The sequence below is a fragment of the Camelus ferus genome, chromosome 6 (assembly GCF_009834535.1).
Source record: "Camelus ferus isolate YT-003-E chromosome 6, BCGSAC_Cfer_1.0, whole genome shotgun sequence".
Taxonomy (NCBI): Eukaryota; Metazoa; Chordata; class Mammalia; order Artiodactyla; family Camelidae; genus Camelus; species Camelus ferus.
Genome location: NC_045701.1, coordinates 43,867,629 through 44,999,039, shown reverse-complemented (window position 1 = coordinate 44,999,039; position 1,131,411 = coordinate 43,867,629). Strand labels below are relative to the sequence as shown.

Below are 1,131,411 nucleotides of genomic sequence, written 5' to 3'. Positions count from 1 at the left end.
TCTATTTTGTGAATGGAGTCTTGTAAATAATACTACATTAATTATAAAAGGAGAACTGGGGGTTTTGTCCAGGGAAAAAACATAACAAAGATAAAAATCCATCCAGAAATTTCAAAGAATTGCTATGAACTCCCAAATAGCCAGTTTAATTAATCCATACCCTTTGAAACTAACTGTATATTAAGACTTACTTGATAGCATAGAATGATGGCCTAAAGCAGCTTTGCACAGAGAAATATATTGAGTAACATTTTTTTCCCAAAAAAAAAAAAAAAAAAGTAGGAATGTCCTTTTAGGAATATCCTCTTTGATATAGAGGTTATTTAATTTATTCATACCAAATTGATCTTGATTAAATATAATTGCCAAATAAAGTTATTGCTACACGTGTTGTTAGTAGATTAGAGTAGTAAGCACAAAAATAATAATAATTAATGTAATTGAACCAATGGTTGTTGAGAGAAGGAAGGGATTATTTAATATAGTGAAACAAAACCTTGTTGGATGAATTCAAGCTTTTTCTCAATATGGCTACTGTTTCAGTAGCACTTTTGCTTTGAACTTTTTACTTGGAACTTAAGTTATTATGATATTCATTTAAGTATGGCCAAAGTCTGTTTTAAATTTTTTGCCTACTTAAATTTTTTATTACATAAGTTGCAAAAAACTATTATTTTTTATTGGTGAGGCTAAAATAAAATATATGCTGATTAATAACTCATCTGTTACACAGTTTTCTATTTAGAATTCTAAAATATATATATACTAATGAAATTTTGTTCTCAATTTGAGAAAATTAAAAAATAAAAGCATCTATCATATTTCCTCTTTTTTATTTACATTATTATATACAAACTATTCTTAATCTAGAATGAATAAAAAGATATATACATCCACAATATTTGGAACATTTGTCTTAACTATTCGTCACTAATATCCAGCACTAAATGTATTGCCTAGCATATAGCAAGGGCTCTTATTGATAAATTTTTTGGAATCTATGTAGTAAATATAAAAAACTTCAATATATATTGTGGCCACACAAAACTAAAATGCAAATAAGTTGTAATCTCCATTTATTCAATACTTCATGTTTTTAAAATTTCCCCCCTAACTTACTATAAACTGACTACTATTAATACTAAGATTCTAAATTCCTTGATATAAAATGCATTTCTCCACTGTGGAAGTAGGATATCTTCATACTGAGAAAGACCACTCTCCCCACATGTGCTTCAAATCACATAGTATGACAGCTCTGATCAACTGGTCAAAGTATTCAAACTGGCTTGTATTTATAGATATTATTTTATACTACTGTTACTTTGGATCATTTCAAAATAGCTATGATTTTCCATTTCCCTTATAAATTTTATTGTTTGCAGTTTTTGTTCTAAGTTTGTCTTCTATTGCTAGAGATCTAATGCACAAATCAATCGTAGAGTACTAATAAAAAACGGATCTCAGTAATTTACCTAGCTAATCATTGGTGGCCTAGAAGAACTGAGAGTATTTTAATTCCAATGTTATAAAATAAACATATCTGAGCTAAGTTTAAATCCTCACTAATTTCAAATATTAAAATTTATTCTGTTAGGAACTATAGATTCATCTCTTGAAAAAATATGCATAGTGGAAAAATTAGTGTGCAATGATGCATATGATAGATCCATATTTTGTGGTATTTTTATGTCTGGATTCAGTATTTATCTGGAGTATTAATTACCATGTGCTCATTAAACATTAGCTATAAAAATAGTGTAAATTTACAGTCCAAAGAATGACTTTAAAAAATAAAGAGATGTGATAATACATTTAGCATCTTTTTGGTAAGAATGCATGAAACAGTTGTCCCTTCATATCCAAGAGGGATTGGTTCCAGGACTCACCTGTGAATACCAAAATCCTCGAATGTTCAAGTACCTTGTATAAAATGGCATAGTATCTGCATATAACCTCAGCACATTCTCCCATATTCTTTAAATCATCTCTAGGTTACTTATAATACCTTATACAATCTAAATTCTGTGTGTATAGTTGCTGGCATGCGGCAAATTCAAATTTTGCTTTTTGGAATTTTCTGGAATTTTTTGTTCTAACATTTTCTGTCAACAGTTGGTTGAGGGGGGAGGGTATAGCTCAGTGGTGGACTGTGTGCTTAGCATGCACGAGGTCCTGGGTTCAATCCCCATTACCTCCATTAAAATAAATAAGTAAATAAATAAACCTAATTACCTCCCCCCAAAACAAAACAAAAGCAAAAAATAAATAAATTCAATAAAATATTTTAAAAAACGGTTGGTTCTGCAAATGGGAAACCTTTGGATACAGAGGATAAACTGTATTTTTAAATCAGTTTTTCTCAAACAATTTAGTTCTCATTAAATAACTTTAACACACGTAAATATATGTATTTGTGCATGTGATTGTGCTTGAACAGATTAATCGATTAATCAATGTCAAATTAGTTACATATGCCTATTTATATTTCTTTTCTAAACTTAATGATTTTAGGCAGATCTTAATTTCCATAAAACTCCTGCCCCCTTTTTGTAAGTAGCACAGCATTATGGGCAATGGATTAAGACATTACTTATTGACATGCTCATTAGAAAACTCCCTCTGTGTCATGCTTCTGTACCCCTAAAACAGCTTTGCAGCAGCTACAATATACGTATGTATGTCCCTTTAATTTCTTTGAAAAAATACCACACTTCTCCTGCTCTAGGTTTAGTCCTCCATCTGTACATACTCTAAAACCTCCTCATGCTTCTTCAGGATTGTCCCTTGATCACTTTTTCTCCTTTCATGTACACGATTTTATGCAGATATATGCTTTTAATTATCTAGGGTTTATACCTAGAAGTGGCATTTGCTGAGTCAAATGGAGACTGGTTTGTTTTTCATCACTATTATTGTTATCTTATTTTGTAAACAGTCAAATTAATTTTATTACAACAAAACAATTATTTTGTAGATTATGTTAATGTTATTAACAAAATACATATGTTAACTTACAGTGGGAAAATCTATTTCTTCCCAGAATAATTGGCTTTTACTCATATACCAAATATTAGTATAGAATAAAGTATATATCATGAACTAAGTTTCAGTTAGTTCCAAATTCCAGGTCTTCGGTGGGCATTACCAGAATACTTCTTTCATGTAAATGCTGTACTGATACAGGTTCCCAAAGATCTTCTCCAATTATTTTTCACCTTCCCCCATGGAAAAAAAATACTCTAGTCAAATTCAATAAATTTCTTATAATTACCAACTATTAAATTTATGTCTTATTTTTATATAAAACTTTTGGCTGCAAGAGAACATATTCACAAATTGCTTTCATCATTTGTGAGGTGCCACAGGTTAAGGGAACCATGGTTTTCCCAAGATTTATACCTTGTGCTCCTGGAGCCAATATCCCTAAACATCTTCCCTGGGCTAATCCTAATTGCATTGTGCTAAGCACACCTAACAGCCCTCTTGAGCTTGGACAGTCTCTTCTCCATCTCTGTCGTCTAGCTTACTGCCTCATTCTTTGTTGAGTTCGTTGCACTCTTTTTTTTTTAATTCTAAATGATCAATCCAGGCTTATTACCATAATTTATCTTCCTCCCAGAATAATAGCCCTTATAAGAGGGTTATACGTGTTAATAAGTCTTTTTCCTTAGTGAATTTTCTCAAATTAAAGCGTATTTATCTTGTGTTACATGGCCTAAGCCACGCCAGACTCATTTGAAGTGTTTTGGCCAGTGTTGATTTATGGACCATACATGTTGGTTCCATTATGTACCGAATGTCTTTGTTTAATTTGGATATATATTATGTATCAAACGTACATTAAGTATCCTAGCAGAAAGTCAAGTGGGTATAAGTCAGTCCTAAATGTACTTTGAACACGCTGAAGAGCTTTCCATGGCTGCCCTCAGTCATTGTCGGAGGTTTTAATTATGGGTACAAAAAGCTTGCCATGTCACTCTTAGGTATGTATTAATCTTGATTTGTCAAACATTTCACATCCTGGCCTTTGCTTCTGAGCTACAGAAACAAGGCCTATAGGTACTACAGCACATTATTCTGAGACAGCCAGAGTACATATGTAACAATCTTCACTCATTATAGACAGATACTTTTCTCAAATAATTATCAGCTTTGTTAAAAACTATACAGTAATCAGTAGCTCTAATATTGAATAAATCTCACTGTGGTTTCTCTGGTGGCAGACATCCTTTCATTGCCCCCCAGGTTTCCTTGATAATAATCTGTGGAATTAGAGGCAAGACTATTGCCATATTAAAATAATTACAAATGTTCATTGAAAATGCATTTTCCAATTATTCAAACTGCTTTATGTAGGTCATACTGGCTTAAATATTATTAAGGTCTTCTGGATTCTAATTTATCTTGTCAATTTGCAGCAATGGTAATGTTTTTAGAAAGCAAGTGGCTTTAACTTGGACATTGGAGAATGTAGCTGAGAGACAATGTTGTTTTCATCCTCTCAAACTATGACATCAAAAACTACTAGTTTACCTTTTTCTCTTATTTTCATTTATCACTAGGTCTTATCCATTCCTCCTTCTCCTCACACCCCTTTCTTCTGGGAGTAAAAGCATATGATTCAACAAGAGTATTTATCAATAAAGCAGGAGTAGTGTGGATTTGACCAATGCTTCCCTCTTTGACCCATTCCAATTGTATAGAGGAAGATTTAATGTATTTATCTTATAGATTTCTCTCATCTTCTTGTCTACTAGGTTTCAAGAGTCTGAAACATCGAATCCTACTTTAGAACAGGAGAGAAGGAACAATGCATCCCATCATTCCTTTAGAAGTTCAGATAGCTGTATTTAGAACTACTGACATGGTGTAACTTTTTGCAGGGGATCCTTCCTCTAACTCATGAAAGCAATCCAGGTCCAGGAACTATAGGAACAGTTGGAAAAAAAAAAAGGCAATTTAACAACTAGGAAAGTGAATGCAAGTTCCAATGTTATCCTCATCCTATCTTCCTTATCTTCTTAATAATAACTCAATAACCCATGTAATATAGTTTAAATCACATAGATTTTATGGTACAAGCCACTTAGTCTTATCATCACCCCATTTGGTGAAAAGTATTTCAAATGTCCATTCCAATTTTTCAATCAAGCCACACTGTGGATGGTAAGGTTATTCTAAGACCATTACCTGTGATGCTTCTTAACCCACTGGCACACTGCAACTTCAGTAAAATGAGTTTCTAAGTCAGATGATACATAAGAAGGACGTCTAAATGGAAATAACATTTTTGTCCTGATCCTCTAATTTTCTTTACAATTTTAGCTTCAGAATAAGACTTTTTCTCATGAACCATTGCATGACTTCAATGTCCCTTTGACTATCTTTTCTACACAAGGAACCATCTCCAGGAGCACTGAGTATCCACTTACTGATTAGCATTTCCCTTCTAAGTTTGGAAAAGATTTTTTCTTATGAGCATCAACAATCTCTCCCTTAATTCTCCCATTCTGTGCGCAAAAAGTTACCATGCCTAGCACCACATAGCAGACTTATTTTTATTTTCCAGTGATATAAATTCTAATTCTTGGACCATACAGTCAAACTAGTAACACCACCACCACCACAATCATACTAGCACTCGTGTGTCAAAAATAGTAAGTAGGAAATTATACTTCGCTAATTATTTTATTTTTTCTATATTCTTATACAGTAATTTTCTATATTCCTGTATAGTACAGTAATTTGAAAAGCCTTCTCTCATAATAGTAACTTACTATGAAGATTCTTTATTACAAAGGCTTTTCACATACTATTATATTTTTAATTGAAGTGTCATTGATGTACAGTATTATAAAAGTTTTGAGTGTATGACATAGTGACTCACAATTTTTAAAGTTTATACTCCATTTATAGTTATTATAAAATGTTGGTTATACCCCTTGTGTTGTACTCTATATCCTTATAGCTTATTTACTTTATACATAGTGGTTTGTACCTCTTAATCGCCTACCCGTGTCTTGGTCCTCCATCCTTCTGTCTCCCCATTGGTAACCACTAGTTTGTTCTCTATATTTGTGAGTCTGTTTCTTTTATGTTATATTCACTAGTTAGTTTTATTTTTTAGATGCCACATATATGTGATACCATACAGTATTTGTCTTTCTCTGACATTTCACTTAGCATAATACACTCCAAGTCCATCCATGCTGTTGTAAATGGCAAAATTTTATTCTTTTTAATGGCTGAGTAGTATTTATATATAGATATATATATAGATATATATATATAGATATATCTTATATCTTCTTTTTCCATTCATCTGTTGATGGACACTTAGGTTGTTCCCATATCCTGGCAACTGTAAATAATGCTGCTGTGAAGATGGGAGTGCCTGTATCTTTTTGAATTTGTGTTTTTGTGGGGTTTTGGGGGGATACATACTCACAAGTAGAATTTCTGGATCATACAGTAGTTCTATTTTTAGTTTTTTGCGAGACCTTCATAGTGTTTTCTATTGTTTGTAGCTGCACTAATTAACATCCCCACTGGGGAGATATGATCACAAAAGATTTAATTCAAAGAAAGTGAAAGATCATTTTGGAAATAAACATCCAACCTCAAGGAAAGGATGACCAACACTAATTTTGACTTAAAGAAAAATGACAGCAAGTAGTTGTAATAGCTGCCCTTCAATCTCTATCCCCAGAATTGTCTGACAGAAATTCCTCCTTCTACTCCCATGTAACTGTGTGTTTTGAGGACAGCAACAACAAAAAGCTATACCACGTTATCATTTCTGATAAACTGTCTGCAAATAATACTGTTATAAAGAGAATGCCCATAAAAAATATATTGGAGTTCACACTCAAGTGAAAGTCAGAAAATTTGGTATACATTTTCAGAAATTACTTCTGACTGTATTATAACAAGAAGGCCTGTTATTACTTAGGTTTTGAGGGGAGGGTGTTGACCAACTTTATTGAGGTATGATTGACAATTATAAATTGTATATATTTAAGGTATACAATGTGATGCTTAGAGATATATATATATATATATAAATAAATTGTGAAATGAGTAACACAATTAACAAATCAATGTATTCATCCCTTCCCAAGTTACCTTTGTGTGTGTGTGTGTGTGTGTGTGTGTGTTTGGTGGGAACACTGAAGAGCTATTCTTTTATCAAATGTTAAGTAAACAATACTTTATTATTAATTATAGTCATCATGCTGTACATTAGGTCTCAGAACTTAACTTATTTTATTGCTGAAAGTCTGCCTCTTTGACCAACATCTCCCCATTTCCCCCACCCAGGACATTTGGTTTGTTTTTTCTTTCTCATGAATGCATCATGAGGCAGGCACTCTAGGAATGGAATAGCATTTCCCATAAGGACCTTATGTCCTTCTTCACCTGACTCAGCATGACACTTTCATCTGCATCCTTACATAATGACTATCCCAACTTTGGGTATATATCCTCCTATGAGGCAGAAAGAAGGAGGAAGTGACATGTGTCACTGGAAAACCTCCTTTTTATTAGTTAGGAAAATAGCAGATTTCTCAGAAATCTTAATTCTATAATCCTGCTTATATCTCATTGCTCAGAACTTGATCAAAGGCACTCCTTTAATTAGAAGAGATTCTGTGGATCTATGAAGGTATGGGTTATTTTTTAAAATTAGGTGTATTGCCAACCTGAACAAAAGAATAAATTATGTTAGTAAGTATGAAGGGAAGAAGAAATACTGAGTAAGAAAATAGTTGTAACTAGCACACACAATATCAAAGTCTAAGTTAAAGGATTAAGAACTTTTCTCTTTTTTCCCATTCTTCACATTTTCATCAGGTGCTCTATGACAAAAGACAATTTTTATGTCACTTAAGAGGCAGTTGGACTCCCATCCAAAGTTCAGTTCAGATATCAAGACTGCTGACACCATGCATCTGATATGTAACCAGAAGGTATGAAAAGCTGTATTACTGACATAATCAGCAGGTGTGAAATAGCTCAGAAAGCAAGAAAAGGAGACTGGCCTGGGTTATTACTGTGTTCGGCGGGTGGGGCCAGGGTAAGAGTTCCCACCAGCAAGGGAAGGGGCTTTTATGATTTGGATGTCCCACCTTCACCAAAGGAGGGAGCACTGAGGCTTTCTTAACAGTCCGCAAAGACGTGGGTGGGGCACAAGGGGAAAGAGGGAGGGTTGAGCCTTAAGAGATGTCAGTGGTCAATCATCCAAAAACGGAGTCAGTTTCCTCACTACAGTGTGAAACCAACTTTAAGTATCCCCAACTCCATGACAAAAGGTGTCTTTCTGATTGGCAGTCACATCCAATGGCACTGAGATACCTATCTTACCATTTCTGTGAAGCTTCAAAGTTCCACCATCCTTCAGATAGAGATGCTTTCAAATCCACATCATTTTTTTTTTCTCTTTCTTGCCCCATCTACAAGCATTCACTGCTCAGCTAAGGAATTAGAATTTTACAGTTAACCAAATAACAAGCTCCAGGAGAAAATAAAAAAGTACATAGTCTGTGCCATGTGGTTTGGACTCTGGGTGATTTGCTGATTTTTGCCTTTAGGTTTTCTGTCTTTGCTTTCTTGTTTTTTATTTAGATATACTGAAGTGTTTCCTATATTTATCTCTAACAGCTTTATTGAGATGTAATTATATACTAAAAAATTCACCTATTTTACATTGAAGTGTACAACTCAGTGCTCTTTATGAAATTTACAGTTGTGTATATGTCACCAACAACCTATTTTAGGACATTTTAGTTACCCCATAGATAATTCCTCCCTGTTAGTAACAATCAATTTCTGCTTCTTACCCCAGCCCCTGGCATCCATTAATTCACTTTCTGTCTTTACAGATTTGTCTTTTCTAGATATTTTAGATAAGCAGACTCATGTAATATTTGTAGTCTTTTTACATCTGGTTTCTTTTACTTAGCATAATGTTTTTTAAATGCACCCATATTATAGCATATATCAGTATTTCATTCCTTTCTTTCTGATGAATAGTATTCCATTGTAGAGGTATGTCATTTTTATTTTAATTTGCATTTCTGTACTGATTAATAGTGTGGCGCCTCTGTTCTCTTTATTTTTCACCTGAGCATTTGAAACTTCATCTGGATTGTCCCTCTGATGGGTGTTTTTGTTTGTGAAGTTGCACACTCTCTCTACACACTCACACACACACACAAACACACACTACTTGATTTTAAATCCATTATTGATAAACTGTTCTGCTCTGTGGGTATTTTGCTTTTTGAGTTCAATTATCTTCTTAAAACAGCCCCTGCTATTTCCTTACATTGTTATATGGCAAATTATTTAGATCCACTATTGACTGTTGGGAAAATTTTGAAGTACCAACTACAAAACATAGGAGTTATTCTTCTTAGAAGTCAGGTTGTTTTATCAAGCATTTCATCTTCTATTAAGATGTTGCTATGCATTTTAAACAGATTTTTCTTAATATTTGTAATGTACACATTTATTTAGCACACAGGTGTTGCTGACTGAACAGCTGGTCTCATGAGGGAAAAATAATCCTTGGGAAGGTTTACTTTTGATTAGAATGACTTTAACAAAAAATTGTCTCCTAATCAGAATCCAGTTGCTTAAAATCAAATCAGGAACTCTAAAAATTTACACTAGGGCTCTAAGAGGCCATTTTACAAGTTTTGAAATTATCTCTATCTCTTTTTTTTGGAGTAAAAGTCCTGGTGCTAAATGCATTTAGCATTCCTCAATGGACACTCTGTGAACCGTTTCTTAGTACATCCTGCATTGATCACTGGGGAACTCTGAAGAGGGACTATGCTCAATGGAGAGAAGAGCGGTGGGTCTGGCAGCTAATTGTGCGCACCTGTGCCTGGGGCACGCTCTCCTCTTCTGGCAGGTGATGATAGCTGGCTCATTATTTTTCCAAATTACAAACAAACTCCCTACTTTTTTCTCATTGTCTATTAAACACCAAAACAAAATGTCAATTGGAGCCAATCACATATAGTAATGGAATCCCTAGAGGAGACTAAAGGAAGAAAACACACAACTGTAATGAAAGAACAAAGCACAGTGCTTTTATTAACTACAATAAAGAAAGAATATGTGTAAATCCTTGATACAGGTTTTGGGTTTTAAATGTCTTTATGCCTAATAGAAACAAAGGAGTCCATTTCTGAGGGCTCCCAAATGTACCATCATGTAGTTAAATAAGAACATTTGTCAGTGGCATTCCATTAACTTGCTTTGTTGGAAAAAAAGATTCTCACCAAAGTCCCTTCTGCCAAATAAATATAGTAATATTTTCTCTCCAATAAAGAAACCTGGTGGGATTATACTTAAGGTCTCCAATGGAGACAGACTCTCTCTATGAAGCACTAGATAATACAAAATAAAATTAAGGACGTACTTCCTTTGCTATTCATAATCTAATGAAATTTAGATTTTTTAAAAAAGTAGCGTTAATTTTGATGATATTTTGAGAATAGAAACTGTTCCCACAGAATTAAAATGACCTGCAAATGGTCACACTCTAGTAAATTATGCTGTGATTCTTTTTAATAGTTTTTAAATACAATCACCAGTCTCCTTCCATCCTGTCCTTGTTCCCCTTTGTACCAGAGACAGTATCTCTTGGATTCACATACAGGAGCAAAGGGACACTGCCACCATCAAAATTGGCTAACTTTACAGCCTAATAAATGGTTCATAAATCCAAAAAGAGTCTCACTCTTCAGGGCATTAAAGAAAAAGTCAAACCTATGTTATGACTGAGGTTTTTAGAAGATATTTGATATTTATTATGAAAATTGTCACTTTTCAGCAGCACAGCATCATAAGGGATCCTGAATTGAATAAAATTTCTTAATGTTAAAAAAATGATCTTTAGAAATTTTACTCATTGGGTATGTAATATCGATGTAGTGGATAGCTGAAGAGGAAGAGGCTTCTACTCAGAGGGAAAAAGTAGGTTTTTTTTTTCTTTTTCTTCAACCCACTGAATACTTGTGTACTTTAGATGTGTGGTTTTTCCACATCAAGCAGTCTGAGACACCAGTTGGTTATCCTATAATTTAACTCAATTTCTGGCACTGTCTACCTGAAAATGGTGTCAGATCCCACAGATTAAGGACTCAGTCTCACAAGATTACCCCCCAACGTCAGATGTCAATTGCAAGGTCAGGTTATCACGTGGACTTCTGACTGTAAGCCAGAAGTCCCCATGATCCCCCCGCCAGTGAGGTGTAATCATTTGCTAGAATGGCTCACAGAACCTAGGAAACAATTTTCTTACTCGATGATTGGTTTATTACAAAGGCTATAACTCTGGAACATCCAGATGGAAGAGACGCTCAGGACAAGGTATGTGGGAAGGAACCCAGAGGTTCCTTGCCCTCTCTGAGTGTGCCATTGCCCCAGTACTTCCATAGCTTCACCAACTTGGAAGCTGCTCAAACCCCTTCAGCTAGGTTTTTTTATGAAGGCTTCATTACATAGGCAGTGGCTGATGCATAGGCATCAGTCATTAGTGATTGACTCAGCCTCCAGCCCTTTTCTCCTCCCCAGAGGTTGAGGAATGGGGCTGAAAGTTCTAACCCTCTAATTACGCAGTTGGTTCCCCTGGCAACAAGCCCCCACCCTTATGGGCTTTCCAAAAGCCACTGTATTAACCTAACGTCCGGTGTGGTTAAAAGGAGATTGTTATAAAAAAAAAAAAAAAAAAAAGATTTTATCTTTATCTTTATCACTCTGGAACTATTTCAGCAACTGTAGCTTTTGAAGACAAAAACACCCCATAAATATTGTAATAAAAGATACTCTCATTGCTTAGGAAATTACAAAAGTTTTAGGAGCTGGAAACCCAGAACAGGGAGGAAGACCACACTAATATTTCTTATTATAAATCACAGTGTCATAGTAGCTTAGTTTCATCACTTAAAACTAAAAATGTTTCTATCTTTGGCCCAGAATTTCTACTTTGAATATCTTACTTCAAAAAATTTCCAACTAAACACAAGTCCCAGATGTTAATTGCATTATTTAGTATTAAAAAAAGATTACAATCTAAATGTCCATCAAAAATCAGTGTCTAAATTAAATATGGTGCATTCCTACAATTTAATACAAAGCATATATAAGTGAAAATTCAATCTATATGATTTAATATGGGTACTCTTTAAAAAAAAAAAGTTGATTATAAACAAGCCTCAGAGCAGTATTAAAGTAAGATACAATTTACTTGAAAAAATATAGAAACTTACACAAAATATTATCTATAATTTTTATAATATTTTCACTATACATAAAATTTCAAAATCAATCAAGAATGATTATCCCTAGTGAGGAAGAAAGGAGTCTGGGATGATGATTAGGAAGTAATTTTAATTTTATTAATAATATGCATATGTTATAAGAAAGGACATATGCTATTCATCTACTACTTATATAATTAAAGTTTAATAAAATTGGATAGTTATTAAAGTTTAATACTCATTAAAATTTATGAATAATTTCTTTGGAAAATGTTAAGTAAATATAATATCTGTCCTGTATTCACAGACTTATATTAAGGATCAAGATATATTTCCTGCAGTGAAAATAGGTTCAAGAAAAGAACCATTTTTGTCAGATTCGTATACACAGGTAAATGTGTCTGTTATTAATTTACCTTGTGAGTTAACTTACTGCCAATGTAAAACATCTATATAACCACAAGTACTGGTAGCTGTCTGTGGAGAAAATGCATATCTCAGATTGGATGCAATCACTAAAATGTTAGCACTACATTTTTATATTAATGTGAGCAGTGATCTTGCATGTGCAATATGGTCCACTCTTTTACTAGCCCATCTGCTTGCCCTACAATGAGCCATATTCCATTTTATATGGTTCCCAGAGTCCTGACTACAAAGAGTTATATGCCGTTATATCGCTGTAATTGAGAGGCTCTCCAAGAGTCACATCAATCCTCCCAGTTTTGATTCCAGAAATTCTCCCACTTACATAAGTTATTTTGAATTAAACATTATCTAGGTTATCTTACCAACATTCTATTTTGACAGTATTTATAAACTAGCAAGGAATGATTTAAATTTGTCCTGGACCATGACTAAATCCTGAAGGAATGAGTACTAGCATTAAGAAGTTTGAGAGTGGAAGGCGACTAGAGTCAGGATCCAAAAAAAAGGGGTGATGAAGAAATGCAGTTGGGGTGCAGGGAAGGTAAAAGCAGGTGGGGGGCTATCTGGGGAGGATGATCAGCTTCATACATATTCTGCTGCAGAGCCATTCTTCAGTTTAAAGCCATAAATAATAAATCAATATGTACACATTGAAAAATGAATTCTATTTTTCTAAGAAAATAGATGAATTTCCCTTTAAAAAAAATTTAGAATATGAAAGCATCTGTTTTATTCATTTTCTGTGTGCTTTATCAAGTATGCACAATTCCACAATAGAGCAAAGTAGAAATATATTGATAGAAGCCACTTCAAAATCAATCTTGTCAGTCCAATGTGTAATATTTTGACATGAACATAAATATCATTGAAATATTTGCAGTAGCAGAGTAGCTCACAATCCTAAAAACATAACTCTGTAAAATAGAATGGAAAATTTTTAATTCTCTAGAAAATAAAATATGGGCTTGTGATTCTCTAACATGTTCTGTATTTTTAGAAACCTAAAGGAGCCTGGAGAAAAAGAGACAGATGCCACAGCTACGGGACAGGGTAAGAAAGAGCTTTCAATTTGTGCCCTTTGTTTTCCCAACATTACCTGCATGGATCAGTGTTTGCCTCTTTGCTTTTCAAAAAGCAGGGGATATCAGCTAGGGGCATGGGGCGATACCCTGACTGGAATGAGTCCGCTTGGCCTGGGGGGGATCAGGAAAACACCATCGTGGCAGGCGCTGAGGCTGTCTGGCCTCCCGTTGCCAACCATATGATTAGAAGGTTGGAACTTTCAGTTCAACATCCCAGGCCTCTAGAAGAAGCACAGAGGCTAGAAGTTGGATCAGTGACCAATGGCCAATGATTTAATCAATAGTGCCTATGTAATGAAGCGTCCATAAAGCTTTAAAATAAGGTTTGGAGAGCTTTCTGAGTTGGTGAACACATTGGAGATTTGGGGAGAGTGATGTGCTTGCAGAGGGCATGGAAAGTCCGTGCCGCTTTCCCCTTGCCTTGCTTTATCTGTCTCTTCCATCTGGCTATTCCTGAGTTATATCCTTTTATAATAAACTGCTAATCTAGCAAGTAAAATGTTTCTCTGAGTTCTGTGAGCTGCTCTAGCAAATTAATCAAGTCTGAGGAAGGTGTTGTGGGAGCTCCCGTCTATAGCCAGTTGGTCAGAAGCCTGAATTTTAACCACCTGGATTTACAGTTGGCACTGAGCCCTCAATCTGTAGAATCTAATGCTGCTTATGAGTACATAGTATCAGAAGAGTTGAATTCTAGGACACTCAACAAGTGTCCCAGAGAATTAATTGCTTGTTGGTGGTGTGGAGGACAGCCCCCACCCCACCCCGTCCTCCCAACACACATACAACATGCTCATTGGAATTGAGTCCAAGAACACAAAACTTACTGTCATGAAATGGGATTTGCTAGAAGGGTCCTGGCTTCCCAAACACGGTTTGAGAAGAGAAAGAATAAAAGAGTGGAAGATGAGGAAACTTTGATTCCTAGGGTCCATGTGGTCACTCATGGTATGGAGCAGCAGGTGTGATGAAATCAGTTACCAAAGTTAAAAGTATCAGTGAAATTTAGAGAGATATCAAACTCCCAGGGAACTGGTTCACTGGATGCATAAGGAATTGCAGACTGTTTTGTTTAGGGAAGCAAGTTATGCTCAGAGACTGGGATTATTTTTGCCATATTTTGTTTAACACAGGTTTACTGTGGGAATTACAATAATTTCACAAGCCAATAGCATACATGCTGATGTCTCTTAATAAACCAATAAAGAAAGCATACTCCAAACAAATGACAGATTATACCATTGTTTCAGACAAAGAGAGATGACAGAAATAAAGGCTAAATTAAGTTGAGGTGTACCTTTTATACAAGTCTGGTTTCTCAGGGGAGCTGGCTTAACAAACTGGGAACTGACTTTCAGCAGCCAGTGCAAAATGGAAGTCCCTTGTTGCTAGACTGCGTTGCTAGGAAACAAAGGCACTGGCGTTGGCAGGCAGGCTAGGCTGCTCCTAGGGTGATCATTCTGGGGACATTTGCTCAGCATGCACCCCTGTTGATGAGTGCCTCAGAGAGGCAGAGCAGATGTCCCCTTTCTTTTTGAGACTGCTGCACCGTTTAACACCACTGATACCCGGGAAGAGCCTGGCCACAGCAGAAGCACGTGTCTCAAGATCTTCAGAGAACTAGATCAGCAAAGGGTAGCTTTTGCCCAAACTGAAACTCTCCTGGATATTCCTTCCAAACGCTTGGTATTTATAGTCTAAATGTCCTCTGGCTATAGTCACCTCCGTCAGGTTCCTATTGATAACCCCACAAGCCAGACCCCTCAGCAGCTGAGCGACACATGAGATAATATCCTGACACAATTTACTTCATTCTTATATCAAAACTACTTTTATATCAAAACAAGCTGTGCAAAAGCTTAAAGAATATGAAAAGGAATATATGTATGTATATGTATGACTGAAACATCATGTGGTACACCAGAAACTGACTCAACGAAACTCTTAAATCAGAGACAAAGGACTGTATTAGTCACACAGCGAGCACCGTGAGCATCGGCTAATTGTGTCAGCTCCCTGTCCACAAGTCCCACAGCTGCAATGAAATGCGCCCAGATGGGTTCTTCTACATGCAGTGGGCTATGTTATAGGTAAAGAACCCTGAACTCAGGAACCCAAGTCTTTCATAGTATTAAGTAAGCATGCTTGTTCTTTGCTTCAGCACAAGACAACATCGTTACTACACTGGGCAGTAAGAACGCCTGCCCTTTGCTTTGGAGAAAGGCACCATTTCTATACTCACTTTTGCTTCCCAGGGAATCACTACTTCTAACTTCCAAGACTGTTTACATTATAAACATCCTTGGAATGTAGTTCTGAATAAAAGCAGTCATGAGTTCATTTCACAAGATATGAAGAGACATGACAGGCCCTTGAAGAACTGTCTCCCAACAATACGCACCCCTCAGCCATAAACCCATCCTGGCTTCAGGTGAATTTTCCCATAAGCACTCCACTCTGGTGGCTACTCTGATTAACCTAACAGGGTCTCGTACCAAATCTCTTCAGTTTGTCTCATACAGCATTTAATTAAAGTTACTATGAACAGGACTCCGAGCAACAAGAGGAGGCCAACCTGCAGTACTGAACCCAAACATATTCCCAGGGTTCTGGGCCCAAACAGCTGAAGAAAACTCTCAGGACATTCCTCTGTGCATTTTTAATTGCTCTTTCCACTCGGCCCGATGCATTTATTGCGTTAGTTCTTGCACAGACACTGCCTTGACCCAAAAGTTGGAAGTCTAGGGCAACTTTATCATCCATCGCAACTGTGGCCAATGAGCAGAAGCTGACCTGTCTTCTATGGCTGAGGTGCTTTCATCGATTACGTCAGCTTTTCTAATCGGAGCATTCCCATTGTAGGGATAACAAGTCACTGAATGCTCCAGCAAGCTCCCCTGAGTGAACAAGGCTGGCCTCCATTGAAACAGAACTGGGAGCCTTTACAACTGATCTGTGCTATTGTCACCTCTCTTGCCTCATTATAGTCATTTGTTTCTGCATTCTTTTGTTCCCTTAAGATCCTTAATTAGTGATACTTGTTCAAGGGCAAGTCTTGTGGCCAGGCTTAGATCACAAAATGGCTTAGACCCGAAATGGCTTCTCTTATATCAAGAAAGCCATGCCTGGTTCCCTTTCTCTGAAGACCTTCTACCCTATCTGGTTACATGATGGTAAAAATGACATAACATAATGACATGCATACACCCTGACCCTAATGATTTCCAGTATTTTAAGGCAAAATTCTGTTCATTGGTCAAGCCAGATATATTTAAAAGTTGATATATTAATTGCCCCCACACACAAAAAAAGAGTGAAGGAATGGTGTATTGAAAGAATCTCAGACCACAGAGAAACATTCTGAATATGTTGTGTTTTATAATATTGGGGAGAATCTCAAGCTAATACAAAAGGAATAATTCCTTTTTTGTGTTTTAGTGAAATATTTCCTCAAATGAATTATTTAGTGAAATAATTCCTCAAAACCTTGCACTGAAAAGCATAAATATTTCCCCTGATAACAAAGACAGAGTAGACATGTAAAGGAGTCCCCAGAGGATACGGCTGGAAGTTTGACATAAATGTCAAACGAGCCCTCTATAGGAGCCCTCTAAAATATGAACCTTAAACAAACTACAGCTTACTTTCAAAATTTTGAAGGAACCCTCAGCAAAGGATATCAAGTGTAACTGGCTAAAATCTTGCCTTCTTGATCTCAGGAGGTGTAGGGAGCAAAATTTGCCACCCTAAAGTGTGTCTTTGGCAAGTAGATAATTTGTAGCTGAAACTAATCAAATCCTAGAGGACTCAGGAAGAACCTCTGACCGTCCCCCTAACTGCATAAAAGAATATTGTAGATAGAGGATCTGTTCCAGTAGGAGAGCTGTCAACATAGAAAACTCTAGTAAGAACTGGGTGTGTAGACAGGAGGAACCCAGCGAAATCTGTTTGTGTCTCTGTGTCCCACTGTCTCTGCACGGCCCAGCAAACAGTTGTTTATCAAACATTTGCTTTTCCAGCTCCATGTGAATTGTCTTCCTCCTTTCTGAAGTCCCAAACCACTACCTCCAGACATTCTCTCTTGCCTTTTAGGTAAAGATGGTGTTTCAGGTGAGGATTCTGGCTGCTTTTCCTGGGTCTCTCTCATGTATATACATGTTATTAAAACTCTGGGTTTCTCCTGTTGATCTGTCTCATGTCAATTCAGTTCTTAGATCAGCCGGAGGAATCTAGAAGGGTAGGGGAAAATTTCTTCCTCCCCAACATAGGTTTTCATAAGAACCACACTTGGGTTGGTGGCAATGGTGTCAGATTTAAAAGGCTCCAGTGTGGAGACTTTTACTCTCATATTCTGCAAAGACATTACCTGAGCACCAGCATAAGTATGGCTTTTCATGGATACAGCACTGCTTTTGCAGGATATCACATTGAACAGTTTGTAGCAGAGTCAGTTCTCAGAGCGTGTGCTAAAGCATGCCTTCCTAGTGATTTGAAGGGCAGATATCAAAAACGTAAATAACCCCGAAGCTAGAGGACAACAGTGAAAAAATTCAATATGATATAAAGAATTTTAGAAGATTCATTATACAGTTGACCCTTGAACAACATGAATTTGAACTGCTTGGGTCGACATCCAAATGGATTTTTTTTACTAAGTACTTACTATGTGATCCGCGGTTGGCAGATTGTAAAGTTGTACACGCAGACTTTCCACTGCATGGAGGGTCAGTGCTCCGAACCCTCATACTGTTCAAGTGTTGCTGTATTTTTCTGTAGCTCAGTTAACATAGGAATCTGAAATAATTACCTTTTTCTTCATCAAGGATTTTGGGAGTTCAGTTTCATTATCTAACAAGAGGAGAATGGAAAATATTCAAGCTTTCCCCTTTTATAAAAATCATAAGTATGGCTCAGATAACTCAATATTATTATTATGGAATTATTTGATTGCCTCACAATACAATTATACCTTTAGAGATATCTGAAATGTATAAAACAGTTTTATCATTTTAGCTAACATTATATTTATACTTTATTGAATACTCATTAGAATATTCTCATTTTTATTTTATAGATTAGAGACCTCAATCTGATAGATGAAAAAAAAATTTGCTATTGCACTGCTAATATGTGGTGAATCTGAGCCACTGTTTGATTTTAAAACACCTGCACACTAACTAGTGTATATACAGTTGTCATGCTAAATGGACTCTGTTGTCTTTTTAAAGTAAATTAATTTATATTTTTCTATTTTCCTGTAACCTATTATACTGAAGTTGAATATGTAGATATATACGTGTGTATTTATACACACACATATACACATTCACACACATACACATTTGTAAAAGTGTGTGTATGCATACACATATATGTGTTTTCACTTGCAGTACCGTAGGTTAGAAAGAATAAAAAATTAAAAAATAAATGAAATTACTTTTAAAGGACAATAAAGTCCACTAGTATGAGAACTGTACATACAGTAACATGCCTGCATATGTGCACTAGTGTGCACACTATATATACACACACCCAGGCACAGATGTATATAAATCCATTCATTTTGTTTAGTGTTGGAAAGGCAAATAACAGAGTTTATTGATGAGACTATTGGAGTAAGGAAGTTTTACTTTTTGAGCTCTAAAGTGTATAATTAGAGTATTATTTGAACACGGAGTATAAAAGGCAACCGACAAGTCTTTGCCCCCACACGTCGCGCACTAGTCTCCAGTGTGGGGGGTGGGAGGTTTTAGAAATCTTTTCTTCGAATAGGTGTAATGTTATTGACCAAAGAGTTCATGGATAATCTTCAAAAATAACCTTTAGAAAAGCATCTGGTCATAATACGAGGAGATTTGGGGGTAAAGCTGTTCACTCTCAATAGTTCAACCTCGAGGTATTATGGATTAGATTATAGCAGAATAAATGGAATATCAGACATTTTTGTATCAGTCATTTCTCAAATACAAGTATTAGTCATTTCTTAAATCTAGTTTTTTTTTCATGATGATGAGGTTTTTCCTGAGTGCACTTTCAAATTGTATGTGAATAAATGAATAAATTTGAAAAACATTTTATAGATCAATTGGCATTGCTGGAAGAGCATAGCCTACTTTATAGAAGTTTTTTAAAAGAGACAAATTTCACTTTCTCGCCTAGTTAAAAAGGGCATTCATCACTACTTGACACACAGATGCTGTGAAATAAATGTACTTCCAAAGAACTTGATACCTAGTTCAGTTTCCTCTTGACAGTAGCTTTCAAGTTATTCTTCTGGTAACTTTCGTGGGTCGACAGATAGCACTGTCGAAGTGCTAAATGACAGACACATTCCCCGAGTGACAGATGGTAACACAGACCCAATTGTCAGGGAACAATAATGTTAACTGTCAGAAATGAGAAACAAACACATCAGGGATCCTTGTTTTACACAAACACTCTCTCTCTCTCTCTCTCACACACACACACACACACACACACACACACACACACACACTGCGCTGAACTACAGATAAGAAGTTCAAAGGAAGGAAGCCAAATGTCACCCTTTAGACTTAAAGCTAAAGGACACTAGATCATAAACTATATTTCAGAGAATTCCTTAAAAAATATAACTCCTCATAATGGTATCCAAGATGATTTTCAGGATAACAGAAATGGTTCTGACAAGGTTACAAAACTTATGGACCCTGTTAACATATGTTTAACTTTTCTAACCATGAGTCACCAAAGCTGACCCAAGATAGAGAATAAAAACTACTGTGTACTCTGTCACTTCTAAATAAACCCTTGTGCCCGATTTCAAATTGTATTTCAAGAGGAGAGAATAAGTGTTAGAGGTGTGAAAATCAAGGGATTAAGGTTTTGTATAAATCAGGTTATTTTAAACTTAAATATATTCTCAGAATTCAGAGAAAGAATCCCAACTGGGAAGTATGTTGTACATTATGCTATTTTTAAGAACTTATTTTAAAATGTACTTGCTTTAATAAGTCAGCAAAAAGTTAGAACTTGTGAAGGAGACAAGAGTCATATAAAGAGCCACCAGATGACAGGGGAAAAATGATCTTTAAGATCTCCTCTAGCTTTTATATTTTAGTCCCAGAGAAATTTCAGACCTTTCTGCTACGTGTCATTTTATGGGAAGGATTATAGATTAAACTTGGCACGAATTTTGTATACTGAACCTGAAAATAATCTCCTTATTATGCCCAAATGCACATAATACTCTGTTAAAAATGTCAATCAAAATAATGAATTAACAATAACTTCTGAGGAGCTTTATATTTTTGTCTTTCCTGTTTTATGAGACTATTCCTTTAAGGACAGTAGTAAACATGAGAAGCATGTCTCAGCTTCCATGTCTAAAAATGTGTCACACTCATAGCTCATAAAAAGTGTTTCCATTGGACCTGGAGGTATTGTAGTCCGCCTGATGATATCAGCTTAAAAGAATATCCATGTATATTTTGGGTGGTTAATATATTTCTAAGCATATTTAAATCAGGAGGATTCAAGTCCTCTTTTGGTAACTAAGAAGAAACCCTGGAATTTGCATTGAAAACAACTGCTTTTGATTAAGGTAGTAGACAGAACCAAAGAAGCTCAGCTTCTTCCAGCCACACCAAAATGACAGCAAAAGGGTTTTTAAGGTGTAAATACGTAAGTACAAAGAGAACTGGACATATAATAATAGCCACAAATTTTGGAAATTGTAAACTGAAAGTAGGTGATAGCTGATTGAACAATCCAAGGAGGTCATATATTAAAAAGAAATGCAATATTTAATTTACCACATGCAAATTAAGCATATCCAGTTAAATGTGAATCTCAGAAAAACACTTTAAGAAGTATATTTTTCAGTTTAGCTGAGAATCCTGTGTCTTATATGGCAACTCTAAGTCTTTGGTGGGAGAATCTGAAAAGCAGCATGACTTAAAATAGAAAACATTAAAAGTCTCAGGAATATTTGGCAACAGGTGCCTCTCGATGCAGGGTTTAAGGAGGGGCATAAAATAGAAACATAAACTGAAAGCTTTTAAGAAATGATTACCCATTTAACACAAGCAGCAGAAGACTAGAGAAATATTCTCTGGAGAAAATAAAACAATGAGTATGTAAAATTTAGAATATTGAGACTCAGTTGAGGTTAAATATTATAGTGACAACCAGGATTATGTGAAATAAGTTCTGTGACCACCAGCCCTCTTCCAAACTTTGCTTTAAGAAGACTGACAACAAGGTTTATTCCATCTAAGCTGGAGATTGAAAGAGGCTTCTTTATGAAATCTGAAAACTCAAGAGAAATGACATGTAGATACTGACAGGGAATTCTCAGATGAAATGGCCCATCCACAGCCTTCTACACTGATGGTCATGGGTGATGGCCACACACACATGAACAGAGATTTCCATCAGTCTAGTGTTGCCTTGGTTTCTGAGTAAACAGTCAAGCATAACTAGATATCTGAAGAAAGTGTCTACGAAGAAACACTGAGATCAAAACAGTTAATAAAAACTTGGAAGAATAAGAAGTTGTGCAAGGTGAAGATAATTCCAAAATCTCAGTGAATAAGTGAATATATTGCATCTGTGAAAAAAAAAAAGACTTATTTTTGAAAAAGCACTTTAGATAAAAAGAAGAAACTGAGATGTTAAAAGTAAAATTATGAAATAATTCAATAAGCATTTCTTAGGTAAATTTGAAGAGATATAAAAAATTAAAGCAAAAACACAAATAAGTGAAAATTAAGAGAGAAGCAGAGGTAGCTATAAGAGTAATTACAAGGGGAGCAATTTCTAAATAAGAAGAGTTCTAGACGTGAAAATATGGGAGAAAAAAATCAGCTTCTAAAGAAAAATCCACATTTGTTTGAATTGCTAATGGAAAGAGACTATCAGATATCCTGTCTGATGGATATAAATAGATGAACATCAGGTCTTAAGTCATCACAAAATATGAGGACGAAGGGAAGACACGGAATGTCCTGTAAATTTAAGACAATTTGCTTACAAATGATCAACCATAGAATGAGTTGGGACTTTTCAAGCGTAACATTGGAAACTAAAGACAATGAAATAGTGCCCTGAAATTCTGAGGAAAAAAAGGATTTTTCCACTTAGAACTCTATACCAAACTTAACTTATATAAATATAAAAGACTTTGCAGACATGCAAGATTTCAATGGATTTTATCTTCCACCCCTATCTCCTTTTCAGAAAACTAACAACTAGAGTTGCTATTTCCTAAGGACAAGGGAATATAACATAAGAGAAGGCTTGGGATCCAAGAAGCAATTTATCCAACCTATAAGAGAAGTGAAGACATCCTCAGGGGTAAGGTTAAGGACAGTCTCTACATGACAGCTGTACAGCAGACCTCTACATCAGCATGTCTACACTGAAGCAAGTCAGAGGTTCTGGCAGACATGATTTCAAGAAGATAAAATTGATAGAATATTTGTGATGTTTTCATGTATTGAGAAAGATAATTCAGGCATAGTTTGAAGATGAATTAGTTATAAGAACAGAAAAAAATCTAATGACAATAGCAAAGAGTTTATTAATAAAAAGGGAAAAGTAAAATTTTCAAAAGGAACAAAACGTAATCATAGCATAATGTATTGATTAGCTATGGATTACATTTATATAGCTATGACAATACAATATCTGATATTGATTCATGTATATATATGTACACTACATATACATACATACTTATATATAGGGATATAGGGAACAGAAAAGTTACATGTGGAGGACAGTGAATGGATAGGAGAATAAAAGTTGGTTTAATATGCATTTCCCAATAGCTAATGGTGAAAGTTTAAAATTTAAAAAATGCAGTACAAGCATATTTCTTAGACATATGAACGTAAGTACTGAAATAAGCCACTTAAAGAATTTAATCCAATTGTTTCTAGGAATAGAAAAATGGAATCTGATGTTAAGGAGAGACCATAGTGAGCTTCAGAATATGGTGGGCTGGGCAATCCTAGTCTGCTAGATGCTCTGAGTGACTTTCCAGCTAAGATGCCTCTGCCTCTTCAATCTAGAAATCCCAAACTAAGTTAGAGTAGAGCTTTTAAGAGTGTGCTTGTTAAGAATAAATCCACACATAAATGGTCAACTGATCTCTGCCAAGGGTGCTAAGAAAACATAATGGGAAAGGATAATCTCTTCAACCAATGATATTAGGAGAACTGAACATGCACATAGAAAATAGTGAAATTGAACCCCTATATTACACAATACATAAAAATAAACCCAATGTCTATTAAAGACTTCAACATAAAACATGAAACTATAAAACCCCCAGAAGACAGCAAGGGAAAACTTGAAGACATTGGTTTTGGAAATGAATTCAAGGATATGACACCAAAAGCACAGGCAACAAAAGCAAAAATAAGTAAGTGAGACTTCAAACTAAAAAGCTGCTTCACAGCAAAGGCAACACTCAGCAGACTGAAAGGAAACCTATGGAATGAGAGAAAATATTTGGAAACCTTATATCTGTTAAGGGTTAATTTCCAAAAAAAAAAAAAAGTAACTCTTCCCACTCAGTAAAACAAAACAAGACAAAGAACACTAACAACCCAATTAAAAACTGGACTAAATATCTGAATAGACGTGCTGCCCTTTCCTGCAATGTAAAATCCCGTACAACATCACAGTCAGCCATCCACATCCACAGCTTTGAAGCCTCAGATTCAACCAACCAGAGATAGTTTAGGATAGTGTAGTACATATTTGTTGAAAAAATTCAGGTATAAGTGAACCCGGGCAGTTCAAATCCATGTTGTTCAAGAATCAACTGTAAATACAATGGAATATTATTATTATATTATTATATTATATTATTCTGGTTTAAAAAAAAGAAAAAATATCCTGTCATTTGTGACAACATGGATGAGCCCAGAGGACATTATGCCAAGTGGAATAAACCAATCACAGGAGGATAAATACCACAAATTTTCACCTTTAGGAGATACATGAAATTGCCAAACTCATAAAAGCAGAGAATAGAATGGCAGTTGCCAAGGTCTCAGGGGATGAAGAAATGGGGAATTTCTAATTAACAAATATAAAATTTCAGTTAGGCCAGATGAGTAGGTTCTGAAGAGCTAATGTACAATATTGTCCCTGCAGACAGCAGTACTGTACTATGCACTTAAAAATCTGTTGAGAGGTCCATCTCCTGTTAGGTGTTCTTACTACAATAAAAACAAAATGCTATTATTTTAGAATCATTTTCTGAGACCTGGCTCATAAATGGAAGTCTTGAACCAATGAGAAATGTCACCTATTCCTTTTCTGTGGGGACACTTTCTCAGGAATCCACCCTCTTTTAATACCCATGGGATTGCAGGCTACACATTCCTTGAAATAGCTGGAGAAAGTGGGGGCAGGGTTGGACTGTGGGTAAATTGTGTCTTTGTTGATAGGGGTGAAATTCAAATAACCACTTGAGTAGCAGTACATGATGACAGAATCAAGACCTTTCTACTTGATTCTGTGCCAGAAGACCAGGAATTTGGGAAAGGAATAATGTTATCTCAAGACAGCAAAATTGCATTCATCACTTAGTTCATGAGAATCTTCTTCGTATACCTGACTTCTTGCTATGATTGTAGCTCTGAGGGGAGATTTGATTAATAACCAAGTAAAGAAAGATGGGGAACAAGTGTCATTCACCTCTCAGCCTGTTACAAGAAACAAGCCATTTTCTCAGTTGAAGGATAACCTAAGAAAGCAGAAAAAGAGCTTGCATATTCAAGATAAAATCAATGAAACAACCAAAATGTAAATATAATTGCTCTTGCCCTGTAAAATTATAAGATAAACATTGCATACCTCAAACTGGGGGAAAATATTACCTACTATGTCATGAAATTCAGACTTGCCTTGGATTTCTGTTTTCTTTTCAGCGATAAATGCCGGAAGTCAGCATGGTGTTGAGTACTGGGATTAGCAATGGTAGCTATTTATTGGGGGTTTACTACGTGTCTGGCACAGTCTGTCCACAGAAAAAGCCCTATCAGGTAAGAACTAGTGTTATCTCTCTTCAGGAAGTGTGGAAATTGAGGTATGGACTGATTAAAATTCTTACCTAAGGATAGATCTTATGAAGTGATTGAGGTTGGAATTACAGCTGGGACCTCAGGCTTTGTAACAATACTACTGTGCTGTGTCATGTTCCCTCTTCCAAAATGTAGGACCAAATAATTTAAATACTTACTTACAAAAAAGCAAAAAGCAAGATGCATACATTCGGAAGGTATATCATCTACCTGCCTGACTCAAAAAGGAAACAGATTAGAATATGGGAACGAGAATGAAGGGATATAAAATAATTGATTGGAATCATTTAAACCAGCTAGGCACAGACAACATATTATTTAAAATATATGAATTGATTAATAATATTTTGCATCTGAAACCCCAGCTATTTTAACACAAATTAGATGTGGAAGGTTTTTCCATGTTCAATAAAGTAAGCTAAAATTCTTGCTTTACAAAGAGGAATTTTATAAAATTATATAAAATCTTGACATCTGATAATTACATTCAAGTAAAGAGGTAAATTACTGAAAATTTTAGAACTGTTCATCAAAATATAGATTTCAATATCAATATGTTATACATTAGAGCAATATATTGATAGATAATATCAATTTTAGCATATATTGACACTTCAAGTCATCTATTACAGAAATAAATCTCTTATCAAGGGTCAAAAGATGGAAATTTCAGTCTGGCTTGTTGCACTATTATTATAACATCTGCATGTGATAGTTTGGGATACATTTATTGCACAGAAAGAAATCATAAACATGGCAATGACAAATCACAGGAAAACAGAAAACAACAAATGAAAACAATGTGACAACACCCTCATACTCTGAAATGTGTCATTAATGGCTAGAGCATATACACAATCGTTTTTGTTAGTAACTAATGACGTTTTCTTTGTTATCATGTTGTATGTCATGTGATGGGGATTCTCTGATGTAAAACCTGAACCATAGGGTCAATTGTGAATAAATCATTTGTAGAATGATACATCATTCATAAGTACTTTCACAGTATATTTTGGTTGAAAAGAAAAATTGAAGAAATTCAGATTCTATATCTTCACATTTCTATTGTTATGCTTTGGAGTTAACAAGGAAGATTTTATTATTACTATTCCAGTGGTGCTTCTTGCTGTCAATTACATAAGCAATCTAGGAAACAGCATAACATTTATTACTTTTTTCCATGAAGATATTCATTAGTTCTGGTGAAACAGTCCAATCCTTTCTGTCAGAGTGACAAGGAAACGTCTCTTGGATTCATGGTAACAAATCCTGTAACAAAGGAACTCTGAAAGGTAATTAAAAAGGACTAAGGAGCAATCGGATCTTATCTAAGAACCTCAAAAAGTGACATGGCACATTAATATTAAGGAAATGGCAGAACCAGTCAATTTGTCAGTCTTTTCCTGTCTCTTGCTGCCTTTGGTGTTGAAAGTGGAAGGGCAGCTGTGCAGAGTGCATTGAGTGCCCATCATTATGCCATTTCACCCGTTCTAATTCTCCTGAGATGGGCTGTTCTGCCTGAGACGTTCATCTTCTGTCTCAGACACCCACACTGACATAAGCGGCTAAGTATGTACCATGTATCTAGGCAAACTTTTAGTACTCTTAAGTAGTGAGTTTTGGCTTTTGAAATCTGCCCTCTGCAGAACATAATTTCTGTTCCTGCTTTTAAGCTAGAGTATACATTTCAACTTCGTGGCCATTATTAAATGTAAACTCTTTCAATGAATGAATGTTGAATATTTTTAGTTACATAAAGATAAACCAGCAAATGCTTTGTGATTTGTGTTAATAGTGACTTATTTGCATGTTATTTTATTTCACATTATAAAGCACTGGCTTAACATACTACAACCTCTCATGGTAAAATAAAAGGTCTTAAAGCAAAGAGTAAACTATTGATTGGTTTATAGTTTATTTCTTGATTTAATTTTGTGAATATGCCTGCTAGGAGACAGGTGCAAAATGATTCTAGAACAGTAGTACAGAACCGTATAAACCAGTAGTTGACATTTACGTATGGCAAAAGTATCCGCTTAACTATAAGTTCTATTGTGAATCATAGGTGTCGTTATATACTGTGACCTCTGTAAAAAGGTATTTTTTTCTGGCAAATTATGTATGTTCCTATATGAAAATTTTCTGTTACTATGGTGTTAAGGACTTCTACTCTTTTTTAAGTCTCAGAACTAAGTTAATAAAACAAAATTTTACTCAAGAGTCTTATCTTATACAATACACGCAGGAAGCAAGTAGTAGGGGATAAGGCTGAGTAGGGAACTCCCTTTCTACATTTAAAAGGCTCGTAAGTAGGAACTGCTCTTGGTTTTAGCAGCCAGGTCACTTCAACTGAAGAATGGCATGGATCTTGTCTCTGTGTTGTCCACTCCAAAGTCAGCAGTCTTTAACAGATTAAACCACGGTACTTTCTATCTTCCTTTTTCCATCACTTCTTCCTGAGGAAGAGCCCTGCGTATTTGGACATTCCTCCATGTTCCTTTTCTTAACTGACCTCTCCAAGAACCAGCTAGTTTTTCTGAAAAGAAATGAGTGACTTAGAATAAATGATCAAGCCTAATATGCTCACTTGTAAGATCTAACTATTTTCTTATTTTCATATAATAATTCTACTTACATACAATTTTTACTGTATGTTTTCCATGTGCGAGGATCTAATCTAGAGGCCAGGAGTTCGATGATGAATAAGACATGGTCTCAGTGAGTTAACGTCAACCTCTGGGTCATCTCAGAGAGAAACTGATCTTCAAGAAAACTGTCTAGAATTCAATAGTCTACGTGTAATGGACTCTAATGTACTGATGATATCATGTGCACTTCTGTATGTCTGAGTTTGGTGTATAAGCTTTATAGTACCTGTAATTCAATTATCAAATGTATTTCTCATACTTTTATATTTATTTGATTACTTAGCTATGTTAAACTACCATGATGGTTTATATTTTATTATTTCCTGACAGAATTCATCGGGCTCTTTTTAAAAGTTCACTTTGGGAATGATTCACATGCAAAACTTGATGAAGCAGCATATTCTTTGCCATGTTTGTCTTCTTAATTACAGAGAGAAATGTTCCATATAACAGCTCTGAACAGTCAGTATTAATTTGAGTGTGGCTTCCCAAAGCAGTGTCTCCTGACAGGTTATCCCTCATGTGGCTTGATTTGCACTATCAACAACCAAGAGGAATTGGAAGGCAAGTAAACTATGGCTAATATGTCAGCTTGATTTACAAAATTTCCATAGGCAGGTCTGTTTGCTGGACATCAAATTAGCAACATGGGCAAGATCTAAATTACAGCTGCTTTCAGGCAATGTAGAGAAAAAATGCTTAATTATTTATTAATGAAGGCTTAATTAATCTGAAATGCTTTTGTGTGGTTGAGAAACAAGGGCTTTATCTTAAGAGGCAAAATATCAAGTAATTAGTAACATAAAAATTGTACTCTGTTGCAAATTCAGACGTGCACCCAGTGTCCCCAGCCTCTCGGTAATAATGCTAACACTTAATGCATCGATTATTTAATCTCCACTGACAGAGTTAATTTAGATTTTAGTAATAAGGGCATACCTTGTATGTAATTATTTTAAAATAATTCTTACCTCTCCATTTGCTTTAAACATATATATATTTACATATATACAGTTTTAAGTTAAGGTTACATGTTTTAATTAGAGGTCATGACAATGGATGAATTTCTGCTATCATTTCTGTTTCACATAATGATATTCAGTATAGAAAAATGTAAGAATAAACAGAATGATATGTGTCTATGGAGAAAAATTATCATCATAAATAAAATATAACATCTTATTTTTAAAAAACATGCATAACTTTCTTGAATTAATAAATAAATAGAATGTTAAAGTAGCAAATGCTTCTTTAAAAGGTGCCTTTCCAAAATATTTCTTTTATAAGATCAGGTTCAATTTTATCAGAGAAAAAGCCAAGGATATTTTATAGATGAGGAAACAATTTGAATAAACTTGCCCAAGGTGGCAAGCTAAAAACGTGGCAGATTAAGATTTGCAACCAGGATGCCAAGTTTTCTTCATTCAAGCAGATAATATATTGTTGCTCTAAGACCCTTGTACAGACAGGTTCCTTAGGTTTTCCAGGACTTCACCTTCTTTGTCTAAAACACCAATTAGCTTAGCCACATATTCTTTCACATCCATTTCATCATCGAAAAGCATATCTTTGTGCTTGTTTCTAAAGAACTTGTTGCTTTTTGGTGTCCTCATTCTTAAGATGCTTATTGTTTGAAAGTGGGAAGAGATGACTCTTGAAGTAAATACAACTACAGTGAGACATTACACTGTAACGTCAAATAAAATTTAAAAAGGAAATATTGAAATTACACCCAGAGGGAAACTTATGGAGCAGATGGAATTCACTCATGGCCTTGATAGAAACAGAAGGGTGTGGATAGACAAAAGGGAGTCCAGGAAGAATTTTCCTCGCAGTGCTGATGGTGGGGACAGTGAAGACTGAGGCAAAGATACGGGAGAAGTGCACAGCAGGCTGCCGCAGAAGACAGAGCAGGTCAGTCTCGTGGCCCCGGAGAACACGCTCAGCTAAACTGTTGATGTATCACAGAACGAAAGTAACCTTTTCCCCACAACTCTTCTGTGTGTGTGATGACAGTAGGGCTGGGGACTGGGGTAGAGCTCAGTGGTAGAGCGTGTGCTTAGCGTGCCTGAGGTCCTAAGTTCAATCCCCAGCACCTCCATTAAAAAATTTAAAAAATAAGTTAAATTTTTAAAAAAGAGAAAGAAGAGCTGACCTTTACAAAGTCAGCATAGTTTTGGCTGCTGTGCTCAGCAATCATTATTTTATCTAGATTTATTGTCCTCATCTTCCTTCCATGAGTGGCAGTCTCTTCTCAAAATAAGGAAGTAAAACTTTATTTAAGTTGTCAGATCAACTACATTTTTCTTCTTCAGGTCAATGAAGTAAGAAGTTTGGTAGAAGAAAACAGAAATAGTTCAAAGCAGCATCAGATTTGTAGGGACAGAATATGCATATATGTGACTGCATAAAATAAAAATTATGCAATGAATGCAGTCTACTAAGTGCTTTAAACACATTGTTGCATTTAATTCTCACAACACTCCATTGCTGGTACTGTAAATAGTTCTACGTTGCAACAGAGAGAAGTAAGTCTTAAAGAGGGTAAGTAAGTTCCCCAATATTCCACAGTGAAAAGGGTTGTGCCAAAAATTAAAACTAAGTAATCTGTCTTCTAAAACTGCATTTTACTATGGTATATTACATCAAAGGAAGAAAACATACAAAGCTTTGTTTCTTCCACAATTATTATTGTTAGTATTTTTAAGGAAAAATCACATAAAGTAAAATGTTTAGATATCTTGAATGTACTATGCAATTAGTTGTGACAAATATTTGCATCCTTATAAGCAAAATTTCCATAATACATAGAACATTTCCACCACCTTAGTAATTACCCACATGTCTGGTATACATCAAGTATTATTTGTAGTATTGTAGGTTAGTTTTATCTGTTCTTTTTTTTTTTTTTTTTGAGGTATAGTTGATTTACAATATTATATTAGTTTTGGGTATATAGCATAATGATTCAATATTTTTATAGATTATACTCTATTTAAAGTTATAAAATATTAGCTTTATTTCCAGTGCTGAGCAATATATCCTTGTAGTTTATTTAATTTATACACTAGTTTTATCTGTTCATAAACTTCATACAAATGGAATTGTCAGTATGTATACTTTGTGCCTAGTTTCTTTTATTCAATAAAATTTTTGAGATTTATTCATGATGCTATGAAAATAGTAGTTCATTATTTTTTCTTAACTGAGTGGTATTCCATTGTTGGAATTTACCATAATTTGGTATGATTTCTTGATTTACATTGTTTCTAGTTATGGCTATCAATAATAAAGTTGCTATCCTGAACAAATCTTTCTGTTAATATATATTTTTTCACTTTTCTTGGGTAAATTCACAGATAACAAAGAAGTGAAAATTGCGGAGTCAGAGGGGAGGTATACATTGACCTTTATAAGAAACTGTCAAACAGTTCCAAAGTTACTATTTTTGTTGCTTTAATTTGTGTTCCCAGTAGGATTAATGATGTTGATCACTTTTCAGTGGGTAAATGGCCATTATATATCTTCCTATGTGAAATTCAAGTCAAATTTTTTGCCCATGTTTTAAAAATTGCTTTGTTTTACACATTGTTATCAATTTGCAATAGTTTTTTGTATATTCTGGATATGAGTGCTTTGTTGATAGATTTACTGCAGATGTTTTCTCCCAATCTGTACCTTTAATTTTCACTTCCTTGAGGTTGCCAAGGAAAGGCAGGCCTCACGGGTCCAGCCAGTACAGGAAAGAGCTTTCGATAGCATATTCCTTACATAGAGAGCATAATCAAGGAAATCAAAGGTGCCACCTCCCTAGGTCCCTTCTCTTACAAGAACAACACCAAAGCAAAGGGGTCTGGATGACTGTAACATTAATAATGGGGCAACCTGCTGCTGAGGGGATGAGTCTGTGGACAGCTAGACAGTTCTATAATCTGCAACTACATCCTAAGGGAGATGAAGCAGAACACCTCATTCCGCACCAGAACCCAGAGGCAATGAGAAGGAACTGTCCCATGCTGGTCTTTCAGGAAAATAAAGAGGCGGCAGGAAATGGCCTTGTAGCAGCTCATCACAGACCTCCCACGCTTTCATTAGATGGAGAACTGGGCATTCTGACCAGACTTCAGTAGCTTGTGTGGAGATATGCAACGTTATCAGGCCATCACAGCAAAGATATTCCTCTACATAGCTTCATCTTATTAACATGTTTTAATTTTACTGAATTCAAATATATCTTTTATTTTACTGTTAATGGTTTTTATAGAAAATCTTACTTATTTCAAGGTTCCCAAATATTCTCTTATTTCTTTTATAACTTTATATTTTTATTTTTTAGGACTATGATAAATCATGAATTGATTTGTGCATATGGAATGAGGCTGGTTTTGAAGTTCATTCTGTTTTCCGTATATATATATATATATATCTCTCTAGCATTTCTACCACCACTTGTTGAAAGAGTTTCCTTTCAATATTGAGTTATTTTCATACCTTTGTTGAAACACAGTTGAAAACATAGGTAAGAATCTATTTAAATAATTTTTCCATTTATGTATTTATCTTTATACTAATGCTAAACTCTTTTGATTACTGTAATTTAATAGTTATTTTTGAAATAAAATAGTATGTATTTCAAATTGTACTATTGATTGGTTGATTGATTCTCTTTTGCATTGCCATACAAATTCTAGAGCAGGTTGTCAAAAAAAAAAAGACTATTGTTGATTGGGATTATGCTGACTAGGTGGATCAACTTGAGAAAATCAGTATCTAAAATATTTTGTGTCTTTCAATCAATAAACATGGTATAACTTTTCATTTAAATCACCTTTAGTTTCTCTTTTCAAATGTTTGTGGGAGATGATTGGAGATAAAACTGGTTTGGATATATTGACAAATTATGTGGCCATGAGAACTCCCTTAATAGGTCTCATAATTTTGTGGAAGATGCCTTTGTACTTTCTTTATAAATATGGTTCCATATGAACAGTGTTTCTTTTTGCTTTTAAAAATTAGTTCATCTTACTTCATTTTTTGCATTTTCGTTCCTGACTAGGACGTGCAATCAATGTATGTCAATGGAGAGAGCACGTACAGAGCACTAAGGGCTGCCGCTCTGTTCTTAGTTTGCCTAGTCTTAGTTTGACTCTTTCAGTCAAAAATTGGTATTGAATTTTTTCAAAGTGTTTTCTGCATTTATTGAAATGATCTGATTGTATCTTTTACATGATGAGTTACATTGGTTGATATTAGAATTTTGAAGCAAATCCACTTTTTTGTGATAAACTCCATTTAGTGGCAATTTGCTGTCTTTTTCAAGATCTCTGCTATTTATTCCCCCCATATTTTATTAAGGATTATTATATTTAAGTTCATGAATTACATTTGTCTGCATTCTTTTCTTCTGAAATGTGTTAGCAGGGTTTAGTAGTTTTCTTGAGGATGGCTGTTAATAAAACCCTGGCATGTTTCTGCCCCAGGGAAGTTAATATGGCAAACACATTCTAAGAGCCAGTCAGTTGTACTGATTTGAGCACATAAAAGTTAGAAGTTGGGAATGTGGTACGTTAAATGATGGCCATCCAAAGATACCAAGTTCTAATCACTGGGACTTCTAATGTTACATTATTTAGGAAAAATAGTGAATATGACCTGATAAGTTAAAATGTGTGATTAAACTAAGGATCATAGATGAGGAGATTGTCTGGAATTATCCAGGGGAATCTTAAGTGGCATCACAAATGTCCTTGTAAGAGAAAACCAAAGGGAGATGAGACACATAAAGGAGACTATGATGCAGAGATTCAGGCAGATACTGAAGTTATGTGGCCACACGCTAAGGAACAACCAGGAATGCCTAAAGCCACCAAAGCTAGAAAAACAGATTCTCCCCTCAAACCTTTAGGGGAAGCTTAGCCCTGCTGAAACCTTGATTTCAGGTTTCTGGACCTCAGAACTGTGAGAGAATGGTTTTCCTTGGTTTACCCTACCAAAGTGTGGCATAATTTGTTGAAACAGCCACAGGAAACTGGTATGAGGGGAAGAATAGCATAGTAAATGAGGGCATAAAATTACTGAGAATTTAAATGAGATAATGTATATAGACTACTTAAAATAATACTCATCAAGTGGCCATAGCTAAGTATATTCGTGGAGCAAAGAAATCCTACGTCCTAAGGAGACAGCACAGGATTGATTGCTGGGACACGTACAGTCTCATGCCTGACAGTTGCTCTTGAGCGGATTTTGGTGGAACTGTAAACTTCAGCCATCAAGCCATATTTCTATGGTGTATGGGACCTTTAAATTGCTTTCAAAACATTTGTCCTCACCTCAGCAATAGGAGAAGGATTGTGCTGGGTGATATTTGACACAGGTGAACACAGCTCTCCAAAGACCTTCAAGTGGGGGGGCATTTCTTCCTGAAGACACATCTGGGTTCCTCTACTCTCCATGAAGTCGGCAATTAGTGAGAATTAGGGGGGGATGATTTAAAATCTCCATTGGCCCATCCAGCACACAATCCAACCCTATTTCAGTTTTCGCTTTTCTCCAAAGCACTATCATTATCTAACCCAGTAGTTCTCGACTAAGGACAACTCTCCACTCCTCCCCTGACCCCCAACACACACATACACACACACATTCCAACCTCAGGGATGTTCAGAACTATCTGGAAACATTTTTGATTGTCGTGACTATCGAGGCAGGGGTCCTGGCATCTAGTGTGTAGAAGCCAAGCGTGCTAGTAAATACCGTGCCATAAACAGACAGCGCCCCACAACAAAAATAAAGAATTACTGGTGAAAAATGTCAGTTGTTCCAAAGTTGATAAACTCTGATATAACCCAATAAGTAGTTTATTCTACCCTCTGCCACTAGATTATAAGATCCATGAAGGCACAGATGTTTTACTTTTGTCTTCTGCTCTGTCCTTAGGAACTATAGTTACAAAGCTGAGAGCTCAATAACGTTTTAATGACTGGAGAAGGAGTCTATGACTTGAGGTAAGGATACTTAAAATATTTGGGGAGATCTAGTGAAACAGACTGAACATTTCATCAATCATGTTTATTGCCTTTTACATAACATACATTTCACCGATATTTAAATACACGCACTGTATGAATAAGCTTTCTCAGTGGGTGCTAAATATTATAGTAGTTCATACTATTTGGGGGTATTTTTGTCTTTTTCTTTTCTTCCTTTTTCTAAATGGAAGTATAATTGATTTATAATAATAATAGGTGTACAACATATTGATTCAATATTTTTCTAGATTATACTGCATTTACAGTTATTCAGAAACAATGGTTCTATTTCCCTGTGCTGTGCAATATGTCCTTGTTGCTTATCTATTTTATACCTTGTAGTTTGTATCTCTTAATCCCATACCTCTGTCTTTGCCCCCACATCTCTCTCCCCCTGGTAACCATTAGTTTGTTCTCTTTATCTGTGAGTCTGTTGTAGACATTTGTTTGTTTTTTTTTTGGAAATTCCACATATAAGGGATAACACAGAGTATTTGTCTTTCTCTGCCTGGCTTATTTCACCAAGCATAATACTCTCTAGGCCCATCCATGTTATTGTGTAAATGGAAAATTTCATTCTTTTTTATGGCTGAACAGTATTCCATTATGTGTGTGTGTGTGTGTGTGTATGTGTGTGTGTATACCACATCATCTTTATCCATTCATCTGTTCACGGACACTTAGGTTGCCACCATATCTTGGTTACTGTAAATAATGCTACTATGAACATGACACATGTATCTTTTAGAATTAGTATTTTCATTTTCTTTGTATATATACCCAAGTGCAATTGCTAGATCATATGATATTTCTATTTTTAGTTTTTTGAAAATCTCCACACGGTTTTCCACAGTGGCTGCACCAATTTACATTCTTGTCATTCATACTATTTTAGAAGAAAAGAATAAATATATTAATATGGACATTTATATGAAACCCAACTATACGTATAACTTTATATTTTCACAATTGAGATACATAAATCATTAAAGTTAAAATACTGAAACACAGCTCAGTAATGCCAGATTCCTGAAACATTTTAACTGATATATAATATTTAGAAGAGGTGAATAAATGGCTTTCCCATATACATTAAAGAGTTTTTTTTTTCTGTAAAGTGCTTATATATGTCATCACATTGAAATCTTTTTTATTATGGAGACTTCATAAATAAGAAATTAATGTTATTTGTCTTTGGTGATTAAATAAATTGTCAATTTTGAAATGTTACAACTTAATGGCTATGATTATCATCACTGGTAATTTATTATTTTTGTGCTTGCTTGAAATGAATCAAATATATAAAATATATCATGTATTTCTCATTGTTGTGAGGACCTGATCACTTCCTAATCTCATTGTAGTTCAGGTTCTTCACTGGTAAATGAGGAGGGTAGCACTTTTACGTGTGGCGTTTTTGAGGATGAATGAGACAGTAAAAGACGTAAGAGGTCAGAATAGAGCCTGTCATATTGTACAGGCTGTGCAGATTTGAGCTGTGCCATCTACCATAGCTCATGGTTCTGACAAATTTAACACACAGCACTATTTTCACTGATCAATACATGCTTTCACATTCACTGGGATTAATGTGATGTTACATAAATTTCCCTGAAAAAAATACCATAACCATATGTCAGAATTACATTTGAAACTTGAAGTAAGAGAAGAAATAAGAAGCCGTAGCTGGGAGGGGATGGGTGAAGACGGAAAGAAGGTAGTATTAAATAAGGAGGTAGTCCAATGCAGGATTGCCTAAAGATGACTAAACTAACCCATCAGTTGAGTCGGCAATCCTAACCTCCCAGAGGAGTTTTTAATCTCACTAGAGTCTATCAGAATATCATTCAAGTATTTAATTCAGAATACCAATTATGTCCACAAATGGCTGAATTACATGATGCAAAAATGTTCTGTATCCAGGAGGTTTAGAACAATTTTCTTTCTCCAGTCCCAAGGAGGAAAGATCTGCTTAATTGTATTTTTGTGAGAAAGTTATTAATTGAATTTGCCTCTTATTTGATTGTTTTTAAAATTCCATATAGATGTTGAAAATCAGCCACAGGCTAATTAATACAATAAATACACAATCATAATTACCAGTAATTCTGTACACACATTGATATTATTCCTTTAAATAAATTTCCTACCTTAGGGAAAAATTTCCAAAGAAAATCTCTTTGTGATTCAATTTCCATGGTAGACATTTCAGGCAGTCTCTGGACCTGAAGTTTTCTATTTTGTAGGTTTGAATCTATTTGCCTTCTTGTTTACTCCCACACCCCTCTTTTTTTCTGTTTGTAAGTGCAGTGAGAAGCGCTGGTTAACACACTTTAACCTCCTGGTCTGGTTTGATTCTAACATAAGTGATGTGTACAAACTGAGGTAAGAGAATTAAGTTCTGTCAAGAAAATTCCTAAAAATAAGAATCCAGAGCTATATTTTGATTGCCTCTATTTTCTCAGAAATACAATAGTATTGTTTTTCTGCCCTATTACCACCTCCTATGCTTAGAGGATGGAGATTAAGAATCCAGTTTCCTCTCAAGGTTTTCTCATATGTTTATTAATGTGAGGTCACATCAATAGAACTGGGAGTGAACTAAACCACAGAGTAAATACCGGATAAATATCCTGGTCCTGGAGGCACATGTAAAGCCCACATATGAAGGGTTGCTCTTGTTCCATAGTATTAGCTTGTCATACCTAATAAAATGGAAATTATCTATAATTGTGACGTTTCCCACAAACTTTAAAAAAAAAACAACATTACTTCCAAGTATGAAGGAAGATGCATTCTTGTTGAAGCTGTGAACACAACTCTATTTCAATGAAGAGTGAAATGAACCAGTAAAGATACTTCAAATAACATTTGTATTATTTATGTGTGGAACAAAGTCCTAGCTTTTACACAATAATTTTGGACCCTGACACAGACACTACATAAAAAGATGTTTAATTGTTTTCAAATGTGGAGTGGTTAAAAATAGTGAAATATAACACAATGTCTTTTTTATCAAGGCGGTAGTGATTTTTCTAAACTTGATCAGAGGAGTAAAACATTCTTCTATGAATTCCAGTTATTACCAGCATCATGCTTCAGTTCTCCTGAGAGACATTTGCTTGTGTTAGCAAGTCTTCACTTTACAGCTTATTACAGGATAATTTCCTTTTCTATGATCCTACCCAGGAAAATCTGTATTTCCTTGATTCTAGTGGGCTGAGACCCAGATATTTTTAAGTGAATTCTGAAGTACTTGTTGTAACAATAAGCCAATGAAAACAAAAATAATAGAAAGCCAATGGTTGATACATTTTAACTTACTGATTCTTTAAGCCATGTTTCTTTAAGAAAGAGAGTTCATTCTAGGTTATGTAAGCATACCTCAAGAAAAAGAGGGTTAAAGATAAAATAAATAGGAAACAAAAGGGTATGAGTTTTATTAAGCATTAGAAAATAGAACATTGGAAATCATGACAAGAGTATTCTTAAATCAACAAACACAAATGAAATTTCCCTAGGGTGTCACTCAGGCCAATGGAGTAAGTGTTGCTTGTTGGTTCAGGTTAGGCAGAGTAATCTCTTTCTCAAAGTCATAGTTTTCTAATTAAAATATTTCTAGATATCCTGGCCCTTTCAGTTTTCTGTTTCATTATGCTGTCAGTTTACTCTGGAAGCACTGTCCCCAAAATTGTGCTCTGCAATATTGACAACTGAGTGTACCTCACACAGTTGTGTTAGGAGGCCAGTCTTTGGCCTACAGCTCATAGAGGGAGATTTTATGAAGAGACTATCTGAAATTAATTTATGTCATCATCTAAAACTCCAAACTGAGGACAGAGGAATCCCTTGGAAGTGTATTATATAAATCCATCCAATATATGTAAGAAGTTTGTAAGAGTTAGGTGATGATTATGGTGAGGAGTAGGATGAATTAAAAATAGTGACAGACTTTTCTGTAATTTTCATGCTTCACCAGCAGATACCTCAGATATTCTAGGACATGGTCTGGTATTTTGAGATGCAAAATCAATTTGATTTCACAAACCAGTGTTAGTCATAAGACTGCTACACAGTTGTGTCTCATAAACACAGGCAATGTGATAAATTCTATTTTTGTATGATACTCATTAAAAATATACATTATATTACACACTACATTTGTGAGGGCATTTCCATCAGTAGAAAAAGGCTGAATTCTCAAATTTCACATTTGTGATAATTAAAAGAATTTTCCCCGTACTGAATATGGGCTTCATATGCACTTAGGTTTTTCTTTTCTTTTCTTTTCTTTTCTTTTTGCTTGACGCAATCAAATACACATAATGATGTAATCACTAGCCTTATTATCGTTTCATGAGCTGGGATCCATTAACCATACCTGGTTCTACTCCCTGCAAATTAGTTATGGCTGTTTGCAATTTTGAGGTAGCTTAAAGAAAATAAACCTGTATCTCACATATAAAAACTCCAGCTGGAAGTCCTACTAGCCAAGTCAGTGGTTCTCTCCTGCCAAACTCCAATAAGCCCAAATTAGGATGAGAAAATATAAAAACATTCCTTTGTGAGAATATGCCAAGGCAATCTTGTAGTTTCATTCTCCTCCAACAGTATAAAACCAGCATCAGTTTACAAAGGGAACTCTGCCTTGGCAGAAATGTGTGTTTTGGAAAGACCCTTCTAGCTTCTCTGAGTTCTTTAATTTAGGCCATAAATTATTACTCAGTGGTTCAGGCTTTACTGGTTATCTGGAGACTAAATATAACGGTGGGGTCCCCAGCACAGGTCCAAGATTATATTTCAATGATGTGAAAGTTGAAGTGTTTTACCCCAAGACTCAGAGTGGTTCTGTTCAATACATTTGGAAATGAAAAGCCCCAGGGAATTAAGTAAGTTGGCTTTGGCCCTTGACTCCAGTAATCTAAGCAGAGAGTTGAGATTATCATATCAATTTCAATCACAGCCCTTCTAAAAAGTACATAAAATGCTCACCACCCCTTTGTTTATTGAAAGGTATATGTTTAAAAAGTTGTTGTTATTTTATAGTAAATTACTACTAATATTAATATAGGCCTTTATTTAGCATTTACTATGTGCCAGACATTGTTCAAGGCCTTACAGCTACGTTTTTTCTAATTAACTATTGTGATGGTTAATTTTATCTGTCAACTTGTCTGGCCCATGAGGTGTCCAGATATTTGGTCGAACACCCTGGCTGTTACTGTGACATGGCTGGATGAAATGAGCATTTAAATCAGGAGGCTGAGTAAGGCAGATTGCCTTCCACAATGTGTGGGTCTCACCCAATCAGTTGAATACCTGAATAGAGCAAATAGGCTGACACTCCTGAGAGTTAAGAGGGAATTCCTCCTGTTTGACTGCCCTCTAGCTGGGACGTATTTTTTTTCCCTCTGCCTTCTGACTTCTAAAACATTGGCTCTTCCTGGAACTCAGGCCAGCCAGCCTGCAGACCGGAACTATACCATCAGCTCTCCTGGGTCTTCAGCTTGCCAACCATATTCCTTGGGACTTGTCAGTCTCCATAATGACATAAGCCAACCCTTTATAATGATCTGCATATATATGTGTATGTGTGTGTATATGTATCTTCTTAGTTCTGTTTCTCTGGAAAATCCTAATACACCTACAAATGCTTTTGTAGTTGTTGTTGTGTTGAATCTTTCTTCCTCTCAAAATTTTCTTGCATTGTTTGTTTTCTACAAAGATACTGAGAATGAGAGATTAAATTACTTGCCCAAGTCCACACAATTAGTAAGTGAAGCAGCTCAGCTACACGGCTGGCTTTGCTGAACTCCACAAGCACACTCTACCCATTACACAATACATCTCCATTCTCAAGAATTTCTGTGGCTATTCCATTTGCATTAAATCGTTCAGATATTCATAATTTGAAATAGTAATCTGTAATAAACTTTACAAATTTTTAAAAATAACGTGTGGACTTTATCTAAATAAAGTACAGTTGTAGCTAATGCTTCCTCAGAAGCCCATCATTAAGAAAGAGATTGGATTCTTACATTTCCTGGTGACTATAAACTATTTAACATTGCCTCTATGTCATATGAGACATATTAATAAATAATATAAAACAAAGTAAATGTTTTCTTTCAATTATATATTTTCCAAGTGCAAAAGAAAAAGCCAGATGGAAATGAAATTTACAAATATGCTTAAATACCTATAATTTAATTAAACTCTGCAAAGTCATGGTAAGAAAATGACTTCTTGTTATGCACAAGTTTTATAAGACTAGAGAATAGTGCCACGAGGAGTATCAGCTTTTTGCCTGAAGGAAAGAAAAATATTATGCTCATTTCCCAGTCATGTAAATGTAAGTCAAAATTGTGAATTTATTCATCTCTTTTCTATTCACATTCAGTATGAAAAACATTTCTGAAATACAAATGTCATGTTTAAACATTTCCCCGTTTTCACAGACATTGTCAAAGTGACACTGACAGATACCGCAAAGCTGTTACCATTTTGTTTATTCAGTAACCAATGATAGAATAGTTGCATATTGGGTTAACTTAAAAATAATAATACAACAAGGTTCATCTTCCAGACTATGAAATATGCACTTAAATTAAAATGATGAAAATCTCAGTACATCTATTATCATTATTTTATAAATATTTTTCTATATTGCTACCAATTTATCTTTTGATCAGTATTTTTAATTTTACCAATTCCTGTTAATAGCCTTAATTGTTAATGTGTGTTTTTTAAATATCAGAGGTAATATATTCTCCTTTTATGAAGCTAAAAAATCTAAACTATGATGTTTATATTTGTTTTTGCTATATGGTAGGCATCTGCATAAAATAGGAAAGTTTTCTGAACATTACATGATAGTTTTTAAGACATGTAATTCAATGAGCATTGAGGTAAATCTACTTTAATCTACAGTTAATTCTCCACTTAGCAGTCATAGAAGTCTTTTTAAAAAATGTCAGATTATATTATTCACTTGTTTAAATTCCTTTCATGGCTTAAAAAAGTATGAATAAAATCCAAATTGTGACCATGGTTTCCAAAGATAAAGACTACATGGCCTCACTCAATCTCATTGCCCACTACTCCTACCATCCTGACTCCCCTCGGCCACATCTACCCTTCTGCTGTTCCTCAATCACAGGAGCCTGTGCCACCCCAGAGGCCTTAACATGCTAGACTTTTTGTTGTTTTCTATTGGCTATGTCTCTCATTTAAACATTAGCTTCTTGAGGACATGAGTCTTCGTGCCTAGAACCTAAATATTTGTTTAATACATGAACGAACAAATTTATTGTGTAACTGTGGGCCAGACACTATCAGAAACTGAGGATACTGATATGAATAAAGCATATCCCTATTCTCAAGGCAGATGAGTAAATAATCTGTAGACAAAACAAGTGGTATACAAATGCTTTAGTGCTGATAGCATAGAATTATGACATGATGTTAAATTGAAGTGCCACAACTCCATCATCTTCTATCTGCATGATCTGGAGCAAGTTATTTCCCTCCTAATACTTTTAGTGATACCTCTACAAATTGGGGCTAATAATATCATCTATCATATGATTATTTTGAGGGGTAGTGGAAAGTAGTAAGCATTTAATAAATGTCTATAATTTTATTAAAAGTATTTATATTTATTTTCTGCTTTTCTAAACTACACCTCAATTTAGGGCCTTAGTCAAGGTGATAAAAAAAACCATACTCTCCTCTGTCACACATGTAAGCCTGGGTTCCTACCTCTAGAGATGATTTCCCCCAGTGACTCTTAAATACAGAAAGAACACGAAAAAAGGAAAGTTTGATTAAAGTAGAACAGGGACTTAAAAACAAGTAGACAAAAACCTTAATGGACACCTCACTAAAGGGGATACACAGATAGCAAATAAGCATATGAAAATATGCACCACATCACATGTCATCAGGGTAATGCAATTTAAAACAACCATGAGATAACACTAGACACCTGTTAGAATGGCCAAAATCTTGAACGCTGACAACAGCAAGTGTCTGTAAAGATGCGGAGCAATAAAAACTCTCATACATTCCTGGTGGGAATGTGAAACGGTACAGCCACTTTGGAAGATCTTTTGGTGGTTTCTTACAAAACCAGACATACTCTTACCATATGATCCAGCAACTCCACTACATGGTATTAACCCAAAGCACTTGCACACAAATATTTATAGCAGTTTTAATAACTGCCAACTTGGAAGCAACCAAGATGTCTTTCAGAAGGTTAATGGATAAGTAAACTGGGTTTTTTAATATTTTAATTAATTAATTACTTAATTAATTAATTCTGTGCATAAGCAAACATCCAAACAATGGAATACTATTCAGTGCTAAAAAAAAAAACAAAACAAAAGAGCTATCAAGACCTGAAAAGGCATGAGGAAACTTAAATGCATATTACTAAGTGAAAGAACCCAATCTGAAAAAGCCACATACTGTAACATTCCAGCCATATTATGTTCTGCAAAAGGCAAAACTATGGAGATAATAAAAAAGCTCAGCGGTTACTCGTAGGGGAGGGATTAATAGGCACAGCACAGAGAATTTTTAGGGCAGTGAAAATACTCCGTATGAAACTGTAATTGTGGATATAGGGATTATACATTTGTCCAAACCCATAGAATGAGCAGCACCAGGGTGAACCCTTAGGTGAACTGTGAACTTTGAGTTATTATGTGATGTCAATTTAGATTCATCCTTGGTTGAAAAAAAAATGTACCATGCTGGTGAGTGATGTTGATAATGGAGGAGGCTCTGCATGTGTGGTGGCAGGAGTATATGGGAAATCTTTTATCTCCCTCTCAATTCTGTTGTATACATAAAAACTCTCTAAAAAATAAAGTCTTAAAGAAAAGCAAATATATCCATATATTTTCTCCAAAAAACAGATTAATTAGTGGCACAGACATTACAGTGCATTGGAATTACTACCCCTACCTTGCCAAACTGTATTAAACACCATTACATTGCATTGTGTTCAGATACGATAAAATATAAATAATGCAGGTTTGTGAAACATGGAATCCTGCGGATTAAGCAGACTATTCTGGTAACAGTGTTGATAATATTTTAAGTGAACTTTATCCAATTGCACGAGTAGAGGATGAAGATATTCTGTTACTTGCATATATTTATACATGATCAGTAACAAATCATACATTTGTGAATATATACATGGCTATTCATGGTTATTTGCAAAAATCCAGACAGGCTTTATTACAGTTAGATTATCTGTAATCACTATACCTTTCCCCCTAAAACAGCTAGGTTTCCGGTGCCTCCTTTGTCCGCAACTACCAAAAGAGGACCCTTTCGAAACTATTGCTTAAATGAGAGTTCTTTCTGCCGAGGTCTACCGTATATTAAACAGTAAAGGTTATATGTATAAGAATTAGAGACAGTATCAAGAAGTTGATTACTGTGATTGAATATTGGTCAGGAATGAATTCTAGGAGGTGATTTCTAAGCTAGGTTTGGAAAAATATAATAGTAAAAACTTAGCAGTTTTAAATCCAGTCTCTGTCATATCAGCTGTATGTTTTGGGCTGGTTATTTAATCATTATGAGTCCTTAGATACAACATTCTCTAGACAAATGGAAATAATAAAGCATACTTCACAAAGCTATGGAAGGGCCAAATGTGATACTTTGGAAATTATAATTGGGTTGAGCATATAGCATGGATTTGCCAACAAAAAAAAGATTGAATTAAATTAAATTCGTATTTTCTCATTACAGAAAATTAGGATACAGTTCATTATATCAATTATTGAGACTTCTTGGAATGAATTTTATTTATAACTTGCAGACTGTCTTATCAATAAGCAGCAACTGAAAATGGAGAAATATTTGTATGCTGTTTATTTATTTACCAAAAATTCACTGAATGCCCACTATATGCCCGGCTATATTTTAGGCTTTAGGGATGCATCAGTGAATAAAAGCGACAAGATCCTTTTTCCTCTGAGAAATACAGACAATAACGACAGCATTGACAAACGTAACGGGCCAAACCAAAGGAAGCGCAGGATGAGTGGGATGCCCGGGGTCGTGGTTTCCTGCGGTTGTGTGGTTGAGACGGGTGTGGGGCTTTTCACATTTCCTACCCCTCTTCTAGAGCCAGCGTCTGTATCCTGTGAGGCTTACTTCATGTGGCATTGCTCAGGCCTCCTTTCTAATCGGTTTGTGAGTCAGTTCAGCCAGTGGGAATTAGTGACAGAAATCGGAAAGGAAAGAATGAGAGTGATTCTTCATGCCTCCTTTCCTGCATCAGAACTTTTGTTCCAGAAATTATTGCTTCCTTCCACTACTATGGGTATCAAGGAAAGATCCCCCGCCACATCCTGAGTCAGCGGCAGCTTTAAGGAGCTCAGAAAGCACTTTATCCTCACTATTTTCTTTTTCTTTCTTGAGTCTTAGATCCTAGTCATTGCTCTCTTATGTGTGTGATGTTGAAAATCATGAACTTCACTGAGCCTGAAATTCTTACTCTATAAAAACAAATACATGTATCATAGTGTGGTTTTGATTTGCATTTCTCTGATTAGAGATGCTGAACACCTTTTCATGTGCCTGCTGGCTGTTTGTATATCTTCTTTAGAGAAATCTCTATTCAAGTCTTTTGCCCATTTTAAAATCATTTTAAATCTTTTTGTTTGTTTGTTCTGCTATTGAGTTGCAGGAGATCTTATAGTTAATAATATGTTGTTGTGTATAGTTAATAATATGTTGTTGTGCACGTAAAAACTTATGAGAATAGCTCTCACAGTCAGTGTTCTTAACACACACACACACACACACACACACACACACACACACACAAAACAGGAAAAAGACAAAGAGCAAGGGGACTCTTTTAGAGGTGATAGGTGTGTTTATTACATTATTTGCTGTGACCGTATCATGGGTGTATACATATGTGCAAACTCACCAAAATGTATATATGAAATATGTGCAGCGTTTTGTATATTAAGTATACCTTAGTAAAGTTGAAAAATACATTTAATTAAATGTCTCTTTTCTCTCAAATCAAATATATATGTATATATATTTAAAATTTATTTGTGTGCTTGTACTTGCTTTGCATATAGTAAGTAGCACCTACTCTATGTGAGCAAAAGACTTTACCTTTCTATCTACTGAAGTTTTAAAAAGTAAGTTTTTTAAAAAAATCCAATTGTTTGATAAAATTCTAAACTAATAATTATTATAAATTTGAAGCCATACCCCTAGATGAACCTGGGGGCTCTGAAAGAAATCTATAATAATGAATCTAGGCCAGAAAACAAGCATAAAGAAAAAAATGCTCATTTAAGAAGACAAGGTGGCTACATATTAGTTACAATAATAAACACTGATGAAAGTGACTGCAGGTGAGATTCTCTTTACTTGTTTCTTTTTAAATTTACTTATGAATTTGTTTCCAGTTGTATAGAAATGGGTTATTTGAATCCTTCACCCATGACATTTCTATTTGTCCCTGCAAGATTCTCTCTAGATAGATAGATGAGTAAGTAATAGACAGATATTGATATGTCTATATATCTAGAGATGTAAGTTATATATAATATATATATAATAGTCATGAACTCACCAAACATCAGAACTACAGTATTAACTAAAACAAATCTACTTCCATGCTGTAAATGACTTCTTCCCACAATAGTAACTACTACAATGACTCATAGGCCCCAGTCTTTTTCTTTCCTTCCTGTATTCTTGTTTTTCACACAGAAAGACAGACACACACACAGACAGACACACACACACACACACATATGTATAATGGTTTTAACTGTTTTTTAATTTATTACAATAATATCATGTTGCATTTAATATTTCAGGATTCTTTTTACTAAAAGTAGAGTCGTTCTTCCCTGACCCAAAGCTCTGCAGTGTGAAATTCATCAGCTAATAGGGCTTCATCCATATCTCAGCTTTACTTTCGGTTTCTTTTTTACATTTCAGTAGACTGCACCCCCACCAAAAAAGAAAACAAAGTATTACAACACCTTAGTCACAATATCTTTATAGTAACACGTCATAATGTAGGATAATTCCACCCTTCATATTCTTCTTCCTCTGAAAATAGTGTAAGAGCTTCTCTTTGCCCATTAATCTTCCATGTAAATTTAAAAATCACCCTAATGATTTCCATATAAATCCCTGTTGGAATGTTTATTGGAATAACATTGAATCTATGGAAGAGTTAGTGGCGAATTCACATCTTAGAGAAATGATTGTATGACATCACTCTTCTGGTCCTATGATAACTTATATCTCTATATTTTCTGATATTAAGGCATTCTTCAGTAAAACCACTTTGGTCCTGTTGTAGACCTTGTTCAGTAAATGCTGCATTTGAATTGGCAACATTTTGTTTAAAATGTTCACATCTAGATTTGTGAGAAAAAGGTACTTCTAGTTGCCTTTTTTTATCGTGTATTTTGTCTTTTTTGATACCAATTCCTTTCCTTTAGTAGCTGGAATCATAGAACAAGTTGAAAAATATTTGCTGTTTTTGTTCTTTCGAAGAGCTTAAAAAATATTTCAAAGATTTATTCTTTGAAAGTCATTTTTAACTTATTTCATAGAAGAAAGAAGAAAAATCAGGCTTGTAGACTTCTTATCCAGGATTCACTTTCCACTTTTAAAATAATCAATGCTGTATAAACCCTTTAAATAATTTTAATTCAAAGTATGTGTTTGCATGTCAAATAATTTAGCTCTCCAGTGTAACAAGAGATTAAATCCCGTTTGAGCTCTATCAAATCTATCAAAATAAATTAAATTTGAATATTTATTCACCATCATAAATTGCTTTTGAGATTAGCTATTTTATTTAGAATGCTATTCTAAGAGAACACTAAGTCTGGTATGAAATTACAAATACATATATAATAAATCATTGAGATTTGATACTCAGAGCTTCCTTTGAGTAAAAACTTGCAGTTTCAATTCCACACAGTATATTTTTGATAATCTGCAAGTAGTGTTCTTGACCTAATCTAACAAAAGGCAAAATTGTTCAGCAGTTTGCTCAGATTAACTCACATATAGGATATAGGCTAAGAAGAAGGAAGGGGGCTTTCAATTAAAATGTAACAAAAATATGTCTTAACTTCTTACTATGGTTAGATTAGACTCTTTGATCAGTGACCTATTATTTTTTACAGAATAACCATAGAGATTGTTGTTTTGTTAACTGACTTCTAGGGTTTAAGAATGAATTTTAAGTGAAAATTTTATTTATAAGAAGTGGAGACAGCACCACAACAAAGTCATTGAAATATGTTGAGATCACAAACTATAATTAATATATTTTTTAAATTTTGGCATCTAAGAAAATATTGTAAAATTCATTGTTTAAGAGTTTTTTATGGATATTCCCTAAACAGAGAATAAGGAGAGAAAACATATCTGAATTAATTTACAGAAAAATCTGATGGTGTAGAACATTCATTTCTCTCAGCGCCTCTCTCAAGTTAATGAGCTGTCATATGAAGGGACAGCCTTACAAAGTTGTTCAACTCCCACAGAAAGAACTGAGGGGGACTAGCAACATCTATTGGTGTATGTTAGTAAACGAGTTTATATTCCTTCAGGTATCACTCTTTTAATAGAGTTTTATCAAACTGTTAGTAGAAAAACAAGGCTGTCTTACTTTCCTCACTTTTTCTCAAAAGTCCACTATTACGTGACATCTGGCATTATGCTACTCTTAGTCTACGTTTTGTTGTTTTTGTTGATTAGATTGTTGGTTAATGTACAATCATCTTAATGAGTTTATTAAATAGGGAGAAAAAGTGAATCATTTCTAATATTTTCCCAAGACGAAAGCAAACATCACTCCAAAGCTGTAAATTACCAAAGTAAGACAAGTGTTAAGGATAAATGAGAAAACAAATCTTCATCATACTGGATATGTTGGTATATGCATATGATATACCAACAGATATTCTGAGAGTGAGCAGAAATATATAGATAAATGTATTAATTCAATTATGTATTCAGTGATATAGCCACAATTTAAATAAATAGATATACAGATAGATCAACTTATTTCATATTTAGTCAATACAGCAGTAATAATGAATAGAGTTCATGGACTCTGCCCCCAAACACTAATCCTACAAAGGTTATGGTCTTTTCTCCTCACGTCAGGAAAAGGTGTGAAGGATAAGTCAATAGTTAGGAATGCAGGTTCTGTCTTGAGCTTTTCTGCATCCCAAGTTTCTGCTTGTTTTTATCTAACTAAAACACGAATCACAGCAATCTAAATCTCAGTATACTTGTTCGTAAGATCAGGCTAATAATAATAGTAAATGCTACCTAGAGACTTTTTAAGTAAATGAATTATTTTATATAAAATTTTGTTGTAATTATTATAACTGTAAGTAGAATTCACGAGTCTTTTGCCTTAGCACATGGTGCTTTAAGGGCTCCTATGCTCCATCCTGAATGAATTACAAAATACAGTCTAAGATCTGTAAAATCATAGGTTTCCATGTTGTCAGGAATACTGAACAGACCTGGCAACTAATTAATTTTCACTAATTTCTCCTTCTCAGCTTGGTTCTGAGTGTAATTTTAGCCTTTGTTTTACAGTAGCTTTGAAAATAATTGCTAAGATTTTATGTGACATTTTCTCCTGCTCTCTTTTTAAAGACAAAACTAAGAGGTCACAATGAAAATCTTACAAAACACAAAGTAATTATGCTGTTATCTTATAGAGAGAGACTTATTATCATTAACCACAAAGATTCATCTCCTAGAGGAAAGGAAAATGGTAATATTGTACTTTCCACAAAAAGAAGTAGAATGCATGGTGTTAAGAATGTGAATTCTAGAGTCAGAAGGATCGGCCTCAGAATCTATGCCACTATGGGCTAACTGTGTGAGCTTAGAGAAGTTAGTTCATTTCTCTGTGCATCAGTTTCTTTTCTGATGAAACAAACAGGTATAAAAATTGTACTTATCTCATCGTGTATTTTTAACAATTAAATGAAGGAATGCTAGCAAAGTGTTTAGAACATGCACTAAACTTCAAGTAAACTTAAGCAGTTGTGCCATGTTAACTAATTCAGTTAATCATTTTGCTTCATCTGCAGCTTCTAATTAAGCATGCTGATTCTGTTTAGGTTACTTTAGCCCAATTATAATTACCAGGGAGTTGAGACATTTGCAGGACATTCAGTTGGCTCTGGCAGCAAGCAAAGAAAAAAAAAAAATCACTGCACTTCCCATAAATCAAAACCTTTCTTGTTTTTCAAATTAAACAATTTTCAAAGGTGTCACTCAAGAAGGTGACACCCGTATTGTAAACATGCAAGGCGAGGTGGTATCAGAGACACTCTGTCAATTCTTACGACATTGAAAGAAAAGGTGACAAGGACAAAGGGCCTTGATGACTTGCACCTGACACAACTCTACTCCTAGAGCAAAGGAGACAAGATCAAGTTGAGACTGCCAGGGACAAGGGGATGAATACATTAAAGAACTCTGTAAATAGAAAAAGGTATTAAACGCGAAGATGAGAAATAAAAATTTTAAGTACAGAACCCTTCCTTCACTAACAAGCATATATTCTCTAATAGCAAAAGTGACATAAAAAGACTTTTCTTCTTTTTACTCTTTATGTCTTTCCTTAAAAGAAGAAATATGAAGGACTGACAAGGAAAAGGACACACACTGCCTAAATATAAAGTGACTGGAAAGGGAAGACCTAAGGAAGAGACAGCTTTGGAAGGTAAACAATATATGTGATGTGCCTGAAATACAGGCGTCTGATAAAGGGTAACAGCTCTCAATACTATCGTAAAAATCCATCCGTAATCCCAGAATCATCATATTTTCCACTTTTCTTTAATCCTAATTCATTTCATTACACCTGGCTTTGGGGTGGAGAAATCATCATCTTCAAGGATCATGTCATGTAGAGTGACATATTGATTTCATACCTCTGATATGATGAGCCGAAGACTGATCTGTTCTTTCTCACCCATATCTGTCATGCAGCAGGAGGACAGTCCTCCACGTGGGGATGTTTAGCTGTTTTAGAAACCGATTTGGCTCTTGTAATAGAATATCTAAAAATCCAGGCCAGATGGGATGCAGCTCTCAACATTCTTGGCTCTGTCTGTAACTGTCTTCTCCTGAATGGACACCCCAAAGCCATTCCCATCTTCTATCCTAGGAATCGGGAGCTGTACCCACATTTTCACTGTGTCATATTTCTGGAGCAGCAGCTAGATCTCAGGTTTCACTTTACCAGGAATTTCCACCAGCTGCTGGCTGCTTTTAGGAAGACCACTGGGCATCTCAAACACTGTGATTCCTTGCGAAGCCTCTTTACGCCCACCCAACCTTCGCTTCTTGAAAGCGGGACCTTCCAGTCTATTGTGGCTACTGGTGAGAAGACCGGGGTCAGGAACCAGCACATCCTTGTCTGAGTGGATCTGAGTTAGGTCACGGATGTTTAGGATTGGTTCCTTCAAAAATCTACCCAATTCTAGCAACTTCTTTGAGAAAAAATTTCCGACAATCTTCTGCCTCACTTATGATCCCTCTCTGAAAGATTCAAACTTGGGAGTGGTGGGTTGGGTCGAGGGACTAGAGGAATCTCGGTGCTTCCTGGAGGCAGTGCCGTCTCTTGGCTCACTCACTGCTTGCTCAGTCCCACCCTTGGTGCCTTCCTCCCAACGGCCCTCCTGCTGCCTGCTCGCTCTCTATGATTATCTTAAATAGTCCCTTTGCATATATTTAGAACTGTATCAGTGGTCCAATTTTTACTTCAACCATCAATTAGAATACTTGAGAAGGAAATTGAATTTGCCCACGTATTTGCTATTTCCATATTCTTTCTTCCTGATGTCCCAAGATTCTTTCTTTTATTATTATTTTTATTATTGTTTAGAAAACTTCCTTTAGCCATTCATTTAGGGTAGGTGTGCTGGCAACAAATTCTGTTTTCCGTTATTTGAGAATGCCTTTATAGTCCCCTTCACTCTTAGCAGTGGCCCAAAAAGGGGCAATACGTGGTCAAAATAATACTGGTCAGTATCACTTCTTCAACACTGCAAAAATCCTAAATAAGACAGCCTCTTAAGTCCATTATTTTATAACATTTCAAGAAACAAAAGCAAAGCAGTGTTGTATGTCCTACATACATTACATATCAAACATACACAATTTTTATAATAGTAAGAAATATGGAAATGATATTCACCAATTTCAAGAATTTGATTAACTCTAGGGAACAAGAAAGAAGAAAAGAATAGTATATGGACTTTTGTCTATGTCTGCAAAATATTTTTTTCTAAAAACAGAAATAAAATCATCTAAAGGTAATACAATGTGTGTTTATAATACTAAATAGTATAAAATATTATATATAATATAAAAAGTTATATGTAATAAAATAGTGAATGAATAATGAATTGACAGGTATATGTAATACTGATTTTTGCTACTTTCTCTGTTTGAAATGTGTCACAATGAATAATTAAAATATTAAAAATCTTATAAAGTAATTATCTTAATCAGTACTAGTAAGTAACAGTTATGTGCAGAATCATTTTGGAAGTAATATCCTTGTACTGTTAATTGTAGTAACAATAATTCTTCAGGGAGGTAACAGCAATATGGACAAAGGGATTAAAATGAACCCTTTGCTAACAGTTTTAAGTCATTTATAGTATTACGTAATGCTAGAATTTCACACAAAAGACACCATTTGTAACACGACAGTTACAACAACATATATCTCCAAATACAAATGATAAAGCATTTGGGGCACATGTTTCTGAGCTGAACCTAGTGAGCTGGTGGACTGATGAGCAACACAGTGAATTAATACATTTTAAATCTGTGTATGAGCACTTATCAAAGGAAAATACACATTTGCCGTTAAAGTTTCAACATGTTTGAGTACCTTGAATTGATTTAGAAATTATTATTCTTGCAAGACTCAAAAAAGTCAAGTCATTTGGTCAAGTGAAAGGATGACCTTAATTTTGGAAAGTGATACTGTCATTCAGAATTTCAATAATAAACATATAAAAGGAAACAGATTTTACAAAATACACTCCAGTGTGGTGTATTTATTTGTCAACTATTTTCATTTGTTTGATTGTGCCCTACGCTAAACTTTTACATCCAAAACTGAAAAGGAGATGTACTCCCATTAATGTGACATTTTTCAGACTTAATTTTACTGAGGAGAGCACAGCAGTTTCTTAAGGCCTGACTGAACTCAGCTAAATCCTTTTCAGTCTTTCCTTTTTGACGAGCAGAAAGAAAAGTAAGGTGAAAAAAAAGCTGTTCCTTATCTGGTCCTTTATTTATCTCGCTATGTTATTATTATTTCACTATTTTTATTTTCATATTTCATAGTACTCAGCTAGCAGTCATCTGAAATAATTAGTGCACAATAAAAATGTGGGGAACAAATTAAAAAGGAATTATAAATACTTCGAAATTATTATTCTCATATTTTTTAGACTAATTTATAGAAATTAGTAATTATATAAAACTTTTTTGGATTAAAATACTTGAGACTACTTCAAGGTACATGATATGAGATGTCCTCATTTTCTGAAAAGGACATTTGTAAAGTGAATCTATGTCTTGGATTTACTTTTTCTTTTTTGAGTTCTCAGCAGTCTAGCTGAGATGAAAGGTTATCAGCATACTGAAAACCATGTAATTGAAGGATAGTATCTCTTGGCTTTACTCTGAGTGTGAGAGAGAACATAGCTCCTAGAATAATGTGATAAGCAAGAGCCTTGATAAGGTCTAGTAACCCAACCGTTGAAACACACTATGGACAGGGAATGTGTGTTTTATTTCCCTCTAGTGGTTAAGTGAATGAACAAATACAAGGGAAAAAGTCAAGTGTGCTTTGACGTGTTTGCTTTAAAGGTATTTATAATATTGAGATGTCTCACATACAATACTTAGAGAACTGCACTATAAAATTTGAAAACAGAAAATAAATATGTGCTTAGTATCAAAAATATGTGCTGAATCAGTAAAATGAATCAGTAGAAAATCTGCAATCAGGACCAAATCATTTTTCTGTATTCTGAAAGTCAGTGTTCATGAGGCAGAAACAAGGCGGTAAAGGGACATCTTCCCACTTTCAAGCTAATACAGGAAAGCTATAGAACAAACATTAAGAAAAGGAAAATTCAAATGTCATTTTTATTTGCTTTTGAGAGAATCAATTTTGTGGTAGAAAATTCATATTTACTTTGCTAACAATTATTGTTTATACCAACTCTAAAATCATTTGTATCACCTGAACATATGGTCCTGGGCAGAAGAAAAAATTACAGAAAAAAAAAAGCTACATACTTTCTAGAAGACAGATCACATGCTAAACATTTAAATAAAATATTTAATTCCCAGACCAATATCATAAGTGATGTATCATTTTCATTTTCACCATTTTACAGATGGTACTTGAAGGTAACTGGTAAAATGTTTCTAAGGTGACAGGAAACAGTAGAGCAAGGATTTAAACCCAAGTAGTCTGTCTCCAGAATTTATAGTCTATTAAGAAGGCATCAAGGCATGTTATCTGGTTGGTAGGAGAGTCTGGTATAGTTTAAAATCTTTACCATGCATAATGGATACTTGAATAATCTGGATTTATTTTTAGGATCAGGTTCTGACAGAAAATGCTACTGAATTAGGGTTTCATAGTACATTATTTTATTCAATTGTATAATAAGATGAGATATAAATCGAGAGAAGGAAAAAATTGTGGTTTTTTACTTCTAATAAAGTAATTACTTAATATACATTTTCTCAGCAATTTTTGGATATTGGTGATTGATATAATCTATAAATGGTATTTTTTTCAATTTTAGGCTGTTGTTATATACTTTGTTGTTTGAAATATTCTGGAGAAAAATGATACAAAATGATGAAATAGAGAAGAAAAGTGAGAGTTATTTTCAAAGATAAAATTACTTCTAAATTTGAATTAAGTACAGAAAATCAAAAGACGTAAATATTCTAATTTTTCAGTACTCAGTATAACTCATAAGATCAACTGGTAAAAACATTAAAAATTTTGGGGGATTTTTTCTATTGATTCTAAATATGAATCAATTACTTTAATTTTAATAGTTTCATTATCTCAAGGACAAGATTTGACATTTGTTAAAGATATACTTACTGTTTTAGAAACAATTAAATTAACAATGAGTAGGGATAATTTTGGACATAAGAGATATAAAAATATAGTAAGTTTCTGTGCTCTACTTATATCTTTAGAGAAAGTTTTTGAGGAGTGATTACCAAAAATATTTAAGCAATTGAAGGTTCATTGGATAGTTTTGTCATTTGTGAAAAACAAAAAAATGATGGCCTGTCATATTGCCTTCATATACTCTGCAATTTCAGAGAACACTTTAATAGGTTAAATACTTCTGTTATTTTATGATCACTTCTCTGCACATTGATTTAACTTTCTGCCTACTTTGAAAATCATAGCCATTTCAGTGATTACTAACTAATCATTGAAATCATTGAAATAATCATTTATTTATGCTAATAAAAAAATCATACTATAAAGTCATTCCTCCATGTCTTCCCCAAAAAGGAAAATATGTATACCATGTTCTAAGACACATTACTCCCTTTCTCAACAAAACTCCGGGAACATTTTTACAGTAGTGTCGTTTCCACTGTGAATTTGAACAAGCTCTCCCCTGTGCTCTTCTGTGGTTCTGATGCACAGCAGCACTGGACGGACACGGTTAAACAGACTGGTTTTGAGGTTTGACAGAACAGTTTTCTAATTCTAGATCTCCGTGTTTCAGGAAATGCTCAATGACTTCATCTAAAGTTGAGGGACACTATGACCATCCTCTGAAATGATGCCTGTTAAAGGGGTGGGCACAAGAGAAGTGCTTAATTTTTATAAATAGAAGCTTTCTGTGCCCCTTCACTCCTTGCTGGCACAAACCCTCTGATCCTAGTACCTTTTTACTGGCCATTGCGTTGCCTCATCCAGGCATCCCTGCCTAAGAATCATTCCTCCAACCTTCTGAATTCCAAATGCCAGTGCGTGTCGTGCCTGGTTAGGACAGAAGAAATCCTCTTAGCCAGCCTCCACTTAGCCAGCCCATCACCGGCACTCTGAACAACACTGTTGCCTATGTACCAGGCCTGTTCCTGATCGGGGCTGTGGCTGGCCTCACATTCCTCTTATCACTGGATTGTGTGCATACCAAAAGTCAGTCAGGTGTGTCATCAAAATGTCAGTGTCATTTTTGTAATAGGGAAGAACAAATTTAACTCCATGTTAGATTTGTTCCTTTGGCTCTAACCCTGTGCTCTGTTTCCTGTGCCTAGTCATGCTGATTCCAAACCTTTTGTAAAAGAATGTTGCCTAGAGCCTGAAATACACGGGATAGCCTATTCTCACAGCTTTGACCTTTAATGGTATTTACACTTTTCCATTCATATAAAGACAGAAAGTTGCAGAATAGAAAATAATATTTGTTTTGTTGGAGGTTTACGGTGACACCATGACCTGACTCATGTGGACAGTTGCAAGAACAAAGGATTGCGACGCCAAGAAGTTTGCAACAAACAACCACACCCCCTCACCTTTTTAGTATAAAAGGAGCCTGAATTCTTACCCAAGGAAGATGGTTCTCCAGGACCTTAGTCCCCCATCTTCTTGGTCTGCTGGCTTTCCAAATTAAAGTCAGTTGTTATTCCTTGCCCCAACACCTATTCCTGACCGATTTACTGGCCTGTCGTGCAGTGAGCAGAATGAGATTGGATTCTGTAACACTTTTACTTGTAGTTGTGTAATTAATTAAAAATTAGGTTAACTGATAAATACAAGAGTAGAAAAAAGGTTGAAGGCTTTAGAAACACTTGAATTTTTAAAATGGAATTAGGTATGGATGAGAAAACAGTGAAGGACTGAGGAAAACAAAACAAAAAAATCTCAAAAGAGTCTGCTCTTAGATTTGTTCAAGCACTTGTCACTTCACTTTAAAGAAACTGAAACTAGTAACGGTAGAAAATATGTTATGGTGAGAAGGACCTGTTCTACAACCAACAGCCAGCAACCAATCAACAGATAAGTATATGCTTATGTTTGAGTTTGAATTATTAAAATTGTGCTTGTATGCTTCATTTTTTGTAATTCTCTAATTTTTTTTCCCATTGACCAACGCACTACGTGTTCCAGTTATGTTGGTTAAGATGGTAGATATATACCAGAGCAGACAATTAACAATCAAAAAATAATCAGTCAATTATTCAATAAAGGAATCCAGGTGCTTAGTTGCTGTAGCCACATATTAAATGCTTAATATTCACGTGTGGCAACTGGTGGAAATGTGTTGGACAGTGCAGATTCAGATCCTAAGAAAGCCCTGTAGGTATGATTTGTGAGTTTTTCTTACTGAACTTGGGAAAAATGTGTTTTGCTCAATGTATACGAATTAACTTGTTTTCACTGTGGCAAAATACATGTAACATTCACCACTAAAGAGGGAAAATTTACTATTTTAACCAATTTAAAATATGCCATTCAGTGGCATTTAGTACATTCTTGTTTTTTGTTTTTTTCAGGCTAGAAGAGTAACCAAAATCTTTAATGATAGAGAATTACAGGAATAAAGTGCTAAACATCTGTTTCCTGTTTCCCTCTTTAGATGCTGGCTATTCAGTAACAGTTTGTGCATCTAACTCTTAAACCAAAACATAATGAAAAATATATACCAACAGAAAAATTCTGTCAAACATACTCTGTTGCGTCAGCAAAATGCTCAAGTCAGAAAAATATTTTAATTTTACTTCAGAAGTTAAAATGCAATGAATAATATCATTTTTGATGTTGCTTGATACTTAGGGTTTTTTAGACACAAGTCAGTTTTAGTTTCAGGGCTGTTGGCTGACGTCTCACTACCTGCTGCTGGTTCTCTCCTTGAATTGGCATCACTGGGAGTTGTCTGCGTGTCCATGCTATACAGAATAATAAATTACTTCTTTTTTTTTTTTTTTTTTTTGTATTCTCTCATTTAAGTTGGCAGCTAGAATTTTATTTAAAAGTTTACGGTAAAATAGCTTAAAGCTATCCTAACAGATGGTCATTGAGAACTTCTAAAAATATTTTTGATGGTTTGGGGAATAGAATATTTTTGCTTTGCCCTGACACTGGACTCAGACTATTTTAAAGTTCATATGGTGTTATTTGTTTTATTTATAATCCACTGTCTTAATGAAATAGATTTCCTACCAATTGGAGTAAAGCCTGAAGATACAGTAAACCATAAAAGATATTCCAGAATAAAAGCATCAACTGCACTGATCAGCAAGATAAATGAGCAAGCCTACAGGGGGTGATTAAATTAAATTGTATTGAAATCCACTTAGGAAAAAGAGGCTACACTTATGTTCCATCTCCTCAGTTCTTGTCAGCTGTGGGGAAGCCAAATCTTCAGAGTGTTTTCCAGAAATTACATTTTAGAAACAAAAGGTGTTTTACTTACTGGATGATAAAACATTCCGTGGAGCAGTGAACCATGGAATATGTAATCAACAAGCGCTATTGAAGAGGCAGAGGGAACCAACCTATTTCAAAGGGGGTTTCTCCATCTGTCCTCTCTGCAAAAGAGGACAACACTTGGGGACTGATAGTTTGGCCGTGTTGCCAAGAAAGAGAGGTAAAGTAATAAAGTGGGTGTAAGTGCCCTAGTTTTTACTATTTATTTTCAAATTAATTTCTGCGAGAAGTAATATTTTTATTTGTCTTGCCTTAAAAATCTAGTTCTTGTGCCTATGAAGTCTTTCATTGTATCAAGATTATGTTTTAACCACCTGTTTTACCACACATTTGTATCCACTCATTCTGTTTATACTTATGGAAATACTAGGATAATGAACACTATTAAACTGACAAATACCAGTTATCAGAGTGCATAGTAAGAATATTACAGCAACGTGTTTACTATCAGTGCTGAACCAGGGAAGAGTAAATTTAGAAGAGCTACTGAAAAATAATCCCTAGAACCATGCACCTGTGGGACCCCCGCTGCCCGCAGTGCAGCAGGCTTTCCTCTGGCTTTCATAGGCAAAACCAAGTCCCATTACAAGGCACGAGTGCAGCCTCCCCCTCAGTTTATCTTACCATTAGATAGTTTCAGTGATTATTCTGCTGAAGGGGTATAGATAAATCGAACAAGAAAGTATAGAAAACTTCACATTTTTCATAGCTCTTGAATCATTTCTCCCTTTTACCAAGTTTTAATTGATCAATTTTATCCTACTTTTCATGACAAGACTTACAAAAAATTTGTAGGTTGAGTAATAACATTACTGACATTTTATTTACCTCACCGCTTATAAGAATGTTTCCTACATTAAAAAATACTCTTCAATAATGAAGCCACCTAATATTAAAAAAACTGTCAAAAAGTTTATCATGACATTTTAGAAATAATTTTAAATTAATAGCTAAGAGTCAAAAACTCAACATCATAATTTAATTCAATGAATTCAGGATATTCATAAAGAATATCCTAGGAGAATATATGAAATACTGTACTACCATGTTCAGTTTTTATATCTTGGGGACAATGGACAAATCTCTTTGATTAACCATATGAAATTACCATTTCTGTAGGTAAAAACTGATTTATTATCAGTGTATCCATTTTCTTTTGCTGCATAACAAATTACCATAAACTAACCAACTTAAAACCATGCTCGATGATTATTCCATTAGGTAACAATAATTTATTATTCTGTAGATCAGCAATTTAGGTTGGCTGAGCTGGGTTCTGTGCTTAGGGTCTCACAAGGTCAGATTCAAGGTTTCAGTCAGGTTAAGTTCTCCTCTGGGGAAGAATCTGATTCCAAACTCATTCAGTTTATGGGAGAATCCACTTACTTGTCGCTGTAGCTTTGCTGTCCACAAAGGCTGCTCTCTGCTCCTAAAGGCCTCTCACCTTTTTCCTCCTGTGCTCCCCCTTCAACTTTCAATCAGCAAGAGTGCATCCAGTTTTCCTCCCACTTTAACTTTTTGTGATTTCTTCTTCTGTTACCAGCAAAAGAAAATCCTGCTTTTAAAGCTACCGATGTGATTAGATTACATTCACTCAGATAATGTCCCTATCTGAAGGTCAGCTGTGATATATAACATAACATAATACTGGACGTGGTATCAGACTCACAAGTTCTGGTACGTATGGTGTGATATTTTGTGGAAGTCCTTTCAGGAATTCTGCCTGCTACCATAGGCAATTTATAGATACTGTGCAATTCAATCTAATTAACTGGAAGAAAGAAATGCGAGATGCTTCAATTTCTAGTCCACTTCAGCAAAGTAAAAGTCAAGTATGAACACTGCCATGGGAAAAGAAATTAAGCACAAAAATATAGCCAAAACAAACTTAGCATTCTGTTAAATGTAATGGAGTTACAGTCTGCAATTCAGATGCGTATTTGGTTTCCCTTGAGTCTATACACAGACAGTACTGGCTACATAATTTGTCAGGCCCATTGGAAAATGAATAAGTTGCTTCATCTTCAAAATGTAGGAACAAAGTAGAACTAAAATATTAAGCTTCCCCTTCTGTTTTCTCTCCCTCAACTTTCAGTGGTGGCTTTTGTTTGCTAGTTTAACATCATTCTAGGTAAATAAATATTAGAATTTAAAATTTCAGTATGAATTTTAGTCTTCTATATTGTGCAATAACAATTTAAAATGAAAATATAACAAGTTATCCCATATGCCAAATCACAAAATTCACTGTAATAAATTCTTATTCCATAGGTTGTATATGAATGTGTATATTTTTCTTAACAGATCAGCAGAAATACTGCACAAAATAAACGACTATTTTTATTTTACTTCTTGATGTATACGTATTCTACCAACACTCTCTGCCTTTGGCTTACTGATGAGTAAGCAAGACCTGACAGGAAAAGGAACTATGGGTTCCCTTGTCCTTCCCTTTCCTTTGGTGTCATCATTTTCAGCATATATGATTAGCTAATGGGGGGGGGGGAACGTGAGTAAGAGAGCATAGATTGGGTTCCCTCATTACTCGTATTTCTGAGATCACAACTGTCTTCTTTCTGAGCTTAAACCAAGCTCTGATTCAGATAGAAACCAAGGCCTATCAGTGGTAACGGCAGACATCCAGACCTCCGTTCCTTTTTCCTGATATTAGGAGGAAAGAACTCAAATTTCACCATTTAGCACACTGTTTTGTTAGCTGTGGATTTTTTGCTCTTGTTTCAACAAGTTAAGGAAATTCCCTTGAAAAAAATCTGTGAAAACTCCCAAAAGGAGTAGATCTAAACGGGCTGTATTGATTCAAGAAATTGGATCAATAATTAATAATTTTCCAAAACAGAAAGCACCAGGATCAGATAATTTCATTAGGAAATTCTATCAAACATTTAAGGAAGAAATTGGACCAGTTCTCAGAAATCTCTTCAGAAAACAGAAGCAAAAAGTATACTTTCTAACTCATTCTATGAGGTCAGCACTATTTTCTATACACCAACAATGGACAAGAAATTTGAAATTAAAACCATACTACCATTTACATTAGTATCCCCCAAATGAAATACTTATGTATAAACATAACAACATATATACAGGATCTATATGAGAAAAACTACAAAACTCTGATTAATGAAATTTAAGAACTAAATATAGAATATTCTATGTTCATAGATAGAAAGACTCAATATTGTCAAGATGTCATTTCTTCCCAACTCTGTGAATTCTATGCAACCCCAATCAAAACCCAAGCAATTATTTTATAGGTATTAGCAAACTCATTTAAATGTTTATATGGAGGGACAAAAGACCCAGAATAGCCAACACAATATTGAAGGAGAAGAACAAAGTTGGAGAACTGACACTGACACATTTCTAGATTTATTATAGAGCTACGTTAACCAAGACAGTGAAGTATTGGCAAAAGAATAGATAAACAGATAAATACAACAGAACAGAGAGCCCATAAATAGGCCCCCTTAAATATCAGTCCACTAATCTTTGACGAAGGAGCAAAGGCAATGCAATAGAGAAAAGGAAGTCTTTTCATAAATGGTGCTAGAATAACTTGACATCCACATGCAAAAAAAAACCAATATAGACACACACTTTCCAAAAATTAATTAAAAATGGATCAAAGATCTAGATACAAAATGCAAAGCTATAAAAATTCAGGAAGATAACATAGGAAAAACTAGATGACCTTGGATATGGTGATGGCTTTTTAGATATAACACAATAGGTACGATCAATGAAAAAAATTCTTGATAAGCTAGACTTAATTAAAATGAAAAACTTCTGCTTTGCAAAGGGCAAAAGAATGAAAAGAAGCCATAGATTGGAAGAAAATATTTGATAAAGGACTGTTACCCAAAATACACAAAGGACTCTTGAAACTCAAGAATAGGAAAACAAAAGATCAGATTTAAAAAATGGGCCAAAGACCACTGCAGACACCTCCCAAAGAAGCTATATAGGTGACAAATAAGCATATGCAAAAGAGCTCCACATTGTATGTCATCAGGGAAACAAAAATTAAACCACCTACCACCCTTTATTGGAAAAGGCCAAAAGGCCAAAAGACCTGACAACAACAAATACGGGTGAGAATGTGGAGCAACAGAAGTCCTTGGAATTGCTTTTTCCCAGGAACTCCACAAACCTTTCAAATCAATATGAACCTTTTTTCAGATGAAAATAAAATGTTTCTATTAACTAATTCCTTTGCTCATATATTACATTTCATTTTTAAACTTATTATTTCCATAGCCTATTGTAGTTTTCAAACAAGGTGCTAAGATTTTTCTCACGTACATTCCTTCTCTTTCTATTTTTGCTCTTATTTCAGCAAAATCCCCCCATTTGATATTCTAGTCTACTACTTCAGATCATTAGCTGTATTACAGTGTTTAATGTCAGATCCTTAAAGGCAACATCAATTTATTCATTAAATTGTTTTCCTGAGAAATCATGTAAACATCTGCTTCACTGCAGCAGCTCTACTTTATGAATTTAGTTTTTGCCTGTCTGATATCCCTCTACTATGCTGCAGGGCCGTGGGAAAGGGCAGTTATTTATTTGTATGTTTGTTTAATTAATTATTCATGTATTCATGTATGCATTGCAGCTCAGGTCTTTATTGTGGATCATTCTAGGTACCTTCAGTCCCGAAAGTGGAGAAAGGAAATCAGTCTCTCCCCGCCGTGAGCCAACTGTGTGGAGTAAAAAGGCCTCCAGTCTCTGGCTGAAGCCTCTTGCAGTAAACTTCATTCTTCTCTAATCACTGTGATCTCCAAACACTCAGGGACAAGAGTGACTTAGCACATCCAATCTGCAATTCTTGTCATGTGTGGTTTCAGGGGGAGCAAAGGCTGTTACTTGTGATGGTCAAAGCAAAAATCACACCAGACAATGTAAGGAATAACTTACTCAAGGCTACTGAAATAGGAAAGGGTGGGGTCCAGAACACAGTCTGAACTCAACTGCACTGAAACAAAAGGTAGGGAAATTTGTAAGAGCTGGAGATATTATCTGCTTCCTAACTGGCTTTATCCAAAAGAAAAGTAAACTTTCTTTTATCTTCCTGACAGGACATAGTTGGAGCAAGGTGTCCACCTGAGCTAGGCTCCCACCCTCCCACTCAGAATGGGAGATATGGACACTATCTTCTTTGATGATTACTTTTCAAAGGGATGGCTCTGGAGTCTCTGAGAAAGTCTCAGGTCCTGAGTTGTAAAGCAGACAGGAAGCTTTTCATGATTTCTATATTAAAATGTATATTATACATTTAATATATATGTGTATATATATTAAAAGAGGAAGAATATACTACATAAAAGCTCTAAGAAAAGGGAGGGGAGGGACCTCTGTGGTTAGGCCATCACGATGAGAGGTGAGAGGAAGGACAGGGGCCTAGAAGCAAGAAGCCTGTCTAAAGTTTAGTCATGCTGAGGGAAATGTTAAGTCTGTCTTTATCAGGATTAAATTTCCACCTAATATCAAATAAGCATCTGAGAAGAGCCTAGTGTTTACAGCTAGTAATGAAGAAGTAGAAAACAGACTCAGTGCCATTTGCTAAAAATCCTGAGTTTTAATCCAGTCAGCAGCCTCATTATCTTTTTTTTTTTAAATAAACCAAAGGAAATCTTTAGGTATACTGACTTTATTAGGTGCTAAATGCAAAAGATTCTTGAAATAAGAGAAGTATTTCTATATCCAGTGGACATGGATCTAAAGTTAATGGCAAAGTAATCTTACATGGTAAATTACCATACTAATCCAGAATAATTGCCTATAAAATGTCTTACAGTCAACAAAGTATTTTTAACAATATATGGTATTCACCTGTATGTTTAGATGATAGAATCCTCACTTCCTATGACTGGTATAACATTTTGATTACAAAACAGAGGCTTAATTAAGGATGTATTTTACTCCTGTTAATTTTCTAATAAAACAGGTTGACTGTATATGCTTGCTAATGTCCTTCCTGTTCTTTATTCTCTTGTAAGTGACAACTATGCACATAATTTTAACATTTAATCCAAGAGAATGACATTCTTAGATCTGTGCTATACTGTGCAAAGATTAAATTATGCAAATGTAACAAGACAGGAATCTTGTTACATGAAAAATGCTGACTCATTCAAAAATGCTAGTGTCCAATTGTTAAGAACTTCCTCTGAGAATAGCTTTCATGTAAAATTAACTGTTCTAACAAGATTTGACATAAATGAAATCTGCAAATGGATGAATAATTTATAGGTACTGTATTGAATGCCAGAAGTTTCCTGGTTAGATTTGCTTATTCTAAATTGCCAAGATATGATCCTAAAGGAACATTAATCCTCAACCCCTACGAAGACCTGTTAATGTTAATCTATTTAATGAATGAACTTAACATACTTACTTGTTCATCCCCTTTTTACTTTATACTCTTAGCCAAACAATTCAACGAGGACACAATTTATTATTTTTGAAATTACCGAATTATTATTCTGTTGGGCTATCTGAAATATTGGATAAAAATAGATGAAGAGTCATGAATGAGCAGGCTTGCTGAAAGTAAAATGACTTTAACAGTGTTTAAAGGGGTTAACTTTTATGGTGAAATCTTTAGTGATTCCACTAAAGGAGAAAATAAGCAGCCATCTGTCACTTTGCTCCCTTAAGATCTGCACAGAGAGAACAAACAATAGATGTCAGTAAATAAAACATCCTATCCTTAAATCTTTTTAACTTGAAAGTTAATTTGCTCATTAAAGAACTTTCAGAAAATACAGAAATGAAAAGGTAAATGATGACAATGTAACATCTTAGCAGTGAATGATAAAAATCAAGATGAAGAAAGGAGAAGGGGTGAATGTGAATTGTAGTTATGTGAGGCCTTATTTTCTGTAGCCTATAAGATAAAAAAGGTGTATTACGTGTTTCTAAATGAAGATCAATCAACTCTCTATGAAAAGAGAAATTCTTTAAATTGATGTAAATAAATGGAATTGACAGAGAGACAGAGCTGGTACAACTTGACACATCCATGAGTACTTGTAATGGGGTAGAGCTGTAGCCATTTCACAGGAATGGAAGGTCTGGCGGTGCCTCCCCTTCAAATACAGTGGTAAAGGAAAACAATCCTATTAAGAGTGATTCATCAAAGTCTGTGGCAATTTTCATCCACATTATGATACACAATTTCTAGTATTTTCCTAGTATTTACTTTTAAGGAAAATTCTACTCAGATCAACTTTGGATTTCTTTTCAAAATACATTCTTGGAAGATAAAATATTTTATGTACAAGATGGCTGTTGGAGACAGCAATACTTATTTCAAAATTACCTGGGACTGCACCTTAATTAATGGCATTACATATTTATGAACCAATTACAATATTTACACAGGCCAAGCAGATCCCAGTTCATTTAATTATAATTTGATAACTCTTTTGAATAAACTTAGCAACAGTGGCAAAACCCAGTAGATTGTATTAGCGTTTTACAGATGAATTACATGTTGTGAAATAGAAAATTATTTTTTGTGACTTTAGGGTCATAATCAAAATCCCACGTGCTTGAAGATATGAATAAGTGGGATGTCTTACCAGCTGTCATGTACATGGTTAAAATAAGTTACTTTACAAGCCATGCTCTGTATTATTATTATGCTATGACACAATTATGTTGCCATCACATTGTTTATTTGAATGCATTTTAAATATCTAGTGAATAGGAAAGCATTAACTCATTTGATACTTGGTACATTTGAATATTTATTTATATTATGATCTTGAAGTAATTACCTTTCCTGAAAACTTATAAGGAATTAATAATCCATTAAAGCCAAGTGGTTATGGGATATGCAAATATAAGGTGTAATCACACAGTCATTTAAATATATCATTTTATATTCTGCAGATTTAAATAAAACTATTAAGACCTTATAAGAAAATTCTGATTAGAGAAAATCTTGGGATGTAGTTATTTGATCCTGTTTGACTTTTGGCTAATTCGTCCCTGCCACAATATTTTTGTTTTACTATTTAGTTCTGTAAAAAAAAAAATGTTAGCATGCTATCTCTTTCTCTATCCCTTTGCTTTTAACCTATGTCTTTGTATTTAAAGTGGTTCTTACAGACAATAGCTTGAAAATGGTTACTTTCCCCCTCGTCTTGCCAGAAGCAACAGAAGTTTTTTGGCTTTTCACTGGGAGAATGGACAAATGTGTTAGGGACCCCTAAAACTGCATTCCCCTGGGAGTTTCTCATTCTTAAAGTAATCCACACTTAGCCTCCAGCAATTGTCATCATCACTTAAGTGTCTGACCAGAGTATGGCTCCCACAGCTGCTGATCTAGGTATGCTGATCTTGGCTATGACTCTCTGGGTGTGCCTGTCTCCCCAGATGTCAAGAGCCAGTTCACTCTGTTCTCAATATTTTGATGGGCCCAAGAAAAGTCATTACTTTTAAGTTTGTTCAGGTTTTTCTTACTGTAAGGAAGGAAAATGTGAGACTAGAATGACCACTTGTAAGCCCGCAACATGTCACAGCTGAAACCAGAACTCTTAAGTACATTTCAGAGTAATTAAAAGTACATTTTTAAGAACGTGGGTTTTATAAAGAAAAAATATGAAAACAAATATATGGATGTATATGCATGACTGGGACATTGTACTGTACACCAGAAGCTGACACATTATAACTGACTGTACTTCAGTAAGTAAGTAAATAAGTAAATTTAAATTAGCTAAAATTTACCAAAATCACAAATTCAAGTTTCCAGTAAAAAAAGAACATGGGTTAATATCAGAAAGTTACCTCATCTAGTCAAGCCTTGAAATAGATAAGAATTTAACTTTCTGAACAAAGAGAACATAAAGTCAGTCAATTGAAACAATAAACAAATCTGTCAAATTTAGTGATTAAATATTTTCAACTCAAAATGTGTAAATGATAAAGAATAGGAAATTGTGTGTGTGTGTGTGTATGTGTGTGTGTAATGCACTGACTATGCAATGAAAATTTCCAAGTATAAGAGGATATGTGATATTGTGATTTATAATAAGAAATACATTTTTGGTTTTCATCATGCTTCTGGCACAGAGCTCCTAATACTCTTGGGATTTCCTGTAATGAGAGCAATGAAGGTGTCTTTTCATGTTGATGAGACTTCTTTTAGAAAGACCCTGGGTCACCTAAGCAGGGAGGCTGGTCATCAGAGGAGACAACCATATGATTAGAGCCTTGGAACTCTCATTCCCCAGCCCTCCAACCCACTATTGAATTAGGAGAGAGAGTGGAAATTGAGTTCAATCACCTGTGGTCTGTGATTTAATCAATTGTGCCCCTGTAATGAAGTCTCATAAAAACTTAAAAGGAGAGGGTTCAGACAACTCCTGGGAGGGTGGAGATGTGGGGAGAGTGGTACACTTGGAGAGGGCAGGGAAGCTCTGAGCTCCTTCCCACAGACTTTGCCCTGTGTGTCTCTTCCATCTGGCTGTTCCTGAGTTATATCCTTTTGTAATAAGCCAGTAATCTAGTAAGTAAAATGTTTCTCTGAGTTCTGTGAGCTGCTCTAGAAAACTAAATGAATCCAGGGAACTTCTTATTTATAGCCAGTTAGTCAGAAGCACAGGTGGCAACCTGGACGTGCAACTGGCTGCTGAAGTAGGGGGGTGGGAGCTACTTCAGACTGAGCCATTAACCTGTGGGATCTGATGCTGTCTCCAGATAGTGTCAGAACTGATTGAATTGTAGGACACCCAGCTGGTGTCAAAGAATGACTTGTGGGAACTCCCCTCCCACTGGAAATGGGTGTAGAATTGGAGTATACAAAGAGAAATGATAAATTATCCGCAATCTCAGTAGCTGGAGATGATGACTGTTAAGAGTTTATATAATTTCATGCTATTGTATCTTCCTTTTAATTGAAAAATACTTATTTGCACAACTATTTCATACACATATTTTCTGTTTCAGAAACATCTACATTCCAGGTAATGCAATATCCCCTCCCCAAATACATGGCTCATTCCATAGCTTCAGAGAATACAACTATTAACATTAAGCTCCGTATGTTTCCATTCTTTTTCTGTACATATACACATGCATACACTTACTCATAAATCATTGTGTTGTGTGATTTTCATAAAAATTGTATGATATTGTACTTAATGCATCATAATATACTTTTTCAATTTAAAATGATTCTTTCCATTATTGTCATGTGAGTCCAGATAAATTCTTTATGTTTGGCCCCTGAGTAACATTTTATACCATGCATCTTCTTTATTCTGTTTAAGCACATCACTATTGATGAATGTTAAGACCGTTCCTCGTATTTTTCCCTAATGGTATAGACAATCCAAAAGTTTATCCATGCTATCGATTCTATTTTTTCCACTTAATAATTAACCTGCTATCCAATTTATAAAACTTATATAATTTATAAAATGTGTTAAAAAATCCAATTTATAAAAATGCCCTACTTTATTAACTAAGCTAGTAGCAGACATACCCCAGGGCAGGATTTTCAAGTAAATATTGAGATGAAGCCCACAGTTAATTTTAACAATTTGAAGGGTCTCTATATTACTCACCCCAATTCTAACAAAAACCTTAGCAGCAGAACACTCCAGCATCACTGGAAAGAGGGAGGACAAGTTAGGTCTAGGTTTGTAGACATGGTGCCTGATTTGCTTCAACTTGTGGAAGCTGTGGATGAGTTGAAAGAGGAGGTATTGGTTGAGCATCCCCTGGGAATTGTCCCCTCCCCCATATTTCAGGCAGCACATACATGTAAGAAATGCTCATCTTTAAGGCACAATAATTTCACCCACTTTAAAAACACAGCCAAAATACAAAAACAAAAACCACAGCCATAGCAGTTTTCCAGCTTTTAGGAATCCATTCTCCCAGAAGTCGTTATTCTTAACACTTCCAGAGGATTTCATATACTGAATATATGTCTTACATGCTTATACAGAATAAAAACATTATATTTTAAAATTTTTCTTGAAATGTGCCTTTTTTGAACACTCATAAAGACAATCAGCTTGCCAATAATTCTGTACAATCACAGGAGAAGGCAATATTAAGTTAAGCCAAGGAATGACAAATGACCAATGTAAATATTTTTAAATAAACTCAAATACATTTAATTTTCTTAAACCCTGGGACAAATTTCACGTGATTCAATTCATACAAAAACCCACTAAATAAGATTCTAGCACATTCCCACATCTACATAATGAGATTATCTGCTGTCAGGGTTCAGTTAGGAACATAAAAGCTAGTAAATGTATCCCAGAAATAAAAAAGTTTAATATGGGAATTATGAGCTCACACAATTAGGAATAGCTGGAGAGTAAGGAACATAGGCGCTTCTAATAAATATCTCTACCTCAAGTCCTGAAGAGTGTTTTTCCCAAGAGCGCAAAATAAAGTGAGTGCGATTTTAAGAATCCATGTTAAGCTCTCACCCTCTCCCTCAGTCTGTGGCAGCTGTCTCTTCTCAAAATCTTGCCAGGAAGCCACTTCAGTTCTCCTGTCCCTAGGGAATAAATGTGTCTTTCACCTTGTAAATCACTCGTGAACGTTGTGCAATGTCAAACTCTAACCCGAAACCATATGTGGAAGGGAACTTTGCAAAATTAAGCTCTGCATTATTTTCTGAGAGGCAGAGGAGACCTGAGAAGGAATAAATTGATGACAGACAACCCAACACAGACTACATCATTTCAACTCTCTGTTTATACGTGACCTGCTGACACACAGCTCGCTTCTGAATGGAGAGAACAGCAGCACCGTGCATGTATGACGTGATGCGCCTGTTCTTTGTACAACCAGGAACGTGTGTACATCCTCCCTAAAGGGGAGCCTTCTCTCTGCCCCGTCACAGTCCCCTTTTATATACTATAACCTATATGGTGAATTAGAAAGTTGAATGCTATTTACACAACTGATACCTACTACCAGATAGTGGGGAATGGAAAAAGAAAATATTTAATGTAGCTAAATATCAAAGCAAGGAAGGAAAACATGCAAGTTACTATAGTCCTTGTATCTGCAACTGGTTATGTGGTTGGAGTTAGGAGTCATAACTTCCTTTTCCCAGTTCCAACTCAATGCTTTTTTTTTGCCCTCATCCAGCACTTAAGCTGGACGTAGTTACTGATTTGGTAGAAAGACCTAACATACACTCCTAAGGAGACAGTGTCATGAGTGGCTCTTCTTATTTGAACTTCTTACAGTTTTCTTTTTACTTCTAATTCTGGACAAATGAGTACTAAGTCCAGAAAAATCCACTCAGTCTAGGCACCCTCCTCCCTGTGCACTGTGTTTTAGCCATATTATTGCCTCTTAATAGAATCAATTATCTAGCTTTTCCCTTCCAGTGGTTTCAACATATTAACTGGAAATATTTGAAAAGAAGGCCCAAGTGTTTCTTATCTAAATGCTTCCACATGCTCTGATGAAGCGTCTCTCAGTGAGCTCACTGCTCACAGAGACTCCGTTTTCCCTACCCGGCTGCCCTGGTTTCCTGCTGTGGTAGAGAAGACCCTGATAAAGCTCAGAGCTGACTGTAGAAATGGAAAAGGAGAAACAAAGCTACACTGGGGGTAAATATTCACATTTTACAGACTGGTTTGATTTACAGGTTTTTAATTGTTTCTGAGCTTAACTGGCTGACCACAACACTTCTTAGTTCCTTCTGTAAGTTTTTGAATAAAGTCGCCATTCTTCAGTACTCTTATTTAAAGCTTTATTTAAAACCACTTATTAGGCAAATTCTCTTCCATTCATGAAAGCAATGGGTCCCTCTAGTACGAATCGCCAGCGCCTTCCATCCCTTTACCACACACCCACACCATGCCATGTTCCCTTACCCTCAGTGTCTCAAGGATGTGGTGTTCCTCATCTGGACAAATATAAGCACTACAATTCTTATCCTATTGCATTCTTTTCACCACCTTGATCTGCTATATCCTCATTCTTATTAGCTTTCAACATCCTTTCTACAAAGATAGAAGGAGCACACATGGTCCACAAGATAGTCCTCACCTCTGAAACCAACTACAAGTTCAAGAGTGGAGGGTTCCCCAAACCACCCCCAGGCTTGATAATTCACTTAGAAGGACTCACAGAACTTACTGAAAGCTGTTATATTCACAGTTATGGTTTATTACTGGGAAAAGATACAATTAGAATGTGCTAAGGGAGGAAGCACAAATGGCAGAATCCAGATAAGTGACAAATATGGCGCTCCCACCGTCCTCTCCCTGTGGAGGAGTATTCCTTTCCTGCATCTACATGTGACAACGCACATGGAATGTTGCCAACCTGGGAGGCCTACCTGAGCCTTGATGTCCAAAGACTTTTATTGGGGCTACATGGTCCACTATGTATATGGCAGCCTCAGTCTACAGTACTTCTGGAGGTCAAACTGATAATGTGTGACTCAGAGACCCCCATTCTAAATCACATTGTTAGATTGTATGGCATGAACCAATGCCTCCAGGCAAACAAAGACAATCCTATAAAACATGACATTTCAAGGGCTTAGAGAGTATCTCTCAGAAGCTTAGGGCAAAGATCAGATCTCTTGCTGGGTAAGGTTAAATTATTTACTACACACTTTTTGAATTTTCAGTTTTTCTCTCAGTCAATAAGTATTTCTAAATTTGCCCATCCCCAAAATATTTTTCCAGCTTTTCCCACTGATAAATCTATCTTCGCTTTTTTATTCAGAATTTTTGAAGTTGCCACTTGCTCATCCCCCACTCACTTCCCAGAGCACTCTGTTCTTGCTCCCTGCCTTCCGTCTTTTTCCTCTCCCTTGCAATATTGTTTTTGGTGAACTCTTAAAATGCCAGGAAGTCTCTTCAGATTTAATCTTGTTTCTATTCCGCCATTAACAACTGCTTGTACCTTTTGAAAATGACACTTGTTTTACATCCATACATCTCTTCTTTTGTCTCCAAAACATCCCTCAAAACCAAACAATGACATTATATTTATTCTATTTTTCAACTTCTGTCAGTTGTACTCGAACCACTAAAGATTTATCATTTTCTCCTTTGACTTACATTGGCATATAAATACATGTTGGTTTATATCATAAATATGTTTATAATGGGCTTGTCTACCCCTTTACATTGGAAATACATTGTCATATTTATCAACCAATTTTTTTTTAACCCAGTGTTCAATACAGTGCATGAGACATATAATACTCAATAAATATTTGCTGACTCCACTGCTCAGGGAAACTTCAAAGAGATACTGAATCCTGAGCAGTGCCTCTAGGAAGGAGCTGAGCAGATATTCAGTTCATGTATCCAGGTAGTGCTATTTTCTGATAGCGAGGTACAGGCTGACAGATCATAGTACAGTTAGGTCACATGAAAAAACAACAGTGGCAGGCTTAAAGCTAAATGGGTGTATCCTAGCCTGCATGTAGAATCTTATTATGCAAAACATACATAAAGTACAAAATATATTATATATAAGGAAATTTAGCTGTAACTCAAAAATAACTGGGAATCAAAGATAAAACTTGATCTTCCAAAAGCATATAATCTTGTATGAGTATTGATTGGGCTTTGAGGAGCCTAAAATACCCTCTTTTTTTTCCCCCTCTAGTCAATTTCAAAACGAAGAGATTAGCTGATATTGGAGTAAGTGACTTACGTGATACAACGGGATTTTAGGAATGACTCAAAAAATTAGACAGATTTACTAATCTAGTAGTCATTAGGCAGTTCTGAAAAATCACAGGCTTCCCTTAGAGTGACTTTTTCTGAAAAAACATTTACAGAATAAAGTAATAGAGTATGAAGGCATTCTGATTCCACGTGAAACAAGGAGGAAGGGGCTTTGTTATTCATGACTAGCTCCTCTGAAACTCACCAATGGGACAACTCACTCCTCTTCTCTGGAGAAGTGTGCAAACAGGTTTAGAAAGGTCAAGAGTTCTACTCTTTGGGTGTTTCTCCACCTGGTAGGAAAATTAGGCATCATAACTTAGCATCTGCATCTAATGGTAGGCATAAGAGAGACAGTAATAGTAGCTAATGCTTATTGAGAACTATTTTTTAAAGTACATTTATTGTTATAAATACTGTCATCATGTCCATTTATAAGGATTGGAAAAAGATCAATACTCAGAATTTCAGCAACTAGAATAAGGCAGAGGTAAGAGTCTAACCCAGTCACCTTACATCATTTAATTTTATACTATACTGTTTCTAAAATTATGGGACTATATGGTTGGCCTTGATAGTTCCTTAAAAATTCACAAGCATCCTGACTACAGTCCCCTCTGTGAGGTACCACATAGCTGTGCTGTCATTGTCTTAAAAGTCATCATCTGACCCAACTGCAGCTAAACTATAAACAAGCCAGAATTCTCTGAGAAAGCTCAGAGGAAAACATAGAAGACAGGTCATTATGTAGCAGAGAATAACCTTTGTTTTGTTGGAGGTTTACAGGGACACCATGACCTAGCCCACGGGGAATGGCTGCAAGAACAAAGAATGCCTGCAGCAGGAAGATTGCAACAATCAACCACACCCCCTCCCTTGTTTTTTTGTATAAAAGGAGCCTGCATTCTGAGCAGGATGGTTCTCCAAGACATTAGTCTGCCATCCTCTCGGTCTGCTGGCTTTCTGAATATATTCCTTGCCCCAACACCTCCTCTCCCGATTTATTGGTAAGCAGAAGGAGTTTGGACTTGGCAACAATTACAATTGAACAAACAGGATACTGTTGATACTGAGCAGGACCCTGTGGGGTCCTGCCTGGTACAAATCCTTTCCATGTCCCCTGTTTCTTATTTGTAGGAAATAGGCTTTATTCAGCCTCCTTGACCTTCCCTGAGTTCCAAAGGGTAGATTCTAACAGTTGCTAATCAAGGAAGGGAGGGAATGCAGAAACAAAGGAGGAAGAAAGTCAAGAAACAATAGTGCAGCCTTGGGGCAGGGTCCTGATTTTTTCCTCAAGGAATATACATAACAATATCTTGGAGTTCTTCTGTAGGAACTAAGGCCCCCCAACCCTGCCTGTTGTTTACAGAAAAGCTGAAGTTTCCCAGGCCTTAGATGGTTTTTGGTGGACACTAGGTCCACCAGATTGCTGGTATTCTGATTAAAAGCAACTCTCCTTTTTGTTACTAAGGCTATTGCCTCCAGGATCATAACCCTGCCCCTCCTTTGAACAGAAACCAATTACTCTTATCTAAGTCTTAGAAGGCAGCTGCAAAGAGAAGAAACAAGAACTGGTTAGAACAAACTGAGCTGAGATGGTGTAGGATTTGACTTCCAGTGGACCTTGATCCTCATTATAGCTCACTGTAATGTATTAGCATGCTGAATGACACAACTACCAGCACCATAACAGTTGACAATTGCCATGACAACAACCGGAAAAGCCCATACAAGGAAAGAAGACAAGGTGATTGGCTCCATCACACCTGAAAGGAAGACACGATGGTGGAAGCCTCTCATAAAAGTCCATGTGGCCTGAGCTGGAGCTGTCTCAACTGGCACCTTGGCTGACAGCTCCCCATTCAAGTGCCTTTTCCTTGCTAAAGGACCTTTCTTTCCTTTTCCTCTTCTGCGTAATAAAGCAGCCATTCAGTTAGTCCCTCTGCCTCTGCTGAGAATTCTTTCACATCCGGCGGCAAGGACTCACACTTTGGTGGGCATCCTAATTTAGGGGTGTCTCTACCCACTAATAGTGACATGAAGAGCTTGGATATGATACAATGGGTCTATTTAGGTGTTTTATAGAAAAAAGTTGAAAGTCCACCAAACAAACAAACAAACAAACAAAAAACAGAAAGAGCAGACGCTTCACAGTATTGGATGGAAACCCTCTGCTACTTTTGAAAACCAGGTGAATTTGATCACTATTGAACTCTAGTAATTTGGATGATCTCCATATATCTTTCTGTTCTGAGCAGCCATACTATTGTCCATTTGCTTCAGAAAATGCTAGTATTTATTTTGGTCCTGGCATCTTGTGGAAGAAAAATCAAATATGCAAGATCTGGTTGCCTTATTTTCATGTGTTGCTCTTTAAATAAACTTCTCAATTGCTTTAGAAAGCACAGAAAGAAGCCAGCCACAATATCATGGACGTGCAAGGAAGGAGCAGGAAAAGAGAATTTCCATCTAAAATTGAACTGCTGCTTCTTTTCAATATCATAATAAATAATCCACCAATAAACAGTGAGCTTTGACAAGTAGGTCTGTTCTATTTCTACATATATTTACTGACACTAAAGAAACACAAGAATCTAAGAGCATTTAATACAAACAGTGAGCTTTTTCTATCAGGAATTGTACTGTCTTTAAATACATTATTTAATCTCAAAACAACCCTATGAGGTAGTTACTATAGTAATTCCCACTTTATAAGTGATGAAAACATTACAGAAATAAGTAGTAAGGAAGAATTTACACAAATAACATGTGTTGAAGCTGGACTTCAAATCCAAGCAATCAAACTCTAGCCCAAACCTATAATTTGTATTCTACATTGTTTCTCATGTACAAGCAAGAATTGGTAATGTTTGCCCCATTAAGATATTTATAGGAAAATATCTTATGACAAAAGGAGTTAGGTTACTTTGTTTTGTTTTCTCCAAAGGAAAAGGAAGAAGGAATAGGAAAGAAGGAGGGGGGGGGGGGGGGAGGAAGATTGTGGTATTTGCGGAGGAGTAGGAAAGCACTGACACCCCCAGTAACACAGGGGGCACCAGTCTGCAGAGCTTACAGGTCTTCCTGCTTCCTGGTAGGGGGTATGGATGCTTCACTCAGTTTTAAACAGTTTGTAAAACTGAAAATTGCAAAGGCTCAAAAATGTTTATGAAAACAATGAATAATTAGGAAGATACAAGCTGAATATGACCTCAAGTTTATTTTCTCTCACTGACATTTACAGAAAGGGTACCATATGAGATAATGGCACTTCTGCATAACAATTCTGCTTTGGGAACATGTAGAAATTCTGGCCAAGTGGTACTGTTTAAATAATTTGTCCACCTTTCATTTTGCATCCAAATGAACAGTAAGTATTTTTTAAGTCATTAAAAATATTTACACAAATAAGGAAGATAATACAAGAATAAGAGCATAACTACTACTTTCCAACATCTGATAATTCTGGTGAATAACTGCCATATGCTGGATTACAACTGATTAAAAAATGTCTTTAATAAGTTACTGAAAAAAATTATAACTTTCAGTCAATTTTAATTAATTACATTTATTTATATCTATTTATTAAAATGTATTTTCTTATTTTAAAAGTGTATAGAATTTATGAGTTACATAAAGTAAGACTAAATGAACATCCATGTACCTACCACTCATCTCATCTTTGGAAATAATATATTGCCACTACCTTTCACACTGTCCTGATGTTAGGCAGTTAGATAGAAATCAGCACTGGGCAGGGGGAGTGGAAGGGGAAAGGAACAATCCAGAAAATAACAGTACATCTGCACTCAGGATAAGGGACTCCAGAAATTTTTACTTTCTCTAAATGAGGGCCAGCAAAAGAAGCCCGCTAAAATCAAAACGCATAGCTGTGCATAAGAGAAAGACCCAGTGTAACCTGGCCCAATGCTCATTATAATGTAATTAAATTACAGTTTGAGTCCCCCTCCCATAGGTTTCTCTGTGTGCTTCATGGGTAAGAACCTGTCCAAAAGAGGATGGGCGTACCAGAGCACAAGGAACCTGAGCTGTCAATCAGCCAGAGCACAAAGAACCTGAGCTGTCAATCAGCCTGATCACTCAAAGAACCTGAGCCATTAATCAATCAATCAATCAATCAATCACAAAAACACCCCTAAGCCAGGATATAAGATGGAAAAACAAAGGAGCAGCACCATTCTTCCTTTCTTGGATTGGCCCGTTCCCAATTCTGGGGAGTGGACTATCTTTTACTATCTTTTCACTTTACTAATAAAAACCTTGCTTGTATCACACTTTCTGTCTCTCGTCAAAAATTCTTTTTTTTTTCCGAGTGACTAAGAACCAAGGAAATTCTTATTTCCCTTTTCTCAGTAACACTGATACACCTTCCTGACAGCAGCTGTGTGCCTCAAACTTAAAGGAAATCATAGCATTGCATTTTATTTTAAATATTCTTGCTTTTCACATTTTAACCAAATATGTATGTGTGCTTAAATAATATTTTATTTTGCTTGTTTTTGAAAGTCATATAAATAGAATTGCGCTCTGTATGTGCTTTTCTAATTCGCTTTTTTGCTTAATGTAACTTGTGAGATTCACCCATGCTCATCCTGTATCTCTATTATACTTATGTTCTCTGCTGTATAACATATTTTGGATGAGTACAAATAATGTACTTAACTTTTCTGTTTTATTGACATTTGGGTTGTTTTCATTTTGCATTTTTTAATAAGTGCAACAAAGGCTTATCTCCTACTGCACACGTATAAGAGTTTCTCTAAAGAGTAAAAATGCTATCTCAGTTTATGCATATCTTTTTCTTTATCATTAGAATTTTTAATTTATTTATTCCCTTAGTTGAATAAAATAGCACCTCTGTGCTTTAAATTTGCATTTGTTTACCTTGGGGTTGAAGTTTTACACATACAAACATACTATTACATATATATATATATACACATAGTATATGTACATAAATATTAATAAATATGAAAAATAACTGTCAGTAAATATGACTATAGATAGACACATATTTATATATTGCATTCTATCATATACTAATAAGTATACATTAAGTGGCAATTAATTTCCTCTTCAATGAAATACATGTTCATTGAATTGTCATTTTATTTTTGATTATAGGAATTTTTTGTATATTTAGGACACTAACATATTTCAGTTACAAGTGTCAAAGATATATCTCCAAATCTCTGATTTTTTTTTCCTGATGGACAGCTGTTTTATTTTTGAGGTATCATTAATTTTATTATGAGCCTAAAGTATACCAAAAAAACTCCAAATGTATATTGAAATATATTTAGTAAAAATTGAAAAGGATATTTTTCATCTTTCATTTCATCACTTACAGAGATAATTACTATTGATCTTTTGGCATATATTTTTCTAAATTTTTATAATTAAAGTCATGTCTTATTTTACAGATATTCCATCTTCTTACACATAACTGATAATATTAGTTATATATTTTAAGCTTACTGTACATGTCCCAAATTATAACTGTAGGGTAAAAAGTGCAGTAGTCTATTATATGACCACCCAGCATAGAACTGAAGACTTCTTTCTGAAGAAAACTACGTAAGGAACTTTTTAATGAACTGAACAGTTCTGAAAGCATGGGTTATAGTCCTGCACATCAAGTCATGTCCCAGAACAGAATGAGACTGAAGAAAGGAGCTAAAATCAGACAGTCAGGTTTACCAGCATCAACACTTAATCAAAGGCAGATATAGAAAAAGATGAAACATCCTTGAGCCTTAACAGGCCAATATTGGACCTTTTTTTTTTCCTTCTGACATTGTATTATTTACTAAATGTTCCTATTGACTAATTTGAACCAGTAAGTCTAGCTCAATTATGCTACAAAATCTTGGCATATAGTGATATATTGGAGATGCAGTTTCAATAAGAAAAAAATCCACATATTCAAAAGAGATTTAATACTAATGTATTTTAAAAATGCTTTTGTCATTGAAAGATTATAATAATAACTGTTGGGGATGAAATGGGGATATGTTGGGGAACATGTAAGTATTATATATTTAATATAAAGGTTATGTTGTATATATAATAATTATTATATGTTAATATATAATAGCTACAACAATAATTATAATTTGACAGCTACAGTCTCGTAACAAAAAAGAGATACGTGCAAAATGTTTAACTGGGGTTTATTTATTAGAGTTATATTTCTAAACATAATCATTCCCTTATTTTCTTTTATTACTGTGAATTTATACATTGATTAAAGTTAGTAACACCTTAATCATCCGAAAGTAAATTTAGAGTTCTTTCACCTAGTAGCCAACATATTGTAGGACTAATACACAATCTACACATGTCGTCTTAAAGTTTTGAAAGTAAAGAGACACATAGTAACTCATGTTTTTATTTTTTACGAAGACTAATACACTGCAGCTAAACTTGCAGGTGTTTTCTTTAAAGTTTCTAGGTCAAGTAGTATGATTTTATATTAAACAACGTTACAAAATAGTAGGCAACTCTCTTCATTCGAAACTTTGACTTTAAGCAGAAAAAGACTGCAGTTTTGAGCTTAATGTACCATATACTGTTTAAGAAACATTTCAAATTGTTAAAAAAAATCTTGAAATGATATAACCAGAACTTTATTAATAATATCAACATATAGTATTAATAGCAAGCCATAATGGCTCAATAATTAAATCCATCCTGGGATGGATATGGGGCATTACCATAAATGTGCAGTTGCCAAATACATTGTCAAACGAATATTCCTCACAATATACACTGTTCAAGGAGGATTTTAATACAGTGACAACCCTTTCACTATTTATGACACTGTAAGGCTTATAAACCAATCATATTTACCAATGTCTTATCTTGTTTTAATTTGCTTAACTGTGGTTGTTTCTTTGTTATATCTTAATTATCTCAATTTTACAGTTAGTGTGTCACCCCTTATAGTTTTCCCTCCTCCCTAAAGAAACAAAGAAAATAAAAGACCAACTCTGAAGCATAATCCATTTTACATTTAGATCTTTTATGTTAAAAAAGTGTTAAATTATGCTAATTTACTGTTTTCAAGCTGCTTTATCTCCTCTTCCCATACCCTTATGTATTTTTCTTTATACAAAGTTAATACATCCTAAATAAGAGAACGTTTATCATAATCAAACATAGCATAGTAATAAGACATTTACATAATTGAAATGTATCTCTTAAATAATAAATTAAGGTAGATCACTTAGAAATCATTTAATATTGTGATTTTAAAACAATGATTGGTTTTATCAGTATGTCCCAAAAGAGACAGCAAAGCTCCAAAGTACTAAGATGCCTTGTTCTTTTATAAGAAAATGGAAGCCTCTCAGACAAAGGTTGTCTCTGTGTGCAGGATTAGGAGTTACTCAATAAATGAACTACTTTCATGAGATTCCCTTTCATCAGCTTTCATTTTTCAAAACATATGTGGTGATTTCTTATCTTCATTTGTATAGTGTAACTACTTTGTGATATTCTTCAAAGTTAGTTACCCAAGTAGAGATATAGTAAGCACCAATATGGAGACAGAAGTCACAATTCAGAGTTATCCTTACCTCCCTCAATTGAACCAGAGCTTCCTTCCTTCCTTTCTGTAGTTACATCAGATACAGTTTTCTAAAACTAGTAAATAAATTGAGTAGTTTAGAAGATAGGGTTTAGAGTCATTAATTGTGTAAATTGGGCCAACTGTTTAATATTTAGGAATCTAAGTATTTTTAACTCTATAACAAGGATATAATATTACTTTCCAACCTATTAGACAGAATATTGTGAGTCTGCAATGAATTAATTATAATTCACATTAGAATATTTTGTGAACTATAAATTTCTATAAATATATTTAATATGTTCACTTCTAATATCAGAAGATAATTATATGCTCTCTCTTTTGGACCTCAAGATATCTTATTTGGTTCCTGTTAGAATTGTTATAAGCACTTATTTTGGATATTTTAATTTTCATCCCCTCTTCATCATTGAAGGTATCTGTGCTTAGTGGGTGAATGTCTTAAATCATGTATTATTTTGATAGAACTGGTGCTAATTTTGAGAGTCAGAACTTTATCATATATAAACTTATAAGATGTTATTATAAAAAACTAATCTTTTCTTCTCTGTTAGCATATGAAAGCATATAATTTCTTATAACACCATACAAATTTCAGAAAATAAATCCAGTAGCATATAGTGGCTCATCAAAAATTACAAATAGTGGTAGGTTTCTTTTGGTATCTTTCTTTCAGTGTTTCAGTTTCACTTCTGAATTCCTCTGTGTCTTAATGATCACCTTATTCTTCCTTTCTGCATAATTCACTTAACTCCTATTTTTAGCATTAACTATATATCTGGAACCATTAAGGTTGCTGATACTGCAAGGGAAACAAGATAAACAAATCTATGCTCCAATGAAGATTGCAATTTACTGTTAAGAGAAGCATATACTCAACACATAATCAAATAAGTGATGAAAATAATTTCAGTTAGGAATAAGTTGTAAGAAAAAATAAAAGATGGTAACAAAGTGTCTGAAGAGGCAAATTAGTCTGTAGGAAATCCTCTCCATAGGAATTTATCTCTAAGGAAATAACATTTGAACTGAGACATTCATCACAGAAAGATCTGTGGAGCAAGGGCTCTAATCAGAAATACACATAGCATGTTGAAGAAACACAAAGGCTGGTGTGGTTGATGGACAGTGACAAGACCTGAGGTTGGAGGATCATACAGGCATTAGGACTTGTGCCTAGCAGATGGCAGAGTTTGGACTTTAATCCAAATTCAATGCCAAACAATGGGGGATTTCAGGTAATACACAAAAAGCTAAGATTGACATTTTTGTAAGATCAAACTGGCTTCTCTGTAGAGAATGAATTTCAAAGGACAAGAATGCAAACAGGGAGACCCATGTGTACAGTTTACACAGGAAAGAACTGTTGCTTATACTATAATGTTGGTAGAAAATATGCAAAGAACAGGATGAGCTGATGATGTTGGTAGTTACAGACAGACTCAATGATAGGTTAGATGTGGGTACAGAGGGAAACGGAGGAATCAAAGATCATTTTATTTTGGACTTGAACTGTGGGAGATAGTGAGAGGTAGAAAATTTGGGGAAGAACGTGAGTTTTGTTTTGTCTACATTGGACCACCCATTACTCAAGTCTTGTGGATTTACACGTGTTCCATTTTTTTTCCAATTCAATTTGATTCAACTAACTGTAAATTATTTGAGAAACTAGTATACACTTGGGCTAGCTTGAGAAGAAACTGCCCCTTCCTGGTCTCCAGAATTATAGTTTAGAGGAGGCAAACATAAAGCTTTGCAATTATCAACAGTCTTACATGTTTATACAGTGTCACACAAAAAGTTACTGCCAACTCTCCTAGCACTTACCAGCACTTTCTAACAGTAAAGAAGCTCCAAATGACTTTCCCCCTCATTTTTTCCCTCAGCCCCACCCATGTATTTCTCTGTGCATCTACTACTGTTCACACTTCATGTGCCTGTATGATTTCAGGTAAGCTTTAATTTGAAACTTTTCAGAAGTACAATGTGAACCATAAATAAAAGCCATATATATTATGTTAAGTTTATAGTGACCACATTAAAAAGGTAAAGTAGTTCAAGTTAACTTCACAGTATATTTCATTGAACACACTATATAAAAACATTACCATTTCAACATCTAATCAATATAAAAATACAAATACGATACTGTCTATTTTTTAATCTGTGCTAAATCTTCCAATTCCAATGTGTATTTTACCCTTAGAGCACATCTTAATTTGATTAACCACATTTCAGTTGCTCAATAGCCCCATGTGGCTCGGGGCTATTACTGTATTGGATGATACAGCTTTAGAATTTTGGAACCATGCAAAATTAATGAAGATACTAGTAGTTCATGTAGAAGATACTTTTCAAACATCATTGTCATTTGACTCTCTCAAGATAACAATTCCCAGGATGGTACAAATCAGATGGAAATCTCAAGGAAATAACATGTAGAATGTCAATGACTCTGTTGAGATAATAATATCAGTTTGAAGGATAAATGATGAGAACAGAACTATATATGACGGAGAAGGAGTGACTGCAGTGAGTCTAAGAGCAAAGTGACTGAAGAACAGCCAACAGATAATATTACAAACAGGCTGAAGTCAAACACCCCAACAGGCTTTCAGGACACAGTGACCTCTGTGAGAATGAACAGTTAAAGCTTAGTGTAAGACATCAAGGCCAGGGCTGCCAAAATGAAGAAAAATGGAATGAAATATATTCTATCTAAGCTTCAAGGTCATTGTGATCTTTGTGAGAAAGCAGAACGATGCTGAGAGGCTGAGAAAAAGGTAAATAGGCAGGGTGGTGTGAGAGATAACATGGATTTTTTAATCAGATGACCTGTCATTCACTATCATCAGTTTTCACATCATAAAGGGAATAGAGGAATGACTCCTTCCCTAAAAACCTCTTGTTGGAATTAAGGAAGATGATATTAACTGCTTATCATAGTCCCTAACACATAGCAGATGCTACATAATTACATAATTCATTCTCTCTCTCTCTCTCTAGCTCTCCCTCTCACTCCATCTGCCAGCAGATGAGCTATGTACAAAAGGGAAATATTCAAATGGTATTGTTACAAATCACTAAATGAGTTCATTTTGTGAGCTGATAATTTTGATATAATCACTTTGTCATTTCAAATGAACAATGAATAGGCTGTGTCATTCGAAGGTATAAGAAAAGAAAACACACTTTGCTTAGGATTCAATTGACAGCTGGGGATGTGAGTTGTGAGCAACGTTGCCAGCTTTGAACAACCAACCTCACACATTCTTAGGTAACATCTAATGTCAAATGTTGGACATAGAAAACCTTCACTGACTACTTAGATGCATACAGGCATACCTCATTTTATTTTACTTTGCTTTATTGTGTTTCTCAAATATTGTGTTTTTTAAAAATTGAAGGTTTGTGGCAACCCTGTGTAGAACAACTCTATTGGTGTCATTTTTTTCCAACAGCATTTACTCAGTTCATGTCTCTGAGTCACATTTTTGGTAATCCTTACAATATTTCCAACCTTTTCATTGCACTATATTTGTTATGGTCATCTGTGATCAGCAATCTTTGATGTTACTATTGTAGTTATTTTGGGGTGCCGTTAATTATGCCTACATAAGATGGCAAGCTTAATCGATAGATGTGTGTGTTCTGACTGCTCCAATGACCAGCTTTTCCCCTCTCTCTCTCTCCCTCTCTCCCCATCTCCTCTGGCCTCCCTTTTCCCAGAGACACAACAATATTTAAATTAGGCCAATTAATAACTTTACAATGGCCTCTATGTGTTCAAGTGGAAGGAAGAGTCACATGCCACTTGCTTAATATCAAAAGCTAGAAATGATTAAGCTTAGTGAGGAAGGCATCTGAAAGCTGTGACAGACCAAAAACTGGGCTCTTGCACCGGGCAGCCAAATTATGAACACAAAGGGAAAGTTCTTGAAGGAAGTTCAAAGTGCTACTCCAGTGAACACAGGAATGATAAGAAAGCAAAACAGTCTTATTGCTGATATGGAGAAAGTTTGCATGGTCTGAATAGAAGATCAAAACAGGCACAACATTCCCTTAAGCAAAAGCCTAATCCAGAGCAAGACCCCAACTCTCTTCAATTCTGTGAAGGCTGAGAGAGGTGAGGAAGCTGCAGAAGAAAAGTCTGAAGCCAGCAGAGTTGGTTCATGAGGTTTAAGGAAAGAAGCCGTCTCCATAACATAAAAATGCAGGATGAAGCAGCAAGTGCTGATGTGAAAGCTGCAGCAAGTTATCGGGAAGATCTAGCCAAGGTCATTCATGAAGGTGGCTACACTAAGCAACGGATTTTCCGTGGAGACAAAACAGCCTTCTGTTGGAACAAGATGCCATCTAGGACTTTCAGAGCTAGAGAAGATGGCTTCAAAGCTTCAAAGCACAGGCTGCCTCTCTTGTTAGGGGCTAAGCAGCTTGTGACTTTAGGATAAAGCCAACGCTCATTTACCATTCCTGAAATTTTAGGAACCGTAAGAATTATGCAAAATCCACTCTGTCTGTGATCTCTAAATGGAATAACAAAGTCTAGATGACAGCACATCTGTTTACAACATGGCTTACCGATTATTTTAAGCCCCCTGCTGAGACCTACTGCTTGGGGGGGGGGCAAGGAGGAGGAGATTCTTTTCAAAACATTACTGTTCATTTGCAATGTACGTGGCCACTTAAGAGCTCTGACAAAGACATACAAGAAGACTAATTGCTGTTTTCATGCCTGCTAATACAACATCCTTTATGAAGCCCACGGATCAAGGAGTAACTTTAACTTTCAAGGCTCATTATTTAAGAAATACATTTCATAAGGCTATAGATGTCATAGACAGTGATTCCTCTGACAGATCCGAGCAAAGTAAATTGGAAAACTTCTGGAAAGGATTTTCCATTCTAGATGCCATAAGAACATCTGTGATTCATGGGAAGAGATCAAAATATCAACATTAACAGAAGTTGGGAAGAAGTTGATTCTAGCCCTCATGGATGACTGTGGGGGATTCAGTGGAGGAAGAAACTGCAGATGTGGTGATTAGAAAGAGAACTAGAATTAGAAGTGGAGCCTGAAGACATGATTGAATTGCTGCAATCTCACGAGAAACTTTCAAGGATGAGGAGCTGCTTACATGGATGAGCAAAGAAAGCAGTTTCTTGAGATAAAGTCTACTACTTGTGAAGATTCTATGAAAGATTGTTGAAATAACAACAGAAGATTTAGAATACTACATAAACTTAGTTGATACAGCAGTGTCAGGGTTTGAAAGAAATGACTCCAATTTTGAAAGAAGTTCTACTGTGGGCAAAATGCTATCAAACAGCATTGCACGCTACAGAGAGACTGTGTGTGAAAGGGATAATCAATGCATGCAGCAACTGATCCATTGCTGTCTTAGTTTAAGAAACTGCAACATTTACCCCCAACCTTCAGCAACTACTTGCCTAATCAGTCAGTAAGACCCTCCACTCACATAAAGATTACAATTCTCTGAAGGCTCAGATAATGATTAGGAATTTTTAGCAATAAAGTATTCTTAAATTAAGATACATACATTGCTTTTTTAGATATAATGCTACACAATATAGAGTAACTTTTATAAGCTGAACCCTCAATATCTCTAAGGTCTGCTTATATATAAGAGCTATTGGCCCTCGAACTCTGAGCTCCTATTGGGCCAAGTAGTCCCTGGCCCCATAGGAACAAAGTTATTCATTATGGAAAAGATCTGTGGGTTACTGGACACTGTTTGCCTTTGGCTTTGACTTTAGAAAACTGCAGCCAACAGGGAAATAAGCACCTACTAGCTGATAGTGAAGGTGCAGAAGTAAACTATATTCATCAATTCTACAAGGTATTCTATGTGAAGAGGCATTATTCTGAACACGTGAATCTGAAAAATGTGAGTTAGGGGTCAGAATACCTCTTGCCCCCAAATGCTCCACTTTTACCCAGCTCTAAGCCCATTTACAGACGATCAAGGAAAAATTACCCTCCTAATTTTGTTCTCCTTGCCAATGCCATGGTTCCATAGATCCTGGCATCATTTTGTTCCCATTTCCTCGGTGACAATGGCAATTCATTAAAAGAGTGGCCTAGTTTAATGCACCTTGCCAAAGTGAGTCAGTTGTTCCCTCTTTGCCAGAAAGATCATATTGATTCTTAAAAACTGCACTAAAGTTAACTTTTATTCTTATTCAGTGGAGTCGTTTTCTCTATGCAGACTCCAAGTTACTTGTTCAAAATAAAAATCCAATCGTCAGAACATATTGGGAGCATTGAGTCTGGGGGGAAAAAATGAAACATGATATTTTCATCATTTCTCATTGATTTCTTCCCTCTGGTTCAATGGAAGTTTTCAAATTATTTTTTTTTTAAAAAGCTTTTTTGAGATAGCATATTGGGATTCTTTACAAAAATAACAAAAGTCTAAGTTGTAATTATGCTTAATCTTGCTGTTCTATAAGATGCATGACTTAATCACATATAAAAATTGCAGGTTGAAGGGTACTACAATTGTAGGAAATAACATACTTTCAGGAAGAAAAGGCTGGATATCAGTCCAACACGCTGTGTAGGAAAACAATATTATTTTCAGTTTTGGAAAGAAGCCATTTTGTATGAAGAAAGTGAAAATAAAAGAAATCCTCTGTGAAGTTTATGTACAGAATGGCATTCAACAAACTTAGTGCAATAAAATCTTATATTAAAAAAAACCCTCTGCTTTGTGTACACTGAAATTTTCATAAAAGTATCATTTTTACATTATGTATATGGGTGATTATCTTCAGTAACTTTTCTGTTTATACTAAGAACAACTGTATTTGACCATAATAAAATGAATTCATATTATCTGGGGAGCCTAAAACATTTTATAGTCTCTAAAAATTTCGATTAGTTTCATTGTCACAAGCTACATAGAGATTATCCTTCACCCTCAATTATCCAAATTTTTGTGGACTATTTTTTAATGCTGTTGTCCTAATTAAGTCTGATTATACCCAACACAAGCTTAAAATAATTGGGCATCCCCAGTTGTTTTGTCTTTTACTATGATTTCTTCTCCTTTCTATCTTCCAAAACTTTCAGGACATTTTTTAACTCAATATTTTATAAACAGCAATATATAATATAAGCTAATTCCCTTGAATAAGTCTCTCATTTTTCATTAAAAATATCTTCAAAGCTCATCTTGATAAGAAATACACCTTGAGTTTAGGCCTCATTCATACACACACAAAATATGATTCAATTACTATTTTAGTTTAATTTAAAATCAACCACTAGATCAGTTACCTCCAGCAGAACGAACTGCTCAAGTTAGTAGCTTAAATCAACCATTTTACTGCTCATGATTCTGGGAGTCAGAAGCCAAGCAGGCTTCCTCAGAGCTGGCTTGTCTCCTCTTGTGGGGTCAGTGAGGGCAGCGTGATGACTGGGCTTACTCACACGTGGGGTTGTTGGTAAGAGGTGACAAAAAGTCTGGAGACTGGCTAGTCCTCTACCTCTCTGTAATCTCACATCCTCTAAGACATCTCCATGTGTCTTCTCTCTCTAGCAGGTGTGTGGTGGGGAGTGGGGGTCAGACTTTTTTACATGGTGACTCCGGTTCCAAGGGGACAAAGACATACTCAAAGCTTAAAGCAAGTCACAAGGCTGGAAAAACAAGTCAGGGGAGAGAGGTGATGGCATCACTTCTGGGTGGAAGGAACACCATGTGGATATAGAGAAGGAAGGGATCTATCTCAACCACTATCTCCTATACTCTGTTCCACTCGAACTGTCCCTCTGCTTAAGTGTCCACACTAACTCTGAAGGAGGCAGGGAGCTAGGGAATTGAACCCAGGACCTATTGCTTAGAGACTTCTTTAAAGATTTAAAATTAACCTGCTTAAAATTAACCTATAGCTGGCCTTAGCTTATACTTTTGCTTGAGTAAAGAAAAAAGTCACCCTGAAGGAACAGAAAGCCCTGACTAGATCTGACCTGTATGACCACGTTGTTTACAGGGCTCACTTGCTCCGTCTGGCTTGACCACATTGTGTTAGCTGGATTACAGTGTCTGAGGGTCCCTAGTTACCTGATCTTGTTTGTGCAAAGTGCTTGTTCCACAGAGAAGAACGAGCTGGAAACCAAGCAGGAAAAGAGCAGCCAATGGAAAGAGGACAAGAAGCACCAAAGGAGGAAGATAAAAGGGCCCTGTTAGGGTCCCAAGGACAGGAGTTCTTATGTCCAGCCACCTGGGCTTCCAGCTCCCCAGCTCGAATGTCTTTCCCCTTGAGGATCTTTTCCTCTTTGGAGCAATAAAACAGCGTTCACTCTGCCCCTCTGTCTCCACTGTGAATTCTTTCACAGCCAGAAGACAAGAACCTGCTCTTTGGGGTTCTCCCCCTTTTAGGGAGCTTCCTTGCCTGCTAACAACTTTACCTGCTAAAATCTTATTTCTCTCTCAAGGCCCATTTCAAATACTCTCTCACACACCAAATTTTATATAATAGCTCCCATATCTCAGAAGTGATGCTCCCACAAGCATTTTAGATTTACTTCTCACATTGAAGACAGTAAAATTAATTAATTTCTTATTTATGCCTCTTATGTAATCCTCTTGGCAACTTTGAAAACAAACTAAAGGGCACTGTATCCAGTGGTCACTCAGTCATTATCTTGCCTGAGTTAGCAGCACCGTTTGACACAGTGTATTATCCCCTGTTTCTTGATACCTTTCTTCACTTGGCCTCAGACGCAAGACACTGTGATTTTCTTGATCCCTTACTGGATTCCTGCTTTTCACTGTCCTTTGCTGGATTTATCTCATCTTCTTGATTCCAAATTATTGCAGTGTCCCAGAGGTCAGTGCTGTGACCTTTGCTCTTCCCTATCTATAATTTCCTTGCTTTCACCTATGCCCATGGGCCCAATGCCATCTATAATCAGGAATTCACATTTATATCTCTTTTATTCTAGAAACATATATCCAACTGATGAGATAACGTCTCTACGTGTATGTCAAGTGAACACTCAACATTTCCAAAATCAATGTCTTTATTTTTAAACTCCACTTCCATTCGCTGCTCTGCAAGCTTCTTTGTGTAAGTGAATAGTACCAGTTGCTTGACCTAAAAATCGTATTATCATCCTTAAGTCCTTTCTTATTATCACATCTCAGCCATCATCAAGAATTATCCTACAGCTTTAATCCCAAAATAGATCCTGGACCATGTATCCCCGCATTCACTGCTCATGACCTCGTCACCATCATCTCTCAGTGAGACACTACAGGACACTCCGAAGTCCCCCTCCTTAGCTCCCCTACGACCCATCCCTCACAGTCAGCTGGGATACCCTTTAAAAATTTAAGTCATTACTTGTCTTCTCAGCTCAAACCCCTAAAACTCATTTCATTATTTTGAGATATTATCCCAATTTCTTATCACAACATAATGGCTGCCAGGAGCTTCCATTTCTTACTCTTAGAAATACTTCTCATGCTCTGTGGGCATCCAAGCTGGCTGTCCTGCTTTTCCTAATTACGTCCAGCATGTCCGTGACCCCAGGATTTAGAACCTGCTCAGTGTTCCCTCTGGAACACTCTTTCAGATACCGGTTAGAGCTGTTCCATCACTACCCTCAGCTGTTGGCTCAACTCACACCACAGAAAGGTCTTTCCTGATCTTTTTCACATCACCTAGTTTTATTTCATAAGCAACATTTATAATAAATCAATATCACATTTTATATGTGCTAAGTTTTCAGGGAGATATATAATCTTGAAACCCAGAATTCAGGGAAGAGTTCCCGGCTGAAAGATGAATTTCAATTTTGTGATTAACTACTTTCTAATTTTTCATTTTTAAAAATCCATTTGAAAACTAAACCATTCTATTGAAAATACATGTAACAAAAGTCTTAGTAACCTAAGTCCTCTGCTCTATCTCTATATATTTATATTTTCATTTTTATATTTTTATAGCTTTAAATTTCAATTTACATATTTATAAATAAATATATATTTTTTAAATTTAGCGATTATGAGACAAAAATCACTGAAATAGTTGTCAGAATACTAATATGACCCCATTCACTGGAGATGCCACATAAGGCAAAATTTCTAAACTTCTCTAAATGTCATCTTATTGATATTTAGAACGGGGATAAGAAAGCAATTGCTCTGTGTTATTTTCTTTTGTTTTGTGTTTTTAAAGAGGGTTGTTGTGAAGACTGAGGTAATGTTTTGAGCACAGTGCCAGTGTTATTATTGTCATTTATTGACTACAAATCTATTTTATTCACTGCACTTGGGTGTTGCCTTCACAGTGCTGGCATCCCTTCTTATGGGTGTAATAATAATAGTGTTTGTGAGGATATTTGGGGTAAAAAAGAAACTCTTTGTTTCTCTTTCAATTTAGTTCACTTTTAAAAGCTATTCTTCATTTATGTCTTTTTGGGGGGGAAATAAGACTCAGTTTCAAAGAAAGCAAGCGAAAATCTCCTAAAACTGTTTAAAAGAACACAACTGTAATTTTCACATATAAACGCTCATTAAATCACTTAATATCTTAACTATTACAATTTTACCACATTAATATGTCATAAAAGAGATTAACAGATGTGTTGAATATCAGTAAACAAATTGGTAGAATAATAAGTTTAAACCCCCTACTCCTGCTTTCCCACATCAGTCCCCTCAAGAGATACTTTTTCTTTTTTGGTTAAAACACAATCACTGCAAGCCATAATCCTCACTTAGCATCTGACTCATTCATGTGGCTTGTTATTTAAATTTGAAATACATTTCTATTGACATAGTAATAATAGAACTACAAATGGATGAAAACCATTCTGAATGTTCCGAACTCTTTTGAGACTTGGGCTTTTCACTTTCCATGGATAGGAAATCAAATGATTGGCATTAAGCATCGTTTTTAAAAGTAATTATGCATTTCAAAGACTTCTTTGGGGACTGAGCAACAAAATGTCATCAATTAAAGTATTTTTTGAATTTATGCAAATTTTTATTCTTTGTATAGGAAGATATGAAATACACTGCATGGTGGCTTCTAATATCTTAGATTGATGGAATTTAGCTATTTTATTCTTGTAAAGAAGTTCAATTTAAAATTCACTTTTTCATTCTTATTTATCACTTTAAGCAGACATGAGAATTTTCAAACATATTAATTCAAATAGTAAGATCACGTTCATTAAAATCACCTATCACAAAAAAAGAGAAACCTTGGAAGGTGACCCAGTGTAACTCAGTAAACGTGCCAACTGCATTCTTTCCGATAAACTTCAAACAATCAACTCCGCAGGCTGCAAAGCTTTCAGTGTCATCAGTTTGCTTTTAAAGAAACTCACCTCCAAAGCTTTTCAATAAAAAAGAGCAGGCCCAATTATCTCTTGTGGCAGTTCATCAGTAATAGAAGGACTCAGGTGTTTCCAGCAATTCTGCTTGTATTCCACAGAAGTAGCTAAAATTTCACTTTCACTTCCACAGCTCCCCATCCCAGTTGAGTTTAATGTACATTTGAATTTAATAAGTATTTGGCATTACCTCATGTGGTAGACTTACCTCAGTTCATTTATTTTTGAACTTACCAATGACATTATGCGATGGTAGATGGTTTGACTGTTCTGAGAGAAAGGAAAAAATAATATAGTCAGAGAAAACCTGAGAACTGCAGTGTAATTAAATCATTTTGACCATTCTTAGATCTAGTCTGGCATCTTTCCATTAGAAAAATTAGGGGAAAAAAATTGGATGAGACGTTTAAACTCTTCAAAGCAAAATTATTGTATATTTGACATTTTTTTCAATTACCACAATTTTAATTTAACTATTTATGTCCATTATTAACTTTATAGTAATAATTCATAAAATTTAGAGAAAAATAAGAGCTGACTAAAGTTTTAAACCTGAAGTAAGTTCTATGTGTAGGATTTTACTATATCATTGAGTATATGTAATACATATATATATAATAGTATATATATAATTTTGTTTTCTCAGGGTAAGACTGTCTCTTGTGTTGTTTACAATATCTTATAATAGTAATTGTAACCCTGTCAAATTAATAATGTAGGACAGAACACTGAGACTTCTTAAAAAGTATAAAGTACAATTTATAAACTAACATACACTTGTGTAAGAGAGAGTTGATTTACAGCTGGACGGAAAAATTTCTGTCTCCATCAATGAGCAGGCTCCGATGCCGGGTTTTGACTTTTGGCCATCATAAGGGGGGTGGGATTTATGATGTGCCTTTTGAAATTCAAAATTCCCCTGGCAACCCCCAGGGTCACTTTGTTTATTCATGATTTTTAACTGGCATAACAGTTTAGATAGCCTGACTTGCTTATGTGATTAGAAGGGCATGAATCCCCTGCTGAGAATTTCTGCTTTGAGCTCTCCTGAAGCCAAGATTTCTAGCAGTTCTGGGTGGTTCAATTCAGAAAGGAAGTGAGATCTCTATGCAACTATGGACCCCAAGGAGCTTGCCCCTGGATGGACAAAATTTTACAAATTCAGTGACACAATTCACCAAATTTACACAAGGAAAGTCAGTAGAGAAGCTGAATTTATAGAGATTATTGAGCTACAAAGAAATCTACACAACATTTTCCATAAAGAACTGAAGTTAAATGGCACTGTGGGATGGTTTAAAACCTGGAGTAAAAGATACTAAGGGATCCCAGGATTTGGGTGCCCCTTTGTTACTGTAGGGTCAGGCCACTCAAGATGGGTGCTCTCTTGTTCTCTGAACATCCCCTGCTTGACCATGCTCTCCTTCACTCACATGATTATGTAATCCTCTTAATTATAGGGCTTAATTAGTAACTGCCCACCTGGTTCCCCTTGGTAACTGATGAGCCAGCCTGGTGTCAATTCCCTCTATAAATGGTCACCTCCTTCTCCCCTGAGTGGTGAAGGCTGCTGCTATGTCCTGCCTGCCATCTGCCATACACGGTGGGATGTCACTCCAGGACTTTTGTTTCAGGCTCATAAGATCCCCTATCCAATAAATCACTGATGTCTCTGTCTCTGTCCCAACTCTTTCTTCTGTCTCAAGGCTGGGCAACCTCAAAGCTTACAGGCCTGACAGGTGCAGCCCGACAGTGACCTAAATGAAGATATGAACCTGTTGACTAGGATGGTCAAAACAGGAAAAACTGTTTCCTTTTCAGGAAGCACACAGCTTGTTCGTGAAAGTGATTCCTTGCCGAATATAAAAGGACTGTTAGCCAGTAAGAACTGAGCCTTTCCTGCACTTGCAGAACCCTCCCCTAGGACAGGTTAACTTGCAGCCAGGTGCACATCATGGAGCTAGCAGTCAGGGAAAACTTTGCGAGGATAGGCTGAATGTGACAGTATCTCGGATAAATCAAGACCTACATTAAGGGTGTGGGTAGGTCTCTCACCACCTGTTTGTACTGCACATGAAAAGCAGATGTAACATTTGAGATGTTATGCCATATACTCTATTTCTTAAACTTGGCCTATGATTCAATAAAAAGCACTGTGGAAGGAAAGGGGTAGCCAGGGGAAGGGGAATGAGTGGAATCATTTTTCTCCATATGTTTTATTTTGCCCCTTTAAGTTGCCATGGGTCGGATACTTTTTCTAGAGGGTGTGCTTCAGAAGCGAAATTTGGATGGAGTTAGGTCATATGTACATGAGTCAAAATCATCTCAAAGGTCATTGATGTTTAGCTGTAAACTTTCTAGAAGATACTGAGGACAGCCATGAGACTCTTTATCTACCTTGACATTCATTAGAGGCTTTGTTTGTTCCAGTAACTCTGATTTGCCCCTCTTATCGCACTCAGTAATTCTCTACCCCGCAATGTTTACACCTCCATTCACCGCTGGAAACATAAGTGTAAGACTATACAGTCTCTTCAGCTGTTAGGAGCCAACGAAGTGTGAGTGAAAACTTATGACAATCAGGTTTCATGTATTATAATTATAATACAACCAGTCTTAAGATGTAACTAAAGAAAAAGAACAGTGAAAATATTTTTTCAATAAAAGTGAGATTATTATAAAATATACCAAGTCATTTCAGTAAATGTATCTAAAGTTACATTATTGAGAAAAATTCTAGAAGAGAAACACAGTTCAATATGACAGTTCTTAATAGCAAAAAAAGAAATATTTTGAAAACAGGCAATAAAATTAGAAGCTTTTATTTAATATATCCATGTTATTGAGCAAAATGGGAAAATGTTGTGTGTACCATGTAACAAATTTGGTAAGTAGATTATTAAATCTAGCTTAAAACACACTTTTGCTCCATCATGTCTGCCAGAAGCAGTATTTCCAGGCTGAATATTTTTGTGTTGAAACATTGTTTTAGCCTTAGGGAGCTCATTTGTTGTGATTTATACTGTACTTTTTTTTTTTTTTTTTATCAAGTGCATTATACAGTTTCTCATACTTTTATAAATAACAAACAAGCAAGTAGAATATTTAAATGAAACAATATGCTCGATATAAATTATTACTCATTTCCAAAATTTGCTGAATACATTAATATTGCAAATTAAAGACAAATAATTTCTTAAATTTAACATTGTGTTCTATATTTCTAGTTGTTTCCTTAGGAGAAAAAAGTCTGGAAGGTCAGGATAAAAGTGACCAGCTTTACTTACTGGAGGCTGATTGCTCCAGGCGGAGGAAGGAATCTTCCTTCAGTTGCTCTCCTGATCAGAACTGGAATACAGGAAAGGCCACCCCTGGGCAGGACTCCCAACAGCCTGTGGGACAATTAGGACTTAGTCTATCTTTGTTCCACTCATACAGGCAGAGAATCAAAAAGCTAGTTTTTCCCTCTTTTTTTTTTTTTTTAAATCCTTTTCAATAATGTGGGTACTTCTCAGTTCAGTGCTCTGGTTGTGAAATTTACATATCCATCTTTTTAATATGGTGATGGTAACTTCTCAGTCCCTACCACTTCTGAGCACACACATCAATGCCATTATGGGGTGGAGTTGAAGAAATGACTAGGCTCCCAGGATCCCAAGGAAACTCATCTTTAATTCAGCTTTGTTATTTTGTGTATTTAAATTTCTGCTTTATCTCTATCATCTAATTTTAGGAATCTGTCATGTGCTAGTAAACATACTCTTCTTAGGATTTCTAGGATTCTAGATTAATCTTTTCTTTGTCTTTGCTTCCTGTGGCAGGTTTTGTTTGTTTGTTTGTTTTGATTTTGGTTTGTTGTGTGTGTGCGTGTGTGTGTATGTGTGTGTGTGTCTTTTAGCCATAGAGTCCGTGTTCCTTCTTTCTTCCCTATAAGGTATTTTGCTCCTGTTCTGTTCAACCCTGTTTGAAAGTCTCTTTCTGAAATGAGCCATGTCATTACCTAAGGCATAGATCTTCATTTTTAATTAGACAACATATGCACACATACTGCCCCAACCTATTTGCATTTTCAAATGCCACACGAAAAATGTTACGAAAACTAAATAATTGTCTCCTGATGCCAATGTTTGCTTTCTACCATCGTATCTGTCTGCTTGCTTTGAATTGGGTTCACATATAGCTTCTTCAGATACAACTTCTGCTTCAAGGGTATTTGACTTCATCTGTGAAGGAAATAAAGGAAATAATGGCAGTTTTTCTCAAAGACGTATTTTGGTCTGTCGGCACACAGTAGATTATCACAAGATCACTCTTGCCTCCAGCTATCACACAGAGCCGCACAGCTTGTTACAATAGATAAATCTGTGCTCTCGCAGATCATTAGGCACATATTGAAAAGGGGCTTTGGAACTTGCCATTCACATCCTGTAAACAAAGCACTAGCTAGCAAATTAAAATGTAAGCAATCATTTTGCAAGCATTGTTTATTGTTTGTCAAAACTACTTTTTAAAATGTGGCTGTTGTACAAAGCGGCATCAGGCTTCAATATTCCCAGGAGGGTATTCTCTTGACTATTCATTGTCTGAAGGTATTTTTGTAGCAAACTAATTCAGAACTTGATCTTATTAACAGTTTCTTGCCTAAATAGAGATCATTTAAGAAGTTTATACTTCAGTTAAATAACAAAACTGATATATTCATTATTATAAGTCTCTTTCATTACCTACTTGAAAGATTTTTAAATGTACCCAATGGTCATATTTCAGTAAATACCTCAAATATTTTATATCTTTATATTATTTCTTTCAGAGTCAGAGAATCAACATTTTATGTGCATGCCCACCCTTGCTCATAGATAATTATTTGTGCCCTAATGTTTTAATAAATTCTGTTCTTTCCATGGTATCACTAAGTAAATGTCCATTATTCTCCTTATTTCTACATCAATGACATGTTTTGAATGCTAAGCAAAGTTATATTTCAACAGATCACAGCAAATATTTTCAGGAAATATAAAATTATTTTTAATTGTATACCTGGCTTTAATAATAGACTAGTTTAAAGAGAAATCAAAATAAAAAAGAGAGTTTGAAAGTGCCATAAATTATTATTAGAAAGATACGAATTCTTATTTCTGATGAGGCATTTTTCACAGTATTATAATTTCCTGTTTATTCATGTATCTCACCTATTACTTTCTAAATTCCTTAAATTAAAACAAAAAGTTTTATTTGTAAACAAAACACTTGTTAGAAACAGTACAGTGCCCAGTGTTAGAAGCACAAGTACTTTAAAAAAAACTGAATAAATACACAATTGACTCTAACATTAATACCAGTGTAAAAGAAGTAAATTTTTAAAAAGTTGTTTTTGATGATACATAACATTATAAATTAAACAGCTTAATTCATTATAAATAATGGGAACAGAGGGGTATTTAAGTCATAAACCATTTGATTACTGCAAAAAGAAAATCGATCTAGGAAGGCTAACGGAATACACGTGTAAGGTTTCCCATAAGATTTTATGCTGATGTATTAGTAACTGGGCACTCTGAAGAGAGAGACATTTATATTTCTAACCTACTGATATAGGCAAAAGTGATACTTTGAGGACTCCAGATGTATTCCCCCGTGGCTCTAAGAATTGGAGCTGATACTAGTCTCTGGAGAAATACTTCATTTTTAGAGGTAGTTATATGGTCTCCATTATTCTCTTCCGGCATCACAATATGCTTCATACTGTTGTTAAAGACTATCACCTGAAAATAAAAATGTGCTCCCAAATCCATGAAGACTTCCATATACTTCATGAAACTCAGTTTTCTCTCTCAACATAACACACAAGTCCCTGGAAAATGTATTTTCTCTCTCTCTCGCCAGTTACCATAGGTCAAACTTGATGAGCCAGTTATCACCTCATAAGTGGATCATATAATTTAGCGCCTCAAAACTACTTCTCTTACCATCACCTAGAGTCTCTTCACTTGACAACTTTTCTTCTAGTTTTTACAAACCCAGCTCAAAATTTACCTTCTTCATGTAAATCCTCAAGTAACTGCATGAAATAAATTATGGGACTCCTTTATCTTGCTCCTATAGCATTTCCCTTACACCTACACTACTGGACCTCCCAAGATGCGAGGACAGTGTCTGGGGTCATCACTTGCTCTGTCCTTTGATACCCACAAGACAAGGACTTTATGTTTATAAGCTCCAAAGCTGCTATCTAGATAGACTCTAGTGAGACATTAAAAAAAATATATAATAGTAATAGTTGTCCAGAAAGGCCATAAATCATTTTTGTTTTAGTTTAGCTTATATTAAATATTTATAAGCTAATAAGATAACTGATTATAAAAATACTTTTACTCTGTCTATACTATTTAAATGAGGACTAGAAAAATATCTGTCATTAATAATAATAATAATAATAATAATAATAATAATAAAAATATCTGTAAGATCTACCTTGTTCTAATTATAATTCATATCAATAAGAAAGTAAAAACATCTATTCATTAATTAAAATATTAAAAAGTTTTCTAATTATTTAATTAATCTTTGAAAAAATTGTTTCTTTCTGTGCAGGTTTCTTACGGAATCAACTAAACCTATGTATTTTTATCCTCCTGCTCAACTTTCAACATCATATAAGCTAGATTTGCACAATTATTAAAATGAATATTGTCTAAAGGCCATATTCTGTGCAATGAAGGCTTGGTGAGTGTAACTTCCTCAACCAAAATATATAGCCTACAAATAATCTTCATGAGTTATAAAGCTTACCTGTTACACTTGGTCATGCATTTCCAATTAGTGTCTTCATTCAATCATTTCAATCTCTCTCTACTGTTTATCAATAAATATATTGAAAATACATTTACTAAGTCCTTAATATAGCTAATCCAAAACTGGCCACACAACCATAGGCAATGTTTCTCAGGTGTGGAACAGCCCATACATACGTGTATGCAGGCGGATATGGACATACAGAATAGGAGTATCATCTCTTTTGTTTTATGGGCTACTATTAAAATATATTTATTTCATTTTGCCTGAATGTCACTATAGCAATAAATAAGTGATTGTACATTTTGTTTGTTTGCTTCTGTCACCTTCAACCATATCATGTGGCCCTACGTCACTGTTTTTTTTTACAGACATGTTCATTTATCTGTTTTCAAGAACTTTTACTTCCAGTAATGAAGGACAGAAGGAAATAAAATACCTGGAAGAACAATTTTAACTGAAGAACTTTCTATATGTATCATAAAGAGGCATTGTCTGGCTAACATCTAGGGCAAAACAGAAGCTGAGAGAGGTGTGGTTGGCCTTTGGGGCTGCTTTTTCTTAGGGACACTTGCTGATGAGGAAGATTTATCTGAGTCTGAGGAGCAGTTTTGATCACTGAATTGGAAAAGCAGGAGGGGCAGGAATATACATTAGATACAGAGCTACAGCTGGGCAGTGACAGAACCAGGATGGCCACAGAACCAAAACCCAGGATCATGGTGCCTGCCTTAGACTGAGGTTTGATCAGAACAGAAAAAAATTCCACCTTCACTTCCTCCCACTTCTGTACCTCCACAACTGCCCAGCCTCTCCCCACCAGCTAAAGGAGAGTTGAGTAACATACTGCTGGATTTCAACGAAAAATTATCAGGCATACGAAAAGGCAAGAAAAACAGACTAAAGGACAAAGGAATTTTCAGAATCACTGTCAGATATGTGAACTATCAAACAAAATTTTAAGAGACTATGATAAATATACCAAAGGTTCTACTGTAAAAGAAGTAGAAAAAGAGAGACATGTAGGAGAAACAGTATCACAACTTTAGATAATATTTCCATATCTTCTTTATAGTCAACAGTCTCAAAATCTATGTTTTCTCAAATGTGTAACACTCATTAATCAAAAACATGATAAAATAAGATAATTGAGGACCATATACTTTAAGGGAAAAAAGGATAGTAAAGTGTGAGTTTATGGGAACTTATGAATGTAACATTGCTTCTCTCCTAGAAATATTTTAATGTCTTGTGCTAGTGTATTTTTAAAATTTTATTTTGAAATAATTTTTGATTTACAGAAACTTCTATATACAATACTAAGAATTCCCATAAACCCTCAATCAGATTCTCCTAATTGTAAAATCTTATGAAACCATGGTATATTTATCAAAACAAAGACATTAATTTGATGTAATACTAACTAAACTATAGGCTTTGATTTGATTTTCCAGCTAATGTCCTTTTTCTGTTTCAGGACACAATCCATGGTGTTCTATTGTATTTAATCATGTCTCTTAGAACTTCTCTAATCTCTGATAGTTCTCAGTCTTTCCTTGGTCACCATGACTTTGATAGTTTTAAAGAGTACTTGCTAGCTGTTTTGTAGAATGTCCATCCACTTTGGTTTGTCTGATGTTGCCTCATGGTTAGCCAATGTAATTTTAAAGATAAGTTTGTAAATACACATTTTGCTTTCTTAATAATTTATCCATTGGTGTTCCTTTCATATAAATGTTCTATAATAATTTATAATATAATAAATATAGAGCCACCATATATTTGTGCAGATCGTGCACTAAACAATACTGGGGCGGGCTCCGTGTACATTACAGTGCTGTATTTATTTATTTACATGGTCCCCCATGGAACAAGAAGAGTTATATTCTGTGAATACTGTGAAAGTGAAATTTACTTTAATTATTAATCAACCTGAGGAAAACTCACACTTTCAGATGTATGTGTTTTAACAAATTACTTCTTTCTATAACAATTTTTAATATTTTTTGTTAGAAAACCTCAGAATATGATGCACCCTGTATCAGCCTCTTGTCCAAACATCACTGCTACCCAAATCAAAACACTTAAGAATGCAATTCCAAATTGTGCTGAACACTGGAATTTGACACATTGTAAAATGATTATAAATCAATAAAAAATGAAAAAAAAAAAGAAGAATGCAATTCCAAAATTCAGTATTATTTCCTCCAATTTCCTTTACCTTTCCAGGGTTTCATTGCAGAAATTTCTAGCCCTCCTGTGGTTTCTATTTTATATCCTTTTTCTCTATCTAGTTCCATTCTCCTCCTTTACAAATCATACAATGAGCAAATATTTTCTTCATTGTCTCGTTTGCTGGAATTGAAAATCTCAAGGCTGTGATAAGGATATACAGAAAGTAATTTTCATATAAAATAGGGATAAAAGAAATTCAGGTTTGGGGAAGGATTAAATGAATTCATAGGTTCCTCAGAAACCTGTCAGTGAACTCCATGGTAAAATGCATTAAGGAAAAATGATTATGCCACTTCCCATCTTTGGGGCAATATGTATTAAAATGTTAAATAGATTATGGAATAAATTGCAATGAAGTCTTCCTATCCTTCTTCTTTTATCAATGGGAATTTGCTTTAATACATTTTAGATGCCAGTCTTAGCATTAAAATTCTGCAAGAATACAGCATTATAAAAGTTGTCTATCTTTTTCTACTGTAATATTCTATTATTAGATGAAATTTTATAAATTGCTAATTGACAACTTGTTCTAGAAAGTGGTAAAAAATAAAGGCTATTTAAATGTATTCATTATTAAATCTAAGGATCAGTGAAACATTATACACATTAAAAGACTTTGCAAAATTTTAAATACTATGTATACTGGCTTCCCAAAGCAAGAAAACACAGTTTCTTTCCACTTCTTTTCCTAAAGCATGGAGACTCAAAAGAATAATTAGATTCTTCGTGGAATTCTGTAATACATGTAAAATAAGGTACTACAATAGAAATTACCTGATTGTCTTTAGTAAAACAGCACTTACTTCTACTCACTACTGATTTGAACATTTTATTTTCAATATTTCAGGTATTACTGACACGTTCTCTGCATACAAATCTAAAATTTTTTGTTTCGTCAGTCATTTATTTATCTTCTTGTCATTGTAAAACTTGTATCTTTAATCCTTATATAATCACTGATGAAATCTTGGAATTTATGGTCTGCTTTTTAAAATAATATATTATCATTTTGACAAATTAAAATTACTTCCAGGTCCAGAGTCCTGATCATCCAATCAGAAAGTTCCTAAAATAGACACATACGATCAGTGGTTTATACAAAAAAAAAAAGTTATCTTGCAAGAGGTTAGTATTCTTGTATGCTTAGGCAAAATTATGAAGTAGGGCAATTTATTTTTAACCTGATCCTTCCTCTCTTTCTGTATTCTTAATTACCATCCTGTCCTGGGTCTGGTGTCCATATATTTCTACTTCAGAAACTATATATGTCCAATTTCAATAATTATCATCTTAAATTACTCTTTCTTGCCACACATTGAACCCTAGAAACTCTGACCCACCCTGGATGCTTTTCCCAGCTGCTCAAATTATCACTCAGATCATAGTGCATTTCTCAATTCTGGGTGTTACTCACCCAAACTTTACAAAACTCAGATTTTAATCTCTAAAAAAAATAGAATTCACAAATCCCCCTAAAGGAGAAAATATTTGGGGCCAGATATATTTCCAGATGATTCTTATATTAGATATTACCCTGAAATGCCTGTAATCATTGATACAGCAGTAAGAAAATAGGCCTTGCAGTCTACATTTTCAGCAGATGTGCTTTAGAAAATATTTATTATGTATAATTTCCATTCAATTTATACACTAAACTACTAAAAAGGAAGTTTTTTCCCTGTGCTAATTTACCAGCCAGCAATTCTCCACAATAACTTTAATTCTACTGTCTTTTTGCATTTATACTATGTACTCATTTAATTTTATTCACCATATTCAATATAGAAGTTATATTTTATAGATCTTAAAAGATATATCAAAGAGCCAAATTATGATTTTGCAATGCTTTATTTAATAGTTCTGTCTATTCATGTTATGGATTCAGTTACTAGTATATTAGAATTCTTGTAGTCTAATTATCTATTGAGGATGAAATTTATTTCACTTAATTTTTTTCCTTGATGAGACATGCAGATATTTTTTTCTTGAAGCTATTTCAGAAGCTTTTTATTTAGCTGGAAAGAATATTAAAACAATGAAAAGAAACCTACTTACTAGTTTGGAAATAAAATTTTGATATAGTGAATTAAACGTTTTTTGTAAATGGAAGTGTACAGAAGTCAATTAGAAATGTGGGAAAATGAATGATAGCTTAAAATTCTGAAAAATTTTACGTCTAAAGGAAGAAAAATTTTGAAGTTGTTTAAGATTTCAATTAAAAGATGACCTTTGGAAAAGAAAAGTCACTGTGTTCTTTTAAAATTGCAAAGCATAGCAAGATGTTTATATGCGTGTATATTTTCACTTAATTTTTAAAACATGTGTGGAAATAATGCTTACATTTTCCAATATATAAACCAACTATTTAGTAAATTATTTTTATTTATGGGCAATTAGTAATTTTGCAAACGGTTTGCTAACTCTGAAACTGAAAATTCTTCAAACATTTAAAGGTAAAATAATCTGTGTGAAATCAGTGTAAGTTTTCTCAAAAGTTAAATTTGTTATTCTACTATTATTTCTGTATTTGTTTCTAAATCCAAAGACTATTGAAACAGGTAATACTTTCAATTTGGCAAGTTTTATCATATTATTCAAGTAAAATTAAAACTGGAATTAAAATATGTTAAAAAAGAGAATGCTAAATACAAATAAAAACGTGGCAGAGTTTCTTTTTCTTTCTTTTTCTTATTTTTCTCTGCTTTAAAATATTGATTCTAATAGACTATTTTGGACAGAGGCATACTGTCCTTTAAATAAAGAACTTAAGTAAAAATGATAGAAGTACAGATAGAAAATTGTATACATGAATGAAGCAGATATACTTGTCCATCATCTGATGTAGGAATATAGATTAGATTATTTAATAGTATAAAATGATATACACAGATAAAATTTTAACAATAATATACCCTAATGTACTAACCTTAATGATTGTCCTTCTTTATAGCCACAAATATGATTAACAGAAGAACTCTATTATGTATCTTTTAACTTAGTCCATGTGTTTATAACTGTTGTAAGCGCTCATATTCCAAAAGCAACGACTTTGCAGAAGGTGTAAAGATTTCTTATATTCTTAACTTTCTGACCCTCTATGATCTTGTCTTTCTTTCCCATTAGAATGCATCCTTTTTTTCCAAAACAGTTGTTTATACTTGGTATTTTCAATTTTCTACTCCCATTTCCTCTCAAACCAGCTTCATTCAAGTCTGGCATCCAATCAAACTCTTTTTTTCTTTCACTCCAAGATGTTTATTTTCATACACATACCTTCTAGCTGTTAATCTTGGATAATGTCAAGCTCTCCATATTCTCATTTCCATTCCTTCTCCTGCACTGAATATAACTCCTTGACCTCAATAGAACCTTAAACCCTTTTGACCCTATGACATATTATTTGCTGGAATCCCCCACCCCTTACATTTTTATTTTCCTTTGGTCCATTTTAAATAATATGATCAGTCATTGCAATCACCCCTTTTAATACCTCTTTAACTTTGTGTCATTTCTCTGTGTCTTACCTTTAAAATTTGGACTGGGAACACAGAGTGCACCTATAATGTCATCTCATTTTGATCCATCTGGTCCATGTGTCCTTCTACTGTGTTGGATGACTATACCACAATTACCCAGCCTTCCTCAGTCTATGGTGTCCTTAGTGTCTTGCTAATTTTTACATGGCACCCAAAGACTAAAAAAGAAATACTGAACAGCTCTACTTATTAGGTAATTAGGTTAAGCAATGTATGAAGACTTATGTCAAAATAACAGCAGACATTTGGAAAAATATGCATATAAATTGAAAGAAAACATTTTAATTTCAATTTTAAATGACCACAATCACCTTCTAAGGAAATGTGTGCATCTTGTTGGACATGGCACAATTTCTCAACCCTTGGAATTATAATGGATGCCACCACCTTCGTTTCCAGTTCCACACTGACTTTCATGCACTACTTGTTTTTCATCACAGCAACAACCAAAACCCATCTTTGTAAAAGAATGACGTTATCTAAAGGAATGCAAAACAATTCAATATTGGAATCGTGAACTACTTCAATCCAGCAGTTTGCACAGCAACCATTTGTTATCAAGTATCACTGTGATGCCTTCCAAAAAAATTTTTTTTGATGTGAGTTCCCTGCAGTGTCTGGGTGTTCTTTGGTGCACAGTGTTAGAATTTCAGGACTATACCATATCTTTATCTCTCTTCTCAAATTTCTAACAATTCTTCTCCTATCATCATTTAGTTATGAGTGTTTTTAATACTTATTTCACCAAGAATAGAGAAAAATTCAGAGGAAAACTTTCACAAGCTCCCATAAAATCTATGACTCTATTTCCTGAATTTGTGCTCATATATTTTCATTTATTTTCTTATTTTACAATGGTTTTAACCCTTGTGTTCTTAGTAAAGGCCAAACTGTCATTTGTGTCCAGATCCCATCCAAGTAATTCTGCCCTCTTATGAATAAAACACTTGCCCACTTTCCTGAATATTTCCTATTGGCAGACAAACATGCTGTTCTTTCTCCTACTGACTTAAAAATAAACCTTTAAAAATTACCATCCATGTATTCCTCCTTTCCTTAGAGCAAAATTCTTCCTCAAAATAAGTTGTACATTCTTGTCTTAAAGTTTTCTCTTCTCACTCTCTCTTGAACTGATTCCAGGCAAAGTTCATTTTCATCACTCCTCTGGAAACTGGACCTACAGTTTATTATTCCTTCCTTGACGCACTTTGTCTTCTTGATTTCCTAGATACCTCCTTTACTCCCAACCCTGTCAGCTTCTCAGCTTACTTTGCTCAGTCATCAACATCTATCTCTGAACTTTAGAGTGTCCCATGGATAAGCCCCTGTAATGCTATACACACACACACACACACACACACACACACACACACACACACACAGAGTCATTTACTTAGGTTCTCATCCAATTCCATGGCTTTGAATACTATCTCTGTGCTAATATCTCTCAGTTGTGTATCACTGGCTTACCTTTGCCCTAATCTCCAGATTTATATGCCCAAGCCCTTATTTAAGTTCAGTGGCAAATGGAGCATCTTATTTGCTTTCTCTCAAAACTGTTTGTTTCTCCTTATCAGTTGCCACCTATTGCATCTTCCCCAAACTTCAAGCCCAAACTTTGTTCTCTCTAGTAGCATGTCCATGAACAAATCCTGATATTCCTATTTTCAAAATGTATTCTTAACCCAACCAGTTCCTGCCAATCCCACTGCTAATTTCTTGTTCTGAGCCACTATCATCTTTCACTGAATGAAAGCAAATGCTTACATCTGGCTTCCATGCATCTTCCTTTACTCACCTACTTTCCATTCTCAACACAGCACTCATAGTCTTCCACATAGAACCAAATCAGATTATGTCACCACTCTGCTCAATACCTTCAAATGGTTTCTTTTCTAACTGTGAGTTAAAACAATATGGTCTGGTGGAATTCATTTTTGATGCTTCACTGCTGACAATTTTCCATTTCTACCAGCCCACTTGGGAGCAAGCCTTGGTCTCCCCAGAGGGCTATTACTAGTAATAATAAATTCATACTTAGTTGGCATGTGTGTGTATCATTATCAGTTCAATATCTGAAACAAACTTTGGGTAGGGAGTCTCCCACTTACACGGGGTAACCACAACATCTGGTCACACATTACTTCTCTGATTTCATTTCCTAATACCCTAGACTTCATTCACTTCACTCCAACTCATTGGAATGTTTGCTCCTCATGTGTTACATTAGGTAATTGCTCTCAAGGTTCTTTGCACATGCTTTCCACTCTGTCTAGAACTTTCTTTCCCTAGGTGTCCACAGGGCTCATTCCCTCTTAAAATCACCTTCTGAGATTGCCTCTCCTTAAGAAATTTTTATATTCCATAGCACTTATTAACATCTAACATAATTAACACTCCCTTATTTGGCTTATTTATTATTGGTAAGTCCTATGTAGACAGACAGTTTCACCTGTTTTGTTCACTGCTTTATTTTTAGCTCCTAAAATAGTGCCTTGTATGTGCAATAGGTGTTAACCAGTATTGGCTGAATGAAGACTCATGGGTGCATTTTGGTGGTAGTGGGAGCATATTCATTCAAAATGAAGACATCTTATATAGACAGTTTCATAAAAATAAAGGTAAAAATATTGAAACTTCATGGGAATATTTTTAACTTCCCCCCAGTAATTAAACACAAAAATATGCTGTATTTTTTTTTCATTTTGGTCATTAATGAAGAAATATTAGAGGTAAAAAAATACTAAACTACATTAAAATTCAATGAAATAAATGCTTTTGTACATTATAGGTGGTATAAAATGTTAACACAATTTTTTTTGGAAAACAATTTAGAAATATACCTATAATTTTAAAATATTTTTCATGTACTTTGAAAAATAATTTTAACTTCACATGTCTTTGGTTAGGCAAGAAACCAAAATTATGGAAATAAAAACTTTATGTAGGAAAAAAATTCTATCATGTTGTTTCAATGGCAAAGTTAGTAAAGACATAAATCCTCATACAGAAAATCAAAAGTTTCTAAGGTCATACTGCTGTTCTATTCTGAAGTGAAGTTTCAAAGATTAGTCTTAATAGAAAAAAACAGACAAAAAAATTATCTATAGGTCTAGATAGTTTTTGTAATAGGAAATAATTTTTTTGATTTATCAAAATTCTAATTAATATGTATGCTTTATTCATATCTAAATAAATTAAAAATTTTAAATTATATATTTTTTCATCAAGGTAATTATTTGGAGCAAAAAAGAGGAGACATTAATATCAGGAAAAGTGGCATATTTTCCTAACAACAGTAGCAGAACATGTTGAGTGCTGACCATGTCAGACACAGTGCTATCAATTTTTAATGAATTATTTAACTGTGTTCTCAGAGTGGCTGGCAAATTACAAAAGCTTCTTTGTCATTTTATCATCCTCGCCCTCAATGTCATCAATATTTTTATCATAATCATTCATATCCACTACAAAACCCTTATGAATATATTTAAAGGATCCAGACAATCCATTGATAAGAAACAGAGAATTAAAAAAATCACATATCAGATAAATACAAATGGTTGGAATAGATAAATAACATTTTTTTTTGTAATAATGCTGATCAAATTCATAATGTTGTTTTAATTAGATTGGCTCTTCTATATCAATTTATTTCAGGAAACAAAGTAAAATGTCTTAAACAGGCTATAGGATATGATTTTAAAATTATTTTTGTGAAATTACAAAATGGATTCAGTATAATCCTCTCATGGAGGTCAAAATAGTAGGAAAAAAATGGAAATCTGTAAACTTTTAGTGTCTGAAAAAATAAGGACAGATATTTTATTGGATAAGTAGTGTCTTGACTCTCTCTGGAGTAAATATTTGACTCAGTTCTTTAAAATTTATCACTTGTATGATTCGACCCTGATTTTTTTTCCCTCTTGAAGTTCATATATGTTCCCAAAGCAGTAGTAGGTTTTTTTTCCTATATTGAAGTGTGTTATTTCCTGTTATTTATATTCCTATTGATATTCCTTCCCCTTGAAATCAATAATATACTAATGACTTTGCCATAAAGATAGATGTATCCACATTTGATCTTTCCCAAAGACATTAGCAGATAGATATAAAATATTTATCTCTCAGTAAATATTGTTAAAATAATGTGTCTTGTCAACTGCTCCTGCATTTGTTTTTTTATATTTCAATGAGATTTATTGGAGAAAATAGAAAGTTTATGATAAAGTCCACAAACGTCACGCTTTGTGAAAGTCATTTATATTGTTGGATTACTGCCAAATGTCAAGTTGTATAAACTATATTTCACCAATAGTACCCTGACAACCAATAGTTTATTTTATCACTTGGAATTACCATCCATTCCAATTTCTCTAAGACATTTATTATTGAGAGTTATTAAAGATATTTCAATATTGAGAACAGACTTACAGATGCAGAATTATTTCCAAAAACAGACTTCTTGAGTATAATCTAAAAACCATTGTGTAAATATTTTGCTTGTAAAATAAATTTTTTATTTAAAGAATAGTAATCTTGACTGTCCTTTATAAACGGTAACAAAAATAATTATATGTCATTCTTATTTGTTGAAGGGCAAAATTACATGTGTTTATATATAATGCATTTTGAGTGATGGTGTAGAGTTTACAGAGACATAATCATTACTCCTATCAAGTATTGAAAATTACAACAAAACTTTCAATATTTTAATTCACTACCTACAAAATGACCAAATGCTAAATCCAGAGGGTATAAACATCAAATTACATAAACCTTTCCTAAAAGCATTACAAAAATATATATAGGATGTCAGAAATATCCAGATACACTGACTTTAAGATAAGTTTCAGAATAGACATATAGGAAAGGAAATGGCATTTGAATTAAGTCTTGAACATGAGTCAAAAGGATGTACAAAAATTAGTTTTATTTTAAATCTTGAAGAACTTTTATTTTGGCCATGTGAAGGAAAATTTGTCATGAACCAGGAAGATATAAATTATAGTGTTATATCTGTAAAATAAATGTATGTTTTATTAAGCCACTGAAAATTTGCAGTTTATTTATTCTGTATGTAGAGTTCTAGTAGAGGTGGATAGTGTGTGTATATACATACACAGACACACACACACTTATAATCCCAGATGGGAAGAAAAAAAAAGTATGGGTAAGAAGTAGTATTGAAAGAAACATGGCCAGAAATTACAGAAAATTGAAAGAAAGATACATCATTGGAAATACAGAAGAAAAGGGAAACACAAAAAAGGAAGTCATTCTGTATGTAATTACCCCTCAGGATATTTGGTGACTGCATATGTGTGAAGTAAGACTCCCAGAAGCAAAACAGAAAACAGATGTTATAAGGCTAAAAATGCCAAAGGTAAATGTTGACAATGTCACAAGATGTAAACACAAAAATTAGGGTCAGGGCCATAAAGATAAAGGGACACAACAGGCACTACAGACAGAGTAAAACTGCTGAAAACTAAACTTAAAACCAGCCAGAGGAAAATAGGCACCTTCCCTTCAGAGGAGGAAAACTAAGACTTACAGCTGACTTTTAAGCATATACAATCCAGGAAACTGTGGATAAAGACACTTAAAATGTAGGAGGAAAATAAGTGCCAATTAAAATTTATATTTGCAGAGAAAATATCTTCCAAGGATAAAGGAGAGAGAAAAGGCAATAGCAAGATACAAATACTGAGAAAATCTACTGTAAAGAGAACTACATCAAAAGATATCCCAAATGGAGATCTCTTTTTCCTGAGACTGAATAAAAATGATCCTGGATAGAAACAGATTAATTCTAGAGTAAATGAAGGGCACAGCAAGAGGTATCCATGTGGTTAAAATCTAAAATAAATACACTTTTAAATCATTTGACTTATTTTTAAGAGAACTAAAAATTCAAATTGTAAATAAAAATGGAGATTATAAAATATTTTAAACCAATTAATAATAAAAATGTTATATCAAAATTCATAAGCTATTACCTAGAAAGTCCACTCCTATGTATTCATCCAGAGAAATGTCATAGAATGTACCATCTCAGTAGCAGTGTTCATAATTCCAATCTGGAAACAACCAAAACAGCTATCAATAGTAACAGAGTTGTTCAATAAGTTGTCAGATATTGATAAAATGGAATAGTACAAAACAATAACATTAGTGAATTGTACGCTACGTGCAAAACATAGACAAATCTTAAAATATATATATATATAGCTAAATGAAAGTAGCCAGAAAGAAAAGAACACATAATGCATGATTTCATTCATATGAATTTTAAGATCAAGAAAAATTTATCCAAGATCATAGTGTTAAAAGTCATAAAAACCGTTCCCTTCAGGAAGGTAATGATTTGGAAAGGACAGGAGAGAGGTTCCTGAAGTACTAAGCATACTCTATACCTTGATCTGGATTTTCTTTAATCAGTATGTTAACATTGCAAAATGTCATCAGGCTTTATACTTACAACTGGTATACTTTACACTTCGATAAAAATTGTATGTTAAATGTCAGTTAAAATGTAAAAAGATAAATGAATATAGTAATTTACCTTTCCACCTGAAAAAAAATTATAGAATACTTCTAAAAATAGTATTTTGAATTTTTTTCTCTATAGAAAGAATTCTAGTTTGGCAGTTATTTCCTCTCAGAGCTTTAATGAAATAATTTATTGCCTTCTGTCTTCCATCATTTCTGTTGAGAAGTGAGTTCTCAGTCAAGTTGTTGCTCCTCTGATTTCTAATTGAATTGATTTGAAAATTTTCTCAATACCTTTGAAAAGTGGTAAGGACAACTGAAACTCTTCTCTTAAAATAAATCAATAATATCTTGTCAACCCTGTGCGATAAGTTCAACTCAGACAACTTATAAATTCCTTTTTATATAATTTTATATGCTGCTGTCAAATGTCATCAACTCTAACTAGACTACAACAGATGTTTAATAGCAACTATAATATTTAGCTCTTAAATGGAATATCTCATCTTCAAGCATCATGCAAACACTAAATAATTAAAATTTACAGCTTCCTAGTGCTGCAGATACGTAACAATTCATGATGATGTTTGTCTAATAAAGATATATCATTATACTGGTGAGTGGACTCAGAAAAAGCTATCCATTCTCAAACTACTTGGTGTAAGTAAGGAAATTAATGTGTGTTTCTTTGGAAGTAGTGCTATTAAAATACAAATATTTAAAAGGAAATTTACAATTCAGACTCTTTTATTTGCAAAAAAATCAGAACTGCTTTCTCAAAATGCTGTGAGTTGGATATCTATATCATAAATACTAAAGTGCATTTGATAAAAATATAGATTCCCTGGACAAATTAGCTAGACCCCTACAAAATCAGAATCCCTAGAAGTAGAGTGAGGGAATTTGAATTTATAACATCATCTTGTAATTTTTATGTAAAGGCAAATTTAAAAAGATTGTCTTAGAGTTTATATGTAAATAATATTTATTAAAATCCACTTAAAGTGAATCAAAAGGACTGATCTTAGGTGGATATATTATGACATACACACATAGATTGAACTGGATAATTTCAAATGAATATTTTCCTATTAGAGGTTGAGAGTATATTGAAGAGGGTGGCATCTGTTTCTACCAATTAAATGTAGTGCTGTTCAAACTCTCCTTTTCTGTCTATAGCTAATAAGAGAATGATGTTTTTCCAAAGACATCTCCATGTTTTGATCTCATTTTCTTCTTTTACCCAAGAATCTTGACATTTATAAATAAGTTGTCTGAAAATCCCTACAATTTTTTTTGTCTGAACTTAGCTATAAAGACTTTATAACGCTTCAAAACATTTTCAATAAGTGGATTTATTTTGACATAGTCTTCTGGGAGCACCTGCAAAATCACAGCCTTAATTGGGATACAGCTGTTGCTGATTGCTGTGAAGAGAGGGTGTCTGTTGACTGATTGGCCACTTTTATTTAATAGTACATTGAGCTTTCTCTCTTTTTCTCAAGTTGTGGTTTTCTTAGGAAACAGTTTAAATGATTAAAGACCTAAAATGGAGTGTCACTTTGCCAACTATCAACAGTGGAAGATGAACTGCTTTCAGTAAATAAACATTGCCAGACACCTGCGTATGACTTTTTCCTTCTTGAAGCAAGAATATTGATCTGAAGAACCAATTTGCTCAATGGTTCAGTAGTCACAGAAGTAAATGTTTTAAACTGATGAGGCATATAAAGTAGTAAAAATGTCAAGGAAGCAGAAACAATTAGGATTGCTCTAAAAAGTATAAGAAATGGAAATGGTTTGAATGAGTGTTAAATAAATGTGTATTCTGATTCCTTTTCTAGTAAAGTCAGTGAGGTATTTGCAATTCTCTGTGATTTCAGTTTATTCATTGACTTTTAAAAATTGAAGTATAGTCAGTTTACAAATGTGTCAATTTCTGGTGTACAGCATAATGTTTCAGTCATATCTATACATACATATATTCATTTTCACATTCTTTTTCATTGCAGATTACTACAAGATATTGAATATAGTTCTCTGTGTTATACAGTATAAACTTGTTGTTCATCTATTTTATATATAGTAGTTAATATTTGCAAATCTCAAACTCCCAGTTTATTCCTTCCCACCCTCTTCTTCACTCAGTAACCATGTTTATTTACTATGGCTGTGAGTCTGTTTCTGTTTTACAGATAAGTTCATGAGTCTTCCTTTTTCTTTTTTTTTTTAGATCCCACATATGAGTGATATAATATGTTATTTTTCATTCTCTTTCTGGCTTTACTTCACTTAGAATGAAGATTGCCAGATGCATCCATGTTGCTGCAAATGGCATTATTTTATTATTTTTTATGGCTGAATAATATTTCATTGTATAAATATACCACAGCTTCTTTATCCAGTCATCTATCAATGGACATTTAGGTTGTTTCCATGTCTTTGGTATTGTATATAGTGCTGCTATAAATATTGGCGTGCATATATCTTTTTGAATTTGAGTTCCCTCTGGATATAGGCCCAGGAGTGGGATTGCTAGATCATATGGTAAGTCTATTTTTAGTTTTTTGAGGAATCTCCAAACTGTTTTCCATAATGGCTGCACCAAACTACATTCCCACCAACAGCGTAGGAGGATTCCCTTTTCTACACACCCTCTCCAGCAGTTATCATTTGTGGACTTCTGAATGATGGCCATTCTGACTGGTGTGAGGTCATACCTCATGGTAGTTTCAATTTGAATTTCTCTGATAATTAGCGATATTGAGCATTTTTTCATATGCCTGTTGGCCATTTGTATGTCTTCACTGAAAAAGTGCTTGTTTAGGTCTTCTGTCCATTTTGGATTTGGTTGTTTTTTTGTTGTTGTTAGGTTGCATGAGCTGTTTATATATTCTGGAAATTAAACCTCTGTCAGTCCCATCATTTGCAAATATTTTCTCCCATTTCATAGATTGTCATTTTGTTTTGTTTAGGGTTTCCTTTTCTGTGCAAAAGCTTATATTCATTGACATTTAAAGCAAACAGATTTTTAAATTCTTATGTGATATTTGTATTTCTACCTATACAGAAAACTCGATGTTATAATGATGATTAGCATTTTCACTCGTGTTCCTTAAATAACTTTTTGATGGCACTAATGACCAGCCTCTCAATTAAGAGGTAAGGATTCAAATTATTCTCCCTTAGTTTCCTTACATATGTATAAGTATCTGCTACAAACACTCTAGGCCCTAAAAAACCAAGTGTCAAGCCCACATATCTCTAACACCTGCAATCATTTTGTTTATCACATGATTTCAAGTCCTTTCATCATCAAGTTCATGCTCCTAGACATTCAACAGTTTGTAATTTCTTCTTAAAGCTTATTAATAAGAAATTAGTACAATCATTAGGGAAATGTTGCTTTAGAGTCTATACTTCAAATGATATAGTCTAAGAAACTGAATTCTCTTTTAGAAGCTTAGAGTGAACTAAAAACTGCTCTTAAACTAATTCTCAAAACCTCACTTTGTAGTATAAAAACATGTATTTAATTCTCAGCCACTCTATTTACCTAATAAACATCAACTTCTATGACACAAAAACGTTTCATTCTATTTGGATCTTATTATTTAGCACATTAGATTTCTCCTTAAAAACTAGCTGAGACAAATTTCTGTGGGGAATAGGGGATTTAATTGGAAGGTAGATAATTAAGGAGCATGGCACATTTTGATGTATTATGGAAGAAATAAATCAAATTTCCCAGTGGCAGGCCTCAGGAGAAGAATAAAAAAGGTTGTGGAAACATGTCTTCACAGATCATTTTATGAAGTTTATCTATCCCTCAATATGACTAAGAAATATGTTCCTCAGAGAGGGCATAAATGACACGGACACACATGTACACACACGTACACACACACACGCACCCCCAAGCAGAGTCTACAGAGAAAGCATGTAAATGGTTTTCCAGTTTCTGTCTGAGATACAGATGTATCCTTGTCCTTGAGGTGTCTCTGGTCCCAGAAAATTACAGAGAACTCTACTTTTCTTCTTGCTTCCTCTTTACCCTCGCTCTTATGACCCCCTGTTTTTAGTCTCACATGTTGGTGAATATCCCTCATATTATAGTTTAGCTTTATAATTTGTCAATTTATTCATTATGTCTATATATACATACATATGAGAGAACACGAGAATGTACAATTACCTACTCATAAGTCTACTACTGGGATAATTATCTAGTGTTAACTAGATAAATAAATTATATTAATGAAAAGTTGTAAATTATCACAGATAAACTATGAGATAACAGTTGTAGAATAACATAAATAGTATACCTGGTATATTTAACTAAACATAACTTTCTTATTCAATCAACAGTAATATTTTTTATATGTGTATATGTACATTTGCTATCATGAAATTGTAATAAAATGATATAACATGTTTTCATTAAATATTTATTTCAGAAGTTGAAAAATATGCTTAAAATAGTAGAAACTATAACTTTGTAGCAGTTTTTAATCTAAGTAAATTTCTGATGACTTCTCATTGCATAGGCTTTTGATAACTTTCTCTTTCTCAAATAAATCTCTTATTAAACAAGATAAATTGCTGTGAGCCCACATCATCACATGTTTTACCTATTCTTTGAATAACTTTTATATAATTTCTGTGTTTTGAGTTGTGTAGTTGTACTATAAGTCATCTTTAAAAGAAATACTATCAAATCTACACAAAATATCTCAGAAAAAGAGGTGGATTAACTACTTCCAAACTCATTTTATGAGATCAGGATTGCACTGTCAAATCTTGATAAAAAAAGAGGAAAACAATTTTTTCTCATAAACATAGATGTGAATTATTCACAAAATATTAATATCTAGAATCCAGTATATTAAAATGATAATACATTGTGTGCACAAGTAAGATTTATCACAGGAATCAAATGATAATTTATCATTTCAAAATCACTCAATGTTAGAACATACTAAAAATAATGTTATTAGAACATAGTATCATTTTGAAGTGCAGGAAAAAATTTCACAAAATGCAACTCCAATTTATTTTAAAAACTTGTATCTAGCTAGAAATAAAATGGAACTTCCTCATACTGATAAGGGGCATATGTAGAAAACCCACAACTAATGTCATACCAAGGGGGAAAGACAGACTTCTTCCTAAGGTCAAGAACAAAGTGGGAATTCCTGAATACACACACTTGGCATGTATCAGCTTACTGTGTAAAGCTTACTAATAAAGTTGTTAGAAAATAATGAAATATTTTCCTACCAATAAAACTATGAAAAATGGTCTCTAAAATTTATTTGCCCTTATATTTCATATCCAATTTGTTTTCATATTTTAATATTTTTACTTTTAATATTAAAGTCACACATTTTCCCTTTTTTTCACTTTTTAAAATTGTTTATAAAGCAAAAACATAAGGAAAGTTCTCTCCTACTCTCGGATACAAACTCACAGAAAGAAGGGTAAGTGGTCTCACAGACATCCTTTTCCATAACGTACGAACTAACATTCACTGCCCCGTTGCGTATATACACAGACACACACACAAACACGGTAATCCCTCTCTCTCTTCCTCTGTGTGTGTGCTTGACATTTTTTAATACATACATACTTGCTTCTCCTTCCTTTGGGAGAATTTAACCTCTCTACCCCATTGATACTAGTCTTGTTCATGTGATTATTTCGGACTAAAGAAATACAAGCAGAATTAACATAAACCAATTCTGTGCAGAAGTATTTAGAGCCATCATAAGATTATCATCTCTCCTTTTTTTCTTCTCATCACTAATATGAACCATAATGCTTCAGGCAAGAATTATTGCTTCATTCTAGATCTTGGAGGAAAAGTATGTGAAGCAGAGCATCAGGGAACAAGTAATTTGTTTCAGAAATATACTTCTTGTAAGCCAAAGAGATTTATCTTGCTCTTATCACAATGTAATCAAATGATAGTATACTGATGTATCTGTACATATGTATGTGTGTACTTGTATGCATGTATGTGCATATACTTGTAGGTACGTGTATGCATAAGCTATCAGACGTGCACACACATATGATGTGTATAATATATAAGGGATGTGTTTATGTATTCATTCATATATGTGTATACACATATGTATACACATATCCACATACATATGCTTATCTTATAATTTCATTTTATGAATATAGTGTAATTAATTAAAATCTTTCTTTATTATTAGCCACTTGTAATTCCTTTTGGAATTTTGGTGTATCAACAATGCTGCAATGAATGTCTTTAATGCAATTTATTTGCATTTCTATTAAACTAAAAAGAGAAAGGAGGATCATTAGGCATAGGATACATACACAGTAGAAGATGTGTATACACAAACGATCTTTATGACAGATAATCTTAACCTGAATTTTAGAAATAATGTGTTCACATATTTGTAAAGTAAATCTCAGTGTGCTGCAATGAACAATTCTATATTAATTAGCTCATAGATGGATGAAAAATATAGGTAAATGTCATCTGTATATGGCAGAAGTTGGATTGTTTCCAACACACTGATACATTATGCCACCAGGTAATGACAGCTGAATCCAAAATGTACTAACACAGCTAAATATAGAAAGCTATAAAAAAACACTGAGTATTGGTATGTGCATATTCTTTTTAGTATTGCTTATTATCTGTTTTTGTAATTTTTTGTTTGTTTCTTACAATTTTCATGTTTCCTTCAATTAGCAGCCTTAACACTCTCTCACACTACTTCCATCAAACCATATTCATCTTTTTTCTAAGGTAAAACTTTAAAGTGCCATACAGCTCCACTGTCAATTTTGTTACTTTTGGAATTGTTTCAAGTTAGAGTTGGTCAAAGGAGAGACTCCAATGAGATCTGGGAAATAGAAGTAAACCAGTGGCCCTTCCTTTCTGAATGGCCATGGTTAGCGATGGGGTCAGAAAGATGCAGAGGTACTGGGTAAACTCCAGACTGACCTCACTCGCCTCTATTATGCCTAGTTTTTCTCAACTGCTGCTCTACCACCTGTGACTCAAATTCTTATATGAGATGCTTCACCACAGAGCCACAGAAAGTTCTCCATGATGCAGTTCAGATACCAAATTCAAGTATCAGTCAGGGTTCAATCAGTGAAGCAGAACGTTAAGAACGGGAATCTGGAATTGGTTCTCAAATCTGATTAGATTCAATGAAAAATAATTTGATTACCATACAGGTTATATATTAATCTTAAGGGATCAACTATGTGCTTACCTAGGCCTTTATTCCTCTTCACCAGGGAGTTCCAAGCCCAACTTAAAATTTATCCATAAGTATTAATCACATACGTTACCTTTTAAAGTCTAATATAAAACAGTGTTGCCAGAGTAAAGAGGACACTAGTAAATGCATAGTATGCATGAAAAAAAGTTTTTTAAATTCAAAATGATAATAAAAATTCTACAGAAACTAAATTTTCATATGATAAAGTAGAAGTCTTCTGTTGACAAAGAAGACTTATACTATAATCAGGAATATAGTAGAGTTTGTTGTTGTTTCAAATTTCACCAGAGAGTTTGAGCTCAGATTAAATTTTCAGCCTGTCTGAGTTAAGATTAACCACATGCAACCTTCTAATTCTTAACTGATACAAGTGGAAATTCAGGGATGTAACCAATTGCTTGAGTATTCTGTCAACCATCACCAAATTATTTTGTTAACAAAGTGGAATAGTTTTGTAACTAAACTCTCACTCTGATTTTTAAAAAATATATTGCTATGTAAAATAAAAGATTATGTTGGAAATAAATGGTATTCATCCACTAAATTTCTGGATATTATAAAAATTAATGTGAAATCTCAATTAAAATAGAGTCAGTATTTATAACTTAGATGAATGATTTCTTAAATATGTGTAGGCACATTTAACTGTCCTTTATGATTGGATTACTGCATTCTGTTGATTCGTATTTTGTGGTTGGCTTTATTCCTTTATTCCTTAAACTACATAAGTTTAAAAAGCTAAAGCTCTAAACTGTTCTTAGAAACAATGAACAGTACGTATATGTAAACTAAAAAAATAAGTGCAGTATATTGTATATGCATATTTACACGCAATACACTGTATACGTGCAGTCAACACACACATATTCTAACAATTCTACCTAATAAAACAGAAAAAAAAAAAAGTCAGGAGGCCTCAACGGGAAGCTCTCATACCCTGCAACAACAGCAGAACCCAACAGGAAGAGGAAAAGACTATCTCTTTTTGCCTGGTAAGAGCTCAGCCAATGAAATAATATCACAACTCAGTCAATGAAAAGCCACTGTACCTTAGAACTTTCAGTTCCTCCAGCAGACTCTTTGTTTACTATGGCCCTCCCAACTTCCTTTTCCCCTCTATAAAAGAGTTCCCTCCTTGTCGCCTGCACATGGCTAACCATGGTTGCAGATTCCAAATTGTAATTCTTTGCTGATCCCTAGTAAACCCATTTTTGCCGGAGAAATAACTGGCAGTCTACTCATTTAAGGTCAACAATGCAGTAAAATGCTTTCTCGGACACTTTTAGTCTAAGAGAACTGAGTGCCCACTTGATGGATTAATTTTTAAGGTATTTTTCAATAGCTTATAATATCGAAGAAGAGAAAATGCTTCCTATTTTTAATTTAAAGCTACTAAAAATAAGGTACATGGTACCTTATCAAATTTAGCAGTGAATGGACAGGACAGTAATAGTGACAGACTCTGATGCAGTCCCATTATACTCAGTGATGTATAAATTGCCATTTCCTAGCTGTTAGGCTAATATCCCAATTTGAGTCTTACAATAACATTTGTATTACAATGACAGAAACAATTCAGTTTAAAAAACACGGACACTTCGTGCATGTGTCTTATGAATCTATCACTGAATAACAACTTTTTGGCTTGTAAAGTTTTCTTCTTTACTTTAAAATTTTTCTTGTTATAAATACATGTGTGAGTGTGTATGTGTATATATTTATAAATATATAATATTTTTGTGTCTGTTTCCTTATCCCTTTATAGTTTAACAGAAGATATATTAATATTAGTTTATTTTATATCTCAGTATTCAAGTATGTGATGTCAAGAAGAGTCACCTAAGAATATCACCCAGGGATTCTGAATCACTTTCTGGGGAGAACTTTAGCATGTTCCTGTTATCTGTCGAAAAGTTGTATCATGTTCAGTGGAAGTTGGCTTTGTTACTGTCTTTCTTTGCAGATCAGATGTGGATTAGATGTGCATGAGTGCTGAACTGACAAGAGGTGAACTGCAATCATCAATTTTTTATGTCAATATGGCTAGACTGTGGTCCCCAGTTACTCAATCAAACACTAATCTAGGTGTTTACGTGAAAGTACTTTGTAGACATGAGCCACATCTGCAATTAATTCACTTTATGTAAAGGAGATTAATCTGTGTGCCTCTGATCAAATTAGCTAAAATGTCTTAAGAGCAGAACTAAGGTTTTCCTGAAAAAAAGGAAAAAGAAACTCCCTGTGTGCAGTGCAGCATCAGCTCCTGCTGGAGCATTCCAAACTACACAGTTCAAACTTGCTTCTCCAGCCCCTAGAATCACATAAGCCAATTTCTTGAATTATAGAAATAAAATGCATTGAAATATGTTTACCACAATTAAAGAGCATATATTTGCATACGGTCCTCCTTGACATATTTTCTAATGGTACTGAGGGATACACTATTCCCAGAATTCTGTGATAGCCCATATTTTCATGTCCAAGAACTCAAATATCAGATAATTGATCATCTGTCTTTGCTTTTATCTCAGAATGTTAGTGGGACTAAGACTTTTCCTGTTTCCAATTTTAAAATTTTTATATAGTTTTGGTGTTTAACATATTTGGAGATGCTGGTATGGGTACACATTGACCAATATTACTGGATCAAAATTTGGGGAATAACTAAATATTTTATTTTTCTTCAGCTCTTGGCACTACATCTTACACTGACTTTATCTGTATTCATTTAAGATATAATACAGAAGAGTATAATGGATATAATGTATTGGGTATAATTTAATAGAAGATACCAAAAATGTGCAAAGAGAAATTAGGATTATTGAACAACTGTCAAGGAAAAATTGCTCTGAATTACCTTGAGGTTCTCTACATGAAACTCCTGTGATAATGCTTCCGTTACATTCACACTGGAATGTGGATTTCTATGATCACTGGAGAGAGATAAGCAGAGGGGAATACTGTTCAGTATGTTGTAACTTCCATAAATCTTTGTAGAAATTTATTGATTTAAGTTGTGCTAGAGATACAGTATTTCCTAGTCTCATAATACCAGTAAATACAAAGGTAAAACAAATAATCCATCAAACATCCATTATTTTATTCCCATCAGCCAGTAGAGGGGGTGGGTGGAGGTAAGGTTGAGTTCTAACAGCAGTAAGTCTCTGTATATGATGACTTCTCCTATTATCTGCTCTGGTGAAGTGACTGCAGCATATCTGAAACAACACTGATTTGATGTCACATGTAAGAATAGATGAATGATCAACCATTTGAGAACTTTTCCAAGTTACTTATACACTCTAAGCATTATTTTCTCCGATAAAGAAATGGAGTGGTACTACCTTTCAAAAATAGTGCATGTCAAGTGACTAACAGTCTTGGTACATAGGCAGCTAAACTGTAGTCCTTTTTCTTTATGGATAGTTCTTTATTTTCTTTTGTTTTTGAGATGAAAGGCATTTCTTTAAATGTCTTGCCTGTAGAAATGCAACTGACAGGATATAAGAAATAGTTAAAACCAAAGGAACAAATCTGGCACAATTTGAATAGCTTCACTGGCCAACCTAGAAACTATCAGGTCAATTTTAAGCAGAGTTTTATTTAATACAGGAGGAAGATGTCTTAAGTCCTCAAAGAGCCATTGTCACTCAAGGATCGGCAGGTTCATGTTTATGTATGACCTTGCACAGTAGTAATAAAAAGTTAAATTTTCCATCTACTAGAGTTTATTTTTGAGAATACTTCAAAGGTAAAAGATGCTGCCGTACAACAGAAGCACTGTCTTGTTTGGCTATCTTTAAGATCAAGGTATTTATTGTAAGCTGTGGGAACCTGAGGGAAGACATAATTGCAGATTCTGTGATTAAATGCTGACAGCTCTTCAAACAATGAAGTCTGATAGCCAAGAAAATTGAAGAATTGTCCCAACATGATAGTTAGGAGGGGAAGAATGAGCGGCAAGGAGAAAGGTACCACAGAGACTGTGAGCTTCCAAAATCATATTAAAAATGAGGATAATGATATCCATGTTTTAACTTGAGAGAACTAAAATTATCTACAATACATATGGCATCAATTATAGTAGTAGTCATAGAGCAGATCTTCAACAAACATAACTGCAAAAGATTATAATTTTTTATAAGTATTTCTTTTATTGAAATGTAGTTGATTTACAATGTTAGTTTCAGGTGTATAGCAAAGCGATTCAGTCATATGTATACACATATATTTTCAGATTCTTTTCCACTATAGCTTATTACAAGAAATTGAATATAGTTTCCTGTGCTATACAGTAGGTCCTTGTTTTATATATAGTACTGTGTATCTGTTAATACCAAACTCTTAATTTATCCCTCCCTCCCTTCCCCTTCTGGTAACCACAGTTTGTTTTCTATGTCTGTGAGTCTATTCCTGGTTTGCAAGTAAAATTTGTAAAAAGATTATGATTATTAAGTGAGCAAAATATTGCTGAGAATCAGAGGACCAGACTATTTTCTACTACTAAATTGCACTTTGATATTGGATAAGCTACTTACTCAGATGGGCACTAAAATTTAGTTTTTATGTGTGAAATGAATGTCCTCTTGGCCTCTAAAATGCTTCCCATAGGCTGAAGTTCACAACAGTTTAGTAATATTGATTAATTCATTCATACTATTATGTATATACTCTATGTCAGGCATTATTCTACTGTCTAGAACTGAGTCACTGGAAAAGGAGATGAGATTCCTTTCTCAAGGAACTCAAATTTTAATGGCGGTGGGGAGGGGTGTATATGAAAAATTAAATGATTAAATAATGGATTATTAAATAATAAAACAGAGCTCCTTCAATGATGACAAAGGATAAGAGGTAAAACAGATCAGAGGAGGAGTTGGAAAGGGACTGGGCTTATGCATATAAATAAAGACATCAGAATATTCTCACGGAAGTGACAATGGAGCAAAGACTGGGGAGAGGTGAAATATCTAGCCAATGACAACACTAATGATAGTAATGACAGCTTTAGCTGTATTTCAGCACTTTACTGAATGGTTTCCATCTACCATGCTGTGCTATGCAAGTTACATGCAGTTCCTTAGTTAATCTTTACAACGACATCATTTTTACAAATTAGGGGACTGAAGATTAGAAAATGTAGTGAATTTGCCCTAGGTCTTAGAGCTACTTTGTTGTGAAGTTGGAATTTAAATCTAAGATTATTGGAAGAGAAATAATCCAAGGATTATTGCTAACAACTACAGTGCACTTCTACAGGTGAGTAAGACTTAAACATGATAAAACTTCCTCAACCTCCCATACATGAATGTCTACGTTGAAAACTCAGGGGAAAAAAAATGCAATCTTTATGTGTTTCCACTGGATGGAGCATTCTCCATTTGAGAAATTTGCTCAGCTCTGCCTTGAAAGTTCTCTGGCTTTGTTCTTTTTATGGGGCGCCACACTATTTCACAAAAACAAACAAACCAAACAAACAAATAACTTCTGAAAGGCTCTGAATATTTGCCTTCTTTCCAATTCTCATTATCATGCTCTTTGCTTCTTCACCTGCGACTTTTGGGAGGAAGAGCCAAGGTTGTATAATGAGACTATCCTTTTCTAAAAATCGATCCACACGTTCTGAATGGCTCAATGTGAAAGTTGTAAAATCTCCTCCCCGCCCTGCCCCTTTTCTGGACTGCAAGCATCAAATCAATAATTGACTGAGGAATTTTAATTTACGTCAGAAATGTTGAAACATTGATATTTACCCCCGGGCCTATCTCAAAGGTAATCATTTTCATGCAAGTTTTCCATCAATATGTTAGGAACATGACCAAATTCTGTTACTGGATGGACAAAATGTAATGTGTTCCAGTCTGAGGCAGGTTACAAAATTATATTATGATTTAAAGTTGGTGGTGAATTACATCTAATAATAATGACAATTGAGAACTAGGACATAATTATGCTTGATGAAAATCAGATGACCCCTTATAAATAAATTATATTTAAACATTTATATTAAAACATGAAATATTTGTTTGTGATACTGTCGCTATAAATATGTCCCTGTAAATCTTGTAGTGGTTATATCATTGGATTATAAATTACACTGAAATTTGGCATTACTAATGTTTGTTGGTAAAACAGCACTATTTGCAAGTAAAAGAAAAATTCTTAGTGAGTTTAAAGTATGATAGTTCGGCATCTGCTTTGCAGCAGGCTGGATAGATCTGGGCAGAATGGTATGTTCCCCAGAAGACCCTGTCTGTGGTCTGGGGCCCTCTTCCTACTAGGCTTAGACACAGGGACACATCCATCCCAGGGATCCTGGATGCTCTGGCCCCGAGCATGCACGTGTGCAGATCACTCCCACACACTTGTCAGGCATCCAGGCTCACTGGGCCTGAGTGGACAGGGGCCTCCCCACCGCCCACCAGGCCATCTTCCAGTTTCCAGCAGCTCCACTCACTGCAGTTCCGATGCAGAGCCTGTAAAGAAAGCACCACTAGGAACTTCAGGACTTTAACTTTGTGCTGTATATCAAATGTAGCAAATCTCAGAATAAAGCATCATAGAATGTATAATAATGAGGATGCAGGATAGGGACTATAGCATTGTCTAGGTTTTTGCTGTTGATTTTTTTTTTAAAACATCCTCACTGACATGATGTTATCAGTATGCAGTTAATTTAGGTTTGATAAAAGATGGATAAGATGTGAGTGAAAAACCATGAAGGTTTTGTGTTTGCCACGTGCAGTGGTTTGAATGGTAGCCTCTAAAACAGGTCCATGTCAAATCCCCAGAACCTGTGAATGAACCTTATTTAGAAAAGAGGTATCCATAGACGGCAATAAATTAAGGCTGTTGAGATGATGAAATCATCCTGGATTATCCAGATCAACCCTGAATCCAATGGCTGTTGTCACTATGGAAGACGCACAGAAGAGGAGGAGGCAGCAATGTGAAGATCTGAGTGATAGGGCCACAACCCATGTTGGCCGTCATGGTCAGGAGCCTCCAGAAGCTAGAAGAGGCAAGGAAAGAGTGTACCCTACATTGGCCTTCAGGACTGTGAGAGAACAAATGCACATTACTTTAAGCTTCTAAGTTTGTGGTAATTTATTGCAGCAGCCACAATAAATTAATATAAGTTCTTAAAGTTTAAGTAGACATCTTTCATCCTTTGGCTGTAAGGAAGCCTCTCTCCTTAGCCTCTCAGTGTTAATGATGAGACTCCAAATGGAACTAAAAATGTGGACTACTTATCTTCAATAATTATCTAACTACTGCCCTATGAGTGTCCAATTTGCTGGTAGCAGACAGAATGTGGAGCCTTTTATACTGCAAATTTGCTTAAGTGGCTAGTCAGCCATTAGGTGGCATAGAGATTATAAAGGAGCTTTTTGGGGGGCATTGATTCATCTTTACCAGAATAGACAGCTACTCTGGATAAGTGTTTATCTTTCTTGCCCAGAGGCCTCCTACAGCATTATCTTCTCTTTGTTAACAAAATGATTGATCTATCAGCATGGAATTCCTCATGATAGTAACTCATAGTAAAGGAGATATGGGGGAGCATGAGCTATAGCCACCAAATCTCTGGTCTTAAGTATTCTTTTTTAATAAATTGAGGCTGACTAACACTTTGAAGGTAATTACTTGTACTTTTACCTCCCTCTTGGGGAGGAAGTGGGCATGTTTCCATTGGTATAGAGGCTTCTTACTCTAAAATGAGGGCTCTAAATGTAATGGGAGAGCAAATGTGACCTTATTGTTTACCTATTTTATATATAGTAGTATGTATTGCTAATCCCAAACTCTTAATTTATCTCTCCTGTCCCCTTTTCCCTTTGGTAACTATGTTTTCTATGTCTGTGAGTCTGTTTCTGTTTTATAGATAAGTTCATTTCTATTGTTTTTTAAATTCCACAAATAAGTGATATAATATTTTTGTCCTTCTCTTTCTGACTTAATTCACTTAGTATAATAATTGCTAGGTCCATCTATGTTGCTGCAAATGGCATTATTTCATTCTTTTTTATGGCTGAGTAGTATTCCATTGTATAAATATACCACAGCTTCTTTAGCCAATCACTGTTGATGGAAATTTAGGTTGCTTCCATGTCTTGGCTATTGTAAATAGTGCTGCTATGAACACTGGGGTTCAAGTATCCTTTTTTTTTTTTTAACACTTTTTATTGATTTATAATCATTTTACAATGTTGTGTCAAATTCCAGTGTAGAGCACAATTTTTCAGTTATACATGAACATATATATATTCATTGTCACATTTTTTTCTCTGTGAGCTACCATAAGATCTTGTATATATTTCCCTGTGCTATACAGTATAACCTTGTTTATCTATTCTACAATTTTTTGAAGTCCCAGTCTATCTCTTCCCACCCCCCGCCCCCTTGGCAACCACAAGTTTATATTCTATGTCTGTGAGTCTATTTCTGTTTTGTATTTATGCTTTGTTTGTTTTTTTGTTTTTGTTTTTTTTAGATTCCACATATGAGTGATCTCATGTGGTATTTTTCTTTCTCTTTCTGGCTTACTTCACTTAGAATGACATTCTCCAGGAGCATCCATGTTGCTGCAAATGGCATTATGTTGTCGGTTTTTATGGCTGAGTAGTATTCCATTGTATAAATATACCACATCTTCTTTATCCAGTCATCTGTTGATGGACATTTTCATGTATCCTTTTGAATTAGAGTTTTCTCTGGATATATGCTCAGGAGTAGGATTGCTGGATCATATGGTAATTCTATTTTTACTTTTTAAGGAGTCTTCATACTGTTTTCTATAGTGGCTACACGAAATTACATTCCCACCAACAGTGTAGGAGGGTTCCTTTTTCTCCACACCCTCTCTAGCATTTATCATTTGTGGACTTTTTAATAATGGTCATTCTGACTGGTGTGAGGTGATACCTCATTGTAGTTTTGATTTATATTTCTCTAACAATTACTGATGTGGAGCATATTTTCACGACCATTTGTATGTCTTCTTTGGAGAAATGTTTGTTTAGGTTTTTCTGCCCATTTTTTGATTGGGTTGTTTGTTTTTTTTATTATTGAGTAGTATGAGCTGTTTTTATATTCTGGAAATTAAGCCCTTGTCAGTCACATCATGCACTACAACCAAACTGGATTTATCCCAAGGTCACAAGGATAGCTCAACATACACAAATCAATCAATGTGATACACCACGTCAACAAAGTAAAGGACAAAACCCACACGATCATCTCAATAAATGCAGAAAAAGCATTTGATAATATTCAACACCATTCATGATAAAAACTCTTACCAAAGTGGGTATAGAGAGAATATATCTCAACATAATAAAAACTATTTATGACAAACCCACAGCCAACATAAACTTGGTGAAAAGCTGAAAGCATTCCCACTAAAATCTGGAACAAGACAAGGATGTCCTTCTATTCAACATAGTCAGAAAAGGAAAGTTAAAAAAAAAAAAGTCTCTTTTAAAATTGCATCAAAAAATAAAATACTTAGGAATAAACCTGACCAAGGAGGTGAAAGACTTACATGCTGAGGCCTATAAAACATTGATAAGGAAAACTGAAGATGGTTTAAAGAAATGGAAAGATATCTCATGCTCTTGGATTAGAAGAATTAGTATTGTTAAAATGGCCATACTAGTCAAAGCAATCTATAGATTTAATGTGATCCCTATCAAATCAGACATTTTTCACAGAACTAAGACAAATAATCCTAAAATTTATATGGAGTCACAAAAGACCCAGAATTGCCAAAGCAATACTGAAGAAAAAGAATGAAGCCAAAGGCATAACCCTCCCAGACTTCAGACAATACTGCACAGCTGCAGTAATCAAAACAGCATAGTACTGGTACAAAAACAGACATGGATCAATGGAACAGCACAGACAGCCCAGAAATAAACCCCACACACCTGCAGCCAATTAATCTTTAACAAAGAAGGCAAGAATACACAATGGAGGGAAGGCAGTCTCTTCAACAAGTGGCGCTGGGAAAGCTGGACAGCCTCACGTAAATCAGTGAAGTTAGAACACTCCCTCACACCATACACAAAAATAAACTCAAAATGGCTTAAAGACTTAAACATAAGACAAAACACCATAAATCTCCTAGAAGAAAACATAGGTAAAACATTCTCTGACATAAATTGTAGCTATGTTTTCCTAGGTCAGTTTCCCAAGGCAATAGAAAAAGAAGCAAAAATAAACAAGCAGGACCTAATGAAACTTGTAAGCTTTTGCACAGCAAAGGCAACTATAAACAAAATGAACAGACAACCTACAGACTGGGAGAAAATACTATTCCCTACTTAAATGAATCAAGATTCCTCAGAGAAATGGCCAATTCCAGGTCTCAAGCAAGGAAAATATGAAGGAGTCTGGAACATGTTTTGCCAGAAAGTGAGAAATAGCTCAAAGAAGAATAGGAGCATGCCAAAAGGAAATGGGTCTCTTATGGCCCAATTTGTAACAACCCACTAAAATGAGGTGCTTTACCCTATGAAACAATGAACGAAATTAGAATTCACGAGTCTACAACAACATAAGTAAATAAATACATAAATAAGGAAAATTATTCCTTAAAAATAGAATGGAAACTAAATAAATGTAGAAGTAATGGTGGAGTTGGATAATCACTGGTTGTCAAAAACATAGAAATAATTAATTCAGACAATGCTTATTCTAGCAATAATCATCAATTAATGTTATAATTAGTGGATGAAAATTTGTTGAGAAACAGTATTTCCATTTTCATAATATTTATTAATTAAAGGGAAAATTAGAAACTTTTACAAGGTAATTTTGTCTAGATCCTTAATATAAACTTGTTAATAAACAATACAATTACAGAAGTGTCCAATTTTGTTATGACTAATTCTGAATAGACTGTTATTATTATCACTATGATAATAAAGACAACACACTTTGGACACAAGAACAATTTTCTAAAGAATATGAAAACAAATATATGTATGTATATGCATAACTGGGACATTGTGCTGTATATCAGAAACTGACACATTGTAACTGTACTTCGATAAAAAAAAGAACAATTTTCTTGACAATGAAAATGTTGATGTTTTTATAGCTGAGTTCTTCATCTAAACATTTTTTGGTCCAACACTCTGAATTTAATAAATTCACAGAGACTAAGACTGCAAGGTTTTCACCATTTTATAATGACATGTGAGATATTTCTCAGTACCTGGCAATTTAATACTATTGATATGTCAACCTACAGAAATCATAAAAATGTGAATTTGAGATCAGTGTCTACTGATAAATTACTTTGTGGTTGTGAAGGAATTATTTTACTACCTTTCTAGGTGTGTGCACTATCTGCTTAAAATTATAACGTGGAAATAAGTATTTTTAAAATGTCACATAAAAAGCAGCCACTTAAGGACATGATCTTCACCCAAATGAAAAGCAGACATGATCTTCACATCATTTTTATTCTGCTCAACTCAAGGACACTGATGGAAGTATCTTGTCAGAGTAAGTAAGCCTTCCTACAGGCATCATTAAACACAAAGGATGAGGCAAGTCATTGGGAGGAATCACACAGAACATCTCACTTCTCTGAGATGCTATTTCTCACTTAGAGAAAGCATCCCTATTATAAAGAGACAAGACTATAATAGCATTACCTGGCTGAAAGGGAGATCCAAGATAGATCACTTTGCTTCAGTTCCTCTTTTACAAAATATTCTCATAACATCTATAGTGCCACACTTGACATTTTTTTAAGTAGGCTGTGACTGCTCCATTGAGTAAATTTGACTAAAAGTATTAAAAGATCCGTCATTTAGAATACAATTCGATCATACTTAAAACAAAATTCAAGACATATTTTGGTGTCAGAGTAGTTTTGTGCTTCAATGATTTTACTTTCCAGGTGTAAATCAGTATGCCCTTTAAAATAGAAGAATCTTTTCTTCCAAAATAAATAACAGAATCATTAATTCTCTTAACTAGCCTCTGATTTCATGTATGCCTGTGCTATTCAATAATTCCTCTATGGAAATGTAATAAGGATTGTGTGACTATTACCAACTTAAAAATCGATTAATTCTCAGTTAGCAGCCACTGGATCGGGTTTTGTGAAGCTTGATGCTTAGTCAACTTTAGGGACTGTCTTTAAAAAAAGAATGCAAAATTGCAATGCAAACACATATTTACTGCATGCAAAATTATAAAACTTGGATGCCACCATATGACAGAAAGTACAAGAAGAAGAAAGGCATGAGGGAATGTAATTTGTGTGCAAAAGATTAGTCTGGTGCTTAGGGAAGGAGGAATCAGGGCTGGAAAGATCAACTGGGGCCAACATGGTACCGTGTAATTTACATGGACACTGCGGCAAGATTTGCATTCTAGCCACAGCAAATGTTAGTGCCTGACCTGAGGCAAATGACTTCCCAAGACTTGGCTCTCTCATTTTAAAAAGAGAAAATAATAACCTATTTATGGATTGAGACTGAAGGCAAGTAATATATTGAATGTTAAGGCACTCGTTTTCCTGAAAATAAGAGCTTATAGATTTGGGTTTAGGATGTAAAAAGTCACAAGAGAATGCATTCCTCTGATGAGCAAAACGTATGCGGTCTCCAAAATCATATATATTTCTGAGCTCATCAGAGGACAGAGGTTTCAAGGCAGCTGTATGAACTGAATTCCAAAGGGTTAAATATGCCCTTTCCTGGAGAAATTACTTCATATGTAGTACAGCATGGGATTAAGAGTAGGCAGCCACAAAAATGGATATGAAAAAAAAGCAAGTAAAAATTTCATGGACTTTTTAAGACCTAATGTGGCCTAGAATAACAGTTTAGAGTTATCTGGAGTCCCAGACACAAATGGAGTCCTCACTTACTCACCAACTCTCTATGAGCTTCCACCTGGTGCTCACAGAAAATGATGGAGGCTCGGCAGAACATCTGAAAGAGGAACCTCCTTGGTGACCTACAGACACAACACCCTATCTGCTTTGTGAATATTTTCAAACCTATCTGGAGAAGCAGAAGTCTTGTGCCTCTGAGGCAGTGGCATAAAACCCACTGCAACTATGAAAACTAAACATCTTCCACTTCCAGGTAACATGACTACATTTATCAATGAACACTCTAATACTTGTTGTATTCACCCTACTAGATTAAAAATTACCTAGCTATGCTGCCTCTCAATTGCTGGTTTCAACTATTAGCACTCACTCTAAAACTGCCTCTTATTTCCCCAACTCTCCTCAGAATCACTTAGCATGTGCTCAAATCCAATAGTGGGCACCTCCCAAGTCCTTCTTTCTGAGATGAGGACAGTCCTTCAGCTCTACCTCACTGCAACCAATTAAAAATTAAATCAACCTATCATTGTTTACTCCAGGGGTGTTTCTGTATCTTTGGACAGTGGACCTTGGCAGTATGAATACTAATGCAATTTTCTGGGAAATAGATTATGGCCCTGGAAGAGCTTTATATATTCACACCCTTTTCATGGTCTCATGGTAGGCAGAGTGTACCTCCCCACCTCTTAACTTCAGGTTTGGCTGAGACTTGCTTTGGCTGATGTGATGTTTAGTGGATGTGATGTAAGCAAAGACTTAGAAGGTGCTTTGGCTTTTTGTGAGGTTCTGGCAGGACCATGAGAAAACCATACTCTGAGTAATTGCTGGCCATTCGGCCTGGACCACGGATTGAGGCACATGGAGCAGATCTAGGAATGAGTCAAGCCTCGCCAATCTACATCCTGCAATAGAGTCACCCCAGCTAGATTTCAGACCTACAGCCAAAAACAGCCTCTCTAGCTGACTTACAAAACTGTGATGGTCAAAATGAAAGATTATGTATATGCCACTAAATTTGGGGGCAGTTTGTTATGTGATATTATTATGGATATACCTGATTGTTACAGAAATCGGTACCAGAAATGGAACACTGCCAACGGGGTAGAAAAAAACCCCAAAAAACCCCAAACCCTGAAATCTGTGGTATTTGCTGTGGAATCAAGCAATGGGCAATGAGGAAACTACTATAAAGGTTGGAAAAATGGTGCCACATAATATATAGCAATGAAAAATGTGGATAAAGAGTCATCTGTAGTAACTCAAGATGGACAGAAATGTAATTAATAAATATTCTGCATATCAAAGCAAAAATTGCACCAAAGTTAAACAGATAAGGAAGATTTCACTAAAGACTGTTACAATAGGAGGAACAAACTAAATTTGAATTTAACTCTGCTGAAACAAAAAGCTGGAGGGTTTTTTAAGTATTGCGGTGAGCATGTGGAAAAGCACTGAAGGACTTTCTGGGTTAAGCTCATCTATAGATGTGTCTAGCATGTAGAGTCACTCCTGAGTTTGCCAACACCCTTGTCTGTGATTAGGCCATCTGGGTTTCCTGATTTGTGTCCACCGAGGTTGGACTCCTCCCTTCCACAGAGACTGGGAGACTGCTTTCCAGGTCTTTGAGAAAGACATTTCCTGTTGCAAAACTGGCCAAGAGGCTGGGAGAAGATGTATACACATTTCAAAAGGGCCAGGAAGAACTTACAATTATATATCTTCTAAAGACAATTCTAAGTAAATGATAAGTAATTTCTAAGAAAAGGGAGGTCAGGGCCCATAGTTAGGAAGAAATCTGTGTAAACTTTGGTCAAGTTGAGGGGAATGTTAATGCCATCCTTGTCAAGCACTAGGTAAGAAACTTCAAAGAAAGAATACTGATAGTGAAGGAAGTGGCTACAAGCTACATTAGACAAGGTATCACCTCCCAGCACCCTCTTCAGCTTAACCATCCCACTCTCAGACAGCAGATGGATGCTTATGAGAAAAATCAAATCACAGGAAATAAAGAATTATCTTTTCCCTGACCTTCTTGGTATAGTACTTGTAAATATACACCTATTACGTTTGACATGGCGGTGAATCCATGTCTTGAGCTTTATACTACCTAAATTTGAATTATCTGAATTATCTGAAACTTTCTAGCTGAGCAATCTTTGGCTAATTACTTAACTTCCTCACTCTTAGAACAAAAAGAATAATAATAGTTACATCATAGAGTTTTTGTGATGCTTAAGTTAGAAAATACACTCCAGGAACTTAAGTCATTCTACAGTAGGTAAATTCTATAGTTTAGGGAAAGCATGTCATAAAAGTTAAATTGCAGAGACAGTCTAGAGGAATCGTCTCTGGTACAAATGGCTTAAATTATACGTAACTAATTTAAATTCTTCCCGGAATACCTACATGTTTCAATAAAATACAGCACCCTTTAATAACCAGGCAATGATAAAAAAGGATTCTATAAATTATTTTTTGTGGAATCAGTTTTATATTTTTTCAAATGCAGTCCCTTCCCTCAGAACTACCATCTCTCCTACCTTAACAGTCCATTCCAGTTCTAAATTCTTTTCAACAGTGCAAATCAAAAGAACTTTTCAAAATGCAAACACAATTAACGACTCTGACTTAAAATCATGGAAAGATTCACATTACTTCCAGGAATTAAAAAAAAAAACTTTACAATTTTCTTTAATCTCTTACTAGTCTCACCCATGGTTACTTCTCTAGCTTCATCCTACACCACTACCATCATCGATTTTGGGTCTCCACATTCTTACTATATGAGCTTTCTTTGGGGGATTTATACAAGCTGTTCCCTCTGTTTTGAGCTCTTCCCACACCCATCTCCCTCCTGGAGTTAGCACCTACATATTCTTCTAAAGTCACTTCAGAAATCATATTCTTAGACACAAACACTGACCCCCTAGATTGTCAGGGTCCCTGTTATAATTTGTATAAAATTGAGAACTTGTATTCTTAGCAATTATTTTTGCTTTAATTTTGCATTCATTTGTACGGTCTTCTTTTATTATGTATCTTGCCCTTTCCTGTAAGGTTCATGAAGGCTGGGACGATGCCTGAATTTGTAAACGTGATATCCCCAGGACCCATCATGCTGACAGAAATGTAGCAGGCATTAGATAATGATGTGTTGACTCAACTGATTTAACTGTAATAGAAACCGCAAATGTCACTACTTGGCCAATTCACTAATCACCTATCCTCTATCTCAATGAAAGGAAAGTCTCCTCAAATGATATTTTCCCTTAGGATAGGCTGTGGATGGCAGTAGAAAGGCCCTTTATTGTTGGTTGCTTTCCTTTTAAATGGATAGAAGGCATGGGTTTAGCTTAGTCTCAAATTTTCATTTAAATTTATATATGTACCACAGTGGTCTCAGCTAGTGACAGAGACTCAGGCCCCTGTATTACCCCCTGTGCAGCTCCTGCCTATCAAAGTGCAGTCAGCTCACCAGAGTCTCACTGTTACAAAGATGTGATTCTTAGAAGTGAGGACTTACTTTCCAGAGATATATTTCTTCTTTGGAATTTAATTACTACTGGCTCCTTTACTTAAATCAGAGTTAAACTTGATTAGTTTCTCTTTGACAATGTTGAGTTGACAAATGAGTAATTTTCGCTGCTGTACTTGAAAGTAAAACATTTATATTATCTGAATATTAAGTCAGTATTGCCTTCTCTTTTTTAAAGGGCTACTAATATATAAGTGTTCTGTGTAAGAGAACTAACACCCATAGTGACATTTTACCCTTTACTAATCTCCATAAAGGTGAATAGAATTGATTTTTATAAATATTTTATATATAAAAGAAGGCAGTAGTAATTATTATCTTATTTAAGAATAGAAAATTCTGCTCCTGCCTGAAGGACCTGAACAGTCTCCTCAGGCATATCCACAGGACACTGTGAGACTAGGTGACAGCAGTCCCGTGCTGAATCACCCAGAATCTGCAAGCCTGGCTCCAACAGACCTGCTCTGGAAGCCCATCCAGTCAACGACCAGCTTAGTTTCATTGTGAGCCAAGCAAAGCATTGATACATTTCAATTTAAACTAAACTCTGCTTCCCAAAACTCTAGAGAAATATTGCCTTTCTCTTTCTTTGTAGCATAGGGGCAATTTTTTTCTTGTTACTCAATTAGCATGAGTTCTTTTGAAAAAAAAAAGTTTCAAGAAAAGAAAGAAATGTATATGGTAACAACTTTCATCATTGCAGACAACATGACTACTATCCAAATACCAGCAAACTGTAGGACTTGTCAAATACACATAATACACATGCTATCCCACGCCAATGGGATATTTAAATGCATGAAACAGGCAAGACAGCTCTCAGCCTAACAGTGATTACCTTGGGAATTACAACATCTCGGATGCACTGCCCTTCCATGCGAACTTGGAGAAACTCCCCTTCCATTCCTGCTGTCTTCTAACATGCCTATCACAGAACCCCTCCGGGAGTACTGCTAGGTGCACCACTCCTGATGTCACTGCAATTATTAAAGACTAACCATTTCTGACGTTTAATGAACAACTAGGCAGTTAACATTTTACACTTATCTTTGCCCGCAGTTCATTCGGTGGGGTAGGATGTTTCCAGAAGATAAATTCCAGATTATATCCTGGGCACTTCTGGGTCTGAGAGAAGAGTTCAGATCTGCTGGTTCACCCCCTGACTCTGGATTAATACTTTCATGGGCAAACTGTTCTCTAGTCTTATTGTATCTCTTTTTATGAAGAGACTGACAATATTAAAATGCTACATGTGTGCAGTGGTTAACATGATTTAGAACATCCAGAGTTGTGATAGTGTGCCTTCAGTTAGACCCATCAATTTACTCAAACATATTTTTATCCCCATATGCTCATCAGCAAACACACTGATCTCAATTTCCATGAAACTGCCAATAATCCCCTTATTATACAGATAGAACTAGATAAAATATTAAAGAAATGTTTACTACACCAAATATCATCACTTTGTTTTATATACAGGATATTTATACTATATTAAAGTAATCAATCAAATGTTAATCAGTTAAATCAAACACTACATAAATGCTTAGTATACCAAATATCTACCTTAGCAAAAGGATGCCTATCACATTTAACATATCTTTTCATAAACAGGAGTAGTTATGAAAGGCCAATGATAATTAAATACTGTATTCAGAGAGTCTAGGGTGGGGTGGACAGCAATACTTCACTTATAAAACAGAACAAAACCAAACAAAAAACAATGGTCACCCATATTGATATCTAAGAGTCCTTGCAGAGCTCTGGAATGACATGGTACATACATGTCTGTCTGTACTATCAGCACTGTTTGAACCATTGAGGTAGTTAACTCCACGGTCCAGCTATAAGGAAAGAACAATTATGAACACATTTCCAGTGTTGTACAATAACATGGGCAGCTCTGACAGTTCCCTTAAGGGTGATACTCTGCCTCTTCTTCCTGGTCACCTGATCATTGTCCTCAGAAAACATCTGATTCTTTAATCATCAGCAAAGTATATATCAATTTTGGATGAGGGTACATGATTTCTCTCAAGGTTGTACTAGGGCACACTGTGCCATCAATTTAGTGGCACTGATGCTCCATAGGCATATTACCTCCTTCCATGCTTCCCCCATAGGCTGGAAACATGAGGACTGGTCTCAATGATACACTAAATATATACCTATAAAAATGAGTTTCCCAGGAAAATATTCTTCTCCTCAGAGCACCTTCAGTTATTCCTTCCAGAGTAACTTCTGGGGTACATGGTAAGCACTGGCATACCGGGCAAAGTGTAACAAAGCATTATCCCTCACAGTCATGTAACCACCTCAACATAGTGCCGTACGGCAGCCCCACGGTACAAGTGCTTCATTACTGTACAGTCACTGGCCTGTGAGATTTGGAGGTAAAATCTTTTTTCAGATTTTCTGAGAAATGACTATGTATTAAACTTAAACTACTGTATTAAACTTAAATGGTTCATAAATCATGAACCAAATGAGAAGTCCAATCTGGTGACATTCTTTCTGATCAGTAAAGGGCAATGAAAATCCATAGATCAGTCAAATTATCACTTAAATTGTCATTCAAAGCTCAAAAGTGAGTTTCAGTCTAATTGCATTTAGAGGAAAAAACTATATTAATAATTTTTCCTACCAGGGCCCATCACTGAAAAGAAACAACTCAAAGAAGTTATTCCCTTGTTTTCAGAAGTTCTTTAGCGAAGACATAACTAGCAGCATTTCCAGTACTAGCTCTCATTTTTTGATTCTTTACTTTCAGTCACCATTTCTCCCTTTCTCAAATCATCTGCAAGTTAATCCATGCTCTCCCCTACTGAATACAATTTACAAACTCACTTATAAACCTGGCAAGCGTATAACTACATCAGTCCTTTCTCTGGCATCTACTCCTAGGATTGAATTGTCTAATTTAAGAGGTTTAAGAAAATGAGGCTCTCCCTCTTCTACCCTGGGCAAAATTACAGCTGGCTTCCCAAGGCTTAGCAAAGTCACACACAGGATTCTTTTAGGGATAGCTACAAAAAGATTTGAAGATATAAAATAACATCTTGCACTGAGATGAATTTTTGGTTGAAAATTTAAAATGTAATACAAAAAATCATGAGTTCCAACAACACAAAAAGATTTCTGTGAGTCAGTGTAGGAGGCAGCCTCTAAGATGAATTCTAATGATCACCACCTCCTGGTATCCACATTTTTGTAATATGCTTCTAATCAGTAAAATGCAGCAACATTGATGAGGCGCCTCTTCTGTGATTCAATTACTAAGGCATGTGACGTCCATGTTGCTAGCTTACTCTGTTGCCTTCATGGTCTGCATGCTTTGATGAAGCTGCTGCCATGTTGGGCAGGCCCATATGGCAAGGAACCACATGAGGCTGGCCTCCAGCTGACAGGCAACTCAGAACCGAGGCGTTCAATTCAGCAATCCTCAAGGAACGAAATTCTGCTAACAATCACATGAGCATGACCTTTCCCAGTCAAGTCTTCAGATGAGACCACAGCCTTAATTCACACCTTATTTGCAGTGGTGTTTGAGACTCTGAAACAGAGTACCTAATTAGGTATTGTCCATACTTCTGGCCCATAGAAATTGTGAGGTGATAAATGTAGTTTCATTTAAGCTGTTAAACTGAGTGGTAGTTACATAGCAACAGAGGACTAATACAGTTTGGAAAAACAGGGCTTTTTTATGGCATAATTCTCCACACCAACTTCCCACTTCTGTATGCTAAGTTAAAGCTTTTAAAGGAAGATCCCACTTTGTTCACTTTCTTGCATGCAATGTAGCAAACACCCATCAAAGCCAACCTCTAATTTCTTTTCACCCCTTGCTTTTTAAAACAAATAATTTAATCAAAGACTCCAATTTTATATTAAATTATTATCCAGAGAGTTAAAAGGAATAGATAATGGCCAAGTGATAAGGTGATATTTAGCCCATTTCTGAGCAGCAATCATTTTAAAACAGGTACCTTGATCCAAGGAAATATAGATGGCTGCTATACATTGAAAGAATACAAGTTTTGTCAATCCTTTCATGGTGACCTTTATTCCAGTTTTAGCAGGAAGTTATAAAAATCTCAAATTAGAAAACATCTAGACTTCTGACAGGATCCATTGAAATTTTCCACAAGTAAATGGGCCCTTTTGCCAACTATGGCCAAGATACTGTCCTCAAAGCAGTCACCCCAGTGCAAGCTTTAAAGAAGCCTGGTACCCTGGATTCTGAAAAGTCTTCTGCAGTCATTGTTGTCTAAGTTAGTGCATATTATTACATAAGTATTCATGAATTGCTATACTGGTGATCACTTTATATAATTTGTTTTTGTTTTGATATTCTAACTGGAAATTCTATTAGCCAGATTTGGAATTCACCTACCCTTCAGGGGAGGAAAAGAATGAAAGGAGAAAAGAAAAATAAAATAAACAGAAAATTATAAAATTTAAGAAAATCAGATAAGGTACATAGCACAATGAATAGGAAAGAGAAGTTGATAAAGAAAAATATATAACAACAGAAAGAAAAATCTAACCATTTATCATAAATACATTCACTGAATCAAAAATTCCTGCTTTTAATTGCTCTCTTTTCATTCAGTCCAGACTGGGAGTTAGGGAGTTAGGGCAAGTGGTAGCACCTTGCCATTGTGGAATATTTAACAATTGTGAAATATTTAACAGCCTAGAGAAACTTCCAGTGGTTACCTAACATGAAACATTTTTTCTGGTGACCTCAACATATATCTTACTTATTTCCAAGCAAAAAGGCAGGTTACTCCCTGGGGACTTTGTTAGTTAAGATAAAGAGAGTCATTGTGAAATAATCTAAACTGTTATCTAAATCCAGATATATATTTAGACCCCACTAAATAACTTTCAAATAAATCAGTCAATTAAAAGTGATCTATAAAGTTACAAGTTTCATATAAATTTGAAATGACAGGAAAATTCAGTTTTGTCACATGTTCATTTATATCAATTTTATCATATTGATAAAACTGTGAAGATTAAATAATGATGATAGATTTTTAAATTTAAAATCATAATATATTAATAAATATTTACATATATTTAAAATCAATATTCCATTAACCAGCACCTTGTGGTAGAGAGCTTTCTGGTAACATGTTTGAAAAGTACCACATGAGACCTTGGCCAATTCTATTCCAATGTAAGCATTCTACAACAGTCTTCCCATATTCTATACTATACTTTGAAAATACTACAGTTATGGCTCCTTCAAATAAGGCTGAAAACCAGAAGTTGAACAAATCATGTGGATCACCTTAATAGCTGAACTTTGACAATCAAATAGCAGTCAAGACTCTTGTGACCTTGAAATGATTGGAATGCCAATCATATAAGATCATTGTGGCTTTAACAGAAACAAAGAGAACCTATTTTTTTAAAGTATGAAGTTTATAACAATTCAAGATTTTAGAGATACTAGTTAAAAATGGATTATTTTCTGAATGCAGAGAAGAGCATGGATTTGTAATTTCAAATATATTTTTAAGATTTTAATTTGGAAGGTGAAGAATACTAAGGTTCAATTAGTAAAGATTGATATTTTGCATTCTAATATTAAAATCAGAATGTAGCCAATATTTTATAATAACTATAAATGGAATATACCCTTTAAAAATTGTGAATCACATGTTGTATGCCTATAACTTACATAATATTGAACATCAACTATATATCAATTAAGAAAAGAGTAAACAATCAAAAATTCAACTACATACTTAATGGATTACTTGTCTCTACTTCTACATCAGTTTTATGCAACTTTGAAAGATTAAAAAAAATCAATTAATTCAGAGTAAAATACTTGTTTAACTAAAATTTACCCGCTTGTTTAAAATTTTATAAAAATACACCTGGTCACTGGGAAAGATATTAATTCAAACTTTGAATAAATATTACGCTGTTTTTTCTAACATAATTTCAGTTAACAATACATAAAATTCCTATAAATTAAAAGGAAGACACACTGAATATTTTGAACAGATTTTCCTTAACTTATGAAAAGTAGGTGTCTGTTTCAAACACTTTAATGATTATAAAAATGACAAATTCAAACACACAAAACATAGAATATAAAGGTTAGCTAGAAGACACAAAGACTGCCTATAACTCACAAATAAAAGATAATGAATATTTATTGTATTTCTCATCACTCTTTTTTCTGTATGCTTTTTCTTTCTTCCTCTTTTTTTAACGTAAGTTCACAGTGTTTTAAATCCTAATTTTTTTCACCAGTATACCCTGAGCTCTTTTCAGCAGCAGTAAAAGAGCTTCTAAAACAATTATTAATATATGCATGCTATTTTGACATACAAAGATATTATCATGTACTTAACTCAACACATAGTTTTAAAAATAATCTTAAAACACATAGTTTTTTTTTTTTTTTCCCTTCTTAACACACGACTTTTTCCCCAGTATTCTGTTGGTTTCTCATTTGCTGCAACAATTCCCCTATGGTGTTTGTGGTCACCAGATTGCAGATGACTAGATAATGTTACTTACAGAATGAAGCAATATGTTTACTTACATAAACTAGGTAGAAGAAAGGAGGTTAGTTAAGGTAAGATGGAACTGTTTTTTAAGTTAGATTTAACTTCATTCTTCAAAACTAAAGCTGGTTTTGCTCTTTAAAAACACATTTTATCTATTCGATAGAGAAGCCTCATCACAAGAATAACTATAATGTGATTCTCTAGAAAGGTTATTTCTCAACTACTAAAGAAGGGCACCAAGCCCATCATCCCTGCAGATGGGGACCAGGATGAATTATTAACTACAGTAGATGCCAGGGAAAGAGATGAATCTGTTTTGAAAAGGTGACACACAAAAATCAAAATACCCTTTAGTCAAGGGACTCAAGGGATATTTGAAAAGGATGTTCTGACATCTGAGAGCGCTATACAGTGATTCAGCTTTAACAAATACTCTATCAGGCCATTGCTATATGATTTTTTGAGATTCAGTTAAGTAGTTACAATCAGGAAGACAAACTTCACAAAATGATACAATATCCCATCATTGTGAAATTGTCCAAACAATTCAGTGAAAGAGAATTTGAATCCATAAGAGGTTTTGTCTAATATCATTTCATATATTGACCATTCTTGCATAAATAGACTTTGTGATTCAGGATACTGAAACTATGTAATTTTTCTTTAAATTTTTAAACATACTTTAATTATTAATTATTCATTTTTTGGCCACACATACTGATGGTTAAATTCAGGTGTCTTAAACAAACATTAACTTAAATTAGTTTTCTTCTTTGCATTATTATAGTCTAGGCTGCATTAACAAATAGATTCCTAAAATTGTAAAGGCTTGAATGCAAAGAATTTTTTTTTTTAGTTTACAGAACAGAAAAATGGTTGCTTGCAACCTAGGTCATCTGCAATACGTGCCTTACAACTTAGTCCTGTGGGTTTTTCCATCTTGACCAAACAGAAGAGGAAAGAGCATGGAGGAGCATGGGGGCCAGTCTTCAGAATCCTAGCCTGTAAGTGGCAAATATCTCACAGGTTAGAACTCAGTTTCAAGGTCACACCAAGTAACAAGGAAGCTAAGGAAATGTGGTCTAGCTGCTGCCCCAGAAGAAGGGGAAAAGATCTTTTAAAATAATTAGGAGCTTCTTTAGAATCTTCAGAACTGAAGAGCCTATGTGAAAAACTAACTCATATCCTGTCTCAGCTTTCTAGACAAGAGTTCTTCATGACTAAATGCTTATAAATTTCAACTGATATTATGCAAAAGTCTGCAAATCAACTGAGCATAATAAAAAATGGCTATTTTATTCCAACATTTTCTTTTTAAAATATTAACAGGCAAAAAAAGGACTTACATCCATTAGAATTTTCAAAAATCATTCTGTCATTTTAGAAAAAGTTCATTTAAGAAGATTCATCTGAAAAATTAAGGCAGAATCCTGACTTGCAAGAAATTGTATCATTCTTTTAGGGTATCATCTGGATTTTCAAGATCATTTCTTTATTTGGAAAGAAGAAAAAGCCCATACTCATAGTTCAGAGTTTTTGCAAAGATAGTTCATTTAATCTAATGTAAAAGAGCAATGCTTCAGTCTGGTATTCACACAGCATACATTGTCAATCCATTTTCTAGTATTGCCAGTGGTTCTCAAACTTTAACGCACATTCAAATCACCTGAGGTTTAAGGTACAAATATAAATCCCATGAACTTGCTTTCTGATATCCTGATTCTTTGGGGGCCAGAGTGTCCAAGTTTCACGAGTTCACAAGGTAATTCTGATAAAAATGACCCAGAGACCAAGTTTATAGAACAGAGTTTAGACCTCTGTGTCTCTGAAGTGTGAGCATCCATCCTGTATTATTTTGTATTTCTTAAAACTAGGGCAATGCTTTCCCAATAGTGAGCATTTGATTAATGATTATTAAAGAATAAATAAATACTTGTTTGATGTAATTTAAACATAAATGTTAAAAATTAAAGTAACAGAGTTTGAAAAAAGACACTCTACTACTAAGCTGTTGATGTGATCAAGTCACATAAAGCTCTGGATTTGAGTTTCTAAGCCTGTCAAATAAGAATTGTAATATATCCTTATATGATGTTGAAAGAATTAGATAAATTTGTACATGTAGTGTTTTGCACAAAACAGACACTAAATCTATAATAGATCTTATAATTATTTCATTATTCAAGTATATTAACTATAAATTATTAAATCTATTTAAGTTTCATCTAGATAGTTTAAAACCTAGTTAATCAAAATATACGTTTCTGTACTTAGATTATATGTAAAAGGGAAATTTTATCAATAAAATTTTTTAAAGAGACATAGTTCCTCAATGATGTTGGAGAATCTTTAAAAAGTACAGAAATGTAATGACTAGGCTAAAGATTTGATGTTAACTTTTCAAACTTAAACAATCCACTTTATTTATCTGAGATTCTATTTTCTTAATTAAACAATGAAGAATTAAGTATAAATGAAGTGGAAGGACCTTCAATTCTAAATTCTATGATGGCATGGCCTTTCCAAGAAATCATATTAAATGAAATAGAATCACATGTCAGGTAATGAAATCCCTTTTTCTTATATAGTATCAATATTTCAAAATATAATAGAAAATAAATTAGTATTTAAATGAAAATATGTCTTATTGAATTTAGTTGAATCTATAATTCAAGATAAAATTATTCCATTTGAAATTTTTATCCTTATGTGGTATTTCTTAAGTCCACACCACATCTTTGATGAGTACCATATGTTACAAATGAAAAAAATTTCTACCAACAATTTCCAGACTTGAGCAAACCTTTCAAAAACTAAAGTTATGTTCAATATAATCTGCTGAAGTTACATTTAAATAATGATGTACAAATCATTTTTAATAGGGTCACTGACCCAAAGCCATCTGGTACTTGAATTGCTGAAGAGGCCAATACCTAGTTTTCCCTTATTCTTCACTGACAAGGAATATTGCTGGGAAGAGTACAGGGATGGTGTACCCTGGAGCAGCAAAATGTAATCACGTTCCTCTTTATCTACTTCCTTGTTATTCTCAGCAGGACTTAGACTGATATTTCATGGCTGTTTTATTTTATTTACTTAATATCCAACAGATAGTTCACAAAACCACATCATATGCTTCATCTCTTCTACAATTATAGTAATAATTTATTTTTATTAACTATAATGGGTACTCACAACTGCCCTTTTGTCCTGTGACACATTATTTCAGTAAGCTTTCTAACCACATAAAACTATCATACAATAGGGTGACCATCCTATATTCATTACTTTGGAAACTATAGTTTACTTTTAAAGAACCACAATTTTGCACCACTTGGTAATTGTTTTCTAACGTTGGTACGATTTCTGTTCATATGTTGACTTTTACAATAATAGTCCTTCTATATTAACTTGTAACCAGATCATTTATTATTCTATGTGTTTTGAATGTGTACTTCAATTAGGTCCAGAACCACGGAGAATTGTGAGCTGGATATAAATTATAAAATATACTTCAACCCTTTATGTAAAATAAAATACCATTTGGAATTTAAAAATAAAAAATATGAAACATGTAACAGACAATACAGGGTATTATTTAATAAAGCAGTGAAGTAGGTAGTATTACCTGAAACCAAGAAGACTTTCCAAAATACATACTATATGAGACAGAGAAGGTATGGGCAGGGAATTTTCTGTTTGTTCTTAGTTATTTGAAAAGCTTTTGATATTCCTAATCCACAATGATTTAGTCTTCTTCTATGACAGTCTCTGTACCAGTACTATCCAAAATACATGTGTTACCCGCCCTCTTATTACCTAAAAGAGCAATTTCTTAACTGCTCAAATTATGGCATAGTTCTCCTTCCTACTAATTCCCTTTAACATTTGTTCCTTATTTTACTTTTCTCTTCATCATTAAAGCGCAATTTCAACATTGGCATTTTAGTACAATGACAGATACAGAGAAGTCATGTGATAAATATGTGTGGAGTGAATAAAGATTAATTTTTACCCAAGCCTCATTATCCCATTCAGTCTAATTTAAAATAACTGGCTTCATATTTAACTTCCCATTACTCCTTGTTATTTCCCCATCATCCCTGTTTCCAAATTGTGTGGAGTAGCCAAGAATTATTTTTTCTTTATAAACTTTGTGTATATTTCCCCTTCTTTGCATCCCGTCAGCCCTAGTTGAATCTCATTTCTTCTTATATCTCCACTTACTGAATGCTTTCCCTGTCCCTACTCACTCACCCCTGCAATTCTCAAACACTGACAACTCTTTTCTTCCTAATCTCCCAAACATGTGAACTTTGTCATACAACTCAGTTTCTTTAAACATAATACCTTCCATGGTGGATATATTCATTGGATTAAAAATCCAATGTTGTCATCAAACCTCCCTCCACCCCATTCAACAGGGATTTCTCGGCTTTTCCCAGTCCAAGACAGTGACTGAACTCAGCAGGAAGTTTACATAGTCTTGTAGTAGCAGCTGAATTGGTCCCTGTGTTTCTGTTGTCCTAGAGAACTCCACTTATATCTCCGGCTGAGTCTTGTTCAAGGTGGACCTTTGTAACAAACCCTCCCTTTCCTGCTCTCACAGGACTCAGCACCTGAATACCCAGCTGTATTCTCTGCAAATTACTAGATGATTTGTTTCTTTGTGGCTGCATTCTACACCAACTAGGAACTTAAAGGAAATAAAGAAATTAATAATAATAGCATCAATATTCATCATTATATACTTTGTGGACACTAATACAATGTCAGTTGTTCCCGTGTTTGGAAATTGAAAAAAAAATACATGGCTTGGTCTCACCGTGAGTTTATTTAATTTTAAAGATATAGCAGGCACTAGGGAAGCAGAGTATTAGAAAAATTCGTATGATTCTATTTGGTAAATTAAAAAATAGACATACCTACAGACAGAAACACATATTTTTACATGGGCTTCTACATCTTTGTATGAGCAAAGAGGAAACTCTTGGAACAGTGGGGCACCTGGCATTTCAATTATACCTTAAACATTTTTATATTTAAGCAGATAGCTTCTTATATCAAACATATACTGCTTCCATAATAGTAAGAAAAATTCAACCATGAAATATTTTAATACACCTATGTATAATTTGTTTATTGACCAAGCAGGGTTGGTAGCATTCGATGGGAAACTTTACATATCCTCATCAGTGCCTTTTTAAATTCCTGGACCCCAAGTCCCAGACCTACCTCATAGCTTTTATAGAAATACTTAGGAACAAAATTCCAGTTCACTCTAATGACAAAACATCAATGCCTCATCCAAATAAAACTATTCCCCTCTCCCATTTAATACCTATTTTGGATGTAGAAATCTTCAATTTGGAAGGGAGGTAAGGAGTCTGGCTCTGGGTTAAATATCTGTGTGTGATTTTTCAGGCAGATCACAGGCACTAACAAAGCTTTACCTGGCAGGTCTCCTGGGGAAGAGCTGCCCTCCCCACTCCAGTCTCAGGGCACTGCCAGTACACTGCAGTCTATGAAGGGAGGTGCAGCCAAGTATGCGGGCCCCCCGGCCAATAACTTTGTGCATTTACGTTCCCAGTCCAGACACCTGCATTTGTAGGACTCTTATCTGAGCCCTGAACATGACTATTCTCAGGCCCCTTATGGTAAGCGGTGGCGGGGGGAGGTTGGAGAAGAAACCTTGGGAACACTTTTCCCCACTCTCACTCAGAAACCAGTACTTTCCCACTCCTGGCCCTTCCCTTCACCTCACTGTAAGCCCAGCATCCACAAAACCATTAGAGCCTTTTGCTCAGGGCTCCCTCAAATATACGACGACCACCCCTGTATCTGTGCTGATCCACCTGCCCCTCCACTTCAGTGCCCTTCCATGGGCGGAAATAGAACAGGAGCAGTCGGAGCTCTGAGTTTTAGACTCTAGCTTACACCATCTCGGTAAGTAATTAAAGACTTAATTTTTTCATTTTTGGTTTGTTGCTTCCTTCAGCTATTCTGACAGGGGGCCACTCAGATCTTGCTCTTTCTCCAGGCTCAGCTGAGCTCATGACAGGAGGAGCTGTACATTTCTTTTCTTTCACCCATAAAAGGGTATGTATTTAAAATTGTACAAAGTCAGGATCAATGAAGAGAGGAATTAGAGAAAAGCGGCTATATCGTTAAGATTGAACACTGGGTATAACAGACGTACAAGAGCTATTTTTATAAATTTCCTCTATGAAGTCTTGAGATAATCCCCCTAAATACACACACACACACACACACACACACACACACACACACACGCAGTGACACACAGACACTCAGACACACTACAGTGAGCCTATTGGAGCAAGTCCCTTTGACCAAAACTGAATTCTGGCTCCATTCCACAGATCCACTTGGCCCATTAGAAAATCCATCTTATGTCATGACTGCAATACCTTCTAAACTACTTCCTTTCACTACAAGGTCTTCCAGTCTACCTCTTACCTTTAGGATGTTTGTTTGTTTGTTTAAATCATTGGGGCCTCGAGTTATCAGTCCCTGGATTTTTGTCCTCCCCCAAGTTCCAGTGGCCACATACTAGGATTTCTGAATAAAAATCCTGAAAATCATTCCATGTAACTTGAGAGGTAAGTGAGGAAAAGAACAATATGCGAAGCCAGTGCTGTACAAGGAATTTCCCATTACCAAGTCCCTGATCAAGTCCTTAGCCTCCCTTTTTATTTCCTTGAGGTTTGCAGAGCCCTACCAATCACCAGGCTGTTTTGAGATGATTTTCTGTCTAGTTTTACATAAATCCCCTAGCAGTTCAGACCCTGTCCTTTTTTTCCCTCTTGTGTTTCGACGCTTCAGCAGAAACAGAAAATAAATACATTTTACATTGAAAATTTCATAACTTCATACATATACAAAAACTATGACATCAGACATCCTCATCAGTTTAGGGAAATAAGGTCTATATGAGGAACTGAAGAGTGACTTTATTCTCCCCAAAGTAAGAGGGAAATGAATTTTTAAAACCTTAAAATTCTACCATTGTGATAACTGAACTCATGAAAAAATTATTGTGCCATGATTCACTGAAGATCTTAGAAATACATTAAATAATTCAGGACCATTTTATAAGCTAACAAATAACTTATCCAAAGAGATCTATTTCCCAGACTCATATTAAGATGAGTATTTTAATATTTTAATATCTATTAAGATTGAATTTTTAAAGAAAATATCAAATAATTTTTTCCATATAGTTTAACCTTAAAAATTATTTTTTCTACTTGAACAAGCAGCAGTTATAAATATAACTTGTTTTTATAGAGCTGCTCATGTGTTTATCAAATACTTTATCTAATTTTTATAGTCCTACTAATTAATACAATAGCAGAACAGTGGCCTGATCTATACTTTAAATTTCTGGTATTGATAGTGGCACTGTTCTTTACACATTGGCTTAAATTAATTACAATTTACATTATTTCAACTTATCTACATGTATATTATTTATATACAACTGTATTTTGAAGAATATAAAAATAATGTATGTGTGTATACACACAACACACATACATATACACAGTATTTCTGGCATTATCTTTATATCGTTAAACTTGTAATAAAATATACAAATCAGGAAAGGAAAGATGCTTTTTAGGTTTTCAATAGTTAAATATATAATTTTTTACTTGACTGTGTGGAATCTTTGGCAGTACATTCCAAATGCCATGGTACAATGGAGTTGAGTTTTAACAAGTTTTGACAGAGCATTTTAATTCAATATTCATGTATCATCAGTGAAATATCTGAGCTCATTATCCAAATAAAATGGCATGACCTATTACAATGACTAGCTATACTAAACTGTGGCTTAAAATAGTAATCTTATTTAACTAATATGTAGGAAAATTTAAATAATGTTTTAATTGAAACTTGCTTTTTCTTGTAGACTTATATAATAAATAAATTGTTGGGCATAAGGTGTTTGAGCAAGAATTCTGTTTTATTTTGTTGAAAGAAAAATGTTTTATAATGTAAAACCAAAACCATTTATCAACTCTGACCATATGTGCATATTCAGTAGAAACAGAAAAAAATAGTTACATGATTCTATGATATTCTATGATAGTCATATAGATGGCTCTTTGCCAATGGATGTGAAATAGACTAATGTGATTCTTTGTCAGGTGGGACTAATACAGTGCTTTGTCTGGGGATAATTTTCTTCTCTACTGAGGCACATTTTTTCTGAGTACTTTACCCCATATTCCATGAATCATAAGGTTTTTCAGTCTAGCTGATGGAGACAGGGATTCTTCTTAATCCTGTATCTACCCAACAGTAAGCTTAGGCAAGTCTGTGCTTACAGAATCTGTTCCCCGGCTCTCAAGGCTCACTGTCCTTTGCGTGATGTTCAATGCATCGCTTCATGTATTTCATCCAGTTTTAGGTTACTCTGCTGAAGAGCAAATGAGCCCTGGATTAAGACTGCCTTTGTTCCACCTAATAAACTGGGAAGGGATCAAACTGTCTCCAGGAAGTATATATTTCAGAGCAAAACTCAGTACTATTTGTAGGAATAAAAAATAAACTATTATTAAATTTCTTCCAGCCATGATGGAGTCACTGGGCATTAGAGCTCTCTCAGTGTGCATACCCTCCTTTTCTGGTGCTCCGTTCTGCAAACTCTAGGTTCCTTCAACTCCCACGGACTCTAGCTCCATAACCCCAACTCAGCGACATCTGTGTGCTCTCTGATCGGGCCGCCCTTCCTTTGCTACAGGTAGGAAATTCTCTTCAGGCTTTAGTTTGTGGCAATATCAGAACTTACTCATTTGTTTTTTTCTTTAGGGATTTCTATCCAGATAGCTAATGCCTAAAAATAGTTGGCTCTACATTTCGGGTTTTCAGTAGTCTATTTTATGAGGATGAATTAGGTCAGTCTGACTCCATCTTGGCCTGAAGTAGAAATTGTCTCCAGAGGCTTTGATGATCTTGAAATTTAACAAAACATCAGGCTAGCCCTCAGTATTACTGATTTTATATTGATTTGACTGGCAAACAGAAAGCGTTTTCGATGCCTTGGTGAGACATATATGAAATAGACAGGGGATATCAACCTGAAAAAAGTTAAGGATATTTTTACCTCAATAAAGTTTTTAGGAGTTTTACGATTTTGAACATATTGAGACAGCCCCACCAAGGTGACAGACAAGCTGTTGGGCTTCATATCACTTATTCTGAAAAAAGAATGACAATAATTTTAGGCATTTCTGGATGTTGGAAGTTAAATATTACCAGAGTTGTGTGGGTTGTATAAACCCATTTGCAGATTCACCTGTCAGGCTTCCAGTTTCCACAGGGCCAGAGGAAGAGATGACTCTCCAGCAAATCCAGTCTGCAGTACAAACTGCTCTGGCACTTGAGTGTATGAAAAAGTATATAGTGTATTAATTTTCCAAAATGAATTTTCTAATTCCTCAAAATCATATTATTTTTCTACTAAAAAATTCAAAGAAACTACTGTTGTTTTCATTGATTTTATTAAATTAATAGAGTCATTTCCAGGAAATTAACATCTCTGAAATATTGATTCTTCTAATGAAAGAATATGCTTTATTCCTCTATTTATTTCTTCTTTAATTTCTCTCAGTGTTTTGTTGTTTTCAGTGCAGAGAAGTTGGCTGATGTTTTGCTAGATTTATTCCTTAATAGCTTGATGGTTTTGAGGCTATTATAAATGTTATCTTTATTTAATTTATGATTTTTCTTCTTACATATAGATAATACAATTAATTTTCTACATTGATCTTATACATCTATTGATTATTCCTTACTAATACCATTAGAACATCTTCAGAATATTTTTGATTTTCTATGTTCACAATCACGTTGTATGCAAATGACTTGAGTTTTTATTCTTCTTTGCAATTCCTGTAGCATTAAAGTGTTAATTTATTTTGTCTTATTGAGTTGTTTAAAAATTCACTAACATGTCAAACTCATCGCAGTATAATAGCCCTTGTCCAAGTTGCTTGCTTTGTCTAGAAAGTATTGTAAATTTAGGAAAAATGGATATGGAAACATAAATAATTCATTTATAAATTCAGCAATAATTTACTGATTTCCAGCTTGGTTCCAGGTATGCTTTGAGGTACTGTGAATTCAGTGGTGTAAAAAAAAAGACATTGTTGTTGCTTACCAACATTCAGTAGAACCAACATGTGAATAAAATATGTAATTACTTATGTTAGATCAGGGGATCCTAAAAAAAACTTGGAAGAGAAATTTTTAAGCTAAAATCTGTATTAAAAGCTAAGCCAAATGTACAACAAAGAGTATGTATAACTTGATCTTGTTTAATTGTTTTATCCCAAATCACGCAGTTGTACTGCCTTCAAAAAGAACAAAATTCTGTTTAGCCCAACATAGTCTTTTTTTTTTTTTAAATAACAGAATTCTAAATTACCATCCTTTGGATCATTTTAGTATTTTTAAATGAACTAATACATATTAAATAGGCACATTTGTGTTTGTAATCAGAAAATATTTTGATTTGATTTGATTGCTAGTTACACATGAAAACTCTACAGTTGAGAATGCATCAGTATTCAAACAATCTTGCAATACTTTAGGTTTTAGAGGGAGTATTTTTAAATTCTGGTGTATGACATAATTTTCAAGTAGTTTTGGAATGTTCGCCTAGTTCCTTAGATGAAAGTGCTTCTATTTAATATGGAAACATACATATTATACACTATATATTCAGAAAAGGAACAGAACAGCGCCAATTTAATAATACATGAATATGTTCACATTAATACATTCGCTTCAAAAGACTTTAAGACATACAATCAGTTTCTGTTCTGTGGGTGCCACATTTACACCAACTAATGTAAGTAAATAGATAAGATGCTTTCAGTGATATGGACAATAAGCACCCTATTCAATCCCTCCAAATCTTAGAACTGAGGCAATTTCTCAAATTGGAAATAACCTCCAATTCTTCAGCTAAAGGCCCAAGATAGTATTAATCTAGCTTCAAATCCAAAACAATATGAAGCCCTAATTAAATAGGCATGGAAAGTAAAACATATCATTGCCTTGGTTTGTTTCTACTCTTGCCTTAGTTCTGTTTATACCATTTGTGCTCTGTCACTGTGATAAAGTCCCATATCCTGGAAACTAGGCCCATGTCTTATTCTTCTCTACCTACATCTGACCTTTGATACCATTTCTAGGATCCCACTTTCTCGAAGTCTTAGAACTGAGGAAATAAAATGCATCCATGAGAAGGATATGTTGCAATAAGTGAATGAATTTTTGCAGCATTCAAAATTTATTGTGCATTTGTTGGCCTTTTGATAAAAATAAAACAAACACCCCCAAATAAAACAACCACACACAAATAAACACTAGCTTAAATTCTTCTAACTAACTTGTTATTAAGGATTGGGCTTACCACTCAAGGAAATCTACAAATTTAATTTGATTCCTATCAAATTACCCATCACATTTTTCCACAGAACTAGAACAATAATCCTAAAATTTATATGGAATCAACAAAAGACCCAGAATTGCCAAAGCAATACTGGGGAAAAAGAACAAAGCACTCAGACTTCAGACAACACTAAAGAGTTACAGTAATCAGAACAGTGTGGGACTGGCACAAAAACAGACATATGGATCAGTGGTGTGTGAGATACCCACCTGTGATAAAATCAGGTATGGCCTGGCCTGGGAATGGGTAGGGCAATGTATAAAACATGTGAGGATTCTGATTTGGAAAACTTCCATGGATGGGGAACTGGGGTTCCATAGGCAATCTGAGAATACTAATTTCCTGCCATTTTTACTTCTTCACATACCTACTTAAAATTCTTTTTCTGGTATTCCTCTTTGCTTGTTCTATTTCACTATTTCCAAAAATTCTTTAATCCATCCTACTATACTTTACAATGCTTCCATCATACACTTATATACTTCTAAGCATTTACAGTGGCATCTTAAGGTGTTAATTCTAACAGTATCTTTCATCCTACTAAACAATTTACAATATTTTCCACTATTGATACATTGTTAAACTTGATGAGTACAAAATTACTACCAGTATATTCTTGTGGTGCTTAATCTCCTTTCAAATCTGTTGCTTCACAGGAGGCTCTTCCTTCATCACTCAACTGATGTTATTTTTCAAGGGTCTATATCTGGTCCTCTTTTTGCATTACATCCCCATGTGTGATCTCATCAACAGTCATAGATTCAACTAACACATGTATTACTATGATTCTGAAGTGTATATTTCAAGTATAAGCTTCTATCATAAGTTATAGAACTTTATTTCTGTCATAACTGTAATAATAGACTATCCACAAACTGAGTAAAATACCAATAGAAGAAAAATAAAGTTAAATTCCAATAACTGAAATCACTCTAAACTGGGTACAATGATAAATAAACATGGCTTCTGGCTTGAAAGACTTCCCACAGAAAGATTGTCAGGCACTACAAACATTACTACGAAATACTGTTTAAGTATAAACCAGAAATATGTTTAGCATGATGGAGCTTTCTAGATTAAACAGGGAGTTTGCTTTTATGGCTCTCTGCTCTATCAAAGCTGTCAACTTGGTCAGCTGTAAGAAAGAGGTCATGATTTATAGACATTTTCCCCAAACCTTAGATTATGGATTGGAGGGTAAAAGGATGGAGCAGATAAGCCACATGGAAAGCCACGAATTACGAGCCATTTGTACTGACTGTGCAAAAGAAACACTGCTAAGCAAATACGAATACCCCAAGACAAGACAAAAACAACACACTGGTATTCCAACATTTTGCCTCATTGGAGTAACCAAGCACTGAGTCAAGGAGAAAAGTTGTAGAGCTCCTACTGTGTTTCATGGGCTGAAAAGGAAACTAGCCAGAATCCTTGTGGGATCTTGGACCTGGAATCAGGGAAAATTTTTATTGGTTCTAATAGAAATGGACATCTAAATTACTTTAGAGACTGCAGCTCTGGTGTTGGGGCCTCAAAGGACAATGTCTATGAGAGTTACCTAAAACATCATATGGACCTTAAGAGCTATGGATGGGAAAACACAGGTTAGAGTATACTGTGTTGAGAGTAATGCTGACAGAGGAGCTTTTGAGTGGTGTTTCTCTCCTTTAAATCACACTGATCTGTGCTGGCGGTTGGATCTGCAGGATTTAGCTCTACTTTGCTGGCCAAATGTTGAGAGACCACATAAAACAGCAATATCGTGTGTCAGTAAGGAGCAAGAGCAGAAGCAACCGTAACAGAGTGATGGACAACAAGCAGGGCTTTTCTCTCTTTCCTCTAAAATTCTGAGGCATTGTTTGGATCGTGTATGTCCCTCTGTGCAAGAAATGCAGTCTTGTAATAGTTTTTTTTTTTTTAGGTAGATTTTATTTTTTCAAATGAAGCCACTTGTACTGGATACATATGTAAAATTAAACAATTAGTGCTGCCTTTAATGGTGAACTCTGTTAGAGAAAGCCTTATAGCAATGATGCCTGGTTAGAGTTCCGAATAATTTATAGAATGTTTGCCAAGTGAACAAGGTGGTAAAGAATCAAGAGTACTGCTAGAGAGAAGGAAAACTTGAACAGATGCATTAAGACATGAAACAGAATAATATATTCAGGGAACTAGGAGTTCAGTAGTGATACAATATGTGCTTCAAAATAACAGATACATTTGTTCTGGTATTCACTGCACCAAAGCAGTTTAAAACAGAGTAGACCTGGAGTGACTGTATAATGAATAAATGAATGAATGCATAAATTAATGTAAAATAGAAGGAAATTATATCAAGTAAAAAAGGAAGAAAAGGTTAACTTGTAAAGTCTCTTATAGACCATACTAAGACACTTTGGTTTTACTCTACAGTAAAATATTGTTGACTTGTGATCATGAGAGTGCCTAACATTTTCTCAAGTTGTCTGTAAAGGAGTATGGAGCTCACCAGAGAGAAGGAACACTTCAACATCAAATTCTCGAAATACCAATTTTCTTCACAAATTGAGACTTTGGTATGTTTCTTAAAAAGAAATTTGATTAGAGATGAGGTTTACTTAAAATTGTAGAAATATTATGAAAACTGAAAACCACATCTCTTAAGCACCATCTTGCTGCATATTTAAATTATTCAAATGAATATGAAATTTAAAATAATGTAATCATAAGTTAAGATGATTTAAATAACCTCATTTACCTCAACATTAATTTCCTCCTCTTATCATCTCAATTACATTTCCATTGCAAATAGCTTTACTTTGATGATTGGTAATCAATTTTATATTTATATTGTGATAACAAAAATTGGTGTTTTGATGACTAAATCACTTAATGCAATAATTTTACTACATCAATTTACATAACAGCTCTGACCAAAACATATCTGTATACACAGCTGGGAGGAAAAGAATATCTTTGATGATATACCCATTTGATTGTGATGCTGTGTATCCAAATGACTTCCAATTTATTGAGACTGATTGGGAATAAATGACTTATACATACATACACACACACACACACACACACACACACACACACACACACACACAATGACCCTATGTATAAATAACCAATTTATATGAATTCAAATTCATTAAAATATGTATTATGTGTATATTATCATTGAAAGATCTAATCTTCAGATTTTCGGCACTGAGAGAAAAGTTTCAGGTTCAAGTTCTAAGGACAGTCACAAACAGGGAATGAGGAGTTTAGCAGTGATACAGCATGTGCTTCACAATAATAGACATATTTGTTCTAGTATCCATAGCACTAAAGCAGTTGTAAGCAAAGAGTAGTTGTAAAATACTAGCTATATTCCCTGTGCTGTACAATATATACTTGTAGCTTGTTTATTTTATACATAGTAGTGTGTAACCTCTTAATCCCCCACCCCTATTTGCCCCTCCTCTTTTCCCTCTCTCCACTGGTAACCACTAGTTTGTTCTCCATATCTGTGAGTCTGTTTCTTTTTTGTTTTATTCATTAGTCTGTATTTTTAGATTCCACACATAAGTGATAGCATACAATATTTGTCTTTAACTTATTTCAGTTAGCATAATAGCCTCCAAGTCCATCCATGCTGTTGCAAATGGCAATATTTCATTCTTTTTTATGGCTGAGTAGTCCATTACATATATATATATATACATATACATATCATGTCTTCTTTGTCCATTGATCTGTTAATGGACACTTAGGTTGCTTCCATATCTTGGCTATTGTAAATTATGCTGCTATGAACACTGGGGTGCATGCATCTTTTTGAATTAATGTTTTTGTTTTTTTAAGATATATACCCAGGAGTGGAATTGCTTTGTCATATGGTAGTTCTATTTTTAGATTTTTGAGCAACCTCTGTACTGTTTTCCACAGTGGCTGTACCAATTTACATTCCCATCAACAGTGTACAAGGGTTCCTTTTTCTCCCCATCCTTGAAACATTTGTATTTGTGTTCTTTTTGATGATAGCCATTCTGACAGGTGTGAGATGATATCTCACTGTGGGTTTGGCTTGCACTAAGTGACTAGATCTTAATTGTTCTCACCACAAACACACACACACAAACATAATTACGTGACATGATAGAGGTGTTAGCTAATGCTGGAGTAGTGATCATATTGCAATATATAAATGTATCAAACCAATATGTTGTATACCTTAAACTTACAATTATATGTCAATTATATGTCAACAACAAAAATAATAAGTAAAATATTTTTTAAAAGAGTTGTATGTTTTAAGTATGATATAACAAAAAATTATCATTATGGAATGGGATTTGCATAATCATATGTGGATAGTGATTACAATGTAGATTTTTCAGAATTGGAAACGTGCTTTTATGTTCAATGTTCAGATTAATTTTCATAGAAAGTAAATTTTAAATTAGGGAGATTCAATAATAGTAATATCATTATTGTATTATCCCCATTTATGCATGAAGTAAAGGTGTCTCAAAGGGACTGAGTATTTTCTGAAGGTTATGTTGATTTCACATGACACTTGATTAATGGCAAGGACTTGATTTTAAATTAAAATGGTAGCAAGTACATCACATACTATTGAAGAGACATCTTCCTTAATCTCTAACCTCTAAATTAGTGCTGGTTTCTTTGTTTGTGTTATTTACTTCCCAAAGTAAAAAAATCAGATTAATTATATTTTGCTAGCTGCTACTTATAGTAAACAAGAACAAATGCTTTCAAAATAAATCACTTTAATGAAATTTTTATAGAAAGTAAGTGTAATTAGAGGAGGAAACAATAGAAAAAAACTATCCATTTTAATATAAATGTAGTAATCCTATAACACTTTTTAATTAATTCCATAAAGCTTGTGGTCAGTTGATAAGTAATTTTTTGAAGGCATCAGCATTCTTTTATATTTAGCCTCCAAAATGTATGAAAAGTATTTTGAAGGATTTTTGACATATGAATGTCAAGATATTCAATATAGATATTCAAACATAACTTTTCTGTTTTGTATAAGTTAATGATAGACTGCCAAAAAGCATTTAACAATGCTTCAACATCTATTTTAATTTTATTTTTTCAAGGCACTCTTATGTTTTCTTCACTATTAGTATCTGAGCAGCTACCTCTCATCATCATATTATGCCTGTGAAGCTTAATTGGATTCAAATTATGAGAAACTTTCTTTAAAGCTATATAAAATATAAATAAACTTTTCAATATTAACTTTTCATATATTAATTAGGAAAGATTTCACTATGATATAAAAATACTAAAATGCAAAATATTTTGATTTACTGTTTTAATCAATTTGGAACATGCATTGAAATATAAACCAAATAGTAAGTTATTTCCCCTAAATTGATCTGTATTTATAATAAATCTGGATATCAGATGGAAGAGGGATTCTCTGACAGTAATGACTCAGATACATCAAGTTATTTGGTATGTGAAATACCTTTTGGAAAGTTTTTCTTAAATTCCATGAAAAACACAAAATGGTAGAAATTTTAATGGAATTTCATTGGATCTACAGAGGTCAATATTTTAAAATATTACTTTTTTTCCTGTCAGAAAGTATGGCTTTCCTTTGTTTTTCACCCTAGGTGTATTGCTCGTGTATCTTTTATATGATATATTTTTAGATCCCTTGCATTAAGTTCCATTTTCTACCACTCACTGAAAATTAACAATACTTTCATATATTGATTTTTTTTTATTCAGATACCTTGCCAGTCTCTTTTGATAATCCTAGTAGTAGGTCAATTATCAGTATTTTTTGTTCTTTCTTTGGTGTGGGTGTGTGTGTGTGTGTATAAAAGACTTTCCATCAAAACACATTCTGTCTAATTCTTACTTCCCAATACCTAAAAAGTTGTGTATGTTCATTTATTTCATTGCTAGGACAGAGGCTTCAGAAAAAGTTAAATAGTAATTTTGAGCATCTTTAATTTGTTACTGATTTTAAAAGTATACTTTTAATGCTTCTTCATGGAACATTCTAAGTTTTGTAGTTACTACTACTTTTCATAGTAAGCAAGTTTTTTTCAGTCTTTAATTTATTAAGTGTTTTTTCCCATGAATATATTTTAAATTTTCTAAATATTTTACTGTACCCATTGAGATAATCATTTGCATTTATCTTTCAATCAGTTAATATGATAAATCAGCTAACACGAAAACTAATATGAAAATAGTCTCAAATTCCTGAAATAAACTGAAAGGGCTAGTAACTTCTACTTGTGGAATGTGATAGCTAATATTTTGTTAGTATTTCCTCACTGAGTTGATAAAATATCTGACACATTAATTTTCAATTCTGTCTTTCTCTTGTTTTAATATCTAATTAATATCAAATGCATAAAATAATTTGAGTTGTGAGTGTTCTTTATTTCATCTCTGAATTAGTTACTGTAAGATTTAAATGATCTCTTTATGGATTATTTGGTAGAATTAGTTTCTTTATCCATGTGGGCCTTCTGTTTTCCTGGTTGGAAGATATTTAATTACTCATGCAAAGTATAATGATTACAATGCCATTTAGCTGTTTTACCCTGTTAGTTTATCATTAACATTTCTCTAGGAAATTGCAAATTTTAGCTAATTATATTAAAATTATTTGCAAAAGATTTTTCTAAAATTCAGATATACAGACTCTTGAGATAAGGAAAAATTTAAATATACACATATGTATGTTTACATACATACAATTATTAAAATACTCATTTTGAATTTGCATTCGAACTGTCTTTTTATATATCCAATTTATAGAACATTAAGTAAAAAATTGTTAAATATTTTACCAACAAAATTTGGCCTGTCAGAACATAATATAGGAAATTACATAGCCCCTTTAAGTTTATTTAAAAATCTGGGAATCTTACATACTTTGCCTTTCCATGGTCCTTTACAAATAATTACCTTTATCTATTTTGAAACAATAAAACATCCCATGTAGTATTTTTCTACATCAAGAGAAGTCTAGGAATATGTATCTAAAGAAAACAAGACCAGTGCCACAACAGCCACACCACCTTAATTTCTTGTATAGTGTTATAGGGTTTATATAATACATTATACTGGTTATCTCATTTAATGTGTTCTGCATTTCTATCAGAAAAGGGTTATATCCATTTGATCAAATAATATTACCACATTATTAACTGACTCACTCAAGATTACATAGCTGAGCCAGGATTTAATTATACATCTTCAGACAACAAATTCAATGTTATTTTAATTATACTTCACTTTGTCTTCTCAAAAGAAATACTGTCTAGAATAACTTGAAATATTAAAATCCAGTCAATGAAACCTAACTTAGAAATGCCATATCTATTCTTTCTCCTGAAAAATGCATGTCCTAAATTGGCTAAAGAAGTAAGAAACTACTAAAAGAGTGCTATAAAATGAATCTCCAGTATGACACCTGAGAGCTTAGGAAAGGCAGATCTTTTCACACCTTTAAAGTCGAAACATCAAAAGCATCAGGAAATTGAATTTTCACAGTAGGGGCTGCAAAGGAAGAGTAAGAACATAACAATATAGTACTTAATTATTATAATTCACCCCAGGTGTTGAAATGCTCAGAAAAGATATATTTATAATGAGTATGAAACCATGTACTCACAAACTGCTAAAGATAAAATGTTTTGATTAAACACCATGCATAGTACACATGAAAGATAAAATAAAGCAAAGTTAATTTTTGCCAACTATTGGTATATTTTTCCTGATATTTACCTAAAAAAATGGAAAATCTTATATAGCTACATGTGTTATAAACTTTTGGCAAATTGGGTGAGGCAATTGTTATGACACAAAAAGTCATATAATAATTGCCAAATTATATTGTTCACCATCTAACCACAGTTTTATATAATATATAGTTTTTTATGAAAATCTTTTATCAGTTTCACTGGGGCTATTAATAGCCACAGGTAAGTGTAAACATGATATAAATATGAAAAATACAGACTGCTAAAAGGATATAAATTCACTAAAGTCAAGAAGTTATAATTTAGAGAAAAACAAGGAAATAACATGTTACATGACAAATAACACAAAATCTTACTGCCTGGATAGTTTGGAAATTTGACATTTTAAAATTCCAGTTAAAATAAGCAGAGAGAGAAAAACTAAATCAGTAATACAAATATTGGAAATTTCCATTTTCCTCGTATGCAATAAGAATCAAGATTTCTTACTATTTCACTGAAAAATCATACATGAACTAATAAGGGCTGAGAGAGAAAAAGTGAGGAAAAAAATAATGGTCCATCTCAGCATGACTATGTACAAAACCGGATATAATTACATATCCCAAATAAGAATATATGCCTGTATCTCTCTTAAAAGATCTTCACAAGCAAGTATTACAAATAAACAATTCTAATTTAGGTTCTTATTTGCTACTGGCAAATTTTATAATAAATACAAGACACATTGCCCTTCCATCAATAGGTTACACACACACACATACACACTAAGTACTGAGAAGCATCTAAGCTTAACAAAGTAAGTTTACATTGAAGGAAATGATTCATCCTATCAAATGCTATTAATCAAGTAGATAGGCCTATGACATATTCTTAAAACAATTTCATCTTATACTGTGCCCCTTAAACTTATACAGTGTTGTATATCAATTATATCTCTATAAAAGTGAAAAAAAAATTATCCTCCTAATAGCTAACAGTGTATTGACATTTAAGCAACCCCCTCACTGTAGGATACTCCATTTTATAAAGTTAAAATCAACTAAAATGAAAAACACATATTATATTTATAACAACCCACTAAATAATACAACCAAGCTCAGAAGAGCACTCACCTCAAGTGGGAAGAGGTAGGAGTTTGGTTAGCTATCTATTCTTCCTTTTCTTCCCTTTCTTTCTGCCTTTCTCTCTCTCTCTCTTTCTTTCTCTCCTTCTCTTCCTTCCTTCCTTCCTTTTCTTTCTTTTCCTTCCTCCCTCCCTCCCTTCCTTTTCTTCTCTTTTTTTTCCTTCTTTCTCTTTCCTATCTATCTATCTGAAAAGATCAGGTAAAAGAAAATATCAAAAAATATAGTGTTGTCAGAGAGATAGGATGCTCTTATTCTGAGATGGTAAAGCTGTTATTTTACATAAGGTTATCATGAAAGACCTCACTTATAAACTGACACTTAAGCAATGACTGAAATATGTGAGGAAGCACTACAAAAAGCTACCAAGGAGAAAAATATTCAGGGAAAGAAAACTTTTAAGTGTAGTGCCCTGATATGGGAATATCCTTGGATTGTTCAAGAAATAGCAAGTTGGCCAGTATGGTCTAAGCCAAGTGATGGATCACATCACTACAGATCTGATAAACAGTAAAAATAAAAATAATAATAATAATGAGGTTTACGCTTAACAAACACTATGACTATGAGTTGAAATATTTGAAACTCCTTGAAAAAGGCATTTTCACCAATATTGACACAAGAAATGATAAATCAAACTATTTAGGAAATTGAACCTATGGTATAGTACACTATTCCACTTTCCTCCAAACAAACTCCAGTCCCAGATCACTTCACTGAATAAATCCTTCAAATATTTAAGAACTAATGAAAACCAACCTGATACAAATTCTTTCAGAGAGTAGAACAACAGGTACTACTCCCTGAATCATTTGATGAGGCCACCCTTAACTTGCTTATAAAACCTGACAATGAAATCACAATAAAAGAAAGTCAGAGGCTACTCTCTCGCATGAACATCACCACAAAAATTCTGAAGAACTTTTATTTTCTCATGATTCATGTAATTTATTCTGAAAAAAAATTTTAAATATTATAGAAACATTCAAAAGCCATTGTTAATATTTCTGGTTTTGAATCAAATAAAAATAAAAATGTGTATGTATGTGTATACACACACACACACACACACACACATACACACGTTTCCCTGTCTGGAAAAGATTATGAATACATTTTTTTTAAGATTATTGTACTCTCATAATATTTATGTTTCTTTTATTTAAATATTCTCACTCACTCCCTTTGCCTGTCTGCTACACCACTGATTTGCCATTCCCATAAGGACTATCCATTTTAGCACATTTCAGTAGCCTATTGGCACAGATCCTAGTATTTTTGAAACCATGCAGATATAAAACAGTGATAGATAGTTTTATTTTGAACATATGTAATTTATATGTATTCATTTCATTCACTTCCTTCTCTAAACAAATCTGCATGTCCCCTGAAGACATTGTTTCTTCAGCCTTCTTAAGTGATGGGTTTTTTTTTCTTTTAAGTGACATATCATGAATTTAGAAACAGAGTAGCAATTTCCCTTGCTCTTGATTTCTCTGTCACTTTCCCCCTAACAACACCCACTTTTGAGTCTTGCATCATCAACATTACCATTTTCCCCTTTTATGGTCATCTACAGACCTTGTGTCCTAATGATTCCTCAATGGTTTTTGCTGGTGCATTGTCACTCACTCCAACAGAATTCTTGGGTTTCCATGATTTCAAATTACTCTCTCTTGGATCCCAATTCCAACAATTCTTCCACACCACCAGGATCTTCTCAGTCTCTCTTAACTTGTTTATGTCCTCCTGTACTAAAATCACTCCCCTGCAAACACTATCATTCTTTTATTTTTCAACATGTATGCCATTTTATTTGGTGACTTACCACTTCATTCCCTTCCAGTTTCCCCAAAATTTCTTCTCAATGTTGTGTACCATGTAAGCTTAATTTGGAAATTAAGTATCATCAAACATCCAGTATAAAACGGTAGAGAAAAGTTGGTAAAAACAGAGGGAAATTTGTTAAAATATCTAAAATATATTTAGGTAAATGCTAGAATTTTGAAGCTGATAAAAAGTTTTTGTTGGTATTTACAATTTCTCAACTCCATATATGCATCCCATGTTCTCTTTTCTCTCAGCATTCTCTTCGTATTTTTGGATAAATATCTCATGATATGACCTTCATTTCTGAGAGTTGCTAGTCCAGTGTCTTCAGCACAGATACCACCCACCTTCCACCAGGCAAGACAACATATGAGAGTATCCCAGGATTCCCTGAGTTCCATCCCTGTTTTTCCCTCTCTTCACCGTGTAGCATTAATCTCATTTTCTCTTTTACGTTCACCATCACTCTCCCTAGGGAGTGTTGTGAACTACTCTTTTGATTTTGTGGCTATTGGTACATGGGGTTCAAATTAGCATGTTTCAATTAAATGTAACAGCTCCCCAAACAGGTTGTAGTTTCTGAGCTTTTAGTCAACAACATTCCAAGGGCTAACAATATTCTCTTTTTTTATTAAGTAGTGTTACCCAAGTACATTCACTTTGTGAAAATGTATTCCCCTGTTCTCTTTTAAATTGTGCACTTTTCTGTAGACATTTTAATTCAATATCAATTTTGTTATTAATAAAATAAAAGATAAACAATAAAATAATTAAAAAGAAAATCTAGAAGATTTCCTTTATGTGCATAGAGAATTTCTGGAAGGAACATAAAGGAAACACTTCTCTGGAAACTTGCACTTGTAAGTGGACTGGATAATTTGCATTCATTATATATGCTTTGGTATTGTTTGGACTCATTACAAAGTATGTATTTAACTGGTGGAAGGTTATATAGACCCCAAAGAAGCTGGGTTACCAACTTTCAGGAATGAAGGTTGTATCATCAGATAAATATCCCAAAATATGGGGAGAATGCTAACAGAAAAGAGAACATGGCATACATTTATGGAGCTTAGAAACTGTAAATACTAATAAAATTTTTTGATCAACTTCAAAAATCTAGCATCTACCTAAATGTATTTTAGATATTCTAACAAATTTTTCTCTGCTTTTACTAACTTTAAATATCCCCTGATTATCTGGTGAAAACTGTATTAATTAAAAATGGTAAAATAGGCATGCTTACCAATGACTATAAATAATTTACGTCACTGATTTTGTTCAATAGAATACACACACACACTGCCACCTGATATCGCCTGCATTCAAAGTCATTATGACTGAACTGAGTATCAGAAGTACAGATTTTCTGACCAAATTACAGACTGATTTCAAAACCTCTATAGATTTGTTCAAATCCCAACAAGCTTTTGTAGATCTGCATTAATTTTATGTGTCGTAGCTACATTTAAAGTGACTACCAGACAGAAGACTGACCAAGAATATATACACTTTTTTGTTCTTTTAAGTATTTTCTGATGATTACTATTTTCAAGGATCTAAGTATTACAAATGGAAGGTATGAATTTGCTAAAAAATCAAACTTAGATATAATTAAAATGTCAGTAAAATATATTATTGTGCTGCAATTTGCAGAGTATATGAAACATTACAATTGTATTGCTTTATTCTTATGACAAATTCTGCAACTAAAAATCAAAATTGCAATGTATTTATAATATCCAGTCATAATTTTTTTTAATAAAAATTTAAATGACTCAGTACAAAAGTGTATGTATAGCCATAAATATAATAAAGTGCAGAGTGTTTCCATGTTACATGAATAGCATTGTGAATTATATCTTTCAATTTCTTCTGATGGACAGTAATGCAAACTTACATAATCTTCTCTTTCTTCTAAAGGAAAGAGTAGGTGTAAAGCCTAAAGTTACTTCCTAGGGTTTTGGTTTTTTTTTTTTAACTTCAACAGAATATGATTGTAAACCCGGGCTCTCCCTGCTTTATAAGATGTAAACTCTAACAGCACAGAACTTAAACCTTGAGAAACTATACTCACGATACATACTTTAATCTCTCTGAAAATGAAATATCAACATTAATTTTCCAAACACTAACGTTACATACTTCCAAGTTCTCGTGAAAGAAACACTGTACTATAGCCATACCTAGAACAAAAATCAAACTTTATTTTTTACACTTATAATTGGATCACAATTAAATTTGCTAAGCATTTCTTCAAACTTTACAGCTTTAGAAATCTTTTAAAGTATCTTTTAGAGTGATTTAGTTCAAAACGATCTTTCTGTCACTATTTTTCTGTAGTTTACAAATAGCTCATTGTGAAGCAATATATTATCCCACCGGAAGGTTTGTTCGTTTGTTTTTGTATCACTCCTTAAAAGTCTGCTCTGTTGCTTTCGTCTTTTTATTGATTTCAGTATCTTGTTTGCAAAATTTTTCTTCTGTTTTGTTGTTTAGGAATGCTACACCTATAATTTTATTTTTGTCAACTCTCATTTATGTTTTGGTGTCAAATATACTCTGGCTTTATATAATGGGACAGGAAAAACTTCTCATTTCAATTTTCTGGAATAGATTGAATATGAACAGAAACATGTTTTCCTTTATGGCTGTAAAACCATTATGAAGGCCTTAGGAAAGTATTTTTTAACTCCTTATTCCATACCTTCAGTAGTTGCAGGAATAATTTGTTCTCTCATGTTTCTTTGAATCACTTGTTGATGGTTTGTCTCACGCATCCAAAGCTTCAAATATGTTGGCATAAAGTGTTTAACAACATCCTCTGACTTTTTCACGACTGCAGTGTTTTTAGTGATCTCATTTTTTTGCTGCAATGTTGTATGGGTAAGTAGTGTTTGTTATAATCTCACACTATGTTTGTGGATTTATCCACCTTTTTTGGAGGTCATTATTCCCTAATACATTTTGAAACCATATTATTATGTGTTTAAACATTTAGAAATGTTATATCTTTTTGAAGAATTGAACATTTTGTAATTATAAATTATCTTCATTAGCCCTTGCTATGTACTCTATATAACAATTCTAGTAGACTCAAATTATATTCAGAACCCTAATTCTGATGTTTTGTTTCTGCTAATCCTAACTGGTGGTGGATTATTTTAATTGTGAAACTTGTGCTTTTGGAGTTTGAATTCATTTGAATATGGAAATCAAATGCTTCCTTGAGATTTAAGAGTTTGGCTCTCGCCAATAAGTTTATGTTCCCTTGCTCCTATGACCTCAGGGATGTTATTGTTCAGGGTGTTGTTTCAAGTTAATTCATTCTCTTGGAGCTTCAGCTCAAACCCTACACACACCTTAGAGAAGATATGTACTACATTTTCTTGAGAGACCTTTTTATCTTTAGTCAAAACCAGATCAAGACAGACAATCTGACTTGCTCTCATTCTTTGCCACAGAGAAATGTACTTGTCTCTGGTAGACCCTTTCAAAGAACACGTAGTCTATCTAGGATAATAGATTAATTCAGAAGTCTCATTCTCCAACTAATAAGTGCTCAAGGCTTCCTCTTCTAAAATTATGAGACCATGGAAAGTCACTGTCCCTTGGATAGCATAATAGGCAACAATACCTCAAAACTACTGATGTTCAATTCTTATTGTTCTTGTTTGTTTCAGTTTTGCCCCTTTGTTCCTGGCTTCTGGGATTTCTCTTTCTTGAGAATTTAGTATGGAACTAAAAGAATCATCAAATTTATTGATAATTTCTAGCCATTTTGCAACAGAGGATTTTTAGATTATTCATATTGCAAAATTGCCAGTGGTAAGATTCTGTATTTAACTTTTATAAGTCATAAAAGTATAGCAGGTATTTTGTGACTGTTACGACTTGAATAACTGTGTAAAAGGTCTAGCAAAGTGCCAACTAAATTAGGAAATTAGGAAAATAATACATGAACAAAATGAGAAGTTCAACAAAGAAATAAAAACCATTGAAAAACCCTCATACCTGTTAGCACGGCTATTGTCAAAAAGACAAGAGATAACAAATGCTGGCTAAGATGTTAGGAAAAAGGGAGCTCTTGTGAACTACTGGCAGGAATGCAATTTTGTATTGCCACTATGGAAAACAGTATGGCAGTTCCTCAAAAAATTAAAAATAGAACTATCATACAATCCAGTAATTCTACTCCTGGTATACAGCCAAGAAAACAAAATCACCATCTGGAAGAGATATGTGCACCTCCATGCTCATTGTGGCACTATTTATAACAGCCAAGACACAGAAACAACACAACTGTTCATCAGTGGACAAAAGGATAAAGAAAAGTTATATAGACACACAGCAGAGTACCATTCAGCCATAAAAAGAAGGAACTCTGCCATTTGCAAGAACACGGATAGACCCTGAGGGCATTATGTTAAGTCAGACAGGGAAAGACAAATACTATATATATATATTTAGAGAGAGAGAAACATAGATCAGCTTTGTGGTTGCCAGAGGTGGAGGGTGAGGGGTGGGTAGGAGAATTGAGTGAAGGTGATCTAAAGGCACAAACTTCCAGTTATAAGATGAATAAGTACTGGGGCTGTAGTTAACAACACTGTTAACAACACTGTTCTATGTTTGAAATTTGCTAAGAGAGTTCATCTTAAAAGTTCTCATCACAAGGAAGAAACTGTAACTATGTGAGATGATGGTAAACTAAACTTATTGTAATCATTTCACAATGCATATATATATCAATCATTATGTTGTAAACTTTAAAATTATACAAAGATATGTAATTATATCTCAAAATTGGAAAATATATATAATTTAAAAACACATGGGTTCATTCATATGGGCTACACAGATTATATCTTATTTACTGCTATTTAATATAAGCAATGACCTTAAAATTTCTTCAGATTTTCTGTTCACAAATGGAGATAGCTATATTAGCAAGATTCTACTCTAATTCCCATAACACTGCAATAGTTACTTAGTACTATGTTCTTACATTTTAATTCTGCAGCGTTACTAACTTTTGATTAAATATGGGAAGTTGATGACAATAGACATAATCCTCCCTGAGTGAGCTGTACGTGTCCATGCTTTTTATAATTTTTAGTTTTGTTTTTGCTTTTCTTTTCTGAAAATGATTATATAACTAATAGTCAAAATTTATGGACTTCATGAAATTTTTAATTGGTAACATTAATAAGTCAATTGAGTTTGAGCTTTTATAAGTATCAGATACTACATTGTGAAAATGCATGACCAATGTATTCAAATATATTTTTGTCAGTAATCCTTAAAGCCCATTTATGCTAATATATTAGTGGAAGGAAATGTGTAAACCTCTTCATTATATTGTGAGTTTCATGCAGCTTCAAATTTAATTAATAATCAATCTAATTTCTGTAAATTTTGCCCAAAAGCTAGGAGCAATTTGTAGCAGATGGTAGCTTTGGGGACTCTTCTGGTTTACATGTGCATATATGCTAACTAATTGGATAATTTCAGATTTTGCTTATAGTTTCAGAAGTGTTATGATTAGGATTTTCAGATAGGCTGCTTGTTACTCTCAGACTAGATATCTGGATCCTAATGAAAGAATGATAAACTTTGGACATTACTAGAGGTTTGAAGCAAGTTAACAGGATTTTTTGAAATTAGCATAGCTTTCCACCTTGACTTGGACTTATATTTTGATCAAAATTTTCTCCACTTTGCTACTCTAGTATCCCTTCAGAAGCATTAGAGAAACAAGTTAATCCATGTTTTACTAAAATTTTGTTTTAGACATTTTCCTTTCACTCCAATAAACCAATATGAGGAGTAATATTTATGTGTGGTTATCAAAAGGAAAAAATACGACCTGGATCACAAAATCTAGCCATGTAAATATCGCAGGCCACACACACAATATCAATGGTTATCGAAGGGAGAAAATTGTAACCTGAATGAAACAAATGGATTGATATATGTAATTCTAAAGAAATCATTCTTAGGTCCACAGCATATATTTTCACAAGTGTAGAGTACATCATTTAAGGAAAACATGCAACATTTATTAAATTTATTTGAGAGATTAATCACAGAAGTAAGTTCTCAGTAACTGAAGAATTTGAAGACACATACCCGATATAAACTCACATGCACATGCCCCAGTCATCATATATAAGAATATCTATTGGGATATCAATAGCAATGGCCAGAAAATGCAAACAATCCAAATATGCATCTAATGGTAGAATGGAAAAGAAGAATAAATTATGGAATATTCAAAAGTAAAAAAATTATATATTAATATCAAATCATACTAAAAAGCTATTCTAAGTAAAACAGGGTGGTACAAGCACATGGATACAAAAAAAATAACAACAGAATGAAACTGAAAATCCAAAAATTATTCAAGTCCATAAAGAAGTTTATCATATAATAAAGTGGCAATTCATATCAATAGACAAAAATGGACATTTTTAAAAAATAGGCTCAGAAAATGGACAGCTATATGGTAAAAATAGAAAAAATTAGATTATACATACAAAAAATTGAGTATGGGTCAGAAATCTAAATGTTAATAGTAAAGCCATACAAATACTGGAAAAAATTTAGGATTAATTACTCTATAAACTGAGTAAGGGGCTAGGTTTACTTAGCCTGATTAAAAGAAATATGACTACATAGACTATTTTCATGGCAAAATATATTTATATTTATATATGTCCAGGAGAAAATATTTGTAACATATACTACAAAAGGGCTAATATCTCTAATACAAAAATAATCTTTAAAATGGAAGAAAAGCATAAAGCAAAAATCTTAGTGAAAATGAACATGGGCAAAAGATAAAATCAATCAATACCTTAAAAAAGAAAACTGTAAAAATGGCCCTAGGAAATGTTATTCCTCTTCACTCATAATAGTAGACTTGCAAATTCAACCTTTAAGTGAGAGAATTTCATAATATCTAACAAAACTATAAAATTACATTTGCATTTATTCTTTAACTGAGAAATCTCCTTTCTAAGTATTTACCCCAATGATACACTCAATCATACAAAATACATATGCACAAAGTTATCCATTGCAATACTTTTAATGGAAAAATGGTAAAAAACCTAAGTTCTCATGTATATGAAATTGTTTGAAAACACTTAGATTTAACCATACAATTGAGCACTGCACATCTGCAAAAAACATAAGGAAGATCTCCATGAAGTGAAATGGAAGGATTTCTAGGATACATTAAGTTTAAAAAGTGCACCTAAATATATATTTATATATAAAATGATGTTTTTTGCTATAAAGAAAGAAAATTTAAAAATATACAGTACTTCCCTTATCTATTCTTATTCAAAAGTAAAAATAACTGCAAATAAATCTAGAACTCTAATTGGTATATTTGACTTTTGAATTGATACTGGTGTAGCCATTCTGAAATTGCTGTTTTATAGGATTGCAAGTGAGTAATTCGGAGAAGCTGTTGGGGGTCTAGTTCCTTCTACTGGAGAAAGGAAGGGCAACTTGGACCTGACAAACACAAAGAAAACATTTGCACCGAAATAAGAAGTACTTTCACATATTGGGCTGAACCGATAACATTTTAATCTTTCTTCTCTTTGTCCACCTAGAGGGCACAGAAGCAAAAACACTCAACTAGCAATGACTACAACCAGGACCCAGATATTTGTTTATAAATATCATTCACCAATAAAATAAACCCAAGTCTCCTTGGAATCTTGGAGAAATTAGTGACTCCAGGGCTGGAGCAAGAAATAAACACTATGAGCCTTAAAAGTCTTTAAAAAGAAGTAAGAAAATGCTGAAAAAAATGATGGGACCATGTAAAAGAAATGTGGGGATAGTTTGAAAGGGACTACTACTGTCCAATTAGGCAAGATTTGAAGATCAAAATGAATAATGACAGTAATAGACTATAATCCACTGAATAAATTACTAATCCAACAACAAATACTGATTAAAAAATAGATAAAGGCAGATGATACATAGATAGGTGGGTAGGTAGACAGATAGCTCAATCAATTGATCAGAGATAAAGAAAAATCTCTTTTTTAAACAACAGAATGCTAAATCATAAATATATACTGAATGACAGCTTTAGAAAATCATTATTTCACAAACATCATAGTAATTGATTCAGGTAAGAGTCATCAATGGAGATCAAGATTAGTGGGTAAATAGTCTAAAAATAAATCTCCCCACATGTTACTTACAAAGGAAGAAATGCTAATTTTACAGTGGAAAAATCTGGTGGACAGCAATTTAACTGGATGATCAAACTTTTTCCCCCATAGGAGGCTAAGAATAATAAAGGTCTGATACATAGTTATCCTGCTAAAAACATATAATCTGAATATAATCTTGAAGAAATATTAAGCAACACAAATTGATGTTCATTTTGCAAATGACTGGCCTGTACTCTTCAAAATATATGTGTCATTAAAGAAAAAGAAAAGCTGAAGAACTGGTCCAGTTTAAAGGAAACTAAAGAGACAAGACAACAAAATGAAATTTGTGATGATAGATTGGATCAAAGATGGTGAGAGATTTTTTAGGAAGGCCATCCATTGTTGAAATAATTAAAAAATTTGAATATGGGTTTAATATTACATGAAAACATCATATCATTTTTAAATGCCCTATTTGACAGCTTATGTAAACAAATTTCTTTGTTATTACAATATTTATGCTAAATATTTATGAATACAAGAGTAAAATGTTAACTTGTATAAATCAGAATGCAGATCATATGAGTGGTCTTTGCATTTTTCTTGCAACTCTTCAATGAATTTTAAATTATTTAAAAATAAGAACTGCAAAATATCTAGGTTGAAAAAAGCGGGTTTTTTGCCCACTATTGGTACAGAGGAGACAAATACCCACCAATTTAGGAGTCTCTTTTGGATAAAATATTTTTTCTTTAGGAGAATGGCAAACACTTAAAGAAATTTTTCTTCCAACTACAGCCTAGTATATGCTATAATAATATGTTAAACTGAAAAAAATTATTAATCATAAATCAAAAATCACAAATATAAATTGATAAATCTTAACAGTTAAGTTTATACTGTTTTATTTAAGGTTTGCTTGCCTTGAGAATTTGTTTCTTAAAAATAAACTATATGTAATAAATCTCACTTATAATGCCACAATTTTTATAAAATACTGTCTAAACTATAATAACTTCTAAAATTAGTCAATATTAATAAAATTTCCTTATATTCACAAAACACATTTTTTATATTAAAGATGAACAAAAGACACTTTGAAGCAATTTGTATTATTTAACAGGAAGCTTAGTGAGGATTCATAGAGTGGTCACTAGGTAATTCTTATCAGTGTGTCATGATTAAGTAAATGAAGCATAATTGTGGACAGGCAAATGAAGATACAAAGTTGTCTCATTGTGTGCAAAAGCCTAGATATAAAGTATGTTGAATACATTCTGATGGTTGCTGCTTAAGAAATGTATTGTTTTCTGTTAAAAACAAAATTTCATTTTACAGAAATAAAACTCTTTTAGGTAAGAAGCAAGACGCTTATAACATAACTAAATTCAGTGGTGCCATTTCAACCAGATTTCTGTTGAAACATACAACCAGGATAATACCATGCGTAGAAAAGGCTGTTAGATCATGAGCAGGAAAGTAATTTTCACACTGCTTTCAGCACACCTGAACCTTCAACTTGAGCTTTCTGCCACCCAGTCTAAGGAGGATGCTGGACAGCTGAATTGTCTGTCTCTGTGCTTCAGGCAAACTGGACAGCACCACTCTTTCAGCCCTAGTTTCAGAGGAGAACAGATAGGTGAGGGGACTACTAAAAATACTGCTGAAATTACTGGCATATGATGGGTAGATATAAATGTCTGTTCTGAAGTTCCAACAACAAGAAGGATTTCCTACCTGGGGTTTTAGGTTGGTATCAGACCCACAGTAACTCAAGAAAACATAGACATCTGCACCACAGGGACCAATATAAACTGACAACCAAAGGCTTCCGCCATCATTTTTATTTCAGATCTTTTATTCTTAGAATCTGCAGCAAATTGTTCTCCGCTATCAGACTACTTCAATCAGATCCACCAATTTATTTATTAACATTCAGTTTCCTTCTTCTCCTTCCTACCTATAGAATTAAAAGAAGGTGGGGTCCTAAAATCTGCAGTTTTTCCAAACACCCCAGATGACACATGCACACTAAAATAATGGAAGCTGCTCCCTATGCTCTACTGACCGTAAGAGGATTCTTTCCTTGGGAGCTTATGTACAGTAATTCCTAGAAGATGCTAAAACCTTTCTCAAAAACCATGTGCACACCTCCTAGTAAACTGCTACCTTCACTCTGAATGAGAAGAAAAAAAATTAATAAAATAATCCAGTGGACAAAGATTGTAAGTTTAAAGAAAGAATCTGAAAGCAAATGAGACAGAGGTAACAAAAAAAGGAAGAGTAAGATCACGTCTCTTTACTGGAGTACTTCATGACAGTCAAGTTTCTGAGTACGAGACAGTGGAAATGAAATGGTAATTCTATAGCTAATTGTATATGCTAGTAGTTGCTTAAGAGAAATGTATTATTTCAGGAAATTGCTTACCCTCATTTTGCCTTTTCCAACTCTTTTTTTAATTGGCACTTACAGTATGCTAAATTTATTGTAAGGCACAATTAGACTCCAGATGTGACTGTGATTTAGCTTGATGAAAGAAAATGTGAGACACTGATGATCAATGCTAATTTCTTACATTCTGCTCAAATCTTGGCAGTAACACAAGTAAATCCCACACAATGTTGTTGCACCACATTAATTATTTTCTCTTACTTTTCTCAAATACGCCACACATTTGAAATTAATAGTTTTCCTCAGAGCACAACAAATAGAGGACTCTGCCAAATATACGTATGTGATTTTTCTGAGCCAGTGATATACACCTAGGATACATTGTTAATGTAAACTGATTTATATTTTTATAACCTAAGAGCAATGCACCTTATAATACTTTTGGTGGGGAGGGGGTGTTCGTCAGCTTGTCATTGTTGTAAAGCAATCTAAGATAAACATTACAAGTGAATGGGACTTTCCACAATTGAGTATTTTCAATATTAGAAAATGTTCTTAATCTTTAAGGTCAGTGATAGATATCTCAAGTTATGCTTTATATTATGGGGTCTTAATCTGCTTTTTTTCTGTTACTATAACATTGGGCATTCCAGATACATTGCACAATAAATCCAATGAGAGATGTGGTACGACAGTGAAAATACTGGCTTAGCCGGATGTGAATTAAACTTGGCCTTGCCACTAATAGCTCTGAAAACTTTGGCAACAAGCTTTGGTATTTTGATCTCTCAATCAAAATATCAGTGCCTGCTCTATTGTATGTCTATGATGATTAAAATGTACCATGTACCTGAGCTGTTACTTTGAATTTTCTATGTTTAATAACCAGCCAATTAATTTCTATGAATGAGATGAACGTAATTGATAATAGAATAATAGAAGTATATTGGATTTGTATTCCTTTTTAGGATATTAGAGACCTAAAGGGGGAAAATAATTTTGAAAATGACCTAGCCATGACAAACATAAGCCAGGCTGAAAGAGAAGGCAACAAATCAGGGAAGTACAACAGGTACAAACCCAAGCGAGAACAAATCACTAAGACTCTTCATATTTCAAGATTTCAAAACCTCTATTTTCCTGTTCGTTCTTACCTTAATGTCTAGAAGATACTAAAATTTCTTGGTAAAGTGACTTTAAAAGGCATGAAGAGATATTAGAAACTGAAGAGTTTCCATTTAATTGATTGGTGATGAAGCCTACAGACTTCTTGGTCACTAACAAAGATAGGATTGGGTTTAAAAGTTCTGATGATTCTGGTACTGCATTAGCAGGCAAGACACTGTCATGTTGAAAACAAATCATATGATAAAGGGGCATTACTCCATGGCAATGCAGAATGAGAACTCCAAAGAGTATTCAACACCTCTTTGGAAGGATTTTCAATAAGGTATTTGGAACGGAGGGCATGGGATCCTGATTTCCAATGAAGGAGTAGGGCTATTGAAAAAATTGCTACTTCATTTTTAGAGTTCTTTAGAGTCAGAGGAATATCAGTTATTTAACATATGCTCCTGTAATACATAACCACCCTCATCTCTAACCTTAACCAAGTATGATTTTATTTCTTGCGAGATTAAAGTCTAATCTGCAGTGTTGGGGAGTAGATTCACCATCGTCACTCAAGAATCCAGGCTGATAAAGGCTCTGCCATATTCAACAGATGATTTCCAAGGTTTCTTTGTCAGCAAATGCTGGCACTACCCTGTTCACGGCCTCAAGGAGCCTAGCAGTGCAGTGCATTTCAGTCTACCCTCCAACCCCAGCTTCTGCATCACTTACATGAGAACTTCCTTTGAAAATATGGACCCACTCTGCCTGCAGACACTGCAGGCTGTCAGTGCTGCCCAGTAATGCATGTCCTCGGTATCAGCACTCAGCCAACGCCTGATGGAACCTGGTGGATAAGCACCCTACTTCTCTTGTCTCTTTTGGGGGGATAATTTGAGGTGCATGGACTACACTGACCCCTCAAGTTCCACAATGGACATTAAACTCCAGGGACTTACAATGTTCACTTGTTATATGCTTCATAATGTGCCTTATGATCTGCCTTCCCCTTCCGGATCCTATGAGCACAAAGGAAAAATACAAAAGAATACATACTAATGTATTAATACAGGTTACTAGGTGGAGAAGGAGGCACTTGTGGGGTTTAGGCAGGAGGGGTTCCCATGAGAATGCGCTTCTGAGTAAAATGATCAGGAAAAACTACCAAAGTGAAGCCTGTACAAGATCACATACAAATCTATGTGAAGAAATTCAGTAAACTATCACTTAAATATAAATTTAATATATACTACAGTAAAATTACTGCCTTAAGCCTATTTTGTTTGGTTGTATACAAAGTTAATCTTGTTGTAATTTTATATTTGCAAGAATGTACACACATACACACACACACACCCCTTATAACAACATGTGAAATCTAGATGGAAAACATTGTCTTAACTCTCTAACACTAGTATATAATATCTCTAAAATATGTGCAGTTTGTCTTGGAGAGAAGCTTTTCATAATCAATCCAGAAAGCAGGATGCAGATCAGACTGACCTGTCCAATGTGATATCTATGTGGGCATGCCTAGACCAAGAAGCAGTATCATTTTCAAGTGGTAAGTTAAACAGAAATGGAGATTTCATAATGTGCACAATGATGGCAAGTAACAAGAGACATTTATAAATATACTCCCTAAGCACAATCACTTATCTAAGGAATGAGTTTGTTGAAGTCAGTGAGGAATTTTTGGAATCTGCTTCCTGTTATGTACTCACGATGCCTTGAAATCAGATTAAATCAACATTTTTTTGAATTAGTGTAGAAAAAATTAGGAGAACAAGTGCGTACGTTAGAATGCCAAGTAGATTTATTGTTGCTATTATTTTACTACCAGAAACTAACACATACACACGGTGTACTCTATTATTTACACGTTTCATGAAACAAGATTTTTATATTATATATGAGTGCTTTTTTGAGTGTATGATATGAAAATAAGTCACTCTTGCCTATATGTCTATCCATCTTTCATTTTTAAAGGGAAATATGTATAGCGCACTGTGTAAACTGGAATTTTATGATGCAAAAAAAGATGTCATCAATGGAACAGTTACAATTTTGAGATTTAAAAACAATTTCTTGCCGATATACATGTCTGTTTTACATATCTTTTAAACTACTTTCCTTTTCCTTTTTAAAATTACTTTTTAAGTGTACTTTTATGGTATTTATCATGCTGTACTTTCCTCATTTTCTATATCTGTCTTTTTACAAATTCTGAATTCCTTGAGGACACTGATCATATTTTACTTCAAATAGAGTAAAGGAACTAAATATTCCATCTTGGTTTGGAAAATGGAAGGTGACATTTAGAGAAGTTACACTACATGGTACTCCATTTATCATTCACTCATCCACTTATAACATTGTATTTGCTCTGACTACAGGCTCACCCCTATGCTAAGAGCTAAAGCTAGAAAATACTAGATCTGGAGCATAAGCTTTATTCTAAAATCAGAGGGAGTCAGTAAATGGTATTGAGCATTAGAAAGATATGTATGATTTGTGTTTATACAGAACATCCTAGGAACAGTAATAGGGGTCTGAGAGCAGACAACCAAAGAGAAATGCATAAGCAGAACACACTGCAATGTTCACAATGAAAAGATCTGTGGTACGAATACTGTGTATATTTGACACAAGCGTTCTGAAGCTCTTCTGCTATAGCTAATCCCCAGAGATGTTCCCCAGTGAATGAAACCTTCTAGTATTCACACAGAGTGTACTCCTCCTCACAGAATCTGGGCTCGCCATGTTACTCTCTTTGATCAATGAAGCGCAGCTGAAGTGATTCTGTGTAACTCCCAAAGACAGTCCTTGGAAGGTGTGAAGTGTCCACTTTTACCTTTTGGAACCCTTGCTTTGAAAAACCAGTGACCTTGCTATTAGAAGGCTAAGCCACATGGAGAAGTCACACTGAGGAACTCTACGCTGTCCTCACTAACACCCATGAAGGAGCTCCCGGCCAAGAGTCGGCGTTAATTGGAACCACATGAGTTACATGTCCTGCACAGTCCAGCTCAGTGTAGGCTGTAGTTGGCTGAGGCACTGCTGACAATGACATGAAGCACAAGAACCATCCAGCTGAGCCACAGTCAACAAACAGAATTATGAGAGGTTTAAAAAAAAAACAATGTTGTGTAATCCAGCAAGTTTTAGAATAGATTTGTCATGCAGCATAGATACCTAAGCAGATACTGGTACCAAAAGTGGGTTGCAGCCATGGCAAAAGGCTGAAACATGTGGATTGGCTGTGGGGCCACTCGTGCCCCATGCCAATGCTCAGAAAACAACAGTAGCAAATAAGAATCTTAATAATTATGCAGATAAGATGAATTGTTCCTTGAATGTCAGTCAACCTCTCTCCAAGTCATCCTTCTCCTTGCCTGAAGGGCTTTGAATAATGTGGTCAATGGGACAGGGATGGGGTGATTTATGGATTCAGCAATATGGACTGCCACTCACCAAGAATCATCTGGTTACGGCTACTGCTGAGTGCCAGACCTGCCAACAGCAAAGACTAATACTGATCCCACAACATGCCACCATTCCTTGAGAAGTCCCTCTGACCATACTGGGTCAATCATAGGTAGAGTGATTTGTTCTCACTAGATTAAATATCTACTTTAAATATTGTTTTGCATTCTCTGCTTTGAATGCTTCTGCCAAAAAGAAACAACACAAAACATTATCTAACATACTTATTGCCTGTCTAAATCTCATCAAGTTTATGCCAACTTCTGTTTTCCCAACATCATTGCTTCTCATCAGGGAAGTCATCATTCATAAAAATGAAGTGTGCTAACTAGTTCTTACTCATGGAATTCACTGTTCTCATCACTTTCCCCACCATCCTGTTAAATAGTTGAATGACTATTTTGCAGACTAATTCTTTTGCAGATTTAGTCATGGTGCCGGCTTGATGGTAACACAGCAGAGCTGGGATAATATCCTCCTTGATGTGGTAAATGCTACTATACTGTGCTGTTCGTCCCATACCCTGGATTCAAGGGTCTGGGAGTAGAAGGATAAGATTGGTAGCACCTGCTCTCATAGTCAGCCCTAATAGTATGCTGCACATGTTTTTATTCCCACCTTTGAAACTTCAGGCTCTGCTAGATGGATTAGAGGTGGTGATAGGCAAAATTCTAAAAATCCACCCCTTCTTCCCACTACGACACATACACACACAGCATTCTTGGCCCCCTGGTTATTCAAACATTAAGTACTTACATAAAGGAATTAGTCTGTGGCATAATCAAAATTGCAAGTCAGTTGACCTTAAGATGCGAAAGCTACCTGGTTACACCTGACTCAATAAGGTGTGCCTTTAAAAGCTAGCAGTAAAAGAACAGGTCAGAAGATTTGAAGCATGAAAAGTATTCAAGGTACTGCTTTTGACTTTGAAGACAGAGAGAGCCACGTGCTGAACAATTCTGGTGAACTCTGGAAGATGGGGTCAACCCCTGGACACCAGCCAGGAATCTTAGTCCTACTGAAATCGTTGTTTCTTATCAGGGAAGTCATTGTTCACAAAAATGAAGTGTGCTAACTAGTTCTTATTCATGGAATTCACTGTTCTTAGCCTCTAATGTTTCATCTCAGCCCAGAAGGGGCAGGAGGAACTTTAAATTCTAGGTGTGAGGCTGAATGGCTTGGCTGCAGAGGAGTCATTAAGGGGGATGGCCAGCACTCCCATGTGCTCCTGAGTCACTGGAGACAGTGTGATCTGAGAGGTGGGCTGAACTGCAGGAAGGAATTAAATAGTCACAACAGTCAAGGGTAAATAAGGAAATCAGAACCACTTTAATTATTATGAAAAAGAGGAATTTATAGTATGAACATGGCTTTACACAATTGTGGGGAGCTTTGGGAAGTAAAACCCTAAAGAGTTTGTTGGAGGATTATAAAAAAGGTATTTAAGAGACTTCTCATCAGCTTTTAGCACTAGAGAGGACAGGCAAAGTGGTGCTTGTAAGGGTGCATGGGAAGCCAGGCATAGGTAGCTGCTAGAGTGAGAATGGGAAGAGGAGCTGGGGGGGCAGGGGGGGGGAGGAAGACCAGTGATAGTTATCGCCTCTGCGTCTGGGGCTGGGCCTGATGTCTTTGTTGGTTAGCAGAGCTAGCAATCATGTAGGAGTGGCCATGGAGCAGTGTAGAGTAGAGGCAAGCTAGAATATTCTGGCACCTCTGTAGCTGTCTTTCTCATCACTGCAGCCTTCGGAGAGCAATGACTTCTGTTTCACTTCCATTTTTCAAATCTCTAGCAAATTTCTCTTTAGACCCACTTTCAGAAAAGGTGGGGGTTGTGGGGAGCATAGTTTCAGCTTAGGCAAGTCATATGGATAATTCCACATCAACTCAATGTTCACACACACCTCTGTTAAGACAGTAGCAGTCATGCTTCTACCAAACTAAGCTTTAGGTGATGCTTACTCTCTCCTCAATAAGTCTGTAAAAAGTACCGTGAACCACTGAATTCATTTTGGATGATGTCCATTCCCTTCTTGTTGAGTCATACATGCCCTTTGATATCCTGTCACTCAAACACAGATAGATGAATTTAATTTTAATGAAGTTTAATTAAATGAATTAAGTGAAATTTAATTAGATGAATTTAATTAAAATTTATTTCAATATATCACATCTCATATAATAGGAGAATAGGAGAAGGGAAAAGAGGAAATATTTAGTATATGTTTTCTAATATCAATGTATGGAGGACTATTATAACCACTGTGGTCCTGTTTATGTCACTGGTCACTGGTATTTAGAGCATTCTTGTTTTACCCCCCACTGCATATTCCTTTTGCCTTCAGGAAGCACCTCAGCTGGTTGTGATTCTTTGCCTCATCAGTTTTCCAAAATTTTATTCCCAAAGGGTCTGAGAAATTATTAATCTTTTCTGTATTAGGTTGTTGTAGCTTTCCATTATATTTTTTTCCTATAAGATATGGAATTACTAAGATGTGCCTAGAATGTCTTCCAACTAACAGACATATTTCTTATTACCTCTATTTTGTGGTAACAACCAAATGAATCTCCCCAGTCTGCACAGCAAGCTCCTCCTTTTCCCATTGGCTCACTTGCCATGAACAATGGAACCATTGTTCAATCCTAATAAAAGTAGTTGGACCCTTGGAAACCAAGATTTCTGTATTAGTTTTCTACTGCTATGTAACATATTACCGTAAACTTGGCAGCTTAAAGCATTCATTATCACACAGTTTTTGTCTGTGACAAGTCCAGCATTGCTTAAGTGGAGTTATCTGCTTGGGGTCTCCTGAGGCCAAAATCAAGATGTCAGTTAAACTAGACTCTTAATATGGACAATCTAGGGAAGTTCTTTTACGTTGTTGGCAGAATCCAGTTCCTTACAGCCAGCACCATGACTAAATTTGCAAAAGATTTAGTCTGCAACATATTAAAATTTCCTCTCAATTTTTGTCATTGTATCTAAAAATGAATCACCAGTTTACATAGATTTTCTCATGTCTAATTCTAGAAATTTCACAGATTTACATTTTAACTTAGGTCTGAGTTATTTTTTTTCCCTACGTTGTAGTCTAAGGTCTTTTTTTTTTTTCTTCTGCATATGGACATAACTGTTTCAGCACAATGTAGAAAAGATTACCCTTTCTCAACTGAATTGCCCTTGTCAAAAAATCAGTTCACTATATTTATATAAGTCTATTCCTGGACTTTCTATTCTATTGATCAATGTGTCTAATATTTTACCAATACTGTCTTCATTTTAATAGCTTTGACTTGAAGTCCTGTAGAATAGATCTGACTTGAAGTCCTGTAATGTGAGTCTTACAAACTTACTTTTTCAGAATTACCTTGAGTGTTCTTGATGCTCAGCTTTACCATATAAATTTTGGAATCATTCTGGTAACATTTACAAAAAAGTTCCTTGGATCCAATGCTCTTTGTTTATGCAGATCAAAGTTCCTTATCTGCATCAGTTGCTTCTCACCTGAAGAACTTCTTTCAACATTTCCTGGTCTGCTTACAAAGAATCCATTCAATTTTTTTGTTTGAGAAAGCAGTCATTGCTCCTTCACTTTTGAATTATTTCATTGGATAGAGAATTAGAGGTGATCTTTTTTTATTTTCTTTAGCACTAATATTCTACTTCACTCTTTTCTTTCAAATTTTTTTAAAATTAGAAATCCATTGTAATTCTTATCCAAGTTCCTCCATAGGTATTTCTCTTTTCCTCTGACTTCCTTCAATAAGACTATCTCTTTGTCTTTGATTTTGTGCAGTTACACTATGATAAATGTGTGTTTTTTGTGCTTTGTTTTTATATTTATCCTGTTTTATTTTTTTCTGAGCTTCCTGGATGTGATTTTGGATCCTATCATTAATTTTCAAAAGATTTCATGCATTAGTTCAAATATGCCTTCTGTTCCATTCTCTCTTTTTCTATTATTCAAATTATGAGCATATCACACTCTTGGATATTATCCCCAAATTCTTGGATGTTCTATTTTTTTTTAATTCATATTTTACTCTGTATTTCAGCTGGTGAGTTTTCTATTGACTTATCTTGAAGTTCCTGGATCCTTGCCTTAGCTCATAAGCACATTGAAGGCATCACTCTTTTTTGTTACTGTGTTATTGAGTTCTAGCATTTCATTTTGATAACTTCTTAGGTTTTTCTTTAATGACATTCATTACCCATCTGTTCTTGCATGTTGTCTACTTCTTCTATTAGGGCCCATAATATATTAGTAATTCTTATTTTAAATTCCTAGACTGGTAATTCCAACATACATGTCACATATGATGTTTGCTTTGTCTCTTCAGTGTATTTTTTCTTACCTTTCGGTATGCATTGTGATTTTTTTAATTGAAAGCAAGATACGTCATATAAAGTTATATATATACATACATATATATATATACACACACATACATATGTATATATATAAAATATGTCTTTAGTTTGAAGATTTCTAGCTGGGATTTGGGCCATGTTTAACATTTTTTATAGCTATAGGTACCAGAGGATTCAAAATCACCTACTGTCTTTGTTTTTGTTTCACTTCTAGGCTTTCAAATTCCCTTATGTATTGCTGCTGAGAGAGAGTTGTGATGCGGGTCTTTCAATGTAATATACTGTTATTAAGGTGGAGGTTTACAGGGGGCGGATAGAGTATGGGGCAGAGGACATTCTATAATCTTAGGGTTGTGCTTGTCTTTGGTTGGAACTTCACAAGTTTCTGTCCTTTCTTTAAGGACATACCCGTATTCCCACTTCCTTCCCTGGCTGAAGCTACCTCTATTTTCTTAATTTTCTGTCCCCTGATGGCTATGACATTTTTATTTCTTTTACAGACAACATGAAGGCTAAAACTGCCTGGAGTTGGGCACAATTCCCTTCCTTCAGATGGGACAAGGTTTTAGAATTGAGAATTCTCTCAAATCCTCACCATGAGAATCATTTGGAGTTCCTGGAGAGAAAGTCTGTGAAAATAGTGGGACTCCAAATGACACAGCCCTCAGGAGTGTGAGTTTTTCAAAAATTTCAAAATTTTTGAAAAAATTTTTCAAAATTACCATTTAATAATTTTTACTACTTGTGGTGTAAAGTTGTTTCTGCTCCAGGTAAGCAAACATCCAGTGCTGTATCTTACGGAAGGCACCTGTCTCTCTAGATTTCAAGGGTGTAGTTTACTTTAAAACCAGAGTTTTCTAAAAGTGTCCATGAAAAGGCACTGGTTTTCACTTTTTCAAGTTTTCTGGTAAAGACAGGAGTGATGACTTCCAGTGTTTTTATATGCCAGAATGCTCAGCATGCTTTTTTGCTATTATCATTTATAATTGTCTTTTAATGATCATTATTGGATTATAAAATTTTGTTTTCCTAACTACTATTCCACTACTAGAAAAATAATGGGTATATTTCTATTCTTATACAGCCATTCAAAAAATATACACAGGTATAATCATTTGTATTAATAAGATGACAACGAGCATTTATATTTTGCCAAAAATAAGATACAAACTTTAGTATACTATCACTTCTTTTTTCTCCTCATTGTGTCTGCTTTTTTGTTATTTTAGTTCCAGTTCTTTTTAAAATTATTTTCATTAGATAAAACTTTTTCATGAAAAAAATGAATATGAAAAGTTTTGTATGCCAATCTTTATTTTACATTATGCATGTTTCCTTCAATCTTTTTATTAAGTTGTTTAACTGTTTTAAGGGTAGTTGTCCTAAAATAGTTCTTTCAGACATTGACTATAATTAGAAGCTTTGAATCTTTGCATAATCCATTTTTAAAATTTTTACCTCTACATTAGAATGCTATTTTGGGTTGGTATTGAATTCTAGATTATAAAAAATCTTCCTCAAAATATTAATCTACTGCTTTTGAGCCTAATTTGTTAATTATAAGAAATCTGTAGCCACACTGGATTTCATTTGTAGGTTGCATTTTATTTTCTTTTGAATGCTCTGGGAATTTTTTGAGGGGAGAATTTTTCTTCACCATAATTTTCTAAATGTCCAATATAATTATCTAGATCCATGCCTTTTTTATTAATACAACATATGGTAGGTCTTTCCATTTGAAAAATTTGCATTTTTTATTTTAGCAATTTTTTTCACAACTCTTTATTACTTCTCTATTCTCTTTCTTTCATTTTCTGGAGATTCAGATAAAGTATACAAAGGAGTTTGGGAACTTTTTCTCTCCTTATCCTTCATTTACATGCTGCTTTACTAACAGAATGATATTTTATGGTCCTTTGTGCATTAATGATATGGGCAGATATTCAGCTGATCTTTTTCTTAGCTTGACTCTGGCTGGATAGTTGATTTCCTAGTTTCTGAGTTAGGTAGGTAGCATACCCCTGAACTGGAGAAACGGTGGGAAGTAAGTCTCTAGATAACTCCTGCTGTCCGTCCCCATCCTCAGTGACCCATGCAGCTATTCTGGTCTAGGTGCACTGCATGCATATTTCACAACTGTGAGTTAAAAATCAAACGCAAATGCTTGAATATTGAGGTTAATGTAAATTTTTAAAGCTTACATTTCCATCTTTCCCCCTCATGTTATTCAACGATTTTTATTCATTATTTTTAAAATGTATATATTAACAGGTATCTTAATGAGTGTGAGAAAATGTCAGGCATTGAAACCTTACCAAGTTATTAACATTACATTAATAATTTGTATTCAGATTTATTAATGAGACCATTTTACTTTTTATTCTATAAAAGGGTGATTTGTTTCACAAGCATTATTTTGATCTATGGGGGAAACTGCAAAGATTCTGACAGAAACAAAGTGTATGAGCACTCTGACGTCCCTTAACAGACTTTCACTGTTGAATATACTTAACTGGAAATATTACCTTGCAAAGACATTATTTCATGAATGAAAGCTCAATATCTATCATTTAGAGAATTGTAACCATTACTCTCAAAACAATCAAAGTTTGGATTCAGTTTTTTCCTGGCATCCTGGTGAGAAAAGCATTGATGCAAAACTGCTGCTAGTAATGGGTGACGGTTGTTAACAGGAAAAAGGTCAAGATGTCAAGGAAAAGTTAAATTACATGGCCATATTAGGGACTTCTGAGAGACAGACTGACTGTTAAAGAAATAAACACCTTCTCGATCCATTTATCTCAAAAACGTTAGAAGAGAATTTTAGCATGTTTTTCTTGAGAAGTTGACTTAATATGATCTTCAAAGATTTGTTTTTCAAAGTAAATGTCAAATTTCTGTATACAGAGCACTACTACTCACTTCTGAAGTGAAAATAATGTGAAGATTAAATGGATAATCTTTACAGTATCAAGAGGTATCTGGCTACAATTTCATCATATATCATATGATTTCTCTTTCATAAATTTTGACTACCTTTCCCCTGTCCATTTTCCTTGTTCTCTTCTCTCTATAGTGTTTGACTGACTCTACTTAGCCTTAGGTCTTCCTCTTCATAAATTTAATATGCCTACAGATACTGCAACTTCCTCAGTGTCTTGACATTTCCTTATTTAAATGAGAAAATCTGACCACTCTCCATTAATTTCTCTTTGCATTACTCTAAATCAGTTTCTCATATGTCTTTGGCCCCAGGTAGGACACATATCATTTATTCCAAAGTAAGGTGTCCTAACCAGTTATGTACCTGGAGGCTGTCAGCCCACCTAGTAAAACATATAGCTACCTAAAGATAGAAGCTGTGATCAATGTGCCATAATAAGTTGCAATTCATCTATTTAAAGTGTAAAATTCAATGGTTTTTAGTATTCACTGTCACCACTCAATTTTAAAACGTTTTTGTAACCTCAGAAATAAATCCCATACACTGCAGCTATCACTCCTTATTTCCACACCCCCAGTCACTCCTAAGTAATCACTAATCTATTTTAGTACTAGGTACTGTAAGGTTTATGATCGATCGATAGATGGATCTAGCTATCTGAATTTAACTGAATAAGCTTCCAACCTGTACTAACTTAATTTCACTATTACATACAAAAATTACACCTCTATCTATCTATCTATCTATCTATCTATCTATCTATCTATCTATTTCTCTATCTCTCTGAATTTAACTGAATAAGCTTCCAACTTGTACTAGCTTAATTCCACTATTACATACAAAAAGTACACCTTTATATCTGTCCCCTTTCCCCCTTATCATGGCATTATTATTATGCATATTTCATTAATGTTCAAACTAAACAATACATTGTTATAATTATTATTTAATAATGTAATAATTTCCTTAGCCCTTGCTCTCATGTGCCACTTTTGTGCTGTTATTGTTAAATATGTGACACATACATAACATTTATATGTTATAGGCATAATAATAAATTATATATGATATATATATTAAGACTAATATATAATATTTATAAATGTGTTTATAAATATGTTTATAAATATGTATTTATTTTATATTATATATTTTTATAAATACATATTTATAAATATATGTATAATTTTATACAATGGCTTTCTGAATCAATGATGAGAAGAAAAGACAAAAAATACTGTTACTGTTTTATATAATATTTTTTGCTAATGTGGATTTGAATTACCACCTGGGATCACCTCTCTCAGTCTGAAAAATTTACTTTAGTATTTCTGTTAAGATGGGTCTTATAGTAACAAATTCTCTCATTTTTCCTTTATCTTGGAAAGTCATTAATCTGCTTTCATTTTTTTAAATGTAGTTGTTCTGCATATAGGATTCTTGTCTGATAGTTTTTTTTTCCCCTTTGAGCACTTTGAGTCTGTTATCCCACTGCCTTTTGGCCCCCATTCTGCTCTTCTGTTCAAAGTGTTGTGTGATATTTTTTTCCTTGCTGCTTTCAAGATTTTTTCCCTTGTCTTTGACATTCAACATTTTTATTATGCTGTGTCTCTGGTTCTTTTTTGTATTTATCCTACTTGAACTTTGTTGAGCTTCATGGATGTGTAGCTTGTTATTTCACAAAAACTCTTCACCTATTATTTCTTCAAACATTATTTCCTCTTCTTTCTCTCTCAATTCTTTCTGGCATCCCCATCATGTGTTTGTTGGTGTGCTTACTGTTGTTCTGTATTTCTCCGAGGCTCTTCATTTTTCTTTATTCATTTTTCTCTTTGTTCTTTGGCTTGCAAGATTTCTATCTAAACAGCTCAAGTTCACCTTTCCTGTCTTCTGTGAATTCAGATCTACTGTTGAATCCCTCTACAGTATTTTTTTTTAATTTTTAAATTCAGTTGCTTTACTTTTCAACTCTAACATTTCCACTTGGTTCTTTTTAATAGTTTCTGTCTTTATTGATATTCTCTATTTGATGCAACAGCATCATCATACCTTCCTTTACTACTTTAATCATGGTTTCCTTTTGTTCTGTGAACATGATGGGCTACTTTAAAGTATTTTTCTATTAAGTCTGATATCTGTTCACTTCTACAGGTATCTTCTGTTGCCTGTTTTTTATCCAGTGCATGTGTCATACTTTCTTTCCTCTGTGCATGCATCCTATTTTATGATTGTTGTAGTTGTTAGAAACTGGACACTTTATATAATACATCATGACGACTCAGCACTGGTCTCTCTTTCTCTCCGGGGATTTTTATTGTTATTTGTTTTTTTATTTGTTTAGTGATGGCTGAATTACTTTACTGAATCATTACCCCATACCCCATACACAAAGTGTTAAGCCTCTGATGTTGTTTCTCTGGGGGACACAACTTTGGGTATGCCCATAGTTCACCCTGGGTTGACAGTAATTTTAGTAAGGCTCCTTTCCTCTCCCTGACAATTCCCAGCTATTAAGCTCCATTAGTTGACAGCCAATTGCTTTATTTCAACAAACACCTTCTGGCATAAATTACTTTATAAGCTAATTAAACCAAATTATGGCCCCTTCAGGACAGTTTCTGAAGTCAGTGTTTGATATTTGCACTGACCCAGAAGGGCTTCTCTCAGCTATCATATCCCCTATTTTCTTCTGCAAACTACATGATCTTTAGTTTAGACTGTATCTTAAATCCCAGTTGCCTCTTACCACAATCTCCAGTGTTCTTGAGAGCACCCTTAGGCTTGAGCTTCTCCATACTCTGACGCAAATGAAAGTTCCTTCTGTGAAAGATTAGTATCTCTCTCCTTTAAGGCCAGTCTCTCCCCAACAGAATCACTAAACCAGGACTCTGGAGCTAGGGTTGGTAATGATGGCACGTGTTTCTCTGAGTGGCATCTCTGCTACAGAAACTGGGTGCTGGATGGAGGGGGTACGACAGTCTGAGGTTCTCCTGACCTGTCTCTCCTGGCATAGAACGATAGCTTCATAAGAAAGATCAAGAGTGATCAGGGCCCCAGTGTTCCCAGTGAGCCATACCCAAGGGAGAGCCTCCATCCTGTGAGTGGTGGCTACATGGAAGAGAATCCCTGCCTCTTAACTGAACTTACCTGAGGCTTAGTCTCAGCAACAGGTAGCTTAGGGCAAAATGGGAAACACTGATGTCATGCTCTTCCCAGGAAGAAAGTCCTCCAACTGAGAGCAGGGGAGAGAGATCTCTGTTCTTGGCTGCATTAGTCTGGAATGAAGTCTCTGTCTTTTTGAGCTGAAGGGGTCAATGGTCTAGGTTCAAATGTCACAGCCTCTCAATTCTCTTACTGAATTTTCCTAAATTTTCTTGAATAGAGTTTCATTATTTGCTGTTTGCCCTTAAGACCATTTCCATAGGCTTTCAAAGTTTTCATTTTTCATTTTTAATTATTTTCACTATTTTCCCTGGGGAGAGGGTTCCTGGATTGCCTCATACTGTTACGTCTGGAATCACTCTTTACATTATTTATTTTTAGTCCCTGAATTATTGGTATTCTCAATTGGTATCTATGATAATATAGCAAATAGAAATTCAAATTGTCAGGGATTAGACTCACACAATATGTTTAATAGGTTTTTCCGGGGAACTAGGCATATAATATGTAACCATGCCATTGAATTTTTAGATTAATGAATTATTTACTTTTGAGACATGCTAATAATTAAAACATGCCTTATGAGAGAAATTTCCCTGCATGTTACAGGACTGTGATTCATCAATTAGATGCTATTATCACTACCATTAACTGGAGAAAGGCAAAAACCAAGATACATTTTCAATTATACTAGAGAATTACTTTATAAGATTTAAATTGGCTCAAAAATATACTGCCCAATATCAGTACTCTCCTAATCTATTCAAATCAGATTTTTATAATTTCACAGACTATCCTTTCTGATTCAATAATTTGTTATTCTACTTCTCAAAGGTTGAAAAGGAAGTGTACACATGCAACTTACACATGCAAGAAGCATACGTATATTTTAAGACAATAAGCTCATAATACAGTCTTCATCTATCAAAGTATAGTTAATAAAATAACTTCAAACTGTAGATTTTTTTTCATTCATTCAACAAATACCAAACTCCTCCTATGTGCTAGGCACTTTAGATACATCAAATGAACAAAGCTGACACATACACCTTCTCTTGAGGAGATCATAATCAAGTAAGCCATAGTCACCACACAGATAATTCTATTCCTGTTAAACTAGATAATAATTGTTGTTGTGGTTGAAAACAATCAACTATTAAGAATTTTGTAACAACATATTTATCTTTTAGGTATTCACTAGAAGAAACAATATTTATCAATTGACTGATAAACAAAGTAAGTTGGATAAAGTGAGATAAGTAATCATATGATATCATTTATTTGTGGAATCTAAAAATTACTAAGTAAGTATTTTCTATATAGTTCAAGGAATTACATTCAGTACCACGTAATAACTTATAATGGAATATAATCTGAAAAAAAACTGAATCTGTTTGCTGTATACCTGAAACTAACACAATATTTTAAATCAACTATACTTCAATTTTAAAAAAAAATAACTTGAAAGACTTTCATCAAAGATCAATGTATCTTCCATTAAATTTACCCAGAAAAAGGCAATAAAACAATTCCTTTTCAAAAATTGTAAGATGAGTACATGTAATATCTTATCAAATCATAAAAGTCTTGAATTATAACAAAAATGGTTAACTAAGTAAAAGATAATGACGCAGATTCTCCCAATTGCTTAGCCAGTCCATGGTTATATACCTTTGAGATGTAAGTTAATCCATCACACTTTAGAAGACTCTTGAACTAATTGTCATCGCTATTAAAAAATAACCTCCCAAGTAACTGAAATAGTGGAAGCAACATTTAACAATTCTTAATTGGTAACAGGGCAAAGCATGTCTTCTACTAATATGACAGTGCTATGATCTTAGTGCCTAAAACATACATATATTTGAAATTTCATTGGCTCTTCCATAATACAAGAGTATCATAAACTTCCATTTTAGCCTTTCCTGAAGCTACAAAAATGACTATCATTTATGAATTCCAAGTGCAGGAAAATATAATGAATGGGTGAAAGTTTTTCACCAATTATATCATATATCACAACTTCAAATATTATATAAACGAGGAAAATATTGCCATTGCTTTCTCTTTAGCTACTATTTTGCATCAGAAAATATTGCATAACTTTTTTGCATATACCAAAATGTGTACTGCCTTATCAGAGGAAGATAAGAGAATATAAAAATATCAGACAGAACATTAACATAAATCCAAACAATGAATTTGCTTCTTTATTCATAAAAGTAATCTGGATAATCAATACAAATTCAAGTTAGTTTATTTTTAGATCAATAAATATTCCCCCTTTATTTTTAGTTATTTCTAGTTATCAAAAATAAGAACATATTACATATGCCTTTGTGTTTCCTATGTTTTTAAGGTTTTGACCATTAATATTTAAATAATGAATAATATTTGTGATAAATGTAATTCATTTTATAAGTTATATTTATATCATAAGAGATTAAAGTTAAAATAAAAGCAAATGTTATTTAATAGTTTAATAGCATTTGGTCTTACATGTGTAGATACATAGGTATGTGAATAAAATGATCAAATTGGACATTTTTATAATAAGAAGTGAGATATATCCAAATAAATAGTAAAATGTTTAAAACCTCACAATTTTAAGTTAAGGACATTTCCTTTCCTTTTGCAACTTAGGCTGTTTCCACGGAAACAGCAGTTGGCACACAGAAACAGAATGTTTATAACTTTGATATTTCAGCTGTACTTGTCAGGTAGATGATAGAAATGTTATTTTTCAAAGAAGCACCTGCAGCTTTTGGGTTCCAACAGGTTCAGAGAATATAACATTTTACCTCCTGAAAAAGTTCTAGTTCATAATGTTTCTGTATAAATCATAACTATGCCTGTTTTTAAAAGAGGCTTAATTACTCTAGGTTTATTTTAGAAGATGACTTTTTAAATGTAATAACTGATTTGAGGTAACTTAGAATTATAATGGTCTACAGGGCCCCCAGATTCACAATGAGAAAAATTATCATGATAATTTGCCTTACATCAGACACTTACTGGAGGTAGGTTCTGTCCAGAACCACTCTTGTTCTGTACAGCATCCCTATCCTAGTACATTTCTCTTTGGCTGAAAATTCATGATTCTAGGTGGTTTCATTCTCACTGGTAAGTAACACCTGAGTAGTTGACTGGTTTTCCCCACTTCACCCTCCTTCCCCTCCCAGAAACTAGCCGACAAATAGGTTCCTGAACCTTTGACAACAATCTGTTGTTCTTGACATATTTCTACAAGTGATAGGCTATAACTTGCTAACACTCTGCTAGTTCAAAAATCCGGAGAATTACTTATTAAGAGATTCATCCTCATTTCGTCTTGTCAGTGCATTTAGAAGATTGGCCAGTGCCTAAATAACTTCAACAACAAAATCAAGCGTGAAAAAAGGATCACCTCTAGTAAATAATGAAGTTTCTCAAATTAAAGTTTTGAGACTGTATTTTCAAATCAAGAAAACATGGGAGTAAAAAGAAAATAAAATTATACCCTTAATATTACATTCTTAATTTTATATAAAGGACAAGCAAGATGAACTGAAAGAGCTCATCGATTAGGATAACATTTCAGCATGAAAAAAGGCACTCAAAGCCCATAAACTTATTACCAAGATACATTTAATCAAAACAGTCTAATCATCTGGCCATAATAAGCAGTGGCTGTTTTTAGTGGGAAGTTACTTGCTAAGGGCAAGTGATCAATTTTCAGTAATTCAGTGGAGCTTATTGAGCAACTGCCGCACACAAGACATTATCAGGCTTTTGAATAACAGAAAGTAATTAAAGAGAGAATAACACCAATTGATAACAGCCCCCAAAGTCTAAATCTGAACCTGAGCCATGTCAATACTTTTTATTAAAACTATTGTGCCCAAACTTACGATGGTGCTCAAATCTTAAATTTTGTGTTGGCTTTAGACTACAGCATGTTCTGTTGAAGAAAAATTGGCAAATGGACTAATGAAAAGGTGCTCTGTGGATTAAGAGGCTTAAAACAAGTGGAAATAATAGTGAAAACTAAAAATGCATATACAATGTGACCAAGCAATCTCAATTTTTGAATTCAGACCAACAGAAATATTGCAGTATGACACTGTATTCAGTGGAGGGAAAAGGGACAACTGATCATTGGGGAACTGTATCTAAATAATATTATATTTGTCTTCTCCAAAAATATAGCTAAATAAAATAATTACTTATCATAGTTTCTGTCCAACTGAAATTTTGTTCATGGTATTTTGTTAAATTGTGTCCAAAAGTTGCAAATGAATGCATGTAGTATATGCTTATTATGATGAAAACAAAATCTTGAACACAAATATATGTATATACCTATAAATATATATATAAAGCATGAGAAAAATACTAAAATAAATATAACAAGCTGATAATTTTGGCTAATTAGATAGGATTGGAGGATAGGGAAGGAGCAGATGACTGATATTTTGTGTACTTTTTGTCTCATCCTTATAACAAATGCTACTTTTTAACTGAAAAATATGAAATATATAAGAAACAAGGCGAAAGGAGGCACAGCTTATTGTTTTCACTTCACGAGTGTCACAAGCACAGTAATGTTACTAGACTGTTGTATCTGAAAATGTTAAAGGCCATGCATCTATTCATTCATTAGGTAAGTGTTTATTGTGTTTTTATGAGTCAGGCACATAGGAAACATCAAGGAATAAACTAGATAAACTAGATAAAGGTCCCTGCCCTAGTGCACCTTATATTCTAGAGGGGGAAGAGAGACCAGAAACAAAAACACAATGATATGCAAATTACACAGCATTTTAGAAGGCAACAATTGTTATGGAATAAACATAGCAAGACAGAGCAAAGGGATAAAGAGTTTCACAGTTTTACTTTGAGTGGTCAGGTTGGTTCTCACTGGAGGTATCAATCGAGCAAAAACTCAAAGGTGATGAAGTTGAGAGCCCACTGACCTTGAGGAAAAATATCCCAGGCAAAGAGAGTAGCCAGTAGTAGCTTTCTCATTAAGAAAACTATTCTGTATGATACTATAATTCTGTATGTGGCTATATGTCATTATGCATTTGTCAAAGCCCATAGAATGTACAATATCAAGAGTGAACCCTAATGTAAACTATGGACTTTTGCTGATAATAATGTGCCCATGATGGTTCATCAATTGTACCAAATATGCCACACTGATGAGGGATGTTGAGGGTAGAGGAGTATGTATGTGTGGGTGGGGAGGGTTATGTGTGAACTCTGTATTTTCTGCTCAATTCTGTTGTGAAACTGAAATTGCTCTAAAAGAATAAAGTCTACTAAAAAAAAAAAACTCACAATAAAAAATTAAAAAAGATTTTACTCATTGTTCCACCATCAACTTTTCCTGTGTGCTCAATCCTTTTTTTAATGTCAATCTATAACAACAATATATAACTATAATGAAGTACAGTACTTCTCATATTTTGAGTTTTTAAAACCAGAGTTTTGTTTAACCCACATTTTGTGCATGGTTTCTAAGAACCCACTACCAAATAGAAATCTGGGGAAATGAAAGTGAAAAAGAGGTCCTTGCTTTGGAGGGTCTTGGTATATTTGAAGGAGAAAACCACATAAACAATTTCTCCCACATCCCTGGTAGCAAGCATTATGGTCCCTATCTGAAATTGGGGAAACTTAAGTTCAAAGATAAAGCACTCTCTTCCATTCATCCACTGCCTCTTAAATACAGGTCAAAATATTATCATCTAGTTATTAATGCTAACGAAGATAAAGAATGTCAGAAGAAATGCAAAGTAACAATCATACTGAAGATTTTAGACATTTTTTCTTACAGTTTAAAAATGCATTTTTTGGAAATAATATTATCTAGACAAAAACAGAGCTATATCATTAAAGATCTCAAATATCAGTAAAAAAAAATCTGTTTCAATTATCCATCTAAAATAACACACAATTCTTTATTGCTCTATTCCATATTGAAAAGGCATATATATATATTTTTTTTTTTTCAGATCAGTTTAATTATCCTGACTAACCTCTTTCAGAACACTAATTCAGTGTCAACCATGTGTTTACCTGAGTGAGTTAAAAGAAGGAACAGAGGACAGAATTAACAATATTTACACTTATCACTCTGTTAACTTAAAATATTCAACATTCATATTTTTTCCTGAAGTGCATTTTGTTTTTTTCATTCTTAACAGGCTATCATAAATTTAATGGCACCCATTTAATAATTCAGTTATAAGCTTCTTAGTTTATAATAAGTGACAATAGATTCTTTGCAAGGGTATTCCAGATTTATGGAATTTATGAATTAGAATAGTCTTTCAGTGTAGTCTGGTCTACGCACCAGCCCAACACAGAACAATTCATATGTAATTAATCTATCAGAAGATGATTCAGTTTCCCTTTGAACACTTCCACTGTCAGAGAGCTGACTCTCTTGAGTAGGAATCTAATCAATTTGGGAACATTCTGATTGTTTGAAATATCTTCTACTATGTTGAGGCCTACAGAATCTCCCAGAACATCTTTGAACCTAATTACAAAAAAAAAAAAAAAAAAAATACATAAATATCCAACTGCTAGAGTTACATAGTATAAGTTATTTTTCCATGTGAAAACATTTAAAAATGGTAATGCAATGGCCTAATCTTCACAATTCATATTAACCATTTCCATGCTCTCCAATAATTATTTATATGAGTACCCAGATTCATTCTTCTCATGTTAATGAGGAATGAAATCCTCATTAAGATTCATAGAAAATGTTATTTTATTTGCTTTTCACACTGTTTTACAAATAAAGATGTGTATTTCTACTCAGTATCACTACTAGACCATGGGAACCTTGAGAATAAGCATACTATCTTGTTTTGCTTTGCACACCTAGATGATGACACATTGGTTGATATACATTAGGTACCTAATACATTTTTAATTTAAAAAGGCTACTTTTAAAAGTTGTTAGCAATATACAGAACTAAACATGACATCCCAGCTGTGGTCTATGCAGATAACAATAAACTACAATTCCCTTAATGAAGCCTAAATTCCTATTTTCTAATCTTAATATATTATTCCTCAGTTATGTGTATATTTTAAAACATAGTGTCATGTAGTAAGTTTAGAGTGATTGTTTTAATATGAAATAAGTCAATTAAACATGGTCTCCTCTATGCAATTAGGTGAGAATTTTTTAAGTATAAAAATAACTCATTTAATAAAATCAAATAAAGATAAAAACAAACATTGATTTCCTGCTAGACTTGTTCATGTATTTTTTTCTACAATTTTAATCACATCAATATACATTGATAAATTTCCAATGGAAATGTGACTTGTTCATTTTATGGGTCCTATGGTTGGTTTTGGTTCATTTCACAAAATGTTTAAAAAAACATTTTAAATAAAAAATGCAGGGAATTTGGCACAGCATAAATTACACTGATTGTAGAGGTGAAACATTTCAATTCTATCTAGTTCTAGTTCTGTTTTGTGAATATGATAGCGTTGTAGGCAATTAAAAATCTTACAAATTACCAGCACCTTAATTTATCAATGGGGATAAATTAATGTCTTAATGAGTGGTTATGATGCTTCAGTGAGATTTTGTGGACACTTCAGAAAGTAGAGATTACAAAGAGTTCACAAATAGCGGTTGTTTAAAAATCAGCCAGCTTGTTTTAAACATTGTCTTGATTTTTTTTCTTTTATCTTTTTAATATCAAATAAGGAGTCTATAGTTTTCTGTCTCTTTCTATGAGTTTTCTTTTACAATATTCATGTCTTTTTCTCCTTTAATCTCCTCACTTATTTTCCTGGCTTTCTGACATTCAACATGATGATTTGTGATGACAATGACTTGTTTTTAGTACCTGAGAATGTAGTACATCTGAACATGGATACTACTTCATTTAAATCACCCATATACGTTTTCACTTTGCTTATTCATCAAGGAATTTAACTTGATTTTTGTAAAGTGATAACATTTAATGATTTTAAATGATTCTTCATACTGGCTCTATAAAAGAAGAGCAAATATGTGTGGAAACTATGTTTTTATGCATCTTATGCTTACTAATACCAAATCATCTGAGGTAAGCAGTTATTCTTTGTCTATGTTTTTCCCTTGAATATCCAAACCTTTTAAAAATATTCGGTTTATTTTGGAAAATAAACTTTCTGACACTACTTTTTTACGAGGCTGAGCTTATCTCGGTAAATTTTGCTGCGTAACAATCTTCTTCTAACTCTAACTACCTCTGGCTGAAAATAATCTGCATATATTAGCTGAGGAATCTGCATGTCATTCTTTTGGTCTGATTAGGTTCACTTATGTATCCTCAAACTGCTGCTAGATCATCTGGGATCTAGCTTTTGAAAGAAATAAAGAGAAATTTTTAGACTTGATCCCAAAATGTGTCATAAGTGAACAGATGATAAACTAGACATCATCAAAATTAAAAACTTTTGGTCTGCAAAAGAACTTAGTAGAGGATACAAAGACAAGCTACAAACAGGGAGAAAACATTTGCAAACCACATATCTGATAAAGGGCTTATATTTAGAATGTATAAAGAAACATCCAAATTCGACAGTATAAAACCAAATTGTCCATTTATAGACAATAATTGCATTGTTTTTTAAAAATGTCTAACTGGGGTAAAAATAGTGATTTAAGTGTGAAAAAAGGGGGGATTGAACACTGAATGTATTTTCCCCTTTGTGTTGGAGGAGGGGATGAGTAGGTGGCATATTTTTTTGTTAGTTCTTACTATGCTGCTAAGAGGTGATTCTATTTAATTATTGCTCCTGTTCTCACAGTTTCATGAAAGCTCTGAGTTGTCAGCCTATGGGTAAAATTCACTTAAAGACATCCTAAGCGACCACTATAGGGTTTGATACACTATTATCATTATCCTTCATTTAGTACCTCATATTTTAATTAATTTAAAAGCCTTAGTTTGATAAGTTCTTCCTGTATCATGAATTATGGTACATAAATTTATAAAGGAGAGAACTGTTTTTAATTAATACATACAAGTAGCCATCTGTTTAAAAATATTAGAAAATGCTTTGATTTGCTTACTATGAAGGAGATCTATGTAAAGACAATTTAACAGTGAGCTTTTTGTTTTTGTTCCTTTTGAACTCACTTGGTATTTTAGAAGCATTTTAGTAAGTACCAAGTACAGAAATGGAGAAGATTTAGGAAAAAGTTATATATTTACTGATATATCTAGATTTTGCAAATGCATAGGTGAATATTTATTACCAAATTAATAATATTATTAAATACAGAAATATGTAACAATAGTTTAACACTGTAATGTCTGCAGTTACATATTGAAACAGTGTAATGGAGGAGCTGCCCACCCAAAAAACGTATCTCTAATTTAGCTGTCTGTAATTTTGGGGAAAAAAGGCAGAATAAGGGCAATAAAAGTATTCAGAAATAATTATCAGTTAATTAACAAAAGAATATCATCTCTACCAGCTAAAGTGCATATTTATACAGTAATTAAGTACTCAGAATTAAAAAGTAAAATGCAGAAGTAAATTTTCACATGATTATGAACTCCAGCCAACTATGTAATTTTAATAAACTGCCCAAATTATAAATGTCCTTATAATAGATGGAATGTTAGAAGGAAAGTCTAAATCAATATGTATTAAGAATAGATAATTGTGTTATTTACAAAAATAGGCAATTAATAAAAGAACTACTAGAAAATTACTTGTGAAAACTTTTAAAATCTAGGAAGATATCATTTTCAATGTTCAATAAGTCTGAATGTCATTTCTGAGTCAAGAGGCTTCTGAAAGTCTTGTGCAAAAGATGGAATACTAAAGCAGCTGTGAAATTATTTTAGTGTGTGTATGTATATATGTGCATATAATACCTTATTACTATTACTGTAAGTAGTAGAATTACATGCATTACATAAACTGACATTATTTCTTTAATTTCATACAGGCCATGCCAATATTCTAAGTTAAAGTGGCTGTACTGAATAGAGCTATCTTTCCACTTCCAAGATAAATATCCAAAGATTGATTCGTATAAAAATACGTTTTTAAAAATACATTTTCAAAAGCAGTTGGAGGAGGGAACAAGGAGGTAATGTTTAATGGGTACAGAGTTTAAGTTGGGGAACTAGAAAAAGTTCTAGAAGATAGATGGTGTGATGGTTGCACAAGAATCTGAATGTTAATGCCACAGAACTATACACTTAAAATGATTAAAACAGCACATTTTATGTAATATATATTTTACCACAGTTTTAAAAAAGTGATTAGCCATTGATAGCATGTACTCTTGATGTGATGTGATAATAATGACAGAAAAATAGAATAAAATAAGTTGGAAGCCTTGAGTAAAGAATTAATAATTCATAGACTTCTATTTTCAAGGTTAATACATTAGATTTCTGTAATTTCCTTCCTTTTAATTACTCTTCCAGTTTCTTTCCAAATTCATCCTCTTGTGTCTTATGTTTTCTTTTCAGTGTCTTATTGTTAAATTATTTCAAATATGTATATACTTCAAAATCATACCATAAAGTAATTTTTATATTAAATTATATCATTCTTGGAACTGAAGTATTCAGGAACATTTTCCCTAAGATTCTTCCTAGCACACTTTTTGCATACTAATGAAGTAACAATTTTCCAAATTATGATATTATTACAAATAGGCTTACGCATTTCTGAATCTCTGAAACTGTATTTAAAAACCACAGATCTCGTTTATACATGGAATCCAAAATAGTCTAACTCATAGAGGCATAAGGTAGAATTGTGGTTATTATGGGTTAGGGGAGGGAGAAACTGGGGAGATGTTGGTTAGGGGATACAAAGTTACCACTTAAATGTGCTGAAAATGATTCTTTTTAACATCTGAGATTAGGCCTCAAGAGTTCTACAGCTTCTCTTTTCATATTTGAACACTCCCTCTTAGAAGGTACATGCCACTAAGTTGTCTGAATACCCTAACGAGTAATACAGTGTGTGGAAGACCAAGATAGTCAGAGAAAGAGAAACGTGTGGAGGTGTACCACAGAGCCAGTTTAAATGAAGACTTTTTGCATCCTCCAACCAGTCAAGTTACTAGATCAGTGCAGTTGACTCAAGACACAAACAGTGCCACTTGGATCATAAGAACTTACAGAGCTAAACTTTATCCAAATGCTTGGCAAGAAAAAACTGAAACATTAATAATAAGTAAATTGTTCTGTACCAGAGGGATGTTTTCAATTAACAAAACCATATTCGTTTCTAAAAAATTAATAATATAATATAACTAAACACCCTTAAACTCATAGAGTAAATAAAATAAAAATCTAGAGCAAATATACAATTTAGAAATACTTAGAGTGTACTTAAACATTATTCAAAATTTTAATGGAGATTTTCATTGATCCAATAAGACAAGGAAAACAAATATGAGAACTTAAGAAGAAATATAAAGCAAGCTGCATTTGTGTACAATCTGATTATTTGTAAGGAAAATTTCCAAAGACAGCTTTGAGAACAATGAATAGCACTTAGCAAGGTGGCTGGATATTAAAACACTATGCAAAACTAATAACATTTTTATATACTAGTAGTAGCCAAATAAAAATGCAATAAAGAAATAAAGGTTAAAAATGGCTATACAGCAATTAAAACAATGATGTACCTAGAAACAAATCTTACAATATGTGAATATTTCTACAGATAAAAATTACAAAACATTTTTGGAAAACATAAAATATATTTGGAAAGGGAAAACTAGAGGGTTTTTAAAAAGAGGATGAATGAATACTGAAAATAGTTCTTTTCTCCCTGAATTAATCTATTGAATTCAATGAAATCTTACTCAATGTTCCAACATCATTTTCATCAAGGTTGACAAATTAAAAACAGTATGTACAATGCTCTGAGCAAATAACAATTTACGTAACTATGCCAAACCATATTATTTTAAATCTATACTAACCTGACAGTGTGTTAGTAAAGGCAGAGACCAATAGGAATGATAGAAGGGCCAGACACAAAGTTGGTGTATCAGTCAGAATGCAGACAGAAAAGTAGAAACCATTCCAGGTATTTCAAACAGAAGATTTTAACACAGAAAACTAACTAAAATTGTAAGGGATAGAAGAAAAGAGGGGTGGACACAGTATCAGACCCGGACCCAAAGCATAACTTCAAGCTAATCATTAGAAAACACTGACAGATCCAGACTTAGAAACAATCTATAAAGTAACAGGTCAGAATGCTTCAAAGGTGTGAAGTGAAGGTCAAGAAATACAGAAAAGAATGGGAACTGTCAAAGGTTAAGGAGACAAAACGATTCAATGTGACGTGAGATCCTGGATTGGATTCTAAAACAATAAAACCATGACAATAAAGAGAAAAAGACTGGTGAAATTTCAGTAATGCCTGTAGTTTAGTTAATAGTAGTACATCAATCTTAATTACCTCATTTTGATCATTGCCTTATGGTTTTGTAACTATAATGAGATGCTGGTTAAAGAGCATACAAGAATTCCCTATACTATTTTGACGACATGTTTATAAGTCTAATACTACTTCAACATACAAAGATTCTAAAAATGAATGAACACTCAGTAACTCTGGGGATAGTATCAAACAATTTAATGTTTGTGTAAGTAGAATCTTGGCAGAAGAGAAGAAAGAGAACAGGAAACCAAATCTGCAAAGAAACATGGCTAAAAATTTCCCTAAATTGATGTAAAACATTAACCTACAAATCTAAAATGTCCAGCAAAGCCCAAACAAGTAAAATCAAGGAAGGCCATGCCCAGGTACACCACCACACAGAGGAATACCGAAAACTGCTGAAAACCAAAGCATCTCAATGCAGAATAAAATTTATGTTAGGCTTTCCAATTACTTTCTAGAGCCTGTCAATATTGTATGGGGGGAAATGACAAATTGTGTACTTTTAAAACAAGTGCAGAGAGACTGATGAATTCTTTCTGACAGTTTATGCCTTTTAAAATTCTCATTAGCCACTCAAAATTTTCTAAAGCTATATGACAGGTAACACAATAGAATTCTGGCTGCATATGCTATTCTGAACTTTTCAATGTTCTTGCACCAGGAATTCTTGTGCTTTTTGTTACTTGGGACATTTATAATTCGATAACTTCATGACATGTAAACACAACTCTGCCCAAAGCATGTTGCTCATATTTCTGCAAAAGTCCCTCTTTGTCTACATTTTCTTCATCCAAACCCTGGAGCCATTATTTCTACTTTACTTATATCCCGCATGTGCCCTATTAGCATCTTTTATTTCACTCATTCCCAAGGGATTAAAAATATTATTGAGAAGAAGTAAAACAAAAAAGCAAAAGTTCAAAGACTGTAAGTCATTAATTGTGCCCCTGTAAGAAGTTAATTCCTAAATCCATGGAGGAATTATAAACCATATCCATATTGGTATTAAATGAATCTTTTGAACACTGACACTAACTCATTCATTATTCACACTCCCTCCCCTTAATGGGTGTAAATATGCCCAATAAGTTTAGCATCATTCTAATTACTGGCTTTTGTCTACCGTATTTCGCAATTTGTCTTTCTCTTAATATTTTATATCTTTGATTCCATGTAATTCATCTGTCTGCTTAATTTCACTCCTTTTTGTTTTGACCGATTTCTGATCTATAATTAATATTAGTTTTTATTATTTTGAATATTTATCAATTTCATTCTGAGATTTCATCAAGCATTCCTTGAACCAGCAAGCCCTCTCCATAATGTGAGAAGTTGGAGACTTGACTACCTGTCTCTAGGCAGGCAAAAGACACAATTAGAGTACAAACACACGGATAACACTTTTGACAAATATGAAAAGGAACAACGAGTGACTCAGCATTTTATGGCAGGTGTACGATCAAGTTAATACTGCCTCAAGCTTTTTCCTTGAGTTACACTTCAATTGCAAATCAGAGTTTAACAATTTATCATACTTAAATAGAAAGGTTTAAACTATATTTAGATCTACTGATGCAGTCTGAAAGGTAGTCAAATCAGAATTATCTTCCACAAGTAATTAGGGCACTGTAATTTCCTTACTGGTCTTTCAGGAAATGTGCCAAATCCTTAGTCATTAACTCTCTTTCCTGTGGAGATGTGGTGGCAGACTTCAGGAGAAATGCAAATACAAGCTACAGTCATCTCCTCAGATTTGACAAGAGGAAAATCCACAGCTATTTGACTCTGGACTTCTGCCATGAGCAATCTCAAATAAGTAACTCTGAACTTAGGATATATGGGCACATTGAAATTCAAATGAGGGCTTGAGAGTTGCAAGGTTCATTTAAACACCCCAGGATGAAACACGTTTAGCAGTGCTCACAAAACTTTAACCCAGATTTTCTGGGTCCTCTGCCTGTTTCTATCCAGTTTAACCCTAAAGTAACTCAATTTATTCTGTGTATTAGGATTAGGTGGATTAAAACAGTATTTAAAGGAAAATAATAATGAATGAGTTGATAACAGAAAATATTTTTCTTCAAGAAATAATTAGGTAAAAATCTACAACATAAGGGCATATGAATTAATTTGTTTTACTTAATGACAAATAACATTTCCCTGATTCATAGCTGTTACATCTGACTGAAATTTCTAGTGTGCGTTATAAGCAAAAAAAGAAAAATAAACGTGTTATCTCCATTAAGAATTGTAAATAAGGAAAAAAATGTCTATATATAAAATTCATTGTCTAAACCAGAACACTTTTGAGACGGATGAAATTTACTTTAGAATATCTCATAAACTGGAACTGTCCTGAGCAAATCAAGACATATGTTCCCTTGGGTTTTGAAGGGTATCTATGTACTGACTTCGCTTTCAGAAAGTAACAAATATTACTCTCACTGGTGATTAATTTGTACAATCAATCCTCCTATTCTTACAAATAGATCATAGTGTTTTAAATAAAACAAATAACATGGATTCATGTTATTTTCATTGATTCAGGCTTATGAAGTTGTTTTAAATTCTCATTTTCTGTGGCTTTTAAAACATATTTGGAAATTATTTCTTGGTTTCTAAAGTTACTCATCTACTTAGATTTTATTCAAGTGATGAAAATAAAGATCACAGTTAACAAAAATTTAATGTCTATTATGTCTTACTCTATGTCTAAAAGGTTTTTACTTTAACCATGAATTCTTCTCAACTTTATCTTCTCACCCCAGATCAATCTAATTGTATGAAAAGTAATTTACTTCCCTAATAATTCTAAGTAGAAAACTCCCATATGGTGAAGAATTTAGCATTTCTTATTCAAAATACAAATTATTATATCATGGCTGATTTTTGCTCAACTCTTTTGGATCCTGTGATTCATATCAAAATCTGTCTTGAAATGAACAATTCTGAGGACAAAAAAAGTATTTTCAGCTTACTTTGGATAGTACCAAAAGTGCCACTAAGTGCAATTTTGAGGATTAAATATTAGTTTTGGTTCACAAAAGTAATGTCCCTTAAGGACAATTCTATCCCCAAGTACACAGTCAACAATACTATAGGTAGGGTTTTGGGGTTTTTTTGTTTTTCTTTAGTTTCTTGATATACTTATAATAGTTTCTTAATGGCTAAACAAAACTGAAATACATCTAATTATTGATTTTATTTTTTATTGAACAAATTAGCTTATAAATTATCTATCTTATATTTTCCCTCAGTTGTAAAATTAAGTTCACTCTTTGGAAAAATGTTCAACAGTTTAATAAGCCTAGAGCATACACTTTACTACACAAAGTGGTAGTACAATTCTATGTTGGAAGAGTGGACTTTAAAGCAGAGGATGGCTAATACTTCTGAAGCTATTTACATTCTAGCATGAAAATGGTAGTTAATTGGCAACTTACTGGTGACCTGAAAGGCTGGAATGAATGTAGTATCTATCTAATGCACCTGATGAATTATGTCTAAAATACGTTATCTCTCAGTAGATGAGGAGTTTCAGTTATACATACCATTTATGCATGTACTGTACTCCCACTGAAAATTAAAGGTAGTTATGCTGCACTCAGCATAAGGCAGTTCATGTACTTGCCAAAATGGATGATACAGAGGCACTTCTTCAGATGTCTTTGTCTGCAGAGAGCTCTCTGCCTGCGTGTGATTTTTCACATCTTGGCTTACACTTCTAAATGCAAATCCAACAGTAAGGGACACTGTGAATATATGACACACGGGAGATCTGTTAATTCTGCAGACAAGCATTACACTTCTTCCTGTGTTCATCTTTTTAATAAGGCAAAATGATACAACACAAAAGTGAGAGTGTAATTTAATTAAAATAATGTGTAGGGGATTTAATTCAATTCTTAAAATGAGATTCTAATACGTATTTTATTTCAGTTACATCTCTTCACATTTAAAATGGTATCCAGAAATAAATTTTATTTAATGAATGGAAACAGATGAATTTCTTCATTTGCCAACTGGCTGTTGATAACTGAGGGGTGGACTAAGTTACATATTAATGATGCTAAGGCCAATTATAGAATTATTTTCTTAAAAATACATTAATTAAAACACAATGCCTTCCTTGTTTGGCTTGACCTACATTTTTGGAAGTATGAAAATCTTGGTTTGGTAATTGAATAGAATTCCATTAGGTAGAAAAGGCGAGGAGTTCAAATATAACTGGATTACTCAGATTTAAGTAACTATAATGGTAAATTTTAATCCACAGCTATGGTATTTTCTTAAGGAAAATATCTCCATCCAGAATGTGGTAAAACAGTATATTCTGGTAGACTCTGAATTTACATCATTTTCTTGAATTTAATGGAAAGATTATTCAGAGTAAAATTCTACTGTTTGTTTTGTTGTCAAGGCATACATCACTCACCCAGTGAGAGACAGGGCTAATTCTCAAAACAAAACTGAGTTTTTTCCTTATTCTTCATTACTGTCAATAGTTTCAAGGTTGTCTACAAAATGGGGCTGCAGGTTCACTTTTTTTTAAGCTGCTCTATTATCTAACCTTCACATGAAAGCAGTTTTAACTTGCCTGAAAGTTACAATGTAATCATGAAACTGTGGGATAATTTAGTAAGCTTTCTTATAGCTATTTATGATGAAAATAACAAGCACAATTTAAACAACAGTAGTTTGTATATAAATGGATTAATGATGTAGCATCTTTAAAATCCAGATAAGGCTATAATCCTTTTTGGTGTTACTATTTTCATCTTTCTCACATATGCTAATGAATCATTGATAACAGCATAGAAACATGACAAAGTCGTGTTGGAACTCAAACTATAAGCTTGACTGATTTTCAGAAACCTTTTACAAAATCTAGGAATTTTAAACTGCTATTTTAATTCAATTTAACAAACATTGTCTGTGAGTGACAAGATGACTTTGGTGACACAAATATGCAGCTTCCCAAATCATGATTGTTTCCTGTTTTTAGGCTTCCACACTGGTTCTTCCACCTTGGAATGAAATTGGCTCAAAGCTGTTCAACTGTACCGAGTCCTGGCAGCTACAAGTATATCATTACAATGCCAAAATTAAAAATAAAATTACCATACACAAGAGAGGCCTACAGCAATATGAATCTTAAAACAAGCAAACAGTCAAACAAACAAAGCCAATACCCTAAATTTGCAAATAGGTTTAGGTGTATATTTTTTGATTCACTCCTATTCTTCACATTTCCTGATGATGTTTCTTCTTAACTTCTCTCCTAGATACCCCTTCTCTCGCCCATTCTGTTTATATGTACTTGCATTCATTTTATAGCAGATGCATTCATTTTCATATCATATTGCACTGATGAGATGTATTTCCATAGAGATGATTAAATATTTCCCTGTGTAACTGAGCAGAACCCTGTTGTCATAGGTGACCATCTGGTATCTGTAATGGTGTTGAACTGTATAATGGTTTAAAAGATTCTTCTCATATTCTTGCTGACCATGGTTAGGCTGGAGAGGAGGGAGGCTTGGGTGGTCTGCCCAGGCCCCTCCTGATGCTATGTGCAAGTATCATGCTTAGTGCCCAGCTTTTGATCTCAGCACCCTGCTTTTGACCCCAGTGCCCTCCTCTTGACCCCGACACCTCAGAAATGGCAGTTGGGTGTTTTGGGCATCTTGTTCATAACTTGCCCCAAATGCATGTGTCTGCAGTTGCTTTTGGCCTCTTGTGGTTTCCTTGTATCCTGTTGTTCAAGCTGCAGGACTCAGCCTGCTTGAAAAGATAAAAGCATTCATCAACCTGACTTTAAACTGCACAAGTTTTTCTCAAGAGCTTTTTCCCGTGGACCCCCTTCCTATGCATCCTTTGTTCTAGGTACAAGAATATTAAAAGAGTCCCACAGCAGGAGGTGAACTTCATACCCAGCAGAAGGAAGGAGACCACTGTATCTGCAAAAATAAGGCCAATTTTGAAACTATTTGTTACCCTATAGAAATTAAGTCCACCACTTGAACTCTTGAACTTTTACTATAAAACTCCCTGCGCTCTCTCCCAAGCAGGTTCATAGTCTTAGAGGCAGTAGTCCACTGTGACCTCGTTTGGCTGACAAAGAAATACAGCTACTTTTTCTACTTCATCCAAACCTCTGTCCTTGAGTCTCAATTCAATAAGAGAGGTACAGAGGCCCTGTAGACAACACGTGGATATTTGACTACTAGGAACTTTGAGAAGGGATTGTATCATTTTGTGATGCTGAACTATCCCATTAGTCTGCTGGTCTATCTATCCCATTAGTTTGCTATTGTTGTTTGTTACAACTATTATGCATAAGTAATTTATAAATCAAACAAAGAATGTGGTATCAGTAGAATTGTGCACCAAGGATGGGTAAATAACAGTAATTATGTGCACCTTTGTGTTAATTATAATATGACTCACATTTTCATATTCATATTCATAAACTCTTAAAACATAACGAAGGAATGTATAAGGCAACTATACTCACCAAAGAAGTTTACTAATTACAATGTCCCACCTCTCTCAATTTATATTTAGTAGTTCTGGCTTTGTCCTCTTTTACATGTTTTAATACTTTCTCCTTTTGTGGGTCAAGTAATTAGTATGTTGGTTTGAAAAAATGAAAATTACTGTCATCTTATTTCATGGACCTTGATCTTATAGAGTAGAAGGGCTCATACAGAAATAAGAAATAGCATGAACAGGTGGGTTAAAGGCAATGACTAAGATGCAAGCAAGAATTCAGAATAAAGATGGTCCACTTTACCCTGAATTGATCAAGAGGACAAGAAGAGGACTAAGAATAAGTCATAAATTCTGTCAAGCAATTTAGATGCATGTGTATGGTAAGTGTGGGGGTCAGGGCAAGGATATTGTAAGGATGTTTCTTGTCGATGAAATGCAATGAACTTACATCTCAAGATATGAAATAACAGGATGATTGATCTCTCAAGATTCATTTAATAAGTAACTATGATAGATACCTAACCCATTTTGCTAAAGCTAGAGAATCTGTAGGAAGATTTTAGATAGATAGATAGATAGATAGATTGATTTAATCTAGATTTTACAGATCATCTTGACTACAAGATACAGCAATTTGGATTTTATTTAGTAGGATTATCTCATGGCAGTACTATACTGCCAGCTCTAGAGGGAAGCCAGTTAAGAAGACACTTCAGTTGCAAATGGAGGAGATAATACTGTATGAGGGAATGAAATGGCTATGGGACTAAAGGAAAAAAGGATTTGGTAAAATGTAAAAAAAAAATCAATAAAACTTTATCACTGGCTCTGAAGAATAAAATTGGTATTTGTAGTTCAAAATAGAGCTATATTGTTGCATTTTCAGCTCTCAAGTCACATCAAAGTGTTTCACTGATCATCTTTCCTTCATTATTTTATTAAATAGTACATAAGCAGTTTATTAAAAAACCTAAAACAACAAAATAAAAGGCTCCTTACTGAATGGGAGAATATATTTGCAAATGATATATCCTATATCAAGTTAATATCCAAAATATACAAAGAACTTGTACAACTCAACCTCAAAAATACAAACAACCCTATTAAAAAGTAAGCAGAAAATGTGAATTGAATTTTTTTTCCAAAAAAGACATATAGATGGCCAATACGCACTGAAAAGATACTCAATATCACTTAACATGAGGGAAATACACATTAAAGCAGCAATGAGATATCACCTCAACCTGTCAGAACGACTATTACTAAAAAGACAAGAAATAACAAGTATTGGCAAGGATGTGGAGAAAAAGGAACCCTTGGAAACTTTTCTTGGGAATGTAAATTGGTGCAGCCACTGTGGAAAACAGTTATGGAGATTCCTCAAAATACTAAAACTAGAATTACTATACAATCCAGCAATTCCACTCTGGGGTATTTATCCAAAGAAAAGAAAAACACCAATTAGAAAAGATATATGCCTCCTTGTGTTCATTGCAGTACTATTCACAATAGCCAAATATGGAAGAAACCTAAGTGCCCATCAATAAATGAATGGATAAAGAAGATGTGGTGTATATATACAAACATAACAAAACAGAAACAGAGTCATAGATACAGAGAGCAAACAGGTGGTTTCCAGGGAGGTAGGAGAGACACAGGTGAGAGACATTAAAAGCTACCAACTTCCAGTTGCAAAATAAATGAGTCATAGGTATGAAATGTACAGTGCATGTGGAATAGAGTCAATGATTATGTAATATCTTTGAATGGTGACAGATGTAACTAGACTTATCATGGTGAACATTTTGAAATGCATAGAAATACTGAATCACTGTTGTATAACAGGAACGAACACGGAGTTGTAGGTCGACTACTCTTCAAAAAGAAACAAATACAAAGAAACTCATAGAAAAAGAGATTGGGTATGTGGTTCCCAGAGGCACAGGGGTGGGTGAAGGAGGAATTGGAGGAAGGTCAGAAAGTACAAACTTCCAGTAACAAGATAAAAAAGTACTAGGGATGTAATGTCCAACACATGATAAATGTAATTAACACTCCTCTATGTCATAAGTGAAAGTTGTTAAGAGATTAAATCCTGGGAAATTTCATTACAAAGAAAAAATGTATTTTTAAATTTCTTTAATTTTGTATCTATATGAAATGATGAACGTTCACAAAACTTATTACGGCAATCATTTAATGATGTATGTAAGTCAAATCATTATGCTGTACATCTTAAACTTACACTGTGCTGTATGTCAATTATATCTTAATAAAAAACTGGAAGAAAAGCATTAACATGCAAAAGATGAGGCTGTACAGTTGCTTTTTAAAATCTTGTTTCAGGATTGTTGTCCCTTAACTTCAGCATTTTAAAAATCACTTTAATTGTTAAATAATATGGCATGAAACTTACTGAAGCTTCACCTGTGTTTAAATGTTTAAGTTGCTTCTTAATTGTTAGACTTTTCTATCACATTCTTTATTACTAAAATTCTTTAAGATCTTTATTACTAAAATTCTTGTGCACATTTCTAAGTCTTCTCTTGGTACAAATATTTAAATTCAACATTCAATATTTCAATTTACATGCCCACTAGATATAAGCTAGAAAGCATCCACATTTAACTACATTCATATTTTAAATATTACTATCATTTTTCAAGATCTCTGCTAATTCTGTAGATTAAAAATAATAGTGTAGAAATTTATTTTCCATTTCTTTTTTTTATTGGGTTGACATTTCTAGATATTTACTAGTGTAATTAATATAATCTGTTTAAAATTTGATATAATGACCTTTTTCAGCTTCTAATTTAGTTTTGTGAGTTATTTATATGTTACATGAATCAATTTTCAGTGATCTTTTGCATAATATTTTCAACTTCATCTCAAAGTAATTTCTTCCATAAATATCATGTTTCATGAAACGCCTTCTTTCACAGTACAATAATTTTTTTCATGCCATTGCCTTCATTATTATAGTTTCTTTTGTTTAACATTTAATAGGTCATTATTTATAGCTTATTTTGGTATAAAGTAACTCCAAAGTTATTGTTTACTACACTTTAGGGTATTGATCAATTTTATATGAAACCTAGCACTAATATTTAATGTTCTTTCTCCAATTAAAATACAACTCCTTTGAAAGTACATATCAAAAATGTACGGAAGTTCTAGCTTTGCATGTAACTATCTTTTTTTTTAATTGTTTGTAGCAAGTTACACTTTCACTGGCAGTGCTGAGAGTTCCCTTTTCTCTGCAAGTTCCTCAAAGTACTATAATTGGCCACATTTTATTTTGAACCAAAATGATAAACATTAAATTGTAATTAATAGTATTTTAGCTTACATGAATGCTGGGCATTTGGAGTACTTTCTCCATACTTATGGGCCATTCTGGTTTCCTAATTTATAAATTTTTAATAAACTTTTACATTAAAATATTGTATTGTATGTCAAGTATTGACTGGTAGAAGATCTGTATAGTTTTGCAACTAGTTCTATGATAGTTATTTGTCATAAAAATATCATTTATCAGCATCTTCTCAAGAAAAAAAAACACAGTAACATTCACATGTGAGACGAAAGATTTCTAGTTTTGAAAGAATGGAGTGTTTACCATTCACTTCTCTTAAAAGTCCCTTGTAGTAAGAGTATATTAAAACAATTATTTTGTGGAAAACAAAAAAGACATTATTTAAGTATAATTTATAGCAGCAAAAACCACAACTCCACAAATACACTAAAGAAGACTATGGTTAACTTGAGAGAATTTATTCCCGTACAAATTTTGAGAAGATATAAACTTAAAGAGGGCAAAGGAGAGAGTGGACTGTAAATATGCTGGCAAGATAATATTAAATTTATGAGCTGCCTGTATATATTATTTTACCAGTTTACCCATATAGTGACCAATGGACCACAGCATTTGTCAACTATACTCTGAGCTTTTCTAAAAATATTAATGATTATGTTTGGATAGTATTCAGTTTTTTTATTGGAGATACAGCATAAAGAAAATAAAAGCTAGGGATAACTCTGGTCACTATAATGAGAACATGGAACAGGGGAGAAAAAGTAGTTCTCTCCAGATATAAAGACCATTAAAGTACTCTGTAACTAGAAAATAAAAAATCTCTCCTTTTTAAAAATAACAGATCACAAATGTAAACACAATCTGTGACGGCTACCTATATACTGATGACACTCTTAAATGTGTACATGTGAGTTTAGGCTTAGCATATACTTGAGAAAACCATTAGATACAAGTAGAAAGAAAATAATTTAAAAATCAAATAAATGAGCTAGCCCCATAGGTGAAAGAAACAAAATACAAGGAATCATATATAATTAGAAAATAAACTTAAGTTACTTAGAAAGATTCTGAAGTATATTGCCTATGAAAATGAGGTGCTGTGACATAAGCACTATTAGGGAACAAAAGGTTTAAGTGTGAATTTATAACATGCTTACATGGATAGTTACAGGATATGTGAAGACAATCTTACTAGGGCTTTTTGAAATGAGAAGCCTAATTTAGACATTAGTACTACAAATGGGTCAAGAGTAGATCAGCCAAGACACAAAAATTTTAAATTCAAAACTGTTTATACCAGCACAGGGAAACAGAAAACCTTCAACTTGGACACATACATCCTAACCTAGAGACACTCATCGTTGGTCCCAGGGTCTGAAATTATTCTTCTCTTTTTTTTAAACTTATTTTTTCTCTTTTTTTTTTTAAATTGAAGTATAGTCATTTCATAATGTTACGTCAATTTCTGGTGTACAGGAAATAGTTTCAGTCATAAATATACATACCTTTATTCATTTTCATATTCTTTATCATTATAGGTTACTACAAGATACTGAATATAGTTTCCTGTGCTATGCAGAAGAAACTTGTTGTTTATCTATTTTATACATAGTACTTAGTATCTGCAAATCTTGAACTTCCAATTTACCCCTTTCTACCCCTGAAATTACTCTTTCTTAATGAAGGTTATATAATTCATCTTGTCATAAAGCAAAATAAAAATAAAAATAAGTATGAAGTTCTAGTCATTTCTGGAAAAAAAAGAAGTATTGAGCAGAATACCTGAACTTGAGGTAACGAGGGAACTAGGAGAAAAAAATCTCTGCTTAATATTACATGCAAAAATATTGTACAAGTGCAACTGTTATTTGTAATCATACTGTGTATGGTGATATAAGCAGCATAACCTAGGAAATAGTAACCTAATCATGAAGATGAGGATGTTACAGCAAGAATCAGAAGAAAGGAGAAATTCATTAGATAAGGGAAAACATTCTAGACAGCGGGAACAGTGTATGTAAAGACATGTCAAATGAGACTGGAAATAAGAGGAACACAGGAGAAAAGGCAGGGAGTGGCCAGATCATGCGAAGCCATCCACCGTATGAATGATCTGTCTTTTTGCCCTGGAAGCGCAGCAAACATTGAGGTATTTCAATCAGGTATAGAGGTCATAGACTTGGGTGTCAGCAACATAATCATACTTATATTTCTAAAGTATAACCCTGTCTGCTTTTAGGGGACTGTATTAAAGGTAGAAATGAGTTAGGGTTCCATTGCATTGCCAGTTGAAGGTCCTGGAGACAGGGATGCAGAGCCATCTGAAGTCATCCTTCTTTGACATATTCACTAGCTGTGCATGAAGGAGAAATCAAAGCCTTAGATCATTCAGATTATTAGTCATATTGTAACTCACTATGTACTACAAATATGTCCACTTACATCAATCAGAAAATGATAAAATAATGTGCCAAGGAGGACAATATCAAAAACTCTTAACACTTTTATCACTGTTGAATAACTGTTCTACTTGAGAGTGATTTTGAAGACTGTTCAATTAGATCTGTCTGTATGATCAAATATAATCCTTCCTTTTCCAGAAAAAAAGTCCCCCTATCGGGTCACTGTTTTCTGTAGTTTTGATGGAAGCTCAGTTCCTGATCTGATGCTCAGCTTCATTAAATTCAAACTCTAACTATATAGCCTCTTCCTTTCGATTAGGAAACTGACATATATTTTCGAGTATCATCCTTCAGGGTGGGGATAATTTAGCTGGTGAAAACTTTTAGGTTTTTGGAAAATCCTGAATGCAAACATAATGTTGACAGTTCCAATACAAAACTGGAAAAAGCAAAGATAAAAAACCAAAAACATATCTGGGGGAAATTACTCCCAGAACTAATTTTATAACAGAGATAATATTTCATTAAATAATCTCAAAGAATTTGAGATATTAGAACCCATAAAGCATATTAATGATTTGCAACCAGATAAAACAGCCTGATTGATCTCTTTAATCTCCATTACTCATTTTAGTGGCTGTATTTTGATTTTAGGCATGAGAGTATAACATTGAGTTGCTCCCAAAACTTCAGAGGCTGAGAATGTTATAAAGTAATTCTGACCTAATTTTCTCCACTTGTCCCTTATTCACTGTTTTTAGAAAATAGATAGGTAAATTAGAGAGAGAGAGCTTATGACAAAAAATTTGAATAATATCCCTAAGGACACATATGCTCATTGTAGATCAGTATATTCCATGTCACGCACTTAAATACCATCTGTAAGAAAGTAACTGCAGTGACAATTTCCCCAAGAAGATACAGGTGCCTGCTGAGATGGAGCCAGTGCTGGCTGGTGTCTGGCCCATGCGATGCTCCCATGGGGTGGCTGAGGAACCACAGCCCATTACCACTACTGCTGCAGGTAGTGTCCCCCTTCCCCGCACTGATGATGATCCCTCCCACAGCTGTGCGCAAGCACAGCTGAAGACGCTTTTGCTGTTCCTATGGCAAAATGATATGGCAGCAGGATGAATTTCAGCTTTTTTCAAATTTTTATATTGTCTTTTATTCACAGCGAGGAAACTATTTTGAAATCCTTAGGCAGGATTAAGGGGAAGGCCACCCTGTGGCTTGTGCGGCAGACACAAGCACTAAACTAAATCCAAAAGACCATTTGAGCCTGAGGGATGCATTGCAGCATATGGGCTTCTTCCTCTCATTGCTTCTTAAGTACTTTCAGGCAGCTCTTCTAGGTTCAGGGCTCACGCAGCTTTCTAGAGGACGCTGATTAAGAGCGTGTTTCATTCTGGCATCTGGATTTTACCGGTAGCCTGTGTTCTGCAGACACACACTTTTCTCTGTACCTTTATTTGATGTCAAATTTATTCATATTTAAACCATATTCTTGGACACTCCTCGCACATTCCATTTTAAATCACATTTTGATAACTAAAACTTTAATGAGAATGAAAAGCTCTTGCTGTAGAAAATCTATTGTACTATTGGGTAAAAATCTGTACCAGCAAACTTATATTTTATTACAAATAACCTCATGTAAAATATTAAACCCTTTCAGTGGCTTAATTTGCCTTATTTAATTTTGTGAAGAAATAAAAGATATGGCAATGTATTTATTTTTAGCCACAAAAACAACTTGCCTATTTCTCTTTTAATATGTAACTGCCTTTCATCAAAAGTGGCAGCAGAAAAATAACTTTAATCTTAAAATATCATCGGCTAGAATCTGGATTTCTTATTATTTGAAGAACTGTCTCACAACCAGTTAGGAAGTAAAGCATCCTACATCATTTTATGCAGAAGGAATCTGAAGCTCAGAATGACTAAACACCTTTCCTTCTGGTTACAGAATGAAGTCAAATGCATAGCTGGGTAAGTTATTCATGAATCCTGGTCTCTTCCTCTTCCCATCTGAGGCTGTTTCTTCATTGTTTTGGTAAGAGGCACTTCCATATGAATTGTTACTAGAATAATTACCTAAGCTATACTATATTTTCTAGTCACATCTTAGTTATGTAATCACTTCTAGATTAAGCGGTTCTATGCCCATGTTGGTGCACTGTTAACATATTTTAAAGCCATATTTCAAGTAATCTCATAGAACATATGCCCACTTAAAGATTTTCACATATTTTCTTTCCCTAAATTGGTCAACAGGGAGGAATTAACAAACATAATCTCTTGTTGGTTCATTAAAGTGTGATTACTTTCGGTCTCAGTAAGTAATATTCCCTGGTTTACTTGTGCTATTTGTAAGTAAATTAATAATTGTGACAGAACAAGAGGCCACAGCCATACAGCATCTTCAAAAAACCAGGTCTAGAAAATTAAGCTTCAAGTCTGAGGAAACTGCCAACCATGGACAAATTAATAAATATGTACTCACCTAAAACATTTATAGAATTTACATGCACTTGTATATGAAGACTGACTATAACCATTTTATAAAGAGATTTGATATTATTTCTATCATAACTCCTTCAAAACTCACTACTTATCAGTGATGAACCATCAATAATATCTATTCACATTCAAAATGGCTTCAAGGTATAACTGGTTAATAACTGGATGGCTCTGGCAAAAATAAAACCAAAATAAGCAAACGGAACACAAATGTTCCTTGAAAAGAAAAGGTAAAACATGACACTGCTTCATAATAGTCAGTGTTATAGTAAATAAGGATATTTTTATCAAAATAAATGAACATAACCTCCCCACACACAAAATAGGCAATAATCATTTACATGTCTTTTTCCACTCTCTAAATAAAAAATAAAAATAAAAGTGTTCTCAAACACAACTAGAAATCTGTAAAGTCTAATTTTTCTTAATTGATATGCATTAGGAATATTCTGAGAATTCTCTGCATCTCAGCCATAATCCTCAACAGGATTTAAATATGTACACATTTACATAAATTTAAATAGCACTAGGGTGGCCAGTGAAGGATAATTTGAATATATAGGATGGTAAATTTGCATATAAAACGTAGGAGAAAATCCATATTTATGTATGTTCTCTTCCTTTCACATTTCTTTTTTGAAGATAAAACCACTTCAGTATATCAAAAATAATCTATGAAACACCCACATAGGAATCACAGAATGGGAAAAAAAAGGGAATGTAGTGTTCTGAAGCTCATATACATTCTCCAAATACTATATCATCGCAAAGGTTGTTCATATGTTAAAATAAATCCTTTAACTCCTATTGTGCACTACATAATCACAATTTCTTTCAAGCCCATGATTATCTTTTACTGAAACTGATCTCTGCTCAGAAAAGCAAAGTTAGACTGTAAATTGCAAAAAAGTAGGCTGAGTTTTTTTGTAGATGAGACTTGAACACAGGGCTCTACTTAATAGAAATGATGAAAATTAGCTAGCCAATCTGTTCACTCCAGAATGTAGACTACAAAATAATAAGATAAATGGACAAGTGGGAGCAAGGGAAAAGGAAAAAGCTGAGTGAACTGGTGATGCTGTGGCAGACATCATAGTGCTCATTAGATGGAGAAAATAGGAGAGAAATTTATCTGAAGAATTGCCAATGGTCAAGATCAAGTTAAATATTCCATCTTAAAAAACAAGTACTTTGTTTTATTTTTGTATTGTTTTACATTTATAAGACATCTATATAAAAAATTGAGAGAAGACATAAAGCTTTCCTCTGATTATCTTTCTCCTCCTCATCTTCCTGTTCCTCCTCCTCCTTTTTGTCAACCCAGTAAAAATTTAGTACAATTTATTGAGCACTGTATCTAGGAATGGTCCTTGAAAGCAAAGGGAGATGTAGCTGGTTCATCTGACTTGTATCTGTTTCAGTTGCTTTTGCCCTTGAATGGAACACATGGGATTGCTGAGCTTCCATGTTATCCTGAGACAACTTGAGGGGAAAGCTATATCCCTGAGAATGGCAGAGCAGAAAACTAGGAGGAGGCTATGTCTCATTGATAATATTATAGATGAGCTACACTACTAGACTTGGAATATCTAACTCCATCTGTTTTTAATTTGGAAGAAAAATAAGCCTCTAAAATATTACTGATCACTAGGATTATCACTGAAATGCAATTCCTAATTGGTTCACCAAGTACAGTTATTCAAACTAGATAGCATGTTGCACTTTTATTTCCCACTCTCATTTATAACTCCCTTTCTGTGTTGATAGTTTGTTAAATTTCTTAGCTAAGGTCAACTTTGGCACCAGATTCATTGGAAGACTATAGGAGAGATCATAGTGCATGCCAGCAGGGCAGAGTCACACATTTATCTTCAATTGGAATAGGTCTTGGAGCAGTCTACAGAGCTATTTTCTATGCCTCTCCAAATGATGGTTTCAGAAGCAATGAAATAAAATTTATAAGGCAGGTGTAGGAATAATATGAAGCCACATGGTCCTCAGGAACCAATATCACTTGTACAATTCCTAAATGGGACATATCAGATATAAGACTCACCAGACACAGAGATACCCAAAGATATGTTCTACCCAGTATTTCTATTTCTCCTGGTAGAGATGCAGACTACCAAAGTTGGGTCATTTTTTGCAATAACTATATAATGTAATAACATAGTTGCCATCTCATTTTTATCAAGTTTCTAGGGAAGAAAAAGAGCTAAAATACCCAAGAAGAATGGGAAATGATTGTTTTTTTTAATGATTTACCCAGAAGATATTGTGGTAGAAAATAACAGGCTGACTTCAGATGGAGGAGATTCTTAAATGATAGAATAAGGATGCTCCAGTTTATTCTGTGTACACTCTGGACCCATGGAAAATTAAAGGCATCTTTACAAGAGAAAAGAAAACTGAACCACCTAATATATGCTGGTCTGACCTAGAAAACTTCAGAAACTTCTTGGATTTAGGACTCTAGAAAATGTCATTTTCACATATCACTTTAAAAGTGTTTAATCTTAAGCCTTTGTCTTTTGGAACCAAGCTAGGTTATTTATCAGCCAATGGGAACTCACATTTTTACTATATTTATTTCATAAATACTTTCCAAAAATTGAGAAAAAGACACTATTTTCCAGATAGCTACCATGTTCCCCAATGGATTCATTCAGTGATTGTTAATTTTATCTGTCAACTTGACTAGACGAAGCGGTGCCCAAATGGCTCATAAAATATTTTTTCTGAGTATGTCTGTGTGAACATTTCTGGAAGAAAATAGGATTTGCATCAGTACACTGAGTAAAGGAGATCTGCCCTCATCAATGTGGGCTGGTATTATCTAATTCATTAAAAGACTAAATAGAATGAAAAGAGGGCAAATTTGCTCTGCCTGCCTGAGCTGGGACATCCATCTTCTCCTGCCCTTGGGCATCAGCAGCACTGGTTGTGCCTTTGGACAGGGACTTACACCATTGATTGCCAGTTCTCAGGACTTTCTACTAGGACTGGTACTAACACCACTGGCTTCCCTGCTGCCTGAGCCTTTGGACTCAGACTGGATTACACCACTATCTTTCCTGGTTCTCTACTTTACAGGCTACAGATCTTGGGACTTTCTTGGCCTTCATAATTGTATGAACCAATTCCCATAATTAATTAAGTAAGTACGTAAGTAACCCACTCATTATTTCTCTGAAGAAATACACATTCTCTGCTCTTCTCCACCTTACTCTATATCCCAGGAGACTGACCTGCATGAATTACATCAAAAGGCTCCTTTGCATCCCGGCTTCTGACTACGTAGGGAGTTGGCAGGAGACTGAAGGGAAGGAGGAGAATGAGATTGGGTATGAATTTCTTTGACTCTCTTCCCTTTGAGTGGCCATATACTGTATCCTTTGATTGAAGGTCACTTCTCTCTGAATGTCTCTCTGTATATAACTCTCTCTTGATTTCCAGGAACCAGACCCACCTCTCATTCTTTCCAACCCCAGGCTGGTTACAATTCCACTACAGCACAGTGATACCAATTTATTCTCTGGAGTTTCCTTATAATGGGTCTACACCTTGGTACAACAATCCTTTTATTAAAATTTCCCTCTAATTTGCCTTTGTTGAGTGTGCTTCTGGTTCCAGCTGGGACCCTGACTAATACACATGGTAACAGAAACCCCCTTCAATTGCTCTCTTTGGTTTTCCTGTAGTACTTTATTAATGATGATGAGGCCATTTAAAACTCATCCTTTCTTAAGTGATACAGGAAATGGGCTTATTCCATTAGTTACATGAGTTCTCTCACTAATAAAGGGAGGTTAAGAAAACAGCTTTTGCCCTAGATAGATCATTTTCTACCTATTTCCTAGTTAAAATTAAAATAATATCAAATTTCAAAGGATTTTTATATGACATCATTTGGTTTTCAGGAAAAAAAAAACAATCAAGGAATCCTAAGACTCTATCAGACTTTCATTTACTTACTATAAATGAGACTACAAATTTAATGAATAATTAAATTATGTTTCCCCAGGAATAATGAATGAGATAGTGATACAAAAGGGATTAAATGTATTTCAATATTCAGTAGTTTCAGCCTCCAGCTACTCTTCAATATGTCAAAAATACAAATACATGTATATGCCATGCAGATTTAAAAAGCAGTATAAAATGTGGTTCTAGTGTAACATTGGAGTTTATTTCATAATTAAAACACATCCATTTTGCTATTTTTGCTATGGAATTTCGCTTTCTGTTCTATAGTCATATAAATTCTCTAGCTTACAAAATTACTGAAATTTTTCCTAATACTAGCTTACTACTTATGGCTTTCAATTAAGTGCTTAGATTTAAATGATTATTTTTTCACCCCTGGTAGAAGCTGTATATTTTAAGCTTTTAGTCAATTTTGTTTTCTGCTAATATATTCTTCCTACTTGTATTTCACTAATTCCTTTAAGGAAAAATGTAGAGCCTTTATAATAAAACATGACATTTTAAAAATAATTGCTATGTCTTATTTTGTATACTTTTCTTTTTTGTAGTTACTGACACAGTTTGAAAACAGAAATTATGCTCCTTGAAATAATGGGTGCAATTATGTAATTTAATATGCTACATTATAGTATTTATAATGTATTTGATTGGATTTAAAATGATCATTTTCTGAATTTACACACTACACTTAGCACTGGGTTAATATATTGATTTTTCTTTTACTTCCTTTCTTCTATCTTATCTGATTTTAAAAGTGAATTACCAGTCACAGCCTTGTTTCTGAAACACTTTTCCCCAACAAATTTTCTTTATTCCTCTGATCCTTTTCCATTCAATTGCTGTAACCATTCTCTTGTTGGTTTGAAAAAAAAATCTTCAAATAAACCACCCATTACATCTATAGTCACTGATACCTTGTTTTCTTTATTTTTCATCAGTTTTTTTGTAAGCTCTACTTATTTTTTTCCTAATACAGTATACACTGCTTATTCTATTTCATTTCTCACTTTAGATTTCAATTATACTGAGAATCATAATTTCTCCACTTTATAGTGGAAATCAGCAGATAATTTAACAGAGAATACACCAAATAAGTAAAAGCAGATATATTACCAAGTTTTCTTTTATACAAATATGGCCAGAAAGGAAATTGGCTCGACTGTAATACTGAAGCCACTTAATCTTGGTTTTAGTAGATGCTATGAACTGAACTATGTCCTGCAAAACTCATATATTGAAGCCTTAAATTCCAATGTAACTGTGTTAAGAAAAAGGCCTTTAGGGAGTAATTAAGGTTAAATTAGTCTATACGGGTATGCTTTTAATCCAACAGGACTAGTAGTTTCAAGAGAATAGAAAGAGAGATCTCTGCCATGTGAGGGCACAGAGAAAAGGCAGTGTCTGCAAACCAGGAAAAGACATTTCACCAGGAATCAAATCAGCTTGTACATTGATCTTGACTTTCCAAGTCTCCAGATCTGTGAGAAAAAAATTCATTTCTGTTGTTTAGCCACTCAATCTGTGGTATCTGTTATGCCAGCCCAGGCCTAATGCAAGAGATAAATGAAGAATATAGAAATGTTTTCATATATTTTTATGTATTTTTGAAGCGAAGGATAAACAATATGGAGTGTTTGTGACAACCTCTAATTTTAAATTTCTGAAATGTTACATTGGGATAAGATTTCCTTCTTATACATTTGTTAATGATGAACTAAAGGCTAGGTTTTATTGAAATTTTTATGTGAAAGAATCTATTTTATAGCTGTGAAGAGCTGATCTTATCTGAATATGGTTCTAGTTGGAAGTATTGCCATTTTGAATGTGAAAAGAAGAGCTATTCCTTAGACTGATTGGATGTCATATTGCTTGAAAAGTAATATTGAAGAAAAATATTAAGTTTTTAAATATACATCCTTATCTTTTTAAGAAATATAAATCTGATTAAAAATAAATCTGTGTAATTTGCTTTCAAACATAACTAAATGGTATAGGATTATTTCTTGTATGTTTTATGAAAGCCACCAACAGCAAACTGAATAAATTGAGTTTTCACTGAATTGCCACAAGGAGAATGGTAAATATTAAGTGGTCTCTTTGCTAGAAATTAAGAACATAAAAGATACCCAGTGTCTCTAGCTGGAGTTTTTGGTTGAGGTAGTACTAGACTGCCATCTGGAGACTACTTAACTCAGATACATCTTGAATGACTGTTGTTTTTTTACATGTTTAGGGCTTTGTTGTTATTGTTTGTGTATTTTTAATTTTGTTTATGTGTCTTTCATATTTTACTGATCATGATTTTAGTGATTTGCATTTGGCTTTATCAAAAATGAACATGAGAATGAAGAAATCTGAGCATTATAAAATTTTTGAAGTATTATCTCTGAATTGATACACAAAAATAACACTACTGCCAGTAATAACATTTAATTCTACAGTCAATGTAACAGACAAACACAATGTGTCATGGTTCAATCTGTTTCAACTGTTGCATAATTTAGATTTATATTTTGAAATAAAGAAGTTAATCTTTCACATATATGTTGTTTTCTAATGTATATAGTTTTTTATAAATCTTTCTCTGGTAATAATACAAATTCAGTTTAAAAGACCCTAATTAAATTAATAATATTTATTTGGCACCATAAAATATAATTCCTAATATCAAGATATTTATAGTTTATTGAAGATATAACATGAATCAATGGATAATTTGTAAAAGGCAAGTAGTTACCTTTTCCTTGTTTATAAGCATTTTTATCTGAAATATTTTTTTAATTATAATCTAGTTAAATTGGTCTACCTTTCCTTTATGCCTTGTACATTTAGTGTCTGCTTTAACAAACCTTTCACTAAACTGATGTATTGGAGATCTGATCAATTCCAAACTCAGGAGTAAAAAACTAATTCATTTAAAAAAATTTTTTTTAAAAAGAGTGTTTCCAGAATCTCCAGAAAGGTCAGAGAATCATAGAAATTCTAAAATTTTCCCAGATTTTTCCTTGGGTTCCATCTATATGGTTTTTTATATTACCTAATTTTCATGGTAGAAATTCTCTTTGACCTTGATAGCCAAAAATCTAACATTCAATCCAATACCAGTTCTCCCTATTTTTGGCCATGTTACAAGAAGCAGAGGTGACTGAGTGGTGGTCACAACTTCCAACCCATTTGGATTATTTACTGATAGAAATATTCCATTTTTGGATTCTGTAAGTTCTAAAAAGCAAAGCCCAGAATGACAAAGAAGATTGTCAGAAATGTTGCATATGGTCAAAGTTTATTTTTTCCCTTTGTTTATTCAACTTGGAGTATATGTTGCCATATGATATAAAAAGCAATATTTATTGGTCACTGTTTCAGAAAATATTTTTCAATAGTTAGAATACTACCCCAAACTTCCAAGATGTCTCCTCTGGACCACTACTTTTAATTAATAATAGATCATTATAGTCTTCTATACAGCCAGTGCTTTGGGGGACTTAGGGGAATATAAAAGCTATGGGCTTTAATCAACTATCTTCACATTTAATGGGAAAATAATTTCCTTGGACAAAAGTAATATTGTATGAGAAAAAATAATGATGAACAAAAGATTCAGAAAATCCAAGAATGGGAGTGCTGATGATATAAGCATGTTTGCAGATAAAGAAAATGTAAATGTAAGTTTCTATTTCTATGGGGACAAATATATCATCTTTACATAATGACAAGTGTCCAATGTAACCAACATTTAACCAACTGATTAGCTAGTTCTACTGGAATGTGGTACCATACTGTAATGCAGGAGTGAATGTCACTGCTTGTTAAATGGGATGTCAGCAGAATAGTGGTTTGGTTCATGCTGGTGGTCATTTGTTGACCCTGTTTGTTATTTCCTTTCTCTCTCAGGGCCATATAGCATGTCAATACTGTTTTTCAAAAATGATGCATTTACTTGCCTAAAAAGACTGGTATCTCTACTATAGTTGTCTTATTAGGACTTGCCTCTGGGCCTATACACTTTCTCATCAGCTACACTCATGTCAAACACCACTGATTCTTTAGGTAATAAGCTTGCACAGCAGCATACATTAGGTGGACGGACATTTCTTCTAAGCACCACTAAGAGTTGACAGAGTTTGAGTCGATTGTGCAGTAGGTCAGAATGTTTTTCATAAATATCACATATGAGCATGGATACTGGAAGGTATGGATGGTTGGGGACCAGCTACCAAACCAGTTACCAGACAAGCTATCAGTGCTGAAATGACTTTTTCCTTTTGGTTTTGACTTGATCTTTATCTCCCAGTGACATGTTGAAATTCTGACTTTAGTTAGAGATCTACAGATAAGAGAGAGTATCATGGTATATGAATATAGTTGAATATGTGAAGTCAGAGTGAATTTTAAGGCAGTGAAACTATTCTGATTGGTATATAATAGTGGATACATGACACAATGGATTTTTCAAAACTAGTAGTGCTTTATAGCACAAAAAGTGAAGCTTAATGTATACAAGTCACATAAAAATCATTTAAGAGATATAGGGATCCCAGGTGGGAATAAAGACTGTGACAAAAGATTTACTATTTTTCCAGAGAATGAAATAATCTCACTGAAGAAGGTGGAGGAAAAAGGTGCTTTCCAAAATAAATTTGGAACTGAGTGAAGACTAACACTAAAGGCAAAAGGAACTGTATATAAGCACTGTGTTCTAGCTGATAAAGTTTTTTCCCACAGTGTAATGGTTAACAAGTCTGAAACCATTATACGTACATACTGAAACTGAACTATTAATAAATAGATGGCAGATGATGAAAGCCCAAAATACTCTGAATTTCACATTTTGAAAAAGTGGATTTCTTAATTAAAATTAAAATTGGTAGATTCAGTGGAATCTTTGATAATCAACATATCAGAGTTTATTAGAGGTACACAGATTTACATAATTCCATCAAGAACTAAGAGAATACTTGGGAATAATAAGGGAAGAAAGTGTTAGTTATAAGAGGAAGAATATTGTTTTTAATTTAACTGTTTTTAGATTTCTTTCCTAAGGAAGCCTCTGTAATTATACTTGTGACAACTGAGTAATTAATGTGCTATTTTAATTATTTTTCATATGCTCTTATTGTGAAGAAAATCTTTAATATATTTACAATACCAAATAATTGTATATTTCCAAATAAATGAGGGAATTACTTGTTCATTTTACTTACCCATAAGAAAATCTTTGGCACTGTATATTTACATATATTGAAGCACCTTCCCCACCCCCATATTATCAGATAATTTTGTGAGCTCAAAGATTTAAAGTTGTCAAGAAGGATTAAGAAATTAAAATCTGAACATTATTGCCATCACTGCTTAGAACTACTCTTGTACATGCTATCATGCACTAACATACCAGTCAAGAAAATAGCCTTGTATACAGAATGTTCTTAAAATATAAGATTAATTAATCAATATATTTACAAAAAAAAGGATAAACTTGCAAGAAGCTGCATGCTACTTCTATTCTAAATCTTCTTCTCATTTTAAAACAATTGAACTTGGTTTCTAGTCATCCATAAGATTTATTTATATAAATAGAAGGCTGAAAAGACTGATGTCTCCTTATATAAGAAAATAAATGTTCACAAAACAAAAAGTGTGTTGCATTGTGCCTGAATTTATGCCTTAAATAGACAACCAGGAATCATCTTTTTAAAAATTGTACTCTAACAGAGAATGGAAACTATGCATCTTAATATCATCAAGGTACATTTAGTTTTTACAGTATTTGAATTAAACATACTTTAATAAAATCTAGTACGTTTCTGTATAAAACACTGACAGTATTTAAAATCATTATTAATCTTCACATTAAGAACTGTGTTATGGCTTATGCAATCATATGAAAAGCATTTATAAGCCAATTTTTAAAATATATACAGAACAGAAACAAAATATGGACTATAGAAACAGAATTTTTTTAAGAAATGTTTTTAAAAGATCAGTTACTAAAATTCTGGTAAGATGTATATATATTCATTTATGTATGTCCTTATATATTCCAGATATCAATATTCCTTACAGACATATATTGCAAATAATTTCTTCTAACCTGTCTTGTCTTTATTTTTTTAAATTATATCTTTTGATGAGGAGAAGTTTTTTTTAATTTTTATGAAGTCCAATTTACCTGTCTTTTCCTATTAAGGTTATTGCTTCTTGAGTCCTATCTTAAAAATATCTATAACCCTAACTGCACAAAGCAATTCTCTTATGTTTCCTTTTAGAAATTTTGAGGCTCTATCACTTACATTTAAATTCATGATCGATTAATAATTTTGTGTCTGGAGTAAGGTAGGCAGGGATTCTTTTATCTTTTATATATTTATACTGTTATTACAAAACAATTTGTTGAAATGACATTATTTAACCTTTTTAATTGACTTGTTGTCTTTTATAAAAATTAATTAAAAAGGTATGTTTGTGTGTGTTCAAGGAGTATCAGTTTTGTTCCTATACATTATTTGTATATTATGTCACTCGATCTCGACGTCTGGATAATTTGATTTAGATTTATTCCTAGGTACTAGATATTGTCTTGATGATACTATAAACGGTATATTAAAATTATTTTCCAACTGTTAACTGATGCTATATAGAAATACAGTAATTCTTCTCCTTAAAAACTATGCATCCTGTCACTTTGCCAAAAGATTTTCAATAGGATTTTCTACTTACAGAATCGTATCATCTATGAATAAAGGCAGCTTTACTTTTTTAATAACTTCACTGAGATATAATTTAATACTATAAAGCTCATCCATTTAAAGTGTATACTTCAAAGGTTTTTTGACTATTTACACAATTGCACAATCATCACTACAATCTAATTTTAAATAATATCCCTTTTAAATTTTATGTCTTTGATATCTTATTTCCTTACTGCACTAAGAATTACATTAAATTATTTAACAGAAATGGTGAGAAAAGATATTCTTGATTTTTTTGTGATCAAAGAGGGAGGAAGAGTTTAGTCTTTTACTATTAAGTATGTTGTGCCCTGCAGTTTTTCTTTTTAATACCTTTTTTCTGGTTTTTGATGCATTTATGTTGAAACTTCTTATTTCAATAACCTTAGATCTTATGGATAATAACTATACTCTTTAAAACTTACCAACTCTAAAAAGAAACTTAAGTTTGTTCTTTTTTTAAAAGGGCCTATAATTCTTCCATTGACTATAAAAACAACATAAAAGTATACAATTCTGTCTCCACATATATTAATTTATATAATACATATATAAATTTATTTAAATAATTTATACATTTGATGAAAAATAGTATTGTAGATGGGATAATAATGAAAATAAGTGTGTATTGGCCCCTACACTACCTAGTTTGTAAATTTAAAAATATTTGTTTTTTAAAGAGTATTTTATTTAATTTATAGCCCCCAAACTTATGTTCAAATTACTGTTTTTGAGTTACCCCTTTAGGCATATTCTGTTAATTCCCTGATACAATATTTGAGGATTTATCACAAACCATCTCTTTCTTCCACCTTCACATAAACGTTATATCATGACTTTTAATTATTCCATGTGTTTTATCTGTAATTACAAAATGTTAAAGATTTATTTTTTTTCCATCATTTCTTGAAAGCATGTATAGATTCCTTACTTTATTATGTAAAGTTAATATCTTTCTTTTATTTGTAGCTTTTCTTCTTACCTACAAATTCAGTTATTTCTACTTCTACTTTTATATCATAAAGTTTGCTATCTTTAATACTCACTTCTATAATATTAGTTAATTAATAGTATTCTTTGTTTATGGGGCACTATTATGTGTTCACAATACACTCAAATTAAATGTTTTTATGTAAATTACCTTTTGATATTAATCATTGCACAACCAAGTAATGTGCTATAACTGCATATTTTCTAATACAGCATTTGTGTTTACTGGAGTTTTAAATTCTCTTTTTTTTAAAGTTAGAATTGACATTTTTATCACCTTTTTGGGTCATCTCCTATTGTTATGGCTGACATAAAAATCTCTGGACTCCCCTTTGCTCCTTGATGCTTGCATCATGGTGCCCTAAATCTTTGTTTCTATCTGAGGCAATTACATTCTTCATGACTGTTAAACATCTCTTATGGATTTCTTCCCCATGTTATGTGCTTTCTTCTTTCTTGGTTTACACTTAGATCTTGCAAAAGAACACCCTTAAGAAATCTCCTTATAACGAGTGTATGGGAAGTAAAATTTCGGACTCTCTGCATGTCTGAAAATACTGTTCATTTTCCCTTATATTTGATTAATATATTAGCTAGGTATATCATCCTAAACCTAAAATAAGTTCCCTTCAGTCTGTTGAATTTATTGCCCCATTGTATGCAAAGATTCTGAAGGCCATTCCTTTTCAGATTATATTTTTTACTTTCTAGAACTTTTAATATGTTTATCACTGATGTTTTGAAATTTTATATTATTCTAATATAAATATTTGATACACAGATATTATTCAATTTTGGGGGCCAGACATTTACTGAGTTCATTATATAGACTACTACTTTCATCCTTTAGCTCTAGGAATTGCTTTTACTTTTTTTTTTTTTTTTTAATTCATCCTCTCCATATTTCTACACAGAAATCCTGCCAGTCAAAAGTTGGATTTTTAGGTTGTATTTTCATGTTACCTATCTTGGTAATATATATATATATATTCATTTCTTTTTCTTTCTGTTCTCTTTTTGAAGATATTTAATCAACTTTAACCATATATTTTATCAGAATTTTAGTTTACAAGATATGTTTGTATTTAATATTCTTTACTTGTTACAGATACAATATTCTTGTTAATATTTTAAGGCTATCTTAGGGTTTTTTAATGTTTGTTTGGAGATTTGTTTTTCTAGGGCTGGTCTACAGATCTTTACTTTTGGGCAACTGGTCAATAAATGGACATTTCATTGGAAACTCTTAAATGTCAAAATGCTGAGTTTTTTGTAAGAGGCTATTATTTTTTGCCTGACCACAAAGTGTTCTTCTAAGGTATCAGGAATACAACAGCCTGCTATTTTACATATTGATTTCCAGTTGATTCTCTGTTCTTAATCTCACATCTCAATTCCACATTACATATTGCCTGTTCATTTTCTCAAAGCTCTGAGTGCTTTCAGTGGGGCACATACACAATTTACTCCTTTCTGACATATAGCAACCATTTTTCACTCTCACCTGAAGAGTCAGCCTTACTTCTACATTATGAATCCTTTTAAATGTCAGTGTCTGCTGATGATACAACCCTTCTTTACGTTCTTATGAGCTTATACCATTTAAAATATTACCATATTATTTGTGATCTTTAGAGAGAATTTCCTGCCATTTTGAAAATAAAGTTAATTTTTATTTTTTAAATGGAAGATTTTTCTTTTATTAAAAAAGCCATAATTATGGAAATAAAGAACTTTGTGGCCATGTTGTCCACAGTCTACTATTTATATTTTCATTCAGAAATATTATAAATATTAATGCCTACCCACTCAATATTCCTGGTTATTACTAAGATTTTTAATTATTCATATCTCATCAACTTTGGATTCTATAGGCTTAAAACATTTAATGTCAAGAATGCTGCTACTCTCAGCATATCTTAATAGTTAAAAAAATATATATACATAAAAGCAAAATGTGTCTGGAAAAAAATACATTGGGTCTAGGCAGCCTATTTTATGAAAATTTCTAAGTAACGGCAGCTTTAAATTACTGAATGTTTTTTGAATGTCAGACACGCTTAGTGTTTAACATTCATAATATCACTTTAATTTCTATAGTAGAACTGAAATTAGGAAGTATTATTCTCATTTAAAGAAGCAAAATCTTAGTCTTAGATTAAAAAAATCACGTTCCAGGTTACAAAGCAGATAAAGGTCAAAGCAAAAAGTGGAATATAAGATAACAGCTTCTGCAACTTCTATTCATATCACTATATTATATTAAAATGTATTAAATCTAAAAAACAACATCTAAATAAACTTATAATTCATTTTCTAAACTAAAAAACAGAATTCTAAAACAGCATGCAATAAATGTATTTTTTAAATGATAAGTTACAACATATGGGGCATATTTAAATAATTTTTTTTATTTTCTAATTTAAAGAATATCCGTACATTAATTATACTGATTATGAATCTCAATTGTGAGTCATTCTATCATCTGACCAATTTCAAACATGTAACAATGAGCAAGATAAATATAAAACAATCAAAATATTTTATTTAAAAATCAGACAACTATAAATATATCAAGCATGGAAAAATACATGTCTCTATTACAGCAGAAAAAGATACTGTGTGACTAAAATAAAGTCACAAAAAAATAAGAAATGGATTCACAACTTAATATAGTAAAGCCATCAGTTCTAGTTCATTAAAACAAATAATGGTAACAAACATTGAAAAGATATAATGAAAGTGTTTAACTGTAGCTTGTGCCAGAAACATTCATAGTAAACTGATTTGTTTCTGGAATTGTAAATAAGGTAATCGGGCAGAGTAGTAACTTGATACAGAACACAGTCATGTTGGCATTTTTGATTGCACAATTCCTGAAGTGTTCCTATAGAGAACAAACTTTTCTGCAAGTGATGTGTCATGTGGTAAAGAAAGCTCCCACTGAAAAATGCTCATCCTTTTCTGCATTCATTATATCCTGAGATTGTTGAATTTTTCAGGGCTTATTTTTTTCTATTTCCACTCAAACTATGATCTTTTTTGTAATGTGGCCACATTAGCAGACATAGCTTCACACTCTTCATGCTGACAGGGATGCTGAAAATATTGTTGCTAAGCAACTGGATGCTGCACATTGGAACTCCATTTTTTCTGATGAAAGTGACAGGGGAAAGATAGTGACATCAATAGCTTTCTGATTTTTTTTTTTAACTTAACAGCTGCAGTAAAAAGAGAAGATGATGGGCACAATGAAAGAAAAAGTCAGGGAAGACTAAAAGGAGGAGGTCTGGACATAAAAGAACTGTGAAAGGAAACCTAAGAGAAGAGAAGATCTGATTACAGAAATGGGCATAAAAGTAATAGGAACTAATCTAAAAGATAAATGAGAACTGTGTATGTAGAAACTGTCTTTGTAAATTAGCCTACTCAGGAAGAAAATCAAAAATGAAATACAGTGTCTTGATCCTGAAATCGACTGAATTAGTGCATTGAAATTTCCCTAGCCCTTCCAGATTCCATCTCTTTTCTCTTATATTATGCTTCCAGATATGACTTTTATCTTAAGAATCAGAAAACATGTCTGTGGTGAACATTTTTGGCCTTTGAAATTTACCAGATAGTAAAAAATGAGACTCTGAAAAATAATAAAACGGTAACAGGGATAGATAGCTTTGAATTTCTCCAAGGAACTGAAAATCTGCACTCTTATTCAGCCTAATAAAGAGACCATCTATGTAGTAATGGCTTAGAAGAAAGAAAGGACAAGCTTTTAAATAGTTTTGAATGCAACTGGACATGTACTGAACTGTGGAAAACAAAGAGGTGATAGTGATGATAGACAGATGACTTCTTTTTTCCATTTCAACTTGAATGATTATAACATCAAACTAAAGTTATTTTTTTTTTAAAAAAAGCACAAATACCATTAACAGTAAGCTACAAGTTATCTGCTTGAGATATTTTAGGTATATAATTTGATTCTTGGTTTTCAAACTTTCTGTATTTTTTTTAACTTCTCTGAACTTCAGTTTATGCCTCTGTAAAATGGCAATGATACCTAAGTTTTAGAGTTTGAGTTGTAAATGAAATAATATGCCTAGCATTTACCACATACCCTGATTTCTTTCACCAACCAGTGCAATATATTCACTAATGCTTACAGTATAAAATGAAATATTGACTACGTTATGTGTTAATTTTTATTAATTTTTCCCATCAAAGTTTTCACACACTTTACCACTATTGGTTGAGTTCAGCAGCTAAGAAATACCATTCATTGCTAGTCTAAAGTTACACTTTTTAGTGAAAAAGTTCATCCTATTCTTCATTGGCAAAAATGGAGGAAAAAAGGCAGCTCTAAAATTTTAATTTATGAATTACATTCCCAACTCTTCCATTTTTAAATATCTGGATTGTAAAGATGGTTCAGGGACATTATCCATTCTGGTCAGTCCAGTCCTGCCTTGAAATAGTGACTGGTCCATGTCTTTGATAAGGTAAAAGACAGTTAGAAATTTAAGGAAGAAAAACAGCAAACCATTGATTCCATTCTGATTATCTTTGTGCCAGTTAGTTCTTGGCTTGGGTTGGTATTAACTACTCCTTGTACTGGTATTGTATGTTTCTGAGACATGGCTCTCACCACTGACATTCTGGAAGCCAGTTCCTTTGTATGTTACTATAAATTTAAAAATTGCCTACCTCTTCAAGTTTAGATTTAGATATATATATACAATAAATAAGGAAAAAATAGAAAAAGAGAGGTTGGTATATGGGCAAAATGAAAATAACAGGTTGAAAAGTATTTAAATTTTTCAAAATTATTTATAATTATGTAATTCATCTTTGCTAACAGCCTAGAGATGTAAGGGATTTTTTTTTTTAACTTTAGGCAAAGAAAGAAGCCTAAGGAGTAAACTCTTAGGTTTCTGCAAGCCTTTATTTTTGTGTTCTAAATCTGCTTTGTTTTAGCTGCCTAAATCTACTTTGCATTTGGTAGTTTGTGGGGGTAGTTAAGTAGTTTATTTTCCTCTGCTCAAGATGTAAGCATAAATTTTTCATCAATCAATTAACACACCTTTCTTCCATTCTGCTAAACAAAATCACTGTTTTCAACTCATTTAATCCTCATATCATCCTTATAAATAGTAATTATTATTACTATCAATTGATAAGTACCTGAGAAAGTAAGTCCTCTAAAGACAATTAGAGGGGAAAAAAAGGCAAACTCATATAGCCTGCCCCTTCCCCTACAAAAGCCCATGTTTTTAGCTATGCTAAATAGCAACTTAAGAGGTTGACATGATTTTATTCATTTTCACATCATAATGTATTCATGAGGTTGTGTTTGTTTTTACCAAAATGAGAGATTATTATCTTCTTGTGTAAGTAACTGTACTCCTTTCTATTAATTAATGTTAATATTAAGGTCAATGAGTGATATGGTAGCAAGTGAAAGTGCCTGGCTCCCTCCCTGGAATATAACATGCACTTTACTTTATTCCTGTTTTCCTCACGTACATTTAGTCAAGTGCTTTGTCTGCATAATATGCTCACATCTTTGAGAGTATGAAGATAAATGTGTATTTATCTTCATAAATAGGATGTGTCCCTAATTTTGAGGAACAACTCAGCTTGTAAGGAGCAGTAAGTTTGAAAGCAAATAAGTACAAGATACAAATAAGTATATTGGGATATAATCATTGAATATTTAGATGTAATGATTAATTTTATGTGACAACTTGACTGGGACACAAAGTACCCAGATATTTGATTAAACATTATATATTTCTCATGGGGGGAGGGTGTAGCTTAAGCGGTAGAGTGCATGTTTAGCCTGTACAAGGTCCTGGGTTCAATCCCCAGTACTCCCTCTAAACATAAATTAGTAAATAAACCTAATTATCTCCCCCCAAAATAATAAAAATAAATACAAATTAAAAAAGATAAACATTATATATTTCTCCTATTGGTTCAGTTTCTCTGGAGAACTCTGACTAATACAATGGAAAAGTAGTAACACAGATAAAGGGAGGGTCAGTTCCAAATGTAGGAGAACAGTGGAAAATAATGAGGTCAGTCTTTATAAAGGAAGCCAAAAAATGAATTAAATTTTATAGCAAAGTATTACCAGAATTTAAAATAAAAATATTAAAATTCTCATTAGTCTTAAAATCAAATCACTTTCTGAACCTAGCTAGCAGACACCCCACACAAATAAGAAAATGCACTTTATCATAATTGGACAGGTAATTGCTAACTAAATAAACAAAATACATTTATTCCAATAAAAGGGATCACCAAAAATGGCCCATAGGACCCTTTGGGAAAGGCTGGAAGAAGGATTAAAAGTATAAATATCTGTCAGTATGGCAGCATTCTTTTTTAAGGGAACATGACCTCCTCTTTACTCAAGGAATTCTGGGTCTGTGAACCGATTCCAGTTTGAGGATTTACTGGAACTATGACTCTCTTATCTGATGACTAAAGTCAGAATTTACTAGAATTTGGGAGCTTTTCTGCTTAAACAGATCCAGTTGGACTTTGGTAAGCTGCTCAGTTCTTGGGACACCACTGGAAACTAGCTAAAGCTAAAGGTCTATGAAAGTCAGATTATCTCAAACTGCTTTGCTTTGTGGAAACAAAGGAAGATCAACCAAATGAAAAAGGCAAAGTCGATTTATTGAGAGTGCTAGATCAAGAGAGCCACCCGTCACCACTCATCTTTTGGCAGAAACTCAAAGGAAGGCAGAGGAGAGGGAAAGCTTTATGTTAGAAAAAGAGGAGATTTGGGGAAGGCCTTCATTGGAGGTGTTGGCGTGGGGAAGCTGGAGGTAGGCTACTTAGAAGCAGAGTATTCTGTGAGATTGGTTAGGAGGGCATAGTTGACTTTCTCTGGTTGGTCTTAAGTTGGAAGCAGGGACAAAAATTAGGGAAGCTGTCAGTCTTTAATCAAGTCCTCACTATTTGGGGGCTGACTGTTACATAAGCTATTGTTTAACTTCCTGGATTGTTACTATAGATAGTAATTAAGCTTTCTGCAACTCTGATTGGTTGATTCCTGGATTGTTTATTGTACATAAGGGGTTGGTTTCCAAGGTAGACCACTACACAACTTCAGGTTGTGGGTTAGAGTTATTTTTATATATGATCTGACCATTGTCCATTTGTATGCTCAGTCTCTGTTTCACTTTCTATAATGGTAAGTAAACCCACATTTTCCTTGATGATTTAGTGTGGATCCTGCTACCCCAGGATTCTAACATTCCCACTGAATTCAGGGATCCTAGTATGATGGAAGCAGATCCCACTGTAATTCTTGGCCTACAGAGAAAAGCCATCACCAAGATATTCTAGGGTCCTGGGGCTCCCCTCATGAATTTCTTATAGCTGTGATGATGTGTATTTTCTCTGGACTTTCCCAGAGGACATAATAAAGGGATAAGTAGAGTAGGTCTTGCATGATGAATCCACTTGCATATTCCAACCCCCTAAGCCTTTGGATACTTTTCTAAATACTTTCTGAGATTTTAATTTATTGTAGGTCATTATTGGCTTGATAATTCAGTCACTGAAGCAAACTACTAGAGTCATTACCAGCTTCTCAACCCTAGCCACTGAATTGAAACTTTTTGCTTATGATGCCATATCAATAAATGTGTGCTGATTCAACCTATATATTGTTTATACTCTGATCCTACATCCCTGGCAACCACAGAATTCTGTCACTATAAATTGGCAAAGTCATGCAATTCTCTTATAATGTAGCACATCTTCTCATGGGTCACATTTTGTATGTCACACTTTAAGGCATGCTGGGAATTCAGTCTAGTTAAAGAAGGAGGAAGATGTGATACAGATAGATACTGAAAAGGATTAGCAATCTATTGTAATGAAATCACCACTGGTGAATCATTACATGTCCTTCAGGCAAGTAGAGAGTAGCCTTCATATGGTGGGGATGAAAAAGCCTACTTCTGCTGGCAAAGAAAGTTCCACCAGATTTAAGAGCTCAAGGTTTCCAGCTTCATTGGAATCTGTCCATATGGTCACATTCCAATTTTTGAGATCTCATTCCTTCCTGAGGGGCACTGTATGCTTAGGAATATAATTTGCATTGTAATTCAGCCACCTGCAGGATTAGATTTTGAGTAACATTTTCAGAAAGCTCAGTCTTATGGCTATAAAAGATAAGTAATTCCTTTAGTGTAGTCACAGAAGCTTTGGGGTCCCTTATGTGGACCTTAAGTTGAGTACTACCTTTTAAAGGCTTGAGCTTAGCATTTTGTTTCCACTTGTTCTCCCATGCACTTATGAGATGTCAATATAATCCCTCTATTTGCTGACATTCTCTATGGCAACAAATGCTCTGTCACTAAGAATTTTGCCTTTTATAGACACTTGCATTAGATTCTAGTCTTTCAGAAACACTATCTATCAAATTTTGTATTACAGTTCAACAAGAGAAGCAGAACCACTCCAAAATGTGAAGTGAGAGATATACTGCAGGGATTTGACATTCTGCGATTGTGGCAGCTGTAAAATAGTCTCTTTACTGCTGTTGCCTTTGTGTCTGATGCTGAAGGTTGAAGTCCAAAGGGCAGAAAGTCAAGATGTAAAGAAGAGGAGAACAGAGAGAAGCTTAATCCCAAGAGATTAAACTAAGACCCATGAGCAAGAGCAGGCTGGAGTCTGCAAGAAAAGACTGGAAATTCACGTTCATCCTACCATCTCCAATCTTATTTACCAGGCATCCTAAGTGAGACATTGGAGTCTGTCTTTACAGAGCTAAATACGCACCTTGTCCAGGAGACAGAGAAGCGGAAAGAGGTGGACAAGTTGCTGGCCCAAAGCTTTCCCACCCCGATGAAGTAATGCAGAAGATAAGCAAAGACGTGTGAAGTATAAAAAACACCTTTCCCAAACTTCCAAGCCTAAAAACAAGATGGCTGTTGTTTCCCTACTGATCTCTGAATTTCATGAAAAATGTCTCTTGTCACCCAGGCTAACTAGAAACGTTCAGGGGAGAGAATTCAGGGAAATGTAGTTCAGTCAAGCCAAGCTGACACATTACGAAGAAAACACTATAAAGAAGTAAGCTTAGTCATGCACAATGAAGTACGCCAAATAAGTAGCCAATTAATCAAATTTACAAATTACCAACATGTTTACCAAAACCTGTGTTCATAATTGCATACTGCAACCCTTCCATCTGAATTCATTTAAATATAACATACTAATATTTTCCGGTATTTTTTATAGAAATCTTCTGTCAGTCTAATCATACAATTTGTAGATAACCTCTTTTGTCTAGTATTCCTTCTCATTTTTCTCACTGATCTATTTTACCACTGTGTATTTAGGTATGAAATTCATTCTTATTAATTTTCTAGGTTGTAAGTGTATCTTTTCAATCTGGACATATGTGACTTTCATCAGATTATTGAAATTGGCTGTCACTTTCTCATTTCACATGGCTTCTATCATGTCCTGAATTAATTTTTAGGACTGTTCATAAATATACTTCTCCTCCTTTCTGTATATGTTAGAATTGCACATCACATCCCTCTCAAGTTAGGCTTAGATGTGGTGAATGTACTCTGCCAATAGTTTTTTTACATTGAGTACATGTTAAGATGATAGTTTAGATATAATGGCTTAAATAAAGTATAATTAACATTAATTTCATCTGTTTCTATTTTAGATTTTTAAGTATTTCTGTGAGAAAAAATTAAAATTATGTACTTGACTTACATTATATTTCTCCTGAATAGCATTAGTCTAGACTTTGAAGCTCAAATATTTATTTCTATTATCTACAGAATGATTTCTACTGAATTTTCCATTACATAATCACCATACCAAAGTTCTAAAAGATTTTGTCTCCTTCTTAAACACAATTTCTTTGAGATTTATTTTACTATTGAGAATAAATTATATTTATATATTTTTTTAATTTTAAGAGGGTTGGGTTTTTTGCTCATTTTTTTAACATTGACCTATATATATATACACACATATATGCATATACATATACACATATACACACACACAACTGAGTTACATTTACAAAGTATTTGTTAACGGAGATAATGCTTGATACTTTATACTAGACACCAGAGAAACTGCTCTACTTCAAAGTTTTATTAAAAATGGGATTAAAGATATCCAAAGTCAGATTTTATGTCCAGAGTTTCAATATCAGACTTTTAAGATGTAAATTTCATTCCTTGTCACTAAAATATATCTTTCAATTTGACTTAAAATTTATGACTTTCAAATTTGATCAGATGGCTGAAATTGTTTCTTATCCTCCACTGAACTTATTATAAGTCCATGCTACAAAGTTAGTGATATAAGTAATTGATCCAATTTCCTCTCTTTCTCAAGCACCTTAGCCTGTATAACCTAAGCGCTAAATTTGAATTTGCTAAGAGTGTCATCTTAGGAAGAGCAGGGACAATGTAAAAAGTGTCTTCATCTGATAATAAGTTGTAAAATGTATGAAGACATTTAAGATTTTTTGATGTTACATACATTGTATATATTAATTATATGTATGTAATGAAAATATTGAGTTTTCAAAATTATTCTAATGCTGGATAGAGACGAAAATATGAATAAATAGTCTACTGAAAACGGTATCTTCTAGAAAACAAAATGATGGCAAGCTTTACTCTTGTATGATACTTTCTGCTTTTTCAAATTACTTTCACATATTTTCATAAAATAATTCACTTTAAAAACAGCATTATAAACAAGATAGGTATAATAATTTATAATAAACACTTAAATAAATGGCAGGCACTCTCAAAGTAGTTTACATGTACTAACTCACTTAATCCCCATAACAATTTTAGATACCATAATTATCTCTCTTCTACAGATAAAGGAACTAAGGAAGAGAAAAGCTAAATAACTTGCTAAAATTTCGTTAGCTGCATATAAATGGCAGAACTAGGATTTGAAGCGGCAATTTAGTTCCGTGGTCTATGCTCTTAATGATGCTAATTTCATAAGGAACGATTAAGTACCGTGCTCCAAGTCCTATGACTTATAGGTATATTTAAGACCATAATCCAAATTATTGGATTTAAAATTTATTACTCTTTTCAATACATGGGAATTTATAGTCAAGAAAGTATAAGACAAGAAGAGACAGAAGAGAAGGAAGGATCACAGGAAGGAGCAAAAGCATAAACACTTCTAATAGTATATTATTACTAGGCAAGTGTTTATATTTCTAAAGTTTTTAACATCAGCATTGTCCTTCTTTTTGAGGTTAGTAATTAAAACATGAACCAAGTACATACAACCTGCTAATAGACTGTTAGGTTCAATTTTAAATTCTATACAATATCATCAGTAGAAATGCTTTGATATCAGATTTGTAACTCATTCTGTTTGTGGCACTTTGGACTCAGCCTATTTAGAGAACACAGGAGAATGACTGAAAATTACAATGAAAACATTTTAGGTGTAAATGTAGCAAGTTTATTCACATTTATTATATATCCAATCACAGCCCAAATCATAGCAGTTATGGGTGTCTGTATGTGGACACTGACACACTGATTCTAAAATATAAATGGCACTGCAATGGACCAAGAAGAGCCAACATGATCCAAGGCTACCTTGATGAAGATGGATAAAGTTAGTACATTTAAACTATTTGATAATTAAGGATTCCTGTAAGGCTGAAATAATGCAGATAGAGTAAAAGGATAGGCAAATAGATCAATGGAACATAACTGAGTTCAGAAATAGACTCACAGACATACAGCAATTTAACTTATGGCAAAGGTAACCCTCAATAAAGTGGTGGTATTTTCAATTAATTATGTTGTCAACTGAACGTTCACATAGAAAATAAGATAAATCTTGGCTCTACTTCATACTGTAAACAAAAATAACTTCAGGTGAATTTTTGACAAATTAAAAAAGGCAGAATACTAAGTTTCTAAAATAAAACATAGGAGAATATCTTCATGACTTTAGAGTAGGCAAAGATTATTTAAACTGGACATAAAAACAGTAACCACAAAGGAAAAGATTAATACCTATTAAGCATTAAACTATATATTCTCATATATGTACATATATACAAATTTGCAATATATATATTTGTCAAAGGACCCCTCCATAATATACATAATATTTCAAAAATAAAATTTTTAAAGTTGAGCTAAGTACATTTTAAAAAGCAGTCACAAGTCTTGAAAAGGTACTTCACAAAAGATAATATTCAAAGACCAACAAACATATGAAAAATGAAAAATAAACTCATCAGGAAAGATAAAGCAAAGCCATGAAGCAATACCACTATGCATCCAAACAGAAATGCTAAGAACAACACTGACAATTGATAATGAGGGCGCAAAAGAAACTAGCATTCATATTCTGCTAATGGGAGTGTCAACTGATACCACTTTGGAAAACTATGTGGAAAATTTCAACCATATTTGAAAATCTGAATATTCTATTAAACAAGTCCCCTTCTAGGTGCATACTCAAGAGAAATGCATTTATTTTTGTGCACAAAAAGTTACATACAACAATATTCATAACAGTATTACTCATAATAGTCCCAAATTGGGAAAAAAACAAACTACTACTATATTCAACTACTGAGAGGAAACTCAAAAAATAAGACATTGAGCAAAAGAAGTCAGTCATGAAAAAGTATATACTCATAATTTCACTCATATAAATTTCAAAAACAAGCAAAAAATCAGTGATAGAAAATGTTATATTGGTTATCTTCTAAGAGAATGATGTGAGATGAGGAAGTCTTCTGACAATGTTCTATTTTTTGGTATGAATGATGTATGTTTAAATAACTGTACTTGTGCTTTTTTTAATCACAAAAGGTCAAAATCTATGGCTCTTATTTTCCTCCTGTGCAGTCATTTTCTTTTTAATTTTTAAAAAGTCTCCTCCAGAAAAAGAAGAGTTGACAAGGAAAAACACAGTATGAGGGATTAGATGAAGATACAGTAACTCCAGCTATGCTTCAAAATTATTTTGTGCAAATACGTTGCAAATTTTTAAAAACAAAAACCTAAAAGACATGATTGAAAACTTAATACAATGTTATTGTATAACAATAACATTATTGTTATCTTTGGTCATTTCACAAATGGAATAATACGTCATTGCACTATCCTTTCTTATATGAGCTTTCTCCATCTTGATCACTCTTACTCTCATGAAATTTCCCTTAAATTCATATCAAACTTCACTACTTCCTAAATTCTTCATTCAGTTTCTCTCTCACACTTCTACATTAACTGAAACATGATAAATGCTGGCTTGCATTGTATCACTGCCACACTTCCTAATAATAATGGTGGTAACTAGAAGAATTGCTATTCTAGCTCATATTGGTCCTTTCAGATTGTATCAGTTTTCCATTGCTGCTGTATCAAATTATCACATATTAGTGGTTTAAAACAACATAAATAATTGTAAGAGTTATCTTCCAATTCACAAAGTCAAAAGTCTCACTGAGCTAGAGTCAAGGTGTCAGCAAGGCAGTGCGCCTTCTGAGATTCTGGTGGAGAATCTGTCTCATTGCCTTTCCCAGCTTCTGAGGCTGCCTGCATTCCCTGGCTCATGGCCACTTTCTTCAACCTCAAAGGCAGCAGTGTAGCATCTTCATATATCTTTCTCTAACTCTTACACTCCTACCTTCCTATCATAAGGACAATTATGATTACTCTGGGGCCACGTATATCATTGAGGATAATCTTCCCAACTCAAGATTCTTAACATTTGCAAAATTGCCTTCACAAGTAAATTAACATAGTGACTGGCTCTGGGTACTGGGGCACTGAAATTTAGGGGGACCATTATTCCGCCTACCACACGTATCTTTTAACCACGTGAAAGGTCTTAAAATGAGTTTTTTGTCCCTAAAACATACTATTCCTCATATATTACTATCCTAGTTAATACCATTGCTATCCACACAAAGAATCAGTTTGAATGTAATTCTTTCTCTCTCCCTCTCAGTGTATATCCAATAAATCATCAAATAATGTAAACTGTAACTTCTCTTCTAGTATACCTCCTCCTCTCCATTGTCTATGCATTATTCATTTCCATACCATCTCTGGTTTGATCTAATGCAAAAAATATCTTAACTAGATTTCCTATCTCTAATACTGTCTTCCTTCCTCTCAAATATATTATTAATTATGTTGCTAGATTTCTCTTTTTAAGAGGAAAACACTCTATGTTACTCTCTAAATCAACCAGTTCAGTGGCTAATTATTTGCTAGAAAATAAAGTATTTTTCAAGGATTACAAGGATCTTTATGATGCCAGCTCAACATACCTTTCACTATCACAGACCATCTGTACTATTTAAATTGTTATCTCTCAGCTCCAAATCTCCCCTTCTACACTATGCATTGTGATTCTGGAACTGAGATTCTGCAAAACCATGAAATCTGAAGATAATGATTCTCTTTGTGAAAAACTACTCCTGTCTTGTTTATAAACCCCTGACAAAGACTAAATACCTGACATATAACATCAAGGGATAAAGGAATCTCAGCAGCCTATCAAGAAGTGTGTGTTATCTGACTCAGCACGCCAAAAGTGTGGGCATTCATAGCAACAGTCGCTCATCAGTTACAAATGCGATATGAGAAACTGGCTCCAAGAGATACAGAGGCACAACAAAATTGCACCAATAGGTGACTGAGACTCCTGGAGTACCTACTGGAGAGTTTCATCCTCTCCTCTCCCTTAATCCTCACCTATAACCTGGAAGGACACAGGCACCATCGATTGATTAAAGACATAAACTTTTTGTTTGTTTAACAAACTGTTTTCATGCCATCCCGATACCAATCAGAATTGGATGGCTGTAATGCCAAAATCTCAATCAAGAATTTCCCTGAAAGACAGTAGTGAAGAGAAATATTACCAATAGGCAGAAACTGGAGGAGTGTTTGTCATCTACTTTATACAAAGAAATGGTTAGAATTATGGATCTGCACAAATTAATGGATGATGGCTCTGATTTGGCCTCATTATCAGGAACTAGAAAGAACAGAATGGAAGATTGGAACATTGGAAGAGGACTAAGCATAGATTTTCAGAAAAGGGTAATGAATACTAAGATGTTCGTTTCTATTTGAATGTTCACCAAAGTGTAAGGAGGTAGATAACGTGTATATTCCGTGGGCATCATTAAGCCTCTTTCTCAGACTAACTTTCTGGTGCCCCCAAGTATGTATGGTCATGATAAAAGAGATGGAGTCTATATGCGGACTCAACAAAAGTGATGCTTCCTCTCCCAGTTTGATCTGGCTACCACAACTGCTGAGTGCGTTATCTGCTAACAGGAGAGACAAATGCTGTCCTGACACATAGCTGTCAAAATGGCACAATTCTTTAGATGGACCTGCCAGGCACCTGGTGGTGGACTGATTATACTGGATCCCTTCCAATATGGAGATGTCAAGTACTCTGCTTCACTGAAATAAACATGTAGTGCCTTCAACAGACATTCATTTCATGTTCACAACTCTTCTGTCAGTATCCAAATCTGAGCCTAAGAAACAACTTACTTATGTTCTAGTATTCCACCCAAAGTTGCTTTTGTCAACGAATGTATTTAATATCAAAGTAAGTGTTAGAATTGGCTCCTGTCCATGGAGTTCACTAGTCTTACTGTATCACTTTGAAAATTCTGGCATAAGAAAATGGCAAGATAGCCTAACAGTCTACTGAAGACTCAGTTACAGCACCAGTCGAGAGAGAACATGCTGAAAATTGTGTGTTTCTATCTTTCAGGATGCAGTGTACACACTGAAGAATCATCTTATATGTTGTACTTCGGCCAAGGCTAAAACAAAAGATTCCAGCAAAGAATGGTATTATGAGTTGCTCCTGCTCCTCTCACCTTTACACGTGATAATCTACTCACACAAATTTGGCTTTTTATCCCCACAATTTTGACCACTGCTGATTTATAGTTTCCCAAGACAGGTGACAACGGTTGCATAACCTGACTAGATGAGGAACCTAGACCAATTAAAGTGCTAGTTGGATGATAATTAACCAAAAAATAGGTAGACAAAGAAAAAAATATATAAAAAGTAACCACAGCCTGTTAACTTGTTATAGACATAAGGACTGATGCAATTATGTACATTTTCTTTTTTTTATACTTTGTGTATTCACACAGTACACATACATTCTTACACACAGGTTTATATTAACTATTCTTATTTATATTAACTACACTTTTGCCCTTTACCCTTATTTTATATAAGAATTCCTGTATAACTTAATCCCCTGAGTTACAGAATATTCTGGAGTCACTGTGACAGAATAAGAGGAGTAATTGCTCAGAGATGGATACCGGGACTATTGCCCAAAGGTCATACTGTGATGATTGGGATTTCGTTTCTCACATTTTTGTAGGGACAGTGAAAGTGTCTTCTTCATATAAAATATAATTACCCATTAGGGGGAAGCAAAATATATTGCCATGACATGAAAGATAAAATGTACAGATGGGCATGTGCAAATGCTGAGTGACCAATGAAATCTACTGTGATGGTAATTATTTTATTCCATTCCAAATTGTGCCTCCTCATTGGGATGCTAAGACAAGAGACACTATAAAATCTTTTTTATTTTCTAATTTGACTTCTTATCAGGCTATACAAAAACTACGCTAAAAGAAGAGTTGAACACAAGAACTAAGAAGAATCAATGAGTTATTTTTCTCCTTTTAACTGCTATTCTTGTCACTGTTACTCCAGCTTCTTTTGGTTAACTAAAACTAATTTATCAAGTACCCTCAAATGTATCAGCACCAGCTGAGCAGTAATTTCCCTTCAGAGATCTGAGCCCCAGCTTCACAGGTATCCACTTTCAAGTTTCTCTGTTCTTACATTAATTGCTTCCATTTGTTCCTAGTCCAAGAGTCCGTAGCTGTTTTTACTGTCATTATCTCATTTTATATTGAATTTGTTTTTCTAGCCCTCTAACACTTGCATCTAATTCCCTGAATTATACCTTCTCTGTTGAAAGCCTAATGGGTTTTCTGTATTATTAACCTGAGACTGATATGCCATTGCTCGCAACCAGCAGTGTATCCTATACCCATTCTGAAATCTTGAAGTTCCTTGAATATACTAAGTTCTTTCATGAATTGATGATTTTGCACATCTATATGCCCCTAACCTGAAATGCCTTACACTGACTCATTGTTCATGATAAAGATTGAGACTCACTCCATCTCTAAAGCAATCCTTTCTTCCCTTGCTCAACACACAATCAATCCTTATAGAAAATTTCTTCTTGCCTAGGCTATAACCTTATATATCATTCTTTTAACATTCATTAAAGTTAGCTGAAAAAGTTCACTTAAGAATCTTTCTCTAAACATAAGACAAGATACAATAAACCTCCTAGAGGAAAACATAGGCAAAACATTATCTGACATACATTTCAAAAATTTTCTCCTAGTAGAAATAAAAGCAAGAATAAACAAATGAGACCTAATGAAACTTACAAGCTTCTGCACAGCAATGGAAACCATAAGTAAAACAAGAAGACAACCTACAGAATGGGAGAAAATTTTTGCAAATGAAACCGACAAAAGCTTGATCTCCAGAATATATAAGCAGCTCATACGACTCAATAAGAAAAAAACAAACAACCCAATCCAAAAATGAGCCAAAGACCTAAACCAGCAATTCTCCAAGGAAGACATACAAATGATCAAAAGGCACATGAAAAAATGCTCAACATCACTAATTATCAGAGGAATGCAAATCAAAACTACAATGAGGTATCACCTTACACCAGTCAGAATGGCCGTCATTCAAAAATCCACAAATGACAAATGCTGGAGAGGCTGTGGAGAAAGGGGAACCCTCCTACATTGCTGGTGGGAATGCAGTTTGGTGCAGCCACTATGGAAAACAGTGGGGAGATTCCTCAAAAGACTAGGAATAGACTTACCATATGACCCAGGAATCCCACTCCTGGGCTTGTATCCAGAAGGAAATCTACTTCAGGATGACACCTGCACCCCAATGTTCATAGCAGCACTATTTACAATAGCCAAAACATGGAAACAGCCTAAATGTCCATCAACTGGTGACTGGATAAAGAAGAGGTGGTATATTTATACAATGGAATACTACTCAGCCATAAAAACCGACAACATAATGCCATTTGCAGCAACATGGATGCTCCTGGAGAATGTCATTCTAAGTGAAGTAAGCCAGAAAGAGAAAGAAAAATACCATATGAGATGGCTCATATGTGGAATCTAAAAAACAAAAACAAAAACAAACAAACAAACAAAAACAAAGCATAAATAAAGGACAGAAATAGACTCACAGACAGAGAATACAGACTTGTGGTTACCAGGGGGGTGGAGGGTGGGAAGGGATAGACTGGGATTTCAAAATTGTAGAATAGACTACACTGTATAGCACAGGGAAATATACACAAAATGTTATGATAACTCACAGAGAAAAAAATGTGACAATGAGTGTGTATATGTCCATGAATAACTGAAAAACTGCGCTGAACACTGGAATTTGACACAACATTGTAAAATGATTATAAATCAATAAAAAATGTTAAAAAAAAATCTCATTACTCTGTGAGAGTATTGAAGGCGGAAATCCTATCTGTTTTTAACTGTTCATCATCTAACACAGCACCCGCAATATAATAAAGCATAAATGTTTGATGAACAAATGAATGATTTAAGATATTCAGTCCTTTGTCTCTCATTCTAAACTGTCAGAAATATATTTTATTTCTATAAATTGCTGCAATTGCTTACTGTAGAGAATATGACAAGATTTATTTCCTAACAGTTTATTATCTGTTTGTCTTAAAAAGTCTTTTTCCAAATTACATATATACATCTCAGCCACACTAGAAAGTATTTAAAATACTCAATATGCACAGGTGATTGGACAGAGCAGATATGGAACATTCAATCATGGACAAAAGTTCTACTGGTCACTGCTGTTCCAGAGCAAATCAGAATTTTTCATCACACATTACATGCAATACAAACAACCTAAAAGCACTATCTCAAAAATAAAATAAAATAATATTTCAAAAATAAAAGATAAAGAAAATTCTACAGACAGCAAGAGAAAAACAAAGAGTCACATACAAGGGAAACCCCATAAGGCTATCAGCTGACCTTTCTGCAGAAAGTTTGAAGGCCAGAAGGGAGTGTCATGATATATTTAAAGTGCTGATAGTGAAAATCCTACAACCTGGGATGCTCTACCCACCAAAAATGTCATTCAGAATTAAAGGAGAGATAAAGAACTTTACATACAAGGAAAAACTAAAAGAGTTTATCAATACTAAACCAACCCTAAAAAGAAATGTTGAAGGGTCTTCTCTAAGTAGAAAAGAAAAGGATATAACAAGAAGAATATATAAGACAGGAAAAATCCCACTAGTAAAGGCAGATATATAGTAAAGGCTATTTCAACCACTTAAATAAAATAGCATTAAGATGAAAAGACAAAAATTGAAAAATCAACTATAACTACAATAAACAGTTAAGGGACAAACATGAAGATGTAAACTATGATGTCAAAAATACAACATCTGGGGAAGGGAAGTGAAAAATGTAGATCTTCTAGAATGTATTTGAACTTAAATGACTGTTTAAAACAAGTACATATGGTTATAGATCAATGTTATGACCCCATGATTACCATAAATCAAAAATCTAGAATAGATACAGAAAATGAGTATGAAAGGAACATAAGACTAAAGCAAATCATCAAACCACAAGGGAAGTAACTAAAAAGAGAGAGAGAGAAAAAAAAAAGAGAGAGAGAGAGAGAGAGCAGAGAATTAACTAGATACACAACCAGAAAACAAGGAACAAAATGGCAATAAGTACATATGTATCAATAATCACTTTGAATGTGAGTGGACTAAAATGCTTCAATCAAAAGACAAAGGGTGGTTGAATGAAAACAAAAACAAAAAAACAAGACCAATCTATATATACACCCAACATACAATAGTGGGACCAACTTAGGATAACTAATATAGACATTTCTGTTCAAAAAGTACACTATTTGAAAGCACAGGGGAAGAAAAATATTGAAATTCAGCCTGGCACATGCTGAAAGTTTGTTGGTTGGAACTCAGGGACTAGGAATAATTCTCCATGGCTCATAATTCTAATCTCTGCATTACCATTTTCTATTCATGAAAGGTAATGTGTTTGTGTGCAGATGAGTAGATTTCTCAGCCTGTCTTATGCATATATAAACGTGGAGGTCTAAAGTTCTTGTTTCATTTAGCATTTTCTCTTTTTCAATATAATCTGTGGTACTTCTGCAAATACAATACCCTTACAAACTAGGCTTCTGGTGAATTTTACTGAAATTCACTCCAGTAGATAAATGTCTCCTATAGATGTTTTCCAGATAGTCTCTGCCTTGATCGCCCAGCTTCAATTGAAGGCAATTGTTCATATACATATTAATTTTCTATTGTTTGATTAAGATGATGCCTGAGGAATGCCTTCACAATCTTTAGAGCATCTTTTGCCTGACTGCATGTCCTTTGAGGCACTACTTTTCATCTTTCTGGGATCTTACCAAATGATTTTATAATAACAACCTCAGTTTCATGCATAGAGCATGTTTTCTAAAAGCGCTCTGGATTTAGTAGATGCCTGAAAGTTACTCCATTCCCCCCAGCTTTCTGAAGTTTAATTGATAAATAAAATTTCATTTATTTAAAATGTACAACATGTATTGATGTATGTGAAATGATTACATATTCACAATCAGGTTAATTAACTAAAGCATTCATCATCTCACATAGTTACCTTTTTTTAAAAAAAAATTTTTGTGGTGGTAATACTGAAGATCTATTCTCTTAATTATAGTATTAGTTGCTATCTGTAGAGGCTGAGACTTTCAAAACTGTAAGCTCAGGCTCATTTTTGTTAACAGTCCATTCATTACCTTACTTTTCCCCTCTGGAATCTTAATGTAAGTATCAAGAAGACAGGTGACACCTTCAATTTTTTTTTTTTTTTTGGAAATTTCCTTAGCTACATCACCAAGTTCATTAGTCCAATTTTCCTACTTCTTATATTACCACAGACAGCAGGGTTGCTAACCTTTTGTCCACTACAGGAAAAGAATCCTCTTAGTTCCAGTTTGCAGAAAGATTTTTCTCACTTCTGTTTAAGCCCTCACTCATAGTCACTTCAGAAACCATCAAGGTTCTAGAAACAGTTTCTTCAACAATCGTCAAGCTTTTAATAACACTTTCCTCAATATTCTCCCAGATTATACCCAGTATCTAGTTCTAATGACACTAAAAGTTTTGTTCTTTCTTCCTAAGATAGTACTTCTGGTACCAAACTCTGTATTAGTTATTTATTGCTACTAATACATTACCCAAAAATCTTAGAGCCTTAAAATGACATTAATATTAATATTTATTATCTCACAGTTTCTGTGTTTCAGGAATCTGGAGACAGTTTGGCTTTGCTTACCTAATAGTTACAGTCTCGAGTTTTCCTAAGACTGCAATTAATTGCTCAGGTAAGGCTATCATCATCTGAAGGTTTGACAGGAACTGAAGGATCCAATTAAACACAGATGATGGATGGAGACAGCTATTCCTTGCTGGCCGTTTTCAAAAAGGCTCAGTTCCTCACCATGCCAACCTCTCTGTAAGGATTGCTGGAGCGTTCTCACATCATGACAAGTGGCTTTCTATAAAGGTAGTATTCTACGTGGAAGGGAGCAACACATGAATGAATGAATTTAATGACCTAGGCTCAGAAATCATTTACCATCACATCTGCTATATTCCACTGGTACAAAGACCAACTCCTACACAGTATAGGAAGGAGGTACACAAGGGCATGGATACCAGGAGGTGGTAACCATTGGGGACCATCTTGGAGCCAGGCTGCCATACCCAGCAATTAAATAGAAAGCTGAAGAGGGCAAAGAGCCAATATACATTAAATGCAGTTTGCTTAATATTTACCGGAAAAAAATTATGATATTCAGGAACCACAGTGTATTCATAGATTGACAGAGTCCATGACCTAAATTAAGTGGTGCCAGATATCACTTTTATGTTCAAACTTTGTGCTTCCCATTCATGCAAATATAATTTCATACTGATTATAAACTATGTGCATTACACTATGTGTACTCATAGTACACTCATACTATACTCACACTGTGTGAGTTATAGATGTAAATACACATCACTACAAACTACCTACCTTTGGAAATTATTCTGAACTTATAATTATATTTATTTTATTTTAAATAATATGGGATAATGACTGCCTTATCTTCCCAGAGTGAAGGAAATAATAAAGCATTTAAAATCCTAATTGGAGTCATACTTTCAGTGGTAGTGAGGTTTAAATAAGGGGTTGCAACTTGTATTTTAAAAAGAGGGTATCAACTATGTTTCTTAACATTACTAGTATTAATTTCAAAAAACAATACATATGGGAGATATAGGAATAGATTTAATATTTGCCTACATAAATCACAGAAGATAACACCGGCTTTGTTGTAAACATCTTGCAAACTACAGAGAAGAAAATGTCCAGGTCTTTGTGTGTAAATTTCTTCTTCTTAATCTTTTCTAGGGACTCATTTTGAATGAAACAAAAGTCTTGGCTGATAAAAGAATCTTTATCATTAGTTTTGACCATTCTGTGTATCAAGACTAATACACATACACACACACACACATACATACACACACACACACACACAAACTTAAGCAACATCAGAGAGGAGATATACAATTCTCATTTAAAAAGTAAATAAATAATAAACAACCTGTCACTTTATAAGAATCACAAATTCTATGTGTTTTAACTTGAACAAAATATTATTTTTTTATTTCTACATAGAATTGGCTTATTCTTAAAATGGTTTACATGATTCCAAATAGTGACTGAAGACTGAATGATTTAAACAGACACAAATATTTTGATGCTTAGTCATGTAAACGAAAATGAAATATAATTTACCGCCTTTTCTTCTGTTAGAAAATTTTGAGTATAGTAGATTCAGATGTAATGGTAATTTCTATTCATTTTGCCTTTAAGAATATCTATTTCCCACTCAGAGGTAATTATAATTACCCAAACATCATCTGCACATCATATAATATGAATATATTTTTTAAAAATATCTTATTTCTATATATAACCAAGTTGTCATGTTTGGATGGGATTGCAAGAAATAAATGCATTCAAAAATAGCTTCTAAGTGTTCTGAAATATACAAAATCAAACTTAAACACAAGCAAATATGGATTTAGATGTATGTGACGGTGTCTTTGGCAGAATATTTATTACAATGTGTAAATTGTAGTAAATGGTCAATTCAATTATAATAAAATATTTCCAGGCTTATTTTTTATTAGATAGCCTGACAGGAGACACAGTAGTCTTTCAGCCTGGAAGGATGATTTTTGTTCTTGGTAGAAGTTCAGGAATGGAATTGGACAAAAGAAATATTGATAGAGAGTTGCCTCGACATAAAGAAATCTTTGTAGGAGGAACATATACTTACCCAAGCATCATCTGCCCCACCATATTATATGAATACATTAAAAAAAATCCTATCCTTCTATGTATAACCAAGTTTCCATGTTCAAAGAACCACAATCAATAAACCGATTCAAAAATAACTTTTAAATATTCTCAGTGTGTATAGTGCTACGCAGTTGATAGGAATTACAGTAATACCATAAATCAGCTTGGGGAGAGTTGACATCTTTGCTATGTTGGATCTTCCAATCCATGAATACAGTATGCCTGTCTTTTTCTTTAGGACTTCTTTTATTCCTTTCATCAGCATTTTGTAATTTTCAGCATATAATTGCATACATATTTTGCTAAGTGTAGACCACACTTTACTTTGGGGGGGGGGGAGTGAATGTGAATGGTATTGTATTTTTAATTTGTGCTTCTGTATGTCCATTATTAGTAAATTTAAATGTTACTATTATCATGTGTTGATATGGAATCCTTTGAACTTGCTGGATTTATAAGTTGCTCTAGGTTTTTTTTTTTTTTTAACTCCTCATAATTTTATATGTTTACAATACGTTATCTACAAAGAGAAAAAGCTTGACTTCTCCCTCTCTGATCTGCATGCCTTTTGTTTCTTTTACTTAGTGCAGTGTCTAGAATTTCCTGTACTATGCTGAGTAAGAGTGGTGAGATTGGATATCCTTGCCTTATTTTTGGTCTAAAGGGGAAAAACATTCAGTCGTTTACTATTGTACAAATTATTAACGGCAGGGTTTTTTGTGGATATTCTTTACCAACTAGAAGAAATTCGCTTCTCTTCCTAATTTACTGAGAGTTTTTATTATGTATTAATGTTGGATTTTGTCAACTGTCTCTGTCTCTGTGATGTAAAAAATTGTGTGTCATGATTTTTCTTTGTTAGCATACTGATATGGTGGATCACACTGACTGGCTTTGAAATGGTGAACAAGTCTTGCATACCTGAAACATCTCACTTGGGTGTGGTGTATACTTATTTTTATACACTGCCAAGAAATTGGTTTGTAATTTTACTACTACTGTTTTGCAGTCTATCTGATTTGAGTAGCAGCTTAATTCTGGTCTCCTATAATGAGTTTGGAAGTGCCCATTTTCTTCTGTTTTCTAGAAGAGATTGTGTAAAATTGATGTTCACTCTAAATGTTTGGTGGAATTCTCCAGCGGACTTACCTGGACATAGAGAGTTCTTTTGGGGGAGACTTAAATATGAATTAAATTTCTTTAATTGTTATAAGACTATTCATATTATTTATTTAATTTTGGTTGATTCCTGGTAGTTTGTGTTTTTAGAGAAATTTGTCTTTAACCTCTTCCAAATTGTCAAATTTATAAATGTGAAGTGGTTTGTATTATTACTTTCTTATTTTTTAATGGCTGCAGAATGTCTAGTAATGCCTTAGTTTCAATCCTGTTGTTGCTAATTTGAGTTTTCTCAATTACACTGATTTTTTTTGGAGAACCATATTTTGTTTTATGATTTTCTACATCTTATCTTTAACTTCTTGATTTCTGCTTTTGTATTTAGTATTTCCTTTCTTCTGCTTGCTTTTGGTTTCTTTTAATATTATTTTTCTGGGGTTTTGGGGGGGTTGGAAATTAGGTTATTGATTTGGCACTTCTCATTTCCAATGTAAACTTTTAGTGGTATAAATTTCCCTCTTGATACTGTTTTCATCTCAAATGCTTTTATATGTGTTTGTTTTTATTCATTTCTGTATTATTTTGTTTTCTATGAGACTTGCTCCTTAACCCTTAAATTATTTGGAAGTGCATTGTTAGATTTTCATGTACTTAGAAGTTTCTTCAATTGTCTTTTTTAAATTACTTTCTAGTTTGGTTCTAGTATGGTCAGAGAACGCATGCTGTCTGATGTCAGTTCTTTTAAATGTACTGAGGCATATTTTATAGTTCAAGGTATTGACTATATTGGTAAATATTCCTTGGGCACTTGAAAAATATGCACAGTGTTCTATGTATATCAATTTTAACCTGTTGGTTGTTCAGCTCTTCTATTTTCATGCTGCTTTTTTTCTAAGTAGTTCTGTAGGTCCTGATAGAGGGTGTTAAAGTTCTCAACTCTAACTGTGTGTTTGTTTCTCCTTCCAGATCTATCAGATTTGCTTCATGTATTTGAAGGCTCTGAATTCTGCCACATACACATTTAGGACTGTCATGTCTTCTGGTAAATTGACACTTTTATCAATATATAATGACCCTCTTTGTCTCTAACAATTTTCCTTCCTCTCAAATCTACTCTATCAAATATATAGCCACTTCTTTTTGTTGTTAATTATAATTAAAATTACATATATATATATAATTGAACATTATATATCTAAAATATACATATAAAATATAACATTATATATATAATTAAAATATAAATCTTTTTCCATCATTTTACTTTTAAATAATAATATGTGTTATTTTTAAGTGAGCTTGTTGACAGCATATAGTTGGCTTTTGTTTTTGAACCCATTCCCCAATCTCTGTCATTTAATTGCTATATTTAGACTATTTGCATTATTAAAAATTTAGGACTTAATCCTGCCATTTTCATTTTTTTTTTTCTGTTTTTTCCCTCTCTTTCTTGTTCCTTTGTTCTTTTTTCTTATTTTCCTGGGTGTTAGTTGAACATTTTTAGAATAACATTTTAAAATATATAACGGTTTTTAGTTTACTGATTTGTAACATTTTCTTACTGGTTGCTAGAGGTATTACTGCATACATACAAAGGTAAGTTACCACAGTTTACGGTATCAGCATTTTACCACTTCAAATGATGTATAGAAACCATATTTCCATTTAGGTCCCTTTGTCTTCCCCAACTTTCAATTACAATTGTTCAGAGGGAATTGTAGTCCCTCTAAAGATGTTGAACATCTTATTATATATTATAATTTTTTCCTCTATCACCTAGTATGATTTTATACCTCATGAGAAAAGAAGCATTTTATAGTTAACCCTATTTTTATCTCTTCAGTTATTTTTCCTCTCTTTCTGAATTTCCAAACCCTGATCTGGTGTCATTTTGTCTGTGTTTGGAAAAATTACTTTTGTCATTCTTTAAGATTAGATCTGCCAGCAACAATGTTATTCTCTTAGTTTTTCTTTGTTAGAGAATATCCTACTTCCATCTTCATTCCTAAAAGATATTTTCGTATTATATAGAATCTGAAGTTGTGGTTCTTTTCTTCCAGCACTTGAAAATGTTGTGTCACTTACTTCTACACTCCATAGCTATATATGAGAAATCCACTGCAGCTTAAATTGGTATTCCATTCTATATAATGCATCTTTTCTCTCTAGCCTCTATCAACATTGCTTTTCTTTGTCTAGTTTTCAAAGATGTGATTATGATGTGCCTTAAGGGAGATTTTTTTGAGTTTATCCTGTCGATGATTGGCTTACCTTTAAATCTGCAGGTTTAAGTTTTTAACCATTCATTTGTTTTCAGCCCCACATTCTTTTCCCTCTCCTTCTAGGACTCCAATGGTTCAAATGTTAAATGGTGTTTTATTGTCCCATAGGTCCTTGAGGATTCTTTTTTTACAGTCTTTTCTTCCTGTTGTTCAAATTGGATACTTTCTATTGAGTAGCCTTCAAATTCACTAATTTCTTCCCTTGTCATCGTCAACGATTGCGATGTCCACTGAAGTATACATTTTGGTTACTGTAGTTTTAATTTTATAATTAGACTCTAATAAGTAGTTAGATAGAAATTCAGGGCAAGGGGAGAGGAAAGGGAGAGAGCAATCCAGAAGATAACAGTATACCTGTGCTCAGGATAAGGGTCTTCAAAGAGTTTTACTTTCTCTAAATGAGTGCCAACAAAGAAGCCAGTTAGAAATGAATGCTGAGGCTGCCCAATAGAGAGAAGGACCCGACTTAACATAACCCAATGCTCATTATAATGTAACTAGCATTGTGGTTTGGGCCCCCTCTCTTAGGTTTTTCTGTGTGCATCATGGGTAAGAGTATGTGCAAAAAACAAGGCATGCCTGAGCACCTAAGGGATGTGAGCTGTTGATCAATCATGAGAATACCCCTAAACTAGGATATAAAACAGGAGAAACAAAGGAATGGCACCATTATCCTCTCTTGGGTTGGCCTGCCTTCAGTTCTCAGATGTGTACTATACTTTGCTAACTTTTGCTCTATTAATAAAATTTTCTCTTTATATCATACTTTCAGTCTCCCATTTAAGTTCTTTTTCTCAGGTAAGACAAAGAAGTGAGGCCTTGTTCCCCTCCTCGTGGTAACATCTTTATATCCCTCATTTTTTGCTGAAATTTTTCTGTTTATTCTTTTGTTTCAAGCATATTTGTAACTGTTTATTAAAAGACTTTTATGAATAGCACTGTAAAATCTTTTTATTTATTTATTTTTTGGCTTTATTATTTTTTTTAACTGAAGTATAGTCAGTTATAATGCGTCAATTTCTGGTGTACAGCATAATGTCCCAGTCATGTGTGTATATATATATACACACACACACATATATTTATTTCCATATTCTTTTTCATTAAAGGTTATTACAAGATATTTAATATAGTTTCCTGTGCTATACAGAAGAATTTTTTTTATCTATTTTTATATATAATGGTTAACATTTAGTTCCTAGATCTTAGTCATCTAATGTTATTTTAAGTCAATTGTCTTTTAATTCCAGTTGTGTTTTTTTCTTGGATTTAATATGGTAATTGGTCTTCATTTGATTCCTGGACTTTTGAGTATTATATTAAGAGAATCTTGATCTTAATTAACCATAAGTTTTCTCTAAAATTTGAACCTAAAACTCTTCTAAAAATGAAGTTTACTAAAAAATAAAATAACAATAGCATCACTGTTTATAACATTCCTGTGTTGTGTGTCACTTAAAAAAAAATGATTTTCTGGTTATTCACAGAGATTCTTTTCTGTCCTATCAAAATCCATGACATCACATTTTAAAAATCTGAACCTCTTTCTTCATTATTAGATTATGCATATAAAATCAGCATAAAATTGTATCATACTGTAATCACTTACATATTTATCAGTTTTAATGCTATATTAAGATTTCTTATTAGTTCTCTCTATTCTTATCTTCAGTTCTGATAACACTTTGAAATTAAGCCTTTCAATTATTAGTTTGTGTCAATGGTTCACACAAGAAAGGATTCTACAATCCAGAGCAACTGCTTAGAAACGAATGTCAGGCATTCTTCCCACCCACTTTCAAAGTGATCATTGAATGAGGAAGGCATATTTGTTCTCATTTTATTTTTCACTCAAATTCCGTGTCTCTGGGAGGAAATTGATTTTGACCATAAGGCTGAATGAGCAGAGAATGAAATTTATGACTCTTGGGGAAGCAAGTGAAATATAAAAGATGGTACACTAGTGCTTTACAGCAAAACTCCTAGCTGCCTAAATTCTCTAAATAAATTACAAATGCCCTTTTATAGAGAAACACTTAAAATTTTAAACAATCTCTCTACATTTAAAAGGAAATGTTATAGATAACAATGATATCACTGACTTTCCCAATTTAAGCCACACATTAACGATGATAATACTTAACATATAGCATTGGAAGGCTTTAATAAAAAATATAAATGAAAGTACTTACTAAACTGTAACATACTGTTGAAACAGATGTTGAGTAAGACTTTTCTTCTACCCCAAAATTTGCCACTTGGACCCAAAACTGAGAAGAAATAAGTATACTTTGGAGCTTCCTCTGCTCGCCCAAAGGCAGACAGAGCACACTGATTTAACAGATTTCAATGAAAGATAGAAAACAATACACGAACATGTTTACACTGCCAGTTTTACTGTTCTCCAAAGTAAGCTAAGACTTACATGAAATAGGAAAAGTAGAAATCATTGGCATTAGGGGGTCTTGTTACGAATGCAGTGCTAAGAGGTTTTACTCTCTCTGTTGCATGGGGAGCAGTGAAAACTGCCCCTTTTTAAAGGGACAAGTTGAGCATTGTAAATGTCACTTATAAAGATCCACAGTTTATGTACAGAGAAGAGAACAGAACCTTGTTCTACCATTAGAATTTTATGGAGCTCCTAAACCTCTAAGCTAGCTTTCTTAACTTTCGCATTATTAAAATTTTTGACAGGATAATTCTTGTTGTAGGGGGCTGACCTGTGTACTGTAGAATGTTTAGCATCATCTCTGGCATCTACACTCTAGATACGAGCAGAACCAACTCTCCCCTAATCATGACAATCAAAATATGTCTCTAGACATTGCCAAATTTCCTATGGAAGGAAAAATCATTACAGATTGAGAAACACTGCTCTTTTTCCACCACAGTCCTGCCAGTGTAGCACAGTGCAAAGTGTGAGGGAGATTTAAAGGATATAAGTGAACACAAACACATGTCATCGGCATTTTACATATGGAAGTAGCCTGCAGCAAAGGGATTAAATGATTCTCCAAAGAAATTACACAAACCAAATATGTCAGTAACATTACTGAGAGAAGACAACTGGCTCCTCTATCTACCATAACCTTGGAGTTAGGCTTTGATAAGAAATAGGGGATAAGTTCAGTTCATGATGCTAGTACCCTAGGTCCCCCAAACAAAACTCGACCTGGTTTAGGGGAGGGAGATACGGAAATTTTGTTATGGCACCATAATCCTTATGCCAAAACCAGAAAAGAATTATATAAGAAAACAGAAGTAAAAACCAATACCATTCATAGATATAGATATAAAAATTCTTAACAAAATATTAGTAAATAAAATCCAGCAATATTTAAAAGGATAACACAACATAATCAAGTTGGAATGCTATTTCAACATATGAAAATCAATGTAATTCACCACATTAACAGATTAAGGAAAAGATACTAGATACAAAATACACATTTCAATAGATGCAGAAAAAGCATTTTGCAAAATACAACATTCTTTTTTTCTTTAATGTTCAACAAACTAGGAGTAGAAGGAATTTCCTAAACCTGATAAACATCACATGTGAAAAAACTACAATAAACATACTGTTGAAATATTGCATGCTTTACCGCCAAGAGAGAGACAAATACAAAAATGTACAATCTCACTATTTCTATTCAGCATTGTAATGGAGGTCTTAGTGAGAACCATAAGAAAAAAATAAAAATAAAAGTCAAACAAGACTAGGAAAGAAGTAAAACTCTCTTGGATTTGCAGATAAATCCTAAAGAATCTACAACAACTTACTAAAACTGGTAAATGAAATTTAACAATATGTAATCAGTCCATTCAAATCAATTTTATTCCTATATACCAGTAGTTAACGATTAGAAAATGATGAGAGTTCCAGTCAGATGGCAGAGTGGTAGGACCACAAACTTGCCTCTCCTTGCGATGACAATGAAACCACAACTGAATGCTAAAGAACCATCGAAAAAAGACTGGAACCTAGCAAAAAAGACTTTCTGCAACTGGAAACATAAACAGGGAACCAAAGCAGGATGGTAGGAGAGGCGTGCTTGTGATATAATTGGGCCCCATATTCCCTGAGTGGGCGATCCACAAGCTGTAGATTTGTTAAGTCTCAGAGGCTCTCCCACAGGAGTGAGAACTGTAAGCCCCATGTCAGGCTCCCCAGCTTGTGTCCCAGCATTGGGAAGAGAAGGAGACCCCAGGACATCTGGTTTTGAAGGCCAGGGGGGCTTGGCTCTGGGACCCTCACAGGACTGGGGGAAATGGAGACTCCATTCATTGATAGGCATACATGAAAACTCATGTGCACCAGGTCCAAAGGCAGAGACTGATTTCATAGGAACCTGGGCCAGACCTGCCTGCTGGATTCAGAGGGTCTCCTGGGAATGTAGGGGATGGCTGTGGCTCACTCAGGGGACATAAAAGCCGGTGGTGGACATTTCAGGAGTGTTTATCTACATGAGCATTCCTAGAGGCTGACATCTTAATTGGATCATTAGCACCAAGACCAAGCCCCACCCAACAGCCTGTAGGGATGTCTCAGGCCAAACAACATACAAGGTGGAAACACAGCCCCACCTATCAGCAGACTTCCCAAGCCACAAAGTCCTCTAGACAAGGCCCTACCCACCAGAGGTCCAGGACCAAGTTTCACACAGCAGTGGGCAGGCACTGGCTTCTCCTGCCAGGAAACCTGCATAAACCTCTAGTCCAGCCTCATCCACCAGGGGCAGATACTAGAAATAAGAAAACAATAATCCCAAAGCCTGTGGAAGGAATCCAAAAACACACAGAAATATAGACGATATAAGGTGGCAAAGGAATATCTCCAAGGCCAAGGTACAAGATAAAATCCCAGAAGAAGAAATAAGTGATGATGAGATAGGTAATTTATCTGAGAAAGAGTTTAAAGTAATGATGGCCAAGGTGTTCAGAGAACTCAAGAGGAGTATAAATGCACAGAGTGAAGTTTTTAGCAAAGAGTTGGAAAATATAAAGAATACCCAAACAGAGTTGAAGAATAAAATCACTGAAATGAAAAATACACTAGAATGAACCAAGAATAGATTAAATGAGGCAGAAGAACGGATCAGTGAGCTAGAAGACAGATGAGTGAAATCACTATTTCAGAACAGAAAAAAGAAAAAAGAATGAAAAGGAATGAGGATAGTTTAAGAGAACTCTGGGACAACATGAAGCACTCTAATATTCACATTACAGGGGTCCCAGAAAGAGAAGAGAGAGAGAAAGGATCTGAGAAAATTTTTCGAGAGATAATCACTGAAAACTTCCCCAACTTGGGAAAGGAAATGGTCACCCAAGTCCTGGAAGTGCAAAGAGTACCACACAGAATCAACCCATAGAGGAATACACCAAGGCACATAGTCATCAAATTGACAACAATTAAGGATAAGGAGAAAATATTAAAATTAGCTAAAGAAAATCAACAAATAACATACAAAGGAATTCCCATATGGTTATCAGCTGATTTTTCAGCAGAAACTCTATAGGCCAGAAGGGAGTGGCACGATATATTTAAAGTGATGCAAGAGGGAAACCTACAACCAAGAATACTCTATCCAGCAAGGCTCCTATTCAGACTTGACGGAGAAGTCAAAAACTTCACAGATAAACAAAAGCTAAAAGATTTCAGCAACACCAAACCAGCTTTACAACAAATGTTAAGTGAACTTCTCTAGTCATTAAACCGTAAGAAAAGAACAAAAAGAAGAAACAGGGGGAAAAAAAGAGACCTACAAAAGATTGCTTTGGTTGTTCGGGGTGTTTGTGGTTCCTTATAAATTTTGGAATTATTTGTTCTAGTTTTGTGAGGAATGTCACGAGTATTTTGATAAGGCTTGCATTGGATCTGTGGATTGCTTTGGGTAGTGTGGCCATTTTGATAGTGTTGATTCTTCCAATCCAAGAGCGCAAGAAATGTTTCCATTTCTTTGTGTCATTTTGGTTTTCAGAGTTTAGGTAACCTCCTTGGTTGAGTTTATTTCTAGGTATTTTGTTGTTTTTGATGTAATGGAAATGTCTCTGCCAGTTATAAAATTCTGGTTTTTGATGTGGAAAAAAAAAGTGAATGAAAGGAGGCAAATGGCAAAATATCCTTTTTTATGGGTGAGTTGCATTCCATTACATATATATATGCTGCATCTCCATTATCTATTCAACTGTTGATGCGCACTTAGGATGCTTCCATATCTTGGCAATTATAAAAGATGTTGCTGTTAATAGCAGGGTGTATGTATCTTTTTGAGTTAATTCTTACTTTGTGGTTGGCTTTATTCCTTTGATAACTATGTAGGTTTAAAAAGCTAAAACTCCAAACGTTCTTAGAAACAATGAACAGTACATATACATAAATTAAAATACATATGTGCAGTAAAAAAAATGATCTATCAAGCAAAGAAAGACATAGAATAAACTTAAAGGACGTATTACTAAATGAAAGAAGCCAGTCTGAAAAGGCTACAAACTGTGCTATTCCAACCAAATGACATTCTGGAAAAGGCACAGCTACAATAAAAAGATCATAGTTTCCAGGGATTTGGGGAGAGAGAGGGAGGGAGGAATGAATAGATGGAGCCCAAGGGATTTTTAGGGCAATGAAATTATTCTGCATGATACTATAGTGGTGGCTATATGTCATTATGCATTCATCAAAGCCCATAGAATGTACAACATCAAGAGTGAACCCTACTGTAAACTATGGACTTTGTTTGATAATAATGTGCCCCTATTGGTTCACTGATTGTACAAATATGCTACACTGCAGGGGAGTATATATGCATGGGTGGGGAGGGCTATGTGTGAACTCTGTATTTTCTGCTCAATTCTGTTGTGAACCTGAAACTGCTCTAAAAGAATAAAGTCTATTAAAAAAATAAGACACAAAGTACAAAACTGATAGACCAAAAAAAAGGAAAAAAAAAACAATTAGAAAATGAAATAAAATACTATTTGTAATACCATAAAAAACTATAAAACTTATGGATAAATCTAACAAAATATATGCAAGACCAGAATTTGTTATTCTGCGACTGTCCTTTCCATTAAGATAACCTCCAGAACAACAGATGAACCCTTTACCTTTTGGTAAACAGCAGCAATATTAATTTTTTTTCTATATCCAATGAAGTTTTTCAGTTTGATGATAAAATAAAAGACCAACTGTTCATCTGATAAATAAAACCAAATAGACTTTACACAGAATGAAGTCCACCATCCATTTATAGAATTGAAAGCATAGCTCTGTGAAGATGCATAACCATTTTGTTGGGCTAAGAAGTTATTTCACAGAGAATTTAGGGTTTTAACTACTTTGTGTCAATTGGCTATTGTTGGCTATTGCATTTTGAGACAGACAGGGAATAAATCTAGTCTGCATATTTTGAATGTACTCTTAATTTCCAAGTCATCATACTTTAACTATTTCAATTGTTTGCCTATTCCAAAATCAGTAGCAAAAATAAAATGTGCAATCATAAAATTACTGATCCAGTTCAAGTTATATTCCAGTTTCTACAATGGAATACATAAGAAACTCTTATGCTTAATTAAACTTAGTTAACATTTAACATTTGTCAATAAACTGTCAAACAATTGATTAAAATAATTCATTTTATAAATCTAGGACTTTTAGAATTATTTTCTTAGAAACTGTCACTTAACAAACATTATAAAGATGTCTTATTTACAGTGTTAATTTAGCATTTCAAGGGATTTTCTGTGTTCTAAAAATTAAAGGAGATATTATGAGGAAATGACGAATGAAAATTTCTCACATTAGGTAAAAAAATCTACAGAACCAAGAAGTACAGCAACACCAGTAAGATGAGCACACAAGCAAAACATTTGATTTTAGGCATATCAAAGTAAACTATATGAAAAAGTGAAAATAAAGATAAAAATATTAGAAGTGGAGAGAGAAGAACTAAAATGACAAATTAAATGTAAGGCCATAAAAATGGCAGGCTTCCTTCTTTTCAGAAAGAGTGGATTCCAGAAGACTAAGGAACAACAATCCAGAATATAGTATTTTGAGAACTACTTATAAAAATATTGGTGAAATAAAGACATTTTAAAATATTTAAAAGCTGAGAGGATTTTTCACTCCACTTTAATAGATTTTACATATAACTGACAAACAGTAAAATGCACATATTCCAATGTGTACATTTTGATGACTTTTGACATATTCATAGATTCATGAAATTAATGCCACTTTGAAGAAAATCAGTATTTCCACATTATCAAAAATTTCTTTGGCCTCATTATAATCCATCCATCCTCGTTCCTTCTCCTCTATACTTGCTCTCCTGTCCCCAGAAAAATCACTGGTTTTCTTTGTCACCATTATTAATAAATTAGTTATCATTTTCTAGAATTATACATAAACAGAATTTAACAGTGTACACATTTTTATCTGGCTTTTATCACTTAGAATAATTATGCTGAGATACACCATTATCTTGAATATATCAAAATTTCATTGTTTTTGTTCATGAGTGCATATTCAATTGTACAGATATACCACAATTTATTCATTCACCTGTTGATAGATATTTAGATATTCCAAGTTTGGGGCTATTACAAATATCTGTGTACAATATTTGTGAACATTTGTGTACAAAACCTAAATACCTCAGAGGGAAATGGCTAAGTTATATGGTATGTGTATGTCTAAATTTTTAAGTAATTGTCCATCTGTTTTCCAAAGTCGTTATAGCATTGTACATTCCATTTAACAGTTCAGAGAATCCCTATTGCTCCAGATCCTTTTCAACACTGTATGATCAAATTTTTAATTTAAAACATTACATCTTGTGTATGATGATATCTCACTGTAACTTTAATTAGCATTTCCTTAGTAATTAATTATATTGAGAATCTTTTCATACACTAGTTTGCCATCCAGACATCTTCTTTGGAGACATATCTGTTTAAGTTGTTGCCCATTTTTTAATTAGGCTATTTCTTTACTACTGAGTTGTAAAAGTTCTTTATATATTCTAGTCACTATTCTTTTATTAGAAATGTGATTTTCAGATACTTTTTCCACTATGTGTTCTTATTCACTCTAGTGTATTCATGCAAATATTATAAACAAAAAACTATATACTTCTCTTGAGTCATAACAATCACATTCTATGGGAAGCTCTCCTTACTGAATACAATTGCATATGTTGTCTCATATTGTTAAATCCAGTCTATTTTTCAAGTCTTATCATCACAATGTTTAATTTGAGGGGGTGCATTTCTTCAATTAATTAACAGACACAATTTTGCTTCTATGGATGGTAAGACAAGCTATTTGTAATGACTCTACAATATAGCTACAGGTATCAAGATATACCTTTCTTTTTTTCCCTCCAAATCCTGATAAGTACATTATTTTAAGCATTAAAGAGTTACTCTGTAATTCACCCAAAATCAAATGAAGTTTGCCCACAGTATTACTATTAACTTACTTAATATAAATGGCTTTGAATGTATACAACAATATTAAGACTCAATTAAGAAAACAAATTTGCTTCTATTTATATGAGTTGCTTAATCTACAAAAACACTACATAATATTTCATGTCTAAAAAGTAGAAGAATATTCAAAAAACTCAAAGAAAGTAAATCTTAGTATTTAACTTTTTTTAAACATTTCTAAGAGGAGGAGAAACAATATATTTGCATAGAATCACATGCAGTTATTTAAGAACCTAATGCAGACTTACTTCTACATAATATTTATTACATTTCTTATTTCATGATATAAAATGTAGCATATAACTTACTACAAATAGTCTTTCTTTAATGTGATTAATCTAACAATATAAACCAAAGTCAACTTTAGAACACTGAAATATTCAGGACATTTTTTTCCCAACGTTGCTGAAAGTATTTGGAAAGAATAAGGCAAAATAAATTCTATCATTAAAAACACCATTAAATACAGTTATTCTCCAAAATAAGTGAGGGACAAATTAATTCATCTCTTAACCCACTACTAAAATAAGAGTACACATAATAAGATGATGTGATTTTATCCAAATATGATTTAGTTTCTGCTTTTCTGTATGCTACAAAATCATCAACACTATCTCATTTCTACTACTTGAAACAAACATAATTTAATGACTTACAGGTTTTATAAATATTATTAGTGCAAAAATAATGAATATTTAATGATTTTATGTATGTGTTAATACTCAGTGGGTTGAAAGTTTTCCTACCTAGAGTCTTCCACAAAAATAGTTGCTAAAACTGCTTTCAGTCACTGATGGCATATCTACATTGAGGTAATTGCATAAAGGTAAGTAAGACAATATATTTTTCAAATTGTTGAAAAATTCTAAGTACTAACTTTCAAATAGTAGGAAAAGGAAAATTCTACTATTTCTTTGATCACCTACATGACAATCTGAAAGTCAATCATTAAAAATATGTCAATAATTTGAGAGGTAGTGAGAGAAAAATTGTTCATATGGAAAAGACCTGGGAGAGTTGCACAAAAGCAACTTTTGAACCCTAACCTCCTTCTCATCTAAAAATCAAACTCAACAAACAAATAATAAACTTTCCCTTTCTTAGTGAAAGACTCTTGTTTTAAAAATCCAAGAGGAAGAGTACTCAATGGACAGAGAAGCCATTTAGAGATAAATTGTTTCTCCATGGGACTTAAATATGGAACAAATTACTCTATACACAGAACCAGGAAAGACAAAGGAGGAATTCCACTGTTGCTTCAAGAAGTTAAGAGAGGAGAAGAAGAGAGGGGTTGGAGATATGAAAAAAATGTATAGCTTTCACAATACGCTCCTGAAATTTTAGGAAACTCTTAAACCCCAAATTCTTAAAAGGAAATTATTTTTTATAAAAATGAGTAACATTGTTGGACTTTGAATACAGCGCTTTTTGGTAAAATAGGGATTGCATCCAACGGAAATTGGAGTTAAAGAGAAACTATATGTGACATAAAAACTCTCAGGAAACCTGGGAAGGACACTGAATGTCCCAGGCTATGGGACTTAGTTAATGAACCTACAGAGCTGAAAAAACACAGACTGAAAGTGAACAAATAGAAAAAGATAATTCATGTAAACAGAAATGACAAAAAAGCAGGTGTAGCAATTCTAATATCAAACAAAACAGACTTTAAAACAAAAGCTATAACAAAAGCAAAAGAAGATTTATACAATGATAAAGAGATCAATACAAAAAGAGGGTATTTCACTCATGAACATATATGTAACCAATAAAGGAGCACCTCAATATATAAATACTAACAAACATAAAGGGAAAAATTGACAATAATACAATAAGAGTAGGAGATTTTAAACTCCACTATATCAATGGACAGATCATCCAGACCAGAAAATCAACAAATAAGGTGGCAACAATGGCCTTAAGTGACACAACAGACTTGTTGAACTTAATAGATATCTCAAGACATTACATTGAAAAACAGCAAAATACACATTCTTTTTGAATGTACATGGAACCATCTCCAGAATGGGTCACATACTAGACCACAAAAACATCTCAACAAACTTAAGAGGACAACAATTACACCAAGCATTTTTTCCCAATGAGAAAGGTATAAAACCAGAAACCAATTACAGGAAGAAAAATGGGGAAAGAACAAACATATAGAGACTAAACAACATGGTACTAAAAAACAATGGGTCAATGAAGAAAGCAAAGAGGAAATCAGAAAATAGCTCAAGATAAATGAAAATGGAAGTACAATACTCCAAAAATGGGTTGTAGCAAAAGCAATTCTAAATATAGTAATACAGGCCTTCCTCAAAAAACAAACAAAAAATCTCAAATAACCTAATTTAGCATCAAAAGGAATTAGAAAAGAAGAACAGTGCCCAGAGACAGCAGAAGAAAAGAAATAAAAAAGATCAGAGAGGAATTAAATATCAAAAAATCAATAGAAAGGATCAATGAAACAAAGAGCTGGTTTTTAAAAACATAAACAAAATTAATAAACCATTAGCCAGAAAACTGAGAGGACCCAAAATGAGAAACAAAAGAGTATGAATAACAACCAATGCCATACAGAACCAAAAAATCATAAGGGAATACTACTCACAGTTATATGCTAACAAACTGGACAACCAAGAAATGAATAAATTTATAGAATTATTCAGCCTACCAAAACAGAATCAAGAAAAAACAGAGAATTTGAACAGACTGATCATTAGCAGTGAAATTGAATCTGTAATAAGAAAACTCACAGCAAACAAAAGTCCTGCACTGACAGCTTCACAGGAGAATTCCACAAAACATATAGAGCTAATAACTATCCTTCTAAAATGATTCCAAAAAAATGAAGAGGATGGAACACTTCCAATTGTATTCTAAAAGGCCACCATCACCCTGATATCAAAATCATACAAAGATACTACCAAAAAAAAAATTACAGGCCAGTATCTTTGATGAATATAGATGTAAAAATCCTCAACAAAATATTAGCAAGCTGAATCCAACAATCCATATAAATGATCACACACCATGATCAAGTTGGATTCATTCCAGGGACACAAGAAGGGTTCAATATTCACAAATCAATCAAAGTGATACACCACATTAACAAAAGGAAGAATAAAAATCACAAGATCATCACAGTAGATGATGAAAAAGCACTTAACAAAATTCTACATCCATTGATGATAAAAACTCTCATCAAAGTGGGTATAGATGGAACATATCTTAACATAATAAAGACCATTTATGACAAACCCACAGCTAACATAACTCAGTGTGAAAAATTGAAAGCTTTTCCTCTAAAATCAGGAACACAACAAGGATGCCCACTCTCACCACTTCTATTTAACGCAGTATTGGTAGCCTCAGCGACCAAGAAGAAAAAGAAATAAAATCATCCAAAATGAAAGAAAAGAAGTAAAACTGTCACTATTTGCAGATAACATGATTATTTCATATAAACAACCCTAAAGTCTCTACCCAAGAACTCCTTGAACTAATAAGTGAATTCAGTAAAGTTGCAGGATACTATTAATATACAGACATCTATTGCTTTTCTATATACTAATAATAAGTTATCAGAAAGAGAAAGCAAGAAAACAATTCTGTTCAAAATTGCATCAGAAAGAATAAAATATCTAGGGATAAACTTAAGCAAGAAGGTGAAAGACTTTTACTCTGAAACTATAAAACACAGATGAAATTGAAGATGATAAAAAGAAATGGAAAAACATCCCATGCTCTTGGATTAGTAGAATTAATAGTGTTAAAATGGCCATACTACCCAAACCAATCAACAGTTTAATGCAATCCCTATCAAAATATGCATGTCATTTTCACAGAACTAGAACAAATAATCCTAAAATTCATATAGAACCACAAGAGACCCCAAATTGCCATAGTAATCTTTAGGAAAAAGGAAAAAAGCTAGAGGTATCATTCTCCCAGACCTCGGGCTATACTACAAAGTGACAGTAATCAAAATGGCATGATACTGGCATAAAACAGACACCTGGATCAATGAAACAGAATAGAGAGCCCAGAAAGAAACCCACACACCTACAGTCAATTAATCTACAACAAAGGTGGCAAGAATATACAATGCGGAAAAGACAGTGCCTTCAGTAAATTATGCTCGGAAAACTGGACAGTTACATGTAAAAGAATGAGATTAGAACATTTTCTCACACAATATACAAAAAGAAACACAAAATCAATTAAAGATCTAAATTAAGACTGGAAACCATAGAACTCCCAAAAAAGAACATAGGCAGAATGCCAAGTGATATAAACTGTAGCAGTATTTTTTGGACATTTGTCCTGAGACAAAAGAAATAAAAGCAAAAATAAACAAATGGGGCTGAATAAAACTTAAAAGCATAGCAAAGAAAACCAGCTACAAAAAGAAAAGACAACCTGATGGAATAGGAAGAAATATTTGCAAATAATGTAAGCAACAAGGGGTTAACATCCAAAATATATAAACAGCTCATTGAACTCAATATCAAAAAAAAACACCTAATCCAAAGATAGGCAGAAGACTTGAATAGACATTTTTCCAAAGAATACATTCAGATGGCTAACAGGCATATGAAAAGATGTTCAGAATTGCTAAGTATTAGAGAAATGCAAATCAAAATAATAATGAGGTATCACCTCAAACCTGTCAGAATGACTATCACCAAAAAGTCTTCAAATAACAAATGGTTTGTGACAATGTGGAGAAAATGGAACCTTTGTACACTGTTGGTAGGAATATAATTGGTGCAGCCATTATGGAAAAACAATATGGAGTTTCCTCAAAAAACTAAAAATTAAACTACCATATGATCCAACAATTCCACTCCTGAGATCATAACCAGGAAAAAATCCTCCAATTTGAAAAGGTGCATGCACCCAATGTTCATAGCAGCGCTATTTACAATAGCCAAGATATGCCAGCAACCCAAGTGTCCACTAACAGATGAACAGATATAGAAGATATGGTACATATTTGTATATACAGGTGGGGTATGGGTAAAATAGGTGAAGGTGATTAAGAGGTACAAACTACCAGTTTTAAAACAATTAAGTCACAAAAATGTAATGTACAACACAAGGAATATAGTCTATATTTTATAAAAATTTTTATGGTGTGTAATCTATAAAAAATCAAATCAATATGCTGTACACCTGAAACTAACATAGTCAACTCTACTTCAATAAATTTAAAAATTATTTTAAATAATAAATATATAAAATTTTAGAATAAAGGAAGGAAGAGAAAGAAAGGAAAGGAGGGAGGAGTCTTTGGCTGTTTCAAATGTAGTTTCAGTGGTCTTAGTATTCTTAAGGAAATAAAAATTAATGAATGAAGATACAGGCTAAGCAATTATACTAATGAGCTCCAACTTGATCTCTATCAAATACAAAACATGTTAACTACATTAATCAAAAAGGCTGAATTGAAATTGAGCCAACAAAACTCTTCAAAGACTATAAGAAATTTATCTGTAAATATTTCATTTTTCATCTTGTTTCACTCAACATTCTATATGCTCTCTTATGTTCATGTTCTCCTTTAAATACTTCCATTATTACTCTGGGGCATAAGTCAGTGTAAATAGCAGAAAACTAAATTGTCATTCCCTTCTAATCCATTGAGCAAAGGGGAACCAGGAAATTCAGGAAAGTAGATGAATTTGATGAACTTAAACACTGCATAATTTGTGACTAAAATCTATGCTTATCCCTAAAATTATTATTTAAACAGAGTGACTATCTACATTGCATGTGACAGAACACATATTCATGCCTTTTTTTCCATGATAACAAGCCTTATAACTTTAGTTTAAAAATGGTTTTACAGCTTTTACATACATATGTAATTATGCTACACATGTAAAAGTATTATACATAGCTAAAGTAGATATGTGTTAAAACTAGAAAAAGCTTTGAATATATTTCCCAGGTCCATTAACATCATAATATATGAATTATCACACCAGGTCAGTACCATTACAGTCTAAAATCTAATAAAAACAAGAAATGAATATAACAGACAGATACTGATATTCTGTTTGACGTCAGACTCAAATAGGTTTCATTTAATAACTCTAGGTATAAACTCAAGGTTTCTGACTGAAATTCTCAGGGACATGTTTTTCAATATATCCCTTATATTTGACTATAAATGCTTTAGAAGTAGGATTTGTGTCTGAATGATCTTTGTCTTCTAAACTTCACTCCAAATACTTACCACTGACCTATTGTTATAATAAGTTCTTAGGGAATTACATTGGGGATTTTAAGATACATGCTTGAGATTTTATGATTGGTGAACATAATGGTATTGAATTAGAAATAAATATACAAAAATCCTAGGATTAGCTCCTCCACTGATTCATTCTATATTGTTTAGTATTTGAGGTACCCACTCTTTCTGAGTTTGAAATCAGCTGAAGTTTCAGTTCTATCTGTAACCAAGACTAATTATTTAAGTATTCAGTGACAGATATAAAGTTTTACAAAGATTATATAATAAACTAGTATGTTTCTGCAACAGTTCTCTCACATATCCAGACAGAAGACTACCCCTTATCTTTTTTAGTGAAAAGGGTTTTGTTGTCAGAGAAAAGGCAAGGAATTTTCAAAGATGAGAATATTTAATAAAAATACATATATATCCATATATCTTTGTGAATGACTTCCTTAAAGAGATATATGCATAAATGCATGTAATTCTTCAATACATTTATTCATTTCAACCAAGCAAAATTTTCATGTAATCATTGGACTGAAGTATCTAGTGATTTTGGTGACTCCAAATATCATGCTCAGTGATTTCTGAGTTTTCATACTGACAGATGACAAGTTGAAAGTAACACTGTACATTTGTCTGTGATTTTATTTACTTAATGATTTAAAATTAACCATACAAATACTACCATGCCTAGAGTTAACTACATATAAAATTTTGAAAAAATACACCAGACAGGTCTGTAGCTTTTTAGTGAAAAATGGCAGAATAACTGCATGTGTTTATCTCTTTCAAAAAGTCACTAATCTGACAGTAAGAAAGACTAAAACAAAGAATTGTTTATAATATATAATTAAAATAGAAAAAAAAGTAGGCATGAGATTTCAATAAATTTTGGAAAAGGAAACGGGCAGAATCTGTCTTAACTTACGAAAACAATTACAAACATAATGTTTGGAGTGGGAGAGACAAGTGAAAAGAGAGACAGTATTACCTACCAACCCCTGAAGGGTTGGCAGTTGGGTTCCACATAGCAGAACATGAGTGGCCAGGAAAGGGGCTAAAGATCAGGAAATGTGTGAAAGCTTCCTGTTCAGATGGGACCACCTACCACCCCTCCTCTTCCAATGGAACTGATACCATGAACAGATGACACGGCTTGCTTGCAAAATGCTAGTTATAAGGTGTATATTTCAATGCAAGACATAGGACTTTTGAAACTAAACAGCAACACAGAAGTAAAATGCTAAGAGCATCTCACTGGAAAAGCTGGCTTGTCACCTAATCACCCTGAAGGAAAATCACTCACTGAATAAACTCTCATAATGGAGACATCAATTCCAATCTGTGTTTAACACCCTACTTTTAAGTGTAAATGCTTTATCAGAGACAGCCAGAAATTTGAGGGGAAAGCCTCTATCATAAAAGGGAGAAACTAAAACAAAGAAATAAAAAAGGCAGGCAACTGGGAGGAAACATAAAAACGTAGAAAGTAAAAACTACCACTTTAAAAGTCAAATCTATACTTGATATCCTTAGAAAGATAAAAGAAGATGTCTTGTTCACAAAACAAGATGATAAAATAGCAGAGAACAGGAAAGAACTTCCAGATATTAAAAATAAGATATCTAATTTTTTTAAGTGAGAGGATAAAATTAAGAAACAAAATTATAATAAAAAGACAAGAACTTTTATTACAGGAGTTCCAACAAGAAAGAGGACAAAAACAGAAAGAAACGACCTATTAAATGGATATGACAAAAATATGTCCAAGACTTGAAGTCCACATGCACTTACTGAATGGGCACACTTAATTACCAGCTAACTGAGTGAATGCAGATCAAATCAGTGAGAAAGCTAGAGCTGTAAATATGCTAGACTAAAAACTTACGCAAACAATCACAAACAGTATTCAGAATGGCATCGAAAATTCAACAGTATATTGTGTCCTAGAAGACACTGGAAGTAAGCCTTCAGCATTCTGAGGGACTATTACTTCATCCTGGAATTCTAAACATAGCCAAATTAGTGAGGCCGCAAAAAGTAATTTGATTATTCAGCAAAATGAAAGAGTTAATGAGAAAAAAAAATAAGATAAAGGATTGAGGAGACTGAGAATTCAACAGAGGGTCACAGAGTGAAGGAAATAGCAGGTTGAAAACACAATTGACAGAGAGCTCCCAAACCATATTGCAGGAGGAAAGCAGAGAAATGTGTAAGCAAAGACAATTAAACAAATAATAATCTTAATGGATAGATTATTGATGCTTGGAGATTAAAAAGTATTGGTATTTGGAAAAAAATATTTGACAGGAGTTTGGGGCTCAAAAAAGTCAATGAACTAAGCAAATGGGGAAAAAGTAAAATAATGCTTAATTCAAGGAAAAAAACAAGGTTATAAAACAAAGGAATTATAGTACACCAACATTGTTATTCAAAATGTGGTCCCCTGACCTACTGCCGGTCCTCAAACTGTGCATTACCAAGAATGGAGGGGATAAGCAGCTTCAGTCAGATTTGCTTGAGCAGATCAATTACATCAATAAGCACATTGTTTTTTTCCCACAGGTATTCTTCTTTCATATGAGATTTTCTCTAGGAAAGAAGTACATTGATTTTCTTTCCTACCTGGGCTCCTTTTTCTGCTGTAGCCCCTGCAGTTTGAGTACTATTGCATTAGTATAGTTTTCTGGCTATGAGTTTAAACTAAAATTCTGAAAAAGTATTGTGAGGATAGAAGGATGAGGAAATAAAAATAGCTAATGGTGAAAGAGCTGTATCTTCTAATTATACAGCAGGAAATTAACATATATCTAAAATGTATGAATCAAAAACAGCAGTATAAGAAAACTATTAAGACATATTTTTAAAAATCTAATGCTAACATTGTCTTTGCAAATAACAGGGAGGGTAAGTGGGAACTGGGCAGAAGTTATTACTATCTTCCATTATAAGGTATTTAATAGTATATCTTCAACCCTATACACTTATTACTTTGATAAAATTTAAATTAATTTTAAATAAAACTTTGTAAGTATCACAGCCTTTATTAAGATTTTTTAATGATCAAATAAATTCGACACATATTGAGAACTTATTTACATGTCAAAGATCTGAAGATTTTAAGAAGTAAAATAGCTGAACCATGTCTAAGAACTTTTGACAAAACAATAAAATATAATAAAACATTAGATGAATCAGATATAAAATCAGAACAGATTAAAAAGCACTGAAAAAAGAGAAGAAGCACTGCAGAGGTAAGAAAGAACAAAAAATATTAAAATTAAAGAGAGATATAAATTAAGAATCACTACTTTATAATAAATACAGAGAAATGTAATACAGGAAACATGTCTCACAATCCTGAATATTACAGAAAGATATTGGGGACAAGACTTAAACCCATTCAATAAATATGACAGAACTTAATCAGTAACTACCAAGAATTTCTGAAATAGCATACCTTGAATAATATAAAGCTTGTCACAATTTTATAACAGCTAACACCTTGGAGCAAATACACAACTTACTAGATTTAGGAACCTGGATTTTATAGGAAAGTGAAGTTAAAAAATAGATAATAAATATATAAATATGTGACTAGATTTTAAAACCCCTATGGAGAATGATTCTTATTCTAAGAACTCTGTCTTCTAAAGAGCCAACATAAAAAAGCAACTTCAGTCTCCTGCTGAACGCTGACTAGGTTAATTAAGGTAGGTAGAACTGACTGCTGTAATTGAATTACAATCTTATTCTAAGAGTGGTTATTGCCTTATTCTCTGTATTTTATTGACTCTTTTATGAGTTCTACTGCTAAATCAATTCTAATCACTGCTTCAACTGGAAAAATTCCACTTTCTACTGCCAGATCAATTATAGTCACACAATCAATAGCTGGTACTTTAGCCCTTTTGATTAAAAGAACATTAAAAAAAAAAAAAGGAAAAGAAATTCTACTAAAACAGAAAGTGAAAATAATTCTATTTCTGTATTAAGAGAAAAGCAAACTAATTTAACACATAAATATTCACATTAAATATAAAGTTCAATGACAAAAATTATTTGCATTGAAATAGTATATTTGAAGTAATTATTTCACCTATTTTGATTTACCCTTAGTGAATCATTTGACAGTTTACAAAAGGTTTTTGTGACAGTTATATACATCAGATTGAAATTATTTACAATACCTAAATTTCACATTGACCCTGGGACCTGTTGGCTCCTCTTTTATTTATTTCATCATTTATTTGTTACCTTTGTTGTCTCTCCAAAAATTTTCTCCTTTGAAGGCCACACCATCTTTTCTTTCCTTGTTAATAGTAACCTCTAAGATGCATTCCCACTATTCTCAATGGTTTCAAAACTTGATTAATAGTATTCATTTCTTTTAACTTTTGTTATCCTAAATGACTGCCCTACCATTCTTAAGTCACTAAGAATGTATTTGTCTTGAATGTCTTTAATCTCCTCAAATATAATGACATTTACTTACATGACATAATTATAAATCAGAATACCTGATGATGTCAAATTTCCAACACATCAAATTTCACATTTTTGCTTATCTTTTGTGACTATAAATACTTTACTGCTTGTGTTTTCCTCTCCTCATTATTATTGAGAATTTATTAAGATTTGTATTCAGTATCACAGTGCCTTTCTAGCCACCACCACTTCCTTAAGTGGCTTGACTCTTGGAATCACCAGAAACTAGTAGAGTTTCTTTCTTGAGCTGCATTATTTTGATGAGCCTCAGATAGCACATTTTCAGTTCTGACATGATAAAAATGGCATATGCATAAAAAACATTAAAAGGGGATCACACCATCAGCTGTGTTCCCATGGTGCCTGATACTGGTTAGAATACAATGTAAACATTCCTGCAGCATACAAGCAATTCCTAGAGGGTGTCCTATATCACCACTAAATACAGTCCATCTTCTCTGGATTGCCAAAGTTCACAGAGACATAGAATTAGTGAAATCCTGTGAATTATCTTGGCTTAGGCTTCCATTAGAATGCTATCATCAAAACCAAAAACAAAAACCCAAAACCAAAACAAACAAAAAAAACACCTTACCATTTAAAGTCCTTGGTGAGACTAGGATATGCAGCATGAAAGGTATTCCTCTAGTATTTGCTTGATACACTCAGTTTAGCCATCATTTTGTGGGTGGTGTCTTGTAGAGTGGTGGATGGGGACATGGAGTCTTGGAGAATACCCAACAGTTTCTCCTTCTGCCATTTTGTCAACATATATTCCTTAATATCCCACTTAGTAACAATATAAAATTCTATTTAAATTTATTTCTTTTTAAAGTGTATGAGTACACTTACACAAAATAAGAGAAATCCTCATGACAGAGTGGTAAGAGACAGAATAATGGCTCCCAGATGTCCATTCCCTAATCCCTGGAATCTGTGAATATATATTATATTAAATGGCAAAAGGCAACTTTGTAAATTTAGTTTCTTCATCTCAAGGTCCATAATCTTCATCATATCTAGATTACATCAATCTGATTACATGAGTATTCAGAAGCAGAGAACCTTTCCCAGCTGTGGTTAGAAGGAAATATTATAAGGAAAGGGTCGAAGAGATAAAATGTTGCTGGCCTTGATGTGAAGGGAGAGGGTCATAAGCCAAGAAATGCCAGTAGCCTCAGGACATCATGAAAAAACAAGGAAATGGATACATTTCCAGAGCTTAGAAAAAGGAATGCATCCTAATGATACCTTGATTTTAGACCATTGAGGCCCAGGTCAGATTTGTGACCTCCAAAAATACAAGATAATACATTCAAGCTACGAAGTTTGTGGGAATTCATTATAGCAGCAATAGAACTTATAGCCAGTAAGGAAGTGAATCCAGGGAAGAGATTACTGATTCCACAGGATACCTTGAGTGTACCTACAATAAATGGTTAATCAAAGTTTTGGATTTAATGGCCATGTAAAGCAGATGAGACAAATATTCCAGTCCCCACCAGAGTGGATAACCAAAATAAATACATAAATAAAGTTTTCAAACTACAGATAGAAAAACATAGAAAATTTGTCTACGTAAGCCTTGACTTTGATTTGAAATAAAATGAAATCCTCCCTAGGGGATTAGTTGCAGAAGGCCTGTCTTTAAACTGACAGAAAAGCCAGATTTATACAACTTTTAAAAATAATGTTAAAAAGACAAACCAAACCACAGTCCAATCTTAAAATGCTTTAGATATCAGTACTGTCAGATAGAGGACATACAATGAGTAGTGTGTACATGCTTAAAGAAATAAAAGGAGAATAAAAAAGACAAGTAGGAAAAGACCATTAAAATTACCAGATAGGATTTAAAAATACAATTTCTAAAAAGGAAATACAACACCTGAAATTAGACCTAAGTGAAGAGAAAGTTACTGAAAGATAGAACCAAAAATTACACCAAATGCATCAGAGACAAAGAAAAGGAATATATGAAAGAGAAATCCAATAACTTCTAATTACAATTTCAGAACAAAGATTGTTAAAAATTCCATTTTTAATAACTCTTGTGATAATTTTTTAAAGTGATCATACAAAAGCCATATTATATTTGTTGGGGATTTTTACTGTTTCTAAAACCCTTTTGCAAACCTTATACCCTATTAATTTCTATAAGAATCCTCTAAAGCAGACAGAATAGAGTAAAAACTTTGCATAAGATCAGTCAAGTGGATAGTGGCCAATCAAAAATAGAATTTAGAGTGTTTGCAATATGCAAAACCTTACAGTAATTCTCTACTTTCATTTTACTTATGACTCAGCCCACAACTAAATTGCATTCTATTTCTTTAAAGATATATTTTAATAATTCCTCCTCTTCTTTTATATTACCAACCCTCTATCTAATATCAACTTACAGCTAGAGTAGAATAACTAGCTGGTTTTCCCCCTCTCTCCCCCAATATCAATTCCAGTTGTGTATTATGGCCAAATTAAATCTGCCTATGATGCTGTGATTATCATATGACTTCCTTATTGAAATGTTTTAATGGCTTACTATTACCTAGAGGATAAATTCTACACACCTTACCCTGACTTTCACCTTTTCCTTAGAATCCTTGGTAGCACTAATTGTTGCACCCTGGAGTGTCAGGGAAGTATATGTAAAGGAATCAACTCCGGAATCAGGGTGACCTCAGTAAGATCCTTCTCTGCCGCTTCCAGATATTGGACACTAGCATGTTTGAATCCTCAATTAACTCAACTGTAAAATGAGGAAGTTGTTCTTATGCCATAATGTGTGGTTTTAATTATCATTTAGTATCAGAGCTTATTTTCTACTACTCCTTGAAACCAAATTGTTTCATCTTAATAAAATTTAAGAATCACATAGAAATTTTTTTTTTCTTGCCACATATATCACCCTTATTTGCTGGCTTACATCATGTTATGCCCAATCAAAATCTCAGAACAGGTGGAAGCAAAGAAAAGTATAAAATTAAAAAGCAAAACTCAGGTAAAATATCTTTGAGAACTTTATTACTTAGCAATTTTTATCATAATAAATAAATAAATAGAATGAATAATGAAACCAAAACTATCCTTTGATAGATCTAAAACACACAAACAGCAAAGGTGAACATATAGAATCTCTACAATGGATAGAGGTTATTCATATTAATGCCAACAAATATGCTCAGAATGACTGCATTACATGACAGCAAAAATAAATGAAGAGAAAAATAGCTTTTGATATACTTAAGTATGATGAGTTTTGGTTATACAATCAATCAACCAGGGGAAGATATTAATCTTTGCTATAATAAATTTAAAAGTTATCAGTGAATAACAAGATGACTTTCAGTCTATTCAAATATTAGTTTGCTACATCAATATGCCTACCGCTTTTTTTAGTTCCTTAGAATGGTAATGATATATTTCTTCTAGCCTCCATTAAACTTTTATAAGCTCAATGATCCCAGATAATGCACATCTTCATTGGTTTACCAATTGCTTATTTTTATATTCTATCAGTAAGCATATTTTGCATTTACTAGCAATAACTCTAAATATTTCAGTAGCTCACAGTCCATTAAATACAATTAGTCTAAAATGTCTGCAGATGACAAAATGAGAAATTAAGTTAATAGCAAATCAATCAAAGAATATTGCAAGGATAGCAGAAGTACATAATAACAGTTCTGTGGTGAAGTAGCTCTTGTAAAAGCAAGTGTGTTTGATTGTTTTAGCATCTGAAGATGGGGAACAACAGAACTACAGGTCTGTTCTTTGCAAATGACTCACTATTAGATGGCATTTTACAGCAGTAGGTAACAGAGGAGTATCTTCACAACAAAGAGGAAAAGGTAGATTTTCACCATGTTAGAAAATGGTTACATGAGATAACGTGGTGACCATGACTCTCTTAACTGTACTAGTTCCAACAATTAACTAGAATATTAGCAATTTAGCTATAATCCTTATAAAGCTTGAGCACTATCAGAAAACTCCAATTTACTTCTGTTCATTGCCTGCCCAAGTCTGCTGTATATACACAACCTTCCAGTTGATCAGGCCGAAAAAAAAAAAAGACTCATCTTCGATGCTTCTCTCTTCCTCATAAGCCCAAATCCAATCCTTAAGAAAAATTCCCTTGGCTCCACCTTCAAAATACACCTAGAATTTTTTAAGTTGTTACCACTGCCAATGAAACCACCATCCTCATCTATCTCAGTGTCCACTGATCTGTATGCCCCTACATTTGCCCCTCTCCCACCAATCTTAACACCACATTCAGAAGACTGTGCTAAAATATGTCACATCATGCTCCTCCTCTGTATGAAACCCTGAAATAAGGAGCCACTCCAATGAGAATAAATGAAGCATTCCTTACAGTGACCTCTGATCACATCTTGTACTACCCCAGTCTTGCTTACTCTTGTTCCTGCCACATTGGCCTCTGTCCAGTCCCTAGGACAGTCCAGTGTGCTGTCCACATAATTAGGGTCTTGATTCTAGCAGTTTTCCCAACCTGGAATACAGTTTTCCCCAGATTTTCTATGTGATGAATTCCCTCACATCCTTCAAGTCTTTGCTCAAATCTGATTCCACTTTAACACTGCCACTCACCTCTTGTACCCCGACTCCCTGATGCCTTCTAGAACCTACACTCTCCACTCCCTGACTCTGCTGTAACATTTGTTTTATTTTTCCATAGGACTTACTTTACTTCTGACTTCCCTGCAGGAGTGTAAGCTCCACAGGACAGAAGTCTTTATTTTTTTTAATTTTGTTCACTGACACACCTTCAAAACAGTGCCTGAAATCTTATAAACCCTCAACATATATTTGAGGAATATAAAATGAAGGAATGCTCTGTAAATTTATTAACTCTATGTTAATAAGGCTTGATAATGCTATTTATGCAAGTATCTGTACTTAGGCAACAATTCATAATCCTCCCTTCTCTGCCCAGCAATTGAGTGCTGTATCAATTTACAAAATATGAGCTCCTTCCTTTCACAAGAAATACATACAATAAAGAATAAGAGAGCTCACTTTTTAAAAGGGGCCTGTTGTATAAAATTCTAAACCATATTAATTGAACAAAATAAAATATACAAAATGAAACATACTATATTATATACTGCATTCTTTAAAGTGATTTTTACCCACAAATTTCCTCTTACTAGAGGATACTGATAATAGTTCAATGAGATAAAGAATTAGTGCCTTTCCCCAGTTTAAAGCAGATCTGAGATTTGTAATATGAATCCAGAAGACTGTGTACTTCTGAGGAATAAGACTCTTCCTCAAAAAATATTGCTATTATTACTAGGATTTCTTGTTTCTCCTGAACATATTTATAGTGCTGTTTTGTTTTGTTTGCCTTTCTTTACTTTCTTCCTGGTTTTGTTCTTCTATGCTCTGCACTTGCAGTGCAACTCTCTTTCTACAGCTGTCCTTTCTCTTTCTCTTAAACTCTTCTACCTGCTATGTCCCAGATACAAGCTATAGTGTGTGGTTTTCTCAAGATTTACCTATCTACAATTCTAAGATTAAACAGTCTCTCAAAGGCATACTTATTTCCATTTGGATAATGTCTTTGGAGCAATAGAAGAGCTGTTTCCCAGAAATTCAAATCTCTTCTTCATGGACTTTAAAGCATCACCAGCACAATATTTGTAACAACTCATTGCTTATAATCCTTTCAAGTACACTACACAGATAACATATGTCTTCTTTAAAACAGTGTGTAGTCAATGCATTTTCTTTTACCAACTTTCTATTATACCAGTTAAGTTTTGTACTGCAACTGTAGTTTTTGACCTCCCTTTATTCTCTTTAATTATCCAAGAGTTCATAAAAACCCCAGTGGTTTTGTAAAGCAGAATATTTGTATAAAACTTCTTGCAGAGTTGAATTCATTGGGAAATGCTTTCTCTTGAATGGCCTTTATAGTTGTGGACATATACATATGTATGTTTACATAATATGTAGCAACACACTCTATTATTATTTACTTCTATCTTTTTATACTGTCAAATGATCTGATGCGAAATTCTGTTTGGACCACTCCATCTCCTCTAGATCATATGAAACTGTTCATCATCTTATGGGGCTTACTGGAAACAATGACAGTGATTCCAACTTCCTTTCACTTAATCAAGAGATTGACTAATACTATATTAAATGATACAGATTACAAAATAATGGTAGGTGTAATAATAGTGAACTTTTAAAGGCCTTGTTAAGCTGTTTAGGGTCTAGCTGAAATTTCCCTCTTCCTGTTATTTCTACATTGTCACCCATAGCTAGGGTCATGTCACCTCTAGGATGATGTCAATAACAAATAAAAAATAAATAAACAGGTCTCTAATACAAAAAAGTTTACTCAATAGTTCCTGAGGCACTTGATTGACTTTATAAGCAATGATCAAAGTACTATCCAAATATCTCAGTGATATATGCTTCTATTTTTTCTCTTTCTGCCAAGACAATTCCCCAGTATTCCTGTAGACTGAGAACCTGGGTGTTTCTTCAGTTACAAAGCCCTGTTTAAGATTTTAGCAGCAAATACCTTCCTAGGCAATTGAAGTGAGAGAGACTATCTGTGTATATTTATGGTGCCTAGGTTTTTGTATGTGCACAAATTAATAAATATCACTGCTTATTCCATCACAATTAAGACAACTAATAAGTGTAAGATGCACCAGGATTTTATATCTTCTAAGAGAAAAAAAAATGCTGTCGGTTATAATTGTCGTATGCCAGTGTGAAACGCAACGCAAAATGCTTTCAGAAATGTTAAAATATGAGAAAAGACGAATCTTAGCTTGGATGATTCAAAGGAAAGAATGTTACTCCTTTTTTTATGAATAGAAAATACATACTTAGGTAATAGACAAATATGATTGACCTGAATGATGCTCAGATCATCTGGATATTATATTACATATCAGATATTTGAAATTTCTTGAATGTTAACCTGACCCACTTTAAGCTCAGCAAACCCTTACAGCACGATACTTCTCATGCAAAAGTATATCCTCAGGTGACCATTTCACCCCAGGTTACCCAGACTTTCCCAGTTTTCACACTGAAGGTCCTGCACCTCACATGTACTAGTCTGCTAGCGCTGCCATAATGAAATATCACAGGCTGCATGGCTTAAATAACAAAAAAATTTTTTTTCACATTTCTGGAGGCTGGAAAGTCCAAGGTCAAGGTTTCAGCAGGGTTCAGTGTCTGATGACAGCTCTCTTTTTAGCTTGTAGATGGCTGTCTTCTCACTCCACTTTTGCGTGGCTCTTGCTATGAGCGAGAGCAGAAAGAGATTTCTCTTCTTAGCTAGAACTCCTGCTTTCTCATTTTCTGCACACTGTCAGCAACTTCTCTGACCTTTCACTCCTATAAGCTGTTACTTCCTTCCATTAAATATCTTTTTCCTTGAAATACCTAGAGTGCTTTCTATGGTGCTAAAAGTATTATTATGAATAAAATTATGTAACTTGCTTTCTTGAAATAGTTTTGCTTAGTGACTTGATTTTTCTTTTCCTAATGAAATTATAAGAAAAACATTTTAGTTAATTCAGTGAGGTTAAGTTTTTGATACTGGAAAATTGTTTTTCTTGCACCACTGTATAGCCTCCCATATTTCTTAACAGTAGGTAAAATTGTAAAGTTTTATTTTTTAAATAAAAATCTGTGTTTTAAATAAAGAAAAATCAAAAGAATTATTTTCCTCATTGCAATCAACATAATCACCTTTACTTTTTAAACCATAGATTTGATTCTCCAGAAAGGAAAATTAAACTAATTAAAAACCTTGACAAAAATCACAGACACAGTTTTCCCATTTACTCCATCCCATCATCTTGTGCCCTAAGAAATGAGATCTCCATCTAAATATCTTAGAAAATGAGGCATCAGCATAGATAATGACAAGGAATCATATTGCCGGACTACTTATTAATATGTAATTTCCATTTAAAACTGTTTTAAATCAATTAATTCCCATTTGAAAGAATCAAGGCAAAGAATTTCTCACTTGACTTAGGAAGATCAGTCCACACAGGACATAGGTAATCATCAGCAGTATCTTCTTCTTTTTGTTTATATCTAAGAAATATCTTAGTTTTTAAAATAATTTCAAAGTATTTCTATTATAACTTCTTTTTCCCTGTGTCCATTCCCAAAAGAACTTTCTGCCCAAGAAATGAAGATTTTTTAAAAAATAAAAACATTAATCAAGATAAACTGCTTGAAGGGGAAGCTCTTTTCTAGATTTTGTCTTGTCAGCGTCAAATCAACTCAGCCAACACAGCAGGACCATTATTTAGAACTGAATTATCTTATTTACTTATCATTAGTCACTTTGGCATTGTGTAGACATATTTGCATAGTAACCTGCTTAATTTAATTCAAATAACTTCCTAGATTCCATAGCTCATAATCTTGTGGGAAAGACTCTTTTCCCTGGTTATCAATATAGATTATGTCATTAGCTTTGTAATACAAACATGTATCTCAATTTACTTGTGATATTTTCAAACGTTATACCAGAGGTAAGATTAATACTCAAAATATAATTATGATTTACTACCACATGTATATCTGTCTGGTAGTCTTCCATAAGTTATTGTTTGTTTTGAAAATTACAAGTCAAAAATAACAATCAGAAAAATTAATTACGCTTTAGAAATGGAGCCAAAGAAAAGCTAGGCAATTTTATCCTACATCACATCACTGGATATTTTGGCAAGGATTTCATAAAGATTTCTCTGTGTATACAATTACAGTTTATTTTTATATTGATGCCTCTCAGTTATTGTTGATAAATATGGGAATCAAAGATATAAATAGGCCAAGAAAGTTTATTCTCTAAATGTCATTTATGTTTTACTCTGAAATTTACAGTGTGACATTTTAATACATCACCTTCTTAATCTCATTTGCATAGACTAGTGTGATCAGGTTATTTGAAGGAGCCAGAATATTACTTTGAGTGTCTCCAATATCAGCTATTTCAAGATAAGACATGATTTAATTTGGGTTACAACTGTATAAAATCACATATTCCCAGATAGGCTATCCCATCCAAACTTAAGCATGTTATTCTCCTGCTTGCTGGGGAAAACGTATGTATTTAGGGGACTAATACATGTCACAGATGATGGCATGAAGGTTAGGTAAACAGGGAAACAGTCTTCTCCTTTCATATGGATTGTATATATACTTCATGGAATTATAAATGTCTGTTTTTTTATTTAAATGTAGAAAACTGAATTGATGTATGAATTAGATTGTAAAAACAAGAAAATATAAATATGTTTCTTATGATTTATTATTTAAATTTACTTTATGTTTACATCAACTCTCTGAGAAACAGATGGATGTCATTGTTTAAAAGACAGGAGACCAGCTGACTGCAGTGAAACATAAACACGTCGTCAAAAAATTAGGACTCCTGACAGTAACTGATTGGTAAGCCCTGATCTGAAGGCTGCACAGGTACCTTGCCTAGACACCAAAGCTAATTCGTTGGAGTAGTCTATTTTCCCATGGAAACTGTAGGATTCTAAGAGTTGCTTTCTTTTCTTTTTCTTTTTTCTTTTAATTTTTTGAAGCAAGGACATGAGGATGTCAAGAAGAAAAATGTTAAATCTTTTACTATGTTTTCACACAATTTTTCTCATTCATTCTTTAAAAGAGATCACCAGGAAAATACCACTTAACTATTACTTAGTTGAAACGTTAGACAAGCCAACACCACTAGCCCACTTCCAGAAGCAAATCAAAGTTTTTGCAACAATATTAACAGCAGCAATAATTACTACCGTGTATTGAATACATGCTAAAAAGCTAATCTTATTAAAGCATTTGCATGTATTATTCTTTTTACTGTCTCAAAAATCCTGCCAGCTAAGTGCTATTGTTATTTCCACTTCTCAGATAAAGAAAATAAGTAACAGAAAGATTATTAGAGAAAGAATGCAGAAGTGCCATTCATACCACGTTCGAGGTCAGAATCTGAGCTCTAAAATTCTGTAATAAGCAATGTTTTTTGTTTGCTCATTATGGCATCAATGCATCTTCCTTAATTCACTGTGCTTTTCCTTTGTATCTCTTGGAAGGACAAGTCAGGTATCACCGAGAAAAACTATCTTTGATCAGCTTTAAGATCCTAGCAAGTCTGTAGCAAGAAAATAATTTCAAAAGGCAAGCTTTATGGAGAGGGGGATTTCCAAATTCTAAATCTCCTGTTTGATCAAGACAGGCTTGACTAAATATGAGGCAGCCTTCTTCCTGACTACAGTCCCCTGCTGTGTCTTTTTATAGAGCATTTACCTCAGAAAACTTGCAGTTTTAAATTCTTTCTCTGCTCCTTTGTCATGTAAATCTTCTACAACCCAGGAATGTCTTTCTCAAGGACCTAGAAACCATCCCTTTGAAATGCAATCATCAAGAAAGACAGGGTCCCTATCTTCTAGTCTCTGTGGAAGGGTAGGAGTGTGACTTCAGTAAGGACAATTAGCAAACACAGGGCCTAATCTTAGTGACCTACCTCCCCTCTAAAGTCCTCCAGTACTTTCCAATTAGTTTACCCCTAGGTTTAAAAATTCTCCCACCTTTTATTCCAGCAGAGCTGAGTTCGATCTCTTTCTCCTATTGCAACAGTCTCGAATAAATACTTCCATGGTATTTTTAACAAGTGTCCAATGCATTTTTTTACCCTTTACATGCTTTACCTACCAAGGGCCAAGTCATGAAGGCTGTAACTTAGTTATTATTTTCTTTTCCCTGTAGAGAAACAGTGCAGAGAATCTGGCTGAGGCTGGTGAGGTGAGAATCAAATCACACTGGGCTTGTCAGCTCCATGTTAAGATTTTTGGTTTTCATTCTAAGAGCACTCACTGAAGGTCTTTGACTTTTGGGTGCAGAGTGAAGAGGGAAAGGAGTTGACTATGACAATAATGTAACTTTTATCTTGAAAAAAAAATAAGAGACAGTCTAAGGATAAGGAGCCCAGAGTGGTTTAAGTGAGTTTGTAGGCTGTGAGATTAATCAGATGAGAGTAGAGGATAGACCAAGATAAGTAAGAATTATAAGTCTATAGAATGCATTTAAGAGGTAACTCCCAGGGGTGGGTGATAGGATTGGAAAAGAGATGAGGGAAAATAAGGTCAAAAATTATTTTGAAATACAGTCTATGTGCCTGGAACACATTCTTTTAATATCCCCAACCTTACATGTTTTATATAAATGTGGATGATTGAAGTGTTAGTCAATGTTCTCAAAACATTATATACAAATAAGTAAAGGAAAATTCATTTCTAGAAAAGGTAGTCAGATAGCTACCATTTAATCAAATTTACGTCAAAATTTGATTTCTGTAATTTCTTAAACGTACAGATGGACACTAAGCAGATAGAATTACGACTTTTTAAAAATTTTATTTTATTGAGTTATAGTCAGTTTACGATGTTGTGTCAATTTCCAGTGTAGAACACAATTTTTCAGTTATACATGAACATACATACATTCACTGTCTCATTCTTTTTCACTGTGAGCGACCACAAGATCTTGTATATATTTCCCTGTGCTATACAGTATAATCTTGTTTATCTATTCTATATATACCTGTCAGTGTTTTACAAATTTCAAACTCCCAGTCTGTCCCTTCCCACCCCACTCCCCCTTGGCAACCACAAGTTTGTATTCTATGTCTATGAGTCTGTTAGAATTACGATTCTAATTTATCCCATGAGCCATTTTTTAAAGTTCCTACAATAAATTTGAAAGTCACTTTTTAGTTAGTGTCCCTAACTAAAAAAGCCTTACAAAATATAACTCTTCCATGATCATAACAATTGTTCTTTTTTCCTACAGTTATGCACATTGCTTTCTTTAATATTCAGAAGCATGGGTTACTATGAATAATAAAGTGAAATGAATTATGAGAATATTTACTGTTTGATGTATGGAGTGTCTGATCATCAGAATCAGAAGAAAAACACTAGAACAAAAGCATCTCAGTGCATGTTATTATTCATACCATAAAAGAATAAAAATTTTAATGTGATTAATATACTTTAAATACGAAGGCTGTGACTCCCCTAATGCTTTCTTTCTTTCACTGTAGTTTTTCATAAATAACCTTTCATGATCCTCAAAATAGGATCTAAAATTAAAAATATAATTGTGAGAAATTAAGAAAGCACATTATTGTCTCTAGTAGAGGAAGACTGAACACCCTTCAAGTCATTTACTGATCTTTTTGATTTGAAATAACAAGATCATTGTTCCACAAATGACCCATGCATACAAACCAATAGAGAGACCTAGCCTTCCCTGAGGTCTATGAGGAAACTGCATTTATAGCTAAGGAACACAGCACATTTTAAAAATGAATAAATTCAGTATTTAAAACATTTGTATAATATGCTTTCACTTATGCCCTCGTTTTTAATCTCAGAATAGCGGGTTTCATCCTGCAAAATCTTTCCAGATGTGTGACACATAAACTTAGTTTCAACAATTCTAAAATACACTCATAATCCTTCTTTCCTTTATACTTTACCATTGTTCATGAAACCACCTAACTTCTAGTAATTGGGTCTTAAAATCATTGATTCTCTTAGATGTTTCTCCACTCTTTAATATTTTATCAATCCCAAAATTCTATTGATTTTTATTTTTCACAATATTGTTCATCTCCATTTCTCCCTTCTCTCCCTAAAGGCAACATATTAAATGAAACATGTCAAAGTCCAAACCACTGAGTGAGCACCTACTATGTATATTAGCCACAAAGTACAAAGATGAAGACCTAGCTACTTCTTTCAGGGAATTCATGTTCTAGATTTAAGTACGTAGGGTTTGTAATCTGAGAGATTTGTTATGCTGGCAGATTTGCCACTGGTTATAGTTCCTCCTTTTCAAAATGATTGGTATCTTGTAGAGAAAGCATATAATCGTCTCCACCTAGCAGGATTTTTAAAAAACAAAGAACAAAAAGGACAGGAAGAAAGAAGACACAATGTTTGTGTGCAATGCTTAGGAGGACAGGAAACAACAGACAACAGGAGGAAAAAGACAGTGGAGGGAGGGAAACAACATGAAAAAGAAAAAAAGAAAAGAAAGAGTCAGAGTTGTCCACTGGAGTCTCTGAAAGCTCCCTAAAGTAAATCCAACAGAAAAATATAATGGCTCTAGAGGCAATAATTATTTCAGCAAGAAAGTTAAGTGGCCCATTATAGTGAACTCCAATGAAAAACAGCACTAGACAGAAGTGTGCTAAACAGCTAGACACCTGGTCACATTTTTCTGGTAAGGCTTTTGTCAGTTCTTTATGTAAAAAGGGAACATAGATTTAATGAAAACTACAAAGACTTTAGAGGTATAGTAAATATGAGATATGAACAGTATGAATATTTAATTCAAAAGATTAACAAATGTTTGATTTAATCTCAACAAAATAATATATGCATTGAATTATGTTTAAATCACTATTTTTAATTAAATCTCTATTTAAGATTGATATCTAATGTTGATTTGTGTCCACTGCACCCAATGATTGGCTAGATAAAAGAAGGATGGAAAGTCACAGGTACAGATTTGATCTCTCTCTCAGAGTTGGAAGTCCTCTAAGAAATTACAGTGTTAATAAAGTTTAGTCAAATTACTGTCTGTCTTATCCATATATTTCCACATATATTCTTAAATGTATTTAAAATTCCATAATCACTGCCCTACCTTTTTTCCTAAAGATCCAACTGTATTAGAATAATTCTCTTTTTTAGCCTTAAGGAGGTAAATGATTCTAATAAAGAACTGGATACCAAAAATATTTTAAGCACAGTGGTATTTACACAGGGTCCCCCTGTAAATGTTAGAGTATTATATTTCACAGTAACTAGCATATGCTTAATATGAACTTCATGCCAGATTCCCAGAGCTAAGAGAGTGTGGTCTTATTTAAAGCCTTTCCCTGTGGATATGCCAACAATTAACTGCAAGGGTCTCACTATGACACAATCTTTCTTAAAACTTCTTATAACTTTCCTTTATCTCCTCCTTTTACAAAGAGGCACTAAAGAACGGGTATAAACTCTAATTATTCAAAATATTATAAAATACACTTTTTATAATTTCTTCAAAATCTCTTTTGATGAGAATTCAATTAACTAAAAAGTAAAATAAAAATTATATAACCTCACAAACATTTATTCATTGTGACTTTCAAACACAAAAAGTTTTAATATTTAACAAAAATAACAACAGATTTTTAAACTATAATTTATTCAAGTTGTTCAACATAAAATCCTTATTCAGCTAGATCTGTCTTACACGGTATGTTCTTTACAGTCTATAACTGTGTAATCAGAGAATGTAATTTGGATCCCTCGAGGCCCTTTTCATAAGCTAAAATATATTTTTCTGCATTTGGAATTTCTTTCTAGCAGGTATTCTATAACCCTAATATATGCTTCACACAGTAGCCGCATCTGTTCCACCACAGGTGATGTAGGCAAAGCTTCCAGAGAATTGCTCAAACATTCAATAAAGCAGTTAGGCAGATGTCTTTGAGTTTCTTTGGTGTACAGTTTTGTTAGATTTCCTGCTGATTATGCAACAGACAACTGCTGAAAGTGTGCAATGGTGAAATATTATTGACTATATTTTGAAAAGCTGAATTTAAATTTCAAATCCTAGTTGTACAGATGCTTACTCAATGTGCCTAAAAGAGAATAAAAGTTGAAAGATGGACTCCTTGTGAGCTGTGTAGAAGAAAAGTGGGTAATCATACAAAGCTCTTATATGGCACCTACATATTATTAGGTATGTCAGTACTTTTAAAATGTGGCTTCACGCTCAACCAACATTATCGTTAAAGAACGGTGGGACCTGATAGCTAATGCTGGTCTACTTTTACCTGCTAAGATAAAAGCGAGATAAAGAAGCTCATTAAAGTGTCTGTCTCTATTCCCCCAAGCCATACTGATAATGGTTAATAGAATCTGTGGTTCCCCTTATAAGACTGCAAAAGCTTGGGTAACAGCTTAGAGTTAGGTGAGCAGTGTTATATTTTCTCAGCCTGAGTTATTCCATATATAATTGAATGGATAAATGGCTTGGCATTGATGACAACATGCTTTTTAATAATATTGGATGCCTTATTATGCCCTTACTCTAAGAAGTTTAAAATGGTCTACATAGTATTTTTAAACACAAAAGAAAATCACCTTCAGAATTTAGATTTTTGACATGATTGCCTTTTATACTTGACCTATGAAGTGTGCTGCTCTAACTTTAGAGAAAAGACAGAGAAGTTCTCCCATCTTGTTTTTCATCTTGTATGCAGATGTTGTGGATTGAACACTCTTTTATAAAATTACAGAGCTGTCTTATAGTTTCTTTCCTTCTGATTTATTGGTACTAATAATATGCAAACTAAGAGTTTATTTTTTATTCATTCAAATTCAATAGTTACTTTCTCCTTGAACATTTTATACTTAAAAAAAAACACTAACAGAGAAACAATCATTAAGTAATATGTACATTAATTCATTTAGTAATAATGGAAATGTATACTTTGCTAGTTACTACTCTAGTAACTGAGAACACAACAGAAAAAAGAAATTTTTTCCATAGAACTTACATTTTAGTGGAAGATGAAGATAATAAATATACACAGAGATACACAAATCATGTATCTATATATTTATATATTATGTATTATATTTAAATAAATGTAATTATATACTAAATTTATATATTATACATATATAAATAACATATACTAGATGGAAGTGAGTGAAATGTAGAAAAATATACAGGGGAACAGAAGGCATGCCAGGGTTGAGGCATTGCAAAAAAAATAATTTTATTTTGGAGCCAAATGCTTTCATAAAAATAATTTGGAAAAAGAGAATAATGCCTCTAATTAATCAGATTTCTTGCATAGGTATGTACACACATATATGAATATATATGTGAATATGAATATATTAATGTAGTTCCTCCATGCTTTATTAAGTACACATACATTAACAACATTGCTCTTCCACTTCTAGGGAAAATGTTTATAAAGCAAGATTTCAGAAGAAAATCAGAGTACAAATCGAAACTATGAAATTAGAATTACCCTTCTTCTCCTAAGCAATCTGGAAATTTGGGAGCCAGAGTTAGGATAAGAAATACATAGCGCTGACTATTACTGGTAATTTTAGATAGGTCAAAAGCAAGTTCAGAATCTCTAAACAAGGTGAAATTACGCTTAACATGAAAACACAGGAAGAATCAAGCAGTCTAAAGGACTTGGTCTACAAACAAGCCCAGGGGAGACACAAAACAGGGTAGAGGTCTAATCAGGAAGAACTCTCCAGGGTGGGGGCTTTTTATATGACATACCCACTTCAAGGCTAGAGAAGGGACAATGCTGGTTGGAACATTAAATATGAAAGTATCCAGAAAACTACTAGAGCTCAGCAATGAATTTGGTAAACTTGCAGGATACAAAATTAATATACAGAAATCTGTATATTTCTATACACTAACAGCAAAATACCAGAAAAAGAAATGAAGGAAACAATCCCATTTACCATAGAATCAAAAAGAATAAAATACCTAGGAATAAACCTATACAAGGAGGCAAAAAACCTGTACTCCAAAAACTGTAAGACACCGATGAAAGAAATTAAAGATTACATAAAGAGATGGAAAGCTATACTACGTTCCTGGATTGGAAGAATCAATATTGTTAAACTGGCCATACCACCAAAAGCAAAATACAAATTCAATGCAATCCCTATCAAATTACCAATGGTGTTTTTCATAGAACTGAAAGAAAAAAAATTAAATTCATATAGAAGCACAAAAGACCCCAAACAGCCAAAACAAGCTTAAGAAAGAACAGAGCTGGAGGAATCATACTCCTTGACTTCAAAGTATACTACAAAACTACAGTAATCAAACCAATACAGTACTGACACAAAAAAAACACATAGATCAATGGAACAGGATAAAAACCCCAGAAATCAACCCATGCACTCATGGTCACTTAATCTATGACAAAGGAGGCAAGATTACACAATGGAAAAAAGACAGTCACTTCAATAAGTCATGCTGGGAAAACTGAACGGTTACATGTAAAAGAAATTAGAACATTCTCTAATATCATATACAAAAATAAACTCAAAATGGGTTAAAAACCTATATGTAAGATCAGATACTCTAAAACTCCTAAGGAGAACATAGGCAGAACAGTCTTTGATATAAATTGCAGCAATTTTTTTTTGAACTGCTGCAGCAGCTCCAAGAGTAATGAAAAGAAAAATAAACAAATGGCACCTAATTAAACTTAGGAGCTTTTGCACAGCAAAGGAAACCATAAACAGAATGAAAAGATAATCTACAGAATGGGAGAAAATATTTGCAAATGATGTGACTGACAAGAAGTTAATTTCCAAAATATAAAAACAGCTCATACATCTTAATAATATTTATATATATATATATAAATTCAATCAAAATCTGGACAGACCTAAATAGACATTTCTCCAAAGAGAACATACAGATGGCCAACAGGCACATGAAAAGACACTCATCATCGGTAAGTATTAGAGAAATGCAAATCAAAATAACAATGAGGTATCACTTCACACCAGTCAGAATGGTTATCATCAAAAAGTCTACTAATAATAAATACTGGGGAGGGTGTGGAGAAAGCGGAACCCTCCTACACTGTTGATGGGAATGCAAATTGGTGCAGCCACTATGGAGAATGGTATGAAGGTTCCCTAAAAAACTAAAAATATACTTACCCTATGATCCAGCAATCCCACTCCTAGGCATACATATATCTGGAGAAAACTCTAATTCAAAAAGATACATGCACTCCAATGTTCATAGCAGCACTATTTACAATAGCCAGCACATGAAAGCAACCTAAATGTCCACTGACAGATGAATGCAGCAACATGGATGGACCTAGAAATTATCGTATTAAGTGAAGTAAATCAGATAGAAAAAGACAAATATCATATGATATCACTCATATATGGAATCTAAAAAAATAAAATTAACTTATTTATAAACCAGAAATAGACTCACAGACATAGAAAACAAACTACGAATACCAAAGGGTAAAGGGTTGGGGCCAGATAAATTAGGAGATTGGGATTAACATATACATACTACTATATATAAAACAGATAACAAGGATCTACTGTATAGTACAGGGAACTATATTCAATACCTTGTAATAGCCTATAAAGGAAAATCACCTGAAAAAGAACATGTATAATATATATATACATACACATATAACTGAATTTGTACACTTGAGGCTAACACATTTCAATTTTAAAAATTTTTAAATTTTAAAAATATACAAATATAGCAGGACTTTTATGTAACATCTCAAAAGGATTTCAAATCAGTGCCTTAGGATCACAATGGAACCGGGAGGTGAAACGGATAGATACATTCCTTGAACTATCACCTTGATTCAATCTGGGAAATCATTCTTCTATGTTCTTTCCTCATTTATGTTATGTTCTTTTGAAATGAATTTGTTAACAATGCAAAATTACACATATGAAATTAAATAAAAGAAGTCAAAAGAATATGTAATCAATCAAGTACAATTTTCATACACCTAGTTTAAGTATTATGTAAACAGAATTTCTATAAAACAGCTTTTCTAAATTCTCTGACAATGAAAAATATGTCTTAATTTTTTGCCTTTTATCTAGTGATAGGTTATATTCTGGAATAAACTCAAAAGAGAGGATCTAAAATTTTATTTCCACAATAAACTAAATCGATAGCAATTTTATGGATATTTTATGCTTCTTCATAGACTGAAGAAAACTTTAGTGTTTGTAATAACACTTGAGGCTTCAAGTCTAGAATCTAAGATGATGTACTCAAAAATCAGGAAATTTTATATTATCTTTTTAAATGAAAAAACTGGTCACAAAGTATAAGACTATTTTAGAATACACACATAACATATTCATACACACATGCAACATAATACAAGGAAGTAGAAGTTTACGCATTAGTGGATTAACAGTTATTTCTCTTGGTGAAAATGATTATTGTTGGTGTCCCAATATCAATGTACACATACACACCGTATGCGGAGAGAGCTGATGGCTACTCTAAAGCTTTATTAAGTTACGTAGTCTTATATAGCAAAGAAGAATGATAAGGGAAATGGTTAACAGACAGTGTCTGGCTCAAGGTCATAAGACCCTTGATGTTTTGGTAAATCATGTTCGTCTTGGCACCAGCAAGCCTTACAGCTTATCAGGGTGGAACATATGAGAAACAGCTGCTTAACAACATTCTTCTTGGACTCAGGCACTGTGCCTGTCTTAGGTTGCCCCCTCTGGGGATCTTACCCGTCATTGGCTAACCAGCCTTCTCACCTCTGAGTCTGCAGCCTTTTATAACTTGTTTGCCTTTCCAGCACAAGGCCCGTTCCTTTGTTCCCACAGTCGGGGGGCTACAGATTATGGATATTTTAATGTGATTTTACTATTTTCTGTAACAAATATTTTTTATAAAAAGAAATTAAAATTCACATGATGGTGAGGGGAGAGGGATGTGAGCAATCCATTCTATGACAAAAGTATAAGGTGTAACTTTTTCTATATTACTGTGAGACATGTTCGTGTGTTCTTAGTTAAATGGTCTGTATGATACAGTGGATGCACTGCCTAGATTGTCTTTGTGTCCTGACAGCACTAACATGCTCCCATTGGTCCTATGACAGAATAAAGAATTTTCTTTTATTTTCTTTATGCCAACTAATTTACATTTCTCTCACCATGTATCTTTAATTTCTTCTCTAAAATCTAACCAGAATTTTCATTTTCATGTTGTTATTAATAGTTTCAGGAACTCATAATTCCCAATCACCTGTAAAAGCCATCAAATATTTAAATATTCTAAATTGTTAAAAAAAAAAACCCATAAAACTGTACTGTATAATAGCATCAAAATAACTGACTTTCATTCCTGATATGTCGCCTCCTTTCTGAACATTTTGTAACACCATGACAGAGGGATCATTTAGTTAAAAAACTGCTGATTTGAACTTTCATTTTTAAATACTTAAAATTCTTCCTGAAAATAATTTGATAAGGCATTCTTAGAGCTATATTTTGAGTCATCTCCAATAGATTGTTAGGAAGTTTTAATTTACTAAAAACCAACTTTTGCTACAATGGAATCCTCATAAAGTATGCTTCAATAACTTAGAAGTGACAAAAATAAACTTGAAGCCTGCCATAGTTTTGTCTCCAAAGACAGTGACCTTAATATTAATGAATAATGTGTATCCTTCCAGTGTTCAATAAATTGGCTTTGCACAGAAACGTTGATTTTCACATTAACAAAATAAAATTCAGATAAGAAGGGAAAAAGTTTCACACTGTCTTAAATGGCTCTGAACATACATCCTCATTAGTAAACTACAAACAGAATCCTAAAGGGGATAAAACTTCCATTTGTATTAAAGAGGCACAATTTATCACAACAGAAACAAGTTTCTCAGGGTGCTTCAGAGTGAATGACAGTTTCATATTGTTGCATTCTTAAAAAATGAAATCACTCCAGATAACTCAACTGTTGTGTAAACATGATATATTCACTCTCTGAAGATGTTTTGTCACTTCTGTGTACAAAGCAGAACTGAAGCAGACAGCATGAAATTAAGGTCAGAGTTGGATCTGAAACCAGCATATGGTAATAACTGAACAGTGCATATAACATTCTTGTTTCCACTTTTCAAGAAAGAGATTTCACTCTCATAGGCTCTACCTTTTACTCTTTTAAAAGATTTAAAGCTATGATATCATACGTGAAATGATACAAGATATAAATTAATGTAGGTGTAGCATTATTTTAAATAAGCCTTTCAAAGCTAGGTGAATATCTCACTCATATGTTTGCAACCACCATACAGAAAACGTGTTGTTACAGTACAATATGGTTCACTCAACTAGACAGTGAAATATGATCTATATGTAATTAGGTAAGCAGTAATTTGTGGAACTCGTTGCAGAAGAAAAATATTTTTACATTATCAGTTTTTTCCTACAGATCTGGTCTGGAAAAAATGGAAAAGTTTAAAATATTACTAAAAATGTACAATATTTCAAAGATTATATCTTTGCACATAACTATTTTACACATTTTATTATTGGCATGCTATATCCCTCTGCATTTTATATCACAAAAGGATTTTAAGTAATATTTATATAAAAAATACACAAAATGATTACTTTATTTATCTGAATATGTTCCAGAAAACCTTTTTTTTCATTTTCACTATGTTGAAAATCTAACTCTGCTTCCATATTCAAAAGTCAAGTCTATCTAAATCAAGTAAATATATTTTTGAGACATGAATAGAAGACTTACCCATTGAAATGTCCAAGTGAATAACAGAATATAAAAATATATTCTATGTTAATGTAACAGTCTGCTAAGAAAGATATAAATTAATGTTGCTTTTCTTTATTTTTATCTTACCCACTGTGCCTCTTTAAAAGGAATTCTAAGTAGTGTAAAATTTTAAAACATATGTCATAAGCTCCATCAAAATATTTCAATACTTCAGACATATCTATCTATATTACTCACAGAAAAAGTGAAACTGCCTCAAATTTATCTCTGAATTGTTTATTTATAATTAGAATATCACCATTGTAACAAATATCTCCATTGTATCACATTAACACCATTAGTTTGTCACCTAATGTACCTAAAGTACATTACCTAAAGTAACAAAATGATTTCCCTTAGGGGAGGGCTGAGGAAATACATCTTGACTCATATACTGAAGCAATATTCAATCAAAAGCTGATTAATAAAAGGATATATTTTTAATTTATGTGACTAATTTAATAAATTTTCATTAATAACCTACTTATAACTTATGAATAGAGCTAATCCAGGATATACAACATGTTGGCAGTCAGATTGATTGCAGGGAGGCCAAATATGGCCTGAAAACACAGTATCTGGCCAATACTGTATTTTAAATTCACATCTAATGCCCTTATATGGCACACATATGTTTTATTTACCAGTACTCCTTACGACAATCTTGTATTTGTGATACATACTGCCTTCTAAATATAGTTTCACATTTTCTTTACACCCCTGGCCCTTGACAGCATTTGGATTTATGATACACCAGAATCTGGGGCTACAGCAGTGATGAAGATACATGCAGGCCATCAACGATTTATAGTCTTGCATAGGAGGGTATACAAACAATGGCTGGTAAGCAAAATGACAGAAGCAAGGACATGGTGCTTTGGGACCATATAGCAGGCAACTTACCCAACCATGGGAGATCAGGAATGAATATCACTCTAAATGAGTAATATCACTCTAAGTGAGTGATATTTAGGGTAAAAAAAAAAATCAGGACTTGGTCACATCCATGGGGTATAGGAAAAAATTATTTCTAAGCAGAGGGGGAAATGGAAAAGCCTTGAAAAAACACATGACAAGTTTAGAGAGTTGCATACAATTCAGTGTGGTATGAAGAGGAAGGGGCTCAGAGAACTGATATGTTAAGGGAGTGGTCCAGCAGCCTTTACGTTCACAAGGAATTTTGACTTTAGCTTGAGGGCAATCAGTGGTGACAGTACAGTCAGGAATGGGGGTGAGATATGCGAATGTATACTGAAGGAGTTTCTGTAGGAGTCCATGCTTTAGCAAGATCACCTTGACAATAGATGAAGAATAGTCTGAGAAACAAGACAGGAAGGAGAGAAAGAGGTTAGAAGTTCTTAACTTCTGTAGGCAAGAGATAATGATCAGGACCTTGATAAAAATAATGACAAGCTGAACAAACTGGAAAGATTCAGGAAGTAAAGCAGATGAGCTCAACAAGACTTGGTGTTTGACTTTCTATGTCAGAGTAAGAGACAGGCAGAAATTCAGGACTAGATTCTAATTCTGGTTTGGAAAATTCATAACGCCATTCACTCAAAGAGAACTAAGGTACAGGAGAAGGTTGAAGAAGACAACTTTTTTTTTTAGAGTGTCTGATTTCTACTTTGAAGTTACATGCCTGCAGAAAAAGAAAGTAGAGATGTCCCTGGGCAATAGGACATCCAAGTGTGAAGTTCAGGAGAGAGGCCAGGGCCAGAGATGTCTACCTGAGGTAAACGACATACAGATGGAAAATGAAGTTACAGGAGTGGATAGTTGAATAAGGGACACTAACAAGCAGAGAAAAAGCACCTCATATAAAAGGATCAAAAATGATAGCAGATATGTAGGATAAAAACTATGAGCATGTGGATATAATATGAGATTCTCTATTCGTTTGGAATCAGTACTTTCTATCCAACAACAGGGATTTTCTCCACTAACTCCAAATAGAGTCGTCCAATAAATGAGCATGGGACATCTTTCCATTTATTTAGGTTGTTGAAAGGTTGCTGGCTTTCAAGCTTACAGCAAGTTTTGGGAGAGAAAAGACTGGAGCAAATTAATAGGACACAAAGCTTGCTGTTCTTAGCAAAATTCAGTCATCGTCCTTCATGAAACATTTAGTGGGTTTTTGCAAACTTTGGTAAATTTTAGAGTTCTGAAAAAATTTCCCATTGTTATCTGTCGTTGCTTTACCGAGGAGTGGAATTTTGAAGGTTCTGACTTTGCCATTCCAGAAATGCTTTTTCCTTTAATTTTTAATGTCATTTGGACAAGGAGAGAATTTGTAGTCCAGATATAATGCCCCTCACTCTAAAGGCACTGTCCCCTCTGACAGACCTTATTAAAAGGTGGTCCCTAACAAGACTTCCTAACCTAGGTGGCTCTGGTCACGATCCTTGCTATATAGGTAAATTCCTATGTGATACAATAAATACATTTAATGCTCAGAAACTGCCTTACCTTTGATCACAGACCTCATGCAGAAACTGGCCTTTGAGTTTCTCACTGTGTGATATCCCATTAACAGATTTCAATAATATGAAGGACATGTTTTAAAAATTTATTTTATACAGCATTGTTTGTTATTATCAATGAATGGAATAATCCCTGAAGACTGAATAAGATCTTTTCAGGTGAAAACATGTGGACAGAGTTTTGAACAGAGAAAATAATACGAGGGGGAAAAAAAGCAAGTTTGAAAAACATCTTTTTTTTTTCCTGAGTGTAGATAAATAAAGAGGCGAAAATGCCATTAATGCAATGAATAAGGACAGTGGTGGCAGAAATGTGACAGTGAGAGAGAAAAGAGCAAGCTCAGTGAGATCCTCAGAGACAATGATAAACCACATGCTCCTTATTCCTTCAGGTAAACCAATATCATGATCTGCATTACAATCTGTAAACAATTATAAAACATGAAAAACATTTAAAAAATTCAGCTTATTTTATATTAATACATTGTCCTTAAAAAAGTTAATAATTATCTAGGTTAACATTTTCAGAAGTTGTTTTGCTGACTAGAAAGGGAATTCAACATGGTTAAAATACTTAGGAAGCACTTTATTTTCTTTCTCTAGGATTTCACAATGACAATAGCCAAAAAATTAAAGTTGCCAAAATTTATTCAGTTATATTCTAGTTCAACAGTGTTTACTTCAGGAAAATTGGGTTTCCGTATTGTATATCAGATCATTCTTCTGCTTCTCTAGGCTTAAAGTAATATGTTTAATTTTTGATGAATTTTAACATTAAAACACTAAGACATTTTATTTTGGTTTTTAGATTTTATGTAACTGTAGGAATTAAGACCTGGGAAGCTGGGTCATCTGAACTGAGGTCATTGAATCATTAAATCCTTGTGAACAGCTGTTATTGCCATGGTATTGTAGTTTTCATTTCAGAAAGGTATTATTAAAGTGAGAATTCTACAGAAAGTGTACATAGTCAAGTTCATACAAAGTTTAATGCTTATAATAGACCCACTCAAGAGACTAAAGCACATACTATATATTTACCTGAGTCAGCAACATTTTATGGCCATGTGTTTCTGCAGGATGACTAAAACACATTGGTGTGAATTATCACTCCTTCTTCAGTGTTTGAACATTTGGAGAAAATTTGAACCATGAGGCGTGGCTTTTTTTTTTCTTTTCTTGCAACTAATTTTTTTTTTAAATTACATGTAGTATGCTTGACAACTCAATTCTCCACCTGCTTATGTTATTAAAACACTTTTATCTTTATCTTCTCTTGGAGAATTTAACTGGTTTGACAAAGTCAATAGAAATTTGGAAGTTATGACAATTAATTCTATGATTTTATAAACTATTTAACTATTCTGAAAAAAAGCTGCAAGCTTTCTGATGACTTTAGCATTTTTGTTTTGCTAATTAATCATACCATTTTGATATTTAAGAGCAATGCAAGAAAATGGTCACATCCAGTATTAATGTAACAATTATACCAAAGTTTTTCTTTTAGAGGTTATTTTCTCCTACACAGTTTGGTAACTGCATCCAACTGATTTTGTGTTTTTGCATTATATTCCACCATACTAACCTTTTACTATAAGCAGAACAACTAAAAATGTCAACACTTTAAAACACAAAACCACATGAGATATTTTGTCTGAAAATGTGCCTTTATTAAAAATGAAAGCTTTCCTCTTTATATGATTAGAAAATATGCCTCATATTAAAGGACTAAAAAAAAATAAATGTCAAGAGTCTCTCTCTCACTTTTAGGGATTGCCATAGGGAAATAAACAATTTACTTAGATTTATCTTTGAATGAAGGTTTTATAGAGCATACATCCATCTTAGAGCTAGGTCTTGATATTTCATAGTATATAATTTTCAATAGCAGATTTGACTCATCTTTTAGAAAAAAAGATTTTAGACATTTTGGAGATGATAGATGACCATTAACTTAAATATAATTTTCCAGCCACTTGAAGGTAATTATCCCAAAAGTATTAAATTGAATAACTTTTGTTCTATTAAACATTCTTACTCAATAAGATGATATTAAGATACCACTAAAAATATTCACCTATGTAAAAAGTCACAACTTTTTGACCTCTGAATCTTTCTAACAATATACAGTTGAGATTTGAATGACTATTCTTCACCAAATCAAGTTCCAATTTATCTTATATCTCCCTACTATTCTCTCTTAATTTCCTCTAAATCAAACATTATGTAGAAATTACATTTCATTCAACTACTTAAAATTAACCCTTGGCAATTCTTGAACTCAGGATTAACAATAATTAAGAGACAGGTATCCAATATTTTACATTAACAGATTTTTTTATAAAGAATTAATAATTTATTATATTATTATATTAATATATTAAATATACTATTTAAGGCACAGTCCTATTGTAATCCCTAAAAAAAGGAAAAGACCCCAACACATGTCTTGCCTGAAAGCCAATATTATAGACAAGAGATGGAGTGCACTATGTATCGAAAGATTTTAAAGGATTTATTTAGGAAAAGAAAAGTACACCCCCAAGAACAGGAGGCGGACTGATCCGAGAGGAAAAAGCAGCAGTCTCTGCTTACCCCTTCTCTTATACCCTCGCTTAAAGGTGGTCTTTTAATTGACTGACAGCTCTTGTCCCTGGAGTGTTTAGTCTCATTTAGCCCCTTTGCGCATGTCCTTACCCATAGCGGGGCCCTACACTGCAATGTTAATTATATTACAATGAGCACTGCATCGTGTCTGGTCAAGTCCTTTTCGCTACCAGACTGTTGCAGCTGTCGGGTTTTAACTGTTTTCTGTTTTGTTTGTTTTTGTTTGTTTGTTTGTTTGTTTGTTTTTACTGGCATTCATTTAGAAGAAGTGAAGTCCCTTTATGCTGGAGGTGGGCATGAAGTCATGTTATGGACCATTCTTCCTCACCTCCACTTATCTGCCCGGTGCCCCCACATATCTAACTGCCTAATGCTACTAATAAATGACTTCAAAGAATGTCCTTCAAAGAATTAACCCTGAGAAACCATTGAAAAACAACTTGCTTTCTGGGAATATTGTTTTTTCCCTCATATTTCATCATTGGCTTTCTCTTCTAATTTTTATTACCTTACTGGGACTTTCTCCCTTTCCTTTTACCAACATAAGTTGTAATTCAGGGCAATTCAATTCTATCTCATGGTTTAAACTGTGATGTATACACAGATGTAACAAATCATATTTCTATCACTTTCTCCACTATACCACTTACTGACTCCTAAATTCAACAATTACTCCTCAAACTTGCCTTGTTTAATGCTTCTCTTAAGAGGAACATAATGCTAAAAATCTGAGAATGATTTTAAAGCAATTCTCTCTTCTTCATTGCTCAAAAATTACAATTTATGTTGTATTGTCTCATTCTGAGTGCTTCTCCGATTTATCGTCTCCTTTTGGTATCACTTCTATAATGCAGTTCAAGTCTTCACTACTGTTTGCTTTAACATGTATAAGAGACACCAAATAATTCTGTCTACTTCAGCTCCTTCCTCTCCACAGTTAATCTATAAGGACTACTACTGTTACATTTTTAAAATACGGATCTGATTATATTTTCCCATGATAATTATAAAAGAAAAGTTTCAATGGCTCTTTGATGCTTAGAATAAATATTGCTAATTCTTCAGCATAATCTATGCAGTCTTTCATGTTAAGGCCCCCAAACCAAAGCTTCATATACTGATATTTCCCCATCAGTCCTTTCCTATGAACCTCTAACTAGTTCAGGATACTTGCTATGTTTTGGTCCCATATTTCCATGTAGTTGATTTGATTTGATTTTCTACACAAAATAATTTACAAGTGAAAATAAAACCCTACCCAACATCTCAGGTCAAGCATTACCTCTGTAGAGCCCTCTCCTGTTTTTTTTATAGAATTAATTGCCTTTCCCTATACTTTTATAGCATTTTGTGGGTACGTTCTCTGAAGCACTCATCACAAAATATTAGTATGTCAATTTTGGTCTTTATTTGTGGCACCAGGGTTTATATATTATTCATATTTATAATCTATCACCTAGCACAATGCTTACTAAAATACACATTTATTTAAATAAAAATCAATTTTAAAACCCTTTTAATCTCACGAGAAGTCTTGGCATCTTAAGGTGGTGATTGCTTACATTTCCCTTCAAATGCATTCTAAAATGGCAAGAGGCAAATGCTGTTTACAGTGAAAAATGCACTGTTCATTTAGTTAATAAAATCACAGCCACTGTCTAAATTACTTAACCCCATGGACAGTTTCTGTGTACATTTGAATAAACAATTAATGATGTATTAAAATGTGCACTAGTTTGCTCTATCCTAACAATGTTGTTGAGTGTAAAGCAAACTGCACAGGAGTAAGTGAAGAAGGCCAAGAGCATCATTCTGTGGTTAGACACTCAGGGTGACTAGGCCTCCAGTCAGCACTGTAGACATAGGAAATATTTTATTGTGCTGTCTTTTTCTGAGATCTTTGTTCATTCAATTCAGGACACCTGGCCCTTCATTCAGTTCAGGACACCTTGGCCTTGGCCTCTCTGACTAATGCAGCTTAACTAAGCTCAGAGGAGGTACTATCATTTTTATCAGTAAAGTTATTTCATTTCTTCCTTTTCATAACAAACTTATGAGGACACATCAAAGAGACAAAAACATGAATTCTTAAAGCATGCAGGAGACAAGAGAGAAAGCACAAGAGTCCCCTCTCACCAATTTTTTAATATTTATAAAATGTCTTCTTAATCTTGGATAAGATTTAGATAGACAGATAAAATATATAAATATATAGCAAAACAATCTGACATTTAATATGCAAAAGTTACATATGAATATAATGTATTATAATTGAAAAGTACAATGGGCTTGAAGCAGTCCTGTCACTTCAAAACTGAAGTTTAGGTTCTCCATATACTTTGGAATTACGAGAGAGATTTCAAATGGATAGAACATTTCCAATAAATTAACAATTATCTGAGAAATGTGAACTGCAATTTACGACTGGAAATGTTTTAACCCTTTTTCTTAAACTCTGAAAAGCCTTTTAAGTTACTTAGCATTACTCTCTGAGCACATCATTTTTTAAAGATGTTTCAATTTCATATTATGTTAATGAGATTCCAAATATAAGCCATTCATATTGTCTCTTCAGCCATTCATTTGGTCTCATTACTATTTTTCCATCTATGGCAGGAGAATGATTTGCATGTTTAACAAAATATCTGTGAGTACCAAAGGTATGCTGCAAAAGGTTGACTGAATGAAGGCAAATTATAAAAGATGTTCCTGTCTTTCAAATGTGACCTTAAAAGCCAATGACCTCTTTTCAGTTTAATCTTAATGCATTAATTGTCTTACCACTTTCCTTCTGTAAAATTTTCCATTTTTTTTTTTAATTTTGAAAGTGTGTTTTCTACAGCAAGTTAAAGGGCAGAGGGATTGGGAAAAAAAAAAGTTAACAGTGTCTCTACCTCACTTCTGCAAGTCTACTCCCTTAAAGCAATGAATGTAATGGTTTGGTGTGTATACACCTATACTACAACCCATAATCATATAATATATATGTGCTATCAATATATCTATAGAGTTCTCATTTAATGCTTAGTGAAGCAAAACATACATGCATAAGGTGTTAAAAATATACAACTCAATGACTTATCACAAGCAAATACCCATATGATCATCACCCAAGCAAGAAACAGAATATTGAGAGCCCCCAGAGGCTTCCTCCTGCTCTTATCAGCTGCCTTCTCTAGTCACATTCCAAGGTTAATTGCTATGCTGATTTCTAAGACTATATTTTAACTTCCTCTGATTTTGGGGAAACTTATCTAGCAATATGTATTAAGTATGTATATTTTCGTGTCTGCCTTCTTTTGCTAAATATGTTTGTGACATACAGTTGTTACACAGTGATATTTTATCATTTTAATTGCTGCTTATTATTCTACTGTACAATATACCACAATTTAATTTTAACTCTAATATTGTTGGACATTTGGGATATTTCTATTTTGGGACTTCTTAGGAGTTGAATTGTATCCCCTCGAAATTCGTATGTTGAAGTCCTAGGCCCAGTACATCAGGATGTGATTTTATTTGGTGATAAGGTCTTTACAGAGGTAATCAAGTTAAACTAAGGTCATTGAGGGATCCCTAATATGACTGGTGTCTTTATAAACATTGGAAATTTGGATGATACTTAACACAAGCCAAAGAATGCCAAAGATTGCCAGCAAACCAGCAGAAGCCAGGCAAGAGGCATAGGAATTTTCTTATAGCCCTCAGAAGCATGTAACACTGACAACACTCTGATCTTGGACTTTTAACCTCCAGACATATAAGACAATTATTTCTGTTGTTTAAACCATCCAGTTTGTGGTAATTGCAGCCAGCCCTAGCAAACTAATACAGGACTACTATAAATAATGTGACTGTGAACATTCTTGCATCAGTCTTATTGTACACATAAACATGGATTTATATTGAGTATATAAATATGAGTGCCATTGGTGTGATAGGGAATTTATGTGCTCAGCCTCAGCAGATAATGTCAGTTTTCAAAGTGTCTGTGTCAATATACTACCAAGAGTGTGAAAAGATTCCCATTTCTTTATATCTTCAATATGACAAACTACTATGGTGTATTTAGACATTTTGATGGATGTTTTCTGGTATATCATGATGATTTTAAACATTTTCATAGTTAATAATGAGGTTGAATAACATTTTAACTTCATAAAGAACTGATTTCAATATTGAATATCCCAAATGAATAAGGATCTTCCCACATTTAGTTAATTTTTATTTTTTTTAAAAAAACTTAGTTGATAGTTTCTGTGTAGAGGTATTGCACAATTTTGTTTGACTTATTAATTGGAATTCTGTGGGTTTAATTTTATAAATGGTACTTTTATTTTTTATTTCATTATTAATATTTACCTGTACACACAATTACAAAATACTTCTGTTTAATTCACATCCAGAAAACATGCTAAAAATCACTCACTAATCCTAATAATTTAACAGTATTACTCATTTAATAATTTTACATAAAAATGTCATCTGCTAATTGTGAGAATTTTTTTGAAAATTTTAATTGAAAACTTTTTTTTTTTTTTTTGCCTGCACACTGATTAGAATATGCAGTATGATGAGCAGTAGTGTTGACAGTGGGTACACTTGTCTCTGAGTATTTCTCCTTAAGTAAGATATTTGCTATTCACATTTTACAGATATCCTTAATCAGAGGGTTTTCTCCCTAACTTCTATGTAGTCAGTGGTTTTAATCATGATTAGATGTGAAATTTATCTATTTTTCTCTGCATCTATTTCCATGGTCCTTGGAATAAGGCAGACCTCGCTTACTGCACTACACTTTATTGCGCTTTGCAGATACTATGTTTTTTAACAAATTGAAGATCTGTGTCAACCCTGCCTCAAGCAAGTCTATCGGCACCATTTTTCCAACAGCATTTTGCTCACTCAGTGTCTTTGTGTCACATTTTGGTACTTCTCACAATATTTCAAACTTTTTCATTATTATGTATTTATTATGATAACCTATTATCAGTGATCTTTGGTGCGACCATTGTAATTATTTTGAGGTGCCACAAATTGTGCCCATAAAAGACAACAAAATTAACAGAAAGACGTGTGTGTGTTCTGACTGCTTCACCAATTGGCCATTCCCCAATCTCTTTCCCTTTCCTTGGGTGGCTTCTATATTCCCTAAGACACAACTATATTAAAATTAGGCCAATTAATAACCTTACAATGAAAATAGTTTCATAAGGTAGAATCTACTCCTGGTGAAGATGCTGTGAAAATTGTTGAAATGACAACAAAGGATTTAGAATAGTACATAAACTTAGTTGATAAACCAGTGACAGGATTCGAGTGGATTAACTCCAATTTTAAAAGTACTCCTGTGGGTAAAATATTATCAAACAGCACTGGGTGCTATAGAGAAATTGTTTGTGAAAGGACAAGTCAATCAATGCAGCAAACATAATTGTTGTTTTACTTTAGGAAACTGCCACAGCCACCCCAACCTTCAGCAACTGCCAGTCTGATCAGTCAGCAGCCATCAACAGGGAGGCAAGACCCTCCACCAGCAAAAAGATTGTAACTCTCTAAAGGCTTAGATGATGGTTAGCATTTTGAGCAATAAAGAATTTTTTAATTATGGTATGTACATTTTTAGACATAATGCTATTTCACACTTAATAAACTACAACATGGTGTAAACATAACTTTTATACGCACTGGGAAACCAAAAAACTGTGATTCACCTTATTGAGGTATTTATTCACACTATAGCAGTGGTCTAGAACCAACCCACAACATCTCTGAGGTATGCCTGGATTTTATCTGTATCTTAATTCTGTTACTTTGCTTGGATATATTTTCTAATTTTTTACCAAACTTCTTTTCTGCAAAAATATAAGTTGGTTGTAATGTGGTATCTGTGTGTATGTGTTTATGAGTATGTGTATGTGTGGTTACACAGTTTATACATTGCCAGATTTGATTTGACAATATTTTGTCCAGAATTTTTTGCATTTAATATCCAGGACTGAGATTGGCCTTTAATTTTCTCCCCCATTTTTTATGTCCCTTTCAGTTTCTGTTTTCAGAACTATATTAACATTATAAATTAAATTTGGCAGGTTTTCTCATTTTCTAGTCACTGTGTTTCTGTGTTTAGCATTATTTAGTCCTTAAATATTTGACATGGGTCACCGGTGACATTATATGGGCCTGAAGTTTCCTTGTGGTAAAGTTTTTAATAACATATTCAATTTCTGTAATGTTTCCAATTTTCTTCATCTTCTTGTAGTAGTCAGATATTGTTTTTCCTACTGACAGTATTTATTTAGAAATGTCCCCATTTCACCCAAATTTTCAAATGTACTGATACAAATTTACTTATCTAATTATGGTCACTTTAATTTGTACAAATATACCATTTTTATCCCTTCAAGTGTTTTTCTCCTTCGTCTTTTATCAGTTTTCCTTGATCAGGTGATTGTACACCTTTTGAAGAAACAACTTTTTAACTCTTTTTTTGGTATTATTTTCTTTTATTTCATTGTCTGCTCTAATTTTTGTAATTTCTTCCTTTGCTCATTATGTTGAATTTGCTTATCCTTTTTTGAGACAAATATTAATTCATTTTAACTTTTTCTCTTTTTTTTTCTAATGTCTGTATTTAAGGTTTCGAATTTTCTTAAAGTATAGCTTCAACACATAAATTTTGATATAGGTACTCTGTAGTAATTTATTTTAAAATATTTTCTAAGTTCTAATGTGACCTCTTCTCAGACATGTGATATTTAGAAGTTTATTTCCTTTGCAAAACATAAAAAGATTTTTGTTTTTAATATTTAGCTTAACTTCAGCCATAAGTTTAACTGTACTCATAAGATGTTCTTTTTGATTCTATCCTTAGAAATATGCTGAGACTCTTTAAAGCACTATAGAGTCATCGTATATAAAAGTATGATTTATAAATGAAAACAATTGTGGAGGTATTCTCTAGCTCTGAAGTATAATCATAAATGTCACTAGGGCAAGTCTTATGTTCAAGTTGTTCAATTCTGCTATAATACTTATTTTTTATTTTTGTGTGCTTCTTACACTTTACTGAGTAATAGATACTGAAACCTTATCCTCCGATAACAAATTTATCAATTTTATACTTGCAGATTTTCAACTTTGGGTTTATATATATTTGAACTATTTTATTACTTGCATAAAATTTAGTTTGTTTTATCTTTCTTAGTCTTATGGAATGAACTTTATCTCAGGATTATGAACCCCTGGAATCTTCATTTCAGAGGAGCCTTAGAGAAAAATTTCCATAACAATCCTCTATGCCCTACAGATCACCTAGTCAAATAAGGCTGTGTAACCACTTAAATCAAGTATAAATTTTCAATCTACACATCCTTAACTAATGCAAACAAGTTCGTCCTGCATATCAGCAAGGGAATTTTGAATTTTCAAGTGCACAATATAAAGTACTAGCTAGCCTAATCCATGCACACTATGGCCAGGAGTCAGTACAAGACTTTCAGACATCCTTGGAATAAGTATAGTAATCTATCTTACATAAGACTTGGAAAAGACTGGCTAGTTACTCTATCTCATCCTTAAAATTTTAAATTGAGAATAACAGATCAGTACATACAAAATTGGGATGTTACAGCTATATAAGCTGGGAAAGGTATATATATTCTACAGGGAAAAAAAATTACACCCAAGGAAGTAAATATGGGAAATGGAAATACAGAAATTCTTTCACAACATTATTAATAGAGCTTATACATACGGAGAGCAGGAATTTCTACATCTGTAACTATCTGCTTCTCATATTCTTCCTACACAAACAAACACTAAATAACAATGACCAAAAAATAGCACAAACTAGGACTTAGTTATAATTTATCTACTTCTTCACTTTTTGTTGATGATGTCCCATTTCTTCAAGTTGATGGAAAACAGATCACAATATTTTAGTTGGAAAAACCTTAAGAAACTTGTACAAATTGTGTATATTTGAAATAGTCTGTTCAATTTGTAACAAAGAGATTAAATTTTGACTATTGGATTATTTTAACTTAATGATCATTAACTTATCTTTATTATAGGGTAAATTTATGGGAGTATAAAATAAATTTATAGGAATTACATGATTGCTCCATGATTTGTAAAATCCAAGAGGATAGACATAGACCCCTCAATTGGTAGAAGTTAGGTTTCTCCAATACCTTAATATTTTCTACTCCCTAATAATTTTATTATTAAATAAAATATACAATATTTCAGAATTGCTCTGTAGTCATTAAGAGCTCACAGACATCCATAAGAAGGTTCATAGGTCTTGCTATTATTTTAAACAATAAAGGAGATAAACAAGCTAAATAAATGTTGTACTATTATATTATATTTGAACTCAGAAAACAGAATAACAGAACTGAAATAGTGTGTCAAGAATGTAGTGGATTTCTTAGAAAAAGAGCTCTAACTACTATGAATCGAATAATTCAAATGAATCATTATCTTTTTATAGGAAACTGATGGTCCTGAACTTTTCCATTAATTGCTGCACTGAGAACACTTTGAAGTATTTGATGTCATCTCTTCCTATTAAACCTTTCATTCCATTTAGCATTAAATTCACAGACATCGAAATAACTAGTAAATGTTAGCAAAAACTCCAAAGAGATACTCATTAAGAATATAACTTAATTTATATAAAAGAAACCCAGTAAATGACTTATAATTTACCATATGTCTTGAAATATTCATTAGAATACATTTTCTTACCTATTGTGTTTGTTCTGCCTCATAGACACGATCTTTCTGTAAATTACCATTTTGAGTACTTCTTCATAATCTGTATTTTATTAAATGTTAATGTAATTGCAAAAGGAAATGAACCAAAACAAATTGTTCATAGAAAATGAGACACATTTGAAGTTTTGTGGACACATTCCACTGAATTTTAAAGAAAGATAAAAACATACAACTTTTCATATTGTCACAAAGTGAAAAGTATGGATATGTATATCTTATATTGTTGAAGGTTTTATTATTCAGTGACATTACTGTTTAGAAAAGATATAATTATAGAATGGAGTAAATTCATCAAGAAGTCATGTCTTTCACAGAGGTTGTCACAGGCAGTTTGGGGCAAAGTAAAAAATAGGTATATTGTATTATTCAAAGAATCATGGTAATTATATTAAATACATATTTGCTACTTAAGACTACTTGAGGGAAATAACCAAAAATTCTCCAACATAAAACCAATAGATCAGTATTTAAATAGGCAGAAATGATACTCCTGTTCAGAATATTTTCCTTGTTGTCATGCACTTGCACCAAACCTAAATAGAACTAGAATGTGTAACATTATCTCTCTCTAGAAAGTGAACTCTCACTTTAGATTTACTATGTAACACTGGAACATACTTTTTTTTATTTTTTAAAATTAAAAAAAGATTTACTGAAGTGAAGTTGATTTACAATGATGTTTCAGGTGTTCAGATTTGCTTCTGCAATCTGAACTGGCATTCAAGAAAATGGGGACCTGGCAAACTAATAGAAGAGTTTTTCCTTATCTCTTAAAGTTTTTCTCATCAGAGGTCAAAGCTCTTTAAAGTTTTTAACACCAGAATGTATTTTAACTCCTAACAGACTTACAATATTAGGTAATAGTCTAATACACTAATTTTGTTTTGGTTTTGGACCAACGTGGTAAAAAAGTTTTTAAGGTTTTCACTTTGTAAAGTTATAAAGATAAAAGGATTAAGAATGATTGAAGATTAGTGACAGGAGAACCACAACACATGTAGGTATTTATCTAAATGACAAAATTATTCTGAAACACCTTTTGGTGTTTTGGACCTATGGGTCCAATCACGTTATTTGGTTCAGCAGAGAATAATAAACACAGTCTATTGGTTTTCACTTAAAATAATAACTAAAGACAAAACATGTAGGAAAAACAGATACAGAGAAAAACAAATATTGTAAAATTTGCCAACTTAAATATAATGTTAGAAATTTGAATCAATATAGTCAACTGAAAACATTGCTGACTATCCTTTCCTCCAAAAATTTATAAAACTAAAGAAAATAATAAACCAATAAATAATGTATTGAAAAATCAAAAAGAAAGTTCTGTACTAGATTTCATAAAGGATAGCTGAAAAGCGTAACACAGAAAAAGAAGGTCAATTTGTGAGTTTGAGATTTGCAAATGTTAGCCACTATATATAAAAATAGATTAAAAAACAAATTTCTTCTGTATAGCACAGGGAACTATATTCAATATCTTGTAATAATGAAAAAGAATGTAAAACAAATATATGTATGTATATGGATGACTGGGACATTGTGCTGTACACCAGAAATTGACATATTGTAACTGACTGTATTTCAATTAAAGAAATAAAGAAATAAAGAAAAAGAAGGCCAAGATTCAAAAACTACATGGGAAGAGATAGGTAAAAAATATGACAACTTCTGGGTTGTCCAAATCAATGAACAGGGTTATCGACTATGGGAGTATAGGGGAAGTGGCCAGGAGACCTGCCATTCCTGATACTTCTTCTCTACCAGGCAACAAATAGCAATCAGGGTGACGTTGGTGCAGGAGCAGTGTGGCAGGAAGGTAAGATCAAAAAGTCAGTACACACAAAGGAAAACAACAAGCAAAATTCAAAAATCTTGTATCATTGATATGGCCTTGACTCAGACAACAACTGAGGAAGTTTCAGAACCTGGGAAGTTCACTAAAATACTGCAACTTTCCCATAACACCCACTCTATCAACGTAGTCAATTTTTCTCCTAAAAAACTGAAATAATTCTCAAAATATATTAGGCATTTGAAACTAAATTTTAAAAACTTATTTAATGCCAACAAGGAAAATAATCCTTAAGAGAGTCATTACAAAACCCACCCTGCTTAAGAGGAAATTATTTCTAAGATTATGGATTCATTTTTACTTTACAGACCTGTGATAAAGCTGATTATGACTGAGGTCACATTTTAAATCAACAAAATGAATTTTCACTGCAAAACTGTCCTGTAATCAAAGACTATCTTCTCAACTAGGTCTACTCAAACCACCTTCTCCCACACACCTCTAATTCTTCTTAGCCCTTAATCTATTTTACTCCTGCCTGCAGCACTTTGTTTTCCAATTATCCTATAAAATTTATGGACTTGTAATATTTATTTTTACTTACGTTTCTTCACTAGTATATATGTGTCACAAAGGCAGGCAGTTTGTCTATTTTATTCACTGAGGTAGCTAAGAATCATATAATAGTTGTTCTGAACAAAATCAAGGTGAGTTAATCATATTAAAGAATAAAATAGCAAAAGGGAAATTCTCTTGGTTGAAATACAATAAAATAAGCAAACAGAACTGTATTGATCCTACATTATGGCACAATCTAGCTTCCCTGTCATTAGAACATGCCATCACCACCCATTATTCTATGTCATCTCAACACAGCCACCCAAGTAACTCTGTTTAATATGTCCTGGTTTCTGTACTTCAGAATACCATGGATTTACTACATCAGATAATTAGGTCATTTCATTTGTTTATTTTTACTTCGAGTAGTAGAACCTGCAGGTATAATATGTATGACTCCTCCTAAGATCCTCAGATTAAATGAAATTTTTACCCAGAAAATTTGAAAATATTTTGCCTTCTCTTTTTATTTTGGTTGAGGTATCTTTAATTTTTTAGGTTTAAAACTAGAGAAGCAAGAAAATTGCAATTATTGAAGAGGACTAGGATTTTTTATTTGTTGTTCTTGATACGATAAAAATGAATCTTTAAAAAATATAGAGAAAAACACATAATAAAATTATCAACTTTCTGATGCTTTTCAAGCTAATAATTACAAGCCTGAAAGAACATCAGTACATGATAGATGGAATAACTCTGTTATTTACACATCAAGGTTTGTTTGACACTGAACAACAACAGTGCTGTTGATGGCTGGGCTTAATCTGTAATAAATATGCAACCCATGTTTCATTATTGAAAAGAAGGAAAACATGCTTGTGTTTGTTCATTGGTGTATCTTCTTTTTTTTTCTGAAAAATTTCCAGACATTTTACAGATTTTGAGTATACTACTTTGAATTAAAAGACTCTTTCATCATAAGCCACAGTGAGATTTATACAAATGAGATAAATATTTCCAAATATTACTTCATGAAAGTATAAAAAATAAAGGTGGGCATTGGTATACTTCATAAAGTTGCAAGTGGTGATACAGTAAAGTTCAACATTAAACTTGATAAATATTTTTTCTCACATATGGAATACAATTAAAATAAGATATTTTGCTGCTATGTTCTACTATGAATAAAATGTTGGCAGAGACAGAGGTAATCCATGAGCTCAGCATGGGGACTTCCACTCACCAAGGCTGACCCGCTACAGCCACAGCTGAGTGCCCAGTATGACAGCAGCAGAGACCCACACTGAGTCCTCGGCATGGCACACTTCCTCAGCGATAATCAGCTAGCTAATCTGTAGCAAGTTAATTACACCATACAGCTTTCATCATGGAAGTGTTTTATGGTTATTGGCATAGACACTTAGTCTGAGTATGGATTTTACTTTCCTGCATGCAATACATCTGCCACAACTACCATCTGTGGACATACAGAACGCCTCGTCGACTGTCATGGTATTCCACACAGCATTGCTTCTGAACAAGGAAACTCACTTCACAGCACAGTAAGTGCAGCAATGGATGGGCCCACCCATGCTCTTGGAGTTCACTGGTCTGGGTGTTCCCCACCATTCTGAAGCGGCTGGCTTGAGAAAATGGTAGAATGGCCTTTTAAAAATGTAGTTACTGTGTCAGTTAGGTGGCAGTATTTGCAGGGCTGGGGCAAGGTTCTCCAGGAGGCTGTATATGCTCTGTATCAGTGTTCAACATATGGCACTGTTTCTCCCATAGCCAGGATTCACAGGTCCAGGAATCAAGGGAGGGGAATGGAAGTGGCCCCCCTCACTATTACCCCTAATGACCCACTAGTGAAATAGTTGCTTCTTATTCCCATGAATTGATGCACTGCTGCCCTAGAGGTCTTAATTCCAAAGGGAAGGATGCTTCCACCAGGAGACACAACAATCAATAGGAAGTTAAGACTGCCACCCAGCCACTGTGGGCTCCTCATGCCTCTGAATTAACAGGCAAAGAAAGGACTTACTGCTCTGGTTGGGCTGATTGCAAAGGAAATATCACACTGTTACAACATAATGGAGGTAAAGAAGTTTGTCTGGAATACAGGAGATCACTCAGAATTTCTTTAGTTTTACCATGACCCGTGATTAAAGTCAATGGACGACTACAACAACCCAAACTCAACAAGACTACTGAAGGACCAGACCTTTCATCACCCCATCCCTTGCATCACCCCCATCTCCACCCCAAATAAAGAGCCATAGCCATCTGAAGAGCTTGCTAACTGTAAAGGGAACACGGAATGTATAATGGAAAAGGCAGTTATAAATACCAGCTATGACCACATTACCAATTACAGAAATCAGAACTGTAATTACCATGAATATCTTTTCCTTATTTTTATGTATATGCTTGTGTCTTGTATTTGTATGTCTGTCTACCTATATATGTAGCAAATGTCTTATTTTTTCCCTCTTTTATTCTCTTGTGATATAGCATAAAATGTACTGACTTTATATCACAGTATTTAAATTACAGCATATCAAGAAGAAGAGTAAACATCACCCAGGGACTTTTCATCCTCTTCTGTTTAAAGGGTTAGTGTGTTTTCAGTTGTACACAGAATAGTTGCATCATGTTAAACAGAAAAATGATACTGCTATTTTCCTAGAGATTAAGTGTGGCTTAGGGAAATGCATATATGAGTAGCAAGTTGACAAGAGATGGATTTAAAATGACATTTTATGCATCAACTTGGCCAGACTATGGTCTGTAGACTGGTCTGTAATGCAGATTATTGGACTTAAAGTGGGTGGACATCATCCAACCATTTGAAGCCCTCAAGCGAAGAGGCAAAGCTTTCCTTAAAAAGAGAGAATTTGGGGGGTGGGTTATAGCTCAGTGATAGAGTGTATCCTTAGCATGCACGAGGTCCTGGGTTCAATCCCCAGGACTTCCATTAACAGAGAGAAAGAGAGAGAGAATTTGCCTTCAGATTGGCTTCAGACTTGAGCTGCAACATTAACTCTTTCCTTGGTGTCCAGCCTGCTGGCCTACCCTACAGATTTTGGACTTGTTAGCCTCCACAACTGTGTGAACCAATTCCTGAAAATAACTCTTTCTACACACACACACACACGCACACACACAAACACAGACACACACATAACACATATACATCCTCCCATTAGTGCTGTTTCTCAGAGAAGCCTAATACAGGAAGTTACCTCTATTTTATAGATGAAAAAAGAGTGGGTGAGAATAACTGACTGACTTGCTTCCAACTATCTGTTCAGCTTCATCTCCAAGCAGATTACCCCTAATCAAGTTCCCACCCCAAAAAGTCATGCTTCTTCATGCCTCTGCAATTTGATCTTTTCTGCTACCATTCACTAGAATGCTATACTCTGAAAACCTAATTCTTGTGCTTTAAAGTTCAGCTCAAGCAGCACCTCCCAGCATGGTTCCTTGACATCGTCCCCTCTAGTCCAATCTGGGTTATTTGCCATTCCTGTAGAATGGCAATGTTTTGAAAACTGTGCCCTATCCATTATCATAGTAAACTCTAATTAACAGTTTTACTGTTGGTCTCCTTTAGGGAGTTGTAATCTCATTTAAATTTGTCATTTTATTTCCTTACTATTTTCAGTGCTTACATTATTGTACTATATGTTACAACTACTCATTCTTATGAATGCTGAATGAAGATGGGCTTCAAAAATGACAGCACTCATTATACAGCTCTCTATCCTTATTATACTGATGATAATACGACACCCCTCCATCCCTGTGTTTAAAGGGCTATCCTTCCAGTTATTCATGTGTTTTATTCTATTATCAGTGAAGTACTGTTAGGTTCTACTCTAGAATAAGAGAGCATCTATTTTGTACCATAAGCTATTTTGTCTCCCAAACCTCAAATTATGACTGAACCTGAGTCAAACAATTCATATTTTTCAGAGTCAAAAATGCCCAAGTAGCTACTGAGTGAAATAAATGTCAATAATGTTTAATCACATTTCTGATGCAGGTAGGAATAAAATTGTCTAAACTATCTGAATCTAATCCAAGGCACCCATGAATATGGCTCTGTTCCAATCCTGGCTTGGGTTTTATGAAACTGTTAAAGAGTATTGTTTAATAAATATTCTCTGTTAATTGGCCACCTGGTCAGTTCAGTTCGCTCCACTGTAAAAAAAAAAAAACATCCTGTTCCCATATGGCTTCCTGTTGTAAAAGCATTAAAGTTTCTTGAACATTTGTTTCATGCACTCCTTGCATTAATATTGGGAGCACTGTCAGAGCAAGTGATAGTAATGGTGAAAAATCCAGCATTATTTTAAGGAGATAAAAGTCATATAGAATATAAATCCCTATCTTTCCATTTAAAAGCAAAGAAAATCACACAGATTAAGAGTGGTTATATAATTTTAGATCAAACTTGGTAACTATCATATTACAGTAATTAGAATTAAAGAGTGTTTGGGGGATTTCAGACATGGATAAACAAACTTCCAAATATACTTTCATTAATCAGCTCTCCACTCCCTACCTGAAGCCACACCCAACTAACATCTAAATCAACACTTTTCTGTGATTTGATATCCTAGTATATGTCAAATTTGTGAAATTTCTCTGTGGAGTGCTTTTCTTGAGAATGTTTCTATTGTCAAAAAAATTAACTTGCAGGCTCATTTTCCTTAAAACATAATAAACCTATTTAAAAAAATCTAAGAGTTCAATTATCTTGCAGTATGTACATATAAGGTTAGGTCAGGTGAACTTTCAAATATTTGGAAAGCTACATTAGTACCCTACATTATATGAGCTAGACAAAAATGGAGCTCACTTTTTCAAGTTCAATAAAAGTACATGTTAATAGAAATATACTGACTGTTTACAATTAGCATATATTTCAGATTTCAGAATATTGTTTCATACATTCTTTCTGAGATGTTATTTAGCACAGAAATCTCCATAGAGCATATAAACAAAAAAATCTGACTTCTAGGTATGTCACCCCTTGTTTGAAAGAGACTGGAGTAGATCTGAGTATTCATGATTCTATAAACATTTGTTTAACCTTCCAAGATCAGTTACAATCATATCAGTAATACATTTGTATGGCTGTTTTAGTATATAGAGCTCTGTACATTTGGACTACATATCTCTAGAATGTAACCCACCTGACAGTAGCTTAAATTGTTCACCACTTCAGCAGTGCCTAGGGCAGTCTTTAGAAATAGTAGGTACTTCGTTTATAAACATTGCTGTATAATAATGTCTAACAGTATAGCACCAATAGCTGCATTCATTTAAAATCACACAGTGTTCATATAAGCATTAGGTAAACAAAATCTGGTTTTGCTATAGTATGTAGTCATTCTAACTTTTTTTTTTTTTGAGGGAAGCTATACAGAAAACTGAACTTAGAAGAGTAAAAAGCAGAAGTCAAAGAGTATATCATCAACCAGGATTCCCCTAAAGAGTGTAAATATAAAAACAGGTATGCTAAAGTCCATTGCTCTATAAATATGCCAGCTATGCTTTGAAGAACACTAGCTTAATGCTCTGGTGGCAGATTAATATATGGCAGTCCTACTAAGTTTCAGAAGTCAAGTCAGCAGCTGGGAAACCTTTAGCAAAATGTTCACTAAAGGATATCTGCAATTAAGTAAACTGTACTTTCCATCTATCACCTACAAGGCACTGTACTTTCCATCTATCACCTACAAGATGAGATAAAGAGAAACAAGTTTAGTTTACTTTCTTCCCTCCTTCACAACCAGGACTCCAGGTTCTGAATAATTCTGACCAATGCCATGTATTAAGAAATTACATTCAAATTAGCCATTATATTGGAATTATCATTATTTTCTGTTTCAGCAATGACACAGATTTCTTAATGAAGTTACAAAAATACTTGTTGGCATTATAGTAATACTGAATTTGAAGTAATTCTCAATAAACTAATCGTACATTGTTACTGACTTAATTAGATTTGACTGTCACTTGCTTCATTAGCCTCCACTCCTCGACTCCAATGACTCCAACTGAAGCAAACTGAACCTTTGTAATTTTCCCCAAATAAGTGATGCTCTGTCCTGCCTCAATATCTTTACACATGTTCTGTCTGTAAAGATCAATCTATTGGTCGCTGCCTAAATTCTGATTGTCCTTCTAGACTGGGCTCAGACACTGCATTTCCTAAGAACCGTACCTATCTTGAATCCTAAATTAACCTGGGTAAGGATCCCTGTTAGGTGGTCCCCTGGGGCTCAGTGTTTCCCCTATAGGAGGTTCTGCCTGCTCTGCTAACTTGCCCCCTTCTCCAACAATAAGTGTCTTGAAGGCAAAGAATAATATTTCATTCATCTTTATATTGAACGTAATGAGCATAGTCTAAACTCAGTCTATGAATAAAGAACCAGTTTCTGTGCTATTACTACCTACATTATATCCTGGTGTATGATCAGGCCACCCAAAATGGCTGCCTTCTTGCTCTCTGTACATCCCCTGCTTGACCAGTGGGTGCTTCACCTACACCCTACTCACCTCCCTGATGTTCCTACATGCTTACCCCCACCCCAGCTAGTGACTGTTCTAATGTTTACATCAGAACACTTCCACCATGATAGCTTATCAAAGGGGCAGTGAGGAGCATGCCATTCTGCTAGTTCCCCTGAACTAATGAGCCAACCTGACGTCAATTCCCCCTATAACTGGTAACCTGCCCTTCTCCCCAGAAGCGAAGACTGCCGCCATCTCCTGCCCACTGCCGTCCACTGCACAGTCAGGTGTTGCTCCAGGACCGTGCGTCAGATGTGTAAGATCCCCCATCCATTAAACCACTGATGTCTCTGTTGCTGCTCTGGGCTCTTTCTTCTACCTTGAAGCTGGGAAAATACAGGCCTTGTAGGCCTGTGGGATGCAGCCCAACACTTGGAAATTGTTTTCTTAAAGCGTTCTAATAATATGCTAAACATTAATGTAATGTCAACAATGGTTAAAGAGAACTTCTCATTATGTGACATTGGGGTTCAAAATTACTTGTCTTACTTAATTTCAGTCTAGTAAAGTTTGATATATTAGGAATCACATATGAAATTTGTGATTACCATTATTTTGTCATAAAAAGTATGTAAGAGCTAACCCAACTACAGCTTTCATAGATCACTAACATCCCCAGTGTTTCAAATTCTAACCTATTACTTTAGATGTTAAAAGCTACCCTGTCCTTATAAAATCTTTACCAGAGAACTAAGAAGTAGAGGGAAATCTGATGCAGCTAATAAATGCTCTTAATCTCATTCTCATGACGACAGAACCTCAAACTTTTCTTTAAAGCTCCCTATAAGGAAGGGTGGGAGCAAAATGGATATAATATTTTTAAAATAAAAACCTAATTTTCACTTCACCAAACAGTAGTGTTTCATTTATCCAATACTACTATTGTAATTTTCCTGTAAACTTGACCATATTTTATTGAAATATCAATAAATACAGGTAATCAAACCAGGGAAATAGTTGAAATTAAATAATCCAAAAATAAATACATTTATTCTTATGAATTAATATTTTTCATAGCCCCATGAACTCTGAAATATAATTTTGCTAAGACTCTAGCTTACATTATACATTCCTTCTAAATACATAACTTACATGCCCTTCAAAGGGAACAGCGGCAGAGCTACCCACAGTTATATTAAACATTTTTTAAATATTTGATTTTGTTAAAAATATATTCACACAAAATACAGTTCAATCGATACTTTTGAACTAAAAATTTTATCTTAGAATATTTTTAAGTTGACAGAAAAGTTGAGGAGACAGTACAGAGTTCCCACAAGCTCCATACCCAGTTTGCCTACTGTTAACATCTCGTGTTAATACAGTATATTTACAACAAATAAAGGCTAAATATTAGTACATTATTACCAGGTGAAAGTTCATAATTTATTAATATTTCCTTAGTTTTCACTATTTTCTAGTAAAGTATCCCAGCCAGGATATTATGTCCATTTTCCTTTATGTCTCCTCAACTCTTCTTAAATATGACAGTTTCCCAGACTATTCTTGTTTTTGATGACTTTGACAGTTTTGAGGAGTTCTGGTCAAATATTTTGCAGATTGTCCCTCAGTTGGATTTGCTTGCTGTTGTTCTCATGATTAGGCTAGGGTTACATTTGGGGGGAGGAAGACCCCAAAGTAAGGTGCTATTTTCATCACATTATATATAAAAAAAAACTTCTATCAACATGATTTATCACTGTTCATGTTGACCTTGACCATCTGGCTAGCATAGTGTTTGGCAGGTTTTTCCACCGTAAAGTTACTATTTTCTTCCTCCTTCCCATACTGTCTTCTTTGGAAGGAAGTCACTATGCACAGCCCAAATTTAAGGGGAAGGAGCTAAGTTCTACCTCTTTGTGGATGAAGTTTTTGTGTAAAATAACTGGAATTAAACTGATCAAGAGATTAGTCTGTTCCCTCCAATTATTTATCAATTCAATCATTTATTTATACCAGTATGGACTAATGAATATTTGCTTTATATTTTGGGTTATAACCTAATAAATAATTTAATTTGGGGTGGAGGTAAGATTTACTGGAGTAGAAGTCTAGTTTGTTGCTACTTAAGTATTTCAAATTGCTCCTTAGCTTTGTCCAAGGATTCTTTTTAATAAAGCAATTTTTGAATCAGAATTTTGTTTGGAGGGTTCTGTATAAAAACAAATACTGTTCATTGGGCCTGAGAAATCGTATTCCCTTTCTTTTCCAAGCAGCTGTTCAAACAATTTTGTTCAAATTAAATGTTTCCCACAAATCATTCTTGTTGACATTATGTCATTGAGAGAGACAGAAACAATTAGGATTGTCATGAGAGTACATACAGGAAGTAGGAGATTTTTCCTGGAGGAGGACAGGTTTTAGATTTAGATGACCTCATGAGAGGCAACAGTGGGAACTCTAAAGCAATATCATGTGCTTTACATCTTGGTCCCCCACTGTTATCACCAGCCACCTCTGAACACAGACCTGACAATCTGCACCCCCAGAAGAGAGAAAACTATAGAAGATATTCTCATTGGATCACAGCCAAGCTCTCAAGACAAAAAATTTGAGGTGAAAAAATAACTGCATCCAGTTTTACTGGTGACTCACCACAAACTTTGTTCAAGTAGATACCAGATTGATGAGAACCACAAACTCAACCAGTCTGTACAGCCTGCTCCAACAACAGGCTTATCAGACCTATGCCTAGTTTTAAACCGTGATTCAACCTGTGATTCTCCTTCTTTTGACATGCAACACTGTTAGACAGCACAATTCAAAAACAGAAGCACAAAAGAGCAATAATGAATGAAAAAGAATTGCCCATTCTTCGAAGGATGCTACACAAATTGAAACTAATAACAAAACCTAAGTACCAAACTGAGATAAACACCTGAGGAATTTAATGCAAAGAGAGTGGAGTTCACACCTGAAGCTGACTTACTACATCAGCAGGAACTCCACAAGCCATGAACAACAAGATACAAGTGGCCTCTGTGAATATCGTACCTGGTTGTAAACGAATCCACGACAACGGGCAGTGAAGACCGAATCCATGGAACCTCCAGGAGAACTGTGGAAATAAAAAAAGAACACCCAAATGAGAATAAACAGACGTTATTTATTCAGAGCTTGCTGTATCAAGGCAATCAGCCACCACGACTTAAATGTGGCAGAAACTGAAAGACAGGCAGAGGAGTGGGAAAGGTTTAGAGAGACAGAAAGAGAGAGAGAGAGAGAAGGAAGGGAAGGAGGGACTTCAAGAAGCTCCTATTGTAGGTTGCTCATATTGGGAAGCTGGAAGTGGACTAATTAGAAGTGGGGCATCTTATGCGATTGGTTTTAGGAACATATTTGGCTCTATTTGGTAGGTCCTGCATTGGAAGTAGGGATAAAGTGGGCAATCATTGAACAAGTCCTGTACATTCTGGAACAACTGCTGCAGAGGCTGTGGTTTGGCTTCCTGGGCTGGGTGCTACACAGGCTGAGGTCATATGTTGTCATGTATGGTCCGACCACTGTCTCTTTGAATATTCGCTCTTTCAATGTTTTTCCAAATAAAATTTTGTAAAATTAAGTCATATTTCATAATTATTTACCTGGAATAATTTAACTGGAGTGGATTAATATCTTTACACTATTAAGCATCCCAGAATCAAATCAGTCAAGGTCTCCAGAGAAACAGAACCAATAGGGTAGATAGGGAAATACACACACATGTATGAATCTATGATTTATTTCAAGGAATTGGCTTATGCTCAAGGATTGGCTTACAAAATCCATAGGGCATGTCAGCAGCCACATTGCAGACTTGAGGGAGAATTTCATTTGTTCCTCAGGAAAAGTTTTTCTTTTAAGGCCTTTCAATTGATGAGGTCCATCCACATCAAGAAAAAATCTCCTTTACTTAAAATCAACTGATTGTAGATGCTTACCACATCTATAAAACACCTTCACAGCAATATCTAGATTAGTATTTAATAACTGGGTACTATAGCCCAGCAAATTTGACACATAAAACTAACTAATACAATCCACAACCAGGAATATTCTTTCCATTTTGTCAATTCTTTCCTTAAAATGATAGCTTTATCATTTTAAGTGAAGTTTTCATATTTCTTGGAAATTTCACTTTTTCTACATAATTTCTTTTGAAAATGGAACAGAGTTCTTTATAAATTGTGTATTATGACTGGTCATTATAGTTATATTGGACAGAAATTTTAATGTAGTTATGTTGAACCAGCCACCTTACTGGAGAAGCAACTTTTCATAAAAATGTTTGGAGAAGAAACTTTTCATAAAAAATGTTTGGATATGGAAATGCAAGTGCATCATTTGTTGAATTCTAACTTTTTCTTATATAAAGACACATTAAGAATTTAAATTGTGACAGGTGCATTTAAATACCATTAGTCTCATCCAAACAGAGAAAAAACTACATGTGAAAAATTTTTGTTACAATTCTGGGAGTCTTCTCTTTTTGATTGCTTTTCATCAATTTTTATATGTGTAATAGATATATAATAATAGAATTGATAGTATTCTAAAAGAAATATATAAAAATTTAGATTACTGGAGAGAATTTCCTAAGTTAAATAGTACAGAAAGCAAGTGATAAGACCAAAGACAGAAGGATAGACAACGTCTCCTAAATATTAATTTCAGCACAACATGAAAATCCCTGGTATATACCTGCAGGGGATTGGAATTTTCCACAAGGCAATGAGATTCCATTGCAGTCTATATGAAGTTTAATTCCATTGGCCACATTTTAACTCTTGATAACATGAACTCTTATTTTCATTTATTTTTCTCTCCTCAGATTTTGACATATTTTAGTAGAATATGGATATATGACCCACATTCAAATTTCTCAACAACAATTTGAAAATAGTTCTAAAAAAACACTTACTTTTGGAGAGGAAGAGACACAATGCAAGCCAAAGACCTACAGATAGAAAAAGTAACTTAAAATTTTATTTTACTTCCATTTTATTTCCTTTCAATATTACTTATTCCTTTCCACAGAGAGACAGCTCTTAAACATAATTCTAGAGCTAAGTCTTAAAATCAGACACTCCTCCTGAAAAAAGTAGTAACATATGGTAATAAAAATCCCCAAAATTAGAGCTTCATTTTGCATGACTGACCTTTCTACGTGGCCTTGAAAAATAATACAAAAGTGTGACTAAAGGAAGAAGCAACAGAACCACCATCTATATAGTTTAAGAAAACAGACTGTGTTGGAAAGCAACAGGATAAATATAAAGAATAACATATGGGGCAAAAATGTTAAGTGAGGTGTTAGAGAAGAGGAGGGAAGGGAAGAGGAATGTATGTGGTTATGTGTATTTTGAATCATCATAAGCAAGGTACAGGCACAGTATTAAAAAAGGGAAATTCACACTAAACTTGTTGTTTGTGTGCAAGTGTCCAAATAAATGGGCTTCTTAGTGTTATTGGAGTGGTCAATTCCCAAGGCCCAACCAGTTAAGAAAAGAATTGGAAAACTGTTCCTTCTACTGAACCAATCTGAATAAGAATTATAAACAAAATACTAGTGAGAACTATTTAACCAATCATTGTACTGGTAAGTACTAGCTCTACAAAGAGCTATTCTTTGTAGATACATTCTCACAGTGTTTTCATGAAGCCTTCAGTTTGCTAAGCTTGAATTAGATCCTATATTTAAGTTTAAGACTCGAATCTCTAGTTAGTAGTCATGGGTAAGCTACAGGCAAAGAAAGTGAGCCAAGCTGAATGCCCATGGCCACCAGGAAACCCACTGTCTACAGAACACCAAGATTAGTGCATTAATTTGAGTGTGTGAGTAGGGATGCTTCTTAAGCAAAAAAAGATTGCAGTGATGTTGCCCGAGTTTCTGCCAGGTGATGACGGTACTAGACTCAGAGCAATGAGGTTATACCACCCTAAATCTGTCTCCTCAGTCATCAGTCCTCTTCTAACATTTACTTTGAGGAATCATTCTGGAAAATTTTACCAACCTACAAGATGCTGAAAGCCTTCTGAATTACTAAAGAATAAATACAGATTTCTGAATTAGGGTTTAGTGGTAAATATATTGTGGGCTTTTGACTGTCATCAATCATGTTAAGACATAGTAAATATTACTCAGAAAATATTCTCCAATCTTATTTTACTGAAGTAATAATAAACAATAATTTTTCAATTTCAGCTAATTTGCTCTCATTTACTATCAACCCACATTAAAAAGGCACACATGAAAATGATCCATCCCAACAACAACAAAAAGAAGTAGGGTATGTAAATACAAACAAAATTTTTTCAGCAACCAGCTCCCAAATGCTGATCTTTCTTTAACATTTTATATTCCTTCCTTTCAAAATACATTTTCTTTCTTTGCCTATGATATCTTTTCTCTGTCTCTCTATGTTATTTGTATCCCTGAAATCTTTGCCTGTATTCCCATAAATATAACTGTCAAGTGACAAATCACCTGCACCTTTGCAGACGCAGGTTTGTGTATATACAGCATGCTCCCTTCCTGATGACTAAAAACACAAAATCATTAGATTCTGGTTTTTTTCAGTCATGTTGTATATCTCCTGCTGATATAATCTACCATAGATTATACAGGCAGGTCCTGCTGCCATAGTATAATTGAGCGGCATACTCTTAACAGCAAGATTTCTGACAATATCAATTTCCAGTGCTTTTAAACAGATCTCATATGGAAGATGCACAGTACTTTAATAAAACATCCCATCAAAACATGTTTGTTGTGTATCTGCAGTACCTATTGCAGCCCCATCAAAGGAGAAAGAAACATTTCATGAACCCTGAGTGGCCTATCTGATGAAGAGAATCATGCAGTCACCTGGGTCAGCATGTTTTCTTGTTCTACTGAGAGAAGATAAACAAAACAAAATAAAAAACAAAAGCTAACGTTAAAATAAAACCTCAGAGAAGAAAATTTGCACTGTTACAATTCATGCATTTTGCACTAGGCAAAGCAGTTGAACTACTAAAAATTTTAGAATAAAGAAGGTGTTGCATTTCTCTTGTTTTTCAAAGACTGCATACATTAATTTAATCTTTAAGGTTCTTTGTAATGGGTAAGGCCAAAAATTCCACTTATATTTGGCCTTGATTTTCTAAATACAAATAATTAACTTTACAGGATTATACATCCATTGTTTAGATCATATGCGTGGGTATGAAAAACTGAAATTATCTACTAGAAGATTTCCATGTGGAATATAAATTAAAGCCTATTTGCCAGCTTTGTATTGGCTTGTTATTCATAGAATTTGTGCTGAAGCACTTGGAGTCTCTCATAGATTGCAGATCAGAACACTGCATTAATATTCTTTACTGTATGTTAGTAAGATAATAGAGGAATAAAAATTACTTTATATACACATTAGCATAATGCCATGTTCATATATATATTAATCAGTGAATGACTGCTTTATAATTCATTTGTTCTTTATTAAAGAAGCTAAGGCATATACATCATAAAATAAATTGATAATGTAAGGACATTCTTCAATATTTAACAGTAACTATAATAATTATACCACAGAAGTAACAGAACTTATTTCTTTGAGCCCAACCCTTGCCATGTAGTGTTTCAGTGTTCCAAGTTCTCTCTAAGCAATGTGTAAATGTTCTGAAAATTGGGTTATTTGCTCTTTTTATCCTTTTCATGCCCAGAACATGGCCAATGTAATTCTGATTATTTAGTTAAAACTTTTGGATTAATGTAACAATAGATCAGGAAAAAGGCCAGGTATATAAGATAATGGTATCAATCAAAATCAGGAAGATAGGAAAACAGAAACTACACCCTTTTTTTTGACAGTGAATTTAATGCAAGAAACAAAAAGAGAACATTAATGGAAAAACTGGTACACTGAAACTAAAACTGTAGTTTAGTTAAAAGTACTTTACCAAGGTCAGTTTCTCAGTTCTGTCAACTGTACCATGGAAATGTAAGATCTCAACAACGGGGAAAATTGGACAAAGGGTACACTATGTTAGCAATTTTTCTGAAAATCAAATATTATTCCAAAATATAGTTTATTAAAATATCTAAGTAATTGGAAAGACATTCCTCTCAGTATAAAAATATGAATAAACACATTTAACTATTACACACAGATTTCTTCTTTTTCCTCTATTAAAGAGTATATTTTAAAAAGAAGGAAATATGATAGCCATTAAAACCTAAATCGCTCTTCCACAATAAGTAAAATTGTATTTTATGCTATTCCCAGTGCAGTTACTTAAAGACATGTGCTATGCTTGTTCTGGGTGTAAATCAAACACTGAAACTAAAGACCCATTTAGATAAATATTCCTTCAGAGCTTTTCTCACTATTATGTATATCTGAGATTCTAAGTACACTGAAGCAAAGAGAAGAAATCAGTTGTCTAAATTTTTTGTCTTGTCACAGATTAGATGGAATTTTATTTCTCTCAACATCTCGATACTTATTTCCATTTTGCAATATTATTTCTTTAGATAAAGAGTTTAGTTTAATATTGCCACTGCTTTAGCATATATTGTTTCTATGGAATTTTATTCAGGTCTTGAGAATCTTGAGTTAAGAAATATTCCAGAAACTACATTTCAACTTTATTTAAGTTTTAATTCTACCAAACCACAGTTGGCCTAAGGATTGTGTGAAAGATTGCTGCATAAAATTTAAAGCTTCAGCTAGTCAAGATCTAGATATTAAAAGCCAACTGAATGGGCTCTTCTATAACTTAAAGCAAGAAGTTGCTACAACTACTCTCACAGATTCATATAATTACAGTCAATTATGTTATAGTATTATATGAGTAGCATCTTTTTTTCCACAATTGCAATAGAACAAAGACAATCCTAGCTTTTATTTTTGGTTTTTGAGTGTATACGTGTTTGTGTGCTCTCTCACCTCCCACCTCTATCATATTTTTTTAATTCATTCTCTTCTGTTTTCTAGAAAGAGAATCATATTTTGTTTCCTAATGATCAAATAGTTGATAGACAAAAAGAATATAAATGTTAAGAAGTGAAATGACAGTTAAGTAAAAAGTAAATTTAATCAACTACTCATTAACTACATTCATTCTCTAAACATCTGTGGTGGACTGTTACTTTGGTGATTCCTCAAAGGATCATGTTCCCGGATTTCAAGCCTTATCTAAGAATCTCTCACTACTTGACTGTTTTGACATAGGAAAAAGTAGTAGTAGTGACACTGTGCCAGTTTGGGCCTAGCCCTTAATTTGCCTGATACCCTTCTACTTTCTCCTCTTTCGAATGCTTGCTCTGTAATGCTCCTTCTGGAAATCCAACCACCAGGTCACGAAGGAGCCTGAGTAGCCCAGTGGAGGAGAACCATGGCTCCTGACTGATAGCTCCGCTCATGATCCCAGTTAAGCCTCCAGATGACAACAGCCACCCCAACACTCCATTGGACACTACATTGAGCAGAACACATGAGTCAACCAACAGAATCATATGAGGGATAATAAATTGCTGTTTTAAGCCACTACATTTTGGAATGGTTTGTTTTCCAGTAACAGATAACTCAAATAACTTTATAGTGAATACTTAGATTTACATAAGAGCCATTGTTATGCATGACTTTGAGGATCTACTGTCAATGAGTCTTTGAGACAAGGAAGGATAAATGACAATTTGGAAATAGCCCAGAGAAAGGATGAAATATGTTAATTCCTCTTACATGATTGTGGTCTTCTAAGAGGAATTAGGAGATCTTTGACCAGTAATTTAGGACCATCCTATAGCACATTGCTACTGAAAATATGGTTCTCAACTGGCAAAACTGGCATCATCTGGAAGCTTCTTAGAAATACAGAATTTCAGACCCCACAAAGACCTACTAAGTTAGAATCTGCATTCTAGCATGATCCCTGGTTGACTAGTTTGTACACAGATCTAATAATAAATTATCTGATGAAATTAAATGACACAATTACATGATAGAATATAAATTTATCTTTCCAACCAAATAGAATTTTCTTTCTAAGCAGACTAATTGTTTCTCAAATACAATTTACCTAAATTAGAAACTAAAGTCTAATCATAGACTTCCCTCACTCTCATTTCATATAGAAACTATAAATTGTACTTCTTTGCTATATGTTATACCCTTCTAAGGCCCACATCAGTGCTTATCTGATCTTTCCAGCAGTCAGCACCACCCTTAGAATGGGCAAGTGAAACCCTTGCTCTGGTCTTATGCCTCAAGGTCTCTGTACTTTGAAGTCTTTCCTCAAAAATGTTAAGTCCTCCTCTAGTGGCTGGGACTAACCAGGACCAATAGTGCCACCCAGCAGGGCACCCAGAGACCTAAGCCCCAGTCTGGTTCTCCCTTTCAACTCTATACTTGCCCCTTTCCCTCCTCTCAAACCCCTCACCATATGGGATCAATCAGATATCCCAAGGACCTTTGGAATTCATGCTTCTGGAGTCATCTGGAGCCCTAGATACCAAGAAGATTGCTCCTGTTGATAGCTGTGATATTTCTTTTATGGGCTTGCATGATATTAGGATACCAGAATGCTGTAGCCATACTGATTAGTGATTATTACACTAATTTGTCACTTTGGACATTGGATGAATTCAGGGCCCTAAGGCTTAGATGGTATAATAGCATACAAACGACACTTGAACTTAACTATGTGTGTAGACCCATGAATCAGCTCCCTTGTGTCCATGTTCCCAACCTGGTGACATCTCTAGTCTATAGTATCTGAAGGTGGCAGGCATGGCATCACGTCATTTATCCAGTGCTTCCCTTCTCCATTCCTGTTCTCCCTCCCAGGTCAGTCATTAACCATGCTACATAAATGACACCATTCTTCTCAGTCTACCCACCAGCCCCTTCCCTATATTCCCAAATGGTGGGAGTAAATGGAAAGCAGAGATCACAAAACTTTGAAACAGATCATGCTCCAAGAATTCACTGACTATAGCCTAAAAAGAAAACAAAATCCTACCTTTACACTATAAAATAACAGTGGATTTAACATGACTAGAACACAAGTTATCATTTATGTATTGTTCTATTGTCCAGGCAAGACTTACATTTGTAGTCATCATCAATGAAGCAGAGTAACAACACTGGAGCAAGTCTTTGGAAGCCTGAATTCATGGATGGCATGATGGACGGTGCAGTGTCATGACTAATAATATACCCTGCACTAGTGTTAGAGATCAGCAGAGGCAAGATCTATGTTGTTTCAGTAAAACATCTCCCTAGGAGCCATGGTGTTGAATCAAAAAGTATAGCTACTGTTTATTTATTTATGGTGGGAAAAACTAAATTAATCAGAAATAATGTATTTGACAATGAAGAACATAAGGAAATGGTTCCTGGGCCTGAATAGTAAGAGATGGTACATGGACATTGCAAAAATAAATCTTCATGTGACTGACTGAATTAAGTACTTCTTATCTCCCCATTATTTAACCCCATTTTGGCTTTCTAGGCATCTCTATATTTTTTTATGCTTGGCTAGTTCTTACTTATTCTTGAAAACCCACATCAAGGATCCACTAATCTAGAAAATCTTCCTCAAAAGGAATTTTAGAAAATGTAATGATCTCTTTATTTATAAAACAGCTGTTCTATAATACAGATGGTGATAGAGGGGGATACAAATATCTGAAGATACAGACATAAACTCCTATGTAACTGAGATCAGTGCCTTTTATGTGCCTATCACACCTTCAGACTGCAAGCTCCTTGAGGGAAAGGACCATGTGTTATCAGTCTATTTTACAGGTATGATGACTGATACAGAAATCAAAAGTAAATTTTAAACAAATAAATAAGTGAATACACTTAAGTCTGTGATTGGGCCACTTACAATTATTTTTGTAACATTTACTTTCATTGATAATGTAAGATACATACTAATTGTAAAAAAAAAAAAAAAAAAAAAAAAAAAAAAAACCTTGGAAAAATATGGCACATTTTAAAGAAGAAAATGAAAATCATTCATAATTCTCCCATGGTCATGTTAACATATTTCCTCCTAACTTATTTATAAAATATATGTACTTTTTCATATGTATGTATAACTGAATCACTATGCTATACACCAGAATCTAATACAACATTATAAATCAACTATACTTCAATAAAAAGCAGAGGGGTGGTAGATGGAACTGTCAAGAAATTTTTTAATAAATAAAAAATGTTTAAATTTAAAAAATACATATGTACTTTTTTGAAAACTACAAGATAATTGCTGGACAATTAGAAACAAATCAATTTTTAACCTATTGTTCTACCAAATAGAGAGATTAGTAAGAATTGGAAGTAAAGTCTCCTAAAAATATTTTCTGGTTGAAGTTAAAGAGAGAAAATATCTATTTTAACACTCCTCTTGTCTTTATTATAAGTGGGAACAAGTGTGGATATATGGTACAATAATGGGGCATTATTTTTAGTTCAGTAAGTTTTCATTACATGGAAGGAGAAAGGAGAATGAGAAAATATTAATGACATTTCTCTGCATAATAATGTAAAATGCTACCCCCATCTTGGGCAGGGAAAATTTTTAAAGATTCTCTTGGGCAGGGTAAATTTTTAAAGATTCTGTTATCTCTTAGAGAAATGTTTACTTTCCTTAACGTAAATTTAGACTATGATATCACCAAAAATAATAACTCTGTGTGTGTGTGTGTGTGTGTGTGTGTGTGTGTGTGTGTGTGTGTGTGTGTATGATTGCCTATATTTTGCACAATAGTTTTCCATAAGAGACTGGAAATTCAATGAAGGAATGAATAAATATATCCTCACAGGATGCTAGAGTAAATCAAAGAGTACTGAACATAAAGTAGAAATACTCACTATGAACAATTCTGCCAAAGCTGCCCTTTAACCTAAAGTACCACCTACCCTTGAACCCTGCCTTGCTCTCGTGGATTATGGCAGTTGTATGGCAGGAGAAGTTGGGGGGGAGGGGCAGGGGTTATGTACAAATCCCAGGGTAAGATCATTTCCTATGAGTATTAAGTAAGTTCTTCTACAGGGCAGTGGAGCGCGGGTGGAGATGCTCAAAGAAAGGAAACAAGGGGCATCTAGAAGAGACACTGAGGGTTACCCATTAAGGCAGCCTGTACCAGGATTCTGCCATTTTTCCTCCTGGAGTCGAGAAATAGTCATATTCCAGTTTTTGCTTTATTGGTTTTCTTCTTTCCTGCAATTTTATCTGGCTATTCCAAAAAGTATAAACAGCACTGGACTGAAGGACAACCATAGTCCCAGAATTCCAAGTGGCAATCTCTAGCCTAATTTTAAAATATCACACTTTTTATATTTGTTTCACTTATTCCTTTGAGAAATAAAATATTATAAATATGTCTAAACCTTCCAGAATTCTATCCCTATCCTCTTTCCCACAGGAGTAACCTCTCTGTTGATGATGTGCAAATCATTCATGTGGTTGCTTTTAAATTCTTTTTACTGTATAATACTTTATGCCTAAGATAATATGTGTTTTTAAGATTTACTAAAATTATACATAATATTTTTTAGTGTGTTTTTAAGATTTACTAAAATTATACATAATATTTTTCAAGTTGTGTATTCACTCATTATAGTCACTCACATTAATATAGTTTATCTACAGTCTTCCTAGATTTACTACGGTGTCACATCCTGATAAACCTATTGTAAGTGGAAAATACTATAAATTGAAAATGCATTTACTACATCAAACCTACTGAACATCATAGCCTAGCCTACTTTAAGCATGCACAGAACACCTACATTAGCCTATAGTTGGGCAAAATCATCTAACACAAAGCCAATTTTATGATAAAGTATTGAATATCTCATGTAATTTATGGAATATGGTACTGAAAGTGAAAAACAGAATGGGTCTATTCATTGTTTACCCTCATGATCACAGGCTGACTGAGAGCTGCAGTTCAACGCCACTGCCCGGCATCTTGAGAGAGTATCCTATGGTATATCACTAGCCTGGGAAAAGATGAAAATTCAAAGTTCAAAGTACATTTTCTGTTGAATTCACATAACTTTGCACCAGTGTAAAGTCAAAAAATCATAAGTAGAACAAATCATCGTAAGTTGTGAACCATCTGTAGTTTATTGTAAACACAAGGTTGTAGAGCGTTTTATAAACATCATATGATTTATCCATCCCTCAGCTGTGGACTATATCATATTTACACCCTCTCCTAGTGCAGACAGTAATGCAATAAACATCCTTCCTCAGATTACTTTGTGTACATTTACGATGTTTTCTATGGGTTATATTTCAAAATAGAATTTCTAAGTTGTATTCAGGTTGCAATTCTTATAAGACAATTAGATTGTATATGGTGTGAAGATTGACAAGCATTAACACCCAGTCCCATTGATCTATTCCTTTCTCTTACACTGAAAGCTCAAACATTTCCTTCAGTCTTTTCCTAGTCTGAGCTTGGTTCTTATATGAGTAACCTGTATACTAACAATCAGAGCTGCATCTATATTCACTTGGACAATAGTAGTACACATATATTGGACATCGTATTGTTTTGTCAGGAAGGAAGAAATTCTCCTCTAAATTCTTTCGACTGGTCTAAGAATTAAAGTGACATGAGACAGATTAACAGGGGAAAATCAAACAGAAGTTTAATACCACGTATACACAGGAGAAACCCGGGAAAACTGAGTAATTCACCCAAACGGCCAAAGGCCTCACCTTACATACCACCTTCAGCTAAAGACAAAAGAGGGTGTTAGGGGTAGTGGTTTGGGCTTCAAAAGGGAGGAAGTCAACTGACATGGAAGTAGAAACGTTAATCTTTGGTAAGTAAACTTTTGCTGGGCCTTGCAGAAACAAGGGACACTGAGTGTACTCTGATCTCTAGGCCCTGCCAAGGATCCCCCTCCACATCTAGCCCAAATTCTCTCCAAATTCATCTTTCATGATAGCTCTCTTCTACGAACAACAGGTCCTCTATCTAAATTTTTTTTAGGCAGTTAGGGGAAAGTCAAAGTTTCTTCCTGAGTCTTTTGGGCCATGATTGTTTCCAGCTCAAAATAAACCACATGCCAAAGAGACATTTGGGGATGGCAAATTTTGTCCCCTATAGATTCAATCCACAAAATATGATTCTATAGGACTTGCTATAGGACTAGCCATACTATGAGATTATCATCCAATGCTAAGATATAAGGAGAAAAGTGATTGTTTTGTCATCTATTCATTAGCATCACTCATCCCTTTGCACAGTGGAAGACACAAGAAAGTTACAGATCTGCCTGCTCAATGCCTTTTTATTCATAAAGACCTCATTTTCAAGAATCCTTTTCCATCTTTTTGTAACTTTTCCACTTGTTCAATCAGAAATACACAATGATTGATTGATTGATTTTTTTTGCTGATGTGTTTCTTTGCTTGTTATGCAAGTCATACACCTTCTGGCGCAGGAAAACTTCAAGACCATTTTGTATTCCTATGTTTTTTAAACATACTAATACTTCAAGTTTTCTAAATGATATTTCAAAAGGGAGATGTGTTTAGTCAGAAATGTAAAGCAATTTCTCCAGTAAGGACTTACCACTTTTCAAATTAGTAGAAGAAAAAAAATTAAAATTCAGTATTTCCTGTACACGTGCCTGTTTTCTTGAGAATTTTGTTCCTCAGACAGTCTAAGTCCCTCCACTCTATTAATTAATTTAACTGTTTTTTTCCACTTTATGAAGTTCATCACTGTCACTGACATCCTGTCCTTTATTTTCTACACCAGAGAATTAATTTAATATTCTCTCACTGATCATTAAGTTAACCTGTTTTTCAGAAGAATTTTTTTTTAATACTGGCCTAACACTTTCTACTTACTTAAGAGGTTAAAAATTAGTTTAATTGGCTATTGAGATTAATACATTTCCAGTAATATTGCTGCTTTTTAATAATTACAAGTATAAATCTGGCCTAAATCCAATTAGATTAGAACTTTTATTTTTAATAAAGTTTAGAATAAATTATGTTTTACTCTAATCTTAAACCATCTGTAAATTTAATCTTTAATAAATATGCCTCTCTGATTTTTATAAGACTGAAAAAACTGATTTATATAAATCTCCATACTTTCCACCAGATATGATTTTTGAGAAGAGACAGCATAAGAAGAAGTCAATTTACCTAATAAAAAGGATTAAATTTGGGTATACTCAGATTTGGTGTCCATCAATAGGTCTAATGGACACAAAAAATTTGTAACAGTAATTGCAAGTTTATTGAAGACAGCTTTACATAGGCTCCAGGTCTTCTTTATAGGAAAGGCAGGTAATTATAAATGGATAAGCCCAGAATTAAGCAACTTGGTTTAAAGTTATACACTCATGCTAAGTCAAGTATCTATGATCAGAAGAGAATTAAGAGAACTCTAAAAGTATGTCATTTCAATTCACCTAAGCTTCTGAAAAACTTCTGAGAAATGACAGAACCATTTCTAGGCTTCGAAAGTAGGCTGAACTAAATTAGATTTGACCAAGTACTTTGATCACACGTACTTAAGCATGGTTATACAGAACTGTCTGGAATTTGTTATTTGTTAAGTTTAATTCTCAAATATAAGACATTTGTGAAACATTCACTCTTAACTGTCTGTGATTTTTTTAAAAATCCTTAACTTTTTTGTGATTGTTTGCACTAAGAAATAAGAATAAAAGAACACTTGTTCATTTACGCATGCCAAATACTGTGATAAGGATGTGGACAGAAACTCCCCCATGTACCCCTAGATAACTTGACTGCAAAATTTGATTTTACAATGTTATTAAACTTTTTCTTCACTAAACAAGATAAGTATTGAGCCAAAATGAATAGGATCTGTTTCTAAAGCAGTTGTCTTAATAAATGAGCCAATGAAAAATCAGTCCTGACATCTCAGGTAACCTTGTAGGGTAGACAGGCCAGTAAGGATCAGGCCATGCTACTTAGCATGGGACAGGGCCAAGAAATGCTAAGAGTCAATTGTGGACACAGGCTAAGAGGGCTTCTGTAACACATGGTTTGTTCTCACAGGACTGCATGATTCTCCACTTTTAAAACAGCAACTGGATATAAAGACCCAGTTTGAAAGATGCCAATGCATGGTCTAAAGAGCACCAATCATTTGCATGTTATCTATTATCAGCCTTATCTATCTAAAAGAAATGTGCCCAAGAGTATTTCACTGTGGTTCCAAGGTGGACAATGAGGGAAACTTGGGGACTGACCTCACTTCCTCCTTATTTGACCACCCAGACAAACCATTTATGCCTCTTTTCTTTCATCTATCATTTCTGTGCAGGCACTCTGCCAAAAACTAAAACGCATTCTTTATTTAATGTCTCACAAAAACTTGTCTAGTAGGTACTATTATTATAATCCCCACTTAAAGAGTAGGAAAGTAAAATTTGAAAGGATATGTAACTTGCCCAAATTCACCATTATAGTAAATTTCAGGGGAGAAACTTAATTCCCAGACTGTTCAGTTTGAATTCATGCTCTTAACCAGGCTCATGTACTCATCATAATTCACACTAATAGGAGGTCAAATTTAGCCTAGATTTGAAGATGAGGAAACTGAGACCATGAGAGGACAGTGTCTTGACCAAGTCAGGAGAATTTAGAGGTTAGGGAGACAGCAGAGGTTCCTTCCTCCTTTCCCTTCCTGCCAGTTTTTTCTTGATCTCTCATCCTTTGTGACATTGAACTACTCATCGAAATTCACTGATTCCTTCACATTCAGTGATACATTCCTTCTAGGGGAAAATAAAAATGTTCTTTATAAAACTCTCCTCATAGTGTTACTCTTCAAGTTTATTTTACAACTGCTTGAGTTTATCCCCCGATTCTTGCCAATTCTTTTATGTTTCATATTTCTCAGAACATGGTGACCTACCTTTCTATTTCACCCATTCTGATGTCTTATGAGTATGGGTCCTTGGATGCTGGACACTTCTTATAGGATTCAGAGAGCATCTGTCTACAACTACTTCATCTGCTCACATACTTTCCCATCTTTATATCTTCTTGATCCTCTTTTATTTGCTTACTGGTATGTTTGGTTTTGTACCCATACTAGTTCTTAGTTGCAAAGGCTACTTGTTGGATTTAATCAGAAAAGGAAGTAATTAAAAGAATATTGGGTAGTTCACGTGACCTCCAGGAAAGCAGCAGACCTCTGGGGAAGTCCAGACAAACTGAGAGACTAGTCAATTAGACCTAGAGCTGAAGACCCTGCTGCTGCTGCCCCTCAGCACAGGACACCGGCACCACACAGGCTCCTGGCCCCAGGGGCAGTGTGGGTCCTCAAACCTGGACACTCCCGCTGCTGGCCCTGCTGCAAATGATTTCGTATACACTACAAAGTCTGAGGTGCTGGAGGAAACGTACCCAAATTCAGAATAATTTTCTATTTCTCTGGGGAATACACAGTAACGAATGAAACCCATAGAACACATCATCTTATTCACCTTATTCACTAGGTTGAGGGTCAGAAATCTTTTTCTGTAAAGGTCAGGCAGTATTTTAGGCTTAGCAGGCCATACATTCTGTCACAATTACTCAACAGCTTTTATAGTGACTGCAAGAACAGCCACAGATGGATGGGTGTGAGGAGACTAATAAAACGTCATAATTTGAACATTGAAATGTGAACTTCACATAATTTTTACATGTCACAAAATAGTCTTTTAAATATTTTTTCAGCCATACAAAAACAGGCAGTGGTCTAGATTTGATTTGACCTGCAGGCTGCAGTTTGCCAACACTTGTATCAGAACATTACAATTCCTCACTACAGTGAGGAACTTTCTGTGAATTACAAATATACTCATACTTTAGACCCAAATGTCTGTGCCATGAATGCTCCAATCTCGTCCCTTCCAAGTCTGTAATCTACCCACCAAAACCATTACATGTACAGATACTAAGTTCAAATGAGCTTTATTTTAAAAAAATCTAGAAGTCTGCTTTTGGTTTAAATAATCAGGGTTCAACTTATTAAAGTTACAAACTTTAAAAAGGAGTTCTTTAGGTTATTAAATTCAGTGAGATAATTATTTTTCTTCTGTTTATAAATATAATATATTTGAAAAATCACTTTTTAGAGTGTTTGGTTCCATTTTACAATATTAAAGAAATATTCACCTTCAAGTGTTTTATAACACATCCCATTTAAATGAGTTTGCCCATCCAGGAAGAACGCAGGCATCATCCCAGCTAATTGAAGTTATTCACAATAAGGTTTCAGTTGAGTGTGAGACCTGGAGCTACAGATGTGCATTCTGAGTATTCTCAATGAGCCTTTTTAAAAATAATTATTGTATCTTCAGCTATAATAGTCAAAGTGAGATTATCTAACCACAGAAGCACATAACTCCTAATTAGATTGATCAGTGGAATGCAATTTTATTATCTGTCCTTAAAATGTATACCGTTTTTACTCATTTATCTTGAATGACCCTTATATGATGATGGGATCCTAAGGTCTATTTCCAACCTAACAACAGAGACCGTTGAATGTCATGAAATATTACATTTTTTCATATATCTACTGTCAATAAGAATAATTATTATGATATTCTAGTTGAATTTTGGATAGCTCAAATTGGCTCATCTGACTTGTGGTTAAAATCCTGAAGTCATTCTATTAAAGTCAGCTAAAATGAATAATGAGATTAATGTTCAGAGTACTACTTTACTGTAGCTTTTTCTCTCCATTCCTCTTTAGAGCCAATAATATTCCACAGAGTTACCTGTGATTCACAGTCAGTTCCTCTCCCAACCTTAGTTACACAGTCATAGGAAATGTTCCATGAAATCACGGCTGCTCACTGAGGGAGAGTCAGCTGTGTGGCCCAACAGACATTTGGAAGAGCCTGCTTGCATAAACTACTTACACACACTGAAGTCCTATAACAGGACTGCTGGTTGTAATCAAGTTTATGACTAGGTGGATGTGACAACATGATGAGCCCCAAGTTTATCTACTGTCCTACAGTTAACTCTTTAGTATATGTGCGGTAGCAGGAGTAAGCCAAGGTACATTTCTGAGGAGCAAAATGGTTAATTACCCAAGAAATGTTGGCATCATTTCAAAACACTGGGGTCTTTCTCTGTGATTTTCCTATTGTGTTTCCTACAGATTCTATACCATGTCGCAATCAGCCACAGAACTTTCAACAATCATAAGATCCAGTGGGTCATAAAAGATTAGCTGGCACAGTTATAGTGAGGCCTGGACCCATTAAAGATCCTTCTTATCAATCAAAGCTAGCAGCATTTTAGGGCACTAGGTAAATTACTATGAGAGATACACTCAAACAGTGTATGTTGAAAAAAAAAATCAAAGATACCAACACAATGTTGTTTCTTTTCCTTAGAAGCAGAATCAGTCACTCACTTTATTAGTGATATCCCTATGGGCCCCATTACAGGGGACAGCAGAAACTTTACTGAAATAAGTCTTACCATGGCAATTTAATTCTTGTAGCTTTCTGCTCCCCACTGCCCATGATTAAGGTTTTATTAAAATAGTGAAGCAGCGTGACACCTGGTCATGTGGGAGTGACATGTCACCACAGACTAAATTGTGGCATAGAAATAGGTGGTAGTTGTGACCTAAGACATGATGGTGAAGGTGTACTGCTGTCCCATTGGGTAAAAACAAATTACTTCTAAAGTTCAAGTCTTCCTGGAATAGGAAAAAAATGGTGAGATCAATGGTTTCATTTCAGGTATATTGATCTGTTCCTCAAGAATACCACATTTGGCACAAGGTCTGCAATTAAAGTCACCACCATGTTGGACTTAAAACAATCCGTCATCATTTTCCATGTCTCATGTATCTTCTGTAATCAGTAAACTGGAGAATTAAGTATCAATGTGATACCAATAATCACATCTGAATTTTTCAAACCTTTGATGATTAAACCAATCTCTGCCATTCCCTCAGGAGTGTGATGTTACGTTTTCATTTATTATTTGAAAAAAAAAAGGAAAAATCTAAGGACTTTTAGGATTTTTCCAACCTTTACTTGTTTTACTTACCTTCATTCTTTATTTTATTTACCTATGCAACCAATGTGATGATATCGGTATTTCTACTTTCTGAGGAGATACATATCCTATTTCTGGATTTTTAAAATACATATTATATATATATATATATATATATATATATATATATATATATATACACACACACACACATATATATATAATATTAAATATATATATATATATACACAACAAAATTAAATACCAACAAATTGACATGTCAGATTGATACAACAGTATGTAATGAAAATTTATTGTCATATAAGAATAGTTTGTAAACTAGAAGCTCTCAAATCAATAGTGGAATGAGGCTCCCGAGGTATATTATTGTAGGAAAGCTTATATAGTAAAAATGCAAAGGCTGTTTACTCTTTACAATGATTGGTTATAGCATTAGAGTTTTCCTAGTGCTAAGGAATTGGTTAAAAGTAGTTACTTCATGCTAATTTTTTAGGAACAGCTTAAGTTTCATTTATGATTTTCCAAGGTATCTACAAGATATGATCTATAAGCTAGATTTGGATTTGTTTACATGACTTAAATGGTTTCATCTGCTCAGGGAATTGCAAGTCCTGTCTCCATTCTGTATTTAATTATTTATATGTTAAACAGCCATATACTGAGAAACTGAGAATGGTCACGGGAGTCTTTGGAGTAATGATTCACAGTATGAATCTAAAATGTTATAGCAAGAAATGATTCACAGTATGTATCTAAACATTATCTGAAATAAATCTCAGCAATGTTCTCCTAGGGCAGTCTACCCAGACAACAGAAATAAAAGCAAAAATTAACAAATGGGACCTAAGGCCCAAACTCTGTTCAGATCTTCACTAATTGACCACCCAAAGCTCAAGTTTCTTTATCCTCACAAATTTATTTTGTCTCAAAAGTATAAAAGCTGTCTGCTTTGGCCATTTCTTAGGTCCTTTTTCTACAACACCTTCACACGTGCACACGAATTAAAATTTGTTTCTTTTCCTATTAATCTTGGGGTCACTTTTATTATTAGTCCAGCCACAAGAACTCATAAGTAGAGGAGGAAATTTCCCTCTCCTGGACAGCATGATGCAGTCCACTTCAGAGAGCATGTTGGGCTCAAATAAGTAAGCACTGAACTCTCTATCACAGAATGTGTCCAAATACAGGCAGAGAAGCTCCTTGACAGAGATGTACTGGACTCTAGCTACAGATGGACTAGATAGTTTCTAAAGTGCCCCTTAACTCTGAGAGGCTGAGTCAGAGTAAATATGAAGTCTCTGTGAATCCCGACTATCTCAGGCTTAGCTGCATGTTCCATGATTTCATTGTTCTCAGGTCATTACACACTGGCAAACTCTATGTAATGTAGTGGATCTTCATGTAAAAGAGTGCTTTAAATTTTGTTACTACACTTTAGAGTTTTTAACACACTTTTGTATGCATGATTCTGTTTCATTTTTACCACAACCCTGAATAGCAGAGAACATTGCTGTTTTAATTTCTGCATAATAAATTTGAAAATTAAGTCCCTGCTAGAAGGAGAGTGGCTTGGCCAGATTTCCATACTTAACAATTCACAGAACTGGGGCTAGACTTTAGTTCTTTTTGCTATATTTCCTACCTTGGAGATTTGTACCTGATACAATCCTCCCACACAGCCCTCGCCTTAATTTTTCCAGGTATGGAGGAGGAACATCTTTAAAAGTTACATTTCTCTTGAAACGTCCAGAGACTATTAAGTGTCACTTTGTTATCTGTAATTTTATGCTTGCTCTACGCCAGGAAAATGCGAACATTAACCAGGTAATGAACTGTTTTATCTCTGATGCCAAATAGTCTATGTTCTATTTGCCTCCTTTTAAATTTGCTGCTTCAGTGCTTTGTGGAGAGACCTGGTCTTAATCTATAAGAGCAAGCTGCCAGCAGTTACCTGGAAAACAATTTGCCTTAGCCTTTGCGTGGCCAGTGTTTTATATTTGAAATGGTATTGACATAACATTTACACCATTTGATAACTCAACTGCACTGACAAGAAATATTAACCAAGGAAAGAAAGAACAGCCAAGAACGTTGCAGGCACTGCTATCTCATCAGGTGTTGCTACAGAACAACCTAGAAGCTTTGCAGAAAGGAAGTCACCATGAAGAATCAGTTTGCATAGGATCAGAAAACATCTGTTGCTCTGTGGCCTTTATAGCGTTTTATATGTTGCCAGTATTCTCCTACATGCTCTGTGATATGCTCCTCGGGGTAGAAAAAACATAAGGGCAAAGCTAATTCTACATTATTGGAACTTCTTTTTCTCTCAGAGGAATCTGTTTACTTTACTGTTCTGAGAGAGAACAATAAGCACACATGAACACAACCTGATTCCCCACTTCCTAGTTGCACACATAAGCCTCTAATCCTCTTAGCTCTACAGATTCTTTTAATATACCTATATGCAAACTCTACACTGCAGTGCAATGCCATTCTAACTTACTGAGGGGCAAAGAATCTCCTTTTTTTTTTTTTTAACGCAAATAAAATCACCAACAAGCACTCAAAATTGTAATTTAGCAGATGCCTGGCAACTGCAGGTTGGTAATAAAGGTGAACATATGGGCAGTTGCCTCCAGAGATGTTCAGTTTCGGATGCTGTGGAGAGCCTTGAAAGCAGAACAAATCCTGTGCACTCTGGAGGGGCCCCAAACTGCCCCACCCTCCTGTTTCTCTGAGGCTGTTGTGTTTCCTGTAGTCTAATATTTTGCCAACACCTGACCTTGTGGTGGGGACAGCAGCAGAGCCTGAGATAAGTGAAGAGACTAAACATCAGCAATTAAAATGTAGTATGTATCATTTTACATACTTTAAACAGTGAGGACTAGAAAACCCAACTCAGGCCTGAAAAATTAGGAAATGCGTTCACAGAATTAGAAGTTCAGAGGTAGAGCAGGTTCTAAAAGGACAGTCCGTGGGACCATTCTGCCCTCTGCAGTGCTTGCCTCGGCATCAACTTTATCCCGAGGCTGTACCACCCCTACCCCAAGTGGTTACACTATGATCTCTGGCAATCAGGGAATCAGATAAACTAAAAAAAAAAAAGCTATTATCCTCACTGGAGAACAAAACATTGCTTAGCTAAGGACAGCTAAATTTGAAGTGAATTACTTTGAAGGAACGTAAAGAAAAGAAAAGAAAAGGAAAAAAAAAAAAAAACCCAATCAATTGCCTGGTTTCTAAAGTGATTTTGCAGGTGGAAGTGAATTATCAAAGGGCGTTTATTCTGGGAAAGCACATTACTTACAACTTGGTATTTAAGGCTTGAAATAACCCAGTAAAATAGATATTATTAACCCAGATTATATAGATGAGAATGTCAAGGCTCAAATGCAATTAATTATTGATACAAACGGTCACAGATATAATATCATCATGATAAACTTCCCCAGACTCACTAGTTGGAACAGAATCTAACACTACAAAGAAGAGAAAAATAGTCTTATTTTTAACAAAGACTCATTTCATTAGGGCAACCAGAGATCCCTGTACTGGGATATATTAGTTAGGAGTTAGAAATGGCTTCTTATTAATGGGGCAAAATCAAGGAGGGCTAATTTGAGCTAGGCATTAAAGGATAGCTGGAATTAGTGTAGGCAGAACTGGAAAAAAAGGGCATCTTAAAGTACAGATTAGCTTGATCAAAATAAGCAAGTGGGAAAGTAGAGCTCGGGATTGGTCAATGGAAAGTAATCTGGTCTGTTAAACTGCAGGATAAATTACAATGAACCAGATATTTCTTACTCACTGCTTCACATTCTCTCCACTCTTTACTTACGTTGGCAATAGCAGGAATTAGCTCCAAGCATTTTTGACCAGCATGGGCCACCTTCTGCTAAGTGTAACTCAAATGCCTGCCTTGGTTGCCCATTGTGAGAGCCTCTTTCTTTCTGCCCTGAGGCTTCTCAGACACATGGGAGTCAGATAACCATAGATTCCCTTGGCACTCAGGCAGGTGCTTACAACTCAGAGTTCTGGAAGAGTTAGCAAGTAGAGCAATCCCTTTCCAATAAAAAGCACTAAACATTTTGCCTAAATGCTTATCCTTATCTTCCAGTTGATGGATTTTAGCTACACATCATAAAGTTTTTCAGAAGTCCTGTAATCACAAGGTCATGGTTTCCAACTCCAATTCTAACCTGCTTGCATCCTATCCCAGAATTTACATATCTATCTCTCCCATTAATCCTTTGAAGGATTTAAAAGTATTTTAAAATATTTCGGAAATGACTAGGTAAAAAAGCATGACACACAGTGGTGTCATTCAGAGAACAGAAATAAGTTAAAGGAATGTCAGATATTAAAGAAAAGATGAGTTTGTTTACAGAGTTCTTAAGTTTGAAAAGTAAGTTACTCACATAAACCTGTTAATACAAATGGAGATTTGCATCCAGATTGGAATTAAACAGAAAAAAAAAAAAAAAAGGTGTGACAATGTCAAAGGAAAATGGTAGTTGAAGTGCCCTAATCATCAGTGGAAGACTATATACAGAGAGAACCAAACAGAATCTGAAATAAGAGAAAGAATCATCAGAGTATGAAGAAGCCCCAGACCTGCATAAAATTGTTTTTCAAGAAGGGAACGGAGTAATCAGCAGGTAAAGAAAGCCAAAGAAGGAAGGATTAAAAATGATCTTTCATTTGAAAACTAGAATGACTTCAATGATTTGAGAATATAATTGCATTAAAGTGACAGGAAAATAACACATATTACAAAATTTTGAAAAGTAAGAAGATGATGAATTCTGGTCTTTGGAAAACTTTTCCCTGAATCCACAGAAATATGGGAAGACAAGGGATAGCAGTTTTGAGACTTAGGAAAATGTATGCCTGTTTGACATTCAAGGGAAAAGATCTAAAATAGAAGTAAAAATCAAAAGCACAAGGAACAGATCTTATTAATTAGATAATTAGATATTAGATAATGTTTCTAGAAAAACTGGATGAGTCAGAAGAGTTTACCTTCCTTGAAAATGAGATGATACACAACTTTCTCTGAGGTAAGATGGCAAGAAGAGAAAATGGTAAATGTTAAAAATTTTAGGTAAAAATATAAAAAGAAGATAAGGGCAATTTTATTTGGTCACATTGCTATTTAAAGTAATTTTTAAAATAGTAAATAATTTAAAATTAAATAATTAACTCAAGTGATATAAAAGTCTACTCAGACTCTTACAGTTTGGAAAACCCCTGCCTTCAAAAAAACAAAGCAATACATAAATTAAATATAAATATAAATTATGATGCAAATAAAAATAAATGGTGGTTTTTGGAAAAGTATTGGAAACAATTCCAAATATTAATTTCTTTCTCAAGAGTATTTTAAAAATTATGATGAGAGAAAAAGAAAGCACTGACTTAACAACTCGAAGTAAACCTCTTCCCTTGACCCTTCTCTTCCTTCAGCTCCACTTATCCTCTTATCTCTCTCCACTCACTGGCAAGTTTCAATGGACATAAGAAAAAAATCTGTTTTACTGACTTGGCTAGTTGATACCTAGTCACATATACCTGAAACTTTGAAGTCATTTTAGACCCCAGTTTTTCTTCTCTAATTTTCAGTGAATCATGGGAACCTCTCAGTATTTATTCAAAGAAAACAAAAAACACTAACTCAGAAAGATATATGCACCCCTATGTTAATTGCAACATTATTTACAATTGCCAAGATATGAAAACAACCTAACTGTCCACTCATGGATGAATGGATAAAGAAAATGTGGTATATATAATGGGGTATTATTCACCCATAAAAAAGAATGGAATCTTGCCATTTGCAACTACATGGATGAACCTTGGACCTCAACGGTACTGTACTAAATGTAGTAAGTCAGACAGAGAAAGACAAATACTATATGAACTCATTTATATGTAGAATCTAAAAACAAAAAGAGAAAAAGAAATTTTAAAAACAAGCAGATATATATCAAAGACAGATTAGTGATTGCCAGAGGTGGGGGTTGGAGTGTGGATGAAAAATATCAAGGGGGTCAAAAAGTACAAACATCCAGTTATAAAATGATAAGTCATGGGGATGTAACATAAAGCATGGTGACTGTAGTTAATAACACTGTATTGCATATTTGAAAGCTGCCAAGAGAGTAGATCTTAAAAGTCCTCATCAAAAGAAAAAAAAATTTCCAGCTATGTATGGTGACAGATGTTAACTAGACCTTACTGTGGTAATCATCATGGAAATACAGAATCATTATGTTGTACATCTGAAACTAATATAATGTTATATGTCAATTATACCACAATTAAAAAAAAAAAACCCTAGGATCGACATATGCTACGAGGGTCCTTGGATTTTTCTCTATCCTGTATTTACTATTCAGCGTGATTTCCTTATTTACTCTCATCTACAGTATTACTAGACTCTCCTAAAAGGTCAATTTACTGTTAACCTTCCTTTCTAATTCATCAAATGTCAGCAGTAGTTTAGTAGTCCCTCAACTGTCTAACAAATTTAAATATGTAATCTTCTTCTTAGTTTAAAAAAAAAGTCATTTATAAAGTAGCCCCACTAACTTTCAAATCTTGTCTTACATTTCTTTCAGACTTATTTTACAAAGCTGGTAAACAATATGACCAGCTGTTACTTGGAAATATCCCACAGCTTTCAGCAATTCCTTTCAGCCCAAGTAATCATCTTTTTCTGGAGTGTCCTTGTCTCACTCTTACCCTTAATTATTTCCTGTAACAAGTATAGCCATTCCCCAATCCTTCAAAATCCTTTTCAATTGCTTTCACACTGATACTTTTTTTTTAAAACTACCAGCATGAACTTCATCTTTAAAGAGTTTTCTCTTTTCTTTAAGCATATAAAAAAAACAGATTAGAACCTTGTCAACGATTACTTTATGCCTTGTATTGAAATCATACATCGAAGTGCAAAAATACATTAAATTTAAAAGAGTGGATACTCCTATAATATCCAAGTAGATGGCTACTTCCTTGAGAGAAGTGCTAAGTCTATATCTTATTTTTCCCTAACATAGTGCCTTTGCACATTTAAGAATTCAATAAATATTTTGTGAATTGGGCAATATTATAGTAAAGCATAATACACATGTACACAATCACTGAGAACTGTATACTCAGTTAACTGACAAGATTTAGAACTTCTTATACACTACTATCTTTTTCACTTAATTGGACATTATTTTATTTTATGTTGTTTTAAACCAGTGTAGGTGGAACCTCCTCAGGCAATGAAAAAAATTGTTTTTGTTAATTGTCACAAATTTAAAATTTGTTCAGTCAAATTTGTTGATTAAACTCTCTGCATATGGGCTGTATCTGTTGAGTTGCACAATAATAATCATATGATATAAATTAGTCACCTTTTTACTGAAGTAGTTTCATAAGAAAAGTGCACAAATAAGAAATGTATAATTGTACTATGCTGTGTTTTCTTCTTCTGCTCATTACTACGCTTGTGAGACTCCCCAGTTATTTTTATATTTTCATAGCTGCATGGTACTCATTCTATGAATATACAGGCTTACCTTATCTTACTGCCCTTCACTTTATAGCACTTTGCAGACACTGTGTTTTTTACAAATTAAAGGTTTGTGGCTAACCTGCATCAACCAAGTCTATCAGCACCATTTTCCACAGCACTTGCTCACATCGTCTCTGTATCACATTTTGGTAATTCTCACAATATTTCTAACTGATTCATTACTATTATATTTGTTATGATGATCTGTGATCAGTGATCTTTGATGTTGCTATTGTAATTGTTTGGGGCACCAGGAATCACACCCATGTAAGATGGCAATCTTAATTAATAAATGTGTGGGTTCTGACAGCTCCGCTGACCCATTCCCTAGTCTCTCTCCCTCTCCTTGGGCCTCCCTAGTCCCTGAGACAAAACAATATTGAAATTAGGCTGATTAAAAACTATACAAGGGCCTCTAAGTGTTCAAGTGAAAAAAAGTCAATCAATGTGGCAAACTTTATTGTTGTCTTATTTTTTAAAAAGTGCCACAGTCACCCCAATCTTCAGCAACCACCACTATGGATAGTCAGCTGCCATCAACAGTGAGGCAAGACCCTTCACTAGCAAAAAAAATCACAACTCTCTGCAGGCAACATTAGCATTTTTCAGCAATAAATATTTTTCTTACTGAAGTATAGTTGATTTACAATGGTGTAAAATATTTTTAATTAAGGTATTAACATTGGTTTTTTAGATAATATTCTTGCACACCTCATAGACCACAATATAGTATAAATATAACTTTTATATGCACTGGAAAACCAAAAAATTTATGTGACTCATTTTATTGTGATATTCGCTTATTGCAGTGGTAAGATACTGAACTTACAGTATCTTGGAGATGTCTGTATCACTATTTTATAACTGATGGAAATCTGGATGGTCTCCACTATGCAGCTATTACAAATAAATCTTCTACAAACATTCTTGTATATGTGTTGTATGGCGTATACTTGTGTACTTTTTGTGGTAGATGTATGTCTGGGAGTGAAATGCTTTAGTAATAAGGTTATATTTTCATTTTTAGAAGATAGTGACAATTTTACAATGAAGTTGAACCAGTTTACATTATTACAACTTGGCAGAATTTTCCACCAGCTTATAGTATCACCTCTAGTGTATAAGATTTCCCATTGCTTCATATTCTTATCAATGTTTGCCATTGTCTGTTTCAATTTTTCATGTATTTACTCATTTATGCCAGATTTTTGCCATCCAGTTGCATGTGTAAAGTTATTTCATTGTAGTTCTAGCTTAGATTTCTCTGATGACTAAGGAGTTGAACATGACTTCATATATTTATGCTACTGTTATCTGTTGAATTATTTTGCTTATTTCTATGGGATGGCTTCTTTCTACTTTTTGATTTATATAATTTTTTATATATATATAATCATATTTTCTAAGCTCTTTATTGGTTCTATAACATGCAAATATATTTCCTGTTAGATAGCTTGCAATTTAACCACCATCAGCTGATGAACACAGGATCTTCCAATAAATCTCTTTTCAGTTCATGCATTTTTATGCTCTATTTAAGAATACTTTCTTACCCAATGCTCATTAAAACATTCTCCCATAAATTATACTTTTAAGCAAATTATTAAAAATGGCCTAGGTTGACTAGTACTTGTTTTTTTTTCCCCTTTATATCTTGAATTGAGTATTTTTCAAAATTGTTTCCTAGTATTTTACAGTTATAAATGTTCACATAGACACTGTGATTCTATAGCAGGTATCTGCATTGAATTTAGCTATTTTTTACCAAGCTGTTCTTAGAAAATGAAGTTTCATAACTTTGCTTACAGTTGAATTTTAATGGCTCTATGTGAATTTTCAAAATGTGGATACTCAAAGGAAGCTTAAATAATATATATATTTTTTAATTACTTGAGAACTCAAGTACTAGGAATTGTTTGCCTGTTCCAGAATGTGACTTTGGCAATACCTACAATTGCTTAATTTTCATTATAACACTATTGCTCAATGTCTTCTAAAATCAGAAATAATGCCACTATAAATGGTAGGTAGGCGTTACCACTTAAACAAAATTCTAGCAGATTAATGACATGCCACAACAAATTTATGATTGGTAAAATGAACAGTAGACACACATATATTATTTGTTTTATTTCTCAAACATTCAAACAATGGTATAATTTAATAGCTAATTTCAATCACTGTGATAGAACTGAAACTATTTGCCTAAAAAATAGTGAAGCAAATATTGAGAATGTGAGTGGCTGACAAAATTTTCATTAACAGTGACTAAATCCAAATGTCTTACTATTTATCATGTTAACCACTTAGCACAGTGGCTCTCAAAACTCAGAGTACATAAAAAGCCCAGGAGAGCTGGTTAAAAATACAGATTCCCAAGTCCCACACTTAATGATTTTAGTTCCAAAGACCTGATGTTGGTCAAGAAATCTAAATATTATCTGGTACCTCAGAAGATACTGATACAGGCAATGAGCACAAAATCCACTCAGGGTGGAGCTTGTCCTGCGTAAACCTATAAAATAAAAGGAGTCTACCACTGACATCCTTCTGGTTCCCATTTATCTCTTGCTCAGCCTTTTTGCACACTTATTCATGGCACTGGCACTGACCAGACCCAGGCTGAGCAATGTGTTTGGCAAGGGACCATCAAAATTTACCTCTAATGAAACCCCCTGCAGAAACTTCCCCAAAACTGTATTCATTATTATAAAAAGTTTTCTTAAAAGTACTTTACACTAAATCTTAATAGCTGATACATTTATTGGTATTCTATCTTCCCAAGGCCATTTCTATGTTAACAAAAAATGAACCTTTAATAATTTAATAATGCAATATAAAGTCTTCTGGAAACTTGTCAGAACTGTGAAGAGGAAGAAGTGGTAAATGACAAGATTCTCATATTTTCTTGTGTGTGTTGGGGAAGAGGGTGTTTAGTTTGATTATGCCCTATAGAAGTAGGAAGTTTGGCTCTCTACAACACTGAACATTAAGTCCCTATAATGACAGGGAGCCTGCCTTAGAGTTGGTCTCTACTGAATATTCTTTGAATAACTGAAGGGAAACTCGTTTGAGAAATGAGGGTTTATAGGCTCTATGACAGGAGTCAGAGGAGGCAGTTTTGAGGATACCAAAGATACAAGCAATGGAGCAGTCTCTGAAAGAACAGAACACTCTAGAGGCTATAGCTACAAATGCAAGCTAGAGAAGCAAGTTCACACAGAAGGTATCATTTTCTTTGTATGAAGTCATAAGCACAGTTTATCTGCTTAAACTGAACAAGTATGAAGAGAGCCTGAAAACTGTGATAAGTTACTGAAGAGTTGTTATGAGGAAAGGAAAAATTTTCATTTGCTTTCTTTTGTTGTTTCTTTGGGGTTGACTTTGTCTGTCTGTTTTGTTTATATCAGGGGCAAATAGAATTGCCTGATGAATTAATCCATTTGAGTGGATAAATATATAGTGGTGCCAATCTGTGGATCTGTGATTGTCTATAGTTGTACTCTGCAGCCTAAAAGTATGGACAGGTGTTGTGGATGGTAGTATTGCTCTCTGTTGTTAGGTTAGAAAACTGCTGAATCAGAAAGAAAAGGCAGCAAAAGGAATAAAATTTGTGATGAGCACACAAAAGAGGATAAAAGAGAAATCAAAACAGGAGTAGCTTGATAGTGAGAGAGACAAAATGAATGGACTCTGAGGGCATTATGCTAAATAAGTCAGACAGAGAAAGATAAAAACTGTGTAATATCACTTATTCATAGAATCTAAAAAGCTAAACTCAGAAACAGAAAGTATAACGGTGGTTACCAAAGGCTGGGGATGAGGAAAAAGGGAAGATACTGGTCCAAACGTACACACTTGAAGTTAGAAGATGAATACATTCTGGAGATCTAATGTACAGAATTGTAATTATAGTTATCAATACTGTAGTATATACTTGAAAGTTGCTAAGAAACTCACTCTTAAATGTTCTCACCACAAAAAAAAAAAACAGCAATTATGTGATCTGTTGGAGATGTCAATTAATGCTATGATGGTAATCATATTGCAATATATAAATGTATCAAATCAACATGCACATCTTAAACTTACACAATGCTATATGTCAACTACAACTCAATAAAAATATGGATAATGTCAACTGCATTTGAAGTGAGAGTAAAAAATACAGAGAACAGAAAATGTTGGAGGCTGTGGATAGATATTTGAGTATTTGTTACCTTTTCACAACAGAGCTCTAGTTGTGTTCATTGGGATCTGATGGTCCAGTCAAGTGCATTATTGTGCAGGTATGATTCAGAGGTAAGGGGAAATCATACCAGCTAGGAGGGAGCTGAGTAACATGTCTAACAGTGTAATACTGATACATTCTGCTGTGTTGATGATACTTATCCTAGCCTTTTACCAGTTAGGGAGTGACCTACAATAATCCATACCATGGGCTTTTATGCAATGTCTCTTCTCACAATAACTCATACAGAATTCCTAAATACAGCAGTTGTCTAATGAATGATTTTCCTTTAGAAAATTTTCATTTCACAGTAAAAGGTGCACTTATTTTTATTTATTAAAATGTTTATTTAAATACTAATTTTGTGATATATAGAGTAAATCTAATTAAATTTTCAATACCTCTATAATCATGTAAATTTAATTGGGGAAAAAAAATGACAACTCAATTTCTTTTATCCATCATATGTTACATTAAACTAATCCAGTAGGGGAAATGTATTTGTGCTTGAATAAGACCTAAATATATATGATTTTAGTTTTTTACTATCTTTATGATATGACAAGAAAGTAAATTTTTTAAAATGAAAATTATATTCTTTGTTCCTATGAACTCCTAAACTTATGTCATTTATCATGGAATTAATTCCATACCATAGAATTAACCATTGAATTGACTAGATCAGTAAAGACTGTAGACCAGTAGTATCCAATAGATTCTTCTGAAATGATGGAAATGTTCTGTAACAGTGCTATCTGATATAGTCTGGCTATTGAGTACTTGAAATGTAGCTAGTCTGACTGAAAAGTAAGCTTTTAATTTCACTTAATTTTAATTAACTTAAATACACATTTAAATAGGCATATGCAGCGAGCAGCTGCCATACAGTACCATTCAGCATAGACAATAAAGACTACAGACATAAGACATGGCCTCTGTTTACTGACACAATCTCTTCTTTAAAAATACTTCTGTGTAAATAATACTTAAGAAAGGTTCATAATCTCTAGACAAGAATGACATTTGTCTTAGACCAATAATAATAGCAAACACTTATATTCACTTACTTCATGTCATGCAGTAATACCAACTCATTCAGTCTTTAAAGCTAACTTTGATACTAGTACTATCCTTATTTTAAAACTGAGTAGATTGAGACATGTGCACCTAAAAGAAATTAATATATAATTGCTGAACTACCATACAATAAAATGGTCCCAGATGAGAAATAAGTTGGTGATACAGGAGTTAATATCAAAAATTTACAACTGAACATGTAGCATGGCTATAAATGGAAAGTATAAGAGAAAAGCCAATATTCATGGAGTCCAACATTGGGTCATTGGGTCCACATCTGCCTAAGGGTCGTCTCAGCAAACTCAGAGGAGAATTTAAAAGAAGAAAGTCCTCAAAGCTGGAAAAAAGATTGAATTGAAAGAGACCACATAGCCTGTGCAGGATAAATGACCAAAGCACCATACTTAGATAAAATGCTATAAAATTTTAATTTCAACCATTAAGAGAAAACTGAACATTTTTAAAAAGAAAAACAAAATTTCCTAAAAGAGTAAGATTCAAATTAGCACCAGACTTCTATTCAGCAGAAACAAATGCTAGTTCTGACAGAATTATATTAAAACCAGAATTTTTTATCTGGTCAATCTTTCTATAAAGTACGAAAGCAAAATAAAAATATGCATAGATTTGTATGAATTTTAAATCACTCAGAAAAAAATTATTTTGAATGGAAAAGGAATCCAAGAATTTTAATTAAAAAATTCTAGGATAAAAAAACAAGTTATGGAGCATATTTTAGAATTGGAATTGATAGCTAGATCCTGGTGCTGGAAAGGTTCTTCTTCAGTGAAATTATTTACATAATTATAATAGTGTTTCATTTTATTTATTGATTCTCAATTTTATCACCAACCTAAAAGCAAATTACTATATGCTAATTATCTGTTTAAAAACATTATAAATGATTAAAAATATGTAAAGCAAATAAAACTAACATACAGCAACAGAGACAGTGGGGGAGGATAAGAAAGAAAGAGTAAGCCTATTATAGACTCAAAAAGGGTAGAATAGAAACTGTTTATATTGATAAAGAAATTTAGAAGTAAGTACATTTAAAGTTACAACAATGTCTAGCAACAGAAATTAATAATAGTTATTTCAGGGATGGATCTCTATGTAAGGAGGGGGAGAATTTTACCTTTATTTTTAATTTCTTTGCTGTTTGAGTACTGTAACATGAACATGCATTACTCTTATAATTATATATCAATTATTTTTTTTAACTTATTCTAAAATATATTATGTAATTCTCATTTAAAAATGGCTTTGGTATGCTATATTCTTTTATTTGTAGAATAACATTTTAGTGTAATTCAGAAACAAATCAGCACCTATGAAAGTTTTATGCCATACTCAAGGAGTTCTCAATATATCAGTATCATATATCTCAATATATCAGTATCTCAATATATCAGTTAATTAATCAAACATTCATTAAGAATCTGGATGTATCAAAATTATCCTCTACAGCACAAGTTAGCAAACTTTTTCTATAAAGGGCCAGATGGTAAATATTTCAGGCTTTGTGGGCCCTAAAGTCTTCATTTCAACTACTCAACACTGCTGCTGTAGCTTGAGAACAGCCATAGACAATACCTAAAGAATGAGCATGGCTAAGTTCCAAAAATCTTTATTTACAAAAGCAAGTGGTGAAAGAGAAAACTAACAAGATGGCTATTGAGTTGTTCAGGCCTGTACTTCTAGCTAAAGTGATCTTATGACTGACACACTCCCCTTCCTGTGCATTCTTTTCTTAGAATACTTAATCCTTTTTCCCTAGAGGTCTTGAAAGAAGGCCATGGACTGAACCTCAAGAAAATGGGCAGACACTTCTAAATTCCTCCATAACAACAGCAAGTTCTTATCAAGATGAAAAGAATGTAACACCCTGTAAAACGCCCTAATTGTTATCACCTTTTCCGTTTTGTCCAGTTTTTCTATAAAATCTCAAGATCACAACCCCAAGATGGGCTCACGTGAGTCTTTAAGATATTAGCCTGCTGTGGCAGGCTAGCCGGGCAAAGCAATAAACCTGTTCTTTTCTACCCTCCTAAAACTCTAGCCTCCGACTCTCAATTCAGCTATCGGGCCAGTTTTTTGGCAAGTGGCAAGCTTTATATGACACATAGGCCTTATTTTACCTAAAATAAATAAAAGGTTCTAAAGTAATACAGACTTGTGCCCTCCTTCATGCCTATTTCCTTGTTACCTATCTGGCACAAGTTTGTCCCATTTTGTAGTCGGGCATATTGTAGCAAAATTCCATAGTAGTTGGTCTAAATCATTGACAGTTGTCTCTGCTTCATGCTGAGCACATAAAGCTTTCCCAGCTTTTTTCTCATCAGCTAATTTCATAGATTTATAACTTTTCATGATCCAGGTCCTTTACACTCATTAGAAACAAGGTTTCCCACACTGACCCTTCGGAGAATGCGATCCACACTTTATTTAGTCTACCTGAAAAATACACTTATGTGCAATTCTAATTTCCTGCTGCTTGCAAGTAGAGTAAGAGGCTAAAATGCCTTGTGAAGTATTTAAAAAAAAAAGCTTGCTATACTAAGATAAAAATGATGTGCATTGCAATTCAATTGGGTCACTGACAGAATGAGCTTAATTTCTATTCAGAATGCTCTGGTACACTTTCAGATGTCGATGAGAGATAATGGGTCTACAATGAATACTGCCCCCACGCTTGATAAAACTGACAAGACAAAGAGATCAGGAAGTTCCACATCCTCCTATTGTCAAGCTTAGCCCTTGGGGTGTTTCATATTAGAACATTATCATTGTTTTGTCTGGTAAAGCCAGGATAAGATATTTATGGAAAGACTGTTATATGCTCAGAAGACAACTGATGGAGATTTGAGATACATACAATGAAACTGGAAATTTCTAAGCAGAATTTTATGCTGATGCTAGGATTAAAAAAAAAATCAACTCATTTGAATCCATTTATGTTTAGCTTTAATGACACCACAGAGCTCCCCACTATGCACATACTTCCAAAGTGCAAAACATGTTTGGTTGGTCTTTGCTCTACTACAAGGGCTTATCTCTCTCCACTTTTGCTTAAGCAGAAGGGAAAACTGCTGGATCCTAAAAATACAGTCAATAGTCATGGGCATACTTTGTCCTCATGTATTTCTTCCATTTACAGCTCAACATCTCCTGTCTTTTCTTCTTCCACTAACAGAGTGAAAATTTTCTCTTGGAGATTTTGTAGGTACTGCAACTCAGAGTTTGACTGACTGCAACACAATCCGCTCCCATAAACCTTTAAATAGGAGGATGGGTGACTTCTCAAAGAGCAAGCACAGACTATTACTGCTTAATCTCCTCTCACACAAAGGCTTGTATCTTTAATTTGGAAAAGAAAAAGTTGCTTAGTGCTAACAGCCACAGACTATCTATCTTTTCAACCTCATAAGCAAACAGTAGACTATAACACCCTCTAAAATCTTATATTATTTTCTACACAAAGGGGTTTGTAGAACATCTGGGCAAATGGCCGAATAACTCTACTAGGCCAACTCAGAGCTCTTAACCTCTCAGAAATCAATCAGGTGTTGCAGCCCATTTTCTTGACACTAAACTGGCTTTGGAGGTACCTGATTAGAATCTGTTGGCCTTCCTATCACTACCTGCTAAAGACTGATGGAAAATTGTTTGGTAAATATAATGAAAAATGAAATCTCCTGCCAAGAAATTCTCTCCAAAAGAAGAGAGAGAAGACAGTTTCACTACTGAATAAGCATTAAACTAGAATGTGATGAACATCACAGACAACCATTAAAGAGTTTGTAAGCACAGAAAGAAATCTCACCCTTTCAACCAAACAAATATAAACTGCTACATTCATGTTCTCAAGATAAGCAGTAAGTAGCTCTCAAGTAAGAGGATATGAGAACATCATTTGTCACACATAGCTCATCTTAAATTTACCTGGCAGATGAGTTAGCCACTTGTGTTTGCTAATTGCCTTTACTCAAAGAGTAATATCTCCTCACTCTTACCTCATCTTATCTCCAGAAGGGAAGAAGACAGCAATGCTGAAGCCTCTGGGTACCTTACTCTTATCTCCAGAAAGTTAGGTAGAATTTGGAGCCAGATGAATAAGTTAAACTCTCATGGGGTTGGGGATATAGGGATGGACACTACCTTCTTTGATAACTACATTTCCCATAGATGGTCCCCAGGTCCTTAAGAAAAAAAAATCCATCTAATGTCTGAATCAATGACTGAAACCAAAAGTTAATTAAAGAATTCTTAAACGATAGTGAGTACAAAACATCAAAATGTATAGAATTTTTCCAAAACTGTACTCTCAGAGAAAAATACACAATGATTTCTGTTATTAAACAAGAAACTATGAAAATACATTAACTATGATTCAAATTAAAAGTATAGGTCAATGTAAATTGCAGGTTTTAAGGACGTAAAAATAAGAACAATGCCTACCAAAGCTTACAGTCTTTTCCCAAAACTATATTCAGAGAAAAATGCAGTATTTAATCTTTTTATTATTAAACAAAAATAATAATAGCCATAACTAACTTGAATTTAATTTTAATAATTATAATTAAACAAATGTAACTGAAGCAGATGTGAGCAATGCTAAGTGATATATAGATACAGATATAATTTTAATTAAAAAAGGAATAAAAGTAGAATCATGAGAATTTATGATTTTATCTATGTATGTATGTATGTATGCATGTGTGTATATATATATATACACACACACACACACATGTATGTGTGTGTGTGTGTATATATATAGATAGATAGATAGATAGATATTTTTTGCCAAGCCTAATCCAAAAAGCAAAGGTTAAAAAAGTACATACTTTGAAAAACTAAATATTTTAACTGTGAATACAAACAACTTAAAATGCAAAATAAATGCAATATTCATTAACTTGGAAACTAATTTGAAAATTTTTAATTTATAATTTTAGGCATATATAATATATTCTCATACTTCTCCTAAATAATGCTTAAAATGAAACAAAAATAAATATGGAAAAAAATGAAGATATGTTAAGATGAACATCTTTCCATATACTAACTCTAGCACTAATAATTCCATAAGGCAAGGTTTCCAATTTTAGTTACCAGTCCACAGTTTCCTAAGAAAATAAAAACAACAAAAAGACCATAATCCTCTCAGAGATTGAATTGATCTGTATTGCTCACTAAACTACTATTGGATGATTCCAATTACAATTCCCAGGCCCCCATAATTGTGATAAGAAGTGCATTGCTAAGTGATGTAGACCCAGAAATGAAGAGTCTTCTAGTGGAGAGCACTAGAACCAACTAAGTTTTTTTTATCAATGCATCATTCCACTACCAAAAAAAATGATTTTTACTGTTTCTGACCAGCAAATGATATGGATCAGTCATCATTACAAGTTTTTCAACTTTCATAAACAGGAAATATTATATGGACTTTATTTTTAACCACATATTTTATTGGGAATTTTGAGATTTTTACACTTATTTGTTGGTTTCTATAACAGATGTGTTAAAACATCTTTCTGGTTATGAAGTTCAACCAGAGGTTAACACCTAGTATAAAAGAGGCCAAAATGAAAAGACAGGAAAAAAAAATAGCCCAAGAGGTACCTCTGAGAACAAGTAACAGGTGCAGAGGGAATGAGAGTTAAGCAGTTGGAAGTCGTCATTGGAATAGGAAAATAAAATTATTTATCCTTCAGAACTGTAGATGATAACATGATCTAAAGTGTGACCATTACTGAAGCAGACTGGAAATAAGTGTAGGATGTGAAGCAATCCAGAAACTGTGATGGTAGAGTATTCCAGGGTCTGTTGGCAGAAGAAACAATTAAAGATCCTGGAAATAAAGAGAAAAATTATTAAAATGAACAAATACTCAGTATATAGATATAGACAAAGATGTAATTAGCAAGTTAGGAAAATAGAGTCATTTGCCTAATTTAAAGCAAAAATGAATAGAGATATGGAAAATACAAAATAAAACTGAAGAAATAAAGAATAAATGCTAAAGTCTAATATCTTATTAACAGGAGTTTCAGAAAAAGAAAGAGAAATATAATAAAGAAACATTTGAAAAATTGATAGTAAAGGATTCCCAGAACTTAGTAAAGTATGCTATTATATTTTTGTAGTGTATATTTAAAAGGAACATGTATTATAAGAAAAGAAATAAATTAAAAGCAACCCTTCTTACTCATATAGGAGTAAAATTCATGAAATCAAGGATAAAGTGAAACTTACAGAAAACATATGTAAATAAGCCATTTTGTGTTTGAAACGTATAATGAAAGATTCTGAGAAATGAGAGAAAAAAGTAATGTGAATATACAAATTCACATAGAAAATACGGGCAGAAGCTATGAGGAGGCAATTCCTAGGTAAAACATAAAGATGTTGTTCAGTCTCACTAGTACTCAACAAAATGCAGATTGAAACAAGGAGAAAACATTTTCACCCACTAGATTGGCAAATTTAAAAGTATGATTACACCAAAGCTGGAGGGTATGGGGAAAACCGAAATTCATATATGCTGATGGTAAAGCTATACCACAATAAAATTAAAGAACAATTTGTTAGCATAAGTAAAGTGAAAATTTGCCTTTAGACTCAAGCAATAGTCTTAGATATAGATCCCAGAGAAATCTGTACATGCTACACAAGGAGGTATGTGTAAGGATCCTCATTGTAGCATCCTAAGAAACAGCTTAATACGCTTCAGCTGGGTTGATGGATAGATTAAAATGTGGCATAACGTAAGATGGAATACTACATTATTAATTAACTATATCACAAAATCTATTGATTCTTTTCAGCATTATCTCAAAAATGCTGAATGAAAAAGAAAGTTGGTGTAGGATATTGCATTATATATAAATAATTTTAAAAAGCACATATGACACTATATTAAGTGTTACTTAATATTGTAAAATATTATATTTGTTAAAAAAAAAGGTAGAGATGGAGGATTGGCAGTCAAGTATTTAATTTGTGATCATCTGTTTTTATGATGAGAAGGAAAGTTACTAAAACGGGAAATAAAAAAAGAAAAAATACAGTCTAAGTTAAGGAGGATGATAAGGAAATCAATCTAAATCTGTGCATCTATGATTAAACATGAAATGAATACCTCAAATGAATTAAAAATATGCAATATGAGCAATGGTTTTGATAGGGAAAATATGTATGCATATCTATCATATAATAAACATCCTGGGTTTTGTTTTCTGTTTCTATCAATCTATGAAATGATTGTGAATATGACATTGATGAGAATGTATGTGTCTGTATATACCTTTTGCAATATTTCCAGCCCATATCAAACAGAAATATAACCAAATTGAGGTGTTCCTATTTCCTTAAGTCTACAGAGTTAAGTAACTTCTACCAAAACAATGGTTATTTAAATGGAAAACTTCCTTCAAATAAACAAAATAGAATGGTTGAGGTTTAGGCTTAATGCAAAGCAGTAACATTTCTAAGTAAATGACTAGAATAGTTTTCGAGACAGAAGCTTTCCATGAGGAAATGGATTGTGTACTCCAGTGCAGAGGATTTGATTAGATACTTAAGATAATATGCTTTATTAATTACATTCAGACAGGTGCTAAGCAGAAGTAATTAAAAAACAAAACAACTTTGAAGATTCTTCTAGATTAAGGTTTAACTAATATTAATAATATTGAGATAAACAAATCACATAATTATCCAGTGTGCTGCAAATGATTGATAAATAAATGAATGAATATTGGCCCCATTTCCATAGCTTCCCTAGTCCCTTTCTCTCTGCTATTTCTCATGCCTATAGCCAGGGACACCTGTGGATACTCTGCCTCTTCTGGCCTTAAAAGTTACTTCTGTTGCTACCTCATAACTTCTCCAGTTATTCTTGACTTTTGTGTACCCTGCTGAGCGTATACATGAAAATTTTTGTCAAGATGCCATCTTCTGATTCAATAATTACAGTCTTCTTCCTATTGAATGAAATGTGTTTAAACTTATTTAAATAGGACAAAAATAGGGTCCTATTACTTTCTTACAATCGCATATGGTACTCTTGGATTATTTTTTGACTTTATATAGTTCTCATAATACAATATTTTAAGAATATTCACATTCTTCCAGGGACCAGGTCAAAAGAAAATGGATGCAGCATCACACAGGACATCCCAAGTCTTCCATTCTCATCAGCAGTTCTCATGTGATCCTAAAGCAGTCTGAAGCACTCTCCTCCGTCCCTAAACAAGCCTCTTTCACTTCAGGTAATCTGCTCTGGAGCATAAGGATTGTGCTTCCCACCCCACCAGCTGCTGTCCATTCTGTTGACTTTGGCACACCTGATAGGGCACTTGGGATAAAAAAAATCTCAATTACATCATCTTGCCGCCAAATTCCTGAGTAACAGAAACAATGAACACTTCTTAACTTCACCATGCTGTTAAAAAGTAATCTTTACGTATAATTGAAGAAAACTGTGGCCTATATTCTGGCAGTAGAGACATGTCCTATTAACAGAACAAATTTCAAGTGTAAATTCATTAAAGAACATTTAAAATATTACAATATGGGGCTTCTACACACATCTTCCCTCCATTTATTTACCTAAAACATACTCTACAATCTAGACAAACCAAACTAACTATAGTTAATTGAATGTGGTATCTAATTTTCTCTATGTTTGGCATCTGCTGTTTCTTAATCCAGTAATGCAAAGATACACTTTTAAAACTTTTTAGATGTTGATTCCCAATAATGTGTGTATTTTAAAGACCAGCCAAGTACACAAATATGTGCATGTATGTTGGTGTATAAGAAAAAAAGTTTCACATAAAAATCCCTAATTTTATGACATGTGATACATCTCATAACTTTTATTCATCTATTTTTTTAAAATACTGATCACAACTTACTGAATTGATTTTAAGAATTCTTAAAGTACCCTCTAAACTTAGGAGGAAAACAAACCAACAGAATTTGTCTTCTCTTCCCACTTACAGAGGTAACTGTTTCTTACCATCATTGTACTTAGTGCATACCTGTATTATAGATTTTATGTTTTATTAAAATTTACTTGAACAATATCACCCTGGGCTCTTTTGACTAGGGCCCTTTTTAATTCATCTTTGTATCCCCAAATCTTGGCACAGTATTTGACATATAGGAGGCATTTAATAAATATTTCTTCATTGAATTTGAGGACACTTAAACAGTCCCCCAAACATACTATTTCAAACGCTGGAAATGAAAAAATTACATCACTAATATGGAAATAACTGATTCATTTAAGGGTCACCTAGTATTATGGGTTGAACATTTGTGTCCCCACAAAATTCATGATAAAACCCTACCCCTTGATTTAATGATATCAGGAGGTGCGCCCTTTGAGAGATAAATAGGTTTAGATGAGGTCATGAGGGGAGAGTCTTCACAAGGGGATGAACACCCTTATAAGAGCCTCGAGAGAACATGCCTCCCCTGTCTACTCTGCCCCGTGAGGATACAAGAAGTCGGGAGTCTACAACTGAAAAGAGCATCCTCACCAGAACGTGACTGTGCCAGCACCCTGATCCTGGACTTCTGCCCTCTAGAACTGTGAGAAATAAACTGTTGCTTGTTAAGCCACCCAGTCTATGGTATTTTTGTTACAGCAGCCTGAGATGTATAAGACTCCTACAAATGGTCAAATTACCCTCACTAGTTTCTAAGAAGGCAGGAAGGTTTCTGAAATAGTTCATCCTTATGTAAACCCAAAATAATAAAATTAAACATTTTCATGTTTAGTTAGTTAGGATTCTGTTATCTGGAAAACATTCCTGTCCATTTTTCTTTGATTAGGCTAAGATAGAAACAGATAAAAAAAATTTTTTTTCCTATTCCTTAATCTTTACTCAGTAAAAATACATTTAGAATCTGATACGTTTTAAAGTAACAAAGTTAATTTTTTAAATTGACATAATTTTATAAAAATATTACAGACTTTGCTTTAAGCCTATGTGTAAAGGGAGTTAAGTATAGTTAGAATTAGATTAAATGCTGTTTTTTTCCCAATATCTGGAGGATATCATGGTTATAGTTTACTGTCCTACAAATTATTATAGATAAGTGATTTGCAAGCTCTATAATTCTATAACCTATGGAAAAATTTTTACTCTTAGGAGCAGGGAAGAAGTTTCTTAAAATAAGTCCATTGAAGTGCAAAGTTTACTTGTCACTGAGTATCAGAAAAAAAAACGTAAGTAGACTAAGGAAGTGTTTTAGAAATGAAATATAGTTGCCCTCCATATCCACGGGTTTCACCACAGATCAATAATATTCAAAAACAAAACAAAATACTCCAGAAAGTTCCAAAATGCAAAACCTAAATTTGCCACACATCTGCAACAATTTACATTAGCATTTATATTATATTTGCATGGTATTTACATTGTATTAGATATTATAAATAATTTAGAGATGGTTTAAAGTATATGAGAGGATGTGCATAGGTTACATGCAAATACACCTTTTATATAAGGGATTTGAGCATTGCAGATTTTAGCATCTGCAGGGATGTCCTGGAACCAAGCCCACGTGGATACTAAGTGATGACTATAAATCCTTTTTTCTAATCCCTTAGCTGTCAGACTAGTACAAAGTAGAAAACATTTCTAAAAGTTATATAGCCCAGGTAAAAAATGTTTTATGGATATTTGATACAGAATCACCAAGTGATATCTTTCTTGATTAGAAATGTGCTTACTTGATGGACAAACTAAATCAGAATTACAAAAACCTTAAGCTCAAAGTTAACTTTGAAATTTAAGTCAAATTTGCATGTAGCCAATGTGAAGGCATTACATATATTGACAAGGATAATTTTTCAAGCATATATTGCTTTTATTTGGGGGAAAAAAGAATAAAATTAGTAAATTATAGTACCTATGTGACCACAAATACAGTGCACTTTGGGGAAATAGAGTAAATTGCTCTAAATTACTGTCGTCACCAAAACTCACTGTCACAATTTAAGCTGAATAATTTGTAGTCACATCATGTACTCTATAGTCTAACTCTAGTAGCACAAAGCTTGATTTCAGTATATAAGGTACAAATAAATGCAGTAACAGATAATTAATCATAGACTTTTGAAGTATGTAAATTTAATGCAAATTAAAAGTTAAGTAAAACTACCTGAATCCTACCCTACAAAGTTAAAGATTACTTTAAGACAATGTTTATTGAAATGTATCACAAATACAAAGAAATACACAGACCATGAAAATACTGTTCAACAAATTTTCACAACCTGCACATACTTGTGTAAATACAGACATCTCAGTACAAAGGCTCTCAGGTGGCCCTCCCAGTCTTTTTACTTCCATTGCAAAGAATAACCTCTATCCTGACTTCTATCACAATCAATTGGATGTTCTTGTTTTTATAATTCACATAAATTGAACCAGAGTAATTCGTGCTCTTGCATGTGGTTTCTCCGGCTCAACATCTATGAGATTCATCTTTCTTCCTGCATATAGCAATAGTTCATGAATTCTTATTGCTCTTTAGCATACCATTACATGAATATACCAAATTTGCTTATCCATTCTACTGCTGATATACTTTCGGGTTGTTTCCAAATTGAAGCAAATCCAAATAGTGCTGCTATAAATATTCTCCATATCTTTTGATGCATATATGAGGGTAAATTCCTACAAGTGGCATGCCTGAGTAATATGGTTTACATATGACCAGCTTATGCAGACAGAAATATGCTTTTCTCCAAAGTGGTTTTACCAAATTATGTTCCTAACAGTAACATATAAAATGTGCAATTACTCCACATACCATACCATCCAAAACCTGGATTGTCAATTTTTAGGTTTTTAAAAAGAATTTTAGCTATTCTGGTGGTGTGTAGTCGCATAACATTGTGGGTTTAATTTGAATATTAGTAATAATTAGGCTAAACAAATTTTCATGCTACTTATTCTCTTTTGTCATACTGCAAAAGTCTACTACCCAATTTTTCAAATGGAGATGTTTTCTTATTGATTTGCAGTTCTTTATATATTGTATAAGAGTTCTTTGATATATATTGAAAATATCTTCTATTTTGTGCATTGTACTTTTACTTTCTAATGGTACTTTTGACAAATATACATTATTAACTTAGAATAGCCAAATTTATCCATGTTATATGATCAATGCTTTTTGCTTCCTACTCAAAATATCTTTGCAGAACTCAAGGTCCTAAAGATATTTCCATATGCTACATAAATTTTATTGTTTTAGTTTTCACATTTTAACAATCAACTCATTTGGAATTGATTTTTATGGTATGATGTAAGGTAGGAGGTGAAGATTTGCTTATACTTTTTTTTTTAAGGTAACTATCCAATTGACACAACATTCTTTATTGAAAATACCATTTTTTCTTCAATGCACTACATTGTCATCTTTAAACCAAACAGCAGTTCTATGTATATGGGCCTGTTCTCTGTCATTCAGTTTTCTTCTGTTACTAGATTTGTCTATCCTTGAGCCAATAATCGACATTATTAACCACCTTTATAATTAGCCTGTATGACTGGTTGTGTACATCCTCAGGCTTAATTCTTATGCTTAGGGACTATTGTGGCAGACAAAGTTCTAAGACAGTCCTCAAGTTCCCCAACACCTGGTATACATGATCTGCATAGTCTCCTCCCCTTGAGTGTGGGCAGGACCTGGGGACATGATGAAATAATTGCTCCCTTGATTAGTTTATGTTACATAAACAAAGTGGTAGGATTGTCACTCCTGTGATTACAATATATTACATTGCATACGACTATCATGCAGCAACTGGAGATTCTCCTGCTGCCTTTGAAGAAATAAGCTATCAAGTTATGTGAGAGCCATGTGGTTAGGACATGAGGGCAACCTCTAGGAGCTGAGAGTCACTGTTGGCTGACAGCCAGCAAAGAAAACACCTCAGTCTCACAGCTGCAAGGAACTAAATTCCACCTACAACCTGCATGAGCTTAGAAATGGATTCTTCCCTGGTCATTCCTCCAGATGAGCATTCAGCCTGGCTGACACCTTGATTACACCTTTGTGAGACCTTAAGCACAGAACCCAGGTGAGTTGTGTCTGGTCTTCTGATCTACAGAAACTGTGTAATAAGAAATGGATTTTGTTTGAAGATGCCGTTTGTGGTAACCATTTGCACAACAGAAAACTAATACAAGTATTTGACTTTTCTTGGCCATTTTCATTCTATATATGTTATAAAATCATCTTGCAATTTCCAATTAAAAAACCTGCTAAAAATTTGAATGGAATGGGATTGAATTTGTAAATAAAATAGAGGAGACTTAAGTTTTTCTTTAGCTCCCCTTAATATAATTTTGGATTTTTCAGCTTAGAGGACTTACACAGCTTGTGTTGACTTATGCCTAGTTATTTAATTTTTTTAGATGCTATGGAGTTGAATATTTTAGTTTTATTTGCTAATTATTTTTTGAGAATATATAAAATATTAAATTTTGGACACTGACTTTTATGAAGAAACTGATTAAATTATTAATTTTAATAGTCTAAATTATTTTGTATTTTCTGTATACAGTATAACATATTAGTTTTATTTATTCTTTTATAACGTTTATATATTTTGTCTCCCAGCTTACTGCAATGGCTAATATAGTACTGACTATATTGCCTTATCAGACATCCTTTTAATTTTTCTAGTCATAAGATAAAATTTTCAATATATAAACATGAAGAATGATGGTTTATAAATAAAATATTAAATTTTAAATAAAATTGAGATAATTCCATTCTAAATTTTCTATATTTTTAAACATATTGTGGGTTGAATCTATCACGTTTCTCCTACATCTATTGAGATGACTATTTGCATTTTCTCATTTAATATTTTAATGTGATAATGTACAAATAATAGATTTTTTAATGCTAAACCAAAGTTCCAATTCTGAATAGGTCCCACTTGGGCATAATATATTATCCTCTTTATGTATTGCTGGAATTTATTAGAAATATTATGTTTAGGCTATTTGTATATATGTATGTATGTATGTTCAGAAGCAGAAAGAGATTAATTTGTAATTTTCCTTTCTATAATATTCTGGTATAAAAATTATGCTAACCTCTAAAAAGGAATAGAGAGTACTCCTTTTTATCTATTTTCAAAAAAGATTCATGTAAAACTGGATTTTGTTTTTCCCTTAACTATTTAGAAAAAATTTACTAGTAAAATTGTATGAACTTTACTTTTTGAGGGGAGGATATTTTTGTTTCAATTGCTTCAATAAATATAAACCTTCAATATAAATTTTTAAATTTAACTTGTGTCACTTTGGGTATAAACAGTCAAAATTATACATATTATTTTATTAATTTTAATATAGTTTATTATATTTTTATTACCTTTTCAATATATATCTAAATCATTACCTTTTTATTTACTGAAATGATATATTATTTATTATATACATAATTATACATACATTTTTATTAGTCATCAGAATTTTGTCAATTTTACATTTCAATAAACCAACTTTAAGCTCTGTTGATTTTCTTTATTGAACATTTGTTTTCTATTTCATTGATTTCTGTTTCTAACTTAACATTTTCTTCTACTTTCTTTAGAATTAGTTTGCTGTGATTTTTCTGGCTTTTAAGAGAAGTTCTTATATCACTAAAACTCAGAAATTTAAAAATTTAATCTACGCCTTCAGTGGTATAAATTTTCTTCTGAAATACAAAGGAAACAATACAGGCAAAATTAAAATAAAAGAAGGTTCAGGGAATGTAGAGTTTTCTTTTTTTACTTGAGGGTTGTGCATGTCAGGGGAAAGAGCAAGGATCACCTCCAGAAATGCTGGTTGAAATCACAACATAGTAAGACTGGAATATTTGATTAAGGAATTGTACTTAATTATAATGCAATCTAATTGGCCCTAGAAAACATATCATCAGCTATTTCAACAAGGTTATTTCTAGCAGTATGCAGAACACATTGGGGCCTAGGGGCAACTAATTCCAATTTTCCATGCAGAATGTACTGCCGGTTCATATTGTTACAAAAGCCTCTCATGGGTATAAAAACACGAAAGAGGTCATAGGTGAGAAACATAACTTAAAATTTAAACTGTGAAGCCATTAATTAGATTTAAAAACAAAGTAAAGGGCAGAATCAACAATGTCTCTAAAGTTTTAGTATGAATAAAGATGGCAGAATGGAGTAGCTAAGTCATAAGGAAAAGGAGGACTTCTAAAAGAGTAATTGTCTTGAATTATGGAGGTAGAAATGGTGAAAATAAGAAGATAAAAAAGTTAAGGATTAAAAAGGCTTCTGCTACCCCCTCTATTTGGTTTAGGATTGATTCTTCAAATGGTAAGTAAGGAGCAGAGACAACTCTTACTAGCAATTGCTCTGAAATGAATCAGATACCAAAGATAAGAAATCAGGTGCTATTATGATGTCGGAGAACAATGGAAGTACAGAAACAGGTTGTTATTCCACAAGGCTACACAGACAGATGGAGTAAAGATTTAGATTAGATATGTTCCTCAAAGAATCAGAAAGCTAAAGATGAAATTAGCAGCAAGCAATGAGGATTTGTTAAAGAACAGTTTGTAAACAATGGGTCTCCTCCAAGTCTTTCTAAAAACTAATTTCTCAATTTGAAGAAAGTCAAATCTCTTTCATTGCTTTTGTTTTGGAATTGTGAATTATGAATGTTCTAGCTCTAGTTAAAGCTAGAACATTTTCAAGGATATGGATTAGTAATTCTGAAGCTACTTTAGATACATACTAGGACTGGCCAACTGAGTAATAAGTATACTACAGAAAAACAAAGCCAAATTTCTCACTGTCAAGAGAAAAAAGTTACAAATAAGGATAAGTGGAAGGCTGAAATGAACCTGGTAAAATTAGATTAAAATTAGAAGTATCAATATAATTTTATGTTTTTGTTAAAGCTATATACATATAGATACAAAAATATAGATGTCAACATGTTCTTTAATTAGAATGCATTCATCCAACATAAGGTAAGCATAGCCTTAATTCTTTTTGTTTTAAAGCCCTTATGGTCATCTATACATAAGTCATTCACTTTATCTAACACTCATCTGTATCTATATATCCCAGGCATGTATTACATTCCTGTGTTGTAACTATTACAATACAGAAGTTGTCTTTCCTCTTGCCTCTTATGTTCATGTGGGGAAGAAATAAAGTGAAATATACCTTCAGATTGTCATAATTACTGAGAACAAAATGGAAATGTATTATAAGACAGTAACCTGACTGTGTTGACAGGGAGAAAGAGTGGTCTCAAATAAAATGATTAGGAATGACAAGCCTTTCTTGCTTGGAAACCTAAAGGAGGTGAGTAAGTAAATTATTGTCTAGCTGGGGAAGTGGATTTACACCCTTTGTGAACAAGGCCTAGAAAAGATTTTGGCATACCGGACAAATAGTAAGGAAACCACTGTGCCCGAATCTTAAAGCAGCAGGGGATGGGGCATGCACGGTGGATTATGAAATTCAGAAGTAGGCAGAAATAATTTTGTGGAACATTCAGAATCTGGATTTTACTTCAAAACCTCTAGCAAATGTTCAAAATAATCAGAGATTAAAAATTTTCAACTTAGTACAATGGAGCAGAGGGTGAAAATTTTACTCCTATCTTCCGAAAGCTAGAATCACCTTTTCTTAAGTGCAAGGGTATTTTACTTTGGGGGATTAAATTTCAAGTATCAAAACTGAGCAGAAGTATATACAAAATTTTCCAGTTTGGATTACATGGCAATTAATCCCCCACTTCATTCCCAAACAGAGCCTGGAGCTCTTTCCACATAACTTTTCTGAACACAAATAAGTATCTCTAGAAAAGTGCATGTACCTAGGGAATATGAATATTCCTTATAAATACTACTGCCAAAAACATAATCTATTAATAATGTGTTAGGCACTGATTTTTCTTAATTTGAAAGAGAAGGAAGTACATTAAATGAGTATTTCCAAAAAGCTCTTGGTTGTACCCTGCTTTTATGAGAGATGCTGGTATGATGTGTAACTCTGTAAAGGAGTGTTTCAGGTCATTGCCACTCTAACAATGCCTTCATTGTTCATAGTTCTCTAAGAACAGCAGATATTAGTTAACAAATGAATGCATTCAGTAACTTTGCTGCCATTGGCGCCTTTCTTCATGAGCTGACTTTGGAAAGGCTGCAATAAATGGTTATCTGTTTCTATTCCTCATTAGGTTATCTCTGAATTCACTGTCTCCTGGCTTCAAGGGTGATTACAGGAAATATGACCATAAAAACGGTAGCTTCTCATTACACCTGGAAGCAGTAGGAGTATAGAGTATAGTATTTATAATCTCATTATCTCAATGGATAGTTGTAGCTGTGCGTATGCTCTCATTATTTCTGCTGGGGATTGTAATGATATATATAGTCTCATTTTCTGTGCTGTGGAATTGGAGAGTTACATTTAAAATTGAATGTTCTGCACTATAAGTAATATAAGGTGGGTGGATAACTGTTTGAAAGTACATCTAGCTTTTTTCTATTATTAGAGTTTCCATTTTTCATTTACACTTGATAAGTTGCTCCTTAAATTTTTACAATTAGAAAATTCTGGTAATAGTAGACAAATAAGAAAATGAGATTAATAAAAATACTGAAGAAAATATGAATTAAAAAATGTAAGACAGATGATCAATATAATGGGTGACACCCTCTCCTCTCCCCAGCATTCCCACTCCTGCCCATAGGATTGTCATTCAGGTAAAATACAAACAGATATAATGTTACCAAGTCCAAACTTGTTCTGCTTGCTGCATGACCAGCCAATAAATCAGGAAACAAGGTACTGGGGCAAGGAATAACAACTTTATTTGGAAAGCCAGCAGATCTAGAAGATGGGGAACTAATATTCTAGAGGACCATCTTACCCAAGTCAGAATTCAGGCTCCTTTTATACTAAAAAAGAAAGAGGGTGGGGTTAGTTAATGCAAACTTTTTGGTGTCAGAATCCTTTGTTCTTGCAGCTGTCCACGTAGGTCACATCATGATGTTCCAATAAACCTCCAACAAGACAAATGTTATTATCTTTTCTGCAATTTTTTTCTCTCTCCGAGTGGAAAAGTATTATACCTTTAAAGGTATAATAGCCTTGAGAATGAGCTATCCTATATATTTCAGGTTCTAGGCAACATTGTCTTAACAAAAAGTGCAGAATCAGCATGTCTAAGCAAAGGAAACAGAGCACAGGGTTAGAGCTAGAGGAACAGATCTCATATGGAGTCAGATTTGCTCTTCCTTATTACAATAACATGGTAACAAGTTCTCATGACAAAGAATAATATTTCAGTTTTCAACTTTCCTGTTCTCATTTCAATCCCTTAACTATCAGCTTTCTTACATAAGGCATTACGGAAAATACCTTTTGCTTATAATAATTCAAAGTGAAAGTTTGGTTTTGAACACTTTCATAAACATGATGTTATACAGTCTCATAGCACTTTCAGGGTGGTAACTAAAGCTCAGAGGGAGGACAAAGAAAAATCCACAGTTCAGATAGCTTATAAATTTTATCTCCAAATAAACTTCCAAAATAAAACCAAAAACAAGGGTAAAATTTTAGATTTCAAAAGTTAAACAGTGACAAATGTTTACAAGTAGCCTACTAATGTGTCATATAAACAAATCTCCTAAACTCAAATTTTCCCACTTTTTATTGAGGAATTAAAAATTATTTAGTCTCATGGCTTCAAATAAAGAGGAAGTACATATCATATACAGATGTAGTCAATTCCAGTATTACTAGTAGGTTCCAGCTCACTAGCCTTAGAAATAATTAAATCACTTCTCTGTCATATTTACATTAAATTTTGGGGCCCTCAGTTGCTCAGACAGCAGGATATCAAACTTCTCCTTACTTAATTTCTTCATTAAGATTATATGAGATATCAAATAAGATGACACAATTTTCCTTCTTTTCTATTTTCTAATACTGTATAAGATTAGATTACTTTTATATGATAAAAGAAAAAACATTAGTACCTGATGTAATTTTATTATAAATTTCAAATATTTTAAGTTATAGATCAATATTTTCTCCTAAAAGTTACCTATTTAATCTAGTTTTTCCAAATATAAACCAATAAAAATTTTTATACAATTTTCAATCCCTTCTATTGATATATTTTATTTCTAAGATTGTATTTTTTTCTTGGTTTGATTCAACAAATGATTTACTATTTAACTAAACTCTTTAGAGGAACAGCTTCAAAGAGCCTAATTAAATATTTCTTTGTTTTCTATTTCGTCAAGTATATTGCTATATTTATTAGCCCTTCTTCCTACATTGTGTTTTTTTTAATTAATGACTTAAATGGGGATGTTTAGATTATTAAATTATTTCATTATTTTTAATATATGTATTAAAGGCTATAAATTTGTTTTAAATACTGCTTTATTATTTCATAAATTACTAAATATGTATTTTTTTCTTTACCCTTTTAGCACTAAGTATATTGCTAAATTCTATGTTTTTAATTCCTTCTCCCTCTCTACTATTTTGGATGTTATACATTCTATTTCTTTGACTTTATGGATGGCATTAAATTTTGAACTTGCATATGTAGCAAAAATTTTAAGTTAAGCAATACAAAAAATCTTAGAAGCCTTTAACTATAATTATCACTTCATGTCTTCTTCGCTGTTTTTCCTATTACTTCTATTTGACCTTATTTTCACACTTCAAAATGAGTCACTATTTCCATTTCTTATGTGGTTTACCAATTTATTTGCTTGGCTTTCCTACTTGCATCTCATTTCTTCCACTGGAATTCAATTTCCTTCCTCCCAAGTAAAGATTTTTGGGAATGCCTTGTGAATGACAGCCTCACTCAGTCTTTACTTAAAGGAAATACGTGTACTTCACCCTCAATCTTGAATAATTTAACTGGTACAGAGTTCTAGGTTGACAGTTTTTAAAGTTATTATTTCTTTTTGGGCTCTATTTTTGCTGCTGATATAACTGTTGTCAGGTTAATTTTCAAGTACTAGGTCTTTTCTCACTATCTTTGATAAGACTTTTTCATTTTTGTGTTCTGTAATTTCACAACAACTTTATAGGATGGTTTTATGTTTAAATTGTTCTGCTAAGGATTTCCTGTGTTTGCTGATTGTGAAAATGCTTGCCTTTTATTAACTAGCAAAACATTCTCAGCTTCTATACCAGCATACAATTCTAATACCTTCCTAAGATGGTGTTTGGGCCTTGACAACCTACTTTTAATCTCTTAATATCTCACTTACTTTCCATTTTTCTATTTCTACAAACTTTATTCTAATTCATTAAGTCATACCAGCTTCTAGTTAACATACTCTATTCTTAGCTGTGTCAAGCTATTGTCTGTTTGATCCACTAAATTTTTGTTAACAATGGTGGGTTGTTTTTTTTTTCCAGTTAGTTCTAGAGATTCCTTTTGGTTCTTTTCCAGATCTGAATGTTTATGTAGTCAACAGAATGGGAATTTACTGGACAGATAATGGTTAGCTCAAAAATCTAAAGGAAATGCTGTATAACTAGTCAAAAGGAAACCAAGAGAAATTCAGTGGGTAATGAGAACTAATTTGTTTCTTCAAGGTATCAAGAATTAGTTAAGATGAATAAGTTCCAATCTTGCTCAGTTTTTTTTTTTTTTTACATTCAGTTTGCTCAAAGTTCAAATTCCCAGGGATGAAAGTCAGCTTGGATTTCATTCCCATTGATTAGCGGGGATAAGGCTTGGAGAAACTCTCTTACTAGATCAAATGGGAGAAGGGTAATTTCCCACATAAAAAGAGTTATTTTCAGAAAGCTAAACAGATGCTGGGCAGCAAAACAACAGACTTCTATTACATGAGGAAAGATATGGACAGGGGAGATTTCTCAACCTCTCTTCCTTTGAAAAATTTCCACACTTAATAATCCTTAACATAATGTCATTGTCATTACCTTTAGGGGAGAAGATACAGTTCTATCCATGAGCAAATAGAAATAAGGATTGTTTTACTATTAAAATATTTTATTTTCTTAATCATTTTAGTTGATTCTAAGAGGATTTAAAAACATTTGGGTTCAACAAAATAGCACAATTCTGGACAGCAGCATGTAAATCAGTGAAGCTAGAACATTCCCTTACACTCTACACAAAAATAAACTCAAATGGATCAAAAACTTAAACGTAAGACAAGATACAATATACCTCCTAGAAGAAAATATAGGCAAAACATTATCTGACATACATCTCAAAAATGTTCTTCTAGGACAGTCTACCCAAGAAATAGAAATAAAAGCAAGAATAAACAAATAGGACCTAATGAAACTTATAAACTTCTGCACAGCAAAGGAAACCATAAATAAATCAAAATGACAACCTACAGAATGGGAGAAAATTTTTGCAAATGAAACTGACAAAGGCTTGGTCTCCAGAATATATAAGCAGCTCATACAACTTAATAAGAAAAAAACAAACAACCCAATCCAAAAATGAGCCAAAGACCTAAATAAGCAATTCTCCAAGGAAGAAATACAAATGATCAATAGGCATATGAAAAAATGCTCAATATCACTAATTATCAGAGAAATGCAAATCAAAACTATAATGAGGTATCACCTCACACCAGTCAAAAGTCAAAAGTCCACAAATGACAAATGCTGGAGAGGCTGTGGAGAAAGGGGAACCCTCCTACACTGCTGGTGGGAATGCAGTTTGGTGCAGCCACTGTGGAAAACAGTATGAAGATTCCTCAAAAGACTAGGACTAGACTTACCATATGACCCAGGAATCCCGCTCCTGGGCATATATCCAGAAGGAACCCTACTTCAGGATGACACCTGCACCCCAATGTTCATAGCAGCACTATTTACAATAGCCAAGACATGGAAACAGCCTAAATGTCCAACAACAGATGACTGGATAAAGAAGAGGTGGTATATTTATACAATGGAATACTATTCAGCCATAAAAACTGACAACATAACGCCATTTGCAGCAACATGGATGTTCCTGGAGCATGTCATTCTAAGTGAAGTAAGCCAGAAAGAGGAAGAAAAATACCATATAAGATCACTCATATGTGGACTCTTAAAAAAAAAAAATAAATACAAAACAGAAACAGACTCATAGACATAGAATACAAACTTGTGGTTGCCAAGGGGGCAGGGGATGGGAAGGTACAGACTGGGATTTCAAAATGTAGAGTAGATAAACAAGATTATACTGTATAGCACAGGGAAATATATACAAGATCGTATGGTAGCTCACAGCAAAAAAAATATGTGACAATGAATATACATATGTTCATGTATAACTGAAAAATTGTGCTCTATACTGAAATTTGACACAACATTATAAAATGACTATTACTCAATAAAAAAATGTTAGAAACACTAAAAAAAAATAGCACAATTAACAAACACACACAAGATGCAGATTTAGCTTTGGGAGCATCTCTCCATCATCATCTTTCAAAAATAAACACATATTACTTATTTACCCTGTGGGTAAAGAAGTAAGTAAGAATTTCCAGCATCAGTTACATAACTAATAGAGAATTATGGCAATAGAGTTTAATGACTTCGGGTTCAGAACTTTCATAGTCCTTGGATCAGTTTCCCATTCGGTGAAATTGGAACAATAATAGTGTTTCCCTAGACTATCTTGCAGGAATTAAGAAAATACAAATAAGATACAGAAATAATATATGTCAGAGTACAAACTATGTTTCTTACCATCAGAACTAAAAGACTGCATTAAATTAATGCTAGATACATGAAGACTCTCATCAAGAACTAATACACTGAATATGGCTTACGTAAAATACCTTATAAAATGAATCTTCACAATTTTTGAGTCAATATTATTCGTAACTCTCTCAAGGCTCAACATAGAAAATTGAATAGCTAAACTCTACTTCTTCCCTGGAGAAGACAACATTTAGTAAACTTCAACAAAACACTTTTTTCTTGTCTTTCTGAACGACAATCAACTGCCAGAGATATAAAAATATAAGGCATATCAAAGATACATATCAGCATACCAAAAAGAGAATAATCTCTCTCTTCTGCAATGCAGTTTTAGTTGAATTTTATAATCAGGAGTAAAATAAGCTTTCATATTTTGTTGCCAATCAATTTTTATAAAAATGTATTTTACATTATATGCTTTTTAAAGGTTAACTACGTAATTTGTATCTCAAATTTAGTTTCAATTTTCTCATCTGAATTTCATAAAGAATACAGAAGGATTTTCTCTTTTCTCATACAAATGTTTGGCAGAAGAAATTTCTAAATATTAAGAACAGAGTCCTTAAATTATATTCCAAGGCAAAACAGATCTCTCTCTAGGGTATGTGATGTTCTAGGACCTTAGAAATTTACAGTTTTAAGAAGTTCCACCTTAGAGTATCCATTTTTCAGTATGTCCCTAATGCCAATATACAAGACACAGGCAATTTGTAATGCAGTAAACAGACACTCAGATTGGCCTTTTTTTGCTGAGCAGTTTAAACAAGGCCACTAAAACAATGACACCCTGAAAATAACCTCTTTCATCTTGTGTATAAGCAATCGATATTAAGACACTACAATGACTATAACACCAAGATAAGTAGTTTAAAATATCTTGCTCTAGAAATAACAGCATGGACAATAATCCAGAGTGCAGAAAATGTATTCTAGAAATATAAAACATGAAATATGAAAATATTACATTCCTATATGAAATAAAATGCCAATTAATACATGAAATGATGATTGTGCTTAAGTCATGTGACAAAAATCACTTGAACAAATAATTAAATAGGTCATCTAGGCCGAAATCAATCTCTTTTTCTATTAACTTATAATTGAAAAATAACTTTGAAATACATGTATGGCATACATTTGTGTGTGTAATTTAGAAACCATGAATCTTACAACATGTTTATTTTTCCTAAAATAAATATGAGACCTACTTCATTAAAAATGTGACATGCTCTCACTTCAATTCAGGTAAATGAAATATACTGTTCACTATTTAAATATCTTCTAAGAATAGCATGAGTTATTTGGATCTTTAATACAACAAATTCAGTCAGTAAAAAAAAAAGTCATAGCTTTAAACAGAGTCATTTCTCAAAATAACAATATTCAGGATAGTATTTTTTCTAAATGAAGATACTAACAGTATTTATTATCTATTTATGGGTCTTATTTGAAAGGACAGATAGTGATGTGTAGAGTCACATTCCCAAGGAGTACAAAGGAAAGCCGTACTTTAAGTTAGGACTTTATCTGGAGTGTGTAGAAGCCTGCACAATTTGCAAATATACTTTATTCTCAAAGAATGAAGAAACTGATATCCAAGGAGCAAAAATGTCATGAGTTTGTATCTCAGCAGAGGTGTTTGTAAGTTTCTGGAAATAGCTGTTTTTATTAAACTAAATGTAACTATTAGCAATCTTCTATTTATGATGAATAAAAAATGAAAATAATATCAGCAGCTCTTCTTTATTGAATATCTAATCTTTGCCACGCACTGTGCTAGTCACTAGTAACATGAATATGACATATCATTTAACAGTTACAACAATACAGTAATTTAGGTAAGTCTCATATTACTGACAGGAACTTGAGGTTTAGAGAAACTAACAATTTTTCCACTATAGTAACCTACATTATCCTAAAGTATTAATTAGCATATTTAAGTGCAGTAAATGATAGTCTCTCTTATTTCTTTGATGATAGAATTACTAGTTAGCTCTTGTTCAATTCATTTATCTACCTCAACCTCCAATCCAGTCAGTGGGCTTAACTTTTCCCAAGATGGGTAAAGATAAGTAAATTTAGAAACAAAAGTGCAGTTGACATTTTTCATATTCTTTATCTCAGTATAATAAAGAGCAAGAAAAGTTAGGACACAGAATGAAGAAAGAAAGAGAATGGAACACTAGCCAATTTAATTATTTTCTGTAGTTATTTCTTCAAACTCTAAATTAACCATTCTGTTTAATTATGGTAAATTTACATAACAATTTAACTTTTAGATAGCATTTCAATGGAAGGACTAGAAAATTCTCCACTTGACAGATTTAAGAAATTTGAGAATTACCTATTCCATTCTTGCTTCAGAGCAATTAGAAACTTGGCATACATTAGGAATACCATGTACCTACAAAATTATTTAAAATGTTTTAATGTGTTTTCACAGCCATTTATTTTTCTAAACTCCTCTTGGAGGATGTAAAAGCAGACAGAACTCCATTTTATAAAGGAAAGTTATCAGTAAAGTTACTGTAAGTAAATTCAATAATGTAATGAAAATTCACATGCCTTGGTTCTGTTCTTTCTTTTCGCAATTACATGCATAGTTCAAGGTTTTTACTTGTCATCTGATTTTGTTTACCAAGCGTCAATGAAAAGATACTCATCAAACACCGTTGAATTTAAAATGCCATAAAACTTGACAATATATGTACTTGGTCTGATTGATACACAGGCATACCTCATTTTATTGCATTTTGCTTTGCAGCACTTCACAGATACTACATTTTTCACAAATTGAAGGTTTATGGTCACTGTGCATTGAGCAAGTCTACTGGTGCCGTTCGTCCAACAGCATTCGCTCACTTCATGTCTCTGTATCACATTTTGGTAATTCTCGTAATATTTCAAATGTTTTCATTATTATAATAGTTGTTATGATGATCTGTGATCAGTGATCTTTGATGTTACTATTGTAATTGTTCTGGGGCACTAGGAATTGTGCCCATATAAGATCATGAACTTAATGGATAAATGTTGTGTGTTGTGCCTGCTCTATCAATTCACTGATTCCCCTTCCTCCCTCTCCTCTCCTTTGGTGTGCCCTGAGACACAACAATTAACAACCCTACAATGACCTCTAAGTTTTCAAGTAAAAGGAAGTCACATGTTTCTAACTTTATATTAAAAGCTAGAAGTGATTAAACTTAGAGAGAAAGGCATGCCAAAAGCCAAGACAGGCCGAAATCTAGACCTCTTATACCAAACAGCCAAGTGTAAATGCAAAGAAAAAGTTCTTGAAGGAAATTAAAAAGTGCTACTACAGTTAATAAGAAAGTGAAATGGCTTTATTAGTGATATGGAGAAAGTTTTAGGTCTCCAATATAGGTCAAATCAGACACAACATATCCTTAAATCAAAGCTTAATCCAGAACAAGACCCTAACTCTCTTCAACTCTGTGAAGGCTGAGAGAGGTGAGGAAGCTGCAGAAGAAAAGTTTGAATCTAGCAGAGGTTGGTTCATGTGGTTTAAGGAAAGAAGCTGTCTCCAGAACGTAAAAGTGCAAGTGCTAATGCAGAAGCTGCAGCAAATTGTCCCGATCTAGCTATGATCATTAATGAAGGTGGTTACACTGAAGAACAGATTTTCAATGTAGATAAAACAGTCTTTTATTGGAAGAAGATACCATCAAGGACCTTTATAGCTTGAGAGGAGGAGTCAATGCCTGACTTCAAAGCTCCAAAGGACAGGCTGGTTCTATTATTAGGGGCTAATTCAGCTGGTGACTAAGCTGAAGCTAATGCTCATTTCCCATTTCCCAAAATCCTAAGAATCCTGGGGCCCTTAAGAGTCATGCTAAATCTACTCTGCCTGTGCTCTACAAATGAAACAGCAGAGCTTGGATGACAGCACATCTGTTTATAATATGGTTTTCTGAATATTTTAAGCCCACTGTTGAAACCTACTACTCAGAAAAAAAAATTCCTTTCAAAATATTAGTGCTCATTAACAGTGTATCTGGTCACCCCAGAGCTCTGATGGAGACAGACAATGGGGTTAATATTGTTTCCATGCCTGCTAACACTCATCCTGCAATCCATGAATCAAGGAAGAATTGTGGCTTTCTAGGCTTATCATTTAAGAAAAACATTTCGTAAGGGTATAGTTGCCACAGATACTGACTCCGCTGACGAATCTGGGAAAAGTAAAAAGTTTCTGAAAAGAATTCACCATTCTAGATACCACTAAGAACATCTGTGAATAATGGTTAGAGATGAAAACATCAACCCTAACAGGGGTTTGGAACAAGCTGGTTCCATTATGGATGACTTTGAGGGGCTCAAGACTTCACTGGAGGAAGTCACTGCAGATGTGGTGGAAACAGCAAGAGAACTAGAATTGGAAGTGGAGCCTGAAGATGTGACTGAATTGCTGCAATCTCATGCTTTAACAGATGAGGAGTTGCTTCTTATGGGTGAGCAAAGAAAGTGGTTTCTTCGGATAGAATCTACTCCTGGTGAAGATGTTGTGAAGATTGCTGAAATAACAGCAAAGGATTTAGAAAAACATATAAACTTAGTTGATAAAAGCAGCCCAGGGTTTGAGAGGATTGACTCCAATTTTGAAAGATCTCCTGTGGGTAAAACGCTATCAAACAGCATTGGTGCTACAGAGAAATCATTCGTGAAAGCAACAGTCAATCAGTACAGCAGACTTCATTGTTATATTTTAAGAAATAGCCACAGCCACCCCCACCTTCAGCAACCACCACCCTAATCAGTCAGCAGCCATCAACATGGAGGCAAAACCTCCACCAGCAAAAGATTTTAACTCGTTGAAGGCTCAGATGATGGTTAGCATTTTTAGCAATAATGTATTCTAAATTAAGGTAAGTACACTTTTTTGTTTTTTTTTTTTAGATGTAATACTGTTGTATACTTAATAGACTACAATATAGTGTTAACATAACTTTTATATGCATTGGGAACCAAAAAACTTGGGTCACTCTATTGATTGTGATATTTTCTTTATCTCCGTGATCTAGAACTGAACCTAGAATATCTCCAAAGTGCGCCTATAATTAATGATCTATTTTACTTAAAATACGCCCAAATAAACTATGTAATTACATGTAATCAATGACTTCTCAACAATTCTTTCTAAAAACCTTTTTTTTTCCTGAAGATCTCTTAAGCCTTCACATCATTTGAACACATTTTCCCACTAAAACTCTAACCTCTCGCATTTCATGGTACTGTTTCTTCCCTCATCTGTTAAACTGCATTTTCTTTGTCTCCATAGCTACCTGCTCTTGTTTATTCTGTTCTTGTATATGAACTCACAGGTTATTCAGGGGAATGTCCTCCTCTTCTTCACAGCTTCATAAATTCTCACAGATTGCCCTAGCGCCCTCATGCAGATGACTCCAAACTTTTCTTTAGCAATGGTGTTTTGTTTTGTTTTGTTTTGTGAATATTTCATTGTTTTCTTATCAACTACATAATCATACTCCTAAATAGTTTCTGCCTTGAGTTTTCTACAAGAAACAAGCATTTCAAGTAGAATGATTGAGAAATATTGGCAAGTACATTTTTCTACAAACTTTATTTTCTTCTTTTAACACATGTTTAATCTGGGATATATTTTTATGACAGAGGTTAGGTTAAAAAGCTTTGGTTAGTTCACTTTATTAAATAAAATATGTCTATTTCTAAGTTATGATCTTACTAAACTTTAATTTTGGATAATAATGTTTCAGTTCATTTGTTAGATTTATCCAGAAGATATTCATATGATTAGAGGATTAGAGAAAAATGAAAATTTTATTGTCACTTTTCAGACATTATTTTAATTTTTAAAGTATTTCTCTTACTTTTGCATTAGATAGGATACTATGAATAACCGTACATAAAAATGGTGATATTAAGCACCCTTTAATTATTCCAGAACAACTTGACTTTTCTCTGCTCATTCTTTCAGCACCTTCCCTTCCATTCTCCACACTAGAAACAAAGATTACTTTGAAACCTAAATCTGATTTTGCTAGTGACTTCTAAAGGCATCTCATTATTCCTAATAAAATGCTAAACCACTTAACTTGGCTTATGAGACCCCATCTGATTAATTTACCATTCCCACCTCTTCAGGACTATTTCTCTGTGTACAATCTCCTTCTGGCTCCAGTTATCCTGGCTACCTTTTAATGACTCATTCACAAGATTTCTACCACAATAAGTACATCAAACTTCATCTGGTTAGCTCCCACTCTACTATTCTGCATTCTTTTTCCTGAGAAATTTTCATGAAGAGTATGTTAGTGGTGCAATTTCTAAACTCTCCTGTGACATATGTGTCTTACACAAGATTAATGTCTTTTCTGTGTGCAAAATTCCAAGATCATTATATTTTACATTAAAATATGCAAGTATTACTTCAATAAATGTATGTATAATTTTTTAATTATAGAAAAACTGATCAATCTACTTTTTTAAATGTGATTTTTTTTTTTTGGGCGGGAGGGGGGCGCCTAGATGCTTAAAGGAGACATTCATAGTCTCAAACCCCACACATTTCATTATATGTTTAGGGTCACATTTGGTGAAATGCACTTCTTTCTTCAGCTCAGAGAAATTTTCTCCTGTTTTGTTCTTTGTTCACTAACCCTCCGTCTTGTTTGATTTTCTCCTTCCCTTGCATTTCTTAAATCAGTAATGATACTACTGTAAAAAGTAGTATCTATAGTTAGATAGGCTTTTTAGTATACTGATTAAGAATGTGACTCTGCCCTCAGACTAAACAAACGTATCTGAAAACTATCCCCACAGTATTCTAGCTATGGGACTTTAGGCAAAGAACTCACGTTCCCTATGTCTTAGTTTTTTCATCTGTAAAGTATTAAATGTTAAAAAAAAAAAATAGCACCTACTTTACAGGGTAATTGTGAAGATTATAGTGATTGGCAGAGTAAAAACTGGAAAATATAGTTCAGGTTCAGAACAAAAGGAGGTTCAGAACAAAAGGATGCATTTGATGTAAAGATACCTCACAGAAAAAATTAAATTAACTTAAAATTATTTTAGAAAGCATTTGTTTTGAATTTACTCTAATCAAAGTAATGAAGGATGTTCACAGATCCAAGAACATGAAACCTATGGTCAAAAATAAGAAGTAGCAATAAACTACTAGGATACTGTCAAGTCCTATGAAATCTAAGAATTTTCTGCTGTCTGTATGCATTTAACTCTTGTACAGTCATAATAAGAAATGCAGGTCCTTAGACACATTGGCCCTTGCTACTGGTTCTTAGTTTTTGGCTTGATTCAAGAGTTTTCAAGGACCCAGTCTAACTAAGCTTAACCCAATGAGTTACACTGTTTAAGGAAATGGACCAACTGTTCAACCAATACCAGATTTTTTTTCATTTCAATTGTTTGAATATGTCATGTTCTCTACATAGGTCTAATTGAGTACTATATATGGTATTTCCTCTGAAACTCTCCACATCATTGACTTCTTTACCAATTACTCATATTTCAGATCTCATTTTAAATATCACTTCCTCTAAGACTTTGTGACCCTATTAAGAGTACTCCCCTATACCCATTATTCACTCTCTTAGCAACCTGTACTTCCCTGATCAGATAATTCATCATGCTTTACCATAATTACTTAATTTTCTATTACATTTACTTGACTTTAGTGTCTTTCAGAAAAAGGACAGTGTCTGCTACGCTAAATGTTAGGTCAAAAACAATTAGGATAGTGCTTAACATAAAATAATAGATGCTCACTAAATACGTAAAAAGATTAATTAAATGAGACTACATTGGGTATTTGAGATCTATTCTGTGTCTTTTATATTTTGCTTTTATGATTCATCAATTTCTTAACTTTGTCCCCTATTTGACCAAATGGGTTTTCCTACTACCCTAGCTTATATTTACTCCCTCCAGGTATGCTTTTCAAAAGCAAAAACAGTTGATCACATTTTCCTCTACAATAACCTTTCTTATACTTTTTTTCCATGACTATGCTTTTAGCTATTCAATCTCATCAAATGTCCTTCTGAGTTTTATTTTAAAAATGAGTTTAAGAATGAAGTTTTATAAAGTTCTCATACTTCTCACTAGAACACTATTTCAAAGGTTTATTATTTTGTCCCAATACAGAGATTGGTTCCTTTTCTTTGTGCCTTATGCTAAGGTTTTTACAAGTTATGTGAATTATTTTCATATGATATTCATAAGATGTCACCCCAGCTTTGACCAGGAAATGCACATTAACCTGGGTCATGACTTGGTCCTGGCTGTCACACTATTTCCCAAGAGGACTCAAACAAAGGAATACACACTAAGACATGAAAGAATTTAAGCAATATGCTAATTATTAGTTGACCTTTGGTCCCAAACCACTGTGTAGTGCACTAATGATGTGAATGAACTGACATGGAACATATGGAGCCCTTTTTTGGCTCCTTTGCAATAGACTAGTACCCAAAGCCAAAGCAAATAAAATGACCTATCTCCCCTGAGCTGGGCAAATATTAAAATTTACAATTCTGTTGAGACAAGATGTGCCAGCACTTGATGAAACATATCTAGACAGACAGAGTAGGAAACAAGAGTTCATCCCCAATATCTATAACCTCCCATGCAGGCATTCCTCAACTGTAACAACTGTTGGCAAGGCTGTTCTGTGAGAACAAGATGGAAAAGGAGGAGTCAACAAACGTGGACACAAAGGAGGAAGGTAAGAAGGAGAAGAGAAAAGACACAATTAAAGAGAGAAGGACACACTTTAAGAAGCAACCCTGACCTGCTTACCATATGTGAAGACTGTATTTTCCAAAAAGAGACATAACAAAATCTCTTAATGCCCAGGATCTTCAATAATGTGACCCTGTAATAAGAAACAACCAAATAACCCAATCCAAAAATGGGCAAGAGACCTAAACAAGCAATTCTCCAAGGAAGGCATACAAATGATCAAAAGGCACATGAAAAAAATGCTCAACATCACTAATTATCAGAGGAATGCAAATCAAAACTACAATGAGGTATCACCTCACACCAGTCAGAATGGCCATCATTCAAAAATCCACAAACGACAAATGCTGGAGAGGCTGTGGAGAAAGGGGAACCCTCCTACACTGCTGTTGGGAATGCAGTTTGGTGCAGCCACTGTGGAAAACAGTATGAAGATTCCTCAAAAGACTAGGAATAGACTTACCATTTGACCCAGGAATCCCGCTCCTGGGCATATATCCATAAGGAACCCTACTTCAGGATGACACCTGCACCCCAGTGTTCATAGCAGCACTATTTACAATAGCCAAGACATGGAGACAGCCTAAATGTCCATCAACGGATGACTGGATAAAGAAGAGGTGGTATATTTATACAATGGAATACTATTCAGCCATAAAAACCAACAACATAACGCCATTTGCAGCAACATGGATGTTCCTGGAGAATGCCATTCTAAGTGAAGTAAGCCAGAAAGAGAAAGAAAAATACCATATGAGATCGCTCATATGTGGAATCTAAAGAAAAAAAAACACACACACAGAAACAAAGCATAAATACAAAACAGAAATAGGCTCGTAGACATAGAATACAAACTTGTGGTTGCCAAGGGGGCGGACGATGGGAAGGGATAGACTGGGATTTCAAAATTGTAGAATAGATAAACAAGATTATACTGTATAGCACAGGGAAATATATACCTGATCTTATGGTAGCTCACAGAGAAAAAAATGTGACAATGAATATATATATGTTCATGTATAACTGAAAAATTGTGCCCTACACTGGAATTTGATACAACATTGTAAAATGATTATAAATCAATAAAAAATGTTAAAAACAAAACAAAACAAAACAATGTGACCCTGATACTCTCTGAACAAAGTGTGAAGTCTGTTTCTCTACCACCTTGAAGTTGGGTAAACCCTGCTTTGACTAATAGAACATGGCAGAAGGGACACAATACTACTTTTAGGCACAGCCCTTAACAGGACTAACAATGCCTGCTTTCTGAGACTTCTCGCACACTTCTGGTACACCTCCTCTCAGAACCCAGTCACCATGTGGTGAAGAGCCAAGGTCATGTGGAGATGCTGTGATTCAACAGGCCCAGCTTAGCTTGCAGCCAACATCAACTGCTAGCCATGTGAATAAGTCAACTAGGGTGTGCAGGCCAGTTAAGACTTCACATGACTAATTCTAGCCAATATCCAAGCACAACTTGTACAAGACCCCAAGGGAGAATCACCCAGCAGAGTTTAGCCAAATCATAGAGTTGTGAGTAATAATAATAAACTGTTGTCTAAAAGCACTATGTTTTGTGATAGTTTATTATCCACCAATGTATAACTAGAATGGAATTTGGTACCTAGAAGTACAGTACTTCTACAACAAAAAACTTACTATACATGTCATTGGCTTTGAGACTGGGCAGTAAGCAGAGGCTTCAAGCATCACAAGAAGACTATTGCCGGGACTGAAATGACAGTCAGGAAACTGTTACTGGATGATGGAGAAAAGATGACTTACGTATGTAGTGCTGCGAAGTTTAGTGATATTGTTGTCTGGTTAACACAGAAAAAAGAAAATATAACTAATAAATTGATGACTCTGGTGAAGGAAATTTCCAAGTTACTAAATTCTTTTAATGTCATACCATAATTTATAGATAAAGAAAAAAGGTAAAGAAGAAACTATTTAGATTTTGAGACTCTAAAAGAAATATAAAATAGAAATTTCTCATTCTCAGTGTTTCCAAACAGAAAAAAAGTTCTTAAAGACAGACATGAACTTGGAGATATTTCCAGCAAATTCAGGAGACTGGTAGTAAAACATGGTTTCAGGGTAAAATCAACATTGAGGATACAAATTTTAGCCCCACTGCTGAGACTTCAGAAATTTAGTGTGATGCCTCATAGACTCCTTGAACAAGACAAGAAAGTTTTTAAAAATATTCAGCTTCACAGTTTGGTCAAGGTAGAGAGGGCCTTGACTTGGAAAACAACGTAGGCATGTATTCTGTCTAATTGAATTGATTATACTTTGATATATAAGAAACTTTAAAAGGAATTTTATTGGCTTAGACTGAAAAGAACAGAGATGTTCATTAGGAGTAGAGGTCTCTGGGCCCTCAGGCTCCCACCAAAAACATGGGCCATTTAATATAGAGAATAAAGGATAATTCAGAGGGTGAACCCAAGGTCCCTGGAGCATTACTTCTAAAGAACAGGATGGGGCCCTAATCAAAGAAGTGGTAACGTGTTTGTGCTGGGTCCCAGAATGCTATGGATCAGTGCCTGTTCATAAGCTTCCTATTCCATCTCCATTATTGAACAGAAAGGTCTATTGTGGATATCCTATGAAGATAAACATTGCCTGTTGGGTCTGCAATGGAGAAATAACATTTATTATAGGTTTCAGATCAAGAGGAACTACTTGAGAAACAGTTCCCAAGGAATCAGCACATGGACCTGGTTTAGATGTGGTATCTTGCACTCCTAGAGTTGATTGCCATAATTATGAGACTTGAGTGCAGGTAAGGAAGGAAGCGTATGTGGGAGGGATGCAAACTGTTTTGGTAAGAGGGTAGACTGTAACTCACTGCATTTTCCAAAAATAAGTTACAACAATATTTCCTATTCCACATGCTCTTATGGAATATGAACTTTTCACCCCATCAAAAAGGTAGAGAATATTTCTCCACACTCTAGAACATGGATGGGACCTGCACCTGCTTTGATCAACAGAATATGGGCAGAGAAATGCTGTGCCATTCTAAATATAACTGTCAATTCATCTGGAAGCCTCTGCTTCTTCCTTTCCTTGAAACACTCTTGGGACATTCTCTTTTGAAATTCAGTCATCAAGATGTTCCAGGTATATAACTGAGAAGTAGCAGGGTGAGACTGTGTATGTACCCTGTCCTGTCTGGCCCTTCTTACACATACTCTAGTCCTTTATGAGATACAACCTGTCACACTTACATTTACAGTACATTTCTTACATTATATTACTTACATTGTGTGCTTCTTAGAACAGAACTGCTGTTGTAAACAAGATTGAGTTTAAATGTCTGTTTAGTAACTCTCAGATTATGTGACCTTAGTCTCTTTTAGACCTAATTCATTGTGTATAATAGTATAATATAGGCAAATTATCACAATGAATGCAAGGATTCTCTAACAGACACCAACACGTGAAAATCAGGGTATGCAAAACAAACAATAACTTCTTCTTTAAAATCTGCTGTTTGTTTTTCTTCCATTTTGTTAAGACATAAGCCCCAAGTGATTTAAATTTGAGGCCAGTTACCTTCGACTCTTTTTCTCATTTCATTTTTAATCAGGTACCAAATAATATTAATTCTACCTCTAAAACCTACTAAAATTTTCTAGTTGTTTTTTTTAATTTATATTGCCAAAAAATATTTTTCCATTTCCTAGACAACTGTAACTACCTCCTTACTGCTCCCAGACCAGAAATGGTTCCAGAATAATATGTCTAAATTCTAAAGCCATGTCTCCAACAAACTGGCCCTATCCATGTATCAATTCTAAATTCTAGTGATCTTCCACTGACTGAAGTATTAGTGAGGTATTTTCTACTATTTTCCACATTTTCAAGCTATGTACTATTTTTCACACTGTCTTCTCAGCCTCTAATGCTTCCCTTTATCCCTGCCTATATGAAACTTTGAAGTCAGGGCTCAGCTGCCACTTCTTCTTACAGATTGTTAATGATAAATTCAGATAGAGACAATCTCTTCTGTGACTCTGTTTTATTTCATTATAAAAATTTATTTTTACTAAATTTATTAAAACATTACTAAACTCTGCCTTGAACTAAAATGGCTTGAATGTAAACCTCAACTGAGCATAGAACAACATAACTAAAACTGCATTACTGTTTCCCAAAGACCTTACACATCATGTGAGTTTAAATTTGTTGAAGATTATTTTCCTCCAAAAACTTTTTACCTTTGTCATATATTTTCATTTTAAGCCCTTTTAAAAGGTCCTCTCCAGTCTTCTTTTTCTGGGAAGATTCACTTTCAGGACTGCAAACATGAATGTGAGGATGCATCAGGCAATTTCCAGTGAAGCCCAGGAAACAAATTAAGATGTGACTTTGAGAAATAGCAGCAGTCAAACATAATTCTAGAACTGGGCAAACAAGACACTTCTTGTTTCTTTGGGGAGACTCTCATTGCCAAGTCTGAAAATGATGAAGTGTTGGCCTCTGTGAAAAGAGGCTCATGCATCTCGCGTTTTTAGGTGGAAAGTGGCCATATGTATACATCAATTTAGTCATAATTTTCTAGTTACTACAGTGCATAAAACTTATTGTGCCTTTTCCCTTTGTTTTTTTCAATCTGAGTGAACAATATTTTCTTAAATATAACTACAATCTAAGTCACAAATCAAAGTACATGTGCTACTCTGTAAAAATTTAGTGGTATTACTAAAACTGAGATGATGCAAGAAATTGTAAAATTATGTCAAAGTAATAAATAGTGGTTTCACCTTTGGCTTATTTAATATTTCATTAATTTAGTAATAATTATTTATCATTTTAATAGTAATTCAGTTTCCACTAGAATTTTTTTCTGTAGGTACTTGAATGTGATTTAATTTTATGAACAAATTAGCAATTTAGGCTAAAAAAATCTAACCATTTTTGGTTCTGAATTATACTAGAAACATGTCAGACACAGAGTATAATACACTGTTGAAAGGAAATTGGATTTTAAAATAAGGTTATTTTTGAATTAACATATATCTAAATTAAAGTCATAGGAGAATGAAATTTAAATGTAGACAAGGTAACACATGAGAGCAGGAAAAATATCACTTGACAATGCAACTATTTTACATAATTTAAGATTTTTTAATGTGTATATGTGTCCATCATATTATTTATAGTACCTGTTTGGATAATCTCTCAAATAATTGATGTAATGTAAAATTTAAAAAAATCATGGGATGCTGCTATAATTCTCTATTGGTTTGTGCCTGATTCTATTCTTAGGTCCCATTTACTTGTGAAAACTGCAGAATCAGCATCTCTAATTCATTCTAGTAGGTCTCCAATTTGTACAATAACAGAATGAACAGAATTTGCTGAAAATTTAGTTACAGTGCCACAATGATTTATTTTCCCCTTTAACTGAAATTTATATTTTTAATGTGAGCAAAACCTTTAAAATGAAAAGAAGCGAAGCTGTCTTCCCGTGTGGTCAATGCCTAGAGTATTAATGAGACATCGAGATGTGCTCTCCGAAGTATCAGAGCCAGCAAACTTCAAATGCCTCTGCTGTTTTAGACTACTAGCATTTCAAACCAAATTTACTTAGCCCTTATTTGGAAAAGGAATAACAATACTTCTGTAAAGTCAGTAACAGAGAACTAAAGTATGTAATAAATCTGTATTCAAGTAAATCACAGCTTATTGCTATAGCACATGCCAAAAAAGTCTGCTTAATGCACTAAACCAGGCATGTTATCGCATATATACTTATTCTATTTGTAGAAGATTTTAAAACATTTAATAGAAATCCTTGAACACTTTAGTATGAATTTCTATTTAAGACTACAAGCATGCCCCAAAATAATGCAGAAATTAGATTGCTACAGCATACTTGATTCTGCTCAGATATTCTGAACTAAAATTAATTGAGATGGCAATGCTTAGACATTTAAACTACTTAAAATAAATTTTAAAAATTAGAAAAAGAGTCATGATTGGCACTTCTACTTTCAGTTTCAAAACAAAGATCCTGGAAGGGGTCACTCCCATCTTTACAATGAGAAAAAACCTGGACAAGCTGAAAATCAGTGACGTTTCTTAGAGCCATTAAAAAATGAGGTCTCAGGGCAAACCACCACTCCTCAATCTAGATATAAAGGTAAATCCAGAGAATCACAGTGAAGATCTGCTTACCTGGAGCAGAAGTGGCTAGAGCCATAAATTCATAGGAACACTTAAGTGGTAATTTAACTAACTGCTACATACTGAGTGTGGACTAACATGAAAGTGAAAAACTCCTGGTGGCCTCAGGATTATGGGGTCCATCCTCTTATGAGCTTTCCTTCCAGGGACCCTACCACATTCTTACGGTGAGTATCCAAGAAAGATCCACTGTAGCGGTGTCAGGGAGAAGAGGAAGAGTAGTATTGTGAAATATCTCCAGAGTTTTCTCCATAACAAAGGCCTGTTCTCCATGGGATAATATCTGTTAGAGTACAACTTTGAACTCTTATCCAAACTGGGGAAAGGAATTCCTCCCAACTACAACCCCCACTAGAGTTATAATCTCACCTAAATAGAAAAAACAGTAAGCATGGTTCAGGATGTCAAGGAAATAGACTAAGAACACCACAATCAGGGAAGTGAGTAGGGGTGAAAGACAGAGCACTTGTGAAGGCCTGAGACACAGGCCTACTGAGAGACACTTAACTGGATTGCAGAATGCTCCTTCTTTACCATCACACTCAGGCTGCTCCACTAGATTAGAGCTCAAAGAGCTACAGGACTCATACTGTCTCTGAGGAGCAGTATAGAGAAGCCCCAAGTCAAGAGAAGAGGTTAAAAAAAAAAAAAAAAAAAGGACATTAGAGGAATTTGATGCCTCTGGTACCATCAGTTATAACAAATGTTAAACACCTCAAATCGTAGCCAGATTAACATAAATTCTCATACTAAAAGCCTGTTTATTTTGTTTCCTATTACCCAATAATAACCTGCCTGGTCTGTAACAAAAAAATGAAAAGGCATACCTAAAGGCAAGAAAAAAACACTTGTCTAAAGAGACAAAGTACTAATATGATAGGGATGCTATACTTGGTGGATTTAAAATAACAATGACTAATATGTTAAAGGTGCTAATGGAAAAAAGTAGAGAGCATGCAATGACAGTTGGGTAATATTAGCAGAGAGATGGAAACTACAAGAAAGAATCAAAAGTAAATGTTAGAAAATAAAACACAGTAACAGAAATAAAGAAAATCTTCAATGGGCTCATCAGAAGACAACACAACTGAGGAATCAGTGAACTTAAAGGTATATCAATAAAATCTCCTGAACTACCAAGAATGAACTATAATGTAAACTATAGACTTTGGGTGATGAGGTGCCAATGTAGGTGCATTGATGGTAACAATGCATCACTCTGTTATGGGATGGTGACTGTGGGGAAGGTTGTAAGTGGTGGTAGGGGGTATGTGGGAACTCTATATATCTTCCGCTAAATTCTGCTAGGAACCTAAAATTGCTTTAAAAAATAAAGTCCTTTGAAACAAACAAACAAAAACTTCCCAAGCTGAAGTATACAGAGAAAAAAAAAAAAACTGGAAAAAAAAAAAAAAAACAGAAACAGTTGGGCAATTTCAAAAGTTGTAACATACCTGTAATTGGAATAAAAGAAGAAAAATGAAGAACAGAACAGGAAAAAATATTTTAAGTAATAATGACTAATGACAAATGGGAACTATAATAGAGTCATCAAAGTTCAGATATATAAAAATGGAGCCAGACAGCCATTTAGGATCTGATCCCAGACACATCACTACTCCACTGAGAACATGAATTCTCTCTGAATTGTATCAAACCCAACCAAGGATGACACCAGGTGTATCTGGAACAACATCCACCAGCTGCGACTTTATGGTCTTAAGGTCCCCCCAGTCCTTGTAACTGCAACCATTTCAGACCCCAACCAATCCTTGCTTAACAAACGCCCTTCTTGCCAGCTCCAACTATAATTCTTGACGATTTACGTGTCTGACTGTGTGGCCTTGCAGTTATTGTCTTTTCAAGCTTCCTTCATTTTGTTGTCTAGCAGAACACAATTGAAGTGCTTGCTTCTTGCATCTCCCAGGCTGCAGTCCTAATAAACCCAAATAAAAATGCCTCTTTATTTCAATCAGGTCTGAAATTTTGGTTAACATGGCTAACTGATTAAAACTAATGGCAGTCACCAAAACACATATTATGGAAGTTTGGAAGATATCAAGCAGGATAAACACAAAACAAACAAAAAACCACACAGGCATATTATATTTAAACTGTAGAACACCAAACAGAAAAAAATAGTGAAAGAAGAGATAAATGGGTAACAAGGATTATAGCAAATTTCTCATTAGAAATTATGCAAGGAGAGTTAAGCACAATAAAAAGTTGAAAGAAAACTATGCCAACCTGCAATTCTATATCCACTGAAATTACTCCACAAAAGTGAAGGAGAAATGAAGACTTCTCAGACTAACAAGAAACAGGAAATTCATTACTAGCTGACTTACTTTTTATAAAACATTAAGATCTTCAGGTAGAAGAAAAATTACATAGGTTAGAACTTCAATCTGCATAAATAAAAGAAGAATACCAGAGAATGAATAAATAAATGTAAATGAAATATTTTTCAATCTTACATGATATAAAAGATAACAGTTTGCTTAAAGTAATACTAGTAAAAATGCATTGGGTGATTATGGTATATGGGTAAGTGAATGACACTAATTACTATGGACTGAACTATGTCCGCCTAAAATTCATATGTTAAAGCCCTAATCTCCAATGTGACTATATTTGGAGATACAGCCTATGAGGAAATAGTTAAAATTATCTGAGGTCATAAGAGTGGGGCCCTGATCCACTAAAATTAGTATCACGGTAAGAAGAGACATCAGAGAGCTTGGGCTCTCTTTCCGCCATGTGAAGACATAGCAAGAAGGCGACCACATACTTGCCAGGAAGGAGCTCTCTTCAGAAACTAAATTGGCTATCACCTTGTCCTTAGACTTTCCAACCTTTAAATTGGGAGACAGTAAATTTTTGTTCTTTAAGCCACACAGTCGGTGGTATGTTGTTATAGCAGCCCAAGCAGACTAACAAAGTAATATAAGAAGCAACAAGAGAAACTGGGGATGTTCTGAGTACCCATGCTACATGAGAAGTGGTATAGTGTTTTTTGAAGGTGGATTTAGATTAGTTAAAATTATATCTTGTAAAATCTAGGGACATCACTAAGAAATTGTTTTTTAAAAAGTACAATTGATATGCTAAGAGAGGAAATAAAATGGAATCCTATAAATGCTTAATTAAAATAGTAGATTATAATCCAACAATAATAATAATCACGTTTAAAGTGACTGGTCTGCAACATCAACTGGAAAAAAAAAAAAAAGAAATGGAAATTTCCAGAGTGGTTTAAAAATAAAAGGAAAACCCTGAAATACATTGTATACAAGAAATATACTTTACCTATAAATACTCCATGTAGGTGAAAAGTAAAGAAATGGAGAAAGATATACTAACAGTAATCCAAAGAAAGCTGTAGTAGCTGTATTAACTTCACATAAAGCAGATTTGAAAGAAGCAAGATTATCCGGGATAAGGAAGGGCATTGCATAATGACAGAAGGCTCCATTCTTCAAAAGACATAAAAATCCTAAATGTGGATGCACCTAACAGAGCAACAAAACACAGGTGTGAAAAATGATAAAACTGACAAGAGAAATGGACAAATTCACTATTATAGTCAGAGACATCAACATCCACCCCCGTGTCATTTGATGGATCAACTGAGTATAGATTTGCATAACCTGAACAGCAATAAACTTGATCTAACTGACATCTATAGAATACTCCACTTAACAACAGCAGAATCCATATTTTTCTCAGGCTCGCATTGAGGTTTCCCAAGATGGACCACGTTCTAGGCCATAAAATATACCTTAATTTTAAAAGAATAGAAACTAATACAAAGTATATTCTCAGTCCACAATGGAACTGATTTTGAAATCAATTAAGAGAAAGATAGATGAAAAGCCCTAATCATTTAGAAATCAAACAGCAGAGTTTTAAGTAACTGCACACAGGCACAGTTGGGGCAATTATAAACAAAAAGATACAAAAATGCCACAAACCAACTCCCATTTCTTAGGTGCCCAGAGCAAAAGCAAGCTTCTGAGCATGATCCCTGCACTCAGTACCTAAGTGACAGATCACCTAAGCTGGCCTCCTCCCAAACTGAGAGACAGGCCCACCCCTCCCCCTTGTTACCCCATTTAAGCAACCAGCTGGCTCCCTTTTCTGGAGCCTGCAAGGGCACCTGTTTCTTATTTTCGCTCCCTCCTGCTGCAGCATGAGACCCAATAAAGCCTTGCCTGAAATCCTGAGCTGGTCTCTTATCAATTTCTATTGGTGGATGTCCAAGGGCTCAGGTCGGTATCAAGAGAAGCAGCCCCAAGAGAAATTGAAGAATATTTAAATTAGTGAAAATTAAAATGCAACTTCCTGGGGAGGAGACTATAGCTCAGTGGTAGAATGATGCTTAACATGCATAAGATCCTGGGTTCAAACCCTAGTACCTCTATTAAAATAAGTAAATAAATAAACCTAATAACCTCCACACCCACACCAAAAAAAAAAAAAAAAAAAGCAACTTCCTAAAATTTGCAAAGTGCAACTAAAGTAGGGCTTAGAGGAAAATTCCTAGATTCTGCAAGCTCTCCCCAGATCCTGGGAAGTCTTGAAAACCGAGTGGCATCTCCAGGATAAATGTCTGGCGGCCCCAAGCAAGACTTGGAGGAGAACGTTTTCTCATTCCTTAGCGAAAAGCATTACATCCACCTCCGAATTCCTGGCTGGCCCTCAGGGATGACATCCCAAGACAGAAGAGAGGGCCCTCACAGTGCTGCAGGAGAAAGCTGGCCTCTGCTCCTCCTTCTTCCCCGGGTAATTCCCCGAAAGGGAGCAAGCGGAGAGCTGCCCTCACACACCACTTGGCGAGGCCCCAGAGGCTGCAGGACGCTTCTAGTCCTGAGAACATCGCCCTGCCGCCCTCAGAAGGTGGAGGGGCCATGTCCTCAAATCCTCAGAAGGAAAAGGCCAATTGCTAAATGACAGACTCTTCCAGGGGTGGGTTCACTGGTCTAGAATTTGACTTCTCTGAAGATGCTGCCAGCAAAAGGCCGCGCCTAACAAGGAAACCGTGAAAAGGACCGGCATATAAACCTCCCGCTAAGGAAAGCGGGAAAAGACGCTGGAGAAGGAGGAGGAGGGTCCCGTTCTCCCTCCCCAGCGGCCCTACAACCTGGACTGGGACAAGCTGGGTGACCCAAACTTTAACCCGTTCGGAGGAGGCGTTAGGATCCGGCCTCCGGAAGGCCCTCAGAACAGGCGGGTGGGCCTGCAGCGGCGGAGAACTCACCTCAGAGCCAGTAAGGTGCTTTCAGCCTCCGCCGAGGACACTCCTGTGCCGGAGACCACCGCGAGGACCGCGGGAGCCAGAGCGGCAGGAAGGCAGGGAATCCTCGGGCACCTGGGTTCCCGCCAGCAGTCTGGTCACTGAGCGGGCGGTGAGCTGCGGACTCGCCCGCGAGCCGCGCCCCAGCCGCGCCTCCTTCTCCTCCCTCCTCCGCGGGGCCAGAGCGGCCTTGGATCTGAATGTGTGGCGCCTCCGAGATGCAGCTGAGGTTCTAGGTACAGGGCCCAGGTGGATTCTCTGGAGCAGTTTGGGACTTCCTCGGTTAAGGAATCAGCCTTAAGGAAACAGTCCTTACACCTCAGGTTACACCTTATACCTCAAGTTACACTGGCCCCTTAAGGACGGCCCTCCAAAGCGGGTGCTTAGGCCTCTGGGACAAGCCTGTGCGCGTGACCTGCACGCCTCCCGCCGGAAGTCAGCCGCCAGAGAAGCCAGCGAACGCCTGGGAGCGCAGGCTGTTCCTGTGCTGGGCAGCCGCCGCGCGTGTCCTGGGACCCAGGGTTCAGCTGCTGCCCACGGGGCCCGTCGTGGACATGCCCCCGGACAGCCAGAAGGACCCGGATACAACTGTGGAAGCGACAGAAAAGAAGGTATTGCTGAGGAGCAAGTGTGAGGAGCTCCACCTGGGGATCCTGGAGATGGGGAAGATCAACATGGGTTTGAAGGCAATGGAGGAGGCTCAGAAACAGAACTTGCCAAAGCAGAAACCAGAAGGTTCTGAAAGAAAAAAGGTCAGCCAGCTGCAGCCCTGAACTCCATGGTAAATCTTTCAGGTGGTTTGAAAAACAGAAGGTGATGGAAGGCTGCCGCATTAATGAAGAATTGCTGAAGACGCGTTGAGGATTGCACGATAAGGATTGAAAAGGAAGGAGAGAAACTCAAGTTGGCCGACGAGGAATTCACCCAGGTCCGGAGCCAGGCCAAGCGGAGGGTCTTCCAGACAAGCCTGAGGAAGGAGCAGAAGCACATCCACTCGCCAGAAAAGACCATTAACAGAAAACAAAAAAGAGCAATGAACTGACAGGAATCTGGGACGAACTCATTCCCAAGATGGAGATCTGACGTGGAAGTCAGGAAGCCGGGAAAGAAGAGCAGAAATCAACTCCATACAATAATCTGCATATAGAGAGGTAAAAAAAAAAAAAAAAGTATTTATATTTGCTTGTTCTTGACTGTTTATGACCTGTTTATGGTTACCTTTAATATCAGGGAAATGCCCTGAGTTCTAGATCCCATGGACTTTGCTTTAGATTACTATGAAAGTCAGGGTGTAAAGCAGAATTTTAGTATGAAAACATAAACTAATAAACAAGCATCCCCCTTAGCAGTGACGGACCAAGATTCTCATAGTTTCACAGTTTTCTTTATACTTAATTTAAAATGCAAGAGTAAGAGGCAGGATGATGCAAGCAGATGTAAGTAAAAACTTAAAATTGTCTAACAAAAAGAATAAATTTGGAAAGTGGAAAGTACATGTTTTAAGTATAGAATTTAAATTTGTTACACATGTGGACAATAAAGTATCTTTCAACGACTTCAGAGGTCCCCGGGAATAGGGCATACCTTTACTAATCTGAACTAACAATTTAAAACGGTCCCAGGTGAGGCACTTACTCATTTGTCCATAAACATTTAAAAGAGACTTTTTTTTAATAAAATAAACTTTAACAAAAAAAGTCAAGTTATTTGCCAAGATCCAAGTGCAATTAAACCTGATAGAGTAGATGTGTATCTAGATCAGGAGCTGCACCTTGATCTACATAATGGACCACTGAGTAAAAATACGTTTTATGGCAGCAAAATCTTTACTTAAAACTTTTAATTAGGACAAATTTAACGTACTAAAGGAAACTCCTTAATGAAATCAGCCCCATGTATACCCATCACACAGTTTTAATAATTACCGATTCGTGAGACTCATGAACTCATCTATTTCCCAACTCCATATCATTTTGAAGCAAATTTCAGACATTTCATTTCATCCATAAATATATCACTATATCACTCAAAGATAGTTTTAAGAAATATAGTCATAATACCATTCTAATAAGAAAAAGTTGATTCTTACTATCTTTAAATAAGTGAGTCAGGTTTTCCATTGTCTCATAAATGTCATTTCTTTTTGATAGTTTGTTTAAATCAGAATCCAGATAAAGCCCACATCTTGTGATTGGTTGACATGCCTCATATTTATTTAATCTTTTTTTTTTTTTTTTTTGCCATTTACTTTTGAGAAAACCAGGTCATTTGTCCTATAGAATCTTCCTCCATCTGAATTTTGCTCATTGTGTGCTCATAGTGTAAACATCTTTCTCTACCTTCTAGATTTCCCATGAAATGTATATTCAATTTAGATCAAACTCCAGTATGATTGTGGGGGCTGGTGGAGTGAGCTGCTTTATGGTGATAATTGATGATCAATACTTAGATGCAATAAGTTGATTAGGATTTACAAAATGTTGATATTCTAATCATAACCACTCCTTATATCATGACTTATATGTAAGTCTCCCCCTCATCTATCTTTCTTGCTTAATTTTTTTCACCTTAATTTCCAAGTTTCAAAATAATGAATTGATTTACTAATATTCTGCAACACTGGAAAATTAGTATTTTTAAGTATTATTATGACTTCAATATATTTGATATGCATTAGGATTTTAAATATTTGTTATTTTCGCTCAAGAGCAGTTACTATTGTTGGTCAAGATGTCCCATATCAGGGTAATGGAATCCCCTTCATGTTGGCTCTTGAGTCCTTTTGACACAGTTGTTACCTATCCGGGTGCTTGAACTCATTAATCAATGGAAATTGGTAAGAGGCCAGGGAGGATTTTAGGCGAGGCTAAAATCCTCCCTGGCTCCTGCCACAGCAGGAGTGAGCGAAAACAAGAAACAGGTGCCCTTGCTTTCGGAGAGGGGAGCAAGCTAGTTCCTTAAATGAGGTAACAACAGAGGGTGGATCCGTGAGTTGGGCCAGAGGCATAGGTAGTGTTGGGAAACAAGACAGGCAGGTGTGCAGGTGGTTAAAGACTTTACCAGAGGCAGGTTTTCTGGTGTAGTTATATTCTTGGGGCACGTGAAACAAATGCCTTCTGTGCAGTTTAATTTAGCGTGCGCCATGCCTCTGGCGAGTTGTATGGAGGAGTCAGGTAAAAGCATTGGAAAAGCCCTTCAGAAGGAACATGTAAAGGTTGAGGGAATGGCAGCTATCCTCCATTTAGATCATTAATCATGACTGGAACTGAGAGATACAGGGCGACTGCAAGTGGGTAATACCCAACTGAGGGTGCTGATGGCATAGCCAGCTTTCCATTAAATGTTCCCCTTCAGATAATTCTGAATTGCTGATAAGTGAGTTTTCTTGCAGTTGTTCCCTGGTTACAGGGACTAGGTAAGAAAGATGGAATCAAGAGGAGGGGCATTCTTGTGGTGGAGTATTTCCCTTAGATCCAGCACGGACAAAGGAGCCGCCTGCCTGGCAGGAGCAGCTGAGCAAACCGGCAAAATGCAAGCAAAAATACACTAACAAAAATGGTAAATAGGAATCCAACCCACCACATCACTTTTTACTTATGTGCTTATCTTTTGAATAGGTGTCTCAGAGCTTCCACTGGCTCACAGCTGTATCGTTCCCCTGTTGTGGCCTGTGTGGTTTTGGAGGTAAGAGCTTCACTCTGGATGCATGTAACACTAGATATCCCTTGCAGTTTGACAGCAGTGGGGGCAGCTAGGATTACTCTATAGCATCCCTTACATTTTGGCAATAGTTGATTTTCTACAGAGTCCTCCTTCCAAGTTTTTAAGAAGCACTTGTCTCCAGGGTTAATTTGTGATGGGATCGTGCCTTCTGTATTTTCAGCAGGAGCGGGCAGTGCCTTGTTGGCATATCCAAGCCTGCCTTCTGAATCTGTCCTAGATTAATAATATACCGAAGGGTTTGACTCATTCCTCATCTAGTAAAATGTCAGTAGTAAGGAAAGGTCTCCCACAGGCCATTTCAAATGGGCTGAGCCTCAGACTAGTCCTGGGGCTTACATGGACCCTGAGGAGTACAGTAGGAAGCAGGTTGGTCCAAGGTTCATGAGTCTCTTGGCAATACTTTGCTAATGTTTTCTGTAGGGTATGGTTCATTTTATCTACCTTTCCTGAAGATCGGACGTGCCAAGAGGTGTGTAGCTTATAATCTATCTCTAGGGCCATTGAGATCCCCAGCATAATTCTGGCTGTAAAAGAGGACCTGTTATCACTCTGGAGAAATTATGGAAGTCTGAACTGGGAAATTATTTCTTTTAAGAGGGACTTTCAGACTTTAGTAGCCTTTTCATTTCAAGTGGGGAAGGCTTCAGCCTATCTCAAACACAAGAAGATATTTACATCTCAATTGTGGGCGTGAAATCTGCCAGTCTTCCTCTGGGTATTCCCCTCGGTGCTGAAATGGCTTGAGTAATGAAAGGGAAATAGGTTGGGCCTGTGCGGTATTAGGGGCACACAAATTACAGGCAAGTGTTACTTATTTTACTATTATTTTAAGACCCTTCTCTAAAAAGTTCTTTTGTATTAGGTCTCATAGTATATTCCTCCCCTTATGGGTGGCATTATGTAAGCTCTTAGTGCATTTCTACTGGCAAACCTCAGGGATAAGTGCTGTGTGATCCTTCATATACCAACCAGTGCTCCTTTTCTCATAACCCTGTTTTTCGGCAGTTTCTTGTTCCTGTGGGGAATACTGGGGAGGCCAGGGAGCCCAGGAGGGTCAATCACTAAAGCCATAACCTGCTCAGGTTCTTGCAATCAAGCTGCCTGTTTTGCAGCTCGATCAGCTTTGCTGTTCCCTTGGCTCACAAAAGATCTAGCCCTCTGATGGCCCCTATGGTGGATTACTGCCACCTGGGTCAGGAGCTGCACTGCCTTTAAAGGAGCCAGGATCAAATCTTTGTTTTATGGGAGAATTTCCAGCAGTGAACATTCTTCCTTCTTTTCAAATGGCAGCATGAGCATGCAGCATATGAAACCCGTACTTAGTCAGTATAAATGTTTAATTTCTTATTCTTCCCTAATTGCAGAGCTCTCATTAATGCAATTAGTTGGCCTTCTGGGCCAAAGTCTGGGGTTGCAGGGCCTTGGCTTCTGTGACTTCATCTAGACTGACTGTCTCATACTCCACCTTTCAGGTTCCCATTTCTACAGAACAGCTCCCATCAGTAAGCGATTTGACCTCTGGGCTGTCAGGAGTTTCATTCAGAAGATCAGACCTACTAAAGTAAGTTTGTATTTAGTTTCTGTACACTGATGCAGTAAGTCTCCACTCTCAGCAGTTGGAAGCAGAGTTGCTGGGTTCAAAGTTTAGCACACCTTTAAGGTAATATCAGTGGTGTCAGTTAGGAGAGCCTGACATTTAGTTAACCTTCCCCCACTCAACCAATGATGTCCTTCGACTTCCAGCATGAATTGTACCTGATGAGGGGTTAATACATCTAAGTGTTGTCCAAGAGTGAGCTTGGAAGCCTTATTAACCAAAGGGCTGTGGCTGCTGCCGCCCACAGGCAGCTTGGCCATCCCGGGGCTACTGAGTCCAGGTGTTTTGAAAAGTAAGCCATCGGTCTTCGATCTGGCTCCAGCTTGTGGGTAAGGACACTTAGCGCTATTTCTGACCTCTCATGAACATATAGGGTAAAGGGTTTGTCTAAGTTTGGAAGCACCAGTGCTGGTGCTCTGCTCGATTCAGACTTTAGAGTCTCAAAGGCCCCCTGGTAGTCCCTATTCCACTGAAGGGTTTCCTTTCTTCCCCCTCCAAAGCCTCATATAGGGGTTTGGCTATAAGGCCATAATCGGGAATCCAGATACAGCAGAACCCAGCCATCCCAAGAAGGCGTCGGAGTTGTCTCTTTGTGATTAGAGATGTTAACGCACTAATTGCTGTCTTTAGATCTATGGCCAGAGTTTGCACCCCTGGGGTCAAAACAAATCCTAAATACTGAACCCCTTGCTATGAGGTCTGAGCCTTGGTTGGTGAGACTTTATATTTCCTTTCTGCCAGAAAATTCTAAATTCTGTTAGAACCTTAACAGCATTCTGATCTGAATCTCTCTGTGTCTCACTACTGATCAGTAAATCATCAACATATTGTAGCAGTTCTATTTTCCCTCAGGTCCTGTGCTAAAGTATTTCCAAAAAGATGGGGGCTGTCTCAAATCTTCGGGAAGGACTGTCCAAGTGTACAGGGTGGCCTCCAGGGTGTCAGGGCCCCTCCATTCAAAGGCAAAAAGATACTGAGAGTCCAGATGTAGAGGGATACACAAAAAAGCATCCTTGAGATCCAATACAGAGAAATACTTAGCACTCCCTGGCACCTGGGTGAGGAGGTGTATGGGTCTCGTACCATGGGGTGAGTAGAGCTAACTGCCTCATTTATGTTAGGCTTCTGAATGGGGAGAATTGGGGTTGCAAGGGGATTGGCAGGACTAAAGGAGTCAATATTAGGAATTTGGTGAGCAGCAGTTGGATCTCCTTTAGGACGTGAGGCTTTAAACTAGATTGTTTCTTCCAGGGGTATTTTCCCCCAGGCTTTAATCTTATTTCTATTCGGGGAACACATTTTACCCTTCCTGGCACTGAAATATCCAAAACCCCTGGATCTACCTGTTCTCTGATTTCTTGGGGAATGCCTTGGAGATCAGCAGGTGGGCTGTCTGAAGTCAACAATAGATGTATTCCCTGCTCTGGTTTCTCACCTTCTTGAACCTCACCTTGTTTTAAGAAAATACTGGCCCCCAATTTATTTTAGTAGGTCTCTTCCTTCTGAGAAGGGGGACACAGGGCATTCTGACATATACAAAAAAGAAATGAGTAATGTAATAGACCCAACTCCACAGGTAAGGGGAGATGTAAATCACCTTACTTTTAGCTGTCCATCAACTCTCATCACAATACAGTCATGTACTCTTGGAGAGGGGGCCAGCCAGCCAAATCAGAATAGAGTAAGCAGCTCCAGTGTCAACAAGAAATTCAGTTCTTCTTACTGTTATGTGAAGGATGACTCAAGGCTCCGCTGGAGTGGTGAGGATGGACTGAGCAGGATCTGGAGCCAGATGGGCACTGGGCCGTCAGTCAGTGTGCAGGAATCTCTCATCTGAGAGACTCAGAGGAACTGGGACCATCCGGGGTTGTCCTCTGGGCATCCCACAGGAGGGTGCTCAGGACGTTCCCCTTTCCAGTGCCCCTCCTTCCAACAAAAGGCACACTGACTTCAGCCCAGCAACTTCTCTGCTGTTTGTCCGGTCTTCTTAGTTCCCTAGGTTCCCCTCAAGGTGGTGAGTGAATCAATCAGAGCAGCCAAAAGCTTCATCTTCTTTACTATTTCCTATCCTTGTTGGCTTCCTCTGTTAAACCTCAGTTATTACAGACCTTGAAGGTCTCTTCTACCAAGGTTGACAATGGGGTTTGAGCCCCAGTCTCAAGTTTTTGGAATTTTCTCCTGACATTAGGAGCAGACTGGGTGGTAAAATGCATGACCAATAGCAGTCTGCCTTCTGCAGAGTCAGGGTCTGTGTTGGTGTACTGCCTGAATGCTCTGTCACCTGGCTCAGGAACACCGCCTGGTTTTCATCTCTTTCCTGTGTAACCTCTCAGATCGTACCATAATTTACAGGCTTCACCATACACCTTTTCATTCCTCCGGATAAACAAGTAATATAATATCTCATTGTATCCTGGCCCACGTGGTCTTCGTAGTCCCAGTGTGGATCATAATCTGGGATTGGCTCACCACCTGTCTGATGAATCTGGTAGTGCGGATTGATGGCTAGTAGGCTATCTGTGTGTTCTCTAGCCTTCCTCGGTATACGTTCTTCTCATCTGCGGTGCAACAGTGGGCCAGAATGACTGTGATGTCCTGCTGAATCAGGAAGAAAATTAACCCCAGCCTGATAAACTTATCCCTCCTAAACTTGTCAGCGTTCTCTGAGACCCTGCCAAACCTCTCCTTGTAGATTCTCGGTTCCCCATCGAGAAGGGTACATGCACTCTAGTAATTCTCCATTCTCATTAGCTACTTCCCAGAGAGATAAAAGCCTCTAGAGCCAAAGTGAGGGCTCATTTTGAACCTGACCAGACCCCCATTGGGGATAGCACTAGGGGCTCCAATTTGGGGGCTTCTGATCTGACAGAGTAAGGTGGGGGCCTGGGGGCTGAAGGCAGTGTTAAAGGGGAGGAAACAGACCTGAGAAGGAGACTCAGTGTAGTCAGCAGTTGGGAGAGGAGGTCCATGAGAAGTTTTGGTTCCAAATCTTTTGGCAGAATGGAAATAAAGGCTACACATATGGCAGGAGTCCCTCAGACCAGGGTCTTGAAAAAGCTTCATAAAGGCCTGCACATAAGGGACATCTTCCCATTTAGGGGACTGCTTACAAAATAGGCCCAATTGTATAATGGTGTTAAAGTTAAGGGAGCTGTTCTGTGGCCATTACTCCCTGTCACCCAAGGCATATTAGGGCCAGGCTGTGTTGCAAAAGAAAATCAGCTTATTCCTTTTTAAACCATTGAACTTAAATTGTCCCCAGTTACTAAGAATGCACCCGAGAGGAGAATCTTCAAGGATTCCCTGAGTGCTTCCCATGCTGACGTGTACTGGGGGCTGACCACTAGAGATCCTGGGGGCCAAATGGAACCCTTGAGACCCAGAGTAACAAAACTGAAGCGGGAGATGGCAAAGGAGATCACAGAATTCCCTTCCTCAGAGTTGGTGACACAAAACAGAAAGAGATTATGGGTCGTGAAGGGGGTGACCCAGCAGGGACTCTCCAGGATGAAAGGGGACAGCAGCATAGGTATGAGGAGAGGAAGAGATGCAGAGAGAGATTGCCGTTTAACCCCGTCACTCTGCGACAGTCTTTTTGGGCACTTCCAGCTTGTGAGCTTCCAGAAAGGGCCAGTGGAGGAGGGCACCCTGTCCACTGGCTGCCCAGTGATCAATCCCAGGAACCAGCCGTTTTATACGCCGTTCTGTAGGACTCTAACCCCTAGGTGGGACCCAAACCCACGAGTATATGCAATTTCAACCTGCCCCTCTTTGGGTGTCTACTCAGGTACTTCCAGTTTGTTTGCAGAAAGGGCCAGGAACCAGCCATTTCATACAGAAAAGCCTGTCACTTCAGCCTGTCCCTGATGGGACTTCTCTTGGTGGCAGGAAAAAAAAGTTGAGAATTTGTAATGATCAGACTTCCAGCCACTACACAATATGAGTGTTGAACTTCTATCACCCTTGGAGAGCTGTTCGGGAGAGCCTGGTGGACCAAGATCTGCACAGTGTTAGGCGAGCCTCCCCCACCTCTCACCCATGAGGGTGGGCCATTGTTGGCCAGAGGGAGAAGTTCTCACGAGCTGAGAAGAGTTAGGCTGTAGATGCCTGACATCCACTTGGTTGGAAAGATATGACAGAAGTAGGAGAGGACAGAAAAAAGAAGTAGAGAGAGATCAGGAGTGGGAAGAGGACAAAGTGGAAGGGGAAAGAGTCGTCTGAATGAGGGTACTCAGACCCTCAGGGGCACTGAAGACAGAATTATGAAATGCAGTGACACTGCAACAAAAGGTGCAGGTGGCCATTGTCAGCCCCTGGGAAGCTGCATTTGGCGATCCCTCCGCCCCCTAGGAGTCTATATCCTCCCTGGGAGAGGCAAGATAAACAAAAGCCCTGTGGGTATCCCTTAGTGGTCACTAAAATACGTTACCAACCTAGGTCCTTGGACTCTTTAATAAATAGAAATTGATAAGAGGCCAGCGAGGAATTCAAGCAAGACTTTACTGGGGCTCGTGCTACAGCATGAGGGAGCGAAAACAAGAAACAGTGCTCTTGCTCGCTTCCCAGGGCAGGGTTGGGGCGTGGTGGTGGCGAGCTAGTTCTTTAAATGGGGTAACAACAAATAGAATCAGTGGGTTGGGCAGGAGGCATAGCTTACATGGTCTGCCCACTCCTTGGTGGTGCGGTGTGCAGGGATCATGCACAGAAGCCTGCTTTTGCTCCAGGCACCTAGGAAGTCGTAATTTGTTTGCAGCATTTTTGTATCTTTTTGTTCATAATTGCCCCAACTGTGCATTTGTGCAGTTATTTTTAGTTCTTTGTAGACAAAGCTTCTCTGTATTCTGTTGCTGGAGGTTTGTCCAGTTTGTCCAGGTGCAAGTACTCCTATGGAAGGTTCTAGGTCCCAGCCTATCTCACAATCATGACAGTTTTTATAGTTTGCTAGGTTCCTCCAGGATCACCTTGTGCATTTTCTACTCCAGATCTGACTCCACCATTTCTCCAAGGAATACTGGCTCCAATTTTTTTTTTCATTTTCATTGCATTTAGATCTGGGTTCAAGTGGCCTCTTTTTCTTAGGTCTTTTAGTGACAGCTACAGACCTTTTTTTTTTTCCTTAAGGATGAGATATAATGAGTTTATAAAACCTTTAAATCTGTTAATGCACAGGATTAAATCATTACAATATAAAAATTGAAAGTAACAGCCCCAGAGTGGACTCTGTGTTGATCTTCCATAATAATGAGAAATTGAAACTTTTAAAATTGACCCTTAATGGCCTATAGGAAATTCTGACTTCATTTTTGTAACTCCTCCCAACCTTGCTAACTTTGAAAATGCTTAAATCTGGAAACACTTTTTTTTAAAAGCTATATTGAACACATACACCAAGTATGTAACTTCACTAAAATTTCCTAAGATTTTAAATCTCAGCAATTTTTTTAATTACAGAAAACCTCAGCCAATAGGAAATAAATTTATTACCATTCATTGACTCAAAAACAAAATTATTTTCATCTTAGAAGAGATCATTCATCTTACTATGTACATTTTATAGATAAAGGAACTTAGGCACAAATGGATTAAGTGATTCTTCTGAAGGAAAATGATATAGCTCACAGTAACTTAAAGATAAGGCCATACCACTTGCTTCTTTCATTTCCCTATGCCACATAGACATATACTATTTTTTTCTAAATTTTTATTGAGGTATAGTTGACTTACTATGTTAGTTACAGGTGTACAGCAAAGTGATTCAGCTATAGGTATTTGTATAGATACTTTTTTTTTCAGATTCTTTTCCGTTATAGGTTATTACAAGGTACTGTGCTATACATTAAGTCCTTCTTGTTTATCTATTTCATTTATAGTGGTATGTATCTGTTAATCCCACACTCCTAATTTATCCATTCCCCAGTTTCCTCTTTGGTAACTGTGACTTTGTTTTCTATGTCTGTGAGTGTGTTTCTGTTTTTTATATCTATTCCTTTGTATTACTTTTTAGACTCAACATATAAGTGATACTATATAATACTTGTTTTTGTCTGACTTCACTTAGTATGATAATCTCAAGGCCCATCCATGTTGCTGCAAATGGCAATGATACTTTCTTATTTACGGCTGAGTAATGATTTGTTGTATACATATCATTGTGTGTATATATTTATCTCTGTGTGTGTATCACATTCTCTCTATCCAGTCATCTGTTGATGGATACTTCGGTTGCTTCCACGTCTTGGCTGTTGTAAATAGTGCTGCTATGAACATTGGGGCACATGTATCTTTCAAATTAGAGTTTTCATCTTTTCTGGATATATACCTAGGAGTGGGATTGTTGGATCATTTGGTAACTCTATTTTTAGTTTTTTATGGAACCTCCATACTGTTCTAAGTAGTGGTTACACCAGTTTATATTCCCATCAACAGTGTAGAAGGGTTCCCTTTTCTCCACACCCTCTCTAGCATTTATTATTTGTAGACTTTTAGATGATGGACATTCTGACCAATGTGAGGTGATAGCTTATGGCAGTTTTGACTTGTACATCTCTAATAATTAGTGATTTTGTATATCTTTTCATGTGCTTGTTGGCCATCTGTATATCTTCTTTGGAAAAAAGTCTGTTTAAGTCTTCAGCCCATTTTTTTTTAATTGAGTTATACTCAGTTTACAATGTGGTGTCAATTTCTGATGTACAGCACAGTATTTCAGTCATACATGAATATACATATATTCATTTTCATATTCTTTTTAACCATGAGCTACAAGATGTTGAATATATTTCCCTGTGCTATACAGTATAAACTTGTTTATCTATTTTATATATACACATCAGTATCTGCAAATCTCGAACTCCCATTTTATCCCTTCCCACCCTCTTCTCCCCTGGCAACCACCAGTTTGTATTCTGTGTCTGTGAGTCTGTTTCTGTTTTATATATAAGTTCATTTGTCTTCTTTTTTTAGATTCCACACATAAGTGATACATAGTGTTTTTCTTTCTCTTACTGGCTTACTTCACTTAGAATGACATTCTCCAGGGCCATCCATGTTGCTGCAAATGGCATTATTGTATCATTTTTATGGCTGAGTAGTATTCCATTGTATAAATATACCACAACTTTATCTATTCATCTGTCGATGGACATTAAGGTTGTTTCCATGTCTTGACTATTGTAAGTAGTGCTACTGTGAACATTGGGGTGCAGGTGTCTTTTTGAATTAGAGTTCCTTCTGGATATATGCCCAGGAGTGGGATTGCTGGGTCATATGGTAAGTCTATTTTTAGTCTTTTGAGGAATCTCCATACTGTTTTCCATAATGACTTTACCAAACTACATTCCCACCAACAGTATAAGAGGGTTCCCCTTTCTCCACCCCCTCTCCAGCATTTATTATTTGTGGACTTTTGAATTATGGCCATTCTGACTGGTGTGAGGTGATACCTCATTGTAGTTTTGATTTGCATTTCTCTGATAATTAGTGATATTGAGCATTTTTTCATGTGCCTGCCTGTCAGTCATTCATATATCTTCATTAGAGAATTGCTTGTTTAGGTCTTCTTTCCATTTTTGGATTGGGTTCTTTGTTTTTTTCTTATTAAGTTGTATGAGCTGTTTATATATTCTGGAAGTCAAGCCCTTGTCAGTTTCATCATTTGCAAAAATTTTCCCCCATTCTGTAGGTTGTTGTTTTGTTTTGCTTATGGTTTCCTTTGCTGTGTAAAAGCTTATAAGTTTAATTGGGTCCCATTTGTTTATTTTTGCTTTCATTTCTATTGCTTGGGTAGACTTCTATTGCTAGGAAAACATTGCTGAGATGTATATGAGATAATGTTTTCCCTATGTTTTCTTCTAGGTTTATTGAGTCTTGTCTTATGTTTATGTCTTTAATCCATTTTGAGTTTATTTTTGTGTATGGTGTGAGGGAGTATTCTAACTTTATTGATTTACATACTGCTGCCCAGTTTTCCCAACACCATTTGCTGAAGAGGCTGTCTTTATTGCATTGTATGTTTTTGCCTCCTTTGACAAATATTACTTGACTAAAAGTTTGTAGGTTCATTTCTGGGCACTCTATTCTGTTCCATTGATCCATATGTTTGTTTTTTGTACCAATACCATGCTATTTGGATCACTGTAGCTCTGTAGTATTGTCTGAAGTCCGGGAGGGTTATTCCTCCATCTTTGTTCTTTTTCTTCAGTAATGCTTTGGCAATTCTGGGTCTTTTGTGATTCCATATAAATTTTATTATGATTTGTTCTAGTTCTGTGAAATATGTCCTGGGTAATTTGATAGGGATTGCATTAAATCTATAGATTGCCTTGAGCAGTATGACCGTTTTAACAATATTGATTCTTCCAATCCAGGAGCATGGGATATCTTTCCATTTTTTTAGGTCTTTAATTTCCTTAATCAGTGTTTTGTAGTTCTCCATGTGTAAGTCTTTCACCTCCTTGGTTAGATTTATTCCTAGGTATTTTATTACTTTGGTGCTATTTTTGAAGAGATTGTTTCTTTACTTTCTTTTCCTGTTAATTCATCATTAGTGTAAAACACAGCTGATTTTTGTACATTAATCTTGTATCCTGCTACGTTGCTGAATCCTTTTTATTAGTTCTAGTAATTTTTGTGTGGAACTTCTAGGATTTTCTATATATACTATTGTGTCATCTGCATATAGTGACAATTTTATCTCTTCTTTTCCTTTTATACTTTCTCTTCCTGATACTGTTGCTGTAATAAAATGCAACAGATTTCTGTATAATATTCTGCTATGTTCCTGAATTCATTTATTATTTCTAGTAGTTTTTATGTGGAGTCTGTAAGGTTTTCCATATAGAATATTATGTTATCTGCATATAATGACAATTTTACCTCTTCTCTTCCAACTTGGATGCCTTTTATTTCTTGTCTGATTGTTGTGGCTAGGACTTCCAAGGGGTGAGAATACAAGGGGTGAGAATGGGTATCCTTGTTTGTACCAGAATTTAGCAGGAAGACCTTTCATCTTGTCACTATTAAGTATTACTTTGGCTATGGGTTTGTCAAAAATGGCCTTTATTATATTGAGATATGTTCCCTCTCTACCCACTTTGGTGAGAGTTTTTATCATGAATAGATGATTTTGAATGTTATCAAATGCTTTTTCTGAATCTATTGAGATGATCATGTAGCTTTTGTGTTTTCTTTTGTTGATGAGGTGTATCACATAGATTGATGTTCATGTCTTGAACTGTTCTTGCAACTCTGAAATAAATTCAACCCAGTCATGGTGTATGATCCTTTTTATGTGTTGTTGGATTTGGTTTGCTAATATTTCATTGAGGATTTTGAATAGATATTCATCAGATATTGGCATGTAATTTTTTTTTATAGTGTCTTTTAGTATTAGGGTGATAGTAGCTTCATAGAATGAGTTTGAGAGGGTTCATTCCTCTTGAATCTTTTGGAATAATTTGAGAAGGATATATATGAGTTGTTATTTGTATGTTTGGTGGAATTCAGAGAGGTTTTTTTGTTTTTTGTTTTTGTTTTTAATTACAGATTCAGTTTCTAGTGATTTGTCTGTTCAAATTATCTGTTTCTTCTTAAGTTAGGCAAGCTGTATACTTCTAGAAAGTTGTCCATTTCTTCAAGGTTGTCCAATTAGTTGGCATATAACTGTTCATAGTATTTTCGTATGATTTTTTTTAAATTTCTGCAGTATTGATTATTTCTTCTCTTTCATTTATATCTTGTTTATATGAGTCCATATTCTTTTATCGTTGGTAAGCTTGGGTAGAAGTTTGCTAATTTTTTCCTTTCAAAAATCCATCTCTTGGTTTTATTGATCTTTTGTATCTCTTTTTAATCTATTTCTTTTCTCTCTAATTTATTATTTCCTTCCTTATGCTGACTTTGGGGTTTTTCATTCTTTTTTTAATTCTTTTAGGTGGTAGATTATGATTGTTTATTTGGGATATTTATTGTTTCTTGAGAAAGGTCTATATCACTGTGATAATTCCTCTGAGGACTGCTTTTGCTGAATCCACAAATTTTGTAAGGTTGTGTTTTCATTGTTCTTTGCCTCAAGGTATCTTATGATTTCTTCTTGAATTTCATCATTGACCCATTGATTTTTCAGTAGCATGTTGTTCAGTTTCCATGTAATTTTTTTTCCTAAGTTTTTTTTTTTTGGTCAATTTCTAGTTTCATACCTACCATTGTGGTCAGAAAAAATGCTTGGGATAATTTCTGACCTCTTAAATTTGTTAAGGCTTATTTTGTGTCCTAGTGTGTGGTGTACCCTGGAGATTGTTTTATGCAGGCTTGAAAAGAATGTTTATTCTGGTGTTTTGGGGTTTGTTTGGATATCATGTCCTGTATATCAGTGAAGTTCAACTATTGTTCTATTGTTTTATTTAGGATCTCTGTTGCCTTACTGACTTTCTGTCAGGAAGATCTGTCCATTGGTGTCATTGGGATGTTAAATCTCCTATTATTGTATTCTCATCTATTCCTCCCTTTATGTCTGTTATTTGTTTTATGTATTCAGGTGCTCCTATATTGAGGGCATATTTGCTAGTAAGTGTAATACCCCTGCTTATACTGATCTCTTTATCATTATATACTGTCCTTCTTTGTCTTTTTTTTAATGACTTTGTTTTAATGTGTATTTTGTCTGATATGGGTATTGCTGCCCCCACTTTCTTGTCATTTCAATTTGCATGAATTATCTTTTTCCATCCCTTCACTTTAAATCTGTGTGTGTCTTCCACTGTAAAGTATGTCTCTTATAAGTGGCTTATTATAGGCTCCTGTTTTGTTATCCAGTCTCCACTCTGTTTTTTGATCAGAGTATTTAGTTCATTGCCATTTGAAGTAATTATAAGTAGGTATTTATTGCCCTTTTAAACCTTATTTTCCAGTTGATTTTGTAGTTCTTTGTTCCTTTCTTCCAGTTGTGGTTTGATGGTTTTCTTTTGTATTATGCTTGAGTTTCCTTCTTTTTGGTATTTGTGATTGTATCGGATGTTTTTGATTTGTGGTTATCCTCTTGTATAAGTATGTTAACATCTATCTATCTATCTATAGATATAGATAGGTATAGATATACATAACTTGTATTTTATATATATATGTATACACACACACACATACACCATAGATAGATCAATTGCAATCAATCTACTGGCTTTAGATTGATAGTCATATAAGTTCAAATACATTCTATAAGATCTACATTTTTTTTTACTTCCCTTCCTCTAATTTTGTGATTTTGATGTCCTGTTTTATAGCTTCATGTTTATCCTTTTACTGTCCATTGTAGTTATAATCACTTTTATGAGATTTTAAAATTCTTTTTAAATCTATGTGCTGGCTTAGTTAAGTGATTTTGTGTATTCACCTTTTATATTGTGTTTTTCCATTTTCCTGTAGATTCTTGCTTCTTTTCTATTTAGAGAAGATCTTTCAATATTTCCTTTAGGTTAGGTTTAGTATTGCTGTATTTTTTTAGTTTTTGCTTGTCTGAGAAATTCTTAGTTTCCCCTTCTATTCTAAATTATGTTATTATGTTGAATTTCCTAGGTTGCACATTTTTTCCTTTCAGGACTTTGAATGTATCATACCATTCCCTTCTGGCCTGCAAAGTTTCTGTATATCAATTAACTGTAAGTCTTATAGAGATTTCCTTGTAACTGACTCTTTGTGTTTCTCTTGCAGCCTTTGGAATCTTCTCTTTAATTTAAAATTTTGTCTTTTAATTATTCTGTGTCTTGGCTTGAGGCTGTTTGGTTTCATCTTGTTTGGGACCCTTAATTCTTTGTGTACCTGGATATCTGTATCCTTCTTTAGATCTGGGAAGTTTTCCACCATAATTTTTTCAAATACATTTTTTATACCATTTTCTCTTTATTCTCTTTCTGGAATTCCTATTATGCATAGGTTGGCATGCTTGATTTTATCCCATAGATCTCGTGTGTTGCTTTCATTTATTTTCACTAGTCTCTCTGCTGTTCTGATCTGGTGATTTCCATTGTTCTGTATTCTAGATCACTTATTTGTTCTTCTGCATTATTTAGTCTGCTATACAATGCCTTTAGCTAGGTTTTTATTTGGGCTGTTTAGTTGTCTTATTTTAATTGGCTCTTCTTTATGGTTTCTAGTTCCTTGTTGTAGTGATATGCATTTCAGTCGACAATCTTTTTTTTCTATTGCTATTTTTTTTTCATTTTTCAGTTTTACTAGGTAGAATTGTTAGTTTGACTACACATATATACAATATATTGCATGCAAATACATATACACAATATACTGCACATATTTTTAAATTTACATGTGTGTACTTGTGAGCTGGCCTTGAGATGAGTTAAGGCCGTGGGACCCAAGGCCACGGCCAGAGCCTTGAGATAAGTTAAGGCTGTGGGACCCAAGGCCACGACTACAGAGCATGTTTGTAGTATGCGGTAAATAATTGCTCCACGCATGAGTCAATTATATAAGATTTAGAACAAAGAAAATAGAAGTACACAAGTGCTAGAGATATTCTGTAAGCCTAATGAACAAAGAAACTCAGACCACGCATGTGCTGACAGAAAACAAAAGCAGGACAGGTGCATCATAGGCATGCACCTTCCTGTGGCAGTAAAGTGTTGTTAACCCCATGGTGTCTCCAGCTGAAGTCTGTCCGGCAGTATGGCAACTCCTCGTGCATTTTTTCGTTTGGGCCACTCACCTCCAAGAACCCCACATCAGCCTCCCTCGGCTGACAGTACTGTTCGTTGTTTCTAAGAAAATTTAGAGCTTTAGCTTTTTAAACTTACATAGTTACCAAAGGAATAAAGCCAGCCCCAAAATAAGAATTCAAAAAGATATACATACACCCCACTATTAACAGCAGCTTTATTTATAATTGCCAAAATATGGAAGCATTCTAAGTGCACATTAGTAGATGAATGGATAAAGAAGATGCAGTGTATATATATATATGTGTAATGGAATACAACTCACCCAAAATAAAGAAGGACATTTCGCCCTTTGCTGCTCTTCATTCACTTTTTTTTTTTTCACTTCAAAAACTAGAATTTTATAACTGGCATAAACATTTCCATTGCATCTAAAGCAACAAAATACTTAAAAATAAACTTAAGCAAGGAGGTTAACTATACTCTGAAAACTATAAAATATTGATTAAGGAAATTGAAGATGATACAAAAAATGGATAGATATCTTGTGCTCATGGATTGCAAGAATCAACATTATCAAAATGGCCATACTACCCAAAGCAATCTACAGATTCAGTGCAACCCCTATCAAAATACTCACAACATTCCTCACAAGTACTAGAAAAAACAATTCCAAAATTTATAAGGAACCACAAAAGACCCTGAACACTCAAAGCAACCTTTTGTAGACCTTTTCTTTTTTTTTTTTTTTTTTCTCTGTCTTCTTTTTGTTTTCTTTTCTTACAGTTTGATGACTAGAGAAGGTCCTTTAACAATTGTTTTAAAGCTGGTTTGGTGGTGCTGAATTCTTTTAGCTTTTATTTGTGAAAATTTTGATTTCTTCATCAAATCTGAACAAGAGTCTTGCTGGATAGAGTATTCTTGGTTTTAAGTTTTCCCCTTTCATCACTTTAAATATATTGTGCCACTCCTTTCTGGTCTGTAGAGTTTCTGCTGAAAAATCAGCTGATAACCTTATGGGAGTTCCCTTGTATGTTGTTTGTTGCTTTTCTCTTGTTAATTTTAATATTTGCTCCTTATCCTTAATTGTTGTCAATTTAATGACTATGCTATATGCCTTGGTGTGTTCCTCTTTGGGTTGATTCTGTGTAGTATTCTCTTTGCTTCCAGGACTTGGGTGACTGTTTCCTTTCCCAAGTTAGGGAACTTTTCAGTGATTATCTCTCCAAAAATTTTCTCAGATCCTTTCTCTCTCTCTCCCCTTCCTGGGACCCCTCCAATGCGAATGTTAGTGCACTTCATGTTGTCCCAGAGTTCTCTTAAATTATCCTCATTTCTTTTCATTCTTTTTTTTTTTTTCCTTATTTCTGTTCTGCAGTAGTGATTTCCACTAATCTGTCTTTTACTCATTGATCCGTTCTTCTGCCTCATTTAGTCTCTTCTTGGTTCCTTCTAGGATATTGTTCATTTCAGTGATTTTATTCTTCAACTCTGTTTGGGTATTCTTTATATTTTCCAACTCTTTGCTAAAAACTTCACTCTGTGTATCTGTACTCCTCTTGAGTTCTCTGAACATCTTGGCCATCATTACTTTAAACTCTCATATAAACTGCCTATCTCCTCATCATTTATTTCTTCTTCTGGGATTTTTATCTTGTGACTTGTCCTGGAAGATATTCCTCTGCCGCCTCATACTGTCTATCTTTCTATTTGTATTTTTAGCTAGGTTAGTTACCTTTCTCGACCTTAGAGAGCTGGTCCTCTGATGGAGACGTCCTGTGTGTCACAGCAGTACACTCTTCTCTTGTCACTCAAGGCCCAGGGTCCAGCCGGTCCCAGTTTAGAGTCTGGCCTGTGTTTGTGGATTCCTTCCACAGGCTTTGGGATTATTGTTTTCTTATTTCTGGTATCTGCCCCTGGTGGATGAAGCTGGACTAGAGGCTTATGCAGGTTTCCTAATGGAAGGAGCCAGTGCCTGCCCACTGCTGGGTGAAGCTTGGTCCTGGACCTCTGGTGGGTAGGGCCATGTCTAGAGGCCTTTGTGGCTCAGGAGGTCTGCTAATAGGTGGGGCTGTGTTCCCACACAGTATGTTGTTTGGTCTGAGGCTTCCCTATAGGCTATTGGGTAGGGCTTGGTCTTGGTGCTGATGACCCAATCAAGGTGTCAGCCCCCAGGAAAGCTCATGTAGATGAACATTCCCAGAATGTCTACCACCAGCTTTTATGTCCCCTGGGTGAGCTGCAGCTGTCCCCCATGTCCCCAGGAGACACCCCAAAACCAGCAGGCAGGCCTGGCCCAGGGTCCTAGAAATCACTGCCTCTGCCCTTGGACCTGGCATATGCAATTTTCTGTGTACGCTTCCCAAGTGAATGAAGTCTCCATTTCCCCCAAGTCCCATGGCGCTCCTGGATCCAAGACCTCCTGGCCTTCAAAATCAGATATTCTGGGTCTCCTCCCAGTGTTAGAACCCTGGGCTAGGAAGCCTGATGTGGGGCTTGGAAATCTCACTCCTGTGTGAGGGCCTCTGCGACTTAACTGTTCTTCAGCTTGTGGGTCACCCATCCTGGGGGTATGGGACCCTATTATATCATGAACACACCCCTCCTACCGTCCTGCTGTGGTTCCCTCTTTTTGTTTTCAGTTGCAGAAGATATTTTTTGCTAGGTTCCAGTCTTTTTTTCAGTGGTTGTTCAGCAGTCAGTTGTGGTTTCATTGTAGTCACAAGAGAGGTGAGCTCCTGGTTTCAATATCTTTCTTAATTCCTTTAACATTTTTATGACCAACTTTTTGAACTCAGGTTCAGGTAGATTGGAGAGGTCTCTTTAATTGTTCATTGTTTCAGGAGATTTCTCTTGGTCTTTTTATTGGGAGTAGTTCCTCTGCTTTTTCATTTTATTCAAGTTTCTCTGACTTTGAATTTAGGAAAAACAGTTATCTACTTTGGTCTTGAAAGGCTGTTTTTATGTGGGAGTGTCCTAGTATACTGTGTAAGTCCGGTATCTTTGGTGCAAGGGCTCTTTTTGTTATACATGCCTGCCATGTCTTTCCTCAGAGTGTGCTGGCCATTGTCCGCTTGATAAGGGGTGTGTTTGGTGCTGTGATGTGAATTTATACTGGTCACTGTGTCGGGCCTTCACTTTTCTCTGCGGCTGTTCACAGCCCTTTTGGGGGACAGTGTCTGCCCCCAGTTGTTGGAGTAGAAGCCCCCAGATATGGTTCTAAGCTGCAGTGTGAGGTAGGTGGGACTGGATCACTCCTGCTGTGAAAGGAACCACTGCATACTCTTCCCCAGGGACTCTACAAGGGGACATGCAATTCTGTGATGCTGTCCACCACCCACTGTGTGTGCCCACAAATTGTGCTGCTGCTCGTCCCACCTCTGCACCTGCCCCTGCTGTGGAATCTCTGATGATTAACTGGGCTGTCAGTGTCTTTGAGCTCCCAAAGCCCTCAGCTGTTGGAGCTGTGCCCTGCTGTGAGCATGTTGATATTGGGGCTCCTGTGGTGGACCCATGCCCCGGACTGGTTCGTGCACTGATAATGGAGCTCCTATGCTTGGTCCACCCTCAGTCCTATGTGCACCAACAGTAGTAGCCCAGACCACACTCCAGTCCCTTTAGGCTGTCTCTGTGCAGCTAAACTGAGTCCTCTCCCTAGGTCTGTCCTCTGAAGCCCACGTTTCAGCACCCAGTCCCTGCAGACACCAGTGGGCTCTGGTGAAAGGGTTTTTCCAGGGTCAGGGAACTTTTCCTGTTTCACAGCTCCTTCCCAGGGGCACAGGTCCCATATTGATTACTTTTTTTTCCCCTTTTGTCCTACCCAGTTATGTGGGGTCTTTCTTGGAGCTTTGGTTACATAAGAGATCTCTACCAGCTTTCAGTTGGTATTTGAGAATTGTTCCACACTTAGATGTATTTTTAATGTGTTTTGGGGAGAAGATAAGCTTCACATCCTTCTTGATCTCCTCCCCTATTTCTTTTTCCTTGCTTTTAAATGTTGAATCTCATGATATCCTGTATGGTATATAAATGTGAAGACACAATGAGAAAACATAATTTTTCAGGAGGTAAATGTTATTAATAAAGGAGGAGAAATTGATAATTATTAGTGGATTCTGTTTTAGGTGTTTGAAATAGGTATCTTTGAGCCAATGACTTTCAAAATGTTTAACCTTCAAATTTGTTCAAATAAAACTTCAAATGATCCCTAAGACTTTAGAAAGAACTCTGAAAGATTTTTCTAAATATTAACCTTTGGAGATTATCTGGACAGAATTCCTCTCCAGTCATCTTAAAACCACCATAAAACTTTCCAATATTACAATAACTCTTAAATGGAAAAACGGAACAGAGTTTCATTTTCATGTTAGTTTCTGAAACTTTTATTAATTACACTTAGCCTCCTAACAGGACAGAAGGAATACTTTTCATCTATTAGTTTTAACTTTTTCAATGGCAGAAAATTGCTTCTAGGCATACCATTATACACTGGTGTGCCTACTCATTTTCTCCTGTCACCTGTATGTACTACTTGATCCCCCGTCAGCACTTTAGCCTCCTTTCCATTTAACGTATGATTAGCTAGGGGATGGATCAGAGAGATACAGCTGCATGAAATTGTATAACACATGCATCTGCACTGATTTTTTGAGAGAACAGATTTTTTGCTGCCCAATAAATCAAACCTATAAAGCAATCTCTGTTCCATAATTAATATAATGCTCTGATGCCCCTGTGTATCAGAAAATAAAAGGAAGAAAGTTTCTTTCAATAATTAGACCTTTTCCAGGTTTACTACTTAAATCTCTACAACTGTACCTGTGTGAGGTCAAAGTGTTGAGCCTCTGGGGAAGGGTACCATTATAGATAATGCTAAGTACCAAAAAGAACATATTAAAATGGACACAGAGAGAAACCTATTACATTTTTAAATCCAGGCTATTTTCTACATTTGTATTTTTTGGCATTTTAGAAAGAAAGTCCTCTTACATTTTTAATTTATAATGCATACCTTGTCTCTAATTTCTAACATGTGAAAGATATAATTACAGGCTGTCATAATGAATGCTATCAGTGTTTGAAATGGATTAATTAGATGCCACTGCTACATTTTTATTTTTAAAATATTTTTATGTACAGCAATTAAAATTGTGAATGTTTGATTTATTCTCCACTTTTTATCATTTTTTTAAAGTATATTGGTATATAGTATCAGAAGCATGTAAATCTTTCCTATGTTAAAACACATTTTGTATTTTCTGTTTTCATTACAGATATGAGTTAATAGCATCCCTGAATGGGATAAAGCAAATCAATGTGGTCAAAATCACAAAACATTTTGTTTCTATATCCTGTGAGATTTAATTTATACAGTTTGGGGGTAGATTTTTCACTGAGAGAACATGCTTTTTTTTTTTCTTTCCAAAATATCAACACATGAATTGATACAATATGGAAAATTTAAATATTTGCATCATTTTGAAGTTGAAGCTACAGGGCACTAAAATAATTGATTAACTTAAAAAAACCCTAGGTAACTTTAAATAAATATGTAAACTATAGACAGGAAAACACATATAAGGTACATAATTTGACTAAGAGATAAAATAATCTACAAAAATGATCCATCAGCTTGCCGAATATGAAACAAAGCTTGGATATGTTCTGACACAGGAAAGTATAAAAAAACAATGATTTTGATGGTCAGTTTCCAAAGTCTATTTCTTGTAATCAATCAAACTAATCTTGAGAAAATATCTTCTTGAGATATTATCTTCAACAATATCTATTGTTGCATCAGCAATCTTAGACGAAACACCTTTAGCAAAGGTATTTGTTGGCTCTTGTTTTGGAGAAATAGTATTACTTTGTTTTACTCAGAGTCCATACAGTAATCTAAAGGCCATTTTTATTATATCAAACATTTTCCTACGATGTTCATGAGAGTAGTGACAGTTCATTTATTTTCCTTTATTTTTCTGAAAGACATGTACTCTATTTCTGATCTTTTAGTAATTTTTATAGAAATTTTAACATGTCTTCTAAACTTACCAAACTCTAAAATCAGAATTACACATCTGTCCTTCTGTTGAGAACTTTCTCTCCTATCACCCCTTCCTGACTTATATTCTGTTGTTTTTGTCTGTTTGAGTTCTGTCTTACATTGACCCACAGAAAAATGATTATTCCTTTTTAGAGTCAATATTTGTGTAGATTTATAACTATATTTGACACTTTTCTTTGCTCATAATTTCTTTATGTCTCGGGCCTTCTAGTGGGATCACTTTTCCTCTGCCTTAATAATATCCTTTAGAATTTTACTTAGTGAGGTTCTCTTGGTAACAGATTCAGTTCTGTTGTGTTTTGTTTGGGAAAATGGGACTGGCTATTCAGTTCTAGGTTGATACTTTTTTTTCCTTAGCTCATTTTCGTTCATTGCTGCCTGCTTCCCGTTGATAGTGTTGAAAAGTCAGCTATTGGCTATTGCCATTCTTTGGAAGTAAACTGGTTTTTATTCTCAGGCTGCTTCTGAGATTCCTCTGTGCCTTTGGTGTTTTGTGGCTTCATTTTGATAAATATCTAGGTGAGAATTTCTTTAAATTCTTCTAGCTTGGAAGTCAGTGGACTTGTGGGAGGCAATGACTTTGTTGGTAAGCAGTTTTCTCCATGGGTCTCTCCTACATTTCTGTACATCTTGTGAAGAGATATTAGCAGCTTTGTTCTGGATTGTCTTTTTTAAGGGTGTCTGCATAGAAAACAGCCTTGGAATATACAGAGAGTTTTATTCCAGGTGAAAGGACAAATTTGTTTCCTAGTCAGAATAATAATGTGTCCCTCCAGGCAAACACTGGTCAGATTGGCTAGCATCACATTTAAAATTTTGTGTTCCCTAAGCTTGGAGTTCCTCAACTGTCTGTCACACAATCTACTCTGAATACCATCCTCCTAGACCTCCCTATGCAACTCCCTTGTTTGATTTGGAGGTCAGGAAGAACTTAAGCAAACATGAAGCTCAGGATCCCTCCTGGTCCATGAATAATGAAGTCCTTTCTCTGACCGGACATCTTGTGTCTTCTGCCAACTTCTATAAAACTATGTCTGGCTAACTTGTTAGCTTGTAAGTAGTGTAAAATTTCAAACCCTACAAAGCTCTTGACAGACATTTATTAGTTATGCAAAAATTCTTAGCCATTATTTATTTATATTTTCCCCTTGTCACATTCTCTTTCTTCTCTCCTCTCGTACCCGAATGCAAATATTGTTAGTACTTTTTACTCTATTCTTCCTTGATATTTCTTTCATGTATTTCATCTTTTTCTTTGCCACATTACAATTAATGTCTTTGGCTATATCTTCCTGTTCACTAAAACTATAATCGATTGTATTGATCAGCTAGGGCTTCCATAATAGGTAACGCGGACTGGGTGGTTTAAACAACAGAAAGTTGCTTCTCTCACAGTTCTGAAAAACAGAAGTTCAAGATCCACTGTGATGATTGGTTTCTGGTGAGAACTCTCTCCTTGACTAATAGACTATTGCTTTTTCACTGTGTCTTCATGGCCTTTTGTCTGTGCACGTGCATCCCTGGTGTCTCTTCCTCTTCTCAAAAGGACAACGGTCCTGTTGGACTAGGTCCCCACTTTATGGCCTCATTTAACCTTAATTACTACCTCCTTAAAGGCACTATCTCCAAATACAGTCATAGTGGGTGTTAGAACTTTAGCATATGAATTTGGGGGTGGAGAGGACACAATTCAGTCTGTAACAAGCACTAATGGCCGTTTTTCATTTGGGGGAATATAGAGGAGAGTATTTATTTTCAGGAAGGATGCAGAAGAAACTCTTACATATAGTGGACACTATTGGGGAGAACAAGAAATTGGGAAAGATTAGAAGAGGAGAGAATCTTTTAATTTTCATTTTACTTTATGCCCTTTATCTGTATATATTTATTTATGGCTTTAGTTTTTACCATATGGTAGGCAGATTCTAAGGTGATTCCCCATAATGCCTGCATCCTGGTTCTTGTGCCCTTGTATAATCCTCTGCTCTTACAGTTCCTTCCCCTTGAGTGTGGATGAAGCCTGTGACTTGCTTCTGACCAATAGACTAGGGCAAATGTGACGAAATGTCACTTTCATTATTACATTATAAGAGATTTCATTTTGCTTGCTGGCTCACTCCAGGATCTGTCTATCTTTACTGGATGATAAAATAAGTGACTATGTTCGGAGACCCATGTTCCAAAGAGTTGAGTACAACCTCTACACAACAGCCAACAAGAAGCCAGGGCCTTCAGTGTTACACCTCCAAGGAAATGATTTCTGCAACAACCTGGGTGAATTTGAAAGCAAATTATTCCAAATTGAACTTCCCAATGAGAATCCAGTCCTAGCCACCACATTGATCTTGACAAATCCACCACCAGACTCCTGACCCACAGAAACTATGAGAAAACAAATGTGTGTTATTTTACAGTTATGTTTGTAATAATTTATTACGTAGCATAGAAAACTTAATTCATGTCACATGTGTATATAACTTTAAAGTATGAACTATATTTGACCAAAAGTTGCATCCTCATGTTTGACAGGCTAAATACCTACAGTATAACATCTTAAGGTTTTTCTAAATTAAACGTGTTTTTCATTTATGGAGTTTGTATTTTATTCCATTTCAAATACGCTTGTTCACTTATCTGTTTCTTTTTGCTCATATTTGTAATCCTGCCTTTCTTTCACTGCTTTAAGAAGTCCTTGTTTTAAACTCTAGCTGATACTCAGCATCTCACATCACGATGTTTCTGAACCTGCTTTGCATGCTTCTGCTGGGTCTTGCTTGTGATACAATATTCTTGTATGAGTTTTCTGATTTCCTACGAGGGGCCCACGTTTCCTGGAATGTGAAGTATGAGGATTATTTGAGGTCTGTATGGAAATGAATTTCTCCAGAGAGGCTCTTCTTGCTTTTGCTTTTCCACTATCAACTCAGTCACTTCAAACTAAATTCAGAGCTTGAAGTTTTTAAGACAGTCAGGAGGTGAACTCTTAGATCATGGCTGGCTTATAGTTCTTGTTCCGCTTCCATTTTTTAATCGAGTTTTAAGGCCACCCTGACCACCTGACCTTTTGAAGTTTTCTAAGCTGTTTTCTTTGCTTCAACTCACATTTACTCCGCAATTTATTGCAGCTAGTGTCTTTCTTTCCCCCAAATTCTGAAACTACACTCAGGGGAGACCAATATATTTTATAGTCAAAATATAGTGTCCTTTAATGTCTTCATTTTACTGCTTTTAACACTGCATGTCACTTTTTCCATGTCTTTTGTATGGATTTCGTGCTCCTCCTACCAACCCTTTCCTAACTGACAAAATTCTTTCAATGCCCAATGTTTCGTCCTAACTCTCTCCTTAATTTTTCATGTTTTCTCTCAAATTTTCCCTTCATTTCTTGTCTTCAAATGGTAACTACAATTTGATGTTACCCCAAACTGTTAACTCCAGTAACCCTGACATACTCTTAACTCCACGTCCATGGTCATAATAGCCTTTGTATTTTAACTATTGATTAGATTTCTAACTAGCAGGCAAACTGATCAAACATAGATTCACTCTCTTTTTCAAAGTCTGTCTCTTCTGCCTATTTTTAATAATAATAATAATAATAATAATAAAAACAACATGTAGAACATACGATGTTGCTCTCAGCGCTTTACCGATTTTTTTTTACTTAAAGTACAGTCAGTTACAATGTGTCAATTTCTTGTGTATAGCATAATGTCACAGTCATGCATATTTTTACATATATTCATTTTCATATTTTTTTCATTAAAGTTTATTACAATATATTGAATATAGTTCCCTGTGTTACACAGAAGAACTTTGTTTTTTATCTATTTGCTTTACACACATTTAATGTAAAAAAGAACCCTATAATGTAGAGATTATCATTTTTTCCTCTTTACCAATAATGGAACTGAGGCACAGAGAACTTGAATTATTTGCCTAGGTCACACAGCTATTTAGTGATTGATCTAGTACTCACTAGGGCTCCAGGGTCCTATACCCATTAATAGCTAGTCAGTACAGTAAGTTACCACTTCCTTCTTCCCAAACAGATACACGTGTGATTTCTTTGTCTGAACTCTCCCATTAGCCAAATTGTCACATTTCATAATAATCAATAGAAATAAATTAAATTTTGTTATAAATCCTAAGCCCTTAATTCTTACTGCTAGATTAATTAATGTGCTAGATGTAATTAAATCAGCATAAATATCATAGCTGAATTTCATGAAAAAGATCAGAAAATGTTATGCCCATTAATAACTTCTGTAGCTATTCAAGCAAATACAATGCAATAAGGATAATTAAATCTTGTGCTTCGGGGAGGAAGTAGGTTTGCTTAAGAAACAGAAAGGAAAATATGCCTTTATTCTCTGCTGTGGGGAGAACAGTGAAATAACTGACTAGGTATATTAATGGGATAGTAAGAAGGGTAACATCTGCTGCTCTCTGAAATATCAGGACCCTGGCTGAGCTAGAATTAACTGACTCATATCTGGTATTGAATTATAATAACTTTCATTTACAACATGATGGAAACAGGCTCTGTTTTAATTTCATTTTAGTTTTAATTTACTAACCACAGTGCAAAAAATGTATGCTATCTCATAAGTGTAACAGATACTACATTTTAGAAGTGACTGGCAAGATATGCTTCTAATGATTTTTTATTTCTGTTTTCAAAGTTTGTTTCAATGGTATTGAGTTCTCTGAGCAAAAGTTTACTTTTTCTTTTTTTTTTTAACATTTGTATTGATTTATAATCATTTTACAATGTTGTGTCAAATTCCAGTGTTCAGCACAATTTTTCAGTCATACATGGACATATACACACTCATTATCATATTTTTTTCTCTGTGAGCTACCATAACATTTTGTGTATATTTCCCTGTGCTATACAGTATAATCTTGTTTATCTATTCTACAGTTTTGAAATCCCAGTCTATCCCTTCCCACCCTCTGCCCCCCTGGCAACCACAAGTCTGTATTCTCTGTCTATGAGTCTATTTCTGTCCTGTATTTACACTTTGTTTTTGTTTGTTTGTTTGTTTTTGTTTTTGTTTGCTTAGATTCCACATATGAGCGATCTCATATGGTATTTTTCTTTCTCTTTCTGGCTTACTTCACTTAGAATGACATTCTGCAGGAGCATCCATGTTGCTGCAAATGGCATTATGTTGTTGGTTTTTATGGCTGAGTAGTATTCCATTGTATAAATATACCACACCTTCTTTATCCTGTCATCTGTCGATGGACATTTAGGCTGTTTCCATGTTTTGGCTATTGTAAATAGTGCTGCTATGAACATTGGGGTGCAGGTGTCATCCTGAAGAAGGGTTCCTTCAGGATACAAGCCCAGGAGTGGGATTCCTGGGTCATATGGTAAGTCTATTCCTAGTCTTTTGAGGACTCTCCACACTGTTTTCCATAGTGGCTGCACCAAACTGCATTCCCACCAGCAGTGTAGGAGGGTTCCCCTTTCTCCACAGCCTCTCCAGCATTTGTCATTTGTGGATTTTTGAATGACGGCCATTCTGACTGGTGTGAGGTGATACCTCATTGTAGTTTTGATTTGCATTCCTCTGATAATTAGTGATGTTGAGCATTTTTTCATGTGCCTTTTGATCATTTGTATGTCTTCCTTGGAGAATTGCTGGTTTAGGTCTTTGGCTCATTTTTGGATTGGGTTGTTTGTTTTTTTCTTATTGAGTCATATGAGCTGCTTATATATTCTGGAGATCAAGCTTTTGTCGGTTTCATTTGCAAAAATTTTCTCCCATTCTGTAGGTTGTCTTCTTGTTTTACTTATGGTTTCCATTGCTGTGCAGAAGCTTGTAAGTTTCATTAGGTCTCATTTGTTTATTCTTGCTTTTATTTCTACTAGGAGAAAATTTTTGAAATGTATGTCAGATAATGTTTTGCCTATGTTTTCCTCTAGGAGGTTTATTGTATCTTGTCTTATGTTTAAGTCTTTGATCCATTTTGAGTTGATTTTTGTATATGGTGTAAGGGAGTGTTCTAGCTTCATTGTTTTACATGCTGCTGTCCAGTTTTCCCAACACCATTTGCTGAAGAGACTGTCTTTATTCCATTGTATATTCTTGCCTCCTTTGTCGAAGATGAGTTGACCAAAAGTTTGTGGGTTCATTTCTGGGCTCTCTATTCTGTTCCATTGGTCTATATGTCTGTTTTTGTACCAATACCATGCTGTCTTGATGACTGTAGCTCTATAGTATTGTCTGAAGTCTGGGAGAGTTATTCCTCCAGCCTCTTTCTTTATCTTCAGTAATGCTTTGGCAATTCTAGGTCTTTGATGGTTCCATATAAATTTTATTATGATTTGTTCTAGTTCTGTGAAATATGTCCTGGGTAATTTGATAGGGATTGCATTAAATCTGTAGATTGCCTTGGGCAGTGTGACCATTTTAACAATATTGATTCTTCCAATCCAAGAGCATGGAATATCTTTCCATTTTTTAAAGTCTTCTTTAATTTCCTTCATAAATGGTTTATAGTTTTCTGTGTATAATTCTTTCACCTCCTTGGTTAGATTTATTCCCAGATATTTTATTACTTTGGGTGCTATTTTAAAGGGGATTGTTTCTTTACTTTCTTCTTCTGTTGATTTATCGTTAGTGTAAAGAAATGCAACTGATTTTTGAACGTTAATTTTGTAACCTGCTACCTTGCTGAATTCTTCAATCAGCTCTAGTAGCTTTTGTGTGGACCTTTTAGGGTTTTCTATATATAGTAACATGTCATCAGCATATAATGACACTTTTACCTCTTCTTTTCCAATTTGGATCCCTTTTATTTCTCTCTCTTGCCTGGCTGCTGTGGCTAGGACTTCCAGGACTATGTTGAATAGGAGTGGTGATAGTGGGCATCCTTGTCTTGTTCCAGATTTTAGTGGGAAGCTTTTGAGTTTTTCACTGTTGAGTACTATGCTGGCTGTAGGTTTGTCATATATAGCTTTCATTATGTTGAGGTATGTTCCCTCTATACCCACTTTGGTGAGAGTTTTTATCATAAATGGGTGTTGAATTTTATCAAACGCTTTTTCTGCATCGATTGAGATGATCATGTGGTTTTTGTCCTTTCTCTTGTTGATGTGATGTATTGCATTGATTGATTTGCGTATGTTGAACCACCCATGTGTCCCTGGGATGAATCCCACTTGGTCATGATGTATAATCTTTTCTATGTGTTGTTGGATTCTATTTGCTAATATTTTGGTGAGGATTTTGGCGTCTATGTTTATCAGTGATATTGGCCTATAAGTCTCTTTTTTGGTAGTGTCTTTGCCTGGTTTTGGTATCAGGGTGATGGTGGCTTCATAGAATGAGTTTGGGAGTATTCCCTCCTTTTCAATTGTCTGGAAGAGTTTGAGAAGGACTGGTATGAGTTCTTCTTTGTATGTTTGGTAGAATTCCCCAGTGAAGCCGTCCAGTCCTGGACTTTTATTTGTAGGGAGGTTTTTAATTGCTATTTCTATTTCCTTTCTAGTGATCGGATTGTTCAAGTGGTCAGTTTCTTCTTGATTCAGTCTTGGTGGACAGTATGTTTCCAGAAACTTGTCCATCTCCTCTAGGTTATCCAGTTTGGTTCCGTATAGTTTTTCATAATATTCTCGTATGATATTCTGTATTTCTATTTTGTTTGTTGTAATTTCTCCATTTTCCTTTCTTATTTTGCTAATTTGTGCTCTTTTTTCTTCTTTGTGAGTTTGGCCAGAGGTTTGTCGATTTTATTTACTTTTTCAAAAAACCAGCTTTTGGTTTGGTTGATTTTTTCTATGGTCTTGTTAATCTCTATTGTATTTATTTCCTCTCTGATCTTTATTATTTCCTTCCTTCTGCTGCTTTCGGGGGCTTTTTGTTCTTCTTTTTCTAATTCATTCAGGTGGTGGGTTAAATTGTTTATTTGAGATTGTTCTTTTTTGAGGAAGGCCTGTATTGCTATAAACTTCCCTCTTAGCACTGCCTTTGCTGTGTCCCATAGATTTTGAGTGGTTGTGCTTCTATTGTCATTTGTCTCAAGGTATTTTTTAATTTTAGCTTTGATTTCATCATTGACCCATTGTTTTTTCAATAACATATTGTTTAATCTCCATGCTTTCCTTTTCTTCTCCTTTGTTTCTCTGTTGTTGATTTCCAGTTTCATGGCATTGTGGTCAGTAAAGATGCTTGAGATAATTTCTATCTTCTTAAAATTGTTGAGGTTTCTTTTGTGCCCAAGTACATGATCGATCCTGGAAAATGTTCCATGTGCACTTGAAAAGAATGTATATCCTATTTTTGGGGAGTGTAATGCTCTGAAAATAGCCACCAAATCTAGTTTTTCTATTGTATTGTTTAATTTCTCTGTTGCCTTGTTTATTTTCTGTCTGGAAGATCTGTCTAGTGATGTTAATGCAGTTTAAAATCTCCAACTATGACTGTATTCCCATCAATATCCCCCTTTGTCTCTGTTAGTAATTGTTCTATGTACTTAGGTGCTCCTATATTGGGTGCATATATATTAACGAGTGTAATATCCTCATCTTGTATCACTCCTTTAATCATTATAAAATGTCCTTCTTTATCTTTCTTTATGGCCTTTGTTTTAAAGTCTATTTTGTCTGAAATCAGTACTGCAACACCTGCTTTTTTGGCTTTTCCATTTGCATGGAATATCCTTTTCCATCCTTTCATTCTCAATCTATATGTGTCCTTCTCCCAAAAGTGGGTCTCTTGTATGCAGCATATTAAAGGTTCTTGCTTTATTATCCAGTCTGCCACTCTGTGTCTTTTGACTGGAGCATTTAGTCCATTAACATTTACAGTAATTAATGATAGATGTGTGTTTATTGCCATTTTGAACTTATCTTTGCAGTTGAATTGGTATATCCTCTTTGTTTCTTTCTTCTTCCTTTTGTGGTTTGGTAATTTTCCTTTGTATTATCATGGATTTTATTTAATTTTTGTGACTCCCTTGTAAGTTTTTGGCTTGTGGTTGCCCTTTTTCATAAATCTATTAGCCCATTACTATAACTGTTTTTATTAAACTGATAGTAACATGGTCTCAAACCCATCCTACCATTAAAAAAATTTAAAAAAGAAAGAAAGAAATATATTCTATATTTCCCTGCCTCCCTCTCCCACTCTCAGTGATTTGTATGTCTTCTTTTATAATTTGGTGTTTATTTGTAATTCATGAGTTATCACCTTTCCAGTTGTGAGTTTCTCATTTCTGTAGCATCCTGCTGTTTTTCTGTTTAGAACAGACCTTTCAATATTTCTTTTAGCATGGGTTTAGTGTTGCTAAACTCCTGCAGCTTTTTCTTGTCTGTGAAATTCTTTATTTCTCCTTCTATCCTAAAGGATAGCCTTGCTGGGTAAAGTATCCTAGGCTGCATCTTTTTTTCATTCAGGACTTAGAATATATCTTGCCACTCCCTTCTGGCCTGTAGTGTTTGTGTAGAGAAATCAGCTGAGAGCCTTATGGGGGTTCCCTTGTAACTTACTCTTTGCTTTTCTCTTGCTGCCTTTAGAATCATTTCTTTATCCTTGACTCTGGCCATCTTGATTATGATATGTCTTGATGTGGGTCTATTTGGGTTCTTCCTGTTTGGGACCCTCTGAGCTTCCTGTACTTGGATATCTGATTCCTTCTTTAAGTTTGGGAAGTTTTCAGTCATGATTTCTTCAAAAACCTTTTCAATCCCCTTTGATCTTTCTTCCCCTTCTGGGACCCCTATTATGCGAAGATTGGGACACTTTGTATTATCCCATAGGTCCCTTATGCTATTTTCATTATTTTTTATTTGTTTATCTTGTAGCTCTTCTGAATGGGTGCTTTCTATTGTCCTGTCTTTTAGGTCACTAATTTGTTCCTCTGCATTATCTAGTTGGCTTTGCACAGCTATTAGCTCATTCCTCATCTCTGTCAATGAGTTTACCCATTCTACTTGGCTCTTTATAGCTTCAATTTCATTTTTGACATATTTTATATCTCTAAACACTCTCTTTTAATTCCTTCAGCACTTTGATCACTCCTTTTTTGAAATCTTGATCTAGTAGGCTATCGATATCTGTTTCATTGATCTTTCTTTCAGGGGATTTCTCTTGTTCTTTTAATTGGGAAAGGTTTCTCTGCTTCTTCATCTTGCTCATACCTCTCTGGCACTGTGGTTTATGGAGTATCAGTTATCTATTTTGGTCCTTAAGGAGTTTATCTATCTAATGCCTATTTAGGAATAAGACTTAGGAAAAAAAGAAAAAATAAGAGAGAGAGAGAGAAAGAATTTTAAAAGAAGGGAGAAAGAAGGTTTGAAAACAGTGTATAATGAATAATAAAAGAGCGAGTTGAACCAGAATATCAATCGGGTTGAGACTTCCTTTTAAAACCTTTAAAAAAAAAGGGGGGGGGAAGATGAAAAGATGTATTTGAAACCTGTGTCTAATCAATAACAGGACATCAAAACCCAAGGGAAATAGAAATGAATTAAGAAGTAAAAATTAAGAGGGTAATAGAAAATAGAACAGGTAAAAACAGATTTAAAAAAAAAGGGGGGGAGTGTCGGTGTTCTCCTGGAGTCTGTGTGCTTTTAATGTGAAGTCTTTCTGTCTTCGTCCTGTTTTGGAAGCTCAGCTTGCTGTTTCCAGAGGCCCTCCGTTGGCACCCTCTTCTGTGCTGCTCTCAGTACCTGTTGGCAAGCCAATCGCGCCTCCTCCCAACACTGGGTCAGGTGCAGCTCTCCTCTGCTGTGGGCGGGCGGGTCACTGCCCCTTCCGATGCCACAATCAGATGTTGCAGACTGGCCAGGTAGGAGGGCGGGTTGCGCCCCCTCCCAGCACTGCTGTCAGGGGCTGCATTCCTGGCCAAAAGGCGGGGGGCCGCTATCTCTCTCCCTGCGCCATGCTGGTAGCTCCGCTGCTCTGTGTGGCAGCGCTCCGCCCTGATCGGCGCTTCACAGGTGGGCTCGGGGAAGACCGAGGGACAGCCTTGTCCCTGCTCCGGGCCAAATTTCAGCTCCTTGTTTGTCTTTGTGGAGCAAGTTCTCTGCGGGACCAGGATTGAAGGATCCTATCTGCCTCGGGCTGTAGACAAGTCTCATTCTGGCCTTTGAGGCTGCTAAGCCCTTCGGTGGGGATGCAGGTTTTGCCCCCGCCCCACCCCCGCGTGGATGCTAAGCATCAGAGGATATGGCGGCTGTGCCTGAGCTCCGCCTCTCTTCCCCTGAAAACTTTCTGCGGGTTTTCAGAGATGGGGGTATGCACCCTTCCCCCCAGGGCACATCAACTGTGTTGTTTTATGGAGGGCCCAGGTTGTTCTGCCCTGTACACCCACAGCCACAGCGCGCAGGCCCTTGCAGTTCCCCGGGGCTGCCTCAGTGCAGCCGTCCTTGTCCTCCACCCGGCTTGGGCAGCCTGGCCCTGCCTGCAGCTGCCGGCCCACGTCTCAGGCTGGGTGTCGGCGGGACCCTCTGTGCCCGTTTAACTTAGTTCTGTTGGTCAAGGTCTGCTCCGTACAGATCCGAGCCTCAGAGGCTCCCCCTCTGTCCCGCTGGCCTCTCAGTTGGAGAGGGGAGACCCAGCGAACAAGCGCCAGTCCTCCTTTGCCGTTCCCTCCCCCGGGGACCTGTCCCGCTCTGCTTTGCCTTTTGTTCTTTCTTTTTTCCTTTTCTCCTACCAGATTTTTGGCATCTTTATCTTTTGAAGAGGGCGATGTTCTGTCGGAGTTCCACAGGTGCTCTGGTTGGCTGAGTGGGTCTGTGGATGTGAGTCTTGGTGCATTTGTGGGAGAGGGTGAGCTACGAGCATTCTTCTACTCCGCCATCTTCTCTCTTCTCCACCACTTTTTCTTTTCATGGTTCCCACACTGGCCTGAATCTGAATTATCAATGGACTATTGCAGGCAGCAGAAGTAAACACATAGGTATTAGCATGGGAAGTCTGAAATACCAAACCAGTTTTAAAATCTTTCATCATAATTCATAGAATAGAATGTACTATTTTTGATACATTAAAAATATAGATGCTCTGGTATTGGCATCAATTACCTGAGTAGACAGTGTAGAATATTCAAATTTAATACCTGAAAAAATGATCATTTCTGCTTTTAAATAGACACCTGCTTGCAAAATTACCATTATACCTATCTTATTGGCCTCATATACTAATAGCCATGAGTTTTAATAGGCTGAAGAACTCTAATGCCAGTTCTCAATTTCAGATTGTGGGTGTATTTTTATTTTAACACCTTACAAAAATTTAATTTTACCCCTATTTGCCCTCATTTTTTTCATGTGTGGGCCTCTGGGCTGTGCCAGTTTGCATATTTGAATTAATGCACCAAATAATGTTTGAAAGTCTAATCTTACTAAATGCCTTTAAATCCAACACTTCCCCTGACTGGTTTGACTTTATTAATTAACCCATATGTTATCGAAACCTCATGCTGGCTGTCTACTTAGTAGTCTCCGAGGGTCAAATGAACCAAATGGTTTCTTTAAAATCCAGTTTGAACAGGCTGAAACAACATGCTGAAAAATTTGTGTGAAGTTAGATTTCCAAAGTAGCTCACTTTTCCACTAACACAAGATGCCATGCATTATACTATTTACAGCTGACTAATTGCTTAAGACTTGACAGTTGTTAAACTAAGGATTTTTCATCTCATTTTCCCATCCTTGAATAAAGCTTTGTCACAAGTTTAAAGAGGAGAGTGAAATGATGTATATGTTCCATATGCTACACTTGTACTAGTAATAGAAATACTTCATTCGGCAGTAATAGGTCTAAGGAAAGAAGGAAAATAACTGATAGTTAACTATATTAACATATCAAAACATGAACAGCTCTCTTTTAAATAAAGTTACAAATAAATTCCAGTGGCCTTACATAAGAGAAAAGAAAACATACCAAAAGTGTAGATGTACTATAAACTCTATGGAATATGCTTAAAAAGTGTATGTGTCTATGACTTATCCTGTCAGTTATATATAGGACATAGTCGGTGATGAAATTAAGCAGTAAATAACTATTATTTAAGCGATACAGTCTCAGAAGATACTCTACTTTTCAGCATTAAATTGGAGGAAGATGGGAGATGATTTCCATAGGTACCTCAGGCTGAGAAATAGCTGTTGGGCCAAGGGCAAGAGTTGTTCTAGAGGAAAGGATTTCTTGCTCTAGAAGAGAATTACAGGTAAGTAAAACAGCTAAGGTAAAGCATGACCACTCTCCTCAGGGGACTAGCCAGCTAGGCATACTTATTCGATATTAGCCTTTACCATTCAGTGCAAGTCTCCTTATGCATAAAGCTGCAAGAGAGGATTTGGAAACAGCCCAGTTGGTCACAATATTTTTTTTTTTTGACTGAAGTGTGGTTGATTTACAATATTGTATTTCACGTGTACAGCAAAGTGATTTAATCATTATTTTTTCAGATTTTCCATTATAAGTTATTACAAGATACTGAATTCCCTGTACTATACAGTAAATCCTTGTTGATTATCTATTTTTTGTATAGTAGTTCATATCTGCTAATCCCATACTACTAATTTATTCCCCCCTCCTGCCTTTGGTAACTCTTAACTTTATTTTCTATGTCTGTGAGTCTGTTTCTGTTTTGTATATAGATTCATTTGTATTATTTTTTAGATTCCACATACAAGTGATATTATATAATAATTGTCGTTCTCTGTCTGACTTATTCCACTTAGTATGATAATGTCTAGGTCCATCCATGTTGCTGCAAATGGCAGTATTTCATTTTTATGTGGAGTAATACTCCATTCTGTATGTGTGTGTTGTGTGTGTGTGTATATGTATATATACATACATCTTCTTAAACCAGTCATCTGTTGATATGCACTTGGGTTGTTTCCATATCTTGGCTATTGTAAATAGTGCTGCTATGAACATTGGGGTACATCTTTTTGAATTAATGCTTTCATTTTTCTGGAAATACAGTGTGGGTAGGAACACTTGACAATAGGGGTTACAAAATCATATCACTTTTAAACCTCTGAACATGGATTTTAAGGAGACTGTCCAGTGCAAGGTTCTTGTGTTTATCATAATTGCTTAGTAATATTAACCTATTAAAACTCATTTTTGCTTCTTTGAGTAACAGATATAAATTTTTAATTTACCTCTGAAAGTAATAACTTCTTATTACATATAAGGGTTTATGACATAGACTTGACTCCTTGAAACTTGAATGTGTGTGTGGCAAAAGTAAAGACCAGGTTCCTTTTAAAGCTTGTTACATTTCAAGAAGAAATGGTACAATGTTCACTAAATAGGTCTGTCATAATTATAGTAGAGTGATTAATAGGACACTACACGTGCTGTTACAGCATTCTGTTGTACAAAAGAATGGTTGAATGATTATTCCCAAAATTAAAAAACAGAAAATTAAAGTGAATATTGAAAAACTAACTGCCATATCTGCTTAGCAAATGGAAATTCTTAACAAATAGGTATTTTCAAGAAACATTTCAAAGAGGAAAATATGGCCCAAAATTATTGCATTAAATATACCTTTTCTTAGCAATTAATAATATTATTATAATTAGTAATACAAAAGTTTAATAACCAGAATTTATAGTTAAAATTAGCATATATCATTAGCATAGCTACACAAGTAGATCATTATGTCATTAAAAATAGGACATTCTAACAGCCTAAATGTCTATGTTAATGGTGGAATTATATGCAAGAACAAAATTATAGTTGGAATATTTCATCAGCTTTCACAGCCTTTGTGTGTCATAATGACTATTGCTTCAATGAAAATGTATCTTTTAATATGCCAAAATAGATATAAAATGAATTAAAACTGGTAATTCAGTTGAGAATAACATGGACCACAATATACTGAGTCATTATGGTATGTCAGATCTTTACAATTACAGTAAGATTAGGCACATATTATTATTACTATTTAAATATAAAGTACAACCAAGAGTTAGTATTTAGAATTCTGGCTTAGCTACTCAATATACCCTTAATCACTAGGCTATGATTTAATTTTTAGCTGTGCAGTTAGAGTTAAGATCATGTCTTCCTGCACGTGTCTGATTCTTTCTTCTTTTCTTCTCACAGAAAAGTTTTACCCAATCAGGAAATCAGGTACAAAGTCCAGGATCTCTTGATCTGGATAGGTCTAGTTGCAGTGTCTCTTGATCTGAAGAGCTATGAACTAAAAAGTCAAATTATCCATCTTACAATGGTAGAAGTGACAGGATAACTATAACAACTTTTCCATTTCAGAGGGGAAGGATGGGAAGTATTTAGTAGTCACTGGTCTGTAACAGTTCTGAAATCCCACTTGACATTAACCAGGGATAGAAAAAATTCCTTGACTTAAGTCCTGGGAATAGGTCCAGAGACCATTGTTCTTAGCCCTGACTTTTGGGAGTTCATTTCTTTTTTATCATCTCCTTGGCCAATTATGAAGAGAGGATTGGAGAACATGTCCTTTTTGGCAGTCTGTTTAATTACTTGCAGAAATTTGGTGACCAAGAAGTATTTAACATCTCAAGAACTCTTAATCTCTTCTAGTCTATGGTGGTGGTGCTTTTTGCTAACACAACTATATTTTACAAGGTTACCAGGTTTTCTATGTATTTTTAAGGTCCACTCTGCCAAAATCTGTGTCCATGTTTCTTTCTACAAGCCTCTACCTCTAGATTCAATTATGTGTATTTTAGATGTATCATGTTTTGGTAAAAATACTACTTTATTCATTCTGGCATCACTTTTCTCTTGCTGAATGGCATGTTAGTCATTTTAGAGGCATGATCTACAAGAGACGTTGATTCTTTTAGAAGTTTTAACAAAAGGTTTGATGATAACACCCTTCATTGGATCTTTATCCTGAGGTGATTTTTAATGATTACCTGTGAACTGGGCCTTTTCCTTCAGGTTGTGTCCTATTAGCTGCAACTTTAATTTGGTGAAAAATAATTTTATTTAGCAACCCTGCAATTCTGTATTGTCTCTACTACTTCTAAAACTGGATGTTTCTTGTCAGATTTTATCATTTTTTGTACCTCTGTATGTTTATCAGGCACATAATCTTCTAGTTGCAGGTGATAATATATTATATTTACTTTAGTATATACCACAGGTCAAGTTCTTCTAGTGTCTTATAATAGTTTTCTCACTGTTTTCTGGCCATTAATCACATTTTTCTTGCAGCCTACAGACTTGATCAAAATCATATTTTAGTTTTTTGTTGCAATGGCACTTCATTTTCCAGTACCAACTTCTGTAATGGTCTGCTATTGCCATAGAAAAGCTGCATATTATATCACCCCCAAACTCAGTGGTTTAAAATAACTCGTATTCATGTGTCTGTAAGTCTCTGAGGTGTCTATATTGTTACCAGCAAGACTTGATTAGGGTTAGTTCCCAGCTATACATTCGGTTTGGTCTATTCTGTATCTCTCTAAATTCCTCTAAGACCACTGGGCTTGCAGAAGCCATTTCTTCTCAGGGGTGGCCAGAACATACAATGGCAACTCAACCACACAAGCACATTTTGATCTTTTGCTTGAGTCATGTTCGCTAACATCCCATCATCAATACAAGTTACACAGTTTCACAGCCAAGCTCAAAATCAAGAGGCAGAGAAGTATACCTTGAGTTAGGATTTGCAGAGTCACAAGCAAAGATACAGACACGAGGAGCGATGAAGGATTGCGGCCCAAAATTTGGGCTTCCACAACAGGTCTGCATCTTCCTCATTCTGGCCACAGTACTTCTAGTAAAGGAAAGTGAAGCCTGCATTGCTTACTTTGTTAGCAATTCTACAATGTTTACCCTTGGTGACACGTATGCTAAGGTCTTGATTCTTTTGGCATACTTAGGTTGTTGCTGAATCAGTCTAGGAAAATAGAGCGAGAGAGAGAGAGAGCATATCATAGATTTTCAGACTCTTCCAGTACCTTTTAAAAAGCACTTGGGCAATTTTGGTATGTTCAGGTTACAGTATCAGGCAGGCTGCTTTGATGGACATATGGCTTGCTCAGCATTCTGTGAAACCACCACGAACAGGTGCCTCTCTGAGCAATAGATCATGTACTATGTCCAACACTATCTCATCTGATTAGGAAAGTTTTGGCTTTGCCTGTAATTGGTGATCATGTCAAGAATTTGATCACTCATGGGTACCTTTGATTGCAGGGATTTTTAGACCGCATGTATGTGAAGTGGCCATGAGTCTCAAAGCAGTAAATTTTTGTGGAAAAAACAACCTATGCTGCATATGGAAGGTGCAGCTAGATTTTTACAGTCAACTCTTCTGAGTGTGAAAAAGAGGATACCAGCTTTTTTCCAACTATATTCCAAATTGCGTGTGTGTGTGTGTTCAGATATTGTTTAGTTCGATGTATTGGTGGTAGAATTTCAGCAAATTCTTAATTTTGAAGCATTGGGCCTTGTGTAAAATCCACTGCAGAAGATAGTTCTGGCCAGCATATTGGTGATATAAAGTCCTTCCATAGTTGGTGTCAAGCAGAGGTAATAATATCTGCTAATGTTATTCTTAATATCACATTATTCCTGATCAAAAAGCTATTTTGAAGGAATCACTTAATGCCAAGGCCTGGAATTGGGGAGCAGAATAGGTTTTTCCCACTTAATCTGGCAGTGACAGCTGTCAGAACTGTAGAGTTACCATTTATCCAATGATCATCTATTTAGTTGCTTGGCTTTCAGGCAGAAAGCAACATAGAGAGACTTCTTACTTTACTCTGTACTGTATCTGCTCTTATAGATGTAGCTTAGTTTGCAGGTGCAACTGTGGAAGCCATTGCTGCCCTGGCAGTAATGTCAGGATATCATACAGTCTGGAGGCACATAATCATTTGCCAATAGACAGGGGAAGGTAGCAGTGAATGGCACTACAGCTGTAGAGCAATAGTGATGGTAGTGATAATAGAGCAACATGAAGCCTTAAAACACTGTGTTAGATTTTTGGACATATGTCTGTTTGTATTGCCAATCCAACTGTAAGCTGTGAGTGGTAGCATTGGGCAGAATGTCAAGCAACTAGCTATAATTAAGTGTGTGATTTACGCATGGCCAAGCATGATAAAAAACTGAGTTACCTTCATTGGAAAAAATTCAAGAATCCCTTTTGACTATGGAGTACACACTTTGAAGGACCATCAGATTCCCTAAAGGGCTGTACTTTATGCAAAAATTTGTGACCTGATACACCCATTTCAGAAATACAAATTATTCACAGACTAGTTAGAGAGTTAATGCATCCTTCAGTAGTGAAGAAACTGAATGTAGAAGCTTTTAGGCCCATTTCAAGTAAGACATGTCTTGGAATAATTTTTTTTATTCATTTCAATATTCTTTAGGGAAAAAAATAATTCAGTAAAACTTCAGACAGAGATAGAGATTACCAGGCAGTAGTGCATTAAATCCTAGAAAGTCAGCAGTAGAATGAACTGAAGAGCTGTGGGAGAAGAAAATCATTGCCTTCCATCACCCTCGGCCACATTTGGGCGTTAGGTAATACCGAAATGTCAAGGAAAACTAAGGGGCACTGGTTTTTGAGACAAGCACGGTGGAGTGAGCCCCTTCTCTGTTACTGCTTGTCTGAACTTGGGGAAAATCTCATAAATCATTGAATCTTGATTTTCTCATTTTAAAGTGATTATAATGGTACCTATTGTATAATGTTGAGAAGATGAAATGACTCTATAAATACAGTGACATTATGCTAGAACCTGGTAAAAAGCAAATACAGAAAACATAGTACCACTCTGCTACCTTTCCTCTCCATTTTCTTTTTTTTTTTTTCTCCTACCCATTCCAGTCTTCTTCCTCTCCTCTGTATTTCCCCTACCCCCTTTTCATCCACAAGAATCTGGATTTATCATAGACATTAGAATAATTATTTGATGAGTGCACAAAATTGAACCCTAGAGGGAAAATAATGAAAACTCATCTGAGACTAAGACACAAATGCCTAGGGATTTAAGTATAAGGCTGAACAAGTTTTAACAACTGTACAATGGACGGTTTCTTGTGGGCATATAAACAGCATTAGAGTCAAATATTAGCAAACAAAGCTGTGCCATATCTTGGTGTTAATGGCTTAGCATCGAATGGATGTTCATCTATTTAGAACACAGGTTGCAAAGAAATGTATAACTTTAATTTCCTGTCTTTGGTTTGTTAACCTCTCTTATTCTAAATCCTTTTTTATTCAAGCAACTGAAGACATATCTTAGAAAAATACTAGACTATGTGTCTAGTCCCAGAAGTACAAGTTATAACCTGTTTAAGGTTTCAAGAATTTTTCTTAATAGCTAAGAGTGCAAGTGAAACAAGTCGATATGTTTTGTAGACATTCACTTCCACAAAATGTAGATTTAAGGGTGCTTTGAGGAAAAGAGACTATTGTATAGTGCTTTCTACTAATGATAATGCCGATAGAAACTGCAGTTTGCATATAAGGAAAAGAGATCATTGTATAGTGCTTTAAACAGCTCAGAGCTTTATTTTTCCATGTTATAAAAAGTCAGAAAGGAGGCAGGTGCTGACATTTATATCAACTGGTCATGGCTGTCAGGGCCCAGGACTGAGATCATCTTGGCTTTACCTTCATAATGCGAAGATAGTGAAGAGAGATGCTGTAGCTCTAGTACTCACATCAGTATCTGAAGCAGGAAGAAAGAGGAGAAGCAAAAGAATAGCGCAAAGGACCTATATACTAGCTGATTCTTCCCCTCTCGTAGGGTCCTTTCCTAGAAGCTCTACTCAGTGACTTCTGCTTACATATCATTTGATGGAACTGAATCAGGGGCTATTTCTGTCTGCAAGGAAGGTTGAGAAATTTTTTAGAGGTTTCTGGTGCTTACAACAAGTTGGAGTTTGATTAGTATGGAAGGCTATTTATTATGTAAACAATAAACAGTGTCTCTTGCAGTTCACACTTTCTCTCCCCAACATTCGTACACAACATTCATACACATATGTCATCCCCCCTCAAAGGAAACAGCCACAAAGCCCTATCCTTTTGGCATCCAGGTCAAAATACAAGATCTCTGGATAATGTTTAATCCTTCTCATCCAGTCTGCCTATGACTCCTTGTGGTTTGATGATTTATGGGCTAGATTAGAAGTTAGTTACCTGCTCATGGTATATATGAACAATGATCCAGGAGAACAAAGAGAATAAAATTAAACTACCATAAAGAACGGAGAATAATGGGAAATGCACAGCCCTCACTGGTCTCTAGCAATTATGAAATCCCACTAGGAAGAGTATCAGGGTTCCTCTGCCTTGTTAGCGAAGAAATTTTCTTGATCAGATGATCTGTTAAATTTCTTGTTCTGTGTACTGAGAATACCTGTTTTAAATGTTGTACTCAAAGGCTACAGTGAAGAGGATATTGGATTAAAGGGGCTGAGCAGTTTTAACAGCCTATCACCTTTTGGTGCCAGTACAGAGATCCAGAATGTACTCCAGAGTTTAAAATCACTAGTTCTTTGGTCTCAGTAGAGAAGCTTATATCCCAATGAATACAAATCTAAAACGTGGATTAAAAACAACAAGCTTTAGGATTTGCATGACCAAGAGGAAACAGAGAAGGGAAGGACATTGAGGTGTGGTGCATACGTCCTCCAGGTATCTGCAGATTTCCTGTGCTGTGAATAAAGGGCAAGTGTGTAGGTGGCTAGGTGCTTGGGAGAGTTCCACTGGACTGTGGAAGCAAAGACTAGAGTTCAGAAATGCCAAAGGCAGGGATGTGAGAGGCCATAATCCTAGAGAGAGAATCATAGAAATTCTCCATTAATTTTTCCTCTAAGTATTTGCCAAATCTTAAGCCTCTAATGAAATTTTTTTAAATGCTGAAAAATAAAACAAGCAGAAAACAGACCTTGTAGGCTAAAACTCTGAGCAGAGATTTTGACATTCTTAGGAGCTCATGCAAGGTAATCTGCATGTAATTCCTCCTTCTGCCAGAAGAAGTTCAGTCCTTTCAAAGCAATGAAGAATTAAACACTGCTCAGGGCCTCTACAGTTTTCACATACAGTATCAGGACTTCCATGAAATATATCAGGCATGCCAATAAAAAATAGTTTCAAGAGGTTCTATGAACTTTACATGAATCTGATATTAGTCTGTGTATTGAATCTTAATTTTCAGTTACTTGATTTTGCAGTTATATGTTCATGTGAGGTTTATGGAGTCTCTTGAAACTTTCTCTTTATATTTTATTGGTTTTATAAATGTCCTAACCAGTATACTACTTTGGCCCCAATTTCATGTGTGCTGCTCCTTTTTTGATCATATCTATTGCATCACATAATCTTTCTGCATTTTCCATTTCTTTTTTCTCTGTTCTTTAATCTTATTCTGTAATACTTTTTTCTCTTACACAACCCTATGAATTAGGTACTATTATTATTCCCACCTTATACATGTGGAATCTGAGAATCAAAGGTTAAGTAACCAGTAACCAGCCAAATATCACAAAACTGTGATTCAAACCTAGGCAATCTGATTACAGAATCCGTGGACCTAACATTTATCCTATGCTGCCTCACACAGAATAAAGTGATGGGACTTTCATTATATAAAACAGAAACAGCGAAGCCTTTCAAACTACTAACATTGATTTATGTGTGGGTTTCGGGGGGGCAGGTTGTGTGTGTGTGTGTGTGTAACACTTTATCTTTACTCTCATTTTTATTTTTAAATTTTTCCAAAATGTGTATAAGCATTCTTTTTATAGTTGAATATATTTACAAGAAAAAACCTGAAGATCAGTAGTGGCATAAAATAATTCTGTCCTACTAGCAATAACTGTAAACAACTGTTTCCTGGTTACAGTGACTATAAATGTCAGTGGTTACTTTAGTATCAAGCAACAACTTATGTTGTGGTTCCTTCCATTAAATGTAAATATTTTATATATATATATATATAATATATATATATATATATTATATATATATATATATATATATCTCCTACAATTTTGGTTAAGTATGAACTGGTGTTTGAAAATTTTGTAAGTATATACTATAGCTGTCTATTGAGTAGGAAATAGTTCTTTTTGAGGTTTATCAACCATTTCAAGGCACCACATTGTCATAAATTTTACTGAAATTAGCAGTTTTCTGACTGCATTTTAATGGCCTTAGTGAATAGTTCTTGTGCATAAACAATGGACTCCCATCAAAACTGTTAGAACTGAACTAAATATCAGGGTAGAATACTCCCCCCAAAATGCAATTTTAACAGATTTTAACTGCAACATATTTAGTAAATAATTTTAATATATAACAGCAATAATACTAAATGTTTGGTAAATCAGTGATTAGTAACTTAAACCACAATAAAACTGAAAGCAGATGAAAAATGCACTTTTTTTAAAAAAAAAAGCAAAATTTATCAGCTTGTATAGCAGAAAAAGAAATTGAGCATGAAATCACATAATGGTATGAAGAGAAACTGGTACCACAGGAGAAAAGTCATTGGAGATTAAAAAAAAAAAAAAAAAAAAAAAAAGACCTGCACACAGATAGATCACTTCAGCAGTTCCTATGTCTGTGACTGCATTGGTTTTCTAAATGGTTCCTGCCATAACTCAGTCTCATGGATGAGACACATACCTTCTCCTTGAGCCTAAACTATGCAGAAACTCATAAGTCATTCTGATGGTGACAGAAAAAGAAAAGCTTTTGTCCAAAGAACTCCTGATTAACAATTCTAGCAACCACTGATTTTTAGATAGATTTTTCAGAGGTGTTACAAATACTAATCCAGCCAATCTGTACATATATTGCAATTTGTAATTATCAACCCAATCAAAACAAATCAGAATAATAAGTAATCAAGTGACTGTGTATCGTGTAACTGGCACAATTTTGATTTATTTTTTTAATGTAATTTTCCCAGTTTTCACAGATGTAATCACAGGCTTAGGGCTAGAGAGGCATACATACACCTGGACACCGAAGAAGGTTCACTAGTCACTTCTTTGGAAGCACACCACTTGCTTTGTTTCCTTCAGCATTTGTGAGTGACGATTGGATATAGTTTTGGGACTCCTTCCCAAACATCATAAAGGAATATTGTATTTTCAAATGATCAGAAAATTCTGTAGTATAAGTAGAGTTTTGCATATTATTTCCAAGGGGAGCATGAAGTCCTTCTAATAAATATCTCTCCTAAAGAGAAAAAATAAGATTACAGACAGAGTAAAACATACATTATTTCTTTGACTCAGTAGTACACTCTATATACATGATTTTTAAGTGTTGAATGTATATGTATATATTGAATGTGTATGTGTGTTTTATAACAAGTCTGGGGCTTAGCTTTTGGAGTTAGCAATCATTGTCTCTGAACTGATTTATACATGATTTTTATTTTCTTCATTGAGTTACTCTATTTAAACATTTTTACATGGTGTATCAATACAATTTGAAAAATATTTGAAATTATATTGCAACAAAAATAGTCATTTTCCTAGCAAATATTACAGATTTTTAAATTTAGATTTTATAAATGCATTTTTGAATGTAGCTACTTCTTTTATTTTCCAATTTTACTGAGATATAATTGACATAACATTGTGTAAGTTTAAGGTGCACAGCTTGATGATTTGATACATATATATATTACAAAATTATTACCAAAAAGAATAGTTAGTTAATGCATCCATAATGTCACATAATTACCACTTTTTGTTATTATTGTTGTGGGGAGAACATTGAAGATTTACTCTTTTAACCACTTAACCACTTAACTACTTAATTATGGTCACTATGCTGAACGTTAGATCTCCAAAACTTACTCATTTTATAAATGGAAGTTTGTACCCTTTGACCAAAATCTCATTTCCCTCAGCCCTGGCAAACATTCTGTTTCTTTAAGTTCAGCTATTTTAGATTTCACACATAAATGAGATCTTACAATATCTGTCTTTCTAACTTACTTCATCTAGCATAATGCCCTCAACTCCATTATGGTGCAAATGGCAGGATTTCTTTTTTTAATGCCTGAATGTATTTCACTATATGAGTGTGTGTGTGTGTGTGTCATATTTTTATTATCCACTTATTTGTTGATGGAAATTTAGGTTGTTTCCATCTCTTAGCTATTGCAAATAATGCGACAATGAATATGGGGTAGAGATGTCTCTTTGAGTTTGTGATTTCATTTTCTTCCCTTTGGATATATACCTAGAAATGGGATTGCTGGATCATATGATGCCTCTATTTTTAATTTGCTGAGGAACCTCCATGCTGTTTTCCATATTGACTGTACTATTTTACATTCCCAGTATCAGTGTACAAAGGATTCCCTTTTTTCCACATCCTCACCAACACTTGTTATCTCTTATTTTTTTAATAATAGCCATTCTAACAGGAGTGATGTGACATCTCATTTGATTGTGATGTGCATTTCCCTGATGATTAGTGATGTTGAGCATCTTCTCATGTGTCTGTTGGCCATCAGTGTGTCTTTGCAAAAAGTCTGTTCCTATTCTTTGCCCATTTTTTAACTAGATTGTTTTTTGCTATTGAGTTATGTAAGTTCTTTATATAGATATTAATCCATTATCATGTGTGAATTGCAAATATTTTCTCTCATTCTCTAGGCTGCCTTTAATTTTGTTGATTGTTTCTTTAGCTGTGTAGAAGCTTCTTAGTTTGATATAGTCCAACTTGTTTATTTTTGCTTATATTGCTTATGCTTTTGGTGTTATATCCAAAAATCATTGCCAAGACTAATGTCAAGGAGCTTTCTATGTTTTCTTCTAGGAGTTTCATGGTTTGGGGTCTTAGATTTAAGTCCTTAATACATTCAGAGTTAACTTTTGAGCAGTATAATAAGATAGAGGTCCAATTTCATTTTTTACATGTAAATACTGAGTTTAACCAAAACCATTTATTGAAGAAACTATCCTTTCCCCAATAAGTATTCTTGGCTCCATTTGTCAAAATTAGTTGATCTTATATGTGGGGGTTCATTTCTAGGCTCTCAGTTCTTTTCCACTGGTCTATGTGTCTGTTTTTATGCCAATACCATACTGTTTTGATTGTAATAGCGTTGTAATACAGTTTGAAATCAGGAAGTATGATTCTGAGAGATTTGTTCTTAAGATTTGGCTATTTGGGGTCTTTAGGGGTACCATATGAATTTTAGGAATAGGAATATTTTTTCTATTTCTGTGAAACATGGCATTGGTATTTTGACAGGAATATGTTGAATCTGTAACACATCTGCACTGTGACTGCAGGGGCTAGCCAGCAGCATGTTCTCAATGGTGTGTGCCCGTGATCGGAGTTGGGACCAGCAGTGAACAGTGTGCTGCTACAGGAGTTAGCTGCCGGCACGAGAAGGGGTACAGGCCACTGGCAGGAGTCAAGACAGCTCTGGGCACCTGAGCAGCTGCAAGGGCCAGGGTTTTAACCTGCACTCGTGTGGCATCAGAGGCTTACAACAGGCATTATATGGCCGTGGAGGCTGATGATAGAATTTGGGACTGGTGGTATACAGCTGCACAGCTGCAGGAGCTGGCTATGGGCACATGCGCAGCAGTAGAGGTGCGTGACAGGTGTTGAGGCTGGGAGCATGCAGGTGCATAACTGTAGGAGCTAGCTGTGAGTGTAGGCAGCAGTGCAGGCTAGTGACATGAGGTGGGGCCAGATCCTGGCCTGAGAGCAGCTGTGAAGGCCTTGGCTGTCAGTATGCAGTCCTGTGGCTGCAGGGGCTTTCATAGGCACACACACTGCAGTGGAGGTAGGTGTCAGGAGTCAGAGCTGGTGGCGTGTGAGTACACACTGCAGGAGCTATCAGTACATGTGCCTAGATTTGTAGGCAAGCCAACGGGAGCCAGAGCCAAATGAGGCCCACAAGCAGGTAGCTGCTTCTTAAATAATGGATGTACCTCCTTCTTTATGTAAAGCCTAATTGGCTTGGAAAGTTGCTAAAACAATATTTTACAAAAGTTTAATGAGGAAGAAAAATACAATACTCACAGCAGGCAGGACTAACTGGAGTATGGCACTGCAAAGGGATGATGCAGTTACATAGAAGTAAAAAAAGAAATGCTTATCTAGAAGACATAGAAATTTAAAAAATAAATAGACCACATTTTCTAAATTTCACCCTGCCTAATGACATTACTTTGGCTTTTCTGTTAGGGCATAAGGCTGTATGTTGAAACAGGCTCACTATCCAGAAAAGTTTTTTTAACAGGTGAAGCCACCTAGTCGTTAATTTGCCTTGAAATTTCTGTGAGGTGCTGAGGGCAAAGCAGCAGATGTCATCAGTGAACTGTGTAGAGAGAATAATCAAATCATCTACTGCCTTACCATACGAAACAGAGAGGAGGGCATATACACAGGAAGAGGAATGTAAATGTCCTTGCAATTTTAATCCAAAAGCAAAAAAGAGCTTCAAGTTTGCATTTATTTTTACAAGATTCACTAAAATTAGAAAATGTCTACTGAATCAGAACAAATGTATTATGTCAATTTCTGTTGGGATATAGAGTCTTTTACGTATTCATATCCATAATTTCCACCAGATGTGGACATTATTATTAATAATGTCATATATATATATATATATTAGTAGTGACAAATAATAAAATATCTTAAGGCAGTGATTCTCAACTGAGGATAACTTTACTGCTCAGGGGACATTTGTTACAAATGGAGACATTTTGGGTTGTCACAGCTAAGAGGGTAGAGGACAGGGATGTTGCTAAATATCCTGCAATGCACAGGACTTCCCCCTACAATAAAGAATTTTCTGGCCCAAAATGTCAATAAGTGCAAAGATTAAGATACCTTGTTTTAACAAAAATACTGCATTTCAATTATTTTTAAAGCTAATGTGACTCAAACAAAATCTAGAATATTTAAGTTAAAAGAATTAGCAAGATTGAGATCATTATTTAAGAAATTAAGAAAATCTTTTTGCAGAATTTCTCCTATAGAAATCAATGGGTTACAAAAATAAGGATAGATCCTATATTACACAGTGATACTTTAGACACATAAATCAATATGATACATTTTTATGCTTTCGATGCCTTTTAAAATATTTTTGGACAAATTCATATATATGCATATATACATATATGCATACATACATATGTGCATGTATACGTACATCTATATATATAACCTAGTAGTGAAGAGAAACTTTTCCTCTTAAGAGAAATTTGACCTTCAGAGAACCTAAAAGAGGCTAAATTTTTTTAGATCTTACAAAATCTACAACTACAGAGACATAAAAGTCCAAGAAGTGAGGAGAGGGCATCTGTATCTGTACTCCTTAGGGAGAGTTAGGGGAAGGTTAACCTTCAGAAGTTAACAACATGGAGAATTCTGGGATAGGGCATTTAGTCTCTGGGTTAATAATATCCTATCTATTGAATTTCAATCTGTCAGTACCTATGTATATTGAATCATAAGTATTCAATGAAAACATTAAAATAATTGCAAAAATATTATTTTTTGTCTAAATGATTATTAATTTCTGTTACTATTTGGACTCAGAAGGACTGATTTTAGAGCTGGCTGGTTCCAAGCTTCTGCTGCTCTTGCTCTACTGGCTCTACTACACTTGTCTGATTGCTACCAGTCCTCTTAATTTTTTGCTAAGAATTAAGCAATATCTTGAAGAATTACTTTTTTTCCTACAAAGATGACTTCCTTATGACAGACTATGTTTGTAAGTGCTGTAAGAACATGAGCAAGAAGAACACACTGATGGCAGTGTATCAATCATTTGAAACACTGCTGTGAAATATTTTACCAATCTATACGTTTTTCAGGAGGCTTTCAAAAAGGGAACACCACCTTCTTAAAAGTCTGACTGAATTAATTATACAGATGCCAATAAAACCCCATATGAGCCATTTGTCATTTATTATACATAATGCTAAGACAAAAATAGTCAGTGCCGTTCATACTTGATTGATTAAAATATTTTTTTTAATTAAAAATTATTGTTTTAAAGCAATAAGAAGCTTTTGTGGTATCAATTTTGAAAAATGTGGTTAAGAACATTTATGACAGGCGAACAGTTGCTGAACACAGTCTGGATCAAGCAAGAGCAAATGCAAGAGTTAGCTTTTGATAATTGGGGAATAAAAGGCAGCAGACTCTTCCTTTGGTGATCTCGTATATCTCCCTTTTATTACTTTGTATTTTCTGATGTTTTTCTGTGTTTTTGTCGTTAGATGACCTAGATATTGTCAAGAACTGTTTATATTTTCAAGGAATGAGGTTGGTTGGAATGTGAAGATTTCAGCAAGTTGTCATATTCAAAAAGACCAGAATTTTAATTTAAATGTAGAATATTATAGTAGAAATGTTTCTAGTAAATGTTTGGTTTATTAAATCACAAGCAAAGATGCACACTCAAAAGTGCTCAGGCTTTGTTGTTCCCTTAGCTGTCAAACAGACTGTAGTGTTTCTTGAGCACTGGAAAATAATCAAGTGGCAGAAGGCACAGAGTACATGTAAACCTGCAAACTCAGACACTTCTGGGGGTACAAAGGAAGTATCCCTTTGCTCAAGTCTTCCCCAGAGTGAGCAGCCTTCCTTTTCCAGCTGTGGGGACTGAGAGCCATTCATCCCACTGGCTCAGTTCCTCTGTGTCCAAAGAGTTCACTGATACCAGAGGGTTCCCAGCTCCTCTCCAACACTCACATGTTATCATATATATGAACAAAATTAATGCTAATAACAGGAGTGTAGATAACAGATACCTGAGAGAGAGTGTGGATCTGTAAATTTATATGGATAACACAGGAGATAGGGAAGGTGAGTGTTTTGGTGAAGAGATCAGTGTGAGAGTTACTGAGTGAGATGATTTGAAAGAACTTAAGGCAGCAGGACACTCAGAGAAGGAAGGCAAGAGGACTTAAAGCTCATGCTGCGAGCTATAAATTAGCCTTAAGTGGACTTGGGGAGATGAAATTACAAGTTTTACTTCTAGATTATGTATAGTGTTTCTCTGAATTCAATACTGCAGTGAGATTAAAACATAAGAAGTTCCAGGATTAACTCAAGTACATTTACATCTACTTAATTATTTAAATTGTAAAAAGCAGATAGTCAAGTCCTTCCATTCAAATTGCCATTTTAGCCAGAAGTCTATTATGTCTGTATTTCTAAAGTAAAATAGAAAGGCTATGTTTCCCAAATTTATTAGAAAAAAATATTTAGGGCTCTAAATCATCTACATAGTTGCCTGAATATCTCATTTTATTGTGTGGGTAGGAATACCCTATTTTGTGCTGATAAATAAAGCACATGGTTCTTATTTACTGTTAAAAATCCAAATAAATATAATGCCAGGATATTAAATTTCCAGGAAAGATGGATGGTTGTGGTAAAAATATGTTATTGATTTCATTTTTTTCATTCTGAACATGGAGTATAATTTTTTTCTTTGTTCTTTAGGCTTAACTATCAATCAGGAGGTTCCTATAAGCTAGATTTCAGTTTCAAAGAAGAGTTGTCCCCAAGAATCTGTAACATAATGTATGAAAAATATGGCTTATGACAAATATGTTCCCAAAGACACCCACACTCCTATTCTGAATCAGAATGCTAATGTCCTTTGAGCAACAGCCAGAACGTCTAAGTGTGGTTTCCCTGTGCTTTTTTTTTTTCAAGCCAAGGGCTGCTATTTACAAAAGGCAAATAAGTGTTATTAACAAAGATTAACTGGAAATTACTGTGAACTGAATTATGTTCCTCCAAAATTCATATGTTGAAGTCCAAGGTGACTGTATTTGGAGATAAGTTTTTTGGTGATAATTAAGGTTAAATGAGGTCATAAGAGTAGAGCCCTGATTCAATAGGATTAATGCCTTTATAAGAAAAAGACAGATCTCTGTTTCTTTATCCACACACTGAGAAAAAAATTGTATGAGAACAAAGAGGGAAGGTGGGCATCTGCAGGACAGGAAGAGAGCTCTCACCAGAAACTAAATTGTCTGGCACCTTGATCTTAGACTTCCCAGCCTCCAGAACTATAAGAAAACTAATTTCTGTTGTTTAAGCAACCAGTTACGGTATTTTGTTAAAGCAGCCTGAGCAGACAAATACAAATTTTAGTAGGAAGAAGTGGATGCTACTCTAACAAATACCTAAAAATGTGGAAGTAGCCTTGGAATTGGGTGATGGGTAGAGCCCATCTGGAAGAGTTTTGAGGTGAATGTTAGAAATATGAATGTTAAAGGTGATTGTGGTGAGAGCTTGGAAAGGAAAAAAGGAGACGTGGAGAGAAAGCTTCCGTCTTCTTAGAGAATACATAAAAAATCATGAATGGAATGTTGGTAGAAATGTGAATTATGTTAAGGGCCATTCTGGTGAGATCTCAGATGGAAATGAGGGCAATATTAGAAACTGGAGGAAAGGTGACTGCTGTTATAAAGTGGAAAAGAACTTGGCTGAATTGTGTTGTAGTATTTTGTGGAAGGTGGAACTTAACAAGCAATGAAATTGTATAATGAGCTGAGGAGATTTCCAAGGAAAATGTTGGAAGGAGCAGCGTGGTTGCTTCTAACCACTAATAATAAAATGTGAGAATAGAGAAATAAATTTTAAAAAATAATGTTAACCAAAAGGAAACAGAACTTGGAAATTTGGAAAATTCTCAGCCTATCCTATAGAGAGAATGCTTGTTCTGAAGAGAACACTAAGGATGTAGCTGTATAACCACTTAATAAAGAGATCATAGCTGTGACTCAGGGGGACTTAATCAGTTTTCTCAGCAGAAGCCAGGAATAGACATGGAATTATACCAGCATATACACTGACATTTTGAACTAAATGCGTAGGAGGGGAGTGTGAATGAAAGAAGACTGTTTGACTTAGATCATACAGGAATGGACCATAAAGCAATTCAGTTGTGAACATGCCTTATTCTTCAAAAAAAAATGGGAATAACTCTGAAGGCAATTCATACACCATCAGGGCTGCCTCACTGGTTTTAAAGGGTGGGCCACTTCCTCTATTTCAACAAGTCTGAAGTCCTTTGGATTGGAAGGAGGGCCATCCTGTGGCACCTCAGGGATGGGGCCCCACTTGGCAAAGCTTTGGGGGCACAATCTCCACCCACAGGGCCACAGAGATGGGAATGCCATCCCAGTAGGTCCAGAAGGTGAGACCACCACCCTAGTGGGTCTGGAAGGTCGGACACAGAGCCAAAGAGGATTATTCTGGAACCTTAAGATCTAATTTTTTTGCCTTGCTAGATTTTGAACTTGCAGTCACCCTTTTTTTCTTTCTGATTTCTCCCTTTTGGAAATGAACTGTCTATCCTCTGCCTTCCCCACCATTGTATTTTAGAAGCACATAGCTTGCCTGATTTCACCAATTCCCAGCTAGAGGAGAATTTATCCTTCAGATGAATCATATCTTGAAGTTTCACCCATACCTGATTTAATGAACAAGAATTGATGTTGCGATGACTTAAGAGTTCGGGGGCTGTTGGATGAAATGAATGTATTTTGCATGTGAAGACATCAATTCTGAGGAGACAAGGGTAGTATGCCATGAATTGAATTGTGTCCTACCAGAATTTATATGTTGAAGCCCTAAATCTCAATGTGACTGTATTTGAAGATAGGGCTTTTAGGAGACAGTTAAAGGTAAATGAGGTCATAAGGGTGAAGTCCCAATCTAGTAGGATTAGTACCCTTAAAAGAAGAGGAAGGGACACCAGAGATCTCTCCCTCTGCCATTTGAGAACTCAGTGAGAAAGCTGTAGTCTGCAAGCCAGGATGAGAGCTCTCACTAGAAACCAGGTTGTCTTCACCTTAATCTTGGACTTCATAGTATCCAGAAATGTGAGGAAATAAATAAATTTCTGTTATTTAAGTCACCCAGTCTATGGTATTTTGTAATGGAAGCCTAGGCAGACTAATAGAGAAATGCATGAAAGAACTACTGTCACATTCAAGATTGAAAATTGAAGGAAGATTTTAGATATATGTCTAAAAGGAAAAACTAGAAAAATTACCTAACATATACAATATAAAGATGTGCAAGCAGGTTATGTCAGAGTGGTCAAAATTTTCATGATTTGTACTTAAATTTTTTTTCATGGATCATGATTTTGATGTTATATCTAAAAACTTAATTGCCAAACATTAGGTCATCTAAATTTCCTTCTGTTTTTTTCTTTTAGAAATTTTCAAATTTTATGTTTTACACTTGGATCAATGATCCATTGAGAATTCATATTTAGGAGATATATTAGATCTGTGTCTCAGTAGACTTTTATAGAGTCATTGTGGAAAATACTATCTTTTCTCCAGTAAATTGCCTTTGCTCCCTTGTCAAAGATTAGTTGACTAGATTTGTATGGTTCTGTTTTTGGACTCTCTTTTCTGTTCTGTTTATCTGTGTGTCTATTCTTTTTGCCAATGTCATGCTGTCCTTATTACTGTAGCTTTATAATGTCTTGAAATTGAGTAGTGTGAGTCTTCGAACTTTGTTGTTCTTCTTCAACATTCTATTGGCTATTCTAGATCTTTCACCTTCCCATATAAATTTAGAATCAGTTTTTCAATATCTACTAAATAATGGACAAGAATTTGATTGGGATGTGTTGAATCTATAAATCAATTTGTGAAGAATTGACATCATAACAACATTGAATCCTCCAATTCATGAAGTATCTATTTTTTAGATCTTTATAGATTTCTTTCATTAGAGTTTCACAGTTTTCCACATATAGATCCTGTACAAACCATTCATGGTTTTTCCAGAATGGTTAAATCTTATTTACATTTAAAAAGAGAACTTTAATTATATGTGGAGAATGGGTCAGTAGGGTCAACAAGATTGCTAATGGTCTGATTGGCTGTGCATAAGTGGCAAGGGAAAAAGAGGAATCAGTTGATGTAAGTGTGTAGAAAGTACTGCTATTGACTGCAACAGTACAGAATCAGAAATGAGAAGATTTGGTTAGAAAAAGACAAGAATAGTTTTCAGGAAATGGTAAGTTTAAGTTAACTATTACCAGCTTGAGGAAGAATCAAGAAAGGCAATATTTAAGTATATGTGTTCAGAGTTCTGGGATGAATCCATGGCAGAACATAGGTATTTTGGAGCCATGCTACAGAGAAGGGCATCTATAAGCACACTTAAATCCATGAAATTAATTGATCATAAATAAACAGAATAAAGAAGTAGAAGAAAAGAGGCCACTTGGGAATTCCCACATTTAGAGATCAGGCCAGTAGGAAAGAGACATCAGAAGAAACTGAGAGGACATTGAATAGGAGGAAGTAGAAGAAAGAGGTATCATGAAAGATAAAAAAATTAAAATGTAAGGGAAACTGTCAACTGTAACTAATGATGCTCAGAAGTCAAGTAAGATAGAGAACCTTGACAATTGCATATCATAGATGATCTTGACTAAAGCATTTTCAGAGGAATTGTGGGACAGAAGCCCAATCGGAATTAGTTGGAGAGAGATTTGAAGTGCAGAAGTATGAATAGTGATTATAAATTTAAAAAAACTTTTTAATAGAGTGCAGATATGTAACTGTAGCTATAATAAAGTATGAGTTGAAGGAGTTACTATTTTTATAAATAGGAAAAAGTAGGTTATGTTATTATTCTTTGAAAATGAACCAGTGGAGAGAAAGAGGGATGACAACAGGAAAAAAAAAAGAGAAAACTTTCAGATTCTTTGCAAATGAAGTAATTTTGGAAGCCCATGATATAATAAGTGGTACACTTAGAATACATGTTGGCTATATATTCAAATCTTCGTTGCGTGATGAAATATTTGGTAGATAGAGAGATGCCAGCCCCTCTGAAAAGTACATTCAGTAATCTGGCTTGAATGGGAGGATTAGAAATATAAGGCTCCTGTTACCAAGGCTACTAGAGAGTACAGAAGAAATATCAGAAAGAGATTAAATATTACAGTGTGGTTATGCATCTATGAGCAGACACTTAAGGGATGGGTCCAGCATGGTTTCCATTGGGTGGATAAGAAGCTCAGCCACCAAAGGCAGTGGTTTTCCAGTGCTTTACTCCTTGGGGTTTAGAATTATCAAATGAATTCTCTAGATTCTAAAGATGTTTTCAGATTTGGACTATCTCTCTGCAGTTCTAGTTATCATAAGTGTTGAAAGTGAAACATAACTCAGTGGGTAGAATCCCTACAAAGGTTTGGAAATAATTGACTAATCCTATAGAGAAAATATCATTGTAAAATTTTAATTCCAGATGGAGTAAAAAGTGAAATTCAATAATTAAAATATTAAAGTACAAATTAAAAATATATGTGCATGATCTTGCGGTGAGGAAGGAATTTCTAAGCCTGACGAGGCAGAAAAATCTTCAAGGAAGTGTATAAAATTCAATACCAAAATTTTCTAACTTCTGTCAATTAAATGTAATCTAGATATTTAAGCATAAACAATAATCTGGATAAAATATATGGATATACAGTGACAGGATTAACAGTTGTATTGTTAACCTCAGAAAACCTTTTCAAATAGTGCAATAGCAAATAGGCAAATGTCACAAATGGGCAAATCAATCATCTATAATTTGACAAGTAGAAGTGTCTTTACTTTTATAGAAGTATTTGGTGTCAGTTAACATATAGAAAAAGTAAATGTGAATACATGAAGAAATACCCATTTTCACTAATATTCAAAGAAACTTGAAAAATAAATTTGAAAAAATTTCAAAACCTTGAAAAGGTTTTTTCTTACCAGTTCATAAGGAGAAAAAAAATTTCTACTTTCATAGCTTTTCTGGAAAATATGTGTTTTCTTAATTTATTGTTGTGAGTATAAATTAATAATGCAAAACCTAGAGAAAAATTTTATAGTATGTCCCTCTCCCTTTCCCAGTATTCAGTCCTACGTGTCATAATGTGACATCGTTAGGTTTCTATCTGAAAGCAACATGGACTTGATGCATGTAAAAAGTTTATGATTAAATATGAAATAATTCTGTAAGTCCAATAGTAAGAAAATTCTTAAGTTTAGTATACTCACATAATAGATATGACATTAATAAACTTATTTTTATTTTAAAACTGCTGTCTTAATTTATACTCACATAATAGGTATGACATTAATAAACTTATTTTTATTTTAAAACTGCTGTCTTAATTGAGAATGATTTTCATGCTAAAAGTAGATATACATTGAGAAAGAATAAGAAAGTTTTAAAAAATGGAAGGAAAGTCTCAAAGTAGTAATAAAAGTGATATCTGGCTAAATATAATTCTTCCCTTATCATCTAAATTCCTCAAATTTGCTATAATAATTATGTACTTAATGAGAATTAGATTTAACAGCCATATATATGATGTGAGATCTTTGCAGAAAGAGCTAAATTTTTACAACGTGATTAATTTCTACTCACCTCATTTTCTCAATTTTCTTCTATCCTCAAATCACTTATATGCAAAGGATTATCAAGCAAAGAAACTACTGTTGGAATAAAATAGAAATTATCCCTGTGGAAATTATTTGTCACTTCACCCGCAGAAATTGCAAAAACCAAAATCTGTTTTCCAAGAAAACAAATGTTAATGTGTCAACTCAAATATTCATTACTGAAAAAAAGAATCATAGATTTTAATGAATGCAACAAATTAGAGGCATCTAAGAGTAAAAATACCTTATGACAGATAATTGATTCAAAGTTAGCTAAAGCCAAATGTATTAAAAATAATTTGAATATTTATTTATTGAAGTATAGTTGATTTACAATATTGATTAGTTTTACTATACAACAAAGTGATTTAGATATAGATACACACACACACACACACATACATATATATACATATATACCTATTTTTTCAGATTCTTTTCCATTATAGGTTATTACAAGATTTTGAATATAGTTCCCTATGCTATACAGTAAATCTGAGTTATTTATTATATATATAGTAGTATGTATCTGTTAATCCCATACTCCTAATTTTTTCCTCCCCTCCTTTCCCTTTGATAACTAAATTTGTTGTCTGTGTGAGTCTGTTTCAGTTTTGTAAACAAACTTGTTTGTATTATTTTTTAGATTCTACATATAAGTGGTATCATGATATTTGTCTTTGTCTGACTTCACTTAGTATGATAATCTCTAGATCAATCCATGTTGTTGCAAATGGCAATATTTCATTCTTTTTTATGGCTGAGTAATATTCAGTTATGTATTCAGTTTTATATATATATATATATATAGAGAGAGAGAGAGAGAGAGAGAGAAAGGAAGAGAGAGGGAAGAAGATGAGATGAGATATATATACATCTTCTTATCCAATCATCTGTTGATGGACACTTAGGTTTCTTCCATGTCTTGTCTATTGTAAATGGTGCTGCTGTGAACATTGAGGTACATGTATCTTTTCAAATTAGAGTTTTCATCTTTTTCAGATAAATGTCCAGGTGTGGGATTGCTGGATCATATGGTAACTCTAGTTTTAGTTTAAGGAAACTCCATGCTGTTCTCCATAGTGGCTGCATCAATTTATATTCCCATCAACAGTGTAGGAGGGTTCCCTTTTCTCCACACCCTCTCCAGCATGTATTATTTGTAGACTTTTTGATGGTAGCTATTCTGACTAGAGTCAGGTGATACCTCACTGTAGTTTTGATTTGCACATTTCTAGTAATTTGTAATGTTGAGCATCTTTTCATGTGCCTGTTGGCCATCTGTATGTCTTCTTGGAGAGAAGGTCTCCAAGGGTCTTTAGCCCATTTTTTGACTAGGTTGTTTATCTTTTTGACATTAAGATGTATTAGTTGTTTGTGTATTTTGGAAATTAACCCCTTGGTTCCATCATTTGCAAATAATGTCTCCCAGTTTGTATGTTGTCTTTTCTTTTGTTGATGGTTTCCTTTGCTCTGCAAAGGTTATGTTTTAAGTCCCATTTGTTCCTTTTGCTTTCATTTCTTTTGCCTTGGGAAATTGATCTAAGAAAACATTGCTACAATTTATGTTCTAGAATATTTTGCCTATGTTCTCTTCCAGGAGTTTTATGGTGTCATGCCTTATATTAAGGTCTTTAAACCATTTTGATTTTACTTTTGTGTATAGTGTGAGGAAGTCCTCTAATTTTATTGGCTTACATGAGGCTGTCCACTTGCTGAAGAGACTGTTTTTCCTCCATTGCGTATTCTTGCTTCCTTTGTTGAAGATTAATTGCCCGTACTTGTGTGATTTTTATTTGTGGGCTGTCTATTCTGTTCCATTGATCCATATGTCTGTTTCTATGCCAATACCATGCTGTTTTGATTACTGTAGCTTTGTTGTAATGTCTGAAGTCAGGAGGGGTTATTCTTCCAGCTTTATCTTTTTCCTCAGGATTTCTTTGGTAATTTTGTTTTTTTTGTGGTTCCATATAAATTTTAGGATTATATGTTCTAGTTCTGTGGAAAATGTCATGGTAATCTGATAGAGATTCAGTACATCTGCAGATTGCTTTGAGTATTATGGCCATTTGATCAATATTCCTCCAATCCAAGGGCATAGGATAGCTTTCCATTTATTTGAATCATCTTCCATTTCCTTGATCAACGTTTTATAATTCTCAGCATATAGGTCTTTCCCTTCTCGTTAGGTTTATTCCTAGGTATTTTTTTGATGCAATTTTTTTTTAATGTAGGTACTAGGAATTGGGGGTACCAGGTACCAGGTACCAGGACATTGTGCATGCTAATAAGCACACTCTACCACTGAGCTATACCCTCCCCCAAAGGATTTTTTTTTTAACATTCTGATATTTCATTGATAGTGTAAACAAATGCCACAACTTTCTGTGTATTAATCTTGCATCCTGCTACTTTGATAAACTCAACTATTAGTTCTAATAGTTTCTGGGTGGAGACTTCAGAGTTTTCTGGGTAGAGTATCATGTCATCTGCATGTAATGACAATTTTACCTCTTTTCCTTCCAATCTGGATAACTTTTATTTTTTTATTGTCTGATTGCTGTGGCTAGAACTTCAGATTCTATGTTGAATGGGTGAGAGTGGGCATCCTTGTTTTGTTCCAGAATTTAGCAGAAAGGATTTTAGCTTTTTTAGCATTGAGTATAATATTGGCTATGGGTTTGTCATAAATCAATTTTATTATGTTGAGATATGTTCCCTCTACATACTTTAGTGAGAGTTTTTATTCATTAATGGATATTGAACCTGATCAAAATTTTTTTCTGCATCTATTGAGATGATCATGTGAGTTTTGTCTTTTCTTGTGTTGATATGGTGTGTCACACTGATTGATTTGCATATGTTGAATCATCTTTGTGACACGGGAATGAATGATCCTTTGTATGTGTTGTTGGATTTAGTTTGCTAGTATTTTGTTGAGGATTTTTGCATCTATTTTCATCAGAGATGCTGACCTGTAATTATTTTTGTAGTGCCTTTGTCTGGTTTTGGTATCAAGGTGATGTTGATTTCATAGAATGACTTTGAGCGTGTTCATTCCTCTTGAATCTTTTGGAATAGTTTGAGAAGAACAGTTCTAAGTTCTTTGTTATATATGTTTGATAAACCATTCCACAATAAAGCTTTTCAGTTCTGGACTTTTGTTTGCAGGGATTTACTATTACTATTATTATTATTATTATTATTATTATTATTATTATTATTATTATTATTACAGATTGTATTTAACTTCTAGTGATCAGTCTGATCAAATTATCTGTTTCTTCTTGACTCAATTTTGGTAGGTTGTATGTTTCTAGAAACTTTTCCATGTTTTCTAGGTTTTCCAATTTGTTGGCATACAACAATATATAGTATTTTCTTAAGATTTTTTGTGTTCTGTGGTATCAGTTGTTATTTCTTTCTTTCTTTTTTTCTATTTTGTTTATTTGAGTCTTTTCTTGGTAAACCTGGCTAGAGGTTTGTCAATTTTGTTGATCCTTTCAAAAAACTAACTCTTCATTTTATTGATCTTTTCTATTTTTTTTTTAATCTCTGCTTTATTTCCTCTCTGATCTTTATCATTTCCTTCCTTCTGCTGACTTTGAGTTTGTTCTTCTGCTAATTCTTTTAGGTGGTAGGTTATGTTTATCTGAGATACTTGTTTTTTTGAGGAAGGACTGTATGTCTATAAACTTTCCTCTTAGGACTGCTTTTGCTGTATCCCATAGATCATGTAAGGTTATGTGTTCATTGTCATTTGTCTCAAGGTATTCTCTGCTTTCCTCTTTCATTTCATCATTGAACTTTTTTTTTCAGTAGTATGTTGTTTAGTTTCCATTTAATCTTTTTTTTTTTTTTTTCAGTTTTTCTTGGTCAATTTCTAATTTCATACCATTGTGGTTGTAAAAGATGCTTGAAATATTTACCTCTTATTTGTTGAGGCTTGTTTGTGTCCTCGTATGTCATCTATCCTAGACAATGCTCCATGCTTGTTTGAAAAGAATGTGTGTTCTAGTGGGGTTTTTTTCCTTTTCTTTTTTTTTTTTTTCTTTTGGGATATAGTGTCCTATAGATATCAGTTAAGTGTAATTGTTCTGTTGTGTCATTTAGGATCTCTGTTCCCTTACTGATTTTCTGTCAGGAAGCTCTGTCCATTGATGTCAGTAGGGTGTTAAAATCTCCTACTATTATTTTATTCCTGTCTATTTCTCCCTTTATGTCTGTTAGTATTTGTTTAGGTACTCCTATATTCCTCTATTATTATATAGTTTTCTTTTTTGTCTTTCTTTATGGACTTTGTTTTTAAGTCTAGTTTGTCTGATATGAGTATTGCTGCCCTCACTTTCTTGTCATTTCCATTTTCATGAATTATCTTTTTCCATCCCCTGACTAAATCTGTGTGTCTGTCTCTGTAAAGTGAGTCTCTTGTAGGCAGCATATTGTAGGTTCCTGTTTTGTTATCCAATCTGCCACTCTTTCTCTTTAGATCAGAGTATTTATTTAGTCCATTGACATTTAAAGTAATTATTGATGAGTATGTATTTATTGACATATTTATTGACATTTTAAACCTTATTTTCCAGTTTATTTTATAATTCTTCTTTGTTCCTTTCTTCTTTTTGCTTTTCTCTTTGTGGCTTGATGATTTTCTTTTATATTATGCTTAAGTTCCTTTCTTTCTGGTTTTTGTGAATTTATTGACTGTTTCTGAGTGGAGTTTCCTTGGGTTTCAAGTGTTAACCCATAAGTATATCTACTTGCTTTTGACTGGTACTCTTAAAAGTTCAAACACATTATAAAAGATCTACATATTTTACTCCCCTCCCTCATATTTTGTGATTTTCATATAGTATTTTACATCTTCATATTTATCCTTTTGCTATTCATTGTAGTTATAATCACTTTTATGAGATTTTTAAAAATTTTTTTAATCTATGTACTGGCTTGTTTAAGTGATCTTCAGTCTTTTTATGTATTTGCTTTCCCTATTGTGTTTTTCCCTTTCCTGTAGATTCTTGCTTTTCTATTTAGAGAAGACCTTTCATGATTTCTTTTAGATTAGGTTTGGTATTGCCTGTCTGAGAAATTCTTAGTTTCCCCTTCTAGTCTAAATGATAATCTTGCTGTGTGGAGATTCCTAGGTCACAGGTTTTTCCCCTTCAGGAGTATCATGCAGTTCCCTTCTGGCCTGCAAAGTTTCTGTGGAGAAATCAGCTGGTGGCCTTATGGGGGTTCCTTTTCAACTGACTTTTTTTTTTCTCTTGCAGCCTTTAGAATTCTCTCTTTATCTTTACATTTTGCAGTTTTGATTATGCTATGTCTTCGTGTGAGTCTTCTTTGTTTCACCTTGTTTGGAACTGTCTGTGCTTTGTGTGCCTGATATCTGTATCCTTTAGGTTTGGGAAGTTTTCAGCCATAATTTCTTCAAATACATTTTCAATCCCCAAATCCTCTTTTCTCTTTCTTCTTCTAGAACCCCTATTATGCATAGGTTGGCAGGCTTTATATTATTCCACAGAGCACATTTGTTGCTTTCTTTTTTCTTTTTAATTTGCTATTCTGATTGGGTGATTTCAGTTATTCTGTCTTCCAGATCACTTATTTTTTCTGCATTATTTAGTCTGCTGTTCATGCCTTTAGCTAGGTTTTTATGTTGGCAATTGAGTATTCTAATTTTGGTTCCTCTTTATTGTTTCTAGTTCCTCATTACAGTGATCTGCATTTCCATTGATAATCTTAATTCCTTTAACTTTTATTACCTCCTTTTTGAACTCAGGGTATAGTAGACTGGAGAGGACTTATTCATTGTTTGTTCTTTCAGGGGATTTCTCTTGTTCTTTTTATTGGGAGTAGTTCCTCTGCATTTTCATTTTACTTAAATTTACTTAATTTCTCTGACTCTGAATTTAGGAGAAACAGTTATGTACTGTGGTCTTGAAGGGCTGTTTTTATGTGGAAGCGTCCATGTGTAGACTGTGTGAGTACAGTATTTTTGGTGAAAGGGCTGTTTATGGAATAGATGCCTGCCACATTTCTGCAGAGTCTGCTGGCCATTGTCCTCTTGATAGGGGTGTATTTGGTGTTATGGTGACCAAAGCCTGCACTGGATGTTGGGCAGGGACTTTTCTTTGCTCTGGAGCTGTCACACCTTTGTTGGGGGCAGGGTGCTCCCCAGATATGGTTCTAAGCTTCAGTGTGAGGGTAGGTGGGACTGGATTATTCCAGCTATGAAGGAGTGTGTATTTCTCCCCAGGGGCTATCCACTGGGGAAGTGTGGTTCTGTGATGCTGCCTGCCATCACCTGTGCTTGCCAACAGAGTCAGTGGCTGCTGGTCCTGCCCCTAGGCTCATCCTCACTGTGTCAGTGCTGATAATTGGCTCAGATGTCAGTGCTGCACCTGGCATGTGCATATTCACAAAGCCCACTGCGTTCAGAGCCTTGCCCCACTGTGAGCACACTGACAGTGGGTGTCCTATGTCAGATCCACACCCCACTGCACACACACTGATGATGGAGCTCCTGTGGCAGATCCATGCCCTGTCTGTGCACACCAATGCCCAGACCACACTCCAGGCCCTTTGGGCTATCTCCATGTAGCCAAACCAAGTCCTCTTCCGAAGTTGCTCTGCTGAAGCCTGAGTTTCAGCACCTAGCCACTGTGTATACTAGCAGGCACACATTTTGGGTTGAGAAGTGTGGCCATGTTGCAGCCTTCAGTACTGGTCTCCCTCTGCCCTGACTGTTAGCAAGCCAACACCTACACACACCTCTTGAGCAAAGTTCAGGCCATTCCAGCTACCTATCTGCTTTGGCAGGCCTCCCAGCTGTGTAAAGGGGGTCCCAGGGCAAGGGGACATTTCATTTTTCATAGCTCCCTCCCAAGGATTGGGAGGTTCTGATTGCTTTTGGGGGGGGGGGGGTCTTACCTGGTTATGTAGGGATCTTTCTTGCAGCTTTGGTTGTGAAAGATCTTCTGCTAGCTTTTAGTTGTTTGTGTGTGTATGTGAGAATCATTCCACATGTAGATGTATTTTTAATGTTTTTGTAGTGGGAGGTAAGCTACACATCCTTCTACTCTGCCATCTTGATCTCCCGACAGTCTGAAGATTTAATGTAGTGGATTTTTCCTTCCATTAATCACTTAAGAGATGTACGTTTAATTAAAATGCACTTTTTAAATGTCACATTTCCAAAGGATTTATTCTACTTTCACCTTTATAAAGTCCACTGTATCCATGGCTACTTATTTTATAATTGCCATTTCCCCTTGTACTGCATATCCTATTTTATAAGTGATGAATAATTATTAACCTATATAATCCCTTAGCAAAATCAGCATCATAATTTTAATGAGAAAAGAAGAAAAATTTTAAAGTAGATAAGGTTTTCAGGGCAGTAGATAAGGCATATTTTGGAGTGTGGGTTTTCTGAGTTCTGATATAATGTTCCAAGTAATATATACTGTATGTCATTAATAATAGTGACATGAAATTATTGTGACCGAAGTTATTTGTAACTGCTTCTCCTGTGAAACTGGGCATCTTCACACTAAATTGGAGTTGTTCTGATTAGGAAAATAAATATATGTATTTTATTTTTTCTGAAGTGCTATCTAAAACCGTAGTAACTTTATAAGTAACTGAGTGCTTATAAAAACTATGGATGCTCCATTGAACATCTCTCAAGATCCTCCTTAAATGAGAGTGAGCAAGGCCAAAGGACAGAATGAGGGTGATTATGAGACCCCCAAAATGTGGCCATAGTTACAACACCACCTACTGAGCATTCACTGAAGTGGACAGGCATTTTACATTTGTTACATATTTCCAGAGTGTGGAATCTGTGTGAATATTTAAGGAGAACTATGATGGGTCTGAAAAAATGTTCACCGTAATAATAGTCACAAGACCCAATAATTTCTGTTTCCTATTAAGTATATAGAGATTCAAGACCATCACTGCCATCTCCACCTCTACCCACTCCCGAAATGAAAACTGTACGATAAAGTTCTAGGAACCTAAGCAACTTTTTTCACATGTCTTTTACGCAGTTAGGCTATGACATCCAGAGTTAATTTCTACTTTGGCTTGTTTTAATAATGCCTCATTATTCTGATAAAAGTGACATTATGCCTTGAAGCCTAATAAAAGGGCTGTCCTTCTGATGCCTGCCAGAAGTATTGTTGCCAGAGCCCAATGCCATCTGCTCACACCTTTGCTGAGCTTCCTGATCTCATCTGAGAGCGCTGATTTCTATTCTGTGGTCCCTTTACTTCTTGATTTTAACCACCTCACTTTTTGATTTTTGTCCTGTTTGATGTCAAGTACGCCTAATTTAGAAGCTGGTCTGACTCTTGTGGGGTTAATCTTGACAATTCTTCACTCTTGTTTCCTTTCCTTATAATAATCTAGACCAGTAACCTGGACCTTTAATGTGTGAAGTTGGTAGAAAGCATGTTGAATTAAAAAAGAGTAGTTAAGTTTTACAGTTAATAAGTTTGATAAGAGTTCTTGTAGAAGAAGAGGTATAATGATATATATTAGTACACTGTGCTCAGGCTATGATTTGGTTATTATGCTGCACTGTTTCAGGTAGAAAAATCAAATTCATTCTCGAAAACTAAGCTTTGTATATTTTAATGTCGCAAGGCTAAAATCAAATTGATTCTAATAAGCACCCTTGTATCAACTGGGAGGAAAGCCAGTTGTTTAATACTTGGACACAAAAGGTATGATGTGTCAGACAGGGAGGGAAAATGGCCCAATTATAGTTCCATAAAATCTAATAAGTAGAAATATGTCTGAAAGAGATTGAGTCTACTTAGGAAATTCAAGCCCAGGAATTGTACCATGAGATTAGAAGTAGGCAAATTTAAAGGACAAAGGTAAGGTTCGAAGTAAAAGGACAATTCAAGGTATCTAACAGGCAACTTTCTCTCCTGCTTAAAATTTCACTGCAAAGGCAGAGGAATATAAAAATACAAATGCATCCATAGCCCTGAGATGAGAGTCATTGGCAAATATAAGGCTGAAGAGTTTCTAGAACTATAAATTAGATGTAAGAATATTATAAGAAACTCAAGAAAAATTAGGAACTTGAAACTACTCAGTGACCAAAAAGACATCGTAAAAATAAGGTATCAATGAAAAATCTTAGAATAACTCCAGGAACAGAGTAATCAGGATACAAAAATAAGAGTAGAATTTAGATTTTGTCAAAGAACTACAAATCAGTTATATCAGATCTCAGCATTGCTGCCAATAGCTTTTGCTCTTGGGCAGTAAAGAGGCAATTTGACACAGAAGTCTGCTACATACGTTGTTGAGGTTGGAAATAAAGTCAAGCAGTGGCCCAGATAAATTCTGGACACAGTGGAATAAGTATAGCCCCACGGCCAGAAAGCAAACTGCCTTAACATTCTAAAGAAAACTGACAGTTAGAAAATCACATGCAGCCTCTTCCCTGCCCAGTCATCAGAATGAAGATTTCTGTGATCATAATCTGAATACATTACTGTAGGGAGAAATTTTAATTATGCTGATGCTATCAACTACAGCTGTCAGTTCTTTCCCTTCTTGGTCCTCATTAAGAAATATGAACTGAGTACTCAAGAATGTAAAATAATACAAGGAAACCAGTGAATGCAATGCAAATATCCAGTTGAACAAATAAGAACTAATGCTTGTAGAAACACAGATAATACAGGAGAGACAACATAATTTTTAATAATTGTAATTAAGTTTTTTTTTCAATAGACTTTATTCTTTAGAGCAGTTTCAGGTTCACAACAGAATTGAGCAGAAAATACAGAGTTCCCACATAGCCCTCCCCATCCACACATATATACTTCCCTACCTTCAATATCCCTCATCAGTGAGGCATATTTGGTACAATTGATAAACCAACATGGGCACATTATCATCAAAGTCCATAGTTTACATTAGGGTTCACTCTTGATGTTGTACATTCCATGGGTTTTGACAAAAGCTTAATGACATGTAGCCACTATAGTATCATACAGAATAATTTCATTGCCCTAAAAATCCCTTGGGCTCCATCTGTTCATTCCTCCTTCCCTCCCTCTCCCCAAACCCCTGGAAACCACGATCATTTTATTGTTTTTGTAGCTGTGCCTTTTCCAGAATGTCATTTGGTTGGAATTATACAGTGTGTAGCCTTTTCAGACTGGGTTCTTTCTTTAGTAATATATCTTTTAAGTTTCTTCTATGTCTTTCATGGCTTGATAGATTTTTTTTTTTTTACTGCACATATATTTTTAAATGTATATATATGTACTATTCATTGTTTCTAAGAATGTTTAGAGCTTTAGCATTTTAAACTTACATAGTTATCAAAGGAATAAAGCCAACCACAAAATAAGAATTAACTCAGAAAGATACAAACACCCAGTTATTGACAGCAACATTTGTCATTGCCAAGATATGGATGCATCCTAAGTGCACATAAATAGTTGAATAGATAATGGAGATGCAGTGTGTGTATATATATGTGTGCGTGTGTGTTGTGTGTGTATATATATATAGATACACAGATATAGATACAGATATAAAAACAACTCACCCATAAGAAAGAAGAATATTTTGCCCTTTGCAGCCCTTCATTCACTTTTTTTTTCCCACTTCAAAAACCAGAATTTCGTAACTGGCGGAGACATTTCCATTACATCAAAAACAACAAAATACCTAGAAATAAACTTAACCAAGGAGGTTACCTATACTATGGAAACCAAAATGACACAAAGAAATGGAAAGATTTCTTGTGCTCTTGGATGGGAAGAATCAACAATATCCAAATGGCCACACTACACAAAGCAATCTACAGATCCAATGCAACCCTCATCAAAATAGTCATGGCATTCCTCACAAAGCTAAAACAATTCCAAAATTTATAAAGAACCACAAAAGACCCTGAACAGCCAAAGCAATCTTTTGTAGGTCTCTATTTTCTTTTCCTCTCTTTCTTCTTTTTGTTCTCTTTTCTTATGGTTTGATAACTAGAGAAGGTCCTTTAACAATTGTTTTAAAGCTGGTTTGGTGGTGCTGAATTCTTTTAGCTTTTGTTTACCTCTGAAGCTTTTGATTTCTCCATCAAGTCTGAATTAGAGCCTTGCTGGATAGAGTATTCTTGGTTTTAAGTTTTCCCCTTTCATCGCTTTAAATATATCATGCCACTCCCTTCTGGCCTGTAGAGTTTCTGCTGAAAAATCAGCTGATAACCTTATGGGAGTTCCCTTGTATGTTATTTGTTGCCTTTCTCTTGTTAATTTTAATATTTGCTCCTTATCCTTAATTGTTGTCAATTTAATGACTATGTGCCTTGGTGTGTTCCTCTTTGGGTTGATCCTGCATGGAACTCTGTGCATCTTGGACTTGGGTGACTGTTTCCTTTCCCAAGTTGTGGAAGTTTTTGGTTATTATCTCTCCAAAAATTTTCTCAGATCCTTTCTCTCTGTCTTCTCTTTCTGGGACCCCTATAATAAAAATACCAGTGCACTTCATGTTGTCCTAGAGTTCTCTTAAACTATCCTCATTTCTTTTCATTCTTTTTTCTGTTCTGCAGTAGTGATTTCCACTAATCTGTCTTTTACTCATTGATCCGTTCTTCTGCCTCATTTAGTCTGTTCTTGGATCCTTCTAGGGTCTTGTTCATTTCAGTGATTTTATTCTTCAACTCTGTTTGGGTATTCTTTGTATTTTCCAACTCTTTGCTAAAAACTTCACTCTGTGTATCTGTACTCCTCTTGAGTTCTCTGAACATCTTTCCCATCATTACTTTAAACTCTTTCTCATATAAACTGCCTATCTCCTCATCATTTATTTCTTCTTCTGGGATTTTATTTTGTGCCTTGGCCTGGAAGATATTCCTTTGCTGCCTCATATCGTCTTTCTGTGCGTTTGTGGATTCCTTCCACAGGCTTTGGGATTATTGTTTTCTTTTTTCTTGTATCTGCCCCCTGGTGGTTGAGGCTAGACTAGAGGTTTATGCAGGTTTCCTGGAAGGAGAATATGGTGCCTGCCCACTGCTGGTCCTGGACCTCTGGTGGGTAGGGCCATGTCTAGAGGTCTTTGTGGCTTAGGAAGTCTGCTGATGGGTGGGACTGTGTTCCCACCCTGTATATTGTCTTGCCTGAGGCTTTCCTACAGTCTGTTGGGTGGGGCTAGGTCTTGGTGCTAATGATCCAATCAAGATGTCAACCTCCAGGAAAGCTCATGTAGATGAATACTCCTGGAATGTCCCCATGGCCCCAGGAGACGTTCCAAAACCAGCAGGCAGATCTGGCCCAGGTTCCTATGAAATCACTGCCTCTGCCCTTGGACCTGGCACACACAAGTTTCTGTGTACGCTTCCCAAGCAAATGGAGTCTCCATTTCCCCTAATCCCCTGGAGCTCCCAGAGCCAAGCCCCCTGGCCTTCAAAACCAGATGTCCTGGGGTCTTCTCCTCTTCCCAATGCTGGCACCCTGGCTGGGGAGCCTGACATGGGGCTTAGAGCTCTCACTCCAGTGGGAGGGCCTCTGCGCCTTAGCTATTCTTCAGCTTGTGGGTCACCCACCTGGGGAGTATGGGACCCAATTATGCTGCAAGCATGCTCCTTCTACTGTCTTGCTGTGGTTCCCTCTTTATGTTTCCAGTTGCATAAGATCTTTTTTGCTAGGTTCCAGTCTTTTTTGTTTTTGATGGTTGTTTAGCATTCGGTTGTGGTTTTGTTGTAGTCATGAGCTCATGGTCCTACCACTGTGCCATCTTTGAATATAAGTAGAATTTTGACATGCAGAGTTTTTTTTTCTTTTTACATATTAAACATTTAAATATATCAGTAATTTTAAAATTCTGTATTTTACTCAAATTATGGGAGAAAATCCTTCATCATATGACCTAGACATTTTAGGGTTTTGGATTTTTCTGGAAATTCTTCATTGCATAAAGGATGAGATAAGCATTAAATTGGTGATAGCCACATCATTTATTGAATAATACTTTTTTTCAGAATAATAGACATGGCTGACTTTATAATAAAGTGAATTCCTGTGTGGCTTTGATCTATTTACAGACCCCCCTATTATTTTCCTTTGATGAACCTGTCTTATAAGTACCATATGCTTTTCATTTCTTTAGATTGATAATATCTGCTCTTATTTGGGAGTACTTGTTTTGTTTTTTGTTTTTCTTTATAGAATATTGCTTGTTTTGCCATTCAAATATTATGAGCCTTTCTTTTTTTAAAAAAAAGTTCACTTTCTATTTCTATCTTTCATGGACTAATGTAGGAACATCTATATCATACTATTGAATCTCTCTATCCTTAACAGGTATATGCCTATCTACTAATTCTTTGTGAGTAGTAATTTAGGTTTTCTTCATACACATCTTACACATTTTTATGTCATTTTATTCCTAGCTACTTCATCATTTCCTTTGTGCTTGCAAATATATCCATGTGTTCCATTATTTAAAATACTTTTTATAGAGAAAGACTGTTGACATTTATTAATTTTGTAATTTGGTAACTACCCAAATTCTCCCATAGTTTTTTTGATTTCTCCGAATTTCCTAGGAAGCAATCTAATCATCTATATACAATATATAACTTTATTTCCAATTTTGTGGAGTAACTCACATTTGTTTCCATCTCTACCCTTTCAGGAAATGGGTTAAAGGTTGAGCACCAGTCCTTTCCTTATTATTTATTCATTTTTCTCTCCTTTGGCTGAGGAATAGTTTCTTCAAGTAGTGTCTGTGGAAACAACCATCATTTAATTCTTGCACATGTGAAAATTACATACATATATCTCCTAGAGTTAAATAATGATTTGGCTGTGCATCAGAATTTTAGGTCATGTTTTTGCTGAGTAATATAGGGGCATCATTCCACATCCTGTGTGGAATGTGTTTTATAAGATCCACTAACCATGTTATTTTTAAATTCTTTATACAACTTTTAAAGATTACTTACCAGTTACAATTATTACAAAATGTTGGCCATATTCCCCAAGTTGTACAGTACATCCTCAAGCCAATCTTACACTCAGTAGTTTGTACCTCCCATTTCCCTATTGGTATCTTGATCACTTTGCCCAGATACAAAAGGAATTGTATTTTATATTTGAAAAAAATAATCATCAGGCTTTGTCTCATAGTTAATCATTACATGTGAATTTTTCCCTGGGACACAGGAAATCATTTCAAGCTGTAAATTCAAGTCTTCTTTTATTTGTGGAAATTCCCCTGGAAATATGTTATTAAATGTTTATTTCCTCTTCTAATTTTTGCTTTCTTCTTCAGGGACACTAATTATGGTTAATGTAGGATCCTCTGTTCCACAGACATTGGTTTATTTCTGATCCTTAAAATTACTTATTCATTTTTATTTCTTTTTACTCACTTTTTAAGAAAAATCCTGTCCTTCATGACTTTTATTATATTTCCCACAAATATTTATCTTCATACATGCGATTGCCAGTGGTAACTTTGCTTCTGTGATTACTTTATCTTCCTTCTCCGTGCTCCCCGGCTTCTGTGTCTCATGCTGCTTCTGCATCTGTGGTCTCACCCTATGCCCTTGAGCTTTTATTTCTCAGCCGTGAGTTCATGCTTGTTTTATTAACTTGTGCTCATTCTTGCTGGTGTTTTAAATCAGTTTATCAGATCATTGACAAGTCTTTTGGGTGAGTTTTCTTTACCCATCATTCATTTTGTTATATGTTTCATTCTTGCCCTTTTCTCCTTTTTCCAAGTAGTATATTTGCACTGATGGCTTTTATTACTTGTCTTCAAATGAAAAGAAATATCTCTCCATCAATATATCTGAGGTACTTATTAGATAGACACTAGAACAAGTTTACAAAGTAGCAAGAATTCGCCCTGGGTTAGGACATACATTGTCTTCATGTCCATGTTTTGGTTTTTTTTTTTTAACTTTTTCCTATTAAAAAGAGGTCTCCTGCTACAGTGCTGCAAATAAGAGCTCTTGCCATGCCACATTTTCAACGCACTTATTTTCGCCTTCCCTGTTATTCTGTGGCGAGGGGAGGGGGGCAGAAATGAAGCCCCTGCCTGTGAAACCCATGCCCATTTCACAAAACAAAGATTGTTGTTTCTCTCCTCAGAGTAAGAACTTTGCTCAGTCAGCAATCCAAGAATTGTAGGCATAAAAGCCCTATTCAACATTCTTCCTACCCCTGTGGCAGCCCTTCCGGATATCTGATTGTTAAGGACACAGATGTCTTTATTCCAATCAAATGTAGAGCTTGCATTCCTGTTTCTTATACTTCTTTGTTTCTAAAATAGAGAAGATGACATTATAAAACCAAATATCTCTAAACTCATGTTATTCAGGAATGGCCGCTTACATAGTGCTATAAAAGCACTGAACCAAGTTGTCCTTATATCTTAAGTTATTAAACAGTTTGTAAAATTTTAATGATCACTTTCATTTTAGCTACCAAACACACACATAAGAACTTGCATTCTCTAAGAAAACAAAACAATAATGTTTCCCAATATCCAAGGCTCTTCTACATAAAGTGGCTGACTTGCAGTAAAAGAATGATATGAAGAAGCAAAAATTGGACCCTACAACCAAGAGAAAAGCTCACAAATGAGCTAGATATTGTCACTGGTAAATATGAACTTGATAGTTATTTTAAAGATGTATAGGAACAAAGTATGAATTAACAGGAGATCTCAGCAGAGAAAACTACTGAAGTATATAATTATAGAATTTGCCATACAAAATGGGCCTAATACTCAAATAGTAGAATTAACTCATTGCACAAGAAATGATCAGTGAATTTAAAGACAGATTGATAGAGATTACACTAACAGAATTAGGAAAAAAATATGTAAAAACAACCAATCAGAATGACAGTTATCTGTGTGAAACTATCAGGCAATGTAAAATATCTGTAATTAGAAAATCTAAAATGGCTAAGTAGAATTTACTCAAGGAATTCAAGGTTATATTAACATTTAGAAATCAATGAATGTAATCCATTACATTAAAAAGAATAAAGGAGGTAAGTCATATGGTTATCTTAACAGAGGCCAAAAAAAGTATTAGATAAAATCTAACATTCATTGAGTTAAAAAAAAAACAAAAACAAAAACAAAATAAAACTCAGGATCTAGAAATAGAAGAAAATGCCCTGAATCAAAAAAAAATCTGAAAAACTTCCAGCTGACATAAATTTGTTGATAAAATATCAGACGTGCCTTACCACCACTAAGATTTGGGGAGAAGGAAAGGCTCTGTATTTTTTCACCATTTTTATTCAATTCTGTGTTTTGTGCTAGAGGTCTTATTAGCAAGGGCACTGAGGGAAAAAGGGAGGGAGAGGGTAGGGAGAGAAGGAGGGAGAAAGAAAAGTAAAACTTTTCCATAGGTAATAAAACATACTAGATATAATAGGTGAATTCAGCAAGGTCTTGGGATTCAAGATCAATATAAAAATCAATTATATTCTATAAAATGGCAGCAAGCAATTGGAAAATGAAATTTAAAAATCCATGTCATTTACAATATAAAAAGTTAAACACCTCAGGATATTATGTAATGAAAGCTCAGCAAGACCTCTACTCTGAAAACTACAGACCTTTGAAAGAAATTTGAGAGGACCTCAATAAAAATTGTAAAGATACTAGTTTTCTTCAAATTAATCAAAGATAGAATATTGATTATAGTTGTATTCTAACAGGCTTTTCTGTGATTACTGGCAAACTAATGCTGAAATTTATATGGAAATGCAAAGGACCTTGATAGAAAAGTCAAATGTTACTGAAAAAGGAAAATAAAATCAGAGAATTTATGACTTGCAGAAGATTTACTATAAAGCTACGCTAACCACATCTGTGGTGTTGGCATAAAATAGACAAATAGATCAGTGGAACAAAAGAGATTCCAGAAATAGCTCTATATAATTACAATCAAAAGATTTTTGACAGGCAACAAAGTAATTCAACAGGAAAAGAAAAACCTTTTCAGCAAATGGTGTATTTAAGCAATGGAATAAAGAATAGGGGAGAAAATAAATCTCTGCCCCTTCACACATGAGGCACAAAAAAATTGATCTGAGATGGATCAAAAACCTAAACATGGAAGCTAAAATTATAAAACATACAAAGAAATTATAAGAATGTTATAGTTGAGCAAGATCATGAATTATGACTAAGTTTATCAGCCATAGAGAGGAAACAGATCCAAATTAGAGAAAAATAACCCATGCAAAGGTACAAAAAAAATGTAAATACCTTATTCTGAGAATGATGAGTAATCTGGTGACCCTTCATTATTAAGCACTGCCCTGTGCAAGTTGTTTTGGTAAGTACAGAGGGTAAAAATGAAATACTGTGCAGTCCCTTTATAGCAGGATTTCCTATTACAAGGGGAGGAAAAGATATGATACATAATTCAATGAAATAAATTCTATTACAGTTTACAATTTATATGAAAACAGTGAGAACATAGCAATTAATACGGTATCAATTTGTTACAAGTTTGTGAAGATTCTATAAGGTGAACAGTCTGAGTTTGGTGACAGGGAGGAACTTTCCACTCAGAAGAAATTACAGTTGGCCCTTGAACAGTATGGGTTTGAACTGTGCAGGTCCACTTACACACGAATTTTTTCAATAAATGTACAATTAGATCTCTACATCCATTGGTGACACACTGATAGCTAACTGACAGTGTAGTCATTGCACTATGGCCATTTCATATAAAGGACTTGAGTACCCGTAGACTTTGGTACAATCAGTCCCCTGTGGTACTGAAGGACACCTGTACATGGGAAAAGTAAATAGCTGAGCAAGAGGAGCAGTTTATTCATGAAACCACTGACAATCAGCATGGCTGCAGGAAGCAGGTTTGGGAGAGCAGTTAATAACAGTGGAAATAAAAGTGGAGACAGATCATCAATGGCAAGTATACCTTACTAAGAAACAGTAAGATACGTTGACCATCGAATGGTCACTTTACATATTTTCTGATATTACAAAATCCTCTAATGGGTGTTTCCTGCTTTACATATGAGGGACAGGCTTGAGTTTTGGTGCACACCCTTAAAGACTTGTTACATCTTGGAGAATTAACTCTTATCATTATGAAATACTCTTTATCCTTGATACACTTCTAAAGTCTATTTTTTCTGCAAGGAACATAGCTACTCCAGCTGTTTTATGGTAATATATCACCCCTTTCCCTTTGCTTTGAGCCTGAGTCTTTATATTTAAAGTGAGTTTCTTGTACACAACATATTTGTTGTTGTTGTTTTTCCACCCTGAGAATCTATTTTCTAGTATATTTAGAAAATTAAATTTTTCTCATCTCTGTCATCTTCTCCTTGAATAACTAACATTTCTTGCAGGGCAGGTCCAGTGATAATAAACACCCTGTTGTTTTGTCTCAGAAAGTCTTTAATCTCCTGCAGTTTTGAAGAATAATGAATGTCAGTAGATTAGACCCCTAGATTGGTGGGTTTTTTCCTTTCAAAATTTTAAATATTTTACTCCTCTCTCTTCTTGCTCATACGGTTTATGTTGAGAAATTTGCTGTAATTCTTAAACTTGTATCTTCATAGATATCTTTTTCCTCTGGCTTTTTTCAGGATGCTGTTTTAAATTGACCTGAATGTTTTGTTTTCATTTTTTTTTTCTTTGCATTTCAGTTTGGTGACTTCATATGGATCTATCTTCAAGTTCATTGATTCTTTCTTCATTTGTGTCATTTCTTTCAGCTGTAATGCAAAGTTATTCTCCTGGAGCCCTGCTGATACAGTGGTAAGGTGTGGAAGAAGGAAAGCTGCTTTCACCCTTACAGCAAGCCTTTGTTATGGAGAATGCTCTAGGCATTTCTCACTTGCTTACTTTTCGCCCCCTGCCAGCATCACTAGGGGATCTTAATCAGATCTTCACAGTAAGAACCTGGTAGGGTTCCTGGAGTTAAAACACACAAAAGTAAAGATCTCCTAAGGCTGTGGTACCAAATTGTTTCTTACTCTCATACTAATAATCCTCACTCGTCTCCAGCAATTTGTCTCAGTTTCTGTTAAAGGATCAACATCACTTTATTTCTTCAGTGGCTTCTGCTCCATCCAGGAAAGTGTGTCTCAGCTGTGAACCTATAGATTTGCCCGTCTCTCCGTATTTCCTGGTGTTGGTTTGCCTTGTGATCTCAGTTTTGTGATAGGTCCAAGAAAAGTAGTTAACTTTTGTCTAATTCAGCTTTTTTCTTGTTGTAATAAGCTCTTTACATGTTGGAGTTGAATGCAGAAGTTTCCAGCTTAGGGAGTTTAAATATCCACAAAATTAGGATTAAATTTATTAAATTTCTCCTCCAAAACCATGATCTGGAATATTACCATAAAACTCCCCAAATCTTTGAGTATGACGGTTACATGGTAATTTATTTTTTGATTATTCTAGTAGCAAAGCATGAAATAGACATATTGCATATTTGAAAAAGGGAAGTGATAGGAAACGACTCGGAAAATAATCTCTGCAAGACTATGCGGCAGGCTTGAGATTGTAAAAACAAAGATACTGGAAATAAAGGGAGTTTAAGTAAAGATAAAATAGAAGTAAAACTAATAGGATTATTAGTTATAACTGATGAGAAAGGAGGAATCAAAGCTAATTATGAGCATTCTCATTTGGACACAATGGTTACTTGAAGATTCTCCAAAACAAAATAACACCTGTATTCTTACACAACATTAAAATGTCCCAAAACTATCCTCTTTGGGCAAATACCTGGTATGGATAAATAATAAAGGTCTTGAACTCATCATGCAGTTTCTCTACCAATTATTCCTTCCTGAATTACCTTAGATATGTCCTAAGTAGAGATTCTAAAATTCTGTGAGCTCAGCAGTCTTAGGAAGCTCATCAGAGTGTCTTAACCCAGCTATCACTGCAGGTGGGCATTAATTACATGAATCAGACAATAGCCTTTTTATTTTGAGTGTATTATGTGTTTAGAATCCATGACAGAGACATATTCAAATGCTTATTGTTAAAATTATCAATATACCTTGAGAAATGCTCTTCTTTACCTACTACTATTCTAAAGAAAAATAAAACTTAAATCTCCTCTTATCACCAGAAAATACATTATTTCAGGTAGTGGTAAAGCCTATGAAGCCTTAGTAAGAAACAAAGAAAAAATCTGGCCACATTGTCAAACTCACTGTATTAGACTTGTAAAGCCTGGCACAGTAAAGGGGAAACAGCACACTTGTTAGGAGATGATGAGATGCATACACAAACATTTCTTTAGTTCTGGCTGAAAGCTTTTTAAAAATACACAACTTCTCCCAAAACCTTAAAATAGTTTTAAAAAGGCATCATCAAGAACCCCCTTTTCTTCTTACAGAAATATTTAACACAATTGTTTTGTTTTTGGTGTTTTGGTTTTGTCAAAAATTGGAGGTATTTTGGCCACCACATTCTCACATACTCACCATTGATTAAAAAAAGGGTAATGTTTCTGAAATTCAGTAGTCCCATGCCTGGAACTGTCATCAAGTACAAGATTTCCAAGTAAATTTTGATATGATGTTATATCTCTATAACTATCACCTTCTATGAATAACTTACATACATATCAAAAGTTAGAAAAACATGTAATGTAAAATTTAAATTTGAAAGTAAATTTTCATCTTACCATAAACAGTATAAAAGTGAATATTTTCTTTGAAAGCTGAGAACTGAGGACTGTCATTTTACAAATTGCATTTGTAACTGTAACCCTTTAAAAACAGTATTATTAACTATAAGAAAAGAGTTAAACCAAAGTATACAATCTACTGCCCTTCACCAAAATTCAAAAAACTGTAAACTATAATAAGACAGTTTGCTCTATTCAGTGAAGCAAGAGGTTCCGGCTTATTAGAAATGCATTTGCTTAGAGAGTTTCTAACTCTGTAGCTTCTAACTGAATCCAAACAAGCAAAACAAGGGGGAAAAAAAAAAAAAGGCAGCCAGAACAGATGTCAAACAGATCTCTACTTATTAGAAACTAATTGTCTGTCTGGTTGCCTTTATCATATGAAATACATGGGAAGAGAACATTGCTGATGTGTGCATCGGCACTATAGAGTCTAAAACCACTTTTCCAGTAGTTACTCTGGAAGTCATCCAAAACCAAGTAAAGACCAGAAGACCATTGCAAAATTTGATTCTGAGGGAAATCTGTTAATAAAGGATATAAATTTTCATAGTCAGGTATCACTAATGGAAGGTAGATAGGTTTAAGTTTTTAGTGCTTTAGATTGCCTAATTTCCCTTTAGCCTACTGAACAGTAGGCAAGTATGTTTTTAATTATTTAGATGCCTGAATATTTAGATATCTAATCTGATGTGAAATTTTTTAAATGAAAGGTTCACATGCATTAATTCAATTTAATGACAAAATAAAATTTATTTTAATCCAAAAAATTAAAAATATTGAAAATATATATGCCATTTCACTATGAAGTATGATATTTGTCTGGTACCATTTCTTTTATGGAACTCAGTTGTAATGAATTGATGACAACTTCTGTTTTTTAGTACACCAGAGAGGAAAAGCTCTAGTCTCCCTTAGTTATTTATTCCAAAATAGTTCAACATTGATTGATTGAATATATACTAGCATTTCTTTTTTTTACTTACCATTTATGACCTAAATTGTTTTTAATAGTCTTCTCATCTTTATTTATATTCATATTTTTCTAAATAGTAACCTCTGTGAGAGCAGTGACATCTTCATTTATTAATTGATTCAATCATTCATTTATATATACAACAAGTATTTAGTAAGCACCTAATATGTGCCAGGCATGGAGCTGGAAATTAAGCTAACATAATGAGCAAGAGAAAGACTGCCCTAAAGATGGGAGGAAATATTTTACACTTGTTTGTAACCCACTGATGTAATAAAATTAGAAGGAATTTTTAAATGTTTATTTTTAAATCTCAAGTCCCACATACTTATTTTTTCTGGAAATTAATTTTAAAAAATCCTTCTTCAAACAATAATACATTAAAGAAATGGACAAAATTGATTTTAAAATAATTAGTGTGAATTCTTACAATTGCCATGAAGACTAACAGTCTAGTTTGAATTTTCTGAAAATATTTTTTCTGCCCTTCTTATAACAATAGAGATTAAATGGATTTGAATTTTAAGTTGAAGAGATTTGTAGTGGTCAGTAGGTCACTTATATACCTGAATAAATTCAGACTATCTACTCCATTGTTGTCACTACCTTCTTAATTATTTTATTATTTAAACTATGAAAATATCATCCACTTCAAATTGCAACCTATCTAATGAAAAAGAAAAAAAATGTGACTTTTTAAACAAAATTTTGGGAAAGGAATCTTCCCTTTTATGCTTAGGTAAAGCAACAGAAATGAGCTGGGGGAAAGTAATAGGAACTGGGTGAGTTAATGAGAATAAGATTGGGTCATTTTAAACGAGAACAGCACAGAAACGCTAGTACTCGATTGATAAACTATTTGGCTAGTAAGATAAAGTTTTAAAAAGAACTACATACTTTCCTAAAAATTTTGCTATAACCCAAAACATATTAATGAACATTTGTTATTGATTCTTTGCAGTAAGATCAAGACCTTTTCTTTGGTTATGACTCCCCAGAGTGAGATTCTTCGTCCCCTTTCTTATACAAAAAAAAAACACTTATTCTGATTCGTTTTGGGGTTTATTTAATATCAGTTGCAAAGCAACTTGAATGCAGAATCCTTATGGAATATCATTATTTTTTCCCAAAACTGTTACAATTCCCTGACCAGACTTAATCTTTTATGTGTGTTATGTCTATGAGAGAGATACTTACCTCTTTGAAATGATTCCAAAGCATTGGACTTAATTTCTAAAGTTGTAACAACTTCTTTGCATAATCAGATTTCATCAGTTCACATAATAGTTAAATTACGTAATTACAATTAGCTAACATTTGTTAAGTGTTTTTACTTATTGCCAGTTTTTCATAGCAAATCTTCTTTATACTGTTCTAGAGATTTATTTATATTTACACAAATGGTCCCCACAAGAACCTGAAGTCATAGTTACTGTTATTATCCCCATTTACTAAGTGAGGAAGCACTACAAAACAGAAGTAACTTTCTCAAGACCATACAACTGGCACATAGCAGCCCACGACTTAAATATGAATTGTCTAACTCTGGAGTCAGTGCTTTAACCAGTGTGTTATGTAGGCTCCTAACTGGCATTCACAGGTTTAGAAACAGGTATAGCTGACTCTTGTTAAGAATAGTGGTACATCAGCATCATCAAAAATTCAACATACAATGAACCTTAGTCGTCATGCCTACAGAGAAAACAATGTCCATTAATCTAGCAAGCCTGTTAAGTGGAAGTTATTTATTCTAAATCTCCACCGTAGTCACACTGTGAAGATATTTTGCTTTAAAAAAGCATTTGAGTAAAGATCCGAGAAAAACTGAGCGTATGATGTAACTTGGGAATGCTAGAGAACACTTCAGTCCTAGTCATTTGCAGATGTGTTAGCTAAAGGACTTTTTTTTTCCTGTTTAATGCTAGATAAGCAAGAACTATGGCAAAAACTCCAAAGAGAGTAAATAATTTTCTATCTCCAAAATTAAGTCCTTGACTGTTTTAAAGATCAATCCTGAAGAAGTTGCTTTAATGAGAAGGATGCAGAGTGGTTCCTGCAGATAATTAAAATCAACAAATAGAATGAACTTCTGTTCAGTCCCACAAAAGAAGTAACACAGATAAACTCTCCAGTGCACACCCAGATATGCCAGAATATAGGCTAAGCTGCAGTAAGAAGATCTCTTCCTCATGCCCAAAGGTGTGTAAGCAGTCCAAGAAGAGCATGGGGGCTTACTCCATGGAGTTTTTCAAGGTTCCTTCTACCTGTTCTACCTTTTCTAGAATGACGCTCTTTCAACTAAAGTTAAATCTGGCTCACCAGCCTATATCTGCTTTCTAGCCTGCAGCAAGGGAAAGAGAAAGTGAGAGGTTTCCATTTTCAGAAATTTAATTTCACACTAAAATTGCACCCAACATTTCCACTCACTTCCCATTGTTCAGAATGTCTTCTTATGCCCATCCCTAACTAGAAAGGAGACTGAGAATATTACCTGGACCTGGATGGCCAAGGGCACAGCCTACCACTGAAGGCACAAAAAGAGGGAACTAGATATCAGGACCACAAGCTGAGTCATTCAGAAATACTCCTTGTTAATGACTGCATGTTAGCCAAGGAGCCATGCATAGAGGATATAGAGATGGAAGACATAAGACATAATTCCTGTCCTTGTGGAGATCGCAGACTGTGAAGGAGAGAAACAAGTAAAAGCAATAAAAACATAGATGCTGCTGTGGGTAAATACAATATCCCAAGAAGACCAGTAGGAAAAGTTCTGAAACTTTTCCAGAAGGAAAAGATAAGGAAATGAGAAAGAAGGAAGGGGTGGGATGCTGGAAAGCCTTGGATATCCTACGAAATAGTTTGGACCATGTCCTGCAGGTCACTATTAGTTATTGAAGAACTTTTAAGTTAGAAAATGAGATTATTAAATATGCTTTTTGAGAGAGATCACTTTGGTGATTGCCCCTCAGTAGGGAGAACAAGTTAAAGGATGTGACATTGGAAACAGGAAAATTTGAGGTAATTTGACATTTAAAAACAAATGACCAAGTAACTACTTGATGTCAAGAAGCCTACAACCTTATTGTTTCATCATATGAGCAACCAAAGTGTATGTCCCACCTTTCCAGAATGATCTTCTTCAAGTACATTTGAAGGGAAGAGACTGGGAGGGTTCCAGTTACATATCAATTACACCGCTGAGTCAGTCCACACAGTCACCTGCGTGCTTCCCAAATGAAGCATGACATCTGCCCAAAATGATATTGCTGGCTCCATACAGCCTGGAATCATCTGAGTTTAACAACTTAACATACAATAGTTTGATTTCTCCCTGACATCACACATTTTTTTAACTAGAAATCTGAAAATATACCAAAATGTAGTGAAGAAATAGTATTCTTGCAATGACATTATAAATAGGCTATCAACAAAGGCCAAGGAGAATTTGGGGGTAATGTTAAACCTTTTGCAGGCCCTCTCTAGTCCTAGTCCAACTTCCTTTGATGAGATCTGCTTTCCTTTTCTTCCTCCTTAGAGTTCTGTGCCCCCTTTGCAATCCGCCAGTTTCCTTTGTAGTGAAATTTCCCTCATATCAGTTACTTTTCTTAAAGCAACTCCTCCCAACCTGAATACGCATAGTATGTGGTAATATAACAGTAAGCTAATTGGCGTCCCTGTGGGAGCACACGCATGGGTTAATAAGTGTAGGGCTACAAGGCAGAAAACTGCTGCTCCTTGTCTTACTGAAAATGACAAGACACCCCTAGCTTATTTTAGTTGTAAGGTTGTTAGCTGTAGGGCTGCTTCTGCTTCTTGGAAAACCATTACCTTTTGCCCTTGCTGAAAACAGCAGGGCATTCTTCGCTTATCTAGTTAGATCTTGATCTTTATGGAGTCTTTGTGCCTGCCTGGTTTCCATTATCGAGTGAATATTCCCTAAACATTGTAAACTTCTCCCTAAACATACAGATTAAGATTAATGTTTCTGTTTTTCACAAAATTGCTGACCTGCATGTACACCATGCCCCTTACACACTCCTGACATGTTTTACCTTAATCTTTTGTTTGACTCTTCTCCATAAATACAAGAGTTTTGGAGGGGCTCTGGGAACTGGAGTTGGTCTCCAGCTCCCTCTGACTCCCTTGACTTGATAAAGTAATTGATAAGAGTAATTCATTCTTCCACGTTAGATCTTTGCCAGACAAAGCCCACAAGTCCTAGTCATAATCTCTAGAAGAATATCGCCATGAAGTTGCTTCAGTAAATCAACTCAATATGGACCTAGAGTACATTTCCAGATATTCATGTAAATATGAGGAAAAAGTAAGATTCCTGCCTATTTCTACCATGTTTTGTCTCTACTATGCAATCGAAAGCATAAGACACATACATACACAAATTTTATGAAATGAAAGAATATAAAACTAATTAAGAAAAGTGAACTTTTCTTTAAAGGTGCCATAAAACATAATCTGGAAAGGTTATACCTGATCACAGTGTAGGTGGTCTTTTATAACATTTTCCTTGAGCAGTTTGGTTTCCCAGACTAGGCACCAGCATTTACATCCTTGTAAGCAGAAGTCATTAACATTTGTTCCTAAACGAATCGTCTACTCATAGTCTCTATTCTTCATAAAATACATTCAGAAGCCTTGAAATTTTCTTTTTAAAATAACTTCTTTTACATTGGGTTCCCTCTTCTTTTCTCTGTTAGAACAGGAAAATAATAGAAAATACTACGCATTCCTGCTGGTGATTCAAAGCTAGACTATGGATCAAGTTACGTTCTTCTTTTATTAAATATTTACCTGTTACAAAATATTTTGATATTTTAACACCCTACTATAAGGTCATTCTGCAGTACTGTCAAGAATTCTATTTTTGTGGAGAGAGTAAGAATAAAGCCCACTTTTCCTGCAGTAAATATCCCAGGTATTTCATATACCAAAAAAAGTAAAAGTTTTAAAATGCATGTTCCTGTGTCTTTATGAAAGCAGTAAGGATCACAGAGGCTGCAAAGGTAAACAATTGGTATTTGGGCAGATTCAGGTTTCAAGAAGTCGCAATAAAGTACTCTACAAATTAAGGTGTTGGGACAACTAAATACTCGTATCCAAAAGAATAAAGTTAGAGCTATACTTCCTGCCGTACACAAAATTTGGCTCAAAATGAACCACAGACCTTAATGTCAGCCAAAACTATGAAACTTTTAGGAAAAAAAGGAGTAAATCTTCATGACCTTGGGTCAGGCAATTATTTCTCTTAGATAAGACATCAAGGGTACTGTGATAAAACAAAAATAATTATAAATTAAACTTCATAAAATTAAAATTGTTTCAATTTCAAGCAACACCATCAAGAAAATAAAAAGATAACCCATGGAGTGGGAGAAAATATTTCATAAAAGATTTATATCCAGAATATACAAAGAACTCAATGATATTCAATAATAAATTCAATGATAAAAAGACAACTAAGCTAAAAATAAGCAAAGGGTTTGAATAAATATTTCTCCAAAAAAGACATAAAAAATGGCCAATAAGTATATGAAAATATGCTCAAAATTATGAGGTATTAGTAAAATGCAAATCAAACTCAGTAGGACGGCTATCATAACAGACAATAACAAGCATTGACAAGAATGTGGAGATATCTGAACTTTCCTACTTTTCTGATAGGAATGTAGAATGATGCAGCTGTGTTTGGCAGTTTCTAAAAAAATTAAACAGACCTAGAAATTCTACTCTTGGTTATCTACCGAAGTGAAATGAAAACAGATTTCTACACACAGATTAGTTTGCAGATGTTCATAGGTTTTCCAGTAACAGTCACAAAATGGAAGCAACCCAAATGTTAATCAATTGATGAATGGTTAAACAAAATGTGTTATATCCATACAATGGAATAATACTCACCAATGAAATAAATGAAGTAGTACTATGTATAATAACATGACTGGTCCTCAGAAACATTATGATAAGAAGCCAGCCACAAAAGATCACATAAAATTGCATGATTCAATTTAAGAATTGCTTATTCTAGAGCTTTTATATAAAGAAAAAAAGGTGATTAGAAGTTACCTAGTGCTGGGGAAAGGGGATAAAAAGTGATTTCTATGTGATACAAGGTTTCTTTTGAAGATGATAAATATGCTTAAAATTAGGATATGATGATGGTTGCACAACTCTGAAAATTAACAAACGTTATAAATTGCACACTTAAACTGGTGAATTTATGGTATGTAAATTATATCGCAAGAATTCTGATTAAAAAGTGAAATACTGTGATGCATTATAAAATTCCTTTCCCTCCCTCCTAGTATGTATATGTCCCTGACCCCTTGCTTTTCTTGGTGCATCTTTGTTCCCACCAAATGACAATACAGATAGAAATATCAATTTAATAGACTTTTGGCATTGGTATTCTGAAAGAGTGTTATGTAGGGTAAAATCAACACAAATAAAACATACAAGTAAAGTGCAAGAGATAAAGCAAAGGTAACTACATAAGAGAATTCCCTTTTCGTTCTACTCCTCTGTACCACCAGCAGCACCACTACCAGCACGCAGTCACTTACCAGGGATGTTCAAGGAAGACTGCTCATTAGTTATCAGATGCTTAAAATATTTTATATGCATCTTTTAAAAACACAGGAAAAAACGTGAGGTTGTATGAAGCTAATGGACTTAGGAGTGCACAAGATCAAACTGCATTCCTCTCTCTTGAGGCAGTGCAATACTCTTAAACTGAAAGGCAGAGGATAACATGTTCAATGTGGAAATTGAAATTCTTCTTACTCCAGTTAAAATTCAAATTAATACCCCCTTAAGGCTCTAGGAAGCATCTCGTTTTTCTGCCTTGTAATTCTGCTACGGTTCACCTGATGCAATATATTTATAGTTTATAATAGTAATGAAAGAAACCTCATAGACTCTCTTTTAAGTTTTGTTTTGGCTCATTAATGCTTTCCATCTCATTTCTTTCTTCCCCTGAAAAATTTTGCCCAAAGCAATTTTTGGCAAATAAAGTTGAACAGAACTCATTTGCTTATATCATTTTTAAATGAAATTAAAACAGACAACATTTGCAGGGATCACAAATTTAGAAAATTCTTATGATGACATAGTTGTGATTTACTAAATTAACATATTTCATCCACAACTGTATTTATGAGACAAACAATATTCAGTAAGTTACTACTGCTATTATCTCTTCCATGAAGAATATAATTTACAGAGTTTCTAAGGTTAATATATTTTCAAATCTTTTAATAGAAAATATCAGATTAATTAGCAAACAATTTAATTTTTAAATTCAGATGTTATAATCTTTCAATCTTTTCATATAGAATCATTAAAAATATTCTTGTGGGTCTAGAGCAATGAAAGGAAATACTGATCTCCCATTTCCTTTTTAAATCAGAATCTGATTGATTTCCTCACTTCTTACCTAACAAAAGGTCTTCCTGAATCTTCCTTTTGTTTTCCTTTTTCCCCTGCTTTATTATCAGAATACCTCATCTTTGGTGCACTTCTAAAAACTGAGTACTCACTAAGTTTTCTTGAATTAATTTAATGTGGTTCTATACTGTCTCTACAATAAGATTTCAAAAATTTAAAGAATTTGTAATTCTCTGAAATCATACTCTGCCCCAAAGAAATAGCAGAGTAATGCCTAGCACATTAGTGCCCAGTAAGTTTTTATCAAATAGGGAATGTTACTTATTGAATATTTGATATGTGCCATATTTCAGATTTGGTTTAGCATTTCAAATAATCTTTTAAACATATGTATAAAATGTTATTATCAGCATTAAATAAGGTGATTATCACCATTAAATTTGAAGTTTAGGAAATTTAACTAACTAGCTCAAAGATATGGCTAATAAGTCATCTGTCTGACTTTTGTGCATGTAGTTATGTCTCACTGATTCCCTACATGGATCCCAAAACCATTTGTTAGATACATTATTGATTTAATCAATCCCTAGTAATAATCTGAAAATTTGGTATCCCATTCAGAACAGAGCTATAAAGTCATTGAAATAATATCAAATTATTAAACACTACTTTATTCATATATATTTTTTATCTTATCTAAAAAGATAAAAATTTATCTTATCTTAAATTACTGATAATTACATGTTACCATTTTAAATTACATTTTGCTTGTAACAATTCTGGATGATAATCTTCATGACAATGTGGTAGACCAGCTACCTGAAAAGCCCTCCTGGTAAAACACAACTGTATCTTTGATAAAATAAAAAAAATACAACATTGCATCATTGAGTTCACTAAAAAATAATCTAAATCTCTAGGGTCAAACTCTTACACACACACAAATACACAAACACAACAGTTGAAACCAGGAAGGGAGCAGTAACTGGTCAAGGGATAGAGCTGGGATCACTAAGATAGGGTGGCTCCAAAGATAAGTACCAGTATTAGCACTGCGATGATCAGGGTTCTAAGCCTTTGAACTACTGAGACTCCCACATCAAGCCAGAGCCCTTTTAAGGTAGAATAACATCATTCTTGGACTATAGTGACCCTTAGCTCCTGATGGAATGATACAAATACTCCATGGAGAAAATAAAAAACTCTTCAAGACTTCCAGGGATAGAATTTCAAAAAAAATGTAAGCTTATAGTAAGAAAATTACTAAATAACTAGTAAAATCATGAATGATAGTAACAATAGAAAGAACAAATTACACATTTACATGTATAGTATATATACATATATATATATAACTTAGTATAAAATGCTTTTAAAAAATAAAAAACTGAGTAAACATTGATTTTTGAGCAACTGACTATAAAAAATGTCCAGGAAAATATATAAAAGGAAACAAAGTTTTCAGAAACAAAGTACAAAAGTGTTGAAATTAAAAACTGAATGGATGGTTTAAACAGTTTATTAGAGAAACTGAATAAATAAAGATAACTTTAAGGGATGATCTAGAATGCAATATATTGAGCAAGGAAATGAAAAATATAAAATTTAAAGATTCAGAGAATGAAATGAGAAAGTACCATATACATCTAACTTGCATTGAGAATAGTTGTCAATTCAGAATGTTGAACTGGTGATTAGAATGAAGAGGCAAGAGCTGGAAATTGCCCAGGACTAATGAAATTGCAAACCCACACATATATAAAGTATAAACAAGATAAAAAAGAAACACATTCCCATATATTGTGAAGCAACAGAACACAAAAGCAACTAAAAGATCTTAAAAGCAGCCCCAGAGAAAAGACACAAAAGAATGACAATTAGACATCTCAATGATGGAATCCAGATAGCATGGACAAGTTTCTTAGAAATGCTGAGATGACAACATGGAATGGAGTTTGCAGAAAAATCTCTTAATAATGGTTGCAGAATTTCACATAAAATCTTCAAACTTCACAAAACAACAAAAATTTCACTAAAGGAAGTTCTAATTGCTATACTTGAGAACAAAGGATAATTATCCTAGAGTATGACTTGAGATGGAAGAAAGAATAAGAGGAATTTGTAAAAATGCAAATAAATAGATGTTTTCAATATTAAAAAATAATGCTAGATTAAGTACAAAATGGTCATTGTTCTTTATCCCTGTCTCTATCTGTGCCCTTTGCAATGTGACTTTCAAATTACTCTTATTAAAAGATAGAGACTATTCTCCAGCTCCCTGAATTGAATCTCTCATGGTAGTTCTAGTCAATAGAGTATAGCAGAAGTGATGTGCCAGTTCCAAGCCTAGGCCACCAAAGATCTTGTGTGCTTTTGTTCTCTCTAGGAACCCTACCAACTCCACATGAACCGGTCAAGGCTAGCCTGCTAGAAGACGAGAGACCATGTAAAGGAGAACCAACATACATCTGCCAATTGCCAGCCAACCTCAGGTATAGACACCTAGCTGAGCCACAGCTGCTGTGGACACTTGAGGAAGTGCAGCTAAGACCAGCATCAATTTCAGAACCATATATTGGGAGTTAAATAAATGTTTCTTTTTAGCCATTGTGTTTTTGAGAGATTAGTCATTCATAGTAGCTAATGAATGCATCCATATTAAAAATATGATGGAAGTAAAACACTGAATGATAGCATGGAAATCATGAGAGACCCCAAACTTCCTAGAAGAAAGCATAGGCAAAACATTATCTGACATAAATCTCTGCAATGTTCTTCTAGGACAGTCTACCCAGGCAATAGAAATAAAAGCAAAAATAAACAAATGGGACCTAATTAAACTTATAAGCTTTTGCACAGCAAAGGAAGCCATAAGTAAAACAAAACAACAACCTATGGAGAAAATATTTGCAAATGATGTGACTGACAGAGGTTTAATTTCCAGAAAATATAAACAGCTCATATAACTTAACAAAAAAAAAACCCAATCCAAAAATGGGCAGAAGACCTAAGCAAGCCATTCTCCAATGATTACATAAATGGCTAAAAGGCACATGAAAAAATACTCAATACTGCCAGTTACCAGAGAAATGCAAATCAAAGCTACAATGAAGTATCACCTCACACCAGTCAGAATGGCTATCATTCAAAAGTCCACAAACGATAAATGCTGGTGAGGGTGTGGAGAAAAGGGAACCCTCCTACACTGCTGATGGGAATGTAATTTGGTGCAGCCATTATGGAAAACAGTACAGAGATTCCTCAAAAAACTAAAAATAGACTTACCCTATGATCCAGGAATCCCACTCCTGGGTATATATCTGGAGAGAACTCTGATTCAAAAAGATACATGCACCCCAATGTTCACAGAAGTACAATATACACAAGCCAAGACATGGAAACAACCTAAATGTACATTGACAGATGACTGGATAAAGAAGTGTGGTATATTAATACAATGGAATACTACTCGGCCATAAAAAAGAATGAAATAATGCCATTTGCAACAACATGGATGGACCTAGAGATCATCATTCTAAGTGAAGTAAGTCAGAAAGAGAAAGAAAAACACCATATAATATCACTCATATGTGGAATTGAAAGGAAGGGAGGGAGGGAGAGAGAAAAGAAAGAAAAAGAAAGAAAGGAAAGAAAGAAAAGAAAGAAAGAAGAAAGAAAGAAAGAAAGAAAGAGCAAAAGAAAGGGGAAGAAATAAAGAGAAAGAAAAAAAAGGAAGGAAGGAAGAAAAGAAAGGAAAAGAAAGAAAGGAAAGAGAAAGGAAAGGAAGAAAGAAAGGGAAGGGGAGGGGAGGAAAAAAGAGAAAAGAAAGAAGAGGAAGGAAGGAAGGAAAAAAGACAGTAATGAACTCATCTACAAAACAGAAATAGACTTGCAGACACAGTAAACAATTTTATGGTTACTGAGGAAAGGGGGTGGGAAGGGATAGATTGGTGAGTCTGAGTTTTGCAAAAGTTAGCCACTATATATAAAAATAGATTAAAAAAACAAGTTTCTTCTGTATAGCACAGGGAACTATATTCAATATCTTATAATAACCTTTAATGAAAAAGAATGTGAAAACATGTATATATATGCATGACTGGGACATTATGCTGTATATCAGAAATTGCCACATTATAACTGACTATATACTTCAATAAAATAAAAAAAATGTTCTAAGCTTCTAGTATCTCAAGTGAACTAAAAATTCAGTAAATAAAAGGAAATTATTTTTTTAAGTTGTTCCATGAAATTTGAAAGTTTGGATGAAATGGCAAAATTCCTAGAATAATATAATTTACCAAAATTGATATGAGAAGAATAATATCCTCTTAGAGAAACTTTCATGTTAAACTATTTTTCACACAAAGAAAATCCCAGGCTCAGAAATCTTAAAGGCAAGTTATAACTTTTAGGGAAAAAAATCTCTCCTGTCTCACAGAGCATCCAAAATGAGTAAACATTCTCCAAGTCATTCTATAATACAGTAGCTGTGAGGTTATGAAACCATAAAAGGACTGTGAAAAGGGAGACATACACATCAAACGCACTTAGGCACATAGATGCTAAAACCCTAAATACCAGCAAACAATCTAGCAACTTGAAAAAAGTAATACATTATTATTAAGTTAGTAGATCTCTGATAGAAAATATTTTATATATTTATAAAAATAAAAAGAACCTATATGCACATTAAACCTTAATGTTCTCTCAATAAATGTAGTTTTATTTTATATTAAATGTAGTTTTATTTTATATTATTGTGTTCTTTAACAATGGATCGTTTTTTTCAAAAATTTTTATTGACTGAGTTCATCATTATTATGTTATTACTCTCTATAAAAATACAGTGATGTTAGAGAAGTTTTTGCCTTTATATTAAATGACCCAAAGCGTCTACGTGCATATGTGCTTGTGAGTACGTGTGTGAACATCTCCCTCTCTTAGAGTTCTGTAAATTGAAATTGCTATTAATTTTCCAGTCTCTAGTTGGCATACTTCTTTATCTTTATAATTTGCTGGTTGTAATTTCCAGTAAGCTAAAAATACAGGTAACTAAACATGTTTAAATGTGTGTTTAAAGTTAAGTCAATTGCCTGTGAGTGAAGGATTGAAGTGGTTTTGTTGAACAAAATGTTTACATATTTTAACATGAGCATGGTGACATTATTTGGCTATTCAATAAACCTTAATTCCTTTAAAATATTTTTTCAGATTGCGGTGTAATGTGTTTTCATTACATTTAATCCACACATTAGAGCAAATACAAGATAGAAAGCAAAAAAGCCACAGGCCTTAATAGTGTTAAGAGCTGAATTGCGTACCCACAAAATGTATATGTTGAAGTCCTAACCCCCAGTATCTCAGAATGTAACTATATTTGGAGTTAACATATTTTATATAAACGATTTTGTATAAAGTAAGCTACAGGAATATATTGTACAACACAGGGAATATAGCCAATATTTTGTAATAACTATAATGGCATATAACCTTAAAAATTATGAATCACTGTATTGTACACCTGTAACATATAATATTGTATATCAACTATACTTTAATAAAAACTTTTTTTAAAAAAAGAGGTAATTAAAGTTAAATGAGTTCATTATGGTGGGCCCTAATCCAGCAGGACTGGTGTTCTTATAAAAGATTAGGATACAGATTTGCTCAGGGGAAGATCATGTGAAGTTATATAGAGCAGATGGCCACCTATAAGCCACAGAAAGAGGGCTTCAGAAGAAACCAATCCTGCTGACACCTTAATCTTGGACTTCAAGCCTCCAAAAACTGTAAGGAAACAAATGTTGGTTGTTTAAGCCACCCAGTCTACGGTACTCTGTTTCGGCAGACCCCACAGACCAATACAGATGGGAAACTTCCACCGCTGTAATTGCCAGATAAGTGGCGTGTTATTTTACCACTAAAAATGCAGCAAGCATTAAACTTCCAAAATAGTAATGACACATTTAATTCTATTTCTTGTCAAATACTTGTTAAATTTGTAAGTCAAACTAAATTCATATTTAAAAGTCCACAAAACTAGTTAAAGAGCAAATCCTTTTCCTATGAACTCTCTTATTTGACTTAAATCCACAGATAAATTTATCAATTTCTTTGGCCTAAAGTTTAATTGGTAAATTGTAGATAATTATGCCTTCCTGACGAGGTTGCTGTGAGAAAACTATTAATGAAATAGAATGGCAAATAATATACAGGTAGTAACTAGAAATTACAGATGGTATCTTTAAGAAGAAACTCTCCTGGATTAATACTGTTACAAATAAAATTACAACTTATGAAGTCAACTGATAAGATATTTGGATTCATTTTTTTAATGATTTTTAGGCTTGAGATACATAAAACTATATAACTGTAACAAAACAGCAATTAAATTTTATTTAATTAATATAATCAGGTAAGGCGCCGAGTAAGGTAAAAAATATGTAGGCATTTAAAATATACCAAATATTGGAATAGCATACCAACTTTGGTGATCAAATTCAAATTTGACATATTAATTGAATAAATATTTATGTAAAGATGAAACAGATTTGATTTAGATGAAGTTTTGGGTTCACCCAATTTTTGACTCATACATTTTCAAATGCACTCTCTGAATATCAAGTTCTTTTAACAGCTGAACATGAACATCAGGTTTTATTGGTAGAATATTTTGCTTGGTGCTAAAGTACAGAGTGTACTTTTGCTGGAGGCATGATTTTTATTTTTTATAAAGCTCTGGTGTGGAATGTACTTTCCCTGATATAAAAATAAAAACAGCAAATAGGAAAGCACAAGGCAACAATAGCAGTATTATTTTGCCAACTCTCCCCTGAGCTGTAACTAATCTAGTTGGTTCAGCCTAGAAGGATCATTTTATTGTATGCAATATTCATCTCAAAAATATTTAAGTAGCTCAAATTCAAATCAGGAAACAGAAGGACACAGGATATGGGAATGGGCAGTTTCCTATCACCAGGATACAGCCCAATGTTTAAATCTATTTTATGCAAAGCAGAAATGTCAAATTTTTTAAACCAGTTGTAATGACTGCTTTATGAGGCTAGTAAAAATGTATAGTTTGGAAATCTCATTTATATTATTTTCCTTTATAAAAATACAATAAGATAATATTCTATAAAAATTATATGTAATAATCTCACCATCGCTGTCCAGTTTTAACCAAATTTTTAAGACAGAGATTTTTTTGACGTAAATATCCTGTTTTATGCAAATTAACTTATTATAGTAATTTTTTCCTAGTTGTTTGCTATGCTAAAATGTTCTCCATTTTAAAAACTAATAAACTCTCACTATGAACTACTTAAAAAGTGACAGAAAAAGCTTTGAGAGTATAATTTATTTTAATAAGAAAGTATGTAGTGATTCTTTACATTATAAATTGCATGATAGCCTTTTAATATTAAAGTACAATGAAAGCAAACCTTTTATATTGATAATACTGCAGTCTTTTGCTCAGCACTATTCTAGAAATACCAGCTGGATGACAGGTAAAAATACAGATCTGAGCAAGCACAGATTGTATCAGCAAGCTATTCAAACTCACGGGGGTAAAAAAGAAACAAGCAAAATACAAATTTACATCACTTCATCACAAAATAATGTATCCCCTCTACTTCTGTGTTAGGTTTATGCATTTAGAACCCAATAATGACAGATGGTACTACTTACTTAGAAAAGCAGCAGAGATGGCTTTTTATCATTTCTTTGAAATCAGTAAGCAGTTAAAATGAGGCTAAATCTGCTATGAATATTTTTCTGGGATATTTAAATTATTCAGTGAAAGGGCAAAATAGTTAAATAAAATGAATCTATGTGACAGAAAACTACCATAAATATTTAATGTTGACATTATACACACACACAAACACATGTGTGTGTATAAAATCTCCAATGTCCTGATTAATAATTAAGAAATTAAATACGGTTTCTTACAGAAAATAATTAATCAAGATAAAGGGAAGAATATGATCTTTTTTCAGGAAGCAGTTATTTACTGTCTAAGTCCTTTCACAAGTCTCTTGGTAAAACAAAGTAGTCTTAGATCCAAATATGGGACATTTTTAAATATATCAGTTTAGTGACCTTAATTTTTAATGTAATACTCACAAAATATAAAGATTTAATTAACATATATTATCAGTTGTTAAATATAAATCTATAACCTCAAATCCAAACTAAAAAATTAAAAATGACCAATAATGGCTCTGCCCACTACCTTTGTCTACATCTCAGTTATCATCACTTGTGATTTTAGAAATCACTGCCATTTCTGTTATTTTTAAGAGTATATATTAACCACTAAAAAATATTGGTTAATTCAGGGGTTTTATGACCTTTATAAAAAAAATAATGCTGTATGACATCTTCAGAAAAAATTGTGCTTGACATTTTTCTAACTGCATCCAAATTATTACACGTAAATTGTTCATTGAGTTTTCATTGCTGTATAATGTACCATTGTGTGCATTCTACTGTTAAAGTAATTTGATTCATTTCCTGTCTTTGCTAACAAAGTTACTATTAGTTGTGAACATTTTTGCATATATCCCCTGGTATATCTATGCAGGAATATATCTGTATAATAATCCTAGAAGTGAATTTGCTGTAACAGATGACCATGTCTATCTTTTACTAACTAAATTTCCTTTATTGTTAACATGTTATTTTTATAATGAAAACGCAGTTTAAAGGAGAAAACATGCATTTTTTTTCCTGTCATTTTAAGTGGTGCTTAATGTGCTTATTTAAAAGTTTCAACACTTACTAGAAATGCTAGCATTTGGTAACTTTCCCCTGTGCAAACCAAAGGACTGTCATAGTATAGGTATTTTTCTTTGTCTTATTTTGGTCATCAATTCACTTGACAAGTTTCATTAAGGTACTTTACCTCTAGGCAAGAGTGAGTACAGTGAGTATTACTTGAATTAAAATCAGAGCTATTATTCCACAGAGAAACTTTATAACAAATGTCATCTAATTTCTTTACATTTTTTTTATAACCTTCATGTTCTAGGATAATCTGTTTCTTATGATACAGATAGAAACTGATAAATGAACACTCCTAGTCACTAAACATCTAAATATATGGGTAACATTATTTGATCTAGTAACTCTTTGCAGATTTTTTTAATTCCCCTACCTTTGTACCTAATAATTTTGTAAATTAAACCCTCTTAGCTTGCTCCTAGAGATTCAATTCCATCCCATAACCTAGAAACAACCCTAACTCTAGTCATAGGTAATCTGAGGAGTTTGAGCAGTCTCCCAATATCAAATACACTTGTTTTTGTAGCAGTCTGACATAACTTCCCACTTTAATCATAGAGATTTTCCTCTGAGATTAAGTTTCCTCCTTGTATAATGGGTGATCCAGGGAGAATTTCTCTTATAACCATGTAGTGATTGTTTTTCCATTTCTTGGATAAGTAGAAGATGGCACTTAGACATTAGGATGTCTTTTACTAAAAGTGTCAGAAAATCCCAACTCTAATGCATCTCAATAGTAAGTATTTATCGTCTCATGTAACAGTAGGTGGTGGTTAGCCAGCTTTATGGTTAGTTAATTCAGAGCAGCTCAGTGACATCATCAAGGATCCAGCTTCTTTCCTTATTATTATTATTGTTTGTTTTATTTTTGCCATTCTTTCAGTGTCAGCTTTTTCTTTGGCTTTAACAACCATCATACCTTCAGGTTGGTTGAAGCAACTCTGAGACTCAAATTCATATACGGAAGTATCCAGAGAAGAAAATATCTTGTGAATGAAAAAGATGTTTTTCATTATGTCTACCTGGAAGGTAGGAAACTAGTCCAAAGACCATTGGCAGATTCTCCCTCATGTCTCATCGATTAAAACTGGTAATGGGCTACTCCTAAACCAATCTATAGGTCAGTGTGGCTCCTGAGAATCTTTCATGGGGGTTAGAAGGTCAAACCCATTTTTATTAGGATCCTAAGACATTTTTTGCCTTTTTCAGTATATTAATGATGCAGCAAGTGATGGTGTGTAAATCTACCAGCACCTTAGCACAAATCAAGGGAGTGGTGCCAAACTATACTAGTGGCTATCATATTGTTCACTGCTGTGTACTTGCTGTTAAAGAAAAAAAGCAGTTTCACTTAGGACTGTCTTTGATGAAACAGAAAAAAATTTATTTATCTGATTAGACTTTAACTGTTCAGTTTATAGCTTTTTAATATTCTGTGTAAGTGGGAAATAGGCATAAAACACTTCTGCTGTGTAATGAAGTACGATGGTTATATCAAGGAAAAGCTCTTGTTGATTCCATTGAAAGCTGAACTAGTAAATTTTTCATGGAACCCCATTTTTACTTAAAAGAATGACATGGGAATTCAAATTTGGATATTTAGTGGACATTTTCAAAAAACAAAGTTAGCCTGTCACTTCAAAGAAAACTGACAGTATTTGTTGTTAAAGATAAAATTTGAAACTTCACGTGAAAAATTAGAATTTTTGAAAATTTGTCTCCACCTGAATTAACTCAGTAACTTCCCATACTTGAAGATTTTCCTGATGAGATTGGTTGTGATATTTACAAATTATATTAATGAATGTTATAGTTTAAACTATTATATAATAAAGCATGTTAATATTTTTCAAGTTCTATGAAATCAGTGAATCAATATTTTTTCAGTGACCAATACATGATGTTACATAATTATCCAAAGTGCCAGAAGACCAATGCATTTCAATACAGTAAGGTATGAAATATTCATTGATAAGGACTCAGATCCCACCTTGCAGTGAGTCCCTATGGAAATACCACTTGCTGCATATTGGTACAGTATCGAAGAACTGCGGCAGTTTTCTACGTGGGTTGTTAAAATGTGTCTATTTCCAACTACACATCTCTATGAGGCTAGATTTTCTTCATGTACGTAAATTAAAACAACATACTCCAACAGACTGAGTGCAGAAGTTGTTATGAGAATCTCTATTAAAGATAAATACTACGAGATTTGCAAAAGTATGAAACAATCTTTTTCTTCTCATAAAATTTGACTTGAGATTGGTATTTTTTGGTTAAAATGTTATTTATATTAACATGGCATATGCTTACTGTTATTTTCAAGTAAGTTAATTAAAAATAATTTTAAAATTTCACAGGTCTTAATTACGTAGTAAGTATTGATTTATTTAACCCATATATAAACAAAACCTGAGAACAAAAAGCTTGATAACCATGCACCAGACTAATGAAAATTATGATTTATCCCTATGTTAAGGATGTAAGTGCCCTTCTCTGAAGGGTGGGTATCTGAAAATTGGGGTTTAATTAGCCAAAAAGAAAGGGGAAATAAAGGGTGGGCAATCAGCAGCAACTGATATAAGGATTCTTTATATGTAGTGGTTATTGACAGTTTCATTCAGATACCCCAAGGACTGGATATATTTCTCTGAAAATAAACTCCAAAAAAATGGGGAGTTAACATTTACCAACTCTCTTGCTCAAACCTTTTTTGAGATTGTATCTTTGCTTTCAGTTCTTCTCTTACAAAATAAAGAACTTGGCAATTGGGGGCCAAAATGAGGAGCTAAATGTTAGCATTCAACATCCCTTGAATGATGAAACTGAGTTGTGATTTCATGTTAAAAGGAGTTGCATGTTTTTGTCTCAGCATTGCTCATGAAGAAAACAGTTGCCTGTTTGGTCCACAGTCTGGCTTTGGGATTTGGACAGACACCTCCTTATTTCCCTCCAGGCCAATAAGCCACACATGTTGGAGCTCTACATGAACCACCATGGAAGGATTTTACCCTCAACAGTGGGCACAATGTGTTGCTGATAGTACCTGAACCCTGCTTAGCACTGTGTTTGGAAGAGGACTTTACGACATTTTGACTTCTCTTTTTTCTTGGTAGCCTGAACCTCCAGTTTAATTGCAGCAGAAGGAACGTCGTTGGATCTAGCCTAGGAAGGAGGCAGACCTGCTTGCAGCAGGCCCAGCACTGTGTTCCTTTTTCTTTCTACAATGTCTGTAACAGTACTATGCACACAGGGAAGAATTAATACATTTATATTCAGTTGACTCATTGTCTCATAATTCCCTTTCTCCAAAATGGAGCTCTAATTCCAAATCTTTTTTCCCAGTCCTTGTCTCTGTTTAACTAGGGTCATCTGCCAGGCAGCAACTACTTCTACCTAGAAACTAGTCAAGAAAGTATTAATTTAGTAGGTGTACCTGTATGCTCGTAATTATCTCTCAGACAAGGACACTTTTTACCCTAAAAATTGAACATGATAGAAACATGAAATGCAGCTGACCCTTGAACATGGGCTGCAACTGCACAGATCCCCTTACACATGAATTTCTTTCACTAAGTACATCTTACAGATTACATCTTACATACATATTTCATTAATACATACTATGTGATCCTCGGCTGAATCCACAAATGCAGAACGGCGTGAGTGTGGTGGGGGGCAGTGGGTGTAAAGACTGCACAGCTTATTACTCCAGCAATGGCTGAGGTTAGAGACAGCTGAGAGTACGGGAGGTGGTGTGTGAAGTACCCAGGCCTGCAGGCTGCCCTGCAAAAATGAGCCTGCTCAGGCCTCCCAACGTGAAATGACCTGCTTGCCTCCTAATCCTTCCGTTTGGCTGGGGTAAGCTAATGGACCAACTTTTGTATTAGTTTGAGTAAAAGTAAATGTGAAACAGAATTGTTCTCATCTCTGAACCTCAAACTTCAAATTACAATGTAAATCACTTCAATTCACCCTCTGATAAAGTCTCAGTTCACTGACAGTTAAAGTAATCTCAATTGCTATTAACTCTTGTCCTAGGCAGTGAAATGTGGAGAACCCATCTTAACAAACTGTAGGAGAATTCAGAATATAATTTCTTAAATAAACCTAGTTCTTCAAAGAATTTTCTTCATAAAAAATTGTAAGTTAAAATCCCCTTCTGGATAATAGAGATCTATGCTTTGTGATCAGTATTATGGAGACCTAAACTCACTAAACTTACAGGTCTATCCCCTATTAACCAAGTCTGGGTATGGGTTCTGTTTTTTTCTCTTCTCTTTACTTTCTTTCTTTTTTCGTAATGTCCCAATGTAAATGTCCCTTTCTCGGTAAGTGTTCTCCATTTCTCTGTATTAGATTATGCCCCCCTGTAACACACTCTCATAGCTCCCTCCACATGTCCATTTACTTATCACAATAATAACTGTAGGTTATTTACATATTTGATTATTGGGACTCTGTTTCCCTACTAGATCCCACGTTTATTATGGCAGGACTCAAGTGTGATTTGTTCAATGCTGTGTAACTCAGCACTTAACATTGGCAGATTTAGGTCTTCCATAAATTTGTATTGTGTAAATTTTGAATGAAATTGTTCCCTCACTTTACAATGTTTTATGAAAGCAAAGTAAATCATGGATATGATAACAAACAAAACAGCAGCATGGGAAAATGTATTGAAATAAAAGACTTGTGGCTGGATTTTCAGTGTTTAGGATAACATGTAAGGTCAAGATCATTTTAAAGAATTTCATTTCTTTGACAATCAGATGACACTGTACTAAAATTATAGTCATAAATCTAGAAGCAAGAGAAACTACACATTATCTTGACATTATCTACCCTTCCCAAAATAAAGCAATAAAATTAGAATATATCTTAGGTTTTCACATCTCCTATCAGTGTACCTACTGTTTTAGGATAAAACACAATTTAGAAAATTTTAATCAATAAAGTCATGACATGCCAAAATTTATATCACAAATGTGACAGTTAGGGATGGTAAACATTTTTAAAAACAAAGTAAGAAGCCATGTTAGGACATACTAACTTCTTTTTTAAAAAACTAACCTAAAATTTCAGTGGATTAAGACAAAAAAAACTGTATGCTTCATTCATGCAAACTACAGTATGGATGTTGCTGGCTGACTGGCTGTCCTACTAACCGTAATTCAGTAATCAAGGGTCCTTAGCTGCTCTTTTACCCTAGGGCCATGGAGTCTTACACTGAATCTTCTGCATTCAACTGGGAGACGAGCTAAGAGAGAGAAGGCAGAAAATCTCCTGGGAGAGCTAGGACTTCAAATGGTGTTCATCACTTCTGCCAGGATTCTTTTGGCCATAATCAATCATATTCTACCCCAGCAAATGCAGGGAAGGCTGGAAAAAGGAAATGGTTATAGTGACTACATGGCCAGTGTTTGCCACAAAAGGTTTATAGAATTTGGGAATATTAAAGGATTATTTCAAGAAGCTAAAAAAAGATGTTATGGTAAAAAGAAAATGCATGGTTTGAAAAGGGCATATGTTAGAGATGAACCACTTACTGTGAGCTTACTATTTCTATTTTAAAGTTTTCTACCCAAACATTCCTTTAAAGAATAGCATTATTTCAGGATACATTTATAGTTTTTGATTCAACGAATAAAAGCCTTTTATTAGAAAATTTAAATCTGTGTTCAAATAGAAAAAAGCAACAGAATAACAGCGTTATTTTCTAAATATTCAGCTTATCAGGAAATTCAAGTGGATTCATTTTAGGATCAAAATACTTTGATCCCAGAAGGTTATATAAACATAATTGCCAAACACCCTGAGACTCTGAATCCATTACATGTTTTGGGTCACTAACCCATACACCAAGGTCACAGCCATCACTTCCAATTTCCATGGTAATGAAATAGGGTAACCATTTTGAGTTATGAGAGCTTCAAGGATTGTTGAGCAGGAGATCAATGATGACATGACTTTGCCTTAAAGTTCATCTTAGGAATTCTCTGTGTGAAAATCATCTAAAACTACAGCACACTGACAGAGTACATATATCTAGGAAGTATTCCTTCTAGACTTTGTAGGTAAATGGGGAAAGTAATTCATTTTTAATTATTTAAAAGAAGCAAAGTTTAAAAATATTTGACAATTAGAGTTATAGAAGTTATAGTAAAATGTGTGTCCATGCTATTAAGAAAAAAAAAAAAGAGACTCACACTTGAAAAATAATACAGCATGGCCTTAAAAATTTCTGACATACAGAAGTTAGAAATAGATCAAATCATAGACAGATTATTTCATAGTAATGAAAATCTGATTTGCAGCCTATCCTCTTGAAAGACTAATTTTACTGACGTTTCAAAAGAATGAGAAAAAAAATGACATCTATGAGAAGGTTGAAATTTATTACAGTATATAATCTGTAAAAACACCTTTTTTAATTAAGCATTGTAAGTGTTATGGTATATAATTATAAATTAGAACTAAAAATAGATTGTAACTTTTTCATTGATAGAAAACAAATACTTTATCAATTACACACCTGTAGTTGGAAGAATTCACAAGACTCTATAGATGATGTGCATACATTAAGCCTCTAATGAAGGGAAAAGATCTAGCATATCAACAGAGAGAAAGCACAGGCAAGACTGGGGAGCCCAGGAGACTCCCAGGCAAAGTTCCCAAGGGTCCATTCTTATTAGCACAAGATGTGCTGCATTTACGATTGTGAATCACAAAGATGTATGTGAGGAATCTTGGTTTCCAGAGAGCTTAGGCATGTTTCCAGCAGGGTCTTCTAGCAAAGCCAGGGTATGTGACCTGTTAAACCTGGTGTAAGCCATTAATCAATGCGTCCCTTAAAAAGTGTAAAAAATTAGCCCTGGGTATCTCCAAGGGAGTTTCAAAAGTCAAATGTCACGTTATGTATCACTAGCTACCTGCTTCATCCTTATCTTGGACACAGGTCAGTATTAGTCATCCAAGCATCCCTGGAGACAAGCATAGAGCTCCCTGTGTTACCTGAGCTGTAAGATAACCCTGTCTTGCACAAACACAGAATAGATGCTTATATAACACACTGGCTTCTTGATACTCCACACTTACACTGTGAAGTAGATAAAGTTGAAGAAACATGTAAAGTTTAAGCCAGAATTACTAATGTTAGAAAATAAGGTAAACTATTTTATGGAATAAAGAGCTTTAAAAATACTATTTCTTTAGAATACTAACACATAGGAGATCATCTAAACCCTCATAAAGGTCAAATCACAAGTAATCTTCATTTGTCAGTGAATGATGAGATGGTTACTACATCCCTTGTTCTTGCTCATCCAAATTTTAAAAAGCTTTTACTTATTTCACTGGACTTCCTAGACAAAGATACAAGAAGACTACGGTGAGGGGGAAAGGGAGAAGAGACAATATTTCAAAACTCCTTTTCACTCCTTTGTTTTTATTCATTTAGCAAATATTTATTACATGTACTTAATCAGGTTCTCAGGATATATTAGTGAAAATGTGTAAATATTTGTACCATTATGGCACATATGTTCCAGCAGAGAGACAGAAAATACAATGATTAAAACAATGACTAAGTCAACTCTATAGTATATTACAGTGTTTAGGTGCTATAAAAAAAATGACAAAGAATACCAGAGTAAAGAGAATCCAGAATATACCTGCCTTAAAAAGCACAGTTGCGGGATTAAATAGGGTAGGAGGGAAAGTGGCCTCATTATGGAGGTGAAATCTGAGCAGTCACTTAAAAATTATAGGGGAGTTAGTCATGTGGCTCTCTGGGACAAGGACTGCAGGAAGACAGAGTCTGCAGTACAAAAGCTCTCCAATGGGTGCTTTCCTATAATGTTCAAGATACGGCAAGGAGACCAGTGTGACTGGAGTGTAGACACATAAACAAAACAGAAGAAAGCCAACACGGGAGGAGATCAGAAACATGACTTGGCCGGGTAAGGGGAAGCGAGGAGAGGAGATAAGGATTCCTAAGATAATTTTAAGGACTTTGAATAAAATGATGATTAGAGTAGAGAGGTGGTGTGATCTGACTTACATCTTGCAGTGGCCAAGGACAGAAGCAGGACTACCAGTTAGGAGGCTGTTGTATAAATTCAGCCAAGAGATGATGAGGGACTGCACCAAGTTGGTAACATTGGGTAGGACAAGAAGCAGTCAACTTCTAGATATGTTTTAAAGGCAGGAGCAACAGGATTTGAATGGGGTATGAAAAAGAGAGAGGAGTCAAGGATAATACTGAGTTTTTGTCCTGAGCAACTGGAAAGATAATAACTAAAACAGTGTGGTGGCAGTGGGGCTGTTGACTGAGCATATCTAGTGAAGGAAGATCAGGATACTGACGTACAAATATTTTGAATTGGAGATGTCAAGAGGGTATTGGTATATTATTATTCTAGACTCTGAGAGATACATTTGGGCAAGAGATACACATTTAAGGGTCACTGGCATATGATGATATTAAAAGTCATTGGAAATGGTAAACTCACCGAGAAAGTGAGGACACTAGCAGAAGACAAAAGGACCAGTGATGAAGACCTGGCATTCAGCTACAGTAAAAAGCCAGGGAGAAAGGAAATGACTATGAAAAGGGACAAAAAGGAGTGGCCAATGAGATGGCAGAAGTATGTGGTATGCGGAGTATTGGAAGCCAAGTAAAGAAAGAATATCTGGCAGGGGGAGCAATTAACTATATAACTATATGAAATACTAATAGTGCAAGTGAAATAAAAATTGAGAATTAACCATGGTATTTAGCGACATATATAGGGGGTGGTGATTTGAGAAGAGCAAATTCAGCAGAGTGGTAGGGGCAAAAACCTGAGAATGGGAGAACAGGACACAGAGACAAGAATTAGAATTAACCTTCAAGGAATTTGGCTATAAAGGAGATTTTTAAAAATTGGGCAGCTGCTACAGGAGAAAGCAGAGTTAAGAGGAAGTTTGTTGTTTTTTTAATGAGAGAGAAAATAATGCATGTTTGTACATTAATGGGAATGATCTAATAGAAAGTGAAATTCAGTGATGCAGAAGAGATGCATTAATTAAAGTCATTATCATGCTAAAAATCAACAAAGCCCTCTTATAAATCACTTACAAAAATAACTTATTTATTCTTCACAATCCTATGATGTAACTATTATTAACATCCTTATTTTTAAAAGATGTGAAAATTGAGACAAGACCCAGAGGAGACAACTAATCACACGAATAGTAGCAGAGTAGGGATTTCAATCCAGACAATGTAGCTGTAGGCTCCACGCTGATACCAGCTACTCTGTGCTATTCCTTGAGGGGAGACTTGCTGGCATAACACTTTTGAGTAGGCTAGAGTGAATGTGTTCTAGTGCACAAACGGGGACATTAGTGTTAGATTGAAACACAGGTGGTATGTTGGAAGGTGTTGCTGTCAATGTTAGAACAGGGTTAGATGTGAAGTTCTCTCTCCCTATCTTTTATCTCTCTCTTTCTCTCTCTCTTATTTTCTCTCTCTCTCTCTCCACCCCAGAAACACTGTCACGAAACTCTCACTAACTAGCTGACAAATTGGGTTTGCCCCTCATTGTTACGAGGAATAACACACACCATGGGGAACTATGTGGAATCTCAGTAGGAAGGTGTTAGAAACTACTTATTAGAGGGTTTGGATTTTAGTTGGGTGATCTGAAGTAGGGTCAAGAAAGCAGAAGTTTGTTTTCAGTATAAAAGAATACAGAGACAATTCTATGATTTGGTGTCTTAATAAATCTTATCTATAGGGAGGGCTGGATGATTTTGAGCATCTTCTTATGTGCTTCTTCATCATCAATGCATCTTTTGTTAAGTAAGTATTGAAATTATTGCCCATTTTTTATTGGGTTGTTTGTCTTCTTATTGGGTTGTGAGAATTCTTTATATATTCTAGACCCAAATCTTTTGTCAGATACGTGTTTTACAAACATTTATGCCTAGCCTGTAAATTGCCTTTTCATTTTCAAAATGCTATCTTTTGAGAGCAAAGATTTTTAATTTTGATGAAGTCCAATTTATTTTTATTTTATAGCTCATGATTTTTGTCATATTTAAGAAATCTGAAAAATCCACGATTACAAAGATATGCTCCTATAATTTTTCTTAAGGTTTCACAGTTTTAGGTCTGATATTTAAGGCAGTGTTCCATGTTGAGTTAAAAATTTTATATGGTATTGGGTAAAGAGATCTTCCTTCCCTCCTCTTTCCCTTCCTTTGGCTGGCTGGCTGGCTGGCTGGTTGATGGCTCTCCAACAGTTTCAGGACTATATGTTGAAAATATTACTAACCCATTGAATTGCCTTAGCATCTAGGTAGGCTGACTGATGGCCCCCAAAGATATCCAGGTCCTAATCCCTGGAACTTGTGATTGTTACTTTATACGGCAAAGGGACTTGGCAGATTACTTTAAGAATTTTGAGATGGGGAGATTATCTCACATTAGCCAGAGGGACTCTAAATGTAATCACAAAAGTTCTCATAAATTTTACTATAGAAAAAAGGCCACGTGATGGGGGAAAAAAGTAGAGTCAGAGAGAGAAGATGCTACGCCACTGGCTTTGGAGATGGAGGAAAGGGCCACAAATGACGGAACACAGGCAGCTACTGGAAACAGGGAAAAACAAGGAAACCAGTCCTCCTCCAGTGCCCTGGAGGCAGTGCAACCCTGACAACATCCTGATTTTGGCCCAGTAAACCCAATTTGGACTTCTGGCCTCCACAACTGTAACAGAATATATTGTATTTTTTTTTAGGCCACAAGGGTTGTGATAATTTTTTACAACAGCTGTAGAAAACTAGTATACAACATTCTTTGAAAACATGTTTGCTATATAACTGAGAGTTTATATCTGGACTCTTTGGTTCCATCTGTCAACCAACCTATTTTATATCAATATTACATTCTCTAGATTATTGTCGCTCTAAAATAGCTCTTGAAATTAAGGAGTAACACACAGAAGTCAAAGACTGGACTGAGAAACAAAATAAGCAAACACCACCCTTGGACAGTAAAAGTAGTAGCCCCATTGGAGAAAAGGGTTCTCATCCATGAATTTTAAAAATCTATGATTAACATGTCAAGGAATTAAATACCATGAAAAAGTTTTATCTTATAAAAGGAATAAAATGGAAGGTTTTAGAACTGAAAACACAATAACTGAAAAAAGATACTCAATGAACTGGTGCACGTAGTTGAAAAGAGCTAATAAACAGAAAAAATTATTTGGAATAAATTATATAGATAGACTAAATCACAAAACTCACAAAAAAAGATGGAAAATTTAGAAAAGAGTGACCTAGAAGGACTAGAGGATAAAATAATGCAGAAACACCATAAAAAGTGTAAACACTGACAATTTTCCCAAACTGAGTAAAGACACAAGCCATATATTAAATAAGTTTTATAAATTCCATGTTGGATAAATAGAAATAAAAACATACAGGCATTTAAGAATAAAGCTGACTGGAAAAAAAAAAAAGAAAAAGAAAAAAATCTTTGTAAGTTGCAAGGAAACATTATTACCTCTAAAGGTAGAAGAATCAACAACAAATTTCTTAAAAGAAACAAGGAAAGTCAAAATTAAATCTAATGAAAACTCTAACTGAATGGGAAAAAAAAAACTTTCAACAGAGAATTCTCTATTAACAAAATATTCTGTAGAAATGAAGGCCACCTACAGAAATATTCAGGCAAACAGAAAGTGAGAAAATTCATTCCCAGCAGATCTGCACTGAAGAGAATGCTAATAAGTATTTCCCAGGCACAAGAAAAACGACCCCAGATGGAAGCTGAGAGAGGCAGCAAAGGAATAAAGGCCAATAAAGGGGGTAGATGTATGAGTAAATCTATGAGGGAAAGAAATGAAGAATAAAACGGACTATAGAGGAAAACTGATTACATTTCTTCAATAAAAAGTAATAAAATCAAATATTTATATAGCATGGCCAGGCAATTTTCTTATGAAATTTACAAATATAAACTTAGTATTGTATTAAAAATACCATGCTAACCACGTGATGTTTAAAATGTATACAAACTTAAATAGGACATAACTGAAAGGAGGGAGTTAAAGTGATGAAAACCCTTACATTGTTTAACAAGCTGTAATATTTCACTTAAAATGCCAAGGATTCATATTTTAATTTCTAGGAAAACAAAGAAAATAGTAAAATGTGGTATATCAAGTTAATGTAGGGTAGAAATGGAATGATACAAAGCATACAACAAATATAAAAAAGATAAGAAAAAAGAAAACAGTATGTATCATGTTCAACTTTCCCTATATATTTCAGTAATTTTAAAAATATAAGTGGACTAAAACTTCAAATTAATGAATAAAAAATGAACAAACAAAAAAGGAGATACAACTCTATTCTACTTATGATATAAATCTTCAATATAAGGACATAATTAAAAATACAAAAAAGTATACACAATAAAAATAATTTAAAAAACTTGATGTAGCTAAATTACTATTATATAAAACAGATTTTAAGAGTCCTGACAAGAGATAAAGAAGGTGTATTTGAAATGGCTAATTCATCAGGACTAGGTTACTCAAACTGTACACATTCCAAAGAAATTTCCTTTGGAAAACATTTTTTCATATGTAAGTGAGTCTTCAGGACTGGCCCTTGAGTTAGGTAGTTAGATAAGTGGGGGAACCAGGCAGATAAGGTGGGGGGGAGGGAGGATGGTTCAGAAGATGGCGTTATGCCCCCTCCAGCCTAAAGGGACTCTACATCTAAATGAATACCAGAAAAAAAAAATTTTTAATTAAAAAGAAACAGGTTAAGACCCAATAGCCATGATGACTGTGCATAACAGAAAGGACTTGACCAGACACAACCCCGTGTTCATTGCATTATAATTAACATTGCGGTTTAGGCTCCCCCTTTGGGTTTTTCTGTGTACACCACGGGTAAGGACGTGCGCAAAGGGATTAAACATGACTGCACACTCCAGGGACAAGAGCCGTCAGTCAGCCACCTCTATGTGAGGCTGTGAGGGAAGGGGGAGACCACGAACACCCAATCCCCCTGGGATTAGCCCGCCGCCCGTTCCTGGAGGCGTGCTCTTCTTTTCCTAAATAAGTCTTTTAAAATCTTTTCGCTACACAACACTTTCCATCTCCTGTCTGTAAATCTTATCTTTTGGGTAAGACAAGAATCTTTTGCTTATTTATTTGTTTCCTTTTGGGTAACACTTGGACAGACCCTGAGAGAGACGCTCTAAGCTGTTGGAATACTATGAAGCGGGTTTGTGTGCCTGAGGCCTTGGGCCATGCTCTCCCGGTGTGACTAGATAAGTTTATCCTAACAGTGTGATTTATGGTGAATGCCTGTTTTTGCTCTGGGGGACTGGTGTCTGAGGAACTGAAATCAGTCTCATGGGTGCTACATGCCCACATGACTGACTCCTAATAGAAAACCTGAACACTGAGTTCAGGTGAACAGCTTCTCTGGGTGGCAGTACTTCACACTTGTCACACATCACTGATGTGTGCTTTAATCGTGTCCCTGTGCAACCCAACTGGAAAGGAACACTTGAAAGCTTGTGTCTGGTTTCTCTTGGACTTTGTCTCATGTGCCCTTTCCCTTTCCTGATGTTAATCTATATCGTCTCACTGAAATAAACAATGATTGACTATAACAGCTTCTTCTGAGTCCTGTGAGTCCTTCCAGTGAATCAAGCTGGAGTGGTCTTGAATACTCTTAACACAGACCCCACTCTAATTTAAGGATCTTGTCTTTCCTAATCAATGCTGTAAGGGTATCAAATGGACCTTGTAAGTTTGGGGATTCAACTTGCATTGTAAATTAGCCACACAGAGGATTAAGTCTTTGTGTTTGATTCTCATCGATATTTTATGAATTTCTAGTACAAACATAATTTTTCTTTGACAGAAGGAAAATATGTGTCATCAGTTAATTCTATCGTACATTTAAGGAAGAAGTAGTACCAATTTTAAATAAGTTTTGAGAACATAGAAAAGGTGATTTTTTTCAATCCATGTTATAAGGCCACAATAGCCTGCAGACCTAAAACATACCTAAGCAAGATAGAAACATTACAAAAAAGGAAAAAATGAGAATATAACATATCTCATGAACATAGATAATAAACCCAGAGATATATAGATGAGGACAATTTGGCATTACTATCTTCTCTTTGTATTATATTTACAATGCTTGTTTTCATTTGAAAATCAAATTATGAAATTTACCACATTAAGAAAATAAAGAAAAACTTCAAGCTTCTCAGTAGACAGAGGAGAGGCAAGTGATGGAATTTGACATGTAAATGTTCATTCATCAATAATCTAGACAGCTAGGAAGAGGGGAAAGTAAAGTTACTGAAAATAATTGAATTATAATGTTTGAAATGTGTGAATTTTATAATACTTGAAATAGACTTCAATAAGATTGTTTATTTAAAAAGGAAAAATATGAACTTAGAAATAGAAGAAAATTTTCTAATGATAAATGATAAATCGTATGTATCTATTAAAAAATTATATCACGTTTAATGTTGAAAGATCGAGAGTTGGTATTACCACAATAATGCTGCATAACAACCCCCTTCCCCAACCTATTGGCTTAAAATAACAATCATTTATTTATATCCGAACAACTATGGATCATCATCAAATGAGTCTCGTTTCAATATGGGCTTTTGTCTAGGTGTATTCAACATGACTCATATCATCCTCAAGGACCAGGAAGCTACCTGAATCATGTTTTTCTCATGATGATGGTAGAAATACAAGTGGACATGTTCCACTGAGAAGCTCTTTTAAAGCTTCTGCTCATGTCATATCTGCTAGCACTGCATTTGTCAAAACAATTCATAGGACCAACACCAATAATGGGGCAAAAAAGTATAATCAATCTACAGAGGGAAGAGAATAATTGTTTGCTTTAAAAAACCCAAACTTACACCCAGCACTATTTGCAATAGCCAAAAGGTGGAAACAACTCAAGGATCCATCAACAAATGAGTGGGTAAACAAAACGTAGTATGTACATACAATGGAACATTGTATTCAGCCTTTAAAAAGAAGTAAATTCTGACACAAGCTACAATAGTCATGATCCTTGACAACATTATGCTAAGTAAAATAAATCAGTCCTGAGAAGACAAATACTATATGATTCCACTTAGACCTAGAGTTTCTTCTCTTATATAAGTAGGTCAGACTCATAGAGACAGAAAGTAGAATGACTGCCAGGAGCTGAAGGCAGTGGGTAATGGAGAGCTACTGTTTAATGAGTACAATTTTCAGTTTTGCAAGATGAAAATAGTTCTGGAGATTGATGAAAATAGTTCTGGTGATGATTGCACAACAACTTAAATGTACATGACACTACTGAACTGTACACTTCAAAAATGATTAATATGGTAAATTTTACATTATGCATATTTTACTATAATTTTTTTAAAAACCCAAACCATCATAATCCATTTCCACTACTTCCATTCAGGTACTGCAGGTGTTTACCAATGCAAATAGGCAAGAAAAACAGATTAGAGCTAAACAGATAGGAAAAGAAGAAATAAAAACCTTACTCTTAGTAGATCATATGATTTGTTCATGTAAAAAGTCCGAAAGAATCTACAGATAAACATTACAGTTAGGAAGGGATTTGGGAAGTTTGCTGACTCAAAGATCAATATACAAAAACCAAATGAATTTCTATAAACTAACCACAAAAGAAGATGAAATTGTCAAATATACCATTCAAAACAGCATCAGTAAATATCAAATACCTAGAAATATAGCTAATGAAAGACATGTAAGACTTCTACACAGAAAATTATTAAGAGAAAGGTATAAAAGGTTTAAATGAATGAAACTAAAAATTTCAAAAATCAGATGAACTATTTTTTATGGACTGGAAGCCTTACTATTTGTAAAGAAATCAATTCTCCCCACAATTATTTATAAATTCAGTGCAAATCCCCTCCCAAAGGCTAACAGCATTTGCATGTGTATTTGTATGTATATATGTGTATGGAAATGAATAATCTGATTCTAAAATTCATATAGAAATGCAAAGCACCACAAAGAGAAAACACTTGAATAAGAACAAGGTTAGAAGATCTGCCATATCACACATCAAAATTTACTGTAAAAGTACAATGATTAAGACTGTGGTACAGCCAAGAATAGAAACGAGTGAACAGAAAAGAGCCTTCAGAAACAGACCCAAATCCCTGTGTACTCTCCATCTCTAATAAAAGGGGCACTATACAGAAAGTAAGAAGTGCAATTTTTTTTTTCAATAAGTGGTGCTGGATCAATTTGAGAGCCACATAGGAACAATGAAACTTCACTGCTACTTCATTTCACACAAAAATAAATTCTGGGTGGATTACAGAGCCAAATGTAAAAGGTAAAATGTATAGGCTTTAGAAGTTAACATTGGAGAATATCTTCATGACCAGAGTAACAGAGGATTTCTTAAGCAGGATACAAGCATCACTAGCCTAATTGAAAAATATTAATGAATTAGAATATATTAAAACTTTGAACTTCTTGCAACCAAAGTCTTTATTAAGAGAGTGAAAAGGCAAGGAGAAGCTTTTTAGAATAAGTATAACTGCCAAAAGGGCTTATATCAAAAACTAGTAGCAAATATTTTTTTCAAGTCAGTATGAAAAAGGCAGAGAACTCAGCAGAAGCATAGACAAGGGAATAGCAACTTTCTAAAATAGTATAAACAAGTGGCCACAAATTATTTTGTAACTCGTAAGTAACAATAAGTTAGTTACAAACTTACAAAAGTCACTCTGATCAACCAATAATAATGTAGTTAAGGGTGGACAATTCGAATTCATGATACACAGTAGGCTTTACTCAGAATCCAAACCTCAAGAAAGGATACGGGACAGCAGCACAACACGTGCACGGTAACAGCACGCAGAGGCGTCTAAGTCCCAGGTGCAGTTTTTAAGGCCCCACTCCCCGTCTGCATTGCATGTAGTCAAGGGAGAAGAACAAGAGAGCCTGGACTGCCTACAAAGCTGCCATTTCTGGACACACTGTGCTCCATGGAGCCCCTTCAGGAGTGTAGGACTAACTGCCATTTTCTAGTTTACCCGACCTCATCAACTACATGTCCCTCGTTAGTAACCTGTTATTCAGTGAACAGTCTCAATAATGAGGTACAGGTGACTGGATTGGTACATAATGTTCCCTTTGACTTCTGTACTACTCACACTCACTCAGTTCATGTTGCAAGGAGGATTCAATGAATAGTTAAATCCTCGGGTTATCCTTGAGGTGAGAGGAAAGGCTGTTCTCACGTTCCATTAGTCATTAGGAAATGTAAATTAAAACTACAATGAGATACCATTATACACCCTTCAGAAGAAGTAATTAAAAAGTGTTGATGAAGATATGGAACAAATGGAACTGTCATCAGCTACCAGTGGGATTTTAAATTTGTACAAGTGTTTTGGAAAACTGTTTAGCAGCGATCACTAAAGTTCAGCACACAGATTGTCTATGATATTTCATTTCTACTTCTAAAATATATTGTCCAACCAAAACACATACCTATGTGTGTGAGTGTGTGTGGGAAATGATACAGCTCTGGCATAACTAGGATGGAGGGGCCAAAAAGAGACACTGGCTGTCAGACAACAGAGGTATCCTTTTACTTACATATCCATGGTTAAATAATCGACATGTTCTGGGGAATCCTTAAACAACTGAAACTGGCTTCTTTGCTGATCATTTCAGTGTCTAAAGACAGAAAACCATAACTGATCTCTTTACCCACTACCAGATAATCAGCATCTTACTGAAGGAAAGGAATGAAAGTGTGCAATTTTAATTATAGTTTTTCCTTCATTTCCCTTCTTTCTTGTGTATAAATTCTGTTTTTGCATTTATTAGAATAAACTAATCTGTAATTATTTTTTCTTGTATACAATAGCTTGTAAATAATTGTGTATATATACATGTAAATAAATCGTGTATATATACATGTAAATAATCATGTCAGTTTTTTGCTGACGTAAACCAACATACGCAGGAGGCAAAACTCAGGAGAAGAGGATCAGAATAAATAACTGGGAAGAAACACCTGGGAGGCCTATGGGTGGTAGTAATGTTCTACTTTTTTGACCTGAGTAAAGATTACAAGTGTGACTGAGACAGGAGGGAAGGGGGTAGGGTACAACCAAAGAACGACACAACAATTAAAGACTGGACTCCCAGTAGACCTTGAGCTTCATTCCACGCTCATCATAATGTATTAACTTGCTAAATGACATACCCACAGGCACCATAACAGTTCCAAGGCTGACTATGAAAGTTCAGAAAGTGGGTGATGGCCCAGTTCCTGGGAATCCCAGCCCCTTCCCCAAAAGTAGTTGGTTAGCACATGACGTTATCAAGCCCATAAAAATGAGCAACCCGAACCACATGGCCTCTCACTCTCTCTCACCTTCTGAGACAGTCTGCACTCTCTTTATGGAGTATGTATCTACTTTTACTTTAAACTAACCCCCCACCACCACCACCACAACCACACCCTGTGGCCTTTCTGGCCTTCTGAGATGGCCTACACCCAGTCTATGGAGTGTGCATCTCTCTGAATAAATCTACTTTCACTCAACTATGGCTCGCTCTTGAATTCTCTCCTACGCGAAGCCACGTACCCTCACTTGGAAGGTGAATCCCAGGGACTTGCCCAAGATCTGGGACGTGGCCATCTTCTCATGCCCTGTTTTCCTGCATCATAGCCATGTAGTGATAAATTGTGGAATTATACAAACTTCTCTATCTGTTATATTACAATTTTAAAATTCTCAAGAAAAAATGCTTTAAAAGATCAAGGAACTTTATGAATACAGTTATTCAGACATCTTAGAATGTTTACGAATTCAAAAACTGTTTTATCTCTTGAAAATGTGTTCTTTATATTATTTCCTTCTCTTGCTAGAGATAATTGCCTCATTTACTAAATAAGCAGGCAGATTTTGGCATGCCTAACTCTAATATTAAAGGGCAACATTGACTGTCAAAGGGATACTTTTAAAAGTGTTTTTAAAACAACTGGAAAAAAACCAATAATAAAAAATAAAATAAATTCTTAATAAAAAATAATAATGCTTTGAGATGAGTGTCAAATAACTGGATTTACAGACATAGAAATAAAGAAAGAAGTATTTTCCTACACTTGAAGATGATTAAATGCCAAGAACAAAATTCGTGCAATGTTCATGATCTATTCATTTGCTTCTATATTTTAGACACGTATTTATCTGATACAGAGGAAATTTCATGTTCTGCATGCCTGGTTTGATTGCGTTTCATGACAAGTCCTTCACTTATACAGAAACTTTGATTCCGCAATCATATGGCTCAGTGGTGTACTGAAATGCTGTTACGACACTATAGGGGTTATATCACAATTTCATTGGTTACATGACAGCTGTAAAAATTTTATAACAATGCACTTAATGGGCATAAAGTATAATACACATCACTTGAAGGTATTGTCAGTTAATGCCTTTCTCACTAACTTAACACACTTATATCCATGCTGTATACCAGAGAATATTTTTCTTTAAGATCTTTACATGTTATTGTTTGGCACCTAATGATGCATTCAATAAATATCCCTAACATAGTTTTACTATACTGAGGAATAACATATTAAAAGAAAACACTGACCCCTTTAAAATCCTGAAATTAAATAATAGAATATCCCAGACATAAATATGTGCATTTCTATATATAAATATATACTTTTCATCTTATGTTTCCCAGAAGAATATGCATGAAATTAATGCATAGATTTTTTTCACATCACATTTCCCAGAAAACTTTGTACAATTTAAAAGAGTAAAATTTTCCCATTTTAATGTGCGTAAGGATCGCTTGATAATGCTTGTTACAACACATATTCTTACGCCTTGTATACAGAACTTCTCTTTCAGTTAATCAGCAATTGGATCTAGAAATCCACACTTTAACAATCAGCTTAGGTGATGAACTATATTTTGAGAAACACTGTTCTAAGGATTTAGACTGTATTCACAAGTAACATTGTCTCTTCAAAATATAATCCTAAAAATAAGCAGAAAACATGAATTCCCATTAGCATTTTGAAGAAATCCAATGATATTACAAAAAGGAGCTCATTGTTCATTGGCCAGATTCTCAAACTGTGAAACCACATTAAAATTGGTTCAGAATCATATCCCTAAGAAATATTCAAATAATCCTATGTAAATAAAAATACAGCTCACAAGAAAATAGAGATTTTTCAAAAGTAAAAGTTTAAATAAAACAGGATCATGAACAGAGCATTCTAATTTTTAAACTTGTCTTTTGTTGGCTCTTTGACTCAAGGGAACATAGAAATGACATAGAAATGAACAAAGAGGCTTCTTCCTAGTTCTTTATTAGTTTTCCCTGTGACTCAGAAGATTCCTTATTCTTACTGTATCAGGTTACTATTAAAAGGTGAAAAAACAAATCTGTTTCACTAGGATACTGAAAGGCTTACCTAAGTTTTATACAGCCAAGGAACCTGTAAATAATTTCCCATGAGAGACAATCAAAAAGACATATTTCACTAACTTTACACTGTGACCTATCTACTGCAACTAACAGAGGTCCTTTTCTTGACCCTCACCCACTGTTCCAAATAGTCAGGTCAGTAAGGCTAACACCTAAGTTCAGGAGTTTAGAAGCACTGGAATTTTATGTCCACTTATCCCCACATTTGCAAGCCATCATATTTCAGTTACATGTATAGGTCCATCCAGTGCAACTCCTGCAGGTCATGTAATGCTCACAAGACTACAGGAGTGCTAACTTCAAGTCAACAGAAGAACTGCGATTATAGTCCATGACTATTAAATAATAGGAAATGGATATACTGGTCCCTGATTCCTGGCACAGAACTCCTAAAACTTTTGTAATTTCCTAAGTGGTAAGAGAACTAGGAGCATCTTTTGTTCTAAAATTGGTCTCTGTCCCCAGTTGTTAAATCCCTTGGCATTTCCCAGGTGATGAGTGTCTTTTCTTCTAATGACGTGGTGGGGTCCTGATAGAGCCAGAAATACTAAACCATGATTAGAAGCTTGGAATTTTCAGTCCCACTCCCCACCATTCTCGAGGAAAAGAAGAGCTGGAAATTGAGTTAATCATGGATCCTGCCTAATATAATGAAGCTTCCATAAAAATCTCAATAGTATTGGGGTTTGGAGAGCCTCCAGGTTGGGGACTACATGCAGGGGCCAGGTAATATACATCAACTCCATGGGGACTGTAGCTCCTGTGTTTGGGACCCTCCCAGACTTCACCCTATATATCTCTTCATCTGATTGTTCATCTGTATTCTTTACTGTATTCTTTATTATACAGCAAATTGGTAAATGTAAGCAAGTATTTCCCTGAGTTCTATGAGCCATTATAGCAAATAATCAAATCTGAGGGGGAGGAAGTCACAGGAACTTCCGATTTGTAGCCAAGCTGGACAGAAGTTGTGGGTAACCCAGGGGCCTACCACTTGTAATTGGCATCTCAAGTGGGGAGCAGCCTTGGGAGACTGAGCCCTTAATCTGTGAGATCTGATGAATTTAGTAGGACACCCAGCTGGAATCACAGAGAACTGCTGGGTGTGGGGGAGGGAAAAAACAAAAACAAAAAACCTTGGCATTCGGTATTAGAGGTGTTGTGAGTGTGGTAAGTGTGAGAATAAAGGACAGACGGACAGGAGAAGTGGGGTTTCCCTCCTCAATAACCTGTATAAATACGCTATAAACTTAACAAGACATGCAACACTGTTTGCAGCCTCTCAACATCTGCAAACATTTCTATATCATAACCACTTCAGATAAATCTTTCAATATTACAGTAAATAGCGACAAAATCAGTTCTGAAACTGTACTGTAGTTTTAGTCCACAGGAGAAAAGTACAGTCATATTGAAAGCAGTAAGAAATGCTTTCAAGAAAATAAAGGGTTTATGTCTATAAGTCTCTATAAAGTCTCTTTTAGACCTCTTTTATTCTGAGTATTGACTTCTGGCTTGGCCGTCTCCAAAAGGAAAATACACCACCAAGAATAAACAAATTTTAGGATTAACCCAAATGTGTATGTGAATATATAAATCATTTACATAATACTATATTAATATGTTAAGCCTAGTTTAAAATATTCAAGGATATTTTAATGATATATAAAAATACAAGCAGTTCTCATTCCCTCCAGCACAATACACACCAGCACAGGGAAAAGCCATGCCACTTTGGTGACCACTGTTGTCACTCTTTTATAAGCTTTCTATTGAACTTCCCAGGTTTTCCTTTCTTGCTCTTCTAACTATAAGAAATATCTTCTTGAAGCTCAAGTCTTCACAAATTATTCCCACACCTTAACATTTTCTACACTAGATGGTTCATGATAATCTCTACATGTTTGGAATATAACTATTTCATAAATTTTAACATCCATTTATCAACCCTTCTCCAGTAATATTTAGAGTATATAATTTTTTGATGTTTTCTTAATGTAAGAAAGTTGTTTGTTAATTTAAGTCTTACATCTCCTTGCCTTGTGACTCTTTTAAAGATTGATTTCTAGAAATCATAAATGAATCAAGAAAAGACATGAGAAACAGGACAGATAAATGATGCTGAAAGAATGACAATGAGTTGACTTTGGAAAACTAAAGAGAAGAATACAAATAAACCCACTTAATATGGGGACCTCTGTCAACATACAAATGGAGCAGGGAAACATGATACAGCACTATATACATGCTATCCAGTAGAATTCCATCTTACACAAGATAAATGTTCTAAAATCAGTTCTTAATTCCAAAATTGTGTGTAATCAAATTACATACAAAGGGAGTAATCCCTTTGACCATCCCGTAAACATTCTGTACTATAGAGATTATATCTCAATAATGCTACCAAGGCTAGCTTTTCCTCCAACAATGGATCAGACAGATGTTTTGTCAGCTGGCAACAGATGGAAGTTTTGACTGGCACTTAGAGTCATTAGTATCTCAATGATGAATCCTCAAACATTAAAATTACACTCAGGCTACAAGATACTTAAACTATGATATGCCTTCTGAAACTGACATTAAGCCCCCACCCATCCCAGCCATCTTCTCCAACAGCAAAAATCCCTCCTTCCTTCTTAGGTTCACCTTGGGGCATAAGTGCCTTGAATACAAAAGCAGGCTGAATGCCTTGCGTTATTTAATTTTTCTCCACAACCTGTTCTCCTTCTCTTTCTTTCCCTCCAAAAACACATTGTTCATAGTGAAATTCAGAGAACATAAATACACCCATGATGTAATTTCACCCTCCACTGTGGTCACTCAGAGTGAAATATGCAAAAGATGAAAGCTTTCAAGGGCAAATTTCAAATGGAAACTACAGAAATGCTGAAATACAAGATAGTGTTTAATGATTAGAACCTGTTGGGCATTTTGCTTACAGTTCATAGGGATGTCTAAATACAGCTATATTTTAAAAATCTCTAAACAATCTCAAATTTTTTCTTTATTTAATAAAGTTATTAATGCTAAAATCTTCACAGATGAATTTTTTTCAGTCACTGTCCTCCCTCCATTATACTTTAGTTCCTACAGCCTTTCATTTGTATAATGTGTATAATTAGGTTATCAAGTTCGAATATTCAACGTTCAAGCATGATGCCCTAGTTTCTAAAAACACCCACTCTGTTTAGGTGTTAATTTACTAAAAAGGAAAGGAGACCACATCTTACTTCATGCAATTTTAGGAATTCAGGGTGAATCACCACTATAATGACTAGTAATTTTGTATCCTTAGTGTCACTAAAAAAATTCAAATAGATGTTCAAGGAAAAATAATTGGTATACTTGTGTTCCAGAATGAGGGGGACATTTATGGTTCTTTTGCTATTTTGTTTAAGGTTCAAATTTTGTTTTCTTTCTGTGTGAATGGAAACAAAAAACACTGCATATCTGTGTGACTTTCATCTTCTGCTCAGATTATTTACTTGTTTTATATGTATGTTTAGGAGGGATGAGGAATTGGGGAGCAAGATAAGAGAGCAGAGTCAGAGATAAAACAGGAAGAATGTTTTGTTCTTTTTATTTCCACTCAAATGGATGAAGAAAATGCAAGTTTTTGATCAGTTACATAGATACTTATCCCCTTATTCTCTAATTAGTATTTGAGTTATTTTTGGAAAATACACCTCCATTAATTAAAACTTTCTCCATATTAGGAATATTAAATATCAATGTAAATTTGTTATTCATTTTTGTCTTTATGCAAAGCATATTTTTTCTCAATTCTGTCATAGGTAAGCTGGATTTCTCTTATTTATTAAAAGATGTTCAGAAGAATCTAGCAATATACTTTATATCTGCTTAGTTTCATCATTTACAGAACTTCAACACTTAATAAATTCTAATTCATCAACCTTTCAACATTCAAAATAAATGAAGAACTAAGATTAAAGTGCTTCCAAAAGGTTTCTCCTCTGGCATAGACATAATTTTAACTTCTGTGTACAGAAGGACGTGAAGTCTTAGTCATGTTTCAGTGCAGTAGTCTATATTAAGATGGTGAATGATAATGGATGTTTTGTGAAGTCTTTAGATTCAGATTATTAGCTAATGAGACCAATAAAAACCCACCAATAACCATCTGCCAAATTAACCTTTGCCTTTTTAAAAGTCACTCCATAATTTCAATCAATGCATCCACTAAAAAAAAAAAAAGAGAGAGAGAGAGAAATGGGTGTCATGTTGGTCATAAAATTCTAAAGTGTAAGTCATCATCCCCTGATATGAATATATCCCTTGCCTCTGTGCCCTAACGGATGGACATAATCAGCATCAATCCATTTACCTGAGCTGTTCTTTGATTTGGAAACACCGGGAAACTTCTGCACTAGATTATACCCAATAGGATATAATCTGCTGTATTAGCCTAGCAAACAAACAGTAAATATTCCCTAAGCAATTACTATCAGAAAAATCTTACTAGAGTAGTAATAAAACTAAAAAAGAAGGACCTCTTCTTAATTATACTTTCAATATAGTTGAAAAAGTATTTGATGTATGGAGATGGCTTATAAATAAGACTTTTTGAAAAGCATAAAATAGCAGAGATTATAAATCATATATGAGTTCAGAAGACAGGGAGTGTTAAAATATCAAAGAGGTGATATTTGAGTTGGATACAAAGAATGGTTATGATTTATGTCAGATGAGAGGAAAGGAAGAATTTTCCAAGTAAGTAATAGGATATATCAAATCATAGATGATGGATATGTAAGATTAACTGCTTACAGAAGAGGCTAATTTCAAATTAGGCCATGGTTGTGAAGGATTATATGAAGGACAATGAAAGTGTCTGGATTATAACTAATGCATAATTTTTTAAAAACCACCCAAGGTTTTTGATCAGAGGAATTGTATTTGGAAAGGAACAGTTTAAAAGACACAATTTGGGGAAAGGTTTACAAGTCATATAAAGAGGGACTAAGATCCTTATGTATCTACTTTGGTACATTACCTTAGAACAGAATGAGCATCCGCAGATGGTAAGATATTTTCAACAGACAAGGGCAGTGAGCCATGTGCAACTCAGCCAAGAAAAAAAAGTCTAATTAATTCAATTTACCATGCCACTTTCCATAACCATCTAAAGTAGGAAAGCCTGAAGGAATAAAAGGAGAGCAAAAAATGAAAAACAAGGTACAGAACAAAAGATTGGAATTTGGTCAATTGACCAGAACCAAAAGAAGCAAAACATGCTCTGGAAGGGCATAGGATGAAAAAACAATCTAATTCACATGATAAAGCAAGGCAAGGCAATTGTGTTTAACACAACTGTGTTTAACAATCAAGCAAAATTCAGCTTCACTTTTTTTAAAAATTCACTAACCATAAACATGCTTGTATCTCTGGTCACTGGTATCTGTTGTTCCTCTCCAGGTAGATGAGTTATTTGTAAATGCATTCGTTCTTTCATGTCTGTCAAGAATCCACTATGGCTAATGCCAAAATATCAGTGTGGTTAAAGCGTTTTTGGTAGGCCATGGCCAGAGCCGCTGCAGGATCATGGTGTTGTCAGAAACATTAGAGTGCCAAGGGCAGGACCCGAGGCTCCTCAGCAAGCTGCTTTACACGGGAGTGGGCAGGGCCTAGAGCGACTGGCTTATGCTTTCACTGACCATGTAAAGCGCAAGGAGTTTTTGGTTTCTCTCTGCCTCCAATTTAACTTTTTTTTTTCTTTTTTCTTTTCCCTTATTAAGAACAAGCTGCAGTAGCTTTCTGATTAAGAACAATAATCACCTCCAAGAAGAATTAGGTAAGATAAAGAGGAACCAAAGGATGGAGGGGAGGTCAGTCACTCATTTTGTGTCTGCTCATTATTGCTATGCAGGATGTATCTTTTGTTCTGTTGCTTCCCATAGTAACCCAAAAGAAAGCAATCTTAAAAAGAGGTCGTAAACAAGCAATTCTCCAATGAAGACATACAAATAGCTAAAAGGCACATGAAGAAAATGCTCAGTATCGCTAATTATCAGAGAAATGCAAGGCAAAACTACAATGAGGTATCACCTCACACCAGTCAGAATGGCCATCAATCAAAAGTCCACAAACGATAAATGCTGGAGAGGGTGTGAAGAAAAAGTAGCCCTCCTAAACTGTTGGTGGGAATGCAGCTTGGTGCAGCCACTGTGGAAAACAGTATGGAGATTCCTCAAAAGACTAGGAATAGATTTACCATAGGACTCAGGAATCCCACTCCTGGGTTTGGGGATTAGGGATTCCAGAGGGAACCCTAATTCAAAGAGACACCTGCACCCAAATGTTCATAGCAGCACTATTTACAATAGCCAAGACATAGAGACAGCCTAAATGTCCATCAACGGATGACTGGATAAAGAAGATGTGGTATATTTCTACAATGGAATACTACTCAGCCATAAAAAATGATAAAATGATGCCATTTGTAGCAACATGGATCTCACTGGAGAATGTCATTCTAAGTGAAATAAGCCAGAAAGAGAAAGAAAAATACCATATGATATCACTCATATGTGGAATCTAAAAAAAGAAAAGACAAATGAACTTATTTATAAAACAGAAACAGACTCACAGACAGAATACAAACTTGTGGTTGCCGGGGGAAGGGGGTGCGAAGGGATAAACTGGGAGTTCGAGATTTGCACATACTTACAGGTATATATAAAATAGATAAACAAGTTTATACTGTATAGCACAGGGAACTATATTCAATAACTTGTAGTAGCTTATGGTGAAAAAGAATATGAAAACAAATATATGTATATTCATGTATGACTGAAGCACTGTGCTGTACACCAGAAACTAACACAACATTGTAAACTGACTATACTTCAATTAAAAAAAAAAAGTAAAAAGAGACAGATCATCTTTCTAGCAAAACCTTTGTGGTCCAGCCTAGGTCAGCTATATGTTCCACTCTGTGAAGGGAAGCACAGAGAAAGTGAAGTAATGACTGAATTCCAGAGTGATTTTCATTACCAGCAAAGAGGTCACAAACTAGAGATTGTTTAAGAGCTGACTGTGTGGCTGCCCTACTCATCTGCCTCTCAAAGTAACTTTCTTACCAAATAGATGGGGCAACATGAGTGATAATCCACAAAGGTAAGATTTAGCTTGAGCTAGCCTCAAAAAATTACTAGGCTTTTGAAAGGAAGTAGAGATGAGAATGAACTAAAGAACATTACTCACTTGGGAAAGAACATGAGAAGAGGCAGAGTAAGCCCCAAAGATCACCCAAGGCTAGTGAGACCTGTTTCTAGAGAAGGGTGGTAGTATTTGGGACTAAAAGAGAAACATTATCCATCATCTAAAGAACCTTAGAATGTGAAGAGATAAATTCAGCTGCTTTATCTATAGTGCAAACTCTTCACTAAATCCAATGTGACTTGTGCAGATCAGGAAAAGAATCATCTATCCATAAAATCTCTTTCCCATCACCTACAGTACAACGAATTACAGTTTACGTGGGTAGTAGAAATCATGATACACTATTTAATACTGATCTATTTTTAATCTTATTAAGTCTTTAACAGGTTTCATATTTTATCACACATTTCAATGAAGGAAATAAACCGGTTTTAGTTCTTTGGAAGAAAGGAACTAAATCTTGTGATGTGTAAAAGCAGCAATTTATGTAACTACTGTAAAAGCACCCACATGAGGTTCCATGATGTCTGCTGTATCTGTTTTAACTCATACTTTGGAGGACTACTTTTTCTTAATTCGCCATTCGATTTGCCTTTAAATTACCGAATTAAACAAGTTGTAATTGGGGTAATTTAGTGCCTTGTAGTAATATTGTTCATTTGGGAAAAGTAAAAACCAATTTCACCTTCATTATTTAGTACATTTGGTGAATAAATCCTTCGGAGCTTCCATTACTATGGGATTTTAAGCATTTTGTATCTTCTTCTTTATCTAATCTTTATTATATATGCTATTTTAAATATGACTACCGATATGCATTGATGCATGCTAACATGATTTTTAAATCTCCTAATGGTATGCCTAGTTAGTCAAATGACTACCTATAAATATAACATATTAACTTTTCCAAGGTCAAAGACAAGTGGGCAATCATATATTTCCCATTTAACAGAAGCCACCCTCCCACTTAGCGTTCAGTTCTTTAGAATATCTCTGAGGGACCAATCTCTATTTAAGTGAATTGCTTAAACACGTTTCATTCCGGGCTGGTGACTCACACCTAGTAGTTCCGAAAACTTCTTTTAATAGTTCTTTCTGCAAATAACATCTGTGTTCCACTGGGTTTTGTGTAGAGCTCCATAACACTTAAGAGAAAACACATGATGTCAAAGGATTGTCAACCTGAAAGAAAAGACTAAACTGGAAAATTATGAATCAACTAAATATACTCTTTGATAAAGGCAAGTGGATATTTATCTAAGGTCCTGAGCCTGGGGAATAAAAATCAGGTAGATTCTTGAGGTACTGAAAGGTTCTGAGCCATAGAAGGTCAGGCTGAAAAAGCTTTGTGTGAGGGAAAGCTTCACAATTAAGTGGGTTTGGAGGAGAAATATATATTCCCCCATGTTTCTGTTGACACAATTCTCTCAGCTCCTATTTATAATTTGTAGCCATTTCTAAAAATAAAATAATCTTGATAAGCGCTTTACAAATGTTTTAGAACCTTGGATTTGTTTTTAATTTTTTTCTACCATGTATAATTTATTAGGAGGATATCAATAAATTATACACATATCTCTGTATTGTCACTTCTCCCCTCACTCAGAAAAAAGAATCATGTTAAATAAAAAGGACAAGACCTCAGTTCCAGTTTGAATGATCACTTATGCTATTCTTTCCTTTCTTCTTCAAATGAATCCTTGAATCAGCTGTTAGCCATTTGACTTTCCACAAATTAATGTTTTCTATTATTGAGAGTTACTAAAATATAAAACTGTTTATTTTTGAGGACAGATTGTAAAATATTGTGTTTGTTGTTTAAAAATATTTCTAGAACTCTCTAAATTAAATTGTAAAAGCTTTTAGTTTATGAATTTGAGTCTTTTTTTAACTTTTCAAAAAGGCAAACGAAGTGTTCATATATAGCCACTATTTTTGTTTTGATTTGATTGATTTGTTTTGTTTTGTTGTGGAATGAGGGATACATACTAAGGAAATGAAGAATTTGCTGGTTGATCTGCTCTGCTGAGGTTATAAGAGGTTTTTTTTTTTGTTATTTATTTCAAGAAAAGAAAGATATTGTTTCTTGTCTTGCATTCAATATCAGGCTGGAAAAAATGCCCTTCATTTAGTAATAACACCTAGCTTTCCAGCTTTAGCATGTTTTCTTTGTTTAAATTCTGTCCTTAGGCTTCAGACATGTGAGAAACTTCTTTTAGATCTGTGCTGTGCTATTGTACAATTTCTTAGCAGTACTTATCTTGGCTCTCAGAATGGGTCTCTTCATGTTAACTTGGAATAGAAAGTCACTGAAAAGATAGAGAAGATGTGTCCATCTGAGGAAGTAACTAGTGCCAGCAAATAACACTTTTTGAAGTAGCTTTCCTTTTTCAAAAAGTCCTCTATCAGATACTTAATTTTTTTTTCTTTGAAAATTACAAGAAAACTTTCGTGTGTTTTTGTTTTTCTCCTAGATCTGACCCAGATACCAGGCACCAATGTGGATTCATATTTCTTTAAGTTTAACTTTGTGCAAAGTGAAGGTAATAAATAAAATGAAATCCACTTTGTCAAAGAAATCTTGGGACAAGAGATGCCTTAAGATTGTTCCTCTTCACTTTAGTTTTGCATAGTAGAAAGAGGATAAGCTGGGACTAGGCAGGGTTTTATTTTTGCTAAACCAGTAACTACCATAGCTGCATAACCTTGGGCCAATTGTTTCAACTTGCTGAGTGTCATTCTTCTCAACTTTAAAAACGATCATAGGGATAGTTATTCTACAGACTTAAGAAAATTGAGTAACATATTGGGAAGTACCTGTCTCTGAATCTAGCCAGTGGGGGGATAAAATGCCCCCAGATTTCTCAGCATCCTTGTGAAAAGCCCTAACCTCCTGAGACATGGAAATGTATATGATAGGGACTGTGTGCTTTCATTTCCCCTAGAAGCATATTATTCTTCATACACCATGAGTTAGATCTGTAGCCGTCTGTCTAGTTCATTGCTCTAATCCAAAGGTGGCAGATGCTCTGGTTTAAGTCCTTAGGTTAAGCCCCATGGTGCCAGAAAGACAGGAACACTATCTCGCTAGGTGTTTACATTTCAAAACGTATGAAACCTAGAACTCGGTGATATCTTTAGGTCATAAAAGTAAGAGACACTATGGCTTATATGACTCTCGGAAAGACGAATTTATGCTTCAAAGGTGAGCGTGAAAACCTAAGATTCTTTCCATCTCATCTCAGGATAAAGAAAGTGTCAGCTGTCTCTTTCTCATACATACGCAAAGAAAGTCCAGTGTTGTCTGTTGCTCACCTCTGATAGATTTTGAAATTTGTATGCATAGACATTTGACCTGCCTTTCTTCATAGGGTCACCCCTGTGGGAAGAATGAGAGCATGGGGGAACACCAGGATCATTATTTGCTTTTTAAACAGATAATTATTTGACTGGGACTCTGAATGCCTTATGTGTGCATTCAATATAAAATTAATAAAACTGAGTTTAAAAACCCAACAGTGGTCATGAGGTATCACCTCACACCAGTCAGAATGGCCATCAGTCAAAAGTCCACAAATGGCAAATGCTGGAGAGGCTGTGGAGAAAAGGGAACCCTCCTACACTTCTGGTGGGAATGCAGTTTGGCACAGCCACTGTGGAAAACAGTATGGAGATTCCTCAAAAGACTAGGAATAGACTTACCATATGACCTAGTAATCCCACTCCTGGGCATGTATCCAGAGGGAATCCTAATTCAAAAAGACACCTGCACCTAAATGTTCACAGCAGCACTATTTACAATAGCCAAGACATGGAAACAACCTAAATGTCCATCGACAGATGACAGGATAAAGAAGATGTGGTATACTTATACAATGGAATACTACTCAGCCATAAAAAATGATAAAATAAAGCCATTTGTAGCAACGTGGATGTCCCTGGAGAATGTCATTATAAGCGAAGTAAGCCAGAAGGAGAAAGAAAAATACCATATGAGATCACTCATATGTGGAATCTAACAAAACAAAACAACAAAAACACAAAAACAAAACAGAAACAGACTCATAGACATAGAATACAAACTTGTGGTTGCCAAGGGGGCTGGGGGTGGGAAGGGACAGACTGGGATTTCAAAATGTAGAATAGATAAACAAGATTATACTGTATAGCACAGGGAAATATATACAAGATCTCATGGTAGCTCACAGCAAAAAAAAAAAGTGACAATGAATATATGTATGTTCATGGATAACTGAAAAATTGTGCTCTACACTGGAATTTGACACAACATTGTAAAATGAGTATAATTCAATAAAAATATGTTAAAAATAAAAAAATCCAACAGTGGTCATATCCAGGTTTCAGAATATTTTGATTTAAAAAAACAGAGTCTTGGATTCAATCACCAGGTTGAAAGAAGGTCTCAAGTGAGGCTTGCAGGCCTGTGTTCCTAGAGGGGAGGAACCATACATCTGTTTCTAAAATATCCACAACATTGAGCAGGTGGTGAGTAGAGAACACAGGTCTCAACATCATTACAACCAACACACATACACATAGAGATGCAAGAGTTCAGTGATATTACTGATATTGCATAGGTGGAGACAAAAAAAATCTTAATTAGATGCAAATAAATTAATCAATATTCATTAATTTCACTTAGCATGCCCAGTAAATGAAAGTCATATCTATCTATCCATAGGTTTCTGTCACCTAGATATAGTTTTCAAACCTTCAGTATCATACAAGGATGCTCAATGTCATTGGCATTATTGTATTATTCTTCTATGCTTCAGGAAGTGGTGGGAGAGGGGATATCATTTCTCAAGGTCATAAAATCCTTCAAAAACTTAAGTTACAGTCTAGGAGATGACATCATGATGCAGAATCATATTCCCATAAGCCTCAAAAATGCAAATTGTGGGGCGTTGCAGTGACCTTTTAGCTACACCTGTAACTTCCGCGTTACTGACTGGGAAACAGACAAGCAGCATGTTTAGTCTGTGGCTGACCTTGAGCTAGTTACTCATTCACGGAAGCCCTATTTGAATTCAGCGTTGGCATTCATACTTGAACTTAGAGTAGGAACAGGGACACTGCATGCATGTAAAAATGATGAATTTCAGAATTCAATTAACTGATAAACTGTTTCATTGTTCTTTTAGGTGTTTTCCTGCCTCTGGTTTTAAAATTAAGTCCTTTTTTAAAAAATATTTTTTACCAAAATTGCTCAAATCAACCTTATGAGAGTTTTTTCCTAATGGTATCTGTTTTTCTTAGCTTATAGCAAATTTCTGTTTGTCCATTCAAAAATATATATTGACTGCATTCCATGTTTACAACATGCTAGACAATGGTGGGAACAAGGAGGGAGAAAAACTACTGAGAATTTTATAATTTCACTGGGAAAGTAAGCAATGGGTGAAGGGGGTCAAAAGGCATGAACTTCCAGTTATAAAATAAATAATCATGTGGATGTAATGTGCGGCAAGGTGACTATAGTGAATAACACTGTATTGCGTATTATGAAAGTTGCTAAGAAACCAACACAGACCAAGGCAGGACCCGTTGCCACACATGGCCCTGGCAGAAGGCCCTGTCAATTCATGGTATCACTCTTACTAAGCCTAACTTCTGGGGCCAGGCTGTACAAACATAAGTACCAGTCTTTTCAAAACACACTGAAAACCATACTCTACCATTTGAAACAGAGTTGTTTCCTCAATGAAGACACTGCACTGTAATGAAAGTGTTACTATTCAGCTTTGTGTGAAGCCTAAAAGTTACACAATTTCTTGTTCCTAGAAAATAGTTTAGACCTTTTATTTGTTTGTTTCTAAGTGCTCCAAGCACGGTTAACTAATTAGTAAATTAGCCTTTTAAAATTAGAGAGTATTTTAAAATGTCTGATCACATTTGAGTATCTTTGTCCACCAATTTTTGTGAATACCTGCGATATACCAGGTACTGCTGTGGGTACTACAAATTTTTCAGGCTTCTCTGGGATAAGCATTACTTGAGTCATCTCTCCCAGTTTATAGAAGAGGAACTTGAATCAAAAAAATAAAAGCTGAAGTAACCATTCCATAATCACATAGCAGGGAAGTAATGAAATTAGGACTTGGACTCAGTTCCTGTGGAAAGAAGGTAAACTGATACATCCAGTCACAGAATCACTTACTCATTCAAAAAGCACATAATAAACACCTGCATGCCAGGCACTGAATAGAGAAAGTTACAGAGAGTGAGAGGTTTGGGGGAGAAGTGTCTGTGATGTCATGAGCATTGACAGAAATAAGGAATAAAGGCCGGTAAGGTAGTTGAAAAGTGAAGTCAACAGTTTTACTTCTGGCATGTTAAGCTGAGGTAAGAATGATTTATGTAGAGCATGTCTGTCAAGTCAGTACTGGAGTTCAGAAGGGGAGTTACGTCTAGAAATAAATGATTGAGAAATTGGCATGGGGATGCAGTTTAAAATTATGACTATAAATCCAGTCACAAAGGACTACATGTGTGATCTCAGTGAAATGAAATGCCCAGAATAGGCAAATATATAGATGCAAAACAGATTAATGGTTGCCTAGGACTGGGGGACAGAGGTAGGGAGATTGCAGGGTGATGGCTAAGCGGTACAGGTTTTCTTTCTCAGGTAATGAAAATTTTATTAAAAGGATTGTGTAGATAGATACACACTGTGTCAATATACAAAAGGCCACTGAATTGTACACTTTGGGTGAAGTATGGTATGTGAATTATACCTTAATAAAGTTGCTAAATATAAAACCCTAACTATAAATGAGTTACCAGAGAGATATGAAATAAAGAAAGTTCAAAGGATCAAAGAGTCTGACTCTCAAGTCATAATTATAATCAAAGGGCAAGAGGGAGAAGAATTAAAGGGAAGAATTAAAGTGATGGATAAGAAGGCAACCAATGACATTCAAAAATCTCATTGAGTTAATATCCTAGATGTGAAAACTCAAACATCACTGAGATAACTGATAATGCCCGTAAGAACACTTGTGTCTGAAGCTAAAAATTTCAGGCAGGTAATACATGAATAAATAAAGAGGAAGTAAGTAAATTGAGTAAAAGGCATATATTCAAGATTTTCCTAAGGGAAAAGGAGAATGGCATCTCTAAGCAGTGTGAACAAAAAATACTGCAAACCACATCAGTAAACAAGGAACGCTGAAGCCATCAAGTCATCAGCGGCTGCCGCCACCCCCCAGGGAAGACAAGCCTGCAGCCCAGCCTCTGCAGCCACTCACAATGGTGCACCCTGAGGGGACTCACAATAAGAAAGGACAGGATACTGGCCCTAGATAGCTAGGTGCTTGTCAAAGGAATGAATTCAATGAACCCAAATGTTTGCTTCCTCCCATACATAGAAAAGCACTAAATTCTTTAACTTGAGAAGCCTGGTTTTCTTTAGATAACAAGTAATCTTTTATTGTTTCAACTACCTGCTCTTTGTTGTAAAGCTCCTGTATATCCTAGCTCCTCCCCTACCTCTTTGGAGCAGTCCCTCAGAGTCATCTGAGGTGATGTCATCCTGTCATCCCCCGCCAAATAAAACATAACTCTCAACTTTTAGGCTGCGCATTTATTTCAATTGACACAATACAGAATTATTAACAATAGCCGCCATGCTACGCTTTACTTCTCTATGACTTATTGTATAACTGGAAGTGTGTACTTTTTTATTCTCTTCACCCATTTGACCCACCCTCCAGCCCCCACTTCTGGCAACCATCAATCTGTTCTCAGTATTTCAGCTTAATTTTTTGTTGTGATGGTGATTTTGTCTGTTTTAAGGTTCTGCATACAAGTGAGATTATACAGGATTTCTCTTTCTCTGACTTAATGTCACTTACGTAATACCCTCAAGATCCATCCATGCTGCCTCAAATGGCAGGTTTTCATTCTTTTTAGAGCAGAATAATATTCCATTGGTGTGTGTGTGTGTGTGTGTGTGCGTGTGTGTTTGTGTACACCCCACAGCTTCTTTATCCATTCATCCATTGATGGGCACTAAGGTTGTTTCCATATCTTGGCTATTATAAATAATGTTGCACCGAACATGAGGGCACATATCTATTTTTGAACTACTGTTTTTATTGGTTTCAAATAAATATCCAGAAGTGGAATTGCTAGGTCATATAGTAGTTCTGTTTCTAATTTCTTGAGGAACTTCCATATTATTTTCCATAATGGCTCCACCAATTTACATTCTCCCCTCTTCTCTGCATCCTCCACAACACTTGTTATTTCTTGTCTATTCTGACAGATGTGAGGTGATATCTCATTGTGGTTTTGATTTGCATTTCTCTGATGATTACTGATATTTCATGTACCTGTTGGCTACCTGTATGTCGTCTGTGGAAAAACGTCTATTCAGATCCTCTGCTCACTTTTTAGTTAGACTGTTTTTTGCTATTGAGTTGTGTGAGTTCTTTACATATTTTGGATATTAACCGTTTATCAAATATATGATTTGCAAATATTTTCTATTTCTCCTTTTCATTTTGTTGATGATTTCCTTTGCTATACACTTGCTTCTTAGTTTGATATAGTCCCACTTGTTTACTTTTGCTTTTGTTGTCTTTCCTTTTGGTGTTGAATCCAAAAAATCACCAAATCTCATGTCAAGGAACTTACTACCTGTTATTCATGGTTTCTGGTCTTACATTTGAGTCTTTAATCCCTTTTTAGTTAATTTTTGTATGGTGTAAGACTGTTCCAGTTTCATCTTTTTACTGCAGTTGTCTACTTTTCACAATACAATTTATTAAAGAGACAAAAATGATAATTCTTAAAACATGTGGTTCTTGAAAGAGATGAGGTAGTAGTGATGGGGGTAGGTAGCAAACTAAGGGAATTTTATTCATATGCTGTTTGAGTTTTTAATTAAAGTACAGTTAATTTATAATACTGGATTAGTTTCAGGCATACCACATAGTGATTCAATATTTTTATAGAATAGATTCCATTTAAAGTTATAATAAAATACTGGCCATATTCCCTGTCCTGTACAATACATCCTTGTATCTTATTATTTTATACATAGTAGCTTGTACCTCTTAATTCCCTACTCCAGTTGGGGAGAGGGCAGTGGGGAGCACTATAGGGGTAGGGGATTAAGATGTGTTGTTTGATTTTTCATGGGCACAAATATGAATTTTTTTTTTTAAACTAGAGGTGGGGTAAGTTCCATTTGAAAAAACAATGTTGAGTACATAAGATAGAGAAAGGATAGTGACAGTTCCTGAAAGTGAAGATGGAAAATGAAATGTGAATTCAGATGCAGGGCTTGACATTGGCTATTTGTTTAGCTTTGACTAGCCAGGGCTGTTTAAGACATTTACATGTCTTATATGAATGTAAAAGTCTCATTTAGTGATAGAGGCTTTGATACACAAGATCAGGTAAAGGTTTCCTCATTTAATATAAAGAAGGCCTCTGAATGCTTCTAAGCAGAGGAATGAGTCAACCACAGTGACAGGATGCAGGAGGTGTGCAATGTCTGTAATTGCTACTCTGTGGAGTAGGGTAAGCAATGATGGGAGGGAAAAGGACTACCGAGCTGCATGAACTCCTCGAAGACCTTTCCTATTATTTGGGGGTTTTGTATGTCTCATCTACCAAGTCCACAACTTTCTACATTTGTCTAGTTTGCAATTTGTTCAATAACTACAGAAAACCAATATTCCCAGATTAAGATTTACTTAATTTGCAAACTAAGCATTAACAAGACTATTCAATTCATAAGCCTAGTTCAGATGTATTTATTTTTATCTATAGAACTTAGAATAAAGTCTTGGAAACCTAGACATATGGAGCTAGAAGAGATCTTTCTTCATAACCCTTTACAATTTTTTTCCTGACCAAAATGTAGCAAAATTATATAATCTAATAACTGAACTGCTGATGTATTATAAACCCATTCAGTACTCCACATAAAATCTTTTAATAACATTAATTCTACAATGACATAATATTGTGTGAGAATGAGGCATTTTCCTTCTCTATTAAAAATGGGGAATGTAATATAATTATATGATTATATTATTTATTTTCTAAACTTAAATTGGTCTTTTTTGATAGTCAGATATGAAACACTTTGTGGCATTTATATGGGACTCTGAGGAGTAAACAGGAATATGAAATACATTAGAACTAATGAAATACAAATGAAAGTCAAGAAATATAAATCTGTCTTGAACAAAATTCACAATTTGTTTTACACTGTGCCTTAATCTGTTATGGCAACTGTATCAAATACCACATACTGGGTAGCTTATAAACAACAGAAATTTATTTCTCACAGCTCGGAAGGCTGGTGGAGTCAGCGGTCAGGGGGCCAGCATAGTCAGGTGAGGGCCCTCTTCCAGATCACAGACTTCTCACTGTGTCTTCACAAGGCAGAAGTGGAAAGCTAGCTCGCTCTCTGGAACCTCTTTTATAAGGACGCTAATCCCATCCATGAGACCTCTGCCCTCGTGACCTAATCACCTCCCAAAGGTCCCACATCCTAATATGATCACACTTTGGCTATTAGATTTTCAGCACGTGAATTTGGGAGAGATACAAACATTCAGTCCATAGCACGCTGTAACATATCTTTTTACCTATACAAGTTCAAATGTGAAAGGTAGCTTCATTTCTTTATGCCAAATAAATACATTTGAATACACTGAACTATATTATTTTCAGGAAGCCAGCAAAGCTGGTGGAGCGGCTAATGTGCTAATTAGCTGGCAGATCTCTTCTTTAATGGCACATCTTCCCCACTCAAAATAACCATGACAAGATAGGAGTAAACCACATCTACTGTTAAGACTGTCATAATATTCTGGCTAAAAATGCTTTTTCAATTGTTATTGGACAGTTTAAACTGGACAGTTTAAAAAGGCACAGTTACGATATTTTCCTATCGAGAAGCTTTAAATTATTTCATAACTGGCCACTACAATAAACTGAAAAAACAGGAGCCCATCTGTACATACTGCACGGCTGTTATAGTTAGTCAAATAAGAAGCAGGTTTAAATATAATATATTCCTTCATTCCTATCTTGAAGCAATGCACCCAATTATTCCAGAAGGTTGTCTCAACTAATTTGGGTGCTCTCCATAAGTTATAAGGTTCCTTTGGAAATTGTATAAACTAAGATAATTTCTAATATCACATAACTTCTATTGCAATTTCTGGATGTAAACTTTTGTATAGAATTTTTTGAAAACTCAAAATATACAGAAATACAGAAAAATTTCTGAGAAGATTTTCACGGAAGGAAATAATGACTTAGCCCTTCCTACTTAAACATCCCGGATTGCCCCCTAGACAGCATGGAGAGTTAAAAAAAGAAAGTATGGGAAGAATGAGATCTGAACTTTAACCCCCACTCAACTAGTAACCTACCTGAAGACTGGTAGATAGTGGACTTCCATTCTGAGAGCCATCTTTAAACATCTGACAGGCTGTCTTATGCAAAAGATCCTGGACCTAATCTATGTGCCTCCAAAGGTCCTTTAACTCAAGATGAAGATGCTTTCTAGATATCAACCCTAAAATGGCTACCTCTTAAAGGTAATGAAATCTTTAATATTCACAGGACGTCGCATGAGGTTCTGGTGACTTGGAGGCGTAAATCAGGAGGGGAGTAGTCTAGGTAACCTCTGTGTTCAATTCCAAGTATGAAATTCTATGATTCTGTGAGGTTCCCTGAGCCAGTTTCCTTATCTGAGAAAGAAGTAGTCATAATAGTTAAGAAATAAGGCAGTCAAGTTTAAAACTGAGATAAAGGGATGAAGAGAAGGAAAAGAGCTCTGTTCTAGAAGCCCCATCTAGGTGCATCCACTACAAAAACTTATTCTTCAAGTTTAACTCTTGCTAACCCATGCTTTCCCTGCTCTGGTTGCCAAAGTGCCTGGGCTCATTTCCACGGCACAACAATCATTTCTTTCTTTTGTCTTAGTATCCCAATAGAGTCATATGTCCAGAATTTGCTAAAAAAAAAGTTTTTGTCACTGAATTTTTTCCTACTGTGTTTTTTTTCTTATTTTACATTAAAATGATGCACAATGAAATAGGAAATAGAAGCATTTCAAAATTCCTGTTTAATCTGAAGTGACTTTCTTATACATTATAATTAAATAATGCATTCTCTTATAATTGACATGAAACAAGCAGATGTAATTTTATTATGGGTTATGATATGTTCAGACACAGTATATATAGTTTAATACTGACACTTTAAATGTAAAAGAGCATACCATATACCACAGATCTCATTGTATTTTCAAAGAATGTGATATTTCTATCTGAGTACTCATGTTCTACTCTGGAAACATTTAGCACTTAAATAGTTGGTAACTATTTATGTGACAATGCAATTAATTTTATAAGTTATCATCATTCCACATTTCTTAACCATTATGCTGTATGAAACCATGGCATAACAAAACAGAAGCCAAATGTATTACTTTTCTATTGATGTGTACTAAATTATAACAAATTTTAGTGGCTTGAGACAAAGCTAACTCCTTATCTCACAGTATCTGTATATCAGGCTCTCTGTTCAGGGTCTCACCAAGCTTAAATCACCAGGTCCTCATAGGCAGTTCACAGCAGGAACGTGTTTTTTTCAAGGTGAGCAGGATGGCATCTCTCTGAATTCTGTCTAATCTCTAAGTACTCTTTTCCTTTCAGGAGCTCATCTGATTAGGTCAGCCCCATCTGGATATTACTTGTTTGATGAACTCAGCTGGTTAAAGACCTTGGTTATGTCTGCAGAAGCCCTTTTGCCATATAACATAACACCCTCATGGGAAAGATATTCTAACATAACCACCAGAGAGAGTAGTGGAACGGTATGCCCCTGCAGAGAAGAGAGTTTTCTCAGTGACATTGTTGATAATTGCTGCTCAATGGTGATAAAATAAAAGAATAACTTTTAGTTAGTTTCAGTATTATTTTTAAGTTCTCCACAGACAATTCACTCCCTCATTGCCTACACTCTGGGTAGACTGCTCTATTTCCCCCTTGGTCTTTGGTATAAAAAATGTACCTAATGAGATATCTGATATAGCTCAGAGTTTTTTTCCTGGCAGACTATCAAAAGTGCCAACTGGTTTACTTTATTTTATTTTAGCTGCATATTGTCAGGGAGGAAGAAATTTTTCTCTATCCCTCTAAGTTCTTCTGACTGATCTAAGAATTAAATGACATGAGACAGAGTGAAAGGAGAAAATCAAACAAGTTTAATAACATGTATACAGTTGACCCTTGAACAATGCAAAGGATATGGGTGCCAACCTTCTACACAATGGAAAATCTGCATATAATGTATAGTCAGGCTTTTGTATTTGTGGTTCCTTTGTATACGTGGTTCCTTTGTATATGCAATTCCTCAATATCCTAGATTCTGCATCCATGGATTCAAACAACCACATACGGTGTCATATTTATTAGTGAAAAATATCTGCACATAAGTGGACTCTCACAATTCAAACCCATGTTGTTCAAGGGTCAACTGTACCTGGGTGAGACTTAGGAAAACCGAGTAACTCGCCAAAATGGTCAAAACCATCACCTTAAAAATTATCTTCAGCTAAAGACAAAAGAGGATGTTGAGGGTAGTGGTTTGGGACTTCAAAGGGGAGGAAAGCAATTAACTTGGAGATGAAAAAGGAAATGTTTGGTACACGAATGTTTGCTGGGCCATCCAAAAGCATGCAGAGAACTTTGAAAAGACTTAGCGAGGTTCCTCCCTGTCTACCACACCGCTTTGTATTGTACTGTATTTGTCTATGGTGGTAGCTCCCTTCCTGGAACAGGTCCTCCATATAAATTCTTTTAGACAGTTAGAGGAAAGTCAGAGGCTCTTCCTGAGTCCTTTGGACCTTGATCATTTTCAGCTCAAAATAATCTGCACACCCAAGAGATGCATTTTGGGCTGGCAAATTTTACTCCCCTACAATATGAAAAAATAGAGAAAATGGAGCTACAGAAGATACTGTTAAATTTTATTATCAGGATATAAAGGAAGTGTAAGAAACAAGGACTTGCTTGCTTAACATATAACTTTCTCATACCTAGTCTTTCTAGAAAGCAGAAGTTTCTTCAAGTAAGAAAGGGCATCTGGGCAAAGATCAAATTCAGAGTTCTTTTTGTAATGTGGCCTCAGGATAAATTTAAGATTGAGAGAGCATCAGTAAGACCCTTTGTTAAGATTTCAGCAAGATTTAAGGCTGTTCCTTGTAGACCTTCTCAACTAGAAAAAAAAAAATGCGACTTCTAAGAATAATGGTATGCCTTCTAGCCCCTCTCGGCTAGCTAAAATGTTTTCCAAAGAACTTAAGGGTATGGTTCTTAGCTTATCCTGCCTAAAAAAAAAAGATCTGCTATGAATCTGAGTGACTTGCCTTTTAGATCCTCTTTGCTAGACAAGGGCTCTTAAAAATCATGAGGGTGAGCCAGGCTAGAGAAGGAAATGTCTCAGAAAGAAATGTGGGTGTGAGTCTATCTAATGGAGTTGACTTACAAATGTACATAATATGATGATACATAAAAACAAAATATGAAAATAATTGTACCAATTTACTGAAAGGGACAGACAGTCAAAATGAAAAGCTCTCTCAGGCCCTTCAAATTTCTGTGAGCAGGAAGCAGGCTGTGAAAGCTATTCAGCCGAAAGCCTGGAGCATTTCTCATGAAAAAGAGGGAATGACTCAGCTTAAAGCCAGGAGCCCAGAGAGCAGGCCAAACCCAGAAGTAAACAAACCCCAGGGAGCAGAACTGGGCCTTCATCAGCATATGCTTCCTACATCCAAAGCATGGCGAATTATCACCTGAGCCCAGCTGGATTTCAGAATTGCTGTAGAGCAGTAACTCTATGTGCCGTCTAGTTCTTGATTTAGATGGATATGCCTGTGGTATTAATCATGCTCCCCGATCCTGTGCTGAGTGTATGGGAGGCAGATAAATTGTCTGTTTGATTTAGAGACTGTCAGATTAAGAAGCATCTTAGTTGAGGAGTCTCATTCACACCTGGGCTTGACTTAGATAACAAAATTCTAGAGTTTAAACCCAATCCTGATAACCTAATAAGGTAAAACTTTGGGAGAGTTGGGAAGGACTGAGTGTATTTTGCACTTGGGAGGGAAGAGAATCATTGGTATTGGGTGGGGAGAATGTGGCAGTTAGTCTCCAAAGAAGCTGATCCCCCCCCGCCACTGAACCACAATTCCCAGTATTCACTCCCCTATGGGATAGACACGTCCCTCACTGGATCTTAGCTGATGCTATATATTCAATAGATTGCAGAAATTACACTCCATTACTTCCCAAAAAACCTTGCAGCTTCTGCATAGACCACTTAGAATGTTTAGCACTGGGATGCTCCATTTAAGAATCCAGATGCCACTGAGAGGGTATGAAGTATAAGCCACAGAGAAAGGCCAAGCATAGGCTTCTGTGTTCCCAGGTGATGGCAAGCATCATCTGCCAGCCACGTGAATGAGCAGCCAAGCTGGATGGCTGCAGCCCAAGTCAAACAAGAGCTGACTGCTATCACGTGAGAGACTCAAAGCAAGAACCCCCTATCTGAACCAAGGCAACCCACAGAATTTTGAGAGGTAATAATAATTGTTAAGTGAAGAGAAAGAACATTTTTTTCTTTAAAAGACCATACAATATTTTAGTCTTTACAAGCTCCATACTGTCACATATTCTTTGTTTTTTGTTTTTGTTTTTGTTTTTTTAATAAATAGTAACAATGGCTCTTAGCTCACAGGCCAGCCAAGAAACAAGCACCACTCAGAGGGTTGGAGTACTCAGGTTTATTATGCTGGCGGGCTCAGAGGGGCTATCGCTCCGGTGCTCTGAGCACCTCTAAGACACGTGCATGAGGTTTTATAGGGTAGATTACAAGCTTGGGGTATATTGGCCAATAAGGCACAAACAGCTCAGCAATATCACAAAAGGGAAGCAGGGAATCAGTAAACGAGAACTTACCTAAAAAGAACAGATCAGTTACCGACACTAATTAAACTTAGATTTAGGAGTTAGCCCAGCAGAACTCAGACTAGCCCAGCAGAACTTAGATCAGAAAACCAACACTTACTAAACTTAGATTTACGAGTTGGCCCAGCCCGGCTTTTCCTTCTCAAAAGGTCACACAAAAACAAGTCATGGACTAGAATTTGGCTCATAAGCTAAAATTTGTGAACCTTCCTTATTCTACCATTATAGAGTGTTTTTATTACACAGCAAGAAATAAATGGACATTAGATCATACACAGAAGAAATAGCACACATACATTTCTATAGTCAGCTTCGCAGAATAGGTATGATGTGTTAAATATCTACATAATCCCATTGTCTAAAGCATAGAGGGTATACTCTGAATATCTGTTACCTATAATTTCCTTTAATTATTAAGCATGACTCCATTGTATTTCAAAATTCCCTTAAATATTTTCAAAGGTACTCTCTAAAATATTTCACCTTCAAAAAAATAAATCCTTATGAAATATACTCACAACGTTTTGAAAATAAATTGACAAAAACATCCTGCTAGTGGTAATTATTAACTCTAGCTTGGTACTATACTCTAGAGCAATAAAAAGGAACAAAATATTAACCACACTACCATATGGATGAACCTCAAAAATACTATATACTAAACGAAATAATTCAAACACAGATAATTATATATTTTATGTTTCCATCTTTATGAAATTTCCAGAAAAGGCAAACAGAGAGATAGAAAACATATTAGGGGTTACTGAAGGCTGGGGATGAGGGCAAAGTTAACTACAAACTGGCATAAAAGAATTTGAGGGGTGATGTAAATGTTCTAAAATTAGAATGTAATGGTGGTTGCACAATTCTATAAAGGTACTAAAAATCATTACATTGCTCAATTAAAATACATGAATTTTATGGTATGTAAATTTAATTATGCCTCAATAAATGTGTTAAAATACACCAAACATCCATATTTTAATTTCAGCAATACAGTTTAAAAAAAAAAAAAGCCAAACTCTTTTGTGTCAGTTTGAGAAGAAAAAAAGCTTTTCCAAAAGATATTTTTAGTATGAAGACATTTTCTGTGAAACACTGCCAAAATAGTTTTAATGTTCTTTACTGCAACCATTTTGCAGTTAACAAATTATTTCCTTTGAATTGATATGCCCTTCACAATAACAAATATCACCATCATATCATCATTACTAGAGAAAAAGCATATTGCAGAATAGAGATTTTTTATTTCTAATTCCCTCCCCCTGATTAATACTGAGATTTCAGAGAAGTAACAAACTTTTGATGAGGCACAGAAACCCTAGTGAAAAATATAATCTCTGCTTATTTCTTGCCAGACACTATTTCCATTTTTTAAAATAATAGCAAGGACTACATTTTGATGGAAGTTAAAAAAAAAAAACTGTCATTATCTCTGAAGGATTGAGTAAGGTTAACAAGCCCTGAAAGCTGCAAATCATTTCTTTTTCATTATAAATTCTAAATATATAGAAATTTTAAAAAATCAAGCAGTGAATAAAAGCAAAGGTAAAGATAAAGTAAAATAGCAGGTAAGGATGTTTAAAAAAAGTATTACTAATATTCTTCACATGGATTGAAGACCTAAATGTAAGATTGCATACTATAAATCTCCTAGAGGAAAATACAGGCAGAACACTCTTTGACATAAATTCAGCAATATTTAGTTAGTACCAGACTAGCACTGAATAAAAGAAAGCTGGAATGAGCATTTTTGTATCTAATAAAATAGATTTCAGAGCAAAGAATATTAACAGGGATAAGGAAGGAAATTAGTTATGATTACAAAGTTAATGCATCAAGAAAACATGCAAGGATTGTCAAGATGGTAGAGTAGAAGGATGCATAGCTCATCCTCTCCCATGAGTACACCCAGCATTACAGCTACAGACCAAATAACTGACACAGAACACCTCCTGAACTTCGGCAGAATATCTCTTACTTAGGAAATACAAGAAGATTTCCTCACAAAAACAGGTAGGAGGGAAAAGAAAAGAAAAAGGAAATCAGTGCGGGACCTATTCCACATGGAGGGAATGGCAGAGGAGGAAAAGCGCCCTCCCTCTGGGACGCTCTCTCTCCAGTGGGGAGGTCAGCGGGGAGCTTCAGAGGCTCGGAGGAGAAAGCAGCAGCCACTTAGCAGACAGAACTGAGAGAAACCAGCACAGGGGGTCTTGGGAGTCCCTAGCCAGAGACGCCAGCCAGCGGTGGCAGGTCAGGGCTAGCTGCTGGAACTCTGGCTTCCTCAGAAGAACCAGAGAGAAGGACTGGGGCTGACTGCACAGAGGCAGCCTCAGAGGGCTGGAACGCGGTGCAGGATGAGGCTGAGAGTGTGCAGAACAGAACAGCCTGGGACCCCATGAAAAAGCACCACTGCTGGTGCACGTGGTGGGGGAGGGGCCCCATGCAGCCAGGCCATAGCTGCTGTCTCTGCTAGCCCAAAGGGCATTGCTTGCACCATTGTTGGTGTGTGTTCTCATGAGAAGAGAGGCAGGGTTCAGACATAGCTATCTTCTTGGCTTGCTGAGGAGGGACACAATTCCTGGTGCACAGAACCTGGACGGTGGCGGAGCTGAAACCTGAATCCAGCTGAACCTGGGCGGTGACGGAGCTGAAACCTGCAACTTCACAGGCAGGACTGAGATTTGATTCTAGCCCCAGGCAGCAGTGGCAGATATGCTCTACTGGTGCTTTTGTGGACCCGTGCCTCTAAGACAAACCAGCTGTATTTCTTTACACTAACAATGAAAGATCAGAAAAGGAAAGTAAAGAAATGATCTCTTTTAAAATCACATCCAAAAAAATAAAATACTTGGGAATAAATCTGACCAAGGAGGTAAAAGACTTATACACAGAGAACTATAAAATATTGATTAAGGAAATTAAAGGTCACTTAAAGAAATAGAAAGATATCCCACGGTCTTGGATTGGAAGAATTAATACTGTTACAATGCCATGCTACCCAAAGCAATCTACAGATTTAGTGCAATCTCTATTAAAATACCCATGTGACATTTTCACAAAACTAGAATAAATAATCCTAAAATTTGTATGGAATCACAAAAGACCCAGAATTGCCAAAGCAATACTGAAGAAAAAGAACAAAGCTGGAGGAAAAAACCCTCCCAGATTTCAGACAACACTACAGAGCTTCAGTAATCAAAATAGCATGGTGTTAGCACAAAAACAGACATATGGATGAGTGGAAGAGAACAGAGCGCCCAGAAATAAACCCACACATTTAACGGTCAATTAATCTTCGACAAAGGAGGCAAGACTATACAATGGAGAAAACACAGTCTCTTCAGTAAGTAATCTTAGGAAAACTGGACAGCAGCATGTAAATCAATGAAATTAGAACACTACCTCATACCATACACAAAAATAAACTCAAAGTGGCTTAAAGACTTAAATATAAGACAGGACACCATAAAACTTCTAGAAGACAACACAGACAAAACATTCTCTGACATAAATCTTAGCAATGTTCTCCTAGGGCAGTCTACCCAGGCAATAGAAATAAAAGCAAAAATAAACAAATGGGATCTAATTAAACTTATAAGCTTTTGCAAAGCAAAGGAAACCATAAGCAAAACAAAACAACCAACTATGGCATGGGAGACAATATTTGCAAATGGATGTGACTGACAAAGGCTTAATTTCCAGGATATATAAACAGCGCATACAACTTAATAAGAAAAAAACAAACAACCCAATCCAAAAATGGGCAGAAGACCTAAATAAGCAATTCTCCAATGAAGACATACAAATTGCCAATAGGCACATGAAAAAAAAAATGCTCAATATCACTAATTATCAGAGAAATACAAATCAAATCTATGGTGAGGTATCACCTCATACCTGTCAGAATGGCCAAAATTAAAATGTCCACAAACAATAAATGCTGGAGAGGATGTGGAGAAAAGGGAACACTCTTATACTGTTGGTGGGAATGTAGTTTGGTGCAGCCATTATGGAAAACAGTATAGAGATTTCTCAAAAAACTAACAAAAGAAAAAATAAGACACTAATGAACTTATCCACAAAATAGAAACAGACTCACAGACATAGTAAACAAACTTATGGTTACCAGTGGGAAAAGGGGTAAGAAGGGATTAACTGGAAGTTCAAGGTTTGCAGATACTACTATATATAAAATAAACAAATTTCTACTGTATAGCATAGGGAACTATATTCAATATCTTGTAGTAACCTATAATGAAAAAGAATATGAAAATGAATATATGTATGTATATTTATGACTGAAACATTAAGCTGCACACCAGAAATTGACACATTGTAAAACTACACTTCAATTAAAAAAGGGCAATATTAAATATGTATGCGGACAATATCAGAGCTTCAAAATATGTGAAGCCAAATGGACAGACTTCAATGGAGAAAAATTTATAATTACAGTTGAAGATTTCAACACTATTCTCTCCACAACTGATACAAGTAGACAGAAAATTAGTGAGGATTGTGGAATAACTAAGCAACATTACTAATCAACTTATCGTGACTGACATTTACAGAACACACCAATAAAGCACACTTACCAAGCAAAGTACAATAAACTTTCTTTCAAAGTACACATGAACATTCACCAATATTGATCATACTTTCAGCCATAACATAAAGCTATGTAATTTTAAAAGAAGTCAAAAGCATAGGAATACAAACACAGAATCAAAAGTATAAAAATACAAAATCATAAGTATAAAAACAAATTTTTTGGAATGAAGCTAAAGTAGTTTTTAGAGTGAATTTATAATATTCAATGCTTATATTCAAAACAAATAAAGCTCAAAGATCTATGTTTCCACCTTAAGAAACTAGTAAGTAAAAAGCAAATTAAATCTAAGTTAAAAAGAAGAAAAGAATAGTCATGGAAATCAACAAATTAGAAAGATGAACAGCAATATAAATCCTACTAACAGAAAAAGAATAACAAGAGAGAGACTGCGATACAACCTAATTCCTATATTTAACAACTTAGGTGAATAGAAAAATAACCTACAATGTGAAAATTACCAAAGAAAGTGGTTTCATGGTCCTATTCCTTATGAACTACAAAGTTAACATAGACGTGGAATGTTGTGTCCAGAATCCCCCTATCGGAGGCTATGTATTTGGGTTGTAAATCAAAGCTGTTTCTCTATGTCGAGTGACTTAGAGGCTCCTGGCAAGAATGGTATCTTTCTTTCATACCTGATATCATTTCAAACGGCAACGGTGCTAACAGCTTAAGATTTTGAAGAACATCATTTCTCAGTAAGACTAATAGTCATTCAAAGACGGAGTAGTTATGACACTTAATAGCTATAGCATGTTCTTGGGAGAAATTGTTTCATATTAACTTTGCAGCTGGCTTTATCTATGTATATTACTCTAGCTTATCAATAGTAAAGTGGACTTTTACTTTCTCAGTTCCCCTCTTCTGGCCAACAGTATACAAATTCTACTATTTGGTCTACTATTACAGCAGAGATAAAATAATTGAAATCCTGCATTGATGAGAAAACTTTAAAGCTGTAAATCAAAGATTTTTCTAATGCATGTCCTGCACTCCTATTAACTAATCCTCTCAAGATTGTAAAGATGGGATAGAAACTGGTGCCCAAATCTAAATGTTCCTCTAAACATCTTCAAATGGATTTAACTGCCCTCAGTAATAGGATATAAATATGTTTAACATTATACATCAATTTTTCATTTTGGATTAAAGCTCGGCAAAAAAAAAAAAAAAAAAAAAGTTGCCTCATGTTGTGTTTCATTCTTGAGATATCCCTAACTGTCTCTCTAATGATGGAGAAATTTACTTCCATAAAATTACTAAGGAGATTTGTAAAATACTACTCCTTACTCAAAATCTCTATTGCCCCTATTATTCTCAGTCTTCAGGTGAGATTAAAAAAAGGACAGACAGAACTTTCAAACTCAAGTTAGCTGAACCGATACATCAAAAAGGTCCTTGAGCTTTGTTAATGCCCCCACTGCTCAAATTGTATTCTTACTCCCTTAATGGTGTTTTACACTCTATCCTCACCAAAACTGAGCACTACCACTTTTTAAAAATCTCTGCCAATAGATCAAAGATGTACTTACTTTCCATATTTCTAACCAATGAGGTTGAATTTTCATTTCTCTATTGAACATTTTCATTTCATCTTTTGTGAATAGCCTACTTGTGACTTTCCTAATTTTTGCTATTGGTGAGTTGATTTCTATAATTATTAACATATTATAGATATTAAGCCTTAATGCAAAGACATTTGAACAAATTTTACTGCTTCTACCAACATATAATAAATCTCAAAATGCAAAATAAATTGTTTAAAATGGATACAAAAATAACATTTCAGGTATTAAAACACATTCAATTTTAAGCACTGGGATGTTTCTGCCTGATTATTTCCAACCAGAGGACCATAAACATCATGGATCATGATAAGCAATTATAAAATGTTTTGTTGGATTTCATTTTACCTCTCATATATGTTGAAATAAAACAGTTATTACTAGAAAGAAAAAGTATCCCCACCTATGCCTTGCTGACTAACCATTTCTGACTAATCATTCACAGCACTGAGGACAGCTTGTAAGAATTCCCTAAAATTTTCTTCTTCCCTTTACCTCAGATTCCTAGAAATCAGAATCTACCATTTGTTCTTTTTCTCCAGGCTCAGGAGAAACTGGATGTTCTGTCTCAGACTGCTCCCCCATTCCCATCTCCACCCCAACACATCCTCCATCGAGCCATTTGTTCCTCTTTGTCTTCTCCTGGATTTGCTCATAATTATCTCCCCCTTGGTGTTCAATCACTCCCTTTTGAATGCGTCCTTGGTTCTTACTTCCTAATATTCTCACATTCCCTTTTATCTCCCGAACTACTAATGCTCCTCAAATTCCTGTCCATTTCCTTTCTAACACAAAGCTTACTGAAAGGGCACACTGCATTTATAGCTTATGTTTCTTCTGTTTCTATTTTCTCTTCCATTCATGAAGTTGAGTTCTGATCACCCCTTTCTAGGAGTGTTATCCCACCTGTATAGCATCAATACCTTCAACAGCCATCCTACATATTTCCCTTTTCTCTAGACTTCTCCAAACATGGTTGTCTTTCTACAAATCTGGTCGCTTTTTTACAGATCCTCATTCCGTTTCCTCCTACTCTTTTCATCCTTTTTCCCCCCTCTCTTTCTTTTCTTGTTGAGACATAGTTGATGTACATGTTCATCCTTTTCTGAATCTTAACGATCAGATCTCACTTCTCTTTTAGCACTTAATTCCTTGCAAAATCACCAAGTTCCAGTACTCAGATGCAAGTCCTCTGTGATTGCTTCCCTCATTTTATATTGTACCACTATTTTCTTTCCTGACCTCTTAGTTTCTGGTTACATAATACTCTGAAATTTACCCCATCCATTATTGTCAGAGCTATGTTCCTTGTGCATATAAAATGAAGTGCAGACTTTCTTCCTGGTATTCAAAGTTATCTTCAGTAGGGGTATCTACATAACATCCACCTCTCACCCTCTTATCTATCTGTCAGTTCTCCAAAACTCAATCATAATTTTCTTTTTCTAATGTCTATCTAGTCTTCCCCTGTCAGTTACAAATGCTCCTTTCAAAACACTCTGTTAGTACTTTTTTATATCTATGGAAGCACCATGTACTTTGTTGTACTCGAATTCTACTTTAAAAGATTTATTTCCTCTTTAATTCTAGCTCCCTGAGAGGCCAGTTCATGATGAACTGTTTGTTTTTCCAAATTCCTGGACACGTTCTTTTACATAGTAAAAGCACAATCAATTTTTAAGTGAGTGAGTATTCATGCTGAATGTATTGCTAAAAGATATCCTTTTACATCATTTGGATCACGTTGGAAATTATAACTAAATAATCAGCTGGAGCAATTAAATGTACCTAAAATTCAATCATTTATTATAAAAATCTGTAAAATCAGTGTGATTCTAGAAATAAGAAAATAAAGATTTCAACAAATGTAAATGCCTATGGAATTTGCCAGAGAATACATTTAGCCATTTTAAGAACTGAAAAAACAAAACAAAAAATCAAATTATGAGAGCATTTTATGTCAGTCTATGAGTAGACAAAAGAATTATGTCATTAATCTGCAAATATATGACCACCCACATCTAAAAGCTGTAGAGTAACTTTAATAAGAATCCAGTCTTTGTCCTTGAATCTGCATTATCTCCAGAAAATTGAGTGGTTACCCCAAAAATTATATAGGAGGTACTTCCAAAATGAGTCAAAATAATATATATTTCTACAGTAGTTAAGCATCCAAAGGAAGATTTATAATTGAGTATAAAATATTTATAAAATCAAATAATACTAATATTTTAGGTTAAGAAATATATGAATATTTTGGTTTTATATATTTATGTTTAAGAGGGTTTTGAAAATTAGAGTAACAGCTTTAATAAACTCATATTTAAAATGTGCAATTATTACTTTAAACTTGTGAATTTAAGTTGAAATTGACCCAACTGTAGCTATTAGAATATTAAATGAATTTTACCATATTTATAGGTTTTATACATGAGTTATAATAATTATTTATTGATTTAGAGAGTTTATCTGTAAGAAATTGAAATATTTAAAAGAGAAATTCAATATACTATATATTTATACATGATACTTAAATTATTTAAGGTTTTAAGGAGTGAATACTAAGTTTTTGAGTAGAACCGAATATTATTTGGCTAACTTTGGCTGTTATTACTAGGATATGCTGCACTTTAGATGCAGAATAATAAAAAATTTTTTTCGAACTTAAAACTTAAGAATTAGCTTTTTGTTTAGAACTTCAATAATTGACGATTAATTTCTACTTAGTAATTTTTACATACAAGACCACTCTCAAGGACACACACACAGCTTCACAATTAATATTTTATTAAAGATATAGAGACTCAGGCCACTAAATATGAAGAGATTTAACGTCACTCAAGTGTCAGAGCCATAAGTAGAACTTAGACCTAAGGAAGTCTATGTCAATATTAAAGTGAACTGACTAGTTTACAAAAGGTCCAAGTAGCATGTATAGCAAGTTTAATGAGTTACCTCATTAATAAGAAAAGCATCTCTAAGTGAGTTGCAGAAGGAGGAACTGAAATTAGATATGATTTCATACACCTAACTTTCTGGATAAATACCTCCTCAGGTTCTGTGAATTATACCTTTTCTTGGCTTGTTTCAAATAGGGTAACCTGTTCTTGAGGAAAAGCAGCTGCAGTATTAAGGAAAATTTTTTCAGAACCAAAGGCACCACTTGAATGAATTATTTAATATATACTGAAACAACATAGGGCTACTTCATAAAAAATGGTCAGCATGACACAAGCGTTTCATCCAAGGGAAGCAGAACTGTCTTCAAGTAGCTGAAGAGTAAATTCAAGGGGGCTTTGCTGCTATTTCCCAGAAAGCTTAGAGGTAAAGGAAAACAGTTTAACCTATAACATAGATTTTCTTAATATCAGACGCGAAACTCTCCTTAACTACAGAAGGGTAAATTGGAGGATGTTTCATGTCACAGTGGCCCCTCTTCTGTACGAGAAATGAGGTACAGAAAAATTAAAGGACTCTTTACTCTTACGAAAGCTTATAAAGAATGCTAATTAATGTATGGGGGTATATGGGAATGGCGTGAGAAACAAAACATTTTCAATCAATTTAAGCTGCTGCTTTCAAATAGAAGCGATCTTAACGATATGTGTATCAAATACAAGGAAAATAGTTTTCACTTATACACATTCTTTATTCAATGTGACAAATTTTTCTTATTTTAATATTTTGATTACCTCTAATTGCTTACTCACTCACATTGTTTCACAGCAAACACAGCCTCCCAAGAAAATCAATGGGTATCTAGATGCTTTATGACTTTAAAAATTACCTTGCCACTAAAAATGGATTTTATGATTTCAATACATTGTATATTTAGCTTTTTGTTTCAGCTAAAATTGTTTTTTTTTTATTGTAATTCAATTAAACATCATCATAAAAGGCAGAAATTTCCCTGTGACTGTCTCTCACAAGATCTGTTTAGTGCTAATCTATTTACTGTGCACCAAACACTTAGGCTCAATGAATTCTTCCAAGTACTTCCATTCAGAGTACTAAATACTTTGGGTGATTATCATGGAAATACTTTCTTCTACAAAATGAGAGAGATGGAGAGACTACCCCAGCATCTTTCAGATGGGTAGACACCTGTCTGTCTGTCTACTAGAATTCTGTTTGCTTGTCTGTTTGGAAATGTATGTACATATCTGAAGTATAGCTGGTGTTGACCAGGTGCTAAATCTAACCTGTCAGTGATTATGTACTAAAACATCCAGAAAATATCAGATAAAATGATCAATTTATAACATTTGAAAAACTACAATATTTCCAAGTTATCTCTTGGGCTTAAGCACTCTTGACAGTAATCACAATTCAAAGAATGTGCATCAAAAATTTTTTTAATTATCCAGAAACAGTTAAAAAGCTACAAATATCAACGTAAAGAATACTTTTATTCAGAGCTCACCCCTTTCCATCATAAAGTTGCCACTTTAACAATTGGTAACTTTTGAATGGAGTGTTCAGTCTCAATTCAATTTGTGTCTGCCAGTACTCAGAGTGCACTACAGGGTAGCCTGGTAAGAAATCCTTCTGTGGCCCATATTCTTTCCTCTCTAACTCTTATTACATCGTTTGCTACTAATAGTCTTGGTTTCTTAGTCTATTTTTCTCTGAATTATGCTTGTATCTCATTAAGAATCAGCTGGGAGCCTATGACTAACAGAATAGACTATTGTACCAGCAGAGCAAAGTTATGTCTCTCAAAAATGCTTACTTTTGACTCTAGAATATGGTAAATAAATGCTACATTCAGATCTTATATAATTTTAATACAGAGAGAATGGCTATTTAAATCTGACCTATTGCCTTTAATGAAGTGTGTCACTGATACCAAACTTAAAACCCACTGTTCATTTTACTAACTGCTCTTTTAGCTTCTTAACAAATATTTCTTTTCTATGAAGCATGGACTTAACTCTCAGCCAAGAGAAGCAGGGAAAAGCATACATGTAAAATGAAGAGGATTAAGGAACAATATTAGAAACAGAAAACAAAAACACATTCATTTGTGATGTTAAACAGGAGAAGTTTACATTAGATTTTTCATTATTACAGCACTCTAAGGGCTTCTCATTCCACGAGCAGTCAGTTAGACCACAGGAGTATGGCAGTCAAGCCATCAACACTGAGTAAAGCAGGAGCCCTGTTTTCTTTTGTTCAGAAATATCAAAAGTTAGTCCAAGGTTGGTGGGAACAAGGAGAGATCATCAGTGTTCAATCAAGAAGTTATGAGAAGTTGGGAGAAAAGCTGCTCTGAAAACAATATTAATTGCATGTAAAATAACCATTTCTCATGCCTGTGGATTGCACAGCCTACTACCATAGTTCCATGACTTTTTTGCTGTTCTGCTTAATTCACGTGAATATGCTTTGTCTCACAGCTAGATTGTGTGCTTTGTGAGGGATGGCAGGACCAATTATAACTTTGAACTTTAATTTCACTTCTCCCAAGATGTAGTAAAAGAAATGCATAAGTAATATTTTTGAATGAAAAAAACTTCCTGCATATTACATAGTAAATCTGTCTAAAATATCAATTGACTGCTTTGTGGACAGGCCAAGTAAAATCCTGTAGGTGTGCCAGCTTCTAAATTTGCCTGAATAGTAGGAATTAGATGACATTAACTTCTACTAGTACATTCTTTCCTAAACTTTCACAACTAGTTTCCTCAAAATACTTGTATTGTCAAAAATCAGATTTAGAAAAACAATTATTTCAAATCATTTGCTGAAAGAGCAGCCAAGCTCTGAGCAAATCCAATGGTTATAATTGATATAACTTATTCAGGAAAGAATAGCATGTCTTTTACTATCACTGCAAGGACGCCCCTCATCTACCCTTATCGCCCCGTGTTGTTCTAAACAGAGCACAGAGCTACTCAAACAAGTGGCGGGGTTGTGAGAGCACCAGCATTTTTCAGGAGACGTGGTTTTTCTACATTGCGAACCTATTACCACAAAATAGTAGCCTACATGTCATAAATGCTGTTTCTAAATAATTGACTGTTGTATATGTTGCTTGCTTCATGGAAATTCACTCTGCCAAACATTTATAATCTTTCTTATCTAAAAATATCTCAATTCAAAGTCAGACAACAGCATTCACAGAGTTAGTCTCCTTCCCCTCACTCTCTTCCATTAAAGTTAATAAAAGAAAATAAAATCAGGCATCTCAACCTTAATCTTTAGCAAGATTTTTTAAGATGAATGTTTCTTAATTTTTGCTATTTCTCTTGAAATGCAGCCATGGTATCAGATCTGAGAAGTACTGCATTCCTGCCTTTTCCTGCTTTATTAAATTCCTCCAAAATATTACAACATATTGTTCTTTTATATTTCCCGTCACATACACATATATGCTCTATCAGAATGGACTTTCTGTAGCTCCGTGCTCCAGGCAATATCATGACCCAACTGGCACATGCAATAATGCAAAGTGTTAATTGAGGGGGCAGAACCCAGGACATTGCAAATTTGGCATTTCCAGAAGGTCCAGATGCAGATGTCGTGTACGGATATTCTCCACTCGCCCATTAGCAGTCTATCATCATAGCTCGTGAATGACTAGCAGTGTTATTCCCTGAAACTTACTTTATAAAAAAGCCACATCTTCTCAAACACAGCAATTAAGTGAGTCTACATTTGCACATAAACCTAATGCACTAATTGGCATGTTCATCTGGATCTCCAAATAGCAGCTCCACCTGTTTCTCAGTGTGTGCCACAAATAATTACCTTTGCTTGCAGCTCATTTTAATGGATTTTATGAGAAGAAACCTCATAAAGTAATTTATTTTCTTTGGGAAGTTCTAGATTATCAACTCACTGACTTTCACTGAATATGTCAGATGTGTTTGATTTTTTTTAAAAAGGTCTTCAAAGTAACTGAAATCTCACTGCTTTCCAGTCCAGGGAGGAGGCAATGGAGAAAGAGGAATAACAGGGGGAGAGAGGTAAAATTTTACATTAAGAGAGGACTTCCAAAACTATGTAAAAAAGCTTTGAGAAAATAGATGTGAATTTACTGCCTGAATGAGTCTGACCCCATCCATCACCATCCAATGAATGATAGATCCTTCAATGCAAGATGTTTGCTTTTTCCATGTTCTCACATTTGACACTTAAAGGAGACAGAAAAACACAGAAACCCTTCAAAGACTAACCTTTTACTACAGCAATTGCTTTTGAAATATATGTGAGTGACAGAAAGAAAGAAAGCTTCGAAGACTGTTTTCTGAAAAATGTGTGGCATTTTGTAAGGAAACGAGATGAGGTGTTTCACTTACCTCAGATAAATTATAAATTATTGGTACCATCTGTACAATACACTGATTTTAATAACACAAATTACATTTTAAAAGTCACTGACAAGATGTGTCACTTAAAAATGGCTATAGGAAGTTACTCTTTATAATATCAGTGAGATGATCAAATAAATATCAATGCAGTTATACAAACTCAAAGGGATTGGCTCTGATAACTTTTCCTGACACAATGATGGCTTCACAAATACACTTAGTACTATTAGAATTTGGCCTTCGATATTTTAACTCTGCAGTTTGGTTTCTATAATAGATGTTTCCAATGAGACTTAACTCAGTAGTTGAATTTCCTTTAGACTTTATGCCGTATTTTATGCCTGTTTTGCTCCTGCTTTTTTTTTTTTTTTAATGAAGTATCTGAGGACTCCCATATTGTAGTAAAATACAAGCTGAATATCATAATGTACTACTTTTTGCTAAAGATCTAACAGATTCCAACAGGAATGTAGTATAAAATTGTTACTACAATTTCAATGTTTAAAACCATTATCTTAGTTTGAATTCCCTACATAGCAAAAGCTGAGATAAGGATCAGGATGCAGGTGATTTCCTTGGGAGATAATCTCAGGAGTGAAGGAGTTGGAAGAGTGAGACAAGAGAACTAGAAAAATGAATCGTTCCTTAGCAATCTGGTTACCTGTGTGCACAGCTGGGTCTCGATACCCCCAGGGACTCTCCGAGGAGCCCTGTTGAAAGTACCTCAGAACTGTCCCTCCAAGGAGAGAAGATGGGGCCTTTATCCATCAGCCTACCTTCCTCCATGTGGTAAGGGTTACTTCAAAGGGTGTTATCACCCAACAAATGAACTCACCCAAAAAATGAGAAAATCCCCATGGCTTCAGGGAAAGCCCAGAGGCAGAAAAACATGGTATGTTATGTAAGCTTGAAGAGCATTGTTGTGAAATGGGGCCTGGCATCCAGCTGTAGCTGAAATCAGAAGTGGCGAAGTGATGGGATGCCGGCCTCAAAGGGCATCTGTTACCACCATTAAATTCCTTACATCTCCTTCTGTGCATATTTAAGCAGCAGTTAGGCACTCGTAAAGGAATTTGGGATAAAAGATGTTCTGAGCTTTGAAATCAGACCTGTGTGAAAGCAGCCTCTGCATGATTAGATGTTCAGCACTGGGAAAATCCATGTCTTCCAGGGTGCGGGGGAGGGGGACGGTATCCAGCTTCTCAGGCTGTGGTCATGAGTAAATGAATTAAGGTGCAAGAAACGTCTGACACACTGCAAGTGCTCATGAGTGACAGTTACTACTGTCTTGCCCCACCTATAGTATAACAGCACCCTCATGTCCGGTGATTTTTTATTCATCAATTTATCAGGCTTTGAGTTTCAGCTTGACTATCAGTTACTTAGAAAAGATTTCCTTAACTCACAACACTAGGGTGAGCACCATAAAAGAGACTACTGAATTTCTTAAAAGTCTCCTTGTAACACTTAAGTTGCTTGTTACTAATTATATGTATTTATGCTAAACTGTTAGCTCCATGATGGAGGAAAATGTCCATCTGGTTTTCTAGGGCTGTCAATGAATGTATCTTGAACTGCATTAATATTTCTTAATAATATACTAAGGTAATTCAATAAAGTTTTTATCCCTCAGCTTTATCTGAATGCAGAGGTCACATGAAATCTTGGCTACTAAGAACACTTACAATATTATACATGTTGGCAGGACAGTCTTTGTATTTCAGCAACAATGCAAGCTTTGCTGCCCAAAATAGATCTTGATACAGTTTTGTAGTTTTTTTGCAAATGATAGTATCATTTATTTATTTATTTTTATTGAAGTACAGTCAGCTACAATGTGTCAATTTCTAGTGTACAGGATAATGTCCCAGTCATGTATATATATATATATATATTCATTTTCATATTCTTTTTCATTAAAGGTTATTACCAGATTTAGACTATAGTTCCCTGTGCTATACAGAAGAAATTTGTTTTTTTATCTATTTTTTATATAGTGGTTAAAATTTGCAAATCTCAAATTTGGGAGTTTGAGTTTTGATGCAACTTTTATTTTGACTCTAGAGCACACAGTTGAAATTAAGCCTGAGATGAACCTTATTATTCTTCCATAAGCATCTGTCTACTTCATTGCAGACCCACTGTCCCCCCTTCACTTTGGTAGATAACCATAAGGAAAAAAAAGTGGCCAAGAGCCTAAGTGAGGACAAGCACCAAAATATAGGTGGAGAAGGGATGCTGAGGGGAGATTTCAGCCCTCCATTCCCTAGAGTGAACTTTTTCCACACCCCTAGATGACCTGGAGCAGATGGGACAAACCTAGTTCTTTCCTGCTTAGTTGACGAAATGGGTACAAATTTAGAGAGTGCTTTTCTCAGGGGCCCATTTTCAGAAAGGAAAAAAATCATATGTATCAGTCACGAATCTGAGCTTCCTGAGGAGTCCCCAAAGCCTGACATTTCTTTGCGTTAACTTCCAAATGAAAACAAAAAAGTGAACACGAGTGGTTTTTCCTCTCTAGGTCCCTCCTCTGTGACTCAAACCACCACACTCCCTTTCGCTCATGTTGTTCTCTTCTCCAGTTTCTTTCTGGACTTTCTGATACGGTTTCCAGTCCTGACTTGGGCTCATGTCTTTTTTCACCTGTTGAAATGTATCAAATGTCAAGCACGCTGTGATTCAGTGTTCAGCCCTGGTCCCTCTCCTGAGGGACTGCATCACGACATCTGACCCTGGTCCAGCTTCCTCCACACCTGGACTCATTCAAGTGTCACTTGGCTGACACTGGATTTATCTGTTCTCTCCTGGGCCTTGGAAATGATAATCTTGGCTTAGATAAACTATTTTCTGTTTGGTTTTAATCACTCAGTTTCCAATTCATTGGGAATTAATTTATAATTGGTGAAATCATTGGCATATTCCAACCCTGTCAAAACCACATGTATAACTTGCCTTATTCATCAAAACGGGAACTGAAGTGGAATTAGAGTGACTAGGCTGCCAGCATCACTGATCCTTTCCCGATTACACTCGTTTAATGATCTTCACTCACTGCTTACATGGCTTGGATGAACGTTCACTACCTAGAATCACAGTGGTATTGAAAGGAACCATCCTGCTGGGTATGCGATAAATGCTTGGCTGATTAAACTTTGAGGCTGATATTTTTGCTCTAGGGATTAGCATGAAGCAAACTGTTTTGTTCACAGTGAATGTTCAATAAATATTTGTTGAGTCAATGAAGTGTCTTCTAAATGTTCAGCTTTCTACAAGTTTAAATTATAATACATGGTGGCATTATTTGGCATTCCACTTGGAGCCAGATTTTCTGTAGCCTATAACCTCATATGTAGGCTGTAATCACACGCGTTCTATTTTGAAACTCAATCACAAAGCTGGAGATCACTTTGAAATCAACCAGCTCTTCACACAGCTGCTGTAACATCTTGTGCAGTATTTCAGATATGGAGAATATTCTGCTAGAAAAAGCAGCCTCTGCCAAATGATGTAATGAGAATGCAGATAGTCCCAAACGGGGTTAGCAGAAAAATGTTTCCCATTTGCAAAGTATTTTGCCCGTATCACAGTGCCCGAAAATACCTACAGTGGTTGGCAAAATGATTACAGTTGTTTCAGACCATTAGAATCCATAGGGGCACCACTCCAGGATAAAGAAAGTAGTTTCTCAGAATAACTCACTTTAAGGTAGCACTAGAAGAGCCTATGAACTGTCAGCAGATATGTTTCTAAAGGGAAAAAAAGTTGAATAAACCAATGAACTATGTGTCTCAGTAGTGGGTATGAATGACTGTGAAGGCACTGTGTGAAGTGAAGATGGTTCTAACAGCACATGGTGTCAACCCATGAAGACTATGACTTAAGGCCAGGGTCTCTGTCATTGATACTTTTTTCCCCAGAACTTTTCCCTCAGAACCATAAGTCACATCAGGATTTGCTGTTCTTGGAGATACCTTGAGGATTTGGGAACTTTTCAGACTATCCAGATTTAAAAAGATGCTAAAATTAAGAGAGATTCTATTAGGAAGTATGCTCTAGACTAAAAGCCAAGAGTGTGGTTGCATAACCTTTTGCCTATACCTCACAAAGATCAAAAGGTCAGAGTATTCAGTCACATAAACGGCTCTCTAAAGAGACTAAGAGTGTGGATGACAGATCTCTTTTAAACCTGAAAGGATCTAGGAAGCTTAAGGGCATTGTCTCTCATCTATTTCAGCAAAAGCCAAAAACTGGAATGGGCTTATCTAGGAAAGAGGTACAGAGAAGCCTCTTGCTAATGACACGAATCTCTGCGACATACATAGGAGATTCACAAGGTTATAAAATACTTTACACCAGCAGAAACAGCACTGACTTAGACTGAAAGGGGAAAAAAAAAACCAGTACAAAATAAAGAAGGCTGAAGCTGTGCACCCCACTCCCATACCCTAAAACTAATGGCAGGGAACAGGCTGAGAAAACTACTCAGCTACAGTTGATAGTTTTCATGAAAAAAGAAGAATGTCTCAGATGGGAGATGCTAGAGTCTGTTTCGGGTTTGTAAATAGAATTTGTATCACTTTTTTTCAGATTCTACGTATAAGTGATATCATATGGTATTTGTCTTTCTGTCTGACTTACTTCACTCAATATGATAATCTCTAGGTCCATCCATGTTGCTGCAAATGGTATTATTTCATTCTTTTTTATGGCTGAGTAATATTCCTGTGTGTGTGTGTGTGTGTGTGTGTGTGTGTGTGTGTGTGTGTGTGTGTGTGTGTGTGTGTGTTTATACACCACATCTTCTTTATCCAGTTACCTGTTGATGGACATTTAGGTTGTTTCCATGTCTTAGCTATAGTAAATAGTGCTGCTACGAACATTGGGGTGCAGGTGTCTTATCGAATTATAGTTTTCTCCAGATATATGCCCAGGAGTGGGATTACTGGATCATAGGATAAGTCTATTCTTAGTTTTTTAAAGAACCTCCATATTGTACTCTATAGTGGCTGCACCAATTTACATTCCTACCAACACTGTAGGAGAGTTCATTTTCCTCCACACCCACTCCAGCATTTATTACTTGTAGACTTTTTAACGATGGCCATTCTGACTTGTGTGAGGTGATACCTTATTGTAGTTTTGATTTGCATTCCCTTAAAAATTAGCAATATTGAGCATCTTTCCATGCACTGTTGTCCATCTGGATGTCTTCTTGGGAGAAATGTCTATTTAGGTCTTCTGCCCATTTTTTTTTTTATATTAAGCTATATTAGCTGTTTGCATATTTTCTTTCTTAACAGACAGATTTTTAATAAAAACATAAGTACTTATGACACACTACAACTATCAAAAACTTGGCAAAGAAAGAGAAGTATATATGGAAAGTAGAATACACTGGCTGCATTATTGATGTTAGTTTGAAGTAAAAGAATAATACTTCAAATTATATGTTGTGAGAAAGGGAATAGATGAATAAGAATCCCCCAGTTAATTAATCTTAATATTGATTACAGTAGGAAATAAATAGAAATTATCCAAAATATATGACATACACACACTCCTCCATTGGGGAAGGAGGACACTGGAAAAACTATGAAAAGCAACATTTTCAGAGTTCTAGAAATTAAACAAAAGACTGCAAAGATGGCAAAATTGAAAACTTGAACACCACTATTAAGCCAACTAGAACTAAAAGACATCTATAGAACATTCTACTCAAGAGCATCAGAATACAAATTCTTTCCTAGTGAACATTGACAAGTCTCTAGGATAGACCATATGCTTGTCAATATATTTCAAAGGAATAACTCATACAAAGTATCTTTTCTGACCACAATATAATTAAATTAGAAATTAGTAACAGAAGGAAATTGGGGAATTCAAAAATATTTCAAAATTAACACATGTCTAGATAATCAATGAGTCAAAGAAGAAATCACAAGTGAAATTAGAAAATACTTTGAGATGAATAAAAACAAAAACACAACACATACAAACTTATGGTATTAAGCTAAAGTATTTCCTAGAGGGAAATTACAGCTACAAATTTCTATATTAAAAAAGAGGAAAGATTTCAAATCATTGATCTAATCTTCCACCTTAAGAACTAGAAAAACAAGAGTAAACTAAATTCATACTAAGCAAAATTAAGGAAATTAATATTTTAGAGTGTAAATATAGAAAAGAGGTAAAAAACAGTAGAGAAATTCATTAAATATAAAGTTTAAGAAAAGATTACCAAAATTAATAAGGTTTTAGCTTGACTGACTAAGAAAAAAATTAAGAGGGAGAGGACTCAAACTACTAAATCAGGAATGAAAGAGGGGTTCATCACACTGACCTTAAAGGTGTAAAAACAGTAAGGGAATAATGTGAAGAAATGTATGCCAACAAGTTGGATAATCTAGACCAACTTACAAATTTCTAGAAAGATAAAAACTACCCAAACTGACTCAGAAGTAAATAGAAAATTTAAGTAGACCCATGATATTTAAAGAAATTGAGTAAGTAATTTTAAAACGTGGTAGGCAGAGTTATGGTTCTCCAAGACATGGTCTGTGTCTTGAACACTGGAGCCTGTGACTACATTGCCTTACATGGAAAAAAAAAAAAAGAAAAGACTTTGCATGTGGAGTTAAGGAACTTGAGATGGGGAGTACGAGTAAGTCAGAGTAAGGTGTGACTGTAGAAGAATGGTCAGAGAGATACAACTTTTCTGGTTTTGAAGATGGATGAAGAAGATGATGAGCTAAGGAATGCGAGTGCTCTTTAGAAGCTAGAAAAGACAAGGAAATGGATTATTTCCAAAAATTTCCTGGGGGAAAAAGAATGCAGCACTGCCAACACCTTGATTTTAGTTCATGGTGATTTTCAACATGTGCTAGATTTCTAACTTACATAATTATAAGATGATATACTTATGTGCTTTTTAAGCTACTAAGTTTGTGATTATAGCAGCAAAAAACCCCACGAATGCAAAAAACTTCCAACAATAAAAACCCACACCCAGATAGAATTCACCAGTAAACTATCAAAAGTTTAGAGAAAAATTAATACTAGTCCTACCTAAAGTCTTCCAAAAAAAAAATAATAGAAGAAACACTCTCTAAGTTGTTCTGAAGTTAGTATTATACTGATACCAAAACTAGACAAAGATGTCACAAGAAGACTACAGACCAATATCCCTTAGGAACAGAGATGCAAAAAAGCTCAATAAAATACTAATAGCAAACTAAATCCAGCAGCATATAAAAGGGATTATTCACCATGAACAAGTAGAATTTTTGGTGGAATGCAAGATCGATTTAATATATATCAGCCAATGTAATCACCATGTTAGTAGAATAATATACAACAAAGCAGAAAATGTATTTGACAAAACCCATCACCTTTTCATTGTAAAAAAAAAAAAAAAAACCCAAAAGAAACCCTCAAAAAATGTGGGAGTAGAAAAGAACTTTCTTCCCCTGATAATTGTTATCTGTGAAAATCCACAAATATCATTGTATTTAATGGTGAGAGGCAGAACTCTTTCCTTTTAAGATTAGAAATAAGACAAGATGTCCACTCTCACCTGGAGGTTCTAGCCATGGCAATTAGGCAAAAGAGAAATAAAAGGTATTCAAGTTGGAAAGGAAAAACCAGAACTATTTCTATTCACAGATGCCATGATCTTGTATATAGAAAAATCTGAAGAATAAACAAAAAATAATCCCAGGACTAATTAATGAATTTAGCAAAAGTGACAGGATATGAGACCCATATACAAAAATTAATTTATTTCTATGCTCTAGCAGTGGACAAATCAAAAATGCAATTAAGAAAGCAACTCCATTCATAATAGCAGCAAAAATAACAAAACACTAAGGATTAAATTTAATTAAAGAAATGTAAGATGTAGACATTGAAACCTACAAAATGTTGTTGACGTAATTTTAAAAGATCTAAATGGAAAACCACCCTATGTTCAGATGAAATGAAAGATTTAATGTTGTTAAGATGGAAATACATTTTTGTATTTTTTATAATTCTGTTTAAATAAAGTGGAGAACTGAAGAAATTGATATTTTTAGAGAAAGCTATCTTCCAAAATTGACTCCAGTAGAGACAAAAAGTTTAAACTGAGCAATGACAACAGAAGAGACAGCAAGAATTTAAAGAGCATCCCCAGGTAAAAGCTTCAAGTCCATATGGTTTTATAGTAATTTATTATTAAGAAATGATTGCATATCAGATACTACTTAAATTATCCTAAATCACAGGAAAAAAACATTCAAATTTACTTTTATGAAATGAATGTAACATAGTTCTCAAAACCTGGCAAAAAATCCCACAGAAATTCTCACAAATATTACACACACACACCCCTGAGATGTTGAATCTAGTATCACAATGAAAAAGTCTACAGTCAGGGAAAAGGAAAGGTTGCCTAGTTTCTCCACAAATATTAAACGCTGTGTTAAAGGTACCCACAAGAGCAATCAGACAAAGGAAAAGAACAGAGACAATAGCAAAGGAGAAAGCAAAGTAATACGTTGCAACAATAGGATATTTCAATCTTATAATTGTATATTTTCATATTATCACAAATAGTTGGAGAATTTAAAAAAAGGCAAGCTATAAATCAACATGCAAAACTCAAAAAACTTCATACATACAAAAAATGTTAGAAGATATAATAGGAAATTCAATTTAATAGCAAAGTAAATGAATGAATACATTAGCACCCCATTTTCTAAGATAGGAATACAATGTCATAGAGCTACTGCTATGCACTGAAGTGTGTCCCCCAAAAAGCTATGTTAAAGTCTTACCACCTGGAGCCTGTGAATGAATGCAACCTTATTTGGAAATACAATCTTTGCAGATATAATCAAGTTAAGATGTAGTCATAAGGGTGAGTCCTAATCCAACATGACTGGTGCTATTCTAAGAAGAGAAGACAGAGACATAGAGGAGATGCACATGTGATGACACAGCCAAGACTGGATGACGATTTCTACAAGCCGAGAAACACCCGGGATTGCTGGCAAACACCAGAAACCAGGAAGAAGCAAAGACAGATCTTCCCCTAGAGGCTTTAAAGGGAACATGGACCTACCAACACCTTGATTTTGGATTTCTGGCTTCCAGAACTATGACATAATATGCTTCTCTTGTTTAAAGTCATCTATTTTATGATACTCTGTTGTGGATATCCTTGAAAACTCAAAAAGATACCAATCTTTTCTAAGTTAACATACAAATTTAACATGATTCCTAGTTCACTTGAAAGAACAGACAAGTTAGGATAGTCTAAAACTTTTGAAAAAGAAGAAAAATGATGATAGGGGAGACTTATCAAACATTAAACATAATATAAAGTCTCTATAATTAGAACAGTGTGGTACTGATGCATAGATATAAAGAACCATAGAACAGAACAGAAAATCCCAGAACAGACCCAACTACATATGGGAATTTAACATATGACAAAGCTGGCTTCCCGAACTATTAAGGAAAAGGTTAATTTTTTAAATAAATTGTTTGAGGATAAATAAAAAGAAAAACTGGATCCCTTTCTCATACCATACCCCAGGATAAATTCCAAATGAATCAGATATTAAACCTTACAATAAATAACCACACAAGTACTAAAAGAATACATGGATGAATTTCTCTACAAACTTGAATAGAGAAAATGTCTTAACTATGCCTCAATATACCTAGAAGCAATAAGGGAAATAAAGGTTAAATTTAACTACATAAAAATGGTGTTTTGCTTGACAAAAAAACACCACAAGCAAAGTAATATATATATATATATATATATATATATATGTGTATATATATACATATATAAATATATACATATATATAAAAACAAATGACAAATTGGTGAAAAATACTGCACCTTGCATCATAAAAGAAAGATTAGCACTTCTGTTACACAAGAAACTTAAAAAAATAAGAAAGAAAAAATATCAACAACCTGGTATAAAAATGTGCAAGAGTTATAAACATATAGTTCTCAATAAAATGAAGCATCAATAGCCCTTAGACATTAAAGGATGACCAACTTATCCATCAGAGAACTGTACAAAAGTACCATGAAATGTAACTTCTCACTAATCAGACGTTCAAACATCCCCAAAATTTTAATAACATGCTCTACTGGTGTGGCTGAGGAGAAACGAGTTCTCAAGATTGCTGGTAAGAATCTACAATTGTGCAACCTTTATTGATGGAAATTCATCAACATCTAGAATTATGTATACATTTACCCTTTTCTAGCATTTGCATTTCTAGGAATCTTCCCCTAACGATAAGATACAAAATGACAAAAGACATATATATGCATAGGTCTAGTCATTATGTTCTTTAATATAATTAATAAGTTATTTTATTTTGTATTGAAGTATAGTTGATTAACAATATTGTGTTAATTTGAGATGTACAGCAAAGTGATTCATTTATATATATTTTTTTCAGATTATTTTCCATCAGAGGTTATTAGAAGATATTGAATATAGTTCCCATGGTAAACAGTAAATCCTTTCTGCTTATCCATTTTATGTAGTTTGTATCTGTTAATCCCATACTTCTAATTTATCCTTTCACCAACTCCCTTTCCCCTTTGGTAATCATAATTTGTTTTCTATGTCTGGAGTCTGTTTCTGTTTTGTGTATAATTCATTAGTATTATTTTTAGATTCTGCATTTAGGTGACATCATATAATATTTGTCCTTCTCTGACTTACTTCACTTAGTATAAAATTCTCAAAGTCCACCCATGTTGCTGCAAATGGCAATATTTCATTCTTTCTTATGACTGAGTAGTACTCCATTGTATACATATAACACATCGTCTTTATCCATTTGTCTGTTGAAAGACACTTAAGTTGCTTCCATGTCTTGGTTACTGTAAATAGTACTGATATGAACACCGGGGTGTGTGTATCTTTTTTTTAAAAAACATTAATTGTTTTTAATTGAAGTATCATCAATTTACAATGTTGTATCAATTTCTGGTGTACAGGATAATGTTTCAATCATACATATACACACATATATTCATTTCATATTCTTTTTCATTATAGGTTACTACAAGATATTGAATATAGTTCCCTGTGCTATACAGTATGAACTTTGTTTTATATATAGTAGTATCTGCAAATCCCAACTTCCCATTTATCCCTTCCCACCCTCTTTCCTCCTGGCAACCATAAGTTTGTTTTCTACATCTGTGAGTCTGTTTCTGTTTTGTAAATAAGTTCATGCATCTTTTTGAAATGGAGTTTTAACCTTTTCTGGATATATGCCCAGGAATGGGATTGCTGGATCATATGCTAAGTCTATTTTTAGTTATTTAAGGAATCTCTATACTGTTCTCCACAGTAGCTGTACAATTTACATTCCCACCAGCAGCGTAGGGAGGTTTCCTTTTCTCCACACCTTTTCCAGCAATTATTATTCACAGACACTTTGAATGATGGCCATTCTGACTCACGTGATGTGATAGCTCATTGTAGTTTTGATTTACATGTCTCTGATAATTAGTGATGTTGAGCATTTTTTCATGTGCATGTTGGCCATCTGCTTGTCTTCTTTAGGAAAATGTCTCTTTAGGTCTTCTGCCCATTTTTTGATTGGGTACTTTGTTTTTTTGATACTGAGTTATATGAGCTGTTAGTATATTTCAGGTATTAACCCCCCTGTGAATGACATCATTTGCAAATATTTTCTCCCATTCTATAGGTTGTCTTTTCTTTTTGTTGATGGTTTCCTTTGCTGTGCAAAAGGTTTTAAGTTTGATTAGGTCCCACTTGTTTGTTTTTGTTTTTATTTCTTTTGCCTTAGGAGACTGATCTAAGAAAATACTGCCACAATTTATGTCAGAGAATGTTTTGCCTCTGTTCTCTTCTAGGAATTTTATGGTTTCATGTCTTATATTTAGATCTTTAAACCAGTTTTGAGTTTATTTTTGTATATGGCATGAGAGAATATTCTAATTTCATTGATTTACATGTGGCTGTCCAGCTTTCCCTGCACCACTCGCTGAAGAGACCATTTTTAATCCATTGTATATTCTTGCCTCCTTGGTTGTAGATTAACTGATGTAGGTGTGTGGGTTTGTTAATAAGCTGTTTTTGACACATCTCGCAGTGACTGAGACCCTGCATGCTTAAATATCCTGTAGTTTTAAGTGCTGACTTACCAATTTTTCTCGCTCCTGAATTAACCTCCAAAACTGCTCAAAATGCTACTATCTTTCTTTCTTTTCTTATCTACCTGCTTTGTCTCACTTCAAATTGGCTTGTTCCTAGAGTTAAAAAATATGTGTACTTTCAATTACTTCCCTGAATCTATTTATTCTTCAATTTTCTCCTACTCCTCCTAAGCATTACTTTTACAATTTTCTTTTGACTACATAATTTCTCTTGCTTTCATTCTCATTTTCATTTTCAAATACTTTCATAATCCTTCTTCTAGAGGAAAAACGGTTAGTTGACCTTTTTGATCTATTGTTTCCTAGAAGAGAATCGCTTCTAAGTAACATGAAAATGGAGACTTTTCTCTCCCTGAATACACACAAGACACCTTCCTATTAGAAACCATCTACTATCAACTTCCAACCAACTTTTCTTTTCACTCTTACTTTTATTGTCATTATTATAACAATCTCTCATTTTTCTATGTTAAACAGAATCAAAGGCAAACTCAGCCTTTGAAATATGAAACTCCTCCAGCATGGTTGGAATCAACATTTATTTTTGTAGTATTAAATTTTTAATTTAATTTTTAACACTGTCAATTTAGAAATATTTCCACTTCATAGTTTGTTCATGATAATAATATTTAATTATTTATGATTGTTGTCAAATTTTGGAAACCCTCTCTCAAGTTTCCTTCATATATAAATTGTACAACCTCACAGTATTTTATGTTTTATTGTGCAGTGGTTAATATTTTAAAAATCATATTAGAATTAAGAACTTTTAATTCATCAAAAGACATGAAAGAGAAGGCAACCAACAGAATTGAAGACATACATAGCCAACAATCCAAATATATATATATGTACATACACACACACATATATATGCTACAAAGGACTTCCCAAAATATGTAAGAACTCCCCAAATCAGTAAACAAATAAACCAACAGAAAAATAAAAGACTTATTAAACATTTACAAAGAAAGCTATCCAAATGGCCAATAAACATAAAAAGGTTCTCTGCTTCATCAATCTTCAGAAGTGCAATTAAACCCACAATATCACACCACGACATGTCCCTAGAAAGGCTAAAATGAAAAAGAAGATACCAAGTGGCAGAGATGTAGAGCAATTACAACTATTGTTGATGAAAAGAGTAATAATGTAAACACTTTAGAAAACTGTTTGGTGCTTCTAAAGCTTAACATACCCTACCTAGGACCTAGCAATTCCACTCTTGAGATATAAATCCAACAGAAATGCACACATCTGTTCACCAAAAGACATGCATTCGTAAGGGTCTATACCAGCACTACGTATAATAGCCAAAAGCAGGACACTGCTCAAATGCCCGTCAGCACTAGAATAGGTATATCAATTGTGGCATATTCACATGGATGCTACGCAATAATGAAAATGAATGTGTAATGAATACTTGCAACAAAATGAGGAGGCTGATAGTGTGTGAAAGAAGCCAGACACAAAAGCGCACATACTGTATTTGTCACTAGTGTGAAGTACAAAAGCAAAACTGCTGGAAGTCAGGATGAAGCTTACCCTTGTGAGGGGAAGAGAAGTGACTGGAAGGAAGGGAAAGGGGACTTCTCGGGTGTGGATAATGTTCTTTCTTTTGAATCTGGGTACTGACTGCATGGATGACTTAGTTGTACAAACTTGAGTGATACAGTAGTGCACATTTTTGTATATATATTATATGTCTGTAGAAATTCTGCAGTGGTTAATCTTAAATATTCTTTGAATTGACGACACTCATTAGCCAGTGTGCCAATAACTGGAAATGTTTCCATAATTTAACTTTGCCACCATATAGCTCAAACATGGTTTCTCTTCCCCTGTTCACGGACTTTCATTGCCCAGGGCTACAGGACGCTTTGATATTGCAGTGAGACTTCTGGCCCTGCACCTCAGGCTCACAAGTCAGCCTAATCAGCACAGAGGATTGTGGGCGTGATTCTGAACACCATTCCTACACCAGAAGAGCAAGCGATAACTTAATGGTAAATGAAAATGACCCTAAACCATAAATAGATCCCACCAAATGCATCTTCCCCTTGGCTGCAAGCCAAACATTCCGTTCCAATACCACCTGACGAGAGAAAAAGTCTAGTAAGCAGGAATCCGGGTGATAAAAGATGCTGGGTGTTAGCTAACTGCAGTTAAAACACTTTATTTCTGAAAATATATAAAATTGTCCAACCATATGACTACATTACTAAGACTTTTCCCAGGGGAAGCAAAGGGATCTGAAGCTTAAGCTTTCTATTAACTCCACACAAATCCAGCTAGGAATAGAATGCGTAGTTTTAGAAATAGGAATCAGAATTCCTGATTCTATTTATCAACTTTATGCTCATGAAACTTTTTCCAGAAGATACTAGAATACTATGCAATGAAATAATTCAATGTGATGGCCAGTGAAGAATTTGTATAAGGCCACCAGATGCTCTGGGAGCAGGGCCAGGGTGAAGGGGTGGTACTGATGAGAGGAAATACAGCTAGTGGAGAAGAGAAATAAATCCAGCCTGGTGACTCCAATCAGCAAAATGTTACAATGGTTCAGACCTAGCCATTTGTTCAGAGTTTATGCTAAAGCAGGCCCTTTTACCTCCTTACACTGTAACTGGGTAGAGGCAACGATTGCTCAATTTATGTGCACTTGTGATCCTCAATGCATTTGTTAGCTTGTTCCGCTATGAATTGTGACAGCATTAAAGTGTGTGTTCTAGGCCTTAAGACTTTCAAAAATCCATTCCAACAGCCCTCTCTTGGAACACGTTTTCTAATATTATAAAGAATCTGTAGTATGAAATGAAGTTTTTAAAAATGTGCCTGTGAAATCTGGGTAATTTATACTTCTCTCTTTTTCTCCAGTCTAATGAAGTGACCAAGGGGCTGGAAATCTTTTCTATTTTAAATACTGTAAGTATAAATTGTCTTCAGTTAAATCACCCAATAAATGAACATCTTAAGCTTGTAATATTGTATTTTCCTGCACAAAAGCTCTGGGCAGGAAACAACAAAACATTACAAAATCTAATTAATAAATATAAGCCTAAAGGATTTCTATAGGAAAAAAGGGAGCGGTCTCATTTTATTTTCAGGGATGAAAGATTATTACAGAATTCACTATTAAACTCTAGGTCTAAAGCTTCAGCAACATGGTCATTTAAGGCACATATGGAGTTAAAAAAAATCCAGTATACCAGATCCACTAACATAACAGTTTTCTGCTGGTTCCATGGACAGTGAAAATTTCCAATTATACTCACACTAGCCTTTATTACATGCCTTTTTTTTTTTTAACACAATAATTTCACAGTCCATTTGGTTTGAGTTTGGTCAAGACACAAATAACAAGTGGCTCTTTATTACCAGAAACATCTCCATCTTTAATTCAAATGAAGAGCTCATGTTCCCAAGTACTTAGAGCAAAATTATTGGAGATACAGAAGCTTGTGGTTCTACTTCTGGCTGTCAGACCTTAGAAAATATTTTATCTAGTTGTGCTTCAATCACTACAGCTTTTAAAATCAAAATGTGAATGATGAAAGAAATAAAAATAACACCCCAGGTTATATTCAAGTACCAAAGTTGAATTTTGAAAATCAGAAAATGCCATAAACACAAATATTCTATATTTACACTATATTTATACACTCCCTTACAGACTACAAATCTGCCTCCCTAAAGAGTCTATACCTACTTGATTGCTAACTCTCCTCCTTGCCTCGACCCCTTATGATAATAATTTTACTAAAACTTGGTAAATTCCCTCAATTTTTCCCATCCATACTTTCAGACTCATCTTCTTTTATTCTCCTTGTTGAACAATGACTATAGTTTAGGGAACACATGCATATTACCTGCCCCCACTTTAAACACTTTATAAACTCCTTCCAGTGTTTTAATATATTCATAATGTTAACATGCATATCCACAAGTACTCTCTGTCTAGGAATGGATTATATGTTTCATTCTGTGCTAATATGCAGGTAGTTTATCTTCTTTCGCATTATGTGAAACCCATAATTACTAGCTTTACCTGTGTTAGTGGCTACTCTAAAAATCTACATTTAACTTGGCTCACAGAGTATTAAAGAAGTGTAGAGCCCCCATCCCAATCTTTACCCTCTGCCTTAGACATTTTGAACAAATTATAAAAGAATAAAAAGGGATGACTATGAATTCTCAAGGCAATGGTTTAAAGACAGCCAATAAAATCTACAAAAATGTATCAGGAATCTGTGCCACAGAACCGCAGAACAGAAATCACAAATAAATATGCTCTTGCCTTTGTCAAAAGCCAGTTTTATAGGTTTGCAACATGTTACCTGGAATTACTTTACTCTTCTCGATGAAGTGCTGAGAATGCCCCACTCCCTCACCTTTCTCAAAATGCCTTTCTCCCCCGTCCACTAAATCCATACGTATGTCCATTCAGTCTTTCTATCTGGTGGGATTGTCTGAGGTGAAATCTTTTACGAGATCGTTAAAAATAAAAAATATGTTACTTGCCTCTAAAAGTTAACCAATTCAGGGTTTTCATTATATTTTCATTTGAGAAAAGTGCAGTAAAACTGCTCACGCCTTGAGGACAAGAATAATATTTTATATCTCTTTGATGTCCTCACAAAATCTAACAGTGTGCCAGCAAGTCATGTTCAATCAAAAATACAAATGGCACACAAGCTCCTCGAGAGCATAAATCTGAAGTGTGTGGCATTTCGCCATTTCTGTGGTCTCTAATGCCTCCTGTGTTGTGGTGGCCAGAGGCCATCACTGCCACAGAAGGAAATAATCAGTTAAAAAATGAAACAGTTATTTACATTTTAAGTTTCATGTCAGGAATGCACATTTAAGATAAATCATAAATGGATTCAGAATTTTTCTGTAACAGATTTAAAAAACTTTTTCTTTCCTTTCCATACAGACATACACACACCTAAGCAGCATCGGCTAACAGGATGTAAGCAGACAGCTCTAACAGGGAGTAAGACAAGTCATCTCCCACGATAGAACATCCCCAATAGCTTCTACCTTGAGAGACTTTGTACAAGAGCTAGATGACTCGTGTAGGTTCATCCCGTCTGTGAGGATTCTGCGATGTATTTTATTCTCACAGTGTTTTTGAATGTCTACACAGTATATTATTGTTTTAGGATGTCAGTCACAAAGGAAGGAAGTTAACATAACAGTATATGGGAAACTTTGGCATATTGGATGTTAAGAATTTTGTTATCCACAAGGGTCTGGCATTGAAAAACTTTTCCCCCTGTAGAAATTTTTTTTTTTAAACTGGGTTTCAACAGTTCAGTTGAAATCTGTCACCAGTTAGCCTTACAATTTTCGACACGCACATTCACTTCTGCCATTACCTCTCTTTTTGTCTGCACAATTGACCAATATAAAAACAATCTCCTAATTCAAGTACAACAGTAATCATCGCTGTCAGAGTTATTATTTCCTCATGGCAGCTCACACAGTTCCAGCTTAATTATCTTATTGAAAATGTGAAAATGTGAAAGGGGAGAGGGTGTGGGAGGGATAAATTAGGGGTTGGAGATTAACAAACACACATTACTATATATAAACAACAAGCATCTACTGTACAGCCTAGGGGGCTATTCAATTCCTTGTAATAATATATAAGGGAAAAGAATCTGAAAAGAAAAAAATATGTATATATGTGTATGTATAACTGAATCACTTTGCTGAACACCTGAAACTAACATCGTAAATCAACTACACTTCAATAAAAAAAAGTTTTTTAAAAGAAAATGCATTGAAGACGCACAACGACATCATTAATAAATACTAGTAAAGTTGCAGAATCCTGTACTGTGTGGTTTTGGTGAGACTTGGTTTCCTGATGCCACTCTGGTCATAGGTGGATTTTGCCCTTAGCTCACTCAACACTAGTCAAGGCCGTTGCCTTTGGATTATTTCTTTTGTTTAATTGTTATTACTTTTAATTTATTACTTTATTTTGGGGGGAGGTAATCAGATTTTTATTTATTTATTTTTAATGGTGTTACTGGGGATTGAACCCAGGAGCTCGTGCTTGCTAGGCACACACTCTTCCACTGCACTATCCCCTCCCCTATGGCCATTGCCTTTGTCTTGTAGTTCTAGTACATAAAATGCAATTATAGATAAAATCTCTTTTGAGACTAGTTTTTCATTGTTTCTCCAAAGTACATTTTTTTCCTGCATTAAATCACATCCCAGGACATCCCACAGCACCAGCTGTCACTTGGATTCTTGTTCCCTCTGTGTCAGAGTGGCATATCGATATTCTTACTTTAGTACTTCTGAGTCCACTCCCCTGATGTATCTTAGTTATCACCTTTTTTTTTTTTAAAGAAAATAGAGCTCTTGATGTGTTAATAGGTAACCAATAAACATAATTAAAGTAAAAATTTGAATAAAAGATTATTTGTAAACTAAATAAATTATGGTCCATTTTGGTATCCTAAACTGTCAACATTTTAAAAAAATATTTTCCCCTCTGTCATTGCTGCTGTCAATTCCATGGCTTTTTGGCCATAATGTTGTGTTGATTTTCATCTAATCCCTATAACAACTATTTTGTCTTCCTTGTTATAAGCCATCTGGCCTTTGAATTCTTAGTTATCACCACATATTACGAGCCTCACTCAATATTCCCAGATGACACTTTACTTTGTTTTTAGTGGATTTGTTTTTCCCTTCAGTAAGATAATTATTTTAACAGAAACAAGTGGATCAAAAATTACGATCTTTACTTTCTGTGTTAAAATTATATTTAAATCTTCTGCAGGTGAAAGGTCTATGTTATTAAATTTCAAAAATTGAATTTCAAAAATCTAATCAGCTTTAGTTTCCCAATGTTACCATATTTTTAAAAGCTTTTGAAGTCTTTCCTCCTTTCTCTTTTCCTTTCTCCCTCCCCACTTCTTTTCTTCCCCTCCTTCCTTCTTCCTGCCGCTAAATATTTTTTGTGCCAGTAACATAGTAGATACTGATATGGCTGGTATTAAGATAATAAGCACCCTCACCAGCCTTACAAACTATTGAAATGTGCTGAGATATTTTTAAGTGTTAGGGTCTAATTTTGGAATGTTTTTATAATTTCTTATAAACCCATCAGCTTAAAGTAAGGTTAAATATATGATAATAGATTAGGATCTGCATCAGATCATGTTGGAATCCTAGTTTTTTGTTTTTTGGTTTTTTTTTAAGATGTCGGCTGTTCTTTATTTTTCCGAGAGAATCTCTGTCTCTGCAGCTGTTCTGAGTTGGCTGCCATTTCCCTTCTGTCTCTGCCATCTTTTTGGTTCAGCAGGGTTTCTGATCGAATGCTGTTTTCAGTTTTATTGAGAATATAACTGACGTACATCACTGTTTAGGTCTAGGGCATACAGCATGATGGTCTGATCTATGTACATCGTAAAATGATTCCACAGTGCGTTCAGTAACGACAATCTTCTTATGTGGATCTGAGTAAAATGAATACAAATGAAGTAGAATAGAGGAAAACCTTTTTTCCATGAGATGAGAATTCTTAGGATTTACTCTCTTAACAGCTTTTCTATTTATCACACAGCAGTGTCAGCGGGAGTCATCGTGTTGCACATTACATCCTTAGGACTTACTTACCTTATAACTGGAGGTTTCTCCCTTCTGACCACCTTCCTCCAACACCCCCGACCCCCTGCCTCTGATCTTTCTTGCTCCGAGTTTTGTTGCTGCTATTATTTTTTAGATAGAATTCTACTTCTTTATATACACCTGATATTTCAGATCTACGTTACTTAGGGGGAAAACCACACTCATTGATGGGTTTTTTCCTTCTCATAGTTGAAGGTGGATGCCTGTGTGATTATGATGAGAATAAATCTGGATGAATAAGTTAAGACCACAAAATATAACTGTTGCCTCTGTCTTTCCTATGAAAGAAATTTACCTGGGCCCTAAAGGTCTCTGAGATTCAAGTTCACCACATATAATGGTCACAGGGTTGCGTGGAGTGTGCAAGGCTATCTCTCTACCTCAAGGACAAGGCACATTTTTTAAATACAGAAATGAAATCTGGTGGCCCAGCCTTCTGCATAAGAGCTTGTAACACCCAAGAAGAGGACTCCTTTTATTTATTTGTTCACAGGTGGCCTCCAGATAATGGTGTCCATGATCACATCATTGAAAGTTTATCTTCCTTCCTTCAACTTGCAAATCGTCCTTAACTGCCAACTTCTGGTTTTCTTTACAACAGTAGAAATGGAATGACTGTATGTTTCTTCTCTCACTGCCACGCCTGGAAGCCAGAAGAAAAGGCAGGAGCTCAAAATATTGTGGATTGTTTTGGCAGCCCAAGCAGACAGCTGTTAACTGGAGTTCCACAGGACTAGCCAGGGATGTCGGTAGCTGACTCTGGCATCTGTGTTGTGAATGACACCTCAGGATAAAACCCCACTTCCAGTTTCTTGGCAGCTTAAGAATCTCAGACTGAGATGAAAACATGGCTCTCAATGCCTTGATGAGTGGCCGGAATATTTTGGACCTGCTTGAGCCAGTGTGAGATTTGTGCACATCTCTAATTTTCAGTCCGGTTTTGAATTGATATTCAACACCCAAGAAGTAGAGACTTACAATGGAAATCATCTTTAATTGGTTCAAAGGTACAGAGTTCTGTAACCTGTGAAGAAAGCATATTTGTAGAGGTTTTTCTGATCTTTCGTCTGCCCATTACTGCTTTCCCTAATCAAAAGTAGCAAGGTGAGAGTCTCTCTTTTGCTGTTTGAAATACAGTACTAATCTTTGAAGGCAAGCAGAAGGAAATTTATCCTTTTCACTAGAAATAGCTGTTTAAATTTCAAAGATTATATAAAAAGATGCATCTTATTCTGTTTACAGCTTTCTAATCCTTTTGAGTAGCAGCTTGGATATTTTATCAGTTTTTGTTGTTGTATTTTTTTTAAAGCAGAGAAGTAGACTTGGGATGTTCAGTTTACAAGATGGGGAAAACCATGATTGCTATTAGGACATGTCTGAAAATGGGGCAGGAGATGAATAGGTGAATTAAGTCACCATATGCCCAGTCAATTAAGTAAAATCCTGGCACATTAGAAAATGCTGATGTGATTTAAATAGGAAATGTTTTGCCTAAGAATGCAGAGAAATGAAAATAGAAATTAGAGCATATATTGCTGACTGATATTGTCAAAATGCTTTACAACTGTGGCATAAAAAAACATTATTTCAGGAAAAGCAAATGAATTTCATGATTAATTCTGAAAATTCCAATATCAAGGTTTGTTAAAAACCTCACACAGTTTATATATACATATATATATATATATATATAGCATATACATATATGTGTGTGTATATATAGCATATACATATATGTGTGTGTATATATATTACATGTATGATTACAGTAAATCATATACATACATATATATGATTACAAATATACTTTATTGCTAAAGTACAAAGTCCTCAGAAGGAATAGACAATGATAAAATGAAGAGTGCCTTCTGTAATATTCTGCTTTTGTAGTTGAAATCATGTATCTTAAGGAAAACTAGTTAAAGAATGTTTTTTGGGGGGTGCTCTGGAAAATTCTGTAGATCTTCTCTTAAACACCAATTTTATCAGGAAATTAGCATTTAAAGTTTTGAAAATACTTGTTATTTCACTCTATGGGATTCTGTGGGAATAGTTATGTAGCCATATGGTGATGGCTTAAGAAATTTCATTTGTTTGCAATGTCTGAGATTCTGTGTCAGTCTCAGTTTGCTTGACTTCAGTTATTACATTACATAAATTTTTAAATAACGATTTATTGAGCACTGACTAGGCTGTGCATTGTGCTAAGGAATTCATAATACTGTCTGATTATCACCCTTACAACAATTTTGTCATGTGCTATGTCCATCCTTACTTGACAGATGGTAAAATGATCTTAAAAATTTAGTGTCATCAGCTCAAAGCTACACAGCCAGTTGCCTCACACCTTATTAACTCCTAATTCCACGCTATTGAAAATTACTGTATACATATTCCTCATAATTTTCATTCATTTTCAAAATTTTCTGTTAGTAAGTGGATAAAGTAAGGAGACAAACATCACTGAGGTTTTATTTACATGAGAGACAATTAGGTCCACTAGAAGGCTGCCCTCGTGGCTGATGACTGCTGTGTGGAAGAGCATTAAAATGACTTACCACACCCTGTTTGTTTATTTAGGAATGAGAGGTATAGGACCTACATATGTCTGTCTACCCCTCAGACAGAGAACTGGGAGCAAACATCTCAGTGGTTTATTTGTCTACTACTCATGCTGTTGACTGTGCAGTTACGGCTGCATGACCACAATGGCCAGCCATGAGGAAAGGAAGATGGAATTGAGGGGCTTCGTTTTGAGATTGTATCCTTCCAACTGGTCAGTACAGTCAACCCAGCTCTCCTTTCCTGGATTACCCTCTGTCCACATGTGAGTCAGTGCACCGCAAATACCCTCTGAGCAGCTTTACTTCACCTACAGTAGGATAGACAGAGGAAGGTTCATAGCCCCGATTAACACTGGCTAAAGGGGCAGCCTGATTAATCAAAGTTTTACAAAATACTAACTTAAAACATCAAACAATAAATGTTTATGTTTTCTTTGTTGTACGAGACCTCCAAATATCATAATAGTATGTTATTAACTTTCAATGATTTTAGAACAAGTATTGAAACATCTTTAATCAGTCAAGATGGATGTTCAAAGATTTATCAGCCATTCCTGAATATAAATAATGTTCGTATCTATTTTAACATGAGCTAGAAGTGTTTACAATTTGGAATAAAGCCCTAATCTTTGGAGGAAGGTAGAAGATGACCATTGCTTTAGCAATTTTATGTGTATTTGATGTTTATATTAATCACTTTTTATGTATTATCTTCTCTCTCAGATTAAAAGATAGATTGTATTTGACACTTTTCATTAATCTCCCCCAAATTTCATCATAACTGCAGAATTTTAATGAAGATATATATTCATTTGCCTTTGCTGATAACATAAAAAAAAGTCATTTCATTTTTGGATATAAAATAGGGAAAATTTACTCTCAGGGAGAGAAAATATCTTGACCTAGATATTAAACCTTCCCAAGTACACAGAACAAGAAACAAAGTCAAAAGTTATCCCCTGTCCCTAGGGATGTTTATATTAGATAAGATTCCATTAGAACAAGAGGCAAGTTTCAGCAGTTTTCTAGACATACTCCAAAAAGATTTTCCCCACTACCTCAACACAGAATAGAATTCCAAAGAAATAAAGTATTTTTTAATCAAATAATGAGGTTTGCATATCCATTTGAAAGACAGTTCACCCAGTTTTCCAACTGGATTGTCATTGCTATCCTCATCACAGTTGAATTTAGATACACTGGAGTGGATATTTAAAATAAGAGTTAATAGCAAAGAAGTAATAGACGATTGGTTATTTTCTCAAATAATGGAAAAATGACTTTCCCTATATTCATTACTGATAAAGAAGAAAATTCTGCAAAAATGCCTCTACAAATGAAGTACCTTAAATGTTGAGCTCTAATCACGCGTTTCTCCAGTCTGTCAGTCTTAAAATATTGCAGAGCTGACTTCCCAGATGCCAGCTGGCAGCCCAATTTAAAGAAGCAGCAGTCCAGAGAAGTGTACAAAAGAGCTTATATGTTATCTCCATGCTGCGCAACATGAAGTCTGCTGCCATCTCATGAGCAGTCACAAAGGACACAATGCAACGAGGGAGTTAATTAGGAACCCAGACACAACCCTTGTGGCATTGTGCTGTTAACTTCCTTTTTAACCCTTTTGTGATAATATGCTGTTTGTGATAATATGCTGTATGTGACAATATGCGGTTTCAAACTGCATCATAAATCCATTTGAGGATTCACTGAATATATTCATATCCTTCAATTAGATGAAAACTGAAAAAGTAATTCCTCTACGAATGCTTCTGACAGAAAATTTTATTTGTTGGTCTTTCATCAAAAACGCCATTGCATTTTCAAAGGCGTTGTTTGAAGCAATCAGTTAAATATCTGGGTTTTACATAGGCTTCTCACTTTTGGGTTGCTCGAAGGAAGTCTGGCGACAGTATCCTACTGCTTTGAAATGAACAGAAGCAAGGGATATAAAGGTAATTTAACTTTAAATAAACCTAGTGCTCAGCAATGCTCGGCAGACATAAATGAATACACTTTTTAGAAGCTGTGAATACTTTATCACAACCATTGTTCTTTTTAATGTATTTCAGAGGCATGGCAGGTACTATAATTCCAAATGATTTCCATTAGTTTTCACCAGATACAGTTTGTGCTTAAGCTGAAAGGTCAAGATGAGCACGATAATCGCAGCGCTAGAGCCCTGAACCATAATGGCCCTGGGTGTGCAGCGTATAAGCACACCAGCTCCAGATGCAAGCTAAAATGGTGTGGCATTAACTAGACGACCAGGAAAGTTTAAGCATTTAGGGCTAATTATTAGGTTTAATTAAATAACCATGTTTCTTTTTTAACATCTCTTCCTTCAGATTCTCTGGTTACCCAACTTTGAGGTATTTAATTACACATCAGCTTATCCAACAAAGGAAAAGAAAAAGGAGAAACCTCTCAGTATTGCTGCAGCCTTATTAATCTGGTCGATAATTTTAGATTGGTGCCAATGCTCAAGATCATATTTTTGAGGCATTTTAGGAATCAAGTCAAAGTTAATCCAGAAGCAAGCACCATTCATCGGTCCACGCTGAGGAAGCGTGTAGAACAGTGGTTAGAGGTGAAAGCACTTACTTTGTTCAAATCCTAGCTCTGCCCCTTATTTACCATGTGTCCTTTGACTATGCATTAGGTCATTGTAGAAATGGGGGCAGCTATAGAACCCCCCACTTAAGGTTTATAACAGAATTAAACGAGAATTCCATTTAGGTAGTACTCAATTTGGACACGACACACAGAAAATCCCTCAGAGACCATTACTTCTAATTATATAACCTTTGTTTTGTACTTATTATATAACAGTGCTAGGCTGGAAGCTGGAAACACAGTAATGTAGGATACAGCCCTCCCCGCGGTACATACAGCTGAGCTGAGCAAACAGAAACAAATAATCATAAAAGAACAGAATATTTATGATAATACATAGAGTTTATAAAAGTCCTTCATAGAGTCAGGGTGTGAAGGAAAGCTTTCCTGAAGATGCCACCTGGGCCTATTCTTAAAGCATACATAAATAATATCTGAAAAGTTTCAAATTATTTTTATTTAATCAGATCTTTATTGCTACTCGAAGACTTTGTCCTGTCTTCCAGCCTCTATCCTGTCCCCTAGCCTTTCACTCATCTATATTAGCAAGTAGTTGAAAGGATATAAAGAGAAAAATAGAGATACAAAGATGGTAACAAAGAAAACAGAAAATCGGTCTTGTATCTCCCTTGGTGTAACCTCCATGATGCCCTAGTGATAGGCTTTCCTAGGCTTAAAATAGCTAAATGTAGTAAGTTCCAGAAGTATACAAAAAGTGACCCAATGTAACTTTCTAATAAAGCTAAAAGGGGAAAAAAACCCTTTGGTAAAGAATTTTCTATTGCATGTCCCCAAGACACAGAAAAACAGGAGGGATTTGATATGAAGACCCAGGAAAAATAATTATTCTAAGTAGAGGAGAAAATCATGAAGTCACAGATTCCCTGATTCCAAGGGTCCCAGGAAGTCCAACCCTTTCAGTCCCTAAGCCAATAAAATCACCAATCACAAAACTAAGGAAGTAATCACAGTTGTCATGTCTTGTGTTAAGATTAAGCATAAACAAATTAACTATATCAGGAGAGGACAAACAGGGACCAGCGAAAATTACATGAAACTTGACAAACCATGTTGGAACAAGCACTCTCTCTTAGAAACGTTTTTGGATTAACGCTTAAGAAGGGATTGATCAGAGCACAGTGGTAAAGGAGAGAAGGACATAGTGTATAAAGGATGACTATATCTCTATCTTGGACTTTTGGTTCAGCACAAAACTCAAGTCTTTTAGCAGTCAGAAAGTCTACCTGCTGTGTTATATTTACATGATATCTTGTGGATAGAGAAGATTTGCCACAGCTCAGACGATACCTGAAAATGGTAACACTATAGTTTCTAAGGCTAAATCTATTATTTATATAGAACATCCATAAAGCCTAGTATGACATCCATCTTCATTTTACAAGCAGCTCTTCTAAAATATATTTAAATAGCATTCTGCTTCACAACAGTGACTTAGGAACTTTTGAGGTTCTATGAATTATTCCTCACTAGTCAAGTACACAGAGTGGTGAAGGAAGGCAAAAATAAACAGCAGGGGGAATTTCATAAGACTTCAAAATCCATATGGGAACTGGGTAAGAGAAGCAGGTATTTATATGCAACATGAAAGACCTAAAAGAAACAGCTTTGAGGAAAGCTTTTTGAGCACAAATTTTTATTTTTATGGACAGTAAAGAAGAATCAGCAATATTCAGCATTCTAGTTCAGTCTTTTTGCTAAAGGACTAAAAATCCTACTGCAGCACATATGCTCTTAAGAAACGGCTTGAATTAACATTACTTAGGTTCTTAGAAACTTCTCAAAAAGATATTTCAGAGTGATAACCAAAATACACCATGTTTCTTGAACGGGGTTTAGAGGAGGATGGTGGCTTTGGTACATGTAGACTCAAGTTTAAAATGAAATGGCTACATTTACAGTGGTGATGGGCATTTGGGGAAAACCAGATATGATTGGCAGGTGGTTAATTGTTGAGAGTAAGCTATTTATGTAATTGGTTGAAGGGAAAATGGGATGCTAAGGTTTGGAAAAATCATGGGTGTAGAGCACAATAGAAAAGTAAATATCAGCAATTTCTCCTCCAATGTCAAATGTCAAGCATGGCTTAAGAAAGAGATGTGCAGCCTGAGAGGCTGGGACTCAAGATGGCTCTCTGGGTGAACTCACCACTGTGCAGGGCTTCAGGCTCAGAAACTAGATTTCCTCAGCACTAAGAAAGGAGTTTGTGCACAAATTAATCAAGTTTCAGAAACTGAGCTCTGAAAATCAGAACGCCTGAGCAAAGAGCAGTAATCGGCGATTCACAAGGAAGAAATAAGAATGACAAGCATATGATAATATATTTAGCCTCACAAGTCACCAACAAATTAATATTAAAACCAAGTTGGTAATTTGCAGATTTTTAAAAAATATAATTAATGGTAAAGCCAAATTGTTGTCAAGTATGTTAGGAAATGAGCATTCCCAGTTACTCCTTTGGAGTACATAAACTGATACAAATATTCTATAAGACATTTAACAAAATCATCAAAATCTTCACATGAATATTTCGTGGCCTAAATCTATGAAATTATCTTATTAAAATTAGTTGGAAAGTATATAAAGCTATATAAACAAGGTTGCTTTTCAAAATGTAGTCGGAAAAAAGAAAGAAATGGAAACAACTCGAACTTGAAAACATTGCTCTGGGAATACTCTCAGGGAAGTAGAACTGGGAAAGCTATAATGTTTTAATAGGAAGCTCAATTTATTGTAACTACTCTGGAAAGAGACTTACTTTATGAACAAAAGGCAGATGGTCTGCCATGGAAACAGAGGGAAAAGAGATCCATTATCCAAGACCCTTGGCTAAAGAAGGCAAAGTTGAACATTAGGGCTATGTCTAAAATATCAACGGAGGGAAGACAGTCTCAGAAAAATTTATCTCAGAGTCACTTCTTAATATCATCTTAGATTTTTGGTTCTAATCGCATGTTTGCCAGAAGCATTTTTGACAATAGAATTGTCTTTTTTAATGCAAAGAGATTGTATGGCTCTCCCAAGGTCTACTTGCTAGTTGGTTTATCCTTGAAATTTCATTGAAGGATATTCTTTTTTATTAATTTGACTTTTAAAATGTAAATAAACTTTTTAAAAACAGCTTTATAAATTAAAGTGTACAATCTGATAAACACACATGAATATATACATGAAACTTTTAACTTTTGAATAGTTTCAGAGTAATAAAAAAGTTACCAAGTTGGTATAGAGTCCCCATATATTCCTCAACCAGTCTTCCTTATAGTTAACGTCTTATATTACTATCTTACGTTACAATAATGGCTTATTAACTAAACGATATACTTTATTCATGCTTTGATTTTTTTTTATTAAATTCATTTAATAAGGAAATGACATGTTTAATCTTTCTATGTTATTATTTGGTCAATGTGCCTAAATACAGAGTTTTAGTAAATAGTAATTTATTCTTCCTGTCCCTCCGCCAAAAAAAAAAAAAAAAAACTCAAAAATTTTCCTTTATTCCTTAAAATGTACACAAATCTATGTACTAAGTAACTCCATATTGTAGTATTTAAACTTGCCCAAATCCCTGCAGAGAGGAATAATTCTTCTCTGCAAATCGGTGATTTAAATAAAATAATTTTAATAAAATAAGACTTATTTTAAAAGAGCTGGCTCACAGAATAGCGGGGGTTGACAAGTTTAAATGAACTTCATAGGGCAGGCTGGTAAAACTTAGGCAGGAGTTGACTCCAAAGTCTTGAGGCACAATTTTATTTCTTTGGGAAACTGTTTTTGTTCCTACAGTCTTCAACTGATTAGATTGGATCTACCCACAGTATTGAGGGCAATCCCGTTTACTTAAGCCAACTGATTGTGGATGTTAACCACACCTATAAAATGCCTTCACAGAGACATCTAGATTCATTTTAATCAAATCATTGGATGCTGTAGCCAGCCAGGTTGACACATAAAAATAACATCATAGCAGGGCACATAACCTCTGACCATATCCTATTGGCCATAGCTCAGTTAAAAGTCATTAAAAAGATGATAGAGAGAGAGAGAGAGAGGACAGAAGGGAGGTAAGAGGGAGGAAGAAATTATTAAGTCTCTCAGTATTTTAATTTTAAAAAAGAATGGTGGTTATCAATTAAAGCAGTTTTATTTTGTCATGGTATTTGCTAAAGTTTACATAGAAATTATTAAATTTAATTACTTAGAATAAATGTTTATTTAATCATCAGCATTCTATTTAGCAGTATTTTTTCACTGTTGCTAAAGATTTTATATCTGTATAGACCAAGGATTAGTAGTCTTTGAACAATGTTCTCTGTCGGAGCAAATCTACTAGAGAATACTTTATTGTAAGCCCTGGTAACACAGCAAAATGAACATAAAGGAATGAAAGTTCACGCTGTGATACATACAGTGTGGTTTCCATAACACCTATTTCAGCACCTTCAGGGCAGTGGTCCTACACGTCATCAAATGCCTTGTACATCAGAGGACTCAATACCTAATTTTTAAAAGGGAAACGAAGCAGCGAGAGCACATCCCCTCATCCCTCCAGAGACATATGTGAGAGTGAAGTCTCTTTTGTACGTATTTCCATTATTCCGGCATTCTCACATCTATGGTAGTTAAGGGAATTAAAATTAGAGTTAATATTTGAAAGTGTTTCTTAAAAAGTAAAACTTTTAAAGAATTCAGTTGTCAGACTAGCTTATTAAATAAAAACTAGTAACACTATCCTTATGTAGTCAAAATCAGCGGCAAAAGTAAATATCTAGAGACATTCTGTTGAAATGTCTCCAGGGTTGAAAATCAAACAGATTAGACATATTCTGATCTGGAACGTAGATCTGTTAGGTAGGAAAAGGAAGTAAAGAATAACAAAGTGTGATTCCATGATCTTGCTAAGTTACTCCGGCACTAAATGGCTCAAATGTTCAAAGAGAAATCATTGCTAAACTCTTATTCTTAGCTTTTCCCCAGTTGGAAATCTGCTATGTTTTCACAGACTCCTTGGGTGAACCACATGCAGATAATTCACCTGTCAAAGAACTGACATATTAAAACAGTGGGGGAAAACTGAGACAAGATTTTTTAAAAATATAAAACCCAAACCAGGATTTCCCTACTTGGGAGAAGAACTGTTTGAATTCTTACAGCAGCTTGGTGACTTGTAGCTTCTTGATCATATTAGAATCACTTAGGGAGCTTTAAAAAATATTGATTCTAAATTAAGCACTTGGGGTTAGGGTGGTGCTTGGCACTGATATTTTTAAAGCTCTTCTGATTATTTTAATGGGCAACCATGGCTGAAAAGTTGAGGCAGTAGAAAGAGAAATGGCCCCCCAGTTATACACTGCATACTGAACATATGTGTTTGTCCCCATTTGTTGCTCCTCTGGGCCCCAGTGACTGGATAAATGAGTCCCCCCGGCTCCTGACAAGGGCTTCACTCTGCGCACACACTACCTAAGCCTTTATGCTCCCTCCTGATTGTCCTTTGGAAAAACCTTTTATTTGATTAGTTTCACTACTCAGAGTTCTCAGGAACGAGCTGGAGGAGTGGTCTTGAGATTCTCAGGGCCTGAACGTTTGTCTTACCGTCATTTGAAAATGGGTAATTTCTAGTCTTTCAGTGACCCTATCTATGGGTCACTGTCCAGTTTTCCTTTGTATACAAAAGTCACGGAGTCAAAAAGCACCAGATACTTGAAGTTCGGACAGGATTTCCCCCAAGAATAATTTAGAACCTCAGTGAACACTCTGGAAAACTTGAGATCCATATACAGTAAGCCACTGTATGGTGCCTTGGAGTCAAAGGGCTCAAAGACTCCAAATATTCCATTGTCAGTGTTTAAAAATATCAACATGGAGAGGCTTTTAGAAGATTTAAGGCTTCCCTTAAAGAGACCTTTAAAAACACTAATAAGAATACCAAGAATTTAAAATCCCAGCTTAAACTCTCGTCTCGTCCTGACCCAACGCAGGGCTGTCCCACCTCCTGGCCCCTGTACATCGATTATCTTCTCCTTCTTGATCTGTTCCTCTTGCTGCACCTCCGCTGGATCCTCTGCCCTTCCCTCCACTTCCCCGTCCAAAACACAGCCCTCTCACTCCCTGGACAACTCTTCACAATGTCTTCTGATATAAGTGGAGAAGAACACCCCAACTCCAGTGCAATCATACCTTTAAACATTTTTCAAAGTCAGACCTACACAATCAGCTTTAACTCTTGGATTGCAAAACAAAAGTTCAGTGAAGAACTAAGAATTGTTCTTGGGTCATATAGTATGAGGCTCCCTGACCTTTACCAATTAATATATCTTCTTGGGAGATCCAGAGATAAAAAAAAAAAAAAGTCTGGTTTTATAAGAAAAAAAGTAGACTAGATTGATTATAAAATTTTATCAAACATATCGATCAAATCTTGAACATAATGGATAACAAAAAGGGTATAAAACAGTACAAGACCTCTTAGCTGCTATCTCTGACATCTTTTTCTATCAGAATTGTTCAGTCAAAAATTCAATTCTATAAACAAGGAAAAACCAAATTTATTCCAGACTTTAAAGCCCATGGCACTGTCACCTTTAGACACTATACCAAATCTCAGCTGAGAGAATATTATATCTACCCTATGTACTTTCTTTGTTGATGGCTTTAAAACTGAGGTGGTAGACATAGTAAGAACACAAGATGTTCTATTTGCCTTCAGTCTGAATTACAAGAGCTGGCAAAATAAAACAAAACAAAAAATATTTTGAAGCTATTTTGACTACAATAATAGAAAATATACAGACCAAATTAATACCTCTTCAGATTAAGCAACAAGGGCACCTCTACATCTAATCTAGACAAAAACATTCATATTATAAGAAAAAGGGACACTGGAAGAACATCATGATGTCTTTTCTCAGAAGACATCAAAAGATATCAAAAGACAAAAGACAAATTTGTCTAACAGAGTAAACATTCTACAACGATGTAGCATCTCTATTCTGCCCAAAATTGCCTTTGCCACAAAAAGGAGGCATTTCCATGCAACTGGCAAAAACACTATATTCCAAAACTAATTGACCCTGTGATCTTTTTATTATTCTTTCCTTGGAATAACAAAAATATTTCAGGATAAGAATCTCCAATACCCCTCAAACTTCTGACTTTATCTCAACTACTTTCTGTCTCAACTACTCCCTGTCTGTCTGGGACACTGCAATACTGTAACACGGTTTTTCTCCTTAAGGACTTCATGCCAGTGAATCTGCTGGGAAAAAACCCACTTTAGAAATGGGATGCCCCTATTATATTCGGGTCAGACAGCCACTTTCTGGACACATATTCTTAGTCTACAGTTGGACGAAAGCACAGGTTTTGTTTACTGAAACCTCCTCCACCGGTACCTCAAGATCCGAATCTGTGTCCAAGAGCTTCTAGGCCAGAAACAGTTCAGATGAGGGACACAGAAATGAGGCTGAGCTCTTAATGGCCTCGGTCGACCTGGCCAAGCCGTTAGTGAAATTAGCCCAAGACCCACTAAAAAGAGACTGCTGGAGAGCTGTGACCCATTACACGTGGACCTCCTGAAACAGCCCACTAGCCCCCGTACTGGCCCTTGTATAACTCCTGTCCTGCCCATCAGAAAGACAAATAGATGCAGCTACTGACGTGGAACATTTGAAAAGTCATCAAAAGCTTGCACTTCTCTGCTTCCCTGTGTTCCCCAATCCCAATAGCAACTTATCCTTGATCACCAACATAACTATTTACTTTATGGTGTTAGATCTACACTCAGCAGTTTTTAGAATACACTTATACCCAGACTCATGGTACCTGGTATTTGCATTCACTTGGGAAAATCAGTAATACACTTGCCTAGTTGGGCCCCAGGGTTTACAGAAGTACCCTCTCCCTCTTTGCAAATACTCCCTTCCAGAACTTCACTTCCCCAGCTACTCCCACATTTGTGTAAGGTCTATTACTATACTAAATCTTTAGTTTTATAGTAATCATAGTGTTCCCGTTCCCCTAAGGGAATCCTGATGGATACAGTCAATAAAAAGTAAAACAGATGATGAAACTGATATTTCTTATGTATCTCACAATAAAAGAAAGAAAAGGAAAGAAGAAGGAAGGAAGAAAGGAAAGAAAGAAAATTTCAGTGCATGAAATGAGTACTTAGTGCTTCAAATACATTACAAACTTTGATGGCAAAACTTATCCAGAGGGAAGACATTTTTGCTTTTTTTTTTTTTTTTAACAACACTAAATCCCTGGACAAAACCCAGCTGGTGTGTAACCTTAGTAAGTAAGCATTTGCACCAGCATGAACTTCTCCCCCTAAGGAAGCAAATTCTCCATCTGATAGGGTTTTCCTTACAAATAAAAACACCCTAGGATGAAGAAAGGGAAGGAAATTCTTTAAAAATAGATTTTACACCAAGAGTTTTCTCAGAACAAAAGGCAGTGTCACTCTTATGTTTCCTGTTTACTCAGCAATTAGCAGTGCCCAGCTGAAGCATCATTTCAATCCTCCAAAAACCCAACAGAAAGCAGACCTTGCTTCTCACTTTACATATGAAGTCACTGAAGCTCCAAGAGTTTAAGTAGCTTTCCACACGTCCCACAGTGAGTGGGAGATCTGGGAAGGAAACCCAGATCAGATATTGCTGACTCTGAAGCCTGCATCTAACTAATATGGAATCCAAAGGAAAAACAAGAACATAATATTTTAAGTAACTAGAGTTTGCTTGGCTTCACAGTTCACCTCTGAGTTGTGTTCCGTGATACCTGGCATTTGCTGTTCATATAGTATTTATCATTCTCACTTTGTTCAGAGAAACCAGCCTCCCACCCTTGGGAATAAATTAATAACAGGTCTGGGAGGAGAGGGCGGGCCATGAGGAATGAAGCACAATGTACAGAGAGGTAGTGAATCACAGAGGTCTGGCCCCCTGGCTCTGGAGCTAAGATGGACCTGAGTCCACGTCCCCGCTCTACAGAGTGAGAAAAGGAAGGAATAGGAGGAAAGCAGTCTTTGACAGCTTCAGTGCTCTATCATTGTACCTGCAAAGCAATGAGATGCATTGATCTCAAAAATATGAAATTCCATAATGTTTTTTCTCACTATCTACCACTGGGGAGAAGAAATGTTGCTTTTCTGTGATAACGGATTTACTTTTTGTTTTCAAATTTTATTCCTTGGACTCCTATAGCAAACACTATTTTTATAAACCAAGTTAGACTGCCTTCTTCTAGTCCAGACTGAATATAAACACACTATATTAAGCTATGGCTTGGGTCACACCAAAAGGCTCAGGTCATGGGAACACAACTGTGTGACTGGTGTCAGGGCCAGGTTTGGGGTGGCAATGGGACACATGAAAAAAAGAAAAGGAATAGTTTAGCCCATAACTAGATTAAGCAAAAATCTGCATCATGCAGTTAAAGCCATGGGTTAATACCAGGCTAAGTGATTTGAGATAACCACATTCAGGAAAGTTTAATGCCAGGAATTGCATATATTTGGATGGAAAGACCATTAGCCATAATTTCATGCTAAATCCAAAATCAGAATGTATCTTAAAATAGAAACAGAGCAAACAGCTGGCAGGGGTCCAAGTATAGGCAGTATGAAGACCCATACAGGCAGATGGGCACTGCAGAAGACTGTGATTATCTCACTGAAGGAATTATGTTAGAGCAAAGGTTAATCGGAAATCCTCTGTAACATACCCTCTTTATACTCAAGGCCCGAAATTTCACTGTCTATGATATTTCCCATCCTGAATTACATCCAACCACACTGTCTCACAGAGCCTAGTAGGGGTTCTGCAGTGAGATCACATGACAATATTTAGAGATTCCAACAGTAAAATATCACTGTTATAAGAGATTCTGCAAATTAGAACACAAATTCCTTCCACTGTAAAATTTGCTGTGAGAAACTAAATCTAAAAAAGTAAATTTTTTGCAAGTTAAAATCCAAATTTAAAGTTGCAAACAAAGGCCAAACTCAAAATATCTTACTTTTGTGAATTAATTAACATTCAATAATTATCCCTCTCCCAAACGTTTAACTCTACTCAGTCTCAGCTGTTACACTCAGGGTTCTTTCAGCAGCTGAAGCCTTGGCTCGTTCACGTGAATCAGTGTGGTCCTTCAGGAATTAACTCGTTGAATTATTCAACAATAAGTTTCTCTTGAGCCTTACTTTGAAGAATTCAAAGCATTAGTAGGATGCAAGATTTTTGCAGCTCTGGCCCTATAGCCTCCAAATTTAGAAAGTAAGCCAATTCCCAGCCCCCAGAACCATTATTGTAGGTAACAGTTTGCAGAACCCAATGCTTTGAAGCTCAAAAGTAAGGGGGAACATAGCTGAGGTTGTTCTACAACAGATACTATCTTTTTAGAACCCAAGAGCTATGAATATCAACTCAAATGGAAGATCTAGCCCATAAAGATTTTGATTACGCTAATCTGTTTACCTTCTCTTAGCAAGGATAAAAATCCACCAACACAGATGATTTTTTTCCCTTAGTGAATAGCACTGGGGAGATTACTGTCCTTTCTCGATCTGTAGAAAATTTGTGAGGGCAGTAGACGGCGCATGCTAATTCTAATGTGAAATATTTCTTTCCCAAGTAGTACATTTCCCTTCAGTACCGAATTAAGCGGTAGCTCCACTTGAAAACCTCGTGTCCACTCTCTCACTGAGCAGGCACCTTCAGTCCTATATCACAGTGGTTATTTCCCCTGATTCTTATAAAATAGCTCAGGATTCCCTCACCTGCCTTCTAAGGAGCATGTCTCCACACATCTCTCCCTGAAGCATTCAATGACGCACTACTGTGTCATGAATGGGTTACTCATGTACTGAGTACTCATGTCCTCCAGGCATGTCATAACCTGGTACATTTACTCCAGTGAATAGCAAATTTATTATCATGTTCAATATGTGCAATGGCATGAAAAATGCTTGGAAGCACTGAAACTAATCCAGAGCCAAATTACGAACACCTAATGAGGTTTCCCTTGAGCCTGTAGACAAGCAATACAAATAAATACAAGATTATTTCCCCTCTTAACCCTCAATGCTGTCCATACACAATGAGATGCAGTGGAACTGGCTGCCTCAGTGCACCTGACCAGCGCTGTCACTATCAGCTTACATTTAGAACTTCACTAAATCTCAAGCCTTCACAAGACTCAGTGGCTCTGCAAGTCAAAACCAGCAGATACTCTTTTGTACATTACATAAGTGGAATATGGCTTCCCTATAACTGAATCCTTGCCTCTGTTGCTTCAGACCCATAGGATTGATGATCAGGTAACCATATAACGTATTATATACTTTTGGTCGCAAAATGGAGCACTAAAAAAACATTATCTGAGACTTTCTTGAGCAAACTGGGACATACAGTCACCCTAGTCACTAAGGAGCAAACCAACAACCAGGAAATAGGTTGATATGGTTAACTAAGGTCCTGAGAATATGAATTACTGACCTAGAGAAAGGATTGTTTCTTTGATGCTGAGTCAGGGCTCCACCAATGGATGGAAGTTGAGCAGCTGAAGGTGGGAAGAGTATCTTGTATTAGAAAGAGAGGTAGATCAGCACTGGTTAGTTATCCACCTTTATCTTCTACTTCCTAACAATTTTCAATGATTCTTTTTTCTTTATTGGCAATCTTTGTGCATGACTGGTAATCACAATTAGCAGATTCTCCTACTAATTTCCTGCTTACACTTTCTCGGTTGCCTTCATTGCCTTCTCCTCCTCCTCTGTCAAACTTTTAAATGTTGGCCTTCCCCTGAGGACTTTCCTTGACCCTTTACTTGGTGATCTCTCCTTAGGTGACTTTTATTTTCATCAAATGGTTATAAATAACATTTATGCTGATGCTCTTCCAAGTTACATCTCCAGACTCATCAATTCACCTTTGCTCCAGATTCATATGCTAACTACTTACTTGTCACCAAGGGCCACCTAATAAAGCCTGGGTAAAATAAAATTTTACCCTGGGGAATGCACTTGGCCTCAAATCTTCCATATCTCAATAAATGGCACACTATTCATATAATATCTCAAACATAAAAACTTGGTTTGCTCCCCAAGTACTCTATTTTTTTTTTCCCACACTCATCAACTAATTCATGACTAACTCCTCCTGTCTCTACTTCAAATAAACATTCCCAGCTGGGTCATTTCTCACCTATTTTATGACTACAGCTTAGTCCAGACCATCATCATCTCTCACACGGAGCACCACATTCACTTCATAAGAGACTTCTCTGTCTCAAAGACTTAATCCTCAGTGATCCATCCTTCACAGTGTTTTTCTGGGCTTATATCATCCCTTCCTCCCTTTCTAAAAACTCACCAAAGGCATCCCATTTCAACCAGAATAAAACTTTCCCACAGCTTCTAAAATCTTGTGTAATCTGGCCCTTGCCTACCTCTCTGATCTAATCTCCCTTCATGGTCACTACACTTGAGCCCCACTCTCCCTACTTCTGTTTCTTTAAGACACAAAGATCATTCCCATGACCAGGGCCTTTGCTCTTGGTATTTCTTTGGTTATGGATACTATTCTCCAGAATTCTTGCACAACTGACTCCACACTACTCAAGGCAACATGCTCAGAGATAACTTTCTTCACCTGGCTAGCTATGGCTCTCTCCTCTCGTCTGTTCCAATTTTCTTTGTATGTCACTTATCAGCACCAGAAGATCTAGGCCAAAAGAACCTCCTGCATGTGGGAACTCTGACTTACTTGCTGCTTAAGATGGTATCTGGCACCTAGTAAACACTCACTAAGTAGTTTTTGATGGACAAAAATGGAAAGTCTGTCATTCTGGAAAGTATAACAAAAAGTCATTGAAACCACATCTCAAAACTGTGGCCTTTACACATGTTTTCCCAGATCCTTATTTTCACAGTCAATCTCAATTCCCAACTTTTTGTTCATCCCCCGTTCATGTTTCATCTTCTCACATATGTCTAAAACAGCTGGCTTTATTTCGGTAGTCCCACAGTCTACCATCATGGACCAATACTGTTTATAAGTTGGTGAATTTACAATCTGTTTGTTTTATGTACTAGCATACTTGAAAATGTTTATGCAGCTTGGGTCCCTCTTCCTCCTTTATTTGCTTGGCAGTTGAACATAGATAAAGGTACTGCAGATCTCCTCTCGGGACAATTTGTCTTGTTCCAACCACTACCACATCCCTTGCCTCCACACCACCCATCACTTCCAATATCTGGAAGTTATAGAAATTAGGAAAAGCAATCCCTTCCTTATTGTGTACCTACACTTACTCTCTGCCCGTGGCAAAGAGCGCCAGCATCTCAGGGCTGTCAGTGCCTGTACTCTCCTCTTGGCTCTCACCGCCACTTAAATTTTTTACTCACAGTTTCATAAATGTATGCAGGCACCTTGAAAAGCTGATACTATATTATCACTTTAAAGTTATAATCCTTAAATGTCTGTTTCGAATTTTCAGAGTGGAGGAAGACTGATTTTTGCATCGACAAGAACAGAATATAAAACCAAATTTGCTTCCTAAGTCTCATCCACGGGTTAAGTCGAATCCATGTTACAAAAAAATACTGCAAAGCATTTCCTTCTTCTCTGTAGCCCCTGTTCTCTTTTCGGTTTTCTTTTGCAGAGGTATGAACCAGACTGCTTTCTGGGAAGCATATTAGAGGAATTAAATTTAGATTAAATTTTATGAAAATCACTCATTCCAAACAAACCGCAGTAGACCCAGGCATTGTTCAAACTCGGATTTTAAGCAATTTATATAGCATCTGATAGTGGTGGACTGCAACTTTCAAGTCGGTTGCAAAAAATGCTGATCCGATATATCAGCACTGTGAGAACGCTTTATTTTATTCTTTTCATTTAAGGGTACTGTCTACTTTGGCAGAAGTGTGGCCAATTTACATTTTTTCCAGTTATATAAGGAGTTATATGTGGAAACTTGGCTTAAACAGCTCTGTTTCATTTCAGTGATATTTCAGCTTCTCTTCTAGATGGTGCCCTGAACAACTGCTACTTGGCTGTCCTGTCCCCAGATCTAGCTCAGGTTTTACCTCCCTGCCCAGTCAGTGCTTCTTCCACCACAAACTCTACCAGTTGTACTAACACCTTTGGGTTGGCCACACACAGCCAACTGTCCCCAGTGCTGGCTTTTCTACTGTTCTAACCCCAACTCACAGCACACATTTTATGCCTACCTGACATATTGAATGTAAAATTGAGAGCAGGCAGATCAAGACTCAGGAAACTCACAGGTCAGAATTGACTAAGGGAGGCCAGTAAGGGAGGAACAGAGTCTCAAAAGGAGAGAAAAACCAGGACATGAGAGTGGAAAAACATGATACCAAAGAATACAGACAGAGATGGGAGGAGAAATTGATTAGCAGTACGCTGAACCAGGCAAAAAATTTTAACATAGCATTACGTTTAGATATGAATGACCTAGATTGTAGAAAAATAGGATTAATTCTAAGTTGATTCAGTTGTTTGAGACTAATATTAATTCATATTCTTAAACCATATACTATTTATGTCTAATTACTCTGCAGGAAAGTATTATATACTGTTAAATGTCAGAGAAACCTGAGTGAGTTTTAGATGATTGTAACAATAAATCCATTCTTTCTCTATGCTGTCTTCATGGCTTCAGTGTTAGCGTCTGTGAACTGGCTCACAAATTAAGACCGCACCTAGCTGAGAGAAAATGTGATTTCACTCACTACAAACCACAGGAAGAGTACCAATTCAGAGATGGGGAATTTTTTTTTTTTATAATAATCCAGCCGATAAAATCAGAATGCAAAATATTTTAAGTACAAAAAGGGAATTATTCAGCCAAAAAGAAAGGGATTGGTTTCAGCTTTAGTTCAAGTTTGCAAATAGTAGAGATTGTTAGTCATTTTAGGCATTTGGTTTCTACAAATGTTAAATCCTTTTATTTCCATTTGCTTTCAGATAGATACCTATAATAAAAGAAAAGGATCTGATAATCCATTTTAATGCCATACTACAATAATAGGAATTTTTTACCCCAGCAACCAACTGGAAAAATGTATTATAAAAAAAAAAAACAGAAATACATATAGCTGAGAAGGAAGTAGATGGCAAATAACAAAAGAGCAAAAACTGTTTGAAAATACTTCTCCTCTATACTTTTTATCATCTCAGCTGTAAGAAAGCCTGTATTTTCTATTCCCTCTTTTACTCAGCTATGTTCATTTCTTTCTAGTCATTCCCACCTTCCAATAAGTAGCATTTCACTTGTTAAGAAAACAACAGTATATGCTTAAGTAACACGAAATTTTTCATAAATGTAAAGTCCCATTAATCCAAGGCTATAAGAAAGTAAATATGTTACATTTCAAGTTATAGTAAATGCCTGTAAGATTGCTGTGCCTTCTTAATTCTTGTTGTCTTGGTACTCCTGGAATGCATGTGTCGCTACATGTGTATATTGCATATGCGTATGTGTGAGTATCTGTATCATACTTTAATTTTATTCTTTAAAACGTAAGTTGATGTAAAATCATTTAAAATACATCATTGAAAGAAAACATGTATTGCATATGGTTGAAAGTAACACATAACGAACATGGGCATGTAATGTAGCAAATGTAAGTATTATAGCAGAACGAATGCACTGATGTTTTATAATCAAGCTGGCAAAACTTAAATGATGTTGATCACAGAAACCACCCTGAGCCAAACTTCTGAATAAAAGTGTATTTATAAAATTAGAACAGATGCTTCCCTGCTCTGTGATCCCAATGGCATTAGGAACCATTAAAATAGTAGAACTAAAAGGAGGTTTCCTACCTCTTGTGGAGAATTAAACACCAGAAGTACGGGCAGAATTTGGAGCCGCACTTGAGCACCATATCCAAAAGCTGGGTGCAAATCTTGAGCCTGAAAACACATGTCTGCATCCCTCATTCTCACTGAGGGCTCCTTACTGCTGGCTTGGCTGCCTTCCAGCATTTGTTCTTACCCAATTTTATCAAGCATTCACTCATCTCCAGCATGGCCCAGGTATGGTGTCTCAAGTAAAGCTGACCAACCCAGTTTCAGAGGTAGCTTGAATTTATCTCAAAGCGATTCTCTTGATTCCCACTTGCCAGAGGCTGGTCCAGGATAGTAGTCACATGTGGCAAGCCCTGGTCAGGTCTGCTGTACTAAACCTTGTGTGGGCCTGATAATTAGTAAGCAATTCAGCATGGAACAATATACCTGAATTCTCTTAGATGGCAACAGGTGGAAACAAGTGGTACATATCCTAGTCTGACCCAAAATAGTATAAAAGGCAGCGAAGTCAACTGGCTTGGCAAATGCCTTACTCTGCCCAAACTTCAGAGACCACCAAACTCTGGGTGTACAGACTTCAAAAGAAGCAAAGGGAAATACTAATCTTGAAAGACACTTTGTGTGTATCTTCTCCATTGCCTGTTTCAAGGTACAAAAGTAAAGCAAACTGACATAAACCAAGTTCTGTGTATTGCTGTCACCGTTTGTCAAACATGAAACTGATTATTTAATCCAGCCCTCCACTTGGAGGGGTTCACAGGATTGGTAAGTACAAGACAAGAAAGGACTGAAGTAAGGATGAGATCACGAGGCTACTTGGACATCCTACTACCACGAGGATCAGGGTCACCTGAGGGAAAGTTTCTGGAAAGACACAGGTTACTTAAAGACAGAATGCTTGCTAGCTCTGCCAAGTCTCTTCCTTAAGCCATCACTCATCACCCCAGTGCTACTACATTGTGGGCATCAGGAAGGAAATTCAGGAGAGGGCAAGTGTGGAACACTCAAACCCAAGCAAGCTGCTTATGAAGTCTCGGGTCTAGGGTCTGGATCTGGGTCTTTCTCATAGAATTTTCTCAGCAGTAGTGGGATTTACACAAATGCCCATGGAGGTGAGAGTCCAGAAGGGCAGAGTTTCGGGCTATAGTTTTACTATCCTTTTTACCTTCTGAGTCTCTTCTTGGAAGGTTCAGGGTGGGGGTTCCCTGCAGCAGTGGCAATCTCCCTTCCAGGTTCAGCCGTGGACCACAGATGCAAGTAATGTCTCAGTCTAGTTGGATCTAATCGGTTAATTTAAACTCATGTGGGTTCCTGTTCAAGATGGCAATGTAGGATGATCGTGAATTCACCTCTTCCCATGGACACACTGAAACTACACCTACATAAGGTGCAATTTCCTCTGAAAGAGCCACCCCCACCAAATAGCTGAGCAACTCCTATACATCAGGCAAACAAGAAAAAAACCCACATCAAAATGGGTAGAGGAGGCTGAGACATAACCTGATCCTAAACCCCACCCCTGGCGCAGCAAGCCACAATGGGAAAGGAACTCAAAACCTTGAGCTTCTCCCTAAAGAACAAAGGGTTTGAACACCACCTCTGGTAGCCCAGCTTTAAAGACTTGTACTTGAGAGATGAACCCCCAAACATCTAGCTCTAAAAGCCAACAGGGCTTGCATCCATAAGACCTGCAAGACTGCAGGATGTGAAACACTTCTTAAAGGGCTCTGTGCGCTCAGCCGGCTACCCCACCCCAGGGCCCAGGATAGCGGCAGCCAACTGAAGACGCAGCTCTCTGTGAAAGAGGTCTAGCCGCTTCTCTTAAAGTTCGGACCTGAGGGGCAGGCACCTATTCTAACAGAGATCGAGGGGCCTTCTGAAACACTCTCCAAAGGTGGGGATTGCTGGGTGCCATGTTTGAACCCTCCCTCTGCCTCATTCCAGGTCACCGGTATTTTCCAGAAAGGCGTTTATACATACTTCTGGTGCCCCAGTTTTGGTAGGTGCCACCCAGGATATACCCCTTGATCGCCTTAAGAACTCTTAACGGCCACCTCCCAAGGCAGACTAGAGAGGCAAGAGACCGAAACTTCCAGTCTTTCTGTAAAAGAGGCCTATTATCTTCACAGCTGCAGCTTGAAGGGCAGACTTCTAATTAAACCACTTCTGAGGGCTGACTGTAAACCTCTCCAGAGACCTCAGAGGGCAGGTGCAATGTTTGTGCTCTCCCTCTGCCTTGCTCCTGGCTTTGGTCTCAGTAATGAATTTTTTGGATTTGATACCAAAGCAAAGACAACAAAAGCAAAAGTAAACAAGTAGGACAACAAACTAAAAAGCTTCTGCACAGCAAAGGAAATCAACAACAAAATGAAAAAGGAAACATACAAAATAGAAGAAAATATTTACAAATCATGTGATAAGGGGTTAATATGCAAAATGTGTAAAGAACTCATACAACTCAATAAAAAAAAAACCTAAACAATCTGATTTAAAAATGGGCAGAGGTTCTGAAAAGACATTTTTCCCAAAGAAGGCATACAGATGGCCAACAAGTACTTGAAAAGATGCTCAACACTGTTAATCATCAGAGAAATGCAAATCAAAAGCACATCGATAGGGGCTAGGGATATAGCTCAGCGGAAGAGCGTGTGCTTAGCATGCTCCAGGACCTAGGTTCAATCCTCAGTACCTCCATTTAAAAAAAAAAAAAAAAGCAGCAAACTGAGATATCATTTCACATCTGTGGAACAGCCATTATCAAAAAGACAAGAATAAACAAGGCAAAGATGTGGCGAGAAGGAAGTACTTGTGCACTGATGGTGGGGAAAGTCGGAATCAAATAAATCTAAAGAATTAACTTGAAGAATTTTATGCAAACACTTTACAAACAAAAGGGAGTCTATCTAGTTTGCTGAAGTCATTTGCATCTACGTATATTTTTTAATGAAATGAGTACAGGATAAAATATTTTCTAATGTTTTTTAACCTATCACCTCTTGAGTACTTATGAATTTGTTGTTATCTTTGTATAAGCATGAATTATTATTGTCCTTCACTCCAGTAAGAATCCAGTTTTAAAAAGCACCAGCAAAAAATCACATTATTTTATATTTAATAAGAATGACAATAGGAGACCAAAATGTACAAAAAATAATTTTATTTCATCTAATCTACCTAAATGAATGATAATCCCTTATGAAGAGACCACAAAAGAATTTTACACTGGAGTGTGAACTCTCAAGGTTTTAAAACAAATGCTTTATTCTATCTGTGAAGCACATTATGTTTTCTCCTCATTATTGTATCCACTGAAGCAATTCTCATTTTTTGTGCATTTTACTATTAAAAATCTGCATAGTGTTCTGAAATAAACTGACAAACTTTACAGAGAAACAGCTGTCAATTCACTAGTTGATGAGCAGACAGATAGAAAGGCTTTCCACATTTAGTGTTTCCAAGGAAACCCCTCTTTCAGCGTGCACACACAAGCTTTGAAGAAATTGTATATTCTCTGTGCGTGTGAGAGGAAAGCAAAATAGAGGTGTAAGTTAAAAACTCTAGAATGAAACATTAGTTCCATGACAATGAAGAGTATTATGAGAATCGGCTAACCGTATTGATTTGACTGAACATAAGCAAGATGACGCTTGAAAAAAGAGAAAATTAGAAGAAATAAATATGCCCTAGGGAACCTGGTTAGTGAAATATTTCAAAAGGGAATGCCACTGTAAACAGTACCGGAATGACAATACAAAGAGGGATGAGACAAGAAAGCAAAAATAAAGCAACAGCAACAAAGAACTGAAACTAAAGAAAAATAGAGGAAATAGATTAAGAAAGGAAGCAAATCTATTTATTTGAATTGAATCAATGTTTACTTATAGCAACACTAAAGAAAACTGATCCATGAAGTCAATTCCAAAAATCAATGGCAGCTGTAAAACTTTAAAAATTAGCCAAACAGTTGGTTGCAGTATCTTACACGGAAGTGTCTGATGCCTAACTTCTTTGGTGTACTCAGTAAGCATCCACTGTCATTATTTATTTATGAAAACTATGAAGGCTTCTGAAATTCTAAGATATGAATAAGGGTGAGAATACTTCTAAATATGATGATAATTTCATTAGAATGCTTTATTGTGCTTTCATTTGTTTAATGTTGATGTTTCACCTTAACATTTTTATACAGACGGTCCCTGACTTACAATGATTTAAGATTTTTCTACTTTACATGTTTGAAACACAAGACTCACTCAGTAGAAACCATACTTCAAATTTTGAATTTTCTTCTTTTCCTGGACTAGCGATACACACTCTGATCCTCTCTTTGGATGCTGGGCGGCAGGAGCGAGCCATAGCTGCCAGTTAGCCAAGAGATCATGAAGATAAACGATCAAAACACTTATAACCAACCAACCTGGACCCATACAACCATTCACTTTTCACTTTCAGTATAGCATTTAATAAATTACACAAGATATCCAACCCCTTATTTTAAAACAGGCTTTGTATTATAAGCCTTTGCCCAAATGTAGGTTAGTATCCCTAGTTTGTGTAGGGCAGGCTAGGCGAAGCTATGACATTCAGTAGGATTCAGTAGGTACGGAGTATTAAATGCATTTTCTACTTAATGATATTTTCAACTTACAATGGGTTTATGGGGCAGTGACCCTGTAGTTAAGTTGAGGAAGATCTGTACTTCCTTAACATGCTCACGCTCAACGAAATGAATACGTATGCAAATGATTGTTTTTCACTGAACATCTGAGAAAAGTCACACACATGCCCACCGCTTGAAAATGTTATAGCTCTGACATGCCTAAGTCTCCAAGGAGAACCCTTGAAAGAAGTGATTAGCCTTCATATCTCCTGCATCATTGCAGCAACTTTCTAGTACCGAATGCACTTCCAGTCACTATGTACTTACTTTCTATCTTCTTTCACACACTGCTGAGGGACACTCCAATCTGAGTGTACAGATTAAGGCTAGGATGCTTCTTTTGGGGCATACATGCATCTTCATCATAAAGTAGCTCTATTAGCAAAGTCCATGTCAAGTCTTCAAATTAAATTTGTGCTGATTTTTATTTTCAGAGAAAACCAACCTAACCTGCTTCTTTTCATATCTGTGGCATGGTCATATGAATGCTAATGCCTTTTCTGCTTAAGCTGATAAAGCTTGAAATGCACACAGTGATGGGATAAGTGTACTGTGTCAATGAGGCCTTTGACCAATGTATGACCTTTTCCACAGTAAGGGTCTAAGAATTTAATTTGTATATGTTGGATCTATGATGTGCAGTAATATTTAAATCCAAAATAGAGCTGTCTGCTATGGAATAGATGTATATATATATGTATGACCTCATTGTGCCTTGGCTCATCTGTAACATGACCTCATTACTGTAATCCAAAGGAAAATGTAAAATGAAGAACTACTATACTATGGTTTGAAATGGCAAATTAGCTTTCCTTAAAATTAAAAAAAAATATCATTCAGCTAAAAAGTGATAGCACTAAGATTTAAACAAATTAGGAAAAATAGATATCTATGTTGTACTAGTACAATGAAAAATATACATCCTCTTGGCAATTTAATGTCATGTTTCTCTTTTAAAAAGACTTAAACGTTCCCTATTTCACAATAATGGAAACCAATATCTGCACTATGTTTTATTTTAACAAAAATACTCATAAATGTTTATGTCAGTGTTACAAATGAGGCAGCTAACAAATGACAGTTCTGAGATTCAAATTTGGGACCTTTTTCACTAGACTTGAGGCAATAGCCAGCAGCTAGACCCAGATCCATTCATTGCTCTTGTATTTACATTTTGGCATTTATCTCTTCTGGGCTTCAGTGTCCTTATAAATAAAAGAATTGAACTTAGATGATCACTAAGCTCCATTACAGTCTTTTAAAGGTTAGGCAGAATATGTATTCAAGTCTATGATTAGACAAAATAACAATAAAAGAGATCGATGAAGTATTACATTATGTGTTCTAAATGAAGCTCAGTGATTTGCAAAATATGGCTTTGGCTATAGAACTAAGTAAAATTTTCAATATGACAAGTAAACAATTGTACATGTTTTATTTATTTATTTCCCAGAACACTATCCAAACTCACAGGCCCATTAAACGGATCAGTATCAAAAGGGAAAAGGAACATAAGTACATTTTGTAAACTCTTAGAAGGAAGGACAATATGTAATTTTATTCCAACTTTGTTTTGTTTGGTAATCTTTGTTTTTGTTATATAATTTGTTTTATAAGATTTATTGAGATATAATTCATATTTCACAAAATTCACACTTTTAATGTGTATAATTCAATGGTTTTCAGTAGATTCACAGGGCATTGCAATCATTACAGATAATTTTAGAATATTTTCAACACGCTGAAAACAATCCCTTTACCTATTAACAGTCAGTCCCATTCTCACCTCCCCTAGGCCCTGACAACCACTAATCTACCTTTTGTTTCTATGAATTACCTAACTCTAGACATTTCAAATCAATGGAATCATACAATATGTGTTCCTTTGTGACGGTCTTATCTCACTTAGTAAAATGTTTTCAAGGTTCATCCATGTTGTGGCATACATCAGTATGTGATTTCTTTTTATTACCTAAAGTTTTTTTCCCATCACCCTGCCACATACTTGACTGGCACCTCCTTGGGGCCACCAGCCCACGGGCAACTGTGTGAATGAGTAAGAGGCACCCACCATGGGTGGTGTTGGCCATGCGGGCCCTCAGCCTGGAGAACAGGCTGGACGTGTCCACCAGGTCCAATCACACAAAGCAGCCCCAAGATCAAATATTCCTCAGCGAGGTCCCCTGATTCCTAGTACTTGCTAAGCGGTGACTGTGCATTCTTATATGTTTATTTGTTCATACTTGTCATCCCCCCAGACTCAATGAGAGCAAGAACTGTACCTGGTTTATGTCCTTGCCACATACTAGGTACTAAGTACATATGAATTATATGAATAATTGACCGAATGAAAGAATGAAATAGCAAGGCATGCTTGGATTCACTAGGTCACCTATCAGATTCCAGGAGCATCCCTGATTAGGGTAAAAGACTGAGGAGCAAAAAGAATGGCCCCAACCAGATGATCTGGACCTACTCATCGTGCTAAATATTGTATTCTGAATTTCCAGAATAGCTCTACTTGCTCATAATTATTTCTCCAGTGATGATGACAGTCCCTGACACACTGTACAGATGTACCAAATTTTATTTATCCACTCATCCACTGGCAGGGCCCGGGTAGCACAGGGAGGATGCCTGTTTCTACTTTTTGGTTATTATGAGTAATGCTTCTATGAACACTAATTCAAGTTTTTGAATGGAGATATGTTTTTCTCTCTTGAGTATTTATCTAGGATCAGAATTACTGGATTGTACAAGTCTAGGTTTAACATTTTCAGGAACTTCCAAACTGTCTTTCCAAGAGGCAGTATCCATTTTAGAATCCTAACGTTGGTGTCAGAGGGTTGCAAGTTCTCCACATCCTTGTCAATATTATTATCAGTATTTTTAATTTTAGCAATTCTAATGGGTTTAAAACAGTATTTCATTGTAGTTTAAATTTGTTTTTCCCTAGTGCCTAATGATGTTGAGCATCTTTTCAAACATTTGTGAGTCCTTTGTATATTTTCTTTGAAGTAATATCTATACAAGTTGTTTACCCATTTTTTAATTAGTTTTTTTTTAGTTGTTGTTGAGTAGTAAGACTTCTTTATATGTTGTGGCACTAGACCTCAACAGGTATATGACTTCCCAATATTTTCTTCTACTCCATGTGCATTTTCACTTTATTGATGACATCATTAGAAGCAAATATACATATATTGGGCTTTTGATAAAGCCCAATTTGTCTATTTCATTGCTTATATTTCTGGTATCATATCTAAGAAACTATAGTTTTCTTCTAAGAGTTTTAAACTATTGCATTAAGTTTTAAAATTGGGAACTGTGAAACAGCCAACTTTTTTTTACTCCAACTATTCTTTTTCAAGATTATCTGGCTATTCTGAGCCTCTTGCATTTCTATATGAATCCAGGGATCAGGTAAATTTTAAGAGATTGTGGAATGACAAAATAACTTATTTTGTCCCTTAAAATTCCCCATATATATTCAGGGTCAAGTCAGAGTTCTGTAAGTCATAATCCATCAAAAAATGGAAAAATTAGCTCAAAAGTTAGTCCTTTGAGTGACACCAGCTAAAGAGTCTTCCTTTATATCTATTTCTTCGTATCTTTTCCATAAACTTTGTGATTATTGAAAATGACAAGAGAGCATGAAAGCGAATGTCAGCCAAAAGAGAGTTGAGTGGAGTAAATGAAACGTTCTTTTCTAAAAGACCTTTATAGTGTAGCAATTGTCAGTAGTAAGAGGTGAATTATGAGTCAGGATTTGTGCTCTGAATCCAATAGCGCTTTGAATGTATTTATAAACAAAGAAGGAAAAAGAGGTTCAATAAAGATAAAGACTATTTTACTGTTTTTCTCTGTGGCTTTTAGGTTTTTCCCAATAAACCAAAGAAGTAAAGGAGATGTTTGTACATACGTGTTTGTGTATATAGATATATACAACATACATACGTTATCTTAACTCACCATGGACTGCTTTATATGTCTGCATATGTTTCACTATGAACTGCATGTTCCTGAATCTTTCAGTAAAATTGATTCTTTAGGTGGACATATAAATTTCATCCTAGAGTTTCTATAACTTCTTGGCACGTCACTATGGACCCAACAAGGTATGAAAACCTCAAGTAGATACTGCATTACACACTGATCCCTGTGTATTGAATCCATGCTCCTAATTTACCTCACTTGTTTTCATTTAGAGCTTTTGTAGTTAGTGAATGCTGAACCACTTAAATAGTTTCTGGCTGCATTTACTATGTTCTTCTTTAACCATCATTTGTGGGATGGTACATCAAATGTACACATGAGTACTTGAGCCCATAATTACCAAAAAGCACACACAGCTGGCCATTCAAAAGGAATCTGAAAGCTTTCTATCCTTTATACCAGTTTGCTTTTTCAACCTTTAATTTATCCTGTATTATGTATATGAGCTTAGAAAATACTTATAAAAAAAAAAAAAGACTAATTCGGAGTTAATGACTTTCCAGTTAAGAGAGAGAGCAAGATAGGAGAGGTCTTTTTTTCATTCTTCTAGTTAATCTTTATTCAGCCTCCAAAATTCAGTTAATGTTATTTTATGAAATAAAAGCTTTCCAGGATACTGCCCCGTGCCTTGCTGCTGTCAGTCTAGACTGGGTACTACTTCGAGCTCTCAGAATACTTTCTACTTACTTCTGTCATAGTGTTTATCTCATTTACAAGGTAATTCTCTGGTTGAAGGTCTACTTTCTGGAGAGTGAGCTTTCTTTGTTCCCAACCATGTCTTTCAGTTCTGATATCCTAGTGCCCTACCCTGTGCTGAATATATGTGTGCGAAATAATAATTAAGGACTTGATACATTCAAAACCATCAGTTCTCCATTCTTCATTCCATTTTTGTTCCTTTTGTTCATCTATCATCTAATTACCACTCCCTACACCTCCTCAGTGCCGTTATCTCCTGTATTCCAACTGCTACCTACATTAACCTCTATCATTATTTTAAATGGATGTAGACCAGGACCCTGTTTCAAACTACTGTTTTTTACCAGCAAGGGTTCTCATTTGGCCTTTTCCAGTGGGTTAAACTGGATTTCCATTCATCTCTCAGGTAAAGGATATTTTCCATTGACAAAATTCATTTTAGATTCAGAGCACTATCTATTTACTATGCAGTGATCCATTCAAATTCTAATTCAGGAAGAGAGGCTACATCTCCTGCAGGCTTAAGTTCATCTCTGATGGATGAGTTTAGGCAGCTCAGGAAGGATTCCTATCAGAATATATTTCCTGTGAGCCCAACATTGGCCAGTTCATTTTTGGGTTTTACAAATTGAACCTGAGACACTGAACTCATCATCAGCTATTAGCAATGGCATCTTGGTGTGAATTTACTTTACTGCTGTTTTCTAACATCTAGCTGAAATCAACTAAAGAGGAAGGTTTAACTAGACCAGAAGTCAAGGATAAAAGATTCACCCAGGAGCCCACAGCACTCACTTCCCGGAAGACACGACCGGGTGGTACCTCATTAACAGTCTGTCCAGAGCCAGAGAGCAGCAGAGTCCTCTGCACCTGGCAAGTAAAAACGGAAATGCCTACTGCTTGGAGGAAGCTGCACTCAGGTATTAAGGGAAGACGGGGAGGTGGGGACCAAAGTCAAATTCCATCAACTCTAAGATGTGCGTGGCCTGTACAATAGCTTTTTTAATGAAAATGACAGAGAGAGAGCTAAGTGGCTAATTTTACTCTTCTGGCTCTAATCCTATTCTACTCTGGGTTTTGCAAGTACTTCTGCAATGCAGTATTTTGGCAACATGTCTTCCTGCAGAGTAGATGTGCAATCACTTGAGGAATTAATGCAGTCGCTTTCATTTGATTTGATGTGATTCATGCAAAGTGAAAGGCAATTTCGCATTGCAGAAATAATCCTTCATATAGAATACGCTCAAAAGGATGCTTCAGACTTAAATTCACCAGCTCACCCTACCAGAGTCTACCAAAAACTAAATAGCGTCAGTGTGTCCTTTCGGCTGGAATCACTTACACAAATACCTACCACTGGCATTCTCATGCTGGTGCTATTATTTCATTTTAAACTGACAATAAAAATCCTGCTGGACAGTTTATGGTATGTAATCAAATCAATGTCACCAGGAGGATGAGGAATGCTTTGTAATTCAGATTCTAGGAAAGGCATGAGCTTTTTCTGGGTTATAGAGGGCTCTAAAGGAAATACTGTTGACACTAAGGATACAAAGAAGCACTATCAAAAACTAATACAAAATCCCTCCTTTCAGCCTAAGCTATAAAAGAAAAAAAATTTCACAACTTACTTACTTGGGTCTCCCGACTATCCTGGAAAGTAAGCTTAATTGTATTTATCTTAACTACACAGGGCTGAGACGCACGTTGCAAAACTAGTTACTAGGAACACTCCCACTGCCGTTACCTTTCCTGTATTTCAATCCATTGTTCTTTCACCATATCCAGTTTCACCCAGAATCCTTCAACCCTTTTGTCTGGTGATCTTGGAATATTCACGCACTGTAGATCACAAGTTCCCCAAACTTCAGAAATCACAGATCAGTGAAAAATTCAAAAGAAATGAAAAAAACATTGGAGAGACTAATATATGGTTTCTAAAGCTTTATTCTTCTAACAAACAAGCACCTCTCACCACTATACGAGAAAGGGGAAACTGTGTTTTCAACAGGTAGGAAGGGCAGCAGCCCCAAATAAAAGGCTTTCAATTAAACTGAATAAGTTTAGTTTCACGGAAAACTCACTAGCTTACCTTTACTTTCTCATTTTGCCACATACAAATGAAAACTCCTTTGTGGCCAACTGCATTGGAAATCCTTTCTGAGATAACATCAGCTCCTGTTAGCAAAGCCTTAACCATGGCTAAAAGGAGTTCATTCATTTTAACCCGGTAATCATCTATGGGCTACCTATTATGTGCAAGGCATTGGTCTAGATCCTAAATAACCTAAGAATCAGAATAGTCCAATCTCTGCCTTCAAATAGCTTATTATGATCTAATAGAGAAGATAAGAAACAATCAACACAAGAAAAGACTAAAAGAAATATCATAAGAAAGGAGCAAACCAAACCATGAAGATTGAGAGAAAAGGAGAGTAACATTTACTTAGGGAATCAGAAAAGGCTTCATGGAAAAATTGAAAATGAAATGGTCCTTAAAGTGTAGGTGGCATCTCAGGAGACAGATTGGGTGTGTGTGTGTGTGTGTGTGTGTGTGTGTGTGTGTGTGTGTGTGTGTGTGTGTGTGTGTGTGTGTGTGTGTAGAACCAGTTTTAAGATTTTTATTTGGGAAAGTTATGAGGTATAGATTGTTCCTAGTGCAAGGTTCATGGATTTTCAGATTCCAACCACTGGATTCATAATCCAAGAGGTGAAAAAAATTTCATACAATGAAAAACTTACTCCAAGAGTTTCTTTACATTTTGATGATCCAAAGGATGTGTCCCTGACATTGGCTACCAGGATGAAGTAAGAACCTATCACCACACAGCGCTGGCCACAAGGCATATGGGAATAAAAGGAAAATAATCTGGGAGAGAAAGACTTGTGAGGATAAGATGCTATAAAGCTGAGGAAGAACTAAGATGGGGGAAATAGAATTGCTTCTGATCAAGGAACACACTTCATATCATAGCAAATGAAGTCTGACAATGAACCCGAACTCATGGGATTCACTGGTCTTACCATATTCCCCACCATTCTGAAGCAGTTGACTTGATAGGAGAGTGGAATGGCTTTTTGAAGGCTCAGTTACAGTGTCACCTAGGTGGCAATACCATACAGGGCTGGGGCCAGGTTCTCCAGGAGGCTGTATATGCTCTAAATGTGTGTCTAATACCCGGCGCTCTTTCTCCCATAGGCAGGATTCACAGGTCCAGGAATCAAGGGGCGGGAATGGGAGTGGCCCCCCTCACTGTTATCCCTAGTGAGCCACTAGCTAAATTGATGCTTCTAACCCTAAGACCACATGCTCTGCTGACCTAAGGGTCTTAGTTCCAAAGGGAGAAACGCTTCCACCAGGAGACACAATTATTTCATTAAATTAGGATTATGACCACTGCCTGCCACTTTGGGCTCCTCATGCCTCTTCTGACTCAACAGGCCAAAAAAAGAGAGTTACAATACCAGTTGGTGTGATTGATCCTGACTAGCAAGAAGAAATTGGATAGCCACTCCACAATGGAGCTAAGGAAAAGTTGTCTGAAACACAGATGATTCCTTATGATTAAGGTCAATGAAAACCAACAAAGATCTGATCTAAGCTGTGCTATTAATGGCCCAGACCCTTCGAGAGTAAAGGTTTGGGTTATCCAACAACGTAAAGAACCACAATCAGCTGTGGTACTTGCTGAGGGCAAAGAAAATATCAAATGGGTACTGGAAGACTGTTACAAAGACCAGCTATGATCATGCGACCAGTTACAGAGATGAGAATTGTAACTGTCATGAGCATATCAGCTTTATTTTGTTATTAATGTGATTGTGTTATGTAAATATCTTTTTTCTTCCCTGTCTTATCCCCTTATCAGGTACTATAAAATAAACCGACTTTATAGTATACTATTTAAGCACTGTTACTTTACATCATAGCGTTGGATATCAAGGAGAAGAGTAAACATCACCCAAGGACTTTGCATCCTCCTTTGGAGAAAGGGTTAGTAAGTTTTCAGTTATATGTAGAATAAGTATATCATGTTAGGCAGAACTATGGCCTTGTTACTGTCTTTATTTGGAGGTTAAGTATAGTTTAAGGAGATGCATATGAGAGTCAAGTTGATAAGGGGTGAACTTGTGAGGCTTAATTTTGTGTGTCAACTTGCTTGGGGCAGGGTGCCCAGATATTTGGTCAAATAGTATTCTGGATGTTTCTGTGAGGGTGTTTTTAGATGAGATTAACATTTAAATTGGTGGGCTTTGAATAAAGTAGATTGTCCTCCATAATGTGAGTGGGCCTCATCCAACCAGTTGAAGGCCTTAATAGAACAAAGAATGGCCTTCCCTAAGCAAGAATGAAGTCTGCCAGCAGACTGCCTTTGAACTTGAAGATCTTTGTTGTTGTTGTTGTTAATGGAAGTACTGGGGAGTGAACCAGGACCTTATGCACGCTAAGCATGTGCTTTACCACTGAGCTATGCCCTTCCCACTGGACTGGAACTGTCACTCTTCCCTAAGTCTCCAGCCTACCAGCCTATCTCATAAGATTTTGAACTTGCCAAATCTCCACATTCCCATGAGCCAACATCTTAAAGTAAATTAATCAATCAATCTCTATTTCTTTCTGTAGACCTATGACTGGAGAAAGAGACTGAGAGAAATGGAGAGGCACACACACATCCTGCTGGCCCTGCTTCTCTGGAGAACTCTAATACAGATACTTTTGAGCTGTACATATGGACATAGACAGTCTGTAGATATACATATAAACATATGTATTAGGTTAACAAACTTGGCAACTTAAAAGAACACACATTTATTCTGTTTCCCTGAGTCAGGGTCTGGGCATGTCTTAGAGACTAATCAGTTGCAATCAAGGTGTTGGCAGGTATTGTGGTGTCACCTAAGGCTCAACCAGCGAATCACTCACTTTTTGCACAACTCACTTTCTTGTGGTTGTAGTGTTGAAGGCTTCAGTCTTGCTGTCTGTCATCCAGAGGCCATCCTCAGCTTCTGAAGGCTACCCTCATTTCCCTCCTATGTGGGCCTTCCAACATAGGCCACCCACAACGTGGCAACTTTCTTCTTCAGAGTCAACAAGGGAGTGAGAGGCTCCAGGAAGGTGTCACATCTTGTGTAACATAATCATGTAATCACATACACATAATCACACATATCCCATCACCTTTGCATATGCTATTGATCAGAAGCAAGTCAAAGGTGCCACCCATGCTCAAGGGGAGGGAATTACACAAAGACGAACACCAGGAGCTGTGGATCATTGGTATAACCTTAGATTTTATCTGCTATATTTTTTTCCATAGACTAAACAATTATGAATAAGGACTGCCCCACATTTCAAATTATTCTTCCTCTTCTTTTCATGAATATGATGAAACTGAGGGTCTGTTCACATGCAAAACCAATTGTACGCAGATACTGAGGACTGACCACAAATTGTACCTGCAGTTCTGAGTCCGCAGATTCAACTAACCTCAGGTCATGTCGTACTGTCGTATTTACCGTTGAAAAAAAATCCACATAGAAGTGGACCCACGCCCTTGGGACTGTGTTGTTCAAGGGTCAACTGTATTTCCTTTTCCTGAATACTCTCTGCATGGAGTAGGTTTAAATTAATGTGGTTTGACCTTGACTTTTGGAATAATGCTATTAATGTCATATGGGATATATTGATAATTAAAAAATATATCTGAGACTCCTATTGTAATTATAACAACTCACTTTGTAACAAATATAACAAAGAGGGGGGAGTGATCTCTGGACTTGATATGACTTGCCTGCAGTTGGCATTTCTCTACCAAAATGTTCATTTACCCACAGTCACTGTTGCCCTTGTAGCCTCTTAGATGGCGACTGCCCAATTACAGCACCCAACATACCACAGGGCGAGGAGAGAAGCAGGCTGAACACTCTTCTGTCTCTATACTACACAGGTTCCAAACCATTATTCTTCCTTCATTATACAAAGCATAATGGGTTACCTGTAAGTGTTACCTGAGGGGTGCAGGGTGGAGATCAGGAGTTAGAGTGTTACCACTCACCACACCCCTTGAGGAATCCAATCCTAAACCCGTATTCACAGAGAATAATACTGGAACAGAAAACAAAATACCTTTTCAGTTACAGCTGAGGATGCCTCCAGTATCCCCCGTGTGGCCTTAGGGAACAACACATCTTTCACTGGGGCAAAAAAACACGCAAGAAGGCATCATGCAGGTGAACTGACCACTAACGCACTGACATCATCCACTTGTGAAGCAATAAAATTGTCCAACAAGTCTTCTAGATTCAGACCAAATCCTTTGTTTCAAAGGAAAGTCAGGGGACAGGCCACTGGAAAGAATGATGACCAGGACTATCCTCAACCACTTAGCACCTCATACCAGCTGGCCCCTAAGCCACCTTCCTCTCCACACACAGATGATACCTACAATGCTTGCAGACTTTCATGCCCACTCATGCCATGTCCTGCTTGAGGACCCTGAAATCATATACCCTTCCCCCATCACTAATGTGATAGGGGGCAAACTCTGTGGCATGACACTAGCATATTGATGTGGACTGTCTGGATCAGAGGCATGCCTTGTGGCTTTGGGTCTGTGTGACCTTGAACAAGTTACATAATCTCTCTAAACCTGCATCTGTAAAATGGGGATATCACACTGTGGACCTCAAAGTGTCCTAAGGATCATTAAATTCGTAAATATGTCCAGCCCTTAGCACAACGAACAACATGTGACATGTGCCCTTTAAAGGTAAGTTTTCAGTTTTAGTTACAGTATTATTATCACCATTATCAGGATTGACTTTCAAGGACTTTAGCCTTGTAGCTTCAATAAACATAGCTTGAGCTCATCAATATCCTAAATATCTCTCCATTTCTCCTTCATCTTAACATTACATATTTATCATCCAGCAAAAATCAATTACTTGTAGTAGACTTAACAATGACTCCTAGAGATGCCCACATCCTAATTCCCATAACCTTGAATATGTTACTACGGTGTAAGATCTGAAATTAAGATGTAGTATTTTGTCCCGCTTTGAGATCTGATAAAATTGGGAGGGCTTCAAACAGCCTAATATAATTGTCCTACCCACTATGCCCATGCAGGTGAAGTTCCCCAACTAAATCACCCTCCTAATCAGGGGTACCAGGCACAGTACCTATTTATCTCAGAGCGATGGGCTTCAGTTCCCTGCCATTCTACAAAATTATTCAAACAAGGCAATTACACATTCTCATGGGACCAGGGGTCACCCAGCCCTAAATCCTGTCCCCCGCTGCTCCCGCTTGTCCACTCTATTCCCCAGTGTGACCCCTGTGTGGCCCTGCATGACATGCAGTGCTCTCTCCCCATGACTGGGGGTACAGCTGACTAATAAACTGTTATTTCATTTGTCCAGTGTGAGGTGCTATGTGTTTGACATCTTGTACTATTTAGGACCGAGAATCCATCTTAAGCATTCCATATCTATCAATTATCTAACCACAACTCAACCTCCACTGCCATCAGTACATCCAAGCTACCAGCTCTCATCTGGACTGACAATAGCCTTCCAACCCATCTCCCTTCAGATTGGTCTCAAAAGAGCAGCCAGAGTGGCCCTGCTAAATCATAGGTCAGATTATGGCACATCTCTACTCAAAACCCTCCAAATGGATTCCCAAGTCTCTCAGAGAAAAGATCAAAGTCCTTGCATTCTCCTCCTGGGCCCACCCAATCAGGCTCCTGTTACTTCTCTAGTCTCATCTTTTACCTTCTCCCTCCTTGCTCACTCCTCATACACTCCTTATTGTTCCCACCCCAGGGCCTTTGCACTTGCTCACTCCCTCCCCTCAGAATAGTCTTCTCCAGACATCCCATCACTTGTTCCTGCACCTCCTTCAGGTCTTTACTAAAATATTATCATTTCGGGGAGGCCTCCCCTAGCAAACTATTCAAAATGACAACCTCTACCTCAGAGTACTTCCTTGTTCTCGTCTCTATCCTATTTTCTCCTAGTACTCATCACTGCTAAGCTACCATTTATTTTACTTATTTATCTCAGTTACTTGTTCACTTTTTACTCTCCCCTTCATCTGTTCTGTTCACGACTTTATCCCCAGCACCTGGAATACTGCCGAGCATATACCAGTGCTAAACAAAAATTGTGGGAGGAAGGATTGAAAATAACCCACATTTAGTGAGTACCTACTTTTGTCAAGCATTATTCTAGTCCTGATGCAGAGGTTACTTTTATTAACTCCCCACCAGTAGCCTGAGGAATATGCTATTACAGTATACCTTTAACAGATGTGAAACAGGCTTAGAAATTCTAAGTAACGTGTCCAAGATCACATAGCTAGTAATTCATGTTGAATTTCCATGTTGTTTTAATACATATTTCATAAAACTAAGCTACTACCACAGAGGGACCTTTTGGATGAATTATCCCCATGTCTGTGAAATGTGTGAGGTCACTATATAGTCTTTTAAAAGTTAAACATTCTGAACATGTACACACGTGTGAACACTTGCCACAACAAAATTCTCATGGAAAAGTAAAGGTTATACTCACATTCAGAATATTCTAAAGAATATAACTCCCACAGGGAAGGATATTTTGAGGCACACTAAATAATGTTATAGTCTTTCTGCAGTATTTCCTTTCCACTTCTTCTTGTCTCCCATTCATACCTGTTCAGTTTACAGTCATTCTTTCCATTTTGTCAACTTTTATATTACTTTAACACTTGAGACTTCCTAATCTTGAAGTGAATTTGGACATAATTGGTTGAATGAGGTTTCAAAAGCCATTAACTAATATATGTCTTCTTAGAATCAAAGAAGAAAGAAACTAAAAAAAGTCAAAAAAGATACTGAATTTGTTTTTGAAAGTTCTATATTTTTACATGTTCTATATTTGTAGCTAATTTAATCAACTTGAACAACTAAACTATCAGATTTTAGTGGGTATTCTTTTGTTAATGATAATTTTTATCTCAAGTGAATATTATTTTCTGTCATCAAGATGTAATGTGTGAACAAAGGTACCCTTAAAACCAATATTAAACAATTTAGTAACCATATAACTACTGAATAATATTTACAAAAGCTTTTGATTTTCTGTGGAAATATCAGACTTAGTTCGTATTTGACATTGTGCTTAATCTCTCATCACGGGGACTATTGGAACAGTTTGAAATGTGGTTAAATTGGCATTATCTGTAACCAATTGAAAACTTATCTTTATACCATCTTCTAAATTCTTGGGCTTCATCATTAAGTTAAAACTGAGAAAAAGTTTTAAAAGTAAATCTGTAACTAGACTTGCTGACAAGACTTGATAATATATTCCTAAGCAGAACTAAAAACATTCATTAAAAATTACAGCTAAGGATGAGAGAAGTTTAGAGGGAAAAAATCTGAAAGTTACAAGGATCTGAAAAAATTGATAAAGTAATGTGTCTGCCTAAAAAATAGATTGGTTTATAATCCATATTTAATGGTTCTAATAAAGTTTTTTTAAAGAGTAATATTACTCTCTGTCATTTAATTCACACTTTTATTCATTTCAAGCTTTTAAATTTATATGTTGCCAGGTTCAAATGCAAATGTTTCATCACTGTTGTATAAATTCAAAGTGCGATTATCCGGTCACTCCTGGGAACTTAAGCTTTATTCTTTGTCTCCAACATCTCAAAAATGGATAATACACACACAAAAAAAATCAAGCTGAGGTTATTTTGACCTAAATAATGAATAAAACCTTAGGCTAAATTAAGAATATTTCTAAAAGAATTTATTCTTTTCTTCACATTATGGTCCTTTAATCTGTTAATAACATTGAAAAGGCATATGAAAGTAATTCACTGGAATCAAAGTGTAATATTTCTGAATTACAAAATAAGGCAGCTATAATACAGTAATAGTCCCTAAAAGTAGGGCCTGTAATATCAAAGTTATTTGGCTCATAAAGATGACATTAAAAACTTAACGATTTTAAACTAATGGAAGAAAAATAGATTATTTCTGAGTTTTTTTTTAGGTTTATAAATAGAATTTCAAAACCATCCATACCTCAAATTTATTTAACTTTAGAAAGTCACTTCAAATTTGGCAACTGTCATAAATTTTTAAATGTTTAAAGACATCTAATTACATAAAATTAAGATGCCTGAAATATCTTAAAAATTAGAATTTACCTGGAACTGATTTCCAGTGTATATTTTTGTCAAGTGAAAATTAGAATTTACCTGGAACTGATTTCCAGTGTAAATTTTTGTCAAGAGAAAGTGATACCATGGGGTAATGTCTATCACATTATCCTCCCTCCCTCCCTCCCTCTCCAGCATTTTGTATCATCTTCGCCAAATAAAGAGAGGGGTTCATTTGGTGAACTCCCCACTGAACCAACTGAATCCCTTAGTAATTTTTCATTTTTTCCTCATTTTTTATTACATAAAAAATTTCAAAGGGGGTTGACTGATTTTAATCAAATGTGGACATTATTAACTGAAATTATAAACATTAGCATTAATTTGAGTTGCAAACTAGGATATTGTTTTTCAATTCAATTCACCAAATAATTATTAAAGACCTGTGATGCATAAATCATTAGTCACGGAGGTGGGGAATAAAACTATAAATTCTCTGTGTGGCCATCAGCCTCCTGGTATCTATGCCTTCGTGTAATTCCTTCTGCTTGACTGCAGGCTGAACTTGGTGATATGCTGCTAACAAACAGAAGACGGCAGAAGTGATGGGATGTCACCTCCAAGATTAGGTCATAGAAGACTATGACTTCCCTTCCCGTCTCTCCCTCCTTCCCTCTCTCTCTCCCTCTTTCTTGCTCGCTTCAATAAAGCCAACTGTCATGTTGTAAGCTCTCCTATAGAGAGGCCCATATGGCAAGTAACTGAGGGCAGTCATTAGTCAATAACTAGTGAGAAATTGAGGCCCTCAGTTCAACAACCTGGGAGGAACTGAATCCTGCAACCACTGCTGAGTGAGTTCAGAAGCAGATCTGACCCCAGCTGAACCTTGAGATGACAGTAGCCCCAGCTGAGTCCTTGACTGCAGCCTTGTGAGAGGCCCTGAGCTGGAGGACTCAGTTAAGCTGCCCCTGGATTCCTGACCCAATGACGCTCTGAGGTAATAAATGTGTTATGTTAAGCTGATAAATATGGGGTAATTTGTCATATAGCAATAGGTAACTAAACATATGCGGTCTTCTAAAAATGCATAATTTATTAAAAAGTATGAAGTTTAATATAAAATAGGATATGTCAAGGGTTTTTTTTAAAAAAAACATTATGGTGGCATAAGAATGATTTCTGACAAGGATTATTTTATTAGGACAGATACTGCAAAAAGAAGGAAAAAATTTTTTTTTCAGAAAGACAGAACACAGATGATAACCATGGGCCCTGAACGTGGCCTTAAGGAATCTGCACTTTATTCCATAAGTGTGGAATCATGAAAGGGTTTTGAACATAGGAATTATGCAGTGACATCCATATTTTTGGAAAAAACTCCTGGTGCCATTACGTGCACTGGATTAGGGAGAAAAAAGAGAGAAAGAAAGTAACTAAGCCAAGGAAAAGGCCATCACAAAAGTCCAGATGAGAGGGAATGGGAGTCTGAGCCATGCAGAAGTGGAAGTAGGAACAGATATGGGGAAATGGGTGTGAAGCAGCTGGGAACAAAATTAGTGAGACGGGTGAACAAAGGATGATGGGAAAATGGAAATAAAGAGGGAAGCTGAAGATGGCGCTAAGACGGTCAGCCTGGTTGACTTGGAGAAATGGCAACATGAAACAAGGACGGTGCACAAACGGAAGAACAGTACAAAGGGGCAAAGGAACTTCTTTCAACTCGACTTGTTTGAGTAACAGCAGGATAACAAGAAGTCAGCAGTTTTAAAAATAATTTTGAGACTTACGAACAAAGTCTGAACTGCAGGTAAGAATTCGGGAATAATTAACTTAGGGGTGCTGGTTAAAGCCAAGAAGAGAAATGAGACTGCCCACTGAGCACTTACATACCTCTTATTACTCTTCACTACTCACAGAATAAAATATAAAATAATTAGTTACCCATGCATCCAGCCTCAGCAGCTGCACCCTCCAACCTACCCTCTAGATCCCAAGTACACAAAATGACTAACGGGGCTCCCAAGACACAGCGCATTTTCGCACCCCTTGCCTGAGCCCTTGGAGTTCCCATTCCTGAAATGTTCCCTTCCCCAACATTCATTTAGCCTTTATGGAACCTCAAATGTCACCTTTATGTTTCCAGAGTACACAGCCTTTATCATATTGTATTATTACAAATTTCCTTACCTTTCTGTCCAATACACAAACACTAAGGCAGAGATCATGATTTATTCATTGTCTAGATCCAATGATACCTTGAATATATAGCATAAACTCAATGTTTAAAGCCAAAACAATCACTAGAAAAAAAGAAGGAAGATAGCAAGACTAAGAAGAAAAAGTGGGAATTATCCACCTTTAGGAGGCAGAAATGCAGGGGCCTAAGGGAAGCAAAATGGTTATTCGTATTTTAAGAGGGTGACATCCCCTAATATTGAATTGAGAGTTCTCTGCAGTCATCACCTTCATATTGGTTAAACATGTGTCAAGTATAATTTTTTTAATATAGTAAAAGTCATCTTTTGTGACATTTGGAAGATTTTTTGGATAAAAAGCAGAGCACTTTATCAGCTCTGCCAGGAAATGGTACTATCCCTTAAAACATACTCTGCTGTACTTAACAGAGCTAATGATCCAACTGCATTCTTTCCTTAATGCCTCCCAAACTAAAGAGCCAGTACACACAAGACCACCGTTATCCCACGTGACTCTCTGAGACTCCTCGATTGGCCTCACTTTATTCCTTAGTACACATTTCTGGAGATTCTCGTGGCAACCCAAATAATTGTCTTCAAATATTGTCAATACGTCCTCTTAGTCAGATGAGACCTTTCTGACTCCAACCTTCCTCATATCTAAGACACTTCTCCAAGCACAGCTGCGTTCTTGCTCCCCAGCCATCTCATAAAACCGGACCGCTGAAAGACTATCCTGCACACGGACCACCGCCTTTTGCACAGCCATCACCTGTCACAATTGGCTGTACATGAGATCGGGCTGATCTGTGCACTTCAGTCGGCACAGGCCCGATTTTTCTTGCTTGTATTCATTTGCTTGTTTTTAAAATTTTATCTGAAAGGGAATAAATATACAATAACTGTGCTGTCCACTTTCTTTCCTGAGGTCCCTACATACCAAAAAGATGTTAATGTATATTGTTTGAATTGTGTCTGTACCACAGTAGAATTTTGGAAAAATTGGAAAAATTGAATGTAATCTTTTTCTAATATAGAAAACTCTCTACTCTGCTTTCTAAGTTCAATTAAAAATAAAATAAATAAGTAAGTCATGCTATTCGTCACCTGATAATGCATTCCTAAGACAACTTACCCATAAAGGACTGATAGCACAGGGTTATTCTTATTATTTTATGGGCTAGATTTGCCTTAAAATCAGTGACAGCATGATACAATAAAAACAATACTATATTTATATATAGTATCTGTTGAGTACTTAGTAGGTGCCAGACAATGAAATAGCTGGGCCTCAGAGAGGTTAAGTGACATGCCCAAAGCTATACAATTAATATTTGGCAGAAACAAGATTTAGATCCAGGATCTGACTTCAAGGACCAGGATCTCAACTACCTCTGTGTAATACATCTTGCAACGCACAGTGGAACTTTAACACTTTATGGTCCTCAGAACAACACCAGTGGGATGTCAGGGAATACGTTGCTAATTAATTAGTGGTGAAGTCATATTTGTTGATTTCAAGAACCACTTTCATGAATTTTTCTCCATGAACATGTTTTGAAAGTGATTATCATAGAAATTTTTTTAAATTAGCATTAAAATGTAATTCCTTAATAGGGTGCTCACAACAAGAATATATGACTCATTTAAGCACTGAGCTTCCAATCAAAAATCTGTATTTTGGCAGGATTCATTGCTGAGAGCTCCCAGGCCTGGTACAAAGGTCCCAAGTGAGGTGATGAATTGTCTATGTACAAAGAGAAGGTATTTGCTCAGATTCAAGGTCTCAGTTGTTGGCTCCAGCCAAGGGCCATGTCTAGCCCCAGATCCTCCATTCCAACACCTTGCCCGTGCTCCTGTTCCTTCAAGGTCTAGTTCCCTCCATCCCTAGACAGAAAAAGAAACTTCCTTATTTGGTTCATCTGTATGGAACAATTTCTCTGTCAGGCAAGAGTATAAAAAGTTGACGATGTTTATTCTCAAGGGGAATATATCAGAGGGGGACAATGGTCCAAAAGGTATCATTGTATCCTTTCAGCATTTCTGACATAAAAGGGGTTCAGTAAAAGTCAACTGGTGGAAAGTGGGACTAGATAGGCCAACCACACCCCTTCTAGCTCTTTTGTGGTGTTTAAAATAGCTGGGCAAAAATTTTATTTAAAAAAAATCAAAAAGTCAGATTTTGGATTACAGTTTTTAACAATGAAAACTAATTGAAAAAGCCCCAGGCTGACACAGACAACACACACTGCACAGTTCCCCAGGGGCAGAAATCAGCAGGAGGTCTGCTTTCTGCTTGACAGTAAGATTCCTTCCAGGCCTACAGGATGGGTTGAATCCTGGGTGTCAGCTGAGAATTTCCTTTGCTGGTGACTGAGCAGACAATGACCATCCCAGGTCCTATTTGACACACACTTTTCTCTTAAAACCACAGAGAGATGAGAAATCTCTAAGGGCTCTGTGTCTGCAGCCAAGCCACCACCCCATAAATGTGTAGATGCCTCTCCTGAGAGTTTCACTGGTGTCCTTGAGAAGCTTCCTGTGGTTACGAGACAGCTGAGCCACTTCCACCCAGTCTGCAGTCAAGTAGATTTTTAGGAGGGGCTTGCCTTTGGGGGTCAACAAGCCTCTGTCTTTGCTGCCATTTTGCTGCCTCAATGTATGCTCCATGGACACAGGTGACTCCAAATAAGAGAGCTCGCCTCAGCCCAGGAGGAAAGAGCAGAAATAAAAACTGACATTGTTAATAGTTGTTTTCTCCTTCTTTTTCCATCAAAGACATCTAACTGCTAATCAGAGCTTCTGATCGGCAGGAGACACCATTACAGAATTAGCAACCGAGTGGATATAATTCTATTAGAGAGGAGATATTTGACAGATTAGTTAGCTCATGCCACCTTATCAAGAGAAGCTATTTAATTTTTGTTAGACTTAAAATGTTTGAAATGTCTCAAAGATTTCCTATATTCCCAAACTCCAAGGAGCCCAGGAATGCTCAGCTGCCTCTACTAGCAGAGTTAGAACAAATTTCTCTACATTTAAAAATTGTTTAAACTTCTTGAATACAAAAGAAGTGACTTTTGTGTGGAAATTCAAAGAAAGCCAAGGCAAGAAAAATCCAGATGTTGGCCAAGGTCATTCTCTGCTTTGTGATCTCCTCTAACCCCGATCTCATGTCCAGAGAAAAGCCAATCCCTTTGGACAGAATTTTGCCAAAACTTGCGTTTTGCCGCCTCTAATTCTGATCTCTTCTGCGAAATTCTGTTACTTGTTTGACCCAACATATTTCTTCTCTCTGCTCAGCACTATCTCAGACATACAACCTTTTTCTTTGATTTATCAAAGCCCAATTTATTCAAGAAATTTGTGTATATAACAGACATGACTGAAGGTGTGTGTGAAGGAGCAAGGTGCAGATGATGACAGCGTCTGAGGAGAAACAGCAAGAACTGAGTACAGACCGTCCTTTAATCACCCCTCTCCTAGGGATTTCTGACTCTTGATATTTCTCGACTGGTCCCCTACTTGCTACTGTTTCTGACCCTCTCTTTCTCTCTCCTGAGTTCACTCCCACCTTCCAGTGACCATTCATTTCTGATGCTGAGCAGGCCAGCCATCAGTCTTATTCAAAACCATACCCTGAAGGGCTCTTGCTTTCCAACCTAAAAAGGGCTTTCAAGGTGTCTTGTTAAAAAATGTCCATCTCCTTTAAGAGAGAAATCATGCCACTCCCTTAGGGGCAGAACAGTGACCTTCAGCTGTTTTTTTTTTAAATAGCTCTGTTTTTCACTCTCTCTGAAAAGGTTTTGTCATCCAAACAAAATGCATATATAACAAAAAGTTAACGTAAAGTTGTAACTCCTTGACAACCATACTATTGCACTGTCTGTCTCAGGAAGTATAATGTACTCAGCGACTGAAATTATTTATTACTGACAATAATATAAAGCACAATTAAAGGACAAGTAATGTGACCTGCTATTCACTTAACAACTTTAAGTTTCTGCTCTTTTTAACCTTAAATGGTACATTGGTCATGGACTTAATCAAACACAGATATCTATATGCAGGATTCAGGTTAAATGAGAGATTCAAGCCATCAGTTAACTACAGAAAGCCAATTTATTTCATTATAATTTTTATTACTTAATCAAACCGTATTATACAATGGCTCCAAAAGTAATAGCTATATTGAGCTTGGTTTCACTAGCTGACGAATGGCTAAATATTATGGGCTTGTGTGTGTGTGTGTGCGCGCATACATGCATTTTTGTGTATGCAATGTACTTCGAGTTCCTTGAGTTATATATTATAATAATTTAGCGTGTTAGCCAAAAGAGGATTTTTAAAGTTTTAATTTATATTTTAGTAAAATAAAATAAAGAGACTATTTTGTAAAGGTTTGCTTATCACCTCTATCTATTTTTGCTGAAGACAATATCCTCCTTTAGTAAAGATGCCATTAAAAGATAATTGGACAGTTACATACGGTGCCCATACCTAACCTAGACGGAAAAGCACTCTAGAGCTACCTGTTCAGGAGAATTTAAATCTGACAAATGAAATCAACACTGTTGCAGGACTGCAATGTTTGCTCAAACCGTGGAAACTGTAATTTTCTTGTACCAGCTTGGATTGCAATCAATATTTATGGAGTCCTCTAAATGTGCCTCTTAGCTAAACCAGATTTGCATTCATAACAGCCTCTTACAAACACCTTGGCCAATAATAATACAATACAGAATTTAATAATTTAATAATACAATGTCTCAGAATTTAAAGGCATAAACTTAAAATGACTGTAGATTATAACATGCAGATAGACAAAGTATACCAACTAGACCAGCATAATCCAGAGAGTCGTATCAAGATAGTTAGTTGGATATTCAGGGACTTGAAGTACAGAATTTATGTAAGGGAGAAACAATTGGAGATTTCAATGGGTTTCAAAATCACTGGAAAAAGTACAGGCAGAATTCCTATCACCTGATAAGTTTTATTATTTACATACCATGAAACCCATCAGACACATTGTATTTACAGGGTCCAGTGACTTAAACACAGAAACAATTGCAATAACAATGAGCATAAATTTTAGGGGGAAAATGAATCTGAATGTAACATATTGACATTGGATTAAAATACCTTGCAGAGTATTTTTTCATAAGGTCCTTTGCCAGATGTTTGGCATAGCTGATTACTATACAAGATTGCATTGTAACAAAGGAATCACTGTAGACTCTATATTCCTAGTACATCCACAATCCATCCATTTCTCACCACTTCACTGGTAGCACCCTGGGCTAAATCATCATCTTTTATTTGTATTTAACTTTTTTCTAGGTCTCCTATTTCACTCTTGTGCATCACAGAGCAGAAGCAACAACAACAACAACAAAAGAAGCCTACAAAAAATAACAAAAAAAGTCTATTATCAATGGAGTAGTCAGAGTGAAAAGGCAAGTCAGATCAGGTCACTCCTTTGATCAAACCTGTAAATTATTCCTCTTGTCACTGCCAGAAAAGCCAGACGAGGTCCTACATAATCCACCTGACCTCAGCCCCTACTCTGCTTTTCCGTGCTTTGCTTGCACCCACAGTGTCTCCTTCTGGGTCCTGACACTTGCTGGACATGCTCCCACTTTGAGCCATCTGCTATACCTTGTCTTACGTGTAGAATGCTCTTTGTCCAGGTATCCACTTGGCTAATTCTTTCACCTTTTAAAAATATATTTGATCCACCTCACTGTCTCTATGAAGTCTCCACGCTATTTAATATAGTAACATACCCAGCCTCAAACCTCTTTGCCCCTGTACACTCCTGATCCTATCTGTCCCATTTTAGTTTTTCCATAGCACTTACCACCTTTTATAAAATTATATCTTATGTAAATTTCTTGTTCTGTAGAGTCTTTGCCTTTCTATTTCCCTAATATATATCCCATCTCTACTAATAGGCTGGGTGCTCCACACATATTTGTTGAACGTCCAGTGAATGCAAATATGATGTGAATGTAACACAAGGAAACTTCCCGTCACCAACACAGACAGTATAAAAGCCTCATGGAAAAGCCTTGGTTTATGCCACTAAGTATTCAGACCTAAGAAACCAATATTATTAAATGACCCCTCCATAAACACCAACAGATGTCCTGAAGTATTCTTCCAGGAACTGAGAATAATTACTCTTGATGTGCAATTCCTATTGGCCTTAAAATTTTATAATTTATCATAGAAACCCAAATCCTTGGTCCCATTAGTTTTTAATGAGTTCTCTATCATTTCATTGTTATCTTCCCATTCTCTTCTTCTTTTCAGCTTCTTTTACTATGCTCTCTTCCTTTTCCTGCACCTTAAGTGGTAGTGTTACCGTAGCTTTCCGTCCTTGGTTGTATTCCATCCTCATTTTATGTTTCCTCTGGCCTATCTCTTCTACACCTATAGATTCAATTACCACTTAACTGGATGTCAAACCTTCAGTTCTGGTCTTTCCCCTAATGTCCCTCCCTGTAGCCTAGCTGTCCATTACAGAGTTCCCTCTGGATATGCTCCAGACATTCCAAATGCAAAATTTCAAAGACAGAACAAGTGATCTCAGCATCACTGTAACCTAAAGAATTCTCTACCAGATTCTTTACCATGGTTAATAGCTTCATTATCAACCTAGGTTGCCTAAACCAGGAACCTAGGATTCCTCTTGGCTCTGCCTTTTCTCAACTGCTTTCATCTCGTTATCTCTTTTCAATTCTAAAATATTGCCAATCCCATCATATAATTACGTCTCCAATAATTTTCTTATTCCATTTACCAAGCCACTGTGATGGTTTCTTAATCAGGATTACTGCAACAACTTCCTGTTTGAGCTCCAATGTTGCCCTCCTCTCTACCACAACTCGCCTCCAATTTGTTTGTCTGACAAAATCCTATTAAACTTTGAAATTTCAGTAAAGCTTTCCTTGCCTCCTTTAGTGTTACTGAGCTCCAAATAATACTTATAAAATGGCTTATTTAATTCCTCAGGAATGTCAATGAGTCTGTGTACACGGCTGCTGGTTTCAGGCAGTGAAATCACTCACCCTGCATGGAGTGTGCAAGCACAGCAGTGACTGAGGTAGAGCAAGGGGCCAAGGGTGCCCCCTGCAGGAGACCACAAAAATTTGAGGATGCAAACAAGACAGATCTGATTCAGAGTTCAGCCCACTGTAAGCAGACTTTCTAGTTACTCAGAGGACATCTCGAGATTTGCCAAACGTTTTTCCTTCCAGACATCCTTGCTTATATTTATCCTCTGCTCATTTTTACAATAATATTTTGTTTTCCATAGAATAAAGACAAAGTATTGCCTACTTTTTAAGGCACAGTCCATCAACTGCGCCTGATTTTCCCCAGTAAGCAACTCAGAAGCCCATTCAAGAGCCAGAGCTCAGATGAACAAGCAATAGCTTACTTTTCCTCAGTTGTAAACAGGTTTCTCCCAGGATATAGAACAATTTGACGCAACTCCTCCAGAATTATCTTGTATTAGTTTTTCAGCTAAATTCCTCACAAATATGAGCTGGATTTGCAAAGTACAGAAGTTTATTAAAAGACTATCATAGCTAGAATTATATATACCAAAATATTAACAGAAATAATTTTTAATCCTATTCTCTATGTATTTTGTATTCTACAAATGTTTATATTGAGCATATATGTTCTTCTTACATCAGGAAAAAAATTTTAAATTGTAAGATGTGATTATAGGGAGAAAATGTAATTTTCTGGACTGAATAAAAGAGAGTGAATTCTAGAATCCCAGAGATTCAAAATGGTGTCTCTTTAGTTTACTGCTATTAGTTTCTGGTTCTTTAAACACCTGAAGTTATTAGCAGCAGTAATTTAGAACAAAGCTAGCCCAGAGTTCTTCTGGAAACAAAGATGACTAGTCCTTAGAAACTCTGTTCAACCCTTCCGGGTACAGGCTGCCCATTATGTCAACCCTGGCGCCTCCCAGTCCTGGGCCAAACTATTCTGGGAATTGAAGTAAAAAGATTAGAGATTAAAGAAAATTTGGCAATAATGTATTAAAATAATACATTAATCTATCTTTAATCTCATCTTGCTTATTAAGAATCAAGTTGAACTTAAAATATTGCCCCAGTTTAAAAACATATTGTCCCAATTTTAAATTGCTAATTACCATGCTAGTGGAGAACTCATGAATAATTTTTAGTTTATATTGCTAAAAGCGAATTTGCTCTACAATGGCAAAAAGAGGATCAAGAATAAAAATTGTTTTGTGATGCTGTGAATAGTTTATAATTTTTCTTTCTAACTAAGATAGTATTAGCACATTTTTTCCTTTCAAATAAGTTTTTCTTTTACTGTAGAATCCCACTAAAGATATGCATAAGGCACTGAAAGGACATTCATTTTAGTGGAGTTCAAAAAAGATTCTGCTTAAAAGCAAAACAGCCATCAACATAAAAATAAAAATAAACAACAAGATGTCTCAGATTTGTCTTGACTCTGATAGTAAGAAACAAAGGTCAAGCAGGATGCGTGTAGCACAGGCTCTAAGAGATCCGCATGAGCACCCACACTCCTGCCCTCGCCACAGGCACACTGTGCTGGGCTTGCGGGAGGTGCTTTAACCTAAAGGGCACTGAGTCGATCCCTCCTGCTCAGAGACCTTCAGGTACTGGCAGGTGGCATTTCTCATACACAAAAACACTGTAACACGAGAGTGCACTTCTACGGTGAGAAGGATCGGCTTTCAGAGCCAATGTTACCTCTGCTTCCCTTGCCATGAATAATCATTAACGACTCCATGGAACTCTCAGCAGGACTGCAGGTGTGCCTCTGAGTGCCAGTCAGAGTGTAATATAATCACACAGTTGAAAAGGACCTTCAGGACTGATTAATACAGTACTTCCTTTTGTATGAGACCCAAGGAGAGTAAGCATCTTGTTCTTCAAATGCTCTGTACAGAGAATCATTATCAGAGCATAAAGATGGTTTGCCTCTTAAGAGACTTCCATATGTAATTCTTCTATAATTGGAAAATGTTAATTTTCACACAGATGCATATATAATTTTCTCAAAGCCAATTCAACTTTAACATAACAATACCAACTCCAAAACTAATGCATGTATTTGAAAATATCCTTGTTCTTCTAAACTGCTTTGCAGAAGTGAAGGCCTACATTATCAATCAATTTGAGAGAGAACTCCTATTTTTATACCAAGGAAAACCCCCTCCCCCAAAACACTCATCTTCCTTATTTCAGAGTCAGATTTTAGTTTGTAGACAGACAAGATGCATCTGTCTACACGGCACCCAACTCCATTTAGTGTACCAAGCGAGAATGTCACAGATTGGACAGCTTTGAAATTAGCAATTAATAGAGATGTGAGAAGAGAAAATTGACATTTTTCTCAACTTGTTTTTGCCAATAATCAAAGCTAAAATGGAGGCTGTTCATATTTTTTTACAAGTTTCATTGAGATGTAATTCACACACCATGAAGAATACTCTTTAGAAGTGAACACTTCAGTGGGTTTCAGTATACTCACGGAACTGTGAATCATCACCACAGTCAATCTAATTTTAAAATACTTTCATCACCCCAAAAAAGAAATCCCATCCCCATGGGCGGTCAGTCCCATTCTCTCCCCCCGACCCACCAGGCCTGGGCATCAAATACTCTTTCTGCATCTACAGATTTGCCAATTTTGGACATTACATACCAATGGAATTATACGCAATGTTGTCTTTTGTTGGTTTCTTTCACCTAGCATGATGCTTTCAAACTTTACACATGCTATACCGTGTACCAGTAGCTCATTCTTTCTACTGCTGAATAATATTCCATGGTAGTGATACACATTTTAATTACCCAGTCACTAGTCGGAGGACATTTGAGTTATTTACACTTGGGGTTTATGAATAATGCTGCTGGAACACCGGTATATGGGGTTTTATTGGCGTATGTTTTCATTATATACCTAGGAGTGAAATTGTAGGAGCCACCACTCTTTTGGTAATTCAATGATTGACATTTGGGTAAATACCAATGAATGATATTTCTGATTCCAACCATGATAACTCTGTATTTACCATCTGGAAGAAGTGTCAAGCAGTTTTCCAAAGTGGCTGCACCATAAACAATTCCTTAGCAGCAACAGATGAGGCACTAATTTCTCCACACCTCAACAGTGCTGGTTATCACCTGTTTTTTTATTTTATTTTAATCTTAGCTATCAGCAGGTGCTGTGTGATATCTCACTGTTTCTGGTTTGCATTATTCTAAATAATTAATGATGTCAGCATCTTTTTATGTGCTTATAGATCATCTCTGTATTTCCTTTGAGGAAATATCTATTCAAATCATTTTTCCACCTTTAACCGGGTTATTTGTCTTCCTGTTGTTGAGTTGTAAGAGTTGCATCCTCTGGACATACATTTTTAAATCAGATACATGATTTGCAAGTATTTTCTCCTGTTCTGTGTACTGTCTTTCCACTTTCTTGATGGTACCTTCTGAGTCACAGAAGTTTCTTAATTTTGATGAAGTCCAATGAATTATTTTTTCTTTTCTCTTTCATGCTTTTGATATAGCTAACAAAATACTGCCTAACCCAGGGCCTGGAAAAGTTACTGCTAGGTTTCTTCTTCTAACTACCTAGTTTTAGTTGTTAGATTTATGACTTTGATCCCTTTTGAGTCAGCTTCTCTACAGTGTGACATGGGGTCCAACTTCACCCTTTTACATATTATGAATACCCAGTGTCCCAGCAGTACTATCATTCTCACACTGAATTATCTTGACACTCACGTCATAGGTCAACAGACAAAGGTAAGGGTCTATTTCTGGAATATTCTATTCCATTTACCTTATGTCAGTTAAACACACAGTTCTGATTTTTGTAGCTTCGTAGAAAGTTTTTGAAATTGAGAAAAGTGAATCCTGCAACCTTGTTCTTTTTCAAGATTGTTTTGGCGATTCTGGGTTCCTCACATTTCCATATGGCTTTTAGGATCAGTCTTCAAAAAAGGCAAGTGGGATTTTGATAGGGATTGCCTTTATTCCATAGATAAATTTGAGATGTATTTCCATTTTAACCATACAAAGTGTTCTGATGTGTGACCTTGATTTGCATCTTGAGTCCATTTGGGTAATTTGTTCCTTGCTAGGAGCCTGTTCTTCCACATAGGTTATGCAGTTGTTGGCAAAGGTTTCCAAAGTATTTCCTTACAAATCTTTTATATGTGTAATGTCAGTAGTGATGAACCCTCTTCACTCCTGATTTTAATAACAAGTCTAGCTCTTTTATGCTTGTTTATTCTAGCTAATGATTTGTCAATTTTGTTGATCTTTTCAAGGCCTAAATTTTAGTTTTCTGGATTCTTTTGCTTTTGAATTTCCATTTCATTTATTTCTTCTCTAATCTGTATTTCTTATTTCCATTATTCTGTTTACTATGGACTTTGTGTGTGTGTGTGTGTGTGTGTGTGTGTGTATGTGTGCATGTGTGTATATATATGTATATTTCCATATATATATATCATATATATATATGTATGTATGTATGTATGTATATATATCCCTAGATATCTTTTAGGTCTAGGGGTCTTATAGTGCCATTCAAATCTTCTATTTCCTTATTATTAGTCACTAATCTTATGGAGGATATTTCGCTGATGATAAATCATTTTTCTCTTGCTGCCTTCGAGATTATTCTTTATCTTTAGCTTTTTACAGTTTGATTCTTAATTTGTCTAGGTGTGAATATTTTTGTGTTTCATTTTACTTGGAATTTCTTTTTTCTTAAAATTTTTATTGAATTGTAATTGATTAACAATATTCGTTTCAGGTGTACAGTAAAGGAATTCAGTTATACACATACATACGTATATTTTTTTCTTTTCAGATTTTCTTCCATTATATGTCATTACAAGAAATTAAATATAGTTCCCTGTGATATACAGTAAGTATTTGTTGTTTCTCTGTTTTATGTACAGTAATGTGTGTCTGTTGATCCCCAACCCCTAATTTATCCTTCCCCGCCCTTTCCCCTTTGATAACCATAGCTTGTTTTCTATGTCTGTGAGTCTGTTTTTGGTTTGTAAATAGAATTTGTATCATTTTTTGTAGATTCCACATATAAGTGATATATTTGTCTTTCTCTGTCTGACTTACTTCATGCAATTTGATAATTTCTAGGTCCATCCGAACTTGGAGTTTGAGTTCCTTTAATGTGTAGATTCACATTAAATTTGGGAAGTTTTCAGCATTTATATCATCAAATATTCTTCCTGCCCCTTTCTTTCTTTCCTTTCCTTCTGGGACTCCAATTATGCACGTGTTGGTATTCTTAATGGTGTCCCATAGGTCTTTGAAGCTCTTTTTTCTTGATTTTTTTTGGTTGCCCATGCTGGATCATTTCAATTGACCTATCTTTAAGTTCACTGATGCTTTCTTCTGCCAGTTCAAATCTTCTGTTGAACACCTCTTGTAAACGTTCATCTCAATTATTGTACTTTTTAACACTAAAATTTCTATTTGGGTATTTTTATCATTTCTATTGCATTATTGATAGTCTCTGTAAGACATCATTATCATACTTTAACTTTTTAAGACATTGTTTCCTTTAGTTCTTTAAACTTATTCATAACAATTTATTAAAATTCAAGACCTATTAAGTTCAACATCTGCTTCCTTAGACAGAGTTTTCATCAATTGATTTCCCCCCACTTTGCATGGACCATATTTCCCTGTTTCTCTGCTTGCCTTATTTTTTGCCCCAAACTGGTGTTATAATATTATAATGTGGTAACTCTAAAAGTGAGGTCCCCCTTCGTAGGCTTTGTTCTCATGACTCTTCTCATTGTTGTTGCTGCTGTCATTACTGTCTGCTTGTAAATTCCCTGGACTAATTAATTCTTTGGTCTTTATTTCTGCGTGCCCAGCCACTGAACCCTTTGGCTATCTTAATGGTAGACTAGACATTAGACACAGATTTCCTTAAATGCTTTGAACCAACAAATCTCCCACTCTTTGCTGATAATCTCTTTGTGTGTATCAGGGCAAAGCAGTGCTCTGGAAGTTTACAACTCTACCTTAGCCCCTGCTTCCAGCGTGTGCAGAGCTTTATGTTCAGTCAGAGTTGAGAAATTAGGGTTTTTGCAGGTCCTTTCAGGGTATGCTCATAGCCCAGCACATGCACATGGACTTTAAGAGTCCCTGTAATATATTCAAGCTTCTAAAATCCTTCTATGAATGTACTATCTCCCTGATTTTTCCATTTAAGATTTGCATCCAGCCTCATTTTTCCCAACTGGTATCATTTTTCTTAGACATTTGCAATGCTAAAGAACTGGTGCTGATGGTTTTTTGACAGATGGCAGGGGAAAGGGTTTCTCCCACTGAGTGAGCTCTGAGTCAGGTTAAATATAAATAAACCCTGTGATGAGGTTTTCTAGGAATCTACTAGAAAGGTCAATTATTGACCATTCTTTTGGGGTAGGGCATTCTGGAGCTATTCAAACCCATTCTTCTCCAATGATTTCTAAGTTGCTGAATTTCACAACTATTGTGGTTGCAAGGCTGCTGGATTTCAAAGCTACCATGATGCTGGGGAGAAGGGAATGTGAATAGGACAAATTACAGTGCTACAGGTATTATGATTCTTGCCAACGTTCTGTAACTTTTTTATATAACACCTCCCAGATTGTTGCAATCTTTGGTTAATTCCCAAAGTTCTGAAAACATTGACTTTCACATTTCTTTTCATAGTGTTCTCATTGCTTTTATACGGGAATGGATTTTTAGAGGTCCTTGGCTCCACAATTTCAGAAGTACTTCCCCATTTTTTTTTTAAGGTTGAGAATATTTCATTAAAAAAAAAATCTTTAAAATTTTTCTCCATAGAAAAAAACTTACAAGTGAATGAGGTTGACACCTTCTAATTGCTCCCATGGAATGAGTATTTCATTGTAATACTACAGATTCTAAACACAGCAGCCACACAGGCTCTTTAAATCAGCCAGATCTAGATTATAACCCCAAGTCTGTCACTTATTCTCTTTGTGAAAACTGAGTTTCTTAAATTCTTTCAGCCTCAGTTTATTTTTTCTTAAAATAACACCTACCTACAAAGATCATTGTAAGCATTAAGTGTCATTACATGTATATTACATATATAAAAGGACCAACACCTAAAAGATTTCAATAAATTATATTTCTTTTCCCTCTTCCCTTCCTTTCCAAAATGTGCATTTACTGAAAAAAACACTTGTACTGTACTGCTTGCTTCTTCAGTGTGATAATGCCATCTGCTGGAAATGCCATCATGATGATCGACAAAGAAAATGGGTCTTATTAACAGACAGCTGATGCTGCATTATTCCTGCTCTGTTGAAAAATAGGTCAAGCCCTGACATTTGCTCAATGTACTTATTTTTAAAGGTGCCTTAGACTACCCCACCACCAATAAACACACACACACACACACACACACACACACACACACACACACACACACACACACACGAGTGTTACTTAAATGGTTTCTAATTATGGTAAGTCCTGTTTTTTTCAGTTTCTTGAAGGGGAAAATCACTAGTAGAAACATGTTACCATGAGTTAAACTTGTTCTTTTAATAATAAATTTTCATAAAAACAATTTTACTTTCAAATGTTTGTTATAGATCTGTGAATTTAGCTGTAAAGTGTAGATTTTTTTAATCATATAGGGGCCTAGTTACTAACAAAAGAAATTAAAAATTATATCCCCATTTTCTATTTCACAAGAAAATGACTCAAAGATAACAACTATTATTGTTTGAAGTAAATATAATGCACTTTTATATAGTAAACTAGCCTTAGAAAACTTTCTAATTGTGCAATAGATGATTGATTACATAAATTAAAACAAAGCATGTACTTATAAAATATCACATAGTTAAGAATTAAGTCCTCAAAACTTTAATATAGGAGAGTCATGATTTATTGTATCTCTAGATTAAATAATTAAGTTATGAAATGATTAATACAACTTGACCAAAATTTTGTTCAGATGAGTAAACAGAAAAATTACAGATAGGTTGGTAGACCTAAATGGTCATCACAATGTTAACAGTGGTTTTATATCTTCACTGTGAGACCAATTGATTTTTATTTTCTTTCTGTGTCTATGAACATAACTCATTGTAAAAAAAATTCAAAAATTAAATTTTTCTTATAGTATTCGTCATATAGAAACATAATAGTGTGAGTCCTGATCTTTTTTCTTGATAAGTTTTCTGATTATAGTTAGCAAAATTTTGGTTGATTATTTCCTTTTAAAACATCCTTCCCATTTCCTGGAGGTTGCTTGGATGAGAGGTAATGATTCTTCAAATTTTCTTTCATTTATAGTAACCCAAGATTTAACCAATTCCTAAAAGCTCAAAGTTACTATAGAAGTTTTGTGGAATTAAGAAACGTTGTCCATCACCAAGCAGTGCTACAACTTTCGATGCTATAACGACTCTTGATTTTTCTGCACTGAAAGATTGAGGCACAACCTAAACACAGTAGGAAGAACAAACAAAGCCTAACTCTTCTCACCATAATGACATCAAGAGGCTTTTCTACCATTTATTGGAGGGAGGTCCTGCATGATTATAAACACAGTAGGAAAATGTTTCTATCTTAACACGGATTTTGGTTTTACCATTTGTATTTGTGCACGTGTGTATAACTCAATGGACGTCAAAAAATAATGGAGAGGGACAGGTGTGCCTCACTGAAAGGAATCCTCCAAGGGAACTAGATTTGGAGGGTAGAGCCCAGCATCACAGCCTGCTGGAAAAACTTATGTTCCATAATAGGAGCAAGGACAGGAGTCAGGTTTGGGAATGGAAAGGGGATGGAAACTTACATGCAGAAGTGTTGAGGACTGAAACACTTTGAGATGGTCCTAAAAGTAGGAGCAGGTTCTAAGGTTCACCCGTGAGATCTGAAATAGATATAACCTTTTTGTTCTCTTGCCATGGTTTATGAGTATCTTGACATTTCAAAGTTTGATTTAAAATGTTTTTTCTATCTCACACACAGTAATTTCTATTAGATATATTAATTCCCCAGTAAAGTCTATTATAGCTATCTAGACTTTGTAAATAGTAAATTAGAATTAGGAATGATAATAGAACAGGGGCTTTCCTACATTCATTTCATTAAGATTTAATGTGGTAACAGCATCATGAAAGGAAAGATGGTAGTAAGGGAATTCTGAGAAGTTTCCAGCACTAATCCAGGTTTTTGGCCTAGGTCCGATCAAAGCACAGCACAGAAAGGCAATTGTAGCACAGAACTGACTTAGAACTGGATGAGATACACTCAATTTTTTCCCCTGAATATCAAGGTAAGAAGTCATCTTTGAAGGGCTAAAGTAGGAGGGAGAAATGCTAAAATCAGGGTCACACATACACATTTGCAGGCTAAGTGATCACTTGAAATTCAGTTCAACAGAAACATATTGAATTTCTGCAAGTGGTGGAAAGCACCATGTTTGTAAATGAGAGAAAATTCCTACACAAGTTGAAAAATAGATCAAATAAGCCCTTTGACATAAATCACCCAGATCACATCAAAGTCATAAAAGCTGAAGATACTAAGGGCTCAATTTCAACTTGGGCAGTCAAAATGTTTTACTTTGTTTTATTACTATTTTATGGCAATTAATAACTCAAGAGTGATCATCCTTATTTGGTGTTTTTCACAATTAACTTATTAAACTATCATAAAGAAATAGGTTTTTATTTCCACTTGTCAGAAGGAAAAATGGATCAGAAAGATTAAGAAATGTAGCCTCAAGTGAAAACTAATAAAAGCAATGTAAGGGACCAATGGGATAATATAAAACATGTCGCTCTATACATAACAGGGGTCCCAGAAAGAGAACAAGAGAAAAGGGGATTGAAAAGGTATTTGAAGAAACAATGACTGAAAACTTCCCAAACCAAAGAAAGAAACAGATATCCAAGTACAGGAAGCACAGAGGGTCTCAAACAAGAACTCAAACATACACCAAGACATGTTATAATTAAGATGGCCAAGCTTAGAGATAAAGAAATGATTCTAAAGGCAGCAAGAGAAAAACAAAGAGTGAGTTACAAGGGAACCCCCCACAAGGCTTTCAGCTGATTTCTCAACACAAACACTGCAGGCCAGAAGGGAGTGGCAAGATACATTCAAAATCCTGAATGAAAAAAAGCTGCAACCTAGGGTACTCTATCCATCAAGACTATCTTTTAGAATAGAAGGAGAGAGAAAGAATTTCACTGACAAGCAAAAACTAAAAGAATTCAGCAATACTAAACCTATGCTAAAAGAAATATTGAAAGGTCTACTCTAAATAAAAAAGAAGCAGGATGCTACACAAATGAGAAAACCATAATTGGAAAGACAATAACTACAATGAGCTGCAATAGAATAAACATGAAGATGTAAAGGAGGACATCAGAATCATTAAAGGTGGGAGAGAGGTGCAAGAAAATATATTTTTTTCTTTTTTTTTCATTCTTTTTAGGATGTGTTTGAGCTTGTATGGCTATCAGTTTAAAGCAAACAGATACAATGATTGATTAATATACTTGAAAAACAGAGTAAGCACAAATTAAAAGCATACAATAGAGTAACAAAAAGCAAAAAAAACCCCAAGATAATACAAAAGAAAATTATCAAACCACAAAAGGAAAAAGGAACAAGGAAGAAATACCAAATCAACTGGAAAACTAAGTTCAAAATGGCAATAAACACACATCTATTTAGAGCACTCTACCCAGGCAATGGAAATAAGAGCAAAAATAAACAAATGGGGCCTAATTAAACTCATAAGCTTTTGCACAGCAAAGGAAACCATAAGCAAAACAAGATAACAGCCTACAGGATGGGAGAAAATATTTGCAAATGATGTGACTGACAAAGGCTTAATTTCCAGAACACATAAAGAGCTCATACCACTTAGCAAAAAAACAAACAACACATCCAAAAGTGGGCAGAAGATCTAAACAAGCATTTCTCCAATGAAGACATATGAATGGCCAACAGACATATGAAAAAATGCTCAATATCACTAATTATCAGAGAAATGCAAATCAAAACTACAATGAGGTATCACCTCACACCAGTCAGAATGGCCATCATTCAAAACGAATGGTAAATGCTGGAAAGGATGTGGAGAAAAGGGAACCCTCCTACACTGTTGGTTGGAATGTAGTTTGGTGTAGCCATTATGGAAAACAGTATGGAGATTCCTCAAAAGACTAAACAAAGACTTGCCACATGATCCAGCAATCCCACTCTTGGGCATATTTCCAGAGTGAACTCTGATACAAAAAGATACATGCACCCCAATGTTCATAGCAGCACTACATACAATAGCCAAGACATGGAAGCAACCTAAAAGTCCATTGACACTTGACTAGATAAAGAAGGTGTGGTATATTTATACAATGGAATACTACTCAGCCATAAAAAATAAAATGCCATTTGCAGCAACATGGATGGAACTAGATATTGTCATTCAAAGTGAAGTAAGCCAGAAAGAGAAAGAAAAACACCATATGACATCACTCATATGTATAATCTAAAAAAAAAAAAAGAAAGAAAGAAAAAAGAGGACACTAATGAACTCATATACAAAACAGAAACACTCGCAGACATAGCAAATCTTATGGTTACCAGGGAAAGTGGGTGGGAAGGGATAAATATGGGAGTTTGAGATTTGCAAATGTTAGCCTATATATATATATATATATGAATAGATTTTTTTAAAAAAACCAAATTTCTTCTGTATAGCACAGGGAACAATATTCAATATCTTGTAATAACCTTTAATGAAAAAGAATATGAAAAAGAATGTATGTATGCATATGCATGACTGGGACATTGTGTCAATTTCTGGTGTACAGCACATTATAACTGACTATACCCCAATTAAAAAGAAAAAAGGATTCTAAAGCAGGTCTGTGTGACCCCAAATTTTCAAAAATTTATCAAAGTTTTATTCTTTGCATTTACTGAGGCCAAAGTGACAAATTTTGGATGTGAGAACATAGGTAAATTGACTTTAATTTTTTTTAATGTGAATCAAGGACAAAAGGAAAGAGGCATTATACAAAATATTCTTTCTAGTCTAATGTCTGATGTCACATATTATCTATACTTCCTAAGGAAATACATGTGTATAGACAGATGTCGCAATGAGCCAAATATAAACCAACCAATCCTATCAAATTGTTCAGGAGCTAATTAAAAACATTATTGGGTCCTTTAAATGAGCACTCATTAAGTAAATAAAATAACACTAAAAATTGTAAGTAAAGAGCAAAGATAATTGCTAAATAGGTGTTCCAGATAAAAAGTAGGACAGGAAGTCCAAAGGAAGGGGACAGTAATAGCTGAGTCAGAGAAGAAAACGTAGACCTAGAAGAAATTATGTAAGTAGAAAAGGCATGGGAGAACATGGAAGGAGAGAACTTACAGATGGGAATATTACCATGAGCAAAGGAACGAGAATAAGAAGGCTGTATTAAAGTGACAGGCCAGCTAGGAAACTCCTGGTGCTTATCTACCAAAGCCACTAAATTATCAAGAGAACAGATCATAAACATTATGCCAGGAGCTCAGTTTGCAACTCCTTGAATACTCAACAACATATGGATCAATTCTACTCCCATTCCCACTAAGAAGAAGTAAATACCTAGCTGCCATAAAAATTAAACAAAAAAATCTTTGTTGTTGCCGATGCCACCCCTCAGTATTGTTGAACAAATTCTTCAAGAATATTGGTTTTATGGTTTGCTATCCCAGCCTGCCTTGGGATGTTCAGTAATCAGCTTAACTAAATGCCTCCATTCAGTCTGACCTGGGAAAATGGGTAAACAAATATGGCTGGAATAAAGTACTCAGAGTTTAGAGTCAATTTGTAAAGTTTCTTAAATAACTGACTAGTATCTGTAAACCAACATTCCTTGTCTGTACCTATTACCCCCACAAGTCAGAGATAGACTTCCAAAGTATGGTCTACAGGTGTTGCCTCCATCTTGTCTTCTGGCACTCACTCCTCAATCTATTCCATTCTGGCCTCTGGCCCTCACAGACATGGAATTAGTCCTTTTAAGGTCATCAATGTCTTCTGTGTTCCCGTGTTAATGGATCCATCTTCCAGTCGTCACTGTATTTCTCGGCAGCACTCAACAGAGTAGGCAGCTCCTTCCTTCATGAAATGCTGCACCATGTTGGCCATCCCTATTCAGTCTTCCTCCCTAGCTCCTCTGCCCAGACCAGGCAACCAAATGATGGAGTTCCTCAAGATGCTACACAAACATCATTTTTTCTCCCCCTACACATTCCATCTGGCTGACCTCACCTTTCTTGTCACTTAAATATGTCCACATGAAGTTGTCTCTCCAATCTACATCTCTGGCTTAGACCTATCCTTGGCATTTTTTCCAGTCTTTTCTATTCAAGATATTATTTGACACCTTCACCTGGATGTCTCACAAGAGGCCAAAGTTAGCTTGTCTGATACTGAATTCTTGATTTTACCTCAAAATATATTTCTCACCTACTCTTCCTCCTTCAGTGAATGGCAAGCTAAGAAACTGAGAGAGTTTTTAACTTTTCCCTCTTCTTCGCCTCCCAAACCAACCCATGGGTAATTTCTGTTCATTCTGCCTCCAACTTATACCTTGTCACTGTTTCTCCATCTCCATGACCACCACGATCGTCCAAGACAGCTGTCTTTCTCATGGAGTGCCTCCTAACCAGTCTCCTGCTCCTTCTGTTGCTCTGTGCTAATCCATTCTACTCAGAGCAGCAGAGTAAACCCCTAAAAATTAAAACTGTAAACCAAATCTTATTAATATCTGCTTAATACCCTGCAGGGTTTCTCATTATAATTGGAATGAAATCCAAAGGCTTTACATGCCTTAACCTCTGATTATATCTCCTCTTAGACCTCTCTCCCCCTGTTCACCACACACCAGCTGCACTGGCCTTTTTTTCAACTCCTAGAACAGGCCAACCTCTGTGTTTGAAAGGCTCTTCTCAAGAGTATTTACATGGCTGGCTGCTTTTAATCCTACTGGTTTTGGCTTAAACTACTACTGTTCAGAGAGCCCTTTTCTGACCAAGCTCAGTTCTTTTTCTACATTGCCACTACTATTTTCTATGATAGCATATGACTGTTTTCCTTCAGAACACTTTGCAACTTTAAATGCATCTTCACACTCAGAACCTTTAATTGGTTCATTTTCCTAATCTCTTTATTCTTATTTCTTGGAAGTGATTCCTTCCTTTTATCTCTTAAAGGAACCTCATCATTTATATTTTAATTTCTGGTCTGTGTGAGCTTTCTCATTTTTTTTTTTTAACTCCCTCTCCTCCTTCCCCAAGTCCATCTCCATTCACTGCACCACCACCAACCATTCTAATGTTTTAAGTATCTCTTTAATTGTATATGTCCTTTTAAATATGTAGTGCTAATTTCCTGAGCATGGGTGTGTAATTTATATAAACACTATTGGTTTGTAGACTTCATTCTATTTTCTGCTGTTTTTACCCAGCGACGTGTTCTAGAAATCTATGTTGTTCTATGATCATTTAGCCATAGCTTCTAAGTATTACATGCTATTCTGTTGTATTTGATCTATTTGTTGCCTCAAGCTCCCCACTAACAAGCCTACAACAAATAGCTTTGCACACATTCTTTACTGCTTCTCTGGGAAAAAAAAAAAAATCCAGGAGTTTGCAGGCCATAGAAAATGTCAGTATTTAATTTGACTAAGTACTGCAAAATTTGCCCTCCAGAATGCCTGTTCCAAACTGCATTCCCACCAGGGTTTTTATAGTCACATGTCTCAAGTGCTATTTGATATTTATCCTATTTTCTAATGTTTCTTTGCTGATTAGACAAGTATACAGTGATATTCTATTGTGTTTTTAAACTTGCATTTTCCAGTTACCATGTGTTTGGGCTTCTCTCCCTCTATTTGTTAGCTACTTGGAATTTCCTTTCTATTCCTGATCCTTGTCCAATTTTTTAATTGAATTTCAAAAATAGGTTCTGAATTGTCTTTTGCTTTCTTAGCCCAAGCTCTTCCATTTGTAGATTCTGTAATGTACCTTTTGGCATTAATCTTAATTATTTACCTGATGATTTGGTGTTGTGAACTCATTTTCCACAACAGAATTTTTGAGTATGTTCTAAGCTTCTGCGTCTCACCACAGAACTTGGTTGGTTCTCCATGGACCAAATTTCTGAAGTGTTGTCTTTAGATTCCTGTTGAAGTCTCCTACCTGCTTTATTCCACATGGGCTGCTTCACAGTATTCAAAGCAAGGAAAATTCACATTCTCATTTTGGAGAGTAGCTATGTATTAATAAACTTCTAAGAATATTGTTACTATAAGAAGAGTTTTAAACATGTACTCATACAAATCTCTTATAATTGGCCATCTTTTGGGAAGGGCTTTTCTGTTTGTTTCCTTGCACATTGTCTCTCATCTACTAAATCATTATCTCTGTGAAGGCAGAAATTACACATGTTTCACACATACATCCTAGTATCATTATTATGTAGAACAATGACTGCCTCTGGTAGTTACTAAAAAAAAATTTCTGAATGAAAGAGTGAAATAAACATATAACTTGGTGTCTTCTCCAGAATTAGGATCTCAATGTATGTTAAATCCTTGGTTTTCTCTCTCCTGCCTCCTATTTAGGGAAAGTATTGCAGGGATACACAATATACCAGGGGTGTGAGAAACAAAAACGAGGGCAAAAAAACAAAAATTGCCTTCAAATAGAAAGGTGGCAATGCAAATACATAGACGTTTTTATTGAAATGTGTTGACAATAAGGGGAAAAAACTTAAAATTATAGAAGAAGAAGTCTCAGTAGAAAGAGAAGATAGAGCCAAAAATAACTGTAGGATGATTAGCTTTAATAATAGGAATTAAAAAAAATTTTTTGTTGTTGAAGTATATTCTATTTACAATGTTGCATTAATTTCTGGTCTACAGCACAGTGATTCGTATATATGTCACTAAATCATGTGATTTATATCATTTATATGTATGTATATATATCATATATATGTATGTATCCCTTTCCTAGGATTTTGATTAAGACTACATTGAATCTATAGATCAAGTTGGGAAGAATTTTAAAATACTTATTTTTTCATGAGCATGGAATATCTCTCCATTTATTTAGTTCTTTTATTTCATTCATGAGAGTTCTATAGTTTTTCTCATATAGATCTTGTACATATTTTGTTAGACTTATACCTAAGTATTTCATTTTTGGAGAGCTAATGTAAATAGAATTGCATCTTTCCTCTCAAATTTCACTTGTTCATTTCTGAAATACAGGAAAGTGGTTGACTTTTATGTGTTAACCTTGTATCCTACAATCTTGCTATAATCACCTATTAATTCCAGGAGGGTTTTTATTTATTCTTTCAGATTTTCTACATAGATGTTCATGTAATCTGTGAACAAAGACCATTTTATTTCTTCCTTCCCAACCCCTGTACCCTTTATTCCCCCCTCCCCTTTTTTTTAATGTGCATTAGCTAGAATTTCTAATATGGTGTTGGAAAGAAGTGACAAAAGGGCTCCGTGTGATAGTTCATCCTCCATCAGACCAGCCCAGCTTGTTCATAGGTTCAGGGCTCCAGAAAAGAAGAGGGCAAGGTTTTTGAGACCTAGGATTCAAACTGGCACAACGCCTCTCTTCCCTATTCCGTTGTCTAAAGAAGATTACTAAGGTGGTCCAAATGCAAGAATAATTAAACAGATTTCCTTCTCAAAGGGAGGAGTTTGCACAGTCACATTACATAGGACAAGACTGAAAGGAGGCCATCAATTGGGGCTATCCATCTACCTCAAGAGGTAAAAAGTAACCTCTAGATCAAAAATCCCTTTGTAATAAAGGTTGAGGACTCAACAAGAAGAGCATACTGTATTCTGGGTTTATTTTCTTCAAATTAGAACATGTGCATCAGTGTAGGAGTTCACTCATTACTGAGTGCAGACGACCTAGGTGGTCCTGCTGGAGACACAGAATAAGGAGGCAGCAGCCCTGTATTCCCAAGGTCTAGGGAAGTATACAGACAGGCCAACAGATGTTTATAATAGGGTATGGTGAACTTATGACAAAGAAACCACAGGGTCCATGCGATCAGGGAAAGCAAAGTCTTGTAACCTAAGGAGGTAATGAAGAGAAAGTCTGAAAAGGAGAAACTGAACATGTAGAGAGAATTATCTAGATCCTTTTTCTTTTGTTCTATTCTAACGATATAGGGCATATCTGGGACTGCATTTTATCAGAATTAAATGCTGTCACCTCTTGCTTGACTTTCTTTTGGTCTCTGTTCCAACCTGTTTTCCCACATCCTGGTCATCACCACACTGACCGTGCCATCTGTAACTCTTTCTGAGTACGGACAAACTAGTTTACCCTCTAACCACCTCATTTCTCTCTATTCTTCTGGTTCCAGGATTCACTGCAGGTACTTATTTACTTATTTCTTACTCTCCTGTGCCTATGCTTCATCTCCAATATCTTAGGCTTCATAGAAAGAACAGATTCCAGTTTCATTTTTGATATTAATAAGGACAGTCCAAATCACTACGCTTTGAAAGCCCTAACAGTCTGATTTCAGTTTCTCACCACAACTGTAGTGATCCCATCAAAAAGAAAAAACAAAAAGTCTAGAAACTAATGCCAAATTAATGCCAGAGACTGCTAGAAAAATCCCATAGAGTACAACTTATTTTGCAACTCTTTAAATGAAAGGATTTATATAAAAGACCACAGCCAAACGGCCTTTGATAACAAAGAAATAAAGCAAAACATGTAACTACATGGCATGAAAATACTTGTAGGTGTCTCTAATAACACCTTTTTTTGGTCTGTAAAGTTGCATAATGAAACACAAACTCTGCTAATTTCATTAGGGATCTATTAAGCTAGCAGGACTCTAATACACAAATGGAATAATTGTCTTCATCAACAGCAGGAGGACAATTTAGCAGAAGAAGAAACCATTTAGATGGCACAATTAAGTTATATTTCTTCTCCTTTTCCTCCAGATAAATTAAAAAGATAAACATTAATGTTATTTATGAATGTATCTCAGAGTTCTCCCTTATTTTCCCTTCTTGCCTAGTTTTAGCATCATTTACCGTCAAGCTCCTTCTATATCTATCAGACACTCTTGCTTTCCTATCCAACAGCCACTGCCCCTTTCCTCCTTCCTCATGCACCTTGGTCCTAGTCCTATCCCTTAATAACCTACTTGGTCAGAGTAGTTCCAGTCCCCACGACAACACGTGCAGTCATTTAGTCCAGTGAGACCGAGGAGCAAGTCTACTGGGAGGCTTCTGGAAGGAGTTTCTATTGTCATAAAAGGAGACAAGAAAGAGATGGTCCCACTTCTTCTGATGGATGTCATTGGATCTCTGTGTGACACCTGGGACTGTAGCAACTATCTTGTAGCCATATGGGAAAGAAGCCTCCAAAAGGAAAACAGGAGAGACACAAGACAGAAGGAACCTGGGCTTGATCACTTCACCATATCCCCTACCTAACCAACCTTGGAGCAGCCTTACCCTATATGACAGAATTCATTTCTTATGTTTAAATTTGAGAGGGGTTAGGGCTTTTCTGTTACATATAGCAGGAAGTATTCTAACCAAATAATCCACCCTAAATACAAATCTTTTCATTGTGAACTCTCATACAACATACTTTGAACAGAGTGGTTATATGCCGAACTGCTTAGTATTTATTTAATAGAAGGACCTCAGCCCTATGGAATGACAAGACCTCTACAACTAAAGTAGTTTAGTAGTTATCAGGAAGCAATCCAGACAAAATCAAAACCATCAGATAGAGGTGTACACTTGTCTTCAAAATACTGACATTACTATACTGAGTGTTTAAATTTGAGTAACTGTAGAGACAAAGTAACGATACAAGCTTGTAATTCATTATTTCTAGAGCCAATAAAATTCTTCTTTTTATAATGGAAACAAATATTTCTCTATTGATATTGTACGTAAGAATTTACAGGTGACATATAAAGGCTAAAACGTACGTTTCACGAGCCTCAGATCACGGGCATGTCCTTCAGCAGTCAGGCCAAGGAATCTGAACCCATTCGCCAATCCCTAAACATGCTGTTGATCATTGGAGAGGAGACCGTGAGACCAACAGAGATCAAATTCCAGAAATTCACTGAAAAAAATGAGCAGCAAAGACAGCTGCTCTTTCAAACTCTCACTTGGTCGCCTTGCTGCTTATGACCAAAAATGTGGCCATCACGGCCACTGCCGTTTGTAAGGTAATCATGGAACACCAGCGCCGTCGATGGTGACAAAATACGGGATTCCGAGTTACCTGCAGAAAACCCTGCAGTGTAAGATGCACAACAGCACGAGTAGTGGTCTAAGTGAGAGTGAGCCATGCTCTGCTATCCAACCGTGTGACCTTGGGCACATCCCAGCTCTGATCTTCCTATAAAATAAGGGAATTGGGACAGATGAGTTCTCACATTTCATCACCATGACCACCGCCACAGATACAAGACAGATAGCATGTTTTGATTACATCCTAGGAACTGGGCGAAGTGCTTTATGTACTAGGTCTCATTTAACTATTCCAATAGCCCTATAAAAAAGTATTTTTTCCCATTCCTAAAATTAGGAAAAAATAAGGCTCAGAGAGGCTAAGTGATTTGCTCAGCACACCAGCTGCAATGACTTTAATTTCCTATCCCAGATAGCTTATTTCTAGTCATCAACAAACGACTAAGCACAGAACAAGTCTGAACCATGTTATGATGCACTCCTGGTATGGTACTCGGCTCTCAAAATTACGGACACCTGAATATGCCACCTCTTAAAAGGAAAAAAACTAGGAAAAATTCACTAGTAGAAAGTGTAAGATCAATTTTCAATTTTAAATATTTTCTTATCAACATATACTAGGTTTGCTCATCTAAAGATAAATCTTTGTAACTTTTCCACTTTAAATGCACATCTGTCCTTCTAAACAGTCTCACCATAAAGTCCACGTATTGCTATGGTCCACAACAAAAAACTTCTGAAATAAGAAACTTACCGTTTGATTTTCTGACATATTTTTGTTTTTTTAAGTTTCTAGTTCACTTAACAGTTGGACATCCAACATATATGTCACTTTATTCTGAAAAATGACAGTCTGCTCTAGACACCGCCCAATTGCTATTGTAACAGATAGAATTACTGATTACATATACTCTTCTCAAAAGAAAGAGAGGACACCCAATTGCCTCCCACCAGTGCGGTAGCAGGTTGGCATTTATAACTGGCACCTAGAGAAACAGCACATAATTGCCATCCGCTAAACTAACAGAGAAAGAGCGATTATAGGCACAATAGCCGAAGCAGTAGAGAGAACTAACAACCCTCAGTCTTCATTTTGAGCGGAGGAGAAAGAAGGCAATTCACACTCATAAGCACCATCTCAGGAGAAATCTTTTGTTGAAGGATGACTCACATTATGTCTTTTACAAGTTCCTTTTGCTCACTCTCCAGAAGAAATAGGAAAAGGTGAATATAAAATCAGAAAAACAAAAGGGGCTTAGCCGGCCCACAGGCACCAGGAAAACAAATTATGAGGACTTCACCAGTGACAATTATAAATGACTTTATATACACTGAAGTTTTGGAAAGAAGACATGAAATTGATATTTCCTTTGGAAGTTTATTTTTCCCCTAGGAAATCCTATTTATACCCCTAGTCAGTTACCACATGTTGGAGGGGATTACAAAATATAGATGGTCTCATAATAATACAGGTGTTGAGCTATAAGCTATTTCAATGCACAGATTTTAAGATACTTTTCATCTTCACATGTCTTGCTAATATTTTTTATGTTTAACACCAAGTTTCACCAGGCATATAAGTCCTTCCTCCAAATTTATTAGTACTTGAGAAGAAAAGGAGGGCTGATTTTTTTCTGTTTTTACTAATAGAAATTTATGCTGATAAAAATGTGTGTTCTTAAAGAGACAGAGATTAAGGCTGATTCCTGCACTGCTGATACCTGCGGGCCTGGCTGAGCTGGGTTTATATAAACATTTTTATAAAAACAAATAAATATCCACCTTTGCTATGCTTGTTCCTGTTTTTGAAATAAACACAGCCCCCCCAAAACCTTCAGAGTCCCTGGAACATAAAACTCAGCCAACAGCCAATGCATGGGCAGAATTAATATTAATGTCATAAAACTGTGGAAAGATTAACCATCTATGTGCTATCATAACAGTATAATCCATAAAGGGCGTAGTCTGCACAATCTGCAGACAAGGTAACTATTTTTGAAGTTACAATGTTGTGATGCTTGTAGCAGGGATGGTAGATTGAAAAGCCCATGAACAGAGAGTACTGTTTCTTTTTCACAAAGAAATCTATATAATGAAAGAGTGTGGCATAACACACTACATCAAATTCTTAATACTTCAATGACTATGCCTATTGTAAATTAAACAAGTATCTCTGACATATTTTTATCCTTGCCTTTGCTTCATATGTTTACAGAAAACAGACTGAGGTTCACTCTTCTTATTGAAAGTGAAGATCTTTATATATATCTAGGAGAAAGAAAACCAACAGCAGCAAATAACATAGAATAAGATTACAAACCCGTTAATTTTTAAGGTCATCATCCCATATTCTGACATTTCCTTCATTGGACAGTCTTGGTATCGGAATCCTAAAATACAACACTCTGCACCACACACACATTCAAGGTTCCAAAGGAATCTGTAACTTCCCCAATGGGCCAGTTTGAATGGTAACGATAACCCCCAGCAACATTTATTCAGCACCTACTATGTACTGGGCACTATTCTAGTATCTCTACATGTTTGTACCTCTCAGCTAATCCTCATAATAGCCCTTTAAAGGGAGATTGTTTACTACTATTTTGAAAATCAGGAACTGAGGCTCCAAGAGATTAAGCAACTTTTCCAAGCTCGCACAACTAGTAAATTATAGAACAAGCATTAATTTTTCCACTCATCAACTTATCCACACATCATGCTGATTTTTCAAAGTAAACTCATTTGGGGAAGAAATGAGATCTCAGGCTGATTAAAGCCAATCTGGGCTATGTGTGGCATTTCCCAACACGGTCACTAATATGGTTGCCCAAGCAATAATTATATAGCATCATTAGCATCTATGCTCCTTAGATGAAAACTCACGCAATCAATTCCTGCTCTGCACAACTATTAATGTGTCCTTTATTAGACACTGAAAGCTGTGTTGTACAATCTGTTTCTCTCTGCTTGGTGGCCTGGAAGCTAAGAACTAAAATTCTTAATTCAACTATGTCAGCTTCTTTAGCTTAGGTTTTCTAGTAGATTTTCCTCCTTTTATGAGACTAGAAGGTTATAATGAACTAATAGGATGTGCATTCATCTTTACTAGGCTTCCCTTCTAGCCCACTGGTTAAAAAAATACTATGCTAAGAAAGTACTCCCCCCGAATGCTGACATATTAGTTTGAAGTGGACAGTGAGGAGTTATGGTTTCTAAATGCTTCCAAATGAGTCTTGGGTTCTATTAACACGGCCCTCTCAGCTCAGACCAAGAATTAAACAGAATGGACTAGGACTGCTGCAGGAATAGTTTCAGTTGAAAACAAAACATCTGAAGCCCACTGTGTGGCAAACAATCTTGTCTCAGGTCTTGCTTAAAAAAAAAAGTGTTCTAGGAAATTCTAAGGATAGTCTACAACCCACCACCCTTTTATATAAGGAGTCTAGACAGCATAAGGGCACTGCCTTTTGGTGTCGCAGAGTCTAGAGCATTGTCAACAGCCCCGAATACTCACCTCACTTGGAGAAGGAGTCATTCAACTCACTCCCTCAGTGAGGGGCAGAGTGGAGGCCCTTCCATGCTCCCCTGCTATCTACTTTGTAGGAAGTGGTGGCTTTTTCCTTGATCTGCAAAGTCATTGGTCGAGTCACTAAAGCTTCCAGGAGAGGGGACCCACACAAGTGAAAGAAGGCAAAGCTGAGAGCAGGCATGGATGAGCTGATGAGCATCTCTTCAATCAAGAGGAAGCAGTGTGGGTGCTCAATGGAGCGTGAGGACCCTAGAAGCAAAAAGGCTTCGCTTTCTAACCTTTGGTAGCAAAACAGCTTGCTGTGGAACTGTGCCCACAGAGCTGAGCAGAGCCCCCAGAGGATCAGCAACGACACTACAGCTCCCATCTCACCCAAGTGCAGCAGGGACCAATAGGGACGGAACCCCAAACTCACCTCCTACTGCTTTGTGGCCACATGTATGCAGATATCCCCAGCCACCCATCCCAACTGTAAACAGTCAGTCTAGCCATACAATCACACAGCATCAGTCCAGGACAAGGATGGGAAAGCAGGCCCAGGGGGAAGGGAAGAGCATGAGAAAGTAAGTTTGAACGCTTTCAGATTTACACCTTCCAGAAACTCTCGCTTACATCCATCTAGACTGTGTTGAAGTTGAAACTGATCTTATAAATTGGGAAGTGGCTGAGATTTTGCTACCACAAAAAAAAAAAAAAAAAAAAAAAAAAAAAAAAAGCACAGGATTAGGCTGATATTTAAACTGGAATGAAATAAAACATAAGCCGTCTTTCTTAAGGAAGCTTAGATACCTCAAGGCCAAGTACAGTTTGGAGAGAGTTTCAAATAAGAACTCTCAGGGGAGGGTAATCGCTCAGTGGCAGAGCACATGCTTAGCATGCACAAAGTCCCGGGTTCAATCCCCAGAACCTCCATTAATAAACATTTCACATTTGCACTACTGAGGTTGTGACTATTTAACCAAGCACCACCGTAACTGTAACATTCTCCTTTTCTGTCTGTGCTTGTTAAAAGGTAAACTGAGGCCTATTAAAAATTTTAAGCATTTATTTGAGCAAAAATCTATTTGAATCAAGCAGCATCCAGTCTAGCAGATAGAAAGGAGCTCCGAAGGAACTGTACAAAATGAAAGACTTTTATAGGCAGAAAGGAGCAGGAAGAAGGAAGTTATACTTGGCCAAAAAGCAGGTTGATTATTGCAAAGTTACTTTCCTTTAGGAGATAATAGGGGTCTATCAGGTTGAATACTAGTGTTGATCAGGTGATTCCTGATTGACTAGTTTAAGATTCTACTTCTGGAAGAGCCAAAGCTGTAATTGCAATTTGGTGATGTGGAGCTTAACATAAGCAACTCCATTTTGGACCTGTTGTCTTGTTTTCAATGTGCTTTAAAATTTGGGGCTCTTTTCTTATGACTCACATTTCAGGAGTTTGGATTTGGTTTTTATTACCTTTTAAAGCTGAAAGCTGTTTCAAATGACTTTCAGAAGGCCATGATTTATAAATAACATTCTGACATTTATTTTGATCACCAATGATTAATATGGCACACGACCAGAAAGCACCAGCTGAGCGTGTCGGTCTACTCACTACAAAGTTACGCTATTCTGCTATAACATGGGATCTTACATGTAATAAAACACTGTATTTATCTTTGAAGTTTTTGAGTTATTGTACTGCCAACTGAAAACTGGCACTTGCCATCTGCCTCTACAAGGGTTAAGTCACCGGCCACTGCAGTCGCTGACCTTCCACACACCCTGAAAGGAGTTCAGGGTGGAGAACAGGAATGAGGCACACTGTGCCCTTGGAAAAACTGGCAGAACAGGATTTCAGATAGACATTTTCAGAGATTTTATGAGCCCTAATTCTTGCATCTTCTCATATCTAGAAAAGCACTAAAATCATTAACGAAGACATCTGCTCCTCGTGACTAGCAGCCAGCCTCTGCCAAAATGTGTGTTTGCCTGCATGTAACCCCCCTTCACTGAAATCGTATATAATACTGACCTTCCCCGCTACCTCTTCAGAGCAGTTCCTCAGAGCTGAGATGCTGTCTCCCAGGCTAAAGTCCTCATTTCGCCCTAATAAAATTTAACTCACAACACTCATTTTGTGTGTTCTTTTTTCAGTCAATTGTATACTTTTTAAAATGTATGTGTATATATATATATATATATTTTTTATTGAAGTGTAGTCAGTTTACAGTGTCAATTTCTGGTGTACAGCATAATGTTTCAGTCATAAATGAACATACATATATTCATCTTCATACTTTTTCACCATAGGTTACTGCAAGATATTGAATATAGTTCCCTGTGCTATACAGTATGAACTTGTTGTTTATCTATTTTATATATATATTAGTTAGTATTTGCAAATCTTAAACTCCCAATTTATCCCTTCCCACCCCCTTCTGCCCCAGTAACCATAAGTTTGTTTTCCCTGTCTGTGAGTCTCTTTCTGTTTTGTAAATAAGTATTCTTTAAAATAGCAAAGAACTCATTCTCTGTCTTCAAACATCTATATTCAAATACATGTTCTACATCAAACTAGCGGTGTGTTTTGGGATAAAATACTTAACCTATGATTTAGTTTCTTAATCTGTAATCAGGAAACTGGCAGCACCTAATAAGGCCATTGTAAAGATCATACATGATAATGAATGAGCCGTCCAGCTCTCTGGACAGTAGTAATTGCTCAATGACGTCAACTGTGAGTTACTATTATTTCTGCCAGTGAGACAGATGAGAGAAAATATGTTGAAAAAACTTGTATGTGACAGGCTTTAATAGTAGAGAATATAAAATCTAATACAGGAAAAATCTTGGCTCCCCTAGTCTATACTGTGGATCTTGAAACCACATGAATTTGTTCATATCTCCTACTGTCTTGGGTCCTAGTTCGCAAACTGTGGATGAAAAAAAGATTATTGTGAGGATTAAATGCTATGATACCTACAAAGTGACTACTACGGTGCTTGGCACAGAGTAGGTGCTCAGGGCATGACAGCTGCTAGCTACAATTGTGACCTGTCAGAAAAGCTTTCTTTCCCCCCAAATTAGGGGGAATCGGGCTAGAAAATATGTAGATTAAAATGTAAATGTGAAGTCTTAATTATTGAATGTTCAGTGGAAGTCAATTATATTCCCATTAAAATGCAAATGTGTAGTTGAATTTCTGCGGGGGGACCTCACACAGAGGAATGGGCTGCAGAGCGCACAGAAGAACAGTAGGATCCTTGCGACTGGATGATTGGCATGAGGATAAAGAGGAGTGGGTGCTGTCCCCAACTGATGTGTGTTCTGAGAAGAAAACAAAAGTCAAAGTACAAGCTATCAAGGATGTGCTCCAACAACCTGGGAATTGACAGCGGATAGCAGGGCAGAGGAAAGTTTGTCCTTCTACAAGGCATGAGCTCCTCTGGGAATGCCAGATGTTAACTGACTGAGCGGAGACCAAGAGGTCAGCCTGGTTGTCAACATAATCCAAAGGGGCAAACTGGAACCATGACCAAGAAAGCTTCAGTTCTTCAGAGAAAGAAACTAAATTGAAGGGGAAACATTCGTTTCTTAGGAAAACAGGTCTTTCCTGGATAACTCCATCTCTATTCCTGGCTTCTACTGAGATCATTGTGTGAATCCATGAGTTACGTATTTCATCTCTTCAAGCAAAATGTGGTCCAGCCACCTTTTGGCTTCCCTGGCTTGTGGCCACGTTACTCATATCTCTGCTCCATCTTCACATTTCCTCCACCTGCTGGTCAAATCTCCCCTGTGTGTCAGTAATGTGCATATTTATATACTTATAAATGTACTTGTTGGAATACCCAGAAAAACCACAACCCTAGGGTCAGGTCCTAGAAAAAACAAGTAGCAGGGAGCCGGGTGGGACTTGTAAATTAAAAGAAAATAAGAACAGCAAATGCCTAGTTAAGATGTGTCAGCATTCAGCTACCTAGACTGCTGAGCAGCAGGGAGAAATACTTGTGGCTTTACTCAGTGTATCCTCGATCACGGCTGGTACCACAGGCCATAGCAGTATTCAGTTGCACACTTCAACTAAGATGCATGAGGGAAAAGCGGACCACAAGGTGGAAACAGTGACCAAAAAAAAGCAATAGGAGATTTTCAAAGAGGTAAAGAAAGAGAATCCACCTGGTTGACATCGTGTCCTCTTTTCATCAAATCATCTTTCAGTTCCTAGCTGAGCAACTTTCAGAATTTTCCCCTAAAGCTCTCTGAACTAGAACTGTGTCCAGACATGCCCCGCCCCGGGAAAGCCCTGCCCTCTGTCAGGTTGTTGCGCTGCTCAGCTCCCCAAGGCCCTTCTCTCTTCAGGGTTTCTAAACTCAGTTTTGTGAGTCTTATTCCACATTCCATGCTGGTCTAAACTATGACCTGTGTTCCTTTACTGAAAGTAGGAGGCTATTATATTCTGCAGAGGAAAAACCAATAAACTGTAAGAGTTAACAAGAAAATTAATACTCAAATGACCTTGAATCTTATAAATGTCTTTTTAAATAAAAGAAGTAGTTTTCTCCTAGGTCCCTAAAATTTCACTCCGGTATAGGTTTTTACAGTCAATTTATAAAGCTCCTAAAATAGAATTTACCAAGAAAGCAACAGAACACAAACTCAATTAAGAAACACGGTCATCTCCCTCAGTATGTAAAGCAAGTACATCAAAAGGCAACTCTCCAGCAAGATGCAGGAGCAAGGTCATATCTTTCGAAGGCTAAATGAAGATAAATTTCAAAAGCTCTCTCCTTAACACCTTGCTGAAGAAAATTGCATTTCTTTCTACTCTATTTGCTAAAGTTGCTGTGCTTCCTGCCTTTAATGACCAACCTCTTTGACCAGGCTCTGCAGAAATCTCATAAAGATGGACTTCAATTACAAGCACAGCACAGCACCACGGCTGCATAGGCTGACGGCAAACAGCTGCACAGGGTCCAATGCCGAGGTGAGGGAGCCACCTCACTACTTTAGCTCTGTTTTATAGCTGCCCTTGATTAAACTGACCAAAGAGTATTATTTTCTTTAACACCCTTCTTTTCATCATCTATGTATATATTTTTCAGAGTATATAGAAAGAAGATCAAAAAGAGCTAAGGCTTCTAGTCTGCCTGAATTGCCCAGAGCGCACTGAATGACCTTGACTAGCTGGTTTCTAATGTTTCTGCTGGCTTAGCACAAAGTGGGCACTTCTTCTCTAAAGCAGCAGCCCCACAGCCCCTGAGGAAAGTGAACGGGTGCCCTGGTGAGAATTTTATCAGCTGAAAACTTGACAAGATGCATCAGTTTTCAAGGATCTCATGTGCAACACGGGGTTAAGATAGATGTCATTATAGAAGTAGACTCAGATTCCAAAAGCCTCTGAGTGCAGAATCAGAAGCCTTTCTCGGAGTCCTTAAACAACCCAACCACCCTGAGCCAGTGGATTCACCTATAAGCTATCAAGTGTTTGCTGTAGGTTTAAACCTGCTGGATTACTTCGACTAGCTCCCAGCATTGCTTGCTTGTTGCTGAACAGGTTTTTTCAGACTTCTCTCCTTTATTTTCACCTATTTCTCTGTGCTAGTAGCTCCTGGAATACAGCAGATCTTCCTACCGATCCCTTCCATGAATTTCTTCACACTGTTTGTTTTTAAATCAATTCAAGTAAAAACAACAATGAGCACAAAGCCATCACCAATAAAACAGTAATAATAAAATTATAAACAGTGACAGGCTATTAAAGCACTTAAAGTATCCATTTTAAAATGTCCTTAGACACCATTTTTAAATACTCTTTTTTATAACTTAGTCGTTATAACTAAATTTTCTATTAATCTACAGCAAAATAGATTTTCAATGTGTCCTGCTTCCAACCTGTCTTATCATCTCAACCCATGTGCCTTCTGGTACTGCTTCCTCTGAACACCACTCCACACATTAAAAAAAAAGAAGGTGTTAAGCTATTTTTAAACGTGCTCCTTTACTGTAGAACAATTTATAATGAACTACCCAGTTTTTCCAAATATACTTATTTTAATAAAATATTGAGTAAATTGATACATTAGCTACACCATCATCTGCCAAGACAAAACAGCTTCCTTTTAGTGAAAAGATGCTGAAAAGTAAAGGACTTAACTTAGCAGGGAAAATAAGAATGTGTCTGTACCCGTCCTTTTATCTTCCCTGCTCTTAATTTGAGAATCTTGTTAGGTTATTATGAGGAAGAGGGTTGTTTTTAGCTGGAATGTAGGTGACTGTTGAAATGGAAAGAGCTGGAGAAACATGTAGGCTCATCATTACTTGATGGCCGAACGAAACATTACGGAGAACGTCATAATGCTCAGCTCATCTCCCGTCTATACTTCCTTCTTGGATTAAAAGCAGTACAAGTATTTTCAGTACAGAGTATGACTGTTCAATACACATCACTGTATATAAAATAGATAAACAACAAGGACCTACTGTATAGCACAGGGAACTATATTCAATGTCTTGTAGTAACATAATGGAAAGTAATCTGAAAAAAATATATGTATGTATGTATATGTATAATTGAACTGCTTTGCAGTACACCTGAAACTAACATTTTATATCAACTATACTTCAATAAAAAATAAAATGTAGAAAAAAATGACTGTTCTACGCACAGATATCAGAAAATTTATTTTCACAACTGTCTATTGGAGTAATTATTGTAACCCAGTAACTAAAGGAGTTTCCTTCACCTATCCAGAGAACATGGCCACATATTTATAATTCTGAATTCTTCTTGGTGGTAAGACTCATGTGATACTTAACACATACTTCCAGCACAATCTTACACTGTATTCAGTAGTATTTAAACTCCAAGCTAGATTTCATTGGCTCACAAGAAGAACGTATCCTTTGAATTCATTTGCAACCACGCAACTGTATGTATTTAATTGACTTGTGAGCAACAATGAAGTTGGGAATGGAACCCTGGACTCTAGGTCACTATTTGTACTTTGAAGATCAATTTGAAAATAATCAGCAAGTCTGACCAACTAGCCTTTGTAAACTGTGGGGATAAAGATAGTGTGTAACATATTTACCCTCTGGCAAATTGTTGAGACAAACAGCTCCAATAGCAGAATTCATACTCTGTTCTCAGGTTTCTTCTGTGTCTACATAACAAGGTTTCTACTGTGGCCTGCTAGAAAGTCACACACAGGTTCTACAAGGGCTAAAAGAGTTTTCAAAGCTACTGCAGGGAAAGCAATGGTACCATCATCCATTTAATTCTCCCAAAGTCATAGCCTAAGCATCCGCAGACCTTCTCAGCTGATGTGTTTAACTCTCTCACTTACTTCCTGGATAAAATATAAATGTCTTACAAAAAAGCTGAACTACAAATCTGAAATATGAACCCTCAAGAGTTGTCGGTTTCTAAGTATTTAACTAGTATCTTCTAATACGTTATAAATGTAGACAAGACCATAGCAGCACTATTTACAATAGCCAGGACATGGAGACAGCCTAAATGTCCATCAACAGATGACTGGATAAAGAAGATGTGGTATATTTATACAATGGAATACTACTCAGCCATAAAAACCAACAACATAACGCCATTTGAAGCAACATGGATGCTCCTGGAGAATGCCGTTCTAAGTGAAGTAAGCCAGAAAGAGAAAGAAAAATACCATATGAGATACAAACTTGTGGTTGCCAAGGGGGCAGAGGGTTGGAAGGGACAGACTGGGATTTCAAAATGTAGAATAGATAAACAAGATTATACTGTATAGCACAGGGAAATATATACAAGATCTTATGGTAGCTCACAGAGAAAAAAATGTGACAATGAATATATATATGTTCATGTATAACTGAAAAATTGTGCTCTACACTGGAATTTGACACATTGTAAAATGATTATAAATCAATTAAAAATGTTAAAAAAATTAAAATAAAATAAATGTAGACAAGAGAAAAGTGGAAGATTAATTACATTTTGATTACACAAAAGTCTCTGGAAAATAGTCAACATTTAAAACAAAGTACAAGGCTAAATAAATTACTGTAAGATAAAATAGAGAATGACAATAATATATTTCACAAGCAAGGCATGGAAGATGTGGAATACTTTAGATAAATATGTTTTGGACGAGACAACATGACTAGGCAGTCTAATATCTAATGATGTCAGTGGAGCTTTTTTGGTGATTAATTCTATACTTCTTCACTGAGAGAGATTTTAAATGTATAAATATATCAACCAAGGATGGAGCCAGAAGGCATAATCCTTTATTCAAAAGAAGACTCATCTTGCACAAAGATGACATTTCATGCTTTAAGAAATGTCCATTTAATTTACAGTTTTAAATTATGATTTTCCCCTGTATTAGACAATAATACAATGTTCTAATTAACTTCGAGTCCAAAGTAGGAAAATAGGGGGAAAAAAGGGGGGTATTGAATGCAAATAACCGCTTGTCTTCCAATTTAAGCAAGGATCCAACATTAGAGACAATCTCATTGTTTGTCTAAGATCCTTCAGGGAAGTGTTAAGAGAAGGTTGAGCAGTCCAATGGTGACCAAACAGATCTCACTATAAACATAATAGTGACTATGGACAAAAGTTACTATAAAAAAAGGATACATGCTGAAAACGTCATTTCAGAAAGAAAGTATATTTCATCTCAACTGTGAAAATTCCCAAGCAGCTCAGAGGAAACAGCTTAAGCCTGCAAACCTCTAATGGTTGTGACAAATAAATTTTTTCTCTTAAAATTTATCAATATTACATAATTTGCCTTTTCCAATTTACTTGAACTACCTTTTTATTAACCTAGTTTTATTTTTATTTGATTGTCTGCATTTGACTGGAGAAGCTTTATGGTGCAAAGAAAGAATCGTTACAAATGGAGAGGTTATTCTTAATTTCAGAGTTATTCTTAATTTTTCATTGAAAAATATGCAGACTCAATGTTTTGTCATACCTTTATAGGCCAATTGTATAAAGACTCTTGTACATTTCATCAAAAGACGAGCATTTAATGATATGTGCCAAAGACCAATTCCTTCAGCTTGGTGTTAAAAACTCCATCAGAACTACAATAATGCCCCCAAGTGGCAAAAAGTTTCGTCTCTGAAACCCTGACATTTTGTGTAGCATATTCTAAAAGCTACAGGAAGAAAATTCACAATTTAAAGGCCAAATTTAATAAGTGAGATTCTGTTATTTATAGGAGCTTGTTGTCTGACTTTGGCTCATTTAAGACTTCTTGTTTAATTCACAAGTCTCCAAATTCATTTGCAATATGTCTTTCCCATATTCATTCAACATTTATTGAATACTCAACTTTGCTAGTCACAAGAACTAAGCTCTAGAAATACAAGAATTCAGAGGACAAACATTATCTCTGCTTTTATTGTGGTTAGAGTCTCACAACTTTTTCACCAAATGTTCTGATTTATAGCTTACATTTAAAAAAAAATTTTTATAGCTACAAAATCTGGTTCTGTGAAAGATTAAGGCATCAAGAGCATCTTTGCACCCAGTTCAAGCATTCATATATATTAAAGCACTTCTAATTGTGATCTGCAACCTCCTGGAGAATTGCGTAACAGTGCTTCTGTCAATACTAATTAACCACTACGTATTTTTGTATCACTATTAGGCAATTAAAGGCACACAGAATAATGTGCTTTTTTTTAAAGTGGTCTGTTGCCACCTAAATGACATTTCAAAGTGGTATCGATTTCAGGAGAGTAGCAAAAATAGGTAATTTTAGCAAAGGAAATTCTGCTGTAAGTGGATCTCACTGAACATGCACCTATTATCCCATACATCAAAATAACCAAATTTAGGCACTCACTGAATCTTTTTCATTATAGTAATTCAAAACTCTGCTAATATTAGACTACCAATATAGGAAACCCTAAATACCACCATAAATCATCTGAAGTTCAGCAAAATGGTAGCAAAAAAATAGAATCAAGGATTAAGCTTTATACACTATAAAGCTATAGTCATTAAAACAGTATTGTACTGGCATAAAAGCAGATAAATAACTATACTTCAATAAAAAAATTTTAAAAGCAGACAAATAAATAAATGGAAAAGAACTGAAAGCCTAGAAAGAAGCCCAAATGTATGCAGTCGACTAACATTTGACAAGTGAGCCAAGAATACACAATGGAGATAAGACAATCTTTTCAGTAAATGGTGCTGGGATAATTGGATATTCACATGTCAAAGAATGAAACGGAATAATATATTACATCATTCAGAAAAATTAACTCAAAATGGATGAAAGATTTTAATGTAAGACCTGAAACCACAAAACTCCTAGAAGAAAACATAGGCAATAAATTCTCACATTGGTCTTGGCGATTTTTTCTTTTTTTGCATCTGACTCCAAGAGTATATACAACAAAAGCAAAAACAAGCAAGAGGGGCTACATCAAACTAAGAAGATTCCATACAGCAAAAGAATTCATTGACAAAATGAGAAGGCAACCTGCTCAATGGGAGAAAATATTTGCAAACCATATATCTGATACAATCCAGCAATTCTACTTCTGGGACTATATCCAAAGGAAACAAAAACACTAACTGGAAAAGATACCTGCACCCCCATGTTCACAGCAGCACTATTTATAACAGCCAAGACATGGAAACAACCTAAACATCCATTGATGAATGAATAGATAAAAAAGATGTGGTAGATACACACACACACACACACACACACACACACACACACACACACACACACACACAGGAATACTATTCAGCCACCCACAAAAAAGAAAGAAATCCTATTTGTGACAACATAGATGGCATTGAAGGCATTATGCTAAGTGAAAAAAGTCAGATGGAGAAAGACAAAACTTACATAATGTCACTTATACGTAGAATTAAAAAAATAAAATAAAAAACAGACTTACAGAGGAAGAGTTCAGACAGACTTGCGGTTACCAGAGGCAAAGCCAAGACACAAGGTAGCAGGAGAAGAAACTGGTAGAAGGTGGTCAAAAGGTACAAATTACCAGTTAGAAGATAAACAAGTACTAGGGATGTAGCACACAACAGGGTATCTGTAGCAGGCACTGCTATGTGGTACACAGGAACATCGTTAAAAGAGTAAATCCCTTAGAGTTTTCATCACAATTAGAAAATTTTCTTCCTTGTTTCCTTTAGTCTTTCTTTTCTTTTTATTGTCTCTGTTGAGAAGATGGATGTTAGCTGAAGCCACTGTGGTAGTCACTTTGCAATATAGGTAAATCAAATCATTATGCTGTATAAAACAATTATTTCTCAATAAAACTGGAACAAAAAGGATCTAGTCAAAACAAACTCACCTTAATACTTACAACCTTGAGACACATGGGTGGAGTACTCCCTGCCAATTAATTCTTTGAAACCTTTCCGAAAATAATTCATTTTCAAATTACAACCCCATTAACAAAATGGTTAGAGGAGCCACACACACACACAAAAACTCACTGCATGACAATGACAAAGTTAAATGCTATGAATAAACAGAAAGACACCAGGACAAAAAACTTATACTTCCACTGTCTAAGGTACCCCTAGATTATAGGAAAATTTGTCTCTTTATGAAGATGCCACGGACTATATATTTCAGAAGGTTGGGAGGGAATGTTAAAGAGAAAAGAAATCCCTAAATGATCGAGGCTTTACCAACTCCATATTCAAAGTAAGTTATACAAATAACAATATATTATACACACACACACACACACACACAACCTTTGCATAACCAGATAACCAAATAATGAAACAGCCTCCTTTCCATCTCACTTTTTTGCATCATTATTGTAATAATTCTTTTAGTCATTTAGGATTAAAACCGGCAAACCAGAATTGACTTCTTTACAATCTAGATCTAATCTGTTCTGGGTTCTTTTTATTCACCTGGAATTCCTTGCAAAGTAGTTGGGAAGAGCGTGAGCTTCGGAGCCTCACCACCCAAGTTCAGATTCTATGCCCACTGGTCTCACCTGTGCCACTCGGGTGACTTACTGAATGTTTCAGCCTCCTCGTCTATAAAGTGAGGATAGGAATAACCATCTCACAGAACTGCGAGGATTTAATGCGTGAATGTGACAGAAGTGCTCACAACAGCGTCTGCCACACAATGAGATCTGTAAAAACACTGGCTCAAGTGAGTGTTTGATTTCTTCTCCTTCGTCTTGGTCACCACCCACCCCTCCAGTCCATCCTTCATCCCCTCACATTTTAATTGTCTGCATTTTGTTCCTCACTTAGCCCAGTGTCTTCCTTTCCCATTAGATCCTGAATGGGCCCTAGGGCTAAGTGGCTGTAGTTAATTATTCCTTTTTTACATTGTGCTTGAAGCTCTCAATAGTATCTACACAAACTCCTGATTTTTACAGAATGTCTCTCATCTTATTAGTACTTGGTGAAGTCCAACTTAGCCTTTTGTGCAGCAATTCCAAAATGAAGAAAGAATGGCAAAACATAATCTCCAGGAAACTTCTGTAAAACTACATAGACCACTCTCCTCTCCTCCTATTAGGAAGTCCCTGGGACAGCACCCTTTGTTCAATTTATAATTTTTAATTCATATTTCTCTATGTCAAATTTTTCCTGTGTATACACATTTTATTCCCCCCAAAGTCTATAAATTCTTCAGTAGCAGAACCATCTGCTTTTGCAATTTCTCCCATAGCAATTGATAAATCCTAAGTAAATAAAAAATCTGGAATTCATTGAATATATAGAAAAGTGGAATTCTAAGTGAGACGCATATTAATCTCACATAAATATCAAGTTGGATTTATATGGTTACATTTTTTGATAATCAAAGAATGCTATTGCTATTTCCCCCCAGTGTATTTCTACTCCTGTTTCCTTGCTCTTGACTTCAAGTATGGAGAAGTGAAAAACAGCTTCACAGATTTTCTAGATTTTATTTTCCAAAAACCTTAATCCCTTAAAGGAATTTAGGTGTTTCAGGAATTTGGGATGCAGCTATATCTGGAATGCAGAAATATATTTATCTTGTACAAAACAAACAGGTGAGACATTCCCAACCCTACCAGACTCAAAGAAGAAACATCTCTAGTTCTTAGGAGAGAAAGGAAGAAGAAAGGAGATAAGGAGCAGAGAAAGTCCACAAAAGGAGCCTTTGCTGAGGCAGCCAAGGCGGACTTCAAGGTCAGACTTAAGAGAGGAAATGGCTGTTTGAATCACAGGCAGATGGAACCACTGACACATTCACAGTGTCCTGTGCCCCGAGATCAGCACAGAAGGAGCAGAGATAGTGACTGAGCCTAAAAGGCCAGAGTGAGCAGAGTGATGGTGACCTGGGTGGGTCTGGGAGCTAATGATCAAGAAATGTCCCCCTACAGGCTTGGCACTGCTAAGGGCCTTTAGACTCCAGTGAGCAAGGAAGGAAAATTCAGGGTAGGAGATCTTCAGCCCCGGCGGAAAGAGGGCTATAGTTAGATATCAGGGCTTTTTTTTTTTTAAATACAGTAAAACTATATTTCTTACACCTCTGAATTTTGGAGCTGAGATTCAATCTCACCCCAGTAGATTTACAGCAGTGGTTGTGGAACATGTTTTACTGTTATCTGTCACGACATTGGGTACAAGCCAAGCACGTTATGAGCATTATCTCTTGTGATTCCTACAGAAAACTATGAAGAAATTGTTATTTTGCCATTTTACAAATGAAGAAACAGACTCAAGAAATTAAATGGCAGAGCTTAGATTCAAACCTGTGTCTGCTTTACTCCAGAATCTAAACTCTTCCCCACCACCCCTCCCTCCCTCAGATTCCATTATCCATTACTGATGAAAATGAAAGATTTCTCCATTGTTCCCCTAGACACGTGCACTAGTTCTCACCTACAATGAATAGCCTGTTTTTATGGAAGTGCCGGGAATGTTATCTGTGGATTTGTGTCTGGAAGACAGAGTATTCTGGTGGGAAGTTACAGTCCAAAGGGCATAATTAAACCCTAAATAGCCATATAAATGTGTTCCAAAGAACTTGAGATAAATAATAGGCTTACATTGGCTTCTCAGGTTGATATAATATTAAAATGCTATTTATAAAATATTTTAAAATTCCTATTTAAAGACAAAAGTTTTTGTTTGGAAGCGTGCACTAACAAGCTATCACGTAAGTCATTCCTTATGACAATGTTGTGGGGTGGGTATTGTTATCCACAGTTTGTATGGATACCTGGAAATGAGGTTCAAATGAGGATCAGAAAAGATAAATGAAGCCTTATGTTAGTACTACCTTTGAGCAGGATTTTGAAATGGCTATAATTAATGGAAGTATTAAGTATCCAAATAAAATAAATATCTTAATACTAATGGGAAAATGTAGCACGGATCCTCTCCTATAGAGCATTCTTCTTGTCCAACATTTCAAAAAAAGTAATGTGAAACAGACATAGAATATTTGCACGTTTTCTTAAAGCATAAAAACATTTAAACTAGTACACCAGAAACTGACTCAACACTGTAAACTGACTACACTACCATTTAAAAAAAAATTACTGTACTTAGAAAAGTCCAAGTTGTTGTTGGTTTTGGTATCTTTAGTCTCATATTCTTAATTGTCATTGTAATCAGAGAACCTCGCACTACAGCCCAAACAGGCCAGGGGTGGCATTCCACAGTTGAGACTGATTTTACCTTTTTTTCACAAAACAACTGTAATTTTTTTACTCTTAGGGTTAATTCATAGAAAAAGTTACTTTATCTCACCTTATCTCAACAAATGCTTATCTGACGTATTTAGTAAAAAGGCATTCTTTAAAGCTTAAGTCAAATTATATTAAACCATTTGAACTCCCTAAGGAGCTTCACCAAATCAGATCAGATGACTCAGTAATGAACTAGTCCCTTTTCCTTTATGAGGCAAGAACTCCCACCTATAATATCCTTAACAAATTTTAACTCATTCTTTTCCAAAATACTGCCTGTGATGGGAGATCATAGATCTATCAATGCAAAAAGTATCATTCATTCTCCTTCCAGTTGTAAGGAGAATCACCTTACCTGAAATTTCAGGCAAAGTGAGCACTCGAGGAAGCAGGGTGTTTTTTCGCCTCCACAGCACCTTTCTCAGAGAAGACAATCAGTGAATATTTATTGGACAAAGGAACAAACAGCAATCGGCCCCCTTCTCTCCTCTAGAGCCACACAGAATAAACTTATTATTCCTCTACGTCACAATCCTTTCCTTAACTGAAGAGAGAACTCTTAAGTCTCCACCCTCTTCTTTACATCTGTAAGACCTCATTGGGGAATGGCTGACAACACTTCAACGTTCTATTTTCTTGGGGGCTCCTCCACTCTAAGCCTCAGCGTTAAAGAGCTAATGATCTGGGACAAACAAGTCTGTGAAATATGTTTATACTAAGAAAATTTTTCCCTACAGTGTATTACACCTCTCTTCAATTTGCCCTTTATACTAATTCAATAAATTTAATTCAGATATTTATATATCATCTGCATAGTGAAGCAAAAAGCATATGTTTATACATAAAAAACAAAATACAAATATACACAATCTCTTACACATACATACATAATACTAAATATATATTAAATGCATATTACATACTCTGTTGTATATTATACCTATAAATCTGTAAGTAAAATCATAAAAAGTGTATGTTATCCAAATGAAATTAAACCCAATTAATGTTAAAAAAAAAAAATAAAACATTTGAAGGACTGAAAGTCAAATTCCAAATAATTGCAGTAACCTCTAACCTTCCAGTATCTTTAATTGATGATTATATCAAATTAGATCATTTTCAAACTAAAATGAACCTTAGAAGTATTTAAGATACTGATCTTATAGATAAAACAGGGCTCACAGAGGCTCAATGACACCAAGTACTACACATACTTAGAAGCGGAACTCAGCTTCGTCTCCTGACTTGCTGGCTATTAGTATCATGCTCGAATATTAAGAAATTACTGAAACATAAATATATTTGTAGAATAAAATTCAGTAAGTTGAAAATGTAGCATGCCAGATCACTAGTTGAAAGAGGAATGTGTGACTGAAAAGTAAGTTATTTATTCATTCTCCTTAATGCCAAAATCAAGGAAACAGCAGATAGTGTAATGTGGCATTTACAGCAATCATCTCTAAAAAGTTCTCATTTGTCTTACCAAAGTGAGATGAAGCACTTAACACAATCGCGCTGTAGAGAGAATTTCTCACCTGCAGATAATACAAGGACAGCAATAACAGAGAAGATATTTTGTGAACATTTGTAAGAGGAAACTATTCAGTAGCAGTGCATTAATCAATACCAATTGGACATGGTGAGCCAGTAATGCGTGCTTTATTTAACTACTTAACATTTGACTCCAACCACATAGATTCTTACTGTTAAATAAACTTGGAACACTGCACAGCTCATAAATATACTATTTCTTTGCATGTGCAATAGACTGTTTTAAGTTAATACATTTGCAAGCAACAATCCTTTACATTTTGCGATTGCTTGTTACAAGCCAATTCCACGGCATCCATATTCGGCAGTTAAAAGGGAGAACAAAATATGGGCAATTCTAATCCACTCAAGACAGTCAAGCGAATGTCAATGCTTATTTATAAATGCGAAGAGGGGAAGTTTGCTTGAACTGCTGAATGTGTCATTTTAGACTTTGAAGTGCAAAAAAAGGAGCCCCATCCACATTTCTGGGTGCAAGGCTGCAGCACCCGTGTAACTATAAGGCTTCCTCTCCTTTATACATCCAGGGAGTCCCATGCCCTGCCAACTTGCTAGAGCGTGCGTATGGGGATGGGGGGATGGAGAAGAGGTGGGCTCGCCATGGGAGAGGGAGACAGTATAGTGCCCTGCATGTAGTGGGGGGGGAATGGCTGCTAAAGAGAAGCTTGTGTTTTGGGTTACTTCTGAGCGTGATGGCTCAACAAAGTACTCTCCTCCAGGAGAGGAACAATCAGGTTCCACCTCCTTGAGTCAATGGAAAAGACTCTCCTCCAAAACTTTGACCTCCTGGGATAAAAACTCTTTTGATTTCTGAATTATGCCATTTTGTGGAAGTTAGCCCAGGGCCAAGGTCAGAATAGGTTTTGTTTCCAGACTGCTGGCTTGGTGAAGAGATGGTACCATGAATGGAACCACTGTGAGGTGAAGGTCAGGGGGGAGCAGCAGGGGTTCATGCTCCTCCCAGAGAAGCTGGGGTTGAGGAGACATGGCACCACTCTTGCTGGTAAAGCTAACTCTGAAATCTCTGTGACCTTAAGATTGAGCCCACGTCACCTATTCTTGCTGATACAAAGAGCATTTCTAGATACATCAGTTTCTCAGAGAAAGTTATGATCATTAGCGGAGTTGGCCAAATGGTTCTGGTTCTGCTGCCTTCTGAGTACGTGGCAGGATTGCATTTCTTGGCCCCCTTGTTGTTTGGAGGCACCACATGACTAGTCTGGGTCAGTGAGTTGGGAGAAATGACATCTGTCAGTTCTAGCGAAGAGCATTTAATTGCCAGTGTCACACCCTCAGTGCTCTCTTTCACTTTTCCCAGATGTCTAAGATGACCAGTAATGCCAGCAAGCAGGGAGCCATATAAGGGGCATAAGGGAGAAGTTTTCTTTACTGCTTCGAGACTTGGGGGCTGTCAGTGCTGCTGTGTGTCTTAACTTTCCTTACTGGTCCACAGGGCAATCCTTCTACACTAAACTCAGTTGAGGGTGTTCCATACCTTAGGATACCTGTGCCCCAAAAGACTAGTTCTTTGAGTTCACACACTCAGCCACTTCCTAGGCAGAAGGCAACATTTAGAGGACGGAGTCAGACTAGGTTTTTAGCACCCACCGCCTTGCACACCCAAGGCCACTTACTCTTCCTCATCCTAGTTCTGGGCTCAGTCAGGATCAGTTCACTAGTCTAACCAAGGCTAGGTCCACTTGTTGTTATTGCTCACAGTAACATTATCAGCGACCCTGTTTTGCTTCCCACATTGAGAGTTGCTCAGAGACGCCCTAAAACGTATTGATGGATCTCCTTTACCCACTCCTCCCAGAGCTCTGATAACACATGTAGGAGCTGGTTTCCAAAGTCTAGAAAAAAAGTCTCTTCTCCCCAGGATAGAGTCCCTCCCAGGTATTTGTTGGCTAGAAGAGTTCTGCCGCAGAGAAAAGTTCTAGTGGTTTCATTAGCTTTGCTTTCTCTATCCATATAAGGGCAGTTCCTTTTGTTCCAGAAGGAAAATAAATGTAGTATCTGAGCAAATACCTACAAAACTTTTGATTATATTTGACTCTGCCTTTTTTCTGGTTCATTTTCATGCACAATTTTCAACCCAGTTCTCATTTGACAGCCAATACTACTCAGTCTTCTGTGTATATGTGTGCACATCTTTGTGTGTGTGTGTCTGTGTGTGTGTGTACGTACGTATGTGTGTCTTCTGACTTGTGGTCTCCCATACACAATGACACTGCACACAGTTCCAAAATCAAAAAGGCTCTATAAACTGAACATTTTTTTGGAACTCAAGAGGTAGCAAAAATCTGATATGAACTGATGTAAGGCTACTTATGGTCTTTATCTCAGTATGAATATTCATAATTTACAGCTGAAATAGTAATTAATCTAGTTACAGAGCCCACAGGAAACAGTATGTAATAAACAGTTATAAACCGCATTACCCTTCAAAAATCTGAGACACAACCAGTCCTAAGAGTTCCAGATAATGGGTTGTAGACCTGTATTTCCTGTAACAACTCTCACCTCTCAGGTCCAGTTTTTACACCAACAGCAGTTATCCACTAAATTAGAGACACCTATTAAATCTGACTACAACTGCGTACGAATTCTCCGTTAACTCTGGCCTTTAAAATTTCAGAGAGCTAACCAATTCCATATGAGCTCTGATAGATCCATTCCACAATCAGAGGGGCTTTAGATTGTGAGGGTGTGGTATGCAGAATAACGGCCCCCCAAAGATGTCCACATCCTAATACTCAGAACCTGTAAATGTGTTACTTAAATAACAAGAGACTTCGCATATGAGACTAAGTAAAGGATCCTGAGATGGAAGATTATATTGTATGATCCACTGGGTCCAAACTAATAACAAGGGTCCTAATAAGAGAAAGCCTAGAGAGTCAGAGAATGATGTGAGGACGGAAGCAGTGGTGAGAGAGAGAAAAAGAGATTTGAAGATGCTGCCCTGCTGGCTTTAAAGATGCAGGAAGGACCCACAGGCCAAGGAATGCAGGCAGCCTCTAAAAGCTGGAAAAGGCAAGGAAACAAATTCTCCCTTATAGCATCTAGAAAGAATGCAGACAGGTAAACACCTTCATTCTAACCCGGCAATACCAATTTCAGACTTCTGACCTCCAGAACTGTAAAATAATACATCTGTGTTGTTTTAAGCCACTAAGTTTGTGGTAATTTGTTACAGCAGCAATGGAGTGCAGTGGGGAAGGCATCAGGACAGAAATGCCAACATTAACCAGCAATGTTTAACTAGCCTAAGTCAGTAGCAGACTTTTTCCTTAAGGCATGAAAAAGTATTTCCCTCTAGAACTTGGGGGTCCTTTTCCTGATTTGAAGTGGGGGAAAAAAGTAATATATCACAAAGGCAATAGGATTTCTTCTTCATTTATTTCTTTCCTTTGATTGGCAGAAGCAAAAAAAAAAAGTTAACTACTGGTAAATTTTAAATCAAAGTTTGTATGAAAACAAATGTTTTCAACTTTTATTGTTTAGTAATTCAGTCTATAGTAATTCAGAGATCTAATAGTTCAGAAGATGGAGAATTATATTAGAATACAGGAAGCCGTAAGAATATCATAGAATACAAGAAAACAAAGATACCATAAAGCTGTCTTCTAGTAACTGCGAGTGGGGCAGGTCTGTCTCACGGAATACTTTCCTGAGCACAGAATAAAAGCATATTTCCTTTTGTTTTAAACTCTCTTCCAATTCTGAGGATATTGATATTTAAATGACATAAATTTACCTGATGTTTCAGCCAGGGGGTGTAGGGTTCTGGACTGTATGATCATCCAGATGTGTCTCCGCTGTTGCCAGAGCCATCGCTCTGTTTCAGCTCCTGAGTTCTAAACACGTCTGCTAACGGACAAGCTGACCTCTCAGAATCACAACATTTGGTAAGAAATCATTGTCCCAGAATTCAAAAGTTTTGCTTTAAAAAAAAAAAAAATCACACACAGATTTCAAACAACTGTCTTTGAAGCTACACCAGGGGAAGAGCGAGTGGTCAATACAATTCACTTTAGTCTTCCACTTCCCTTTCTTTCCCAGCTCAGTTTATAATTGGTCATTAGAGGGGAACTGCCTTCTTTATCAGGTAATAAAATAGAATCCCCATGCCTAGTGAGCAAGAGCAACAAGACGCAGGTCACACATTTTCCCTGCCCCTCGGGATCCTTCCCCATTGATTGCTGTGCCCTGGGTGGTCCCACTCCTACGCTGAAGTCCTTCCCGAGAAGGGGTAAAAAAATCCCTTCTGCGGGTTCCCTTCAGCACTGATGAACCCAGCTAACGCCTCAAAGAGATGCTTTATTAGACGCTATATTAGTTTCTAGTGCTGCCATAACAAAGTACCACAGACTGGGTAGTTAAAAAAAAAAAAAGAAATTTACTTCTTACAGTTCTGGAGGTTAGAAATGCAAGATCAGACTGTCAGCAGATCGGGTTTCTGCTGAGGTCTCCTGCCTTGGCTTGCAGATGGCCACCGCCACTCCATGCCCTCATGTGGTCCTTCCTCTGTGTAAACACATCCCTGAGTCTTTGGTGTCCCTTTTTGTGTCTGAATTTCCTCTTCTTATAAACATACCAGTCAGATTAATGAGGTCCCACTCTAATGGTTTCATTTTAACTCAATCACCTTTAAAAATTTTTTTTATGTATAATTTTTAAAGGTTACTTTCCATTTACAGTTATCACATTGGCTATATTCCCCAGGACAATCACCCTTCGAAAGGCTACATATCCAAATACAGTCGCACAGGGAGGTACTGGGGGTGAGGACTTTTACCTAGGAGTTTGGAGAGGTGGAGTACGATTCAACTCCCAACAGATGCGAAGGAAACAAGGGAGGAAATAAGAAAAAATCAGTCCCATAAACAAAACAGCTCAGTTTAGAGAAACTGTCGTTCCTCGACAAAGTTATTGTCATCGCTGTTGTTGAATTCTGCCTTAGCTAGTTTGCTCTTAAAGCCTGACCCATTCCATAATCCTGACCCCGAGGAAAGAGAACATCTAGGTCTTAGTCTCGAAGGACTGGTTCAGAGCCATGAATTCCATGCTGTATTTCTTTCTTCCCAGACCCCAGGCTGCCTCACGTGAAGGATGCATCTAGGAGCCAGCAGCTACCTGATCATTGTGATGCCTCCACGGTCCAAGAAGGATTCTAACTCTAATACCTAAGCAGTGCCCTCCTATTCCTTTCTAGTTTCCGGCCTGAGGGACAAGCCTCTCTCCTAAGTGACAGCAGCCTATGAGGACCTTATCCTCAGGGGAGGGCTCAGCCTGCTCTGTGGAGGGATGGGTCTGATTGTAATCCCAGGCTGAACAATATAGCAAAAATCCCTTAATCATGCAATTAAAAGTATTTGTATCAAAGAAACTATATAAGTCAAGAGTTCGATTATCACAATAATTTAATGTATGCCCAGTACAATATTTGTCTCAACTTTCTCAAGTGATATTACACATCCCAGGTAAATAATGTAAAACTTAAACTTTCAAAGTAGCATGTGCTTTAGTTATGATTTCTTCGCAACATCAAAATAATCAAAACACCAATATCAAGCAATGTTCCCTTTTAATTTTCTTTTCTCTTTAGCACATTCCAAAGAGGCAAGAAGAAAAGAAAACTATATTTAAATTATCATAAAGATTATCCTAAAGCATCAAATATGAAACTATAAACTTAACATAATAAGCACATTTCTATAGATATTAAAGTCTATTTTTTAAAATCCCATACACTAATAGAAGGATTAATATGGATTTTTAGAACTAGGGAGACATCTAAATAGGACCTAAAAAATATGTGTAAATATTATGATTCTTTCAAAATGGCAGATGATTCTCTTAGACCCAGCCTATGTCTATGTCATGGTTTTTGAATCCCCAGAGCTGGGAAGCAACTAAGATGTCCAGTTCAATATCCAACATAATATAAAAAAACCCTGCTGTGGAATCCCTCACACACTGAATTCAGCAGCCGCCTGAGTGTCACCAATGCTGGAGAGCTTGCTCATTCATAAGCAGCCTGTAGCATCACTAGAAGGGGAATAGAAGCAAACTAATTTTGGTTGAACACTTACTATGTGCTAGAGTGGGTTTCAAACAGATGTCAGTTTTGCAACCCAAAAAGATATTTTTGATGCCAACATGGGAGATGAATTAGAGAAATACGGACTTTTCAGGTCCAATTAAGAGACTGACACCATGGTGCACATAATGAAGGTTTGAATTAAGCACATGAAGAGTGGAGATGAAAAGTCTGGAGTGGAAGTGGCAGGCAGTTTAAATGCAATTAACAGGATGTGGTAGGGTTTCCATTCAGCACAAAATGAATGATAACTTTAAGCCATTTTATTTCCTAAAAAAATATAAGCAGATGAATTGCTCTGGCCCCACTGTACTAACTCCAGCCCAGAACACCAGTTAACAACAGTGACAATGAATATAAGAGCTCACATTGATTAAGTGCCCACTCTGTGCCGAGCGCTCTTCTAAGCACCTTGTACGTGTTTTCTAATTGAATCCCGCCAACAACAGTGTTAAGATGGGTCTATTATTATGTCCATCCTATGCCAAGGGAACTGACACACAGGGAGGTAAATAACTTTCAGTATTACTCTTGTTATTAAACAGCAATTCAAGACTTAACGCCAGGTGGTCTAAACACGGAGGCTAAGTTATAGTTCAGCTCAGGACCAGGGGGCAGGAGATTATTTCAGACAAAGACGTGGACAAAAATGAAAATCACACTGAAGACTATGTCATTCATTTCTCATTTTCCTTTTTCTCTATATTCTCCTTATTCTCTAGTTCACTGCCTATCAGAATACAGAAAGTCAGTTATCTTATGCAACTGAATGTTTGCATTTATTTCTAAGGACTTTTCTTTAGGGATGAAGGTCTCAAAAGAAGTATTGATGTTTATTTTCATTAGAATGCAGCAGGCATAAGTGCTTGTTTGATATGAAGGTTTTTTAATAACATTTCAAAGTAAGGTGCTACCACTGAAATGAAGATTTTTAAAAATATTGCCAGACATTAAAATGGAAGGAAGTGGACTTTCAGTGTCCCCATTGTTTCTGCTGTGTTCATTATGATTTATGTTATTCAGGTGTGGGTTTTGAAGACATACTTCTTTCTAAAGAGACTGCACTTATTCTAAGGAACATATCCATTGTTCACAGGGGACTTCATAAAGGTGAAAGAAGTCTCAAAATATAGATCAAGTGTTCCCTACTTATGTTGTAAACAAAGCACTGAGCAGTTATACAAAGGTTTAATGCAAATTTGCAGAGATTGACAGAGGTGGGTTAAGCACTTAAGAGTCTGGAATCAGCATCCGAGGTTGAGAAAGGAACCTTACAGTGTCATCTATAACATTCTTCACCAAGATCTCTTCCCGCCCATGTTTTTTCATCTCTAGTTAGGAACTTAATCAAGTCTCAGAGTGAAGTGCCTGCAAATGAGAGAGCCTTCAAGTGGGCCCTCCTGACTTCCCTAGCAAATTACTCACCCTTTTAGCTCCGACTGTTCATTTCAACAAAGATGTATTCGATACCTATACAAATAACAGGAATGCACAGGGATGAAATCAGTGCTCCTGTTTTGGGTACTTGTTTTCTACTGGGGAATGAAACAGGTCCATAATGTGGTGTGGAAAGTGCTGTGCCGGGTCCACGTAGAAGTTATCACGGATGTCAGCAGTGGTTATAGACCTAGAAAGCCCTCCCAGTGCACGGGGATAATATCTGAGATTCCTTTTTCTTTATCTTCTTTGTTTATTTAATTCTCATTTTTTATTGAAGTGTAGTTGATTTACAATGTTAGTTTCAGGTGTATAGCAACGTGATTCAATTATACATGTACATACATACATATTTTTTCAGATTCTTTTCCACTACAGCTCATTACAAGAAACTGAATATAGTTCCGTGCTATACAGTAGGTCCTTGTGGTTTATTTTATATATAGTAGTATGTATCTGTTAACCCCAAACTCCTAATCTATCCTCCTTGCTTGTTGCTTCTAATTTAAGAGGCTGGCCTTAGCTCAGGCTGTGTGGCTGACCTGGGTGGGAAGGACCGAGGGATGTTTTTAAAATCAGAGCAGATGAGATGACAGCAGATGTTTCTCAATTACCTCTGAGTAAAGAAAAGTTAAGATCTTCCCCCAAAGTAACTGAACTTCCATTTCAACCCTACTATTTAAGCTCCCTTCCATCTCCTATTACTGATGATAAAAGAAAATCTTGAATGAAAGCTAGCTGTAAGTGTACAATCCCTGATTTCATAAAATACTGAAACAAACTTCAGGGAAATGAAAACCATTATAGGTCACAGATGTTGTCTATATGTCTTGGCAAAACCTCTGGACCAGTACACAAGATTCAAAAATGAACATATGTTTATATTTCATATTAGCAGATTCAGGCAATAGATGGCCTACTACTAAAATTGCCTGGCCATATGCTGTAATGTAAAAAGAAATATTTGAAGTTGGATGAGCAGAATTTTAATCCCAGACCTACCTACTATTTATATGACCTTGGGCTACTTTTTAATCTGTCCAAGCCCTAAGTTTTATTCTTCACTATAAAACAGAAATAATATTATCAAACCAGCAAATTGCTTGAAGATTAAAATAAGTTACGGGTGTGAAGTTGCTGACACTAGGGTGGCAAATCAAAATTATGTCTCTTTTCTTTCCCAACCTGCCTGCCTTCCCTTGTTCGAATGGTGGAAGATTTTACTTTCCTTTTGACTTATCTTTCATTGACTTATCTCATCCGACACAGAGGACAGCGCTATCCCTGGGAAAGAACAAACCCCCACCACACAGTGATCCGTGGGAACGCATCACTGCCCAGAAACACATGCTACAGTGAGGACTTACAAACCTCGCATCATGGTCCTCTACTTCTAGAGGTCCAGATTCTGATACCAGGTCCTCCTCTGGCCAGCACCAACACAAAAAGTTAGGCATCTGACCACTGCTTTAGAATTTAAGATTCAGCAGCACACATCAGACTGAACCTAACCCCGCGAAGTTTTAAATTTTCCTATTCATTTCCACTAGACACTTCTCTTGGAAAATTCAAGGCCAGCTAAATATACACCTTGCTTCAGACTCCTGATACTCCTAACATAAGCAGTCCCCTCCAGTAATGACATCAACAAACTACTCTGCATGTTCTCTCCAACCTCTTGACTCAAACTCCTATTTATTGAAGTACAGTCAGTTACAATGTGTCTATTTCTGATGTACAGCATGATGTCCCAGTCTATGCATATATATACATATATTTGTCTTCATATTCTTTTTCTTTAAAGGTTATTACAAGATATTGAATACAGTTCCCTGTGCTATACAGAAGAAATTTGTTTTTTTATGTATTTTTATATATAGTGGTTAACATTTGCAAATCTCAAACTCCCAAAGAAAACTACTATATGATACCAACTTTCTATTGATACTCTCTCTCGAAACTTTCCTTTATACCTTCTGGAGGGCTTGTTCTATGGTCATCACTTACATTTCAGCGAATGTTGCTTTTACCTTCTAGTAGGCTAACATGAAGCCTAAGGACTCTGCTTCCCAGCAACACTCCGTCAATGAGACGTCAGTGTGCTTTTGAATATATTAGGAACAATTTACATTTCAGGAGGGGAAAAAAAAGTGGAAGCTGCTCCTTCCACATCCGTGTCCTTGTGTTTGAGAGATGGTTGCACAGGCTTCTTTATCCCTATGGGCTGCTAGGCGGGCCCACACTGGATGTGCAAACCTGAGAGAGTCATTTAATTCTGGCAAGCCTCAGTTTCATCATGTGCAAAGTGGAAATAGTAACAGTAGTTACCTTTCAGATTGCTGTTACAATTAAATAAGATAGTCTGTATAAAGTACTTTGAGCAATGAATGATATTTAGTAAGTACTCAATAAATTGTGGCTATTATTCTCATCACCTGCATCTTCTTTGCCATGGTAATTACCATCTAATCTTTCATTAAGAGGAACAGTTTTAGCATAGCTGCGATATATTTGTATACCTCTGCATTCCCCAGAGGACAATACTTAACATGCAGTAAGAATGGAACCATTTAGTTTCCTTATAAAAGCCACTGGAATCTTTTAAGAAGTTCTCAAAACATTGTAAACTTTATTCATGAAAGGAGGAAAAGGAAGAAGATAACATGTTCCAGTTGGGTTAAAAGTATTTATTATAAGAGAACACATGTAGGAGAGGAAAGTATAACTCCCTTTCTGGGGGCCAATTAAATTTACCTTTACCTTATAAAGCCAAGAAGACAAGTATTTTAGCAAACGGATGATGAGTGTACCCTACACTTTGATTTACAGTCTAAGATACAATCTGTACATGGAAAATAAACCATGGAACAGCAATGCCAACAGCACTTACAGCCCAGTGAGTGCTCTGAGAACAAGCAAGCAGGCAAAAACAGCGTCCACAGAGCAGTGGGTTTTGTGTTAGCCCCATCATCCTTCCATGCCACTATGTCCAGCTCAAAGTTTTTCACATGATCCACCCTAAAGGCCATGCACACAGCTGCTACTGTGTTTGCATGTGGGTACTTCCTCCAAACAAATAAATTTATAGGTAATCTTATTTAATGTAACTATTTCCTTGATCACTGCAACAACGCATCCTTTTCGAGTGGACAAAACTAAAAATAAGCTAGCAAAAAGCATGCTGAAATATGCAGAATAAAAATTCATTAAAACAAAACAGTTAAAACATCACTGAACTTAAATCTGATCTAGAAAACTACAAGTCAATGAAATGAATTCACTGAGACTATGAGGTAACTAAGTGGAAAGAGAACACACAAAATGGATATAATCTACTTGGCTATTCAATAGACATCACCAGAAAAAAAATGCCAAGGGGAATTATTTTAAAAGATTAATAGCCAGATTTGTGAGATTTTATACTTAGTGCTAAGTTTCATGGATTATGCATCTTCACTTGGTTTATTTCAGATGTCTTTTAAATTTTCAAACAATCTATGTTATAAGCATCTTGAAGGTAAGAACTTATCCTTAGCACTAGACCCTGCACACACACATTAAAAAAAAAAAAAGAATACTCTCTCCTTTTATTTAATACAGTCAACAGAGAAAGGAAACAAGGGGGGAAATACAATACATATGAATTTTCACAATTATTCTCATGGGTATTAGGCATTATAACACACACTGAAAAGTCTTCTATCTCTGAAAGCTCTCACTAACCCAAGCAAACTGAGATGGTTGGTTATCTATAATGAGACATATTATTCAACACTATTAACTTGCTGATCTTTCTTTTTTAAAGACTCTTGATTACTCTTGAGCATCTAGTTTTGTGACTTTTCTTTCCTGTAAATTTAAGGTATTTAATAATCTGAGAAAGGAAAATTGTACTTGTGTTTAACCCTTGATGCAATTCTGCTTTGCTCAAAATGTCCAATTTTATTTCACATCAAGCCCTGACTGTAAATAGACTTCTCTGGTTCTATTATTTTGCTCTGCAGAATTTTTGAGCTCTGAAGAAGAGACCAGTAAGTTCCATCATTATTTTGTGTTGAGTTTCAGTCCTTATATAACATAGAATACCTTTCAAGAATGTGCCAGGATATGCCTTTCCAATAAATGAATTTTATACTCACTTAACCACCACTTTGATAGGAGGGGTCTACTTCCAAAGCTTCTCCAGCCAGTTGTGGAGATGGAAGGGTTTATGTCAAAAATCCTCCAACATAGCTGACGGCATGAGGCCGGAACAAATGTTTGATCAACCCAGTATGCAAGCAATATTTATTTCCACGTTGTTACAAAACTACAAAGAACATATGGTCACTGCCTATAGAAATTTTTTTTTCTAATTTTGATGTTGTAACTTGACCATCCAGTTCCTTCAACTACCATTCATTAAATTAAGAGTTTTGACAGTAGATATAAAGTCATTAAAACATGGGAAAGGGCTCAATTTTAAAGTACTTCATCCAAAATATTTAAAATTGAATATCTGACATTTTTCTGATAATTCTCTCCAAAGGATCTTGGTAAAAAAAAAATAACCAGGTTCAAAGTCCTAGGCATCTTAAGATTTGGGTTACCTGCGGATAATATTTCATCATCTGCCAATATTCTGCCCTTTTACTGTGCCAATAAAATGATCTTTGCCAGTAACTGAGGATGAATTTTAGTAGCTCCAGTGATTTGAAGGGGGAAATTATGACCAATGAGCATCCTAATTAGCTCCATCTTTAGAGTTATAACATTAGTAATTGACCAATATAAATGGTTAAGAATCAGGCTCTAAAACCTGATTGCCTGGGTTGGAATCTTGCTTTTATTACTTACTCCCTGTGTGACATTGGAAGGTTAATTAAACTCTCTCTACCTTATTTTTCCTCTTTATAAGATAGGGCTAATAATAGTACCTATCTACTTCTGTAAAGGATAATTGAGTTAATACATGTAAAACTCTTAGAAGAATACATAATACAGTAGGCTCTCAATAAATGTTTTGTTATTATTTCTATGAAATAGTTAATGTTTTGCCTTACTAATTATATTTTCTTAGTAGCCAAAAGGAAGTTTGATTACAAAGATTAGTTAAAATGAGAATGTTTAATTTTTTTCTTTAGAAAAATAATACAAACTTCAGGTACAGTGAGGACTAAATACATAAATGACAATGGACCTTAGTCGTGGTACACACTGCGAATTAGGAAAGGTCACACTGCATTAATGTAAAACAGCTAGTACAGTCAACTCGCTTAAAGTTGAAAGACTTTAAAATTCCACTGTGGGTAGACATTAAATTAACAGAAACAAAATTGCCAAGTCACTTTAAAATTCACCTCCCCTCACGGAAATTCATGTTTTACAAAGGTTTTATATTCAGAATCAAATCAGTCTTCTAAATCCAAGCAAACAAAAACATCAGCATAGCAAATAGCCTTTTTAAGTTTAGATATGTACCAAGGATAGGCCTTACAGATCATACTGAACAGTTTTGATTACCACCCTTTCCTACATGACAAAATTGCTTCTTACAGTGGTATAAAAATGTGAACATATCTTCTGGGTATAAATTACTTGGCGGAAAGATTGTTTGGTGGATGTTCTAAGAAAGCAATAATTTCTCAGGTGCTTTTACCAAAACATGTGGTCTGACTGGTCCTTTTCTCCAAAATGCATGCACATGAGCTGATCACATTTAGGATTTATACAGTGAATAAGTGCTTTTGTGTTTTAATGAAATCTTTCGGATAGAGCAAGGGGACTAACTACGGGGGAGTTAAACTAAAACCTTCTTCCTTGACAGATGAACTGGGACTGAGTACCCTTAAGAATAAAGCCACAAGCTGAACTGATGACAATGAAAAATTATTGCTGGAAAAATTTATATTAATATGCATTAATACTCAGGGATAATGTTAAAGATTTTAAAAGGAAATTACACACCCACACTTTGCTGCAAAAGAGGCCATCCAACACTCAATGGCTTACTACCACAGGGATGTATTCCCAAGGTCTGAGGGCCGACTGTGGTCCCGTCGGCTTGGGCTGGGCTCGGCTGTGGGTCTGTTAGCCTTAGCCCCAGGCTGTGGGCTGAACTGGATCTACACTACATATGTTCAATGTGGGGTCCAGGCTGATGGATCTAGCACTACCTTAGGATCTTCTGGGGGTCTGTAGAGCACAAAATGGGGCCAGAACTTTTAATTCCTCTGCTCGTGTCATGTGTGCTAACATTTCATTAGCCAAAGTCAGTCATATGACCCAGCCCGACTCCAATGTGGCAGGTAAACATACTCAGTCCACATGTGACTGAGTCCCTGGCCCCCGACCTGGATCCTGTCAGCTCCCCTTCCCCTAGGGCATGGTCCCTTATTTCCATATCGTTGACAAATGGCTGAAACGCTGGAATCATGGTACCGTCTTCTACCCTAGGTCAAGAGTCCTACGGCCTCAGCCCTTTGATACAGACAACATAGCTGGTTTAAAACTAAGCCTCCTCTACAATTTGCCAAACTTAACCTTGTGATTCCAACTGATGGCAACTCCTGGAAAGCCTAGCCCAGAGCTGGGTTATGACAGGCCCCTTCCCCTCCCTCTTTGCGATTTATCTTCTCTCAGTAGGCCTGGTGCTGAATTCACAGAGTGCATCATGCTGCAGACCTTATGGTCTAGGAAACTATGTCAAATTTGGTACAATGCACACCTGGGAATTTACCACCTTCTTAGGCACCTTCTTAGCCAACTTTGAATTTCACTTCTGTTACATGCAGCCAATTTAATAAAAAATTCATCTCTATAAGAAATTTAATTCTAAAATTGTTACATTTGTCTTTGCAATATGTGGATTAAGATAAGATCATAGGCAGCTGAGAGAGTTTAAGGTGTAAGCCATTAGCCCAAGATCCCTAAGTTAAAAGAAAGATGAAGCCAAGTTCTTTCCTCTTTCATTTCATTAAGCCCCCATCTCCGTCTCTCCCTGCAAGTCTTTTTAGCCTGCTATCAATAAAACCTGAAACGCTGCCTGTTCTTCCCTCAAATGGTTTTTACTTAGCATATTTGTGATCTACAAGAGATGAAAGGCTTGTTTATCAATTTTTTAATCATCTAGTAAAATGTACAGTCTTTAACATGAATCTGATCATACTCATTAATGTGCACTGGAATAAAACCAAGCATTTAATCTTAGATTTTTTTTTTAAAATTCCTTCCTGTAACAAGAATTTTCATCTTCACTGACTTGTTTCCATAAATGCAGTAAATGCTTTCATTTCTATGAAGATTTCCTAATTTTTAAAAAGATTAATTATATTTAAAAGTCCATGATTTGATATATTCCATCTGTTAATTTATTCATGCAACAATTACTGGCTGGGCACCTTTGGTGAACAAGCCTGTGTCGGGCACTCGGTTATAACATCAAACACGGAGACCCATTTTTCAGCCTCATCCAGTATATAATATATCCTCCACATTGATGAGACTTTGAAAGACTTAGAATACTACTACTTTGGTAACACTTTAACCTCTGGACATTCTGTTTATCTCCTGCTGCTTTACTGACATTCAGTATTCCCCACAGATATTTTGCTACTGTCCTTGCTGAGTTTTGTTTCAACTGTGTTAGAGAGTAATTCATTTCACTTCTTACCACTGTCTCCTTATTTAAATATTATCCTTATCTAAATTATCTTTATTGAAGCTAAAGAATTGATATATGAAAAAAAAGCTCATAAATACATTAATCACATTTTACTTTGAATGCTTAACCTACATTTTCACCCACTGAATATCAGAAATTCTTATGATTATTGCCCCCTTAAATTTAGAAACTTTATATATGTAAAATATGTGTGTGTATGTGTATGTATAAAATAGTCTTTTTGAAAACTACTGTTCCTCTGGAATTCACTAAAATTCAGTATGTGGAATATTAGGAACAAATATGGAAAACAGATGACAATTTCAACCTAGGTATCTTTTGTAACAAATATTTGACACAGATGAACGTTTCTTCCAATTTACTTTCTACCTTTATAAAATCTAAACACTATGATTTTAGAACTTTATGTTCCTCCCTTAAAATAAATATTATTTCTCATAATACGTAATTGCTGGCATCAATTCACACACTTGTAAAACAAAAAATTGCATTATGACCTAGAGAAGTACTACTCTTATTCTTATTTTCATTAAATCCCTAAAGCAAACATTCAGATGCTTTTGCATCCTGAGTTATATAATGTGAAGTCAAATCATACAAAATTATTAAATGTGACCAGTCCTGGTCTTCAAAAATGGCAATTTTCATGCTTCAACCTAACAGTTTGTCTGGATCTCTTCCTAGAACATGAGTTCTTCATGGCCAGGGACTGTACCTTGTTCCTGTTTACATAACTTACATGCCTATAAGGGCCTTTCTCTACACCTGAAGAAGTATGTAGGTTCAGCTCAAGCATTCATTCTGCACCTTGAAGTAAAGGTCAGTGTTCTTTATAAGATTATAACTGGCCAAAATGGATCACTCCAGCCTTGACTTCAGGTTGTTCTTAAAGAGTTGTTACAGGGAACAGTGAGAAAATATATGACATCCTAAATGCAATGCCTGGCACACAGTAAGTCTGCAATACCTCAGTAGCGATCATTATTCCTGCTATAATAGGGGCATGTACAAGGACTACGTAGAATTCTACCAGGAGTGACGAGAGGAACGTATCAGCTAAGGCTTCCAGGAGGTATCGCAAAAGATTGGTTGGGAATTTTCACAGATACGTGGGGTGACGATTAGTGAAGAAGGGCCATGGCAAACAGCTAATAGGGAGGGGCTCTGTAGGTGATGTTGAAAGGATCGACTTAGATTTTAAAGTAGCCAATCCTATCGATACAGCACATTTGAAACTGTCAACAGTGCATCTAGAAAGAGACACCTATACACCTCGTGTGATCATTCTTTCTCTTTAATAAACAGTTGTGTTAGGATTCACTGAACTGCCCTCATCCTTCTGACCCAGCACCATGTGCTTCTAGAGTGGTCTCATACTTTGGTCTTTCAAGATTTCAAATTTCTGAATATTCTTATACAACTTAAAAAATCATGCAGTGTAAATTGTAGGCTAGGGGAAAAGATCATTCAACATTACATTTTCAATAAATATTTCTATGTCTCATAATATTATGCCATTTTCTTTAATATCCTCTAAACTGGTCTTAAGGATGAGGAATTAAAAATAAATGATTTCTGAGAAGGAGCCTTCAATAATTGAAACACTTGTTACTTTTGTTTTTTAAGTAAAAAACAGAACAATTTTCTTTTTGAATGCACTTCCACAGCACTTGCTATGTGCCAGGGACTGTGCCAAGCACCTTTTATACATTATCAAAAGTTCACACTTACTTTGGGAGGTATTATCCCATTTTACAGACAGAGAAACTGAAGGCTCTCAAGTTACACACTTTGTCCCATGTCCAGCTGTGAGTAAGTGCAAGAGCCAGATTTAATCCTAGGTATGTGTTACTCCAGAACCTGGGTATGCGCAGTTGATAGTGTGGGCAGCTGGGAGCTGTTTTGCCAACCTGTAAGTATACCATAGCCAAAGCTTAGCTTAGGCTAAAGGTATTAACAAAGCATTCAAAATTGGTGTATAAGCATTCAAAATTTCCCCATCTTCCTCACCAAAGAAGATATACAGATGGTAAAGCTTGTGAAAAGATACTCTACATTACACGTCATCAGAGAAATGCAAATGAAAATGAGATCCCACTGTAGACCTATTACAATGAACATTGACAACACCAAATGCTGGCAAGGATGTAGGACTACAGGAACTCATTCAGTGCCAGTGGGAATGTAAAATGGTACAGCCACTTTGGAAGACCGTTGGGCAGTTTCTCATAAAGCTAAATGTACTCTTATCCTACAACCCAGCAATCATACTCTTTGGTATTTACCCAAAGGAGTTGAAAACTTATGCCACACAGAAACCTGCACATGGATATTTATAGCAGCTTTATTCATAATTGCCAAACCTTGGAAGCTATGAAGAGTCTTTCAAGGTGAATCCATTCATGGTGAATGGAGAAGCAGACAATGGAATACTATTCAGAGATAAAAGAAATGAGCTGTCAAGCCATGAAAGGACACGGGAGAAACTTAAATGCATATTATTAAGTGAAAGAAGCCAATCTGAAAAGGTGGCATCCTGTATGGTTACAGCTATATGACATTCTGGAAAAGGCAAAACTATGGAGACTGCAAAAAGATCAGTGGTTTCCAGGAAGTGGAAGGAAGAGTAGATGAATAGCCAAAGTAGAGAGGATTTTAGGGCAGTGAAACAACTTTGTATGATACTGTAATGGTGGATACATGCCATTATACATTTGTCCAAACCCACAAGATGTACACCACCAAGAATGAACCCAAAGATAACCTATGGACTCTGGGTGATAATAAGGTAACAACACAGGCTCAACAGTTGTAACAAACGTTGCCAGTCTGGCTGAATATGTTGCTAATGGGGAGGCTGTGCATGTGCAGGGGCAGAGGGTAGATGGGCAATCTCTGTCCCTTTTGTTCAATTTTGCTGTGAAAAATTTTCTGCTGTACAAAATAAAGACTATTCAAATGTTTCCCCATTCATCATTCTATTGTGAAGAATAACACGTCAGTTTCCTTTGTACATGTGCCCTAGTGAAAAGAGAAATAACGCTGGGTCATTTCAAGGAAATGTAAGAGTACGTAATTACATATCATCTATTTTATAGCTAGGCAGTAGTGACTCTGATAAATTAAAAACACTTTCCACTTAAATGAACAAATCCTAGTTTTCCATAAAATCTGAACAAAATCCAAATTTTTAATTTTGCTAAGAGTTGTAAATGTTTCCTTGAAGACAGAGGAGCTATTTCTCATTCATCTTTGTATCCTGTACACCTGGCACAAGCCTTGCAGGCTGGCACTAGATAAAGGTCATTAATTTATTTAAAGGAACATGCAAGAGACATGCACAAAATTGGGGTTACCAGGTTCTACAAGCTTCAGCAGAATATGCCACAATAAGCAGATTTGTCAATGAGTGGTTAAAAGATGTAGAGATTGAAGCTACATTTTTAAGTATGCCACCATTATTAGTTTGCTTGATTAGAAGTAGTAATAGATGAGCTTGTGCTAGAGAATATACTAAATGCTTGACATAGACTATGCGACTTATTCTTATTTTACCGACAAGAAAGTGAAAGTGCAAAGACTAAGTACATGACCAGTGAGTAGCGAAGCCAGGATTTAAATCCTGGTAACTATTATTTATTATTATTTACTACTTTCAGCCTTCACTATACAGCCTCTTAAGATAGGAGCACTTATAATCTGTATGTTTTCTCACTTGTAAATGATACAGTGCTATAATGTAGTTCTATTTTTCCATAGCTAAAATTTTTATTTCCCTGGCATCATATATTTTACCTGTCACAAGGGCTATGTCCTAAAGATTCACCCTTAAGTGGTTATATACTGACTTCTTTTTTCTGTTTCTCTGTTCATATATTTTAATAATAGAGGTAGAAGGGAAAAGGAATGGAGTGAGAAAAATGTTTTTAATCATCGAGTTTCTTCAGTTACCAGCTTTCTTCTTCAGAACTACATAAATAAGGACATTTTAATACCCTAATTAATATCCATTTTTAACTCTATGCCACGCTTTTATTGCCATCCTCTCATTAAAAATCTAATGAGCATTAGCATACTGACAAGGATAATAAATGCCAACAATTCATATCCAGTTATTAAAGCTAATGGTTTTCCCATTGGAATGTAATATATGTTTCAGCTTTTTTTTGCCAAAAGCTCAATGATACTTTTATCTCCAGTCGACCAATTGCACATTTAATTTAATACCTATTAAATGCAAACAGCAACTCAGAAATTACATTAGAGTTGTTACCCGAGCCATCAAGAGCCAGCAACTAGAAAGTGAAGATTAGGTAAAGGACGAATGCTGGTCACAGGGTGGGAGTGATAAGCAGGCAACTGCTGTCTCAGCAAAGTGGCTTATTTGAGCAGACAAACCAAGTCATCATCTGACGGGCTCTGCGCCCAACAGCAGGACAGATGTGACTGTCATTGTGACTAGACATTCTCGTTTCTAAGAACCTTCCATTAAATAAGCAAATCTTGGCCCTCAACTCTATTTTGTATAGTTTTCCAACAACAAAACATTTTTTCTTGGCTATACTAGTTCTGATTGCTAATTTGACACTTTCATTCAAAAGGAAAGGAATAGTTGTGTGTGTGTGTATGTTTAAGATAAATTAGAAAAGCTGCATAAAGTTGGACCCAAAGGAAGGACTTCCTGCTTGAAAAGCTTGTTGCACATGGTATTAGGAAAGATGTCAAAGAGTGTATGCTCACTGACATAGATTACTTGTCTAAAAAGTGAATTATGCTAAACCTAGACAACGCCCCATGCCCACTTATTCTTAAATGTTGTGAGAGTCATTGGTTTAGTGTTTGTGCATCACTGCATAAAGTATAAAACGAATTTTCTACTTTTTTCTTCAGAATGTTTTGTTTTGAGATGAGCAATATCATAATTAACAAAGCCTAGACGTCCCTTTCGGACTCCTGTTAGTTAATGGAGACACAGGACCAAGCTCCTGGCCTGGTGTTGCAGAGATGAAAGCCATTCTTCAGACTCAGATGTGTTCCTCTGGAGCCCCTGATGAGATGGCTCTTCCAGGAGAGGTGAGGGGAGAGGGCACGGGACCAAGACCCGAGTTCTCAGTTGGAATCACAAGGAAGAAGATGAAGCATAAGAGGAAACCTGGGCGGTTTCAAGTACTGGTTTCTACATCCCTTTATGTTACTATTTGTGGTCATAACTGCTATTTCATCCTCTTCATTTTAATTCCATTTTTTCCCAATTGACTCTTGCTGTATTGTCTAACCATACTTACAACTGTCCTCAAAAACTTCATAAGATCAAGATTTTAGTGATATTTCTATTGTTATTCAATTACATATAAACTGAGATTTTCATTGGTTATTTTCAGACCCATGACATTCATAAAAAAAAGCTATAAAAAATCCAAAGCTGAGCTTGTCTACTGACTACAATCTAAGCTACCTACGTCAACATGGAATATATGTTATTATCTGGTTTAGGCTACTTGGGCTAGTTTTCAATCTAATTTTTCATGTTTCTAGCCAAGTTAATCTAATCAGTTTAGCAAATAAAATTTTATGAGACCATCTACCAGGTTCTTTACTTGAAAAATCAACACTCCCTAATGCATTTTCTTCATTCACCGGGTTTTGTATTCTGTCATCCAAATAATTTAGATTAAATGCTAGTTTACTCTTTCTAGCCATTTTTTTCAATTCTTCTGAGATTGTAAGAGACAGCAAACACAAGATTATTTTGAATATAATAATGTCCTATCAAAGGAGAAAACAAAGTAATAAACTTTAAAAATAGAATATATATACACATGACATTGCAAATCAACTATACTTCAATAAAAAATAGAAATATATATTGAGGAAAAAATGAAAATAAGTTAGCAATATACTTTAAGCAACACAAGAGAAGAGTTGTAACAGGAAAAATAATTTAAGACAGTAGCAAAGAAGATCCTATTTTATTGATCCAGAATGATCATATCTCAAGTACATCCCAGAAAATATTTGTTTGGATGAATGATAGTGTTGAAAGGCCCAATATATTTGTAAAAGTCCATACGCCTTTAGCAAGAAAATAACAGAGAGAAGATAAGGCATTAACGAGTGTATAAAGCAATCTAAGGCTACACTGTTAAGTCCAGTGCATAAGAGTGAAATGCTCTACTTGATGTCTTAAAATCCTTATAACAACACGTTCAAGACACATCATCAGGAAGACACAAGATAAGTCTCCCCAAAAGACAGGCTGGGTTTAAAATAGAGGCACTGAAAAAATAAGAAATACAATTCCACCAGCCAGGGGGCAAAAAAAAGATGCTTCCTGAAACAAGGGAAAACAAAACATACCAGTGTACTGAAGAAAACAAAACAAAAAGTAACAATAGTAACATGGAAAAGTTTGGCTGTTTTTTTTTTTTAAATAAAATTAGACGGATACTTGCTGTTGAGTGGATTTTAGGGAAACAAATCTAAGTGAACAGAACATGCTGAAGGTAAGTGATAACCTACTCTCATCCTATGGGCCTTTGACATGTATGTAGTCATGAGAGGAAACTGAGTTTTCATTTCAAGTGGGAACGTGCCCAGCACTATGCTACGCACTGGGCTGCACTGATGCCCTGAGTGTGTGGGGTCCAGAGAAGGGAACAGTTAATAGAGTGTGGTGTACAATGATATGAGGGGTTATGGAAGGGGTTAGAAGGGATGCCTCGTCCAGGGACAAGAGGTTAGGAATGGCTTTTTGACTGGGAAGCAGAAACTAAGGAGAGAAAGAATAGTTAGAAGTTAGCCAGGCAAAATGGGTAATTAGTCAAGGAAGAGGGCACAGCTGGGAAGCATAGTTAAGCATTACAAAAAGTCTTATATTTATACAATGGAATTCTACACAGCAATAAAAACGAATAAAGTAATGCCATTTGCAGCAGCATGGGTGGACCTGGAGATCATCATTCTAAGTGAAGTAAGCCAGAAAGAGAAAGAGAAAGACCATATGATATCACTCATATGTGGAGAAAGAAAAGAAAGAAAGAAAAGAAAGAAAGGAAGGAAGGAAGGGAGGAAGGAAGGAAGAAAGCAAGAAAGGAAGAAAGAAGACACTAAAGAACTCATCTACAACACAGAAACAGACTCACAGACATAGTAAACAATCTTATAGCTACTGGGGGAAACGGTGTGGGAAGGGATAAATTTGGGAGTTTAAGATTTGCAAATGATAACCACTATATATAAAAATAGATAAAAAACAATTTCTTCTGTATAGCACAGGGAACTATATTCAATATCTTGTAATAACATTTAATGAAAATGAATATATGTCTATATACGCATGACTAGGACATTATGCTGTATACCAGAAATTGATACACTGTAACAGATTATACTCCAATTTTAAAAAGTCTTATCAATTCATACTTTTATTAAAATATCCAGATACCTCTGCTTAGAAACAACTTCAAAAGCTCCTAGAGAAATAGGAAAACAGAAAGTGAAAGCTCAGGGGCCCACATGAATAAAGGACAGAAACGAGATACCTCAATTGTAAAGTTAGGAGTCTACTTTCAAAACAATATAAAAGTACCAAAACTATGATAGATGGATTTCTTTTAAACATCAGGGGAAGTTGTTCTCAAAACTGAATGTTTTGCACAGCTGTTTTATTTGAAGCAGAAGGGCACTAATGAAATTGCCTATTCAGAAATTCATAAATAAGAGCAAAATAACCTTATATCTTTAGGTTACAATTTTCCACATCAATCATCGCTGTTTTGCTAGAAAACTAGTATTTCTCTATAGTTTTTTTCCCCCATCCCCTCCAGAAATCTTGGTTTTGCATAGTATGACTTGGGAAACAACTGTCAAAAATACAACTGATTTGATTATACACAAGATTTCTAAGACTGAATAAACAAGCACTTTATAGAAATAGTTCATTTTATAAAGCTCTAATTTTTCTTCTTCTTTCCTTCTTACTCATAATAGGAAAAAAATATTGACCACAGTAAAGAAATAGATGGTACTGGATTTTCAGGTGCAGGTGCTTTTTGATAGAATTTTAAATCCTAATATACAAATTTAAAATCCTCTTTTATCAGTTCATAAAAATGTTTGATAAGACACTTGGGGCTGAACAATAAAATGGCCTCTGTGTGTTTTAACAGCAGTTGAATATCTGAAAACCCCTGCCCAATTTTAAAGTTTTATATGATTAAGAAAATGATACCTTGAGTACACATGTATTTGTTATCCTAACCTTGAAAAATACTCTAAAAATAAACTGAAATGTATTGGTTGTCATTTCAAAAAAGTGATTATGTTGTATTGGCAAAATGTTTTTGCCTAAGGAGTATGCATTCTAATAGTAAATTTCATTCTTAAATGTTATCTGATATTCTTTCAGGGAAAATATAAAACGGTTAGAGAATTTGATCCTCCAACTACAAATTCTTTTACTGAAATCCTTTTCCTTCCTAAAAATCATAAGTCTGAACCTTTAGAAAGACCAAAAAGGATTTATACTTTGGACCTGATAAGGACGATTTGCAATTATCCCAGGCCATCTTCTGAGTGCCTGGATTGATATGCAGGTCTTGAGGAATCTAGCGGGGCTACAAGCTAGACTATTGAAGTTGTCCTCCATTTCTTTTATCTGGAAGATTCAATTAAGGTTTATGACAAATCCATTAAATGTAGGAAATAAACTCCATTCTGGAGCTGTCAAAAAAGGAGCAGAGGATAAGCTAGGTAAGGGAGCCTTAGGCATGCCTGACACTAGTCAGATTTCATTGTCAGGTGATAGTACTAGGCGTGGTATGGACTCAACCACTGAGTGACAGCTCATTGGTGGACCTTTCAGCGTGGGAATAGGACAATACTGTGGCTCCAGGGATGATGGGTATAACTCTATTATCAACTCACTACTCATTTTATATAGTTCTGTATTATTTTCAACTCTTCAAACCTAGCAGCTTCCTTTATATTGCTCAGAGACTCTGTGTGCTGTTAACTTCCATGATAGAGAGACGATAGGATTTTCCCTGTGTTGGCATTTAAAAATTCTGGTTATCAACTAATTCATTATTTAAAAGCTTTTGACTCTTCAGTAAATGTTTAAATAAATATTTTCCCTTGAAACCAATGTTTTGCTATAATTTGGCTATTATTTTAAAAATTCTATTTAATAGCCCATTCATCATTATCTCTGGTAAATAAATCATTTGAAGTACAGAATCATATTTTGAAACACTAAAAATAGCTCAAACATTACCTCTTCAGGTGGGGAGGGTATAGCTCAAGTGGTAGAGCGCATGCTTAGCATACACAAGGTCCTGGGTTCAATCCCCAGTACCTCCTCCAAAAATAAATAAACTTAGCTACCTCCCCCCACCAACAAAAAAATAATAAAAAATGAAAACATTACCTCTACAAACGTACACCCCTCTATTCTCAAGGAGCCCTGAGAGTCTATAATAAGAGCCATGCCTCTAACAGATCTGCAACTGTCCCCTTTGAACACTGAAACTGGCCAAAGAACGTTATTTTTATATTGTGTATGTATTTATATTTATATAGAAAATGTATGCCAAAAACTCATGGTAGTTTTATGCTTCTCAAAATTTCTCCTCCTGGTGTTTTATGAGGTTGGTAGAATCAATCTATAGGAAGGGGATTATGTTTAAAACATAGTCTTGAGGTTTAGATTTTTCAGGCAAGACTTTTTGTCACCCATAACCAGGCAGAGATAAGATTCCTAGTAATTTTCCTGAGTATATTTCACTGCTGGGATCTCAGTTCCACTCTGCCTTCTTCAGGCAGATGGCCCCGTGTCCTGTGTGTGCCCCCCCCCCAACAGAGCACACGTGGCCCTAGCTCACGCGTCCTGCTCTGGTTTTCATCTTCCTCTTCATTTACGGCAGCTGCGGACTTCTGTTTCTTGCACGCTCAGCTGTCAGCTTAAGGAAATTACAGTACCGTATTCAGCATTTGTAAGCCATAAATTTGGAAAACCTCTGTATTAGTTTTGTTATCTGAATTTGAACCTAGAAAAGCTTCTACTTTAATATTTTTGTATTTTGCCATGTTCATGTATTACTTTCAAGTTGAAAAAAAGATTTTATTTAAAAAAAGAAAAAGACATTTCAATGTTGCCTGCTTTTTCCCTGGTATTTTCCCATTTAAGCTTTAACTTGGATGGGGGGTCAGGGAGGGGTAAACTATTTCCTTATTTAATATTAGAAAGAATATTTTAGAAACAATGTAAAAGTCCAAAAATCCACCTCCATCAACTGTTTGTTGTTTTCCGACTCTAATGGCCCGTCTAATCCCCTGACCCTGCACTCTTCCCATCCTGCTGCTGATGTCATACAGCCCTCACTCATCACACCAAAACCTCTTCACGTTTTGGGGGACTCCTTTCCAAGCTGAGGGTCTCAACTCAGGTAAATTGCAGCACCGATCCCTCTCTGACCTTTCCTCCTCAATTCCCGATTCCCACTGCACTATCTGGGCCCCACTGGCCACAGTCCAGGCTGTGCTTCTGAGTCAGTCTCTGTGGTTAGATCACATTCCTGCCACCAGATGTCCTCGGTACAATACTCACCCTAGTCCCTTTGCCCACTGATGATCTTTCTTAACTCACTCACGCGGGATCATTATTTCTGGCATCTTTCTTAGGTATAGGCTACCCGGGTTTCCTCCCTAGAGGGCCTGGCATGCCTCACATATCTGACCAGCCTGCCCGTGCAGCCTTCTGGGTCTGGCTCAGTTCACAGCCCCCATAACCCCAGCAGTGACATCCACTTCCTCGGGCAAACATCACGACGTCACTTCAAGTAAGGCGCCCTTTCTGCACCTGAAATACATGACATTTGAAGCTGCCATTGTTCTACAAATACACTTCGCAGTAAAGCAAAAACACTCTAAAAGGGAAAGGCAATTTTCTCCAACCGACGGGAAAAGTCTCCTCTCACTGATAAAATTGCTGACATCTAAAATCGTTAACTCAAAGAAAAAAGTAATAATTAAAGGGGAGAAGAATGAGAGTTTGGTCCTGGCTCTGCCCCTTGCTAGCCATGAAACTTCCAGCAATCATTATGCTGAGTCTCAGTTTCATTATCTGCTTAAGAGGTCAGCTGGGAGAATTTTTAAATATGATAATGTGTGTGAAAATACACGTATAAAAGTTAATGTGCCTAATGAATGTAAAATATGGTATTATTATTAGACCTCTTGATTATAAAAGAAAATTCATGCAAGATGCAAAATTTGCTCCCAGAATTTGAAAAATTGTCCATATTCAACAAAGAATCATCTCACTCCTTAATTACTGATGATAAATCTACATACTTTAAAAATCAGGTAAAATAGGAAGCTTATAGACCAGAGAGCCTCACACCTAATTCTCATCTAAAATGGGGCCAAAATACACATTTTTTCCCTCTATCCCTTCAACCTATCCCCAGCATAAGGTGTGAAATATCAGATGGTTAAAATAAACACTATGATTAGCTCACATTTTAGAACAAAATGATTGGAAGAGGTATTACAGGTGATTTGATCCACTAACCCAAATTAACTTTAAATCTCTGCAGTTTCAAAATGGTCGCTTAGTCTGAACTTGAACATAGTGTAGTAACAGGGAGCTCATTACTGTAACAAGAGCCACTCGACGTTTTTAATAACTTCTCAATGTGTGTGGAGGGGAGGGAATGGGGACATCTCTGGACGATAAAACCAGTAATAACATGCACTTTTAAACCATCTGCATGTGTCCACGAAAACAACCCCAACCAGATATTGCAGAGGCTCAGAAAAGTGATGTCATGATGGGAGTACACGGGTGACGAACATCCTTGTAAAGACACTCAACAATGTGCTACAAATGTGATACTTAACCTTGAATTGAATGTATTGGGGATTTTTTTTTTTAAAGCCTTTCATTAAATCAGTAAATTAACAGTTTTGAAAAAAGCCAGTTTAAGCCCGCCATGTCTCCTTGGCTCCAAGTTAAAATGCTACAACTTCAAATATTCCTTTTGTGGCATTGTTTTGAGTTCTTCTGCCATTTCAGACACTGTTCTTTGAACACACTCCAGATTACCTCTGTCACTTAAATTGTGGTGTTCAAGAATGAAACAAAACACTTCGAGAATGGTATAACCAGTAACCTTTGTATTCTCAAACCTAGGTAGCAACATGCTGGTATTAATGCAGCCTTGAGCTCTGTTACTGCTCATTTGTTTGTGATTACATCGTACTCCTAACTCATACTGAGCTTTCTTGTCATTAAAACTTAAATCTTTTTTGCACATCCTTTTTATCTATCCTACATACATACTTGGCCATGTGAGTTTGGGGATATGCATTCAGGGCCCGAAATCAATTCCTAATAATACTTCATGTTGTTGAATGTCACCCTGTCTTAGAAAAATATGGATACTAGGATTTAAGGAGAGCGGGTAAGGGTACAGTGTGACTATCCACCGTCAGTCAAAATCCTGTCAGACAGTGTCTGTTCTGTTTCTTCTAGCTTATTCTACTCCCAAGTTTGATGATTTGGAATTCTATACCCACACGCAAGTAGTCAGAATTAACAACAATACGTAACATTTTGGAGCAAACATGTTATGTGTTAGTGCTTTGATGACAGCTTCACGTTATTTACCCCACTTAATCCAGTGAGGCAGATGCTATTACCCTCACCATTTTAAAGACAAGGAAACTGGCTTCCAAAGATTCAGTAACTTGCCCAAGATCACATTCTAATAAGTGGTGGAAGCAGGATTTGATCTCAGTCTGAGCCCTAATCACTGTAACTATAATCCACTATATTGCCTCTGTCAGTCACTAAAAAATGAATAGGATTAAGGAGAGAGCCATAAAGTATGCCTTTATGAAAACTGCCTGATGACACTGATTATCATCTCTGAATATAACCTTTCAAGCATTCACCTAAAATCATTAACACTCAGCTTATCATCCTCCATATTAACCCAAAGGAATTTTTAAAGTTTTGGTCATTGCCTTGCTTTAGCTCAGATACACTGCTTTGTGAATTCCCCTGACCTACTGATTTAATAATCCCACAAAGAAGGAAACTGGATTAGTTTGATAATGTTTCTTAATAAACATATACCAACCTCTAGGAATCACTGCTTCCTTTGCTAAATGTTCGTCAACCATTTCTTCAATGATTCATTCCAAAATCTTACCTATGATCATTTCTTTGCCCAGATTATAGTTTATGGAAAACTTCTTATCCCTTAAGAAAAATTGAAGAGCGTTTACCTGTCTTTACCCTTCTAATACTACTCCCACTCTTCACAATAAAGAATTTTGAAGAGATCAGAAAACCTGACCGGTCTATCTCAAATTCATTGTGCTTTAGAGCACTAAGAAACTGGGAGTATAGCTAATTTTATGTCAACAGTACATAAAATGTGTGTTTTGAAGCAATAAAAAGATGGCAATGAAAACTATAAAGTTCATGTTTATAAAATAAAGTAATGAAAAGTAAATTGTTCCTCCATCTGAAGTAAATTCATATGATTCCTTTGTATAAAACCTGTGCTTGAAAGTAAGTGCTTGTGGCATACTCAAGCTATTGATTTCTGCAAGTTAATAATTTCTACCAGTGGTGTACAGTCCCTAGCTGGCTGGTCAAACATCTGTCAGCCTGCGTCATGTTCCGAAAAGTCAGTCAGTGGGTCAATAAAATTTGTGACTGTCTTTGGTGTGGAGACCATTCTAGAAGATGCAGTGGGGAAATGTAAAGCAAAGAAATGCAGAAATTGATTCAGGGACGAATGAATCTCAATGACATCTCTCTGGATAAGAAAATAGAAAGTCAAATTTAAGGCAATTTAATGCTTCTCTTGGCACAGACGCAAATTTTCCTGAAATGACAAGTTAGTTTAAATCTATATATTCTCACTTTATGTTTTTCTTGGTAATGGAAAAACATATTTTCAAAGAGGTTAGATTTTGCTGTAGTAATATATCCCATACCTTTCAAGCTTTAAGCTCTCTCTTCAAGTATGAGGATGTTTATTGAATAACATGGGGACTGGCAAGATGCCCCTGAAGTCACAGAATCGAGCGGACCTGACCCTCCGTGTCGTCCTGGGCAGAGAAGAGAACGTGGTAGGTACGCCCCCAGGAGTACACCAGGAACTCGGCTCAAAAGCCAAGGGAGGAAGAACAGAAAAGGCCACTCTTAGGTAACCATATGGTAGCAGGATCCTAAGAACCCAAGGGATCACGATCATGTTTAAAGACAACTCTCAAACCCAGAAACAAAAGCTGGGACTAAAAACTCCAGGCTGTTACATCCTTGCACAAGCTGGTGTAAAACAAGAAATGTGAAGTTAGTGCTGGGACAAAGCCAGGAGAGAAAACCAGATCTAAATACAGCAGCCTGTTCTCTCAGCCAGATCCGTGGAAGTGCTCTGAGTCAGGTTACCCTGAATGCAACACATTATTCTCTTAATCGAGCTTTGAGAAGGAAAATGCGATGTGAGTCGAGAAGGAAAAAGCGATGTGAGTCACCAGAAGCCTATTCATAAAGTTATCTAAATATAGCTTTTAGTTGTCTTCATTTAGGAAAAACTCCTCCAGATACAATATAAAAAGACATATGAATCAGGTGGCTACAACTGATCCTGCTATTCATACTCTGGCTTCTAACAGAAAGCTGCTGGCTTTAAATAACTTTGTGCTCTCACTGTGGAGATTACAGACCCCAAACACCAAGAGAGGCGCATTTAGACGCAACCAGTCTAATTTTTGCACACCTATGCTTACTGCATAGTAGAACCTCAATGATATTTAATTAATAAATCATCAGAGAATTAGACAAAACTATTTCCCTACTTTAACTCAGCTCTACGTGACTTCCATTTCAAAATCTTCCAGGGTAACTTGTTAAAAACGCAGAACTACTGAATCAGTCTCCAAGGGGGCAGAGCCCAGGTACGTCCCTCAAGATGGGGTCCCAGGTGGGAATATCAGTTCATACTCTCTGGAGTCAGGCTAGTTACTCGCCCTGCGCCTTTCACGAGTCTCACTACCTCCTTGAGCATCTCCCTCATTCACACAGCAATGAGTAGAGTAGCGCCTCCCCCTCAGGTTGCCGTGAGGATCACAGGATGTCATGTTCATGAAGCCTGCAGCACTACACCTGTCATCTGCTTAATGCAAAGGAAATGGGAGCGTTACAGTCAGCAAATGCCACGTGGCGTTAACGACAGAGGACAGAACACTTTGGTCCTTTTTCTCCCCCTACTAAGAAACAATAATCACCAATCACAATCATTAACATTACTACTATCAAATACTAACCATGTGCTAAACAGTCCAAAATAGGCACTTTACATGCTCTAATACTTTCACAAGAAACTCAGCATTGTGTCTCTCGCACAGAAAACAAGCCTCCGTGTCTTCATAGGTAGAGGATGCCAGAGCTGTTCTTTCTTCACCCAGACGTGAGGCTCAAAGCCAAACGACCTGCATTTGAATCTCAGTAATGTTTGTATCCCAAACTTTACTGCATAATAAATATCCTATATCTTAAAATAAAATACATTTTCCTTCTGAAGAGAAAAAAAAAAGGATGTTTTCCCTTAGAACTCTCAAGAATGCGAGTTTTTTTAGTGTGTGACAACCAATATTAAAACGAGGATTTTTTATCTATTCACTCTTATTCATAGTCCATGAGGACATCCTGGGGACAGGAAGTTCATTCTCAAGACTGTCTAGATTAAGATCTCATAAAACCATTCCAGATAAAAACACTGTTAACAACTGAAATTCATTATCTGGGAATTTGCTTTTTGGGTTATTTTTATAAACAACATCACCACTGAGCCAATAAGCCGGTAATACTTACTGAGCACCTGCTAAATGGTTGAGTCTGGGAGGACATGTTGGTTCCATACTTGTAGTGAGACTGCTCAGTCCTGATGACCTTGCAAAGAGGGGAAAACCTTTTCCCACTTAATAACTTAACACTAGCTGATAAAATTTTAAGTCCTATAGTCTATTTGCACTTTATTTTGGGAATTACTGTTGTTTTATCTTTTCATCCATGAGATAGTGACTCCCACTTTACAATCTCAGTTTTCTGCAGCATTCAGAAAAAAGTTCAATACCTTTTTGATCATTGCTTTCAGTAAGTTTTTTTAAATTTGTTTTTGTTGTTTTGATTTAAAATTCAAAATACATAGAGAATAAAATACAATACCCTTGCTGGGCAAATGAAGGCTACCCAGCTAAAGAAGTGACTTCTTCATATGCCATTCCTCTCAGGATAAGGTGAGAGTCACTTCAGGCAATTTTAGATTTGAATCACTTCTATATGCATTTCAAGGCTCTCAATATTCTACTTAGCTCCCAATCCCTTATTTGTCATAAAAATTCTGACTGAATGGTTCCTTAGGTAAAGGCAAGTTCTATTTTATTTCTCCCACTAGTTTTATTAGTTCTAAGGAAGATACTGAATATTTAATAGGTTTAGAATTGGCTAGGATATGTGAGTTGGCATCAAGGACATCCCTCATGACGGGGTCACCAGGTGGGAATATCATTAGCAGGCAGCATGACTTCCCTGCGACATAAATTTACTGAAGACGGCACAAAGAAGCTTGGAAAACAAGGTGATGTTGCTTCCCTCTGTGACATCTCCTTCACCCAGCTTTCCTCACAGGGCACAAGGCAGTAGTCAGAGCCTTTTCTCACTGAAGGCACAGCTTAAGAACAGGACAGAGCACTGCCTGATGGACGTGTTTTCTGGAAGCCCTGAGGTTTCCTTCTAGCTTTCAATTTCTTTCATATTAGATGCGAATGCTGAAGCAACAACTCAGAAGCTGTGGCCCTCATTAGAATGTGCCAAAGAGCAGTGATTTAAAAAAAAAAAAAAGAGCTTTCATTTGCACTTCTAACCCAACAAATTTGCAAAACAAGTGAACGTAAAAGAACAGAGTCTCATTGGTCAGAGTGAACGTTCCACTCAAGTCACTATCCCAGGTTACAAGCCTGACAGCCCCACAAAGCAAACTAACCTTCAGTAATCAGTTTATATTCTGAAAGTACTCCTGCCCACGAGGCTTGCTCTGAAGAAACATACGATGTTTTACTAACTCAAACTTTTCATTCATTCATGCTAGAAGGACTTCTTGAGTCCCTCCGCTCCATCACGGAGAGGGCTGTGTGCAAGGCAGGAGGTGGGGTAATCTCATGGTAAAAGACAGTCACGAAGCTGACCTCAGAGAACTTAACAATTTTATTGGGAAGACAAATCACTACCACAAGTTACAGGAAAAAGAAGTATGATGAGTTTCATTACAGGAAAGTGTGGGAGGCCATGAAAACATACTGGAAGGACCTAGTTTTGTCTGAGGATCAGGGAAGGCTTCCCTGAGGAGTAGCTTGTGCGCAGATCTCCATGAGATAGGTAGAGGTTACCTAATGTGTCAGAACCTCTTATGCACAATTTCAGATGTTCTCAGCCTCACCCAGCTTTTATTCCATTTGCCACAGAGACAACCAGCACTCACTCGGCAGGCTCTGCTCTACTTCACGCCACAGCAGCCTCAAACTGCTTCCCTTCAGCCCTGCCTGTCTCCCAGCTCCCACACCGGGGCCTCCCTGCTGGTCCCTCAGGATTCACTCGGTGACTACGTGCAACCTGATGTGTGGGGGATTTCAAAGCCAGGGAGATGAACCTTTGCAGTGCAAAAGGGAGGATGGTGGATAAAGACTTCCTTCTCCCCATGCCTGTGGACTGTCCTGGGAGGGGTTAGCTTCTCAGAGGGCCGTCCAGCACAACTGGAGCCATAGGGTTCCCTGAACAGACTCCACCGCACATCTTTGCTTGGCTCTCCCTTCCTCCTCCTGTTTCACCCTCCTGTCTCTCACTGCCGCTCCCTGGAGCTTAAGTCTCTAGTAAAGGAATAATTGACTTGTTTCTGCTGCAGACTCACTTTCTAGAAAATTTAAGCTAAAACTTAAGTAGAGGAATTGTATTCTAGACAGGGAACCACAAGTACAAACCCAGAGCTCTGACAGAACATAATTGAATATGGCTAGACAAAGAGCATGAGGGGAAAAAAAAAAAAAAAAAAAGGCTGAAAAGGAAACCATGAGGAGCCAGATAAGGTAAGAGTTGATATATTGGTTTAAAGAGTATAACTATCCAATACAGTAGCCTTTAGTCACTTGGGGCTCTTGGGTACCTGAAATGTGATAAGTCTGAACAAATTCTATGTGTAAGATACACATTAGATTTCAAAGACTTAGTACAAAGACAGGAATGTAAAACATCTCACATGTGATGTTGATTATATATCAAAATAGTAACATTTTAGAAATATTGGGTTCAATAAATTATTAAAAATAATTTTACCTGTTCATGTTCGTAATGTGGTCACTAGAAATTTTTAATTATATTGGTGGCTCTCACATTTCTATTGGACAGTGCTGCTTTAGACTTTATCTTAAGGACAATGGGAAGCCACAGGCAGTTTTAAGCAGGATAGTAACATAATCTGATTTGTCTTTTTGGAATATCACTCTGGCTGTAGCGTGGAGAATCGAATTGGGGAAAATCTAGCTGCAAAGACCCATGAGAAGGCTGATGAAGTAATTCAGGAAAAAAAAAAAAAAGGAAATTTCGTCCCAGATTAGAAGTGGTGGCACGGCGATTAAATGGGAAATAGAATTGGCAAGTCTTGATGAAAGACTGGATGGAGAGATGAAAAAGGTGCTGAGGGTTTTGGTGTGGATTCCGGTGTGGGCAGCTGGATTGACAGTATGACACTGTATAGTTGTGGAATATTGAAGGAAAGAAAAGCCAGGAGTGAATTCAGCTTTAGAAATGATGACTTTGAGATGCCAGCGGGACATCAAATGGAGAAGTTCAGTAAGCAGCAGGTTATACGTACCTGGAGGGGGCTCAAAAAACAGTCCTGAGCTAGAGATTTAGTATTGGGAGTCATCAGTTACATTTTAATTGAAACCACAGGAGTGGATGTGATTACCTGCAGACAGGATATAGAGGAGGAGAAAGAAAGGACATGCCACCTCCTCATTTGAACTGAAACCCAACTTCCCACAAAGGCAGTAATTTTCCCCTAAAGTGAAAGAGATGCCAAGGGTTTTGCTGTAGATTTGGGTATTGAAAACTGTAAAAGGTGATAAACAGCCATCAAGGTGAAGCTGTTTATCCTCACACATCCCTTGTACCTTAAGTCCAGCAGTAATTCAGAATCATCCATGTTTCTTATTTTCACTTCCAGACTATTACTTTTATCTGCCCCTTGGAGGCTCACATTTTTTGACTATAACATGCTCCAGCCTTCCTCATCGTGGTCATCTACCCACCTCCTAGACCCTTTCCCTCATTTACCATTTTTCAGTTAGGTCTTATCTAGCAACCCTCATTTCCAGCCCAAGTCTTAAATTATCCTTGGAGATTTTAAGGTACAACACTTGGTTTCCTGACACCCTCACCTTTAGTGACACCTCAACCCCTCATTCCCATAAGCATACTGTGAATCTGATCATCACTTGCAAAATCATGCATTCAAGTATTTCACTCTCCAACTACAGTTTTCCACATTTCTCTCTGCACAGCTACTCTCCCCTTGAATCACAGAAGTGTTTCCTCTTTCTTCTTGTCTTTCTCCCTATTCTGCTTTTCACTCCCGTCCTTAACCTGCTTATACACCCTTCACCTGACCTTTTATTCTTTTGTCAAACCTGCACAAACCCAAATATACATCTCTGACTGCCTGCCCTCAGGGACCCGAGTATTGCTGGAGGAAATCACAGAACAGATTACAGGGCAGATTGAAGTCACTATAAATTTGTGGTCCTCTCCTCACCTGAGCCCTCAACACTGCCCTTTATCGGACTACCTTTCTCTGGGTAACATTTTCCCCATTATCCTAACGATATTTCAAACTCTCTCTAGTGTCTTGAAATCCTAAGTTTTCTTACCTCTTCCTGTGGTCTCCACAAATGATCTCTCACTCTACCTCACAGGGAAAATACACACTGCCATACAGACACTCCCTCAACTTCACATAAAACAGAAAATCTAAGAGCATCACACACAGTGACCTGAAGAGGGGTTCTGCTCCTCCCAGCTTAGACTCATCCCTCCAAGGCACTCCACACCCCTGCTCCTCCAACCTTTCCCAGCACTGTTTCTAAAAATAATTCCTTTGGCATTCTGTATCTGCCATCGCTACCTCTCTAATGAATCCTTGTCAGGAGCCTTTAAGCATCCTTCAGCTTCTCACATCTTAAGGGGGGAAAAAAAGAAGCTTCCTCTTCTCAAATAATCACCTTCTTTTTCTTCATGTTTAATTTGAAAAAAAAAAAATTATAGTAGAACTTGTTAGGGTTGCTGTAACCATTTCCTATTAACTTCTAACCCACTAACCCCTAACCCACAACCTGGTTTATGCCTTGATCACTCCCCTACCCCTGTGTGAACACCTGTTGCCCAGCACATGGGCCTCTTATCTCCAAACTTAAGATCCTTTGATGTGAATGCTTGTCCTTCTATCCATTTTCACCTTACTGTGTTTTCCACTAAATGTAGAACTGACTTTAATCACCTTTTACTTATGTCGTGATCAGCAGGGAGTACAGGGCTATTCACGCCTGAAGCAAAGTGAAATGCACTTTTTCCGGTTGACACTAAGATTCCCCTTACCTGCACTAGATCTCCAGGTGAAACCCTGAACAGTAATGTCAGTCAATTAAAAAGGTACCAGTTGCGTTAAAAACCACTGAGCTGAGTAACTCAGAAGAACCAGAAAACCCAGCTCACCTATCACTGAGGAGTAGCAAAAGCCCAGTCTAAGGGCAACTCAAGCATTTATTTCCTGTGGTTTCAACAGCTCTTTACGAGGACAGGTATCTTTTACTATTTGGTCTTTAACTTGCCAACATTTAACATTAACCCATGTTAAGAAGTGGTAGGAAATTTCACTTAGGTAAAGGATAAAACACCTGGAAAAAACACCTCAGGTCAAAATGCTACAATCGTTCCTCTTCAGTGATTCTTAACCAAGGATATATTGAGACTCTCCTGAGGAAGTTTTTAAAATGCTGATAACTAGGCCCCACATCTAAATACGTATTTCAGTAGATCTGGGGTGAATCCTAAGTTGAATATACTCTACAAAGCTTCCCAAGAGATTTTGTTGTGAGTATTAAAAGTTTTCATTTGAAAGCTTCAAGTATGCCAGGTACAGTGTGAAAAGCTTTACATACATTGTCTCATTTATTCTTCATAGCAACTTTATCTGTGGCTGACAGTTGACTGCTGATACGTACTGGTGCCAGATGCAGAGTGAGAGGAAAATGTGCTAAGCAGCTTGAAGTAAAGGGGCCTCCCCTCCTGAGAGACCTGCAGGTGATTTCTTCCCCTTCTGGGGGTTATCACGTTCGCCTGTAATTCCTGCAACAGCTTGAGCTACCATGAGGTCACGAGGAACCCTCGCCTGACGTCAAAGCTGATACAAGTATGGCAGAATGGAAAAGTGCATTAAACCGGTTCTTAGTTTCAGGCGACATAAAACTGTAAGCTAACTCTGGCTGATTTAAGGACAAAGGTAATTAGTCAAAATCATCCAGTGTGGAAATGAGGCTCAAAGTTACCCAACAAAACCCCAGGCATACAGCAGAAGTGCTGCAGCGAGCGAGCCGCTGCCGTCACAGCGCAGCGCAGCCTGGCCGCAGTCAGCCTGCCGCCGCCGCCGCCCGCAGCTCCGCTGGCGACTGCCGGCCCGTGGCCGTGGCCGATGCCGCAGGTCCGCCCGGCCGAGCCTGGGGCCTAGGCCCGTGGCGCCGCCTCCACGAGTGTTTGGAAGGCAAGTACCTGGGATTCTAGGAATTGGTACCAAACATCTTTGAGCCATTCAGCCTACTACACCTGGTAATACTAACGCTGCCTCATGGTGAGATTTTTTTTACCCAAATCAACGTCTCACTTGAGAATCTGGACCCTGTGAATAAAAGCCATCCTTTCTCAGTCTCACTTTGTCCAATATCAGTATCAGAACACATGTCAAATAGGGAAATCTGAGGAAAGTTTAATAAAGGGACTATTTATGAAGATACGGGCATCACATAGAGAACCACAGGGGAGATTGCTGTGCCCGTCGACCCGTACAGCAGGCTGCTGTTGACCCTCTGAGCCTGAGGGTGACCGGTGCTCAGAACTGAAGCGAAGACAAGCTCATGGGAGAGCTACTGAGCAAACGCTGAGCGCTGCAGCCAGTGACTTTGATCTAACCGGTCAAGGGAAAGGACTTCAACATCACTTGGCCCCAGGAGACCTGGATACTAGAAAACGGCAGAGACTGTAGGTTCTCCTCCCCACTGGCCATTTGCCTCATTTACTGTTGACTTTTGGACCTTCCTCTCTCTTAGGTGATCTGAAAGGAGTCCAGAAGTCAGCAGTCTCCGAATACGCTGTTTCACCTTTCTCAGTACCAAATCATGTCAGCTCATCATTCATGGAAAAAAACAGTGAAATCCTTAAAGACACGTAGATATTAAGCATGGCGGTTTGGATATGGCGGACATATATTACGTAACATTATTCAAAACCCATCACTAGTAAACTCACTCTTGCTTATTTAGAAACCAAAGAAATTTAGAGTCAGAAGCAAGCTGAGATATCATGCTGCACAATGCACCATTTTTAAGACCTAGATGATCAATGACCCAAGAGTATACGGCTATTTGGTGCACAATGATGCTTCCTAGTACTCTGTCCTTCCTATTTTACCTAAACAATGTCAGGCCGGTCTCACCCCATAAGCGTCTTTGTATTTTATCACTGGTTTACACTGAAGGCAGAGAAAGGTACTGAATATAAGGCCATGAGAAAAAGCACCAACAATACCACAGTTTTTGACATCAATAGACAACAAGCAATTGATAATAAGCAGAAGGCCACAGTTTACTCACCACAATATCCATGACTACACTTGAAGAGAAGTGACTTACTTGTTTATCGCTGAATTCCTTAATTGAGAGTTGCCATTTTACTTGCACTTTGCAGAGCTATTCTCAGGAGACATGTAGACTGTAGCTTCAGCCCTCTTGGATGGTTCTTTTAAAATCTTGAATGACTTCTGTTCATTAGCCCTGTTGAATACAAGCACACTTACATAATGCTCTAAACCCCTTTTCCCCCAGAATGGTTTATTCAGGTGAAGTATGAAGCAAATCTAGATGGTAGTAACAGAGCCTCATCTAAATAAACACTGCCCTCCTCCAGCCCCCTCAGCATGCTCTAAACACTCTGATTCATAGAGCCAGATTTTCAAGAAGTATAAACTTACTTGCTTTGCAGAAAATCTCCCTACATCATAACGCATGAACACTTTAGAATTAAAAAAGCAAATTATAATCACGTGGCTTTGTTTCAACTACTTTCCCATTTGCTTATTGCTGCCTTTCTAATTTGTTTATTGAACCAATATGAACTAGGAGTGGATGCACTTTTTCACTAAGTAAAAATAATTTTGTGGCTTAATAAAGAACTTGTTTTATCAATGCAAGTCTATAATTTCATTGCTCAGATTAATGAGGGTACACGGAAATGATTATAAAATCCACAGATAATTAGCAAAAAGTGAAAAAGGACATCCATGTATTTGTAATATATATCAAGATACTCTTCTGAACAACTAAATAATCTGAATACATTATATCCTGGAATATAAATGTTTAACAAACATAAGTAATTTCTTCAAAACTACAAAACAGAAAAAAACACAATTACATACAATGAGATGCACAAGCATGACATAATGAAAATGGATTTTTACAACTTGTTAATTTCCTGTATTTGTGACAGGTATAGTAAATCTCAGTTCATTTTTTCCTCCTTTGGAAGTTTGGGGGGGACAGAGGTCACCCTTTATTCCTACTGCCCCCCTTATGTATTCATATACACTCCTACATACACTTTATGGTTATGGAAATACAAATTACTTTGTGCAAAGATGAGCCTTCATTCAACACTTACTTAGTAAAATATCATTAGCCAGACATTAATGGTAGTGAAGACTTAGAAAAAGCAGTATTACATGATTCCTGGTTCATTATTACAAAGCCTCAGAGGTATAACTGAAGGCACATCAGGATCAGCTTTGGGTAGAGATGGACTCAACCACATGTCATGAATTGGGAAATCCTAAAAGAACCTACCTATTTCCCATAACCTTTCTATTAGAGCTACTTCCTAAAAGACTTACATATCAATCATAGAGATTTTACTAAGGTTAATGTTTGTTCCTCTACGGAATATCTTTATGAATTTTATCTCATTAATCCCCATAACTAGTATGTGAATTAGGTTTACATTTGGAAATATGCAAATAGAGAATCAAAAAAACTAAGTGATCTCAAGTCACATAGCTAACAGACAGCGTAGCTAGGTCTCCAGCCAAATCCTATGAATCTGGTGAAGCCCACGTTAGCATCTCACCGATGCACCTGGGGAAGACAGGCCTGGGTGTGGACATTCGGAAGAGCACTAGGAGGCAGCCAGGAAGACTTAGTTTTAAAAGGGTGATATTTACGTTAGCATTTAGACGTAACAGTACTTCCCATGTCAGCTCTGTTTTTAAGATGTAAACAAGCATTTTTTTCCCCAATGGTCTTTTTAGGAGCTTTCATTGACACAAAAATTCTGGTACTTTCAGAAGAGCTGAAAAAATACAATCATATGTGCACTTTCCAGAAAACGAGTTTTGGTTTTGGTTTCAAGAAAGCCATTTACTTTAATGGAAGTTCCAAGAGAACAGAGACCTTTCTGTGGCATGTATTTCTGTTATTTCCAGTGCCTAGAATATTGGTGCTCATTAAATGAATGCAATCAATTCCATATAATAACTCAAAGACAGAAACAAAACTAACTGCCTAAAGGAGGAGAGTAGTAGGTGAGTATAAACTACCAGATATTTAATGAGGCAGGTAGTCATTTAACAATCCATACGTTTCCTGCAAGGATAAAGCAAAACAAGTACGTTTTCACTGCAGGAAATAAAATTGTCAAGTTCAAGATAAGTGACTACTGATAAAAAAAAAAAATACATGCCTCTTGAGTGGCATCAAATTATGATAGTTCTGTAGATAAAAACATGCCTTTAAAATAAGGCTCCTTGAAGAAGTGGTTGATTGTACTGCTGGGGCAGGAAAAAGTACAAAAAGAACCTGGAGCATCTTGTGATACTTAAATACAGGTAAATGCTTAAAGGAAAGAAAAAAAACGTGGGGAAAATGTTAAAAGGGCATGAGAACTAACATGAAAGCTCACAATGGCCAAAGACAAACAATCTGAACAAAAATATATATAATGATAGTAATAAATTCTAACCCAGAAAGAGAAAGAAAAATACCATATGATATCACTCATATGTGGAATCTAAAAAAGAAAGAAAGAAAATAGAGGACATTAATGAACTCATCTATAAAACAGACTTGCAGACATAGTAAACAATCTTATGGTTACCAGGAAAAGGAGGTGGGAGGGGATAAGTCTGGGAGTCTGAGATTTGCAAATGTTAACCACTATGTAAAAAAATACATAAAAACCAAATTTCTTCTGTATAGCACAGGGAACTATATTCAATATCTCATAATAACCTTTAATAAAAAAGAATCTGAAAATTAATATATGTATGTATATGCATGACTGGGACATTATGCTATACACCAGAAATTGATACTGACTATACTTCAATAAAGAAATTCTAGCCCAAAGAATAAAGTAAGTAGCCATGAGTCCAAATTGATATAAATGATTGAACAAATAAACAAAACAAGGGACAACTATTCCTTCAGAACAATTCCAATTAATAAATGTAGAAAAAAACAAGAGAAATTAAAAATCACCACACCACCACAGTAAAAATTGCTACAGGCAAGATTCACTGAAGGCAGCTAAAATTAGTTGATTAAAGATTAAGGAGAAGCAGGAATATATTTGCATAAACATCTTACCCCAAATACTTATTAAAAGATAAAACACAGTAACTTTACAGTGGAGGAACATAGCAGGCACCACCCTGATCAGGATCAAGGTTGACTCCCCAGGGACAAGACTTATGGATATCAAGTATCCCCTGATATGATGCACTGAGTACATCTCACTTCTGTGTCATTCTTCCCCAGTATCCTTAACCTCAACCTAATTATGGGAAAACATAGAAATCCAGTCAAGGGGCATTCTACTAAAGCACCCAACCAGTACTGTTGTAAAGTGTCAAGGTCAGAAAAGATACGGAAAGACAGGAACTGTCACAGATCAAAGGCAACTAAAGAGTTATGACAGCTAAATGCAATATATGATTCTGGATTGCATACTGGAACAAAATAAACACTAGTGGAGAAACGTGAAATACAGTCTATAGTTTATTAGCATATCAATATTAATTTCTTATTTTAATTAATGTACCATGGTTATATACAATGCTAATATTAGGAGAGGTTTGGTGAAGGGCAACTGAAAAATCTTGTTCTATCTGTGCAACTGTAAGTCTAGAATTAGTTCAAAATAAAAAAATTTTTAGAAAAGAGTGCCATGAAGCACCTAATTTAGATAAGACCATTAGGGAAGGGAAGACCCCCTCCCAGAAAATGATTGTTTAAACAGAAACACGAAGCATGAGAAACTATGACCTTTTCTAATCCAAACTACTCATAATGTGTCATTTCTTCATAATTCAAAAAATAAGTTGCATTAAAAATATTTATTACTATATTAAGTTTCAAAGAACTATTACAATAGTTGCAGACTTGTAGTGGCAATTTAACAGCTTAGAAGCAATACATCTAGAAGACTGATCTTGTGTGTGAATGAGATGATAAATTCTCATGAAATATAAAAACCTTGAAGATTTTTTGTAGTTATATATTCAATAGTAATATTCAAAACCATACATTACTTTCTCCTAAACTCTAGTTAGTAATAGGTAATAGGCACATCTCGGGAATTTTGTTTGTTTTTTGTGTTTTGGGGGGAAATTTTAAATCTCATAAAATTCAAGGAAAGAAGATGGTACACTCTACTGCTGTCTCACCTCATCCAATTCCAGGTCATTTTTTCACCATTTAAAAAAAATTTTTTTTTCATTTACTTTTGGGGGGAGAGGTAATTAGGTTTGTTTGTTCATTTGTTTATTTTTAATGCAGCTACTAAGGATTGAGCCCAGGACCTCGTGCATACTAAGCATAGACTCTACCACTGAGCTGTACCCTTCCCCTCTCATCATTCTTTTGGTCCTTTCCATGAAGTTATCTTTTCCCACTAAAATAAGACAAGTAAACCTAGACATCTACCGATTAGGAAGCATGTGCTATAATCAGATTTAGGGACACAGGTTGATAATAGTGAAAGCAATTTTAAAGATCATCTAATCCAGTGGTTCTCAACTCTGTAAGACCAAAAGCCTCTTTTTATATCAAATGTTTAATCACGGCCCCTTTATTATCCTGAAACTGAAATTCCAAGATAATACAACCAACCTGCACACAATTTCAAATATGTGTGTATAATTCCACACCATAATCAAAAAGGAGAATGACAAGGAAATTAATTTAAACTGTATTTCAAACTGTAGAGGTTAAGCACAACTACACTAGAAAACACAAGAAAAGTAGTCAGGCACAAGCTCTACATAAATCACTGTGACTGGCAGTGCTACAAATGCAGACTGACATAAGAGTATTAGCAACTCCGATTCCACGAGCAACATGCTGTTGGAACATCATTTCCTGGATAGTAAACAACTCTTTGAAAATCCCAAAGAAAACAATTTTCTCCCAATATACACCTACTGGTTCCTGTAAAGTATAATATATGTTAAATTTTGAGCCTCTATTTTTTAAAAAATATATTTTTATTGAAGTACAGTCAGTTTACAATATTGTGTCAATTTCTGGTGTACAGCACAATACTTCAGTCACATAGGACCATACTTACATTCATTCTCATACTCTTCTTCACCATAAGTTACTACAAGATATTGAATATGGTTCCCTGTGCTATGCAGTATAAACTTGTTATTTATCTATTTTATATATATATAAATATTAGTTAGTATCTCCAGATCTCAAACTCCCAATTTATCCCTTCCCACTCTCTTCCCTCCCTCTGAACCTCTATTTCTTTAAGCCATACAGAAAATACTTTGCTGTATGCCTAAAATGAATTTGTTTCTAGGCTTTGTTTGCCTATATGAACGTTCCCTGAGACATAAAAGTCTTACTGGATACAGAACTTTTTTTTTTTTTTTTAACTGTGCTGGACCCATTCACCCATTTCAGGACATTAGGTATTTCTGATTTCCACTCAGTAAATGTGAACTGAGTTTCCCCAATCATTTTGACAGTTAAAACATTCCCTAGGACATTAAAACCACTGATATAGACCAGCACTCATTTAACAGACCAGGAAGTTGAGACTCAGAGTCTGCACTTTCCCGAGATCACAAAGGTAGTTAAAGATCAAACTAAACGCTAGAATGACACAAGGCTCTTCTTACTATGCTGTGCTGCATTCTTCCATGCCTTCAGTACTTGGTATTCAATATGTAAATTAGAGCTTTCCCATGCTCCATCAACACTAAATAACAAAAACTGCTGCCTCTCTTGAAAACTTTGTTTATCTTCTCCCTTGAGATCCATTAGCTGCAGGAGCCAGAGGCATCCTTTCTAGCGTTCCCTGTGAATCAGCTTTCAGGCCCACTCTCCTATTCTCTCCCTCCTGTACGTCAGCCCCAAGCCAAGCCTGCTAAAATGCTCGGGGATTCTCAACTCACATCAGGAAGAAGATGCAACTATTTTACACCAACATCTCCAAGCGCTGTACGTAGCCATTTCTCTACCAGGGAGAAACAAGTCCAGATCTCTCAGCCCTATGGTTTTATGCTCTTTCATCCAACACGAAGCAGAATTAGTTCTAAATCTGGTAGAAAGCTGCGAAGAAAGGACGATGGAATAGGAGCTGTGCTGTTATCAGCTGTCAGGCAGTCTTCACAAGTTGACAGATCTCTTCACCATAGACATGAATGTGGTTCTAGTACTCAGCCATCTGAGCCACTCTCAGTACATACTGCATTTCTGATCATTGATAAGACCACCCACAATATTGATATTAGGTGACTAGTTACCCAACTAACCCCATATTGATGGAAATGTTTCCCAGAGGAAAACAGGCCTTTGTCACACCAAGTGTCTTTTACACGTGTTCTGTCATTGGACAAGATAAAGCTATTGTGCACATCAGTTTCTTTCTACTACTTTTTGGTATTAAATCATAATCCTTTATGAAGGAATAGATTCTAGGGAAGTGTTCTTAATATTAGCATTCTTTGCATTGACAGAATCTGTAAAACCACCTGTCAAAACAAGAAGGGCCTTTTATCCTCACTGATTCTGCAGACATCCTCAGACAAATTAGATATAAACCATAACTCACATAAGGGATAATTAAAAATATCTAATTTAAAGTTCATGAAGTTCTTTCTGAAATAATGTCTCATCATGTGAAATGTAGTATCTTTCTCTGAGAAGTATTTTTTCCTGTATTTAAAATCCATCAAAGTCATGACTTGTTAGGGATTCCAGTTAAATGACTCTTAACAAAAAAAGTAAATTCCAATTTTAAGAAGGATTAACATTCAGTGAAAATATTCAAAAGGTATTTTGTTCAAAGAATAAGTGCTTCAGAAGGTATTAGAGAGTAAGAAACTGGAAGATTAATTCCCTTTAAAATAATGGACTTCTGAACCAAACAGTGAGCAGCAAATTCTATACTTTGGACTAGAGAGTGTATTTGTATATTTATCAATCTGCAAGTTAGCAAAAATTTTTTTTAATATATATTCCTATATACATGTGAATGAAAATACTGCAACCATATCAGTAAACAAAGAATGCTGAAACCAAGTCATCACCAGCTGCCGCCACACCACAGTGAGGACAGGCCTGCAGCCCTGCCTCTGCAGCCACTCACAATGGTGCCCTCTGAGCGGACTCAGAATAAGAAAGGACAGGATACTGGCCCTAGATAGCTAGGTGCTTGTCAAAGGAATGAATTCAGTGAGCCCAAATTTTGCTTCCTCCCACACATAGAAAAGCACTAAATTCTTTAACTTGATATGCCCGGTTTTCTTTAGATAACAAGCAATCTTTATTGTTCCAACTACCTGGTCTTCGTTGTAAAGATCCTGTATATCCTAGCTCCTCCTCTACCTCTTCGGAGCGGTCCCTCAGAGCAATCTGAGAGGCTGTCATCCCGGCTCTAGTCCTCCCGCCAAATAAAACATAACTCTTCTAACTTTTAGGCTGTGCATTTATTTCAGTCGACATATATATATCTGACTATGCTTCTAGTTACAATGTTGTGCCAATTTCTGGTGTGCAGCATAATGCTTCAGTCATACATACACATACATATATATTCGTTTTCATACTCTAGAAAAATTTTAAACACGCATTTTCTCCACTTTTATTATGTTTTTTCATGCTTCTAATACACACACATACACACACCTGAAGTAAGCATAGTACAAGCCCACCGAATTCTTTGTCTCCGAAACAAAAGTTCATTAAAGCATTTCTCTAATGGATGAAAATATTATCTAGGAAGATAGTCCTGGCTATATTCAGTTCTATTCAAGAGGTATGTGGTGGGCGCTTGGAGTAATAAGACATGTAATAAAAAATCCCTGCCCTTGTAAAATCCAAAAATAACCAAAATTATGATAACTGAAGATACAATACTCTAAGTCAGGTTCCGGATTAACATTTATTTGCACTGGGGAATTTCATCTAACCCCACAGCTACGTCCACTGACTCCACCTTTGGGAGGCATTTGGGCTTTCTCCTACATTCCAGCCTAGATCCACCACAGAAGCAGCTCTTTAGTCATCAACCCGGGGTTCATTTCAAAGCCTATGCATGCAAGCTCACTCCCTCCCTCCCAAGGGACTGGAAAGGCAAATGAAATACAGCCTCCACGTACCCAAAAATCCTAATGCAACAGAGATCTCCGCCTGTTCAGGAGAGGTTATTATTTAATTACTCTGAGGACTTTTGGAAAAAATGAGTAGGGCTAGCACCAAAAACAACTTTCAACTAGTAGAAGAATTTATCCCTGTTTATGCCTAGCTTTTATCCTTCAACATATCTTTCAAATGTAAATGTAATGACATGTAAATTAACCTAATTTTTATCATAGTCATCTGAGATTTACATGTTTTGGGGGTGTTTACCATGAACCCACGTGGTACACTGCTGCCACTCTAATCAATACCACTTTGGATGAAGGCGCAGGAACAGCTCACATCCAGCCTTCTGGCCTATCTGCAGAGCTCAAGAGAAGGAACGTCTACCTTCCTCTACTGAGAAAAATCTCAGTGACCCAGTGTGCTTGCCCAAAGTGTCTTCCCACTGCCGATGAAGTCCAGGAGGAATCATAATATAATGCTCTGGCCCAAAAGTTGACCTGTTAGTTATCACTTGATTCTCCAATTTATCATTTGGCAGGTTCTTTAAGTACCATGCTTGAGGATATCCTGTTAATGAAATGCATCCTCTTGTAAAATACCAGGATTAGAAAGCCCAACCACGAATTTACTAATTAGCTATGCCTAGAAAAATTGTGCTGAGGTACATACAAACTATGAAATTCCAAGCTCAGCAGATTAGGAAGAAACTATCCTTTAAAACAAGAGGAGAAAAGAAAGAAATTCCCATAAAGTGGTATTTAGAATAGAAAGCACAACTTGCTTAACAGGAAAGGAGATGTCATTTGTAGTCACGAAAATACACTGATTAAAAAAAAAAAAATCAAGAACATTTATCCTGAAAAATTATTTTTTTTAAAACGCATATTGCTCAACTGCATTGTGCTGTTAAATAAGCAGTTGTACACCAACTCTGTGTCAAGTAACTGTAACAGTGTAAAATCAGTTAATGAAGCTTCAAAAAAAAAATTGACCTGGGACTACTACTAGGAAGGCAAAGAAAATAAGCTGTTTTTCATCTACTTAAGCAATTCAGTGACTGCATCTTGATTACCAAGACAAAGTTAGGACAGCATTCCCTAGAATCTGATTAGCCTGGAGCTCTTTGGGTAAAAACAGAATTTCTTACCATTGTTGCTATCAAAATTTTATGGGACAGTTAATAATAGAAACTCCACTCTGTATTTTAGCGGAAAAGGTGACCTTGGTTTACCGAAATAAAGTAAAAATTAGAAGAGATACCAACCTGATCTCTTTTAGTGAAAGTCATCAGATTCTATTAACAGTATCTCAGATACCTGTCCCATAGCTCTAAGGTGAGAAATTTACTCATCTAATATTTTTTTCCTAAGGTTTACATGTTTATTTGGCTTTTGTTTTTTGATCTGCCCACCTCATCACACTCTTAAGGTGAGAAATCATCTACTCATAGCCATTTTTAATCTTCAGGCTTGTTTATTGACTTGTTTTATAACTCTCCCATCTCATACCTTAACTCTTCACCTTTGTGGTTCTCTAACTGCATTCTGCCAGTGTTCTACCAATCCTTAACTAGGAGTTGAAGAAATAAGAATGTTATATCAGCCAGCAATATGCCTGAGCAATTTCCTATAAGATGATACTCAAAAGAATATGTTTCATAGATTCATAAAATCTCAGAAATAGAAGGAACTTGAAAATTTAATCCAACCATCCTATTAATCCTCACCAAATGTCTAACTTTAAAATATCTGCAATGAATTCGCTTACTACTTCTCAATTACAGCCTATTCACTTTTTAGCTGGTTCTGATGACCAAAACAAAATGTGTTTCCCAAATCTTCTATCCAGTAATCCTAGTTTTATACTTTGGAGCACTCCCCCAAAGGTAGGGGGTGGGGGAAAATGAACTTATTTTTTTCTCATCAGACCTTCAAAGATTTGAGGACAACAATCTTATCTATATTTAGTTTTCTTTCCATCTTGCTAAATATGTCCATTTCTTTTAATTTGTCTTTTTCGATGTGATTTCAAGCACCTCCATCTAAACACCTTCCTCTTTGGGGACCAAGTAGGATTTAGAATCTGGACTGAGCCAGAAATATTAACCTACCCTAGGTGGCTGTAGGTAGGGAACTTCTGAGCCAAATCCTTGAAGGAGAACCAGGAATCTAAGCCCATTATAACCCATACCAACAATAACTCTAGAACTGCAGAATAGAATTAATAGCAAAAAACATAGCCTAGAGTCTATGGCCAGGCAGACATAGGGGTAGATTGCAGACACCCAGGAGGATGATGTCGAATGTATTAGAGCACTGGTGGTACATCTTTATCAGCTAGTTGTTGTGTATGCATATGTGAAGAGTTGGATCAAGATCTTAAATCTCTTATCCACATTCAGGGTATAAATAGGTCAAGAGTGAAGAATTTCCAAAAAATTTCTTAATAGAGCTATTTGGATCCTGTGCACCCCAACCTTTCTAAAAGGTAAGGGAACATTTGTCTTTCCTTGCCTTAGATCTAGTGAAAAAGCTTCAACAGAACTACTCAAAAGTCCCAATAACTGCTATCTCAGAGTGAGAAAAGACTGAATGTCTCAGCGACTGACTGACACTTGAGAAACCTAAAGCCAGAAGCACCGATGGCAGAGCAAAAGTAAGACAGCAATTTGGTGATTTATCCTGCCCCCACCCCTAGAATGCATCAGAACAAAAGACTCTAGAGGATTTTCTGGGAGCCACGTACATGCAAGAGAACATTGGAGTGGGATCATTTTAGGTCTTGTCTGAGAGGGTGGGCTACAAAGATGATGAGTCCTCGGCAGAGAGTAGCTAAATGTGAATGGTTGAATTCTCAGGGACTAAAGAAGCTCTAAAAGACAAGGTACAATAAAGGGGCACCTTTTCTTGTTGAGGTAACTCTAGATAAGAAGTCTCCAGAAGATGGAGAGTCTCTAAAGAAGCCACAATTAAGTCCCACCAAGAGAGTCATGCTTAAGCATTCACCAAGCTCCAGAGAACATGAGGGCAGTTTTTGTAGCACCAGTAAGGGAAAACCTTCCCTGCCCTTCCCTTTTCCACATCTTCACTATACCCTCCACCACTCTCTAATTCCAGAGGATTCAGAAATCATGGTTATGAGTATGGAGAGCAAAGCACACACGGCATGGAATGAGATCAAATGTCAACACACTCTCTTTCGAACTACATGCATTAGCCCACAGAAAGTTCAAGCTCAGGGACAGAATTTCTCACTTTGAATCAAGTTTGAAGTTTTGACAATCATATGGTATTAGGCAACTTAATTTCTGGACCAGTAATTTGTATAATATATGCATAATCAGAAAAATTCCTGACTTTTTGGACAGTTGAAGGAAAAGAAACATTTCCACTGAATGAGTTTTAAAGGACTAAGGAAGACAAAATTAAAACTGCTCCTATAGGCTGTGTCCCTTATTCCCCTGAATTTCCACATTGGAAAGCTAACTTCCAGTGCAATGGCATCAGGAGGTGGAGCACCTGAGATGTAATTAGGTCATGAGAGTGGAGCCTTCATGGATGGGACTAGTGCCCTTATAAAAGCAGCCCCGGAAAGATGCTTTGCCCTTTCTCCCATGGGAGGACATGCTGAAAAGACAGCCATTTATGAACCAGGAAGCCATTTCTCACCAAACACCAAATTTGCCAGCACCTTGATCACGTGCTTCTCATCCTCCAGAACTCTGAGAAATAAATGTTACTTATAAGCCACCTGGTCTATTATAGCACCCTGGCCAGAATAAGACAATTGCTTTCTGATTCTATCCCATGATTTGTACTTGTCCAAAGTAACAGTTATGCTAATTAGTAGATACCATGGGTGAGCAGGGTCTGTGCCAGGTAGAGCCACCACACAACAGAATTCCAGGAGGGGAAGTGCAGAGAGACGTGGCGGGAAAGCCACCCATGGAATTGGGCCACACAGCAGCCCTGATGCCAAGAGCTTTGTAGGTATGACTTTTTAACAGCTTGGTGGGGGGTGGTGAGAGCACACAGCTCTGCCCTTATTTAGCCATTCACAAATTCAAGACTAAGCACTGGGTCTCCCCTTCTCCTCAGATGAGCATTTTATAAGATTAGTTTAACCTCGTCATTTCTATGTTCTAAAAGCCAAAAGGCTTTTGTCTTCTGGACATAGTATTCAAGTCACTCTTGAATAAAGCAAAGAGTGAATCAATTTAATCTGCCAATCGGCACCCGGCTCTAATACTACCATTCAGCTGACACTTTCTAGCTCTTGTGATTTTTATTCAGCGTTACTGTTTTTCTATTAAATATTAGTATATGATTAGATAAAACAGACATATATTTGCCACTCAGTAAGCATCACTGTTTTTCCAGATGTCATTTTTTTATTCGTAAAAAAAAAATCTGTCCTCTTTCATCAATCAAAAAGAAAGAAACAGGAATGATCAGCAACGTGGATTTATTCATTTACCACTTATTGAATTTCATTTGCCCAACACAGTGGCGTAGGCCCAAAGTGAAATTGTTGACTTAAATGACTGAAAAAGCCTGGAGTAAAGTAGATTTTAGCCCTAGCTTATTAAAACCACTGGGACCAGATTTTTTTTCCCTCTTGCCAAGCTGTTTTTGTTTGGATTAGGTCCTTCCCTGGTGGCAGTCATGTGGCTGTAGAAATACCCTGCGATACAATCTTTCAGATCAAAGTCTAGCAGCAGCAAAGATAGAGCCTGATTTCCTGATACATTTTTCTTTTATAGTCCCAGAATTTAGTGCCCATAGATAAAGGGTTAACAAAACCATCTCTGCTGAATTGAGCATCTAATCTTGGGTCAACTGTCTAGCTCTCTTCTCCTGGATATCTGATAGAAGTCAAAAGTCAACTATATTGTTAGACAACATTTCTTATAAATAAACATGCTGTTTGATTAGCAAATTGCACCTGGACTTGGAGGAACTATAAATCAACTAACAAGTGGGTGAGGTTGCCCTGCTTTGGGCTCCCCTGAGTTCAGTGACTCTTATAACTGGTATTTCCCTCCAGAGACCCTGGAATCTAAGCCTATGGATTTTTTTTTTTTTTAACAAAAGATATTGGCTCCTATAGGGCATGTTTTCCTCACCTATGATACGGATCTTGCTTGCTTGCCCCTGAGCTGTGTTGCTATGCTGGACTGCTGCAACATCTATTGCAGAGGAAGCATGTCTAACGCTACAGTCGAACTGTTTGCTCTCCCATCACCTTGCGAGTAGACTAGCATTGAGGTGACATTCGGAAGTGAGTTTATATGTCTGGTGTAGCTGTGAAGAGCCCCCGGCAGGTGTCGCAGTGCCCATCTCTGAACCGCTAACTGTAATGAGGAGAACAGGAATGACTGACTGGAATAACCTGAGGTTCCATGTTCTGCGGCAGGAACGAGGGATCTGAGCTGCTTCACTGGAAGTACAGAGGCTGAGAGTGGGGCTGGAGTGCTTCTACTGAGGCCTGATCAGAGCTCTTTACCAGAGAGAATGAAATGCCCAGCAGCCAAGTTAGTTAAATATTTACTCTGCACTTGACTTTTTCTCACACACCACGAAGCACATAGGATTCACATTCATGCCTCAACCAAATGACTAGTAATTACCTATCAGGAACCCGTGAGAGAATGCCTGCAAATCATCCCCAAAAAAGTCACACATATTAAGATTTCAAATGCTAAAAATCTAAGTCATTGATAGTACTTTAGAAATCATAACCTACAGCTCAACTTTGGCCTACTTAATAGGGGCTCCCATCAAAGGATTCAGCAATACTTTACTAAATTTTTATGGCTTTCCTTCCAAACTGTTTAATGTGAAAAAAAAATGAAATTAATTTGAATCCAAGAGGCAATTAAACACAGTTAAGAGCACAGACTTTAAATGAAGAATATGCGGGTTTGAAGCCTACTGCCTCTTATCAGTTGTAGATTCTGTGCAAAGTTAAATCTATGATTCTCAGTTTGTTCATATGGAAAATGAGGATGATACCTACCCTCACTGGGTTATTCTAAGTAAAATAGTAAAGATGCATATAAAACAACTTGCACAGAAAAAGCAGCCGCAAGTATTACCCAATGATATCATCATCATCCCAAGAATTTAAAATCTTATGTATATAAACTGTGTCTCAACCTGGCATTTTTTCATATCTAATTACTCTCAAAGTAATAACATTTTGTGACTTTGGGGAAAATAGGCATCAGGTAAGAGAGGAAGCTTTATTTAATCAAATTTGAAAAGACAATTAAGTTGTAGCACAAAATATACAGAAATGCGATTCTGAAGAAAGTCAATCATTTGTGCAAATATTCCTGTGCGCTGAAATTTAAGGGTTTGATGAGGGCCTCAGTGACCTATCCCCAGTAAATAGATCAAAGATCTGGCAAATTGGGTCTGCAATAAAGAACCTGGGCTGCACAGGCCACGTCATTTCAGGAAACAACACTGCAAGGTTCATTATGTGCTAGGCAGTGTCCTTGAAAATCTCACAGCCTCGTGGGTGAGAAAGACCCATGAATAAGTAAGAGTGATGCAGTGTGCAAAGTGCCACATGGGAGCATGCACTGGGTGTTCTTTTCCCACAGAGGAGGGAGTAAAACCCCGAGATGCCTTTTAGTCAGATTCATTTCACTCCATTCCACTTCAGTACCTCCTCCCTGCCTGTAAGAACACAGAATGGTAGAATACCAGCCATTCCCACTTCTCAGACAGACCCGTGTGAGCAGGTTGTTAATGTGCATTCAATCACTGAGCTTTTCTGAAATAAGTTACTGTAGAAAAACCCAAGAGACCGTCACTGAGATGATCACGGCTTCCTGCAATCGACTTTTACCTTTATCAAAGGAAACCGTGTGAGCACAAACATGGCTTGGCCATTATTTCAGAAGCATAAAGAAGGTGAATACCACCCAAATACATAATAGACCACAAGATGAGAACCTATAATCTATTCTGATAGAAGAGAGACTAATTTTTTTTCCTAATGCTAGCATGAAGACAGAAAGAATTGCTTCTGAAGAATTCTGTAAGGGCTTCATGTTTCTAAAAAGGGAAGAAAATAGGAATTGAATAGGAATACAAAAGAATTTCAGAACTGGAAGTGAATTTAAAGACTATCAAATCCACTTTATTTCAAGAATACCTACAGAGATTAAGCAGCTCACCTAAGCTAATAGAGGAGCCAGGAGTAGCAATCAAGTCTTAGAACTCCCCCAGCTATGGCACGGGGCACCCACAATTATTTTAAGGTTGCTCAGTGAGCTGATAACATTGTAGTTTCTATGGGTCAGATTCATAGCAAGTTAAATAGGTTTTTGTTTCCAAGACTAGGAAGCTACCATTTTTAACACTGCTTCTATAGGGAAAAAAAAATCCTTTCTAAATTTCAAGAAAACTTATTAACATAAAAACTCCCTAATGATCCATTTTTTAGGTCCATTTTTGTACATTAATCATACGGGTTTTTTACATTCATCTGGCTAGACTTTTTGCCCCAGTCTGACACACTGTCTACTTTACTTTTTATTTTTTTGCTCAGTGATTATCCTGAATGTAAACACCAGAAGCTAACTAGCTAGCGCCTGTCTACTTGGTTTTGAGTAAGAATTTTGATATTGTCCAAGTATGATGTTGAGTAGAACTACCCTCAAGAAGAGACATCGTATAGGGAAGAATGTCAAAATGCTTTACATTGTACAATTTCAGGTCTTCCTCCAAAAACCCATCTCGTATTCTATACTTTCACCAGTTTACATAAAACTTGACTCTTTTTGAAACAGAAGTTTAGTTTCCTAAACTCCATGATGGTTCAGCCCCACTAAAAACTACTAAAGGATTTAGCTGTTAGAGTGGCACAGCTTGACATGCATCGTAAACTAAAACCATCATCAGAATATTCACTGTCATATTTTCTTCACCCACCTTGACGGTAGAAGCTCTTGACACAGAGGATGAGTTCAGCTGTCCAATGGAAAATCACAAGAGGAAAAACTGTGAAATCTGCAGGTCACCTTGGAAAGTTGCTTCCCTGAGCTTGGCCTGAAATTCAGTAAAGGTAACCACAAAGTAGATCTATGAAGTATGTTATTTGGGGCTATATTTTAATCTACCTTCAAGGAAGGATTAATTGTTTTTACTTTGGTAAACTTAAAATACTTTTGGCCCATGACCCAGGTAGCTGTAGGACAGAAAAGTGCCCCGTATTTATTGCTAGCATTAGAATAAACGTTTCATTGTGCCCGTTATCTGAGGCCTATTCCAGTTTTCACTGCTGTGGTGTTCACCATCTCTCCAAAATATTATAAGAAGTCTGAACTAGGAAGATGGGCTGAAGTTGCTGAAATTAGAAATCTTCATTTTTGATGCTTTCATTAACAAGGTCAGTTTTCCCTCATTTGTTAGAAGGCTTGGCATCAGAAACAGAGACGCTAGGAAGTGGTAGATAATTCAAAGTTGTAAAGTGTCCACACAAGTGTAATAGGAGGCAGAGGGGCAAAGGCGTTGAGGATACTGGTGAGAAGGAGTAGCTGGGGCTCAGACTGAGAAGAGAAGGTGGTGAAACCAGGAAGGAAAGAGAGACTAGGAAAATAAAGGATGATTGAAGGCAGGGAAAGCCTGATAAAACTTCAAAATGTTTAGTCTCAGTGAAGGAAGAGGTGGGGAGATTTTGGCAAGTGGCCTGACATGAAAGAGTTCTAAGGTTTTTACAGAAACAGCGCTTCTGGATGAGACCAACGTCAAGAGGAGAGTTAATGAGAAAAAGGAGGTGAAACAAAATGAGGTGGTCACTGATGTCAGCGGGTCATGGAACTGTGAAACCATGTATGGGCGACAATTCTCTATGGGTTTCTCACATTTGTGCACATATTGTGAGCTATGAACTATTCTTTATTCTGGACTATCTTTGAGAATTTTGACATCATGGACAGCCTTGGAAGACAGAGATAGTGTCTTCTTCTAGACAGGCCTTAGCTGTCATGTATTCAGAGATTGTTAGGGTCACTTTTGTAGTTTATTTTTATTTTAGCTGTGGCTTTTTACAGCTTTGCTAGAACTTAACTATTTTTTATTATTCTTTAACATGCTTTATGCCGAGTCTCTATTAATTTGGATTAATCGTATGACTGCAGTGGCTGGCACGAAATTTACCAACCCTAAATAATGTAACTTAGTCAAACTTTCATTTATGGCTTAATTTTATCACTGCTGTCTCCCGTGGGGGTGTGGTTAAGCAAGGTGTTATTAGCTACAATTTTGTGTGCTTGATACCAGCTCCTTTTAATCTATCACGATTTAGAGGGCATTCTCACTGGGGTGCAGATACTTGCATGTGTAATTTTATTAAAAACTAGTAGAAAGGAGTGAGCATGTTAACATCCCACTTTAAAAGATTCAGACACCTTAAGCCGAGGATTTCTTTCCTAAAATTCAATCTACCTCATGTTCAAGTATCACCTGTCTCTCTTCACTGTGGGAATTAGGGAAAATGCTCATATTCTGGCTACTGCCATTACTGTGAGTAATAAATAGTCCTTTATCTCTGACTCAGTGGTTTCATGTCTTCTACCAGCAGCCAAGAAACTGTTTCATGTCAAATCGTTAGCTTTCAAGTAGTGTAAAATCTCAACCCTTTTATATTCTTGATAGTTTTGACAATAAGGATGGAGTGCTAACACACAGGTTTTTAGAAGAGGAATGATAATGGCATTTAACAAAATATGAGGGAAGACTATGGGAATTGGTAGTAAACATGTTAATCAAATTGTCTGGTCTAGGGACAATAAACAGTCTTCCAATGCATTGCTTATTAAGGGAGGGAAATCTGGAAGTGGGTTCAAACACAGCTGCCTAAACAGTGCCGAGATCGTTGCTAACTCTCATCTGAGTAGGATGACTTCCTCACCAATCAGCCTGAGTTCTGTCCCATGTTAACAGCTAGTATCAAGATGTATCCTGGATCCTTAGGGAACCTGAATCTTTTTTAACAGGCAGGAAGCATGCTGTGTTGCATCCTTAAAAAGATGATCTGGAACAAAGAAGCCTGGTGTTCCAGCACTTAATACATGCTGAAATAATAGATACACATGGGTAACTGTCTTACAACAATCTCTACTCTCTGCTAATTTCTACGCCGTGTTGGCTTCTGGTACAGCAATCTGTCCGTCACTAACTTGTTGCTGGGACCAATTCCATTCAATTTTTCTAACACAGCACTTAAGGCTACCATCAACAGACCTCTAAGCACTATTGATTTTGATCATGCCTCCACCCTCTCAGGGTCCCAGACCCAGCCAGTAAACCATTCTGATAAACTACCAGAATTTCCATTAGTCAGCTAGGAAGATTTCTATTGACCTGTCTGCTTGCTCCAAGGCAGTAAGCGATGGATATCTAGTGATTACTAAACAGACTCTGTGCTGGCCCACAAGGAAGAAGTCCAGAGCAATTTTATAGTCCAAAACAACCCATGCCAGTGGGTTCAAGCTGGCCTGAATGCCTTCCAGGGTTGAAGTGGTGTCTGGATCATGTGAGCTAACGTTGGAGCAAATTTCATATTGGCTTTTCTAATTGGATAACTCAAGTTACAAAGAAAATTGCGCACAGGATGGACATAACTAATAAGTCATTTAATCCTCCATCAAGATCCCTAGAGAAAACAAGTTCTCTTCAAGAGAAACCTTCACGCTGTCTACACAATACACTGGTGTTTCCTTAACGACTTGCAGGTCTCTTAGTGACAGCCCTTAGAAGCAGGTCACTGTTTCAGGGAGGGAAACAACATCACAGGTTTATTTTGCTTGTCATATAATGTTACTAAACAGTATGTACCCTTGTGCAAAGCTTCTTTCACTCAGCATGATGTTTGAGATTTACCCGTGTTGTCACAATAGTAGCTCGTTCCTTCTCATTGCTAAGTAGTAATCTGTTATGACTATACTTCAGTTTACCTAGTCTCTATTCATGATTATCTATGCCTTTTCCAGTTTGAGACCATTATGAATAAAGCTTCTATGAATATTTTTATAAAGTCTTTTTGTGAACATAAGTTTTTCTCTTAGGTAAGTACCTAGGTTTAGAATCACCAGGTCATAGAGTAGGTATGTGTTTAGATTTAAGAGAAATTGTCAGATCTTTTTCCAAAGCAGTTTTACCTACTTCCACTCCCACCAACAATGTATGACAGTGGTAGTTACTCTGCATCCTTGTCAGCACTTGGTATTGTCAGCCTTTTTAGTTTGTAACCAATCTGGTAATTGCGTAGTAGTATCTCACTAGTATTTTTCCTTATTTATTTTGAAGTTTGTTTCTTTCGACCATCCCTGAAATGTTAAGTGAATACCCATTTTTTAAAAAAGAGAAAATAGAAAACTAATGAAAAAACATTGCTTTGCATACACAAGCCCTTTCCTCAAACACCATAATCCCATACAATATTCAGAGAAGCAGAGTGATGGACAGGGAACATCTGGAGTCTGGGCAGAACAACATTTCAAATCCCAGCTTTGTGACTTAGTAACTTGAGGATCTTTAACATATTATAAAAACCCTCTGATTCTCAATTTCCTGGTAAAATTGTGGGAAAAAATCATCTAAAAACTATGTAACACTGTTGGTGGGAATGTAGTTTGGTGCAGCCATTATGGAAAACAGTTTGGAGATTCCTCAAAAGACTAGAAATAGATTTACCATCTGATCCAGCAATCCCAATCCCAGGCATATATCCAGAGGAAACCTTAATTCAAAAAGATACATGCACCCCAATGTTCATAGCAGCAATTTTTACAATAGCCAAGACATGGAAACAACCTAAATGCCCATTGACAGATGACTGGATAAAGAAGTTGTGGTATATTTATACAATGGAATGCTACTCAGCCATGAAAAATAAAATAATGCCATTTGCAGCAACATGGAGGGACCTGGAGAATGAGTGAAGTAAGCCAAAAAAGAAAGAAAAATACCATATGATATCACTTATATGTGGAATCAAAAAAAAAAAAAAAAAGACAAATGAACTGATTTATAAAAAAGAACCAGACTCACAAGACACAGAAAACAAACTTACGGCTACCAGGGAGGAAGGGGTTAGAAGGGAAAAATTGCGAGTTCAAGGTTTGTAGATACTAACTAATATGTATAAAATAAACAAATTTATACTGAATAACACAGGGAACTACATTCAATATCTTGTAGTAACCTATGGTGAAAAAGAGTATGAAAATGAATACATGTATGTTCCTATATGACTGAAGCACTGTGCTGTACACCAGAAACTGACACAACATTGTAAACTGACTATATTTCAATAAAAATATATTTAAAAAATAAAAACTGCATAAAACATTAAATATAAAATTATAGTTAAGGTATATTATTTTGATATGAGACAGCCTATGTCCATTAGCTCTGACCTTGTAAATTTTACTTAACTTTTCAAAGTACTTGTTTCTTCATTTACAAAATGGGAAAACAAGCTCACTTATAATAGAGTATGCTTGGCATGGCCTCAAGAACACATAATAGTAGCCAACATTTCTAGAAAATTTACTATGTACTATGTTTAGCAATTTACGGGATCATTTCATTCAAACCTCACAAGTTCCAGAAGCTGTTGAGGAAGGTACATGATTATTTCCATTTTTCAAGAGCTTTGAAAGATCTTGTAACTCACCTCAGCTTTCACAGCGAATAGCCAGACCCTGAATTCTGTGAATACACTGCTTCCACAAAAAAATACAAGCTAACCTTATATTTAAACTTACATTAAAACATTATTTGTTATATTTCTAGTCCCTATCTCCCTTCATTACCCAATTTTTGTCCTTCCTAATACATTTTAGGAAGCTATAAGAGTAAATTTTGAATTCAAAGACTGGGTCCTTAGAAGAAAATCACATCAAATCAACTATTTTATATATTTATCATATATATATGAAGTTTTATCTTTTCTGGCAACAAGACCAAAGGTTGTGTAAATTGTTTTCTATTGTCCTCTTGTGACCAATAGCACATACTTGTAAGACAATGAACTCAAATCATCATCAATCCTGTGTTAGACAAAATTCTAACAGTACCTTTGACTTAAGAGACTCCCCAACAAACACAAAGCAAAAAAAAAAAAAAAAAAAAAGGTCAGTAAGATGAGTTGGTGAAACAAAGGGTACAGTTTTCCATAGTTTGGCTGGTGGGCATCAAGACAGCTTGAGGGGGTCTCTGTATAATTCCATGAACCTGCAAACAAGACAGTTAAACAAAAAGTCCTAGAGCGACTTCTTCCTTAACTGAGCTCTTCTGCCTCCCTTTTAGAAATACATACAATACGACCAGACCATCAGCTCCTATTCCATCTCTTTATTGCTCAAGAATATCATTTTTATCAGAAGGTACTATTTTTACCAGAAGGTACCATGGTGCAGCTCATTTGGGGATTTCCAATTATATGCCATAAAACGAATTGCCAAACAGCACCTGAGCAAGAGTGAAACAAGGGGCAAAACGTGCAGTTTGCCACAGTGGAAAGTCATCTAATCCCTTAAGAAAAAAACTGCCAGCTCACTGTGCGCTCTGTAATCCATCAGCAACGTCTGCAAACCACTAAAGCCCAGTCATGCACAAGTGATTACAGAAATAGCCATACACAAAATAGGCTTTTATATTAAAGGCTATTGAGAAGTTATGTCCCAGCTAGCTTCCTGCTTTCTGAAAAGGAAAAATGGTCACATGAAACATCCATCAACAGCTTGAGCCAAATGAAAGAACTTGAAATAACCATTTATAAATAAATGAATCGAACTGGCTGAAGATGAAGACATAACTTAAAGTTTCAAGGTCTTTACATATGAGAGCCTGATCACGCGGCAGCCAATGATATGAAAGGATTCACAGACTGTAAATTATCATAGAAATGAAGACGTCTCTCCAGGGTTAACCCCATTTGAATTTATTGATGACAGTCCTTAACGCACAAGGCTGCAGTGGTTGAATGCTTTAATTGAGTTAGGACCCTACAAATAAAACACACATGATGAAGGCCTGCATACAGAAGACTGTAATGAAATGAGAAAAGGAGAGCAGCTTTCAACAAACTTGCCTCGTCCTTCGTGGGGGAAAAAAAATCTACTATTCAAAGAACATGTTAAAAATGTCTTTCACTAAACTGTAGTAACAGTTTAGAAAACACTCAGTCCTCCATGATTGAAGCTTCCGATCAAAGCATATACTGAAAGCCATTTGGGAAATAGTTTCCATGTTAGCCTCCTTGGGAGGCATCACAAGTGGCGTCCCCTAGGATACCTCGCCTTCAAAGGTTCAAGAGACTCACGCTCTCAGGTTAACAGGTAAGACCTGCTAGGTTTCATTCAGAATGATTCTCTTGTTTTTCATCAAGCTCTTCACACATTTCCCCCAGGAGCCTCCGTCAGCACTCCAGGACAGCGCTGTTGTAGTTCAGATGGTCCCAGTTATACCCAAGAAGTAAAAAAGTAACACCTTCTAATGCCAAACAAAGTCCCAATGTCTAGGGTTAGGTGTAAAAGTCCTCTTTTTTTTTTTTTGGAGATGTGCTCTACCATACAGACGCTGAGCGAACATGCCTGTTACTTATCAATGAGACATTTTCTGAAGAGTGTGGCTGTAAGTCATCTTATATCAAGGATGGATGTCATAAGGAATCTCTCTACATTTTCCTTTTTAATGTGAGGATCTAATAAGAAATTAAGCTATTGCAGGAAATGTGGGGTATTTCCTTAGCTGAGACAGTTCTCCATGCATTATATGCTTTCCCACTAATTAATGACTGAGTTGGTGGAAAATGGCTAGGTTTTATTCATTTTTTTTTCCCCTCAACTTTAAAAGTAATCTCCCTGTTAAAATTTGCAGTTTTTAATACTCATTTGGTAAATTTGGGCCACTTTAACTCTTTCACTATCATTCCCATTTTGTTATGTTTCTTCTATGGAGACTTTTTGTTGAAACACTGTGTATAAAGCATTTGTAGCAGTTTAAAAATAAAATGTTTAAAAATTTTTTTTAAAAAAAGAGTTTAAGGTATGAGGCTGACACCAGGTAAGTTTGTTATTTTTAGAAAAAAAGTAACTGGAAATGGCTGAGAGAGAGTTCAGGTTGCAGAAGTGTCTGGCTCTGGACTCAGATTTGGGTTTGGATTCTGTTAGCTGCATCACTTTGGGCAAGTTACTGGACTATTTTTATGCCTCAGTTTTCTTATCTGTAAAATGAGGATAAGTAAAAATACCAACTTCTTTGGTTAACCATGAAGATTAAATAAGATATCATAAAGCAGTTAGAACACTGGCTGGAACACAGAATGCACACAATAAATCTTAGCTATTATTACTGTTATCGTGACCATATTAGTATTTTTTATTAATAATTGGGAAAGGAAAAGGGAAGAATTTTTTCATAAAAATGACCTGCCAGTTAGACAGAAGGTTCTTAAAGAGACATGAGATTTATGTCAAAAGGCTCTTGGGGTCATTTCTTGTCCCTCAAGACAGAGCAGAAACCTGAAAATTGTATCCTTTTTAATTACAATGTTTATCAAATTTTAACATTCAAATCACCTTGGGATTCAGTTAAAATGCAAGTTCTGACGCAGGGAGTCTAGGTGGAAGCTGAGATTCTGTATTTCTAATGAGCTTCCTGTGATGCCAACGTTGCTGACCAAACTTGGGGTAGCAAGGTTCTATAAGGCAAGTTCACTCTTCTTTCTTTTATGTACCATTCCACACCTAGTAAGTGATGAGACTAGAATTCAGGTCTTCTGTCTCTAGGCTGGCAGTGATTTGGCGCACAGCTGAATAGTCCCAGAGGACTTCTAATGTCTTCTTGTAGATCCTTTCCGAATGCCATGTTTTGATGGAGAATTACTCAAAATTTTTCTTCTCCCTTGCCCCATTAAAAATGTGGCCTGAAGTTTCCAAGTTTAACCATTAGACTATACTTCCTACCAAAGGAACTATTTTTCAAGATAATTGATGGCACAGAAAGTAGACAACTCTTAGAGCAACAAAACTGGATTTTTGGGTTTCCACTTAAATGACACAGCTATTAACCCAATCTCCTTACCTACTGCTGTAAACCTGAGTACAAATAATTAACCTGCCAGCTTTTTCTTATTTTACCAAAAAATAGGAAACAGCTCTTTTCAACATGACAATACTGTACGCAGAACAGTGCAGATAGTGATGTAAGCTATTAATGACCAGTCTAATGTACAGACAAAAATAGGAAACTTACTGAGAGACAACATTGCTCAGTGGTTAGGAGTATGAGCTCTGGAGCAAGGCTTCAGATTCAGACTTGGCTATACTACTGTCTTAGCCCATTCAGGCTGCTGTCACAAAAACGGCACAGACCACGCAGCTTATAAACGACAGAAATTTCTCACAGCTCTGGAGGCTGGAAGGCCCAGACCAGGGTACCAGAATGATCAGGTGATGTTGCAGGCTTCTCCATGTATCTTCACATGGTGGAAGGGGCTAGGGAGCTCTATGTCATCTCTTTTATAAGAACACCAATTCCACTCCTAAGGGCTCCACCCTTACTACCTAATCACCTTCCAAAGTCCATCATATCACCTTTGGGGGTTAGGATTTCAACGTATAAATTTGGGGGAACACAAACATTCAGACCATACATAGCAACTACTCATACATATGACACTGACCGAGCTTCCTCACCTCTCTGCGCCTCAGTTTTCCCATCTGTAAACTGGGGAAATTCATGTGGCTTACAAAGATTCAAGAGTTTGGCACTAAAGCACATAGCATGTTATGAACATAGGGCTCACATGGTATTCTCCCTGACTTTTGACAAAAGCATCTTGAAGTGGCTCCAGGGAACACAGGTGCAGCTAATTTTTTTTTTTAACTAGTGACAGATTCTATAGTCAATGGGTCACTTCACTTTCCCTTCTGAGAGGCCAGTTAGTATGTTATAGCATATGCGTTCTGGAATCACACAGGGATTTGAATTTTGGCCTTACCACTCACAAACTATGTGACCTTAAGCAAAATAAATGCCCTCTCTAAGACCTAATTTCCACATCTGTGCTATAGAGATAATGGTAGTTCCTATCTTACAACAGGATTGTTATGGGGATTACACAAGATAATACAGACAGGACCCTCAGTGCCTACACATAGAAAGCCCTAAATATTAGCTCTAATTACTATTCGCTCCCCAAGAGCTAGATTAAGTGGACCCAAAGGATGTAATGGGGGTCTCTCAATACTTGGACATAGAAAAGGGGAGAAGAGTAAGAAAAAGACACTATTTTGAGATATTAATAAATTGTAATTACATTTAAAATAAGGCTACTTTTTCAGCATGTGTAACCAAACAAAAATAGAGCAGGTAAATGTAACTACCCCCAGTGTACATGTGTAGGGATTTTATAGGTGAACTTTTCTCACATGAAGTCGTGCGGAGTCACTCTAGGCCCAGTAGAGTCAACACAGCAGTAGTTACACAGTACTGACAACTTTGACTCATCTCACAAAGTTTGTGCCTGTGTCAATCATCAACTGTTTTATCCTCAGGGTTTTCTACATTAGCATGTTTCACAGTCTAACGTGATTATTTTCTGTCTTACTCCTTGGTTCTCTGCCATACCTGGTACCTCCTTATTGCTGCTAACTTATCTATTTTTAACTTAAATTCATACGTCAACAATCACCATTTCTGTTATTTCAGTTTTTTATCACCTTATGTTCTTTGTTCAGGCCTATAAAGATATCAAATACGGGGACATTTTGATATCGCTACCTCTAAACAGGGAGAGAATCTTGAGCAGCGTCTGCTGATTTGCTAGATTTAAGTCACATTCCTGAGTGGCTTGCTGTCCCCAGCGCCCCTTTCTATCCTCCCTCACTAATCTCTTACTGTAGACATTAAGTCTGTGTGTTCCCCCCACTGAAGGAGCACTACTGCTGCCGCCGCCGTTACTACGGCTGCTTCTAGCACTGCTGCTATTGCTACTACGGCCACTACGGATGCTGTTGACGCTGCTGATGCTTAACTCTTTACGAAGAGTTTCCATTTACCAGGCCTGAACAAAGCCTTCGTGCTCATCGCTTCAATTATTGTGGAATGAAAATTTACACTATTTGGCTAAGGGTTACATCGTCAGTAAGGTCTGAAGCTGAAATTTGGAATTAAGTGATTCCAAATACCATACTTTTAACCATAATGTCAAATTAAGACAATATTCCCAAAACTTCTATCAGAAAAGTCTACCTAGTTTTGTATGTGTAAAAACTAAGTCACTTATAGAATTCTGGAGTTTTTTAAGATCAGTCTAATGAGACAATTTATGTTCCTTATTCATAGGAAGAAAGTGGTGTTCAATTCAGTAATTCTCTGTTGATTCCTCTCCCCCAGAAATTTCAATAAACAATGCTATTTATTCAGCCTGAATGTATGAAATTGATACCCTTTACACAGCAACCTTGAATATCATTGTTTGTTTCGGAACTTTAGATACTGAAATTACAACATGCATTAAGTGTTACACATATCACAGGATCAAATGTAGAGTAAAATAAAATTTGGATTAAACATTGGAATTTATGGTTTATAATCCTACTGATTAAAGAACCAAATTTCACTATGTTTTTTCATTGTTTTCTTTCTTGCTCCTAGTATTTCTTGTACTCTACAGCAGTAATTCTGAATATCCGGGATGATCACAAGCCCCATTTAAATATCAGAGGAAAGCTATGGATCCTTAAAACACACAGGAACACATGCATATAAACACTTACTGCAATGTTTCATACAATTTTAGGGACAGTTGATAAGAATCCCTTTTCTCAATCATTTTCAATCAGTTTATAGTGATAGAAAGTGGCAGTATCTGTATTTATTCTATATTCAGTTGTCTATGCAGAAGACAAATGACACCTGGCTCTAGAGCTTAAGATATGTTGTTTATTATGAGAAATATACCCAACTCGCAGGCATGAAGTACAAGATCAAAGGCTTATCAACAAGATTACTTCAGCAAAGCAAGCGTCAAATAAGCTAAACCACAAGTTAGCTCTCAGAAAGTATAGCTTCATTATCTATATCCAAAGGGCTTGTCTTCAATCTGTGACTCCAGAACTGGGAATGTAAATGAAGTAATTTCAAACAAAACACTCTTATTTTCCCAGAGGAAACAGATGAGGATGAAGTAGGAGTCTCCTATACACATTTTTAAACTTCTAAACCTGCCTATCTAGAAAGGATCTTCCATCCTTAATACCAGTGATTCTCAGGTTTACAAGAGACACACCTACACAACTCTAGCTAATACTTTCTGTGTTTATGTGGAAACAAATATTCAATGGTTTAAACCCAAGATCACAACTAAATGTCACACAACTCAACTATTGTTCCATACTGAGTGGTTTCACACTGCTTAAACAGTTGCTGATGCCAAAGCTATTGTTACAATCACAGAAAATGTTTAAAAGGACCATTAGACAAGGCGTGTTTAATCCTTTTACCTCTCATGCCTAAATTCACATTCTTTCCACTTCTCTTGGTTATTTTCTGTTAGTTTAATTTACCGAAAGGTGATTTGAGACAAGAGACAATTAAACTAATCCAGGTTGAAAGAAGCTGATCTAATTATGAGTCATAGAGCCTCATTCTCACAGAAACATCTGAAAGGGTGTGAACATTTAGATAATTTTAAAATAATTATATACTTAAGAGCATATAATGTAAAGTTGGTTATCTGAGTAATGGCCATCAACAATGAGCAAGTTATTAGATTACACATATGCTAACATTTCTTTTCCTAACCTGAAGTTCTGTTTAACTATTTCCATTGATTAATATCATTCCATCAGTACGGTATTTAAAAACCTAACCATTATCTTCAGAGGAAGGAGGAAAGGGGAGGGAAGCCATCAAATGCGAAGTAAATGCCAGAGCAATTTCTCAACTTGAAAGAGTATTCTAATGTCCTAACAGAGACCTAAGAGCAGTAACCATCAGTTAATACACAATTAAGCTTAAAACATAACTATCAGTGCAGGTAAAAATATGCCCAAATTTTGATAATTGACTTTAGCATAGAGAGGCTTACAATTATTAATCAGTTCCAGGAAAAACACTATTATGATCACTACTTATATACATAGACGCATTAAAAATCTACAGCCCTATACTTTCATCAACATCTGCAAAACACATTATTGTTCGTGAAACTGCGTTGTGCCTGAGGCTGCCTGTGTTGTATCATTCCTTTTTTAAAAAACACTTTAATATATATTTTTATTGAAGTAGAGTCAGTTTATAATGCTGTGTCAATTTCTGGTGTACAGCATAATAGTTCAGTCATACATGAACATACATATATTCGTTTTCATATTCTTCTTCACCATAAGTTACTACAAGATACTGAGTATAGTTCCCTGTGTTATACAGCACGAACTTGTTTATCTATTTTTTCATACATTAGTTAGTATCTGCAAATCTCAAACTCCCAATCTATCCCTTGCCACGCCACCTCCTTCCCCCTCTGGTAACCATAAGCTTGTTTTCTGTCTGAGTCTGTTTCTGTTTTGTAAATAAGTTCGTTTGTCTTTTTTTTTTTTTTTTTTTTAGATTCCACTCATATCATTCCTGATTGCTGAATGTCAATTATTTGACTGCAACTTGTTTTCAAATTGCTTTTATAACGCATTGCTTAAAGCTTGTCTCTTCAGACTATCTCAGATGTTCCTCTCTCATCATAATTTCATGACTTTCACTTCTTCAAATTCATCAGACCCTCTCTACACTAATCTGCTCACCTTTTTGCAAATCTTTCCTTGGCTTCCTATTACCCAGTTATTACTTGACACTGATGTGATAGTTTTGTCTATTCACTGGCCTTCTCAATATGACATTGTGCTATGAGTGCTTACCCTGCATTTCAAATACTGTCAGAAGAGCACATAATGAGAAATGAAGGCTCCATCAATGTTCCATGAGACTGGTTATACAGACATGGGGAAATTCATAAAATTTTGCAAGTTTGAATGTACTGCATTTGGGGGCAATTGCACATAGTAACATTGACATAAGACTTGTATAGAACAGACTCTACTGGCCTAAAAGGAGAGCAGATATATGAATAAAATGGAGATTGGTGCCAGATGTGTACACCTGAATGTATTACCAAGTAAAATCAGTTCACCTGGAGAGAGTGGCAAGCCATCTCTGGAACTGGTGTATCTGTTCCTTCTGTCCCTGGGCATCAAATTTACGTATGTAATATCTTATTAGGAACTAAGTAATTCTTCTGCAATACCTAAACCTCACCCAACTTAAAAGCAGTCACCACATCAAGTGTATTGTGAGAATGCTATATTTGTTCTCTGCCAGAATCTTTGTTCAAGGTGAAATTCTCAAAGTTGCAGAAGTTCATGCAGAAAGACACTGCATGTTTCTGTCCCACACCACTGGGACAGGCTTATCCACATTTTAGTTATGCTGTAAAATATGCCAAGAACATGATGCCAGGGAAAAAGACAAGTGGATCAAGATATGTTTTCTGCTGAATGCAATCAAAATAAGATTACAGGATTCACTTCACATTTACAGCTGCTTGGACAAGAAAAGACCACTTGGAATGCCCAAGACTTGTGAAACATGGAGAGACACAAAGCAGTGTTACCTGGCTGAAAGAAGAACTATAAGATGCTCCCCATGGAGTTCTACCAAAGAAGAACTTACCAATCCTTCTGAAACTCTTCTAAAAGGTTGAAGAGGAGGAAGCACACCCAAAGTCGTTTTATGAAGTCACCATCACCCTGATACCAAAACCAGACAGATACCAAAAAAGAAAATTGCATGACAGTATCTTTGATGAATATAGGCACAAAAATCCTCAGTAAAATACCAAACAGAATCCAATATGTAAAAAAGATCATACATTGTGATCAGAGTGGATTCATCCGAGGGTCACAAGGATGGTTCAACATATGCAAATCAAGCAACGTGATACACCACATAAACAAAAGAAGACAAAAACACATGATTATCTCAATAGATGCAGAAAAGGCATTTGATAAAATTCAACATTCATTCATGATAAAAACTCTTACCAAAGTGGATATAGAGGGAACATAACGTAACAAAAGCTATTTACGACAAATCCACAGCCACCATAATACTCAGTGATGAAAAGCTGAAAGTGTTCCCACTAAAATCTGGAAGAAGACAAGGATGCCCATTCTCACCACTTCTAATTAACATAGTATTGGAAGTCCTAGCCATAGCAGTCAGACAAGAAAAAGAAATAAAAGGGATCCAAACTGGAAGAGGTAAAATTGTCTTTATATGCAGATGACATGATACTATATATACATGAAAGTCCCTGAGGATTCCACACAAAAACTACTAAAACTGATAAATTCAGCAAGGTAGCAGGATATAAGATTAACATACTGATATTTGTTGCATTTCTTTACACCAATAATGAAATATCAGAAAGTAAAAAAATTCCTTTTAGTATTGCATCTAAAAAATAAAATACTTAGGAATAAACCTGACCAAGGAGTTGAAAGACATATATTGAGAATTATAAACCATTGATAAAGGAAGTTCAAGATTATTTGAAGAAATGGAAAGATATCCCATATGCTTCGATTGGAAGAATTAAATATTGTTAGAATGGCCATACTCCTCAAAACAATGTACAGATTTCATGTGATCCCTGTCAAATTACTCATGACATCTTTCACAGAATTAGAACAAATCTTCCTAAAATTTATATGGAAGCACAGAAGACCCATAATTGCCAAAGCAATCCTGAGGAAGAACAAAGCTGGATGCACAATCCCCCCAGACAATACTACAAAGTGACAGTAATCAAAACAGCATGGTATTGGCACAAAAATAAACATGTGGATCAATGGAACAGAATAGAGAGCCCAGATATAAACTCACACAAATACAGTCAATGAATCTTCAACAAAGGAGGCAAGCATATACAATGGAGAAAAGACAGTTTTTTCAGCAAGTGATGTTGGCAAAGCCTGGCAGCTGCACATAAATCAATGAAGTTAGAACAGTCCCTCACATCATACACAAAAATAAACTCAAAATGGCTTAAAAACTTACATAAGACACAACACCATAAAACTCCTAAAAGAGAATATCAGCAAAACATTCCTGGACATAAATTGTAGAAAGTTTTCTTAAATCAATCTCCCAAGGCAAAAGAAGTAAAAGCAAAAATAAACAAATGGGACCTAATTAAACTTCAGTTTTTGCACAGCAAAGAAAAACATAAATAAGATGAAAAACAACCTATGGAATGGGAGAAAATATTCTCAAACGATGCAACTGACAAAGGCTTAATTTTCAAAATAAACAGCTCAATATCAAATAAACAACCCAATGAAAAAATGAGCAGAAGAACTAAGTAGACATTTATCCAAAGAAGACAAAGATGACCAACAGGCACATGAAAAAATGCTCAATATCACTAATTAGAGAAATGCAAATTAAAACTACAGTGAGGTATCACCTCATATCAGTCAGAATGGCCATCATCAAAAAGTCTGCAAATAACAAATGCTGGACAGAGCATGGAGAAAACTGAACCCTCCTACACTGTTGTTGGGGATGTAAATTGGGGCAGCTACTATGGAGAACACACTGAAGGTTCATTAAATTAGAAATAGACTTACCATATGATCCAGCAATCCCACTCCTGGGTACGTATCTGGAGAAAACTCTTAATTTGAAAAGTTACATGTACTCCTAATGTTCATGGCAGCACTATATACAATACCAAGATGTGGAAGCAACCCAAGTGTCCATTGACCAATGAATGGATAAAGATGCGGTATATGTATACAACGGAATACTACTCAGCCATAAAAAGAATGAAACAACGCCATTTGCAGCAACATGGATGGACCTAGAAATTAACATACTAAGTGAAGTCAGACAGTGAAATACAAATATCATATGACATCACTCATATGTGGAAACTAAAAAAAGATACAAATTTATTTACAAAACAGACTCACAGATATAGAAAACAATTTTATGGTTACCAAAAGGGAAAGGGGAAAGGGGGGCATATATTAAAAGTTTGGGATTAACAGGTACATACTACTGTATATAAAACAGATAAATAACAAGGACCTACTGTATAGCACAGGGAACTAATTAGGTATGTTCTAATAACCTATATAAAGGAAAAGAATCTGAAAGAATATGTGTGTGTGTGTGTATATATGTGTAATGTAATCAGTTTGCTGTACACCTGAAACTGACACAATACACGTCAATCAACTATACTTCAATTAAAAAATTAAAAAGAAACATTTCCCATATAAGACTACAGAGAAGCTGGAACTTCAGACTAGAACTAGTGCTCTAGAGATAGAGGGAAGTGCCCTGCCAGAAACTAACTATAAAACTAGCACAATAACCAGGAGTAACAGATAGAGATCCTTACCATACCAGGTGAAAACAAAGCTAGAAATTCTGAAAATCAGAGTGAAACCAAGAAGTGGAAAGTAAATCAGTGAATTGACAGTAGAAACCTGCTGACCCAGGGCAGTGAATTGAGACTTCCACTGTCTGCCAGGGTAAGACCATCAGACCCCAAATGGCCAGGAACTTGAGCTTTAGAGCTGTCATCTCAAGAGGAGAACTAAGAATTCTCACTTTCCTGGAAAAGATGGAAGTACAAGGGTAGGCACAACTAACACAAGAATGAGTATTAATCCTGGCAGTGAAGAGCCTTCAACTGCCAAGCGCTCACAGGAGATGGTTAGCACAGGCAACACATCTGCAGGAAAGAGGGGGAGAACAGAGAGGACGAAGGGAACCGAGAACGGGAAGCGAGTGTCACAGGGCTGATCTGTGCAGGCTCTAATGCATCTTAATTTGCATACATATAAAAACTTCCACTTTCACATTTATTCCAATTGCCCAAGCAATTCCATCCACTCTCATAGTTTTGATTACACACTACAGTATGCTGAAGACTCCCAAATCTACATACTCTAATTTTCTAACTTGTTTATCCAACTGTCTAACATTTCCAGCTAGATTTCTGTCATATCAAACTTAGTATTTCTGTAACTCATCTCATGTTTCATCCCTTTCACGTCCCTTAGGTCTAGATGCTCCTAATGTCAGTTTGGATCCTCGAAGAAGAAGATGCCACACTAGGATTAGAGATGAAGGGCTTCATTGGGAGACACACCTGTGATGGATGGAGAGTGCTGGAATAGGCTGGGAGACCCTTCAGACCGCAGTGCAGGTCTGATACTGGAAACAGTGGAGGAGAAATTGGGTAGGAAGAGTCTCATAGTGCCAGTGCAGTTCTGAGAGTATTGGCCAGACCAGTGGATAGTCCTAGAGCAAAAGTTACCTGTGGAAATACCGTATACCAGACAGGAGCAGCCGGCTCTAGAATGACCATAGGGATCAGCCATTGGCTGATAGTTTGGAAGTCCCTTGCCATGGCAGATCCAAAGGTGCCATGACTGAAGTTACCAACCCCTACATACCCTGGAACCAGTACTCTTGGAGGGACATCCGTGTGACACATCTCCACTGCACTCACACTGCTCCTTATTTTCTCTCAGTTGGTTGTCCTGCCATCCTTCCAATTTACCCAAATTAGGAACCAGTCATTTGTAACTCCTTTCTCTCCTTCCACCTCTGAAATCCATTAAATTTGCTTTCTAACCATTTCTCAAATCCATCTTCTCCTCTCTCTCCTCTATTCCAACTTTCCCTGGTCAGTCAAGCCCCCATTCCCTCCTGCCTACACAACTGCAACAGATTCTAACCCCCTTACTCATTTTATTCCCCTCAAGTCCACCCTACACGTAGGTCTGCCAGAGAGACCTGTACAATAAAAATATAACACTTCTATACTTCCCCCTTTCCAACAAAAATACTCATGCACACTCTGACCAGGATATAAGAGATCTGCAGAGCTATATAACCCCTGCCTTTCTCTCCAATGTTATTCTCCATTTCCTACTCTATGATACAGAAACACTAAATGCTGTTTTGCACCCCCACATCTTAGCTCTCACCTTCCTTTCTGTCTACTATTCCTTTCTAATCTCTCCATCTCTGACTCATTCCTAGGAATATTAATTCTTTAAGGTTCAACCCAGGCATTATCTAATCTAGGAAACCTTCCCTGACCTCACTGGGTTGTATGTATGCTCTCTGGGCTCACATAAAACCCATGTGCTTTCTACGTTACATTACAAATATCTGTATCTCAATCCTCCAAAACACTCAGTTTCTTCAATTTGTGAGCAAAAAATTCAAGGTTTCTTATTCATTAGTATGTTCCCCACACTTCGAAAAGTACCTAGTATATTGGTGCTCAATAAATAGGGTTAAACAATTTATAGGAATGAAAGGAACTCCCCCCAGAATTATTGAACACCAAGTCTGTGTTGAGTTCTGTAAGTTTTTACCTCTTTTAATCATTTCAACAACCTCGTAGAGTTAGGTATTTTTTCTCCACTAGGAAACTGAGGCTCAGGCTCAGTGATGTCAGATGAAGTTCTGAGATTTAAACCTAGTCATTTGATTCCAAAGGCTTTGCCATGCTTCCTCTCCTTCACATTCCAAGTTAATTCCAATGAGTAAATTCCATGGTGTAGTCAACTGTAATTATACTCAAAGATACAATGTGTGTCAGGTTGGGAAAAGTGAGGGTTTTAGAATTAGACATAGATTTGCCACTTACTAGCACTGGGAATTGGGAAAATTATATAAACTTCATGTTCAGTTATTTTTCTCTTTAAAAAAAAATAGTATACCAGTACCGACTTTGCAGAGATCTTTGTAAGGACTAAAGAGAACAGATACATACCATGGGCATGATGCCTGAAGGTTAAGCATTTAACACTTGGCAATGGTGAAATGGATTACTTCATCCAGACACAGGAGGGCTACTAAAAATCAGAGTAACAGCTCACCACATTATATTCCTCCTCTGTCCCACCCTCAGAGGTGGTAACCAAGGACTAAGAACAGTGAATCAACAGAAGAGAGGAAATTTAAAAAGAACTTTGTAAGCATCAATAGGGGAATTAAATATTTGAAAGTTAATAAATTCAGTTAAAAAAACAATTGTCTGAAGATATATTCTCCTGTTAATAAAGCAAGTATACTAGACAACTCAACCAATTATAAACCATTTCATTTCCCTTCTGTGTACCTCTCCCATGAGGAAAATATCTTTTGATAAAGAGGATCCCGCTAAAAGAAATGATTTGTATTTGCAAGCATCAAACATGCTGCAGTATGGAAGAATCCTACTGAATGCTTCTGATTTACATCATAAGCTAATCATCACTTCCACTGGACTGTCTGCCTATTTCCTGAAAATATAAAGCTTGGAAAATACCTTGTTTCTTGGTGTTCTCTCATTTTTTGCCACAGCCAGTCGCACTGTGCAACTGTGCGTGTGGTCTTTGAGCAATTCACTAGGGTGGCTGATGAACTTGGAACTCTTGCTGTCCTCCACTTGTTTTTTCATTACCTTATTCATTGCTTCTGTCGGACAAAGAATTTGAAGCCAACTTATACTTCACTTTAATCCAAATCTTGGCACTTTCAAAATTTTACCAGATCTATCAAAGCAATTTAAAGTCAGTCTGAGGGCCAATCTACACTGGAAGAGCAAGTCTGGACCTGCCCGATAATTCAGTGATCGTTCAACAGTGAAAAGGCAGGCTGAGGATGCAGACAATTTGTGCAGGTGCAGGAGTATTTGTAAGACTCTGTTATGCAGCAGAAATAAAGTAGGAATTGGGATCTTTCTGTGAACATTTTTAACTGTACTTTAGTTGGTAAAAATCAAAATAAGCTATTTTAGCATTTTAACTGAAGTATAGTTGATTTACAATATTGTGTTAGTTTCAGGTGTACAGCACAATGATTCAGTATTTTTGTAGATTATATTCCTTTATAGATTATTGCAAAATAATGGGTGTAATTCCATGTGCTATAAATTGTATCCCTGTTGCTTATCTATTTTATACATAGTAGTTTGTATCTGTGAATCCCATACCCCTAATTTGTCCCTCTCCCTTTCCCTTTCCCCTTTGGTAACCATAAGTTTGTTTTCTATGTCTGTGAGTCTGTTTTTGTTCTTTATATACATTCATTTGTATTATTTTTTTTAGAGTACTTATATAAGTGGTATCAAATAGTATTTGTGATTCTCTGACTTATTTCACTAAGCATAATAGTCTCAAAGTCCATCCACATTGCTGCAAATGGCAGTACTTCATTCTTTTTTATGGTTACAGTATATACATTGTATGTACTCATACACTGTTGGTGGGAATGCAAACTAGCAACACCCACTATGGAAAACAGTATGAAAGTTCCTTAAAAAACTAAAGATGGAACTACCATATGATCCAGCAATTCCACTCCTGGGCATATATCCAGAAAAAAATGAAAACACTAATTTGAAAAGATATATGCCCCCCAATATTCATAGCAGCACTATTTACAATGGCCAAGACATGGAAGCGACCTAAGTTACTTTATCTTAGTTAAAGCTCAAGAAGAAAGGGTAATGAGTAAAGATAACTTGAGGATGGTTCATCTACTGTGGATTTCCTGTTTATAAGATTATCTATCTTGAAGTCTTACTGGAAGCATTAAGAAACAAATTGTTCTAAAAAGTTTCTGCCTCTTTATAGAAAGTAATGACTGTCCTTTCGCAGAATTCACTCTATATAAGAAAATTTAAGTATTTGCTAAAGTTCTTGGGATGTAGCAATGGCGTGTTCTCTAGGTCTCACTGTGGACTAATTTGTTCTATGAAGACAGAGGTTATCATTGGTAAACGAGGGTCAGAATGACATGACTAAAGTGTTGCTGACCATTCCAGAGTCAGACAGTTCTTTCTGTTTATATATTTTGGTGGATGTCAATTATCTCAGACCTTTATTTGCCACTTCACAATTGAACAAATATTATATACCTTTTCTAAGTTAGGAGAACATTTTTATCAGATACAAGACATGTTTTTCTTTTGAACTTGATAGAGATTTCTAACCAGGTGCTAACAGGATTCCAGAAGTGACTGTCCAGTGGTCATCAAAAGGTTGAGAACTAGCCATCTGTCCCTTGATTAAATCACCTTTCCTAGGTTGGTGTCCATAAATCAACCTATTTCTAGGCTTTCTGCAGAGCTGCATCTGATTCAAGCGATTGTATGTACCTTAATCGTCCCCTGAGCAAATAATGCTGTATTTCTGATCATCTCATTCATCTCTTCATTCCCTTCACATTAACAGTGGTCTTCACCAGACTAAGAAATCACACCACCTTTAAACGTCACACTAACATGATAAAAATAAGGTCTGATTTGCTTAATTTATGTATTTACCCTTATTAACGTAAAAGAAGGGCTCCACTTTCAGGGTAAATTATTTTCTTTTAACCAATTTCAGTGAAAAAATTGGGGACATGGAGTAGTACATTCCCCCCCCCCAAAAAACCATCATAGAGTTAGCCAACAGAATTATTAAATATAAGCAAGGAAACTAGACAGTTCCCACTGAATGAAGTTTGCATTTATGTGGCCTACTTATGGCACAGTCATTTATCCCAATGAAGGAAGGCTCTACTCACAACTGTCAGCACTAGTTACCTGAGCACCATGGTTACGGGTATATTTTTCTGCTGAGAACACATTTTAAAATTCTACAGCTAGGGTTTAAAGTATGGTCTTATTTTCATTGAGTTATGTAAAGTCAAAAACACAATTCATGAAGGCATGAAAGTCCAAGGTGCCTTACCAGAAGACAGAATGCCGTGGCATCTCAAATCCTTCAGTTTGAGACATAATCAACTTTTTAAAACCAGCTTTACTATATCTAAGCTCTAGCATAATGTTTTACTATTTTTAAGATGAGATTTGATCCAATAAAGATTTAAGATTTTTAATTAAACCAAATCTAAAGTAGTATTTGAAACTAAAGTAATTAATAAGCATACTTTGGTAGGTTTTTCAATCTTTTGCCCTCATGGTATGTTATGGATGGTTAGTATTTGCAACTGTACTGCTTTATACTCAAAAAAGACTGATTTCAATTTATTACACTTTTGTTATTTTATGTTCCTTTTTAAGAGTGATTATCTTTGAGTCATTGTAATAAAATTACTTGATCATAAATTTCTTCCAGGGATTGTATTCCTTATATACTGTGGTTTACTTGGAAGCTATTTTATAATATAGTACTAATCAATATCCTATTGTATACAGAACTAACTAAAGAATCCCAATACTCAGGACTTAATCATTCAGTTCATAATACAGCAAACTTAATAAACATGCTTGGAAAGCTGCTTGAAAATAAAAGGACTTTTGTAAAATGGAAAGTACTTAAATTATAGTGGGACACAGAGAAGTATAACATGCCTGTGTACAGACTTCCATGTCCACTTGAGATACAGAAAGTTCACAACTGCCTTCAAAGTATCACCTGTAACATAGATTCAACTCAGAAACACTTGAAATCCTGAGCAATGAAAAAGCAGGTAACAGGAGTACTTTTACAGCATGTACCATGCAGACAGCATGTGGGGGACAGAGGTGCTGTGTACTGCACACTCTACTAGTTTGGTGAATATAAACTCAGAAATTTGAGTTATTAGCCAAACAATTGCCAGGAACAAAAATGCCCTCAGTCTGCTTGCTATGCCCTCTCTTCCCCTGGCTTTGGGGATGGCTAACTTTGATTTGTTTTTTATCTAATTCAATCTTTTCTGAAAAGTAAAAAACAAAAACAAAAACAAAACTCCGCCTGTATGAAGCACTATGTTAGCATCTTAGGAAAATTCAAAGAAGTAGCAAATGTAGTTCCTGACTTCAGAAAGATAAATAGGAAAGAGATTTCACATCTGGCTGCAACTCAGCGAAGTCTTAACAGGTGAAGGAGTGTTAAGACAACAACTCTAGAATTTAAGCCTCTGGACCAGAGGTTCTCAAATGGCTACACATTTGAGTCATCCAGAGAGCTCCAAAACAAAAACAAGAAAGCTGAGGCCTGGACCCCATGCTCAGAAATCCTAATTAGTCTAGGGGGCCAGGGAACTTTTAAAAGTTGCCCAGGTTATTTTACTATTAAGGCCATCATTTTCCTTCATCTATTTCAGGGGTTCTCAACCAGGCGTGATTTTGTCCCCAGGATACATTTGGTAACATATGGAGACACTTTTGGCTGTCACAGCTGGGGGAGTGCTACTGGCACCCACTGGGTAGAGACCAGAACATTGCAATAATACACAGGACAGTCCCAACAAGAACTGCCACACTGAAAATGTTAGGAGTGCGAGGGCTGAGAAACCTCAATTCATTCAAGAATTATGAGCCACAGAACCAGACTCTGTACCTGACACTGTGCTAGGTTCTGGGAACCCAGAAATGAAGAACAAGAGCCTCCGTCCTCCAGAATCACACACACGCAAGGGCGGTGACACCCAATGACAGTGCACACAACGTGGTAAGAACCAGGCTGAGGCTGATCACAGGGGAGGACGTAAAACAAGAGAAGCAACATCAAAGCCTGTTGGGAGGGAGACGGAGGGTTTGCCCCCAAAAGGGCACTCTCCATCAGCACCAGCGGTTGGCGGTGGCTGTGACAGTGATGGCTGGACTTAGATTCTCTGGGTTCAAATCTTGACTTTACTGCACAGAATAGCTGTGTCTTTGGACAAGTTCTAGAACTACACTAGGCCTCAGTTTTCCCATCTGTAAAATCTAGAAAATAGTACTTATCTTAAAAACGGGAACTGAATGAGTTACTACATGTTAAGAACTTGGAAGGGTACCCAGTACATAGTAGGTACTTAATACTTCAGCTATTATTGTCGTAGTTATTACATTTTTATTGAAGGACGTATGGAAGTTAGTCAAGTACAAAAGGTAGTTCCAGGCAAAGGGAATATCAGGAGGAAAAATAAAAGGAAGCAGTGACATACCATTTTTAAAGAACCATAAAAGTTCACTGTACTGGGCATAACAAGTAAGTTGGTGCTTAACAAGAATCGAAGACAGAGAGGTAGGCAAGTGGAGTAGACCCAAGGCAAAAATCTCCCCAGTTTTCACTTTCACCTGTATCCGCAACCTTTGCTCTGTGGATTTGTAGTTTCTCCCATCAAATTCTATTTCCCTACCCCTTGTATCTGGGCTAACTTTATGACTTACTTTGGCCAATGGAATCCAACAGAATTGGCAGTGTGCCAGGACCAAGCCTTGGCCTCAAGAGACCTGTGAACTTCTATTCCTTCTCCTGGAGCCTTCCTCACAGGCAGAACACAAGCTCTGGCTAGCCTGCTGGATAAGGAGACTCCCAGCCTAATCACTCCACCAACCCAGCCAAGAGCCAGCCTCCAAGTACCTGTCAGCTAACAACAGATGTATGAGATCTAGGTGAGGTCAGCTAAGCCTGAGCAAGATCAGCAAAACTCCCCAGCTGACCTGGAGACTAAGAATAAATGTTGTTTGAAGCCACTGAAATTTGGTGTCATTATGCAGCATTCTTGCAGCAATCTATAATACAGAAATATCCAGATTATGGATATATTATGAACTATATATAATGGAGTTTGAATTTTTACCTTGAAGCTAATGAGGTGTCACTGAATGACATTAGTAGGAGATATTTAGCAACAATTTTGTGTTGAGAAAAATTATTCTGGCAGCAATGTGACAGCGATCAGAGTGGATCAAGCCTGGAGGTGCAATTGCAGAGATGAAAAGAATGATGTCAGAGCTGACATTGGCGATCGTTGCTAAATCACAGAGTTTAAGAGCTATGAAAAGTTCTAAGGTTTAATGGGAAAATTAATATTACCCCCCCAAATTCCAGAAAACTATTAAATTTCCTGAGACTATTTCATGCCTAATTAACCTTTATTCTTTCTTTTTTGATTGGATCACTAACATGGGAAAATCAGGGTGAATAACAGACATGCTATATCTTGACTCATGTAGAAGCTGGATGGCCGTCTTTTGGAGATGGAGGAAACTTCTTTAATGAATGGGGAGTTCCATTTCAACTTTTCTAGGGTTCTACTGGGAAGGGGAGGTAGAGTACTTGGCACTGCAGTGCACTGGTGTGTTTACAATATCCTACCACCACTGCTGCCATCCAATTTAGAAGATTTCCTTTATTCTCTGAAACAAGCAGGACATGAACTATGGAAACCAGTCTAAAAGCCTTATCTATACACCATTCAAAACAATGCTAAGATTTATAGATAAAATACAATTGGCCACATTTTATAGAAAATGTCAGAATACGTGACTCCCAATGTTCTTAGAAAATAGGAGAAAACAGAACAAGGTCTTCAGTATAATTTTTTCCCATTAAATATCTATGCCCAGTTCTTGCTTCAATACTGTACACTTAGCTACGGTTTTGTGGGGTAGTTTTTATTTTTTTATTTTTTTCATTTTAAGAAACAACTTAGCCTTTACCTACATTGCAATGAATGCCTTTTGAGCCCTTTCTGATCCCAGATGGAGACTGAATGAAAAAGATCTATTTCACTGTGCTACCCAGACCAATTCTCACTTTAATCTCCTTAGGTTTTTCCCCTTCTCTTTGTAAGTTTCTGTCATTCAAGCTTGCTCAAAACATGAATCTCCTCCTTTTCCTATCTAATTCCCAAACCTAGTATTCAAAGTCAGTTTCTACATGGAACACAAACCTCAGCCATCTGATTGCCTTTAAAGTTTCAGTACGCATTGGAAATAATTTCTCCACACATTTGGTCTGTTTCAGTGCTTCCAAAATGACTACAATAAATCTGTGAATCATGTCTAGAACGTTTTTTTCACACCATGGTTTCTTTTATTACTTTCAAAGTCTTGGATAATTTACCATCCATCCCCTTCAAACTACCTGTGTATCTCGTGGTAGCAAGTGACACAAACCATACACACAGTACAGCGCACATCTCTCCCATGAGGAACGGGCTCCCTTCATGTAACATTTCTCATGGATTAACCTTTCATAAAGGATGGAGGGTTTTTTTATTCCTTTTTCAAAAGAAATAAAATTTATAAAGAATTCACAGACTTCACTGTCTTCAAATTGTTCCCCACTCTGAATCCTTGCTCTCCTTATTTTAGGGTCTATACAGTAGTTAAAAATAAAACATAAGATTGCAAGACCCAGAAATATATCTCGCAAGTTAGTAATACAGTAATCAACCCTGCTTAACTACTTCAGATCATGAAAATACATAGCAAGGATAGGATCTATAATATAAAGAATATAGTACAGTTATTGCCTGCCTTCATATTTTTAAGTTTACTTTTTGTTATGAAAGTAATATGTCGTTACACTTACAATACTGAAAAAAGTTAGGGAAAAGATCAAAAAGACTAATGACAACTTCTAATACGTTACTAAGTATTTTCTAGTCCTTTTTCAGTAACTACAATTATGTAATTGTGCTATATATCTAGGTCTATAGCCCTTTTATTTAAAATTATAGCACAAGCATTACCCCAGTTTGAACACAATTTTGTTAAAATAAAATTAAGTATTTACAATGTTCCAGGTTCAATGCTAAGAAATTCACATAAGTAGTTCATTTAATCATCACAACCACCTTTTAAGGTAATTACCATGCCAATTTTTAAAAACTTAAGGTAATTACTGTCCTAGTTTTAAACATTTAAGGTAATTATTGTCCTAGTTTTACAAATAGAAAAACCACAGCATGAAGATATTACCATTCTGTTTTTTAAAAAATTTTGTGAAAAAAATTAGCTGGGGTGCTTATCAAAAAAGCTAATTTATGTACTTCTATTCCAAACTTTCTGAATCAAAATTTCAGAAAATACACAAATTCAGCTAGCACCCCAAGTGATTTTTCTGCTCTACTGAAATGTGAGAATTATTGCCTCTTTAGAATACTGCTAGATTTGCCTCATCTAACTATAAGCAACTGCACATTGACATCATTCATTTTTTCATTTACTTGGCACCATGCATAAGAGCATTAGAACACATCTTACATATGATTAGGTTAGAGAGAGCTTCTAAAGAGGGTCATCCAAGGCGAGAAAATGAATTCGTTTACTGCTTCCACCTGGAATGCATACAACGTGGTCAAATTGTACTGCCATCCCCCAGTGTAGTTTTTTATCTCAACTTCCAAAATATTTTCAAGTTCACTGGGCTTCTACCTAAGTTCTTTAATTTTATCTAGTTGGTATGGCTGCCTGTTTTATTTTCTCCTTGAGATTAAAAGTGTTTTACTACCAAAGCAGTGATCATGGAAACTTCTCTCACCAGCCTTTACTACCATTCCTGAATATCTCAGGAGAGAAGTTGTTTTTTGTATTCCTTCTGGAGTAAACACATACACAAAGATAACATACCCCAATATTTGCTACACTGTCTCCACATATTGTGGAAATGGAGTCTGTATACAAACGTCTGAAAGTAATTCTATTTTATATACGTATCTGAAAAGGGATTGCATACTTAGTTTGGCACCCAAATTAAGTTAGAGGTTCTAATGAATCAATACAGATTACCACCAGGATATCTTGTGATAAAACCGAGGCAATGATCTCTGCTCAATTTGGAGGCTGCTGCTGACTTGGTTCACTATACTAGAAGACAGCAGACTACCTCAGCTCGTTGAGCTTCCTTTTTTCCTGCAGAGTTGGGAATGTAATTCCCAATGACACAATCCAAGTCTTGTGATACAGTGCATCAACACTGACAGTAAACCCAAAGGTAGTGGGGTCATTCAGCAAATTCTGTGGTACCCATCTCCTTCTGAAATGCTCAACCCACTGGGCCACGTGGCTGTTACTGAATATGTGCAGTAGAACACAGCCCTTTGAGTTGTTAATTTTGCATATCTCTCACCTTGATTCTTAATTTTGAGTCATCTTCCACTTGACTGAGAAACTTATTCAAGAAATATTTCTAAGAAAAGTACCCAAGTAATTTCTTTTCTGAACCCTTGGAATGATTGGGTATAAAAGACCATCTTTACCATAACAGAGACGCCTGAAGCAAATCTGATTCTTGTTTCTTGGTACATAATTCTTAATGGTTGTAGAATTGTCTCTATAGTCTTATAACGTAAGTATTTTGCTGTAATATTACTAGGTGTCATTGAGATTTTGCCTAAAATATAATGAGCACTTAAATAGGCAAGTCAAAATTATTTTATTCAATTATTTTTTGCTTGACTATGAAATCATTGTTTTAATCATTGCTTTCATCAAATTGTTCTTACTCTTGTATGAGGAATGTTGTGTAATTCTAGACAAGATTATATGTTCTTTGCCCTATCTATCATCTTTTAGCTCTACTATAGCTGACAAACTTTCAAAACCAGTGCTTCATGGTGGGGAGGGTATAGCTCAGTAGTAGAGTGCAGGTTTAGCATGCACAACATCCTGGGTTCAACCCCCAGTACCTCCATTAAAAAATAAATAAACCTAATTGCCTCCCCCAAACAAAAAAAAGAAAAAAAATTGTTAAAAAACAAAACAAACAAAAAACCCCCCAGTGCTTCATGGCTCACCAAAAAGAAAAACAGGAACCCGTGTTCCTTTTATAACTTCAGTGTTAAAAATTTAGAAATATCATGATGTAAGCACTACACTTTCAAAAGAGTTATCACTACAGTTTCAAAAGAGTTACCAAAGTAATTGAAAAGCTGGAACTTGGAATTTTGGAGCACATAAGCAAGTTTACTAAGAGTTCATTTAAGTAATGTTGATAAATATGAGATTTACTATTGCTTCTCAGTATGTTAAAGTTTCTAAATTAAACGACTTAATATCACTGTCACTATTAATGGCCACTTAGGTTATCAAACAGAACAATTTGACACTTTGATCAAAAATCTGTAATTTATGTTCTATTAGGTTTGATAAATCTCTCTTATTATAAGATAAATTATTTTATCAGTCCAAGAGGAGGTAATTTGTTATATAGGTGGATTTTTTTTAATTCCTGCTAAGAAAATCTAAGTAATAAATGTCCTTGCAAATATTGCTAGTCTTGATATATACAGTTATGAGCTAGGCAGTAAAACAAATTAGCAGAGTCTCTCAAGTTCACATCTGCTAACAAGGAGTTTATAGTTCTCAATTTATTTTGCTTTCAAAAAGAAATAACTTATGAGTGACTATATTTACATCCCTATAATTCTTACTTGTGATCATTTTCTCTCTAGCCGTTACAGTTCTGTACTAGAAAGTAGTTCAAGACGTTCTTTAGAGCTAAAGAAAAAAGCAGGTAATCAATTCAGTAGCCGAATGGTGATTTAAGTCCCTGGATTTTTACTAAAATAAATAGCCTTCATAACAAACAGAAAAAGTGGTAAGGAGTGTAAGTTGACATTTTACAGTTCTTTGTCCTTGGTGAGTTAAGGCAGCATTTTTTAGAACTTCACTTTGCAAAAAAACGAAAACACCTAGTTTTGAAATACATGAATGGCTATGCTACAAAACAAAAGACAACCAAAGAAAACTTCAAAGTGGTGGAAATTAAGTATTTAGGGAACACTATGTGCTATATTTCACACTCAGAATATTAGATTAAGGTGCTGAAAAGTACTGTAATATCAAACAAAACAAAAAAATTACTGGAACTCAGTTTCTTAAACACATAAGTGTAGGCGTTTATTGTTTTGTCATATGTTCCGTCACTAAGAACCTGAGAGAAGTTACTGCATGAAACATTCATTATTAAAAATCTGATATGACCCAGTCACCCCACTCTTGGGCATATATCCAGAAGGAACCCTGCTTCAAAATGACACCTGCACCCCAATGTTCATAGCAGCACTATTTACAATAGCCAAGACATGGAAACAGCCTAAATGTCCATCAACAGATGACTGGATAAAGAAGATGTGGTATATTTATACAATGGAATACTACTCAGACATAAAAACCGACAACATAACACCATTTGCAGCAACATGGATGTCCCTGGAGAATGTCATTCTAAGTGAAGTAAGCCAGAAAGAGTAAGAAAAATACCATATGAGATCACTCATATGCTGAATCTAAAAAAAAAAAAAAAAAAAACAAAAACAAAAACATAAGTACGAAACAGAAATAGACTCATAGACATAGAATACAAACTTGTGGTTGCCAAGGGGGTAGGGGGTGGGAAGGGACAGACTGGGATTTCAAAACGTAGAATAGATAAACAAGATTATATTGTATAGCACAGGGAAATATGTACAAGATCTTGTGGACGCTCACAGCGAAAAAAATGTGACAATGAATATATGCATGTTCATGTATAACTAAAAAATTGTGCTCTACACTGGAATTTGACACAACATTGTAAAATGACTATAACTCACTAAAAAAAATGTTTTAAAAAAATCTGACCTATAGGCACACCCAAACTAGACAACTGGGGGGAATTTAATAAAAGGACTATTTACAAAGGTGTAGATAAGGAAATAGCAAGATACGGTGTATTTTCCAGGATCAAGCAACATCAAGGGACCATTACCAGGGACAAAGAGAAGGAGTGGAGACTAGAACTGAGAGGGTGGCTACTTTGTGGAGCTGTGACTTTTAGCAGAGGGACCCAGCCAACCTCCTGAGACACAGTAAAGAGGAGGCTAGGGGAACAAATATCCAGCGCTACTCTATTCTCACCCTCTGATAGCCAATCATTGGCACCCATTGGCCAAACTCAACAAAAGCCAAGGAGCAGGGACCACATTAATTCTGTGTATGAAGTTCAGACTCCTTGGGCACAAAGCAGGATATAAAGAGGTAAAGAATTGATCTGGATTGGCAAATATCCAGCACACTAATGCTACATCTGAAGTCTATTCAATAGGAATTTTTTCTCTTAGGCATAGTATATAATTTATTCATTCATTTTTTCCAACACAGAAGTTATTTTGTTGAAATATTTGTCAATATTTACTACGCTTCTATTATAACAGGAAAGTAAAGACACAAGATCCCAAGGAAGCTGACAGCTGAGAAGGCCCAAGAGAAAGGTAAATATGTAAACTGAAATGCAATTTCATTAGGGCAATAATGAAAGTGTGACTAAACTGCTGTAAGTTTACAGGGGAGAAAATAACCCTGCCTGGGAAAGCCAAAAAGCCACTAGAAAAAGAAGTGACATTTGTCTGAACTGAGTAATGAAGAATGACTAGAAGATTTTCCAGCTAGGGTGGCTGACAAAATCAGGGAGTACATTTCTAGCAGTAGGAGCAATATGTGCAAAGGCAGGGATGTATTTTTAAAAAAGGTGTATTTTGTCCAGGGACTGGTAAGAGGTTCTGAATTGTTGGTTATGCAGGTCATGTTGTGGATCTGTGGTGGGTAAACACGGAAGCACTATTTGAGTCCTGTAGTAATTCTAGGACTCTGAAATGTGTTCTAAACATTTTTAAATAATGCTATTTTACATAAGAAATTAGAGATTGGTGGCTTCCTGGACTATAGATGGGATGGCAATGACTCTGTACCCCAACCCCAAGTCAACTTCCCAGTTCCATCCTGCACATCTGGGGCTCTGGGTTCCTCTCATGCTGTAGAGAACGACCTTTTTCATTTCAACATGATTGCACATGATTTATTCGATGTAACTTAACATGTGCTACCTGAAATTGTGGCTATTTAAACAGTATAGGAGAGTCCACTAGGAAAGGACAGCCCAAACAGTTCCATCAGCCGGCTTACTTTATGATAAATAAATATCACCGTGGTTGTACCCGATGATAACGGGCAAGAGCAAACTACACAAATTTTGACCTACGTGGTTCACACAAGGCCTGAGTGCCAATTTTCAGAGAAACTTAAGTTAATTCTTTCTCCAGTGCTCTCCAATTAACTTCAAAACAAAGTAAGATTTCCAGTAAAAGACTTCAGGGTACAACCTAACTTTGGGTGGCATTTATAAATTACTTCCTCTTCCCTGCCCAATTATGGTCAGATCAAACTGTGAAGGAAGCATTCTGAATTATTGAATGTAATGAATCAAAGAAATAGAAAGGTGCCTGTGGGCATAAAAGTTCATTCTCCTGAGGTCCTTCTATATTTCTATCTTGTGTGATCTTTCTCAGATCAATCCTTGAAAGAAATTTTTAAAAATAGTAGCAAATGCTTCAGTCCTTTCCCTAAAATATATTTGCTCCAACTAAGGGCTTGTTTCTTTGTTTGGTTGGGTTTTTTTTGTTTTTTGTTTTTTGTTTTTTTTTTGTTTTGTAAGGCTCCTGTTCATCTCTGTCTTGGCCACAAAATAACAAAGTCTTAGGGTAAATACATAATGCTTTTTGATAAACAATGCTTTCAAAAAATGTGCACCAGAGCGCCCTTCACACTCTCAAAGCCCATTTGCATTGTTTGCTTAGCTGCTGTTCTCCACTCCCCAATTCCCCCCACATATTGAGATCATTCTCTTTCTCTGATTCTTGGTTTAGATGCTACTTACTCTCCAGCCTCACCCACCTCCTGTGTGCCTTCATACTTTGGTCAGAGCACTTAGCGTATCAACACTACATTTTTCTGTCCATGTTTCTCACTCCCTTCCTAGACTGTGGCTTCTTAAACTCAGGAACTATTCCTAATATATCTTTGTAATCCCAGAAAGCAGTAAATGAATATGTACATAATAAATTGAAGGGAACTTTATCATAGATAGCAACCATTTGAAATAATGTGCAACTTATTTTTCTAGTCCTAATCGTACTGCCAAATTCTGACCCCAAGAAAATCAACCCAGGGTGGCACCCCTGAAAGAGAATTGGGCGTATGAACCCAAGTTGCTCTAAGTCATTGTATTTCAGAGATTGGAATAAACGTCACCTCAACCCCTAGCTAGTTTCTTACATACTGGACTCAAAATTCTCCTCCAAATAAACTTTCAGCCTGTCACTCATTTCAACTCTGGTTCTCTGTTTGGCTTCTACACCAGATTGAGCCTGAGAAGTAATTATACAACTCTAAAACTAAAGATCTTTCACTTGTTTTTTAAAGCTACAATTTCCAGTTGGAAGGAAGCCAACCACAACCTATCTATCCACTTATTACAAATAAAATCTCTGGGCAAAATACAAAAGCAGCTACCTGAAAATTCTGAAAGGCAGATAAGTCAACTGAAAAGGGTAGTCAAAACTTGAAGTGACCAGTGCAATGATTAATTTCCTGGAATTATTCCCCCTATCTAGTATGGGATACAGTATGTCCCAACAAGAGATATGCTGGAGTCCTAACCCCTAGTAGCTCAGAATGTGACCTATTTGGATTTAGAGTCTCTTCAGAGGTAATCAAGTTAAAATGAAGTGATTAGGGCAAACCCTAATCCAAGTGTACTGCTGTTCTTACAGAAAGGGGGACATTTGGTCACAGAGAAGCATGCACACAGGAAGAAGCAGCTACCAGAAGCTAGGAGAGGGGCTTGGAACAGATCCTTCCCGGAAGCTAGAGGGAGCATGGCCCTGCCAACACTTTGATCTCAGAGTTCTAACCTCCAGAACTGTGAGACAATAAATGTCTGTTGTTTAAGCCACTCACTTTGCGGTCATTTGTTATGGCAGCCCTGCAAACAAATATACCACCTTTCCTTCTCCTGGTTTTGATCTGTGGATGGCCCCAGTTGTGGAAGTGTGCAGTGGACATGGACATCAAAAATTCTAAAGAAATTTCCTGTCTTTCTGGAAAGAGAACAAGAAAAAGGGGATCCCAGAGGCCAAAGATTGTGGAGGGGATTCCTGTGAAGGAGAGAGATGGAGAAGGGAATTCTCTAATTCTGTCTAGGATCCAGCACTAGTTTCGGGCTCACCTCTACGCATATGTGTTACATGCACTACACAAACCCAAACCCAGATTAGCATAGCATAGGCTAGAAGAACTGAACAACAGTACAAAACATGACCCACTTGCCAAAATAAGTGCACAGAACTTAGTCAAAGTAACACTGCAAAGGCTTCAAAAACTGCCCTGCATCGTAAATCCCACCAACAGAAAATGAGATAAACCTGATGGTGTAAGTTGATTGCCTACCAAAAAAAAGTTAAGGGGGTGGGAGAAGGGGTTCAAAAAGCAACATTATCTGGAGGACTAAGGAACACATAATGTCACATTTAAAATATCACTACTCTATGTCGACTGTAAAAGATAAGTTGTGTGCATTTTATTCCCTAGCATAACCTGTTAGAAATATGAAGCAATATAGCCCAAAAGTAGCTAACAAAAGGTGACAAAAAAGAAGAAAAATTAGAGACAACAAATATTAAAATGATGCATCTATATTCAACAGTATTACATTGAATACAAATGATTTAAACACACCAGTTAGAAGACAGTGTGTTAGACTGGATTAAAATTAAAAACAGAAAATTATCTCTACAAGAAACCCACTTCAAATAGAATGACATATATAACATTGGTGGTATAGTGGTGAGCATAGCTGCCCTGCAAATATAATGACATAAACAGGTTAGGAGTAAAAGGGAAAACGCAACATTAAAGAAAACACAGTGATCATATTAATACTAGGCAAAGTAGAGTTAAGAAGAAAATATATTAGAATAAAGGACTTTTTAAAAAGAGTCTATATACAAAACAAAAATAGGTTCAGACATAGAAAACAGACTTACGGTTACCAAATGGGAAAGGAGGGAGGTATAAATTAGGAGTATGGGATTAAGAGATACAAACTACTATACAAAAAATAGATAAGCAACAGTGATTTACTGTGTAGCACAGAGAACTATACTCAATATCTTGCAATAACGTATAATGGAAAATAATCTGAAAGAAAACTGTGTGTGTATATTACATATATAAATCACTTTGCTGTACACCTGCAACACAATATTGTAAATCAACTATACTTCAATTTTTAAAAAAGGGTCAATTCACAATGAAGACATAAGTTAAATGTGTATTACCTTAAAAATGTGCCTCAATTTTTTTTTAAGTGGATAGAAGTGGTAGAACAAGTGAATTCATAAACATATGCCTAGAATCCAAAAATCCTCTCAATGAAGAAAAGGAAAAAAGCAACAAGGATATAGGAGACTTCAGTAACACTACTGACCAATGTGACCTGACTGACATTTCACATAATGCTTTACCAAATGACAACCAAATACACATTCTTTACAAGGGCACATGGAAACATTCACTGAGCTATGCCATAAAACAAATCAAATCTTAAAAAGAATTTTAAAGTCATATGAAGTATGTTCTATAATAACAGAAATAAACTAGAAACCAAAAAAATATACTTGGAAAATCCCCCCAATATTTAACATTTTTAACTTTCAAACAACACCTTAGTCAAGGAAATTAAAGGCAAGTAAGTTAAACAATATTTGAACTACATGAAATTAAAATACAACATACTAAAATTTGTGGGCTATAATTTAATCAGTACTTAAAGAATATTTACAGCATTAAATGTATATATTGTAGAAGTAAAAAAAGGTATCAAGTTATAGTTTCACCTTAATCCACATTAATAAACTAGAAAAAGAGCAAATTGAGCCCAAAGTAAGTAGAAGGAAGGAAATAACACAACATAATCAAAGACCCAAATAAATATACAAGTATACCATGTTCATGAATTAGAAGGCTTGATACTGTTAACAATACCCACAAAGTTGATTTCTAGATCAAATGCAATCCCTGTCCAAATCCCAGGTTATTTTTTCATAGATATTGACAAGCTAATTCAAAAGTTTATGTGGAAAGAAAAAAACTGGAATAGCCAAAACACCTTTGCAAAAGAACATACTAACTTCTCTCAAAACTTACTGTAAAGTTACAGGAAACAAAATGGTGTAGTACTGACAAGAGTTCAGACATAGTTCAGTGTAACAGAATAGTCCAGAAATTCACCCAAATAAGGACGATCGAATTTTGACAGAAGCACAAAGGCAATTCAATGGGGAAAAAAAGTCTTTTCCAAACAATGATGCTAGAATAGATCTACACATGTAAAACAAAAAATGAACTTCAACCCACATCTCACATTGCACTTAAAATTTAACTCAAAAATGTATCACAGACCAAAATTTAAACCTAAGACAATAAAACTTCTAGGAGAAAACATAGGAGATACTCTTTGTAATCCTGAGGTAGGTGAAGTCATCTTAAATATGACCCTAAAATCATGATCCACAAAAGAAAAAAAAATTGGTAAATTGGACTTCATCAAAACCAAAAGTTTTGTATTGTGAAAGACACACAAGAAAACAAAAAAACTGGGAAAATACTTTAAATACCAAAGAAGAAATAAAGATAGCAAATAAGCACATGGAAAGAAACTCAGTATCATTAGTCATTGGATAAATGCAAATTAAAACCACAGTGTGATAGGACTACATACCTACAAGGAAAGTGAAATAAAATTAAAAACCAACAATACCAAATATTAGTGAGAATGCAGAGCAACTAGAATACTCATACATTGCCAGTGAGAATGAAATGATACATCTACTTTAAAGAAATAGTATGGCAATAAATGATTTAAGTATTTGTCAAAAAAAAGAAGAAAATAGCTTGTCAATTTCCTATGAAGTTAATACCTTACTATAGGGCACAGTGATTATATTTCTAGATATTTACCCAAGAGAAATTAAGACAGTGGGCACATCAGAACTTGTATGCAGAAGCATACTGTAAATTTTTAAAACGTTGTATTTTCCTGATGCCTCAACAGCCCAAGACACAGGCTGTGTGAGCACCCACCCAGGTGACCAGGTAATCAGGGTGATGAGGCTGGTCCCTGCCACAAGTAACCCTTCTTGCTCTCCTTTGACTGTGACCTAGTGACCTTCATTCAATGCACCAATGAAAGCGCTCACACCTTTTGCGGTGGACTCTACCATGACCCGCAGTAAAGGCACTTGCCCACAGGTCTTCACTCTCTTGGCTCCCCACCTGCTTGGCTGAACCTTCTCGCTGGGAGTGCCTCCCAGATGGCCCCCTGCCTTCCTCTTCTAGGACTTGTGAGTATAACAAATTTTTTAATGCCTCTGAGTGTAAATTCTGAAACCATGTTGGAGTGATCCTTAAAGACTCCACAAGAGGAACTTACTCCCCCATTTACAGCACAAGAAGTTTATGGTATTTTCTTTATAACCACTTAAAATTGGAAAAAAAAAAGTAGTATCTTTCAACCAGTGCATGTGACATATTAGCAATAAAAATGAATAAATTATTGATACACAGTAGCATAGATGAATCTGAAATATTAAGTGAGAGAAGTCAGACTCAAAAAGCTACATACTGTATGATTCCATTCATATGACATTCTGGACAAAGTAAAACTACAGACAGAGAATAGATCACTGTTGCCAGGGATTGAGGTAGGAGAAGAGACTGACTAGAGGCAGCTCCTGAGGAAGTAATTTGGGATGATAGAAATCTTCTGTATCTTGATGAGGACAGTAGTTACAGGACACTCTGTTCAAAAGTTCTTGGAACTGTACACCAAAAAGAGTGAAGTTTGCATGTGAATTAAATATAAATTTAAAAAGCATTTTAAAGTTAAATTTTCAGAGTTTTCTATTGCTTGCTCTCAGAAGATGGGTGACAAATCAACTATTAGGATACCAATAAGAAATCTCTACAAGTATTTATGACCTCAAAAAAGGAAAATATGCATCAAGACCCTTAGAGATTTCTTAATTTAAATAAGCTTTTCTATACTAAATTTTGACAGCAAGTCAAATCTACTTTTTGTAAATAAACACTATTGTTCCTACCCTACCACCATGTGGAAAGACAGGTGGCAAATTCTAGAGCTGTAAAACCCTTGTGTTCTTATCCAAAAGCAATAAAGAAAGAAAAATAACTACAGAAGTCCCTCTCCATTTCTGAATGAAAGTTCTTTCTACTCGTCCCTATTCATGTCAAAGCTCTAAAGAATTTCTCAACTGTTAAGTTTCTTTTCTCTTAATTAGTATCAATTAAGCAAAAACACTAAGAAGAGGAATGGTGAGTTCTGCTTGCCCTAAAGATGAGTCCATTTTCTCCCTCTCTTTCCCCTTGACATGAAAATGACAAATGAAAAGATAAACAGATATGTAGGCCATGCATACAAATAAAAATGCACAAATTCAAGAAGTCTTATTTTTAGGTTAAAGGAAAATAGCAAAAGTTCCTCAATTATTTTACTCAGCTGTTTGCATTCAACTAAACGGGCTTTGAAAATAGTTGCAGCCGAAGTGTTTATTATTGTGTACTATAATTGTCCTCATATTTGAATGAAAGTCTCTCTATTGGGATAGCAAATTAATTAGGATAATAAATCAGGTTGTGATTCTGACTCTGATATTTGCTGGTTCTCTTGTAGTTCAATGCTCATATGAAGAGCTTTAAATAATATTATGAGTGAATGTAAGAAAGAAAATCGTTCGCACTACCTGGAAGTTAAAATCAAAAAGCTCACCCTATCACATGGAGACGGAGGAAGACGGCAAATCCCTATTTGTTTTGGTATCTGATCATATAGCAACAGTAATACTGCACTATGCATAGTTCACATTTTGACTTACTATAAAATTGCCTCTTAATAAATATAGAACACACAATTCAACTGAAAATAGGCTGTCAATATTTTTCACTTTTTTTTTGAAGTATAGTCAGTTTACAATGTCGTGTCAATTTCTGGTGTACAGCGTGATATTTCAGTCATACATATGTTCCTTTTCATATTCGTTTTCATTATAGGTTACTGCAAGATATTGAATATAGTTCCCTGTGGTACACAGTACAAAGTTGTTTATTTTATATACAGTCATTAGTATACTTACTTTTTCATTGGTCAGACAAAATGATCGTGGTTGATACATAAATGAAGCCACTTGACATTCAGCAAAGCCGTGACATAGGCTATAAATGGAGTCAAAAACAAAAGCAAAACAAAAAAGACCTTGGGTAAAATATAGGTCTCCATCATTACATGTTAATGAAATGAGAGATTTATCCAAACTCATCTGTACTGGTTGCCGTTTGGCACCTCTGGTAACAATTTTTTGTTCTAATGTAAGTATCAGAGTTTTCAAAGACAGAAGCAGGAATTCTAAGAATATGGCAGTTTAGGGACAGGGATGGGGAGGGGGGATTTCAGACTGAACCAAGGAGAATGGGTCAGGAGGCCCCTGGGACAAGAGGAACACTGGTTCCTAACGCCTAGTTTGCTACTTTTAAGGAAGGGGATTGTCTAATGCCTGAAGGTTTCCCACAGGGTCCCACTCTCCTGTCCACATTTCCCCAAGCTCACCACCACTGCTGGATAACAACATTAACCTATCACCCACACCCACTATCCACTTGGTTGGAGATCAAGGGCTGAACAGAAAATTGGAACCAATTGCCAACTGTTCGTGATAATCAAATTCACATTATTGCTGTGTTTTCCTGTATTTGGAAGACTAAAGGAATACACTCTTTTTGAGAGACACATCTGATAAGGAAAATAGAAAATTCATAGGAGCTAATGTGGATGTCTTCAACTCCCATGTAAGAATGCCAAGTTATGTTTACTACATTTTTAATGAATTGCTAAATAAAAGGTACAGTGTTTATCATCTTCCAGTGAATTACCCCTACAAACCCTACACAAGTGCCCCCTAAACACACACATACACACACCACACACTCCTTAAGTAGTAACTACTTAGGAATGAAGTTGGAATGTAAATTGTTAGTCAATAAAGTGGATGAACATTCAAAATTTTGTATTTCTCTTCCCACTGTATAGTTATGACCTTGGCGATTAAATCATTCAACAAGCTAAATGAGCATCTGCCATAAGCACTACAGTAAGCCCTAAAGGAGTTCAAGATCTAGCAGAGAAGATCTTCAAGAAATTACAAACACATCCTATTACAGCTGTGACTATGTGAAAGCACTGTGTAATGCAACCTCAGTTTTCGTTCCTTGTCACATCAAAGTGAATTTTTTTTTTCTCACGTATAGTCAATAGGTCCATAAAGCCCATGCAAAGGGAAAAAATCCTATGGCTTCAGATATTTTTCCAACACTTATCTTATAAAAACTTTAAGTGTCCCATGGGTTCAATAGTAGGTATCTGAACCCTCCTTCAAGACTCACTTATTTGAGAGCAGATTGTTGCTGGTGAGGGACTATGGCAAGCATATGAAAACAAACCCTCCAGCTCTTATAGACTCCTAAGCTTATTCTGCGAAATGTCTCTCTGCCCCATATGAGACAGAAATGCAGTTCTGTTTCAAATAATCTTAGGAATATATTACTTCAATCCTGTTAAGTGTCCTATGATCTAGTCTGAGAGTGCATCTAACCCCTAGACTGAGAACCAAGAATACCAAAAGTCTGACAGCTGGGATTTCATTTGCGTTTCTGAGCCCAGGGCCCTCAAACATCCACAGAATATCAACACAGCCATTAAATCCAAGAGCTAAAAATTCCACATAGCAACACAGAAAAGGAATCTTCCCGGAGAATATAAACTCCACAAATATAAGTCTTTGCTAAATTGCTCCCTGAGTTTTGCAAATAAGGCTCTCCAAACTCCTGAACTTTTTATCATCAGTGTCTATCTGAATTTCTCTTTTTTTCCCTTCGGGCGTGCCAGCACATTGAGACAGTGTTACAGTCAACACATCTGCTCAACCAAGGCAAAAGCAGCAATTCAGAAAGAATGCCTAACAGAAACTGCATTTTCACGTGATTACCAATGGTCTCACAATGGTGTAAGTTTTATGATATCCATCTTATAGATTTATACTGTTACACGGGTTGTCACTTTGAATTATTGCTAGATTAATAAAACCGCAAGACCAGGTTTAAGTGTAAGGTTTATGAAAAGTGTTTATGACAGAATCAGTCAGGCTTCAGGCAGGATTAAACTTAAACTTTTTACAGTTTGGGATTGAATTGCTTAATGAACCAATCACCGCTTTATTTTCTGCCTTCAGCCATACATTTTTTTAAAGTGATTCTCAACTATTAATCATCAGTTTAAACTCCAATAAGTACTAAACAAATACACGTGAAACCGAACCCCTCGTGAAGGAATGCTATACTGTGTCTCAAAGGGAAAAAGAGCTGAGAAAAACATCAGCCTAACTCTTTAAACATGTGCATGGGATTAGAAGCATCATTTCTTCTACAATAAACTTTTAGGACTAAGTTTGGTCATGAGAATGTTCATATCCCCAAAGATAAAATTTGAGTTGTTGCTAATTGCTCTCTTTAAGGCAGATCAAAAGCAATTAGCAGGATGTTCCCTAATAAGCACTTTCAGAAGTTTGTTGGCTGTTTCTGGCAACTACAGTACCCAAACGGTGGGGAGAAATAACACTTTATTACAAGTGTTTGAGGACGTAACAAAAACAGCCTTTTAAAAGTACTTAGCATACTGAGGATCTACTAACCTCCAGAATCCAGAGGATAGGTGGAGTAAGAGAAGTTTTTAAACATCTTTTGGGAAAAAATACATGTGGTAGGACAAAACTATAACATACTTTTTGATTATATGGGTTTGGATAAACAATAGGATAAATAATTTTCCTTAAAATGAGCTATCTGCTTACTATAGAAGTGTTTCATGGGAAAACTGTCCTATATGAAGATGTTTAAGGTATCCTACACCAGTTATACAGAGCATTTCTTACATATCTTAAGTGTAATATACAAAAAAATCATGGAAATCTCAAAACTTAGAATTTTGCAAGTATCAAATCAACATCTTGTAACCAAAAGAATGTTACATTTGTAGAGTGTTTTGGTTATATCAGTGGCTTTTCAATACACCATATAATTTTATCTTCACAAGATGAGGGAAAAGCTCAACAAGGTTGAGAGACTCATCCAAGGCCCCAAAGAGTAAATGGCAGAGCTGAGACTTGAGCATATATCTTCGGACTATAAAATCTTGGTGGTTTTGTACCTTATTCAGTATCTCCTATTGTTCAGAGCTAGTGGATACATTACATGAGAAGTTATGCTTAGCTCAGTTGCCAGGTGAATATGGTTTATCTAGCTGGATTTTTATGCGGTGAAAAGAGCAGTGGGAGTCAAAACAATAAATTCAGATCCTATTATTAAAATTTATTACCCATGGGCACCTCACTTTGCCTTTCCAAACTTCTGTTTCTGCAAATGTAAGAAAAACCCATAAAAAATAATAAGTTACCAAATGTGCTATAAGTCTAATGCAATAATAACTTTTAAATATGCTGGAAAAGTCCTAGAAATATTAAACCTATATTATTTGTATCTAATTCATCTTCACCTCTTCAAAAGCAATTAATACCTTGCTTTGCTTATAATTGGTAATCCACGAATGCTTTGGAGTATGCCAGAATTTCCACACACAAAAGCATCTGTGCTATTTTATTCAAACAACTAGGTCTTTGGAATAATGGTTATATTTAGTTACCATTTTGCTGTTTGAGTGACCAGTATGAATGTTCTGACTACAGTCAGTAATAGGGTCTAGGAACAAAGAAGCTTCTCACTTATTTAAATGTACTTAGAGGTTGAAAAGAAAACCTGGGTCATTCAGATTTGCACAATTTTCTCTATAGGGGCATTTTTGAAAGCCTAGAAAGGAAAAACCCAAAATATGAATTCAAGTCATAAAAATATGAGACCAAAACATAAATTTAGAAGGTCTAGAAAACTGACGAACAAAAAAATTGTAACATCCATAGTGCAAGTAAACATTGAAGAGTTTAATTTGTGTCAGGTGTCCTGCTGAGCTAGTTTCAATCATGATCTCATTAAAACTTCATATAATCCCTGTAGGATAAGTATTATTATAATTCCCATTTCACAGCTGATGCTTCTAGAGGTAAAATGATTTGTTTATTATTCACACGGCTTGAGTGGGCAGAGTTGATACCCAACCCATTTCTATCCACCACACACTAGAGAAGATAGTTTCATTCCTCTTAATGTCTCTGATCCTCGATTCCTGTGGTGTTCTGGCTTGGCACAGTTTCTTCATCTTATCCTTCTCTTTAGAAATTGTTTTACTACTATATCCTAGTACAAACCACATTATATACTAGATATATGCCAATTATTAATCCACATTATATATTGGAATATGTATAGATATACCTAGTGTATATACGCCCAATATGTATCCGACGTATCAACATTTTTCATCCTTCTTTGTCTCATCCAGTTAAGAATCAACAGAGTGATAAAAAATAAATAAAAGTGCAGTTGTCCTTGTCCCAGTCTACAGAAACATTCTCATCCCATCATGATTTGAGGAAAGAATAGGTGATGACTCAGTCTCTCATGAACTGAATACTTAGGTCCCACTTACTATAAGGTACCCTGTAAGCCAGATACAGGCCCAGTCCCTTGAAGAGGAAGTCTGCACCAACACATCCATTACCCACAGCTGCATTCAGCTCCTCACACATGCCAACCCCCTTTCTTGCCTTGGAACCCTTGACTGCTAGAAGCCTCTCTTCAACATCTAGACCTTACTTTAAACACCACAGCCTCAGAAAGGTCTTCCCTGACTTTGCCATCTCCCAAAACATTTGTCTTCATTGTAATCTTTCACAACTTGTAATTGCTTCAAATAGTCACCTCTTTGCTTATTATCCTGAAAGAGATCCTGAAGAATTAAAAATTTTCTATTTAAAGTGTTGTACAACCACCTCCATCTATTTCCAAAACAGTTGCAACACTCCATATTAAACCCCCTTCCAATTCAGCTGTTTCTCCCCACTCCTCCTTCCCCCTTGTCCCTGGCAACCACCAATCTGCATGCTGTCTTTGTGGGTCCATCTATTCCGTATAGTCCATATAAGTGGAGTAATACAATGTGTACCTTTTTCTATCCAGCTTCTCTCACTTAGCATAATGTTTTGGAAGTTCATACACATTGTGTGTGCAGTTTTTGTTCATATTATGATTAAATAATATTCCATTGTCTGTAGGTCATGTATCACAAATTGTTTAACCCATTCATCTATTGATGGACATTTGTACTGTTTATTTTTGGCTATTGTGAATAGTTATGGTTATATAATGTATAAAGAAATGTGTTAGAGATACTTATTAAAGTATTTCTTATTGAAGTATTTTCAGGTTAAAATATAAGTTATCTAGATTTTGCTTTAAAACACTTCAGCCAAAAAACAAGACTGGATGTAGATAAAACAAGATTGGAAAAAATCTTGATAATTACTGAAGCTGGGAGAAGAGCACAGAGGTGCTCATTATACTAATCTCTTTTATGTATGGCTGAAAAACGCTGTAATTGTGTGTGTGTGGTGTTTTTTTGGTTTTTTTTTTTGAAAGTTTTGGAAAACAGAATCTGAATTCAACTTTCGTTTTTATAGTATATTCTGCTAGTATTCCCTCTCATCTCTACTCCCCTCAAAAAATGTCATATGCATAATGAGGGCCATGGCTGTCTAAGGGAGGAGAGTAGTCTGGAAAGTTAATAAAATACTGACTAGACTCTATAGGGAAAATATGATAAAAAATAATTTCTTCCTCATCCAGAAAAACTATCCACAAAGATAGAAAAGAAAAAAATTTAATCACTGAATAAGCATTAAGCCAGAACGTGGTGTACATCACAAGCACTCTACTAAGAGACCACAAAGATACACAGAAACCTCACCTTTCATATAGCCAAGCAGGTGCAACCACTGCATATGTTTTAAGAGAAACAATAGCTAGTTCTCAAGTAAGAGGATTTGACAGCACCATTGTCACACATAATTAATTCCAAATTCACTTAGTGGTTAGGGTGACCATCTATGTTGGCTAATTGGCTTTATCCAAAAGAAAAGCGAACTTCTCATCTCTTTATGACAAGAGGTAGTTTTGCAACTTGGAGGAAGGGGCCAAAGTTAAGCTCTTACCCTGTCATAGAGATGGAAAGTAGGGAAATATCTTCCTTTGATTAATTTCAAAGTTACAGTTCCCAGATCCTAGTTAGAGGCTTATTTAGCTTTTTAAAAGTTCTACATACATTTCAAAGAGATGGAGAATGAACTTACAAGTTTTGTAAATGTTCTAAGAAAAAAGGTGGGGGTGGTCTCTTCCTTATTTTCAACAGGGAAAATTAAGACTGTTATTTTTCATCTATATTTGCTACTATAAGCACTTTGTAGTAGAAAAGACAAAAGAAAAGGCAGATTATCTCATTATAAATCAACACCATGGTGCTGTTTCCAAAATATGTGTAATATCAGCTTATATAAAGGAGTAGACATTTCTTGACTCTTGAATATACTTTTTTTAACCACGTGTTTTGTTTTGAATGGAGGTACAGGGGATTGAACCCAGGAACCCAAGAATGCTAAGCACACGCTCTACCACTGAGCTGTACAAATCCTGCCCCCCAAGAACTAAGTCTGTGGTATACATAACATGCCGGTGACATAGTGCAATGAAGCAGACCTTCTCAAACTTTAATGTGCATTTGAATTACCTGGAGATTTTGTCACAACACCGATTCTGACTCATTAGGTCTGGGGTGCACCTACACTTCTAACAAGTTCTTAGGAAAGCCCCTACTGCTGGTCTTCTACCGTGCATTGAGTATGCAGGTTCTCTACCAGTTATTCTCAAATTAAGCCTCCAAACCCAGCAGTATCAGCTTCACCAGGGAATGTGTTAGACATGCAGATTCCTAGGCCTAGCTCCAGACTACTGAATCAGAAACTACAGCTGACCCTTGAAAAAATACAAGTTTGGACTCCACAGTCCACATATATGTGGATGTTTCTTCATTAGTAAATACAGTAAGATCTGCAGTTGGTGGAACCCATGGGTGCTGAGGGCCAACTGTCAGTTTTATGTGGATTTTCAACTGCATGGAGGGTTGGCACCCTTAACCCCAGCCTCGTTCAAGGACAACTGTAATCTGAATTATAACAAGTCATTCTGATCACTACGACATATGCTATATAATGTGATAACTTCTGCTTAGATTAATGGTTCTTAAATTTAGATGTACATGGGAATCATCAGAAAAAAAATAGGGCTGCTTCCATCCCCAGGCATTCTGATTTAAATGGCATGGGGCAAAACCTAGGAGTTTTAAAATCTCCTGGGGTGAGTCTGATGTGCAGCAAAGTTTGAGCACCACTGAACTAGAACGTAAGCACTAAACCAGTAGAAATTTTTTGTCATTCCTGACTCACAAGGGCCTAGAACAATGTCTGGCACTAGTAGGTATCTCATAAATATTTACTGAATGAATAATGAGTAAAAGGATGAGCAGAAGAACAAAACCCCGAGTTACTCTAAGAACAACTTGCTCGATGATACACAGAGTAAATCTGTCATCTCTCCAATGGGTAATCTGTTTTCAGCTCACAAAGCAATGTAGACCTGACCTTTTTCACCAAAACATATTTGAAATACCTCCTTCACCATCACAGCAACATTTTGAAGCCGGAAAACAGACTCAAAGCTTGAAGATTAAAAAAATCCTCGGAATGAAAAATAAATACAGATATTAGATATAAGAAAAGACAAAACATCAAGCTGGCAAGCTGCACAGAGTACTGAAGACGTAATGCTATAGTACAGACACAAAGAAAAGCTTAGGACCTGAAACTGAGCAGAGAAGGGTAGGATTCTAGACCAAAGAAAAAGAGAAAACGTCTCTTGGCCACCCTTGTTAAAAGCTCCAGAGTGAAGGGAAAAAAATGATGTGAAAACTCCACAGCGTAGTATTCATAGTAGTTGTGGGTAAGCATGTACTGAGTTATAAATATATAGTTATAGATGTGCATATAGTTATCTGCACGTATAGCAAAACAGTTTTATAGAGAAGAGTCACACTCAATTTCAAAACAGAACATTACTGCAACGCTCACTTTTCACAGCACTGTGTGAAAAGAATGCATGTCAACTTTGTTGGGATGTAGGAGCCACAACAGAAACAGGCAAGGGCTCGGCATGCTTTATCAGATGGCCATGTGCTGATTTCAAACTTCTCTGCACTAACTCATTACTCCATGCACTCTCTCGATGCTCAATTAAAAGAGCTCCTCTCCCAAATCACAGTTTCTCAAGGAATGTCTAAATGTCTAATTCAATATTCAAACCAACAAGGGGTTAACTTTTCCAAGGCTTTCTGCAAGTTCCTACAGTACATGAAGAAATTAAGGCTGCCAAAATATAGGGCAATTAGCTGGTACGGCCCAGAAATTAAGCACAGGAAGTTAATCCAGAGAAATCAGTGCACCAGGAAAAGAAACGAGAAACTGGGACTCATTTTCTTGAAAGAGTTTAAAGTGGGGCATTGTGTATAGGAGAAAGAAGGCCAAGTTTCAGGTTTTAGGATTAAGGTACAAAAATCACAGTAAAATAAGCCAAAAGGATAAAAATGCTGAGCTCCCACACTTAAATTTCTTGAATTTCTCTTTATTAAGGGCTCTATTGTTCCCAAGGCTAGAGGCTGAAGAGACTGAAATTTCCATTTAAAGGTAAGTGGTCACAGCTGTGAGGGCCTTGCAGGACCAGGAAACCACACAACACGTTAGCATTTCCCTAACTTCATGGTGATATAAAATAGGCAAAAAAAGGGTCCAAATGGCTCATTAAGGGGAAATTAAAAGGAACGGAATTGGAGGCTGTAAAATGGTTTACTGTAAATATATGAGAATTTCCTCATATACTGAGGTAGTATCATATATTTTATTTAAGGCCTAATATTAGGAAAAACCCCCATACATAAATTACTTTCAAGCTTTTAAAAAATTCCCAGAGCAGAATCATTTGTTCTTTTCCTCCATTTACTGTTATCTTTTGAATTGAAATTTCTTTTCTGTTTAACTTTCCTTGTTCATAACTGAATATACAAAACACTAAATGTAAAAAGTCACAACTCCTGCAGTATCTTATTATCAAAAACCTATTATCTTGAAGAAGGTAGTATAGAAGCTCTATGATTCGGAAAGGAAATTCAAATCCAAAGTTTCTGTAGAGAAGAGTGGGGCCAAGGTGGTGAGGGTACAGCTCAAGTGGCAGAGCATGTGCTTAGCATACTAGGTTCAATCCCCAGCACCTCCTCTAAAAATAAACAACAAACAAACCTAACACTTTAGGCAAGGGCACTTTTCCAGTGAGCTGCTATATTTGGTGCCTAAGCATCCAAACCAGATTAAGGGGTAGAGAATAGATTTCCAAGAGACAGAAATCAAAGTCTGCACTTGTCCTGACTAGGTGCACCCTGTTTGGTGTGGGCGGTCCCGTATCTGAGTGTTGGCTGCAGCACAGGCAGGTTTGCTTGGTGCTCTGCAGAGCACTCATAGTTGTAACAGTAACTTGTCCGAATATGTCAAACTTGAAAGAATGGAATATTTAAGTTAAGAAAAGGACACAAATTCATCATTCATCAGTGTGGTCCAAAAGTGCATTTTATAGACTCCCAGGAAAGAAAATGACATGGGTATATGCGCTCACCCTGCCCCAGGGGGGCACTGGATCCTGCCCTGGCCCCCACCTCCCATCTCCAGAAATAGACTTAAATACAGAGACAGGTAAAATTATATGTCAACACTGGACACTGGAGAAAAATACTGTCTATGTGCCACAAACTTTTAAACAATTCTGCTGAAAAAGTTTCAGATACACCAATAAATTTAAAACTTGTTGCAGATGCCATATTGCCTAACTATTAATTCTTTTCTTCATCTTCACTCCAGATGGCAATATGCCCAGTTTAAAAAGCAAACAATAACAAAATCCCTGTATATTTCCAACCACCCCTTGCAGGCAGAAGTGGCAATGTGACCTGCTTTTCTGGACAACAGACTAAAGCAGAAACCTGTTGAGGCTTTGTGGAAAAGTCTTGCTTTCCCTTCCACCCAGATTCCTTATTCTCTGGCCTGGAATATATTTTTGTGACTGCACTGTCATCAGCCCTAGAGTCTTTTGAGTGGCACACACTATAGAGCACTAATAAAGTCCCAGTTGTTCAAATTATTAGTGCTAGAGAAAACATAGTTGGAAAATGTCATAACACTGGATTTAGCAATGATTCCTTGGATATGAACCAAAAGCACAGACAACAAAATAATAAATTAGACTTCATCAAAATTAAAAACTTTTGTGCCTCTATCAAGGGAGTCTTAAAAAAAATCCACGGGAGATCTCTGAAAATCATAATCTGATAAGAGAATATTTAGAAAGCAGTCGACCCTTGAACAACGTGGTGGTTGGGGGTGTCACATCCACACAGTCAAAACTTCACACATAACTTTATAGTTGGCTCTCCATATCCACAGTTCTGCATCCAACCAGCCATGGACCGATCATGTAGTGCCACATGAAAAAAAAAATCCATGTATAAGTCGACTCACACAGTGCAAACCCGTGTTGTTCAAGGGTCACTGTATATAAAGAACTCCTACAACTCGAAGAAACTATAAATCCAAGTAGAAAATGGGCAAAGGACCTGGACAGACATTTCTCCAAAGACAATATACAAATGGCCAAATAAGCACATCAAAAAACGCTCAGTATCACTAATTATTAGCTCATGGTTTTGATTTTCATTACACTATCATGTCACACCCATTAGAAGAATAGTTATGATAAACAACACACACACAGAAAATAAGTTTTAGTGAGGAGGTGGGGAAATCAGAACCCTCCGCTGGTGGAATGTATAATGGTACAGCCACTGTGGAAAACAGTACTGAGTCCTTCAAAAAAATAAACACAGAATTACCATACGATCCAGCAATTTCACTTCTGGCTATGTATCTCAAAGAAGCGAAGTAGGGACTCTGCACACAACTGTTCACAGAAGCATTATTCACAATAGTCAGAAGGCGGAAACAAGCCAATGCCCATCAAAGGATGAGTGGTCAAACAAAACATGGTATCTACATACAATGGAATATTATTCAGCCTTAAAAGGAATGAAATTTTGACAACTGCTAAAATATGAGCCTTGAACACATTTATGCAAAGTGAAATAAATCAGACACAGAAGGACAAACAATATGATTCCACTTTACATGAGGTGCTTAGAAGAGTCATATTCATAGAGAAAAGTACAATACTAGTGGTTACCAGGGGCTGGAGGGTGGCAGGGAGAAACGGGGAGGTGCTGTTTAATGGATACAGAGTTTTGGTTTAGGATGATGAAAATGTTCTGGAGATGAATAGTTGTGCAGTGAGAATGTACTTAATGCAACTGAACTGTACAGTCAAAAATGATTAAAATGGTCAACTTTGTTATATATATTTTGCCACACAGAAAACATTTTGCCAATTAAAACTTTTTAAAATTTTAATTATTAGACCTTATTAAGATCACATTAGATGCCCCAAATTTCATTCCTACTCACACTCTAATCTTTGCCCAGGGCCCACAGAGAGCTGAGCCTGGCTAGCCTCTTAGATTCATGTGGCCTAAATATACTCTCATGGGTCACAGGGCACCACTTAGTCTCATACTGGCTGTGACTTTGTTAGTTGCATAAAATTTCGGCTCTGGCTTTACATTTCAGAGAGCCCATCTGTCACTTCACCCTGGGTAGATTATATCAAGAAACAAATAAGGAATGAGGGTTCTAAAAAGAACATCACCTTTGTTGGGTGAAGATGAAATTACTATAAATCCAAAGGCCCAAAAAAGTAATTAAATAGGACAGTTCCTGGACCTCAAAAGTTCTATCTTTTTGGAGTCACACCATCTAAGAAATCCAAGAAAACTAGAGTGATGTAAAAATGGGCTTCAGTCTTATTCTCATAACAGAAAAAGCAGTAAAATAAAAAAGAAAGGAAGGGGAAAGGAGAGAGACTGGTTGGTTAAACTTGAGGGAAAAAGATTTCCTTGGAATAAAGGAAAGAGTCTAGATAGATGCTGAAGGAGAAGTAGATGCTGAAGGCAAGAATAGGCAGACATAAAATGTAAAGATGATGCAGCCGTTCTGCTTTGAGAGAGGCTACCACAAAAGAGGAAGATGCTTCAGTTGTTTCCAGATCAGAAATAATGACAAGGGCCACAGACGCATCAGAGGGTGAGCAGTAGGATCTCAAACAGATCAGTCACACACCCCTCCGAGTCTGCGGGAGCTAAAGAATAAGTTAAATAAACGGATTTGAAAGAACATTGAAAAAAATCAGTGTAAAGTTTTCAAAGAATTCTTGGATGTGCTTTCAGATAATAAGAGCTTGCTCTCTTAGAGGATGCGCATGAGAGCTCAGGAATTAAAAATCAGGTTTAAAAAGGCACCTGAGGAGACATAGTGAAGAGCCAGGCAGAGTAACAGTAGATTGAGTCCGAGTCGACTTGATTACTGGTCTGATGGGAGATTATCTGTTGCTGGGATTATATGACTCAGGATGATGAGGGTGGACAAGTTTGCTTGAGAAAAATAGATGTTTTGGGCAGACACAGAACCCTTTAATTTCATCTCCCACTATGGGAGACCCCAGAAATCAATATCTAAAAATTCTACAAAAATAAATACCTGGGCACAAAAGCAAAAGAAGGTAAAAGAAAGACGATACACCAATGCAACGAACAATGTTTATCCTACATTTATTAAAGGGAAAAGAAGACCTGCCTAAGAAGAATAATGAAAGGGGAGGCATAGGAAGAATTGAAGGAAAGATATTAAGACAAAACCCACTACTTAAGAGATGTAGATGAAAGAAATGCTACCCAGATCTGGAACTTTCAGAAGCTGAGCAAAGGCAGTGCCTCTAGGAGAACACGGCTGAGGTGCTGGCCCCCCACAGGGCTCTCTGGGCACAGCCTTCAGTTCAGGACTCAGCTGATTCTCCAGCTGCAACAAGTGTGGGACCAGTGTAAGACACCCCCTAGAAAGCAGGTTGCCCAAATCAAATCCTCTAAGAAGCAGTGTCTGCAGACAAGTGGCCCAGGACTAACAATGCCTGTCCACAAGAGACCATGGAAGTGATGTCACTGCATTAGTGCAGAACTAGGACACAAGAATCACAGTGTTCAGAGGCAAGACAGAAATTAAGACATTTTGAATGTGATAGAAAGGTTTCTCTAATAACATGATGGTGTCTGTGACCACTCTAGATTTCTAGAATTAGAGTAAGAAGGTTACCAATAGGAGAGACGAGAAGTTGCATCTGTCATTCCCCAACCTCCAACCCTCAAGCTCCACTCCCCGCCAAACACGGAAGCCAGTGCTACAGCTCATTCCCTAAATGGATATTTCCCCCCTATTTGAGTTTAAGTTCATAGATTGTGGGTTCTTAAAAATTGCAACAGACTGGAACCTAATACAGGTGAAGTCAAATGTTTTCTCTGCCTGCCTTTTTTCCCTTATTTACCAAGGAGTCTCAATAGTAAAATGGACTGAACTACATTAGAAGCTGGGTGTTTTTGAGGCTAGGTATTTTGTATTCTAAGTTTTGTGGGAAGAGAGTAGCACTGTCATAGAAAAGTGATGAACTTCTGACTCTCCACCTATCATGAATTAGCACCCCAGGCAAGTTCTCCACACACATGTTAAGGAATAGTGCATGAAAATAGTGCATATAAATGCAAAAGGGGATACTAACATAGGCCAAGAAACAACAGGGAAAAGGCGGCTTGGGCCCATGAAGTCCTATCATCACAAAGAGAAGCCTGCAGAGATCAGGCCTAGGGTGTGGCTCTGCGTCCCAGTGGGGCATTCCTCTCCCTTGTCAGTAGAATACACAGGCGGCTTGGTACCAGGCTATCGGGATTTGCAGGGCTGGCTGTATACAAGAGTTCACTGGTAACACCTAAAACCCAGCAGAAGAGGCCTTGGGCCTTGTAACAATCTCACCTGTCAGGAAAGAAACAACATGGTCTCATGGGAAGCAAAGTTGGGTGTAATTCTTCCCATAGGCAGAAGGGGGCCCAGGCCCAGAAAACTCATTAGTCAAGCAATTCTGCTCATTGAACCACATAGATGATAGAATCTTATAGTTCCACTGAAGCTTTAATCCCTTTAAAAAGCAACAGATGAGAGAGAAGCCCTCTTCTGAGGTTCTGAAAAAGCTACGCTTCATCAAGTAGAAGACAGTTTGGTCTACAGCTACTAAAAGAACTTCAAGTCTTCCCAACCATGACAAACCCGTCAATTAAGGCTGATCAAATAAGAAATTGCAAAGCATGAAACTTTCTTCGAAAGTCTAACCCACATAAGCAAGAAAATTTGATTTTCTATTTTAATTCCTTCAGACTTTAATTCTCTTGGACTTTAATTTACAATTGTTCTATGTTATAAAATAACTCCCTTTTTTTTTTCTATGAATGTCTGAGGAAGCCTTAGACAATGATAGCACTTAGCCATTGATTAATACATTTTGATTGGACGCATTCTAGCCTGCATTAAAGAATCCAAAATGTTTTCAGAAGTAACAAAGAATTATAGTCAGTTAACCCACTTTGAACACTAAAAGGCTTTATTATTCAACTTAGGCTCTGAATTAGTGAAGTCTTCAGCTCCCTTTACTAAGCTCCTTTCTAGCTAGGTCATAACCATCAGTGGTTCCATTATAATGTAGCTAAGTTTCTTAAGCTTCAAAATGTTCAAGATCTCTAAATCAGCACTAGATAATAAATTATCTATGAACTGTCTAAGTAGTTCTGCTTGTATTTCAAAGTCAAATATGATTTTTAATAAACTTACCCAGAATTTTTTTGTCAACTAAAATAAGTAACACATTTAAAAATGGCATTTGATATAATTATGTAAGAAATGCATGTAAACACAACCAAATGTGTGTATGCATATGTGGGTGGGTGTATATACACATGCATTCAAAAGATTAACTCGACATACCAACATTTTCACAAAATGAGAAAACAGAACAGTTTCTTAGTTTAAAAAATGCACTTTTTTAAGTCCTTCCTAAAAAGAAAACACACAACAATTAATTGTGATCATCCACATTTAAGTATCCATTTTAAGTTTTCAATGTGATTGTAGTAACAGATGAATTTTATCTTGTACAGAATAACCAAAAATTTATTTAGACTTAGCTCTTATAAACTTAAATTGATAAGAAAGATACTATATTCTCATTACTGGAAAATGTCAATGCTCTGACTTTCTCGTAAAATGTCATCTTGTCTTTGTTTTTCATTTTTAAATAATAATATTAAGAACAAAGAAATCATTTAACACATCTTCACTGAGAAGTTTTGGTAAAAGCCTAGAACTGTCAGAAACTATTACTACAAATGGAGCCTGGTATTTCAAAGGAAAAAGATTTAATTTAATTTCAAGAGATAAATTGAAATAGCAACTATGGAGATGGAAGCTTTGTAATCCTGCTGAAACAGAGGAAGGGCTTTTCATAGTAATTATTTTTACTTTTAATGTACTTCAATTTGAAGAGAAGACATTATCTGTACACCTAGCAAATGTGAGAAAAGAGGAATCCGTGTACAAGTTCGAAAGATGTTAGAGAAACTCATGAGCTATTTCAAGAACTGAAAACTAGGCTTTCTCTGATGTCCCTGAAAATGTAATTCTAAAGAATAGACTTGCTTCCAATTTAAAAAATTCCTAGGTTCGTAACCAACATAGATACTTACATAAATTCCTCCCAAATTTTCTTCCTTTATCCATTATATCTTAGATGCTTGTGGGGATTTTTTTTTTCCCTCAAAAGCAACCAAATCCACTGGGGTACTATAGTCACAGTCAAAAGTCAGGGTTATTATCTGGCGTGGTTCCTGCTTTAACCTGAAGTGGACATGGTCACATTACGTGAAGCTTTTCACTGTCCTTTCTGCCAGTCCATTTTGAAAGAGGTCTGTCCTAGGAGAAGGAGATTAGAATGAATCTTTTGTCCAAAAGCAACATGTGGATGACAATAGAAATAGGGGATTTGTGAGGAAGCAAAAGGATAATTTCATCTGTGACTCTAACAGCAAAGATTCAAAGTATTGAGGGCTTCCTAAATCTGTAGTATATTAGCTTTTTTAATTCCCCAAATGCCAACTTTTGAGATGCAATTAAAATGGAGCTAAAAGCCCCCCGATGCCATAGACCCAGGAAGGTAATTTTAAAACAATTGTCTTTAGACACCAAATATTCAGGTTAACGTCTTTAATTTTTTTTTTTTTCCTGTTCTGTTCACTTGGCAAGAGGGATGACGTAGCAAGTAAAGATCCACAGATAGGAGGACACTCCTAATATTTTGTTGCATGAGAGTCTCCCAAGAGCAAACTGCTTCATTTACAAGGGAGAGGACGTGGTCCCATCAAGGTGATACCCTGGGCCATGTTATATCAAGTCCTAAAATTAGAGCATCTAATGATACATATATTTCAAAGCGGTTAGTGGGTTTGAAATGGTTAACAGTGAAACACAGGAAGTTTAACCATATCCAATAACATGATACAGGCACCTGAGCAAGAAACAGGAGAGGCATGCAGAAGCACACAACAGGGGGAAGACAGACAACTGGAGGGTGTGTTAGAAGGAAACAAAAACTTCCACCAAAAGACAACTGTATAAAGACTGTCCCTATGAACAGAAGTGAAATATGTCCCGAAGCAGAATGGCATGGAGCAAAACCAGTAAGGACACCAAGATGATGATCAGCATAACATCAAGATGAATGGGGTGCACACAACCAAACTACTATTATGATCCATATTCTACGTCCACAACGTGAAAGATCAGGCAGGCAGCAGCCTTTAATAACAGCCACCACTTAGCAAATGCCTACCATGCGCCAGACACCGTCCTAAGTGCTTTATATACGTTTCTTCACGTGATCCTTATGACTGTCCTGCAACCTAGGCATTTTTAGCTCATTTTATAGAAGGACCACTGAAGTTCTGAAGTACTTAAGGAATTTCCTACCAAGCAGTGCTACCACCATTTAGACACAGTGATCTGACTGACTTCAACACCCTGGATCCTGCCCGGGGATCATTCTACTCTTCAGAAACTAGCACTACAGCAAGATTTTGCCTGAACAGTAGTGTGACATGCTGCATTTCCATATTTTAAAATTCATTTAAATATATTTCTCCTCTTGAATAAAGTAGTTGTGATACCTTAAGGACACTATTGCCAAATGAAAACTCTTATTTGAGAATTTTAAAAAATTTAATATCCCTCCAGTCGAGAAAATCCATCCCTATGAAGTATTTTAGAAGCAGAAAATGGAGAGAAGGAATTTTCAACTCCCTTAAAGACACTTGAAATAGTGTTCCTGCTTCTTCTCCTTCCTCCATCCTCTGACGCCTCTGGTGGTCAATGTGAGAATTACAGACATCAGAAAATAGAACATTTTTCATTATAGTTCCTTGGAGATTTTTTTCAACCAAACATAGTAAATGTTCCACATATTAGAGAAAAACAAACATTTCCTGACATTACATAATAAAAAAAAATTGAAAGCAAGTTTTTTTTTTAACAACAAAAATTTTAAAATAATCATATTTGACAGAAAATAGGTTGGATTTGGTTCATAGGCAGATGATGACTTTCTCAATTAGATTAACAGCAAACATTTTCCATAAATTTGTAATTTAATTTTGTTCATCTAAGGTCAAAAATATAGTTAAGAGTCCATGATATGATAAAAGCGTTTTATCAAAAAACATGGCAGTGGCAAAGGTATACTGAAATTAACAATAGTCCCCAATGCTTTTGAACATGTAGAATAAACAAGGTACCAGTAGCAACAGCTATAATTAATAGCCATTTAATCAGTATTGATAAATTATATTTTAGAATCCTCCCAGAAACTGAGAAAATAGTCATAATGACTGAATAACAAATACTTCTGTAAGTTGAGGATTTCCACCCTCAATTCTTGGCTTTCACAAAGAAAAAAAAATTATATTGAAACAAAACCTAACCAAACTGTCAGCCAATTGCCAACTTAAAAATTTATAAGGTTGGATCACTGTGATTTTTAGCATATAATCTGGAAAGAGTTCAAAGAATCAAATGACCTACTATGCCAGTCAAAAAGCAAAATCAAACTAGATTTTCCAAGCAGATTTAATATAAGGAATTGGTTTCACTGTTAGCGCTTTGGGGTGGGGGCGAGAAGTTGAAGTTAACTCAGAGATAACTGCAGGGAGCATCTACAGCCTCAAGGGTCGAGAGTATAAACGGGCAAGAGGGAGGTTTAACACACCTTCAGAAAGGGGGCCCCGTGGAGCCGGTGCACAGACCTTTGAGGAGGAAGGAGTACTCTGCAACCACTGTGGTATCTCTTAGGAGGAGTGAGGCACAGCAGGGCAGCTTCCAAGAGCACAGAAAGAAACTAGAGGATCAGCCAACTGCATTTGGAGTGACACGGACACATAAACACAGAGAAGACAGGAAGGAGTTACCCTTTCCCTGCCCTCAGAGGGGTCTGGGAAATACACTACCTCTGGGTGTGGTTCTCTTCTCCGTCCCCAATTTCTTATCCCTCACCTCCTGTCTTCCCCATAGACTCTTTCCTTTTCTATTCCAATTTCTCCTACTCTCTTTGATTTAAAAAAAAATCGTATTTTGTCAACTTTCCTTACTTTTCCCCCAGATAGTGATTCTATTCAGTGAGTAAAAGTTGTCATCTCATCAGTTTAAAAAAATCACCTTTCTTGGAGTCTCCTGTCACAAAAAGCTTCTGACCTTGCTGCTGCCCTAACCCCACAAGGAAGTGTGTCCCAAGCTGAGAAAGTACCGTGCTGAAACATAAGTGCTGCAAGTGTATGAACATTTCCATGGCCTTGCAAAGACCAGATCTTTTAAACAGCTTCTCCAGAAAATATGATAATGAAAGTTAATCCTTCAAGAATGGATTAGTGACTACAGAATAATCAGGAGAACAAATTGTTCTATTAAGTAACTTGGCAGTTAATTAGCTTCAGTATCTGCCTAATGCCACTCACCAAAACCTGCCAAATGAGAATTGTCTAAAGGTAAGAAGTTGCATCATTTCCAGAAATCCCTCATGCAAAAGGCAACCATACTTTACAATGGGTAAATGCTCTTTATAGAACTTCTTAAATATTAGTCCTTTAACTCTCATTTTTATCCAAATGATCTATCCAGTGGAACTTCACATCAACATTCGGTTGCCGCAATATAATTATTATCACTATCAATGTAACTGCTCATTTCCAAAACCACTTAATTGCCAGGATAAATAAATTTACTCAAAACTATGTACAACAATATAAGCATTTACATTTTTCTTCTTAAATTTTCTTTAGCCAAAAAAACCCAAAACTATACTACTTTAAAAGCTAGAGACAAGTCTCCCTCTGCAGGTTGCTGCACCTGAAGTAAGCGGGAGAACACATCACACTCCATCTCATACACTGAACGTCGGTCTCAGAGATTCATCCTGTGATAGCACAACAGGTAATTTCTCGGTCAGATGTTCTCCTCGCGTCACCCACATAGGGAGATTAGAAATAAGCATCAGATGCTTTGAGGCCGAGACTACACCATCTTCACCAGGAAGCAAAAGGTGAAATGGTCTAGGCGTCTGTAATTCATTTCACTATAATTACATTTCATTGCCGGTGGCTTCCCCAGTAATTAAAAGCACAGTGTCAGTATTAAACAAGAGCTATGAGAAAATGTCAGCTCCCTCAAAGAACATCAAATTAGAGTAGGAAAGGCTGTCACAAGTTTGCTCCCTGAGTGAGTATCAGAATATTTGGATGAATACTTACACTTCTAATGTTGTAAAATGGAATCATCTGTGCTGAGATTTTTAAATTTTGTTCATCTTAGGTCAAATGGGAATATTTAAAAAAAAGGACTGTCAGGCACATCTCTAGTGTTTAATATTCCAATATTTGTTGAATGAATAAATCAACAGCACAAAAATGTCATAACTTGAGTCAGAGTGGTATGCTCTCAGAAGTAAAATACTTCCAAGTATTTGGGATAGAATCCCTTTTCAAGTTCATAGCAGCTCCTTGTTACTATAAGGCTATATTTTGCTCACATTGCTTTACCACTGAATGTCAATCAAGGGAGACACTAATTTTAGAAAACCCAGGGCAGAGATAACCAATGATCCATTCTTCAGTGGCAGCAAAAGGTTGGCAAACAGGAATATTCAGAAGACATGCACTAGTCTGAGGAAATGCTAGGTATTCAAAATGTTGGCAGGAAAAAAAAAACAGTATTTGCCCCAGAAAATATTTAGTTAACAGCTAAATAATATCTATAATAATGAAAATCATTTGTTTCCTTAAAAAAAAGAAAATCAAATGTCACCTCACCAAACATCTTGCAAGCAATACATTCTCTACCTTATCAATTATTTGTACTTCTTCCCCTCTAATTCATGGAGAGAGAAGCAAGATTAAATGTCCATCCACTAACGACCAGATAAAGAAGCTGTGGTATATTTGTACAATGGAATACTACTCAACCATAAAAAATAACAAAATAATGCCATTTGCAACAACATGGATGGCCCTGGAGAATATCATTCTAAGTGAAGTAAGCCATAAAGAAAAGGAAAAATACTATATGGTATCATTTGTGTGTGGAATCTAAAAAAAAAAAAAAAGGATAAATGAACTTATTTATAAAACAGAAACAGACTCACCAATATAGAAAACAAACTTATGGTTGTCAGGGGGGAAAGGGGTAAGAAGGGATAAACTGGGAGTTCGAGATTTGCGGATACTAACTACTATATATATATATATAATAGATAAACAAGTTTATACCATATAGCACAGGGAACTATATACAGTATCTTGTAGTAACCTATAATGAAAAAGAATATGAAAACGAACATATGTATGTATATGTATGACTGAAACATTATACTTTACACTGAAACTGACACATTGTAAACTGACTATACTTCAATAAAAAAATTAGCTATCACAATAAAAAAAGAAATAAGCAAGAATTGCTGATATTTGTATCTCACTGAATTTAACAGTAAATGACTAGTCTGTACATCTCTGAACTATTGAAATGATTTTTTTTTTTAACTTGACCTGTCTGTAAACATCCCACTAAACCATGTTCCACATTGAAGTCAGTTGTTTTAAATTCATTTTAACCAGCGTTCTCCAACACAGTGGATAGCTAAACTCTCGGGTCAGTTATTACATCGTTTAAATAATTTTCATTTAATTATTTAAAACTGTTGAATTTCCTCACTTAAATTGTGCACAAAACAATTACGTTTAGGCCTTAATTAGGTTTCCAATAGGCAATACAAAAATGTATTAAATGCTCCCACCTTGTGCTAAGCATCTCAAATAGCCTATGCTGCTTATGTGCTGGCTGTACCATTAATTTTTAATAAAATGTGATGAGGCATTGCCCACCTGTCTTGGAAGGCTGAAGCTGTGCTACACAATCCCTTTGCTTTTCAACCAACACACTTACTTACCCAGCTGCTGGGAATTTCTTCTGTTGACTGTTTACAACTCACCGCTGAGTCTTTACCTAGGCCTTATCTTCATCCAAAAGCTGTTTCCTTGACCTTGGACAAGGACAGATTTGCATCCACAGCCATACCAAAGCAACTGCCATTTATACAGCCTCTTATTGCAGGATCCTGTTATCCCCACCATCATCAGGAAACCAAGCTCTCTGACAGCACTGCCTACCAATAGTTCAGGCCCACAGGGAAGAGAGCTTCTCTGCCCTTCTCACCAGAATACTCTCAATTGCTTTGGTGAGTGGAGTGTCTTCTGGGCCATCTTGCAGGAACATAGTCAGCTGGCGTTTTGCTTTTTTTTTTCCCCCTTTGTAGTACATTCACAACAGCATGCCCACTTTCTCTGAGCCTTTTTATCATCCACTATGGCAATGCTAGGGTTTCTAGTCTGGTCCACTGACACATCAATGACATGTAACCACTTCAGACTGACTTTGTGGAAAAAGAGGGGAGACAGTGGACAGATGGCCCAGAGATTGACTGATCCTATTCTACAACTATACCATCCAGAAACTGCTGGCTTGATAACAACTAAAGAGTCTTTTGAAAAAGTATCCTTGCCACCATCTTAGAGATGATATCCTACAAGACATGAATCCAATAACCAGGATACAAGTGTAGCATAAATAAATGACCGTTAGGGTGCTGTGTTCCCAGCTCCTAGAAAACATGGATCAGGGGAACAAAGGATAAAAGCAGAAGTGGCCCACTTACCATCATTCCCAGGATGACTTGGGGAAGTGTGTGCTTCCGGTGCTACAACTCCAAATTCTGTGGATTTACAGGTCTTGCTTCCACCAGGGGATATAACAAGGCTTCTATTACATTTTAAGTACATATTCTACCTAGTCTGAGGTTTCTTGTGCCAAAAGATGGTGACAAGGAGTTACCATCCTGATGAGATAATTATTCTGATCTTTAAGGTCACAGAATAGAGGCAGAGAATAACACGTCTAGCATACAGATAATCCACTAGGATGCTTGTCAGTACTCCCTGCCCCAGTTTTGACAGTAAATGGACACGTGAAGGAGGCACTCTGAGAAAAACATCCCCTGGGATGGACTGGGTGACTTTACCATGTAAGCCAAATGACCAACAGTGGCATTAGCTGAAGATACGAAGAATAGAATGAGTAGTGTAAAAGATTTTGGTATGCTGAGGCTTTCTGGGTTTTTTGTTTTGCATAGTCCTGAGACTGGGGCTATATAGTACATATCTAAAACTTCCTCTTATCAATTTCCCCTGGTAAAAGAGACCAACTAGAATTCTAGAGATTGTCTCAGATGATGTGAACTTATTACATAGATCAAATGGATTTGAGTGGAGCATTGTCCGTGGATTCTATGGTACACCTTGAGTAACCATCAAGACACTCCCTTCAGGACCCAGTCACTCACTTCCCTAGCAGCTGGTAGTGTTTCCCACTCAGGGTTCACAGCTGAGTCCTTCCCTAGGAACTTTTATCTACTATCAGGATAAAAATTTGTATCTACTCACAGGATATCACCTCCAAGATAATCCCATCACGGAGGGCAGCCCACACCTCACTGCCCTCCGTGATGGGTTGATTCAGAGACACAAAAGTCTGGCCCCCTTGCCTCATTTCAGGACTCTAAAGGGAACTTGGTGTTCCCCTGTGATTGGCTAAGGCCTTTTCTGCAACTGTATCATTGTTCAGCTTCTTCCTCTGCTCAATCCTGGCTTTCACTCTCTCACAGAACCCCAAGTTGCCGAAAGCATTCCACAACAAACTCTCCACAGGCAAATCCCCACCTCAGAGTCTGTTCCTTGAGTAACTTAACAAAAGCAAAGACGTGATGACTACACCACCACACAGTTTGTATTTTATAGTTTACAAAGCATTTGTGACCATGTCACAATCTCATCACAATTCCAGGAGGTAGGATGAGTAGCTTTTGTTATTCCCACCTTGTAAATGATAAAACTCAATTTCATAGTTTAATAATTTCCCAAGCACACGGGAAACATTAGTTGCTTATATTCCATCTCATTTGAGAAAAATATGAACGTGACCCAGATTTAGGTAAGAATAGTCAGAGCTAAAATACAGGTATTCTGAAAACAAGCATTCTGATTTCTACTTCAGTGCACCAGAAAATAGTGATAATGATTTACATGACAGAATTGACCAGTTATTTTATACGATTAAGTGATTCATTCCAAATAATTACATAATAACCAAAGTCAACATCACTTAGAATTATTAATCCTTTTTTCAAGAAGGATCAGATCAATCAAAATGAGCTAGCACTGCACTAAATTTGAGAATCTTCTAAACTGATCTCCCCACATTGCTCTGGGAAGCATTAAACATCCTTAAAGATACAAATTAACTTGGAGAACAACCTGAAGTTGCATATATGTGAGGCCAGGTGATCATTCATCTGGACAATGTCTGCCCATCTCTCAGACGTGCTCCTGCCCCCATGTTGGCCAGAGTGAACTCTGCATATCTATCCAATATTTTGAGTCAGACCATTTTAAGCATTGTACCTAATGTGGTGAAAACATTTTAGTTCTTTTATGTAATGAAATGACAGACAGTTAATTTACATAGATGCCATCTTCAAGAGGAGAATTTTTCTGGTCATATTTTTGCTTGACAAGCATATGGAAAACAGGTCTACAGGAATGCTGTTTCTCTCACTGTTCAGTTCTCAAGGTTGCATTCCTTCCAGTGCCTCCACTATAGCAAAAACTGGTATGGAACTACTCTTGGAATGCTCCAGAACTCAAAGCCCATTTTTAAAAGTCACAGAATATTTTTAATTTGCATTTTTGTAATGAATCTCAATCCTATAAATGTGTGTTTGGTTTTTAAAAAACAAACAAAAGGCAGTTTCAGCCAAGCATACTGAATAAAGCAAAGGTGCTGGTATAATCTGCCAAGAAGGTCCTGTGAGGAACTTCTCAAAACTGCTCATTCTGTGTGAAGCACAGGAATAGAAGTCACATTCTCTAGAAGTCCTTAGAAAAGAAAACTTGTCCCCTTAATGGAAATGGACCCTACTAGTCTGCTTAATTCTGTGTTCAAAGGGAATCTCATCTCTTCCCTCCCTCCCTGAATCACCAGTGGTATTAACTGTAAACTGGCAGAAAGGGAGTGAGGGTTATTCAGTCCCCTCACTCAGAAATACAAATAAAGAGCAGCCATTCAATAAGATATCTAGTGACTCATTAATGGCATTTGTAAGGGCTTTGCAAAATTCCGGAACATCCGTCACTTCTCCCTATTAGCTGGATCACTCCCTGCCTTCTTTCCCAACGCATCAGGAATAGCAGCAGGAAAACTGCAGAGGGAAGCAGGGTTTGTGCAAAGAGGGAAATCCAAGTATTACACTGGGTGGTAACAGCAACCCAAAAATGGGCCAACAGGTTAGTCCCAGAGCCTGGTAGAAAGCAAGCAAGTCTGTGGGGAGAGGGGAAAGGAGGGGAGGAGGAGGGAAGGGAACTTTTTTTTTTAATACAAGACCTGTTTCTACTAATTCCCACTGAACCATTTATAGTCAGTAGCATGCTCTGCAAATACTGGGTGTTTTGAGACATGTTTTTGTGTGGCTTAAAATTTAACCCTAGAAATGTGTATTTCCTGTCTCTGAAACTATCATTATCTATGTAGCTAATGTAAGATATCTATCTGTTCGTTAGATCACATTTTTTTCACAAGTTTATGCAGCTTTTATCTTTAGCTCATCTGTTAGAAGAGGGCATCAAACCCCTTTGGAAAGTTTGATCAAACTTGTGATCTTTTTTCAGTGATGTAACAAAAATCACTCATTTGATGAGTGAGGGAGTCAACAGTTCTCAGTTGTTACATATCTCAAAAGTAACTTAGACATATCAATGTACCCTCATGAAAACTACTTAAGTTCTGTTCCATAGAGTTTCTAGATATTAAACAGTTGTGCATTAGAGATGAGGTGGGGAGCAGCTGTGCATGTTCACCAGAGGTTGATGAACCAGGATAATGCTTCCTGTATTGAAGTGCAACAAAGCTTACAGACGCTCAATTAGCCGCTTTGCATATTTCTAACCTGCTATGTCAGGGCTAGAGGGCAAAGACACAGCATGTCCCTACACTTCTCTGAAACCATTCTGTTTTTATTTCTATTAAAAAGTAGAACTTATCTCCCCTTCTGTAATTTTGTTTTGAAACAAATAGAAACTGACAGTTATTGCCAGAGTTAAGGACAAAAGAAAAATTACTAAGTTTTGAATCATCACTTGTTATATCCTGAAATAAATCTCCAAGAAAGAGCTCAGTCACCTATACCAGTTTCATTATCAGATACTTGTTTTAGTAGTTTTGGTAGTTTTTCTCAAATTTCCCTTCCAAGACTGTAGAAAAAAAAAAAAAAAAAAAACTCAATGAAGATAATAACTTACAGCTTACAGTGAACAAGATGAAACTTTCTTAACACTTTATTTTTAAGCAATATCAGAACCAAACGGAGGAACAGAGATTCAAAGTATCTCAATAAACATCAGTATTTTGTCAAAGTCTCTAAATTCCTAGAACATTAATAAGAAACATTTGTTTTGTATCATTAGATTTTCAATCCACAGAAAGATACGTAGCACTTCATTAAATCTTAATTCTTAGGTTCTTTCAGGAAATTTTGACATCATTAGAAAGATTGTAGTCACTGTTTGAATCCTCTGGGATTTAAGAATATCACTGAACTCTATTCATTAAAACCAAAACTGTTCTAATTCTTCTGCAGCCCAAAGGCTCAAGTTTACCAAATCACATTTACATTTGGATGTTTCATTTTTCACATTAGCTTACTTGTCCTCTAAATAAGTGCTGTAATCCAGTTAAGGCCGTTAGTTTGCATGATAATGAAAAGGTTATACTTCAGATTCCAGATTATGTTCACAGACAGTCTCCTTTCTCAGTCTTTGAGGTGGATATTTATCGTTTGGGGAGAGACAACACAAACTCCTTTCCTATTTGTGGAGACTTCTTTATTGGCAATAATACTGATGGGATAAAGTATCCCAGCTTTCACCATGGAGGCTTCAGGAAGGAGGTAGCCTCGGGTCCCTGGGATTTAGGACAAAAGCATGGGAAGTAGGCTCAGCTACTCAGATACCTGACATTCTTCCCCAGGACTCTGGATCTTGGGAGAAGACTGCGAAGACACTGAGCAAGTTTAGAAACCAGTCGTGTGAAGTGACTGGATTATGGTTTCTGCTGTCTGTGGTCACTGCCTGTTTTCTAAGCCACGCTCTCTACCTGTGTATTGAAGGTGTGAGCTATCTAACATTTGTAATAAACGTACTTTCAACTTAAAATTATCCGGTCAATTTTTGTTACTGGCAACCAAGAACCCTGATTGACAGTCTTAGAAAATGGCTGATTTTTTTAAAAAATCTTACATTTTCTTTTTTTTTTTTTTTTTTTTTTTGCATGTTGGAACAATATTAAGGTGACCCTCGAGCATCTTCGTTTGACCACTTGGGAATTACAGGATCTATTCCATTGGACTTGGAGCATAAGCTGAGCTCTGGATTCTCTAAATACCCAATTCTTCACTCTTCATGTTTTTATTGTCTAAAAATGTGATTTTTTTTTTACTATACTGTGTATAAGAAACCTATGTATACCAGAAGCCTAGTTTTTTGTTTTAATTTTTCCTATTTTATTAGAAAACTTAAAGATTGCCCTCTTTTCTTCTCTAGGTATTGCGTTTCTTTGATAATAATGAAGTTTCTATATTCTGCCATTACTCCTTGGTTTGTTCCCTCAATATTTTTTCATAAATGTTGCAATGGACTTCTGCTTCATTGCTCTTAATGATCTTTACTTCACTTCTCCATTAATTTCCATTAAAATAACATTCCCTAAGCCATGTTCCAAAGAAGTTTCTATAAATAAGTGCAGTGAACGCCGAGTTAACTAGACAACAAAGTTACACAAGTTGTTCTCTGCACCCCTTCTCAGAGCCTTTAATACACTAATGTGCTTTGTGAATCTCTAAGAGGAAGATATAACAGTGTTTTCCTAAGACCATTTGCTCTTGGAATGAATTTGCCCAGGGTAACTTTCAGTATGATTCCTCAGAGCATGGGTTTTAAAAATGCCACACTGGAGGGAGCTTTCTAGAATACAGAAAAGATCATATATACCTTCCCTATTAAAGTTCTTCAATGGTGTTTCATCATTTATCTTAGTAAGGATCAGCGAACTATAGCCTGTAGGTCAAATTCGACCTAGAGATTGTTTCTGTACAGCCTGTGAGCTAAGAATTGTTTTTAATTTTTTCAATGTTTAGAAAAAAGAAATTAGATTTCATGATATGTAGAAATTACATAAAATTCAAATTTCAATATCCATAAAGTGTTTAGGGTGCAGCCATGCTCATTCACATACTGTCCATGGCTATTTTAATGCTACATTGACAAAGTTGTCCTTGTGACAGACTGTATGGCCCACACAACCTAAAATATTTTACTCCTGGCTTATTGCAGAAAAAAGTATGTTGACCCCTGTACTATAGGATAAAGTATAGATTCCTTACTAAGCAAAAGACCCTTTAAAATCTAGCGCATGCCCGCCTACCTATTCAGACTAGTCGCCTATGCTCCTCTACCTGTGTTTGAAACCCAAAAAAAACAGCTTGGAGTTACACTAGCTCACATTTCCAAGTTTTTAACATATGGTTCTCCCTTTTCCCAAGGCCTCCCTCCCCTTCCCCTAATCCTTGACAAATTTCTACCCCTTTTTCAAGATTCAAAGTGTTTCAGCATCAGATCATGTTGTTCTGAGTATGAGAATTGCCTTAACCCTCACCATTCTCTTTTCTGATTTCTATGCACTGTTAAGTTACTTATCACATTGATTTGTGAATGCTTGTTTAGCGCTTTCTCATTGAATCATGGCTTCCTGGAGGACAGAAACATCATCATATTCACCTGTGTATCCCCGGTGCAAAACATAGTGATTGGCCTGTGCATGATAACTAGTGTGAGGGGAAAGGGAAAAAGGGAAGGAGAAAGAAAGGGGGAAAAAAAAGTAGTTGGGGGAGGGAAAAGGAAGATGACAAGGGAGAAAAAGAAAACAAAAACTGTTTTGCTTCAGAGTGTAGTTCATTTGCTAGTGCAAAAATTCTGCTTATCCAGGATTTAATTCTGCTCCTGAATAGTTTATGATTAGAATAGTCGAAGGGGGTTATTTTACATTCTAAAGGCCATTTGTTAGATGTACTTAATGTCTGTTGACAAAATACATATTTACTATGCAACATTAGTGACCACTTATTTTTCTTTATATGTTATGACATTTTATCAATTCTTTCAAAAACTCATTTTGCCTCTAATAATGTGAAAAATATAGTCTTCTAGGTTAACATTTAATCTCTCATACTTATTAGTTTAGATTATACATAATCCTTAAAATTATTCATAGAATTTTGGACACAGGGTTTGAAACAAGACTGTTAACTAGTTTTTAACAAATTTGCAAAATGTCTTTTTTTTTTTTAGAGATACTAGGTACTCAAATAACAAAAATTAGAAGGCATTTTTTTTTCCTGTAACAACAAAACCATTTTAATTCCATATCAAAAGGAGATTTCTCAGTTTACCAAACTCAAAGCACCGTATTTTGGCTTTTCTCAAGAAAGCCACTTCACCAGATGTTTGAAGGTTCTTGTGTACACATCTGTGCTTTCAGAGAAATTTATTGACCACATTTACTGAAAAAATAGCCCTTCAGCAAGGGAATGTAAATTTCACGCTGAAAACTTTCATACACTTAACGAAACTTAGTACTAAATTAATTCTTTAAATCATTGATTAAAGTGGCCAAGCTTTCATAAATAACATTTCCAAAAACCTTCAACTAAAAGATCATTTTGATACAGCAGAAATACAAACCCCAGGCGAAGAATAGCAATGCCCCAAATTGTACAAACGTAAGAAACTACTCAGCATTTCTGCATAACGATGCATGACCTACCTTGGTATGCACTGCTCCACAGAGCACCCTAAGACTCAGAGGCTCTTAGCCCAGTGGTAGCTTCCTTGTGGCATATTTTTCAGATCCTGCGAATGAGCAGCAATACTTACATGCAGGTCAGAGCACAACAGGGTAATAATAAAACACACTTAATGGGAAAACACCAGACATTTATGCATCTGACATTTCACATGTTTTCCTGACAGAAAGATCAACTACAGTATTTTTCAGTGAGAAATCAGATACTTGGAAACCCTAAGTTTATTTATAAACCAAAATGTCAGTCTACTAATAATAGGATTTATTAAAATGTCAAAATGTTCCTTCCCACATTTAAATTATACCACCTCTAAACTAGGAAGTAATACTCCTGGAAGTGCTCAAGAGGAGGCACAGAAAAGGAAGCAAAGCACAAAAGTCCATCACTTCTGATAATTACATATATGAAAAGACTTGGTAAACCAGATTGCTCTTAACTCAGATAACAAACGTACCCCTTAGCCATTCTCTTATCATTGAGGCTTCTCACATACAGGTTATGGTAATGAAATTCTGTAAGACAGAATCTTCAAAGCATTTAGGATGGCAGAGACCAACACCTAGAGGGTGCCTAACAAAGGTGGGGGTGGTGTAGTGTGGGTCTGGCACGTCCCTCCTCCCAGATTGGACATCTGTCTATGCTCAAATTGCATCTTTTATTTTAAGTTTTAATTTTTAATGTTTGGTTTTTTATTTATTTACTTATTTTTTAATGGAGGTACTGAGGATTGAACCCAGGGCCTCATGCATGCTAAGCATGTGCTCTACCACTGAGCTATTTCCCTCCCCAATTCAAACTGCATCTTTATGTCATTCTTGTCACACACCCTGAATTCCACAGCTCTCGAATAATAGACCACATTTCTATGTGGTGCTAACAAACCCTGTGCTTGCTGTTTTCATTTGGTCAGCAGATATATTTGAATCCTTTCAATAAATACTAGGCTGAGTCACTTCCAAGGCAGGCAAATTGTACTCCTTATAGAAGACACTTATCCAGAACCTGAAAAAGTACTACAAATAAGTAGATGTATCCATATGTTACACCCAAGTACAAGAAAAAATAGTTTCAGTAAACTTCCAGGAAACGACAAATCACTTTTCCTCCAGCAGTCTCCAGTTAGGCTGACAAGATAAAGCACATGGTTCACCCCGCTGTTTGAAAGTATTTCTTCATTAGTGATGATGCCATGAGCAATGGAGCATGTACAGCTGGATGCCAGTGCAGTAATGAAAAACAATGGATCATCACCAGAACTTTGCAAAGAAGCATATTTTGCAATTAAACCTATTTTATGGAAGAGGAAAGAACATCAGGATAAAGTTGTTCTGCTTTAGAATATATGCAGAAGAGTCTTCTGTCATATAAAATCACAAAACAGAATACATTACAAAGAAGGTTTCCATATAACAAAGTATGTATGCACATACTTACAGCTCACTTATTTAGTTAATAAATACTTATTGGGTACTGTCCTGTGCAGGTGTTGTTCAGCGGATACAACAATTACACTGTAATTCCTTCAAGAAGTCACAGTCTAGAAAAATGTAATGTGGCAGAGCTATGCATAAAAATCATTGAAATTAGGAAGAAAAGGGAAAAGAGCATCAGAGAAGAAGGAATAAAGGTAAAGTAGACGAAAGGACATAAATGACATTGTGTAATGCAAACTTGAAAGTCTCAAGGCTTAATTGAATTCCTGGGGCACTCAGATGACAGTCAGAGAAGAGAGACAGCTTCTTCCCCTTTACTATTCTCATAACACTTTCTCAAATTTGTTTAATCCTCTACAGAGAGCCTGGAAAAATTTAATTTATCCACACTTCCTTTAGACAGGCAATATGATTTCTGGCAGCATATTCAAATATAATAAATTCACTTACAAGGAAAACCATCAGTTTGTCATAAAGAGATTTGACTTTTACCTGAAAAGCATCCCACTAAAATGAACTCAGTGATAACTCTTGGCCACCAAGAGGATAGTTTGATTCACTCAAGCTTAAAATTCACATGGTGTACATTTTGCTCTAATTTTAAAACAGAAGTTTTCCTGTGTATTCAGTCTAACTGCAAAATACATCTTCCAAATGTCAGAATATAATCAGCAAACAGATCATTATCCATTAAGACCTAACAACACACAAAGAAGCTGTGTCCAGACGACTATAGAATTCGCCTCTAAGGGATTTAAATCTAAAACAGTTATCTATTTCTAACATCAAGTTATCTTAACATCTTTCAAGAAAAGAAACTATAAAGATTTTTCTACCTGAACTCCCTATGCCTATGAAACAACTTGGTAATTAAATCATTTATGGCATGTTTATAGCATAATAAAGTTTTGACTTAGACTGTTAAATGCTAGAGTTTACGTGCTTGATTACTCCTCTAAAGTACTCTCTGTCTCCATAAAGACTTCTAAAGTTATTTAAGAGCTCCTCAGCAGCCACGATAGAGTTAAGCTAACCGACCATGAAATATCTATGACTATACTTCACAAGACAATATTATTCCATTTCCAGATAGATGCCTTTGCCAGCGAATAAGGCTGCGCAAAGCACCTGGACTGCAAAGGAAGATCTATTAGCTTGTTTACTGAGCCTGGAAGGAAGATTTTTCTAGTGGGGTGTCATCTTCAAATTCACCAGATCCAAACGCTCAGTTTCAAACACTTGGAATTTGAAATCTCGCCCTACAGCACCACCTTTTCACTAGCAGTAAATCAATCCGTGGAAAGGGCATCTGAGCAAAAGAGCAGCACTCAGGCAATGCTTCCGTCCCGCAGCAGCTCCCTGCCGGAGATGCCGGAGCCCAGCGAGGCCCAGTCAGTGCCATCCTATTCCCCGCAGGTCTGAGCCTTATTCTGAAAACTAAGACAAACGTACAAGGTAAATGGTTTAGTGTGAGAACCAACTAGGCTTGAAAGACGCTCTGCCCTCCAAGCCAGCCCTAGGAACACACTATCCACGGGAAAATCTGTAGAGCAAAACATTTCCACAAGTCACTGTTTCCTCTCCTCTAGGGCAGAGAAGGAAAGGTAAGGAAATCTCAAATGCCTTTTGTTTAAGGCTTTTGATAGCTTCTGACAACTGATAAATGTAGATCAACTTTGCTTCCTACCAGCCAGGTAATTCAGTCATTCCTGTAAGGTGTAGAGTAAAAGACCTGCCATGTTTAGGGAAAACTTCTCCTTGGAGAAACCAGAATAGTGGAGTGGTATCTCCTGTCAGAATTTATAAGAACCAATATACAGTGGATTTCTGTCCTGAGTTGGATCCCTCCATTCTAAGTACCACACAGGCTTTACTGGGGAATCTTACAAGATGAAGGTCTGAAAAGAGAGGACCTCAGCCCCTCTACCATCATCTCACAGAGAACTGAATGAGGGCCAGAGCACTTTGATGCACATGCAACATGCATTCGTATTCCAGGGGAAGGACTCCCCTCTCCCCCACTATGACTTCCCCCTTCTTACGGGAAGACAGAACAATCTTCAGAACAAGCTGCCCACCACCTTGAGATCATGTCTTCAGGTACAGCTCCTACTGACAAAGGAAAGGAAACCCCAGTCCCCGTCCCACAGGATACTAAATTTATGTTTAGCCCCTCCTACTGGGTGATGGAGGAGCCCAGCTCCTTGTCCAAACTACCCAAAGTGAGTTCACTAGTTCATTGTTTAAGAATTCCACTTATCATATCCCAATTTCCCTTATTAAGGAGTATGTAAAAGAGAGAAAGTTAAAGTTTTCCTGCTTTAATTTACAGATATTCTGAAATAGAGGTGAACTCGTGAATATTTAAAACATTCTTGATGGAATACCACTTAATAGGAATACTTAATCCTCTAAAAAATGACAAAAAAAAAAGGAAAGATAAGGTCTTATCAATAGAAATTGGTTTCTGGGTTGTTTTTTTTTTTAATAAGGAATTGCTCTACACACGTTAGGAAGCTTAACAGCAGTGAATTGGTGGATTCAACTCAGCTCTAAGTGAATCAATTGACAATTTACTGAGGGAAAATGAGATAGTATAGGGTATTCAAAGGAAAAGAAAGCAAACTTGAAATGGGGAGATCTTGACCCTCCTTTCATAACCACCACTCCTTCAATGGAAAGATTAAAAGTCGGCACCTCTTCAAATAAAGTTCTAATATGCGGTCTAATAGAGATGTGTTTCAAAAACAATGTCTATAGTACTAGAAGAGAAATTTCCCATTAGCAAATGGTGGACACTCATTGCCTAGCAATGAATTCTCATTATTACTGCATGGTGGAAATACATTTTACTAGTATAATAACCTCTTCAGTTAATTAATTCTGCGATCATTTATCACAGTGTAACAGCTGCCAAAGCAGGCTAACAGTTCAGTAAAATGTAATGCTCATTCACTTCCACACAACAGTGAGCTGCTTAGACTCAGCCACATAATCCATAGTAACACCATTTATACATCCTTTCAATTACATCCATTCTGTTGTGCAAGCCAGAAAACCACAGAGCAGGGCGGCCCAGAAGTGCCAGTTCCACAGCGAGAAATTAAAAGCAGCTTCTGACCTCACACCACCACCCCTTGATTTTGTTTTTACTTAACCCATTTTTTGACTTCTTATTCATTCTACTTTGGTTGCCATGTCTTAGTCCTGTTTTGTCTCTAGCTCCCTCTCACTGATGCATTCTATCTGCCAAGGATTCCAGAAGCACCGCTTGCATAACATGATGAGTTAATAAGAAAAAGCTGGCAGTGTCAATAACCCCTTCACTACAACGGGAAAGAAGGCCCATCAGGTGAGGACGTGCGGAATCCGCTCCAAAAGGGAGGATATGGAAAATAAGCCTCAAGGGGTAGAGGAAGAAACTGGAAGCGTCAGAACCACCACTTCTACCAGCAGAGCTGAAGAGAGAAAGGACAAATGATCGGGCCAGTGATGCATAAAGGGGTCCCAGCCCTGCTGCACATCAAATATTGTGCAAACAATTTTTAGAGCAGCCTTTCCTTGTTCAAAACAAGCAAGAGCCTAGGGCTCAAAGGAGTCTGTGACGCTGCCCACCTCTGCTCTGGGGAGAGGGCAGTGCTGTGGAGGGACAGGGCATGCTTTTGGAAATTCTTGGGATGTGGACAAAATCCCAAAATATGATCGATAACTACTTTGTGTCCCTAAAAAGTGAGGGGCTTAACGTTGAAATTAATTTTACTTAAAAACACGAATGATGTGATAATTCTTAAAGAATCATGAGAAAAACATAAACTCCTCATTTCAGAGTCATTAGTACTGAAGTTGTTGTTAAATGCCTCCTTGTGTGATAACTACAGAGCCAATCATCTCTGTCCTGAAGTTTAACTCAAGACTATTAAAAAAAAAATGTGTTTCTAACCACAAGTTTATCAGTCATGCCAAAGGATAAGTAAAATTAGCACTTATGCAAAGCCTACAGTAGCATTTTACAGCATGTAAGTGTTGAAAGATTAATTGAACAATCTGAATTCAGAGGCGTCCAAACATAGAATGGCTTTGTCTTCAATAACCACCCTTTTGAATGTCCCTTTCCCACCTCTTCAAAGAATTTAAGCCAGAATCTACAAGTTTCCAATCCTGCAAACATTTTTAAGACTCCAATTTCACATCCAATAAACACTCCCCTCTCCTTGTATTTCTCCTTCTTGCCTCCCTTTTCTGTATGGATGAAAAACATCAACTGCTGTATCAGTAAACAAAGGATGTTGTGGCCCTCAAGCCAGCAGCCACTGCAGCTACCCCCCACCACCAACTGTGCACCCTGAGGGGACTCGGGGTGGAGAAAAGCTGGATACTGACCCTAGATAGTTAAAGTGCCTATCAAAGGAACGGTTTCAATAAGCCCAGACTCTTGCATTTTCTCATACGTAGAAAAGTGCTAAATTCACTAACTTGAGATGTCTGTTTTTCTTTAATTAAAAGTAATTTCATGTTTCAGCTACCTGGTTTTTGTTGCAAAAACTCCTATATATCCTGGCTTTTTCCTTACCTCTTCAGAGCAGTCCCTCAGGGGTATCTGAGACTCTGTCTTCCAAGCTTAAGTCTTCAGCAAGTCCACCAAATAAAACACAATTCTCAACTTTTAGGTTGTCTCTGTGTGTGTGTGTGTGTGTGTGTGTGTGTGTGTGTGTGTGTGTGTTTCAGTTGGCCTCTGGTTTTAGCTTTTCCTTTGTTGAAGCAGAAAATAAAGCTTAGAGAAAAGCGCCAAAAACATTGCTACCTACCTTACACGGTCGTAGACCTCTCTCAGACAAAAGAACAACGTTCTCTCTGCGGTAGGCGTTGAAACGCTTGTTTTACTGCGGAGAGCACAGGTGAATTCTATTGGCTGTCTCTTGGAGGATACCGCCCCACTGCTTAGCCTTCTGATGTGAAACATCTGCTCTGACTCAACGCTTCCGCCCTTACCTCAGATGCCATCACTGCTGAGCAAGCACACCTGGTTCCTTTGCATTAGCATCGCCTAAGTAAAATCCTCCCTCTTTGTGCCCTAAACAGTGGGTGCACAAGGTCCTCCCCAGCTGCTCCCTCTCCACCTTGGAGTGGCTCTCAGTTTGCCCTCCCCCCACCCCACTGCTTACGTAATTGTGAAACAAATCTGCAGGGATGCCATGGGAACAGGCTTCTAATCCATGACTGAGATACCAACACTCTTCCAGGTAACCCCAACTACAGCAAAGTTCTCTTCCAGTTACCCCCATCTTGGTTTGTGAGGGGGTGGCTATGAGGAGAGAAAAGTCACAGCACTCTTTGCTAAGTGGGGACCCCAAAACCACAGTGAATACCCTAGAAGCCCATAACTTCTGTTGAGATCTGCTGGGAATGATAGTTGGAGTGGCAGGACCAATTCAGCTGTCTCTTTTCACGTGATTGGGCCTTTTAATCGAGGTTAATTGACATACAACACTATATTAATTTCTGGTGTAAAACGTAATGATTCAGTATTTGCATGTATTGCAAAATGATCACCACAATAAGCCTAGTTAACATCTATCACCATATGTAGTTACAAATTTTTTTTCCTGTGAGAACTTTGAAAATCTACTCTTAGCAACTTTGAAATATGCACTACAACATTGTTGACTGTAGTTACCATGCTGCCCATTACATCCCCATAACTGATTTATTTTATAATTGGAAGTTTGTACTTTTTGACCCCCTTCACCCATTTTGTGTGATTTCATGTAACTTGTTCCTTAAATTATTTTTTGTGCTTTTAAAAAGTAGTTTTTAGTCCATGCTATCTCTTAACAGGCTACAAAAGGGAGCTACTCAGGGCTTACAGACAGCTGTCTGCACAACATGGAGACACTCAGTTTGCCGCAGTTTTGCGTTTTAGCAAAAATTCTTAAACAAGAAAAGTCTCATTCACCATCCTACTACACATTGTTATCCAAAATTTGGGGAAGATGAGAATTTTTTCAGGCTACAGTAATCCCAGAATTACTATTTTCCCTTACATAACCAGGATTTATAAAACAAGTTCATCATTGTGTTGAAAAAGACGTTTCTAGAAGCCCTTGGCAGTTAGGAGTCACTTCAGTGAAGAGCCACACTCCCAGCTTTTCCATCTCATTCCAGTCTTGGTAAAGCAAATGCAAGTGATTACGTGACTGTGGAATCTCCCTTCTCAGCCAAGGGAGACTGGAGAGGGATTCAAGGAGGTGAGCTGCCCCAGCTGGAAGAAGGCACGAGGAGCTGACATAATGCGCCAGCAGCTGACATGGAACAAAAGCAGCAGTTTATCCAGCACAACAAGATGGCGCGTGCGGCGGGCGGCGCTCAAGTGTAGCACTTGTCCTTTAGAGTGCTAGTGGCGCATGCGTAGTATTCCTAATGCCGACTCACGCAGCTGGCGCATGCGTATTGATCGTAATGCTTACGCTACCAGCGCAAGCGTACGTTTGTCTCGTATCAGGTGCAAGCTATTGTGAACTTTGGTCTGGGCCCCATGGCCTACTCTCTTAAGGCTGCCGACATCCCTCTCCTTTGGAAGGAAAGACATGAAATCAAAAATATGAACTCTTCTTTGAGAAATCTTTGTAATTGCTTTTTCCCTTTAATCTTTTTTTTTCTTTTGCATTCACCACAATTATCTCAAACCTTTACTCCATCTCTCACATTCAATTTTCAGCTGTTTTTCCATTCCTTTCTGCTTCTAAGTTATTTATTATACTTGTAATAGTGTTGTTTTGGTTCACAACTTGTATTGTTATTTTGGCAACCCCCCTTTCTATTCCATTCTGTCCTTTAATCATCTTTGAGCCCTGGTTTTAATAAATTTCGTATTTTCAGTAAGCTTTTCTGCAGCGTGAATCAACAGGAATGTACTTTCTGAGTGATGTTTCCTTTTAGACCGGGTTTGTGTGTGTGTGCTTTGTACACTAGTTTCCTTCTCTGTTTTCCCCTTGGCATGTGTGCATAGGTTTTTGTGTGTTTGTTTTGGTTGTTTGCCATGGTTACAATTCTTTTGCTGTTGTTGCTTGTTATATTTTGATTGTGCTTAACGTGGGACGCTCTATCCAGACCACGTTTGCTCTGACATTGCGTGTATGGAAATTTTCCTGATTTTCTTTCAACCAAATCTGGGACATAGTGTCTTGCAAGCTCTATCCATCTCTCCATGGCCTAAAATCATAAGACTGAAGGAGAGGTTGTTTTGGCCAGGACCAAGTGCAGTCACTGCTGGGAGACCCCAAGCTCTGATCACTCTGATGTCTAGTACACGGGCTCACTCCACCCACCCACGGGTTTCCCACTCCCTGGCCTTGGGCTTGTCACCACGACTCAGCACAGCTGTCTAAAATGGAAAGCGTGAGGGCTCTCCCCACCTCTGCAGAGGTACTATAATGCTAGGCAGGGGCTTCCATTCTCAAGGATGTTTCCCTCACTTCCCCCAGGGGAGATCTTGGCTATAACTATTTGGGGTACAGAACTTCTTTCCTGGTGCCCAAATTCTGCCTTTCTTCTCTGACCATAGTTGCAGACTCCTGGCCTCCATTACAACTCATTCTCACCCCAGATTCTAGCACCAGTTCTACCAGCAGAACTGAGAAAGAAAAGGGATTCAAAAATACACTAAGAACCTGCAGTGAGCCAGATGCTTTGTATGTTAGTTAATTTTCACAGCACTCTTTTTTAGATTGAGAAAATAGAAGATTTAAGAATGTTTATAGCTGTCCAGGAAGAGAACGAGAAGTAGAGTTTTATTCTACATCTGACCAGCCTTAAAGCTGTGTGCTCTCTGCTACACCCGATGGTGTGCTGTTAAGTGTTTAACAACCAGTGGAGAGCTTGGGAAGGGGCTGACTTATCATCTTTGCAATTCCATGGTGTAACTGCCCCCACCATGCTCAGTTACAGGCTAATAGTAATATAGACAAGGCTGGCGGTGACAGCATACCTCGGCACACCACGTTCACCATTCCACCTGTGGTTGGTTGAACTCACACATATTATGCCATTTTATATAAAGGACTGGAGCATCTATGTATTTTGGTATCCAGGGGGATCCCAGAACAAATTCCCCAGAGATACTGAGGGACAATTGTATTAATGTTAATCAATTTTTAGCAGTGAAATAATGCTAATGAGCCACTTAATGATATACATTAGCCGGACAGATTGTCAATGTGTAATGTAAACCAAAATATTAAGAAAAACCAGTTTGAGATGTGAAAACCTATACAATAGGTTTTTTTAAAAATATTAATCATACAGGATTAATGATAAAGATTGTTCACACTAATACAGGATCGTGAAGCTCTGTGTCTTTGAGACTACCAAACAGACTAAAGAGATGTGACAAACATTCAGCTAGGAGGGAAATCGCCATCAGGACATTTCTTAAAAATTACTTAACTGATTTCTCCCATTCCACGCACCAGAAGTTTGACTAATATTCCAACAGGGTCTACCCAAATCATTCATAAATAACAATGCTTAGTGGGTTCATTTACCAAGGGACTTAATGAAGATGATGAACATGCTTGCTTACAACATTGAACACAATCTCTAAAGAAGAAGTGTATTCACATAACAAGGGCTTTAAATATAAATACAAAGCATAGCCAATACTCACAGCAGAGTCCTGATCAAGTTCGAATGCTGTAAGGAATCGTTAGGAGTTTTAGCCAGTGAGGCTAATCCGTCCTAGAAGCCCTAGGCGCCTCTCTTCCATCACATATTGTCACGCTACCCTGAGTGGTGGCTCCATTAAGCATCTCTGATGGCATCAGCACGTGGATATTACTCTGTAACCACTTCGCAATCGTTTTAACGTGCACTCCACGAAGTTGTCAGCACACAGCCTCAAACCCCATCAATTACCTGTTGCTGGCTCAGACAGTCAATGACAAGGGATAGGAACTCCCCATCTTTAACAATACTTCCATAAAATTTCAGTACAGCAACAAAACTGTAATTTCCCATGGAGGTCCATTTATAAGACTTGACCTGTGACTCGGTTATTTAGATACAAATTATTAAATTTGCAAATTTCCCTAATCCCTTGCTGCTGTCACTGCTCCTCTTTCCTTCTCTCCCTTTTAGTCACTTTATTGGCATCATTTGCACTTTCTGCATCACGTAAGGAGGAGAAAATCATGCGATAAAACTCAAATAAATTCATTCATCAAACTATTAAGGTAAACTTTTCTTCTGGACAGAGAATTAACACATAATTGGCTAATCTAAAATTTTTGATTGAATTAATATTTTGAATTTTCTAAGCAGTCCTTCCCTTATAAACCTAAGTAAAAATAACTAACTATAAATATTACATTTTTATGTGGAATGAATTTTCAAATTATAAATCTACTAAATAAAAGTTAATTTAAGCAGAGACATTGTGAAGCTGTTACCACAAAAATTATTTCCATGTCGTCATTAATGATTCTAATTCTCTTAAAAATGTGCATCATGGCAATAAGTATAATGATCTCACCTGACTATGTTATAAATATGGTATACTATTTTTGAATACCCAGACTTTCAGATTCCTATAGCCTTCCAGAGGGAGTACCATAAAAGAAGTAAAGTTGGGATATGAACAACCAGTCTAGCATTTATTTTCTCTTGAAAAACAAAAAGCCTTCAGAAAACCACAGAAAAAAACTAAGGGAAATTACCACTGGACACATCTCCATCCTTCCTTTTCACTCACAGCCATTTAAAACGCAAACCATCTCGCCACAGTCCTAACCTATTCTCTCCAATTTCTGAATGTCAAAAACATAGAGCAATTGTTGGCTGTCAGAGCATGAAGTCTGCGGAAGCAGGGAAACTGGACGTTTGGCATTTCAACATTCTAGAGCAAGTGATTTAATTATTTAATTAGCGTTAAGAGAAAAGCATCTACACAAAGATCCAGGCACACATCAGAAATGACCGAAATGGTAAAACACATATCAAGGAATTGGGGAAAGGGCTAATATTTTATAAACTAGTATGAGTGCAGATTATCTCTTACATTTCAATGATAAATGGAAATCCAAAGTAATAAAAAATAGGATTTAATTATCATAAGTAAATCCACAAAATTGCTGTTTGCTGAAGAGTATTTTTTATACATCGCTTATGAAATTATTGAAAGTTTATATTTTTTATTGCTTCGAACTAGGACGCAATCTCAGTTTGATCTTGTTTTAAAATTCATATAATTAAAATGCATCTCTCTCTTTCATTACTTTTCAGATGCTCATTAAGCATTTTCTTCATAATTTACCATCGAGTGCTGTCTCCAATGCATAACAATAATAAATTTAAACATTTATTGGGAAAAGTGTCCATTAATGTTTTCCCTTGAATATCATTTCATCTGATATTATTTCAATTAAAAAACATGACTTGAACGATATATATCAATAGCAGTGTGTGAACAGGTCAGCATTTCCCTAAGTGCGTTCCTTGGAGCCTCGATCTAAGAAGCTTTTTTAAAGCAAATTTTTGTTTTGACACATCTGCTTTTTGGGGCATGCTTTTACTTTTAGTATATTAAATGCTCAGGAAAATACTCAGATTATAAGTACATTGCTCAATGAATGTTCACAAAGTGAAACCAACACCCTTATCAAACCATTACCAGTGCCCCAGAAGCCCCTTTGAGTCCCCTTCCAGAGTAACCACTGTCCTGGTATCTAACAGCATAAATTCGCTTTGCCTGTCTAAAAACTTTATATAAATACATCATCCAGGATGTACTTCTTTATGTCTGCCTGATAGAGCTCAGAAGTGTCCTTGTGGTGTTCACCCATGTTACTCTCTTCAGCTGTAGTTCTCATCGCTCTCATTTCCACTGTGTGAATGTATCACACCTTGTCCATTCTACCACTGAAACTATTTGCCGGTCTTAACAAATTGCGCTGCTATGAACATGTACGTAAAAGCATCTGCCTTTCAGTGAATGTCTATACGCATTTTTGTTGTCTATATAATCCAAGAGTAGAATTGCTGGGGCACAAGACAAGCGTATGTTCAGCTTTAGTAACACCGCCAACTAGTTTTCCAAAGCGGTTACGCTTACTTACACTCCCACCAGCAGTGGCCATTGTTCTGTGTCCTTGACAGTATTTGGGATTTTTCTGTTTTTATTTTAGCCATTCCTTTGTAATCACATTTTGCCTTTAATTTTGCTTTGCCTGATGACTGGTGAATTTGAGCACATTTTCATATCTCTGTTGGCTATCTGAATACCCTCTTCTCTGACATGACTGTTCAAATCTTTTGTCCATTTTTTTCTATTGGATTATCTGCCTTTTTGATATGGTTTGTAGTATTTTTTTTTATATATTTTACACATGAGTCATTTGTAAGATATATAGTACAAATAATCTTGACCCAGTTGTAACTTGCCTCTTTAGTTTCTTAACAGCGTCTTTTGATGAACAAAATTCTTAATTTAAGTGCGGACAATTTGCCATTCTTTTTCCTTTATGTGTCTTGTTAAAAAATTTTTGACTTCCATGCCGTGAAGATATTCCCTGTCCTCCATGTCTTATGGACAATCTCCTATATTTTCTCCTAAAAGCCATAAGTCATATTGTTTTATCTTTCATATTTATATAAGATGTAAGGAGTCTTTTTTACCTCCAATGGATATCAAACTGACCCAGTACCTTTTATTGAAAAGACCATACTTTATCCACTGTACTGCAGTGTTACCTTTGTCATTAATTACGATGACTCTCCATCTGTCCCATTGGTCTATTTGTTTATCTTTATGCCAAAAAACACACTGCCTTAATTACTAGTTCTATCCTAGTAAGAGCGTTCCCATTGGGATGACTGTTAAACAAAGTTAAATAGTTTTTGTTTTTTTGATTTTCATTTACTATTTGAATTGTAAGAAACCTATATTATATGATAAAATTTATAATAATTATCTAGCATGTAGATATATCATATGGTGTTTCCCAAACTTAAATTTAACTACAGAACGTTTTATTTCCTACAAATGTCTTGTAGGACTAGTGTTCTAAGTAATGCACTTTGGGAAATAAATAGATGCATGTTTTCAGGTATTAAGAGCTGACCCCTGGGCCAGGCCCAAGTTATTGATGAAACATAGCTCTCAGCATGAAATAGTGTTTCTCATTTTCATCACAACATGTATGAGGTCAACTGCATTAAGCTCTCAACATCCAGGTGCTTAAAAGGAGACACAGATCTATTTATTGGAATGCAGCAGGCAAAATAAAAAAATCCTCCTTCAGAACTTACCTTGCACTCCTAGATCCAACAGATTTCTGGTGACTCATCCTTGATTCAGAATCAAAAGGTATAATAAAATGAGTTTTTCTAAAGCAGTAATCTCAGCTTCCTGGCCTCTCTGGCTACCTACAGTTACTCACTTGAGGCATATTAAAGTAAGCTCAGAAGAACCATCACAGCAGCCCCATCTGCCTGGCTTCCCACAGAGCTCTAAGCTTTGAGGCTCTACTTCTTGTTATCAAAGATGGCAAAGAGTTCCAGAGATGCAAAGAGTTCACATCTATAAATCATGTGACCCGCTACTTTAAGTTTGTCTTATTTAAACCATAGTCAAGACTTTAAGAGATTTCATCACCTAACATAAAACCTTATCCTTGTCACATCAACATCATCCTGACGTCTGATTAGCAAGGGGCCCTTAAACACATTTTTCCAATGATATGATATTATATGATGTTACAAGTTATGAGGATGCCACGATTAGAGTTCCACAATGTCTGTTTTTGCTTACATTCAAAACATCTGGGGATTACAGTTCATGACAAGAAACCAGCGTTCTTCTGTCTACATTTAGCTACTGTAACAATTCACTAGAAAATTAAATGTATGTACTTTACTCTAAAAGTACTGAATATTTTGATAGTCTCTTTCAATCAGTCACATAAACATCTCAAATGTATTAGTAAAGGTGAGATTTATTAATATTACAAGTGTACTTGTACATACATTAATAAGGCTCTTACATAACACCTATATCCAGAACCTACTAAGCAGGATTTTACCAGTCCTACTGGGGTCCAGAGTATTTTAAAGACTAATCCTACCTGAGTAAGAAGTTCAGTAAGGTATCGTGGGAGGAACCCAAGCCAATAGACCGGAGTTCAAACACTTACCCTACCACTTATGATCTGTGTGACATTCAGCAGGTTATGTAGACTTTTGGAACTCCACCTTCCTGATTTAAAAATTAATATAGTAATACCTACCCATAAAGTTTTATTATAAATATTATATATTTCTGAGAAGCTCTTAACAGATTACTCATCGTAGAGCAAATGTTCAATAAATATTCAATCCCTTTCCTCACCCCCTCCACCATCACCAGATGCTTGAGGATGTTACCAAAGGATCATTACATCTTAATGGTTATGTCAGGTTGACTATCTTTAGCTTGGAAATTCTGTACACCTTTGGACTTCTCAGTACTTCATTATGATCTGGATTTCTAAGACTACAAATATGGCACTATTGGATCAACAGCAGAAGACCTGGGAATGACTTCTAGAAGAACAACATTCAGGTACCCATGTGACAAAAGCAAAATACCAAATTGACATTTCAGTGCCACCATCTTAGTGGTACCAGTATTCATCCAAGCAAGAATCTACACATGCCATCTATGATACATGCTACCCTAAGAGCAAAGCAGGAATTTCAGTCTTTCTTTAGACTATTTAAGTTTATATCATTTTCTTTTCTTCAGCTAAAGGCAGGCATGGCTGAATTACTTCATGCTAGAAAATAGAACTATAAGAAACTTCCAAAATAGGAAGCAGTTAAAGGCATCAGTTCTCAAACTACAACATTATGATGAATGCAAATCAGAATTCTGTCAAAAATACTTTAAGTTTAATGTTAGAACTGTTCTTAGCTGTAAAAGTCTAAAGTGTGGGGGAATAGACATTGTTCAAGAATAATGCCACCTAAGGATCAGAATCCAGCAGAAACTGACAATGGAACCCTATTACTGCAGGAATCAAGAAGTCCCACAATTACTTTTGTTGCTAAGTACTTAAAATCTGTGCTGACCACAAACTTCTTAGGGGCCTTCTTTCTCATAACGTCTTATGACATTCTTAAGTATGTCATTAGGTAGACTAGTTCAGCATCTCCTGCTCAAATATTGTTCCTACATGTTTGTCTATCACTCTAAGAGCAATACTGAATGTAAAAACCTTGAACTATTTGCCCCTGAAAATCCCAGATTATATTGTTCCATACAATAGAAGTATTGATGTTAGAAAAGAAAGGGGTAGAGAGCAGCCTTCAGACTGGTTAAATAGAAAAAGTAACCTATTTTAATAGGCTGCCTTCACTTTATCCCAGATTGTCTGCTTTCTAGTTTCCCATACCTTGCTGTACGTTCCCTCTTAGATGTAGTGACTCCTTCACTGGACCTAGTTTTCTTCCTATCCAGTATCCATGATACCAAACTCCAATTTGTGGAGAAACCTCACTGCTGTAATCACCACCATTACATCTGCTTTTTCAACTCTTAAATGCTCTATTTCCTATTTTCTGTTACCAAGTCAGGGCTGACAAACTGACAGATTTTTGCCTCCTCAACAATACCAGTAGGGAGACTGCTTAAGGAATTCAAGCTGTTCACAAATCATTGTCACCAAGAGTGGCCTACTATTAAAGACAGTGTCTATGAAAAATTTCCAGCATTCAAGTATCTTAGTCTTACGGCATGTGTAGTGAAGCTAAGCATTATTACTAAAAGATTTACAGCATTGGCTTTAAACTACATCTGGGAGGCAAAGTGACTGGGGTTACAAAAAAAACACTGTGAAGGCGTCTCACTATATTCCACTTTCCCAAATAAAATGAATAAGAAAGTTAGGTTTAAAGTCTATATTGATTAGCAAAAAACCAAAGCCCAGAAATAATGCCTATTTCCACCAAAAAGAGACTAGAAAAAGAAAGGTAAGTGCATACAATGGAACACTACGCAGTCCTAAAGAGGAACAAGGAAAATTTGTATATACTACTGTGGAATGATTATAAGAATATGTAATTAGGTAAGCAAAAAAGGGCAAGATGCAGAAGAGTATTTGTAATACATTATCTTTTGTGTAAGAAGTGGAGGAAGAAAGAATACAAATATAAATGCTTATTTCTAATATTAAAAAAGGAAAGGATAATCAAAAACTTAAAAAATATGGTTACCTCTTGGGGAGAAAAAGAACAAGGATGGAAGCTTGACATCTGTTAAGTGTTCATGGTCTTGTTAAGTGTTCATCTTGTTCGTAGTTTTGGCTTTGGAACCACACAATGTTTTACACAATTAAAAACAAAATGAAATAAAAAATATTCAGGTTCCAATTGAGATAGAATAAGCGTGCTTCATCCTTTTCCTCCCACTGAATATAACTATAAAACCTGGACAGAATGCACACGCACCTATTTGAAGATTTTGTAAATAACAGCAAGTGTTACCAGAATTTGAAGTATCATGGAGTCAATGGTGAGTTTACCCATTTTCTTTTCTGGTATCGCCTTACTTGAACTTACCACAGCCAGAAACTCAGAAGTGGGCACTGTGATGCAGACAAGCAACAGAAGCCAACAGGTTCTCGCCTGAGGGTCAGATAAAGGTGCTCCTGATGCTCAAAGGAAACATGAAAATCCCCTGGGTTTTTTCCCCTTTTCCCCTTCTCTAGCACCCAAGTCATCAGGTAGTCCTGTGCTGAGGAATCAGTGACAGCTACAGAAACCCACAGGAGCCACGAAAACCCACAGGGGCTAAGGATGCCACCCTCCTCTTTGGTAGGTGAAGCTGCAGTTTTAAAAGTGTGAGGCAAGTGTTGGGTTCTCTCTCTCTCTCTCTCTCTCTCTTCCCCTCTCTTTCCCCTGTGCTTGAGCCAGGACACGGACTCAATCACAGAGGTGAGTGACAGAACACAACAAAGCAGGGGAACCAGAATCCAAAGTTTCAGTCCCAGAAATCAGAAAGTACTGGGGGAAGAGAGCAAAGATGCATGAATCTAATTAATCCTAATTACCATTACAACAATGCTGAGAAAGAAACTAATAGAAATACCAAAGCACAGGTTACAGACTGACTGCCAGACGGCACACTCCCGAAGTATATCCAAAGAGTACTATAAAGGCTTTGAGAACTGAACTGCCATTGGAATTATCACCCATAAAACTGAGGTTGGAACTTGCAACCTGAACCTAACCAGGTCTGTTGCCTGCTAAAACAAAAGTGTCAACATTCTCCCCAGAATTTAAATGAGACACAGAGTCTCATAACATATAATCAAAATATTTAGGATATAATCTAAAATTACTCAGCAGTAGAAGTACATTAGACCTTACTCTTCATAAGACACAAAATTTCAAGTCACTTGGTAAAAGACAATCGATAGACACCATCATCCATACTATTAACACAGAAGCTGAAATTATCTGGCAAAGACTTTAAAGGAACAAAAATGTTAAAGTATGCTGGAAGAAGCAATTGAAAACATTCTTGCAACATAATTTAAAATAAAAGTCTCAGCAAAGAAATAGAAGACATAAAGAAGAACCAAACAGAAATGGAAAGAACCAAATTGAAATTTGAGAACTGAAAAATACAGGAACCAAAATAAAATACTCTTTGGAGGGACTCAAGAGCAGATGGCTATGGCAGAGGAAAAAGACTATAAACTTGAAGACAGGGTCGATCATTAAAAATGATCCAATCAGAACAACAGAAAGAATAAAGATTGAAAAAACTGATCAGAGCCTTAGGGACCATTGAGACAGTAACAAAAGGTCTAACATTCATGTCATCAGACACTCAGAAGGAATGGCTGAAGAATGCAATGCTGAAAAAAATCTTTGAAGAATAATGGCTTTAAAAATTCCCAAGCTTGGTAAAAGACAAATAAACATACAGATTTTAAAAGACTAAACAAACCCCAAAGAAGATAAGCTCAAACACATCCATGCCTGGAGACACATCGCAATCAATTGCAGGAAAATAAAGACAAAAGAATTTAAAGCAGCCAGAGAAAAATAACACACAATTCGAATGACTCTGAATTTCTAATCAGAAACCATATGGAGACCAGAAGTAAGTGGCACAATGTTTTTAAAGTGCTAAAAGGAAGTAACTGTCAACAGAGAATCTATATCCAGCAAGAATATCCTTCAGAAATGAAGATAAAATAAAGACATACTCAGATGAAGGAAAACTAAGAGAATTCACACCTGGTAGACCTGCTCTAAAGATTGCTAAAAGAAGCTTTTCAGACAGAAGAGAAACTTGGACCTTCAGGAATGAAGAAAACACAACAGAAATGGTAAATATCTGAGTAAATATAATAGACAACTTTTATTCTATTGATTTCACAGCACCACCCAAGAGAAAGAATCATTTGATTGCAGTAAATGAGTAGCTCACGGCACGTCATGTTTCACACCAAATTTCGACTGGCTGCAACTAGTTCTGCACTAGTTGTGTGTAATACATGCCCTACCAGATAGTGTTGTGCCCAAACTGTCAAGTTCATGGAATTTGTGCACAAAAACTATCCTAACTATCACCACTGCACCCCATCCTTTCCTTGTAGGTGGTCAGGCTGAAAAGATGGTGGTGTACATCACTAAGAGAGACTTCTGTTTGGGATATTAGAACCAACTCTCTCACTGATTTTTCCATCGTTCACTGCATCACTTTTTGTGATCGATGGAGTTCCATTGTGCTGAATTCCCAAGACTTGCTTAAATTTTCTCCACTTAAAGTTTGGAGAGCATATGGAGCAGTGTGTCACTAACAGATTAATTCAGTCCTTCCTCTGGAGCAATCTGACCACCACTGGACTAATAAGGCCTCCTTCTGGGCAACATAGCCTACATGCTTTAGGCCAATATCTCACGATAACCACAGTGCAAAAAGCAATCCACTCCCTGTGGTGGCTGTAACTATGGATGTGGTCCCCTAGTGTTTCCAAACCACTAGAATAAGAACCCACAGTATTTGCTTTGTTGAAGAGAAATCTGGTTTGAAGGCTTGCTCATTTTTGTTCTTCCGCCCAGCACAACTGTTTGCTTTTTAAGCATATCTCATATATGAGCTGGCTGGCGAATGATCAAAACAATCAGAGGAGCCTTCTTTTTCTGAAGAGGCTGTCTCACAAGTTAGTAAAGTAATTCTCAGGTTGTCACATACCTTTTCTGTGATAAGTTTATGTACCTTTGTTTAAACTCCATAACTAAGGCCTGAAATAATAATGTAATTGAAAGCTTGCTTTTGTTCCCAAAATCATTTACAAAATCATTAAGAGCCTGAAACCACTCACAGCAAAGCAATCTACAATAATATTAACTATTTCCACTTGAAAAAATCATTACTGTTTAATTACTGATCCTCTACTCTGCATTGATTAAATTTGAAGCCACAGTTCCAGGAACTGAAAATCAATTGGATGCTGATTGGATATTCTAATATAATTCATATTTCAAACTATATCTGCCCTTGGTGATTTCAGAACAAAATTCAGAGAGAATACTTTTGGTTCATAGTGATTTTCTGAGGCAAAAATTCAAACAATTTTTATTTTTCTTTAACAGTTTTAAAACATTGATTGTAGTAAGCTTCATAATTTTGACAAGGCATGTATTCCCTGAACAAAAGACCCAGTTCTTTATAAATATTCCTTAGTTTGTTTATTTAGAAGTGTTGTATTTACTCCAAAATCAATCTTACCATCCCACCAAAACAGTTCTGTGTATGTGAGAACATTTGGCCAGGCAAGCTCAAGTGATTATTTTTATGTGGAAGCAATTATGGAAGCAGTGCTTGGAAACCAACCTATGTGAATTCTCTCCAGTCTTCTACGATTCTATCTTATATGGCTAACCTACCCAGTCCACGAAAGAAACTGAAAAACGGCTGTAAGATGTTTCCCATCTTTCTGGCTCCTCAGTTTCCAGTATCTTAACCTGACTATGAATCCAGTGAAAAAGTTAAGTTGGCTTTTCTGGAATACTAATCTTAAAGACACAAGTTTCTTTGCAAGCACTGACATCATTGATAAACACCGGTTTTATTGCAGAATAACCAGGCTTGGTCTCTGTTATATTTTCTCTCCCTTTTCCATAGCGTTCTTTACTTTTGTCCAGTTCAGAGACCAAATAATTATTCAGCTTGTAATCATGAATTAAAAACAACATCAAGGCCTATAGTTGTGATATTAAAACAGGTATTGCTTTTAGATGCCATCTTACCAAGAACTGAAAATGGAATTACTTCTCAAATATAAACCTAGATGTTACTCTGCGTCTTTTTATGATTTTCTCCCACATTGTTCTCTGTCTTTGCCTGTCTGTCCATGTTTATTTTTCCTGTCTCTCTATTTTCTTTCCCTGCATTTTTATCTCCTTTTTCCATTCTTGCCCTATCCTTTAACTAGTCATTTATAACAGAGAATGCATTGTTTTTCCTCCCGAAAAATTTTCCTATCCTGTATTCCCTGTTTCAAGTAATTTTAAGTATGTCGTCATATAGCTGTCCAGATAAGGAAGCCAGGAGCCTTCATAGATTCCTACCCATCTCACACTCAGATCCAGTCACTGAGTTCTATTTGTTCTGCCTCCTAAACAATGGAAATATCCTCTCCTTTCCCATTGCCCATTATTCATCAACTCTTGCCTGGACAATTGCAACACTCCATTCATCTTTCTGTGATCATTCTACTGGGTTACAAGTGCAATCTAATGCATACCCACCCCCTCCAGCAAAAGCCATTTCTCTAAAATACATATAAGACCAAGTCTCTGTCATGTTTGAAATCTTTTAGGGATTCTGAATTGTTGAAGTTCCTTAGCATGGAATATAGTGTTTGTACTTGGCCTATGTCTATGTTTCAACCTACATTCCACACATCATTACCTTCACCCTGTTCCTCTCCACCATAAACATACCCCTACACTCCAGAAATCTGAAGCCATACTTTCTCCTTTCACATCTCTTTCTTTTTGTGCATATGCATATCCACCTCTGTGTTATAATGTTATCACATAAACTGTCACAATGTATTATAATTACCTACCTGTAAGCATCTCTCTATCAGACTGGATTACTTAAGATGAGGACAGTAACTTAGATTTGTTTGTATATATCTGGCTAATACTATGCCTGTCCCCTTTGTAGATACCTGACAGATACTTGTTGAATGCCCTCAAGATAAAGAATTGCTGTAAACATTTTGTTACTTGTTAAATTCGTTATGTAATGGAACTCTCAGTTTGAGTCTAGGCTGTACTCACTGTGGGAATTCAGACTTTAACTGTTAAAACAGGTTTGAGAGAAATCTATTGGCAAGGGAGCTGGAATCCTCCTGGGAAACAACTTCAGTTATACCACTGCTGAGTCTGAGACATGTCTGGAAATGTCTGGTAAACCTGGGGGATGGCCTGACAAGTGTCTATTTGTAGGGGACTAGAGTGTCTCCTGGGAGGGAACTCATTAAAAAGAAGACCGACTCTAAATGCCAGAGGGACAAGGTGATTGTGGGCACATTGCAGTGCACTTTGTTCCCATGAATGCCCTTAGACACATCATAGAAACAGACAGACACCAAGCAAAACTTAAAAACAAATTCACTAAGAACACTACAAATCATAGAAGCAACAGCCACACTTCTTTAAGACCCTCTAAGAGCGTGTAAGACAAAGGAAGAGAGCATGTCTCCCTGACTGCTCCTCTGGCCTGAACGTCAGCTTTGTTCCAGTTCCAGTCAAGGCAAAGGAAACCACTGGGAATTTCTCGGCCGGCACTGTGGCTACACCTGCATCACCAAGCAGCTTCCCAGTCTGTGCGAACTAGACACCACTACCTGCCCAACGCCATGACACCATGTTTCTACCACGCAGTCGTGGCACCTGGCAGAGGTGTGTGCCTCATGGAATAGTGTTGGACTCTGGCAGAAAATGCAGTTTCAGCAGGACCCTTGGGAGTGCTAACTTACAGCAGCATGTATAAGACATGTCCAGGGGATTCCTAAATAGGCCTAGAGGAAGGCTATTTATCATCCAAACAGGGACACAACTGAGTGATAAGGGCTGTTATAAATATAATCAAAATCACATCACTTTAACCTTTTGTTTATTGACTACCAAATTGATTTTGTCATAGTTTGTTCTTATAAAATAGTTCCATTCAAAAACTATTTTCATACAGAAAATTTTTCTTAAAAAAATAAAATAACAGTAATCCAGGATATTAAAGCAAAGTAAAAAGTATTTTCTTATAATCATTATCTGAACATTAAAAATAATGTAAGCAGAACAATCATTCTTTGAATATACTCAACAATCTTTTCAGCTGTACCTTTTTCGAACACCATGTCAATGGTATATTTCGTTTGGAAGAACATATGTTTTCAAAATTGTCCTGTTATGTTTTGTTATATAAAATTATATGTAATCACCTTAAAACTGAATTTTGTGATTAGAAAACCTAAAATTGTTGAGACCTAAAACTGACTGTTTTCTATAGACAACAACATATTAATTAAGAAAATGCTCTAGACAGATGCTGACATACCTAGAAAATTCAACAGAAAAAATTCTCCTGGAGAATATTCTCAATTCTAATTTTGTTGTTCATATTTCAATTTTTAAATTTTTTATCCCAACTATTTTTACTGTATTTCTGCCTCTATTCAGAGTCTTTCTCCAAAAAATATGTTATAAGAAAAAGCTTTTCTCTATTATTCTTTTGAATATTTCATCAGAAATGGATATGGTATAATCATTCCCCTCTTTCCTTTATTTCATTTCAATAAAGAATATATTTATTCAATTAAAAATTGTAGTACCATCAAAGTATTCTTTCCATAAGCTAAGAGACTCCAGCGTTTATAGATTTTCAAAATTAAATCAAGTACACCAAGCTGTAATAGTTCAGTTTCTTCATGGCTTATGTAGGATAAATTTTGAAGTCTTCCTGGTTTGAAAACAAAGTTGTACAGGCCAGAAAGGAACTGGCTGATACAACAAGTGGCAGGTAGCACCAGATATTTTTCCCACCACTGTCCCCAAAAGAAAACAGTCACTCCTGCCCACATCCACTTGGTTTTATCAGCTCTGGATGCTGTCCCTGTTAGTTACACTGAGTCTGGAAAAGGTTGGAAAAAGAGATGTAAGTTGTTGCTGGTCATACTTTCAGATGCAAAAGTGTATTAAGGTGAGAAACTTGTTCACTGTACTTGAATCTCACATAATACTAGAACAGACCAAGGCAGGATAGAGACATAAAAAGGGGGTATCTTCCAAATCCTCACTGGTATAGCTAAGCAAGTATTAATAATAATACTTTGTTTAAAGAAATAAGAAATCCAGGACAAATTCAAAAACAAAAACAAAAGCAAACACCGGTATAACAAGCATAAACTTAGACTGCATTTCCCATTACCCACGATAGTCATCCTACTCAGAGGAGAACTTTTAGAAAGCTGGAGGCCCTAAATTAGTGAGAGTGGTGGGAATAGAGCCAGAAATTTTTGAAGAGTTGTTGTTCTATTCTTATCTGTATCTGTGAGAGGTGAGGCCAGGAACAACTTGAATTGAACAAAGCACATTATTGAAACATTTTCTAGTTCTTCCTGAAAATTAAGCACTAAATTAAGTTAATGTGCTTTTTTTTTTAATCCCCCCTAAAGATAGCAGCTCTCAGAAGAAGCAAGTTTTCTAATCCAGAGTTTTCAGACTTGTTATATGATGTGTGTGCTTGGGATAAATGTTTAAAATTCCCCAATTCTGTAGTAATCAAGATCTCCATAAATCCTCCTCTCCCTAAGGACAGATATAAACTGAAATCTTTTCCCACCCATACAGAGGGAAAAAAAACATAAATCGTATAGAGAAAAGTAGCTATTGCTCTAGAATCAGAAAATATAACTTTTGGGGCTAGTGCCTCCTATCCTAACCCATTTGTTTCTCTTGCCTTTGGTAATTCTCCTGAACTTAAGGTGCACAAGGCAGGACCTCTACTCAGAGTTCCCATGTACTCCTAGCCACCTACCAAAAGACACTTATTTCCCAAAGACACAGTCTGGCTCTTTCCCACATACTTAACAACTTACTCATCTTAAAATGTTGCTTTGAAAAATGAGAATATCTGTTGGATGTTCTCGCTTTATCAAACTCCCTGTTTTGCCTCTCCTGGGGACCACAGTCAGCCATATCCCCAACTGGCATCATATCTCCACAATGAGGCCATAAACATGTACTTTTCTAATTCTTATTTTTAGTGAAGTGTAGTCAGTTCACAATGTTAGTTTCAGGTGTATAGCAAAGCAATTCACTTACACATATACATACTTTTTTTTTCAGATTCTTTTCCATTACAGTTTATTATAAGAAACTGAATATAGTTCCCTGTGCTATACAGTAGGTCCTTGTTGTTTATCTATTTTATATATAGTAATGTGTATCTGTTAGTCCAAACTCCTAATCTGTCCCTCCCAACTTCCCCTCTGGTAACCAGTTTGTTTTCTATGTCTATGAGTCTACTTCTGGTTCGCAAATAAAATTTGTATTTTTTTTTTTAGATTCCACATATAAGTGGTATCATATGATATTTGTCTTTCTCTGTCTGACTTACTTCACTTAATATGATAATCTCTAGGTCCATTCATGTTTCTGCAAATGGCATTATTTCATTTTTTTTATAGCTGAGTAGTATTCATTGTAAAAATATATACCGTATCTTCTTTATCCAGTCATCTGTCAATGGACATTTGGGTTGTTTCCAGGTCTTGGCTGTTGTAAATAGTGCTGCTGTGAACATTATGGTGCACGTGTCTTTTCAAATTATAGTTTTATCCGGATATATGCCCGGGAGTGGGATTGCTGGATCACAGGTAAGTCTTAGTGTTTTGAGGAACCTCCATGCTGTCCTCCATAGTGGCTGCACCAATTTACAATCCCACCAGTAGTGTAGGAGGGTTCCTTTTTCTTCACACCCTCTCTAACATTTATCATTCATGGACTTTTGAATGGTTGTCATTCTAACTGGTGTGAGGTGATACCTCAATGTAGTTTTGATTTGCACGTCTCTAATAATTAGTGATATTAAGCACTTTTTCGTGTGCCTGTTGGCCATCTGGATGTTTTCTTTGGTAAAATGTCTATTCAGATCTCCTGCCCATTTTTTGATTGTGTTGCTTGGTTTTTTGATATTAAGCTATATGAGCTATTTGTATATTTTGGAAATTAGTCCCTTGTCAGTTGCATCATTTGCAAGTATTTTCTCCCATACTGTAGGTTGTCTTTTTGTTTTGTTTATGCTATCCTTAGCTGTGTGAAAGCTTTCAAGTTTAATTAGGTCCCATTTGTTTATTTTTACTTTTATTTCTATTGCCTTAGGAGACTGATCTAAGAAAATATTGCTACGATTTATGTCAGGATTATTTTGCCTATGTTCTCTTCCAGGAGTTTTATGGTGTCATGTCATATTTAGGTCTCTAAACCATCTTGATTTGCTTTTTGTATATGGTGTTAGGAAGTGTTCTAATTTCCTTGATTAGCTGTAGCTGTCCCGCTTTCCCAGCACCACTTGTTGAGGAGACTGTTGACTCTACCCAAGTTTTGAAATAAAATGAAGTTCTATTTTTCACAAAGGAATTAATAATGCTAAAACTAAGAATTCTAGTTTCTCCAATAAGTTATATATAAACTGAAATATACTATATATTAATCACCTTTTTATTGATACAATACTTTTGATTTAGAACCACTACTCCCTTCCTGAAAACTAAGTATCCTTTTAATCAAATAACATTTAAAATTTTTGTTTATTAATTGAACATGAGCCTTAAAAATCACTGCTTAAGTATCTTATTTAATAAGCTTTAATAAGATATTTATTTTTACCTAAGTTTTCACATTGCAGAATTGTTCTTTTGTTATTGGGGTTTTTGTGTTTTGTTTTTTGTTGTTGGGGTTTTGTTGTTTTTTTTTTTTTTTTTTAGTATATAGAATGCCGACATACTACATACAGTGATTCTTTTTATGTATAAACATTGTCACCAATTTTAAAGATAAGTTGGAAAAAACTAAGAACTGTGACTTGAAGTTTTCAGTAAAAAATGCCAAGATTTTGGCAACTTGGCAAAACTGTTTAGTTCTCCTCATGCTATTTGGAAAAATGTTCTGCTAGAGAACTCATTCATAATTTGCTCTGCATACCACATTTTCTAAATTCCATGTGGTGTTGTCTCCATTAATGTATGGTTAAACAGCTCCAGTTTAAAGTTAAAAACTTTTATTTACTAGGAAACATAGTAGCATCATATAAGCATTAGTTTCCTTACTACAGATGCAAAATATTTACCTTAAGTATAATGGTAACCGGTGTAAAATAGTTCAGTTACGTCAATGTTAGAAAATGTTTTTTAAAAAGTTTTTCTTCTGTTTTAAAAGTAATGAATTTAAACAGAAATTGTACAGTAGTAACCAACATTTATGTAGCACTCTTTTAAATACTTTTCACACAGTATCTCAATTAATTCTCAACGTAAACCCTATAAGGTAACAATTTTTATAACCCCCATTTTACAGATGAAGAATTGATAGCACAAAATGATAAATAACTTGCCAAAAGTCACACAACTAGTAAGCAGGAAGCCAGAATTCAACCTCAAGTGTCCCACTTATAACCACCACCAACACTGACCTGCTAGCTTACCATGTTCCATGGCAGAATCCAACCCTTTTACCCACTATTAATCTTTAGTCATGACCTAGACCTTTCTACTCCATGACTGACATAAATTATCAGTTTAAAACTGAATTAGTTCAGTAATACTAAATGTAAAATCAAATGAATTATACAAATAAACTGAAACTTGAAAAAAAATAATAAACCATAGCAGGAGAGTCATTTATTCTCTATATTCCCAGGAGCTGAACAAGTACGTGATTTCCTTGACTCAGAAAACAAGCGAAGTTGTTTATAATTTTCTCAAGGCCATAATAGAAACTCTGTAATGTCTTTGTACTCACTTACCCACAAACAAAGCCCTAGAAGATTTATTGAGAACAGATTCAAAGATATTCATAACTTTTAAGATTGGTTTGAAATCCAAGTAGCTGCCCACCCTCCAAACTGTAATTAAGCCCTTGGATACAGAAATAAGACTCCTGTTTATTAAAAGTCTTCTCAGGGTTTACTAGCAGTGGGCTGGCACACAGGCCAAAATGCCGAGGATTCAGCAAGGGAAGATGGAGAACTGAACCCCTCTCTGTCCATGCTACATCATCTCTCTGAGGCTCAGTTTCCTTAGTGATAAAATATGCACCAGTATGGCTTTTCTGCCTGACTAAGCTACAGTGAAGCGCCCACGAGAGACCCACGTAGAAGGGCTCTATAACAGAGTAGCCATTGCGGCAAATTGTTAACTGTGGTGACTATTACATAATGCCGGTTACTTTTCCTTCAGAGTGGTCTCAAATTTAAGACTTCCAGAAAAATTATTACTACAGTTGTGTTCCTTTTCTATCGTTATAGCAAATCATCACAAAGTTAGTGCGCAAAACAACGCAAATCTATAATCTTGCAGTCATAAGAGGTGAAAAGCCTGAAATGGGTCAGGACTCACTCATAGTCATCTCACTTGGTCCTGTAAACCATTTGAATATTCAATTTTGTGTCCCTGCTCTAATCGCTTGTGGTAGTTATCAATAGCACAGCATGAAAAAGGGTTCTAAGAAAGAATCCAGGCTTAATAGATTAGTACTTGACACTTAGCAACTTTTATCATGACTGTGGGAGGATAACAGGAGGCATGCCTGCTACAAATCTGCTACAAAAAATCAATCCCAAAGTATAAAATATGTTACCCTGTTCCTAACAGTAAAGGAATGTGAACTACTTGGCTTAACAGTAACACTAATATAAAAATACAGATTCTTCATTGCTGATGATTGTCACCTTACAACCGTGAGGAAAATCAGTCTAAAGAAAAGAGCCAAAGAAATAGAGGGGAAAAGTGGGGACAGCCCTGATCGAATAGAAACAACCTTACTTCTGGACACTTAAGTTTATTTTTTAAACCATTTGAGATGGGTTTCTTGTTACATCCGTGGACCTTGTCATCACTGGAAACCGCTGCTTCTCAAATCCACTACCTTACAAAGCCTGGCCTTTTTTTTTTTTTTTTTTTTTTTTTAGTTTGTTTAAAGACTTTATTTCCAACAGATGTTACAGCTCATAAGCCATAAAAATCATCAGTGGATGTGTTATGGTTTATTGGACGTAAAGCAGCTTTGATTTCTAAGTTACTGTCATCAGACCCTCCCCAGAAGGCTTTAGACTTTAAATTGGTAGTTAGTTTCCTCTTGTTTTCATGCTTTGACAAAGAGTTTCCTTCACTAGATGAAAAACTAGCTTCTGAGGTGGTTTTGTGAACTTCTGTCCTTTCAGTTTGTTCATGTATACTTTCAATATTTGATTGAAATATCAAATCCATTGGCCATCTTTCCTCCACCTACTCCTTCCTGTCTTCAGGTATATGTTTTGTTCACCTATGGCCAACCAGTGTATTTCAGTATTACACTTAGTAAACAATCAATACATTATGCGAATTGCTTGGTTGATTGATTAATTGACTGGTCTCCCTGCTTTTAGTCTCATCCCTTCCCAAAGATGTATCACCTAGTGATTATTCTTTTTACTTTTCCCAAAGTTCATAACACAAATGTGTCCTTATTACTCTTCTATTGAAAAACCTTCAGTTACTCCTATTCTCTCCAGAGCTGGACCTCAGATACGGTCCATGCTGTGTTCCTGATGTTGTTGCTCTCCAAAGAGCAGCATCTTCCAAAGGGGACTGATGAGGGCCAGACACTTCCTGACCCAAACCCAGTGCTGGGACCTATGTAAAAATGTCAGCCCTGAACATGGTCTAAAATAATGTGCTTAGAATGAATAACCATAATTAACCATCATCACAAATCTCAGAAAAGTCAAGTAATAATCCCCCTGTAGTATCTGATTTGCTAAGAACTGTATTCAGTTCTAGGCAATATAATTAAATGGGACATGGGCAAAACAAAAGTTATCAAGAGAGTTGCCTGGATGGTGAAAAGCCAAGAAACCATGCATAAGCAGAAAAACAGAGGATCTTTGCAGAGAGAGGACTTGCAGGGAATATAATGTTTGTGTTTTGATATGCAGAAGAAGTGGCAAATCTCTCCTGCTCTGGAGGGCATTAAAAAGGTTAAATATTTACTCTTTTTTCAGTTTTTAAAAAAATATTTACTCTCTATAGAGTCACACCTTAGCTTCATACAAGACATGATATTAAAATAATGTTTCTATCCAGTAGAAGAGCCTTACAGAAAAACAAAGTTTTATAAAATATTGATCAAGTTAGTCTAGTTTGTGCTGCAGCAACAAAGAACTCAAATGGATCAAAGACTTAAACATAAGACAAGATACAATAAACTTCCTAGAAGAAAATATAGGCAAAACATTATCTCACATACATCTCAGAAATGTTCTCCTAGGGCAGTCTACCCAAGCAATAGAAATAAAAGCAAGAATAAACAAATGGGACCTAATTAAACTTACAAGCTTCTGCATAGCAAAGGAAACCAGAAGTAAAACAAAACGACAACCTACGGAATGGGAGAAAATTTTTGCAAACGATGAAACCGACAAAAGCTTGATCTCCAGGATATATAAGCAGCTAACACGACTTAATAAGAGAAAAAACAAACAACCCAATCCAAAAATGGGCAGAAGACCTAAACAAGCAATTCTCCAAGGAAGAAATACAAATGATCAACAGGCACATGAAAAAATGCTCAATAACAGAGAAATGCAAATCAAAACTACAATGAGGTATCATCTCACACCAGTCAGAATGGCCATCATTCAAAAGTCCACAAATGACAAATGCTGGAGGGGCTGTGGAGAAAAGGGAACCCTCCTACACTGTTGGTGGGAATGCAGTTTGGTGCAGCCATTATGGAAAACAGTATGGAGATTCCTCAAAAGACTGGGAATAGACTTACCATATGACCCAGGAATCCCGCTCCTGGGCATATATCAAGAAGGAACTCTACTTCAAAAAGACACCTGCACCCCAATGTTCATAGCAGCACTATTTACAACAGCCAAGACATGGAGACAGCCTAAATGTCCATCGACAGATGACTGGATAAAGAAGAGGTGGTATATTTATACAATGGAATACTATTCAGCCATAAAAACCGACAACATAACGCCATTTGCAGCAACATGGACGTCCCTGGAGAATGTCATTCTAAGTGAAGTAAGCTAGAAAGAGAAAGAAAAATACCATATGAGATCGCTCATACGTGGAATCTAAAAAAAAAAAAGGAAGAAGAAGAAGAACATAAATACAAAACAGAAACAGACTCATAGACATAGAATACAAACTTGTGGCTGCCAAGGGGGAGGAGGGTGGGAAGGGACAGACTGGGAGTTCAAAATTTGCAGATACTGACAGGCATATGCAGAATAGATAAACAAGATTATACGGTATAGCACAGGGAAATATATACAAGATCTTGTGGTAGCTCACAGCGAAAAAAAATGTGACAATGAATATATGTATGTTCACGTATAACTGAAAAATTGTGCTCTACACTGGAATTTGACACAACATTGTAAAATGACTATAACTCAATAAAAAATGTTAAAAAAAAAGAAAAAAAAGAAAAAAAAAAAAGGACTCCTAAATCTCAACAGCATATTGCACAAAAGTTTATTTCTTACCTATACTCCCTGTTCAACACAGGTCACCAGGGGACCCACCCATTGCAGCACTCAGAGACCCAAGATGACAGAGTGTCCATCATCCTATGATGCTGCCATCCAAACAAAGGTCTCCAGCAGTCATCCTGGCAAGGAAGCAGAGCTTGAATCACAAATTGGTTCATAAATGTTCCTGCCTGGAAGAGATTCACATCATTTCCACTTACACTTTGTTGGCCAAAGCAAGTCCATGGCCATGTCTCATTTCAAGGAAATGAGGGCCTATAATATCTCCAAGTGCCTAGAAGGAGAGGGAGGTCAGACATTTTGATAAGCACTTGCGACATTTACCATAACTCTAAGTAGGATTTAATCAGAAATCAAGTCATCATTAAGAATATTATAGGAAAGATCAGATACCTAAGCCCCTTTAAACACTAGGATTCTAGATTCCAAGTTTGTCAGGAAGTTGCTTTAAAACCAGGGATTCTGTTTCCCAGAGTCAAATATAAAACTCTGGACTTTGAAGTTCCCCTAAAGTAAAAAAAAAAAAAAAATCACTATGCTCAATATTTGAATATACTGAGCTGAGCTTACAAAGACTTGGTTTGGAAGAGCTAAATATTGACAGGTCAACAGCTCTAACTCTGATAAGCTTGTTATGTTTCAATTTTTTTCAACATTACTGCAAATATTTACAGTTGACTTCTACACAGGAGTTGCTGGTTTTCAGTAGAGGCTAAAAAGAATGATAACTGCTAATTGTTCTTTGTGTTCTATAGAATTTATTTCCAAGGTTTCGAGTTATTTTTCCAGATTCCTCAGTAAAAGTGTAAACTTAGCTAAACAGGCGGCCTTAAATGTTGTCAGCTCCGTTCTGGAGGCTGGATCGTCTCTTTGTGTAAGAGCCCTGCTTACAGGTTGTGTTACATATATTACTGTCTCACTCGATTCGTTTTCCCGGTGATACAGCTTCAATTGAGAGTGATTATCGAGCTCATGTTTGCTCATTTTAAAGCTACTACGTCCTCAATTTTTCTTTAAATTATGGATCAAATAAGGAAAGCTGTACATGTTCAGTATATAAATCTGGATTTGTAGCTCTGGAAGGTGCCTTAGAGATGACCTAGTTCACTCCCTTATTTTACACACAAAAAATTAATAACAACAGTTAATGTTTATTGAGAGATTGCCGTGTTCTAGGCACTGGGCTAATGATTTCATATATATTATCTCAATCTTCACTAAAGCCCAATAAGACAAGCACTCTTATTATCCCCAGTTGACAGATAAGTAAACTAGTTAAGTACAGATTCACAGTTAGTAGTTAGAAAAGGGTAGTTTTTTTGTTTTCAATAAAATTCCTACCCATCCACCCTCCCGGGGATTTTTCACTATTGGATGTGGGGAGTAGAAAGACCCACAGGTACAACCCCAGACATCCAGCCACTACATGTGCTTCACTACTACTTCAGGAACTCTATAATCATGCTGATTAAGTAGAAACTCCCTCCACTACAATGTGCATGCACATACGCACACATACACACACATACACACACGTACACACACATACACACACGTACACACACCCTCGCCAGTGATGCTCATCATGAACTGAGCCCCATCAGTGCCTAGAACACCCACGGCTACCTGCACATCCCTAGCTTCAAATCTCAACTCTTGTTCATACCTCTCACCTGGGCACGTGTCCTGGAAAAAATTATTCAACCTTAAATGGAAATTCAATTAGAAATAACAATGAGAAACATTTTCCCCTCGTCAGATAAGCCAGTATAGAAAACAATACTGGCAAATCCCACCGTTGGCAAGCACATGAATAAGCAAGCAAATGCCCTCATTCACTGTTCAGTATTTTGCAAATTTAGCTCAGACTTTTTGACATTGAATCTTCCTCCCTTGTTCCATAGTTCTTACATGTCAATTAAGAAAAGGCGACAAAACAATAAAAAGGCCAGGAAAGAAATTACATGATCCCATGTATCAGATACTAAAGTGAAGACTGGAGATAGTCTGTAACATTAGCTAGTCTGGGAAAATGACAGGAAAGGAATATTAAAATTATTAGTCATCGAGGGTTAGGCCCCAGGCCCCCTTGCATAAGAAGTTTCTGGAATGATTTGTAAAGTTGTTTCTGAAATAGATTCCGCAATTCTGATTCAAACTTTTACACTAGTAATGCTTATCTCTGGATGAAAGGGATTCGTGTGATTTTTACATTTTTCTTTGTACCTTTCAATAGTATTTAACTTTCCATTTCAGTGACAGTACATTTTATAAAATCAACAAAGAGATTTGAGCACACGCAACCAGTATATTGAATCAGCTGAACTCCATAGGGAGGAAGCAAAAAGCAACTTTGTTCTTTCTTACCACTGTACCTGCAGATCTGTTCTGCCATTCTCATTTAAGGAGCTGTAACACACCTTGCATGGTGGGGACTGTCCTCCCAATGCCAAAGGTCCACCTCTTTAACAACTGTCTGCCTTTGTCAACACAGGCTTCAACCCAGTCCTTCAACATCCCCTCCTCAAATTCACACCCCACAAAGTCCCAGTCTCTGTCCTGTGTTTCTGCCCAGTGTTTCTGCATCAGATGCCCTGGACCCCCCTGGGGAGAGCCTCTCTCCACCCAGCCACCACCCAAGCTACAAGCTGTTTCTGAAGGTGGAAAAGTTCTCCACTCTCAGCACTGATGCTGAAGTGGAAGGAGGTGGGGCACAGGAAAATATGCTCCCTGCATTCCAAATCAGAGCCCTGAGCTAACTCTCCAGTAGGAATTGATGGTGAAAGATTCTGTATCACTGAAGTACGGACGCATCATAGGTTAAAGGCTTTGGCAGGCTGGGCTGGAGGTATAACCTTTATTCATCATGCTCTTACTACGGGAAATGTGTGGAGTTCAAAACAACTGACCTACAAATGATCCTCAGGAACATAACTCACCTGAAAACTGGGGACTGCTTTTACAACCATCTCCAGCCTGTCAGGTCAAACAGATTAGAGCCAAGACAGCAGCATTGATTTACAGTCTTGGCCCTGTTGCTGAACCACTTCCGAATTCACGGTTTTTATTCTTAAAATGAGAGGCATAATGTGTCTGTTCCAACTACAAGGTTGTTGAGATAATAAGTGCAGCTATTTCTGAGCAAATATGTCACAAAATTGGCATTTGTGTGTTGACTGCTAGTCCCTATTACACATTAGGGAAGGCACAACACATGTAATCAGTTACAGGAAGTAGTCTCTGAGATTAACAGGACTGCCCCAAAAGTGTCAAAGTGTCAAGATAAGCTTTTTTTCTTTTTTTTTCTTTTTTTTTTTTTTTTGCTTTTTCTAATTTTTCTCTTAGTGAAAACGTCTTTGTCTCTCTTAACCTATATACTGTATTACTTTTGGAACCTTGGCATTACCCAAAGACTGTCTAAGTTTAGGAGTCTAATTGAGTGTATGATGATTCACATACAGCTACGCATTTTAGAAAGCCTCAGAATGTGTCATTACTCACAGTTCTCGAAGTTCTGAAGGTTGGGAAGTCCAAGATCAAAGCGCTGGCAGATTCAGTGTCTGGTGAGAGCTCACTTCCCATTTCATAGTTGGCTGTCTTCTGGCTGTGATCCACAAGGTGGAAGGACTAGGGAGATCTCCGAGACCTCATTTATAAAAGCACTAATCCCATTCAAAAGGACTTCACCCTTACAACCTAAGTGACCCCCAAAGCCCCATTTCCTAATTATATCACATTGGGCATTAGGATTTCAATATATGAATTTGGGAGGGTGGGGGGAGATACAAACATTCAGCCCATAGCAAAAAGATAATCCTACAGGTTGCCATTTTGTTGCCCCATGGGCCACTAAATAATTTTATATCTAACCAAGCTATCTTATTCCAACAATCTTTTACTTCTCAATATCTTCCCTGATGGACTACACAAATCCTTGTTGCACAAATGCTCTTGGAAGCAGTATCATCCTCACATTGGTTCACTTATTAAATAATGAGTTGGATAAGATCTCTGAGAAGTATTTTCTCATATTTGCATGTTTTTATCTCACTGGAAAATTATATTTTGATAGAAGTGAGAGGGGAAAAAGTAAGCTTAGGCCTGGGCACCTTATGAGCTTCAGGAAAAAAAATAAATGCTGATATTTTGCAATTCTCCTTCACTTTGACCCAATAATTACCATCCTTGTATCAGAGAAGAATAAACAGGCCTCCCACCCTCGAACACATCTCTCTCAGTTGCCGTTGATTGGTTTATTCTCATGTTCCAAATGCAGTGTGAGGCATTTTGCACTCATTTCTTTAAACAGTGCTTGGTACGTAGTAGGCATTCAGTAAATATTTGTTGGATAAAAGAGACTCAGAGAGAATAAGAAGAACCAGTTGTCTCTGACTCTGGTAACCCACAGGTAGATACTGTCATTCTGATTTTACAAATTAGGAAACTGATGCATAGAAAGGAGAACTGGCTTGCCTGCGGCCACAGTGGATAAGTGGTAGAGCAAGGATTCAAATCCAGGGGTGTTTGGCTCCAAAGCCCAGTCCCTTTACACTGTGCCAGATAGAAGCACAAGCGCTAAATGTGCCCTAACTATTTCCGTTTTCAATAAAAACCAGCACAGAGTCTCTGAATGCCAGAGCAAACAAACAAAAAGTACTGAACATAAGGCATTACAATGATAGGTTTTGAAGTGAGGAGATGGAGATCGCAAGCTCCTTGTCCCCTGTGCTTCCTTACACCCTCCCACCTTCACACTCCGGCCCCACCCAGCTTTGACGCAATAGTCCGATGGTCTTCAAACTGAAATATGGGCACAAAGACTTTCCAGAGTAGAAATAGGCTTACGGTAAAAATTTCCAGATCTAAATTTCCAAAAACTCATTCTAAAAGCTGACCTGCCCTCCAACTCTAATGCTTGACTATTATTCCTTCCTTTCTCATCTTTCACATTGCCCTTCTCCACCTTAAAAAAGACATACTCTCCCTTATATTAAGTGGTATTTTGGTGCATTGTTCCAGGGTGCAAAAATCTTCAGGGCATCAAAAATAGGAACATATCTAGACTGCCATTTTCATGAGGGAAAGTCTTTTGAAAGTAAAGCTCAAAAGCTTTAGAAAGAAATATTCAGGGGGACCTTATTTCATCCAGGAGACAGATTCAAGACAAGTATCTATCTATTCGTCCACGCCTTGTTTTATCCATATATCCACCCACCCATCTACCTATCAATCAGTCGTTCCTCTGTCAATCATTTAACCTACCTCAGAATACAGAGGTGAAAAGAGTGTTAGATTCAAGACTATGAATTTTAAAATAAAATCATACCTTTTCTGATGAAAAGTAACTCTGATTTGGCTGATTAGTTTAACAATGATGCCTGATTATCTGAAGGACATGCTCTATAAATTAAATGAGCTCTAAGATTCGGATAAAAATGCATTTAATGTTTGTATATTACATAAAATAAACCATAAAAAGCAACTTTTGCAACTATTTAATTTTATGATATTTAAAGTTGCGTTAGCATTTTTTTTTAGATTTCAACTTTAAACTGTGTGAGAGGAATCAGTTTTTCAAAATTCTTTTGAGAACAAGAGAGCAAAAAAGTTTGGATACAAGTGCCTAGTCCATCACTTAGGTATTTGCTTATAAATGTCCCATTTACCTTATCCTGTTGCATTTCACTCACATCCAGCTAGAAAACACCCACAATGTCCACTATCTCCTTGTCCTAGCTCAGGACTTGGGCATTGCTGGAAGGAAAAAAATCACATTATCATATTGGTGGCACTACAGTTTCATGGCATTCAGCTTGTACTGGGTCCTCCATGCTGTTTGGCAATTTACCTATGTTTTGGGGTTTTTTGCTTTGTTTTTTCAGCTTTTCTTCTATTTCCCACAGCTACCCTAGCAAACATTTTTCGAGCTCCTCAAACTTCCAACACCCTCTACCTGTCACCATCACTGCCAGCCAGTCAGCGTGTTTCGTCTTGCCTAAATCCAGCCCCACCTCCCCTCCAGTACAGCTGTTTTGGGGGCTTTATCCTCTCTTGCCTCTTCAGGGATCTTTTTTAATTCAATTACCCAACCCCAAACCCACTCCTCGTATTTCATCTACAAGCTCTTTTTCTCATCTGTGTTGGAACATACTCTGGTCTCATTCACTCAAACAGAACAGATATTTTAAATCAAGGTTTCACCTGAGATGTTCTTTCCTCTAGAAGGGGTTTCCTCATTCCTCAAATCTGGGTTTGATTTTTATCTTACATGCTTCTGTGATGTATCGTTCCTAGTCCCTTAGAGCACTTATTCTATATTGATCTTAAACTACTTACATGTCTCTATCTGTGGGAGCAGGGGGACAGATGTATAAGGCTAGGGTACCAGCAACTGCCTGGCATATAACAGACATTCAACGTTTACCTCGTGAATGAACGCATGAAACTACCAAATCTTTGCCCCGCAAACAAATCACGTTACTTTTATGAATGGTGTATAAACCTGTTTAGTGAACACATGTAAAGTTTTCATCGAATTCCCATGAAATTGTTGACCAGGGAGAATCCACAAGCTTCATGGGGAAAAAAAGAAGCCATGCCTGATTTCTCCAGCAATGGTATCAAAACCTATATCCTTATTCATATCTAAATAACTTGCCCGGGATCTGAAGGAGGCAAGAGAAACTGAAATTTTCACTCTTTCACTAATTCATTCAACAATCAATGGTCACCTAGCCCTGTCCTCAGGAAGCTTCAGTCTAATACTTGCTCCATGAAACTCACGGAATCCTGGACAAAAGCTGGGCCATCTCCAACTTTTCAAATTTCATTATTTTAAACCACCTAGAATCTGCTGCTTTTACCTGAGTAGGAATATTTTTTAAATAGCATTTTTTTTCCCTCTATGTCAGAAAACCCAAGTTGAAAATAAAATTACATTTCTGAAAACTTCCATGCTCCTGATCTTTTTCTCCTTTTCAGCTGTGCCAGAGGCATGAACTTTCATACCCCTAGCTCCAGTTACGGAGATGATTTATTAAAGAGAATTAAATGAAAGATGGCTTGGTGTGGATACACTTGGATTCACAGTCCATGCCTTGGGGCAGTTTTAGTACCTACTCTCTAACTAATTCAGAAAGGAAAAACTTCTCTCATTATTTCAAGATAAATGTCTGAACCTTCCAGCTCTTGTTGGCCTGCCATAAGAGTATCAGAAACTAAACCTGGAGATTCTGTTGCTCACATTTTCCTCTGGACCCTACAATGTTTGGCAAATGAACCAGCTGCAAATTACCAACTAATGATGTCTTTTTGGCACTTTCTAGGCAAAGTTCTCAGTGTCCATTGTATCAAACTCTTTCCTTTCTTTATACTGATCTCTGGACAATATTTTCACCCAGAAGTTATATTGCACAAATTATTTCCCATTTTTCTATTAGGGTCATACAGTCTACTCGTAACAAGTTAAAAAGCCATGAATAAAAAGACAAATATTCCAATGTGATTTATGAAAAGTCCTAAGCTTGTGCTTGTGCACAGAGAACAGAAAAATGACCTGATTAGCTGTCTCAGTTTAGTCTCATAATTTGTACATATTCATTCATTTCCTTGATCTGACCCTAATTCAAGAGGTCAGCCTGAAGAGTCAGCTGATGCAAATATGATGGGCCTTAAAGGGAACATAGGCATATAATTGAAAAAAGCCGGATGTCATTTTCTCCTCGTTGTTGTGAATAGAGAAGCTATTTTCCAATGACAGGGATCCCTTTTAATGGGAAATAATTTGTACTGAACTCAGAAAGTGTAGTGTTTTGCTTGACTTCATTGATTGTATGAAGAACCTCTTTATTCACAACAGGTAGAGTTGGATGAATTGAAATAGTCCAGAAACACATGAATATCTTTCCTCTGGTGAAAAGTAAATTTGAATTGTAAGAAAATTAGTTCCTTTCTGAGAACTCCCAAGACTCTGGTTCCTGATGAAGGTTCAAAATTCTGTGGAGATTTGATCTTCTCATTTATTTCAGAGAAATCATAAACTGGAAATGCTCTTCTTAATGTCAAGAAAGAACAACATCCCAAATATCAAGATATGGATGTGGTTAGGTCTGTGTCACTTGTCTCCTTGTGTCTGAGAGAAATGAGGTAAACCCTAAATTGCATATAAGTAATAAGTTTATCACCTACAGAAATGCCTTACATGCTGGGAATTAGAGAACCTGGCAACTATATATAGTCTTAATTACTGAAGATCATTAGTATTCTTTCAGACTAAAAGCTTTTTCTCAAAAACATGTTGCTAGAATCAAACACTTAGTTTATATATAACAGAAAAAAAAAAAAAGATAAACATACTTTAAGGCACAAAAAAGACTCTGGCAGAAGCACAATTTATAGGTTCATACCAAAACTAAAATGAGAACGGAGCAAGTATGAATCATTTGTACAACTCATAGTAAATCACAAAAATGGCAAAGAAAAAAAGTGGCAAATAAAGATAAAATAATTAATAAGTAAAATGTTTTCTTAGAGTAGCTCTGGTTTTTATATTGCTCTTTTATGTCTCCAGTGGCATAAAAATAGATATTTTGAAAAGGAAAAAGGAAGAAAAGAGAACCAATATAAATAATTTAAATAAAAGGAGAACAAGGTAGTCAGCAATCTTTACCTATTTTTTCCTAAGTTACCTAGATATCAAAACAATTTAATTGTGGTTTAAATGTGTTTTAAATAAAAAAGCCAAGACACAAATATATTTTACATAATCATTCAGACTCAGCAGAGTCCAAATGGCAGCTGGAGACAAATGTGAAAACCACAGAAGCAACCAAGAACAGGAGAGCCTATTCTCCTATTGAATGGAGAGTGGCTTGGTTGCAGGAGAGGTTGCAAACATGAAAAGAAAAAGAGGTAGGTTGATGGTAGGCATAATAATAGCCCCCCCCCCAACATATCCACAGCCTCATCCCCAGAACCTGTGAAGATGCTGCCTGTTGTACAGCAAAGGGGAATTAAGGTTGCAGAAGGCAGAAGAGGAGTTATTTTGGAGTGATTTGATATCACAAAGACTTGTCCATAGCTGCTGGCTTTGAAGACAGGAGGAAAAGAACCAGGAGCCAAGGAATGTCGATGGCTTCTATAAGCTGGAAAAGTCAACAAAGTTAATTCTCCCCAAGAACCTCCAGGAAGAATGCAGCCATGCCAACATCTTGAGTTTTGCTCACTGGGAATCATTTCAGACTGCTGACCTCCAGAACTAAAAGGTAATAGATTCATGTTGCTTTGTGCTACTAAATTTATGGTAATTTTTTAGAGCAGCAATAGAAGTCATACAGTGCTTCACAGTAAATACTATGATGGAAAGGATCTCCCAAAGGGAGGTAAACTTACAATGCCACAGTAGAGTAAAGATGAAGATGAGAAGTTTAGGAAACAGTAGAAGGAGGGCAAAAACAAAATAATTTATGAAAATCAACAAAACCAACTTCTACCTGCAATAGATACAGTAACAAAGGAAAGGCAGACTACAGGACTAAGGCCAAGTTATTCAGGGTAAAGAAGTAAAGTGGAGGATATTATACAATGTTCTTCACATGGTGAATGTCAATAAACATGTATTGATTCACTGTTCTTGGGAAATAAAGAAAGAAAAGAGAAAGTAAGAAGTGAAACTAGAAATGGTACGTAAAGAAAATCATAAAGGCACTGGGTTTTTGATAGTGTCTAGATGTGATCAGATAAAAAAAGGCCTGAGTAACATTAAAAGTATGGACAAATCACATCCATAACATCCAAATTAACATGCAATTCTTTTTATTTGAAAGAAAAGATACTATATATACCATACCTTCTGAAAAAGCCTTCAACAAGAAATCACAGTTTTCAAATGCCAGATGGTTTTCTTGTATTTGTCTTTGCAGAGTCACATACTGTCACATGACATAATGAAAAATTTTATGTGAATTGTTGTTGATGAGAAAACATTAATAACCCTTGGAGATGTGACTTTTCTCCAGTTGAATATGGACTTTGAACCTCTCCTAAAGTTGTGCTCAATAAGACCTAGCCAACCAAGTTTTATGATTTCCAGAAGCCAGTCAATTAATGTTTAGTGAATGCTAAGCCATTATTTCTCTATATTTCTCACATCAAACACATTGGCTTATGACTGAAGATAAATTAGAAATTCCAGTAGGAAATATTAAGGGATATGATGGGAGGTTTATGACGTTGTTAAAAAATAAAGTTCAAAATGTAATATGCAGATTTGTCTTGGAACTGACCCCCTATCCCAACTCCAGTCATGATGGTAATTTACAAGGATATTGAATAAATGAAGGTTGTTCTTATTGATCCTGTTTTATGAAAGAAAAGGCTTTGAAAGCAATGCCTACAGCACACAGATTTGGGTTTTGTTTTTTTTTTTAACATATGTTTGTTAAAAGATTAAGACATCAAGAAGATATTTTCTATCTAATTCTTCTTTTATTATTTAACATTCCTTTCACAAACAAAATAGAAGCAGAAGCAAAATAGCTTCTTCAGTTTCTGCATTACTCCTGAGAGAACAGTGAGGTTTTAAGTGGACAATAAGGTGTGACTTGAAAAAGAGCAACCCATAGAATCACAGACTAATGCTAGGAGATACGGTAAAAACTCCTCCGTAATCACAAAATCCCAGCATCTCAGAGAGAGAAGGGCCCTCCAAAGTCCCTGGATCAAGTTCCAATATCATGCAAGAAATCCCATCATTACTTGCCAGATAGGGTGTCCTCTGGCTCTCCCGCTGAACATCCTCAGTGAGGCACAGCTCCACACCTCCCAAGCACCTGACATTCTGCTATTTGTTCCCAGTTTAACTTCCACCCATACTCTCAGTTTTGTTTTCTGGATGCCAAGCCCACATCTAATCCTATTTTCCATATTATGTCTTCAAATATTAGACACCAATACAGTAATATCTCCCTATTTAGTCATTTACTTCTTTCTAAAGCCAAGAAGTACAGAGAAAGCAAATGTATACATGTCTATTATGTTGGACCCTCCTCTATAATCTCATGATTACTTAGTATAATAACTTGTTAATGCATTCATCAAATGTGTGCTGAATGCCTATCAGCTTCCTGGCAAGGAAGAGAGACCAGATCCCTGTCCTCATGAAGCCTAATTCTAGTAAGTCAGACGATGAACAAATGAACAGGTAAATAAGATCTAAAATAGCAGAAAGTGAATGCACATTGATTAGGGAGATGATTTTTAAGATAAGCCCTGAAGGATGAAAAAGAAGTAAGCATGCAAACAATCAGGGAGAAGAACTTAAGACCTTGAGTTAAAAAAAGAATTCGGTCTTTTCTAGGTGCTCCAGGTCAGTGCATCCAGAACATTAGCAGAAAAGAAGTTAAAGTGGCAGAAACTGGAACTGAAGAAGCAGACAATCCCAGACCATAGAATGGAGTTTGCATTTTATTCTGTGTGTAGTAGGAATCTATGTAAGAATTGTAAGCAGGAAAGATGCATAATCAATTTGCTATTTAAAATACCACTCTGGTGGCCTTGTGGAGAATGGATGAGGGTAGGGCAAGGGTGGAAACATAAAGATAACTAAGGAAGCTCTTGAAATAAGAAGTGATGGAGACTTATCTAAACATGGCAGCAGTAGAGACTGAGAAGCATGGAAGCTATGATTGGAGAAAGTACAGACATGTTTCTGATAGTGGACATGGATGGTGAAGGAAGATGGAAAGTAAAGGATAACTCCTGTGTCTCTAGTTGGAGTGACTCTGGATGGCAAATGAGAAGAGACACCCAGGAGAAGGTTTCAAACAGGCAATTGTGTGTGCAGATCTGGAGCTCAGAGGAAAGGACTGGCCTGAAGATGTAAAATATGGGAGTTATCAACATATGGATGGTATTTAAGATCACAAAAATGAGTAAGATAATCTAGAGAGAAAGCTTACAGAGAGGAACAGGATAGCTCAAGACTTAGTCCTGAAGAATTTCAATACCTAGAGCAGAGAAAGACTAAAAAGAAGCCAATAAGGAAAAAGGAGAACCAGAAGAGTGTTTGAGAAAGGAAGGAGGGGTCAGCTGAGTCAATGGTTTTTGAGAAGTGGAGCAAAATGAGAGTAAAGTGATCATCAAGTGTAGCACCAGGGAGGTGGCTGGTGATCATGACAAAAGCAGTGTCTCTGGGATAGCGGAACTGGAAGCAGATGAGTAGTTTTAGGAGTGAAGTAAAAGTGAGAGAGTGAAGCAAGATATGTAGAAGTTTTGCTGGAGAAAGGAGCAAAAAAAGGGATAAGAGCAAGAGGGGATGTGAGGGCAAGAAGATTTTGTCTTTTTCCCCTTAAGATGGACACTCACACACCGGAAAAAACCCAAAGTTCAGTTATTAAAGCAAACCTGATGTACCCCTGCTCTAGGCCAGTGATTTTCCAACCATTTTCAACAGAAGGCTGAATTTCTGGGACGGTGCTTGCGGCTGCTGCAGGAGACAAGGCAGGCCTGTCTCCTTACAGCAAAAGTAACTCAAATTTAATCCATTTTATATATGGGGATTTAGAAGAAGATGTCATTTGAAAAATCACTGATCTAAGGGGAGCATAGGGTTGCCAAAACTTCTCACTGTATTAGCCCATCAGATGACAGAATACCTGATTAATCCATATATGGTATGTATTCTTAATTATGAGTCACATAATGGCTCTTCCGGCAAAACATGATGATGAATTGTACCTGTAGCACAGTTTCAGGATACTAAACAAGTCTGTCATTGTTTCACAGCCTCTTGGCAATGATAAATTAAATAGCTTCTTTTATACTAAATTCTTCAGGAACTTCAATATACTCAAAGCTTGATTTTTCAATAATTTTAATTAATACAGTTCACAGTCAATAGGTTTGATAAACTTGAGACATTTCAAATCTGTTTTAATAAAACTGACTTACAAAATAGAAAGGAAAGAAAATGCACATAGATCTTGACAGCTGTGCAGACTAACTCTTTATGTACTCAGTAAATACAACGTTTTCATCAAGAGATTTCCTGAGTTTTAGATATGCAAAATAAGACTTGAACAATGATTCTGAATTAGGAAAATGTAATATAGGGCACAGCATTTTTTTAAACCATTTGAGAAAAAGTAAACAGGAGAATAGGAAAAGGAATAGATTAATGGGATATTTGTTACTGAATTAATCAAACACAAGTTATTTTCTATAGGATATTTATATTTATGACCTTCAGTAAACTGCTCTTATATGAATTCATTAGAGTGATTATTAAAATTCTGCACTGATTTTGATGTTATATCACTATAGCTGTTTCTCTACAATAGGATTCCCCAACCTCAGCACCGTTAACAATTTGGGCGGGATAAATCTTTGTTTTGGGGAGCTGTCTTCTGCATTGTAGCATGTTTAACAGAATCCCTGGCCTATATTCATAAGATGCTAACAGTACTTCCCTCCCTACAAGTGGCAACAATCAAAAATGTCTCCAGACATTGCCAAATATCCCCCAAGGGTCAAAATCACTCCCAGTTGAGATTTTGTTCCACATGATAATGTGTTAAGCTACTATTTTCCTCATTTTCAGGAAGATACTTGGGCTCTAACTGAGGGGAATGAGGATATTATGACATTCAGATCCAGCTGTTCATGTAACTGTAATAGAGAGAGAGGAGTACACTCAACTCAGACGTGACTGAACAGCATGGCAATCGGCTCAACAACACATGCAGAAAAGTACAAAATCTAGAACAAGGCTGATGCTTTATACTACAGCTTCATCATAAAAAAAAAAAATCCAGTATCAGCCTTTCTATAAGGAAAATGGTGAACAAGAGCACTTTGGGGAGTACTGTATATCTAAGTCCTTCCATTAAAATCAGCAGTGTGGCAAAGCTACATGTAAAACCTTGTCAAGACATTAAAAGCAGGCAGATCATATTTGGCTGTATTCATTTTACATGTTGTTGTGCATTATGTTACAGTTTTTAAATGAAATGCCAGTGAGAAAAATAGTAAAAGGGAGATTTTTAAAGGTGGAGTTAAGCTGCCACCTAGAGAATACAGAAATGAGAGCATCTTAACCTTCTATATTTACTGCAAGAGCAATATCGTCCTATTAACTAAAATCATCAAATTCAAAAATCTCAAAAACAATGTGAAATTCTAATGCCATACTTTTAAAAAATTAACTAATTATTCATAAGATATCAAATTTAATTTTTAAGTTGTGCTTTTAAAATTTCAAACAGAGTGAATTAACAGAGATAATCTTTTTAAAAGTTCAAAATAATTCTGAAGTGGTTATTTCTGAATAGCAGAATATCTCGACAGAGAATACTGTACTATTAATGCTGCAATAAAGCATTAGTCAAAATTTTAAAGTGTTTTTTAAAATTTCTAAGTAGAATACTTATTATTGAAAATGAATTGGAAGAATAATGAATGAGACCAAGTAGCAGATTTTTCAATGTTTATCAGCTTTCCTAACAATCATTCTTTCAAATGAAGCCAATTAGGGAAACAATTATGGTAACTAAAATCCAATAGAACCATTAACTGGAGGAAAGGGAGTGCTACTTAGGTAACCTAACAGAAGCAAAATATAAAATATAAGAGAGGAAAAAGCCTGGTGGGAATAAGGCTAAAAACAACCTGACTCTGAGATAAAGTATAAAGCAGAGCCACAATTTCTGGGGAAATATGAGGCTCCTTTCCAAACATAATAGTGTAACTGAACAATCATTAGGTTCTCCAGACCATAAACCATCGCCTGGTTAAGGTAGGCATTTGGGAAGCTGCATGAACTCTTTTGTGCCATGAGGGTCCCATTTAGTAAATTACTACTTCAATGCACTGAATGATACCCCTGTGGCCTGGTAGTGGATTCCAAAAGAGCTTAATTTATGCACTGGGAGAATCTGGTGCTCATTAGGAGGAGATGAGAAGTACGCCAGTTCACACATCCACGTAGAACAGAGAGCACAGTACTCACCTAAATGGGGAGTACTGAAATGCAGCCTTGCAGTTTAAGTGCCAAATTACCACACAGTGGTATACCCACATGACCTGGTCTGTGAGCTGCTTACGTGTGAGATGTTTCCCCTTTGCAACTTGAGTTTCTGTTTTATCTGATATGTTTCCTATATCACTATTTTTGCAGCTTTGCGAGAAGAATCCTACTTCCAGCCTTCCCAGAGGTTTTAAGGTGGCATGGGTGCTTTTCACGGATGCCTACCAGTCTACCATGCCTGTATCCACCTGTACAAGTCAGCTAGTAAGGTCCAGTTGTTTAGAGGTGAATTTACTCAACGTTTTTTTCCTATAACATGAACTAATATTAGGTTTTACTGATTTTTTTTTACTTTTGAAACTTTGTCACAGCCTACAAAAAAATCCCAAAGTTTCTTTTGTCCTGAGAATTCTCTTTAGGAACCTATGAGATTTGAATCATGTACATTAATGGCATTTTGCAACATTTTACCTAAAACTAAGCATTTATACAAGTAGTAATTTTTATGATTAAAGTCTTTCCTGCTCCCATAGCAGACAAATAAAGTAATGTTTTACATATCTCTCTTAAAATGCAGGCTTCTAATGATGACTCACATGAGTAGCTTGGATGCAATTATAAATCTCAGATAATAGCTATTCATATCACACAATTGTGTCATCCCACTTAAAGTTATGCATTTGCCTATTTTTAGATGGTGCGAAACAGAGCCACTTTTTATGTGGCAAATACAACAAATTTCTCCAATATGCCTTTTGACTGAGAAAATATAACATTTTAATGTAAGACTCCAAAAAAGGCCTTTGTCAGTGAAAATGAATTTCTATGCATTTCAGAAATCTGGACCAATGATATACAAGAAATATATAGTCCAAAAAAATCCTGAAGATCATTATAGAAATGGTAATACCTCTTTATGTCAAATTCTAATTTAAAAGACATTAAAATTACTGTGTTCAAAAGCACAATGCCATGGCTTGTGGAGGAATAAAAGCATTTGGGAGGATTCCCAATCTAGTGAAAGAGATTGACATCAATCAGTATCTTGGTTTCTTGGGTTGGAGAAAATAACTTCTACCCAGTTAACATCTTACATGCCAGGCACACACAGAAAACTTCACGTATGTTTTTCACTCACTTAAGACTCAGAAAATTCCCCTCAGGACTGAGATGCCCCTTCTGGGCAGGCAAGTTTCATAAATATTTAGTAACTACTGCAAAGCCTAGTGGTAATGTCCAGGGCGAGGGAGGCCGAGGAGCAGGAGGAGTGGAGGAGTCCTGGGTGTGAGAGACAGCTTATTCCAGCAGAGAACAGCATGTTCAAAGGCCCAGAGTATACAGGGAGTATTTTGAGGTTTGGGACATGAAAGAAGTCTAATGTTGCTGAAACAGAGAGCAAAGCAAATCTTGAAGGGCTTTAAGGTTACTCTAAGATCTTACGGTTTGGGGCCATTAACTTATAGGGAAATGGAAGCCATTGAAGAGTTTTAAGCATAAGAGGAGGATAATCAAATGTAATGTCTAAGGAATCATTCTGACTTTGGAAACAGAATGATAACTGAGAGTAAAAAGACTCAAGGCAGGAAGGTGAATTTAGAAGATGATTACTCTAAGCCAGTAAAAAGATGATGATGGCTAAATCAGGATGATGGCCACGGCAATAAATAGAAATGGATACATTTGAGAGATATTTAAAAGTTATTATGTAAGAGATTTTGTTACAGATTGGATGTAGAAAATTAGGGAGAAAGAAGGTTGGTGGATAACCCTCAAGGCCCTAACTTGAAAAACTAGATGTTCCTAATGACTCAAGGAAGAATTCAAAGGGGAAAAATTCATAAGAAGAAGGAGAAGATGGGGGAAGATGATGAGTTCAGTTATGAGCATGCAGATATTGAGGATGAGGTTCCTGGCCAAAAGTACTCAAGTGGAGATGTCAAGAAGGATTTAAATATATAGATATAAGCTCAGGCAAAAAAATACACTTGAGGGTCAATTGGCATATAAGTAGTTATCGAAGTAGAGAAAGTAAATGAGATTCCCTGAAACTGTGTAGTTAAGTACATGAATGAACCTAGGAGCTAGTCCTAAAGAACACTGAAGCATCAGGGTCAAGAAGGGGAGAAAGAGCTAACAAAGATAATGATGAGTGAGAAGGAAAATCAGTAGAATCAGAAGCCAAAGGAAGTGAGTGTTTCAGAAAAGATGGTATGATTGACAAAGCAAAATGTCATCCCAGATTAACAAAATTATGACTTATGTTTTCCCATTACATTTAATAACAGAAAACGTTATCAAATGCACTGTGGGTGTGGTTGGTGTTAAATCCAGATACTGGAGTGCACTGTTGTGGATTCAGCAGTGAAGACAGGGTGAGAATATAGCAACAATAATTATGGATAGTATCTTAAGAATTGGGGTATGAAGGAGAAGAGATGCATGATGACAACCAAAAGATAGTATAGGTTTAAAGCAAGGAGTTTTTGGTTTGGCCAGTAGTATTTACATAGGTGGAAAATCTTGGGCATCTTTGGTGAATGGAAAGATAAGATACATAGTCAAAGACAAAGAATACAGTAGGAAGAGGGAATGACCTATAGGGTAGTTTGATGGCTAATTTTATGTGTCAACTTGACGAGGCCACAGGGTGCCCAGATCTTTGGTCAAACATTATTCTAGGTGTTTCTGTGAGGGTGTTTTTGCATGATATTACCATTTAAATCACTAGACTGAGTAAAGCAGTAGGGTGGGCCTCATCCAATTAGTTGAAGATAAAAATGGAACAAAAAGCCTGATCTTCCCCCAAATAAGGAAGAATTCCTCCTGCCTGATTGCCTTCATACTGGGACATCAGTTTTTGCCCATCCTCAAACTCAGACTGAAAATGTCTCTTCCTATGTCTTGAGCTGTGGCCTCTGGACTGGAACTACACTGGGTCTCCTGGGTCTCCAGCTTGCCAACTACAAATCTGAGAATTCTCAGCCTCCTTAATCACATGAGCCAATTTTTTATTGTAGATCTGTTTCTCTCTCTCTCTCTCTCTCACCCCTCTCCCTCTCCCTCTCTCCCCTCTCCCTCTCTCTCTCTCTCTCTGTATGTGTGTGTGTGTGTGTGTATATATATATCTGTTATGTTTCTCTGGAGAACCCTAATACAAGTAGTGATTCCCAAAGTATGGTCACTGGACCAGTAGCATCAACATCATTTGGGAATTTGTTAGAAATATAAATTCTCAGTCTTCACCCAGACCAACCAAATCAGAAAATCTGGAAGTGGTTCTCAGTGATCTGGTTTTTAACAAACAACCAGCAAGTGACTGTGATGCAGACTTAAACTTGAGAACCACTGGTCTAGGGCAAGGTTCTTCTGCAGGCAGAAGGGGTGAAGAGCATACAGGCAGAAGTCTTGCTTTATACAGGAGGAATTACTTTTCCACTAGAAAAGAAGCAAAGGGAAGGAATGGAGCTGGTAGATGAAGGTAAGTTTGAGATTTATTGATGGGAATTTGAGGCAGTTTTTGTCCTCGATTCTATATTATCTGTAGAGCAGAAAATGTTGTGATTATCTAAAAGAAAGTAAGGAGGTAGCAGGTGAAGAGATTTGAGAAAAGCAGGGAAAGAAGTCTTGAAATGATCACTGCAGAAAGTAGGAAATTTTGAGAGCTCATTGAGTTTGGAGGGTAACCATACCACACCAGCTGACTGCAAGATTTTCCCAGATGTGGTCAGTAGTCTCAGTATGCGGGTAAGGATGATAATTGGATTCATCTAGGATCTGGATTTCGCCAGGTCAGTAGAAGGACAACAGAAAAGAGGAATCAATGTGGTAAATGATATTAGAATCACTGCCTATTGTATCCAAACAGGATAAGGATAAGAGTGAGGAAAAGAGGGGCTGGGAGGAACAGAAAACAGAGAAGTCCAGGATTTCAAGCAAGCCTAATGATACCTGACACTAGTTCTCTGCCGTTCAGGAACACCACTGCCTCCCCGATGCAAAGTGTTCTAATAGATTCACCAAATACAATGAGATAACAGGGCAAAGATTTCACTTCTGGTTGGAGGATATCTGGGCAGGGCCTAGATGAGACAGGAAGGTGAAACACACTCAACCTTACAGAACCTAGATATGCAAGGTGGGATAGATTTAACAGCATCGAGAGAGTCTGTATGGAAGAAGCTGAGGGACAGAAAATGTCGTTTCCAGTATGACAAGGATCTAAGTTTAGTGGAGATAAAGGGGTGAAGAATACTAACAGAAAGGGATATAGTGCATTAAGGGAAAAGATGAAAAGACACACTGCATTTACATTTTGGAGAGCTTGGAATTTTACTCTGTGTGCTAGAGAGCTATGAAAGACTTCTGACAAGCAGAATGACACGATCATTGCAACCTGCACTTTTCCATCAAAATATTTGTAAAGACAGTAAAAATTGAAACATTTAACTGATAGACAGACTAGATGCATTCCTAGACATTGTCCTCTAAAATTAAATTTAATCCATGAGCTAATACTTTACCTTTAAAAATGAGCATTCCTGATATGAAAAATAGTAAAGTCTTCATAAGCAAATGGGCAAATAAAGGAACAGGAATAAACAAGTTACAAAGCAGAAACACAATTAGAATAGAAAATAAATCTTTATGTTAAATTAATATTTCTATGCCAAAAATGAAACAGCCATAGAATTTTTTTAAAAGCATCATTCATTGTTGCCAAAAATTTTTATTTCTACAAAATCCCTTTAAGTCTACCTTTATCTAAAAGATGGTATAACCCTCTCTGATTATTTTGGTTTCAGGGAGTGGGTGGGCATTTCCTTTTCTCTACTAGTGCCTCCGAAGTGCCGTATGTTTATAGTTGGATATCAATAAATGATTGTAGATGGCAACTCCATTTTCTCCCTGACTTCTCTATGACTGCTAAGACAATGTTTCCAGCAGAACACGCTCATAACAATGTTCCCTTTTCTCCTGATTTCCCCAAATCTGACATTGCTCTTGGTCATAACTAAAAATTCCCAAATGGTACCTGTGCCCCAGAAAGGACACACAACTGAGCCTCCACTATAGTGAGTCTTTGCCATCAGACAAAAGAATGACCAGCACACCACAGGGCCACTCTCACCAACAGAAAAAGGTAAGAAGAGGTCCTCATTCTACAGACTGAAGGGGTCTTAAAACTGTATAAACTTTTTCCTGTAAGTTGGGGTGAATGTCTTCCTTGTTTTAGAATTCCCATTTTGACCCAACTTTTCTTGGGATGTTAGTGTTCAACACACAAAATGTAAGAATTAAAAATGCAGCGAAAACTCCAGCCGTCTTGTTCTGTGGTTGGATTCCTTTAATCAAGCTTTGTAGATGAGAAAGAACAATGGTTGAAATTGCCCTGATGGAGGACACCTAGTGATGTCCTCTTACTTCAACTTATAAGCAGGGTTTTAAATTATCTTTCTAAAACTAAGTTGGCAGAGGTATAAACTTATTTTACAAAGAAACTGTGATTAAATACTGTTATCTACCGAATTGTCTGTATCCCCTAATTTTACTTCACAAAAGCAATCAACTTTATGATCATCTTCTGTCTCCACTACCCTCCAGAAGAGAAGTTTATAGATGCTCTCAGTTTATACTATTATCTTATTATCCTTGATATGAAAGGATAATGTTATGACTTTTTTTTTAATAATTCATTAAGGTCTCATGATACGTTTCAGGACACCTCCATCTCATTCTCAGCATTGGCTTTGCATACACTGCTTAAATACTTCTCTATATATGTTTTACCCTCCTCCTTCTCCCTATTTATTTGAAGGTTAACCTAGCTAATCCTGCCATCAGTTATCCCACGGCTATGATATTTCACTTACTTGAAACAGAAACCTTATAAAGCCCATAATAGCTGTTTTCATTCTACACAACCAATCATGTAGCAGTCAGTGTATTCATTTGTAATTTCTAGCTACAGACACTAGATGAAACCATCCATTAATACGATTTTCATATGTCACTCTAATGTCTTTCATTACTACATGAGATGTGTGACTGTTAAAAAAAATTACGCTTATTGGTGTATGTGGTTTCTGGAGTCAATGGCATTGTGACATGAACACATCATATGGTTAATTCTATCTCTAATGCAGTATCGTATAAAAGCAACAGGTAATTTGCTATCGCAATGATTTTACCAGGAAGCTTCAGGCCAAACAAAATCAGAGTTAAGACAATCATATACTCCCAAATCAAGTATCACTGGAGAGCTAAAACTTAGAGGTAGAAATTGAGAAAAAGTAACTGTGCATTTTCAACAAGAAATTTTTGTAAGTTGGAGAAAGGCATGAACAAAAAGAAAAGGACCGAGGAGAAATTACACTGGAATGGAATAAAGAAAGAAAAAGCACAGATCAGTAAGCATAGATACTTTCACATCGACCTTTGATTTTCTTATACACTAAAAAAATAGTTGAAAGTTTTTAATATTTTTTATTTGACAAATATCATCAGGTGCCTCCCCTTAGATTTCTTCAGAACCCTGGAGTGTGAAATATTTCTGTACTTTATAATGATGGTCGCTCTAATATGTGTGTCTTTTACTCCTATTTGAAAGATCAGTTTTTATAGTAGGCAGCAAGGAATTTATGAGGACAAAGCAAACCAAAAGCAGTCTGAAGTGGGCACAGGGTTGGCATCAAATTCTGCATCATCATTCCACATCCAAAGACAGACGAGGGAAAGCATTCGATGATGCCAGAGCTAATTCCCAAAGATACAGGCAAAGCAGGTGGGCTCAGACATGGCAAAAATCAAATATATAAACATATGTGAAAATATTTTAACATCCTGTGTTCAAATCAGCCATGAAGAGCCAAGTAGATGACAGATGTCCAGTGGAGGGAGAAGAAAAAGTATACCAGCAGCTAGTGCACTAAACATTCACTTCAAAAAATATATGACCACCTACTATATGGTAGGCAGTATTTGGGGAGTATGCATCAGTGAATAAAATGGACAAAAATCCCTGACTTTCTAGAGTGTCCACCCAGAGTAAGAGACACATAATAAATGAGATAAACTACAATGAGGTATCACCTCACACCAGTCAGAATGGCCGTCATTCAAAAATCCACAAATGACAAATGCTGGAGAGGCTGTGGAGAAAGGGGAACCCTCCTGCACTGCTGGTGGGAATGCAGTTTGGTGCAGCCACTATGGAAAACAGTGTGGAGATTCCTCAAAAGACTAGGAATAGACTTACCATATGACCCAGGAATCCCACTCCTGGGCTTGTATCCAGAAGGAAATCTACTTCAGGATGACACCTGCACCCCAATGTTCATAGCAGCACTATTTACAATAGCCAAAACATGGAAACAGCCTAAATGTCCATCAACAGGTGACTGGATAAAGAAGAGGTGGTATATTTATACAATGGAATACTACTCAGCCATAAAAACCGACAACATAACGCCATTTGCAGCAACATGGATGCTCCTGGAGAATGTCATTCTAAGCGAAGTAAGCCAGAAAGAGAAAGAAAAATACCATATGAGATCGCTCATATGTGGAATCTAAAAAACAAAAACAAAAACAAAACAAACAAAAACAAAGCGTAAATACAGGACAGAAATAGACTCACAGACAGAGAATACAGACTTGTGGTTACCGGGGGGTGGAGGGTGGGAAGGGATAGCCTGGGATTTCAAAATTATAGAATAGATAAACAAGATTACACTGTATAGCACAGGGAAATATACACAAAATGTTATGATAACTCACAGAGAAAAAAATGTGACAATGAGTGTGTATATGTCCATGAATGGCTGAAAAATTGTGCTGAACACTGGAATTTGACACATTGTAAAATGGTTATAAATCAATAAAAAATGTTAAAAAAATAAAAAATAAAAAAATAAATGAGATAAACACAGATTGGTAAGAGCTTAGGAGAAAATAAAATCAAGAAGAAGGGATATAGTAGACAGTCCACAAAGATGGCCACCACCCACTCCTCCTCTCTCTGTATTCACATCTCACTCTCTATGAGAGATGGGGGTGCTGTATTTCACCTCTCCTTGAATCCTAGCTGGCTTCATGACTAGCTTTGACTAATAGAATAGGCAGCAGCTCCAGCTCCAGGCCTAGCCATTAAGAAACCTGGCAGTTTTCTGTTTGGACTTTCTTGGAACCCAGTCGCCATGCTGTAAGGAAGTCCAGACTATCTTCTGGAGAGAGAGGTCACATGGAGAGGCCCTTGATGATAAGACCAAGGCAGAGAGAGTGATAAAGGGGAAGAGAACCAAGGTGCACCTTCTGAGCTCTCACCTGCATGCCGACATATTTGACACACCTGCTAACACCATATGGTGAGACTAAAAGCACAGCAAACCCAGAAAATAGTAAGAAATAATGAATTGATTAATGTTGATTTAAGTCATTAAATTTTGGGGGAGCTTATACTGTACACACAGATATACCGAAATAGATAACTGGGACATCAGGGAGTGGAGGAAGGTAAAGAGGAAATTAATAATTATCAAAGTGAAGAACTACAATGTAACAATAAACTTATCTCTGTCTTTTCTGAGACTAGAGCAAAAAGGAAATATTTAAATTACCTAAGAAGAGAAAGATCGAAGGTAAGTGTACTAAATTCTATTAACCACAGGAAAGGAAGACAGGCATATGAGGCATTTCTAAATCAGGGGATGAGAGGCAAAGGATGATCTTGCTGGCTCAGTTATAGGCAGCTACACCTGAGGAGTTACACTCAAGGAGTGGCACCTAAGGAATTGCACCCACTCACCTCAACCACACCCGGACATGTTCTCAATGGTAGGATCCTGGACCTCAAGGCTTAAGCTGGAGGCCTTAATGGGATGAGACTTTGAGGGGTCTTGGGGGATGGTGAGTATACTTTGCAGGTGGGAGGGATGTTGGGGCCAGAGGCAGGTAGGGTAGACTACTAGGTTGGTAGCCTCCAATGAACGATATATCCAGGTGTTCACACCCTGAGTAGTCTTCTTCCACATTGACTCTGGGCTTGGTCATGGACTGGCTTTGGCCAGTGGGACATTAGCAAGTGAGGTGCAAGCACAGGTTTGATAAGCCAGTCACATTGGGGCCTGTCCTCTTGGAGTACGCCTACCAGGACTCTAGCTTCCATGATCTAAGCAAGGCCTGACTATTCTCCTGGAGAAAGAGCCATGTGGAGAGGCTCTGGAAGATGTATGATCAACTAGAAAGAGGCCAGGTGAAGGAGACCCAAGATGTACCAGCAGAACTTCCAGGTGAATGTAGTCACTCCCAGAGAAGCGGGGGATACAGGGAGCAGGAAGAAGCATCCACTCCACCTGCAGAACTGTCTTAACAAACAATTGATCAGTTAAGCCACTAACTTAACTGAAAGTCAGTTAAGCCACTAACTTTTACGGTGGTTTGTTATGTAACAATAGATAGACATCTGAAATAGGGGATAAGGAATAGGAAGACTTCACTGAGAAGACTTAGAGGTGAGAAAGAAGCCATGTAGCTATCTGTGGGGAAAGCATTCCAGGCAGAGGGAAGAGCAGGTGCAAAGGCCCTGAGGTAGGAGTAGGCATGGCTTATTTGAGAAACTGCAAGGAGGCCAGTATATTGGAAAAGAATGAAGGGGTGGGGTGGGGAAGGGGAAACACATTAAGAGATGAAGCTAGAGCAGTAACAGGGGCTAGATCAACCCAGGCTTTGTAGGTCATGTAAAGACTTTGACTTTTATCCAGAGGTTGATGGAAAGCCATTAGAAATTTAGCACATTCATCCATTTATTTAAAACTATTGATTCAGCCTGATTCAGTATGCCAGTTTCATAAGCTACTGTGTTGTCTAATACGATTATACTTGCCTCTTTAAAAAATCATTCATGTCTAAGGTATTTTATTTTCCATTTTAAGTCATACAACAATGAATAGGACTTCATGTGTATCGAGGCGGGGACAGGAGGAAAGGCGGGAGAAGAGGAGCAGGATCACAAAAAAGCTGCATAAAGTGGCAGGAAGACTGCTTTCTGTTGACTCAGGCCAACCTGAAGGATGGAGAGCCCTTCAGTCAGGACCCTTCTTTGCTTTCCTCCGAGTCTCTCTTCAGGATAATTTGCAACAATTTTACATTAGGGTACATTATAACTGCATAAGAAAGCTCACTTCTCTTTTAACACAATTTAATTTCCTAAAAGCTTTTCCAAACAAATCATAGCATTTCATCAGCCACGTACGTGTATTCTCAAAAGATCTTGCCAGCCTCCAGCATTCTGTGCTCTGCGTGTCAATACATTTACAGAAAAATGCTCTGTTAAATTTAAAAAGAATCTCTTCAGAAAGACACTATGTACTTCCCAAAAGGTACTTAACGAATATAGTACTTTACAGATTGCAGTGAGGTTTCAGAGCAATTGACTCATCGCCACATCATATTCCTACAACCAAACTAAATGACAAAGTAACAAGCAGAGAAAGTAGAGAGCTAATGTTATAGCTTTAAATAAAAGTTCATGAAACAATTGTCCTTAAGTGTGATGCCACACACATCTAGGTATATTTGGTGGCGTGGATTGTGACAGAGTAACAAGAGGACTGTGTTGGGCCTTGACATGAGTGGTTCCTGGAGGAGTGTGAAGATCTGGTCGGGGGTGGAATAAACTGTACTCTTGCAGCTGGTCAACCCATCAGTTTGCACTGAATCTGGATGGTCTCCCAGTTCAGGTCGGACTATATTTAGAATAATAGTTTCATAGAACTACTTGTCAAACACACACTCTTTGAGGGAAGGAAACAGAAGTGCTCCCTTCAACAGAATAAAAATCCCTCTACGTACACTATACTTTCCTGGGTTTGTAGAGACAAGAAATCGCAAAATACTTTCCTGCTTTAGAACAGACCTTTGTTCAGCTAATTCATTTCTCCCAGCGATGCAACTAAATGGTCTTCTTTACCTTATTTCTAAAATTCAAATTGACAAGATTTCAGTTTCTGGCTACTTAATATTTAAAGACTTCACTGAGCGTTTGTTTCCTGCCAGCAGCTCCTATTTTTCTTACTTAAGGGCCATATAAAATAGATAAGCGAAATCCAAAAACACTATCGTGTCTTCTAATGCTAATATACTGTATCTTTTAAATCATTCCTGTATAAGGTGTTTTATTTTCCATTTTAAATCATTTACTCTCAAAGAACTGTAGGCTAACTTCTCTTGAAATACGACTCAGGTTTTAAGACACATGACAAAGCTGTTTGGATTCTGTGCACCATTATAGTCTCTGCATCTTCTCTCTGGCCCTGCACTCTAATCTCCTCCACAATCTGAAACAATCATTTACAAAGATTCCAATCAGTCCTTTATTGCTTTATCTCTCCTCCAGGGGTAAGGTAGGCCAATGTTAGAGAAGTGTATCTCTTGGTTCACCAGAATCAGAATCACATGGTGTGAAAATTCAGATCCCCAAGCCCCACTCAAACTTACTAACTTGGAACCCCTGGATGCGTGGACAGGAATTTTTGGCAAACATTCCGACTGATTCAAATTTACTGGGAGTTTTGAGGAGCACTGCACCAGACCATGGTCCTCGAGTCCTGTGAGAATCTGGTAAGTCCTGCAAACCCTCAGATCAGGAAAATACACAGGCAGACTACAGTTTATACATTTTATCAGGGAATTCACAGAAGCCCTGAAACCTATCAGTGGCCCCGTTCCCCCATGTGTCTGGACCCCTTCTTTAATAACCTTCTCTTTGACACCAGGGAAATCAGTGTGGAGAAAACTGAGCACCAGCTGTGCTCTGTTCTGTTCTGCTGAGGAGAGCCACTGACAATTTCCTCCCTTTATCTCAACAGCAAGATGAAGTATGTTTCTTCTTATCCAATCCACGCAAGTATTGTGAAACTGAAATTGCTTTAAGAGCTTTAGAAGAAAGGTACCATATAAATGCACATAGCAGGAGATTTGATAAAAAGAACAGTCATATCCAAGTGCACAACGGCTGCCCTATCCAAATGAACAGTTTGTGGTTTCACTGCTATTGTCATTCAATATACATCAGAGAGTAAAGACTATGAAGTCAGTCTTCTAGAATTCTTTCTACTTGAATTGCAGGCATGCTTTTCTCACAGTATCATGTAATATGCCACCTAGAGAATTGAATATGGGAGAAGACACCATGGACCATAAGTCCTATGGGCTTGCTCCTACCACCCCGAGAGGATAAAAGGATACAGGGCCCCTATCGCTGATGGCGAAATGCTCTGCAACTTCCCATTCAAGGAAACGCAGGGAGCTCTGAAGAGAATACTTAGATCACCACCATTCCCCAGTGGCAACACATATTTTTAACATTTAGCACAAACACCTATTCACACATTATAGAGTCTGGCATTTACCACTTTAATTGCTCAGGTTGGCATGTCTCCCATGCCTTCCTAATCCACCAAGTTGGTTTCTGTAACCAGGGCAACAGTGCTGGTGCTCAGCCTAAGAGGATACTGGGGAACTAATTCAATATAAAATAATAAATAAATAGCAGGATATATTTTTTTAGACAATACTGCTCTTTGGATGATATATCAGCCACTATTCCCAGACTTCCTCTGAAACTTTCTCTGAAACTGCTTACAATTTAGCCAATAGCTGACCACAGCACTCTGTCCTTGGTTGCTACAAACTGGATGAGCAGTTAGATAAAATGCTTACATTAGCCAGTGAGTGAGTGACCAAGGACATTTAGTGTGACATCTTTCAAATTCTACAGATGTTTTAAATAAAACCTAGGGAGAATAATAAAAGACAGGGAAGTAACCTCACTTTCAGAATAACAACTTCTGCATCGAGTTTTTGCCTGAGCTCCAGAGTTCACATGTTAGGCCCTCAACGACTGCACGTGGCCGAAAAGAAGAAACTGATACTCTGCCATGCCTGAGGCAACTGGGACCTTATCTTTGCTTGATAGTATTCTTTTTGTAATTAGAGGCATACCTCGTTTTACTACACTTCACTTTATTGGGCTTAGCAGACATTTCTTTTTTTAGAGGTTGAAGGTTTGTGATAACCCTGCATCGAGCAAGTCTATCAATGCCGTTTTTCCAACAGTATTTGTTCACTTCATGTCTCTGTGTCACATTTTGGTAATTCTCACAAAATTTCAAACATTTTCATTAGTGTTATATTTGTTATGGTGATCTGTGGTCAGCGATCTTTGATGTCGCTACTACAGCTGTTTTAGGGTACCATGAACCATACCCATATAAGACGGTGAGCTTAATTGATAAATGTGTGTTCCAACTGATTCACTGACCAGCCATTACCCATCTCTCTCCCTCAGCTTGGGCCTCCCCATTCCTTGAGACACAACAATACTGAAATTAGGCCAATAAATAACCATAGAATAGCCTCTAAGTGTTCAAGTGAAAGGAAGAGTCAATCAATGTTGCAAACTTCATTGTTTTAAGAAATCGCCAAAGCCACCCCAATGTTCAGCAGCCATCACCCTGATCAGTCAGCAGCCATCAACACTGAGACAAAGCCCTCTATCAGCAAAGAGATTATAGCCTCCTGAAAGCTCAAATGATGGTTAGCATTCTTTAACAGTGTTTTTTAATTAAGGTATGCATATTTTTTAGATATAATGCTACCTCACGCTTAATAGTATAAACATAACTTTTAGGCACTGGGAAACCAGAAACTTCCTGTGACTTGCTTTATTGCGATATTCACTTTATTGCAGTGGTCTGGAACTGAACCTAACAATATCCCTGAGGTATGCCTGCGGTGTCCTTTTAGAGCAAAGTATTAATTTTCCTCTTGTTTGAAGAGACAGGCAGTTGGGATTGCTTATTTTACTTTTCAGGCAAACCCAAAAAGAAAAACAATCGATTCTCATGGACTTAAGTAGAGGAATTTGATCAAATACAAAAGTCAAGACCTAATCCAGGAAACAAGATGGGAGCTCGGAGATAGGAGAGAAATCTCCTGCTTTTGAATAGTGACTTTGGATGCAATAAACCCAAACCCATATATCATCTTGCTTTTTTCTCACAGCTCCCCTGTAGGAAGCAGCACAGAACTAAACAGAACAGCCTAAACGCCCCAAGATCAAATCCCAGTCCTAAATGCTGCCTTGCATAGTTAGTAGGCCTTAAGGAAAGAGCAACTCAGTGCTTAAAAACAAAGATCATTTTGTATCTGGCACTACTCTTTCTGCCACTTTAGGAAAAACGTCCAAGCATTCTAACACATATCAAAACCAAAAATCTCATAACCACAGCAGGAGATGCCATCTAAAGAAGAAAGCTGAAGATTCCTACGTGAACGACTTTTCTTTCACTTCAGATCACCAACTTCGAACCTACAGAGCTTTCACGATATATCATTCAATGGAAGGATTCACAGAGCTAAATAATTCTAATTTTTTAGTGAGATCAAATAAAGCTGCTATAGATAATACTGGAAATCTTATCAAAAATCTCCATCCTATTGGTTACATCAAAAGAATTCTTCCATCATAATTTCGGTGAAAATAATACATCTGCATAAGAAGTTTGGAGTGAATGTTAGATCTTTCTTTGAAATTGCTTACTATCTTGCCTTTTAAAAACACAATACATTCCTGCTACAGACTGGGTATACTGTGTTGTGACAGGTCAGAAAAGTCCCACTCATGACAGAACTAGTTTCCCTCTCTTTCGTGTTCAGACTGTTTCCAGTGTAGTTGTCCATGTATGCAAATGGGGTTAAAAAAAACAGAGAGCAGCGGTTTCTTCTCCACTTGATCCATGTAAAATCCATTTTTCATCAGCAGCTCTCAGGAGAACCTGCCACTGATTGCAGCTCTGCTTTCCTCTTCACAGTCTGATGGATGTTTTTGCTCAAAATAAGCCACCTTTTGCTGATTGCTGCAGGCTGCTTGGTCTGTCAGTTGTGAAAATACAGCATTTGCCAGCTAGGCCACATCGCTTACTTGTAATCAGAGTCAGATGCAAACATTCACTCCAGCGATTCCTTGGCTCTAATCTCTATTTGCTCTATTGCAGTGTTCACTTTGGTTGTGAGGTGCCCTCAGAACAAAAATGCCACAGGTTAGAGATCAAGTCACTCACTCCCGGCTGAGTTAAAAGTCTTTCTCTGTCAGAGAATAAGCCTCTTATTTTTCCTAAAAAATGTGCAAAAGAAGGGTAAATGTTTTTTAAAATACAACTGGGTGGAAGCTGCCATGTTTTTATGAGGATACAGGAAACTAGAGGATGTAGAAACAGAGACTAAAGATTTGCGTCCCTGACAGCAACTCTGAATGTTATGAATTTAATTCCAGTCAATGAAAAGAACATCTGTTAAATGTACATTTGTGTGTGTCACACAACAACATTGGGAATGAAGTGGTTAAACAAGAAGGCCCTGAGCTACTTCCTAAGTACTGCTGCTAGAAGGGAGATCTGGAGTTTAATGGTGTTATTTTAAAAATAACTACATTGTATTCATATTTATGTACAACAAAACATCCATTTTAAACTCCTATTCCAAGTAGGAAATGACTTTCCTGCCAAAAGGGGTTAGCATTCATATCAGTTAGGACTAGGTTCAGCTATGTATAGCAGAAAAAATCCACAAGAAAATAGCTTAAAGTCTTAGAAGAGAGAGAGAATTTATGTCTCTTACACATAAGAAACCTGGGGTTAACAATGCAGGGTTGGGGTGATGGGCCACAGCATCATCTCTTACTCGAGCTCTCCTCTTTCTTCTCTCATCCTGCTGCATGGTTTTCATTGTCAAAATATTCTTATGGTCTATGAGACTGCATGAGCTCCAGCCATCATATCATATCCCATACAACAAGATGGAAGAAACAAAGGGGAAAAAAAACCTTATCACCTCTTTTTCAGAGACTTCTAGGCAGTCCCCCACAACACTTCTACTCATATCTCATTGGTGAGAACTTGGTCATATGGCTATACCTAGTTGCACTGGAAACAGATCATTATATTTCAGGTCATAACAAACTTGGCTAAAACATAGGGTTCTCTTGTTAAAGGAGGGAGAATGGCTATTTAATAGAAAACTGGTGACACCTGCTACAGCACTCACTCTTCACCACCATCTCTGCCATCACATGACCTTGGACAAGTCAGTTAAATTTTTTTGTACTTCAATTTCCTCAACTCTAAAATATCTACCTTGTACATTTGTTTGAAACTTAAATAGGACAACGTGGAAAGAGCCTAGGGCGTTTAGAACTTCCGTAAACATCCGTCTCCTTCCATAAATCAACAGGAATCAGATTGAACCCCATCCTGCAAAGTCCTCGAGCCTGTCACTGGGTGAGTTCTCCTGGCATGGGGCCCAGTGCTGGCTTCCTCTTCTTTCCTGTATTCTACCCCTCTCCCAGCTTGTGCCACAGAAGCCTAAGCAGGCCTATAACTAGGAGCCACAGAGGCTGAGGCAACAGGAAGACTCATTGTCCAGGAAAAACTGGAGAAATGAAAAAGAGGAGCCCTCAGGGGAAAAAAATGGAAGGAATGCATTTCCCACTAAGACTTCATATGCCAGGAAGACTCTAAATAAACTTTAAAAATTTTTTGGCAAAGACAGAAAACGACTCAGATTTCTAGCAGTTTCTACAGACTGTTCAGAAGAAAGTCCTTCTAGATTACCCACCTTTGAATTTTATCCCTCAAGGCATTCCTCTCTGAGGACCCATTGAGAGACTGTGAATGACTGGGATAACGTAGCCCCACTGGGAACCACACGGCACAAAGTACAAATCCTCCTGATAGGTCCATCCCTTTTACAGGGAAGCCAGGGGACTGCTGTTCAGTTATCTGCTACCACAGGCCAGGTTCTCTGGAAGCAGGCGCTGAGATGGAGCTTTCCATGTAAGATGTTTGTGAGAGATAAACCCTGAGAACAGAAGGAGAGAAGCAAGATTGGGCAGGAGAAACTAAATTGCTCTGCAAAAAAAACTCTGGAGCAAGTATTGTCCCACATCAGACTGCAATGGTCTGATCTCTGTTACAACCACCACCACCACCCCATCTCACAACCATCCATGATGAGCTGTTCTTGAAGGGCATGACCTCAGTTGAGGCCAACCCTAAAGAAGCTGACAGCTCCAGGCTGTCTGCTGACTTCATTCCCCACAGCTGGGCAGCAAGACCTTCCTGAAAGGGGGGATAGAACAGCACAAGTTAACCCAGCCACAGAAAGTCATAGCAACCATATTCAAGGTTTTCCTGGCTCTGCTGTTCATGTATTGATTTCTTATCACAAATGGAGTTGACACCAAAAATCACTGTATTTCACTCCTCAACTCACATATCACAGAGTGTATGTTTAATTGATAGCAGGCTTGAAGTGCTCTATAAACCACTCAATTACGATCAGGGAGATTGAAGAGTCCGGCTTTACTCTATCAGCCTCCTTGGTGTAAAGATCAATGTATATAAATAAGGATTTTTCAATTTAAAAATAGATTTGAATGTACTTCGTAATCAAAGCAAGAGCCCTAAAGATGAGGACTGGGAAGGAAAATGATGCTTTAGCAGATTTCCAGTATCTTCTAAACCCTTGCTTTACCAGGAAGTAAACTGTTTTAGTACTTATTTTCCAATTTTCAGTTCTACTGAGATGCAATGAATTCTTTCATTTTCTACTTAAAATATTCAGTGATGAACTGAATTTCCCCAATTCTCAGGGTAATCTTGCAATCGCTCTGTGTGTTCTTCCATGGGGATTCCATCTAAGAAAATGCTAGGGACCCTTCTTTCTTTTGTGAAATTACCAAACTCTCAAAGAAGCAAAACACACCAAAAAGGATTTTGCTGCACTGGAAGCAAAATCATCCTTGCTTCACAAATAAAACCTAGTTTGTCATATTATTAAGTACAATTCCACTTGTCTGAAATACAAATCAAGCTTGCTTTGTAATAAAACATTCTGAATTTTGGGGGCAGGGTGGGTAGGAAGCATTTTAGAAACTAGAGTTGTAACAGCACAGATTACCAAAACACTGAATTTCACATTGACATATTTTGGTTAACTACCAGCCTCCCATCTTAGCCTTCCTATGGAGCTGCTATTACAATAACTATTAAAAATCTTTCTTGCCAGAGAATTTTACTAGGGAATGTATCAGAGAATATACCAGAAGGAGGAGAATAAAAAAGGAATAAGGAAGACGTACAAGAGCATTCAACTATGTGGAGCTAAGTGTCTAATGAAGAAAGGACCAGAGCTGAGAGTTTTTGCGTGAACACCAAACCAAGAGGGTGACTCTAGATCAAGGGTCAATCAACCACAGCCCATGAGTCAAATCCAACTCATCTTTTGTTTTTGTAAATAAAGCTTTATTGGAACACAGTAGCATCCATTTGTTTACACATTGTCTATGGCTACTTTTGTGCTACAACAGATGGCACAATTGAGTAGTTACAACAGAGATTTCATGGTCTACAAAGGAAAAATATCTACTATCTGCCCCTTTATAGAAAAAGTTTGCTGACCCCGGCTCTAGATCAATATAAAAGCTGAGTCACGGAGGGCACCGTCAACCAGGTCGACTGAAATGGAGAAGTAAGCGTCCATGGGCACAGAGAGAGTTAAAGCACAGTCTTCATAACAATCAATGATCTCCTTTAACTCCTATGTGCCAAACCAGCCAAAATATATCTACCTTCAAATAATGATCCTGTCTGGTGCTCCCTTGACATGTTTTTAGTGATTCTTCCACATCTCCTTTCCCTTTACATGTTGGTAGCCTCCAAGATTCTCTCCTTGGACCTCCTCTTTTCTAACTCACACTCTCCTGGGGCACTTTCATGAATATTCTTGGCTTCAGCTAACTTGTATAGTCTGGTGATTCCCAATTCTGCATCTCCTAAACCTGAGATCTGCATACTCACTGCCTTTGGAACACCTCTACTCCTCAAATGCAATATATATGCAATCTCAAACCCTCTTTCCCTATAAATGAAATTAGTGATTAATTCAGATTGCCTTAGTTAGATTCCTAGCCCCACCCTTACTAGCTACTAGTAACCCTTGGGCAGGTTATTTAAACTCCCTAATACTTGGTTTTCTTGTGTGTAAAGTGGAGGTAATAATAGTGCCTACTACAGACTGTGGTCATGAGGATTAAATGAGATGTTATATGTAAAAAGACTGAACACAGTACCTAACACAAAGGAATAGCTCAATAACCATCAGGAGTAACGAAAGTATAAATATAATATTTTATGTTTATTTCCAATATTAGTAAGTAGCACTTCCATTAAATGTCACTGTTTACCTTAGTTCTCTCCCTGAAATTCTGGCGTCCCTGTGCTCCCACAGAACCTAATAGATCGAGGATTTGCATATTGTTTTGTATTTGCTTATTTATATACTGTCTTTCATACAAGTTCATAAGCTCTTTGGGGACAAGCTGTGTCTAATTTAACTCTTAATACTGAAGGAATATTGTAGAATGGATAGGAGGACTGGGCTGGCAGGGAGAAGTAGTAGATTGGTAAGAAGATACTAGATGAGACCTAAAGAGGGACTTTAAAAACCACGTCAGTAGGAATGAGGGTGAAACAAAAAGAATTTCAGAGAAGTTTAGAAGAAATAATCAATAAAACTTATCAATGATTGGATGTCAGTGGTGAGAGAAAATTCCATTTTACTTCCCACCAGTCACAAGTTTATCCCCTCTTCATCAAGTAGAGCAAAGAGTGCTGTTTTGAGCCAGGACTGGTAGTAAGAGTGAGAATTAGATGCTACTTCAGATTTCCTCTCTGCCCAGCTTTCATGTATTAGTCCTCACCCGGTTTCTTCATTTTTCTTATTCATCAACTAGGGTAGCAAAACAGATGAGAGTACAGGCTTTGCAGTCAGGCAAATTTGTGTTTTTAGCTCCTGCTTGATAACTATGCACCACAGTTACCTAAACCCTCCAAATTTCAGCTTCCTTGTCTTTAAAATAGGAGCGATGATTGTATATACCTTGTTGGTTAATGTGAAAATTAAATAGATAATGCATGTACGGCTTTGGGCACAGCACCTAAAACACAGTGTTTCACATGTGCTATTTATATGTTATAAAACTAAACATAATAAAATAGTAAATCTTTAACTTTAAGACCCCCAAATTTAGGAAATTCATATCAAAGAGCTACAACTTTTGTAACATACATCATAAAATATAATCATATCTTTGGAATTTTGTAGGAAAATAGGCATCAAACACCACATTAGGCCTAAAGAGAAAATCTCATCCTATAGCAGGTGGTGAAAGATAGGATTAGGGACTAGATTAGAAGAAAAGAAAGTTAATCGATTGAAATCATTTGACCTCACAAATTTGCTTTCATAATCATAAGAATTTTTACTTTTGCATAAAAGTAGATGGTGAATTCGCAATCTAAACTTTTTCATACCACCACTCAGACAAATTCCTTTACCTGTCAGTTATGAATTAATTGATCACCAAGGCTTTTAGAGCTCGACAGTCTTATTCAGTATAGTAAAAGCAGACAGCAAATACAGTTAATAATCTCATCCTATTAGCAAATGGAAAGTAAACATGCTGAGTAGCATATTTTAGTACTGTAGCCAATTTAGAAATGATTGGTTTACAGTATTTAGTATTTATTTTTGCTAGAGAAAACCATCAAATCCAGATGGCCTATCAAGCTCCTGATTGGAAAGTTGTTTATTTACAAAAGTGACTAATGTGACACCGACAGTGGTTGACCCTTAATTTTCTTGTCAAATTAGTCAAGTCACATTATTCCTAGTATATTGCTTTAAAAAGAGAAGAGTGACTTCTAAAATAAGAGCAACAAAAACCTAAGGGTGAGTTCTCCCTAACTTGACTAACCCTTCAACCCAGTCACTGCTACTTCCAGGGTTCAGACCTCCATGAAATTTCAGTTTAACAGCCTAAAAAGACAGAGACAAGTTTTATGAGCAAAATTAAGAAAATCTGCATCTGAAAGCTTATCATCTTCGTGTAAAAGGATCGTGTGGATATCACAATCACTACTTACAAATCCAGACTGAACGTAGGTGAAAGGAAACCCACTCCAGAAGAGCTTCTGATCTGCATAGCTTCAACCAGACCGTTTCTTTCTGTCCCTCTTTTTCTCCTATTTCTGAAGCAATAATTGCCATCTCACTATCTTGAAAGTGTGATTTAAGAACTAAATTCTACAGGCAGCGTTTGACAGCGTGATGTCTCACAGGAAGTTCTCCGCTCCCAGGCTTGGGCCCCTGGGCTTCCTGCCTCAGAAGCATAGCAGTTGGCACCGCGGGAAGGTGAAGAGCTTCCCTAAGGATGACTCCTCCAAGCCCATGCACCTCCCAGCCTTCCTTGGCTACAAGGCTGGCATGACCCACATTGTGAGGGAGGTGGATAGGCCAGGGTCCAAGGTGAACAAGAAGGAAGTTGTGAGGGCTGTGACCATCGTGGAGACTCCACCCATGGTGATTGTGGGCATTGTGGGCTATGTGGAAACTCCTCGAGGCCTCTGTACCTTCAAGACTATCTTTGCTGAGCATATCAGTGATGAGAGCAAAAGGCGCTTCTATAAGAACTGGCATAAATCTAAGAAGGCCTTCACCAAATACTGCAAAAAGTGGCAGGATGAAGACGGCAAGAAGCAGCTGGAGAGGGACTTCAGCAGCATGAAGAAGCACTGCCGGGTCATCCGTGTCATTGCCCACACCCAGATGTGCCTGCTTCCTCTACGCCAGAAGGCCCACCTCATGGAGATCCAGGTGAACGGAGGCACTGTGGTGGAGAAACTGGACTGGGCCTATGAGAGGCTAGAGCATCAGGCCCCTGTGAACCAAGTGTTTGGGCAGGATGAGATGATCAGTGTCACTGGGGTGATCAAGGCAAAGGCTACAAAGGGATCACCAGCCACTGGCACACCAAGAAGCTGCCCCAGAAGACCCACCGAGGACTGCACAAGGTTGCCTGTATTAGAGCATGGCATCCCGCCCGGGTGGCCTTCTCTGTGGCTCGGGCTGGGCAGAAGGGCTACCATCACTGCACTGAGATCAACAAGAAGATTTGTAAGATTGGCCAGGGCTACCTCATCAAGGATGGCAAACTGATCAAGAACAATGCCTCTACTGATTACGATCTGTCTGACAAGAGTATCAACCCTCTGGGTGGCTTTGTCCACTACAGTGAAGTGACCAATGACTTTGCCATGCTCAAAGTCTGCGTTGTGGGAACCAAGACGCGAAGTGCTCACCCTGCGCAAGTCCTTGCTGGTGCAGACCAAACAGTGGACCTTGGAGAAGATTGATCTCAAGTTTATTGACACTACCTCCAAATTTGGCCATGGCCACTTCCAGATAATGGAGGAGAAGAAAGCATTCACGGGACCACTTAAGAAAGACCAAATTGCCAAGGAAGAAGGAGCCTAATGTCATAACAGATTGTACAGCTGGTGGAATCTCAATAAAGTTATCTTCCAGTGGAAAAAAAAAAAAAAGAACTAAATTCTAGGAATTTCTCCTGGCCTCATTTTGCTGTTTGAAAAATAATGGAATTTTATCAGATACTTTTTTTCCTTTTTTTTTTTTTGTCAGTTTACAGTGTGTCCATGTAAACTGTACATGGTGTACAGCATGATGTTTCAATCCTACATATACATACATATATTCGTTTTCATATTATTTTTCATTATAGGTTACTACAAAATATTGATTATAGTTCCCTGTGCTACACAGAAGAAACAGAATCTCTAGTGGAGTGGTAGGTAAACAGAAAAGTTGAATCGTTAGGTGTCCTATTGTACAGGTAAATATTTTCTAGAAAATTTTGCATAGTGACTTTTTTGCTAGTGCTTAAATAAACCAAGGTTGCAGTGTCCATGAGAAACTTGAGCAGAAAAGTTTTCAGCTAAGAAATAAAAGTTTCTAATCTGGCAGGACAAAAAGTAAGGAAAGTCAAAGAAACTTGTTTCAGAGGCAATTCTAAGGCACCTAAGGTTTCCTTTATAACTTGAAGAGGTCTTTCTACTCATATGCAGAAGAGAGATATTATATGAGAAAACCTATTACTTGTCTTTGTAGGAAATGATAAGTGAAACTGAGGTCCACAAAGTAGCCTGATTGTAGAGTACCAAGAATAAGACTTGATGGCACTGGTGATTTTGTAATACCTTCCTTGCTGTGAGGGTATGATGATTCATTTGAAAAAAATGATACTTGTGGAAAGGGGAAAATAAAAAAGGTGAATCATGACAAAATGGCAATTCCATGTATACCATATAGTACTCATTTATATGGATGGAATCATTCTTCTAAAAGTTTAAGTTAGTCATAATCTATGACTATAGGGTAATTCTATAAGTCTCCAGTGAAATGGGAGTTGGTGTAATTATCCATGAAATTCAGGGATATTTTTAGAAACTACAATTTTGGCCTAAATTACTCAGATAAAACACTGACTGCTCAGCTTGTTCTGGGAGGAAGTGCATTAATTGCCACCATATAGAAACTGGCATTATCCCTGGAGCTTCTTTAAGTGTTTCTGAACATCTGATTACTTGTAGTCTGTGACTCACAAATTATATAAATCTTTTGAGAACTGGGAGTCAATACTTTCTTTTCCTTCCCATTACATTGGAAAGTAATAACATTACCTCTGAAAGAAATGAGAGGCCCACAGCTAATATTTACTGTGCACAATCTTACTCAGAGTCATCCTCTGTAAATGTCAGTGGTCTGCACAGTCTACTAATCAGAGACACCACCAGCCCTGAAAGGGAATTGTGACCCAACAGAGACCTCAGTCTACATGTCCGTCCTAGAGTAAGACACTCAGTGACTTCCCTGAGACTAGAACCTGATTTCAGGTGGAGCTCTTGCCCTTGTTCCATACTTCTACCCAAGGAGGCACAGTGCAGTATAAATACACCGACCTTCAGGTTAGATCTGCCATTTCCCAGCAATGTGACCGTGGAAAAAAGACTGGACCTCTTTAACACCCTAATTTCCTCCTCTGTGAAATGAAAACATTGTATCTACCTCATATGATGCCTATGAATCTCAAGTATATAGATATAAAACATTCCTAAGGTTATATCATATCAGACTGCCTCAACATCTCAATGGCATCCAACAACAAATGTTTATTTCTGCTTTACTCACTCAGCTCTGGAACCCTGGGTTCCAGAATGATAGTTCAGGGATGAAAGTAAAAGGATGACTGGATATCTGCAAAATCTCTTAAAATCTCAGCTCACTAAATGCTCTCATTTCTGCCCAAGCCCAAAGTAAGTCATGTAGCCAAGCCCAAAGTCAACAGGGAAGAATATGCCACCTTCAGGAAGAAGCAAATAACTGGGAATGATAAACCAATCACCAGGGCACATAAAACATGAAATAGAATCAGTGCTTCCTAAATGTTGATTCTACCCTGTACCACTTCTCCAAGCCTGACGTCCCAAGTTCACAGGTTGCAGGCATTCACTAATGAACAGCTGATTCATAAAATGGCTGACTAATAATTATCATTATACAAGTGGTGGAAACACTAACATAGGTTTTAGTCTGCAAATACAAGCAACTTTCTTTTGGACACTTGAGTCACACATTTTAATCACGTGGAGTTTAAACTGTATTCTTTTTAGTTTCATGTTAAGTGTTTCTCTGAGGCTTTAGTACTGTATGCTGTCCAATGCACATTCTCAATATACAAGTATTAGTACAAGGTCAAAATTACTAACATCTCCAGCAATGGCTTCTTCATTAAGATGTAGTTTAATAACAAGTCAATGACTTTAAAATAATAATTGTTGTAACTTGGATAAGTATAGTAAAATATTATAGTATTAACCTACCTTCATAGATAATACATATTGAAGTAATTTTAGAAGTAGTTTTGCAGGGGTCACAATGGTAAAAATCTCGGAAAAAAACAATTGCAAAGGGAAAGGATGCCTCACAAGAATGTTTAGTATTGCACAATATTAATTTTTACCACCAGCATCTTGTGTCAGAACTCCTAGGACTATCAGGAAAAAATGAAGAAAAATTATGATTAAGAAATAGGCGTTCTAACTTTAATCCAAAATTGCCATTTGCATGAAGGTGAGTTTGTATAAATTATATTCATCTTTGTTCAGAATCCTTGACTGTATATCACAATGAAATATTAAGTTGTGTACTCACAGAACGCCTAGTTAAGAAGGATATTCTGTTAGATTGATTTCAGTGATGAATATGGAGTACTGTCTCTCTCTCTGTGAGAGTCTATACTATACAGGACAGCTTCATTTATAAAATGCCTCATTATGAAAGTGACCCTGAAACAATAAAAGATGGGCTTGGAGTACATGAAAATGTCTGTTTGGAATGCATTTATTTCTGTGCCATTCAACAAAAGGGATTAGCTATTCTCCAGATTAGTGCTATGCCATCATTACTGCCCTATACGGATAAGACTTTCATAGTGATTTTCCATTTTCATTGATCTTTTGAATTAAATTGATTTTTAGTCTACAAGAGGAGAAAACAATTTCCCAAAGGGAATCAGTTTCATTCTGAGAACTGTTCTTCAAAGCCACACCCTCAGATTCCAGGGCTTTATGCATTCACTTCCCTTTGCAGGAGCACACTGATTTAAAGTTTGAGAAATAGTGCATGGGAGATTCCTTAGGCAGGACACATTACAGAATTTATTTAAGAGAACAGAATATTTAGGAGAATTTGCAAAAACAGGCTTAAATGCAAGAGAACAAGCAGCCAAAATATTTGCATGATTTTAGACAAACCAGTATAACTCTCTTGTCCAGCCCTCCAAAATCTCTCACCTAGTTGATGAAGCTTAAAATGACTTTCATGCAAGAGAACACCTTTAACCCATATTTAGCAATAAAACTTAAAGTGTGTATAAACTTGAGAATGATAGCACAATATATTCCCAACAAATATACAAGTAACTAACACTAAATCTTTTCCTGAAAGCAGATCTTAATTGAGGGAAACAGCAAGCAAGTTTGGGGCACATGAAGTGAAGAACAAGAAGGGAATCCATGCAATAGAAAAAGCAAGTTAGGGATGTCAAAGCAAGCTTCAGCTACTTCAGAATTTTCCCTAGAGTTGCCATGAGTGATTGAGTTGAATTTCCTTTTCCAGTCTCTGAATTCTTCCCTCCTAGACCTTCAACATGCTGTCCTGCAATGAAATTAATCTATTCCAGCTGGCCACATACATGATGGTGTCACCAGCTGCAATCCAAACCAAACTTAATACTATTTTGGTGGAAAGAGGATTTAAATTGTAAATATGAGATTTACTGGAGTCCAACACTAAGAAGAGAGCCTCCTCTTTGCATACAACAGTTCAAAATGGGTAAATTGAATAGTGAAGTGTCATGAAATGATATCACATGGAGAGCTGTTCTGAAAAAGAGAAGGTATAGGAAGGACATGACAAAACTTAATGCAAAAGGACCACACTAAGCCCACCAATGATAGTGAGGCATATTTGGTTTCAGGAGAAGAAAGAATTTCTTAGAAATTGGAGATGTCCAAATGAAGAGGGCTGCCCTCCAAGATGACGAACTGTTCAGTACTAAAATGTTAGTTAAGGGTAATGAAGAAAGAATGCCTGATTAGGAGATGTGGAAGGAATTTTTACCAACAACAAAAACTAAATTTAATGCTAAATACCTCTAATTTTTTGTAGACAATATATCTTCTGAGATCATAGAGAAAGAGTTTAGGAGACATTAATATAATAATGTCTACAATAGCCAAGTTTACAATAGCCAAGACATGAAATAACCTAAGTGTCCATCGATGGATGAATGATTATATATATAAAATGAAATACTTTTCATCCATAAAAAAGAAGGAAACTGCCATTTGTGACAATGTAGATGGACTTTGAGGCCATTATACTAGGTTAAACAAGTCAGACAGAGAAAGACAAAAACCGTAAGATCTCACTTATTGTGGAATCTAAATAAACAAACAAATAAATAAGTAAATAACTCATAGATACAGAGAACAGACTTATGGTTGCCAGAGGCAGGAGTTAGGGGGTAGGTGAAATGGGTGAAGGGGAACAAAAGGTATAAACTTCCAGCTATAAAATAAGAAAGTCATGGGATGTAACGTACAGCACAGGTCTATAGTTAATACCAGTATCATATATTTATAAGTTGCTAAGACAGTAAATCTTAAAAGTTCTCATCACAAGAAAACAATGTAACTATGTATTATAGTTTATAAGAAAAAAATGTGTAACTATGTGTGGTAACCAATGTTAACTAGACTCATTGTGGTGATCATTTCACAATATACAAAATAGCAAATCATTATGTTGTACACCTGAAACTAATATAATGTTAATATGTTATATGTCAATTATATCTCAATTAAAAAGAAGTATAACAAAAATATATATAATAACCCAAAAATAAAGGGTTATTTAGAGACAGACTATAAACATTTTTTTAATTAAATGTTACCAATAAACCTGAAGGCCAGAAAGGACATGAACAAAGACAAGACAGGACTGGCAGTGAGTGACAAGGAGGCACAAGTAAACAGAATGTGTGGGAATAAGATAATCAGGTAGAAAATAAAAAACTAGGATGGGGAAATTGATGTTACTTCACCAGAGCTGAGGGTACTTGGAATGGAGACATAGGGGTATGAAAAGCAGGAGAATGAGAAATTAGCCTGACACGGAGTTTTCAAAAATGTTGGGGGGTGAGGGTGGGGAAGGAGTTTAATATGTATTTTGGGAAAGGGAGAATTTCTATGATCAAATATGTTTGGAAATACTGAGTTAAAATAAACACCATTAGACAGATTCTCATAGAGCCTTAGCCATTCATCACAATTCTAAGTCTCCAAGAGAAGGGACAATATTCAGTGTCCCCATTAAATCAGCTTTTTTGTTTTTTGGTTTTTGGGTTTTTTTTTACAAAAACCTTTGGGAACTAGCATCCTGAAGAATATACAGCAGAAAAGAAATACTGGACTTAGGTGTCAGGACTTAGAACCTGGTGGTTAGAGGAAGTTTGGGCTTAGAACAAGGGCTTGTACTCAAAGCCTAGTCATAATGAACCTGGGTAGTTTAAAGACTAGAAACAAAAATCTTGAGTCTATTTGAGGAGAAAGGAGAGCAAAGCTAATCTCAAAAACTTTCCTCATGCTTTAAACACTGTTTTAGTGTGTGACTCAACCTGTAAATTATTTTGCCCAGAAGTGAGAGCCCTACACTGCACCAGATTCTGTATTTTAAAATACTGGCCATAGAAATAGGATTTGGACAATTCATCTAGAAGTAAGATAAGGAACGTGAGAGGGCCCAACATTAAAGAAAATGATCATCACAGTTACCATGTTTCAAATACAACCAGGTGTCAGACAATTTAATCCTCACCACAGTTCCCACTTCAAAGATAAGGACACAGGCAATCAAGGTAAATAACACTTCCAAGATCTCTTTGCTCATGAGCTGCAGACCCAGGATTCAAACAAGCCTGACTAACTCCAAATCCTGCACTCTTAACTGCTGCTATCTGATGATACAGGAAGCATCAGAGAACCACAACTCGGAGAGGGAGATGAGACTAATGAGATTACACATGAACATGTTACATTGTATATACCATGTGACTGGACCCTGATTAAAGCCTCTTCCCAATGGTCTCAAACCCCATCACATGTATTTTAAGGCCCTAGGTTATAAGGACCATACCTCTTGCCATCCTCTCTCACTCACAGTGCTCCAACTACAAGAGTTCTGACATTTTCTAGATCATGCTATGCTCTTCCTTGCCTTGGGCCTTTGCACGTGCTGTTCTCAGTGACTGAAGAATAGTTCCTTTCCCCATCTTTCACATTTTATGCCTCCAGTCTCAGCTTAAATGTCACTCCTTCAAAGAGTTCTTGTTTTCCACTGCATCTAAAGTAACTAACCCTGCCCTCTACTCTCCCACCACACATCCCCATTATTATCTCAGCAGTATATTTGTTTGATTAAACTCACCACAAGCTGTACAAATTTTCTTTATTTGTGTATGTTCCTCCTGTTTCACTAAACTTCAGTCTCCACAAGAACAGATGGCCTGTCTTGTTTACCCAGACTAGGTTACAGCCTGGTTCCTAATGGCTATTCAGTAAACATCAGTAGGATAAAATGAATTTCCAATAGGTGTTATGCATTGAGGTGTGAAGAACAGAAGAGAAATCTAGGCTTCTTTATATATTTGAGAGTAATGGGCTAAAGGCGGTATGTGAAGGTATGGATATGGTTGGGTTTGTCCGTGGAGAATACGCAGAAAAGAGAAAAGAGCCTAAGTATGACATAGCAACTATCATCCAAGATGGTCCACAAAGATTCTGACTTCCTAGTACTCTAGCATTTTGGGTGGTCCCCTCCCAAACTGAATGGGACCGACCTGTATGATCAATAAGATATTGCAGAAGTAGCAGAGTTTGACTTACAAGGCAAGGTCATAAAAGACACTGTGGCTTTCCTCCTTGCTCTATCTTGGAGAGAGTCCAATGCCATGTCATAATGACACTGAAATAGCTCTAAGGAAAGATCTATATAGCATGGAACCTGATGTCTCCTAAAATAGGCAGCACCAGCTTCCCAATACATGGATGAACCAGTGGAAGCAAATCTCCCAACCCCAGTCAAACTTTCAGATAAAAGCAGCCATGGTGACATGTTATCTACAACCTCATGAGAGACTCAAGCCAGAAACATCCAACTAAGCTGCAGCTAAATTTCTGACCCATAGAAACTGAGTGAGATAATAAATATTTGTTGTTGTTTTAAACACTAAGTTTTGGGATAATTTGTTAAACAGCAATAGATAACTAACACATGCAAGGAACAACAATATATTCTTAATTAAAAGTTTCTCTAACAAAAGAATACTGAAAATTCATTCTATGAATTTTATAAAATGTCATTCCATAACTCACCTTTTCAGATATTTTCTTAGAATGAAGTATTCATCACATACATCCTGGCTTGCATTTTTATAGAGTGATTCCTTATTTAAACAAACAAACAAAGTAAATTTAGCAAAATGAGAAAACAGGCAGCCAATATTTATCAAACATACATATATCAAAAAGAAATAGGATATATTTAATGACAATCTTTTAATGCAGGGCATTTAAGACTTCAGAAACTATTGTAGAAATAGGAAAGTATTTTATGAAATTCCATGATCAAAATTTTACATTTCAAGCAATTATTTTGGCTTCTCAAGAAAAAAAGAATAAGAACAACTTTGGTTGGGTATCTGCTAATTTCAGACATTGAACTACAGGCTTTACATATGTTATCTCTTTTAACATCCCTATGAGGTAAATGTTATTGGTCCCATTTTGACTTGCCCATCAGGACTTCCTCCTCTCACCTTATAGGTCTTTTTTTGTTCGTGGTTTTATATTTAGGTTGGAGAATTGCCATCAATTGGAAAGCATCAGATATGGACCAGGTGAGCTTTATTTTCAACCCTTCTTAGGAATGAAATACTCTCTACAAAGTAAAGAACATTCAAATAATGAAGGAAGGAGTCCCTTTGGGGGGCAATAAACATTCAGATTTTTCAAATGGAGCAGCTTGAAGTTTTAGAGTCATAAATAATATTATATTAGAGCTGGAGGAACTTGAGAGAACATTTATCCGAGCCCTCTCATTTTACAGATGAGGAAATGGGATTCATTAACACAGGATAATCTGTCAAATATCACATGGTGGATTAGTAGCTCCAGCAGAACAAGAAATAGCAAAGCTGCCTCCATTAGAGCTACAACACTTACTGGCATTTAGTAGAAGCTCAGTACATTGGATTAGGCTGTGAATCACCATGCTAGAACATGAACGTTTCCACCAATATTCAGTGAGAGCTAGAAGCCTCCCTTGGAAACCTGGTGTGTTCACTTTCTTCCTTTGCAAGCCATTAGCATCGAGGGTTGAAATTTAAAATAGTACTAAGTTTTTGCCACGTGGTAGAGAAGGGAGCTGGAAACTGCCATTTCCTTAGAGAGTGTTCCAGTTATTTATTGTTGTGTAAAAAATCACCTCAAAACTTAGTGGCTTAAAACAGCAATAATCACTTAGTTTGCTTACAAATCTGTAACGTGGGCGGGGATCAACAGAGATAGCTAATCTGTGACCCACACAGCATCATCAAGGACAGCTCAGCTGAGGGCTGGAGGACCCACTCTCAGGATGGCTTACTCATGGCTGACAGGTTGGAGCTGGCCACAGTCTGGAAGCTCAGCTAGACCTGTGCACTGGATGCTCCCTGAGGGCTGCCGTGCTGGCAGCTTAGGCTTCCTCATGGCATGGGAGCTGCGATCCAAGAACAGGCATCCCAAACGAGGGAAGGCAAAAGTCGCTAGCTTCTCCAAGCCTGGGACAGGGATTAACACAGTGTGACTTTCACTACATTCTACTGGTCAAGCAGTCACAGAGCCCTGATTCAAGGAAAAGGGACAAAGATCCCACCTCTTAATGAAGGAGTATCAGAAAATTGGTTGGCCACGTTTTAAAGCCATCAAATAAGGTATCTTTTTACTGCAAATACGATTCCATTATGCTGATAATGGTAAAGAATTAAGCATTATTAAAGATGAGTCATAGATATCAAAATTATAATCTATTCAGAGTTACTAATCTGTTCATAATATACTCATCAGCCCAGGCAGACAACAGACCTACTAGTAATGCTCAACCTTCACTTCCATTTACTTTTCCACATAAGGGGCTAATAATACACTCTCAGAGGAAATGCGAAGGCTTATTTATAGCTATAAAAGCAAAGTGTACTTTTAATTGCCTTAATAAATGCCTATTAATGGTGAGTTATCTATAAAATGTCCTCACAGGTGAAAGGTATAATCATTATGTGCTACAACATGAAGCCTTTGCAGGTTCCTTGGACAATTGTCCATGCTTGAATTGCAGAAGCCTCCAATTAATTAATTTTGCTAAACATGTAGTTAAGTAGCAAATCCTATTTTTTAAAAGGATAGTTATTTCACAATCCTTAAGTACTTGATGAGACGACAAGAGAAGTGATTTATGGATTTTTAATTTTTACAAAAGAAGCAGTACCTAATGGATACCACAGGATTTCAGAACTTCTCTGCAAATAAATCATGTTTTCAAAATATATTCTTAAGTCAATATACAGCATATTCAGTCAGCTCTTCCAGTAACAGCCCCATTCAGGAACTGAATTGTATCCAAGAGCAGACTCTTTCTAATAATACGTTAAAGCAGCAGAACTGAATTGCCTTTCTTGCTATAACAAACAAGAAATTTTCTAGTTAACGAAGGTGGTGTGAGTGAAGATCTTAAAACTAGTTCTGCTTATGAGCAGGAGCCAGCCGGCACCTTATTTAGTCCACAAGTACAGTAACCAATAGGGATTTTCCCACAGGGGTCCTAGGATTTAGGTTAAATGACTTTCTATTAGGCAATCGAGACAACAGAAAGCTATAACTTCCTCAGCTCAGCCACTTGTAGGAAGACTGGTTAAATAAGATGAGATGTGTCCCAGCTAAAAACGGGGCCTGCAGCTGGGAGTTTGTTTTCTCAGGGACCAAAGAAGAGAGACCTCTAGTATAGTTAAGTATTCTTAGTGCCAGAAAACAGTGACTACAAAATAGGGGTCACACCCAGCCAGCCAGAGGGCCTTATTAGTGTACGGAAATTTTATGCTCTCACAGAGATTTAAAAAGCAACGTTAGTGTCAACAGGATCCACTTCACTCATTCATGTTTGTTACACAAACCTCCTACAGGATTTTAAGTTTCTGGTCTAGAAAGTTACCTGGATAAACTTATTTTCAAGGATTTCTCAAAGAGTACATTTGGTATGAACCTTTTTAAAGCCAGCTGAAAGATGACACCATATGCCCTAAATCAGAATCTGTGTGAGAGGGAATCCAAGTGGGTAATGAATACAGACCGCAGAAGCATGGCCTCTACCTAACATAAGACAACGGACCTTTCCCCGAACCGCTGACACTTCTCTGGCTTGTTTCTTGCCATCTTTTACTCACTGTGATTTAGGATGACGTTGGCAAAACGCTGAGATTGGTCCTTAAGAAGTGGAAAACAAGAAGTTAAAGCCCAAACATGATTATAGGCTCCAAATTATAAATAGATATGCAAAAATGTTTATGTAACTTTGGGCAAGACAATAAAAAAGCAGGGGAGGGGGGAGCATTCTCAGCACAGAAAGCAGAAAACCACTCTAATACGGGTACAAGACTGACCGCAGATGATCTCAGTTACCCAGAAAGTTCCAGCAAAAATGGCCTGGGCTTCAAACAGCTCTGCTATTTGATTATGATTGTCTGCTGGGTACAAGTGGCCAAAATAGAAAGCCATACTCATTGGTATATCAAACATTTCCCTTCATTTGCTAATGGCGAAATATTCTGTCACTTGTTAAATTACAAATTAGGAGCCAATTTTTTAGCATGCCCTCACCAAGATTTAGAGAATTAGAGCAGTCATGAAGGAACTGAGAAACATGTCTTGACTGTAGATTTCTCCAAAAATCTATCCATAAAACAGTGAAAGATTTTCTTTTTAATAAATTCCCCCAGAAAACCACATACTGTGCTCACAGAAGCAAGAAGTAAAAAGAAATGATTGAGCAATATTAAAAGGTGGAAAGTCAGACCCCTTTCTTGATGGTGTTTTAATGTTGAAATAAAAGGCACTGAGTAACACATGGCTCCTCCAGCTGGGACACCAGCGCCCCGCCTCCTCTTCATGCTGGTAGGGCAAAGAGTCGCTGGAGAGCCCATTTCCACTCCGTATTAAGAAAATTCTTAAAGGGAAAACTTCCAGCTAGACTTTCCAGTCTCACATTTTCTGATGACGTGGTCTGCCTGTCTCCTAACAAGGTTAGAGAAGCAGATTTTGTTTTCAGAATTGGACTAACGTTACTACTGCCTCAACCCATTTCAGGTGGGATGGGAGAGGGTTATTTTCTCCAACAAACTGTTATTTTGCTACAATTCAATGTTACTCAAATATTTTGAAAGTCTAGGCTGGACTTTGAAAAAAAGAACGGTGTTGAAAAATATCCTGGATTCTCTGTAACTGCTGGAGTCACAGTGAGATGTCCACACATCCCCCCTTACTGGGTATGTTGCACGCTGCCCACCCTTTCGGTGTGAAGAGCACATCAGGGGCTCAGGAATAAGACAGTCTGGTGCCTTCAAATAAGATAATCACACGTGGTCTGCATCAAGCATAACAGTATCAACAGGAAGGAGACTATTTTCTGATACGCTAGGTTCAAAATTCTTCTAGTGGAAATACCATCCCCCCAACTCCTGTGTCCCTTCCTCCCTACCCCTCCACTACCACCACTAAAAGCTCAAGAAAGAGGACCTTTGGCCAACTGCATTCCCAATATTTTATATATTTTATATTTAGGGGATTAAATACATGCCAAATACATCTACCATTAACTTATCGTGCTTTTTTTCTGGCCTACACTTTGTTTCTATACAAAATGAATTGTTTCTTCCTCGTGCAAGGTTAAGAACTGTCACTCATCACCATGTGTTAAACAGGTGCCTGTGCACCTTCTCTCTCTTTCAGGTACCTTTCTGCAAAGACTCTTCTAATCACAACACAAGTTATTTTTAAACTGTCTTGTTCCTCAAGCAGAGAATGATTCTTTAGCAATGTGATGCACATAATATCTACAAACAGTGAGAAGCTATAATCTAAAATAAAAAGCATCTTTCTTCAATACTTTCAGTGGAATTTTCAGAGTTCAAATGCTGGAGTTGCCAATGAGTAACAGAGACAAGTCTGAGGGTATATACAAGAAAAGTATGATACAATGGCCGGCTTTATTCCTGTCAACCTTAGATACAGTTCCATGCAGCTCTTAGAAGTGTCTGCCTGGGTCAGACATGCTTGCCGTGGTCAGGAGGCTGTAAAATCCTCACAGGCTTTCCTTTTCTTTTCTTCCTTTCATCAATGTGAGAATATTTCTCCTTTCATATCTATTATAGTATCTTCTGCTGTTGAACTATTTCTTACAGTATGTTCTTTCTTTGTTCAACTGGCTTCCTTTTAATATCTGAAAAAGTGATAGCCTCATTTTATTTATATTATGAAGACAGAGTCTGGATTCAGACCTCCTGAATTAGAGTCCCAGTTTCAACATTTATTCATTTTATGACCTTGGGTAAGTCACTCAAACTTTTTGTGCCTCAGTTTCCCTATAACAGAAATAATACAAGAACCTAACTCAGAGGGTTGCTGAAAAGATTCAATTTTAAAAGGTAAGCAGAGCACTTAAGATACATTGCACTTAGTAGATGCTCAATAAATATTTACAGATAATTATAAATCATTTTTGAAAAACTGGTGGGATTGTTTTTGGCTGATGTTATTAGTTACATTGGTTGCACATCCTTTCTCAACTTACATCCTTTAGATTTCTGTCATATTTTCTTTAATTTTTAACTTAATTCAGTTTACCTGCATTGCTTTAGTAATTACTTAAAATCTTATCACTTAACTTGTGATCTCAGCTCAGTTGCAGCTTTAATACTTGCAACAAGAAGAAAGCTGGACAGACTGGAAGGTAATGACTTTCTGTGAACTCATCAGAGAACTGAAGTCACAGGACAGCCACCCTGAAATCTGGAGAGATGTGGGATGCTTGTGTGAAAATAAGGGGTGTGCTGGGCACAGGGATCCTAAAAGCAAGCAGTCTTTCTGCTGAACCACTTTGCTAGCAATGAGTGATTCAAAAATAGTCTTGGTCCTTTTCTTCTTTCCCATGCACACTGTCCTCTCTTCTCTGTGGCACTGGAAGAAGAATGGAAAGGAGAGAATCATTAAGGAGGTGCTAAATGAGTGGCAGCAGAATCAATGAAAATAAAGATTTGCCCCCTCCAAACCAGACCTAACATTCAAACTCAGGTATTGTTCATCTAGAGTTTGGAAGTTATTTTTATTTTGTATGGTTCAGTAATATTCCAGTGTGTGTGTGTGTGTGTGTGTCACAACTTTTTAATCTAATCATCTGTCAATGCACATTATGTTGCTTCCATGTCTTGGGTATTGTAAATAGTGCTACTATGAACATTGCGATGCACGTGTCTTTTCAAATTAGAGTTTTCTCTGGATATATGCCCAGGAGTGGGATTGCTGAATCATATGGTAGCTCTATTTTTAGTTTTTTTAAGGAACCTCTATACTGTTCTCCATAAGGGCTGTACCAATTTACATTCCTATCAATAGTGTAGGAGGGTTCCCTTTTCTCCACACCCTCTCCAGCATTTAATATGTATAGATTTTATGATGATGGTCATTCTGACAGGTGTGAGGTAATACCTCATTGTGGTTTTGATTTGCACTTCTCTAATAATTAGAAATGTTGAACATCTTTTCATGTGCCTGTTGTCATACGGATGTCTTCTTTGGAGAAATGTCTGTTTAGGTCTTCTGCCCACTTTTTGATTGGGTTGTTTGGGTTTTTTTATATTGAGCTGTGTGAGCTATTTGTATATTTTGGAAATTAATCCCTTGTTGGTTGCATCATTTGCAAATATTTTCTCCCATTCCGTACATTGTCTTTTTGTTTTGTTTATGGTTCCCTTTGCTGTGCAAAAGCGTTTAAGTTTAATTAGGTCCCACTTGCTTATTTTTCTTTTGTTGCCATTACTCTAGGAGACAAATTTTTAAAAAATATTGCTGAGATTTATGTCAAAGAGGGTCCTGCCTATGTTTTCCTCTAGGAGTTTTATAGTATCCAGTCTTACATTTAGGTCTTTAATCCATTTTGAGTTTACTTTTGTATATGGTGTTAGTGAATGTTCTAATTTCATTCTTTTATAGGTAGCTGTCCAGTTTTCCCAGCACCTCTTATTGGAGAGACTGTCTTTTCTCCATTGTATATTCTTGCCTCCTTTGCCATAAATTAATTGACTGTAAGTGTGTGGGTTTATTTCTGGGCTTTCTATCTTGTTCCATTGATCTATGATTTATTTTTGTGCCAGCACCATGCTGTTTTGATTACCATAGCTTTGTAGTATAGTCTGAAGTCAGGGAGCGTGATTCCTCCAGCTCCGATCTTCTTCCTCAAGATTGTTTTGGCTATTTGTGGTATTTTGTGTTTCCATACAAATTTTAACATTTTTTATTCCAGTTCTGTGAAAAATACCATTTGTAATTTGATAACCTTAGCATGCCTTAGGTGGTATGGTCATTTTTAAAATATTGATTCTTCCAATCCAAGAACTCAAAGTATTTTTCCATCTTTCCATTGTTTGTGTCATCTTCAATTTCATTCATCAACATCTTATAGTTTTCAGAGTACATGTCTTTTGCCTCCTTAGGTAAGTTTATACCTAGGCTTTTTTTTTTTTTTTTTTTTTTTTTGGTGCAATGGTAAATGGGATTGATTCCTTAATTTCTTTTTCTGCTATTTCATTGTTAGTGTATAGAAATGCAACAGATTTCTGTATATTAATTTTGTATCCTGGAAATTTACCCAATTTGATGAGCTCCAGTAGTTTTCTGGTGGCACCTTTAGGATTTCTATGTTTACTATCTTGTCATCTGTATAGTGACAGTTTTACTTCTTCCTTCTCAATTTGGATTCTTTTTTTTTTTTTTCTTCTCTGATTGCTGTGGCTAGGACTTCCAAAACTATATTGAATTAAAGTGGTGAGCATGGGCATTCTTGTCTAGTTCCTGATCTTAGAGGAAATGCTTTCAGCTTTTCACCATTGAGTATGAGATTAGCTCTCGGTTTGTCATATATGGCCTTTATTACGTTGAGTTAAGTTCCCTCTGTGCCCATTTTCTGGGAAGTTTATATATAAATGGATGTTGCATTTTATTCAAAAGTTTTTTCTGCATCTTTTGAAATGATCATATGGTTTCTAGTCTTCAGTTTGTTAATGTGGTGTATCATTTTATGGCTACTGAAAAATTCTTGCATCCCTGGGATAAATCCCACTTGGTCATGGTGAATGATCCTTTCAGTGTATTGCTGGAGTCAGTGTGCTAGTATTTCATTAAGGATTTTTGCATCTATGGCCTGTAATTTTCTTTTTGTGTGTGATATCTTTGTTTGGTTTTAGTATCAGGTGTCCTCATAGAATGAGTTCAGAAGTGTTCCTTCCTCTGCAATTTTTTGGAATAGTTTCAGAAGGATAGGTGTTAACTCTCTAAATATTTGGTAGAATTCACCTGTGAAGCCATCTGATCCTGGACTTTTGTCTTTTACAGTTTTTAAATTACTGATTCAATTTAAGTACTCATAATTGGTGTGTTCATATTCTCTGTTTCTTCCTGGTTCAGTCTTGGGGGACTGTACTTTTCTAAGAATTTGTCCATTCCTTCTAGATTGCCCATATTGAGACATATTTAAATTGCTTCTAAGTTTTCGCTTTTACACATAGTGCTGCAATGAGCATCCCTGTCCTTTCCATAAGTTTGATCCCAAGAACTGGGGTGGCCAAATTAAAATACATAAACATTTGAATTTTCAAAATACATGCCACAAAGGGTTGTGCAACTTTACCCACGAAGAACTGTACCGTTCTACATTTCACCAACAGTGTAGGAAAGTCCATTTCCCCCACTCTGTCAGAACTGAGATTTTGCATTTTCTCATTGACTGGAATGTGGGTGGGGAGTGTGGGTGTGTGAGTGTGAACTGCTTGTTCATATCCTTAGCCCATTTTTCTGACTGTCTTTCTTCTTATTAGTTCTGATCTCTGACTATTCTGACCTCTTTTTATAATAGTTATATAAATACTTTGTCTATTTTTGTTACAAACATTTTTCCCAAAATGTTATTTGGTTTGAATATTTCATGTTAATTTTTACCATAATTTTAAGTATATACATAATCAAATGTATTCATTTTTTCACTGTAAATTCTTATTGACCTGGGATGCTTAGAAAGGCCAGATATATTCAAGTTGCTCTGCTCAGCACATCAGAGTCATCTACACTTTGAGAAGCTGTGTTTTGACAGAAAAGTCAGTATGTATTTGAGATCATAAACAAGAGAATCTCTTAAAATAATGAAGCAGTTACCTATTAAACCAACAACCATGCATTTCTATACCAATCAAATAAAAATAAATCTACAAAAACTGTAGTCACTAATAACACAGATTTAACATTTATGGACAATAAAGAGCTAGAAGGAACTTGTACTGTCATCATTTTATGTATAAACTGAAAGGCAGAGAATTTTTGTTCTATCCATGGTCACAGTGCACAATATATGATCATAAGCTACAAGAACTAGATGCTATGGTCCTCCAAGAAGATAAGGTTCAAAATATAAATGAAAAGCTAAACAGTTTCTAGCCCGTCATAAGATTCTGACTGAATATGGCAAAAATATATACTTTCAATGTTAATATTTTAGCAAAATTCAAGCACACTAAGGTAAAGATAGTAGAAAAAACATGACTAAAAAGACCAAATCATAAATGAAACAATATACCATCTACCAACACAGGAGTTTCTGGTAGTCACTAGTGCTATTCACAAGTATCTCTGGATTTTTCTCTTCCTGGCATGTGGTAGGATTGTAATTTCTTCCCCCCACTGGCATCATATGAGGCCAGAGCACTTGCTCTGATGAATGAAATTTGAGCAGAAGTGATATCTGTGCAAGTGATTTATGGGCCACCTCAAGATCATCATGCTCTCCTTTCCCCTCTGCCACAGTGATAGACAATACTCCAAATGGTGGCTACTCCATTAACCTGGATCCAGGAGTAAAGATGACACAGAGCAGAGCCTCCAACAGAACCAAAATGAACAAGTATCATAAGCAAGAAATAAACTTTTGTGGCTCTAAGACATTGATATTTGGGGACTGTTTGTTACTGCAGCAAAGTACAAAGTAATTTATCCATAAATATTTATTGAGTTCATTCTTTGTGCCAGGGACTATCCTACGTGGTAGGATTATAATAATATTCAAGAATCAGTCCATGACCTTTGGCATTTACAGTCTAGCAGTTAGAAAAGAAAAGTGGTAAAATGTACAATTGTATCATAGTATGGTAAAGTGCTGTAATTGAGATAAGCACTAAGTGCACAGGAGCCCAAAGAATGTGCATGCTTTTTAGAGAGGTTATTACTTCTAAGCTGAGAAATAACAGACAAATGGGCTTTTTTCAACACCATTGGTACCTCTTCAAATTAAGCCAAAATATGGAAAATGTAATGCTATTTTAGAAAAAGAGAATAATATAGAGAGAAATAAAATGACAATAAGGAATCAATATGTACTCTTCAATCGGCCAAAACTCAAGAGACATTGCAGAGAACTGCCAACATATACTAGTTTACAGAGGGTGGCTTAACAAAGTACACAGATGGGTTATTTTTAAAAAGAGAAATTTATTTCCTCACAGTTATGAAGGCTCAAAGTCCAAGATCAAGGTATAAAGTAAGCAAGGTTAGTGTCTTCTGAGGGCCTCTCTCCTCGGCTTGTAGCATGGTCATCCTCTCCCTGTGTCTTTACACAGTCACTGCTCATTATATGTCTGTGTCCTAATTTCCTTTTCTTATGAGATACCAGTCATATTGGGTTAGGCTCACCCTAATAACCTCATTTAATCTTAATTACCTCTTAAATACCATATCTTCAAATATAGTCACATTTTGTGGTACCAGAGGTTAAGACTTCAATATATGAGTTTCGAGAGGGCACAAAATTTAGCCCAAGACACCAAGATTGGTGTCTTAGTCAGTTCTGGCTGCTATAGTAAGATACCAGAATGGATGGCTTTAACAGCAAACGTGTGTTTCTCACAGTTCTGAAGGCTGGAAGTCTGAGATCAGGGTGCCAGCATGGTTGGGTTCTGGCTTATAGACGGCCACCTTCTGGCTGTCTCCTCACATGACTGAGAGATTACCTCTCTTGCTTCTCTTCTTTTAAGAGCACTAATCCCATTTATGAGGGCTCTGTCCTCGTGACCTAATTACCTCCCAAAGTCCCCATCTCCAAATACCATCACAATGGGGATTAGGGCTTCAGCACATGAATTTTGGGGACACACAGACATTCCATCCACAGGAACTGGGAAAGAAGGAAGGTAGCACGTAATTGCACCAAAATGAAACTCTGAGACCCTGTGAAGATGGTGAGCCTGGGCAGTACCTATTTAGTTAGGAAGAACTCTCTTTTCAACCACCAAACCCCAGTTGAGAGGGAGACATTTAATTGGACATATCCTGAGGGCAAACAGAGAGGATGCAAAGTCTAGGCTGAAAATATCCTAAATATGGAGGCCATTTATTTTAGAGCTAACAAAAACAATTAAAGTTAATTAACATCCTAAGAGAAGGAAAATGGTATTAGACTTTTAGAAAATAGTCTATATATTTTCTTGAACTGCACACAAATGTCATAGTTGAAGAACCAAAATCACTGCATGATAAACAGTTAGCCTAGATACTAAACAGTATAGTAGTAAGCTTGCAATAAAAAGAAATAAAATGAGCAATATTAAAAACAAAGGGAGTAGTTTGAATCCGTAGAGACAATTATTTTATGATAAATACAAATTTCAGAACTCGAGTTTCACATGGAAGTGAATCTAAACTGAGTTAATCCTCAAAATAAATTCAACAAAGAAAGAAAAGCGTATTTCCCTGAATATAAGAATCCTACCCACATTTTAGAAGCAACATAACAAGTGGAAATCCATGAAGTGTTGGTGACTAATAACTCTGAGAAAAAAGCATTAGATGGTTTGACATCACTTATTAATAAAGCCTTTCAAGTGCTATAAATGGCCATTATTTATTAGCTGTTTTCTTGTATTTCCCTGTAACTAGGGGGAAACGTTGTTTAAAATAGTAATAAATCTGAAATGAGTGCTATCTCATTCTTTTTTAGCAGAAATGCATTAAAAAATCATAAAGAGTTACATATTCTGCTTTATTTTAAGATCTTAGAATTATTAAATTGAAGTGCAAATTATAATTAAATTGGAAGAGAAAACTTTGGACTTAGTAAAGCTTTCTTCTTGGTTAGTGTTAGGGCAGAAAATATAAAAGGTCAATTTCTTTGAACTATATGAATTTATTCCCATATGCTGGATAACATGATATTTAAGGAAATTCTGAGATAAACAAAATCAACAGGAAGGGAAGAAAAATTGTCTCGTGGAGAAAGCACTGAATTAGAAATCAGGTAACCTGGATTCAAGCCTCTGCTCTTCACCTTCTGTGACTAGTACAATTAATCATCCTTGGCCAGATTCTTTATTTCTATAATGGAGCTAATAAAAGCTACCACCCTACCACACAGAGTTACAGTGAAGACAAAATGAGATAATGCATGTTAAAGTATTTTGAAAACTTTTCATTTAAAGATATAAGTGACTAATCATTTAAAATCACTGGCAAACTGAACATCATAAAAGACGTAACATGATATTTAACACAACAGGCAAGAACACTGCCTGACATTCCAATACGACACACAACTCAGAACAAGATACGCTAAAACTGACTGAAATCCTGAAATCTCCGATAACCAAATTCTATGACAGACTGTGTTCTTGGACACAGAAAAGCAAAAATTCTAGAAATACCATTATTGACCAGCTGGAAAAGTGCAGCTTAAAACCATACCTAAGATTTTTCGAAACTTCATTTTGTAAATTACAACATATAGACAAAAAAATGTGTTGGAAATTTTTTAATCCATGCTTTTTGAAAACTGTCACCTCCCTCAACTTCATCATCTTGGCTTATAATTAATGAACATTTTAGAATAAACATGGCATATTGTCAAAAGTATAAGTGTCAAAACTTTTAGTATTTTCTGCCTGTTTTTAAAGTCATTTCATATCTCTATTTCCTTTCCACGTCACAAAGAGATTCTTCTAAGACCTTGAGAAGGTACACATGTTTCTGTGAAAATTAGCAACAGGATAAGAAATAAAAATTGAAGAGAAAAAAATTGACAGCAAATTATTGAGTAAATTAGCACATGAACAAAAATTAAAATAAAAAAGCAAAAGAAAAATTAAAAGCAAATTAATAGACCAGACTTAGTGAGGTTTTAAGCACTGAATGAGACGCTGGCAGCCTGGCAAAATTGAAGGTTATGTCTTCTGATAGTCACAGCTTGTTTTGGAGTAGCAACACATTTATAAAAGAAGCTCATACTATTAGGCATATATTGACAGGAAAACACTTAACTATTGATAATAAAACCTAAGTTTTGAATTGGGTCATCCAGATAGATAATATTCTTGAAATCTCTATTCAACCAAATTAGTCAATGAATTGCTTCAGACTTCTTTTTTCCATTGAAGTATAGTTGATTTACCATAATATATTAGTTTCAGGTTTGAATTAGCAAAGTGATTCAGTTACACATATATTCTTTTTCAGGTTCTTTTCCATTATAGGTTATTACAAGACACTGAATATAGTTCCCTGTCTCCAACTTCTTTTTGCCACAAACATCTAATGCAGTGGTTCTCAAAATGTAATATGCTCATAAATTGTCTGGGGACATTTTTTAAATGCAGATTAAAATTCAGTAGATGTAAGGTGATGCCTGAAATTCTGTAGTTCTAACAAGCTCCCAGGTAACAGTAACACTGCTGATCTGCATAGACATTTTGAGAGGGAAAATCAAGATGAAACCCCACCAAAAAAATAATGTTAGTTATTGATCAGTGTTAACGTTTTACAGTGATAAATGTGAGTGTTTAACCATTTGTACCCTCAAAATTATCCAAGTCAGGATATTCTTCCTTTTTTAAGGCATAAAACTCTCAGCCTTAAAACCAAGACTGCGTTTAGCAATTGAATTGATCCAGAGCTAATGTCTAGGAAAAGTCTTGTCCTGCCTTGAGACCAAGTGCAGGCAAAGTTGGGTGGCCCTCAACTACCCCTGGAATACAAATGAGGCTCCTATCAGCACCTTCACTGTCTATGCTACTGGCATCTAGAACATATTGATCCTCCTTCAGTCAACAGCAGAGAGTGTCTTCCTGTCAGACAACAACTGTCCATCTCAGTGGGGAATTACCTGTCCCGTGGTTCCTGCCCAAAGCCTAGTGGAGACTACTGATATTCTAGAGGGGAAATCTAAGTAAACAGATTTCAAATTATTCTAGCAAGGCAACCCTCTGTCAATTAAAACTCTGCTCTCAATTCTAATATATAAAGTAATATTATTTGTGTAAATTTAGTTTAGTTCAAATTTATAGAAAATGAAGTCACTTGGTTGAACGCCCCAAATTTTACATTGATGCTTATGGTTGTCAACTGTAGCTTCACCAGCCTCAGCATCCCTTGTTTTTGTATTTTGTTTTGGTTGCACAATATTGAGACAATCTTACATACATACATAACAATGCAAGATCCTGTATTAGATCTTTGCTTAATGAAACCAGCTGTAAATGTCATTTGGGGGGACAACTGGGGAATTTTAGGGGGAAAATGACCTTATGGTAAAGATTTCTAATTGCTTTCCAGTAGTTATTCTCCCTTTATCAAGAAAGAAATTAATTTCAAATCGTAAAAGTTTTGTAATAGTTCACTCTGCACCCTCAGAATTCTCTTCACTAAAATAGAGGTCACAGGAGAATATTTTATAACAACATTTTTTTAACAGTGGTTAAAACATATTTTAAAACATTTAACCCTAATTCAAATCAAACATTTATAGATTCCCCTCCTCTGTCCTGCCATTTAGAGAACTCAGTTGGAAATATTGATCTAAGATATATTAACTTCCTCCTGGTGGTTACTTTAGTTTGTGTTATCCTGTATTACACCAGTTCATCAAAAAGCTATACACAGGGAACACATTATTAATCAAAAGATGATATAAAAATGCCATATGTAAAATCTGTTTTTATAAAATTTATATTAAAGATACAATTTTATAGAGAGATTTTTATATAGACATTTCAACAACTACAAAAATCCTCATAATAAATTCTCTGAGTTTAGGACTACAAAAAAAGTCTATCTATCTTTATAAACTGGTATTTTTCTTTCAAGACTTAGAAAAAAAAAATCTTAACACATAGTTCCTTTAGCTTTTTAAAGTCTTGAATGTCTTAAATAAACATAATTATTTCCCTTTCACTCTCCTTTACTATGTTACTTTGTCTTTTTATTATTTCTTATCTTATTCTTGTTGCATTTATGTATATGTATGTATGACATGCCTCAATTGCCTGAATGTCAAACAGGGTTTGCGTTTTGTTAGGAAATAGGTTAAACTGAGACTTCACAGAAACGCCCAAACAAGAGGGTCGAACAAGATAGAATTATCTCTTACGTAATAGCCAGGGCCCTAACTCAGAGTGCATACATCACTTTTGCTCACATCCCATTGGCCAGAACTTAACAGTATGTCATCCTAAGTCACAAGAAGACTGCAAAATGTAGTCTCGGTTGGTTAGTGTGATTGCAGCTAAACCTTGGCGAGTTCTAGTTCTAAGGGAGAATAACTATTGGAAAGCAACTAGCAACCTTTACCATAAGGTCATTTTTCCTCTAAAATTTCCCAGTTGTCCCCCAAAATGACATTTACAGCTAGTTTCATTAAACAAAGTTCTAATCCAGGATCTTGCATTGTTTGTATGTATGTATGATCATTGTAGACCCATCATTGAATAGATCTACAATATTTTGTTTATCCATTAATCAGCTGCTGGACATTTGGGACGTTTCTACCTTTTGTTGTAAACAGTACTGCTATGAACATTTATAAGTATTCATAAGAACTTACGAGTATAAGTTTTTGTTTCTAAAATTGTTTTTCAGTTCTTTGGAGTACATAGCTAGAAGTGGAAATGCTTCTAGCTATATTTTTATAGTCATATTTTTAAAATTTTGAGGAACTGCCAAACTGTTTTCCACAGTAGCCACAACATTTTACATGCGCACCAGAATGCACGAGGTTTCTAATTTCTCCATATCCTTACCAACACTTGTTATGTAGTGTGTGATGTGGTATCTCATTGTGCTTCAGATCTGCATCTCCTTGATGACCAATAATGTTAAGCATTTTCTCATGTGTTTATTGGCCATTTGTGTATCATCTTTGGAGAATGTCTATCCAAGTCCTTTGGCCATTTTTTAATTGAGTTCATCTTTTTATTGTTTAGTTGTAAGAGTTCTTTATATAGTCCAGATAAAAAGTTCCTTATCAGATATATGATTTGCAAATATTTTCTCCCATCCTGTCTTTTCAACTCTTGATAATGTCCTTTGATACACAAAAGTTTTTAAACTTGATGAAGTCTAATTTATCTAATTTTTTCTTTTGCTGCTTGTGCTTTCTGCTGTCATATCTAAGAAACCATTGCTCACCCCGCAAAAAAAAAAAAAAAAAATTGCAAATCATAGAGCTGATGAGAGACTTGTATCTAGAATACACTAGACTTGTGCTTGTTGTTCCTCTCATCAGGAGGTGGGTTTTTTTCCATCACCTTGAAACTGAGTGACTTGCTTTGACCAATATAATGTGGTAAAAGTGATGCTGTGCTAGTTAGAAGCCTAGTATTCAATACACACTATTTAAACTGAAGACCACATGGAAGATAAAATAGTCACCCAACCAACAGTCAATACTGAGATTCCAAAGATGTGACAAGGGCCCTCTTGGATCTTGCAAGCCAGACCATCTGCCAACTGAAAAAAACACACACGAAGAACCCTAGCCAACACCACATGGAACAGAACCATCCAGACAACTCAGAAATAAAAAGTCATTGTTGTTTTAAGTCAAATAGTGTAAATGAAATATTAGCAAATTCTACCAGTAAGAAAGTAACATTAGATAAGTATACCACCCACTTGGATGTTGACAGAAGTTCCAGAAAGGGAAAGCCATTTGAGATTCCTAAAGAAGTGGCAAACATGTCTTGATGCTTTGACTTTCTTGAGTTCTACATGCAAAAGAAGGGAAAAGATCCAGAGGAAATTTTTTCCACTAATCTAATTGACTCAGTTGCTCTGACAACTCAAAATTACTTTAAGAAAATTAACTATAAACAGCAAACTTCTATTGAAATAAAAAGGATTTTTAAAATAAACTTTAATTTGAATTGAATTAAAAATGCAATAAAATATGAAATCCACAGATACAAGAGATTAAAACAGATTAGAAAAGTTGTGACTTTATGAAAGTCTCTTTAAGAAACTGCTGCAAAGCACATAATGATAAAAGTAATAGAAATGTCCAAGATGGTTTTTAGGAAGAGGATTATTTAAAACTGTTAATATTAAACTTTAAGGCTCTAATATACCAAGTTATTTTGACTTATATGGAGCAAGCTAAAAGTACGAGTGCACCTAAAGAAAGTCAAAAATTATAGCTCGGATGTCTTTTTCCCCAAAAAGAAAGAAAATGAGCCATTATAAGGTTTCCCAACAGAATTTTATGTGAAAGTTAATGTCACTTCAAAATCATTTCTCTGCATGACTGAAAAGGCTGCTCCTCATGTTAATATTCTTCAAAGCATTGTTTTAAATGCTATTTGGTTGTGCTAAGAAAGACAATTAATATTAAGTCACTGTAAAGTATTATATTCCAATTGTACAGATCTGTTACTTACCAAGTGTCAGAGAGAAAGAGAAAAAGGGCTATGGAAATCTAATGAAAAACTGCAGTACTTAATAGTAATAGGATTTTTCAAAATGTTATTAGTAAGCCCACAAGCTGAAAGGTCCCTGCAGAGACTTTTATTTAGTTCTTAAATTACTTTTCAACTCTAGGCTTAAGAAGAAATAGAATCAAACCTCAAACTTTCATAAAATATTGGTGAATATCTTCATACAGCATCCCTCAAGGATTATTCATTCCATAACTGTATTTTCAAAAAGTCAAGTAAACAATAAGCACATACTTTAAAATAGCTTAAAAGAAAGATGTACTAGTGTTTCCTAGCATGGTGTTCACTGTTAATTTACTGTACTGGATACCACTTCACAGACCTCCACAAAAGGATCCCAAGAGGTTACTACATGCCCCAATATCAACCTAGTATTATCATCTCTCTTTTACAACAGTGTAGCTCCAAATCAAAAGAAAAACACAAAGCCCCCCCCAAAATTAAAACTATTTAACACCATGTCAGTTTCTTCAATAGCTTTGTTAGCAGTTACATATCATTGGAGTTACTTTTAATATAAAATATTATTAAGAAGTGTTATTAAATGCCCAGCCTTTTCAAGTATTATATTATTTCTAAATGGGTAATTACTTTAATTTGACTAATAAATTAATTTTAAATGTTATATTAATATTGATAAATGTAATTAATCATATAAATTTAGCATTTTATTAACTGATAAATAAAAAGAATGAAAGTCAAAGTGTTAATATTTAAGTAATAATTCAGCTATGAATAAATTGCCTCCTCAAAAGCTTCAATGTCATTGATTTGAGAAATTAATTTATAAAAATTTAGTATGTTTCTGACTATAAATAAGAGAGCATATGTTATAATTTTTTAATGAAGAATATTCAAGTATATAAAACATTTTCCCAGGAATTCTAAACAGACTGAAGTAGTATGCAATCTTCAAAGCATATGATCTTTCTCACTATTGACTATGCCAACACATTCATTTTTTTCTATCCAATATTAGATACCAAAATATTAAACATCCATTTGTTCAAAGCATTCTCTGGAAAAAATACTTATTTTCAAATAAAAGTTTAAAATTATTCATTTTAAGATATTAATGAATTAATTATTTCATTTCAATATTTGTAATTTAAAGGAATGTGAAACCCATAGACAAGTACTAAAGATTACATACAGCCTAATGTTCATTCCTTGGGCAATCTGGAATAATAAAAGGATCACAGCTTTTGGAGTCACTAAGTCTGGGCTCAAGTCTTGGCTCTGCTACTTAATGACCATGTGACTTGGGGGCAAGGATAGTTAACCTCTCCATGCCTCAGTTTCCTCATCTTTAAAATGAGGTAATACTGCTACAGGTTTCATAGCACTCTCTGAAGATTAGTTGAAATCATGAAAGCAAAGTCCTTAGCACAGAGCCTAACAACAAGGCCTTACATGGGCTCAATAAACAGTAATTTATTGCACAATTTCTTCCTAACTCAAGACTGCTGTTCCCTTCCTCCCAGAAGCATCAATAACAGCTGTGTTCTCAACCTTACCTCCACCAACTTCCACCTTTACCCAAATCAAAAGTCCACATACACCCGAATGTAAGCACATATTCACCTTTCATTCTATACTCTATCCAATCCAAAAGCCACACAAACATATCACACACACGCACGCATGCACACACACACACCACACACACTCAGCTTAGAAGATAAGAGTCTGGAAATTAGGGGAACAACTTTGAAAGACTGATTGCCACATCCAAAATATACGGCAGTTTTCAAAATAATCAAGTAATAACACCAAATACACAATTTCTTAATATATGAATCTAAGTGTGAAATACATTAGCTCACATGCAACATTAAAACTTGCTAAAACATCCAAAATTCAGCTTTCTCACATGTAAAGAAAAATTACTAAAAAGCTTGAAAAGAATTAAGAATTTTTCATCAACCTATACTTAAAATGCACTGACTAGAACAACAAATAACCTACGACTTCTACTTCTAGCATAAGGGTAAACAAGATACTCTGAAAGACCTTCCCACTTAAAACAAAAAACAAAAAACAAAAACCAGCTAGATCTCAGGAAAACAGACTTTAAATTCATTTGGGGGCTCCAATTAAGCAAAGAAACTCTGAGGGACACTCTCCTTATTAAAAAGAAGAAGAAACAGAAAAACTGAAGCTAAAGCAGTGAGCCAACAGCAGCAAGCAAATACCTAAGGACAAATGCCAATATAAGCCCTGCAACGTGACAGTATACTTTGGACTAATGGCAACACTGGAGTACTTAGCTTACAGTTTGTATGTTAAGAGGTATCCTAGAAGGTGGTTATCATGGCCTTAGGTCAGTAATAACCCTGGCTCCCAAAAGAATACACAAATTCTCTTTGGAGGAACGCATTCCCTATGTAAGCCTCCTGGATTTCCAATATTTGAGAATAATACAGCTTCACAATCAATACCATTATAAAACACAGAGGGAAATAAGCTATCACAATTGAAAGCTCGAAAAAAACACAAATAACAGACTTACATCATCAAGGACTTCAAAGCTGGGATAATCATATAACAGAATATAAAATTACTATGCATAAAACATTCTGAGTTAATAAAAGAATGAGTACAAAAATGAGCAAATGCAAAAGACTATGAACGATTACCAAGCGGATTTAGAAAAGAGTCAAGTAGAACATGTAAAATTTAAAACATAATTATTAAAATAAAAACCTGAATAAATGTGTTAAATAGCAGATTAGATGCAGTTGAAAAAATAATTAGTAAATTGGAATATACGTTTGAAAAAAAATTAACCTAAAATGTGTGTTTGTGGGGTTGAGAACACAGCATTCGTTGATATGGTTTAGAAAGATAAGGAGATAGACAATTAAAAAAGAAGGGAAAAGCCATGGATGAGAAAGACCTAGAAGATCTTACATATACAAGGTTAAATTAATTGATCATCCAATCCAGATAGTTTTGAGAGTGAAAAGGGGACTCTATTAATAACTTAATAGGACAAAAGATTTATAATGACTACTGAAGACAAATCAGACCATGATCAAATTATATATATATATCTTATCAGATTCCCAGAGAAAAAGAAAGAGGAGAGGAAATATTTGAAGATATAATGGTCATGAATTTTCAAAAACTGACTGAAAGACATAAATGTATAGATAACAAGAATCATGAAGAAAAGCTCTTAAAAGGCAACCTGAGACAGGACACCTACAAAGAAACAACAAATAGAATTACAACAGTCTTCCCAACAGCAACAATAAAAACCAGAATATAGTGCAATAATTTTTACAAAGTGCTGAGAGAAAATAATAAAACCAAAGGAAACTACTTTCTGAGTATGAGAAATTAAAAATATACATTTTCAGAAAAATTTAAAACCAAGAGAGTTTACCCTTCAGACCTTCACTAAAGGAACTCCTAAAGGGAGAGACTTTAGGAACAACAAAAATCCCTGAATGAGGGTTTGAGATATAAGAAGGGAAGATAAACTGGGAAATATTTGATAATTTATATACACTGTCTGCATAAAATAATTTTTAAAGGTACAAATTTAAATGCTGTACAAAATAGCACGTAATTTTTAAGAGAGTGATCAGAATTCTGTACAAGATTATAGTAATAATTTTCACATAAAAAGGACCAAACTAAAATACAGGACAACAATGGCATTCTTTGGAAGGTTTAAGTGATCAGAAAAATATTCTAAAGCTTTTGTATCATTTGTAAGAAAGGTTTAGATATTAACTCTAGATTAAGTGTGTATGGTAAAATTGCAAAGGTGGCCTTAAAATAATAGAAGTGGAATATACAATCTTCACACTAATTGAGGGAGAAAACAAGAGTCAAGAAAATAAATTTTAAAAAATTTAAATACATTCAACTCAAGAGAAAAAAGATGAAAGATAAACATTTGAAACTGAAAAAGAGAGGAAAAGTAGAATAAAAGTCACAAGTCCATATATAACAGAGTCACAAGCATGTAAGTAGTAAACTTGCCAACTAAAAAACAAAAAGGGATGGATTGAATTTTTTAAATTCAGCTACGTGCCACAAATATTAACCAAAAGAAAAGCTGGAATGATTATTGACTTTCAGACAAAAGGTATTACAATCATTACATGAAGGTAAAGTTTTGATTAACTTATAAAATTAAAGAATTTCAAACTTATTTACACCTAATTGCCTCAAAATGTATGAAGCAAAATTAATAGTGCTATAAAAATAAATGAACAAATCTCACATCAAGATGGAAGATTTCAAAATACCTCTCTCAATTATTGATAAGCCAAGCAGACTAAATACAAATAACTTAATTAAAAATGTTGACTATTTAACTCAATAAAATGTACTTATTTCCTCATTCATTCAGGAAAAATCAACTGTGGTATCCTTATGAGGATCACCTCCAGAAAATGATAAAAATTTGGATCTTTTACAGAAAAAATTAAGAGTTCTTTTGTTGCACTGACAAGAAGTGAAAATAATAATGTACTTCACTATTTTAAAACATCTCAACTGCATTGTATAACTCATTTATTTTAAATACAGCAAATACATGGTAGCTCAATAAAAGATAACATTTGTTGAGCACTTCAAATGAGCTAGGTAGACATTTAGATGCTGAACAAAGTGATAAAAAATACAATTTCTATAGGAGTTAATAATCTATCAAGGAGAAAACATAGATTATAATGCAATGTGAAAAGTGTAGTAATAAAAGAATGCTCAAATTTTTGTAGAATTAAGAAATGGCATGACTATGTCTAAATCAGAGATTTCCAATGATAATTTTGTTGAGATAAAACCTTTCAAGGGGGGAGGGTATAGCTTAGTGGTAGAGCACATGCTTAGCATGCACAAGGTCCTGGGTTCAATCCCCAGAACCTCCATTAAAATAAACAAACAAACAAACAAACCTAATTACCTCCCCCCAAAACAAACAAAAAACTAAACAAACAATAAATAATGGACTCCTCCTTCTTACAGTCCTATATTATTTTTTTTAACATTTTTTATTGAGTTATAATCATTTTACAATGTTGTGTCAAATTCCAGTGAAGAGCACAATTTTTCAGTTATACATGAACATATATATGTTCATTGTCACATTTTTTTCTCTGTGAGCTACCATAAGATCTTATATATATTTCCCTGTGCTATACAGTATAATCTTGTTTATCTATTCTACATTTTGAAATCCCAATCTATCCCCTCCCACCCCCTGCCCCCTTGGCAACCACAAGTTTGTATTCTATGTCTATGAGTCTGTTTCTATTTTGTATTTGTTTTGTTTTTTTTAGATTCCATAAATGAGCAATCTCATATGGTATTCTTCTTTCTCTTTCTGGCTTACTTCACTTAGAATGACATTCTCCAGGAGCATCCATGTTGCTGCAAATGGAGTTATGTTGTCAGTTTTTGTGGCTGAATAGTATACCATTGTATAAATATACCACTCTTCTTTATCCAGTCATCTGTTGATGGACATTAGGCTGTTTCCATGTCTTGGCTATTGTAAATAGAGCTGCTATGAACATTGGGGTGCAGGTGTCATCCTGAAGTAGGGTTCCTCCTGGATATATGCCCAGGAGCGGGATTCCTGGGTCATATGGTAAGTCTATTCCTAGTTTTTTGAGGAATCTCTTTACTGTTTTCCACAGTGGCTGCACCAAACTGCATTCCCACTAGCAGTGTAGGAGGGTTCCCTTTTCTCCACAGCCTCTCTAGCATTTGTCATTTGTGGACTTTTGAATGATGGCCATTCTGACTGGTGTGAGGTGATACCTCATTGTAGTTTTGATTTGCATTTCTCTGGTAATTAGTGATATTGAACATTTTTTCATGTGTCTATTGATCATTTGTATTTATTCCTTGGAGAATTGCTTGTTTAGGTCTTTTGTCCACTTTTGGGTTGGGTTGTTTGTTTTTTTCTTATTAAGTCGTATGAGCTGCCTATATATTCTGGAGATCATGTGAATTTTTCCATCAACCTAAATGCTCAAGCATGGGGAAGAGCAAAGGAAACTCTGATCTGGATCAGAAGTTCTCAAACCAGCATACAACTATTTTTGTAATAATTTTTAAATTTTTGTTTGTATTTGGATGAAAATATCAAAGAATTAATATAAGCATATTTTCAAGTTATCTATGACCAACTTTTAATTTAGTACCCCTGAGTAAACTATTTCTTTCAAGAGAGGGCCAAATTCATTTACTGTGTTAACAAAACATTCACAATAGTTCAAATAAAGAAAAGCTGTAGAATAATTGAATTCTCACACCCCCCACAAGGCTACGATTACACAGAACTCAAAAATGCACCTTAACAGTAAATACCATGTTAATGTTTTAAGAAATGATTTAGATTTCATAAAGCAACATCATTGATTGTTAACATGAATGGTACTCATTTTGCAGTTCTGCTGTATTTTAATTGTTAATTTATTCTGGTTTTATTGTTGCCTAGACCCTCTAAAAAAGGAGTGCAAGCCTAGTTTTGATATTAGTATATATTGTAGTCAGATTCTGAATAAAAATACTATTTCAACCATAAGGATGTTGTGAGATTTTTTTATATGTTCATACATTGCTTAAGTTTGAAAACAGAAAATATGTATGTGAGATGGAATATTGTACAACTTTTCTAAAGACAACTTTGTGATTTATATCAGTTCACAGAAATGCATCTGTGAAATAATGTTAAGTGCAAATCATAGAATGCAAAATATGGTAAGAGATCTTATTACTTCTTTGTCTAAAAGGGCATGCATGACAAAGAGTTATCACTAACATAGTAAGAGTTCTTATAAATAAACAAGAAAAAATGAGTATCAAAGAGAAAAAAAATGTGCAAATGACATGAACAGACAATATATAAAAGAAATATTGATGATCAAAAACATACCACAAATCTCAACCTCCTTACTAATCAAAGAAATAAAAATTCAAATAACAGTAAGAAAACTAATTTCCATCAAATACTGTATAAACAATTTTGGGTACTTTTTAATGGCAATTTTGTTTTGTCAAGGCTTTATGGAAATGGACATTACTCTGAAGGGAAGGAAATGGTAGACTACAACTGCTCAAGCTTTAGGAAGGGTATTTTGACAACATGTGAAAAATCTTAAAGGACATATTCTCTGCCCTGTCGACTGAACTAAAATCACATGTGAGAGTTGTGAGTTAAGTTTTATTTCAGGAAAAATGAGGACTGTAGCCCGGGAGACAACATCCCAGATAGCTCTGAGGAACTGCTCCGAAGAGGCAAGGGGGGAAGGTCAGTATTATATATGGATTTCAGTGAAGCGGGGTTACATGCAGTCAAGCACACATTTAGGCAGAGGCTTGCTGCTAGTCACAAACAGCAGATGTCACTGTTAATGATTTTAGTGCTTTTCTAGATATGAGGAGACACAAGATTTGGGCTCATAAAATCTTCTCCTGAAAATATCTATCTGAAGGCCTGTTCTGCCAGTTTTTCCCAGAGCACAGAGCACCTCCCTGAACTCCTTTCAGGGAGTGTTGGAGGTCAGCGGCTGCATCAGCTCATGATTTAATCCAAGCAGAGTTAGATGGCAAGTGCCAACGTGACTCAGTCCTCGCAGAGGCAGATGGCAAGTGCCAATTTTTAGCTGGCAGCCCCAAGAAGTCTTTGTCTAGAGTCTGCTCTAAGGTGTAGCACAAATACACGAATGTTCATCATAGCACCAGAAACAATCTAATGTCCAATGACAAGGATTTAATTATATACATTATGGAACAACTATGCAATAGGTGTTTGTTTTAATTTCATCTTTGGAAATCATGTGTAAATTTTGCTAAGTTTAAAAAAAGCAGGTTACAGACGTATGTGATCCTATTTGTAAATTAAGAAATAGGTCACACACATAAATAAATGAACACATATACAAACATACAAAAGAAAAAATGAACAGTGATCCTCTCTGGTTATTGGAATTACAAGCAATTTTTATTCTCTTTTTTAATGTATTTTCTAAATAATAAATTAATAAAAAAATGAAGTCATTTTTAATTTAATAAAAATATATCTATAATTTACAAGTGACCCAAAATAAAATTCTGAGAGCCAGAAAAGGCTTTTGGTTTTCACCAGGTTTCATTTTTAAAGTAGGTTAAGCTCATAATAAAATCACACTTGAAGTCTTCCTTTCAAGTTATTTCAGGACTCAGTCTGCTTTGTTGAAATTTGCATTTATTTATGTTGGTATGTAAATGTGCCACTCAGTTGTTCCAAAGCATAATCTAAATCTAAAATTTCTCGAAGCCAGCGGCTAGGGGGCAGATCTTTAATGTTTTCCTGCACAGCATTTTGAACACTGCAAGCACTCAGTGAATATATATCACATATACTGTATTGGTAAATCCAATCCCAAGTCACCATTGTCTTATAGTTCACTTAAAGAACGAACATATACTCTGTTGCTTGAGCCTTTTAAGCAACTTCTGTGAAATTCATAGAAGTGCACCTGATTGTGTTCTGAGAAAAGCTGGCACATTAAGAATGGTGCTGCATAAATATTTCCTATAGTGTTTTTGGTAGCACATGGCCCTACTCATCTGCCTTTGTGCATTCCTGAAAAATAAAACTTAACAGTTACCAACTTAAAGTGTTGCATTCTTATAGTTTGATCATTAAAATGTTAAAAATGAAGAAATCTTAGAAGTTTTCTGCTTTTTAATATGTAAATTGAAGCTAACAGAAATCGTTTACAGGCAGCTGTTACCTTTAATATTTCAACTTCTTCATGCTGAGGTCTTTAAAAACCATCCCCTTTGCAGAACTGCTTTCTCATTAAAATTATCAACCTTACTATTAAGCAATGATAACTCATCTCCTCTACCTGGGAATTGTGGAGGTGGAGGAGAAACCTCAATTGATTTTCTACAATGAACTATTAAAATATTTTCTTGTCGTGAAATCTTTTTTGTTTAAAAGGACACATAGAAACGTTAGAATAAATACATTTTCTGTTTTCTGTTGCTCAGCACACGTGTCATTTAGATGTTGTTTCACATCTTGATCCACAACCCACGGCGTCCACTATCTAGTCAGGGGAAGCTCTGTGGTTAGACTAGCTTCACAGGAGACAGAAAACATTATGACCCTTTGATAAATTAAAGATAAAATACTTCACAATTCAAAAAATGTCATGAAAGAAATGGAAGATGGTAGTGATAAGATAGTTTTCTTTGTTGTGCTACCTTCTTACGTTTGAATTAGAGGATAATGATGTTTCGTGACCTTAAGTATTAAATAATCCATACAGATCCTTCATGTTTATTTCTTCTTACCTTGTTGAGGTAACAGTAGCCTTATTTCAACCCTATGTGACTTCTTGCTAGCTATCCCTGGATTTTCATCACATAAAGAGAAAAAGGAGAACATAGTCAGTTTGGCAGCCATAACCTCCTCATCCTCAATATAACATCTTTCATCAATCAGATTCCTCCAACAGCCAAGGAAAAAAAATAATTGACATCTGTATGTCATATGTTTTCTTTATTTATAAACTTATCACATACTCTGCCTGGCATGGTAACTACTTAGTAGAAGTTTACGGAGTGAAGGAATGACATCTAACATACAACATTGGTAGCTTCCCCTAATGCACCATTTCAGTCTGAGTGTGTAAGGTACATAGGACACTATTCCTGCTTTCTGCAGACTAGGGGGAGGAGCAGAAGTGGAGAGAGACAATTGAGACAAAGTGGGGGCCTAAGTGGATATAATCAACTCTCCTGAAGCTTTCACAGAGGAGATGGCACTTGGGCTATGACTTGAGAGATGAGAGAGAGTTCATCAAGCAAAGAGGTCAGAAGAACCTTCCAAGCAGAGAAAACAGCACATTTAAAAAGCATGGAGCCTGGAGGTACAACCATTTTGGCAAACTATTTGGGAGTTTCTTGTACAGTTAAGCATACATTCTGTCTACAACCCAGCAATTCTACCCATAGCTATTTACTCAAGAAAAATAAAAAGATAGTCCCACAAAAAATTATTGAATAAGAGTGTTTACAGCAGCTCTGTTTATAATAGACAAAAACTGGAAATAACCCAATGTCATCACATAAGAATAAGACAAAATTATTGAGCGATATTCACACAATGGAAATGACCACACAAGAAAGAAGAATAAACTATTGATTCACTCGACAGCATACGTGAATTTCAAAAAACATTATGTTGACCTAAAGAAGCCAGACACAAAAGGGCACAAACTGTAAGATTCCTCTTATATGAAGTCCAAGTACAGGCAAAACGAATCAATTATGATAGAAATCAAAACAGTAGTTGCAATAAGGGGGGGGGGGGGGGGAACTGACCAGAAGAGGGCACAACGGGAACTTCCTGGTGTGATTTTAAATCTTGATTGGGGTGGTGTTGCACAGGTACTTACATTTACCGAAAACTTTCCAAATTGTAAACTTAAGATCAGTGTATTTCACTGTGTGTAAATTTTTCCTCAATAGAAATCGTGAGTCGAAAAAATTGAGGAAATAATTGAAACAAATAAACAAAGGCCTGAGGGCTGAAAACAGCGTCATATAGAAAACTGGAACCAGTGCAGCAGTTGTGGAGCACGGTGTACGAGCAAAGAAGCAACAGAGCATGAGCTAAGACAGGTCAGCAGCGTGAAACTGAAGTGAAAATATTTTCATGTTTCTGACCAAACAAAATTGGAACCTGGGTTAAAAGATAAAACTTGGAAGTTAAAGAGTGATTGGATAGCTAGAGAGAAACCCTGAGCCTTGAAGCCAGTCTTTTACATTACAAAAGACTGTAAAAAAAAAAAAAAAAAAAAAGAGAGAGAGAGAGAGAGAGTAAAGGTTTCTCTCCCTTTCTCCAGAGGTGATGGGGGAAACATGTAGTCTGTATAAACTCCCAGATTCATAATTTCCAGGGCCCTCTCCCACAGTATAGACTCTCCCATCCCTCAACACACAGGAAGCCATATGGCTCTCATGGCATCACTTGTGAATTACTGGATATGGGAAAACGAGGGCAGTCATTGCTGTAAGTAATAACTCTTATCTCTGTCCCCCAAAACCTCATGTTTGCTTTCAAGATATAAACACATATAAAACTTGTCAAACAGGAACCAGATCATGAGAGCTTCCAACAATATGCAAAAAGTTTATTCTGTTGCCAGAGGGGAGGCAGATGGAAGGCAGATTTAGAAGGGTTTTAAAGACACAGAAAAGGTCAAGTTTGAGTATAGGAAGATCACTCTGGCAGCACTGTGGAGAACAGATCCAAGGTGGTAAAGGCTGAGTGCGGCAAGATGATTCACAGGGCAAACGGCAACGGCCCTGGGGGAGATGCGGAGATGAACACCAGTCAGGGGGAAAGAGCAGAGGGAACAGATATGAGCAATGTCATAAAGGTAGGATAGAAAGGATTTTAGACGCCCGTCAAATGTGGAAACAGAGAAGGGATTATCATGATTCTTCCACCGTGGCTGGTGGACGCCCCCAAAGAGATCTATGCAAAACATCTGAGACCTCAACTTCCTGCATTTCCCTGAACTACACTATACCTCTGTACTTGCTGGTTGGTAATGCCCTTCTGACTCATCCATCTTGTATTAATCTTCCACTTCATCTTCTACTCAGAAGACTCCTGAAGCCCCTGACCCCGCAGAGTAAACTGGTGTCCTGATGTTGGGCACACCTACATCTGAGATTCTACCATATGCATCAGTGTCCCTACTGCAGTCCTCACATCTTTGGATTGTGACTGTGTTTTCATGCCTGGCTTCCTCACTAGGCTATGATCTCATGGACAGACCATATCTTGCTCACCACTGTATCTCCAGCACAGACCAGGGGCTGGCCCAAAGCAGGAACTCAATAAATATTTGTTACTGAATCAATAAACATTGCTCTAAGTCACATTTACACAAGATCAAGAACTAGACTATGTCACCTTACTTCCCAGACTTCCACAGGACTCCAAGGACATTTTGTCTTCCATAAATTCAAACAAATCATTTGCACTTCTCTCTTTCTCATTTTTAGTGTAATAAAATATAAACCTTATAAGACTTTAATAAAAATGAAATAAAGAATGAACCTTAAACATATGAGTTTTTCAATATACGTGGCTAATCAATCTGTTGCTCTCTCAGAGTGACCTAAAGATACCTAATAAAGAAGTACCATCACCTTGATGTCACCATACAGGTGTTTCATTTTCATAGTGCATTGACTTTGGCATGGTGACATTAAATGAGATAATATAGGTAAAAGCACAACAGCACACACATACACAATACACGGATAGTAAGTGCAAGTCTCCATCCACATTCTTTATACTTTGTCTCTCTGCCCTAATTTTTATTTACAGGTGAATCTGTGCAAACTGATGAAATTTTCACAGCCTCACTGAACGTCACAAATGGTCTGTTCCCTCAAATTAATGGGCACAGAAATTCATGACACAATTAAAATGTGCTTATGCTGCATAGAAAATAAAACGATGGCAGAAGGGAAAATATGTTTCTTCCTCTTCTCAGGAAAATAGAAACATATGAAATATATACTTGGTGCACATCTAGCCACTCTATCTAATGATTTCAGTAATTGAGGTAAAAAGTAAAAACTGTATGATGAGAATATACAAACTGAATAGTTCATTATTCTAAATAAGGGAATGAGATAGAAAACATGTAGACTTTACCACCTATATCTAATTCCAAAAGTTGAGAACATTTTATTATTTCCCATTGAGCATGTGCTATTAACACTTTAATAGAGATAGAAATACGGACCTTCACTCAGTAATGCAAAGCAGAGGCTAGAATTGGAGCTATTCAGAGAGTGGCACTGCATTCCAATGGTGTCAAATGTTGTAACTTGAAACAAGCTTCAGGTCTAGAGCATAAATATGAGAGAAGCCGTTGATCGACACTTCTGCTTTCTTCAACTCCACAATAAGAATTTTATCAAAGCTCATATCCAACTAACAACGAGGCCAGCAAACCAGGACTTATAAGGTAAGACTAGACTACATACTGGAACTCCAGTTTCACATCATTCAGGATGGAGACTGGAGAAAATTTGTTCCTAGAACAGAAAAATGCCTGAGAAGAGGGACTGTGGCAACAGAGGCAAGAACATGCAATGGGAAGGTTAATGTCAAAAGATTGTACGATCTGCATATGATGTCCCGTGAGTTCATAACCTCCGACTCATAGAGGGAGACTCAGGTTGTAGGGTCCGACATTTACTGAGCACGTACTCTGTGCCAGGATCTTTATTAGAAGATTCCACTCCTCTTAGTTCATTCAAATTTCTTGCCAAACCAAATATTCCTTATTATCTCCGCGTTACAGATAAGGCAACTCAGGCCCAGGGAGTTAAAGGGACCCAAAGTCACATGGATTTCTCTCTAATCTTTCACCTCCGTGAGCAATGTTACATCCATATTAACTGCAGTAGCATCACTCCAAAAAGTCGGGAAATTCAAAGGACTTTGCCCTGGGGATGGGAGAGGAGTGGGGGGCAGTGGGAGAGGAGCAGTACCTGCAGTGACTGGAAAGGGGAATGGGGGGAGAGCAGGTGCTCCTGGGGTGCTAGTTCTATTTTCTGCCCAGACCTGTGTGCTGGTTACATGGGTGTGTTCACTTTGTAAAAATTCATCAGTGTGTCTTCTCATGGCACACTCGTCTGTCTGTACTTTACACTTAAAGAAAAAGTTTTTAAAGGGGGGAGGAGGAGGGGTGGCCTTACCAAGAGTCCCAGATTTGCTCCCTGTCCCAGACCAGCTCTCAAGTGTCCCTTTCCTCTTTCTCACAGGTGCAGGAGTGGAGCCTGCTTTCCTTTCCTCTTGAAGTCATATATAAAAAGAGACTGTATTTGCCAAATCCTTACTAACCATTACACAACTAAACTAACTTTTTCCTTGAAAAAAAGGCTTCAGCATATTCATATGAAGATGGCACATGATAAAAGAATGATGAAAGCATGGTGGATGAGAATTAGGGCTCTCACCTCAACTGCCTGGAGCCTCTGGGCCTCAGTTTATTTATGCATAAAGAAAGAGTTTTAATTAGAAAACCTCTAAAGTCCATTTCCCACACTTACGCTTCAGGATATGTGTACAAGAATATTCACAGTAGCATTGTTTATAACAGAAAAAAAGAAGGATGGTGAATGGCCAGTTATTCGGTCAAACACTAACTAGGTATTTCTGTGAAGATATTTTATAGATGTGATTGAAGTTCATAAGCAATTGATCTTAAGTATCTTAGAAAATCTGGGTGAGCCTGACTGAATCAGTTGAAAGGTCTTAAAAGTAGAGCTGAGGTCTCTTTGAAGAAGAATAAATTCTACTTATAAACAGCAGTTTCAGCCCCTGCCCTTCTTGACAGTCTGCCCTATGAATCTGAGACTTGGCTAGGTCAGCCCACACACTGCATAAACCAATGCCTTGTGATCAATCTCTTTAATATATATCTCCTACTGGTCTGCTGCTCTGGTTGAACCCTGACTGATACAGATTCATTTAAGATGCATTATCTTCAGTTCCCATTGTAAAAGGTCCCGGGTCTAAACATACCCTTGGTTGTATGTTTCTTCAATAAATAAAAAATGGTTTAGAGGTGGGGAGATGGGAGGTCAGTTATATTTATTAAGAGTGTCTAAGGAGCCAGTATTTCCACATGCATTGTCTTTATTCACCCTCACCAAAACCCATGCAAGGTCATTATGAGTACCTCCACTATACTTACAAAAGAACTGAAACCCACAGAAATCCTGTAAATTGCTCAAGGTCACCCAATTAATAAGATTCAGAAATTCCCACCCTCTAAATGTCCAATGTTCTTGCTTTGCCAAATCCTATCTCTTATTAAACTCTACTTTTTTTTTCAATCAAAGCAGGGTTGGTTGGAATGTGGATTCATTTAAGCCCAAAGGCAAAGCTGGCCATACTCCTTCCCCAAGACGATAAACATTTCATAATCTTGTCAGTTTATACTCCAAAGTTTGCAACTGAGATACTACTGTGGTACTGGAGAGTAAAGAGTAAATCAGTAAATAATCCAATTTAGTTAAAGGACTGGGAAATATCTGGAGGATAAACAAATTTTTCCTTAGGCTTTGACAGAAACATATAAAACTCAATTTTTATAACAGACTGTTGAATTTCTCAGAGGGATGCTGAAATTGATGCCTAAGTGACCCAGAGGGTTCATTTAAGTATCTCCATTACAGGATTTGAACTTCAATTTAAAGGGGGAAAAAAGTGATTCACATTAAACCAAACAATTCGGGGTCTGAAATGTAGCCCCCCTATGCCAATGTGCCACTTAGTAGCTTATCCAGAAACACTTGACAGTTACTTTCTATCCTCAGCGTCTCCTCCTTTAAGAAATTCACCTTGATTATTCTGTGTCTTTAAAGTACTGAAACTGAACAGTCAAAATCCCAGTTCCATTTAAGCCTGCTTCCCTTGGAGCCCAGAGCAACCTGTTACTTAAATATAATGGATGATTTTCACTGTATATCAATGATTTGGGTGACATTTCCTTGACATTCACAATATGTCTATAAATTAGAAGTGCTATAGTTTTAACACAAAATGAACAAAATGATCAAAAGAATCCTCCGTTACTGCCTATCCTGGAGGAGGGGAAGCCAATCTGATTGCTATTCTCTGCAGAGAGCAAACTGTACACCAAGGCATGGGGAAAGCACTAATAAATTGCCTTTTCTCATTATATTTTGGTTTACTTTGATGTTTTGTAATTCATGTAATTATTCATTGTCTTCCATTGTAGCATATTATAGAAAGCCTTGATTAATCCATTGAAACCCTCAATTTACCATAATTTAGTAACCAGAAATTGTTTTCTAAATGTTAAGGCTACAGAGAAGCAAGTAACAACATAACAACCTATATCACCATTCTTTTGTTTTCTTTTTTTTCTTTTTCCTTCTCTTATTTATTTTTTTTAAGCACACCATCTCTTACAATAGAACATATAAACCCAGTCTAAGAATATTCGTACATAAAAGGCCAGACATCACCAAACTCAGGGGAGATGGCTCTTTCCCAGCTCAGGATTGAAGATTATGCTCTCCAGTGGAAATCTCCATCCTCTCTTGCTATGGTATGGACCCAAAATTCATATGCTGAAACACTACCCCCCAAAGTGATGGTATTAGGAGATGGGGCCTTTGGAAGGTAATAAGGTTTAGATGAGGTCATGAAGGTAGAGCCCTCATGATGGGATTAGTGTCCTTATAAGAAGAGGAAGAGGCTACAGCCCTCTCTTTCTCCACCATGTGAAATACATCAAGAAGGCAGCAAACCAGGAAGAGAACCCTCACCCCACCCCACCCCAACCATGCTGGCACCCTGATCTTGGACTTCCAGCCTCCAGAACTGTGAAAATAAATTTCTGTTGTTGAAGCCACCTGGTTTGTGGTACTCTGTTATAGCAGCCCAAACTGAGACATCTCCTGTGGCACAGGAGCTGGCAATGCACTCTGGGGCCTAACCATGAATGAAGACATAGGGTGCTAACAACCACAGCTAGCGCATGCATGGAGTGTACTTTGCACTAGGCCCTGATCCAAGTGCTTTAGGGATACCAAGAGCAACCCCATGAGGTAAGTATTAATATTATCTCCATTTTACAGGGGAGGAGTTTGAGACACAAATACATTTAGTTCCTACTTGAGGTCACAGAGTTAGCCAGTAGCAGAGCCAGGATTCAATCCCATGCAGTTAGCTTTTCAGCAGTATATGTCTCTTCTCTTCTTGGGTTATATACTACTTGCAAATTCTGTATCATTTTAGCAACTTCAATATCCAACCTATATCAAATAGTTGAGGATTAAAAAGATAGATTGAGAATAGAATAACATATAAACAGGCGGTAGATGGAGAATGCCTGAGAAAACTCTGCACAGACTAACCCTAAGACCTAGCACAGGGAAAAGCAGCCATCAGCCACATTTGCTTGTGCACAGACCCCAAGGAAGATATCAGGAAAACAACTGCCTCCCTACCTTCAACAGGAATAGAGCCTACAGTCAAACTCAGCTTTTACACCAATAGGAAAACCACTAAAATAATAAAATATGGCAACACATTTCTAAACCTCTGTAGTAACAAAAATGCAATTAAAAGGGGTATGGTATTTAGCCATCTAATAGCTAGAGAATTTAGTTACCCAGAACACTTGATTCCATTAGCCTTGCAGTGAATCAAGGTTCTGATTAAATCTACTTAGCTCTTGGAGGCTGGATAGGACAGTAGCAGTGGTTTGCCTTGGGAGCTGACATGCAGGGGCATCTACAGATTCCTCATGCCTTTGTGAGTCAATGTCACAATGTTATCTTATCATTTTCACTTTTGGATTTTTATCTACTGCTTCCAGTTAAAGAGGAAAAGCCTGAAATGTGTGCTTCTAAAATATATCCAGGACAACACTTCTATTTTGGGACTCTTCACTGGGTAAATAAAAAACTCTCCAACAGATGCTAGATAGGAGAGGAATACCAGTCATTTCAGAAGCTGAGAAATATATGACGAGCTACTACTTCAGTTCTTGAAAAATAAGCCCACTGAAAGCTAGCTTGGGCTGTGATACTCCGAATGAAATGCTAAACTTAAGCTGCATTTCTTGCCGTTGGTAAGGAAGAATGTGCAGAGTGCTTCAAAGGATGCAATTTTCCTTGAATGTTATGAAGCGCCTTCATTTTTGAGGGAAAGATTTCTTCTTGCTTATGTAATATCTGTAGTCTCATTTTGGTGCGATGCTTTCTCAAGTTCTCCAGAATGATTATAAAGTTATACCTCTACAAGCTCTTTTACACTATGTACATGCCAAAGAAACCAGATACACTGTTAAAATGTATCATGCACAATCTATGAAACAGGGGCTGTGCAATCTTATCCGCACGTGTTACAAGATACATTTCCATTTTTATCATGTCCCTCTGAATTTCTTTGACAGAATTTCAGAAGGGAAAATGTGTTTGCCGGAGGGCAGATTGTATTTGCTTCTTGGAATCAGCAAAGATGCTGAGAGCCTTTCAACTTTCTTTGCCATTATTTAAACCTCATCATCTCACACATCTAGCCACACTCTACACACAGTAGCGTTGGGGATTCTTTCCTAAATTGTCCTTTGTCTCAAGTGTTTCTCAAAGCTCTTCTAGGCAGATTTAGACATTTCAAAGCCGCAGCTAGCTTTAAAACACCCTTAAACCAACATTCAAAAAGGAAGGAAAAAAAATCTTTTTAACCTAGCTCAATAGCCACCAGACCACATTCTTGAACTCTCCTAAATATCAAGTTTCTTCTATTATTTTTAAAAGCCTAATTTTGAGACTCTTCAACATCCTTGAGCTACAAATGTCTCGTTTCTTGCTTTCAAGGAAAAGTTAAAATCATAATGAGCATTTGATGACTTTATTTCCTTACGTCCCATTCAATCTTCAATCCACTGTCATCTTATTCTGCTTTTACCATTCCAATAAACCTGTTGTGGCTCTTCTCCTGATACGTGATGACTTAATTCAGTGACATTTTCAAACTTGGTCAGCAACAGCATTTGTTATTGTTACCTAGTATGTCCTTCCTGGAATTATCCACTCCCCTTTTCCTCTGGGCACCTCTTCCTCCTGACTTTTCTTTTACTTCTCCCATAATTTCTTCTCTGCTCTGTCTACTGACTCCTCTCTTTACCACCTTAATTATTAGGATTGCCCAGGTTGACCTTTGCTCCTTTCCTCTGATTTGACATACACTCCCAGAGCAATCTTATTCACATTCGTTGCTCCAAAAGCTTCTATACATTGATAACTCTAAAATTTATTATCTCCAAGCTGGATCTCTTCCTGTTGAACTTCAAACTTATTTTACCAACTGCGTTATGGTCATCTCCACTCAGATGTTCCACAGAAGCTCAAATTCAGGATGTCCAAAACTGAATCCATCTTCCCCTTCCCAAAAGCTGGCTTTTTCCTTTTAAATAATGAAACAATGATTTATAAAGTCAGAAAGCTGAGAGGAATCCCACACTGTTCCTCTGTCCAGGCCCCATTCATCTCCCATCAAAATGACTATGATATGTTTCTAATGGGTCATTCAGAATCTGGTATCACCCACCCCCTCTACGCTCTATTCTCCGTCCTTGTGAAATCAAACCTTCAGAGACTCCCAAAGTCTACAGGTTGAAGTCCAAACCCCAGAGTAGGGTATACAGGTTTTTTCGGGATTTCTGCTCCTACCTACCTTTAAAAATTCTATCTGCACACACCCTGGTCTCTTGGCCGCTTCATACCTTTCTGCTTCTCTCATATGTTGTCTCTTCACCTGATTAACACTCCTTATTACCCTGAAAAACTAATTCATTCTTCAAGAATCTACTCAAATGCTATCCTCTTTGAAAAGCCTTTTCTAGCCTCTCCTAGAAAAGTTAAGTTCTTCCTCTCTTGTGCCATCTCAGCATCTCGTTTATTCCTCTATTATAGCATTAATCACTTTGTTGTAACTGTTCTTACAGTGGAGGGCTGGAATGATGGTTTATATATCTTTATATCTCCAATTCTCAGAACCATGTCTCACGTATAATAAGGGCTTAACAAATGCTTTGCGAATAGAATGATGCAAGGGTCCTATGTAATTCTCTACTTTTCAGAAAATATGGTCATCTATGAATTTATGTGTGGTTTCCATTGGGAATCCCCATTTTAATCCTAAGTGGAGATAAAGCCTAGTGCTCCTGATTTTAATGACTTTCCTCACACTCATTGATTATTTCAGGCACATTTTGGAGGAATGAGAACTTCTAGACAATCCAGTATCACCTTCCTTTAGCTAATCAGAAATCATATGCTGGAGGACACTCTCAAAGTTGAATCTGACATATAGCAGGGAGAAACTAACATTGAAAGCCTTTTCTTTCCCAGCCTGTTGAACAGATGCTATCATGAGGTTATGTCAGATTCTGTTGCTGTCAGAGCGTCTTCCAAAGAATTTCCCTGACAAAAGTCCAATCTCATGGAAACTCCCTTAGGCTGTGGCATTTGTTTTTGAAGGTATGTAGCCCACACAGGGTTAACCTTCAGGAAGATCGCTAATGAGTCTTTTTTTGTTTTTTATTGAAGTATAGTCATTTTACAATGTGTGCTAATGAGTCTTTCAATACATCAAATAAATTTCTTATACTCTCTTTACCTAATCAATTATCAAGAGGCTCTAATGGTCTCTCAATGGCATAATCATACCCTAAAGTATCCAGCCCATCACCCAGCGAATCAAACTCACCACTCTACAGAAGGATGAAGCTCCTTATCACCTTGAAGGGTATAATCAATCTGTATTAATACCATAAGAGTAAGAATCTTCACATATTTGCCTTTCCTCTTAAGGGTAGTGTAGTAACTGGCACAAGCAGCTTCTCATTATACATGTGGTTTGAATGGAATGAATTCTGAAGTTCCATTACATAATATAATAAGTGCATTTGTACCCATTCCCACCTACTTCCATTTGTAACGCCACCCCAAAGTTATATACCCACTTTCTTTCTCACATGTATCCTTTTATACGGTTAGGTTGCTTGCTGTTCGGGGGGTTTAACTGTCAGGCACAGTCAAGAGGGAAGGCTAGGCTATTTGTTATTCCAGAAAGCAAGTCCAAACCATGTAGTTTAGAGTGGGCTGATCCTAGGGTTCAATCCAGAATTGACCCTGACATCCAACAATATAAAATCTTTATCCGTCAAACTACTATGACGTTTAAGTAAATTAAGTTGCTAGACATGTCTCCAAAACCAAACAAACTCAGTAATTTTGTTGATGTCCTAAATTTCTGGCTTTTGGTTATGCTTATTAGCAAAAATATAATATTTGTTAATTGGTAGAAACACATTTTAGGTATAAATATTTTATGTTTGAGCTGTTTTTGCTTGATATCTATATATATTCTGTATTCTCTGAGAACCTGTCATACATTTAGAGTATGTTACTTAAGGAATAATTTATACTCTGCCTTGAGATTACACCTATTCAGTGATAATCCAAAAAGAAAAAGACCAAAGGCCAGGATGTTAAAAACCTAGAAGAAGATCTGTGGTGCTAAAGCCAGAATTCATTCTAATTGAACAGAGAGAAACTTAATGCCCATTACTGACAGGAAGCAGGGAACAGGCTAATGAATGTGGTTGTACTTACAACAGACTTCACACTCTCTAATGAACAATTATCTCTTATAGCTAGCTAGACAAGAGCTCCCTTTGCCTTCCAGTCTAACTCCTCCACAGAAGAGTACATTTGTTTTTCTGCCCTTAACCTTTCAAGCCAAATGAATATTAAAGCATTTTAATGCTTGTTCTGAAATCAGGCACATTAATGTTGTAACAAAACATCTGGGCATTCGTCGTTGTCCTCAAAGTTTGTTCCAATTTTTTCTCTTTGCTTTATATCTATTACTCGCTAATGAGTGTGGGAAAGAATTCTCTCTTTAAAATGACATTTGGAGATTATACCTACTGACCAGTTAAACAGATAACAATAATGACTACAAACCTCAGGTCTTCATTAAGGGAGGAAAAAGAAGAGAAATAGGATCAGAGGTGCGGTTTTAGCTGTTTAAAAAAAAAAACGAATATTCAAAGGAAATATGTGAATTTTTAATTCTATTAAGTATAGTTGGGAATAGGTGGTTGCCTATTTATGTTCTGGGTTTTTTTTCTGTATGTTTGCAATAGTTCGTAAATTAAGATTGAAAAAAAAATTATCTGTCTCCAGCTAGATAAGCCAAATTGCAATAGAAATAAGATTCAGAAACTCCCACCCTCTAAATGTCCACTGTTCTTGCTTTGCCAAACCCCATCTCTTGTTAAACTCTACTTTTTCTTTCTAGTCATACTTCCAATACTGCTGCACAATACCTTGAAACTTTTAATTGGTCCCATTACAAATTTGTTCCAGCCAATCTAAGTTAGACACTCACTGTTACTTGGTAATTTGTTTCATCCCTCTACTTTAATCAACTATTATCATGTTACCCACTTGGACTATCCCCAACCCTTTCTACTTTGCTCAGCCCTCAATACCCTTATCTCATTTTCTGAAAGATCCTTACAAAATCTGCTGGCCTTTCCTAAGCTTCTTAGCTTCAAGGGAGCTTTTCAAGGTCAATGCCTTCAGTTCATAGTTTCTATTACTGATATTTTTCTAAGAATTTCAGATGTAGTACTATATTTTGATACCTTACTCACAGAAATAACAAGATTAACATTTGGAAGAGTTCAGTATGTCCTATGGCAAACAGACCCTAACACAATCATTCTCATTTCTCATCTGGGTCCAAACTCCTGACTGATGTATTATGAGATAATAAATGTGTATTGTTTAAGCTGTGTGTGTAATTTATTTTGCAACAAAAGAAAACTTACACTTAGAAAGAAAGAAAAAAAAAGGAAAGAAAGGGGGGGGGGAAGAAAGAAGAAAAGGGAAGGGTAAAAAATGTGGAATTGTATCTTACTGGAGACACAGAAGCAGGAGAACTGTAAGATGCCCTATAAGAGAAATAATAAGTGGCACAAATGTTAAACATCAGTAGTTGAGAAGGAATTCCCTCTGAGATGCTGCTCCTGGAAAAGGTGAGATTTAATGGAAGCATCATGGAATTTTTTTCTACTTAATGGTGGAAAATAAATAACACATCCAGTTTAGGATTCAACCAGTAAACTCTAACAATGATGAAACCCTTACTATGTGCCAGTGCTATGCTGAGCATTCTGCATGTATTATCTCATTTAGTCTTCACAACTACTTATGAGGTAGGTACCATCATGACTCCACTTCAGAGATGAGAAAATTAGGGCATATCAATGCCAAATGATTTGTCTAAGACCATGCAGCAAGTAACAGACAGTGCTAAAATTAAACCCCAGCCTGTCTCATTCCTAAGTCTTAGCTAGTAGCCATCATCACAGTGAGGATGAAGCAGATCAGGACAGAGGATGCTGCACCAGAAAGATGAGCGAGGACCACAAGGACAGAGATAAATGGGATAATGCATAGGAAGACAGGGCAACCACAACCAGTCATTTCAGAGATAAGAAAGCAGGTAGCAACATTTTGCGGAACAAAATGAATTGAATATTTTTCACAGTATCAATAGAAATAAGTCATTCTAAAAATGACCTTTAAGTAAAGAGGTTATATCCTTGGGCAGAAGACAGTGTGCAAAAATAATGTGTAACATACAGAAGAGGATCAGAGAAGGGTCAGCTAAACTTGGCCAATATAAGAAAATTTAAGCCAGATAAGAATAAAAACTATCTGGTAATGGATTTTTATCAAGAAACTGGAAAGTTATATTCAAAGTTCCTGTATAGTTTTATACATCCGGTCTCCTTCCAGTCTCCTTCCAGACTGGGGAATCAGACATTGTCCGCAAATTGTTTTGTTGCTTAATAAAGTTCTAAATTAGAGAGCTCCTCATACTGTCATAGGAAGGCTACAGGACTGATAGAGCCTCAAGATATGTAGTCAACATGCTGGTGATTAGAGTGGGCAAAACCCTTTACTCAAGTCTGTAGTAACCAAGTGTATTTCTGCAAAGATATTTTTTATAAGACACAGAATGATCCAAGAAGGTGAACTCAAGTCAGCTACCAGTATTTCATGGGAAAACATAATAAGCCTGGGTGGCAGAGGATCCAGGAATATAGCCAAGAGCAAAGCTAAAGATCAGTAACCAGAGAAAGTGGGTGAATAAGGAAGCAAGCAGGTAAGAAGTAGACTCAAATGTGAACCAAGTATGTAGTCAGTCTGCTTGCCTTTGCTCCACAGCTACTTTGACCAGGTTGGGCAAGTGATCAGAGAACAGCCTACCCAGCTAGACATCCACACACAGCAGCCTTGTCTGCTAAATTAGCTACCTCACCAATGCTACTGGATTAGTATCTCTCAAAATGTGGTCCATGACATTCTTGGCACGTCCACCCTGAAAACAAAGCAGGAGCTTCAAGCCTTCTCAGTGCATCCAGTGTGCAAGCATGTTTTTCTTTCACAAGAGACAAACATTGATGAGGCATTTAAGGACTTCCAGTGGCACTGGATCCATCATCCAAAGGATGCTTTCCAGATGGTCAAGCACTTATTGATTCCTGGGTCTGTGGACCATGTAATAAAGGACTCCTCTTCCCACAGACACTTCGCCTTATTACATTAGGACAGTTCTGGCTATTTAATGCCAGATGAGTAGTTGCAAGCAACTGGTTAGGATTTCTGACTTACAGCCTGGATATGAAGTGGTTGGTCAGTAGAAAACATGTCTCAGAAATGTGGTGTCAGAAGTTGCATAATGGCTCTAAGGCAGCCTAACTAGAGCCATGCCAGCTAAAACCCTTCATATTCCAACAGAATCTTTGTGAGATTCTCATGTTTGTTCCCTCCCTGCTCCTGTCTGGGATCACTTGCTGTTCTTTTTGGTCCCCAGCCCAGTTTTGCCCACAGGACTTTTGATCTGTTCTCACTCTACTATTTCATTTTTTGCTCCTAACTCAGCGATTCCCCTTATAATTGGACATGATTCCCTCCTAAACTAAGCTCTGCCTATATTGCTCTACTGACACTGCTCAAGTCAAAGGCCCCTGATTATACCTTTTTGCCAAATACAATAAAATTTTTTTCAGTAGTTCTTAGTACATCCTGTTTGAAGATTTGACACTAATGATAGTTCCTGCTTCTTTAAACTTTTTCTATTCCTGTTACATTGCTCCTCTCTGGTTTTTCTCCTGCCTCTTACTTCTCCTGCTTATCGCTTTCCTTTGCGCGTTTCTCTGATTACCAGTTAAATGTCTTCCCAAAGGCTCTGGCTCCGCCCTCACCCCATCACCTAGGGGTTTGGCATTCGCGTCTATAGCATTAGCTCATGACTGGTGCTCCATGGTCTATGTACCTCTTGCTCAAAGTGTACGACTTATACGTGGAATTTAAAAAAAAAAAAACAAAACAAGTGAACATAACAAAACAGAAGCAGAGTCATGGATACAGAGAACAAACAGTTGGTTGCCAGAGGCAAGGGTGGTGTGGGGAGGAGGGTGAGTGAAATAGGTGAGAGAAACTGAGAGGTACAAACTTCCAGTTACAAAATAAATGAGTCATGGGGGTGGAATTTATTGCATGGAGAATATAGTCAATAATAATGTAATATCTTTGTATGGTGACAGATGGTAACTAGACTTATTGTGGTGATCATTTTGTAATGTATAGAAATACTAAATCACTATGTTGTGCACCAGGAACTAACATAGTATAGTAGGTCAATTAAACTTCAACAAACAAACAAACTCACAGAAAAAGAGATCAGATTTGTGATTACCAGAAGGTATCAAAAGGTAGAAACTTCAGTTTTAAGATAAATAGGTACGAGAAATGTAAGGTACAACATGAGTAATGTAATTAACACTGCTGTGTGTTATATATGAAAGTTGTTAAGAGAGTAAATCCGAACACTTCTCGTCACAAAGAAATCCTTTTCTTTTTCTTTTCTTTTGTTTCTGAGATGATGTATCTTCACTAAACTTATTGTAGTAATCATTTCATGATTTATGTAAGCTACCTCCTATTTAGCTTCAAAACTCTGCTCAGGTGTCACCACTTCCAGGAATTCATTTCTAACTTACCCCTCTACTTTCAAGTTTGATTTAGTTCCCTTTTTCGCCCTCCCGTAGCAGAGCACTTATGATCCCACCCCACTAGACTATGAGATCCCTAAAAACAGAAACTTTTTCACCAATCCATTCCTAGCATTCAACAGCAGTTAATAAATATGTTTTTTAAAAAAGCAGAAAATGAGACAAAGGGAGGAGGAGTGGGTAGATCTGAAAACCCTATCTCAGGAACTAAATTTCCATTTGATTATTGGAAGACAAATGTAGCTGGAGAGTTAATGGCCTACCAGCTGCGCCCCACCCAAATCAAGCAAATTCTGAAGCTTCTGGACATGAACTAACAAAATGAAACTTAACTTCAGAAGATCCATCTGCCCGCTTCAAGCACCAATTGGTAAAAATAGCCCCAGGATAGCACAAATCCTGTTCTAGTCACATCTCCTTAAAGGAGAGTGTTAACAATAAGACAAGTAAGCAACCAAAGGGAACTGAGGAAGGGTCTTGGACTTTAAAAAAAGAAGCACTAAAATGGAATTTCCTGGAGTCATTTTATCCAAATCAATATCCTCATTCTTTACTAATACCAGAGATGGCCACTGTAAATTCACTGTGGTAACTATTAGGAGTTACCTGCACAGGATTATTTGTCTGGGTGTATATGTTTCTGTGTCTACATGTCTTTTTATTATTAGAGTGTGTTGATTTATTGGTTAGTCATTTAGGATCTATGATTAATAGATGTGTTGAAAATTTACTGATGTTTCCTTTTGTACTTTGTCCTAAACCTTCCTCACCAAGGCTTTGCATATATGGCTTTTTTATATTATTCCCAATTTCCAACCTAATAATTTCCGTGAATTCCATGCCATTAACTCAACACAACCAAAAATAAACTCAACTTTACCCTCTTCCTTAAATAGACTTCACCAGCTATATTCCTCTAGTTCTGTTATGTTCTTAACCTTCTTATAATCCCCAATGCTCCAAACTAAAATAATCTTTAAGCTCTCCCTCTCTACCTGCTAATACATACATATACATTCAATCAATTACCCAGTCCTATCAAATATAATTCTAAAATTCGTCTTAAATGTATCTCCAATTCTTTATTTCCATTGATGCGATCATAGTTCAGATCCTTGTTTTGAATCTATGCAATTTTTTTCTAATCTACACTATGCTTTTTCCTACTCTATACTATTGTTTAATAGTACAATCTATACCATTTTCTAATCTATACTATTGCAACAGCCTTCAAACTTCTAACCTCCAATCCTTTTCCACTTCATTCAATGCGACACGTTGCTGCCAAAACAGTCTTCTCAAATCTGTGCCTACAAAGCACAGTGCTGATTGTGTCACTCCATGATACTTGTAAGAATATCAAATGATGATAAGATGTCACAATTCAAAATATTCTTGAAACTCACAACTGCTTACTGAATAAAACTCAAGTGAATACCTTGTCACAGCATTCAGAGACTTATAGGGTCATAAAATTGTTAAATAGGAACATAAATATCATCTTGTACACAGCCCCCAAAGCTCTATCCCCCAGTATCCTTTCCTGTCTTATCTTTTTCATTACCTTTAACATGTCCTATAGTTAGATTAAACTGATTATCCTTTATTTGACATTTATGCCTCCATGACTATTCTCAAACTGTTTCCTCTGCCTGGAGTCCCTTCCCCTGAAATCTATCTGTCAAAATGTAATCATCTTTCTAAGTTCCAGGTCAAATGTCCCCTCTTTCATTAATGCTTCCCTAATCCCTGCAAATTAAAAATCATCTCTCCTCTAAACTTTGACAACTCTGCTTGAATATCTTCTTAAGGCATTAGAACATTCTACCCTATAGTATAAATCCTATGAATATCTCCCATCACTCAGTTGGCTATGAACTCCCCAAAAAGAGAGACCCCAGTGTATTTATTTGTATCTCCTCTAAATATTTTCTCCTACCCTTTAGGGGAAAGAAATCACTATTTGTAAGCTGTTATTTACTCTGTTTTTAAAAAATTGATAAAGGTGAAAATTGTAAATTTTCAACTGAGATTTCACAATTTCACTTCCCAACCACCAACACTATTTTGGGAAAGAATAGTTTTAAACCCTAGACCCACATCAAACAGTAAACGACATCAGATTATTAAACAATTTTATTCAACAAATATTTACAAAGCATCTACTATATGCAAGACGCTCTATACCAGGTGCTTGGGAAATACAAAGATACAACCCTGTGTATTAAGAAGAACACAGACTAACAAGATAAGACAAAATCTGACACAACTGCAATACCAGTGTAAGCGCCATCTGAGGAATAAACTGCCATGGACATTTTAACAAGTGCAAAACTCAAGGGGAAATCTCTAGAGGAATAAGAAGCATATGGACTTGGAAGTCATTCAGGCAGGTCGGATCCTGGCTGACTTCTTATAAGTGGTACAGCCATTGGCAAAACATTTAACTACTCTAGGTCTTAGATTTCTCAGCTATAAAATTAGAATAATACCGACATTTGGCTAATAGTCCTAAAATATAGTTAGTGCTCAAAAAACAATACCTTCCCACCTTCATTTCCTACTGGTCTGAAGAAAAAAGATCAAAGAAATAAACTGCAGTTGGGCTTAACTTTGGTTCAAAGTGTCACGTTTAGGATGATTTGAACCCTCTCACCACACTTCGAAATGACATCCGGAGGAGAAGGTAAAATGACGCCAGCAGTAATTAACCGCCACAGTTCTGGGGCTATAACAGAGGTGGGGCTGAATCACTGAAAGGACTGAAAATCTCTCTGTAGATGGTAATTTCAGTTTGGGGTAGTAAAATCAAGTGCCATTAACCTAGTAAATCAGTCAGTTCCATTCGGTTCCTTATGAAGATTAATAATTGAGGCCATATCTCACAGTTACAAATGTGCTTCAGCTCTGAAATGTTCCCAATAAATTTACCGTCTTTCTCTTACGAATGTTTTACTGTCAGAACACAGTTTCTTATTCCTGTTACATTGGCATTGAGCAATACAAGTTCAAACAAGCCCAGTAAAAGTTCCAAAATGCCATCACTGGGAAAGTCCATTTTTAATAAGAAGTTCAAGTCTTCCTGCTCCCAGATCCCAGCTCTCCTGGATCCCTTTACCAACACAAACTTCCCCAAGTAGAGAAGAACCAGGCATTCCCCTAGACTGCTAACATTCCAAACCCAAGGTGACACCAAACTCAATTATAAACTTCACTACTGTTTCTCAAGTTTGTTTCTCTCAATTCCGTGGCCTTAAGATCTACGGCAACCCTAAACCACACTGGATTCTGGGTGAGTACCAAAGAGACATCAGAATCCACTGCTTCTCTGAAAGGAGAAATCTGGATTCTAGATCTCATTCAGCTCTCCATTGCCTGATTATCAGCTTTCAAAGGTACCAACTCAATTTGATTCAACCTGCATTTATCAAACTCCTGCATGTGCCAGGAACTCTGCTAAGTATTAACTATAAAAACACAAACAAGAAAAGTAAGACTTTTAAGTGCTTATAAAACTAGAATGCTTGTAAAATGGAAGTAGGCAAGTTGTGTTACAGGCATGTATTTTTTTTAAAAGTAAACTAAAATAAGTCTTCATAGCAAAGTGAAGAGCAACTTCAGAGGGGCTGTCAAGGAAAACACCGTGAGAAAGGTGGCCTGTGTTCTCCAGCCCACAGCGTCCAGACCAGGGGAACCAGGTCACCCACTTGAGCTCATCACTGTCCCTTATTATCTGGGCAGCTCTCTCCTGCGCTTTGCTCTGAACATAATATAACAACGTGGTTCCTGCCCTTGAGGCTAACAATTCAGGCTGAAGAGACAGCTTGTTCTGACACACTCCTAAATAAGCTTCAAATGTACAAGAGAGAAGCCAGATCAAATCTAAAAAAGCAGCATCAGAAACACAGTAAATCTATGATGACTAGCTGACCTAACATATGATCTATAAAGCATTTTTCTTCCAAAGACAACCAATGCACTCATAGTCACTACTGTGCCAAAAACAAACAGCTTGATAAATCAATTTATTCTGAACTGATACATGGTCCGAATATAACATGGTTTTAAATAACTTTGAAAATATTTCTAGTATCTGAGGGAATCTGCATATTTTAATGAGATTTGCACTGCATCTTAAAAATACTTCATTAATTCAACAAATAACTATTGAGTTCCTGGTTCACGCATAATACTGTGCAAGGTATTAGCAGGCATAAGTAAGAAAGCTCTGCCCCTGAGGCATTTACTATCAAAAATAAAATTTACAAAGTTACAATCTTATATTTACTACTTGCTTCTGATTGCATGTATTTATCCTAATTACATAATTAGATGCAATCATCCTGAAAACAAAAGGGAGACTGAATTTTATTTTAAGTTCTCAAGGCACAGGATAAAAAAAAAAATCAGTATGTGAGCAAAATGCCAGAAGCCAAAAATTTAATCGAAATTATCAGTACCAAAAAAGACTACAAATCCAGTCATCTGTCAGTGGACATTTAGGTTGTTTCCATGTCTTGGCTATTGTAAACAGTGCTGCTGTGAACACACTGGTGTGCATGTATCTTTTTGAATTAAAGTTTCCTCTGGATATATGCTCAGGAGTGGGATTGCTGGATTATATGGTAAGTCTTTTTAGTCTTTGGGGAGTTTCCATAATGTTTTCCATAATGGCTGCACCAAACTACATTCCCACCAACACTATAGGAGGGTTCCCTTTTCTCCACACCCTCTCCAGCATTTATTGTTTATGGGCTTTTAAATTATGGCCATTATGGGAACAATCTAAATGTCCATCGACAGATGACTGGATAAAGAAGTTGTGGTATATTAATACAATGGAATATTACTCAATCATAAAAAATAATAAAATAATGCCATTTGTAGCAACATGGATGGAACTGGGGATTGTCATTCCAAGTCAAATAAACCAGAAAGAGAAAGAAAAATACCATATGATATCACTTATATGTGGTATCTAAAAAAAAGACAAATGAACTTATTTACAAAACGGAAACAGATTCACAAACATAGAAAACAAACTTATGGTTATCAGGGTGGGGAAAGGGGTGGTAAGGAATAAATTGGGAGTTTGAGATTTGTAGATACTAACTACTATATATAAAATAGACAAACAACATTATAGTGTATAGCACAGGGAACTATATTCAATATCTTATAGTAACCTATAATGAAAAAGAATATGAAAACGAATATATCTATGTATATGTATAACTGAACTATTATACTGTACACCAGAAACTGACACAACATTATAAACTGACTATACTTCAATTGAAAAAAAAAAAAAAGACTACAAAGGGCAACAATAAAAGCTTATGTCTAGAGGTAAAAAGAAGTGGTAATCACAGACTATATAGAAAAAAACCCCACAGTATGTGAAGTACTCCAAAACTCTAGAAATGGAAGAAACTGGAAGGATTACCTAATACAACTCCACAATGTTACGGATTAAAACAAAAAACAAAAAGATACTTTGCTAATTAGAGTCAAAGGAGACTCTGGTTCCCTGTTACACAACTAAGTATTTGCTCTCTCCACCATATATGCCAAAAATACTCACCTACATTTTAAAGCCTCAAAGTATTATAGCTTCTCTTTACACTGTTTGAATCCTCTTAACTTGAAAACACAGAGAACACAAGGGAAGACAAAGAGACTCTGATTGTCAAGGCACCGGCTGGTGAGATGTCACAACCTTGGCCGTTGCCATAGGGTAACAGGTATAGCTCTAAACTACATCAGTGAAACTGAGGGCTGGGGAGAGTGATCACTGTGCAAAGGCCAGTCCACTGGCTGATTCACTGAAACCCTTACACACCCATCCAATTCTCCTCCTCCTGTACTAGGAGGTAGAAATGGTGTGAACCTTGGCTTAATGGTCTGTTGGATGAAAGCACTAAATCAAGGCCCTCACAAAGTGCTGCCTGTTTTCTCACGCACTTGAAGTGGGCCCTCTAGCAACACCAACTACACCCAGTTAGTCTGGGAGGCCAGCCTGAGCGCTGCAGCTTGATTGATGCCCACTGTTTCTGTGACATGTTCAGTGCCTTCCTATTCCACAGTTACATGGCAGTCTCCATGACAGCAAGCTCTTCTATTATAGCAGACATCCTTTTCTGGTTCTTTTCTTTTACTTGCATAGCCAAAGTCCTTCTTCAGTTTTCCTAGTTGCTATACCAGAAGGCATCTTCTGCTGCTTTGAGACACTGGGATGGTTCTTTTACTGCAGACAGCACTGACTCTAAAGAGGAAGATTTCTGTCTTCCTTTGCCTCTCCTCATATTTCAGCCTCCTCTCCCTGCTCTACTCCCAAAAATACCCCCATCAGCCCAGATTCTTGTTCTTGGAAAAAACTAGTCTTTCCCTCTCACTATTTATGCCAGTCCCCTCACCCCGCCTATTCAACTTCAGTCTTGTCTTTCTCTTCCATTTTTATCAAATATCTATTCACACTTGGCATTATGGAAGACAGGTACATAGCAAAGTAAGCAAAAATATTCCCTACATTTTTGCACAGTTGTTAACCCTCCTTGTGGAACTGTATCACAACCATAACCCTCACTCCCACCCGTGAAAAAGTACTGTCATACGTATCATAGGTATTTTATGTAATAGTAGGAGCTTTTTAATCTCACAATTTCATGACACTCAATGGGGAGATCAGAATCCTCCCAAAGTGTTGCAGAAAAACAGGAGCCATTGTTTTAGGACTTTAGTTAAAAGTAAATAATTCTATGGATTACTCCCAGTGTTTATTATATACATAAGCTGAATTTTTATGGGAGTTACAAACTTGAACAAGAGAGAGAATTTCAGGTTTGAATTGTAGTTTCCTAGTCTTCAATGTCGAGCTTATAATGCTTGATAGTGTCAGTTCATTTTCCAACCAGAGGTTAGATTACAAGATAAGCATTAATCCAGAATATGGAGTCATACCGGGGCTACTGTATCATATTTACAAGTTGCTCTAAGGTGCTTCCTGACCTGCAAGCCCCATTCACAGCTATGCACGGGGGAAAACTTTTTCTGGTTCTGAAAGCCTGGCATGCTCCTGTGGAAGTCATCTTTTCCATCCCACTTTCTTCTAGCAGTTCTAAGTAACAAAAACAAACCTTCCCAGAAGACGGGTTGTAGCCCCAGCTTGTTACTCCCCACTTGTGAGGCCCTGGGCCACAGGCAGGACCAGCTATAGGACTCTTGGTGACTTAATTTTCTCATCCCCAAAATAGTAACAGTATCCACCTAGGTTGTCACAAATATGTCGTTGCTATCTTTAAATCACTTAAATCAGTATTCAGCACATTGTAAATTCTCAGTAAATTTGTTGGAAGCATGAATATTGTGGTTGGGAATGATTTGGGGGAATATTCCCATATTTCAGCCATTCCCTATCTCACAAACACACAATACTCGATAACAACTTCACCTCCAGTTCAGGACTGCTAAAAAAATATTAAAGAGTGTGGATTATTATTCAGGAAGTTATTCATACTAATGAAAACTTAAACAACAATGTATATATATATACACACACATGATAATTTCATTTCTAAATTCTGTCTAAGATGACAGCAGAGAGTGTATTAGCTAAAACTGTGAAGGAGTTGAGGGGCAGAGATAGTAACCAAAGGTAAATCTTCTGCAGCTTTGTAAAGTATTAGAGGCCCAGAGAACAGAGAAGTTGGGATACCACAGGACCAGGGAGGAGACTAGCCACTCTAACTGGAGGATCTGACAGCTGTGATCCATATTCCAAACTTATGACTATTGGCTTCCATGTCATAATTCTACCTTTTTACACAAATAAAAGCTGTAAGCAAGTCATGCTAGGATGCACCAAGTGTACAGTCCACTTTCTACCTTGTTGTTTCATGAGGCACACCCCAATCAGAATTTCAGTAGAGAGGAAGTTAACTCTGAAATACTGTCGTATCTTCCATCATCTGAGTATCAAGGTCTAAAGATGAAAAGTCAATGGCACACAAAACTAGTGGTTCAACTTTACTAGCCTGGTTGGTAAGAGAGTAGGGATAGTCAGGGAGTTGCTATTAAGAGAAAGTTAATAAGGCTTTGAAATTCAAATCTAATACAAAATTTTTTTTAATTTAAGATATTAGGTAAATAATTACTGTACCAATTAGTAAGCACATGACTTCAGCATTGCTTCTGAGTGTCAGAACCACAAATCCTGCCCTTTTATATTGCCAGAAGAGACAGAAAGTCTTGTACTCAATAGGCCATTGAGAAAGATTTGCTATTAGTAATTATGATAACATATATGTATGAATAACTTAGGGTACACCTTACACATTTATTGGTATTTAAGTACTTTCAATGCATCAACTGTGATCTTCACAACCACCATGAAAAATATAGATAGCATTATTCTCTCTTTATAAGAAAGCTGCATTTATGAGAGTCTGAGTTTCTTGACCAAAATGACACAGATTAAAAGTGGCAAGGCCAAGTTTCAAACCAAGGTCTATTTCGAAGATGTAATGTGTTCAAAACATAATATCCTGGAACAGGCGACAGTAATAATGTTTCTCTGAGCGCCCAAGTTTTTATCAGTGAACAAAATGTTCTGCTTCTAAATTCCTCTTCAGAACACTTGCTGAGTTAAATAATACATAAACCAGACACAGAGAATCATATTCCAATTCATCAGTTATGAAAATTATTTATTCCAATTATTAATAAATAATTATTTATTCCATTAATTCCTTATAGTTCGTTTGAGCATGGCGCCAGTTGCAGTGCTAACTCATTAAAATGCAGAACAGTGTTCTGATAGTCTACCTTCTTCCTTTCCCAACCCGGGTCAATATTACCCATAATCATATTTTCAGTAAAGAATCAAGACAACAAATTCTAAAATATAAACTGCTTTTTATCACTTATTACAACAGCTCCATCATATACACATTTGCAGGCTTATCTTTAAATTTGTAGATTAATGTCACTAAATTCCTTGAACTGTTATCAGTTGTAGCAGATTCTAAGTAAAGAGTGAACCCCATTTCACTACTGCATGGACTACAAAAATCTTAATTTCCCAATAAGTGTTCAAAATATATTTTCACTTTAAATCTAGTAAATAGTAATGTGTGGTGGAACATAAAAATGGAACGAAAATGCTACCAAAATTACCTACTGATAAAATTTTTACAAGAAAAATTAAAAGTAATGCTCTCTAAGTATCTTTCTTCAGTGCTTCCCAGTGAATCATTGAATTTTATCAATGGAAATCACATTAGAAATATTTTATCCAAGTTTCTTATTTTACAGATTTAAAAAAAAAAAAACAGACTCAACATGTATAAGAATATAATAATAAAGCTTCAGCTTTCCCCATGAAAGATGACAACAAGATTAGATTTTGTAAAAACAATCTCCCTAAGTTTTAATTGCACTATTACTACTTCTTGGTGCATTCCTCTCACATTAAACCCAAGGTTGTATCATTTCTTTCTCATCAAATACTGGAATTCCATTACAACTGAAAAATTATCAAAGTTCCTCATGCAAAAATGTGTGTGTGTCACATAGTTCAGTTGTGTACTATGAAGTTCAAAGTTTGTGGAAGGAAGGGGGTTGATTTTAGAAATATACAGAAGGTAGAATCAACAAGATATGGTAACTGATTAGCTGGGGGAGATGAGAAATTGAGGTCTGTACACCTTAGTCAGTAGCTTGAAGAGGACACACTGTAATAGGAAACTAGAGTTGAATTGATGGAGGAGAAAATACGGGATGGGGAAATGTTAGGATTTTGAAAGGTGATGTGGAACATTTTCCCTGGATATTTTCTGAATGCAACTGGTTGGATGTGTTGACATGGTTAAAAAAAAAATTCTCTTAAATCATCATCAGACACAGGATTTGATGCCATGTGCTTGAGTACTTATATGAAGAGAACAAATAATATGATTGGTCATTTAAAATAAGATCAGGATAAGCTTATCTTCAAGGTGGATAACATGTCACTTTAAGTCACTTTAATAAAAATCTATTCTGAATCAGATGATGATTATAAAAAGCATTATTTACCAATTTATAATATTGAATTAATGCACCTAGGCATATAAAATGTAATAAGTATCTTCTCTATAAATTATATATGCTAGATTTACAGTCATAACCTTAATAAATATAAAATCCAAAACAGAAATTTAGCAGAGGTGAACTTGTTTAACCTGTTAGAGGTCTCAAATGAGAGGGAAAACGTCATTAACTAGGAACAAAACTGCCCCCAAAAATAAGGCTAAGGGTAATGGAAAAGCAACAGTGACATCTGCTGTCTATTTTTGTAGTTTCCTGAAAATCATCCTTGCACTTTTCCTTCAATTGTCTTCTGTCATTATCATTGCCACATCTATAGCATAAGAAATGCTTTGATGACTAGGCACATTCTGTCCACTCCACTGATCTGTTCACATAGAATAATCTATTTTTGAATATATGATCTGTGTCCTGGGTCTTTAAATAAACACACCTTTAAACACTCTGATTGGCGATTTCACCAAAATTTAGAATGCATAATAATGCTATCCACAAACAATTGAGAAGTTAATAGTCCTACTGCTGCTCTTCTTTACATTCCATTAATAATGTTAAAAAAAAAAAACTAACTTTACCTCTAATTTCTATGACACTATATGAAGCACAATGCAGTCACCACGACCTAACAGCATTTCGATTCCTCCATGAAAGAACAGAGATGCACAACTTTGTTTAGAACTGGACACCTTTAGGTTGTTTTCACCACCACCAATACCAGTCTTGCAAACAGGAGGGGTAGACATCTCTCCCAGATGTACATCCCAGCATCCTACCTCATGATGGCTGAAATATCACAATTATAGAGTCACTTCCTTGATTAATGAATTTGTCATGAAGTTCTTACCTGTTCCACAATATTATTTTCACCCTGAAAGAATAAGACATTGGGTAGTTACTGATCAGTAACTCTCCAGAGGGAGTTAAATTGATTTTGTTTGACAGCCAGCTGATAAGCGGTTTTTTAAAAATATATTTGGGAATAAATTTAATAAGAAATGTACACCACCTGTAAAGAGATAAATCTCAATTGTACTGAAGATACAAAGAAGACCTAAAGAAATGTAAAGAGACACAAAGGTATTATTTCTTGCCAGACTAATTCGTGAAGGTGTAATAAGAGTGGGCCAACTGCATTGAGCAATTCCAATCGAACAATCACTGAGACCCTAAAACATGGAAGTTATTCTAAGATTCATAGGAAAGTACAAATGCTTAAGAATAACTAAGGCGAATCTGAAAAAAAATGATGAGGGAAGGCTTTCCCCCACAGATAATACTATTTGCTATATACTAGTACTCTTCTGAAGGTGTTACTTGTAATAACTGACAATCCCTGGTTAGCATGTTAATTGGAGGAGGAAGGAGAATGGTTTTGTTGTTGGGACACTGGCCCAAAACATGGGCAAGTTATGGGGAAAACAGAGTAATCTGAGAGTCAGGACACTAAGTATTTGGTCCAGGGTAAGAAGGAAGGAAAATACTACAGGAAAGAAAGGTAGAATGGCACCACAGACAGAGCTGAAGTGCATCACAATTTTGTTCATTTTCCAAAAAGCCCATAAAACAATCTTCACATGAATATTGAGTAAGCAGTAACAAAGAGCTGTAAAACAATAAAAATAAACAAATAAAGCACCAAGAAGATTCCTTAACTCGTGAGCCAGAGATGCAAGACCAGAAAATCACAGGAAAGAACATGTGTCCCAAGTACCTGTGTCTTATTTGGGCAGAGAGGCACTTGCTTTTCTTATTTGGTATAAGAAGGAAGGGGTGTTATTCAGTCTACGGTGTGACAAATGACATCCTTCTACTGACAGCACTCACCACAAAACAGAATCTGTGGAAGCTGATCTCAAAGTTCCACGTAAGAGAAAACAATGCATATGTAAAGGTTATTGGTTTGATAAAAGAAAATTCATTTTTAAGATGACAGTATAAAAAAAAATCCTCTATTGGCAAGAAGCAGTTTTCATTCCAGGGAAAAGTGAAATTCAAAAGCTCATATGGGAGAAAGAGATCATTTGCTTTGTTTATTCTTGCTTGAACAGACACATTCTAAATTGATCACCAGTGAAAAAGAGGATGAACATTCACGAGCAAATGAGCCTACACTCTTAATCTTGACATTTGAAGAAAATTTATACATAACCTTTATATAAAAATAAATCTTCTCAGATATTCAATAAAGCCAGTACAGTTCAGAAGTCTAAGGTCATGATGAATGTCCTAAGCTAAGGAAGTAATGTTTTTCAATGAAATCATTATTTGATCATTTAACCTCTAAAAACAGCATCATCAAGCAGATGATCAAAATTGTCGCTGGAGAGTACACTGGATATACAAAGATGAGTAAGTCATAGAGTCTATGCCACCAAGTTTTGAATAGACAAAGAGGACATAAACATATGCAAAAGAAAAAAAAAAACTATTCTTGCCTGTGATTTTCTGGTCCTGCATCACCGGTTTAAGAGTTAAGGAATCTTCTCGGTTCTTTACTTTTCCTTGGTTTATTTTTTTGTCTCTGTTTTCTCAATATTCATGTAAAACTTGTTTTATATGCATTTTGGGTACAGAGCAGGCACCATTTCTATAGGGAAACCAGGAAAGGCTCTATTCAGAAGAGAAGCAGGATGCATCTTTGAAATTGAGAATGCATTCAAAATGTGGACACAGGGGAGACTGGCATCTTATGCAGAGAAAGAGGTGAGAGGAAGAAAGAGCTATAAAACAACATGGCATATTAGGAAAATCAGTATGGCTGAGCATGGGACATGAGGAAGGGAGGGGTGAGAGATGGGGCTGAAGGGGAGGCTGGAATCAGATCTTGGAAGGATCAGTGTGACATGGTTCAATTAAGCTCAAAATCAACCTTCATACATATTTTTTTGTTTGTTTTGCTTTTAGATGTGAGACTGGAGAAACCTTTTCAATCATGTTTACTCTTAAGTAAAGGGTGGTAGATCCCCTACTGATTTGGGAAAAGAGGATAATAAGTAATTTTTAAAAATGAATCTTCAAGGGGGCAGCAGTTCAAAATGGCAGCATAGGAAGACCCTGAGCTCACCTCCCCTGTCAACACAACCTAATCTACAGCTACGTATGAAACAATTCCCTCTAAAAGAGATCTGAAAACTAGCTAAACGTCTCCTCCATAATAAAGGATAAAAGGGCCACATTGACATGAGTAGGAGAGGCAGAGACGTGGTCTGGCCAAAAACTCTACCCCTGGTGTGGGGACCCATGACAGGGAGGGAATCTCACAAATAAAGATTCTCCCTGAGGAGCAAGTGGTTCATGTCCCACATCGGTTCCCCAGTATTTGGAAACTGTACCAGAAAGACAAGCACCAGAAATGTTGGACTCTGAAAACTACTGGTATACACCTAAGGGACCCAAAGGAATGTAGAGAACTGAGACTCTGTTCTTAAAGGGCTGGCGCAGAGAGACCCACTCGTCCTGGGAACCAGCGCAAAACAGCAGTTTGAAAACCACCTAGCCATATGTGAAGGAAATGCATTTGCTAATCTTAAAGCATCTGCAGGAGGGATGGGTGCCTGTTGAGACTCTATGGAAACAGAGGTGCTGTTAGGCACCAGTTTTGTGCTCTCCCTCTACCTTGCTGGTGCCAGCAGGTGCACACAGTCACAGCACTCCCCCACTGCCCTGCCCCTGAGCTACCCCCACCCTCTCTCTCTCTTGCTGAAACCATTGGGGCACCACAGCCCAGCGTTCTCCAGTTGCTCTGTTAAAGCCATCAAGTGTTCCCTGCACATAAGTTCTCCCACTGCGTGGATAAAGCTGGTAGGTTCTTGTAGCCCATACGGGGGACCTCGCCTTGAGCACCTGACTCTAGTGGCCAAGGGGACCTGCATTTCTGGGCCCCACAGGACTAAACACTCAGAGAGACAGTTCTTGGCAGGCTACTACTCCCTGATTACTGCACAGATAGCAAACGGACACACACCCCAGTCTTCCTGACAAAAAGTCCTATTTACTTGTCCCGGAGCTTCAGTCTGAGGAGTTTGTCACACATCTAGAGGCTACAGAGTTGCTCTCAGAGAAAATGACATTGAGGCCAAGAGACATCGCCCTAATTATCTTCCCTCAGCCTTGCTAGAGCTTACAGTATGTCCCAGAAAGGAGCTTATACACTCATCTGTAGCCTTGATTTTTGTTGTCAGTGGGACACCTCCAGATCACCTAGACTGAAGGCACCAAGTTTTAGGTTTGTAGTTCCACAGGACTGTATATATTTGCATAGTTTAAAAGCAGCTGCCTGAGGGTCTAGCTTCCAATCAGCCTGAAACTAGGTGCTGACTGAAACTCCTCCCTTAGGAACACTGACAGGCTCTTGACATACCCTCAATAACTGGGACCTATCTAGAATGAATCAGGCTGCTTAGGCAGTCACAACATTTGAGGGACAACCAGGAGCTGAGGCAAAGTTGAACAATAAGGTGCATCTTCTACCCAAGGCCATTCATCAAGACTGGGAGAAGTAGCTCTTTTGCCTAACATACAGAAACAAACACAGAGACCCAATAAAAATGAGAAAACAGAGGAATATGTTCCAACCCCTTCCCCCCCCAAAAAAACTTAAATGAAACAAAGATAAGCAATTTATTTGATAGAGAGTTCAAAATAATGGTCATAATGATGCTAATCAAACTTGGGAGAAGAATGGAGGAACACAGTGAGAACTTCAACAAAGAAATAGAAAAAAAAATTTAAATCCATTTAGAACTGAAGAATACAATAACTGAAATGAAAAATTCATTAGAAGAAATTAACAGAAGATTAGAGGATGCAGAAGAATGGATCAGTGATTTGAAAGACAGAGCAGTGGAACTCACCAGAGTAGCAAAATGGAAAAAAAAAAAGTTTAAGTGAAGATTGCTTAAGAGACCTTTAGGACAACATCAAGTGGAATAACATTCACATTATAGGGGCCCCAGAAGGAGAAGAGAGAGAGAAAGGAGCAGAAAATATATTTGAAGAAATAATAGCTGAAAACTTCCTTAACATGGGGAAGAAACAGACCTCCGGATCCAGAAAGCCCAGAGAGTTCCAAAATAAGAACCCAAAGATCCACACCAGGACATATAATTAAAATGTCAAAAGTTAAAGATAAAGAGAGAATCTTAAAAGCAGTAAAAGAAAAACAATTTGTTGTGTACAAGGGAATCAGCAGATATTTCGGTAAAAACTGCAGGCCAGAAGGAGGTTCATGATATATTCAAAGTGCTGAAAGGAAAAAACTTCCAACCAAGAATACTCTGTCTCAGAAAGTTGTCATTCAGAATTAAAGGCAGGTAAAGAGTTTTCCAGACAAGCAAAAGCTAAAGGAATTCATCACCACCAAACTGACCATCTAAGAAAAGTTAAAGGCATTTCTTTAAGCTGAAAACAAAGGGCACTACTTAGCAACAAGAAAACATACAAAAGTAAAAATTTCACTGACAAAGGTAAATGTAGTAAAGGTAGTAAAGGATTAATCACTTATAAAGCTAGTATAACGGTTAAAAGACAAAAGTAGTAAAAGCAACTATAACTACAATAATTAGCTATGGAATATACAATTAAAAGATGTAAAATGGAACATCAAAAACAAAATGTGATGGGGAAGTAAAAGTGCAGACTTTTAGAATGCATTTAAACTTAACGTGCTATCATCTTAAAATACACTATTTTATATATATATATATATAAACAGGCTGTTATATGTGAGTTTCATGGTAACCAGAAAGGAAAAACCTACAGTAGTTATACAAAAGATAATGAGAAAGAAATCTAAGCATAACACTTAAGTTATCAAAATCAATGGAAGAAGCATATAATCTTCTAAGACTAAATTATGAAGAAATAGAAAATCTAAATAGATGGATTACTAATAAGGAGATTGAAGCAGTAATCAAAAAACTCCTAGCAAATGAAAGTCCAGGATCAGGCAGCTTCACAGGTGAATTCTACCAAACATTCAAAAATTATTTAATACCTATCCTTAAACTCTTCCAAAAAATTAAAGAGGAAAGAATGTTTCCAGACTCATTTTAATAGGCCAGCATTACCCTGGTACCAAAACCAGACAAGAACACCACAAATAAAGAAAATCACTGGCTAATATCCCTGACTAACACACATGCAAAATCCTCAACAAAATATTAGCAAATTGATTTCAACAATATATTAAGAGGGTTATACACCATGAACAGGTGGGATTTATTCCAGGGAATGCAAGGATGATTCAATATCCACAAATCAATCAACATGATACATCCCATTAACAAAATGAAGGGTGAAAATCATATGATCATCTCAACAGATAGAGAGAAAGCATTTGAGAAATTCCAAAATCCATTTAAAATAAAAACTCTCAACAATGTGGGGCTAGAGGGAATGTATCTCAACATAACAAAGGCCATATATGACAAGCTCACAGCTAACATCATACTCAATGGTGAAAAGCTAAGATCAGGAACAAGAAAAAGATGCCCACTCTCACCAGTTTTACTCAACATTGTATTGGAAGCCCTATCAGAGCAGTTAGGCAAAAAAAAAAGAAATAAAAGGCATCCAAATTTAAAAGGAAGAAGTAAAACCGTCACTATTTGTGGATGACATGAATATATATATAGAGAGAGAAAGCCATAAAGATTCCATCAATAAAACCTTTTAGAAGGGGAAGAATTAACATTGTGAAAAATGTCCATACCATCCAAAGCAATCAATAGACTCAAAATGCAATTCCTATCAAAATTCCAATGCATTTTTCACAATAATAGAACAAACAATTCCAAAATTTGTATGGAACCTCAAAGACCCCAAACAGCCCCAGCAATCTTGAGAAAGAAAAACAAACCTGGAGGCATCATGCTTCCTGATTTCAAACTATATTACAAAGCTATACTAATCAAAACAGTATAGCATTGGCACAGAAACATAGATCAATAGAACAGAATAGAAAGCCCAGAAATAAACCCATGAGCTTATGTTGAATTAATTTATGACAAAAAAGCCAAGAATATACAATGGCAAAAGGATAGTCTCTTCAATAACTGTGTTGGGAAAACTGTACAGTCATATGCAAAAGAATGAAATTAGACTACCATCTTATGCTATACACAAAAATTAACTCAAAATGGATTAAAGATTTGAATGTAAGACCTGAAACCATAAATCTCCTAGAAAAAAAAAAATGTAGGCAGTAAGCTCCTTGACATCAGTCTTGGCAATGTTTTTGTTGGTTGGTTGGTTGGTTGGTTTTTTTGCATCTGAATCCAAAAGCAAAGGTAACAAAAGCAAAAATAAATAAATGGGACTATATCAAACTAAAAAGCTTTTTTACACAGTGAAGGAAACTATCAATAAAATGAAAAGGCAACCTTCTAAATGGGAGAAAATATTTGCCAATCATGTATTTGATAAGGGGATAACATCCAAAATATATAAAGAACTGATACAACTCAATTTAAAAAATCTAATTTTAAAATGGGCAGAGGATCTCAATAGACATTTTTCCAAAGAAGACATACAGATGGCCAACAGACACATGAAAAGATGTTCAACATCACTAATCATCAGGGAAATGCAAAATAAACCACAATGAGATACCACCTCACACCTGTCAAAATGGCTATTTTCGAAAGGACAACAAATACCAAGTGCTGGTGAGGATGCGGAGAAAGGGACCCCTTGTTTACTGTTGGTGGGAATGTCATTTGGTGCAGCCAGTACGGAAAACAGTAGGGAGATTCCCCAAAAAGTTAAAACTAGGACTACCTTATGATATAGCAATTACATTTCTGGGTATATAGCCAAGGAAAATGAAAACACAAATGGAAAAAGATATATGCACCCTTATGTTCATTGCAGCATTATTTGCAATGCCATAGTATGAAAACAACCTAAGTGTCCATCAATGGATGAGTGGAAAAAGAAGACGTGGTGTATATGTACACAATGGAATATACTCAGCAATGAAAAAGAATGAAATTTGCCATTTCAGAGAACATGGATGGACCTAGAGGGTATTCTGCTAAGGAAAATGAGTCAGAAAAAGACAAATAACTGTATGATTTCATTTACATGTGCAACTTAAAAAACAAAACAAAACATAAATACAGAGAACAGACTGGTGATTGCCAGAAGGGAGGGGTTAAGGGGCTGGGAGAAATGATGAAGGGGGTCAAGAAGTACAAACTTCCAGTTATAAAGCAAATAAGTTAGGGGGATGTAATGTACAGAATGGTGCCTGCACTTAATAATATTGTATTGCTTATTTGAAAACTGCCAAGAAAGTAAATCTTGCAAGCTCTCATCACAGTAAAAAAACTTTTGTAACTTTGCATAATGATGGATTATAACTAGGTTTATTGTGGTGATCATTTCACAGTATATACAAATATCAAATCAGTATGTTGTAAACCTGAAACTAATACGTTATATGCTAATTATCTCTTAATTTGAAAAATCAAAATTAAAAGATTTTTAAATTTAAAAAATGAATCTTGATAAACTATTCCAAAAATTTTAACAGGAAAATAAATGAGAACATAAAAATTAGGACAATGTCCCAATAAATGGTAAAGTTCTATCATTTTAAATGCCTTCTTTGCATACTTAGTGTCTCAGAAGTGTTTATCAGTAAGTTACAGCCTTAAGAACGATTAGAAAAATAAATCATTCAGAGACAGCAGTTGTCTTCATTAAACATTCTTTCTGGGCGCTCAGCTAGAAACTTTCCATTCATTCAGCATTTGTTCATGAGTGAGACAGTCTTAGTTCTTTCCGAAGAGCATGTGTACCAGGACTTAGTGGGTCTGGACAGACATCTGGTTAGTGCTCTGAGAGCCACCTGAACTGCAGAAAGCTTTCTGGTTCCAGCACAGAAACCTCATGGGGTTTTTCTTCTTGACTGCATCTGTGACAGGTAGGTGCCTCCTGAAATGAGAATTTCAGTAATCTTTGCAAGGGAAGCCCACATCTGGAGTCATGACAAAGAAGAACAAAAAAGATAAGATATTTCTCCAAGTCGGTGATTGCTATGGTTGAATTATCTCTTTGGTACAATGTGACTTGCAAACTCTATAGTACTACTTGGAATATCAAAACATGGAACAATAAAGGAAGAGCACAGTAAATACGAAAGACAGCATGAGGAAACTGGAGCTTGTTAATTCAGTCCTTGGTATTTATTAGTTTCTTTCACTTATATAGGTATACATGTACGATTCTTTATAATGCAATTAAAAGGAGAGAACAGAAGGAAATATATTAGAAAAACTTAATTAAATATCTCTTCTACATTTGACTCTTGCCTAGACATACGCAAGAGCCACTCCTATACAATAACATGCAAGACTTCATATAGAAAGCGTCTCAATTTCCTTCATTTGCTTTTCCTGTTTCATCCTTTCATAAACAAAGCCATTTCTGATAAGCTCCCAAGTGATGCCAATGCTGCTGGTCCATGGAGCATACTTGGAGTATCAAGGCTTTCAAGCATAATGTGCATAAGTCACCTGTCTAAGGAAGATTTTCCTAATTCCTGTACAGAAAAGACCCACCCAGGAGACTCATTAGCTTCTAGCCTGTGACTCCCCTGTTGTAGTAGAGAATAACCTTTGTTTTGTTGGAGGTTTCCAGGGACACCATGACCTAGCCCACGGGGATGGCTGCAAGAACAAAGAATGCCTGCAGCAAGAAGATTACAACAATCAACCACACCCCCTCCCTTATTTTTTGTATAAAAGGAGCCTGCATTCTGACTGGAGCAGGATGGTTCTCCAAGACATTAGTCTGCCATCCTCTCGGTCTGCCGGCTTTCCGAATAAAGTTGCTATTCCTTGCCCCAACACCTTGTCTCCCGATTTATTGGCCTGTCTGTGGCAAGCAGAACGAGTTTGGACTTGGCAACGCTATGGAGCACTCATGTTGTTTCTCTGGATTTCTTTGGTAAATATGCATCCTCCGATTTAAGTTCCTCATCAAATTCTATGCAATTCTGAGCAGAGCGATTAAATCTACACTCAGTGATAAGAGGCAGTGTTACTTAACAGCACAAATGAAGAATCTACAGCCAGATTGCTCTAAATCCAAATCCTACTCCTGCTTACCTAGCTAAGTGACCTTGGGAAAGTAGTCTAACCAGTCTAAACCTCACTTTCCTCATCTGTAAAATAGAGATGCCAGTAGTAAATACTTCAAAAGTTTATTCTGAAGACTATATAAGATAATGCATGCAGCATTACCTGGTGAGCACTCAACAACTACTAGTTATTAATATTATCATAATGCCACAGCATCTACAATGCTAAATTGTGTTTACATATCTACTGATGATAGCATTTGAGACTTGACACTCACAAGTTGATTTAGTCTAGTAGGATACTTTACTCTCACAACCACCAGCTGTGCCCATTCTGTAGGTATATTAATCAATTTTTTCTTACAAATACTGAGTGAAGATCAACACCTGCAATCTTTACATGTATATTCCACTATATGGAGTATTTATAATAATTCTTTCGTACTTATCATTGCAACTTTCAAATATGACAATATTAACCTACCACCTGAAATTCTATTAGGGCTTTTTATTTGAAAACAATACGACTGAATAAGCTAGTTTTAGCCAAAAGGGATTTATAGCAGAATGTCAGCTAACTCACAGAATCCCTGAAAGGGCCAAAGAACAAGGCTTGGAGGTGCACAGAGTCCGTGAGCCAAGAACAACGCAGTGAGAGAAAAGACACAGCTACCCTGTGGGTCTGTCCTAAGAAACTCCATTGACATCCCCACTCACAGGTTAGTATGCTTGGTTCTGAATGCCCAAAGTTCTCACAGCCACTCTGAAAACATTCATCACTTTCACAACCATGCTTGTAGAGGGTCCAGCCTCCCTGTACATAGCCAACATCTCACATGAGTTGGCATTATATTGCCATCTTGTACATGTGCTTTACAGCAGCAATGGAGCCTGGGAATGTAATCTGTCACTTTTCAAACAAAGATTATCCAGAGGAGGGTTGGGATGGGTGCTGCGTGAACTGACCTATAGTATTTGCTACAACCTCATGAACTGTAAGGATTCCCCACCTTACGAGTACTGGTGGGTGGCAGAGTCTGCCATGCACTACGGAAAAGATAATGCCAGATACTCACCTTCTTAGTGGCCCTCACAGCTGGAACATGGGCCCATGACCTAAGTTCTACCAGTCTTAGATGCATCCACTCTAGATTTTTAATTGTGAACCCGTGATACAAAGAAGAGGAGAATGTGAGCAATTTACTCTTGCAGTGACAAGGGATGAAGCATGATCATGTTCCTGGTGTGGTAGTTGCAGCAGTGCTAAGTCCCACTCCAAAGATGACTATTACTGCTGCCAGCATTGCAAAGTACAGCACCCATTCTCAACCATAGCAGCAATGGTATCCTTAGAGAGCAAGATTTGGAGCACTACTCCTAGCTCTGTAGCCCTTGAGATTCTGGGCAATTAAATGTCCTAAGAACTAACCAGTTCATTTTCTGCTTACATTCTATAGAGTTGCTTTAACTAAGAACACTAACATATAAATTGGTACCAGTTGCAGCCGCAGGCAGTAATTCCTCAAAACAAATGGAATAAGATATTTGGCCTGGTTGAAAATAAAAACAATGAAAATCCAGCCCGTATTAAAAGATGGAAATCTGGAAGCCCACGGCAAAAATTATCAAATTATCACCTTAAAGAAGTCCTCACTGAACAAGGACCACATAACCCACTGCCACAGAAGCATATGACAGGTGTGAGGAACTGTGGGGCGTGGAGATTGCTTCTAACAGTGCTACACTGCTTAAAGGAAAAGAATGACAAGCTGAAATCACAAATTCCTGTCTAGAGGCATGAAGTGAAGTCCCAAGTTTCTCTGACTGCTAAAAGAATCTCTTATCGCTTTCAGCCGCAGGGCTGAGATAACTGAAAATCAAACTCTAACTTTGATCTTGCAGGTTTCTATATTATAATGTCAGCTGAATTCACAACCCACTGAGATCACTTAAATGAAAGTAAAAGCATTGATCAGGGTAGAACAAAACTGAGATATGGAGTGGGGGGAAATGGATGGATTTGGATGTCACAAATACTCCAGACCCACCAAATCCCATGACAAGTCATTGCTGGCCAAGGCAGTCTGGCTTTCCTTATCAGGTAAGGCACAGGAGGAATAAATTATCTATGGTAATAGAGGAGGTTGTCACAAAAATCAAGTTCTTTAGGTAGCAGGGATAGCAAAGCTGACGGCAGCTTCCAGAGTCCACTGCTGGACTGTCAGCAGGGCAGGCTGCAGTTCTTAGCAGCAGTGATAGCAATGTCCCCACTGAGCTAGTTCTCCGGCATGATTTGGACTGTTGTTCCCATGTGCATAGTCCCAAGACTGGTTCTCTAGCTCAATGTCCTTTGAACAAATAATTTTCCTCTCAAATCAGCAAAAACTGGTTTCCATTGCTTACAACTAAGAACTATTATGCTTAAATTTTTCAGTAATGGCTTTTTATTTTGCCCTTGCCCTTGCCCTCCCCACCAGAAAAAAATGTGGTCAAGATGTAAAACATTTCAACTCTGACTGCTTTGGAACAATAAGTTCTTAACTGGTTTAAATTTTCCTTACAATAAGAATTCAAGCTTAGCATGACAGGTTCCTTGCCCGGAAAATTTAATAAGAGATTCATGGCTCCTTGCTACTTACAGAGAAAATTTATTCCCTTACACTTTTATCCATCCTTGTCTCTTTTATATGCAATATTATATTCACAGTTTTCCAGTGGATTATCAAAGAAAAGGCAAACACAAACTGCTCCCTATGTAGAAGCAGTCATCTGATTTATCAAATCATAACCTACAAATTCCAACATGAGCAACTGCCTGGTCAATCTAACACCATGACAAACTTAATGCCTGATAAACAGTCACAATCCCTTAGAAAATTTGTGGCAAAGGCTTTCAAAACCTTCAGCAAAGGGCATAATTGCTGTGATATGAGAACCATAGATCAAGTACAGCCCTTACACTGTTGGTAAGGCTATTCAAGTCCTCAAAAATTGGATTATTACTATTTCTGTGTGTGTGCTGTAACGAAACTTGTTTTGCTGTGTGAGACCCATAATAGGTCACTAGTCTCATGGTTACTCATTTGGGCTGCTTATGCACCTTCCAGATTTGCTCCAGCCCATCTCTCCTGGGCCTTGGGTGCTTATTCAAGGAGAACCCAGCCACCTCAACAGCCTCCAGTTCCCTAATCTCCTAACACCACTGCCTGCCTCACACAGGCAAGCTCCAGCATGACCTTCACCAGAGATTGCACAGCAGTGGCCACAGTGGCTCCTCCCACGACTTCTAGGTTCAGAAGAAACTAGACTGGCTCCTCCTTGTCATTCAAGTGTCAAAGCATTCATATTCATTCTCTCTGTCTCTCTCTCTCTCTCTCTCTCTCTTTCCCATTTTCATCATAACACTTATCACTATTTGATTATTCTTGTTCATGTGAGCTCCAAGACATCAGCAATTTTATCATCTGTCTAGTTCAACACTGTATCCCAGCACCAAGAACAGTGCTCAGAACGCAATAGGAGTTTTACTAATGTTTTGTGAATAAATGAAGAGTGAAATTTTCCTGCTGGGTCTAGTGGCAAACAAATGATAAGTGACCTTTACTATTTCAATAGGGTTCTGATGGAGAAGCCTAACTGGAAAGGATGGGAAGTGAGAAAATAGACACAGAGAATGTAGTTTTTTAGAGAAGTACAATTGTGGGTGGGGAATTGCTAGAAGGGTGAAGTAGATATAGGGAGGCTTTTTAAAAATAAGTAGATGAAGATATTTAAATGCTGATGAGAGAGGAAGAACTTCGGATTCACTACTGTTGTTCTTATCTCATCCATTCACCCACTCATTCTCTGGGGTTTAGGAAATCAAGAGAAACTAATAAAATGACTAGCATGCACTCTTCGGAAGAAGCACTTGCTGTGGGAAATAGTTTCAATAACCAACATATTTGTGTGACAGCGCCATTTATGAATGCAGTGAAGTGAATAAACAAGCTGAACTTTTTGTCATTAGCCTTCAATAGGATAGCAGTTTTCCAGACAAATTCAATCTTTTCTGACTCACAAAGAAGAATTTTATGTTGAAAGGACTCTATGCTAAAGGAAGAGACTTTTAATATTAAACCTCAGAGCTGAGAAGACTACAATAGCTAATGTGATGAATAAAAAATAGAAATAATCATTGTTTCCTCTTGTAAACTACCTACTTTAGGTAGTAGAGCTAAAGATAGCTAAAGGTGAAAATTTTTCAGTGTTGATTATTTTCAAATCTTTCATCAACTCCATAAAATATGATCATTTTTAGGTGATCAACTTTTGCCCTTTTATTCTTACAAAGCAACTCAAATTATTCCAATAAAATTTCTTAATTGGGATAAAATTTTAATAGTGTAACACAGTCATCTTAAGTGAACATAACAGGTGGTCATCCCAGAGGAAGCAGTAGAAATAGGTGATATTGAGACAGGAAGGAAGGGGGCTGGACACAGCCATTAAAGGAATGACACAGTAGTTAGCACCAAGATGGCGGAAAAGTCAACTCCCAATAGACCTGGAGGCCCAAGATGGCAGAAGATTCGACCTCCACTGGACCTTGAGCTTCACTGTACATATTGTAATGTACTAGTGTGGTGAATGACACACTCACAGGTGCCATTCTGTTCCAAAGCTAACCATGAAAGCTCAAAGAGAGGGCAGTGGCCCAATCTCAGGGAATCCCTGCTCCTTCCCCAAAGTAGTTGGAATAATCCTCTCACTTGTTAGTATATAACAATTAGCAACACCGTACTTCGCAGTTGCCCCCTCTCTCAGAAGGCAAGATGGCCTACACTCTGATTATGGAGTGTATATCTACTTTTACTTTAAACTAAAAACCCAACCCCACACTCAAGAGTGAGCCATAGTTGAATAAAAGTAGATTTGAATTCTTTCCTGCTCAAAGCCGAGGACCCTCACTTGGTGGGGCACATCCCAGGGACTTGACCAAGACCTGGGGCATAGCCAACCTCTTGTGCCCCATTTTCCTGTATCAATATAATAGTAAAAGTACTTTGGTCCTATACTTTAAACTTATGATTCTTTTTATAAAATACAGATTTGAAGGCAAACTAAGAATATGCCCCCTGAATCCTATTCCTGCCTAAAATTTACCTAGAATTAATTTTTAAAAAAATTTTTTATTGAAGTATAGTCAGTTTACACTGTTGTATCAATTTCTGGAGTACAACATAATGTTTCAGTCATACATATACATACATATATTCCTTTTCATATTCTTTTCTATTATAAGCTACTACAAGATATTGAATATAGTTAGTTCCCTGTGCTATACAATATAAACTTGTTGTTCATCTATTTTATATAAAGCGGTTAGTACCTGCAAATCTTGAATTCCAATTTATCCCTTCCTATCCCCTTTCCCCCCTGGTAACCATAAGTTTGTTTTCTATGTCTGTGAGTCTGTTTCTGACTTGTAAGTAAGTTCTTTTGTGTTGTTCTTTTAGATTCCACATATATCATACGGCATTTTTCTTTCTCTTTCTGGCTTACTTCACTTATAATGATATCTCCAGATCCATCCATGTTGCTACAAATGGCATTATTTCATTCTTTTTTATGGCTGAGTAGTATTCCATTGTATGTATATGTGTGTGTGTGTGTGTGTGTGTGTGTGTGTGTGTGTGTATCTCCATTATCTGTTGATGGACATTTAGGTTGCTTCCTTGTCTTTCCTATTGTAAATAGTGCTGCTCTGAACATTGGTGTGCATATATTTTTCAAATTAGAGTTTCTTCTGGATATGTGCCCAGGAGTGGAATCAATGGATCATATGGTAACTCTTATTTTTAGTTTTTTAAGGAACCTCTATACTGTTTTCCATAGTGGCTGCACCAAATTACATTCCCATCAACAGTGTAGGAGGGTTCCCTTTTCTCCATGCCTTCTCCAGCATTTATTGTTTGTGGACTTTTTAATGATGGTCATTCTGACTGGTGTGAGGTGATACCTCATTGAAGTTTGATTTGCATTTCTCTGATAATTAGCAATATTGAGCATCTTTTCATGAGCCTATTGGCCATCTGTACGTCTTTATTGGAGTAATACTTGTTTGGGTCTTCTGCCCATTTTTGGATTGAGTTGTTTGTTTCTTTGTTATTAAGTTGTATCAGCTATTTGTATATTCTGGAAATTAAGCTCTTGTCAGTCATAACATTTGCAAATATTTTCTCCCACTCTGTAGGTTGTCTTTTTGTTTTGTTTATAGTTTCCTTGCTGTGCAAATGCTTATAAATTTAATTAGGTCACATTTGTTTACTCTTACTTTTATTTCTATTGCCTGGGTAGACTGTCACAGGAGAACATTGCTAAAATTTATGTCAGAGAATGTTTTGTCTATGTTTTCTTCTAGGAGGTTTATAGTGTCTTGTCTTATGTTTAAGTCTCAGCCATTTTTAGTTCATTTTTGTGTATGGGTGAGGGTGTGTTCTAACTTCATTGATTTACATCCTAGAATTAATTTTTAATGCTTTAGTTTTTAAAAAGAAAAAATCTATATGAACTGTAGAGAATAAGAACAAATTCCCTCAGCATATTAGAAATAACAACAACAACAAAAAAAAAAACTCTAAAGAACAGAAATCAGATGGAGTTAGAAATATGAAGAAAAGCACAGCCCAAAGACAGAAAAGATGAAAACTATAAGGAGATAGAAAGATGCCAGGAGCACTCCAAGAGCTAAAGTGACAAACACTGGCAAGAGAAGAGAGCCTGGGAAACTGCTCAGGTTATTGTCAGGGGAACTACATTTAGTGCATCCAGTTGGGTCCGCAACTCTGGTGCAGATCGTTAAGGTGGTCACAAATCTTTCCCTTCCCTGTATTCACACCCTTGCTATGTAATGCTGCAGCTCCTGCCATTAAGAAGTGGAATCTATTTTCCCACTCTGAATTTGGGTTGGCTACTTGACTTGCTTCAGCCAGTGGACATTACCAAATATGATACAAGCAAATTTGATTGAAAATCCTGTTTTCTTGTACTTAGAACCCTGAACAACCCCAGTTGGCCTGTTAAAGGATAAGAGGCCTGATGGAGCAGAACCAAGGCGTTCAGCCAACTTACAGATATATGAGTGAGACCATCTGAGACCACTCCCACACTCAATCTACCAAGTGACAGCAGAACAGTGAAACCATAGAACCACATGCTGGTCACAGAGGCATGAACAAGATCAGCAGACAAAAGCAGAACAGCCTAGACCAGATGAAGCACCCAACAGACCACAAAGTTGTCAGCTAAATAACTGTGCTGTTGTATTAAGCCACTAAGTTTTGGAGAGGTTTTTGTTATTGATGTTGTTACAACCATAGATAATTGATACAACCTCCCTTTCTACTACTGTACCAATCAGTGCACAACAATGTCATCTGTCTCTGGCAAGAGCAGTCAGTGCAAATGCATACATTGCCAAGGAAAGTCAAAGTATCTGGTGGCTGGCAACATCTAGGAGAAATAGAAAATATCCTGAAACAGAATACTGGCTACTGGCTCACCCTTCCTCACAATAACTGAAGCAAACTGATAAACAGAAATAATATTCACTGGCTGATCACCAGGACTCTCAAAGACAAAGATGAACACACTACCAAAAATCACCAAAACATTTAAGGAAAACAACACAGTAAAATGGAAGAATTAAACAACAGAAGGAATGAGAACACATGAACTAAGTAAAAATAAAAATATTAGAGGAAACAAAGTAAATTTAAATGAAATTTAACTAATAACCTTAATAAAATAAGAACAAACCATGATGAAACAAGATTAGTCTATGAAAAAGAACCAGTTAGAGGTATTGCAAATGAAAAATGCAACTGATAAAATAAAAACTCAATAGATGGGCTAGTAAAAACAAGAATGAACACAGCTAAGTATCAAAGATACCCAGACTATGCTAAAGGATGAAATATATTAAAACATTTTAAGTTAAATAGTACTAGTGTATCTATGTTAAATTTTCCTGCTTTTAATTAATTGTAATATGGTTATAAAAGAGAATACCCTTATGCTCTTAGGAATTACACATTAAAGTGTTTAGGGGTAATAGGAAACCAACTCTGTGACTTATTTCAAGTGGTTCTGGGAAAAAAATAATATACATAGAAAGCAAATGATAAAACAAATGGGGCAAGAGGTTAACAGTTTCTAAATCTGGTTGGAGGTTATGCAGAAGTTCTCTGTTCTTTTCCTGCAATGTTCCTATAAATTTGAAATTATTTCCAAATAAATGGTATAAAAATTGTAAACTACATGGAGGATACGTCTAGAAGATCGAGCCTTCATCTATCAAAGTTCCATAAGAAATGACCAGAAAAGAAAAAAATGGAGCAGGGAAAACAAGTAAGAAAAATAATGGTACACTTCCACAGCTGAAGAAAGACTCTGTTCTTGAAATGGAAGAAGTGAAGAGGAAGAACATAAAAAGACCCACACCTGGACACATTTTTATATAAAGTCAAAATGGTAAAAGCTTTGAGAGGAAAAATGGGAAGGGGGGTTATTTACAAAAAAAAAAAAAAAAAAAGAATCAGACTGCTATCACACATCACATCAACTCTAGTTTCAAGAAGACATGCGAGAAATATCTTCAATGTTCCGAATGAATATTATTTTGAATCTGAATTTTTCTATCTTCAATCAAAATATTTGAATATGAAGGCAAAGTAAAAATGTTTTCAGTTCCCCAAGGCTAAAAGGAATGTTATATCTCTTATAAACCCTCTGTAAACAGTACGTGGCATATCAAAACATCACATTGTACATCTTAAGTATATACAACTTTTGTTAATTATATCTCCGTAAAGCTGGGGCTGGGGCAAGGGAATCAATATGTGAATGCCAGGAAAGCAAAGAAATAAACAAAAAAAATCTCAGAAGTGAAGAAGAAACAATAATCACCAATGAAGCCAATAAAACATTAGCTAAGTAAATTTTAATATTAAATAATAATGATCTGTAGCTATTATCTCAAATGATCTCAACATGGGAGGCAGAGGCTGAGAAAAGATAAAATAAAGTAAGAATTATTGAAGTTCCTGCCTTGCTCAGCAAGGATATATTTATTGATTTGCTTTGGATACTAAAAGAATATGTTTTTAAAAAGTAAAGATTGACCTCTAGAGTCTAGAGGAATAGGATGTACAATTTCCTAATCATCAGAAGGGAAAAACAACACCAAATTTTGATCAAAACAAGAACAGAAAATTGGGAAGATAAGGGAATAAATAATTTGGAAATACATAAAACAGATATTACAAATTAACATGTCAAAAATAATTGCAGACATATCAACAATGGCAACAAATGGCAAATTAGGTAAATGCCTTTATTAAAGGTGGAAAATCATGTTGCATAATTAAACTCAGCTATAAACTATCCATCCAGGACATATCTAAAACAAAATGACACAGAATAAAAATATAGAGATACTAAATAATTTTTTAAAAGTATAGTAAATCAGTCAAAGTATAATTAAAGGTCAAAATATAGAGTGGATATTTGTATATATAAGCAGGATGCTTCATATTATAAAACTTACAGTCAAAAATCATGAAATTCTAAGCATAGTCTTAAAATATATAAAATCTTACATAAATGCAAAAGTAAACCCACAGTCATGGTAGGAGACTATAATATTCTCTCAGTTCATGATAAATCAGGTACACAAATATAAACAGGGATATTGAAGTTTTAAACAAAACAACTAGGGTTTGATCTAATTGACATGCAGAAAAGGAATACAGCATAATCTGCTAAAATGATCTTAGAGTTCATATAATACTTCTCCAACTTTATTTCTGACATTGAAGTTTGCTCCAAACCAATCGCTCGTATCAGTATTGGCCAAATACTATAAAACAACTCCACAGTGTGAGGTCTTAGTGATAGCACTTTCTGAAAGTTAACAAACACATCAAGAGGGAGGAAATGCCTGGGTTTGAAGGAATGCTATAAAACAGTGGCAGATGGTAAGGCCATTCTTTGACATGGAAAATTGGGAAACCAATGCATTTAGAGTAGGAAGTACAGCACATATCCTGTATTTGTTACTGAGTTTAAAAGGTGTAAGTATACAAGGGTATGACCCTCTACACTGGAATTTGACACAACATTGTAAAATGACTGTAACTCAACAAAAAAAAAGTTTAAAAAAATAATAATAAAATAAGATTTAAAAAGGGTATGACCTTTTAAAGTCATGAGTTCATTGAAAACTTTGGCATTTGTAAGCACAGCATCTGTTACAAACCGTTCATTCCTCTTTCACTTACTATTGTGCACACAAATAACTGTATTATCTTGCTCAACAAATTTGATTTAGCTCAAAGTTCAGTAAGTTAAAGCGATAGTGATTCATACTGCAAAATAATATCTGAAGAAAAAAGTCTGGTTTGACCAGTGAAATCCTTTCATGAGAGAAAAAAATTTCAGTGAAACGAGATATGTTGAAATTGCTAGTCTTTCTTATTTGACCACAATCATTCACCTTCTAAAACTGTCCTTCACACAATTATGATGTTGAGTCCTACCCAAACATCTCTTAAGGCAAAAGCAGAGGTGATGGCGACTCCAAAAGATTTCATAAAAAGTCATCAATTCATTTTACCAAGTACTGTCCCCACCAAATCACAAGAGAGCCTTGCATATCTGTATGCCAACACAATAAATATTAAAACATTTGAATGAGGTAATAGAGAAATTCTAGATTGAAAGGATGACTCTCAAGCATTGTGTTGGAAGGCAGAGATATTTGAATAATATCCTCCAAACTGAGAAGAAACTTTTAAGACTGAAAAAACTAAGCAGGCAACTCTATAAAGGGCAACTGTGAAGTTTGTTGCCGGTAACTTACACACAGGCAGGACTGGGCAGATGATGATCTGGAGGCATGTGCAGCTACACTCTGTGCCACCAAAAGGAGCACAGGCAGATTTAAAGGTGCAAAAGTGGAATCCGACTACAAAGTGAGAAGCACCTCTGCACCTATGGGAACTGGGGTTTTTTCCTCCCCCAGGGGCCTCATAACCATGAACCACCTGCGTCAGCAAAAGGAATTCTTCCATTTTTCGTTATCAGATTAAGACAAGGGTAAAAGCTGATAGAGAACTTATGATGCATTCAGTCACACAGAGAAAAGGGAGGAAGTAGGACTGCAGGCCTAAGATGGAGCTGACAAAATGGAGTTAAGTGTGGTTTAGCCACACACGTTGACAGGCAATAACATAAACCTATGCCCTAGGATGTTTACAGTAATGGATATTGTACATCTTTGATAATAATTTATAAAGATTTTAGAAAAAAATCTTCAACATAATATAAGAGGTTACTGTATTAGTTTCCTGAGGCTGCTTTAACAAAGTATCACAAAAATGAACAGAAATTTATTGTCTCACAGTTCTGGAGGCTAGAAGTCTAAGATCAGGTGTTGGCAGAGTCAGTTCCCCCTGAAAGCTTTGAAGGAGAATCAGTTTCATGCCTCTCCTAGTTTCTGGTGGTTTGCTGACAATCTAGTGTTCTTTTGCTTGTAGGGCTATCACCCCAATCTCTGCCTTCATGTTCACATGGCATTCTTCCTGTATACAAGTTTCCATGTCCAAATTTCCCCTTTATATAAGAATACCAGTCACATTGGATTAGGGCCAACCTTAATGACCTCGTTTTAACTTAATTATCTCTGTAAAGACCTTATCTCCAAATAAGGTCACAGTCAGAGGTACTAGGGGTTAGGACTCCAACATATTTTTTTAAGGGTGACAAAATTCAACCCATAATTGTTACCACAAGGTAAGTAGTAGATACAAATTTATTAGCATAATACACAATTACCTTTGACAGTGGGAAAAAGTAGCAATCAATAACTTTTTGTAGTTTACTGATTCCATTGGATCATTCCCTATAAATTTACCTCTTTCCTGACTTCCATATATCCATAAATGAATTCCAGCTAACCCAGGCATCCTATTCCCCACTATTCTCAAAGGCAGGCATCCTACTTCTGATAAGTCTAAAAGACCCCAGCTCTTTCCATGGTTTTCTTGATATACACATATACACACAAACACAGACACAGACACACACACACACACACACACAGCATAAACCTAGTCACTAGCCTGTTAGCCTTAACAAAAATAATCTCTTTTAAAAAAAAAAAATTAAGCATAAAAAAATACGAGGTTGGGACTTTGTAAGCCAATATTGAACTTAAGAAACCGAAAAATGAGCCTGTCTTCCCCCTAGGATAAATTGATACAGCAACAGTGCACGTCAGGATTAACTAAACATGAAAATACATGAGTTTCAAAATGCTTCATTTCATAATACAATAGCATAAGAGACCATTATTTACTTGACAATAGATACCATGCCCTAAAAATGCTTTGGCTTTAAAGTATTACTTCTAGAAAGATGGTGGACTATGAAGCTAGAGACTCTTTCTTTCACAGAGACACTGAATTAACAACAATATATGAACCAGAATACCTCTGTGAGAATTCTAGAGATTAGTTGAAAAGCTACAGCACCCAGGCCATTGTAAAGCCAAGAAGAGATTCCAGTGAAAAGAGTAGAAAAATTTGCAGCATTTGGCACACTTGTTCATGTCCCTCACCCTATGCAGCATAGTACAGAGTATGCAGGAGCAAACTCCATACCAGGGCTCCTCCCTAAGCATGGAAATAAAAAGTGGACTTGGCATCCAATGTTCTGGCTTGTATAGAGGCTGCCCAAGGGACTGGTTTCTTTCTTGCCTGACTTGGTCTTGCTTGACTCTTGCATTAAGTGCTGACAGTACTAGTGCCAGAGTTTGGAAACCACTGAAAAGAGGCAAGCAGCACATTAGAGCTGCAGTTCCATAGAGAGACATCAGGGAGATCAAGAGATCAGAAAAACTTTGAGGGGTCCTAGCACCACTAGCCAGGCTGATTGGCAAAGATCTTCCCCTGCACAAAGCCAGTACACAAAGACTGGGAGAGGTGGTTGGTTCTTCACATACCTAAATCCAACAAGAAATTACAAAGCATACAAAGAAACAAGAGGAACATGGCACAATCTAAGGTAGGAAATTACACAACAGAAACCAACCCTAAGAAATGCAGAGCTGCCTGACAAGGAATTTAAAATAACTATTGAAAAGATGTTCAATCAGCTGAAAGAGAACACAGACACACTACTAAATGAAATCAGGAAAATAATGCGTTAACAACATGAGAATACAAAGAGACAGAAACTTTCTTAAAAAAAAAAAAAAAAAGAACCAAACACAAATTCTAGAGCTGAAAAATAAAAAACCTAAACTGAAAAATTTAAAAGAGGGGTTCAAGAGTAAATTTGATCAAGTAAAAGAAAAGAATCAGAGAACTTAAACCAGTTATTTGAAATCAGGGATTCAGAGGAACAAAAAAGAATGACAAAAATAAAAGAGAGCCTAACAGACTTAAGCGTACTACCAAGATGACAAAATACATGCATTATGGGAATCTTTGAAGAAGAAAGAAAAGGGCAGAGAGCTTATCTGAAAAAATAATGACCAAAAATGTCCCAAGTCTGAGGAAAGAAAGGGACACACAGATTTTAAAAGCTCAAAGAATTCTTACTAGGATAAATCCATAGAGAATTACACAAAGACATGTAACCAAAGAAAGCAGAAGAAATCTATACTAATTTCAGTCACGGTTATCTCCAAAAGAGATAATGCAAGTCTGAACTTTGGCAGTGGGAAAATAGAGAAGAGGATGGATTCTAGAGATATTTATGACAAAGGAGTTGATCGCTGTGGAAGACGAGGCAAAAAGGGAAATCAAGGATGATCTTCAGGTCTCTCTAGGGAAAAGAAAATAATTCACTTAGAAGAAGAAAGGCAAAATTTTGAGAGAAACCTACTAAAGAAGGAATGGATTCTCTGGTCTTAGCCTTAAAAGAACTTTTTATTTTCCTTAATTAAATCATTGAAACAATTTCTACAAAGGCACCTTAAATTGAATTATAAAGTAAAAAAAAAAACTAGAATGTTAATATTTAATCAGATGTAACTTTACTAAGCTTTTACATTATTTTAAAATGAGCACAGTTTGAGATGAAATCACTTAGTCTTCACCTCTAGGCTTACATGTGCCTAAAGGAATCAAACAGGCTTTATTTTTCTTGTGCAATTGGAAAATGTTTCAATTTTTAAGTGGGAAGAAAAATCTGACAATATTTTTTTTCTCAAATTGCAGTTGACTACATAATTAACTTATAAAGTGATGATAGAAAAGTCAATGACATTATCCTCATGATAAACATTTTTTCAGGTCTCTTAGAACACAACTTCATCCTGACGAGATGTTCCAATCTCTGAAAAGAGGGTGCCCTCTTCAGCATCTACCTTCCTTCAAAAGAGCCTTATGTGAAAGATCTAACTGGTTAAGTGAAGAGAAGAACAAATACAGCTATTCAAATTATAGCCAAGTAGTCCACTTTCAAGTAATTGAGGCAAGAGGGTTTTCCTTTTGAAGTATCAAGATAATTACCAATTCTCAGCCTTAGTTGTACCAGAGAAGAAATAGTCCGAAAAAAACAGGCTCTTAGAAATTCACAAAGTAGTTTCCTGAACATTTGGTAACTTGAAGAAAAGGACTTTGCAATCCAAGTAGCACTTTCTGAAAACCCCATAACAGAGAGGTATAAGAAAGTTAGGAGGAATAGTACAATGTAAATAATGAGGGCAGTTTGCCCTCTCTCTGCATGGTTTCTGGTCGGAGAGCAATCAGGAATATAGCAGAATGTACCCCGTTCTTTATTTGATTGGGGATAGAAAAGAACATAGAAAAGATTATGTAGGCACAAGTTAAGAGAAATCATATTTTAGTAATATTCTAGACAATGAATCTGAAATTAATCAGACAAGTTGGAGATAACTTTGCAGTAAGCAAAAATACTTTGAAACCTCCTCCCATCTCCCTTTCATACTTGGAATATTTTAAAGCAGAAAGGTCTAAATTTCCAGGTTTAGAGGTTATTTTTTGTTTTTGATCCGGCTTAGTGTATGGAGACTATTGCTTTTTTCAATCTAGCTTCATGTTTAATGACATCCTTGCTTTTCCCCCATATCTCTTTTCAGTTTAGCCCTTTGTAGCCCTGGAAAGGACATAGGTTCCCCTCAGGCTGTAAATACTACACAGCCTGCCTGTGATCCTCAACACTCTTTTCTCACTGACTTGCATCCAGGCATCCTTTCTAACACTTATTCCATTTGACTCTTTCTCTTTTGTAGGGTACAGTCTTGGTGCAACTGCAATCTAGGTGCCCTGCCCTCAACCCTGATGAAAGCCAAACAGGTCCCCAAAGAGTCCCTCTGGGAGTTCAGATTCTTACTCTACGGCCCCTGGCGTGAGGGTGGGACCTATCAGATTCCCTATCCTAGGATTTAAATCTACCATACATTTACTTTAGTGATGGCACCATGTTTCTTAGCTTGGTTCTCTATCCTTTCTATCAATTCGAGGCACTCCCTAAGATCTTCCCACCAAAAAAAATCTCTTTTGCTTAAGTTAATTAAAGTTGGTTTCTTCTACTTGCAACTCAAAAACAGTGACACTTTCATGCCATTGTAAATACTGTTTATGGTTTTTCAATGTTTAGAATCAACCTAAACCAAACCCAGAACACAACTTTGGTTACAGAAGAGGCTTTTCGTGGTCATGACTTTGAAAGCATAGCAGGTGGTGTTGCAGGATACTATGACCACACTTTCAAAGATCTCTGTAAAATGTGGCTTTCTTAATGGCAAAGGATCCAAGCAGATTGAAGAGGATCAGAAAATCCAATGATGCCAGGAGTTCTCAATTAAATGGAGCTGTTGCTTATCTTCCCAGCGTTAAATTACACTTCACTAAGTCTCTCATCATCAGATAAATTTAAATTATTCCTTAGCCTCTAAGGCAGAGTTCCTACATTTAATTTCCCTTACCTTTTCCTGGCAGGTTTTACTTGTCTTCCCTGAGTATCTCAGGGGATGGTTTCATAGATAGAGCAGAGCATCCCTGAAAGATCCAGCTGAGTTTTACCAACTAGCAAGTGCATACAACCCTATCTCAATTAACTCACATTGCTTATGGACTTTTATCTAATAATAATTCACCTGAGTAGGTCCACTGTTTTTATTACTATATTTTCATCATTGCACAGCTGGCCCAGACTGAAGACAGATTTCTCTTCCCACCAGCAGGCCTCACTGTGTCTCATTCCAGGTGAAAGGTATAAACTGGCAGAAAAAAAGAGCAGAATTTTTAATATCCTTCTTCCACATTAATAGGAATCAAGATACTAACTAAAGTTTAAAAGGACAAGAAATAGGAGCAAAAGGAATTAAACAAACAAAATTAAGCACTTGAAAAACTAAAATTAATATAACATTTAAATAATGAGAAGTAGAAATAAAGTAAATAAACTATATACTTTTTGTTTGCAGTTAAATGTTGGATTAGTTTTCTGATTCTGCACGGCAAATTATTATAAGTTTATCAACTTAAAACACAACAAATTTATTATTTTTCAGTTTCTGTGGGTCAGTGTCTAGGTTGGCTGTATCCTCCGCTCAGGGTCCAAGCTGAAATCAAGGTGTCAGCAGGGCTGCAATCACATCTGAGATTTGTCGTTTTTGTCCAAACTCTTTCATTGTTGGCATAATTCATCACCTTGCAGTTGTATGACTGAAGTCCCTGATTTCTTGCTACTGTCAGCAAGGGATCACTTCCTCTCCTAGAGGCCACCCTCAGATTCCAGCCGTACAGCTCTCTTCTTTCAAAGCATGGCAGTTTTCTTCTTCAAGTAGACTCTTTTTTTTCTTTTTTTTTTTTTTTTGGAAAGGCCCAGTCCCCCTGTTAAGGGATCATCTGAACAGGTCAAGTCCACAGCAGGATAATCTCCATCAGCATTAACTAAAAGATTAATAACCTAATCAGAGTTATAGTCCATAATACTCACAAACCTCACCAACCCTCAAGGGAAGAGGATTAAATAGGGCATGCACACCACAATGAGGGAACCTTGGTGGCCATCTTAGATTTCTGCCTAGCACACAGTCTGATCTGCAGATATTAACTTCTATATATAAAATAGATAAACAAGTTTCTACTGTATAGCATAGGGAACTATATTCAATATCTTATAATAACCTATAGTGAAAAAAATATGAAAAGGAATGTATGTATGTACATGTACAACTGAAACACTATGTTGTACACCAGAAATTGACACAACATTGTAAACCGACCTTACTTCAATTTTTTTTAAAAAGTAGGCAAATCAAAAAACAGAAGAACATGCATACTATTTAAATATATTTAGACTTTTAACAGTAAAAAGAGATAGTTAAACATACATTGGTTTTGAGGAACAGATGTGGGCAGGGAGAAAGACTTGCTTTTCTTCATGTTTTTATGTACTATTTCATGTGCTTCTATGTATTATTATTTTATATTACACAAGAAATAATGTTACTGTAGAAAATTAGAAGCCACAGACAGGAATGGTGAGCAAATGTCATCTTCACAGGCTCATTTTCCTATCCTCCTTTTAAGCGTTCAAGTTACTTTGGACTGATTCTTTGAACTTACTCTCTTCTTTCTCTACCTACCCTCCATGGATGATTTCACCCACTCCTGTGGCTTCAACTATCTTCTACATGCTGATGATTTTCAAATACATATTTATAGCCCTGACCTCTCTTTCGAGTTCCATGTTTTTAATTCCTCTTACATATCTCTAACTATTTAACCCACCAGCATCTCAAATCTACTAAGTCGAAAATGTAATTTCTAATTTGCTCACCAAACCTTCTCCTTCTTGTATTTCCTATATCAGTTGATAGCATAAATATTCACTCAGTCTCCCAAACTACAAATTTTGGAGTCATCTGTCATGTCTGCCTGTCCTCCACCATTCATGGTCACCAAGTCCTCCTGACTATACATCAGGCTAGTTCCACATCTGACACTGTCTCACCATCACCACTGCCACACCTTTGCCATGCCTCATTTCTTTTAACTGATTTCCATCATCAATCTTCCACTTAATAATCTATCCCCCAGACTCCTAGGGGTCATCTTCCTAAAATCCAAATTTGATTATGCCACTCCCTGCTTGAAAACTCTGCTTCTCCCCGGTTTCCTTAGGGATAAAGCCCAACCCAAATCTCAATCCTCATCTCCATTTCCTCCTCATCCCTCCTCTGTTCCTCCTTCTCATCTCCCTCCCATGCATACACAATTGATATTCTAGCCATACTGAATTAATCACTATTTGATAGATATGCCATGTTCCTTTATAATCACTGAATTTTACACGTGCAGTCCTTTCTGCCTAAAATGTTCTAGCCTCATGTCCATCTACTCTTGTCTCCTCCCTGGTCCTTCTCCATCTCACCTTCTTGCACACTGCTCCTTTCTATAGCAAACCTCTCATCATTTTATGAATACACCTGCCCTTTGACAATCCTGTCTTTTCACATATCACATTTTTCTCTCTCTAGAATGCATTCATCAAACTCATACTCACTTTTGAACACCCAGATTAAATGCTGCCTCCTCTAACAGAGACTTCCTCAGCTCCTCACAAAGAGTTCATTCCTTTGCCTCACAACATATAGTTCTTAATATTATTACTGCATTTTTCATTATCATCTCACTTATTATCTTTCCCACTCAAGGACATTTTCAGGAGAGAGAATCTCTATTATTTGCCTCTACACCATTAGTACCAAACACAATTCCTGGCACATATCAGGTGCTCAATAAATGTTGTATAAATCAAAATTAACCTGCACATAATGGCCACTTAATTTATGTAAAAGGTAAAATTATAATGCATATCTATATGTAAAAGTGAACCTTGTCCTTATTTCACACCATATGCAAAAAATTTATTCCAGATAGATTATAAAGCTAAACGTGATTTTAAAATGAAACTTCTAGAAGATAAATTTGGAAAACACCTTTATGACTTATGACCTGGAGCAGGCAAAGATATCTTAAACAGGACACAAAATATGCTAATCAGAAAAGAAAAGATTGATAAATTATACTACATTGAAATTAAGAACTTCTGGGTCATCAAAAGACACAACTAAAAAAGCAAAAAGGCAAGTCACAGAATGGAAAAGATACTGGCAACACATCCATCCAACAAATAATTTGCACCAATTACAAATAAATTTTTCTAAAAATAAAAAACAGACAGCCCCGTAGAAAAAACTATTGGCAAAAAGTATGAGCAAATGACTCACAAAAGAATATATTCAAATAATATGGAAATTAAAAGTACTCAATTTCATTAGTCGTCAGAGAAATGCAAATGAAACTCACAAATGAGATATCAAAAACATACTCATCAGATTGGCCTAAAATTAAAAAGACTGAAATATCAAATATTGGTGAGATTGTGGAACAACAGGAATCTCATGCATTACTGGTGACGGTTTAAAATGGTACAACCTCTATGCAACTGTTTGACAGTCTCTATTAAAATCATATACACCATACCCTTTGACCCAATATTTCCACTTCTAGGTATATACCCACAGATACCCTTACATACGTATACCAAAGAGAATTAACAAGAATGTTCATAGAAGCATTCTTTGTAACAGCCCCAAAATGGAAATAATATAAATGTTCACCAATAAAAATTAATTGTGGTATATTTATAAAATAGGAATTATACACTAACAATAATGCAAAAACATTGATAAATTAACAAAATGTTGAACAAAAGAAGCTAGACACAAAAGAGTATATACGACATGAGTCTACTGACTTAAGCTTCAAGAAACAGGCAAAACTTTGCTGTGGCAATAGAAATCAGGTGCGTGTAACGGTTTGGGGGCGGCACGGGCAGACCTCTTGCAGTGCTAGTAATGTATTCCTATGTGGTGCTGTTTACATAAGCTTATCAGGTTGCACATTTATGATTTTTTTCTTTCCTGTATGTACACTTCAATTTAAAGTTTACTTAAAAATTTAACTTGCACTGCTCTTACATTCTCCAGTATTAATGACCTACTTGTTGGATTGTAATTTGTACAATCAATAAGAAAGTGAATAGCATGTTGCCCTGTTGCTATTTCCTGGAATCAGTTTCTGAACTAAGATCATTACCCTAGCACATTAAATCATTTGAAGGCATTATAAGAGCCAATTACACTGAATGTCCCCTTAACCTGTTAATTTTTCAAAGGACAAAAGTTTGAAAAGCATGATTTCACAGTGTGTTTACAGTTAACTGGCAAGATTTCAAATGAAAATTCTGATTGTTATTGTTAAAAAATCAAGCTACTCTTTATCTTCCTTTAGAAAGCTGCATTTACCATACGTTACTAGAGCAGGCTGATAATGTCCCCCCAAATATATCAGGTCCTAATCTCAGAAACCTGTAAATGTTACCTTGTAAGAAGAAAGGTCTTTTCAGATGTAATAAAGTTAAGGATCTTGAGATGGAGAGAGCATCCTTGATTATCCAGGTGGGCCCGAAATGTAATTATATGTATCCTTATAAGAAGGAGACTACATACAGAATAAAAAGTGATATAAAGACAGAGCAGAGAGAGATCTAAAGATACTGGCCTTAAAGACTGGAGTGATGTGACCAGAGGCTAAGGAATGCTGGCAACCACCAGAAGCTGGAAGAGGGAAGAAATGCATTCTCCCCTAGAGCCTTCAGAGTGAATGTCACCCTCCAAACACCTTGATTTCAGCCCAGTGATAGAGTCTATACTTCTGGCCTCCAGAATTGTAAGATAACAAATTTCTGATGTTTCAAGTCACCAAGCTTGTGGTAATTTGTTACAGCGGTTACAGGAAAATAATACAGGTGGTAAATATCATCCTCATCTCCATTTAAGAACAGAACTTGTCAAACACTGTAAATTGTGTAATATCTCTAAAAATAATACCCGTTTTTCAAACGTGATTAGTAGGTGCATTTTCCCAGTTGATATTAGAGATTGTGGCATCTTATAGAACACAGAGGTATTCACAGCAAGCAGCAAAATATGACAAATACTAGAACATAGTGTTATATGGTACATCATGGGGACCTTTAAAAATACAAGTTTTTTGTGATGTTTCTACTCTCAAGTTATCTTTTGTCTGCTAAGAGCTGGGCTTTAATACTTGCTAGTACTTAGAACTTCAAGTGGTGTTAAAGACAAAATGCAAGCATTCTAAGTCAAAAACTCAAGAGTATGAAAAGCATTTCATTCATTAAGGATTGTTTAAAATGCAAATATATAGGGATATACTGAGATTTCAGAGAGTCAAATAAAACCTAAGTGCCTATGATAATTCATTAATCCACTTATCCTCAGTGAATGCTTAAGCTAATTTCAGCAATTGTATTCTCGATGAATGTCCCAATTCACCCAAAAGATTACTATTTTATTCAATCCATACTTATCAGGTACTAATAGATAAGGCAGTGTGCTAGTTGCTGATGCTGAGAGGTGGAAGAGTGAGCCACAGCAAACAAAAACTTTTCAGTGCTAAGTATTAGACATACAAGCAATAAGATACAGACCTGCACAAAGATAAAATGAACATAGATAACTGTATTACAAGGTTGTTTCCCTAAGTGTTATAAGAGAGTTAGAGGTAAAAGGTTAGAGTTCAGAAAAAGGAGAAATTTCTGTACAGCTAGGGTGGGAAAAGGGTAAAAGTGATGAAAATGGTTCACAGAGAAAGTGGGCCTTGAATGATCAAATGTACCAGGATGAACAGTCCTGGCAAGAAAAGCGTAAAGAACATAAACTTGTACATAAACCAGTACAGAGGTGATAAACTGTCATGTGTCCAAATTACTGTACAGAGATGATTTTGGCTGGGGTTTAAAATATGAAACATAATCTTCTAGGAAAAAAGAAGATTGATTAGAAACAAACAGTAGAAGCTTTTAAAAAATCTATTAATAACCTTTAATGAAAAAAATATGAAAAGAAACAAAAAAGAAAGAAACAGTAAAAGCCTTAAATGCGAGCGAGGCTAAGGAGGTTGGACTTTGTCTATAAGCCATGAAAATCCACAAGAAGTTCTAAATCAAAGGAGTGATGAGATAAGAGAAATTAATCATGCAAGGCATAACAGGACAAGGCGCTAGGGAGAGGTTCTAACTCTGCCACTAATACACTAATCTTGGGCAAACTACTTGTCTTCTAGAGCTCAGCCTTTATTTCTGTTAATGGAGATCACTGAAATAATGACTTTATGAGATTGTTGTAAGGGTCAAAAATAAGAAGAAACATAACATTACTGTATAAACTTTAAAACAGGATAAGTAAAAGATACAAAGTACAGAGTATGTGTTTACATTCATAGTCCAGGCAAGAGTTCATGAGGGCCTGAAGTATCAGCTGGGAATCTGAATGAAAGAACAGAGACCAGAGATATTTCAGCAGTAGACTAGACGGATTGGGCAACTGTGATAATGGGGATGGAAATGCAGGGAACAAGGGCCAGAGACCTTAAACTTAGATGACAACAAGAATGGGAGCATAAAAAGAAGAGTAGGCTATGGTTCACTGGTCCTGTCCCTGATTCAACAAATAATCACCATGTGTAGGTACCATTCTAACTTCTGGGGCTGCTGCAGAGAATAAAGTAGACAAAGAGTTGCTTCATGGAGCTTGTGTTCTGTAGAGGGACACAGGTAATTAAAGATAAATGAACACATGGTATGTCAGTATATTAACCATTTTTTATGATCTGTATTTTATGATATTTTGACATCTCCTTTTATGAGGCTCCCGCAGTCCGGTACACTATCTCACAGGGCCTAAATCACCCCAGGGCCAGGTACCACACAACTAGGGACCACCCCTGCATCTCAGAGCCTGCAGAAATTAATCAAACTATCCAATCCTAAATTTCCTCAGCTACTTACCCTATTTTTCCCATTCCTTCCCCCAAAAAACACAATGAAGGCTCTGGCCCAAGCTCTCCTGTCTCTCCTTCTGTATCCTGACCTAGCCCTGTGCCCTCCATGGCATGACATGCCTCCTCCTCCTGCATACTATAACAAACTACCTTTTTAATGGCAAAAATCTGATCTACAGGCCCCACTATTTCTGAATTTTAAAATTCTGGGTACACTTTTAAACAGGGAAGTTTTACAGAAAAATACAATCAGGAAAGGGGCTTAGGGAATGCTGGTTGGTCAGGATGATCAAGGAAGATCTTTTCGATAAGGAGGTATTTGCTCAGAAACCTGAGCAGGCCTGGTGATACTGGGGCAAGCACATTTCAGGTAAAAGAAACAAATGCAAAGAAAGGACCAGGGAAGAATAAGAAAGTCAGCGTGGTGAAGTGCTACGAGGAAGGAGAAGACAATACCACACAGGTAATGGTAAGAGGAAGCAGATCCTGTAGGGCTTTACCTGCATTAGGGAGCATTGTGTCTTTTACTCTGAACAAGAGGAGAAGATACTAGAGTGACATGATGGGATTATATTTAAAAGCATCACTCCAGCTGATGTGTGAAGAATAGATAACAGGATGGGCGAAGGAGGAAGCAGGGTGTCTACCGGGATGCTTCCACAGTAACCCGGAAAGAGGGTGATGGTGACTTGGACCAAAGATTCCAAGCTGCCTCCAGGTAAGGGAACTGGTGGTTGGAGCAAAGGACTCAAGAAAGGATTTTTACTCTGGACTTCTTTTTAACGTAAACTATGAGAACAGAGTACCTACACACACACCCCAAAAAAAGTTGAAGTTTGTGTAAATTCCATACATACTCCATGACATTGGTTTTCTATTTCTTCAGCTTCAGATCATCAAAGCAAAAAGAGTCATGATGTTTAAGTCATAAGCATTCATAGACAAGTGAAAAATTCTATTAACCAAAAGAATACCGTATCATGGCAGTTACCTGAGCTTTTACTTCAGATAGTCAAATTTTTAGAGTACTAAATGGGTTTGTCATGTCTTCCAACATAAAAAAAATGGTATACTTGGAAGCAATTCTCTGATATAAGTTTCACTATAGTTATTTTTTCCACTATAGTAATTTTAATGACAATTAAATGTACTGAAATGTATATGAATAATTGAATCCTTTACAATTTGCAATAATCTTCTTCCCCAAAGTATCCTCTTTTCTCTCCTCCATACTCCCTATCTAAAAAGATGATTCATATACTATTTCATATTTTTCAAGCAGATAATCTAGTTCAATAAACATTGTTATTAATATTTTATAATCAAAATAAACTTCTACATGAATTTCCACACCAATACAATTATGTCAAATTTCCATTTAACATAAACAGTACAATTATTCAAAAATATGTTGGTATAAATACTAGAAATTTAAAAAAATTTTTAACTTTGAGACTATACATATTAAACAAGTTTTGCATGTTGTTATTTTTGTTACCTAAACTTAACTAAAATTACCTTCACCAGCATGTTCTGAAGAATCTTACTCAATGTTGAAAATTCCTTAAGTAAGGTAAATGTAACTCTTTTTAATCCCCACCCCCTAAATATAACTACTAATTTGAAAAGATAGGCAATGTATAGATACAAAGTATCATAATCCAAATAAACCAAGATAAATGTCCTCAGAAAAGATATGTGATAACTTCAACACTTGAAAGCTTATTTATCAATCATTTAGAATGTTTACAGTTATTTGTTAAGGTACACTTGAATCCACAATGAAGAATCCATAATTATTTACACCCTCAAGCTGGCATATAAGTTATCCCACAATGAATGGCAAGTGATACCAATTGTAAATGTGCATTACAAGGATCACTTACCATTTCAGTAGAAACACTGGATAAAAACCTTGAACAGCATCTTATTACCATGCTAATGCAGCCCTCGTTTGTGACAACTATAGAGGATACAAAAAATAAAGTCTAAATACCCAAGAAACACATTTAGAATATAATTTTGTGGACACTAATGCCTTGAAACAACTGTTTATATTACACTAAACCAGCAATCAAGCTTCTTGGTCCCAGGATTCCTTTCTCCTTAAAGATTATGGAGGACCCCAAGAGTTTTTGTTTATGTGGGTTCTCAATTATTACCATGTTAGAAATTAAAACTGAGAAAATATTTAAATATGTATTTACTCATTTAGGTAAAAACCAAAAAAAATCATAATAAACTCATCACATGTTAACATCAGAGCAGCTATTTTATCACATCATGTAGCCTCGCAGGTGAAAGGGCGAAAGAAAAGTCTGAGCACTATTTTGGAACAGTTTTGACCTTGCAGACTCCTGAAGAAGAGAACTGCTTTGAGAATTGCTGCTCTTAAATCTTTTGTTTACTAGAAGAAAAAGCTGAATTTGTCTACTACATCAAGAAAATGCAGTTTTCAGAAGGGAGAACTAACAGTAACCAAGCCAGTTCTTAGAGTTTTAACAAATAACCCAGGCCCAATGACTAAGGTAAGTGCTTCAACTTCCAACTTTATACAGAGCTCAAGTTCAAAGCCTGAGCCAACAACAGCATAGTATGGGTATACTTATAGACAGGAGTAATGTTTGTGAAATGCAAATAGTCATCAGCAATTAGTTAGCTGTCACAATGCTCTTAGTTTTAAAAATTAACATTAACGATTTTTTTATGACTGTTAAATTTATTAGAGTTAACTACATATCAATACTATAGTTAACTTACAAAAGTGATAAACTGCTTCTGTTCATCTTATATTGTCTAAAACATCTTCTGTGTGCTAAAATTCCTAAGGATAGATAAATAAGCTCTTGAGCTGGACCTGGCAAAATAGCTAATGAAGAACATTTGGACAGTATAGTGCCTGTGCGTGCAGCAAATGTTTATATTTATTTGGCATATGTAAATATGCATATATATTCAGAAATTTCCTAGTCTCAATTTGCCATATTAATTTCCTTTTTTAAGCAAAATCAAAATATGAACATTGTTCAACAACTCAATGAACTCCAAGACAAAATTACAAAGATTTTAGATAATTTTTGCTGTCTATACAGTAGACATTTTGTCTGTCCACTGTACCCCAACACACTAATAGTACCCTAAATGGTCCTGATTGATACAATCTGAGTGGGCTACAAACTGATTAAAAGCCAACAGAAAGACATCTGAATTATCAAGTACAAAAGGCAAACTCATTCTAAAACTAGAAAGTAAGCATCTCAAGAGCACAGATCTTTGTCTGTTCTCTTAACTGATGATTCACAGGCACTAGTACAAAGCCTAAAACATAACAGGCATATAATAGATAGTTGTAGAATGAATAAACATATGAATAAAGGTAAGTAACTATTTTAGTGACATATACAGCCAAAATTTACCAACTGAGTTCTTTTCCCACATTTTTCTAATGGAGACAATAGTGCTCAGGTTTAACAGCTTGCTTGGAAAGCTAGGTGTTATGTGGGTCAAGCATAACTGTTTCCTATAAGTAAGAGCCATTTCCCTAAATCTAGATTGATACTACTCTGAAATATAGGAAGTTACTAAAGTTATTCCTCTCTTCTCTGGGAGAACGTAAAGTTGTTTATTTATAATATAATTGCCAAATAAAATATGTTTCTATTATTTTTCAACAGTTCTAATAATCATGAATTGGCCTAAGAGACATTTTTTAGGTTAACTGTATGCTGTCATTACAGGAATGAGCTATTTAAATCAAAGTAGAATAGCATTTACTATTTACAAAAGAGTTTGTTAAAGGCAATATTTAAAGACTAAACTCTCTGAAAACTTAACAACCTAAGATTTTATTCTCAGCCTAGTTTTAATCAGTATATTTCTACTTCCCAATTTCTAGTAATTTTAAACATTTCTTCTTCATTCAAATATTCTCCCCATTTTTCTTCTGGGTTATTTTTGTTGTGAGACACGAGTCAATTCTGGTTAGGCTAAGACAAAAGATAAACTTAGTAATAGACTACCTGGACTCACAGAATTCAAGAATTTGAAAACATATACCCAGAAAGGGCAGGAGCAGGGGCAACTGGAAATCTCAAACATAGGAGTTCACATCCTGTTTAAGAAGATTGCCATTGATCTGACTCAGCTCCTAGAACTTCTAGTCTCTTTGTGTCTCAATTCAAATTTTAAAGTCTTGAGAGAAAGAATCTGATTGACCAAGATTGGATCAGGTAAACCCTCCTGGATAAGTCAGTGACAGACAAGAAGTCAAGGACACTAAACAGATGTGGTCACTGGTTACTCACTGCACATGTTGGAGATTATTCCAGGTAATGGGCAACTCTTCTGAGTTAGACATTGGAGTTATCACATGAGGTGTCTACTATAGGTATCATCAGAGACTTAACCACCTTTGCTCATTTATTCACTGTAAATTGACAGTGAGAATGTGTCTCAGCCTTTCCTACCCATTTTGTATTTCTCATCTGCCTGATACGTAGGAACTGCTTAGCTAGTTGAGTTTTTTCCAGAGGGAATTTCTTAGAATGTAGCTATACAGTTGGTGCCTCCATGGGAGGAAGAATGTTCAGAGGAGCCTTCTTGGTAAACTCTCCAAATATTAGATATTTCCAGTCGACATTGAAATGGCTCATTCAGTACATGTCCTTAACTCCTTCTAATATGCTGAATCTAAAAAACCTAAAAACTATGTCCCAATCCTTTGTACCTAGGGTACTAGGTTTTATTTACATTCCTATGATCAGATGTTAAACTTGACTTTGGCATCCACTTTTGTTGGTGTGGCCTGGAACAACAGTGGCACAGTCTGTAACAGCAGCTTCCTAACTTGGCAGACTATAGTCTGCTCATCGCAGGGCTCTGGAGCTGATAGTTTTGGTGGTGTCTTTCTGATACTACAGCGTCCTGCTTGGGGTAAAAGCAACAGCAGTGTGGGGCTGGGAACCATTCCTGGAAATCCAACCTACAATCTGCGAGCCATATAATACTCTGTGATGAATTTCTTTCTGTTTAAACTAGTTAGAGTGAGTTTTAGTCTCCAAAACTGAACACTGACCAAAATACTACTGTTATTTCTTCTGGAGAAAATTTCCATCTGGGAAGAAAAAGATCTGGACCCAGACAGCAATCTAGAGAGATTTCACTCTGCATATTTACTTTAAGTCAGTGAAGCAGGAATCAACTTAAAAACAAAGAATGGCAAGCAATGGTTTGTAATGTGCCTTGTGGGCATTAGGGGTGTTGACATTTGGGCGTAGTATTTAACAGATACCTAAATTCCTTGACTATAACTTTAATTTAATAAAATAACATGCCACTGTTTTGCTATATATTCCTTCCTATAAGCATGTATCAGGATTTTTACATATATGCACCTTCAAGGAGCAGTGACTACTCACCTGCAAGCACCTGAAGGCCTTGTGAAGGTCAAGCACTGGGTCTTAACTCTAACAGGAAGCATAAGAAAACTCAGAATCCAGGTCTCTACTCCTGGAACCTCAGTGCTGTTCTGTCTGAATTTAGCTGCCCTTCTTTTTTCCTTTACCTCTGGGCCCTTGAGAAGCTCAGTATCACATCCTGTGCTTTTAACCTTACTCAAGTACTGACGAACAGCTGAGAAAGATGTGCAACCCTCTCCACGGCTTTGACTTCTACGGTCCCGTGATTATTTTCTAGGTGCACAAGCAATAGGTATAAAATAGACCCTGTAAATTTTTATAGCAGATAGTGTGGCAACAACAAGTATTTACTGAGTGCCAAAGGTATAAAGCATCCCAGGTAGTTGAGATACATCTCAAAAAACAGACCTAGTTCCTGCTCTTAACTCACAAGCACTGACCATTTCACCTCTGAGTGTTTCTGCTTACTTGTAAAGTCACTGAGATCAAACTGAAATAACAAAAAGCACAGACGCAGACCTTAATCTGAGAGGTGTTTCTGCACCTATAAAGTAACACTCACTTAAAATCCCTTATACTGGGCGGGGGTGGGGGGTACAGCTCAGTGGGAGAGTGCATGCTTAGCATGCATTAGGTCCTGGGTTCAATCCCCAGTGCCTCTATTAAAACAAACAAACTTAACTATCCTCCCCCCTCAAAATTTTTAAGTCCCTTATAATAAGTAATTTCTCACCAATAGTGTACTCAGACCTGGAAAAGTCTAGAATTTAACTATTATACAATCCTTGTGTCTGGAAAAGCTAACCAATAAATCCTTTATGGAAATTTTCTATACCTTGACAGAGGTTTAGGTAACCCAGGCTTTTGCATTAATCAGAACTTATCTAATGGTATATTTAAGGTTTGAAAATCACTGCTACATAAATTTTACCTCAAAAAAGAAAAAGAAGTGAAAACAAATATTAAACTCGAATTACATGCATGCTAAAATGTCTAGGAGTGAAGTGAACTTATGCCGGCAACTTACTTTGAACTGCATCGAACAATAAGATAGATGGACAAAAGGCAAATATAACAGAATGTTAACAATCATAGAATCTAGGTGACAGTCGACAATTCTTTTAAATATTATTTATATTGAATATTTTTATAATAAAAGTTTAGGGAGAAAAATGTGGTCCCCTATAGCAGACCAATCACAGTTTCCTAACTGGCCCTAATTCTGGGATCACGTTGAGTTGCACAGACGAAGAGACCTATGAAAAAAACCCCATCAGTGGCAAACAATGCAAATATGACAGATCATGGAAAAAACGGGTTTATTTTCTAGGCACACGGAAGATGGAGGGAGGAGCAGAGAACCCTAACAAGCTCACTTAACATCACCCTGCTTTAGGGAAAAAAAAAACAACCTGCAATCACCAACTGAAAACCATGATCACAGTTTAAAAAAATATATCTGCAGGGCATGTTTTTAAAAATATTTTTATTATACTGAAAACAGAAAAATTGAGACAGAAATTTACTTTCTGTTTCAAAGTAATAAACTGCTACTACTGCCTTCAAGGAAGGGGGGATCACACAGAGTGAAGGGCCCTCTACCATAGAGCACCTTGGTGGGTATTGGGGCAGGAGACCAGGAGAGAGAAAAGGGAAGGAGAGGAAGAGGCAAGGAAAGGAGACAAAGAAATGGGAAAGAAATGAAGAGGGAGAGGGGACAGGGAGAGAGGGAGAAAAATTTGAAGTTCCAAGGCCAAGAAGGGAAAAAAGAGAAGCCAACCAGATAATGAAGAGCTGAAACAAACTAATTCAGTGAAACTCCATGATGGTGGGTGGCCAGAGGACATTCTGAGACCTGGGAGGCTGCCTGATTCATTTGAGCTTATTTGCACTGTTGCTGTGTAAACTCTGCTGTTATCCTTTCCCTAAATCTTCACTAAAGGCTCTTAAACTGATGAATATTTTATATGAATGGGCTTTAAATGGATTTCAGGCAGGGAGTTCAGTTTTGTTTCTGGGTCAGTGCAGTGCAGAAATCTTGAGAAGGGCTTCAGACTCCCACAGGCCTTGGAATAAGAGATGTCCACGTCAAATGTGACAATGAGTGTGTATATGTCCATGAATGACTGAAAAATTGTGCTGAACACTGGAATTTGACACAACATTGTAAAATGATTATAAATCAATAAAAAATGTTAAAAAAAAAAAAAAAAAAAAGAAAGAAAGAAATGTCCACGTCAATTTTATGGTGATCTCTGGGCTCAGGATGAATGGGAAGCAGCGGGGTTGGTGGGGGTCGGGGGACCAGACATTGGCTTATTCAAGGAAAAGCTGACCTGCTGAGAAAAAAAAATTTCAAACTCGCTTTTTCTCATCCATTTTTAACCCAGAACACCTTCACTACCAGATTTGGAAATTCAGTAAAGTCATTTTCAGCTTTTGGTGATCAGTCCTTTTTCATGGGGTTATATTGCCACCTATTGGTATTTGAAAAAAATATATCTTCATTATAGTTTCAAACCTGGAATTGTTTGGAAGCCTTAGAGTTTTTCATTTACTGGCAAATTCTTCCCTTGTGCCAGAACACAAACTTGTATGAGATGAGGTTCTTTGTCCTCCAAGACTTCATATTATCTAACGGCAAACTTAACAAAAAAACTTCTCTTATCTTTCAAGATTCAGGCACCATTTCATCAGTAAAAACCTTCCCTGACAGCAGGTTCCCACCATTCTGAGGCAGAAATTGACCACTCCCTACTCCATCCTGTACATATTTTTTTCTTAGCACATACAAAGTACTATTGTACTTATTTTATTACAATATCTGTCTCCTATAACCAGACCATAAACTCCTTAAAATTCAGAGACTGTATCTTTTGTGCATTTATATTGCCAGCACCTGAAACAGAACTTACACACTGTAGCCAGTAAGTCTATGGTAACTACATAAATTAATGACAATCTAAAAGCATAGGCAAAGCAAGTATCACTCCACATGAACTTTAACTCGTTCAAAATAATTTTAATTGTTTTAACTCTAGATATGCACATTATGTACTTCCTTATATATGTGCTTTTACATTGTCTAAAAAAACCCTCACATTTTACAAAATTCATACATATGAAATCAGCAGAATAAAGAACAAATATTCAGTTACCTCAGCGGGTATCTTTCCCATCAGTATATAATCCATAAACTCTTCATTTTCATAGGAAACTCTAAAATAAGATAGCGATGGACTCTCATCAGTTATGAGGACCAACTAAGAGGAAACATTCAGAGTAAATAAATTTTATTTGATAATGAGTCAGCATTGCTGAGGTATAAAGGAATCTGAAACTTGTATTATTTGAACTATCCATATTAGTTAAATAACCCAGGATCACAAACAGAATTGAGTTTGAAATCTATTGAGATCCTCATGTCACCCACTCTCCTATCTGAGTATGAACAAGAACTAAAGAGCTCTCTCCTTCAGAACTCTTAGGAGTGGCACTTCAAGGGAGCATAGTCACTTACCTTCAGTCAAAATAGAGTCAAAGAATGTGCAAAAGAAGTGTAGGATGTAGGGAGCCAATTCTCACAGGGTTCTGTACACACGCATTCTCAGCAGATGATCCGGACACCTATTTCACTAAGCAAAATTTGATGTAAATTCTTTTGTGTTCTTCCCATTTCCCTCAGACTATTTTCCATCCATTCCTCTTTCCTCATTGCTTTCTATTCTAAGGTTGATCTCATCCTTTCCCAGTTAAGTTCTGAGACTTCAACTCACAAACCATCTCTTTCTTCACTTTTCCTCCTCTTACCTTCCACCAGTTTCTCCCTACAGATCAAAACATCAAGTTTCTTCTTTCTTGGAGTGAAAAGAGCCCTCTTTGAGTCCTATTTCTGAAGAGCCCAGTGACATCCTAATTTCTTCTTACCTTCACCATTAATTTTCATTAAAGACTTCACAATACTCTTCTCCCTTCTATGGCACAATTCCTTGAGATCTGAGTTCTCCCAGACTCTTCTCTTAATACTGCTTTCCCTCAAATTACCAATAATCAATAGACTTGTCAAATTCAGTTACTCCCAGTTAAATTCTAGAGACTCAGACAGTCACAGTAAAGTGATTACTGCACTGAACATGCTTTTCCCAATCTTCTGCACTCTATCCTCTTCATACTTCTCTTAATCAGCTCTTTTCAGCTTCCTTCCCTGGAACCTCTTCTGCTTTCTACCTCTGAGATAGAAGGTAGAAGATGTACTAAACAGTTTAGTCCTCATCTTGTCCTCAGTTGACATACTCCTCCTTCGGGATTTCATCTGTTATTTCCATCCTTCTTCACTGACTTAACAAAAAATCTATTAAGGGCCGGCCGTGTGACAGGTACTTACCTTGGAGTTTGTGATTGAGCAGTGAACAAAACTAACAAGTTCCCCATTATCATGAGTTGATATTCTAGTGTATATTAGAAGGGAAGGGTGGGCAGTGACAAATACTCAACAAATTAAAAGGCAAGTAAACAAGAAAGTATTAAAATACAGTGGTAAAAACTTTGCAGTTGAGCCCTGTCAGATAAGGGCTCTGAGCTTAGCCTCCCCAAGGCTGGCACAGGTGAGCCCCAGAGGACCTAGACAGAGGGTTGGCTAGCTGACAGTGAGGATCAGCCAAGCTGAACTGACTCCAACTCACAGCCAGACTTCAAGGGGGATCTCTAACACCATGAGCCTTGTCAGCCGGGAGACATCACTAGGCTATGACCAAACTGCAGGAGAGGAGTCTAAATGCTGGCAGGGCGAGCAGCAACCAACAAAGGACATAACCATGGTGACCAGAGGAACCTTGAGACAACATGTGAATCGGAGAATCCCTCCTCCGTCAAGCATACCATCACAGAGGCTACCCCTCCACTACACACTCAGGTGCCATCTTAGAGAAGCTGAGACTCTGGGCAGCTACACTAAGACATTAAACACTGCTGAAAGGAAATGTTTACATTCTCACATAAGCCTAAATTTTAAACCTGACTGAATTAATTTCCCTGTAGCCTTTGCTGCTGTTGTTTGTTCTCTCATACTCCCGATCCCCCAATAACCAAGCTGAGCACTGTGAAGGGTGAATTAGAGCAAATAAACTCTTCCCTGAAGGTCTTAGTTGTGAAGTGGGTAGCCTTACGACATGGCTATGTGTTTGTCTCTAATTCTGACCTCTTTCTTGAGTTCCAGACCAGGATTTCTAAAACAAAATGTGTCTGTCCCATCTACAGACCAACTTTTTCCTAAATTTGCCTCAATTAAAATGAATTTCTGATCCATCTAATCAGATTGAAAAACTCAGAGTCTCCAAAATGCCACAAACCTGAGATATTGCTCAGATAGAAATTTTATTTATATTCTCACTGCCACTATGGTAGCTCAGAGCCTCTTTAACTTCATCTAAATGATTATTAAGTCTCTTAACTGGTTTTCCTTGGAACAGGGCATGAAGACAGGCCTGTGGGAGTAGGCACAAAGTGTGAGGATCTTTGCATCACATATTAATACCCATCAGAGAATATCCCACCATGGAAGAGGCACTAAAGAACCAAGTATATAGAATACTAACATGCTGACATCATCCAGCTTCTGTCATTGATCACCTTAGTGCTGGCACAGTGGACAACGTAGCCATGGTAGCAGGGACAGAGGCTATGCGTGGGCCCAACAGTACGCTCCCCCTCACCAAGGTTGATCGAGCTAACTGCCACAGAAGATTATCCAACTTGTCAGCAATAGAAACCAAAGCTGAGCCCCCAGTATGGCACATTCCCTCAAAAAGATCAACCAGACACTGTAAACTAATTACACTGGGCACTTTCCACTCTGGAAGGGGAAGTGATTCACTTTGACCAGAAACAACACATATTACAGGAACAAATTTGCCCTTCCTGACCAATAGGCAGTAACCAGCACCTATCTGAGACCTAACAATGTTTCTAGTTCACTTTATATCCTACATAACATTGCTTCAGACCAAGGGACCCTCTTTATAGCAAAGGAGATGTAAGCACAGACCAAATCCATTGGTCCTACTGCACGCTGCAGCATTCAGAAGCTGCCAGTCTGAGGGAGCAGTGGAAGGGCATTCTAAAGGCATGGCTGAGGCACCCCTTGCAGACGATACCAGGTGAGCACAGGACACCCTCCTCCAGGATGCAGTTATACTCTAAAACACCATTCTAGTACTGCATCTGTAATAAGTAACACACATGCAGGCAGGAAACAAAGGGGAGGAAGCAGGAATGGCCTCAACTGCCAACATTCCCAGTGACCCATTTAGAAATTTATACTCCCCTTCCCTGCAATGCTAGGTTCTATGAACCTAGAGGTCTTGTTCTCACCAAGAAACACAGCCCATTAAACCTTAAGTTACAACTGCCAGCTGGTTCAAGCACCTTGGGCCAAGAAACCAGAGGGCAAGGAAAGGAGTCACCAATCTGGCAGGAGTAACTGACCTTGGTCATCAGGAAGAAGCAGAACTTCTGTCACACAAGCACGGGGACACCCAGATGACAAACATGTGTTTGTCGTATGAAGGATACATGTGAAAGGTATCTGTCCTTTCATACTCCTTTGCCTAATTTTGACAACAAACGGACAAATAGCCATAGCTTAGAGACTATGGTAAGCATAAGGATTGGGCTTCAGAACTCTCTGTTATGAGGGACTCAGAGACCTCAGGTAATCCGCCCAAATCAGCAGAGGCATCGGCCAAGAGTAAGAGGAAATCTAGAATTGGCTGCAGGAGGACACAATGAATATTAGTTGTGATCCCAGGACCAGCGGCAGAGAGAAAAACTGGGGTAAGTCCTACTTCTCTTCCTCTTGTATTTCTAGAAGACCAACCATAATCCTGGAGGAGCTATGCCCAGATGGGGTGAACTTATTACATGAAACAAACAGATGATAGTAGGGATTGTGAGAATGCGCTTCTCAGGACTTTATTCAGGACTCAGGCACTCTTTCCCAAGTACAAGAAAGTTGCATGAGGCAACTCACAACTGCTATCTCACCAGAAATTTCCCTCAATTGAAGGGAGGTTCCTCAACTGAGGGTATGCCCCCTTTCCAGGAAAGTCCAAATCAAATGACCGGACCATGAAGGGCACAAGAGCCAGCCCCCTTGACCCAATTCAGAACAATTCTGAACAGCCATCTCAGGTCCAGAGCTCATAATGCAGAAGATGAACTGCATCACAGTTCAACTTCCCCCTCTTCCAGTCCTGCTTTGTTCACTCCCTTACGGGTGTTTTTCCAAAAGGCACCCCCCAATAAATCTTCTGTATGCACTCTCTGTCCTTTTGACATGTCTCCATTCATCTTAAAGCACTTCCTTGCTTTCTGTCATATTAAAATAATGCAAGCTCACCTTCTACTCTTCTTGCCCTAGAATGAGCCATTTATAAAGTAGTATTTTTGAATTAGAAGAGATATACTGCAAGAGAAATTGGTGAATCTAGATAAAAGTCTTTCAAATTCTTATTTCGAAAATTTTCAAGATGAAAGGTGGAAAAAAATACTTCTTTAGAACTTACAATAAGCATTTTTCAACAGTCAGTCATTACCCAGTGAGACTGGACCATGTGTATATCTGCCAACTTCATTGCTTACCACTACTTCCTCTCTTTTTTATCTTCCTATATCCTACAGTCACTGTTCAAACCCTTTTATTGGTTAGTAGAGAATACTAAGACTTCTTTAATCTCTGACTCCTCAAACATCTGCAAATCTCTCTTTCCCTGGCAGGTGACTGACAGCTTGGTCTTGCATAGGATTCATGGCGTATAATTCTCTCACTAGTCCATTGACATTATCCTACCATCTTCTAGCCTCCAAAATTGAATGCAGGAAATTCAATCTCAGTTTGGTTTTTTTGTTTTTTTTTTTTTTTCCTTCGCAAGTAACTTGTTTTCTCTATCTGGAACCCAGTATGATTTTATTGTTACCCCTGGATTTTGAAAATCTTATAGGGGTATTCCTATTATATAGTTATTTTTCTCATCAATGCTAGCAAACTTCAGTTGCAGTGAGGCAGTGGGGTACCCTTCGAGATGCAGACTTAGGTGTTTCTTCTAATGAGTTCTTACTATTTTCTCTCTCTCCTTTTTTTTTTTTTAAAAACCCTGTAGAACTCTTCCTTATATCTCCTGGATCTATCAAGTCTCTGTCTTCTCTCATTATTTCCTTTTATTTTTTATTTAGGTTTTGGGGGGCTTTATTTTTAGCAAAATTACACACGTGCATCATTTAAAACTTTATAAGACTTATTATGAAGTACATAAGGCCGCACACATTTCAAATTACTCACCCTTGAAGGCAATTGCTTTCAACTCTTCCTGCTGGTTTTTGGTATTTACCCCTAATCTATAAATAACACTCTTACAGTCTTACATTCTTACTGACTTTCAGTTATAGGTATTACTATCTCCTGATAATATTTATTACAAAAGATGAGATTTTAGCTCTCTTTCACATATAACCATCATTCTCCACACACACACACACACACACACACATACACACACCTGGGTTCCCTTGTTCTTCCAAAATCTTATCATGTTACGATAGGCCAATATCCATTTTTTTCCTAGTCTTTCTCCTCATGCTACCCCTCTAGCCAGCCCTTCTCGAGGCCTGTGGTATTGATACCACAGGATCATACTACAGGATACATAACCATTGTTTAGATAAAATCCATTATTCATATTGACCTTGTAAATACTATGATACCTGAATCATGTGTACTATGATTATTTTCCCTAGTTAAGAATTATTTTTTTCTCTTTTTTACTTTTCTGTGCTAATAACATTAATTTTTCCCCATATTCTCCAAAGCTTGTGTAAATCTCTTCTCAAGACACTCAAACCCATTAGGCATTTTATTAATTTCATCTCCTTGAGCCTTCTGACCTGTTTGAATCTAGACTGATTCAATTCCATGCCTGCTGCACAGCTGTCATTTGGTGGGTCTCTTCACCAGCACTCAGTAAATTCCTTTGTCTCTCTTTTGTTTTGGATCCTGCTCTCTCAATTGTTTTCTTCTTCCTTGACGTACACCATTATTTTGATGATGCACAGGCTCCAGTAATGTCCACAGAAATGGTATGTGGAAAATGAACCTTTAACTGAATGTCTTTGTTATAATTTATTTATCTGTATGTATTTGTTCTTAGTTTTAAGATAGTTCTTCCTCTTGATTTTTCCAATTGACTAATTCAAGCAGATCTCCAGAGTGACTCTTCTTAAATTCATCTTCTATAGTTTTGTTTCAAAGACTTTTTTCTATGTTTATAAGTATGGTGGTTAATTTTATGTGTAAATTTCACTGGCCATGGGGTACCCACATTAAACTTTATTTCCAGGCGTGTCTAGGAGGGTGTTTCTGGATGAGAGTAGCATTTGACTTGCTGGACTCACTGGACTGCCTTCCCCAGTGTGGACGGACATATTCCAATTTATTAATAGAGGGACTAAACAGAATAAAAAAGTGGAGAAGGAAGGGATTTTCTCCTTTTTTCCTGCTTCCCTGTTTGAGCTGACATCTCATCTCATCCTCTCCTGCCCTAGAAGTAGAATTTACACCACTGGCTCCTCTGGTTCTCCACCCTTCAGACTCAGACTGGATTACACCACTGGCTTCCTTAGATCTCCACCTTGCAGACAGCAGATAATGGGACTTCTCAGCCTCCAGAGGTTCTGTTTCTCTGGAGAACCTTGACTGCTACAGATTTTAGTATTGAGAGTGGGATGCTGCCATAATAAATACCTTAAAAAGTGGAAATGACTTTGCCACTGGTTAATCGGTAGTGGCTAGAAGAGTTCAGAGGGGCATGCTAGAAATATGAACATTAAGGATAATTACAGTGAGGGTTCAGAAAGAAAAGAGGAGACCTGGAGAGAAAACCTCAGTCTTCTTAGAGAATATTTAAGTAATCCTGAGCAGAATGTTGGCAGAAATATGGACCACAGAGGCCATTATGATGAGGTCTCAGATGGAAATGAGGAACATGTTATTGGAAACTAGAGAAAAGGTGATCCTTACTATAAAGTGGCAACCTGGTTGACTTGATTTCATGTTCTAGTGTTCTGTAGAAGGTAGAACTTGCAAGCAGTGAAACTGGATGTTTAGCTGAGGAGATTTCTATGCAAAGTATTGAAGGAGTCATCTTTAGTATTCTCTTCCAAGAATGCTTTCTTATTTTGTAATATAGATAGGCTGGGAATTTCTCAAATCTTTAAGTTCTAGTTCCTTTTTGCTTAACAATTCCATCTTCAAATCATTTCTCTCTTTTATCATAAGCAGTCAGGAGTTCCAAAGTTCCAAATACAATGGTGGGACAGGCAAAGGATAGACATTCTCATTCCAAAAGGGAGAAGGAGGGAAAAAGAAAGGATGACAGTCTCCCAAGTAAATGCAAAACCTAATGCAGCAAATTCCATTAACCTTTAAGAGTTGAGAATAATCTTCTTCGCCTGATGCTTTGAACTTTGCAATGAAGATGCAATGAAGACTTTGAACTTCAGATGTTAGAGACAATGCTGAAAATGAGTTAAAATTTTGGGAGCTGTTGGAATGGATGGATGTGTTCTGCATGTGAGAATATGAGTTTTGGAAGGTCATGGGCAGAATATTATGGACTGAATGTTTGTGTCCCTCCAAAATTCATATGTTGAAATCCTAAATCCCTGTGTGATGGTATTAGGAGGTGGGGGCCTTTGTGGTGATTATATCATGAGAGTGGAGCCCTAAGGAATGGGATTATTGCCCTTATAAAAGAAATCTCAGAGAGCTCTCTTGCTCCAGCCTCCAAACTGTGAGAAATAAATTTTTGTTGTCTAAGCTACCCATGCAGACTATGATATTTTTGTTTTCGCAGCCTGAACTAAGACAGTATGGAATCTTCACTCAATGAGAAAATTGACATTTTAATTTGCTCCAAGATTTATAAAAATTTCCACAAAGCAAACCATAAGAAGTATTTAAAAGTAAACATATTATAGGCCACAGTCACTAGTCATAATTCAGTAATATAAGAACTAATTTTTAAATGGTTTGAAACATCTTAATGACTTAAAAATTAATTCCTAATCAAAGAGAAAAATCACAAACTCTAGAAATTATTGAAAAGGTAAATGTATAAAAATTTACATAACATAGCCAAAGCCATAATTAGACTAAAATTATATCCCTAAATATTTTCATTATGAAGATAAATGACTAAAAGTGCAGAAACATTATATTTAAGGTTTTTTTTAAAGCACAGAATTAACCAAAACAAAATATGAGAAATAAATGGATAAGAGACATAATCTATGATACAGGAAAAGAGAAGAAGAATTAATATATAATTCCAAAAGATGTTATTTTAAAGATTAATAAAATACTCATATACACATACACACACACATACCCTTTATAGCTCCTGCTTAAGAATTTAAGACAAAAAATTAGCAAGACTAGAAACAGAAGAAATGTATGATTTCCTAGAAAATACAGATAACCCAAAGTAAACCAAGTAGAAAACCCAAACTGACTAATTAGCAAAGAGGATACTGGAAAGGTGACTATTATTTTAGATAATAATATACACAAAGGACCTTTAAATCTGAGTTCTACCTAACTTTAAAGAAACAAGTAATTATAATATTATTTTTAATTATTCCGTACCAAATAAAAAGATGAAATGTTTCCCAATTCATTTCATGAAGCCCACATAGCTTTATTACCAAACTTAGTTTAAAAATAAACTCAAAACTATAACCCTTTCTAATTTTTTCAGTTACTAAGACTATATTTTATAAATTACCCTAATATTTATTAACCTAAATCAATAATATTTTTTTGTTCATGAATCTGCAGTTTGGACAGGCCTTGGAGAGGATAGCTCACCTCTGTTCCAGTCAGCATCAGCTGGTGTGGCTCAAAGACTAAGATACTAACATGTCTGGTGGTTGAGGCTGTCAGATGAGATCTTGGCTGGCGCCAGAATGCCTATACATGGCTTCTGTATGCAACCTAGGCTTCACACCATGGTGGCTAAGTTTTAAAAGTAAGCATCTTGAGAGAGACAGGCAGAAGCAGTGCCATCTGTTATAACCTAGCCTTGGAGTCATACAGTATCACTTTCTCCAATTCTACTAATCAGTGCAAAGCCCAGACCAGGTTCAAGGAGAAGGGAATTAAACCCAGTGTCTTGCTGGGAAGTAGCAAGGTTCTAAAAGAGTATGCAGGACCATAAATATTGTTGGAATCAGTTTTCAAAATTATAGCATACCACAATCCACCTTCTGGCCACAGCAATTCACATCCCTCCTACATGCAAAATAAACTCATTCCATCACTCCAATACTCGTAATATCAATCAGGCTGAGGTTTGAGGTCCAGGTACGGACAAACTTCTTGAGTATAGTTCCTTAAACACAGCCCACTGAGTATAGTTCTTCTTGATTTGAAGAGCTGTAAACAAAAAAGATAAGTTATCTGCCTCCACAAACACAAATACACAGTAGTAGAGCAGGCATTGTTAACTCCTATGGACACTCCCATTCAGAAAGGAGGGAAGGAGATAGCAGTTACTGGTCCATTAAAAGCCTGAAATCCAGCTGGGTACATGCTGCTAGTTTCTCTATTACAACTCAGTTGTACTGCTTGGGAATGATTCTCTGTGGCTCATGGCTCCCCACCCTGGGCTGTCGGTTCATGTTAAGTAGACAAGTACTTAGCACACTCCCTGCCGATAGACGTTTGGAATCCAAAAGCCTCTTTTCATTTTGTACTCTCTGTGCCTTTCAGTCCAAGCTGATATAATCCTTTGTGGATCAAGAGAATAAGAAGATAAACTACAGACTGGGAGAAAATATTAGTAAAAAAAAAAACATATCTGATAAAAGACTGTTACCTAAAATATACAAGGAATTCTTTTTTCTTTTTAAAATTTTATTGGAAAAGCATTCCTTCTGAAAAAGATTTTTTACAAATAGCAGTATTATTTTTCTTCTCAATAGTATTGTAACTAAGTTATTTACTCTCCCTGCTCCTAACCTTTGGAGGCAAACCTTGGAGAAGAGGCTTTGACAGCAGCAGGTGGGCTTCCAATTGTGTTAGGAGGAGTTCAATTAAAATATATCAAAAAATCTGAAAACGCAACAGTAAGAAAATGAACAAGCTAATTTAAAAATAGGCAAAAGAGCTAAACAGATGCCTACCAAAGCAGATACACAGACAGCAAATAAGCATATGAAAAGACGCTCAACATCATACATTATTAGGGAAATTCAAGTTAAAACGATATACACGACATATCTATTAGAACGGCCAAAATCCAGAAAACTGACACCACCAAATGCTGCTGTGGATGTGGAGTAACAGGAACTCTCATTCACAGGATGGTGGGAATGCAAAATGGTACAGCCACTTTGGAAGACAACTGACAGCTTCTTACAAAATTATATATACACTTATAATATGATCCAGCCATCATCCTCCCTGGTATTAACCCAAAGGAGTTAAAAACTTATGCTCACACAAAAACTTGCACACAGGTGGTTTCAGTAGCTTTATTCATAATTGCCAAACCTTAGAAACAACGGAGATGTCCTTCAGTAGGTGAATGGATAAATAAACCATCCAGACAATGGACTATTATTCTGCACTGAAAAGATAAGAGCTATCAAGCCATGAAAAGACATGGAGGAAGCTTAAATGCGTATTACTAAGTGAAAGAAGCCAACCTGAAAAGGTTACATACTGTATGACTCCAACTATATGACACTCTGGGAAAGGCAAAATTATGGAGGCAATAAAAAGATTAATGGTTGTCAGACGCTGGGGGAGGCATGGAATAGGCACAGCATAGAGGATTTTAAAGGCCTGTAATAGCAGATATATGTCATTACACATTTGTCCAAACCTACAGGGTTCACATCAACAGTGAATCCTAGTGTGAACTATAAACCAGGAGATAATGATGTGCCAATGTAGGTTCATCAACTTTCACCAAAGGTACTACTATGGTACATGAGAGGGACAAGGAGGTATGTGGGAACTCTCAGTGCTTTCTGATGAATTTTGTTGTGAACCTCAAACTGCTCTAAAAAATAAAGCCTTTCTCTTAACTGTATAGATTTCTTGTGAATCAACTTAAACTTAAAATCCATTCCATTAGACTAAAATCACACCTATAAATTTCAGTATAAATCCTTGAGCTTCCTCTAAGGGTCCTGGGGGACAAATCTCTTAAAATTCTTAGAGGACCTTTTCGTTTAATAAAGGAGGTCTGTGAGGCATGACGTGTCCTCAAGACCCTTAGAGGGACAGTTTGCCTTTGTGAGGCATGACATTAAGTTTCCTGATCCCTTTATTAAGAGTTTTACAATCACTCCCTTGGTTTCATGGTTAAACCATGTTGTCTCACAATATTCTAGATTTGATCTCTTTCCATAACACTTTTCTTAATTTGAAAATTGTCTGAAACTTGGAAAAACTGAAAAACAATTTTATTTCCAAACTCAGGGAGTTCTGGTTCCTTTATATTAACAATTCTTTTATTAGCTTCTCTCTCTTAGTCTGATCAGACTACTATTAGCAAAATGCCAGACACTTGATGGCTTATAAACCACAAAATTTATTCTTCATAGTCCTGGAGGCTGGAAGTCCAAGATCAGTATGCCAGCTGGTTAGGTTAGGTTCTGGTAACCTCTTCTGGGTTGCAGACTGCCAACTTCTCACTGTGTTCTTTCATGGTAGAAAGGGCTAGGAGCTCTGTTGGGGGTCCCTTTTATAAGAACACTAGTCCCATTCACGAGGGCTCCACCCTTATGACCTAAGCACCTCCCAATGGCTCCATCTCCTAATATCATCACACTGGGCATTAAGATTTAACACATGAATTTTGGAAGACACAAGCCTTGACACTACTGCACTTTCTCCTATCAATTTTACTATAAGTAGTAAGAAATAGCCAGACAACACCTTCATATATCCCTGGAAATATCTTTATCATACAATTCATTATAACTATTTTCTATTTGCCACATCACTGTAAATGACAACGTTGCTAAGCTTTCTGCTATTACATAACAAACATCTTTCCTCCAGTTCCCAATGATATTTTTTTCACTTCCCTTTAAACTTTCCCTGATATCTCCTTGAGGGGCATCAAGCTTCCAAAAACAAATTCTTCAAGGTCATCCCACCTTCTGCTCACTGTCTAGTCCTGTCTAGTTTAGCCTCAGTCACAGCTACATTTTTAGGTTTCTGTTACATGGCACCCCACTTCCATATACCAAGATCTAATTCAGTTTCTATGATTGCATAACAAATTACCCCAAAATTTGGTGGCTTAAAAGAACAGCTATTTATTTTGCTTAAGAACCTATAATTTGTACAGGGCTTTGTGGATATGACTCATTTCTGCTCCACTTAAGGGAGACATAAACAACAGCAAAGAATTACAGATGCTATAATAGAAGTTTAGAGTATAGATGAGGGCACAAAGGAGGCAGTGGTTAATTCCACCTGGTAAATCACAGAAAACCAATCCTGCAGTCAAAGTTGGGGGCTGACATGAAGAGGAGCAGGTATCAAACAGTGAGTTCTATTTGGAAAATCACAAGTACATTGGTATGAATGAGTCCAGAGATGGGAGAGCAGAAAGGAAGTAACTGGTGAGAGATGAGGTTAAAAGCAAGGCCGGGAACAGACAATATTTCTATGGAAGGAAGCAAGAGGCCTGGGGTCATCAGCTGTAACACTACCAGAAGCTAGCCATGGGGAGTAACCGCAACTGGGAATCATAAGGGACTGTGAAGAACTACAACTGTTAAAGGTGCCTATGATGAGAATCTGACATAAGAAGGAATAGCAAGAGGTGCTGACACAGAGGCTGTCAAAAGGTGCCACTTTGGTGGTACCTGACAGAAAAGCTACCAGGAAAAAAAGCAAGAAAAGCTCTCAACTGGAGCAGCCAGGTCGGGCTGGGGTTCCCTGCACATTCTGTATTTCTGAATGGCACATCCCAACTTTTACCTCAGAGAGAGAGAAGGTTTTCCCCAGTATCTACTTAAGAATTTGTCCATTTCTTCTAGGTTGTCCATTTTATTGGTGTATAATTGCTCATGGTAGTCTCTTACGATCCTTTGTATTTCTGTGGTGTCAGTTTAATTTCTCCTTTTTTATTTCTGATTTTATTGATTTGGGGCCTCTTTTTTTCTTGACGAGTCTGGCTAAAGGTTTATCAATTTTGTTTATTTTTTCAAAGAACTATCTTTTAGTTTCACTGATTTTTTCTATTGTTTTTTAGCCTGTATTTCATTTATTTCTGTTCTGATCTTTATGGTTTCTTTCCTTCTATTAACTTTGGGTTTTATTTGCTCTTCTTTATTTAGTCACTTTAGGTGTAAAGCTAGGTTGTTTATTTAAGATTTTTCTTGTTTCCTGAGGGAAGCTTGCATCACTATTAACTTTCCTCTTAGAACTGCTTTTGCTGTGTCCCATAGGTTTTAGATCACCATGTTTTCATTTTTATTTGTCTCTATGTATTTTTGTATTTCCTCTTTGATTTCTTCAGAAATCCTTTGGTTGTTCACTAGTATACTGTTTAGCTTCCACATGTTTGTGTTTTTTACAGTTTTTTCCCTGTAGTTGGTTTCTAGCCTCATAGCATTGTGGGCAGAAAAGATGCTTCACTTGATTTCAATTTTCCTAAATTTACATTGTGGCCAAGCATGTGATCTATTCTGGAGAACGTTCCATGTGCACTTGAAAAGAATGTGTGTTCTGCAGCCATGTCTAGGGGCATGTTTAGAGGTAGCTGTGGGCTCAGAAAGTCTTTAGTCAGCTTGTCTGGTGATGAGTGGAGCTGTGTCCCTGCCTAAAGAGATGTTTGGCCTGAGGCATCCTAACTCCAGTATCTACTTAACAGGTAGAAGTGGTGGTGATCATGAGAACTCAAATAAATTTCTTTCCAGGAAATATACAGAAATTTAGTGAGACCTGCAGTTATTTATATAGGCTAGATTATCCACTCAGATTCATGGTGGAGAAATCATAAACTGGAAAAGAGGGCTGTACTCTCTCATATTCTCAACATCTCTCTCCTCTCTTCCTGTCTCTCATTCTCATTCTCATTCTCTCTCTACTTCAACCTACTACATTTCTATATAACCACACTTTAATCTCCTATTTCACCCAGGAAGCCAATAACATGAATTCAATATGAAATCCTGACTGTCTATTACATGTTTTCTCCTTAGAAATAAAGATTTTTATTTGGCAATGACAATTTTTGGAAAAGAACTGAGAACAACATTTAGAGAAAAGATTATTACTCTATAAAATAAACATTATCTTACCAAGTCTTTTTTTCCTGACAGATACAAAATCTAACTGTACTCCCTGTGCCTAAGGAGTCATGATGGCAACTGAGATGCTGTCAGTTCTTAAAGCTCAAGTGGACAAGAATTATAGTGGAAATTTCAAATAGAATTACTAGTGCAATAACTGCAGCCACTCAGATAAGAAGATATGTATGAAGAATGGAAGTGGAAAAAATGTCTCTCATAAACTGACAAACCATGAGCACTATTTCCAGTAGGATAAATCTCACTTATACTTGAAAACAAGCTTATATGAAACTTAAATAGAACCTGATCAGATGAAAAACAAATTTAAGATTTGGATTCAGGCAGCTCTAGCAGGTGGATCTCTTATTTTATTGTTTCAACACTGATGTAACTCAGTTATTAACTTATGTTTTTTGATTCTTGCTCCTGGAATCAACTGCCTATATCACTGTAACTTCTGTTTAAAAATAACAATAACAACAACTTAAAGAAAGAAAGAATCTCACTGACCAGCAAATGGCCATTTCCCCTATGTGGGGGGTGCCTTCATGGCAGTATCCTGTATGCCCCTGGCCTGGCTACAGCTGGTGGGATGGAGTACTGAGTTCAGCAATCACCAATCAGCTGTAGATGAGTTGGCAGAGTCATGTGGCAGTGCAAAGAGCCATCATGTGCAAGAAACTGCCTAGAAGCTCTTCCTAGGAAGGGACTGTGGCCATAACAAGTTCTACACAGATTGGGTAGTACCCATGTATTTAGAATCTCCAGGCTCTGTTCTCAACTGTGAGACAGCCCAAAATCAGAAGGGAGAGGAAAAGTCCCATTTATCAACATGGTACATTAATCTACTTTGAAATTTACATTATCTTTTAATTATTTATTTTAGAGGCTCTATTTAACAGCCTTTTTAAAATGGAAATATTTAGGTAAAATCTTATAGGCAGTTAGGTAGCAGAATCCTTATGTGCTTATAACGTATGTACTAGTTTCTTTATCTCAAAATTGCCCACAGAGAAATCCAATACAACCAAAAAGACTCCACAAAAAATAAATTAAAAGTTCTCCATTCTATCCAAAAGAAAACAAGTCAAGATCATTTTCCTTTGTTCAGAAACGTCTGAAGGTCTTCTATTTACAACATTTACCACTTGGACAGGTAGATTAGTATCTTGTGTAATCTATTCTCAGGAGCAAGTAAATATATTTTGGATACTGACAAAAAGGACAGACATGCAGAAAAAATAAAGGCAATTGTGCTTGGATAGTGATCTGGGTAGGAGGAGGTTGGGGGAAAGGAAGAGAATATTGCAAACTATGACACTGGCCACCTGCTACAAAGCCTATTCTACATCATACAGTTTAAAGATTCTCCAAAACTAATCTATTTTCTACAAAACCTCCCTAAAACACCTCACAGAACTGCAACACTCATTTTGGAGGCAAGTGGTTTAATGACAAAAAAAGAATGTTAAACTAAAACCTGAAACTGTACAATTTTTAGAATAAAACATAGAGGAAAAGCCCCTTGACATTGATCTTGGTAATGATTCTATGGATATGACATCAAAAAGCAACAAAAGCAAAAATAAATAAATGAGATTACATTAATCTTCTGCACTGCAAAAGAAAAATCAACAAAAAGAAAAGGCAATCTACGGAATGTGAGACAATATTTGCAAACCACATATCCCATAAATGGTTAATATCCAAAATATACAAGGACACATACAATTCAACAGCAAAAAACCAAACCATCCAATTTAAAAATGGGTAGGGAAACTGAATAGATATTTTTCAAAAAAAAGATATATAAAAAAATGGCTAACAGGTACATGAAAAGATGCTCAACATCACTAATCATCAGGGAAATGCAAATTACAACAAAAATGAGCTATCACCTCACATCTGAATGGGCTATTATCAAAAAGAAAAGTGTTGGCAGGCATATGGAGAAAAGGGAACCCTTGTGCACTATTGGTGGGAATGTAGACTGGTATAGAGCCACTTTGGAAAACAGTAGGTAAGTTCCTAAAAAAATTAACCATAGAACTATGATACAGGCCAGCAATCACACTCCTGAGTATACATCCAAGAGACATGAAATCAGGAACCCAAAGAGAAATCTGTACCCACCACGTTCATCGCAGCACTATGCACAATAGCCAAGATATGGAAACAACCTAGGCATCTATCAATGGATGAATAAAGAAAATGTTATACACACACACACACGGATACTACTCAGCCATGAGATAGAAGGAAATCCTGCCATTTTCAATAAAATGGACAGTTCTTGATGGCATTATGTTAAGTGACATAAGTCAGAGAAAGACAGATAATGTATGACCTCACTTATATGTGGAATCTTAAAAAAAAAAAAAAAAAAGAGCAACAAATAGAAACAGAGTAGAACAGTTGTTGCCAGGAGCTTCGAGGTGGGGGAAATGGGAAGATGTTGATAAAAAAAAAGTACAAACTTACAGTTATAAGACGAATAAGTTCTGGGGATCTAACATATAGCATGATGACTACAGCTAACAATGCTGTATTATATATTTGAACGTTACTAAAAGAGTAGATCTTATTAAGTTCTCACCAAACACAAAAAAATAAAAATCATGTAAGGTGATAAAGGTGTTTAGTAGCCCTACTGTGGTAGTCATTTTGCAATACATATGTGTATCAAACTTCACACTGTATACTTTAAACTTATGCAATGTTATATGTCAAGTATATCTCAATAAAGCTGGGGGATAAAAAGGATGAACATAGGAAAACAGGTATTTGCAATACACAAATAATGAGCAATTTAAAATGTCTACTAATTTTACAAATCTATCAATCTGTGTTAAACCTGTTTGTCTCACTGACTAATCATCAATCCATGAGAACATCATCTCAACTATAGGTCCTTAAGTGTATAAGTTCAAAAATATGCCATATTAGAAACTGCCTGGCTATTCCACACATTTATACATTTCTCAAGTCTCAACATTAACAGCATTTCCTTGTAGGCCATGGTAAGAATTGTGGTCTCCATCTTAAGAGCCAGAAAAAGTTACAGATACTTTTCACATAGAAGAGGATATGACCAGATTTGCATATAAAATGAAGTTGTAGCATGAAGAATGAACTTCTGATGTGTTGGGGATGGGAGGAGTTGAAAGGATGGAGGTATGAAGTTATTGTAAAATACTATTGCAGTGGTACTTATGAATAGAATCTTGGATAGTAATCTATGCCAGATTATGGACTAGCGTGGTAGCAGCAGAAAGAAAAAAGGATGAATTGCAGAGATATTTAGAAAGTAAAACTGACAGAACTTGGCTCTGCCTAGCATATGGGGAGTGAGGGTGAGGGAGCTCTCAAAGACAGGCAGTTGGTTTCTGATTAAAGAAACAGAATGGATGGTGATTCCACTTATTAAGAAAGGGGACACTAGAACAGAACCAGGTTTTAAGAGAACAGCTAAGTCTGATTAGAGGCATACCGAGTTTCAGAGGGAGCTGAAAGAAGTGTTTGGCACATACTAAAGGAGCAGATATTATTGTTATTATGACTATCCTCAACCTCCCTTTGTCACATGTAGGGTCATATCCATGTACTCTTCCACTTGAGATAGATATGGCTGATGGGCATTGTATCCTCATAAATTATGGGTCACATACGAAGATCCCTGAATTTCTTGCCCTGGGGTGAGCTGAAGGAGTATGGGTAGATCTCAGAGCACATCTACACATGTTGGATGTAACAGCATCCAACACCCCTAGATGAGGGCTTGGACATTTTATAACAGTGCTCCCCAAACCCCAGCTCAGACTTCAGAGAAAAGCCTGCTTTTCACCGGACTGTCCTTCCCAAGGTTGTTGCATCAAAAGTAGAGGATTATTTCTTATTTGCCAGCTTCCTCCCAAAATGCAGCCAGATAAGTAGAGTCTACTTACTATTCAAATGTTCTATCTTACTAAGAGAGAATAAATGATGGCCAAAAAAAGAAAAAAAGTTGAGAAATCAAAATGTTCTTCTAAGTAGGCCTCACTGACCATTTTTCATGTATCTGAAATAAAAACACACTGTCTAAATTCTATATATAGAATTTTTTCCAAAGGGAGAAAATCATAATAGTCTGTAGGAAATTTTCCAACATACAAGCTGTATACAATTTTTCATTTCCTCAAGTTAAAATCTTCACAAACAGAATCTTAAGAAATATTTTAAATATTGAGAAATTCACAGAGTTTTTGATATATATATATAGAAAGACACTCTCCTTGACCAAACAGCTTAATCAAGCTCCTCTGAACCCTCTTCTCCACTAAGCTTCAACCTCTGGCCTTCCATGTTCATCTTTGTACCACACAGTTTTAACAAAAATCCTAAGTCAGCTTTGCATCAATCACCTATACTCAGTATCTAATCACCCAGCCTGCTTTCAGCAAGAATTCTGTCAAGTTGGTTTTTCACCAGAATCCCTCCTACCCCTGATGTTTCTTCTTAGTAATTTTCCATCCACTCTCCCCCAGCATGCTCCTTGGCCATAAATCCCCACTTATTCCTGCTTTATTCAGAATTGAGCACATTTCTATACTGAGGTATCTTCTCTGCTACAGAAATGCTCCTGAATAAAATCTGCTTTTACCACGTTAACACATCCAGTTCTGGTTTCTTTGACAATATGAAACTATATACACAGTTTCTACAGATATACACATAGACACACATATAAAGGAGATTATAAAACTTTTTTTCTAAAAGTGAAATAATACTTAAGAGGACAGTGTATCATATCAATTCCCTAGACAGGATAGCGAAACATAATTCCCTACCCCTCTTTGAATTAATATCCTTTGCAATATGACTTTGTAGCTCTTCCCATCAAAAGGTGTAGTCAATTCCCCTATTCTTTGAATCTGGGCTGGCTTTAAGACTTGTTTTGGCCAAAAGCGTCCAACAGAAGTGACACTGTTAAGTTCTAAACCAGTTCTAAGTCTGTACCTCAAAAGTCCTTCCAGTTCTGCTTACCTTGCTTATATCCCCACAACTGTCTTATGAACAAGTCTAGGTTAGCCTGGGGCAGGATAAGAGAGACACAAGGCCCTTTTGCCCCCATTGCCTCAGCCAAGAGCTCATCAACTTCATAAACAAGCTGAAAACATTTCAATAGGAGGACTGGAAAATAAAGACAGGGCATTTCTTAGAATATACAGCCAAAAGAAAAGAAAACATAGGAGAACAAAAGATATAAGAAATGGAAAACAAATCTAAAAGATTCAACATCAAACTAACAGAAGTTCCAGACAGGGAAAATTAAGCAGATATAGGGGAGGAAATAATCAAATAATAGAAGAAAATTTCAGAAAGCTGAAGAAAAATACAAGTCTTTATATTGAAAAGCCCTATATCAGGCACTAATCAGATGAACAAAAATCAGATCCATACCTGGATACATTCTCAAGATTTTTTGAGCATGAAGTTTATGTGAAAAATATTTTAAAAGCTTCCAGGAAGGTAAGAAATAAGCAGGTATCAGGCTTCTCAGCAGAAACACAAAATGCTAGAAGTCAATGTCCCTTGCCTTCAAAGTTCTGAGGGAAAAATGTTTAGAATTTTGAACTTAAAATTCTATATCCATAGGTCCATCAACTGTAAAGGTCAAACAAACATTTTCAGACACATAAGAAACCGAAAATTTGTTACTAAGCAATGTTCTGAAGACATCAAGGATGCTGTTCAGTGAAATGAAGTGAGGGACAAATAAAACATAGGATCTAGGAAATGGAAGATCTAACCCAGTAACACAGGGAAGGAAACATCCAGAATAACAATCACGCAGCAGATCTAGAGAGCAACAAATCCCACACTAAAACAAAAGGTTCTAAAAGGACTGTCTCCAAGAAGAGAGTGCATTCTTAAAACTGAGTGCAACAGAGAAACCACATCATTTTGAGAACCCAATGAAGGTATCTTATTGTCAATCAAAAGAAAAAAAAAACAGTACTTCTAAACTCTAGAGGGGAAAAAAAAGCCACATATGAAAGTCAAGATTCAATTATAAAGAAAATTAAAGTATTAGATAATTTTGAGAAATTTATGTAGTAGAAGAAAAATTAAATCTATTTGGCCTTGATCCTAAAAACATTCTCTTTAGGATCATGACTTTGGACACAGAGACAAAGAAATATAATCACAGTATAAACTATTTGGTTCTGTATTACACAATCATAATAAGTTTGATAGTTAAATGTGGTTTACTGGTTTTTTTTTTTTACTTAAACTTTTTTAGAATAGTTTGATTTATAGAAAAATCACCACAGAGAGTTCCTGTGTACCAGTTTTCCCTACTATTAACATCTTACATTATATGGCTCAGTTGTCACAACTAGAGAATGAACACTGGTACTTTAATACTAAATAAACTACACACTTAGCTTGGATTTCACCAGTTTATCCCTAATATCCTTTTTCTGTTGCAGACCCCATTCGGGATACCATACCATACTTAGTGATCATGTTTTCTTATCTTTTTCTGGTGACAGTTTCTCAGACCTTATTTTTGATGACCTTAACAGTTTTGAGGAGTATTGGTCAGTTATTTTGTTCATTCTAGCCTCCTCTCTCCCAACCCCCGCCCCGTGCTTCTGTCCAATCTCCCTTTCCAACAGTGAGAAGCCTGGCTCCTATCAGCCACCATACGTTCAGGTCTTGGTTCATTCCCAGTATACATGTGTAGCAGTTTCAGAATTGTTAACCCATACCCCTACAAGAAACAACTTTACCAACCAGAGTACAGTGTTTATGTGTACTTTTATATTCAGTTTTACCACATCCAGTCAAAGCATTCTTCTCCAAAGTTATTCAAATCAAGCATCTGTTTCCCCATTTCTTCAGTGAGGTTATGTCATACACATTTCTAATACATTTGTTGGATTATTTTATCAATCTGCATTATATTCTGGGATCCCTCAAATTCCTGACTGATGTTTTAAAATTTGCACACATTAACCTTTTTATGCTGTAAAGTTCTATGGATTTAAAAAAATGCATAGCATCATACATTCACTACAACAGTTTAGTTCATCACCCTAACAACTCCCATGTGCTTGCCCAAGTCAAACACTCCCCCTTCCTCAACTCCCTGACAACCACTAATCTGCTTTCCATTCCTATCGTTTCACCCTTTCCAGAAGGCCATATGAATGGAATCATTTAGTATGTAGCCTTTTCAATCTGGCTTCTTTAACTTAGCAAAATCCACTTAAGACACATCCATGTTGCAGCACTAGTTAATAGTTCATTCCTGCTTTCCATTAATTAATACCCAACAGTATGGCTGTATCATCGTTTTTGTTTATCCATTCATCTATAGAAGAACTTGGTTGCTTCCATTTTGTGATGATTATGAATATAGGTAGCAATTGTGGATAAGGCATATCTAGACTTTTATGTGAACACACATTTTCAAATCAATTTGGTAAACAACTAGGAGTGCAATTGCTGGGTCATGTGGTAAGTCTATGTTTATTTAACTTTATAAGAAATTGCTAAACTGTTTCCCAAAGTGGCTACACCATTTTGCATTCCCACCAGCAAGCATGAGATCACCAGCATTTGGTATTACCAGTTTTTTTTTTAATCTTAACCATTCTAACAAATATACAAATATTGTTGAGTATCTTTTGTTATGGTTATTTGCCATCCATGAATCCTGTTCGAAGTGTCTATTCAGATATTTTGTCCTTTTTTTAAATAGTTGGCTGTTTTCTTATTGTTGAAATTTAAAATTTTGTTATACAGTCAGGATATACATTCTTTATAAAATACATGATTTGCAAACATTTTCTCCCAGGTATAACCTGCCTTTTCATTGTCTAAAAGTATCTTCTGTACAGCAAAAATATTTAATTTTGAGACATTCCAATTTATCCTTTTTATCTTTCCATAGATCATGAAAGGACTATGTCCAAGAAAGAAGTGAGTTCTTATAACCAAGCATAACAGAAAAGCCAAATAATTTTGCGAATATCTTTTTTTTCCTCAATAAGAAGGAAAAAAGTAATTACAAACTCTAGTGGGGTGGGGGAGGGCTCTATAAGAAAGTAATTATCCAATTATAAATAAAATTAAAGTATTATATAATGTGTAAAATATACAGAACAAGAGAAAAGATAACCCATTTGACTTTGATCCTAAAAACCTTGTTGCTTGTGACTTTGGACCCTAAGACAAAGAAATGTAATTACAGTATACTACTTGGTTCTGCATTGTAATCGTAATAAGTTAAATAGTTAAATGTTGTTTATTGATTTTAACTTAAAATAAACTGAAAGCATGGAAGAGTTAATTATGATTACAGAATAATTATGATAACACTCATAGCAAATATTCACATAGTATTCAATATGTAGCAGGCCCTGTTTTAAATCCTTTACATATATTAAGTCACTTAATCATCATAATAATCCTGTGAAATAAGTAACATTATTATCCCCATTTTACAGTTGAGGAAAGTGAGGCACAGAGAGACTAAATACCTTGCCAACTTCATACAGTTAGTATGTGGTAGAGCTTGGATTGAAACCCAGGCGGCCTGGCTCCAATGACTACATTCTTAACCACAATGTTATATTACCTTCTTTAAATCAAATACAAATATCATGAACTTTGATAATTTTAAAGCCAATAGATATTTGACAGAAGTTCAAAAGGCAGAAAAAAAAGGTGAAAGAGTTGAAGTAAAGGAAATGAGTGATAATACCCTTATTTTATTAAAAAGGAAACAAGAGGTACTGCTAAAAGTTAATGGAAAATGTAAGAGAGGCTTAGGTATACTGGAGTAGCAGACAGAGGAAATAGCATCAATAACACATTACCATACAAAATTTGAAGGAGAGTAGAGTAGCACAAGAGTAGCATAAATGAACTAAATCCTCAGTTTTCATGGCAGGTCATCAATAGTTATTGCCTTAGTTGATGAATCAAGAAATAGTGCTGTATTATTTTAAATTATAGAGGCACCTATTAGACAAAAAGAAATAGTTAAAATTTGCTTGCAGTATTTCAGATAGGCTAGTATAGTACAGCAGTTAAAAATAAAAGCTCTGGATCAAAACCTCCTGGGATCAAACCCCCATCCTCCACTTAGTATTAATTGTGCTATTAAAGAAACTTACGTGGTCTTCTTTTCCTCAATTTCCTTATCTAAAAATGGCTATATGCTGAAATGGCTAATTCACATGATGTCATGAGGATTAAGAGAGTTAACACATGTAGAGCATTAGAACTGTGACTGGCCCACAGAGGGTAAGCCCTAAATAAACGTTAGCCATCAGCTATGAGTTAGAGGGAAGAAAACATACACACACACAAGTTTACATTTAGTTCCTGACTTACTTGGCCAAGGATCCAAAATCTTATCAGCAGTGAGGCTGCCACCAAGAGCAAGGACAGATGTAGCATATCTCATCATAGCTTCCATTGGCCTCTAGAGTCATGCACTACCAGTGAGAAGACAAGGTGGGGCCCTGTGATATTTGGCAAGCTCAACTGCTATGGTTCCACTTCTCTTTTACGCTTAGGGCTTACATCACCATTTTGGGAAGAACAGGCTCTCACTAGCTATGCCCTTTAATGGGAAGAAATTACAAACAGCTGGGTTCCTGCTGGTTCTTGAGCCAAACCGACTGCCAAAAAGGCCACAACTTTATCTAATGGGAGAAAGGAGAATCAATGCCCAGATGTTCCTGAACAGCCTTGCTTCCTTCAAGTTTCCAGTGTTTGGAAAGACTGTTTTTCCAAAGATATCCCCTGAGGAGCAGAACTGGGGTTCTGATCACTATAGAAAACATTAAAAATCATGGTCCCATAGAAAATAAAATTATGGTTACTACAGGGGAAGAGGGGGTTAAATTGGGAGTTTGGGACTGGCAGATGCAAACTACTATGTACAGAACATACAAACAAGGTCCTGTTGTGTGTAGCACAGGGAACTACATTCAATGATTTGCACTAATTTATAATGAAAAAGAACATGTATATGTATATATGCATGTATAACTGAATCACTATACTGTACACCAGAAACTAATACAACATTGTAAATCAACTACTTCAGCTCTTTAAAATGGGGAGAAAAAATCATGGTCCCTGCCATAAATCTCATTAGCTCATTGGGGAAAAAAAAAGGACACATAAAAATATGATGAACTGCACAATACAGACAAGATAAGGGGGATGGGTAGAATAAAGATGCAGACTTTCACAAAAGGATATAGAATAATCAGTATTTGAAAAAGAAATAGATCATTCTGTGGTAATAAGGTAAAGCTGCTTGGAAAAAGATGGATTTAAGTTGGGGAAAAAGAAGAAAACATTCTAAGGAAAATGATGAGCAAAAATAGGAAGGCAGCAATACAAAAGGAGATCTTATGCAACATATGTACTCCAGTGTGACTGACATGAGATTTTTATGAGACTGTGAAACTTGCAGCCTTTGAGAGTATGTACTAAGCAGAAATGTGGGGCAAAGTATTTTAACAAGTTTTATCTCTTCTTTCTATATTCATTCACCAGATGACTCAGTCTCATAGTTTTAAATATTACCTCAATACTGATGACTCTCGGACCTCCTTCCTGAACTTCAGTCTAATACACCCACGTGAACCTAGACAGTCTTGCTCTGCTTGGATGTCAAGCAAGGAATCACAAATTCAGCACATCCAAAGCTTAACTCCTGAAAACCCACTACCACACCTGCTCCTCTCAGAGGTACCTGTATCTCAGTTAATGGCAACTCTATTCTTTAGCTGCTCAGGCCAAAGACCTTCAAATAATCCCTGGCTTTTCTTTCTCCCTCATGCTGCACATCCAATCCACCAGAAAATTCTGTTGGCTCTACTTCAACTATATCACAAAACTCTCACGACTCCCACTGCTGTCACTGAGGTCTGAGCCACTATTATCTCTGACCAAGATTTGTGTCAAAGCTGCTAATTAATCTCCCCACTTCCTCTCTTGCCTCATTTAGAGTTGCCACAGTGATTCTGTTAGCATGTAAGCCAGATCATGCCACTTGTAAGTTCAAAATCCTCCCAAGGCTAGACATTTCATTCAGAGAAAAAAACCACGCTCCTAATTGTGTCCTACAAGGCCCTGCTCAATCTGTATTTTTCCACTCCATACCTCTCCTACTACCCACCTTCCAGCTCACTCTATTCCTCCCCAATATTCAAACATGCCAGGCACATTTGCACTTGGGGTCCTTTGCATTGGCTGTTCCCTTTTGCTGGACCCTCTTTTCCCAGCTATTCACTGCCTTCTCCACTCACTTCCTTCAAGTCTTTACTCAAATGCCACCTTTACAGGAGGGCCTTCCTGGCCACATTATACAAAATGTCAACCTTTCACCCTCAATACTCCCTATCTCCCCTCTTCATTTATTTTTTTCTCCTTTGCAGTTATCACCATCTAACACATTATGTATTTTGCTACTCTGCCATTGCTCTACCTCACTAGAACAGAAGCTACCAGAAGCATTGTTTTTACATGATTGTTGATTACTAGACCCTTAGCAGCTTAGAGTCCTTATCACATAAAAAAATACTAAATAAGTATTTGTTAAATGAAAGAACTTGATAATACTGTCGAAATACATTAGAAGGAGAAGAAATTATAGTTAGAATACCATATTTTCAAAAGCATTTGTTGAGTACCAACTACGATGCAAGGCTTCTGGGGATACAAAGATGAAAAAGACAAAAGTGAGACATAATTAACTAATCCGAAATAGATATTCACAACTTTCATGTGAGAGTTACAAAAAACAGTGGTATAAGGACTTAAGAGAAAATTCTGTTATTAGGGGACCACTGCAGTAACCTAGGCACCAGCTATCAGGCCCCTGGAGAGGGTGTAATAAAAATGGAAATGATCACATGTGATTATGATCATTATAACAGATAGAAATAGTTGGTAGGAGTTGGTGACTAGTTAAATTGGGACATGAAGAGCAGACTACCGCTAAGTGTCACACTTAGATAGTGACAAGAATAGTAGTGCCACTTTAAACAAAGAGAAAAGAGGACGGGTTTAAAGTGGACGGAAAAATGTAAAGTCCAACATTAGACAGTTTGTGTGAGGTAATACCAGACCATATAAGAGACATTTTCAGAAAAGTCCTAGATTAAGAACTGTGACTGAAGTTAAGAATATAGTTGACCCTTGAACAACACGGGGGTTGGGATGCAAACCCGCCACCTAGTCACAGACTTGTGTATAACTTCATAGTTTGCCCTCCTCTATCTGTGGTTCTGCACCTGCAGATTTAAACAACCACAGATTGTGTAGTACTGTAGTATTTCCTATTGAAAAAAATCCACGTATATGTGGATCCACGCAGTTCAAACATATGTTGTTCAAGGGTAAACTGGATAGACTCAGGGGTTATTTTCTTACAGAGAGATAACTGAACTGAAAAAGGTGAGATTTCTAAGCACAAGTCTAAAAGCAAAAGCTATGAGAATTAGGTAACCTTATAGGGCAGGGGAAAGAAAAGGTGCAAGTGAACATAACAAAGAAAAGGAAAAAGAGAGAAAGAAAGAAAATCAGGACATCTCAAATATAGATATAGATATAGATATTTTATATATATATAAAATTTCTCCCAGCTTTAAAAAAATATCCAAGCTACCATCCACTTTCACGTTTAATAATTTTGCAAATATGTTCATTTAGGTACTAAAAATCTCAGGTGAAATCGAAGCAGTATTTCAGCTCAATCTTAACTTAGAATTATCACACTTGTATAAATATTAGGAATTTTCCTGGAATCTCTGAAACTAAAAAACAGCTTGTGTACTTTTGCACATTTAATGGATTGGAGCGTGGATGTAAAATAAAGAATATGATGCAACAAGGCCCTGTCACCCAGGAAACCACCTAATGGCAAACTGCTCAGTCTTCTTTATACACGTAATTCAACCCTGCTCAGCAAATGGCCCAGTTCCAACTCATTTATAACAACAGCAAACAAGACAAGTAAGCAAACACAACAATAGGTAAATTTAAAATAATTAGTTCAGGGTAGAGAAGGGACAAGAGGAATGACTGTTTAATGGGTATAGAGTTTTAGTTTAGAAAAATGAAGACGTTCTAGAGATGGATGGTGGTAATAGTAGGGGCACAACAATGTGGATGTACTTAATGCCACTGAACTGTATGCTTAAAATGGTAACTTTTATGTTATACATATTTTACCACAATAAAAAAATAACTAGTTCAGCTCATATTTTGTGCTATAAACTAAATGTTAATTCTCCAGGAGCAATGTTTACATCAATATTCTTTTTAATCCTAGGTCTCTGAATTTACATAACTATAATTCAGTAACGAGGAGGCAAAGCTTTGGTCCAAGATGAAACTGACAAAGAAAATAGAGAACAACGTGAAAACAAGTTTGGTTTCTTTTAAGTTTAAAATAATTTTTATCAGATTGGATCTAAATCAAGATGGCTGACAGAGTAGGAAGACCCTGAGCTCACCTCCTCCCATGGACACACCCAAACTACAACCACATGTAGAACAACTGTCTCTGAAAACAACTTGAAGACCAGCAGAACAGATTTTCTACAATTAAGGATACAAAGAAAAGGCCACAACAATATGGGCCGGAGGGGCAGAGAACCCACACCGCAACCCACAACTAGGAGGGATATCACAACCGCAGAGGTCCCCACTGAGTGAGGGATCTGAGCCCCACATCAGGTTCCGCAGCCAGGAGGATCAGCACTGGGAAGACAAGCCCCCATGAAACGGATGGACGTAGAGTATTATGCTAAGTGAAATAAGTCAGAGAAACACAAATACCATATGATTTCACTTATACATATCAGGACATAATGTTCACCACAGGGAATACAGTTGATAATACTGTAATAAATTCATATGGTATATCTAGTTAATAAACTTATAGTGTTGATCAATTCGTAATGTATATAAATGTCAAATCAGTATGTTGTACACCTGAAACAACAATAATATTGTACATCAATTACACTTCAATTTAAAAAATAATAAATAAATAATTTAAAAGAACCAACCCAAATTACAAAAGTAGTAAAATATAAAATGAAAAAAGTCCTTGCTGAAATTAGGGAAGAAATTCAAACACATAACTGCAAACTTGGAGGAAATCCTGAAATTCCTGACAAAGGAACTGTGTGGTAAAGGACAGAAGAATCCCTCCAGATACCACAAGAGCTGAAGGCAAAGTGAAGGCAGAACAGAAAAAAAAAAGATGATTTTAACTAAGACTGTTTTTAACAGTATGGCAAAACAAAGCTACAGACAACTATGTGTGGATGGTATCTGCTAGGCCAGAACACATGGGGAAACAGACACATAGTACGGAGAGTAGAATTTTTTCATTGATATTTTTAATTGACATTTTCATCATTGTGTTTACTGTGTTCATTCAAAATCAGAGCTGGTAAGCAACTTCCATGGCTGGAAGATCACCAACTGAATGGGATATCGCACTCCTCCAGTGGGGTAGAATTTTCAATATATCTTCATGGTAGTCCTGAAATATAATTAGACCAGAGTCAAGTAAGATGCTAAAGCTTCTCTTCAGATGCAGCAATTTCTACCAAGAGAACAAGTACAAATTCCCCTACTGAAGCTGTGAGTTGCAAACCCACCATCTTAGGATTCTGAGTGATTAAAACTATAAAATAAACTAGCCTCAAACACCCCAGGTTCATGTGCGGAATTATTCCCACAAATTTTATATATTGAAATCCTAACTCTCAGTACCTCAGAATGTGACTATATATAGTTAAATATAGGGTACATTAAATACGTGATTATGGTTAAATGAGGTCATTAAGGTGGCCCAAATCCAATATCACTGATGTCCCTATAAGGAGATTAGGACGCAGACACACAGAAGAAAGACCATATGTAAAAAGAAAGAGAAGAAGGACATCAATTCAAGGAGAGGTGCCTCAAAGAAAATCACTTTGAAGATACCTTAATCTCAGACTTCTGGCTTCCAGAACTGTGAGAAAATTAATTTATGTTGTTTAGGCTTAAAAAAATTAAAAAACTAAATAATTTTTATCAATTATCAATTATTATTCTTTGATTCATTATATTTTACTTATTTAGCTTCATATTAAAGCTAGAATAAAGTAAGCAACAACATATCAATAGGTCAACAATCTAACCTTTTAAAGGCTGACTTAAAAAGAAATGTTTCAAACAGGCAAAATTTAAAATCTACTCAGTTATAAAAAAGATGGTAACTCCGAAAGTAGAGAGGCAGTACAAAGGCACAGAGGAGAGAAATGACATGGCATGTTGATGACACAATAAACTGAATAGCTCTCACTTGAGGGGCAAGTACTGATAGGCAGGGAACTGAAAGCCAGGCAGGGTTTACAGAGAGAAAGAGGAGCAAGGAAAAAGCATCAAAAATTTCTAAAGAAATACCATAATAGAATCAGTGTTCTAAAAAGGTAGGCCTGTAATGGAATCAAAGTTGGAACAGAGTGGGTGGGGATTCTACACTTGCAGGGATTACATATTATACCTTTTTGCATGTCCTTCAGAGCCTGGAGAAGTGCTCAGCACATGGTGGACAGTAAATGCATCTTTATTTAATAAGCAGGGATTAAAAAAAATAATTGAAATTCTATTAGAGGTACTAATTGAAGATATTCTATATTTACTACACTTGACTCCTAAAACTTAAAAAAAAAACAATGTACAGATACCTAGGCCTGTATAACAGTGAAAAAAAAATTCAGCCTGGAAAGAGCTGATCACTGGCCAGCAAGAGATTCAACAAATTTCTGAAAGACAAAATGGAACGGAGTATCCTGACAACTTAAACAGAGGAGAACACACTAGGAGGGGGCTGCAATTGAGATGGAAGCTGACCTGCCCACTGGAACCCTAGAGACTTCATGTCTCTGTCCACCAGAATCTTAGAGGGATTCTAGGCTCAGGGATACCTGAGGTACTGTCTCAAAAGGACATTAGGAAAGAGGTGAAAAGAGTGGCTAAGAACAGAGATTAAAGATTTGAATACAGAAAAACCATACCAAATAAATAATCCACCTCGGCCTTCCTCTTCCACCTCTGCCCACAAAGCATACAAGGAGCCTAATATTTACCTCTAGCCAAAAATAAAAAGGATAACTCTGCTTTGTGGCAAAAATGGGCAACTGCTGCCAAATTCGTACACCTCCTTCCATAATATAGAGTTATCCCTAAGTAACTGCTTAGCCAAAAACATCATTTTTCAGAACTTCCTTGTATCTAGGCGTGACCATTTTGACTAGTTTCAGCCAATGGAATGTAAGCAGTAATGTGTCATTTCCCTGACAAGGCAGTTAAGAAGTGCTTTCTCCATTCTCTCTTCCCCTTCTGCTAGGAGAAGACAGAGAATCACAAGGAATTTAAGACAGAAGGAATTCAGGGTACTATATCACATGAAGGAAAGCTTCCTGCTGAGAAGAAAAACCTCACTCGACTACTACAGAAATGAAAAATTTAAATGCTATTTTGTTAAGCCACTGAAACTTTCAGGTTTATTGGTTTTGGCAACTAGCATCCTTATTAATTAGAGCCCTTTTCCTAAAAGGAGAGAAAGGGAGGGAGGGAAAAACATCACCAGAAAAAATGAACTTTAAGCTATGGTTTTAGTGACAGAGCCAGGCCTTCCCCTTTGTGGAATCTGGAAGACCAGCAGCCTGACAGCTTTCTATCCCCCACACTACAGGAAAGCCTGACAGCTGGCGTGTTCCATCACACATATATACTAACATGAAGAACCAGGTAGTTGGAATGGGAGGGACATAAATGAGTGTCACCAAGAGGTCAGATGTGATAGATTGAATTATTTTTGCAGTACCTTATCCTGCACAGCTAGCAGCAATCAGCTCATGCTTTCAACATTCTGCCTTGAAACCTCCCTGCCCACTGAGCAGTATTACTGCAGCTTCAGTAGTTAAACTGTCTTCCCTAACACCACAGACAACAATTTTTTTCAAGTATTTTGCTACTTTATAACACAGTTCACCATTTTTCCAGCCCCCAAAATAGTTTTCCTGCTAACTACCACCTAGTCCCAAAGCCAATGACATGTATGTATGTTAAGTTACAGCAGCACCCCACTTTTAGATACTCATTTTTTAATTAATCAACTTTTTCCTGCAAAAGCAAACACAAAATCTCAGTAACATACAAAAAAATAAGCATATACTTCTCACTTAGAAGTAAATTCTTTAGATCAATTGGGGCAGCTCTGCTTCAGGCTGTAGGTCAAGTTGACATCTTCTCCATGGTGGCCAAGAGATGCCTGGGGCTTGTTTTATCATGCAAAGACTAGAAGTTCCCCAAGTGGCAAGTAGAAATATTCAATGCCTCTTATGACATAGGCTCAAAACTGGTACACTGTCACTTTTGCCCAAGTTCTTTTGCCCAAAGTAAGGTGCAAGATCAAGAAGTATCAGTTGAACAGTTACCTAATCTGCCATAATCCACACTCTTGTACACAAAAGATTGTGAGTGCTATGCAACAAAAGCTGATAATATTAAGAACTAAGAAATTTTAAAAGATTAAATTTTGCCACCTCCATAACACAGATGGACCTTGAGAGTATTATGCCAAGTGAATAGGTCAGAGAGAGAAAGATAAACACTGTATGATTTCACTCATACGTGAAATATTTTTAAAAAATAAAGAAACAAAATAAAATAAAAACACACATGTAGATACAGAGAACAGACTGATGACTACCAGAAGGGAAGGGGAATGAGGGCAAGACATAATGGATAAAGAGAGTCAACTGTATGGTGACAGATGGAAACTAGACTTTTGGTGATGAGCATGCTATAGGCATAAAGTCGTCAAATTATGTTGTACACATGACATTTATATAATGTTTTAAATCAGTGTTACCTCAAGTATATATATATATATATTTATATAAATATATAAAGTATATACATATATATATAAAAGAACCAAGAGAAAAACTAAAAAAATATAATTAACTATCAAATATTGGTAGAAAGATGGAGAAGGGAAAGGGGAGTAGCTGAACTAAGTCTTCATCTTTTATAAAAGGGAATAAACAAAGATGTTTAATCAGCCAACGAGATGGGGTAAAAGCATTTAATTAAAAGTTACCTAAAGAGCAAACACCAAAAAAGTTCAAATGTTTGTTTCTAGGGGTAGGCAAGGAATGAAAAATTGTTGCTTTTCATCAGAAGTACTCTTGTACTACATTTTTTGTTACCATGTTCATGTATAACTCTAATTAAGAAAAAAAGTAATGAATTTCTATTAGAAACTTATTGCCTAAAGGCTAGATTTTAGAGTTGAGAGAATCTTCCTGTATATAAACTGAATACCATGGAAGAAACCCTGTATCCTTCAAGTGGATGGAAAATTGGTTATATCTTCCTCATGGTGCAAAAGTATGACTTTCCCATTAATATTCAATTTAAGTGAAGAAGTTCACATTCCTAGAGAATGTAGTTAAGAGGTGATGAATTTTTACATTTAGAAATTTACTTAATATTATTGTGATTTTTAAAAATTCTTAACATGAAAAAACTTACTTATAAAATTTATTACTTAACTGATCTGCTGTTAATCACAACATAAGGAATTACCAAGACTACTACCCACTGAAGAGTGTATAGGTACAAAAAAAGGAAAGTAGAAAATGAACACATATATTATATCATTTAAAAAGTAATTAACCCAAACTACAGAGAGAAAAATCCAGGTCACTCAGGTCAACAATTCATTCCAACCATGGCAGACACCACAAATCAAACATGACACTCTTCCCAGTAGGACAAGAGAACAATCTCAAAATCCAAAATCCGTCTGAACACAATACTCCACCTCCAAAACTGATTAGAGTTGGCATATTAAGTGAAATTTTTTTGCCCTAGAGAAAAGTGTTAGCAGATGAAAGACTCCCCCTTAAAATAGGGATTCCCACAAAAGATGGGTTCTTGCCTTCTGGCTGGAAAGAATTTGCAGCTAAGGCAGAAAGACAGAGTGAAAGGCTGCTTATTGCTCAAGGGAAAGGAAAAAACGGTGCTCGAGCAGGGATGCCCTAAGCCCAGGTGGTTTGACCTACGAACTCCCACCCTTGGGGTCTCAGCTGAGTTCTTTTCTCTGTTCTTTGTGGCTGCTTGTCTTCTTCTCATTGGCTGTCCTTTTTGCACTCATTCCTCTGCTCATACTTCCCGCTGTTCTGCTCCGTGGTGGAGGGAGCACTTTGCAGAAACAAAATTCAGCAGGCAGGACCCTCAAACAATGTGGCCCAACAAGATTAAGCAGGTGAGACCCTCAAGCAATACGGTCAAACAAATTTAGATCAGGTCTGGGACTTCTGTTCCCTTGGGATAACTTCCCATTACTCAAGCAAAAGTATCTCCTCAGGCCTAGGTAAAATTTAAACTTTTAAAGAATTCGCTAGATAGTAAGTCCGAATTTTGGTTCCCTAGTTCCCCACCTCTGTCAAAAGCAACACTCCAATTGATGTTTATTGTGTGAAAATAATCACTTCACTTTACCTTTTCAGCACTTACAGGTATAAGAGATTTTCCTAAAGGATTAAATATTAAATTTGGCAATGAAAATATTGCAGTAATTGAAATTTTAAAATATATCTCTTCATGACAGAGTCTCATGGCTATTCAGCTAGTATGAACTGGAAGTCTGGTGGGTATTCCAAGAGGAAGGGAAGCCAAAGAAACTGAACACTACTCAACAACTATTTAAAAGATCATTTGTCAGCTTAGGCCATTTTTGTTCAACACAGAGTTGTAGGCCTCTCTGGATAAAAAGTCACTGAGCCATGGTATCTACTCTACTACATAGATTTCAGAGTGATTCCTGTTCTAAACAAAGTTCCTTCCTCTCTTCACCCAAATCCCCACATCCATCTGTCCAAAGCATTCAGCACATTACTCCATCCTCCTAAATTTAGCTAATTGGACTAGGGCAGTACACTTTACCTTAAAGCAGCCAATCTAATAGGAATGCCATCAACTTTTTTGTGTCTTATCTTCCAAAAATAACCCAGTCAGATTGTCACAAGAATTTCAACTAGAGACAAAACAAATTTGCAAATGAAAGTGGATGCTTGAATTAGAAGATCATGTAGACTGCTAAGCGCCAGTAGTTGGTCCCTATGCAAAATGAAAACTCAAAGGAAGTCTAGTGAGAAGGAGAGAGATAGATGGAACTCTTAGTTCCTGTTTTGAGTTCCCCATCTAGTACCTGTGAGGTTTAGGTGTGCTCTAATGCATGTCTATGGATGTCCTCCAAACTCCCTAAAGTATCTATTAAAAAAAAATAGAAAGAAAAAAAAAATCCCCTCATTACCTAAGCTAGTTAAGCAACTAAAGAAACCCAATTAAAACGATTGCTTAGAGACAGTGCCCTTGGAGTAACAGTCCTGTGAGCCCCACTGTGGGAGACTGCTTATATGTAATATAAGCGGTACAACTCCAACCAAGATAATAAAAGTCAGCCAGTTACTGATTTTGACTACAAATCAAGGAAACTTATTGGTTGAATCAATGGCATTAAGATAGCAATATTCAGTTTTTAATTTTTACTTTAAGACAGTACCTCTAAAAACATCCATCCTCTTAAATAAAAGGTAAGAAAACAGTAATGCTATAAAACATTTAAGTTAAATCTCTTTTTCTTTTTTTCTTTAAACTCTGAAAGGGAGGAATGAAAAATGTACCTCTCTGAGTGGACTTAAAACACAGGAATTAGCTAGCAGGCTTAGCTCTTGGAACACAAAGTGGCCCCAGACTACATGTATAAGAGCTCCTTGGTTAAGAAGTTGTGACCTGATGACCTGCACACTAAATCTGGTTTTGTTTGGCTCACAGAATATTTTTAATGTGAAAGCTGACAATCAGGACATTTCATGCTTAAAAAAAATTAGTATTTCAGGTTCTCTTGAGAACTTAGGAAATCTGGAAACACAGAGCCCAGTTTCCCATTAGAAGTATCCTCTGGTAAGCCACAGTCCTCCCCACTACCTGCCATATTATCAGGACTCAATTCTTCTCTTGTTGCTCCCTTAGGATATAAGCTATAACATCTTTATTGCTATAGATTTTCCAGTTCACAAACCTGCACAATCAACTTGTGAGTGGCTTGGTTAAGATCATTTCTTACATTAGCAACATGGTGCAACTAGGAAAGAAAAAACAATGACCTGATCCTTTGTCCTATACCCAGCTCACCAGTGCAGACTTTCCCTAAAGACAAGTTCCCTTCATTTCTTTTTCCTGCAACATGACCTCTAGGAACCATTCCAATTCGGCAGACAAGGATGGAGAGAAAGAATCAAGTTCCCAGTTCTATTCTCCCAAAAGGCTCCTGTGCCTCTAAGTAAATTTCTGAATGCAGCTAATAGATAATTGGAAGGAAGTTATGTCATCTCTACCTGCCAACAGTGTCTGAAACTCAGATCCTGCTCAGAAAAAAAAATTCTTTCAAAAAATGTTTGAATATAGGCAATTTGAATGTTTATTGAACTGCATCACAGGTTTATTTCTGTTATAAAATTTCAAGTGATTTAGCATAATAAAAGTTATGTTTTTTATACTGTTTGCCAACTTGCCAAACAATAATGGAGAGAAAGCTACAGTAAAAATGTATTTAATATGCTAATAACCAAACTGGAAAAAGCACTAAGCTTAGCATGTTAGAAAAGGAAGAACATAAGAATACTGAATGTTTCTTTCCAGAAAAATATATTAACAAGAATTAAGATATCTCTATAATCAATCATAATAAACATAACAAGAAAAATGGAACAAATCCTTGACCATCAGCAGGCACACACATCAACCCACCAGGGTACATATTCATCTTGATGTTATACTCTTATCCATCATTCGTTGCCTGGGTTTCAAATCCAAATAAGTATGGGTAGTTGCTATAGTGACAATATGCCACTTTTGGAACCAGGAGCTTAGTACTACTGAGTACTTATGTGCTTCATAGCGTCAGTACTTCCTCCCACACTTTGACTCATAGCTCAGACATTATAATATCACAAAATGTGATTTCATTCTGTCCTCTAAAGAAGGCAGTTTTGTAACCTTATCAAAAATAATTTACCAAAATTTATAGTTTATCTAGTATAATAAATGCCAAGAGAAATAATCTAACTCCTTTAACATGCTTAGAATATATATATTCAATATTTAATGGATTAATATTAACGATGTTGGCTTAATAAAATAAGCAAACTGTCTGCCACCATTGAAATTTAGTTTTTAATTGTAACTGACCAAGACCATATCTTATTAACTCACGTCTTAGCTCATTATCATTAACAATAGTATTTCTACAATCCTTCATTTAATGTGAAAATTAGATGAAATTTTAAAAATCCCAAAACAACATGAAGAAGCTGAATTTTATTTTACAGCTGATTGACATAGAGGTCTTTCTTGACTTATAATAAGGTTACATCCCAATAAATCCTTCATAAGTTGAAAATATCATAAGTCAAAAATGCATTTAATATATCTAACCTACCAAACTTCATCACTTAGCCTAGCCTATCTTAAACATGCTCATGCTAAACTTACATTAGCCTACAGCTGGCTAATCACCTAACACAAAACCTATATTATAATAAAATGTTGAATTATCGCTTGTAACTTATTGCTTACTGCACTGAAAGTGAAAAACAGAATGGATTTAAGTGTATTGGTTGTTTACTCTCAAGATCGTGGGGCCAACTGGGAGCTGTGGCTCACAGCCACTGTCCAGCATCACGAGAGAGTATCAGACTACATATCACTAGCCTGGGAAAAGATCAAATTTCAAAATTCTCAGTATGGTTTCTACTGAATGTATATCACTTTCACACCACTGTAAAGTTGAAAAATCACAAGTGAAACCACTTATGAGTTGGAGACCATTTGTATTTTTATTTCCTTTAGGAACTATTCCTAGTAATTAAAGATTAATTATTAATGATACCCAAGGAGAAGGCAGTTTGTTGCTAGTAAAACACTAAGATAAAGGAAAATATCAATCTAAAATCAATCATAGCATATCTCCAGATCATTAAAGAGAAGACTGGGAACCTTTGTACATTGCTGGTGGGACTGTAAAATGACACAGTCACTTTGGAAAAGTTTGGAAGTCTCTACAAAAGTTATACATAGAACTATCATACAACCCATCAATTTTACTTCTAGGCACTTACCCAAGAGAAGTGAAAATATATGTCCACAAAAGACTTGCACATGAATATCTATAGAAGTGGTATTCATAATAGCCAAAAACTAGAAACCTAAATGTTAATCAACTAGTAAATGGGTAGATCAAAAATAAAGAAATAAAGAAAATGGAATATTATTCAGCAATATAAAGGAATAGATTAATGACATGCTGCATTATGGATGAACCTCAAAAACATTACGCTAAGTGAAAGAAGCCAGACACAAGAGATCACATATTGTATGATTCCATTTATATCAAATATTCAGAAAAGGCAAATTTATAAAGACAGAGAGTGCCTTAGCGGTTGCCTGGAAGTAGGAGTGGGGATTCACTGTAAATGGGCACGTTGAATCTTATTAAAGGGATGAAAATGTTCTAAAACTGATTTACAGTGATGGTTGTACCACTTAATAAAATTATTAGATTGAGGATGTGTATACTTGAAATGAATGAATTATATATGAAAAATAGTACCTAATAAAATCTTTTTTTTTAAGAGAACACCAGAGCTGCAGAGAACCTTGCCAAAAGTCTCTACTTGTATAGATGAAGAAAGGGAAGCCCCAAAGAGTTAAGCAACTTGTTTAAATGTCATCAGGTAGATCATGACGAAAGCAAAAAAGAATGAAGATCAAAATTCAGCCTCACCTTCCCACCCAGTTCAGCATCACCTCTACTAAAAATGCTCAAGAAATTGTTTTAATTATAATAATAATTACACAGAATGCTTTGAGAGGTGTTTTACAAGTATCAAAATTTGAGAATCAAAAAGACTGATTTACTAAAACATAACAAAAATCCATGAGAACATGATGATCAGAAAAGAGCTAGAAAAACTCATTCACTACTCTTTGAGGCCATATAATTTACTTTCAACATTAGTAATAAAAAGAACTAAGCATTTTTTTCTGCTTTTCAAATAGAAGCTGTATTTCAGGGTAACAGTTTGTGAAAGAAAGCCTCTCTTATCCAGAGAATGCAAATTAATAAATGTAGATGGAATGAAAGACTTAGTAATTATCATTTTGCAACCCATAATAAAATTATAATTCAGGTAAGAATTATCAATTACTGTTAAGGCCATTAAGCGAATGGTTGATGGGGGAGTAGGACATTTGTAGAAAACAACATCTCACAGATTACTTTGTTTTAAAAGAAAAACAAAACACAGAACTTTATACGGAGAGAAATTATGAACCTAATTAAGCCTTTATCATTAATTCCAGGTCTATTAGAAATTCAGGGACTAGAGGAGTAAGCTAAACACCAAGAAAATGTAGTCAAACAATTACAGAAAGGGAGCTATCCTAAGGGACAATAAGCCCCCTCTCTTTAGCTTATCAGAGAGACAAAAAAAAAAAAAGTGTGTGTTGGGGTGACTATTCTGGATTAAAAGACTTGAAATACAACAAAAACAAGTGTGGTCCTTAATTGGATCCTGGCTTGGACAAAACGGCTATAAAGAACATTCGGGACATAACTAGATAAATTTGAAGATGGGTGATTGGATAACAATAAGTTATTTATCTTAAGTGTGATAATATTTTTATTTTACAGAGATGCGTACAGAAGTGGGAGATCTAGATGTCCATGGTTCAGTTCAAAATATTTCAATGAGTTTAAAAAATTAAAAACTTAAATCCAAATCTCAACTTCCTAATTCACTGCTGCTTCCAATAGTGCTCATTAACTCATTCATAAGATATAATAATAACTCCATAGAAAAAGCTCTTGCAGACAAGAGGTTCAGAAAAGTGACCTACCAAGAATGAGGTTTTTTTTTTAACAGGTACTAAAATGAAGATAACTCAGAAGTAACAACACAAATTATTGGCAACGTGGTATGAGCAAGGCACCAAGAGGTATCTAAACATCATGAATGCAGAGTTTTATCTTCAAAGAACTAAAAATATACAGTAGAACAGCTTCTTGGAGTTAACCACAGAAAACAAGGCTGTTCCAAGATCATAGTTCAGGCTTTGAGGCGGCACCCTCACTAAAGCGATCCTCAATTATTACATAAAATCACTTTTTTCCTTTCTGACTTCACTGCCCCTCACAATCAGTTAACTACTTCCCAAGTTGTGACGAAGTTAAGGGACACTGGAAAATCCCTCTCTGAAGTCAGGGGCGCCAAGCTAAAGAAAACCTTTACCATAACCGCCAGCTTCTGTACAACTAGGGCCTTTAATAAATCTTAGAACCGGGAACTGAGAGGCTCCCTCAAACCCTGGAGAAGAGGCTGATAACCAACCAGCAGATCTAACTCATTCGCCTTTTTTTCTTCTCTCGCTCTAAACCCAAAGGGTGGCGCTGTCCTCACTCCTTCCCCACACACCAGGTGTGCGCGGAGGTCGACCTGTGCGGTCCCCCCGAGGGGGAAGGTCCGCTTGCGGCCCCAGTGCGGCCTCTCCGCCGTCCGGCGGCGCGCTCCCGCTCTCCCGACCCAGCACTGCGGCTCCGCCCGCGAGTGCGCCCGCTCCCCTTCCTGGGCGACTCTCTCTCAGCTCTCAACAGTACTCTGGGCAGGTGGGAGGCTCAGAAGACCCAAGCGAGCACTTCGGCTCTGAGTCCTCAGCCCAGCAACAGAGAAACGTAGAATGAGAAGCGTCAAGACCCCTCGCAATGACTCGAGTTCCGCCACTTCTACCGCCTGAGAGCCCGGGTTAACCCACTTACAGACTTGACGGAACTCAGCGGTCTGCGCGAAACGGGAGGGGGCGCCCATTGCGGGAATCACCAGCGCCTCCCGCCCCGCCCCGCCGGCCTGCGTGAGTCAGGGGTCACGTGCCGCGCCTACCTTCCCTACCGGCAACCAGGCGCTTCCTTCTTCCGGAAGTCGCGCCGGGTCGCGCTGGGCTCCTCCCACCACCGGTGACGTCAAACTCAGGTCCTACCACCGCTCTGCCTCCGCCTCCAGGTGCGGGGAGGGCTGCCGTTTCCTTACAATAAGTCCTGCCGCTTCCGGGCCCTGAACCAGTACCAGCAAGGGTTTTGGAGTTATTGAATGTGTAGGCCTCGGACGCCCGTGAGTCGAGTCTGAGAGGCCAGAGACTGACTATCTGGAGGCCACCTTCGCAGAGGCCTTTCCCCCTCTCCTCAACTTGTGCTGCACTTGGTTCCGTCGAGACCCACGACGGTTCCGCCCCCTTCTTCCTTGTCATTGATGTTGTTGTTCTTGTCAGTGCCGCAGCCCCGACCGCCCGGAGCCCGAACCCGAGCCGGGGCCGCCCGGGTGGCGCGGTGGCGGCGGCAGCGGCTGCGGCTGCAGCAGCTGCGACGGCTGCGGGGGCTGCTCCGGGGACTGCGGGGGCGACCGGGGGCCGGCAGCCGTCGGCGGGGCCGGATGGCTCTGTGCGGGCAGGCGGCAGGCGCCGCGTCGCTGCCTAGCGAGCTGATCGTGCACATCTTCTCCTTCCTGTCCGCGCCCGACCGGCTGCGGGCCTCGGCCTCCTGCTCGCACTGGCGCGAGTGCCTCTTCTATCCGGCTCTCTGGCCCCAGCTCCGCATCTGCCTCCGCGTCTCGCCCGCGGAGCAACCACGGCTCGAATTCCTCATGCGCAAGTGCGGCTGGTTCGTGCGAGAGCTGCGCGTTGAGTTCGCCGCCGAGAATTACCTGAGCGGCGGCGGCGGCGGCGGCAGCGGCCCGGGCGATGGAGGCAGCGCGGACAACGGGAGGGGCGGGGAAGAAGTCGATGCCCTGCAGCTCTCTACCCGTTGGCTGGAAGTGCTGCGCACCTACTTAGAGCTGGTGCTCTGCGTGCTGGTCAGCATCAGAAACAACAGGTAGGCTCTTCTTGGACTCTCCATCCAACCTCCTCTTCCCCCTCCTCCTTTCCTGGGGCGCAAGGTCGCCTCCTTCCTCTCACCTCGAAATAGATTCAGTGCGGATACGCCCGGCGTTGCTTTTTTCGGTGAGTGGGGATGTCAGTTCTAAATCTGGAGATTTCCTTGAGGCGGGAGGGCATAACGGAACTCATGACGATACTTTTTAAACAAGGATGGACTTGGTGTTTATCAGATAGCACTCCTGGAGCCTTCCAGGCACTGTCTCATTCTTCCTTTAGGTGGCGGTGGGATGGAGTTGACAGCGCCGTCATTCTTCATTTACAGATGTGGAAAAGCTGAAGCTTGAAGTGTGAGGCCTGTGAATGAGTCTTAGGAGAAACAAAACAACACGTATTTTGTTTTTTGGGTTTTTTTGTTTGTTTGTTTTGACTCTGAATCTGTTCATTCAGAGTAGTTCGTGGTAGGAGAAGGAGTAAGTATGCTACTGGTTTCTCATAGTTACGAGACTCTCCCCCCACCAAAAAAAAAAATCTTTAAACAGCCATTTTCTTACCGCGAATAGTTTTGATTAACTAGGCCAGGCACGAAGAGTAGGAGGAGTGGTTGTTCAAAGGGATTGGGGAACAGCTGATCCTCAGGATTGGAAGCCCCTCCCCTTTTGCACCTCAAGACTCAGCTTGTCCCCAGTGATTCACCTAAAAGTATCACAGTACAACATGAGTGTTGGGGGAGCTGGCCAGTGTCTGCAAAGAGTGAGCCCCAACTGTCCTGGTTTTGCATTAGGACTTTACTGTAATTCGGGGACTAACTCGCTCTGTTTTGGGCCATTGTCCTAATCAGTATTTTCCATTACTTGTCTGTTGTCCTCTCCAAAATCCTATTAATTTAGATTTTCTGAATCTGGTTATTCTAACTAACCTTACAGTTAAACTACGAATTAGAAGAAAATTCAAAAGTTCAAAAAAAGGAGCAACTTACATAGGAATAATAGTTTAGCAGTTTAGGAGCACTTTCACGTTCACTATCTTATTTGATCCTTTCAGTGACCCTGTGAATTAGTCAGGACAGCTATTATCATCTCTATTTTATAGAAAAGAAACTGATAACTTAACAGGGTGAAGTGATGTGCACGTCATACAGCATTGTTTTTCTCTAAAAGCAGTGTCCTTCCTTTTGCAATTAATATGTTGTACAGGGAGGAGTGAAGGTCCTGGTTTATTGCTAGGTGAGATATATATTCTTAATTCTGTGTCTGAATCAAAAGGAGCATATAGCTCCAAGTTGTATCTGGAGCATAACTCCATCATTCCAGTGGGCTATATATTTCCCCACCTTTTCACACCAAGCCATTTCATTTCCTTACTTTGATTTTTTTATGTGGAAAGAGAGGCTGTTTGAGGCTTTAAATTGGTCTTGATCAAGTTGGAGACTTTTGTCAGAGGTGAATGTATGGCTAGAGGCCCAACTGACCCAGAAACCCAGAAGTTAAAGAGATTCAGAGTCAGTGAGCACTAACTACGGATGAGACCAAGAGTGGGGCCCAGAAGAGGGGAGGAGGGTGATTTCAGCAAGTATCGGTTATATTTTTCTGAGATCAGATAGCAGTTCTGAGCAGTCATTTAAAAATGCATGCCTTTTGTCCAAATAAGAACACTCCTTGCAAAGTGCCTAGTTCCTTTTAAGTGTTTTAACAACTAGTTGATTGTTTGAATGGATAAGATTATATAGGCAAAATAGTGTGATACCATCTTTGCTTTGTTGTTTGATTCTTCTCTCTCCCTTCTTGACCCCTACCACTTTTTTTTCAGCTGTATTGAGGTATAATTGATATATACAAGTGTACCTACCAATTTTATTAGCATCTCAATCTACTTGTCTGTGAGGCCACCCTATAAATAGTCTTTGTATGTTTGGAAAGAAGTAAATGCTTTCAACCAAGTTGTTTATTTGGTAACTCTGATAGTCTATTCTTATTTCCTTTCATAATTACTGAAACGTCAGACCCAAATTCTATGAAGACTCAACTTCATTTAGTGTTTTTTGGCTTTCTTAAACTATAAAATTTAATAACCAATGAGAAGAATCAACATTTGACGCTGTTCTTTGCATTTCCAAGTTAAATACAGTGGGTTTTTTGCATAATGATTTCTACCATTTTATAAGTAGAAAATGGGGGTTATGAAACCTACGAGATCACAAGCGTTATTCTTCCAGGCTTTGTACTGAATCCTTTGTATAATTCATACAATTCAAACTGTTATTTTGTTGTGTTCCAGTTATTTTCATGTTTCTAAGGAAAAGAACTAAAACCATAACCTTGAATTGTGGGAACTTTTCAGGGGTACTGTTCTGAGAGGATAATTGGCATTTTGTTTTTCTTGATTCCTGGGTTTCATATGCACGAGTACTCTCAGAGTAACTATACCCACTTTACGGATATATTAGGTGTTAAGAACAACTGATGAGGATCAAAGAGGTGCAAAAATGCCTCTCAGAAGGTAGAATACAGTCCTCTAGCTTCAGAGCTCCCTTCTCTACAGGGGACTAGGATACTTACCTTCTTGATCAACAGTAAGAACAGAAATACAGTGAGTACTCATTCAACTGTATTAGAGGTTAAATTGGCTGAATTACTTCTATAATTGTGCTGCAAGAAATTGTACTTAAAAATTTAAAACAACAAATTTAAATATGCATTTTTAGGATTTAACCTGGTTGTCAAGTTGAATACTGCCTATTAAAATGCTGTATTTCAGACTCCTTAGGAAAAATAAGAGTTTGTAGACGATAAGATTTATGATAATGGCCAATAGACTCAGTCATTAAAAATACTTGTTTGTAAACAGTAGGGATAGGTGCATTGTCATCATCTGGCTCATGCTTTTCTGGACCATACAAATATCTTGCATAAGCCTTTTTTGAATGAAATGCTAAATTGGGGGCAGTACTTTTTTAAAAGATGAATACTGTTGCAGGCCAAAGAGATTTTGGATGAGGATGATTTTCTTGTTAAAATTCTGGGTTACAAGTATTAACTATATGTATGTAGATTGACCGATTTCATGCTGTGCCTGCTTATATACCCTCTTCGTAGTAGAAGATCTATTAATAATTCTTAGATTTGCTCTGCTGATTTGGCACATGCAGTGAAAAAAAGTCTTACCTTTGTATTGTTTTCTCAACATCAGTCTACCAAGACCCAACAGCTGATAATGCAGTTTAAAAATATATCTTAAAATAGATTTAAAATTCTTTGGACATTTTATATTACTATCTAAGATGGTAAGAAGTGTCTTGAAAGTATTATGTCCAACAACCTTAACCTTATTTGTCTTGAAACAAGGTAGTACCATTACTGTGTCATACTTTTGTATGACAGGGTAGTAAATACATGTAATAGTAGCATTTCACTTTTGAAAGCTTACTTTTATTATTTGCTTAAAGAAGCCCATTTACAGAATACATGTATTAAAATATATTTGAGACTGACCAGTCCTCACTGCCCAAGAAATAGTTGCCTTTAGAGAAAAGATACCATACCCAACAGACTCCTCTGATAACTGACAAATAAAAGTGGTTCCGTAGAGATAGCTTCAAGGTCATTGAGAAGGGAGGAGACTAACAACTGGAGACTGAGAACTGATAGATAGAGGATAAGAGATAAAACCCAACAAAAGATTGTCAAAGTGAAATATTTCTTCTGTGTTAATTGAAGCTGTTAAGCAGCTTTTGAGTCAAGTAAGTAAATTATTTCCATTTTAACATGTTAGTTTCTGAGGCAGACGTGTAAGACTTCGCCCAATTTGTTCAATATATATGCCACCTAAGAGATAGTTATAAAAAATCTGTTTTTTTCCTCCAAATATTGAGAGCATACTATGTGCCAAGCAGTGAAGACAAGCTCTCCCTTCCCATGGATTCAACATTCTAGACAGGAAAGACAGAAACAAGTAAACAAATAAAAGGAAGATTGTTTCAGTTGTGAAAATAAAAGAAAATCTGAAAATAAAAGAGGGCTATATAATAGTGACTAGGTGGCAACATGAGATAGAGTGATGAGGAAAATCCTCTTCTGAAAAGGACATTTGAGCTGCAGCACGAATGACAAGTCACTCATCTATCTGAGCAAATGGCATTCCAGGAAGAAAAAACACTAAGCACCATGGCCTTAGGCCAGACAAATTGCTGGCCTGTTGCAGCAGTAGGAAAGAAAGTATGGCAGGACCATGCAACTGAGGTTGAGAGCGGTGTCACAATGAGCTCTGAGATATAGAGGAAGGAAGGAAAGGGGTTGGCTATGTGGGCTTGTGGAAAGAAATTTGGACTATACTCTGAGAATGGAAGTCATTGAAAAAATTTTAAGGACAAGAGTAATGTGATCTAAATTTACATTTTAAGACAATCTCATTGGTGCTGTGTGATGAATGAATTTTAAGAGTGAACAGGAGAGGCAGCAGGGAGACTGAAGGGAAGCTGTTGGAATAATCTAGGCTGGTAGCTTGGAGTATGATGGAGAAAAAGATGAAAAAAAGTGGATGGATTTGAAATATATTTTGGAAGTAGAGCCAAGAAGACTTGCTGCTTGGATGTAGAAAGAGAAAAGGAAGAATCAAGTATCTATCATCATTTCTAAGACTCACTCAGTTTTCTTGTCCTTAGTACTGTTAAAATTATCTTTTAATAATATGTTTAATAACAATTTTAAATGTCAGTCATATTTAAATAAACCTTTTTTGTGTAACTTCTGGGATTTGAGGATGATGGTAATTCTTAGATGGTAATTGATTAAGTGAATTTGTAAAGCAAATTCTGGGAAATCACTTTCAGTTAATGGATCCTAATAAAGCTAATAAGGAATACTATTATAGGCCCATGACTTACTTCTAGAATCTCTAAAGCTGTGCCACTAGTCACTAGCCACATACAGCTATTTAAATTTTAATTACTTAAATAAAATTAAAGATTTAGTTATTTGCACTAGCCACATTTCAAATTTATACCATATTGGATAGCATAGAATAGGGCATTTCCATCATGGCAGCAAGTTCTATTGGACAGCATTTTTCTAAAGTTTGTTTTGTTTGTTTGATTTGGCTGTGGTTATTAGCATTTGTGAGGGGAGGAAATGTATTATCAAAAAGAATTATGTGAATGTAAACACATTTGATGTTGAACATGGACTAAGAAGATTAGAATAGACCTGAAAGAATTTCATGCAGTGATGTAGAATGTTCTAGCTTTTATTAGTTTAGAAAAGGAAAAAGTTGCATTTTATGAGCTCCTTTACAGCATTGGGAAAGACTTAACCTTTTCAAGTGCATCTTTTTAAAGTACCAAGTTCTTATGTATTCATTCTCCTTTCCCATATTCAATTAAACTTTGCTGTATTAATTCTACTTAAGGTGGCTGTGTTTTGCATTTTTCCACTGCTGCTACTTATTACTTTAAATAATTTTGGATCCTCTGAAATGAAACATACTACAGTTACGGCCACAGATAAAGTTTGCCAATTCTGAAACACAGAAGAGAGAAAAAGTCATTATGTCCAAGATATCAGAAGCCTTTGGGTCTCAGTTATACTAAAGTTCAACAGAAATTCCCAAGAAAGATGAAGAGTTTTCAGCCCTCTGAAGTTAGACCTTGAGGAATATTTCTTAAGCTTATAAGTAGTTAATACTGTTTTTAAAGAGTTGTTCAAACTAACACACTGAATCTATATGTATAGGTTTTTATAAAAGGCTATAAAAAATTGTGATGGTTGCTTGAGTCATAGGGAAGTTCTTATACTGAAAAAAAATTAGGTGTCTCTTTTCGGTAAAATTTTTATATACATATTTGGTTGTGTGTGTTTTTTTAATTTATTTTTTATTGCAGTATAGTTGATTTACTGTGATATTGTGATAGTTTCAGGTGTACAGCAATGATCCAGTTGTATTTTTTTAGATTATTTTCCATTGTACGTTATTAAAAAATACCGGATATAAGTTCCCTGTACTGTACAATAACTTAATGCTTATCTATTTTATGTATAGTAGTTTGTATCCATTAATCCCATACTTCCAATTTATCCCTACCCCCTTGTCTTTCCCCTTTGGTAACCATAAGTTTGTTTTCTATGTCTGTGAGTCTGTTTCTATTTTGTATATAGATTCATTTGTATTATTTTTTTAGATTCCACATATAAGTGATATCGTATAATATTTGCCTTTCTCTGCCTCATTTCACTTAGTGTATTGTCTAAGTCAGTCCATGTTGCTGCAAGTGGCAATATTTCATTCTGTTTTATGGCTGAGTAATATCCCATTATATGTATATATATGCCACATCTTAAACCAGTTGGCTGTTATTGGCACTTGGGTTGTTTCCATGTCTTGGCTGTTATAAATACCACTGCTAGGAACATTGAAGTGCATGTACCTTTTCGAATTAGAGTTTTCATCTTTTCTGGATACATACCCAAGAGTGAGATTGCTGGATCATATATGGTAGCTCTATTTTTAGTTTTTTAAGGAACCTCCATACTGTTTTCCATAGTGGCTGCACCAATTTACTTTCCTACCAGCAGTGTAGGAGGGTTCCCATTTCTCCACAGCCTTTCCAGCATTTATTATTTGTAGACTGATGATAGCCATTCTGACTAGTGTGAGGTGTGAGCCATTCTGACTAGTGTGAGGTGACAGCACATTGTGGTTTTATTTGTATTTCTTTAATAATTAGCGATGTTGAGCATCTTTTCTTGTACCTGTTGGCTGTCTGTATGTTTTCTTTGGAGAAATATCTATTTCTATCTTCTGCCTGTTTTTTTATTGTGTTTTTTTTTTGATATTGATTTGTATGAGCTGTTTGTATATTTTGGAAATTAATCCCTTGTCTGTCATATCATTCGCAAATATTTCCTCCCATTCTGTAGGTTATCTGTTTATTTTGTTATTGGTTTTCTTTGCTGTGGAAAAGCTTTCAAGTTTGATTAGGTTCCACTTGTCTATTTTTGCTTTTATTTCTTTTGCCTTGGGAGACTGATCTAAGAAAATATTACTATGATTTATGTCAAAGAATGTTTTGATTGTGTTCTCTTCTAGGAGATTTTTGCTGTCATGTCTTATATTTAGGTCTTTAAACCATTTTATGTTTACTTTTGTATATGGTGTGAGGGAATGTTTTAATTCCATTGATTTATGTGTAGCTGTCCAGCTTTCCCAACACCGCTTATTGAAGAGACTGTCTTTTTTTTTTTTTAATTTGAAATATTGTTGACTTACAGTATTGTGCTAGTTTCAGGTATACAGCAAAGTTGATTCAGTTTTTTATATGTGTGTATATATATATGTATGTGTGTATGTATATATATATATACATATACATACACACATATACATATATATATGTATATACACACATATACATATTTCAGATTTTTTTCCATTATAGGTTATTACAAGATGTTGAACAGAGTTCCCTGCGTTTATCTATTTTTATATTTATAGTGTATCTGTTAATCTCAAACTCATAATTTATCCTTCCCCTCCCCCTTTCCCCTTTAGTAACATAAGTTTGTTTTCTATGTCTGTAAGAAAGAGACTATCTTTTCTTCATTATATATTCTTGCCTCTTTTGTTGTAGATTAATTGACTGTAAGTGCGTGGGTTTATTTCTGGGCTCTCTATTCTGTTCCATTGACTTATATGTCTGTTTTTATGCCATTACTATGCTGTTTTGATTACTGTAACTTTGTAGTATTGTCTGAAGTCTGAAAGGGTTATGCCTCCAGCTTTGCTCTTTTTCCTCAGAGTTGCTTTGGCAGTTCTGGGTCTTTTGTGATTTCATATAAATTTTAGAATTATCTGTTCTAGTTCTGTGAAAAATGTCTTGGGTGTTTTAATAGGAATCACATTAAATCTGTAGATTGTTTTGGGTAGTATGGCCATTTTAACAATATTAATTCTTCCAATCCAAGAGAATGGGATATAGTTCCATTTCTTTGAATCATCTTCAGTTTCCTTTATCGATGTTTTATATATTTCAGGAAATAGGTCTTTCACCTCCTTTGTTAAGTTTATTCCTAGTTTTTTTTTTTGACGAAACTTCTAAATAGGATTTTTTTTTTACTTTCTCTTTCTGATATTTCATCGTTAGCATAAAGAAATGCAACAGATTTCTGTATATTGATCTTGTATCCTAATGCCTTGCTGAATTCATTCATTCTAAAAGTTTTTGTGTAGAGACTTACGGATTCTCTATATAGAGTATCCTGTCCTCTGCAAATAATGACAGTTTTATCTCTTCCCTTCCAATTTGGTTACCTTTTACTTCCTTCTCTTGTTTGATTGCCATGGCTAAGACTTCCAATCCTATGTTGATTACAAATAGTGAGAATAGGCATCTTTGTCTTGTTCCTGAATTTAGCAAGGCTTTCAGCTTTTCACTCTTGAGTACTATGTTGGCTGTGGATTCATCATAAATGGCTTCTATTATGTTGAGATATGTTTGCTCTATACCCACTTCAGTGACAGTTTTTATCATGAATGGATGTTGAATTTTGCCAAATGCTTTCTTCTTCATTTACTGAGATGATCGTGTGGTTTTTGTATTCCTTTTGTTAATGTAGTCTATCATTAGGGGGATATAGCAGTAATCAAAAAACCATGCCATCATACAGCTTATTCTAGTGGGAAAAGTAAATAAATAAGTATAATATATGGTATCATAGTTGGTGATACATGCTATAAAGCAAAATGAAGCAGTGAAGGGAGATGGTGGAGGTGGGAAGGAGTGTTGCCGTGTAAAATAGGGTATTTAAGGAAGGTCTTAACTCCTATAAGTAGTATTTGAAGGAAAGTAGGGAGTAAGCCATATGTCTTTCTCTGGAAAGTGATTCCTGGGAGAAGTAGCGGTAAGTCCAGGAGTGGCTCTGCAGTGGGACTGTGGCTGGCATGGCTAAGTAAGACAGCACCTGAAGCAATGAGATGTAGAAGAGGTCAGCCACGTAAGGGGGAAAGTGATACAGAAATCAGTAGGCCTTTATTAGGCTCTTATGAGGACTTTGACTTTAAGTGACTTGAGGAGCCATGAAAGGGTTTTGAGAAAAGGAGTGACATGACCTAATAGTTCAAAAGAAACATTCTAGGGGGAGAGGGGTATAGCTCAGTGGCAGAGTTCATGCCTAGCATGCAGGAGGTCCTGGGTTCAATCCCTAGTACCTCCACTAAAAAAATAAGTAAATAAACCTAATTACCCACCCCCCTCAAAAAAAGAAAATAAAGTTAAAAAAACACTATATATATTTAAAAATTAATAAATAAACAAAAGGAACATTCTAGGTGCTTTGTCAGGAATAGTTTATAGCAGGACAAGAGTAGAAGTAATGATCTGGGTTACGAGGCAGTTGCAGTAACCCAGGTGAGACATGATGGTTGCATGGACCAGGGTGGGAGCAGTGGAACTAATAAGTGGTCTGATTCTGTACTTATTTTTATCTGGAAACCTTCTAGAAGTAGAATGTGAGTATAAAAAACTGGAAACACTCGTTCAGCTAACATTACAATGCCCTAACTTTAATTGTTCCTCCCTAAATATGTTCAAAAAGATTTTTCCTTTGGCTATTTTTATTCATTTTGTTTTTGCCCTGTGTTAAAAAAAAGAGATATGTAGGGTTTGGACACCGTTTATTTTCTGAAAACATGGCTTATCTTTGATATCTAGCTCCTTTACCACCGAGTACTTTCAAGCAGTGCCCTGTTCATATAGGCTGTACATAAATTTGAGTCAGTTTGTTGAATTGCCCCAGAGACTTCCTGTCATTCCTTACTGCAGTCACTTGGATTTTTTTTTCTCCTCTTCTCCCTCACTTTCCTGCTTCATGTTAAACCCATTATTCTTTGGAATTTGCCTAAGTCTGACCCACAAATGAGCTGTGGGTACAAGATAGTAGGACTAAGTCAAGAAGAAGACCCAGGTAATACTCTGCACAAAGATTCTTCCTTTCCTTTGCCTCAAATCAGTCATCTCATCACTGTTAACACTAGGCCCAGGTAAATCTAATTTTCTATACAGAAACTCATCGTGTGTACTGTTCTTCTGTTACAGCTCTTAAGTGGACAAGGAAAAGGGAGGAAACAGGAGCCAAATTTGAGCTACCTTTTAAGCTGTTTATTATTCAGATGTTGCTGGTTACTTCGAAAAAGAATCTCATTCTTAGAAACCTAAAAAAAAAAAAAAAAAAACAATTTTGGTTTAAGGCAAAGAAGAAGGGCAGTCACCTGAGGCAAGAGAGTTTGATCTTCTGTAGCTTAGAGCCACCTTCTCAAGCCACACACCCTCCTCATACCAAAGTCCTAATAGAGTCACCACCGTGGCCACAGGGCTGGGTCAGGCCTGGTTGTATTGCCAGTACTGCAGAGAGCTGAGTGGATGTGTTCTTGACAGTCCTTAAAATCCTAAACCAGTTTTCCCAGAGAAACAGAGGTATTCAACAACCGTGTGAGGTAGGCAGCACTATTATCCCTATTTCATGGATGGTGAAACTGAGATGCAGAGTAGTTAGGTGAACTTTCCAGTTATACAATTAAAGAAATGACTGCCTTTTTTTCTAATTTTTAAGTGAAATTTTTGAACACATAAAAAACTAGATACAGTGAACCTACTACCCAGATTCAGTAATTTAGATTTTTGCCATATTTGTTTTCTTTTATCTTTACTGAGGTATTTGAAAACAAATCCAAGGCACAGATGTTATTTTACACTACACACTTAAATATAAAACTCTGAAAATTATGTACTCTGTACATAAAAAACTGTAAATTTTTATATATAACCACAGTGGCATTAATACACTTAATAATTCCTTAGTCTCACCTGATTTTTTTTTTAAGTGAGTCTTTTTAAACCCTTTATTTCTACTCCAAGAGTCTAAACTCATGGACACTTGGAACTTAATTACCATAACTTTTCACGTAATTGGCACACAATACGTATTTTAATTTAATGAGCAGAGTATAGGAGAGCCGTCTGTAGGCTAAGTTTCTAAGTTGTAAGTACTTGACAATCTGACTTAGCTCTGGATGTGGAACTGATGACTTTTTAAAGTAGGATTTATGAAGAATGCGATTAGGTTAAAGAAATTCATTCTATTTTGGCAATGGTATTAGGAAGATTGATTATCAAACATTGTTTATAATTTTGTGCTCTTTCACAACACATCTTAGGATTTGCAAAAGGACTATTAAGTAGGTTGTATCCTAATTAATATTACCATAGGAACAGTGCAAAGTTAATTTGAAGAATTAAGATGAGAAAATATTTCTAACCAACTGTAATGTTTTCCTGATATGTTTTAGTTACATGCCTTTTGAGCAAGTGCATGTTTTGAACATCGTAGGGGAATGAAACCAGTTTTCTTCTTTAGTTCACGTGCTGATTCAGCAATAAATAAATAAATGAATAAATTAAGTAAATAAAACTCAGGTCACAGATTTCATCTTTAAGTAAAAGAATTACGTGGCACAATTCTTACATTACTGGTATGTTCTCCTGGCTGAAAAGTAAGGCATCTGTTTATTGCCATGGTTCAATAGGTTCTGTTCTGTTGAACCTATTCTAGTGATGTTGCCTGGATGTTCTTTTCAGTCCCTTTTTTACCATCTGAAACAACAGTTAGCCAGCTGGAGGCTATATGCCATTTTTCTTGGCTTCACCTTATTATTCATAATGTAATTTCAACATAATGTATTTGAAAGCTGCCCTTAAGTTACCAGTGGTGTTTTTTTTTCCTCTGTGTTTCTGAGTTTTAAAGTAAATTACTGTTTTCTACCTCACTTAAATAAATTTTAATTTCTAATGGGAAAGTAAGTACCTAAAAACTCTTTCTCCACAAATGTCTGTCATATACTACTCTAAAATATGCCACCTTTAATTTTTCCAGTAATTATCAGTAAGACCATGGTATACAATTGTGGACACAGTTTAATTATAAGAAATAACATGAAGTGGGAGTCAGAACCCAGGTCGTCTATCTAGCTATGCCGTAACTAGTATGGCAGTCTTAGGCAAGTCACTTCAATTTTCTAATAAAGAAATATGATTGAATTGGAAAATCCTACACATCATTGCAGCTTCAAAAGTATGTCAGTGGTTACATCTGTAAGGAAAATTTGGGAATGTGTTATTGGTTCTACTGTAACAAGAAAGATTATTACCATTTCATTGCTGCAAATAGAGAAAATTGTTTACATTGCCCATGAGTAGCTTGTTACTAACGTATCTGGTACACTTAAAAGTATTGAATACCCAGAACTAAAACAAATCTTCCAGGGAGTCTCCTTATATTAACTTGTTAAATTTTGCTAATATGCAGGTTATTAATTTTTTTAATGATTTTGATGTAAGTTAAGTTCTTATAAAGGTGAAGGCTACGTAAAACTAATTTAAGTTTCTCTTCCAAATTCCCAAGTAATATATGTTTACAGAAATAGAATATTTGAAAAATGTAGAAAAAATAAAGTAAAAAATTAAGATAATTGCTAGTAAAATGTGATACATCCTTTTGCAAAATAGGAATAATAATATATATGTGGTTTTGAATAAACTTTTAGCCAGATTCATCAAGACAAATCTCAAACAACCTAACTTTACACCCAACAGAACTAGAAAAAGAAGAGCAAATAAAACCCAAAGTTAGTATAAGGGAAGAAATAATAAAAATCAGAGCAGAAATAAATGAAACAGAGGCCAAAAAAATAGAAAAGATCAATGAAACTAAGCTGGTTCTTTGAAAAGGTAAACAAAATGGATAAACCTTTAGCCAAATTCATCAAGAAAAAAACACAGAGGGCCCAAATCAATAAGAAATGAAAAAGGAGAAGTTACAACCAACACCACAGAAGAATCATAAGAGATTACTATAAACAACTATACAACAATAAAATGGACAACTTAGAAGAAATGGATAAATTCTTAGAAATGTGCAGTCTCTCAAGACTGAATCAGGAAGAAATGGAAAATGTGAACAGACCAATTACCAGTAATGATATTGAATCAATAATGTAAACAAACAAACAAACAAACAAAAGTCCAGGACCAGGTGGCTTCACAGGTGAATTCTACCAAACATTTAGAGAAGAATTTAACACTTACTCTTCTCAAACCATTCCAGAAAATTGCAGAGGAGGGAACACTTCTGAACTCATTCTGTGAGGCCAGCAGCAACCTGATACCAAAATCAGAAAATGACACCACAAAAAAAAAATTAAAAGTCAATATTGTTGATAAACATATATGCAAAAATCCTCAACAAAATATTAGCAAACCAAATTCAACAGTACATTAAAGGATCATATGCCATGATCAAGTGGGATTTATCCCAGGGGTGCAGGGATGGTTCAGTATCCACATGTCAATCAGTGTGATACAGCACATTAACAAACTGAATAAAAATCATGTGACTATCTGAAAAGGTACAGAAAAAGCTTTTTGACAGGATTTAGCATCCAGTTATGATAAAACTCTCCAAAAAATGGGTATAGGGGAACATACCTCAAAATAATAAAGGCCATGTGTGACAAGCCCACAGTTAACATCTTACTCAATAGTGAAAAGCTGAAAGCATTTCCTCTAAGATCAGAAACAAGACAAGGATGCCCACTCTTGCCTCTCTTCTTCAGCATAGAGTTGGAAGTCCTAGCCACAGCAGTCAGAGTGGAAAAAGAAAGAAAAAGAATCCAAATTGGAAATGGAAGAAGTAAAACTGTCTCTGTTTGCAGATGACATGATACTATGTATAGAAAATAGTAAAGACACCACAGAAAAAACTATTAGAACTCATCAATGAATTTGGTTAAGTTGCAGGATACAAAACTAATGTATAGAAATCTGTTTTTTTTAATAAACTGACAATGAACTATCAGAAAGAAATTAAGAGAACAATCCCATTTACAATCACATCAAAAAAAATAAAATACCTAGGAATAAATCTAACTAAGGAGATAAAAGACCAGTACTCCAAAAAAAACTGTAAGACAGTGATGAAAGAAATTGAAAATAACACAAATAAATAAATATATATACCATGCTCATAGATTGGAAGAATCAATATTGTTAAAATGTTCATGCTACCCAAAGCAATCTACAGATGTAATGCAATTCCTGTCAAACTACCGATGTGTCATAGGCTAATGGCTGCGTGTTCTTTCTTAACTTACAGATAGAAGTAGCTCTTAAAGAAGTTGGCAGTTGTGAGAAGGGGTATACATGGTAAATGTGGTTAATACTACATTTTAAATATGGACAGATCATGTATGTAGGTCTAGAGTTTTTGTTGTTTTGTTTTATTGCTGTATTTTGTTTTTTAACATCCCTCCTAGGAATCTAGGCTTAGGTCAATTACTCCTAATATCTTTTGGTTAATCTCTAAAGAGCTGATGAAGGCTAGTGATCCTTCTCCCAGAAAGTGCACATAAACACAGTATTTTGCCTATAGATTCTAGGATGGACCTCAGGTTAAAAGCCCGTAAATCTTTATTTTTGTCATTTGGATGTATTTATTTATGTAATATTGGCTTTAATTTTTTTAACTATAAACTAGTTTTCTTCCTTATATATTACCTTTTTTCATTTTGCCAGTTCGTGATAATATTGTTATATAATATTTTACACATACTGAAATTTTAAAAGTTGGTAAGTAGATAATGTTCATAAGAAACTGTCATGGTATATATTTTACCCTCAATACCTAAGCTACTTTTCATTCATTCCTTTTAAGTCCTAATCCCAACTTTAATGTGAATCAGCCAGTAGATAAAATAATTCAGTTTAAATTTATATAAATGAATAAAGCTCTGAAATCTATAGATGAGGGACTCCTTTTCATCGTTTCAAGAACAATTAATTTGAGTAGTTTTATAATTGAAAATGGTATTCTGATTAGTAGCAGTAATGCTGAAATATCTTAGAAACTCTAAAAATGGGGTGAGCTAATATTGCAGGCAGATGCTGTAGCTATTTCAAGAATAGCCTAAAAGAGGATGATAATTTCAGCCAAAATGACAAAAGGTTTTTTAATTTATGGGAAAGCACATTGAGTACTCAGTTACTTTGTTTTTATTTCTAACTGAACATTTTCACTTAGTGCTTTTAAATGAAAGTTTAATGACCATGAATTTATAGAATCAGAGGATTTTCAAGTTAAAAATAAGTTAGACGAGGTTTTGTGACATGAGAACTTAGAGCAAAATTTTAAGTACGTGACTGAATATTGTCACATTTATAAGAAGAAATTAGATGTTGCTAATAAGATAGTTTTTTGGTCTTTTTAACTAACTTAGAAATTATTTTATTTCACAGATAAGAAGACTGCAATTTAGAGAATTTTTGCATTCAGGACACTCAGTTTTCCATTCAGTGCCTTTTCAACATTACCTGTATTTCTCCTAGGCAACCCTTTAAAAGTGTGGATAACATTATTCTTGCTGATTGTAATGAGGTTTATGTTGATTGTCTCAATGAGTGACACTAAGTACTTTATTCAGACCAGTGTAATCAGTGTATGTAAAACAAAATAGTTACAAATACCTAATTAATTTTTGCCAAGCGAATGTAACATTTGGAATTTTTCATTATCATTACTGATTGTCAAAAGAAGTTAACCTGTATGAGTTTAGCAATCAGTATTATTTGGTAAATGGATTCCAGTTAGTGAAATCCATTGGGTTGGAGAGGGATGAATAAATTTGATATGGGAATTTAAATGAATGAACAAAATCGTTCATATACAATTTTGTAGGGCTAGGAGTTGTGAAGTTCATTTTTAGGTAATACTATCCAGATTATTTGAGTACATACAGCAACACTGTGTCATGATTTGAATAATAAGGAATTTTAGAATGCTGAGAAGCTGAGGAAATTCAGTGCTATTTGTCAGTAAAATCTAAGTGCTTAGGAAAATGACATTGCAAGGAAATTTTAGTTAAAATTGAAAAAGGAAGTCAAAATAGAAAAAACCTTTTATGTTTTAAATTCAGTAAATCCAAATAACAGCTCTGAGAAAAATAAATTGTGGAAACGTAAAACCCTACCTTTAACTGTAAGTACTGGTAACTATAACAAGTAGTCACCATTATGCCAATAATTGCCAAAAAATATTAACACTTTCTTTCAGTAATCTCGGCTGTTAGCCATGTTAGTGAAAGATGATTCTTCTGCTCTTATTTTTTTTATTTATAAATAAGGTCTTTTTCATTTATCACTAGGAGATATTTATCTTGACCATATTTAGTACAGAAAATAGTGTACATTCATATATAAATAAAGTGGAATACATGAAATGAGCTTTTGGTTCCACTTGTGGGATCTTCATAAGGAGGAATCTCTGATTTATAATTAGGGAAATTTTTGGACTTGATGTATTGAAGTAGTAGAGAAGGGGGAGATTAGAGAAGGGCAGAAGAGAGGATAGATGTCTTCCTTAATGTCAGTGATCTCTATCTAGAGTGTAGGGTGAATAGCCCAATGACAGGGGAGTCAAAAAGAAGGAATATTCAGACCTTGATGCCAGTGATGTAGATTAAAATGATTGGGAAAACTGAAAAAGTAAATACCAACATAGTATGTGAAATTCTGTGGACCTAATTATAGAAAGTAAGTGGAGAAAACTTGCTAAATTATTTAGAGGAACTATATAATCCATGGTTGTTTTTATTTCCTTTGCCTGTATATTTTTCCATTCCTGTTTCTCCAAAAGAATGAGAAAATGAGAATTTGGAGAGGACTTCCCTTTTGCATTGCCATAGCCAGCAGGCTGCATTTTTTCAGTCTGAGATTGAGACAACTGTGGAGATTAGATATGAGGTCTTCAAGATAAATGAGTTACAGCCAATGAAAGTAAAAAATGACATCACAGGTGAAGAAATGTGACCCTTTTTCTCCATTCGCACAGGACAGTTGTCCTCTTGAGCTTTTGTACTTTCTTAAAAAAATAATGGATTTGAGTCGTATTTGAGTTAATTGGACAATGGAGGAAAAGACCATGTGTTTTTCTATATGTATTTTCTCATATCTGTAACATCCGTTGGCAGTATAGCCAAGAGGTATTTGGGGTTGTAGGATTTTTTTTTTTTTAACTTTTTGATGATGGACCTAGAAACTGTGCTGTTCCACGAAGGGACAAGACCAGATACATGCCTGCCCAAGTGTCTGGTAACAGGCCACAAACCATGGACCCCTGTGCCACCACCCAGCAGCAGCCACTTGTCCTGGCTCTACCCCAGCACAGCCATGGTCCTAGAAGCAATCTAATCAGTCTGGGGACATGGCAGGAGATCTTTACCTGATGAAACCAGTCTGTAAAGCCTAGAAGAGGTGTTTACTTCTTTAAATGCAGTTACTAATGCAGGGTTACAAAGATAAAAAATCAGGCAAACATGGACCTACCAAAGGAAACTAATAAAGCTCCAGTAACCAACCCCAAGGAAATGGAGGTCTATGAATTGCCTGACAAAAAACTCAAAATAATCATCTTAAAGAAGCACAGTTAGATGCAGGAGAACATAGACAGCTAAGTGAAATCAGAGAAACAATGTATGAACAGAATGAGAAGTACAATAATAATATATTATTATTATATATTATTATATGATAATAATTCATGTGGCTGCATGAATTGAGGTGGCCATGCTGCTGCCAGTGATCTGGGCTGCCTGTGTGGCAGTCTTCTCCCAGCATTTGTCTGTCCCAGATCCAGCACCAAGTCTCCTGGTGGCAACACCTGAGCGAGTGGAGACAGTGGCCACCACTGTCCCATTCAGACCACACCCCAGGCCCTCAGGCCGTCTCTGCATCCCCAGATCGAGTCTTCTGCCAGGGCCTATCTGCCCCAGACCCTGCACCCTACTGTGGCACAGAGTTGGCTGGGCCAGAATGCTTTCTCAGCTGGAAGACAGACCATGGCATGCAGGTCACAATATCTTTTGTGGCACTACTCAAGCAAGTGCTTACATTGGTCACTGCTGCCACACCCAGACCACACCCCAGGCTCCCCTAGGTTGTGCCTGTGTACTAGACTGAGTCTTTTTCCCAGGCCTGGCTGGTCCAGATATCAAGCCAAGTTGTGATGTGGAGTGAGCAGGACCAGTGTGTTCACCTCGTTCGGATTGGGGAGAGTGGCAAGGCAGCAGCCACCAGTGCAAAGCTCTCTCCATCCTGAATATTGGTAAGCCAGTACCCTTGCACTCTTCGCTAGTAGCATCTAAGCTTCTCCAGCCCTTCTGTCTGACCCAGCTGTTCTCCCAGAAGCCAAAGGGCTTGTCTCCTTCGTGTAGGACCCCGGGACTGGGAGGCCCAGTCTGTGGCTTGACCCACTTACTCCCCAGGGCAAGGATCCACCCTTGCGGACCTTCTCTTCCTTTCAGATTCCTTCCAGGGTAAGAGGTCCCAACTTTATGACTTTTCGCCATCCTATTCAGTTATTTGAAAATCTTTCTTGCAGCTTTGGTTGTACAGGAGTTTGGCAGTTTCCAGTCAGTTTTCTGTGTGAATTGTTCCACACATAGATGAATTTTTTTATGTGTTTGTGGGAGGGGTGAGCTCCATGTCCTTCTACTCCGCCACCTTGAGCTGACCCCCTTCATCGATGTTTTGCATTTCCCTAATGAATAATCAGGATGAGCATTTTTTCATGTGTAATTTGCCTCTCGTATATCTTCCTTAGTACAGTGTCCGTATCTTTTGCGCACATTTCCACTGGGTTCTCTGTCTTAAGTTGTAAGAGTTTATTATATATTTTGAATACAGGTTTTTTTTTTAATTAAATGTATGTCTTACAAATATTTTCTCTAGTCTTTTGCTTGCATTTCATTTTCTTAGCTATCTTTTGAAAAACAAAAGATTTTAATTTTTATGAAAAAGTTTATCAGTTTTTTTCCTTAATGGTGATTCATTTTTCCTTTTCCTCCATGTCAGAGATTGGATGCCAGACATTATTTTTACATTGTTGAGTCCTCTTTTTTTTTAAGAGTATTGAACTTCAATCTTACACGTAGTTAATTTATGTGAAATGAGTTTGATCCTTTTGAACTTTGCCTTTAAGCTTTGTTAGTGTAGATCCGAAACACCTCTTAGCTAGAGCTAATTAATCTCCAGTACTAACAAATGGCTTTTCTGAGATGTCTACCTGTGTTATAACATGTCTTAACTCTGGCTTGTGGGAACTTAAACTCTTCCCACCACCACGTGTGCTGTACTTTTCAGTAGTACTTTCTCCACTCTCGTGCAGTTTTACCCCACGCATGTTCCGATCATTATTACTCAGCCAAAGACCTCGGTATTATCTTTGCAAATCCCTCTGCAAATCATTAGAACTCTTTGTCTCTGGTACTCTGCCCTGCAAAGTCTAGCCACTTTGGGCTCTCTCAAATCTCTGTTTCTTCAACTTAGGGAGACTGCTGGGTTCTTTTTGGGTTCCCTGACCATGTGTTGCAGCTTGGAAACTCTCTCCAGGCCATTATCTGAGGCAGTCATAGTGGTCATCTCATTTTATTTCATCTCTCAGGGATCAGGGTCGTATACTGCTTATCATCCAGTGTGTGAAAATAGTTGCCTCACTTATTTTGTCCAGTTTCCTAGTTGTTTACAGTGAAAAGGTAGTTCTTGTAGCTGTTTAATCCTTAGTGGAAGAAGTAATAGTTTCTCTTTAATATCACAAGGACAATGTTACAGATATACAGTGGTAGTTAAATCAGGTTGGAGGGAGAAAAATTCTAAGAGCTCTGAATATTGTTAGAAATTGAATGTGGTATCTTTTTTGTACTTTATATGAAAACTTGTTCTCCAAAAATAAATATTCTTTTAGAGGTCTTTAAATTTATTTTTCTTTCTAGAAGAGGTAGTGAGAAGCAAATCAACCTCTTTATAATTGATGGATGTGGAAACTTCAGAATAAAGGAAGGGTAAAAGGGAAATGACTTTTACTTTGATTTGACTTTTAGTATGTAATAATATGTCTGCAGATTAGTTTGGTCTGTTGAGTCAGAATTTGCTCCAATTTGATTTTTCTGTGAAACTGCTAATCACATATCAAATATGCCTTTCCCTTCCCTGTTATTTATAATACCTTCTTTATCATTTATTAAACTCTTTCATGTACAAGGGTCTGTTTCTGGGTATTTGTTCTATTCTGCTGACTTGTCTTTTTGTTTTCTACTAATTTTGACACTGTGGTTTCACTATCTGGTATGAAAGTGTTACCCCAAAAGGAAAAGACCCTGGTTCTTGTCATACTCAAAAGATAAGTTCATAGTCAGGAGACAGTGTGTTTTGTAGTGAAAGATTTTTTAAAATCTAGAAAAGGAAATCTACACCTCCAAGAACAGGAGGCAGGCTGATCCAAGAAGGAAAAGTGGCCATTTTGTCTCCCCTTTTTCTTATACGCTCGCTTAGAGGTGGTCTCTTGATTGATTGATAGCCCTTGTCTCTAGAATGCTTAGTCATGATTGGCCCCTTTGCACATGTGCTTACCCATGGTACTTATGGAAAAACCCATGGGTGGAGCCTAAATCCCAATGTTAATCATAATACAATGAACATTGGGTCATGTCCAGTTAAGTCCTTTCTGCTACGAGCAGTCGTGGCTGTCAGGTTCTGACTGGTTTCTTGCTGGCATTCATTTAGAAGAAGTCAAGTCCCTTTATGCTGGAAGTGGGCATGACATCATCTTCAGGACCATCCTCCCTCTCCTCCACCTGTCTGCCCGGTGCCCCCACATATTTAACTGCCTAACAGAAGTTCTTTCATTCATCCCTATTTTCCTAACCAGGAGCCACATCCATTCTCTTATTTCTTTGCATCTTATCTGGAGGCTTTTATGTATTCTCTAGTGCCTTCTGTTGTTCCTTTTCGCAGCATATTCTTAAAAATATTTGTCTGTACCCACTGTCAGCATTTCTTCACATCCAATCTGACCTCTTCTCATCACACCGTACAAAATGACTTCCATTCTGATCACCATGTTGCTAAGCCAAATGGACATGGTTAGTTCTCATCTTATTAAGACCTCATGACTCTGCTGTTGATCACTTTATTCTTTGTAAAACACTTGCCCCTTGGTTTCTATGATTTCCATATTTCTGGCTTTTCTCTAACTTCTGGCCACTCCTTTGCAGCCTCATCCATCTCTAATTTAATTATTGGAGTTCCTCACAACTTAACTTTTTGCCTGCTTTTCTTCTCATTTATGCTCTTATCCTAAGCCCCATTGCTCCCATCCATGACTTCAGTTATTGTCTGGATAACAGCTCAGCTCCAGACCTGGAAAAGCCTACTTGACATCTTGACTATCTTAAAGGCACCTGAGGCTCAACATGTGCAAAATAGAGCTCACAATCTAACTATTCTACCACCTCACCAAACCCCCTGAAACCTCCAAAACCCTAATTTCTGATTCATTTCTGTGAATCCTGTCTCAATGAAAATCTACCATCTATTCAGTTCCACAACCCAGAAAATTTAGGAGTTACTCTTGACTACTCTCTCCCTCACCCCTTTATAGCTAATCCAAGACCCTTTCCTGTCCGTTTTAGCTCCTGAGTACAGCTTTGAGACTGTCCATTTTCTTCATCTCTACCACCAAAAATCTAATTCAAGCTACCATTATCTCTTATCGCTATTACTAAAATACTCTCTTAACCAGTCTCCCCACTTTGCCTCCTTCCAGGCTGTTCCGGTGCTACAGAAATATTTTCCAGATGTTACCGAACCAAACTGGGGTCTGCTTGCCAAGAGCAATATACTGACACCGGGTTGTGGTGAAGGAAAATGCAGCATTTATTGTAGGGCACTATACAAGGAGGCCAGGACAGCTAGTGCTCAAAAAGCCTGAACTCGGGCATTTTTAAAGGTCAGGTGATGGAGGAGAGTCGCAGGATATGTGATCGGCTCCCGCACAATTCTCTGATATTGTTGATGGTGAGGTAACAGGGCCTTGTCACAGGGGTTAACATTATCAGTCCTTAGGCTCCGGTAGGCCCGAGGGCTCTGTGGTCTCAGACATCAAGTAGTTAATCATCAAGTAGTCTTCCACTTGATGGAGGTTTTAGCACCAGTAAAACAGCTCAGGAATGCGCATCAGATACTGTTACCTGGCTACTTCAGAGAGGAGCTACAGCAGATGATAAACGGGAGGGGTCTGTCCCTGGAAGGCCCCATAGGGTCCAACTTCTTTACAGACACAAATTTAATCATGATATTCCCTGATTACAATCATGTGGGGACATCTCATTATTTTTGAAGGCAAAAACCAAACATTTTTATTTAACATAGAACTCTGACTACTTCTACAGCCTCATTTCATTTTGTGTTCACTAGTCTCTATATTCCACATTACTTTCAGTGTCTCAAGGTCACTTTGTTCCTTTCAACTTCAGGGGCTTTGCATAAGCTTTTCCTTATCCCTGTAACACCCTCTCCTCACACTCATTCTCCTGGTCAGGTCCCACATATCCTTAAGGTCCCATTTTAATCACTTCACTTAGGGGAGCCTCCTCTGACGTACAGTGTCACACAAGCTTGTCCTTCACAGCACTTGATGACTGTCCTGTCTCTGATAGGGTACACAGTGCCTGATGCTTAGTAGGCCCTCAGAGTATTAGGTTGAATGAATTAATGATTATTTCAAGTTGTTTTAGAAACATCAGGCTTTTTAGTGAAACTAAGGTTATTAATTTGGGAAAATGTGACATACTTTGAAGCATTTCTTAAATCTTACTTTATCACTCTTGTAGATTATACATTTCTGTATTAAAGTTATCCCTGACTTTTGTGTTACACGTGCAATCTCTATTTGTTATATTTAAAAGGAGACAGTGGACCCCAAATGGAGTCAGTTGTGCTCAACCCCAGGTCACCAAACCAAGACTTAACCTAACTGCAGTTTCAGTCTCCCCCAGGAAAGTAACCTTTAATCAGTCAGCCTGGAATTACCTGGTCAGCAGTAGTGAGGAAATCCACCCATAGGCCCTTCAGTTCCCTTTAGGAGGGTGACTGTTGCTTGAAACAGTGAAGTCTTTGCTAATAACTTCCTTTTTCCCACCTCCTATCTACCGCTAAAAACCCTTTACTTTTCTATAGCTCTGCAGAGCCCGTTTGCTAGATAGGATGCTGCCTGATTAATGGATCATTTACTAAAGCCAAGTTGATCTTTAAATTTACTTAGTTGAATTTTTGTGTTTATTATTGGAATTTAGGAGTTTTTATCTTTATCTTGTTGTTACTTTTCTCTTACTTTATTTAGAATTTTACTATTAGAAAAGTATGTTTTATAGCTAAAGTTTTCCAAAATTGAAAGATTTTTATGTAGTTTTTTTCTTTAACCTCTCTTGATAAGCTATACGTTTGATCAGAAAACTGGGAAAGTTTCTCTGGATTTTAGTCCAAGAATATTTCTTACTAAAAATTATCTTCAGGGCAATGCCCCACCCTTGAGCATTTAACACATTAAGTTAACTGGTTTGGGTAATTTTTATATTATAATTAACATCTATATAAAACTTAGAGCTTTAAGTAGTTTTCATATGTCATTTTGTTACTCATTCATCCCTAAGCACTTTAAAGTAGGTGTTTATTACTGATGAGGAATTGAGTCCCAAGACCTTAAGAAGACTTTTCCATGGTCATTAAAATACTGAGTTCCTGAACTAACCATTATGCACCAGTCCTCATTCTTTAACACTTACGCTGTTTCTCTTGTATCACATTGTATGTAAAAAGCAATCTGAAAGTACTTAATTGACGTCTTAGTGGGTTATAAGGTAAAAGCATTTCTAGAATATTCCTTCTGCATATTTTTATTTTTAAGTGTTCATATTTTATGTTAATTATTTAGACAATCATTTTAAATTACTTTTTAGGAACCTCCAGAAGTTCAGCCTTTTTGGAGACATAAGTGTTCTACAACAGCAAGGAAGTTTGTCAAATACATACCTCAGCAAGGTGGACCCTGATGGCAAAAAAATTAAACAGTAAGTTATATAGATAGTGGAAAGGGACTCATATTAATAATAATTTTAGTTTTTATGAGAAATTGTAAGATACGATCAGAAGAGTAATATTTTTTCTAAAACCGTATATCCTGGAAATGTCTTAATTATGAAATACAGTAATCAGTACATGCCATTCCATGACCATTATTGCTGTTTAAAACATTTCTCTACTTGTCTTTGCTATAACATAAATTATATATCATCAGTCTTTTCTACCATACTGGTGTAAATGCTCCTTTACTTGGATGAAGAACATGTCTATATGTTTAATATTTCATAGTCCTTGTTTTAAGGTGAATTTTAATGGTATTTATGATATTACTTGTTGGTTGGATAGAAATTAATGAAAGAAAATGAATCTCAACATCATATGCTATTTCATTGCCTGTTTTCAAAAGTCAGTGTTAAAAGATGAGAGGTAAATGTTAATAGGATCATGTGGCATGTTTTCCTTACAGAATTCAGCAGCTGTTTGAAGAAATACTGAGTAATAGTAGGCAATTGAAATGGCTGTCCTGTGGGTTTATGCTGGAGATAGTAACCCCAACATCACTGTCATCTCTCTCAAACTCTGTTGCCAACACCATGGAGCACCTGAGTTTACTGGACAACAATATTCCCGGTAACAGCACCCTTATCACTGCAGTCGAACTGGAGCGATTCGTGAATCTGTGCTCACTTGCCCTGGATTTCTGTGACTTCACAGCTGAGATGGCAAGAGTCTTAACCGATAGCAACCATGTGCCTTTGCAGCGACTTTCTCTCCTGGTCCACAATGTTTCCGTGATGCACAAGTCTCTGGACAACATGCCAAATGATGAGCATTGGAAAGCCTTGTCACGAAAGAGCACCAACCTTCGGGTCTATATGATGGCTTTTGATATCAAGAGTGAAGATATGTTAAAGATTCTGAAACCCAGTATACCGCTCGAGAGGATTCACTTTGACAGCTACATCACCTGTGTTTCAGGAGCTATTGTTGATCTTATATCCAGGCAGTATGACAAGTTCCTCACTCACTTTATACTAATGAATGATGTGATTGACACGTCTGGTTTTCCAGATATTAGTGACAACCGAAATGAAGACCCACTGGTTTTATTAGCATGGAGGTGCACAAAGCTCTCTCTTCTGGCAATTCATGGTAGGTGATTTCTGTTCACTATAATTTGATATTGATATTGATATCACGCCTAAAACCTTTTACAACAATAAAAAGACAGCAGTGACATTTATGTAGTGTCAGGAACTCTTATAACAAGTTGATATGCAGGTTTTTATATTTTTTAACATTTATAAGATACAGCACTTAGAAATGGAAAGTCATATTTCTACCCCAAGTGTTCTGTTCCAGCTTGTGTTTTTTTCTTCTACCATGTGATCGATGGTATTTCACAAAAATGACATTTGAATTTAATTTTTTTCTAAGAAAACATATAGTGGGGAGGGTAATAGCTCAGTGGTAGAGCACATGCTTAGTATGTACAAGGTCCTGGGTTCAGTCCCAAGAACCTCCATTTTTAAAAATTTAAAAAAAATTTTTTTTAAACTTAATGTATCTACCTGCAGTAGGTATATTTCTTCCTCTAATCATAAGAGCTCTTAAAAACATAACACAGAAGGAAGAGTAAATATGATTTCTTTCATACTCCCTGCCTTATCTTCTAGAATCTACGTATCAACATTTTAATTTATACAACATTACAGGTTTTTAAATGATGGTTCTGTTGGTTGAGATGTGCTCTTTTCTTATTTGAGTGCTTTTCATCTTAATGTGAACTATTCTCATTTGGAGAGAGTTCCTCTTCTGACAAGTGAGAAAAACATGTTACTTCCTTTTCTGGAACTTAAAGACATTTACAGAATATAAAATAAAAAGTCTGTTTAAACATCTTAAATTAACTTTATTAGCTCTGTTTCATTATTTTTGAAATTTTTTTAGTCTGCATTTTAGTATAGGAATGTGTGTATCTTGATTTTCAAGTTTTGCTTTATAAATTGGACAAGTCATCAGAAGTAATAGCAAAGAACAGATCAATACTGAAGGTATTAATTAAAATGGGGATTTTTGTATAGGATGAAGAAATGTCAGGTTATTTAAAGTTAGTTTAAGCCAGTCTTTTTAAAGTTTTATTAATAAATAAAATGTTAGCTGCAGTTAAAGCCCTTCCATCTATTCACCTTTATTCCTTTCCAGAGGTAACCACTATTCTAAAGTTAGCACATATCATTCCCACAACTGTTTCGTACTTTACATATTTGCTACTGACAGTTAAAAATTTATCTTTATAGTTCAAAGTGTCACTTTATAACTTTGGACTGTGAAGCACCATAGGAGATGATTTTTTACTAATGAGAAATACCAATTTACTATGTATTGTTAATGGCTACATATATATGCATAAAATTTTTGTTCTTTATGATACATCACTATCCAAAGCTATAAAATTATACTTTAAATGTCTTCAGTTTTACTAAATACCATGATATCAGAATACAGTTACCTACCTGTTCACCACCTACAGTGATATTCTGGGAGACAACATCAAACTTCTAGTCGTTTTTTCCTAGGCTAAACAATCATACTACCTTTTTCAATTCAGTCTATTTTTAAAGGAAAAGGACGAAAGTAGTAAGTGAGATACAAAGTTGTGGGAAAGACTAGCCCATCAAATAGACAAAATCAGACACAAGGGAATGACCGTGCTTGTCTTTTGCTTACTCCGAAGGTTACACCGTGTGGGCGCACAACCTCATTGCCATAGCTCGTCTTCGTGGCTCTGATCTAAAAGTACTTGAAGTCACTGAAGAAAGCATTGATTTTGACCAAGGTGAACTGGCTGACCAGGATGTGGATCCAGTACACAACCTTATTGAGCAGGTATCCCTGGGCCTCGGTCAACCTTGGCACGCGGTCATGGACATCGAATCACTCAGTGTCTTCACTGAACCAAATCGTCATTTTTACAGAGAGATGCAAAGCTTCAGCGAAGACATTTAGCTTTTTCTAAAATGTACAATTCCTGTGGTTACATATGCAAGTAGGGTCCTATTATGTTTTTTTCAGTAGTGTGAATTAATCCCTTTGTGCTGTGTTTAATCAGTATTAGCTTTATAGAATTATATATGTATATTCTACTTCTTGATCAAAGAACATAGTCGGGTATTGGTTTAGAAGTTCAAAGTGACAATGTGTAGGGCTTTCACGGTTAATGGACTTGCTACCAAACCTTAAGGATACACAACCGAAGGTTGTCTGAGGTTGCTGGCTAACTTTATTTTTCAGTGAGTTACTCTGCCTTTTGATGTTTTTATTCTTTGTGTGTCAGAGTTCAGAGCTCAGGAGCCAAAATATTTTTATACATATATAGATATATATCTGTAACCTGGTGGATTTGTATGCAATGCACTGCATTCATGCACTCTGATAGCATTTCATTAATTTTTATTTGAAATAGAATAAGGGAGGATAATATGATCCCAAATGAGTTATCTTTAACAGAAAAGCCAAGACTTTAACTTGCATTACATATATGAGTTGGTATCACCAGTTACCATTCTGAATTTTGTATAGTACTAGGTTCGAACACTGCTTAATCTTTTTTTTAATGCATTTACATAAATACTGAAATTGTTTGGATTTTTTTAAACTATTATCTGACATAATTTTATTCATCAATTACATTATACATTCAAGTTAGCTTTTTAGCCCAGATTTCAAGTAGTGGAGGAAGAAAAAAACATTATTCCAGGGTAAAAACCTCCTTAAAAAATATCAAAACACAGAGTTGTAAACACACATGCTTGCAAACAAACATTAGTCGTGAAATCCCTAGCATCAAGTCACTGGATTTTTCTCTGTCAGCGCGCGTGTCAGCTGCCAAAGAATAGACTTAACTGAAGAAGTGCCCACATGCTGGCAGGGGCCGGCCCACTCTGGCCAGCCAGATACTGCTAGATTGTAATATTTAAGGTCGAATTTCGACCTGTGGTACACAGCTGTGCTGTGGCTCAGTCAGCAACCTCAGAACTCTGAAAAAAAAACAAAACAAAACAAAAAAAAAGAAAAAAAAAACCATGCACCTGTTTCACTGTGAATAGTGAATGTAAAGGAAAGGAAAAACTGAAAGCTTGTTCTATCACAGGTATAAGCTGCTATGATACATGAAGAACATTCCATGAAGTATGTTTTAAAACCTTGTTATATCTGAGAGGCTTTAAAAGCCGATTTAACTGTTTCAGGGCAACCGCGGTACAGACGTGGTCTCTGTGAGACTTCCACCTGACCCCAGTTTTAAGTGGTACGAATGTTGTGCATTTAATGTTAAAGGACAGTCTGCAATAATAAAGTAAGTAGCCAACGTGGGTGCCCAGCAGTGCTGAGACCTGGCTGCTCTATTGTAAGCTTTGGAAACACAATTTATGCAACAGATGTCCAGATATGATTCTATTTATGGAAAAAGTTTATATGTATTTTACAAATGGTTTTACCATCTTATATTAAAATGACCTTTTGACAGGTGTGCACTGTTTTGTCTCCAGTGAGCACATACCATGCGGATTTTATATGTACATCAGTAGTGTGAATCCACTGGCACAGTGTGTGTAAATGCCAGATGTGGTGAGATTTTATCTTATAAATGTGATCAGATAAAATAACTCCTGACAGAAACTGTAAGGAAACCAGCTGAATGTTTGACCTGATGACTGATGTTGTATGGTCTATGTTAAATGTGTATTCTTTTAATCAATGAATAAAGCATTTAAAAGTGATCATTGTAGCATATTTTATTATACATGAAGCATGAAAACCTTTTCTGTTAAATAAACTGCAGTAATCCTTACACTGTGCATAACCATGTTAGCACATACTGTAGTCTGGTGCAGCAAAGCTGAAATTTGAGAAAATATCATTAAAAGTCTTAGGCAGAAATAGTTTGGAAGGTTTTAAATTTTTTAACTCCCTATGGCAAATTATAAGCTTAAAAGCGATAAACTGATTAGGACAAAATCCAAGTTACTTTGTATTTAGAGTATACTGTTGATACTATAAAACAATTTGTAGACCATAGGAACATATTTTTTAAAATCCCTATACTGGATGAGAAAATACTTCAACATGCCAGTATTAAATAGTTTATAAACCCCTGTGTTGCTTGGCTTTGCAAACCTCCAGTCTTGGTTGCTGAGACAAACAGTTGTCACTGATGAGAAAGGAAAGGGCTGCTTTTCCTTCTTCCAGCTGTCCTTCCTTCCACCCTTCCAGACACTGCCTCATCATGGAATAACCTGGTGTTCCCAGAGAACTGTCACCATACCTGCTGCTCCCTTATTTCCTGGACATATCTAACTCCTTTGACCAAGTCAACCTGTCTGTCTTTAAAATACCAAAATAGTGTACAAGTGAAGTTGTATATAATAAAGCACTAAACAGGCTCACTATCTCTTTTCTCCTCTACGCTCTGACTCTGATGCTACATGAGCACAGACTCTTCCTGGAGCTTCTATTTCCTCATCTGTGAAATGAAGGATTTGACTTGGTTAGTTAGCTAAACCCCCGATTCTTCACTAAAAGTTTCAACTGTTATTAGCCTAACAGCTTGTAGACATATGCAGGATCATCTTTAAATATATTAAATAAAATATTTTCAAAACATAGCATACTAAACAATATGAAATCTATGGATCTAAAATTACTTTCCCATTTCTTCCACCACCCTCAGAATGAAGAAATTAGAGAGTTGGTGGTGTAGGACTTGGGAAGGACAGGGTGCTTAGGGTTGAACGGAGATTCAGAACCTAACTTGCTTGGGGCTTGTAGCATGACTCCAGCATGACTGGATCTTTATAAAGCCAGTGATATAAAATGGTGCTAATGGAGTCACATACAGTAGGTATGAGTAATACCCAACAGTCACACCACATTGTTGATACCAATGCTTCCCAACCTTTTTCATGTCCTGACACATACAGAAAATACCATACAGCAATAATGGTATAACTAGAAGGAATCTGAACAAAGAAAAAAAAATCATTGTTTCCTTCATTACATAACTGATGAGGGAAAAAATGCAAAGGATTGGAGGAAATAATTATTCAATTTGTATAGAACTTTCAAATAAAATCTTGTCAAATGTTTTTACTTGATAACCTACTAAAAATTTTTAATATTGCCACCCAGCGAAACCCCACAAATAGGTGATAATTTTTAAAACTTTTTTCCCCACAACCATTCAAAACTTTATGGGGCTGAAATTACACTTACAAAATCTAACAGCTCTAAATGTAAGGATAAGTATAATGCTGAGATTTCTTGTAATGAGAATTACTTTCAAATTCAAGTGGTTTTTTTTTTTCATTACATAAAAGTCTTTCAAAATAATGATGAAGCTCGAATTTGTAATTTCTCGTACATAACCCTGCTGCTGGTTTAGCCACCGCTGAGAGCACACATCACTGACAGAAGTATCTGATTTATATGAAAGCAATTAGAGGCCTGCAGGGAGCCCTCCCCCTATCTCCAGCTCACACCCACCAGCTGCATCTGGAGCTTCACACCTGGGCTTCCTACCTGTCCTTTGAACACCTGGAGGATGCTTCTCTCACAGCTTCATAGGCCCCCTGTTGTCCATGACTGACGGAATTCTGCATCTGGCTGGGGCAAAGTGAGTGCCTGAGCATGCGCTCTATCCAGGATGCACCATCAGACCCAGCTCCACTCTAGCTGCCCTCCAAGAAGGAATTGAAGGCATCAAGAGGCAACCAGCTGGGGCTCCTGGCCATCCCAGAACTCAGGTAGCCTGGAAGGGCATCAGTCTGGTACAGTATACTAACGGGTTGCTGGTTGCAGAAAGAAAATGGAAGGTATATTGTGAATAAATTTTCACTTGAATCATCCTTCCTTCCTGAAAGATAAAAATTAAACAAGTGAGGGCAAGATAATAAATACCAAGTGCTGACAAGGAAGAGGGAAACACTGACAGCTGGAACTTGAATTGGTATATCCACTGTAGAGAGCAACTTTGCAATGCCTTGGAAAGCTGAAGTTGCCTGTGTCCTATAACCCAGAAATTTCACCTCTGGATGTATTCTCTAATACCATGTTTTTGATTTTTTGTTGTCATTCTCATAGTCCCTAAAAATCCTAAAGGAATTTTAAAAAACCATCTACTCCTTTGTACACCTTTTTGTATTTCATATACATATATATAATACATTTTATATATATATTTACATATATATACAATTGGTCACAATCTTAGTCAATATAAACATTAATTTAAAATGAAATGTAAACATCACTGCTAAAAATGTATATAATGGGATCTAAATGCCACAGTAATTCCGTATCTGCTCCCACTCATCCATTTAAAAAATGCACTAAGTGCCTGATCATCTGGAAATTTTACTTTGTTTTCCTCCTTAAACCCATACATGTGTCAGTTATTAATTTATTGCCTCAGCTCTGAATGTACCCTTCAATATATGCTCTCCAATAATGGAACTCCTTTAAGTAACACACCTTTAAAGTCAGCATGATGTTAAGTTTTCTCAGTAAGGGCCTTGGGGGACATGGCAGAAGGCAGAGGCTCTCCTACAGTTCCCTGAGCAGGCAGCCTAGGTGTGAGACTTGCGGTGGAGCCTGCCCCAGCCAAGGGCCCAGACGTGGTCCCTCTGCCACCTTGCAGGCTCGGCCTGACCTTCCTTCCACCCTCCTGACACAGAAAGCAGAGCAGCTGCACAGGCCCACATGCTTTGAAGGCTTCCTGCCTACCCTGAGCGGCCTGCATGTCAAATGTGGGGCTGCCCAGCCCACCCACTTGCTCTGAAGACCTCCTCAGTCTCTGGCACCCAGACTCGCACTGCACATCCAGTGCCAATGGCTGCTGTTTGCTTGCTCCCCACCTGTGCTCTGGACAGTGCCTATCGCTCGCTCAGCATCTCCAGACCTGCTCAGGCCTTGTGGAACCAGCGATCTTCTCTGCTATCCTGGGAAATGCACCTTCATCAAGGAGGGCTGAACCCCTTCCATTGCTTGTCCTACCATGAGTAGGAAAGGAGGGTCTGCACCTTCTTCCCAAGTTCTTCCCTAGACGGAAAGCTTTAGAGAAGAATACACCTGGAAGGTGAAACTCTGAATTTTCCTAAAAGCATACCTGCATGCTGCTTGGAAATTCTTTACATCCTCTGAGGGGATGTACCCCAGTTTGAAAACTACAGCTTTACAAACTACTGCTCATGTGACAAACATACTAAGATGCTTATTTCTATACTATTTATAATGAAAAGCATTAATAACAGAACAAAATTATTGTGGCATAGCCAGACAGTGAAGTACTACACAGTCGTCAATATGAAATAACCTGACCTACATTTATTAACATGGATGAATCACAAAAAAAGTAGAGTGAAGAAAGTCATATTCTAAAGGAGATATATGTATATATAAAGACGCTATTGATATACATTTTTAAAAGGCAGAAAAAATAAACCTACATACATACATAAACACACTTAACCGGAGAAACAAACAACATTCACATCATCCTCTTCACAAGAGCTTAAACGTCTGGAGCGTGAGGACAATTGTATCTGTAACATCTGTAAAATATGGCAAATGTTAAATTTCCTCTATCTAGGTAATGAATAAAAGGGTATCTCTTACTTAATTTTAGTTCTTTCCTCTATTTTAAAGAATTTGTAACTTAAAGCATCAGTATGACCCAAGCTACTGACGTGGTTTGTGATCCCGGCTGAGTCTAAAATGTGACAAAGGCTGGAGGACAGACTGTTCCCCTCCACTCACAGGTGAGTGCGTCACAGCTGAAAGAGGCTTGGAGAGCCACTGAGAGTGTCAAGACTAGTTTAGTTGTAGGTAGGAAACTTCTAAATAGTTTTTTTTAATACGTCCCTGCAGTTGACTCAGATTTCAATTTAAAGCACTACCGTCATTGGAGTAATGCTTATTTAATATGGGCATTACAGAAAACCACCTCAGCTATTTGGGGTGTGGCCAAGGAGCCACAAAAAATACAAAGGGCTGGTGGGGACCTGATTATTCCCTTGAACTAATGCTTAAAGGTGTCACGTTCAGAAGAGCCACTTCTGTTTCCTTTAAGCCCATTTGTTCTTACATTCAGCATAATTCTAACAAGCCTGTTAGTCTTGTTTCTCAGTCTACAGGGATTAGAAGTAGAGAGGAGTGACTGTGAAAGGCATAGAAGTTTATACACTGAAAAGACAACATGACTAATCCTAAACCATCTGTGGAGGAATGTGAAACAAACACCCCTTGAATTACACAGCGATGATAAATGTTTGCAATGACCCTGAATCAACAGGAAAATACATTGTCTTCAAAATATCTCTGTAATGAGTTAACAGAATATTTAATACATCTTAGAAATACTTTCAAGATATTTAAAGATAGCTAAAGTAAAAATTTATGTTTAAAAGAATGCATTTTAGTTAATCAAGAAATATTCACTTAAGTGAAATTTTCTAAGAAAACACTGGATAAATTAGCCAAGAAATACCATGACTGACACATAGTGAATATTTAGTTTGCCAAGCATGACTTTAACCACTTTATAAGAAAATTTTTTATTTAACTCTCTTAACAACCCTGTGGGACGTATCATCTCCATTTAGTATATGAAGAAACTAAGGCAAAGAAGGGTTAAGAATCATGTCCAAGGTCATAAAACAGTAAGTGGTCAAGCAAAATCTGAACCCAGAAGGCAGGACCCCTATATTATAGAACCTCTATCCTGCCACTCATCAGTACTACAACTATACCATTATTAGGCAGATAATACTATTATTCAACTTAGTTTTTCATACAGATATTAAATTTTAAAGTTTCATCATCTCCATTTATTTCTTAACTGTATTAACTGCCCCTGGTATATTTGTGTGTGTGTGTGTGTGTGTGTGTATCACTAATTCTGCTGAACCACAAAGCAACAGAATGATCATGGAGGTGTGTGAATTTGTCTGACACATGTAAAGTGTGTTATGTGTGTGTGTAAAAAACACTGAAAATGTAAATACACGACATAGTCTAATGTATGTGTACTGCTTTATTTTATAATAAGAAAAAGCATGTAGTTACTACATGGTTAGCCTACCTACTGGCAAGAGACAGGCAAGATAACTATAAAATTAAAATACTCACTACCTTGTAATTGTAACTATTTCTGGAAGCTAATCGAATTCCACTTACTTGGGATGATATATTATTAGAGATTCTCAAGTGATTGAAATATATATAATGTTGGTCCTAGCTATGCTTGTGGGCCCAACAAATGGAGGCAACTTCTAAAAGGCTAGTTAAGAAATTGCCATAGCCACCCCACCCTTCAGCAACCACCACCCTGACCAGTCAGCAGCTATCAACACAGACGCAAGACCTTCCACCAGCAAAAAGATTATGATTCACTGAAGGCTCTGATGATGGTTAGCATTTTTTAGCAATTAATTATTTTTTTCATTAAGGTATGTACATTTTTTTTTAGACATAACGCTATTCCACACTTAACAGACTGACAGTACAGTAGAAACATACAACTTTTATATGCACCAGGAAACAAAAAAATTCACATGACTCACTTTACTGTGATGTTCACCTCCCTGTGGAGGTCTGGAACTGAATCTGCAGTATCTCCAAGGTATGCGTGTACAGCAAACCTTTTTAAAGACTGCACCAAAAAGCTGCTAGAACTAAGAAATAAATTCAGCAAAGTTACGACATAAAATTAATATACAAAAATCAGTCACATTTCTAAACACTAACAGTGACCTATCTGAAAAGGAAATTAAGAAAGCAAATCCATTTACAGTATCATCAAAAACAATAAAATACTTAAGAGTCAATTTAACCAAGGAAATGAATAACCTGTACACTGAAAACTATTAGACATCAATGAAAAAAATTGAGGAAGACACAAATAAATGAAAATATTCCATGTTCATGGATTGAAATAACTGATATTGTTTAAAATGTACATACTACCCAAGGCAATCTATGGGATTTAATGCAATTCTTATTCAAAATTCCAGTGGTATTTTCCACGGAAGTAGAAAAAAGATCCTAAATTTCTATGGAATCACAAAACTCCAAATGGCCAAAGCAATCTTGAGAAAGAGAAACAAAGCTGGAGGCATCATATTTTCAGATTTCAAACTGTATTGCAAAGCCATAGAAATCAAATCTGTATGATATTGGCATAAAAACAAATATGACAGTCCAGTGGGATGGAACAGAGGACCCAGCAATAAACTCACGCATATATGGTCAATTAATTTTCAACAGGACACCAAGAATACACAGCAGGGGAAAGAATAATCTCTTCTTGTAATAAATGGTGTTGGGAACACTGAATATTTATATGCAAATGAATGAAACTGGACCCTAGTTTACACCACACATAAAAATCAACTCAAAATGGGTTAAAGACTTGACAGTAGACCTGAAACCATAAAACTCCTAGAAGAAAACACTGACGGGTGAGCTCCCTGACATTGGTCCTGGCAATGATTTTTTGGATCTGACACCGAAAATGAAGGCAACAAAATCAAAAACAAGTGGGATTACATCAAATTATAAAGTATCTGCATAGCAAAGAAAATCATCAACAAAACAAAGGCAATCTATTGAAGGAGAGAAAATATTTGTAAACCACAAATCTGATAAGAAGTTAATATCCAAAATATACAACAAACATATCCAAGTCAATAGCAAAAAAATAAAATAAAATAAAAAAATAACCCAAATTGAAAAATGGGCAGAGGAGCTGAACAAATATTTTTGCAAAGGAGATATACAAATGGCTGTCGATACACAAAATCACTAATCATCGGGGAAACACAAATCAAAACCACAATGAGATAATCACTTGTTAGGATATCTATCACCAAAAAGTCAAAAGATAACAATCGCTGACAGGATGTGGAGAAAAGGAAACCTTGTACACTATGTGCAATTATAAACTGGCACAGCCACTATGGAGGAACTATATGGAAGTTTCTCAAAAAATGAAAAGAACTATTATACAATCCAGCAATTCCACTCCAAGGTATATGCCCAAAGAAAATGAAATCAATAGCTTGAAGAGACATCTGTACCACCAGTGTTCACTGCAGTACTGTTTACATTAGCCTAGACATGGAAACAATCTAAGTGTCTATAGACGGATGGATAAAGAGAGAGAAACAGAGAGTTACCAGAGAGCTCTCATGTTTCCCCCAAAACCCGCCATCTCTTTTGTAGCATTCATATCAAATTCTGTCAAAGTAGCTGCTACTATGAAAGAAACAGGAGGCTTAATACAGGAATCACCAGTTCATCTTTACCAAACATGGACAACTTAAGCTTCCCAGGCATGTGAAGAAAGAAAGCCCAAAACAAGCAAACAGAATTTTTAACCTCCAAGGAAACACATAATTCAAAGAGTACTTTTAGAAACCTCTAAAATACTATGGAGAAATTCAAGATACTAGATTCTTACAAAAAGGATGGCATCTATGAAAAAGGGACAAAGTATAATTTAAAAAATGCTCTTAAAGATTAAACAGGACTGTTGAAGATAAAAATTTTAAGTGAATGACTGGAACATATAGTTAAGAAAACTTTCCAGAACAAACAAAAAAAAAAAAAAAAAGAGAGAGAAAGAGATGAAAAATATGACAGAAAAGATAGACAAGGAATTTACTAAAAGTAAAAAAGAATTTCCCAGAGTTTTAGGACATGGGACATGAGTCTTCAGAGTTGAAGTGCCTAACAACATGGCAGCCAGGAGTGCGCCAAGTACGCCTCCAAAAGAGAGATGGCTGTGAGGAGCAGTGAGCTGACAGCCTCCAGCTGCTGCACCTACAGGGTTCACACCAAGACCAGGTTCTCCCTGGGGACAGCTCCCCGCCAGGACAGAACACGCATGGGCACTACAGCAGAGCCGTTCCTACCCAACGAGGGACTCCTCTCACAGGCAATCTTTGCCCTGGGGATCGCGGCTCCCCAGGTTTCTGAATCTGAAAGATGGCAGCTTTCTCTGAGCTGCACTGTAATCTGACGCTCTTCCTACCTGAGCTTCCCACTCTCTCTGCTTTCACAGAAGTCAATCTGAACCAAGGTCTGAAGGTTTTCTCCACCTATTTCTGCATTCTCACCCCTAAATCCTTTACAGGTGTTCTCCCTTGATAAATCTCTTTATGTCTAATTACATCTTAGAATCTCCTCCTCAGAGGACCTGAACTAACACAAAAATAAGTGAAAAAAGTCTCAAGTATAGACACATCAAACTGTGATTTTCAGAACACCAAAGATAAATTCCTAAAAGTGTCTTATACAAAACTCAGGTCCCCAACAAAGAGAAAAGAATCAAACTCCCTTCAGACTTCTCATTGCCAACACTGGACGTTAAAAGACAACATATTGATGTCAACTGACTGATGTTAAAAGAATAATATATTCAAAATTCTGACACAGAATTCTACACCCATATAAACACCAAAAAGGGGGCTGAAGGATTGCAATTTTCAGACATGCAAGGATTCACAAATGTTTCATTCCCCATCTGTTCTTAGGAAATTACTTGTGAACTCCAGCAAAAGACTTAAATTAATTAAAAAAAAAAAAACAGCAAGACAGGAAACAGGAGAAACTCCAAGAAATCAGTAAAAAAGGCAGTCTCCGTTCACAGGCCTAGAGCGCAGCCAGTCTGGTTTGCAGCCGGAGGACAAAGGTCTGCAAAATAAAAGTCTTTAACAAAAACATAAATAATAATATATCCAACAGAAAAGATATGAAGAGAACTTTTATAAATTAGGATATGATAATAGCAAATAATGTGGGGGGGAGAGAAAGTACATTAGAAAAGTGGCGGGGGGGGGGGGGTATTGTATTCTTGGCCCAAGTATAAAGATAACCAAAATGTATCACAGAAACGTAAATGCGGAAAGAGAGAACAGGTAAGAAGAAATCATTAATTTGGCCCTGATGTTTAAAAACATTCTCTTCAGCATGACCCAAAAATTTTAAGACTGGGATTTGGAGAGGAGGAAAGGTAAACTTAGTATAGTTGACCCTTGAAGAACACTGGAGGTTAGGGGGGCCGACCCTAAACACAGTTGAAAATCTGTTTATAACTTATAGTCAGCCCTCCTTATCTGCTATTCCTCCATATTCGAGGTTCCTCCATATCCAAGGTTCTGCACCCACAAATTCGACCAGCCATGGGTTGTGCAGTACTGCAGTGTTTACTATTGAAAAAAGTCTGCGTATAAGTGGACCCAGGCAGTTCAAACCCATGTTGTTCAAGGGTCAAATATATATGATTTGGCCTGATGGTGAATAATATTTAATGATGATAATGATATAAATGCTATTTATGATTTTCAAATTGTAGATCAAATCTAGGTTATGCTTGTAGGCATAATATAATTATTAGCAACCTTGAAAACATAAATGTACAGCTAAGAGAAAACAGGATTTTGGACAGGGTAGGGGAAGAAAGGAGGTGGAATAAAGATAAGGGGTATGAATAGAGGTTTAAATATATTAATTACAAAGGTAACAACAGAAAGCCTTAACCTGGATAAATATCAAACATGAAGAGGAAAGGAAAATGGGGACGGGAATAGTGTAAGTGTGTTAAGTCCTAATTTTCCATTTCCAGGAATCAAACTGATAAATTTTTAAAAATCAAGTTGATAAATCAGGAATTAGAGGTAGAAGTGTATCTTCTAAAATTCTAAAATCATCAGAATTAAAAAGGGAAAAAAAGAGTTCAAACAGAAACTGACTAGGAAGTTTAACTGGGGATAAGAAGTAAATGGGGAAAACCTGCTATTCATCCTAAAATACCATTATCTGATGTATTCTTATTAGTTTATGTTACTTTAATAAAACATTTTAAAGCTAATTATGTTCATTTACTCTGGAATCCCCGAAGCATTTTAGACCACTGAGCCCATATCAAGTCTTCTCTTCCACCAGGCTCTCACCCAGCGCTCTCCCTGCCTCCTCCATGACCCTCCGCCTCAGTTTATGTCCACTCTCTGTTATGTTTGATCTGCCTTCCTCTCTCCCCTTCTCTTCTGTCTTAAGCCAGGACAAGTCTCCCCTATCCCAGGGCAAACGAAAAACTTTCACTTGACTGGAACACTCCACACCACTCCTCTTGCATTTCCCTTCTTCCTTTCACTTCCCAAGTTAAAAAAGTAGACTTCATGCCCCCCTGAAATCTGGTTTTTAACACTAAATGTAACAAAGCTTTTATAGTCCTCATTCTACTTCTTGTTTTATCCAAGCATTTCCCACAGAGACTTTCTTTTCAGCCTTTTTTTCAGAGGCACGGGTGAGCCTGGAGAGGGAGTGGAAACACCTCACAAGAGCAGTGTTTCGAAGAACATCTGAAAAGTGCTGGAACCAAGTGTGCCAATTACACATGCATCACTGCTTGGTGCAAAAATATTAACTCTTCTGTCTTCTGGCACTGAAGAAAAAATCCAAGTAAACAATTAAAAACAATCAACTTCGACATAAATAGTGTACCATCTATTAGCTATATTTAAGTGCCTTTCTTGTCATAATCATATTAATGTGCAAGATGGCTAATAACAGAACACAAACCTGAGTTAGAAAAACATTCTAAAGATAATGAGTTCAAAGCCCAAAATGATGACACACTGCCTCATACAGTTCTCTTATAGAAAACCTCAACATACCCCGCTCAGCAGTAAATATACTTCCAAATGAAGAGAAAACCAAGAAAAAAAATAAAACTGTACAGGAAACCAGTGAATGAACTAAGAAGATCCAAATTCTGAAATCTGCCATTAGATAACATCCTGGTTTTCTTTAAAATATAATCAACTTTGACTTTTAAGTGTATTAATTTGTTGCTTTGGGTCATTCATGTCTATTTGCAAGAAAGAAGGCACATTTCTGGTTAAGATAATTGAATGGGAAAGGCTCATAAAGCATTAGTTTTGAGCCTCAAAGCTATCGGGAGAAGCAAAAAAAACTAACTAACAGAGCCATATTAATGAAAAAACTAGCTGATTTTATTGTTATCAATGCCAAACAAATCTTTAAATCAATTAAAATTTATTTAATTAAGCATAAAGTTACTTTCACATTTGTCTACAACCACAGTAAATACAGTTCTTGGCATGAAGACACAGCCTTTGGAGTTTAAAACATCCTCACCTACAAGATTACAGATATAAAACTCTCATTACTGTTTATGTGATAGTGGATATGTTAATCAAATTAAAATAATTATACTATCTAGAATAAAATAAAATAGAAATAATTTACTCATAAGAGTCATATTTAAATCATCTTTATTTACAAAATACTATCCTGAGAATTATAATTCCATTAAGCTCCAATTTGAGCAAAAGTATAATCACTTAAGTAACAGCAGTTACTTAAACTGAAAATAAAAGAGAAGTCAAAATTACTTTTGAAGAGAGGCCAAAAATATTGTCAAGTTTCTTGCTGTGGTCCTGGATGTTCAGTAGTAGGCTCATTCGAAGGTGGAATCAACCCTGATGGGAACTCACCCCTAGTTTCAGGAGGTGGGGGTGGGGGGAAAAATCCAGCTCTTGGGGGAAGATAATGAGGAAAATCTCTCGGTGGATAGACATTTCTCACTGTTCAAAGAGATTGGTAAAAGACATTTTTAACTTTAAGCACCTGAACTGTGGCCCCAATAAATCATTACCTTATAACTTCTAGTACTTCTCTTTATTTTTAAAAACTGGCACTGGAAGAACTACCTGATCTAACAAATGAATTTTTATATCAAGTAAAACATACTTTCTTCAACTACACATGATTACAGGGAATATCATTAACTTTAGGTGCAATTTTTGTCCTATGAAAATCTTAACATCTTAACACTTTCTAAAAAGGAGAGGAATTATTTCAAAAGATAGTAACTCATTCTAAAAAAGGTTTTCAGGTAATATAATTTTTAGCAGACTTAAAATCCAGATCAGTAATTCCCAAATCTAATTGGATACTACCCTAAAACATTTCCAGTTATATCAAAAACTGTCTTCAAATTCCCTAAATAAAATTCATTTTAATTCACTTTGAACTTGAAAAATGGAGGAGGAATGTGGAAAAGAATGACTACTTCAGGCAAGTAATAGGCTTTTGCCTAGTGTTTGGTAACCATGTATTTATTCTGCCAAAACCTATAGTTCTAAATGGTAATGGACAGATATAAAAACAATTATTCCTCTTTTCTTATGTGAGGCTATGAAATAACTTTAATAAATTCAACAATTAGTCAAAACATAATAAACACATATTAGGCTGTAAATAAGCAGGACTGCATGGGAGCTACTTGTGAAAAAAGATTTTTAAAAATACTTTAGCCAGTAATTTTAATGTTAAAGTATAAATTATATTTTCACTAACTGACACAGTACCCAATTTCTATCAAATAAGATACAAATCATTTTAGTATTAACATAAGATTGCTGCAAAAAAACACCATTTTCTTGATTATTGAAATAAAGAAGTAATTTCACATTATTCAGATGAATCAAGTTGAAGCCTCATTACTGATGGCTGGCTATCTTTCCAATTTGGAAAAGTAGTGGTACATTCACAGAACATGAGAAAAATTTTCCTCCACTGTATTACTACATGTACAGAAAGTAAAATTAGTATCTCTGATCTACTCTATAAGACATATATTAAGCTTAAAGGGAAAAAAAAAAAAAAGCATACTTGCAAATGGAGGATGTGGTGGACCAGGAAAATCTCTTGGTGGAAAATAATCTCGGGAAGGTCCATACATGCTTCCTGGAGGAGGAGGCGGAGGGAAAGGAAGACCTCTTCTTATGAAAGGGACCCTTGTATCCAATGGGAACAATGGACCTCTGATTGGAGGAAAAGGTGAAGGAGCAAAGCCAGGGCCAGTTGCTTCACTTTCGATGGGAAGAGATGAATCAGGTACACTTAAATTCTGTAACAAATTGACATATGGCAGTCACTAAACAGCTAATTTGCAATAGTTTTCCTGAAAATCTTAGGCTTAGAAGAAAGAATCTAGGCACCTTGGCAGAAAGCAGTCTACGACATCTTAAAGGGCTCCAGAGAAGGACTCAGTTTTTCATATTAGATAGATTTCAGCTATCATGAATATTTTATTAACAGAAAATAGCCTTAACCAACAAAGTTAATAGTCTGGCTAAAGATAAAACACAAAGAATAGTCCAAGAGTACCAAAATATACATTTGTTTACCAAGCATGTACTGAAAAAAAGAAAAGATGCTTATGTTGATATTTTCAGCATGACCAAAACCAAGATTGTAAGCATAGTAAACAAAAAATATACTTTAAAACATTCAAATAAAAATCCAAGCAGGAAAATTCAAAGTCTTGTTTAACTATATGAACTAACTCAAACCTAGAGTCTGCAAGTTGTACCTGATCACTATAGGATGCAATTTAGAAAGAAAACAGCTATAACGCTGAGTACGAAGTATATTTGTCAAAGGGAAAGAAGCAGCTTTTAATCAAAAACTACATGGATAAAAAATACATGGATAAAATTCTAGTTACAATACTTACACCAAGATCGTCTTTACTATCATTTCTACTGGATTCCATTTCTGAGGACATTGGCCCATCTAGACATAAAAGTTAAACCATGAAAAATACTTGATTTATCACTCCATGCTTAGATCTCCAGATCACAGTATCTCCTGATATTCCCCTCCCCTTGTCAGTGCATAAACCAGCTTGATACCAGCATCCGGTCTAAGGGCCTAAAGACAGCTTGAGGTCGGTCCCTATAAATTTTGGCAGACTCAGAGTTCTGCAAAGGCATGTAGCAGTGGTTTCCCTAGCTTGTTCAAGGCAATCCTGTGAGCAGCATCATTAGGGAGGTTTCTAGGAGGCAGCATTCCTCTCCTCCCTTCCTTCTTTCTTCCATTCCTTCCTTCTTTGTTCTCCTGCCTTACTTCTTTCCTTTTTTCCTCCCTCCTTCCCTCTCATCTTTCCTTCCTTATTCCTCCATCAGGTAACACAGACTAGCAACTGAATTTAGTCACTGTTTCTAAATAAATGTTCCTAGACTTTATCATCAAGAACTGCTCAGTCTCTGAGAACATAAATTCAAACAGCCTTCTCTCCAACCGCAAGTAGTTCCTCTCACTGTACCTGTCCTTGGATGACACTGAAGCTTCCGGTCCTCTGATCGAACTCTGTATCCTCCTTTCTTCATTTCCTTCCCTAATTGACTGACTTCAAACTCCATCACTATAGCCAGTCATTAACGTCCTACTAATGGCCATTTTTCACATGTGCTTCACCACATTCAGCCCTAGATTAATTCAATTCTTTGCTTCCACTCTGCCTAGACCTGAGCCACCCAGTACTTCTGAGGGTAAAATAAATCACAGAGCCAAGGAGACAGCTCCAGCCACTCCAGGCTGACAAGAGCTCTAGCCATACTTCCAGCTGCCAAATGCCTCGCCTTTCTTCTGTCTTTAAGCCAGTTTTCTCCTCAACAATTTCAAACCTCCAATCTCCTCAAACCTGCTATACCAGTCACCTAGAAACTCCCCTAACTTTTTTGTAGTCAAACATAAATGTATCAGCAACTACAGTCCTATAATCTTTCCTCCTATTGTCATGGAAAAGGATTCCTCTGGACAATCTAAGACCCTGATCCTGTACTCAGAATCCCTCCCCTCCAGGTTCCGCAGGGACCCTCCTCTCTCCACTGCCTCCCTCCTCCCTCCCTTTCTGCTAGACCCATCCTATCAGCAAGGCTCTCCCAACTACTATTTAAAAATGAGACAGAAAAAGAGAATCACCCCTTTACAGCTATCTCTCCCTTCACCATCACAAGCTGTTCTATATACATATATATAGTTCAGAATTCCTCCCCTTCTGTCCTCACTGTACTGCCATCTATGTGCAACATCCACCGCTCCACTGAAATTATTGCCCCCAGATTAAAAAAAAGAAAGAAAGAAAAAGCTCTTCTTTCACTAAATTAAAACAGAACTAACTCCTTAGTCCTTATTTAATGTTATTCTTTCCATTGTAGACTACTGCCTCCCTCTTTTAACTTCTCTCAGCCTTCAGCTTCTCTGATGGCACCCTTCTCTGTCTCTCCTTTCTAGCTGCTCCTTCTCAGTCCCACTGGTGGGCTCCACTACTCTGACCATCCTTAAACAGTGGTCAGCTCAGAGTTCACCCTCGGCCCTCCATCCCTTCTCATTCTCTCCTTGAGAAATCTCATCCACTCCTACAGCTTTAGTTTGACGGATGCCACTAATGACTTCCAGATGTATAATTCAGATCGAGCTACTTCCCCCAGGACTTCAAAACTTGACATGCCTACTTGGATAGTCCTGCAGGTGTAGAACAGGTGCTGCTAATTTTCTAAGTTCAAAATGAAACAATCTTTCCTGTCAAACGTTCCACTGTTCCTTGTTCCTTGCTTCAGAACAGCGAATGGCCCACATGCCACCGCCGAGAACCTAGGCAACAGCCAAGACTCCTCCTTCTCCCTTGCTCCATGCCTTCAATCCTAAGTCCTTCCACTTCTGTCTTCTCCCCGTCTCTTCTCATGCATCCATCCCCTCCGCTAAGGCACCGCTGTCACTAGGGTAGATTCCCGTCACAGTCTCCTAAAAGGTTATACCCTCCCTCCAGTCTCAACAGCTCCCTCCAGTCCTTTCACCACAATGCAACTAAAATTATTTCTCTAAAATGCAGATCTGATTACTTCTCTGTTTAAAATCCTTTAGTGTGTTCCCATTATCCTGCAGATAGGTCTAAAATTTCTGAACAGGTTTGCAAGGCCTTGAAAACTTTATGCACCACTTACCTCTTCACTACCTGTTTCAATATTCTATGACTTCCACTCTGTGTTACAGCCATAATTTACAGGACACTCTCAACTCTAAGTCTTTAAGGATGCAATTCTCTCCTTCCAGAAAATCCACATACTTTGGCCCAGCTAACTACTCCTTTAATTCTCACCTTATATGTCACTTCCTCCAAAAAGATTTTCTTGACTCTCTCACACTCAAAACACCAATACCTGTCATCCAGGTTAGCAACTCACGTGCTCCCATAACATCATGCACTCATTACTTCTGTCAGTACATAGTGCAAATGCCTGTAGACCTTTACTAGACCTCAAGGTATAAGAACTGCTGACCTATTCACCGCTGAAATACAGCAGCTACCATAATGCATGTCATACAGTAAGCATTCTACAGACATTTAGTGCATCAGTGGCGGGGCTGATGCACTAAACTGCTCCACTACCCTCTCATTCCAGTGACGTGCAGGGATCAAGACCATGGTTCTGGAGTCAGACATGGGATCAAATCCTGCCTCTGATGCTTCCTATGTGAGATTTTGAACACCTTTTTGAGCCTTGGTTTCTTGATCTATAAAATCAGGGTAACGGTATCTATTTCACTGGTTCATTGTGAAGATTAAACGAGATAATTCATTTCACTCAATACACGTTTACTAAGCACTACTGTTAGTTAATGTGCTTCAACTGTATCACTCACCACTCTCCTTCATGTAAATACCAAATGTTGATAAACCAACAACAACGTATTACATATATATAGCATCTTTATACATACAAAATACTTTCACACACCTTAACTCATTTAACCCTCATAAGACCTTGCAAGGGGTTAATATCTCAGTTTTACAGCCATTATCCATCAATAAGTCATGCTGTCTTTTCTGTTTTTACTTATACTGTTCATTATTACTGACGCAGACCCCTACTTCTTAACTAATTTTTCAGATTCCCTCAGAAGCAGCTCAAATGCCACCTCCTGATGGTGTCTTCCCTGATCCTCCAACTATATGGGAGTTCTCCCTTTCTGTGAACACAGCCATGTTCTCTAGTGGGACTTGCTATTCTGACCTGTATTAGTTAAGCATATATATTTGTCTTTCTCCCCTATTTAATTATTAGCTTCTTACAGCTAAAAACTATGCCTTACTAAAATCATATTAGCTAACATGTCAAGCAGGATACCTTCTAAACAGAAGGCACCTAAAAGCTATCTGCTAAATTGGACAATGTTCAATTACCAAAAAAAAAAAAAAAAAAAGGACATGTGAAAAATTTTAAATAGCATTAGTTTAGACATTGATTCAATCATACATACACTTTTATTCCATTAAGCTTGAACTAATGGGGGAAAACAATTTCAAAACCCAAACAGAAATAATTAACTTAATTATAACCAACAGCAGAAAACCAAGCCATAGTCCACTTCTCTGCTTATTATTCAAAAAAAGACTGATTTCCTAAAACAGTATGTACCTCAGCTGGATAATCCCCCTCCTCAATATATATATATCCTTTCCCGGGGAACCCTTTTACCAATAAATTTACTTTACTTTTCTATTTACTTTTAATATTTTTATTTTCTTAATGTTCTGCACTCCTAATTGACACACTGGCTATCTATATTTCTCAATATCAATGAGTTGCTGTGAGGTGGTTTAAGTAAAAGAGCTCCTGACAAACGACTGCTCAGTAAATGTGAGTTAAATCTATATAAGCATGAAAATGTTTTTAAAAGGTAACTGATTAACCCAACAACAGAGCATTACTCAAATTATTTTTCTGGTGGATTTTCACATATCCATTCATGCCAGTCTAACTTCCCTGATTACTAAACAGGATATACATAAGTGGACTGAAAAACTAGAAAGTTAATCATGAAACACAGTAAAATTAACCATTATAGGTACATACAGTAAATTCATTATCATGCTGTCCAAACCAACCATCTACATATGTGTAGATGCCGTGGATACACACAGTATAACAAGAAACTTAAAACCAGGAAATTTTCAGGAAAGAGATTTTGGCCTTAAGAGCTAAGCAGAGATCACAATTAGTCCTTTATTCAGCTTCCAGTTCTTTACTACGCCACCATTATCAAAAAACACATATACGCACACAAAGTATTACCTACCTGTTTTATCCAAAGATGGCATATTAAAACTCCTAAGCTCTGCTGGTCCAGAAAGTCTACCAGAATTAGAATAAAATCTGTCTTGCCTTTGTGGAGGAAGAACTGCATCAGGATATGGCTGGCCTGGAAAACACGTTTTTAAAATATCTCCATTAGAATAAAAATAAATCAAGTTAACTGAAGTTTAATATATGAATGTAGATATTTTTCTTGCTTTCTAAAAGACTTTGATCCATATTCTTGGTAGGTAATAGTAAACAATTTTAAGAAAATTACACATTTTACTAAAGGCAATAACTGTTTTTGTAGTAAACACAAGTGTAATGCTATCCTGGAGTTTGAAAATTTCTATTACTATGTGTAAATTAGAATATATGAATAGAAATTAGTTATATATATTCAGCTTTCAATTTTAATAATAGTGGAAGTTAGTGGATACATCAATATATCAAAAAAAGACTTTTAGGAGCTAGCTATCAGTAAAGAAAGAAAAAACAGAATATGTTGTAAACATAGCAAGAAATTAAGCAGAACAGACAATGATAAAAGAAATGGTCACCAAAGCAGAAAGAGCATCATTCAGAGGTCATCAAGTAATCAGATTTTCAGTAACTTCAATATTTTGGAGTTTAACTTCCCTCTACAACCAAAGGGAAAGATCTCTGACTCAAAGAATGAAGGAAGATTAAGGGTATCTGGAGAGACACAAATCTGGTACAGACTCAGACTCAGGGGATTCTAAACCACCTTTCTTTGTCCCCAGGTGTCATTTATGATGACAAAATGGTAATAATCCATGGATCCTTGTAGCGTTCATCACACTTGAAAAAACATAGGTAGTCTATCTCATCTCTGATAGACGATGGCAGACTTCAATGCATTAAGTAGGCATTTGCCCATCCCCAAAATATGGCAAAGGTCGAAGGGAATGAGCTGTGTGACTCTCTCCTATCCTAACAGATACAGACAAAAGCCTAAAACTGCCTTCCGTGACTGTCCAGGCAATGGTTCATAATGTGAATGCCATACAATATTGGGTATGCCACTTGTCCTCTGATCCTGCCACTGGGACCTTACTGACAGACCTGTCCCACACAAAGCCAAGGAAACCACCTGACATTAACCAGAGTCGATGGAGAGAATTGTATTTAATGAGCTCCCAAGGGCGAAGGGATGCAACAGGACAGAAAGATCCACATAGTCTTGAAGGCTCATTGCCCCCTTTTTTCACGGCTGACTCAACGGTCTGAATTGGCCCAGTGAAAGAAAAGGCCAATACCAGCCAGTGAGATCTAACCTGCATTCTCCCTTCCTACTTTAAACATGGGATTAATTAAATGGCACAGCTGGGCAAGGGGATACAGTGGGGAAACCTGAAGACTTCCCAACTCTTTCTTAATCAGGTATCTCAAGATACCATATCCTTACTTTGTTGCTAAAGAACATCTCCCCACAGTATCGGTAACCTCAGAAAAACAAAATTTTGCTGCAAGTATTTTACTTTATAAATCATATGCCCATGTTGTCCTCCTTTGGTGAAAACAGTCCATTCCTTAAATCTCCCAGTGCCTATTGTATGCCAGGCATTAGTGATACAAAGTTGGGGGGTCTTTTTAAGCTTTATTTTTTTCTGGTAGGGGGAGGTAATCAGGTTTGTTTGTTTATTCTTAGAGGAGGTACTGGGCATTGAACCCAGGACCTCATGCATGCTAAGCGTGCGCTCTTCCACTTGAGCTATACCCTCCCCCACAAAGTTGGTTTTGATACAGGCTGTGTATAGTCTAACAGAGATAGAAACAAATAGAAACAAATTAATGTTTTAAATAAAGGGGCATACAAATAATATGGGAGATGGCCTATCTAATTCTGTTTGGAGGAATCAGAAATGGTGTCACGGAGGAGGAAAAGTTTGCTCTGAAAGAAAAATAAGGAAGGATGAATGAGTAAATAAGGGTATTCTGGTGACACTCAAATATACATATACATGTTTAAGTACGTGTACATATATACAGACGGACAATGTAATAAGATAAAACCGTATGGAAGGCATATGACCAACGCAAGACTGAAATACAAATAAGGACGTGAACAGTTCCTTTCTTTTTTGCTTTCTTACCTTTTCTACCAGGCTTATAGAAGAAGAGATGATTAAAAAGAAAGAAGGGAGAGAAAAAGAATCAGGGGGAAAAAAAGGGGTGGGAAGAAATGTACAGGGCATTGTGAAGCAATTTCATAAACTAAAAATTAGAATAAAATTCAACATGTCTAGTTAAAAACAAAAATGTTGTTCATGTCTTTTCATTCCAAAACAAATCTTGGACAGCAATAGTTCCCTGAGTAACAATCTAACAGTTTGGGAGTCTATCACGTAACAGGAATATCAACATGGTTAAGAAGAATTATAAAGATATACAAAGGATCTGAATTTTTTTAATTCAATAATGGTTACTAATCAAGTATAGTAAGAATCTTCACTTAAAACAGAATGTGAAGAAATAGTTTAATCTGATGATTAAGGAATTTAAAGAAATGGAAAAGCAAAACTTCCAGAAAGTAGTTGATGAAAGCACTGATATGGAGAGGTTATGACTCTAGAATAAAGAAACCAATGGTATAAAGAGAATGTCTAAGAAACAGACCTGTGCAAATAAGGGCATTTAATTTAAAAGTGATATTTCAAATTGATAAACTAATATACAGTATTAAAACTGTCTATCCAATGGGGAAAAAAGGAACTCCTCACACTGTCCCAAAACAAAAAATATACAGATTAAAAAGACTTAAAAACCAAAAACAAAACTTTAAATTTTTAGAAGAAAACAGAGAATATCTTTTTGATCTAAAGATATGTCTTAAACAAAACAAAAATTCCAAAAAAACAAAATGGATTAATTTACCTAAAACAAAATTTGAAACTGTTGTATAACAATAACATACATAATAATGAAATAAGCAAAAGACAAAACATTAGTATCCAAAGTATACTGAGAATTCCTAGTAAGCAAAAGAGAAATAAATCAGGTGATTTACAGGAGAAAATACAGATGACCAATGAACAAGAAAAGATGTTCAAGCTTACTAATAATCAAAGAGCTACAAGGAATAATAAAAAAAAATGAGAAAAATTTTAACTCATACGGCTGGAAATATTCAAAAAAAGTTTTACATCAAGTATTGAAGAAAAAGCTACTCTCAAATACTTCACGATAATCACTCTTGAGGACAATGGACAATATCCACTTAAAACCTAAAATATGCATATCTTACTTCCCAGCAATTTCATTACCTGGACTCATCTCTAAAGAATATATATACAAAAAAGATGTTAACTGCAGAATTGTTAGCAATGGTGAAACACTGAAACACCCTCAAGTGTTCATCAGATGAGACTGAATAAGACTACACAAACGAACTGCAGTATATTCATATATTTAAACATCGCACAGCAATTAAAATAACAAACTTTATATTAAAATGGAAAGAATGCAAGAACATATGCTGATTAAAAACTTGATAAAATAGAAACATACTTTTAAAAAAATCAAATATAGACTAGTTTATACACATTAAACTCATGAGTAGTTGCCTCTGGGAAAGAAGGAAGGTAATGACCCTGAGAAGGTAAACAGAATAGACTTCAACTCACATAGTGTGTGATTTTTTTTGTTTGTTTTATTTACACATTCTCTCTCTCTCTCTCTCTCTCTCTCTCACACACACACACACACACACACACACACACACACACACATACGAAACAAGTATTAATATGGAAATTCTGGGAGGTAATACACAGGATTGTGCTACATTATCTGTGTTTTTGTTTCTTCATTTGTGAAATGGGAAAAATACTCTGTTAAAGGGATTAATAAAAAGCACTTAACATCTGGCACAAAGCAAATATCCCAAAGTAGCTGTAATGATAAACTAAATTCTTATGATTATAAACTATACCAAAATATAGTATTGACTGACCTCACTCAAAATTATGACCATAAACTTCAAATAGAGACTCAAGATTGCCCTGTAATCATATCACATTTTACTGACATTTAAGTTCCTTCACTCTCCTAAATGGCTATTGTATACCTTTTTCTCCCTCTTCCAATTTCTGACAGTCCCCTCCCCTCCCATCCCAAGTTAACAACCTTGCCACATCAAGAAAATTGACACAGCTGAAACACCTTCATTCACCCTTGCCCAGTCTCTCTATCTGCACATATCTGCTCCGCCTTCCTTCCTTTCACAAAGTTATTCAGTCCCTGTTTAATTTCTCACTTACACTCTGGATCCCATCCTCTTTGTGTACTACCCAAGGGTTTCATTTTTTTAATTACACCCTCTCCCATATATTATCAACTTCTCTCCCAATCTTAGATTATTCCCATCAGCAAATAAACGTGTTGTAGTACTTTCTATCTTTAAAAAACAAAAATAGCTCTCCCTCCAGCTACTATCTCATCTCCTTCTTTTATTAAAAGCAAATTTTTTCAAAAACTTATCTACATTTGTCCCCACATCCTAATCTCTCCTCAATCTACTCTCTTCAGGAAGATTGAAAAATTAAACACAGATCTTTCAATTTTATATAAATATGCAGACAGTAAGTTATCAACCAAATACTAATCATCAGAGCGTATAAAGGATCATTACACAAGAAGAGATATAAGTGATACAAGAAATATACACTCCTCAAAAAGTGAGAGACCAAAAATTTGGAAACAACTTGAAGTAAATATCATCCTCTAAGAGGATGAGAGCATCGCTGTAGATTTTAGTATGCCTTATTAAGTGCATGAAGACTCCAAAATCTCAATAAGGAGATCAAAATGAATCTAACTTAAGACAAACTATAATTCAATCAACTGAACACATATCAAAAAAAAGAACTCCCTAAAAAGATATAAAACTAAATTCTGGGAGGGCATGCTTAAGATGATGAGGGAGACTTTTTCATTTTCCTAATTACATATTTCTCCAATGTCTGAATTTTCTAACAAAAACATAAACACATATCACTTCTATGAGCAACAAAAACAATAGAGACATTCAATGGGGGGGGCATGGAGGTAATATAAACAATTACCCCTAATTATTCTGTTTGGAAATTTGTGTATTGTTGTTTTTTATTATATATACCATGATTTTTCTTAAGACAGGACACACTTGTACACCTCATTTCTTCCATTCCTGTATGTTGCACATACTAGTTGTCTTTCAAATGTAAGTAGTAACTATCCTCTTTTCATACCTGATGGAGGGATCATCATCCTACGATCTTGTTCCCAGGTTGGTGAAAGGGAGCCAGTGTCAGAAGCCGCTCTGTGGGGATCAGTTAACCTATCAGAGCTTGACTCTCCTCTTTCATTGGTGATGTGATGCTCCAGAGGGTTCCCTGGGCCTCCTGAGCCTAATTAAAGAAGAAAAATACAACTCTGTTTTATCTAAAAAAGTATTATAAGACTTATACCAAATAAAATGCAGACAGGTTTTAAAAAGGGAAAACAATCAGGTTCCAACAAAGCTCCCCTAAGACACATCAGACTATAACTATCCTACCATAGACATTTCTAAGACCAAAAGGAAAAAATAATTTTGCCATGTGCATATACAAGCACTTGTCTACAAAATTCATTTTAAATGTTATCAACATCATTGTTTACACATAAAATTTGTGGTTAAATTATAAATACTAAGTCTGAAAAGTAAGAGTAGAAACTAAATTGCAAAGTAAAGACTGCTATACCAATGTAACAAGATAATTGTAAAATGGGTTTTTTGTTCTTTAAACTAATATGTCAAAAGCCAAAAAGAGCATGAGTCCTTTAAAACAGTCATCTTAGAAGATATATACCTATTTCAATAATTTTGTAACTAGTCAAAGTAAACAACTCTTTTAGAAATGTTAATTAGATTAATTTAAGAGCAACTCAAGAAATTACAACTTAATGTTACATGACTCATCTCCTGCCTCAAAATGATTTTAACCACTCTGATTACAAAACTTTATACCCACCAAATAAATTTGGCTTTAAAAAGCAATTTCTAAATATCAAATTCACTTTCAGAAAGAGCTGACAACGCTAAAGGCAAATATAAAAAAAGTTTCAAGACAACAGCACTGTTGGAATAAACATTTTGAACAAGATTAACACTCATTTGTAAGGGCAAGGGTATAGCTCAGTAGTAAAGTGCATGCCTGACATGCAAGAGGTCCTGGGTTCAATCCCCAGTATCTCCATTAAAAATAAATAAACCTAATTATCTCCCCCACCCCAAAACTCTCATCTGTATAAGAAAATCTGGCATGCTTACATTTATAAAGGAGGGGAATCATTTTAAAGTTCCCATCCTAAGACCACTAGAAAAAAACAGTACCTCATTTAATAGCCCACATACAATTAAAATGAAAAAGACAAATATAAAAAATTTAATATATTAAATAACAAAATATATCAATACCTCATCTGTCATTGAATGGGGAATGAGGTCTCTCAAAATTATAGTGCCCAGAAAATAAAAGCTTATTTACTCTTTCAAAGAACAGCTTTTAGAAAATTATTTTAACAGAAATCTTTCTAAAATGCTTGCCACATTTTAGTACCTCCTTTAAGAGAATAAAACTAATTTGACCTTTTCATGGTTAACTTGTGCAAATCAGTATACCATTCTTTTTTTTTTAATATATAGTAGTAATCTTTTAAGGTTTTTCTATGTACTCTCTTTTGTAGAGTAGTCAGGAGGCCAAATGACTTTTATGTCAGAAGGTCAACTTTTCCTTATAGTTGTACATCCTATTAAATTTCTCAAATATTTCTTGCATTTTAAGAATGCAAGAATATTCAAATATAGCTTGCTTATCCTTGTAATCAAATCATTAGATGAAAAAGGCTGGGAAAGCAGAAAGTTAAATCAGTAAGAAATGTGCAAATGTCAATTAGGCTGAGTTCATCTAGAATGAAGAACAGATCTTTAAAGGAGACATTCAAAGGCTTTCTCCTGATTGCTTACTTCCAAAGGAATAAAGTACAGACCAACTGACTGCCTACCAGATGAAAAACTACAAACATGAAATTGCTAAAGGTTAAGATTTTTCATTCAGTCCAAAAGTTATATACAATTTACTCTAAAAAGAAATTATTTTCCTTATACGCAATCTTATTCAAACATATATCGCATCCAAACTTTCAAATTTAAAAAAAAGAAAAAAGATAGTAAGAGGAAGGTAAAGAAAGGTCATTCTTCTTTGGTGGGTCATAGAAACTTTTAGTCCAAAGCAACTCTTTTAAGACCTGCTAATAACTTACCTAAAACTTCTGTAGCTTTTCTAACAAATAGTAAAACGCCCTTGCAAGTGATCGAACCACACTGTATCTTGAAAGTAATTAAAAAGGAGAGGAAAGTAATTTAAATAGGAGAGGAGAAATCAAAGGTAATTTGTATCCTTATTCCAAATATTCAGTTGACTACAAGCAATCCTTGACTTATGTCCTTCAACTTCCAGTGATTGACATTTGGCAGTTTAGTCAATTGACCCTTATGAGAGGGCACCAGACTGCTGGCTGCAACCCATTTTAGTGCATGAAATTAACTTTGTCTTAATCAGCATTCTCTTTTTAATGCAATGGAATAGAACTGAATAGAAGATACCAGGGAGCATCAAAAGTAGTAAGGGTAGCATATAACTGGTTTCAGTTACACTTCTGTTGGTGTGTGATACGACATTATATAAACACAGATTTGGAAATAAAAATCTAAGACTCCTAATTTTGGAATAAATAGGCTTCAATTTTGCCACACTCCAAGAGAAAATTTTAAAGCAACTTGACAAAGTAAACAAATATGGTGAGAGATCAAAAGAGAAAAACTCAAGGTACACAAGTACATCAGGGTGTACGCTGATGAAAAAAATGCAGAAAGATCAACAGCTAATGCTTCGGCTTGACGTGGCTCTGGAAGTTCTCAAAAACACGTAAGGGGGATTACGAAGCAGACAATCTTGGGTCAGTTTCTCAACCTATTAACAAATGATTTAGGTCTCCATTAAGGTTCCCAACAAAATTCTGCCTACAAGAGAGCACTTCTGAATTCCTTGACTCTAAAAAAGAAGGTCATTATAATGAAGTAAAAAAGGTTTTAAATTCTATATTCCAATAATGTTTCATTAAAATAAAATTTTATGCTAGGTTATATTGTTATGTATTTTACGTAGTCTTTATAAAGTTATATATTATGTAGCACAGTAATTTTTAAGAAGTTAAAATATGATTTAAAAAGAGATGCAGCAAGTCCTTGACCAAAATGTAATCTATTATACCAATGTTTCTAAGAGAAAAATGTATTAAAATTAGATGTCATAAAGCTCCCTTTTTCCAAACAAAAGTAACTACCCACAATAAGTGCAAGGAATGCCTGTATTACCCAAAGGTTTATTTTAAAGATCATTTTAAAGATAAGTTGAGATGAAAATATAAAGTAAGGAAGAAATCTAGAGTAATAAAGATGTTTAAACAATATACCTCTTCCTCCTCCCCCTGGAAGCAAAGGTGAGAATCTGAGTGGACCCTCCAACAAAGTTGGAGGGGAGAGAAAAGCTCTCGTTTCAGGTGAAGGTCGACCCAATGGTGAGGGACCATATGGGGAATGCTCTGGAATAATTAAAACAGCATATTTAAATTCATAGTTTCAATCACCTATACTACAGATTAGAACCTCACTTCAACAATTACCATCGGGTCATCCTATTGCCAATTTAAGTTTATTCCATGTCCTAAATACTAACCATCCCTTGGGCTTTGCTGATTAGAATTAAAAATGGAACCCTATGTTTTTAAAGTCTATCTACCAAATGGACATTCAGTAAATAAAAATATCATCCTCTTGGTAACTAAATACACTTAAATAACCATACCATATTAAGCAAAGGACACTGGTGATATTTTTGAGTTACAGAGGTTTTGAGGGGCATGGCATTCGGTTTTGCTTTCTTTTAGTGGCAGTACACTTCCTGATATTTCATTCAGCTGGTGAGGGTTGTAACATGGACGGGCTCAGTTTAAATCAGGGCCAGATAGGCTGCACTGGGCCATGAATTACTTGAATAAAGCTTGGGTTTTGAAAAGTAGGGGAAAAAATAGAAAATAATCTGAAGCATCAGAAATTACTTTTGATTCATCACCTCATCACCAGTGAAAATTCAGTTTACATTTACTAGTTCTTTAAGTAAATCACTTTACCTATAAACCATATAACCAAGAGCCTTATTATTTTACAAACTTCACCACTCCCAAATAATGGTTATGCTTTCAAAGATCAAAAATCAGCAACAACATCAAAAACCAAACTTAAATACCACCAAAATAACACTTTTCAAAACATGGTCAATTTTATTATATAGCTTATATAATATCCAAATGGAGTTATAACAAAACATCAAAGCATTATTTACCCTGAGACTTTTGCATTAGATTCAGATCAAAATCCCTTCTGTATAATTCCCCTCACTCCAGATTTTGCTACTATTTGAAATTCAAAACAATCTGCTATCTCTTCAATGTAGAAATAAACTTTCGTTTTAATGAAATTGGACTTTCAAAAGTGAATTTTATCACTTTTCAACAGTTATTAAAAGAAGATTCTACCCATATAACGATAAGGTTTGTTTTCATTGCCCTAGAAGTTTAACTCCAAGTCAACCAAAATTATTTTGAAAAACTTAAGATCATAAAAATGCTAACTCATTAATGAATGGACAGAAATACTATATACATTTTCCAAAGAACTGGTCCTCTCTCTTGGGGATAATAAAGCAAACAAAACTCTGTTTATTAATGTTTTTCCACCTTTTTAATTAATACTTTTAAATAATTTTAAACCAACTGTTTTAATTCTTATTTTTATAATTCAAGCAAATTCCAAAGAATAGTTACTATGTAAACAGTCACAATGTTAACACCATTTAAGCACTCCTTACCCATTCATGCCCCAAAAAAATAATTAATGAGTATCTTACTATGTACCAAGCACTCTGCTTATCAAGGAACTCAAGGCACTAATATATCATCTAACAAAATGCACTGAGAAAGGGAGGCAGCCATTATTTACATTAGTGCTTGGGAAACAAAATTCAGAAACTTGGGAGATTGTGAGAGAACTTAGATTAGAACCCTAGCTCCAAAATCTGAAAAATGTATAAGTAATAGTGTTAATTTATACTAATTTAAACTATATGTACAATATATATAAAAATATATGTATTTTAAATGAGGGGTTAAAAAAAAAAAGACTACCTCTGCCAAATGCTGTATTTGGAACATCAAGTGCATAAGGATCTTTTTCTAAAAGTTCAAATTTAAACTCTGTTTCAGTTAATCTGCAAATAAAGAACAAACATCTCTAAGTTACTCATCCAAGAGAAGCACCCACATTTCAAGAAAAATGCCACTATTGAGTACAAGCTACTCTTCACTATTCTCAACATCTGCATAGAAGAAACAGACCCTTTAAAATTATTCTGACCAAAACACCTTTCCATACCCCCCACTATTTATTTTGGGGTAACAGATTCCTTTTTGCCTAGTGATAGTGATGCTCTGTTGAGGTTTGGCATTGTTTTGTTTTCTTCTTCAAAACCAGACTACAGAAAGTGATATAATCACAGAATCCAAATTTTAGGAAGATCTTGAAGGATTCTCTAAGGTCAATCAGTTCAAGTCTATCATCTTACAACCAAGGAAACTGAGGCTAGGAGCTTAAATGATTTATGCAAAATTAAAATACCAGAGTTAAAACACAGAGCTCCCACTGCTGAGTCATATATGCTTTCCACTGTAATGTTACCCATATGATTCCAATCATACCGTAAAATTGGAATCTGATTAATTCATCCTGCTATTTTACTCCTGAACTTATCTTAAAAATACGACATTTTAAAAGAATCTTGACCATCAGATCTAAATAAAACATTTAATCATTCCATTTTAATTTCTGAGTAGAAAAGACAAGCAAAAAGACTAAAACTAATATTGGATAATGTTAATAGCACATGCTGGCAGGAAATTTTAACACTCTGGGAAGACTTTTACAATCTTCATAGAAAAGCATTTACTATTCCCTTCAATTGTACATTGTATACTTTTATCCTCTTTCATTTTGTTATTGTAAAGCAATACCATCCAATGCAATAAAACCAGGGACAAGGAGAAATAATAAATATTTATTCTATCCATTTATCCACTAAAAGATGCTGATACTCCAAGAATTACCATGTCAGAGAGATTCATCCTTTCTGTCTTCATCCTTTGTAACCTCCTCCTACCTATACTGATTCAAAAACAATTTTTTTAAGTTTCAGTTTTTACAGAAGAATCTTTGAAAGTTTCCTTCTCTGTTAGAGTAATCACTCTGAGACAAGTATTTCTAATAAAAAATCTAGTTAATCCTGGTAAAATAACAGATATTTTACCAGTAGATATGCCGGATTCACTGAAAACAATCCTGTTTATCCTTATAAAAGTGTTAACTAATTAATAAAACTAAGAATAAAAGTCATAACTGAAGTTGTTAAAGTGTTTCCACTAAGATACTTACTTTTGTCTGTTGTGAGCATTTTCTTTCCTTAAATCATTGAGGTTTCTTTCAGCAGTCCGAGCTGCCAACTTAAGGAAAATAATACGTTTTTAAAATAAATTTATGAACATTTAAAATGAAAGATGAGCACACCTAAGTATCTCAATAATGGCAAACAAATATCACAATCACTTGAGTAAGTAAGCATCCATTTTAATAAACTCAACGTAAAAATGTTTTAATTCAGAGAATTCTTTTAAAAGGGAATGAGTTTCATATAACCAGAAGACATGAGCCTAAGGCTGGAGTTTAATCATGTACCTGCCAATAAATGCTTTTGGTGCAGTAAATATCCAACACCATGACAATGTAAGAGGATCCCAGCTTTGGAATGGAGACCAGGGATCATTATGCACAGCAGCACTGGCTATGGCACCACCTCTGGAAAGAAATCACTATCGTTCTGTGAAACTAAAGGTCTCAAATAGCTTCACAGCAAGCTGATACAGGCCTTTATTTTTAAATGGCTGAATATAATCACAGCATGCTGCATGTTTATTAAGTGCACAACACTATACAGATATATTTCTACAGTCTTTTACATTTGTTTAGTGACACTTTTATATTTAATAAAAATCAGAGTATATATGTTATAGAAAACAAAGCTTACACTTAGACCAAGAACATGCAATACTCCCAAACAGTTGTGGGCAAAGGTTAAACTTGTCCAGAATACTGCATGTTTCCCAGTTACTCTGTGGACTCTACAGATTAGAAGCGGCAGTATGCGGCACATCAGGCCTGCCGAAGTTATGCAACGCACTAGAGCAAATGTAAAATCACAAAAACATAGGTAATTAACTCAGTCTATAACTTTTTACAATTAAAAAGCACTATACTATCAAATGCGTTCACTTAAAATTGTGAACTGCACAAATAAAATTAACTTTAACTGGGCAAATATTCATCTAAAATATAGCTTAACCACATTTTAGCACTATCAAAGCGATTCCATGAATCATCTTTTTCCAGTATGTAATCACCTAATTTTGTACTAACAAAAAAGAATACTACACCAACAATTTTAGTTAACAAAATACTAATTCATTTAATTTTGTATAATGCAGCACCGAAATTATTTCTACATGCCGCCTATAGTGTAACATATTTACTCAAGTATATGGCACAAAAAATGCATAAAGTCAAAAGTAACTTCTACTATGATTATAGAATAGTATTTGTTAAAAATACACCTACAACAAAAAAATATAAAAGTAAACTGATGGCAGTGATTCAAACTTGAAAAGTTTACACCTAAAGATTAACAAAACTATAATTCAGTGAATGACCATACTGTATTCTGAATCACTGTATTCAGATACTGAATACTTACAGTATCAAAATAGCATTCTATGAGGTACAGGTGTGAAGGAAAAAGAACCAGTCCCTCTATTAAGAGGCTTAAATCTGTGGTAAGGACAAATATAAATGACCACAGTACTTGCCATAGGACACAAAAAAACATAGTACTATGAGAGTTTAAAGGAAGAAAAAATTAAATCTAACAGGATAGAGCAAAGAAATGCTCAATAGAGAATGTAATATCTGAAATTATAAAATTATAACAGTAAAGAGGTGGAAACAAAGTTTATAAAATGGAAAAGGTTTATATAAATTATAAAACATTCACAGAAAATATCTATGATACAGTAAGAAAGAAGGTTATAAAACTAATATGTGATTTCATTTTTTAAACATATATATGTGCTTTATGTCTAAACAGTCCAAAAAGTGCAGAACAAATTAAAGTGATGCTGCTGATTTCTTCTCTGTACCCTTCTACACGGTATAAACTTTTGTTCAATGAGTATGTATTATTTTTATAAATCTGAAAAAATCTTTTGATTTTTGAGACAAGAAGGGCATATTTTTCTGCATGTTTTAATTTAAAGTCAATGTCATTCTTTACTAAACAAGAAATTCAATATATTGAAAAGAAAAAGCACAAGACTTAGAAACTAAAAGGTCAGTATTTCAATCTCCACTCTACATCGCTAATCATGTGACCTCAGGGTGTTTCCTCGTCTGTAAGACCTAATTTATAATACCTATTTTACAGAGTTACTGTGTGGATTGAATGAGCAATATATATAAAATGTTTATAAGTACAGTGCCTAGAACATAACAGATACTAATAAACATCAATTCCTCTCAATCTTTAAAAATAGTCTGCATCTAGTATTTAGAAAGTGGTGAAGAGTACCAAAGAAGACTAAACTCATCTCCAAGCCCAGCTTAATTCAGTAACAAATCTTCACTGAAACCTCAATATAGAAGCGTACAAAATCTTAGAATTGGGAGGGACCTTGATATTCGATGTATCTAATTTCTCACTCAAAGCTGGAATCTCTACTCCAAGAAATATCCATGCCTAAAAAATACCTTCCAAGCTTCAGTATAACAGTGATAATTTGACATTTACGGAGTGCTTACTATATGTCGGGTACCTGGCTAACAGAAATATCCTTTTTAATCATCACAATAACTATGAAATAGATACTAATGATATCTTTTATCTTATAGGTAAGAGAACTGGTGGCAGGTGATACAGCCAGGATATCAACCAAGACAGGCTGATGCCAGACCCCACATTCACCCACTGTGCAAACTGCTTCCCCTTGAAGACTCTGAGGGACAATTCTTCCGAGGGCCAGCTATTTCTACAGTTCTTCACGTTAGAGGGATCATTCGGACAATTAGTCAAAACCTACATGCTTATTATTTCCTCATACAGTTCCTCTGAGGCTCTGACATGTCATTTCTTACGATGGTCTTTTTCTTAATGTGTAACAAGTAATTCAACAGTGAGAATCAGATACCTGAATGGTACAACTTTTAGAACTAGAAGGGCTTTAGATTATCACTTAGTCCAGCCCCACTGTTTTACAGAGAGGTAAACAGACCTAAGGAACTTTAAGTTATTTGTCCACAATTAGTGGCAATCCAGTGCCTGAAACAAGTCCATGAACATTATATTAACCTCCCCAAAGAAAGTAGAAGCTCCCTGAAAAGAAGCTATGTGCTGAAAGCAGAGAAGGAAAAATCAGATTTTGTGAATAACTGTGTCATACGAAGTATTTAGTTCATAAGGAACATAATTTCACTACTGGCAAAATTAAAAGAAACTGATTTCTGTAAATACTACCTCTATTCTCAGTGTAAAAGTAGACCTTTTACATTGCTCATTTCAATTAGGAAAAAGAACAATTTGGCAAAAGAGCCTAAGATAATTTAGTACTTACCCAATTATCATGTGCTTTTTTCTCATAAGAAATAATCTGAAAAACAAAGTCATTAAAATACTACTGATAACTATTTTTCTTCATTAAAAAAATGCACATCTACCGCTGTGATTCAGTATACAACTCATAAACTCAAAAATAACTCAAGCGTCCCTAAAAAAATAAGTAACATTTTAAAGCAAATTTTCACATACACATGATCTACTCTATTCTGCTTTTAAAACCAAAACTGGAAAAATAAAGACAACTAAAATTTTTGTCTAGTACATGTCTATTTTATCCAATAATCAACTACAACAGGAAGTGCCAATTAAGAGACAACAAGGAGACTGAAGTGGAAAAGACCCCGGTGCTGATATATATCTGTTTATTTACACAACACACATTCCCAAAGCAGCAGCAGGACACATGGCCACTTTAAACAAGGTCTCTTATCACAGAATCTTTGCCTCCCTAGAAATGTTCCACAGCTCCATGCAAAACCTCAAGAGGTATACAATTCGTCAAATAAGTATACTCCTGCATCAAAACAGAGAGATACTAATTCAAACAAATCACAACTGTTTTAGGTTACTTACACACACACACACACACACACACACACACACACACACACACATACCTGTCCTTGATAAGAACGAATGGTTCTCTCCAATTCTTCTTCTAGATCTTTGGCTCGTTTTCTATAAAGAACAAATAATCATTCTGCTATTAACATATACTAAGAAATGATAGAACACTACCTCTACTGAAAATATTAATTAAAATACCTAGAGTGCATTGTTTCATATAACTACAGAATTTCACGTGTTAACCACCTTTATGCGTTTCTAAAGTTTATTTCTGCCTGAGATAATTTCGACATTAATTAAGCTTTAGGAGTACTACTACTTGGGTTTACCTAAACCAAAGACCATGAGAAGATTTAGATGGCATACTGGTTCATTTTTATTCTTAAGAAGGATGATATTGGGAGATTTATTCAGATGTCTATAACCTTAAAAGAATGTTAGGAAATTAATGATTTGTGAGAAATAAAATGTTACTTATTATTTTTATAAGACTAACAAGACCATTCCTTCTTTTGGATAAAACTCAAGCTTACTAGTCCTAATGTAAAATGAAGCATCACAATTATTTGGAATACTGCTGAATCTTGCCTCTTATTTTCTCAAGGTTTTTACTATTTCTATAATTTTACCTTTGCTCACTGAGGACTAAGCTAACATAAAAACTAGGCTTATGGTCTTTAAATACTCCTTCATAACTTTAAGTGAGGCTTACTCTCCCTTTCGTGGCATACTTCTCAAATTGATTAACATCATACACATTCTTCCCCCATGTGAACCAAAGAGGAAAGACTTTAAAACTAATTGCATTAATAAAGTTCTTAACATTAACAGAAAATAGGACACCCATATTCAAATCCAACTAATGTGAGAGATTTAAAATCATACACTGAAAGAAAAACATTTCTTCCTTTTTATATTTCCTGTATAAGTGTGTAACAGCAAGATATCTGAACAAAAAATAATGAAACAAAAATACAGGCTTTGTCTGGTTGCTTTAAACATCAAAAAGAAGGGAAAAATATATTCAATACCTATAGGTCTCCAGCTCTTCAGCTGCATGGATTATCTTTTCATCTGCTTTGGAAAGTTTCTCCTCTTTCTCTAACCGGTAATTTTCCTCTACTGTCAATTTCCTTAAAACACAAAGTGTTTTATGTCTTTTACTGTATGTCATAAAATGATCAATTATATATTTTTAATTATATGACAACTGGTGATTAACTTTACTGCTCCCATAAAGCAATATGCATAATACCAATGAAAACATCACATGCAAGAAAAAAAATGTACCTGTGTAAAGATTCTGAGTGTGGAATTTAATACTATAAACTCACACTGTAAAGCATCTTGTTTAAAACAGTACTACTAATATAGAAGTTTTCAAGAGCTTTCTATAAGAATTCATCACAGAAATAAGATTATCATAGGTAAATATTAATAAAAACTATTATAACTGTATATTATTTACCAAGCCTTCCAGTATAAAGAAGTATTGCATTTATTAAACAAGAAGTCATTAATGAACTGTGTTTCAATAACTTTTAAATTGGTTAAGTTGTTAAAATAGTGATTGGACTTCCAGGCCAGTTCTCACACAAACACACACACACACACACACACACACACACAAATTTACACATAATGAACCCAAAGTAAATAAAATTTCACAGTAGTAGTCCAACTTACTATTGCTAGTTCTTTTAGCAATAATGGCTAATTTAATGAGCCCTCGAGTAAAGCTTTTCTTACACCTTTACGTACAATATCTTATTTAACACAACAGCTCTACACAAAGGGTACTGTTTACAAAAAGAAAAATGCAGCACAGAGAAACTAAATAACTGGACTGAGGCATAGAGCTAGTAAATAGTGATTCCATTATACTACATCACCCATGTTGTTTCACGTGGTATCATTAATAACACTGGTCCCTAAAGAAATACTTGAACACCACCAGAAAACGCATTTGGAGTCCTAACGGCGGGTGCCTCACCTTTTTCATGACTTTGGGGAAAAACATGACAAACCATTAAAGAAATTCTACAGTACAACGGTAACTGTTTTCTAGTCTACACACTACATTACCTATTGCTTAGGAGGCACTCCTCAGATCAACTGTTTCATAGGTGTTATAAGAAAATAAAAACCATCTCCTTAGGAAAACCATAAAAGTGTAGTGGGCTTGGAGACGGAAGACAGGTGTGTTCCTATAAACTATATAGATTTTAAATGGCCAGAATCCCTTTGTCACCCCTCCCACTGAGAAGTAAAGTCTATGAACCCTCCTCTTGAATGTGGGTGGGCTCATTAATGATGGAAATTGGGAATTCACCACATTTCAAACTAATGAACAACACACATGCAGCTAGGATTCTACTCAGCTTCCCATCCTTGCTTTGAATATCCACAGAGAATACCTTTTTTCTTTCAAATTCTAAACATTACTCATTAAAATTCTATAATTAAACATTTGTTGTTGTTGTTCAAAAGATACACTCAAGATCCATTCCTGGGCATGTATCCAGAGGGAACTCTAATTTGAAAAGATATATGCACCCCAATGTTCACAGCAGCACTACTTACAATAGCCAAGACATTGAAAGAACCTAAATGTCCACTGACAGATGACTGGATAAAGAAGTTGTGGTATATTTATACAATGGAATACTACCCAGCCATAAAAAAGAATGAAATAATGCCATTTGCTACAACATGGATGAACCTAAAGATCGTTATTCTAAGAGAAGCCAGAAAGAGAAAAAAAATACTATATGATATCACTTATGCATGGAATCTAAAAAAAGAGATGAACTTATTTACAAAACAGAAACAGTCAGTCATAAAAAACAAACTTATGGTTACAGGGGGCGGGGGAGTGAGGTGGGAAGGGATAAATTGGGAGTTTGAGATTTCTAGATACTAACTACTATATATAAAATAGATAAACAACAAGTTTATACTGTATAGCACAGGCACAGGGAACTAAATGTAGTATCTTGTCTACCACCTATAGTGAAAAAGAATATGAAAAATAATATATGTATGCAAATATATGACTGCACATTATGTTGTACACCAGAAATTGACATAACATTGTAAACTGACAATACATCAGTTTAAAAAAAAAAAAGATACACTCAAAAGTATTCCTTTCACCTCAGATAACCCTTTTTCTGTCCGAAGTTTACTCACAATATCTTTCATCCTAACCTAAAAAGAAGGGCCCATTCCTAGGTTTACTGACAGAAACTATTAGGTTACTCTGTAGTTCTTCCATTTAGTCTGATTTATTTCTCTTTTATGCCCAGAGCAGTTGCAAAAGGCCCAGAATTCCATCATGAATAGCAAGTTTTTAAACTCTGAATTGAATCCAAAGCATGATTGAAGTATACAGCTTGGTAGTGAAAGAGTGTAACCTACCACCCAGCACCTGACATCAATGGAGTTTCAATATTCTCTACCAGTTTCCAAATGCATACAACAGAATCTCATTATTCCCACTGGTTATAGTCTATAAAGTCACCACAAGTCTTAAATTAGCAAACACTGAACTACTGCTCCTAAAGGAAATACACCATTAGATTCCTAAGAGCTCGGATCATAGCATTTTTATCAATCAACATATAACCCTGTTTTATGTGTTTCTGGTTAAAGAAATCTCATTTAATATATATTGCTGATTCATAAAAATGAACTCATGGCCAACCACATTAGAACTCATGTCTGAACAAAGTTTATCTGACATATGTATTTTCTCTATAAGGCACAGCACACCACTACCTTTTTGCACTTAGGAACACTAGACAGCATTTCAGTACTACACTTGGGGGCCATTTAAAATGGCTAAATCACTAAAAAAAAAAAAGCACACAAAAACACAAAAATGTGGCACTAAATAAATTTACTGCAAAAAGGGCACTTGTTTACAAGAGTAAGAGCTGAAACAAGAAGGCAGAGTTCTTGTTTGACCTCAACTGGGAACATGCACATTGGGCAATTCAGATCTTCCACTGTTCTGTCCAAGTCTGCAAATGACTACTAAAGCTTTGCAAGTACTGCTTTTGAGGTTACAGATGAATTTCCACAAGTAGGTGAATTTGCAAATACAGAATTTACAGATAATGAGAATCAACTGTAGTAACTTCCGTTAAGTTTTTAAAGAGGCTTGCAAGTCTGTTACATTTTGTTTCATTTAACGATGAAAAATGTGATAGTGGTATCTGAAAATCTGCTGTCTCCAGATAGGTATCTCAACGGTCTTCTGTGTAAGTATGCATTCAGGCATCAGTATACACACGCACACACAATCTTTCAGTATAATATATAAAAGCACTAAACATATTTATTCATATATCCAACAAATATTTATTGAATACCATGTGCACAGTTTCAGGCACTGGAAATAAAGAAGAGAAGAGAATGAGGTAACTCACTCATGGAGTTTACATTAAATGTAGGGAATTATAAAAAGATAATCAATCACCAGAGGACAACAGCAGCAATAAGGAAAAATAAAGCAAGATGCAAGACAAGAGGATAGGGAGGGGCAGGTATTATTTCAGTTGGAGGAACCAGGGAAGGATTCTTTCAGACAACATTTGAACCTACACTCAAATGAGGTGAAGGACTGAACCTTACATACGGAACACCATTCCAAGGCAACAGGATGAAGTACAAAGCACTCTAAGGTACAGATGTCTTAGCATGCTAAAGATCATCAAAAAGGCCAGTGTGGCTGGAAGATAATAAGGGAAAAAGAAAACAAGCTAAAATTAAAGAGGCTGCCCAGGGCCAGATCTCGTAGGGTCTTACAGGCCATGGTAAAAACTTTGGATTAAATTCTGAGTGTGATGTACAGGCATTTGGAGGTTCCAAGGAAGAGAGTGCCAATACCCCTAACTTACATTTTAGAGGGCTATGCTACTGAAAGCGAGTACAGGAAGCTAAGAATGGAAGGAGGGAGACCACTCATGAGGGTATTGCAATAAACCAGGTACTAATGCATGACGGCTAGGATCAGAGTACTAGAATGAAAGGTGGGGGAAAGTGGTCAGATTCAAGATATAGAAAAGCTGACAGAATCTAATGAGAGAATGAATATTGGATATAAAAGAAGTCAAAAAAAAAAAAAAGAAGTCAAGGAGGCATAAGCAGCTGCTCTAAGCAGTTCAGCAAATGACACTAGCATTTACTGAGACAAGGAGCAGCTGGGCAGGAGCAATTTACACAAGGGAGAGAATCGGTTTTACATAATCAGAGATGGAATTAATGGATAGTTCAATTACTAGAATGTCCACCTAGATTCCCTGACCTACCTAGCCATATTGTGACATTTAATCAGCAGTCATGTGCTGGCTATTTAGTAGAAGTTAAAGAGGATTTTGTGAATTAGCTTGGAAATTCCAATATCACTTATATTTTCTTCCTTGAAGAAAAAGTGTTTCAAGATGAAATAACCTTCTTAAAAATGAATTGATGAAATGTAACCCAATAATAAATTGAGAACTTTGAATAATAACATAAACTCAACATGTGACATTTTTAAGCTATTTTACTTGCCATTTAGTGGAGTTATCAATGTAATTTTATTACCTGTGAAGTGTCATTTCATTTTCTTGATACAGTTCAGCCATTACTTTAAGTTTCTGCTGAAGCTTTTGAGTCTCACTTTCAAACTGTGTATTTTCTGACTGCAGAGATGCTTGCTCAGTCTGGAGATTTTTAATACACTCTATAGAAAATGTTTTAAAATCACAATTAAAGAAGTAAATATTCTAAGTTGCACATTAATATTTCATAAAAATAAATTATTAATAAACTCTTTCCAACAACAGAAAATCTATAAGGTACTGTTTACCCAAATGCCTTTTAACATTTTAATTAAAGTTATATAAATTGTTATAAAATTTTTTATCACTTAAAGATCTTCCAAAATCTTCAATATTCTAACTCTACTATCTAATTTTTTCAGTCTAGGAGCTAAAAGCCAATAAAATTCTCAAGGTTTTAGTGATGAGAGTTTTATAGGCAAATATTTAGTTCAATATTTTCTGTGAAACTACTTTCACAGAAATGAACAATGCTTTTTTTTAATCGTTTTTTTTTTTTAACTTTCTCTGCTAATACATAAATTCAGCCCCTTTTAAGCCAAAATTTTGATATTATGCTATAAATCAAGCTGGGAATTTAGATCTTCTGATAACAAATGTTCCAAAGTCCTGCTAGCTTAAGCCAGATCAAGACTGAAGAGAAAAATATCAATTTTAGGTTTGCTTCAACTGCTAAGCCACCTAAAAGAATCATCTGTAGAAACTAAAATAAACAATTCTAAACAGTAACTGTTTATATTTTATAATTAGTGCATCAACTATATTGTTTTAATTTTTTTATCAAAGTATAGTTGATGTACAATGTAAGTTACAGGTGTACAGTACAGTGATTTGCAATTTTTAAAGGTTATACGCCATCTATAGTTATTACAAAATATTGGCCATACTCCCTGTGTTGTATAATATTTACTTGTAGCTTACTTCATACATAATAGTTTGTGCACCAACTGTTTTTAAAACCTCATTTCTCTTCCAACATAACCTAACTCCTTTAAGACTGGGGTGCCATCACCTACAACATGTGTATGAATCACTACCACATATCTTAATACAAGTCAAAATTCACTCTGCCTAAAGAGGGCAGCTTCAAAATCATACTAACAAGTATTAAAATATTATTAATTATATGTAATAGTATATAATTATTCTAAAACACCTATTAAAAATGTACACACCAAAATGATAGTTTAGGTAAATACATTAACATTAAATAAGTGTGCAGAAAATTGTCCACATCTGTCTATTAAAAATAGAAATTTTTAAATCTACATCTGTTAAGTCTGTTGACCTAGGCTTTTAGCCATTGCCATTGCTAAGTCTTAATTCCTAACAAGCCACTGTTAAGTCACTTAACAGACAATAATGTTGAGTATTGTCTCTATTAAAATTGGATCATCTATTTTATATATAGTAGTTTGTATCTGCTAATCCCCAAATCCTAATTTATCCCTCCCTCACTTCCAAACTACTATATATAAAATAGATAAACAACAAGGTCCTACTGTATAGTACAGGGAACTATATTCAACAACTTGTAATAACTTATAATGAAAAAGAATACGAAAAATATATACATATATAACTGAATCACTATGCTGTATCCAGAAACTAACACAACACTGTAAATCAACTACACTTTAATTTTAAAAATGTTTAATTGGATTATCTCTATTTAAAAAATAAATAAATAAACCACACTTAAATCTTCATTATATCTTTGTACTTCTACCTTAACTATTTGGTTTCAAATCCTCTTAAAAGAGCACTGTAAGTGATTACCAAAAAGGGCCAAATGAGAGGAGAAACAGTTTAGAAGAAAACCTTCCTGTTATAAACGGAGTATCAATTACAGAAATGTATCTTTCCTGACACATTAAAAAAAGAAAGTTAGATTTGGAAGAAGGGTACAGACAAACACAAAATCTCCAAATGCTAATTTTAGAAACTAATAGAGATTTGCCAAGAAACTCTATTAAGCGATGGGGTAACTGGTGAGCAAATTCCTTGCTATTATAGCACTTAGTACACAATTTTTCACTACGAGTCTGTTAATGTACTCAAATACAGCTCCTTAAAAACAGGCATATCTGTATCTTTTCCTCCTGAAAATTTTGGCTTTTGGTACTATGTTTTACATACAGCAAAACTTTTTAAAGAATCTGTTTTAAAGAACTGTTTTTCAGAATCCAAAAATAATCCAATTACCAACATCATGTGAATAGGGATATGACAATTTTTTAAATTATCTGTATCTCTGGTGGTTCAATCTTTCCAAAAATGTTTTATTATACAGTTCACTTATTGTAGAAATTTTTGGGAATAGAGATAAGTAAAGAGAAAACAGAAATCTGTTCATAATCCCATATTCAAAGAGAGTCATTGTTGATATTTAAGAATGTCCTTCCATTATTTTTTTATGCTAACAGTTACAGTGAAATTTTTAAAAAATGGAATGTTACTTATATCAAGTTAAAAAAATTTCAAACATAACTAACAGAATTTGTTTACTTCAAAAAAAAAACCACTACCACCAAAATAAGTAAAAATGTTTTCAATGAAAAAACACTTCAGTTCTACAGGTCTAACATTGCTCCTTCACTCTTATATGATGCTAATATGCTATTCATGTACATTAAAGAAGAAAACTATACTGTAAAAGGATCTATAAAGTATAGCAGTACTAAAAATCAATTTTACAATTAACACAGGTTTAATTAAGAGTTTTAACTTGCTACATTTTAATATCTAAAACCATACCACACCTATGACACTGAAATTTAAAGTATAGTTTTACCATTTTTTTAAATAATGCCATTATTTTAATTTTATATAAATATGGAGAAAATGATGACTTTACAAACAATAATGAAAACTCAGGACTAAGTTTCCACAAATAACCAACAAAAGTAGAAATTTTTTTAAATCTAATTGTATCTCCCAATTGATTCAATTAATGCTACCATTCTCTATAAAGAGATGTATTTATTTAGAAAAACTTCATAAGTATGTAGATTACCTACCTGTAAGCTCTTCTTTTGCTTTATCCACCTCTGATAACTGAGTATAAATTTGGTTTCTTTCTCCTTCCAGAGTTTTTAAAGAAGCATTTAACTTCAAAGAAGGGAGAAGAAGAAGGAAAAATAGTAACATTAATCAATTATAACACACAAAAAAAAAAACTCAATATACCATCCCAAACTTTTGAAGCTCTTTTATCATTTTGATGAAATTACCAGCTAGACTACATACACCAACAATGCAGCTTCCGTCCTGGAAAGTTAGCAAAGTCATCAATAGTTGTAACTCTCAGAAGAAGAACAGAGAGGATCAGTGACAGATGCTTAAACAGTAGCTATTTGCTTTCAGCACCTAAGTTCTGATTAAGGCAACCTTCAAACTACATTACCAAGCCATCACACAGATCAATAAAGATAGGATACCACTATTAGGATGAAAAAGAGAGGAGACAAAACACAAGAAAATGAATCTAGTATTCACTTCTCGAAACACGGTATGAGGCAATAGGCGATCAGAAAATACTGAGACCAGAGGATGAAGAATGCTCATACAGGGAAGTATGGGAGAAAATACACTAAACATTTAAAATATACTCTTTACCCAAACAAATGAGTGCACATTTTGAAAATTATTATAAGAAATTCTAAAAATTAACAATATAAATTTCTAGTTATTATAAAAAGAAAAAAGCAAATGAAGAAAATTCTGATCATTTCTAAAAATTCTGATCACTTACATGGTAACTATAAAATAGACTTTTAAAACGGTTACTAGGACATATGGATTTAATCCACGTTCTATTTCTTTCTCTATATTCTTTATGTTTTATGTGGCAATACAAACCTTAGCAGCATGAATCAGTTTCCTCAAAGCTCCTTTTGGTTGATTATCTATAGTGAAAAACAGAAACAATAATAAGTTGAGAAAATAGTGCGATGCCACAACATACATTCAAATGATTTTATCAGTTCACTCAGCCAGAGCCTTATAATCCTTCTTCTTGCTACAATAAAGAATTCAATATAAGGCACAACGGTCTTGGACCTGCCCTCAGGAAGCAGAAACTAAACAAAGAAAGCACTGGAAGTACCACAGTATTATCTAACAAGGTTCTTTACCCTTAACTCTAAGAACAGGGTTATAGCAAGGATTTGGTATTCACTTAAATACAGCCCACAGTCTCAATTAGTCTTAGAATCCTTCAGCATACAAAATATAAGTGGAATTATACTTCAAATTAAAATAACATTCAACAAGCAGGAGTTTTCTCTTTAGAAAAAGAATTATTTCCGATACTCATTACTATGTATAAAACAGATAAACAACAAGGACCTACTATATCACACAGAGAACTACATTTAATTTCTTGTAATGAGCTATAATGGAAGAGAATCTGAAAAATATATGTGTGTGTGTGTGTGTGTGTGTGTATACATATACACACACCTGAACTGCTTTGTTGTACACCTGAAACTAACATTGTAAATAAACTACATGTCAATAAAAAATAAGAATTAAAAAAAACATTAAGAAAAGAAAAAATTATTTCTTATGAGATAAAGCAGAAGTGAAAAAGTATAAACAGAACTATATGTATTTACTTTGGAATGTACTTTTCTTCTAACACATTCATGCTATCATTAAAGGAAATCTTTTAAAAATCTCACCTTCTCCCTAATAAATTTATTAATTATACAGAGGATGGAGGGAGAGAAAAGAGAAAGCACACAGAAGTCACGAGAACTAAAGCTGGGGGAAACTGGATGAAAGATACATAAGACTTCTCTTTACGGCTTTTACAACTTCTATGAGTCCATAATTATGTCAAAACAAGATGTTCCATTTTTAAGAAATTGGCTGGAAAATACACTAAGTGGCTATAGTGAGTCTAACCTTTGCCTGAGCTTCCAGACTGCAACCAGCAATGGCAGTAAGAATTTGGGATGGCCAAGATTAAAGTACTGTGATTATCTGAACCATCTAACCAAAGCAAAAAAAAGTATCCTGAGGCATTCACTTATATAACACTCATTTTTAAACTACTCACCCATCCACCTGAGTACCTTACAGTACAGGGGAAAACAGGCATGAAAATGATTATGATGCAGTGTGAAGACCACCGTAATGAAGATACATATGTACAGCCAATAAAAGGGAGGGAGGCTGTAGGTCTGTCTGAGGGGTTGGAGAAAGATTCAACTGAAAAGGTGGTATTACAGATGAAACTTAACTAAAAGGGACAGTGAGAGAGGGACAGAATATCACACAAGTGTATAAAGAATGTGGTGCACATGGGGAACTAAAAGGAAGCACAAGAGCCAGGCATCATTTTTAGCAAGAGTGTGAGTCACGACGTAATCCCTAAGTGCGCACCATTTTCTGAATCACTCTTCAGTTCCAATTCCAAGTTATCATCATGAGTTATGTCTTCTCCAAGTACTGCAGCCCAGTCTTTCATCTTTAGCAAGCGCTCAGTCAGAGACTTGACATTTAGCAAAGGGGGAAAAAAAGAGAGAAGGTAATGACTTGTTCTAATGGCTTTACAACTTCTGTAGTTCAAAAATCAGTCCACATAGATAACAGTACATGAGTTCTCATTCTCCACCTGGCATAAGCTATGTAAATACTCTGGAAAACAAACAATTACTGACTATTAAACTTTTCAAGTTAAAAAACCAAAACTGGGTATTCCTAAAGCAAATAAAATACTTGATAACGGCCCATTTTTGCTAAATGTATCACATGACTATAAAGTAACAAAACATTTTCTTATATAATATTTCTCACTTGCCACAGATAAGTGGTATTAACATGAGAGTAAATTTGGTGGGGTGGGGGGAAGGGATAATTAGGTTTACCTATTTATTTATCTATTTATTTATTTTTAATGGAGGTACTGAGGACTGAACCCAGGACCTCATGCATGCTAAGCATGAGCTATATTGCTACTGAGCTATACTCTCCCCTCAACATTAGAGTAAATTTTACATGAAGTCACACATACCCACAACTGAGATAAATGCCATATGAAAAGATCAGATTTCTGGTTCAACTTATTCAAGTAAACAACTAGATGAGGCACTTAACTGACATAAGGGAAAAAATGTCATAAAAAAGAATCTGAACTGGAACATTAGAGGTTTTCCAACAAACTTTTGGAATTTTCTTGAATAAAGGAAGATTTTCAAACACTATAGAGAATAAAATAGACTATTCCAGTATTTCTGTGGAAGGACCCACCTAAAAACCCTGCTCTACAATTTCTACCCTTCGATCTCCTCCCTCTTGAGAGTTCCAGGCACAAATATCATGGCCTACAGCTTTGAGTTCTTATTCTGTTAGGAAGAGTCACAAGTCCTCTAACAGAGTGAGTTTAGGGAAAAAAATAAAACAATATGCAAATTATGAATATAACTCCTGAAGATGGAATCTTGAAAATATTCTTAGTAGCAACGTAAATAGCATAAATGTATAGCTTTCAAGATGACAATGTCTACTTCTCTGTGCAGACTACGGAATGTTAGCTTTACCTCTTATCACTCATTACTCACATCTGAGTATCTGTCTGCAGCTTGACTGCATAAGATTTCAAAGAGTAGGCAGGAAAAAGTGGTAGGAGGGAGAGATAGGGAGTAGGATAAAGTCAACAAATCCTAACAGTTACACCAATTATTTTATTCCTAGTGGAGTCAAATTTCAATTAGGTTTACGTTTTACAAAGTACTCATCTCTGTGAAAGTACATATACCAGTTAGTCTAGGTATTAAAGATAGTCAGTCAATACATATAATTTCATTAATCTAATTTCTAAAATTCCTTCCAACCTCTTCTTTTTTTTTTAATGGAAGTACTGAGGACTGAACCCAGGACCCTGCGCATGCTAAGCATGTGCTCTACCACTGACCTATATCCCTCTCCCCTCAATCTCTTGTCTTGCTTCATTAAATACCTAGGCTGAAATACAGGGTTGGGAGGGGAAGGGGGATGGGGAAGGACATGCAGAATGTAGATATGTATATATGCTACAAATCTGTAAGTCTTCAAGGAGCATTTGGCAGCAAGGATAACAACCCTGGTACAAACTGGAACATATGCCAAAAAGGACACCTCCTCAAATGTGGCCAAATAAATTATCAAAATAAAAATTGCTAAAAACAAAAATTTTCAAATTTAAGAATTAGCATAAAATTCTGGCTGACTCAGTCACAAACCAGCAGGGGAATTTACCTTAATCTGATTTTCTTTATCACACAGAATTTGTTCCATGTGTACTTTGGAGTCTTCGAGTGTTACTTTCTGTTTATTAAGTTCACTCACTTGTTCTCTCCATTCTTCAGCTTCTTGTAAAAGCTAAAATTCAAACCCAGAAAAAGAAAAGCAACTCATATTATCTTATCATACTTATGTGTAGAGGCACTTATTTATGTATCTAGGTGTATCACTAATAAATATCATACAACGCAACGTGTCCCTGAGAAGGGAGAGAGAAAAAGGAAGGGAGGAAAGAAGAGAGAGGGGGACAGATGAATGGAACGAGGAAAGAAGGGAAGGAAGTGAAAGAAGGAAGGAAGGCCTCCGGTTTTCAAAGAACTTTCAAAACAGGGGTAATGTAAAATAACAGACACAAATATTCTTCAACTGAGTAACATAACAAGTTTACATCAAATAAAAAGCTTTCTGAAACAAACATATCATTAGATTCAGCCACTCCTTACCATTTCTTATACTCCACATAAAATGCCATACCTTACATTAAAATTTATTTTTTAGTCATGTGCTGTTTTGTAGTTAAAATAACTAATCTTCAGAAATACCATTAATCTGGCACAGATCAAATTCTACATAAACAATCTTTCACTATATATACTTTCACAGGAGATGAAAGACTTTCTGAACATGACACAAAATATACAGATCATTATAAAATATAGACTTAACTACATAATGCTTAAAAGCTTTATAAATCAAAAAATTACAAATAAAATTTTAAAAAAGATTCCTAGAAAGGAATTCTTATATCCACCATATAAAAAGACAGTATCAATCAATTAACATACAAAGAGCTCTTAGAAGTCAATTAGGGGCCAAAAAAAAAACCAACAACAACAAAACAAACGAATGAGCAAGCAATTCATAAAAAAAATTGAGCCATACAAATATGAAAAAAAGGCCAAATTTAAAGTCTTAAAACACTATTCTATCAAATAGCAATTACTGGGTTTCTCTGCAAAACTCAGACTTCATCAGCATATTCCTTAGCACAAGAAAAAACTAATCCTTTTCCATTAATGTATAAGATGACACCAACAGATAAAAATAAATGGGAACTGAAGAAATTTTGCATCTGGTGATTAGGTGGTCTCTCGTGAGTTACTACAGAGACTGCATACAGAGCAAGCCGTTTTTTAAGGTTAATGTAAGAGTGTATGAGAACATGGAATCAGTGAATACAGAACAGTTTGTTTCAAGGACTTTGGTGATTAAAAAAGAGTTAGATGAAAGCAGCTATAAAAGAGTTAAGACAATCTATGTGAAATTTTTCCAAAGTAGAAAGGTCCACTTTTTTTCACAAACAAAAACAAATATCTTTATTGTTTAGGTATCATAGGTAAAATATAAAATGAAGATTTACACAGAAAATTTTAAAATTTTAAATTTTAAAGTCTATGTCACATCCAAAGTTCAATTAATTTCACTAATAGAGAAAATCCTAATTGATTTTTGTTCCTCGTTTATTTATTTTTCATTACAATCCTTTTGGTGGGGGAGGTGGGAGAGGGGTTGGGGCTAAATTTTTAGAAAAGATGACTTTTGATTATAACACAGCAAATTTAACACAGGACTTACCACTTTCTCCTGAAATCTACTAAGATGACAGAAAAGAGGTTTAGGAGAAAAAAGCATAAACCCATAAGGAAAAAGAGAACAGGTGATGAAGAATAAGATAACTCCAGAAATGGAAAGTTGAAAGAGACGGAAACATAGTAAAAGACTACATAGAACTAAAATCTAAGGTGGAAGACAGGAAAGTCTAAAAGCAGCTTGATTGGATACAACCCAGAAAGACTCAGAATTTAGAGGCAGAAGCACTGGGTTATAAGTGGAATGAAAAGAGGAGGAATGCCCAAAAGTCTGCATGAAAAGCAGTTAGAAAATCTCCCATGTTCTCCTTGTACGTACATACACACACACATTCTAATTCTCGGTCCACCACTTCCTCCGCCACACCCCACTGTCTTTCACATGCACATGCACAAACACATACTTACACACATACATACACATCTGTCAAAAGCCTAGAGGGTTGTTCTCTGGAGAGCTGGAACCTAAAACTCGGGGACATCTGAACCAGGTGAAGGTGGGAGTAACATACTGAAAACGCAAAAGCATTAACTGAAAGCTGACTTACTGAGTAGTGAGATACCAGCCCACCACCACCTCACTAAGCTGCTGTCCTAGATGCTGGCAAACAGGCTTATACCCCACAAATGGGAACTATGGAGGAGTCACGCCTGTGGGAGGTGGTCTTTGGATACCAACAACTGGGGATCCTCCAATGAAACACTCTAGCCAGATTACCCCATAGAAGGGCCCAGGAGAAACACACACAAAGCTTCCAATTAGATTTGGAGAGTTTCACTATTAATGAGCAGACACCCATGAATCACCAAACATCTGAAAAAAGAAACTCTTACATAAAATACAAAAGCCAAAACAGAAAATAAAGGAACTCAAAGGAAACAAGACAACTCAAAGATCTGAAAAACACTTCAAAAAAAGAAAAAATAATATCCTCAGCAAAGACAGATACTGAATCCATCAAACCAGAAAAAGGCATAAGCAAAAGAAAACAAAAACTCTTATAAGTGAAAAATATCAGAGAATAAGTGAACAAAAGCTCCACAGAGACAAAGTAACCAAAAAGGACATTTTTAAATAATTACATGTATCATAGAAGATATATCCCAAAAAGTATAAAATAATTCAAGTAAATTTCCCAGAACTAAATCAACAGCAGGAGTTTCCAAACTGAGAGTAGCCAAGAAATGTATGGCACACTAAGGCACATCACCATGGAATTTCAGAGAACTGGAAACAATGAAAGTGAAAGATACAGAAGTGTAAAGATAAAGAAAGAAGAGTAGATCACAAAAAGGGTTCAGTAATCCAAACAGCATTTGACTTTGCAAAACCAATACCAGAAAACGAAGACAATAAAGCAATAATGTCAAAATTTCGAGAAAAATTTTTCAACACAGAAGATACCCAACCAAAATGTCAGTAAGTATGAGAGAAGACATTCTAAGGTATGCCAGTTTTTTAGAAGTTACCTTCTCTACCTTTCTCAAGAAGCTAATCATGGGAATTACCCACATAAGAGCACAGCTTGGACACAGGATATAGTGTCTTTCTTATGTTTAAGTCTTTCAGCTATTTTGAGTTTATTTTTGTGAATGGTGTGAGGGAGTATTCCTCACTGATTTACATGCAGCTGCCCACCTTTCCCAACACCACTTGCTGAAGGGACTGCCTTTTCTCCATTGTCTAGGACAGGAAATAGAAGATCCAACACAGAAGGACAAGGAGAAGGATGGAGTGAAGTGAAATCTTAGGACAACAGAGGACAACAGACCTAGAGAACAAGTTCCTACTGGACCAAGAGGATGAAGACTCCAGGAAGAACTGCTTCAAGACAAAAATGAAATTGGCAGATCACCCAAAGCATCTGAACACATAAATAAAATACTTACATAATCCCTAGAAGAGTATAAAGATGAATCACAGATAGATATAAAGGAAATGAGACAATTATTAACTCTAGGGCAAATAAAACATGGGGTCAAACAGAGTATGTATTCAGAGCACATCACGTGACTTGGCTGTAATATTTGTAAAATCATAAATGATGCAATCACTGATAATTCTTCCCACTGAAAAATTCTAACTGTATTGGGAGAACAGTGAGAGAAGAAACATCTATGGGTGTGTGACTGTTCTACATGTGTGGGAGAGGAAGAGGGTATAAGTTAAATTAAATCCTCATTAGATCTGTCATCACAGCTGCTTCTGTCCTTAGGCCCCACACCCACAGCTGCAGTACCTCTCATAGGTGTTCTCTGCCCTCCTTCAGGCTGGCTTTGAGGAGTTAGTGCTAAACGCTATTTGCTGTGATTATCAAAATGCTGAATGCCCTGGGTTACTTCCACTCATGGGGGAAGAGGGTGCGAGGAGTATAGACCTTTGTATCATATACTAAAGAGACGCCACAGAATACATGGGAGACTGAACTGCTCTCGTGGTCTCCAGAAAGAGCCTACTCTTGCCCCTAGCACGAGTCAGTTATGAGTACACCCAAAACATTCATAATTACATATTCACAAGCAGAAGAGTCCCTTTACAGTACAAACCTGTTTCTGGCTCTCCTGAAGTTGGGAGTTTTCACTCAAAGCATCTTTTATAGCTATCTTAAGTCGTTCTTCATTCATTTGAAATATTTTGAAGGTTGTTTTGGCCTAAGTAAAATACAACAGAATGAGATTATCAGAATTAGTTTAATACAACAGCTCTTTTTTACACACACTCCCTAAAACATGGAATTAAAGTCAAAACTATGCCAAATATTATATTAACAGGAGAGGCAGCATGCTGTTAGCAGAAAAAAGGCTGGCCTAGAATCAAGGTCTAGTCCTGGCTCTGCCACTAACTTGACCTTAGACAAATGATTTAACCTCTCATAATCTTCTATGCACTATGCAGCAAATTTTGTTAACTTTTTACTGTCTGTCTCTCATACCAGAATGTAAACTCCATGAGGGCTTTTCTATTTTGTCTACAATGTTAAGTACCAATCACCTTCAACAATGACCAGTACACAGCAATAATTCAATAAATACCTGTCCAATGAAAAAATGAACTTTCCTGAGCTATACTGTATTTTTTTAAAAATCTAAATTCTAATATTATACTTATTCGATCATTATAAAAGTGATAGTCAAATGTAAATGATTTTCAAAACCAATAAACCTATTAAACCACTTCAACTTACTTCAGCAACTTGTGATTTGAGGGACTTTGACTCCTCTTCTAGGGACTGTATCCTTTTTGAAATATCCACCATCTAAAAAGACAGTATCAGTCAATTAACAAGTATTTACCAGACTCCTCCAGGTTCCAAGATACCAATATATTAGGTATAACTAACACTGCACAAAAAGGACTCAAATTAAGAAAAATTCTCAGCCATCTGCTTAAAAGAATTTCATATGAAAGTTATATAACAATAGTATTTCAACTCATCTTTAATATTTCATAATGTTTACATTATATAGGCTCAAAAGAAGTCCACTAGCATCATATCTTACTAATCTCACACACATCAAGGTCTTCCTTAAGATGGATTTTAAAACAGAATGACAAAGTTAAAATGTTTTTAACACACTTTATGAGTAATTAAAAAAAAATCCACTACGTATGTGATTGTGCAAGTTAAGTTATTTATGTGAGCTACTTTCATAGTGCAAATAGCAAATTTTTATAAGAACATGCAAGAAATGTAACATGGTAATAACCTCCAACAAACAAAAAGAGCTAGAGAATCTGGAAAATTTTACTCTCCTCTTTAAAGCCGTCAGTATTCTTTGGATTTTTTTTTTTTTACACTGCATTTAATAGTTTAACTAATATCATATCATTTTTTAACTCAATAAATTTCTTTTTCCTATAGTTTCCTCAAACATAAAAGTCTTACCAATTCATCTTGCTCCGAATGTTTAGATTTCCCTTCTTCTAACTGTTTTTCTAGAAAATGAATTTCATCCTCAAGTTCAGATTTGGACTTGAGCAGCTTTTCACAGACTGCCTAAAAGAGGAAGCCAACTTTATAAGACAGACATAGGAATTTTTGATAAATCAGAATTTAAGATAAATCAGATGAATATAATCAAATAAATATATATTAAATAAGTCCCAGTTTGTATATCTGTTCATTTTTATAACATCGAAATAATAGCAATTCTAGCAGTTGTCAGCAAACTTTTTCCATAAAAAGGCAGAGAGTAAACATTTAAGGCTTGTAGGCCAAGCAGTCTCTGTCCCAACTATTCAAGGGGTATGTGTATGTAGTGAGAAAGCAAAGACAGCACGTAAATGAATGAGCATGGCTGTGTTTCAATAAAATTTTATTTACAGTGACAGGTGGCGAGCCCAGAGTCTAGTTTGCCAACCTCTGCTCTAAAGCATTACCAAAAAATAAATAAATAAATCTAATTTAATGTCATTAAAGACATAATAAAAAATAAACTCAAAAAACAATCAAGATTGCTTCATATATTCTACACTAAATTAAGACTTTTTCATTTTAAATGATTGTGATCTTTTTAATTTAAAATGATTAGTTATTGGATTATTCCAATTGGATTTCAAATACTGTAATAAACATACCTCCGGTATTTGTGATCCTTCAACAAACTTGTCAAAAAAAAATAAATAAACAAACCGAAAAAAATCAAAGAATTTAATGCAGGCCAAAACAAAAGCAGAACAAGTACATACTGTATTATAGTAGTTAAAAAACTTATTTATATATATTTACTCAAATTTGACTATCTGATTATATGAATTCTGAATTGAATCAAATTACTTTGTTGTTTTGATTTTATCTACAGATTCAAATATCAATTTTTAATTGTATCACAATATAGTTTATGTTTAATTTATGTTTACCAATCTTAAAAATAAACATTAAATGTTTCAAAAAATTACTAAAATTAGAGAAAAACTTGCAAAATGTTCATTTTAAAGTAAAAATTCAGCTAATTTTACTGCCAGATTATGTAAATTCAATGCCTGAAAATAAATCGGTGTGTTTTATTTCATCCACAATGCCACAAAACTTGAGAAAATGTTTATGCTCTCCAGTTTTTGCTCTTTTGTTAGTATACCAAATTCCTTGTAAAATTGTATTTTAATCAATCCAATAAATTACTACTGGAACAGTAGTTAAAACAAAGGGTCAACAGATAAAACAATTTCAACAAGCTCTTGAGGATATTAACAGGTAACAAATGAAGAAAGAGAAGACTGAGAAATTAGTATCATTTGGAATTCAATTTATAACTATCTCTGGACTCTACTAGGAAATTCTGAATCATGATACATAAGCTTCTGGTGATTGCAGACATCAGTGATTGAGAACTGTCAAGCTGAACTGACTAATAAACACATACACCAAAGGCACAAAGTCCTTCATTTTCTATTTTAAAATGAATATGCTTTTTACAACGCTTCAATCTCTAAACAGTAGTAAGGCACACCTATTACTTACCCTAATCTGTTGTAGTTTAGCTCGATCACAAATTACCACAGTCCCTCCTTACTACTCGCCTAATCATACCTGGCTCAGGAGAGCCAACTATGCATTATCTCTTCCAAATTCCACATTCAGTGGCATCGTTGGTACCTTGGAATTGGTGGGAGTAGTTATACAACAGAACTCAGCAAAACTAAGGGCCCCTGCTTCTTAGAGAACCAAGTGTTAAACATTTAGCAGCAAACCACTGTGTGTAACATAAATCTATGGTCTAATTCTAGTCAACTCCTAAAATACTGGGATGAAGTAAAAGAAAGTACTGCCTCAATTTACATAACTTCTTGTCACCAACTATTCCTAAATTTACAAAAATGAATTCCATTTTTCCATCCTGGAGCAAACTGAGTCAAAAAAGGAATAGTTACCTCAATATATTTCCCAGGGATGAAGAATAAAGAGCTTCAATTTAATAGCCCTAGATTCCAGAGAACTGAATATGCTTCATTCGAAACAAGTTATCAACAAGAGCTCAAATTTTTAGGATATCTTTTGCTAACTACTAATAGTCTATTTTCTATATTTAACTTTTTCTTTACATTTTAACATCCAGAAATGCTCTTTCACATTTCCTTTGAAACAGTTTTGAGAAGATACATTACTTTTAAAGTTTGTTATTTAGTAAGATTCCTTCTCCAACTTTTATAATTACACTATTTGTTTTTACCTCCAAACATTGTGCTTCTGTTGACTCCTCAAAGCTGGAATCCTTTAAAGATGACTCTAAACCTTCATACTGAAAAAAAGCGACACTACTATGTAAAAGTTCTATAAATTTTACTCCAACCTACACATGCCCTACAATCCACTGATTCTATGAAAAGCAACAGTAAATCCTAACTGAAGAAAGAGAACATCATCCACAGCTTCAAATTTACCTCTACAATTTTTGTTATGATATTACTGACACTCAACATAAAATAACCCAGCACTCAAGAAAATAAGATTTGATTGAGAAGCAAGGGGAAAAATGAGCAAGAGAAAGACTCTCGGAAGATGTAGGTAACAGATTTCTCCTTTGGACAGTAAAATAAGTAAGCTGAATATATAAGAAGAACTAAAAGACAATATTGAACCAAAGAAAAAGAACTATAAAAAGAGCCACAATGAAACTTTAGAACTGAAAAAAGTAATAATGAAATTAAGATCTCAATCAACAGATGACTGGATAAAGAAGTTGCAGTACACACACACACACACACACACACACACAATGCATAAAAAAGAATAAAATAATGCCATCCACAGCAACATGGATGGACCTTAGAGATCATCATTTTAAGTGAAATAAGCCAGAAAGAGAAAAAAAAAATACCATATGGTATCACTTATATGGGGAATCTTTTAAAAATGACACAAATGAACTTATTTACAGAAGAGAAACAAACTCACAGACACAGAAAACAAACTTACGGTTACAGGGAGGGGAGGTTAGAGGGATAAACTGGGAGTCGGGGATTTGCAGATACTAACTACTAAAATAGATAAACAATAACAGATAAACAATAAAATAGATAAACAACAAAGTCCTACGGTATAGCACCGGGAACTATATTCAGTATCTTTTAAGAGCCTATAATAAAAAAGAATATCAAAAGGAACATATAAATATATATATATATATGTATATCAGAAATTAATACAATATCATAAACCAACTATACTTCAATTAAAAAAATAAGAAAAAAAGATTTCAATAGATGATTTAAAAGATTCAGATGAAGAGAATTAGTAAAATGGAAGCTACATCAGAAGAAAATATCCAGGATGAAGTGTGAACAAAAAGACGGACAATCCAGAAAAGAACATAGATACATTATGGGATATAGTAAAAAGCTAAAATATAAGTACTTAGAATCCCAGGAAGAGAAGGGGGAAAAAAGGCAAAAACAATTTGAAAAAGTAATGATCGAAAGTGTTCCAAAACTAATGAAAGACATTAAGTCACAGATTCCAGAACATCATGAACCTCAAGAATGAGAAACAGAAAACACTATATCCAGACAACTAGTAACACTGCTGAAAATAAAAGACAAAGAGAAAATCATAAAAGTAACCAGATAGTTTCTCATAAAGTTAAACAATATCTGCCCTATGACTCACCAACTCTAATACAGATATTTACTAAAGAGAAATGAAAACATATATATACACACACACACAAAAGAAAAAAAAGCCTGATAGAATGATCATAGTAACTATTCATAAAGGTCAAAAGCTGGAAAATAAGCATATTAAGAGATAAATGGATTTTTTAAATTGCGTTAGGTTGCTACAACACAAATTTATTTATAAGTAAAAAGAAAAACTACTAATATATGCAACAACATAGTGAATCTCAAAAACATCATGCTAAATGAAAACAGACAAGCACAGAAGTATGATTTCATTTATACAAACTCTGTAATAGACAAAAACTAACGTATAGTGATAAAAACAAAGTGGGTACTGGTAAGGGACTGACTGAAAATGAGCACAGGGAAATTTAAGGGTGATAGAAATATTTTATATATTGATGAAGTGGCAGATTCATGGGTGAACAGACTTGTCAGAACTAATGGAACTGCTTATTTAAGACTCTCCATTTTACTATAAAATCATACCTCAATTTTAAAAATTGAAAGAGAAAAAAGATCCTGAAAAAGACATACTATCATCAAATTTCAACAAAACTTATTGCTGACTTAGCCCACAAACATGGCAAGAAAAAAAAAAGTAAAATGAGATGTCCAAAGCACTTAAAGAAAATAACTGCCAATTTAGACTACTATAAGAGTATTCTACAAAATGAAGAAATAAAGACATTACCAGACTAGCAAAAGCTAAGAGAATTTATCAACAGTTTTCTTATTCCAGAAAAGAAAAGACCAGAAGGTCTTTCTATTTATTATTCTTTAGGAGGAAGAAAAATAATCCCAGATGTAAGCTGGAAGGGAAGTAAAAGAATGAAGAGCAACAGAAAGAATAAATGTGTGGATAAATCCAAATGATTGTTAACTGTTTCAAAGGAAAACAAAATGATTTGGGGGGTTACATAAATATAAAATCAAAATATAGTGCAACGGCCCTTAGATCAAAGGCTGCAAGGATGCAAGTGGAATTAAAGCATTCTAATATCTCTGCATTGTCCAGTAAGTAGTAAACACATAAATTTGTATTAGACTTTAATAAGTTAAGGATACACGTTGCAAATCTCTAAGGTAACCATTAAAAGAATAGAAAATAATCCATAACTAATAAACCCATTGACACAGAAGATATTAATAAAAAACTATTTCAATCTAAAAGAAAACAAAAGAGAAGAGGAGAAGGCACATGGAACAGAAGGTCAAATAGAAAATAAATAGTTAAAATGATAGATTTGAACCTTAATAAATTAGAAATTACATTAAATGCAAATGAATTCAATAGTCTAAATAAAAAGTTTTTTTAGACTGATTAAAAAAAGCAAAACCCAACTATATACTATTTCCCAAAAAGACAACTTAAATATACATATATAAAAAGGTTGAAAGTAAAATAGTGGGAAAAGATCTATCAGGCAAATATTCACTAAGTGAAAACTAAAGTAGTTAACACTATATACCACAAAAAGTCAAGAATTACTAGAAATAATTCATGATATTAATTTCATTAATGCGTTTCATGATAAAAGGGTTCATTTCTAACTAGGAAGATAAAATAATTTTAAATCTGTATGCACCTAACATAGCCTAAATATACATAAAATTAACAAAACTAAAAAAAGAGAAAAAGAAATCCAAAATCTTAATGGGAAATGTTAACATATTTCTCACAATAACCAATAAACAATATGAATTTTAAAAAGTGATTTAATTTTTATATTTATATAACAAAAAGTTTTAGTAAAAAAAAATGGAATGGTATTGGTACAAGGATAATACATATATACTGTATATGAAACATGTACCAATATCAATACTATGTAAAGCCAGAAAATAAGTATCAACAAACAACAAAGGACCGAAATTATACAGAATATATTCTCTAAATTAAGTATAATTAAGTAAAATTAAGCTAAAGCTTAATAACAAACAAATTATTGGGAAATCCTCATGTTAGAAATTAATAAATATGCTAACAAATAACCAATACTTCAAAGAAGATATCACAATAAAATTGTAAAAATATTTTACACTGAATATCAGGAAACCATGACATAGCAAAAGTGGTGAGATACTTTAATGAAAGCCAAACTTCCCAAGTAAATTATAACTTCAATACAGAAATTACAAAAGAAGGCTAAACACTCAATGATTTAAGTACCCATCCCAAGAAGTGAGCAAAGAGCAAATAAACGAAAGAGAAGTGAAAAAAAGAAGTAATAAAGTAACGAAATTGAAAGCAAATAAAGTAAAAAGAATCAACTGGGCCAAAAGATTATTCTTTGGAAACACTAAAAAACTGATAAACCACTGTCAAGGCTTTTAAGAAGATAAAGAGAGAAAGAAGGACAAATAATTATCAGAAATAAAAGAGCAGATCTTTCTAAAAGTCCCAAAAATGTTTAGAAAAACAAGAGAATAAACACCCGACCAGCAATGAGCAAACCAAAAATAAAATTTAAAAAAAGCAACTCCATTTGCAATACCATCAAAAAGAATAAAATACTTAGAAATAAATTTAACAAAAAAAAGTCCAAACTTTATACTCTGAAAACCTCAAAACTGAAACAAAGAAGACCTAAATAAATGGAAAAGCATCTCATATCTATGGGTCAGAAAACTTAATACTGTTAAGATGGCAATACTCGCCAAATTGACCTACAGATCCAACATAAGCCCTATCAAATCCCAGCTAATTTATTTGCAGAAATTGCAAGCTGATCATAAAATCACAGAAAATGCAAAAAGCTCAGAACTGTCTTGAAAAGCTATAGAACACATATTTTCCAATTTCAAACCTTACTACCAAGCTACACTAATCAAGACAGTGTGGTGCTGGCATTAAGGATAGACATATAGAGGAATGAAATACAGCTGAGAATCCAGAAATGAACCCTCACAATTACGGTAAGTTGATTTTTGACAAGGATGTCACGACAATTCAATGGGGAAAGATAAATTCTTTCAACAAATGGTACTGGGACAACTAGATATCCACATGCCAAAAATGAAGCTGGACCCTTACTACCTTGCACAATATACAAAAATTAATTCAAAATAGACCAAAGACCTAAACATAAGAGCTAATCCTATAAAACTGTTAGAAGGAAACATAGGCATAAATCTTTGTGACCTTGTTTTAAGCAACAGTTTCTTAGAAATGACACCAAAAGCATAACCAACAAAAGAAAAACTAGATAAACTGAATCATCAAAATTTAAAACTTTTATGCTTCAAAGACACCACCAAAAAAGTGAGGAGACAACCCACAGAATGAGAAAAAATGTTTGCAAATTATATACCTGATAAGGGACTCATATCTATGATATATAAAGCTAGAACTCAGTAACAAAGACAAATAACACAATTTAAAAATAGGCAAAGGAACTGAGTGGATATTTCTACAAAAAAGATATACAAATGGCCAATAAGCACATGAAAAGAGGTTCAACAACACTGACCATCAGGGAAATGCAAATTAAAACTTCATTGCGACAACACTTCACACCCACAAGGATAGCTATAATCAAAAAGACATAATACCAAGTGTTGGGAAGGATATGAAAACGGAACACTCACAAACTGCTGGTGGAAATATAAACTAGCACAATCGTTGTGAAAACAGTCTGGCAGTTCTTCCAAAAAGTTAAATATAGATCCAGTAATTCTACTCTTAGGCAAATACCCAGAGCATTTAAAACATATATCCACACAAAAACCTGTACAAGAAAATCCAGAGCAGCACCATTTATAATAAAAAGTACAATAATCCAAATGTCCATCAACTGAAAAATGGATATATCAACTGTGGTAGGGAGTATTATTTGGCAAACAAAAGATATTAAGTACTGATACATGCTACAACATGGATGACTCCTGAAAACATTATGCAAAGTTTAAAAAGCTAGTCATGAAGAACCACAGGCTGCATGATTCCACTTACATGAAATGGAATCCAGAGTAGGCAAGCTTATAGAAACAGAAAGTAGGTGAGTCATCTATGGCTTGGGAGTGGGAGAGACTGCATAAAGAGTAACAGCTAAGGGGTGCAGTATTTCTTTTGGGGGTAAAAAATATGTTCAAAAACTATTGTAGTGATGGATGTACAGCTGTGTACATCCTTGACCCTGGACTAAAGAGCTTCTAAAACTGTGAAAAAAATTAATTTCCGTGTTAAGTTACCCAGTCTGTGGTACTGTGTTATGGCAGTCCCAGCAAACTAATATAAAGACTAAATGAAAAAAGTAAAACAAAAGAGTTTCTAAAAGATAACACAGAAGAATAACTTCATATTCTTGAGTAGACCAAAAAAAAAATTTTACATAGGAAGCAAATAGCAGTCAACATAAAGAAAAGATGGATAAATAAGACTATGTTAAAAGTAAGAACTTCTGCTTACCAAGTCACCGTTTGAAATAAAAAGGCAAAACAGAGTGGAAGAAGATATTTGCAATGCAGGTATCTAACAAAGACTTGTATCCAAAATACAGAAAAAAAATCCTACATACCAAAAAGGAAAAAGATAGATAACCATACCTTTAAAAATTGGAAGGGAAAAAAAAAAACAAAAAACACCTTGACCAGGCAATGTCACAGAAAGGATATCCAAATGGTCAATAAACATATGAAAAGGTGCTTAACCTCATTAGTCAGGGAAACAAAAACTGAAACCACTATGCACCTACCACAAGGGTTAATATTACTAAGATTGGTAATATGAGAGCAACTGAACTCTCATTCTTTGCAAACAAAGCATTAATAAACTTACACAGAAGTAGCTGCATTGAAAGGTATAAAGCCCTCTGACTCTAACATGAATGTCAACATTTTCAAAAATGTCTTACCTCTTTTTGAAAAAGGCTACATTTTTCAAGTAGTTTACATTTTTCTTCGATTAGTGTAGAAAGTTCTACAGCCAGCTTTTTCTCTCTTCCTAAAAAAAGTTAATGTTATCAAATTTTTTAATTTATTCAATTATAAATAACAATGATGAGATCTCTAAAACAGAAAAGAAAACTTACCCACATAAAGCCGACTTCTAATCTGAAAAATTTTTAACAAAAATTACATTAAAACAAATACACATTCAAGCAAATATAATTTATTTACCTTCTACAGCCAACTTAAAAACAACAGGTTTCTTATTGCCTTAGTATAAACATAAGTTAGTCAACAAGTGCTCTATTTCCAATGAGAAAAAATGCTACATGTTAAAGTCTCCCTACTGAGGATTCACTCTGTGTTAGCACATTAACGGCTCTGAAATAAAGTCTACCTTAAACATACCTGTTTCATTTCATTTAGCCCACTGCTCCTCAAACGTATTTGACCCTAAAACAAACTACTTAAGGAAGCCCCTATTATCATCTCCCCTAGTATTAATAACCAAAATAACAGTTTAAAAAATGTTACTAGGGGGCCATGGATCTGATAACCATAAGGAAAAGCTTAAAAAATATTTTTTTATCTTCTTTAACCTCTCTCTCAAACAATGAAGGAAAAATTTCATTTTTAAGGGGACCAGGCTTAGGGCTAAGGTAATATAAGTTAAAAAAACAAACAAACAAACAATGGGGACATAAATCATCTACAGAAGATGTATAGGAATTAAATTAAAAGAAACAAGATTTAAAAGTCAAGGTACAGAAAATAAGTATAGATGAGGAACAGTTAGGGAACTGAAACATCAGATTCAGAAACAATCTCAAAAGGTAACTAAACCATTAAAAAAAAGGAGGAAAAAGTTGAGATAACGAAAGTCAGGAGAAGAGCCAATATCTAAAAAGATAATAATCCCACAGAGGAAAAAAATGTAAAATGCAGAAGAAATGTCCCAGAATTAAAAAAGACAAAAGATCTCATATTTAAATATTCAAGAAAATTCTAAAGAAGAAATAAAATCTAACCTAAACATATTATATTGAAGTAAGAATATCAAGTTAAAAGCTTCCACAGAGAATCGATCAATTACAAATGAGTAAGAATCCCATTGACACTAGACTTTTCAATGAGTAACATTTGATGTTAAAAGACAAGGAAGTAAGGGTTTTCAAGTATTAAAAAGACAGAACTCTCTTACAAATATACAACACGAAACATGTGTAAGAATCTACACAACAGCATTATTTGTAATAGAGAAATCTGGAAACAAATGCCCATAAAAAGTATAAATTACCTGTAGTATATTCTTACAATGTCATATTCTAGTACAATCAAAACAGGCCCAAAATATGGAGGAATGTTAGCAATCAATACAGGATGGAGTAAAAAACAGTTTCAAGACATGATATATGTCATGAAACTAAGCAAATTACCATACTTTTGAAGGATATATGTAGATAAGACCCCAGAAGAAAAAAATTTAAGGCATAGGAATAATCAACATAGGCTCCAGAACAGAATTACCTCTAGTACTAGGAGGCAGGGGGATGAAATGAGAAAGGATCACCTATATGTAAGTGGCAGTCAATGTTTTTGATTCTAGCTTGGGTGGTACATTCACAGGTGTTTAATATACTGCTAAAAATAAACAGACCCCAAATAATAAACAATTAAGAAATAAAGGTAAGGTTTTAGTATTAGTGTGGAATACTCCTACAAATAAATTGTTTTTAATTTTTACACTTTAAAAAATTCCTCTAAATCCATATTCAGTTTCTAAGAGCCACATATTAACATGAGGAGCCCAGATTACAACTGAACTTCTTTCATTAAAACAAAAGGTATGTTTCTCATATTATTTGTTCAATATGAGGACACAATGAACATTCTCTTATGTATTATATAACTTAATATAGCATTGGTTACTTACCGATCGAAAACTTCTCCACAAAAACAAGAGAACAGCAAAAAATCCAACAATAGTTGCACATATCACCAATTCCCATGGAAAACCATAGAAATTAGAACCCGGCCTCATATTCTCAGGCAATGCTGCCACAACCTTCAAGACAAAGAAAATCAACTTCTTAAAAAATGCACTTTTGATAAAAACTATTGATTACAAACTGCTATACACAAGTTTTGTGCCCCCTCAATCCCAACATTCCTATGTGAAAAACTAATCTCCAATCTGATAGTGTTTGAAAGTAGGGCCTTAAGTCATGAGAGTGGAGCCTTCATAAAGGGGAATGATTAGTCCCCTTAAAAAAGAGGCTCCAGAAAGCTCCCCTGACACTTCTACCACAGGAGGTTATAGTGAGAAGTCTATGAACCAGAAGTGTGCCCTCATCAAACACCAGATCTACAGCACCTTTATCTTGGTGTCCCCAGCCTCCAGAACTGTGAGAAAAATGCGTGTTGTTTAAGTCGCTCTATGGTACTTTTGTTACAGCAGTGCCAATGGACTAAGACACAAACATAACTACAAGTTTACAAGTAAACACTATTAACACTCTCTTCATGAAATTGACTACCAGGCTACCACCAAGCAGAAGGTATCAGAGTGTATTTTTCTGGCAATTTTCAACCACTATTTACAAGTGATAAAGGACAGCAGTATGATGAAATACAACGATTTTCATACGGGTATTCAACAGATGCCTCCGAGCTTCTGAAACGGAGAGTAAGAGGAGAGAAGGCCAGAGAAAGAAGCTGAATCAGGTGCTCTGACCCTGATTCAACCAGTTTCGGCTTTTTCTGTATATTGAGTTCCAAACACAATTTCCCTATGTGGCAAAAAGGATCTGCTGCTTCACTTTGTAAAAAGTTTGGAAACTACTGATGGTGCCTTGGATTTAGAATCTGAATCCCTCCACCCTACCTCTGTGGCTCCCTTCTATTAGAAATGGGAATAATGCTGCATGAAATGCACAGCAGGTACTCAATAAAGGGAACTATTTCTATTACTCCTCCTCCAAAGACCATAATCCTGTAACCATGTCCTTTCTACACCCCTCTCTCTAGCAAGTCTTCAGCACAAAACAGCTTAAGGCATTTGCAGTTCTGTATTTCATCTTTCTCTGGGTCACCTCATTTTTCATCCTCATCCTATGTGGTTATTTTTATTTTGTTACCAGGCCCACATAGTTCTCAATCACATACAAAGGTAAAATACAGGAGGAAAAAAAATACCCTTTTACGAACAATCTCAAGTCAGGTTTGATGCTTTCCAGGGTTCAATCCAAAACCTCTATGGCAAATCTTCCCTTTTTAGGCCTTTTCTACCTAGAAAAACACCCTTTATCAACTATTCTCCTCTCCAAAATATTTTTTATATCTCTGATCTATATATATTCTCTTCTAAAATGTTATTTATAGTTCATTCAACTGTATTAAAAAAAAAAAAACCTAAATACATCTTCTAAAAAAAAAAATACCCCTTTACCCTTATCTCTACCTCTGCCACTCCTTACATTACCTTGGTTACCAGCTCATAGGATTGTGACATCACTAGAAACAATCAATGATTAAAAAAAAAAAACTTCTGTTTCTGAGAAAGAGGTATTCAACCCACAAAACTGAAGAGAAAAGGAGTTTTCTTTACAGTTTATATAGTCTCCAACCATCTTACTTTCAGCTAACTATGTCAAAACATAAAATGCACATCACTTCAAAAATCTAACAATTGACATGATCTCTTTACAATACTATAACACTGTAAGGGACAATTCTAGGAGCATCTCTCAGATTAAACAAGCAATTATCTTTAGTATGGTGATATTTCTTATATTCAGTAGCATTTTATTACTCCTTCTGAAAGGAAATGGCAAATCCTAGGTTAAAGCCTTCAGCCAGTGGAATCTAGTGAGATCTAGCGGACTGAGAAATAGCAAAGAATCTGAGTCTCAAGAATTGATCTTAAATCCATTGCTCTAGTCTTAGTAATTCTGTTTTTCTCATAGAGACTTTTCACCCTTAAATTTTAACTACAATATAGAACCCTATCTCTTCAAAAGTATAGGGAAAAGACTGAAAAATTGTGCTGAACACTGGGAATTTGACACATTGTAAAATGATTATAAATCAATAAAAAACGTTAAAAAAAAAGTATAGGGAAAAAACCCAAACTTAACAAACATCAATAAATATAATGAAATACATAATTACACATGATTCTATAAATTGGTCCTAAATTTTAGAAGTAATGGGTAACCCTCCATAAAATACGGTAGTGATTAATCACAGAATACTTAAAATCTATTCCTACTCCCTAACATGAGTATTAAAGGAATTCTAAACCAAGCATCTTAAAGGAATCAATTAATCAAGTTGACAAAATATTGTAAGGTTAAATTAAAATTGTTTTTCATCTAATTGCAAGTAAACATGATCTATATTAATAAAGACAATATAATTGAATGTCAACATACAGGCCCTCAGATTGTAATGCAGTTTCATGAAGCTACACTCTCCAAGACATAAAAATTGAAAAATGAATTCTCCTTTACATAATAAATTAGATTTTTTTCCTGTAATTAGTAATAAACCACCAAAAAGTTTAAAAGAGGTACTGATTCACTCATTATTCATAATTAAATTTGATAAAAACTATTTTGAGTATGCTTCTTAATTTTAATTTTTTTATTTTACAAAAATGTAAACTGGTGACCATTAAAAATAATAATTCTGCCTTTAAAAGAATATCAAAAGAGCTTTAGAGTCAAATGGTCTAAAAAGAGTTAAGGTAGAATTAGAGTTCACCCAAACAAGATGAAATGGGGTATGTAAAATTAATAATTACCTCATTAGAAACTGCTAATATTCATTCAGTCATTCATCCATCTACCCATCTACTAATTCCACATTTATTAACAAGTTATATTCCAGATACTTTTTAAAAAACATACTATCTTTTCAACTTTGTCCATTTCCATGGCTTTAATTACCACTATGATAATAATGCACAAATCTATGACTCCAACTGTGAGTTTTGTAATACCAGATTATTGGACAAATCTACATGGATATCCTGGAGGGAATAACAAAATGCAATACCCTTTCATGATGAAAACACTCAGCAGGCTAGGATTGAAGGCAACTATGAAAAACTCATAGCTAACATCAAACTTAATGGTGAAACGCTGAAACCTTCCACCTGAAGATCAGTAACCAGACAAGGATGTCCACTCTCTCCACACTGATTCAGTATGGTTCTGGAGGTTCAAGCCAGACCATTAAGAAAGAAAAATAAATAAATAAAATTAAAAGGCACCCAGACTGGAAAGGAAAAAGTAAAACTATTTACCTTTGAGGAAGACATAATCTTATATATAAAAAATCCTAAATAATCCATGTAGACATACCAAAGAAAAAAAACTGTAGAGTTAACAAACAAATTCAGCAAAGCCACAGGATACAAAATGAAAACAGAAAAATTAGTCATATTTCTATACAATAGCAATAAACAATCTTAAAATGAAATTAAGAAAATATTTCCATTTACAATAGCAAAAAGAGAATAAAATACTTAGGAATAAATTTACTCTGAAAACTACAAAATACTTGCGAGAAATTAAGTAAGATCTAAATAAAGGAAAATATATCCCATGTTCATAGATCAGAAGACTTAATATTGTCAAGATGGCAGTTCTCCTCAAATTGATCTACAGAGTCAATGCAATCCCTGTCAAAATTCCAATGCCTCTTTCATAACAATGGACAAGCTGATCCTAAAAATCACATAGAAATGCAAGGAATAGTATTTCTTTATATACAGATATATAGCCATACATACATACAAGCACATGGCTATCTATCTATCTATCCACACACATACTAGCCAAAACAATACTGAAAATGAAGATCAATGTTGGAGTATTTATACTTCCCTATTTAAAAACTTACTACAGAGCTACAGTAATAAAGACAGTTTGGTAATGATTTAAAAGATAGACATATAGACTAATGGAGTAGAAATGAGAATCCAGAAATAAACTATTAAAATTATAAACATTATGACACAAATAAGACATATAGACTAATGGAGTAGAAATGAGAATCCAGAAATAAACTATTAAAATTATAAACATTATGACACAAATAGATGGAACGATATACCTTGCCCATGGGTTGGAAGAATTCATGTTGTTAAAATGACAATACTACCCAAAGCAAACTACAGATTCAATGCAATCCCTATCAAAATATTAATGGCATTTTTCACAGAACTAGAACAAATAATTTTAAATTTTATATGGAAACACGAAAGACCCCAAATAACCAAATCAAACTTGACAAAGAACAGAGCCGGAGGAATCATGCTCCCTGACTTCAGACTATACTACAAAGTTAAAATAATCAATGCAGTATGGTACTGGCACAAAAACGGACACATAGATGAATGGAACAGAACAGAGAGCCCAGAAATAAACCTATACGCTTACAGTCAATTACTCTACAACAAATAAGGCAAGAATATACAATGGGGAAAAGACAAGTCTCATCAATATGCGGTGCTGGGAAAACTGGACAGTGATATGTAAAAGAATGAAATTAGAATGTTTTCTCACCCCATATACAAAAGTAAACTCAAAATGCATTAAAGATCTAAATGCAAAGCCAGAAACCATAAAAATTCCTAGAAGAAACCACAGGCAGAAAACTTTTTTTGACAAAACTCACAGCAAAATTTTTTTGGATCTGTCACCTAAGGCAAAGGATATAAAAAGTGAAAATAAATAAATGGAACCTAATTAAACTTAAAAGCTTTTGCACAGCAAAGGAAACCATTGACAAAATGAAAAGACAACTACTGAATGGGAGAAAATATTTGGAAATAATCTGACTAATAAAAGCTTAATATCCAAAATATATACACAGCTCACTGTGTATAATAAGAGCTTAATATCCAAAATATATATACAGCTCACAATTCATTATCAAAAAAAAAAAAACCCAATTAAAAAATGAAAGACCTGAACAGACATTTTTCCAAAGAAGACATACAGATGGCCAAGAGGGACATGAAAAGATGCTCAACATTCCTAATCATCAGAGAAATGCAAACCAAAACCACAATGAGGTATCACCTCAGAGAATGGCCATTATCAAAATGACCACAAATAACAAATGTTGCCAAGGATGTGGAGAAAAAGGAATCCTTGCACATTGCTGGTGGGAATGTAAATTGGTTCAGTCATCATGGAGAACAGTACGGAGGCTCCTCAAAAAACTAAAACTAGAGCTACCATACGATCCAGCAATTCCACTCCTGGGCATATATCCAATGAAAATAAAAACACTAATTTTAAAAAGATATACCCACCCCAATATTCATAACAGCATCATTTACAATTGCCAAGATATGTAAGCAACCTAAGTGTCCACTAGTAGATGAATGGATAAAGATGTGGTACATATATACAATGGAATACTATTCATTCATAAAAAAGAATAAAAGTTTGCCATTTGCAACAACATGGATGAACCTGGAAACTATTATGCATAGTAAAATGAATGAGACAGAGAAGATAAATACTGTATGCTATCACTTATTTGTGGAACCTAAAACATAAAGCAAACAAATACATGTAACAAAATGGAAACAGACTTATGGATATAGAGAACAAATTAGTGGTACCAAGTGGGGAGAGGGAACAGGGAGGGGAATGATAGTGGGAGGGAGTTAAGAAGTACAAACTACAATGCATAAATAAGCTACAAGGATATATTGTACAGCACAGGGAATATAGCCAATATTTTATAGTAACTTTAAATGGAGTATAATCTGTAGAAATTCTGAATCATTATGTTGTACACTTGAAACTAATATAATATTGTAAATAAACTATATCTCAATTTAAAAAAATTATAGTCAATTGGTTTTCAACAGCAGTACCAATACAAAATCAATGAGGAAAGAGAGGTCTTTTCAACAAATGGTATTGGGACAAATGGATATCTACTTGCAAATTAATGAATCCGGACCCATACTTTATATTATATAAAAATTAATTCAAAATGGATCACAGACCTTAAGTAAGAGTCAAAACTTTTAAAAGCAAACACAGATGTAAATTTCTGTGACCTTATTTTAAGCAATGGTTTCCTACATATGACATCAAAAGCATAAGCAACCAAAGGGAACAAGATAAATTGGATTGCATCAAATTTAAAACCTTGGTGCTTCAAAGATCACCATCAAAAAAGTGAAAAGACAACCTACAGAACAGAAGAAACTATTTGCAAATCATATACCTAATCAGGGGCTAGTATCCTGAATGTATAAAGAACCCTTTATCTTCAACAATAAAGACAAACAGTCCAATTTTTTAAACGGGCAATAGGCATTTCTCCAAAGATACACAAACGGCCAATAAGCACATGTAAAGTTGCTCACCATCAGTAGTCATGAGGGGACTGTAAATCAAAACCACAATGAGACACCACTTTACACTCATCTTAGGGTAGCAATTGAAAAAAAAGTGTTGGAGAGGATGTGGGAAATTAGACCCTCATAAACTGCTGGTGGGGATGTAAAATAGTGCACCATCTGTGGAAAACAACTTGGCAGTTCCTCAAAATGTTAAACACACAGTAAACATGATCCAGTAATTCCACCCCTAGATATAAATCCAATATATATTCATTAAAAATACTGGTACATGAATGTCCACAGCAGCGTTATTCATAATAGTCAAAAAGTGCAAATAACCCAAAAATCCATTAAATTATGAATGAATACTCAAAATGTGGTATATCTAGACAACGAAAATATTTTTCAGCCATAAAAATTAATGAAGTCCTCTCATATGCTACAACATGGGTGAATCTCAAAAGCGTGTTAAGTAAAAGAAGCCATACACAAAAGGCCACATATTGAGCAATTCCATTTACATGAAATGTCAAAAAGACAAACTCATAGAGACAGAGTAGACTGGTGGTGGCAAAGGGATGGAGTGAGGGGAGAAATGGGACTGACTACTAATAAGCACAGGGTTTCTTTTTAGGGTGATAAAAGTATTTGCAAGTTGTGGTGATGGTTTACACAACACAGTGAACATACCAAAAAAAATCACTAAATTTGATAGTACAAAAGAATACATTTTATGTTATGTGATTATATCTCAAAAAATAATGTAACTAAAAAAAAAAAAAAAAAATCAAAAAGCAGAGCAGTGTTGTGCCATCCTAGGTCCCAGGCCAGTATTGTGAGCATAGCATATTTAGCACACACACACACACACAAAAAAAAAAAAAAAAAATCCAGGTGAAGATACTGTTCATGGATTAGAAAAAAAGTTCTACAAAATCTGGCTACCCTTCTCCATGTCTCTCTCCATTGATGGTCCTATAAAAACTAAGTTTTGATTATTGTTGTTTTTAATGAAAGGGAAATGTGTGCAATCTGAAATTACCTCATCCCACAATATCCTTCTCTTCTTATAAATCCTAACTCTTCAAATGAGTAAGTTGCCATAACCAGAAACCTAGGAGTCATTCTAGATTTCTTTTTTCTCTCTTATCTTTTGCATCCCATCAATAAATTCCTACCCATTTAGCTCTTAGCTCCTAAATATTTCCCATTCAGTACCCTCTTCTCTAGCTCTACTTGACAACATTGTCATCTCTCCCATATACCCTGTTTCTACTTTTGTTGTCCTTACATCTAACCTACATACTACTATCAGGAAGATATAGTTAAACCAAAAGCCTTACTCTCTGAGCCCACTTTACACTCTAATAATACAGCTCCTACTTTACTGTACACAGCATATTGTTTCATGCCTACTCTGCTTAAACTATTCGCTCAGCCTGAAAAGGCTTTCATAAACACTTAAGAAAATGTAATCTCTCTTACCCCTCTATTCCCCCAGCATTTTGTATGGATGCATCAGTTTTTACTTTGTACTGTTTTTGTCTTCTCTCCCTTAACAGACAGTATGACACCAGTGGCCCAGACCATATCTTAGTCCGTTTAGAATCTCCATGGACCTGTCATCCGTATTTATATGTATACATATGTAAAATCAGTAGGCACACTACGGTTGAATAAACGCCATGGCAACAGAACTTTTTAATTTACGTAAAAAGAAACCAATCATCATAACTGCCCCAATATCTAAAGGGGCTTTTGAAATTTTTAATCTAAATAGTTTTTTAAAACACGGTGACATAAATATGCCTAAGCATGTCTATAAAGACAGGTGTAAACAGAAAAATCCCTGCAACCTGATTACAAAGTGAACCTAAAAAAAAAAAAAAAGAAGAGGAAAATTGTGAACACTGGGAGTTTAATATCACCAGATTTTACATTAACACAACCTTTTACATTAAGAAGACACAGGAAAAAAAGCGAAAAACAATCTCACTTATGGTAAAGCATCTCAAAAGAGCATTCTTTATTAAAAGAAAATACAGAATCAGAAGTCTGACTCCTTGACTAGGTTTAGTTGTCCATTCAAGCAAGGAGAAGTTTCAGCACGAAAAGGAAATCATTTCAGAGGATCAGTCCTCAAGTTTCTCACAGCCAGAGAAACCACGTGTCATTGACCTCTGTTCAAAATAAATAACATGAAGGAAAAACTAATTCATTTTAGGAACCGGGAAACACACCTTTGTCAAGCCCCGCTAAGCAAATCCACTCTTCACCTTCCTCATCTCCATGTCCCCTTCCACCGCACACACAAATAAACGCCCAAGCATCCTACGAACCTAGCTACTGCCTGGAGCCCGGCGGCAAGTGAGAACCTACTTCAGGACCTCCGACCCCTGCCGCTCAGACCCCAAACCCAAACTCTGCTGCTTCCTTCCCTAGGCTCCCGCGACCTCTGGGCCAAGTAACCCTGATCGCGCCCTGACTCACCCGGCGAAGCTTTTCCAGGACCAGCCCCAAGTACGGCTGAGGGGCAGTCCTGGGCCCCTCCATGGCGATAAGGCTGCCTTGGCCGTGGCGGCCGTAACCAGGGCCTGGCCCAGCCACAACAAGCGGCAAAGAACGCGCAGCCTTCGGTCCGGAACCCAAACCCGCACCCGGCAACCGGAGCAGACCACTGCGGAGCCGGCTGCGGGGGGATGCTGAAGGTGAGCGGCGCCGACAGGCCTCAAGTGTCCACGCTGCCCACCAGGGGAGCTTCAGCCCCCATGTTATGCTTTCCGTCCCGAGACTCGAAGGTCCACGCCCTCCAGCACAAGCCTGCGACCTGCACTCTCCTCGCCGGCCTACCCCTCAGTTTGGTTTCGGCCAAACCGCGGCAGGGGGCGGGGTCGCGGGGCCGCGTAAATTTCCCCTCCTTCTTCGCGCGAGGTTGGTAGACGTGTCCTGGTCGTTATCTCTTAAAGGGGCCGACGCTCTACCTGGCGAAGCTACCCACCCTTGGAAACCGAGGGGCTCGAGGCTGAGTGTGGGACTTCGACCTCGGGCTCTGCGCTGCGGAGTGGGCCGCACCGCCCCAAAGACCAGAGCTATGGCCCATGAATCCACACCTCAGGTGGCGGCGGCGAGGCTTCTCCTGGAGGCCCCTCGGCCGAGGCCCCTCGGCGAAGCCCCGCGGAGTGAGCGCGACGCGCCCCCTCTGCCCTGGGACCGGCGCCTGGCCCAGCCCCAACCCCCAGCTCTTTGCTCTTGCGGCCCTCTGCAGAAGCCCGGACGGCGTCGTACCCCGGGGGAACCGGCCGGCCCAGGGAAACCGGCGACCGCCTCCATTCCAGTCAGAGAATGGCCAGTAGGGCCCCGCGCCTCTGCGTCCTGCCAACCGTGTCCGGACTTTGGACTTTGGACAGGAAGGCGTCTTGGCTTAGCTGCGGTCTGGGCAAAGTTTAACCTCTCCCACGCAAGAGAATACCGATGGGGCCTCCTCTGCCCAGCGGAGGGCTCGAGGGATATACTCACTTTTACCTGAGTTACCTGGGCACTTGCTCAGCAAAACTGTCTTAAACGCGATGAGCTCCTAGTTAACCCAGACGCTGAAACGAAGCTGGGCGCGTGCTTTTCTCTGAGAAGTGTAGCTAAAAGTAGCACCTTGCCCTCTAAATTTAGGACCCTATATTTAGATCTGTTGAATAAAGTACCCAGGGCTGGATCTGTTTTGGGAATGGGTTTTAACTGACACAGGTGTAAAGTATAACCCATCTCTAAGTCTTCCCTGCCCCCATAATAATCGTTCTCACCAAATCAGCCTTCTAACTGAAGTCCTCAGTGAAGCAACTCAAAAAGGAACAGATACTCTTTCCTAAACAAATCACCCAAAAGAACTCAACAGTTGAACAAAATCTTAGATCCTTGGGAAACTTCCCTAATATTAAGCTCTAGCAGCCACAGAACTATTGTGCCAGAAAAAAAATCCAAAAATGGCCCAAGTTCACAACAAATGATTTTCAGCACCAAAATGCAACCTAGTTTCTCGAAACTCAACGGGTTCTCTCTCTCTTTTGCCACATCAGCCTAAAAAGTTTCCGGAACCATCAGTATCAAAGAGCAGAAATTGCTTAACAATTATCCATTTTTAAGATCTCACACAACCTTCAAATGTGTTGGACAGTGTGTATTGAAATTAAACTATGTAAATAGCTTACTAAAGTCAAAACAGAAGCAAAACCAAAACTTTAGAATTTCAAAGAATCTTAGAGCAATATGTGCCTCAATTAGATCCTTGTAACACTGAATGAAAATTCTTTAATAAGTCTGAACGTTTTCATGGGAACTCTAGAATCGTTATCAGCTTTCAGGACTTACAACCTAAAACACTTTTTGGAAAAATCCCTTTGCCCTCCCTAAGGCAGTCTGTGCCTTTTTCTGATTTTTCAATAATTACCATTCCAAATTTTTTTAAAAATAGACAGGGACAAAAGAATAAGTGAAATTTTAAAGAAAAATCCAAAAATTTCCCCCATGGCAAAAACAGTAAAGCAGACAACACCAGATTTAAACCTAATTTCTTTGCTGCACACTTAATAGTCATATAGAAGCTTACCTCTTCCTCTAGATCTTTCAATTCCATTTTTTTTAAAAAGTTCATGTTAAAATATCATAATATGTAAATAAAGTTCTACTAAGGACATCATATCCTTGCGAAAGATTTCACATTCTAATACATCCTGCACTCACTCTTCTGTTTCCACACTGACAGTGATCCTGTTCTGACACTTGTTTGGTAAAGGGGTGCTTTAGGTGGAGTTGTGACTACCAACCCATAATCCAATTTCATGGACATAAGTCCTGGTGAAATTTTTACTTAAATATTACGCATAGTTCTACCCTCTCAAAATCGACAATTGAAAAGAGAAATCCTGAATTTGGTAACTGATAAAATAACATTGAATGTTTTATGCTACAGTATATTCATATAGAGTACATGATTTTTACCATGAAAAAGATAGTCAAGGTTTGTTCTGAAGTAGACATGAGATTTTGTTGTCTTATATAGGCCTGCTTTAAAGGAAATGGAGAACAAATGCCCTTGGTGTTGCGACAGCTATCAGAAAGCAAACAACCATGAATAACTGAAAAATTGTGCTGAACACTGGAATTTGACACAACATTGTAAAATGATTATAAATCAATAAAAAATGTTAAAAAAAAAAAAAAAAGAAAGAAAGAAAGCAAACAAGAGCATTAGAAACATGCTAACCAGTAAACCTTGGCCACAACCTAGAAGCTGATTTCCCCCATGAAGGGCCCTGTTGCTAAACTGTAAATACCGGTTACTCCGTTTAATTAAACAGGCACTGTCACAGGCTATAAGATCTAGTCTTTGAAAGGAGGTTAAACATGCTGAGCCTCATCTTCATTTTCTGTACTAATGATGTAAGAGTGTTCTCAGAACATATAACATCAGGAGCTACCTGTTGAACAACAGCTGGATAATTTCCATTGTTTATTCCACAGATAAATGAAGCATTCTAGTTAAGAATATATAAATGTTATATATAAATATATATATAATGTGTATGTGCAGTCAAACTGTAATAATTCTACCTAACAAAACTGAAAAGGGAAAAATATGTATATAAATGTTATAACTTAAAGAGCCTCCTCAATTACAAAAGATAGTAGATAAAAAGTGGTATTGATTCCCATTACTTAAACCCTTCAGTGAGAGTATGTTAGAAAATACATACAGATACAGGAAGTATCTAACTGAAATTACCAGCGAATAGAAACCATTACTTGAAACATTTAGGTAAGAAGAAAAGGAAACCCTTTCACCTAAATTTAGCTGGAAAAATTGCTTAAATTGTCTATTTACTACAGCTATTCAAAACTATATTATGGGTGCTTAATAAACACACTAAGACTGTTAGAATTCCTGATCTGCAGAAACTCTTCAGAGCATTTAGTCTTAACATTATGAACTTAAGCCTATAGAGGCCAAACAGTATAAATAAGTGTAGAGAAATGAAAAATGCATGTCTATTCAATGCAGGGACTATCCGGCTTGAATTTCTTGTTGTCATAGAAAAATGGGAGACTACGTATTACAACCTTCCACTTTTTCAAGAGAACCCAGAAATCCATATTTTTTATATGAACTCACCTTTTAAATGTTAGCAACTGGCTGGTTCATAATTTTTTAAACAATGCCCAAGCCAGTTTTGACCAGTAGCCTGTCATCTAGTCTCAGCTACTGATGTTAGAGTTTTAAACCTGAAGCTCCCTCAGAGATTAAGTGACTTTTCAAGGTCACAAGATAATTGACATAAATTTAAATTTAATATTTTCATGTCTAAAGGATTTCAGCCGAAATGGTTCAATTAAACTCTATTTGGCTATTTTTATTGAGTCCACAAAAGTAAGCATACTTAGCATAGCCTTTATTAAATAAGCACTTTATATGAGAGGTGACTATGGTGTACTAACTAGTAATTCATTTTTTAATTTAGTAACTTCACTGGTATAATTTCTAGGGGAGGGGAATGAGAGAGGAGGGATATGTCAGTAGGACCTACTAAAAAGTAGAATTAATTCTTCTCCTTACTACATTAAATCTAATGAATTTTATCTACAAAAGATCTATCTAGATTGTCCTTCCAATCATTTTAACAACCACTATCAGATATTAGGTTAAAGTTTAAAAATGTTGGCCAAACCCAACCCACAGAATGTTTTGTCTAAACTGCATGGTATTTTTTTTAAATCTGAATATTTGCCAGCATTAACAATCGGGACATTCACACCCAAAATATCTAGATTTCTAACTTTTCTTAAAATATCAAAAGATATGGCAAAAATCAGGCTGAACATAAGTAGTAGCTACCTACATCCTTTGGAGAAAGCATATACTCTCCAGCTGGTTACAGTTCCCACTTTTACCTATGCTACAGTCATCCCATTTGAGTTTATAAAGCCTGGTTTAGACCTCTACTATTTATTTCCTGAACTAAAGCAATACCTTCTTGATTTGGCTCCCTGCCTCTGATCTTCACCCATTCAATTCTTATTTGACAATGTTGACAGATAGACTTTATAAATGAAACTTCATTTTACTCCCTACTTAAAATTCTTCAGTAGTGCCCCCATCATTTAAAAGATAGAGTTGAGCACAGGGAAATATACACAAAATGTTATGATAACTCACAGAGAAAAAAATGTGACAATGAGTGTGTATATGTCCATGAATGACTGAAAAATTGTGCTGAACACTGGAATTTGACACAACATTGTAAAATGATTATAAATCAATAAAAAATTTAAAAAAAAAAAAGATAGAGTTGAATTTCCTATCATAACATGCAAAGCTGTTTTTTATTTAATCCCAGTATACAACTTCAGTCTCCCCCTATATTCAATCAGACTGAATTGCTTATAGATTCTCCAAAAATACCAGGATCTCTCCCACTTCTGTACTCTTAAAAATGCTCTCCCCTCAACCTGGAATGTTCATCCTTTCTTGCCTGGCTAACTCCTACTCTTCCTTCAAGATCACTCAAATAAGGTCTCCCCTGGGACATTTTTCCCAGGCTCTCCACTCTCTCTACCTACCACTTCCAATCAGTCTACTAGACAGCTCCTCCTGTATATTCATTGCATCCTGTGGCTATTCCAGCACCGTACTACAATTACTGCTTTTCTTACCTGTGTCCTCCAACTAGAGTGAGTTCCTTGAAGGGAACCAGTGTTAAATTTCATCTTAAAATGTAAATAAGAACTAAAGTACTTCCTCAATTATTTACATAATAGCAATAGATGAGAAAAGGAACAAACATTTGTAAAAAGGCCTCCTATGTGTCGAGTACTACAGTACTTACAATAAATGAGTTAGAATTTAATAGGATTTACAATAAATGAAAAAGTAGATAGATTTTGGAATTTGTTATGACTTGATTAAATTTTGAGATACTAGTTGCTTTTGCAGGATTCTCCTATTACACCATTTTGGGGTCACAGCTCTCATTCAAATACTAATAAGTTAAGATTAATTTTTATTTCTGAGTTAACTGTTAGTTTAATTTTCCCTGATTTGAAAAAAAGGAAGAAAAAAAAAAAAAACAATGCTCAAGATCAACAAAGCTTAAGGAAAAATTTTTTTAAAAATTGTTAATAATATCTATGCAACAAATCATTCATGTAAGGAGAAAGCTTATATGTAAGATTTTACATAAAGATAAAAGTTATTTAACATTTAAATAGGGAGGATTCACTCAAATATAATTTTCAGTTGCTCCTATATTAATAAAGTAGGTAAAATCATTGAAAAAAAATTTTAAAGGTCAACTTACCCTTTCTGTAAGAATTACAATTGGTGAAAACGCAGAATTCAGGAAATCATAAACATCAATTTGAAATAAATATTTCAAAATCTGACACTCAGAAGCATCTTCTGTCGGTTCGTAAATAAAAATACGTTAACATTTGATATGATGTAACTTTTGAATCTAATTTCTTCCTAAATGGCTGCATTAGAGAACATATAACCTGTTTCTTACCTTTTTGAACAATGTAATTTTGAGAAGACAAAGAATAATCAATTGAAAAGATCTGGCTGTTTGGCAGGGAGTTTTCCACAGGTGTGTCTATTTCTACCTGAGCAGGCCTTTCAGCATCTAGTGGTGTTTCCGATTTTTCATCATTACTTTTAGAAGACAGAGTTTTGAAATGTACTTCTTCAGGAATTTTCATAGGTAACTCTGTATTAGAGACCTTATCTGCAAATAAATAAAGAGAAATGTTTGGGGATTTTTTGACACTTGCTTTGTTGTGGGCTTCCTATTTGTTTTCTAGGAAGGTCATTCTTTGAACCTTTGTGGTCCTTGTACTACTTCATTATGGAAAGAATTCATTAAAACATAAATTTGTAGCCTGTGTTAGTTCCTACTGCTGACATAATAAATTACTACACATGTAGCAGCTTAAACACTACAAGTATATGCTCTTAGAATCCTGGAAATCAGAAACCCTAAAACCAAGGAGTTGGCAGGGCTGTGTTCCTTTTGCAGGCGCTAGAGAATTCATTTCCTTGCCTTTTCTACCTTCTGAAGGCCACCTGCATCCCTTGGCTCATGGCCCCATCTTTCATGCTCAAAGCCAGCAAGTGCATCATCTTCTAACCTCTCTCTCTTACTCTGACCCTCCTGCCTTCCTTCTGTAAGAAACCTTGTGATTATACTTGGGCCCATTAGGATAATCTCTCCAGCTCAGGATGCTTAATTTAATCACATCTGCGAGGACCTTTTTGCCGTGTAAAGTAACAAATTCACAGTGTCTGGAGACTGAAGGGCCATTATTCAACCTACACATAGCCTTTCCCTTATTCTTTGACCTTTGAAGAATTTTTTAAACTGTATACTACTCTATTCTCTACACTGCCTAAAAATATTTTTTAAAAAACATAACTATTACTAACAACCCTGTTACACCATGTAAAAGCTTATGACTATGAATTCAGACAGTAAATAGATCCCCACAGGATTTCACTGTTCTAAGATACAGTTATTATCCAAGAAGGTGTAATATTTAAATGCTTGCAAGAAATATATATTCCTGACACTCAAGAAAACTGGTGAGCTAGATTTTTCTTGCTCTATTTGTTAGAGAACCAGAGAGTCAGGATGAACAAAATTATTTAGTTTCTACATCCAACTTGATAGTTAATTCTGTTTAGTAAAATAGGACAAACTGAGCTAGTTGGATAAAGAAAGGCAATATTAGAATTTAACAGCAATTAATTTCCAAGTTCTCAAATCTAATCCACTGGATCATGCATATCTAACAACACATATTTGCTAATATGTACTATTAAACATAAAAGCCATTATCACTTAGTCTTTTAATGAGGTTACTCCAAAGGTGGAAGAATTGCCCGCTACTAAAGAAACTATATTAGTCGTTTGCACAGAAAGGTACCCATATTCTTAAGATATTTGAAACAAATTTGAAAATGATAAGGTACCAATCAAATGTCAGGTGTTGAACTTTTCCCACTCTCTTGGAGCTTTAGTAATTTCAAATCTCAATCTTTTTATTCCCTTCAACCCGTGTCCAGTATATCATTGTATACCATACCATACATCATATATCATCTACTAAGTATATTACAAGAAACAATGAATGAATAGAAGCCTTTTCAATCCCAAAATCAACTACATTCTTTATATCAAGTGAAAATTTTGGAGGAAGATATAATTGAGAGCAATCCTTATTAGTTAGCACTGATAAAATGTTTTATATTTTAAAGCATATTATATTATTTACTAGTTTACTAGAGTGTGTTGTGTAAAACAAATATCGATAATATAAATCCAAAACGTTTTCTTGACATCATTATTTAAGTTATTTTAGGAATTATCCATTTATTTCAGAAATTATCAAGAAAAGATTGACAGCATTAAAATAACATTTTGTATTTGTGCTAGCTCAGTAGAGGGAAAACACTGATATTAGAATATAGGGGGAGGGTATAGGTCAGTGGTAGAGCACATGATCAGCATGCTTGAAGCCCTGGGTTCAATCCCCAGTACCTCCACTTAAAAAATAAATAAACCTAATTCTTACCCCCCCCAAAATTTTATATAAATAAATAGAACATAAAAATAACAACTATAATATATTCTCATACAATTGTCAGTAAAGTACATGCTGCCATGAATATACACAGGTATATGCTTATTTTTCCTTCAGATACAATAACAGCATAAAGCTGTGCTGAGAAATCAAGTTAAAATCAATACCAAGTTGTGTTTTGAATTCTATTTCTATGCTATAAATGTGTCTGACAAAGTCAAAACTTCACAAGAGATTTTATGTTTCCTTAACTTGGTTATATCATGAAATTCACATATTGCTTCAGTAAGATAAGAGTGTCAAAAATTTCAGAAAGAAAACTCAAGAAATTATCAATATCATCATTGCTTTTTTTTTTACAGAATTTATATAAATCTACACTATTGATAAAAATGCATATTACTCAGCTGATAATATGATCATTACTTTAGGGAAAATGTAAGTTTTATTTTGCGTTTCAATTAAACAAAGCTGATAGAGGTTTAAATAAAATATTCTTGATTTTTCTACTGCTACATATTAAACATTTAAATGATTTACACCTTTAAACAAAAATACACATGAGTTCAAATTTAGAATGAAGATATATATATGCACATCTTGAGAACTTTCATTTAAATAAGATTACCCTTCCCCAAAATTAAAAAAAAAATGTTAGAGACATAAAGTTTTCCATGTTTGTAATGTTGTGTCATATATTTAGTGCATGCCATGTCAAAGAGCCATCAATTTAAGACAATTCAGTTTCCAAACAGTTTAAACCGATCACTTGATTGAATGAATTAAACAGGATTAAAAAAAAAATTTAACTAGTCCTAGCCTGAAGTGTAGTACTCAAGTAAATTGTGGGATTTATTTCTCAGTTACTTTTTAAGACAAAGGTAGAAAAGTATCAGTGCAGTCCTGAAAAACAGTATTAAAGAATAGTCCTAAGTGAATTATTCAATCTCTAACTCATTGTTATGAATTTAACACATTGCTTTGATGCTGTCAGTTGTTTAGCATCGTTTAAAAGATGAAAGTCCCAGCTGAGCAAACACATATCTGTAGTTTAATAATGCCACCTGGGGACATTAAAGTGAAAATGAGCAATCAACTCAAGAGTCTGAATACAATAGGACTGTTGTAAATACAAGATTCAAAGAGTGATCTACATTAATGTTTAATGGCGTTAGAGGAAAAAAGGTTTATTCAACAATTAATTACACCAAATTTATATGTGGCTAAAGTGATTCCTTTAAGATACTATTTTAAACTGCATTTAAAATAAATATATGTTAAGAAAAATGAAAACTTCCTATAGTATTTTCATATTTAATTAGTTTCGAGGTATTAATTTCACATGACTTAAAGTTAAGCTTTAAAATTTACATTAGATACAGGTAAGACTTTCTTAAAACTGTTAATAAACAGAATTTTTATGTCAAATAAAATAATGAATAATTTTTCATATTTAACTGTACTTGGGAAATTCATTATTTAAGCTCAATTGAGTCCTCTTATAAAATAATTATTAATATTGTGATATAAATAACTGTTCCCTAATTTATCTGTTTTGCAAATTCTTATGTCAGCATATTAGTTTCTTTGTATATGTGGTTATCTCACATCTCAACTTTTCACAAATATTGATTCAAGATCAGTGATTCATTTTTCTTATGTACTCCTTCTAATTGAGTCAAGTTTCCATTTGTTATTCTCTAAAGGTTATTAAAATTATCTGAAAATATTGGCTGTTTTGACTATTTCTCCAATATCCAGAAAATAGAGTCTGTAGCCTTATCTGAATCCCCCTTTTAGTATTTTTTCTTTAAAACAAACTTTGCATGACTCCAGGTTGCTTTTCATTCAATTAATATTGAAATGTTTAAAAAACTCACTTTGTTTATATAGTAAAGACATACTTTTTTTGAAACTTAAAGGAATTTCTGAATATTTTTATAAAAATCCCTCAAAACTAGTTTTATTTAATTGAAGTATAGTCAGTTTACAATGTTGTATCAATTTCTGCTGCACAGCAATGTTTCAGTCATACAAATACATACATATATTCATTTTCATATTCTTTTTCACTATAGGTTACAACAAGATATTGAATATAGTTCCCTGTGCTATACAGAAGAAACATGTGTTTATTTTACATATAGTAGTTACTATCTGCAAATTGCAAAAACTAGTTATAATTGCCTCAATGCCCTGTTCTCATTTGACTATTCACCAAGTTATTCATATTTAGAAATTCTCCCAGCATCACTATATGAAATGATAAATTCTACTAAAGTGATATTCAGAATGCCCTGGAGTTTCTATAAATAGGCTCTAAAATATTTTTATATATCTATATTTTGAATCTTCTATATTTCTGGGCCTGATACTGTTTTGCTTTGTTTTAGTCTCTCTTCTTTCCAATTATTCTTATATGCTTTTTCACAAATATTCCTTTAGGATCTAACAAGTTTAGAATAAAATAATTTCCTCTAGACTTTGACAGTCTAGGTCTCTAAGGTTTTTCAGTGATGAAAATCATCACACCTACACCTTTCTTATTTAGAAAAGAGTTAGAATCTAAAGTATATTATCTGGTTAAGGATGTTGATCAAGTAAAAAACTTACATTTTGTAGAATATTAAGAAATGATGAAAGCAATCTAAATGTCCATTGACAAATTACTGGATAAAGAAGTTGTATATTTATATAATGGAATACTACTTGTCCATAAAAAAGAATAAAATAATGCCATTTGCAGCAACATGGATGGACTTAGAGATCATCATTCTAAGTGAAGTAATCCAGAAAAGACAAAGAAAAATACCATATGATATCACTCATAGGAATCTTAAAAAAAAAAAAAGAAAAGGAAAGGAAAAACAGGACACTAATGAACTCATCTACAAAACAGAAACAGACTCACAGACATAGTAAACAATCTTATGGTTACTGGGGAAAGGGGTTGGGAAGGGTTAAATTTGGGAGTTTGAGATTGGCAAATGTTAACCACTATATATAAAACTAGATTAAAAAAACCAAATTTCTTCTGTATAGCACAGGGAACTATATTCAATATCTTATAATAACCTTTAATGAAAAAGAATGTGAAAACAAATATATGTATATGCATGACTGCAACATTATGCTGTACACTAGAAATTGACACATTGCAACTGACTATACTTCAATTTAAAAAAAAGAAAGAAAAGAAATGACATACAGTTCTTCTGAAACTTCAAAAAATCAACTAGCTCTAATGGAAATGTGTTTGAGTTTTGCAACTGATTGTTGATCTCTTCTTGTGAAAGATTTCCTGTCATTCTGGGGTTCAACTATTTCTGTATTATTGGCCAATATTTGCTGAGTTTCTAATCTGCCCTTCATATAGACATCAGAATGGAGATATGGAAAAGTCATGTTATATAATTCTTTACTTAAAATATAATCCACAGGCTTTTAGCCAAAGGAGAGCTAGATACCTGGATATCTAGATCTAGAAGTGTCCTCTGATACTCTGCTCTCTTCTGCTGCCCTCTGCTGAGCCCCCAGAACTGAGAAATTTGAGGGAGAAAGTTGAAAACTTTTTACATTATTTTTGCTTGAGTTTCCTTATCATCTCATACACTTAAAGTAAACCCTGGTTCTTCTAGGGGAGGGGCAGGGAGGAGATACAGACCTAGAATAAAGTATCATTTAGGAATCAAGACTATTTTGAATTACTGAAGTCTTCCTTTGCTTAGGTTTCTAGGAACACCATTCAAATATAGCTGTATTGGGAAGGTTTTTTTTGTAAATGAGCTAAAAAGTGAGGGTAAAGAAGCACAAGCCCTCACCTACCAGAAAAGAAAGTCAATGGACATTATTTTAAAAAGGTTAATCAAAGCAGAACAATATAAATATTTTACTTAGAAAACAAATGTAAATACTAAAAGGAATTTGCTTAAAAAAATAAGAGAAATTATTATCCCTGGGACAGAGGTGTGAGTAGAGATGGACAGAGTGAACAGAAATTGCTTTTGCTTAAAAAAAAAAAAGCCTTAGCACTATTTATATTTTTTGACCTGTTTACATATAGTATTTGATAAAAATTTATTGTAAAATAACTTGAGATTTCCTTGAAATATCCATATATATCCAGTTATTTTTTCCCTTGAGATTTTATTTTATAATATTAAGATCTGTCCTGGAGTAAACTAGAAATTGAAAAAAGGGTGGTTAATAAGGTTGCTGTTGATTATTGAGTATTTTGAGAAATATGGATTCTTGGACTTCTTCATGTGATACATACTTTGAAAAATAAATTATGTTTTAGAAATAAATTACAGATATTTTTATACTAACCTGACTGACTGTATCTGCTTTTCAACATCGTATCTTCCATATTATCTGTGGGGTAATTTTCAAGTGAAAATTCTTCTGTTTCATCATTTTCACCTACATTATTTTCATCCAATGTCTGCTTGGGAAATGGCAATTCTGTTTTCTTTGGAATGTTCTGGAAGTTCCAGGGGTTGTCAAAATTATACAAGAACTTTTTAAAATATGGTAAAGTATCCAAATCATTTGTTTTCTCTAAGACTCTTTCCTTGACTATTTGATCTTCAGTTTCCATAATTTTTATCATTTTTATTTCAGGGTCAAATTCACTTGTTGGAGGATGTCCACCTTTATCTCCCCCACCTCCTTCTTCATTTTTTTCATCATCTGATGTAATTTTATCTTTATTAGCATATGCAAAACCTAACATACCAAAACCAAAGTCAAACCAACTTGGCTTGAGAATTGAGCTATCATTAGTGATTGTGTCTTCTTTTTCTGTTGCCACTTCTGTACATGGAACTGTGGGTTCTTCCTCAGAGGATATGGAATTAGGAACATCTTGTAATGGTGGGTTGCTTTCTTCGGACAATAATTCATGCCCTGTATCCTCACCTCCAAAACCAAAATAACTTGTAAATCCACCACCAAACCAACCAGTGTCTTGAGGATTGAGAATGTGCTCTGACTCACTCATTAGCTCAGACTGCTGCTCTGGCACTGAATCGGATTCTGATTCAGATTCTTGCTTATGTTCTGTTTGGGACTCACCATTGTTTAATTCTTCTGAGTTGTTCTCTTCCACTGCTATTTTTCTACTTTGAAATGAGCTTTCTTGTAGAGGTTCAGTAACTGATTCAGAAGTCCTTCCATCAGCTTGATCCTTTCCAAATCCAAACCATCCTCTCACTTCAGGCACAGCTGAGGATGGTGGGACATGATCCACTTCTGGACTAGGATACTGTTCCGTACTTCCAGCTTTTACTGCTTCCCAGTCTTTTGATTCACTAGTACTTCTGACATCTTCAGGAGCCTCTGATGCTGGAAATTGATCTTCAAACAAAATACTTTCAAGAGTTGAATAAAAGCCAGGTTCTGTCTGAAAATCATTTTCATATACATTAGATTTGGTATCTTTATCTTCTCCATATGGGTATATATTTTCACTGTTATCACTGTTTAATTCACTATCTTCATCTTCAAATACGAAGCTTACTCCAAGAAGACAGAGAAAGTCAGATTCCTGAAAGAAAAAAATTATGATTGACATTAATATACCAAAATTCCTTGTTTCTCCCTAAATCATTTTAAATAGATGAGTATGAATAGATAAACAATAAGGACCTACTGTATAGCACAGGGAACTATATTCAGTTTCTTGTAATGAGCTGTAATGGAAAAGAATCTGAATATATATATACATATATATACATACATACACACACACACACTGAATGGCTTTGCTGTACACCTGAAACTAACATTGTAAGTTGACTATACTTCAATAAAAAATAAGAATTAAAAAAAAATTTTTAATAAGATGGATGAGTATGATTTGCCCAAGACCACACAACTAGCTCAACAACAGAGCAAAAGCTAAAATCATATATCTCCTAATCTCAAACACTTGTATCATAACTGGCTTGTTGGCATTAATGTTATTGAACAGTTTGAGAAGCAGAGACAACCAAGGCTTTGTGTATATTCTGCAAATAAACTTTAATGAAAAGATGTACATGTCCACACAATCTTGCTCCTTGTAAGGGTACCTGAATGGACACATGCAGCTGTGCAGTGGTTTCAGGGTGTGGAATTTCACGGCACATGGTCACAACTCAGACAAACCAGAGACTCTAATGCATGAAGGCCTGGTCACAAGCTGCACTGAAACACTTAGACTTCTTTTATTGAGAAATTGCATGTAGCCAGTGGAGATAGGGATCCCCTTGCTCATCTCACAGAACAACCAAATCATCAAGAAGAAAAATGGTGGAGCATTTTTTTTTTCATCTGAGGGTGTGAAACAGTGATACACACTGCTCTTTGGATAGCACCAATATGAAATGAGAATAAAGCTCAGAATTTTTAAAAAGAAACTTCAGAATTGCAACTTTATACTATGTTTTCGGCACTGCGACAGAGTAGGTGATTAATAACAAACTCTGGAGCCAAGCTCCCTGGATTCAAATCTTGATCCTGACATTTACTTGCTCTGTGACCTTGGGTGAATTAGATGACTTTTCTATTTCTCCGTCTCCTCATCTGTAAAATGAGCATAATGACGGTGCCTATCTTATCTTATAGGGGTGTTGTGAGGACTAAATGAATCAAATACTTAAAATAGTAACCATCTCTAGTAAATACTAGCCTAACCTAACCCAAGGTCACACTACCCCAGATGAGCCAGTAATGCAAGGATAAAAAGCCCTAACCCCTTGCCTCTATTCAGGCCAACTCTGAAAGGCGATCCCAGCTTCAAATACCCTTATGGAATCACCTGAAACTTTTGTTGCAACTACATCACGGTTCAACTTCTCTGTCTGCCCAATCCTGCTTTTTCTTTTGTTCTGTCACAGGTGCCATTCCCAAGAGTACTCTCCAGTAAACTTCTTGGATGCAAAGGTCCAGCTCAAAGGCTGTTTTCCAGGGAATTTGACCTAAGACTTCGGGCCTTCCATATGACTACTGTGTGCCCTGCACTGTGCCAGGTGCTGGCATTCTACAGTAAACAACAGGAAAAAATAATTATAAATTGTGATAAGTGCTCTGCAGGAAATGAACAGGAAGCTGGGATTAAAAAGCAGTAATTCCTTTAGAATCATCATGCAAGACCTCTCTGAGGCACTCACGTTTAAGCTGTGACCAGTAAGGTAAGAAGGAACTAGCCAAGTGAAGAATTTAGGGGAGGCATTCCAGAGGGACAGCCTATTTGGGTTTCTGGGCTGGGAGAGAGCTTGGCATGTTCTAAGAACAGTCAATAGGCCAGTGTGGCCAGGAGCACCGTGAGTGAGGGGAGAGTGGTGAAGACAGTGTCAGCAGCGGGGCAGGAAGAGATCATGTAGGGCCGGGATAAGGAGTCAGGGCTTGAATCCAAGTTCAACAAAAAGCCATTTAAAGGCTTTAAACCAAACGTATGACATGATCTGCTTATTTTTATGTTCATTTTTGTATCTACAAGAACCATTGTCGTTTGGAGAATGAATTGGAAAAAGGCAAAAGTAGAGGTAAGAAGACCAGTAAGAAGCCTGCTGTACGGTTCTACTCAAGAGATAGTGAGGCCTTGAATGCAAGCTCTGGGAAGAGTGGAAATGAAGAGAAGACGGAACTGACAGGACCAGTGAACAGTTAATCCCAGACTTTGTGTTGGTAGAGAGCCAGATGATAGTTTACTGAACTAGGCAGACTCCCTTCACACTGACCTCACTTAAGGGAAATTGGCTTAACGTGGAATCTGAATTAAACAGGCTCATCAAATTCACATATTGAAAAGCCACCTTCTGATGCCCTTTCTCACTCTTAAGCCCAACATTATGAAGCCCATTTAAAACTCCAACAGTGAAAGAGACCTAGATATGAGATATGAGACCTAGAAAGTGTGATGGGAAATAATAGGCTCTGTCCCAGTAGGACAATAACAACAGTAATAATATCTGACACTTATGTAGCACTTACTGAGTGCTGTTCTATGTGCTCTACACAGGCTCATTTTTCTTCAATAAATTTATGAGGTGGCACTACGTTAGAATCATCATCTTCATTTTACAGAAGAGAAAACTAAAGCACACCAGGCCACATAGCTACTGAGTGGCTGAGCCGGGCTTTGAACTCAGTCCACCTCCAGAATCCATGTTTTTAACCTGTCTGTTAATTTTCCGGAAAGCAAAATCTTTGTCATCACCTTAGTCTTACCTAACTTTACTCATATCTCAAACTATTCTTAGAGTGAGTTCTCAGTCACAAGTTCTATTATGGACCCACTATACAAGATGCATGACCAATGGGCACTTTCACTACAGAAAACTGTTCCAGCCAAGACATTTTTAATTCAATTAATAACCGAAATGAGTTTACTCACTTTAGTTGATATTTGAACTTCCTCGGATATGAACACCTCTTCAATCTGGACTGCATCTCTGGGGAAATATCCAAAGTCCTTTCCTTTCTATCAAAATGAAGAACAAAGATTAGCAAGTAAGAGTGATCAAAGCAATAATAGCTATTGAGCCTAATTTTGTTTCATGTCCTTGACTTTCATCTATTTTAAATTACAGACATTAATTGGCTTTCATTTGCCACATAAAAGAAAGTGCGTGAAATAGTATTCTTTTTGCTATTCAAAAGAACATTAATTTGAGGGAATAAAGGGCCAAGTTATAAAATGCCACTTTTTCAAATTTGACAGGGAAAACCACTCATTTTCTTCCTTTTTCTGTTCTTTAATGACCTTTCTTGCCCAGGTGGACCGCAGATTTACTCTAGTAACCTGGAATATCAGAAGGCAAGGGAATGGTAACAGTAGCCATGCTCAATGGAGCTGTGACATTTCAGCATTTTCAGGATGTCAAAATCAGGTAAGATGTTAAAACTCTGAAGGACCAAGGTGGATTCATCAAGATGGTGAAGATCTATGAGTTCTCTAGGGGGGATTTGGTTCCATTCAACTCTTCTGAGGGTACCTAGGTAACAATGATATTCTTAATCCCTTTTAAGTGCTTACAAGATGTCCCCCAGGAGTGAAGGCATCTCACAAGCCCATTTCCTATACCTGTCAAAGTTTAAAGAATATATTTATTTTGGTCCTTTAATCCAGCATCATAGGAAAATGGATGGTTAAAGCTTTCAATTGAAAATAGGTTTGTATCTTATATTACATTATTATGCTTTAGAATGAAAAGATGCCATGAGAAATTTTACTCCCAAGCTGAACAAGTATAACCAGTCTGATACTTACATCATTTCCATATTGTGTATACATAAGACCTCTTTTTTTGTTGTTTGTTTCTTTTTTGAGGAGGGAAGGGAGGTAATTAGGTTTATTTATTCATTTATTTTTAGAGGAGGTAATGGAGATTGAATCCAGGACCCTGTGCATGCTAGGCATGTACTCTACCACTTGAGCTGTATCTTCCTCCACACTAAGATTTCTTTCTTGTGTAGCCTCTGTGATCTTTATTTGAAGGAACAGAATCTATTTGGGTCTATCCTGCTTTTTAGCATCAGGGACTATATGACTGAACCTCTCCTTGGCCAGAATTGTTTGCCTGGACTTTGCAGCTCCCAAGATTTCCTACCGTTTGTGGTGCCTTAAACATACCACTTCTCTGCCTTGAATGCATTGGAGGTATGCAATGCAGGTATAATAAAAATGACACAGGAGTTAACACAGAAGGAAAAGAAAGCATTATTTCTTGTTTTCTCTGTGTGAAAATAATACTTCTGCACAAAAGCAGCATGTACTTTGGTGTAGAACCAGGGAGAAGTTCCAAGCACACTTCATTTTGTGCATTAGATGTTTAATCCAGGCAGATACCCGTTTAAGAAACAACATTGTAGAGTTCACTTTGTCAGTTTCCAAATAGTTACAGCACCTGGAGCTGGAAGACTTACAACTGAGGTGTAATGGTGGGCCATCTTGGCCCTTCTGAGTTTAAACACCTTTCTTGTGGTATTTAGAGAGATGAGTCAGGCTTCTAGAATTTCAGTGTAATAGGACTTTTGGCCAAATAAAAGTTTCTCTCAGTTATTCCTTTTTTCCATGAAAAATTTATATACCTCATTTCCCTAGGCTACTAATCTTTCTGAGGCTCTCTTCAGCAATTCAGTCCTTTATTTGCTCAGAAAGACATGCCTTTTAGTCTGATTAACTAAAACTTCCCAGTCTCTCTTAAACTTGGCCATTGGCAGCACCAAGAGATGGCTGAGGTTGCCTGGTCATCCCATAATCTCCATCAGCACCTCTAAAGTGTCTCCAAGTAAATATAAAACCTAAGTCCAAAAACTGTGCATGCTGTGTAAAAATAATTTAAAGGCACTATTAATCCTTCATTCCAGCCAGACTGCCTTCCCAGAAGCTACTTTTATAGAAATTCTGGAACCAACACCAAACATGGCCACTTTTTGTTTGTTTAAATATGTTTAAGGGTATATATATAAAGTGCTTTGAAATTCTTGAAGTTCCTCTAGAGATGAAAACCAGGCATCCTCGTGCAAGCTGGTGATTTATTCTGTATTCAGTTTATAAGATTAGATACTTACACTTCCTGCCCACAAATCTTCCCTTTCTCCTGCAAGTTTAACATAAACAGATATCTCTTCTCCCTTAGTGAAGTTCAGGTATCGACAGTCAGATCCTTTGTAGTCTCTTGTGGCTAAGACCCTGCTTATTAAAGCTATGTAAACATGCAAAGAAAAACACACATTTTAAATTAAAATGTTCTTTATCCCCCTCCCATCTTGCCCTCCTCCAAAACATCCTCTGCATTTCCAGATGCTAATTTCTTCATCTCATTGATGTCCTCAAAAACCTACATAGACTTCCCACTGCACAGAATCAATTGTAAGCTCTTTGGATTGGTATCCAAGGCTGTCCATGACCAAGTCCTCCCTCCCTGTTTAAAATGACTTTCTCTTATTCCTCTACAGACACGCTGGTCTATCAATTTTCCCTGGAATGTGTCATAATTCTTGTCAGTGGAAAGGGAAGGAAAAGATAATTAGTTTTCTTCTTGGCACCTACAATATTCAAGGCATCATGACAAGCTCTTTCATGCCTTATTATTATTATTGTTGTTATTATTATTATTGTTGTTGTTGTTGTTGTTGTTGTTATTATTATTATTATTATTATTATTATATCTTCAAAACAGACCTATGAGGTAAATAATCTAATCTTAGACTAACAAATGAGCTTTGACTAAGTCTCAAAGAGTTGGTTACACACATAGTAAATGGTGGAGCCAGATTTGCACTGACGTTCTTTTCACTGCAACATTTGCCTTCCATTTGCTGAACTTTTCTTTCTACTCTTTCCTAAACCTTCCAAGAAACCCATCAGTCTCTCCTCATGGACAACTCACATCCTACTTCCTCTAGGAGCCATCCCTAACTGGCCCAGCCTACTCTGCCCCTTCTCTGAATTTCAGTGTTACCAACTATCCGTCTGTTGTATCACTGTTTACAGTTTCATGTTGACCTGTCTTGTCATTATTCACCAGAATGAATATTCCTGGAGGACAATAAACTTATCTTACATTTCATTTTATTTCTGTTAGATACACATCCCTCACCCCTAGACTCAGAATATAATAGGCTGTTAATAACCATGAATGATCTTAACCACATATGCTAGATTTAGCCCTTCAACATATAAAGTAATATACATACCGTATTAACTGTCATAATTATACTAACATATAATATAAAAAACGTTTTGATTGTCACACACTTAAAGTTAAAATAACAGTAGCAATTACTATAAATTTGAATGTTCTCTTTCCATGTTCCAGCCCTAAGGAAACTAAAAAGAGATTGTAAAGAAGGAAAGAAAGATGATGATAATGATCATGATGATGATCATGATGATGATTATTATTATTATAAGATATCACCTAGTAAACCTTTTCTGCATACTAAATTACATATCCAAATGATTAAGGAAATTATTTACTCATAAAAAATTTAAGTTATTTGTTTATACTAGTAATCATTTGCATTTTTAATTTACACGTGGTAAATTATAAGAAATTCTCACATACTGGGGAGAGAGAACATATTTAAAGCAATTCTAAATATATTGGGATGCTATTCATTTTGTACCATAATGCTAATGTCAGAAAATAAACGAAGTCCTTAAGTAATAAAGTGAAAATTAATTTCCCTTTGTAGAAGATAGAGGAACTTTAATATTAAAGGATATAAATAAAACTATGTACTTTAACACTGATTTTAGTATTTTTGCATAATAAGTGAACACAGAAATGATTAATGTTTGATAAAGTTTAGACAATAAATCATGCTGGTTTGAAATAAAAACATTCCTAGAAAACTCATGAGAATCAGAAATTTCCAATTGTGAAATAGAACTAAAAAAATGTAAAGGCTTCATAGAAACTATCAAATGGCTTGCTATCTCTTTTAATATAAATCAATTACATTTATCCTAAAAAAATAATAAAAGTGCTGATTAGTTTGTTTTTGAGGTCTGGATAAATATCTTTATAATTTCTGATCTATTTATATATCAGGCTGATCTTTGTCCCTTTGCATATTTACATTAAAAACTATCACAAAATGCTTTGCTTCCAGCATATCATTTTCATAGTGAGCTATACTTTATAATTACACCTATTTCTCAATGATATTAATGTTTATTTTTGTCATACTTGTTCACAATAACATTTTACATCATTTGAAAGCTTCATTTAAGAGGAAAAGTAGGAAAAAAGAAAAGCAACTTACTTTCACATTCCGAGTCACCACATTTTTTGAAGTCTGCCAGCAGTTTTTTGCCTTCCAGACACTTTGTCAGAGAAATAACCAAGAGGAGGATTCTGTGAACTCCAAGCTCCGCCATGCTAAAACAAGAAGGAATCCCAAACAAGAGTTAAACTGATTGTTTAGGCTGTAGATATGCCAGCCCAAACAGGAGACACCCCACTCTCTTTACTAAGTATTAAAGGAAAAGATTTCGGTTTTTTAAATCCCTTGTTAACTACATTTTTCTATCGGTGTTTAGGCTTAACTTGAGGGACGCTCCGTTCTCAATCTGCAGTGTCTGCAGTGTCAGGTACCCAGATTACACACAAGGGTTTAATAATTAACAGGAATTCTTAGTTAGAGTCGTGTCTTATAAAGCTGGCCCAAGTGAAACTCTCTGGCTTAAAGGCACCTTGCACTCCACGCGGCAATTCTTAAACAGGCCTCCACAAAAAGATACTTCATCTCTTTCCGTTAAACTTTTCCAGCAAATCAGTTAAGAATTACATAGTATTTGCTGCGTGCAGATAGCAGCAAGAGAGGGTGAGGGTCTAGCTCAAGAGATAGAGCACATATTTAGCATGCACAAGGTCCTGGGTTCAATCCCCAGTACCTCCTCTGAAAATGAGGAAATAAATAAACCTAATTACCACCCCTCCTCAAAAAACAAACAGACAGATAACAGCAAGAGTGGAGAAAGTATATAGTTAAATGTAGAAGAAATAATAATTCATGTTAAAAGCATGATTTTTGAATATCATGATGAAAGTTATTTGAAAAAAATTCCATTTTCATATTTTAAAAGCCTTCAGTGTTCTCTGAAGTTAAAATCTGTATTTAGTTAAGAGTAATAGTTAGAATGTGTTAAATACTCATTTTGTTCTAGGCACTATCTTAGGCAATTATGTGATCTAATTTTACTCTCACATCAACTGTCTGAGGTAGGTAATATTATCGTCCCCATTTCTGCATTATGAGGAAACTGAGGTACACAGAGATACATTAGCTCACTGGCCCAGTGTCACATAGTGAGTGGAGAAGAAATTTAAAGCCAGGGCTCTGCAACTTCTCCCACTCACACCACTGTGCTTCAACACCGCATCATCTGCCACAGAAAGAGGTCTACTCTGTTTGCAACAGTACTATTCCAGAAAGAGCAGGCACAATGTCATTTTATATATTTGAAATTGTATGTATATTTTTGTACATAGAGAATGAGAGAGAAATCTGAAAGAATCCTCCCCCATATGGTGGGAGTATATCATGTGAGCTCAAGTTGTATTCACTTTCTTCTTTGTACTTTTCCATATTGTTTGACTTTCTTTTTAAAAATCAGTGAGCATAGGACATTTTAAAATATCAATAAAGTTATGAAAATCAAGTTAGTTGAATGTTATTGTCTCTTAAAAGGGATCAAATCCCTTTATTGGGAACTTTTGTGTAACACACTAGATCTCAGTAGATTTTTGGAAACCAAGGTTGTCCTATTTCAATCCTGAGAAGATATCTTTGTCAGCCCTTCTTTGCAGTACCTTTCCCCAGGGTCTGGGCATGCCAGAGGACATGCGGTTCACAGAACTCAGTGCTTGAATGACACTGCACTCCCCTCTAGTGCCTGAGCAAGCTAAAGTGAAAGACTTGCCTTCAAAGTCCCTCAGAAGAAAGTGTATTTTCTGTTTGTTTTCCAGAACCAATCATTAGTAGGAAGCCTGCTCTCTGAGATCAAAGATTTTTACATCCTTAGAAAGAATCTGATAGAGCCTGAGTTGGAGGCTCCTTTGGTTTCCAAGCAGAGCACTGCATAGCTGTACATCTGCACACTCAAAAAGTGTAGGTTCATTTCTTGAACACTTTTGCAAATCTGTAAACTATGTTGTCAAAGACAAAGAAGGACTGGCTCTTCAGCTTCAAATTTTGGCACAGAATTATTTACATAATCTATGATAGCAAATCAAGAATACTGAGTAATGAATGACTTTATCATTTTCTGTATTCAGTATTTAAAATGTTACCACTAAATACTGAACTAGTTAATTTAACTATGTTCTAAGATAAGAGGGAGAAGAACCTAGGTAAATTTTAATTTGCCTGGTAATTTGAGTCAAGAAAAACAAGAAAAAAAGCTCTTGCCTAAGATACCAGCTTGGAGAGATTTACTCCTGCCAGAAATGCTCCCACTTTCTTGCTATTTAATGCGCTCAGATTATCTCATTTTATGTTCAGACCATTATTTAAATATATTTTAACAAGATATCTGAAAAAGAGGGAGCCCAATGTCAACTGTCTCTAACAGATCCAAAGAGATGGTACATAAAAGGGATAAGAACATTAAGTTTAAAGAAACCAAAGTATCAATTTTCCCCTGTAAAAACAGTCTTGTTAACTAGCCACACATTATCTAATTGCTGATGCATTTTGCAGCTCAAGTACTGTGTCAATATTAAAATATAATACTGCTACTGAGGAAGACTTCATGGTAACACTGTCAGGAATACTGATTTGCAAGGCTATAGCTTTCGTGAGAAACCACACAGGAGGTAAGAGTGCCCACTACGTAAAGCTTAAGAATCAATCATCAAAGCCACACATGTTCAAAATCTTGGAGACAATATCGCAAAGCAACACTGTCCATGAGAATATAGACGTACTCACGAGTGCTGCACTTCTACTGGTTGGTGATGTTATTTCTGGTACTACATAGTACTATCTTTTCTCTTAATACCTCAGATTTCCTGAAGCGGGAACATATTTCTTCACCAGCTGCCTCTTACTCCGGCAGTTTATAAGACAAAGAAACTTGATTACAGTAGTCCCGCCTTATCCACGGTTTCAAGTTCCATGGTTTCAGTTACCCTTGGTCAACGGAGGTCTGAAAATATTAAATTGAAAATTCCAGAAATAACTCACAGGTTTTAAACTGTGCACCATTCTAGGTAGCGGGATGAAGCTCATGCTGTCTGCTCCCTCCTGCTTGGTCATGAATTATCCCTTTGTGCAGCACATCCTGCCTGTCACTCCCTCAGCTGTCTTGGTTATCAGATCGTCTGTCAAGATATCACAGTGCTTGTGTTCAAGGAGTCCTTGGTTTCCTTAATAATGTCATCAAAGCGCAAGAACAGTGATACTGGCAATTTGGATATGCCAAAGAGAAACTGTAAAGTGCTCCCTTTAAGTGAAAAGGTGAACGTTCTCGACTTAATAAGGGAAGAAATAAAAGTCATATGCTGAAGTTGTTAAGATAGACAGTAAGAATGAATCTTCTATCAGGAAGCCGTGAAGAAGGAAAAAGAAGTTTGCGCTCGTTTTGCTATCACACCTCAAACTGCAAAAGTTATGACCATATAGTGTGTAAGTGCTTAGTTAAGATGGAAAAAGCATATATATCATTTATATGTGGAATCTAAAAAGAAAGATACAAATAAACTTATTTACAAAATAGAAACAGACTCAGACATAGAAAACAAACTCATGGTTACCAGGGAGGGAAAGGGGTAGGAAAGGATAAACTGGGAGTTCGAGATACACAAGTTTATACCATATAGCACAGGGAACTATACAATATATACAATATCCTGTAGTAACCTATAGTGAAAAAAAAAATATGTATGTATGTGTATGACTGAAACTTTATGCTATACACCAGAAATGGACAAAACATTGTAAACTGACTATATTTCAGTTTTTTAAAAAGATGGAAAAGGCATTAAATTTGTACAATAAGAAATGTTGAAAGAGACCACTTCACATAACTTTTATTACAATATATCATTATAAAAAACACAAAAAATTGTTATAATTGTTCTATTTTTTATTATTATTTTTTATCTCTTACTGTGCCTAATTCGTAAGTTAACTTTATCATAGGTATGTATGTATAGGAAAAAAACATTGCATGTATGGGGTTCAGTACTATCCATGGTTTCAGGCATACATGGGGGTCTTGGAATGTGTCCCCTATGGATAAAGGAGGACTACTGTAGAAGGTACTTGGAATAAGTTGAACTAATTAAGCTGGGGTACTTCTTATTAGGGAGGGGGGCACTAGAACAGAGCCTTTGGAAACAGTTCCCATGATAGACAGGTGCATAGTGATAGATAAGGCCCAGGAGAGACTGAAATCAAACCGGTGTGGAAGACATGGAGACAGCCCCCACATCCCATCTTCAAGGTAAGACTTTCTCCCCAACTGCAGGGAGTGCAGTTATCAGACAGCCTCTGGCTGGCAGCTACTTCCAGGTCTGCCTCAGCTGCAGAGAGCCACCTTACCCAAGATCACCCCTTCGTGGGTGATCTAGTGAATAAATGACAAGGGATTACAAAGGCAGGATCATTTCAGCCTAATGTGAGACACTCTGATCTGCATTCCTCACTCCTGGGCTCCTTGTTGGGTTGACTGAAGCTCTGGAGAACTTGCATTGCAGTTTGATTTCCCCTTCTGCCCAGTCCTTCTTTCTCTTCCTTCTTTCATAGTGTTGATCCCTTAAACCCAAAAATCTGTCTCAGCATTTACTTCTAGAGGACCCAACCTCAGAAGCTAATGATCCACAGATGCAAAAAGAGGAGATGGCAGAACTTGCACATTTTGGCCCACTGTTGGTGTTAGTCACCCCATGGCTCTTGTCACTTTTTGTTTTTGTGTTGCTGAAGGCCATGTTTTAATTCTGCCCACTTTTTCTCATTCTGTCTATCAATCAGAGTTCTACCAGGAAACAGATGGGTATTCCATTTTGAGGGATGGCATTCTTCAGTGATTGAGGAGTTTCTAATGGACTATTAACAAAGGTATGGGCAGGGTTAAGAGAGATCAGCAAGGCATGTAAAATCTGCAGGCACGAAGGAACAGTACCCACAGCCTGGGAGAGAATCATGGGAAAGGACGGCCCAACAGGCACTTGAAGCCTCCAGTAAAGGAACTCAGTCAAGAAAACTTCACTCGTCATTCTGATCTCCTGATTGTACTTCCTATTGGCCAAACCCAGCTAGATGCCAGAGAATAAGGGAAACTCTGAAGCAGTTTTAAAGGTCTGTATTCTAGGGATGCAGAGCAGAGCGGCAATAGTGGATTGGCAGGAGCAGAAAGATACACTGTCATTATTCCTTTACTGTGTGTTTTTGACTAATAGTGTGCCACATCTTCTGTATCCAAGATGGTGTGTATGTGATATTTGCATATCAGGGGACAGAATTGATTAGTCTCATCAGTTGACAGGATGGGAATTTAGTGCTTGTTGAGTACCAACTTTGCACCAATGAGCTTACTATTTCACAGACAAAACTCATCTTCCAGGACATGTATTTTTTTTTTATTGAATGCCAGCAGTGTGTCAGGCATTATTCTAGGGACTGGAGGCACAAGAGTGAACAGGACAAAGTCCTTGCTCTCATGGACCTTGTACGCTACTGAAGGGAGACAGACAAGAATAAACAAACAAATAAATGAACAAGATAACTGCAGGTAGTGATAAGTTATTACAGAGAAGTTGTCTGCCTAGATAAAATTGTTAGGAAAGGCATCTCTGGACAGTGACATTTGATTTAAGACGGAGGAGTAGGAAGGTAGAATATTCTGAACAGAGGGAAGAATTAACGAGAAAGTCATTCTTCATTGTCTGAAGTTAGATTGCCAAAGATTTAAAGAAAAAAGGAAAGAGGCATATTGGATGCATTCTAGTGTGTCAGAAACAAAACTCTAAAGGGGAAACCAACTTGGTATATATAATCAAGAAACGTAAAGGTAAATGGAGAGTGGTCGGAGATGAAGTGGGAGACACAGACAGAAGTCCAACCATGCAGGGAATTTTAGCTGTGGAAATACATGTGAGCTTTAATCTAAGTGCAATGGGGAAGCCACAGGAAGTTTTAAGGAAGAGAATGATGTTGTGTTTTTAATCTTATAACTTCATGTTTTTGCTTTACTTACTCCTACTTATTCTTCAAGTCTCTTAGGTTACATCACTTACTGCATACATCACTCAATAACTTTTTATTGAATGAATGAATGAACAAATACATTCATCAATGAATATAAATGAATTGATTTCTTTTCAAGGTCAAGATTCTTCATGCCTCATTACTAAATGAAATTCTATCTTCAGCTGTGTAGCTCAGCTGCTTCTCTTTCATTTCAAAACGAAAGTCAAGTAATTGCTTCGATTAAATTTTCTCTTGTGTAAAACAAAATTTGACAAAAAGGATCGGATCTCATATTTATCTTTGTCACTGGGTCGTTATTAGTAACAGCAGTAAAAAGTCTAAAATATCTAGCAAGCAAAACTACGAAAAGCCTTTGTATCCCAAATACCATAGACAAGTTGCTAAATATGAGTAGGTTAATGAGCAACAGTATGGAAATATTTAGTATACCTAGTAATTTCCAATCATCAATAGCCTGAGTGTCTTTTAAGAATCCATATAGCAGCAACATGGATGGACCTAGAGATGGTCATACTAAGCGAAATAATTCAGACAGAGAAAGACAAATGTATCACTTATATGTGGAATCTAAAAAACATGACACAAATGAACTTATTTACAAAAACTGAAACAGGCTCATAGACATAGAAAACAAACTTATGGTTATCAGAGGGCAAAGGGCAAGGGGGTGTTAATTAGGAGTTTGGGATTAGCAGATACAAACTACTATATATAAAATAGATAAACAAGGATCTACTATATATCACAGGGAATTATATTCAAGAACTTGTAATAATCTATAATGAAAAAGAATATTAAAAATTGTACATATACACACATACAATTCAATCACTATTCTGCACACCAGAAACTAACACAACATTGTAAATCAACTATACTTCAATGAAAAAACAAAAATAAAGAACTCACATGAATCAATTGTATATATTCTTACATGATCTCCGCCAAAATCAGCCTTCTTCACTCCCTGCTGCCATCCTTTCCGCATTTACATACCATTTCCTTCTTGCCTCTTTTAGTGTCCATGCCCATAAGTGTCTCATGACCCTAAGCTTCTTTAAGAAAAAAAGTAATAAACTAATTCACCAAAAAAATCAGCAACTTCATGTTTATGCCTCACCCACATATTAAATTTCACAAGAGTTTATAGAAAAAATTTCTGCATGGAAATGAATAGACAAATCCTTTGTAATTATTATTTATCTATTATTTACTTTATCCATTTCTTTCAAAGATGTATAGGATAATAGATCTGATGCTTTCCTTATTTTTCCCTTTCACTTCTTCCATATTCCCTAGGACAAAGACATAAATGCCCCCTCTGCTAGGACTTGGCAAACTACTTAGCCTCTTGAAGCCTCAAGGTCTTTGTTCACGGAATGAGAGACTTGCACTAACAACATTTGCAAGTCTTTTCAGCTCAGACATTCTGTGATTTCTTTGCAATCTCACTGACTCCTGCAATCAGAACATCAAGGAAGGAAGGAAGGAAGTATATAGATGCATCCCACTATGTTAGATACAAGGGGATTGAGATGTGAAAATACCATTAAATAGTAACATTCAACAAAAGGTGCACTCATTCTCTTATTTAACAAAAAGCTTTTGGGTGCCTGCTATGCCCCAGGAACTGTGTGAGGCATATGGAGCACATGGGGAACAAAGTAGACAGTGCCCTGGCCCCCCGGAGAGATTATAACCTATGGGGGAAGACAAACAAGACAACAAAATTCAAGACTGTGAAGGAGATATTCAGGATTGCTGATCAATTCATTGCAAAGTGAGGGAGAAGAGAAAGCAAAGGATGACTCTCCATTTCTTAGTTGGACAAGTGAGAGAGCATGGTACTGCCATTTACCACGACAGGAGCACAGGAGAGGAGCAGGTTTGGAAGAGAGGAAGATCAGTGGTTTAGGACATGCTAAGTGAATGAAAGTAAAGCAATGTAAATTATTTGCAGGAAAAAAAAAATTCAGTGGTTTTGGAAAATTGTATGTCAGCCTGTTTTCAGAAGGCTTACTTTTTATTTTAAAATAATTTTAGATCTTCAGGAAAGTTGCAATTACTTTGTGAATACTGGCCTCACCCCATGGGTGACCTCCTGGAGCAGAAGGGACTGGAGATGAAATGGATCCAGCAGGCTGCACCCTAATTCAAGCACACATGTTTATTTTTCTCCTGAGTCTGTATCTACAGGCTAACACTCAATGACTCACCACACATAAGCCTACTATTTAGTTAAAAAAACAACAGAAATGCAGTCTGACTAACCTCAAAATAAGCATTTGGTACCATTTTTAACTCATCAAATTCTATTAACAATGTACAGCTGCTGATGAAAACAACCAGAAACCATTTGAGAAGGTGATTTCCAAGGCTTTTCCCACCAATCAGAATTAATCCGCTAAATCTACTACAATTACACTGCCAAATACACACATTCTTTTAGCCTCAGGAATAACCATGACTTGAGCTCACCTTTGCTTCATAGAAGGCAATCATGTAACAAATGCCTCAAGCATTTTGTATTACTGTCACCTTAGGAGTTTATTTTACATTTCCTAAAGACAAAATGTTTTCAAACGCTATCTACCATGTATATGAGTCTACATTTCTCATTTCAACAGGACTTCACAGACCAACCTTCTTAAACATATGTTTCCTCCACCAATAATATTTTACTTTACATCAAACCAATAGGATCCAGGGCAATTTTTACTGACTTATAAAGCTTTTGTGGGGGAAGTTTGCAAGTTGAGATCCCGGAAACACGTGGCATGATGTCATCCAGGCTAGTCAATCTGAGAAGCTGATAACTTGTGACTTTTTTCCGTAGATCATGTGGGATTATGTTTTATTTATTTATCTCTTACAATGTGATAAAAGAGATTGAGAATTCATCTTCACAAGGCACTCTAATTTGGAAGTTTCTAGAATTATCTGAGTGTTATGATTATTATGGTTGGTTTAGGAATAACAAATTTCCTTTCTAGTTATAAAGTTTAAAAGCATGTTAATTATGTCCTTGTTCACTTCACAACATTGAGATCTTGATATCTCTGAAGGAGACTCCAAAGGGTCTCTATTACTATATCAACTTTACTGTTCTTAATAATTTTTTCAGTCTACATGAGTTACCCCCCTGGTCTGATCAGTCCTCTATAACTGGAGGAACATCTGATATCAACTCTCAGTTAACTTCATTAATAATGTGAATAACTAAGTTATTGATATTTGTATTTGGAACACATTGTGAGAGCCTGGGAAATAATTGCCATAACTTTTCTAGCAACATTTCTCTTAAACTTATATTAAAATAAATTTATATTCACACATATGTGCACATATGTGAACTGATGGCAAAAAAGAACCATCTTAAGGTAATCTTGAGGGCAAGATAAATTTTACTCGGATTTTAAGTTTCCTGCAAATAACCACAGAAGTGAAAATTCAGATTATAACCGTTAGATACCATGACTAAGCTTGACTCTGTTATAACTTCTAATATGTCTTCAAGATCTCATACCTATGCCATCTTAAATATCTCATTCCCAAAGGCCTCAGGGCAGAAATTCTGCATCTTTGCACATTTCAGCATTTAAAGCCCTTGTGATTGATCCTCTTGAACTTTTAAGCATGTGCATTATTAGAAACAACATTACATTGCCATTAGTATAGCTATGAGGCGTATGACTCTGTGACTCAGCTGGACAAGACGAATTGCAGAGATAGCCCTTTGAACTCTTGAAAGAGTAATGAATCACTCTACAGACGTCTTGTTTGATTATCACTCTTTATGGACTTAATTCCTCCTCTTACCCATACCCCACTTGCTCCTTCAAAAAAGTACAACTTGAGCTTTGTGGAACACTGGTAACGTTGATATGAACCTAAAATTCCAAACCAGATATAATTTATCACTTCTCACTACAGTTGGGTGATTAAAGTATAGAAGAGAGTTTTTGTGTGTTTATAAAGGATTTTTTTTTAAGAATAGCCTCAGTGACTGTTATAAGTATAAATACTATATAAAAGCTTCAGTAAAAAAAAGTTAGCTTTATCTATAATTAAAATTCCTACTGGATAAAAAATAAATATGTGAAACAATGACCACCTTAAGTGACAAAAATGGCAGAGGAGTTTTGCCTTTTTTCTTCAAGCTTCAAAAATATCTAGAAATACTTTAACAATGTGGCTACCCAGGAGAATCTAGGAGCACATTGTGAGATAATAAAATTTTAGTTGAAGAAGCACTTTCTAGTTGGGGAAATACTAAAACCCTGAAATCGTCAATAGAAACAAAAGAAGTGCCACCGGTACTATTTTTGTTTGTTTGGAATTTGTAACCCTCCAGCTTCCAGTAGATCACTAAACTACAATTTCACTGAACTGTAAAAACATTGATCATGTCCCTCTCCTCTGTTATGAATTTATGAATCCTCACATCAGCCTCCAAGGACGCATGGAGTAGTTCCACATTTTTGCATTAGATATATTTTAAGAACTATTTGCCTGTTGGATGATGGGCTTTGTACTTTAGAAATTACATATAATTGGAAATAAACTTACCTGTGTGGTTTCTGGAATTAAACAACGCCTAAAGTCATTATTAAATAGAACTATGCTAGTCAGAGAAAGCTAAAATATGCTGTGGTAACAAATAAACCACAAAATCTCTGTGACTTAAAAGATCAATGGCTTCTTCTCACTCACAAAGCCAGCCTTGTAACATTCCTTGGTGGCTTTCTTTTAGGTGGTAACCCAGGGATCCAGAATCCTCCCATTCTGTGATTTTTGCCATCTTACACTAGAGGTCCCTGAAGTTATCACAGAGGGAAAGAAAGTGTGGACGAAATGTATGGGTTTTTATGGCCAAGCCTGGAAGTATATCCTCTCTGCCCACCACCGCTGGACAGACCCAATCACACGGCTGCAAGCTAACTGCAAGGAAGACTGAGAAATGTGTGCCCAGGAAGAATACCGAGTGTCAATTCAGCTAGCTTCTACCACACACAAAAAATTCTATAGTATGGTTTGTACGAATATCCATTGTTAGTTCTGAACTAGGCCTACAGGTAAATGTTGATACTTATTTTTCCTTCCGTAATTTCAGTAATAATCATGACTTCTTTAAGTGAGCATTGTAACTTTGTTCAAATTGGCAAGTGTTGAACAACTATGAGTCTGAGGTCACATTCCCTAACAACATGTAGAATGTAACTATATTGCCTGTTAATGCTGAATCATATGCTTTAACTCAGCAGAGTGGAGGTAAGACTGATACTGTCTTATGAAAGCTGAAAGCTGAGGAGTTCAACAGGTCAAATGACTAAACAGAAAGTCACCTCCTTGCCACAACCTAAGAAGTAGCCAAAAGAGGGCCTGAGGACAGTCCAAGAGCCTTCTCAAAAAATAATCCTGCATTTCTCCAACACGCAGAATGACCAAGCCATAAAGTGCTAAATCAACATTGTCCAATAGAAATAAACAATGTGCCACATATGTAATATTCTGGTAGCCACATTAAAAAGATTTTTTTAAAAAGTTGAATTTACTTCAATTGTATGTTATCTAAGGTGATATATCCCAAATGTCACTATTTAGTTATATAATTGTATTAATTTTCTATTTGCTGCTATAACAAATTACTACAGACAATGGCTTAAACAAATGTACTTACATATTTAGTAATTTATTCAATTTTCTGTAGAAGTCCAATGTAGGTTTCAGTGGGCAAAACCCAAGGCATTGGCAAGGCTCTATCCTATTATAGAGGCCCTAAGGGAGAATCTGTCTTTCCCAGCTTCTTAGCAGCCCCTTCCTCTATCTTCAAAGCCAGTAAAGGTGCATTTCTGTATGGTCTTTTCTGTAGACCTATCTTCCTTTCCATTTTTAAGGATTCTTGTTCCCTTGGATTGTCAATTTAACTCTATAATTTGGATGTTTTTCAATATCCAATGTTCAGAGCAAAATAAGCATAATCTTCCTATCCCATGCTGTAAAATCTTAAAATATCGAAGAACAGAAAAATTTCATCTGCAATGATGATGGAAAAGTTGATACTTTTGTGTTACTCAGTGCTGTTAGTGCACCATTCAAATAAAAGTGAGGAGAGTGCAGGGCAGTAGAGGGCAGAGATTATGCTAATGTCTCATTGCTGATGCTGATCTGCTGCAGTAGATGAGCTGTAAGCCTCCACAGCTGTCCACACGGTGAAATTTCTAAAATAGAGAGTTGTCACCTATGAACCAGAGTTTCTTTACTTTCGATTGCAAGAGAAACCACTGTTTCCCATCAATCTAATAAACTACCAATGTTTCATATATTTTGTGTACTAAATAGCTGACACTGAGGGATGGGGATGTGATCTGCGAAAATCCATCCACAGTTACGGGATATAAAATTCCTTTACCGGTAAAGAATATGGATACTCAAAGAGGTTACACAAAACAGGAGTTAATATACCATTGTCCCCACAGTGTGAATTTATCAAGGTATATAGTTCATTAGCTAGCCCATAAATCTCAGTGGCTTAATAACAAAAAAAGTTTATTTCTTGTTCACACTACTGTCTCATGTGAACTGTCCATGAAGGAGCTAACTCAGGGCTGTACCATCTAGAACATGAGGCGTCCAAGGTCCCTGTGACTGGAGAAAAGAGCTGGAGACCTACATTTGATGCTGTTACAGATCGGGTCTGGAAGTGGTTTATGTTATTTCTGTTTACATTTTATTAGCCAGAACTAAGGACGTGACTCCACCTAACTGCAAGTGTTGGGGGATAATTTCATCTACCTGTCTGCTCAGGAATAACGATTACACAGCATTGCCTCTGACAGAGAGAGCGTCTCACATACTGAAGTTCCTCAACAGAGACGTAAACTTCTGGGTGATATCCTTAAAGACCATGAATTCTGCCCGGCTCATGAAGCTTGCATTACCATTCTCAAGGAGCATTTTTTAACTACCCTGGCCCCCACTATCACTTGACTATTTTTCTAATGTCATTTTATTTTCAATTGAAAATATGGGTCAGGGGTTAAAAAACATTCGTTCAAACCTTCAGAAACAAGGAAAATACTGAAGGAAACACCTGAAATTAAAAAGATTGGTGACGGATATAGTAGTGTTCCCTTAAGTTCCCCAGCCCAGTGCAGATAAAAGTTATGCTTACAGTATACTATAATCTATTAAGTGTGCAATAGCATATTATATCTAAAAAACAATGTACATAACTTAATTTAAAACATTTTATTGCTAACAAATGTTAACCATCATCTGAGCCTTCAGTAAGGCATCATCTTTGTGCTGATAAAGGGTCTTGCCTCAATGATGCTGGCAGCTGACTGATCAGGATGATGGTTGCTGGAGGTTGTGGGCGGCTGGGAAAATTTCTTAAAATAATAATGAAGTTTGCTGCATCAAATGACTTTTCTTTTCACAAACAATTTCTCTGTAGTCTGCAATGCTGTTTGATAGCATTTTACCCACAGTAGAACTTCTTTCAAAATTGGAGCCAATCCTTTCAAACTCTGCTGCTGCTTATCATCTAAGTGTATGTAATATTCTAAATCCTTTGTTGTCATTTCAATGATCTTCACAGTATCTTCACCAGGAGCATTTTCTATCCCAAGAAACCACTTTCTTTGCTCATCCATAAGAATCAAGATCTAATCCATTCAAGATTTATCATGAGATTGCAGCAATTCAGTCACATCTTTTTTTTTTTTTTTTTATGTTGTTGTGGGGAGGTAATTAGGTGTATTTATTTATTTATTTTTTAAATGGAGATACTGGGGATTGAACCCAGGACCCTGCGCATGCTAGGCTTGTGCTCTAACACTGAGCTATACCCTCCCCCCAGGCTCCACTTCTAATTCCAGTTCTCTTGCTAATTCCACTACATCTGCAGTTACTTCCTCCACTGAAGTCTTGAATCCCTCATGTTAATCCATGAGGGCTGGATAACCTTCCTCCGAACTCTTGTTAAGGTTGATATTTTGACCTCTTCCCACGAAACACAAGTGTTCTTAAAGGTGTTTAGAATGGTGAATCCTTTTTAAGTTTTCAATTTACTTTGCCCAGATTCATCAGAGGAATCATCACCTATGGCAGCCATAGACTCACAAAATATATTTTAAGTAATAAGAC

General features: G+C 35.7%; 3 protein-coding genes, 7 long non-coding RNA genes and 2 pseudogenes across 37 annotated transcripts; 6 read left to right on the top strand and 6 right to left on the bottom strand.

Annotated features, from left to right (window-relative positions):
- Positions 1-7,948: 7,948 nt before the first annotated feature.
- On the top strand, positions 7,949-29,525 carry LOC116664243. 2 transcript variants are annotated; one of them, XR_004320661.1, is made up of 5 exons: positions 7,949-7,973; positions 12,586-12,669; positions 13,705-13,757; positions 25,714-25,827; positions 28,946-29,525. It is a non-coding gene; the product is annotated as an uncharacterized LOC116664243 (long non-coding RNA). The 2 variants fall into 2 exon arrangements; XR_004320660.1 differs by lacking the exon at positions 28,946-29,525 and having other exon boundaries at positions 25,714-26,233.
- A 21,821-nt stretch (positions 29,526-51,346) lies between these two features.
- Positions 51,347-58,578, bottom strand: LOC102514963 (annotated as a pseudogene).
- Positions 58,579-385,746: 327,168 nt separating this feature from the next.
- LOC116664443 lies at positions 385,747-397,756 on the top strand (annotated as a pseudogene).
- A 35,098-nt stretch (positions 397,757-432,854) lies between these two features.
- Positions 432,855-978,897, bottom strand: LOC116664242. Of its 15 annotated transcripts, XR_004320655.1 has the most exons (14): positions 978,392-978,897; positions 977,872-978,016; positions 955,152-964,115; positions 954,790-954,850; positions 948,101-948,177; positions 939,431-939,553; positions 865,220-865,552; positions 862,765-862,804; positions 860,107-861,108; positions 859,664-859,734; positions 846,366-846,608; positions 698,939-699,079; positions 474,056-474,180; positions 470,717-472,087 (listed from the first exon to the last, which is right to left on the bottom strand). It is a non-coding gene; the product is annotated as an uncharacterized LOC116664242 (long non-coding RNA). The 15 variants fall into 15 exon arrangements; XR_004320649.1 differs by adding an exon at positions 469,964-470,543 and having other exon boundaries at positions 471,192-472,087; positions 860,107-865,552; XR_004320652.1 differs by having other exon boundaries at positions 862,765-865,552.
- LOC116664247 lies at positions 643,744-649,400 on the top strand. The gene is made up of 3 exons (XR_004320666.1): positions 643,744-643,755; positions 646,523-646,527; positions 648,788-649,400. It is a non-coding gene; the product is annotated as an uncharacterized LOC116664247 (long non-coding RNA).
- Positions 669,183-685,774, bottom strand: LOC116664249. The gene is made up of 3 exons (XR_004320668.1): positions 685,765-685,774; positions 669,740-669,745; positions 669,183-669,634 (listed from the first exon to the last, which is right to left on the bottom strand). It is a non-coding gene; the product is annotated as an uncharacterized LOC116664249 (long non-coding RNA).
- LOC116664244 lies at positions 676,088-704,411 on the top strand. Its single transcript, XR_004320662.1, has 4 exons — positions 676,088-676,101; positions 680,520-680,535; positions 694,062-694,066; positions 703,852-704,411. It is a non-coding gene; the product is annotated as an uncharacterized LOC116664244 (long non-coding RNA).
- On the bottom strand, positions 686,251-690,133 carry LOC116664248. Its single transcript, XR_004320667.1, has 3 exons — positions 689,656-690,133; positions 688,171-688,172; positions 686,251-686,261 (listed from the first exon to the last, which is right to left on the bottom strand). It is a non-coding gene; the product is annotated as an uncharacterized LOC116664248 (long non-coding RNA).
- LOC116664246 lies at positions 769,261-815,164 on the bottom strand. The gene is made up of 3 exons (XR_004320665.1): positions 815,066-815,164; positions 814,667-814,946; positions 769,261-769,764 (listed from the first exon to the last, which is right to left on the bottom strand). It is a non-coding gene; the product is annotated as an uncharacterized LOC116664246 (long non-coding RNA).
- LOC102513912 (60S ribosomal protein L3) lies at positions 850,897-852,178 on the top strand. The gene is given in 3 exon segments (XM_006187912.3): positions 850,897-851,577; positions 851,580-851,941; positions 851,943-852,178. Coding segments are annotated over 3 exon segments (1,203 nt in total). The 5' UTR covers positions 850,897-850,919; the 3' UTR covers positions 852,126-852,178.
- A 16,285-nt stretch (positions 978,898-995,182) lies between the features above and the next one.
- On the top strand, positions 995,183-1,024,876 carry FBXO33 (F-box protein 33). Its single transcript, XM_006187928.3, has 4 exons — positions 995,183-996,083; positions 1,019,972-1,020,082; positions 1,020,562-1,021,247; positions 1,022,833-1,024,876. Exons 1-4 carry the CDS (start codon positions 995,464-995,466, stop codon positions 1,023,102-1,023,104), a joined length of 1,689 nt encoding a protein of 562 aa, XP_006187990.2. The 5' UTR covers positions 995,183-995,463; the 3' UTR covers positions 1,023,105-1,024,876.
- An 11,270-nt stretch (positions 1,024,877-1,036,146) lies between these two features.
- Positions 1,036,147-1,117,634, bottom strand: MIA2 (MIA SH3 domain ER export factor 2). 13 transcript variants are annotated; one of them, XM_014561972.2, is made up of 31 exons: positions 1,117,566-1,117,584; positions 1,117,309-1,117,424; positions 1,115,107-1,115,240; positions 1,112,927-1,113,013; positions 1,108,876-1,110,094; positions 1,102,473-1,102,691; positions 1,102,266-1,102,366; positions 1,087,480-1,087,611; positions 1,085,690-1,085,711; positions 1,085,513-1,085,601; positions 1,079,210-1,079,278; positions 1,077,618-1,077,644; positions 1,076,926-1,077,036; positions 1,076,224-1,076,295; positions 1,075,586-1,075,690; positions 1,071,405-1,071,527; positions 1,069,551-1,069,659; positions 1,068,021-1,068,067; positions 1,067,180-1,067,270; positions 1,064,143-1,064,281; positions 1,059,582-1,059,683; positions 1,058,601-1,058,661; positions 1,057,979-1,058,014; positions 1,054,698-1,054,765; positions 1,053,398-1,053,480; positions 1,051,628-1,051,756; positions 1,048,360-1,048,518; positions 1,043,109-1,043,231; positions 1,038,700-1,038,758; positions 1,037,853-1,038,090; positions 1,036,147-1,036,762 (listed from the first exon to the last, which is right to left on the bottom strand). In XM_014561972.2, exons 2-31 carry the CDS (start codon positions 1,117,421-1,117,423, stop codon positions 1,036,596-1,036,598), a joined length of 4,236 nt encoding a protein of 1,411 aa, XP_014417458.2. In that variant the 5' UTR covers position 1,117,424; positions 1,117,566-1,117,584; the 3' UTR covers positions 1,036,147-1,036,595. The 13 variants fall into 13 exon arrangements, 12 of the variants coding, with proteins under 12 accessions (XP_014417458.2, XP_032337824.1, XP_032337823.1 ...); XM_032481933.1 differs by lacking the exon at positions 1,051,628-1,051,756 and having other exon boundaries at positions 1,117,309-1,117,629; XM_032481932.1 differs by lacking the exon at positions 1,077,618-1,077,644 and having other exon boundaries at positions 1,117,309-1,117,628.
- Positions 1,117,635-1,131,411: the final 13,777 nt, after the last annotated feature.

Coding starts and splice junctions, on each gene's coding strand:
- FBXO33 (XM_006187928.3), top strand. CDS start 995,464: ATGTTGTTGTTCTTGTCAGTGCCGCAGCCCCGACCGCCCGGAGCCCGA. Junction 996,084..1,019,971: donor GTCAGCATCAGAAACAACAG/GTAGGCTCTTCT, acceptor ATTACTTTTTAG/GAACCTCCAGAAGTTCAGCC. Junction 1,021,248..1,022,832: donor CTCTCTTCTGGCAATTCATG/GTAGGTGATTTC, acceptor CTTACTCCGAAG/GTTACACCGTGTGGGCGCAC.
- MIA2 (XM_014561972.2), bottom strand. CDS start 1,117,423: ATGGCGGAGCTTGGAGTTCACAGAATCCTCCTCTTGGTTATTTCTCTG. Junction 1,110,095..1,112,926: donor AAGTTCAAATATCAACTAAA/GTGAGTAAACTC, acceptor TTTTTCTTTCAG/GAATCTGACTTTCTCTGTCT. Junction 1,075,691..1,076,223: donor TCAAATCACAAGTTGCTGAA/GTAAGTTGAAGT, acceptor TATTTTACTTAG/GCCAAAACAACCTTCAAAAT.